Source organism: Drosophila bipectinata, chromosome 3L (genome assembly GCF_030179905.1).
Source record: "Drosophila bipectinata strain 14024-0381.07 chromosome 3L, DbipHiC1v2, whole genome shotgun sequence".
NCBI classification, from domain to species: Eukaryota; Metazoa; Arthropoda; class Insecta; order Diptera; family Drosophilidae; genus Drosophila; species Drosophila bipectinata.
This window is the reverse complement of record NC_091738.1, coordinates 24,587,815-25,741,247: the sequence shown is the minus strand read 5'-3', so window position 1 is coordinate 25,741,247 and position 1,153,433 is coordinate 24,587,815. Positions and strand designations below refer to the sequence as shown.

General features: G+C 40.3%; 13 protein-coding genes, 7 long non-coding RNA genes, 1 other non-coding gene and 1 pseudogene across 39 annotated transcripts in view; 11 read left to right on the top strand and 11 right to left on the bottom strand.

Moving 5' to 3' along the window:
* Positions 1-2,532, top strand: part of Alg-2 (Apoptosis-linked gene-2) — a 6,063-nt gene extending 3,531 nt beyond the window's left edge. The window contains exon 3 of the mRNA XM_017251452.3: positions 2,381-2,532. Coding sequence (XP_017106941.1) covers positions 2,381-2,482 — 102 coding nt within the window. The 3' untranslated portion in view covers positions 2,483-2,532. The remainder of the gene's footprint in view (positions 1-2,380) is intronic.
* An 11,682-nt stretch (positions 2,533-14,214) lies between these two features.
* On the top strand, positions 14,215-46,108 carry LOC108129624 (calcium/calmodulin-dependent protein kinase kinase 1). 2 transcript variants are annotated; one of them, XM_070279727.1, is made up of 7 exons: positions 14,215-14,321; positions 29,296-29,982; positions 44,290-44,644; positions 45,016-45,203; positions 45,260-45,493; positions 45,555-45,844; positions 45,891-46,108. In XM_070279727.1, the coding sequence occupies exons 2-7, from the start codon at positions 29,338-29,340 to the stop codon at positions 45,907-45,909; spliced, it is 1,731 nt and encodes a 576-aa protein (XP_070135828.1). In that variant the 5' UTR covers positions 14,215-14,321; positions 29,296-29,337; the 3' UTR covers positions 45,910-46,108. The 2 variants fall into 2 exon arrangements, with proteins under 2 accessions (XP_070135828.1, XP_043066667.1); XM_043210732.2 differs by having other exon boundaries at positions 14,216-14,321; positions 45,910-46,108.
* On the top strand, positions 21,243-23,349 carry LOC108129496 (uncharacterized). The gene has a single exon (XM_017247488.3). The coding sequence runs from the start codon at positions 21,310-21,312 to the stop codon at positions 22,393-22,395; it is 1,086 nt and encodes a 361-aa protein (XP_017102977.2). The 5' UTR covers positions 21,243-21,309; the 3' UTR covers positions 22,396-23,349.
* Positions 46,109-61,589: 15,481 nt separating the features above from the next.
* LOC138926316 (uncharacterized) lies at positions 61,590-63,243 on the top strand. Its single transcript, XM_070279998.1, has 4 exons — positions 61,590-61,650; positions 61,771-61,986; positions 62,388-63,153; positions 63,231-63,243. The coding sequence occupies exons 1-4, from the start codon at positions 61,590-61,592 to the stop codon at positions 63,241-63,243; spliced, it is 1,056 nt and encodes a 351-aa protein (XP_070136099.1).
* Positions 63,244-96,319: 33,076 nt separating this feature from the next.
* Positions 96,320-366,564, bottom strand: nAChRalpha4 (nicotinic acetylcholine receptor alpha4). Of its 10 annotated transcripts, none has more exons than XM_070279509.1 (13): positions 366,297-366,564; positions 342,749-343,030; positions 290,826-290,870; positions 264,104-264,213; positions 246,859-247,039; positions 175,967-176,082; positions 161,175-161,343; positions 160,443-160,579; positions 160,240-160,383; positions 127,562-127,673; positions 105,949-106,194; positions 103,643-103,907; positions 96,322-97,370 (listed from the first exon to the last, which is right to left on the bottom strand). In XM_070279509.1, the coding sequence occupies exons 2-12, from the start codon at positions 342,986-342,988 to the stop codon at positions 103,710-103,712; spliced, it is 1,698 nt and encodes a 565-aa protein (XP_070135610.1). In that variant the 5' UTR covers positions 342,989-343,030; positions 366,297-366,564; the 3' UTR covers positions 96,322-97,370; positions 103,643-103,709. The 10 variants fall into 10 exon arrangements, with proteins under 10 accessions (XP_070135608.1, XP_070135612.1, XP_070135610.1 ...); XM_070279508.1 differs by having other exon boundaries at positions 366,313-366,564; XM_070279512.1 differs by lacking the exons at positions 342,749-343,030; positions 366,297-366,564 and adding exons at positions 313,165-313,566; positions 313,620-313,668 and having other exon boundaries at positions 96,323-97,370.
* LOC138926229 (uncharacterized) lies at positions 144,918-145,649 on the top strand. The gene is made up of 3 exons (XR_011442636.1): positions 144,918-145,115; positions 145,309-145,456; positions 145,540-145,649. It is a non-coding gene; the product is annotated as an uncharacterized lncRNA (long non-coding RNA).
* Positions 366,565-395,257: 28,693 nt separating the features above from the next.
* LOC138926424 (uncharacterized) lies at positions 395,258-396,080 on the bottom strand. Its single transcript, XR_011442954.1, has 3 exons — positions 395,987-396,080; positions 395,648-395,923; positions 395,258-395,572 (listed from the first exon to the last, which is right to left on the bottom strand). It is a non-coding gene; the product is annotated as an uncharacterized lncRNA (long non-coding RNA).
* Positions 396,081-405,742: 9,662 nt separating this feature from the next.
* Positions 405,743-406,544, bottom strand: LOC138926403 (uncharacterized). The gene is made up of 3 exons (XR_011442913.1): positions 406,451-406,544; positions 406,176-406,387; positions 405,743-406,112 (listed from the first exon to the last, which is right to left on the bottom strand). It is a non-coding gene; the product is annotated as an uncharacterized lncRNA (long non-coding RNA).
* A 67,700-nt stretch (positions 406,545-474,244) lies between these two features.
* Positions 474,245-481,014, bottom strand: LOC138926406 (uncharacterized). The gene is made up of 3 exons (XR_011442918.1): positions 480,696-481,014; positions 477,777-478,126; positions 474,245-474,457 (listed from the first exon to the last, which is right to left on the bottom strand). It is a non-coding gene; the product is annotated as an uncharacterized lncRNA (long non-coding RNA).
* On the top strand, positions 474,614-476,693 carry Vps11 (vacuolar protein sorting 11). The gene is made up of 2 exons (XM_043211924.2): positions 474,614-474,637; positions 475,394-476,693. Exons 1-2 carry the CDS (start codon positions 474,614-474,616, stop codon positions 476,531-476,533), a joined length of 1,164 nt encoding a protein of 387 aa, XP_043067859.2. The 3' UTR covers positions 476,534-476,693.
* Positions 481,015-481,106: 92 nt separating the features above from the next.
* Myo81F (Myosin 81F) lies at positions 481,107-1,031,633 on the top strand. 8 transcript variants are annotated; one of them, XM_070279498.1, is made up of 22 exons: positions 481,107-481,164; positions 530,113-530,228; positions 556,589-556,651; positions 575,667-575,774; positions 611,500-611,644; positions 640,295-640,869; positions 648,547-648,789; positions 680,451-680,816; positions 705,166-705,299; positions 731,649-732,168; positions 743,769-743,881; positions 786,199-786,436; positions 843,919-844,542; positions 876,603-876,826; positions 901,018-901,156; positions 908,763-909,158; positions 909,815-910,790; positions 921,030-921,328; positions 954,499-954,831; positions 987,725-988,135; positions 1,009,421-1,009,624; positions 1,031,430-1,031,633. In XM_070279498.1, the coding sequence occupies exons 1-22, from the start codon at positions 481,122-481,124 to the stop codon at positions 1,031,487-1,031,489; spliced, it is 6,330 nt and encodes a 2,109-aa protein (XP_070135599.1). In that variant the 5' UTR covers positions 481,107-481,121; the 3' UTR covers positions 1,031,490-1,031,633. The 8 variants fall into 8 exon arrangements, with proteins under 8 accessions (XP_070135599.1, XP_070135605.1, XP_070135606.1 ...); XM_070279502.1 differs by lacking the exon at positions 481,107-481,164 and adding an exon at positions 481,499-481,549; XM_070279501.1 differs by lacking the exon at positions 481,107-481,164 and adding an exon at positions 481,632-481,788.
* LOC138926338 (uncharacterized) lies at positions 825,336-826,636 on the bottom strand. Its single transcript, XM_070280083.1, has 2 exons — positions 825,484-826,636; positions 825,336-825,419 (listed from the first exon to the last, which is right to left on the bottom strand). Exon 1 carries the CDS (start codon positions 826,329-826,331, stop codon positions 825,624-825,626), a length of 708 nt encoding a protein of 235 aa, XP_070136184.1. The 5' UTR covers positions 826,332-826,636; the 3' UTR covers positions 825,336-825,419; positions 825,484-825,623.
* Positions 922,680-923,500, top strand: LOC138926447 (uncharacterized). Its single transcript, XR_011442982.1, has 3 exons — positions 922,680-922,916; positions 922,986-923,287; positions 923,347-923,500. It is a non-coding gene; the product is annotated as an uncharacterized lncRNA (long non-coding RNA).
* LOC122322276 (uncharacterized) lies at positions 979,065-984,937 on the bottom strand (annotated as a pseudogene).
* Positions 1,031,634-1,045,980: 14,347 nt separating the features above from the next.
* On the bottom strand, positions 1,045,981-1,059,956 carry LOC138926440 (uncharacterized). Its single transcript, XR_011442973.1, has 3 exons — positions 1,059,928-1,059,956; positions 1,046,981-1,047,049; positions 1,045,981-1,046,909 (listed from the first exon to the last, which is right to left on the bottom strand). It is a non-coding gene; the product is annotated as an uncharacterized lncRNA (long non-coding RNA).
* Positions 1,059,957-1,062,516: 2,560 nt separating this feature from the next.
* Positions 1,062,517-1,063,986, bottom strand: RpL15 (ribosomal protein L15). The gene is made up of 3 exons (XM_017234868.3): positions 1,063,870-1,063,986; positions 1,063,162-1,063,487; positions 1,062,517-1,062,989 (listed from the first exon to the last, which is right to left on the bottom strand). The coding sequence occupies exons 2-3, from the start codon at positions 1,063,468-1,063,470 to the stop codon at positions 1,062,684-1,062,686; spliced, it is 615 nt and encodes a 204-aa protein (XP_017090357.1). The 5' UTR covers positions 1,063,471-1,063,487; positions 1,063,870-1,063,986; the 3' UTR covers positions 1,062,517-1,062,683.
* On the bottom strand, positions 1,063,667-1,063,742 carry LOC122320975 (small nucleolar RNA Me18S-Gm1358). The gene has a single exon (XR_006245919.1). It is a non-coding gene; the product is annotated as a small nucleolar RNA Me18S-Gm1358 (small nucleolar RNA).
* A 2,061-nt stretch (positions 1,063,987-1,066,047) lies between the features above and the next one.
* On the top strand, positions 1,066,048-1,091,100 carry vtd (RAD21 cohesin complex component verthandi). Its single transcript, XM_043212085.2, has 8 exons — positions 1,066,048-1,066,382; positions 1,066,440-1,066,730; positions 1,078,597-1,078,720; positions 1,086,184-1,086,363; positions 1,086,443-1,086,692; positions 1,086,751-1,087,495; positions 1,089,656-1,089,817; positions 1,090,898-1,091,100. Exons 1-8 carry the CDS (start codon positions 1,066,125-1,066,127, stop codon positions 1,091,021-1,091,023), a joined length of 2,136 nt encoding a protein of 711 aa, XP_043068020.1. The 5' UTR covers positions 1,066,048-1,066,124; the 3' UTR covers positions 1,091,024-1,091,100.
* A 2,180-nt stretch (positions 1,091,101-1,093,280) lies between these two features.
* On the bottom strand, positions 1,093,281-1,095,222 carry LOC138926252 (uncharacterized). 2 transcript variants are annotated; one of them, XR_011442703.1, is made up of 3 exons: positions 1,094,119-1,095,222; positions 1,093,770-1,094,036; positions 1,093,281-1,093,602 (listed from the first exon to the last, which is right to left on the bottom strand). XR_011442703.1 is itself a non-coding variant. In XM_070279781.1 (3 exons), exons 1-3 carry the CDS (start codon positions 1,094,769-1,094,771, stop codon positions 1,093,469-1,093,471), a joined length of 954 nt encoding a protein of 317 aa, XP_070135882.1. In that variant the 5' UTR covers positions 1,094,772-1,095,222; the 3' UTR covers positions 1,093,281-1,093,468. The 2 variants fall into 2 exon arrangements, 1 of the variants encoding a protein (XP_070135882.1); XM_070279781.1 differs by having other exon boundaries at positions 1,093,281-1,093,502.
* Positions 1,095,223-1,123,493: 28,271 nt separating this feature from the next.
* LOC122322321 (uncharacterized) lies at positions 1,123,494-1,125,117 on the top strand. Its single transcript, XR_011442813.1, has 2 exons — positions 1,123,494-1,123,834; positions 1,124,915-1,125,117. It is a non-coding gene; the product is annotated as an uncharacterized lncRNA (long non-coding RNA).
* A 2,140-nt stretch (positions 1,125,118-1,127,257) lies between these two features.
* Positions 1,127,258-1,131,703, bottom strand: LOC108128206 (uncharacterized). Its single transcript, XM_070280396.1, has 5 exons — positions 1,131,635-1,131,703; positions 1,129,449-1,129,791; positions 1,128,121-1,129,328; positions 1,127,772-1,128,038; positions 1,127,258-1,127,504 (listed from the first exon to the last, which is right to left on the bottom strand). The coding sequence occupies exons 3-5, from the start codon at positions 1,128,771-1,128,773 to the stop codon at positions 1,127,471-1,127,473; spliced, it is 954 nt and encodes a 317-aa protein (XP_070136497.1). The 5' UTR covers positions 1,128,774-1,129,328; positions 1,129,449-1,129,791; positions 1,131,635-1,131,703; the 3' UTR covers positions 1,127,258-1,127,470.
* Positions 1,131,704-1,137,322: 5,619 nt separating this feature from the next.
* Positions 1,137,323-1,140,595, top strand: LOC138926315 (uncharacterized). The gene is made up of 4 exons (XM_070279997.1): positions 1,137,323-1,137,338; positions 1,137,433-1,137,852; positions 1,138,095-1,138,405; positions 1,140,464-1,140,595. Exons 1-4 carry the CDS (start codon positions 1,137,323-1,137,325, stop codon positions 1,140,593-1,140,595), a joined length of 879 nt encoding a protein of 292 aa, XP_070136098.1.
* Positions 1,140,596-1,153,433: the final 12,838 nt, after the last annotated feature.

Below are 1,153,433 nucleotides of genomic sequence, written 5' to 3'. Positions count from 1 at the left end.
TGGCTTTTTTTATTCAAAACGGCATTATCCATATTGTTATTTGCATGGGGTTCAAAAAAACATTGTACAGCCATTTGATGCTCAGCCCGGCCCCTTTCGTGTTCCAAGCAGCGACCAAATCGGCTTTGGAGAAAGTGAGAGTATCTAAGAAAAATTCAAATTGCACCAGTAGTGGAGAAAAGTGCACAATAAGACTAACAGCCTTTGCTCAGTATTGACAACGCTACAACATACACTTGGACGCATTGAATACTTTCTAGTCCTTCTATTTCAAAACTCTTCCCAAAGTGGAAATTTGTTTCCCAAAATTCAGCTTAAGGTGCATCTATAAAATGACAAAATGTTAGTATAGACACGCACAATTTATACAGTTAATACATTTAACATGTAGTATAAACCTGTGAAATCAGTGCCCATTACTATTTTTCTTTTTAAATGGAGTTTTAAACAAATAATCTAATTTCACAGTTCACTATGTGAAAATTGCAAACTTAGCGCACGTACTTTCCGATGCAACAGCTGACTTTGCAGCTGTTATGATAACCGTTAAGAATTAACATTTTGAGTATGAGGCATAATAGTTTAATGTATTCTTAAGGGGAGGGTAAGGTATTAATTTTTTTTTTTTTTAATTTTTTAAATTTAAAATTGAATGCATAATATTTGAAGAATATTGTGTCAAAATTTCAAGTCAATTAAAGCAAAATTGACGAAGTTATTAGTTATTGACGAAGTTGCTCATAAACGTTTTACACTGGATTTTTTTGTGTTTAAAACTTTAAAGCGTTTTTCCCACAACTCACGTTTTCAAAGTAGGTGCCCCTCATAACTTCAAAACTACTGCACCGATCCTTTTGAAATTTTAAACACTATTTCTGTACATATTTTACGAGGTAACGCTGTCGATTTTTTTTTTTTTTTTGTTCATAATTTTGATTTTGCAATGACAGATTAACCGATTTTTTTCCCAAAAAATTGAGTTTTTCACTTCAAAGTCTTCGAAAAAATTAAAAAATTGCAATTTTCAAAAAACCTTCATAGCGTTACCTGGGGCGAACTATTATCTAACGAATGAACTTTCATTTTTTGATTACAAATGATCCAGCACCGAGTTATGAGGGGCACCGCAATTCAACTTTTTTTGGCAACACGTCCGGACAATTGCTACCATTGCCATATTTTTAAATATTTTTTTGTAAAAATTTGATAAAACATTCTTCTAATGTCATACTTTAATATACCGTTGGTTGAATAAATAAATTTTAACTGTGCCGTCAGGAAAAAAACCACAAAAACATGGCTTTTTTCGCATGATTAGACCTTACCCTCCCCTTAATACATTCCCATTAATTTTTTTTAAATCAGAGAACTTTTAAAAAATGATTATATGCCAAAAACCCCATAGTGCACTGTGCCAAATAAGAGCCGAAGCGGGAGCTTTGGAGAGAGCGATTGGATTGGCCTCTATTGCACAAGATATAAAATAATTTAAGAAGAGGAAGAAGCAGAGCCGAGTTATGCTTATAACTAAAATTAAACAAATTATTAATTCGCCCCAAATATACGCGAAGCGATACGCCTAAAGTTAAAACTGAAAGTATCTCTAAATCAGTGGTCGGCACCCAATACATTGATATGATTTTAACGCATTAGTATTAGTAGCGAATAGCAGAAAGTAGGCTGTGAGCATGACGTTTCACACATTTATACTGTGTTTGTGTGGCAGAGCTGAAGCAAAGAAATTTCCTATGCGCACGGGATAGGGCCGCCGACCACTGCTCTTAATTCAATTTTCAAGTAAGTAAACATCGGTTTACAGCGAGTCTTATCGGATTCGGATTTATTATTTTTTTTTATTTTTATTTTTTTATTAACAATGATGTGTTATTTTAGATTATTATAACTAAAAATAAGGATAAATAAAGCTAAAAGAGATTCCAAAATTTTTCATTTAATTACATCTAGGGATAGTTCAGGGGATAATAAATGGGACAATAAGTTGTAATTTTTACAAATAACGCGAAATGGATCGTTTAATTTTTAGAAAAATTAGACCTAGAAATTGATAACCAAAGGGGTCGGTAGGATCTAGTTACTCTGTTAGGAACAGAAAACATTATTTTTTCAAGAAGTAATTTTGAGTCTTCCTGTCCAAGAATAAGCGCATGAAGTAGCATAAACCCCAACACAAGTACGGCGCTCTTTTAATGGAGGTAGGTTTAATAGTTTTAACCTGGAACGGATTTGGCCGAATTTATTGTTTTTCTTTCATCTTATTAAATAATATTTTTCTTATTGGAAATTAAGTTGGCTTTTTAATAAATTTTTTTAGAAAAATATACAACTCCTATATATGTATGTATATCATTTTTCATTTCAGACATTGACAACAGCATTCCAACAACATGACACTGATATGGATGGAGTTATTACAATACACTACGAACAGTTTTTAAGCATGGTTTTTTCATTAAAAATATAACTGTAAATATAACTATTCAAAAATAAAAATATTAAGTTTCAACAAAAAAAGACACTTTTTAACAAAATGGCCAAACAAAAAAAGGTTTTTTTTTGCTCAAAATTTAAAAATGTAAAAAATAGTAAAATTTTGTTTGCAAGTAAATTGCTTTGTTTAATACCTTTCGAATATATCCAAGTAGATTGTGTACAAATTTTAGATCGAGAATATTTTCTCATTTTCGAGAAATTAAATACGCTAATTTTAAAAAAACTTTTAAGAATTTTCAAAAATATTCAAGGATTTAAGAAAACTAAAGCGTAGACGAATTTATTGAAAAGAAATCCAACAAAAAACTATTCATAATAAGGGGAAAAATAAATATGATCTTCATTCAATACATTTTATTTTTAAAATTGTACTCTGAATTAAAATCACTTTCGGAACTCTGAAGTTATTTGGCATTCTGTGTAAAAAACATTTCTTTTACAAACATCTTTATTTTCCCAATTAAGTCCACGGAATTTTTTATTTTTAAACGCAGTCAAGTCCCAAGTTTAACAATCCCTATGGATCAACATAACTTTTCACATAAAAATAAAGTTTTTAGTTTTTTAAAATTTTATTACTTATTTTAGGCAAAAGACTGCAAGATTGTCATTAAAGTGAAATTGAAGTAAAATATGAGAGGAAGTGCTTGTGTGACCCTCCGAGTTATCGGATTGAAATTTTAAATTTCAAATAACATGCACATATGTATATATTAGAGGTCTGCATGAATAGCTAAAAAACGACATTCAAATTTATTATCCATTGGCGCAACCTATTTCCTCTATCTATTATCTAACTATTTCTAAACTAACTATTATCCATTTTAGCTATGGATAAACATAATTTGAAAATATATGCAAATCTCCCTGAGTGAACCAACTCATAGATAGAGAGTGAGAGAAGAAAAAAATAGAAATAGAACAAAAAAATCGCGTAAAAATGGTAACCGCTAACTAAATGACTTTCTATACTTTCGTGTTACAGCTATAAGCCCGTGGTTCTCAGACTAAAAGAGCAAAAGTGTCTGATTTGGAACTTAGCCTCCTATGTTAGACTTACACCCCGTTACAAAACTTTTCCTAGCCCTCTTCAGCCCTCTTCAGTTCAAAAAAATTGTTTTTTTTTTTTTTTAAATACAAGCCTAACATGCCTATTTAAAGAGGACTGGTTTAGAACTTTTTAAAGAGGACTTCAGTTTTTATGTCCATAACATAACATGCCATAGGGCAAATATTTTTTTTTCAGAATTTTAACATTATTAAATTAATTGTTTATTAAAGCGTAAGTGGATGAGATGGCTATTAAATGGGTATTAAATATTCGGGATTCTCGAATACTCTCAATATTTTTTGTGACGATAGCGTGATTATCGCTTCGTTATTGGTGCAAAGGTGATTTGAATATTTTCAACAATTCATTGTGCTTGTTCAATAGAGCATCTAGCTCGCTGACGATACGTCTGGCATAAAATGAATCAAGGTTATTATGTATAATCACAACGTGCATTCAAGCGATTGGAAAGTGCCCTTTCGGAATCCTCGCCGCCCATAAAGTAGATTTGTAAGACTTTATGGTATGTGGTTCGTTTGGCATTGGCAGCAGTGAGCCCATTTTATGATAAACTTGGCGTCTGATTTTGAATGTAGAATTGTAACGTTGACCATTTGCATTAGTATTTCGAACTATTTCTGTTGCTCCTAACGATGTCATTTGAAAACATGAATTGAATGTTCAAATTGACTTCAGGAACATGTTAGAACCTAGATCCGTGCCAATAAGTAAGCCGTTTAATGGTTTAGGTGATGTTTCAATTTCTTGTAGTTGCACTTTTCCTGATGCACAACACATCCCAGCTGGCTCATTTTTGAATTTCAGAGCACGACAATGCGCACATTCCTTGTCCATAGCACCAATTACCAATTTCGAATGTTTCGAGATCTACTTGTATCATGGCACAAATCAGCCCTTTGCGTTTTCATGGCATTGCTCACTGCACAAAACACTCATAAATATAATTAATGTATTTACTTAATGATGAAGGATTTTTGCCCCAGTTAAAATTGAGTTAAAATACTATGGTAGTGTGAGTTTGTCAGTGTGATGAGGTAGTAGCTCCCTTTATATGCGATTTTTGGTATCTCACAGGATTTAAGAGGATAAAAAATAGATGTTGGCGGATTCTCAGACCTACTCAATATGTAACAAAAACTGTGACACGAAAATATATATAGAAGTATAAAACAGAGTCGGACAATTTTTATGAAAAGTCAACTTTCTAAATAAAAGCCTCAATTTTAAGTAACTTTAATATGCAGCCGTCTCATTTTTCCAATAATTATTTTCCATGTATTAACAATAACAATTAATTAACAATTAACAATTTTTTTTTTTATGTTTGGGGAAAATTTCCATAAAAACACGACGACTGTTTAACGTCACAAAAATAAGAAGTGAGACACAAGACTTAAGGCAGTCGTCGGTTTGAAAAAATCGTTTTTTTTATTTGCATAATTCTAATGGAGACATAATTAGAAACATGCCTTGCAAAGGATTTAATCGAAAGCATGCAGATTTACGAGATATCAGGCCTCGAACCCGGCCCCGCACAGGCTAGTCACAGGCTATCATTTATCTTTAAATGCGTTTTCCCGAAAATGGTGTTTTTCAAAAATCGTGGTAAGATTCTGACAAAACTATGAAAGATAATTGAAATCTGTAAATTGTCATTTATTCACAAAACATCTGGCTATGTTTAGACACAAGCTTTTTCGAAAAAAAATTTACGCCATTTTGTCAAATTTTGAAATAATCAAAAAAGTTTGTGTCTAAACACAACTGGGGTAATAAACATTAAGTAAACTCAAAAATTTTTTTTGTTTCCAGCTTTTGATGACGAGATCGGCGACCACAAAGTCGTCCATGTCAAAACGGCAGAGGTGCGCTCAAGGACACGCCAAGGGAAGAATTTTTCAAATATTCTTGTTTTCTTTTTTTTAAATTCAAGTTCAAGGATGACTTTACAAAATAAAAAAAAGTTTGTGCAAATATCATGTGTAGTTTTTTTGCAATCCATCGTCAAAAATAGGCCCGAAATTTGAGCGCAAAAGTAGACGACTGCGTTAAGACCAGGTTCCCTCGAACAATATTGTTAAGTTAAAAAATAAACTACAAAAATTGTGAAAGAGGGAAAGAAGTGAGGGTACGGGTCGAAACAGCACCAATGCAATATGACGTTATATATGGTACTTCGTTTATGTTCACCAGGCTTGGTCTATGTCGCACAAATTTAAGACGACACGACAAATATAAAAAACAAGAAAGCAAAGCTAACTTCGGGCGGAGCCGAAGTTGATATACCCTTGCAGCTAAAACCGGATATATATCGCAAACATCGGATATAGTTGGCCGATCCTTATGATTACATCATAATAAAACCAATTAATTACAATAAAAAATCTAAAAAAAATAATACCATTTCCGATCGTTCAGATATATGGCAGCTATAGGATATAGTCGGCCGATCCAAATGAAATTTTGTAGGTCGGATTAACTGACCAAAAATATAATCTGTACCAAGTTCCAGCTTTCTATCTTCAAAAACACGAAAGTTGAGTCATTTCCGATCGTTCAGTTATATGGCAGCTATAAGATATAGTCGGCCGATCCTTATGAAATTTGTCATGTCGTATTATTTTGCCAAAGATGTCAAATTTGAACACTCTAACTCTAAAAATACCAAAGTTATACCATTTCCGATCAATCAGTTATATGGTAGCTATAGGATATAGTCGGCCGATCCCGGCCGTTCCGACTTATATACTGCGTGCAAAGGAAAGAAGGGTGTGTGCAAAGTTTCAATTCGATAGCTTTAAAACTGAGAGACTAGTTTGCGAAGAAACAGACAGACGGACAGACAGACGGACATGTTTATATCAACTCAGGAGGTGATCCTGATAAAGTCTATACATATATACCCTTCAGTACCAAAAATTCCTTTCCCGACTTTTCCTGGCGACATGTTCGAAAAACAAAAACAAATTGCATGGGCTTCGTTTACTTAAGTCCGTAACGAAAGGGGAAACGAAACTTCTACCTGCCTTCGGTTTTCGACGATGATTCTCGAAGCTTCTATGTCATATTTTCGGTGCAGAGGCACGTGACAGAGAGACAATTAGAGAAATGTAGATGGAGGGAAGGGAGAGAAAAAAAATCGGTGTCAAAAACCAAATGAATGGAAGCGTCGTCGGAATCCCCATTTAAAAATATGTTGAAATATTTATATATATTTATGTTTATATTTAATGAATTTTTCTTATCTAATTATATGGAATGGACGCCCTAACGGCTAGGATGGAATCTATGTTTGAGCGCATGATGGAGAAGGTCTTGAGCCAAATAGCCCAAATGATGGCCACCGTTTGCAAATCCTTGTGCATACGCAATTAAATATAACCATATGGAATGCTAACGGCCTGGTAAAAAGAAGGCCAGAGGTCGAGCTATATTGCAAGACCCTCCAAGCAGACGTTCTCCTCATATCAGAAACGCATTTTACCAACAGATCATACTTGACTATTAGAGGATACGACCTCATTGCCGCTAACCACCCGAACGGTAGAGGTCGCGGGGGCGCGGCCATCCTTATTCGCAGCTGCATCAAGTATGAGGCACTTCCAGCCATGTGCGAAGACTGGGTACAATGTGCCCAAATTAAAATCTCCACTACCAACGGTGACATAACAATCGCCGCAGCATATTGCCCCCCCAGGCACAACATCCACGAACAGGAATTCGGCTTGCTACTGGATTGCCTCGGCCCCAAGTTCATAATCGGAGGGGACTTTAATGCTAAACACCCCTGGTGGGGCTCCAGGATTACAAACCCAAAGGGCTCGGCCCTATACAGGCAGATTCAGTCCCGAATCTTGAGCTGTCACGCAACCGGTGCACCCACATACTGGCCTACGGATCCCCACAAAATCCCTGATGTGCTAGACTTCGCCATCTCCGGAGGACTGGATTCTGCCGGAATTCAAGCGAGAGAAGTAGAAGACCTCTTCTCGGACCACAGCGCCTTTGCCGTGTCACTTTTCACCCCAGCCTTGCTCAGGTCAGCCCGCAAAAAGCTGATCTACAAGACAACAGACGTTGACAAGTACCAATCCTACCTGAACAACGTTACCGACCCCAGCCCGACACTTGACTCCCCGGTTGACATCGACACCGTTGTAGAAGAGTTAACAGCCCATATTCAGGCGGCAGCTTCTGAAGCAGCACCAAGGCCCTCCAACCGCCCAAGAGCCACTGACAGGGACATCCATTTTTGGAGCCCAGAAGTAGAAGAACTCAAATTTGAAAAGCGACGACTTCGAAGAGTGTGGATGCTCTCAAGGAATCCTTTGGACAAAACCGCCTTCAATAGAGCGACCAAATGTCTGACAGAAACTCTGGCAAGACTAAGGAAGCAGGCCTTTGACGGGTTCGTCGAACAACTTGAGCCAGGCGACCCTCAACATAACTTATGGCGAGTCACCAAATCTATCAGACAGCCGCTGAAAAGGATCCCACCTGTACAAAGAACCGACGGCAGCTGGTGCAGATCGGAGATGGACAGGGCCAACGCTTTCGCCGAACACCTCGAAGGTGTCTTTACGCCTTTCGATCGCTGCTCACCGGAGGATGCTGCTGAAACTGCCCGTCTGCTAGCCGAGCCTTCTAGGGACGCCGATCCAATACCACCAGTGACTGAGGAGGAAACAGCTGAGCTTATAACCATCATGAGCAACAACAAGGCCCCGGGCGATGATGGTATCAATGCAATTGCATTAAAAATGTTACCACCTCCAAGCATTCAGCTAATTACGAGGATCTATAATAGATGCTTGGAGATAGGGTACTTCCCGTCCACATGGAAACGTGCCCAGGTAACTATGATACCTAAGCCCGGGAAACCCGAAGCAAACCTTTCGTCCTACCGACCAATAAGTTTGTTACCAACGCTCTCCAAAATACTTGAACGAGTGTTTTTAAGCAGAGCACTGCCAGTATTTGACGAGGCTGGACTGATCCCTGACCACCAGTTTGGCTTCAGGCGGCGACACGGTACGCCAGAGCAGTGCCATCGGGTAGTGCAGTGCATCCTGGACGCGTTTGAAACCAAGAAGTACTGCATGGCCGTCATGCTGGACGTGAAGCAGGCGTTTGACCGAGTCTGGCATCCCGGTCTTCTATATAAATTAAAGACTGGCCTACCCCGACCATACTTCCAGTTCCTAAAGTCGTTCTTGGAAGACCGTAAATTTGCTGTTAGATGTGGCGAGGCCATCTCCGGTATTAGAGAAGCTCACGCTGGTGTACCCCAAGGCAGCGTTCTTGGCCCGTTGATGTACAATGCTTACACGGCCGACCTCCCTGTTCTTCAGAGGCCTGACCTGCTCGCAGCAACCTATGCAGACGACACCGCCTTCCTTACCACCGCCGATAGCGCATTGGGGGCAGCCGATACGATGCAATTGCAGCTTGACTTGCTCAGCGACTGGCAAAAGCGATGGAACATTGCCGTCAATAACGAGAAGTCCACTGCCTCCACATTTTCTCTCTGCAAAGGCAACTGCCCTCCAGTTAACCTTAACGGCTCTCCAATCCCACAGGTAGACAATCCCAGGTACCTGGGATTCACCCTAGACAGGAGGCTCACCTGGAAGCCCCATCTGATTAAGAAGAGGAAACAAGTTAATCAAAGACTTCGATTCTTCTACTGGCTTATGGGTAGGAGATCGAAGCTGAGAACTTCCACTAAACTCCTCATTTACAAGGCAATAATACGCCCAATCTGGACGTACGGCATACAGCTCTTGGGAACTGCGAGCAAGACGAATGTCCGAACTATGCAAGCTTTCGAAAATAGAGTCCTTCGAATCGCCACTGGGGCCCACGTCTATCATGACAATCGCACTATCCACGAGGTTCTCAATTTCCCTTGGGTCAAGGACGAGATACAAAGAAGCAGCACACGTTACATGCAGAGGCTTCATAATCACCCGAACCGGTTGGCCAGCTCCCTGCTGGACAGCAGCGAGCAACCCAGAAGACTTAAAAGGACACACCCGCTGGACCTCCCCTTACTACTCTAATTTTTTTTTTCTACCATATTAATATTTAAAAATATCTATACGTGAAGTTAACGTGATAAAATTTAATGGTTGTCCCTAATGGACAGTTTTAAATAAACATTACCCTGCTATTACAAAAAAAAAAAAAAATTATATGGTATATTGAAATGTATTAATAATTGGCTTTAGGCAAAGCCAAAATGTTCATGTTTGATTATTTGCCTTGTGCGATTCTAATTACAAGCCATTGCGTTGGTCGACTATACCCTGGCACGCGCCAGAATTATCGGTTGTCAATTTTCGGTTTTGTCTTGCCTCTCCCCTTCTCTTTGCATTTGATGTTCAAGTTGTATATGAATTACACGCGATTGTTTGTTGCGTTTGAAGTTAAATTTTTAAAAAAACATTAAGTTACCTGGTGATAATAACTAATTCTGGTGAGTAGTGCATATAATGAACTTATTTATTAGCAAGGCCACCAGCACCGACGAGGCATTGGCAGCCTTAGATTTCGCCTTAGGCCGCGGCATGAAGGAAGAATGTGTAAGTATAATATTTATAAAAATTAAATATAAAAAAATGCTTAATACCTATTAATTTTTGCAGACCACCGCAGTGACCAATATATTGAAGCGCGGACCCCTAACCAAATCGTTGAAATATATTTTCGTCGAGCACCTCATCGTCCAATACAATATTGACGGAGTTAGTGGGAAGAAGAAATTGAAGGCGTTTCCAAATTTTTATGGAGTTTTGATCGGTATGTATTTTAATTACAAATAATGTAACCAATATCTAATTTCTATTTATTTTATTTACAGTTAGTATATCTAAGGTGGATCCGGGGAACTCGCCGGTGATGGTGGGGCACGCTTTGACGTGCATTAAAAATAATAATAATAAAAAACAAAACAAGAAAGGAAAGCTAACTTCGGGCGGAGCCGAAGTTTATATACCCTTGCAGTTAAAACCGGATATATATCGCAAACATCGGATATAGTTGGCCGATCCTTATGATTACATCATAATAAAACTAATTAACTAAAATAAAAAATCTAAAAAAAGTCCCAAACTTCTATCTTCAAAAATACGAAAGTTGATATTTCTACCAAGTACCATTTCCGATCGTTCAGTTATATGGCAGCTATAGGATATAGTCGGCCGATCCTAATGAAATTTGGTAGATTGGATCAACTGGCCAAAAATAGAATCTGTATTAAGTTTCAGCTTTCTATCTTCAAAAACACGAAAGTTGGATCATTTCCGATCGTTCAGTTATATGGCAGCTAAAGGATATAGTCGGCCGATCCTTATGAAATTTGGCATGTCGTAATGGTTTGCCAAAAACAGTTTTCGTGTCAAATTTGAACTCTCTAACTCTAAAAACACCAAAGTTATACCATTTCCGATCAATCAGTTATATGGCAGCTATAGGATATAGTCGGCCGATCCCGGCCGTTCCGACTTATATACTGCGTGCAAAGGAAAGAAGGGTGTGTGCAAAGTTTCAAGACGATAGCTTCAAAACTGAGAGACTAGTTCGCGTAGAAACGGACAGACAGACGGACAGACGGACAGACGGACATGCTCATATCAACTCAGGAGGTGATCCTGATCAAGAATATATATACTTTATAGGGTCGGAGATGTCTCCTTCACTGCGTTGCACACTTTTGGAGTTCCAGCTTTCTATCTTCAAAAACACGAAAGTTGGGTCATTTCCGATCGTTCAGTTATATGGCAGCTATAGGATATAGTCGGCCGATCCTTATGAAATTTGGCATGTCGTATTATTTTGCCAAAAATAGCTCTCATGTCAAATTTGAACTCTCTAACTCTAAAAACACCAAAGTTATACCATTTCCGATCAATCAGTTATATGGCAGCTATAGGATATAGTCGGCCGATCCGGGCCGTTCCGACTTATATACTGCGTGCAAAGGAAAGAAGGGTGTGTGCAAAGTTTCAAGTCGATAGCTTTAAAACTGAGAGACTAGTTCGCGTAGAAACAGACAGACAGACGGACAAACGGACAGACGGACATGCTCATATCAACTCAGGAGGTGATCCTGATCAAGAATATATATACTTTATAGGGTCGGAGATGTCTCCTTCACTGCGTTGCACACTTTTGACCAAAATTGTAATACCCTCTGCAAGGGTATAAAAAATAAATAAATAATTAGTAAGATGTAAAATAATTTGTAATTATAAAAATAATAATAATAAAAGTAATAATAATAATTTTTATTATACCCTTGCAGAGGGTATTATAATTTTGTCCAAAAGTGTGCAACGCAGTGAAGGAGACATCTCCGACCCTATAAAGTATATATATTCTTGATCAGGATCACCTCCTGAGTTGATATGAGCATGTCCGTCTGTCCGTCTGTCCGTCTGTCCGTCTGTCCGTCTGTCTGTTTCTACGCGAACTAGTCTCTCAGTTTTAAAGCTATCGACTTGAAACTTTGCACACACCCTTCTTTCCTTTGCACGCAGTATATAAGTCGGAACGACCGGGATCGGCCGACTATATCCTATAGCTGCCATATAACTGATTGATCGGAAATGGTATAACTTTGGTGTTTTTAGAGTTAGAGAGTTCAAATTTGACACGAGAGCTATTTTTAGCAAAACATTACGACATGCCAAATTTCATAAGGATCGGGCGACTATATCCTATAGCTGCCATATAACTGAACGATCGGAAATGACCCAACTTTCGTGTTTTTGAAGATAGAAAGCTGGAATTTAATACAGATTCTATTTTTGGTCAGTTGACCCAACCTACCAAATTTCATCGGCCGACTATATCCCATAGCTGCCATATAACTGAACGATCGGAAATGGTATTTGGTAGAAATATCAACTTTCGTATTTTTGAAGATAGAAGTTTGGGACTCTTTTTAGATTTTGTATTGTAATAAATTGGATTATATTTTCCTATTTCCATAAGGATCGGCCAACTATATCCGATGTTTGCGATATATATCCGGTTTTAACTGCAAGGGTATATAAACTTCGGCTCCGCCCGAAGTTAGCTTTCCTTTCTTGTTAATTAATAATAAATTCCTTACAGATTCCTCCTTGGGATTCCTTGGGATTCCTTGGGGTGTTCGAGTTCCTCGATGCGAGGAACTCTTCTATGGAAATTCCTTGATGGTTTGTATGAAACATACCCCGAGGATTCCTTGGGGGGCAATTCCATTACCTTGAGTTTTCCTTGAGGTATGGTACTGAAGGGTACTTTATAGCAGGGGTGCCCAAGCTCAGAGCGAACGCCAACACCAGTGCAAAAAATCACCAATACCATTTTTTTCATGTCAATGCACTGAAAAATAAAATTATAGTATCATTTACAAGGAGTTTTAAATAAATATCATTATAAAAATACATTTTATTGTAGCAAATATGAATAGACCCTATATTTTTTGCAACAGCTTATTATTATACTATGCCAATTAATAATAATAATAATGACTTTATACTTAAAAAATGTTTTTCGAAGAAGAAATTCATCGCTTCAAGTCGACCATTTTGGCTGAAACAAAAACAAAAGTGAATTTTTTGCAGTAAAAAGTTTTTGGCAATCCAAAAAAAAAAATACATTCGGCTTAGCACGATTGCGGAGAATAGGGAAAACACAAAAAATGGTTTTTGTATTTGGGCTTTGCCTATGCTGGGAGCAACGCACCCCCATTTCCCAAATGAAAGAGCAATTCCAACAACAAAGGAGCAACGAGAGCAATGGGCCTGGGCACCCCTCCTTTTTAGGGTCGGAGATGTCTCCTTCACTGCTTTGCACACTTTTGACTAAAATTATGATACCCTCTGCAAGAGTATACAAATATTCGTTGTTATTTGACAAAGTTTTACCCAAAACATTTGTAATATTAAAAAGATTAAAATTAAAAAATTTTGTTTTTGAATTTGAAACATCCGCGATTTTGTTATTTTTGAATGAAACAATTTTGTTCTTGTTCCCGCCATAGCCAATGTGATACAGAATAAGAATTCGATTAAATTTTTCATTTCAGATGTTTCGTTTTTAAATTATTTTAAAGGCCAGTTGCAAAATGGAAGTATTTTTGCCATTGCATATGTTAATTTTTATCCATAAATATTTTTTTATAGGAAGAAAATTTTTTTAAAAAATAAATAGGTATGTACCTGGTTTTAAGGCCGGTGTAAGCGGTAACAGCAAAACGCATTAGCGTCAGTAAGATGATTGCAAACTCCAATTACACAAATATCAGTTTTAGTATAAAGTTCAACAAAAATAAAAGCAATGGAAACGCTTTAACTACGTCCTAATTATTTTTAAATTCGAGCTACGCTTTTCAAACTTATGTATATTATTGTACATTGTATGTTATACGTATAATTAGTGTATGTTATATTTTAAAATAAAAAAAAATGTGTCTCAATTTATTTATGTATATGTATGCTTCTATACATTTAAATGTATTTACTGTGTGCAAAAGCTTTGCAAAGTTTCAAAAATTCGGAGATAAATTTTAGGACTAAAGCTTTGAAAGCTAGCATTTAAAGCTCTATACTTTAGTTTAAGCTAAGCTAAAATATGTCGCTCCTTTAGTCAGTGTTCGAATATGGGAATGAAAACTACTTTTATAGTGCAAATACACAACAGTAACAATACTTAAAGTGTTAACCAAAAAATTAAATGTTTAATATTTGTAGGTTTGAACCTTTTTTTCAAATCTTTTGTCATTTGAAGTTATATTAAATACATGTATTCATTGTACGACTTAGTTTTTGTAAGATTATGTATAATAAATACATATGTATGTAAATTTGTTTGGTTTATTTATACGCAAACACCCTCTGAGGTTTGCGAGTTGTGCGTAGGTTAATATTAAAGTTTATACTTTGTATTCTAATCTATACCCTAAAAAAGTATGAATATTTATACATATGTTTAGTTGTGTTCATATAAAAATATTTATGAACATATAAATATGTAATGTTTGTTTGAACCGTTTGAACTGCGAGCCAAATCAGAAATTATTGTCGCTATCAGAACAACGCGTTTTGTTGCCGTTAGCTAGAGTAAAGTCCCAAGTTAAATGAATGCTATGGGTATAATTTAAAATCAAAGCAATAAATGAGATTTTATATGAACATTTTAGATTTAGTTCTGGAAAAACTACTCAATTGGAGCTAGTTTTTGCTTTGCGTTAGCTTTGATAAGGACGTTTTTTTTTACATGCACATTTGTTACGACGTATGTATGTATGTATGAATGTAAATGTGTTTGCTTATTTACTTTGCTACTCTTTTAAATAAATTTGTACATATATATTTAAATACCCTTGCAGAGAGTACCCTTGATAGTGATCAACCTCTAGAGTTAATATATGTATGTACATAAGCATGTCTGTTTCTACGCGAACGTGAAACACAAATATTGCAAAATGCACAAATAGTAGTACGTTAAGTAGGTAGGCTTTAAAAATATTATTGCAAAATGAGCAAAAAGTACACACGTTTATACCGTTTATGTATGTATTTCTTTTATTTTAAAAGCATTCTTTTATTATGTTGTTATCGTAATTTTTTTGCTAATGAGTACGGCAGTATGGTCATAAATTGCATAGTTGCATGCACAAAAAATAGGCATTTTTGGGAAGGAACTTAAATGCGGGTCAAAAAGAATCAATCGGTGCTATCACTAAAGCTACCCCTAACAAAATATTTTTGGCAAACTCTTATTGAAAATAAAAACAAAACTAAAAGAGATAAAAACAAATTGTTGTATACATTCCACTTTCCTTATACTAACCTTATACTACTTTTTCTTCTATAATATTCTTAATTTACTATTATATACATATAAAAAGATTTACATATTATTTGTTTTTGTTTGTTTTTGTTAAGAAATAAAAGTTTGTCGACAACAGTCGATGATAGCCGAGTCCGTTGGTCGCTTATGAGTTGGCCAGCCTTGCTGAATACTCTTTCAGACTCACAAGAAGATGCTGGTACACAGAAATATTTTTTAGCCAATGTCTTAAAGGCGTCACCATCTGTAGTCATGTAAAATACAATACAAAAAATAGGAAAATATTTAGCATTGCATAGTTTCTTACCTGCCAGTAATCAAGGGGTGGTTTTGGTTTTGCCTTCTTCTGTTTTAAATTTAATTTTGTTAATTTTATGATGCAGTTCGCATATAAATGGTATAATTAAAAAAACTGATACTTTTTGATTTGATGAAACAGAAATCGTAGCATCTTCAAAGGGGGATAGCAATTCCAATATGTCTTTTAAAATTGAGCGTTATGCGAAGATACCAAAGCCAATGTAATGCACTCGTTGGTCTTAAGGATTCGCTTGACCATTTCAAATGCGCTGTTCCAGCGAGTTGGCATTTCTTGCAGCAGAGTATAGAGACTATCTCCCTGTGCTTCTTTGAATTTCGCGTTATCAATCTGACTTCTTTTAAAAAAGGCAACGATAGACTTATATTTTGAAAGGATTGGATCGATATCTGGCAATTTTAAGAGATCTTGAACAAGAAGGTTGATTGTGTGAGCCACACAGGGTAAGTGTTTATATTCCAACAAACTACTATGAAGCTATGAGTGTCAAATTTGACACGAGAGCTATTTTTGGCAACACATTACGACACGCAAAATTTCATAAGGATCGGCCGACTATATCCTATAGCTGCCATATAACTGAACGATCGGAAATGGTATTTGGTAGAAATATCAACTTTCGTATTTTTGAAGATAGAAGCTTGGGACTTTTTTTTAAATTTTTTATTGTAATTAATTGGTTTTATTATGATGCAATCATAAGGATTGGTCAACTATATCCGATGTTTGCGATATTTATCTGGTTTTAACTGCAAGGGTATACAAACATCGGCTCCGCCGGAAGTTAGCTTTCCTTTCTTGTTATACCCTTGCAGAGGGTATTATAATTTTGTCCAAAAGTGTGCAACGCAGTGAAGGAGACATCTCCGACCCTATAATGTATATATATTCTTGATCAGGATCACCACCTGAGTTGATATGAGCATGTCCGTCTGTCTGTCTGTTTCTACGCGAACTAGTCTCTCAGTTTTAAAGCTATCGACTTGAAACTTTGCACACACTCTTCTTTCCTTTGCACGCAGTGTAAAGGTGTATAAGACGAAACGACCGGGATCGGCCGACTATATCTTATAGCTGCCATATAATTGATCGATCGGAAGTGGTATAACTTTGGTGTTTTTAGAGTTGGAGAGTTCACATTTGACATGAGAGCTATTTTTAGCAAAACCTATCAAATTTCATTATGATCGGCCGACTATATTCTATAGCTGCCATATTACTGAACGATCAGAAATGTATTTGGTAGAAATATCAGCTTTCGTATTTTTGAAGATAGAAGCTTGGGACTTTTTTTTAGAATTTTTATTGTAAATTATGGTTTTATTATGATTTAATCATAAGGATCGGCCAACTATATCCGATGTTTGCGATATATATCCGGTTTTAACGGCAAGGGTATATCAACTTCGGCTCCGCCCGAAGTTAGCTTTGCTTTCTTGTTTTTATTTTAAATCTATTTATAATAAATTTTTATTGATTTAAGTGTTATCCAAAATTATAAAAAATAATTATAATTCAATAAAAAAAATACAAAATTTTAAAATCACCTTAAAATTGCCTCAATTTGTAGTGGAACCCGCTGTAAAAATCTCTATAAGTGCCGGTTCTACGGCATATTGTCAGGCCGCGTCGTGTAACCCCCTCGTGGAAAACTTTTGAAAGCGGGTTCCACGACAAACGGCTGGCAGAGGAGAGAGAGAAAGAGAGAAATCTATTTTTTGAACGTAACATCTTTGGAACGATGAAAGTTTCTAAAGTTCAAATCGAACCAGTGTAGAAGCAAAGAGTTCCGAAATATCTTCTACTATCTTTACTCTTCAGCTCAGTTTTTGGTATGGATTCTCGAGCTTATTTTAAAACCAATTTTAAGTATCATTTAATCAATTTTGATGTTAGCCTAGATGGAAAGCGAGCGGCTCCTTATCCTCGGGGTCCTGGGTTCGAATTTATTAGTGGGCGGTTGTTTCAATTTTTAAAAATTAACTTATGTTTTAAATTAAGAGAAATTAGCGGAATGGGGAAAATACTGACTGACGTGTCGGATGACAAAATGACTGACAGACTCCCTTTAAACTTTTTTTAGCGCTCATAATTTTCAATTTTTTTCTTTGATACTTCAATTAAAGATAAAGCTTAAAGATAATTAAAAAAAAAAGAAAAACATCAAAATCTTAAGCAGGATTTGAATTTTGAAAAATTCTACATAGAGCAACTACTCTATGCATTAATAACATCCTGACTTGATCGGTGTTGAACACAATCACTATTTGTCCTACTACCACATCGGCGCGTTGTTAACAGAAACGTTGGGCCAAAGCCAACACTTTTTTACGCCGCACACTGGGGAATTTGCCCTGTTTTGTGGCATAAATGTGTTTTTTTTTAAAGTATTCCATTTTTGGATATTTAAGTTTTACTGTATTAACAATGCACCACTATCTAATCGTACATACCAAAAATGGTATTTTTCCAGTCAACTATTAAAATGCCAACGATTGAAGTCAGCTGTTGGGAAATTAAGTTTCGTGTTTACATTTGGCTTCATTTTGTAGTGTGTTTTCAAATTAATATTTCTTGAACGTTGAAGCACAAATCAATAAAATTTAAAATGGATAGCCATGCTCCAGGCTTATACTATTTGTTAATTCTAATATTTTGCCGAATTCGTTCGTTTGTTTTTAACAATTTTTAATTCTAGAAGGTGGTGTCCGTACAAAGCTTTCGTAATAAAAGATCAACTTTGGTTTTAAAAGAGTTTTAAAAAAATGTTTAGATTTGTATCCATATTAAATCCATATTATCCATATCCATCCGTATACATATCTATATACATATCCGTATCCATATTATATATCCATCTTATAGTGACATAAGTTCTTAATTCAGAACGTCTAGGTTCAATTGCGCCTTTTTGCGAAATTCCAATTTTTAGGAAGGATGGTTAAAATCAGAAATGGGGTGCTGCTGGAAGTGTGGGTCCAAAAAAAAAAGCTTGGAGCGGAGGTGGGACACGCCTACTTTGCTTCTAAAACTTGTCTCAAAATAGCACTAGAAAAAAAACACCAAAAAAATATGTTGCCTCGTTTGCAAGTTATTTATTAATGCCACAAAAACAGAGCGAATTCCCCGCAAGAAAAAAGTACGACAAAGCCCATTTTTTTACTAAATGCATAAAACTAGCATTATTGTAATAAAAAGAACAAAAAAATTTAGTTTTATTTTTACAATAAAAATAAAAAATCAATTAAAAAGGCGGAACCACGCCCATTTTTTTTTTAAATGTCTTAAATTTTTTTTTAATAACTTAATTTAATAAACTGAATTAAAAAATGTTAGGTGTTTTTAATTATTAATTAATTCTACAAAAACGAGCAGTCACACATACATACAAAGGTTCACATTTTTTTTACGCATACATGTTTTTGAGTTTTAAAAATATATTCGTATGCATGTGCGTTCCCCCCTTACCAAAAAGCTCGACAAAAAAAATTGACAGTTTTGGGCCCTGATGTCCCATCTATGTATGTACTTTATAATCTTTGGTGCCGCATACCTGTGTACATAGGCACATCCGTATATGTATGTACATATGTATGTATATATACAAGTATGGATTCAAAATGTTGTGCTTTGGAGTTGTACCATTTGAACTATTCTTGCTGCCGTGTTAATCGGCAGTCGGAAGGAAGGTAATGGTTATCTGATATATTTTTATATTTTGGTCATTACCGGGATCGGCTGCTTATATATCCTAGAGCTAATATATCCTAGACCATTGATTGTAAAGGTTATAATTTTGGTGTTTTTAGAGTTAGAGAGTTGGAATTTTCTATGGATTCTGTTTTTGGCAAAAATATAATTTTTTTGACAACAATTTTTAAGGCGACCGGCTGACATTATCCTACAGCTGCCACATACCTAAACGATCGGAAATTACCCACAATTTTCACCCCAGCTATGATTTATGACGGGTTCCAAGTTACTTCTGCACGCCAGTTTTCAATAAGAAAGAAATTTAAAAATTTGTACAAATAAACTAATGTATTTAAAAACAAGAAAGGAAAGCTAACTTCGGGCGAAGCCGAAGTTGATATACCCTTGCAGTTAAAACCGGATACATATCGCAAACATCGGATATGGCCGATCCTTATGAGAATATGATAATATAACCCAATTTATTACAATATAAAATCTAAAAAAAGTCCCAAACTTCTATCTTCAAAAATACCAAAGTTGGTATTTTTACCAAAAACCATTTCCGATCGTTCAGTATGACAGCTATATGTCAGGTATAAGATATAGTCAGCCGGTCGTTATAAAATTTGGTAGGTTGGATTAACTGACATAAAATATAATCTGTACCAAGTTCCAGCTTTCTATCTTCAAAAACACGAAAGTTGGGTAATTTTCGATCGATCAGTTATATGGCAGCTATAAGATATAGTCGGCCGATCCTTATAAACGAAAAGGATCCAAAGTGTGCAACGCAGTGAAGGAGACATCTCCGACCCTATAAAGTATATATATTCTTGATCAGGATCACCTCCTGAGTTGATATGAGCATGTCCGTCTGTCCGTTTGTCCGTCTGTCTGTCTGTTTCTACGCGAACTAGTCTCTCAGTTTTAAAGCTATCGACTTGAAACTTTGCACACACTCTTCTTTCCTTTGCACGCAGTATATAAGTCGGAACGACCGGGATCGGTCGACTATATTCTATAGCTGACATAGAACTGATTGATCGGAAATGGTATAACTTTGGTGTTTTTAGAGTTGGAGAGATCAAATTTTACATGAGAGCTATTTTTGGCAAAACATTACGACATGCCAAATTTCATAAGGATCGGCCGACTATATCATATAGCAACCATATAACTGAACGATTGGAAATGATGCATCTTTCGTGTTTTTGAAGATAGAAAGCTGAAACGTAGTAAAGATTCTATTTTTGGTGAGTTGATCCAACCTACCTCATTTCATTATGATCGGCCGACTATATCCTATAGCTGCCATATATCTGAACGATCGGAAATGTATTTGGTAGAAATATCAACTTTCGTATTTTTGAAGATAGAAGCTTGGGACTTTTTTTTAGATTTTTTATTGTAATTTATGGTTTTATTATGATTTAATCATAAGGATCGGCCAACTATATCCGATTTTTGCGATATATATCCGGTTTTTAGCTGCAAGGGTATATCAACTTCGGCTCCGCCCGAAGTTAGCTTTCCTTTCTTGTTTTTAGTATTTTTAGAAAGTTTTGTAGTTTGTACGTATGTGTACTCAAGTTAACATAATACTTTTTTACATGAAAAAGACTAATTTGGAATCAAAAAGAATACGTGTGTATAAATATTTCCAAATATAAAGTAAAATGAAATAATTTACATTATTTTAAGCCCCTTTTAGTTTCTTTTTTGATATTATCTAATAAAATGGGTTTTTAATTCTCGTCATTTTGCTTTTCATCATGTATATTTATAGAAAGTATGAATTTAAATTCAGTTCTATTTTAGTTTTTGGATATAGAGGTTGTTCTGAAGAGAAAAAATTACAAATAATTCAATGATTTTGAACTCTGTAACGGTACTATTTTTACAATGCCTCGTTTGGAGTGTTCAGGCTCCAGGAGCTATTGGCAACAGTAATAATCATCATAAATTATCAACTAGTACCGGAGAACAAATTCCCAAAGAATTTTATTTTTCCATGGATAATTCAAATACATTTAAACTAAATCTGCAACGTAAACTACTACATTTCTTAGAAAATATTCAAAGAAATTTAACCATATCAACAGTGTTCAGTACTTTCCAAAATGATACTCCGAATGCAGCCAAATATATGCATAGGTTGCAAGAGTTATCTATGTTTTTTTATGAAGCTTCCCAGTCAGTAGAAAACTTTTCCATTGAAAGTGAAAAATTTTTTGAGATCATAAAAGTTACAAGTAATCTTTTATTGTTAAAACTACGACAAGTCCCAAAAGCTCAACCAACGCACGTAAAACTATTGTTAACCAATTATTTTTCGGAAATGGAGTTCTTTCATATTTTGCTTTCCGAAGTGGTCGACGAGGCTTTGGAATATACCACGACGATATTGCAGACCATAAAAAAGCTTTTTTTTTCCTATGCTAATATTCAAAATGATATTCTTAATAACTGGAAACTGAAGATTGACCTGGATTGCTGCAAATTGTATGCAGATTTTTTACATCATCATTCTGCAAGGCTATTTAAGTGCGCTACTGCGGATAAACTGCAAATCGCTTTTGACATGTATTCTGTAACAAAGATAAACGCTAAATACATAGTAAAACAGCTTGAGTTTCGAATTCAGCGACTTTTAAATTGCATAAATTTTGCAAGTTTTAGCATAAGATGTCAATTTCTTAATAACGCAGAAGGAGACTTTGAAAATCTATTTAACAAACTTAGTGAGCTTGAGCTTTATTTAAATATAAAAATAAAAAAAAGTGGCATTTCTGTTACCAAAATGGAAAATACACATGATAGTGTTAACAGAGACTTACAATTACCAACCCCAAATTCTTTTCGCCAATCTTGCCTATTAAATAATTTCCCTTATAATCAAATGTCAAAGCAACTTAAAGAATGTTTTTACTTTTTTAATAGTCAATTAAAATAGTCTATATATAGTCAAGATTATATCTAAGCATTGTGAATTGAAAAATTAAAAAATATATTTTAGAACTCATTTTAAATAGTACCACTTTATTTCTACCGTTATATTATAATATAATATAATCTGAGAAATTTAAGTATATAGATACTACAATTTCCTTTTTCGTTTTTACATTTAAAATATGTATAATTTTTAGCTTTTAGGTACCTCTAGGTATTTATGGGTATTTACATGGTAAAAAAGCATTAAGATGCATGTAAACGTATTTAACAGAAAGCAGGAACCATTCGCGACGCGATGAAGTAAATTAATCAAATAATAGAATCCTGCGAATCCTAGAACTGCGAATTAACGTCAGCAAACGGCGGATTCTCTCGTCTTCTCGGATTCCTCGCAGTTAAAGATACATCGATGGGGTGGACGATAGGTCCACTGCTAGCTGCTGGCCGGCTGACCGAAGAATTCCCAAACATGAATTAGGAAGTTTATGTTGGAAGGGTGACTGCCCTTCTTTACCTGCTGGCCTCGACTCATACAGGCTTCTAAGGGATGCTTTCGATCAGCAGGTGGTTTGGAACCAGGGCGACGACTTCCTCGGAGTCCAGAGATAGATATGTGAGCCGTCGCGAGTTGATGATAAATTGTGCCTCCATCAATTCGTTTCTTAAGCTGTCGACGTTGAAAAAGTCGCTTTGGAAAATCTTTTTTGAAATACTTTTCGTTGTCTTGGCCACAGCGAACCCACAGCGACTTATTTTCATGCACCACAGCGACATCCAGGATCACTTCAAGCTTGAGGCGCTCGTACCACGTCCTAGCAGTGCCTAGAAAAGCTAGCAGTGAAAATATTAAGGATCACCTGTCAAAAGAAGTACGGAAAATACGACCAACTAACCAAATATTATAAATCTAGTCTTTTTATATAGCTCCCATACTGGTTTAATTTAGTTGCAACGCTTTACAAATAATTTAAGCTTCTAGTTCTTAATCTTTTTCGAGAAATAGGCAAAGCTTATTAAGTTTATCTTTAAATGTTGTTTTGTTTTAAAAAAAAATTAAACAATAGATTAAAAACACAAACAGTCATTTTCGTTTTGATTTGTACTCTTAAGTGTAGAGTTGGAAGTTTCATGCTCTACCAAATCCGACAAGCTTAAGAAAACTCACAGAAAGTTAAGAAAAAATGCAAGTTATAATAATTTCGGATGCAGCCGAAGTACACATTTCCTTCACGATAAATTTTTGTTTTTTGGGCCAATGATTATTTATACGAATTTACATAGTGGTACAATCGGAGGATTGGAAAAAAGGTCACTCGGGAGAGACTTAAAATTTATATCTGATCCGGCCACTGACCCAGGCATACGACGTGCGGAATATGTAGTTTTTTACACCGGACAAGGGGCACGAAAGGCCTTCCTACCGTTTAAGCCACTGCATGCATACCCACTGCCGGACTTGTGCCGGGCCCTAGAACCGGGGTCGCGCCTCGTTCATACCAGGAAACCGTTGTTCATACGCACCAGTGTGTGTGGCTGACACCTTTTTATGTTTTTTCCTGATCGGTTTCTTTCTTCTTCCTCCCTAGTCGCGTATAATAATTTCGGCTGCGCCAGAAGTAAGCTTTTTTTTGCTCGTGTACTTATCGACTTCTGTTTACAGAATGACGACAAGTAGAGACTTATGTATTTATTTAATTACATAATTTCAAAACATAAATACTTGTAATATGGTTCTGACTTACATATATAGCTAGGTGGGCAGGACCCTTCGAGGGTGTCATTTATGTCTAGCGTGCCAGGTTAGGAACTGCGCTAGTTTGTTGGGACGGGACTTTAATATTTTTGCAAATTTTATCGTTGACATATGCAACCCATAGATCTTTGTGAGTTCTCAATATCTTTAAACGAGCTCTCTAGAGTAATCTAAGTTTATCTAAAGGGAATTTAATTTGCCCACCAACTACAGCCGACATGTGCGCGAACATAATTTTTCGATGAACTTTCAAGCAATCAACATGTCAACGAAAAACGGACAGATCGGACAGTATTTGCACCGATGGCATAAAAGATTTGCTTAGGAAAAAGGAAAAAATATAATTCACATTAATTGCATTAATTGCAATTAATTTTTTACTCATTTTGCGCTGCGCAAACACTTGTTCTCGCTACTAAACGTTTTCCCAAATGATGTTCGTTGCGATCTATTGGCGAGCATGTTCTAGCCAACGTAGATAAAATAAAATGATTTCAATTTCATGCGAGCATTTTGGCGAACAAAAATTTGACGACAAGCACTGCCATCCACGGGAAAAATTTCGGCGAGCCCAACATGTTCGCCAATATGCTCGCTTGTGGATGAGCCCCTTAATTTCCGAGCCTTTGATCCAAATAGGTTTCAGAACTGCATTGCATAAGTAATAGTAATTTATATTAAAATTTTAATAATAAACGTTTATTTCATTTTTCTTTGCCTCCTAGTATTTACTCCAAGTAAGCTTATTATTATTTGAACAATCTTCACGCCTCATTGTACCAGAGCCATGGCTTCACTCGAAGGTGGCTTTCATCCCCTAAGCGGGAAAGCCCTCGCACTGCTTCCCTAAAGACTTCAGACCAATAAGTCTGTCGTTCTTTCTTCACAAGACAACCAAGAGGCTTATTAGCCTCCACATCTATTTTACCATCAACCTAAATGACATTTCATTTCGCAGCACGCGTTCGTCGGAAAGGCACTAAGTGACCTATCCAACTTTTTATATTACACCTAGGCGGTTCTTAGACCTATGCTATTCTACGGGGTAGTAGTCTGGTGGTTTGCCTTTTCAAACTCCTCATGTAGGAAAAGGTTTAGGAATGGCGGAGGTCAGCCCTACAGGTAGCCTTCGCACCACACCAGCTGACGCTTTATACTTCATCTTCGACCTACTGCCCGTAGAGATAATGGGTGTCAAGGTAGCCACGCCAACGGCAATTACGCTACGAGAGGAGTAGCACCCCACTATCCCACCTCAAACTATTAGTTCTCTATCCCATTGAGGGAGGAATGGACTGTAAAAATCCCGGGACCAGCTGGTTCCCTTCATATATAGGTGGGAGGTGGTCTCGATTGCGAGCGTCTTTGTCTAAATGAGTCCTTCAAACTCCCCGACTACTGCATTGTGTTTCAAGCTGAAGTCCTAGCTATTCCAGCATTTAGATCCGCAGAACTTGCTGGAGCTCAAGAAACGATTTGTATATTCTCAGATAGTGAAGCAGCACTCATGGCTCTTGAATCAGAGCCATAATCCCCAGAATTTAGATCCCCAGAACTTGCTGGAATTCAAGGAACGATTTTTATATTCTCAGATAGTAGAGCAGCACTCATGGCTCTTGACGGTTTCTCATCCAACTTTTGGATAGTAAATTACTTTAGCAAATCTCTCAACGAAATGGCGGAGCAGTATGACTCCACCTCATGTGGGTGACCGGACACAGGGACCACAAGGGAAGTTGGTCCGCTGACGAATTAGCATGGGCAGGTACTAACAACCCTGTTCTCCCGGAGAAAGAATAAGTAGGCATCCCTATATAAAAAAAATATAAAACTATATAAAAAAAAAACAAAAACAAAAGAATGAGTGTAAAAGCTCAGTAAACCAAAGAAGTGGCTTTTATACTTACTTTTAAGCCGACGATACCAATATGGCAAAATCGTTATTGGAGATCGTTGTTATGTAAAGCCGAGACTCTACTGACCACTGGTCACGGTCTTGCTTTTTCGCACTGCTCACTCTGACTCCCACGTCATAAAATTCACAGTATAAGACAGCCCATCTTATTACAACAACAAGCAGTGATACCATTTCTGCAACCGTACCAAAACCAACAGCAACAAGAAAGGAAAGCTAACTTCGGGCGGAGCCGAAGTTGATATCGCTTAAAGTTAAAACCGTATATTTATCGCAAACATCGGATGTTTTTGGTAGATCCCTATGAGAACATCATAATATAACCAATTAATTACAATACAATATCTAAAAAAAGCCCCAAGCTTCTATCTTAAAAATACAAAAGTTGGTATTTCTACCAAAAACTATTTCCGATCATTCAATTATATGGCAGCTATAAGATATAGTCGGTCGATCGTTATCAAATTTGGTAGGTCGGATTACCTGACCAAAAATATAATCTGTACTAAGTTCCACTTCGGGCTGTCTGTGTCGTCTGCCGGCACGCCCAAAATTCACCTCACTGCTCTACCAACAAAGAAGGGCCACAAGGCCAACTATAAGGCTGGGTGGTGTACAAAAAGTTTAGAGTCGCATGCGACAAGAACCAGGCTTCAAGACAGTCACATAAAAAAATGGCAGCTATAATTCCAATCACCAAGCAAATAATTTTAAAAACCGGAACATGGTCATACAATAGGTCGCACAAAAGTTTAAATAATCGATGCAGATTCTACGATAATTAATATGGAATGCCAATAACCATTCACTGCTCAAGTAAATACAAATTTCGAAGAAGAGGTTGTACATTTTGTTGCATAGATCATCCAGATGGCAAAGTCCATTGTTGAATCGGATACTTTATCAGAGAACGCAACAAAAACCACTTTCACCAAAGGTTTGCAGCAAATAATTTGCCGGTCACATCTTGATCTATTGACATCGATTAATGCATTTACGATCAATCAGTTATATGGCAGCTATAGGATATAGTTGGCCAATTCCGACTGAATCGACTTATTTTACTTTACAGAGGAAAGAGAGTATAGTCAAAACTCGATTGGTACTAGATAACATCATAAGTGTGCGATATAAGCGAAAATATCAAAGCGAGCGGGTTCTTCTCAAATTTAAGACAGTCGCAGCAGAATCGCACCAGCAAAAATACTTAAAAGGCGCTATTCGGGACTTCGAGCAGAGTAATAAATCGCATATCCAGCATACAAACCTCAATGCTGGTTTCAGAGCAAACACAGTGTTAGCAATCATCCAGGGAATCTTTACAGAATATGCATCAACTTTGGCTGAATAACTGGGCCAGACATCGACACGTCATTCAATGAATATCCAGAAGTTGTGACAACAGATCCATCAAAAACAACCCTGAGCTTGGATATTGAATTTCCTCCTTTAAAACGTAATGGTGTGGCAGGAAGTACTGGCCAGTGACATTTTTATCTGTAGGCACTGGAGACAAATGACCCAACCCCAAATACTTCTTTATGAAGGCAGCATATTGCTCATTTAATTGAGGACGGCGGCAGAGCTTCTTTTCACGGGAGAGCAATCGTCGCACAGCTTGGGAGTAAGATTCTTCCCACAGCAGCTCATAGAAAAGACTAGCTCCGATAAACAGATCGATATGCTGTGGCCGGAAAAAGCCAAAGAAAGATTGCCCGAAAGATTCAAACTGGAGATATCCAAACTGAAACTAGGCTGGAGTTTCAAAATCGCCACAACCGTTTTGGTTGTGCCATGTAAGACGCCGCCATGTAAAATATGCACCTTCGAAGCTGCAGCTGACTAGCCAGTCGGGAATGAATCACGTGCTCCTGTGATCTAGAATCCAACAGAGCTCGGCATGGAACTAGGGCTCCAGCGCGACTACAAACAAGAATGTTCGCTGTAGCAAGTTTAATCACCACTACGACCTTGTGCAACTACTGCGTCAGAAGAGAGCGGCAAAGAATTACACGAAATAATAATGAATAAAATAAAAAACCCTCTTGAAGAGGTAAACTAACGGTTAAGAACCCGCAAGCCACTGCCACATTGTGACGAAAACATTCAATATATGTTGGTATATTACACATTAGGTAAACACAAATCCAAAACTATTTTTAAACGGCACGTGTTTGTATTTTGATTAGTTTTTCTTGCACGTGCCTCATAATTTTCAATTTTTTTTTTTTCGTTTCTGCATCATTTCATTTATTTTCAAGATTGTGTATCTGAATTCCGTATTTTGGCTATTTATGCAGACTCGTAATATATTTACGCTTAGTTTTTAAAAAATTATAAAACTTTTTCGGATCTTGAATATAATTCCTATAAATAAATAACTGAGTTACTCAATATTTTTCAAATGCTTCACAACAGCCAGTTGTAGGTTTGGCTAATGCGTATAAGTTTGTGAGACAAATATTTTTTTAAGTTTTATAAAATGTCTTTAAGTCGATAATGTAAATGAAGAACTATCGTAACCCCAAAAAATTCTAATAGGTTAGAGTTATAGAATTTGTTTTTTTTTTTTTTAATAAGGATATTGATTTGGTTTCAGCCGAGATGGCAATTACAGAAATGGAAAGGGATATGCATGAGATAAAAAATTGATTTACAGGTGGAACACCAAGTGGGTTAATTCTTATGCTAAAGGTCTTGAAGGATTTAATGTATAGCACTTATACATTAGACCACAGCAGAGCAGCCATGGCCTCCGGGATCCCAAGCCTAGCTCGGTGTTTTACGGGCTGTACTCGAACATTTGAAATTTTCGGCGTTTGTTTTAAAAAGCGTATTCTCAGCGTAATTTCAGCGTATGCACTCCAAACAACGCGCTTATAACTTATAACAGATATACATAGGCTTAATATATACGAATATATTAAGATAGTTTGACATTACACATTGTCAAACTACACATTAAATAATAGTATTATTCCCCACATGCGAGTAAAAAAAAGACACCATGTAAGAATATTTGGTAATGTGTAGTTTTGTATATCTATTGTATATTGCATTTTTTCTTTCCAGGTATTGTTTTGAGGTATTTTACGTCAAGATGCTTTTATTTGATTGGGTATATTCGCAACTAAGTACATTATAAACAAATAAGTACATTAAACAAACAAATTAAACAAATTAATTAACTTAATTAATCTTTTTTAATTTTTTTGATTTATTTTCACTATTAGGAATAATAGGAAATAATTAAACATACCATAAATAAATGAAACATGGATTCCTCATCATCATTGAAAATAACGCAAGAATCTAAAATTGAAGCAGAATTGAAAGTAGAAAACTTAGATTTTATTAACAGATTGCGTGATAAGAATGTTCCTGAGCCCATGATCGTTTCTTTTGAGCATAATATGAAGTGTACCAAAGAAGAAGTTCCAGAATTTGAGTCTGACATTCAAAATGGTTGTGAAAGTTCAAAACAAATTAAACTCGACGAGTCTCCACAAATTAATACAAATCAAGTAACCACAAGAACCAAGCTTCACAAGTCACAATCCCTGGATTTAAATAATGAACATAAACCAATTTGCAATAATGTAAAAGTGGAAAACTTTAATTTAACTGAAATTTCAAATTCAATATCAAAGATAACTAGAAATATTCATGAAGGCTTTCGTTTAAAAAATGAAGGTATTCAAAAGTTTCCCAGTATCGCACCTAACGATTTAAAATATCAATCGGCTGAAATCCGGCCTATTTACCCAAACGTTCCATATAGTCCATATGCCAGTCCATTTGGTAGTCCTCGATGTAACCGCCGGCGACCTAATTTTCGAGAATCTCGAAGAATCTCATTGGAAAAATCTGGAAGCTTTCTTCAATTAAATCAATATAAATTAATGGAACAAATTGGACAGGTAAGCAAGAAAATTAAGTTAAAACTTTACAAATGTAATCGTTGAATTATTGGACAGGTAAGCAAGAAAATTAAGTTAAAACTTTACAAATGTAATCGTTGAATTGTTTGTTCACTTTTTCTTGTTATTTAGCAGTATCCTCCAATGAATCAATTTTGATGAATTTCTATTAAATTTAATCTGTCCGTAAGCAGCATAAAATAATGAGAACAGGACATTCACTGAGCGAAAAAGGTATCCCTTTTTGAAGGTATCTCTTCAAGTGGTACCACAGGTCGTAGTAAACGAAACCCCCAGAGTCAGAGTCACCCAAAAGGGTATTCCACAGTCCGGACCACCGGCACCGACTTATGCTGCAGTTCTCGTACCTGCGACACCAAAACCCTTACAGGCGATTCCTCCATCAAAACATATATTTGTTTCTCGGTACTTGTTTTTCTGATACTTCAGAGATTGATATCTCGGCTTATATCAAAGCCAAAACTAAAGCCGATATTAAGGTGGAGGACATAGCGAAATGTAAATATAATTATGTAAGTCGCACGTCTTCTTTCAAGATTCGTTTACCTGCGCTGATGTTCAAGACGATTTGTTCACCCAGCTTTTGGTCAGAGAACATTTTCGTCCAATAACATCGGCCTAGTACTAAAAAGAAAAAACGTTTAAAACCAGTGGGAGTGAAACTTCCACATATTAGAACCACCAACATACCATCCATCTCTTCTTCGTCCACTAACCCAAAAATCTAGTATCGTCACTAACACTTACCTATCAGAATACTAGGGGGCTTTGTAGCAAACTCCCCAAACTATACTCTGATAGTTCTTTCTTTGCGTCGCATATTATAGCATTTACAGAAACTTGGTTAAAGCCGGAGATCTTGAGCTCCGAAGTTTTTCCAACTAAGTACACCATTTTTAGAAGGGATCGACCTCAACGAGTCCTCATTTCGGTAGACTCCACTCTTGCTTCTGAAGAGGTGAAATCACAAGAGTTTGGTGACATTGAGTTTATTTGCATTAAAATCATTTTGTCCGAGAAATCTTTATGCCGTTCATGGGCGTAATGTCATAGTTGAGCACTGTTCTGCTCGGGGGTTTTGAATCCAAACGACTAGACACAGTTATGCATTGAACTTCATTTTATTTACTTGCTTAATTTATGTTGGGTAATTTACAATTATATTTAATGGGTCAGCTTTTAATCCTGCGTGGTTTTTTCTGACCTTCTCCACTACTTCGATCGCCTTGCTTGCTCTAAGACTCTTCTTAAAACAATAACTTTACTAGGGGAGAGACCAGACAAGGAAAACTTTGCAAAGATTACAGGGAGAAATCTGGGTGGATTCTAAGCTCGCTGAAGATGGAGCGATAAATCGAAAAGATAAATAACGCCCGTACATGCCGCCCCTTGAATGCTGGGATCAGCAGGATATAGCTTCTATTGTGTTATTGGACTTCTTCAGGTTTCGGAATAGGATTGATGGATATTGGCAATGGACATAACTTGGACAGGGATCTCTTATAGGTTCCAGAAACGGTTTTTAGTGAGGCGACGCGAACTAGTCCATCTTCTTCAGGATGCAAATCGATTATTCGAGCCATCTTCCATTCGTTTAAGGAAAGCCGGTCATCTTTGATTACAACTAAATCGTCAATTTGCAGATTCGTTCGTTCTTGGCGCCATTTCGGACGTGCTTGAAGATGTGAAAGCCAATCGGCGCTCCATCGATGCCAAAATTGTCTCTGGAGCCGTTGACCGTCGACGAAGCGTGCGTTGATGGACTTGTCTGAAAGAGAAGGTTCCGGAGGTGCCAATAAAGGTCCTCCTATAAGGAAATGCCTGGGAGTAAGTGGGGACAAATCGTTTGCTGATAAGGGTACGTGAGTTTAAACATGATTCGATTTGGGTAAGCACCGTGGATAGTTCTTCATAGGTCATAGCAGTGAGTTTTGAAGGAACGATACAGATGAGTTTTCACGGCCTTTATGGTCGCCTCCCACAATCCCCCAAAATTAGGACTGTGCGGTGGGTTGAAATGCCATTGGATTCCACGGGCCGTAAGAGTGGGTGCGATGTCCGTGTCGATGGAATTTCGAAACTCCTTTTGCCATATGCGAAGAGAATTGTCTGCTCCGATGGAATTGGTTCCTCCATCGCTGTATAGATGCTTACACAAACCTCTACGTCCAATAAAGCGTTGAAGAGCCCAAAGGAAGTGTTGAGTAGATAGTCCTGTGACCGCTTCTAGATGTATCGCCTTGGTTGCTAAACATATAAATACTGCGATATATGCCTTGTATGTGTGATGCGACGCCAGTAACTTCAAAGGCTCGACCAGGTTGGTTGACTCGATGTAGTGGCAGATCCCCCATTAACTGTGAGGCAGGCTTTGGGCGATGTTTAAAGCATTGGACACATTGTCGTAGAACTCTTTTTACTGCTTGTTTCCCATTGACTATCCAGAATGTGTGCCGAATGGTTGCTAAGGTGAGCTCGGTGCCTCCATGAAGAGTGTTCAGGTGCGCATTTTTGATTACGAGGTCAGTAAAATGATGCATTTTGGGTATAATGATCGGATTTTTCTGTGCTTGGGACAGTTGTTGAGCGTTCTTCAGTCGTCCTTTGAGTCGCAGAATCCCAAAGTCGTCTAAAAACGGGCAAAGAGCGCTGTGCCTGGATAGAGATTTTCGTGCCAGGACTCGGCTGATCTCTTGAGAAAAGGCTTCTTTCTAAACCATCCTTACGATTTTATGTAGAGCTTCTCGTAATTCTGGTACTCGAATCGCGCCCACATGACGAAGTTCTTGTGGGTGGCGTAAGTTATGCAGATACCTTTGGATGTAAGCCATAACAACTAACAATTTGTTATATGATGAGTAAAAGGTTATGATTGAGTCGCCAAGTGAACAAACATGTGCTGTGATGTTGGTTGGTTGTCTTCTTTCTTTGTGATGTTGGTCAAGGTGAGGAGAGTTCGTGTTCTTCGGCCACCGATTCTCATCCTCCCGTAGCCAATCGGGACCGAACCACCAGATGTCATGCCTGGCTAGTTGGTGAGGAGTAAGACCCCTTAAAGTGCAATCGGCTGGGTTTTCTCCCGAAGGTTCAGGGTGCCATTGGGTTGTAGTACTTAGTTCCAAAATCTTGCCAATACGGTTGGAGACGAAAGTCTTCCAACGGGTCGGATTTCCTTTAATCCAATATAAAACGATTGATGCATCAGTCCAGAAATTAACTGACATGGGAATTCCGGTGGATGAAAACTGCGTTAGTACCCATTTAGCCAGTTGTGCAGCCAACACTGCACCAAAGAGTTCGATTCGAGGGATCGTTAGCGGCTTAGTGGGCGTGACTCGACTCCGTGCGGTCAATAGGGTCGTGCTCACTCTCCCGGATGGATATTGTATTCGGAGATAAACAGCGGCTGCGTAAGCTTGCGAGGAGCCGTCACAAAAGACGTGTAGTTGGTGTGACTGTGGCTCACCGGTCTGGTGACCAAGCCACCGAGGTATTTTCAACTGTTCAATGTTTGGTAAATGATGTCGGAATTCTTCACAAAGGGCTTGAAGTATCCGATCGGGCCGTCCCAATCGAGAGCGGGTTGGGTTTTGTCGGATGTCTCGGGTCGCCACTTTCAGATGTCCTTTAGAATACTCTTGGCAGCAGTAGTGACAGGAACTATAAAGCCTAAGGGATCATAGAGGCGAGCGACTAGTGAAAGAAAGGAACGTTTAGTAAAGGAGGTAGGAAGGTCAAATCGAATTTTGAAGCTATATAAATCCTTGTGTGGGCTCCAATAAAGTCCCAGAGTTTTAATAGTCTCCTGGAAATTTACTTCTACATGCTTCTTTTGGGCCATGTGTTGGTCAGGAATTCCGGATAAGATCTGTGGATGATTTGATGCCCATTTCCTGAGTTCCATTCCAGCCGATTTTAGTGTAGCAATAAGTTGATTTCGTATATCCAATGCTCCATGAACAGTATTGTGACCAGTTTGGACGTCGTCATATACTTCATTTAATAAGACTGGAATTGCTAATGGGTAGCGATGTTATTCGTCGTAAGCGAGTTGATGGAGCACGCGTATGGCTGTATACGGTACTGATGCAGTACCAAAAGTGACAGTATTTAGGCTGTACTCGGCTATTTCGTTTTGGTCATTCCTCCATAAGATGCGTTGAAATTGAGCGTCATCCTGGTGCATGTCGATACAGCGTTGGTTATCCTACAATCGTTGGATATCTGCTAAGTAACGATGTAGCCTCCACTTCATGATGACTCCACCTAAATAATTTTGTAGCGGTGGCCCAATGCACAATATATCGTTAAGGGATTTTCCGTTCGAAGTGGTACATGATGCATCGTACACCACCCGAACTTTGGTCGTTGTACTGTCCTCCTTTACCACGGCGTGTTGTGGGAGAGTACATGATGAGAAGTACTGTTGACCTCTTGGAGTGATCATTTGATGTCGAATTTCGGCGGTAGTGACTTTGGAGAGTTGCTTAAGATCAAAATATTCCTTAATGGTGGAGTGATATTGTTGTTTAAGTGTGTCGTTTCTGTTTAGCCGACGTTCTAAGAGATGGAATCCATTGAGTGCGATTTGGTGAGACTTTCCGATGACTTGTTCCTTATCAAATTCAGTTTTTAACGGAAGCCGGACCAGGTATTTTCCATTGGGTTGTCGGGTGCAGGTACGCTGGAAATGATCCTCGCACCATTGTTCTTCTGCTGTTAAGGTCCTCTCAGAGCTGATTTGATCGAGTTCGAAGAAACCCTTTACCAGTGCATCCAGATTAGTCTGATGGCAACGAATGGTTACCACATTTGCCCTTGTTTCATTGCTATGGCCAAACACGATCAAACCCAATTGAGTGAGTTGAGCAATAGGTTGATTTGAAGCTCCTTTCCGTAAATCTGGCAGCAACAAATGTGGTATTAGATCTACTCCAAATAACGCGTCGATGCGGCCTGGCCTGGTAAAGGTGGGATCGGCCAAGTGTAATCCTTGAAGATGCTGACAAGTGTCCACGTTGACATTGCTTCTTGGTAAATGAGAGGTTATCAAGTTGAGGACATACGCCTGTCGCACCAGATGGTGAAATTGAGCGTCCGTACATGAGCAGTACTACATCTACAGATGTTCGTGGAAGTGACGTGGTGACGTGGAAGTCCCAGTAACTGAGCGGCACGTTCTGTGATTAACGTGCCCTCAGAGCCATGATCGATCAAGGCTCGAATAACGGTACCATAGTTTGTCCGGTGCTGTTATTATGTAGTTGTACTAGAGCTGTGGCCAGCAAAATGGATCGAGTTGACTGCGCGGCAGTGGCCATCAGCACTGTAGTGGAATCGGAAGGATGAGGAGGATCGGAGCTCTCGCTTGCTGCGTTCTGAATAATCGGTGATGAGCTGGTATACGTCGTGGGGAAGTGAAGCAGGGTATGGTGACGATGTCCGCATTGTAAACAACTCTTGTTACTGCCACACTGCGACAAGGGATGATGGATGCTGAGGCAATTTAGACATGTCTTTGTATGGTCAATGATTCGTTTGCGGGCAAAGCAATCCTTGAACAAAAAACCAGGACATCACCGCAAAATGTGTTGCCCCTTACAGTTTACGCAAGAGATGGGACCGCTGTTTCCAGTCGTGGTGTGGAACGTGCTGCCCTTTGAAGCCGGAACCGTTTTGCTTAGGATTTTGGCGTGGATAATTAGTCGATTTGTTGATCGTAGAGTTTTGCGCGGGCTGTGAACATTTCCGGTTCTCAATGATGTTCATGCTGACGAGGCGATTGTTGAGGATGGTTTCCAAATCGAGGAAACTCGGAATGTCGCTGGAGTTTCCCGAGCAATGCTCCCAGGCTTGTACAGTTGTCTTAGGCAGTCTAGCGATCAAATGATTGACTATCCATTGCGTGTTAGAATGGATATTCGTTTTGAGACGATTGAACTCGTTGATGCATACGTTGGTTACGTTCAGCATATGTTTGATCTCTGATAAGCTTTCCCTTGAGATAAAGGCTAAGTCGTAGAGGGCGTTCATGTGGTGCATGAATTGTAAACGGGGGTTATTATAGCGTTTGAGGATGGGATCCCATGCAATTGTGTAGGCGCCATCCGTTAGTTCCATCTGGTGTACATCTTGGTCCTGCTCTTTGGGAAGTGCTTGCTTGAGAAAATGGAATCGCTGAATATTTGACAACGCCTGGTTCTGGTGAATAAGTTGCATAAACAGATCATGAAAAGCTGGCCAATCTGTATACTTTCCAGAAAAGTTAGGTACTGGAAACTTTGGAAGTTGGACTGCCGCACCAAGGCCGAGTATTTTAGGAACAGGCGTCGTTTGTTGCTCGCCGCACACTGGTAGCCAACTGGGGAAAAGTGTTTCGGACTCCGTAGATATTAAACAGAACACTGTGATAAATTCCTCTTCAAACTGGTCCGCTAAATTATCGACGAAGTAAGGGTGTGTGGGGTAGACAGCGCTTACAAACTCTTGATGATTCTTGTTGAATTTCTGGCTTATTAAGTTGAGTTTGGACAGGCGCAGTTGGAAATAGGGCTTAGTTTTCCGAGACGTGCTGTCCTTCTTGAAGTTTATTTGGAGTTGGTTGAGCTGATTGTGAAGATCTTTCTGGAGCGCAAACAAGCTGTCGGCGTTGCCACCCTTTGCCATTGTTTCAGACTCTACACTGGAAGTGCTCGCTGGCTTGGGCTTGCTCATTTTGCGTATGCACACTTACGTACGTATCTTCCAAAGTGAGAGAGCGACAATGGGCAAGCGTTTGCGCGACACGTGCGATGGAAAGTTTTTTTCCGTTATTTTCGCTTCCTCTTTGTCAAAGAGAATAAAGGAGTTGAAAAGGAGAATAATGGTTCCGTGTTGAGATTAGGTTTCCATTAACGATTTTGATGGAAATGTTGGAGATGACCATGGATTGTGGAGTCGTGTTTGGATTGTTCCCCTCATGGGCCACCAAAAATGTTGTGACAAATGCCTTTCATGGGCGTAATGTCATAGTTGAGTACAGTTCTGCTCGGGGGTTTTGAATCCAAACGACTAGACACAGTTATGCATTGAACTTCATTTTATTTACTTGCTTAATTTATGTTGGTTAATTTAAAATTATATTTAATGGGTCAGCTTTTAATCCCGCGTGGTTTTTCTCTACGACTTGCTCTACGACTCTTCTTAAAACAATAACTTTACTAGGGGAGAGACCAGACAAGGAAAGCTTTGCAAAGATTACAGGGAAAAATCTGGGTGGATTCTAATCTCACTGAAGATGGAGCGATAAATCGAAAAGATAAATAACGCCCGGACACTACTTATATACCGCCTTCGTCTGAACCGCCCACATATTGGCAGCATTTATCCGCTATTTAATCCGTTTTTAATCTTATGACTAATCGTGACCAGCTCGTCGCTGTGGGCGACTTAAATATCCCAGAATTAAAGTGGCCCAACGTCGATAACTCACCATCTTTGTAACATATCACTCACCATGACTTCACCGCGGGCATGTTTGACATGTCCCTAGGTCAAATTAACCATGTTAGAAATTCGTTAGGTTGCCTTTTAGACTTATGCTTTGTATTTGATACCGATGGTACCGCTCTCTCCAGAGCTTTCCCCCTTTCAACTCCAGAGGATCCATAGAGGATTATTTGCCGTCCCTTTTTCTTCGAGAAAAGCTTATTATCTGATTTTCTAAAGGTCAAACCTATTTATTCGCCAGGCCCTGATGGAGTACCAGGCTGTGTGCGAAAATACGAATATTAATATATATAAATATAATATACGAATTATATTTTTTACCCTTAGTGTGAAAAAAGGGAAAAAGTTCGAAGCCGCCAATTACAGAGGCATCTCTTAATTGTCGGCAATTCCAAAGTTATTTGAAAAATTATTTTCTTCCCATCTGTAACACATTTGCTCTTCGATCATCTCTCCTTGTCAGCATGGCTTTATTAGGCGTCGCTCCACCGCCACGAACTTATTGGAGTTGACATCCTTTGTCATAGATGGCTTTCGTAAGGGAAATCAAAACGATGTAATTTACACAGACTTTAGTTAAGCATTTGATTCAGTGAATCACACACTCTTGTTGAGTAAACTGAATATGTTGGGATTCTTTATAGACCTTTTAACGTGGATCTCAAGCTATTTAGATGGAAGGACGAACTGCTTTAACAAACTCTCTAGGTCTTATGTATGCATATGATGTAAAGCTTTCTCTTCAATACAAATCCATCTCTGTCCAATGCAGTCTTCAGTCTATACTCTTTATGGGGTTGCCTTAGAGAAATTACATCAGGTTACACAGGTAGACATTAAACTTAAATTCGCCGACCATATTTCCTTAATGGTTAATAAGGCTAAAGGAGTCCTTGGTTTTATTAAAAGGTGGTCAAAAGAAATTAATGACTCATAACATTATTCATTTTTGTTGGTCCGTCCGAGTCTTCAGTCTATACTCTTTATGGGGTTGCCTTAGAGAAATTACATCAGGTTAATGATCTCGGCGTCCTATTAGAAACTAAACTTAAATTTGACGACTATATTTCCTTAATGGTTAAGAAGGCCAAAGAAGTCCTTGGTTTCATGAAAAGGTGGTCAAAAGAACTTAACGACCCCTACTTAACTAACACCTTATTCATTTCTTTGGTACGTCCGGTTCTGTGGAGTCCCAAATATAGAGTACATCAGGACCGCATAGAATCCGTACAAAAGATTTTCTTAACTTTTTCTCTTACAGGTCTAAATTGCAGGGACTGCAAATAAGACTTATGAGTTCAAAAAAATTGAACGACAAAAAAGCCTTTGTGGGGAGTGGAAAAAGGGCACATATACCATTTTTTAACGGTGAATCCAGAAAAACAATAAACTTTTATTTCAATTTCTATTGCTAAAATTGAAATACAACTCTTATTTTAAATTTTTATAATAATAATTAAGAATAAGAATTATTTTTCAATTTTTATTAAAAAAATAAAAATAAAAATTATGATTCAATTTTTATTAAAAAAATTGAAAATAAGTGTTACGATTCACTTTTTATTATAAAAATTGAAAATAAAAATTGAATGCGAATAACTTCTGAACCGAGTGGACTATTAAAAAACCGCTTACATTTATGATCTGTGGCGCAGTACCTTTCAAATGATGTATCGAATGTCCTTAAAGGACATAATCAAGGATTCCTTAATAATTCCATAAATAAAAGTGTTCATTACAAAAGGAAGACTCGATTATGTGAATTATGTGAAAAAACATTTTTTAATAATGGCATCTGCAATGACAATATTACTCTTTATTAAAAAAACAGGTCCTAAAAATGTTTTAATCATGGAATCCTCAATTATTCAATTTATTTAGTTATATTTCTACTAGAAATTTTCAAGTGTGGGCCAACCATGTAAAAGTACACACCGAGTTTCTTAAAATTATTTCGATTACTTGTATATTAAAATATATGTTGTATTAAATTCGTTTCAAGCCAAAGCTTACAAAAATCGCCGAAATATAATTGTTCGCTTTGCAATTTTTGAGTGGCTATAAAAATAGGTTCTAGTGCCGCCAACAGCAAGCTAATTTCCTCCCAATTTGATTCCGTTAACTGCAGTTTCACTTAGATTTTCTATTGAAAACTCAACATAGTGTACGTTGAGATCCACCTTGTTGGCACATCCAGGAGAGGTTGGGGTATGTATCCATAATTTTAAAATAGTATTGTAATTTTTAAGTGTAATGTTATGCATTTAATTTGTTTACCTATAAGTCGGAGTTCGCAAAGTTTTTATTATGGATCGTGCGCTATCGACAAGGAATCTCCGACTCCTCTCTTTTAGCAGGTCATGAACAGCTAATTGCATGGAATAGGCGGCACATCTAATCGAATGTATAGAGTGAACGCGAATATCTTTTATAAGGTCGTCATCGTCAAACTCGTCACAAAATTCAGAATTCAATTCTTTGTTCATGAAGTCGATCGCTTTAATGACATTCTTGCCATTGTCTGAAGTGACAGTGTAGACCTGCTCCTTTTTTATTAAAAACTCGTTTAGCACATTTTCAAGTTTCATGCTTCATGGAGCGCAATCACGCCAAGCGTGATTTCAATGCGGTGGTCTCGATAGTATTGGACATTGATTCCCAATATACCCCTGTTGACCCACACTAGAAATATAACTAAATAAATTGAATAATTGAGGAATCCTTGATTATGTCCTTTAAGGACATTCGATACATCATTTGAAAGGTACTGCGCCACAGATCATAAAAATGTAAGCGGTTTTTTAATAGTCCACTCGGTTCAGAAGTTATTCGCATTCAATTTTTATTTTCAATTTTTATAATAAAAATTGAATCGTAACACTTATTTTCAATTTTTTTAATAAAAATTGAATCATAATTTTTATTTTTATTTTTTTTATAAAAATTGAAAAATAATTCTTATTCTTAATTATTATTATAAAAATTGAAAATAAGAGTTATATTTCAATTTTTGTCATAAAAATCAACAAATAATTTTTATTTTTTAATTTTTATTTTAAAAATTATAACAATTACGGTCCCTGCTAAATTGGGATGCAAATCTTCACCTTCCATCTTATAATAGTAGACTCTTACTTATAAACTTACCTAGCTTAACAAATCGTAGGACAATGCTCGGTGTAGTTTTTCTGCATAACCTAAATAATGGGGATATAGATAGCCAGCATTTACTAACACGCTTAAATTTTAACATTCCTAATAGTAGGACAGAAACGTTAGTCCTCTATTCCTTAGCCGTTGCAGTTTGATAAATGCACAACACGAAGCTTTTCGGGTCTTATGTTGAAACTACAATGGTCTCTACACTATAACTTATCTCTCCTGTCCTTCAATTTAAAGTATAGAATTTTACATTTCCTTACTAACTCCTCCTAGCTTATTATATTACAACTAGCTTAATATTACTAATTATTCCTTTCTCGAGCGCCTGTAATCTTTATAATGAATACAGAAATACTAGCTGATGCTCTAATCGATGCACAAGCCATTTCAAGTTCTGAAAAACCTCGAAAAAAGAAAAAAAAAAATCGGCCAATTCGGATAAAATTTATGTTTCAGATATATATCAGTTATTGAAAAAGTTTTGAATCAAAATCTTTTCTAAAAACGTTCCAGTACTAGCGCTACAGAAATTTGCAATTTGTGGAGGCGGGAGGGAGCGTAGCAAAAATATGAAATAAACTTCAACTGAGTGACCATTTAAGAGTTTCCGTGCCAAATCATTTACCTCTATCTCTTAGGCTTCGGCCACGCTTCGAGCGAAAAGCGACGGAGTGACAGAGCGAAACGGTTATAGTAAAACAAGAAAAGAAAGCTAACTTCGGGCGGAGCCGAAGTTGATATACACTTGCAGTTAAAACCGGATATATATCGCAAACATCGGATATAGTTGGCCGATCCTAATGAGAATATGATAATATAACCCAATTTATTATAATACAAAATCTAAAAAAAGTCCCAAACTTCTATCTTCAAAAATACCAAAGTTGGTATTTCTACCAAAAACCATTTCCGATCGTTCAGTTATATGGCAGCTATAAGATATAGTGAACCGGTCGTTATAAAATTTGGTAGGTCGGATTAACTGACCACAAATAGAATCTGTACTAAATTCCAGCTTTCTATCTTCAAAAACACGAAAGTTGGGTCATTTCCGATCGTTCAGTTGTATGGCAGCTATAGGATATAGTCGGCCGATCCTTTTGAAATTTGGCAAGTCGTAAGGTTTTGCCAAAAATAGCTCTCATGTCAAATTTGAACTCTCTAAAAAAAAACAAAGTTATACCATATCCGATCAATCAGTTATATGGCAGCTATAAGATATAGTCGGCCGATCCCGGTCGTTTCGACTTATACACCTTTACACTGCGTGCAAAGGAAAGAAGGGTGTGTGCAAAGTTTCAAGTCGATAGCTTTAAAACTGAGAGACTAGTTCGCGTAGAAACAGACAGACGGACATGCTCATATCAACTCAGGAGGTGATCCTGATCAAGAATATGTATACTTTATAGGGTTGGAGATGTCTCCTTCACTGCGTTGCACACTTTTGGACAAAATTATAATACCCTCTGCAAGGGTATAAAAAGACAATTAAAAATAATACAAAGGCGTTTTAATTTTTACTATTTATGAGAGTCGTTTCATAAAACGATTCGGCTTAAACAGCCGAGGTATGTTTTGCACTTCGTCGCTCAGAGATGCACTACATATTAAAACCAATTCTAGCGCTGAGCGACGTCGCTCAAGAACTTCGCTCGACGCACAGCGGCTGCGCGGCCACTCTAATGCTCTCTCATAAGCTTTAGTATTTTACGTCGCTCGAGTCGTTTCATAAAACGATGCGGCTTTGAACAGCCGAAATTAAAATTTCCGCGCATATTTTAGGTATGTTTTGCATTTCGTCGCTCAGCGATGCACTACAAATTAAAACCAATTCTAGCGCTGAGCGACGTCGCTCAAGAACTTCGCTCGTCGCACAGCGGCTGCGTGGCCACTCTAATGCTCTCTCATAAGCTTTAATATTTTACGTCGCTCGAGAGAACGTCGCTCAACGCTCGATGCGTGGTCGAAGCCTTATAGTCTCTGAGATCCATGCGTTCATAGGGATAGACCGACGGACAGATGAACAAGGCTATATCGACTCGGTTTTTGATGCTTATCGAGAATTTATATACTTTATGGAGTCCGAGATAATTCATTCTCTATGCTTCATACACTCACATGATAATAAGAAAGGACGGCTATAGTCGAATTTCCCGACTATATATATTTTACAATTTTAATACTTTAGTATAGGAACTGTATATAAATATCTATAACTTCTCTAAAAAACTCCTCTAGTTTTTCATTAAAAATTTTTCAAAAAACCTTCCTGTACTGACTGTGTGGGACTGAGGGGCATGAACAAAAATTTAAAATAATCTTAACCTTCTTCTTCTTTCAAAGGAATCTTTGTGCCAAATGCCTTAGCTCTATCTCTTATAGATAGACGAGATCGATGCGTGCATATGAACTGACGGACATGGCTATATCGACTTGGCTGTTGAAGCTGATCAAGAATATATATACTTTATGGGGCCGGAGATTATTCCTTCTCTATACATTTACACGAACACAATATATATTGTACCAGAGCTTGCAAAAAAACTGTTTTTTATTTTAAAGTATCCGAAAAAAATCGATCAAGATGGAAAACATTTTGAGTTAAATAACAATATTCAGAATTTTGAATTAATCGTCCTCAAACTTATTTAAGCTAGAAGTGCATCTTTTTGAGCCAAAAAAAAATTATTTTTTTAAAGTCATTTAAAGAAAGTTATATAAAAATCATGTAATGAAAAGTGTCTTTCTAAAGTGTTACGATTTATAGAGAACGATTTTTCTATTCTTTTAACCGAGTCAGTTTGACATCAAAAGAAAGTGTTTCTGTCAAAGAGATATCAAATTTTTAACATTTTAAGTGTTTTGTTCCAGGGCGGATACAGGTATGGGAGGAGGGTGATCATAATGTTTTTTAAATAATTCAAGTAGCAGGTGGCAAATAATCAAAAAATTGCCAATTTGGAAACCAACGTTGAAACGACTCGATTCTCAGAGTTAATTTCAACTTATTTCTCAGTGTCAATTTGTTTTGCGTACAAGATGAATTATTGTGGAATTATGTATTTGAAACATTGATAAATCGTTAAACGATACTTTATTATCATTTTATAATTGCAGATGGTAAATTTTAGATAATTAGCCATTTGCGATATGCGCGATGTATTGACAGCATTGAAAAAATTATTCAACATTTATTTGCACGCTCTGCCGTGTACTCTACGAGTTCCGGGCTGAATCCGTTTGGCAAAAAATATAATCAATCCGAAGTTCCAACCTTCCATCTTTTAAAACACCCTACTTGGATGAATTTGATTTCTTCGATTGCTCTCTTTGTACTCTTACATCAGTCAATGTTCGTGTAATTACTGGTTCAAAATCGAAAATGTGTTTGTAGACAGGTCGCTGGCTGGTTGAATAAATTGGTAAACATTATTCAAAAGCTTCATTATTAATGCATGTTAAATGCTTGAAGAAAAAGTTAAAAAAAAAATAAATATGTAATTGGAATAGTTGTAACCGTTGTATCGTGCAAAAAATAAAAACTCATTTATAGGTGCTTTTTTTGAAATTTAGAGTACATTTAATTCTAATAAATATGAAAAACTATCATCTAATTCAATGCCATTTTAATTTTAGGGTTCATATGGTCTGGTTAAACTAGCATACTCTGAAGAAGATTCAACTCATTATGCCATGAAAATTCTTTCAAAAAAGCGTTTACTACGGCAAGCTGGATTAATGCGCAGGGGTCCTAGGAAAGCTACATCTCCATTGGACAGAGTCTACAGAGAAATCGCAGTTTTAAAAAAACTTGACCATCCTAATGTCGTTAAATTGGTCGAAGTATTGGACGACCCAATTGAGGACTCATTATATATGGTTTTTGAACTCGTAAAACTAGGCGAAGTTTTAAGGATCCCAACCGAAAAACCATTGTCTGAAGAAAGATCGTGGAGTATTCTACGGGATACATTACTGGGTTTGGAATATTGTAAGTTTAAACAATAAAGGAAAGCTAACTTCGGGCGGAGCCGAAGTTGATATACCCTTACAGTTAAAACCGGATATATATTGCAAACATCGGATGTAGTTGTCCGATCCTTATGAGAATATCATAATATATCCAATTAATTACAATAAAATATCTAAAAAAAAGTCCCAAGCTTCTACTATCTTCAAGAATACCAAAATACCCATCGTATTTTGCAAGGGTATGTCAACTTCGGCTCCTCCCGAAGTTAGCTTTACTTTCTTGTTTCTAATATTGTAAATTGTATTGTAATCCTTAAATTGTTCCTTAAATATATGGTATTCAAAAATGTTGTATATTTTAAATTTTCTTTTCGTTTTATTTACATGCAGTGCACTACCAAAAAATTATTCACGCAGACATAAAGCCTGGAAATTTATTATTAACCGAATATGGAAACGTCAAAATAGCTGATCTAGGTGTGTGCAATGAATTTTTTGGAGAAGAGGCAAAAATTAGCAGTGGTACAACAGGTGGAACCCCTGCCTTTCGAGCTCCAGAAACTCTTGTGTTGGGACAGGTTTGTAAATACAAATTCCAATTGATTCATGTAAATATAATTATTTGCTTTTTTAGAATGTCTACTGTGGAAAGGCAGCGGATGTTTGGGCTTTGGGAGTAACATTATACTCCCTAGTTTATGGAAACGTTCCATTTTTTGGGGAGACTGTGCCTTTCTTATATGAAAAAATAAAAAACGATTCTGTTGTTTTTCCACAAACTGTTACAATAAGTGATCAGTTAAAAAACTGCTTACTAATGATGTTGGAAAAAGACCCCAACAAAAGAATAACAGTTCCTCAACTTAAGGTTTCAATATTAGAAACTTTAACCTTATTCTTCAATATTTATGTTTTCTATCTGTTTTTAGGAAAATAATTGGGTTACTTCTGATGGAAAATTTCCACTGCCAACTGAAGAACAAAATTGTTGTTTGGTTCAACTAGACGATGAAGATTTAAGCTTTGTCGTCAGGAGCATTCCAAAATTAGACACTCTCATTTTAATAAAAACAATGTTGAAAAAACATTCTTTCGGAAATCCTTTTATAAAAGAAGAAGATGGAAAATCGCCAAAAAGGTATAGCTCGCGCTTTAAAAAATTTTCCAATGCTGGAAGATCAAATTCTGCTCCCGGATCCTATGAAGTATCTATGGACAGGTATGATTTCTTCTTTGAATACTAGATGTGAATAATATTTTTTCAGACAAAACTCTTATTTATAGGCAGGCATCAGTTGACCCGCTTCTTCCCTCTCTTACGGAACATTCTTAGTGGTAATGGTAATCGATGTACTGTGTTTGAAATGTTAAATTTTTTGTTATACATATTTTTAAAATATTTAAAGGACTTTCGGCATAGCCGGCTAAAGCTGTTGTTAGTGTATATAAATAATAAATAAAAAAAAATCGAATTACCACTTTACTAAGTCGTTAATAATAATCATACAAATTTGTTTCCATTAACTTTCAAATGTCAAACTTTTAAATAAAATACTCCGTCTTCTTTAAATTGATTAAAATTATGTAGTTTGTTAAAATCGTTAAAATTGACTAAATGTAAAGTCGTTAAAATTTTTGTTTTGACTTATTTCTTTTAAATTTTATTTGAGTCATTTGCAAATAAAATTTTTATTATTGTGGGTGTTGAGTTATGAAACCACCGGAAAATTTTTCCTGTGTTACCTGTGACGTCATGTCCTACTCTCTTACGCTCTGTCAAGCTTTGAGCCAAGCTCTGTCAAGCTTTTATGCGCTTTTCTTTCATCTCGCCCAAAATCCCTTCTCATATTTTCTGAGAAGCAACCCATTATTAAAAACGCGCAGTTGAAGAGAAAATTCTTCTGAAAATCGGCAAAAATTTTGGCTCTGGAATTTCGCTAGAAAAAATTTAAGAAAATTTAAGGAGCAGTGTTTTTAAACAACATACAAAATTATCTTGGTTGTGAGCTTTGAAATAATTTACTTTGGAGAACTCAAAACGGTGCCCTTGAGCGTTTTTTGGTCAGTTATTCTACCGCTGCAATGCCCGGTCATTGTCTTCCTCTACATACAGTGAGGGACTGAAGCTTGCGCTAAATTGAATACGTAATACAAAAAATTCGCTGCGCCGCATTTGGGACCGTTAATCTAAAATGAAATAAATACTGAAACGTACTGAAAATGCACCCTTTCTTTTGGAAGGCTACATGTTTTGAGCCAGAGGCCGTATGTTCTTTTTAAAGATTTTGAGGGAATGCGGGCCACTTTAAAATGTGTTGAGGAGGTTCCCGAGGCTATGCTTTTTGACTGGGTGAAGGGGAAACTTTGGTGTCGGATTTTAAGGCCACTCCCAAGGAGTTGTTGAAGCTGGCTCAGAAGCGAGCTGGCTACAAATTTAATGCCTCAAAAAAGGAGGCCATTTAACAGGAGATGATTCAGCACTTCAACGAATTCTTCGTCTTCCCCGAATTTAGACCTTGACGAGAAAAGAGCTTCCAATCATCCTTTGTCGCGTTCTATATTTAGCAGTGGTTATTCCGAGTGCTCGTTGGCACCAACCGCTTTTACAACCGAGCAGAAAATCTGGAGCGGGGAAGTACCTGTTTGCGAGATTTCCCCTCGAAACTGAAAATTGTTTTGATCCAGTGGTAAAGCCGTCCTCGAAGTGGCTTAGTTGCACGGCTCAATTCTCTAAAACCTTTGGCCGTTTTAATGGCCGGGTCATCTTGTCTCGCTGGCATTATTTGTGTCAGAATGTCTTCTGCTGTTATAAAGTATAACATAAGTTGTATAGTCTACTTTATCCGGGGTCGTCAACACGTGGCCAGTGAGGCCCCTTAGGGAGCTACGTGGTGGTTGTGGTTTACTACCTAAATGAGAGTTGAGCCTTCAGGTTCGACGTGGAGTTGGGTTATACAACGGTATAGCACAGAAGGAAGAGGTTTAGATAGGCCTCCAGCCTTAACCAAGGATACAAGCCATGACTAGAACAGATTGGCTTGAGTGTCGGTATCCGGCGGAACATAGTTCCAAGGGGGCGCTGATTGACGCATCGTTTCATATCCCAAGGGGGTCGTGAGATTGAGCCATCATGGCAGGTGCTCACGTTTAATACAACAGACTTTCATACTCTTTTAAGCTAAAAGTACCGGAAACGAAAAGCTGACTTGAGCTTGGTTGATTTAATTTTGCCTCATAGCATCATATACAATGCTCTTCAAATGACTACAGTCACATTGTGGAATATTATGGCTCATTTAAAGAAAAGGAAAAAAACAAGAAAAGAAAGCTAACTTCGGTTGATAGTTGATATACCCTTGCAGTTAAAACCGGATATATATCGCAAACATCGGATATAGTTGGCCGATCCTAATAAGAATATGATAATATAACCCAATTTATTATAAAACAAAATCTAAAAAAAAGTCCCAAACTTCTATCTTCAAAAATATCAAAGTTGGTATTTCTACCAAAAACCCACCGATCGGAAATCGTTCAGTTATATGGCAGCTATAAGATATAGTCGGCCTATCCTTATGAAATTTGGCATGTCGTAATGTTTTGCCAAAAATAGCTCTCAAGTCAAATTTGAACTCTCTAACTCTAAAAAAACCGAAGTTATACCATTTCCGATCAATCAGTTATATGGCAGCTATAAAATATAGTCGGCCGATCCCAGTCGTTCCGATTTATCTACTGCGTGCAAAGGAAATAAGGGTGTGTGCAAAGTTTCAAGTCGATAGCTTTAAAACTGAGAGACTAGTTCGCGTAGAAACAGACAGACAGACGGACTGACGGACATGCTCATATCAACTGAGGAGGTGATCCTGATCAAGAATATATATACTTTATAGGATCGGAAATTATAATACCCTCTGCAAGGGTATAAAAATACATAAATAAATAATTTTCCGTGTATTTTTGGTCTATATGTTTGGTCTCCAAAAAAGCAAATTGGACAATAAATAAACCTTTCAAATGGAATGAAGAATGTTTTCGTAGCTTCACTAGTTTTAAAGCAGTGCACAGTGGTCCGGCTTGTATGGGGAGAGCGGCCAAAAATACTTATAGTTAAGGTAGGGACTTGAAACATGGCACAAATTTTTTTATAATTATCCTAAAATAATATGTTAAACTCAGTCAGATCGGAAAACTATATCATACAGCTGTCATATGAACAATCGGTTTTATATTCAGTTTTTATATGAAAAAATATTGTTTTTTATTTTTATGCTACCATAGGACCAGTGTAAAACGAGTTTTTTGCCGGGAAACTTATTCGCCTTAGAATAATAATGACAGAAATTATAAATTTATTTAACAAAATAACCATAAAATAAATAAATATTTTTAATAATGCCATAGAATAATGCCATCACAACAAAAACTCTAACCAAACACAGAAAAGACAAACTAAGAACGTTCACAATTATGTACTAAATACAATAATGATTTACACAAAACACAACACATACTACATATACTTTTCGTTGTAAAAAAAAAGTTAAAGGTATTAACTTATTAAGGTTATTAAGTTATTTAAAATATTAATCAATTCTATCGAACAATTATTTGGATTAAATAAGTTTTACTTATTTTTTTCAGAGAGCACGTGGCTTACGCTGCAATACACAATGAATATCATGTTTTGATGCTATTCATACAGAGGACAGATAGAGAAAAGAAAAAGATGAATAAATTCAAATAGTTAGACCAATTATAAATAAGAATTGGTACATTTAAAGTCAAAATTTTGACTTTGGTTTTTTTATTTTTGGGGCACCGTCGGGACCACTGTGATAGACCAAAGGTAGACAAAATAGGAATTATCTTGGAGGGGAGGTAGTTTTCGAATAAAAACACGGGTTAAGAAGTATGTGTAATTCTAGATATAAGGTTGTCAAATATCTCCCTTCCGCTTTTTTGCTCTTTATTCAATGCTTTATAAAAAGTGTTACAGTGATCCGATTTAGTTGAAATATGCGCCGTTTTGTTCGATAATCCGTTTCCATCTAGACGGCAACTTCATAATACCTCCCTCGTAGAAGCCCCCCTCCTTATTTGCGAAGAACTCGGACAGCCACTTTTCACAAGCCTCTTTTGAGTTCAACTTTACACCACCAAGGGCGTTCGTCATGGACAGGAACAGGTGGTAATCACTTGGCGCTATGTCCGGGCTATATGGTGGATGCGATAAAACCTCCCATCCGAGCTCCCGTAGCTTCTGACGAGTCATCAACGAAGTGTGTGGTCTGGCGTTGTCCTGGTGGAACACTACACCCTTCCTGTTGGCCAATTCTGGACGCTTCTGGTCGATCGCCTGCTTCAAGCGGTCCAATTGTTCGCAGTAGATGGTAGAATTAAGCGTCTGGCCATATGGGAGCAGCTCATAGTGGATGATTCCCTTCCAATCCCACCAAACACACAGCAAAACCTTCCTGGCCGTCAATCCCGGCTTGGCCACTGTTTGGGACGATTCACCGGCCTTCGACCACGACCGTTTTCGTTTGATATTGTCGTATGTGATCCATTTTTCGTCGCCAGTCACCATCCGCTTCAAGAATGGGTCGAGTTCGTTCCGTTTCCGCAGCATATCGCAGGCGTTGATTCGGTCCACAAGGTTTTTTTGCGTCAAATCATGCGGCACCCAAACATCAAGCTTTTTTTTGTATCCAGCCTTCTGCAGATGGTTTAAAATGGTTTGGTGACTAACTCCCATCTCCTGGGCGATGTCACGAGAAGCCACATGCCGGTCTAACTCGATGTATTCCATGATTTGATCGGTATTTGTCGTCACAGGTCTTCCGCCGGCTGGCTTATCCATGGTGTCGTTTTCACCGGCTCTGAATCGTCGAAACCATTCCTCCGCGGTTCGAAGTGATAGAGTACCATCCCCCAAAACCCCATTAATCTCACGGAACGTTTCTCTAGCGGATTTGCCTTTAACGAAGGAAAACTTTAAAATAGCGCGAATTTCGGCGTTAGTGAACTCCATGTTTACACGTCTATAACTGGTGAACGCAATATCCAAACTAATCATGCATAGCGTCGTTTTGTAGGTTATGTCAAGACCTTTTAAATTATGTATAGTGTTGCCAGATACGAGCTCTGTAGCGCTTTGTACATAGCCGCGAAATTCAAAAGACAAAAAGGCGGAAGGGAGATATTTGACAACCTTATATAAACAAGAAAGAACGCCTATAGTCGAGTTTCCCAAATATATAACATTCATTTACCCGGTACTCATCTTTTCCACCCACAATTTAACTTACCATTCGAGCTTAAACTTTAACGGTATGGATTCTCAGCAACAATTTTTGTTGCATACTTTTGCATACGGCAGTCTCTTCTATTCCCTACGGCCATTCTACCGATTCAGTAGGGAAGCAGACTAAAAATATATAACTGTTCTAAAAATTATCCGAACAATTTGACAATTTTTTTTTTATATTTTATATATTTTCTATATATCAACTTTATCTATATAAAAATAGTTTGGTATCAAACATTTTTCAAAAAACTTTTCAACTTTCAACTTTTCAAAGTTTTCCAAAATTTTGTTTTGAAACAAACCTCAACTGCGTTGGCATTATATGTTTAGGTTTAGGATGTTTAGGAGTCTACGTGCCAAATCCTATGGCTGTATCTCTTATAGCCTCTGAGATCCACGCGTTCATACGGACATACAGACGGACGGACAGAGGGACAGGCAGATATGGGTATATCGCTCGGCTGTTGATGCTGATCAAGGATATAGAATATACGCCATATCGTGAATCGGCAACTTTTTTCGTGGAGCTTCTTGGTGAAGGGGTACCCACATGCATACGATTCTATTTTTATAACTCTTTACATGTATGCGTAAAAAAAATGTGTATCTTTGTATGTATGTTTTTTGTTTAAATTAAAAATTTTTTGGCTTCCAAATTTCAATATCTCAGCGTTTCTGTTTCCAATGCGCCAATAGGTAGTGGAACCAATAGTCCTTTAGTTCAGCGCCGATGAAGTGAGTGGGGAAGCCTAATGCATGGATTATTTGCTCTCCAAGATTCGAATTTTCCACGGTTTGAATCCTGTTTTCCTGTTAAATTTGAATCCTGTTAATTATGTTTAAGCTCTTTTTTATTTATTTTTTTTAACATATTTAATCTAGTACTAAATACTAAAGTTAATGTTAGTAAGGCGCTAGATACTAAGTCCTTCGGCCTGGTACATTTATATTTAGTATTTAATTCTAAATACGGAGGTGTAATTTTTTAGAGAAGGTGTACAAGGTGTATTTAGCGATAATCTTCTGTATTTCGCATATTGTTGGGTCTGAGTGCCTGTGGTTCTCCATAGCAGTAACAGTGGAAAGGCTGTCCGAGCAAATGGCAAATTTCCCTTTGGAGTTGGAGGGGAATCGGCAGGCCTGTAGAATAGTAACTGCCTCGATGGAAAATGTGGAGTTAAAGCTCGAAAGGGTTTAGTCGGATAAAATTACGTTGTCACTATTCACAACAGCGAATGATGACGATAGTGTTGTTTTAGAGCAGTGGTCGGCACTCCAATACATTGTATGATTTTAACGCATTAGTGTTAGTGACGAATAGCAGAAAGTAAGCTGTGAGCATGACGTTTCACACATTTACACTGTGTGTGTGTGTGGCAGAGCTCGGGTAGAGAAATTTCCTATGCCCTCGGGATAGGGCCGTGCCGACCACTGTTTTAGAGCCGTCGGAATAAAGCTAGTTCCTATGGCCCAATTGACTTCTCAAAAGGGCGAATTGTGATTGGAAGACTTCTTTTGGTGAGTCGCTTTTGGTGTAGTTATGTAGCTGCTTGTTTATTCCAGAAGATTTGTGTTTCCAAGGTGGATGGAGGCGGGTGTTTGTGTTTTGTTTGGGCGGTGGCAGGCCCAGCAGTACCGAGAAGTTGGAGCATCTATGAAGGGTTTAGAGAATTCTGGCCTCGCGTTTTTTCTTAAAAGTAGATATAAAAGTGGACATTTCTAAACGATCGAGAATGCTTGGTAATTCTGTTTCAGCCAGAACACACGGTATTGGTGATGTTGGGAATGCATTGCTTGAACGACGAGCTGATGAGTGGTATGGTGGTTGATGAGGATGAAGGTACGGGTTAAGTTGGTTAGAGTGGATATGTGACAATTTGGAGCAAAAAATTTGATTATGTAGCCTCGGGTTTTAAGTTGTTTTAACAAGATACAGTGATCCTTAAAGCTAAGCCTGTTATCAAAAGTGATCCCAAGTATTTTTAAGTTTGGAGCAGGATGGATAGTCTTGTTATTAAATTCCAAAGTTGGGAAGCAACAGTGGATTTACGGCAGATGTGCAAAGTGTTGCATTTTTCGATAGAAAGCGAAGCACCGGAGTGTAGACCCCAAGCTTCTAAGTCTTGAAAAACTTTTTTTTGCATTAATTAAATTTTTAGCTCTGATATAAAATATGGCGTCGTCTCCATATGAAGATATCTTTATTTCCTTGTATCTAGCTAGAGTGTTGTTGATTTTTTCGAAGGCAATAATAAAGAGGACAACAGATAGAGGTGACCCTTGAGAGATTCCGCTTGAAAAGTTAGCAGCTCCGGAGGTTTTTGTCGTTGACTCTGATTTTGAAGGTCCTATTCGTCATAAAGACTTTCACAAGATTGTAAAGCCTTGGACCAATGCCCCAAAGCTGGAGTCGAACGCCTTTTCGAAATCCGTCGCCAGTATGGAGATATGGTTCGTTGAAGAAATGGCATTCGACACGAAGTGTTGGATTTTAAGGAGAGCTTCCATGGTACTGTGTTGGCTTTTGAATGCAACCTGGTTACCGTTAATCAGGTTATGTGGGTTGATATACCATATAAGTCGGAGGGCCAGCATTTTCTCGATTATTTTGCTAAGACATGGGATTAATGATATCAATCGAAACCTATTTGTTTCGAATGTTTTTTTTGTTAGGCTTGGGGATGCGAATGACTGTGCAGTATCTCCAAGTGTGGGGGTAACGGCCTGTATAGAGCATGGAGTTGTAGATATCAAGGATTCTTCGTTTAAGGCTTTGAGGGGTGTGTTTTAACATGGGATAGGGGATTCTGTCGGAACCGGGAGTTTTATCTACGGCTGCGTAAAGAGTCTTTCCGAATTCTATCATGTTAAAAGGAGAATCCAGAGTTTTTGCTGTTCGTGATAGTCCAGTAGGATTGTAGGATGAGGTAAGGTAAGAATCTTTCCGGGCTATGTATTCCCGGCTGAAGTTATCATGCGTTATCAGTCAGTTAATAATCTGTCGTCTGACTTGATGGATTTGATGATCACTGGGGGGACCCTGAGAGAATTCCTCAGGGTCATTAAACGTTAAAATCTGACCATATTTTTTTACAGGAGGCGACTGGGGAGATTCGGGAGGTAAAGTTTTCTAAGGCTTTACGCTGTACGAGAAGCATTGTCTTCTTGAAGAGGCATTTGCTCTTTAGGTTAGATGTGGTCATTTGGGATTTGAAGATATGGAAAAGTTTTTGTTTGGACTGCTGTAGCTTTGGATTCCACCAGAGGATTTTTGCTTCGTGTGGGATGCGCTTTGTTTGAGGAATGGAGGTGTTAGCAGCAGCTCTGATACTTTTGGGGAGAAGAGCGACCTGGTGGTTTAAGCAACCAGTAGTCCATCTTGCCTCAAGTTCGGCGCATGCCAAACTTATCCCAGTTGGCTAGGTCGGTTTTGTATTTGGAAATTGGTAGGCTTTTATCAGTGCAAAATGGAATGGCTAGAGCGATAAAAATGGGGAAATAGTCGCTTCTGTGCAATTGGTCACTAAGGGACCAACTGCAGCGGCGCGCTATTGCGGGGGATATTAAAGATATATCTATCAGTGGTTGGGGACCCAATACATTGATATGATTTTAACGCATTAGTAATAGTAACAAATAGCAGAAAGTAGGCTGTGAGCATGACGTTTCATACATTTATACTGTGTGTGTGTGGCAGAGCTCGAGCAGAGAAATTTCCTACGCCCTCGGGATAGGGCCGTGTCGACCACTGATCTATATGAATCAGAGAATTGTGAGTGGAAAGGTGAGTTCCAGAACCATTGTTGAGCACAACAAGGTTTAGGGAAGATATGATTTGTTCTATTTTTTTCCAGGGGAGTTGTGTTAGGTAAACCCCACATAGAGCTCCAGGAGTTAAAGTTTTGCATGTTTGCATGCTTCGCAAGTACCGTCAACTTTTCTGGTAGATTTGAACACCGAGTGGACGTTTTGGCTGGCCAGTTCTTTAACAATTACGTCTTCAGGGATGTTAATAAGACAAGGAGCATAAATTGTTCCCTTAACAAAGTTGAGGGAATCGTGTAATTTGCACTCAATATCGCATATTCCAGCTAGGTTGTTTGTTTTCGTGGATTTTCCGGCTGCGATTTTGTTTTTAACAAGCATTAAAAGGTTCCCATCTCGAAGATTTAAGATGGACAGCATTTCTTTGCTTATAATTTTACGATTTACAGCAAAGCAAGAAAACTCGGAATTTTATTTTGCTTATGTTTTTTGACGATATAATGATAAACTTTGAATTTTCTTTTGTGGTTTCGGGTAGTTCTGGGATCACCTCTTAAAGTTTTTGGAATGCTCTTTTTATTTTATTTCGGGTTATCCCCTAAATTTGGGGGCCCAGGGTGCATGTTTTTATTTTGAGACTGTTAAGATTAGGCTTGAACTGAAGAAAATTAATAAAGAACCGTTTTTAGCAGATAAGCGTGTGGAACGAGGCCACGAAAAAAGACGGGATTAGACGGGGGATAAGGCACTGACGTCTGCACTCGATGAGAGTTAGTCGGTGACTGTCTTTAAGCTCTATCTTTAATTATAGTATTAAACAAAAATATACAAAATTAGACCCGTAAATAAAATTTCAAGGGAGTCTGTCCGTCATTTTTTCAACCTACACGTTAGTCACTATTTTGCCCATTCCGCTAATTTATAATTTTTGTTCCGCTAAATAAAATTAATAAAAACATAATTATTTAAACAATGAAAGAATTTAAGAATGAAATTAAAAATAATAATAATAAAATAAATATAAAAAATAAAAAAAGCTCGTGCTTTCAACCCAGGATAGCCTCCAAGTTGATCTTATGGTAATTAAAGTTGGTATCAAAGTAAACTGGAGAATCCATACCAAAACCAGAGCTGAAGAGTAAAGAATGTAGAAGATGGTTCGATGTGAACGTTTCAAACTAACATCGTTCCAAATATGTTACGTACATAGAATTCTCTTTCATCTGCCAGCCGTTTGTCGTGGAACCCGCTCTCAAATGTTTTCATTTTTACAGCGAGTTCCCCGACGCGGCCTGCTAATATGCCGCACTTATAGAAATTTTTACAGCGGGTTCCAATACGACCTGAAGCGAAGTTAAGCGAGAGCAATGGGATGAGCAACACTGCATTAAAAGAATAAAAATATAATAAAAATAGATTTAAAATAAAAACAAGAAAAGAAAGCTAACTTCGGGTGGAGCCGAAGTTCATATACCCTTGCAGTTAAAACCGGATATATATCGCAAACCTCGGATATAGTTGGCCGATCCTTATGAGAATATGATAATATAACCCAATATATTATAATACAGAATCTAAAAAAAGTCCCAAACTTCTATTTTCAAAAATATCAAAGTTGGTATTTCTACCAAAAACCATTTCCGATCGTTCAGTTATATGGCAGCTATAAGATATAGTCGGTCGTTATAAAATTTGGTAGGTCGGATTAACTGACCAAAAATATAATCTGTACCAAGTTCCAGCTTTCTATTTTCAAAAACACGAAAGTTGGGTCATTTCTGATCGTTCAGTTGTATGGCAGCTATAGGATATAGTCGGCCGATCCTTATGACATTTGGCATGTCGTAATTTTTTGCCAAAAATAGCTCTTATGTCAAGCTTTCAAGCTCTCATGTTATATGGCAGCTATAAGATATAGTCGGCCGATCACGGTCGTTCCGACTTACATACTGCGTGCAAAGGAAAGAAGGGTGTGTGCAAAGTTTCAAGTCGATAGCTTTAAAACTGAGAGACTAGTTCGCGTAGAAACAGACAGACAGACGGACAGACCGACAGACGGACATGGTCATATCAACTCAGGAGGTGATCCTGATCAAGAATATATATACTTTACAGGGTCGGAGATGTCTCCTTCAAGTAAATGTCTCGAGCCTGATTTAATTTTGTTTCACTCTGCACATCAGCCGAGCCCTCTTCCATTCAACTATTTCTCATTCGTTGTCGCGCAAAAAATTTCTTAAACTTAACTTGTCGCGCTGTGGAACTCGGTATGTTACTGAACGAGGGGAACCAGCACACCTTTAGCAGAGATGAGGCAGCATCAATCATAGACCTCGCGTTCTCAAGTCGCCCGCTAGCGCTAACTGGTACATAAGCAGCAAGAGCGTCCGAGAGGACCGAACGCTCGAGGCTACAGATTCAGTACGTTACAGGTAAGGAATTTCACCAAGGCAGCGCGCGACATCGGCAATGTCCCACCAAACCAAATGGGCCAACAAAACGGCTGACACCCTTGCAGCTAAGCTTGGTGCATGGTGAACTTCCAGCAGTGAATCCGCTACCGCAGACACCACAGGCCCGTATACTGGTAGAGCGTTGATATTGACTTTATTCGCGGGGAGTGCGTGAGAGCAAAGAGGATGATGCAGCAAGCGAGAGGGAGCGACAGCATGAACCCATGGGGCAACACTTATAGGCTGGTTGTGAAGAGGCTGCGTACTGAGGAACATAGTGCGGACTCTGTTCCCAGCCTTCAGTCAGGTCGCCCAGCTATCCACCCCCGGATTCGGTTCCTAACCGAGTCCCGAAGCTGGCTCTGACCCTGCAGCCAGACAGCTTTGCGGAGCTGTACAATAAATGTTTCCGCGAAGGCACTTTTCCCCCCAGGTGGAAGGTGCCGAAGCTCCTGCTGCTGCTAAAATCAGGCAAACCAAGAGAGTAGGCGTCGTTTTATAGGCCAATCTGCCAATCTGGACATAAAAGGCAACGTTTCCGAAAGGCCGATTGCGGCTCGCGGCTCGCCGGCCAATCTGCCCTTTTGGACATAACAGGCTACGTTTCCGAGAGGCCGATTGCAGCTCGGAGCTGCAATTGAGGAGGCCGGTGGGCTGTCTACCCAGCAATACGGGTGGTTACCATTGCTCGGTACGCAATAGCGGGAACCAGGTGGAACGGTGGTTTCAAGCAGTAGCTTCTTCAGCAGCAGAGTGCTACTTTTTGACACAGACATGGGCACGGAGTCCTATGACGTTACGACGGGCGTTCTGCAAGGATCGGTCCTAAGACCGCTGCTGTGGAACGTCATGTACGACGGTATCCTGAGGATAATAACGTCGCGTTAGTTGTAATGGCCAAGCAGACGGAGGAAGCGGAGAATGCGGCAAATAAAGCAACATAATCTAGGCTTAGTACCGCAGAAAACGGAAGGGGCGCTAAACAGCAGCTGCATGGTGCTGAAATCGGCGACGATCCAGGTAGGTGAAATGGAAATAACCTCCCAGCGGGCCATAAAATACTTTGGCTTAATGATTGACACCGGGCTTTCCTTCTGTGAGCACCTGGAGTACATACAGATTAAGGCCTCACCTGGCGAGGAGAGGCACAGATGCAGCTAACAGGCTGTAAGCCATAAGTGTAGCGTCCAGTTTCAGGACGGTCTCCGATAATGCCGTCTTGGGATGGCATCGCTGAAAGAGCGGGAACGAGAGCTCAAGGAGCTACATGACGCTCGCTTCCGCTCGCGTTATGATGGAGCTGTTGGCGTACTTAATGCAACTATAAGAATAGAAGTTAAGGAGAGGTCGCTAACAGCCCGGCAGGAGTACTGGGAAAAGTCAACGCAAGGTCTCTGGACGTATACCCTCATTCTCAACCTTAGGGAATGGGCGCTAGAAATCAACCTGCACTTGACTTCGAAGAACCCATTCCCTAAGCACCTAACTCAGGTCACAACCCGACGACATCTGAAGGTCTTCGGCCACGACGAGGAGGACTTATGCCCGGAGTGTGGAATCTCTGTCGTCAAGGATGGAATAATTAGTTTTTTTTTTTTATTTGTTCGAATTGAATTGTTTATTGAATTTGTTAGTTATCTTTAGTTAGATAGCTAAGGGCGGCGCGGAAGTGGTGAAAATTCATATTGGCTCTTGTGCGAATTCACTCCGCTTCACCCCCGTTAGGCATAAGATTAGAAAAATATATAGATCGATTTATAACGGTAAAGAGGTAGCATCGTTTTTTTTATTAATCGTTTTCATTTCTCGTAATATTTAGCAGCCAATTTTAATTGTGTGAGAGACAAAATTGTCTCGATAAATATTTTGGTGCTTCCGGATGGACACATTGTGCAAAATATTAAAAAATTGTTTAAGCAAAAAGTTGGCAGCGACAGGGTGTTTTTACAAAAATAAAATATGTGTATACATAAATACAAGTTAAATTTGTTGTTAGATGGTGAATTAAAAAAATATAATTTTTATTGTTGTAAATATTTGTATATGCACCACTGTATATCTTATTCCTCTTATGTTATACACTAAAGTAACGAGTAACGAATTATCATTCCTCTTTAAGTTCTGGTTCTGCCTGCGTGTAGCATTTTTTAGTCTCTAATAAATCGTCAAACCGAATAGGTTATGGGCCCAGATCAGCAAGAAAACTACTGCGTAATAGTCGAAAAGATTATAAAATAATTAGAGATTCGGTGGTGTTTTATGAACAAGATAAACAAGATGAGTTCGAAATACCCAATAGAAAAAGTTGATAGTGACAATTATAGTTCGTGGGCAGTGCAAATGAAAAGTCTGCTGGTACACTCAGAACTTTGGTCAATTGTGTGTGGTCGTGAAATTAAAAACGAAAGTGAAACGGTTGCAGAGCAGGCATATTTTGATAACAAGGATGAAAAAGCCCTCGCGAGTATTTTGTTGTGTATAAAGCCGTCCCAGATTAACTATGTTAAACACGGCAAATCATCGATGGAAGCTTGGAAAAAGCTGGCTAGTGTTCACATGCCTAGTAGACCAGCGCGTAAAATACAGTTGTTTAAACAGTTGCTGTATATGAAGATGTCAGAGTCAGACAGTGTCACAGTGCATTTGAGTAATTTCAATGACGTCATCGAGAAATTACAAGAGATCGATCAACCAGTCCCAGAAGAAATGCTTGTAATAATTTTGTTGTCCAGCCTATCGGATTCGTACGAAAATTTCGTAATTGCTATGGAGACGCGTGATTCTTTGCCTTCCTTAATTTCTCTAAAAATTAAGTTACTGGAAGAGGGAGAACGACGAAAAGTGGGAGACAAAATGGACAATAAAGCGGAATAGAAAATCTACTCGTCGCGTGCCGAAAAGGAAAAGCCCAAGCATAAGAAAGACATGAAAAATGTGGAATGTTGGAACTGCGGTCGTTACGGACATGTTTCGGCAAAGTGCTACTCAAAACAGAAAAACGGAAGATCAGAAAAGGATAACAATAGTGTGAGCAAACGCGAGGAGAACAAAAAGTCGTTCTCGGTTTTCGCTGCCGCAGCGAGCCAAAGTGGACTAACGAAGAATATTTGGTGCATTGACAGTGGGGCAACAGCCCATTTATGTGCAAACAAATCGTTATTTGTTTCAATTCGTGAGCATAAGGAAAAAATAATGCTGGTTGGAGAAAATTACATTGAGGCTGAAGGCATTGGAACAGTAAAACTGTTTTGGCAAGAAAACATTATTGAATTGGTTGATGTATTGTTCGTACAAAACCTTCGGTGTTATTTTATTTCGGTGTCGAGAGCAACTAATAACGGGTTCGAAATAAGTTTTTCGAAAAATAGTGCTAGTGTCAATAATAAGACCGGCGAAACGGTATTAAAAGCGAACAAACAGCGACTTGTTTATTTTCGAAAATAAAAACAAAACGTCTTTTGCTGCAAAAGGAAAAACAAATCAAGTAATAACACAATAGATTCGGACATTTCAATTTCGAAAGTTTAAAATCCATGATTCGAAAAGAACTTGTGTATGGTCTACGCGGAGTAACCGGTAGCACGAATGACTTTGTTTGCGAGACTTGTGCGAAAAGCAAGATATGCGTGAAACAATTTCCAAAAGTGGCGGAAAATCGTTCGAACAAAGTGTTGGGGCTGATCCATACGGACGTGTGCGGTAATATGAGTACAGTTTCCAAAGGTGGAGCGCGTTATTTTGCTACATTCATAGACGACAAGACGCGTTATGCATCGGTGTATATGCTTAAAACAAAAGACCAAGTTTTTGAGAAGTTCAAAGAATTTATGTTGTTGGCTGAGAAGCAAACTGGGCAGCAGATTAAAGCTATACGGAGCGATAATGGGAGAAAGTACATAAATGGAGCATTCGAAAACTTCCTGGTAAACAATGGGATTAAAAGGCAGCCCACCGTTCCCCATACTCCACAGCAAAACGGCGTGGCTGAGCGTGCCAATCGGACGCTAGTGGAAATGGCAAGGAGCATGATGGTTCACGCTAATGCGAACGAGTACCTGTGGGGGAAAGCGATAATGACTGCGATGTATTTGAGGAACCGATCAGAAACGTCTACATTGCCAGACATGACTCCATACGAAGCATGGTTTGGGAAAAAGCCCAGCGTATCCCATCTTAAGGTGTTTGGTACAAAGGCAATTGTGCTAGACAAGACAATGAAAAGAAAATTTTCTCAGAAAGGAATAGAGCATATCCTGGTTGGGTATTTAGAAACTGCCTATAGACTCTTCAATCCTGATACGCAAACTATCAAGGAAGCCAGGGATGTGGTGTTCCTTGAGCACGAAGTTCCTTGAAACCAAAAAAAGAGGATATATCGACAGTAGAATTGGCAGAAAACGGAAGCGTTTTTGGTGAGGAGATAAATGGGGGTCACGATGAAAATGACGGAGATCATGCAAGGGACGGACAGTCGGGAGCCGAAGATGGTGAAGACGAGTTGGTTGATAGCGTCGAACGAGTTCAGCGAGGCCTAAGATAATTTGTACTGGAAGGCCAGGACGACCACGTAAGGAGTACAATATGCTTAACGCTATTGCGGAATTGCCGACGTCCAAGTACCGAGTGGAGTCAAGGAGGCTTTGAGCTCGATACAGGCTGAAGAATGGAAGGTTGCGATGCAGAAGGAGTATTCTCAACTACAGTCCACCAATACATGGAGTCTTGTAAATCTTCCTCCTGGCGAGAGAACTATTGGATGCAAATGGGTGTTTGCGGTTAACGGAGACCAGTACGGCATCGTGGAACGGTTCAAGGCTCGCTTAGTTGCAAAAGGTTGTGGGCAGGAGTACGGCATAAACTACAAAGAAACATTTTCCCCAGTGGCTCGGTATTCTTCTATCCGAGAACAAAACTGGCTGTCGAGAACAAAATGTTTATGCATCAAATGGACGTCTCAGCTGCGTATCTCAATAGCGACCTACAAGATGTAGTCTACATGCGGCAACCGGAAGGGTTCGTAGACACAGCGTATCCAAAAAGGGTGTTGACACAAGTCTTTATACGGTCTGAAGCAGAGTGGGCGTGAATGGAACCAGAAATTGGACAGTACTCTTCAGCGTATTGGTTTTGTACAATGTCCCAGTGAGCCATGCATTTACACCAAGAACAACGGCAAAAATTTAACATAATTGTTGTATATGTCGATGATCTAATTATTGCCTGTTCCATAAAAGAAGACCTTGTCGACATAAAACTTCAAATCGCACGGGAATTCGAAGTAGTAGATGGCGGAGAGCTGAAACATTTTTTAGGCATGGAGATCGAGCGGGATGGAGAGACGGGCAGTGTGGCAATTGGCCACAAGCAGTATATCGACGGGCTGTTACGAGATTATGGCATGGAAGACTGTAAGCCGAATGCAACGCCTTTGGAGGTTGGTTATCAGAACCTATGTATTTTGGAAGACTGTCCACGAGCCAACCAGAAGCAGTATCAATCGCTTATTGGATCACTGCTGTACCTAGAAATGACTACGAGGCCGGACATTGTTCATTGTGTGGCAAAGTTGGCTCAGAAGTGCAGTGACCCCCATAAGGAACATGAGGTGGCCGCTAAACGCGTCCTCCGTTACCTAAGAGGAACTTCGAGCTTGAAGCTGCACTTTGATCGAACTGGTGTGCCTGTTCACTGCTTTGTGGATGCAGACTGGGCAGGTGACTGTTCTGACCGCAAATCGTTCAGTGGTTGGGCGTTCTTTTTGGCTGGAGCAGCGTTTTCGTGGGAGTCGAAGAAGCAGAGCATCATAGCACTCAGTAGCACGGAGGCTGAGTATGTGGCGCTTTCAACAGCAGCTAAGGAGGCAGCTTACGTGCTGAAGCAGATATCTGAGATGAGTTTCGAGACGGCGCCAACAATGATGATCTACAGTGACAACCAGAGCGCCCAATGTTTAGCGAAGAATGCGAGTTTTCATGCTAGAAGTAAACATATAGATATCAAGTATCATTTCATAAGAGATTTATATAAGAAGAAAGTTATTGATATTGAATATGTTCCAACCGAAAATATGATTTCAGATGTTCTAACTAAAGCTCTATGTAAAGTTAAGCACACAAAATGTATTACTTCACTAGGGTTAAACTAAAAAAGAATCTTTTGAATTAGATATACCGCGGTGAGAAGGAGTGTTGAAAATATTTGTATATGCACCACTGTATATCTTATTCCTCTTATGTTATACACTAAAGTAACGAGTAACGAATTATCATTCCTCTTTAAGTTCTGGTTCTGCCTGCGTGCAGCATTTTTAAGTCTCTAATAAATCGTCAAACCGAATATTTATTTTAAATTATACAACGTGGTAATCCTTTATTTATTAAACTGAATTATTACAAGACACTTTCGATTTTCTTAAATATTTTCCGTCAACCGTTCGCGGTATCCGTCGAAATAGGACTGACTTCTAATTCTAAATCTTATCCAAAGAACCTCAGCCATGAGTTGTGTTTACATTAAAGGCTTAAGATGAAACTGTCCCATCTCATTGTGAAATTCTGATCGATGCAATTTGGTGGATACTTGAAACTCAAAAGGCGCAATGAAATTCGATTAAGCTGATCGATGCAATTTGGTGGATACTTGAAACTCAAAAGGCGCAATTGATTGGGCTTCGGAGGAAAGCTGATGTTTACTTTTGATTTTGATTTGTTTATGGGGAACCGAGATCGGACCTCAGAGCCAAAGACAAAGCCGAAGTCAAATGCAGAGTTTGAAAATACAGTTTAGATTATTCATAAGTGGAAAGCCATAAGTGGCCTGGATTTATGGGTTGGATAATTGAGCCAAAGACAAAGCCAAAGGCAAATGCAGAGATTGAAAATATTGTTTATAAAAGCCATAAGTGGCCATGTAACTTACATACATAAACAAAATAAAAATTGTTGCTCGCGAAAGGTTTGTTAAGTGATAAACACATTTAAATAAAATTCCACGCGTCGTGAGATCAGAGCTCATGAGTAAGTACTGAGCGGTAAGAGTAGGTCCAATTCCAATAATTTCCAATTAACTACCAAACTGAGCGGACATAGCTCGAGCTCCGGGAAAACTGCAAAAGAATCGCAGGTAATCAAACAAAAAATATAGGTAAGGTAAAAGGTATTAAAGGTATTAAAAGCAATATACAAGCTTTATATAGGTTAAGTTAGTTTGAGGCGGCGATGCGGGCCAGTGACTGACACCTCCATCCACTTCAGCCGCTGGGGCTGCTTGTGATACCGCATACTTTATTAGTCTCAACAACAATAGTTGGGGGGGGGGGGGGGGGTGGGGTTGGTCGTGGGTAATGGACAGTAAGGGCTTGAGGACGGACGGGACGACCGTTAGGCATTGCTTCGCCCGCAGCAGGCCCCAACTCTCCACCCTACCGCCTCTCCTGCTCGATGCTCCTGAGCCTCTGCATTAACGCTGCAGCGAAGGATGCTACTGCGTCCCACAGCATCTGGGTTTCCAGCATTGTCTCCACAAGGTTTCCTGGGTGGAGTGAGCGGCCCGCCGTCGCCTCCACTCGGTGGCGCTCTCGTGCAAACCGGCGGCACTCGAAGACAACGTGCTTGGCGTCCTCGACTACCGATCTCCCGCACTCCGGGCACCAGTCCTCCTCCGCGTGGCCAAAACGCTTTAGGTATTGCCGGAAGCAGCCATGACCACTCAATACCTGCGTCAGGTAAAAATCGACCTGTCCGTGGCTTCGAGACACCCACCTTCTAAGATTGGGGATGAGAGTGTACGTCCATCTTCCTTTCGTCGATGAGTCCCAGCAGTCCTGCCAGGCTGTGAGCGACCTCTCCTTGGCCTCCTCCCTTGTAGATATATCGAGGGCGCCACCAGCAACCTCATAACGAGCGTGAGCTTCCTTTAGCTCCTTAAGCTCTCGAGCGCGCTCTTTCAGCGGGACCATCCCCGCGATGACCAGGATGGCGTCGTCGGAGACTGTCCTGAAGCCGGACGCCACCCTTATTGCTCCCAGCCTGTACGCTGCGTCAACTCCTCTTCTGTAGCTGGGCGTATTCATCGCCTCAGCCCAGATGGGAGCCGCGTACAGAATTTGCGCCGAGGCAACGCTCACGAGGAGCCTTCTCCTGTTCTGCTTTGGTCCTCTGGTATTGAGGAGGATCCGGGTGAGGCCCCTGATAGTGGCTGCAGCCTTGCCCTGGATATATTCTAGGTGCTCACGGAAGGAGAGCCGGGCGTCGATCATCACCCCCAGGTATTTGATGGCCCGCTGGGAGGTTATGGCCATTCCACCAACCTGAATCGTCGCCGTTTCTAGAACCTTGCGGCTGCTGACCAGCACCGCTTCCGTCTTTTGTGGGGCTAGGCTTAGTCCCGCATTTTGGAGCCACTGTTCCATTGATTCAATCGCCTTGTTAGCCGCTCTCACCGCTTCCTCCTTATGTTTGGCCACAACTACCAACGCTACGTCGTCTGCGAAGCCGACGACGTCGCATCCCGCTGGGAGCTGCAGTCTCAGGATCCCGTCATACATGGCGTTCCACAGCAGCGGTCCCAGGACCGATCCTTGGGGCACACCTGCCGTGACGCCGTAGGTCTCCGTGCCCATGTTCGTGTCGACAAGTAGGACCCTGCAGCTGAAGTAGCTGCTGACAACGTTCATTATAGAATTGGGGACGTTGAACCGCCTTAGGGCTGCCAGGGTATTGCTCCTGTCCGCCGTGTTGAACGCGTTCCTGATGTCCAGGGTGACTATTAGGCAGTATTGCTTGGAGCCACCCTTCCACCTAGTTCCTGCTATTGCGTTTCGAGCAATTCCAACCACCGCTGCTATGGCATCCACTGTGGACCTTCCCTTCCGGAACCCGTACTGCTTTGGCGACAGCCCTCCCGCCTCCTCTATTGCGGCTTCGAGCCTCGAAGCGATCACCCTCTCGAAAACCTTGCCCGTTGTGTCCAGCAGGCAGATTGGCCTATAGGACGACGCCTCCTCCCTTGGTTTCCCTGGTTTTTGTAGCAGCAGGAGCTTCTGCACCTTCCACCTGGTGGGAAAGGTGCCTTCGCGGATGCATCTGTTGAACAGCTCCGCAAAACTTCCCGGCTGCAGTGCCAGAGCCAGTTTCAGGGCTCGGTTAGGAACCGAGTCCGGGCCGGGTGCTTTGTTGGGGGCCAGGCCTCTCCCGATGGCCAGGACTTCCTCTTCCGTTACCTCCTCCGCCATTTCGTTGTCTGCTGGGGGGGTGGGAAGCTGGGTGACTTGGTTGCCTGCTGGGAACAGCGCTTGCACTATGGACCTTAGTACGATCGGGTCAGTGGGGGACTGACTTCCTGCGCGCAGCCTCTTCACCACTATCCGGTACGCGTTGCCCCATGGATTTTCATCCGCCGAGTCACACAACTCCAGGAAGCATCTCCTTTTACTGTCTCGGATGGCCACCTTCAATACTTTGCGCCTGTCCTTGAAGGCTTGGTGCCGCTCCTCAAAGGCGTCGCTGCCTCTCGCTCGCTGCATAAGCCTCCTTGCTCTCATGCACTCAGCTCGGATGGAGCCAATCTCCTCGCTCCACCAGTAAACAGGAGCGTGGTTTCTGCGGTAGCGGCTTCTCCGCTGCATGCTCGCCATGCACGCTGCCTCAAGCTTAGCTGCAAGGGTGTCAGCCATTTCGTTGGCTCCGCTTGGCGGGACGTTGCCGATGTCACGTGCTGCCTCGGTGAAGTTCCTAGCCTGGAGCGTACCGACTCTGTAGCCTTGGTTCCATCTGTTCGGTTCCCTCGGTCGTTCTTGAGGGCTGCCAATTGAGCACAATATTGCTTCGTGGTCGCTGGACGTAAAGCTCCCGCTTATCCTCCAGTCAGCGCCCGCCGCTAGCGAGGGGCTCGCGAACGTCAGGTCAATGATGGATCCTGCTCCGGCTCTGCTGAAGGTGTGCTGGTTTCCTTCGTTCAGCAATACGAGATCGAGTGAGGCGAAGGTTTCTCTTACCACTCTCCCTCTCGCATTCGTCCTCGGGCAGCCCCAGTCCTGAGCCCACGCGTTGAAGTCCCCTGCTACCAGGACGTCAGAGCGGCCTCTGATATCTTTTCCCAGGCAGTCCATCATGCGTTCAAACTCACTGGTGGTTAGGCTAGGTGCCATGTAGAAGCTGTAAAGCCATGCCCCACCTATCCGAGCCCTTACGAATCCCTCCGCACTGTGCACTGAGTGCATTGTCGCGCCGGTTGCGCCGCAGCTCCAGATAGCAGCCTTCCCCGATAGGTCCACTGCCCAGCGGTTGTCTGAGCCAGTCCTATGGGGCTCGCTTAGGAGCGCTATGTCTGTCTTCGTCTCCCTCGCAGTCTGCGACAGCACATCTTGAGCCGCCCTGCAGTGGTTCAGGTTCAGCTGAAGCACTAGCATCCTGTCGTCCTAGGTCCACCTCCTTTCGCTGACATGGGGCAACTTCTGCTTCCCGTCTGATGCCTCACATCCTTCCGGCCCTTGTCTTCACACGAGAAGCACCGAGGGTCCTTTTTGCAGGTGGCCGCCCTATGGTCCGAGTCTCCGCAGCGGAAGCAACAGCCGCTCCTGTCCTTCGAGCTCTTGCAAGCGCTTGCGATGTGCGCCATCCCAAAGCACCTGTAGCAGCGAGCCACGACCTCCTTTTCCTTCATACGGCATACTGACCACCCAACCTTCACCTTGCCCACAGCAGTGATGGCCTTGGCAAGGCTCGCGGGGAAAGCCACGATAGCGGTCTGAGTCTCGCCATAGGTGCTTCTCAGCTTCTTGACCTTCAAGGCGCCTTGGTTCACCGCTGCCTGCTGCGCGATTGCCCCGATGATATCCTCCGAAGTGGCTAGTGCGTCCAGTCCTCGTAGCTCGACGAGCGACTCCTTGGTCTCCTCCGAGTACGCCCGCACCTCTGCCTTGCTCCCTAGGACCTCCTCGATGCAGCCTTTAAGGGCCTCTGTGGGGTTATCCTTCTTCCTCGCCAATTCCAGAAGCAGCCCTCCCTTGGCTGTCTTCCTCACTTTTTTGACGCATGGGCCAAGGACGTCCAGCTTCCCGTCCTCCCTGCGCGTTACCATGCTTAGGATCTGGCTGTACGACAGACCTGCTGCTTGGATCACTATGGCGTCGGGTCTGGCTCGTCTCCGTTCGGGATTTCTAGGCTTGGCCTTCGTCCATTCAGTCCTTCTCAAGCTTGTTTCAGCGCCGCTTCCTTTGCCGGCAGCAGGGTTTGCATCTGCTGGTTTAAGCCTTGCCGCTGTGTTGGCCTTTGCTTCTCTGACTCCCGCGTCCCTCGCAGTAGTTTTTCGGTGCGCACTCCAGGGGCCCGTGCTGTTCGGGATGCTGCCGGTCTGCACAGCCTGATCCTGGGTCCAGACCTCCGTCGGAAGGGTCTGCTGCTCCTTCTCCACGGTATCGATGCCGGCTCTCTCGCATCTGGGGCACACTGGCTTGGGCATGATGACCGGTTGTGCTTGCTCCTCCGGAGCACTACCGACCAGAATGGAGTGGATGTCCTTCAGTCTGGTTATCAGGCTCCTTTGCATCGCGGAAATATGTCTCTTGTTCTTCTCCGTGACCCACGATAACAGCTCGTTCACTATCGTGCCCAACTCCGTAAGGCATTCTTCGTTTCTTGCCGGCGGGCTGCCAGCCTTATTTTTCTTCGGGGGAGCCGCCCTCTGGTCCTTGTCCGGGCTAACCATCTCCCGTGGCCTCTTTGGTGTATCCTTCTCTACTACAGCTGGGCTGCCGGTGCCCGCCGCGCTGCCAGCCTGTGACGCAAATAGCGGCGAGCGCCGCATTTTATTGCTCTTTTTGAACGGGTCTCCCGTTTTGGCACTCTTCAACTCTTCTGCACTTGTAGTGTTCCCTTCCAGGGCGGCCAAGTGAGACACCGCCTTGTCAGGTTGAGTTGGAATGTTGTTTAGGGCCTCCAGAATCCTTGCCCTAGCCGTGGTCTCTCCCACGGGTGGATTTCCACTTCTGTGGCTGCAACCTGGAGTAGTTTCGTTATTCGACGACATTCCAAAATTGGGGGGGGGGGGTTGTGCATTTTATACCTACTGCCAGGTGTCTAAACTGCCGACCACTTTGGTACAGACGCAGACCTCGCAGCCGCCCAATGTGGGACAGACGCTGCGAGGGTTTTCCTCCGGCTCAGCTGTGCGCTAGCCTTCTTCGATAGGGTGGGGGGGGGGGGGGGTGGCCCATGAGGAAAGTGCATAGAGCATGGCTAATGCATGCTGCGGTTGGGGGGTTTCAGCACTGCCTTCCATCGGTGCGCCTGGAATTTCCTCCTGGCGGGAGCGATGGGAGTTATACCGCTCCTGCTCGGTCGCCAGAGCCCCTTTTAAGGGTGAACCGCCGTAGCGGAGGGGTTGGCAGTTGGTCAGTTCCATGACCTTCGTCACCTCATGGCAGGCCAGAGTTTTCTAGCCCCTTTCGCTCTAGGTTGGTCAAAGGACCTGAGGCAGCAGCCCTGAAAGGTATGCTACCCTTTTGCTTTGCCTTGAGTCGCTGGCGCCCTCTACCGGGCTCCTGTAGTCGCGTCATTGCGACGTCCGGGAGCCCTGGTGCCCTTGGTCCGGATCTAGCGCCCTCTACCGGCAGGCAATGTTAGGGCGTTTCCCAACACTGCCCACCAGCTGGTTACGATCAGCTGCCATGACCTGCGCAATTCTGGTGGGGGCAGCCACGTTTGCTTAGCTCGGTCAACTCAGGAGAAAGGTGTCGCAAAGAGAGTTCCTAGAAGAGAAAGCTCTCTTCGCGCCTCTTACCTCGGCGGTTGGCGGCTCATCCTAATCTTCGCGGAGGCCATCTATTGACCTATCCAGGGAGTGTTGTGGTTCGCTCGGTAGGTGAGTCCGTCCCCAGCTGTCCGGTTACCCACTACCCGATCCTTTTTTAGATTCTGCAGTATTTGGCCGCGTCACTCGGGAGCGCCCGCGCGGCACGACCGCTTTCTTCGACCCGCACTTTCCACCCCAGATACCGCATAGGCAGAGGTCCGTGAGTGTTGCTGCGCCCAAGAATTGGAGTCGGCTGCGCCCCAGCGCAGGGCATTGACACAGGAGGTGTGCGACTATCTCTTCCTCTTCTACATCCCCATAGCTCCTGCAGTAGCCATAATGTGGCACCGCTAGCCGCGTGTGCTCCTATTAACCAGTGTCCCGTAAGGGCCTTGACTGCCAGACTACAGTCCTGCCTATTAAGGGCGATAAGCATCATTGATCTCTTCCAAAAGCGGATAGGCCATATCAAGCTTGAATTCCTGCAGTTTTGGAGAATTCTCCATTTCCTCAGTGATGCGCGGTCAAAGTGATCCCTGCATTTTAGCCTACACGTAGCTAAGGGGATATCTACTGGTTCCTTCTCCGGGAGGACAGGATTGGTAGTACCTGCTCTTGCTAGTTCGTCGGCGGCGCAATTACCCTCGTGGTGCCTATGTCCGGGCACCCATATGAGGTGGATGTCATACTGCTCTGCCATCTCGTTAAGAGATCTGCTACAGTCATTTACTGTCCTGGCTTTGGCTGAGAATCCGTCAAGGGCTTTGAGCGCCACTTGACTGTCTGAGAAGATACAGGTTGTTTCTTGATTGCCAGTAAGTGCTGGGTATCTAAGTGCTTCCCCGATAGCTATTACTTCTGCTTGGAACACACTACAGTGGTCGCGGAGTCTGAAGGACTCATTTAGACACAGCCGTTCGCAATGGAAACCGCCTCCCACCTGGCCATTAAATTTTGAACCGTCTGTGTAAATATGGAGGGAACCGGCTGGTCCCGGGATTTGTGTGGCCCATTCCTCTTTTGATGGAATGGAGACCTTGTATTTTAAGGTGGGATGATCAACAGGTACGCAGTAGTTGTAGGCCCCGTTGGCGTGCAGTGGTTACTATTTTTGGGGACATTCCCATTTAAGGCCAATGGCTTTTCGGCATGTATAGAGCGCTATTGTTGCCTTGTTAGCTCTATCCATAGGTTTTGACTTCCAGTCCAGTTTCCTGTCTAGCGTAATCCCTTGCCACTTAACGCTACCGCTGAGGGAGAGTGTTTCTCCAGATAGTTTTGGAAGCCTTAAGTTTGGTATTTTGTACTTCCTGGTGAAGAAGACAAGCTCGGTTTTGGACTGGTTTACACCTTAATAATAATACTTTTTAAGACTGTATAACTCCCAGTTCGCTTTTCTCGGGTTGCGTACCGTTTGTCGATTAAAGTTCTCAAAATTGACCATTAATTCTATGTATCGATGGTCCGAGAAAGAATGTTTCTCTAGGACTCCCCATCTTACAATCTTGTCTGCTAGGGAGTTAGAGTGAAGAGTGATGTCAAGTACTTGGGGATGAGCCCAGGTCCTTGGGGATGAGCCCATCCTTGGAGCCCTTCGTCACTTCGGCGAACGAGCGGTTGGACGGCTGCGGTTGGGCCTTCCTCTTCTTAGCCTGGGGGCTTCTCCCTCCGTGGACCTCTGCCTTTTCACGCTTTGCGCGATCTTCTTGGGAGGGTCTGACCCAGCACGTTTTTTCGGATCCAGCCTCACACCTGCCTTTTCCGGATTAAAATCGAGCAGGATCTCCCTTGCCCACTTAATGATCTCGTCCTGGTCCGGATTGGCTTCGGCCGATGGTCCCGCCCTCATCAGAATGAAGGCTGCTTTTCTTCTATCGTTATTAGAGCCTTTACGCTGCGTCGAGTGAGACGCTCCCGGACCAGGGTTCGCCTTAGGGGCCCCGCCGGTTGGTTTACAGGTTAACCCTGAGGTCTTCCCTTCCCTTCGGTGGTCCCATGGCTAGCCCCGCTTTGGAAGAAGAAGCCTTGGCAACCTCCTCCGCACCGGCGCGTTCCGCCTCCAGATGTTGCCCTTCTTTGGGAGGCTTCTCCATCTCAGCAACTCCTTGGCTTTTGAGAGCCTTGGAGTTTGACGGGTCACTGACCCGTTTTCCGGACATTTTTAGAGAGTTCCGTTCTCCACTTAGGTTCTTATTTGGAATCGTAATGTTCTTATTTTGGTCCCACGAGTAGGCGGGAAGGGGTTCGTTCATCATGACATAGCCCGCTTGTCACGATAAGCCTGGTTAAAACTGGGAGGTTGGCCGGTCCCCCAGAGTTCGCATATTAGCGTCCGAGCCCCCCCTCGGAAACGCATCCTTCGGCATATGCTGTTCCACCATGGATTGGGGTGATTTAAGGAAGGGAGTGATCTTCTCCCCTCCCGACTACCATTAGCCAGCATCCTCGGCAGAGACATGACCTTACCGGGACCTGTTACCAGCCGCCCTCACGTGGAGAGTATAGTTGCATTACCAGCGGTGTACGGCACACAATTGCTTGCGTGTAGGTCCCCCTGTTGTACCCGTTGGCTGACGGCCAAGCTTTATATGACAGTTGTGATAAAACAAAATCTAGTGCATAATTGCAATAGCGAAAATAAATTTCGTACCAACAACAAGCAGATTTAAAATTTCTGCAACCAAAATTCAAAATACGTCAACGAGTACAAAAACAACAACTTCGGAAAGTGGCAAAGCGGCCCCGGCAACAGAGGCTGGATTGGATCGCTTCATTCAAATTAAGCGCAAACTTAGCCCGCAGAGTAATCCGAAATAAACAATAATACAAAAATTAACAGCGTCCAGAAGATCGACGAAGAACCAGGCAGAACCTGTAGCAACAGATTTGCTCTACTGGAGGAGGTCGAAGACACTAGCGCAAGACACGGGAAAAAAAAACCCAAGCCAAAGGGAACATCAATGAAACAAAGGCGGAAACAAAGACTGAAGAGAGCATCCACATCGTCTCCAAATATCTGAAAAAATGCAGCAAGAGCCTACAAGGGGATGTTACCACCGCGGAAATAAAAATGGCCCTTAAAGAAAAGGGCTTCACGACAGAGAAGAAAAATAAAGACAAAAAGTCACAACCCTTTTTTAAGGTCCAGGTCGAGCCAGAATACACGTCGTTGGAAAAGAACGAAGTCCTCCCCATTTACAAGCTGCAATATTTTTTGCATCGGAGAATCACTGTGGAAGAACCACATAAACGCAACGGTACAGTGCAATGCACTAATTGCCAAGAGTATGGATGCACTAGGTCATGCTGCACCTTTCGGGCTGTCTGTGTAGTCTGCGGGGACACCAACAACTCCGCTCTCTACAAACAATAATTCGGCGAAGAAATTTGGAAACTGAAGAGGAAAGTGGAAACTGGAAAATTGGGCAACTGCAGTGGAAATCGACCATACGGCAAACTATAGAGGATGTGTGGTCTACATGGAGTTAAAGAGTGGAGATGCGACCGCGGCGCTCAATTAAAATCCATTTCGTTAAAAAATAAGCCAGACGTCTTCTTCGCCAAAGCTGTGAGGTCTTCATTCGGTCGGATGCTTAACGATCTGGAATGGTAAATCCAATTCTGACTAACTCACAAGGCGCTCAAAATGCCCCATAGAAAAAAGGAAACTATAATGCTTACCCTCCAAAAAAGTATGATGGAACCTATGTCAATCATGAAAACGATTATACAAACACTTGTTCAAAAACAGTCTAAATTAACTATGCAGGCTCTACGAATATCTATGTGGAATATCTATAATGGTTCTCACGGAATAACCTGGAATTTTCACCATTCCTGAACGAAAACCTTATTGACGCTATGCTGCTGGTGGAAACTCAACTTACAAGCAAATACAACTTTCAAATAGGAGGCTATACAATCTATCGCATAGATCATACGGATGGGAAAGCCCACGGCGGAACCGCAGTTCTAATCAGAGAACGCATTAAACACCATATTCACAAAAGGTTTGCAACAAACTTTAATCGCTGCCGTTTTTTGTCATCCTTGCTTCTCAATCTCGGTTGGATAATTTATGGACTTCTACAATTCCTTGGGAATCGTTTTATAGCTCCAAGAGACTGCAATGCCCAACATAGATCACGTCTAGTGACTCACAAAGAATGGAAATTATAAAAAGCAATTAAAAATTGGAAAAATACACTGGACTATGTTTTCCCTGGTAGTCCTACGTGCTGTCCAACAGACTCACACAAGCTCCCAGACCTTATTAACGTTGCGGTGACAAAAACATACCCGCAATCCTATGTGTCAAAGGAGCCTCGGACTTATTATCAGACTTATTACGACCAAAGCAACCCGATTATCGTTAATTCTCCTTAGCAACAGGCAAAAAATTCACAGCTGAGAGACATTCAGAATCTTTCACCAACAAGCAAAATTTTCCCTTGTGGAGGGCCCACCCAAATCTTAGCGCCCCAATTGAAACAACCACCCCAGTAAGAAACTCTTTGGATTGCTGGGCTCGCAGCGATGAAAACAGAGCTAAAACATTCGCTACATATCTCCTTTCACTAGACTAGTCTGCCACTAGTTCAGCCATAAGCTACGCCTCTGCCAACTGCACCTTCATTCCGTTCAAACGAAATCGAAAAAGTCATAAGGAGCTTAAACCAAAAACAGCTTTCGGTGGTAACTTACTGACTAGTGAGTCACTAAAATGACCGTAAATAATGATTATGAGTTTAAAAAAATTGAAACCCAAAACAGTCTCAAAACAAAAAAATGAAAAAAATTGTCATAAGTTAAATTTTTATGGCGAATTCAAAAACAAGATAAATTTTTTTTTCAATTTTTATGAAAAAAATTTTTTTTTAATAATTAAAATTAATTTTAATAATAAAAAATTAGTAATAATTATTAATTATCAATTTTTATATACAAATTACGCAATAACTCTTATTTTAAATTTTTATTATAAAAATTGGAAAATAAAAATTATTCGATAACTTTTATTTTAAAAATTGAAAATAAAGATTGAATCTATATATCTTTTGATCCGTAGAAGCCAGATCAAATATATATGTATATATATGATCCACACATCAATACCTTTCAGATGGTATATAATAAGTATGTTTATATAGATATGTATATATGTTTATCCGCTTATGTGCCTGTGCAGTATTGGCAGTATTCATAAATAGCCCAACTATTGTTGCGGCGGCTGAGAAAAAGTAGTTAATTAAATTATTAATAGAAATTAAATTTCAACAATCACTACACAAGTAGTGACAAAATATGTTGATCGAACTTCCGAAATGAGCAATAGATGTCGTCTGTGAACTGTTTAATGGAATCATTTATCCTGGCTATTTCCCAATAAATTAGAAGAAATCCATCATTATAATGATACCAAAGGCTGGAAAAGACCACAAAATTCGGTCATCATAAAGATCAATAGGCCTAATATCTTGTTTGTATAAATTTTTTTTAAAAATGCTTGTTAACTCGCATAATAAGATATCTGTAAGCTTGCCATATTATCCCGGCACACCAATTAGGCTTCCAAAGAAACCACGGAACCATCGAGCAAGAGAACAGATTAGCATCCGAAATACGCCGTCAAACAGCGAGAATACTGTAGTGCTATTTTTTTCGACGTATCTCAAGATTTCGACCAAGTTTAGCTTAATAGACTCATCCACAAAATGAAATGGCATTTGCCAACATAAACCCACAAGCTTCTGGAATCATACCTTTAAAATAGGGTATTCTGAGAGAGATGAAACTACATCTGCAACTGATGTAATAGTTGATTATGCAACTATTTCTGGAACCTACAGCTTATTCGGGCGGTCCTACATTTATATGTTCTGCATACTGCGGATATTCCTACGAACGAACAACTGAAAACGTCAACGTTCGCCGACGATACCGCTATTCTTAGTCGTTGCAGATGCACAATCCAAGCATGAAGCCAACTGGCTAATTATCTAAGAGTAGTGGAAAGATAGCTGTCCGACTGGCGCATTAAAATAAACGTAACGAATGTAACGTTTACTTTAATAGACAAACATGCCCCCGCTTTCACTAAACTTTGTAACCTGTCGTAAGCACATCGAATGCAAGAAGATGCACCTAAAACTGAAAGCCTTCACTGGATCATAAACTCACGATCGCCACTGTGCCTGGACTACAAGATACTACTCAACAATTCAGTTCTAAATCCAATCTAGACGTATGGCTCCCAGCTGTGGAGGAACTCGAGCAACATAGACATCATACAGCGCGCACAATCACAAATCCTGAGAACTATCACTGCGGCATCTTGCGGCATCGTCGCAGTGAAAGACAAAATCCAGAAGCAAAAAGTGTCCTACAAAGAAAAACTGTCTCGCGAATTTTCTCGCTCGGTGATTGACTCGGGTTCCCAGCGGATGCCGCCTGCGACGCAACGACTTCTCAACCCAGCAATCGATTTTTAGGGCCGTCTAACTCTGTATTAGTCAATACGACTGTTAGTTAACTTAAAAGTATACGATTTTATACATCTCTTGTTAGTCTCGCAAAAAGAAGAAAGGAATAAAAGCAAAGGAAATAAAAGCAAGGTTAACAAAAAAAAAAGAGTAAGTACGAAGGATATCTCTATTACTCGACTTCTCGACTAGGATATCTCGACTTCTCAGTCGTATTACCAAAAATAAAAACGATTTACTGATTTTCAGTATAATCCGAAGAAATTGAAGACTGGGAGCCTATCTTATTCAACTGGAGCTCGATGGCGGATATTTTTTTATACACGGAAATTGATCACCCTTTGTGTTTTCACGGCGTTGGCGTTGGTTTCTACCTGGCATATCCTGACAAACATATCCGGTTTATTTACTTAATTTATTTATGTGTTTTTTTTGCAAATTTTAATTTTTACTCGTCCCAAGATGTTTTGGTTGGGTCTTAGGTTGATCAATCTATAATGTTTAAGTATTAATTGAAAATAAGATTAAATATAAAACAAAATTTTTTAAGTTTAAGAGTTTAAAATAAGGGGGTGCATTAAAACTTGAACCAAGCAAAATTTGAATTCAGATCCGCGGAAGTAAAGGTTTAGGGAAGGCCTACCGGTGAAGATCCCTTGCAGTTTGGCCCAAGGACGAATGGGCCTCGCCTGAAAACAATGAACAAATTTCGAATCGTCAGTTGTGTCGCAAAAACATTTTCTGCGGAACGTTGTAATTTTTTTTTACAACGGATCGGATCTTTACAGTGGTTCTAACCACGTAAAGTGCTAAAATTTTTGTGTGTTTTTTTATATTCCTCGAGGATGTTGTTCGTGTACAGTAAATATTATGAAGTACGAGGGTAGGCTGATACAAAGTCGGCCTTACAAAGAAAATACGTTTTTTTTTTTTAATTTTTCTATTTTATTTCTCAACATAATCTTCTTTTAGACGTATGCACTTGCACCACAGATCCTCCAGTTTCCCAATACCTTCCATAAAATAGGATTTGTCCAGGTCTTCAAAATAGGCGTTTGTTGCACAGAACCTGTTCATTTGACTGAAATTTCTTACCCCAAAGCCATTTTTTTAAGTTTGGTGCTAAGTCTGGAGAATAGGGTGGATGGGGTAGAATTTCGTAGTGCAATTCACACAATTTCGACATGGCGACAACGGTCCTGTGAGCGAGAGCATTGTCCTGGTGAAACAAAACTTTTTTCTTCGCGATGTGCAGCTTTTTTTTTTTTAGCTCCGAATCAAATTGTCCCAAGAGATAGGGATAGTATTCTCCCGTAATTGTTCTGCATTTTTCCAGATAATCGACATGAAATACACCTGGGGCATCCCAGAAAACCGTTGAAATCACCTTGTTGGCCGAGAAACCCATTTTTGCCTTTTTCGGTGCCGTTTCTCCATTTGAAATCCATTTTCTTGGCTGTTCCTTACTCTCTGGTGTATGGTGATGAATCCAGCTTTCGTTTTCGAAAAAATTCGATTTTTTTGCGTTAAGCAATGCCAAATTCTCCTTCGCAATGTGCAAGCGGTTGCGTTTATTTTCCATTGTGAGCAATCGCGGCACCCATCTTGACAAATGCTTACTGATGTGTAAAAATTCGTGTAAAATTTTTCCAACGCGTTCCCGAGAAATGTTTAAAGCATTTGCAATCTCTCGCAGCTTGATTCGGCGATCATTCAATATCATTCCATGGACCATTGTTAACTCTCTGGGACGACCCGGGCGAACGGAATATCGTCGTTAGATTTCTTTTTTAAAAACAGAAAGCTTATGACAGCACGATATTCGATTTTTTTCATGTTGACGACAATGCAAGAGCGAATGCGCTAAAAGTCGCGCCAAAATTACCAGTGTTGATAAAACCGCATCAAACTTACAAAGTAATCAGCTGATAGAAAACACTAATCGAATAAAATATTTACAATTGTCATCACTAGCCCCTTTTCTACCCGCTAATACACAACTTCTAATAAGGTCAACGTTGCAATATAAACTAATGTAAGCAATGTCGTACTTCTAGATATTATAAAACACAGAAATGCGATTATGCAGTGTAAATCCGAAGATTTAAACATAAAAAAGGAACACTCCCCGCTTAGAACCCAAAGCCAGACTCTGCACTCTACAATCATATTTTACCTAGCACTAGCAATCATTCACCAATAAATAAGTTTAAATAATAACTAGTGCTATGTTTCACTTGGGGCATTACACATTTAAATATAACTGGCGCAGTCGATCTTCACGAACCAAAAGAAAAATACAAACACACACTAAAAATGATAATAACTAGAACGGAAAGCAAACTTCGGGCGGAGCCAAAGTTGATAAACCCTTGCAGTTAAAACCGGATATATATCGGAAATCGGATATAGTTGGCGATCCTTATTCTCATAAGGTGGTTATATAATAATATAACCAATTAATTACAAAATAAAATCTAAAAAAAGTCCCAAGCTTTTATCTTCAAGAACACCAAAGTTAGTATTTCTACCAAATACCATTTCCTATCGTTCAATTATATGGCAGCTATAAGATATAGTCGACCGATCGGTATGAACACCAAAGTTATACCATTTCCGATCAATCAGTTATATGGCAGCTATAGAGGCCGATCCCGGTCGTTCCAACTTATATACTGCGTATAAAGGACAGAAGGGTGTGTGCAAAGTTTCAAGTCGATAGCTTTAAAACTGAGAGACTAGTTTGCCTAGAAACAGACAGAGGGACGGACGGTCATGCTTATATATACTCAGGAGGTGATCCTGATCAAGAATATATCTACTTTATAGGGTCGGAGGTGTCTCCTTTACTGCGTTGCACACTTTTGCAAAAAATTATAATACACTCTGCAAGGAATAAAATAAACATAAACATAACGGCAGTTCAGTTGTGACCTGGTGAATTATTAATTACAGGCACACATATGTTTTTACGTTCAACAACGAATTCGCTCGCGCGTTTCATATATATATACGTTCCACAATTCCATTTAAGGTTCAGAGTGCACAAGTGCACAGTGGGACAGATCGTATTCGCCGCGAGCAAATATATTTGAGCGATACAATTTTGTCGCTGTAATTAGTTACTTCAAGTTGATTGCATTGGTCATAACCGAATAGAATCAATGATGAACTCCAGCGGCGCAGTCACAGGAGCACCTACTCCAGCCCAGATTGCAATTTTATATTTCAAGGCAATCGGTATTCTCCAGGATTTAAAGAATGTCCAAGGAGGATGATGCTATGCTCAACGTTCGTCATGGACTGGTAGTTGCTATGTACGATGACTTTAAGGCCATCCACGCTGCTCACTCCTCCCTTGCCAACGGAGTCTCCACCATGCAGGCGGATCCAGAGTTCAGTCAACGAATTCAAGCTTTGCCTCCTTTGCCTTTTCCTACCTTCAGTGGTAGATACTCGAAAAGGCCTGAGTTCTACTTGATTTTCTGTACAATTGTCTTCGGCAATCCGTGTATCAGTAAGGGGAAAAAACTTATACAAACGTGACACTATAAAAATACCAATTCGGGTCCACGGCAGAAAGATTTAGGGAAGGCCATGAAAGGGCAAGGGAAGGCAGGTGTCACACTGTATTTGTTGGAGAAACGATTTAATAACTGTCGCCTCATGTGTTTTGGGAATCGATGGCCGTGTTTCTGGAGAAGGTAAACAGGACATTGGAGGAACGGGCGCTCAAGTGAAAAATCGTAAAGTCGCAAATAACAGTAGATCATCTTTTATTCTTACTAATTCCCCTCCCATTGCATGTACTTTATGCGTCGGATGGTCTCATTATATGTCTTCATACCCTTTATTTCTGTTAATGTCCCCTGATATATCAGCCCAAACGGGCCATCACCTGCGTGAATGCCTCGCTGCTTATTGTCGCAGTTGAGGAAGGAGTCCTTGTGCATTTTCTGGAACCGCAGTCTTCTAGCGACCAGCCTGCGCAGATTAAGGTCTACGTTGGAAAGTATTTTCGCTCGAAGTAAGGAAGTAAGAACCAACTTGCTTAAATATTTTCATCTTCAATCGAGTTTGAACTATTCAGGAGCTAAATAGAGCAATGGATTTGGATTTTGATAGTCACCATTCAATTATACTGCCTAGAAGCCATCCAGCCACTGATTGTTGATTTTCATGAGTGGAATTTTTATGCAGGACCTCGCACACTATTAGCAAGCATTTTATATAAGCCAATTGGGGGAAAAAAACGGTCACGAAGGCACTGCACAAATGTATCAGATGCTTCCGGACTAAGCCTTGATTGCTGAAGCGCATTATGGCTGATCTCATGGAGCAAAGAGTTAGCAGCTGCCAGATCTTTTGAGACTTTCGTGTGCATTTTTGTAGCCATTTTTATTATCAGCCGGAAGCCAGATAAGGCTCCTGTAAAATGTTACGACATCGCTTTCAGCGTTTAGTCTGACAATGCAACAAACTTAGTTGAAGCCAAAAACATAAAACATTATTTTAAAGAGTATGATGAGCACACAATGAGCATCAACGGACGCTGCTGGAATTTTTTTCTGCCGTCCTTTATCTTTTAACACCAGCTCATTTGTTCAATGGTGGACCATTAGTCGACTTTATTGAGCCTGCTGCCCTGCCTTGGCCCTATGCTAGACCAGGACAACACCCACCCCCAATAAAATGGCCGCTTGAGTTTCCCGAGTCGCGGTGTCATCAAGCGCGCAGTGTCTCAGCTGTGCCTGTTGCTCCTTAAGGATCAAATGGTGTCAAATGGGGAAGGCAGCAGACAATTTCTAGTTTTAAAATTGATCGCAAATCTAATATTAATAATTTACGCATTGTTGGTTTCAAGCCGACTCTTTTTTGGACATTTCTTTGTTTATTCCCAATTTCGATAATAGGCTGAGCGGATGCTCGCTAGCTTTAGATGCCGAATAAGTTAAAGCCGAGCGGCCGAAAAGGAGTCGGTTTCCGACCAACAATTCTTAAGTTTATTATTAATTATTTAAACCAGTGTTGCCCAAGCTCTGCATACGAGAGAGCACAACTAAGTTATGTTTCAAATTTGAGGGTGTGCATAGCAGAGAAAACAATGAGAGCAGAGAATTCACTGAGCGTAAAAACCGTATATTTTTACTTCATTTTTCGTTAATTCAAAAGTTGGAATGGGTACTAAAATTTAGTATTTTATTAAAAAAAAAAAGCTTTGCTAGAGCTTAACATTTCTTAAACAAATGAAAAACTACTCTTTCCTATTTATATTCTCCATGAAGAAATCTTCTTTCAACCCAATTTCTGAACAAAATTTTTCTCAGTGGAAACATTTTGATTTTTAAGTTTGGGCTGTCAAATGAGTCAACATGAGAGCAAATGAGAGAGCTTTTTAAAAAAATTGAGAGTGCTTACACTGTCAGTGTGCCGGCAGCGCTGCGGCAGAATTCCCTACCCTAAACACGCATGCTATGTAAAATGAGAGTTGGCCCACCACTGAATTATAGTAACATTCACAATAGACTTCTGCATGAATGTATCCAAAATGACAAATGAATCATTTATTCTAAAAGTGGGCACACTTTTTTTTCCGCACAGTATTATTATTATTATTATTATTAAAGGTAGAGCAGTTTACAAAACTAAACTAGCTTAGTGGGTATAGCACTGGCAGCGGGGCCTTTGGCTTTAAAGTCTAGTTGATAATGAGATTTTATACATGTTTTAAGTCTTAGGTTATGAATAGCTTAGGTCTATGAACGGAGGTTCGTGGGTTATATATTTACATAATTACATTTTAGTTACAATTTTCTGATTTTGGACTTCATATTTTGTGGAACAAATTTGATTCTTTTAGAAAAGATATTATTTTTTGAAGGTTATCTGTGTTTAGTTCGTTGAGTAGGTTAAGTGGGTTTGTGTTTTTAAAGATAGAGTGCTTTATTTGATGGAGTGATGGGCATGAGTTGAGTAGGTGGGATATGGTGTTGTCTCCTTGGCAAAAGGGGCATGGGGATGTTTGGTTCTGGTTGAAGTAGTGTTCGTGGGTAAGTTTTGTGTGGCCTAGTCTAAGGCGTACTATTTTTATTTGGTCGAGCCTGCTCGACTTTGGGTTAAAAGAGGTTATGTATTTGTCGATGTTCGTGTTGTCTTTGTTTATGGATTTATACCATTGACTGCATTGTTCAAAGTTTTGTTCCTGTCTTGTTGAGAATTCTGACCTTAAATGTTTGTTTATGTCTGTTAAATTTATGTTTGGGGTGAAAATGAGAGGGATTTTCGCTGCTGACTTAGCGGTTTGGTCGGCTAGCTCATTGCCTGCTATGCCTACATGGCCAGGAATCCACAATACTTTTATTTTTGGTGCTAGCTTTGTTAGATGTGATCGGATTTTGTTTGAGTAAGAGTTGTTATTGTTAGTGTTTTCTATGGAGTCAATTGCTGAGAGGGAGTCAGAGCAAATCATGAATTTACCCCTCAAACTTTTGACATGATCAATTGCTTCTTGGATGGCTATTATTTCGGCGGAGAGTACTGAAGAGTATGGGGGGAGCATACCATATTTTAAAATGTGGTTTTCTGTTGTGACTGCGTAAGTTATTGTGGAATTTATTTTTGATCCGTCTGTGAATATAAACTTGTAGGATTTGTGTCTACCTTTGGTATGTTCGTATAGTTTTCGATATGTGTCTGGGGGTGTTGTTTGTTTCTTGTGGATTCTGAACGTTGTATCTATAAGATTGGGGATTTCCCAAGGTGGATTGAATTTTTGTAGTTTTTGTGGTTGGTATGGTAAGTTTAGTGAGAGGCAGAGTTGTATGGTTCGGTCTATGGTGGTTAGGTTTTTTCTGATTTTCCGTTGCTTAACAAATTTGTGTATGGGTGTGTCTCTGGAAAAAATTAAGTTTTTGCTAAGCTTGGCTGTTTGTAGGTCTCGTTTTTGCTCTATTGTGAGAATATTGGACTCGTTGATTAAGTTAGATATGGGGGTTGTTCGGAAGGCTCCAAGGGCTAGGCGAAGCGCAGCATTGAACGGGGTCTTTAATTTGTTTAAGGTGCTTTTCGGTGAGTGTCCGTAAAGGAACAAACCGTATTCCAGTTTAGCAATGACCGTTGCTTTGGCGACGTGAAGGAGTGTGTGGGTATTGCAATTAAATTTATGGCTGGATAGGCATTTTATTATATTTAGTTTTTGGTGGAGTGAGGGTATTAGTGAGTTTATGTGTGTGTTCCACTTGTATTTATTGTTAATTGTTAATCCTAGGATTTTGAGAGAGGTGACGGTGGGTATTTGTATGTTGTTGCAGGTTACAGTACAAGTGCAGTTGCGTTTTTTGCAAATGTGAAGGTGTTTGCACTTTGCTAGGGAAAGGGATGCTCCGGAATATGAGCACCAGGTGTTTATATTATTTAAAATGTAGTCTAAGTTGAGGTTTTTATTTCTCTTTTCTTGGCAGTTTATTATGAGGAAGAAATCGTCGGCGTATGCGTTAAATTTAATATTTTTGTGTAAGGCTATAGTATTTGCTAGTTTATTGTAGGCTATTAAGAATAGTATAACTGATATAGGTGATCCTTGGGGGATACCGTTATGTAGGGGATGAGAATTGGATATGTGAGGTCCTACACGGACAATTATTTTTCTATTGAGCATGAAATTTTTTATGTAATTTATTATTTTAGGGCCTATTTTCCACTCCTGGAGTTGGTCTGTAATGGTGTGCACCCCTACTCGATCGAAGGCTCTTGAGAAGTCAAGAGAGATGAGTGATGTGTGCTTCTTTGACTTCATTATGAGGTAGTCTACGTAGAGTAGACTGTCCGAAGTCGATTTTCCTTTTTTGAAGCCAAATTGGTTTTGATTAAGCACTTTATTCACGGTTACAAACCACCATAGTCTTTTGGCAATTATTTTGTCGAGAGTTTTTGCAAGACAGCAGTTGAGGGATATGGGTCTGTATGAATTTATTTTTGTTTTTTCAGTTTTTGGCTTGAGGATCGGTATGACGAGGCTTGTTTTATAGGCTTGCGGTATGTGACTGTCTAGTATTTTGTTAAAAAGGTCTGTTATTCTGTTTTTTGTGGTACGTGAGATGTTTTTTATCATTTCATATGAGATTCTATTTAATCCTGGAGTGGCTCCCTTAAGCGTTTGTAAGGCTGACGTTAGTTCGAGGAGAGTAATTTTTTTCTCTATGGTTTTGGCTGTTGGGCAGGGGGTGTAGTCGTATGTGTTGCTTTTGTATTTGTTGTTTCGGAACTCCTCTGAGAAGTTCCGATCGTTTGAAAGCTCTGAGAAGTGCCGTGCAAATATATTAGCAATTTCGTTGGTAGAAGTTGTAGGGGTGTTATTTTCGGGGTTTTGTATTGCGTGGATTTGTTTGGCTGGGTTAAGTCCGCAAAAGCGTCTTATATTGTGCCATATTTTGGATGAGGGTGTTGACGGAGCTATGGTGGATGTAAAGGAGTTGGATGCTTCTTTTTTACTTTTTTTCATTTCAAATCTATATTTGGCATTCTTGCGTCTGTAATCTGTTATGTTTTGAAGGTTTATGTTGCGATTAAGGGTGTTCCAAGCTAATTGTTTTTCTTTTTGCAAGTGAGCTAAATATTTATTCCACCAGGGAACCTTGTATGGTTTAGAATTTGGTGAGGTTTGCGGAATAGAGCTGTTTGCACTATGCAAAATGATTTTGTTGATTTGGGCAGCCTCTTTGTTTATATTTTCAGAGGGGGCAAATTTGGAGTCATATTGGTGTGTGAGGGCAGAGTACTGGTCCCAATTGGCGTTTTTTAATTTGAAAAAGGGTTTGTTGAATTTATTTACTTTTTTTAATGGAAAAAGAGAGATGATTATTGGGAAGTGGTCGCTCCCATGAAGGTCATCGAGTATTTTCCACTTTGTGTGTGGGGCTAGTGATCCCGAGCAAAGGGAAAGGTCAATGTGTGTGTATGTGTTGTGTGTTGAAAAATGAGTTGGTGATTTGTCATTTAAGAGGATAAGTTGGGATGTGTCGATAAATTTTTGTATAAGTTTGCCTCTTGGGTTAGTGGTAGGGGAGCCCCAGGCTGGGTGCCAACCATTAAAGTCCCCCACTATTAATGAGGGTACTTGATGTCTATGCAATGTGTTTTCTAGTATTTGTCTTGAGATAGTTTTGGTCGGAGAGATGTAAACTGTCTGTATGTGTAGGTTTTGCTGGGATTTTACGAGTATTTCTAGTATTTCGAGATCGTTTGGGGTGTTGATTATAGAATGTTCGATCGATTTGTGTACTAGTAGTGCTACGCCGCCAAATCTGTTCGTGGCTATGTTAGTTAGTAGAGTGTAGTTTACGGGGGTGGGTATGTTATAGGTGTATTGTATGTGTGATTCTTGGAGAGCTATGATGTGTGGGGAGTGGTTCTTTATCAATATTAGAAGTTGGTTATAATTGTTAGAGTAACCTTTTATATTCCATTGCATTATATTAAGGGACATTTTTGCGGTGAAGATCGGGTTAGTTTAGGATAAGGTTGGTGGATTTTAGATGGATTCGTTGTCGCTGTTATTGGTATGTTTGTTTTTGGTTGCGGGTTTAGTTTTTGGTTTGGATGGTTTGAAGTTAGTGGAGAGAGAGTTTGACTTATCTTTGGAAAATATTTTTAATGTTAAGTTCTTTGTAATTTGTGATGCGTAAAGTGATTTTGGTGTGGTGTCTGTAATGTCGGTATCCATGGCCTCGATGTCGTCTTGCTCTTTCTGTGGAGTGTGATTTTGGGGGTGTTCTTCGGGTGATTTTGGCGCTTTAGTTGAGGTTCCGTGGGATGTTGATTTGGTTATGGTGTTTTGTGTGTGATTTTTGTGTGTAGTTTTTTCTATTGGTGTGGTGGTATTTGAAGATTGGGGTTTTGTTTGGTCCTGTATAGTGTTGCTGGTCAGAGTTGTTGCATACGTGGCTCTAGTTTGGTATCCGTGTCGCTCGAAGTATATCCTCAAAGCAGTTTTGTGGTCGACCTTCTCGGTAGTTTTTATAGCTGTAAGTTCCTGTTGCCTAAGGAATGTTGGACATTTACGGTCAAGCGGGCTGTGTTGGGAGTTTATTTCCGGATTGTTCTCGCAGTTGAGACATTTTTTATCTTTTTGGCAGTGTAAGCCTTCAGTGGTGTGTTTTTCTTCCGAGCAATTTGAACATTTGTCTGTGCTTTTGCATATGGGAGTTGGGTGTCCAAATCGAAGGCACTTTTTGCAGCGTAGCGGGAGTGGTATGTAGTCACGCACGCGAACGGTTTCGTATCCAATTCGAAGTATTTCGGGAAGTTTGTGGGATTCAAATGTTAGAATTATTAGGCCAGTTTCTGTTAGTGAGTCGGTGGTATTGGTGTTGGTGTTGTTGCTTGTAGTTTGTTTCTTCATTATTTTTTTTACTTCTATGACTTTTTGGGGTTTAAGCTCTTGAAGGATGGTCTCTTCATCAATATATCTGAGGTCGTTGCTGTAGATCACTCCTTTCGAGGAGTTTAGTGTTTTATGTTTAGTTTGCAATTTTGTTTAGTTTAAGCAGTTTTGTAGCTTGAAGGTGAGTTTTTGTTTTTATTAGTAGGGTTCCGTCTCGTGTTTTTTTTACCGAATCAACTTCTCCTCCGCAGGCATAGTCTATGGATTTTTGGATTATGAAGGGGGAAACTGTTCTAAATGATTCATTGTCCTTTCTTTTTACTACCATGAATTTCGGGTCTTTATGTTGGTATGTTTTTGGGGTGTATCGTCCAATATCGGGTGGTTCGTGCATGGTTATTGCAAGGGTCTTGGACCCGGGTTGAGCAATATACGCGTGTTTTTTGTTGTTGGGTTTTTAAGTTTTTCTTTGTGGTCAATATTTGTTTGTTTAATTTTGCTGATAAGCTTTGTGGGGTTTGTTCACGCAGGTGTTCACTTTGTAATACAACTTGTCTCTTCAGAGGTTGAAGTGGTACTGTTCCGCACAGTATATTTGGGTGTGAATGAGTAGGGTAGTATATTTTGTTTCATTTGACAGTTTTCTCACTCATTCCTTAGTTGTACAGCAATTAATGAGTACAGGGTCTGGCCAGGCACCAAGTGCATGTAGAAAGGTGCGGATTTTAAATCTTTTTTTTTATCCTGTTTTAAGGCCTTTTTTCAATTATAAAATGCACATATCGGAAGCCAATAGAATTTGTGAGGATTACCTGGAAGCAATTTTCGATATCTAAATTGGGAGTAAGTTAAAATAACGTTAAAAGTCGAAATATGCCTGGCCGATATTTTCGGGATAAGATGATGCTTTGGCCGCCAGAAGTTTTTTTAACTTGGTAGTAAGTTAAAATAAGTCTTACTATTAACAAAAATACAAATTAGCAAATTTTGATGTTTACTAATTGATTTGTAGGGGGCGTGGTTGCCGCAAAAGATTCCAGGAGTAGAAATGTTGAATAAAAAGTCGGGGGCGTCTTCCAGTGAATATAACGCGGTCAGCTTTATTGGGCTGCTTACATCGAATACTGAACTTAAAAACTAGTACAAAAAGAGACGATCGACGACAACCAACGAGCGAGAGAGAGGGCACAGAGGGGCGAGTGTGGATGCGCTCTTCAGCGCGGGTGCGCTCTTCAGCTGAGCGGCACAACGGCCCCTCACCTCAACATTCTCCCCCCCTTGCAATCGCTCGGGTTGCAACAGATCCCTCGTCGCTAGCTATGCGTCACTGCAGCTAGAGGACGTACACGGGTCGATGAAGGCCCCCGTGTCGAAAATCCGGGTCCCGATGTTGACGCTGTTCCGGTTCAGCAGCGACGATAGGGTGGGCGCAGCGACCGCGTCCTGCGGGGGCCCTCGAGGAGAGGCGGAAAGTTGCCTAGGCGCGGATGACGCGGGCGGAAGAGCGGTGGACGGCACCCGATGAGTGGCGGACGAAAGCAGTGGAGCGCTTGACGACTGCCAGCCAGTGGCGGAAGAATGCCGAGGAGTTGCCGACGAGCGCCGGGAAGTCGATGGCCGTGGATTGGCTTGTGAGTGCCGGAAACTGGCGGACGAAGGCCGAGAAGTACCCGAACCGCGCCGGGAGTTGGCGGACGACGGCCGACGAGAGAATGAGACACACCGTGTACTGTGACCGTGCTGACCACACGTCTTACAGCCGTCCCCACGCCGACAGGATCCGTCGGAGTGCTCGTGGGCCAGGCAGCCCGAGCAATACCGGTTCACGGGAACCGCTCGGAGCCGCTTCTCGGCACTTAGGCATAGGAAGCGCCGACACTTCTTCAATGGATGGATCCCATTGCAGACTCGGCATCGGTAGGATTGCACACCTCAAGTACATCTGCTCTCCAGTGACTGGGCGTTGCGTGGTAGTGCTGAATATGACCTTGGAATCCAATGAGTCACTGAGTGGAAAAAACTACTATGCTGCGGGGAGATAAATGGCCTGTGAGCACCCATCCAAAAATGGTCTCCTGACCGAGAAGTGACCCGCAGATGGTAGCCTTGGAATTACCGAAGAGAATGGACGGAAGAATGTCAGCTCCTAATAACACATCGACTTGGAGGCTCTTAAAGAAGTTGGGGTCCGCCAGGGTAATATTGGGAAGCCCCTTGAGACGATCTCGCGAAATCGGATATGATGGCAGATTTCCTGCCAACTGTGGAAGAACGTAAGCCGCAGTCTCTAATTGTAGCCCGGGTCTAGACGGCGACCGAATGGAAAAATGGCACAATTTAGTAGACTGCGCGGCAACGGTCTGATTGAGGCCGGAAACTTGGGCTTAAATCGTCTTGAAGGGAGGCTTGACGAGGTTGAACAGTCGTTCCGTTATGAAAGTCGCTTCGGAGCCTGAGTCTATCAGTGCTCGTGCCTGGACGGTGCACCCCAAATGGCACACGTTGATAAGGGCCGTGCGCAGTAGGACGGCTCCTGACCCGGAAGCGAAACACACCTGCACATTCGACTGATCCTCTGAGCCGTTTGCTGGCGTAGGCGGACTTGGAGCAGTTGGCGGCGTAGGCGGACTTGGAGCGGTGGCGAACGGATTGCCGCGGTGCAGGAGGGTGTGGTGTCGGCTGTGGCATGTGAAGCAGGTATGGGCGCTCGTGCATTCTCGCTGCTGGTGCCCTCGGGCAAAACAGTTTAAACATAACTGCTTCCTCCTTATGTAGTCAGAGCGCCCATTTACGTCCATTTCCAGGAACCGCGGACTCTTGGGGCCCGGAACCACTCGAGTCTCGTATGAATTGAGCCTTCGAGCAGGGGCAGTAGGGGTTCCCGACCTTGGCGGAAGTTGCCCGGAGCCACTAGGTCTGACGTCGTCGATTGCTTCCAGAGTGCGATGGCGCTTTGTCAGGAAGTTGTCTAATTCCTTCCATGTTGGAATTTCGGCCATATTATGGATGGATTGCTCCCACATGGAAAGTGTGACTTTGGGGAGCTTTGACGAAATCATAAACACCAGGAGGCAGTCCCAAGCCTCAACATTGATGGCGGACATTGCTAGGGCTGTCAGACAACTCTGAATGGTGGCTTGCAGCTCCTTCAGCGCGACCCCGGACTCTTGTGAAATAGCCTGGAGGTTGACAAGGATTTTCAACTGGCTATTGACCAATAGCCGCCGGTTCTCAAAGCGGTCTGTGAGGCTTTGCCAAGCGACGACAAACCCCTCATGGGTAAGCGGAGCCTTAGAAACAATGGCGTGGGTGTCACCACTTGTTTTGGACAGTAAGTGGAACAACTTCTCTACCGGGGTGAGCCGCGAGTTTTGGATGTAAATGGCCTCAAACAAGTCTCTGAAGGTGGGCCACCGAAGATAATCACCCACGAAGACCTCGGTATCCACCGGAGGTAACCGGCAGCCTGTAGGCGCGGGCGTGTGGACATTGACGGAAGCCTAGTGGATTGGGAAGCAATTTTCTCCCGAAGCTGGGAAATACATCCCGAATAGACGGAGTAACAGTAGCTGTACTTGGCTTCCAGCACTGTCGAGGCGGCCGCATTGTCGTCGGACACGGCTAGCAAATCGGAGCAGCTCTCATAGCTCTTTTCCACCTTCTCCCATAGTGCCCGAATTTGGTCCCGATGGACTTCGCACAGGTATTGGGAGCCTACTTCCGTTTCTGGGGCGCCCGGAGTATTTATGTTAGCCTCCAATTGGCTAATTCGATCTGTTGTGGCGATGAACTTTTTCAACGCCACTTCGACCGCACTTGGAGCCATTTTTGCAACGGAGCGAGTCTGCCTCTGTGAAGGACCGGGGGTTGTATTGACGGATTCGTCACTCCTTGCCCTTGGACTGGCACTGGTAGCCTTAGGCTTCAAAAGAGGCGTCCGCGGAGATGCGGATTGAGATCTGTTCAAACGGATGGTTGGGATCGAACGCGGCTTTTTGTTGTCTCCCGTGGGCATTCTTAGAGTCCAATTCGCTGGTCAGCGCTTGTCGACTGACTCGCGCAACATCGCGGATGAAAGGCAATTACAAGGAGCAAGTGCGAAATAGTGGCGCCGATGTGGAAAGGAAAGTCGTGTGCGGCACAATTCGAATGTGGAAAGAAAAACTTCAGGCACCAGAAAACCCAAAAGGAGACGAGGTTTGCTCGGATTGTAGGCGGATGTTGCCTGATGCGGAGTAGAAGCAGCGTTAGAGGCACGAAAAATGGAAAAAGTACCGGAAAATTCGTGCTTGTTCGGAAAAAAATGATGACGGTCTATATATGTATGTATATTTCGACTTGTGTGGTTCGTACTGAATTTAATATAAACTGAGATATTAGATTCTTAACTATTTTCGAATTTGCGGAGCCGGAAGGTGGACTTATTTTTGGCTTGAATTTAACACAAAAAAAATTAATAATTAATTTTTGGCTAACTGGTTCGGATTTAATTATGACGGAGCCAGAAGGGTGGAGTTGAAAATCTTTATTTTTAATCAATTGAGGTTAATTATCACGAAGCTGGAACGGTGGAATTGAAACCTAAATCTTTAACTAATTGAATTTAATTAACACGAAGACAGTTAATTGAATTTAATTATTCGGACAGAAGGTGGATAATTAAATTAATTTATTATAATTTTTCGATAATTAAATTTTCGACTTTTATTATTGAGGAAAGGTGAATTAAAAAACCTGGCCCTATGCTCGAACGGAAAATAAGAATTAAATACATTTTCGTAGTTATAATTATAAATACATAAATTTATAATTAATTGATTTTTTTTTATCTATTTTGTTTCGCAGCCGGTTATGCCGTCGGCACCCTGTATGTACCTCAAAGGGAAAAAAAACAGAACCGAAAAACACAACATGGCTAGGTCGAGAATTTAAGCGACACAATCACGGATTTGTAGTGAAATGGCGGTTTATAATTGTTGGTTTTAGAAAATTTAATTTTTTTTTTAATTTTATCGGATATATATTTCCTGAAATTGGAGGCGGAAAATATTTGGAAATATATGGACATGCCTGCAAGTAGGGCCAGGGCATGTGGGGCATATGATGGCACAGTGGAACGTCGATAAGTGGACTGTATATGTTAAATTTTATCGGTTATATATTTCCTGGAATGGGAGGCAGAAAATATATGGACATGCATGCAGGTACGGATATATGTAAGGGCATGTGGGCATATGATGGCACAGTGAAACTTTGATAAGTGGACTGTATAATTGGGGGAACAGAAAAGTTATGTGGTGTAAAAAATGACACTGATTGAGGAAGATAAAAAACAAATTTTACGACAGCGGCGGACTGTTCGGTGAATTTGGAAATTCCAAACCTAATTCACACCGGCTGGCCAATATTAATTATGCCTTCTTTTGTCACCACACAATTTCACTGTTCACTTGCGAATTTTTCGCGGATTAATTGCACCAAAAAAATATGTATGTGCGTATGTATATATGTGGATGCACATATGCCTCGACCGTTGGCAAGCGAATGGATAACGGAGAGGCCGAAAACGGCGAGGAATCTGGGCAGCATACAAAACGGAGACGGATAGAAAAATTTGCAGAATTTTAAGATTATTATAGATTATTAGAAAATCTCAACCTGCCGTTGTGTCGGAAAACTCGGACTTGGAGTTGACACGGAGGGAAAAACAATCTTGCAGCAGTGTGAACGAAATTTAATGTTCGGATCACTGCTGAAGACCGGCAGAGAGATGGAGACGGAAAAATGTACTTATCTTTTGGCGGAACAATGCCGAGAACTGCGGGCAGAAGAAAATCCAGTAATTATCCGGCTCGAAGGAACAATGATTTGTAGGGTTGCCGCAAAAGATTCCAGGAGTAGAAATGTTGAATAAAAAGTCGGGGGCGTCTTCCAGTGAATATAACGCGGTCAGCTTTATTGGGCTGCTTACATCGAATACTGAACTTAAAAACTAGTACAAAAAGAGACGATCGACGACAACCAACGAGCGAGAGAGAGGGCACAGAGGGGCGAGTGTGGATGCGCTTTTCAGCGCGGGTGCGCTCTTTAGCGCGGGTGCGCTCTTTAGCGCGGGTGCGCTCTTTAGCGCGGGTGCGCTCTTCAGCTGAGCGGCACGGCCCCTCACCTAAACACTAATTTTTACATTGAGATGAATTGAATTAGCGTAATATAGTAGCAATAGACTCGCCGGTTTTTGACAGCTTAACCATTTTATGTCGTTTTTTCCGGTCCGAAGCTTCTTTCAAATCTGCATTGGATCGTCAACGGTCAGGATTTTTTGATATTGATTGGGCGCATCTTTACGGAATGAATTCCTTTTCATTCAACCAATCAGATTGATATTGGAGAATTGTCGATTTCATGCGTTTGTAATTTACCCAAAAACGTTACAATCCTTACAATCCTTGACATTTTAGTCTTATCAACAATATAGCTGTTTTTAATAATATTCGTTAATAACCATCAATCAATTATGTTCGCCTTTCAATTTCGCTTTCTTTTTCGCTGCACCATACAATAAAAACATATAAACGTAAGAATTCACACTTATAAGAAGAATCGTTTTAAAGTTTAAGGCAAGGAAATAAACAAAAAATAAACAATAATAAATGAAAAACTTTTAATAAACACAAACTCAAAAGACGAAGATAGAGCAATCGCACACTAAGGACACGGGCGAAAAGAAAGTTTTGTAGTGCAAAACTGACCCTGAAAAAGTTAAGATGGTGTTAAAAATATTATAATTTTAAGCAAATCTGCAAATTTTGTCAAAAAAATTGTACACATTTATTAACTTTAGAGCCAGGCAAGCATTTAGTTATACAACTTAATTGTGCATTTTTGTGGATTAACTACTAAAACTTCACTACTTAAACTTCAGCTTGTGTGTCCCGAAAAGTAGGCGCTATTTGGGGCAAACCAACGGCAACGAAGCATCAGGAAAAGAGCCGGCGACGGTGCAGCAGCAGCGATCATAGCAGCAGGAACGGCCAACAGGAAAGCGGCAGAGCCGAGCGGAACCTAAGAGGAGCAGCAAGGTTCCGGAGCGGAGTCCATTTGGGGAGCTATGAACAATTTTTATTTTGTTTGACGAGGCCTCTAAATAAAGACTTACAACGTTTCATGCTATCTTTATTATTTCTAGCCTCGGGCAATCACGTTTAACTGTAAATTCGGTGGAACAAGCCCACAAACTCTGTGAGCTAGCCGCGCAAATTGTTGGGAGTGGAAAGAAGAAAAACCGTTCATAAAAAAAAAACCCTTTAAGTCAAAAACCGAAACAAAAGGTGGGCTTCTGACGAATTGTTCAAAGTGTTTATAAATGAAACTTAATATTAACATGTAGGAAGCTTTGGTTATGAAAATAGAACACATTTTTTTTGTTTATTGTTTGATAATTTTTTTATTTCAAAAGAATACATACATGCGTAACATTTTCGCACATTTTTGGCAACAGTATGTGTACTCCTAGGTTTAAAATGTTAACTTTGTTTTTTACAATTTATTAATTTTTTGAATATTTTATTTTGTTATTTCACTGGAAACAAAAAGTTATTTTTCTGCGTTTTAATAAAAAAATTACAATAAAAGTAAGCATTGTTAAAATAAGGGGATTGTTCATTTTAATAATTTTTAAAATTTAGACGCTGTCAATACAAACATCTGATTTTTCCGAAACACATTATTCTAGTCTCTAAAATGTTAACTTTTTATTTCACAATTTCTTCATGTTAATATTTTTCCATATTTTTTTTAATACTGTTTCTAATTTAAAGCGAAGCATAAAAATAAAATAATAACGTTACTATTATTCATTGAATTTTTAAAAGCATAAACATACATAAGTATAAGAAACCTAAAACTCGACGTAGAATAGTTCAATTTATTATTTTTATATGTGTATGTATATTATAATATGTTTATTGTTTTACGCTGTTTCTAGTTCATATAAAAACGATCATGTAATTGAATTTTCGCATTTTAGCATTATACAAGGAAAGAACACGTATTAATTAAATATAATCTTGTTAGACTCTTCCAAAGGGTATTTTATCTTTGGTCAAAAGTGTACAATGCAGAGAAGACATCTTCGACCCTATAAAAAATACATGTTCTTAATCAGGATCACCTCCTGAGTCGATATAACATAAGCATGTCCAACTGCCGTTCTGTTTGTCTGTCTGTCTGTTTTTACGTAAACTATTCTCAGTTTAAAATTGACTTAAAACTTTGCAAACATCCTTCTTTCCTTTGCACGCAGTAGGTTACTCGGAACAGCCGGAATCGGCCGACTAAATAGCTCCCATATACATAACTGATGCCATAACTCTGGTGTATTTAAAGTAAGAAACTTGGGATAATGGATGGACCACATTAAAGACTAATTGATTCAACCTAACAAATTTTATAGGCATCGGATGATTTTATCCTATAGATTCCGATCTAAAAGAAGGCTGAACATTTCCTATATTTTTTTTCCAATTTCATAAGCATCGGCTAACGATATACAATATTTGCGAAATATATCCGATCCTAACTGAAAAGGTATAACAACTTTGGCTCCGCCCGGATTCTCAGCAAAAGAATGCAAGTAGCAAACTTTTGTACTCCGGAAAAAAATCTTGAGACATTTAGTGGGAAATCAGAATCAAAAGTCTTTAACTCCTATAAAAATAGTCCCATTAGGCTGATTTTTTCTCTTTGCGGGCGGTTCGGGTCAAAATTTTGACAAAAATTTGTTCTGCGTGGATACCGTAGCAATTCAAGTACTACATCGGGTATCTCCATCTCTTATAGTCACCAAGTTCAAAATTTCAACACGTTAGTACAAGAATTTTTTTTAAATGTCTATAACTCCTCTAAAAATAGGCTCAATAGGCTATAACATTTATATCAGATGTAAATTAGCCATGGAAATAGTTTAACATCAAAACTTTTTCAAAATACCTTCCTTGACCTTGATCAATGGTGATCAAAAATATATATTTTTTTTTGGGGTCGGATATCATTCCCTCTCTGAATAAATACATCCACATGAATTCGATAAACCGTTGTACTCTACGAGTACCGGTTTTGATAATAGATTACACCTTCTAACGGGTACTGAATGTATACATATTTTTAGTATTCAAGTGAATTGAACCGGACACAGCGCGATATTAAAATTAAAGATTTTGGCCTTCTGGAATACCATTGGAAGCTGGATTTAAGTTTGTTTCCGAATTGTACATTCGTAAAAAAAATGGTTTTGACATTAATAAACTTTAGTGTCAAAAATGTACAATGTACTAAAAAATTTTGAATTTAATTTAAAAAAATTAATGGAGATATTTAATTGGGAATAGACTTGATAGAAAGGTCCATGCCTTTATTTTAAAAGTAAAGTTATTGCATTAAAATATTCCATTCCATTTCGCAGATGTTTTGATTTTGCTAGAGCAAGCCAAAACCGACATGTTGTTTGCCAATATTATGAAAATGAAAAATTTATTAGAATCATATTAACACTAAGAAAAGAACTCACCAAATGCTATCGGAAATAAAAAAAAAGGATCAGAAAATGTTTTTGTCTTTAATTTTTTGGCACTAATTGCATACGAACGTACGTTCGCGACCCCAGGAATAGCCCATATGTATACGTTTTTCAGGTATATATATATATATACAGCACTGAGTATATGCATATATATATATATATTATAGAAATAGTTTGGCATCAAAAGTTTTTCAAAAAACTTTCCGTTACTAGCGCTACCGAAATGCATAATTCGTGGGAGCCGGAGGGGTCGTGGCAAACATTTGAAACAAGCTTGAACTGCGAGAGCAATTTAGGAGTCTCCATGCCGAATTCTATACCTCTGTCTCTTATAGTCTCTGAGATCCAAGCGTTCATACGAACAGACGTATCGACTCGGCTGTTGATGCTGATCAAGAATATACATATATACATTATAAAATCGAAGATGATTTTTTGTCTTTTTTACATACATTCACACGACTGCAATATATCCTTGTACTCTACGAGTACGGGGTATAAAAACGACCATTAAAAACTGCACTGAGTTCAGAAATTCAAAAAGTTCGCAAATACGAAGACACATTAAGCTATGTGTCTATATAGGACATCTAGATAACACACAGAAAAAAAAAATTTCCTAACATAAAACAAAAAAAAAACATTTTTTAAATTGACCATTTTGTATTTGAACGGCAGTCCGCGGTGAAGCAAGCAAGTCGAAGAATTAAACATGTTCTATTTACGTTTGATCTGAATTAATGATATTCCAATCGAAAGGTATTGCTTGAATAAGTCAATTTTTTTTCAAAAAAGTGTACAAGTTTGAGAGAAATTTGCGGGCATTGGAATCTCCCAATAAAATACTTTTCTTCAACAACATTCTAATTTACAATACGCGTCAATTGACACCTCCTCCTTTTCTTCTTTTTCTTAGCTGAAAAAATGTTTTTGAGTTTGTCCATCCGTTTGTGAGTTTGTATGTTGGTTTCCTCTGAAGAACAATCTGAAAAAAATAAGTATGTTATTATCATTTTTCAATAAACCCTTTTCAATGAACGTTAAAAAAAAACAGAATAATTATTAATTAATACAATTTTTAATTGTCCAGTTATCTTTTTTCATATAGTACCTGCCGAAAGAACAGTGCTTAAAAAGGTGCCCATCGTATGTGTGAAGGAATTACTTGTACGGGAACATTGAGGCCAGCCTTGAAATGCACTAACCTGGGTGCAACCGACGCGCCCGGATCGATGGCGCCTATGCTAAGGTAAAAGTTGAGGAGAATACTTTCTTTTTGTAGCTCTTCCTGCTTCCGCGAGATAGTTTCTCCGTTTATTTTTCTCCTCTTCACAAAAAGTGGACCGTGTGAAGCAACGGTGAAAGAAGGGGTTTTTTGATCAAGTCATGAAAACAAGATGGCGCTACCATGAAGGGCCCCCCAAACGCAGCCAAGTAACTAGGCGCAGTGGCATACTCGCCGGCGCGACTGGCCTAGTGCTAGATCTTGGTGGCATCCGTATATGATGATAACCATGATGACTCTTAGGCCAATAATCCCAAAACCCCTAACTCACCCCTATCTTCCGCCCGGCCGTGAGCCTAGAATACCATCGGTACAAGTCGTAAGAGGGATATCCCTGCAGGATGAAGAGTCATAACCAGGAAGGTAGCTGGAAAGCTGACTTCATTCCAAGCGGGAAAAGAGCAACTCCTGGGCTGACGGACAGCTGTATTCTGGCACCTAAGAATGCGGAGTGAACTCCCGCTGAAATGGCTTCCAGGCTAATGCAGATTTCGCCCTCGACCAGCTAAAATTTGGCAAGACTCCAGAAAACGCTCCTTAGGCGTCGCCACTAATCTGGCCGTGCAGGCTAATGGACCATACCTAACCAACACAGATCTGGCTCTGAACCCTATACCTCGTAAGGGCGCATGGGTAGTCATGAGATCAAAGACGCGACTGCACAACAACTAAGATCAACGGCTTAAAAGATTGTATTAATACAATAATAGCTTTAAAAAAAAGATGCAAAATAATCAGATCACCCAGCAGCAAGCTGCATGGCTCGACTGGACCCCATCATCATTTCCGGAAGAAGCTGTTACTGAACTAGCAAGATCAATATCAGATTCCTACGACAGCTCCATGCCTACATAGGAGAAATCCGAGCGGATGAGGATCATCAGTATACTGCAGTGGTGGGCAAACTCTCATTTTCCATAGCACGCGTACATAGGGTCAGAAATTCTGCCGCAGCGCTGCCGGCACACTGACAGTGTTAACACCTAGAAATTTTAAACAAGCTCTCTAATTTGTCCTAATTTTGCCTCACTTGAAAGCCCAAACTTAAAAAAAAAAATGTGTTCACTGAGAAAATTTTTTTTCAGAAATTTTGGTTGGAATAAGATTTTTTCATAGAAAAACATAGAAAGGGAAGTGTAGTTTTGCATTTGTTTAAGAACTGTTACTAGAAAAGCTTCAGTTGCTAGAAAAGCATTCGTATAATGGCAGAACCAGGACCGATTAAGGTCCTTAATCACCGATTAATTATCCACCGATTAAGGACTGGTGTGTGCAAGAAGACGTTTTAAAAGTGCAAGAGACACGGAGGAACTGATCATCAGAATGGAGAGATTCAAGGCATCTAAGAGGGCCCGGAAATATGTCTATAAAAGTCAGCTAAAAAATATCTGCAAGTGAAGTCTCTGCTCCCGAAAAAAAGGAAATTATATCAGCGGACAATGAGTAGCCGTTTGCGCCAGTTACAGGCGAGGAGATCTGGAATTACGAAAAAAAATTGACGCTAGAAAGACTTCAGGACTAGACGGAGTTCCAAATGCCTCAGACAGGCCACGCAGAAAATATTCATCATGTCCGGGCATCATGTCCCAACTGCCCAGGAGTAAACGAGGGCCCAGGGCACATCCTCTACAACTGTAAGAGGTATCCTGCCAGAGTTGGATCATTACCAGCTCCAGAGCAGCTTTTACCCTTTAGAAGCAATGGTACTGGGTAAGCCAGTTGATAGCTTATACACAGGGTGACATAAAAATACGTGAAAATAGACGTCGCTTAAGAAAGAATGCCTAGATTAGGCAACCTTTACCCGCGATAACTTGTTGGTGTTTTTAGAGTTAGGAAGTTTTGACTTTCTATGGATATTCTTATTCCGAACGTCTAAAAAACTAAAAAAATACCAACACGTACTACGTCAAAATAGTTTTAAATGTGTGGTTTTATATAACTATCGTATGTATATTGCTTTTTCGTGACAAAAATGAATATCAGATATTTTGATCATGGCAGATATATTTTCGTCACCGTTGTTTAACCTAGTCAAGAGAGTTTTTATTTGAAATAAATTAGAAACAATAAACTTCTAAGCCCATTTTATTATTGAAATTTGTGACTAAATATGAAACTAACTATAGAAGTGAACGCAGGTTTCAATTTTTGGGACTATTTTAAGAATGATACGATAGTTTTTTTAACAAGCCCCGACGTGTCTTTAGCAAATTAGGATATTTACGAGAGAAATTGCAACTTTTCGTTCAAACATTTTTTGATCGATTTTTTGGTTTATTGAATTGGTGTAATTGCTTTTACCATGGTATATGGTATAAAATATTTGATTTGAAAGATTAGTGACACTAAAAAAATAAGGTAGGGTTATAGCCGTGTTTAGTATGATATCTGCTTGTCATCTATGATGTCATCCCCCACACCTTAACTAATCTTTAAAAGTATAAAATTTCACCAAAAACAAGGTTTTTTGTTCCCTGTGTTAATGTATGTAACATAAAAAAGGAATCATTTGAGACCCCATAAAATATATATATTCTTGATCAGCATCAACAGCCGAGTCGATATGGCCATGTCTGTCCGTCTGTCAGCATGAATGTGTGGATTTCAGAGACTATAAGAGATAAAGCTATAGGATTTGGCATGGTGACTCTTACAATGCCCACGCAGTTTCAAAAAACCTTCACGTACTTGCGCTACAGAATTTTGCAATTTGTGGGGGCGGAAGGGGGCATGAAAAATTTAAAACCAACTTCAACTGCGCTGCGTGAGTATTATTAGTGGATATTGGTCTTTATACCAAATTTATGGGGAAATTATTCCTTTATGTTACACACATTCAAACGAAACCCATATACCCTAGCACTCTACGAGTACCGTTTATAAAAAAGAGCAACAACAAGAGCATTTTGCATTGTTAAATAAAAACCCTTGGTTTGGAACCCAGCAGGTCTGCGTATCTCGTGGCTGCCTACAAGGGCTTTGGGCTAATCTATTCAATAACGAACTATTCCTATTCACTAGAACAGGGGTGCCCATACGACAAAGCAAACTGCCATACCAAAGCAAAAAATTACCAATACATTGGAGCGAGAATGGAATGGAAGGCATGTATTTTTATTGAGCGTACAATGCTCACAATGTATTTGTATAGAGCACACAATGCTCTTTAGCACACAATCACGCCCTATACCTATCGGAAGGATATTGGGCTTAAATGGGGTTTGTCTCCGAAAATAGATAAATGGAATAAACTATTATTTAGAAAACTAATTTTTTTCAACTACGGAATAGTTAAAAATAATTTTTCAACTAGTTATAGTTAAAAATAATTAAAATAATTAAAAAATTTCGCTTCTTACGGACCTGACTGACCCAACAAAGATCGCTCTACGCGGTCCAGTAGACTTCGTTTGCAAAGCCGGATAGGACCCCAAGTCACCTAAAGTAGGATAGCCGCATTATCACTCGATTAGACAGAAAAGGAAGCATTCCTTATCTATGCAGTGACTCAAATGGATGCGGGAGGTTGTAACTGGCCACCTGTGTCGCCAACTCAACCTAACCTTACATAACCTAAAAAAAGGAATTAAGAATTACAAATGCCCTAGACTGCTTTTTTCATAAAAGTAGTTATAAAAAAACCACCAACATAATCTCCCATTGAGAAACATTTAATATCGTTCAAAAAGTGGCAAATAATAGCTTAAGTTTTAAAGCTAATTTTAATTTTTTACTAATTTTAATTACCTAATTTTATTATCTCAAGCTGTCACTCAGGTAGCAGTAAAAAAGGTAAGAGAAGTAAAATTCACTTCTTAACGTAAATTAAAAATGATTTTTATAGAAAACTTTCGAAAAGAGACAGTCCCTTCTTGCTTTAAAAACTAAGATTTTGGGATTCTAGCAGCAAGAGCAGCAAGAGAGAGTGATCTTGAAGAGTGTGCCTGTATTGAGAACAGTGATCGAAGTTTCTTGTCCGCAGTAAATCATACCAATAACACAGTGCGACAGTGATTTGGAACTTTTGAAGAGACCTAGTAGGAATGGTTCATAGTATTGAGTATAGTATAAAACCATGTTTGAAATTTTTCAAACACCCTCAAAATCTTGATTTATTTGGAAAAAACGGTTTTTCGGGAATTTTTTGCTCTTAAAAATTCCTAAACGCGTAATTTTAAACCGATTTTAAAATTTTTTGCCGTTTTTCAATAGTTAAATGTTGGAGCTTTTTTTGAAAAAAAATAGACCTTTAATTTATTTCAACAAAAAGTATAAAATTTTTACTCAAGAAACTGACATTTTTGAATTTTTGTAGTGTTTTTCGGACTTTGACGCCATTTTTTCGGTACAACTTCCAAGGAATGGTATCATTTTTGAGACATATCAATATTATCTCGTTAATTCTAAATAAAACGACACCAACTTCATCAGGAAATTATGAAAATTGTTGAAGTTATAACGCTTTTCCCAAAAAAAGTCAGTGCAATTTTACTAGCGCTCCGGAGTAAAAGTGTGTAAAAGAAAGGAATAATGGAAATGGAACGGCACACTATTACTCCGGAACGCTAGCAAGATTGGACTGACTTGTTTTGGGAAAATCGTTATAATTTCATTTGTTTATTTTTATAAATATAAATTTTTTTTGCTAATAACTACTTATAATGAATGGTATTTTACTGTGTTTCAAAACCAAAACCAAAATCAGGAACCGCTTAAATACAATATACCATTGTACTAAGGGATTATGGGTTGTAATAAGCCTTATAATTTTACAAAAATTTAAAAATATTAGATTTGTCACTTGAACCCACAGTTTTACCCACTCTATTAAAAAATCGGTAAATCGAATTTGAAATAAAAATGATATTAGGAATTGAAATGTACGAAAATTGGGAGTTAATGCTTATAATGTAATATATTAATATTTTATTTATTACTATAATTTTAGTTTAATACTTTTGTTTGCAAATATTTTCGCAATTTTTAAACTGATTAAAGAACGGAATTTCCTTCAAATTTCGGAACCAACGGAGTTTATTTCGGAATTGGAACTAAATAGTTATAAATTTTAGTAAACAAAACTGGGAAAAAGAAAAAAATAAATAAAATAGTCCCTTAGATGGTAAAACTTTTTAATAAAAAAAACATGTATCTATAAATGTAAATGCATATTTGCATAGAAGTATATTTATATATCCTTTAATAACACAGTGCGACAAAAAAAAAAATTGGAGGAACTTAAAAAGTGACATAGTAGGAATTGTTTATTAGATATAAATATATCAAATAAATATTTAATTTATTAGCTGTTTGAAATATTTGTAACACCCTCAAAATTTGGATTTATTTAGAAAAAACAGTTTTTCCGGACTTTTTTGAGCTTAACAATTCCTAATCGCGTAATTTTAAACCGATTTAAAATTTTTCAATAGTTAAATGTTTACTAATAGGTAAATGTCAATGTTTAGTAAAGTTAAAAACTTTTACTTAAAAAACTGAGCTTTTTGGCTTTTTTTGTCGTGTTTTTCGGACTTTGTTGGCATTTTTCGGTACAACTTACAAGAAATGGTGTCATTTTTGACACACATCAATATTTTCTTGTTAATCCTGAGTAAAATAAGATCAATTCCATTACAAAATTCTAACGCTTACCCCAAAACAAGTCAGTTCAATCTTGCTGGTGTTCCGGAGCAATAGTTTGTTTTTCCATTGCGCTTATTCCTTTCTATTACACACTGTATCTCCGGAGCGCTGGCAAAATTGCACTGACTTGTTTTGTAAAAAGCGTTATAACTTCAAAGAAAAAATCGATGATTTTCAATATAACATTTTTCTGTTCTGGAAGGCCTATTTCTGGAATTGCCCATATGTAAAGTATGTGTGAAATTAAAAAATTATGAAGTACTTTTAACATTGAATGTACAAACTTAAAGTACTCATTTGCAAACTATTTAATAAATGTTGATTACCTAAATAAAAAATAAAAATAACTCATTACAATCCAAATTTTCATTTTAGAATTCGTAAATTTTCATGTTATTGTGGTGGCCTGCAGCGCCCAGCCGTTGTTCCAGAAAAATCCAAAGCTTTTTGTTCAATAATTGGAATGCGGTCATCGTACAATGTAGGCGCTTGCAAAATAATTCCTGCTGTTCCAGCGAGAACGGCCAATGTAAATATCCACAGAAAAAGTCTGTCCAAAACCATTGCCACGTACTTCCAATCCTCCTTTACCTTTAAAAAGAAATATGCACAAAATAATATTAAAGAGATAAGTTGTAATTTTACCAACAGAATAAAAGTCCTACAAACAAAAAAATTTTTGCAGACTTTTATTTAAACGATCAAAAACAAATTTTGACGAGATTAAATATCGCCGACAAGTAGGCGTGCTACGCCAAAAATAACTGACGTTACCTTTGGTGACGAAAAGTGATACGTGGTGATAGAAGAAGTGGTGACTTATGGTACTTATAAAATTTGGTAAATCGGATCAATTGCTCAAAAATTGAATCTTGAGTTGGGTAATTTCCTTTCAGTTTCTTTAGTTTCAGTTAATATAGTCGGCCGATCCTTATAAAATGACTATAAACAAATAAAATCTATGGAAAATCCGGAATCTCTAAATCTAAAAACAACATAGTTATTAAAATGGCACCTATCAAAAGTTACTAATAGTTACTAAGGAAGTTATCAAAAGTTCCGACCTTTAAAAGCGTCATCTCAAAGACCCACTGTACTATAGAATTTTATGCTTGATGGTAAGGATGGTATGTTTTGGTAGCTTCAACAGTTTTTTAAGTTATACATTTTTTTTAGATTTATTTTTATTTTTTTTTAAATAAATTTTATATTTAATTTTTAAACGTAAATTAAAAAAAAAAATTTAATTTTATAAAAAAAAATTGTTGTAGTGCTTAGATAAAGGTCGATAGTGCCTCAGCCAAACACATTTAATATAACTCAAGGATAACTCTCCTATAACATCCGCACTACTCTGCAGTTGCAGATAAAGTTGCCCATCTGACGCTGACTATTCGCTAAGCAGCCAAATTTTCTATAATCCAAACCATAAGTATAGGATACAAGAGAAAAGTCTATTGGTGGAACTCGGATCTCAATCAACTTCGTGAACAAACTTACAGGCATGAGGAGAAACGGCACATGTCCTCTTGAAACCTACTACCAAACAAAAAATGTAGACTTAAAAACCTATTCAGTAGACTTAATATAATGAAATTCCTTTCTTCTATATCAGTGGGGGGCAAACTCTCTTTTTCCACAGTACGCGTGCATAGGGTAGGAAATTCTGCCGCCCGAAATTGCACGAAACTGCACGAACATAAAAAAAGTCAAACCAGCTAAGGGGCCGTCCATAAATATATGCAATAGCGTGACGCGAATTTCAGACTTTTTTGACCCCCTCCCCCCCCTGCGTGACAAACCATGACACGAGGTTAGACCCCCGTGACCACAAACCGTGACGTTAACCCGGACCCCCTCCCCACCCAGGCGCGTCACGCAATATATGGACGGCCCCTAAGAAACTTTCCAATAGGTATTTCTAGAGAAAAGTCAAGCCTATATAAACAAGAAATGGCTTTTTACAGACTTTTTACAAACTTATCGGTTTCGTAAGACTGCCATTGCAGTAGTCAATTCTAGCAATATTGTACAGTCTTGCGGTATCCTTCCCTATCCTTAATGCGTGTAAAATAGCCCATTTGCACAAAGAGCGTCGCGTGATTTGCACGGACAGTCTCTCCTCAATTGCGTCAAAATTTGAACTCCAAAAACTAAAGAATCAAAGAACCCCCAACCAAGCGTAACTCGCGTTACACAATTGAACAATTTTGAGGGGCAACACATGTTCGAGTACCTGTACCCACTGTAAGCTTCGGTTCTGGAATGTAACAGTAATTAGTGTCACTGTTATATATTCTCGTCGCGACAGCGCGATAAAAATGTCGTTGTCTTAACTTTCACTGATTATAATAAATATAAGCCAAAAATATAAAAAGAAAGAAGGTAAAAAAATTAACTTACTACTTTTATGAGTTTATTTAAACTTGCATTAAATTAATTTGCTACTTTTGTGTGCTTATTTCAACATCTTTTATTGTGACTATTTAGGAAAGAATTGATTTTCAAGGAATGAATTGAATGAATTCCATTGACAAAGATTGGATGGCTACGATAGGATGCGAGGGTAAGCTTATATTTTAAATTGATTGCAGAATAACTCTGAATTTCTTTGGAACATAACTGAACTTACTTTCGTTGAATCCTCTTGCATTTTGGTGTGTTCAGCTATGAAACGCACACAAAAACAACTTTTATGAATTTTGGGTGGACACTTCGAATGAGAAAATGCAGGATTGGTCAACATCGGACTTTTGATTCCAGAAGACATAATATCGATGTCAGGTGAACCTATTTCATCAGAGCTACAATGAGTTAGCGGTGGAAGAGATCCATGCACTTGACAGCTTCCACCAAAAGGTCCATTAGCAGTTAGACTGTAAGGTTTAAAAAAAAATTTAGTATAAGCCTATGATATATGTATGTAAAATTACGTATGTATATATGTATGTATATAAAACTTATACAAATTTATTATATTCTTCTTGGTAAATTCTCCATCTAGTTTTATCACTGATTGCTACTTTTTTCCTTATTTTGGCCGTTACATATTTTCATCATGATAATCCCTTTATTACTTTTTTAATTCTTGCAATTTCATTATAGCAGTTTCCACCGATTAGGCATTTCTGGTCGCCTTGTGCATGAAATACAACAATTAGAAACATGAATCATAATGAAAACACACGTAAAAAAATACTTTAAAGAAGTGATAAGCACAGAATAAATTAACGTACTTGTAATGCATATTAATGGAATTATCGAATAGCCAAAGTTGTCTTCAAGAGTGACGTTTGGTTAAACTTGTAACGTCGGCGTAGGGATTGTTGGGAACGGGAGTGAAGCAGCCTACGTGGCAGTCCTCTCTCATAGTTTGACCATGGCAGGGCCCATTATCCGTGCCCGCGATGGATCATTCTTAGCTTAGGGTTCAGGCTCAGGGCTCGGCAAAAGCGTACCCAACCGGAGCAGTAGACTTTGAAGTAAGAGAAGTGTCTACGACGTTATCTTTTGAAAACACAAGAGATCTTCGAAGTGCGTTTGTGGAACAGCTCGAATAAGCTGTTAATGTAGTAAAGTCAATTGAAGTGATACGGGATTCTCCGATCATTATCCTGTCACATTTTTCGATCTCCGGTATGAGGGGCTTGGCTCCACCAAATGAATGATTGTCCTCGCCTTTGAAACCTTATTAACGCCTTTACAAATACTAAGCCCAGACAACGAGTAAGTAAGAAGCTTCTCTGAGCCAGAATCCAGCCGAAAGAGTTGTTTGCAGTTTTCTATGAACGGAATTGAGAATTTAAGTCAAAATGTTTGAAGATATAATTTAGTTCCATTGTAATCCTTCAGTTTTGTCCAAAAGTGTGCAACTCAGTGAAAGAAACATCTCCGACCCTATAAAGTATATATATTCTTGATCACGATCAGAAGCTCCTAATCCTCCTGAGTGGATATGAGCATGTTCGTCTGTCTGTCTGTCTGTTTCTACGCGAACTAGAAATGACCCAACTTTCGTGTTTTTAAAGATAGAAAGCTGGAACTTAGTTCAGTTTATATTTTTGGTCAAATATATCTTATAGCTGCCATATAACTGAACGATCGGAAATGGTTTTTGGTAGAAATACCAACTTTCGTATTTTTGAAGATAGAAAGTTTCTTCAATTTAGAGAATTTCCACTTAGTTTCAACAAACCCCGTATTGCTTCGCGTGCGCTGTGATATATTTGGAATAAATAATTTGTTTAATTTTAATCCAAGCATAGCTCGGCTCTGCTCCTTCCTTCTTTTTCTCTTGTGCAATAGAGGTTCTTATCTGTATTTTTGTAGTTTTCCTTTGCCCACTCCAATCGCTTTCTTCAAAGCTCCCGCTTCGTCCCTATTCGGCGCAGTGGTTCATAGTACATTGTTTCTAAACTTTTTATATATTTTTTATAAATTTATTTATTAAAATGGAATTTTTTAAAACTTCCACATTTTAGAACCACTTACCTGAAGAGCTAAAATTACAAGTGTGTAGGGGGGCGTTGGTTCCTCAAAAAGATTCCAGAACGGGGTTGAAAAGTGGAAAGTCGGGGGCGTCTTTAGGTTTAGTGTAAAGCACGCGTTCAGCTTTATTCGGCTGCTTACATGAGATTGAAACTTAAAACTAGTGGAAAAAAAAAGAGATCGCCGACAGCCAACGAGCGAGAAGAGAGGCACAGAGGGGCGAGTGTGGACGCGCTCTTCAGCGCGGGTGCGCTCTTCAGCGCGGGTGCGCTCTTTAGCGCGGGTGCGCTCTTCAGCGCGGATGCGCTCTTCAGGTGAGTGGCACCACGGCCCCTCACCTAAACATTCCGCCCCCCTTGCAATCACTCGGGTTGCAATAGCTCCCTCGAAGTTATGGTTGGTGGCAAGCTCCGGATACGATCCATCCAAACACGGTGCTCTGGGCCACTGGGAGTCCGTCCTGGATCTTCAGGAAGCCCGGTTGAATAATCCGTGGGTACATATCTGCACCCAGGACGACGGAGATTGTCGCTGGCAGATGGAATCGCTCATCCGCCAGGGTCACGCCTCGGAAGTGGGCACGCACCGCCTCGCTCAGCTCCCGGGACGGCGTACGAACTCGCACGTGAGGCTCGATCTTGAACATGACCTCCAGCTGAACGCTGTCATCGGTCGTTGACCCCACGGTGGCGGAACACACCTGTTCGTCCCCCACGCTGGTAGTGGGCAGCCGGAAACACGCAGCGAGCGAGGCGTCGATGCAGCTCGAGGGCGTGCATGGGTCGATGAGGGCCCCCGTATCGAAGCTCCGAGTCCCGGTGTCGATCCGCACTAGTGCAGTCGGCAGCACGTTGACGCTGTTCCGTTGCAACAGCGATGAGAGGGTGGGCGCAGCGACCGCGTCCAGCGGGGGCCCTCGACGAGAGGCGGAACTTTGCCTAGGTGCGGATGACGCGGGCGGATGAGCGGGGGTTGGCAATCGAGGAGTGGCGGACGAAGGCCGAGGATGCATCGACGAGTGCCGGGACGTCGGTGGCCGTGGATCGGGTTGGGATTGCCGGAAAGTGGCGGACCCAGGCCGAGGAGCACCCGAACCGCGCCGGGAGTTGGCGGATGACGGCCGGGCGCCAGACGTGACACTCTGTGTCCTGACTCCCGCGCTCCGTGACCGGTGCTCCTCTTGGCGTGCCTTGCGCCGAGCCCGCGGCTTCTCCACGAGATGCAGCAGCGTGTGGTGATCCTGTCCACACGTCTTACAACCGTCACCCCGACGACAGGATCCGTCGGAGTGCTCGTGGGCCAGGCAGCTCGAGCAGTACCGGTTCACAAGAACCGCTCGGAGCCGCTTCTCGGCGCTAAGGCGTAGGAAACGCCGACACTTCTTTAAGGCGTGGATTCCATTGCAGACTCGGCAACGGTAGGATTGGATACCACGAGTACATCTGCTCTCCAGCGATGCTTGGGTGTTGCGTGGACGTGGCGACATCGTGTTGGCTATGGCTGACGGAAATATGATAAAGGAACAAATAACATGATCAGAATCGGTGTAAAATGAAGGTTCGGAACTACGGGCAGAGCTACGGGACAGCACAATTGGACAGGAACATTGGAGCGGAAGAAATGTTGATCACTGTGGGTAGGCGGACGCGTCCAACGGAAGAAGCACGACCTTAACAACGGGCCGCTTTACAAGCCCTCGCGCAGTGCGGATGTCGATCACGCGGACGTGGCCATCAGAGCCGGGATACACCGCGTCAACCCTGCCTAAGAGCCACTCATTGGACGGAAGGTTGTCTTCCTTGATGACGACCATATCCCCAACGCGGAGGTCCCTCGTAGGGGCTCGCCACTTGTTCCTCTTATGGAGCTCCTTGAGATACTCCTCCTTCCACCGGAGCTGAAATTGCTGCTGAAGCGCCTTGAGGTGTTGCCAACGATTGATGATGGAACTGGTGTCCCCCTTTATCTCGGGCTCGACCGTGGCGAGAAGTGGTCCTCCCACAAGAAAGTGCCCGGGTGTAAGAGCTAGCAGGTCAGCAGGGTCTTCGGACATTGGCGCGAGTGGCCGCGAATTCAGGCACGCCTCGATCTTCGCCAGGAGAGTAGCCAGCTCCTCAAAGGTGTATTTTCGCGTGGCGGCGGACTTGTAGAACAAGGTCTTGAAGCTCTTGACCCCTGCTTCCCAAAGGCCCCCCATGTGGGGAGCTCCCGGAGGAATGAAATGCCAGAGAAGCTGCTGGTGACTATAGGCACCAGTCACAGCCCCCTTTAGGCTCTGGAGAAAATCGCGGGATAGTAGAGCAGCTGCTCCCACAAAGGTCTTCCCGTTGTCGGACTGCACTTGACGGGGGCATCCTCTCCGGGACACGAACCGTGCGAAAGCCGCAAGAAATTTCTCGGTCGTAAGGTCCGACGTAGGCTCTAAATGGATGGCCTTAGTGGAGAAACACACAAAACACCAACACATAACCCTTTGTGATGAGACAGGCCCTCCCCGTATAGTTTTTTATCTCGAAGGGACCGGCATAATCCACACCGGTGTGCGTGAACGGGCGCGAGAAGGACGTCCGTTCCTTGGGTAGCTCTCCCATGAGTTGCGTCTGCAACTTCTTCTTGTGGATGACACATACCTTACAAGAATGGACAACAGACTTGACCAAGTTCCTCACCCTTGGAATCCAGAACTTGGCCCGGATCAGGCGGATCATCAGCTGACTGCCACCGTGCAGCGTGATGCGATGTGTAAAATGAACCAGGAGTCGAGACAGCTGACAGTCGTACGGAAGGATAATAGGGTGCCGTTCGTCATAGTGGAGAAGCTCAGAGGACGTGACCCGGCCGCAGGCTCTCATAAGGCCTTGCGAATCCACGAAGGGGTTCAGATTCTGAATCGGACTGGATGCCGATATTGGACGCTTTTCGCTTAAGCAGCCCATCTCAGAGACGAAGTGTCTGCGCTGAGTGACGGAAACTAGAAGACGTTCAGCCGACGTTATCTCATTAGCGGTCAGGTGCTCTTCAAACGAAAGTCGAATCTTCCGCGCGCGCTGGATGAAGCGATTAACATAGGAAAGGACTCGTAATGCCTTGTCGCGTGTGGAAAAACGCTCAAGGAGATCTTCGGGGGGTACTTTCGCGACATGGACCTTGACTGCTCGCTTCTCGAGTTCAGTCACGGGGGTATCATAGCCTTGAGTGGGCCAGTCGCTGCGAGGCCTCTGCAGCCAGTCAGGACCGTGCCACCACAACTGGTTATCTGCCAGATCTTGGAGAGCTACGCCCCGGCTAGCGAGATCCGCAGGGTTATGCTCGGAGCGGACATGTGCCCATTTCTGCACGTCGGTGAACTGGGTGATCTTGGTCACCCGGTTGGCCACGAACGTTGTCCACTGGCACGCTGGCTTATGCAGCCACGCGAGGACAATAGTCGAGTCGGTCCAACAGTATAGGGCAGACGCGGCCCCTGGCATTTGTGGCAGAACGGCGGTGGCCATCTCGGACAACAACAAGGCACCGCACAGTTCTAGTCGAGGGAGCGAAACCGTCTTAACTGGGGCCACTCGAGTCTTTGCAGTCAGCAGGGTCACTATTACCGTGGACCCGATTTCGACACGAACGTAAATTGCTGCGCCGTACGCCTTCTGTGAAGCGTCGCAGAACCCGTGGTGTTCGACCTTTAGGTGTGGTCGGAACGCGACCCATCGAGGAACACGAATCTGATCGAGCACCGAGTAATTCTTTAGGAAGTCAACCCATCGCTGACAGAAATCTTGAGGGAGGGCGTCATCCCACCCTAGATCCAGAAGCCAAATGTCTTGCATGAACATTTTTGCCCGAACAATGAAAGGAGCGAGCCAACCTGCTGGATCGAACAATTTGGCAATTTGGGAGAGGACTTGGCGCTTTGTGAAAACTGAGCCGGAAGTCAATTCTGGCGGGACAAAAAAGAATTCATCAGTCGTCGCTTTCCACCGCACGCCGAGTGTCTTGGCCGTGCTTTCTGCATCGATGTCGAGAAAGTCAGCTCGGAGACGGTGATCGATCGGAATGTCGGCCAGGATTGCCTTGTTATTCGACGTCCATTTCCTAAGTGGGAACCCTGCTGACTCTAGGGCCCCTTTCAGCTCCCGAATCGAAGCTTGGGCTTCAGTTTTGGAGTCTGCCCCCGCGAGAACGTCATCAACGTACATAAACTGCCGGATAATTTGACTTGCCTGCGGATACTTCGACTCTTCGTCGTCAGCGAGCTGTCGCAGCACACGGATCGCCAGGAACGGGGCACAATTGACACCGAAGGTGACCGTTTTCAACTCGTAGTCGCGGATATCCCCATCGGGATTGCGAAACAAAATACGTTGGAGCGGAGTATGCTTGGGGTCTACCCAAATTTGCCGATACATCTTCTCGATGTCGGCGTTGAAGACAAACTTAAAGTACCGCCACTTTAGGATTTGAATCGTCAGGTCGGATTGTAAGACCGGGCCCGCGTAAAGAATGTCGTTCAGACTGGTCCCGTTTGCGGACGGGCTCGAAGCATTGAAGACCACTCGCACCTTGGTGGTCGTGCTTTCGGGCTTGAAGACTGCATGATGTGGTAGATAGTAGGTAGCGGAATTGCTCGCGGGAGAGACCTCGGTCATGTGGCCTAAGTCGATGTACTCCTGAATTACCGAGTCATAGCGGGCCTTAAGGGGCGGGTCCCTCTTCAGGCGCTGCTCATTACGCAGAAACTGAGCAAGGGCAAAGGACCGTGAAGCCGCTAGCTCGGAACCCTTCTGCCCGGGGTCGCGTAAGGGGAGCGTCACAACGTACTTGCCACACTCGTCTCTTTTCGTCGTCTGGACAAAATTGTGCTCGCAAACTGAATCCGATTCCGAACTTATCGGTGTGGGCACATCTTCCACCTCCCAGAATTTGGTGAGGAGCTGATCCAGTGAGTCACCGAGGCTGGGGGCAACTCGTGTGGAAAAGACGGACACGCTGCGGGGATTGGCTGGAGATAATGGTCCTGTCAGCACCCATCCAAAAATGGTCTCCTGACCGAGAAGCGACCCGCATATGTTAGGCTTGGCATTACTGAGGAGAATGGACGGAAGAATGTCCGCTCCTATTAGTACATCGACTTGGGAGCTCTCAAAGAAGTTGGGGTCCGCCAGAGGAATGTCGGGCAGCCCCTTGAGACGATCTCGCGGAATCGGGTATGATGGCAGATTCCCTGCCAACTGCGGCAGAACGTAGGCCGCAGTTTCTAATTGTAGCCCAGGTCTAGACGGCGACCGAATGGAGAAATGGCACAATTTTGTAGACTGCGCGGAAATGGTCTGATTAAGGCCGGAAACTTGGGCTTGTATCGTCTTGAAGGGTGGTTTGACGATGTTGAACAGTCGTTCCGTGATGAAGGTCGCTTCGGACCCTGAGTCTATCAGAGCTCGTGCCTGGAAGCTGCACCCCAAGTGGCACACGTTGATAAGAGCCGTGCCTAGTAGGACGGCCCCTGACCCGGAAGCGAAACACACCTGCACATCCGACTGATCCTCTGAGCCGTTTGTGCTTCTGGCAGTCTGTGCGGGTCGAGCCCTTGCTGTCGTAGGCGGACTTGGAGCGGTGGCGAACGGATTGCCGCGGTGCAGAAGGGTGTGGTGCCGGCTGTGACATGTGAAGCAAGTATGGGCGCTCGTGCAGTCTCGCTGCTGGTGCCCTCGGGCAAAACAGTTCAAACACAGCTGCTTCCTTTTAATATAGTCCGAGCGCCCATTTACGTCCATTTCCAAGAACCGCGGACATAAGCGAATGGGGTGGTTCTCCCTCGAACAGAGATCGCAACCCTTGGGGCCCGGAACCACTCGAGTCTCGTATGAATGGAGCCTTCGAGCGGGGGCAGTAGGAGTTCCCGACCTTGGCGGAAGTTGCCCGGAGCTACTAGGCCTGACGTCATCGATTGCTTCCAGAGTGCGATGGCGCTCTGTCAGGAAATTGTCTAATTCCTTCCATGTTGGAATTTCGGCCTTGTTATGAACGGATTGCTCCCACATGGAAAGTGTGACTTTGGGGAGCTTTGACGAAATCATGAACACCAGGAGGCAGTCCCAGGCCTCAACATTGATGGCGGACATTGCTAGGGCTGTCAGAGAACTCTGAATGGTGGCTTGGAGCTCCTTCAGCGCCACCCCGGACTCTTGAGAAATAGCCTGGAGGTTGAAAAGGATTTTCAACTGGCTATTGACCAGTAGCCGCCGGTTCTCAAAGCGGTCTGTGAGGCTTTGCCAAGCGACGGCAAAACCCTCATGGGTAAGGGGAGCCTTGGAAACAATAGCGTGGGCGTCACCACTTGTTTTGGACAACAAGTGGAACAACCGCTCTACCGGGGTGAGCCGCGAGTTTTGAATGTAAATGGCCGTGAACAAGTCTCGGAAGGTGGGCCACCGAAGATAATCACCCGCGAAGACCTCGGTATCCACCGGAGGTAACCGGCAGCCTGTAGACGCGGGCGTGTGAACGTTGACGGAAGCCGGAGTGGTATGGGAAGCAATTCTCTCTCGAAGCTGGGCAATACACCTCGAATAGACGGAGTAGCAGTAGCTGTACTTGGCTTCCAGCACTGTCGAGATGGCCGCATTGTCGTCGGACTCAGCTAGCAAATCGGAGCAGCTCTCATAGCTTTTCTCCACCTTCTCCCACAGTGCCCGAATTTGGTCCCGGTGGACTTCGCACATGTATTGGGAGCCCACTTCCGTTTCTCTGGCGGCCGGAGTATTTATGTTGGCCTCAAATTGGCTAACTCGATCTGAAGTGGCGATGAACTTCTTCAGCGCCACGTCGACCGCACTTTGAGCCATTTTTGCAACGGAACGAGTCTGCCTCTGTGAAGGACCGGAGCTCGTGTCGACGGATTCGTCACTCTTCGCCCTTGGAATGGCACTGTACGCCTTAGGCTTTAAAAGAGGCGTCCGCGGAGAAGCGGATCGAGATCTCTCCAAACGGATGGTTGGGATCGGACGTGGCTTTTGGTCGTCTCCCGTGGGCATTCTCAGACACCAATTCGCTGATCAGCGCTTGTCGAATGACTTGCGCAATAGGTGGCTCGTACGAAGCGGTAGCCGGTCACTAATGTGATGAGCCCTGTGAGATCTCGGACGAAATGCGATTGCAAAGCCAAGTGGGAATTATTAGCGCCGATGTCGAGAGGAACGTCGGAAACGGCACAATTCGGATGTGGGAGAAACTTCAGGAAGCCAAAAAAACCCAGATGGGCCAAGGTTTGTCGAGATTCTAGGCGGATGTTGCCAGATGCAGAGTAGGAGTAAGGTTAGGAAAAATGCCGGAGCGGAAAATGGAAAAGGACCGGAAAATTCGTGCTCGTTCGGAAAAATAATTGATGACTGTCGATATATGTATATTTCGACCAGTATGGCTCGTACGTAAATATTTAATTCCTAACTATTTTCGAATTTGCGAAATTTAACACAGAGAGAGAATAAATAATTAATTTTTGCCTAATTGTCGGATTTAATTATTTTGGAAACAGACGGGTGGAGTTGAGAATTTCAATTTTTAATCAATGGCGGTTAAGTAACCCGAAGCTGGAACGGTGGAATTGAAACCGCGGCTAGGTCCAGAAAGCCGATTGACAATTAAATTATTTAATTATAATTTTTTTTCTCTTTCGATAATTAAATTTTTGACCTTAATTATTGAGTGGCCGGAAAGGGAAATTAAAAAAACTTTGGCCCTTTGCTCGGACGGAAAAATACGAATTAAATAAATTTGTAGTTATAAATATAAATAAATAAATTTATAATCAATTGATTTTTTTTTTTTTTTAATTTGTTTGGTTATATATTTCCTGGAACTGGAGGCAGAAAATATTGAGAAATATATGGGCATACATGCAAGTAGGGCAAGGGCATGTGGGCATACGATGGTACAGTGGAACGTCGAGAAGTGGACTGTATGGTTAAATTTTATCGGTTATATATTTCCTGAAATCGGAGGCAGAACATATTTGGAGATATGTGGAAATGCCTGCAGGTACGGATATAAGTAAGGGCATGTGGGCATATGTTGGCACAGTGGAGCGTCGATAATGTGTAACTGCGGAAACGGAAAAGTTATGTGGTGTAAAAAAATTGGGGATGGAAAACCAATATTACGACAGCGGCGGACTGTTCGGTGAACTTGGAGATTCCCGGAACCACTTCACACCGGCTGGCCAATATTAATTATGCCCTTTTATTTTTATATATTTTTTTTTCTTCACCACACTCTTTCACCGTTCACTTGCCGATTTTTTTTTGCGGATTAATTGCACCAAACACAATGTATGTGTGTATGCATGTATGTACATATTCCTCGACCGTTGGCGCGCGAACGGATAACGGGAAGGCCAAAAACGGCGAGGAATATGGCGAGGCACACACAACGGAGATGGATGGAAAATTTTTTTGTAATTTTTTTGTCTCAGAAAAGTCTCAAGCTGCCGTGGTGTCGGAAAACTCGGACTTGGAGTTGACACGGAGGGAAAAACAATCTTGCAGCAGTGTGAACGAAATTTTATGTTCGGACCACTGCGGAAGACCGGCAGAGAGACGGAGACGGAAAAAATTTCGTACTTATCTTTTTGGGCGGAACAATGCCTGGACTGCTGGTGGATCCAAAAATATCCTGAATATCCTGGGATCCGGCTCGAAGGACCAAAATGTGTAGGGGGGCGTTGGTTCCTCAAAAAGATTCCAGAACGGGGTTGAAAAGTGGAAAGTCGGGGGCGTCTTTAGGTTTAGTGTAAAGCACGCGTTCAGCTTTATTCGGCTGCTTACATGAGATTGAAACTTAAAACTAGTGGAAAAAAAAAGAGATCGCCGACAGCCAACGAGCGAGAAGAGAGGCACAGAGGGGCGAGTGTGGACGCGCTCTTCAGCGCGGGTGCGCTCTTCAGCGCGGGTGCGCTCTTTAGCGCGGGTGCGCTCTTCAGCGCGGATGCGCTCTTCAGGTGAGTGGCACCACGGCCCCTCACCTAAACAACAAGAGTTTGGTAATTTAAAATTTATTTGTGATGTAGGGCGGCGTTTCTGCCGCAAAAGATTCCAGAAGTGGCGAAATAAGATAAGAAGTCGGGGGCGTTGTGGTTGAATTCAGAAACGCTTCCAGCTTTATTCGCAGCTTACAAGAGATTAAAACTTAACTAGAACAATAAACGGACGATCGACGACGGCCGACGAGCGAGAGAGAGTGCACAGAGGGGCGAGTTCGGAGGCGCTCATCAGCGCGGGTGCCCCCTTATGCACAGCTGAGCGGCACAACGGCCCCTCACCTAAACATCCCGCCCCCCTTGCAATCACTCGGGTTGCAACAGCTCCCTCGTCGTTACGGCTGATGACTGGCTCCGGACACATCGAGCGCCGGGAAGTCGATGGCCGTGGATCGGCTTGTGAGTGCCGGAAACTGGCGAACGAAGGCCGAGAAGCAACCGAACCGCGCCGGGAGTTGGCGGACGACGGCCGAGCGCCAGCTGAGGCACTCCGTGTACTGTCTCCCTCGCTCCGTGACCGGTGCTCCTCTTGACGTGCCTTGAGCCGAGCCCGCGGCTTCTCCACGAGGTGCAGCAGCGTGTGGTGATCCTGACCACACGTCTTACAGCCGTCCCCACGCCGACAAGATCCGTCGGAGTGCTCGTAGGCCAGTCAGCTCGAGTGCCGGAAACTGGCGAACGAAGGCCGAGAAGCAACCGAACCGCGCCGGGAGTTGGCGGACGACGGCCGTGCGCCAGCTGAGGCACTCCGTGTACTGTCTCCCACGCTCCGTGACGAGCCCGCGGCTTCTCCACGAGATGCAGCAGCGACAAGATCCGTCGGAGTGCTCGTGGGCCAGTCAGCTCGAGCAATACCGGTTCAAAAGAACCGCCCGGAACCGCTTCTCGGCACTAAGGCGTAGGAAGCGCCGACACTTCTTCAATGGATAGATCCCATTGCAGACTCGGCATCGGTAGGATTGTATACCTTGAGTACATCTGCTCTCCAGTGACTGGGCGTTGCGTGGGCGTGCCGACATCGTGTTTACTATGACTGGCGGAAATATGATGAAGGAACAAATAACGTTATCAGAATCGGTGTAAATGATTATTTGGAAGTACCGGCAGAGATACGAGACAGCACAATGGACAGGAACATTGGATCGGAAGAAATGTTAATTGTTGTGGGAAGGCGGACGCTTCCAACGGAAGAAGCACGACCTTAGCAACGGGTCGCTTGACGAGCCCTCGCGCGGTGCGGATGTCGATCACGCGGACATGGCCATCGGATCTTGGATATACCGCGTCAGCCCTGCCTAATCGCCACTCATTGGACGGAAGGTTGTCCTCCTTCATGACGACCATATCACCAACGCGGTGGGGGCTCGTAGGGGCTCGCCACTTATTCCTCTTATGGAGCTCCTTGAAGTACTCTTCCTTCCATCGCAGCCGAAATTGCTGCTGAAGATCCTTCAGGGGTTGCCAGCGATTAATGATAGAAGTGGTATCCCCCTTTACCTCGGGTTCAACCGTGGAGAGAAGTGGGCCTCCCACAAGAAAGTGCCCGGGTGTAAGAGCCAACAATTCAGCAGGGTCTTCGGACATTGGCGCGAATTCAGGCACGCCTCGATCTTCGCCAGGAGAGTAGCCAGCTCCTCAAAGGTGTATTTCCGCGTGGCGGTGGACTTGTAGATCAACAGGCCCCCCATGTGGGGAGCTCCCGGAGGAATAAAATGCCAGAGAAGCTGCTGGTGACTATTGGCACCGGTCACAGCCCCTTTTAGGCTCTGGAGAAAATCGTGGGATAGTAGGGCAGCTGCCCCCACAAAGGTCTTCCCGTTGTCGGACTGCACTTGACTGGGGCATCCTCTCCGGGACACGAACCGTGCGAAAGCCTCCAGAAATTTCTCGGTTGTAAGGTCCGACGTAGGCTCTAAATGGATGGCCTTAGTAGAGAAGCACACAAGCACCAACACATAACCCTGTGTGGTGAGAAAGGTCCTCCCCGTATAGTTTTTTATCTCGAAAGGACCGGCATAATCCACGCCAGTGTACGTGAATGGGCGCGAGAAGGACGTCCGTTCCTTAGGTAGTTCTCCCATGAGTTGCGTCTGCAACTTCTTCTTGTGGATGACACATACTTTACAAGAATACCCGACCCCTAGGAATCCAGAATTTGGGCCGGATCAGACGGATCATCAGCTGATTGCCACCGTGCAGCGTGATGCGATGCGTAAATTGAACCAGGAGTCGTGACAGATGGCATTCGTACGGAAGGATTATAGGGTGCCGTTCGTCATATTGGAAAAGCTCAGAGGACGTGACCCGGCCGCAGGCTCTCATAAGGCCTTGCGAATCCACGAAGGGGTTCCGATTTTGAATCGGACTGGATGCCGATATTGGACGCTTTTCGCTTAAGCAGCCCATCTGAGAGACGAAGTGTCTGCGCTGAGTGACGGAAACGAGAAGACGTTCAGCCGACGTAACCTCATAAGCTGTCAGGTGCTCTTCGAACGAGGATCGAATCTTCCGCGCGCGCTGGATGAAGCGATAAACATAGGCAAAGACTCATAATGCCTTGTCGAGTGTAGAAAAACGTTCAAGAAGATCTTCTGGGGCGCCTTCGCGACATGGACCTTGACTGCTCGTTTCTCGAGTTCAGTCACGGGGGCACCATTGCCTTGAGTGGGCCAATCGCTGCGAGGCCTTTGCAGCCAGTCAGGACCCAGTCACCACAACTGGTTACCCGCAAGATCTTGGAGAGCTACGCCCCGGCTAGCGAGATCCGCAGGGTTCTGCTCGAAGCGGACATGTGCTCATTGAACTGGGTGATCTTGGTCACCCGGTTGGCCACGAACGTTGTCCACTGACACGCTGGCTTATGCAGCCACGCGAGGACAATAGTCGAGTCGGTCCAACAGTATAGGGCAGACGCGGCCTCTGGCATCTTTGGCAGAACGGCGGTGGCCATCTCGGACAACAACAAGGCACCGCGCAGTTCTAGCCGAGGGAGCGACACCGTTTTAACTGGGGCCACTCGAGTATTTGCAGTCAGCTTTTACCGTGGACCCAATCTCGACACGAACGTAATTTGCTGCACCGTATGCCTTCTGTGAAGCGTCGCAGAACCGGTGGTGTTCGAACTTTAGGTGTGGTCAGAACGCGACCCACTGAGGAACACGAATCTGATCGAGCACCGAGTAGTTCGTTAGGAAGTCAACCCATTGCTGACAGAAATCTTGAGGAAGGGCGTTGTCCCACCCTAGATCCAGAAGGCAAATGTCTTGCATGAACATTTTCGCCCGAACAATGAAAGAAGCGAGCCAACCTACTGGATCGAACAATTTGGCAATTTAGGAGAGGATTTGGCGCTTTGTGAAAGACGAGCCGGAAGTCAATTCTGGCGGAACAAAAAAGAACTCATCAGTCGTCGCTTTCCACCGCACGCCGAGTGTCTTGGCCGTGCTCTCTGCATCGATGTCGAGGAAATCAGCACGAAGGAGGTGGTCGCTCGGAATGTCGGCCAGGATCGCCTTGCCATTCGACGTCCATTTCCTAAGTGGGAACCCTGCCGACTCTAGGGCCCCTTTCAGCTCCCGAACCGCAGCTTGGGCTTCGGTTTTGGAGTCGGCCCCCGCGAGAACGTCATCAACGTACATAAACTGCCGGATAACTTGGCTTGCCTGCGGATACTTCGACTCTTCGTCGTCAGCGAGCTGTCGCAGCACACGGATCGCCAGGAACGGGGCACAATTGACACCGAAGGTGACCGTTTTCAACTCGTAGTCGCGGATATCCCCATCGGGATTGCGAAAAAAAATACGTTGGAGCGGAGTATGCTTGGGGTGTACCCAAATTTGCCGATACATCTCGCTGTCGGCGTTGATTTGCATTTGATTTAGGATTTGAATCGTCAGGTCGGATTGCAAGACCGGGCCCGCGACGAATTTTGTTCGGACTGGTCGTTTGCCGACGGGATCGAAGCATTTAAGATTACCCGCACCTTAATGGTCGTGCTTTCGGGCTTGAAGACGGCATGACGTGGCCTAAGTCGATGTATTCCTGGATTACAGAGTCATAGCGGGCCTTAAGGGGTGGATCCCTCTTCAGGCGCTGCTCATTACGTAGGAACTGAGCGAGAGCAAAGGACCGTGAAGCCGCTAGCTCGGAACTCTTCTGCTCGGCGTCGCGTAAGAGGAGCGTTACAACGTACTTGCCACATTCGTCTCTTCTCGTCGTCTGCACAAAATTGTGCTCGCAAACTGAATCCGATTCCGAACTGATCTGTGTGGGAACATCTTCCACCTCCCAGAATTTGGTGAGGAGCTGATCCAGTGAGTCACCGAGGCTGCGGGCAACTCGTGTGGAAAAAACGGACATGCTGTGGGTGATGGCTGGAGATAATGGGCCTGTCAGCACCCATCCAAAATTGGTCTCCTAACCGAGAAGCGACCCGCAAATGTAAGTTTTGGAATTACCGAGGAGAATGGACGGAAGAATGCCAGCTCCTATTAATTGTAGCCCGGGTCTAGACGGCGACCGAATGGAGAAATGGCATAATTTAGTAGACTGCGCGGAAATGGTCTGATTAAGGCCGGAAAGGCTTGACAAGGTTGAACAGTCGTTCCGTTATGAAAGTCGCTTCGGACCCTGAGTCTATCAGTGCTCGTGCTTGGAAGCTGCACCCCAAATGGCACACGTTGATAAGGGCCGTGCTCAGTAGGACGGCTCCTGACCCGGAAGCGAAACACACCTGCACATCCGACTGGTCCTCTGAGCCGTTTGTGCTTCTGGCAGTCTGTGCGGGTCGAGCCCTTGCTGGCATAGGCGGACTTGGAGCGGTGGCGAACGGATTGCCACGGTGCAGGAGGGTGTAGTGTCGGCTTTGACATGTGAAGCAGGTATGAGCGCTCGTGCAGTCTCGTTGCTGGTGCCCTCGGGCAAAACAGTTTCAACATAACTGCTTCCTCTTAATATAGTCAGAGCGCCCATTAACGTCCATCTTTAGGAAACGTGGACATAAGCGAATGGGGTGGTTCTCCCTTGATCAGAGATCGCAGCCCTTTTGTCCCGACCCTGGCGGAAATTACCCGGAGCCACTAAATTTATTTTAGCCTCAAATTGCCTAATTTATTTGTTGTGGCGATGAACTTTTTCTGCGCCTCTTCGACCGCACTTTGAGCCATTTTCGCAACGGAGCGAGTCTGCCTCTGTGAAGGGCCGGGGATTGTATTGACGGATTCGTCACTCTTTGCCCTTGGAATGGCACTAGTCGCCTTAGGCTTCAACAGAGGCGTCCGCGGAGATGCGCCGACCAATTCGCTCAGAGTCCAATTCGCTGGTCAGCGCTTGTCGACTGACTTGCGCAACAGGTGCCTCATACGAAGTGGTGCCCGGTCACACTAATTAGATAAGATGGTGAGATCGCGGATGAAATGCGATTACAAGGAGCAAGTGGGAACTAGTGGCGCCGATGTCGAAAGGAAAGAAATGTGTGATGTGTGTGCGGCACAATTCGTATGTAGAAAGAGAACTTCGTGCTCGTTCGAAAAAAATTCATGACGATCTATATATGTATATTTATACAAGTTTGGTTCGTACGTAGATATAAAATTCTTAACTATTTCCGAACTTTCAGGGCCGGAAAGCTGGAATTGACTTTGCCTTGTATTTAACACAAAAATAAAAATAATAATAATTAATAATAATAAATAATAATAATAAAATAATAATAATAATAATTAAGTTTTGACTAATTGTCGGATTTAATTATTATGGAGCCAGAAAGGTGGAGTTGAAACCTTAATCTTTAATTAATTGAGTTTAATTATCACGGAGCCGGAAAGGTGGAATTGAATCCGAGCCTCTATTCGGACATAAGGTTGATAATTAAATTATTAATAATTTTTCGACTTTAATTATTGAGTGGCCGGAAAGGTGAATTAAAAAAAACTGGTAATTCACTCGAACGGAAAATAATAATTAAATAAATTGGGGTGGTTATAATTATAAATATATAAATTTAAAATTAATTGATTTCCTTTTTTTGAAGTTATGAAGTTATTACGCAGCCGGTTATGCCGTCGGCACCCTGTACGTAACCCAAAGAAAAAAAAACAGCGCATTAAAAAAAACACAACACGGCTACTACGGCGGCTAGATTGAGAATTTATGGCGGAATGGCGGTTTATAATTGTTGGTTTTAGAAAATTAAAATTTTTTTTTTTATCTTTATCTTTATTAAGATATATATTAAGGTTATATATTTCCTGATATTGGAGGCAGAAAATATTTGCAACATGCATGCAAGTACGGATGTATGTAAGGGCATGTGGGGTATATGTTCGCATAGTGGAGCGTTGATAAGTGGACTGTATGGTGTAAAAAATGACACTGATTGGGGAAGAAAAAAAAACAAATATTACGACAGCGGCGGACTGTTCGGTGAATTTGGAAATTCCGGAACTAATTCACACCGGCTGGCCAATATTAATTATGCCTTTTTTTTTGTCACCACACAATTTCACTGTTGCACCAAAAAAATGTGTATGTGTATCAGTATGTATGTGGATGCACATATGCCTCGACCGTTGGCAAGCGGATGGATAACGGAGAGGTCGAAAACGGCATGGAATATGGGCAGCACACAAAACGGAGACGGATGGAAAAATTTGCAAAATTTGAAGACGAAGAAGAGTAGAAAATCTCAAACTGTTGTGTCGGAAAACTCGGACTTGGAGTTGACACGGAGGGAAAAACAATCTTGCAGCAGTGTGAACAACATTTAATGTTCGGACCACTGCTGAAGACCGGCAGAGAGACCGAGACCGAGAAAATGTCGTAATTATCTTTTGCCGGAACAATGCCGGGAACTTTTGGAAGTAAATATCAAAGAAATATCCGGCTCGAAGGACCAAAATGATGTAGGGGGCGTTGCAGCCGCAAAAGATTCCAGAAGTGGCGAAATAAGAAAAGAAGTCGGGGGCGTCGTGGTTGAATTCAGAAACGCTTCCAGCTTTATTTGCTGCCTGCAAGAGATTAAAACTTAACTAGAACAATAAACGGACGATCGACGACGGCCGACGAGCGAGAGAGAGTGCACAGAGGGGCGAGTGCGGATGCGCTCTTCAGCGCGGGTGCGCTCTTTAGCGCGAAAACGCTCTTATGCAAAACTGAGCGGCACAACGGCCCCCCACTTAAACAATTTGCATTAAAGTCATTTTGTCCGTTTCATATATACCCCCTTCGTCTGAACCGCCCACATACTGGCATTCAATCGAAACCAATTTTTGGTATTGATCAGAAGTTTCCTTGCGTGGCAAATAAGATTTTCTGGTTGCCTTTGGCAAATTTTCACAAACTTAATATCCTAATCGATAAATTTGATTGGTCCGATATTCTGGTATGCACAAATATAAATGAAACCTAAAAAATTTAATTAAATTAACAATAATTAAATAAAATTAAAATTTTATAATACCTTAAATAAATTTTCATTTTTTGACTCATGCCATAGACAAGGTGTCTCACGAAATAAAAAAATTACTTAAAACAGACCTTTAGTTCAATATAAAAAACATGCATGCAGATTTTTCAAGATATCTGCTAGATCTGTCAAATTTTGCCGTGCATGACGCTGAATGTTATGACGCTGAATGGCTGATTGTTCGCCGCTGCCGGATTCAGTTTACTCAAAATTTATATTTGCCTTTTTTTCTAACGTTTTATTTGACAAAAAACTTACAAACAACAACTGCCTAAAATGAATGATCAGCCTTACGCATGCAACATTCAATCAGCAAATCTTGTTTTCTTTCCGTCTTTCTCCGAGTAAAATTTATTATGAGATCTTCTAAGGGTTAAACCCATTTTTTCGCTTCTTATATTTGGAAACCTCGATTTTTTCCCTTATGTGGAAGGAATCTTTCATAATTGCATAAAAAGTGGAAAAAGTCCGATGCTGCAAACTACAAAGGCACCGCTAGGTTTTAAAGTTACTTGAAAATGAAATTACTCCTCATTTTCAACACCTTTGCTCTTCGATTATTTCTCCATGTCCATGTTTGTAGAAACGGCTCTCCAAGAGATTACTTATTGCGCTTATTGCTTTTCTAGACATAGAAGGTGCGTTTAACAACATCCTGCCAAGTTCAATAACCAACGCGCTGACGAGACTAGGGGTGGACGATCAATTCGTGCACCTGATAAGGCGACCCTGGTAAACAGGACTGTTGATGTGAGACTAGTATGGGAGTCTATTTAGAGATTCGTCAGAATCTTGCTCCAGTTTTACCAGACAGAATGATTTTAATGCAAACAAATTCTAAATCCCCAAATTCTTCTAATTTCACCTCTTCAAAAGCAAGTTGGGAGTTTCCGAAATGAGGATTCCACCCCCCGACCTTCATAGAGGTCCAACACGTATAAATGTGGTGTTTACTTGCAAATTAGTGTATTGGTGTGTTTGTTTTTGGGTGAAGATTTGATATTTAATTTGGACCGTTCAAAGTGAGTAGAGAGTGAGTTTGACTTATCTTTGAAGACCATTCTTTATGTTAGCTCCTGTGTAATTTGAGATGAGTTTGGTGATATTGGTGTGGTAACTGCGATGTCGGTATCCATGACCTCGATGTCGTCTTGCTCCTTCTGGTGAATGTGATTTCAGAGGAGTTCTTTTAATGGTTTTCTTTGTTGAAATTTCATGGAATGTTGAATTGGTTATAGTGTTTTGTGTGTATTTTTTTTTGTTGGTTTTATGGGAGTCTTGAGTACGGGCTAGACATTGCTTCGTATGCCGCTGGCCTTAACTCTCTACCCTACCGCATATCCTACTCGATGCTCCTGAGCCTCAGTATGATCGTTGCAACAAAGGATGCTATTGCGTCCTAGAGCCTTTGATTGAGCTCCTTGAGTTCTCGAGCGGGCTCTTTCAGCGGGGCCATGACCAGGATGGCGTCCTCGTAGTCCGTTCTGAAACCGGACGCTACCCTTATGGCTCTCAGTCCTACGCTGCAATAACCCTTCTACTGTAGCTGGGCGTATTCATTGCCGCTGCCAAGATGGGTGCTGCGTACAAAATTTGCGCCGAGGCAATGCTTACGAGGAGCTTTCTCCTGTTCTGCCTCAGGTGTTCAGAACGAATTTACAAGCCGCTCGCAACAATTTGCCGCGGCTAGCTCACAGAGCTTGTGAGTCTGTTCCACCGAATTTAAATGTTTTGACTCGATTGCCCAAATACAATATGAATTACTCCTTGCCCCCAAAATGGGCTCCGCTCCGGTTCCTTGCTGCTCCTCCTGGTTTTCGCTTTGCTCTGTCGTCGGCGCATCCGGTTGGCCGTACCTGTTGTTATGATCGCGGCTGTTACTCCGTCGTCGCTGCTGTTCCTCTGGCTACGTTGCCGTTGGTTCCCTAAATGTCGCCCTTTCACTGGCCGCACGCTTACTTTCCTACCTTTTAGAACACACCCTTGGGCCGTCTGTGACTGGTCAAAGACTGGGCGTCGCTCTTCCGCTCCGCTGCAGCAAGGACACACCACGCATACGCGCTAGCGAGTCTGGTTCGGAAGTTGGTCGCGGACTGCCGCACCTCCACTACACCAGCAATACACCACGCATACGCGCTAGCCAGTCTGGATCGGGAGTTAGCTGCTGTCTGTCACCTCCTCTACACCTGGAAATACCACGCATACGTGCTAGCGAGTCCGGATCGGGAGGTGGCCGGTGAACGTTGCGTCTCCACTACACCGTGAAAACCACGCGCATACGCGAGTCCGGAAGGGGAGTTTGCTGGTGGTTGTCACGCCGCCACTACACCTGGAAACACCGCGCATACGCGCTAGCGAGCCCGGATCGGGAGTTGCCGTCAAAAACCGTGCGTCGCACCTCCGCTACAACGGTGACACACCGCGCATACGCGGTGGCGAGTCCGGATCGGGAGTTTCTTGACTGGTGACCGGGGTGTTCCCGATCGGTTTCCTAACTGGGCGTGCACGCCTTAACACGCCTGTTCGTTGCGTTACAGAAGTCGGTAAGGCGTAGACCAGACATGTCCCTTACTTGCTTTCTGGCTGCAGTCTTGCCCTGGATGTACTCGAGATGCCCTCGGATGGAGAGCCGGGTGTCAATCATCAGGCCCAGGTATTTTATGGCCCGCTGTGAGATTGTGGCCATTCCACCGACCTGGATTGTCCAGCATTTTGGACTGGTCCATTGCCTCTATCGTAGGGCGGGTCAATTTTTTTCGCAAAAATCGTCCCCCATAATCGGAATCTACGAAGAATTCTAATAAAATTTCACCATGAAACCATGTGTCTAAAATGAATTCCTAGCTCGCGCCGTGAAGCTTAAAGATTTCACTATGAGGTACATAAGGTATTTAAGACATTTTAATGTATTTAAAAAAAACATACGCATTTTCCAATTATGTTGGAGTCAATTCTGATTCATCTTTTTACAACAAATTTTATAATTTTTTTTTTTTAATCTCCTGTAAAGGAGATTTTAAAATTTTGTATTTTTCTTGATTAGATTATAAGTTTTGGTAAACACTAAAAAAACAATTAAAATATTATATAAATATATATAAAATCGTTAATTTCGTAGATTACGCACGGTGACTACTGCTCTTAAGTTTGTCATATGATCATTTGATGGCTAGTATAGAATAGTGTATTTTAGAATAGAATAGTACTATAGTAAAACATAGATGATAAGGCCAATTTTGAATTAATAAATATTTTTTATACTTTCCTCTGAGATAATTGTTCCTTAGACTGGCTGTATCCCGATATCACGAGTCGATCAATGTTCGTCGCGGAATAATAGGGATAAAAGCATGCATGTGTATCCTTTAAAAGCATTTTACTGAAACATACAAATAAATAATAATTTTATTAGAATAAAGTTCAGACACATATATAACATCTATAATGTAGACTGGTTTTATTAATTTTTAATATTTGCATTACTTGGTTTGTTAATCTGTAAGGATTAGTTTAAGCAAAGGGTACAAAAACCGATTTCTGGGTTGTTGCCGCAAGTTGCACTTGAACAAGATAAACGTGGAGAAAGAAATTGCAAAGTTTCTAAATGGGTAAAAATTGAAAGAATTGGTGGTAAATAAATGGAGATATAGCACAAAATAAAAATGATAAATTAACAATTTAAAAGTGTGGATTGCGTTACAATATTTTATACGATTTTATTCACTCACTTTCCGACACTCAGCAACTCTTGCTGAAGCTGTTTTTGGTGTTATGTGTAGTCAGCGTTTTGTGGTGTAATTCATGACCAAATATTTTTTTTATTGTTTACAATGTTTTTTTTTTATTTTGTAATGTAGTGTTAAATGCTATGACTTAACATACTGGAGTCCCGCTGCACCCGCTGTAGTCAATTTGCAAGTAGACTCAGTTGAGCTGTGAGGTTCACAAATGATTGCTGCAGCTGAGCACCCTGATACTTTCCTCGTTGCTGATTCATAATGGTCATCTGTTATTCAAACGATTTAAGGCGATTGTTCGTAGCTATGCTTCCCTTTCTCACCACGTTAATGGTAGAGACAACAATGGAGGGTTTGGTTTTGGAGCAGCTGGATAAGGAAATTCTCACTGTGATGTCACGCCAAACAATTATAGTAGTAGACTATCATTGTCCACTTTAAAGACACCATTCTCGTGGTTCAAAAACTTTCATAGAATATTTCGGCTTGTTGCTGAACTTACTCACTTTTATAGGCTGGGCCATGGATAGTGGAAACAGCGTCCACTCGTCTACAGCGTGGTGACGTTCATTGAAAGCTTGCTTTTTATGTCTTCTAGAAACAGGGAAAATTCTTTCTTTTGAAAATTCCAGATGAAGTTTTTATGTCGACTACCCGTACGAAATTATCGGGTCCTGGATACGTTTTAATGACTCGTAAAAACAATACAGCATGTTGTGCATCATAAGCTAGATTAGAATGCTCTAATATGCCTCCCACACGGATTAACCCAACGAATCCGAAGATGGGGCCATCGATACAAGAGAACCCTTTTTATCTATTGTTTTGTATCGCTTTAACTGTTTGTATTCTGCGTTAAATTCGATTCAAAGGTTCGATTCGGTTCTAGATGATGCGTGCTTGGCTCTATTCGCTTAGGCATAGAGCTTTTGTTGGCGCTCTGTTCGTTCACGTTGGTGATCCGTTACTATTTGTGGAACGAGTTGCTGTGCCTCAGTTTTATAATTCTTCTCCAAATGCGTCCCTTGCGGCTGCCATGCTGACATATTATGTCTTCTGCTCCAAACTATTATTAAATCTTCAGAATCAAATGTTATTATGTGTTAGCTTGCTGGCAGTTCCTCGGGACAATACAACAACTGCATTGTTAGCGGATCATACGTGGCGCTATTGCTGCTTCCTTACATATTGAATCTTGGCTATTCGATTGACCGATGTGTTTGCAAAAGTGTGGTATGTGGAAGCCGCTGCACTTATCCAACCCAAAATGACGAATGAATGAATGAAAATGACGAAACTTTGTCTACAGACAAGCGTAAATCTTGCCTGACTCTGTGCGTGAGCTCTGCCTCTAAAACTGCTGCGCCAGTCTGGGTAATGATTGCTTTGCTGTAGCTGCCACTTTCGACTTAGAATAGCTTTACCGAGACTTTGCTTGATTTTTTACGTTGCTCGTTTATTGCTCCATAGGCTTTCTCTGAAGCGTTGACGAAGGTGTTTAGTTCCTGAGTGATTGAAAACTTTCCATGTATGTGTCTTGGGATGCGCAATTTATTGAATGCTTGAAAGTCAAAGCGATACTTTTTCCATTCTGGCTGGAGATCTAACGGGAGTTCGTCGCCCCATGCCATTTTTAATTCCCACAGGTATTGCACGAAGATTTTTAACTTTTATGTTAGTCTTGACTGGACATCCAAATGAGCCCAAGGGTTTTGACACTGTATTGATCTAATGTCTCACCTAATTTCACGTCGCTCACAGTATCTTCCATAGGTACTTCCATTTTCGATGCTTGAAGCCGGATTCGCACTGCTTTTGCGACTGAATTAGCACTCGTCAAACAATCGGTTACATAGAAGTCGTTTTCGAGTGCTGTCGATCCTAGCGGGTAGTTTTCCCGTGACCGGATTGATACCTTATTAAGTCATTTTGTTGCCAGGAATGGGGCTGCCTTTGTTCCGGAATCGTATCAGCCTCGACTAAAACTCGCTCTGAACTGTGGATCCCGTATGTAACATATCATTCAAGGATTTCCCACTTATCTTCTTGCAAAATGGACCATATACTACGCATTGATGAGGAATAAAATAATGATCCCTAGGTATATGGCTTAATTGCACCAGTTTCATATATCCCAATACTTCGTACTCTTCCATGAAGTCAGAATACCCTTTCCGAACGTCACCAGCCAGGCGTTGCTAAATTGCTAGAAACCTTTTGATAGCAATATCTTTTGACTCCCGTAGGGTTGAATAGTGTTTGGCAAAAGTCAGCTTGTTTGAGCCGTCTCTTCATTTTTTTTTTTGATTCTTAGTAGATAAGTTCTCCCAAGTTTGTCGAACTGGGGATTTGCTTATGCACACAATTTGCAATTGCAATATCCTACTCGCAATGAGAAAGTGGTTGAGCTAGTTGGTCAGCTATAATATGCGGAAGTACAAAGGCTTCTATGCGCTTGGTAAAATCCCCATGATGGGCTTTACTATAACAGTCACTCTTGCTCTGTTCATCCTTGGTTGTCCACCAATAACTTTGATTCGATGTTTGCTTTTGTAACGTTTTAACGACAACATTGATGTTGTCGTTCGGTGATTAAATTGATCTGCGATCCTGCATCCAGCAGTGCTTGAAACTTCGCTGCCTGCCTGTCCGTGATCAGTTTAAACTACTATCTTTGCTGAGACAAGAAGGTTGTAATTTTTATTGCTTACTACACCTACATCTGAAGCTTGGAGGCTTGTAAGTTCTAGTTGTAAAAGGTTTGATGATTTTTGTCACACTTGAAACAATTTCTTCCTTTGAACTACCTCGATTTGTGGTCGGTTTAAAAATAAAAAGACGCACATTTTTTGTTTTTGTACCCAATTTTGTCTTCAAATACTGTTTTATGGCGGAACTTATTACATTTATACAACAAGAGAGTTGTCACTTTGCAACAATAGCACGATGCTTGCCTGTCGGATGCATTGATTTTCTTAGTCTAATAATTTTCCTTAGAAATTCATGCATTGTCTGCAAGGGGAGGACTTCTACTGAGTTTCTTATTGAGTTTCCTATGAAAGACAACTAAAAAGGCAACCCATGTAAATACGTAGATGTCTAGTCCCTTCAATGATGCAAGGGTTTCTAGGGTGGTTATATACAGCTTCATATAGTTATAAACAGCTAGTTTATAAATAGTAATAGTTTCCTCGTTTAGCTCAATGTGGGGTATCAGCCCCTCCGCATAGCCTGATAGCGCTACCACAGATACCGCATTTTCTTTAATGCTCGCATACAAGTTTCACGAACCATGCAGGAAAATAAATTGTGGAATAGCTTCCACTTCTTTACATCCCCATTACACTTTGGAATATTTATCCGGGAAATTCCGGGGAATGAACGATCGTTTTTAAAATTTTTTTTTTATGCATATGGAAACGTTTTATGCTAAAAACAAACTTTTTGGTCTCTAGAAATTTCACTAAAAAATTAATTTCGGTGAAAAAAAGTTTGTGCCTGAAAACAATTTAAAGTAAATCGGTTCAGTAGTTTTCCGCCAATCCATATCACCGCAAAGTCATTTTTCAAGAAACGCCATTTCGAGATATTCGCGTTTAAAGTTTCAAGTTCAGTTCAAGGACGCGACGATGCGCGCGGTTAGGAGCGCTGTAACTTTTTTTCTACTGCTCGAATCTCTATGAAAATTTGGGAAAACGTTCTTAAGGGGTTATATACAGTTGTGATATATGAAAAAATCGATTTTTTTGTATTGCATATTCTTTAACTATATTCTATTGGGAATACTCTCACAAAAATTTATAACGATCGAAGCATTAGAACCGAAGCTGTAGCTATTTATAGCGCACTATCTGCATATAAAACTTGAACAAACTTGAATCTTTAAACGCGATTATCTCAGAATCTTTTTTTTGGGAAATTACCTTTGCGGTGGACACGATTACTAAAAAACTACTAATCCGATCAACCAAATTTTGACCACTTATTTATTATGATATTAGCTAGTCCGTGAACGAGGGATTTTCAATTTTTTTGAAAACTCCCTTTTTAAAGCACAAAAAACGAAAATCTTATACATTGAAAGAGTACATTTTTTGTTAAAAACGTCGCCATTTTTAATTTTTAATCAAAACTTTTAAAAATCCCTCGTTCACCGACTAGACAATATACTAACTAAACTTTTTTGAATTTTGGATTTCGGATGAACCGTTTTCGAGAAATCATGTCCACCGCAAGACACCATCGAAAAAAGACGATCCGGGAATTCGGCTTTAACATTTTTGTTATGTAATATTTTTTTATGAAAAAATTTAATTAAGTACCCAGAAACATGTACTAAACAACATCGTTAAAACATTTTTCATAAATATTTTCTATGGTGTCAAAAAAAAATCGATAAAAATCCATATTTTTGCGCGGTACAACTGTATATAACCCCTTAAGGAGTTGTTCTTTAAGATAAAGCAATAAACAAATTTTGGATGTTTTGAAAATAAAAAAGGTATATAACCCCTTAAAATATGCCTCCTGGTTGTACCCACTGTCCAGTTCTGGATTTATAAATAGGCCGCATAGGCCGCGGCCTAGGGGCGGCAGCGTCCTAGAGGCGGCAGATTTCAGAGAACGGTGACTCGATTTAAGAGGATAAAAGTGAAACGCGTCCACTGATTTTCTCATGTTTTTTTATAAGTACTTTACATAAATCCCGTTAGAAACTCATTCCTATCGAAACCTACATATATTATCGCGTGATGAGTAATAGATTCTCATCTATTCTTATTTTCATTTAATAGATTCTCTCATCTGCAGCGCAGCGAGTGCAATATTGTAGTAGCATAGTTTACAACACTAGTTAAATCGTTAAAAAAAAGAACAAACAGAAGAGGTCCAAAGTTACTACCTTGTGGGACACCAGATGAAACGTTTATAACCTGTGATGTACTGTTTTTAAACAAAACACGCTGCGTGCGGTTCGATAGATAGGAGGTCAATCACTGTACTATTTGTGGAGAAAACCCCATAAGACACAGCTTATGAAAGAGGAGATGGTGGTTCACAGAATTAAAAGCTTTGCTAAAGTCAGTGTATACCACATCAGTTTGCATGCAGCTCAGAAAACTTATGTGGATAATCGAAGAGAATTCAAGAAGGTTAGTTGTGGTGCTTGATAAAACTGTGCATCGCTGTGAAGTGGAAATAATGCTTTTACAAAAATGTTGGAGTGGGAACGTAACCAGTTTCTCAAGCAGTTTGGGAATCGCAGATAGGTTAGCAAAAGCAATACCTAGCTCAGAAGAATGTGAAATATTTTTATAGGATAGAGAAGGAGGAAAAAGATTTGATTTACGTTGTATATTGACAAAAGAATAGAAGGAGCTTTGATCATTACAAAAGTTTACCTTACAATTCATTATATACTACTTATAAAGTTGATCGTTGAGAATAATAAACTGGTTGCGAATATACAGAAAGTTTGACTGATGGCACATCGATCCTGACTTAAGAAACTTTCTGTAAGCTTTAGATTTCCTGTTCTTAAGACGAGAAAGGTGTTTATAATACCAAGGTGGTTTTGTAGACAATGATAATGGGACTTCAGGAAAAAATTTGTTCAAGGCATTATGAATTATTTCGTAAAACGAGTCCGTAGCTGCTTCAATTGTGTTTATAGACGAAAGAACATTCCAATCGATTTTAGCAAAATGATTCCATAGGGACATAAAATCAGTCTTTGTGAAGCATTTTAAACGAGGTTGAACATTAAAGCCAGCTTCATTGTGAGGCACATCAATTAATACCGATGCTAATAGTGTAGGATGGTGAAAGTCTTCAGGAAGCGATAGCGGCGGGGACCGAATCACTGAAGCAATGAAGACACCACATGCAAAAGTTGGACGATCCAATCGAAACACCATGAATTTGATAACAAGAATTGCATAATCAGAGACAGAGGAGTTAAGCCAAGTTTCAGTAAGCACGATAGCATCAAAATCAAAAGAAGCACTCTTTGTAAAAAATGGGCTCAGCTTACCCAGAATACTTCTAACGTTTTGATAGCAGCAGGAAAATACAATGTTATTTCGTTTTATGAAGCCGTTTCTGCAGGACTAGGATTCTGAGCGTCTTTAGCTAGAAATTCATGAATGATACTGTGCTCAGGCCAAGCTACAGGATCTAGTGCTTTTTCAAGGTAGGAATCTGGTAGGACTATTTTAAAAGAAGAAATAGAACGCTTATGTTAAAAGTTAAACTTAAAAACAGCTATTTCATTAAGAGCTTCCTTAAGATGGTTTAACAGGTGACTCCTGACATCATCAACAGAAGCATCCGGCATAAGGCGAGAGACAAATATGGCCTTACGAGGAGCAACCGCCCTCAGCGAAAGAACAGAAGATCTAACTTCAGGCGCCACACCAATCAGAGGCCTTGGAGACATCACAGCAAGAGAAGAGGGTAGGTTGTCCAACGATGGAGGTTGTCCAACGATGTCCATCGATAGAGGCTCCCAGATGATAGGAGGCTCGGGATTTGTACTCGGTACACTGAACGCTTCTTGCAAGGGATAAAAATTAGAGTGCCCTGAAGGATCAGCATAAGTAGGTAGACAAGTAGGCGACGGTAAAATGTTTGGTGTTGAAAATTCATCGACTTGTACAGCATGGGATGTAGGGGTATTCAATAATTTAGCAGTCAGCAGGTTGTTGTTCGGAATTTTTCGTCTGGGGGATTCGCTTAACAACTTTAGCCAAAGGAATTGAGTTTCAAGAGCGAGGAATTGCTCATTAAGGGCTGAGAATTGTTTTCGAACATCTAGGAAACCATTTCTCGTCTGTTTCATAAAAGTCCGCATCTCTAACTCAATTTCTCTGCAAGCGATGCAAGACCACGTCTGGCCAATTTTCTTGTTGATAAGGTCACTTATCCGTCACCAAATTCATATTTTTTTGCTGTGCAAATAAAACTCATTTTTGACGGATTGCAGGCCGCTGTAATAGCGTGTAAGGAATTTAGGCTCTCAGAAGCACTCTGTAGCCGAGAGTGGGCGATCAGATCGGATGTAAGAGACGACGTTACAAAAGAAATGTGCAACGAAGGCTTGGCGTCGTGAAGAACAACAAACTCCACAGTAACTATGATGTAACGGGTTACGTCCAGGGAGTACAGCTCGGAGAGACTTATGTTGGAAAATATAGTTAAAGTGCAACAGAGATAACTTTAAACGATTAAATGTATAAATAGGAAATAAATAGTTCAATGAACTTATTAAGTCGAATTTATTTTTAAAAATTAATCGTTATATTTCTACTTGTCGCGAAAGAAGAAAACTTGAGTTCAAAATCGAAGATAATTCCAAACTGGCAAGAGCGATCGAAGAAACACGTCCGGGTACGGCAAGTAAATATACAGAATTATGGTTAACAATGGCTTACAAGCCAAAATTCAAGAACAAGTAAAATTCGCTATGATTGTTCCTTGTGCAGCTCATTCATTGAATTTGGTAGGAACCTCGGCCGCTGAGTCTTATACAGAAGCCTGCTACTTTTTTGTGTTGCTAAAGGAGGTACATACTTTTTTCGTGAAGTCAACTGAACGTTGAAAAAAATTAACTAATGAGATTGGAAGAGGAAAAATACTTAAAAAGTCAACCTCAGTCGTTGGTCGGCTAGAGCAGATGCCTGTAAATGTCTAAAACATTCCTGGGATAAAGATACAATTACAGTTTTAAAAATTATTGAAAATTACAGTACAGAGAAACCGGTTCTGCGAATTGAGGCAAAGAGAATTCGCATCAAATTAGAAAAACTTAAAATTGCGTTCATGGTCTCATTTAAGAATGTTGAAGAGGTGAAATAAAGTGAGCATTCAGATTCAGAGCTCATCTGTAGATGTATTGACGGTATTTGATCGGTATATATTAGACGGTATTAGTAGAGTTTGTAATAGCAGAACGAGAAAACTTTGACTATTTCTAAGAAAGCTACGGAGATGAGCACACTTAAGAAATATCAAGGTAAAATAAAAAGACAACCTAAAAGAAAAAATATGACGAGTAAAACAACGAATGAAGAACCTGAAATACCCAGTGTTTAGGTGAGGGGCCGTTGGGCCGCCGCTCAGCTGAACTTAAGAGCGCACCCGCGCTGAAGAGCGCACCCCCGCTGAAGAGCGCACCCGCGCTGAAGAGCGCACCCGCGCTGAAGGGCTCATCCGTGCTGAATAGGGCATACGCGCTCGCCCCTCTATGCATTCTCTCTCTCTCGTCGGCCGTCGTCGATTGTCCGCTCTGGTTGTAGCGTTTATTATACCCTTGTTTTTACTAAGTTAAGGTTTTTAAGTCTTATGTAAGCAGCGAATAAAGCTGAATGCGTATAACCCGAACGCCCCTCTATAATATTTTGGTCCTTCGAGCCGGATAATTCCTTTCTTCTACCCGAAGTTCTCGGCATTGTTCCGCCAAAAGATAAGTACATTTTTCCGTCTCTCTGGCGGTCTTCAGCAGTGATCCGAACATTAAATTTCGTTCACAATGCTGCAAGATTGTTTTTCCCTCCGTGTCAACTCCAAGTCCGAGTTTTCCGACACAACGGCAGTTTGAGATTTTCTACTCTTCTTCGTCTTCAAATTCAGCAAATTTTTCCATCCGTCTCCGTTTTGTGTGCTGACCATATTCCTTGCCGTTTTCGACCTCTCCGTTATCCATCCGCTTGCCAACGGTCGAGGCATATGTGCATCCACATACATACTGATACACATACACATTTTTTTGGTGCAATTAATCCGCGAAAAAATCGCAAGTGAACAGTGAAATTATTTGGTGACAAAAAGAAGGCATAATTAATATTGGCCAGCCGGTGTGAATTAGTTCCGGAATTTCCAAATTCACCGAACAGTCCGCCGCTGTCGTAATATTTGTTTTTTTTTTCTTCCCCAATCAGTGTAATTTTTTACACCATACAGTCCACTTATCAACGCTCCATTGTGCCAACATATACCCCACAAGCCCTTACATACATCCGTACTTGCATGCATGTTGCAAATATTTTCTGCCTCCAATATCAGGAAATATATAACCGATAAAGATAAAAAAAAAAATTTTAATTTTCTAAAACCAACAATTATAAACCTCCAAATCCGTGAATATGTCGCTTAAATTCTCAACTTAGCCGCCGTAGTAGCCGTGTTGTCTTTTTTTGAGGCTGTTTTTTTTTTTAAGGGTACGTACAGGGTGCCGACGGCATAACCGTCTGCATTTCCATAAAAGGAAAATGCGGATTCAATTCCACCTTTCCGGCTTCGTGATAATTAAACTCAATTAATTAAAGATTAAGGTTTAAACTCCACCTTTCTGGCTCCATAATAATTAAATACGACAACTAGTCAAAAATTAATTATTATTAATTATTTTTTTTTTTTGTGTTAAATACAAGCCAAAGTCAAGTCCACCTTTCCGGCTCTGCAAGTTCGGAAATAGTTAAGAATTCAATATCTACGTACGAGCCACACTTGTCGAAATATACAATATAGACCGTCATCAATTTTCCAAACGAGCACGAATTTTCCGGTACTTCCATTTTCCGTCCCTCTAACGCTTCTTCTACTCCGCATCAGGCACCATCCGCCTAAAATCTCAACAAACCTCGTCCCCTTTGGTTTTTTTTGGGTTCCTGAAGTTTTCTTCTACATTCGAATTGTGCCGCATACGACGTTCCTTTCGACATCGGCACTACTAATTCCCACTTGTACCTTGTAATCGCATTTCATCCGCGATCTCACCGTTTTCATCACATTAGTGTGACCGGCCACCGCTTCGTACGAGGCACCTACTGCGCAAGTCAGTTGACAAGCGCTGACCAGCGAATTGGATTCTGAGAATGCCCACGGGAGACGACAAAAAGCCGCGTCCGATCCCAACCATCCGTTTGGACAGATCTCAATCCGCATCTCCGCGTACGCCTCTGTTGAAGCCAAAGGCGACTAGTGCCATTCCAAGGGCAAAGAGTGACAAATCCGTCGATACAATCCCCGGTCCTTCACAGAGGCAGACTCGCTCCATTGCGAAAATGGCACCAAGTGCGGTCGAAGTGGCGCTGAAAAAGTTCATCGCCACAACAGATCGAATTAGCCAATTTGAGGCTAACATAAATACTCCGGGCGCCCCAGAAACAGAAATAGGAAATGTAAATGGGCGCTCTGACTACATTAAGAGGAAGCAGTTATGTTTAAACTGTTTTGCCCGATGGCACCAGCAGCGAGACTGCACGAGCGCCCATACCGTGTACGCCCTCGAGCTGCATTGACGCGTCGCTAGCGGTCGTCTTCATGACAACGCAGACGAAGAACCGGAATGCCACACTCTTAAAGAAGGGTTTTTAGCCTTTAAGCTGCTAAAGCGTCTTTGCATTCAAAAGAAATGCGAAGAATTTCTTCCAAGCCTTACATCCTTAGACACATTTTTAAAAGAATCTGTATCGGCATCAGTGCAAACAAAAATTACAGAGTTTTTTCAAGAAAAATAATACATAGAGTATCTAAAAATAAATATGTGTATATATGTACTAGAGGTCTGCAGGAATACATTCTTATTGCCTCAGCCATAGAATACATCCGAATGGAATAGAATGAATGAGTGCAAGAGACACAACGAATTGAATGAGAGGGAGTGAGAGTGTGAGAAAGCATTGTAACTCATGGGCATTCTCTTGCTTTGAAACAGAGTGAGTTGGTGTGGGAAGTAAAAAGAGTGCTTTTGGAATGAGGAATGCAGCCGAATGTCTCGAATGGTTTTTAACACACTCTATGCATTCATTTATTTTCTTCTGTTGCGCAAAACGCTTCTTAAATACTTCCTTAATAATGAGGGAATTGACCGAAAGGTGAATTATGATAGAGTGTTTTTTTACTTTGGTTTTTAACTGTTATTATTATTTTCTTAGTCTTTATTGTTTAGTTTTTCCAAATTAAATTATTTTGCAAATTTTTTTAGCGGCAAAATTGTGCTGGAAAATTATTTATTCATAAATATTGAAAATATTTTTACATTTATATAAGTAAAATATGTAAAATAAAATATACAGCGTAATAATGAATATTTCTGGAAAAAAAATCAATGACTTAATTTACTTTTGAATTATTTTATTATCAGCGTCTAAAAATACAGGCAAATATGCATAGTTGTATCGTACATTCTAGAATGCATTCGAAACAATTCGAATGCGAACTGTAACTCTAACTCATTCAATTCGGTTTTTATCCCCCGAATGTTGTGCGAGTGAGACCTACACAGTCGCACTCACCCATTCATTAATTTTCGTCTCAGCATTCTATCTCACTCAATTCATTTTCGAGGCTGTGCATTTGAATGTCGTTTTTTAGCTATTCATGCAGACCTCTAATATGTACGTTATATAAGAACTACAAGCTTAATTCTTTCAATTTGCAATGTTATATAAAATTCATTTAAATGGATCAAATTCATTCTATTTTAGACAGTTTATAAAAATTACGTTAGCTGCCCTTGTAAGATAGCTGCCTCCAAAATCACTGCAATCGACTCAAGGCAGTTAAGCAAATTATACTTTATTTTAGTAAGGTATGTAAGTACATGCACCCCATGGGGCGGCGGAAATAAAGTGGCATACACTAATAAAACACTTAAATCCGGCCCCGCCACTGTCTATTGTCTTGTATTCATATTCATATTCCTCAATTTCTTGGACTTGACTACAAATGATTTTTGCAAGTCGTTAGGGGCACCCACGGTGCCTTGCCTTGAACTCTCGTAGAGCACCTCTCTACTAGTTCTCCTTATCGACGAGATAACTTGCATGCACAAGTACCAGGAGTGTACTTTCATTACTACCACCCAGCCGTCCAATTCCCAGTTGGGACTGTAGCTACTCGTCCTTGGACCCCAATGAATACTTAAAAGTTATATTTTAAAATATATCGGGAATGAGGACCAAGTCCCGGATGGTACTACTGAATTATTTTGCCTACGATTTTGTATCGATACCAACTTGTATCGTGTATTTCGAAAAGACCGAGATTCACTCAGTACCCAATGTGTGCGAGGAGGTGGTGTGATCATTGTTATCCGTCGATCTTTTCAGGCTGCACCGCTACGCACCACCGTTGCCGTTTCAAACCCGGGCACCCATGGTTCATTCGTCGTCATTGCGTCGAATATCCCTCCAAACAGTGCATTTAGTATCTATCATGCGCATATCGAAAAAATCACCAGTGCACTATGGGAAAAAAGTCAATTTTTTTGGCATAAAATCAAGTTATTTTACAATTTCTTTTTAAAAATAAAATATATTTTTTGAATTTACATACCCTAATTAGCCAAGAGCCGTTATCTAAGATTTTTCACTAACAACGCTATAGTTTTAATAAACGAACAAAGTCAGCTGTTCGATTGACTTTGTTGTGTGCTTAAATTAGTAAAAAAATCTTTTCAAACTTTCACTGTTTATTTTGTAGAGCAACAAATTGATTTATTATTTCTGATTATGGCAAATCGTAGCAAAACTAGCTTAAAACTAACAAGTTTGTTTGTGTTACGTAGTGTATAACTTATAAATGGCACAACGTTGCAAAAAGGTAAAAACGCAAAGTTATTACCAAATGTATCCTTAATATTGCACGTTTCTTCAATAAAATGACTTATGTCCAGCAACTTATGAGCTTCCACACGCTGCCCTTCTCGAAGTTTGAGAGAAAAACAGGCGCTCGGAAGATGCTCTAAGAAGCTGCATACAAATACAACTTTACGGCGAGCAATTTGATTAAACTTTAAATCAGCAAATATCAACCAAAATTAAATGTTTCATTGGTTATATTAAAAAATATTTGCCAAAATGCTACCGTATAATGGACCAATTTAAGAAAAAACACTCTTTGTGGCTAGCCGGCAATATGAGTTTAAGCGTTTGTGCTCAAAATATTTCATCGAATAAACGAGGTCGCCCAAAAATGAATTATGAGGATGCTGGCGTAAGGCTCAAAAGAAAAATAGCATCTGAAATTGCAGAAGAAAATAACAATTTTCTTTTACTCCACGCTGCCACCTTCAACAGAATCTGTTGGTTCAGAAAGCGGCTTCAACAGATTCTGTTGGTCAGTTAAAAGAGAAATTGTCTTCGATTTTAGGAGTAGACCACCATTTGATTCATCGCCTTTACATTATTTTGATTGCTATAAATTATAATTATCCCATAAATTCTGAAAAATTCAAACTATTTTGTTTTGAAACTTTCACCACATATATATCGAGCTATCCTTGGTACCCCATGTCTCCGACTGTACACAAAATTTTAGTACAATGATATAAAATCATACAAGGATCAATCGTTCCAGTTGCCTCTTTGGGAGAAGGTGCATCGGAAGCAAGGCATAAATTATTTAAAGCTGACAGAAAGCATCACGCAAGAAAATGTAGCCGCATTGACAATATGTCTGATATGTTTCACAGGGCTATGGATTCGTCCGATCCTTTACTCTCTAATCTCCGCATCACCAAAGAACAAAAGAAAAGAAAGCGTATTCCAGCAGAGGTTATCTATCTTTTAGAGGAGCCAATATTGAATGAAAAGGACAAAGATACCTCCGTAAGCTCGTCCGAAGATGAATCCGATTACGATAATGAAAGTGATTGTTTGGAAATATATGGTCCGATAAGGCAATGGTCCGATTCAAAAAGCAACAAAATCCGAAATTACACATTATTATTAATAGTATACATAACAAATTTCAAGTTTTTATCTTTAAAACTAGAGTTTATGCCAAAAAACTCGACTTTTTTCTCATAGTGCAGTGTCTATGTGTCTATGCTAGAAAGTTTGACCCTAGTGCTTGGATGGTAGCTGTCGATTTCAACTTAAGCTCCCCTTCGGATGGCTCAACTGATGATTGTTATATTAAATTCTTGGTTGCCCATTTTAATATTATTGATATTTATGCCCCTTGTGAAGGTACGAAGATACCCTCCTGCCTGTGAGGAGAATAGGCTTCTTTGGTAAACAAGAGGTTTAAAAAATTTAAAGAAAATATTGGATAAGCACTACAAACGATTCATAAAGACAGGAGGCCTCGAGCACGAGTGAATACCGGAAATTTATGCGGGAATTCGAATTCCTGAATAAGTTTCTTTACAACCAAAATATATCCGATGTCGAAGCTAGCCTCCGAACGAATCCTAAAGCTTTCTGGCGCTATGTTAATAGCAAAAAAATCGGTCATACCTTCTTCCAGATGTTATGGTAATTTAGTAGCCGACTTGGACTAGGACGTTTCGGAACTTTCTTCTATATACCTTTCCTCTACCTTTGAGCCGAAGGTTCAGCTTGCCGAATGATATGATTATTAAATTCTTTTTTTCATTGAGCCTTTTCTTAATGTGAAAAATATGGATATAATTGACTGTGACCTAGTTGAAGCCACAAGACATTTTACCGAATCACACACACCTGACTTGGATGGTATCTCCCCATTCTTTCTTAAGAAGAGTATTGCTTTCCTTTCTGGCCTTTAACTGTTGTTTTCGGTCTTATCTAAGCACTACATTGAAGCTTTTGAAACCCGATTTTATGTTGATGCCATTTATAATAACTTCTCAAAAGCCTTTGACAAGCCTGGCCAAGTTATATAAATTAGTTATTCATTCCTCCCGCTAAAGTAAGCGGGCTCTTAATATCTGCACGGTTTATTCTATCTATAATTATAGTTTGACAGCTAATGAGGAGGTGTTAGATCTAGGTGTCTTAAATTTAAATTTTCTGGTCACTTAGACTATACCAATTAAAAAGTCACACTTAAGCCTCACCGTCTACGCTGCATTTGTTCGGTCAAAGCTGGAATATGCTTCAATCATTTTGAATCCGGCTTTTAAAGTTCGTTTCAACAGAATAAAGCGACTCTAGTAGAAATTGTAAACCAAGGATGTCAGGATGCTAGTGTTTCAGCTGAACCCTAACCACTTCAGGGCGGCACAAGATGTGCTAGCGCACACTGTGCGGGTGGTGAAGGCGGACATAGCGCTCAATAGCAAGCCCCATAAGGCTGGCTCAGACAACCGCTGGGCAGTAGACCCATAGGGGAAGGCAGCGATCTGGAGCTGCAGCGCAACCGTCGCACTCAGTGCACAGTGCGGAAGGATACGATAAGGCTCGGATAGGCGCGGCATGGCTTTACAGCTGCTACCTGGCACCTAGCTTAACCAGCAGTGAATTCGAGCGAATGCCTGGGAAATGATATCAGAGGCCGTTCTGATTTCCTTGTAGAAGGGGAATTCAAATGCGACAAATGAGAGAGGAAGAGTGATGAGAGAAACCTTTGCCTTACTCGATCTCGTACTACTTAAAAAGCCGGGCACACCTCCAGAAAAGCCGGGACAGGATCCATCATAGATCTCACATTCGCAAGCCCCTCGCCAAAGACTAGCGCTAACTGCGGAGGAAAACCCATGGGGCAACGCATATAAGATGGTGGTGCAGAGGCTGCGTGCAGGAGGCCAGTCCCCCACGGACCCACTGAAAACCATAAAGCGAACACTGTTACCAGCCCACCCCCCCTGCAGACATTGAAGTGGCTGAGGTGGTAACCGAAGAGGAAGTACTGGCTATAGGGAGAGGCTTAGCCCCAAACAAAGAACCGGACCCCGGATTCGGTTCCTAACCTAGCCCTGAAGCTGGCTCTGGCGCTACAGCCGGGCAGCTTCGCGGAGCTGTACAATAAGTGTATCCGCGAAGTCACTTTTCCTACCAGGTGGAAGGTACTGCAGTACTGCCTAATAGTCACCCTGATTATCAGGAACGCCTTCAATACGGCGGACTGGGGCTAAACACTGGCAGCCCTAAGACAGTTCAACGTTCCCAGTGCACGTTGTCAGAAGCTATTTTAGCTGCAGAGTGCCACTTTTCAACACGGACTTGGGACACTGGACCTACACCCTCATTCCCAACCTTAGGAAGTGGGTGCTTCGAAACCACGGGCAGGATTAAACCTCACACAGGTTTTGAGTGGACATGGCTGCTTCCGGATATTCCTGAAGTGCTTAGGCCACGCATAGGAGGACTGGTGTCCCGTACCGTAAAAAAAATTCAGAGCCTGGCGAATAAACGACCCTTAGAAGATCTGATGATAAGCTTTTCTCGAAGAAAGACTGACAGAAAATACGATTTGCTGATTTAATGATGTATGTGTAAGGATGATCTGTAATTTTAGGCAGAGAATAAGTTGTTTGAAAAAAATTTGCTAATAGATCGGAAATGGCCTGATCAGAGGTCGCAGATGAATTTTGGAACGTAAGCAGAGGAGAAAAAGACACATGATACGGCAGCGGCGAATATTATTCAGCGTTATGTACAGTAGAATTTGACCGAACTAGTAGATATCTGGAAAAACCTATACTACAAAATTTTTTTTATATTTAAGTAAAAGTGTCTTTTTAGTATTTTTTTAATTCGAGAGGCACTTTGTAAATTAAGGAGGTTTTGTTGAAGCGGACGGATATTTCCATGACACACATGAGTCAAAAAATGTATTAAGAGCAGTGGTGGGCACATGTTTAAAATTTGAGTGCATGCGTAGCAGAGAAAAACAATGAGAGCAGAGCATTCACTGAACTGTGTGAGTTTCACTGAAGTGAGCATTCACTTAAATAGTGTATTTTATTTAAAAAAAAGATTTCTTAACTTTTCTTAAACTAAACGTTGTTATTTTAAAGCAACACTTCTTAAACAAATGAAAAACCACGCTTTTCTATCTATATTTTCTATGGAGAAAACTCGTTTCAATCATATTTAAGAGAAAATTTTTCTCAGAGAAAACATTTTTTTGTTTAGGTTTTGGCTGTCAAATGAGGCAAAATGGGAGCAAAAGAGAAAGCTAAAAAAATTTGAGAGTGCCCACACTGACAACGTGCCGCCAGAGCTGCGGCAGAATTTCCGACCCTATGCACGCGTGCATTGAAAAAAGGGAGTTTGTCATCCACAATTTAATGTGTGGTACAATTTTCCTAAGGTGACATTCATCGAAGCATGCCAGAATATCGGACCAATCAAAAGTATCGAAAAGGCTAAAAGGTTTGTGAAAATCAGCCTTACGGACGTAGCGAATCTTATTTTCCTCGCATGGAACCTTTCGGTTTCGATTGAACCTTTAAACGTGGGGTGATATGAATCCTCTGGGGTTTAAAGAGACAAAGCTCTGGAAATATACAAAACATAAGTCTAAAAGCCGACCTAACGAAATTCTAACATGATTAATTTGACCTAGGAACATGTCAAACATGCCCGCGGTGAGTGATAAGTGACAGAGATGGTATGTTATCGGCATTAGAGCACTTATAAGACTAAAAACGGATTGAATAGCGGATTAGTGATGCCAGTATGTGGGTTCAGACGAAGGAGTTATATATGAACAGGTAATGGGTAAAGATTTACCGGAAAAAATGATTTTAATGCAAAAATTTGTAAATCACCAACATTTGTAATTTTACCTCTTCAGTAGCATGTTGGGAGTTGGGAATCTACCGAAATGAGGACCCCTCTTCGCAGAGATCGATCACGTCTAAAATTTGTGTAATTGCTTGCAAAAACTTTGGAGTTTCATTGAGCAGACGAGCTTAAATTTCATAAATTAATAATTACGAATATAAACAAATATATAAAAAGCTTAGAAGCTCCATACCTTGAACCAATAAGCTTTGTAGAATGCGAAGGAAATTTGCAAAAATAGAGATAAGACCCTCTATTGCACGAGAAAGGAACAAACAAAAGAAGAGGAGCTATGCATGGAATTAGAACTAGTTATTAATTCGACTCCAAATATACCACAGCACACGCTAAGCGATATGGTTTAAGTTAAAAACTGAAGTGTCTTTAAATTCGATTCTCATGTAATTTAGCACCGCTTTGAGAGAAGAAATGAGAGAAGTCGACGTTTAGGGGGCTTCCAAAGGCGAAAAAGATTCCAAAGGCACTTCTTTTTTTTTTTTTTTTTTTTATTTTAACGTTGCTTTTATTTCTTGAATCTTCTCTTTGCGAGACTAACAAGAGGTGTATCAAATCTTATATTTTTAACTTAACTAACAGTCATATTGACTGATACGGAGTTAGACGGCCCTAAAAATCGATTGCTGGGTTGGGAGGTCGTTGCGTCTAAGGCGGGATACGCTAGAAACCCGAGTCAATCCCCGAGCGAGAAAATTTGGGTGCGAAGACAGTTTTTCTTTGTATGACTCTTTTTGCTTCTGGATTTCGTCTTTCACTGCGAGGATGCCCAGATCCCGGTGGATGTTTTCGTTGCGAACATACCAAGGTGCCCCTGTGATAGTTCTCAGGATTTTTGATTGTGCGCGCTGTATGATGTCTATGTTGCTGCTGCTCGCGTTCCCCCACAGCTGGGAGCCATACGTCCAGATTGGCTTTAGGACTGAATTGTACAGTAGTAACTTGTAGTCTAGGCACAGTGGCGATGGTGAGTTTATGATCCAGTGGAGGCTGCTGGCTTTCAGTTTTAGATGCATCTTTTTGCATTCGATGTGCTTACGCCAGGTAAGTCGTCTATCAAGGTGAACGCCAAGGTACGTTACGTCGTTAGCTTGAGGGATCTGCATACCGTTTAGTAAAAGCGGAGGGCATGTTTGTCTATTAAGAGTAAACGTTATATGTTTACACTTTTGTTCGTTTATTTTAATGCGCCAGTCGGACTGCCACCTTTCCACTATTGTGAGATGATAAGCCAGTTGGGTTGTTGCCTGCATTGGGCATCTGGAGCGACTAAGAATAGCGGTATCATCGGCGAACGTTGACGTTGTTAGTTGTGCGCTCGTAGGAATATCCGCAGTATACAAAACATATAGACACGGCCCGAGTGCGCTTCCCTGTGGAACTCCAGCTTCGATGGTGTAGTCGCCCGAAGTAGCTGCGTTGCATCTCACTGAGAATACCCTATTGAAGAGGTATGATTCCAGTAGCTTGTGGGTGTATGTTGGCAAATACGTTTTAATTTTGTGCATGAGTCCGATGAGCCAAACTCGGTCGAAAGCTTGAGATACGTCGAGGAAAATAGCGCTGCAGTATTCTCGTTGTTCGAAGGCTGAGCGTATTTCGGATGTTAATCTGTTCACTTGTTCGATGGTTCCATGGTTTCTTCGAAAGCCAAATTGGTGTGCCGGGATGATATTGCAAGCTTCCAGATGTGGTATTATGCGAGTTAACAAGCATTTTTCAAACAGTTTAGACAAACAAGATAGAAGGCTTATTGGTCTGTATGATGACGGAATTGTGTGGTCTTTTCCAGGCTTCGACATCATTATAATAATGGATTTCTTCCACTTTTTTGGGAAATAGCCAAGATTAATGATTCCATTAAATAGTTTGCAGACAACCTCTATAGCGCATTTTGGAAGTTCGATCAGCATCTTTGGGGTCAATAGGTCACCACCGGGAGCCTTTTTTGGTTTTAGCCCTCTTATGACTTTTTCGATTTCGTTCGGCCGGAATGGAGGTGCGGCTGGCTGAGGGGAGGACTCTGGCTGAATTACTGGCAGGAGGAATGAATTTGAGGCTGGGTTTGGCTGGAAGACACTTTGGAGATGTGTGGCGAATGTTTCAGCTCGGTCTTCGTTGCTGCGAGCCCAGCATCCCGAAGAGTTTCTTATCGGGGTGGTCGTTTCAATTGGGGCACTAAGATTTGGGTGGGCCCTCCACAGGGGGTACTTTGTGCTTGTTGGCGAGAGATTCTGGATGTACCTCAGCTGTGCATTTTCTTCCTGTTGGTGAAGAGCCTGGTCGAGTGATCGGGTTGCTTCCTTAAGGCGTTGTTTTGAAGCTGGTGATCTGCTGTTTTGCCAATCACGACGCGTGCGCCTCTTTTCTCGCACGAGCTGTTCGATTTGCTGATTAGATTTGAAGTGTTTGTTTCGGTCTACTTCTTTCCTATGAGGAGTAGAGATTTTAGCTGCCGCAACGAGTACTTCTTCCAGGGCGCTCGTAGTGTAGTCGATGTCCGATTCCATGTTAAAATCCGGGGCGAGTTCTATGTGGGCACTCACGTACTTTTTGTATTTTAGCCAGTTTGTTTTTGTCGTCGTCAGACTGAAGGGGTGTTCGGTTATTTCTGGGCTTTGAAGAAGCGTTAGAAGCACAGGCGAGTGGTCTGATGATAAGTCCGAGACTGCTTTGGCACTTATTAGATTGCGAGGTATGTTTTTTGTCACTGCAAAATCAATAAGGTCTGGGAGCTTTCGTGAGTCTGTTGGCCAGTATGTGGGACTTCCAGGGGAAACGTAGTCCAGTTTATTTTTCACATTTATAATTGCATTGTACAATTGTCTTCCTTTGGGAGTCACTAGACGTGATCCCCAGTGCGTATGTTTGGCGTTGTAGTCTCCTGCGGCTATAAATCGATCCCCAAGTGAATTGTAGAAGTCCATAAATTGTCCTTCCGAGATTGAGAAGCGAGGAGGGCAGTAAACGGCAGCAATTGAAAGGATTCCGTTGCTTGACTGAATTTGTATCGATGTGGCCTGCAAGAAGTTTGTTGCAAACCTTTTGTGAAAATGGTGTTTAATTCGTTCTCTGATTAGAACTCCAGTTCCGCCGTGGGCTTTCCCATCTGGATGATCTGTGCGGTAGATTGTGTAGCCTCTTATATGAAAGTTGTATTTGCTTGTAAGATGCGTTTCCACCAGTAGCATAACGTCAATATGGTTTTCGGTCAAGAATTGTGACAATTCTAGTTTATGCCGTGAGACACCATTGGCGTTCCACATTGATATTCGTAGCGCCTGCATAGATTATTTGGACTGTTGTGCTACGAGCAGCTGTATCACCATGTTCTGGTTTTGAACAAGCGTTTGCATGGTCGTTTTCATGAATGACATAAGCTCCATCATACTTTGTTGGAGGGTAAGCATCATAGTTTCCGTTTTGCTGTGTGGCTGTTCTGGGGCCTGTTGAGCGCTTTGAGAGTTAGGCTGAATTGGAATTTCCCTTCCAGATCGTAGAGCATCGGCATAGGAGAAGCCGTTGGTGGTGTTTAGTGGACCGAATGAGGATCTCGCAGCTTTGGCGAAGAAGACGTCTGGCGTCGTTTTTGACGCAACGTACGCATTCTGTGGATTTTGGTTGCGCGTTGCGGTCGCTTGACGCATGCGACTCTTTAACTCCTTATACACAATACATCCTCTATAGTTTGCCGTATGGCTGCCTCCGCAGTTTCCACATTTCTTCACGGTACTGTCCTTGTTTGTAGTGCAGCAAGCGGACTTGTGGGCGTCCCCGCAGACTACACAGACAGCCCGAAGTGTGCAGTAAGACCTTGTGTGTCCATACTCTTGACAATTAGTGCATTGCACTGGACCGTTACGTTTATGTGGCTCTTCAACAGTGATTTTCCGATGCAAAAGATATTGCAGGTTGTAGATTGGGTGGACTTCGTTCTTCTTCAGCGACCTGCTTTCAGGCTCGAGCTCGACCTTGAAGAGGGGTTGTGGCTTTTTATCTTTATTTAGAATGTTAATAACATTCTCGGCGGCGAAGCCCTTTTCTTTAAGGGCGGTTTTTATTTCCTCGGCGGTAACATCAGGTTCTATTCCCTTTACTACCACTTGTAGGCCCTTACTGCTTTTCAGCTGGTACGTGTAATAGTTTTTCTGTACAGTGTCCAGATATTTTGACACTATTCGGAAGTGCTCTTCAGTCTTGGTTTGCACCTTTGTTTCATGGATGTTCCCTTTGATAAGCGGAACAACATGAAAGTTTTCACCGTTCCCGATCAACGACGCAATTTTGTTGACCAGGGCACTTGAGCTTTTTTCCCTAATATAGATTGGAGGGGGCTTGGGTTTTTTTGCGGTGTCTTGGGCTGGTTGGTTTTCCTCAGCCTCCGCCAGTAGGGCAAATCTGTTAGTAGTGGATCTGTCTGGTTCATTATCGTTATTCAGGACACGGTTAATTTTTGTTTTGTTGCCTGCCGGATTACTCTGCGGGCTAAGCTTGCGCTTAATTTGGATGTAGCGATCCATTCCAGTCTGTGTGGCCGTTGCCGCTTTGGCACTTTCCGAGGTTGTTGTTTTTGTACTCGCTGTAGTCGTTGACGTCGTGGTACTTTGAGTTGCAGGGGTTTTCGCTGTTGTTGCAGAAGTTGTAGCGCTGCTTGTTGTTGGTGCGAAATTTGTTTCCGATATTGGAGGGGGGGTTTTACACTGCGAACTCCATGACGCGGGAGTCGGAGTGAGCAGAGCGGGTGAGCAAGACCGTGCCCTTTGGGTTTCAGCGGTCAGTAAAGCCGGGTTGCTTTTAAGCGCCGATTTTTCCACTTCGGTATCGCGGGTTGAAAAGTAAGAGTAGAAGCCGTTTCTTTGGTTCACTGAACTTCTACGCTCGTTCTTTTGGTCGTTGCTCAATGAGCTCATTGCGTGGTACGTATTTTTTTTTTTTCAACAATGCACTAGTTTTGGTTTAGCACATTACAACTGTTATAAAAAAAAAGCTTGTCTGTCGCTTTTAATAAATTGTATTTCAGTGTCTTTTCGCTTATATTGGCGAAAATATAAGCGAAGTGAAGTTTTCCCGGAGCTCGGACAAAGCACGTCCGCTCAGTTCGGTAGTTCGATTACGAAGGCACTTCTTAGAGATAAACTGATGGATTAAAACTGACTGAAGACTTAAGCAGCAAAAGCATTAGGAAATGCAAACTGTCTTCAATGATCGGAGAAGAGCATGTAAGCTTCCCATACAAAAACAAGCCTCTTAAGCGTTACGACCCATTAGGCAATGCCTACAGGCCATGACCACCGATGATGAGTGGCCCACCGGCACACACCCATTCGGTCTAAGCTCGGATTCGGACTCCTAGAATGCCAGGCTTAGGGGTTGCGTATATCAATTGACCTTTCCTTACGGTTAGATGTGAATAAAGCAAAGATACCGATAGTAGAACTATGCTCTAGCGGCCAGCTAGCGGGTATCCGCTTCGCAAGTGACTTGCCGCCTTTAATAAATAGCCTTAAACATTTCCCATTCCCACACTATATAACCTACCCAGTTTCCTTTCAAAACGCCTGTTTTAAAAAGCGTTACCCGTGTGAACTCTCCCTTCTTCGCACCTCGTGGGACTCCCTATGCAGAAATAAAACAATTGTAAAACACACAAGATAAGAAAGGAGTCGGGATCTCCTAAAAAACAATCAAAACAAGAAAGGAAAGCAACCCTTGCATACCCTTCATACCCCTGCAGATAAAACCGGATATATATCGCAAACATCGGATATAGTTGGGCGATCCTTATGAGAATATCATAATAAATAAAATAAAATAAATAAAAGCAATTAATTACAATAAAATATCTAAAAAAAAAAAGTCCCAAGCTTCCATCTTCAAAAATACAAAAATTGGTATTTCTACCAAATACCATTTCCGATCGTTCAGTTATATGGCAGCTATAAGATATAGTCGACCGATCGTTATGAAATATGGTAGGTCGGATTACCTGACCAAAAAAAATATCTGTACTACCATAAGTTCCAGCTTTCTATCTTCAAAAACAGAAAAGTTGGGTCATTTATACCAATAGGATATAGTCCGCCGATCCCGGCCGTTCCGACTTATATACTGCGTGCAAAGGAGAAAAGGGTGTTTCAAGTCGATACCTTTTAAACTGAGCGAATAGTTTGCGTAGATACAGACAGACGGACATGCTCAGGGGTCGGAGATGTCTCCTTAACTGCGTTGCACACTTTTGGACACAATTATAATACCCTCTTCACGGGTATAACAAGCATCAACAAGTGGGGCTGGCTGATGGTCGAACACAGTGAAAATGGCTATTGAGCGCACCTAACCAGCCAAGATTACTAGGCAGAGTCGGGGAGGATCCCGTTTCAAATTACTCGGCAAGCCACCCGGCATTTTGGACTAGGAACAAAGCTCTCCTTCTATCTGCAAATAGCATGGAAAAATCTAAGAGCGCACCAAGCTTATTGCGTAGAACTGTCCTGACGACTCGAGTAGACCTTGAGCGAAAATCTGGGCCCCGGATTCTATTAAAGAGGTGAATCATGTGAGGAAGTTACAGGAGATGGAAGGGCCAACAAACTAAGCAGTCCTAGCTCTCATTGAGCCGCTCGTAGGGAACTATTTCTTTCCATTTCGGGTCCAGCTTGGTTATCGTAAAGGTATACAAATCCGTCTGCAGCGATAGAGAAAAATAGCACATACCGGAAAATAGCACATTCTGACATCGGGTGAACAACATCGACCTCTCCAACGACAATTTTGAAGAAGAACCATGCAGATGCGAGGCAGCCTCAGCTGCGCTTGTGTTCCATTTGACTGAGCTGATATATAGTTTTCCTAGTCCAGGAACCAGGACTAGTAGTAGGAAATATGTAATTTACAATTTACAGTCGTTTTACAGTGTTAATTTCGAGCCTAGTGTGATAGGGTTTTGGGCACCACTTCTCTTTACCATAGCTCGCAAATAACTGTTGACCGATTGGATTGTTCGCAAAATAAGTGTTCTTCACTTAGAAGAACGCAAAAAGTCTAAAGCTATCTAGTAGCTAAGTATCACTTCTCTCTCTTACTCTTAAGCAAACGATCGTTTTTGTTTGTGAGGACTGCGTTAATGATGAATATGGGTAAGCCGGTGTTTACTTACTTGTGAATCTATTAGTTTTAAGAATCTTAACCTAAACCGTATCGCTTTGCGAGTGCCGTGGTATATTTGGAGGCGAATTAATAATTTGTCTAAATTCAATCCCAAGCATAGCCCAGCTCTGCTTCTTCCCCGTCTTATCAATATTTCTGTATTTTTCCTTTGCACTCTCCAAAGCTCCCGCTTCGTCTTCCCATTTGGCACATTGGTTCAAGGTATAGTGTTTTTTAACTTTTTATTTATTAATTTTTTAATTGTTATTAATTAAAAATATGAAATTTAAACTTGCCTGTGCTATAAAGTCTTGAAACAAGACAATTTTCTCATCCCAGCCTACCATCGATCGCTGGCTATATGAAAACGTCGTACACGCCAAGTGCGCCGGGTTCACTGCCTCAGTCTCGGATGCCATTTCCCGTAGGTCTGGGATACATTATTGTTGCGAAAATTGTCGTGCTGTGCAAGGTGAAATGAGGTCGTTCATGAGACAGACCCAAAATGGATTTAAAGAGCTGATCACTGGTTTTCGTAAAATCAATGACCAGCTCTGTGCGCTTGACACTCAATTTAGTGGCCTTCAGCTGCTAAATGAGTCCCCTAAGCGTAAGAAATCCGCTGTTTCTGATCCGCCTCAGCCTGCTCAGCCGACATTAATGCAGCCGCTTATAACTCTGGCCACCCCAAGGGCCTTAACTGAGAAAAATTCGTCAGAATTTCTCAGGGATAATGAGCAATTGTCCGATATGTCCGCCATGGCATCCCTTCAAGTGATGCCACAGGTCCTAGGGAACGAAACCCCCATTAGGGTCACCCAAAAGGGTATTCCACAGTCCGGACCACCGGCACCGACTGATGCTGCAGTTCTTGTACCTGCGACACCAAAACCCTTACAGGTGATTCCTCCATCGAAACATATATTTGTTTCTCGGCTTGCCCCTGATACTTCAGAGATTGATATCTCGGCTTATATCAAAGCCAAAACTAAAGCCGATATAAAGGTGGAGGACATACAAAAATTTAAATACAATTATACAAGGCGCACGTCTTCTTTCAAGATTCGTGTGCCCGCGCTGATGTTCAAGACGATTTGTTCTCCCAGTTTTTGGCCAGAGAATCTTTTCGTCCAAGAACATCAGCCTAGTTCCGTTAAAAAAAAAGTTAATAAACCAGTGGGAGTGAGACTTCCCAATATCGGAACCACTGACCAACCCTCCACCTCTTCTTTGGCCTCTAACCCAAAAAACTAATTTCCTCACTAACTCTTACCTATCAGAATACTAGGGGGCTACGTAGCAAACTCCCCAAGCTATATTCTGATAGTTCTTTCTTTGCATCCCATATAATAACATTTACAGAAACTTGGTTAAATCCGGAGATCTTTAGCTCCGAAGTTTTTCCAAGTAAGTACACCACTTTTAGACGGGATCGATCTCAGCGAAGAGGAGGTGGAGTCCTCATTTCGGTAGACTCTACTTTTGCTTCTGAAGAGGTGAAATCCCAAGAGTTTGGTGACATAGAATTTATTTGCGTTAAAATCACTATGTCCGTGAAAGCTTTATACATAACATGTTCATATATACCTCCTATGTCTGAACCGCCCACATATTGGCAGCATTTGTCCTCTATTCGATACGTCTCTAATCTTATGACGGATCGTGACCAACTCGTAGCGGTGGGCGACTTTAATATCCCAGAATTAAAGTGGTCCAACGTCGATAACTCACCATCTTTGTCACTTATAACTTGCCATGACTTCACCGCGGGCATGTTTGACATGTCCCTAGGTCAGATCAATCATGTTAAAAATTCGCTATCTGATCCGGATGGTACCGCTCTCTCCAGAGCTTTTCCCCTTTCAACCCCAGAGGATCCATATCACCCCACGCTGGAGGTCTCAATCGAAACCACTCCTGGTATCGATCAGATGTCTCCGAGCGTGGTAAATAAGATTCGCTGTTTCCGTAAAGCTGATTTTCAGAAACTTAATAGCCTTATCGATACATTTGACTGGTCTGATATTCTGGCGTGCACTGATCTTAATGTCACTTTAGAAAAATTTTATTTTTCTTTAAATACATTTTTTGACTCATGTGTCCCTTGGAAACATCCGTCCGCTTCAACAAATCCTCCTTGGTATACAAGGTGCCTCACTAACCTAAAAAATAAAAAAAATAAGCTTTTACTTAAATATAAAAAAACCTGCAGTAGTGTTGATTTCTCAAGATACCTACTAGCTCGGTCGAATTTTACCGTGCATAACGCTGAATGTTATAAGAATTATATTGACCGCTGCCGGATTCAATTTACTCAGGATCCAAATCAGTTTTATAATTTTGTAAACACTAAGCGTAAACACGTATCTTTTACACCCCTGCTTACGTTTGAAAATTCCTCTGCGACTTCGGATCAGGCCATTGCCGATCTATTCGCAGCATTTTTTCAAACAACTTATTCTCCTCCAAAATTGACTGATCAGCCTTACGCATATAACATTCAAGCAGCAAATCTTATTTTCTGTCCGTTTTTTTCTGAGAACAACTTATTATCTGGTCTTTTAAGGGTCAAACCCATTTGTTCGCCAGGCCCCGATGGAGTACCAGGCTGTGTGCTAAAATACTGTGCCAGGGCTCTGTGCAAACCTCTACTTAGACTTTTCAACTTATCTTTGGAAACCTCGATTTTTCCCCTTAAGTGGAAGGAATCATTTATAATTCCCCTACATAAAAAAGGGAAAAAGTCAGAGGCTGCCAACTACAGAGGCATCTCTAAGTTGTCGGCAATTCCAAAGTTATTTGAAAAATTAATTACCCCTCATTTGCAACACCTTGCTCTTCGATTATCACTCCTTGTCAGCATGGCTTTATTAAGCGTCGCTCCACCACCACAAACTTATTGGAGTTGACATCCTTTGTCATAGACGGCTTTTGTAAGGGATATCAAACCGATGTAATTTACACAGACTTCAGCAAAGCATTTGATTCAGTTAATCACTCACTCTTGTTGAGTAAACTGAATATGCTGGGTTTTCCTAAAGACCTCTTAACGTGGATCTCCAGCTACCTAGATGGAAGGACACAAAGAGTCTTATTTAAAAACATACAGTCCCGTCTGGTCTGTGCTACATCTGGCGTCCCTCAAGGAAGTCATCTTGGCCCGTTATTATTTACGCTTTTTATAAACGACTTGCCCCCTGCTTTAACGAACTCTCTAGTTCTTATGTATGCAGATGATGTAAAGCTTTGTCTTCAGTACAAATCCATCTCTGCCCAATGCAGTCTTCAGTCTTAATAACTTTCAAAAATGGTGTTTAGCTATTGATCTAATACTTAATGAATCAAAATGCAAACATATGTCTTTTTATCGTTCTTGCCCTCTGCAAGCTACTTATTCTATTAATGGGATTGCCTTAGAAAAATTAACCCAGGTTAATGGTCTCGGCATCCTATTAGACATCAAACTTAAATTTGCCGACCATATTTCCTTAATGGTTAATAAGGCTAAAGGAGTCCTTGGTTTTATCAAAAGGTGGTCAAAAGAATTTAATGAACCCTATATAACCAAAACACTATTCATTTCTTTGGTCGGTCCTATACTGGAGTACGGTTCATGTGTCTGGAGTCCCCAAAATGGAGTACATAAGGACCGCATAGAACCCGTACAAAAGAACTTTTTAATATTTGCACTTAGAGGTCTATACTGGGATGCAAATCTTCAGCTTCCATCCTACAGTAGCAGACTTTTACTTATAAATTCACCAAGCTTAACAAATCGTAGGACAATGCTCGGTGTAGTCTTTCTGCATAACCTTATTATCGGGGATGTAGATAGCCAGCATTTACTAACACGCTTAAATTTCAACATTCCTAATAGAAGGACTCGAAACTTTAGTCCTCTGTTCCTTAGCCGTTGTAGTTCGACATATGCACTGCATGACCCTTTTAGGGTATTATGTTCGAACTACAATGGTCTCTACTCTATTACATCTCTTTCCTGTCCTTCTAATTTAAAATATAGAATTTTAAATTTCCTTACTAACTCCTCTTAGCTTAACAAATTTCAATTAGCTTAATATGTACTAACAAATCGTTTCTCGAGCGCCCCTCGGTCGTCTGGGCCTCTAAGCTTTATGATGAATACAGGAATGCTAGCTGATGCTCTTATTGATGCACAAGCTATTTCCAAATTCTGAAAGACCGCGAAAAAAAAAAAAAAAAGAAAAAAAACAAACTGGATGGTTTACCACGAGCACGCCGCGTATAATTTTCCGAGTATCAAATGTCGAACATTTCGAATTGACTTCAGGAACACGTTAGAGTCTGGATCCGTGCCGATAAGCAAGCCGTTTAATGGTTTAGGTGCTGTTTCAATTTCTGGTAGTTGCACTTTTCCTGACGCACAACACATCCCAGCTGGCTCATTTTTGAATTTCAGAGCACGACAATGCGGACATTCGTTGTCCATAGCACCAATTACCACTTTTGAGTGAGCATAATACTCAATATCAGGCTCATACTGGAATGCTAGACGCAGGAATAAATCAGAAATAAATGCTAGATGTACCTGTTGTCGTTGTTGGTCATTTGTTTTGCGTCTATGGACTGTGAAGCGGCGTGAATGTCGTTGTTCTAAAATTCTGACTTTATTGCGTTCAGCTCGTGTATCTTCTGGCTCTTCTTGATGCAATTTCGCTATTCTAACACGTACATCAGTATTTTGTTGCTCGATTTGTTTTTCGGTTCTTTCAGATCTTCTATTTCAAATGTTTCGAGATCTACTTGTATCACGGCACAAATCACCCCTTTGCGTTTTCATGGCATTGCTCACTGCACAAAACACTCATAAATAGAATTAATGTATTTACTTAATTAGATTAGATTATTAAGAATACTATGGTAGTGTGAGTTTGTCAGTGTGATGAGGTAGTAGCTCCCTTTATATGCGATTTTTGGTATGTCGAACAAGATTTAAGAGGATGAAAAATATATGTTAGCGGATTCTCAGACCTATACGTTTACAAAGTTTCATGAGAATTGGTATAGCCGTTTCGGAGGAGTATGGTAACAAAAACTGTGACTGAAAATTATATATATATATAAATATACCTTAAAATACCATTATCAATCGACACACACATTATATACAGACACACATTACCCTTCAGTACCAAAAATTCCTTTCCCGACTTTTCCTGGCGACATGTTCGAAAAACAAAAACAAATTGCATGGGCTTCGTTTACTTAAGTCCGTAACGAAAGGGGAAACGAAACTTCTACCTGCTTTCGGTTTTCGACAATGATTCTCGCAGCTTCTACGTCATATTTTCGGAGCAGAGGCACGCGACAGAGAGACAATTAGAGAGATGTAGATGAAGGGAAGGGAGAGAAAAAAAATCGGTGTCGAAAACCAAATGAATGGAAGCGACGTCAGAATACCCTTTTTAAAATATGTTGAAATATTTATATATATTTAAGATTATATCTAATTAATTTTTCTTATCTAATCATATGGTATATTGAAACGTATTAATAATTGGCTTTAGGCAAAGCCAAAATGTTCATGTTTGATTATTTGCCTTGTGCGACTATACCCTGGCACGCGCCAGAATTATCGGTTGTCAATTTTCGGTTTTGTCTTGCCTCTCCCCTTCTCTTTGCATTTGATGTTCAATTTGCATAAAAGTTACACGCGTTTGTTTGTTGCGTTTAAAGTTAAATTTTTTAAAAAACATTTAAGTGATAATACCTGGTGATAATAACTTATTGTGGTGAGTAATGCATATAATGAACTTATTTATTAGCAAGGCCACCAGCACCGACGAGGCATTGGCAGCGTTAGAATTCGCCTAAGGCCGCGGCATGAAGGAAGAATGTGTATAATATTTATAAATTAAATATAAAAAACTGTTTAATACCTATAAATTTTTTCAGACCACCGCAGTGACCAATATATTGAAGCGCGGACCCCTGACCAAATCGTTAAAATATATTTTCGTCGAGGACCTGATCGTCCAGTACAATATTGACGGAGTTAGTGGGAAGAAGAGATTAAAGACGTTTCCAAATTTTTATGGAGTTTTGATTGGTATGTATTTTAATAAAAAATAATGTAAGCAATATCTAATTTCTTTTCTATTTTTCTAATTTAATTTCTATCTTTAAATTCCTTACAGATTCCTCACGGTATACCCCAGAGATTCCTTGGGGTATTTCCTCACAGACTGCAGGAATCCTGCAGTATTCCTTGAGTTCTTCAAATTCCTCGATGTGAGGAACTCTTCTATTCTAGGGAAATACTATTACCTAGACGTTTCCTTGAGTAATCCTTGAGGTATGGTACTGAAGGGTATATACATACACACATACATATATATAGATATGCTGAAATATTAAAAAATAAAATATAACAAACAATATGGTACTCCTTTCAGAGGCTGAAAAACTGAAAACTTTTAGAGTAAGATGCTCTCTGGGGTTTGCTGGGGCCTGGGGCCTGTTACAAGACATTTTCGCGTCCGTTTTCATTGCATGAAATGAGTAGTTTATATGTTGTATGGTTAGTGGTAATACCGACAAACGCTTAAAGGCGCTTGTATTCGCATAAATCGACACTTAAAGTTTACACTAAACACTAAATACGTAACACTTACACTAAACCTCCAAAAAATTGGAAGTTTTAGGAAAATCAAAAAAATACGATAAGCTTAGGATCAATGTCAAAAAGAACTTCAATATATATTTAATATTATGTGTTAAAAGCGGTTTGGTAGTAAATGTGAAACTATTTGTATTTTTACACTCTTTTTAAGCGTAAATTCTTTACGCTGCTTATAAGTGAAGTGACTTGCGGACTGCCTAAATCAACTGTTAGGGGGTTACATTTTAGTATCAAAGTTACGATACGTACTATATTGAGCGTCATTTAAATGATGAAAACATTCAAATTAAAAGATTAACGATATAAACGGAAAACAAAAAATGAAAGCTAACTTCGAGCGGAGCCAAAAGGAGCACCCTTGCAGTTAAACCCGGATATTAATCGCAAATATCGGATAATGTTGGCCGATCCTGATGAGAATATTATAATAAAACAAATTTTTTGCAACACAAAATATAAAACAAGTCGTAAGCTTCTATCTTCAAAAATACCAAAGTTGATATTCTTACCAAATACTAAATACCATTTCCGATCGTTCAGTTATACGGCAGCTATAAAATATAGTCGGCCGATCGTTATGAAATTTGGTAGGTGGGACTTTATTCTAGGCCTGTCATATAACTAAACAATCGGAAGTAGCCCAACATTTTTTTAAGATAAAAGGTTCGGACTTTTCTTGTTGTATGTTGTATTGTTGTATTCTATATTTTTTTTTATTATATAATTCTCATAAGAATTGCCCAACTATACCCGATATTTCCCAGAAAAACCCGATCTTAATTGCAACTTCGGCTCCGCCAGCAAATAGCTTTCCTTTCTTGTTATTTGATTATTATTTATATATTTTAAAATTGGTTTAATTTTATAGAAATTTATCAAAAAGCTTACCCTGTTTCAAAGTTATATGTTGGTCTTTTAATAAATAAGAACGGTGGTAAAAGGTCGATGAACACGTGCTTTACCCAAGGCGCCATTCTATGAGTTTGGGGGGAACGAAAATGCACGTTCAATACAACGACTGTGACGCAAATACTATAAGTTAAGATTATAATTAAGACTAAAATACATATATGGGAAAATAAAAATTTTACCTTATGGATACAAGTATCATCGCAAATATAAGGTACTTTCCTAATAAAGGTACCACTAGTGAAGTAGGAGGGATTATTTCCACCACCAGTAAGAAGAACACATGGAGACTAATCAAAATTGAGATAGACAATGTGACCTAAAATATTTTTTAACGAATATAAAAAAAAAATCAAAATTAGTACAAAAAAGTTGTAAGTAAAAAAATTATATTGTACTTAAAACACTTTTTTAAAAGCTTTGCTACTCCCATAGTGATTAGTTTTGCTCTACTCCGAGTTTTCTCGGCCGTTGCCGAGACATCAATACAAATAAAATTTCTAGAGTAAATTAAAACAAAAAAAGCGAACAAAATGAAAGTTTATTCAATGACAGGATTGCAATTGTCTTCACTTGTATCATCACTTCGTTGCCTTTAAATAAACATAAAATTTCTATTGCATCTAAATAAGTTGAGTTTACCCCGATAAAAAAATCTCACAAAGTATCGTAACTTTAACAATTTTAGCACAGTCATTTTCCCTGTTGTTCCATTTTCCCTGTTGTGAACCACAGTCAAATTCTTAGTTTATGATCCGAGAAAAGTCGGAGCAGAGCAAACCACATCCTTTTTTATTGATCTCCTATAGCTGTGCTTTTTCCCTCGTCAAAGAAAAAGCGGCAGCAATGGGAACACAATATTTTTATAAATCTGGCAGCTATTATTTTAAAAATGTAGTTTTATTTATACAAACCTTTTCTCCACTGTCGGATGGCAAATAAAAAGTCAGCACCGTCAGAAAGGATATACCCATGCAGGGTATAATAATATTAACCGTATAAAAAAGAGTTTTTCTCCTCATTGTAATATTAAAGGTAATATCGAGATAGGGTTCATCACAACAAGTATAAAACTTTTCATTTCTGAAAAATATAAAATAATCCATATTTACTTTCATATTATATATAATTATTATTATTTTTTAATAATTTTTGTTTTATAACCAGGAATTAACTGTTTATAATTAACAATCTCCTTGTTCCAGAAGTCTTACTTTTATATTTTTGAAACAAAACAAAATGATAATTTAAAAAAAAAAAGAAGAAAGTATTTCGGGCGTAGCCAAATCCTTGCAGTAAGGAGTAAAGAGCGGATGTACATACATAAATCTTAAATAGCGCATATAGTCAGTCGGTGCATTGTCACCTTCCTTGGCTTTGCCCGACCTTGTCACCTCTTTTGTCTTGTGGGGAGATTTAATCTCCTCACATCACATATTCACACAAAAATATACATTTTTCAAATCAAAATTTTGATTCTTCAAGATCTTTATTTTACTAAGATCTTAAACACCACAAGCTGTTTTTCTGTTTTAGCTCGCAACAATTTGCCGCGGCCAGCTCACAGAGTTTGTGGGTCTGTTCCACCGAATTTATAGTTCGACGTAATTGCCCGAGCCCAGAAATAATACAAATAGCATAGAACTTTCCAAAATCTTTATTTACAAGCTTTTCCCAAAATTCAATAGCTTGATTTCAATACCAGTTTATTGGGAATACCAAAAGTCACACTTATACACATACACATTGTGTGTGTGGGCAAAGGGATGAACAATGAAGATCTCAGAGAGAGCCAAAGTTCTCTTTGTTTTTTCTCTCTCTCTCTGCCTAAGAACGTTTTTATTACCTTCCTTTTGTATGCTTATGCGTACCCTTACTTACTTGCTTAAAAACAACGAGAGCGTGCGGTTGTGAAAATAAAAATTAACTGAAACAAACAAAGTGTTTTACTACTTGGCAAATCTGGCTGGTGTCATACAGGTTCCGCTCCATGTTCTAGCTGCTTCTACTGGTTCCGCCCGGCTCCGTCGGCAGCGCTTTCTGCTTGTCGTTTCCGGGTTGTTCCGGTCGCTACCCCTGATCTGTCGCCCCAGCTGCTCTTCTGTGCTGTGTTGCCTTAGAATCCCCTATGGGCCTTCCTTCCTCTCAAAAACACCCCTTTGGGTCGTCTCCGACTAATCAAAGACTGGCCAGCGCTCTTCCGTTCCGCTGCTCCAGGGATCCACTGCGCATACGCGCTAGTCGGCCGGGATTGGGAGTTGGCTGCGGACTGTCGCCCCCGCTACACCTGGACACCGCGCATACGCGCAAGCGCCAGGTTTGGGAGTTGCCTTGGTTGTCGCCCCCACTACTAGCGAGCCAGGATTGGGAGTTGACAGTGGTAGTCGTGACCCTCTGGGGACACACCTCGCAAACGCGCTAGCGAGTCCGAAGTTGGGAGTTGCAAGGCTGGTGGGCGTGAGTTCGCGAGTCGGCCTATCCTTATTTGCAGAACTATGCCTATTGGTTGCCATTTCAGGAGTCGGCAAGGCGTACTCCAGACTTGTCCTTTCCTCACTTCCTTGCAAGGCTACATGCCTAGGACGGGAATGGCCCAATTCGACTTCAATACCCTGGGCTTGTAGAGGAACCGCCCTGCAACGGATCCTTTCTTAGCTCGTTCTTTACGTTCTCCTTTCTTTGGGATGTTGGACTCTCCAAAGGCGGTTCTTCAGCTCAAACCACCGAGTCCTTTTTAGAAACGCTCTATCACTTGAATAACGGACTCTCCAAAGGCGGTCCTCCAACTTAACGCTACAAGCTTCCTAAATAGACTCCTGCCGATTCGCTCTAATGCCTCCTTTTATATTGGTTACAGCGCCCGTTGATCCCCCTGGATTCTTCTCCTGCCGTTAATCCTACTTCCAAAATCACGCCACTTTCCCGTTGGCGGGTAGCCGTCCGTGCGTCTCTCCCGGCCACGGACCTCTACTGTTGCTATAGTTTCTACTGTTCCGCACTTTGCGTCGCACCTCCCATTGCTCCTTGCTCCTTCGCTGTTGCTCATCCCGACGCACTTTCCTAACACGCGCAGGCGCGGCGTGCTGATCCCTCCTCCCCCTTTGACTACCTTTCCATCGTTTCACTGCGGCTCCGGGAACCGTTACGTTCCATGTTGGTTCCGTCTTCCCACGGGGCGGAGGCGTTTTGCCCCTCCCCGCCCCCTTCGCTCCTTGACTCAAGGCACCTTTACTTTCCCCCCAAGCCACCGTACTGATCTTGGGAATATTCCCCGTGACCGCTCGGTTGTTGACCGGTGCTTGACCCCTTTTTGCCGCCTTTTGCTCCCCCCTCGACCCTCCTTTGCTCCCCTCCTACGTTTCTTGGCGTGTGAGACTAAATGTCACGGTTGTCCGGACAATGTTTCGCGGGTCTCATCATAAACGTACCAAAAAAAATTGATTCTCGGCCGTTGCAGTATGGATACCTATCCACTTTTCCCTCCTCTTCGGGATCGTCTGACCGCTCCCCTCCCCAACGTACATATGTGTTCCTGTTCGTTTATTTTTTTCCCCTCTTTTTTGTTTTAGTAATATTTTCTATATACTTAAAATCTTTTTTTGTTTTTATTAGTTTTTTAGTAATATTTTTTCTATAATTTTTTTTTGTACTAATTAATTTTTTTTTTTTTTAAACTTTTCATATATATATTTTTTTGTTATCCCTTCCCTATTTTTTACCCCTTTTCTTTTTTTTTTATTTTATTCCCTTATTTTCTATTATTTATTACCTATTAGTTTTATCTTATTTTTTTTTTTTGTTTTGTTGTTTTTTTTTCTCAATTATTTTTAGGAAGCATTTTGCTTCCACGTGCGTTACGACGGCCCACCTTTTGGACCGTTTCTCCGCCTTTCCACCTCTCCTGCCACCCTTGCGCAAGGCTTCGGTAGCCACCTCTCCTCCGGGACGTCTTTTTTGCCCCCGGCCGTCTAGGGCCGGCCATAACCACGGCCTCTTTGTCCATGGTTCGTCCTCCTTGGGCTCCGTCCTTGGGCGTGGGGTTGGCGGTATTATAGGTCACGGGATCGCCCGTCGCTTTGCTACGAAACTGCGACGCAGCGAGTAACAAGAGCGAGTACTACTTACTACTTAACAGAGTGATAACATTTTTAGGCGGATAATAGGTAAGGGAAATACGTAGAACTCGCAACTTGGGCTACTTAGCTATGAGACGGGGCATAGCAAGCTACGAGCAAATAAAATAACCCCCAACGAGCACGAGCTGCAAGATCTCTACGTGTGTTCCTTATTCCCATACTTAGGAGAAATATTTGAATTGTACCGCCTAAAAATGTTATCACTCTGTTAAGTAGTAAGTAGTACTCGCTCTTGTTACTCGCTGCGTCGCAGTTTCGAAGAAAAGAATAGAAGGAGCAGATAGGAGACAGTAATAAAAGAACTTGGATTGAATTCGGTTGATGCGTTGTTACTGGGACCATAGTTGCTGGCCTGAAACAGGCATTTTCGCAGTTTGCCAATTTGGAGCAAACATTTTTTGGCGCCCCCGGGTGGACCCAGAAGGACGTATCATCATATATACATAGCAGATCAGCTATACATTCACCGTGGAATCTCAGTTCGGGCTTGTACTCGACACGCCGCTGGAATTCACCGTTCATACAGCAGATCAGCTTTACATATATACAGTCACCGTGAAATCTCAGTTTGGGCTTGTACTGGACACGCCGCTGGATTTCCTTAATCGCTAAGTAACAAATTGATAAAATTTCGGTAAATGACCTACATACATAAGCCTGCAAAAATCAGCCAAGGCGTAAGTTTTGAGGCAAACACGTGTCAAGATTACAGGTTGGTTCTTTAGTTGCTTGGTGCCGTTCTTTCTCTCTTCACATGCACATACCATCGCACACATCACACACACATACATACAGCAAAAATACAGTTCATCGATCAGAGGGAGCTTTGGGAATCGTTGCAGCACCTTGATTGCGCTTAGTCCGAGTTTAGTGGATTCGAGTTGTTCAATTTGTCTCTCTGCTGTATTTGTCTTCAGCTCACATACAATTCGGGTAAAGTTATAACAAGGTTCCAAAGTTAAAATAAGTTCAATCAATAACCTATCGTAACACTAGATAACTGTGCTTTCTACTTGAGAATTCAATTTAAATTAAATCATTGGCTGGCAAAGATTCACTTATATTGACATTTTAGCGTAAAATTGCATCATGGCTCCGAAGCGACGTTTAAGTCGTCAACAAAGTTCAAGTGCACATGATGTCAATGATGGCAACGATCGTGCTAACTTATTACTCTCGCGTCTTGAAAGTGTTAAGGGTGACATAGACCGCATGGGAGAGTTTATGCAACAACAAATCGTATCCATTCGAGGCAGCGAATTAGAGTGCAGATTAGACATTTTAAACAATTACATAAATCGTGCATTTAACCTTCAAGATGAAATTGAGTCCATTAATCCGGCATTGTCCTCGCGAGCTGAGCTTGAGGATAAGTGTGTAGCCACAAAATCTCTTTATATGTCAGCTATTGGACAGAATCAAAGACCACCATTACTTAACTCGACCCTTAATACCACAAGCTCCCATAATAAAAATTTACCTCGAATGAATTTACCTAAGTTTTCCGGATGCTACTCAGAGTACAAGAACTTTATTGGTTTATTCACTAGTCTCATAGATAGCGATCCAACTCTTAGCGACGTCGAAAAATTTAATCACCTGTTGTCATGTCTGGAGAAAGAAGCGTTGGGGACCGTGAAAGCATATCAAATAACTGAGACCAATTACCCAAAGGCACTAGCCGCCTTAAATCGGGTGTACGACAATCAGTGTTTAATTTTTTTTGATTGTATCTCACGCCTCTTCGACATTCCCTCAATGCAGGGTCCGTCCGCCTTATTACTACGTCACATGATAGATACTGTCACAGCTATCTACGAATCCTTGCTTTCATTAGGCAGTGACAAAGTAATAGCAAATGCAATGCTCATACACATCGTCATGACCAAAGTGGACGCAAAAACTAAGTCTAAATGGGAAGAAAGTTTAGACTTTCAAAACATCCCCCTTTGGCAGGACTGCCAAGATGCACTCAATAAACGCTACCAACATTTAGCAGCAGATGAAGCTACGTCAAGCACGCAAAGGTCTCGTAAGCTGGGGCGGCCAAATTCTGTAAAGAACTTTAGTAAAACTTCCTTGTCCGTTGCCAATACTACTCGAACCCAGGATCCAAAATGCTATTATTGCAAAGCTGTGGATCACTACATTCACGCGTGCAGTTCGTTTGTGGCCGCAACGGTCGCTACACGATTCAAATTCGCTAAAACATTCCCATTGTGCATAAACTGCCTCAGGAAAGGGCATTCCGTTCTTACGTGTCAATCCTCTAAGTGCCGCGTGTGTTCGAAGCCACATCATTCACTGCTTCATAGATACAGCTCCGATTCTTCACCGTCAGAGCTAGCTTCCACTCAAGAGCCGTTGGTGACACAACCTTTGACCACCTCTGCCGTCCACCACGCGATGACAGCCGACTCAAATCAAATTGTATTAGCTACAGCCCTTGTTAACATTACAGGTAGCAATGGTCAAATGCACACTGCTCGTGTGCTTTTAGATTCTGGGTCACAGGTAAACTTTATAACAGAGGAGTTATCCAAAATTCTAAAACTTAAGCGCGATCGAAAAGACACAAACCTTCTTGGAATAGGTCAATCAGCTGTATCAGCTCGCCATGTAGTTCAAGCAACTATACACTCCAGAACACAGGCATTTCAATTGGAAGCTGACCTTCATGATTTGATGATCTCCGCTCCTTTCTGTTTTTGTTTTGTGTTCCTTTGTCCTTTTCCGGTGGCTCTACATCTTGTCACTTTAGCTCACTGACGTGTGCCCTCTTCTCTTTGTTTCCCCCCATGCCGTGAAATGGCAATCGGCGGCGACACGAAATCCACGACCGTGTAGGGCCCGTCATACCATGGCGCCAGTTTCGCCGCGAATCCTTCGGCCGCCTTCGATAAGTGGTGCCCCTTCATTCACACTGTCTCGCCGACCTTTGGGCTCCACTTCCGCCTCCTTAAATTATAGTGCCGCTCCTGGTACTGGGCCGCTTGCTTCATGTTCCTGCCAACTACCTGAAAGACTTACTTCAGCTTTGTCGCGTTCTCCGTTGGCGTGCCTTGCCCAGCTCCTATGCCTTAGGCGTTTTCGTCAAACAGGGCACGTGGCATCCTTTGCTCCCTGCCCTGCGTCACAAAACACGGCGAATACCCTGTGGACTCCACCACTGCCAGCATTAGCTCTGGCCAGTGCTCGTCCCAAGTCCTTTGATCCTTCCCAGCGAACTGGGCGATCATAGTCTTAACCGTCCTGTTCTCTCTTTCCGTGGGATTCTCCTGCGGCATGTATGGTGCGGTAAATTGGTCGCGCACGCCGAGCTCCCCGAGGAACTTCTTAAAGTTTCGGCTAGTGAACTGTACGCCGTTGTCCGTCACCATTATCTTTGGTACTCCATATCAAGCGACGATTCTTTCTCGGATAGCTCACTGCAGCGCCTTGGTCGTTGCTTTTCGAAGTGGCACCATTTCCGTCCACTTCGAAAACCGATCAATTATAAGCACCTCCATTGTTTTTCCATATTTCGATCACCTGTTTCGGCAAATTTTGCACCTCCGGACATATTTTCGGATGTCCCTCTGCATCCTTGGCCAGAAATATCTAGCGACCACTTTGGCTATTGTTGTCCTCACGCCTGGGTCATGGTTCTCCTTGAGGAGAACCTGCTGCCTCGTATCCGTCGGCACGCATAATTTCCACGATGCCACTTCCTCGCATTCGGCTCTAGGTGGGACGGGCGGTAAATCAAGCCGACCTCTTCAACGTAATCCGGAAACTTCTGCGGACTTGTCTTCATCAGCGCGCTTATCCTCACGCATTCTTTGAATTCAGTCTCCGTGGCACTTCTTAGTTTCGCCAATACTGGCTGGCGGGACAGCGCGTCGGCGACCACATTTACCCTTTCTGTAGCAGATGACGTAGTCATGCTGCTGCAGCTTGAACACCCACCTCGCTATTCTCCCAAGCAGCCTCTCGACATTTTTAAGCCACTTTAGCGCCATATGATCCGTGATCACGTCGAACTGGTATCCCTCCAGGTAGGGTCTCATTTGTTTGGTCGCCCACACTATTGCCAGGTACTCCTTCTCCGTCACCGAGTAATTTTCATAGTCTTCATCTAGCTTTCTTTGAGTTCGGACGTCTACTTTTTCGCTCATGTCGCCTCTCGTTTGCACCGAGTGCAGTGCAGAAGTTACTGCTACCCAACTTCGTGGGTGTGAGGCCGTTAGGTGCGCGTCGATCTGCCGGCGTGCCTATCACACCGCTTGTGTTGATTTGCCCTCGGAGGCTATAAAACTACTTATTAACATTCCGAACTTAATGTGGCAATGTGATAACTGCGTCATTGGAAATGATTCGCATTCCAAAATTGATGAGCTAAATCATAAAGTTCTAGATCTGGAGTCCCGCTTCGAAAGCCTTAATGCCAAAGTTGACCTAGCCCTGGTAAATGGAGCGGCTGTGCCTGCTGGACGCGCCTCCTCGGCTGGGGTGCAAGTTGTTGCTCCCCCTGCTATGCCCACCAGCACTGGGAGCATAAAGGCTACTCTGGGGCAGGCCCCAACGGCATCTAAGGGGGCTGTCCCGAAGAAGAAGAAGCGGATCAACCCTAATAGGCGCATTCTGGGACAAGCTCCCAGTTGCGCTCAACTTCAAGTGCTTCCCACCTTGAAATACCTTCATGTGGGTAAATTCGCGACGTCTACCCAACCGGATGCATTGTGCAAATTTGTCGCAGATAAGCTGAACGTGGAGCCCAATGATTTAGTCTGTGCTAGGCTGATCAAAAAGGATGCTGACATCAACGCCCTCAAGTTCGTCAATTTTAAATTGGGAGTTCCGGAGCAAAATTTCCCAACAGTCTTCAATGACGATTTTTGGCCTATGTCGGTAAAAGTCAGCCGGTTTGTTCATAGAGAGCCGGCTAAGGTTATTGACCTCCCGGCGATTCTACCTTTACCGCATTCGCAATCTTCAAAAAACCCCCAGTAAGCGGCGCCGCTGGCGCCGTTACATCGTTTTCTTCTCAAGCTGCAGTTCGTCACCCCGATTGCTCTCTGCTGCGCTACCAACAACAATCGGCGTGGGCGTTCATGGTAACGGTTGACGCTGTCTTCAATTCCTCCAATAATTGGCTTCGTTTGCTGATCGATATTCTTCAACAACAACAACTTTTTTCAAGGCGAGTTGTTTATTTCTTATCTTCACTTGTGGATGCCCAGCAACAACAAGACGATGGTAATCGAGACGTTGGCAGCGCATCGCTTATCTTATCTCTTTTCGTTGGGCCACTCGCTGGTGCTTTCTTTTCGCCGATGGAAGATGTTTATTTACGTTTTGGACCCGTGGGTGGATCTTTGCTGCGTTTGGATGTGCCTGACTATGAACGTTCAATGTTTTCACCTGGCACGGAATCTGCCTTGCTACTGGACTCTCGCAGGTCTACTGATGAGTCTAATGGAAATTTCTATGTGTCCTTGTCGGCTATTTTGCAAGCTATGCGTATTGGATATGCCTCCACATGCACCAGTACCAGGAGTGCACTTTCACCATCACCGCCTTGCCGTCCAATTCCCAGTTTGGACTGTAGCTACTCGTCGTCCTTGGACCCTAATAAAAGCCTAAAAAGTTCTATTCCAAAATATATCGGGTATGAGAACCAAGACCCGGATGGTATTCCTCAATTCTTCTGCCTGTGATTTTGATGTAATCATCCTTGTGGAAACCTGGCTCAATGACAAATTCAGCTCCTCTGAGTTCTTCGAGCCTAATTTGTACCATGTATTTCGAAAGGACCGAGATGCATTCAGTACCCAGTGTGAGCGAGGTGGAGGTGTGATCATCGCTATCCGTCGATCTCTTCAGGCTACACCACTGCGCCTTCCGGTGGCCGACCCTTTACTGGATCAGCTTGCGGTCTCAATCCAGGGCGTCCATGGCCCGTTCGTCATCATTGCATCATACATCCCTCCGAACAGCGCATTCAGTATATATCATGCGCATATGGAAAACATCACTAGTGTCTGTGCTAGAACGTCGGACCCTACCGCTTTGATGGTAGCTGGCGATTTCAACCTGAGCTCCATTGTCTGGTCTTGGGACCCGGAATCTCCCTGCATGCTACCTAGCAACGTTCACCAGAGTCATGAAATTGTAGTTTTAGATGATATTTTTAGTCTGGGCCTCTCCCAAGTAAATAATATTTTTAATGATTTTTCCAAAATTCTTGATCTTATATTTTTAAATAATTTGATTAATAGTAAAGTAGAATTATGCAATGTACCATTAAGTCCTTGTGATATGCACCACAAGCCGTTGGTAATTAATATTGAGTTTTATAGTTTTTTGCCTTCTGCTTCCCCCATTCCATATTATCATCTGAATGATACTAACTTGTCACTTATTAACGCCTCTATTTCAGCCTTTGATTGGGTTTCCCTTTTTTCGGATGGCTCAATCGATGATTGTTATACTAAGTTCTTGGTTGCCCTTTTTAATATTATTGATACTTATGCCCCTGTGAGGGTACGAAGATCCTATAGGCTTCCCTGGTACACAAAAGGTTTAAAAAACTTAAAGAATAGAAGGGATAAGCACTACAAACGATTTATATTGACAGGTGAGACTCGAGCAGGAGAGCTGTACCGGCAATTTAAGCGGGAATTTGATTTCCTTAATAAGTTCCTCTACAATCAGTATATATCCGATGTCGAAGCTAGCCTTCGATCCAATCCTAAAGCTTTTTGGCGGTTTGTTAACAGCAAAAAGTCAAAATCGGACATACCTTCATCCATATGTTATGGTAATTTAGCAGCCGACTCGGATCAGGGCGTTTCTGATCTTTTTGCAAAATACTTTGCCTCTAACTTGGAGCCGAAGGTTCCTTGGAGTGATCATGAAACTCTTCTTAGCATTGAGCCTTTTCTTAATGTGAGTAACATGGACGTTTTGGACGGTGACCTAGTTGAAGCCACTGGACATCTGACCGAGTCGCTCACACCTGACGTGGACGGTATCTCCCCATTCTTTCTTAAGAGGAGTATCGCTTCTCTTTCTACTCCCCTTCAACTGCTGTTCTCCTTTTCGCTCTCTTCTGGTAGATTCCCCCACCGGTGGAAGATTACTTCTATAACGCCTATTCACAAAGGTGGCAGTAGGTGTGATGTTACTAACTATCGACCTATAGCCAAAATTTGCAACGTCGCTAAGATACTGGAGCGGATAGTAACTAAAAAATTGACTTTTCTGGCTCGCAATTACATATCCCCCAACCAGCATGGTTTTCTGCCTGGGAGGTCCACTACCACTAATTTAGCTGTCTTTTCTAAGCACTGCTTTGAAGCTTTTGAAAACCGATTTCAGGTTGATGCCATTTACACCGACTTCTCCAAAGCCTTCGACAAAGTGCGTCATGCTGCCCTTCTGGCCAAATTATATAAGTTAGGTATTCATTCCTGCCTATTAAGTTGGTTCGAGTCTTATCTGGCTGACCGACCTTGCCACGTTACTGTTGGAGACGCTATCTCAAGTCCATTTGTCACCTCCTCTGGTCTTCCACAAGGCAGCTCTCTTGGACCTCTTCTATTTATCATTTTCATTAATGACATCTCGTCATGCTTTCGTCATTCGCACTTTTTAATGTATGCGGATGACCTTAAAATCTATAAAGAGATTAGCTGCATTAGTGACAGTTACTTGTTACAGGAGGATATATCCAGAGTTTACTCATGGTGCTCCCGCAATCTTCTTCCATTAAACTTATCTAAGTGTTTGTTTACCCGTTACAGTAGGCGGTCTCTTGAAATCTGTACGGGTTATTCCATCAATAATTATAATTTGGCAGCTAAAGAAGAGGTGTTAGACCTTGGTGTCTTATTCGACAGCAAATTTAAATTTTCGGGTCACTTAGACTACATTTTACCTAAAGCGTATGCTATGCTGGGCTTTGTTAAGAGGCACGTGAACCAGTTTAAAAGTCCATACTCGAGCCTCAGCGTCTATGCTGCATTCATTCGGTCGAAGCTGGAGTATGCCTCAATCATTTGGAACCCGGAGTGTAAAGTTCGTTCCAATAGAATTGAGCGACTCCAGAAAAAATTTTTAAAATTTGCACTTCTGCCTCTAAGGTTTCAGGATCCTGTTCCTTCATACCAGAGCCGTTGCCTTCTTCTGAACGTTTGCACGTTGGAGGATCGGCGTAAACTGGCAGCGTTAACCTTTTTAAATAATTTAATCGTTAATAACATTGATTGTCCTTTTTTGTTGGGACTCGTTAATTTTAATGTTCCTCAAAGGGATCTTCGTACCTTTGCCCCCTTTCGGGTCAAATGTCATAGGGCCAATTATTTCTTAAATGAGCCGATAGAGCGGGCTCTTTCTTATTTTAATTCTTTGCCGCCTAGCCTCCGAACTGAGTGGGGCTCTGATAAGGGTGTGTTAAAACACAAGTTATTAAGGCATTTATTAAGTTTTTGTTAATTTTGTAGTTTTATTTATTAGGTGTAAGTTGTTATGTTATGTAGCCATGTAAGGATTTGTCCATTGGCGAAATAAATAAATAAATAAATAAATAAATTTTTTTCAGCCCCAATCAACGTCCGACTGGCGAATGCGATCACTTGCTCCCCCTCTTCAGTGTCCTAGGTCAGGACCGCCCCGACACCGTAGTCGCTGGCGTCCGTTTGCAGCACAAATCTTTTCTCAAAATCTGGGCACTGGGTAATCTAAGCAAACTCTAGCAGATCGTTCAGGGGCTTCGCGATTTCTGCAAAATCTGGAACGAACCGCCGATACCATGATTCCATCCCGATGAACTGGCGTACTCCCTTGACGTTTTTCGGGGGTTGTAGCTCCGTAATTGCGGCGACCTTTCCTGGATCCATGAGGAACCCCTGGCTCGTTATTCGGTGTCCCAATTATAGCAGCTCCTGCCTGAAGAAATGGCATTTTTCCACATTTATCCGCAGGTTCGCCGCTTTCAACCTCCTGAACACCTCCTGGGTTTCCCATATGTTCCTCCTTGGTGCGTCCAACTTCAACTGGTACAGACCATGCCAGAGACCATGTACCATGGACCATGAATGGTCCATGTACAGACCATTCCCTGGTACGGTGAAACCTTTCCTGCTTCCTTTCTCTAGCGGCATTTGCCAATAACCGTCCTTCAATTCGAGGCTGCTGAATAATCTCGCCCCCCTCAGTTGCTCCAAAATTTAATTGATCCGTGGCATCGGGTACGCATCTTTTATCGATTTTGCGTTAATCTGCCGGAAGTCCACGCACATCCTCCAATAACCCGTTTTCTTCTTCACCATCACAATGAACTGCGCTATTCGAAGGCTCGATGCATCCTTTCTCCAGCAGCTCTTTAATCTTCGCGTTTACCTCTCTCTGTATTTTTGGGTTTGCCTGCGCATGTCGCTGTTGACTGTCCTGGCATCACCATCAGATTCAGGGTCTTTGTCTTGTCACCGAAGCTTATTCTTGCTTGGAATGCGGCGCGTGTCTCCGTATGGCTTCCATTGGCCAACTTCAACAGTCTCCTTGTCGCGATGCGTTGCCCGGTGATTTCCGGGCTCTCTGCTAGTTCCTCAGAACTTGCCGTTGCTTCTGTATCCAGCATGGCCTTTACTTCTGAGCCTCCAACCTCGATGGTTTCTGTCAACTGCTGCTCGTCTCCGGACAGTCCTCCTATTAATTTTGAGAGGCAGCACCGTGCGATCCCTGCTCTCCTCCCTGTTGCTGGGACTGCTGGCAGCATTCTGTGCTCCTTACCCCTGTCGCGCCGCACATCTTGCAGAGCAACATTGTTGGGTTCCTGCACCCGCTCGCCCAATGGCCCTTGCCACCACATCTGTGCGGTCCGGTCGTTGGTGAGCCGATTTGTGCTGGCCCTCAGGCTGCCATCTAGGCATCCAACCTTAATGTAGGTTGCTCTGCCACCTTGGTGTCCATTGTGTTTTGGATGGCCGGGTGGTGGAACTCATCCCGTTTTCCTCTCTGGGTCCATTAATCCCTTTGGTACACTGCTACCTCGCCATGCTGCGGTTCCTCCCTTTGCCACCTTTCCTCTACGGCCGGTTGACTGTGGATTCATCGTTGTTCCGTGGCGACTTGCGCCAACTCCTCGAACTCCTCTGCCATGCCCATCACTTCTTCTAAGAAGAGGCCCTATAAAAATTTTCATTTCATATTCTTTTCGACGAGCTTCTCGATTACCTCTTTCGTAGTTTTTCCCAGTGGCTTCATTAGGAACTGTAGGTCCACCATGTACTCTTTGAATGGTTTTCCACGTTGCTGCTCCCGTTGAAGAATCTGATCCGCCAACTTTTCGAAGTATTCATTCGTCAGAAAAATGCTTGTTAAGCTTGGGTTGAATTTGGCCCATGTTGCCCACTCTGCGTCGTTCATGATGAACCATCTTTGAGCCCTATCCTGCAGTAACTCTGGCATGGTCCTCGGGATCGTGTTTATATCCAGTTCATACGTTTTTGTGGATCACGTCACTAGGTCGAGGAACTCCAACGGGTCTCCTGTTCCGTCGAACCGAAACCACCAAACCGTAGTCCACCAAAACCGAGACATACTTCCTTGACTGTGGCTCCATGGTCCTTGCTACTCTTGGCTTCGGTACCGCCAAGCTCTCTATGAGTCTCTCGGTCTCGCTTGTCGCTCTCTGCCTGGAGGTGGACCTTTGCACGAAAATTTCCTCGAACCCTCGTGTTAACGCCAGCACTTCGTCTTTGGGCTCATCGACCCACTTCGCCACCAGGGATCTCATGGTTTCCACAGTCCCGTCCGCTGGTAGACCAAATTTTCTGCATACTTCGCTCAGCTCCTCCTTTCTAAGTGTGTACATCCAGTTTTTCCTTCCCATATTTATAATACTTCTAGACTCAATGCAATCACGTAGTTTGAGCGCCATTCTTCACATGTACTAGTCCAAGTGCCATCTTATTTTTTGAGATAGCTTAGAATTGTGGCTGAATGGCATCAAATTTTCCTAAGCCTTGCAGCTTGAGCTGCGTTTTCTACGTCTACAAATTATGTTAAGTAAGTCGCATGCTTTTTCCGCTGTATCAGCACTAAAAGCTGTCAAGTTTGTAGTCAGCGGTAACCGCCGAGCCACAGCCGCATACTTTCTCGGAAGAATGCTAAGTAGTAGTAAGCTATAGGAAACTGTCTAGCACCCAAGCATCCAATTTTGGGGTGATCCCAGTGTCGGCCGTCAGTTACAAGTAAACAGTAAACTTCGGAATGAATAGTAATGTATCCCCAAATTTTTATTTAGACGTTGAAATGTATATGCGCCCAATTCAACTATTTGAGGGCTGCCTCAAATCATTGTCACGGGCTTTCATTTGCGGATGCTAGCTAGTCCCCTTGGAAGCGACTCAATTTCATCTTGGAAGTGGACATGTTGATGCAAATCATGTGGCCTAATACCAGGAAGGGATTGGGCGGCGAGCCCAAAGCTCAGAAAGCACGCATCGGACATATGCTATCGTATATTTTAAGACATAATTAATTGAAAATATTATGATTATATTATGTCATATAAGATTTCTTACCTTACTGCTGGTACTTCTAATATATCCCATTCAACAGACATGTAAAACTCTGACAAATCCACACCAACGTCAACTACGTTACTGCCTTGTTGTTCATCCATATGTCTAAGGTCAACCTTGAATAATAGATTTCAAAATATAACTTTAAAAATACATTTATAATAAAATTAAAGTTTGGAAAAATTGATACTTAAAGCATACAAAAAATAAAAACATGGAGTTGGCCAAATTTCTTTTTAAAACGTTTTCCAAAAATTGAAGTAACAACATCATGCGTGTAACTATTTTAATAGGTAAATTTAATGTTTCACCACAAAACATAATTAAACATTGTTCAAATCTATAATCAATTTATCCTATGAAACTACTAACGAACTACTAATTATAAGCGTAGAGGAATCGTAGAGCAAACAAGAATTTTATAATGGTGAGCATCGAAAAGTTTAAATAGTAAGCATATTTTTCATGTTATATTTCGTAAGCATATTCTCAAGAGACTAAGATATAATCTCCGTTATTATAAAAATAACGTTAAAAGTAATGATCGAAAATCCAAAAAAATTCAACAAATGGAATCTTTGTTCATTAATCCTCCAAGGCAGGTAGAAGCAACGACCGGCTCTTTGGTGAATCTTGACGAAATCTTCAGGATTTTCTAGTTACAAGAAGAAATTGTACAAACTGATCCCTGAGTCATAACTAAAGGCTTGTTATATTGGGTAGACAAAGTATGGTAACTTTTTGGGCATTCTAGAATTATTAGCCAATTATATTTATATATAGTTAAGCTTGAGTAGTTAAGCAGTGACAAGCAACTAAGAAAGGGCTTCGAGTTCATTATTTGGTTAGAGTCAATTTTTCAGAGATAAAGTTCTTGCAACGTTTGGTCCTTGGTCCCACCAGTTCTTGCTCGTGTAGATTTTGTAAATACCCTGCAATACTTATCACACCGCTAACTTCACCGGTGGGTGGTTACTTTGCTGACCCTAAGGTAAGTACACGCCGAACAACCACGTAGAAACTAGCGAAACTATTTTTTTTAGCTAAAGCTTCAACGAAAATTACCGGTCAATTGACGGATTTGTTTTTTATGTTAATTTAAATGCAAAAACGTCTATTAAGCTTTTTGTCTTTGTTTGTTAACATGTCTGGAATGCACTGTTCCAGAGTAAAGAAAAACCATAATAATCAACCATTTGTATTTATACCCTTTCAGAGGGTATTCTAATTTTGTCCAAAATGTACCACGCAGTGAGACATCTCCAACACTATAAATTAAATATATTTTTGATCAGGATCACCTCCTGAGTTCACATGAGTATGTTCCTCTGTCTGTCTTTGCACACACCCTTTTTTCTAGTCGGCCGTTTTTGTTTTGGCCGTCCTCCATCTTTAAACTTAGCCCACTTAGTTGATGTACTTCCTTCAGCTTTGCCCAAGCCTCAAATGATGTCGTACACGCCATACGCTCAATTCACACCTGCACTGCCAACAACAAGACCTCTTGAAGGCAGCACTCACTTAGAACAGGTCACCTTTGAACAACAGATTCCAAGTTATCTTTCATCAGAAACCTAAGCCTCAACCTTTTTTTTAATAAGGTATTTATTTATATTTATTTATATATATTTATATATATATTTTTTGTAGTAAGTTACTTACTAATTTGTCTATACCTCTTGCAGAGGGTATTATAATTTTGGTCAAAAGTGTGCAACGCAGTTAAGGAGACATCTTCGACCCTATTAAGTATATATATTTTTGATCAGGATCACCTCCTGAGTTGATATGAGCATGTCTGTCTGTTCGTCTGTCTATTTCTACACAAACTATTCTATCAGTTATAAAGCTAACAATTTAAAACTTTGCACACACCCTTCTTTCCTTTGCACGCTATATATAAGTCGGAAAGGCCGGGATCGGCCTACTATATCCTATAGCTGCCATATAACTGATTGATCTGGAATGGTATAATTTTGGTATTTTTAGACTTAAGGGGAGGGTAAGGTATTAAATTTTTATTTTTTTCATTTTTTTTTTATTTTTTAAATTGAATGCATAATATCTGAAGAATAGTGTGTCAAAATTTCAAGTCAAATTAAACAAAATTGACGAAGTTATTAGTTATTGACGAAGTTGCTTGCAAACGTTTTACACTGGATTTTTTTGTGTTTAAAACTTTAAAGCGTTTTTCCCACAACTCACGTTTTCAAAGTCGGTGCCCCTCATAACTTCAAAACTACTGCACCGATCCTTTTGAAATTTTAAACACCATTTCTGTACATATTTTACGAGGTAACGCTGTCGAGTTTTTTTTTTTTTGTTCATAATTTTGATTTTGCAATGACAAATTAACCGATTTTTTCCCAAAAAATTGAGTTTTTCACTTCAAAGTCTTCGAAAAAATTAAAAAATTGCAATTTTCAAAAAAAATTTACAGCGTTACCTGGGGCGAACTATTATCTAACGAATGAATTTTCATTTTTTGATTACAAACGATCCAGCACCGAGTTATGAGGGGCACCGCAATTCAACTTTTTTTTGCGACACGTCCGGACAATTGCTACCATTGCCATATTTTTTAAATATTTTTTTGTAAAAATTTTATTAAACATTCTTCTAATGTCATACTTTAATATAGCGTTGGTTGAATAAATAAATTTTAACTGTGTCGTCAGGAAAAAAATCACAAAAACATGGCTTTTTTCGCATGATTTGACCTTACCCTCCCCTTAAAGAGTTGGGATTCTATCTTAGTAAAATAATACGGAATACAACTTTCGTGTTTTTTAAGATGTAACCTTTGAAATTTTTACAGATTTTATTTTTTGCCAAATGATTGGACCTACCAAATTTCATTGGATCGGCCGTCTCTATCCTATATCTGCCAAATAACTGAACGATCGGAATTGTTTATTTGATGAGCTTAATGCTTTTTTAAAATTTATATTCTAATAAATTGGTTTTATAATAAAGTTCTCATGATGATCGCGCAACTATATCTGATATTTGTGATTCATATCCGATCTGATCTGCTTTAATTTTTCTTAAGTTACCCGATCTTAAGTTAGCTTTCCTTTCTTGTTCAATTAATTTTTTTTATGCTAAATATTATTACTTAGATTAACATCATAAAAAAGAAATAAGACGGGACACAAAACACCAGGTGTAATTTCGACATTTGATTTTTCATTCGGACAATGGCTGAATGGTTAGTGTCGCATTGTTGAGGAAGGATGCCTCAGGTTAAACCCCTTCAATGGAAAAAACATTAATGAAGAAAAGATCATTTAGAAGATTTAATAAAAGAATAGAAAAATAAAAATTAAATGTTTAACAACTCACAACAGGTAAAGTTCGCCACTTTCGTGGCCCGTGTTGTCCTTACCCCATGGTCGAGCGCCTCGTCAAGAGCGCCAGTTTCGAAAAACTGGTCATCGAAAATTTCTGAGTAGTAGATATTATATAAACCTCTATATGGTACAGTTAGTACCTTAGTAACTTAGTTGGTACCATAAAGTTTAGTTTCGAGGGACAGAGTAAAATTTTTTTTGACAAACTAGCATTCATACAAGTATTCACGTATATCCATTATAATTGCAGTAGAAAGTGCACTTATTTTCAGAGTGAATGATTCCCATGCCATTTTGATACACTCTGGTCTAACCTGCCCAGACCTCACTACCTCTTCCTGGAGTCGTTCCTGAAGGACCGCAAATTTGCGGTCAGATGAAGAGAGGCCACTTTCGGACTCAGGGAGGTCCGCGCCGGAGTCCCTCAAGGCAGCAGGCTGGGCCCTTTATTATAAAATGTCTACACGGCCGATCTCCCAGTCTTGCGGAGCCCCAACATAATGGCAGCGACCTATGCGGACGATACCGCCTTCCTGACCGCTGCTGAGAATGCTTTAGAGGCAGCTGCGGTCATGCAGGAGCAACTAGATCTTCTCGGAAATTGGCAAAGAAGGTGGAGTATTCAAGCGAATAACACCACATTTTTCTCTCCATCAAGGAAATCGCCCACCTGTACACCTCAACAGCTCGACCATCCCACAAGTAGAAAACCCAAGATACCTAGACTTCACGCTAGACAGGAGGCTTACTTGAAAGCCTTACCTAGTCAAAAAGCGAAAGCATAGTGAAGTAAGATTAAAGGCGTACTATTGGCTGATGGGTAAGAGGTCGAAGCTAAGGACCTTTTCGAAAATCCTAATCTACAAGGCGATTATTCGGCCAAGTTGGGCATACGGGATCCAACTTTTCGGCACGACCAGCAAGACTAATATTCGGACTATCAACACATTTGAAAATAGAGCCCTCCGTATCGCCACTGGGGCCCACGACAAGCAGACAATCCACGAGGTGCTTGGCTTCCCATGGGTGAAGGAGGAGATGCAGAGAAGCAGCAGCAAGTAAATTCAGAGGCTACACAATTACCCCAACGAGTTGGCGACCACCGAGTTCTGCTGCGCAGAACTCCCCCGCTGGACCTCATCCGACATAAATCTTAGACATTCTTATTTTTTCACCACTAACTAAGGCAAGTTTTCTGTCATAATATTTAATGGTTGTCCCTGTTGGACAGTTTTAATTAAAATCCCACCTGTCATAATAAAAAAAAAAAAAAATGATACATTTATTCAGATCTTTTCTACAAATCCAGACTAGGGCATTTTTAAGGACGGTGGCGGTGTGCCAAAACATAACTCAGGAAGAACAGACGCCACAGTAACAGGAAATGACCTGCAGTACTTTTTTTTTCAGACTCATACTCAATATGTATGAACTTTTGAACTTTTCGATTATGCAACCAATTTTTGGTAGCGTGAGTCTAAAGCTGTTGAGACTAAAAGGCATATTTCGTATGTAATATCTAATAAACATACGATGTAGATAATATGTATTTGTAATCTTTCGAGTCCTCTACCTCCATTGGTCTTACCCTCCTATCAGAGCCGTTGCCTTTTATTTAGTTGCACATTGAAGGACCGGAGTGTAATTGCAACATTGATGTTTGTGTTATTAAAAATTGTAGTTTGATTGTTTTCATTGCTCCATTTTATTGAGGCTGAACAATTTTGAGACCTTTAAGTGTCTCAAGTGTTGTATGGCTAATTATCTTTTCAGCAGGCCGCTACTCTTTCTTATTTTGATTGCCACCTATCCTCCGAAGTATGGTGAGCTGAGAAAATGGTGCTTTCAGGGTAGGGTAAGGTAAGGCTTACTGGTAAGGCTTTAAGTTTTGTTTACGATTGTTATATCGTACCCATGGAGAATTCATATACACCTCCTTTTGGCCACAAACCTTTGCTACTAATCAAAGTTTAAGTCTTGTTATATTCTATTAAGAGTCCTTTTTTTATAAGAAATACCTACCTTGATTCTGGAAGATCTACCAATGTGTCATTTCACTGTCCATTTTTTTCGTAGGATGGTTGCCACTTTAATGTGTATTTTTCATTAAATAACTGTTAACCGATTGCTGAGGTCTCAAAAAAACTGTTTTTCAATAAATCTTTGATCAAAAAGTCTGAGAGCAACCGTTTGCTTTGTTCGTATAAAAATTTGGATCTCGCTCAAATGACGAGCAATATTTTCTGTTTCCAATTTCTCTGTTCGTTCCGGGACTGTTTGACTTTGTGTGACGATTCAAAAAGTCTTTTTTGCATGTATGTGTGTATATGAAAGTTAGTGGTTCTTGTTTTATTTGCCTTTGTGACATTTGGATCTTCAGAGAAAATAATTAAAAAGAAAATGGGACGGAAAAATAACAAAATTAGAACGATGATACATTTTTATACAAATTTAAGGCTAAAATTGCCAAACTTGAGTGCGCTTGCACATGTAGTCTTGGCCATCTCGGCTACTAAAGTATCTGTTGAGAGAGCATTTTCAGCTTTAAAATTTATTCTAAGCGAACGACGGAGTTCAATGAATACGCAAAACCCTTACTCTTTATTGTTAGGCTGAACTTTAAATAAATATCATAAAAAAAAAATGATTAAAAAAAACAAATTACTTTTTAACACTGCGCACAGTAACACTGTGCATCGAACAGAATTCAAAGTGCTCGGTCAATCGGTCTTTTAATGAGGGTCTCGTCAATCATATCTCTTAGTGAGCGATGTACAGTAGGCGAGCATTTTACGAATCTCTCAACGTACAAAACTCAACACTCAACCGTGATTGTCAAAATTATTTTCGGTTGTTCTCATAAACTGAACATAAGGAAAAAAGGTTAACAGTTATTTGCGATCTATGGCATTTTTCCATTACCGCTTTCTTGACGTATAATCTTCGATTAACACTTACATTTACATTCGGCATTCAATAACTTTATAAAATTGTTTGTTGTTAAGACGATATTCTTTCTCAGTAAAAGAGTAATTTACGAATATAGATTTTTGAACTTTAAGCTGAAATATTTTATGCTGTATATAATGTATGGGCCTGGAATGACTTCATTATTTAAAATAAATTACGGGGGAACATCTATGTAAAATTTGAAGATTTGAAAAATATTTTTTATTGCTAAAATTATGCTGTAGGGCAGTGGTCGGCAGGGCCCGATTCCAGGGGCATAGGAAATTTCTATGCGCGAGCTCTACCACTCAAACACAGTATACAAGTGTGAAAAAAATGTATCCCGTGTATCGATAAATTCCTACGCACGTCGACTTACATCAACGTAAAGAAACTAACTTACCTTGAATTTTTGTTCCAGATCAAAAATAAAAAAAAAACAAGAAAGGAAAGCTAACTTCGGGCGGAGCCGAAGTTGATATAGTCAAAACCGGATATTTATCGCAACCATCGGTTATAGTTGGCGAATCCTTATGAGAATATCATAATAAATCCAATTAATTACAATAAAACATATAAAAAAAGTCCCAAGCTTCCATCTTCAAAAATACCAATGTTGGTATTTCTACCAAATACCATTTCCGATCGTTTAGTTATATGGCAGCTATAGAATATAGTCGTTTCGACTTATATACTGCGAGCAAATGCAATGCAATGTCATTTTGCTTACGAAAGCACTAGAAATAACGCAGATTTCCTAAGCCGCTGACCATTTTTAGTAATACATAACGAGCCACACTCTGAATATGTTTTGTTGATCGAAAGGCGACTGATCCCCTTGTCACCACGAACTCCTTACGTCTGGTGGCCTGGCCTTGAAGCAGATTTCGAAAAAGCGGTGAGCCAATTTAGCGTAGCAACATGCGCACAACTCGCACACAAATTTTTTTTTCATAGTCAAACATTTTTTTTAGCCTGAAATGGTCTAGTGACTTCCAAAGGAAGACAATTGTACAATGCAATTATAAATGTGAAAAATAAACTGGACTACGTTTCCCCTGGAAGTCCCACATACTGGCCAACAGACTCACGAAAGCTCCCAGACCTTATTGATTTTGCGGTGACAAAAAACATACCTCGCAATCTAATAAGTGCCAAAGCAGTCTTGGACTTATCATCAGACCCCTCGCCTGTGCATCTAACGCTTCTTCAAAGCCCAGAAATAACCGAACACCCCTTCAGCCTGACGACGCTAAAAACGAACTGGCTAAAATACAAAAAGTACGTAGTTCCCACATACAACTCGCCCCGGAGTTTAACATGGAATCGGACATCGACTACACTACGAGCGCCCTGGAAGAAGTACTCGTTGCGGCAGCTAAATTCTCTACGTCTCATGGGAAAGAAGTAGACCGAAACAAACACTTTAAATCTAATCAGCAAATCGACTAGCTCGCACGAGAAAAGAGAACCCTTCGTGATTGGCAAAACAGCAGAACACCAGCTTCAAAACAACGCCTTAAGGAAGGCTCTTCACCAACAGGAAAAAAATGCACAGCTAAGGGAGAATTTTTTGCCAACAAGCACAAAGTACCCCCTGTGGAGGACCCACCCAAATCTTATGGCCCCAATTGAAACGACCACCCCGATTAGAAACTCTTCGGGATACTGGGCTCGCAGCGACAAAGACCGAGCTGAAACATTCGCCCCACATCTCCAAAGTGTCTTCCAGCCAAACCCAGCCTCAAATTCATTCCTCCTGCCAGAAATTCAGCCAGAGTCCTCCCCTCAGCCAGCTGCACATTCATTCCGGCCGAACAATATCGAAAAAGTCATAAGAGGGCTTAAACCAAAAAAGGCTCCCGGTGGTGACCTATTGACCACAAAGATGCTGATCGTACTTCTAAAATGCGCTATAGAGGTCGTCTGCAAACTATTTAATGGAATCATTAATCTTGGCTATTTCCCAAAAAAGTGGAAGAAATCCATCATTATAATGATACCGAAGCCTGGAAAAGACCACACAATTCCGTCATCATACAGACCAATAAGCCTTCTATCTTGTTTGTCTAAATTGTTTGAAAAATGCTTGTAAACTCGCATAATACCACATCTGGAAGCTTGCAATATTATCCCGGCACACCAATTTGGCTTTCGAAGAAACCATGGAACCATCGAACAAGTGAACAGATTAACATCCGAAATACGCTTAGCCTTCGAACAGCGAGAATACTGCAGCGCTATTTTCCTCGACGTATCACAAGCTTTCGAACGAGTTTGGCTCATCGGACTCATGCACAAAATTAAAACGTATTTGCCAACATACACCCACAAGCTACTGGAATCATACCTCTTCAATAGGGTATTCTCAGTGAGATGCAACGCAGCTTCTTCGGGCGACTACACCATCGAAGCTGGAGTTCCACAAGGAAGCGCACTCGGCCCGTGTCTATATGTTTTGTATACTGCGGATATTCCTACGAGCGCACAACTAACAACCTCAACGTTCGCCGACGATACCGCTATCCTTAGTCGCTCCACATGCCCAATGCAGGCAACAACCCAACTGGCTAATCATCTCACAATAGTGGAAAGGTGGCTGTTCGACTGGCGCATTAAAATAAACGAACAAAAGTGTAAACATATAACGTTTACTCTTAATAGAGAAACATGCCCTCCGCTTTTACTAAACGGTATGCAGATCCCTCAAGCTAACGACGTAACGTACCTTGGCGTTCACCTTGACAGACGACTTACCTGGCCCAAGCACATTGAATGCAAAAAGATGCACCTAAAACTGAAAGCCAGCAGCCTCCACTGGATCATAAACTCACGATCGCCACTGTGCCTGGACTACAAGTTACTACTGTACAATTCAGTCCTAAAGCCAATCTGGACGTATCATACAGCGCGCACAATCAAAAATCTTGAGAACTATCACAGGGGCACCTTGGTATGTTCGCAACTAAAACATCCACCGGGATCTTGGCATCCTCGCAGTGAAAGACGAAATCCAGAAGCAAAAAGAGTCATACAAAGAAAAACTGTCTTCGCACCCAAATTTTCTCGCTCGGGGATTGACTCGGGTTTATAGCGTATCCCGCCTTAGACGCAACGACCTCCCAACCCAGCAATCGATTTTTAGGGCCGTCTAACTCCGTATCAGTCAATATGACTGTTAGTTAAGTTAAAAATATAAGATTTGATACACTTCTTGTTAGTCTCGCAAAGAGAAGATTCAAGAAATAAAAGCAACGTTAAAATAAAACAAAAAAAAAAAAAAAAATGGTTTAAATTTCCATGCACATTGTGCAGATTGGTTTGATAGCTATACTGTTAAACAAAACCTTATAGTTGTGGCAGATGTGTCACCTTTGGGTTATAAGTCAGTGAAATTTATTATCTTTAACATGTGTTGACATTTGACTTCTGTTGGTTAGAGCTAAGTAAGGCAGAATGATTTGGAAACTATTATTATAAATCAGCACTTTTTAATAATTGAGCTTTGAGCTTTATGAGCTCGATTACGAGAATCACTGTTGGCAAAGGTGGAGTGCGCAGCAACTTAAGGTAAGATCAGCAATTTCCGATTTTTGAAGTTCTCCGTGGATGGCTTTGAAGTCAACGTTCATAGGATCAAACTGGTCATAATTCACGTTGAGCAATGCACCTTCATTTTTGAAGTTGCCTGATAATCTTCAGGTCCGGGAGAATAGATTTGGCCTTCCATTATGAAAAAAAAACTCCGATTTGAAGTAGGTGTGACTGCACGCCGATCCGCTCGGCAGTCCCCAGTCCGGAAGGAGTCCTACTGGAATTGTCAACCAGCTGGCTCTCGCTTGAGTGTGGGTCCCTTTGCACCCCTTCAGCAAAATTAAGGCCGCTTGATAGTTTCGTATCCAAACTTGGCTTTCCAAAGGACCTATAAGGTTTTGGACTTGATTACCTTAACATTAGATATTTGTTCAAGCATTGTAGATACAAATTCCAAAGATAGAGTTTCAAGGGATCAGACCCATGGATATACGAAATAAACAGCATGGTCTAAAACCGAACCCCTGCAGCCTAACACAAATACAAAAGTGGTGCGCTTATCGCACTTAAGAAAGGGTCGCGTAGCAGGTCAGAGCGCAGTGCGTTGATAAGTAGGAAAGGAAATCAAATCAAAGGAAATATTCAAAAGGAACTCATTAGAGTAAGACCTATTTATTTAGGGCTCCTCTTAACAATATTTTTTAATTTAGTTTGTCAAGCAATTCAACAGCAACTCAGCTGAACAATATCATTGCGATGGTCTAGTTTCTTCAAGAAAATCTTCGTAATGATCGGATGTGACGGATCCGATTATTTTTCGTAAACATCGTTTTATACCCTTGCAAAGAGCATTATAATTTTGGTCAAATTGTGCAACGTGTCATTTTGGACTCTATTATTTATATATATTCTTGTTTGTTTTTTATATATTATATATTATTTTTTTATATATTTTTTTTTTAAGTAAAAACCTTGAACGATTCTGATAAAATTTGGGGAAAAATCAGTTGGTAAAAAAAAACAATCTGTATAAAGTTCTAAACTTCTATCTTTAAAAACACGAAAGTTGGGTCATTTACGACCTTTCAGTTTTATGACATCTATAAGATATAGTCGGCCGATCCTTATAAAAATTGGTGTGTCGTATTATTTTGCTAAAAATATAATCCATAAAACCAGTTTCTCTAACTCTAAAAACACTAAAGTTTAGGCATTTCCGATAAATGAGTTCTATGACATTTATAGGATATATCAGCCGGTCATTATGAAATGTAGTTTGTCGTATTATTTGGCCAAAAATAGAACTCAGCTCGTAGAAAATCCTAACTTTCTAACTTTAAAGTTGGAGAGCGACTTATATATTGCGTGCAAATGAAAGAGGGGTGTGTGCAAAGTTTTAAGTCGATAGATTTAAATCTGAGAGAATAGTTTGCATAAAGACAGACAGACGAGGACGCTTATATCAACTCAGGAGGTGATACTATTCAAGAATATATGTATATATTGTATATATATATAGTATATATGTATATATGTATACTTGGTGGGGTCGGGGATGTCTCCTTTACTGAGCAAAAAAGTGTGCAACGACTTTTGACCAAAATTTTGGCAGCCCCGAGCCTGTTAAGATCGCCTTTGTTTCGCCGTAGTACTGAAATTTATGAGGCTACATATTCAGGGGCGTTCGAGGCATTTTCAGAGGCTACATTTGTTCGAAAAACACTGACATACCTAAACAAAGTAGGCGAACCAATTCTGGCGGCCTACTGCCGTTGCTGAATTTTGAAGTATTCGATTTTTAAGACAAATCAATACATTTTCTAGGCATTCTAAATTTTTTGGGCGCAGAACTTTCACTGCATGGATTAATGGTTAAGTTGTCTACCTCCCAATCAGAAGGTCGTGGGTTCCCAGCAGAGAAAGCTGTTTTATATGATTAATTTTGTTTTTTTTTTTATTAAAAAAGAAACGAAATTGTTTCATAAGTGAAACAATTTTAGAAACATAACATTGACAGTCCCAGCATACGCACGACGACTTACTAGCTTAGAGGGATGCATGTCTATCCAATACAAAAAAGCACGAAAGTTCGATTCTCAGCGGGAGGTAAGTTTTTAAAATACATACGTAGCTTAATATATATATGTTACTTAACATTTTAGTAAATAATATTTAAGAAAAATCAATAAACAAAACAATTCAAAGAAAAAAAATGAGAATTTCTACCTCGCAAAAGGTAAAAATTTTTTAACTGATTCTGGGGCCGTATTCATGCCTGATTTAGCCTTTTTATACCCTTGAAGAGGGTATTATAATTTTGTCCAAAAGTGTGAAACGCATTGAAGGAGACATCTTCAACCCTATAAAGTATATATATTCTTGATCAGGATCACATCCTGAGTTCTTTCCTTCTTTCTTTCGCAGTATATAAGTCGGAACGGCTAGGATAGGCCGACTATATCCTATAGCTGCCATATAACTGATTGATCGGAAATGGTATAACTTTGGTTTTTTAAGTAAGAGAGTTCAAATATTGTATGAATGCTATTTTTGGCAAAATAATCATGCCAAATTTCATAAGGATCGGCCGACTATATCCTATAGCTACCATATAACTAAACAATCGGAAATGACGGAACTGTTGTATTTTTAAAGATAGAAACTTGCAACTTTGTACAGATTCTAAATCTGTACATAACTGAACAATCGGAAATGACCCAGCAGTTGTATTTTTAAAGATAGAAACTTGGAACTTTGTACAGATTCTATTTTTGGTCAGTTAATCCGACCCGCCAAATTACATAACAATCGGTCGACTATATCTTACAGCTGCAATTTGGTTTTACAGAATTACAGAATTGGTTATATTATGATATTCTCATAAGGATCGGCCAACTATATCCTATTTTTGCGATATATATCCGGTTTTAACTTTAAGGGTATATCAAATTCGGCTCCGCCTGAAGTTTTTCTTTCTTGTTCCTTTCCTTTCTTGTTTTAGGCCTTATTCAGCTTTCTTTTTGCGGCATTTTTGCTTTCTACTTTAGAAAATATTTCCACTCCTGAATCAAATCCACAATCAGGCCTGATTCAAAGCTGACTGAGGCATGAAAATAAATTCAAGACCGAGAGGAAATTTTTAAAAATTGTAGTATAAAATGCAGAGCCTCTTGTCCCAGCAATTAGGCCCGATTCAGGGCTGATCACCGTGTCTTACCGGTGATTCATCCATGTTTCAGGGCTGGTACGGCGAGGTACTGGCGGGTACTGGCGAGAAATGGATACTTTATTAAAAAACTTATTTTCTTATATCGTTTTTCGTTAAGTCAAAAGTTCAAACAGACACTTAAATAGTGGATTTTTTTTACATAAAGAAAACTTTTTATTGTTCTCAAATAAATGAAAAAGTACGTATCATACAAAAGTTTCAGTATCATTATTTTATGTGGAGAAAACATGTTCCTCCAAAATCATGACTCAACTAGGCGTCATTCATATCATCGCTGCGAACTACTAATGTCCTGATTCCATCGACGTCAACATAAGAATATCCATTTGGTCTACTAGTTTCATAAGACACAAACACTTTCTGTCAGCATTTAAAGCCTATTTTTGAATGTCAACATTTAATGTCAACTGCCGTAATGAATCGAAATTGATGAAGAAATTAAGTAACGCGGACAGCTACAAATGTGCGTGTGGTTTGTTCGACTGGTAGGAACTCCTTCATGGGAAGGAGTGAAACATAATATATAGGCATAGCTTCCATAATAAGGCATGGTCTTAGCTACGATTTAACAGAGCTCTGTACGGTGAGAGTTGCCGGATCATATTTTAACTTAAATTATTTCTGATTTGACTTCACTTGTGATTCGTTTCATACAATAATCAAAAATTTCAATAATATAATAGTTTCAATAATCTCTTTAGAATCAACTTTTCTTTTTATATAATGATATTTTAAAACTATGTGCTGAGTGCGTTAATGGTGTATGGGATATGATGTACATTTTGCTTGTCTCTATGGAGAGCTATAGGTCCAAGATTTGGCCATCCCAACTCGACTAATAGTCGCCATAGATATCTGGCAGTCGTTGTTAATGGGATGTACTCCGCTTCCGTGCTCGAGCTCGATGAAAACGCACCACCGGCAACGATTATGTGTTTCGTTCCGGTTTGTCACTGGACAAATTCAGTCAGTATCTGCAAAGCCGGTAACAGGCTAACCGGACAAGAATAGACTAAAATACCAAATTTTACACGGCTGGCGTCTCTACTAAAATCAAATCACGTATTGATATGTGTCGCATAAAAAGAGGTTATTTCTACATCACGCCTTCAAGAATTTCCATCGCATAAACATAGTAACAGTTTGCTCACTACATGAGAAAGGTCTGGACTACTTTAGGCTGCTAAATACATAAGCGAACCAATTAGTGGCTGAAAGCTGTTTTACAAAGGTTCCCTTTTTGCAACTACACTATGGTCCAGACAACCCCTTTTGTTGGACAAAATAAATTTTTAGATGTTCGAATATTGAAGGGATTTTGATCGCATTGTATTAAGAAAAGACTGACCATTAATGTTGCAACCCAAAAACTCTCATAGATTTGGCTACATTCGCGAAATCCGAACCGAAACTCAGCTGGTCATGTTCAAAAGCTTGTGAAAATAAGAAGTGAAAATCGAATGGTCATTTTCAATTTTATATAACTGGACTAAATACAATAAAGTTATCAATCTTAAAAGTTGTTGTGGTTTCGAAGTAGTTATACGTTAAAGTAAGTCGTCTCAACAGTGAAAATTTGCATGGAAATCTCGTTTTATACCTATTGTAAACAGCGTATCTTAAAACCTATTGTACAGCGTAGAGTAATAAATTCTTTTTCGATTGTATATAGTCAGAATTAACACTTTCAATAACTTTTTTTGGAATTTAAATTTAAAGCTCATAACCTCAAATTCAACAAATCGGAATTATTTGCTGTACGAAAGTCAGGGAAGATTCAGCATCCAAGGAGTAAGCAAATTCGAATTATATAAAAATTAAACTTTTGCCAATAAATCAAAGAACAAAATGAAAGCTTTTAAGGATGCTAATAAAAGAATATGCTATCGCTTAGCGGCAAAATGAAAGAATTGAGATCAAATTCAAAGGTATTTCAAAGCAGATTCCGATTGGCTTTGTTCTTAAGCTTGTGTATCGGTTCTCAAAAGAAGATATTCAATAGGACGCCCTGCATTAACTTGCATTGGAAATTCCGAAGGGCTCAAAGAAAACAGGTTGCAGATCATGTCGTGTCTGGGGTTTATTTCAGATTTCTTCAATAAAGCGGGTTCCTTAATGGGGAATCCTTCATCTAATTAATTTATTCAATAAATTTACAATTGTTTTTGCCAATTCGTTTTTCTTCTCGGTGCCACACTATTTTTATACGCTTGGAGAGGGTATTACAATTTTGGTCAAAGGTTTGCAACGCAGTGAAGCACACATCTTCGACCCTTTAAAATATATATATTGTTGATCAGGATCACCTTCTGAGTTGATATGAGCATGTCCGTCTGTCCGTTTGTCTGTCTGTTTCTACGCGAACATGTCTCTTAGTTTTGAAGCTATCGATTGAAACTTTGCACACACCCTTCTTTCATTTGGACGCAGTATATAAGTCGGAACGACCGAGATCGACCGACTATATCAAGAACGATCAGAGATCACCCAACTTTCGTGTTTTTGTAGATAGAAAGTAGGAACTTCATACAGATTCTATTTTTCGTCAGTTGTTACGACCTATTAAATTTCATAACGATTGGCAGACTATATCTTATAGCTGCAATATAACTGAAGGATCGCAAATGGTGTTTGGTATTTGGTAAAAATGTTTTTTTTTTTGAAGATAGAAGTTTGGTATTTTTTTTTCATTTTTGTTTTGTAATAAATTGGTTATATTATGATATTTGGATACATAATGATTGGCCAACTATATTCGATATTCAATATATTCGATATGCGATATTTATCCGGTGTTAACTGAAAGGGTATATAAACTACGGCTCCGCCCGAAGTAAACTTTCATTTCTTGTTTTTTTTTATATTTTCACTGCCTGTGGGCTATATTAGTAAAATAAAAAAACTAAATCGAAAAACCTTGTTTTATTCGTGAGTCATTAACTTATTCCAACAAAAGGGGTCGTCTGGACCTTAGTAAACTGGTACGAAACCCAATAGCCAGTGGTGATGCTGCAAAACGGCAACTTCGCATACCAAACATAGCCAGTAGATCGTTCTAATCGTTGATAAAACTTGGTGGTTGCTTCATTCACACGTCCTTGGTTAACTTACTGTCTGTTTGGCAGTCCACATGATTTTTAGGCATTTTAAACTTTTTAAATACATCATTCTTTGTTCGCATAACATATATGTGGATTTTGCATGAATAATCGTCAATAAAGATTATGAAGTGATTTCGTATTCATCGGTCTGCACACGCTTATGGATAGGTAACTCACTAATTTTCTCGGCGAAATATGATGCGCATTCAAACCGATCACTTTCTCTTTCTTGCACATGTTCTTTAAACTGGAATAGTCAGGTCTTTGTAAATAAAAACATTTTTCTCTTTTACTGCGCATAGGACATTCCGTCCTTTGCCGTTTCTTATTACGTGCTCTTATCAAACATTGTGAAGTTTCCGTTTTTTTTTTACTTCTTTTCACTGATTTCTATCTGCAAATCATATACATATAGCCAACTTGGACATACGGGATCCAACTTTGGGGCACGGCCAGCAAGACTTATATTCGGACTATCCTGACATTTTAAAATAGAACCCTCCGTATCGCCACTGGGGCCCACGTCTACCATGACAACGACGATCCAGAGAAGCAGGAGCAAGTACATTCAGGGGCTACACAACCACCCCTACGAGTTCGCGACCACTCTCCTTGACAACAGCAAAAAGATACGGAGGCTGCGTAGAACTCACCCGCTGGACCTCATCCGGAATAACTCTTAGACATTCTTATTTTTACACCTCTAACTTAAGTTACACATAAGCCAACTTTTCTGTCACAATATTTAATGGTAGTCTCAGTTTTAAACAAAACCACACCTATCATAATAAAAAAGAAAGATATACGTTTTGTATTATTTGAGCAAGTCTTTACTTTTTCTATTCATTTTGTTAGGAGAATTTAGATATTGTTCAGCTGCTAACCATTTTTGGCGTTTTTTTCTTATCAATTGACACAAATACATTTTTATCGCAACTCATGAGTGCCGTTGCACCACTGTCGAGACATCAAATTTTTTTGCTATGCTTTCTGTCTCAAGAGTTCATAAGACAGTTAAATTGCTCATCTCTTATTTATTCTGTTGCAGCACAGACTTTTCCGTTCTTATCTTAGCCGCTCGATGCCCAACAAGCTCACATTTGAAACATTTTCCGTTAAACACGCATTTTTGTGTTTTATTATGTATCTGTTCCGAGTCTTTTGATAAAATTTCGTGTTTGCATATTTCGATTTCAAGTTCTTCTTTGTCGGTCTTCCACGATCCATCATCCAGGAGCTTGACCTTCATCAAGTTGAATGACAGTAAAATGTCAAGTGTTTCTATCGCAACGACGAAGTTTTTCCACTCGTTTGAAGTAGGGTTTTGAAGGTGAAGCACAAATTACGTAATATTTCATGTAGACCATTAAATGTTATTGAAAAATGATATTAAAAAATATTTTTGATTCCTTAAAAACCTTCCTTATTACTTACACAGATTAAACATTCATGGGGACAGATGAGACATCAGTGGCCAAAACGGTCAACTTTTTTCGTCGAGCTTGTTGGTGAGGGGCGAACGCACATGCACACGATTCTATTTTTATCACTCTTTACATGTTTGTGTCAAACAAATTGTGTGCCTTTGTATTTATGTGCAACTGCTCGCACGACGACGTAGAAATGTTTTGGCTCCCAAATTTCAATTTTAACTTCTCATCGTTTCGGTTTACAATGCGCCGATGTGGTAGAATGTAGAACAAATAGTACTCTGCTCGCAATCGCAACTGCTCAAGTCAGGGTGGTAGCCTAATGCATCGAATAGTTGCTTTCTGTACAATTTTATGTACAATTTTTTTAATTATTGTTAAGCTCTATCTTTAATTGTAGTATTAAACAAATTAAATTAAAAATTATGCCTGGTAAATAAAATTCCAAAGGAGTCCGTCGGACATTTTGTCATCCGACACGTCCGACCCTACTTTCCCCCTTTCCGCTAATATTGCATAATAATATTAAAAACAAAATTATTATTTAAAAAAAAAAAGTAATAGAAGAAACTAAAAATAATTTTTTTTTTTTATTAACTTTGCTTTTATTTTTATACCCTTGCAGAGGGTATTATAATTTTGTCCAAAAGTGTGCAACGCAGTGAAGGAGACATCTCCGACCCTATAAAGTATATATATTCTTGATCAGGATCACCTCCTGAGTTGATATGAGCATGTCCGTCTGTCCGTCTGTCCGTCTGTCCGTCTGTCTGTCTGTCCGTCTGTCTGTTTCTACGCAAACTAGTCTCTCAGTTTTAAAGCTATCGTCTTGAAACTTTGCACACACCCTTCTTTCCTTTGCACGCAGTATATAAGTCGGAACGGCCCGGATCGGCCGACTATATCCTATAGCTGCCATATAACTGATTGATCGGAAATGGTATAACTTTGGTATTTTTAAAGTTAGAGAGTTCAAATTTTAGGTGAGAGCTATTTTTGGCAAAACATTACGACATGCCAAATTTCATAAGGATCGGCCGACTATATCCTATAGCTGTCATATAACTGAACGATCGGAAATGACCCAACTTTCGTGTTTTTGAAGATAGAAAGCTGGAATTTAGTACAGACTCTATTTTTGGTCAGTTGATCCAACCTACCAAATTTCATTAGGATCGGCCGACTATATCCTATAGCTGCCATATAACTGAACGATCGGAAATGGTATTTGGTAGAAATATCAACTTTCGTATTTTTGAAGATAGAAGTTTGCGACTTTTTTTAGATTTTGTATTGTAATAAATTGGAGTATATATTCCTATTCCCATAAGGATCGGCCAACTATATCCGATGTTTGCGATATATATCCGGTTTTAACTGCAAGGGTATATAAACTTCGGCTCCGCCCGAAGTTAGCTTTCCTTTCTTGTTTTAATCTTCTTTCTGCGAGACTAACAAGAGGTATATCAAATATTATATTTGTAACTTAACTAACAGTCATATTAACTGATACTGAGTTAGACGATTGCCCTTAAATTCAATTGCTGGGTTGGGAGGTCACGGCGTCGCAGGAGGGATCCGCTGGAAACCCGACTCAATCCCCGAGCATCAAAATTTGGGTGCAAAGAAAGTTTTTCCTTGTAGGACACTTTTTGCTTCTGGATTTCGTCTTTCACTGCGAGAATGCCCAGACCGGTGGATGTTTTCGTTGTAAACATACCAAGGTGCCTTAGGAGTATGGGGTCTATTTTTGATGTCCCTATGTTTCCCACGAGTCCAGGCACAGTGGCGATCGTGAGTTTATAATCCAGTGGAGGCTGCTAGCTTTCAGTTATACGGGCTTCTTCTTGCATTTGATGTGCTTACGCTACGTTAGTCGTCTATCGAGGTGGACACCAAGGTAAGTTACTTTCTTAGCTTGAGGGATTCGCTTAACGTTTAGTGAAGCGGAGGGCATGTTTGTCTATTAAGAGTAAACGTTACATGTTAACACTTTTGTTCGTTTATATTAAACTTGGGTTGGGCATCTGAAGCAACTAGTTGTTAGTTGTTCGTTCGTAGGAATATCCGCACTATACAAAACATATAGATAATAATTCCAGTAGCTTGTGGGTGTATGTTGGCTGATATGTTTTTATACCCTAGCAGAAGGTTTTATAATTTTGGTCAAAAGTGTGCAACGCAGTGAAGGAGACATCTCCGACCCTATAAAGTATATATTTTCTTGATCAGGATCCCCTTCTGAGTTTATATGAGCATGTCCGTCTGTCCGTCTGTCCGTCTGTCTGTCTGTTTCTACGCGAACTAGTCTCTCAGTTTTAAAGCTATCGACTTGAAACTTTGCACACGTCCTTCTTTCCTTGTCACGAAATATATAAGTCGGCCCGAAGTTAGCTTTCCTTTCTTGTTTTTGTTTTAAGCTTGCGCTTAATTATTATATAGCGATTCATTCCAGTCCGTGTGGCCGGGCCGCATTGGCACTTTCCGAAGTTGTTGTTTTTGTACTCGCTGTAGTCGTTGACTTCCCGGTTTTTTGAATTGCAGTGGTTGCAGAAATTGTAGCACTGCTTGTTGTTGATGCGAAATTTTTGTCCACCATTGGAAGAGGGGTTTTACACTGCGAACTCAATGACGCGGGAGTCGGAGTGAGCAGAGCGGGTGAGCAAGACCGTGTCCTTTGGCTTTTAGCGGTCAGTAGAGCCGTGTGGCTCTTAATGTGGTTGCTCTTAATTTTTCCATTTCGAAATCGTGGGTTGAAAAGTAAGAATAGAAGCGGTTCCTTTGTTTCACAGAACTTCTACGCTCGTTCATTTGATCATTACTCAATGAGCTAGGCTTTGATTTAACAACTCACAACTGTCATATAAAGCTTGTCTATTGCTTTTAATAGATTGTGTTTCAGCGTCTTTTCGTTTATATTGGGTTACCCCAGATTTTGTGGTTTGGTTAACAGCGATTAATTTTCAGTTTTCCCGGAGCAAAGCACGTCTGCTCTGTTCGGTAGTTAAATGGTAGAATTAAACTACACTTTTTAAAAATTGAAGCAACTTCACTCAGAAAATAGAACCCTGGACCCCAAGGGGTACGGATCGCGCGCTTTCCTTCTAGGCTACCCCAGAAGTTGATTTAGTGAGACTTAAAGTTGGTGTTGAAGTAAAAGCAAGAATCAATGGCAAAAACAGATCTAAAGAGTAAAGATAGCAGAAGATATTTGTGATCTCTTTCCTCTCACACTTCAAACGTTTCAAGCTTTTATCGTTCCAAAGATGTAACGTTCTAAAAATAGAATTCTCTTTTTTCCTCCCACGTGTGAGCCGTTTATCGTGGAACTCGCTATCAAATGTTTTCATTTTAACAGCGGGTTTCACTACGCAGGCTGCGAATAGAACGCGCACTTATACCGATTTTGACAGCAGATTCCACTTCGAACTGAGGCGATGGTAAAGTGATTTCTACATTTTTCATTTTTCTTGATTGGGTTTTAAATTTTGCAAAAATTTAAAATAAATGAAAAAAGGATGTCTCGATCCTGTAAAGCCTATAGATGGGTGTAGCTCCTCTAAAAATCTGAGATCTGGGTTTGGGAATTTGGATTTGGGTATAAAAACAAAAGAAAGGTGTTAGACATCACCGTCTTTTCGGACTCTTCGACAAATTCTTTAACTAGCTGGTCTTCTTTCGATACAGCTTGTATAATTAAAAAAAAGAAGATAGACTCAGTTTAGCGGTCTTCAGCTGCTAAATAAGTCCCCTAAGCGTAAGAAATCCGCTGTTTGTGATCCGCCTCAGCCTGCTCAGCCCACATTCACGCAGCCGCTTATATCTATGGCCACCCCAAGGGCTTAAACTGATAACAATTCACCGTCCCAATTTCCCAGTGCAAATGAGCAATTGGAGATGTCCTTCGTGGCATCCTTCCAAGTGATACCACGGGTCCAAGTAAACAAAACCCCCTTTAAAGACACCCAACAGGGTAAACCACTCTCTATCTCTATTAACAACAAAGTTACAGCATTTCCAATCCGTTATCAGTATTTTTCTTTAGGTTTTTTGGTCGCACTAAAATCGGGCAAAAAGGAAAACAATATTTGCCCGTCAATTTATTTATTTATTTCGCCAACGGACAAATCCTAACATGGCTACATAATAACAACTTACAAACTTATAAATAATACTACAATACTAATAAAAACTTAATAAGTGCCTGATTAACATGCGTTTTAACACACCCTTATCAGAGCCCCACTCAATTCGGAGGTTAGGCGGCAAAGAATTAAAATAAGAAAGATCCCGCTCAATCGGTTCATTTAAAAGATAATTGGCCCTGTGCCACTTGACCCGAAAGGGGGCGAAGATACGAAAATCCCTTTGAGGAACAATAAAATTAATGAGTCCCAATAAAAAAGGACAATCAATGTTATCAACGACTAAATTGTTCAAAAAAGTTAAAGCTGCCAGTTTACCCCGATCCTCCAACGTGCAAACATTCAGAAGAACGCAACGGCTCTGTTATGAAGGAACAGGATCCTGAAACCTTAGAGACAGAAAAGAAAATTTTAAAAACTGTTTCTGGAGTTGCTCAATTCTGTTGGAACAAACTTTAGAATCCGGATTCCAAATGATTGAGGCATATTCCAGCCTCGACCGAATAAATTCAGCATAGACGCTGAGGCTCGAGTATGGACTTTTGAATTGGTTCATGTGCCTCTTAACAAAGCCCAGCATAGCATACGCTTTAGGCAGAATATAGTCTAAGTGACCAGAAAATTTAAATTTGCTGTCGAATAAGCTAATATCGAATTTGCTAATATTACACCGATTTGCGCCATCACAAGGAGAGGGAATAGAAAACTGCGGTACGTTAGCCAATTAAGTAAATGTAAGAGCTAAGTAGATATTGTAAATTATTCCAGAATAAAATGAACGAATCGAACTCCAACAAATTGTCCAAAGTTTGTTAAAGGCATTCCCCGTGATCGGCCAAGCGGCGACACTGATCAAAAATATATATACTTTATAGGGTTGAAGATGTCTCCTTCACTGAGTTTCACACTTTTAACCAAAATTGTAATATCCTCCGCAAAGGTAGAAAAATCATATCAAAATACAATCTCTTAAGCGGCGAAAGGTACTGCATAAATAAGCAGAAAGCAGAAGTTCTACAAAATAAAATATGTATAAAATTGTTCCTTGTTCCGCTGCACAAAGTAAGGGGTATTTAACACCCAGTAAAGCAAAATTTGGACCCTGTAATCCCGTGTTATATTAGTTTCTAACTAACTTAACTAATGCTCATTAGTTTAGGCATAGGAAATCTGCTTAACAAATCTTGTTTGCTAGCTTGTCGCTCGATAAGTTGGATTTTATAAGCCCTTCGCTAGATAAGATCGGTAGTCTTAATCTCGACCCGTCTTCCATTTCATGATTAATAACCATCCAGCCCTCCAATCATTTTTTTAGGGGAACATGACGCGACGTTCGCAGCATATTATCGGACAGTAGGTTGGACAGAATGGTGGCACTTTGAGTTTAGGGTGAGTGATAAGAATTGGTCCGAAATGGTGGTCTTTTGAGGTAAAAATGAGTGGTAAAAATGGGTCGGTCGGAAAATACGGAAGAACGCCTGATATTTTTTAAAATATTCTTTCGACTTAGCTTTTAAATATTTATAGGCCTCATGGCCGTTTTTAGGAGATGCATCAGTGCGTAAACTTTTTGTCAGCAACCAAATGCTGGTAGGCTTGCGCCTTAGTAAACCATAAAATGTCCGATAAATAGGCAATTTGGCTTAAAAAGCGCATTAGGAATTGTATTTAGGAACTGGAGTAACTAAGATGTGAAAGCCTAAAAATGTTTCAGAATTTATCGGGTCAGGCAGCAGCCGCTAAATTAGTTTTAGTTTATTTATTAAGCTAAAGTATGGGTATATCGCCTTAGTTGGTCGCAAGCCGACTCTTTCTCGGCCGCTCGACTTCAACGGGCCTATTTTAAGAGAGCTTTAGCTTCGCAATCACTATGTCGGGCCGCCCTCTCCGCTATCGAGAGCTTTAGCTTCGCGTATGTCTAGTCGAGCCGCGCTCTCTGTCCATATTAATAGTCACTGCTTAGCCCCATAAACTGTATGATCATAATGGTTGATCACCAGTTTCACCTGCCTGCAGTATAATTAAAATATAACGTAAAATAATTAAATTCTGCTTTTCATTTCCCGGCATTGAAAATTTCAATGACCAAACAGAATTCATAACCACATTCCTATCGTTAAAAATTTCATCTATAACTCCACGTCGCTTCATTACCACCTGCTACACCGCTATCTTGAACGACTTTATTTCCTGCATTTATTTCCTTACATTTATATGTAAGTCCGGATTATACATATTATTACCTATTATATTATTAGATTTTGTATATTGTACGTTTCTTGATTGTTGAAATTTTATTCAAAGTTAAGCCTAAGTGAACCTTTAACCTGACAGGTCGGACAAAATTACCTGCAAGATGAGTCAGGATCAAAGCAAATTAAGTTTTGAGAGGTTTTTAGATGGTTATGTACATTTCAGACAATGAGAGATTTTCCACAAAAACTATTTTTTTTATCTCTGATTGTAGGTAGATATTCTTTTACGAATTTGAACTATACAAAGTAAGGTTTTTTAAAGTTTTTCATAAAGGAGCCGCTTACAATAGGCCAGCTCTACCGACGGCCGAAGTGGGCTACGGTTGGTAAGTTCTATTATAAAGGAATTTTTGACTAAAATATTGGTGTCCTATAGATTTTATTCACCTCATCACGTCACGTTTTCTTGCAATTAGTATTGAAAGCTGCAAAGTAAGATGTAATTAGCCGTTAATCTAACGAAGATGAAAACCTAATTTTTTGTGTCTTCCGCTATATACGCACATGTAGACGCATCAACGGAAAAAATCCAAGAATACCTACGAAAAAGATAGGAAGATATCGACTAACTACTTAAATAAACCTTTAAGAAAAAAATATATGATGGTGCAATAGTGGATGCAACAAAAGCTATTTTTCGTCTTACATAATGCACTAAAAGGTTCATGACGAGCGAATGTCGAACAAAAACGACTAAGAAAGAAACTAAACTTTTTAGTCCTTCAATTTGACTCTTTAAAAATGAAAACTCTTTTAAATGAAAAATGGTGGCATAGGAAAGCGAAACAGATTATAGTTCTTCGGTTTATTAATGCAGGTAAACTGAATAATAAAATGATGATCATTTATGGTAAAAAGAAAGATGAAGATTTGCCTACTATTTGAGACCTTTAAGAGCAAACGGAAAAAAACTCATTTGTACAAGTTTTATGAACCCTATTATAGATTCTCAGGATGAAATATATGCTGTTAGTTACATGACTATCTATTTACCATGTTTTAATAAGGAACATTTTGAAAATCTGGTGGTAATTTACTAAATAAAAAATTTTTAAATAATAATAAAAAATTTTTTTGACTTTTTTCTTTTTGCTTTAATGTAAGATGATAAATCAATCTCAGAAGTGTCAGGAACAAGCAGTTTTCATTTAGTTATTTTTCGCTCGAGGCTCTACTGGAAAAGTTGTGAATATCGATGAAGACCGCTTTCGAAGAAGTGGCTAGGATGGATGAGTTAGTTTCTCGCGAAGAAAAGTTGCTCTGCTGAGGATGGCTTAAGGAACTACTAGAATACCCCTTCAGCGGCAGCGGATCAATTAAAGCCCCATAAAAAATCTGGATATTTCATTGAAAATATAATTGTTTATGTTTGGATACTTTCAACTGTGTTTTGCCCCCGAGTTATATTAATACATAAATTAATAACATATTAAATCTTAAAAATTTGTAAACGTAGCAGTTCGATTTTGGATTGGCAGTTGGAAAAACGTGTGAAACCTACATACCGTCCCGTCTAGAATTAGTAATGGGCTATGGATGGGCTATTGGATTAGTGTAAAATATTATTTGTGGGTACCTTTGCAGTATGCCTTTGCAGTAAATAAACAACTTTAACTACAACAATAACTTGTTGGGAAATAACTTATTTTCTTGTTCTTTTAAATCACATCTTTCGCCCATGGTGAGTGACTTCTCATAAGCTAATCGCGCCGCTACCACTACCAGCTCATTTCAGCTGAATAACGCTTTTAGTAAAAATGAAATTTGCCAGGTCTATAACCTTCAATACCTACTAAATCCTACCCCAACATCTTCGTTAAGGAACTGCTTAAACGAAATGAAAAATGTGATATGTTAAGATGTAAAATACGATTTGTATAGTCGTGTTTTGGACAGGAAAATTAGAGTAATATTGCTAAAAACAAGAAAGGAAAGCTAACTTCGGGCGGAGCCGAAGTTGATATACCCTTGCAGTTAAAACCGTATATATATCGAAAACATCGGATTTAGTTGGCCGATCCTTATGAGAATATGATAATATAACCCAATTTATTATAATACAAAATTTAAAAAAAGTCCCAAACTTCTATCTTTAACAATACCAAAGTTGGTATTTCTACCAAAAACCATTTCCGAGCGTTCAGTTATATGGCAGTTTTTTACTCATGTTATCTCAGAACTTTAGACAGTTGATATTTTAAACGTGGTGCTTTATTACTCATACACCATGACTTTACAGCAGTGGTGGGCAAAACTAACACATGTTTAAAATTTGAGTGTGTGCGTAGCAGAGAAAAACAATGAGAGCAGAGAATTCACTGAGCTTAAAAAACGTTTTTTTTTATTTAATTTTTCGTTAATTCAAAAGTTTGAATGGGCACTAAAATTGAGTATTTTATTTAAAAAAAAGCTTTGCTAGCAACTTTTCTTAAACAAATGAAAAACTACGCTTCCTTATCTATATTCTCCATGAAGAAAACTTTTTCCAATCCAATTTCTGAGAAAATTTTTCCAAGTGCAAAAATTTTGATTTTTAGTTTGGGCTGTCAAATGAATCAAAATGAGAGCAAATGAGAGAGCTTCTAAAAAAAATTTGAGAGTGCTCACACTGTCAGTGTGCCGGCAGCGCTGCGGCAGAATTTCCTACCCTATACTCGCGTGCTATGTAAAATGAGAGTTTGCCCACCACTGCTTTACAGCATGTTGCTTGGTGAAATTCACCAGGTTAGAAAATCTTAAGGTCAGCTTCTGGACACTTGTTTAATTACTTTTTACAGTGCTTTACGCTATTCGAACTTTGAGTATCTATATTATCAGACGCTTGAGGTTTCAATCGAAACCATCTCCATCGACCAAATTTTTCACATAGATTACAACATTTTTATAATACCCTTGCAGAGGGTAAGCCATAATTACGCTTCAGGACCATGACCATGGTCCTCTATGTCTCATTGCAAGCCAAAGGAATTGCTAGTATTTTTCGCTGTTGCAAAGTAAGAAGCTGTTTGATTGATGGAGGTTAAAGTGGTCCAATCTGATCAGTGGCTGGCCTCCCATTCCAAATATTTAGATTCATTGTTTAATACTGGGCTTGAAAAGGAGGGCTTACTTCATCGGGGCTACTACTACCTAACTTAAAACGCTCGGTAACTCAACAAATAGCTTTCAAACAGATGCCATTAAAACTAACTTCAGTAAAGATTTTTACACTGTTAAGCACTCACTCCTTCTAGGTAAACTTAACCTTTTAAGATTCTCTGATTTTCTTTACATGGATTTTCTGCTACCTAACTGCAAGGGCCAGATTTTCACTTGTTCTTAGCTCGCGTTTCATCTGATGTCCCCAAAGAAGCCTTAATGAACCCTAACTTTTTTAACTGTTTATTTAAATCTTGCCCCTTGCCTTTACAATCTTTGCCTTTACTATTGTCCAATCTAGACGTCAATCCATTTTAGACAATTTTCAAAATGTGTGTTTACTAAATTACATAAAGCTTAATGGATCAAAAAAAGAACTCATGCCTTGTTATCGATCTATCCCTCCCTCTGCCTAAAAAGTATAACCCAGCTTAACGATCTAACGAGCAGATAAACCTCCACCACAATAAACATCAGCTACCCTCCTACTTAACCTCGCAAAGAGTGAAGCTGATATAGTTATCATTCAGGAACCCTGGATCCTAGGAGACTGGGGGCGTCGGAGTACAGTTTTATTTTATCCTAATTTCAAAACTTCTGGTCTGAAATAGGGGCTCAGAGACGGCCTTCAACATCAAGAACAGATGGGAAGTGCTTGACATTACTCTCTACTGAATTACCGATATATAGAATTAGTGGTCAAATTTGAGAACTTCACTCAGCTGGCACTCAGCTTCACTCAGTACACAATCCGAGGAAGGCAAACTGGAAGCTGGTTACATTAAGACCTCGGATGAACGCTGGAGCACGCAAGCCCTAGCAAGAAAGTTAATCCATCCAAGCCCAAACTTTTCCTTTTCAGTTCGAAATGTAAACTACCAAGTTTAAGACACCCAAAGCTAAAAGGGAAAACTCTTACCCTCTATGCAAATGGAAATTAAAAATATGGAAATACATCAGTGATCATAATCCCTAAATATTTTTTATTTTTTTTGCTGTTTTTGATATTCTATGTCAACTTTTTTTGGTTATTTTATTTGGTATATATATAGTAAGATAAGGTATAGATAAGGTATAACCACTAACCATACAGCATATAGACAACCCATTTCATACAACGAAAATGGACGCGAAAATTTCTTGCGACAGGCCCCAGACCGGATTTCTTACGCTCTCTTACGCTCATCGTTCGTTCATCTTACGCTCATTCTCGCATTAAATGTTTTCTGTTTCTCAGTCTCTAAACGGAGCGCGATGAAGAAGGTTGGCCTGCGCTTCGGTTGATCTTTGTATGTATGCGTGTCACACATTCACATACACGGGTGTATGTGTGCGTGCGATTTCGTTTCGAAGCCAGCGCACAAAATTTGGATTTTTCTTACTTTTCAGGCTTGCTACCCTAACAAAATTCGGTTGGTTAGAGGAGGTTAGAGGTTGGAGGTCGAAGCGGACAGACGCGTAGTGTGGCGCTCCCCGAAGCGCAAGCCGCATATAGTGCCTGCGCAAAACATAGTGTTACATAAAGGTGCTCATCAGGTGCGCGAGGGTCTTACCTGAAAGGGAACATCGAGGCACGCCTCGAAACGCCCTAATCCGGGTTAGGACGCGTCCGGATTGATGGCGCCAACGCTAAGGTAAGAGACGGGGAGATCACTTTCTCTTCCGGTCACTCTCTTTGCAGCTCTTCCGGCTTCCGTGACATTTTTCTCCGGAAAGAACACGAGCGTGGCCACCCACCAAAAAAGAGCAATGCACTGTCAGCTGTTTACTAATGCAGCCCTGACAGTGTGGGGCAACGAAGACGGATGGGCGGTAGACGCCGATAGATGGCGCTATCAAAAAGCGCCCCCCAAATGGAGCATAACTGTCGGCGCGGGCTATACCCTAGCCTAGCGTTAGGGTTATATTATATATGTATATTTATATTTATATTTATATTTATATATTCATAATCTTGTTTTGAAACCCCCAAACTTTTAACCCCCCTCCCGCCCGGCAGCGGGAGCAAAGAATACTATCGGAACAAGCTCTGGTTTGTCGTAAGAGGCGACTGACAGGGCAGGGGGATATCCCTGCAGGTAAGCAGGGAAAGAGCTACTCGCAACCTTTCTCCATAACCCGAAAGGCATCCCCCTCCAAAATAGCGAGATAGCGACCAGGGCTGAGTCCAGTAAAGCCCTGGGATAGGTAACTGGAAAAAGGATTTTGAGACGACGAACCCTGGGCTGACGGACAGCTGTATTCTGGCACCTGAGTACGCGGAGTGAACTCCCGCCGAAATGGCTGCCAGGCTAATGCAGCTTCTGCCCCCGTCCCGCTAAAATTTGGCAAATCTCCAGAAAACGCTCCTTAGGTGTCGCCACTAAGCTGGCCGTGCAGGCTCAGATGAACCATTCCTGACCAACGCGGATCTGGCTCTGAACTCTACACCTCGTAAGGGCTAGAGTCAACCCTAGCATGGACCTCACTGCGCGCAAAGGTAACCATGGGATCAAGGACGCGACTGCATAACACCTAAGGACAACGGCTCAGGAGTTGGGACCCACTAAAATGAGTAACATGAGTAACACAACATCGATAAATTTAGTTGGAGAGGCGGCTTTCGCGAAAAGCTGCAAAATTTCAAGATTACCCAGCAGCAAGCTGGATGGTACCCCTCCTATTTCAGGGATCCGAGTGGACCAGAACAGGAGTAAAAACCAGAAGGCCGGAGACGCAACAACACTGCAGGAACTCGGGAAGGAGATCGCGCAGCTAGTGGAGATGCTGGAAGATGGCAAAAGGAGGTCCATCCACCAGCCAATGAGGGACACCATAGAGAGCATCCGAGCTCTCTACGAGCGACTGGCCGCTCAGAAGGACGAGCAGGGACGAAAGGAAGCGCCTAAATCCCACCAGGCGTCACAAACATCGCCCCTTTTTCGACCGGCAGCGGAACCCAGGAGGAAGGGAACAGGCCCAGACCCCCCCAACAACAAGAAGAGCAAGAGGGAGAAAGCGCAGGCGGCGACTCGAATGAGGGAGGAAGCCAGGGCACTAGGGCAGACCGTGGAACCTGGAACTCAGGCGAGCAAGGATGCCCAGGAATGGAAGCTGGTTGGCCCCAAAAAGAAAATGCCGAAGAAGCAGCGGGCAACAAGCTCAATTCCCAAGGAGAAGCCAAGGCCGGACGCACTGGTCATCACGGCTAAGGGCGAATCTAGCTACGCCGACATCCTGCGACGGGTGAAGCAGGACAAGAAGCTGCAAGGACTAGGCGAAGCCGTATCGAGGATTAGGAGGACCCAGAAAGGTGAGCTACTGCTCCAACTGAAGAAGTCAGGGGAGGAAACAGCAGCTTTCAAAGCCCTGGTCTCGGAATCGGTAGGCGACCAGGTGGAAGTGCGCTCCTTGTCGCACAAGATAGAAGTCGAGTGTAGGGATCTGGACGAGATCACTACAAAGGAGGAGGTCTCTGAAGCAATTTGTAAGCTGGTGGAATCTCCAGGGATGCCGGTAAGCGACATCCTTTTAAGGAAGGCTTTTGGCCAGACGCAGACAGCCATAATCAGACTGCCTGCCGCGTGTGCCCGTAAAGCAACGAAGATAGGCTGGTTGAAGGTAGGCTGGGTGCGGTGCAGACTCAGGGAAAGGACCAGAGTCATAAAGTGCTTCAGATGCCTCGAGTTTGGGCACATGGCGAAACAGTGTCAGAGCGTCATCGACCGCTCACGAATGTGCAGGAGGTGTGGCAAGGACGGCCATATGGCAAAAGACTGCGCGGAAGAACCTAAGTGTGCGTTCTGCAGCCACGCCAGGAAGGAAGCAGGACACATAGCAGGAAATGGGAAATGTCCGATGTTTAGGAGCGCCCTCTCACAAAGGAAAAGCTAATGAAGTGCACCCAGCTCAACCTTAACCATTGCGAGGCGGCTCAGTCGCTGCTTAGGCAGGCGGTCAGAGACGAGCAGACACAGGTAGTCCTCATCTCGGAACCATATAGGAGCATCCCAGGAAACGGATGGCTGGCAAGCAGCTGCAAGGGAGCGGCTCTGTGGTCAACGGAGACGGCTCCCCAGGACATTAGGACATCCAGCGAAGGTTTTGTCCGGGCAAAAATAAAGGGGGTTACATTTTACAGCTGCTACGCCCCGCCAAGATGGGAAATCTCGCGCTTCTTAAGGATGTTAAGAAGTCTGGTTGCGGATGCAAGAGGCAGATCGCCGGTGGTTATTGGAGGGGACTTCAACGCCTGGTCCCCGGAGTGGGGAAGCCGAGCACCGAACGAGAGGGGTACCAGTCTCCTGGAACACTTCGCGGCACTGGACGTGGTTTTGGCCAATAGAGGCCAAAAGCTGACGTACAGCAAGGCAGGGCGGGGGACTATCATCGACATCACCTTCGTTAGCAGCGCACTAATAAGGAGGTGCAACTGGAAGGTCAACGACGCTTTTACTTTCAGCGACCACCAGGCAATACACTTCACCCTTGGGGGTAAGTAGGAAACGGATTCCCAAGGTGACAGACGCTGGACCGGACTTCATCATCCTCCCCGGAGGGAGCAGCGGAGGAACTCTCAGGATCACTAGCACACGCTTGCGACAGTGCCATGCCTAGGAGGAAACCCAGCAGAAGAGGAGCACCAGTATACTGGTGGAATCAGGACATCCAGCAACTAAGGACCGCCTGCCTGCGGGCAAGAAGACGCTTCTAAAGGACAAGAGGCTCAGAGGACCTAGCCACCAGAGCGGAGGAGTTCAAGGCGGCTAAGAGGGCCTTGAAACTGGCTATAAAAACAAGCAAACGGGAATGCTTTAAAAAAATATGTGACGAGGCGGAGGTGGACCCATGGGGTACAGCCTACAAGGTCGTCATGAAAAGGATTAAAGGGCAAGATCACCTTAGACCAACATGACCTACCTTATTAAGGAAAATATTGGAGGCTCTGTTCCCAAAGCACCCGCCAAAAAGGGAGACAATACCAGCCGATGATGGGGAGCCGTGTACGCTAGTTACGGAGGAGGAGATCCGGAGCTACGCGAAAAAAATTAAGGCTGGAAAGACTCCACGAGCAGACGGAGTGCCAAATTCCGTCCTGAGGCAGGCCATGCAGGAGAAACCGGAGGTATTCGCTGAGACCTTCAACAAGTGTCTTCAGCACGGCACTTTTCCAAAAAGGTGGAAGAGGCAGAACCTCATTCTGCTGCCGAAAGGGAACAAGGCGACAGACGACCCATCAGGATTCAGGCCCATATGTCTCCTAGATACGGTAGGGAAAGTCCTGGAGATGGCCATAGCTACTCGCGTCTCGAAATTCGCTGAGACCAAAGGAACGCTTTCGGTCAGCCAGTACGGCTTCCGTAAGGCGCGCTCCACGGTGGACGCCATCAAAGCCGTGACCGACACTGCGGAAGCAGCCATCGCGGGAACTCGGTGGAAATGGGGAGACAAGGAGTATTGCGCGATGGTAACACTAGACATCCGCAACGCCTTCAACTCGGCTAATTGGACACATATCCAACGAGCCTTGTTCTTGGCAGGCACTCCTAAATACCTGCAACTAATTTTATCCAGTTACCTTTCAGACAGGACGCTGCTGTACGACACGGACGAAGGACCAAAATCCTATGAGGTGACTGCGGGGGTACCACAAGGATCGGTTCTCGGGCCACTTCTTTGGAACATAATGTACGACGAAGTACTCAGGATCCAACTACCGACGGGATGTAAGCTCATCGGCTTCGCGGACGACCTGGCGCTACTCGTGGTGGCGAAGGAAACCAAGGACGTGGAAACCAATGCGAACGAAGCAATACGGAGAATTTCAACATGGATGTCTGACTCTGGACTGGACCTAGCAGCACATAAAACGGAGGCAGTTCTCTTCACGAGCAGGAAGAAGGTGGAGTACATTACCATCCAGGTGGGCAATTGCTACATCACGTCGAAGGAGGCAATTAAATACCTAGGGGTAATGCTGGACAACAGGATGTCCTACGAAGCGCACGTGGAGTACTCCACCATAAAAGCGGCAAGGATCCAAGGAGCACTCTCAAGGATGCTGCCAAACGTGGGAGGCCCAAAGGAAGGCAGGAGACGTCTTCTAGCCAGTGTCGTCACGTCTGTCCTGCTGTACGCAGCGCCGATATGGGCTGCGTCAGTCAGAAGACATCAGGGGCTTAAGAAAAAGCTAGGGGCATCGTACCGACTAGCGGCCCTACGAGTCATATCCGGATTTAGAACCATATCCGAGGAAGCCGCCCTCGTTCTAGCCGGAATGATTCCCATTGATATTCTGGCTAATGAAGCGGAGGAAATCTACGCAGCCAATCGGCAACGGGGAAGGATCTCATCCCGAGAGGCCATTAAGACGTCAGCCCGACAAGCGGCATTATCCACATGGCAGGAGAGGTGGGACGCAACGACCAAAGGTAGATGGACGCACAGGCTAATACCAAACATCCAGGAGTGGATCGGAAGGAATAACGGTCAGGTTAGTTACCAGCTTACCCAGTTTCTTACAGGTCACGGGGGGTACAGAAAATACCTCTATAGATTCGGACACGACGAGAGTCCAATGTGCCCCAACTGCCCAGGAGCAGACGAGGACCCAGAGCACATATTATACAACTGTAGGAGATATCGTGCCACCGTCGGATCGCTACCAGATCCAGAGCAGCTCGTGGAATTCATGTGTAGCTCACAGGAGCAATGGAACTGGGTAAGCCAGTTGATAGCTTATACACAGGGCGACTTAAGAAGACTCGAAAATGAACGTCGCTTAAGGGAGAATGCCTAGATTAGGCAACCCTTCCCCGCGAAGTAATACTTAGCAGTGGTACCGCGGGGTCTGTGGTGTGTGCGGGGGTGTCTTTAGTACGTAGGCGCCGGCTAGACATGCCGGTGAATCGTGCATGCTATTGGTACGGGCCAATAGTATCTAGGATAGATTTTCACCTCAATAGCGCAATCCAACAAAAAAAAAAAAAAAAACCCTAAAAAAATTCGGGTATTCGTATTTGATGAAATGACGAAAGAAATTATATTATTTTTTATATTATTTTTTTATTATTTCAGCATACGTTTTTAATTTATTTAGGAATAAGATTAAGAGTTAGTAGTAAAATGTTTTCTGTATATATATTTTTACGAATCAGTAAAAATCAATATACTGGAAAGTGTCAGAGTATATTTCAGTCGGAGTCACTCAAAACGCCGATTGCCTTTACGTTTTTGTTGTTCTGCAAGAGGTATCAGAAAACCAATGTAAATATATAAATATATGTATATATGTCTGTAACAAATTCGAGCGGCGACATTTTTTAAAGTTCCAAAATATATAAGGAAATTATTAAATTAACGACAATAATTTAATTAAATCTCACAATAACCCAAATTAATAACAAGTGCCTGAAAAATTGTAAACAAAAAAGGTAAACAATTCCATCAGCTGTTTTCGTGTCTTCACCCTCCCCTAAAAATCATTCCATCGTTAGAGTAGGCATTCACAAGCCTCCTGCAGAACAACAAAAACGTAAAGGCAATCGGCGTTTTGAGTGACTCCGACTGAAATATACTCTGACACTTTCTCAGTATATTGATTTTTAAGGATTGTAAAAATATATATACAGAAAACATTTTACTACTAACTCTTAATCTTATTCCTAAATAAATTAAAAACGTATGCTGAAATAATAAAAAAAATAATATAATTTCTTTCGTCATTTCATCAAATACGAATACCCGAATTTTGTTAGGGTAGCAAGCCTGAAAAGTAAGAAAAATCCAAATTTTGTGCGCTGGCTTCGAAACGAAATCGCACGCACACATACACCCGTGTATGTGAATGTGTGACACGCATACATACAAAGATCAACCGAAGCGCAGGCCAACCTTCTTCATCGCGCTCCGTTTAGAGACTGAGAAACAGAAAACATTTAATGCGAGAATGAGCGTAAGATGAACGAACGATGAGCGTAAGAGAGCGTAAGAAATCCGCTCTGGGGCCTGCTGGGGCCTGTCGCAAGAAATTTTCGCATCCATTTTCGTTGTATGAAATGGGTTGTCTATATGCTGTATGGTTAGTGGTATAACATAAGATATTATAGAGGAGGAGCAGCAATTCATCTGGAAAGCAGTAACAAAAAGCAATGTGAGAAGCAGGAGTATAACCAGAACGGGATTTTGAGGAAAGATATTTGGTAAGAACAGAAAAAACCAGACGACGTGAAAAAGATAGTCGCTAGTATTAAGAAGGAACGTTAATAAAAAAATGATCGGTGGAATCTCAACCTCTCTCTCACATTTGGGTCCACGTTCTAGCCTCAAGAGAGCGAGTTAACCCTGCGAAGCAAAAAAAGCAGTGAACGCTTATCAGCGTTGCAGAACCAGCTGCGACCCAGATGATCCAGGAGAAAACACAGCGAAGACGCACGGAGATCAACAAAAGTGAAGATGAAAATTCAGCAGAAAGAACAAGGAAATATTCCGACTGGCAATAAGATTTAGGAACTTAACGCGGAACGGCCAACTATAACGGAAGCTGCAGCTAATAGTACTACGATCGATGTGGTAATGTTTTCGTAACAACTGCAAGTTAGTGAGCGAAGTAAATCAGACTGATATACACTCTCAGTTGCAATGTCGAAAAAGACGCAAAGAAGAGTCGTTTAACGAATACGTTTTACAAATGAGGAAAATTGCGGCCAGAGGAAATGTTGATGATCAGTCGATAATTCGCTACATTGTAGATAGACTACAGATGCAACGTGATTTCAAACACACTTTGTATGGCTGCAAATTCTTTAGAGATTTGCAAGAGCAGTACCAGGGGTATAAAAATTTTGGTGAGTAATCTGGAAAATCGAGCATGCTAAACGAGGTGAAAATGCCATCATATCAGAAGAAATAACACTAAGCCAAAAAAATGAAGCATCTCTGCTATAATTGTGGATCCGTCGATCAATTGTCCAAAGCGGCAACCAAATGCTTTTGGTGCAACAAGAAGAGACACCGTGAAAGTCGTCAGAAACTTGAGCCGTTTAAAGAAAACAAACATTAACAGCGGCAACGAGCAGACGCCCAGTTACAAGTTTATTGTAGTAGAAGATGAAGACATCGAATGTGACGGACTGCTGGGACATGAAAACACGTCATAGTTCAACTTTTCATCATCTGCGGAAGGGTATACATTTTCTTCCCCAATAGCGAACAAAATTTCCCTTACTTAGTTCAAGCGCTGACAAGCAGCTTTGCATTCCCACTACGGGCGTCGAATCGGAAAGATAATTCAGTAAGGCGGGCTAAATTGTTTCAGAGAGAAGAATCCGGCCCTAGGAAAAATATATAAACATTCTTATATATCTAAACAAAAACTTTTCGTTACAATTAACAAATAGTTTCTGCTTTACCTAAAAAAAAAATGTGCGTATGTGTTGGGCGACTATCGATGGTTCAAAATTTACTATCATCGAATAGTAGCTATACTAGTTATACTTTTCTACTGAACAGTATGGATCTCAAGGACTGTTTTCCGGTACCAATTGTCGAAAAGGTCTTTGATAAGCTACAAAACGCGAAATATTTTTCAGTTATGGACCTGGAAAATGGCTTCTTTCATGTCCCAAAAGAAGAAAGCAGCTTTGAACAGCGGATCAGCGAAAATTTCCAGTGCCGAAGAATGTCCGAGCTATCAATCCGTTCTGGACTTTTCAGAAAGTTCATCCTAAACTATTCAAAAATAGCATGACCATTAACTAATCTTTTGCAGAAGGATGCTGTATTTTATGTTGAAGAACCCCAGATAAAGGCTTTTATGTCGCTGAAGGGAGCATTAACGGTGATGCTTCAGTGGTCAGAAGGAAAACTTCACCGTTACGTTTTGAAGCATAAACACTTTTAAAAACACACGTCAGCACAGTTATTTACTGTTACATTAAAAATAGATTTGAAATGAATTAAAATTGGATCGAATTGAATAAATCGCGTAGAAACAGACAGACATGCTTATATCAGCTCAGGAGGTAATCCTGATCAAAAAAATATATATACTTTATAGGGTCGGGGTGTCTTCTTCCCTGCGTCGCACACTTTTGAGCAAAAATTATAATACACTCTGCCAGGGTATAAATATCACGTCACAGAATATAAACGTTTCATTTGGTGTCCCGATATGTAGACACTTAAAGTTTGCATTTTTTGTTAATATTTTTCTCAAATTTTAGGAAGCTTGACCTTATCACTGGGGTCGGAACTCCACGCGGAAAAATCAAGCAAGTTTTAGCTTGCGCTTGCAGACACTATGTATAGTCGAAGAATTTAAATTGCTTTGGTATTGCTTTGATATTTATTTTTCAATTCGTTTGTGGAATTGTCAGTTTTTTCCCTCAACAATCTGAAAAAAAATGTAGCATATTCATCATTTTTCTAACATCTTGTAACGTATGTAACGTAAAGAAAAATGTATCTTCGACCCCATAAAGTATATACATATACATACATATACAGTATGTACATACATATACTCCAGCCGAGTCGATATAGCCATGGCTGTCTGTCCGTATGAACGTGTGAATCTCCGAGACTGTAAGAGATCGAGATATAGGATTTGGAGACTTCTATATTGGCCTCGCAGTTTGGTATCAAATTTTATAGCTTTAGCTCCAGTACAAAAAGGTTTTCGTATGTAATCTAATATGTAATTTTATATTCAATATAGTTTTTGTTGTCACAAAAAGGGATATTAGACATTTTGGGAGTGGCTTACGGGTTAGTTATCGTTATTTTACTTCATAAAGACGTTTTTGAATTTTATTCATGTTTACACAAACTATTAACCAGGCTTTCGACCTGTTTTTGACCTTGCCTGCAAAAAAGTCTGAAGCATTAAAAATTTGGACGAATTTTGTTCTGTTGATCTAAATTGGCCGTGGAAACCGATTGGCTTCAACCTTAAATGCCATGATATGAGTGTCATGTATCGTCAATCAGACTAGTTGTCATCAAATTCATGTAATTCATTTTGTGAGTCTTTTATATCATGGATATCCTGGCTAGCAGTATTTTCAGGGAATCCATTGTAATAACCTTTTATTAAATATTTATTTTCTGTTGTCCCACATGTTTATTTATGTAGCTGACGCACCTAAAAACGAAAAAAGATAAAACTAATATATGTTGGACAGTTTAAAATTGAGTTTGAGTACACCTTTACCATTTCTTTAAAAATGCTTCGCATTTATTCAAGTAATACTTTAGAAAAAAGTGTCCATCAGAAATTTGTAAAAATATTAAATTAAACTAAGACACTTAAGACTTACCAATATACTGTTAAATTTAAAAAAAGCACCCCCCAAAAAAAAAATTTTACTAAGAAACGTCTCTATTAAATAACGTTATCTTCTCCTATGTAAGTCGCGCGGATTAGTTTAAAAGTCGCTAAATCCGAATTCTACAGCTCTCACGGGTCTCATCTCTTCAAGACTTCTTTCCGCCTTTTTTATTGCTCTAACTTAAACTTTATTACTAGCAATTCTTATTCAATATTATAAATAGCCAATTTCCAAATCTCAAGCCAAAAGTTAAAAATCTCCACGCATAAATTTAATATTTCATATATAATAATTATAAAAATAAGAATTTTTATAATTTTAGTTTCACCTGATCCATAATCTTTGAGATCTCCTAAAAACTGTTTGCGTTTCATTTAATTATTTTTGTATTTTAACCCTTTATAAGGCAATAACTCCGATTTTCTTCATTTTTTTTTGTTCGGTAGATAAGTGAAAATAAAAAATACACTTCTTTTTATTTTTTTTTTAAGATGGGTTTTTCTTAATTTTTTTTTAAATAAGCGAAAAAAAGCGATTTTTTTAAACTAAGCGAAATTGTTGATTATTTGTATTATAATGCAAAAAACACAAAAACTTAAAAATATGCAACATAATATAATATTTACCTATTTTTAACCATTAATTGAATCAATAATTAAATTTTTTTTGATTTTTTATATTTTGGATGAGAAACTGCACAACCAATTCAGATTACCACATTCACCAAATTGGCGAGAAAAGTAATCACCTGTTGAGTATTGGACAGAATTCTGACTGACCAACACTTGTTATATAAAAAACGAAAGTTGCTGAACTGCATCAAAAAGATTTTAGACAGTTTTTTAACGCAGGTTGAAAAATAATTGAATTTAAACGGTATGTTGCAGATATGCAACAAGGCCATATAAAGGGTTAAAACAAAACAAGAAAGGAAAGCTAACTTCGGGCGGAGCCGAAGTTGATATACCCTTGCAGTTAAAACCGGATATATATCGCAAACATCGGATATAGTTGGCCGATCCTTATGAGAATATGATTATATAACCCAATTTATTATAATACAAAATTTAAAACAAGTCCCAAACTTCTATCTTTAACAATACCAAAGTTGGTATTTCTACCAAAAACCATTTCCGATCGTTCAGTTATATGGCAGCTATAGGATATAGTCGGCCGATCCTAATGAAATTTGGTAAGTTGGATCAACTGATCAAAAATAGAATCTGTACTAAGTTTCAGCTTTCTATCTTCAAAAACACGAAAGTTGGGTCATTTCCAATCGTTCAGTTATATGGCAGCTATAGGATATAGTCGGCCGATCCTAATGAAATTTGGCATGACGTAATGTTTTGCCAAAAATAGCTCTCACGTCAAATTTGAACTCTCTAACTCAAAAAACACCAAAGTTATACCATTTCCGATCAATCAGTTATATGGCAGCTATAGGATATAGTCGACCGATCCGGGCCGTTCCGACTTATATACTGCGTGCAAAGGAAAGAAGGGTGTGTGCAAAGTTTCAGACGATAGCTTTAAAACTGAGAGACTAGTTCGCGTAGAAACAGACAGACGGACAGACAGACGGACAGACAGACGGACATGCTCATATCAACTCAGGAGGTGATCCTCATCAAGAATATATATACTTTATAGGGTCGGAGATGTCTCCTTCGCTGCGTTGCACACTTTTGACCAAAATTATAATACCCTCTGCAAGGGTATAAAAAGACGGCTATAGTCTAAAATATATTTATACTGAAACTATCATTTTGTGTACAGATTTAAAAAATAAACAAAAAAGGGGTAGTCGTGTATCCTGACTATATGATACACGGGACTCATCTCTTTCACCCACATTTTTATACTTCCACCGACTAAGTATATGTACTATGTGTTGTATTTAGTGAAAAAAAGGGTCGGAGAGGATTTCTTCTCTATGTTACACACATTCACAAAAATTCAATACACCATTTTACTCGTGTACAATTTCCCATAAAAATGTTTTCGAATTTTGCTAATTTTTTATCGTAATTTTGCAAATTGTTTATCGTAGGCTTCATATTTTTTTCAAATTTTATTCTTCGTTACCATGACCTTAGTCGATACAAGCATATGCGTCTGTTTCTATGAGAAACGTACAGTTTTAAGGCCTTCGACTTTTTGTAGAACTGGACTTTAAGAGAATTGGCCCGCAGTATCGGTCAAATAAATCCTGAAGCTGCCATATGCTTCTTAAACGGAAATGCCATAACTTTTGTGTGTTTTTAAAGAACGAAGGATGGGACTTTTCATTAGAGGAAACAGTTTTCTGTGTTTTTATCAAGATTTTCATCTATATTCATCTCAACGATTATACATTTGGTTCCAATACATATGTATCATATTTTAACTGCAGCTCTCAAAGTTAGCTTTAATTTCTTGTTTTTATGAATTTGGGTTCATAGGGCCCAAAGGTTATAGTTAAATTATGCAGGGAGTAAAACAAAATTTATCGGCCGCATAATGTATATTTAAAATAAAAGGAAAGGTCTACAGTTTACTAGCATGCATTGTTTAAAACATGCGACAAAATTTCCATGCATACTATATAAACATTTATAAGCATTTGTGATTCGTTGAGAGAGGGTTAAATATACATCTACATCATATATGTAGGTATGTACATTAAGTGATTTAAGTTAATCAAATCATTTAATTATGTTAGATGTCCAAAATATATATTTTTCATTCTTATTAATACATTCTTAAAATAAAATTTGTTTATATGTAAAGATAACAATACTACACTAATAAACTAATAAAACTACCTTATCTTAAAGAAAATAAAAATATAGCTTTAAATATTAATAAGGGAGATTCCATACATATTTAAAATGCACATTTTGAAAACACTTTACACTTTTAAATTGTTGATTTCTAAGAAATATTAGTATATTATTTAAAGCAAATGTACAACAAAATTTAGTATTGCCTTGTAAATGTGAAATGGATCATGCAATTATTATAAAATATATTTTTAACATAAAGCAGTAGAATATAATTTGCATAACTTCATAATAGGTAAAACGATTTGCAATCTTAATTTAAAAAAATATTCACTGATAAATATATAATTATAATAAAATAGCACCTTAAAACCATCATAGGTCCAACTTCCTAATTTTAAGATGCAGGTCTGTACGTCATACGGAAAATATTCAACATCGATTGAACAAGAAGATTTATAGACAGCAGGTGGTTGCCAAATTACAAGTCCGTTACTAAAGACTAATGCTTTTGTCATAAGTGTTACTTCATAATGACCATCAGCACTGAAAAATACATGTTTTAGCATAACTCCCGTTATAATATATGTATGTATATATAGCAGCTCAAAAATTTCCTAGGTGTGTATATTTTTTTGGAATATGTATGTATTCTCACCAATTTGAACCAATTTATAAAATTTTTATTTTTATAAAAATACACACTCAATATATTAACATTGTTTTAATATGAAGATGAGAAAAATCTATTTTAGTAACCCCATTATTAAAACAAGCAATGTTAACACAATAGTTCATAGCCATAAAAAGGAATATATTTTAATAAATAAAATAAATATATTTAAAATATTTATGATTTAATCAAACACAGAATAGTTTTTGTTAAAGATTTTAAGATCTTTTAATAGCTTTATTTTTTAAACTTCGGATTTCTCAATTCTTGACTTAAGGATAAGCTTTAAAAGTTTTGGCAGCACCAAAAATCCATGTACATGAGTACTAATATGTACAATTAGTTTTCTCTTTATCGGATACAAATACATCAGATCAAATACAAATCGGAAAAATTGAATTAAGTTGGACGATACTTTTGAGAGTTTCATTCTCATTAAGGCGGGCGTTCCTGTTTAAATAGTGCGTAAGAAAAAGTCATTAAAAGAAAAGTCATCAGCTTTACATCTCTGAAGTGTTTTTGCCTACTGTAAAAGGATTTTATTATATTTTAATAAAAATGTAACTTTTTATAATTAAGTCCACAGAATGTATTTCTATTGTAACTCAGTTTAATAAAAAATCGCCATATGTATATGGATCAATGAAACTTTTATATAACATTGAAACATGAAACTACATATAAAATTCAATATACATATATCTATATCAAAGATGAATTTTGGTTGTGATAGGAGATAAAATGGTTTTCCGCGGACCCTTTTTCGATTCTTATTTGAATTATACAGATGTTTTATACACCACAAGCTAAATGAGATAAGTTACAGAATAAAAGTTGTTTGCATTGGAAAAATTTGACTAATAAAATCATCTGGGTGATCACAAGCAGAGTCTTCTAAATTACATTTCTTTTGGTTATCTTCGCTAAGATATGCATAATCATTAAGATCATTTCCAATATGTATTTTCCATACATATTCTATATTCTATACATATATACATATATCTTAGTAAATAACGAATTTTTCTACTATTAAAATAGAATTTCTTTTTATTGAAAGAACGTTACACTGAGTACAACTTAAATTCACTCAATTAAATTTGAAAAGAATTTTTATCAGGGGGCCACAAAAAATACTATTAATTTGGTGAAGTGTCCAGCTTCAAATCACTGAAACATTTTCGCCCTGACACACAATTCTAAATTGTTTGTCCTAGAAAAAACCCATTAAGGTATAATTTGTACAAGATGCCAGATTGGATAATCGAACTTTTAGTTTTTGCTTTTTATTAATTTTGAGAAATTAATGGTGAAAAATAATTGATTAAAATGCAATCATATAAAAAATTAAATTCATAATAAAGGGGTTAAAAAAAATTTGAACATTAAATACAATTTATTTTTAAATTTTTACTTCGGATTCGGGCTAAAAAACAAGGCATCATCGTAAATCAAAATCTTTTTACAAAATCTGAAATTAGTAGGTCTACTGTATAAAACGCAACTGATTTCAATAGTCCTTTAATTAAATCTTTATTTTATTGATCAAGGGATAGTTCTGGTTAGTTGTTTTAAATAACAAGAAAAAAGCTTCAGAAATTTTATTTTGGACAAAGAAAGTAAGAAGGCAGAAAATACATTGTGAAATGAGGCACGAAAGAGGAATCATAGTTGAATCAATGGCTTCCTCCAAGTCGATTCATGCGAAACACGTTTCACACAATACCGTGACAAGAAAAACAATAAGTTTGGTTACAAATTTCAATTTCTAGAGATTTTACCTCGTAATTACTCGACGCTTGTAATGGTAGATTAATTTTTTTGAGAGCTTATAAATTGATTCACCAGACAGGAAATAAAATAAGTAACACATATTTTAAGCCGCTGCTTATCTTCAAAAATACACACGAGAATCATTCAGAAGAAGTTTTAATGATCAAATGGGCAACTGAGCCGCGAACACCTTAGCAACCAATGCAGTTAGAGATTGCAGTCTCAGAAAGGTGGTTAAGGGGTGTTAAGTGGGTGGGGCAATATTAAAGTTCAGCGTCACGATGACCTTTACCCTTTCATCGTACCCTTTCAAGGAATCTTATTTTATGGTAACCGCAAAGTAAGTCCTTTTCAGGACAAGCTGAAAATTCTCTCTGCTTCACACACGCACCACCCGCGAATCGTTAAAAGCAGTGACCCCTAGTAGGGAAGGGGAAGGGCAAATAGAGTGGTTTTGGAATCCCAAATGCAGCCGAATGTGTGGACAGTTTTTAAAACACGCATTCGTTTATTTTCTTCAGTTGAGCAAAACGCTTCTTTTTATATATCTTAAATAACGAGCGACTTTTTCGCGAATATATGAACATTTCTTTTATACCTATGGTTTTATTTTTATAATTTTGCAGAGGGTATTATAATATTGTCCAAAAGTGGGCAACGCAGTGAAGGAGACATCTCCGACCCTATAAAGTATACAATTCTTGAACAGGATCACCACCTGAGTTGATATGAGCATGTCCGTCTATCCGACTGTTCGTATGTCTGTCTGTTTCTACGCGAACTAGTCTCTCAGTTTTAAATATATCGACTTGAAACTTTGCACACACCATTATTTTTTTTGCACGCTGTTTTTAAGTCGGAAAGGCCGGGATCGACCGACTATATCCTATAGCTGCCATATAACTGAACGATCGGAAATGGTATTTGGTGTTTAGTAAAAATACCAACTTTTGTATTTTTGATGATAGATGCTTTGGGCTTTTTGTTAGACTTTGTATTGTAATAAATAAGTTATATAATGATATTCTCATAATTTAACTGCAAGGGTATATCAACTTCGCCTCCGCCCGAAGTTGGCTTTCGTTTCTTGTTTAAGTTTTTTTTGATTTAGTGCTGGGATTTTTTTGGTTTTCTTAAATTAAATTTTTTATTAATGGAAAAATATTTATCAACAAATATTGATTCTATTTTTTAATTAAGGTAAGCAAAATGTAAAATAAATTAGGGAATAGGCCAGAGAAAATTTTTATATTCAAGAGTGCTGACATTTAAACTTATATTTGCAGGTTTAAGGATTCAAAACAGGATTCCAGATTAGAAACTAGATAAGTAAACAATTTTATTTCTTTATCCGAATTCGGCGTACAAGCTTAAAAAATATATGTATTGCATGCATTTAACGAATTTAATTTTTCATTAAATTTCGGTGTAATCAACGCTTAATCAATGTAAGTCTTTCCATTAATTACTAACATTTAATAACGAGCATAACATAAATTTTTCATTATCCATTCTGGAAGCGCTTTTAGTTTTGACACCCCAATGGTTTTCGTCTGGTCTAAGCCATTCGGAATTTTGTTGCTGGGCTACAATTTTTCAATGGTTTTCTGTGGTACCCCTGAAAAGTCCATAAAATGTGGACGTTACTCTTTCTCTCTCTCGTTGGTGCACAAAAAATTTCAAATTGTTTGCTCTGTGAAACATGATTATTGAAACAGGAATCGACAAATGTCTTAGTATTCGCGTATTAGAGTTTGATAAAATAACACCGATAAGAATGGCAGCATTGCTTCTAAATGCAGGCTGCGGGCTCTTTTCGCGTTAAAGGAATTTGTATGTTGTATGTATCATTCTAGTATGTTAGAATATATAGAAAATAATTTTTCGAGATAATTTATACATATATGAAAACAATAAACAAGTACCTTAAGATTGAATTAAAAATGATGATGTTCGAGTTGCTTACTTCCACCAACTGCAATGCAGACCCCAGTCCGGTAGCGTAGAATCGGAAGCACCGGTGAAAAATTGCGGTCCTGAAAGTGCTTTTCTCGCACTTATGAAGAATCGGACTGCAAATGAACTATGAAACGTAAAAGATACCAATCAGGTTTCGCACAGAAGAGCCACCAGGAGACAAAAAATGATCCCGTCAACAAAAAAGATCCATGATTCGAAAAAGATGAGGAGTAACGACATTATCAAAAAAAAAAAAGGATACGCGCCCAGGGAGGTTAGTCCGCGTGAGGCCTGACAACTTTGATAAGCCCTCAACAAAAAAAACTAAAAAAAGAACCCAAAAATTTTAAAAACCGGTTAAAACCGGATAAATATGGCAAACATCGGATATAGTTGGCCGATTCTTTTGAGAATATAATAATAAAACCAATTTATTACAGTACAAAGTCTAAAAACAGGTCCCAAGCTTCTATCTTCAAAAATACCAAAGTTGGTATTTTTACCTTACACCAAATACCATATCCGATTGTTCAGTTATATGGCAGCTATAAAATATAGTCTGATCGTTATGAAATTTGGTAGATCGGAACAACTGAAAAGAGAAACTTTACGAAACTTTCTGACTTCAAAAAAACCAAAGTTACAGCATTTTCGATCAATCAGTTATCAGTGATCTTTTTCAACCGCAGGAGGCGCCATTGCCAACATACCCACCATTGCCAGTCAATGGTACAATGCAGATATAAATGTGCTGGCCAGGAGACCCATAAAATATCGCAGATCGATTTGATTTAGGGATTTACATCTTAAAAATGTATTTACATCTTACATCTTAAAAGAAAAATTTATTGACATCGACTGCACTACCGACGCGTGGTACAACACGCGTGGCACTACAATCGCGATAAGAAAGCCACCCGATCACTTGAACAGGCTCTTCATTAACAGGCAGAAGAGGCGCAGCTGCGGAACATCCAGAAACTTTCGCCAACACGTAAAATGTATCCCCTATAGATGGCTCGTCCAAATTTAAGCGCTGTGACCAAATGACCACCTCGATAAGAAACCTTTTAAATCTTTGTCAACTTCATGTTCGTTTCGGCCGAATATCGAAAAAGTCATCGGGGATCAAAACCAAAATAGGCTCCCGGGGGTGACTTAAGGGGCCCATCCACAGGTGAGCATGTTGGGCAAACATGTTGTGCTCGACGAAATTTTTCCTGTGGTTCGTTGTCAAATTTTGTGTTCGTCAAAATGTTCGAATCTAATTGAAATCGTTCTATTTTGACAACGTTGCTAACAACATGCTCGCCAATGGATGGCAATGTTGGCACGAACGTCAGTTTGAAAAACGTTTTGGTAGAGCAAAATGAACAAAACATTCCTGCAAGATTTTATTTATTGCCAAAAAAATTAGCCTTCGCTATGGCACGCCAAAAGCGATGCATATAAAAACAAGCATTTGCGTAATAATGCATGCCTCACGCATTTGTGTGTCCTGGTTTCGTATATCAGGCTCTACTAAATTTAACAGTTTTTATACCCTTGCAGAGGGTATTATAATTTTGTCCAAAAGTGTGCAACGCAGTGAAGGAGACATCTCCGACCCTATAAAGTATATATATTCTTGATCAGGATCACCTCCTGAGTTGATATGAGCATGTCCGTCTGTCCGTCTGTCCGTCTGTCTGTCTGTCTGTTTCTACGCGAACTAGTCTCTCAGTTTTAAAGCTATCGTCTTGAAACTTTGCACACACCCTTCTTTCCTTTGCACGCAGTATATAAGTCGGAACAACCGGGATCGGCCGACTATATCCTATAGCTGCCATATAACTGATTGATCGGAAATGGTATAACTTTGGTGTTTTTTGAGTTAGAGAGTTCAAATTTGACATGAGTGCTATTTTTGGCAAAACATTACGACATGCCAAATTTCATAAGGATCGGCCGACTATATCTTATAGCTGCCATATAACTGAACGATCGGAAATGACCCAACTTTCGTTTTTTTGAAGATAGAAAGCTGAAATTTAATACAGATTCTATTTTTGGTCAGTTGATCCAACGTACCAAATTTCATAAGGATCGGCCGACTATATCCTATAGCTGCCATATAACTGAACGATCGGAAATGACCCAACTTTCGTGTTTTTGAAGATAGAAAGCTGGAACTTGGTACAGATTAAATTTTGATCCATCCTACCAAATTTCATAAGGATCGGCCAACTATATCCGATGTTTGCGATATATATCCGGTTTTAGCTGCAAGGGTATATAAACTTCGGCTCCGCCCGAAGTTAGCTTTCCTTTCTTGTTCATATATAAAACTGTCCATTCGAAGAAAGTTTTTTAAATCCATAGGAGACGTTTCATGCAACTTCTTTAAAAGCTTCGAATGTGTGAATTTTAGCCGCTTTGCGAACCATTCCTTCATCCACATACTGCGCTTCCTTTTTTTCGCTTCATTTTTTTTTCTCTTTTTTCTAAGCAAATACTTATTGCCATAAGTGCAATTACAGTGCCGCTGTCTATATCCGTTGACATGTTGACAGTTTTAAAATTTATCGAAAAATGATGTTCGCACGAATGTTGGCTCTAGTTAATGGGGAAAATGAAATTCAAGTAGCCGAGAATGTTGGCGAACATGCTCGCCTGTGGATGGATGTGGATGAATCTGCATTCTTATAAATTAATAAATTCTCTTTAATTAGTTAACGGTTTAATATTAACATATTACATTTTATATGGTTATTTTATTTTTATATAATTTTATATAAGCCATTTTGGGATATTTACTTTCCCACATTGTTTTCATTTTTTTTTTTGTGATTAAATAAATAAATATTTTTATACAACAAAACAAAAAATAACCGCTAGCTCAAAATTTAATTTCCTACCAAAAATAATTCATATAATTGTGAGAATTTAATCCAGCTTTTATATGTCTCTTTTGTTAAACAAGAATTCTTAGTATTAGATGCGCAGTCTTGTTAATTTTTTATTTTTTCCGTTGTGTCTGCATCGCATTTTCGGGAACACGATACGGCCGCGCATGCATTGTGTGGCACTTTGTTGTTTGAGCGGAGGCTCAGTTCCCGCGCACCACTCACCTTGTCTTTCACTAGGCAAGGCAACAGCGCAGTTCGTCGAGCTCGCACACATAACAGCCCCCGCGACCCCCTCACTAGCCCAATCGCCTCTGTGAGCATACAATTCGAGCATGCATTTATTCCTTTGGGCGATTTTATAGCTACAGCTCCACATGAGAAATTCCTTCCACCAGTCCACAACAGCTGGACTGGTGGGCTTGGGCTTCCGCCCAAGCGGAAGCGACCCAAATTAAAGTCTATGTACCCATAGAAATTAGAGACAACGTCAAATGTGACGAGCCCCTAGATGCCGTCTAGTGCCTGCCCGAATTAACGGAAGTACAAGACGCACATGTCTTCTGGCGGCAAGCAGCAAAGCCACCATGTAGCGTCAGCAGCAAAAGTTTTTTGTGACAAACGACGCACTCCGAGTATTTATCTCGGGACCCAAGCGCAGCCTCACGGATGTCCTCTTTTCGGCAAAGCCGAAGGATATGCCATAGTCCGTCACTTTGGCTCAAGAAGTGGTAAGATATATAAAAGTGGTAACCACGAAAGATATTCCTTCGCAGCTTCTTTTGCGAGAAGCCAGGAGGACAGGGATAAAAACAATATCCGAAGGCGCAATAGCACCGGGGAAACCGGTGAAACTCCGAAACCGGGAGAAATACATTTCCGCAGCTTCAAGCGCTGCTAAGGAAATTTTTTTTTTTTTTATTATGACAGGTGTGGTTTTATTTAAAACTGTCCAACAGGGACAACCATTAAATATTGTGGCAGAAAACTTGGCTTATGTGTAACTTAAGTTACAGGTGGAAAATTAAGAAAGTCTAAAAGTTATTCCGGATGAGGTCCAGCGGGTGAGTTCTGCGCAGCCGCCGCATCTGCTCGCTGTTGTCGAGGAGAGTGGTCGCCAACTCGTTGGGGTGGTTGTGTAGTCTCTGGATGTACTTGCTGCTGCTTCTCTGGATCTCCTCCTTCACCCATGGGAAGCCAAGCACCTCGTGAATTGCCACGTGGTAGACGTGGGCCCCAGTGGCGACACGGAGGGCTCTATTTTCAAACGTCTGGATAGTCTGAATATTAGTCTTGCTGGCCGTGCCCCATCAGGAAATTGATGACGAAGCCATTCAAGAATATGATTCGGACGTCATTAATTTTTTAGGGGAAAATCCATGCTACCTATCATCAGACGAAGAGTAGCGAGGATAGAAAAAAGCTTTTGATAGACACGGGCGCGTCAAAAAATTCCATCCGTCTATATGAAGGATTGAAGGAAGGTGTCCGCCCGGTAGATTCGCCAATTTCGATGCATTCTATCTATGGCGTCACCACCATCACAAAAAAATTGTTCATATCCCTATTCAACTTGAAGGCCACGTTCTTTATCTTACCAGATTTGTCCTCCTATGATGCCATCATCGGTCTTGTTAAAACAGGCAGGGGCAGAACTCAGCCTAGCTTCCGACCACCTCAAATGAGGCTTCGAAGTAGAAGGGCTTGAATTCCAGTCATGCCCCAACGTTAATTTTACTGAAGTGGTCTGCTCGAATGCACCACCTTCAGTTAGAAAAGCATTTTCAAAAATGCTAAGCGACAGGAAAAATTAATTAATAAATTAATTAGAAAAATTAATTAGCCCATTAATGATAGACTTCACACATTTCCAATGGGAGCAGCCAATCCCTGTCAATGGCGTCACTGGCGAAATCCAAGATCTGCTAAATCCAAGGTCACTGGCGAAATTCCAAGATGGGAATAATACAAAAATCGAAGTCCTCCCACAATAACCCAATATGTGTGGTAGATAAAAAGGACACTGACGAAACGGGAATCCGCAATATGTGACTAGTGTTGGAAATGCGACTAGTGTTGGGCAAATAGAATAAGAGGACAATACCCGATCGTTATCCCATGCAAATTGGCAAATTTTGCTATGTCTATGTCGATGATGTTATCATTTCTCAGAAGACGAGAACGCCCATATACGGCACGTAGACTGGGTTCTAAAGAGCGTGCACGACGCCAACATTAGGGTGACAGCACAAAAATCGGTCTTTTTTAAAAAAAAAAAGCGTTTACTTTTTGGGGTTTATAGCAGGGCTCGGCACGGCCCTATCCCGAGCTCTGCCACACACACAGTATAAATGTTTGAAACCTCATTCTCACAGCCTACTTTCTGCTATTCGTTACTAATACTAATGCGTTAAAATCACATGAATGCATTGGGTCAGATATAGTCAGTCCGATAACTCTGGAGGAAGAACGTTATCCGTCAAAACGAAGCTTCGTTCTGTTTGGAAACAAGGGACGGCATAACATTGACTTTACTTGGAGGAGTAAGTGGGAGTGTACTCCTAAGGGAGTACACGCCATACATTGCGATTTGCACACGCTACCAATGCACTATGAGGTTTTTGACCATTTTTTAAAAGTTCTTTGATTTAAATAAAATAAGTGCGAATGCATTAGCAAAACATCAAACTGTTATGTCTCATACTCAAAATATTAATTATTAACACCATATGTTAGCATGAGCGGACGTGCTTTGTCCGAGCTCCGGGAAAACTTCACTTCGCTTATATTTTCGCCAATATAAGCGAAAAGACACTGAAATACAATTTATTAAAAGCGACAGACAAGCTTTTTTTTTTTATAACAGTTGTAATGTGCTAAACCAAAACTAGTGCATTGTTAAAAAAAAACATTCGTACCACGCAATGAGCTCATTGAGCAACGACCAAAAGAACGAGCGTAGAAGTTCAGTGAACCAAAGAAACGGCTTCTACTCTTACTTTTCAACCCGCGATACCGAAGTGGAAAAATCGGCGCTTAAAAGCAACCCGGCTTTACTGACCGCTGAAACCCAAAGGGCACGGTCTTGCTCACCCGCTCTGCTCACTCCGACTCCCGCGTCATGGAGTTCGCAGTGTAAAACCCCCCCTCCAATATCGGAAACAAATTTCGCACCAACAACAAGCAGCGCTACAACTTCTGCAACAACAGCGAAAACCCCTGCAACTCAAAGTACCACGACGTCAACGACTACAGCGAGTACAAAAACAACAACCTCGGAAAGTGCCAAAGCGGCAACGGCCACACAGACTGGAATGGATCGCTACATCCAAATTAAGCGCAAGCTTAGCCCGCAGAGTAATCCGGCAGGCAACAAAACAAAAATTAACCGTGTCCTGAATAACGATAATGAACCAGACAGATCCACTACTAACAGATTTGCCCTACTGGCGGAGGCTGAGGAAAACCAACCAGCCCAAGACACCGCAAAAAAACCCAAGCCCCCTCCAATCTATATTAGGGAAAAAAGCTCAAGTGCCCTGGTCAACAAAATTGCGTCGTTGATCGGGAACGGTGAAAACTTTCATGTTGTTCCGCTTATCAAAGGGAACATCCATGAAACAAAGGTGCAAACCAAGACTGAAGAGCACTTCCGAATAGTGTCAAAATATCTGGACACTGTACAGAAAAACTATTACACGTACCAGCTGAAAAGCAGTAAGGGCCTACAAGTGGTAGTAAAGGGAATAGAACCTGATGTTACCGCCGAGGAAATAAAAACCGCCCTTAAAGAAAAGGGCTTCGCCGCCGAGAATGTTATTAACATTCTAAATAAAGATAAAAAGCCACAACCCCTCTTCAAGGTCGAGCTCGAGCCTGAAAGCAGGTCGCTGAAGAAGAACGAAGTCCACCCAATCTACAACCTGCAATATCTTTTGCATCGGAAAATCACTGTTGAAGAGCCACATAAACGTAACGGTCCAGTGCAATGCACTAATTGTCAAGAGTATGGACACACAAGGTCTTACTGCACACTTCGGGCTGTCTGTGTAGTCTGCGGGGACGCCCACAAGTCCGCTTGCTGCACTACAAACAAGGACAGTACCGTGAAGAAATGTGGAAACTGCGGAGGCAGCCATACGGCAAACTATAGAGGATGTATTGTGTATAAGGAGTTAAAGAGTCGCATGCGTCAAGCGACCGCAACGCGCAACCAAAATCCACAGAATGCGTACGTTGCGTCAAAAACGACGCCAGACGTCTTCTTCGCCAAAGCTGCGAGATCCTCATTCGGTCCACTAAACACCACCAACGGCTTCTCCTATGCCGATGCTCTACGATCTGGAAGGGAAATTCCAATTCAGCCTAACTCTCAAAGCGCTCAACAGGCCCCAGAACAGCCACACAGCAAAACGGAAACTATGATGCTTACCCTCCAACAAAGTATGATGGAGCTTATGTCATTCATGAAAACGACCATGCAAACGCTTGTTCAAAACCAGAACATGGTGATACAGCTGCTCGTAGCACAACAGTCCAAATAATCTATGCAGGCGCTACGAATATCAATGTGGAACGCCAATGGTGTCTCACGGCATAAACTAGAATTGTCACAATTCTTGACCGAAAACCATATTGACGTTATGCTACTGGTGGAAACGCATCTTACAAGCAAATACAACTTTCATATAAGAGGCTACACAATCTACCGCACAGATCATCCAGATGGGAAAGCCCACGGCGGAACTGGAGTTCTAATCAGAGAACGAATTAAACACCATTTTCACAAAAGGTTTGCAACAAACTTCTTGCAGGCCACATCGATACAAATTCAGTCAAGCAACGGAATCCTTTCAATTGCTGCCGTTTACTGCCCTCCTCGCTTCTCAATCTCGGAAGGACAATTTATGGACTTCTACAATTCACTTGGGGATCGATTTATAGCCGCAGGAGACTACAACGCCAAACATACGCACTGGGGATCACGTCTAGTGACTCCCAAAGGAAGACAATTGTACAATGCAATTATAAATGTGAAAAATAAACTGGACTACGTTTCCCCTGGAAGTCCCACATACTGGCCAACAGACTCACGAAAGCTCCCAGACCTTATTGATTTTGCAGTGACAAAAAACATACCTCGCAATCTAATAAGTGCCAAAGCAGTCTCGGACTTATCATCAGACCACTCGCCTGTGCTTCTAACGCTTCTTCAAAGCCCAGAAATAACCGAACACCCCTTCAGTCTGACGACGACAAAAACAAACTGGCTAAAATACAAAAAGTACGTGAGTGCCCACATAGAACTCGCCCCGGATTTTAACATGGAATCGGACATCGACTACACTACGAGCGCCCTGGAAGAAGTACTCGTTGCGGCAGCTAAAATCTCTACTCCTCATAGGAAAAAAGTAGACCGAAACAAACACTTCAAATCTAATCAGCAAATCGAACAGCTCGTGCGAGAAAAGAGGCGCACGCGTCGTGATTGGCAAAACAGCAGATCACCAGCTTCAAAACAACGCCTTAAGGAAGCAACCCGATCACTCGACCAGGCTCTTCACCAACAGGAAGAAAATGCACAGCTGAGGTACATCCAGAATCTCTCGCCAACAAGCACAAAGTACCCCCTGTGGAGGGCCCACCCAAATCTTAGTGCCCCAATTGAAACGACCACCCCGATAAGAAACTCTTCGGGATGCTGGGCTCGCAGCAACGAAGACCGAGCTGAAACATTCGCCACACATCTCCAAAGTGTCTTCCAGCCAAACCCAGCCTCAAATTCATTCCTCCTGCCAGTAATTCAGCCAGAGTCCTCCCCTCAGCCAGCCGCACCTCCATTCCGGCCGAACGAAATCGAAAAAGTCATAAGAGGGCTAAAACCAAAAAAGGCTCCCGGTGGTGACCTATTGACCCCAAAGATGCTGATCGAACTTCCAAAATGCGCTATAGAGGTCGTCTGCAAACTATTTAATGGAATCATTAATCTTGGCTATTTCCCAAAAAAGTGGAAGAAATCCATTATTATAATGATGTCGAAGCCTGGAAAAGACCACACAATTCCGTCATCATACAGACCAATAAGCCTTCTATCTTGTTTGTCTAAACTGTTTGAAAAATGCTTGTTAACTCGCATAATACCACATCTGGAAGCTTGCAATATCATCCCGGCACACCAATTTGGCTTTCGAAGAAACCATGGAACCATCGAACAAGTGAACAGATTAACATCCGAAATACGCTCAGCCTTCGAACAACGAGAATACTGCAGCGCTATTTTCCTCGACGTATCTCAAGCTTTCGACCGAGTTTGGCTCATCGGACTCATGCACAAAATTAAAACGTATTTGCCAACATACACCCACAAGCTACTGGAATCATACCTCTTCAATAGGGTATTCTCAGTGAGATGCAACGCAGCTACTTCGGGCGACTACACCATCGAAGCTGGAGTTCCACAGGGAAGCGCACTCGGGCCGTGTCTATATGTTTTGTATACTGCGGATATTCCTACGAGCGCACAACTAACAACGTCAACGTTCGCCGATGATACCGCTATTCTTAGTCGCTCCAGATGCCCAACGCAGGCAACAACCCAACTGGCTAATCATCTCACAATAGTGGAAAGGTGGCTGTCCGACTGGCGCATTAAAATAAACGAACAAAAGTGTAAACATATAACGTTTACTCTTAATAGACAAACATGCCCTCCGCTTTTAATAAACGGTATGCAGATCCCTCAAGCTAACGACGTAACGTACCTTGGCGTTCACCTTGATAGACGACTTACCTGGCGTAAGCACATCGAATGCAAAAAGATGCATCTAAAACTGAAAGCCAGCAGCCTCCAGTGGATCATAAACTCACGATCGCCACTGTGCCTAGACTACAAGTTACTACTGTACAATTCAGTCCTAAAGCCAATCTGGACGTATGGCTCCCAGCTGTGGGGGAACGCGAGCAGCAGCAACATAGACATCATACAGCGCGCACAATCAAAAATCCTGAGAACTATCACAGGGGCACCTTGGTATGTTCGCAACGAAAACATCCACCGGGATCTGGGCATCCTCGCAGTGAAAGACGAAATCCAGAAGCAAAAAGAGTCATACAAAGAAAAACTGTCTTCGCACCCAAATTTTCTCGCTCGGGGATTGACTCGGGTTTCTAGCGTATCCCGCCTTAGACGCAACGACCTCCCAACCCAGCAATCGATTTTTAGGGCCGTCTAACTCCGTATCAGTCAATATGACTGTTAGTTAAGTTAAAAATATAAGATTTGATACACCTCTTGTTAGTCTCGCAAAGAGAAGATTCAAGAAATAAAAGCAACGTTAAAATAAAAAAAAAAAAAATATGTTAGCATAACAGCTGCAAAGTCAGCTGTTGCATCCGAAAGCACATGCGCTAAGTTTGTAATTTTCACATAATGATATGTTAAATTAGGATATTCGTGTAAAACACCATTTGAAAAGAAAAATAGTAATGGAGACTGATTTCACAGGTTTGTACTACATGTTAAATGTATTAACTGTTTAAATTGAGCGTGTCTATACTAACATTTTGTCATTTTATAAATGCACTTGAAGCTGAATTATGGGAAAAAATTTCAACTTTATGAAAAATTTTGAAATAGAAGATCACATTAGTTTTCAATGCGTCCAAGTGTATGTTGTAGCGTTGTCAATACTGAGAAAAAGGCTGTTAGTCTTATTGTGAACTTTTATTTGAATTTTTCTTAGATAACCTCACTTTCTCCAACGCAGATTTGGTTGCTCCCTGGAACAGCGAAAAGGGCCGGGCTGTTTTTTGTTTATTTAATGTTTTCAAATGTTTTCAACGGTATAATGTTTTTTTGAACACCATGCAAATAACAATGTGGATAATGCAATTTTGAAAGAAAAAAGCCACCAATTTGAAATGGAAGTAATGGAAAATACGGTGCTTCCAGTCGGCTATTTTGGAGAAGAAGCGTCTGAGTCCCGAAACAAGCTGTATAAATCAGACTGGCGTCACCACTCAAGAAAGCACAGCCGATTACATTCCTTCGCTGATGTGTTCAACAGAGCTTTGGATACATCAGATCCAATTATTTTTTCCCTTAATTTATCGAGACGCATAAAAAACTAAAGAGTCTTTCACTTCCAATTGAGGTAATGACGAAATAATGTTTGTCTCGAAGAAAACAAATTTAACGATTCCAGCTTGTTTTTTTTTTAGATAATATTGATATATTATAGAAAATGAAATAAATGAATAAAAAGATTAATACTACTGTATAAAGGAATTTTTCTTTTTCAACTTTTATATGCATTTGTATGGAAAACCACTAAAATCCGGTATTTGATTCCCAGGGAAACGTTATCCGATTTGGTTCAAAATTATATCGTATTAAAATAGCAACAAATATCAGCTCCATAAATTTCATTAATTTATCTTTACTTTTACCCGATCGTTCCTATGGGAGCTATAGGTTATAGTTTCCTGATCCGAACGATTTTTATACTATATGTGCCTAGGATCAAATAATAACGATTGGTAAAGTTTCATGTCGATATATCCAAAACTGACCGAGTTATTAATTAATGCCACAAAAACATTTTCAATCCCATCTTATGTAAGAGAAATGCTGCACATAGACATTTTCTCCACATATAAAAAAATTTCCTTACATGCATTGAAAAATTCTCGAAATTTGCCAACGTCCAGCCAGTTTTCTCTACAACTATAGAGGACCTCAAATCAGCGCTACTACAGCTAATTAACATTTTCCCTAAAGTCTAAGTCATATATTCTGACAACGAACCATCGTTGAACTCGCACTCCATCTTGGTCAAGCTGGAAAACCACTTCGGCGTTAGCATCTTAAATGCGCCGCCCCTCCACAGTGTCTGAAACGGACAAGTGGAACGCTTTCACAGCACTCTGGTGATTCCTTAAAATCGATAAAGGCATTAGTGACACCCAAGAGGGGATCCTACTGGCTGCGGCCAGATATAACAAATCTATCCATTCGGTCAACGACATGAGGCCGAATGACCAATCGAATGACCCACAATACAACATACAGGAAATAAAACACGCCCAAAATAAGCTCCGAAACAGGCAAAACGGTTCCCGACAAAACAGAAAGTTCGAGGTTGGCGAAAAAGTTATAGTGAAGTCCAACAGGCGACTAGGAAACAAACTCTCACCATTATGCGAGGAAAGAACCGTGAAAGCGGACATGGGGACCGCTGTCCTCATTAAGGACATTAAGTGGTCCGCAAAGACAACCTTAGGTAGGCCAAACATAGCAATATTATCGCTCGCCTGGTAATTTTTCGATTTCTTTTATCCTTGGTCCTAACCACTTGGCATAAGTTTTTGCTGCTATTATTATTTACTCATGCTTTAGTGGTGGGCTACCCAATTTAAACAAAAATTACCGGAATCGGAAATTACCGGCATCGGAATTACAGGTTTACAGCCATATCCCTGATCTTCCTTTTGGCCACAACATCGGCACGCGTCACGGACTACTCTAAAGTTAAGTACATTCCCATCGTTGATGGCCGAATTCTAGTATGGGAGGAGTTTGCGTTTGTTAAACACTGTGCGAATCTCTCGGAATAAAGGCGCATCATAGAAGAAACCGATGGAATGACCAACATTTTTCCTCAGTCACACATGCAGAAACTTTTGATTGTTGATTTCGCTCATCTACGCGACCTGCTCGACTTATTAAGCGTCCATCATAGAGTAGCCAGTAGCTTAGACTTCCTAGGGACAGCGCTGAAAAGCTTAGACTTCCTAGGGGCAGCGCTGAAAGTAGTTGCGGAAACGCCGGACGCGGAAGACTTTTAAAAAAAAATTTAAGGAATTCGAATTATAAATGCAAACAAAAGCCAGGACAATATCAATAATTAAATTCAAAATCAAATTAATAAAATCTCCGCAACCGTCAACCAACTTCTGAGGTCACTTAAAAAGGTCACTCAGACTGGAGGATAACGTGATAGCTGAATGCGACGGTGAGATAAAAAAATTATATTGCTCCACAACGTCAGGGGCTACGTCGTAAGAAGATGCAATCCACCAAAGCAACCCATTACTTACGTCAACGAGGGGATTGTAATTATAAACGATTGCCCGGCACGCTACTGTGAATAATGGCATCTGTGCCCATATAAGGAGCACATATCTCATCACCTTTACCGAAAGTGCCACCGTCAACGACACCCGGTTTGTCAACCATGACACAGCCCAGAAGAGGGCTCCAGGAGTTGCCAGCTCGCCTTCCATGAACGTCACCATGGAACGCAATGTTCTCAGTCTTCCGTACCTTCACCGATTAAGTGAACGTAATCTGGAGTTCGGGAAGGAGATCAACCACCATCAGTCATATCAGATGGTATTCATAGCGAGAGCAATATGCTGCGCTTTGATCTGCATCGGCTTGACCTATCGGCGAGTCACCCAGGCCCGAAGAACTGCGGCCCAGCTAAAGTGAACGTTCGTCGATTAAGTGATGGCAATCAGGAACACGTTAAGAAGTCCGGGAAGGAGATCAACCACCATCAGTCATATCAGATGGTATTCATTAGCTTTAAGTTTCAGTTTGTATTCGAAATTCAGATTGTCATGCTCTGAAACTCAAAGATGAGCCAGCTGGGATGTGTTGCGCGTCAGGAAAAGTGCAACTACCAGAAATTAAAACACCATCTGAGCCATTGAACGGCTTACTTATCGGCGCGGATCCAGATTCTAACCTATTCCTAAAGTCAATTCGAAAGCAATTCATGCTTTCGAATGACATCGTTGAGAGCAAAAAAAATAGTTCAAAATAATAATGCAAATGGTCAACATTACAATTCTACTTTCAAATCAGAGGCCAAGTTTATCACAAAAAGGGGCTCACTGCTGCCATGTCAAACGAACGACATAAATTCTTACAAATCTACTTTATGGGCGGCGAGGATTCCGGATCGCGTGACTGCACGTTGAGATACCCTTGTACTCTTGATTCATTTTATGCCAGACGTATCGTCAGCGAGCTATATGCTCTATTGAACGAGCACAATGAATTTTTGAAAATATTCAAATCACATGTGCATCAATTACAAAGCGATAATCATGCTATCGTCATTAATCCTGATAAAACACCAGCTGGAGAGCTTATTCGTAGATTCAATGCACCCGTTGTTGATGATGTTGGCAATTGTACATCTGCAAGAGAAATTGTGATTCGTAGAAGAAATAATAGTTTTCAGTTCATTGTGAACACACATCGTTCGTATGACGAAGGGACAAGACGGATATTGCATAAAAAAAAAAAAACAACGAGATCCCGTATCAAGTACTTCATTGATTACACAGCCACACAAAAAAAAATATTTTTTCGGGTCTGGAGGTCAGACCATGTTTACTATATGTTTTCGGGGTCGCTGAATCCGAATCCGAGGTTCAAAAAACCCCAGCACGTCAGGGTTCTGACATAACCTCACAAAACCTCATACAAAATTATATTCGAGTCCGTGGGTCAGACCATGTTTATTATATGTTTTCAGGTCGCTGAATCCGAATCTGAGGTCTAAAAAACTCCAGAATGTCAGGGTTACGACATAACCTCAAAAACTTGATAAAATTTTTATTTTCCGAGCGACCCCAAAAACATATGGTAAACATGATCTGAGCCCAGAACTCGGAAATAAAAAAATTTTCGAAACGTTCAAACGGACCGGTCAGACGTACGCCTTATCGCGAAGTGCAGGCTCCGAGCTGGATATAGCCGCGGCGGAGTAGCATGAAAAACAGTTCTTTACAACTTTGTGAAATAACTAATTCTAGGTATTGCAGACTTTTTTGTATTATTAATGGAATGGAATAGTATAAGGTAGTCAAAAAGTCGTACGGTATTTTCTCTAGCTGTCGTTTCAAGCGCATAGTTCAAGTTGTATTTATCGTATTAGTTCACACTATATCTTTTAGGAAATGGCTTATTCGTTGTTATTGGTGAATTAAAGCGTAGCAAAAGGGATCAATACAATATTTATACTACTAGAAAAAAGGAATACTACTGAGACAAAAGCAAAGATGCATCTCAAGCTACCAATAAAGTTTTTGGAGTTTATGGACCCGATACAGTTTCTATTTCAACCGTACAACGATGGTTTCAACATTTGTGTTCTGATGTAGAGGTGATCAAAGATGCGCCACGTTTCGGAAGGCCTGTCGTTAAAAACAGCGACCAAATCGCTGAATTGGTCGCGAGAGACCGGCATAGTAGCAGCAGTAGCATCGCCCAAGAGCTAGGCGTGAGCCATTCAACACTTTAAAACCATTAAATGAAGCTTGGATTCACAAAATCACTTGATTAATAGGTTTCACACGAATTACGGATCATTGACCATATCGACGCATGCGACGCTGATGAATCGCATCAAAGCGACCAGTAAGCGGATGGTAAGCGGCGATGAAAAGTGGGTCTCTTACGATAGCCTGAAGTGCAAAAGGTCGTGTTCGAAACACGATTAAGCGGCCCAGACGATTAGCATATTCTTTTTGACCAAAGTATCAATTTACACCAGTACTGCCAACAAATGGCCCACTTGAAGGCAGCACTCATGCAGAAGAGGCGATCCCTTTGCATCGAACATATAATATAAGAACATAAGAATGGTGTTGTAAAGAGGCCCCTCGAATCAAGAATTAATGATCCAGTGGTGACTGGATCAGTTTCACCTTGAGATTGTATACCCGATACTAGGAGAGAGCAACGGTATATTGCAGTTGTGTAAATGTTTGTAACATAAACAAAGAATAATCTCCGACCCCATATAGTATGCATAATCTTTATGGATTTTAAATTTCTTTTGAATTAAAAATTTTGATGTCAAATCCTTTCTTCCTTGTATCAATTAAAGAATTCTTTGAAACTTTTAGAGTTTTGTTGACTGTGGAGGCTAGGCTATTAATGTAATCTGACCGATCTGACGATCGCCGGGACTGAAAATGTTACTTATTCTTTTTTTTAATGCTAGAATTTGGTGGCAGGAAATCTCCTGTCCTGGTCATCCTGTACCAACGCTGACCAGATCACAATGCGTCAGCCACTAACTTTTCTTTGCCGGGATTGTAGATAGCCTTTTCGCCGATCACTTCAATGCCTCCTTGCCATCATTTGATTTTTGTATTCGGATTAGAATCCGAGTAGTTGAAGCTCGTACAATGGTTATGGTGAGGCATTCGTAGTTAATTCGTAGTTTCTTTCTTAAAAGGAGTTTCTTAAAAGGAAAGTTTCTCGCGGACAAGTTCCGCAAGTACTATATGGTGGTACCCGGCCTTAAAGTCCAGGGTTATAAAGAATTTTCATTTTCCGAGATTTCCCAATACCATGGAGATATTTGGCATTGGGTTTCCGTCTGGAATGGTCTTTTTATTTAGTTTCCTGAAATCTATTGCCAATCCAGAATTTATTTTTACCGGCCTCGTCAGTGCCATTCTTGTCTTCTGTTTTAAGGTAAGAAAGTCTTTTTAATTGTGCCGTTTTTAAGCAGTTCTTGGATGTCGTTATCGTTATTGAGCTCTGCTGCCTCTATTGGGGATGGGTAAAATCGGGCGTAGAAAGGCTTTTTACTGATAGCCCCGATTGGGACTAAAACCAATGAGTTATATCGTTGACGCTTCGTTGCATAACGATGTCTCCTTCACTGTGTTGCACACTTTTACCCAATATAATAATACCCAACAAAAATAGAATCTGTACGAAGTTCCAACTTTATATCTTCTAACGCTTAAATTGGGTCATTTTCGATTGTTCAGTTATAAAGCAGCTGTATGATATAGTCGGCCAATCCCGGCCGTTCCGACTTATAAACTGTTGAAAAAAAGGGTTTGCAAAAGGAAGAAGGGCGTGCAAAGTTTCAAGACGATAGCTTTAAAACTTGCTTATATTATACAAACTCAGGAGGTGATCCTAATCAAGAATATATATTCTTTATACACACACTTTACACACTCAAAAGAAGATCAAGCGCTCAGGAGCTCCACGCTGGAGGCACTGCGCATTGCGAAATCCAGGAAGAAGGGCGTACAAAGTTTCAAGACGATAGCTTTAAAACTGAGATACTAGTTGGCGTAAAAACAGACAGACAGACGGACTTGCTTATATTATATCAACTCAGGAGGTTATCCTGATCAGGAATATATATCTTTATCTGGTCGAATTGGTCCCTTCACTGCGTTGCACACTTTTGACAAAAAATTTAATACCCTCTGCAAGGGTATAATGTTGAGAAAAAATGATTCATTCGGATGTAAATTGGAAATTTATTTTAATGTATTATATTTAGGTTTTTTGGCGCTTCGCTTGTGAAGTCAAATATAATCGTATCTGGCAATGCTGTATATCGTTTGAAAGGTATTGGCATCACCTTTAAAATGACATAAAGTTTGTTTACATGAGCTTCCACGTTAAAATAGAGTTCACAAACGCAGAAATTCGGGGAATTTTGAAATTTAATTTTGCACAGGGAAAAACTGCTTCGGAATCTTTCAGACAGATTATGGCTGTCTTAGGAGATAACAAACTTTCGATTTAAACCGCCAAACAGTGGTTTAGGCGATTCTGAAGTGGCAATTTCGATACCGAAATACCCAAGCCTTCCGGACGACCAGTGACCGTTGATACGGATAAAATCATGGAAATAGTGGATCGAGATCGTCATGTTCTATTAGAACCATCGCAGAGCAGCTGCAACTATTAAAAATCGAAAAATTTAACAAAAAAGCTCGATGTATGGGTGCCTCATGAGTTATCCCAAAAAAACCTTTTCGACCGTGTATCAATCTGTATCACTGTAATAAACTCGGTGTATGGTGGGATATCAGACGAATTATCCATTATGAAGTGTTGCCCTATGACCAAACCATCATTTCTGACCTCTACTGTGAACAATTGAAGCGATTGATCACTTCAACAGAAGCGGCCAGCCATGGAGAATCGTAAGGGCGTTGTGTTCCATCATGACAACGCCAGGCCCCATACATCTTTGGTGACGCGTCACAAGCTACGGCACAAGTTGGGAAGTGTTAATGCATTCACCTTATAGTCCGGACATTGTCCCAAGCGATTACCATCTATTTTTGGCCATGCAACATTTTTTCGATGAACAAAAGTTGAGTTTAAGGGAGGATTGTGAAAATCGAATCGCCGAGTTTTTTGCCAGTTCCCTACTTCTTCAAGGACTTCTTTAGGAGAGGCATATACAAGTTACCATCAAAATGGCAGAAAATCATCGAAAGCAACGGTACATACAGCAGCATAAGTCGGACAATGCTAACTATGTCAAAATTGTCGACAAAAATCAATAAAGAAACCGGTATGTCATTACCAAACAACCTAACAACCTACGACGGCTTCCAGCACATCGAACTCATTTTTTTACATTGTTTCTGGCAAGTCCAAAAATCTAGCGGAATCAATAAATAATGAGCCTAAAATGATTTTGTGCTGTGATGTATGGTTATGTAAGAGACAAAGGCATTAATTCATAAATTTGATATTTTTTTTTAGACTTTATATTTATATTTTGTCATCGACAATGAAAAGTTTTAAGACTTCGCTTCTTTGTGTCAACCTCGCCTTTAGTGGCTCGGTAGCTCTTGGGCAGAAACACACGAGTAGAGAAGACCTTTTGTGTTTTGGGATCTGGAACTTATTCCAGTCGCACTGATTCTGTCGAAATTCATTTAAGTTATCTCTCTTTCAAAAAAAGCTCTTAAAACAGGTCAATTTTTGTCTGAATAAATTCAGGATAAACTAAGCGAAACTTGTTTGTACTTGCTGCTCTTTTTGCAATCTTTTTTTTCAAAATTAGATTTATAATCAAATTGTAGAACTAAATATAAATGTTTATAATAAAATGTTTATAGTTATAGTTATTGTTTTCCGGCCCTAGCTTTTAAATCTGGTCGATAGTTAAGTTAAAGATGGGAGTCGAAGTAATTTTAGTCAAAAGGGTGCAACGCATTGAAGGAGACATCTTCAAGCCTATAAAGTATATATACTCTTGATCAGAATCACCTCCTGAGTTCATATAAGAATGTCCGTTTGTCTGTTTCTACGCAAAGTAGTCTAAGTTTTAAAGCTATCTCAAACACACACGAAACGCCCGGGATCGGCCGACTATTTCCTATAGCTGCCTTATAACTGATTGATCGGAAATGCTACTTCTTTGTCCTATAAACTATGAACTTTGGTGTTTTTAGAGTTTGAGAGTTCGGATTTTCCATGAATGCTATTTTTGGAAAAAAATTAAAAAAAATACTAATATGTTTGCATATTAGTATAATAAATACATTTTTATACCCTTGCAGAGGGTATTATAATTTTGTCCAAAAGTGTGCAACGCAGTGAAGGAGACATCTCCGACCCTATAAAGTATATATATTCTTGATCAGGATCACCTCCTGAGTTGATATGAGCATGTCCGTCTGTCCGTCTGTCCGTCTGTCCGTCTGTCTGTCTGTCTGTCCGTTTCTACGCGAACTAGTCTCTCAGTTTTGAAGCTATCGTCTTGAAACTTTGCACACACCCTTCTTTCTTTTGCACGCAGTATATATGTCGGAACGGCCCGGATCGGCCGACTATATCCTATAGCTGCCATATAACTGATTGATCGGAAATGGTATAACTTGACGTTTTTAAAGTTAGAGAGTTCAAATTTAACATGAGAGCATTTTTTGGCAAAACATTACGACATGCCAAATTTCATAAGGATCGGCCGACTATATCCTATAGCTGCCATATAACTGAACGATCGGAAATGACCCAACTTTCGTGTTTTTGAAGATAGAAAGGTGGAATTTAGTACAGATTCTATTTTTGGTCAGTTGATCCAACCTACTAAATTTCATAAGGATCGGCCGACTATATCCTATAGCTGCCATATAACTGAACGATCGGAAATTACCCAACTTTTGTGTTTTTGAAGATAGAAGTTTGGGATATTTTTAGGTTTGGTTTTTGTATTATATTAAATTGGGTTATATTATCATATTTTCATAAGGATCGGCCAACTATATCCGATGTTTGCGATATATATCCGGTTTTAACTGCAAGGGTATATAAACTTCGGCTCCGCCCGAAGTTAGCTTTCCTTTCTTGTTTTTTTTGGCACTGCCCGAAATCGGCAGTCAAAGGCGCACAGAATGAGAGAGAATTTTGTTGTTAGATGAGAGAAATGTATGTATGTAAGGTAAAGATGAAAGCGTTGTGTGTGATTTTTTTCCTTGCTTCGGTCTTTATGAGAGTCGTTTTTTCCAACTTTCTGAATAGTTTAGTGATGGAGTTAAAAAGTAGTCTAATAGTTTCCTAATAATCATTTTTGTTTAATAAGATCTGCAACTTTGTTTTGACTGACCACGATGGGTTCACTTCGGTGTTGCGATTCAGGATTTTAAATAGGCATTACCGCTATTCAATAATGTTGCCTACTTGGGTAGGCACTCCCCAAAGAGTTTTTTTATTCGAAGTTAATAGTGGCTCTATGTACTGCCGCTGAGCTGCAAAACTCCAAAAAACCGCTTTTAAAGGAATCCAACACCACCTGATGTGTATATTGTTAGAGTTTTTTTTCTTGTAGAAAGACTGGGTAGCGAACTAAGACTGTATGTGTATATCTCTCACAAGCGACGCAGACTGTCCGTAAAGTTAAGTAATTTTTTCGGTAGCCGTATTCCTGGCAGTTTGCGCAGCTTGTAGATTGGTTCTACCTGATTGGATTGGTAGATTGGGATGCAGCAGACATTGCAGCTTGTGATTGGGTCTATTTAATTGTTTTTTTTTTTATGGAAATTCTGCCGGTCTCGAGTTCCGGTTTTAACATTGGTTGAAGTAATTTGTATCTATTGAATATGTTTATAACCATTTACACTTTAAATTTCAATAAATTCATTAATGGGGACTGTTGGTTTGATTATTTTGTTGACCACCTGCAGTCCTTTGCTGATCTTTAGTTGATATGTATATTAGTTCAACTTTTGGTTATCGCCTAAATAAGGTTTGCCTTTAGTGGGTGCGTTTTTGATCTACTGTTTCATTTTACTCGTCGACATCACTTAGAATAACGAACCTATTAATTGTTTTGCCCACTTATTTTCGGAGATTTAACAATCTTCCTATCGCTAATAGGCATTCGGGGCTTATTGGGGACTTGTTTCACTATTAGGAGCTTAGTTTGCGTTTTATGTTAAAAGTAACCGCAATGCAGGTAGAATAATCCTTGGTGCATGAATTGTATTGGGGAGAATGGGGGAAAGCATACAGGTCAAAGGGTCTGATTGCACTCACCTTGGTGAGTGCCAGCATAATTCCTGTCACTGCTTTCTTCAAGCCGACGCACTACCTCCACGTGGTTCTCCCTGGATTGTCGCTCGACAGTTGTGTGGCAAACTAAAGCGCGCGACGATAGTCCTAACTCTACAAACTAGGTTGTGGCGTAGGACTTGAAATCCACCCATGTAAAACACAATTTCAGTGAAGGAAGCAAGAGAAGCCTCGGAAAGGAACCGATCTAACGTTGACGACCATAGCAAGCGTAAAAAGGACAATGATTTGAGAGTATGCACCTGGAACGTACGAACATTGTACAGACCTGGTGCTGCTCAACAACTAGCAGATACCCTCAACAAATGTAGGGCTGACATCACTGCTATCCAGGAAATGCGATGGATAGGACAAGGCTGCATAAAGAAAAAGAACTGTGACATTTACTACAGCTGCCATCCAGAACGGCATGAATTTGGTTGTGGTTTCGTTATACGAAAGAAATTAACCTGCAATCCAGAATCTAAGAATGTATGTATTTCTTAGGGAATGTGTTGGCAGTTAGGCAGTTGGTAACAGAACGGAAGGTGAGGTGGCCGCTCTTTAGAAAAAGCGGTGACAGAGGTATACTGTATTGTTACAGGATTTTCTTCTAAGAATGTCGGTTAGTTGGATCAGTATGGATCTGAATCTAGTGTGTCGATTTTTTTTGATGCAGTGTGCGGATCAACTCATCCCTTAATGATGTAAATTGATATTGAATGTGTTCGAATGATTGAAAGTGGTTTACTGTTGAAACCTTGAGTACGTTAAAAATGGTGTTCGGTTGAATCACGGTACCATGCAAACTGCGTAGCTGCCGTTGCCGGTAGTCTTGTTACATTGCCGGTAGTCTTCGTCACCGGAAAAAACTTCTTTGTTCTGAAAAAACCAAGTTTCTATAGGCGGAGCCGAAGTTGATATATCGTTTAGATTAACGGCAGTTATATAATATATAACAATATATTATTGTTTGTTTAAATTTGTATAATTATATTGTTTATAATATAGTTTGGTCGGATCAATTCGGCAAAAATAGAATTCAGAGACAACACAAGCGACTGTCAAAAAATTTTTCAACAACAATGAGTACGACAGCAAGTCAGAGCGAAAAGCAAACCTTGACACGGCGTTGATGCAGATGATTGCCAAGGATAAACAACCGTTCTATATTGTGGATGACGAAGGCTTTAGATACTTCGTGAAAGTGTTGGACCCGCGCTATACTTTGCCGTCACGCACGACTTTGCAAAACGTGCAAAACATTTACGCGTAGATGAGAGTAAAACTGCAGACCATCCTTGTCAAAGTCGATCAGTGCGCAGTTACTATAGACTGCTGGACTAGCAAGGCAAATACAGGATATTTGACCATTACCGTGCACTTTATTGAGAAGTTCCAGCTGAGATCGGCAGTATTGTCAACGCAGCCACTCCTATGTGCAACAAACCATTCTGCTGAAAACATCGCATCATCAGTGCGCGCAAAACTCATTAGCTGGAATTTGTTGCCAAAAGTCTGCGCAATTGTAACAGATAATGCTAGCAGCATGATAAAGGCTTGTGAGCTGCTGGAAAAGAGACATCTGCCATGTTACGCGCATTTCATAAATCTTGTTGTACAGGACTCGCTTTCTCTAAACTCTATTCAAACGATTTTGACTAAGTGCAAGCGTATTGTCACATTTTTTAAATGCAGCACTATCGCATACGAGAAGTTTAAAAAAGCGCAAGGAGTCGACAAGCCGTACAGCTTAATACAAGAGGTATGTACCCGCTGGAACAGCGCGTTTAAAATGGTAGTTTGTCCAAGACGCCGGAGCCCCTGGCTGCAGACGATGTTGCGGTCTTGGAAGATTTGAAAGACGTGCTGGCTCCATTCAATGAAGTAACCACTCAATTATCTTCGTGTACAAAAGTAACAGTATCATCCGTTATTCCCATATCGAATGGTCTTGTGTAGAGTTTACACGAAATAAGAGAGAATTTAAAAACCAAAGAAGGCGAGGAACTGTGTGCACTTTTGATTAAAAAGTGTAAAAAACGTCTTTTTCCCTTTGAAGAAAGGTCCTCCACTCGGTTGGCCACAATTTTAGACCCTCGGTTTAAAAAAGAGGGTTTCAGGTTCCCCGTTTAATGCGGAGCAAGCCGTATCTCTGCTAGAAAAAACACTTTCTTCTCTACCCCATACCAACAAGGAACCCATTTTAACCACCTAACCACCGGAACCACCAAAACCGAAATCTTCGCTCCTCAATTTTGTAAAGCAAAACATAGAGCTTAAACAGAGGTCTAGCAAAGTTGAGTCGATAATTCAAATAAGGCAGTATTTTGAAAAAATGAACATTGATGAAAATCAGGACCCATTGGAGTACTGGAAGGTAAGTTAATAATAGCTAAAAGTACTATTCTTTAAAATTTTTATAATTGCAGCCACATGAATTAGAGATGCCCCAACTGGCTATAAGCGCTAAGCAGGGGCTCTGCATTCACGCAACTTCGACAGAATCGGAAAGGTTTTTTTCCAAAGCGGGCCTAACAATCTGTGACCGATGGGCGTCCCTAAAGCCCAAAAACCGTAAACAAATTGTTATTCGTAAACAAAAATTGGTTTTTAACCAAAGAAATGTAATATAATTTTTTCCTGCCAAATATGAAATAAAAAGATCTCGTTTGAACTAAAACTGAATGCGTTTTTAATTAAAACAGGGGTATTCATGTAAAACCAATATAATAGGGGTATTCCCTTAAAAAAAATTATTTTAGGTATGTTGGTTTTACATGAATACCCCAAATGTTTATATTTGAGCTATAGTATCGCGATAGTATCGAGGTTTATTCCGAAAACTATCAAAACTATCGATGGGGCTACCATCGATGTTTATGCAGCTCTAAGGTGATGCTGATCAAGAATATACATATGTAATACATATTATTATATACTTTATAGCAGTGGTGGGCAAAACTAACACATGTTTAAAATTTGAGTGTGTGCGTAACAGAGAAAAACAATGAGAGCAGAGAATTCACTGAGCGAACAACTTCAAAAGTTGGAATGGGCACTAAAATAGTGTATTTTGTTTTAAAGAAAGCTTTGCTAGCCAGAGTTAAAAAAAAAAAATGAAAAGCTACGCTTCTCTATCTATATTTTCTATGGACAAAACTTTTTCCAACCCAATTTCTGAGAAAATTTTTCTCAGTGGAAACATTTTGATTTTTAATTTGTGCTGTCAAATGAATCAAAATGAGAGCAAATGAGAGAGTTCTAAAAAATATTTGAGAGAGTGCTCACACTGTCAGTGTGCCGGCAGCGCTGCGGCAGAATTTCCTACCCTATACTCGCGTGCTATGTAAAATGAGAGTTTGCCCACCACTGCTTTATAGGGTCGGAGATGTCTCATTCACTGCATTGCACATTTTTGATCAAAATTATGATACCCTCTGCAAGCTTATAAAAATCAATAATATTTTTTATTTTTGATTTTTCTAATAATAATTGATGAAATTTTTTTTTTTTATAAATTTTCAAACTTATAATTGTTATTTGGAGTCCCTACTTTAAAAAAAAAAAAAAAAAATTATAAGAAATGCTATGAAACTATTAAAAAACGCATACATCAGAATAACCTCTAATGTGCAATAAAGCCACTTCGACACCAATTTAAACAGAAACCTATAGTAATTGAAGAATTTTGAATTTTTTGCGATTTGAAAGGCACCACAGTCTATAGGAAATATACCCTAAATAAAAACGGAAAAGACATATTTTTTAAATGTGTATTTCTTTTGTATTAATTTTTATAATTATTTAGGAATAGACGTTCATACAATACATGTCCATAATAAATTTTTTGTTTTAATGCTCTTTGAAAGTGAAGCATAGAATATGCTTATATAAAGAAATCTTAAAATTTATTTACATTATTTTGTTTGAAAAAATTTACTGAAGTGTGATATTATATAATAAGCAATAATTATAAAAAAAAAGTGAAAAAAAAGTATCAATATCAAACAAAAATAAGCTTTACGGACATTAGCAGACCTACCTTAAACCCATCATAAGTCCAACTGCCAAATTTAAGAACACAGGTTTGTTCGTCAAATGGGAAATATTCTACATCTATTTCACATGATGATTTGTATATTGCAGGAGGCTTCCATTCAACTAATCCTTCAGAGTAAATTGTGGCTTTTGTTGCAAGAGTCACTTCGAAGTTACCATCAGCACTACATTATATTTATTAATATCCGTACAAATTATGATTATTTGTAAAGCTTGTTAAATTAAATTTATTTAATAAACTTAATTATATATGACAATTTTTCAATATGAAGAAAAAATATTACCGTAAAGCTTACAAAACCGTAATAATTTTTTATTTAGTACTAAGGTAGGTTTAATTTTAAATTATAATATGAAACAAACAAAATTATTGATTCTATTCGTATTCGTTCAATTTGAGGTTTTATAATGTGTAATATGTACCTATATTTAATTTTTTCTTCACAAAAAGAAATATCAGATATTTTGGGCATGGCTTGCGGGTTCTTCACCGTTATTTTACCACTTGAAGAGGCCTTTTTTATTTGTTATTACCTGCCTTTTTTGTGTACATAGATAGTTAATCTTAAAATTCAATTAATTTAATAATGAGAAAAAATAATTAATATAAGCTAGCCTTACGTATTTTTTCTGTGTTGATTTAGCTTTATTTTAGATTTAGCTTAGCTTTTTTTCGGGCAGAGCTGAAATCAGGCGGAGGCTTAGTTGATATACCCTTGCAGTTAAAACAGGATATATATCGCAAACCTCGGATATAGTTGGCCGGGGTATTACCAGTTTATTACAATACAAAATCTAAAAAAAAGTGTGAAGCTTCTATTTTGAAAAATACCAAATCTTATATGGCAGCTATAAGATAAAGTCGGCCGATCATTATAAAATTGGTAGGTCGGAGCAACTGACCAAAAATAGAATCTATTCAAAGTTTCAACTTTCAAAAAGGGTGTGTGCAAAGACAAACAGACAGACATGCTCATATTAACTCAGAAGCTGATCCTGATCAAGAATATATATACTTTATACGATCGGAGTTATCTCCTTCACTGCGTTGCGCACTTTTGGACAAAATTATAATACTCTCTACAAGGGTATTAAAAAAGTTTGCTAGGTTACTAAAGTTTCACTTCATTATCCAAGACATTATATACGCAACACTTAATTTAACTCATTCACTACTTAGTTTTTTCCCCTGCAGCAAATAAAATTTTATTGTATTAAAATTTGAGTACATTTATGGTCATCTATTTTTCTATCGGAAAAATGGACTGTCTTTTATAGCCGATAGCTTTAAAGTGGCGCCATCTTTGGGAATTTCTTAAACGAAACATTTAAAGTGGTTCTATTGTAAATACTTTCCACTTAAAATTATTTGCATAATTAAACATTCAAAATATGTTTTTTGTCTAAGAAAAGCGGTCAAATTTCCTAAAGTGCATTGGTAACTCCATGTATGTATATATGGCGTGATATATATATGTATATATGGTCAATTCTCCAAAAAGGTCAACCCCAGCCAAAAAATTCAAAGTTCATAAAACTATGTTTTTTCGCATATTCGTGCAATGCATTTATTAAATGTAACTAATGTAAGCCAATTTTATGTTTACTCATAACACATTTTGAAATATTTCAATACAAAGTAGACCAAGTGCGAAAGTTCTGCTTGGGGCGTTTCTAATGCTCGTTTTGTTTTGAATAATTTTCTTATAGAGAGTCATTGAGCATTGATATTCGCTTTTCTAAATCCTCATTTATATTCAAAGAATATGAAAAATATGTAAAACAAACGATGCGATTACTAATAAGGGCGAATTTCTTATGAGCTTATTTGTCTTTACGAATGTCGCGTTCGACAGTGAAAAAGAATATTTGTTATCAGTGCATTCAAGGTTTTTGTCAAAGGGGCATCAAATATCGTGCCCAAACGTATATTTTGGCGCTAAACAAATTTAAAAAAAAATTTGGTTCCATATAAGCAGCAATTCGAGTTTGGAACTTTTTTAAAGTTTGTCGCATGCGAATGCCTCACATTATGATTATCTTGATGATAAACAATTGCCCAAAATCTATCTTAGCACAAATTATAGTGTTAACCAAGAGCTTTAAGATTCGCATTTAGAAAAAAAAAAATAGCTATGCACATTTTTTTTCAGTTTGATTGAGTACAAATGTCGCTTTTGACATCAAAGAATTGCCCATATATGTATAAGTGATACATCAAAAATGCGTCATCTTAAAGGTCATCTCCAACAGTAAAATTTTTCAAATCGTTGAAGCCAATATTAAAAAATAAGCTTTGTAAAAGTTAAAAAAAATTATTTTCCGTATATTTCTTTTCTTTGGTTCTAATATTTTTTTTGTGAGGGGGAAAAAAAAAAAGATGTGATTCTGTGTGAAAGATGAAAAGATGATTCTTTTTAAAAAAGATGTTCTTTTTGGATCTTTGAATAGATTGTCTGATCCTTATTCAAACTAAAAAGTTGGTATATACAAAAATTTGTCTGTAGACTCAAATGTTCTCCCTAGCTCTAATTTTGTGAATTAATTTAGTAAATCCCTTTACTTTTCTCAAATTTCTTCGAAACTTATCCACTTTTGGGAAATGTTTTGATAAAAATTATATAATAAAAGCAATACCTTTCCATTGGTATATCATCAATTAAGATCAAACGCAAGTAGAAAATGTTCAATCCTTCGTCTTTATATTTAATGTCTACACGCGCACGCGAAGGCTTGCTTGCCTCGGCACCCAAGGACTGCCGTCCGCAGTAATATATAATCAACTTTTTTGAAAGCGATTTCTGTGGTATTTAATATTAAAAAACGGACCTACCCGCGGGCATAGGTAATTTCTCTGCCCGAGCTCTGCCACACACACACACAGTATAAATGTGTGAAACGTCATGCTCACAGCCTACTTTCTGCTATTCGCTACTAATACTAATGCGTTAAAATCATATCAATGTATTGGGGTACCGAGTCGGCCGTGCCTTTGCCACACTTGAAACTTTGCCACACCCTTCTTTCCTTTGCACGCAGTTTATAAGTCGGAACGGCCGGCATCGGCCGACTATATCCAACAGCTGCCATGGAACTGATTGATCGCAAATGGTTTAACTTTGGTGTTTTTAGAGTTAGAGAGTTTAATTTTGCATGAGTGATATTTTTTAGTAAAATAATGTGACATGACGAATTTTATAAGGATCGGCCGACTGCATCCTGTAGCTGCCATATAATTGAACGATCGCAAATGACCCAACTTTCGTGTTTTGATGATAAACTTAGTAAAAGCTACTACAAGCAACACTTAACTATTTAAAAACCTCGGAAACTTTAAAATCGTTTCAAAATTAAATTAGAAATTTAAGCCCAAAAAAGTCCCAAAAAACTGTTTTTCTAAAAAAATCAAGATTTTGAGGGTGTTACATACACTGTGTTATTTTTAGCACCCATGGGATTTTGGGATTAGGCCATTCTAGACACACACAATTTACGTATGAAATTTTCTATGCTTTTCTTTGCTTTTCAATTCATTTCTCAAGACTTTAATATTCTCAAAGCTTCGATTGAGTAAATAATTTCCATCCTTCAGCCGTAATTTGATTGCTACATTTTTTTTTTGACGACAAACGAAGCGTCTTTAAAGAGGCTAGTTTGACCAAGAAATAATGTGGGTTTGATTTGGTTTAATGTCAAGTTAAATGGGATAGCTTGACTAGATGCATAGGGATTCAGTGGGATTGGCTATAAACCGCTGACCACGTATAACATGCGTTTCATTTTTTCATTTGATTTTATTCCATCTCTTCAATGGCTATAAAAAGCGAGCTGAAAATAGTATGTGTTGTTCGCAGTAACGCCTCCAAGCCACTTGTAATAATAAGACCCAATTCATGGCTCAACAACAAATTGCCCACTTTGTAAAAGAGAGTGTATTCCACAGAAAGTATCTCAGCCAACCAATGTTTCTGTTAAAACCCGGTAACAAGCATTGTTTGTATCACTCTCGCTTCCAACAGTACGGCAAATTTAGAAAATATTTCAGACGATCGTCCAGGGTTAAGTCAGGGTCAATCAACGGAAGAAATGAGTACATCAAGTGCTGAGATTGCAGCCGGTGTTAAAGCTGTTCAAAACGAGCTGCTTACGCGGCTAACAGAAAAGAAAGAAAGTCTTATTCCGACTAACATTGAAGCTGATTTAGGGCGAGGGCAGGAAAATTTTCAACAATCAAACCAAGATGGGCAAAATGCTCGCTTAGATAAGGTATTTTCATGCCTGCAGAGGAAGAAGTTCAGCCGCCAACAACTCGACAAATGTCTAATAGGTCAAATGTGTCCGATTTGGCTCAGAGGCCCAAAAAAGTAGACCACATAATGAACAACTGGAAACTGCGGTTTTCTGGTGTTGGTGATACTTTGAGGGTGGACAACATTATCTACAGAGTAGAAGCCCTAACCCACCAGACACTTGAGGGTAATTTTTCTCTCTTGTGCATCAATGCAAAGACCTTGTTTGAAGGCAAAGCGGCAGATTTTTTTTGGCGGCATCATAAAGCTGTGGGAGTAGTACGCTGGCAAGAGTTATGTTCGGCCCTAAGGAAGCAGTTCAGGGACTCCAGAACGGATGTTGACATCCTCTAAATGATGAGATAGAAAGCAGAGAGAGAAAGAAATCCTATGAGACATATTATGATGCTATTTTAAAGCTAGAGGACCGATTAGATCAGCCCATGTCCGAAAAAACACTCATAAAAATTGTCCGTCCTAATCTAAGGCACGCAATCTAACACGAAATATTTAATATTTCACTGACGTCTATGGAATATCCTCGCGATGTTTTCTGGAAATGAGAGTGGTTTTAGAACGAGTTAGAAAACCTCATGGCTACCAGAAGATGATGCCATTTAAAATGCGAGTGGCAGAGTAAGTGTTGGAGGAGAAGATGAACGATGCATTTGAGTATGAGGAAGAAGATATTATATTCAGATACGGTATATTCAGACATTTCACGGTATATTCCGCAATTCAGAAATTGCTTTATGCCGAGGGATGCTAAAACTTGATGTTATTGAGAAGTCCGACAGTCCATGCACCTCGCCAGTCTTACTGGCAAAAGGCAGGCAAAGTGTGTCTCGATAGCAGAAAGGTAAATGAAATAACGGAAAAAGGCACAGTGACAGTGTGAGCGCTCTCAAAATTTTTTTTTTTTAAATAAAAGACTTTTTGAAGATAGATGCTTGGGACTTTGTTTAAATGTTTTATTCTAATTAGTTGCTTTTATAAACAAACTAGCGACCCCGTCAAACGTTGTTTTGCCCTTTTTTGTTTTCTATAAGGGCTAGCTGTTTTTTCTTCATTTATTTCGGTTAATAAATGTTTTTCAGTATTTCAAGTACATCCAGTATTTTCACGTACAGCAAAATTCCCCTCGCCAATATCTAACAGTTGTTTAGAGAAAGAATGGATCCTGAAGCATTGATCGCGCATATTCTTGGTCAGTTCTTTTTCAACATTACGCCACAGTTGCGATGATTTTAAGCAAGCATTGAATTCATCAGCGTACGTTAACTGTGAACACCTGAAAGGAGTAACAAAGGGCCGTACAATAGTTTATCATTGTTCCTTATATCCCTAAATGACCAATCCAATTCCCCAAGCGAATTTTTACGTCCTATAGTGCATTCATCCAAAATATGGGCACTATGCCCATAGACGATTGTTTTTATGTTGCACACTGAATCTGGATTATTTTGAATGTTCAATGACAGCTTAAGTGCTGAATGAGCTGTTATGCCTCCATCTAATAAGGTTGCTGCAACGCCAGAAGATGCAATGGCCAATGCGTTGCCATTTTTTTTTAATCGTAACTCGGCAGGAAGAAGCGAAATAAGGAATGTTCACTTTGGAACTTTCACTTTGAATGTTCACAATAATCACTTTGGAATAAGCAGAATTTTCAACATCAGGCTCTTACTGGAATGCTAGTCGAAGAAATTGCCCAGATGTGAATCCTCGATAAACTTGTTGCCGTTGTTAGCTAATTCTTCTTCTAACTATTAATCTGTGCGCTTCTCTTCTTTGAAAAGTGGTCTTTGTTGATTATGTTCATCTCGTGCATCTTTCGATTGCGATTCACGTAACTGCGCCATGCTTACACGCGCCTTTTCATTACCTTTATAAATTTGTTCTCCTGATCTCGTATTCTTCTATCTCGCGCAGCTCTAGAATTGACTGTTTGATGACTAAAATTGGCCCAATTGCGTTTTCTTGGCATTGGTGACTGTAGATAAGTAATTGGAAAATACTATTGTATTTTGGAAACCACTATTGTATTTTCGAGTATTTGCAAGAAAGTGGCGTGATGAATAAAAGCAATTTATTTTAAAATAAATTGTCAACACTGGCAATTTCACTTTACCATTAACGCAGCATAATCCAGGAAGAAGCGAAATAAGGAATGTTCACTTTGGAACTTTCACTTTGAATGTTCACAATAATCACTTTGGAATAAGCAGAATTTTCAACAGGCTGTTACTGGAATGCTAGTCGAAGAAATTGCCCAGATGTGAATCCTCGATAAACTTGTTGCCGTTGTTAGCTAATTCTTCTTCTAACTATTAATCTGTGCGCTTCTCTTCTTTGAAAAGTGGTCTTTGTTGATTATGTTCATCTCGTGCATCTTTCGATTGTGATTCACGTAACTGCGCCATGCTTACACGCGCCTTTTCATTACCTTTATAAATTTGTTCTCCTGATCTCGTATTCTTCTATCTCGCGCAGCTCTAGAATTGACTGTTTGATGACTAAAATTGGCCCAATTGCGTTTTCTTGGCATTGGTGACTGTAGATAAGTAATTGGAAACAACTATTGTATTTTGGAAACCACTATTGTATTTTCGAGTATTTGCAAGAAAGTGGCGTGATAAATAAAAGCAATTTATTTTAAAATAAATTGTCAACACTGGCAATTTCACTTTACCATTAACGCAGCATAATCCAGGAAGAAGCGAAATAAGGAATGTTCACTTTGGAACTTTCACTTTGAATGTTCACAATAATCACTTTGGAATAAGCAGAATTTTCAACAGGCTGTTACTGGAATGCTAGTCGAAGAAATTGCCCAGATGTGAATCCTCGATAAACTTGTTGCCGTTGTTATTTAATTCTTCTTCTAACTTTTGTTAGAAGTCTTTGTGGTCTTTGTTGATTATGTTCATCTCGTGCATCTTTCGATTGTGATTCACGTAACTGCGCCATGCTTACACGCGCCTTTTCATTACCTTTATACATCTAGATAAATGTATAAATACATAATATCGTACATAAAAATATGAAACGTGACGCTCACAGCCTACTTACTTTTATTTATTACTATAAGTGGAGTATAGTTCGGTGGAGTATAATTCGCGCTGTCGAACGGGACAAAAAGTATCCTATGTCCTTTCTCTGGCTCTAAGCTACCTGCCTACCAATTTTCAGTCAAATCTGTTCTTCCGTTCTTGATTTATAAGTGGTGTAACATATAACACGACTTTCTTTTATATATAAAAAAACAAAATAAACAAATTCTCATGACGATCGGCCAACTATATTTGGTATTTGCGCAGTTAGCTTTGAATAACTAAGAAATAACGCTGAATTAAACAGTAGATAGACGAAGGATATTGATGCGATTTTCTTTAATGTTTTTGTAATATTTTTAATATTAGTAATAAATAAGATATTTAAAAAAATCATGTGTCAATAAAAATAAAAATTAAAAAAATGTGATGGTGGAGCTGCCGAATTTGAACATGGGCCTACACGGCGCTTGCCCTATGCTGTACCACTTCGCAACCTTTTCGTTGCGGTCCATGCTAAAGTTTAATTTTTCCAATGTTACAAAGATGTTACGGCTTAAAAATGTAATTCTCCATTTCTCTCTTTCACCGACGATATCACAAAGCGGTGGGAGGAGATCGCTGGTAAGAGCTGAGTTCGGCCCTATACACAGTGGCGAATTGGGTAATTTAGCGTCAGATATGGAATATCATTAAAAATAATAATAATATTAAAACGTTTGAATGTATGGAATGTTAATCCTATAGGAAATTATATTTAGTAATTTTTATACCCTTGCAGAGGGTATTATAATTTTGGTCAAAAGTGTGCAACGCAGTGAAGGAGACATATCCGACCCTATAAAGTATATATATTCTTGATCAGGATCACCTCCTGAGTTGATGTGAGCATGTCCATCTGTCTGTCTGTTTCTACGCGAACTAGTCTCTCAGTTTTAAAGGCCGACTATATCCTATAGGTGCCATATAACTGATTGATCGGAAATGGAATAACTTTGGTGTTTTTAGAGTTAGAGAGAGTTCAAATTTGACACGAGAGCTATTTTTGGCAAAACATTAAGACATGCCAAATTTCATAAGGAACGGCCGACTATATCCTATAGCTGTTATATAACTTTCGATCGGAAATGACTTTTGTGTTTTTGAAGATAGAAAGCTGGAACTTAGTACTTAGTATATTTTTGGTCAGTTAATCCGACCTACCAAATTTCATAATGATCGATCGACTATATCTTATAGCTGCCATATAACTGAACGATCGGAAATTATTTTTGGTAGAAATACCAACTTTGGTATTTTTGAAGATAAAAGTTTGGGACTTTTTTTTGGGACAACTATATCCGATATTTGCGATATATATCCGGTTTTAACTGCAAGGGTATATCCACATCGGCTCCGCCCGAAGTTAGCTTTCCTTTCATGTTTTTTACTTTTCATATTTACTTTATTATTATTATTTTTAATTGCATTCTATTACAATTGTTGTAAAAATAAGTGACGGACGTGTCGGATGACAAAATGCCGGATGGACTCCCTTGAAATTTTATTAGCCGGACATAATGTTTAATTTTTCTAATACTACAATTAAAGAAAAATAAAAAAAAATAATTAACAAGAAAGAAAAGCTAACTTCGGGCGGAGCCGAAATTTATATACCCTTGCAGTTAAAACCGGATATACATATATCGCAAACATCGGAAATAGTTGGCCGATCCTTATGATTACATCATATTAAAACTAATTAACTAAAATAAAAAATCTAAAAAAAGTCCCAAACTTCTATCTTCAAAAATACGAAAGTTGATATTTCTACCAAGTACCATATCCGATCGTTCAGTTATATGGCAGCTATAGGATATAGTCGGCCGATCCTAATGAAATTTGGTAGGTTGGATCAACTGGCCTGTATTAAGTTTCAACTTTCTATCTTCAAAAACACGAAAGTTGGGTCATTTCCGATCGTTCAGTTATATGGCAGCCATAAGATATAATCGGCCGATCCTTATGAAATTTGACATGTCTTAATGGTTTGCCAAAAATAGCTCTCGTGTCAAATTTGAACTCTCTAACTCTAAAAACACCAAAGTTATACCTTTTCCGATCAATCAGTTATATGGCAGCTATAGGATATAGTTGGCCGATCCGGGCCGTTCCGACTTATATACTGCGTGCAAAGGAAAGAAGGGTGTGTGCAAAGTTTCAAGACGATAGCTTCCAAACTGAGAGACTAGTTCGCGTAGAAACAGACAGACAGACGGACAGACAGACGGACAGACAGACGGGCAGACAGACGGACAGACAGACGGACAGACGGACATGCTCATATCAACTCAGGAGGTGATCCTGATCAAGAATATATATACTTTATAGGGTCGGAGATGTCTCCTTCACTGCGTTGCACACTTTTGACCAAAATTATAATACCCTCTGCAAGGGTATAAAAAAGAAAGAAAAAGTTCAAAGTCCTTATAAGGATTTGAACACAGAAAAATTATACATAGAGTAACTACCCTAGGTTTTACGCTTCCACCCTGTCTTGATCTGCAGCGATAAAAAATACTTTTTGTTGTACTAAATACCTCATCGGCGCATTGAAAATAGAAACGAGAAATTGAAATTAAAATTTCAAAACCAAAACATTTTTACGCCGTCGTGTGAGCAATCACACATAAAAAGGCTCACATTTTTGTTGACGGATACATGTAAAGAGTTCTAAAAATAGAATCGTATGCATGTGCGTTCCCCCCTCACCGACAAGCTCGACGAAAAAAGTTGAGCCCTGATGTGCCATCTATGTACTTTATAATCTTTGGTATTAGTTACAAATAGCAGAAAATAAGCTGCGAGCATGAGCTCGGGCAGAGAAATTTCTAATGCCCCTGAAATAGGGCCCTGCCGACCACTGTACTGGACGAACCACAGTTTACCACAAATATACGCTTTTTGCGGGCCGAGGCGAGCTTCACAAAGCTTAACACTACAGAAGTTGAAATTTGTTAAAAAAGAGGGTTCTACAAGCTTTGCTGGATTTAAACATAAATGATGAATACAACATCTACTCACAGATCACAAAACATTTATTTTCATTTACTACATACCTTGAACTTTAAATTCTGAAATTGATTTCAAACAGACAAAATCAAAAACATTGTCGCAAATATGAAAAGACGTCGATCAAGCAAAATTTAAAACCAGAAAGTTGTATAGACCATATGTTAGCTTTGAGAGCTTACAGCTGATCTAGTTGACCAATTTTATAGGTTTTGGTATTATTTTACCAATATTTAACCCTTTATATGGCATCAACTCCGATTTTGATGCGGTTTTTGTTATTAGATAGATACGTAAAAATAAAAAATACACTTTTTTTTTTTGTTTTCCCAATTTTTGATATTTTACCCTTTTGTTAAGGATAAACGGTATGTTGCATAAATACATCAAATATGCTTGGGTTCAGTCCCATCATCAAATAAGCAGTAACATCATCAAATAACTGCTCATCAAATAAGCAGTTTGATGTATATCTTGAACATAACGAAACTCACTATTTTCACGTAACACATAACACATAACATAATAACTTGACTGCATATGCATTATAAACATAAATACCTTATCAACTGTGCAGACTCCGTATGGCTCCCAGCTGTGGGGGAACGCGAGCAGCCGCAACATAGACATCATACAGCGCGCACAATCAAAAATCTTGAGACCTATCACAGGGGCACCTTGGTATTTTCGCAACGAAAACATCCACCGGGATCTGGGCATCCTCGCAGTAAAAGACGTAATCCAGAAGCAAAAAGAGTCATACAAAGAAAAACTGTCTTCGCACCCAAATTTTCTCGCTCGGGGATTGACTCGGGTTTATAGCGTATCCCGCCTGAGACGTAACGACCTCCCAACCCAGCAATCTATTTTTAGGGCCGTCTAACTCCGTATCAGTCAATACAGTCATATTTAAGTTCAAAGTTAAGATTTGAAATAGTTAAAGATTTAGTTAGATTTGATACACCTCTTGTTAGTCTAGCAAAGAGAAGATTCAAGAAATAAAAGCAACGTTCAAAAAAAAAAAAAAAAAATCTGTGCAGTTTTGTTTATACAAATAACAGTTTTGTTTAAAATAATAATTTTGGAAATATTTGTAATACAACGTTTGGAACGGAGGTCACATGATAGCTTCACAAAAATTGGCGTAATTCTCCATTTCTCTCTTTCACCGGCCTGCCTTTTATCGATCCCAACCTTAAATGTTTTCATTTTTACAGCAAGTTCCACTAGTCTCGGACAGGCAAAAAAAACGTTTTTATATAAAAAGGTAAAAAAAAAGTATTTACCACACTACCATTTCTTTCTCCCATTACTCGAAGAATGTAAAATCAGTGAGTTTCGAAAACGAGCATGATAGGACCTGGATAAAGCCAGGAGATCGATCCAAAATTCATGCCCTTTTCTTATGTAAAACTTCCGCCACTTTCTCAGTTGAAATTCTCGCTTCATTCTTTTATAAAAAGTTACTCATCATACAAATTTTCATTTTATCATATATTTTCTTAATATGTTTTTTAATTATATAATTATAATAATTATTGTATAAATTTTATATAATTATAATTTAATGTTTTTTTTAATTTACGTCATAACGTGTGCGTGGTTTATCTGGAGGCTACCTGGATTTGATCTGCAAAATAAAACATTTAACATTTCATAACGCCCTATTTTCCTGTACATTTAGTACCTATTTTATAAAAATTAACTCAAATGTATTGTGATTTAAAAATTGGCGGGAAAAGTAAACATATGTTGTGAAAATACATACATAGTTGATTATGACCATGTCTTCACATTAACACATGACACTTTCTTGATATACATTATGAAATATTTGAATTCAAACGGTATGTTGCAGATGTGCAACACGGCCATATAAAGGGTTCATTATTTGACTATCGGTAGGAAACAAAATTTTTATGAATTTAAACAGTTGAAAATTTGCCTAATCTGAATCTAAAATAGCCAAATCGGCACTGTACTATGAAAGCAGTTCAGGGACTCCAGAACGGATGTTGACATCCTCCAGTTGATAAAAGATCGAAAAAATAGAGAGAAAAAATGCCTTGACGCTTAGTACGATGCTATTTTAAAGCCTATGGACCGATTAGATTAGCCCATGTCCGATAAAACACTCATAGAAGTTGTCCGTCCTAATCTAAGGCACGAAATTTAATATTTCACTGACGTCCATGGAATATCCTCGCGATATTTTCTGAAAATGAGAGAGGTTTTAGAACGAGTTAGAAAACCTCATGACTACCAGAAGATGGTGCCATTTAAAATGCGAGTGGCAGAGTAAGTGGTGGAGGAGGAGATGAACGATGCATCTGAGTTTGAGGAAGAAGAGTTGGCAGGAGAGATAGCAGCGGTATCCCTAATATACCGGCATACATCTGCCCAATGTCAAGCGATAAGTGTTCCACAAAATCCGGCAGCTCAGAGAAATTAAGTGAAGATATGCTGTAGTGAGTCTTCTGGGAAGAAAGGTGGCACACCAGTGCTGCCTGGTGTGAGTTGCATAGGGAGTGACCTCGCTAAGGAATATATTTTTGCAATAAATCACTCAAAAAGTGCTTTCTAAAGTCTAAAACCGTAAGGCAGATGGAAACAACCAAACTTTTTTAGGTAGATTTAATACTATAGAGAAGTATAAGGGAGAAAAAAAGAAAATTAAATTTTATATTATTCCATCGCTGAACCAAGATCTTTACTTCTGGAAGCAAATCGATCTGCTTTCAAGTCCATTAATAGTAGAAGAGGTAACACCTAATTCTAAGCATTTGAAACTCTCACTGAGTTGGTAGAAATTGGAAAATTCGTTTTACGGTATATTCAGGTACAGCATAGAATATGCTGAGTATGCAGTATGAATATGCATTTCACAACTTTTTCGTTGCGGTGCATGCTAAAGTTTAATTTTTCCAATGTTACAAATATGTTACGGCTTAAAAATGTAATTCTCCATTTCTCTCTTTCACCGGCCTGCCTTTTATCGATCCCAACCTTAAATGTTTTCATTTTTACAGCAAGTTCCACTAGTCTCGGACAGGCAAAAAAAACGTTTTTATATAAAAAGGTAAAAAAAAAGTATTTACCACATACCATTTCTTTCTCCCATTACTCGAAGAATGTAAAATCAGTGAGTTTCGAAAACGAGCATGATAGGACCTGGATAAAGCCAGGAGATCGATCCAAAATTCATGCCCTTTTCTTATGTAAAACTTCCGCCACTTTCTCAGTTGAAATTCTCGCTTCATTCTTTTATAAAAAGTTACTCATCATACAAATTTTCATTTTATCATATATTTTTTTAATATGTTTTTTAATTATATAATTATAATAATTATTGTATAAATTTTATATAATTATAATTTAATGTTTTTTTTTAATTTACGTCATAACGTGTGCGTGGTTTATCTGGAGGCTACCTGGATTTGATCTGCAAAATAAAACATTTAACATTTCATAACGCCCTATTTTCCTGTACATTTAGTACCTATTTTATAAAAATTAACTCAAATGTATTGTGATTTAAAAATTGAAGAACTTACGAGATAAAAATTTCTCGTTCATTTAAATACTTATCTCCGATAACCGATACCAAGAAGAAAGTGTCGCACTCTAAGGTAATGTGTATTATTTCATCAACTTACGAATATGAATAAGAAACTTTGAAATATTTATTTATACACTTTAATATATATTTAATATAATCTTACATATACAAAATACCAGGCACAATATTAAAAGAGAATTTATGTGTCGATACCGAATTTGTTTCCTCCCGTCCCACACTTTCCCCTCTCTTTCTCCGAACTCTAAGCTTTCGTATTCGTATTTGCCGAAAGCAAAAACAAATTGAACTTTCGAACATGGAACAGAAAACCAGGAACAGTTTCCTCCTCTTCTTATCGGCAATATGCCCGTCTCGTTAATTTCATTAACAAATGTGGACATAAACCTGATACATCGAAGTTCTTTCAGTCAATAAACTTCAACGACATCAAGATTCTTACACGACCGGAACACGATCAGAATGCACAAGAGTTACTTACAAATAATTTTTGTTTCATGAAGATTAAGATAGTCTATCAAAAGAACATTATGACCAAATCTCTAATGATCCGGCCGATGCCATCATTCGACCATTTAGGTTAGTGGGGGGCAAAACTAACACATGTTTAAAATTTGAGTGTGTGCGTAGCAGAGAAAAAAAATGAGAGCAGAGAATTCACTGAGCGAAAAAAAAGAAATTTTTTTATTTCATTTTTTGTTAATTCAAAAGTTGGAATGGGCACTAAAATTGAGTATTTTATTTTTAACAAGAAAGGAAAGCTAACTTCGGGCGGAGCCGAAGTTTATATACCCTTGCAGTTAAAACCGGATATATATCGCAAACATCGGATATAGTTGGCCGATCCTTATGAACACATCATAATAAAACCAATTAACTAAAATAAAAAATCTAAAACAAGTCCCAAGCTTCTATCTTCTAAAATAAGAAAGTTGATATTTCTACCAAATACCATTTCCGACCGTTCAGTTATATGGCAGCTATAAGATATAGTCGGCCGATCCTTATGAAATTTGGCATGTCGTATTATTTTGCCAAAAATAGCTCTCATGTCAAATTTGAACTCTCTAACTCTAAAAACACCAAAGTTATACCATTTCCGATCAATCAGTTATATGGCAGCTATAGGATATAGTCGGCCGATCCGGGCCGTTCCGACTTATATACTGCGTGCAAAGGAAAGAAGGGTGTGTGCAAAGTTTCAAGTCGATAGCTTCAAAACTGAGAGACTAGTTCGCGTAGAAACAGACAGACAGACGGACAGACGGACATGCTCATATCAACTCAGGAGGTGATCCTGATCAAGAATATATATACTTTATAGGGTCGGAGATGTCTCCTTCACTGCGTTGCACACTTTTGACCAAAATTATAATACCCTCTGCAAGGGTATAAAAAAAGCTTTGCTAGCAACATTTCTTAAACAAATGAAAAACTACGCTTCCTTATCTATATTCTCCATGAAGAAAACTTTTTCCAATCCAATTTCTGAGAAAATTTTTCTTAGTTGAAAAATTTTGATTTTTAGTTTGGGCTGTCAAATGAATCATAATGAGAGCAAATGAGAGAGCTTCTCTCATAAAAAAAAAATTGAGAGTGCTCACACTGTCAGTGTGCCGGCAGCGCTGCGGCAGAATTTCCTACCCTATACTATGTAAAATGAGAGGTTGCCCACCACTGATTTAGGTCGACCCTGCCCCACCACAAGTCGCAAAATTTCTGTAGACCCAGTACATTTCCCAAAGGGGCTAAAATTTAAAACGGATGGGTCTCGAAGACTTTAAGAGATAGAACTATGTAATTTGGAAATTGGACTCGTTTGGTATTCGCACAGATCAAGTTGGCGTAAAATTTTACCACGCCCACTCCCACCACCAAATAGGAAATCTCGATTTAGCTCCGCTTCGTTTATGTTTTTGGGGAATGTTTTGATGCCAAACTGTTCCAATGGCTAAATGAATTCAGCCAAATCGGAAAATTTTTAGAGGAGTTATATACTTTTTATTTTTCTTTCCTACTTGTGGTAGTTGGGGTAGGTGGTATTAGTGTGCAACAAAAATTTGTTGCTGAAAATCCATGCCGTTAAAGTGAAAACTTAAAGGCTTAGTTAAAGTGTGGGTAGAAAAGATGAGAACCGGGTATAATATAGTCATGAAACTCGACTGTAGCCGTCCTTCTTTGTTTTTAAACTGCACAGTTTGTCAAAATTAAAACAGCCATTAAAGAAGGAATTAGGAATACCCTATTGCCAGCGACGGTGGGAGAACTGTCACGTATCGACTTTTGTAATGGTAACCATTAGCTTATTTGATAGAATACGCAATTTCCCACACGCACACACCAGTTGGACAGTACCTTAAAGAATACTGCAGATAAGGGAGAAGCTGACATCGTCACTTTTAACGCATAAAATACGAATCTCAGCAATTTTCGAACCGTTGACGATCATCTCAGCCTAACGACATAAATACCATTATGAACCAGATCAAGTACTCGACGGTCATACTACTTCGTCATACTACATCACTTCGCGGGCCATCGAGTCGCGAAACTGCACACTTCACCCCGTTCTAATCCCTCCCTTTTTCCTCAGTAAAGGCACATGAGTTGCTTATGCTGAATATGGGAAGTTCGGCGGTCGTGATCGTTCTCTTTAAATAAAGGGAAATAGTTTTGTAGTCTTCATTATCTTTACGAAAGGGCTTATCTATGTATATAAGGCTTTGTTTGTAAGTTAATATTGTATTAAAATGTATATTCTGTTTCACACAAAAAAGATCGGCAAAAAAAATTAACAAAATTTTCTTAATACAGCCTGTTTCACAAAAGTTAGATTTAAAAAAAATGTTATCACAGGTTTTTCACTCTGAAATAGAGGCAAATTCAACTGTTGCATGAAATTGACAACTCAAAATTGTCGAATTCCAGACGTATCGACTCATATACAATGGGTTGATACTAAAAACATTTGAAAAAAATAAATTTGGAGTAGTTTGGCGATATATAGAAAAATAGCGTGCATTTGTGATTGACAACAGAAATAAATGCAGTTTAATTTTGTTGATACTGCTGTTAATCTTATAACATAATTTCAATGTTAAATTGTTTTATTGTTCTTCTTAAAAAAACAATAAATACAAATATTTTTCTAATCCATTTATTTTTTACATAACACATATACCCTTAAAATTCTACCTTTTCAGTAAGAATGGGAAATAACTAAATAAACAATGTTTTTTCCTTTTTGTAACTACTTACTTGTTGTAAAGAACTATATCTGGTCTCCAAATATGATCAGAAGGAACGTGCAGCATGTGGACTCCACCATATTCCTTTGGTTCCCATCGCAGCTTGTAGTCATACCATGACTGTAAATATTTATAAATATATTTCATTATTAACAAATATATTTAAACATATTTTGAAAAAAATTGGTTTGGCGGTATTATTGGGTATTAACGTGCATGCCACGCCCAAAATATCTTACATTCAAATAACATTAAAAATATTATGAACAAGCTAGGGCTTTCTTAAGCCATCATTATGCATTTGATTGCGACCATTGCGTTGGCTCACTCCTAGGAATGTCAAAGAACTGCATGGTTTGATGCTTTTCTTTTACTGAGTTTTTTTTTTTATTTCGCGGTCTTTCGGAATTTTGGTAATGGCTTGTGCATAAATTAGAGCATCAGCTAGCATTCCTGTGTTTATCATAAAACTTAGAGGCCCAGACGAACGACGGGCGCTCGAGAAACGATTAATTAGTATATATTTGTATTTATATATACAAATAAGCTACATAGTAGTAGTATCAAAGATTATACAGTACATAGATGGGACATCTCATACAAAGAAAAATTTTCTATGGCGGGTTCCAGCAGTGGAACCCGCTGGAACGAGCGGGTTCCATTGCGCGACAAGTTAAGTTTGAGAAATTTTTCGCGAGACAACGAGTGAGGAATAGCCGAGTGGTAGAGTGCTTGGCTGGTGTGCAAAGTAAAATGAGTTCAAACCAGGCCCGGGACATCCATTTTTTTTAAATTTTAAATCTATTTATATTATTGTTTTATTATTTTAATGTGTTTTCCTAAATTTATAATCCAATAAAAAAAATACAAAATTGTAAAATCACCTTAACATCGTCTCAGTTCGTAGTGGAACCCGCTGTAAAAATGTCTATAAGTGCGGGTTCTACGGCATTTTGGCAGGCCGCGTCGTGGAACCCGCTCTCAAATGTTTTCATTTTTTCCGTCGTGGAACCCGCTGAATAATGAAAACATTTGAGAGCGGGTTCCACGACAAACGCCTGGCAGATGAGATAGGGAGAGAGAGAATTCTATTTTTAGATCGTAACATCTTTGGAACGATGAAAGTTTGAAACGATGTAATCGAACCAATGTAAGAGTAAAGAGATCAGAAATATCTTTTACTACCCTTACTCGTCAGCTCTGTTTTTGGTATGGATTCTAGCGCCTTCTTTAAGACCAATTTTAAGTATCATAAAATCAACTACGAGGGTAGCATAGATGGATAGTGCGCGGTCCTTATTCATGGGGTCCTGGGTTCGACTTCATTAGCGGGTGGTTGTTTCGATTTTGATAAAGTTTTATGATTCTTTTTATACATATTTACTTTTATTTTTTTATTATTTTTTTTTTTACTTTTAATTTTTACGTTTTTATTATTATTTTTAATTTTATTCTATAACAATTAAAGTAAAAATAAGTGACGGACGGGTCGGATGACAAAATGCCGGAAGGACTCCCTTGAAATTTTAATAGCCGGACATAATGAAGAATTAAACAATTTTACAATTGTAAAATTAAAGAAAAACATTAAAATTAAGGAAAAATAAAAAAAAAATAAATATAAAAGAACGAAAAAGTTCAAAGTCCTTAGGAGAATTTGAACACAGAAAAATTATTCATAGAGTAACTACTCTATGCATTACGCTACCATCCTGTCTCGATCTGCGGCGATCAAAAATACTATTTGTTCTACCAACTACCACATCGGCGCATCAAAAACAGAAACGAGAAATTGAAATTGAAATTTGGAAGCCAAAACATTTTTACTCCGTCGTGCGAGCAGTCACACATACACACATAGGTTCACATTTTTGTTGACGGATACATGGAGTTCTAAAAATAGAATCGTATGTATGTGCGTTCCCCCCTCACCAACAAGCTCGACGCAAAAAGTTGACCGTTTTGGGCCCTGATGTCCCATCTATGTACTTTATAATCTTTGGTAGTATATAAGCTATTTGTAATTTATTAAGCTAGGAGGAGTTAAAGAGATGAGGTGGCAGAGGTGGAAAAGATACATGTTTACGCTTTGTGTTTACAAAATTATAAAACTGCTTCGGATCCTGAGTAAATTGTATCCGGCAGCGGCGAACATTTCCTGTAACATTCTGCGTTATGCACGGTAAAATTCGACCGAGCTAGTAAATATCTTGAGAAATCAATACTACTGCAGGTTTTTTTTATATTTAAGTAAGAGCTTATTTTTAGTATTTTTTAGGTTAGTGAGGCACCTTGTAAACCAAGGAGGATTTGTTGAAGCGGACGGATATTTCCATGGCACACAGGAGTAAAAAATGTATTTAAAATACAGTTTAATTTTTCTAAGGTGACGTTAAGATCAGTGCATGCCAGAATATCAGACCAATCAAAATCAGCTTTACGGAAGCAGGGAATCTTATTTGCCACGCATGGAAACATCTGATCGATTGCAGGAATGGTTTCGATTGAGACCTCCAGCGTGGGGTGATATGGATCCTCTGGGATTGAAAGGGGAAAAGCTCTGGAGGGCGCGGTACCATCAGGATCAGATACAAAACATAAGTCTAACATAAGTCTGGGAGTTAAAGGACCAAAATCAATAAAAAATGTGGACTTAAATAAAAATAAATTCAGAAAAAGGCAAATCACACATCAATCTTTAATCAGTCCGTGACGTTTGATCTTTTATTATTTATTGTGCAAAAAAAAGGTACAGTACAAAGTATAAGGTTACAATTAACAGTTATTATAATGTTAAAAAAAAATTGAAGCATTATTTATGTTTCACATAAAATATCTGACAATTGCAAAATACAGTATGTATTTTCCTTCAGAACATACACCTTAAATGAGCAACTTCCTTGATTTTCTTCGCTAAACAGTCGAGAACTTCCTCCGGATCAACAACAGTATCCCAGTGAATTGACATCATCGCGAGTGCACTTAGTCTGTCGTGCCCCATCACACTACGAGGTAGAGTTTTTATCCTCTTCATTGTTGAAAACGTATTTTCGACGCTAGCCGTTGTGACTGGAAGAGTAGCCATGACCTTGAGAAGAAGATTTATCCCGCGTAAAAATGGTCCATCAAAACACTCCAACAGTCTCAAAATTTCGGTTGATGGGTCAATTGATGAAATTTTGGTACACCATAACTTGTACTCAGCTTGAACTGCGGGCAATGGCATTTCGTCTTGAAACTATGGACCTAATTCTTCCAGTTCATCAATTTTTTTCTAGGGTATGCAAACACAATTCTCATGCAGAACAACAAAAACTGAAAAGCCATCGGCGTTTAAAGTGATGTCGACTGAAAGATACCCTGCTCCGTTCTCACTACATTGTTTTTAATGATTCCTAGAAATATGTACATATATAAAAAACACTTTACTGCTAACACCTAATCTCGTTCCTAAATAAATTTAAAATGTATGCTGAAATATTAAAAAATGTACCATAACATATAATATTTTTTCGTCATTTCACCAAATAACACAGCCTGACAGCTTGAAAAATCGAAATTTTGTGCGCTGGCTTCGAAACGAAATCGCACGCACACATGCCCCCGTGTATGTGAATGTGTGACACGCATACATACAAAGAACAATCCAAGCGCAGACCAACCTTCTTCGTCGCGCTCCTTTCAGCGACTGAGAAACAGAAAGTATTCTATGAGAAAATGAGCGTAAGATGAACGAACGATGAGCGTAAGAGAGCGTAAGAAATACGGGACCCGCCCTGGATACGTGCCTGGATGCAAAGAAAGAACTATCAGAATACAGTTTGGGGAGTTTGCTACATAGCCCATAGTTTTTTTGGGTTAGTGGTCGAAGAAGAGGTGAAAGGTTGGTCGGTGGTTCTAATGTGGGGAAGTTTCACTCCCACTGGATTTAAAACGTTTTTTTTTCATGGAACTAGACTCATGTTCTTGGACAAAAATGTTCTCTGGCCAAAAACTGGGTGAACAAATCGTCTCGAACATCAGCGCAGGCACACGAATCCTAAAAAAAGACGTGCGACTTACATAATTATTTTTAAATTTCGCTATGTCCTCCACCTTTATATCGGCTTTAGTTTGGTTTTGATATAAGCCGAGATATAAATCTCTGAAGTATCAGGGGCAAGCCGAGAAACAAATATATGTTTCGATGGAGGAATCCTGTAAGGGGTTTTGTGTCGCAGGTACGAGAACTGCAGCATCAGTTGGTGATGGTGGTCCGGACTGTGGAATACCCTTTTGGGTGACACTGACGGTGAATTGTTCTTAGTTCTAGCACTAAGGGTGGATCTCAAACAGCGGATTTTTTACGCTTAGGGGACTTAGCTAGCAGCTGAAGGCCGCTAAACTGAGTGTCAAGCGCACAGAGCTGGTCATTGATTTTACGAAAACCAGGGATCAACTTTTTAAATCCATTCTTTGTCGGTCTCGTGAACAACCTCATTTCGTCTTGTACAGCACGACAATTTTCACAACATTAATGTAAACCAGACCTACGGGAAATGGCATCCGAAAGTGAGGCAGTGAACCCGGCACACTTGGCGTGTACGACGTTTTCACATAGCCAGCAATGGATGGTAGGCTGGGATGAGGAGATTGTCTTGTTACAAGACTTCATAGAGCAGACCAGTCTAAATTCCATATTATTAAATAACAATAAGAAAATAAATATTTAAAAAGTTAAAAAACACTATACCTCGAACCACTGTGCCAAATAGGAAGCCGAAGCGGGAGCTTTCGGAGAGTGCAAAGGAAAAATGCAGAAATAGAGATAAGACGGGGAGAAGGCGAGCTGAGCTATGCTTGGAATTAAATTTAAACAAATTATTAATTCGCTTCCAAATATGCCGCAGCACACGCGAAGCGATACGGTTTAAGTCAAAACTGAAGTTTCTCAAAAAATTCGCACAAAAAAAAAAACGACCGTTCGCTTAAGAGGAAGAGAGAGAAGAGTTGACTTAGTGTGTTTGGAGCTATAGTGTTTTGAGCTTAAACTCTGAACAACAAAAATTGACATGGACATTATTCCTGATTGAGCTGGAAGTTATCAAAAATGCATTGTTCTGCCGCCCTAGGTGTCTCATTTCTTGTCTACGGACGCATATATATGTAGGTCTAACAATCGAATCTTTAAGACTCACACCAATGAGATTCTGTAGCTATGGGTGATTGAGTTGGGCTACTCTTCATATGCAAACCCTAATGAGTTCCAGCAAAGATTATACAATACATAGACTTCACGTACCACGTACCATCAGGGCCCAAAATGCTTAACTTTTTTCGTCGAGCTTGTTGGTGAGGGGAGAACGCACATGAATACGATTCGTGAAAAAATGTGTACCTTTGTATCTATGTGTGGCTCCACGTACCACGGCGTAAAAATGTTTTGGCTTCCAAATTTCAATTTCTCAATGTTTCTGTTTACAATGTGCCGATGTGGTAGTAGAACAAAAAATACTTCTGTTAAGTACCGATCGAGTCAGTGTGGTAGCCTAATGCATAAAGTAGTAGCACTCTGTACTTTTTTCCAAGGTTCAAATCCTGCTTAGGACTTCGATACTCTTTTTAAAGCCTTACAATTTTGTTTAAAAAAGTGCCACGCAGTGAAGAAGACATCTCCGACTCTATAAAATATGTATTTTCTTGATCCGGATCACCTCCTGAGTTGATATGAGCATGTCTGTCTGTCTGTCTGTTTCTACGCGAACTAGTCTCTTAGTTTTAAAGCTATCGACCCTTGCACGCAGTATATAAGTCGGAACGGTCGTGATAAGGCGACTTTATCCTATAGCTGCCATATAACTGAACGATCGGAAATAACTAGGGTTGTTGGTTTTTAAAAAAATATCGTATTGATGATATTTGCAGTGAAAAAAATATCAATCGATAATATTAAGAAATATTACATAAAAAAATCGATATATCGAGTATTTTTGATATTTTTTATGGTCAGCTAAAATTGAAAAAAGGTTATTTGTAAATTTAAAAAAAGGTTTTAATATGTGTTTTCATCCGCCATGAACTGCAAATAAGAGCTATTTTTTATTTAACAAGAAAGGAAAGCTAACTTCGGGCGGAGCCGAAGTTTATATACCCTTGCAGCTAAAACCGGATATATATCGCAAACATCGGATATAGTTGGCCGATCCTTATGAAATTTGGTAGGATGGATCAAAATTTAATCTGTACCAAGTTCCAGCTTTCTATCTTCAAAAACACGAAAGTTGGGTCATTTCCGATCGTTCAGTTATATGGCAGCTATAGGATATAGTCGGCCGATCCTTATGAAATTTGGTACGTTGGATCAACTGACCAAAAATAGAATCTGTATTAAATTTCAGCTTTCTATCTTCAAAAAAACGAAAGTTGGGTCATTTCCGATCGTTCAGTTATATGGCTATAAGATATAGTCGGCCGATCCTTATGAAATTTGGCATGTCGTAATGTTTTGCCAAAAATAGCACTCATGTCAAATTTGAACTCTCTAACTCTAAAAACACCAAAGTTATACCATTTCCGATCAATCAGTTATATGGCAGCTATAGGATATAGTCGGCCGATCCCGGTCGTTCCGACTTATATACTGCGTGCAAAGGAAAAAAGGGTGTGTGCAAAGTTTCAAGACGATAGCTTTAAAACTGAGAGACTAGTTCGCGTAGAAACAGACAGACAGACAGACGGACAGACGGACAGACGGACATGCTCATATCAACTCAGGAGGTGATCCTGATCAAGAATATATATACTTTATAGGGTCGGAGATGTCTCCTTCACTGCGTTGCACACTTTTGGACAAAATTATAATACCCTCTGCAAGGGTATAAAAAGTGAATTTAAAAAACAACAAATATTTATACCCACTCTCAAGCAACTTTTATTTACGTTATTTGAAATAAAAAACAAGAAAGGAAAGCTAACTTCGGGCGGAGCCGAAGTTGATATACCCTTGCAGTTAAAACCGGAATATAGAATAGAATCTGTACCAAGTTCCAGCTTTCTATCTTCAAAAACACGAAAGTTGAGTCATTTCCGATCGTTCAGTTATATGGCAGCTATAGGATATAGTCGGCCGATCCTTATGAAATTTGGCATGTCGTAATGTTTTGCCAAAAATAGCACTCATGTCAAATTTGAACTCTCTAACTCTAAAAACACCAAAGTTCTACCATTTCCGATCAATCAGTTATATGGCAGCTATAGGATATAGTCGGCCGATCCCGGTCGTTCCGACTTATATACTGCGTGCAAAGGAAAGAAAGGTGTGTGCAAAGTTTCAAGACGATAGCTTTAAAACTGAGAGACTAGTTCGCGTAGAAACAGACAGACAGACAGACGGACAGACGGACAGACGGACATGCTCATATCAACTCAGGAGGTGATCCTGATCATGAATATATATACTTTATAGGGTCGGTGATGTCTCCTTCACTGCGTTGCACACTTTTGGACAAAATTATAATACCCTCTGCAAGGGTATAATAACAAAATTATTAAGGACATTGTATTCAAATTTAATTATAAAAAAACTTAATATAAAAAAAAAAGTTTTTTAAAACTTAATTAATTTATGGAATATGTACTAAATAATGCTAATTACCTAATTATCTTATTTAATGCTCCTAATTACTCTTAATTACAAAACAAATCTTTCTTCAATGATTTAAAAAAAAACTCTTTCGGTTATATGCTGGTCTGTCATCGACTACGGGAGTCACAGACAATACATTTAATGGCAGAAGCCAACCGTTCAGATGGAACCGTACTTCCAGGCGTGATAAGATAACTTAATGCCAATTTCTGGCTTAAGAGTGACCAAACATAAAATATCGGAAATACCAACTCAAAAATATTATTATCGACTATTTTTGCCCAAAAAATATTCCGATAATAATATTTTTTTAAGAGAAAAAATATCGATATATTGATATTTTGATATATTTCCGACATCCCTAGAAATAACCGAACTTTCGTGTTTTTAAAGATGGAACTTCGTACAGATTCTATTTTTGGTCAGATAATCCGACCTACCAAATTTCATAACGATCGGTCGACTAAATCTTTTAGCTGCCATGATCTGAACGATCGGAAATGGTTTTTGGTAGAAATACCAACTTTGGTATTTTTGAAGATAGACGTTTGGGTCTTTTTTTAGATTTTTTATTACAATAAAATGGGTTATATTATAAAATTCTCATAAGGATCGGTCAACTATATCCGATGTTTGCGATATATATACGGTTTTAACTGCAAGGGTATATCGGGCTTCGCCCGAAGTTAGCTTTTCCTTCTTGTTTTTAATTATCTTTAACTAGGAACCGCTGCAAACGTTGCTTTGCCCCTTTTTGTTTTCTAGAAGGGCTAGTTTATTTTTTCATCTATTTTCATTTATGTTTTCTAGAAGGGCTAGTTTATTTTTGCATCTATTTTGGTAATTACATTTTTTCCAGTATTTTTTCCATGATACAGAAACTTTCCCATCGCCAATATCTAACAGTTGTTTAGAGAAAGTTTCGGCGAATAGATCCCGAAGCATTTGAACGTGCATATTCTTCGTCGGTTGTTCTTTTTCAACATTACACCACAGTCGCGATGATTTTAAGCAAGCATTAATTTAATCAGCTGAAATCACTTGAAAAAAGAAACAAAGTGCGGCCAAATAGTTTATCATTGTTTTTTATATCCTTTAATGTCCTATCCAATGCCTCAAGCGAATGTTTACGTGCCAATGTGCATTCATCCAAAATAATTATTTAACATTGTTTTAGAACTTTATTGTTCTGACGATTGTTATTTTATGTTACACACTGTTCTGTCTTCAATGGCCAAGGCCATTCTTTTTCCAAAGTACCAATAATCACTTTGAAATGAGCAGAATATTTAACATCAGGTTCGTACTGGAATGCTAGTCGAGGAAATTGCCCTAATGTAAATGCTCGATTAATTTGTTGCCTTTGTTGGTCAATTCTTTTTTTTTAGCTCTGAATCTGCGCGTTTCTTTTCGTTGCTGTTATCTTCGTGGATTACGTTCATCTCGTGCTTTCTCGTCATCTCGCATTTTCATTATCTTCCTCGATTTGTTCGCCTGATCTTCGTCCTCTTCTATCACGCGCGGCTCTAGGGGTGGCTGTTTGACGACTCAAATTGGTTGAATTACGTTTTCTTTACGCATTGCTGACTATAGATCAGTTGTCGTCAGGGCCCTTTTATCATTACTGCAGCCATTTCGGAAAAGTATAATTTAATTTGTTATTAAATCCCGCTCTTAACATTTAGGGGGATGATAAAAAAATTGTTCCTTACCGCCGATAACAAAAGTGCTTTCCTGTTATTTTCCATTTCATTACAATCAGCAATAAAACCAAAAATACACAAAAATATCAGCCGAGATGTCATCCGCTGCGACACTGATTACAATCGCGAAGCGCTCCGATTTCATTGACGTCATCACAGCAACCGCCTTAGGTGGGCGATGGGCGGCTTTGGTGGCTGAGCGGGACCACTACTGACCCACTTGCAAGCCATTTGCATACATACGTCTGACCAAAGATTATAAAGTACATAGATGGGACATCTCATACAAAGAAACATTTTCTATGGCGGAACGAGCGGGTTCCACAGTGCAACAAGTTAAGTTTAAGAAATTGAAAGAGCGACAACGAATGAGGGATAGCCGAGTGGTAGAGTGCTTGGCTGATTTGCAGAGTAAATCGAGTTCAAACCAGACTCGGGACATCCATTTTTTTTTAATTTTAAATCTATTTATGGTATATTATATTTTTATTCCTTTAATGCAGTGGTGGGCACGAAATCTAACGGTCGGAGCCGCAGCTCGGCCAAACAACAAATTACAACAACAACCACCACCCTCGCGATGGTTTTCGTCGCGTTGTGCGCAAACGGACCCTTAATAATTGTTGTTGCAAACTCGGGACCGCGGGGTCGGGACCGCTACGTGCCTCGGAATTTGTGTAGCATTGTTTTTGTAAATCTTCACGGCTCACTGACCGCGCGACTCGATCGTCTGGCCCGATTTGCTGGCGCCAAAAATTACGAATAACGGGGGGAGCCTAGGAGCCGAGGAGCCATGGGTTTGCCCACCCCTGCTTTAATGTCTTTTCAAATGTGTTTTAATGTGTTTTCCTTCTAATCTAATCAAGAACCAGAAAGGAAAACTAACTTCGGGCGGAGCCGAAGTTGATATACCCTTGCAGTTAAAACCGGATATATATCGCAAACATCGTTTATAGTTGGCCGATCCTTATGATTACATCATAATAAAACTAATTAACTAAAATAAAAAATCTAAAAAAAGTCCCAAACTTCTATCTTCAAAAATACGAAAGTTGATATTTCTACCAAGTACCATTTCCGATCGTTCAGTTATATGGCAGCTATAGGATATAGTCGGCCGATCCTAATTAAATTTGGTAGGTTGGATCAGCTGACCAAAAATAGAATCTGTACTAAGTTTTAGCTTTCTATCTTCAAAAACATTTTTTTTTGAAGAAAAAATCTTCAAAAAAAGTTGGGTCATTTTCGATCGTTCAGTTATATGGCAGCTATAGGATATAGTCGACCGATCCTTATGAAATTTGGCATGTCGTAATGCCAAAAATAGCTTTCGTGTAAAATTTGAACTCTCTAACTTTAAAAAAACCAAAGTTATACCGTTCCGACTTATATACTGCGTGCAGAGGAAAGAAGGGTGTGTGCAAAGTTTCAAGACGATAGCTTTAAAACTGAGAGACTAGTTCGCGTAGAAACAGACAAACAGACGGATATGCTCATATCAACTCAGGAGGTGATCCTGATCAAGAATATATATACTTTATAGGGTCGGAGATGTCTCCTTCACTGCGTTGCACACTTTTGACCAAAATTATAGTACCCTCTGCAAGGGTATAAAAATACAAAGTTTTAAAATCATCTTAACATCGTCTCAATTCGTAGTGGAACTCGCTGTAAAAATCTCTATTAGTGCGGGTTTTACGGCATGAAAATGAAAACATTTGAAAGCGGGTTCCACGACAAACGGCTGGCAGATGAGAGAGGGAAAAAGAGAATTATATTTTTAGAACGTAACATCTTTGGAACGATGAAAGTTTGAAACGTTTAAATCAAACCAGTGTGAGAGCAAAGAGATCAGAAAATCGAATCAGAAAATCGAACAGCTCGTGTGAGAAAAGAGATTGGCAAAACAGTAGGTCACCAGCTCTTCACCAACAGGAAAAAAATGCACAGTTGATATACTTTCCGAACCTTTCGCCAACAAACGAAAAGTATCCCCTGTGGAGGGCCCACCTAAATCTTAGCGCCCCAATTGAAACGACCACCCAGATAAGTAACTCTTCGGGTTGCTGGGCTCTTAGCGACACAGACAGAGCTGAACATTCGCTACACATTTCCAAAGTGTCTTCTAGCCAAGCCCTTCTTCGAATTCATTCCATCTGTCAGTAATTCAGCCAGAGGCTACCCCTCATTCAACTGCACCTTCATTCCGGCCGAACGAAATCTAAAAAGTCATAAGAGGGCTAAAACCAAAAAAGGCTTCCGGTGATAACCTACTAACGCCAAAAATGTGGATCGAACTTCCAAAATGCGCTATAGGAGTCGTCTGCGTAAACTATTTTATGGGATCATTAATCTTGGCTATTTCCCAAAAAAGTAGAAGAAATCCATCATCTTAACGATACCGAAGCATGGAAAAGTCCACAAAATTCTGACATTGTACAGACCAATAACTGCGACGCAACGACCTCCATACACAGCAATCGATTTTAAGGGTCGTCAATAACTCTGTATCAGTCAATATGGCCGTTAGTTATGTTAAAAATATAAGATTTAATACACCTCTTGAAGAGACTGCTGACCCATCCGTCCGCGCCGGCGAGCTTTGCGACAACCCTTCCTGTGAGTCACTGCTGTGGCGGCTCAGGACACGTTAGACTCTTCTGGTCCGGGTCAGCGGTGTTTGTGGGGCAATAAGCAGCCCGCCTATCAACAGGTAAGCTCAAAGCATGAGTTCGGGACGGACAGTTCCTTAAAAAGTTATGATCAAAAATGTTTGTCCGGGTTATTTATTGTCACCCTGTATTCGTCGCATTGTCATAGTGCAAGGTCTGCGGACAACCTCGGCGCCCAACGAACATTTGAAAAGCCCATAAAAAGTTGAAAAGTTGAAAAGCCAATATAAAGTTTAGTATGCACATATATTGAATACCCACTGTACTGAGAGTACTTAAAGGGTGAGCACTGTAACACTTTGTTGCAGTGTTTACATAATCCGAAGTCCCGGTCATAAACCCTAAGTGGCCGAAATATGAACCGATCGTAATGGCTTAGCCCGCACACAGAATGTGCTAGTGTCAGCATAATCGTAACAAACGGTCAGCATATGCATACCCCTCGCGCCTTCACTTGAGAGCGCATAACAACGTATATTATTATACTCCTTTATACATAAGTACGTAGCCATCTCTCTGCCGTCGCCTGCGAGCAGCGCAGCTACGAGACTTAGCCTTACTTAGACTTAAAAAATATTGTAAAAGAACAGAGACATTTTGATCGTTGGAGCGGCACCTCAGATGCTCCTTCTAAATAAAAACCTAACAAAACTCAAACCCTGGAGTTATCCTATGACATGGCGACCGTGACAGCGATGGAAGGACATCGAGGGATTAAAAGGATATACCAACAAGGATATACCCGGAGGATACATATAATCCAAAAAAAACTGGATAAACTGGAAAATTCAAAATAAATCGACAAAACAAAATCTGAGGGAGTAGAGTGAAAGCAATGGGCAATCGCGGAGGAGTTGCGAAAAAAGTAAAAAAAAAGAGTAGCACACCTAAAGTGGCTACTCTCCGTAAATACTCCACCTCTCGCGTGGGCTACGGCCCAAAAACTTCAAACAGAACCAGATTTTCTGAAAGAACAATTAATAAGTAACAAAAATAAACGCCCAAAAATTGCCGCCACTCACTCAGTGCCGATAAGGAAAATTAATGAAAAAACAAGAAAGCAAAGCTAACTTCGGGCGGAGCCGAAGTTGATATACCCTTGCAGCTAAAACCGGATATATATCGCAAACATCGGATATAGTTGGACGATCCTTATGATCACATCATAATAAAACCAATTAATTACAATAAAAAATCTAAAAAAAAGTCCCAAGCTTCTATCTTCAAAAATACGACAGTTGATATTTCTACCAAAAACCATTTCCGATCGTACAGTTATATGTCAGCTATAAGATATAGTCAACCGATCTTTATGAAATTTGGTAGATCGGATTAGCTGACCAAAAATAGAATGTGTACCAAGTGCCAGCTTTCTATCTTCAAAAACACGAAAGTTGGGTCATTTCCGATCGTTCAGTTATATGGCAGCTATAGGATATAGTCGGCCGATCCTAATGAAATTTTGTAGGTCGGATAAACTGACTAAAAATATAATCTGTACCAAGTTCCAGCTTTCTATCTTCAAAAACACGAAAGTTGGGTCATTTCCGATCGTTCAGTTATATGGCAGCTATAGGATATAGTCGGCCGATCCTTATGAAGTTTGGCATGTCGTAATATTTTGCCAAAAATAGCTCTCATGTCAAAGTTGAACTCTCTAACTTTAAAAACACCAAAGTTATACCATTTCCGATCAATCAGTTATATGGCAGCTATAGGATATAGTTGGCCGATCCCGGCCGTTCCGACTTATATACTGCGTGCAAAGGAAAGAAGAGTGTGTGCAAAGTTTCAAGACGATAGCTTTAAAACTGAGAGACTAGTTCGCGTAGAAACAGACAGACAGTCAGACGGACAGACGGACAGACGGACATGCTCATATCAACTCAAGAGGTGATCCTGATCAAGAATATATATACTTTATAGGGTCGGAGATGTCTCCTTCACTGCGTTGCACACTTTTGGACAAAATTATAATGCCCTCTGCAAGGGTATAATAATAAAAACAAAACCTCCATCACCCAAGCCATTACCGAAACTTTAAAAGACATGCCCGAAGGATTGCCCTGGACCACTGGACAGCCCCCACTGCAACCACACCTGTGCGAGGACCGGCACCGGTAACGCCTGAGCCCAAAAGGCCCCGGACAGCAGCAGCAGCAAATAGAGTGCGGGAATACGCCACCTCCTGCGCCACCGAAGGGAACGTCAGCGTAGCCAAACCGGCGACGACCAGCGTGACGTAGAGGGAAAAAAGGAAACCAACCGAGCTGAAAATTTTTTTTTACTCATGCACTGCGTTGCATAATTTTTTTTTTAAGCTAAAAGGTGTCGCCAGGAATCTAATCGGTGATGAAACCACAATTACTGAGGTAATTGCAAGACTAAGAAGCAACGTCAAAGGCGAAACTGTTGAGGTATTATCACCGAAGCTGATGAATCTACAGCAGCGCAATAAAACGGCTAACCAATACACACAAGAAATTGAGCAGATGACGAAAGCCTTAGAAGGTGCATATATATCAGATGGTTTAACGTTAGAGCTAGCCGGGAGTTATTCCATGCAGCAAGCAGTCAAAGCAATGACTAAAAATTGCACAATCGATAAGGTAAAACTTATCATGCAAGCTGGCACATTCAGTACTATGAACGAAGCCGTTTCCAAATTTGTTACTAGTTGCACTGAAGCAACTGGGCAGTCAAACACTGTCCTATATTATAAGAATTGTCCACAGCGCGGCTCAAATCGAGAACGTGGAAGTTATAGAGGTAGTTTTCGTGGTAATCAAAATAACTACAACCACAATAACTACAACAACGATAATTATAACAATAAATATCAGAATAACAATAGAGGGCGAGGCCCATATAGAGGAAACTATAGAGGCAGTGGTAACTCAAACCGAGGCCACAATAGCAATAACCAAGGCAATGTAAGAATGACTCAAAATAATAACTAAAACACATCGGAAAACTCCCAAAACCCTTTAAATACTCAACAACAAATAAAGTCAGAGTTCACACCATTAACCTCAGCCAAAATATATTTGTTTCATTTTTTAATGTAGCTACTGGGAAAGAACTTATCTTTTTAATAGACACAGGTGCAGACTTTTTTATTTTAAAAGAAATTTCGGATAACTTCCAAAACATCCAAGATGATTACTTCATAGACATAAAAGGCATAAGTCAAGAAATAATAAAATCCAAAGGTTTAGTTTCTATAGAGATACAGACAATCAAATACATAATTCCACACGATTTTCATATTCTAAATTCACATTTCCCAATTCAATGCGATGGAATAATAGGCATCGACTTTATCAAAAAATACAACTGTCAATTAGACTTCAAGCCATCTGACGATTGGCTTATAATTAGACCCAATAATTTAAAATTTAAAATTAAAGTACCAATAGCTCATAGTTCTGGAAATAATTCAATACTTCTGCCAGCAAGATCCCAAGTTATTCGGAAAATTGAACTTAATTCAAAAGCAGACAGTTTATTAATTCCAAATCAGGAAATTCAACATGGTATTTACGTTGCAAATACCATAGCAACATCCAATAATGCCTTCATAAGACTATTAAACACAACAAATACCGACCAAGTAGTGAGTACAGATAATCTAACATATGAATCACTTTCGAACTACGATGTAGTCAACACAAATCCAGACAATAGAAAAAAATCCGTACAACTGTCAAAAAACTTCCCTCCACAGTTAAAGTCTCAGCTTACTAGCCTATGCACCCAGTATAGCGATATATTCGGATTGGAAACCAAATCAATAACCACAAATAATTTTTATAAACAGAAACTGAGATTAAAAGATGATGAACCAGTTTATATAAAGAACTATCGAAGCCCACACAGTCAGGTGAACGAAATACAAAAAGAAGTAGAAAAATTAATCTCAGACGGGATTGTCGAACCGTCCGTATCCGAATATAATAGCCCATTGTTACTTGTTCCTAAGAAATCATCCCCCGGATCAAATGCAAAGAAATGGCGATTAGTAATTGACTATCGCCAGATTAATAAAAAATTACTATCTGATAAATTCCCATTACCTAGAATTGAGGATATTGTAGATCAATTAGGTCGAGCGAAATACTTTTCATGTGTTGACTTAATGTCAGGATTCCATCAAATTGAACTAGAAAAAGGTTCAAGAGATATAACGTCTTTTTCAACAAACAACGGCTCATATCGCTTCACGCGATTACCCTGTATTCGATTTGCCGGTATTCATACAATCAGCCAACTCAAAGTGGCACCGTGGGAAAATATCTTTGAATATACTTCAATAGATAAATTTAAATTAATGGGCAATAAAATATTGAAAACATTAAGAGTAGCGCTACTCAGTAGCGGTAGCGGTGACCCAAATAACAAATTTAAAAGAAAAAGAAGCAATTTTGTCTACATTTCATGATGATCCAATTCAAGGAAGTCATACTGGCATATCAAAAACTTTGGCCAAAGTAAAAAGACACTATTACTGGAAAAGCATGTCTAAAGATATAACTGAGTACGTAAGAAAATGTCAAAAATGCCAGAAATCCAAAATAACTAAGCACACAAAGACCCCTTTAACAATTACAGATACACCAATAAATGCTTTCGACAGAGTGATAGTGGACACTATGATAGTGAAATCAGAAAATGGCAATGAGTATGCAGTCACTTTAATATGTTATTTAACTAAGTATTTAGTTGCCATACCTTCACCGAATAAAAATGCCTATACTGTCGCTAAAGCAATATTTGAATCTTTTATCCTGAAGTACGGTCCAATGAAGATGTTCATTACGGACATGGGAACAGAATATAAGAATTTAATTATAGACGATTTGTGCAGATATTTAATAATTGAAAATATTACATCCACAGCACACCACCACCAGACAGTTGGAACAATAGAAAGAAGTCATAGAACTATCAATGAATACATACGATCTTACATATCGGTTGATAAAACTGATTGGGACGTATGGCTTGAATATTTTGTCTTCTGTTTCAACACGACCCCCTCTATGGTACATACATATTGTCCATATGAGCTAGTATTCGGTAAAACAAGTAATTTGCCAAAACATTTTAATAGCATAGATAGTGTAGAAGGACTATATAATATAGATGACTATGCTAAGGAGAGTAAGTATAGATTGGAAGTAGCCTATAAAAGAGCTAGAATTATGTTAGAAGCAAATAAGAATAGAAATAAACTACTAAACGATCATAAAGTAAGGGATATAGATATATCAGTAGGTGACAAAGTTTTATTAAACAAGAAAGGAAAGCTTACTTCGGGCGGAGCCGAAGTTTATATACCCTTGCAGCTAAAACCGGATATATATCGCAAACATCGGATATAGTTAGCCGATCCTTATGAAATTTAGTAGGTTGGATCAACTGACCAAAAATATAATCTGTACCAAGTTCCAGCTTTCTATCTTCAAAAACACAAAAGTTGGGTCATTTCCGATCGTTCAGTTATATGGCAGTTATAGGATATAGTCGGCCGATCCTAATGAAATTTGGTAGGTTGGATCAACTGACCAAAAATAGAATTTGTACTAAATTCCAGCTTTCTATCTTCAAAAACACGAAAGTTGGGTCATTTCCGATCGTTCAGTTATATAGCTATAGGATATAGTCGGCCGATCCTTATGAAATTTGGCATGTCGTATTATTTATAAAAAAAATTATATATTTCCGACCGATCCGCGTCGTTCCGACTTATATACTGCGTGCAAGGGAAAGAAGGGTGTGTGCAAAGTTTCAAGACGATAGCTTTAAAGCTGTGAGACTAGTTCGCGTAGAAACAGACAGACAGACGGACAGACGGACTGACGGACATGGTCATATCAACTCAGGAGGTGATCCTGATCAAGAATATATATACTTTATAGGGTCGTAGATGTCTCCTTCACTGCGTGGCAAACTTTTGACCAAAATTATAATACCCTCTATAAAACCGAGAGAAGCGTATAAAAACGAGACAGGTCATAAGTTAGATCCTTTTAATAATTTCTTTTAATAATATATTCTTTTAATAATTTCATTTTCTATGATTCTAACAACAATAAAACAAAAAAAAAAAATTTAAAAAAAAAGATGTATTAATTAGAAATTTTTATTATAAAACAAACTTCATTATATTACGTTATTTTTCAAAAGGAGGGAGATGTAGTATGCACATGTATTGAATACCCACTGTACCGAGAGTACTTAAAGGGTGCGCACTGTAACACTTTGTTACAGTGTTTACATAATCCAAAGTCCCGGTCATAAACCCTAAGTGGCCGAAATATGAACCGATCGTTATGGCTTAGCCCGCACACAGAAAGTGCTAGTGTCAGCATAATCGTAACCAACGGGCAGCATATGCATACCCCTCGCGCCTTCACTTGAGAGCGCATAACAACGTATATTATTATATTCCTTTATACATAAGTACGTAGCCATCTCTCTGCCGCCGCCTGCGAGCAGCGCAGCTACGAGACTTAGCCTTACTTAGACTTAAAAAATATTGTAAAAGAACATAGACATTTTGATCGTTGGAGCGGCATCTCAGCTGCTCCTTCTAAATAAAAACCTAACAAAACTCAAACCCTGGAGTTATCCTATGACAAAAGTTGAAAGGTCTGAAACTACCTTTAAACAAACAAATGAAATGCCCTGAACGAAAAACAAACAATCAAGGCAATGTAGGACTTATAGCAGTGGTCGGCACCCCAATACATTGATATGATTTTACCGCATTAGTGTTAGTAACGAATAGCAGAAAGTAGGCTGTGAGCATGACGTTTCACACATTTATACTGTGTGTGTGTGGCAGAGCTCAGGCAGAGAAATTTCCTATGCCCCCGAGATAGGGCCGTGCCGACCTCTGACTTATAGGGTGGCCTACCACGAATTTTCAATGTCGTATAAATACGACCAATTCTGTCTAAGGTTGAATAATCTATTATTTGATTCATCGACGAGGCTTGCATTTAATCCAGCGTATGCATGACCGTACTATCTGACTGCACAATTTCTGCGCATTTATGATCCATATACTTTGTCGCAAAAGATTCACAAGTGCTCGTGGACCCCCATGAAAATTCGGCTCGTGCAAGTATCGGACGTAGCTCTCAACAAATTGAGAGCCCTTTATCAAAATTATATTCGACAGGTGATGTAACAATATCAGAATTCAATACTAATCTTTTAGAGGAGCATTTTTAGAGGAAAGCGGAACATTGGAGAGGAAAATCATTCTATAATTTCCAATAAATATGAGGTACAACCTATTGTGGTTAATCTGACCTCCTTCTTTTTTGGTTCCATCTGTAAAAGTTTTGGTGACGTATTAAACATGGACAACATAGCCAACATTGTTGGGCACTTATCTTCCGGTTCCTTTAAAACGATATTCCTGTAAACCAGATCGATTCTATAGTCTCCTTTACGTCTCCACCTCTGGACATTATATCTGCCGGTTTCTGTTTAGTTGGAACATGTCGCCACGTGCTATCATGCACGTGCAACTCTATTCGATGCCAACGTTAATAACGACGATAGATGGGAAACTTTTATTAGAGGCTTTGATCTGCAAGAAGGTGAGCGGCACATATTTCAAGACATCAAGGGGAAGCATCTTCGTCATGAGCGGCGCTATTTTAAACTTTACAGTCAACAACGAAACTTAAATACCTTCTGAAGATTCGCAACAAATATAGACCCAGGCTCCATAGGCACTCAATGATGCGTCAGAAAAGGCATGAATTTGGATGGGTGACATCGTCTCGGTAAACACAAATCTCGGAATTGAGATGTCTTCGCATTACGACAGGGAAATCTGTATTTTCTTCCATCCTGTTTCCAAGTGCAGTGGAATTGACTCATCCAAAATAGCTTATGTATCCAAAGCTCCTGCCATAGGATATTTCTTTTGAAAGAAGGGCTCAATAAGCCAAGGGGGTTATACAGCTTTAGAAACTAATGCTGGGTTTTTTTACTGGTGGTCTGTCAGTCAGCTTTATCAGAAAGCTTGAACCGAATGAACAGCTAGCCAGCCACTGCATGCAGCAATCCTTTTGGCCCGATGGAAGGAGAAGTACTTAAGCCTCCTTTAGCACCGCTTCAAATTACGTGCCTCCGGCCCTACCTCGGCTCTCAACGATGTGGTTCTAGTCACGGACGAGAATCTATCACTATCAGTGCCTTCTTGTGAGATTTACTAGCTAGTCCCTGGTCGAGATGGATAATTAGAACCGCATCTGGAACCACAAAGCGCGCAGTGTCTAAGGTGAGCCTGTTACCCCTTAAGGATAAAGTTGGAGTGCAAGTCCCAATGGGGAGGAGAATGTCGGGTCAGGCAGCAGATCGTTATTTATGCATTGTTGGTCGCAAGCTGAGCAAACTTTCACTCAGCCCACTATCGAAGGTGGGCGCACTCTCGTCCCTTGTCTCTTTGCGCTCGCTGCATATGTTGGCGTCTCTCTTTTTTATTCCCAATTTCATATGCGGAAAAATGAAGATGCTAATAACGTTTTTATTTATTTATTTCGTCTTTTTATACCCCTGTAGAGGGTATTATAAAATTTTTCAAAAGTGCGCAACGCAGTGAAAGAGACTGAGAATATATATACATATATTCTTGATCAGGATCACCTCCTGAGTTGATATGAGCATGTCCATCTGTCTGTTTCTTCGCAAACTAGTCTCTCAGTTTTAAAGCTATCGACTTGAAACTTGACTTGAAACACACCCTTCTTTCCTTTGCACGCAGTATACAAGTCGGAAAGGCAGAGATCGGCCGACTATATCCTATAGCTGCCATATAACTGATTGATCGGAAATGGTATAACTCATCGATGGCTTTTCTTTCTTGTTATTCTAGGTGTCGCACAGTGGTCGATTTGGCCTGGCTAGCGTCATTTAGTTATGATTTTAAAATTTAAATAAACGTTAATTTAAGTTTACCTATCGATAGTATACACCTTGATTAGATGCTAATTGATGTTTTCTAAGCTCATCAATAAGCTGATGATCAGCTGTGAACTGTCAAAGTCAACATATGCCTCAGCAGTTGATATTTACATTTTTGGCGCCCTTTTACTTATTGGTTGCATATTTGAATAAATAGTGAAATTTACGATTATTCTAGTGCAAGTTTGGTTTTTAACAACTATTAAGGTATGTGCTACATAGAAAATATGTGCTTGTGACGTGTCAGTATATGTGTTACTTATAAATTGTAGTGGATTTGGAGTGTATTTACAATGTGCGGAATAGAGCGCACACCAGTCTTTCGTGAAGTAGAACTTAACAAATTAACCTGCATTCACTCTGGTTGCAATTGTTTGTTAAAGTCTGAATTATTATCTGTCCGAAATGTCAAAAATGAAGTGCGTAGTCCTGCGTATCTACAAGTTATTTCACTTTTTAGGAAGAATGTCAGTGTCGAAGCACGCACTTTTCTTAGTATGGCACGGCGAAGCCGTAACAATCAAATATGATTGTAACGAAAAGGAGTTTTGCAAATTTGGGGAAAAATAGTAGTTTTAATAGTGGGCTTGTCCAGTATAAATAAATAAATAATCAAATCAACAAACTATCAGGCATTTCGGAGAAAGTCTCGACGGATGCACTGTTGTTGGCTGCAAGAATTGTGTCGAAGCTGAATGCTGACGAGGAGCTTACCGGGGATATTATAAGAACTGGAATTACGGCCGGTACTAAAAGTACTAACAATGGAAACACTGAACGAAGATTTTTTCCAAATTTAGCTGCGCGCATAAAAAGAGTAACCAAATTTTAATTTTCCGATTTAGCATTGTCCTGCGAGCATTGTCCTGTGGACATTACTTAAACACCAATGCATTCTGATCGTGCGCTATGGAAACTGCCGAAATTTTTGTTAATAAATACCCTTGGTTTGACATGCCATCGTCTGTTCACTGAATTTTAATTTTTTTGTGTATAATGTATATAAAATGTTTGTATATAATGTACATGTTTCTTATTTGCTTCTTGCATAATATAAGTTATAATTCTATTTCTTACTCTTTTTCTTTAGAATACAAAAAATTTAATAAAAGTCTTTTTTTAAATATAAATAATATAAATATTAAATATAAAAAAACACTATAAATTTCATTTTTGTCCACATAATTCAAAATTGAGTAACAAACCGAAAATAAAAAACCGATTAAAGATATCTCTAAAATTTCAGAAGTTATTAATTTAATGCCGCTAGCGAGACTGAATCGACCACTGTGTGAGAGAATTTGAGAATTTTTATGCAAGAAAAAGTTTTTCTTAGCGCTAACAGAGGCAACTGCAGCAGAAAAATGCGAAAAAATGTCTCAGTAGATTTATTTTAAAAAATTAAATGTTAGACCATTTACAAAGCCCACAAAATATTAGTCAAATACCAAATGATCCAATGAACTAGTATTGTCACTAACACTTACCTATCAGAATACTAGGGGGCTACGTAGCAAACTCCCTAAACTATATTCTGATAGTTCTCTCTTTGCATCCCTTATTATAGCCTTTACAGAAACTTGCTTAAAGCTGGGGATCTTTAGCTCCGAAGTTTTTCCAAATAAGTACACCACTTTTAGACGTGAGCGACCTCTGTAAAGGGCTAGAGTCCTTATTTCGGTAGATTTCCAACTTGCTTCTGAAGAGGTTTATCTACCAGGCCCTGATGGAGTACTAGGCTGTGCCAGGGCTCTGTGCAAACCTCTTCAGAGACTTTTCAACTTATGTTTGGAAACCTAGATTTTTCCCCATAAGTGGAAGGAATCTTTCATAATTTCCTTACGTAAAAAAGGGAAATTGTCCGACGCTGCCAAAAACAGAGACATCTCTTAATTGCCGGTTAAATTAAAGTTATTTAAAAAATTAATTACTCTCCGATCATCTCTCCATGTCAGCATGGCTTTATTAAGCGTCACTCCACCACCACTAATTTACTGGAGTTGATATCCTTCGTCATAGATGGCTTTTGAAAAGGATATAAAACTCATGTTATTCACACAGATCTTAGAAAAGCATTTGATTGAGTCAATCACTCAATCTTGTTAAGTAAACTGAAAATGCTGGGTTTTTCTACAGACCTCTTAACATGGATCTCTTTTTACTTAGATGGAAGAACACAAAGGGCCTTATTTAACAAGAAAGGAAAGCTAACTTCAAGCGGAGCTGAAGTTGATATACCCTTGCAGTTAAAACCGGATATATATCGCAAACATCGGATATTGTTGGCCGATCCTTATGAGAATATCATAATAAAACCAATTATTTACAATAAAAATCCTAAAAAGAAGTCTCAAGCTTCTATCTTCAAAAATAGCAAAGCTGATATATCTACCTAATACCATTTTCGATCGTTCAGTTATATGTCAGCTATAAGAAACAGTTGGCCGTATTACTGAATTATTTTGCCCAAAATAGCATTCATTCTAAATTCTATAGGATACAGTCCTCCGATGCCATCCGTTTCGACTTATATACTGCGTGCAAAGAAAATAATGGTGTGTGCAAAGTTTCAAGTCGATAGCTTTAAAACTGAGAGACAAGTTCGCGTAGAAACAGACAGACAGACGGACATGCTCATATTAACTCAGGAGGTGATTCTGATTAAGAATATATGTACTTTATAGGGTCGGAGATGTCTCCTTCACTGCGTGGCACACTTTTGACCAAAATTATAATACCCTCTGCAAGGGTACAAAAAACTAATATGATTGACAAACTCAAACTACATAAAAAATGTGTTGACTTCTCGAATATTGTCGAGAATATTATTTTTGGATACAACAGCTGACCTTACCAATTAACTGGACTAACTGTTAGCAATTAATTAATATTTCTGGTACTCAGTTATAAAGAGCCAAATGTTTTGAAGATGCTAACATTAAAAAAACACAAATATCAATAGTTTGACAAAATAATTTAATACCATAAAATTCCCCATAGTGCAGTAATGTCTACACACATTTATTTGTATGTTAGACTTGCACTTGTGATGAAATACGTAGATTTCTTCGTATTTCATAACGCTTATAGCCATTTTACAGTGTTTACAGTACCGGGGTGCATCCAAAGTCTATTCTAGGGTTTTGGACACAACTTTAATAATAAGTTTAAGTGTGGTTGGAAGAATTGACTGTCAACCTTAAAAAAAATAAAAGAAAATAGAAATAAATGCGTAAAAAAATAACCCTTTCCTGGAATCTGTAGAAACCTTCCTGAACACCTGGCAAATTTCCTGGAAACCTTCTGGAAGGCTACAGTTTTTAAACATTATATATGCACTTTTTGAAGACTTGGGCTTGTAGGCCACTGTGTAATTTAACTAAATGTTCGACTGGGTGAGTTGGAAGCTTTTAAGACATTTTTTATTTGGCAAGCCATACTTCTCACACCTACCGGTATTTCAGAAGAAGATCTACTGGCAGAAGATCATATCTCTGGTTGTTAGTCTACGGAAAAACTTATCAAATTGCTGGAATCCCATCCAAAAGCCAGTTTCGTAACAAGCCGAATGAACTGGTCTGAAGAGTGCCTGAAAGGGTCGCGAGACCTTCCTGAACTCAGCGCATTCTGTGGAACGAATGCTGTGGAAGCAATGCTGTATTATTCTTGGTTGCTCGATTCTATGACCCTCTTGGCTTTGTTGGTCGTGCAGTTACGAAGGCTAATATTTTTCTACTAAGGCTGTGCAGGGAGTAGCTTTCCTGGGACGAGAACCTTAACCCAGAATGGGAAGAAATCTGTCACATTTTCGGGCAGATGCAGCTGGAATTTTCTCGTTTGTCCTTTTCTTCTGATGCTTCTATAGATATCCATGAAGTTTGTAATGCCAGCATGGAGACTTATGGGGCCTGCATGTGGTTTGTAGCTTCCCGGTGCTGTCTTCTTTGCCCTAAGTCTCGGGATGCTCCTCTGAAACCATTAATTAATGCCCAACTTGTACTGCTGTTGGCAATTAACCATATCCATATCAAGATAAATATGATTGTTGGTGTGATTCATCCGTCAACATATTTTCAATCCAGCATGAGCCGTCCAGGTCCAACGTCTTTGTCGCTAACCATGTCACCAAAATTCAGAGCTTTACTAGCTCCATCGAATGGAGCCTGCTTTGAATCTGGCGGATTTACATTCCCGAGTCGCTCTTCCAGCTAAGCTGCCGGAATGCTGTCTGTAGCGTTAAGGTCGTCCCTTTTTATGAAAGCCTCAGAAAAACTCGACGGCTACTGTAATGCCCGCTAAGTAAAATATAGAGCTTCGGGCCCTAGTTGGTAAAATCAGGATAAAAGTACTCCAATATATTTTCAGCTTTGCAGCGAGAATTTGTTCAAGTATACAAATTTTTCAGCTGTATTTGCCATAAAAGAATACACAATATAAATGCTGGAACCCGAATATATTTGGGACTAAGGCAGTCTTTGCATGAAGGTTAGTCTTTCCAGTTCAAAGATATCATAACATCTGGCAGCTCACTGGTTGCCATTCGTAGCCCACTTGGCCTGCTTCGAGGTGATAGTCATCTCAAGAACTCTTCGGTGGTCATCTCAAGAATTCGTATTTCAATAGTCGGCACCCAATCATCTTGTCCAGGAGTCATCCTGTGAGCTAAGTATTATTGCCAGTTTTCAAGTGCAGAGCCTGTATACTCGACCACGAGCACTTTTGGCCACAATTTGATCCCAATATTGGGCAATCATGGGGAAAATAAACATAGTTAAGGCCTCAACGCTCTGTAAGGTTTTTCCGGGCTAAGCTTTGGTAATTGAAGCATGCAACACGTAATGTGCCAAGAAAAAGATTGGAAGGATAACAGGTTTTCGATGTAACCAGTATCGCTTTTTGCGGCCCGTTCTTTGACAAATCGGAAATGTGCACAAAGTCTCCCATAATATATTACGTAAACGTATTTGCTTGTTTCAAAACGAAAGCCGTGCACTTGGAGTTGGTGAGGGACTTATTCACTGCCGCTCTCCTTCATGCGCTAAGAAAGCTTATTTCTATTCGGAGAAAGCCTCGGTACCTCCACAAGCTTTGTTGGAGCAAATAATCAAGTGCTGGAAATAAATAGTCTTTTCCTCACCGATGAGCATCAGGGAACAGTGCTGATCTTATGCCTACCGGAATCCATTGAGTGGCGATTTATCCGTCCCCGTATTCCTTCAGAAAAGCTTCTGGGCAAGGTAGAAGTTCTTCAGTATCTAAGGACTGCAACGGGAGCTACAAGGCGGTTAACAAATTAGATTTATTGCCCCTTTACGATGCTGTTAAATGCTCAAAAAAACAAACCCTAAAAAAACTTATTTCCAATACCATTCCAAATCTTCTTTTTTTGAGTGCTTTTTCTATTCTACGTCGACTGCATCGGCTCGCTGTCACTACTTCTGCGTCGGCCTCTTCTCGTTGCTAGATCCATTTCCTTAAAGATAGTCTAGGCGGATTTGGACGCCAAGACCCGACACACCTTTTAGTCATACAGCGTGCCAATCATCACCAGTCCCTTCCCACCCGCTTCCCATTGGCGCATCTGAGAATTGACCACTGCGCATACGTCCAAGCGGCTCTTGATCCGGAGTGCCGGATCTGAACTAGGAGTGTCTAAAGAATGGATCTCCTCACAAATATAAAAAAAATTATGGTCTTAAAAATTAAATTGTATTTAAAAGTCTTAATGGTTTTCAGTACACATACCTGTTCCACCCAAAGATTAGTCGTCATTATTTGATTTTTTAAATTCTGAAATAAAAAATATTATAAACGAATTATTTAAATTTTTATATTTCTTGACGTTTGAGCTTATTATTTGTCGGATACGGATTATTATACCCTTGCAGAGAGTATTATAATTTTGTCCAAAAGTATGCAACGCAGTGAAGGAGACATCTCCGACCCTACAAAGTATATATATTCTTGATCAGGATCACCTCCTGAGTTGATATGAGCATGTCTGTCTGTCTGTCTGTCTGTTTCTACGCGAACTAGTCTCTCAGTTTTAAAGCTATTGACTTGAAACTTTGCACACATCCTTCTTTCTTCTTTCAAACACGTCTATAAGTCGGAACGGCCCGGATCGGCCGACTAAATCCTATAGCTGACATATTATTGATTAGTCGGAAATGGTATAACTTCGTTGTTTTTAGAGTTAGAGAGTTCAAATTTGACACGAGAGCTATTTTTGGCAAAACATTACGGCATGCCAAATTTCATTAGGATCGGCCGACTATATCCTATAGCTGCCATATAACTGAACAATCGGAAATGGTATTTGGTAGAAATACTTTCATATTTTTAAAGATAGAAGCTTGGGACATTTTTTTTTTATTTTATTTTTTTGTAATTAATTGGTTTTATTATGATGTAATCATAAGGATCGGCCAACTATATCCGATGTTTGCGATATATGTATATCCTGTTTTAACTGCAAGGGTATATCAACTTCGGCTACCCCCGAAGTTAGCTTTTATTTCTTGTTTTTTTTTGATGATGTTTATATTAAATAGGGCGTTGGAAATTATTTCTTAAACAATTATTTCTTAAACAATTATTTCTTATCAAACACTGCAATAGCACAGCAATTGCATTATACTATGTATAAAACTAGCTACAAATGCTGATTCATTTTGAACACTTGCAGAGGGTATTATAATTATGGACAAAAGTGTGCAAAGTTTATTGACGATATAGGGTCGGCAAATTTTTTTTAACTAATAGATTTGGTCGGCAAATTAAAGTTTTCTGTCTAATAGACGCCAAGATCATTAAGCTAAGTTAATCTTTTTAAAGAAAGTTCGTTAAAAGAGGCGGCAATTAATTTGTAATAAGAAAGCAAAAAAAGAAACTTAAAGTGCGTGGGCATTACAGGAGTCTCCATGCTGAATCCTACAGCTCTTTTTATAGTCTCCGAGTTCCACGCTTTCACACGGAAAAAGGCATTCCTTTTTGGAACCGAATTTGACCTTATGGAAGTGATACATACAAAAATTCCAGTGAGTACAACACCCCACAAATGGCATTACTGCTTCCTTATTCTGCTTCCCTAACTTCAACAGTTTTTATAATTTCTGAATGAAGTTATTTATTTATTTCCGCCAACGGACAAACTAATGCATAATAATAGAATACTAATACAAAATAAGTGCCTGATTAACAAGACAACCGTATCAGAGCCAGATAAGACTCGAACCAACTTAATAGGCAGGAATGTATACCTAATTTATATAACTTGGGCAGAAGGGCAGCATGACACTCTTTGTCAAAGGCTTTGGATAAGTCAGTGTAAATGGCATCAACCTGAAGTCGGTTTTCAAAAGCTTCAAAGCAGTGCTTAGAGAAGACCGCTTAATTAGTTGTAGTGGACCTCCCAGGCAAGAAACCATGCTGGTTGGGGGATATAAAATTACGAGACAGAAATGTCAAATTTTTAGTAACTATCCGCTTCAGTATCTTAGCGACGCACAGTGGTCTCAGTCTCGCTAGCGGCATTAAATTAATAACTTCTAAAATATAAGAGATATCTTCAATCGGGTTGTTTTCGGTTTGTTACTCAATTTTGCATTATGTGGATAAAAATGAAATTTATAGTGTTTTTGTTGAAAATATTTGTATATGCACCACTGTATATCTTATTCCTCTAATGTTATACACTAAAGTAACGAGTAGCGAATTATCATTCCTCTTTAAGTTCTGGTTCTGCCTGCGTGCAGCATTTTTTAGTCTCTAATAAATCGTCAAACCGAATAGGTTATGGGCCCAGATCAGCAAGAAAACTACTGCGTAATAGTCGAAAAGATTATAAAATAATTAGAGATTCGGTGGTGTTTAATGAACAAGATAAACAAGATGAGTTCGCAATACTCAATAGAAAAACTTGATAGTGACAATTATAGTTCGTGGGCAGTGCAAATGAAAAGTCTGCTGGTACACTCAGAACTTTGGTCAATTGTGTGTGGTCGTGAAATTAAAAACGAAAGTGGAACGGTTGCAGAGCAGGCATATTTTGATAACAAGGATGAAAAAGCCCTCCCAGATCATCGATGGAAGCTTGGAAAAAGCTGGCTAGTGTTCACATGCCTAGTGGACCAGCGCGTAAAATACAGTTGTTTAAACAGTTGCTGTATATGAAGATGTCAGAGTCAGACAGTGTCACAGTGCATTTGAGTAATTTCAATGACGTCATCGAGAAATTACAAGAGATCGATCAACCAGTCCCAGAAGAAATGCTTGTAATAATTTTGTTGTCCAGCCTATCGGATTCGTACGAAAATTTCGTAATTGCTTTGGAGACGCGTGATTCTTTGCCTTCCTTAATTTCTCTAAAAATTAAGTTGCTGGAAGAAGGAGAACGACGAAAAGTGGGAGACAAAATGGACAATAAAGCGGAACAGAAAATCTACTCGTCGCGTGCCGAAAAGGAAAAGCCCAAGCATAAGAATGACATGAAAAATGTGGAATGTTGGAACTGCGGTCGTTACGGACATGTTTCGGCAAAGTGCTACTCAAAACAGAAAAACGCAAGATCAGAAAAGGATAACAATAGTGTGAGCAAACGCGAGGAGAACAAAAAGTCGTTCTCGGTTTTCGCTGCCGCAGCGAGCCAAAGGGGACTAACGAAGAATATTTGGTGCATTGAAAGTGGGGCAACAGCCCATTTATGTGCAAACAAATCGTTATTTGTTTCAATTCGTGAGCATAAGGAAAAAATAATGCTGGTTGGAGAAAATTACATTGAGGCTGAAGGCATTGGAACAGTAAAACTGTTTTGGCAAGAAAACATTATTGAATTGGTTGATTTATTGTTCGTACAAAACCTTCAGTGTAATTTTATTTCGGTGTCGAGAGCAACTAATAACGGGTTCGAAATAAGTTTTTCGAAAAATAGTGCTAGACGTGTGCGTTCCTATGAGTACAGTTTCCAAAGGTGGAGCGCGTTATTTTGCTACATTCATAGACGACAAGACGCGTTATGTATCGGTGTATATGCTTAAAACAAAAGACCAAGTTTTTGAAAAGTTCAAAGAATTTATGTTGTTGGCTAAGAAGCAAGCTGGGCAGCAGATTAAAGCTATACGGAGCGATAATGGTATAGAGTACATAAATGGAGCATTCGAAAATTTCCTGGTAAGCAATGGGATTAAGAGGCAGCTTACCGTTCCCCATGCTCCACAGCAAAACGGCGTGGCTGAGCATGCCAATCGGACGCTAGCGAACGAGTACCTGTGGGGGGAAGCGATAATGACTGCGATGTATTTGAGGAACCGATCAGAAACGTCTACATTGCCAGACATGACTCCATACGAAGAATGGTTTGGGAAAAAGCCCAGCGTATCCCATCTTAAGGTGTTTGGTACTAAGGCAATTGTGCTAGACAAGACAATGAAAAAACAATTTTCTCAGAAAGGAATAGAGCATATCCTGGTTGGGTATTCAGAAACTGCCAAAGCGTATAGACTCTTCAATCCTGATACGCAAACTATCAAGGAAGCCAGGGATGTGGTGTTCCTTGAGCACGATATAACAAAAACCAAGGATATATCGACAGTAGAATTGGCAGAAAACGGAAGCGTTTTTGGTGAGGAGATAAATAGGGGTCACGATGAAAATGACGGAGATCATGCAAGGGACGGACAGTCGGGAGCCGAAGATGGTGAAGACGAGTTGGTTGATAGCGTCGAACGAGTTCAGCGAGGCCCAGGTAGGCCTAAGATAATTCGTACTGGAAGGCCAGGACGACCACGTAAGGAGTACAATATGCTTAACGCTATTGGAGTTGCCGACGTCCAAGTACCGAGTGGAGTCAAGGAGGCTTTGAGCTCGATACAGGCTGAAGAATGGAAGGTTGCGATGCAGAAGGAGTATTCTCAACTATAGTCCAACAATACATGAGGTCTTGTAAATCTTCCTCCTGGCGAGAGAACTATTGGATGCAAATGGGTGTTTGCGGTTAAAGGAGACCAGTACGGCAACGTGGAACGGTTCAAGGCTCGCTTAGTTGCAAAAGGTTGTGGACAGGAGTACGGCATAAACTACAAAGAAACATTTTCCCCAGTGGCTCGGTATTCTTCTATCCGATTGGTGATCGCACTGGCTGTCGAGAACAAAATGTTTATGCATCAAATGGACGTCTCAGCTGCGTATCTCAATAGCGACCTACAAGATGTAGTCTACATGCGGCAACCGGAAGGGTTCGTAGACACAGCGTATCCAAAAAGGGTGTTGAAGTTACACAAGTCTTTATACGGTCTGAAGCAGAGTGGGCGTGAATGGAACCAGAAATTGGACAGTACTCTTCAGCGTATTGGTTTCGTACAATGTCCCAGTGAGCCATGCATTTACACCAAGAACAACGGCGAAAAATTTAACTTAATTGTTGTATATGTCGATGATCTAATTATTGCCTGTTCCATAAAAGAAGACCTTGTCGACATAAAACTTCAAATCGCACGGGAATTCGAAGTAGTAGATGGCGGAGAGCTGAAACATTTTTTAGGCATGGAGATCGAGCGGGATGGAGAGACGGGCAGTGTGGCAATTGGCCACAAGCAGTATATCGACGGGCTGTTACGAGATTATGGCATGGAAGACTGTAAGCCGAATGCAACGCCTTGGGAGGTTGGTTATCAGAACCTATGTGTTTTGGAAGACTGTCCACGAGCCAACAAGAAGCAGTATCAATCGCTTATTGGATCACTGCTGTACCTAGCAATGACTACGAGGCCGGACATTGTTCATTGTGTGGCAAAGTTGGCTCAGAAGTGCAGTGACCCCCATAAGGAACATGAGGTGGCCGCTAAACGCGTCCTTCGTTACCTAAGAGGAACTTCGAGCTTGAAGCTGCACTTCGATCGAACTGGTGTGCCTGTTCACTGCTTTGTGGATGCAGACTGGGCAGGTGACTGTTCTGACCGCAAATCGTTCAGTGGTTGGGCGTTCTTTTTGGCTGGAGCAGCGTTTTCGTGAGAGTCGAAGAAGCAGAGCATCATAGCACTCAGTAGCACGGAGGCTGAGTAAAGGAGGTGCTAAAGGAGGCTTAAGTACTTCTCCTTCCATCGGGCCAAAAGGATTGCTGCATGCAGTGGCTGGCCAGCTGTTCATTCGGTTCAAGCTTTCTGATAAAGCTGACTGACAGACCACCAGTAAAAAAAACCCAGCATTAGTTTCTAAAGCTGTATAACCCCTTTGGCTTATTGAGTCCTTCTTTCAAAAAAAATATCCTATGGCAGAAACTTTGGATACATAAGCTAGATTGGATGAGTCAATTCCACTGCACGTCGCGACGTGGCAAATTTTGGCTATAGGTCGATAGTTGGTAACATCAGACCTACTGCTATCTTTGTGAATAGCCGTTACAGAATTAATCTTCCACCGATAGGGGAATCTACCAGTTGACAGCGACAAGGAGACAAGGAGTTGAAGGGCAGTAGTAAGGGCAGCATACTCTTCTTAAGAAAGAATGGGGAGATACCATCCATGTGTGTGTGCGACTCGGTAAAATGTCCTGTGGCTTCAACTAGGTCACAGTCCATACGTCCATTCTACTCACATTGAGAAAAGGCTCAATGCTAAGAAGAGTTTCATTATCACTCCAAGAAACCTTCGACTTCAAGTTAGAGGCAAAGTATTTTGCAAAAAATTTCAGAAACCGGGTCGGCTAACCGAGTCGGCTGCTAAATTACCATAACATTTGGATGAAGGTATGTCCGATTTTGACTTTTTGTTGTTAACAAACCACCAAAAAGCTTTAGGATTGGATCGAAGGCTAGCTTCGACATCGGATATAAACTGATTGTAAAGAAACTTACTAAGGAATTCAAACTCCCGCTTAAATACAGTTCTCCTGCTCGAGGCTTCCCTGTCTTTAAAAATTGTTTGTAATGCTTATCCCGTCTATTCTTTACGTTTTTTAAGCCTTTTGTATACCGGGAAGCCGATAGGATCTTCGTACGCGCACAGGGGCATAAATAAGGGAAACCAAGAACTTAATATGAGCCATCCGAAAAAAGGGAAACCAAATCAAAGGCTGAAATAGAAGCATTAATAAGTGATAAGTTAGTATCATTCAGATAATAATATGGAATGGGTGAAGCAGAAGGCAAAAAACTATAAAACTCAATATAAATTACTAACGGCTTGTGGTGAATATGACATGGACTTAATTGTACATTGCATAATTCTACTTTTCTATTATCCACGTTATTTAAAAATATAAGATCAAGAATTTTGGATAAATCATTAAAAATATTATTTACTTGGGAGAGGCCCAGACTAAAAATATCATCTAAAACAGTGGGGAGCAAACTCTCATTTTCCATAGCACGCGTGCATAGGGTAGGAAATTCTGCCGCAGCGCTGCCGGCACACTGACAGTGTGAGCACTTTCAAATTTTTTTTAGACTCATTTTGACCCATTTGACAGCCTAAACTAAAGCCTAGTACTCTGACGACGAAAATCCGCTGTAACACGTGTTACAAAGTGACAAATCTGTTTTCTTCTTATCATTCTTACAAGGGTAAAGAAAGTGGTCACACAGTGACGGTGCATAAAAATCAGGGGAGAAAAAAGCAAAAACAAAACTAAGCTAGAGCAGTAGCACATGCAAAAATATTTTTGACTCTGCTCTGCTCTCGCTCTAGATTTTTGGCTACGGCTACGAGGAGCACAAAATATTTTTTTCTGCTGTTGCTATAGCAATAGCTTTGAACTTTTCTCGGAGCAGAGCAGTCAATTTTCATTTTTCTGCTACGGCTCTGTAGCAAGAGCAAAACGAAAAACTACGGGAGTAGCGTAGCTTTTCAAACACTGGTTTTCTCTGCTACGCATACACTCAAATTTTAAACATGTGCGCGTTTTGCCCTCCACTGATCTAAAACTACAATTTTATGACTTTGGTGAACGTTGCTAGGTAGCATGCAGGGAGACTCCGGGTCCCGCGACCAGACAATGGAGCTTAAATTGAAATCGCCAGCTACCATCCAAGCAATAGGGTCAAACGTTCTAGCACAGCCACTGGTGAATTTTTCCATATGCGCATGATAGATACTTAATGCACTGTTTGGAGGAATATACGACGCAATGACGAAGGGGCCACAAAAGCACTGGATTGAAACGGCAAAAACGTCGAGTATCGGCCACCAGAAGCCGTAGCGGTGCAGCCTGAAAAGATCGACGGATAGCGATGATCACACCACCTCCTCGCACGCACTGGGTACTGAGTGCATCTCGGTCTTTTTGAAATACACGATACAAGTTGGGCTCGAAGAACTCAGAGGAGCTAAAGTTACATATATAGTTATGTACATACATACATATATAGGATAGTTATATCAAAATCGCAGGCAGAAGAATTCAGGAATACCATTTGGGACTGGGTCCGCATTTCCGATATATTTTTAAATATGACTTTTAAGCTTTTATTGGGGTCCGAGGACGAGTAGCTACAGTCCAAAGTGGGAATTGGAAGGCTGGGCGGTAGTTATGAAAGTACACTCCTGGTTCTGGTGCATTTGGGGGCTTATCCAATACGCATAGCTTGCAAGATAGCCGACGAGGATACATATAGATTTTCATTAGACTTAACAGTAGACCGAGAGTCCAGTTGCAAGGCAAATCCAGTGCCAGGTGAAAACGCAGAGATCAAGTCTCACGTCCAAAGGGTAAATAAACATCTTCCATCGGCAAAAAAAGCACCAGCGAATGGCCCAGCGAAAAGAGATAAGATGAGCAGCGATGCGCTGCCAACGTCTCGATTACCATGATCTTGTTGTTGGTGTACATCCACAAGGGAAGATAAGAAGTAAACAACTCGCCTTGAAAATAGTTATTGTTGTTGAAGAATATCGATCAGCAAACGAAGCAAATTACACAGCCACACAAAAAAAAATATTTTTTCGACCATGGGCTCAGACCATGTTTACCAAACGTTTTTGGGGTAAACATGATCTGAGCCCAGAACTCGGAAAATAAAAAATTTATCAAGTTTTTGAGTTTATGCCGTAACCCTAACATTCTGGAGTTTTTTAGACCTCGGATTTGGATTCAGCGACCCCGAAAACATATAATAAACATGGTCTCACCCACAGACTCGAATATAATTTTGTATGAGGTTTTTTGAGGTTATGTCAGAAGCCTGACGTGCTAGGGTTTTTTGGACCTCGGATTTGGATTCAGTGACCCCGAAAATATAAAGTAAACATAGTCTGACCTCCAGACCCAAAAAAAAATTTTTTTTTTTTGTGGCTAATTTGAGGAATTGAAGAAAGCGTCAACCGTTACGCCCACGCCTTTTGTTGTTGGTAGCGCAGCAGAGAGCAATCAGGGTGACAAATAGAAGCTTGTAAAGAGGAAGAAGTAACGGCCGCTTTTTGAGGGTTTTTCGAAGATCGCGTTTGTGGTAAAGGAAGAATCACCGGGAGGTCAATAACCTTAGCAGGCTCTCTATGCTCAAACCGGCTGACTTTTACCGACATAGGCCACAAGTCATCATTTAAGACTGTAGGGAAACTTGACTTTTGGAGACTGTAGGGAAGACTTTAGGGACTTGAGGGCGTTGATGTCAGCATCTTTTTTGACCGGCCTATCACAGGCTAAATCACTCGGTTTCACGTTCAGCTTGTCTGCGACAAACTTGCACAGTGCATCAGGTCCAGTAGACGTTGCGAATTTACCAATATGAAGGTATTTTAAGGTGGGAAGCTGAGCTGAGGGTGTTTGTCCCACAATGCTTCTTCCTCGGGACAGCCACCTTTGATGCCGTTAGGGCCTGGCCCAGGTTATCCTTTTTTCTCCCAGTGCTGGTAGGCATAGAAGGGGGAGCAACAACATGAACCCCAGCCGAAGAGACCTCGGGCCCAGCGGGTCCAGCCGGTCCATTTACCAGGGCATAATCCACATTGTCTTTAAGGCGTTTTTAAAGGGATTCTAGATCCAGAACCTTATGATTTAGCTCATCTATTTCTGAATGCGAATAATTTCCAACGACGCAGCTATCACATTGCCACATTAAGTTCGGAATGTTAATAAGTAATTTTATAGCCTCCGAGGGCAAATCCAAACAAGCGGAGTGGTAGGCACGCCAGCAGATTGACGCGCACCGAACGGCTTCACACCCATGAAGTTGGGTGCCAGTAACTTCTGCACGGCACTCGGTGCACACGAGAGGTGACATGAGCGAAAAAGTAAAACTCAAACTCAAAGAAAGCTAGATGCAGACTGACCTGTTTTGTGTTATATTTGACCTGATAAACAATTCCTACTATGTCACTTTAAAATTTCCTTCATTTTTCTTCATACATGCAAAATAACAATAACTTAAAAGCAGTTGCCATTTCAAGTGAAGTAGACTGAAATATATTCTGTGCCTGACTGTTCGTGACTCACTCTGATTGGACTCCTGCCTTGCTTTACTCAATAGATTGCTGTATATCTTTATACCAGTGACGGGCACTCAATACATTGATATGATTTTAAGGATGTAGTCTCATGTGCCGGCCTACTTTTTAGAGGTTATTTCAAAAAAATTTTTTTGTAATAAAAAATAATGCGATCGTTTCAATTTTCAAATATGTTGTTATAAGCATCATAAACTATTTGAAAATATTTTGTTTAATTTATTCTTGTGTAGTTTAATACACTTTATAGCATGCCAAAGTATGCATATAAAAAAAAAGATAGGTCCCTGGCGCAGGTGATTTCGACTGCTAGAGTCATCCGAAACAAAAAAATTGAATAGATTATTGTTTTGTAAGCTAATGGCTCTGTCCCGTACTAGAATGAAATATTTTCATCAATAAACAACAAAATGGCGAACTCACAAAACAAAAAATTAAAAAAAATTAAAAAAATTTATCTTAAATTAATGATAAAAAAAAAAACTAATCATTAAAAATAAATGATTCTAGTACGGGACAGAGGTGTTACTTTTTAGAACAACATATCCAAATTTCAGCTAGATCGGTACCATAGAATTTTGTGAATCACCTGCGCCGCACACAAAAATGTCGTTTCGAGAAAAACGCGTTTAAAGTTTAGACGCTACCGAGAAACTCATACTTTTCGGTGTAGGCGCGCTCCCGATTATGGGCTGTATCTCTGTCATTATTTGATATTTTTATTTGAAACTTTAACAGTACATTCATAATAAACAATACTATCCAAATATAAAAAAAAAAAATTGATTTTTTCAACCTCACACATGAGACTACATCCTTAATGCATTAGTATTAGCAAAGATTATAAAGTACATAAATGGGACATCTCATACAAAGAAAAATGTTCTATGGCGGGTTCCAGCAGTGGAACCCGCTGAAACGAGCGGGTTCCATTGCGCGACAAGTTAAGTTTGAGAAATTTTTCGCGCGACAACGAATGAGGAATAGCCGAGTGGTAGAGTGCTTGGCTGGTGTGCAAAGTAAAACGAGTTCAAACCAGGCTCGGGAAGTCCATTTTTTTTTAATTTTAAATCTATTTATATTATTGTTTTATTATTTTAATGTGTTTTCCTAAATTTATAATCCAATAAAAAAAAATACGAAATTGTAAAATAACCTTAAGGGGTTATATACCTTTTTTTTCTTCAACAAAACGAAAAATTTTTTTTTGCTGAATCCTAAAGTATATCCCCTAGAGAATATTTTCCCAAAGTTTCATGGAGATCCTAATAATAGTTCGATAGGAAAACAGCGTTTTGAGGCGCGGTTCGTCACGGCTGCGGACAGCGTCAAGCTACTTTGAATGCGATTATCTCAAAGTCGTGTTTTTCCAAAAGTGCCTTCGCTGTGACCACGATTACACAAGAACTATTTGATCGATCTTCTTCAATTTTTTTTTTAATTATTCGTAATGATTGTGCCGAGTTCGTGAACGATTCAGTTTTTTTGTGTCCATTTTAATTTCGCAGATAAAAATTTTTTAATAAAATGTTTAGAACTGAAAACATCAATTTTTTGGAAAAATGTTTATGCAGAAAAAACCAAATATTCTTGAAAAAAATCGTTCACGAACTGGATATAATATTATACTAATAACAAATTTTTGGTTTTTTGATTTTGGTTGACCTGCTGGACTTCTATCGTGGTCACCGCAAGCCGCTATAAAAAAAAAAGGGTTCCGAGAGAATTGCCATAACTTTGTAAATTGTTTATATTTTTTCAAGAACAAACGCTTATTGTTTCGATAAAAACATGTACTATCAATAAAAAATAACTTCAGTGTCATAAAATAATTGCTACACACCTAAAATAAAAATCCAAAGTTCCCTCAATTTTTTCGCTCTAAAAGGTATATAACCCCTTAACATCGTCTCAGTTCGTAGTGGAACCCGCTGTAAAAATGTCTATAAGTGCGGGTTCTACGGCATTTTGGTAGGCCGCGTCATGGAACCCGCTCTCAAATGTTTTCATTTTTTCCGTCGTGGAACCCGCTGTAATAATGAAAACATTTGAGAGCGGGTTCCACAACAAACGGCTGGCAGATGAGATAGGGAGAGAGAGAATTCTATTTTTAGATCGTAACATCTTTGGAACGATGAAAGTTTGAAACGTTGTAATCGAACCAATGTAAGAGTAAAGAGATCAGAAATATTTTTTACTATCCTTACTCGTCAACTCTGTTTTTATACCCTTGCAGAGGGTATTATAATTTTGGTCAAAAGTGTGCAACGCAGTGAAGGAGACATCTCCGACCCTATAAAGTATATATATTCTTGATCAGGATCACCTCCTGAGTTGATATGAGCATGTCCGTCTGTCCGTCTGTCCGTCTGTCTGTCCGTCTGTCTGTCCGTCTGTCTGTCCGTCTGTCTGTCCGTCTGTCTGTTTCTACGCGAACTAGTCTCTCAGTTTTAAAGCTATCGTCTTGAAACTTTGCACACATCCTTCTTTTCTTTGCACGCAGTATATAAGTCGGAACGGCCCGGATCGGCCGACTATATCCTATAGCTGCCAATTAACTGATTGATCGGAAATGGTATAACTTTGGTGTTTTTAGAGTTAGAGAGTTCAAATTTGACACAAGAGCTATTTTTGGCAAAATAATACGACGTGCCAAATTTTATAAGGATCGGTCGACTATATCCTATAGCTGCCATATAACTGAACGATCGAAAATGACCCAACTTTCGTGTTTTTGAAGATAGAAAGCTGGAATTTAATACAGATTCTATTTTTGGTCAGTTGATCCAACCTATCAAATTTCATAAGGATCGGCCGACTATATCCTATGGCTGCCATATAACTGAACGATCGGAAATGACCCAACGTTCGTGTTTTTGAAGATAGAAAGCTGGAACTTGGTACAGATTCTATTCTATATTCCGGTTTTAACTGCAAGGGTATATCAACTTCGGCTCCGCCCGAAGTTAGCTTTCCTTTCTTGTTGGTATAGATTCTAGCGCCTCCTTTAACACCAATTTTAAGCATCATAAAATCAACTTCGAGGGTAGCCTAGATGGATAGTGCGCGGTCCTTATTCATGGGGTCCTGGGTTCGATTTCATTAGCGGGCGGTTGTTTCGATTTAGATAAAGTTTTAGTTTTATGATTCTTTTTATATTTACTTTTAATTTTTTATTATTTTTTTTTTTACTTTTAATTTTTACGTTATTATTATTATTTTTAATTGCATTCTATAACAATTAAAGTAAAAATAAGTGACGGACATGTCGGATGACAAAATGCCGGAAGGACTCCCTTGAAATTTTATAAGCCGGACATAATGAAGAATTAAACCGATCCTTATGGGAATAGGAATATATAATCCAATTTATTACAATACAAAATCTAAAAAAAGTCCCAAACTTCTATCTTCAAAAATACGAAAGTTGATATTTCTACCAAATACCATTTCCGATCGTTCAGTTATATGGCAGCTATGGGATATAGTCGGCCGATCCTAATGAAATTTGGTAGGTTGGATCAACTGACCAAGAATTAAATCTGTACTAAGTTCCAGCTTTCTATCTTCAAAAACACGAAAGTTGGGTCATTTCCGATCGTTCAGTTATATGGCAGCCATAGGATATAGTCGGCCGATCCTTATGAAATTTGATAGGTTGGATCAACTGACCAAAAATAGAATCTGTATTAAATTCCAGCTTTCTATCTTCAAAAACACGAAAGTTGGGTCATTTTCGATCGTTCAGTTATATGGCAGCTATAGGATATAGTCGACCGATCCTTATAAAATTTGGCACGTCGTATTATTTTGCCAAAAATAGCTCTTGTGTCAAATTTGAACTCTCTAACTCTAAAAACACCAAAGTTATACCATTTCCGATCAATCAGTTATATGGCAGCTATAGGATATAGTCGGCCGATCCGGGCCGTTCCGACTTATATACTGCGTGCAAAGGAAAGAAGGGTGTGTGCAAAGTTTCAAGACGGTAGCTTTAAAACTGAGAGACTAGTTCGCGTAGAAACAGACAGACGGACAGACAGACGGACAGACGGACATGCTCATATCAACTCAGGAGGTGATCCTGATCAAGAATATATATACTTTATAGGGTCGGAGATGTCTCCTTCACTGCGTTGCACACTTTTGACCAAAATTATAATACCCTCTGCAAGGGTATAAATATTACAATTAAAGAAAAAAAAAATAATAATAATTATAAAAGAAAAAAAAAGTTCAAAGTCCTTACGAGGATTTGAACACAGAAAGATTACACATAGAGTAACTACTCTATGCATTACGCTACCATCCTGTCTCAATCTGCGGCGATCAAAAATACTATTTGTTCTACCAACTACCACATCGGCGCATCGTAAACAGAAACGAGAAATTAAAATCACACGAGCAGTCACACATGGGCCCTGATGTCCCATTTATGTACTTTATAATCTTTGGTATTAGTATCGAAAAGTAACGATTAGTATCAAAGAAAGAAGGCTGTGAGCATGACGTTTCATACATTTATACTTTGTGTGCGGCAGGCAGAGAAATTTCCTATGCCCGCGGGATAGGGCCGTGCTGACCACTGCTTTAAAGCTTAAATTATAAGGGTTAGTATTAAAGTATGGATGAATGGAATGTGGAATGCCAACGGCGTTTTACGGCATAAACTTGAGCTAGCACAATTTATGAATGTCAATAAAATCGACGAAATGTTTCTTGCAGAAACACACCTTACCAACAAATACAATTTCCAAATCCGAATATATATGTTTTACAATACCAATCATCCTGATGGAAAGTTCCATGAAGGTACTGGAATCTTGATTAAAAACCGCATCAAGCACCACTTACACAACACGTTTGCTACTAACTACCTGCAAGCCATATCCATCAATATACAGTTGGGTTGTAACAACCTAGTTCTAGCAGCGGTATACTTTCCTCCTCGATTCACGATATCCGAAGCCCAATTTATCGACTACTTCAACTCACTAGGCAAATACTTTATAGCAGCAGGAGAAGCCACAACTATAACGCCAAGCATAGACAACTTGGTAGACGACGTAGACAACTGTATTACGAGATTATAAAACCTAGCAATAAATTTGGCTGCGTTTCCTGCGCATGACTTGATTGACTTCGCAGTTACAAAAAAAATCCCACAAAATCTGATTAGCGCCAGTTCGCTGTCGGATCTATCATCAGACCACTCGCCTGTACTCTTTAGCCTAAACCAACAGCCAGTTAGTAATGACAACTCCATCATGTTAACCTCGAACAGCACAAACTGGCTTAAACAAAAAAAAAGAAGTAAAAAAGTTAAGTAAAGTAATTCTCAAAATAAGAATAATTCTTATAATACTAATAATAATATTAGTAATAATATTAATAATAGTTCCAGAAGTACCATTCCAATAATGTTCCAGAAGGACAACAGCTTGCGGCCTTGGACAGGCAACAAAAACATTAAGTGTAAAGACATCTCAATTGACCTGCATCAAGAATCGCTTGACGGCTGTGGAAGCATGGACCAAGTTGAAGGAGGTTCATCAACCAAGCGGACCTGTACGAAAAGTACCGTTACACAAGAAACTGCTTAATAAACGGATGGAGCAAGGGCAGAGCATGACGACCTACATAAGTGAATTTGTGGAAATTCTGGATGGTCTAACTGGAGTTGGAATAGAGCTAAACGCCGAACTACGCACTATCGTTTTGCTATCAAACCTTCCAGAGCAATTTGAACATTTCGTTGTCGCTATGCAGACACGAAATTAATTGCCTTTGTTCGAAGTTCTTACCATAAATTTAAAGGAGAAGAGCGAAAGAAAAGGAATAGCAGAAGAACGAGTCGACAATAAGGCATTCGCTGCAACACAGAAGCACAACTCACACGCGAAAACCTATGGGCAGAAGTAACGAAAAAATATCATTTGCTTCAAGTGTGGTGAACAAGGGCACATTAAGTCCTAGTGTCGAAGTAAGGGTGAGGGAGATCACCGCATGGAATCAAGAAGAGTGGTGAATCGCCAAAACAGCCTGCTGCACGCCTGTGAAGTCAGCAACGTTGACAATTCAACATAATGCTTGGATAGTGGCCCAACAAGACATATGTGTTGCGCAAGAGAGCTATTTATAAAGTTTGAGAAGCACACTGAATAGATCGGACTGGCCGATGCTGGTTTCCTTCAAGCAGAAGGTATAGGTGACATCAAGATACAGACAGGCCAATGCATGTTGACACAAAAACGTTCTTTACGTTCCGAAGATGACCGGAAATTTCTATTCCGTGAGCAATGCTGTCCAGATCAGGTGCAAGGTGACCTTTGACATAGAGAATGCCAAGGTGGTGAAAAATGGAGAATACATAGCGAAATCCAAAAAGATTGGCAACTTGTACTTGTTTGAAGGTGGCCGATGTGAATGTTTTGCCATTTTAGCTTGAAAGAGATGGTATCCAAAGGGATAGCTCGAGGGATAGATTATATTCGGTTGCCAGAGACTATAAATTGCAAAACGTGTATGGTTAGCAAAATTAATGTTCAACCTTTCCCAGCAGCAAACAAGTAAGCGTACTAGAGAGGCGGGACTGGGAGATCAATTTTGGGCAGTATCTGTCAACACTTCGGTTTATCTGCGAAACCGCTATCCTACCAGCACATTAGAGAGTATGACTCCTATGGAAGCGTGGACAGGTAAGAGACCTTATGTTAAACACCTAAAGGTTTTTGGATCTCTTGCAGTTGCTCTGGACAAGGGTCCGAGGAAGGGCAGAAAATTTCAACCTAAAGGCAAAGAGTACATTATGGTTGGGTGCTCTGGCAGCCAAAGGTTATCGACTATATGATCCATCAACTCGACAATTGGTCGAGAAACGGCACGTGTTATTTGATGAACATCATGGCGTGGCATCCAAGGGTGATGCTCTGATGATCGAGCTGGAAGAACTGAAGAAGGCCCGCCAACGAAAGAAAAAAAAAACAACACAAAAAAAAAAACAAACAAAAAACAAATCATATATTTTCATTTTTTCGGTATTGATCTCAGTTAGACCGTATTAAAAAATTCGATTGACGGTTTTTTACGATCTCTGAAAAATAATAATATTCATCACGAACATTAAAATAAACACAACTTGAAGTTTGACAAGGAACAATTCAAAATGGAAGGCACCAAGGAAGGCGGTCAAAAAAATTCTTAAAAGACGACTGGGATGAGTTGTCAGAAGCTAGAAATTCAAACTACAGCAGTTCCGAAAATGAAAATGGTAAAGCAAACAAATGGACCGCTCGGGAGAGGTTGGAAAAGCCGCAAAATCGAACTGTCTTCTTGCTAAAAGTATCAGAAAATCAAGAAGAATTCCAAAAATATCCATTGGAGTTTTTAAGGACCTCTCTAACTTATGATTATTATAAATAAAAACATATGTAAAAAGCTAATAATCGTATAATTGTGTTTCAATCTAAAGCTTTTGCTACTGTACCACAGTCAAAATGGTTGGTAGTTGGAAAGAATTCATCAATTTTTCTAATTCGTTTTTTTTTTTATTTTTTGGTTTGGCAGATTAGTTTTTATTGGGTTTTGAAAGGGGATGGTGGATGTTCTCAGTGAGTATGGTTGTTTGTTTTACCCGGATGAATTCCGAGTGAAAAAGCCTATTAGTCCACGACAAAGAGAAAAAATGTATCGCAAAATCGGACGAAATTATTCAAGAGTATCAAAAGTTTTGCTTGTAAGCCTCTTTTGACATCTACGATTCTAATAAGGTATTAAAACCGGATAAATATCGCAAACATCGAATATAGTTGGTCCCGATCCTTAAGAGAATATGATAATATAAGCCAATTTATTAGAATAAAAAATCTAAAAAAAAGTCCCAATCTTCTATCTTTAAAAATACCAAATTGTATTGTATTTGGTACCATACAATTGGTACCAAATTGTATTGTTGGTATTTCTACCAAAAACCATTTCCGTTCAGTTATATGGCAGCTAAAAGATATAAGCTATATATAAGAAAAGATATCTCACGTAAAATTTAAACTCTCTAACTCTAAAAACACAAAGCTTTACCATTTCCGATCAATCAGTTATATGGAAGCTATAGGTCTATTCGGCCGATCCCGGTCGTTTCGACTTATATACTGCGTACAAAGGAAAGAAGGGTGTGTGCAAAGTTTCAAGTCAATAGCTTTAAAACTGAGAGACTAGACAGACGGACATGCTTATATCAACTCAGGAGGTGATCCTGATCAAGAATATATATACTTTATAGGGTCGGAGATGCCTCCATCACTGCGTTGCACACTTTTGACGAAAATTATAATACCCTCTGCAAGGGTATAAAAAGGCCAGATTTCTGGATGTCAGGACTAGGACGGCTATAATTGAGTTTTTCAAATATATTATACCCGGTTTACATCTCTTCCATCCACCCATTACCTACATCTTTTACCAACTTTAACAAAACATCTTTTTCCAAAATTTTTTTATGCTGCAGAACAAAACAATGGGGAAACAACAAATGGGAGCACATGTTCATTAGGGCCGGATCCATAGTTTCCATAGTACCGCTCTCAAACCTAAAACGGTAAACAAACTTATTTTCGCCAATAACAACCTATGGATTACAGCAGTTTAATACATGTTATGATATGTATTTTCCATTTGTGATTGATTTCAATAAATATGAATAACAAATTTTTCGAAAATAATCGATGCACGAAAATAGATTTTTTCCCAACTCTAAATACTATAATATTATTAATATTAAAATATTTAGTCTATAACTTCATTAAAATTTTCCGATAGGATTGATATTTCACTTATAGGTAAGGATTAAGCTTTAGAATAGTTTGGCATAAAAAAATTTTCCAAAAACTTGTTTGAACTGGAATTACAACAAGATTTTTGTTTTGGATATGTCGATATGTACCATATGTCGACTCGGCTATACTTTATGGTGTCGAAGATGTTTCGTTCATGGCTTATTTTCGAAGGACGCATCCTAAATTGGCTTTCCCACATATATAAGATCCAAATTTCATATGTGGCCAAATAAAGATTTTATAACTTTTTATTTAATACAATTTGTTTTTGTATTTTACTGGCATTGAAAACTATTAATGACCAAATTCACATATTTCTTGTATTTTAGTTGATTAGAATAGGGATAGGGATAATTAGGAATAGGAATAGATAGAAAATTTAATTAGATGGAAATTGTAATTCCCAGTGATGCATTTTATTAATTGCCATGGTAAATTTTGATTGATGAAGTCAAACATCCATCCCTTAAATTAAGATATATCGCCAGTAAGCTATAAAAATCTAAAGATATTTTTGGATGATTTTCGGACAATTTTATAATAATAGTTTGGCAAGATATATTAGCTTTGGAGAGTGGGGAAAAAATGGCAGATTTGATTAAAACCATTTCTTTGTCGCAAAATACAATTACTTGGCGAATCGAAGATCTTAACAAATACTTGAACTGTCTTTAAAAAGAAAAACTTTTTGCTCATTTTTTTTGGTATCGTTGGATAAAACGAAATTTCGGATGTAATCCAATTAATATTTATTACAAGAATGGTTGACCAGTTATTTAATGTTCACAAAGAGGTTCTGGGTCTGATTCTGCTTTTAGAAAAAACAAGAGTCGTTTATACTTTCATTGCAATACTCGTAAGGATTGACCTTAAAACCGAGTCTAGCAAATTTGCTTCCATGATAGAGCTTTGATGGGGCCCCAGCAATGCTTTGTAGGAAAGATGGTTTTATTGGCCAACTAATTAAAAACGGGATACAAGTGCCTTTATTCCACTGCAATATAAACCAAGAACCATTGTGCGTTAAATGGACTGGTACTGTACGGACAACGGATGTGGTCACTAAAATTGTAAATAGAATCAGTTCCCTAACCCATAGTAAATTGTAAAGATTTCTTGAAGAATGTGAAAGTGATTTAGTAAGGTATTGATTTAAGAAAGGAAGTGACAGAGCTGTTGGCGATGGAAAAACTGGATATGGTCAATGAAATAAAATCTAAAGAATTTAGTACTAATTTACCGTTGGAGGAGGACACCTCCTACCTTCATCTTCAAGAACAGAAGTTGACATTACTCTTTACTCGGACTATCTGCCAGACAGGGTTGTTAGATGGAGAGTCCTAGAGAAACACTTCTCGGACAACCGATACATAGATTTAATTGTAAATTTTTGTGAATTTCACTCAGCTAGTAGTAAGCAATCTTAGGAAGGCAAACTGGGAGTTGTACAGGAAGAAACTAGACAGATCCTTGGGGGAACATCCAACAAGGGACGTTAACAAAAAGGAAGACCTAAAAGCCTTGGTGGGCACGCTCAATAGGTTTTGATTGAAAACCTCAATTCAATAGGTTTTGTCCCAAAAGTTGATCGGGTGCCACTTGCGGGAGCCTTTAAAACCAAGGCCCGTAAAACCTTTAACTTTGCTAGTAAAGCAAACACAGAAGTAGCTTGGGAGGCGTATAAAGCAGACTACAAGCAGTCAAACAAGGAACTGCGTGGAGCAAAGATAAATGCCTGGATCAGGTTCTGCACGAGCACTCAGGGGCTATCGGAGGCCTCCCACCTTAGGAAGGTCCTCGCAACGACGGCATCTAATGTAGGATACATTAATACCTCGGATGGTAGTTAGACCACGTCCAGCCAGGAAACCCTAGAGGCTCTCACAATTGCACATTTCCCAGGGTGTTTTCAGGAGAAACGCAGAGCCGAGGGCAGCTCAAATACCTCCTAAGTAACAGGAATCTCATTTGGGCCGAGACTGTTCGACGTCCGTCAAAACGGCATTTAATGACAAGCAATACGCTCTTATTGCTTTTCTAGATATAGAAGGTGCGTTGAACAACATCTTGCCATGTTCAATAATCAATGCGCTGACGAGAATAGGGGTAGATGATCAATCCGTGCACCTCATGAAGCGATGTTCAATAATCAATGCGCTGACGAGAATAGGGGTAGATGATCAATCCGTGCACCTCATGAAGCGACACTAGGAGGACCGTCTATTCACAGATTCGTCAGGGGAGGCTCCCCGGAAAAAGCAGTACTCACCCCCCCCTCCCCTTCTCTGGGAGGTGGATGCAAAGTTATTGCTTATGCGGATGATGTTGCAATTGCCTTTATTGGAAAAAGGCAATTATTCTTTTCCCCAGACTCAATGCAACCACATGACGGACACACAGGATACTCTTAACATGCGCAGATAAAAACGGGCTGGGATTGAACCCATCCAAAACCGAAATCTATCCTAGGAAGTACAAGCCTCCAAGTCGAAGACTTTTAAAGCTATCAGGAGCTTTTATTTTTTAAAGCTATATTTTCAAGCTAAACTCCAAGTACCCAGGAATTACATTAGGCAGAAAACTGGACTGGCGACTATCGCGCCCTATACTAGCCTATACTAGCCGCAAGGCCATTGGGCTTAAATGGGGTATGTCTCCAAAAATAGTAAGATGACTGTATATAGTGGGTCATTGGACCTATCCTCTTCTACTTCATATGTACTTCATATGTAGCGAAAGGTTTAGGAAAACGCAAAGGATGGCGGAGGTTTGCATTATAGGCAGTCTTCGTACCACACCAACGGACGCCCTAGACTTCATGTTCGATCTATTGCCAGTAGATATATTGGGGGTCAAGGTAGCCACGCTATCGGCAATCTGGCTACGCGAGGCGGGTCTAGGGAAAAGCACCAACTATGGACACACCAAGTTGGACCTACATCATTTCACGCCTACGGGGGCTACAGACTATTGTATACTTGCCGATCATCCCACCTTAAAATATAAGGTCTCCATTCCAGCGAGGGAGGAATGGGCCACAAGAGTTCCGGGACCATCTGGTTCCCTTCATATTTACACAGAGGTTTCAAAGTTGAATAGCCAGGTGGGAGGCGGCTATTGCGACCGGCTGTATTTAAATGAGTCCTTCAGACTTCCTGACCACTGTTGTGTGTTCCAAGCGAAAGTAATATCTATCAGAGAAGAACTTAGATCCCCAGCTCTTGCTGGCAATCAAGAAACTTTTTGCTTTTTCTCAGATAGCCATACGGCACTTAGAGCTCTTGAGTGATTTTTACATAACTCTAGGACAGTGAATGACTGTCGCAGATCTCTTACCGCGATGGCGAACCAGCATGACATCCACCTCATAAAGGGTGTCCGTTCATAGGGACCACGAGGGAAATTGCGCCGCTGTAGAATTAGCAAGGGCAGGTACTGTCTCTTCCCGGAAAACGAACTACTTAGGCTGAAATGCAGGGATCACTTCGACATGGTAGCACTGGGGAACTGGAGGAGTCTCCAGAGCTGCAGGAATTCACCCATGGCCTACACGCTCTAGGAAAAGATCAATGATGCTTATCACCCTCAATAGGCAGGACCGAAGTCTAGCGGCTAAGGCGATCACGAGACAATAGGAGGGCACGCGGCTAGACTAGCGGTGCCAAGCTACGATTACTGTAGGAGCTGCAGGGATGCCCTGACTTAAACTCCTGGATGCAGCAACACTTACGGACCTAAAAGACCTCACGGAGATCACTCCGTGGACTCGGCATGCAACGACTGGCCCTCCGCATCGGTGCCTCAACCTAACTTACCCTAAGCCAAAGTGCTGTTTTCCTTTTCGAGGATCTTCATGGTTTGCTCTCCTCTCTATAAGCGGTGGAGACTTTTATCGAAGCAATACTGAACGTGAGGCTTGGCGAATTGGAAGCCATCATCGTGGACTTTAAGAGCACACTCAAGGAGCTGGCTGAGTTGCATGTTGTGGAGCGATCTGCGCGTCAACTTCAACGATGTGGGAGGCACGATTCACCCTGGACCAGGAGATTATTTGCCGCTCCACTTTGTTGCCTGCGAGCTCGACGCTGGATACGACGTGATTTGGCATGACTTTCCAAGCTCTGTCATTCCACTTTTAGTGGAGGTTAGGCGGAGTAGCTTCAATTCCGTTCACTGTTCTCCACCATAATCCTGTTTTCGTGAGTCGGCCTTGGAAACTGTGCATTCGTTAGAGCTGACAGGCAAGAATTACACTCAAAATAAAATTTACCCTTAAATTTAGAAATTCGCCATAAAACTTAATTTTTTCTAAATACAAGAACAAATTTCTAGTTTCTAGAAAAAATTTTCTGAAAACAAGAAAAATTTCTTAAATCAAAGATTTAAGAAAAGATTTTTTTAAAATCAAGAAAATATTTCTATAATTAAGGCAAATTATGACTTATTTTCAGGAAATATTTTCTTAATAATAGAAAGTCTTACCATAAAAGATACTAACCCTAAAAAATAGAAAACTGTTTCTACAATATAGATATTCCTTTCTAAAAAGGATACTAACCCTAAAAAATAGAAAACTGTTTCTACAATATAGAAATTCCTTTCTAAAAATGCACAGTGTTACCCCTTAATTTAGGTAACCCTAGAAAATAGAAATATTTTGTTTAATATACAATTTTCTTTATATTTTATCTCTGTCAGTGGTCGGCACCCAATACATTGATATGATTTTAACGCATTAGTATTAGTATAGCAGAAAGCAGAAAGTAGGCTCTGAGCATGACGCGTCATACCGTTTCACACACTTATACTGTGTGTGTGGCAGAGCACGGGCAGATAAATGCAGACTGATCTATATTATATTTTATGTATGTATAAAGTTTTAATATGTTAAATACAAAAAATCATGTTAAGAAATAATGTAACGATATTTGAACTATCTCTAAGATGTTGACATTACAAGTTTAATAAAAAGTTTATTTAAAAAGTGCTAATGGATTCCTTGCTGAAAAAGATAAACTGAGAAGCCTTTTCTTTTTTTTCGCTGGTAAGTTACTAAAAACGTTACTAATTTAATAAGTAATTTAATTTAATTACTAATTAAATTAATCTAGAGCTAATTGTGGAAAGACATGATAGATCTTAACATCGGAAAAAAGCCAGGAGGTCTGCTGCATATGGCAAAATTTATAATTTGAAGGCTAAGGAGAAAAAGTTATCAACTGGTAAATAATTTATAATTGATTTATAATTGAAATTTATAATTTGAAGGCTAAGGAGAAAAAGTTATCAACTGGTACGCCCCTTCAAAGGTTTAAAATAATTTCCCAAATACATTTTCTGGTAATATGGCTGATGTTCAATAGTCAAGAGGTCAACGCAAAATTTGATCTTACTTTTGAGTGGCGCAAAAGTTTTTTTTTCTAGGACGATACAAGTGTAGCTACACTTAGCTTAGGAGGAATTGCCCATTCTTAAGCAGAATTGTGAACACAAATTGGTAATATTTTTTATACATTAATTTTGTTTTATTTAATGCATTTATTGAATAAATTCTTAGATTGTGGCAATTTTTTCTCTCATTTCGTTAAAAGGAAGTCAGAGTTTTATCTTACTTAAAACATTCCCTCAACAAAGCGAAGGTAAAAAGGCAATAATTACACTACCTTAAAACATGTTTTAAAACATTCACGATTAAATAGTATATTGATATATTTATATCGCAATATTAATTGACGTTATTTTCCACAGATAAAAAGGACGCACATGATTCACGCTATTCTAGTCCCCACCAAAAGGGAAAAACGTGGTGCTCAAGTCAAGTATACAATTCAAGATTCGAGGGTCAAATTTATTATATACCATAAATAAAGTCTTATGTGAAAGTAAGAACTGAAGAGAGCTATCAAAGAAAACAAATGTAAATGTAAAAATAATGTAAAAATATGTAAGTGTATGATGTAATATGTAATGTAAAATGTAGAAATAAAATTTCTAGAATTTAGAAAAGGTCACCTTTAATTTAAGAAATATTTGTATATATTGTAGAAAGGGTTTTCTTAATTTTAGGGCGCCTTGCCCTGGGGCTTAGAAAAAAATCGCCATGAAATCAAGACATTTCTTCCTTAGTTTTAGAAAAGTACTTTCTAAAACCTAGTAAAAAAAACCCTAAATTTAAGAAATCGTTTTCTATTTTTTAGAAATTTTTTTCTTATTTTAAGGGCAATTTGCCTTAGATTTTAGAAAGGAAACGCCATTAATTTTAGAAAAATTTACCCTAAATTTTATGGTGCGGTGCCGTTGAAGACAAAAATAGGACGAATTTCTTAATCTTAGGGTTAATTTTATTTTGAGTGTATGATGTCGCTTTAGAGCTGCTTAACACAAGGTGAAGTAATCGACGATCTTTCAAACTCTTTCAAAATGAAATAAACCAAATTTAATTCGCATATAAGACAGCTAGCTAGATCAGCAGATTACCAGCTACATCATTATACAGATGGTGTTGCAGAAAATGCGACGCAATATCAACTCAGTGCAAGTGAAAGGAAATGCAGTCTGACTATGAGTATTTGGATTCCATCCCATCGTGGAGTTCATCAAAGTCTTCCTCGAGCATGGTCCCAAACCCTATGGCAGGACGACGTAGGCCCTTAAACTCTAATTCTACTCTAAATTCAACGTCCGCTCCCGCCTCTCGTAGATAACGATCGCTTTCGTAATGTGGTACTGCTAGCCATCGCCAACATTCAACAACAATCAATGGACGCTCTGGTGTAGTATGCACATATATTGAATACCCACTGTACCGAGAGTACTTAAAGGGTGCGCACTGTAACACTTTGTTACAGTGTTTACATAATCCAAAGTCCTGGTCATAAACCCTAAGTGGCCGAAATATGAACCGATCGTTATGCCTTAGCCCGCACACAGAAAGTGCTAGTGTCAGCATAATCGTAACAAACGGTCAGCATATGCATACCCCTCGCGCCTCCACTTGAGAGCGCATAACAACGTATATTATTATATTCCTTTATATATAAGTACATACCCGTCTCTCTGCCGCCGCCTGCGAGCAGCGCTGCTACGAGACTTAGCCTTACTTAGACTTAAGAAATATTGTAAAAGAACATAGACATTTTGATCGTTGGAGCGGCACCTCAGCTGCTCCTTCCAAATAAAAACCAACCAAACTCAACTCTTGGTAATATCCTTCATCCTTCATCACACTGTTGTTTTTATGACTTGCCGAGCGCTGCTCGATTCTGGCTCGCATCTGCGAGTACCTCGAACGTTGGCTCGCAACGTTTACCTACGCTGTAACCTCAAGACTGGCGAAACAGTTCCAAAGATTCCAAAGATTTCTGTATCCGGCACAGGTGATGGGGGGTTCTCTAGTGATGGGTTTTCAGTGAAAGTCTGCTTGCAATCACAATTCTCAGACTATTCTACGCAATTAACAGCTATTAACAATTAACAGCTGTCATTAAAACAAAAACTTATCTTGGATAGGTTTCTTGTGGAGGCGGAGATCCTGATAAAGGAAATTTCCTTATGATAGACGAGCGGTCGTGACTAGGCAGCCCCCTAGGTCTGGATGACTAAAAAACTATAATTTGGACATGGATGCATTCGAAAAAAGCCGTCTTCTTATTTGTCTGTGCGAGCAATGCACCAGTTGGCTGAGGTGGATGATTTTCATTTGTAGGTAAGGCGCTAAAACATGATTTCCGTTTTGGAGGGAGTGGGCGTGCAAAATTTTGATACACACTTTATCAGAGTGGATACCTTAGGAGTCCATGTTCCATATAGGATAGTTCTATCTACTATAGTGTCCGAGATCCAAGTGTTAAAAATGTAGTAACAAAAATTGAATACTTCCCTCTCTTTCTTTCAAGCGAACGGTCGTGTTTTTCATGTGCGCACTGCGTTTTATTAAAAATATTGGTAAACCGGTGTTTACATACTTGTGAATTAATTGCATACTTGTGAATTTTAACAATCTTAAAGCCTAAACCGTATCGCTTCGCGAGTGCTGTGGTATATTTGGAGTCGAATTAATAATTTGCCTAAATTCTATTCCAAGCATAGCTCAGCTCTGCTTCTTCCCCGGCTTATCTGTATTTCTGCATTTCTCTTTTGCACTCTTTCAAAGATCCCGCTTCGGCTTCTTGTTCGGCACAGTGCACTATGGGGTTTTTGACCACTTTATGTCGCATTTAATCATTTTTTGAAAGTTCTCTGATTTAAAAAAATTAATGGGAATGTATTAAGAAAACATTAAACTATTATGCCTAATACTCAAAATATTAATTATTAGCACCATATGCTAGCATAATAGCTGCAAAGTCAGCTGTTGCATCCGAAAGTACGTGCGCTAAGTTTGCAATTTTCACATAGTGATTTGTGAAATTAGATTATTTGCTTAAAACTCCAATTAAAAAGAAAAATAGTAATGGAAACTGATTCACAGGTTTGTACTACATGTTAAATGTATTAACTGTATAAATTGTGCGTGTCTATACTAAAATTTTGTCATTTTATAGATGCACCTTAAGCTGAATTTTGGGAAACAAATTTAAACTTTGCGAAGAGTTTTGAAATAGAAGGAATAGAAAGTTTTCAATGCGTCCAAGTGTATGTTGTAGCGTTGTCAATACTGAGCAAAGGCTGTTAGTCTTATTGTGCACTTTTCTCCACTATTGGTGCAATTTGAATTTTTCTTAGATAACCTCACTTTCTCCAAAGCCGATTTGGTCGCTGCTTGGAACAGCGAAAGGGGGCGGGCTGAGCATCAAATGGCTGTACAATGTTTTTTTGAACGCCATACAAATATCAATGTGGATAATGCCGTTTTGAAAAAAAAAGTCTTTTTAGTCTTTTAGAGTCTTTTACTTCCAATTAAGGTAATTGAGATGCTTTCGTACGAATACGAAAATAATGTTTGTCTCGAAGATGACGAATTTAACGATTCCAGCTTGTTTTTTTTTGATAATATTGATATATTATAGAAAATAAAATAAATGAATAATAAGATTAATACTACTGTATGAAGGAATTTTTCTTTTTCAACTTTTATATGCATTTAAAATGGGTATGGAAGAACACTGAAATCCGGTATTTTAAGCTGATAGTTTCCAGGGAAAGCGTTATCCGATTTGGTTCAAAATTGCTATATCATATTAATGTAGCAACAAATATCAGCTCCTTAAATTTCATTAATTCATCTTTACTTTTACCAAATCGTTCCTATGGGAGCTATAGGATATAGTTTCCTGATCCGAACGATTTTCATACTTTTCATGTGCCTAGAATCAAATAATAAGGATTGGTAAAGTTTCATGTCGATATCTCCAAAACTGACCGAGTTATTAATTAATGCCACAAAAACAGGTCAAAAACCCCATAGTGCAGTGGTTCAAGGTATTGTGTTTTTTAACTTTTTAAATATTAATTTTTGTCTTATTAAATAAAAAAAAAAAAAATAAAAAAATAAAATGGAATTTAAACTGGTCTGTGCCATTAAGTCTTGCAACAAGACAATTTCCACATCCCAGCCTAGTATCCATTGCTGGTTATGTGAAAACGTCGTGCACGCCAAGTGTGCCGGTTTCACTGCATCGGTTTCGGATGCCATTTCCCGTAGGTCTGGGATACATTATTGTTGTGATAATTGTCGTGCTGTGCAAGGCGAAATGAGGTCGTTCATGAGACAGACCAAAAATGGATTTAAAGAGCTGATCACTGGTTTTCGTAAAATCAATGAACAGCTCTGTGCGCTGGACACTCAGTTTAGTGGCCTTCAGCTGCTAAATGAGTCCCCTAAGCGTAAGAAATCCGCTGTTTCTGATCCGCTTCAGCCTGCTCAGCCGACATTAATGCAGCCGCTTATATCTCTGGCCACCCCAAGGGCTAGAACTGAGAAAAATTCGTCCGAATTTCTCAGGGATAATGAGCAATTGACCGATATGTCCGCCATGGCATCCCTTCAAGTGATGCCACAGGTCCTAGGGAACGAAACCCCCATTACGTTCACCCAAAAGGGTATTCCACAGTCCGGACCACCGGCACCGACTGATGCTGCAGTTCTTGTACCTGCGACACCAAAACCCTTACAGGTGATTCCTCCATCGAAACATATATTTGTTTCTCGGCTTGCCCCTGATACTTCAGAGATTGATATCTCGGCTTATATCAAAGCCAAAACTAAAGCCGATATAAAGGTGGAGGACATACAAAAATTTAAATACAATTATACAAGGCGCACGTCTTCTTTCAAGATTCGTGTGCCCGCGCTGATGTTCAAGACGATTTGTTCTCCCAGTTTTTGGCCAGAGAATCTTTTCGTCCAAGAACATCAGCCTAGTTCCGTGAAGAAAAAAGTTAAAAAACCAGTGGGAGTGAGACTCCCCAATATCGGAACCACTGACCAACCCTCCACCTCTTCTTTGGCTACTAACCCAAAAAACTAGTTTCCTCATTAACTCTTACCTATCAGAATACTAGGGGGCTACGTAGCAAACTCCCCAAGCTATATTCTGATAGTTCTTTCTTTGCATCCCATATAATAGCATTTACAGAAACTTGGTTAAATCCGGAGATCTTTAGCTCCGAAGTTTTTCCAAGTAAGTACACCACTTTTAGACGGGATCGATCTCAGCGAAGAGGAGGTGGAGTCCTCATTTCGGTAGACTCTACTCTTGCTTCTGAAGAGGTGAAATCCCATGAGTTTGGTGACATAGAATTTATTTGCGTTAAAATCACTATGTCCGTTAAAGCTTTATACATTACATGTTCATATATACCTCCTATGTCTGAACCGCCTACATATTGGCAGCATTTGTCCGCCATTCGATACGTCTCTAATCTTATGACGGATCGTGACCAACTCGTAGCGGTGGGCGACTTTAATATCCCAGAATTAAAGTGGTCCAACGTCGATAACTCACCATCTTTGTCACTTATAACTTACCATGACTTCACCGCGGGCATGTTTGACATGTCCCTAGGTCAGATCAATCATGTTAGAAATTCGCTAGGTCGGCTCTTAGACTTATGTTTTGTATCTGATCCGGATGGTACCGCTCTCTCCAGAGCTTTTCCCCTTTCAACCCCAGAGGATCCATATCACCCCACGCTGGAGGTCTCAATCGAAACCACTCCTGGTATCGATCAGATGTCTCCGAGCGTGGTAAATAAGATTCGCTGTTTCCGTAAAGCTGATTTTCAAAAACTTAATAGCCTTATCGATACATTTGACTGGTCTGATATTCTGGCGTGCACTGATCTTAATGTCACTTTAGAAAAATTTTATTTTACTTTAAATACATTTTTTGACTCATGTGTGCCTTGGAAACATCCGTCCGCTTCAACAAATCCTCCTTGGTATACAAGGTCCCTCACTAACCTAAAAAATAAAAAAAATAAGCTTTTACTTAAATATAAAAAAACCTGCAGTAGTGTTGATTTCTCAAGATACCTACTAGCTCGGTCGAATTTTACCGTGCATAACGCTGAATGTTATAGGAATTATATTGACCGCTGCCGGATTCAATTTACTCAGGATCCAAAGCAGTTTTATAATTTTGTAAACACTAAGCGTAAACACGTATCTTTTTCACCCCTTCTTACGTTTGAAAATTCCTCTGCGACTTCTGATCAGGCCATTGCCGATCTATTCGCAGAATTTTTTCAAACAACTTATTCTCCTCCAAAATTGACTGATCAGCCTTACGCATATAACATTCAAGCAGCAAATCTTATTTTCTGTCCGTTTTTTTCTGAGAACAACTTATTATCTGGTCTTTTAAGGGTCAAACCCATTTGTTCGCCAGGCCCCGATGGAGTACCAGGCTGTGTGCTAAAATACTGTGCCAGGGCTCTGTGCAAACCTCTACTTAGACTTTTCAACTTATCTTTGGAAACCTCGATTTTTCCCCTTAAGTGGAAGGAATCATTTATAATTCCCCTACATAAAAAAGGGAAAAAGTCAGAGGCTGCCAACTACAGAGGCATCTCTAAGTTGTCGGCAATTCCAAAGTTATTTGAAAAATTAATTACCCCTCATTTGCAACACCTTTGCTCTTCGATTATCACTCCTTGTCAGCATGGCTTTATTAAGCGTCGCTTCACCACCACAAACTTATTGGAGTTGACATCGACTATTGGAGTAAGGGATATCAAACCGATGTAATTTACACAGACTTCAGCAAAGCATTTGATTCAGTTAATCACTCACTCTTGTTGAGTAAACTGAACATGCTGGGTTTTCCTAAAGACCTCTTAACGTGGATCTCCAGCTACCTAGATGGAAGGACACAAAAAGTTTTATTTAAAAACATTCAGTCCCGTCTGGTCCGTGCTACATCCGGCGTCCCTCAAGGAAGTCATCTTGGCCCGTTATTATTATTTCGCTTTTTATAAACGACTTGCCCCCTGCTTTAACGAACTCTCTAGTTCTTATGTATGCAGATGATGTAAAGCTTTGTCTTCAGTACAAATCCATCTCTGCCCAATGCAGTCTTCAGTCTGACCTTGATAACTTTCAAAAATGGTGTTTAGCTAATGATCTAATACTTAATGGATCTAAATGCAAACATATGTCTTTTTATCGTTCTTGCCCTCTGCAAGCTACTTATTCTGTTAATGGGATTGCCTTAGAAAAATTAACCCAGGTTAATGATCTCGGCATCCTATTAGACATCAAACTTAAATTTGCCGACCATATTTCCTTAATGGTTAATAAGGCCAAAGGAGTCCTTGGTTTTATCAAAAGGTGGTCAAAAGAATTTAGTGACCCCTATATAACCAAAACACTATTCATTTCTTTGGTCCGTCCTATACTGGAGTACGGTTCATGTGTCTGGAGTCCCCAATATGGAGTACATCAGGACCGCATAGAATCCGTACAAAAGAATTTCCTAACTTTTTTACTTAGAGGTCTAAACTGGGATGCAAATCTTCAACTTCCATCTTATAGTAGTAGACTCTTACTCATAAACTTACCTAGCTTAACAAATCGTAGGACAATGCTCGGTGTAGTTTTTCTGCATAACCTTATTAACAGGGATGTAGATAGCCAGCATTTACTAACACGCTTAAATTTTAACATTCCTAATAGAAGGACTCGAAAGTTTAGTCCTCTGTTCCTTAGCCGTTGTAGTTCGACATATGCACTGCATGACCCTTTTAGGGTATTATGTTCGAACTACAATGGTCTCTATTCTATAACATCTCTTTCTTGTCCCTCTAACTTAAAATATAGAATTTTAAATATTCTTACTAACTCCTCTTAGCTTAATAATTAACAAATAACTTAATATATTCTAACAAATCGTTTCTTGAGTGCCTCTCGGTCGTCTGGGCCTCTCAGCTTCATGATGAATACAGGAATGCTAGCTGATGCTCTTATTGATGCACAAGCCATTTCCAAATTCTAAAAGACCGGTAAAAAAAAAAAAAAAAAAAAAAAAAAAAAAAAATTGGGTTTATACGTTTGTAAATATCTTAAACATGTTGACTCCCAGGGCCGTAGCTAGAGCCTCGGGGGCCCTGGGGCAACAAGAAAATTTGGGGCCCCCTATACGGAAGTCTTTTGTCAAATTTTAAAGTACGCTTAGGGTTGTCTATGTGTGAAACGTTTGAATTTCCCGCGCGTATAGTGGTCGCGAACACTGTTCGATACCTCGATTGACGCGAATCAGCTGCTCAATTGAGGTGCTATTGACAAACAATAGGATCGGACAATTGCATAATTATTCTGCTTACAATTATATAATTGTTAACTTGCGCGATGAAACGTATTTATCCCAGCGGAGCGAAAAAAAGAGGGGCAAAATTAAACAAAAAGAGAATGAAGCAAAAAAGATTTCCGGGAAATTCGTTAAGTGGTTATCATCCACGCCTGCATCGTCTCTTGATACGGGAACTGTTCAAGGTATATGAATTGAAATAATCAATCAATTTATCCTATAATTCATCCCAAAATAATCCCGCTGGAATAAAGAAATAATTAAAATATTTCATAAATTATGAATGATCCAGGCTGACAATATAAAATTAATTATTTATACGGAATTTATATCCATTGGCCACAGAACCACAACCACTGCCAGAATCATCCCAAAATAAAAGAGATTACGAGGTTCCTTCGTTCGATGCGAGTAGCGCGAGCGCTATAACAAAAACAGATTCACTTCCTCCTATCAGTCCAAAAACAGGGAACACTTTTCCTGACGTCATTACGGACTCAATCATCAAACACGCTATTATTTCGTCTGGCCCAAAACAACCTCCGGGTCCTTTCCCAAAAGATGAAAAACAGGACGGACGCCTTTTCTCGAAAAATTTTTACGAGCGTTGTTTACGAGCAATGGCAAAAACACGGTACATCGGATGAGGTTCTTGAAGAGGATTTGAAGAAAAATCATAATTTTTGGCGCAAGATACTCGAAAGAGTTTTAGATGTCACGTTGATGCTTGCCACGTGCAATTTAGCTTTTCGAGGACAATGTCACAAATTCTTAGATAGTAATAAGGGAAATTTCTTGTCTGTAATAGAATTATTAGCAAAATACGACCCTGTCTTGAAAAATCTATTGGAGATGCCTGATCAATCCGTAACATACTTGAGCCCTTGTATTCAAAATGAACTCATTGCTCTTCTTGCTAAACAAGTTAATGATTCCATTGTTTCTGAGTTGCAAGAAGCTCTTTTTTTCTCGGGGATTATGGACACAACTCAATATAGTAGCAAGATAGATCAATTGAGCGAAGTTTTTCGTTAGGTTAAAATTGTGTCTGATGAGAGAGGAAAACCGTCCAAATTAGAAATTTTTGAAACTTTTACATCTTTCACTGAAGTAAGAGATCAATCTGCTGACGGCCATTCTAACCTCATCATATCATCGATTAAGAAAAAAGGATTGAATATTCAGAAATTGCTTGAACAAGGCTACGACGGCGCAGCCGTTATGAGTGGACGTTTAGGCGTTCAAAAAAAAATCACTAAAGTAGCACCTCATGCTTTGTTCGTTTATTGCGCCGCTCACAATTTGAATCTTGTGTTAAAAGATGCTGTTCGCGAAAATTCAGAAATCGCTCGTTTCTATGATATTGTACAAGATATTTACAATTTTTTCGGCAACAGTATTGTACGATGGCAAAATTTGCAAACACCTACAGAAGAAAAAAATGTCTCCAAAACAACCATAAAAACATTGAATCCCACACGTTTTTCAGGAACTCATGACTCGATTTACGCGCTGAAGAAAAGATTGCCTGATATTAGGAACAATTTTTTTTTTTTTTTTTTTTTTTTTTTTTTTTTTGGCGGTCTTTCAGAATTTGGAAATGGCTTGTGCATCAATAAGAGCATCAGCTAGCATTCCTGTATTCATCATAAAGCTTAGAGGCCCAGACGACCGAGGGGCGCTCAAGAAACGATTTGTTAGAGTATATTAAGTTATTTGTTAATTATTAAGCTAAGAGGAGTTAGTAAGGAAATTTAAAATTCTATATTTTAAATTAGAGGGACAGGAAAGAGATGTAATAGAGTAGAGACCATTGTAGTTCGAACATAATACCCTAAAAGGGTCATGCAGTGCATATGTCGAACTACAACGGCTAAGGAACAGAGGACTAAAGTTTCGAGTCCTTCTATTAGGAATGTTGAAATTTAAGCGTGTTAGTAAATGCTGGCTATCTACATCCCCGTTGATAAGGTTATGCAGAAAAACTACACCGAGCATTGTCCTACGATTTGTTAAGCTAGGTAAGTTAATAAGTAAAAGTCTGCTACTGTAGGATGGAAGCTGAAGATTTGCATCCCAGTATAGGCCTCTAAGTGCAAATATTAAAAAGTTCTTTTGTACGGATTCTATGCGGTCCTTATGTACTCCATATTGGGGACTCCAGACACATGAACCGTACTCTAGTATCGGACGGACCAAAGAAATGAATAAAGTTTTGGTTATATAGCGGTCATTAAATTCTTTTGACCACCTTTTAATAAAACCAAGGACTCCTTTAGCCTTATTAACCATTAAGGAAATATGGTCGGCAAATTTAAGTTTTATGTCTAATAGGATGCCGAGATCATTAACCTGGGTTAATTTTTCTAAGGCAATCCCATTAATGGAATACGTAGCTTGCAGAGGGCAAGAACGATAAAAAGACATATGCTTGCATTTTGATCCATTAAGTATTAGATCATTAGCCAAACACCATTTTTGAAAGTTATCAAGGTCAGACTGAAGACTGCATTGGGCAGAGATGGATTTATACTGAAGACAAAGCTTTACATCATCTGCATACATAAGAACTAGAGAGTTCGTTAAAGCAGGGGGCAAGTCGTTTATAAAAAGCGTAAATAATAACGGGCCAAGATGACTTCCTTGAGGGACGCCGGATGTAGCACGGACCAGACGGGACTGTATGTTTTTAAATAAGACTCTTTGTGTCCTTCCATCTAGGTAGCTGGAGATCCACGTTAAGAGGTCTTTAGGAAAACCCAGCATATTCAGTTTACTCAACAAAAGTGAGTGATTAACTGAATCAAATGCTTTGCTGAAGTCTGTGTAAATTACATCGGTTTGATATCCCTTACAAAAGCCGTCTATGACAAAGGATGTCAACTCCAATAAGTTTGTGGTGGTGGAGCGACGCTTAATAAAGCCATGCTGACAAGGAGTGATGATCGAAGAGCAAAGGTGTTGCAAATGAGGGGTAATTAATTTTTCAAATAACTTTGGAATTGCCGACAACTTAGAGATGCCTCTGTAGTTGACAGCCTCGGACTTTTTCCCCTTTTTATGTAGGGGAATTATAAATGATTCCTTCCACTTAAGGGGAAAAATCGAGGTTTCCAAAGATAAGTTGAAAAGTCTTAGAAGAGGTTTGCACAGAGCCCTGGCGCAGTATTTTAGCACACAGCCTGGTACTCCGTCGGGGCCTGGCGAATAAATGGGTTTTACCCTTAAAAGACCAGATAATAAGTTGTTCTCAGAAAAAGACGGACAGAAAATAAGATTTGCTGCTTGAATGTTATATGCATAAGGCTGATCAGTCAATTTAGGAGGAGAATAAGTTGTTTGAAAAAATTCTGCGAATAGATCGGCAATGGCCTGATCCGAAGTCGCAGAGGAATTTTCAAACATAAGCAGAGGTGAAAAAGATACGTGTTTACGCTTAGTGTTTACAAAATTATAAAACTGCTTTGGATCCTGAGTAAATTGAATCCGGCAGCGGTCAATATAATTCCTATAACATTCAGCGTTATGCACGGTAAAATTCGACCGAGCTAGTAGGTATCTTGAGAAATCAACACTACTGCAGGTTTTTTTATATTTAAGTAAAAGCTTATTTTTTTTATTTTTTAGGTTAGTGAGGGACCTTGTATACCAAGGAGGATTTGTTGAAGCGGACGGATGTTTCCAAGGCACACATGAGTCAAAAAATGTATTTAAAGTAAAATAAAATTTTTCTAAAGTGACATTAAGATCAGTGCACGCCAGAATATCAGACCAGTCAAATGTATCGATAAGGCTATTAAGTTTTTGAAAATCAGCTTTACGGAAACAGCGAATCTTATTTACCACGCTCGGAGACATCTGATCGATACCAGGAGTGGTTTCGATTGAGACCTCCAGCGTGGGGTGATATGGATCCTCTGGGGTTGAAAGGGGAAAAGCTCTGGAGAGAGCGGTACCATCCGGATCAGATACAAAACATAAGTCTAAGAGCCGACCTAGCGAATTTCTAACATGATTGATCTGACCTAGGGACATGTCAAACATGCCCGCGGTGAAGTCATGGTAAGTTATAAGTGACAAAGATGGTGAGTTATCGACGTTGGACCACTTTAATTCTGGGATATTAAAGTCGCCCACCGCTACGAGTTGGTCACGATCCGTCATAAGATTAGAGACGTATCGAATAGCGGACAAATGCTGCCAATATGTGGGCGGTTCAGACATAGGAGGTATATATGAACATGTAATGTATAAAGCTTTCACGGACATAGTGATTTTAACGCAAATAAATTCTATGTCACCAAACTCTTGGGATTTCACCTCTTCAGAAGCAAGAGTAGAGTCTACCGAAATGAGGACTCCACCTCCTCTTCGCTGAGATCGATCCCGTCTAAAAGTGGTGTACTTACTTGGAAAAACTTCGGAGCTAAAGATCTCCGGATTTAACCAAGTTTCTGTAAATGCTATTATATGGGATGCAAAGAAAGAACTATCAGAATATAGCTTGGGGAGTTTGCTACGTAGCCCCCTAGTATTCTGATAGGTAAGAGTTAGTGAGGAAATTAGTTTTTTGGGTTAGAGGCCAAAGAAGAGGTGGAGGGTTGGTCAGTGGTTCCGATATTGGGAAGTCTGACTCCCACTGGTTTATTAACTTTTTTTTTAACGGAACTAGGCTGATGTTCTTGGACGAAAAGATTCTCTGGCCAAAAACTGGGAGAACAAATCGTCTTGAACATCAGCGCGGGCACACGAATCTTGAAAGAAGACGTGCGCCTTGTATAATTGTATTTAAATTTTTGTATGTCCTCCACCTTTATATCGGCTTTAGTTTTGGCTTTGATATAAGCCGAGATATCAATCTCTGAAGTATCAGGGGCAAGCCGAGAAACAAATATATGTTTCGATGGAGGAATCACCTGTAAGGGTTTTGGTGTCGCAGGTACAAGAACTGCAGCATCAGTCGGTGCCGGTGGTCCGGACTGTGGAATACCCTTTTGGGTGACCCTAATGGGGGTTTCGTTCCCTAGGACCTGTGGCATCACTTGAAGGGATGCCATGGCGGACATATCGGACAATTGCTCATTATCCCTGAGAAATTCTGACGAATTTTTCTCAGTTAAGGCCCTTGGGGTGGCCAGAGTTATAAGCGGCTGCATTAATGTCGGCTGAGCAGGCTGAGGCGGATCAGAAACAGCGGATTTCTTACGCTTAGGGGACTCATTTAGCAGCTGAAGGCCACTAAATTGAGTGTCAAGCGCACAGAGCTGGTCATTGATTTTACGAAAACCAGTGATCAGCTCTTTAAATCCATTTTTGGTCTGTCTCATGAACGACCTCATTTCGCCTTGCACAGCACGACAATTTTCGCAACAATAATGTATCCCAGACCTACGGGAAATGGCATCCGAAACTGATGCAGTGAAACCGGCACACTTGGCGTGCACGACGTTTTCACATAACCAGCAATGGATACTAGGCTGGGATGTGGAAATCGTCTTGTTGCAAGACTTAATGGCACAGACCAGTTTAAATTCCATTTTGTTTATTATTATTATTTTTTTTTTTTTAATTTAATAAGACAAAAATTAATATTTAAAAAGTTAAAAAACACAATACCTTGAACCACTGTGCCAAACAAGAAGCCGAAGCGGGAGCTTTGAAAGAGTGCACAAGAGAAATGCAGAAAATATAGATAAGCCGGGGAAGAAGCAGAGCTGAGCTATGCTTGGAATAGAATTTAGACAAATTATTAATTCGATTCCAAATATACCAAAGCACTCGCGAAGCGATACGGTTTAGGCTTTAAGATTGTTATGATTCACAAGATTTAATTCACAAAGTATGTAAACACCGGTTTACCAATATTTATCAAAAACGCAGTGCGCACAAAAAAACACGACCGTTCGCTTGAAAGAAAGAGAGGGTGATTAGATTTGATGAAAGCACACGAGTTATTGGAAAATGAACACATTGAAGTTTCTTCCATGCGGCAATCATTCGAAGAATTTTTAAAGGAAGCATGCGATTTATGTTCAAAACTTGGCATCCCTTTACAGTTTTCAGAGAAAAAAGTGCGCAGAAAACGGAAAAAACATTTTGATGAACTATGTGTAGACGAAAGACTTTCGAATCCTAAGGAAAACTTCGCAGTGTTTGGATAAAAAACTGTTTTTTATCCTTTGGTGGACATAATTTGTTTCCAATTGAAGTACCGATTTGAAGGTATGAAATCTGTTCTGGATGTCTACAAAATTGTTCAACCAAAATTCATAATCAATGCCACTGACAAGGAAATTTCGTTAGAAGCCGAAAAATTCATGAAAAATTTCCGTGATCACATTTCTTCCACATTTCCATCGCAATTACTCTCGTTGCGTTCAGCGTTCAGAAAAAAAATCGGTCTGATTGATAGTGTGAAACAACTAGCTGAAGTGATCATAATTGAAAACAGTTCCTTAACGTCAAGTTACTCTGATGTATGCAAGTTAAATTGTTTGTAGTTCGGTGAATTAAAAAAATGAAAATTTTATTTTTTGATTTCACAACTTGGTGTTAAACCTTTATTTATTAAACGCAAAAATTACAAGACACTTTTGGTTTTTTCTTAAATACTTTTGTCAACCGTTCGCGGTCTCGGTCAAAATAGGACTGACTTCTTAATTCTAAATCTGATCCAAAGAACCTCGGCCATCAGTTGTGTTTAGATTAGAGGCTTAAGATGAAACTGTCGCATCTTATTGTGAAATTCGATTAAGCTGATCGATGCAATTTGGTGGGTACTTGAAACGCAAAAGGCGTAATTGATTGGGCTTCGGAGGGAAGCTGATGTTTACTTTTGATTTTGATTTGTTTATGGGGAACCGAGATCGCGCCTCAGAGCCAAAGACAAAGCCGAAGGCAAATGCAGAGTTTGAAAATATTGTTTATAAAATTCATAAGTGGAAAGCCATAAGTGGCCTGGATTTATGGGTTGGATAATTGAGCCAAAGATCAAGCCAAAGGCAAATGCAGAGATTGAAAATATTGTTTATAAAAGCCATATGTGGCCTGTATTTAGGGGTTGGATAACTTGCACTGCTTGTATGATGTTTCTGACACTTCCTGTCACAGTTGCAACGGCGGAAAGATCTTTTTCGAAATTGAAATTGATTAAAAATTATTTGAGAAGCTCTATGGGGCAAGAGCGATTGTGTGGATTGGCCCTATTATCGATTGAAAATGAGCGAGCAAGAAAGATCGATTTCAGCCAAGCCATCGACGAATTTGCGGCTTGCAAAGGGAGAAAGCGGCGTTTTTAATGGTATTTACCAAATGACATATGTTGAACTAAAGCGAAAACATGTTTTGTATATTATCTAGTAAAACTGTAAAAAATTTAGAATTTTTTTATTTTGTTAGACTATTGTGATCCCGGCGGGGCCCCTTCCCTTCGGGGGCCCTGGGGCACCGCCCCACCTGCCCCATGCTAGCTACGGCCCTGTTGACTCCTTTAAATATCGATTCGACTGAAATTTTTTCTCCGCATGAAACTCCGCATGAAAAAGAAGTACATGCAAAAAAATACTGTTAATCGGCAATTCGAACAACCAGTGCGAAAATAGAGACGTGATTGGCAAACCAGCAGATCAACAGCCAGGCCTCAATCCCTCGACCAGGCTCAACCTCGACCATAATAATGACATTGAAGCCTGGAAAAGACTACGGAAGTTCTACAAAGAAGCAATTAAGCCATCGTTATATGTCCTGTATACTACGGATTTTCCTAAGAACAAATTACTAACACTGACGTATTTAAAGAAACGAACAAAAGTGTAAACATGCAACCTTTACTTCTAATAGACAAACAGGCGCTTCACTTTCCCTAAAAAGCATACAGAATCCCCAAGCTAACGTACCTTGGCGTTGAAGTAACGCAGTTTGGTGTCCATCTTGGTAAATAACGAAATCCAAATGTAAAAAGTACATCTCGCTTGGGGATTGACTTGGGTTTCCAGCAGATCGCGCCAGCTACGCAACACCTCTGGATTGGTCAATACTACTGTTAGTTAGGTTACAAATAAAGCATTTGATAAACTTTTTGTTAGTCTCTTGAGTCTTACTTGCACAGCAAAAAAATGTGAATTTGGTGGAACCATCACGGGTGACTCATACCTGTCTTGTTGGCTCTGCAATAACTGCTCACATATTAAATGTGCTGGAGGAGGACACAATGGGATAAGGATAAGTGACCTTATCAACAAGAAAATTGGCCTGACATGGTCTTGCATCGCTTGTAGAGAAATTGAGTCAGAGATGCGGACTTTTATGAAACAGACGAGAAATGGTTTCCTAGATGTCCACAAGCAATTCTCGGCCCTTAATGAGCAATTCCTCGCTCTTGAAACTCAATTCCTTGGGCTAAAGTTGTTAAGTGAATCCCCCAGACGAAAAATTCCGAACAACAACCTGCTGACTTCTAAATTATTGAATACCCCTACATCCCATGCTGTACAAGTCGATGAATTTTCAACACCAAACATTTTACCGTCGCCTACTAGTCTACCTACTTATGCTGTTCCAGTACCAATGGACTTGATGAGCCTTCCTTCAGGGCACTCTAATATTCATCCCTTGCAAGAAGCGATCAGCGTACCAAGTACAAATCTCGAGCCACCTCTCATCTTGGAGCCTCCATCGTTGGACAACCCCCATCGTTGGACAACCTACCCTCTGCTCTAGCTGTGATGTCTCCAAGGCCTCTGGTTGGTGTGGCGCCTGAAGTTAGATCTTCTGGACTTACGCTGAGGGCGGTTGCTCCTCGTAAGGCCATTTTTGTTGATGATGTCAAGAGTCACCTGTTAAACCATCTTAAGGTAGCTCCTAATGAAATAGCTGTTTTTAAGTTTAACTTTAAGCATAAGCGTTCTATATCTTCTTTTAAAATAGTTCTACCTGATTCCTACCTTGAAAAAGCACTTGATCCTGTAGCTTGGCCTGAGCACAGTATCGTTCATGAATTGCTAGCAAAAGACGCTCAGAATCCTATCCCTGCAGAAACTGCTTCAAAAAACTGAATAACATAGTATTTTCCTGCTGCTATCAAAACGTTAGAAGTATTCTGGGTAAGCTGAGCCAGTTTTTTACAAAGAGTGCTTCTTTTGATTTTGATGCTATCGTGCTTACTGAAACTTGGCTTAACTCCTCTGTCTCTGATTATGAAATTCTTGTTTCCAAATTCATAGTGTTTCGATTGGATCGTCCAACTTTTGCAGGTGGTGTCCTCATTGCTGTTACTAATAAGTACCCTTCTGAAATTATTCCTTTCACGAACGAGTTCGGAATTGAGTTCATTGCGGTGAAAATTTTAACTGGCTCGTCTCATATTTTTCTGACCTGTTCCTACATTCCTCCCATGGCTGAAGATATTGTGTACTTTCACCATCTTGATGCCATTAGGTCTGTCTCTTCGTTGGCCAAGGACCGTGATTTAATCCTAATCATGGGAGATTTCAACCTTCCCATCATTTCCTGGATCCCGTCTGAGGTAGACAATTCCTTGCTTTCCAGTTGTCATAACGACTTTATCGATGGCTTAACCGATCTTGCCCTGCTCCAAATTAATCCAATTCATAACACTCATGGCAGATTTCTGGACCTTATTTTTTCTAATGTGTCATCCTCTGTGACAGTGATTCGGTCCCCGCCGCTATCGCTTCCTGAAGACATTCACCACCCTACACTATTAGCATCGGTGTTAATTGATGTGCCTCACAATGTTGCTTGCTTTAATGCTAAACCTCGTTTCGAATGCTTCAGAAAGACTGATTTTATTGCCCTTCGGAATCATTTAGCTGAAATCGATTGGAATTTTCTTTCATCTATAAACACAATTGAAGTAGCTACGGATTCGTTTTACGAAATAATTCATAATGCCTTGAACAAATTTGTTCCGGAAGTCCCTGTATCATTGTCTATAAAACCACCTTGGTATAATAAACACCTTTCTCGTCTTAAGAACAGGAAATCCAGAGCTTACAAAAAGTTTCTTAAGTCAGGATCGATGTGCCACCAGTCAAACTTTCTTTATGTTCGCAACCAGTTTATTATTCTCAACGATCTACTCTATAAGCAGTATATCAGGAATTGTAAGGTAAACTTTCGAAATGATCCAAGCTCCTTCTACTCTTTTGTCAATATGAAACGTAAATCAAATCTTTTTCCTCCTTCCCTATCATATAAAAATATTTCACATTCTTCTGAGCAAGATATTGCTAATCTCTTTGCGTCATTTTTTCAAACCACCTATTCGTCCGATTCATATAACCACAATTCTTCTTATCCTTATAAATTACCACATATAAACAACATTCACTTTACAAAATTTCGAATTCAGGATCTGTTCGAAGCTCTTTCAACAATAGATATATCATTCTCTGCTGGTCCTGACAATGTTCCTAGCTGTGTTCTAAGGTACTGTTCTGATATCCTTTGCTTTCCTCTCACTATCTTATTCAACTTATCCTTGGAGCTGGCATGTCTCCCCAAGAGATGGAATGAATCTTTTATTATTCCGCTTCATAAGAAAGGCTCTAAAGCACTTATTGAGAACTACCGGGGGACTGCTAAGCTATCTGCGATTCCCAAACTGCTTGAGAAACTGGTTACTTTCCAACTGCAACATTTTTGTAAAAGTATTATTTCCACTTCACAGCATGGTTTTGTCAAACATCGCTCTACCACGACTAACCTTCTTGAATTCACTTCGTTTATCCACAGAGGTTTTCTGAGCCGCATGCAAACTGATGTGGTGTACACTGACTTTAGTAAAGCGTTTGACTCTGTGAACCACCATCTCCTCCTTCATAAGCTGTGTCTTTTGGGGTTTTCTCCTCATATAGTACAGTGGTTGACCTCTTATCTATCGAACCGCACGCAGCGTGTTTTGTTTAAAAACAGTTCATCACAGATTATAAATGTTTCATCTGGTGTCCCACAAGGTAGTCACTTAGGACCTCTTCTGTTTGTTCTTTTTGTCAACGATTTACCTAGTGTTATAAACTATGCTACTACATTTATGTATGCTGATGATGTCAAGTTATGTCTTTCTTTCTCAGACCATTTCCTTCATAGACACTTGCAACTAGACCTTAACGAAGTCTTCTTGTGGTGCTCAAACAATCTCCTTTTGCTTAACTGCTCTAAGTGTAAGGTTATGACGTTCAATCGCAGTGTGCCTCACATCGTTTCGTACTCTCTTGGGAATAACGTCTTAGATCGTGTTTTCCTAATTAACGATCTTCGAGTAATTTTTGACAATAAGTTTTCCTTCAATGACCGCATATCACTAACAGTCAATAAAGCCAGAGGCGTGCTAGCTTTTATCAAACGTTGGTCTAAAGAATTTGATGATCCTTTCACAACTAAAACTCTATACGTATCGTTGGTTCGTCCTATCTTGGAATACTGTTCTAGCGTTTGGAGTCCGCAATACTTTGTTCACCAAAGGAGGATTGAATCAGTCCAAAAGCAGTTTCTGCTATTTGCGTTAAAAGGCTTAAACTGGGATACTGCCACTTCCCTCCCGTCGTACAATTGCCGGTTAAAACCGCTAAACCTACCTCCTATAAAAGAGCGCCGTACTTGTGCTGGGGTTATGCCGCTTCATGTGCTTATTCTTGGACAGGTTGACTCACAAGCACTTCTTGAAAAATTAATGTTTTCTGTGCCTAATAGAGTAACTAGATCATTTCGACCCCTTTGGTTACCGATTTCTAGATCTAATTTTGCGGAACACGATCCATTCCGCGTTATCTGTAAAAATTATAACTCGTTATCCCATTTAATGTCCCCTGAACTATCCCTAGATGTAATTAAATCCAAAATTATGGAATATCTTTTAACTTAATTTATCCTTACTCTTAGTTATAATAATATAGAAATAACAGTTCATTGTTAATAATAAATAAATATTAAATATTAAATGCTTAGGAAAACTACTCAAGGGACTACAAAATTTAAAAAAGAAAACTAAAAACTGAATTTTTATAAAGTAAAAAAATTTAAATAAAAATGAGATTTATTTGATTAAGCAAAAATTGTTAGAAAAAATTAACGTTTTTTACATTTTTTTATTTGTTCACATTGCTTGTTAAGTATTCCTTTAGCGTGCTTAGAAGGAAACAGAAAATTAGATCGGATGCGAATAAGCTTACTGTTTGCTCTTGTCTCTTAAAGTTTTTGTAAAAAATTACGTAATTTTGGTCTTAAAGTTAAAGTTATTTCCAGTATCAATGGGCCAGTGACTTCAAAAATACACACTGAGTTACGTGTCGATCAGTCATACGGCTGCATGAGTCACACACTACACATTTAATAGCCGAAGCCATCCTTTCTGAGGAGAAGATCACTTTCTATCTGTTTTTGCGAATTCCAGGATTGTATTGGGTCAGCTTCCCAATTAGTTTTAGGAATTGGAATTCCTATTCGTAGGGGCTTTGGGTTTTGGCTGAATGCTTCGATTGTGAGCCTCTAAAAAACAGGCTTGGCGGTTGATTGTGTTATATCTAATTCTTCCGGCGGTTGCAAGTTTGACGAGCGCTGAAACCATTTATTACAAATGAATGAGTATATTTAAAATATCTTAGATAATAATAATTAATTACGCACTCTCTTTCCTTCGCTATAAAGTTTCATCTCCTCTAGAATGCCTCCTTTGAGGCTTCTAACACCATTTTTTTTAGCGCGGAGCCAATAACGAAGCTTTAATCAAAATCTTGTTTTTAATCAATCCGGTTAAATATTCATCTGATTTTTTTGTTATAACATCCATTATCCGTCTATCCAACATCCGACTGCCAACTACACTATTGTTTTTCCTATTTTTGCTAGCGACATAATGATCATCGGAACGACTAAGCTGACCGCGACGTAAGATTCGCCGCTAACTCTTACAGCCGCTTCTATAAAGGGTTTTAATACGGCATATGCCAAGCTCTGTTGTCGATAACGTTTCTGGCAGCATGTCTAGACAAGAATTCCACGTTTTTTAAAAAATAGGTGACAATACGCTTTACTTTATCAGAACCGTCGAGAAGCTCTTAATATTTTTCACAGTATTGTCTACTACTAAATTAATAGTATGTGCAAAACAAGGAACATGGTGTCCAAGACCGAGAAATAAATTTGAACTATTTCCACTAGTTTTAATCATTTTAGAACAGAAAGTGCTCTTTCCGGTTTTTTGCACTTATTCTGTCATAATAAAATAATGCGGAGATAATTTTAAATTTCGTGTTTTCAATTGAACATGAAAAGTGTGCCCAAAAACAAACGATCGGAAAATATAAAAAAAAATATTTATATATCGATATTACAGCTTAACTAAATGATAAAAAGATTTATTTTATTTGCAAATATGTTATACCATTTTTTTTTATATATATTCGACAGCCCAAGTACGCGGGTCGTAGTTTATAAAATTAACCCCATTATTTATTTAAAACGATCTTTCTCTTTGCTTCCCTTTGTGTATTTCTAAGCCGTATTTCTAATATACTCAACTTATTTTATTCTCCACGTTCAACTTGTTCAAGTTCAAATTGCGGCAACAACCCAGCAATCGGTTTATGCAAAGTGATGCTGTGAGCTCAGGATCGGCAATCGAACATATAAAAAGAAGAATTATTAAAGACTTCTTCCGTTGCACTGCATTGCGGGATCAAGAAAGACTGCTGCCAAAAAGGCGATAGGATCCTCTATGACGTTAGCCTTAAAATCGGAGTCATTAAAAAAGACTGAAATCAATAATTGGTCAACAAGGCGACAATTAATCGGCGAATATCAAATCCACGGAAAGATGGAAAGGGAGACCAAAGATAATAATCATTAATCAATAATAATCAATTATCATATAATCATAATCATAATCAATAGATAACAATAGATAATAATCAGCCCTTCAGGAGGCTAACATTCAAGACCTCAAGATCTGTTCAAGCGTTGAACACAATTATAGATCAGTGGGGGGCAAAAATCAAAACGTTTAAAATTTTAGTGTATGCGTAGCTGAGAAAAACAATGAGAGCAGAGCATTCACTCAGCGAAAAGAACGTAGTATTTATTTCATTTTTTCGAAATTCAAAAATTGGAATGGGGACTAAACTACATAGTGAATTTTGTTTTAAAAAAAGCTTTGCTAGCAACAGTTCTTAAACTAATGAAAAACGTCGCTTCCCTATTTATATTTTCTGTGGAAAAAACTTGTTCCAACCCAATTTAAAAAAAAAAAAATTTGCTCAGTGAAAACATTTCGATTTTTAAGTTTGGTCTCTCAAATGAGTCAAAATAAGAGCAAATGAGAGATTTTCTAAAAAAATTGGAAAGTGCTTACACTGTCAGTGTGCCGGCAGCGCTGCTATGGAAAATGAGAGTTTTCCCCCCCCTGTTGTAGATACACATTTCAAAGTTACAGATTCAAGGGATCGGACCCATGGATACACGGGATAAACAGCATGGTTTAAAACCAATCCCCTGCAGCCTAACACAAATACAAAAGTGGTTCGCTTATCGCACTTAAGAAAGGGTCGCATAGCATGTCAGCATTAATGTATCTTTCGTAAAAAACTCAACCAAAAACTCGGAACTCATTGGAGTTACACCTTATTATTTGGGGCTCCTCTTAACAGATTGTTAGTTGCATTTGGACTTATGAGAAGGATGGACGGAGCCGGAAACAAAGGTCGGCATACTTTCAAACAAAACTATCAGTTCGCATAAAAAATGACACAAAGAGCCGAGGAACTTTTTCCAAGCATCCATAACGGACTGACAGCGAAGCTTTGGGAACTGCTGGGCTCAGTATCGCAGATCAAATTTATCACCGAACGACTAGCATAAACGTTGTCGTTAAAACGCCAAGCATCTGAATAGTTTTTCCTAGATTAGCTCACCGTTCGAATCGATAGCATTGGTGGACAACCAAGGATGACCAGAGCAAGAGTCACTGTTCTCGTAAAATCTCTTCATAGGGGGTTTACCAAGTGCATAGTAGCCTTTGCCCTTTCACATTATAGCTGACCAACCAGTTCAACCTGTCTTTCATTGCGAAAAGGAAATACCCAATGAGTACCCAGTTCGACAACATGAAACATGTCTACTAATACGTTTTATTTTCTTGCAGTTTTGGTTGAAGACTCTCCACTTTGGAAGAAAATGTTCAATATTTCCCAGTTTTCTTCGAGCGTAAACTTCAACTTTTCGTACACCGCAAACCTTTTGCTTAACAATTGCATAGTCTTTACGTTGTACGTACTAATACGAAGGCACTTCATTTTTGTATTGCCCAAGACTTTTCACTGCAAAAAATCATTTTTCGTTGTCATCCCAGACAGAATGGTCAACATCGGAGCCATTAATTTATTTTTTGCCGAAAATAATCTTTGTCATTTAATAATAAGTGTAAATAGAAAATTTTATTTGAAAAGGCATTTTATTAATTGAGCATTTTGAAAATAGTTTAAATATAATTAATAATAATTTAGAGAAAATACAATTTTAAAATTGTAAATAAATTGTAATAAAAATCTAAAGACATTTTCAGATGATTTTCGGACAACTTTATAAAAAGAGTTTTTCAAGATATATTAGCTTGTTTTGGAAAGTGTGGGAAAAAATGCCAGATTTGATTAAAACCGTTGCCAAAAAGAAAAACTTACATGTTTTTTTTATTTTTTACTTAATAATTTTTTTGGTTACCGTTGGATGAAACATGCGTAATTTCGGATTTAATATTAGTTAGGAATGTTTGACCGGTTTTTTAATGTTCATGAAGACGTTCCGAGTCCAATTCTGCTTTTTGAAAAAAAGAAGAGACGTTGATATTTTCATTTCAATAATCGAAAGGATTGACCTTAAAGCCGAGTCTAGCAAATGTGCTTCCGGGTGAACAAATGGGGCCTTGGAAATGCTTGGTGGGAAAGACGGTATTATGGGAGACGTTGATATTTTCATTTCAATAATCGAAAGGATTGACCTTAAAGCCGAGTCTAGCAAATATGCTTCCGTGTGAACAAATGGGGCCTCGGAAATGCTTGGTGGGAAAGACGGTATTATGGGTCAACTTATTTAAAACGGTAGTGCGTTTTTCACCAAGGGGCATTGTGCGTTAAATGGACTGGTCCTGTACGGACAATGAATTTGGTCACTAAAATTGTTAACAGGGCACAATTTGCTCATCCATAGGAATTTAAAAATGTTTCTTTAGGAATGTGAAAGTGAATATGGTGATTTAATAGTGTACAGCAAAGTCAGATGGCTCAGCAAGGGGAAATGCTTGAAAAGGTTTTTTGACTAAATAAAGGAAGTGACAGAGTTTATGGAGATAGAAAAACTTGAAAGGGTCAGTGAAATTAAATCTTAAGAATTTAACATTAATTTAGCGTTTTTAACATCACACTTGAATTGCCTTGATTTGATTAGTTTATTTGAGGTACCTGATATTTGATATCTTACTTACTTGACAAGTAAGTAAAATTAATATTTTTATTTAAATTTAGAAATTGTTTCATTTAAAAAAATATTCATTGAATTTAATAATTTAATTTTTTACTTTTAATACTTTGAAAAAAATTTAAAACAAATGTAAAAAATCTGAAAAATAAAATTGAAAACAGGTTTAAAGATTTTTAAATAATAAAAGGAAAAATTTTAATTTTGTATTCCCTAATGACATGCAGCATATACGATCAAGCGCCGGAACTTCAAATGGAGCTTTGTGATTTGCAATGCGGCATGAATTTTTTTAAACAAATACACCAACGGGAATCGAATTTTGGAAGAAGTCTATTTTCATATATATCCGTAAATGCACCTAAATTTACCAAAGCCCTTGCAAAATGCATGAATTGCAAAATGCAGACCTGCTGCGAGAAAAAACTAAGGAAAATAGCGCCGCAAAGTGCGAATCCGGAAGAAAGTTATATCACTGCCGGCACAGCAACACTTCCACAAATTGCAATGGATTGTTGAAAAACTTCGAAAACATCGATGGTCCCAAACATCGATTGTTTTCCAGCTCTTAACACCATATCACAGGAGTTACATTCTCCGATTCTGATTCTGACAGAACGCCAAACGAAAGTTTTAAACCTAATGTAATGCAGAATGCAAACAGCTAAAAAGTTAAAAAACCGTAGTTAATGCAAAACATACTGTATTGCTTCCCTAAAATGCCACAATTGTTAAAATGATCATGAGAAAACTACATGATAACAACATGCATTGTGGTGCCCAAAAATATTGGAACATCAATGACAAGAAGCATTTTTCGCAACTGCGGTGCAGCAGAGCCCAGGCAAGGGAATTAATTTAACAAATAATGGGAAATCTTCCAGTAGACAGACAGGAAAGGCAGTTAATTTAGAGTTTGTGAGTGATCCACCACAAAGGTCATTGAGGAAAGTGCCATTGCGATAATGCTACGAATTTTATTGGAGCCAACACCATTAGAGCTGGAAAACAATCGATGGCACTATCGATCCCATCGATGTTTCTTAAATTTTCTAAACATCTATTGTTTTTATTGTATCTGTGCATTAAGTAAAATTGGTTAATTTTATTTTTAACTTTATTTTATTAAATTTTTTATCACTTGTAGTAAAATTTACATGGTATCACATGTAAATTACATCACATGGTAATAATCAATGTAATGTTATGTTTTCGTATAACCAAAAATATTTCATCTTTTTTTTAGGCGCATACAAATGACACAACAGCCTTAGCAATGCTGTCTAAAAAAGTCTTATGCGTTCCAGCATCTTCCTGCGCTTCAAAGCGAGCGTTCAGCAAAGCTGGACAGATTATATCTGACAGGAGATGCGCCTCAAAATCAAACATTGTTGATCAATTAATGTTTTTAAATAAGAACCTTAATCTCTAAATAAAAATCTCTGATCTCATATAAAAAACTTAATTGTTATTTTTACATCGATGTTTTATCGATGTTTACTTAAAAATTTTCGAAAACATCGATATTCCCAAACATCGATTGTTTTCCAGCTCTAAACACCATATCACAGGAGTTAGAAAGCACCGTCCTTTTAAATTATGCTAAGGGAAGCATGGTCCAGCACTAAAGGTGGGATAAAATCGATGTCCACATCGATTACACCGATTTTTTTCTTTTGGGGCGATGCATCGTAATGCATTCATAAAAAAAAACCCCAGCCATATAACTGAACGATCGGAAATGACCCAACTTTCGTGTTTTTGAAGATAGAAAGCTGGAACTTAGTACAGATTCTCTTTTTGGTCAGTTAACTCGACCTACCAAATTTCATAAGGATCGGCCGACTATATCCTATAGCTGCCATATAACTGAACGATCGGAAATGGACCAACTTTGGCATTATTGAATATAGAAGCTTGAGACTTTTTTTTAGATATTTTATTGTAATGAATTGGTTTTATTATGATATTCTCATAAGGATCGATGTTTATATCGAATAACTTTATATCGATCAAATATCAACTATATTCAATTTTTGCGATATATATCCGCTTTTAACTGCAAGGGTATACCAATAAACTTCGGTTCCGTCCGAAGTTAGCTTTCCTTTCTTGTTTTATGGTATTTCCAAAAGTCCCAAGCTTCTGTCTTCAAAAATACCAAAGTTGGCCATTTCAAATCGTTGAGTTATATGACAGCTATAGGATACAGCTAGCCGATTCTTCAAAAATTGGGTAGATCGGATAAGTTGCACAAAATATAATCTGCACGAAGTGCCATTTTTATATCTTCACATTTTGGGGACGCACAATTTTTGTACGGTTATAAAAAATAATAAATAAAAAAAATTCTAATTTGGCAGGTGCAAGAAATGTAAAATATAACAAAGACATGTGCCAAGTTAGAATTTTTCATAATTTGTGATTACCTAGACCTTCATACGACTTTTTTCTCACTAAAAATTTTTTTTTTACCTAGTCTGGGTTTTTTTTATAAACTAGCAGAGAGTATAATATATTTTTGGTCAAAAAAGTGCAAACGCAGTAAAAGAGACATTTTGTACCCTATAAATGATATATCTTCTTGATCAGGATCATCTCCTGAGTTGATAAAAGTGACAACTATAAGTCGGATCGGCCGACTATGTCCTATATCTGTCATATAACTGATTTATCCGAAACGCCATAGCTGGTGCTTTTATAGTTAGAGAGTTGGAATTTCCTATGGATTTTATGTTTGGCAAAATAATACAACGTACCAAATTTCATAAGGATCGGCCGACTTAAGATCGGAAATGGTATTAGGTATAATAAAAACTTTGGTATTTTTGTAGCTACTTAGAAACTTCGGACTTTTTTTACATTTTATATTCTAATTAGTTTTTTTTATTATTAAATTCTTATAAGGATCGGCCAGCTATATCCGATGTTTTCGATATATGTCCAATCTTAACTACAAGGGTATAGCAACTTTGGCTCCGCTCAAAGTTAGCTTTCTTGTGTTCTTCTCGTACATATAAATTTGGGGATAGGGATTATTCTTTAATAAATCGATTCACACGAAAACACTATGCCCCTGTACTTTACGAGTACCGGATTTAAATATATAACAGTTAAACTTAAATTTATGTTTCTTATTAATTTAGCTGTATGGCTTAAAACTTACCACATCAATGAGCTGAGAAAGTTTTAACTTTATGCAAACTTTAAGGACGTCCGTAGTATTGACTACAGGTCGAACCAATTTATTATAATTACTCAATAGGTCATCATAGAGCCGCTTGGCGTCTGGATTTCCTGCTACTGCTCCATGTACCATTAGTGCGGATAAGATCCATGCTCTAAAAGTTTCTCCTGACGATTGCTTTCTTAAAAACAGTCGTAAAATTTCCATTATCAGCTTCATATTTATAAAGATTTTATATATTAATCTTTCTTTTACTAAAATCTGTAATAGCAGAAAAAAAAAATATTCAATATACTGCGTAGTATGTGTATTGGTGTGGTGATTGACTGAGGAAATAGGAGACTTAATCTTGTCTGTAATTTTTCATGTTAAAAGTTTTTGTTGAATATTATACTGACATTTTTAATGTTTAAAGAAACAAATAATAATTTTTATTTAAAATATTTATTTTAGATTCTTTATGTAAAAAGCATCAATACATATATTTACTTAAAATGCAACCATGCAATTTTTATCGGGTTTCAAAGTCTGGTTATTAAACAGCTGACGAAATTTGCGGAAAACTTTTGTTAACTTAGGGTACTGTACAATTCCACACGACACAAACATTTAATAATAATAAAAAAATATATTTTGAAGACCAAGGTTTTTTCTTGTTTTATGTTACATATGTGTATTCTTTGTGCTGTCTAAATAAAAACAAGAAAGAATGGCTGTAGTGGGGTTTCCCGACTATATTATACCCGGTTCTCATCCCGGTTTTCGGTTCCACCCAAAATTTAACTACCTTTAAAGCTTAAAATTTAATCAAAAGTTTTTCAAAAAAAAGATTTGGCCCAGGCGTAACAACAATTGGTAGTAGACAAAGAGTCAGCTTTGATGCAAACAACAGCTACTTACAAAGGAGCATTTATGGTAAAAAGTACAATTCGGAATATCATCACCTCCGGACCGCCCACTGATCTTAGCTTGCAATGCGTCACCATGCGGGTTAGGAGCAGTACTTAGCCACGAAATGGAAGACGGGACAGAGAAACCGATTGCGTTTTACTCTCATACGCTGTCAAAGGCTGAGAGAAGCTAGGCGCAGATCGACAGAGAAGCGGTAGAGTGCAGCCTCAGGAAGGTGCTCAACTGGGTGTTAAGGGGATGGAGTAGTGCTAAAGTTCAGTGTCATGACGACATTTACCTTTCTTCTTTCGGCGAAACAAACTCACCAGTAACCAAAGAATATTATTTTGGGGTAATCGCGCAGTAATTCCCTTTATGGACAGGCATCGAATTCTCTCTGCGTTACCCGCACACCATCCGGGAACCGTTAGAATGAAGGCCTTAGCCCGCAGTTACGTCTGGTGGCCCGTTGTGGATGCAGATACCGAAAAGGTGGTGAGTCAATGTTCAACGTGCAAGCATGCGATAAATTCCCTCCCTCGATCGGAAGTACATCATTGGGAGTCTGCCAAGAAACCATGGTCCCGCATGCACATTGACTTTGCCGGACCGTTCCAAAGGAACAAGTTTGTTTTAGTCGTCGATTCCTTTACGAAGTGGCTTAATGTTATCCCCGTAAAATCGTCATTCGCGTTAGCTGCAATCACCTTTATTCGGCAACTTTTCGCTACCCATGGCATTCCGGAAGAAATCATGTCAAACAATGGAACTGCTTTCACCTGCGAGGAGTTTAAGTTGCTTACGAAAAACAATCGTCTCTGTCACATCCGATCCGCATTCTTTGACAAATTAAGTCCAGGCGAAATGGATGGTAAGATCTGCGAGGCTCAAACTCTTTTGTCTTTTGTTACAGGCACCCCGGTTTGGGTTTGAAACTATGCAAGCGGTCCCAAGTGGCCACGTCTCGAATCGAAAGGGACCGATTTTCTATTGGGTGTGTCTTGAGGATGACCGAACAGTCAGCCAACTCTAGAGGAGACACCATCACCAACTTGATGTACCCCTCTAACCCCAGCTGTAGCGGTAGCTGGCGGATCCGTAACTCCAGCTGGGCCACAGCACTCGCCTGAGACTGGAGGACTGCCCGTGATCGGCCCGTGACCTTCGCCACTCGCAGTTCTGCGATCCGTCTGGGTGTTAAGGGGTGTTATGTATGCGACTGTATTATTCAATCGTGAGACCGTGCAAATCGAGCAGCAGTCACGGGCAATTAATCAATTCCCCGTCATATTAATCAGCCCCTGTACTATTTGCTACTCCTGTTCCTCACTATTTTAATACTTAGATAAATTTAATATATGCTTGCGCATACATAAAACCACTTCTTTGTCATTCTTCTGGAACTACATTGATCCGATTCTCACTTAGCAATCCCACTGTCGAGCTCGCCTCTCGTAAATTTCTTTCAACCTACGTAACTAATGCGCAATTATATTCAAAGGTTTTTGAGATCATCTGCAGATTATCTAAGTAGACAGACACTCCATATATGAAGCTCTGCGGAATAACTTTGTTCATTAATCAGAACAATTTGCAGAATTCTAAAAGCACCGTCCGGAACTGACTGCGATTGTTTTCCGAGCCAATGCTGAACGTACGGCTTGGGAGCGATTTGCGCGCCAACTGAAACGATTCGGCGAGGAAGGGACGTTTCATCCGAAACCTGGAGATTATTCGCCGCTCCAGTGTGATGCCTCATCACTTTGGAGCCGCCATACTTAAATACCCAACAGATCTAAACGACAATTCCCTAGCAGCCTACTTAACTGGTAGCCTATATCCAAAAGCTGGGTGGGAGCCCTTTCACCTCAACATAGACCAGTAGGGGGCAAAACGCACACATGTTTAAAATTTGAGTGTATGCGTAGCAGAGAAAAACAATGGGAGCAGAGCATTCACTGAGCGAAAAAAACGTAGATTTTATTTCATTTTTCGTTAATTAAAAAGTTGGAATGGGCTCTAAAATAGTGTATTTTATTTAGCTTTGCTAGCAACAGTTATTAAAAAAATGAAAAACTACGCTTCCCCGTCTATATTTTCTATGGAGAAAACTTTTTCAAGCCCTGTTTCTGAGAACATTTTTCTCAGTGAAAACATTTAGATTTTTAAGTTTGTGCTGTCAAATGAGTCAAAATGAGAGCAAATGAGAGAGCTTCTAAATAAATTTGAAAGTGCTCATACTGTCAGTGTGCCGGCAGCGCTGCGGCAGGATTTCCTACCCTATGCACGCGTGCTAAGGAAAATTAGAGTATGCCCCACACTGAGATAGACCCTTGTCTAGGGTAAGGGTATAAAATTCACAAGGAGTTAAGAAAAATCCAATTCCAATAAAAAAAATAAATCAAAAATAAAAAAAAAACAATAAAAAAAAATTGTAAATATTTGTATTAATTTTTGGAAGTTTCTGCAAAGAAGTAATTCAAAAACCACTTTTTTCTTGTATTAAAGAGTTTTTGGCAATCCGGTAACAAAGTGCATTCGAATTAACATGATTAAGGAGAATAGGGAAAACACGAAAAGTTGTTATTTTAATTGCCCTTTTCCTATGCTGGGACTACACATGTGTATGACTCTGCATTTCCCATATGAAAGCAATGCATATTAGCATACGATATTAATGGGAGGTGGCACCTATGATCTAGAGCAATTATGAGTGAATAAAAATAAAATTAAAATATATACATTTTCCTAGTCCGGATCTTTTGAAAGAAAGCTCTTTTTGAGCCAAGGTTCTGTAGTACTTTTTAAGGATTTTAAATACTTGCTGTCGTTTTTGAATGCAGTGTAGTACGTTTCCGAAAGCAATGCAGAACGTCCGGCTTGGTTAGTTGAAAGGCATTGTTCTTTAATCCAGGTAGCTACCCATTTTTTATTACTGATTCCTCGTCTGTCGCAATTGACAATGACCAGATTTTTAAGTTCGTTGCAGACTTAAAGAACCACAAAAATTGAGCTGAGTTGGATGTTACGGAACTCAGGAACGAGCACTTTTTAGACTGGCCAAAAAGGTCATTCAGCGATCCAATTGATTTTATGGGCACTAGAACTAGTTAACGCTACTTCAGCTCTCAATTTTTATGCGTCGTTTGTCAGACAGCTTCCAGGCCTTGCTGCCACTGAAACTGTCTTCTGTCTGACGGACAAGAACTATGACGTTGATCTTTCACGCTTATGTAAATAAAATACTTTCGCCCGTGGAATGCATATCGGCGACGAGGATTCGCGAGACAAATCTAATTCACATATGCGGGCCTTGGCTAGCATGGGAAGTTGTGCAGATTGCCATTGGATTGTAATACAAGTGCTGTTGCAGAAGGTAGATGAAGCCACTCGGTGCAAGCGGAAGCAAATGCAGGTCCATTGCAACCATCCTCGAGCAGAGACGCTGTTCATTGGAAAGAAGAATTTTCTAACTACTTTCGACGCTCCAAACCCAATGATAGGACGACGTGGGTCCTTTACAGTCCTTTTAATCCAGACAGCTAGCCATTTTTGATTTCTGATTCTTCCTCCCCGCATTTTACGTAATCAACTTTTCCCCCGGTTTTTTAAGTTCGTCGCCTAAAGACCGTTATTGTCCAGCTCACGGATCCTTTCTTTTACCGATCTCAGCGAATTGATTGGGTAATGGGAGCTGTATTATTCTAGAAACTGCATTATGGGTTGCTTTGAATGATTTCTTAATGGCTAGCCCAGTCATCTAACTGAAACTGTCTCACGCCTGGTGATGACATTGGTGCCTAAAATCTCATTCCTGGTAGTAATCCCGAGGAGAAGGATGTGAGCGCTTGGTAAAAATTCACTGCTTCTATCAATAACTTTGAGTTTACAGTGCTTCAATATTCCTATCGTATCGTGTCTGTCGTTCCTTAGGACGATCGGTAGCCTATTTTATCCTTTTATGACGGCTGCAACTTTTAGAAAAAATACGATTGTCTTGGGAACTTCCTCCGATAAGATTCTGCTTTACTTTTTTGTTCTTCAGCCCGCTTAGAAACCTTATTGGCGTTCTGCCATGCTTTAAATGGTTTCGCGACCCCCTTGGCTTAGTGGGTCCGGTAAGGCGAAAATGTTTGCCGAAGTTCGGTCGGGAGTAACTTACACGGAGTTACAGGAGATCTGGCGCCTTTTCGGTGACATCCAATTTCGGTTGCGCGACAAAGAGCTCAACAAAAGGCGCAAGCAACAAAAAACATACATAAATGAAGACAGCAAGAGTCTTTTGCTTAGAGCGAGAGCGAGAGAGTATAAGCTTTTTCGGTTGTGCTCACAACGCGAGTGCAAGAAGAAAAACGGTTATTGGCGTGCTTTGATAAATAGTAAAAAAAAAAAACAAGAAAGAAAAGCTAACTTCGGGTGGAGCCGAAGATTATATACCCTCGCAGTTAAAACCTGATGTTTATCGCAAACAATGGTGGTATTTCTACAAAATACCATTTCCGATCGTTCAGTTCTATGGCAGCTATTAGATATAGTCGGCCGATCCTTATGAAATTTGATGCAAAATCCTTATGATCCAAAATCCGAACTCTAACTTGAAAACACCAAAGTTATACCATTTCCGATCAATCAGTTATATGGCCGCTACAGGATATAGTCGGCGGATCCCGTGTGTGCATTGTTTCAAGTCGATACCTTTAAAACTGAGAGACTAGTTCGCGTAGAAATAGACAGACAGATAGACGGAAAGACGCACATGCTCATATCAACTCAGGAGGTGATCCTGATCAAGAATATATATACTTTATAGGGTCGGAGATGGCTCCTTCACTGCGTTTCACACTTTTGGACAAAATTACAATACCCTCTGCAAGAAAAAGTTCCAGTGTCTTCTGGAGTCCTGGAAATGGGGAATTGACGGCTGTATCCTTGCTGCAGCTGGCCTGGGAGTGGTGGAAAATATTGTCATTTGCTACGGCAACCCTCTTCCCGAAGATTCTCTTTAAGCTGCTCCCTCCACCTGACAATTTTATCAAATCTCTTTCTCTGTGCTCTACTTAGTACTCAATTGTGTCATAGTTTGGTGTGAGCTTATGTGGAAAACAAATTTTTGAAAATACCTTGTCTCATACTTTTATGTTCAGCTCTTCTACGTCTGTCAGCATACTCCTTTCCCTTATTTTTGTGGGTCCCACAGACAGATACATATCCTAACAATCTTAACAGTCTTTTCAAAACTTTGCAACATCCCGCTCTATTTGCGGTCGTTAGACTTTTCATCGTAACTGTGGCTTTATTGACGACGCGCTGGGGTGGCCTTCATGGGCTAGCGTCAATACGGAGTATCTCATCAAAACTGATATAAATATGCGAGTGCTTGCATCACTAAAGATCCTATTGTGAAAAGTTCATTGTATTAGTATTTGAAAATAGAATTTGAAGACTTTCACTGCACGATCCGTTTTCTCGCCGCAAGTGCTCTTTTCTGCGATTTCAATGATAAAGGATGCTATGCTCACCTTTCATATCTACCCTGAGGTCGCAAAGTCGTGACAAGGAATCGGCAATATTTTTCTTACCAGTCGTATATATTACTTTGAACTTGAACGCTTGAAGAGTAAATAACCCCATTTCAATCCTTGCTGGAGACTTTAAAGACAGCTTGAAGATGGACTCCAATGGATTATGGTTGTTTCTCAATTCGAACTCCAAACCAGCAATGTTTACACTTTTCTCGGTTTTCTATGTCAGTTTAACTACTACTGCCAAATGAGATTATTCTCGGGTCATTCTCGTCCGAGCATTGCAGCAAAACCGCTCCCAACGCCACTGGCCTTGCATCTGCCATGATCTGTATCTCGCATTTCGGTTCGAAGTACAGCAAGTTAGGGATATTAGTCTGACACAGTTTAAGCTTATCGAACGCTTCTTGTTCCTCAATGCCCCATGTGAATCTCACGTCGTTTTTGAGCAGACGACTTTAAGATTAGTTTTGTCAAAACTTTGATTTTCCTCCTTGTTCTTGGGAGAACTAAATGATGTGATGATCCTATATTTCTCTGGGTCTGCTTGAATGCGCTGAATGCTTGAGAATATGTGCCCAAGAAAACGTAACTTGTCGTCTTTGTAAATGCAGTTTGTCTAGTTTAATACACGGTTGTTTTCTTTCAGGATGTCACATGTTCGTTTGTCACATCATGTTCTTTCTCCGTATTTTCTAAAATGATTCTGTATCAATCTAGTTTATGACATTATTAGATGCGGAAAGTAGTTGCTCCAGGCTTCTTTGGAATATCTGTAGAGCCGGATTACTCCAAATAAAAGACGTTTGTAACGGAACAAACCCATCGGAGTTATGAAGTCGGAGTTGGAGTTAAGCAACATTGGAGTTGCACCACACCATGTCCTCAAGGGTAATAGGGATTTTTCGCATCGATTTTTGTACTGCTTTCTTCTTTCCACTTTGGAAACACTGAGACTTCCTGGATATTGATAACCTCTAGTCCTAGACACAGTACATTTACCTTAATAGCAGCCTCTCGGCTAAGCAAAAGGCCGGCAATCGTTTCAGCATTTCCGTCCACTGAAATTAGGGCCTTGAATACACAAATTACATTGAGAATTTGGTCAAAAGCGTCACCCTTAAACTGATGCTGTGAGTTGGGCCGGACATTAAAAACAGTTTCATTATTCCGTTTCATTAAGGCTGCGTTCGGCATTTTTTGCAATTTCTTCTTTTCTTCTTGACTCTGTTTGTGTTACCGCCGTCACATATTTAATTTTATATTTGAATTCTGAACATGTTAAAATTAGTATTGAAAAATGTTAGACTAAGCTTATCGACATATTTTGAAAAGGTGCTTAAGAACGAGGCGTCTGCAATCGCAAAAGAAGCTAGCGAGGCGAGGGAAACGTAGGAAGTTTGTTTGCCACATTTTTGGTGAAAACAAAAACTCCTGCGGGAAGAACTCCTCTTGGGGATAAAGACAGAGGTAAAGGCGTCGCGTTCCTAGCAGCCACAGGCTAGGTCGAGTAATCACGCAGATAAAAGGAAAAGCAGACTCAAAGAATGAAGATAGAAAGGAATTTTTCATTTTCAGAATTTTCGGAACTAAAAAGTAAACTCCCACAACAGTCGCGGCTCCGACAAGAGAGAAGCAGTCCGAGTCGTTGTTCGGACCATCACGAGGACAAACACGATCGAACCCGATCCATACTGAAGCAGCTCAGCAGCAATTTCCATTTAGGTGCCCAGCACAATGCCAGGTGTTTTTGAACCTTGACGCGGATCACAGGTGGCAGGTAATCAGAGCAGGTAAAGCCTATTTCTGCTGCCTCAAGGTACTCCGGATGAGATGCGGAACCGGGAACTGTGGATTTAATGGCTGTACAAGGAGGCATCATGAGTTACTTCACACAGAATATGCTCCAAACGCTATAAGTCAAGAAAGTCACGTGAGTACGCAATGAGACGACAACCACGGAAGTTAGTTCTTTCTCATCATTCCAGTTAAGTTGCATTACGGCAGCAGGCAGACCGAAATCTACGCCTCCCTAGATTAAGGATCATCCGTGACATTAGCAGACGCATCTGTAGTCTAAAAACTGGAAATACAAGGCCAGGCAGCGCCAATTTGTTGAAGTAGACCGGATAGACGACTCGATTCGAGAGTGGATCCGTAAACGTATCCGAATTTCCGAGACAGACAGTCAACATAAAAGAGTTATGCGACAGATTCCAGCATTTGAGAGATTAACCGCTACAGTCCTACTCTGCCCAGGTGACATTGCTAATCGGAACGAATAACTGGAAGCTAGCCGCCCCTCTTAAGATTAGCGAAGGGAAATGGGACGAGCCGATAGCATCGAAGTTCATGCTAGGATGGAGCATCTGCAGAACGTCGATCCATTTTAATGCACCACTGCGTCTGCAATCAGCAAGAACTCCATGACGACATCAAGGAACATTTCAACCTTGATGCGAACATTTCAACCCTGTACCAAGAAAGCTGTACTTAGCCGAAGATAAGCTGGCAGTAAAGATTTTAGAAAGCACCTGTCAAAAGAAGTCTGGAAAATATTAAGTTGCATTTCAGTGGCACGGTGGCATCGACAAACTCCCTGAGACCGCGGTATCGCTCTGAAGAACCTTACCTACACAAGACAAAGGTCTTTCAGGAACCTGATCTGTACGAGAAGATCCAGTCCTAAATCGGGAACCTCCTAGACAAAGGATACGCGAATACAAAAAAAAAAAGAAAAAAAAAAAAAAAAAAAAAAAGCTATCCGAGGAAGAAATCAGTCGTACATGGTATCTGCTGACATTCATAGCGTTGAATCCAAACAAGCCAAAAAATATAAGTCACTAATTTTATAAGTATCATATATAAAAATTTTACTGTTAAAATTAGTTTCCTGGGATAAGCACACATTGTACTACTCAATACTTCATTAAGTTAAGGTCCCATTATAAAATTTAATTATTGTCCATAACTCCGGACAGATTTTAAATATAACTATTGATTGATTGATAATAATAAAAAAAATATATAAAAATATATAATATAAAAATATATGTATAAAGGGACTACTTCTTCAGGGGACCAGATTGTCTGAACCCACTCATAGACGTCTTGCTAGCCTAACGATTTGCGGTGACATTCCGGAAATGTTTCACAGGATCAATATTCGCCAGGAGGATATGCATGCGCAGCGATTTTTATGGTATGAAAAAAGCAGCGATAAAGTAGACACCTATGTCATTCGAGCTATGACATTTGGCATCAGTTGCGCGCCGTTCATAGCGCACTTTGTTCGAGACAAGAATGCGGAAACTCACCAAGAAGGATGGCCAATCCCATGGCTTGGGAAGATTCCCATTGACCTTTAATGCCATTCTAAACGCGCACTACGTCGACGACTTCATCGATAGCATAAGGAACGAACGGCCATCCAGATCACTAGAAAAGTTATAGAAGTACATTGCAGACGCGGATTTGAGATCCTTAACTGATCGTCAAACTCGGAAGAAGTCCTTAAAAGCTTGCAGGATAATGGCAACGTTGGATTTCAAAAGCCGATGGATTTTTGTTCAACCGAAAAAATACTTGGTATATCCTTGGAATGTATCCTATATACCCACAAAATAATATGTTCAAGTTTATTTGCAGATTTTCAAGTCTGAAGCGTGACATTCTGGCGAAAACGAAGTCCCTACCAAGCGATAAGTTATACAAGTCCTTATGTCGATCTTCGGTCCATTGAGATTTTTATCATGCCAGACGGTTGGGCTAAAAATGCTCCTCCAGCGCATAAGGAGGCTAAAAATTGAATAGGATCAGGAGCTTCCTGAAAGAATGCTGGAAGAATGGCGCCAATGGAAAAATATTTTGCAACAAATAAGGACTTTCCAGGTCCCTAGATGCTTTTCCCCAGCCACATCGAAGCCAGGTCAAATTGGACTCCATACATTTGTCGACGCTAGCGACTAAGCGTATTCTGCAGTCTACTACTTGCGCGTGGCTACGGATGACAGAGTCGTCGTATCTTTGTCGGAGGATTCTTTTGAGGCTGAGGGTAGCAGATGGAGCTTTTAAGGTCACAAGGCAAACCCAGCAAGGGACGTGGATAACGGGCCCAGAGTTCCTGAAGACCGATGCAAACAACTGGCCAACATCCAACAAGCAGGAAAGCATCAGCAATACTCCAGAAGCATAAGGAAGCATGTGATAATGACGGCGATTATGCAAAGCAGTGGCGCTAGTAGTCCTGTTTATTGATAGGCTGCAAGCGAAATGTTCCGCGCGAGATATTCCAACCACCATGATAATGGCTCATGTAAGCAAGGCAAAGATCCTACTATAAAAACAATCTCAAGCCATTGCCTTCGCAGAAGAACTAAAAACTTTATCCGCGGGACCGACGCTCCAAGGGAAGCAGATTGGCCGGATTGAAAGAATACCTGGAAAACGATGGAGTAAAACGAACTAGAGACAGACGCAGTTGACATAGCGGAGGACGCCATCATACTAGCTCCAGAATGCCGGATAACCAACCTAATATTTTGAAGCTTCCACGAAATGTACTACCATTCCGCTGGGTATGATTGGTGAAGTCAGCCGGCGCAAAGGGAAGAGATGGGTAACTTTTCAGCTGACTTACTATGCGCGTGGTGCTTTTTGAGATCGCCTACAATCTGGATATTAGTTCATGTAGAGACACATGTAGGGTGCGCAAAAAGCTGAAAAAGATAGAGCACGATAAGATCACTATTAAGTTGGACGGCATAGGTTTGAGTGGAAATTCAACCCGCCACGAGCACCGCACATGGGTGGAGCATGGGAGAGACTCGTCCGGATAACGAAAGGAATCTTGAGGAACATTTCCCAAGTTACTCTTTCAACGACGAGGGGTTGAGAAACGCATTGATGCAATTTATCATCAACTTTATCATCAGCGACCTCTCAGCGAACGGATATTAAAATAACGGAATCCCAACTGGATGCTTTGATTTTTCACTTACTCTGAGCGATGGCCTTGAAGATCTCGGCGTGGATGGAGATTGCATTGTCCAACCTGGTTGTGAAGTTCGCTGAGACAGTGAGCCCGGAAAACTTGGCGTTTTCCATCGGTTGACAAGATTTTGACATTTAGTATGTTAAATTTATATGAGTATGTATGTACTCTAACATTCAGTATGTTAGAGTTGATATGAGCATGTCCGTCTGTCCGTTTGTCTGTCTGTTTCTACGCAAACTAGTCGCTCAGTTTGAAAGCTATCGACTTGAAACTTTGCACACACCCTTCTTTCCTTTGCACTCAGTATATATGCCGGAACGGTTGCTTGCATATATAAGCCGGGATCGGTCGACTATATCCTATAGCTGCTATATAACTGATTGATCGGAAATGCTATAACTTCGGTGTTTTAGTGTTAGAGAGTTCGATCAATGCTATAAATCAGATGAATGCTATTTCTGGCAAAATAATAAGACATACCAAATTTTATAAGAATCGGCCAACTATATCCTTTAGCTGCCGTATAAATGCACAATTGAAAATGGCCCAACTTTTGTGTTTTTTTAAAGATAGAAAGTTGGAGCTTCGTACTGATTATATTTTTAATTGATCCGACCTACCAAGTTTCATAGCGATCGACCGACTATATCTTATAACTGCCATATAACTGAATGATCGGGAATGGTATCTGGTTTTAACTGCAAGAGTATATCAACTTCGGCTCCGCTAGAAGTTAGCTTTCCTTTTCTTGTTTTTAATTCCCTTAGTCACTTTTCCCATTCACTACGATGTAGGGCTTTATCGATGTTTTTGCATATGAACGGCATAATAAGTTTTCCTGTATTGAGTTATTAATATTTTTGTTTTTGGTTTATTCAATATTTTCGTCGCACTTGCCTTTAGCAGCTATTACTATCTTTGACAACCTTCCTCTGACATCTTTTCAGATAATTATACTGGCGGTATAGCTGGCTTTAACGCGATAAGCTGGCTTATAGCAGTGGCACATTGCCGCTGACTTTCGTCAGTTTAATTATCCCTTTGGAAGACTGTCCCTTTGTCAGCTTATTTTACCGGGGCTATGTAACTGCCCGAGTAAATTTTAAAATCTTTGTTTTTTTTCGCCGTTTTTTTTTTATATCCATATATAAACGATTTAATATGTATGTACATAAATATATGTGTATATCTATGTAATCTGTGCCTGACTAGAGCTAGCTAAACTTCTTGTTTGTCCTTTTCTCATCATGATCATACATGCATACATTTGTTTTAAGCATTCTTATTAAATATTTTATTTTGTTTTTCTTTTTTCTCTAACTTTTTCAAGCGCGTTTGCATTCATAAGTTAAGGGGGGACATCTGAGTAGAGCTTTGAAAAAATCGAAAGTTTTTTTTTCGCTTAAAAAATTCTTTAAGGTCTTAAAAATAACATATCAAAAGATAGAGTCCGGCAAAAGTGTCTAAGTGTCGAAATTTTCCATTCTGCGCTGATGCCTCAAAAGTTGTATCCCACAGTACTTAAAACTTTAAACGCGTTTTTCTCGAAACCACTTTTTTTCAGACTGCTGGACACATAACTCCAACAACTCTTAACCCGTCGATCTGAAATTTTGACAGTATATTCAAATAACCTTTGTCTATGAAGAAATGCTGCACATCCGCCATTTTGTTTTCGACTAATATTATAAACCCTAATTTACAAATTTTGTATTGTCTTTTTCATTTAGCCAAAAAAAAATTCCAAAAAATAGCGGGAGCGGGAGATAATTAAATACAATCAAACATTACCTTGACCCCTAATATAAATCTGAAAATCTGCAGCTCCACTAAAAATTAATATAAATTAATCAATTCTTTTTAATTGTTTGACGGTTTAATATTAACATATTAAATTTTCTATGGTTTATGCCCCCGTGTATGTGAATGTGTGACACGCATACATACAAAGAACAATCCAAGCGCAGACCAACCTTCTTCGTCGCGCTCCTTTCAGCCACTGAGAAACAGAAAGCATTCAATGAGAATATGAGCGTAAGATGAACGAACTGCGAGCGTAAGAAAGAGAGTAAGATTTCGCTCTTGGGCTTGCTGAGGCCTGTCGCAAGAAATTTTGCGCAGCCCTCACCTTGTCTCTCACTAGGCAAGGCAACAGCTGAGTTCGCACACATAACTAAGCGGGCGGCTTAGCCCCCGCGACCCCCTCACTAGCCCAATTGCCTCTGTGAGCATGTAATTCGAGCATGAATTAATACCTTTGGCCGATTTTATAGCTACAGCTCCACATGAGCAATCCCATCCACCAGTATAGGAACACAAGACAATTCTCCAATGACTCTGAATCCGAAACCGAAGGGCTGACCAGATTTTCTATATCCAAAAGCACAAACACTAGCGCACCTACATCTGCGAATATTCCTTTCAGCATGGAACAAATGACGGCCCCTGCACAGGCTATACAGCAGCTGACCGCACAGGTCAATGCAGTGCAAAACCCCTTCCGCCCAAGCGGAAGCTCTTCCTAGATGCCGTCAAGTGCCTGCTTGAATTTACGGGAGCACAAGACGCATATGTCTCCTGGCGGCCAGCAGCAGTAGCCGCATATTATATCTTTAGGAACTATGTAAATACCTTACGCCATTATCAGGCGGTAATTATTATTAGGAGTAAAAGTATAAGAGGCCCTGCCGATTCCGTGCTGCCCGTGCTGTCGAGCAGGAGATGGGTACTCTCAGGCAGGGAAATCTGTCCTCCCTACAATAATATGACGAGGTCGAGAAATCATTCACCTTGCTCACAAACAAAGCCACCATGTCGTAAAAAGCGTCGGTGGCAAAAGTTTTGTGTGACAAATTCCGGGATGACGCACTGAATATGCCCCTTAAATCAAATTAAATCAAATCAAGGCAAATCTGGTTGTTCATCTTTCAAGATGAACAACGTGGCCTTCAAGTTGAATATGGGCATCACTTTGCCTAGCTTCCACCTCGAATGGGGCTTCGAACTAGAAAGGCTAGAATTCCCATCATGCCCCAACGTTAAAGTTTACTGAAGTGGACTGCTCGAATGCACACCCTTCAGTCAGGAAAGCATTTTCAAAAATGATAAGCGAACGGAAAAATGCTTACAACACTTCAGTGGTGGTCCCCATCAGGAAAGTGGTTGAGGAGCCCATTTATGCCAGACCCTACCCGTACCCAAGGCGAGCCGATTTCGTCAATGGCGAAATTCAGGACCTGCTAAAAAATGGCATAATCCAGAAGACGAGATCCCCATATAAAAACCCAAAATGGTAAGTAGACAAAAAGGGCACCGAAAAAAATGGCAACCACACAATGCGGCTGGTGTTGGACTTTCGCAAATTGAGCGAGAGGACAATACCAGTTTAACAATAAAAGGACAAGACGAAAACGCCCACATAAAGGTGGTGATGTCATCCTCAGAAACCCCGGTTAACAAATATGCCATTTGATCTAACGACAGATGCCTCAGCTCACGGCATTGACGCAGTGCTATCCCAAAAGGGGCGTCCCATTACTATGATCTCTATAACCTTAAAGGACAGAGACGTTTACTACGCTACCAAAGAAAGGGAACTGGGCCCTAGAATAATTACATCTTACTGTATGCAGTTTAAGACATTAATATCTACATTAACCACCAATCCAATCCGAATACAAGAATCAAAAAGGGAAAAGGGATCATCGACGAATGCGGTGACAAAGTCTTTAACAACCCTGGCAAAGACAACCTAGTTGCGGATGGCCTCTCGAGACAGCAACTTAACGTTGCAGAAGAGGAAGAGCGTGGCCACAATCTCAAGCCACATTCTCAAGCGTGACCACAATTCACAGTGAGCTGTCGCTAACCCACACGATTCAATCCACGGACAAGCCTCTCAATTGATTTCGAAACCAGATAACTCTGGAGGAAGCACGATTTCCGTTAAAACGCAGCTTTGTTCTCTTTGAAAACAAGAGACGGCATAACATTGACTTTACTTGCGAGGAGTCACTGCTTAAGGAGCTCACGGAAATCAAAGTTACGCCCTTAGGAACGCCATTTATTGCGATTTGCACACGCTAGCAATGATACAGTTGGTTCGGCAATTCCCTGCCACCCAATTTTGGCACTGCAAAAACCGAGTAACGGACATTTTTGCAATCGCTGAGGGGAGAAAAACATTTTTTACTGTCGAGCACAACAGAGCTCACAGATCTGCTTAAGAAAACGTGAAGCAGGTACTCTCAGAGTACTATTTCCCGAAAATGACCAAGCTATCGACAGAAATTGTCGCTAGTTTCAAGACTTGCGTTAAGGCTTAATACGACAGACATCCAAATAAACAAGAGCTTGGCGAAACATCTTATAAAAAATATTTTTTATTTCTCCACAGATAAAAAATATTTTCTCACATGTATTAAATAAATTCTCGAAATTTGCCGTCGTCCAGCCAGTTTTCTCTGGAACTAAAGAGAACCTTAAACCAGCGCTACTACAGCTAATGAACATTTTCCATAAAGTCGAAGTCATATATTGCGACAACAAACCATCGTTGAACTCGCACTACATCTAGGCCATGCTGGAAAACCACTTCGGCGTTAGCATCTCAAATGCGCCGCCCCTCCACAGTGTCTCAAACGAACAATTGGAACGCTTCCACAGCACTTTGGTAGAGCTTGCTAGATGCCTCAAAATCGGTAAGGGCATTAGCGATACCGTAGAGCTGATCCTACTGGCTACGGCCAGATATAAAAAATATATCCATTCGGTCATCGATAAGAGGCCGGCCGACGTGGTTCAAACACAATCGAATGACCCACAGTGCAACATTCAGGATAAGATAAAACACGCCCAGAATAAGCTCCGAAACAGGAAACGACAATACAGAGTATTCGAGGTTGGCGAAAAAGTCCTAGTGAAATCCAACAGGCGATATGGAAACAAACTCTCACCATTGTGCGAAGAAAAAACCGCGAAAGCGGGCAGACAACCTTAGGTAGGACGAGGATAGCCATGTTACCGCTCGCCTGATAATTTTGCATTTTCTATTATCCTTGTTCCTAGCCACTTGGCATAAGTTAACAAGGATACTACTATTATTATATTAATCATGCTTTGGTGGTGGGCTACCCAATTCCAACAAAAATTATAGCACATCCAAATTAAAGGTTTACAGCCAAATCCCTGATTTTTCTTTTGGCCGCAACATCGGCACGGACTACTCTAAAGCTAAGTACATTCCCATCGTTGATGGCCGAATTCTAGTATGGGAGGAGTTCGCGTTTGTTAAACACTCAGCGAATCTCTCGGAATATAGGCGTGTCATAAAAGAAACCAATAGAATAACCAACATGTTCCCTCAGTCACACATGCAGAAACTTTTGAAAGTAGTGGCAGAAACGCCGGACGCGGAAGACTTTAAAAAATTAAATTTAAGGAATTTGAACTATAAATGCAAACAATATGCAGGTCAATATGAACAATAAAATACAAAATCAATTTAATAAAATTTCCGCAACCGTCAATCAACTTCTGGGGTGAGCTAAAAAGTCCCAAATTGATACCTATTCGAGATGCTTTTAACTCGAAATAGGATGATTGCGATGAGCTGCATGGTTTAATGCTAGCAGTAGCACTTGCCAAAGTTTATGTTGTTAGCCCTAGCATCTTAGATCATGCAGACTTAGAAGGTGTGTGGATAGAAGAGCCCACCAAGTCCGCGATTTAAGATTTTTTGTCCGTATCGTCCGGTAACATCCTACAATCCAATAACATCTTACACTTTTTGGTTGTTTCTTAAATCAAGTCGGTCTGCAAAAGCCGGCCATTTTCCAGGTGTCGCATCAGGAGGATAACGTGATAGCTGAATGCGACGGTGAGATCCACACGATAAAAAATTGCTTCACGAAGTCAGGGGCTACGTTTTGCAAGCTGGCGCTAAGAATATCACACGCTCAAGAGCTCCACGCTGGAGGCACTGCACCTTGCGAAATCCAGCAAAGCGATTTGCACCCCTTTACTTACGTCGACGAAGGGATTGTAATTATAAATGATCGCCCGGCTCGCGTGAGTGTGGATAATGGCACCTGCGCCCCTATATGGAGCACGTATCTCATCCTCCACCGATAATTCAACGAAACCCGATTTGTCAAACATGACACAGCCCAGAAGAGGGCTCCAGGGGTTGCCAGCTCGCCTTCCCGGAACGTCACTATGGAACTCAATGTTCTAAGTCTTCCGTACCTTCACCGATTTAGTAAACGTAATCTGGAACACACTACCAAGCTCGGGAAGGAGATCAACCACCAAGCGGCCGAAGAACTGCGGCCACGCTAAAGAAGATGATTGCCCAAATAGGATCGGCCGAGGGCCGCCTCATTCCTGAAGGGGGAGTTGTTAAATGAAGTTCACCGCGCAACTTCCTTCCGGCGTCTTGCCGGATGCCCATATATAGCTGCATATTTGCGTGGCCGCTATGAGATTCATTTTTGTTAGCTTTAAGTTTCAGTTTTTACTATATTCGAGCTTCACTTAATAATAAAGTATTCATATCATACTCCGGCACAGGCGAAACAGTAAATTAATTTTATTGAATTGATTACCGCGCCTCAAGGGCCGTGATAGCGAAGCCAGTGCTCCCACCAGAATTCCTGTCATAGATGGACGCTTACTTCCCACAAGGAGAAGCAACCCCCTCGGCAATACCCGCACTTGTAACGTCACCGACTGCAGCGGGAGATAATTAAATACAATCAAAAATTACCTTGACCCCACATATAACTAAATTACATATGTATGTACGTATGTATGTTACGTAAGTACATGCAAGTCAAATTGACGAATGCAAATGAAAATATTCTATCTTCCGTCTTTTGTTTACGCATCAATTTTACTTGGTCATGTTTTTTCTGCACTAGGTTTTATCTGTTATACTTTTTAAAGGTATTTACCTTGTTGCTAATGTAATAACTTACATATGTTATCCATATTTAATACTAATAAAAATTTTGCTTAAATACTTTGTCTTTATTTATTCTTTCACGTGTTCACTTCGCTGGTCAGAAAGAAGTCAAGACGCCGAAGAAGTAGAAAGATCAGTGATTAATGGGAGACAGTTGCGCTGTCTGTCTCTCCGTCACTTCTCTCCGCAGATGCAGGCCAGAGAACGGCACGGGTGACATTTTTCGACACCCTATGCATACCCATAAAAATTTATGCACGAGTACCACTCACTAATCATAAGACAACATTCAATACCGACACACACGTATTTTTTATGAGTACAACGTGTGTTTTGCCTGTTTCTTGAATGCTTTCATTGCTCTTTGAGTAAGAAAATGTGAATCCATTTTTTGATCTAACGAATAAATGTTTGTTCATTCACGCAATGCCGATAGTACATAAGGCTATAAATATATTATATTATATTTCATTTTGTTCGTTTTCTTACATCTTGATTTTTAATAAAATTTTTATGAGAATTCCAAAAAAAAAATTTTATGTTAAAAAAGGTTTTTTATAATTTATATAAGGTTACATTTGTATATTAATTTTATTTATATTTAATGTACTATGTACGTATTTTTAATTGAAAATGTTGTATTATATTGTATTCCAATGCGACATATTGACGTGACTTGTGAGAAAAAAAAAATACCTTAAGCCAAAATATCTTTTGTCCGCGAAATCTTAATACATTATATGTTCATATATACCGCCTTCGTCCGAACCGCCCACATTTGTCCGCTATTCAATCCGTTTTTAATCTTATGACTGATTGTGACCAGCTCGTAGCTGTGAAGTGGTCCAACGTCAATAACTCACCATCTTTAGCACTTATCACGCACCATGACTTCACCGCGGGCGTTTTTGACATGCCCCTAGGTCAAATTAACTATGTTAGAAATTTCTCCCTTTCAATCCCAGAGGATCCATCTCCCCGCGCTTGAGATTTCAATCAAAACCATTTCTGGTATCGATCAGGAGTTTCCATGCGGGGCAAATAAAATTCGCTGTTTCCGTAAAGCTGATTTTCAAAAACTTAATAGCCCCATCGATACATATGATTGGTCCGATATTCTGGCATGCACCGATGTAAGTGTCACCTTAGAAAATTTTTTTCATACTTTAAAGCAGTGGGGGCAAACTCTCAATTTCCAAAGCACGCGTGCATCGGAAATTCCAAAGCGGTCGGAAATTCTGCCGCAGCGCTGCGGGCACACCGATAGTGTGAGCACTTTCAAATAGCTCAGATCAAAAGGGAAGCGTTGTTTTTCAGTTGTTTAAAAACTGTTAGTTTAGGTTAGGTTGAGTCAGCCAGATGTGGGGCCAGTTACTGACCTTGTGATACCGCACAGGCAAGAGGTCACTCAAGGGGACCTCCCCACTCCTAATGTGTCCTAGGAGTACTACCCGTCCTGCGGCGGCTCGCGGTCCCATCCAGCTTTCCGGATGAAGGCAACGAGTATGCGTGGAGCGATCTCGGTAATGTCTGTTAGGTCCGTGAATGTTGCTGCACCCAGGAGTTTGAGTCGACAGCGACCCAGCGCAGGGCATTGACATAGAAGGTGTGTGACTGTCTCCTCCATTTCTATATCCCCGCAGCTCCTACAGTAATTATAGTGTGGCACCGCTAGTATAGTCGCATGCGTTCCTATTAACCAGCGCTCCGTAATTACCTTGACCACCACACAAAAAAAAAAATTTTTTCCGCCAGACGGAAGTCCCGCCTATTGAGGGTGATAAGCATCATTAATCTTGCATCATCTGATCTAGACCGAATGGGCCAAATTATGAGTGAGTTCCTGCTGTTCTAGAGATTCCTCCATTTCCTCAATGCCTCCAGGTGATCCATGCATTTTACCGTTTTGTGTGCGTTTTGCCCCCCACGTTTTTTTAACTCATTCGTGACATGGAAATACCTATCTGCTTCAACAAATCCTCCTTGGTTTTTGGTGCCTCACGAGCTAAAAAAAATACTAAAAACAAGCTTTAACTTTAATATAATCTAAACTTAATATAAACTACTTGCATATAGATTTTTCAAGATATATTCTAGCTCGGTCATATTTTACTGTGCATAACGCTCAATTATATGGAAAATGTTATCACGGCTGCTGCATTAAATTTACTCAAGATCCGAAGCAGTTTTGTTACTTTGTAAACACTAAGTGTAAACGTGTGTCTTTTCCACCTTGGCTTACGTTTGAAAATTCATCTGCGACCTCGGATCAGGCCATTGCTGATCTTTTGGCCAATGTTTCAAACAACTTACTCTCCGCCTAAAACGACAAATCAGCTGAAATACTGTGCCAGGGCACTGTGCAAACCTCTACATAGACTTTTCAACATATATTTGGAAACCTCGATTTTTTCACTTAAGTGGGAGGAGTCTTTCATGATAAAAAAAGGACATAAGAAAGGAAAGAACCCCGATGCTGCCAACTACAGAGGCATCTATAAATGGTCGGCCATTCCAAAGTTTTTTGAAAAATAAATTACTCCTCATTTGCAACACATTTGCTCTTCGATCATTTCTTCATGTCAGCATGGCTTTATTAGGCGTTGCTCCACCACCACTAATTTACTGAAGTTGACATCCTTTCTCATAGATGGCTTTCGAAAGAGATTTCAAACTAATATTATTCACACAGACTTCAGTAAAGCATTTGATTCAGTCAATTACTTATTCATATTCTCCTAACGTGAAACTCCAGTTACTAAGATGGAAGAACAAAAAGAGTCTTATTTTTAAATGTACATTCTCGCTTGGTCTGTGCTACACCTGGCGTCCCTCAAGGAAGTCATCTTGGCCCGTTACTGTTTACTCTTTTCATGAACGTCTTGCCCCCTGCTAAAACGAACTCTCTAGTTCGCATGTATGCAGATGATGTTAAGCTTTGTCCTCTTCTTTCTTCAATCCAATCTATAAAATTTTCAATAATGGTGTTTTGCAAATGATTAAATACTTCTTATCGTTCTTGCCCTCACCAGGCTATGTATTCTCTCTATCGGATTACCTTAGAAGAGTTAACTCAGGTTAATGTTCTTGGTGTCCTATTAGACTTAAAACATCAATTTGCCGACCATAATTGCACAATGGTTAATAATAAAGGTTAATAAGGCTAAAGGTTTCCTTAGTTTTATTAAAAGGTGGTCAAAAGAATTTAACGATTACTACCTTTTTTTGGTCCGTCCGAACTGGAGTACGGTTCATATGTCTGGAGTCCCCGATATGGAGTACACCAGGACCGTAAAGAATGAATTTTATGTAATGAATGTAAAAAAGAATTTTATAACATTTGCACTTAGAAATCTTAACTGGAATGCAAATTTATCTTCCGTCTTACAGTAGCAGACTCTTACTAATAAACTTGGCGTGCTTGGTGTAGTTTTTCTACATAACCGCATCAATAGCCAGCATTTACTAACACGATTAAATTTCAATATTTGCAATAAAAAGACTAGAAGGACTTTAGTCCTCTATTTCTTAGGCATTGAAGTTCGACATATGCACAGCACGACCCTCTTATCGTGCTTATGTTCAAATTACAATGGTCTCTACTCCCTAACATCTCTCTAGCATATTTAATTTCCTTACTAACTCCTATTAGCTTAATAAATTACAAATAGCTTAATAATTACTAATTAATCGTTTCTCGAGCGCTCTTCTGGGCCTCTAAGCTTTATGATGAATACAGGAATACTAACTGATGTTCTAATTGATGCAAAAGCATAGCTTGCAAATAACTGTTAACCGTTTTTTTCCTTACGCTCTGTTCGCGAGAAGAACCGAAAAAAAGTTTCGGTTTCTCTCTGAGCAGCAGACTTTGTTTCTTTTTTTTCGATTTTCTGTTGAACGCATTACAATGAGCCAATCACGAAACTCTCGATTACCGAACATCGCTCAACGAGAGATTCGAGTGACGCTCGCGCAGAGAGACTCATTAAAAGACCGATTGATTGAAAAAGTCAGCGAAAAAAGTCTTTTCAATAATTTTTCTTCGTTTCGTTGCACAGTGGTACGTTGTGTCGTATTTTAACATGCCATTTTCACGAATAAACTTCTTAAGATTTTAAACATTCCTTTTTCAAATTTTAAACTAATATATTGATTATTTTAATTAAAAAATGAATAGTTTTCTTTTTAATTCATTTATTTTGAGCTAAGCTTAACAACTAATAAAGAATTAAAGTTTTTGGAACCTAGTGAACTACGTCGTTCGCTTAAAATAAAATGTAATATAAAAAATTGATGCACTTTTTTATTAATTTGTCTTTCCATTTTCAATAAATTTGAAAGGTCAATGTTTACACGCGAGATTCACAACGCCAATTGACGCGTTGAACCCACGAAACGTCACATACACATATATGATACATGCACAAAAGAATTTTTGAATCGTCGATCGCGAGATCGACCGAGAACGGTCGATCATTCTCGGACCTTGAGAATCGGACCTCGGACAGTCCGAGAATGAGCAGAACAAACGAAAACAGAAAAAACTGTTCTTCGGCTAATCCCGAGCAAAATTTGTATACGAGTAATTCAATCGGTTGCTCTCAGTCTTTTTGCTCAAAGTCTCAGTGACGAACACTTATTTTGAGACCGCACGAATCGGTTAACAGTTATTTGCAAGCTATGTGTACAAGCCATTTCCAAATTCTGACCGCAAAAAAAATAGATATATATGGCAAATGGCGGATATACTGCTCCGATTCTGATGAAAATTTCATTATAAAATCAATTTCTTAGAATACAAAATTTAGGGAGTCCAGTGTTTCTATATTAAAAAAGACCAAAGTGTGGTTATTTACCATCGTTTAGTTATATAGCTCATATCCCTCCCTATAACATCATTAGTAATTAACAACTTTAAAACCTTAAGACTTATAGCATTTTCAAATTATTCAAATTGGTTTATTTTGTTCATTATATAATTAAATAGAAACAAATACATTATTTATTGAAAAAGTTACGTTTTTATAAAACACAACTATTCCAATCCTGGCAAGATTTCATTATCCTTATATTATAGCATAGATAAACGTATTTAAGTTTTTCCTAATTAATATTTACATATTGTATATAATTCGATACAAAAAAAACACGTACACGCTCAGTTACACACCATTATGCATATTTTTTAACATAGTCGACAAGTAAACATATTGACATACAGCAAAGTACGTTTATAACAAGATGATCATTTAGTAATCATCAAACATATATTATTTTTAGCTTCACAATTGTTAGGAAATTTGTATAATACTTTTGAAAGCACTTGTTTTATTAATTATTATATAATAATATTTAAAGTAACAGAATGTTAGCTCTAAAAACCACGTCCAATGATGCGCCTATTGAAACTAAGATAAGGATTTTTTTGCAACCCTCCTAATGCTGTTCCAGCCACAATCTGGAAAGAGGAAACTGGAATGTACATTTTCCTCCCCCAAACAGTTTAACACACGTTAAGATATCTTTAACATTTTAAAAATTCTTTGAATGTACAATTTTTTGTTTTATTAGATAAACAGTTAAAAATATTCAAGCAAATCATATAAATATTAATTATTTTTCTTACGTATATATATTACGTTTTTTAAATAATAACAAGAAAATACTTAAAAATTTGAAGCGGGAGCTAGGAATTCCTAAATTATAAATTCTTCGCATATTTCGGGAGGACGCACAGTGGGTCCAATAGCTCTGCCAGCAGAATTAAATTAATAACTTTAGTAAATTAATAGATATTTAAATGAAACTTTGTTCTTAAAAGTTTTTAATTTATTTTACGTATATTCTCAAAATTTCAATGTCCTACGTTTGGTATTTCTCATAGCTCCCATACAAATGTTAAAAGAAACCATATTCAACAATATACAATATGTATGTAAGTGTTCACATTTTTTTTTTTAATTTTTTAGTGTTTTTTTGTTTAATTTACATTTTAACTAATGAGTTGGATTTCTATATATTATTCGCTACTATTATTCGGAATCTGAAAATTCAGAATCATTACATAAATGTGGGAAATTTATTAAAAGACCAGCCACAACTTTATCAAATTTAATACATTTAACCGAATTTGTTGACATTTTAGACAATGATGTTATTAGTGGATCAAAAGACACGAGTAATGCTTGTTTCTTGTTTTGAAACTCTTGTTTAAGAGTAGACACATGATTGATCTGCGCCTTATGTCACAAATCACCAAAATCTTTTTTAGGCCTACCAATATCTGATGTTGACGTGAAATGATATAAAATGAGCGCCATATCAAGCCATTTCTGATTTTTTTTTCTCAAAAAATTTTGTGTTGTAACGGCAATCCAAAATTAGCAAATTTTTTATTAATTTCTTTAATATCGTTGTCAGATAAGTTTATGTTCTTCAAAATTATGCCAAATACATATTAATTTAGCACCAACAATTTCCTTGATGCGACATTTTCGCCAAGCCACATGCAAAACAGAACGCGCTTCGGGATTGACATTTCACCTAAAAAGTGCAATAAGCTTAAGGGTTGGACGTAGTTGGGTATAATTTTGGACATTTTCACATCATAAGGACCCACACTTTACATAAATACTAAAATTAGCTTAAATACGATTGAATAAAGTTAGTTGTAGTCCAATGAAGTTAGTAAAGTGCTCAAAGCCAAATCTTGCAAAAGCAACTTACAAATTACACATTTTTTAGATGTACATGCAAAGACAGGTCACGAACATACAATTTATATTTAGTACATACCTTATTTTAAGGGAAACAAGAGTTATTTATATCAATATACGCAAATATATCACTTGTTTTGATAATTTAAAACGAATCACAAATAACCTCAAATCTTTCTGTAGACAGGTGCCGCAAATAAGTTAAGTTTCAAAGCTCGCAGCCGATCAGAGATGCTCTTAAAAACTAATTTAAACGATTTTCTCAACATTTCAAAGCGTTATTAATCGAATAAAATCAAAACTTTACGTATTTTTCAAAAGTTAAAAATCGACTTTTATTCCGCTAGATTTCTCATTGGATCCACTGTGGGACGCCCTTAACCAACAAATTAACCCGCGCTTAAAACACGTATATACGTCGGATTATATACCTATGTAATTGAGCCACTCTTATGGGAATGTTACTCTTACGTTGTTCTGCTACTCTTTGTTCCTATCAAAAAAGGTTTTGGTAATATGTATGTTGCTTCAGTTATATAACAACTATACAAAGCCCACACAAAGAATTAAAACTAAAGAACCTATAACTCACAAAATAAAAAAGAATATTTTCAGAGCTTTTAAAAATAGTTCTCACTCGTGCTTGTTACCAGAAAAAACACAACTGACCCTATATGAAACTGTGTGACAAAAACTGGTCAATACGGTCTCATTTGCTTCGCTCGGGTTATACATAGGTTCACTAAAGATCGTTTGCTATGAAAACGTATATTAAGGTTTAAGCAAGCGGTCTTTAAAGCAGTGCATATTGCACATTGGGCGGAATCGCCGATTTTGCGGCATAAAATTTCAAAATAATTTTGATAAAATAAATTTTTTTTTTCGAAATTCCGTTAAAAAATCGTTGCACTATTAGGAAAAATATTTTTGCGACCATCACTGGCTTTTTGCTTGCTATTTAAAGTCATCTAAGTTATCTTCCATGTGCCAATTGTTAATTTGTGCCAAGTTATCTTCCACGAAGCTTTTTTTTTTCCAAGTTGTCAAGGTATGTTACTTTATAATTAATAAAATATGCAGTATACTTAATATAAATCTTAAGTATGGAAAATATTCATCAAGAACAGTAGAACAGTAGAACGGTACACAGTTCAAAAATTATTTATGTGTTTGATATGATCTATTTAGTTGATTTATGTAAACATGTTTTATATCAAACAAAACCCCAAAAAAGCCTTTGATTCGTGGATTAGAGCTTACGATATTACGTCATATTACGTAAACTGCAAATTTTAAATGTATTTGTTATTCTATATATATAGAAATAATTACAAAATTTAAAATAACTAAACAAATTAAAAATATAAGAATGGTTTTAAGACAACTCAACAATCGTCGTTCCAATTTGTTGGAAGTGTGGCTGGGCAAGGGACGCAATCGTTATGAAATTTGGTAGGTGGGATCAACTGACACTTTTGATTGGCTCTGTGACAAAATAAACAAAAATTTTTAATCTGTTTATCTACCTACTAATTTAATAATATGTAGAATTATACAAGTTGATATAACCTTGTAGTTAAAAAGGAATATATATAGCAAACATCGGATATAGTTGGCCGATCCTTATGGGAATATCATAAAAAAACCAATTCATTTTAATAAAAAATCTAAAATAACGTCCCAAACTTCCATCTTCAAGAACACCAAAGTTGGTATTTTTACCAAATTCCATTTCCGATCGTTCAGTTATATGGCCGCTATAAGATATAGTCGGCTGATCGTTATTAAATTTGGTAGGTGGGACCAAAAATTACCAAAAATAGAATGTACGAAGTTCCAACTTTTTGTCTTCAAAAACACCAAAGTTGGTTCATTTCCGATTTTTCAGTTATATGGCACCTATAGGATATAGTCAGCCGATCCTTATTAAATTTATGTCGTATGTCGTATAATTTTGCCAAAAATAGCATTAATGCAAATTCCGAACTCTATAACTCTAAAAACACCGAAGTTATAGCATTTCCGATCAATCAGTTATATGGCAGCTATAGAATAGTCGAGCGATCCCGGCTTATATATGCAAGCAACCGTTCCGGCTTATATACTGTGTGCAAAGAAAAGAAGGGTGTGTGAAAAGTTTCAAGTCGATAGCTTTCAAACTGAGCGACTAGTTTGCATAGAAACAAACAGACAAACAGGCACATACTAAATGTTAAAACGTTGTCAACCGATGGAAAACGCCAAGTTTTCCGGGCTCACTGTCTCAGCGAACTACACAACCAGGTTGGACAATGCAATCTCCATCCACGCCGAGATCTTCAAGGCCATCGCTCAGAGTTAGTGAAAAATCAAAGCATCCAGTTGGGATTCCGTTATTTTAATATCCGTTCGCTGATCCTAGCAGCATATGGCTAGCAGGGCGGCGTCACCCTCCGAATCCTATGACCCGACATACATACTCATATCAATTTGACATACTAATTATCAAAACGTTGTCAACCGTTGGAAAACGCCAAGTTTTCCGGGCTCCCTGCCTCAGTTTTGGATGCCATTATTGCTGTGAAAATTATCGTGTTGTCAAAGACGAAATGGGGCCGAATGAGGTCATGCAGCTCCGCCATCGTGTTAGAGATTTGCGACAGTCATTCACTGTCCTAGAGTTGGATGATAATCCGTCAAGAACCCTGAGTGCCCTTTGACTATCTGAGAAAATGCCAGTAAGTGCTTGGTATCTAAGTACTTTCATGATAGCTATTACTTGGTAATATACTTGGAAGGTAAGATGAATGTGGAGAATAATGAGCCTTTCCATTGTCTTGATGAGGAAGGAAGACAGACTTATTGGTCTGAAGTTCTTAGGGCAGCAGGTTTTTCCGCTTTAGATATGAACCTTCGTTCATTGCAAGATTGCCTTGAAGATTTTCCTGATCCATAACCACAGATTGGAACCGGCTTTGGTTAGTTGGAACATGCCATCTAAGCCTGAAGATTTTAGAGCTTGAAACAGTTTATCGCCCAAATGAGATTTCTATTACTTAGGAGGTATTCGAGGTGATTCGAACTGCGCCCTTGGCTCTGGGTTTCCTGGTTGTTTTTCTCCTGAGAACACCCTGGGAAATGTGCTTTTGTGAGAGCCTCTTGCGAGGATCTTTATAAGTCAAGAGGCCTTCGATAGCCCCTAAATGCTTGTGCAAAACCTGATCCTTCCTCTTTTTGTTTTTTCGCGGTCTTTCAGAATTTTGGAAATGGTTGGTGCATCGTAATTGTAATTTATAATTTAGCTAATAGGAGTTAGTAATGAAATTAAACATGCTACAATTTAAATTTAAAGGACAGAAAAGAGATGTTATAGAGTAGAATTAGTATTGTAATTTGAACATAAGGCCCTAAGAGGGTCGTGCTGTGTATATGTCGAACTACAATGACTAAGGAATAGAAGACTAAAGTCCTTCTAGTCATTTTGTTGCGATTATTGAAATTTAAGCGTGTTAGTAAATGCTGGCTATTGATGAGGTTATGTAGAAAAACTACACCCAGCATTGTACTACGATTAATTATGCTTCGTAAGTTTATTAGTAAGAGTCGGAAGATAAAGACGGAAGATAAAGATTTGCTTTCCAGTTAAGATTTCTAAGTGCAAATGATATGAAATTCTTTTTTACGGGTTCTATACGGTCCTAGTGTACTCCATATCGGGGACTCCATACATATGCACCGTACACCAGTTCGGACGGACCAAAAAAAGGTAGTAATCGTGGGGGGTCGTTAAATTCCTTTGACCACCTTTTAATAAAACTAAGGACACCTTTAGCCTTATTAACCTTTATTATTTACCATTGTGCAATTATGGTCGGCAAATTGAAGTTTTAAGTCTAATAGGACACCAAGAACATTAACCTGAGTTAACTCATCTAAGGTAATCCGATAGAGAGAATACATAGCCTGGTGAGGGCAAGAACGATAAGAAGTATTTAATCATTTGCTAAACACCATTTTTGAAAATTTTATAGATTGGACTGAAGAATGCATTGGGCAGAGATTGAGGACAAAGCTTAACATCATCTGCATACATGCGAACTAGAGAGTTCGTTTTAGCAGGGGGCAAGACGTTCATGAAAAGAGTAAACAGTAACGGGCCAAGATGACTTCCTTGAGGGACGCCAGGTGTAGCACAGACCAAGCGAGAATGTACATTTAAAAATAAGACTCTTTTTGTTCTTCCATCTAAGTAACTGGAGTTTCACGTTAGGAGAATATGAATAAGTAATTGACTGAATCAAATGCTTTACTGAAGTCTGTGTGAATAATATTAGTTTGAAATCTGTTTCGAAAGCCATCTATGTGAAAGGATGTCAACTTCAGTAAATTAGTGGTGGTGGAGCAACGCCTAATAAAGCCATGCTGACATGAAGAAATGATCGAAGAGCAAATGTGTTGCAAATGAGGAGTAATTTATTTTTCAAAAAACTTTGGAATGGCCGACCATTTAGAGATGCCTCTGTAGTTGGCAGCATCGGGGTTCTTTCCTTTTTTATGTCCTTTTTTTTATCATGAAAGACTCCTCCCACTTAAGTGAAAAAATCGAGGTTTCCAAATATATGTTGAAAAGTCTATGTAGAGGTTTGCACAGAGCCCTGGCTCAGTATTTCAGCTGATTTGTCGTTTTAGGCGGAGAGTAAGTTGTTTGAAACATTTGCCAAAAGATCAGCATTGGCCTGATCCGAGGTCGCAGATGAATTTTCAAACGTAAGCCAAGGTGGAAAAGACACACGTTTACACTTAGTGTTTACAAAGTTACAAAACTGCTTCGGATCTTGAGTAAATTTAATGCGGCAGCCGTGATAACATTTTCCATATAATTGAGCGTTATGCATGGTAAAATATGACCGAGCTAGAATATATCTTGAAAAATCTGTATGCAAGTAGTTTATATTAAGTTTAGATTATATTTAAGTTAAGGCTTGTTTTTAGTATTTTTTTTAGGTCGTGAGGCACCAAAAACCAAGGAGGATTTGTTGAAGCAGACAGGTATTTCCATGTCACGAATGAGTTAAACAAAAGTTTTTAAAGCAGTGGGAGGCAAAACGCACACAAAACGGTAAAATGCATGGATCACCTGGAGGCATTGAGGAAATGGAGGAATCTCTAGAACAGCAGGAACTCACTCATAATTTGGCCCATTCGGTCTAGATCAGATGATGCAAGATTAATGATGCTTATCACCCTCAATAGGCGGGAATTCCGTCTGGCGGAACAAATTTTTTTTTTTTGTGTGGTGGTCAAGGTAATTACGGAGCGCTGGTTAATAGGAACGCATGCGACTATACTAGCGGTGCCACACTATGATTACTGGAGGAGCTGCGGGGATATAGAAATGGAGGAGACAGTCACACACCTCCTATGTCATTGCCCTGCGCTGGGTCGCTGTCGACTCAAACTCCTGGGTGCAGCAACATTCACGGACCTAACAGACATTACGGAGATCGCTCCACGCATACTCGTTGCCTTCATCCGGAAAGCTGGATGGGACCGCGAGCCGCCGCAGGAAGGGTAGTACTCCTAGGGCACATTAGTAGATTAGAGGATAGGTCCCCTTGACGATCCTCTTGCCTGTGCGGTATCACAAGGTCGGTGACTGGGCCCACATCGCCGACTCAACCTAACCTTACCTAACAGTTTTTAAAGAAATGAAAAACAACGCTATATTTTCTATGGATAAATTAGGAAATTATTCCAAACCAATTTTTGAGAACATTTTTCTCAGTGGAAAAATTATTTTTTTAAATTTAAGCTGTCAAATGAGGCAAAATGGGAGCAAATAGAAGAGCTTCTATCAAAACTTGAGAGTGCTCACACTGACGGTATGCCGGCAGCGCTGCGGAAATTGAGAGTTGCCCCCTACTGATTTAAAATATGAAAACAATTTTCTAAGGTGACATTTACATCCGACCACAAGCCAGAATATCAAACCAATAAAATTTATGGATAGGACTATTAAGTTTGTGCAACAGCAAATCTTATGTGCAACGCATGAAAACTTCTGATCGATACCAGAAATGGTTTCGATTGTAACCTAAAGTGTGAGTTGATATGAATCCTCTAGGATTGAAAGGGGGAAGCTCTGGAAAGAGTTGTACCATGAGGATCAGATACAAAACATAAGTTTAAAAGCCGACGAATTTCTTAAATGATTTATTTGACCTAGGGACATTTCAAACATCCTTACGGTGAGGTTCGTGATAAGTAATAAAGATGGTGAGTTTTATTCACCATATTACATTTTAACAGTTTTAAGTTAAAACGGAAGTTTCTTTGAATTCGATTCTCAAGTAAGTAAACACCGGTTTACAGCAATATTTATTAAAAACGCAATGGGCACAAGAAAAACACGACCGTTTGCTTAAAAAGAATTGAGAGAAGTGGAAGTGAAAGAAATGAGAGAAGTGGATTTACGATTATTTTTAATTTACGATTATTATATTGAACAACTTGGCTCTATTGACCGCTGAAAGCTATAGGGCACGGTCTTGCTCAACCGCTCTACGGTGCTACGGTTCCCGCGTCATAGAGTTTGCAATGCTAAGCCCCCCTCCAATGCATTGTCTCGTACTCATTTAAGAATAACGTCTTAGATCGTGTTTCCCTTATTTATGATCTTGGAGTCCTTTTTGACAATATGTTGTTGTTCAATGAACATTAATCATTGACAGTCAATAAAGCCAGGGGTGTGCTAGCTTTTATCAAACGTGGGTCAAAAGTATTTGATGATCCTTTCACAACTAAAACTCTATATGTATTTTTGGTTCGTCTTATCTTGGAATACTGTTTGTGCGTTGGAGTCCGCAATACTTGGTTCATCAAAGAAGGATTGAATCTGTCCAATAGCAGTTTCTGCTATTTGCATTAAAAAGTTTAAACGGGGATACTGTCACTTGCCTTCCGTCGCATCGTTGCCGGTTAAAACTATTAAACCTACCTCAATTAAAAGAGCGCCGTACTTGTGCTGGGGTTATGCTACTTCATGTGCTTATTCTTTGAGAGGTGGACTCAAAATACTTCTTAAAAAATTAAAGTTTTCTGTACCTAATAGATTAACTAGATACTTCCGACCCCTTTGGTTATAAATTTTTAGGTCTTATTTTGCTGAACACGATCCATTTCGCGTTATTTGTAAAAATTGCAAATCATTTTCCCATTTATTATCCCCGGAACTATCCCTAGATGTAATTAAATCAAAAATTATGGAATCTCTTTTAGCTTAATTATCCTAATTCTTTAGTTATAATAATATAAATTTTATAATAACAGATCATTGTTAATAAATAAATAAATAAATAAATATGAAAGGGACCCATACGTCAGTGAAAGAGTTCAGCAGTTAGTATCTACAACCCCTGTTAGTGTATACGAGTTAGAAAACCTTTATATAATATACCTAATATACTTAATACGTCAGTAATAATTAAATTGCTGCATAAAATAATATTTTTCATTAAATAACCAGCAATATTAAAAAGTTATAATTACTTTATATATTCTATAAAATCTTTTTTCCAATTTTATAAAAACTTTTTTTCCGAGGGGGAGCCCGGACGCTAATATGCGGAGAAAAGGCAAAGATCTACGGAGGGAGGAGCCCCCCAAGCCAAGAAGAGGAAGGCCCAGCTGCAGCGTCCAACCGCTCGTTCGCCGAAGTGACGAAGGGAAGAACCCTCATTGGATTCCTGGACAAAGTACGGATTCGAGCACGTGACGGTTCGTATCTATAAATCTGATGCAAAGATCAAACCAGGAGATACAGAGCTGAAGGAAGACGACCATGAGCCAGACTTGGAGGAGCTGACCAAAGAGGAGCACTCAGGGGAATGTCAGATGAGGAGGGGACATCCTGTGAGGCGTGAATGAGTATGGAATGAGGCGTCGCAATAGAGGAGGATTCTCTGTTGAGCTCCGAGACGCAGAAGTTACTGACAGGATTCTTGGGTAAAACAGGTAAAAGGCGAACCTACATCCTCGCAAAAAAGAACCTTAACCTCTTTTTCCTACCCAATTTAAGCAATGAAGACTACGTAGCCGAGGCAATAGAGAGCCCAAATGATCCTCTAAGGACATGCTCGGTGTATATGGGCCACGATACCCTCCCCCGCACCCGCTACTCAAACAGCTGGTGGAACACAGATGCCAACGCCCATCATCATCAGTGGAGAAGCACTGACACAAACGAGAGGGCTGAGTCATTATTCGATTTTATCCTAGGCTCCAATCTTCTGGTGGGGAACACGGGTACAGAACCCACCTTTATAGTCAAGAACAAAAGGAAAGTACTTGCCATTACTCTCTACTCTCTACTCTGACTCGCTAACAGCTAACAGCTAATGTTAGCTAACAGGAATGTTAGATGGGGAGTCCTAGAGTAACACTCTTTCTCGGACCATCGATACATAGAATTAGTGGTCAATTTCGAGAACTTCAATTTACTAAGAGTACACAACCCGAGAAAAGCAAACTAGGAGTTATTCAAGAAAAAATTAGAAAGATCCTTGGGGAAACCTCCAACAAGGGACGTTGACAGCCATGGTGGACATGCTAACGGCGGCAAAGAAACAACCATGGTGGTCGCAAACACTTGCGCCCCTTTAGAACCAAGGTCCACAAAGCCTTTATATCGCCATTAAAGCAAACACAGCGACAGCCTGGAAGGCGTACAAAGCGGACCTCAGCGGACCAGCACAACAAAGAACTACATACGGCAAAGAGGAATGCCTGGACCAAGTTCTGCGCAATTATTTAACAGACATCGGAGGCCTCCCGACTCAGGTAGGTCCTTGCAACAACGGCACCAAATGTAGGATACATTAAAACCTTGGAAGGTAACTGGACCACGTCCAGCAAAGAAACCCTGGAGGCTTTCACAGAGGCACATTTTCCGGGATGCTCTCTAGAAGAAAGAACTTTGGAAACGTAGAGACAGGGGACAGCCCCTCCCTCCCTAACCAACTCAAATACCTATTGAGTGATTGGTATCTGGGCGATAAACAACTTCAAGCCTTTCAAATCCCCAGGCCCAGATGGCATTGTCCCGGCACAACTAATCAAAGCCGGACCCAATCTGAGGTCATTGGTCAGGAAAGCTTTCTCAGCAATTTTTTAGAAAAGGCATCGTGCCCGCAATGTGGTTGCAGACGAAGGTCATATTCATGTCCAAATCGGGAAAACCATCCCTTCGTCACAGCGCTAAGTTCCCTCTGCACATACTCAAGGGCAGACGAATATGATTGACTGTGCTTCACAGTGAACAGCGCAAAAGCTAAGAATTCATTCAATAAATTCATTCAATCGATCGGAAAACTGGACAAAATCTTCTAAATAACACTACATGCCGATCCTGCCAGGAGACACTACATGGCGACCGTGATAGGACCAAGGACCAAAAGGACACCACAGGACAAAAATTGTTTTGGACTTTTGCAGCAACAAATCACCTAAATTTTTTCCCCCTCAATCATAAGGAAATAAAAGAATTATCAGCGGGAAGCAAATATTCAACATCCTAATGCAGCCACCAACACCACTCAGTAATACCAGCAGGAGCAGCAACATATCAACATCAACAAAAACATTGTCACCAATATAATATTAAAAACAATAACATTATAATCAACATTTGGAGAGGACGAAGGCGGACTGGAACGAAGTGTACACGAACGACTGTCCTGGACCACTAGATGCCCCAGCGTGCAATTTTACTTGCATAAAAAAAACACAGCAGACAGACATCGGCCCCGCCTAGGCCAAATGGCCCAGGACATCAGCAGTTCCGAAGACCTGAGGTAGATCTTGTGACCTGTACAGCCAGCACCGGCCCCGTCGGGCGCATCAAGCCCGACCAGGGATAAAGAGAACCGACAGCGCTAAAAAGAGCGCATAACTACAAAATTATTTTTTTTATTATTTTACTTGATGCACTGCGATGCATTATTAATGTACTGTGTTGTATTATAATTATAAACGACTTTTTGTGAAATTGAACAGAATATTTTTTTGCCCAACTAGAAGTAAAGTCATTAAACTGAACTGAAAAATTAGGCAGGTTTCTTGTTAAAAAAAAATTTTTTATTCTATGTAAATTAAAAAAAAAAATGAAATTTGAAATTTCAATATGAAAAAAAATATAAAAGTTTTCAGTTCAGTACAAAACGAAAAAAATTTGAAAAAAAAATCCAAATCTTAAATTCCAAATAAATTTGAAATTTTTATATGAATTTTTAATATTTTCAGTTCAGTCAACAAATTAAATTAAAGCCCATAGGCAAGGAAACTGTTCTATTTATGAATAGTAATGCAATAAGAAAATCTTCGCAAAATTTTCTAATTGAAAAAAATCATACTTCTGTACTTCGGAACAGAATTCCAAAATGGGTTAAGTCAGTGGATTCCACTGCTAACGTTATAAATAAAGTTCAATCAAATAACGTAAATTTAGAACATATTACTGATAATTATTGTTGTTATTATGTATGCGAATTGTTTTTAAAAATTATATAAGCTGCACAATAAGTACTTAAAGAAAAGATTCATGAGCTGAGCAAATGACTTGCACAAAATTTAAATTTGCGCAGCAGAAACCACAATGACTTATCAAAATTGAGGAAAAAATAAATAAAATGTTATTAAATAAAATAATTAAAATAAATAAAGTAAATTTAAAACAATATATATGCATATTCAAGTATGGATACACAATGAGCCATAAGTAAAACATAATAACTTAATTAGACTTAATAAGTTCACTGAACTATTTATTTCCTATTTATATATTTAATTGTTTATAGTTATTTCTGTTGCGCTTTAACTACATTCTCTAACATAAAGTCTCTCCGAGCTGCGCTCTTTGGACGTAACCTGTTACATTCTAGTTACTGTGGTGTTGGTTGTTCTGCATGATGCCTAGCCTTCGTTGCACATCTCTTTTGTAACGACGTCTCTTGCATCTGATCTGATCGACTACTCTCGGCTACAGAGTGCAAATTTAAATTCTTCACACTCTGCTAGGGTGGTCTGCAATCCGTCAACAATGAGTCTAATTTGCAAAAAATGTGAATTTATTGGATCCATCACGGGTGACTCATACCTGTCTTGCTGGCTTTGTACCAACTGCTCACATATTAAATGTGATGGAAGTGGACACAATGGACGGAAAAATGATCTTATCAATAAGAAGATTGGCCTGACATGCATCGCTTGCAGAGAAATCGAGTCAGAGATGCGGACTTTTATGAAACATACTAGAAATGGTTTCTATGATGCTCGCAAGCAATTCTCGGTCCTTAATGAGCAATTCCTTGCACTTGAAACCCAATTCCTTGGTCTAAAGTTGTAAACGAATCTCCAAGAAGAAAAATTCCGAACACCAACCCGCTGACTGCCAATTTATTAGGTACCCCTACATCCCATGCTGTACAAGTCGATGCATTTTCAACACCAAATATTTTTAAGTCGCCTACTTATCGACCTACTGAAGTTGTTCTTGTACCAAGGGACATGATTAGCCTTCCAGCAGGGAGTACAAACCTTGAGCCTCCATCGTTGGATAACCTACATTCTACTCCTGCTGTGCTGTCTCCAAGGCCTTTGACTTACGCTGAGGGCGGTTGTTCCCCGTAAGGCAATATTTGTTCCTCGCCTTATGCCGGACGCTACTGTTGATGATGTCAGGAGTCACCTGTTAAACCATCTTAAGGTAGCTCCTAATGAAATAACTGTTTTTAAGTTTAACTTTAAACATAAGCGTTCTAAATGTTCTTTTAAAATAGTCCTACCTGATTCCTACCTCGAAAAAGCACTTGATCCTATAGGCTGGCCTGAGCAAAGTATCATTCATGAATTCCTAGCAAAAAACGCTCAGAATCATTATTTGGCTAAAATTGATTGGAATTTTCTGTCGTTAACACAATTGAAGCAGCTATGGATTCGTTTTACGAAATAATTCATGATGCGTTGAATAAATTTGTTCCTGAAGTCCCATCATCATTGTCTTTAAAACCACCTTGGTTTAATAAACACCTTTCTCGCCTTAAAAACAGGAATTCTAGAGCTTTCAAAAACTTTCTTAAGTCAGGATCAATGTTTCATCAGTCAAACTTTCTGTATATTCGCAACTAGTTTATTATTCTCAACAATCAACTGTATAAGCGGTACATTATGAATTTTAAGCTAAACTTTCGGAATGATCCGAGCTTCTTTTTATTCTTTTGTCAATATGAAACGTAAATCTAATCTTTTTCCTCCTTCCCTATCATATAAAAATATCTCACATTCTTCTGAGCTAGGTATTGCTAATCTGTTTGCGTCATTTTTTCAAACAACTTATTCGTCCGATTCATATAACCTCAATTCTTTTTATCCCTATAAATTACCATTTGTCAAAATTACATAAACAACATTTGTCAAAATTTCGATATCAGGATGTATTCAAAGCTCTCTCAACAACAGATATCTCATTCTCTGCTGGTCCTGATAATGTCCCTAGCTGTGTTCTAAGGCATTGCTCAGATGTCCTTTGCTATCCTCTTAATGTCTTATTCAATTTATCCTTGGAGCTTGCATGTCTTCCCAATCGATGGAATGCATTTTTTATTATTCCGCTTCATAATAAAGGCTCGAAAGCACTTATTGAGAACTACCAGGGAATTGCTAAGCTATCTGCGATTCCAAAACTGCTAGAAAAACTGGTTACTTCCCATCTGCAACATTTTTGTAGAAGCATTATTTCCAGTTTGCAGCATGGTTTTGTCAAGCATCGCTCTACCACAACATACCTATTTGAATTCACTTCGATTTCACAGAGGTTTTCTGAACCGCGTGCAAACTGATGTGGTATACACTGATTTTAGCAAAGCATTCGATTCTGTGAACTATCATCTTCTCCTTCATAATCTGTATCTTATGGGGTTTTCTCCACAAATCGTACAGTGGTTGACCTCCTATCTATCGAACCGCACGCAGCGAGTTTTGTTTAAAAATATTACATCCCAGATTATAAACGTTTCTTCTGGTGTCCCACAAGGTAGTCAATTAGGACCACTTATGTTCGTTCTTTTTGTTAACGATTTTCCTGGTGTTGTAAACTATGCTTCTACATTTATGTATGCTGATGATGTCAAGTTATGTTTTTCTTTTTCAAACCATTTTCTTCGTAGATACCTGAGATTAGACCTCAACGAATTCTTCTCACATTGTCTCGTACTCACTTGGGAATAACGTCTTAGATCGGGTTTTCCTTATTTATGATCTTGGAGTCCTTTTTGACAATATGTTGTTGTTCAATGAACATTAATCATTGACAGTCAATAAAGCGAGGGGTGTGCTAGCTTCTAGTCTAGATGCTTATGCATCAAGATCGCTTACTAACAGTGAAAGTAATAAAAGTACAACAGAACAAGAATTGGCAGCAATTCATTGGGCCATAACTTATTTCAGACCATACATGTATGGTAGACACTTCACTGTAAAAAAAGGTCACAGACCATTAACATTTTTGTTCTCAATGGTAAATCCAAGCTTAAAGCTAACGTGTATGATAGGTATAGGTAGGTAGACAAATATACAATAAAATATATCTAAGTAGACAAAATTCCTGCGCAGATAACGTAGCTCCACAAAAGAAAAAATAGAATTGCCAAGGCAATCTGCAGAAAAAGCTTCAAAGCCCAACGTATATGAAGTCATTAACAATGACGAAGTGCGTAAAGTAGTGACCTTGCATGCAAAAATATGCTATGGTTCTTTAAACATAGTAAGAAAATTATTGCAAGATATGATGTTAGCGTTTTATATATTAATGGAACTCTTGAATTAGGTCAAGTTTTCCCAAGGTTTGTAAGTAAAATATATGGGTAATAAAATATTAATTTTATTGAGAGTAACGCTACTCAACCCGGTGACGCAAATAAAAACAATAAAAGAAAAAAATCTCTATTGTCTACATTCCATGATGATCCAATACATGGAGGTCACACAGGCATCTCAAAAACCTTGGCCAAGATCAAAAGACAATCTTATTGAAAAAGTGTGACTTGAGATATTAGTGAATACAAATTACATTAATCTCGAAGTTCACTTTTAAAAAAAAATAATTTTTTATTTGTTAATTTTTATTTTAAAAAACTTTTTTATTATTTCTTATTTGTTTCACAAAATTTGTTTAAACGCTTAAGGCTGATGCAATTTTGCTGATGCAATACTTGAGTCATTGGTGAAGATTGATAAGATTGGAAGATCGATCAAATTTGGACTGGTGACGGCGAGTCGGCTCTAATGTTTATGTCTGGCTTGGGCCATGGAAAACTTATGGGAAAGTTTACAAGTGGAGCTTCATATTTAGTCTGGATAATCTTTTGGGGATCCTCAGAAATGAGTGAGGGGAAATTAGGAGACAAGATAAGAAATGGCATGACGCATTCAGCAGGGTCTACTGCGTTTTGAAAATAATGTTTACATTGCTTATTTGGTGAGGTAATATATGAGTTGAATAAAACACTCCCCCTATTAAATTGAAGCGTCCCGATTCAAATGATGGTGCAGTCATGGAGTTTAATTGGACAAATATTTCTTCATGCGGGATTTCTTGATCGGACAAATTATTTGTTTTAAAATATTGCTTAGCCGTGGTTTAATGGTTTTACAATATTTTCTTAATTTAGAGATGAATAAACAAATTATATATGTTGAAATTAATGTGATTAAAATTAATGTTTAGGCAAGAGTCTTTTACAATATTATTTCCATTTACTAAAATAGCACCTTCCTGAATTATATCAATTGGTTTATTTTTTTCTCTTATTTTGACAATTTTTATTTTGATTGACAATTAAAACACAATAATTATTAAATAGTTCTTTTTGAAATTATTTATTTCATAATAAGTGTTGTCGCATTTTGCTACCTGATTGCTTGCTGATTTCCATCATTATGAGAAATACCTCTTGCGTAATACGTATCGCATCAACCTTTTAAAATGGGATATTTTAAATAGATTACAAATAATTCTTTGTGCAAAGCAATTTTGAATTCAGAAATGTCCAATAAATCCGTGATTACTATAGGTTTTGATTCGTGTTTATATATTTCTTGAATATCATTTATATTTAATATCTTTGTGTTAAAAATGTCCATTTTAGCCAATGTAATTTTATCAATTAAATTTTGTTATTAAATGTAAACGATGTTTTCTTAGAGGTAACTCTTGGCTTGTAAAAACAGATTTTAAATTTGTAAACAGTATTTTTATTTCATCAAACAATTTGGAATTTATTATTTGTTTCTTGTTGTTGTTATCAATTAATTCAGTAATTTTATTTTCAATTGTTACTACATCATCTGATCCGGGTACCAGCTAACCATTTTAAATTCGTATGTATGTAGTTAAGCTCTGTGTTCATTATTTCTTTATAGAAACTAATGTTGGTAACATGATATAGCTCAGCATATGAGTCATAGGTCAGAACGTCCTTATTGTCTTTATAAAGAAAGAAATCATGATTCGAATAATTAATTATTTCGGATGTTGTTCAGAAATAAAAGTATTGCGGAAAGCATTGTTATCTATAAGTTAATTTTTATACCCTTGCAGAGGGTATTATAATTTTGGTCAAAAGTGTGCAACGCAGTGAAGGAGACATCTCCGACCCTATAAAGTATATATATTCTTGATCAGGATCACCTCCTGAGTTGATATGAGCATGTCCGTCTGTCCGTCTGTCCGTCTGTCTGTCCGTCTGTCTGTTTCTACGCGAACTAGTCTCTCAGTTTTAAAGCTATCGTCTTGAAACTTTGCACACACCCTTCTTTCCTTTGCACGCAGTATATAAGTCGGAACGGCCCGGATCGGCCGACTATATCCTATAGCTGCCATATAACTGATTGATCGGAAATGGTATAACTTTGGTGTTTTTAGAGTTAGAGAGTTCAAATTTGACATGTGAGCTATTTTTGGCAAAACATTACGTCATGCCAAATTTCATAAGGATCGGCCGACTATATCCTATAGCTGCCATATAACTGAACGATCGGAAATGACCCAACTTTCGTGTTTTTGAAGATAGAAAGCTGGAACTTAGTACAGATTTAATTCTTGGTCAGTTGATCCAACCTACCAAATTTCATTAGGATCGGTCGACTATATCCCATAGCTGCCATATAATTGAACGATCGGAAATGGTATTTGGTAGAAATATCAACATTCGTATTTTTGAAGATAGAAGTTTGGGACTTTTTTTAGATTTTGTATTGTAATAAATTGGATTATATATTCCTATTCCCATAAGGATCGGCCAACTATATCCGATGTTTGCGATATATATCCGGTTTTAACTGCAAGGGTATATAAACTTCGGCTCCGCCCGAAGTTAGCTTTCCTTTCTTGTTTTTAAATGGTTTTTGCAATAAGTAAAGGTCTTGTAGGGTACAGTGCAGGCCTATGATTATATTTGGTGAAATATATTCTTTTAGTATATTCTTTTCTCTGGAATATCATACTCAATAATGTGTCTAACATTATTGAAGACATTTATTGATTCGTGGGCTGTTAATCTGCCAGTAGTGATTAAGAGGTGAATTTTGAATTCGTTTAGTGGTTTATTAGTTTCTTCGATTACATTTTCAAAGCTGCTTTCTGCAGAATGAATTGTATTTGCATCTGAATTTGGACTCTGGATAAAACATATGCTACAACATTAGTTGTACCTGGTTTTTATTGAATTTTTGGTGTAAAACTTTGTATGAATGAATACCAACTTTTCATGTGAATATTTGGGTTTTTGTCATATATTGAATACGCTAATGGCTGGTGATCGGTGTGAATTTCTATTCCTACCATATACAAAAGTAGTTTCTTAGATTTTTTAATGGCCAAACAATTGCTAAATATTCTTTTTTGTTTGTGGCGTATGCTTGTTCTGTTTTATTGAGGGTTTTTGATATAAAGGTTGTAGGTTTACCCTCTTGTGACAAAACCGCTCCTAATGCTATATTTGAAGCGTCTATTGTAAGAATGCATTTTTTACTATAATCTGGTTTTACTAATTCAAGTTGATTAGTAAGTAAGGTTTTGCTTAAGTTCGTTGAATGCTTTTACAGCTGGTTCGTCCAACTGTACCGACATTTTTTTCGACATAATTTTAGATATTTTACCATTATGGCCTCCTAAATATGAGGTGAGTGGTTTTGCTATGTAATCATAATTACGGACAAACTTTCTATAATAACCATGAATGCTCCTAAGCTCTCAGATATTTTTTGGAATTGGGTAATTTTGTATTGTTGCTATTTTAACTGGGTCTGTTTTGATTGCATTATAAGAGACTACGTACCCAAAAAAAGTTGGTTTTTTCTAAAGAAATTTTCACATTTTCTTCTAAAAGGATATTTATTATTCTAGTTAAATCATTAAAATGTGCCTCTACTGAATTTGAGAAAATTATTATATCGTCCATATAGACGTGGCAAGTTTTTCCAACCTGATCTCTTAAAATGTCATCCATTGCTCGTTGGAAGATTCTTGGAGCTTAGTTAAGCCAAAAGGCATTCTTAAAAATTCGTATTTACCGTTATTTATAGAAAAAGACGTTTTTTGAATGTCGGATTCTCTCATTAATATTTAATGAAAACCTGATTCCAGGACAATTGTGGAAAAAAAATTTTGCTTTTCCCTGGGTATCTATCGGGAATTGTGTTTTCATTTAATTTTTTAAAATCAATGACAAGTCTTAGTTTTAAACTGCCATCTTCATTGTATCCCTTTTTCGGAACTACAAGAGCTGGAGAATTATACGGACTACTGCTAGAAATTAAATTCTTCATTCATTCTCATGAATCATTCAAAATCATGAAAATCATTCTTTTAATTTCTTTATTAACAAATTCTGCTACGGATTGGGCATATGGGTATTGCTTTCCATATATGGGTCTATCATGTTCTAAGTTTATTTCCCCTCTAATATCAGTTCGGAAAGGAATTTTCTTATTTATTTTAAAGTGATCATCTTTGATATGGTTAATTATTATATATCTTAATTCTTCCATATCATTTTCTGATTTTAATTTTATGTTGTTCATGTACGTCCGTCCGTCGGTCCATCTGTCCGTCTGTCTGTCCGTCTGTCTGTTTCTACGCAAACTAGTCTCTCAGTTTTCAAGCTATCGACTTTGCACACACCCTTCTTTCTTTTGCATGCAGTATGTGAGTTGGAACGACCGGGATCGGCCGACTAAATCCTATAGCTGCCATATAACTGAACGATCGGAAATGGTTTTTGGTAGAAATACCAACTTTGGTATTGTTAAAGATAGAAGTTTGGGACTTGTTTTAAATTATGTATTATAATAAATTGGATTATATTATCATATTCTCATAAGGATCGGCAAACTATATCCGATGTTTGCGATATAAATCCGGTTTTAACTGCATGAGTATATCAACTTCGGCTCCGCCCAAAGTTAGCTTTCCTTTCTTGTTCGTATTATTTTTTGTATTATTTCTTTGTAGTTTCTTTGTTATTAAACTTTTCTGTTTATAAAATTTTTTTTATTGTTTTTTTGCTTATTCAGGTCTCTTCAAAAGTTCCAAATCACTGTCGCAATGTTTTATTAGATGTGTTTTTGTTTGTGTTGTTTTTCAGTGACCACGGTTGTTTTTCATTTGTTAATTTGTTTTTCAGTGAACACGGTTTTTAATTTTTGTCACTGAATTTTTTATGATTTGTAAATATGTTGTTTATTTTTTTTTTATTGGGGTCTTTGCCAATCACTAGTCTTCGGTTTGCCTTTTCATCGCGATTAAATTGGGATTATTATGAGTTTTTGAGCCACGCTGGTGCATTCTTTCTAATTAATTTGTTTTTATTTTAATTAATTATTTTTTAGAACCACCTTTATTTACATGGCCCCACGTTGGGCGCCAATTACATTAATCCCAAAGTTCACTTTAAAAAAAAAATAATTTTTTATTTTTTTATTTTTATTTTTAAAAACTTTTTTATTATTTCTTATCACAACCTTTATTTAAACGCTTAAGGCTAGACCGATTGTAGGTAAAAGGCTTGCTCCCGGAATAAGACTGCCAATTTTTAATTGCCAGATAACCAACAAACCTCGGCTTGAGCGAAATAACCCAAAAGGGTACTTAGAGAGAATAAATAATTGCCCTAATAGATTCTAAGAGAAAGGGACAATTTGCTGATGCAATACTTGAGTCATTGGTGAAGATTGCTAAAATTGGAAAATCGATCAAATTCGGACTGGTGACGGCGAGTCGGCTCTAATGTTTATGTCTGGCTTGGGCCATGGAAAATGTATGGGAATGTTTACAAGTGGAGCTTGATGTTTAGTCTGGATAATCTTTTGGGGATCCTCAGAAACGAGTAAGGGGAAATTAGGAGACAAGATAAGAAATGGCATGACGCATTCAGCAGGGTCTACTGCGTTTTGAAAATAATGTTTACATTGCCTATTTGGTGAGGCAATTTATGAGTTGGATAACATACATACATACGAAAATGTCAATAATGGCGAAAATCAAAAGTGACAAAAGTTATTTCTCAAAAGTCAAAAGTTTTTTGTGATCTGACTAAATATTTAGTCGCGATTCCGATTCCACACAAAAATGCTAACACAGTAGCAAAAGCGATTTTTGAGAATTTTATTCTAAAGTACGGTCTAATGACGTTCATAACAGAATACAAAAATTCTATACTAAATGATTTGTGCTAGTATTTACAAATAAATAACACAACATCAACTGCACACCACCACCAGGCAGTTGGAACAGTCGAAAGAAGTCACAGAACTTTTAATGAATACATACGTTCATATATATCGGTTGATAAAACTGATTGGCACATATGGATCTAATATTTCGTTTATTGTTTCAACACAACCCCATCTATGGCACATAACTATTGTCCATATGAACTTGTTTTCGGTAAAAAAAAACAGTTTACTAAAACATGTTAATTGCAAAGATAGCATAGAACCTATATACAATATAGATGATTATGCTAAAGAAAGTAAATATAGATTAGAAATAGCATATAAAAGAGCTAGAATTATGTTAGAAGAAAATAAGAAAATGTTAAAGAATTATATAATGAAAAAGTAAGAAACGGAAATATATCGGTAGGAGACACAGTCCTACTTAAGAATGAAACAGGACATATCTAACTTATGCGTTATCTAGGCCAGCGGTATCGTCTGCGAACGTTGAAGTTGTTGTTCTTAGGAATATCCACAGTATACAAAACATATAGACAAGGACCGAGTGCGCCCGAGTTGGCCGATTTGTTCGATGGTTCTGTGGTTTCTTCGGAATCCACATTGGGGTGCCGGGATAATATGCAAGCTTCCAGGTATGGTATTATGCGAGTTAATAAGCATTTTCTAAACAATTTAGATAAACAAGATTGAAGCCGTGGTAACCTTTGGCATCAGTAGGTCACCACCGGGAGCCTTTTTTTTATTTTAGCCCTCTTATGACTTTTTCGATTTCGTTCGGCCAGAATGCAGGTGTAGTTGGCAGTGGCGTAGCTTCTGGCTAAATTAGTGGCAGGAGAAATGAATTCGAGGCAAGGTTTGGCTGGAAGACACTTTGAACATGTGTAGCGAATGTTTCAGCTCGGTCTTCGTCGCTTATTGGGTTGGTCGTTTTAATTGAAGCGTTAAGATTTGGGTGGGCTCTCCACAGCGGATACTTTTTGCTTGTTTGCTTGATATACCTCAGCTGTGCCTTTTCTTCCTGTTGGTGAAGAGCCTGGTCGAGTGATCGGGTTGCTTCCTTAAGGCGTTGCTTTGAAGCTGGTGATCAGCTGTTTTGCCAATCACGACGCGTGCGCCTCTTTTCTCGCATGAGCTGTTCGATTTGCTGAAGCTGTTCGACTTGTATTTGTTTCGGTCTACTTTCTTCCCATGAGGAGTAGAGATTATACCTGCCGCCGCGAGTACTTCTTCTAGGGCCCTCGTAGTGTTTCATGTCAGATTCCATGTTAAGCTCTGGCGCGAGTTCTATGTGGGCATTCACGTACTTTTTGTATTTAAGCCAGTTTGTCTTTGGCGACGTTAAGCTAAAAGAGTTAAGGTTATTTTAAGGCTTCGAATAAGTGATAAAAGCACAGGCAAGTGGTCTGACACCAGTTGTGTAAGATGTAAGACAGTTAAGGAAAAGAGTAAGTCCATAATAAAAAGTGTGAAACTAGGCGTAAGTTCTTCTTTTATCTTTTAAGTCGATGTTAATGGCATCTGGTTGTAAGACACTCCAAAAAAAAAATAAGTTTGGCTGCTTGGATATAATAAGTTTGGATATTATAAGTAAAAGGCTAAGTATGCAAAAAAAAACTATGCAAAGATATCGGCAATTACCTGATAAGAGTTGAAATTACGCTGATGAGTTTTGCTTGAGCAGCGGAAGAAAATATACATTTTTACGCTTAGTGCTAATAAAGATGGAATGGTGAATAGGAATGGGTTTGAGAAAACTGTGCAATAAGATTGATGATTGCCTGATCGATATTTGCCGATAAACTTTCAACGTATGCAGCAGAGAAAAAGATACATACGTTTAGTGCTTTAAAAGTTATAAAACTGCTTTAAGTCCTGAGTAAACTGAATGTGGCAGCGGCTAGAAATATTCGAAAATATTCGCTGCCATTCGCTATATTCGAAAATAGCTTACTGATTTTGTGGGAACGTTCCATTTATAGTTCGACGTCATTGTCTGAGCCCAGAAATAATACAAATAGCTCAATTTTAATTAAATGCACAATTTATTTTAAAGTCTTAGTTTTTTAGAAATAAAATGCAACTCTCAACGTTCTCTGCCCCGGATCGTCGTTGCTCCTCATGGGGTCGCACTGGTCTACCAGCCGCTCGCCAGTTTTTACTCTAAGGAGAATGGAACCCCTATCTTTCCTATCCGGTCCTTAAATCGGTATCAATTCTTAAAATCCGGTTCTAGTCTGTCTCATGAACGATCTCATTATCATCGACCATTATCGCAACATTAATTGAGACCAGACCAACAGGTCTCAACCAACCAAAGGGCATAAAAAAACTGATGCAGTGAAACCAGAACAGGCCGAAGACGATTTTCTTATTACAAGACTTCATTGAGCAGACCAATTAAAAATTTAATTAATATAAAAAGTGACAATTAAATCAAAAACACATATAATTTGAACCAACTAGAGTGAAAGCGGGAACTTTGAAAAGAGCGATTGGAGTGGGCAAAGAAAAATACAGAAATAGAGACAAAAACTGTTGCACAAGAAAAATAAGAGTTGCAACACAAAAAAGGGAAACAATTGAGCCGGTCTTTGCTTGGATTAAAACCATAGCTCGCAATCTGCATCTAGCTTTCGTTGAGCTCGGTCGTTTTCTTTTTCGCTCACGTCGCCTCTCGTTTGCACCGAGTTTAGTGCAGAAGTTACTGCTACCCAACTTCGTGGGTGTGAGGCCTTTCGATGCGCGTCGATCTGCCGGCGTGCCTACCACCCCGCTTGTGTGGATTTGCCCTCGGAGGCTATAAAATTACTTATTAACATTCCAAACTTTATGTGGCAATGTGATAGCTGCGTCATTGGAAATAATTCGCATTCAAAATTGATGAGCTGAATCATTAAAATACCTTTTTATTGGTAAATTCGCGACGTCTATCCTACCAGATTCACTGTGCACAGCTTGTCGCCGATATGCTGAACGTGGAGCCGAGTGATTTAGCCTATGCTAGGCTGATCAAAAAAGATGCTGACATCAACGCCCTCAAGTTCGTCAACTCTGAATTGGGCGTTCCGGAGCCACGTTTCCCTACAGTCTTCAATGATGACTTTTGGCCTATGTCGGTAAGAGTCAGCCGGTTTGTGCATAGAGAGCCTGCTAAGGGTATTGATCTCCCGGCGATTCTTCCATACAACAAACGCGATCTTCAAAAAACCCCCAGTAAACTTTACTTCTTATTCTTCACTAGCTTATATTTGTCACTCCGATTGTTCTTTGCTGTGCTGCCAACAACAAACGGCGTGGGCGTTAATGGTAACGGTTGACGCTTTCTTCAATTCCTCAAATAATTTGCTTCGTTTTCTGATCGATAATCTCCAACAACAACAACTTTATTCAAGGGGAGTTGTTTTCTTCTTATCTTCACTTGTGAATGTCCAGCAACAACAAGACGATAGTAATCGAGACGTTGGCAGCGCTCCTCATCTTATCTCTTTTTGGCTGGGCCACTCGCTGGTGCCTTCTTTTCGCCGATGGAAGAAGTTTATTTATGTTTTGGACGTGTTGGTGGATCTTTGCTGCGTTTGGATGTACCTGACTATAAACGCTCAATGTTTCCACCTGGCACTGGATTTGCCTTGCAACTGGACTCTTGCAGGTCTACTAATGAGTCTAATGGAAATTTCTATGTGTCCTCGTCGGCTATCTTGCAAGCTATGCATATTGGATATGCCCCCACATGCACCAGTACCAGGAGTGCACGTTTATCATTACCGCCTTGCCGTCCAATTCCCACTTGGACTGTAGCTACTCGTCCTCGGACCCCAATAAAAGCTTAAAAGTTATATTTCTAAATATATCGCGAATGAGGACCAAGTCCTGGATGGTATTCCTGAATTCTTCTGCCTGCGATTTTGATGTAATCATCCTTGTGGAAACGTGGCTCAATGACAACTTTAGCTCCAATGAGTTCTTTGAGCACAACTTGTTTCATGTATTTCGAAAAGACCGAGATGTGTGTGGTGTGGCGGTGTGTTCATCGCTATCCGTCGATGTTTTCAGGCTGCACCGATACGCCTTCCGGGGGCCGACCCTCAACTGGATCAGCTTGCCGTTTCAATCCAGGGCGTCCATGGCCCGTTCGTCATCATTGCGTCGTATATCCCTTCAAACAGCGCATTTAGTATCTATCAGGCGCATATGAAAAACATCACTAGTGTCTCTGCTAGAACGACGGACCCTACTGCTTTGATGGTAGCTGGCGACCCGGAGTCTCCCTGCATGCTACCTAGCAACGTTCACCAAAGTCATAAAATTATAGTTTTAGATGATATTTTTAGTCTGGGCCTCTTCCAAGTAAATAATATTTTTAACGATTTATTCATAATTCTTGATCTTATATTATTAAATAACGTGGTTAATAGTAAGTTTTATGCAATAGTAGAATTATGCAATGTACCATTAAGTCCATGTGATATGCACCACAAGCCGTTAGTAATTCATATTAAGTTTTATAGTTTTTTGCCTTCTGCTTCCCCCATTTCATATTATCATCTGTATGACACTAGTTGGATATGCCCGATGATTCGATGATTGTTATATTAAGTTCTTGGTTGCCCTTTTTAATATTATTGATACTTATGCCCATGTGAGGCTTTCCTGGTATATAAAAGGTTTACAAAACTTAAGCTAATCCCTTAAGGGATAAGCTTTTCAAACGATTTATAAATACAGGGAAGCCTCGAGCAGGAGATCTGTACCGGCAATTTAAGCGGGAATTTGAATTCCTTAATAAGTTTCTTTACAATCAGTATATATCCGACGTCGAAGCTATCCTTCGATCCAATCCTAAAGCTTTTTAGGATTCAGGGCGGATCACGGCGTTTCTGAACTTTTGGCAAAATACTTTGCCTCTAACTTGGTGCCGAAGGTTCCTTGGAGTGATAATGAAACTTTTCTTAGCGTTGGGCCTTTTCTCAATGTGAGTAACATGGACGTATTGGACTGTGACCTAGTTGAAGCCACAGGACATTTTACCGAACCTCACTTACCTGACTTGGATGGTATCTCCCCATTCTTTCTAAAGAAGCGTTTAGGCTTCCCTTTCTACTCCCCTTCAATTAGCGAATTTGCAACGTCGATAAGATACTGAAGCGGACAGTTACTAAAAAATTTACATTTCTGGCTTGTAACCTGGGAGGTCCACTACATCTAACTTAGCGGTCTTCTCTAGGCACTACTTTGAAGCTTTTGAAAACAGACTTCAGGTGGATGCTATTTACACTGACTTATCCAAAGCCTTTGACAAAGTGTGTCATGCTGCCCTTCTAGCCAAGTCATATAAATTAGGTATTCATTCCTGCCTATTAATTTGGTTCGAGTCTTATCTGGCTGACCGACCTTGACACGTTTCTATTGGAGACGATATCTCAACTCCATTTGTCACCTTTTCTGGTCTTCCACAAGGCAGCTGTCTAGGACCTCTCCTATTTATTATTTTCATTATTGACCTCTCTTTATGCTTTCGTCATTCCTACTTCTCAATGTATGTATGCGGATGACCTTAAAATCTATAAAGCCATTAGTTGCATTAGTGACAGTTACTTTTTACAGGAGGACATATGCAGAGATTACTCATGGTGCTCCCGTAATCTTCTTCCATTAAACTTATCAAAGTGTATGTTTACCCGTTACAGTGAGCGGTCTCTTGAAATCTGCACAGATTATTCCATCAATAATTATAGTTTGGCAGCTAAAGAGAAGGTAAAGAGATCCTGGTGTCTTATTCGACACCAAATTTAAATTTTCTGGTCACTTAACCAAGGATTCTTTGGATCTATTCAAGGATCTATTCACATAATAGCTGACAACATTGATTGCCCTTTATTAATGAGACTCAATCATTTTAATGTTTCTCAAAGGGATCTTCGTACCTTTTCCCCTTTTCGGTCACAGGGCCAATTACCTATTTTAATTCTTTGCCGCCAAGCTTACGAATTAGATGGGGCTCTGATAAGGTTGTGTTTAAACGCATGTTAATCAAGGGCTTATTAAGTTTTTATTAATATTGTAGTATTATTTATTAGATCGTAAGTTGTTATTTTGTAGCCATGTAAGGATTTATCCGTTGTCGAAATAAATAAATAAATAAATAACCGCTTTTTTTCCTTGTGATCAGTTTATGAAAAAAACCGAAAAAAAATTTTTGACAACCACTCTCTCTCAGAGCAGAAGACTTACTTTCTTTTGATTTTGGTTTTCGGTTGAGTGTTTTACGTTCGCTCACTGAGAGATTAAAAGACCGATTGACCGAAGAAGTCAATTCCAATTCTGTTCGATGCACAGTGGTACAATGTGTACCTTTTTAAATAAAAAAATTATTTTTTTAAAAATAATTAATCGCTAAGGTTTACTGTTAAAATTAGTTTCCTAGGATAAGCAAACATTGTACTACTCAATATTTCATTAGGTTAAGGTCCCATTATAAAATGTAATTATTGTCCATAACTCCGGACAGATTTTAAATATAACTATTGATTGATTGATAATAAAAAAAAAAAAAAAATTATTTTCTTTGAATATCCAAATGTCAAAAAGGGAAATGGAACAAGACCCACTAACTTTTACATGCAAGTTAAATTGTTTGTAGTTTGGTGAATTAAAAAATGTAAATTTTATTTTTTAATTATACAACTTGGTGTTAAACCTTTATTTATTAAATTAAATTATTACAAGACACTTTTGATTTTTCTTAAATTTTTTTTTTGTTCAACCGTTTGCGGTCTTGGTCAAAAAGGGACTGGCTTCTTAATTCTAAATCTGATCCAAAGAACCTCGGCCATCAGTTGTGTTTAGATTAGAGGCTTAAGATGAAACTGTCGCATCTTATTGTGAAATTCGATTAAGCTGATCGATGCAATTTGGTGGGTACTTGAAACGCAAAAGGCGTAATTGATTGGGCTTCGGAGGGAAGCTGAAGTTTACTTTTGATTTTGATTTGTTTATGGGGAACCGAGATCGGATCTCAGAGCCAAAGACAAAGCCGAAAGCAAATGCAGAGTTTGAAAATATTGTTTATAAAATTCATAAGTGGAAAGCCATAAGTGGCCTGGATTTATGGGTTGGATAATTGAGCCAAAGACAAAGCCAAAGGCAAATGCAGAGAAAATATTGTTTATAAAAGCCATAAGTGGCCTGTATTTACGGGTTGGATAACTTGCACACATACGAGTACATACAAAAAAGAATCGTCTCACAAAGTCAAACGGTCCTGAAAAGAACAGAGCAATGGGAACAAAAAATATTGCTCGTCATTTGAGCGAGACTTTTGATCAGCAATCGGTTAACAGTTATTTGCGAGCTATGATTAAAACTATATGACAAATATATGACAGAATTGAGTGCAAAGTTTATAAAAGGTATATAAAAGGCAATAAAAGGTATTTAAATGAACGCGTTGATTATTCATTGACAACTGGGAAAATTGCCGCTACCGAAAACGCTCGGTAACTCAACAATTTCTTTAACTTGGATATTAAGCACTTGGATATTAAGATATTATTTATTAAATAAAAACGCAGTGCGCACTAAAAATCACGACCGTTCGCGTAAAAGGAAGTGAAATGTCTGGAAATAGGAAGATAATAGAAACCCTGATGAAAATTTAAAGTGATGGATTGGACAAATCCACCTTGATCTACAAATCAATATCGCCACAGAAAAATTACTTGGGGTCAGACACAGCCACCTTTTCCAAAACCGACTCGATGGTAATGGTCCACAATGTACTTGAAGAATCCTCCCACTTTGGTAACTCTACACGTAAAGGCGCCGATTCTTGCGTTGAAAAACCAATTCGTATGGGTCCAGGGTACAGGGTCCATACAGGGTATTCCAGACACCATATTCCGACCATATTCCCTGGTTCAAGTCACACACATACTCAAGAAATATCTAAATTCATTAATAATAAACGTCGTAAAAATACCTTAAACTTATTTATCGCTAAAGCAGCGATTAGTAAGATACCTTTCCAACAAAGTTCAAACAAATAAAAAAAACCTCATGACGAGGTAAAATAACGGTGACGAACCCGCAAGCCACGCCCAAATATCTCTGGTCCACGCGAATCTGTGGTTCATGGTTTGTTTGTTCCAGTATCCTATCCTAGGGCTTTTGTAGACTTATTAGACTTCATATTTGGGATGAATTCAGCCCGTCTGGGTACCTTGCTCGTTGGGATCTTGCTCCTGCAAGTATATTTCCCCGACGTGTCAGTGTAGTGTCTCCTGGCAGGATCGCCATCTAGTATTATTTAGAAGATTTAGTCCAGTTGTTCCGATCGAGCTTTATTGAATGAATTCTTACCTTTTGCGCTGTTCACTGTGAAGCAGTTTTTTTTTTTTTTTTTAATATTATTTTTGTTTATATGTTTGTGTAAATGTATATGTTTAAAACGATGTTTATCTATATATATAAAAATGCTCTGTTTGTATCTACGTAATTTATAGACTTGAAAAGTTCTGAACCGTTAAAGCCCAAATTTTTACCCAACATGCGTTGAGGATTCAGCTCGGCTTATGTCTACTTTTGATGTTGATAGCTTATCTGCGTTTGCGAATATATCAGTTTTTTCGCATTTCCCCGTGCGAAACTTTTCTATTTAGGCAGACAGCTAAGAAGAAAATGTCAAATGAAAATGTCAAAATGTCAGAAACGAAGTCATTAGAAACGAAGTCATGCCACCCAAGAAGTCGAATTTTGGTCGTCTTACTCGCAATACAAAAGCAAAAAGACGTAACATTTCGAATAGGACTGACGAAGAGCGGGCCTCCATTCGAGAGACTGAGCGGCTGAGAGACATGCGGATGCACAACGCGGAGACAGCAGAAACGCGAGCAGCTAGGCTTGAGCGAACACGATTGAGAGTTAGGCAGTCGCGTTCTGCAGCAATCGATTTGATTCGATCTCAAAATAATAAACGCGACAGGGCAAGGGTAGCTGAAGCGCGTTTACAGCTTGCAATAGATCGAAACCTGCAATACAATCGTCTTGCATCGTCTTGCATTCCGATATAATCCAACTGTTGATTACAGCTCGAATCGCAATGTCGTTATTGGCCGGATGAATCAGGTCTGCACACACTGTTGGCTCTCAAATTCAACTACGAACCAAAAGGATTGTGTTGCGCTTCCGGGAAAGTGAAATCGCCTCAACTTGAAGCACCACCAGAGCCTCTGCAATCTCTATTAGCTGGATCTACTGCTGAATCGAAGCATTTCCTGTCGAACATTAGGAAATACAACTCTTGCTTCCAAATGACGTCAATTCATGCCAACTTTTAAAATCAAAGGATAAATCTATGACAAAGCCGGTTCCCTGGCTTAGTCATTGTCATTCATGCAGACTAAACGCCTGCTTAAGCATATATCAGGAGATACAATGCTCCAACTATAGACGAAGTGGCAATTGTCATAGTCGGGGATCAGTTCAAACCTCGAGATATTGTTCTCCATCGACGAAACGATCGATTGGGAAACGTCGAAGAAACTCACCGTTGTTACGATGCTTTGCAGTATCCACTCATTTTCTGGGATGGTGCCGATGGATATCATTTTAATGTGAGGATGGTAGATCCAGTCAATGGTGTAGAAACGAATAAAAAGTGCAGCGCGATGAACTTTTACTCATTCCGATTAATGGTTCGGAGGACCTATGACAATCATATATTGAAATGTCGTCAGTTGTTTCATCAGTACATTGTCGATATGTATGCAAAAATTGAAACAGAACGTTTGCTGTTCCTCCGATTGAATCAGACGAAACTTCGGTCCGAGGAATATATCCATTTGCGGGATGCTGTGATGAATGACCGTAATATAACCAACGTTGGAAAGCTCACGATTTTGCCATCCTCATACATAGATAGTGCACGAAAATTATTCTTTTTTGTTTGACTTATTTCTTATGCGTGCAACCACAATATGCCACAGCGAAACGTGGCATGGTACTGCTAGTTTAAAAATATATTTGTTAGTATTTTATTATAAACGTTGTTTTTTTTTTTTTATAAAAGAAAAGAATTTTTCTTTCATTTTGAATTTCCTTTTCTTATATCCCATTTTTCTTTCTTTTGTTTTGTATTATTTTGTTTATATTAGAGTTTTCAATTCAATTATTATAAAGTTTTAATCTATCCTTATGAACTTTTTGTTTTTTCTTTTAAGTATCCCTAATTATTATATTATCATTATCTTCTAACTTCACTACTGTATAAAGTGCTAAATAAGTTGGAACTAACTTATGTCCAGTTTCATTCTTAAGTAGAACGTTGTCTCCTACTGATATATCAACGGTAGGTATCTATCTCGTAACACTAAATGGCGATCCTGCCAGGAGACACTACAGTGCGTTGAACAACATCCTGGCATGTTCGATTATCAATGCGCTGACGAGACTAGGAATAGACGGTCAATCCCTACGCCTTATAAAGCAGATCTTGGTAATCAGGACTGTTGAGACGACATTAGGATGAGAATTTATTCAAAGATACCTCATAAGAAGGACTCCGCAAGGAGGTGTACTCTTACCCCTACTGGAACGTGGCGGTTAATAGCCTACTAAGATTCCTAGAAGTTGGTGGTTCCAATGTTATCGCTTATGCGGATGACGCAATTGCCTTCTCTGGAAAATTTCCCCAGGCTCTAGGCGACCGAATGACGGACAAACTTAGGGTTCTCTCAAGATGGGCCGTTAGGAACGGACTAGGTGTAAGCCCATCCCAAAATTGAGCTTGTCCCCTTTACTTGGAAGTACAAAATACCAATTTTAAGAGTTCCAACTATCAGGGGAAACACTCGCCCTCAGTGGCAACGCCAAGTACCTAGGGATTACGCTAGACTGGAAACTGGACTGGAAGTCAAACACTATGGATAAAGCAAGCAAGGCAACAATCGTGCTCTGTACATACCGAAAGGCCATTGGACTCAAATGGAGAATGTCCCTAAAGATAGTCAGATGGCTTTACAAAGCGGTCTGTGTAGGAGGTCTGCAAAGGATGGCGGAGGTCTGCATTACAGGCAGCCTACGTACCACACCAACAGATGCCCAAGACTTTATACTCGACCTATGTATAACCTGAAGAGCTAGTGGGGGCCAAAAAAGCCACGCTATCGGCAATTATTCTACGCGAGACGGGTCTATGGAAAATAACCAACTATTGACATATCAAGTTGGACCCACACTTCACGCCCACGGAGGCTACAGACTACTGTATACCTGTTGATCATCCCATCTTAAAATATCATCCCACCTTAAAATATATGGTATCCATTCCAAAGAGAGAGGAATAGGCCATACAAATCCCGGGATCAGCCGGTTCCCTTCATATTTACACAGACGGTTCAATGTTGAAGGGCCAGGTGGGAGGCGGTTTCTACTACGAGCAGCTATGTATAAATGAGTCCTTCAGACTCTCCGACCACTGTAGTGTGTTCCAAGCAGAAGTAATAGCTATCGGGGAAGCACTTAGATCTCCAGCACTTACTGGCAGTCAAGAAACTGTATCGTCTCAGTTAGTCAAGCGGCACTCAATGCCCTTAACAGATTCTCATCCAAATCCAGGACAGTGAATAACTGTCGCAGATGTCTTAACGAGATGGCGGAGCAGTATAACATCTACATCATATGGGTGCCCGGACAAAGGGACCGCGAGGGAAGTGCGCCCCTGACGAACTAGCAAGGGCAGGTACTATCAATCCTCTCCTCCCGGAGAAAGAACTAGTAGGCATTCCCTTAGCTACGTGTAGGCTAAAATGCAGGGATAATTTTGACCGTGTAGCACTGAGAAAATGGAGGCATCTGCAGGAACTCACGCATGATATGGCCTATTCGCTCTAGGAAAAGATCAATAATGCTTATCGCCCTTAATAGGCAGGAATGCAGTCCGGCAGTCAAGGCCATCATGGGACATTGGTAAATAGGAGCACACGCTGCTGGATTAGCGGTACCACACTATATTATAGGTGCTTTGGGGATGTAGAAGAGGTAGAGACAATCGCACACTTCCTGTGTTATTGCCCTGCGCTGGAGCGCAGCCGACTCAAATTCTTAGGTGCAGCAGCACTCACGGAGACCTCGCGGAGATCGCTCCACGCAGACTCGTAGCCTTCATTCGTAAATCTGGATGGGACCGCGAACTGCCGCAGGAAAAATAGCATAATCTTGGGCACATTAGTAGATAGGAATGGGGAGGTCTCCTTGTAGGACCTCTTGCCTGTGCGGTGTCACAAGGAGCCCCAGCGGCTCAAGTGGATCAAGTGCTCAAGTGTCAGTGACTGGCCCCGCATCGCCACTCAACCTAACCTAACCTAATTGAGCAAATGCAAGCTTATGTCTTTTTATCGTTCTTGACCCCTGCAGGCTACGTATACTCTCTATGGGCTTTCCTTAATTAATTTTCCGGCGTTTAATGTTGATGTTTAAATAATTTTAATGTATTATTTAGTGAATTTGTTAAGAGGAGCCCCAAATAATAAGGTCTTGCTCCAATGAGTTCCTTTTGGAAACTAATTTTTTTTTCTGTGTCCCTTACCACTTGGGGGGAAACAACAGAGGATCCGGCTCGAAATGATAAGAGGAACTCTAAATAAATAGGTCTTACTCTAATGCACGCTGATCTGCTATGCGACCCTTTCTCAAGTGCGATAAGCGCGCCACTTGAGTACACATTTGTGTAGGCTGCAGGGGATCGGTTTTAGACCATGCTGTTTGACTCGAATTTCATGGTCTGATCCCTTGAAACTCTATCTTTGGAATTTATATCTACAGATGTGTTCAATGCTTAAACAGTAATGTTTATTTATTAGGCTTAAGTATGTACAAGTAGCTTAGTTGATGGCAAGCCGACTCTATCTCGGCCGCTCGACTCACTAGCTTTCTTTAGAGAGTTTTTAGCTCCGCAATGTCTAGGTCGGGCAGCCCTCTCCATTATCGAGAGCTTCAGCTTAGCAGTGACTAGTCGGGCCGCCCTCTCTGCACGTCACTTGAGTTTCTGCATGCACCATAAGCTGATCTGCTTCATCAGCATGCAGAAAATAAACATTTCTTATAACGATTGCACAATTTGCCTTTTTTATTTACGACATTGAAAAATCTCAATGACCAAACATTGGTGTTTGGGTGAGGGGCCGTGGTGTCGCTCAGCTGTGGATAAGAGCGCACCCGCGCTGAAGAGCGCATCCGCACTCGCCCCTCTGTGCACTCTCTCTCGCTCGTTGGTTGTCGTCGATCGTCATTTTATTGTACTAGTTAAGATAATCTTCTGTAAACAGCCAAATAAAGCTAAATGCGTTTCTTTTGAATTTCTGAAAAGACGCCCCCCACTTCTTATTTCACCATAATTCTGGAATCTTTTGCGGCAGCAACGCCCCCCTACAAGAATTGGTGACCCCAACGTGATTTAGTTAATATAATTAACAATTTAAAAAACTATTGACCCGCAAAAAATATACAGGCACACATACATATTTACGTTTCACAACGCAAGTGCATTCGCCCTCGCATAGACTTCATATATATATACGTTCCACGATCGTGTTCGCCGCGAGCAAATAAATTTTGAGCGATAAAATCTTGGCGGTGGAATTATTACTTCGGATTGTTTGGAACTTAATATAATCAATTATGAACTCTACCGGCGCAGTCACAGGTGCACCCACTCCAACCCGTAGTGCTATTTTAAAGTTCAAGGCCCTGGGTATTCTTCAGGTCTTACAGAGGATCCACGGAGCTTTTCAGCATCTTTTTCCAAGGTGAATGATGGAAGCTTGAGGATTTGGACATTTCGGATATCAGTAGTGACCTCCGATGGACTGTTTCGGAGCTAGCAGTGACAATGCAGGCAGAAATTGAGCACGAAACGACCCTCCGCTCTTCACGAATTGCTTCCCACCGGAATTTTCAGCATGCAGCTTGACTCTGTGTTAAGTCAAAGTTTTCAAGCTTTGCCTCCCTTGCCTCTTCCTACCTTCAGCGATGGATACTCGGAATGGCCTGAGTTTTACTCGATTTTCTGTACAATCTTCGGCGGCAATCCGTGCATCAGTAAGGTGGAATTACTGCAAAGGTTGCGATCTTGCCTTCAGGAGTCCGCTTTCGAAGCAGTTCGCTCCTTGGAAGTCTCCGATGAGAATGTCGCGCTGAATTTGTTGGAGAAACGATTTAATAGCCGTCGCTTAATATTTCAGGCTCATGTGAACGGGACTCTTGGCCTCACTCTATTGGGAAGTGACTCAATAACAGGTCTTCGAGGGTTATCCGACAAATTCAAATCTTCAAGGTTGGACCCAGCTACCCAGGTTAAGTGGGAGGAGAGTCTTGGGATTCGCTGGCAGAGTTTCTGGAGCAGCGATGCAGGACTTTGGAGGCTATGGATGTGGCCGCTGGCCAGAGCTATGGAGCTTATCCCTGTTCGGATTGGAGTGCTTCGAGGGGAGCGAAGATCTCCATTATCTCCCTCTCCATTATCGAGAGCTTCAGCTTAGCAGTGACTAGTCGGACCACCCTCTCTTTACTTCATTTGAGTCTCTGCATGCACCATTATCTACTTCATCTGCATGCAGAAAATAAACATTTCTTATAACGATTGCACAATTTGCCTTTTTTATTTACGGCATTAAAAAATCTCAATGACCAAACACACTAATAAATCGTTTCTCGAGCGCCCCTTGATCGTCTGGGCCTCGAAGCTTTATGATGAAAACAGGAATGCTAGCTGATGCTCTAATTGACACAAGCCATTTCCAATTCTAAAAGACCAAATCTTTTGGAATTTCCTACAGACCTCCGTCTCATTTAATTTATAAATTGTAACAATATATGTATTGTAACGAACTTTATTTAATATCTTCGCTCACAACAATTTGCTGCGGCTAGCTCACAGAGTTGGTTCCAACAAATTTATTGTTAAACGCGATTATTGTTAGCATACAAACTTTATAAAAACCATTATTTTGCGGCATCAACCGGTAACCTACAAATCACTATTTGCTCTCGACGGACCCCGCTTCGGATCCTTGCTGCTCCTTCTGAGTTTCCGCTGTCTTGGTGCCTGGCGGCCGGACAAGGGCACGAGGGCATTCCTACCTTTCGGGTCACCCACTCGGTTCGTCTGCCGATAGACGCACAATTGCGCGCATACGCGCTCCGTTATGGGCCAAAAACCGATTGTCGCGCATCCGTTACACCAGGAAAACACCGGGCATACGCGCTAGCGAGTCCGGATCGGCGATCTATAGATTAATCACCGGAGTGTCCTTCATCAGTTTCTTCAATGTTTGAAAGGATCACGCAAGTCGCGCGATACAGGAGTCGGTAAGGCCAGAACGCCAGTCTTGTTCCTTACTCGCTTCGTGACAAGGCTTCTTGCCGTGGTGGGGAATGGCCCAACTCAACTCTTAGACCTTGGGCTTTAGAGGAACCTGCTACGGATCCTTTTCCCGCTCGTCTTGCACACTTAACTCTTCTTAGGCTGTTGCACTCTTTACAGGCGGTCCTTCCGCTTAAACTACCAGCTCTTTTTAAAAACGTGCTAACACTTTAATGTCGAACTCTCCAAAGGCGGTCCAACTACTCAACTCTACAAGCTTCCTAAAAAGACTCTTCCCGATTCGCTACTACGTGCCTCCAATATACTGCTTGGAGCTCCCGTTTATCCTTCCGAATTATGCTTCTGCTGTTAATCCATCTTTCCAGAATCATGCCACATTCCCGTTGGCGGGTCGCCGTCCGTGGATCCTCACCTCTCCCGGCCACGGACTTCTGCTTTTGCTATGCGGGGCACCGGCGCACTTCCCGGGACCGCCATACTTTACGTCGAATTTGGGTCAAATGGCTGTTGTAATCAATTGTGAGCTCGAAAATTAATCATATGTTTTTCACGTGCGTATGCAAGTTTTTAAGATTATGCAGAGAGCCCAAGCAGAGATCTTTAAAAAAATTATATAGTACTTTAAAATTTTAACACGTTTTGTTAGTCTCGTAAGAGAAGATTCAAAAAAAAAAAAAGTCTACTTATTGGTCTCAAATCCTTAAGGTAACTGTGCGATGGTTTTTCGCTTTGGGTATGAGACAAACCTCGTTCGTAACCATGTCTCTGGCACGATGCAAATTACACAGATGCACAGATTTGGTTAATTCGGCCGGGAAGATCCCATTTTTCCTGAGAATACCCTGGGAAATGTGCATTTGTAAGACCCTCTAGGGCAGGGGGCCCAGCACCATCACTCTCGGTACTCCTTTGTAGTTGGAATCGGCTCCGAAGTATAGGCGAGCAAGTGTATATGTACACGGCTATCGGCATGCACCGATGCTAATTGCAAAAACCATTTTTCACTTTCGTTTTCTTATCTTTATTCTTCACCTGCATTTGAGCAAGGTAACTGGACTTTCATGTGGTTGTTGTTGGGTTATACAATTTCATGAACATTTTGTTGCTGCTTTGGCGACGCGCCTTATTTCAAAACTAGCAACCCCGGCAAACGTGGTTTTGCCCCTTTTTGTTTTCTAGAAGGCACCTAAATGTCCAATCCAATGCCTCAAGCGAATGCTTACATGCCATGGAGTATTCATCAAAAATAATTATTTTACATTTTTTCCGCACTATGCCCATAGACGATTGTTTTTTTAAGTTGCACACTGCATCTGGATTATTTTGAATGTTTAATGGCAGCTTAAGTGCTGAATGAGGTGTTCTTCCTTCATCTAATAAAGTTGCTGGAATGCCGGAAGATGCAATGCCCAATGCGATGTCATTTGTTTAATCATGACTCGGCAAGAAGTAGCAAAATAAGAAATGTTTTTCACATTCCACCTGGTGCATAAAAAAAATCCTTGTCCTGCCGCATCTGCGAGCATAATGCTCGCTTGTTCTTTTTTGTTCGTCGTAAAGTGCCTGTCCTATCTACAGTATCGTACTGTAGCTCACGATTCATATCAATGATGAGTAAAAACGATGTCATTTGGAAGTATAAATTGAATGTACGAATTAACTTCAAGGAACAGGGTAGAATCTGGATCTGTACCGAGAAGTATTCCGCGCAATGGTTCAGAAAATGCAATGGCCAACGCAATGCCGTTTTTTAATCGTAATTCGCCCTGGTGCATAAAAAAAAAAATATTCCTTGCCCTGCCGCAAGGCATTAATTATTGTCCATAACTCCGGACAGATTTTAAATATAACTATTGATTGATTGATAATAAAAAAAAAAAAAAAAATTATTTTCTTTGAATATCCAAATGTCAAAAAGGCAAATGGAACAAGACCCACTAACTTTTACATGCAAGTTAAATTGTTTGTAGTTTGGTGAATTAAAAAATGTAAATTTTATGTTTTAATTATACAACTTGGTGTTAAACCTTTATTTATTAAATTTAATTATTACAAGACACTTTTGATTTTTCTTAAATTTTTTTTTTGTTCAACCGTTTGCGGTCTTGGTCAAAAAGGGACTGGCTTCTTAATTCTAAATCTGATCCAAAGAACTTCGGCCATCAGTTGTGTTTAGATTAGAGGCTTAAGATGAAACTGTCGCATCTTATTGTGAAATTCGATTAAGCTGATCGATGCAATTTCGGAGGGAAGCTGAAGTTTACTTTTGATTTTGATTTGTTTATGGGGAACCGAGATCGGATCTCAGAGCCAAAGACAAAGCCGAAAGCAAATGCAGAGTTTGAAAATATTGTTTATAAAAGCCATAAGTGGCCTGTATTTACGGGTTGGATAACTTGCACACATACGAGTACATACAAAAAAGAATCGTCTCACAAAGTCAAACGGTCCTGAAAAGAACAGAGCAATGGGAACAAAAAATATTGCTCGTCATTTGAGCGAGACTTTTGATCAGCAATCGGTTAACAGTTATTTGCGAGCTATGAATAAAACTATATGACAAATATATGACAGAATTGAGTGCAAAGTTTATAAAAGGTATATAAAAGGCAATAAAAGGTATTTAAATGAACGCGTTGATTATTCATTGACAACTGGGAAAATTGCCGCTACCGAAAACGTTCGGTAACTCAACAATTTCTTTAACTTGGATATTAAGCACTTGGATATTAAGATATTATTTATTAAATAAAAACGCAGTGCGCACCTTGATCTACAAATCAATATCGCCACAGAAAAATTACTTGGGGTCAGACACAGCCACCTTTTCCAAGACCGACTCGATGGTAATGGTCCACAATGTACTTGAAGAATCCTCCCACTTTGGTAACTCTACACGTAAAGGCGCCGATTCTTGCGTTGAAAAACCAATTCGTATGGGTCCAGGGTACAGGGTCCATACAGGGTATTCCAGACACCATATTCCGACCATATTCCCTGGTTCAAGTCACACACATACTCAAGAAATATCTAAATTCATCAATAATAAACGTCGTAAAAATACCTTAAACTTATTTATCGCTAACGCAGCGATTAGTAAGATACCTTTCCAACAAAGTTCAAACAAATAAAAAAACCTTATGACGAGGTAAAATAACGGTGACGAACCCGCAAGCCACGCCCAAATATCTCTGGTCCACGCGAATCTGTGGTTCATGGTTTGTTTGTTCCAGTATCCTATCCTAGGGCTTTTTTAGACTTATTAGACTTCCTATTTGGGATGAATTCAGCCCGTCTGGGTACCTTGCTCGTTGGGATCTTGCTCCTGCAAGTATATTTCCCCGACGTGTCAGTGTAGTGTCTCCTGGCAGGATCGCCATCTAGTATTATTTAGAAGATTTAGTCCAGTTGTTCCGATCGAGCTTTATTGAATGAATTCTTACCTTTTGCGCTGTTCACTGTGAAGCAGTTTTTTTTTTTTTTTTTAATATTATTTTTGTTTATATGTTTGTGTAAATGTATATGTTTAAAACGATGTTTATCTATATATATAAAAATGCTCTGTTTGTATCTACGTAATTTATAGACTTGAAAAGTTCTGAACCGTTTAAGCCCAAATTTTTACCCAACATGCGTTGAGGATTCAGCTCGGCTTATGTCTACTTTTGATGTTGATAGCTTATCTGCGTTTGCGAATATATCAGTTTTTTCGCATTTCCCCGTGCGAAACTTTTCTATTTAGGCAGACAGCTAAGAAGAAAATGTCAAATGAAAATGTCAAAATGTCAGAAACGAAGTCATTAGAAACGAAGTCATGCCACCCAAGAAGTCGAATTTTGGTCGTCTTACTCGCAATACAAAAGCAAAAAGACGTAACATTTCGAATAGGACTGACGAAGAGCGGGCCTCCATTCGAGAGACTGAGCGGCTGAGAGACATGCGGATGCACAACGCGGAGACAGCAGAAACGCGAGCAGCTAGGCTTGAGCGAACACGATTGAGAGTTAGGCAGTCGCGTTCTGCAGCAATCGATTTGATTCGATCTCAAAATAATAAACGCCACAGGGCAAGGCAAGCTTGCAACAGATCGAAACCTGCAATACAATCGTCTTGCATTCCGATATAATCCAACTGTTGATTACAGCTCGAATCGCAATGTCGTTATTGGCCGGATGAATCAGGTCTGCACACACTGTTAGGCTCTCAAATTCAACTACGAACCAAAAGGATTGTGTTGCGCTTCCGGGAAAGTGAAATCGCCTCAACTTGAAGCACCACCAGAGCCTCTGCACTCTGTATTAGCTGGATCTACTGCTGAATCGAAGCATTTCCTGTCGAACATTAGGAAATACAACTCTTGCTTCCAAATGACGTCAATTCATGCCAACTTTTAAAATCAAAGGATAAATCTATCACAAAGCCGGTTCCCTGCTTCCGTTCTCAGACAGCGAACACAAATTTCTTCAAATTTACTTCATTGGTGATGATGGAGCTTAAGTCGATGCACGTTATGGAATCAATACCTCGCTGAAGAAGCTCATTATTTCGCAGCTACAGAAGCTTTTTCACGAACGGAACCATTTGGTGCGTTTGTTCAAAACAGCAATCGATATGATGCTGAAAATTGTCATTCATGCAGACTAAACGCCTGCTTGAGCATATATCAGGAGATACAATGCTCCAACTATAGACGAAGTGGCAATTGTCATAGTCGGGGATCAGTTCAAACCTCGAGATATTGTTCTCCATCGACGAAACGATCGATTGGGAAACGTCGCAGAAACTCACCGTTGTTACGATGCTTTGCAGTATCCACTCATTTTCTGGGATGGTGCCGATGGATATCATTTTAATGTGAGGATGGTAGATCCAGTCAATGGTGTAGAAACGAATAAAAAGTGCAGCGCGATGAACTTTTACTCATTCCGATTAATGGTTCGGAGGACCTATGACAATCATATATTGAAATGTCGTCAGTTGTTTCATCAGTACATTGTCGATATGTATGCAAAAATTGAAACAGAACGTTTGCTGTTCCTCCGATTGAATCAGACGAAACTTCGGTCCGAGGAATATATCCATTTGCGGGATGCTGTGATGAATGACCGTAATATAACCAACGTTGGAAAGCTCACGATTTTGCCATCCTCATACATAGATAGTGCACGAAAATTATTCTTTTTTGTTTGACTTATTTCTTATGCGTGCAACCACAATATGCCACAGCGAAACGTGGCATGGTACTGCTAGTTTAAAAATATATTTGTTAGTATTTTATTATAAACGTTGTTTTTTTTTTTTTATAAAGAAAAGAATTTTTCTTTCATTTTGAATTTCCTTTTCTTATATCCCATTTTTCTTTCTTTTGTTTTGTATTATTTTGTTTATATTAGAGTTTTCAATTCAATTATTATAAAGTTTTAATCTATCCTTATGAACTTTTTGTTTTTTCTTTTAAGTATCCCTAATTATTATATTATCATTATCTTCTAACTTCACTACTGTATAAAGTGCTAAATAAGTTGGAACTAACTTATGTCCAGTTTCATTCTTAAGTAGAACGTTGTCTCCTACTGATATATCAACGGTAGGTATCTATCTCGTAACACTAAATGGCGATCCTGCCAGGAGACACTACAGTGCGTTGAACAACATCCTGGCATGTTCGATTATCAATGCGCTGACGAGACTAGGAATAGACGGTCAATCCCTACGCCTTATAAAGCAGATCTTGGTAATCAGGACTGTTGAGACGACATTAGGATGAGAATTTATTCAAAGATACCTCATAAGAAGGACTCCGCAAGGAGGTGTACTCTTACCCCTACTGGAACGTGGCGGTTAATAGCCTACTAAGATTCCTAGAAGTTGGTGGTTCCAATGTTATCGCTTATGCGGATGACGCAATTGCCTTCTCTGGAAAATTTCCCCAGGCTCTAGGCGACCGAATGACGGACAAACTTAGGGTTCTCTCAAGATGGGCCGTTAGGAACGGACTAGGTGTAAGCCCATCCCAAAATTGAGCTTGTCCCCTTTACTTGGAAGTACAAAATACCAATTTTAAGAGTTCCAACTATCAGGGGAAACACTCGCCCTCAGTGGCAACGCCAAGTACCTAGGGATTACGCTAGACTGGAAACTGGACTGGAAGTCAAACACTATGGATAAAGCAAGCAAGGCAACAATCGTGCTCTGTACATACCGAAAGGCCATTGGACTCAAATGGAGAATGTCCCTAAAGATAGTCAGATGGCTTTACAAAGCGGTCTGTGTAGGAGGTCTGCAAAGGATGGCGGAGGTCTGCATTACAGGCAGCCTACGTACCACACCAACAGATGCCCAAGACTTTATACTCGACCTATGTATAACCTGAAGAGCTAGTGGGGGCCAAAAAAGCCACGCTATCGGCAATTATTCTACGCGAGACGGGTCTATGGAAAATAACCAACTATTGACATATCAAGTTGGACCCACACTTCACGCCCACGGAGGCTACAGACTACTGTATACCTGTTGATCATCCCATCTTAAAATATCATCCCACCTTAAAATATATGGTATCCATTCCAAAGAGAGAGGAATAGGCCATACAAATCCCGGGATCAGCCGGTTCCCTTCATATTTACACAGACGGTTCAATGTTGAAGGGCCAGGTGGGAGGCGGTTTCTACTACGAGCAGCTATGTATAAATGAGTCCTTCAGACTCTCCGACCACTGTAGTGTGTTCCAAGCAGAAGTAATAGCTATCGGGGAAGCACTTAGATCTCCAGCACTTACTGGCAGTCAAGAAACTGTATCGTCTCAGTTAGTCAAGCGGCACTCAATGCCCTTAACAGATTCTCATCCAAATCCAGGACAGTGAATAACTGTCGCAGATGTCTTAACGAGATAGCGGAGCAGTATGACATCTACATCATATGGGTGCCCGGACAAAGGGACCGCGAGGGAAGTGCGCCCCTGACGAACTAGCAAGGGCCGGTACTATCAATCCTCTCCTCCCGGAGAAAGAACTAGTAGGCATTCCCTTAGCTACGTGTAGGCTAAAATGCAGGGATAATTTTGACCGTGTAGCACTGAGAAAATGGAGGCATCTGCAGGAACTCACGCATGATATGGCCTATTCGCTCTAGGAAAAGATCATTAATGCTTATCGCCCTTAATAGGCAGGAATGCAGTCCGGCAGTCAAGGCCATCATGGGACATTAGTAAATAGGAGCACACGCTGCTGGATTAGCGGTACCACACTATATTATAGGTGCTTTGGGGATGTAGAAGAGGTAGAGACAATCGCACACTTCCTGTGTTATTGCCCTGCGCTGGAGCGCAGCCGACTCAAATTCTTAGGTGCAGCAGCACTCACGGAGACCTCGCGGAGATCGCTCCACGCAGACTCGTAGCCTTCATTCGTAAATCTGGATGGGACCGCGAACTGCCGCAGGAAAAATAGCATAATCTTGGGCACATTAGTAGATAGGAATGGGGAGGTCTCCTTGTAGGACCTCTTGCCTGTGCGGTGTCACAAGGAGCCCCAGCGGCTCAAGTGGATCAAGTGCTCAAGTGTCAGTGACTGGCCCCGCATCGCCACTCAACCTAACCTAACCTAATTGAGCAAATGCAAGCTTATGTCTTTTTATCGTTCTTGACCCCTGCAGGCTACGTATACTCTCTATGGGCTTTCCTTAATTAATTTTCCGGCGTTTAATGTTGATGTTTAAATAATTTTAATGTATTATTTAGTGAATTTGTTAAGAGGAGCCCCAAATAATAAGGTCTTGCTCCAATGAGTTCCTTTTGGAAACTAATTTTTTTTTCTGTGTCCCTTACCACTTGGGGGGAAACAACAGAGGATCCGGCTCGAAGGACCAAATGATAAGAGGAACTCTAAATAAATAGGTCTTACTCCAATGAGTTCCTTTTGGAAACTGATTTTATTTGGTAAAATTCTCTTATAAGTAAGATACATGAAAATCTTAAATCTGTTTAAAACTACTTGTCAACGCACTGCACGCTGATCTGCTATGCGACCCTTTCTCAAGTGCGATAAGCGCGCCACTTGAGTACACATTTGTGTAGGCTGCAGGGGATCGGTTTTAGACCATGCTGTTTGACTCGAATTTCATGGTCTGATCCCTTGAAACTCTATCTTTGGAATTTATATCTACAGATGTGTTCAATGCTTAAACAGTAATGTTTATTTATTAGGCTTAAGTATGTACAAGTAGCTTAGTTGATGGCAAGCCGACTCTATCTCGGCCGCTCGACTCACTAGCTTTCTTTAGAGAGTTTTTAGCTCCGCAATGTCTAGGTCGGGCAGCCCTCTCCATTATCGAGAGCTTCAGCTTAGCAGTGACTAGTCGGGCCGCCCTCTCTGCACGTCACTTGAGTTTCTGCATGCACCATAAGCTGATCTGCTTCATCAGCATGCAGAAAATAAACATTTCTTATAACGATTGCACAATTTGCCTTTTTTATTTACGACATTGAAAAATCTCAATGACCAAACATTGGTGTTTGGGTGAGGGGCCGTGGTGTCGCTCAGCTGTGGATAAGAGCGCACCCGCGCTGAAGAGCGCATCCGCACTCGCCCCTCTGTGCACTCTCTCTCGCTCGTTGGTTGTCGTCGATCGTCATTTTATTGTACTAGTTAAGATAATCTTCTGTAAACAGCCAAATAAAGCTAAATGCGTTTCTTTTGAATTTCTGAAAAGACGCCCCCCACTTCTTATTTCACCATAATTCTGGAATCTTTTGCGGCAGCAACACCCCCCTACAAGAATTGGTGACCCCAACGTGATTTAGTTAATATAATTAACAATTTAAAAAACTATTGACCCGCAAAAAATATACAGGCACACATACATATTTACGTTTCACAACGCAAGTGCATTCGCCCTCGCATAGACTTCATATATATATACGTTCCACGATCGTGTTCGCCGCGAGCAAATAAATTTTGAGCGATAAAATCTTGGCGGTGGAATTATTACTTCGGATTGTTTGGAACTTAATATAATCAATTATGAACTCTACCGGCGCAGTCACAGGATCACCCACTCCAACCCGTAGTGCTATTTTAAAGTTCAAGGCCCTGGGTATTCTTCAGGTCTTACAGAGGATCCACGGAGCTTTTCAGCATCTTTTTCCAAGGTGAATGATGGAAGCTTGAGGATTTGGACATTTCGGATATCAGTAGTGACCTCCGATGGACTGTTTCGGAGCTAGCAGTGACAATGCAGGCAGAAATTGAGCACGAAACGACCCTCCGCTCTTCACGAATTGCTTCCCACCGGAATTTTCAGCATGCAGCTTGACTCTGTGTTAAGTCAAAGTTTTCAAGCTTTGCCTCCCTTGCCTCTTCCTACCTTCAGCGATGGATACTCGGAATGGCCTGAGTTTTACTCGATTTTCTGTACAATCTTCGGCGGCAATCCGTGCATCAGTAAGGTGGAATTACTGCAAAGGTTGCGATCTTGCCTTCAGGAGTCCGCTTTCGAAGCAGTTCGCTCCTTGGAAGTCTCCGATGAGAATGTCGCGCTGAATTTGTTGGAGAAACGATTTAATAGCCGTCGCTTAATATTTCAGGCTCATGTGAACGGGACTCTTGGCCTCACTCTATTGGGAAGTGACTCAATAACAGGTCTTCGAGGGTTATCCGACAAATTCAAATCTTCAAGGTTGGACCCAGCTACCCAGGTTAAGTGGGAGGAGAGTCTTGGGATTCGCTGGCAGAGTTTCTGGAGCAGCGATGCAGGACTTTGGAGGCTATGGATGTGGCCGCTGGCCAGAGCTATGGAGCTTATCCCTGTTCGGATTGGAGTGCTTCGAGGGGAGCGAAGATCTCCATTATCTCCCTCTCCATTATCGAGAGCTTCAGCTTAGCAGTGACTAGTCGGACCACCCTCTCTGTACTTCATTTGAGTCTCTGCATGCACCATTATCTACTTCATCTGCATGCAGAAAATAAACATTTCTTATAACGATTGCACAATTTGCCTTTTTTATTTACGGCATTAAAAAATCTCAATGACCAAACACACTAATAAATCGTTTCTCCAGCGCCCCTTGATCGTCTGGGCCTCGAAGCTTTATGATGAAAACAGGAATGCTAGCTAATGCTCTAATTGACACAAGCCATTTCCAATTCTAAAAGACCAAATCTTTTGGAATTTCCTACAGACCTCCGTCTCATTTAATTTATAAATTGTAACAATATATGTATTGTAACGAACTTTATTTAATATCTTCGCTCACAACAATTTGCTGCGGCTAGCTCACAGAGTTGGTTCCAACAAATTTATTGTTAAACGCGATTATTGTTAGCATACAAACTTTATAAAAACCATTATTTTGCGGCATCAACCGGTAACCTACAAATCACTATTTGCTCTCGACGGACCCCGCTTCGGATCCTTGCTGCTCCTTCTGAGTTTCCGCTGTCTTGGTGCCTGGCGGCCGGACAAGGGCACGAGGGCATTCCTACCTTTCGGGTCACCCACTCGGTTCGTCTGCCGCTAGACGCACAATTGCGCGCATACGCGCTCCATTATGGGCCAAAAACCGATTGTCGCGCATCCGTTACACCAGGAAAACACTGGGCATACGCGCTAGCGAGTCCGGATCGGCGATCTATAGATTAATCACCGGAGTGTCCTTCATCAGTTTCTTCAATGTTTGAAAGGATCACGCCAGTCGCGCGATACAGGAGTCGGTAAGGCCAGAACGCCAGTCTTGTTCCTTACTCGCTTCGTGACAAGGCTTCTTGCCGTGGTGGGGAATGGCCCAACTCAACTCTTAGACCTTGGGCTTTAGAGGAACCTGCTACGGATCCTTTTCCCGCTCGTCTTGCACACTTAACTCTTCTTAGGCTGTTGCACTCTTTACAGGCGGTCCTTCCGCTTAAACTACCAGCTCTTTTTAAAAACGTGCTAACACTTTAATGTCGAACTCTCCAAAGGCGGTCCAACTACTCAACTCTACAAGCTTCCTAAAAAGACTCTTCCCGATTCGCTACTACGTGCCTCCAATATACTGCTTGGAGCTCCCGTTTATCCTTCCGAATTATGCTTCTGCTGTTAATCCATCTTTCCAGAATCATGCCACATTCCCGTTGGCGGGTCGCCGTCCGTGGATCCTCACCTCTCCCGGCCACGGACTTCTGCTTTTGCTATGCGGGGCACCGGCGCACTTCCCGGGACCGCCATACTTTACGTCGAATTTGGGTCAAATGGCTGTTGTAATCAATTGTGAGCTCGAAAATTAATCATATGTTTTTCACGTGCGTATGCAAGTTTTTAAGATTATGCAGAGAGCCCAAGCAGAGATCTTTAAAAAAATTATATAGTACTTTAAAATTTTAACACGTTTTGTTAGTCTCGTAAGAGAAGATTCAAAAAAAAAAAAAGTCTACTTATTGGTCTCAAATCCTTAAGGTAACTGTGCGATGGTTTTTCGCTTTGGGTATGAGACAAACCTCGTTCGTAACCATGTCTCTGGCACGATGCAAATTACACAGATGCACAGATTTGGTTAATTCGGCCGGGAAGATCCCATTTTTCCTGAGAATACCCTGGGAAATGTGCATTTGTAAGACCCTCTAGGGCAGGGGGCCCAGCACCATCACTCTCGGTACTCCTTTGTAGTTGGAATCGGCTCCGAAGTATAGGCGAGCAAGTGTATATGTACACGGCTATCGGCATGCACCGATGCTAATTGCAAAAACCATTTTTCACTTTCGTTTTCTTATCTTTATTCTTCACCTGCATTTGAGCAAGGTAACTGGACTTTCATGTGGTTGTTGTTGGGTTATACAATTTGATGAACATTTTGTTGCTGCTTTGGCGACGCGCCTTATTTCAAAACTAGCAACCCCGGCAAACGTGGTTTTGCCCCTTTTTGTTTTCTAGAAGGCACCTAAATGTCCAATCCAATGCCTCAAGCGAATGCTTACATGCCATGGAGTATTCATCAAAAATAATTATTTTACATTTTTTCCGCACTATGCCCATAGACGATTGTTTTTTTATGTTGCACACTGCATCTGGATTATTTTGAATGTTTAATGGCAGCTTAAGTGCTGAATGAGGTGTTCTTCCTTCATCTAATAAAGTTGCTGGAATGCCGGAAGATGCAATGCCCAATGCGATGTCATTTGTTTAATCATGACTCGGCAAGAAGTAGCATATAAGAAATGTTTTTCACATTCCACCTGGTGCATAAAAAAAATCCTTGTCCTGCCGCATCTGCGAGCATAATGCTCGCTTGTTCTTTTTTGTTCGTCGTAAAGTGCCTGTCCTATCTACAGTATCGTACTGTAGCTCACGATTCATATCAATGATGAGTAAAAACGATGTCATTTGGAAGTATAAATTGAATGTACGAATTAACTTCAAGGAACAGGGTAGAATCTGGATCTGTACCGAGAAGTATTCCGCGCAATGGTTCAGAAAATGCAATGGCCAACGCAGTGCCGTTATTTAATCGTAATTCGCCCTGGTGCATAAAAAAAAAATATTCCTTGCCCTGCCGCATTTGCCAATATTATGCGGTCGTAAATAATTTTTTGTTCGTCATTAAGTAGTGGAATATATCGGGTAGTTGTACTTTTCCTGATGAGCGGCACATCTCAACTGGCTCATTTTTAAATTTAATTGCATAACAATACAGGCGTTCTTTTTCCAAAGTACCAATAATCACTTTTGGAATAAGCAGAATATTCAACATAAGGCTTGTACTGGAATGCCTGTCGAAGAAATTGCCCTGATATAAATCCTCGATGAACTTGTTGGCGTTTTTGGTTAATTCTTCTTCTAACTATGAATCTGAGCGCTTCTCTTCGTTGCAGTTGTCTTTGTTGATTACGTTCATCTCGTGCCTCTTTCAATTGTGATTCACGTAACTGCGCCATGTTCACACGCGAATTTTCGTTATCTTCTTCAATTTGTTCTCCTGATCTTCGTGCTTTTCTATCTCGCGCTAAATTGGCCCGTATTTCAGGAGCATATGACACACCCATAAATTTACGATACGTTACGCTCACAGCCTACTTACTGTTATTCATTACTATAAGTGCAGCAGACCGTGAAGAAATATGGAAACTGCGGAGGCAACCAAAGGGTAAACTATAGAAGATGTATGGTGTACAAGGAGTTAAAGAGTCGCATGAGTCAAGCGACCGCAACGCCCAACCAAAATCCATAGAATGCGTACATTGCGTAAAAAACTACGCCAGACGTCTTCTTCGCCAAATCTGCGAGGTCCTCATTCGGTCCACTAAACACCTCCAACGGCTTCTCCTATGCCGATGCTCTACGATATGGATGGGAAATTCCAATTCAGCCTAACTCTTAAAGCGCTCAACCCACCCCAGAACAGCCACACAGAAAAATGGTGAATATGATGCTTACAAAGTATGACGGAGCTTATGTCATTCATGAAAACGACCATGCAAACGCTTGTTCAAAACTAGAACATGGTGATACAGCTGCATGTAGCACAACAGTCACACAGCCACACAAACGCAACGGTCCAGTGCAATACACTAACTGTCAAGAGTATGGACACACAAGGTCTTACTGCACACTTCGGGCTGTTTGTGTAGTCTGCGGGGACGCCCACAAGTCCGCTTGCTGCACTGCAAACAAGGACAGTACCGTGAAGAAATGTGGAAACTGCGGAGGCAGCCATACAGCAAACTATAGAGGATGAATGGTGTATAAGGAGGTTAAGAGTTGCATGCGTCAAGCGACCGCAACGCGCAACCAAAATCCACAGAATGCGTACATTGCGTAAAAAACTACGCCAGACGTCTTCTTCGCCAAAGCTGCGAGGTCCTCATTCGGTCCACTAAACACCTCCAACGGCTTCTCCTATGCCGATGCTCTACGATATGGATGGGAAATTCCAATTCAGCCTAACTCTTAAAGCGCTCAACCCACCCCAGAACAGCCACACAGAAAAATGGTGAATATGATGCTTACAAAGTATGACGGAGCTTATGTCATTCATGAAAACGACCATGCAAACGCTTGTTCAAAACTAGAACATGGTGATACAGCTGCATGTAGCACAACAGTCTATATAATCTAAGCAGGCTCTACTAATATCAATGTGGAATGGTGTCTCACGGCATAAACTAGAATTATCACAATTCTTGACCGAAAATCATATTGACGTTATGCTACTTGTGGAAACGCATCTTACAAGCAAATACAACTTTCAATTAAGAGGCTACACAATCTACCGCACAGATCATCCAGATGAGAAAGCCAACGGCGGAACTGGAGTTCTAATCAGAGTACGCATTAAACACCATTTTCACAAAAGGTTTGCAACAAACTTCTTGCAGGCCACATCGATACAAATTCAGTCAAGCAACGGAATCCTTTCAATCACTGCCCTTTACTGCCTTCCTCGTTTTTTAATCTCGATAAGACAATTTATGGACTTCTACAATTCACTTGGGGATCGTTTTTTAGCCGCATGAGACTTCAACGCCAAACATACGCACTGGTGATCTCGTTAAGTGACTCCCAAAGAAAGGCGAAAAATAACTATATAAATGATAAAAAATAAATGTATGAAAATCATAAATGTGATAATTTTTTTTTTTATGTTTTGTTTTTAAACTTTGCTTTTATTTCTTGAATCTTCTCTTTGCGAGACTAACAAGAGGTGTATAAAATCTTATATTTTTAACTTAACTAACAGACATATTGACTGATAAGGAGTTAGACGGCCCTAAAAATCGATAGCTGGGTTGAGAGGTCGTTGCGTTTTGGGCGGGATACGCTATAAACCCGAATCAATCCCCGAGCGAGAAAATTTGGGTGCGAAGACAGTTTTTCTTTGTATGACTCTTTTTGCTTCTGGATTTCGTCTTTCACTGCGAGGATGCCCAGATCCCGGTGGATGTTTTCGTTGCGAACATACCAAGGTGCCCCTGTGATAGTTCTCAAGATTTTTGATTGTGCGCGCTGTATGATGTCTATGTTGCTGCTACTCGCGTTCTCCCACAGCTGGGAGCCATACGTCCAGATTGGCTTTAGGACTGAATTGTACAGTAGTAACTTGTAGTCCAGGCACAGTGGCGATCGTTAGTTTATAACCCAGTGGAGGCTGCTGGCTTTCAGTTTTAGGTGCATCTTTTTGCATTCGATGTGCTTGCGCCAGGTAAGTCGTCTATCAAGGTGAACGCCAAGGTACGTTACGTCGTTAGCTTGAGGGATCTGCATACCGTTTAGTAAAAGCGGAGAGCATGTTTGTCTATTAAGAGTAAACGTTATATGTTTACACTTTTATTCGTTTATTTTAATGCGCCAGTCGGACAGCCACCTTTCCACTATTGTGATATGATTAGCCAGTTGGGTTGTTGCCTGCGTTGGGCATCTGGAGCGACTAAGGATAGCGGTATCGTCGGCGAACGTTGAGGTTGTTAGTTGTGCGCTCGTAGGAATATCCGCAGTATACAAAACATATAGACACGGGCCGAGTGCGCTTCCTTATGGAACTCCAGCTTCGATGGTGTAGTCGCCCGAAGGAGCTGCGTTGCATCTCACTGAGAATACCCTATTGTAGAGGTATGATTCTAGTAGCTTGTGGGTGTATGCTGGCAAATACGTTTTAATTTTGTGCATGAGTCCGATGAGCCAAACTCGGTCGAAAGCTTGAGATACGTCGAGGAAAATAGCGCTGCAGTATTCTTGCTGTTCGAAGGCTGAGCGTATTTCGGATGTTAATCTGTTCACTTGTTCGATGGTTCCATGGTTTCTTCGAAAGCCAAAATGGTGTGCCGGGATGATATTGCAAGCTTCCAGATGTGGTATTATGCGAGTTAACAAGCATTTTTCAAACAATTTAGACAAACAAGATAGAAGGCTTATTGGTCCTATTGGACTTATGACGGAATTTTGTGGTCTTTTCCAGGCTTCGGTATCATTATAATGATGGATTTCTTCCACTTTTTTGGGAAATAGCCAAGATTAAGGATTCCATTAAATAGTTTGCAGACGACCTCTATAGCGCATTTTAGAAGTTCGATCAGCATCTTTGGGGTCAATAGGTCACCACCGGGAGCCTTTTTTGGTTTTAGCCCTCTTATGACTTTTTCGATTTCGTTCGGCCGGAATGAATGGCGACTGGCTGAGGGGAGGACTCTGGCTGAATTTCTGGCAGGAGGAATGAATTTGAGGCTGGGTTTGGCTGAAAGACACTTTGGAGATGTGTGGCGAATGTTTCAGCTCGGTCTTCGTCGCTGCGAGCCCAGCATCCCGAAGAGTTTCTTATCGGGGTGGTCGTTTCAATTGGGGCCATAAGATTTGGGTGGGTCCTCCACAGGGGGTACTTTGTGCTTGTTGGCGAGAGATTCTGAATGTACCTCAGCTGTGCATTTTCTTTCTGTTGGTGAAGAGCCTGGTCGAGTGATCGGGTTGCTTCTTTAAGGCGTTGTTTTGAAGCTGGTGATCTGCTGTTTTGCCAATCACGACGCGTGCGCCTCTTTTCTCGCACGAGCTGTTCGATTTGCTGATTAGATTTAAAGTGTTTGTTTCGGTCTACATCTTTCCTATGAGGAGTAGAGATTTTAGCTGCCGCAACGAGTACTTCTTCCAGGGCGCTCGTAGTGTAGTCGATGTCCGATTCCATGTTAAATTCCGGGGCGGGTTCTATGTGGGAACTCACGTTCTTCTTGTATTTTAGCCAGTTCGTTTTTGGCGTCGTCAGGCTGAAGGGGTGTTCGGTTATTTCTGGGCTTTGAAGAAGCGTTAGAAGCACAGGCGAGTGGTCTGATGATAAGTCCGAGACTGCTTTGTTTTTGTCACTGCAAAATCAATAAGGTCTGGGAGCTTTCGTGAGTCTGTTGGCCAGTATGTGGGACTTCCAGGGGAAACGTAGTCCAGTTTATTTTTCACATTTATAATTGCATTGTACAATTGTCTTCCTTTGGGAGTCACTAGACGTGATCCCCAGTGCGTATGTTTGGCGTTGTAGTCTCCTGCGGCTATAAATCGATCCCCAAGTGAATTGTAGAAGTCCATAAATTGTCCTTCCGAGATTGAGAAACGAGGAGGTACTGTCCTCCTCGTTTCTCAATCTCGGAAGGACAATTTATGGACTTCTATGGGCAGCGATTGAAAGGATTCCGTTGCTTGACTGAATTTGTATCGATGTGGCCTGCAAGAAGTTTGTTGCAAACCTTATGTGAAAATGGTGTTTAATGCGTTCTCTGGCTTTCTCATCTTGATGATCTGTGCGGTAGATTGTGTAGCCTCTTCTATGAAAGTTGTATTTGCTTGTTAGATGCGTTTCCACCAGTAGCATAACGTCAATATGGTTTTCGGTTAAGAATTGTGATAATTCTAGTTTATGCCGTGCACACTTCGGGCTGTTTGTGTAGTCTGCGGGGACGCCCACAAGTCCGCTTGCTGCACTGCAAACAAGGACAGTACCGTGAAGAAATGTGGAAACTGCGGAGGCAGCCATACAGCAAACTATAGAGGATGAATGGTGTATAAGGAGGTTAAGAGTTGCATGCGTCAAGCGACCGCAACGCGCAACCAAAATCCACAGAATGCGTACATTGCGTAAAAAACTACGCCAGACGTCTTCTTCGCCAAAGCTGCGAGGTCCTCATTCGGTCCACTAAACACCTCCAACGGCTTCTCCTATGCCGATGCTCTTCGATATGGATGGGAAATTCCAATTCAGCCTAACTCTTAAAGCGCTCAACCCACCCCAGAACAGCCACACAGAAAAATGGTGAATATGATGCTTACAAAGTATGACGGAGCTTATGTCATTCATGAAAACGACCATGCAAACGCTTGTTCAAAACTAGAACATGGTGATACAGCTGCATGTAGCACAACAGTCACACAGCCACACAAACGCAACGGTCCAGTGCAATACACTAACTGTCAAGAGTATGGACACACAAGGTCTTACTGCACACTTCGGGCTGTTTGTGTAGTCTGCGGGGACGCCCACAAGTCCGCTTGCTGCACTGCAAACAAGGACAGTACCGTGAAGAAATGTGGAAACTGCGGAGGCAGCCATACAGCAAACTATAGAGGATGAATGGTGTATAAGGAGGTTAAGAGTTGCATGCGTCAAGCGACCGCAACGCGCAACCAAAATCCACAGAATGCGTACATTGCGTAAAAAACTACGCCAGACGTCTTCTTCGCCAAAGCTGCGAGGTCCTCATTCGGTCCACTAAACACCTCCAACGGCTTCTCCTATGCCGATGCTCTACGATATGGAAGGGAAATTCCAATTCAGCCTAACTCTTAAAGCGCTCAACCCACCCCAGAACAGCCACACAGAAAAATGGTGAATATGATGCTTACAAAGTATGACGGAGCTTATGTCATTCATGAAAACGACCATGCAAACGCTTGTTCAAAACTAGAACATGGTGATACAGCTGCATGTAGCACAACAGTCCAAATAATCTATGCAGGCGCTACGAATATCAATGTGGAACGCCAATGGTGCCTCACGGCATAAACTAGAATTGTCACAATTCTTGACCGAAAACCATATTGACGTTATGCTACTGGTGGAAACGCATCTTACAAGCAAATACAACTTTCATATAAGAGGCTACACAATCTACCGCACAGATCATCCAGATGGGAAAGCCCACGGCGGAACTGGAGTTCTAATCAGAGAACGAATTAAACACCATTTTCACAAAAGGTTTGCAACAAACTTCTTGCAGGCCACATCGATACAAATTCAGTCAAGCAACGGAATCCTTTCAATCACTGCCCTTTACTGCCTTCCTCGTTTTTTAATCTCGATAAGACAATTTATGGACTTCTACAATTCACTTGGGGATCGTTTTTTAGCCGCATGAGACTTCAACGCCAAACATACGCACTGGTGATCTCGTTAAGTGACTCCCAAAGAAAGGCGAAAAATAACTATATAAATGATAAAAAATAAATGTATGAAAATCATAAATGTGATAATTTTTTTTTTTATGTTTTGTTTTTAAACTTTGCTTTTATTTCTTGAATCTTCTCTTTGCGAGACTAACAAGAGGTGTATAAAATCTTATATTTTTAACTTAACTAACAGACATATTGACTGATAAGGAGTTAGACGGCCCTAAAAATCGATAGCTGGGTTGAGAGGTCGTTGCGTTTTGGGCGGGATACGCTATAAACCCGAATCAATCCCCGAGCGAGAAAATTTGGGTGCGAAGACAGTTTTTCTTTGTATGACTCTTTTTGCTTCTGGATTTCGTCTTTCACTGCGAGGATGCCCAGATCCCGGTGGATGTTTTCGTTGCGAACATACCAAGGTGCCCCTGTGATAGTTCTCAAGATTTTTGATTGTGCGCGCTGTATGATGTCTATGTTGCTGCTACTCGCGTTCTCCCACAGCTGGGAGCCATACGTCCAGATTGGCTTTAGGACTGAATTGTACAGTAGTAACTTGTAGTCCAGGCACAGTGGCGATCGTTAGTTTATAACCCAGTGGAGGCTGCTGGCTTTCAGTTTTAGGTGCATCTTTTTGCATTCGATGTGCTTGCGCCAGGTAAGTCGTCTATCAAGGTGAACGCCAAGGTACGTTACGTCGTTAGCTTGAGGGATCTGCATACCGTTTAGTAAAAGCGGAGAGCATGTTTGTCTATTAAGAGTAAACGTTATATGTTTACACTTTTATTCGTTTATTTTAATGCGCCAGTCGGACAGCCACCTTTCCACTATTGTGATATGATTAGCCAGTTGGGTTGTTGCCTGCGTTGGGCATCTGGAGCGACTAAGGATAGCGGTATCGTCGGCGAACGTTGAGGTTGTTAGTTGTGCGCTCGTAGGAATATCCGCAGTATACAAAACATATAGACACGGGCCGAGTGCGCTTCCTTATGGAACTCCAGCTTCGATGGTGTAGTCGCCCGAAGGAGCTGCGTTGCATCTCACTGAGAATACCCTATTGTAGAGGTATGATTCTAGTAGCTTGTGGGTGTATGCTGGCAAATACGTTTTAATTTTGTGCATGAGTCCGATGAGCCAAACTCGGTCGAAAGCTTGAGATACGTCGAGGAAAATAGCGCTGCAGTATTCTTGCTGTTCGAAGGCTGAGCGTATTTCGGATGTTAATCTGTTCACTTGTTCGATGGTTCCATGGTTTCTTCGAAAGCCAAAATGGTGTGCCGGGATGATATTGCAAGCTTCCAGATGTGGTATTATGCGAGTTAACAAGCATTTTTCAAACAATTTAGACAAACAAGATAGAAGGCTTATTGGTCCTATTGGACTTATGACGGAATTTTGTGGTCTTTTCCAGGCTTCGGTATCATTATAATGATGGATTTCTTCCACTTTTTTGGGAAATAGCCAAGATTAAGGATTCCATTAAATAGTTTGCAGACGACCTCTATAGCGCATTTTAGAAGTTCGATCAGCATCTTTGGGGTCAATAGGTCACCACCGGGAGCCTTTTTTGGTTTTAGCCCTCTTATGACTTTTTCGATTTCGTTCGGCCGGAATGAATGGCGACTGGCTGAGGGGAGGACTCTGGCTGAATTTCTGGCAGGAGGAATGAATTTGAGGCTGGGTTTGGCTGAAAGACACTTTGGAGATGTGTGGCGAATGTTTCAGCTCGGTCTTCGTCGCTGCGAGCCCAGCATCCCGAAGAGTTTCTTATCGGGGTGGTCGTTTCAATTGGGGCCATAAGATTTGGGTGGGTCCTCCACAGGGGGTACTTTGTGCTTGTTGGCGAGAGATTCTGAATGTACCTCAGCTGTGCATTTTCTTTCTGTTGGTGAAGAGCCTGGTCGAGTGATCGGGTTGCTTCTTTAAGGCGTTGTTTTGAAGCTGGTGATCTGCTGTTTTGCCAATCACGACGCGTGCGCCTCTTTTCTCGCACGAGCTGTTCGATTTGCTGATTAGATTTAAAGTGTTTGTTTCGGTCTACATCTTTCCTATGAGGAGTAGAGATTTTAGCTGCCGCAACGAGTACTTCTTCCAGGGCGCTCGTAGTGTAGTCGATGTCCGATTCCATGTTAAATTCCGGGGCGAGTTCTATGTGGGAACTCACGTTCTTCTTGTATTTTAGCCAGTTCGTTTTTGGCGTCGTCAGGCTGAAGGGGTGTTCGGTTATTTCTGGGCTTTGAAGAAGCGTTAGAAGCACAGGCGAGTGGTCTGATGATAAGTCCGAGACTGCTTTGTTTTTGTCACTGCAAAATCAATAAGGTCTGGGAGCTTTCGTGAGTCTGTTGGCCAGTATGTGGGACTTCCAGGGGAAACGTAGTCCAGTTTATTTTTCACATTTATAATTGCATTGTACAATTGTCTTCCTTTGGGAGTCACTAGACGTGATCCCCAGTGCGTATGTTTGGCGTTGTAGTCTCCTGCGGCTATAAATCGATCCCCAAGTGAATTGTAGAAGTCCATAAATTGTCCTTCCGAGATTGAGAAACGAGGAGGTACTGTCCTCCTCGTTTCTCAATCTCGGAAGGACAATTTATGGACTTCTATGGGCAGCGATTGAAAGGATTCCGTTGCTTGACTGAATTTGTATCGATGTGGCCTGCAAGAAGTTTGTTGCAAACCTTATGTGAAAATGGTGTTTAATGCGTTCTCTGGCTTTCTCATCTTGATGATCTGTGCGGTAGATTGTGTAGCCTCTTCTATGAAAGTTGTATTTGCTTGTTAGATGCGTTTCCACCAGTAGCATAACGTCAATATGGTTTTCGGTTAAGAATTGTGATAATTCTAGTTTATGCCGTGCACACTTCGGGCTGTTTGTGTAGTCTGCGGGGACGCCCACAAGTCCGCTTGCTGCACTGCAAACAAGGACAGTACCGTGAAGAAATGTGGAAACTGCGGAGGCAGCCATACAGCAAACTATAGAGGATGAATGGTGTATAAGGAGGTTAAGAGTTGCATGCGTCAAGCGACCGCAACGCGCAACCAAAATCCACAGAATGCGTACATTGCGTAAAAAACTACGCCAGACGTCTTCTTCGCCAAAGCTGCGAGGTCCTCATTCGGTCCACTAAACACCTCCAACGGCTTCTCCTATGCCGATGCTCTTCGATATGGATGGGAAATTCCAATTCAGCCTAACTCTTAAAGCGCTCAACCCACCCCAGAACAGCCACACAGAAAAATGGTGAATATGATGCTTACAAAGTATGACGGAGCTTATGTCATTCATGAAAACGACCATGCAAACGCTTGTTCAAAACTAGAACATGGTGATACAGCTGCATGTAGCACAACAGTCACACAGCCACACAAACGCAACGGTCCAGTGCAATACACTAACTGTCAAGAGTATGGACACACAAGGTCTTACTGCACACTTCGGGCTGTTTGTGTAGTCTGCGGGGACGCCCACAAGTCCGCTTGCTGCACTGCAAACAAGGACAGTACCGTGAAGAAATGTGGAAACTGCGGAGGCAGCCATACAGCAAACTATAGAGGATGAATGGTGTATAAGGAGGTTAAGAGTTGCATGCGTCAAGCGACCGCAACGCGCAACCAAAATCCACAGAATGCGTACATTGCGTAAAAAACTACGCCAGACGTCTTCTTCGCCAAAGCTGCGAGGTCCTCATTCGGTCCACTAAACACCTCCAACGGCTTCTCCTATGCCGATGCTCTACGATATGGAAGGGAAATTCCAATTCAGCCTAACTCTTAAAGCGCTCAACCCACCCCAGAACAGCCACACAGAAAAATGGTGAATATGATGCTTACAAAGTATGACGGAGCTTATGTCATTCATGAAAACGACCATGCAAACGCTTGTTCAAAACTAGAACATGGTGATACAGCTGCATGTAGCACAACAGTCCAAATAATCTATGCAGGCGCTACGAATATCAATGTGGAACGCCAATGGTGCCTCACGGCATAAACTAGAATTGTCACAATTCTTGACCGAAAACCATATTGACGTTATGCTACTGGTGGAAACGCATCTTACAAGCAAATACAACTTTCATATAAGAGGCTACACAATCTACCGCACAGATCATCCAGATGGGAAAGCCCACGGCGGAACTGGAGTTCTAATCAGAGAACGAATTAAACACCATTTTCACAAAAGGTTTGCAACAAACTTCTTGCAGGCCACATCGATACAAATTCAGTCAAGCAACGGAATCCTTTCAATCACTGCCCTTTACTGCCTTCCTCGTTTTTTAATCTCGATAAGACAATTTATGGACTTCTACAATTCACTTGGGGATCGTTTTTTAGCCGCATGAGACTTCAACGCCAAACATACGCACTGGTGATCTCGTTAAGTGACTCCCAAAGAAAGGCGAAAAATAACTATATAAATGATAAAAAATAAATGTATGAAAATCATAAATGTGATAATTTTTTTTTTTATGTTTTGTTTTTAAACTTTGCTTTTATTTCTTGAATCTTCTCTTTGCGAGACTAACAAGAGGTGTATAAAATCTTATATTTTTAACTTAACTAACAGACATATTGACTGATAAGGAGTTAGACGGCCCTAAAAATCGATAGCTGGGTTGAGAGGTCGTTGCGTTTTGGGCGGGATACGCTATAAACCCGAATCAATCCCCGAGCGAGAAAATTTGGGTGCGAAGACAGTTTTTCTTTGTATGACTCTTTTTGCTTCTGGATTTCGTCTTTCACTGCGAGGATGCCCAGATCCCGGTGGATGTTTTCGTTGCGAACATACCAAGGTGCCCCTGTGATAGTTCTCAAGATTTTTGATTGTGCGCGCTGTATGATGTCTATGTTGCTGCTACTCGCGTTCTCCCACAGCTGGGAGCCATACGTCCAGATTGGCTTTAGGACTGAATTGTACAGTAGTAACTTGTAGTCCAGGCACAGTGGCGATCGTTAGTTTATAACCCAGTGGAGGCTGCTGGCTTTCAGTTTTAGGTGCATCTTTTTGCATTCGATGTGCTTGCGCCAGGTAAGTCGTCTATCAAGGTGAACGCCAAGGTACGTTACGTCGTTAGCTTGAGGGATCTGCATACCGTTTAGTAAAAGCGGAGAGCATGTTTGTCTATTAAGAGTAAACGTTATATGTTTACACTTTTATTCGTTTATTTTAATGCGCCAGTCGGACAGCCACCTTTCCACTATTGTGATATGATTAGCCAGTTGGGTTGTTGCCTGCGTTGGGCATCTGGAGCGACTAAGGATAGCGGTATCGTCGGCGAACGTTGAGGTTGTTAGTTGTGCGCTCGTAGGAATATCCGCAGTATACAAAACATATAGACACGGGCCGAGTGCGCTTCCTTATGGAACTCCAGCTTCGATGGTGTAGTCGCCCGAAGGAGCTGCGTTGCATCTCACTGAGAATACCCTATTGTAGAGGTATGATTCTAGTAGCTTGTGGGTGTATGCTGGCAAATACGTTTTAATTTTGTGCATGAGTCCGATGAGCCAAACTCGGTCGAAAGCTTGAGATACGTCGAGGAAAATAGCGCTGCAGTATTCTTGCTGTTCGAAGGCTGAGCGTATTTCGGATGTTAATCTGTTCACTTGTTCGATGGTTCCATGGTTTCTTCGAAAGCCAAAATGGTGTGCCGGGATGATATTGCAAGCTTCCAGATGTGGTATTATGCGAGTTAACAAGCATTTTTCAAACAATTTAGACAAACAAGATAGAAGGCTTATTGGTCCTATTGGACTTATGACGGAATTTTGTGGTCTTTTCCAGGCTTCGGTATCATTATAATGATGGATTTCTTCCACTTTTTTGGGAAATAGCCAAGATTAAGGATTCCATTAAATAGTTTGCAGACGACCTCTATAGCGCATTTTAGAAGTTCGATCAGCATCTTTGGGGTCAATAGGTCACCACCGGGAGCCTTTTTTGGTTTTAGCCCTCTTATGACTTTTTCGATTTCGTTCGGCCGGAATGAATGGCGACTGGCTGAGGGGAGGACTCTGGCTGAATTTCTGGCAGGAGGAATGAATTTGAGGCTGGGTTTGGCTGAAAGACACTTTGGAGATGTGTGGCGAATGTTTCAGCTCGGTCTTCGTCGCTGCGAGCCCAGCATCCCGAAGAGTTTCTTATCGGGGTGGTCGTTTCAATTGGGGCCATAAGATTTGGGTGGGTCCTCCACAGGGGGTACTTTGTGCTTGTTGGCGAGAGATTCTGAATGTACCTCAGCTGTGCATTTTCTTTCTGTTGGTGAAGAGCCTGGTCGAGTGATCGGGTTGCTTCTTTAAGGCGTTGTTTTGAAGCTGGTGATCTGCTGTTTTGCCAATCACGACGCGTGCGCCTCTTTTCTCGCACGAGCTGTTCGATTTGCTGATTAGATTTAAAGTGTTTGTTTCGGTCTACATCTTTCCTATGAGGAGTAGAGATTTTAGCTGCCGCAACGAGTACTTCTTCCAGGGCGCTCGTAGTGTAGTCGATGTCCGATTCCATGTTAAATTCCGGGGCGAGTTCTATGTGGGAACTCACGTTCTTCTTGTATTTTAGCCAGTTCGTTTTTGGCGTCGTCAGGCTGAAGGGGTGTTCGGTTATTTCTGGGCTTTGAAGAAGCGTTAGAAGCACAGGCGAGTGGTCTGATGATAAGTCCGAGACTGCTTTGTTTTTGTCACTGCAAAATCAATAAGGTCTGGGAGCTTTCGTGAGTCTGTTGGCCAGTATGTGGGACTTCCAGGGGAAACGTAGTCCAGTTTATTTTTCACATTTATAATTGCATTGTACAATTGTCTTCCTTTGGGAGTCACTAGACGTGATCCCCAGTCCGTATGTTTGGCGTTGTAGTCTCCTGCGGCTATAAATCGATCCCCAAGTGAATTGTAGAAGTCCATAAATTGTCCTTCCGAGATTGAGAAACGAGGAGGTACTGTCCTCCTCGTTTCTCAATCTCGGAAGGACAATTTATGGACTTCTATGGGCAGCGATTGAAAGGATTCCGTTGCTTGACTGAATTTGTATCGATGTGGCCTGCAAGAAGTTTGTTGCAAACCTTATGTGAAAATGGTGTTTAATGCGTTCTCTGGCTTTCTCATCTTGATGATCTGTGCGGTAGATTGTGTAGCCTCTTCTATGAAAGTTGTATTTGCTTGTTAGATGCGTTTCCACCAGTAGCATAACGTCAATATGGTTTTCGGTTAAGAATTGTGATAATTCTAGTTTATGCCGTGCACACTTCGGGCTGTTTGTGTAGTCTGCGGGGACGCCCACAAGTCCGCTTGCTGCACTGCAAACAAGGACAGTACCGTGAAGAAATGTGGAAACTGCGGAGGCAGCCATACAGCAAACTATAGAGGATGAATGGTGTATAAGGAGGTTAAGAGTTGCATGCGTCAAGCGACCGCAACGCGCAACCAAAATCCACAGAATGCGTACATTGCGTAAAAAACTACGCCAGACGTCTTCTTCGCCAAAGCTGCGAGGTCCTCATTCGGTCCACTAAACACCTCCAACGGCTTCTCCTATGCCGATGCTCTTCGATATGGATGGGAAATTCCAATTCAGCCTAACTCTTAAAGCGCTCAACCCACCCCAGAACAGCCACACAGAAAAATGGTGAATATGATGCTTACAAAGTATGACGGAGCTTATGTCATTCATGAAAACGACCATGCAAACGCTTGTTCAAAACTAGAACATGGTGATACAGCTGCATGTAGCACAACAGTCTATATAATCTAAGCAGGCTCTACTAATATCAATGTGGAATGGTGTCTCACGGCATAAACTAGAATTATCACAATTCTTGACCGAAAATCATATTGACGTTATGCTACTTGTGGAAACGCATCTTACAAGCAAATACAACTTTCAATTAAGAGGCTACACAATCTACCGCACAGATCATCCAGATGAGAAAGCCAACGGCGGAACTGGAGTTCTAATCAGAGTACGCATTAAACACCATTTTCACAAAAGGTTTGCAACAAACTTCTTGCAGGCCACATCGATACAAATTCAGTCAAGCAACGGAATCCTTTCAATCACTGCCCTTTACTTCCTTCCTCGTTTTTTAATCTCGATAAGACAATTTATGGACTTCTACAATTCACTTGGGGATCGTTTTTTAGCCGCATGAGACTTCAACGCCAAACATACGCACTGGTGATCTCGTTAAGTGACTCCCAAAGAAAGGCGAAAAATAACTATATAAATGATAAAAAATAAATGTATAAAAATCATAAATGTGATAATTTTTTTTTTTATGTTTTGTTTTTAAACTTTGCTTTTATTTCTTGAATCTTCTCTTTGCGAGACTAACAAGAGGTGTATAAAATCTTATATTTTTAACTTAACTAACAGACATATTGACTGATAAGGAGTTAGACGGCCCTAAAAATCGATAGCTGGGTTGAGAGGTCGTTGCGTTTTGGGCGGGATACGCTATAAACCCGAATCAATCCCCGAGCGAGAAAATTTGGGTGCGAAGACAGTTTTTCTTTGTATGACTCTTTTTGCTTCTGGATTTCGTCTTTCACTGCGAGGATGCCCAGATCCCGGTGGATGTTTTCGTTGCGAACATACCAAGGTGCCCCTGTGATAGTTCTCAAGATTTTTGATTGTGCGCGCTGTATGATGTCTATGTTGCTGCTACTCGCGTTCTCCCACAGCTGGGAGCCATACGTCCAGATTGGCTTTAGGACTGAATTGTACAGTAGTAACTTGTAGTCCAGGCACAGTGGCGATCGTTAGTTTATAACCCAGTGGAGGCTGCTGGCTTTCAGTTTAGGTGGATTTTTTTGCATTTGATGTGCTTGCGCCAGGTAAGTCGTCTATCAAGGTGAACGCCAAGGTACGTTACGTCGTTAGCTTGAGGGATCTGCATACCGTTTAGTAAAAGCGGAGAGCATGTTTGTCTATTAAGAGTAAACGTTATATGTTTACACTTTTATTCGTTTATTTTAATGCGCCAGTCGGACAGCCACCTTTCCACTATTGTGATATGATTAGCCAGTTGGGTTGTTGCCTGCGTTGGGCATCTGGAGCGACTAAGGATAGCGGTATCGTCGGCGAACGTTGAGGTTGTTAGTTGTGCGCTCGTAGGAATATCCGCAGTATACAAAACATATAGACACGGGCCGAGTGCGCTTCCTTGTGGAACTCCAGCTTCGATGGTGTAGTCGCCCGAAGGAGCTGCGTTGCATCTCACTGAGAATACCCTATTGTAGAGGTATGATTCCAGTAGCTTGTGGGTGTATGCTGGCAAATACGTTTTAATTTTGTGCATGAGTCCGATGAGCCAAACTCGGTCGAAAGCTTGAGATACGTCGAGGAAAATAGCGCTGCAGTATTCTCGCTGTTCGAAGGCTGAGCGTATTTCGGATGTTAATCTGTTCACTTGTTCGATGGTTCCATGGTTTCTTCGAAAGCCAAAATGGTGTGCCGGGATGATATTGCAAGCTTCCAGATGTGGTATTATGCGAGTTAACAAGCATTTTTCAAACAATTTAGACAGACAAGATAGAAGGCTTATTGGTCCTATTGGACTTATGACGGAATTTTGTGGTCTTTTCCAGGCTTCGGTATCATTATAATGATGGATTTCTTCCACTTTTTTGGGAAATAGCGAAGATTAAGGATTCCATTAAATAGTTTGCAGACGACCTCTATAGCGCATTTTGGAAGTTCGATCAGCATCTTTGGGGTCAATAGGTCACCACCGGGAGCCTTTTTTGGTTTTAGCCCTCTTATGACTTTTTCGATTTCGTTCGGCCGGAATGAATGGCGACTGGCTGAGGGGAGGACTCTGGCTGAATTTCTGGCAGGAGGAATGAATTTAAGGCTGGGTTTGGCTGAAAGACACTTTGGAGATGTGTGGCGAATGTTTCAGCTCGGTCTTCGTCGCTGCGAGCCCAGCATCCCGAAGAGTTTCTTATCGGGGTGGTCGTTTCAATTGGGGCCATAAGATTTGGGTGGGTCCTCCACAGGGGGTACTTTGTGCTTGTTGGCGAGAGATTCTGAATGTACCTCAGCTGTGCATTTTCTTTCTGTTGGTGAAGAGCCTGGTCGAGTGATCGGGTTGCTTCTTTAAGGCGTTGTTTTGAAGCTGGTGATCTGCTGTTTTGCCAATCACGACGCGTGCGCCTCTTTTCTCGCACGAGCTGTTCGATTTGCTGATTAAATTTAAAGTGTTTGTTTCGGTCTACATCTTTCCTATGAGGAGTAGAGATTTTAGCTGCCGCAACGAGTACTTCTTCCAGGGCGCTCGTAGTGTAGTCGATGTCCGATTCCATGTTAAATTCCGGGGCGAGTTCTATGTGGGAACTCAAGTTCTTCTTGTATTTTAGCCAGTTCGTTTTTGGCGTCGTCAGGCTGAAGGGGTGTTCGGTTATTTCTGGGCTTTAAAGAAGCGTTAGAAGCACAGGCGAGTGGTCTGATGATAAGTCCGAGACTGCTTTGGCACTTATTAGATAGCGAGGTATGTTTTTTGTCACTGCAAAATCAATAAGGTCTGGGAGCTTTCGTGAGTCTGTTGGCCAGTATGTGGGACTTCCAGGGGAAACGTAGTCCAGTTTATTTTTCACATTTATAATTGCATTGTACAATTGTCTTCCTTTGGGAGTCACTAGACGTGATCCCCAGTGCGTATGTTTGGCGTTGTAGTCTCCTGCGGCTATAAATCGATCCCCAAGTGAATTGTAGAAGTCCATAAATTGTCCTTCCGAGATTGAGAAACGAGGAGGTACTGTCCTCCTCGTTTCTCAATCTCGGAAGGACAATTTATGGACTTCTATGGGCAGCGATTGAAAGGATTCCGTTGCTTGACTGAATTTGTATCGATGTGGCCTGCAAGAAGTTTGTTGCAAACCTTATGTGAAAATGGTGTTTAATGCGTTCTCTGGCTTTCTCATCTTGATGATCTGTGCGGTAGATTGTGTAGCCTCTTCTATGAAAGTTGTATTTGCTTGTTAGATGCGTTTCCACCAGTAGCATAACGTCAATATGGTTTTCGGTTAAGAATTGTGATAATTCTAGTTTATGCCGTGCACACTTCGGGCTGTTTGTGTAGTCTGCGGGGACGCCCACAAGTCCGCTTGCTGCACTGCAAACAAGGACAGTACCGTGAAGAAATGTGGAAACTGCGGAGGCAGCCATACAGCAAACTATAGAGGATGAATGGTGTATAAGGAGGTCAAGAGTTGCATGCGTCAAGCGACCGCAACGCGCAACCAAAATCCACAGAATGCGTACATTGCGTAAAAAACTACGCCAGACGTCTTCTTCGCCAAAGCTGCGAGGTCCTCATTCGGTCCACTAAACACCTCCAACGGCTTCTCCTATGCCGATGCTCTTCGATATGGATGGGAAATTCCAATTCAGCCTAACTCTTAAAGCGCTCAACCCACCCCAGAACAGCCACACAGAAAAATGGTGAATATGATGCTTACAAAGTATGACGGAGCTTATGTCATTCATGAAAACGACCATGCAAACGCTTGTTCAAAACTAGAACATGGTGATACAGCTGCATGTAACCCAACAGTCTATATAATCTATGCAGGCTCTACTAATATCAATGTGGAATGGTGTCTCACGGCATAAACTAGAATTATCACAATTCTTGACCGAAAATCATATTGACGTTATGCTACTTGGGGAAACGCATCTTACAAGCAAATACAACTTTCAATTAAGAGACTACACAATCTACCGCACAGATCATCCAGATGAGAAAGCCAACGGCGGAACTGGAGTTCTAATCAGAGTACGCATTAAACACCATTTTCACAAAAGGTTTGCAACAAACTTCTTGCAGGCCACATCGATACAAATTCAGTCAAGCAACGGAATCCTTTCAATCACTGCCCTTTACTGCCTTCCTCGTTTTTTAATCTCGATAAGACAATTTATGGACTTCTACAATTCACTTGGGGATCGTTTTTTAGCCGCATGAGACTTCAACGCCAAACATACGCACTGGTGATCTCGTTAAGTGACTCCCAAAGAAAGGCGAAAAATAACTATATAAATGATAAAAAATAAATGTATGAAAATCATAAATGTGATAATTTTTTTTTTTATGTTTTGTTTTTAAACTTTGCTTTTATTTCTTGAATCTTCTCTTTGCGAGACTAACAAGAGGTGTATAAAATCTTATATTTTTAACTTAACTAACAGACATATTGACTGATAAGGAGTTAGACGGCCCTAAAAATCGATAGCTGGGTTGAGAGGTCGTTGCGTTTTGGGCGGGATACGCTATAAACCCGAATCAATCCCCGAGCGAGAAAATTTGGGTGCGAAGACAGTTTTTCTTTGTATGACTCTTTTTGCTTCTGGATTTCGTCTTTCACTGCGAGGATGCCCAGATCCCGGTGGATGTTTTCGTTGCGAACATACCAAGGTGCCCCTGTGATAGTTCTCAAGATTTTTGATTGTGCGCGCTGTATGATGTCTATGTTGCTGCTACTCGCGTTCTCCCACAGCTGGGAGCCATACGTCCAGATTGGCTTTAGGACTGAATTGTACAGTAGTAATTTGTAGTCCAGGCACAGTGGCGATCGTGAGTTTATAACCCAGTGGAGGCTGCTGGCTTTCAGTTTTAGGTGCATCTTTTTGCATTCGATGTGCTTGCGCCAGGTAAGTCGTCTATCAAGGTGAACGCCAAGATACGTTACGTCGTTAGCTTGAGGGATCTGCATACCGTTTAGTAAAAGCGGAGAGCATGTTTGTCTATTAAGAGTAAACGTTATATGTTTACACTTTTATTCGTTTATTTTAATGCGCCAGTCGGACAGCCACCTTTCCACTATTGTGATATGATTAGCCAGTTGGGTTGTTGCCTGCGTTGGGCATCTGGAGCGACTAAGGATAGCGGTATCGTCGGCGAACGTTGAGGTTGTTAGTTGTGCGCTCGTAGGAATATCCGCAGTATACAAAACATATAGACACGGGCCGAGTGCGCATCCTTGTGGAACTCCAGCTTCGATGGTGTAGTCGCCCGAAGGAGCTGCGTTGCATCTCACTGAGAATACCCTATTGTAGAGGTATTATTCCAGTAGCTTGTGGGTGTATGCTGGCAAATACGTTTTAATTTTGTGCATGAGTCCGATGAGCCAAACTCGGTCGAAAGCTTGAGATACGTCGAGGAAAATAGCGCTGCAGTATTCTTGCTGTTCGAAGGCTGAGCGTATTTCGGATGTTAATCTGTTCACTTGTTCGATGGTTCCATGGTTTCTTCGAAAGCCAAAATGGTGTGCCGGGATGATATTGCAAGCTTCCAGATGTGGTATTATGCGAGCTAACAAGCATTTTTCAAACAATTTAGACAAACAAGATAGAAGGCTTATTGGTCCTATTGGACTTATGACGGAATTTTGTGGTCTTTTCCAGGCTTCGGTATCATTATAATGATGGATTTCTTCCACTTTTTTGGGAAATAGCGAAGATTAAGGATTCCATTAAATAGTTTGCAGACGACCTCTATAGCGCATTTTGGAAGTTCGATCAGCATCTTTGGGGTCAATAGGTCACCACCGGGAGCCTTTTTTGGTTTTAGCCCTCTTATGACTTTTTCGATTTCGTTCGGCCGGAATGAATGGCGACTGGCTGAGGGGAGGACTCTGGCTGAATTTCTGGCAGGAGGAATGAATTTGAGGCTGGGTTTGGCTGAAAGACACTTTGGAGATGTGTGGCGAATGTTTCAGCTCGGTCTTCGTCGCTGCGAGCCCAGCATCCCGAAGAGTTTCTTATCGGGGTGGTCGTTTCAATTGGGGCCATAAGATTTGGGTGGGTCCTCCACAGGGGGTACTTTGTGCTTGTTGGCGAGAGATTCTGAATGTACCTCAGCTGTGCATTTTCTTTCTGTTGGTGAAGAGCCTGGTCGAGTGATCGGGTTGCTTCTTTAAGGCGTTGTTTTGAAGCTGGTGATCTGCTGTTTTGCCAATCACGACGCGTGCGCCTCTTTTCTCGCACGAGCTGTTCGATTTGCTGATAAGATTTAAAGTGTTTGTTTCGGTCTACATCTTTCCTATGAGGAGTAGAGATTTTAGCTGCCGCAACGAGTAGACGTTTGGGAGTCACTAGACGTGATCCCCAGTGCGTATGTTTGGCGTTGTAGTCTCCTGCGGCTATAAATCGATCCCCAAGTGAATTGTAGAAGTCCATAAATTGTCCTTCCGAGATTGAGAAACGAGGAGGACAGTACCTCCTCGTTTCTCAATCTCGGACGGACAATTTATGGACTTCTATGGGCAGCGATTGAAAGGATTCCGTTGCTTGACTGAATTTGTATCGATGTGGCCTGCAAGAAGTTTGTTGCAAACCTTATGTGAAAATGGTGTTTAATGCGTTCTCTGGCTTTCTCATCTTGATGATCTGTGCGGTAGATTGTGTAGCCTCTTCTATGAAAGTTGTATTTGCTTGTTAGATGCGTTTCCACCAGTAGCATAACGTCAATATGGTTTTCGGTTAAGAATTGTGATAATTCTAGTTTATGCCGTGCACACTTCGGGCTGTTTGTGTAGTCTGCGGGGACGCCCACAAGTCCGCTTGCTGCACTGCAAACAAGGACAGTACCGTGAAGAAATGTGGAAACTGCGGAGGCAGCCATACAGCAAACTATAGAGGATGAATGGTGTATAAGGAGGTTAAGAGTTGCATGCGTCAAGCGACCGCAACGCGCAACCAAAATCCACAGAATGCGTACATTGCGTAAAAAACTACGCCAGACGTCTTCTTCGCCAAAGCTGCGAGGTCCTCATTCGGTCCACTAAACACCTCCAACGGCTTCTCGTATGCCGATGCTCTTCGATATGGATGGGAAATTCCAATTCAGCCTAACTCTCAAAGCGCTCAACCCACCCCAGAACAGCCACACAGAAAAATGGTGAATATGATGCTTACAAAGTATGACGGAGCTTATGTCATTCATGAAAACGACCATGCAAACGCTTGTTCAAAACTAGAACATGGTGATACAGCTGCATGTAACCCAACAGTCTATATAATCTATGCAGGCTCTACTAATATCAATGTGGAATGGTGTCTCACGGCATAAACTAGAATTATCACAATTCTTGACCGAAAATCATATTGACGTTATGCTACTTGTGGAAACGCATCTTACAAGCAAATACAACTTTCAATTAAGAGACTACACAATCTACCGCACAGATCATCCAGATGAGAAAGCCAACGGCGGAACTGGAGTTCTAATCAGAGAACGCATTAAACACCATTTTCACAAAAGGTTTGCAACAAACTTCTTGCAGGCCACATCGATACAAATTCAGTCAAGCAACGGAATCCTTTCAATCACTGCCCTTTACTGCCTTCCTCGTTTTTTAATCTCGATAAGACAATTTATGGACTTCTACAATTCACTTGGGGATCGTTTTTTAGCCGCATGAGACTTCAACGCCAAACATACGCACTGGTGATCTCGTTAAGTGACTCCCAAAGAAAGGCGAAAAATAACTATATAAATGATAAAAAATAAATGTATAAAAATCATAAATGTGATAATTTTTTTTTTTATGTTTTGTTTTTAAACTTTGCTTTTATTTCTTGAATCTTCTCTTTGCGAGACTAACAAGAGGTGTATAAAATCTTATATTTTTAACTTAACTAACAGACATATTGACTGATAAGGAGTTAGACGGCCCTAAAAATCGATAGCTGGGTTGAGAGGTCGTTGCGTTTTGGGCGGGATACGCTATAAACCCGAATCAATCCCCGAGCGAGAAAATTTGGGTGCGAAGACAGTTTTTCTTTGTATGACTCTTTTTGCTTCTGGATTTCGTCTTTCACTGCGAGGCGGCCCAGCTCCCGGGGGATGGCGTCGTTGCGAACATACCGAGGTGCCCTGTGATAGTTCTCAAGATTTTTGATTGTGCGCGCTGTATGATGTCTATGTTGCTGCTACTCGCGTTCTCCCACAGCTGGGAGCCATACGTCCAGATTGGCTTTAGGACTGAATTGTACAGTAGTAATTTGTAGTCCAGGCACAGTGGCGATCGTGAGTTTATAACCCAGTGGAGGCTGCTGGCTTTCAGTTTTAGGTGCATCTTTTTGCATTCGATGTGCTTGCGCCAGGTAAGTCGTCTATCAAGGTGAACGCCAAGGTACGTTACGTCGTTAGCTTGAGGGATCTGCATACCGTTTAGTAAAAGCGGAGAGCATGTTTGTCTATTAAGAGTAAACGTTATATGTTTACACTTTTATTCGTTTATTTTAATGCGCCAGTCGGACAGCCACCTTTCCACTATTGTGATATGATTAGCCAGTTGGGTTGTTGCCTGCGTTGGGCATCTGGAGCGACTAAGGATAGCGGTATCGTCGGCGAACGTTGAGGTTGTTAGTTGTGCGCTCGTAGGAATATCCGCAGTATACAAAACATATAGACACGGGCCGAGTGCGCTTCCTTGTGGAACTCCAGCTTCGATGGTGTAGTCGCCCGAAGGAGCTGCGTTGCATCTCACTGAGAATACCCTATTGTAGAGGTATGATTCCAGTAGCTTGTGGGTGTATGCTGGCAAATACGTTTTAATTTTGTGCATGAGTCCGATGAGCCAAACTCGGTCGAAAGCTTGAGATACGTCGAGGAAAATAGCGCTGCAGTATTCTTGCTGTTCGAAGGCTGAGCGTATTTCGGATGTTAATCTGTTCACTTGTTCGATGGTTCCATGGTTTCTTCGAAAGCCAAAATGGTGTGCCGGGATGATATTGCAAGCTTCCAGATGTGGTATTATGCGAGCTAACAAGCATTTTTCAAACAATTTAGACAAACAAGATAGAAGGCTTATTGGTCCTATTGGACTTATGACGGAATTTTGTGGTCTTTTCCAGGCTTCGGTATCATTATAATGATGGATTTCTTCCACTTTTTTGGGAAATAGCGAAGATTAAGGATTCCATTAAATAGTTTGCAGACGACCTCTATAGCGCATTTTGGAAGTTCGATCAGCATCTTTGGGGTCAATAGGTCACCACCGGGAGCCTTTTTTGGTTTTAGCCCTCTTATGACTTTTTCGATTTCGTTCGGCCGGAATGAATGGCGACTGGCTGAGGGGAGGACTCTGGCTGAATTTCTGGCAGGAGGAATGAATTTGAGGCTGGGTTTGGCTGAAAGACACTTTGGAGATGTGTGGCGAATGTTTCAGCTCGGTCTTCGTCGCTGCGAGCCCAGCATCCCGAAGAGTTTCTTATCGGGGTGGTCGTTTCAATTGGGGCCATAAGATTTGGGTGGGTCCTCCACAGGGGGTACTTTGTGCTTGTTGGCGAGAGATTCTGAATGTACCTCAGCTGTGCATTTTCTTTCTGTTGGTGAAGAGCCTGGTCGAGTGATCGGGTTGCTTCTTTAAGGCGTTGTTTTGAAGCTGGTGATCTGCTGTTTTGCCAATCACGACGCGTGCGCCTCTTTTCTCGCACGAGCTGTTCGATTTGCTGATAAGATTTAAAGTGTTTGTTTCGGTCTACATCTTTCCTATGAGGAGTAGAGATTTTAGCTGCCGCAACGAGTAGACGTTTGGGAGTCACTAGACGTGATCCCCAGTGCGTATGTTTGGCGTTGTAGTCTCCTGCGGCTATAAATCGATCCCCAAGTGAATTGTAGAAGTCCATAAATTGTCCTTCCGAGATTGAGAAACGAGGAGGTACTGTCCTCCTCGTTTCTCAATCTCGGAAGGACAATATATGGACTTCTATGGGCAGCGATTGAAAGGATTCCGTTGCTTGACTGAATTTGTATCGATGTGGCCTGCAAGAAGTTTGTTGCAAACCTTATGTGAAAATGGTGTTTAATGCGTTCTCTGGCTTTCTCATCTTGATGATCTGTGCGGTAGATTGTGTAGCCTCTTCTATGAAAGTTGTATTTGCTTGTTAGATGCGTTTCCACCAGTAGCATAACGTCAATATGGTTTTCGGTTAAGAATTGTGATAATTCTAGTTTATGCCGTGCACACTTCGGGCTGTTTGTGTAGTCTGCGGGGACGCCCACAAGTCCGCTTGCTGCACTGCAAACAAGGACAGTACCGTGAAGAAATGTGGAAACTGCGGAGGCAGCCATACAGCAAACTATAGAGGATGAATGGTGTATAAGGAGGTTAAGAGTTGCATGCGTCAAGCGACCGCAACGCGCAACCAAAATCCACAGAATGCGTACATTGCGTAAAAAACTACGCCAGACGTCTTCTTCGCCAAAGCTGCGAGGTCCTCATTCGGTCCACTAAACACCTTTAACGGCTTCTCGTATGCCGATGCTCTTCGATATGGATGGGAAATTCCAATTCAGCCTAACTCTTAAAGCGCTCAACCCACCCCAGAACAGCCACACAGAAAAATGGTGAATATGATGCTTACAAAGTATGACGGAGCTTATGTCATTCATGAAAACGACCATGCAAACGCTTGTTCAAAACTAGAACATGGTGATACATCTGCATGTAACCCAACAGTCTATATAATCTATGCAGGCTCTACTAATATCAATGTGGAATGGTGTCTCACGGCATAAACTAGAATTATCACAATTCTTGACCGAAAATCATATTGACGTTATGCTACTTGTGGAAACGCATCTTACAAGCAAATACAACTTTCAATTAAGAGACTACACAATCTACCGCACAGATCATCCAGATGAGAAAGCCAACGGCGGAACTGGAGTTCTAATCAGAGAACGCATTAAACACCATTTTCACAAAAGGTTTGCAACAAACTTCTTGCAGGCCACATCGATACAAATTCAGTCAAGCAACGGAATCCTTTCAATCACTGCCCTTTACTGCCTTCCTCGTTTTTTAATCTCGATAAGACAATTTATGGACTTCTACAATTCACTTGGGGATCGTTTTTTTAGCCGCATGAGACTTCAACGCCAAACATACGCACTGGTGATCTCGTTAAGTGACTCCCAAAGAAAGGCGAAAAATAACTATATAAATGATAAAAAATAAATGTATGAAAATCATAAATGTGATAATTTTTTTTTTATGTTTTGTTTTTAAACTTTGCTTTTATTTCTTGAATCTTCTCTTTGCGAGACTAACAAGAGGTGTATAAAATCTTATATTTTTAACTTAACTAACAGACATATTGACTGATAAGGAGTTAGACGGCCCTAAAAATCGATAGCTGGGTTGAGAGGTCGTTGCGTTTTGGGCGGGATACGCTATAAACCCGAATCAATCCCCGAGCGAGAAAATTTGGGTGCGAAGACAGTTTTTCTTTGTATGACTCTTTTTGCTTCTGGATTTCGTCTTTCACTGCGAGGATGCCCAGATCCCGGTGGATGTTTTCGTTGCGAACATACCAAGGTGCCCCTGTGATAGTTCTCAAGATTTTTGATTGTGCGCGCTGTATGATGTCTATGTTGCTGCTACTCGCGTTCTCCCACAGCTGGGAGCCATACGTCCAGATTGGCTTTAGGACTGAATTGTACAGTAGTAATTTGTAGTCCAGGCACAGTGGCGATCGTGAGTTTATAACCCAGTGGAGGCTGCTGGCTTTCAGTTTTAGGTGCATCTTTTTGCATTCGATGTGCTTGCGCCAGGTAAGTCGTCTATCAAGGTGAACGCCAAGGTACGTTACGTCGTTAGCTTGAGGGATCTGCATACCGTTTAGTAAAAGCGGAGAGCATGTTTGTCTATTAAGAGTAAACGTTATATGTTTACACTTTTGTTCGTTTATTTTAATGCGCCAGTCGGACAGCCACCTTTCCACTATTGTGATATGATTAGCCAGTTGGGTTGTTGCCTGCGTTGGGCATCTGGAGCGACTAAGGATAGCGGTATCGTCGGCGAACGTTGAGGTTGTTAGTTGTGCGCTCGTAGGAATATCCGCAGTATACAAAACATATAGACACGGGCCGAGTGCGCTTCCTTGTGGAACTCCAGCTTCGATGGTGTAGTCGCCCGAAGGAGCTGCGTTGCATCTCACTGAGAATACCCTATTGTAGAGGTATGATTCCAGTAGCTTGTGGGTGTATGCTGGCAAATACGTTTTAATTTTGTGCATGAGTCCGATGAGCCAAACTCGGTCGAAAGCTTGAGATACGTCGAGGAAAATAGCGCTGCAGTATTCTTGCTGTTCGAAGGCTGAGCGTATTTCGGATGTTAATCTGTTCACTTGTTCGATGGTTCCATGGTTTCTTCGAAAGCCAAAATGGTGTGCCGGGATGATATTGCAAGCTTCCAGATGTGGTATTATGCGAGTTAACAAGCATTTTTCAAACAATTTAGACAAACAAGATAGAAGGCTTATTGGTCCTATTGGACTTATGACGGAATTTTGTGGTCTTTTCCAGGCTTCGGTATCATTATAATGATGGATTTCTTCCACTTTTTTGGGAAATAGCCAAGATTAAGGATTCCATTAAATAGTTTGCAGACGACCTCTATAGCGCATTTTGGAAGTTCGATCAGCATCTTTGGGGTCAATAGGTCACCACCGGGAGCCTTTTTTGGTTTTAGCCCTCTTATGACTTTTTCGATTTCGTTCGGCCGGAATGAATGGCGACTGGCTGAGGGGAGGACTCTGGCTGAATTTCTGGCAGGAGGAATGAATTTGAGGCTGGGTTTGGCTGAAAGACACTTTGGAGATGTGTGGCGAATGTTTCAGCTCGGTCTTCATCGCTGCGAGCCCAGCATCCCGAAGAGTTTCTTATCGGGGTGGTCGTTTCAATTGGGGCCATAAGATTTGGGTGGGTCCTCCACAGGGGGTACTTTGTGCTTGTTGGCGAGAGATTCTGAATGTACCTCAGCTGTGCATTTTCTTTCTGTTGGTGAAGAGCCTGGTCGAGTGATCGGGTTGCTTCTTTAAGGCGTTGTTTTGCAGCTGGTGATCTGCTGTTTTGCCAATCACGACGCGTGCGCCTCTTTTCTCGCACGAGCTGTTCGATTTGCTGATAAGATTTAAAGTGTTTGTTTCGGTCTACATCTTTCCTATGAGGAGTAGAGATTTTAGCTGCCGCAACGAGTACTTCTTCCAGGGCGCTCGTAGTGTAGTCGATGTCCGATTCCATGTTAAATTCCGGGGCGAGTTCTATGTGGGAACTCACGTTCTTTTTGTATTTTAGCCAGTTCGTTGTTGGCGTCGTCAGGCTGAAGGGGTGTTCGGTTATTTCTGGGCTTTGAAGAAGCGTTAGAAGCACAGGCGAGTGGTCTGATGATAAGTCCGAGACTGCTTTGGCACTTATTAGATAGCGAGGTATGTTTTTTGTCACTGCAAAATCAATAAGGTCTGGGAGCTTTCGTGAGTCTGTTGGCCAGTATGTGGGACTTCCAGGGGAAACGTAGTCCAGTTTATTTTTCACATTTATAATTGCATTGTACAATTGTCTTCCTTTGGGAGTCACTAGACGTGATCCCCAGTGCGTATGTTTGGCGTTGTAGTCTCCTGCGGCTATAAATCGATCCCCAAGTGAATTGTAGAAGTCCATAAATTGTCCTTCCGAGATTGAGAAACGAGGAGGACAGTACCTCCTCGTTTCTCAATCTCGGAAGGACAATTTATGGACTTCTATGGGCAGCGATTGAAAGGATTCCGTTGCTTGACTGAATTTGTATCGATGTGGCCTGCAAGAAGTTTGTTGCAAACCTTATGTGAAAATGGTGTTTAATGCGTTCTCTGGCTTTCTCATCTTGATGATCTGTGCGGTAGATTGTGTAGCCTCTTCTATGAAAGTTGTATTTGCTTGTTAGATGCGTTTCCACCAGTAGCATAACGTCAATATGGTTTTCGGTTAAGAATTGTGATAATTCTAGTTTATGCCGTGCACACTTCGGGCTGTTTGTGTAGTCTGCGGGGACGCCCACAAGTCCGCTTGCTGCACTGCAAACAAGGACAGTACCGTGAAGAAATGTGGAAACTGCGGAGGCAGCCATACAGCAAACTATAGAGGATGAATGGTGTATAAGGAGGTCAAGAGTTGCATGCGTCAAGCGACCGCAACGCGCAACCAAAATCCACAGAATGCGTACATTGCGTAAAAAACTACGCCAGACGTCTTCTTCGCCAAAGCTGCGAGGTCCTCATTCGGTCCACTAAACACCTCCAACGGCTTCTCCTATGCCGATGCTCTTCGATATGGATGGGAAATTCCAATTCAGCCTAACTCTTAAAGCGCTCAACCCACCCCAGAACAGCCACACAGAAAAATGGTGAATATGATGCTTACAAAGTATGACGGAGCTTATGTCATTCATGAAAACGACCATGCAAACGCTTGTTCAAAACTAGAACATGGTGATACAGCTGCATGTAACCCAACAGTCTATATAATCTATGCAGGCTCTACTAATATCAATGTGGAATGGTGTCTCACGGCATAAACTAGAATTATCACAATTCTTGACCGAAAATCATATTGACGTTATGCTACTTGGGGAAACGCATCTTACAAGCAAATACAACTTTCAATTAAGAGACTACACAATCTACCGCACAGATCATCCAGATGAGAAAGCCAACGGCGGAACTGGAGTTCTAATCAGAGTACGCATTAAACACCATTTTCACATAAGGTTTGCAACAAACTTCTTGCAGGCCACATCGATACAAATTCAGTCAAGCAACGGAATCCTTTCAATCACTGCCCTTTACTGCCTTCCTCGTTTTTTAATCTCGATAAGACAATTTATGGACTTCTACAATTCACTTGGGGATCGTTTTTTAGCCGCATGAGACTTCAACGCCAAACATACGCACTGGTGATCTCGTTAAGTGACTCCCAAAGAAAGGCGAAAAATAACTATATAAATGATAAAAAATAAATGTATGAAAATCATAAATGTGATAATTTTTTTTTTATGTTTTGTTTTTAAACTTTGCTTTTATTTCTTGAATCTTCTCTTTGCGAGACTAACAAGAGGTGTATAAAATCTTATATTTTTAACTTAACTAACAGACATATTGACTGATAAGGAGTTAGACGGCCCTAAAAATCGATAGCTGGGTTGAGAGGTCGTTGCGTTTTGGGCGGGATACGCTATAAACCCGAATCAATCCCCGAGCGAGAAAATTTGGGTGCGAAGACAGTTTTTCTTTGTATGACTCTTTTTGCTTCTGGATTTCGTCTTTCACTGCGAGGATGCCCAGATCCCGGTGGATGTTTTCGTTGCGAACATACCAAGGTGCCCCTGTGATAGTTCTCAAGATTTTTGATTGTGCGCGCTGTATGATGTCTATGTTGCTGCTACTCGCGTTCTCCCACAGCTGGGAGCCATACGTCCAGATTGGCTTTAGGACTGAATTGTACAGTAGTAATTTGTAGTCCAGGCACAGTGGCGATCGTGAGTTTATAACCCAGTGGAGGCTGCTGGCTTTCAGTTTTAGGTGCATCTTTTTGCATTCGATGTGCTTGCGCCAGGTAAGTCGTCTATCAAGGTGAACGCCAAGGTACGTTACGTCGTTAGCTTGAGGGATCTGCATACCGTTTAGTAAAAGCGGAGAGCATGTTTGTCTATTAAGAGTAAACGTTATATGTTTACACTTTTGTTCGTTTATTTTAATGCGCCAGTCGGACAGCCACCTTTCCACTATTGTGATATGATTAGCCAGTTGGGTTGTTGCCTGCGTTGGGCATCTGGAGCGACTAAGGATAGCGGTATCGTCGGCGAACGTTGAGGTTGTTAGTTGTGCGCTCGTAGGAATATCCTACGAAGGAGCTGCGTTGCATCTCACTGAGAATACCCTATTGTAGAGGTATGATTCCAGTAGCTTGTGGGTGTATGCTGGCAAATACGTTTTAATTTTGTGCATGAGTCCGATGAGCCAAACTCGGTCGAAAGCTTGAGATACGTCGAGGAAAATAGCGCTGCAGTATTCTTGCTGTTCGAAGGCTGAGCGTATTTCGGATGTTAATCTGTTCACTTGTTCGATGGTTCCATGGTTTCTTCGAAAGCCAAAATGGTGTGCCGGGATGATATTGCAAGCTTCCAGATGTGGTATTATGCGAGTTAACAAGCATTTTTCAAACAATTTAGACAAACAAGATAGAAGGCTTATTGGTCCTATTGGACTTATGACGGAATTTTGTGGTCTTTTCCAGGCTTCGGTATCATTATAATGATGGATTTCTTCCACTTTTTTGGGAAATAGCCAAGATTAAGGATTCCATTAAATAGTTTGCAGACGACCTCTATAGCGCATTTTGGAAGTTCGATCAGCATCTTTGGGGTCAATAGGTCACCACCGGGAGCCTTTTTTGGTTTTAGCCCTCTTATGACTTTTTCGATTTCGTTCGGCCGGAATGAATGGCGACTGGCTGAGGGGAGGACTCTGGCTGAATTTCTGGCAGGAGGAATGAATTTGAGGCTGGGTTTGGCTGAAAGACACTTTGGAGATGTGTGGCGAATGTTTCAGCTCGGTCTTCGTCGCTGCGAGCCCAGCATCCCGAAGAGTTTCTTATCGGGGTGGTCGTTTCAATTGGGGCCATAAGATTTGGGTGGGTCCTCCACAGGGGGTACTTTGTGCTTGTTGGCGAGAGATTCTGAATGTACCTCAGCTGTGCATTTTCTTTCTGTTGGTGAAGAGCCTGGTCGAGTGATCGGGTTGCTTCTTTAAGGCGTTGTTTTGCAGCTGGTGATCTGCTGTTTTGCCAATCACGACGCGTGCGCCTCTTTTCTCGCACGAGCTGTTCGATTTGCTGATAAGATTTAAAGTGTTTGTTTCGGTCTACATCTTTCCTATGAGGAGTAGAGATTTTAGCTGCCGCAACGAGTACTTCTTCCAGGGCGCTCGTAGTGTAGTCGATGTCCGATTCCATGTTAAATTCCGGGGCGAGTTCTATGTGGGAACTCACGTTCTTTTTGTATTTTAGCCAGTTCGTTGTTGGCGTCGTCAGGCTGAAGGGGTGTTCGGTTATTTCTGGGCTTTGAAGAAGCGTTAGAAGCACAGGCGAGTGGTCTGATGATAAGTCCGAGACTGCTTTGGCACTTATTAGATAGCGAGGTATGTTTTTTGTCACTGCAAAATCAATAAGGTCTGGGAGCTTTCGTGAGTCTGTTGGCCAGTATGTGGGACTTCCAGGGGAAACGTAGTCCAGTTTATTTTTCACATTTATAATTGCATTGTACAATTGTCTTCCTTTGGGAGTCACTAGACGTGATCCCCAGTGCGTATGTTTGGCGTTGTAGTCTCCTGCGGCTATAAATCGATCCCCAAGTGAATTGTAGAAGTCCATAAATTGTCCTTCCGAGATTGAGAAACGAGGAGGACAGTACCTCCTCGTTTCTCAATCTCGGAAGGACAATTTATGGACTTCTATGGGCAGCGATTGAAAGGATTCCGTTGCTTGACTGAATTTGTATCGATGTGGCCTGCAAGAAGTTTGTTGCAAACCTTATGTGAAAATGGTGTTTAATGCGTTCTCTGGCTTTCTCATCTTGATGATCTGTGCGGTAGATTGTGTAGCCTCTTCTATGAAAGTTGTATTTGCTTGTTAGATGCGTTTCCACCAGTAGCATAACGTCAATATGGTTTTCGGTTAAGAATTGTGATAATTCTAGTTTATGCCGTGCACACTTCGGGCTGTTTGTGTAGTCTGCGGGGACGCCCACAAGTCCGCTTGCTGCACTGCAAACAAGGACAGTACCGTGAAGAAATGTGGAAACTGCGGAGGCAGCCATACAGCAAACTATAGAGGATGAATGGTGTATAAGGAGGTCAAGAGTTGCATGCGTCAAGCGACCGCAACGCGCAACCAAAATCCACAGAATGCGTACATTGCGTAAAAAACTACGCCAGACGTCTTCTTCGCCAAAGCTGCGAGGTCCTCATTCGGTCCACTAAACACCTCCAACGGCTTCTCCTATGCCGATGCTCTTCGATATGGATGGGAAATTCCAATTCAGCCTAACTCTTAAAGCGCTCAACCCACCCCAGAACAGCCACACAGAAAAATGGTGAATATGATGCTTACAAAGTATGACGGAGCTTATGTCATTCATGAAAACGACCATGCAAACGCTTGTTCAAAACTAGAACATGGTGATACAGCTGCATGTAACCCAACAGTCTATATAATCTATGCAGGCTCTACTAATATCAATGTGGAATGGTGTCTCACGGCATAAACTAGAATTATCACAATTCTTGACCGAAAATCATATTGACGTTATGCTACTTGGGGAAACGCATCTTACAAGCAAATACAACTTTCAATTAAGAGACTACACAATCTACCGCACAGATCATCCAGATGAGAAAGCCAACGGCGGAACTGGAGTTCTAATCAGAGTACGCATTAAACACCATTTTCACATAAGGTTTGCAACAAACTTCTTGCAGGCCACATCGATACAAATTCAGTCAAGCAACGGAATCCTTTCAATCGCTGCCCATAGAAGTCCATAAATTGTCCGTCCGAGATTGAGAAACGAGGAGGTACTGTCCTCCTCGTTTCTCAATCTCGGAAGGACAATTTATGGACTTCTACAATTCACTTGGGGATCGATTTATAGCCGCAGGAGACTACAACGCCAAACATACGCACTGGGGATCACGTCTAGTGACTCCCAAACGTCTACTCGTTGCGGCAGCTAAAATCTCTACTCCTCATAGGAAAGATGTAGACCGAAACAAACACTTTAAATCTTATCAGCAAATCGAACAGCTCGTGCGAGAAAAGAGGCGCACGCGTCGTGATTGGCAAAACAGCAGATCACCAGCTTCAAAACAACGCCTTAAAGAAGCAACCCGATCACTCGACCAGGCTCTTCACCAACAGAAAGAAAATGCACAGCTGAGGTACATTCAGAATCTCTCGCCAACAAGCACAAAGTACCCCCTGTGGAGGACCCACCCAAATCTTATGGCCCCAATTGAAACGACCACCCCGATAAGAAACTCTTCGGGATGCTGGGCTCGCAGCGACGAAGACCGAGCTGAAACATTCGCCACACATCTCCAAAGTGTCTTTCAGCCAAACCCAGCCTCAAATTCATTCCTCCTGCCAGAAATTCAGCCAGAGTCCTCCCCTCAGCCAGTCGCCATTCATTCCGGCCGAACGAAATCGAAAAAGTCATAAGAGGGCTAAAACCAAAAAAGGCTCCCGGTGGTGACCTATTGACCCCAAAGATGCTGATCGAACTTCCAAAATGCGCTATAGAGGTCGTCTGCAAACTATTTAATGGAATCCTTAATCTTCGCTATTTCCCAAAAAAGTGGAAGAAATCCATCATTATAATGATACCGAAGCCTGGAAAAGACCACAAAATTCCGTCATAAGTCCAATAGGACCAATAAGCCTTCTATCTTGTTTGTCTAAATTGTTTGAAAAATGCTTGTTAGCTCGCATAATACCACATCTGGAAGCTTGCAATATCATCCCGGCACACCATTTTGGCTTTCGAAGAAACCATGGAACCATCGAACAAGTGAACAGATTAACATCCGAAATACGCTCAGCCTTCGAACAGCAAGAATACTGCAGCGCTATTTTCCTCGACGTATCTCAAGCTTTCGACCGAGTTTGGCTCATCGGACTCATGCACAAAATTAAAACGTATTTGCCAGCATACACCCACAAGCTACTGGAATCATACCTCTACAATAGGGTATTCTCAGTGAGATGCAACGCAGCTCCTTCGGGCGACTACACCATCGAAGCTGGAGTTCCACAAGGAAGCGCACTCGGCCCGTGTCTATATGTTTTGTATACTGCGGATATTCCTACGAGCGCACAACTAACAACCTCAACGTTCGCCGACGATACCGCTATCCTTAGTCGCTCCAGATGCCCAACGCAGGCAACAACCCAACTGGCTAATCATATCACAATAGTGGAAAGGTGGCTGTCCGACTGGCGCATTAAAATAAACGAACAAAAGTGTAAACATATAACGTTTACTCTTAATAGACAAACATGCTCTCCGCTTTTACTAAACGGTATGCAGATCCCTCAAGCTAACGACGTAACGTACCTTGGCGTTCACCTTGATAGACGACTTACCTGGCGCAAGCACATCGAATGCAAAAAGATGCACCTAAAACTGAAAGCCAGCAGCCTCCACTGGGTTATAAACTCACGATCGCCACTGTGCCTGGACTACAAGTTACTACTGTACAATTCAGTCCTAAAGCCAATCTGGACGTATGGCTCCCAGCTGTGGGGGAACGCGAGCAGCAGCAACATAGACATCATACAGCGCGCAAATCTTGAGAACTATCACAGGGGCACCTTGGTATGTTCGCAACGAAAACATCCACCGGGATCTGGGCATCCTCGCAGTGAAAGACGAAATCCAGAAGCAAAAAGAGTCATACAAAGAAAAACTGTCTTCGCACCCAAATTTTCTCGCTCGGGGATTGATTCGGGTTTATAGCGTATCCCGCCCAAAACGCAACGACCTCTCAACCCAGCTATCGATTTTTAGGGCCGTCTAACTCCTTATCAGTCAATATGTCTGTTAGTTAAGTTAAAAATATAAGATTTTATACACCTCTTGTTAGTCTCGCAAAGAGAAGATTCAAGAAATAAAAGCAAAGTTTAAAAACAAAACATAAAAAAAAAAATTATCACATTTATGATTTTCATACATTTATTTTTTATCATTTATATAGTTATTTTTCGCCTTTCTTTGGGAGTCACTTAACGAGATCACCAGTGCGTATGTTTGGCGTTGAAGTCTCATGCGGCTAAAAAACGATCCCCAAGTGAATTGTAGAAGTCCATAAATTGTCTTATCGAGATTAAAAAACGAGGAAGGCAGTAAAGGGCAGTGATTGAAAGGATTCCGTTGCTTGACTGAATTTGTATCGATGTGGCCTGCAAGAAGTTTGTTGCAAACCTTTTGTGAAAATGGTGTTTAATGCGTACTCTGATTAGAACTCCAGTTCCGCCGTTGGCTTTCTCATCTGGATGATCTGTGCGGTAGATTGTGTAGTCTCTTAATTGAAAGTTGTATTTGCTTGTAAGATGCGTTTCCCCAAGTAGCATAACGTCAATATGATTTTCGGTCAAGAATTGTGATAATTCTAGTTTATGCCGTGAGACACCATTCCACATTGATATTAGTAGAGCCTGCATAGATTATATAGACTGTTGGGTTACATGCAGCTGTATCACCATGTTCTAGTTTTGAACAAGCGTTTGCATGGTCGTTTTCATGAATGACATAAGCTCCGTCATACTTTGTAAGCATCATATTCACCATTTTTCTGTGTGGCTGTTCTGGGGTGGGTTGAGCGCTTTAAGAGTTAGGCTGAATTGGAATTTCCCATCCATATCGAAGAGCATCGGCATAGGAGAAGCCGTTGGAGGTGTTTAGTGGACCGAATGAGGACCTCGCAGCTTTGGCGAAGAAGACGTCTGGCGTAGTTTTTTACGCAATGTACGCATTCTGTGGATTTTGGTTGCGCGTTGCGGTCGCTTGACGCATGCAACTCTTGACCTCCTTATACACCATTCATCCTCTATAGTTTGCTGTATGGCTGCCTCCGCAGTTTCCACATTTCTTCACGGTACTGTCCTTGTTTGCAGTGCAGCAAGCGGACTTGTGGGCGTCCCCGCAGACTACACAAACAGCCCGAAGTGTGCACGGCATAAACTAGAATTATCACAATTCTTAACCGAAAACCATATTGACGTTATGCTACTGGTGGAAACGCATCTAACAAGCAAATACAACTTTCATAGAAGAGGCTACACAATCTACCGCACAGATCATCAAGATGAGAAAGCCAGAGAACGCATTAAACACCATTTTCACATAAGGTTTGCAACAAACTTCTTGCAGGCCACATCGATACAAATTCAGTCAAGCAACGGAATCCTTTCAATCGCTGCCCATAGAAGTCCATAAATTGTCCTTCCGAGATTGAGAAACGAGGAGGACAGTACCTCCTCGTTTCTCAATCTCGGAAGGACAATTTATGGACTTCTACAATTCACTTGGGGATCGATTTATAGCCGCAGGAGACTACAACGCCAAACATACGCACTGGGGATCACGTCTAGTGACTCCCAAAGGAAGACAATTGTACAATGCAATTATAAATGTGAAAAATAAACTGGACTACGTTTCCCCTGGAAGTCCCACATACTGGCCAACAGACTCACGAAAGCTCCCAGACCTTATTGATTTTGCAGTGACAAAAAACATACCTCGCTATCTAATAAGTGCCAAAGCAGTCTCGGACTTATCATCAGACCACTCGCCTGTGCTTCTAACGCTTCTTTAAAGCCCAGAAATAACCGAACACCCCTTCAGCCTGACGACGCCAAAAACGAACTGGCTAAAATACAAGAAGAACTTGAGTTCCCACATAGAACTCGCCCCGGAATTTAACATGGAATCGGACATCGACTACACTACGAGCGCCCTGGAAGAAGTACTCGTTGCGGCAGCTAAAATCTCTACTCCTCATAGGAAAGATGTAGACCGAAACAAACACTTTAAATTTAATCAGCAAATCGAACAGCTCGTGCGAGAAAAGAGGCGCACGCGTCGTGATTGGCAAAACAGCAGATCACCAGCTTCAAAACAACGCCTTAAAGAAGCAACCCGATCACTCGACCAGGCTCTTCACCAACAGAAAGAAAATGCACAGCTGAGGTACATTCAGAATCTCTCGCCAACAAGCACAAAGTACCCCCTGTGGAGGACCCACCCAAATCTTATGGCCCCAATTGAAACGACCACCCCGATAAGAAACTCTTCGGGATGCTGGGCTCGCAGCGACGAAGACCGAGCTGAAACATTCGCCACACATCTCCAAAGTGTCTTTCAGCCAAACCCAGCCTCAAATTCATTCCTCCTGCCAGAAATTCAGCCAGAGTCCTCCCCTCAGCCAGTCGCCATTCATTCCGGCCGAACGAAATCGAAAAAGTCATAAGAGGGCTAAAACCAAAAAAGGCTCCCGGTGGTGACCTATTGACCCCAAAGATGCTGATCGAACTTCCAAAATGCGCTATAGAGGTCGTCTGCAAACTATTTAATGGAATCCTTAATCTTCGCTATTTCCCAAAAAAGTGGAAGAAATCCATCATTATAATGATACCGAAGCCTGGAAAAGACCACAAAATTCCGTCATAAGTCCAATAGGACCAATAAGCCTTCTATCTTGTTTGTCTAAATTGTTTGAAAAATGCTTGTTAGCTCGCATAATACCACATCTGGAAGCTTGCAATATCATCCCGGCACACCATTTTGGCTTTCGAAGAAACCATGGAACCATCGAACAAGTGAACAGATTAACATCCGAAATACGCTCAGCCTTCGAACAGCAAGAATACTGCAGCGCTATTTTCCTCGACGTATCTCAAGCTTTCGACCGAGTTTGGCTCATCGGACTCATGCACAAAATTAAAACGTATTTGCCAGCATACACCCACAAGCTACTGGAATAATACCTCTACAATAGGGTATTCTCAGTGAGATGCAACGCAGCTCCTTCGGGCGACTACACCATCGAAGCTGGAGTTCCACAAGGATGCGCACTCGGCCCGTGTCTATATGTTTTGTATACTGCGGATATTCCTACGAGCGCACAACTAACAACCTCAACGTTCGCCGACGATACCGCTATCCTTAGTCGCTCCAGATGCCCAACGCAGGCAACAACCCAACTGGCTAATCATATCACAATAGTGGAAAGGTGGCTGTCCGACTGGCGCATTAAAATAAACGAATAAAAGTGTAAACATATAACGTTTACTCTTAATAGACAAACATGCTCTCCGCTTTTACTAAACGGTATGCAGATCCCTCAAGCTAACGACGTAACGTATCTTGGCGTTCACCTTGATAGACGACTTACCTGGCGCAAGCACATCGAATGCAAAAAGATGCACCTAAAACTGAAAGCCAGCAGCCTCCACTGGGTTATAAACTCACGATCGCCACTGTGCCTGGACTACAAATTACTACTGTACAATTCAGTCCTAAAGCCAATCTGGACGTATGGCTCCCAGCTGTGGGAGAACGCGAGTAGCAGCAACATAGACATCATACAGCGCGCACAATCAAAAATCTTGAGAACTATCACAGGGGCACCTTGGTATGTTCGCAACGAAAACATCCACCGGGATCTGGGCATCCTCGCAGTGAAAGACGAAATCCAGAAGCAAAAAGAGTCATACAAAGAAAAACTGTCTTCGCACCCAAATTTTCTCGCTCGGGGATTGATTCGGGTTTATAGCGTATCCCGCCCAAAACGCAACGACCTCTCAACCCAGCTATCGATTTTTAGGGCCGTCTAACTCCTTATCAGTCAATATGTCTGTTAGTTAAGTTAAAAATATAAGATTTTATAAACCTCTTGTTAGTCTCGCAAAGAGAAGATTCAAGAAATAAAAGCAAAGTTTAAAAACAAAACATAAAAAAAAAAAATTATCACATTTATGATTTTCATACATTTATTTTTTATCATTTATATAGTTATTTTTCGCCTTTCTTTGGGAGTCACTTAACGAGATCACCAGTGCGTATGTTTGGCGTTGAAGTCTCATGCGGCTAAAAAACGATCCCCAAGTGAATTGTAGAAGTCCATAAATTGTCCTTCCGAGATTGAGAAGCGAGGAGGGCAGTAAACGGCAGCAATTGAAAGGATTCCGTTGCTTGACTGAATTTGTATCGATGTGGCCTGCAAGAAGTTTGTTGCAAACCTTTTGTGAAAATGGTGTTTAATTCGTTCTCTGATTAGAACTCCAGTTCCGCCGTGGGCTTTCCCATCTGGATGATCTGTGCGGTAGATTGTGTAGCCTCTTATATGAAAGTTGTATTTGCTTGTAAGATGCGTTTCCACCAGTAGCATAACGTCAATATGGTTTTCGGTCAAGAATTGTGACAATTCTAGTTTATGCCGTGAGACACCATTGGCGTTCCACATTGATATTCGTAGCGCCTGCATAGATTATTTGGACTGTTGTGCTACGAGCAGCTGTATCACCATGTTCTGGTTTTGAACAAGCGTTTGCATGGTCGTTTTCATGAATGACATAAGCTCCATCATACTTTGTTGGAGGGTAAGCATCATAGTTTCCGTTTTGCTGTGTGGCTGTTCTGGGGCCTGTTGAGCGCTTTGAGAGTTAGGCTGAATTGGAATTTCCCTTCCAGATCGTAGAGCATCGGCATAGGAGAAGGTGGTGTTTAGTGGACCGAATGAGGATCTCGCAGCTTTGGCGAAGAAGACGTCTGGCGTCGTTTTTGACGCAACGTACGCATTCTGTGGATTTTGGTTGCGCGTTGCGGTCGCTTGACGCATGCGACTCTTTAACTCCTTATACACAATACATCCTCTATAGTTTGCCGTATGGCTGCCTCCGCAGTTTCCACATTTCTTCACGGTACTGTCCTTGTTTGTAGTGCAGCAAGCGGACTTGTGGGCGTCCCCGCAGACTACACAGACAGCCCGAAGTGTGCAGTAAGACCTTGTGTGTCCATACTCTTGACAATTAGTGCATTGCACTGGACCGTTACGTTTATGTGGCTCTTCAACAGTGATTTTCCGATGCAAAAGATATTGCAGGTTGTAGATTGGGTGGACTTCGTTCTTCTTCAGCGACCTGCTTTCAGGCTCGAGCTCGACCTTGAAGAGGGGTTGTGGCTTTTTATCTTTATTTAGAATGTTAATAACATTCTTGGCGGCGAAGCCCTTTTCTGTAAGGGCGGTTTTTATTTCCTCGGCGGTAACATCAGGTTCTATTCCCTTTACTACCACTTGTAGGCCCTTACTGCTTTTCAGCTGGTACGTGTAATAGTTTTTCTGTACAGTGTCCAGATATTTTGACACTATTCGGAAGTGCTCTTCAGTCTTGGTTTGCACCTTTGTTTCATGGATGTTCCCTTTGATAAGCGGAACAACATGAAAGTTTTCACCGTTCCCGATCAACGACGCAATTTTGTTGACCAGGGCACTTGAGCTGTTTTCCCTAATATAGATTGGAGGGGGCTTGGGTTTTTTTGCGGTGTCTTGGGCTGGTTGGTTTTCCTCAGCCTCCGCCAGTAGGGCAAATCTGTTAGTAGTGGATCTGTCTGGTTCATTATCGTTATTCAGGACACGGTTAATTTTTGTTTTGTTGCCTGCCGGATTACTCTGCGGGCTAAGCTTGCGCTTAATTTGGATGTAGCGATCCATTCCAGTCTTTGTGGCCGTTACCGCTTTGGCACTTTCCGAGGTTGTTGTTTTTGTACTCGCTGTAGTCGTTGACGTCGCGGTACTTTGAGTTGCAGAGGTTTTCGCTGTTGTTGCAGAAGTTGTAGCGCTGCTTGTTGTTGGTGCAAAATTGGTTTCCGATATTGGAGGGGGGTTTTTACTCTGCGACCTCCATGACGCGGGAGTCGGAGTGAGCAAAGCGGGTTAGCAAGACCGTGCCCTTTGGGTTTCAACGGTCAGTAAAGCCGGGTTGCTTATAATCGCCGATTTTTCCACTTCGGTATCGCGGGTTGAAAAGTAAGAGTAGAAGCCGTTTCTTTGGTTCACTGAACTTCTACGCTCGTTCTTTTGATCGTGCCCTTACTTTTTTTTTGAACAACGCACTAGTTTTGGTTTAGCACATCACAACTGTTATATTTGATTTTTGACTGTTTTTGATTATCTGTATTATGGTGCAGTTTTCCCGGAGCTCGGACAAAGCACGTCCGCTCAGTTCGGTAGTTCGTATACGATAAAAGAAACTGTGATAATGTGATAAATATGATAAATGTGATAAATAAACTGGACTATGTTTCCCCTGGAAGTCCCACATAGTGACTCAAGCTCCCAGACCTTATTGATTTTGCAGTGACAAAAAACATACCTCGCAATCTAATAAGTGCCAAAGCAGTCTCGGACTTATCATCAGACCCCTCGCCTGGGCTTCTAACGCTTCTTCAAAGCCCAGAAATAGCCGAACACCCCATCAGCCTGACGACGCCAAAAACGAACTGGCTAAAATACAAAAAGAACGTGAGTTCCCACATACAACTCGCCCCGGAGTTTAACATGGAATCGGACATTGACTACACTACGAGCGCCCTGGAAGAAGTACTCGTTGCGGCAGCTAAATTCTTTACGTCTCATGGAAAAGAAGTAGACCGAAACAAATACTTCAAATCTAATCAGCAAATCGACTAGCTCGCACGAGAAAAGAGAACCCTTCGTGATTGGAAAAACAGCAGAACACCAGCTTCAAAACAACGCCTTAAGGAAGGCTCTTCACCAACAGGACGAAAATGCACAGCTAAGGGAGAATCTTTCGTCAACAAGCACAAAGTCCCCCTGTGGAGGACCCACCCAAATCTTATGGCCCCAATTGAAACGACCACCCCGATTAGAAACTCTTTGGGATACTGGGCTCGCAGCGACGAAGACCGAGCTGAAACATTCGCCACACATCTCCAAAGTGTCTTCCAGCCAAACCCAGCCTCAAATTCATTCCCCCTGCCAGTAATTTAGCCAGAGTCCTCCCCTCAGCCAGCTGCACCTTTATTCCGGCCGAACAAAATCGAAAAAGTCATAAGAGGAAGTCATACTTCCAAAATGCGCTATAGAGGTCGTCTGCAAACTATTTAATGGAATTATTGATCTTATTATTAAGCTACTTCCCAAAAAAGTGAAGGAAATCTATCATTATAATGTACCGAAGCCTGGAAAAGACCACACAATTCCGTCATCATACAGTCCAATAAGCTTTTTATCTTGTTTGTCCAAATTGTTTGAAAAATGCTTGTTTACCCGCATAATACCACATCTGGAAGCTTGCAATATTATCCCGGCACACCAACTTGGCTTCCGAAGAAATCACGGAACCATCGAGCAATTGAACAGATGAACATCCGAAATACGCTCAGCCTTCGAACAGCGAGAATACTGCAGCGCTATTTTCCTCGACGTATCTAAAGCTTTCGACCGAGTTTGCCAAACGTCAACGTTTGAGAAGATAGCGCTGTCCTTAGTCGCTCCAGATGCCCAACGCAGGCAACAACCCAACTGGCTAATCATCTTATAATAGTGGAGAGGTAGCTGTCCGACTGGCGCATTAAAATAAACGAACAAAAGTGTTAACATATAATGTTTACTCTTAATACGCTTTCACTAAACGGCAGATCCCTCAAGCTAACGAAATAACATACCTTAGCGTCCACCTTGATAGACGACTTACCTGGCGTAAGCACATCGAATGCAAGAAGATGCACCTAAAACTAAAAGTCAGCAGCCTCCACTGGGTTATAAACTCACGATCGCCACTGTGCCTGGACTACAAATTACTACTCTACAATTCAGTCCTAAAGCCAATCTGGACGTATGGCTCCCAGCTATGGGGGAACGCGAGCAGCAGCAACATAGACATCATACAGCGCGCACAATCAAAAATCTAGAGAACTATCACTATTTTCGTTCGCAACGAAAACATCCACCGGGATCTGGGCATCCTCGCAGTTAAAAGATAAAATCCAGAAGCAAAAAGAGTCATACAAAGAAAAACTGTCTTCGCACCCAAATTTTCTCGCTCGGGGATTGACTCGAGTTTCTAGCGTATCTCGCCCAAAACGCAACGACCTCTCAACCCAACAATCGATTTTTAGGGCCGTCTAACTCTGTATCAATCAATATGACTGTTAGTTAAGTTAAAAATATAAGATTTGATACACCCCTTGTTAGTCTCGCAAAGAGAAGATTCAAGAAATAAAAGCACCATTTAAAAAAAAAAAAAAAAAGTGAAGCGGAGAAGGAGTATGATTCCCGCTGTCGATCGGTATAAAAAAAACTTATGTCCGTCTTCTGGCTCTAAGCTAACTCCCTACCAATTTTTACTCAAATCTATTTTGCCGTTCTGTTTTGGTGTAACACAACACGACTTTTTTTTATATATATAGATTGTCTTTATTATAAAAATGTATCACCCTATTTTTTCATTCCATTGAAATACAAAAAAATTCTGAACTGGTGTTGGTGTTTTCTTTTGAATGTATTCAAATTTGCTCCGTCGTAAGCAGCGTTTGGACATCCCTGCTCTAGGGTTTCCGTGCTGGACGTGATCCAACTTCCATCCGACGTTGTAGTGTATCCTACATTAGGTGCAATGGGAGCGAGCATCTTCCTGAGGTGGGACGATTCCAAGGTATCCTGAATGCTTGTGCAGAACCTTGTCCAGGCAATCCTCTTTACCCTACGCAGTTTCTTGTTGTACTTCTAGAGGTCCGATTTATACGCCTCCCAAACTACTTTCGTGTTTGTTTTGGTAGCGAAGTTAAAAGCTTTACGGGCCTTGGGGAAAGGCATACCCTTAAAGGTCCCTTCGGGCCCTCTAATACTACGGCTACATATTCTTCATTGCTGATGATTACAGCTGGTAGCAATAAAATTAGGTGAATAATGAAATCAGGTAGCAAAAAGAGGTTAAGGTTCTTTTTTGCGAGGATACAGGCTCGCCTTCTACCTGTTGTATGGGCTATCAGCTCCACTCTCCGCGAGGTGGAGTAGGAGAGTAGCCGCCTGCTGTGGTGGAAGTTTATCTGCATGACAGTCAGAGATTTTCCACCACAGCAATTTCTGCTTCCGTCTCGGAGCTCTGCAGTGAGTCCTCCTCCATCTCGAGGCAGAAAGGTACCCTCCCAGGTTGTCCTCCTCCTCATGCGACATTTCTTCCGAGTGCCCATCTTCGGTCGCTTCCTGCAAGTCTGGCTCTGGGACGTCTGCCTCCAGCTCGATGCCTCCAGTCTTGATTCTGATTCAGTCTTGATTCGTAGTCCGACCGCATCCTCCACCTTCGCGACTCTCCAGTCCGCCGTGTAACCGCCTTCAACTTTGCACCCGGGTAGACCTTTCCTAGCGTGGCTATTATACGCTTGTTGTTAAAAGGAGCCCCAATAATTTCTGGTGTTACTTCAATGAGTTCCGTTTTAAAACTGTTTTTATTTTATACAATTTTCTTACACGACAGATACATAAAAATGTTAAATCTATTTAAAACAACTTATCAACGCACTGTCGCTGACATGCTATGCGACCCTTTCTTAAGTGCCATAAGCGATAAGTATTTGTATAGGCTGCAGGGGATCGGTTTAAGACCATGCTGTTCATCTCGTATTTCCATATGTCCGATCCCATGGAACTCTATCTTTGGAATGTTTTTCGGGTTCAATGCTTGAGCACTTGTATATGGATCGGATCGCGCTTCTTTCCATGATATCACCTTGACGCTACCCTGGTACCAGGTTGCGTCTTCGCATTCTTGTGGGGGTCCTCCTCCATGAAGCGCCCATGCAGCTCGTTAACGACCTCACGCCAGAGGTCCTTGGGTATGCATGCCCATCTTTGAATATCTTATCAACGACTCCAATGAGTGTTCGGCCCTGGTATGCCAGTAAGCGGCTCAGGAAACTGACCTGTTATGCACATTCACTGAATCTCATTCAGTGAATCTCACATTCACTCAGGCAACAAAATTTTGCTTTTCATTTTCACGCCATACATTTCACAATAGGCTTGGAGCCCTTTTCGAATTCCCAAAACTATCGAAACAGATGGTTCCAGCAAACCCAGCAGGATTGGGTTCTTTTCAACATTCAACATCTTTTCACATGTGAGCCGTATCCACACAGAACTATCCCAGTAAGGTTTTCTCCAGCAGCGATTCTTTACCCCGATAAATAAATCGATACGCTGTGCCTGGAGAAACTCTAGATCATGCAAAGAACTCGTCTGTCGCAAACCCGATTTGCCAATACCAGACACCACCATTCAAAATTTTGATCTCTGAATCGACAGCTGGCTAGCCAGTCGGGAAGCAATCACGTGCACCCAGATTCTAAAAGAGCTCGGCAAGGAAGTAGGGCTCCAGAGTGACTCCGAACAATGCATTGGATCGGCGCACTTGACTCCGCTTAACGTAGGTGAAACTAAAACTAAAGACTGGCCGCTACAAGACTGCCATTCCAAAAAAAAGTTGGCTTTTATACCTCTTTTCACAGTTGCAACAATTACCAGCAAAGGGAATCACGCAGGTGACGACGAGTTTAGAGACATTTCCAACAAAGATTGAGTCGCCTAGCTTCACCAAGCCGGCTCTCAGGCGGCATACAGACACTTCATGGGACCGCACATCGCATAATGTACAGGTAGAGGAAGGTGAATTAGAAATAATAAAAGACTATCTATTGTTATTTGCAACTCTACGCCTTGAGTGCCCGGCGCCTAAGGGCACGGGCATGGCCAACATCCTACACTCTGCTGTAGAAGTCAAGTCTCTACGCGAATTAATCTCTCTGTTTAAACGCTATCATGTTCCAAATTTGCACACGTGAACTGCACGCGGTGAATAAGTCGGAACGGCCGGGATGGGTCGACTTTATTCTAATCATAAGCATCATAGATTAATCGGAAATGGCCTAACTGAATAATTTTGTAAGTTAAGAGGGTGGGATTTTCTTCCATAAATTTCGTGTTTTTAAAGATAGACGGTAAGAACTACAGATACTGTCAACTGGTCAACTGAATCGGTCTACCAAAGTTCATAATATCGGCCAATAATGAAAAGTCAGATGGCAAAGTATAGAATCCATAGAAAATCTGATTCTAAAAAGACTGGAAGGTTAAAGTCGAGTTTTCCGACTATATTATACACAATTTAACTAACCTTTCAAAGTAAAGATTCTCGAAAAAAAACCATGAAATTACAGGGTGACAATAAATAACCCGGACAAACTTTGAAGCAATCTATTATAAATGTATTATGATGCAGCCCTTACATAAATGCATTTATCGATAGCTTGTACTTTTCTAAAACAAATATATTTACATTTTTGTGATTCCCATCAATTTGATATTTCTTTCGGGATGTCTAACAATCGTTGTGAAATTTTAAAACAGTTTCAACAAGGAAATCGCCAATGCGACATTGTTTGTTTGCTTGGCATACCAAAACAAACGGTCTCTGACGCTATCCGGCGATTTAATGAGCTTGGCCATGAAAATGACCGTCCCAGACGAGGCAGACCATGTACCGCTAACACTTGCAGAATTCGCCAGATAGTGAAAAAGCGGATCACTCGCAATTGCAGAGTCTCGGTCAGAAAAATAGCCCGTGAAATCGGTGTGAATCAAGAAAGTGTTCGGTTGATAGCAAAAAATGAACTTAATCTCAAGCCCTACAAGCTCCAAAAAATGCATCTTCTTACGGATGACAATAAGCGCGTGAGACTCCAAAGATGCCGTCAGCTAAAGCGTCGGGCCGCAGGTCAAAAATGGGAGCGTATTCTTTTCACGGACGAGAAGATATTCACCATCCAAAAGGCGCACAATCACCAAAATGACAGAAGCTGGTCTGCTAAAGCTTCAGGTACCTCTGCAATAATCGAGCGCCGTCAATGTGAGCAGTCTTTAATGGTTTAGGGAGGAATATGCGCCACCGGCAAAACACCCCTTGTTTTCATCGATCAAGGGGTCAAAATCAATCAGGAAGTGTACCGCCGGGACATTTTGGAAACTGTTGTGCTTCCTTGGGCCCAGCAGCACTTCGGTGATATGGAGTGGACGTTTCAACAGGATTCAGCGTCAGCCCATAGAGCCAAATTGACTCAGGACTGGTTCAAAGCCAATTTCCCGGACTTTATCACATGCTGTGAATGGTCACCTTACTCGCCAGATCTTAATCCGATGGACTAGAGTGTGTGGTCTATTTTGGAGTCCAGGGCATGTGCTTAACGCCACATAAGTTTGGAGGCGCTGAAGCAATCATTGCTCCGAGAACGGGATCGATTATCGGAAGAAGACCTGCGGCCCATTGCGCAAAATTTTCAGAAACGTTTAGGGCTCTGCATCGCAGCCCAAGGAAGCCACTTCGAAACCGGCTGAATACATATTAACACAATACCTATTTAATAGTTGTGTATCTGTATTTTTTCTCAAATACAGTTCCTTAAGAAGTTATGATCAAAAAAGTTTGTCCGGGTTATTTATTGTCACCCTGTATGTGTTGCATACTTACTTATGTAATTTGAAAACAACAACTGATGCAATACAGTAGGAAGGTCTATCAAAGGTAGGAAGGTGAATAAAAAGTCTATAAATATTTGAATTTTGATTTATAGGCAAAAAGTGTGTAAATAGTTTGGTATCAAAATATTTTCTTTTGTGGGTGGGACGAGTTCACTTGAGTGGTACCATTGATGGTACTCATGTACCGTGGTGACCTCAATATAGAGTACACAGAGATCACATCGAATCTGTACATAACACTTTTTGATTTTTTGTTTTAGAGGACTAAATTGGAATGCTAATCTTTGCCTGCCTTCCTACTGTTTTGACTTTTCCAACTCGTTTTCTTACACAACTTTATTAATGCTGATGTCATGTGCGTCATGTGAGTATGTAAATGTGTACGTTACGCCTATCTTCACAGCTCACTATGGTCAAATTTTACCACTTTTTTCTGACCAAAATAAGATCTCAGAAATAAAACAAGAAATTTGAAAGAAGATATGTTTTACAAATAAAAAAGCAAAAACTTTTTTTATTTAAATTACGTTTAGTTTATATTCATATTTATTGTGCGATTGTGATTACAGTCTAATGCAGTGATGGGGAAACTCTGAATTTCCTACTCTCAACACGCGTAGCGAATGAGAGAACGAAAAATTAATTGAGTCGCAACTCAGACTTCTTTGAAGAAAGACTTTTTGAACTTTGGGAGGAAGAATATTTTTTTTATTGAAAATATGGATGGCGAAGAACAATGCCTAATTTGTTTGGGTATTGTTGCTTTTTATTTTGTAATATTTTTAATTCAGAAAAAAATTACTTTTTATAAGAAGGCATTATAGTTCGTCATAAAACCTTTTTAGAAATAAAAAGAAAATATTGCTCAGCAAAGCTTTTGGAACTAAAAGCGACAAAATTTTTAAATTTTTTTGGCCTATAAGAATGTTATAAATAATGATACATTAACTTTCCGTTATAGCAGGTAAATCCAAAAAAAATTAAAATAATATAAAGTTTTTTTTCTCAGTGAACGGATTGTTCATTTCGGTTTTCTCTGCTTACTGCGCTGCTTTTGCGTTCATTAATTACTTGGATGTACGGGTATTGCCCACCACTAATCTAAAGCTACATTAAGTATGGCGCGTCAGGCTCTTTGATCAGCGATCCCAGAGAAAGAGGAAAGAGATACTGCGGAGATGAATTAATTAAGTGAGGTTAATTCTAAGATCTATTTCCCCAACAGAATACGCTTATGTCCTAGGGTTGGCGTCATTTCTTTAATTTGCATACTTTAAGTTGGAGCTCTAACGGCATTTTGAAAGCGCACGTACACAGCTAAACTTGCGACATTCCGACGAGGCCACCGCATCTACAAGAACCACATCTATAGAATCTGGCACACCAGCCAGCTTGGCGAATGCAGATGATTGACGGCAGTAGCCACGAACTACATAAAAAAAGGAGAGTAACGCTTGGAGTACCCTGATCGCCATGCTCAGTACAGCAAGTGAATACCGTAAAAGCCAGAAAAAGCGTTCTATGTGGACGATTACGTAGACAGCTTCACAGACCAGAATAAAGCTTTTGCCCTTTTAAAACGGGTAAAAGAAATACATTCAAGTGCTTGTTTCGCAAGGGCCTTAAAGCCGCCAAGCACCAACGAGTACATCGAGCAAAAAGTATTGGGCATGTATTGGCATCCGTCCACAGATGACTTCAGATTCAGCGTCAAAGATTCATTCAGTGTTTCCAGCAGCGTAATGCCCGCGGAACGCGTCCAGAGAGAGTTTCTTAAGCGCAACGGTGTGATATTCACGTTTGATCCGAGAGCAACTACATGATGGTAGCCAAGCTACTGATGCGAGATCAAGCGGAGAGGAGTCACCTGAGATGTGCCGTCACCAGGCGAGAGCTGGCGGCAAGAGATGAACCATGTGAGAGAGTTCCGGTTTCCACGCTACTTCTTTGGTACTGGACAAGTACGAACAAATAAGCTCCACGTCTTCATGGACTGCCAGTCGGCATTCGCTGCGACGGCGTATTGGTGGGCCCCCTATGCAAACGACGATGCGCAGGAGTATTTAGATTGTTCCAAAACGAAATGTGCCCCGATGCGAAGCGCCGACGGGCCGCAACATCATGGTGGCCTAAGTCAAGGGTCACAATTGTTATGCAGACCGACGTACCTACGAGAACCAGAAGAGAATTTCCCGAATAGTTCATCGAATAGCCGCAGTTATTCAAACTACAACCACAGCTGGTAAGGACCACAGCTTGGGTCCTAAGATTTACCCGATGATGTCGCAGCCTGAAGAGTGACAGTGAGGTGGAGCGCGTACTGATCCGGCGGGCGCAAAGTGAAGCGTTTTCCGGAGAGAAGAAAGACAAAAAGGGGAAGCATCCCAAAAGAAGGCAGCCAACGACAGCATTTTGAGTGTCGACGCCGCTGCATGTGTGCCGTAAAATGCCCGGTGCCCTATTATACTGTCTCATATTATAAGATGGGGCATCAGAACCAGGATGCCATGACAGGCGAGATACGGAAGAAGTTCTGGATAACGAGCTTCCGGAGACAGCTATGGAAGGTGGCGGCGGACTCCCGCATTTACGAATTGCGAAGGGCACAGCCGATGTAACTAATAATGTCGCTTTCCAGAAGACTGACTGGAAGCCCGGAAAGCCATTCAAGTATTCAGGCTTAGATTACGTGCAGAAAAGGTGATACAGATTCCTGCGCAGGGAGATATAATGAAAAAATGAAGAGCTGTCTAGCTGGCGACCAGAATGACTATAGACCGCTACTGGAAGCGATGGGTGCATGAGTATTTCCCTACTCTTGTACGTAGGGAGAAATGGTGTGAGCACGTCGAGCCCCTGTGTCGAGGATACTAGGTGTTTATTTGCTATCCGGCCATACCACGCCGAGAGTAAAAACGAAACTTATCTTATACTATACTTATATATAATTTTGGTTACGCTACAAGATCTGATATTTTCTCTTTCGATGAGTGTTAGAGGGCACTCCCGGGATTTAGATCGGCGTCTTTTTAATTAAGTAATATTACCCAAAATTATACAAAAATAAAAAATTTCTATCTTTTAACAATCAAAAATCTTGTTTTTATCGAAATATTAAAAAAAAAAGTTACTAGATAATTTTTTTTAAAATTTTGTATGTTTATTAAGCAAAAATGCACGAGTAAGGTCTTCAAAATAGGTTTACTTTGCCATAGAGAACCAATGCAGCACCAAAATTGGTTACAGAGATAAGTTTTTCATTAGTATCATAACAGATTCGCATCAAAGGTTTCGACATATATATATTTCTTCAAAATTGCATAAAAGTGCACTTGAGTGCAAGTGTTAAAGTGCAAGTAATGAGTGTTTTTTCCTACACTCAGTAGACAACAATAAAATTTTCCTAAACAAATAATTTATTTCATTGATGGAGTACTCTGGACTCAAGTTATATCCCATTTCAAGGGATTTTTAATTTAATTTTATTTGCTATTGGAGTGGCTGTCTTTGATAAGCGCGCGGGAGTGAGTTACGAAAGGACCCTGAAAAAGACGTATTTTCACCTATTTGTCTCTCACTCACTAAACAGTTTCTGTCAATCTAAGTACTAACTGTCGATCTCCTACGGATATTTTATATCGAGTTTGAACTTTAAAAAATAAAATGTTGTGAACAAATATTTTAAATATATCTTATTTATATCAAGCCGCCCTTTTTTTTATTTTTAATTTATTAGGGTGTGTAAATATTACTTTAAAATGATTTTCGTTTAAATTGGCGCAATATCCTGCCAAAAAAAATTGCCATCAAAATGTTTTTCGCCTATCAATCACTAGAAAAATTTTCATCTGAGTAAAAGGCTTGAAAAATTAGTTATCCCTTGGAATGAATTGGACAGTACATTAAGGATATTTATCTGAAATGATTTTTTTTGGAAAGCGTTGAATATTAAAAACAATGTATTTCTCTACCTAAACTCAAATTCCGATCGTTCCACTTTTCAGACAAGATAAGCGTCGCAATTTTGGCAATAAATAATTGGTTTCATTTATAAATTTTAAAACACAACCATCTATCAATTTCACAATCAAAAATCACAATCAATTAAATAATGGAAATGATTGTGTCAGAATGGAAACGATTGAATTTCTTTGATGAGATGGAATTATCGTCCATAAAATTTCCCACTGATTCTGACATTGCCTGCTATTGTTGCAATGTAATAAAACAAAACGAGGAGAGTAAAGTTACAGCTGTGTTTTGTGATAAAAATGGTTCAACATTTGTTTCCTCTAAATTGGATTTTATTGAATTCAAAGGAAAACAAAGTCAAAACGCCGCCAGCTTTTGTGCTCTTACTTCATCCAACTTGCTGGCAATAGTCACTGAGGATACTTATTCGGGAATATACATTGATCTATACGATTTACGAAAACTGACTAAAAGTCATGGAGCACCTTTATTTGCATCTGCTTACGTCGATGTCACAAGTAAAGCCAGTTGCATTAACTTAGAAACTATCGACGATGATTTCCTTGCTTTAGGACTCGGCTTGGAAAATGGCGATATCTTACTACATTACGGAAAAATTATCCCATCTATGTCTTTAAATATTCAAAAGTATTCAATCAGTAAGAACCCTATAAATGGAGTGTACTTTGACTTCAGCACGCATGGTTCGAATACCCAAAGTTGTAACATGTATGCATCATGCTCTAAAGGAGTAATAAGCTTTCTTTTAAAGGATAACTCGGAAATAGTAACTAATTTTCGAAATGAGAATGATGAAGGCCATTATAACGATTTCTGCACAATCCGAAAAACTGAAGATGGGAAAAACGAGGAATCGATGTTTGTAGTGGGCCGCGATGATGCTGTATATTGCTACACCCGCGATGGCAGGGGTCCTTGTTTTGCAATTGAGGGAAGAAAGAAATTTATTTCCTGGGTAGGCCAGTATCTTTTCGTCTCCATTAATTCGACACAGTTTCCAAATCGAAATCAAATTACTATTTTAATAGTTGTGGATACCTATAATAAAATTGTTGTTTTTTTCAAGCAAGTCGAAAATTTTGTATGTGCCATAAGTGGAATTGAATTTTTCTACCTAACTAAATCTGAAAACAAAAATGGACTGATTTTAAACAAGTTAAAACAGTATGAAACAAGTAAGAAAATTCGTCTACTTATTGAAAAAAACATGTATGAAATTGCGTTGAGATCATTAAACTACGATGATTACGCCCACTCATTTGATACTGCTTATATACGCTTTCTTTATGGAAATTATTTGTTGTTAAAAGGAGACGTCGAAAGCGCAGTAATCGAATATATTAAAACCATTGGAATTATTAAACCATTTTCTGTGATTTCGAAACTTCTTTATATGAGGTACAATGAGAATCTTAAATACTATTTAACTGCAGTGGAAAAGGTGGAACCTTCCAACAACATACGAAATCTAATTGAATTTTGTATTAATCGTAGACATTTGAGCAATGAAATCGATAAAATGAAGCTTTTATTCGAGTCTGTGCACTGTAAACCCTGTCAAGGATTTGAAAAAATTTCCGATTTATCAAAAATGTATTTTAATCCATCAAATCAAAATAATATTAAGTATGAAAGTGAAGACTTCAAAAATCCTTATTTTAAATGTCATGTAGATATACTTAAAGGCAGTCCCAACTCATCCGAAAACAGGAAATCTGCAGTAGTTTCAAACAGTATTAAAAAAAGAAGTTGCGAATTGACAACAAACTTAAATAAATCATTTCTAATGACATTTAAAAATTCTTGTACAAACGGATCAAATTTAGTACTAAAGATTAAACCTATTGTTACAGAAAAGGTCGTGCGTGCTGAAGTCGACTCAACAAATGAAAAAGATGTAATAAAATTCTTTAATACAAATATTAAATGCAAAAGGTACAACCTTTTGTTCTTTACGCTCAATCCAATTGAATTTCGAAATGATACATGTGATATCTGTGGTGAATCCTTAGGTTCTCAGACTGTATATTTTCTTTGCCAACATTCCTTTCATAAAGGATGTTTAAGTCACAGAACTTCCAAATATAAAGATTCGATTTGTGTTATATGCACAGAAAAAAAATACTCCCTTCCCGATGAAAAAAATTCGGAAAAATATGTTTCCGATCCATATGATATTGTTCTTATAATTTCAAAATTATTTTCTGTGGGAATTAAAAAGGGAGAATCCGTAATGGAAAAATGATATAATTGAGTGGCGTTATGAAAGGATCCGCTTTTATGCATTTAAATATATTAAACAGGTTAAAGGAAATGATGCCTCTTGAGGCTAACAATTCTTGTTAATTTAACTTATAATGCGTATTTAATAAATTATTTTCTTAAATCAGAATTTGAACTAAGGGGAATGCATAGTTTTTAATAGCTTAGTTTGGTATAAAAGTGGCGTGGCGGACGGTAAATTTTTTGAAAAATAAATTTGGCTGGTTGTATATCATTCAAGAAGGGAAAGCTTAATTTGAGCGGAGACGAAGTTGATAGACAGTGAAATTGAATTGTTTATGTTTTGATATACATAAGTCCGATGGAATATATATAGAGTTGCGCATATATAGTATTTGTACATGCAGTACAAAAAATATTTTCACCACTTCAGCACATTTTAATTTGGAAAAAAAAATGCAGTTACTATTAAAATTTTTATGAAATTTAATATTTTTAGATATTAAATATCTTGCTATATATTATTTTTGAATATTTTTCTAAATTCTAAACATTTTTTTTTCTAAAGTTCCTAGGTCAAAGAATTGCCCCACTACGACTATTATTCACATATCATTGAAATTTGACTCCTCTTTCTTGATAAAATTTACTAATTTATAAGATTTAAGTTTAATTTATATATTTAGGGAAAAAAGGAAATATTTTTAAAATTGAACGCGGGAAGCTCTGCAATGTGAAAAATCGTAATATACAAAAATATTTCAAGACAGAAAACTTATTGAATACATTTGTTTGTTTTATTTAAACTTTCCTAGAATGTGGGTACATAATAAAGGCATAACTATATAAACTATACAACTACTATAAACTATTAAAACTTAGTAAATGCTACAAGTAACATAACTAAATATAAGACCCATAAAATGATGGTTCAAAGTTAAGGGCACAGTGCACTATGGTCCGAAAGCCCAAATTATTGGCATAAATTATACAATTTTTTCAGAAATAACTTAATTTTGCTTATTTTTTCCTGTATGTTTAATACTGAACAATATAAAAAATTTTTGGAAAGATTTTCCAGGCGCTTTTAAAGTCAGCTGTTCAGTGTCGTTTGGTTTATGCCTAAAAACGCGGAAAAATGTTCACATCTTGCAGCTAGTGAGTCAATTGAAGCGAACATTAAAAGCTAAAAGTGTCTTTAGAGAAAATAAAGTTCAAGGTATCTAAATTTATAATTTTAAACGTTTTTCTATAGTTATATACATACATATGTTCTGTTGTTTTATCCAATGGATTGCAAACGTGTTTTTCTAGGCCAGTGTTGCTCATCCCATTGCTCTCGCTGCTCATTTGTTTTTGCAATTGGTCATGCATACGGAGTTGTGTGCGACTGCTCACGCCATAAGGTTCTGTTGCTCACGCCATAAGGTTCCGTTGCTCACGCCATAAGCTTCGTTGGTCCCAGCATAGGCAAAGGGCAATTACAATAACAATTGTTCGTGTTTTCCCTATTATCCTCAATTGTGCTAATCCGAATGCATTTTGTTCATTCTTGAAATTCTTGAACATTATTTTTAAGTTAGAAGCTCTGCTCTGCATTTGTCATAGTATAATAATAAGCTGTTGTAAAAAATGTAGTGCCTTTTTATAATTGCTGTAATAAAATGTATTTTTTATTATATTAATATTTTTTAAACCCCTTGTGAATGTTACTATAATTTTATTTTTCAGTGGACCCACATGGATGGGAAAAAAATTCTCGCTATTCTCGTATTGATGATTTTTATACCCTTGCAGAGGGTATTATAATTTTGTCCAAAAGTGTGCAACGGAGACATCTCCGACCCTATAAAGTATATATATTCTTGATCAGGATCACCTCCTGAGTTGATATGAGCATGTCCGTCTGTCCGTCGGTCCATCTGTCCGTCTGTCTGTTTCTACGCGAACTAGTCTCTCAGTTTTAAAGCTATCGACTTGAAACTTTGCACACACCCTTCTTTCCTTTGCACGCAGTAAATAAGTCGGAACGGCCCGGATCAGCCAACTATATCCTATAGCTGTCATATGACTGATTGATCGGAAATAAAATTGATGGTTTTAGAGTAAGAGAGTTGAAATTATACATGAGAGCTACTTTTGGCAAAATAATACGACATGCCAAATTTCATAAGGATCAGCCGACTATATCCTATAGCTGCCATATAACTGAACGATCGGAAATTACCCAACTTTCGTTTTTTTGAAGATAGAAAGCTGAAATTTAATACAGATTCTATTTTTGGTCAGTTGATCCAACGTACCAAATTTCATTAGGATCGGCCGACTATATCCTATAGCTGCCATATAAGTGAACGATCGGAAATTACCCAACTTTCGTTTTTTTGAAGATAGAAAGCTGAAATTTAATACAGATTCTATTTTTGGTCAGTTGATCCAACGTACCAAATTTCATTAGGATCGGCCGACTATATCCTATAGCTGCCATATAACTGAACGATCGGAAATGACCCAACTTTCGTTTTTTTTAAGATAGAAAGCTGAAATTTAATACAGATTCTATTTTTGGTCAGTTGATCCAACGTACCAAATTTCATTAGGATCGGCCGACTATATCCTATAGCTGCCATATAACTGAACGATCGGAAATGACCCAACTTTCGTTTTTTTTAAGATAGAAAGCTGAAATTTAATACAGATTCTATTTAATACAGAAAACAAAAATGGACTGATTTTAAACAAGTTAAAACAGTATGAAACAAGTAAGAAAATTCGTCTACTTATTGAAAAAAACATGTATGAAATTGCGTTGAGATCATTAAACTACGATGATTACGCCCACTCATTTGATACTGCTTATATACGCTTTCTTTATGGAAATTATTTGTTGTTAAAAGGAGACGTCGAAAGCGCAGTAATCGAATATATTAAAACCATTGGAATTATTAAACCATTTTCTGTGATTTCGAAACTTCTTTATATGAGGTACAATGAGAATCTTAAATACTATTTAACTGCAGTGGAAAAGGTGGAACCTTCCAACAACATACGAAATCTAATTGAATTTTGTATTAATCGTAGACATTTGAGCAATGAAATCGATAAAATGAAGCTTTTATTCGAGTCTGTGCACTGTAAACCCTGTCAAGGATTTGAAAAAATTTCCGATTTATCAAAAATGTATTTTAATCCATCAAATCAAAATAATATTAAGTATGAAAGTGAAGACTTCAAAAATCCTTATTTTAAATGTCATGTAGATATACTTAAAGGCAGTCCCAACTCATCCGAAAACAGGAAATCTGCAGTAGTTTCAAACAGTATTAAAAAAAGAAGTTGCGAATTGACAACAAACTTAAATAAATCATTTCTAATGACATTTAAAAATTCTTGTACAAACGGATCAAATTTAGTACTAAAGATTAAACCTATTGTTACAGAAAAGGTCGTGCGTGCTGAAGTCGACTCAACAAATGAAAAAGATGTAATAAAATTCTTTAATACAAATATTAAATGCAAAAGGTACAACCTTTTGTTCTTTACGCTCAATCCAATTGAATTTCGAAATGATACATGTGATATCTGTGGTGAATCCTTAGGTTCTCAGACTGTATATTTTCTTTGCCAACATTCCTTTCATAAAGGATGTTTAAGTCACAGAACTTCCAAATATAAAGATTCGATTTGTGTTACATGCACAGAAAAAAAATACTCCCTTCCCGATGAAAAAAATTCGGAAAAATATGTTTCCGATCCATATGATATTGTTCTTATAATTTCAAAATTATTTTCTGTGGGAATTAAAAAGGGAGAATCCGGAATGGAAAAAATGATATAATTGAGTGGCGTTATGAAAGGATCCGCTTTTATGCATTTAAATATATTAAACAGGTTAAAGGAAATGATGCCTCTTGAGGCTAACAATTCTTGTTAATTTAACTTATAATGCGTATTTAATAAATTGTTTTCTTAAATCGGAGAATTTGAACTAAGGGGAATGCATAGTTTTTAATAGCTTAGTTTGGTATAAAAGTGGCGTGGCGGACGGTAAATTTTTTGAAAAATAAATTTGGCTGGTTGTATATCATACAAGAAGGGAAAGCTTAATTTGAGCGGAGACGAAGTTGATAGACAGTGAAATTGAATTGTTTATGTTTTGATATACATAAGTCCGATGGAATATATATAGAGTTGCGCATATATAGTATTTGTACATACAGTACAAAAAATATTTTCACCACTTCAGCACATTTTAATTTGGACAAAAAAAATGCAGTTACTATTAAAATTTTTACGAAATTTAATATTTTTAGATATTATATATTATATATATTATTTTTGTATATTTTTCTAAATTCTAAACATTTTTTTTTCTAAAGTTCCTAGGTCAAAGAATTGCCCCACTACGACTATTATTCACAAATCATTGAAATTTGACTCCTTTTTCTTGATAAAATTTCCTAATTTATAAGATTTAAGTTTAATTTATATATTTAGGGAAAAAAGGAAATATTCTTAAAATTGAACGCGGGAAGCTCTGCAATGTGAAAAATCGTAATATACAAAAATATTTCAAGACAGAAAACTTATTGAATACATTTGTTTGTTTTATTTAAACTTTCCTAGAATGTGGGTACATAATAAAGGCATAACTATATAAACTATATAACTACTATAAACTATTAAAACTTAGTAAATGCTACAAGTAACATAACTGAATATAAGACCCATAAAATGATGGTTCAAAGTTAAGGGCACAGTGCACTATGGTCCGAAAGCCCAAATTATTGGCATAAATTATACAATTTTTTCAGAAATAACTTAATTTTGCTTATTTTTTCCGGTATGTTTAATACTGAACAATATAAAAAATTTTTGGAAAGATTTTCCAGGCGCTTTTAAAGTCAGCTGTTCAGTGTCGTTTGGTTTATGCCTAAAAACGCGGAAAAATGTTCACATCTTGCAGCTAGTGAGTCAATTGAAGCGAACATTAAAAGCTAAAAGTGTCTTTAGAGAAAATAAAGTTCAAGGTATCTAAATTTATAATTTTAAACGTTTTTCTATAGTTATATACATACATATGTTCTGTTGTTTTATCCAATGTATTGCAAACGTGTTTTTCTAGGCCAGTGTTGCTCATCCCATTGCTCTCGCTACTCATTTGTTTTTGCAAATGGTCATGCATACGGAGTTGTGTGCGACTGCTCACGCCATAAGGTTCTGTTGCTCACGCCATAAGGTTCCGTTGCTCACGCCATAAGCTTCGTTGGTCCCAGCATAGGCAAAGGGCAATTACAATAACAATTGTTCGTGTTTTCCCTATTATCCTCAATTGTGCTAATCCGAATGCATTTTGTTCATTCTTGAAATTCTTGAAATTTATTTTTAAGTTAGAAGCTCTGCTCTGCATTTGTCATAGTATAATAATAAGCTGTTGTAAAAAATGTAGTGCCTTTTTATAATTGCTGTAATAAAATGTATTTTTTATTATATTAATATTTTTTAAACCCCTTGTGAATGTTACTATAATTTTATTTTTCAGTGGACCCACATGGATGGGAAAAAAATTCTCGCTATTCTCGTATTGATGATTTTTATACCCTTGCAGAGGGTATTATAATTTTGTCCAAAAGTGTGCAACGGAGACATCTCCGACCCTATAAAGTATATATATTCTTGATCAGGATCACCTCCTGAGTTGATATGAGCATGTCCGTCTGTCCGTCGGTCCATCTGTCCGTCTATCTGTTTCTACGCGAACTAGTCTCTCAGTTTTAAAGCTATCGACTTGAAACTTTGCACACACCCTTCTTTCCTTTGCACGCAGTAAATAAGTCGGAACGGCCCGGATCAGCCAACTATATCCTATAGCTGCCATATGACTGATTGATCGGAAATAAAATTGATGGTTTTAGAGTAAGAGAGTTGAAATTATACATGAGAGCTACTTTTGGCAAAATAATACGACATGCCAAATTTCATAAGGATCAGCCGACTATATCCTATAGCTGCCATATAACTGAACGATCGGAAATGACCCAACTTTCGTTTTTTTGAAGATAGAAAGCTGAAATTTAATACAGATTCTATTTTTGGTCAGTTGATCCAACGTACCAAATTTCATTAGGATCGGCCGACTATATCCTATAGCTGCCATATAACTGAACGATCGGAAATGACCCAACTTTCGTTTTTTTGAAGATAGAAAGCTGAAATTTAATACAGATTCTATTTTTGGTCAGTTGATCCAACGTACCAAATTTCATTAGGATCGGCCGACTATATCCTATAGCTGCCATATAACTGAACGATCGGAAATGACCCAACTTTCGTTTTTTTTAAGATAGAAAGCTGAAATTTAATACAGATTCTATTTAATACAGAAAACAAAAATGGACTGATTTTAAACAAGTTAAAACAGTATGAAACAAGTAAGAAAATTCGTCTACTTATTGAAAAAAACATGTATGAAATTGCGTTGAGATCATTAAACTACGATGATTACGCCCACTCATTTGATACTGCTTATATACGCTTTCTTTATGGAAATTATTTGTTGTTAAAAGGAGACGTCGAAAGCGCAGTAATCGAATATATTAAAACCATTGGAATTATTAAACCATTTTCTGTGATTTCGAAACTTCTTTATATGAGGTACAATGAGAATCTTAAATACTATTTAACTGCAGTGGAAAAGGTGGAACCTTCCAACAACATACGAAATCTAATTGAATTTTGTATTAATCGTAGACATTTGAGCAATGAAATCGATAAAATGAAGCTTTTATTCGAGTCTGTGCACTGTAAACCCTGTCAAGGATTTGAAAAAATTTCCGATTTATCAAAAATGTATTTTAATCCATCAAATCAAAATAATATTAAGTATGAAAGTGAAGACTTCAAAAATCCTTATTTTAAATGTCATGTAGATATACTTAAAGGCAGTCCCAACTCATCCGAAAACAGGAAATCTGCAGTAGTTTCAAACAGTATTAAAAAAAGAAGTTGCGAATTGACAACAAACTTAAATAAATCATTTCTAATGACATTTAAAAATTCTTGTACAAACGGATCAAATTTAGTACTAAAGATTAAACCTATTGTTACAGAAAAGGTCGTGCGTGCTAAAGTCGACTCAACAAATGAAAAAGATGTAATAAAATTCTTTAATACAAATATTAAATGCAAAAGGTACAACCTTTTGTTCTTTACGCTCAATCCAATTGAATTTCGAAATGATACATGTGATATCTGTGGTGAATCCTTAGGTTCTCAGACTGTATATTTTCTTTGCCAACATTCCTTTCATAAAGGATGTTTAAGTCACAGAACTTCCAAATATAAAGATTCGATTTGTGTTACATGCACAGAAAAAAAATACTCCCTTCCCGATGAAAAAAATTCGGAAAAATATGTTTCCGATCCATATGATATTGTTCTTATAATTTCAAAATTATTTTCTGTGGGAATTAAAAAGGGAGAATCCGGAATGGAAAAAATGATATAATTGAGTGGCGTTATGAAAGGATCCGCTTTTATGCATTTAAATATATTAAACAGGTTAAAGGAAATGATGCCTCTTGAGGCTAACAATTCTTGTTAATTTAACTTATAATGCGTATTTAATAAATTGTTTTCTTAAATCGGAGAATTTGAACTAAGGGGAATGCATAGTTTTTAATAGCTTAGTTTGGTATAAAAGTGGCGTGGCGGACGGTAAATTTTTTGAAAAATAAATTTGGCTGGTTGTATATCATACAAGAAGGGAAAGCTTAATTTGAGCGGAGACGAAGTTGATAGACAGTGAAATTGAATTGTTTATGTTTTGATATACATAAGTCCGATGGAATATATATAGAGTTGCGCATATATAGTATTTGTACATACAGTACAAAAAATATTTTCACCACTTCAGCACATTTTAATTTGGACAAAAAAAATGCAGTTACTATTAAAATTTTTACGAAATTTAATATTTTTAGATATTAAATATCTTGCTATATATTATTTTTGTATATTTTTCTAAATTCTAAACATTTTTTTTTCTAAAGTTCCTAGGTCAAAGAATTGCCCCACTACGACTATTATTCACAAATCATTGAAATTTGACTCCTTTTTCTTGATAAAATTTCCTAATTTATAAGATTTAAGTTTAATTTATATATTTAGGGAAAAAAGGAAATATTCTTAAAATTGAACGCGGGAAGCTCTGCAATGTGAAAAATCGTAATATACAAAAATATTTCAAGACAGAAAACTTATTGAATACATTTGTTTGTTTTATTTAAACTTTCCTAGAATGTGGGTACATAATAAAGGCATAACTATATAAACTATATAACTACTATAAACTATTAAAACTTAGTAAATGCTACAAGTAACATAACTGAATATAAGACCCATAAAATGATGGTTCAAAGTTAAGGGCACAGTGCACTATGGTCCGAAAGCCCAAATTATTGGCATAAATTATACAATTTTTTCAGAAATAACTTAATTTTGCTTATTTTTTCCGGTATGTTTAATACTGAACAATATAAAAAATTTTTGGAAAGATTTTCCAGGCGCTTTTAAAGTCAGCTGTTCAGTGTCGTTTGGTTTATGCCTAAAAACGCGGAAAAATGTTCACATCTTGCAGCTAGTGAGTCAATTGAAGCGAACATTAAAAGCTAAAAGTGTCTTTAGAGAAAATAAAGTTCAAGGTATCTAAATTTATAATTTTAAACGTTTTTCTATAGTTATATACATACATATGTTCTGTTGTTTTATCCAATGTATTGCAAACGTGTTTTTCTAGGCCAGTGTTGCTCATCCCATTGCTCTCGCTGCTCATTTGTTTTTGCAAATGGTCATGCATACGGAGTTGTGTGCGACTGCTCACGCCATAAGGTTCTGTTGCTCACGCCATAAGGTTCCGTTGCTCACGCCATAAGCTTCGTTGGTCCCAGCATAGGCAAAGGGCAATTACAATAACAATTGTTCGTGTTTTCCCTATTATCCTCAATTGTGCTAATCCGAATGCATTTTGTTCATTCTTGAAATTCTTGAACATTTTTAAGTTAGAAGCTCTGCTCTGCATTTGTCATAGTATAATAATAAGCTGTTGTAAAAAATGTAGTGCCTTTTTATAATTGCTGTAATAAAATGTATTTTTTATTATATTAATATTTTTTAAACCCCTTGTGAATGTTACTATAATTTTATTTTTTAGTGGACCCACATGTATGGGAAAAAAATTCTCGCTATTCTCGTATTGATGATTTTTATACCCTTGCAGAGGGCATTATAATTTTGTCCAAAAGTGTGCAACGGAGACATATCCGACCCTATAAAGTATATATATTCTTGATCAGGATCACCTCCTGAGTTGATATGAGCATGTCCGTCTGTCCGTCGGTCCATCTGTCCGTCTGTCTGTTTCTACGCGAACTAGTCTCTCAGTTTTAAAGCTATCGACTTGAAACTTTGCACACACCCTTCTTTCCTTTGCACGCAGTAAATAAGTCGGAACGGCCCGGATCAGCCAACTATATCCTATAGCTGCCATATGACTGATTGATCGGAAATAAAATTGATGGTTTTAGAGTAAGAGAGTTGAAATTATACATGAGAGCTACTTTTGGCAAAATAATACGACATGCCAAATTTCATAAGGATCAGCCGACTATATCCTATAGCTGCCATATAACTGAACGATCGGAAATGACCCAACTTTCGTTTTTTTGAAGATAGAAAGCTGAAATTTAATACAGATTCTATTTTTGGTCAGTTGATCCAACGTACCAAATTTCATTAGGATCGGCCGACTATATCCTATAGCTGCCATATAACTGAACGATCGGAAATGACCCAACTTTCGTTTTTTTGAAGATAGAAAGCTGAAATTTAATACAGATTCTATTTTTGGTCAGTTGATCCAACGTACCAAATTTCATTAGGATCGGCCGACTATATCCTATAGCTGCCATATAACTGAACGATCGGAAATGACCCAACTTTCGTTTTTTTGAAGATAGAAAGCTGAAATTTAATACAGATTCTATTTTTGGTCAGTTGATCCAACCTACCAAATTTCATTAGGATCGGCCGACTATATCCTATAGCTGCCATATAACTGAACGATCGGAAATGACCCAACTTTCGTTTTTTTTAAGATAGAAAGCTGAAATTTAATACAGATTCTATTTTTGGTCAGTTGATCCAACGTACCAAATTTCATAAGGATCGGCCGACTATATCCTATAGCTGCCATATAACCGAACGATCGAAAATGACCCAACTTTCTTGTTTTTAAGATAGAAAGCTGGAACTTAGTACAGATTATATATTTGGTCAGTTAATCCAAATTTCATAACGATCGGTCGACTATATCTTATAGATGCCATATAACTGAACTATCGGAAATGGTTTTTAGTAGAAATACCAACTTTGGTATATTTTAAGATAGAAGCTTGGGACTTATTTTTAGATATTTTATTTTAGTTAATTGGTTTTAATATGATATTCTCATAAGGATCGGCCAACTATATCCGATGTTTGCAATATATATCCGGCTTTAACTTCAAGGGTATATCAATTTCGGCTCCGCCCGAAGTTAGCTTTTCTTTCTTGTTTGCATTAGTATGGAAGTTTGCTTTCCCGTATGTAGAGCTTGGGCACCACTGTTCTAGGCTATTCTGACAAAAGTAAATGTGGTCTGTTAAGGGTTTCTTTTAAGTGCCTCCAGCGCCTTAAAGGTAAAAATGAAACGTTTTAAACAAATTACTATTAAATCAATTTAAAGTAATGGTATTTGCCCGTTTTTGCCCCTTTTCGAAAAAACAATACCTGTTTTAGGTGTTTATGAGTTCTCCCATGCAGCGCTCCTCGAAGTTTGAGAGCAACCAAAAAGACGACGCTGTTAGAGGTTTAAATTAGAGGTCTGCAGGAATACATTCATATTGCCTCACCCATTGAATACATCCGAATGGAATAGAATGAATGAAGGCCGAGTGCGATGGCGCGCTCTTTCACTCCATTTTTTCTCTTTAAAAAATAAATTTAACCCAGAATTTTTTTTTCACATAAAATTGAATTGAATAGGTATTTCAATTTTAAAATTGAAATTGATCAACTCTGAAATTGATGAAAATTACTCATCTTTTTAATCAAAATCTTGAGTACAAAAACCAACCAAAATTTCACAACACTGTTCAATTTTTTAACGTTTTTCAACTTCGCGCTACACAGCCTTTGAGAACCTTTTTTTTCTCTTCAAAAAATGTTCTCAAAGGCTACACAGGCTACACGGATTGTTTCACTTTAACGCGATTGCGATTGCGATAACACTATGTGTATCAATTATTGCAAATCTAGTCATTAGTCATTTAGTTAGCGGTTACCATTTTTACGCGGTTTTTTTGTTCTGTTTCTATTTCTTTCTTCTCTCATTCTCTATCTATGAGTTGGTTCACTCAGGGAGATTTGCATATATTTTCAAATTATGTTTATCCATAGCTAAAATGGATAATAGTTAGTTTAGAAATAGTTAGATAATAGATAGAGGAAATAGGTTGCGCCAATGGATAATAAATTTGAATGTCGTTTTTTAGATATTTATGCAGACCTCTAGTTTAAATTAAATTTCATAACTAATGGAACCATATTTACTTAAAGTTTTAGGTTTTTACTTTAAGTTTTAGTACGCACGAATCCACCGCCGAAGTAATAGCGTGGACATCGGAACTCTTCGATTTTGCTCATTTCTTGCCGTCAGTCCTCAAAGGCTGCGACCAAATTTTCTGGTAGCGGCTCTTCCCAGTTGTCTCCTCTCCACCTAATCTCTCTCATTAACAATTTGGCAATCACCATGTAGCAGCTCAGGAGTCCAATCGGGTCAAACGTGGACATAACCAGGCTTAGGAACTCCCTCTTGGTAGGGACGCGTTCCCCTGTCATCACGGGACTCGATGATAGTTGACGCCGAACTTGAAGTCATCTGTAGCCGGCTGCCAATACATTCCTAGTACCTTCTCCGTATATCAATTAGAGGTGCAAGAAACATCGATGTAAACATCTGAATTTTCCAAAACATCGATGTTTTTTTTTGACCATCGATGTTTTTGTGCCGGCACTATCAAGAGAACAAGCAAAGAAGAGGTACGTAAATTTTAAATTTTAAATTTAATTTTAATTTTTAATTTTTTTTTTAAATTTTAATTTTGAATTTTAAAATTTTATTAAATCCGTATTGGTATTTATCTATTTAACTTATTAAAAAATTATTATTTTTTTTTTTTTAAATGTTTTGTCGATGTTTTATCGATGTTTTGGCAAAAACATCGAAAAACATCGATGTCTCCATACATCGATGTTTTTGCACCTCTAATATCAATATATCGATATATTTTTCTTTGATATTGTCGATATTGATATTTTTGAGTATTTTGAGATAATTCCGATATTTTATGTTTGGTCACTCTTAAGCCAGAAAGTGAGAAGACAAATTGTGAAAATGTGTTCGGCAAAAGAGTTTTAGACGGAGGTGAAAGCTACTTCAGCAAAATGCACATTTTGCCTAATAGTAATTAAAACTACCGGAAACACCACAAATTTATTATCCCGTCCCAAAAATAACCAATAAGCTAACCGAACAAGTTTTTCTAAAATCGTTAAATAAAGATTTTTTTTTCTAATTAATAATTAAAAGCATTAAGTACACATTTCATGAATTGAATTGTAAATTGAATCATGAGTATTGAATTGCTTGAGAGTAGGTATATGGTAAATATAAGTTGTTTTTACAATTTACTTAAAAAAAAAAATAGTCTATTGTTTCACAATATAGCAGGTTACTTGCCGCTTTCCTGGCGGCTGTTCCACTTAGCTTCGGAGTCAGTGGCCGCTGATCACCAGCCACATTCGCAGAGCTGGCCGAGGTGCCAGATGCTGTAGCCGTGGTGGTCGCAGTTGCGGAAACACCCGAGGCTTCCCGCCTGGGGCTCCGCCCGGGCGAATGCTTCGTGGGCATCATCATGCACAGTGCGAATAAAAGATAATGTCGCCGCTTGGCCGATCAAGGGGAATGCCTTTAAACTAACGCTGGAAAATAGTTGGAGTTCGGTTCGTTCATTATGTTGTGAAAGAATTACAATGGCTACTTAGCTCCTACATTTATTAGTTGGCTAACCTACCGCAGGTTCTCTTTCCTCTACTTGTGATGGCGCAAATCGTTCTAAATGATCCGTCAAAATATTTTTTTTCGCTTTTCCCGATTTTAGGGAAACCGAATAACATAAACTAAAAATACCGGATTTCATATAATACAGACTTCGACTATCGGCGCTAAATTTGAACTTGACTAACTATCGATAGCCCTAATCCGTTCCGCGACAGTAGCAATAGGGGCAAGCCGAATAGGAAATATATGATTCGATGAAGGAATCACATGTAGGGCTTTTAGTGTCACATGTACTAAAATTGCAATATTAGTCGGTACCGGACGACAACATAACGCAGGTCATATCAAACCATTGCTTATTTATGCTTTGGACGGCGAATTATTCTCAGTTCCAGCCCTTATGGTAGCCAGAGCTATGAAACAACTTTCTTTCCAGAGCATACAAGCGTCTAAAGCCTCTTCTGACTTAGAAGAATGCAAAGCTGGGTCGACACCATTTTCTACTTTTCAGAATTAACGCAGAAGCACGCCAAGTCGCTCCTCCATCGTGTCCTGGTCTTGGCTTAAATATGAATCCTCCGTTATTATAAGAACCTTGCCACGTACATCGCCTCCTATGCCACAGACTACCCAACCAAGACGCGTTTTCTAAGCTAAAGGTATCCCCTGCGCAAGCTGAATTTGTCCTACTCACAGAAGCTCGTAGAAGGGGCTAGCTCCAACAAGCTGATCTAACACTTAAGGCCGATGATAGTTGGGATTAGCGAGAGGAATATTTGCAGTAATTTATCATGTTAGTAAGTGTAAGTGTCCATGTCGACAGTAAAACTGGTCTAAAGGTCGGTGATGTTTTCCGCAATGATTGCTATCATATTCGCTGAATAGTCCGAGACCTGCAACCAAACGTTTACCCAAAACTCGAGTTTACCGACCCCGGGACTTCGACTTGAGCAACTATAGGTGGTTCGCCAATCGTAAAGTAATGCGGTGCACTTAATAACCAGAGTCGAGAAGGACAACAATCTTCTAGACTGATTTCTGACAAGGATGTCGAGACCCCGCTGGTGGTACCTCTGAAACAAAGACGACCCTTAAATGACAGCAGGAGGAGAGCCCCTAAAATTTTGCAGGCTATGGTGCGACACACATGCAAAAGTTACGCAAGTTGTTGCAGGTGCACGACAATTGCCTGGATCCAAAGCATTTACTGCACAAATCCAGCCGCCTCACTTCTTGAAAATGATTCTCCCGATAAAAGCTTAAAAGTCTAGGTCAGGAATTATGCGTGTGAGGGTGCCCGCCACAGACCAGGCAATCCGTAGTAGCAAGACGCGTAGCGTTGCTAGCAATTGACTCCCACATTGGACTGCTGCATCCTCCTAAATTTTCACTTGGCTTGGGTAGGGAGGTCAAGCTTTTGCTTGAAGAATCTCTCTAGCAGGACCTTTAACTTTGCAGCTTTTCTAATTCACTTTGCATCTTTTTTTTTATTTCACAACTAATGAAGAAACCATCGTTAAAAATAACGATCGGAACACCAGTCACTCGGAATAGAAAGCGGTATAAGTAGAAAGTGGAGAAAGAGCCAATTACTGGAAGCTCCTTCCGAATGATGGGTCGAAATTTGGGGAAGATGAAGAATTTGCTAGCCTAGCATGGGGAACAAGTTGGCGTTTCGAATCACCTCCTGGTCTATGCACAACCTAGCATCTCTCTGTAGCAAACTGTAGCCTTCCCGGGAAAACAGCGCTTACAGATTCCAGAAAAAAATTTATTTTTGTATGTATTTATTTATTTTTTTTTAGGGTCAACAGTCTCGAAAGAAGCGCGGCAACTTTTATCTACCACATATTTAATTTCGCCCTTGTGAGCAGGCATTTGTCTGTCACTGTATGAAAAGCGAAACAATGAACAGGGACCGTAGCGATAGAATAGTGTGAAGAGATTCAATCAAGGAAGGGGGAGTCAAAAGACGCTCAAGCACGGGGGATGTTAGCAATGAACGTAGCAATGACGCCGTGGAACGTCCCACCCCCCCCCCCTCGGTAGGGGGGAAACGACGTGGACCGTACCATTCCTTGAAAGAGCAGCGCGGTTGGGCTAGCAACAGGGGAGGAGTGAGGGACGGCGCAGAGCGTATTTTCCCATAACAATCTCATTAGGGTTCACCAACGTTTATTTACTGAGCATTTTGTAGTAATAAACTGCTTCTTAGGGCAGGATGATAGGAGAGATGAGACAAAAAACATTCAACGCAAACTGAAAAGACAAAACCGCGAGATCGAGAGAACCGAAAATGTAAGCGACATTAACTGGTGACCGCTCGAATGCATGAACACGGGTGATGAACCAGAAAGTGAGGGAGATGATGAGAGAAAGAGGAGAAAACGTTACAATGACAACCGAAATAGCGACAAGACGGGCATGAAATGTTTGAAAATAATCTAAGGACTAAGAACGTGACTACACAGGTTACATAAATTATTTGCAGCCAGATTTTCCGGCTGTTGAATGCTGTTTTTTTTAAGTTTTTCAAGCTCCGTTTAAGTTTACCGAAATATGTGTCCCAACATCATTGAAATGTCCTTTTATAATTGATGAAGTAAAATCAAACAACTCACAAATTCAAAATACTTAGAGAATCCAAAACTTACTTACATAGATTGTTCACTTACTAATACAAGAATATACAAAAAATGTCATAAAATAAAAAAATTTACACTTATGTATTATGTACACATTGAAAGCCAAGAAAATTCCGAATCTTTTACAAATATTTCTAAAGGGAATTCAACAGTTTAAACGTAAATAAATGATAACCAAATTGAAACATAAGAATCAATAAATAAATAAACTAGGTTATTGAGGATGTAAATACGACTTTTTTTATTGTGATCTATGAACCCCGTTGTGAACTCCATGTTCCGTGTTCCTATCCTCAATTATAATTATTTGTGATTTGTAAACTGTGTAAAAGCAACAAAGACCCATTTTAAATATTAAATTGAAGGCTTTAATCTCATAAATATACAAACAAACATTTTCAAAATAAAAAACATCAATAACAGAAAGTGGAAACGAGTAAGAGTAACATTTTCTCTTGAGCCTTTTAACTTTTCTTTGACCCGCAATAAAAGGATCAGAACTTAAAAGTTATCTGTTCAATAAATCTATATTCGTCAGGGCCCTTGACATTTTCCGCGTATGGTTTAGCCTAAAAAATTTAATGTATTTTTTTTTGCCTCTGCAGCTTTCTCAGAAAGCGTTCCAATTGAGTTTATGCAATTTTTTATGGACCGATGCAGGAAGGTAGTACCACGAATTTTAAATGATAAGAAGTTTTGCTGTTTCTAATGGATAGTCTCCAAATTTCGCTGAATTTATATTGTAGCCTGATGACATGGCTTGCAAATTTGTTGAGCATCTTATACAGCAGACATATCAGAATAATTTTAAAATTCCCTGGCAGTTTTGCCATCGTTAGACGTTCCGCTTCCGCCTACCTTAGTCTAGTCGAGGTTGAGGTAACATGAGGGTGTGAGGATACAAACTAGCTATTATCTGATAAGGGTGTATCTACTTTTTGTTTATATTCTGCATGGCCAGTGCTACCATCAATGCCCCATTTTCCTATTAAAATATTGTTTTTTGAATACAGAATCAGCTTCTATATTATAAATAACTTCTTTCTGAAGCTACAATATAAGAGCTTCGGTATGGTCCAATAAATTTTGCAGTTTAACTTCAGCGTGGGATTCGTTAACTGTAATGTTATCGGGGTAGCAAATGCTAAGTAAAAATTGTGGCATTCATAAGTGGCTCCTAAAAAAATAATATGCTTTTATTTAAAAAAAAAATATAAACTCAAAACATAACACAAAATTATAACAAACTACAACACTACAACAACAAACTGCAAGAAACGGCAACAAACAACAACACACAGCAGAAGCAGGTGCTTTTTTTAAATTGAGGTTGGGTTACCTTTTCGTATATTTCAAGCCGCACGGCACCTTTCGGCACTTGAACTAAACTTTCTTAAATTCTTAAAATGCTTGAGGATATTAAACAAAAAGATTTGTTAATGCCAAAGAGTGCCATCACAACTAAAACTCTAACTAAACACAGAAATAACAATCTAAGAACGTTCACAATTATTTACTAAATAAAATATACACAAAACACAACACATCCTACATATACTTTTTGTTGCAAAAAAAAGTTAATATCTCTTTTAAAATATTATATTAATTAATTCCATTGCACAAATACTTGGCTTAAATAATTTTAACAAATTTTTTGCTGAGAGCTTCCCTTGCATGTTGCTTACTCTGCAATACACAAAGAATATCATGCTTTGGATGCAAAGAATATATCTCTAGATTATAGATTAATTATAAATATGAATTGCTACATTTAAAGCAGTGGTTCGCACGGCCCTATCCCGCGGGCATAGGAAATTTCTCTGCCCGAGCTCTGCCACACACACAGTATAAATGTGTGAAACGTCATGCTCACAGCTTACTTTCTGCTATTCGTTACAAATACTAATGCGTTAAAATCATATCAATGTATTGGGTGCCGACCACTGATTTAAACTCAAAATTTTTACTTTGGTTGTGATCCAGTGAGGACCGCTATCTTTTAGGTTTAGGTGTATTTTCCTAGTATTCGATGTGCTTACGCCAGGCTACTCCTCTCCCGAGGTAGATTCCATGGTACGTTACTTATTCCATTAAGCGGAAGGCATGTTTGTCTATTAAAACTAACATGTTACATGCTTATACGTTTTATCGTTTATTTTAATGCGCCAGTCGAAAAGCCATCTTTCTACTTACTACTCTAAGATAATAAGCCAGTTGGCTTGTTGCTTGGGTTGGGCATCTGCAGCGACTAAGGAATGCGGTATCGTCGGCTAAAGATGACGTTGTTATTTGTTCGTTCGTAATAATACCCGCACTATACAGAACATAAAGACAAGTGCCGAGTGCACTTTCTTAAGAAACTCCAGCTTCGATGGTGTGAATACCTTGTTGTAGAGATACAACTCAAATATTTGTGGGCAAATGCGTTTTAATTTTGTGCATGAGCCCATTAAGCCAAACGCTCTCAAAGGCTTGAGATACGACGAGAAAAGTAGGGCAACAGTATTGTCGCTGTTCGAATGCTTAGCGTATCTCGGATGTACATCTGTCCAGTTGCTCGATGGTTCCGTGTTTTCATTGGCCCGGCATGCCGGGATAGTATTGCAAGCTTTCAGATATGGTATTATGGGAATTAACAAGCATTTTTCAAACAATAAAAAAAAAAATAGAAGGCTTATTGTTCTGTACGGTTTCGGAAGTTCGATGTAAATCTTGGTAGCTAGTAATTATATTTACATATGTATATGACGAAGATTCAGTATCCAAGTCCTCGACTGGACTTTCGGCGAAACGCTTTTTAGCGCTCGGCATGATCTCCAGCTTTCCATTTTGGTCCCACGCTTGAACTCATGTCCGTTCCATCTCATTTCCCTTACCCTCGAATACACACGCATAGTTATGAGTTATGACGAGCACTATTTGTCTCACTCACGCCCCCGCCCAGACTACGTTGACGGAATCGCGTATCCGTCTCGCACGAAAGAACCGAGAAGCAATAAGAAGGAAAACAAGAGTGTACCCACAAATAATCGTTATAATTTGAATTTCCAAAACAATCTGCGACACGGCTTTCCTGACCTATTTCACGTCCTCGTGAGTGTACAATATAAAGGTTTACAAAATATATTCTCTTATGTTCTACACAAAATAATGTTTAAGATGGTTCCACATTTTTTTTCTTATTAAATCAAAATCGAACAATATTATTTCAAAGTTCCTCTTATTCGTTTATGTCTTATCATCATACAACTTTTGCACTGAGATCCGCATTACCACAAACTTAAATTCTAACAATTTCAATTATTCATCTTTTTCTTCGATATAGCGATCATGTTCTTCATTAGTTTACAAAAACCACGTCATCAACTAGCACACAGTCATCCACAGCGAGTCAATAGGTGTCTTCGTTTAGCCCACAGCTTATATCTGAGCAAACCGGCCATCATAAATAGCTCGCAGTTTAATTCATAGGCCGGCCAAATAACAATTCACCGATCATTTTAAAAATTTCATTCTTTTTCAAAATTACGGCCCTCACCGACTTGATCTGTGGTATCTCCATCACCACCTTCATCATTCAGCTCCATGGCTTCCAATCCAATCTGTGGCAATCCCCTTCTCTGACATACGTCTCAAAAATTCGTGAGAATATTTATATGCCCTATTATTATATAACGCCTTAAGTCTATACCGATCTCCTTCTAATATTTCGGTCACTAAGAATGGTCCTCTAAACTTAGGGTCTAGTTTTGTCTGATGACGCTCTTCGATCTTAAGCAATACATAGTCACCGAACTTATATCTTATAATAGTAGCATTAGATTTATCAAATCTAGCTTTATCATAACAGGCAATCTTTTTCCATGTTTTGCTTTGCCATTTCTCTAACTTGGTCAATATCAACAACATTTTCATTTTCGACAACAGGTACGAGACCAAATGGCCTTGCTTCCTTGCCAATAAGCATTTCTCAAGGGCTAACCTTAGTCACTCTATTGGGCGTACAATTAAGAGCCAGTTGAATATCGCAAAGAGCATCCTGCCTTGACCCCTAACCTGTCTCAACCAGCGTTAGCATAGATTTTAGAGTACTCATAACTCGCTCTACTTGGCCATTGGCCCGACTAGCGCCTGTGGCGATCAAATGTAAATCTATTTTTTTAAACAGAGCAGAAATTACGGAATGCTGTACTAAAAAAAACTGCGTCCCTGATCTGCAATCAGACGAGGAGGAACACCGAACAATGATATTAGCGACTTTAAAGCCCTTGCTTTATCAAATCTAGCTTTATCATAATAATAATAACAACTCTCTGTATCCAGCCTCACTGTATGGGACAAAGAGAAAAACTTCGTGAACGGGTCTATTATATATATATTCCTTTGATTATATATTGTATATATAGTGTATATATATTATATATTTATGTATATATATATACACGATTACACGGGATGTCAATCTTCGGTATAGGATGCAATTCGGCATGTACCCTGCCAGATGAGGATTTTGTCAGTCTGCATGTAATACAGTTGTCGACAAATTTGCGAACGTAATTGGACAACCCTTCGATCCAATAATACTCATACATTTTCTCAAGGTTTTTCTCCCACCCATGATGCATAATGGACTCGTTATTTATGGCACATTATTTACGGCCGACCACCTAAACGACTTGGGGATAACAGGGAGGCAACGAGTTTTCCCATTCCTTTGCATTTTTCTATATAGTGTTCCTGCCCTTAATTCATGCGCTTTGGCCAAATCCTCAGCAAGATCATCGTTACGCAATTTACAAACAATAGACGACGTTTCCTCGTCGCGTTGCTACTCAGCTAACAACCAATTCTCAGTGATTTCTGTCAAATTTATATGTTTTTTCATTGTACCTTTTGACTTGACGCGATCTTTTGATATAGGATTTCGGGACAGAAAATCTACGTGAGCCATTCTTTCACCTGGCCTATACTGAATATCAGGCTCAAAAGATTGCATGACTCCGGAGTTAGTTCTGCTTTTGTGCGAGAGGCTTTGAGCGAATTGCAGTCAGTAAACACGACGAAATTTCGACCCTGTAGGTAATGGCGAAAATGCTTAGTAGCATTGTAAACTGCAAGGTTTTCCAGTTCGTATTAATGGTAACGCGATTCTGCTGAGCAACTTCCAGCGGGCCATAAGGGAAGTGGCCATTCTGCTCCCATACAACGACAAGCACTCTCCTTCATTTGGGCGTCCATTTAGCAAATTCATAACGGTGGCGGCCAAAGTCTCTCGGAAAAAATAATTCTCGGAACTGCGTCCATGTAATGCCGGGAAAATATGTCTGCGAGAGCCAGTGTGATGCGGTGCCTTCCAGTGATTTGCTGAGCGCCATTACAAGAGCGCTGGTATTTGTCTCACTCACGCCCCCGCCCAGACTACGTTGACGGAATCGCGTATCCGTCTCGCACGAAAGAACCGAGAAGCAATAAGAAGGAAAACAAGAGTGTACCCACAAATAATCGTTATAATTTGAATTTCCAAAACAATCTGCGACATATTTGTTATAACTGAAAAAGTTTGATATACATTATTATTATAATTTTTATTATTAACAATTAGGTTTTAATTAAAATTAAAAGGTTTAAAAGTATTGATTTTATTAAAGTATTCTATTGTGGGATATTGAGGATATAGGATCGGCGTTTTAAAAAATATTGTTTCTAATGGATGTAAACTTGAGGCAGTCGGTTAGAACGTGTCTTATTGTGTTGGTCGTACTGTTGCAGATCTGGCAATTTGGTACCTGATTACGGTCAAAAAGATGTGCGTGTGTGAGTCAGAAGTGACCTAGGCGGATTCTGGTGAATTTTATGATATCGTTCCTGTTGAAGGTGTGTTTTTTTGGCATTCAGGTCTATGAAGGTTTTATTTTTGTGTATTGAAAGTGTTTTTGGATGTAAATTTTAGGTATCATTGATGCTCAAAAATTAAGGTTTGATGTCATATGGAGTGGTCTAAAACAAGCCGCTTTTGTAGACGTATCTGCGAATTCATTACCTGTTATTTGGACATGTCCAGGTATCCAGGTTAACTTTATTTTTTGGTTATTGTAAAGAGTGTTACGGATATATTTAGCGTAGATGCATTGGGTGTTGGGGTTGGATATATTTTTCAGTGAAGAAAGTGAGTTAGAGCAGATGGCTATTTTTTTTTTAAATTAAAAAAAAATTGGAAAATTACTATTAACTCAGCTGAGTAGACTGATGTATGGTGTAGTAGAATACTGCTATTTATACATTTGTTGATTTAGGTGACGCTAAAGCTAGTTGTATTCTCTGTTTTAGTAGCGTGTGTATAAATAAATTCAAAGTTCTTTAGAGTATTTTTAATTTTAGAGAATAGCTTTTGATATATTAGCAGTGAGAGTAAGATTTATTGAATTTTCATTTAGTTGCCAATTAGGGGCGATCTTATTGTTAATGAATTTTGGTGGAGTAAAGGGCAAATTATGATCTATAAAGAAACGCACTATTCTTCCTAAGGCAGATTGAATTTTGTACTTAGAGAATAATTTGGATCTTTTGATTTATTAAACCAGAGTCAAGATAGGATAGTCAATTCTATCTAAAAAGGACTTAAGTTGACATGAGGCTATAAGGTCACGTCTAATCTCCAGTGGATAGATTCGTGTAATAAATGGTATTATCTCCAATTTTTCTCCCTTTGTGATGTCAATAAGGGCAGGTTGGCTGCTCGTAAAGCAGGTCTCTGTATTTTTGTAGAATTTTTGGAGATGACCTAGACGTAGGCAGCTACGTTTTTCAGCTTGTTTAATGTCTTTTTTTTGTAGGCGAAGATTTCCGTCGCGTAACTTCTTACAACTGACGACTACACCCCCAAATGCAGTGTTGCCAAAGTTTGTTGAGAAAAAAAAGCTGTTTCTGTCGGGAAGAATGTTGCAAAAAAGCTCGAGATTTTTGGTCGGAATTATCCTTTTTTAATTGGTTTATTTTTTCTTCTTTTCTTTTCCTCTTTTTTGCTTGCTCAGGCTTTCCGTCTTTTTTTTTTACATTTTGAAATCTCCGTATATTCAGGTGACTTTGCCGCCCGCACTACTCGACACTTGCCTTCTTTCTAATGTTTCCCAGTTTTCCTGGGCACCGGAACGGTCATTCAGATAGGCCCGTTACTCCATACATAAACCGTCCCGGGTCAACAACCCCTTCAAAAAAAAATATCCCAAATTTCCCTATATATTACTCGGTGGCATCACTAGGCAGACCATTTCCGACTAGGTGGCATCAATAGGGCCTACCATGTCCGACTCAGTGGCATTGCCTAGTCCGACTTATTTATCTGATACAACAGGTGTGTGCAAAGTCGATAGCTTTAAAACTGAGAGATTAGTTTGCGTAGAAACAGACAGACGGGCAGATGGTCATGCTCATATCAACTCAGAAGGTGATCCTGATCAAGAATATATATACTTTATAGGGTCGGAGATGTCTCCTTCACTGAGTTGCACACTTTTGAACAAAATTATAATACCCTCTGCAAGGGTATAAAAATACCCGAATTTTACATGGAGATTCCAGCCCTCACCAAAGAAAGGGTCCCTAGCGAAAATATTAAGAATTTTAATTTTTCATCTCGATTAAGGGGAGGTTCTTTTGGATTTTTCCGAAAATTAAGCAATCTTTGAGAATGGATTGCGGGAAAATGAAAACCCATATGAACTTATGCTATTGAACTTTTTGATTTATTAACGATTAAAAAAAATATTCAATATTCAGGAAATTCAAAATGGCGGCTTCAAAATGGCGAATCTCGTAGACCTCTATATTTCTGCTTTATCGAGTGTAGGGCCGCTGGTATTGAACTTAAATTAGAAATGTATATAATTTATTAAAACTGATGGAATTTCCTATGCCTTATACCTAACGACAATTATTGATTGACATTTGACATTTTTTCTCTTTTTTTTTACTTTGATCTCGTTTAAAAATTATAAATAAATAATTTTTTATGCCAATTTTAGGTATAATGCATACAAAAAAGTATGTACTTTTAAACATTTTTTGAATGAAGGAAATCGGATCTATACGCACTATAAATCATAGATCTAATTAAATTAGTAGAAGTTATTTTCGTCATTTTAGACTTGTGGGACGAACCATATCTTGACAATTTCATGGCACCAATTGCTTTAATTTGAACAAAAACCATATAAAAATATAATTTTTACACCCAAATAGGTTCAAAATCCACATAGGACTTCTAAAATGCGTTCACAAATGAAAGTCTTAGTCATCAAACATGTTTTTCAATCTCAATACTGTGATTTAAATTTAGAAGATTTTTAAGATTTTTTTTTTTAATTAAAAATTTTGTATATGTTCATATAAAATATGTGTTCCTTCTGATTTTACGCCCAATATATGTGATCACAAAATGGGCATGTAAATTTAGAATATTTAAATGTAGGTTATCGTTATTGAGTAATCGATACGAATATCGAAATAAACAATCCTATTCTATTCGACTATTACAGATTTTAAATGTAACAATTTTACAGTTGAATAATGTAGAAGTCAACACATATGCATGAAAGCCCCGATTGTTTGGATAAGCGATAATAATTAAGGTGTTCTTTTTAAAAAATAGCCCTTGTTTACTTGATTAAGGAATATATACTGTAGCTTAAGGTGCAACAATAACTAGTTGGTGCAAAAATCATAATAACATTATTAAATTTGGGTGTAGTAGAAAAGGTAAAATTACTTGTGAAAAATCCATACATACATACTCAAAGTTATCTTTATTAAAAAACACAAAAATGATAACAAAATTATTACCATTTGTAAAAATTTACAGACATTGTTAAACATAAACCTAATACAAAACGGAAAGCGCTTTAAAGCGATTAAATTTACATAGGAACATACATATGTACATATGTATGTATGTATGTACGTATGCCTGTAAAATAATGCGAGTATATAATTATGCAAAATAAAGGTTAAAATATGTTACGGTCAATAAGTATTCTTTAGCTTAAAAGGATATAAACGTATGTGTGATTATATTTTTCAATATAAAAAAACAGTGTTTTAAAAACTGCCGTTCGTTTCATTTCAGATAATTTTGCTTCTGCTTCGAAAAAAACGCCTCCGAAGCAAATGCATAAATTTCAAAGCAGCCAACGATTTGAATTTCTCTGCCTACTGCTTTGCTGTGGCTTTTGATCTTGAGCATAAGTCAAAGATACAGCAGCAGACGAATTTCGGTATTCTTTGGAATTCACATTCGTGAAAAATTAAATGCAGCGACTGTTGCTTGCTTCTTCTGCAGCATAAGTCGACAGTTAAAATTCGGTAGAACTGTCTTTCGCTGCTGGTTTTTTTTTGATTTTTAAAATTGTTTGGTCGTTCAGGTCGTTGGAGAACGCTCGTTCAATCGACAACTGTTAAGAAGACATTAATAATAGTTTGAAAAAAAAGTAAACTTAAATTAATCGCCATAATTTCTAACCCGAGTTAGATATATGTAGTTAGAATATCAAACATTACTTAATGCGTATAACTCGTCGGAGTATTGTTTTCGCTTCAAATACGCTATGACATCGATGTTATTCCTTTGATAGGGGATAGATATTTAATTCCAATAAGCTGCACCTTGCGTCGGATATGCATCCAATAACACAGTGCGACAAAAAAAGAAAAGATGGAGGAACTTATGAAGAGACCTAGTAGGAATTGTTCATTAGGTCGAGTATAGTATAAAACCATGTTTGAAATTTTTCATACACCCTCAAATCTTGATTTATTTCGAAAAATCGGTTTTTCGAAAGTGTTTTGCTCTTAAAAATTCCTGAACGCGTAATTTTAGGCCGATTTTCCATTTTTTTACGTTTTTCAATAGTTAAATGTTGTAGCTTTTGAAAAAAAAATACATCTTTAATTTATTTAAACAGAAAGAATACAAATTTTACAAAAGAAACTGACATTTTTGATTTTTTGTCGTGTTTTTCGAACTTGGACCCCATTTTTTCGGTACAACTTCCAAGAAATGGTATCATTTTTGACACATATCAATATTGTCTCGTTAATTTTGAATAAAACTAGAACAATTTAATTTCGAAATTATGAAAATTGTTGATGTTATAACGCTTTTCCCAAAACATCAGTGTTTTATTGAGGATTTGTTCTTCGGTTCTTTCGGATTTTCTATTTCGCATGATTCGAGATGTACTTGTATCACGGCTCAAAACACCCCCGTTGCGTTTTCTTGGCATTGCTCACTGTACAAAACACTCATAAATAGAATTAATGTATTTACTTTATGATAAAAGATTTTTGCTTAAACACTACTCAGTTTAAATTGAGTATCGTGAGTAATGCTATGGTAGCGTGAGTTTGTCAGTGTGATGATGTAGTAACTCACTTTATATACGATTTTTTGTATGTCGAACAGGATTTAAAAAGATGAAAAATAGATTTTGGCGGATTCTCAGACCTACTCAATACGCTCACAAAATTTTATCAGAATTGGTATAGCCGTTTCGGAGGAGTATGGTAACAAAAACTGTGACACGAAAATATTATATATATAGATCATCATTTTTTCAGATCAGATTTTTGTAATGGCTTGAAAATGTTGCAACAGTTTTCTGCAAAATCCCAAAACGTGGAGTCACCCATGGGAAGCCAAGCACCTCGTGGATTGTCTGGTTGTCGTGGTAGACGTGGGCCCCAGTGGCGATACGGAGGGCTCTATTTTCGAATGTCTGGATAGTCCGAATATTAGTCTTGCTGGCCGTGCCCCAAAGTTGAATCCCGTATGTCCAAATTGGGCGAATAATCGCCTTGTAGATTAGGACTTTCAAAGAGTTTCTCAGCTTTGACCTCCTACCCATCAGCCAATAGTACGCCTTCAATCTTACTTCACACTGCTTTCGCTTTTTGACTAGGTGAGGCTTCCAAGTAATCCTCCTGTCTAGCGCGAAGCCCAGATATATTGGGTTTTCTACCTGATATACTGGATATGATACTATGATACTGGATACTGGAGATGATATATTGGATATTAGTAACGAACTGCAGGATGTAGGCTGCGAGCATTACGTTTTATACTGTGTGTGAGCGGCAGAGATCGGGCAGAGAGATTTCCTATACCCCTGGATACCGGCACTGCCGACCACTGTTTTAGTGTTTTTAGTTTTAATTTTACTTTTTTTTTCTTATTATTTTTGTCGAGGAACTTGATGATATTTTAATTATTTGATATTTAAATGAATTTTGTGCTGATAAATGGACTTTTGAATTAAACAGTTTATAGTTTGTGTAAGAGATGTTTTGCAAATGTTGCATATTTCTAGTCCTTCGTCTAGCTTATTTTCGAAATGATTCAATACTAAACTTGGCAGTATAGCTGATTATGTGGGACTCTATTGGGAGACTTATTTAAAATAAAATACCTAACTGATAGAAGAAAATTTTTACGACTGCGAATTCCAACGACTACCGAAATGCGTCGGCTTTGTGCATCGGCTTTGACTTATGCTTAAGATAAAAAGCCGCAGCAAAGCAATAAACAAAAAAATTAAAATACGCGACTGCGACTTTTTTTCTCATTGGCCGCTTTAAAATTAATGCTTTTGCTTTGACTGCGGCTTTTGGTTTTTTTTTCGATAGCAGAAGCAAAAGCTTATTTTGAAAACTCGTTCGCAGTCAAAGCAGCTGAGAGCATAAATATTACGACTTTTGCTACTCCGTCTCCAGTTTTTTTAAAGGATCATAGGTGTGATATACGTGTGGTGAGTGAAGCGCCAAATTTTACATACATATGTACATGTTGCGATTTTTCGAAGTTTGTAGCGCCGCCCAAACAAAGACGCCCGTGTTTATCGTTTTTTTGGTTGGTTCGTTCACAACAGACATAAGCCGGTAAAGGAAAGGGAAGCACGGGCTAACAGTGGGTACAGTCGATAAGCACTGTTTAACGCATATCCATATATGGTCCGAGCTTGTATAGTAGATGACACAGCATAGAACTGTAAAACTCGCATTTTTGTTGAGTCCGCTCATACGCAAAAATTTCATTAAATTCAAGTCATTGGGCAAAACTCAGTAATAAATAAAAAATCAAAAAAAGCACAAGATTTCGTACAGCTCATTCGCGTACGATGTGAGCATTCGACAGAAAAAAGTCTTTACTTACATTCGTTCAATTCAGGAAATCTTTCGCGCACATTCGCTCAGCCTCGCCTTGAATAACTGAGCAGGTTCCTAACAACTGTTTATTTGCGTATTTTGCTTTATGTAGCTATATTCTTGGGGGCTTGGGCATTAGCAACAGCCTAAAGTTAGCAAGAACAGCAAAACTGAGTATGCAAAATAACGGTGCTTAGCAAACGATCTTTTACTAGGGCACTTTTACTACTACAAAAAGATGCTTTTGATGTTTGTGTGGATTGGGTTACTCAAGATTGCCAACCATTCTCATTAATTAATGGAGTCGGTTTTAAAAGCAACTGTTACATTATATTTGTGGACAGACAATTATGTAAGTAGAGATTTTTTGGGAGTCACCATGCACTACGAAGAAAATTTAGAACTTGACGATATCATTTTGGGCTAAAAATCAATGGATTTCCAGCGATTAAGGGGTTTTTTTTTACTTAATTTAAAAGACTATATTCTTACGCGTATTTTAAGACGTCCCCGAAGACAATATCTTGATAATTATGGAAGTTATGTTTATTTGAAGTCGGCACGGCAGGAGGGCACCTAAGACACTTCTTTTTCTTCTTTTGCGTTTTTCTCGAAACCACTTTTTTCAAGACGGTGGGCATAACTCAAAAACTAATCAACCGATTGACTTGAAATTTGAAACACATCTTCTTACATGGATTTTCCACAGAGTGACGTAGGATTTTTTCGATCCAATGGATAGAAATTTTTTTATGCAATTACGACATTTTTTGCCCAAAACATTGAGTCAAGTTTTGAAGTGCTCTCATTTGCGTAATTTTTTTTTTTTTTCTGAAACGGCTACGTCACTCTGTTCCAAATTTATCACTTTTTAAAAAAAAAATTTGTTAACTTTTTTCTGATGAAAATTGGCACGTGAATCATGCCCACCATTAAGGAGCACTCCGGAAAAACCCATGATCGCCAATGTTCATATCTCCGCCATTTTGAATTGAAAACAAATTTTTTTTTAGAATTTATAAAGCTCATTAGTTGTATTAAATAGAAATCAAAGTGGAAAAATCCTATCTCAACTAGTTTAGTCACAAGAAATTCCTGAAAAACCGTCCTGTTTCCACGCGGTCAGGGTGGCGTAACCCCTTAACTGCAGAAAATGTTTTCGCCAAATTAAGACATTGTTATCTGACTTCGGGGCTTACAAGTACAATGTGGATAATAAAAGGTTTGTGATAGACAGAGGTACAAATATTTCAAAAACATTCAATGACCACGTGCGATTAAATTGCAGCAGCCATTTTCATGCCAACGTTTTGGAACGATCTTTCATTGATTCCTTGAAGGTTTCCCAATTGGTTGAAAAGTTCAAAAACATTATTAAATTTTTCAAAAAAGCAAACACAATATCAATTGCACACGACATTAAAACTTTTTGGCCACGTTGGAACTCCAACTACTTCCTGTTCAGGTCTATTGTAGACAATTGGTTTGACATTAACGAAATTTTGCAAGAGGGGCAAGAAAGTCACCGATTGATGCTGATTGATACTGATTGACTAATAGTTGACCTATGCAGAAATTTTGAAGAGATATTCAAGAAACTGCATATTAGCAGTTCCCCTTCATTATGTTTCGTTGTTCATCAATTAACAAAATACGGCAAGTATGCGAACTTCGACGGAAAGATATACCCGCTATAATAGGATGAAAGGAAAACATTTTAAATAAACTTGGTTCTACTTGGGCTCCAAATATTGGTCTCTGACATCATTTGGGTATCAAACCGTCACGATCGTCTTCTCTTCCAGCAAGCCGTTTGCTGTGCCTCTGTGACATTTGGATATTAAAGAAAATAATTAAAACGAAAATGGGACGGGAAATAAACGAAATTAGAACATTGACAAAATGAATCGTCTTTTACCATTAAACGACGATATACTACATTTTTATACAAATGTAAGGCTAAAATCGCCAAACTTGATTTGCACATGTAGTCATGGCCATCCCGGCTACTCAAGTATCTGTTGAGAGAGCATTTTCAGCTTTAAAATTTATTCTAAGCGAACGACGGAGTTCAATAAATACCCAAAACCTTAACTCTTTAAGGGGTTATATACAGTTGTTATATATGAAAAAATCGATTTTTTTTTTATTGCATATTCTTAAAGTATATTCTATTGGAAATACTCTCACAAAAATTCATAATGATCGGAGCATTAGAACCGAAGCTGTAGCTATTTATAGCGCACTATCTGCATATAAAACTTGAACAAACTTGAAACTTCAAACGCGATTATCTCAGAATCTTTTTTTTGGGAAATTACCTTTGCGGTGGACACGATTACTAAAAAACTACTAATCCGATCAACACCAAATTTTGAGATTATTATGATATTAGCTAGTCCGTGAACGAGGGATTTTCCATTTTTTTGAAAACTCCCTTTTTAAAGCACAAAAAACGAAAATCTTATACCTTGAAAAAGTAAATTTTTTGTTAAAAACGTCGCCATTTTTTTTTTAATCAAAATTTTTAAAAATCCCTCGTTCACGGACTTGATAATACAATATACTAACTAAACTTTTTGTTATGTAATATTTTTTTATGAAAAAATTTAATTAGGTACCCAGAAACATGTACTAAACAACGTCGGTAAAACATTTTTCATAAATATTTTCTATGGTGTCAAAAAAAAATCGATAAAATTCCATATTCTTGCGCGGTACAACTGTATAAACCCCTTAATATAATAGAAAAAAATGAGTGAGAACAGAATTCAAAGTGTTAAAAAGACTTTTTAAGATGACTTTTTCGGTCAATCGGTCTTTTAATAAGGGGCTCTGTGCGAACGTCAATCATATATCTCAGAGAGCGATGTTCAGTAGGCGAGCATTTTACGAAAAGCAAAGTCAAAAGAAAGTAAATCTCCTGCTCTGAGATAGAGTTATTGTCAAAATTTGTTTGGTTTTTCTCATGAACATAAGGAAAAAAAAGGTTAACAGTTATTTGCGAGCTATGGTATTTTTCCATTACTGCGTAAATAGGTTTTCTATAACTATATATATTTCTATAACAAATAACTCATGTCATGATAAATGATAAACTTGAAGGAGAAAATTTGAATTAGGTCCATTGAAATATTTTTCTCTGCAGCATGCTCTGGATTTTAACAAAAGGTATAATCTTCCATTCAAACATACATTTACATTCGGCATTCAATTACTTGATAAAATTGTTTGTTGTTAAGACGATATTCTTTCTCAGTAAAAGAGTAATTTAACAGGGACCGTAAATATTGATTATTGTCGCTATTTTTAAATGAATAAATCAATCACTTCGAATCAACATAGAACAAGCATAATTAGCACGTTTTTATCCTTTAAGGATACACTATGAATATCCTTGATGATTTTTAATTTTTAATTGTTATATTTATTTTTCTATTGTTAATCATTATTTTTGATAAAAAAAAATACAAATAATTATTAAGCTTGAGCAAAACAAATAAAAGTCAAAAATAATGATTATTCGTGATTTTTATTTTTTTTCGCTCAAAATAAAACTCACCAAGCAACAACTTTTGATCCTTTAAGGACATAGGACAATATTGGAGATAGAATAGTTATTTGCGAGCTATGCTTATGAGACATCTAAAAATATGGCTGTACAACGTATGTGTATTTACGATCTTTATTTACGATCTTTCAGTGATGTTTCCAAACTTTTTTATTTTGTGAAAAGTAAGTTCAGTTAAGTTAGTTACGGAAAGGACGGGAAAAGATCGTTCAGCTTTTATAAAACTGTGCAAAAAATTACAAAAAAAAAACAAATTTTCACATTTTTCCAAAAAAATAGTCGAAGGCCTCGTAGCTAGCACTACAACCTAAATGTTAGTATTAGTTTTGTAAGCTTTGCTATCATCTTTTTTTTTTTGCATTGGTATGGGAGTTTGCTCTCCCGTATGCTGAGCTTGGTCACCCCTGCTATAGGATATAGTCGGCCGATCCCGGCCGTTCCGACTTTTACACTACGTGCAAAGGAAAGAAGGGTGTGTGGAAAATTTTAAGACGATAGCTTTAAAACTGAGAGACTAGTTCGCGTAGAAACAGACAGTCGGACATGCTTATATCAACGCAGGAGGTGATCGTGATCAAGAATATATATACTTTATAGGGTCGGAGATGACTCCTTCACTGCGTTGCACACCTTTGACCAAAATTATAATACCCTCTGCAAGAGTATTTAAAAGTCTTAAGCCTTTAAAAAAACACCAAAATTGTGTCATTTCTGATTTTTTATTTATAGCTTTAGGCAGATATAATATAAATACCGTCAATACTTATAAAATGTTGTGAAAAAAATATAATTCTATTTCTAAATAATTCAATTATTCATTCAATAATTTCTAATTTTCCAAAACCTTCCAAACCTTTTATTTTATGAAGTAATAAATTGATGGCATATCCGATCAATCAGGTTCATGGCAGCTATGGGATCCTATAAACTGCATGCAAAGGATAGAAGGATGTGTGCAAATTCATAAGTAGGACATGATTAAATCGACAATATTCTAAGGTCGAACCAAAAGACCAAAAAAAGCTTCGTAAAAGCTTCTTAAAATGCTTTTCACCAACCTTTGATAAAAACTAGCACACGCCTGGCTTTATTAACTTTTAATGAAACATGTAGGGTATATTCTTTTTTTGCGGTGTTTCAGAATTTGGAAATGGCTTATGCATCAATAAGAGCATCAGCTAGCATTCCTGTATTCATCATAAAGCTTACAGGACCAGACGACCGAGGGGCTCTCGAGAAACGATTTGTTAGTATATATTAAGGGGGGACATCTGAGTAGAATTTTGAAAAAATCGAAATTTTTTTTTTCGCTTAAAAAATTCTTTAGGGTCTTAAAAATGACATATCAAAAGATAGAGTCCGGCAAAAGTGTCTAAGTGTCGAAATTTTTCATTCTGCGGCGATGCCTCACAGGTATATCCCACAGTACTTAAAACTTTAAACGCGTTTTTCTCGAAACCACTTTTTTTGAGTTGGCCGAACACCTAACTCGAACAACTCTTAACCTATCGATCTAAAATTTTGACAGTATACTCAGAATACCTATGTCTATCGGCACACGTAGGATTTTTTTTTTATTTTGCTTACTTTTTTTTTTATCAACAATTTTGTGACGTTTTTTGTTAGTGAAAATTGAAAATTTTGTTCAATCAATTGCCATTTTGGAAAAAATCAATATATGGGCATTTCCAAAATCGCGCACGGGACATTCGTACGCGCTCAAAGTAAAAAAACTGTAAAAAGGAAACAATTTTTTTTTTTTATTTTATGTTTAATGCATAGCATTTTATTAGCTTTTTCATTGGTGCAAAGATTGATGTTGGGTATTTTTCCATTTGGAAGATAATTGCAGAAGTCGAGTGATTCGCACGGGACACAGAACGGAAGTGGCTTAAGAGGTCAACCAATTCAAACGCCCATTTCAGCGAATCCAAAAACAATATTTTAATGCAACTAATTTTAAACTTATGTTCATTGATGCCTCTTTAAAAAGGTTAAACATTTTTTCAAAGATAACTTGTATTTTTTTTTTAACGTCATTTGAAGTAAATTCGCACGGGACATCGTGCACGGGACATTTTTTACCACCACTATTTGCGTAATTATACCCTTGCATAGGGTATTGTAATTTTGATCAAAAGTGTCAAACGAAGTGAAGGAGACATCTCCGACCCTATAAAGTATATATATTCTTGATCAGGATCACCAGGAGTTGATATGAGCATGTCCGTCTGCTGTCTTTTTCTACGCCAACTAGTCTCTCAGTTTTAAAGCTATCGTCTTGAAACTTTGCACACACCCTTCTTTCCATTGTCTGCAGTATATAAGTCGGAACGGCTGAGATCGGCTGACTATATCCTATAGCTGTCATGTAACTGATTGATTGGAAATGCTATAGTTTCGGTATTTTTATAGCTAAAGAGCTCGAGTTTTGTATGAATGCCATTTTTAGCAAAATAATACGACATATCAAATTGTATAAGGATCGGCCGACTATATCCTAATGCTGCCATATAACTGAACAATCGGAAATGACCCAACTTTCGTATTTCTGAAGATAGAAACATGTTACATGATTGTATGATTGTATTTTTGGTTAGTTTATCCGAACTACCAAATTTCATAACAATCGGTCGACTATATCTTATAGCTAACATATAACTGAACGATCGGAATTGGTATTTGATAAAAATACCAACTTTGGTGTTCTTGAAAATAGAAGCTTGGGACTTTTTTTTTACATTTTTTATTGTAATTTTTGTATTTTTTATTGTAATTGGTTATATTATAATATTCAAATAAGGATCGGCCAACTTTATTCGATTTTTGCGATATATGTCCGGTTTTAACTGCAAGGGTATATCAACTTCGGGTCCGCCCGAACTTAGGTTTCTTTTCTTGTTTGTACTTACAGTCGCGCACGGGACAAACTTCAAATGATCACCAAAAATACAAATATTTTTTTTCTCCAATTTTTTTTTTTAATATTAACTGCACACTTAAACTCTGTTTGCAAAAAAAATTTGATGCAATTCGAGCAAGTGCTTTGGATCTACGGATAAAAAATGTTGTTTTTCAGTCGCGCACGGGACAATAAAATAAGCGATAATGTAAATACAAATTTTTACCGTTATTGGTGATCGCCTGTTACATTTGCGTTCCTTTTCCATTTATTTAATCTCAAAGTGATTTTAGAAAGCAAAATGGAAAGCATAAGGCATTTATTTTAGAAGTTGTTATAAAAACAAAATTCGGCCTACAAACATCATACGGACAACAGCTGCGTTTGCGCGACTTTGCATTCGAATATTTTGAAATCTGTAAAAGATGAATGCAAAGTTCTTTCAAGTTTAATAAACTTGAACATTTCCTTATGTAACCATGTTGAAAAAAATCATTTTCAAGAACTTTTAATTTTTTGGCCGCGGTGGACCTTTCTGTGGAAATGCCCATATCGAAAAAATCCTACGTGTGTCGATAGCCGTTGAGATAAAGAAACTAACCAAACTTGATTTTTTGAATTGAAAAATTAAGGACGTTAGGTGTTCGGCCATGGACCCCCTTTAAAAAAATAGGGCCTACGAATAAGGGCTGCAGGGCCGCCATTTTGTTTTCGATTTATTAAAAAAAAATTTTATTGTGTAGTTTAAATATAATATAATAAAACCCCATTTACAAATTTTCGATTAGCTGTTTTGATTTGGCCAAAAAAAATTCGAGAAAAACCGCTTTTTTTTGGCCTGTTACTCAGATGTCCCCCCTTAAGCTATTAGAAATTTGTTAAGCTAGGAGGAGTTAGTAAGGAAATTTAAAATTCTATATTTTAAATTTGAGGGACAGGAAAGAGATGTCATAGAGTAGAGACCATTGTAGTTCGAACATAATACCCTAAAGGGCTCATGCAGTGCATATGTCGATTTACAATGGCTAAGGAACAGAGAATTGAAGTTTCCAGTTCTTCTGGAAATGCTGGCTATCTACATCCCCGTTAATAAGGTTATGCAGAAAGACAACACCGAGCATTGTCCTACGATTTGTTAAGCTAGGTAAGTTTATAAGTAAAAGTACTGCTACTGTAGGATGGAAGCTGAAGATTTACATCCCAGTATTGACCTATAAGAGAAAAAGTTAAGAAATTCTTTTGTACGGATTCTATGCGGTCCTGATGTACTCCATATTGGAGACCAGACACATGAACCGTACTCCAGTGTATGCACGGACGGACCAAAGAAATGAATAATGTTTTGGTTATATAGGGGTCATAAATTCTTTTGACCACCTTTTAATAAAACCAAGGACTCCATTAGCCTTATTAACCATTAAGGAAATATGGTCGGCAAATTTAAGTTTTATGTCTAATAGGATGCCGAGATCATTAACCTGGGTTAATTTTTCTAAGGCAATCCCATTAATGGAATACGTAGCTTGCAGAGGGCAAGAACGATAAAAAGACCTATGCTTGCATTTTGATCCATTAAGTATAAGATCATTAGCTAAACACCATTTTTGAAAGTTATCAAGGTCAGACAGAAAACTGCATTGGGCAGAGATGGATTTGTACTGAAGACAAAGCTTTACATCATCTGCATACATGTAGAGAAAGGCATCCGTTGACTTCGTTAAATTATAATTAAATTCACTTTATTGTTCGGTTAACATAGTTTAGTTTACTTAGTTTAACATTTCCAATATACTGAGATACACGCGACCTTCCTCTGCTGATGCTCAATCTCTACTCGTTCTCATTTTTCATGCTTTTCAACACTAAAGAAAAGTGTGACGGAACTTAACAACTTATCGATTATAAAATAGGACTGCCAATCCTACATACATAAGAACTACATACATAAGAACAAGTAGTTCGTAATCGAACTACCGAACTGAGCGGACGTGCTTTGTCCGAGCTCCGGGAAAACTTCACTTCGCTTATATTTTCGCCAATATAAGCGAAAAGACACTGAAATACAATTTATTAAAAGCGACAGACAAGCTTTTTTTTTTTGTAACAGTTGTAATGTGCTAAACCAAAACTAGTGCATTGTTGAAAAAAAAAAATACGTACCACGCAATAAGCTCATTGAGCAACGACCAAAAGAACGAGCGTAGAAGTTCAGTGAACCAAAGAAACGGCTTCTACTCTTACTTTTCAACCCGCGATACCGAAGTGGAAAAATCGGCGCTTAAAAGCAACCCGGCTTTACTGACCGCTGAAACCCAAAGGGCACGGTCTTGCTCACCCGCTCTGCTCACTCCGACTCCCGCGTCATGGAGTTCGCAGTGTAAAACCCCCCCTCCAATATCGGAAACAAATTTCGCACCAACAACAAGCAGCGCTACAACTTCTGCAACAACAGCGAAAACCCCTGCAACTCAAAGTACCACGACGTCAACGACTACAGCGAGTACAAAAACAACAACCTCGGAAAGTGCCAAAGCGGCAACGGCCACACAGACTGGAATGGATCGCTACATCCAAATTAAGCGCAAGCTTAGCCCGCAGAGTAATCCGGCAGGCAACAAAACAAAAATTAACCGTGTCCTGAATAACGATAATGAACCAGACAGATCCACTACTAACAGATTTGCCCTACTGGCGGAGGCTGAGGAAAACCAACCAGCCCAAGACACCGCAAAAAAACCCAAGCCCCCTCCAATCTATATTAGGGAAAAAAGCTCGAGTGCCCTGGTCAACAAAATTGCGTCGTTGATCGGGAACGGTGAAAACTTTCATGTTGTTCCGCATATCAAAGGGAACATCCATGAAACAAAGGTGCAAACCAAGACTGAAGAGCACTTCCGAATAGTGTCAAAATATCTGGACACTGTACAGAAAAACTATTACACGTACCAGCTGAAAAGCAGTAAGGGCCTACAAGTGGTAGTAAAGGGAATAGAACCCGATGTTACCGCCGAGGAAATAAAAACCGCCCTTAAAGAAAAGGGCTTCGCCGCCAAGAATGTTATTAACATTCTAAATAAAGATAAAAAGCCACAACCCCTCTTCAAGGTCGAGCTCGAGCCTGAAAGCAGGTCGCTGAAGAAGAACGAAGTCCACCCAATCTACAACCTGCAATATCTTTTGCATCGGAAAATCACTGTTGAAGAGCCACATAAACGTAACGGTCCAGTGCAATGCACTAATTGTCAAGAGTATGGACACACAAGGTCTTACTGCACACTTCGGGCTGTCTGTGTAGTCTGCGGGGACGCCCACAAGTCCGCTTGCTGCACTACAAACAAGGACAGTACCGTGAAGAAATGTGGAAACTGCGGAGGCAGCCATACGGCAAACTATAGAGGATGTATTGTGTATAAGGAGTTAAAGAGTCGCATGCGTCAAGCGACCGCAACGCGCAACCAAAATCCACAGAATGCGTACGTTGCGTCAAAAACGACGCCAGACGTCTTCTTCGCCAAAGCTGCGAGATCCTCATTCGGTCCACTAAACACCACCTTCTCCTATGCCGATGCTCTACGATCTGGAAGGGAAATTCCAATTCAGCCTAACTCTCAAAGCGCTCAACAGGCCCCAGAACAGCCACACAGCAAAACGGAAACTATGATGCTTACCCTCCAACAAAGTATGATGGAGCTTATGTCATTCATGAAAACGACCATGCAAACGCTTGTTCAAAACCAGAACATGGTGATACAGCTGCTCGTAGCACAACAGTCCAAATAATCTATGCAGGCGCTACGAATATCAATGTGGAACGCCAATGGTGTCTCACGGCATAAACTAGAATTGTCACAATTCTTGACCGAAAACCATATTGACGTTATGCTACTGGTGGAAACGCATCTTACAAGCAAATACAACTTTCATATAAGAGGCTACACAATCTACCGCACAGATCATCCAGATGGGAAAGCCCACGGCGGAACTGGAGTTCTAATCAGAGAACGAATTAAACACCATTTTCACAAAAGGTTTGCAACAAACTTCTTGCAGGCCACATCGATACAAATTCAGTCAAGCAACGGAATCCTTTCAATTGCTGCCGTTTACTGCCCTCCTCGCTTCTCAATCTCGGAAGGACAATTTATGGACTTCTACAATTCACTTGGGGATCGATTTATAGCCGCAGGAGACTACAACGCCAAACATACGCACTGGGGATCACGTCTAGTGACTCCCAAAGGAAGACAATTGTACAATGCAATTATAAATGTGAAAAATAAACTGGACTACGTTTCCCCTGGAAGTCCCACATACTGGCCAACAGACTCACGAAAGCTCCCAGACCTTATTGATTTTGCAGTGACAAAAAACATACCTCGCTATCTAATAAGTGCCAAAGCAGTCTCGGACTTATCATCAGACCACTCGCCTGTGCTTCTAACGCTTCTTCAAAGCCCAGAAATAACCGAACACCCCTTCAGCCTGACGACGCCAACAACGAACTGGCTAAAATACAAAAAGAACGTGAGTTCCCACATAGAACTCGCCCCGGAATTTAACATGGAATCGGACATCGACTACACTACGAGCGCCCTGGAAGAAGTACTCGTTGCGGCAGCTAAAATCTCTACTCCTCATAGGAAAGATGTAGACCGAAACAAACACTTTAAATCTTATCAGCAAATCGAACAGCTCGTGCGAGAAAAGAGGCGCACGCGTCGTGATTGGCAAAACAGCAGATCACCAGCTGCAAAACAACGCCTTAAAGAAGCAACCCGATCACTCGACCAGGCTCTTCACCAACAGAAAGAAAATGCACAGCTGAGGTACATTCAGAATCTCTCGCCAACAAGCACAAAGTACCCCCTGTGGAGGACCCACCCAAATCTTATGGCCCCAATTGAAACGACCACCCCGATAAGAAACTCTTCGGGATGCTGGGCTCGCAGCGACGAAGACCGAGCTGAAACATTCGCCACACATCTCCAAAGTGTCTTTCAGCCAAACCCAGCCTCAAATTCATTCCTCCTGCCAGAAATTCAGCCAGAGTCCTCCCCTCAGCCAGTCGCCATTCATTCCGGCCGAACGAAATCGAAAAAGTCATAAGAGGGCTAAAACCAAAAAAGGCTCCCGGTGGTGACCTATTGACCCCAAAGATGCTGATCGAACTTCCAAAATGCGCTATAGAGGTCGTCTGCAAACTATTTAATGGAATCCTTAATCTTGGCTATTTCCCAAAAAAGTGGAAGAAATCCATCATTATAATGATACCGAAGCCTGGAAAAGACCACAAAATTCCGTCATAAGTCCAATAGGACCAATAAGCCTTCTATCTTGTTTGTCTAAATTGTTTGAAAAATGCTTGTTAACTCGCATAATACCACATCTGGAAGCTTGCAATATCATCCCGGCACACCATTTTGGCTTTCGAAGAAACCATGGAACCATCGAACAAGTGAACAGATTAACATCCGAAATACGCTCAGCCTTCGAACAGCAAGAATACTGCAGCGCTATTTTCCTCGACGTATCTCAAGCTTTCGACCGAGTTTGGCTCATCGGACTCATGCACAAAATTAAAACGTATTTGCCAGCATACACCCACAAGCTACTGGAATCATACCTCTACAATAGGGTATTCTCAGTGAGATGCAACGCAGCTCCTTCGGGCGACTACACCATCGAAGCTGGAGTTCCACAAGGAAGCGCACTCGGCCCGTGTCTATATGTTTTGTATACTGCGGATATTCCTACGAGCGCACAACTAACAACCTCAACGTTCGCCGACGATACCGCTATCCTTAGTCGCTCCAGATGCCCAACGCAGGCAACAACCCAACTGGCTAATCATATCACAATAGTGGAAAGGTGGCTGTCCGACTGGCGCATTAAAATAAACGAACAAAAGTGTAAACATATAACGTTTACTCTTAATAGACAAACATGCTCTCCGCTTTTACTAAACGGTATGCAGATCCCTCAAGCTAACGACGTAACGTACCTTGGCGTTCACCTTGATAGACGACTTACCTGGCGCAAGCACATCGAATGCAAAAAGATGCACCTAAAACTGAAAGCCAGCAGCCTCCACTGGGTTATAAACTCACGATCGCCACTGTGCCTGGACTACAAATTACTACTGTACAATTCAGTCCTAAAGCCAATCTGGACGTATGGCTCCCAGCTGTGGGAGAACGCGAGTAGCAGCAACATAGACATCATACAGCGCGCACAATCAAAAATCTTGAGAACTATCACAGGGGCACCTTGGTATGTTCGCAACGAAAACATCCACCGGGATCTGGGCATCCTCGCAGTGAAAGACGAAATCCAGAAGCAAAAAGAGTCATACAAAGAAAAACTGTCTTCGCACCCAAATTTTCTCGCTCGGGGATTGATTCGGGTTTATAGCGTATCCCGCCCAAAACGCAACGACCTCTCAACCCAGCTATCGATTTTTAGGGCCGTCTAACTCCTTATCAGTCAATATGTCTGTTAGTTAAGTTAAAAATATAAGATTTTATACACCTCTTGTTAGTCTCGCAAAGAGAAGATTCAAGAAATAAAAGCAAAGTTTAAAAACAAAACATAAAAAAAAAATTATCACATTTATGATTTTCATACATTTATTTTTTATCATTTATATAGTTATTTTTCGCCTTTCTTTGGGAGTCACTTAACGAGATCACCAGTGCGTATGTTTGGCGTTGAAGTCTCATGCGGCTAAAAAACGATCCCCAAGTGAATTGTAGAAGTCCATAAATTGTCTTATCGAGATTAAAAAACGAGGAAGGCAGTAAAGGGCAGTGATTGAAAAGATTCCGTTGCTTGACTGAATTTGTATCGATGTGGCCTGCAAGAAGTTTGTTGCAAACCTTTTGTGAAAATGGTGTTTAATGCGTTCTCTGATTAGAACTCCAGTTCCGCCGTTGGCTTTCTCATCTGGATGATCTGTGCGGTAGATTGTGTAGTCTCTTAATTGAAAGTTGTATTTGCTTGTAAGATGCGTTTCCACAAGTAGCATAACGTCAATATGATTTTCGGTCAAGAATTGTGATAATTCTAGTTTATGCCGTGAGACACCATTCCACATTGATATTAGTAGAGCCTGCATAGATTATATAGACTGTTGGGTTACATGCAGCTGTATCACCATGTTCTAGTTTTGAACAAGCGTTTGCATGGTCGTTTTCATGAATGACATAAGCTCCGTCATACTTTGTAAGCATCATATTCACCATTTTTCTGTGTGGCTGTTCTGGGGTGGGTTGAGCGCTTTAAGAGTTAGGCTGAATTGGAATTTCCCATCCATATCGAAGAGCATCGGCATAGGAGAAGCCGTTGGAGGTGTTTAGTGGACCGAATGAGGACCTCGCAGCTTTGGCGAAGAAGACGTCTGGCGTAGTTTTTTACGCAATGTACGCATTCTGTGGATTTTGGTTGCGCGTTGCGGTCGCTTGACGCATGCAACTCTTGACCTCCTTATACACCATTCATCCTCTATAGTTTGCTGTATGGCTGCCTCCGCAGTTTCCACATTTCTTCACGGTACTGTCCTTGTTTGCAGTGCAGCAAGCGGACTTGTGGGCGTCCCCGCAGACTACACAAACAGCCCGAAGTGTGCACGGCATAAACTAGAATTATCACAATTCTTAACCGAAAACCATATTGACGTTATGCTACTGGTGGAAACGCATCTAACAAGCAAATACAACTTTCATAGAAGAGGCTACACAATCTACCGCACAGATCATCAAGATGAGAAAGCCAGAGAACGCATTAAACACCATTTTCACATAAGGTTTGCAACAAACTTCTTGCAGGCCACATCGATACAAATTCAGTCAAGCAACGGAATCCTTTCAATCGCTGCCCATAGAAGTCCATAAATTGTCCTTCCGAGATTGAGAAACGAGGAGGACAGTACCTCCTCGTTTCTCAATCTCGGAAGGACAATTTATGGACTTCTACAATTCACTTGGGGATCGATTTATAGCCGCAGGAGACTACAACGCCAAACATACGCACTGGGGATCACGTCTAGTGACTCCCAAAGGAAGACAATTGTACAATGCAATTATAAATGTGAAAAATAAACTGGACTACGTTTCCCCTGGAAGTCCCACATACTGGCCAACAGACTCACGAAAGCTCCCAGACCTTATTGATTTTGCAGTGACAAAAAACATACCTCGCTATCTAATAAGTGCCAAAGCAGTCTCGGACTTATCATCAGACCACTCGCCTGTGCTTCTAACGCTTCTTCAAAGCCCAGAAATAACCGAACACCCCTTCAGCCTGACGACGCCAACAACGAACTGGCTAAAATACAAAAAGAACGTGAGTTCCCACATACAACTCGCCCCGGAGTTTAACATGGAATCGGACATTGACTACACTACGAGCGCCCTGGAAGAAGTACTCGTTGCGGCAGCTAAATTCTTTACGTCTCATGGAAAAGAAGTAGACCGAAACAAATACTTCAAATCTAATCAGCAAATCGACTAGCTCGCACGAGAAAAGAGAACCCTTCGTGATTGGAAAAACAGCAGAACACCAGCTTCAAAACAACGCCTTAAGGAAGGCTCTTCACCAACAGGACGAAAATGCACAGCTAAGGGAGAATCTTTCGTCAACAAGCACAAAGTCCCCCTGTGGAGGACCCACCCAAATCTTATGGCCCCAATTGAAACGACCACCCCGATTAGAAACTCTTTGGGATACTGGGCTCGCAGCGACGAAGACCGAGCTGAAACATTCGCCACACATCTCCAAAGTGTCTTCCAGCCAAACCCAGCCTCAAATTCATTCCCCCTGCCAGTAATTTAGCCAGAGTCCTCCCCTCAGCCAGCTGCACCTTTATTCCGGCCGAACAAAATCGAAAAAGTCATAAGAGGAAGTCATACTTCCAAAATGCGCTATAGAGGTCGTCTGCAAACTATTTAATGGAATTATTGATCTTATTATTAAGCTACTTCCCAAAAAAGTGAAGGAAATCTATCATTATAATGTACCGAAGCCTGGAAAAGACCACACAATTCCGTCATCATACAGTCCAATAAGCTTTTTATCTTGTTTGTCCAAATTGTTTGAAAAATGCTTGTTTACCCGCATAATACCACATCTGGAAGCTTGCAATATTATCCCGGCACACCAACTTGGCTTCCGAAGAAATCACGGAACCATCGAGCAATTGAACAGATGAACATCCGAAATACGCTCAGCCTTCGAACAGCGAGAATACTGCAGCGCTATTTTCCTCGACGTATCTAAAGCTTTCGACCGAGTTTGCCAAACGTCAACGTTTGAGAAGATAGCGCTGTCCTTAGTCGCTCCAGATGCCCAACGCAGGCAACAACCCAACTGGCTAATCATCTTATAATAGTGGAGAGGTAGCTGTCCGACTGGCGCATTAAAATAAACGAACAAAAGTGTTAACATATAATGTTTACTCTTAATACGCTTTCACTAAACGGCAGATCCCTCAAGCTAACGAAATAACATACCTTAGCGTCCACCTTGATAGACGACTTACCTGGCGTAAGCACATCGAATGCAAGAAGATGCACCTAAAACTAAAAGTCAGCAGCCTCCACTGGGTTATAAACTCACGATCGCCACTGTGCCTGGACTACAAATTACTACTCTACAATTCAGTCCTAAAGCCAATCTGGACGTATGGCTCCCAGCTATGGGGGAACGCGAGCAGCAGCAACATAGACATCATACAGCGCGCACAATCAAAAATCTAGAGAACTATCACTATTTTCGTTCGCAACGAAAACATCCACCGGGATCTGGGCATCCTCGCAGTTAAAAGATAAAATCCAGAAGCAAAAAGAGTCATACAAAGAAAAACTGTCTTCGCACCCAAATTTTCTCGCTCGGGGATTGACTCGGGTTTCTAGCGTATCCCGCCTTAGACGCAACGACCTCCCAACCCAGCAATCGATTTTTAGGGCCGTCTAACTCCGTATCAGTCAATATGACTGTTAGTTAAGTTAAAAATATAAGATTTGATACACCTCTTGTTAGTCTCGCAAAGAGAAGATTCAAGAAATAAAAGCAACGTTAAAAAAAAAAAAAAAAAAAAAATAAGAACAAGAGAGTTCGTTAAAGCAGGGGGTAAGTCGTTTATAAAAAGCGTAAATAATAACGGGCCAAGATGACTTCCTTGAGGGACGCCAGGTGTAGCACGGACCAGATGATATCCCTTACAAAAGCCATCTATGACAAAGGATGTCAACTCCAGTAAATTTGTGGTGGTGGAGCGACGCTTAATAAAGCCATGCTGACAGGGAGAGATAATCGAAGAGCAAAGGTGTTGCAAACGAGGGGTAATTAATTTTTTAAATAACTTTGGAATTGCCGACAACTTAGAGATGCCTCTGTAGTTGGCAGCCTCTGACTTTTTCCCTTTTTTATGATTCCTTCCACTTAAGGGGTAAAATCGAGGTTTCCAAAGATAAGTTGAAAAGTCTTAGAAGAGGCTTGCACAGAGCCCAGGCGCAGTATTTTAGCACACAGCCTGGTACTCCGTCGGGGCCTGGCGAATAAATGGGTTTTATTCTTAAAAGTCCAGATAATAAGTTGTTCTCAGAAAAAAGCGGACAGAAAATAATATTTGTTTCTTGAATGTTATATGCGTAAGGCCGATCTGTCAATTTAGGCGGAGAATAAGTTGTTTGAAAAAATTCTGCGAATAGATCGGCAATGGCCTGAGCAGAGGTTGCAGAGGAATTTTTAAACATAAGCAGTGGTGAAAAAGATACGTGTTTATGCTTAGTGTTTACGAAATTATAAAACTGCTTTGGATCCTGAGTAAATTGTATCCGGCAGCGGCGAATATAATTCCCCGTAACATTAAGCGTTATGCACAGTAAAATTTGACCGAGCTAGTAGATATCTTGAAAAATCAATACTACTGCAGGTTTTTTTTATTTTATTTTTTTTTTATTTACTATTATTAACAATGATCTGTTATTTCTATAATATTATAACTAAATGTAAGGATAAATTAAGTTAAAAGATATTCTATAATTTTTGATTTAATTACATCTACGGATAGTTCCGGGGATAATAAATGGGACAATGAGTTATAATTTTTACAAATAACGCGAAATGGATCGTGTTCCGCAAAATTAGACCTAGAAATCGGTAAACAAAGGGGTCGGAAGGATCTAGTTACTCTATTAGGCACAGAAAACATTAATTTTTCAAGAAGTACTTGTAAGTCAACCTGTCCAAGAATAAGCACATGAAGTAGCATAACCCCAGCACAAGTACGGCGCTCTTTTAAAGGAGGTATGTTTAGTAGTTTTAACAGGCAATTATACGACGGGAGGGAAGTGGCAGTATCCCAGTTTAAGCTTTTTAACGCAAATAGCAGAAACTGGTTTTGGACAGATTCAATCCTCCCTTGGTGAACAAAGTATTGCGGACTCCAAACGCTAGAACGGTATTCCAAGATAGGACGAACCAACGATACGTATAGAGTTTTAGTTGTGAAAGGATCATCAAATTCTTTGGACCAACGTTTGATAAAAGCTAGCACACCTCTGGCCTTATTAACTGTTAGTGATATGTGTTCGTTGAAGGACAACTTATTGTCAAAAATGACTCCAAGATCGTTAATTAGGGAAACACGATCTAAGACGTTATTCCCAAGAGAGTACGAAACGATGTGAGGCGCACTGCGATTGAACGTCATAACCTTACACTTAGAGCAGTTAAGCAAAAGGAGATTGTTTGAGCACCACAAGAAGACTTCGTTAAGGTCTAATTGCAGGTGCCTATGAAGGAAATGGTCTGAGAAAGAAAGACATAACTTGACATCATCAGCGTACATAAATGTAGTAGCATAGTTTACAACACTAGGTAAATCGTTGAAAAAAAGAACAAACAGAAGAGGTCCTAAGTGACTACCTTGTGGGACACCAGATGAAACATTTATAATCTGTGATGAACTGTTTTTAAACAAAACACGCTGCGTGCGGTTCGATAGATAAGAGGTCAACCACTGTACTATATGTGGAGAAAACCCCAAAAGACACAGCTTATGAAGGAGGAGATGGTGGTTCACAGAGTCAAACACTTTACTAAAGTCAGTGTACACCACATCAGTTTGCATGCGGCTCAGAAAACCTCTGTGGATAAACGAAGTGAATTCAAGAAGGTTAGTTGTGGTAGAGCGATGCTTGACAAAACCATGCTGTGAAGTGGAAATAATGCTTTTGACAAAAATGTTGCAGTTGGAAAGTAACCAGTTTCTCAAGCAGTTTGGGAATCGCAGATAGCTTAGCAATCCCCCGGTAGTTCTCAATAAGTGTTTTAGAGCCTTTCTTATGAAGCGGAATAATAAAAGATTCATTCCATCTCTTGGGAAGACATGCCAGCTCCAAGGATAAGTTGAATAAGATAGTGAGAGGAAAGCAAAGGATATCAGAACAGTACCTTAGAACACAGCTAGGAACATTGTCAGGACCAGCAGAGAATGATATATCTATTGTTGAAAGAGCTTCGAACAGATCCTGAATTCGAAATTTTGAAAAGTAAATGTTGTTTATATGTGGTAATTTATAAGGATAAGAAGAATTGTGGTTATATGAATCGGACGAATAGGTGGTTTGAAAAAATGACGCAAAGAGATTAGCAATACCTTGCTCAGAAGAATGTGAAATATTTTTATATGATAGGGAAGGAGGAAAAAGATTTGATTTACGTTTCATATTGACAAAAGAGTAGAAGGAGCTTGGATCATTTCGAAAGTTTACCTTACAATTCCTGATATACTGCTTATAGAGTAGATCGTTGAGAATAATAAACTGGTTGCGAACATAAAGAAAGTTTGACTGGTGGCACATCGATCCTGACTTAAGAAACTTTTTGTAAGCTCTGGATTTCCTGTTCTTAAGACGAGAAAGGTGTTTATTATACCAAGGTGGTTTTATAGACAATGATACAGGGACTTCCGGAACAAATTTGTTCAAGGCATTATGAATTATTTCGTAAAACGAATCCGTAGCTACTTCAATTGTGTTTATAGATGAAAGAAAATTCCAATCGATTTCAGCTAAATGATTCCGAAGGACAATAAAATCAGTCATTCTGAAGCATTTGAAACGAGGTTTAGCATTAAAGCAAGCAACATTGTGAGGCACATCAATTAACACCGATGCTAATAGTGTAGGGTGGTGAATGTCTTCAGGAAGCGATAGCGGCGGGGACCGAATGACTGTCACAGAGGATGACACATTGGAAAAGATGAAGTCCAGAAATCTGCCATGAGTGTTATGAATTGGATTAATTTGGAGCAGGGCAAGATCGGTTAAGCCATCGATAAAGTCATTATGACAACTGGAAAGCAAGGAATTGTCTACCTCAGACGGGATCCAGGAAATGATGGGAAGGTTGAAATCTCCCATGATTAGGATTAAATCACGGTCCTTGACCAACGAAAAAACAGACCTAATGGCATCAAGATGGTGAAAGTACACAATATCTTCAGCCATGGAATGTAGGAGGAATGTAGGAACCGGTCAGGAAAATATGAGACGAGCCAGTTAAAATTTTCACCGCAATGAACTCAATGCCGAACTCGTTTGGGAAAGGAATAATTTCAGAAGGGTACTCATTACTAACAGCAATCAGGACACCACCTGCAAAAGTTGGACGATCCAATCGAAACACAGCAGGAAAATTCTATGTTATTCATTTTTTTGAAGCAGTTTCTGCAGGGCTAGGATTCTGAGCGTCTTTTGCTATGAATTCATGAATGATACTGTGCTCAGGCCAAGCTACAGGATCAAGTGCTTTTTCAAGGTAGGAATCAGGTAGAACTATTTTAAAAGAAGATATTGAACGCTTATGCTTAAAGTTAAACTTAAAGACAGCTATTTCATTAGGAGCTACCTTAAGATGGTTTAATAGATTACTCTTGACATCATCAACAGTAGCATCCGGCATAAGCCGAGAGACAAAAATGGCCTTACGAAGAGCAACCGCCCTCAGCGTAAGTCCAGAAGATCTAACTTCAGGCGCCACACCAACCAGAGGCCTTGGAGACATCACAGCTAGAGCAGAGGGTAGGTTGTCCAACGATGGGGGTTGTCCAACGATGGAGGCTCCAAGATGAGAGGTGGCTCGAGATTTGTACTTGGTACGCTGATCGCTTCTTGTAAGGGATGAATATTAGAGTGCCCTGAAGGAAGGCTCATCAAGTCCCTTGGTACTGGAACAGCATAAGTAGGTAGACTAGTAGGCGACGGTAAAATGTTTGGTGTTGAAAATTCATCGACTTGTACAGCATGGGATGTAGGGGTATTCAATAATTTAGAAGTCAGCAGGTTGTTGTTCGGAATTTTTCGTCTGGGGGATTCACTTAACAACTTTAGTCCAAGGAATTGAGTTTCAAGAGCGAGGAATTGCTCATTAAGGGCCGAGAATTGCTTCCGGACATCTAGGAAACCATTTCTCGTCTGTTTCATAAAAGTCCGCATCTCTGACTCAATTTCTCTACAAGCGATGCAAGACCATGTCAGGCCAATTTTCTTGTTGATAGGGTCACTTATCCGTCCATTGTGTCCTCCTCCAGCACATTTAATATGTGTGCAGTTATTGCAGAGCCAACAAGACAGGTATGAGTCACCCGTGATGGTTCCACCAAATTCACATTTTTTTGCTGTGCAAGTAAGACTCATTTTTGACTTCTTTTTTGACGGAATGAAGTAATAACTGTAATAGCGTGTAAAGAATTTAGGCTCTCTGAAGCACTCTGTAGCCGAGAGTGGACGATCAGATCGGATGTAAGAGATGACGTTACAAAAGAGATGTGCAACGAAGAATCGGCGTCGTGAAGAACAACAAACTCCACAGTAACTATGATGTAACGGGTTACGTCCGGAGAGTACAGCTCGGAGAGACTTATGTTGGAGAATATAGTTAAAGCGCAACAGAGATAACTTTAACCGATTAAATGTATAAATTGGAAATAAATAGTTCAATGAACTTATTAAGTCGAATTTATTTTTAGGGATTAATCGTTATATTTACACTTGTCGCAGAAGGAGAAAGCTTGAGTTCAAGAACGAAAATAATTGAAAACTGGCAAGAGCGATCGAAGAAACACGTCCGGGTACGGCAAGTGAATATACAGAACAGAACTTTAAAAGCTTATTTTAAATATTTTTTAGGTTAGTGAGGCACCTTGTAAACCAAGGAGTTTTGTTGAAACGGGCGCATATTTCAATGGCACACATGAGTTAAAAAATGTATTTAAAGTACAGTCAAATTTTTCTAAGGTGACGTTAAGATCAGTGCATACCAGAATATCGTACCAATCGTATGTATCGATAAGGCTATTATGTTTCTGAAAATCAGCTTTACGGAAGCAGCGAATCTTATTTGCCACGCGTGGAGACATCTGATTGATATCAGGAATGGTTTCGATTGAGACCTCCAGCGTGGGGTGATATAGATCCTCTGCGGTTGAAAGGGGAAAAGCTCTGGAGAGAGCGGTACCATCAGAATCTGATACAAAACATTTCTAACATGGTTAATCTGAACTAGGGACATGTCAAACATGCCCGCGGTGAAGTCATGGTGAGTGATACGTGACCAAGATGGTGAGTTATCGACGTTGGACGACTTGAGTTCTGGGATGTTAAAGTCGCCCACCGCTACGAGTTGGTCACGATCCGTCATAAGATTAAAGACGTATCGAATAGTGGACAAATGCTGCCAATATGTGGGCGGTTCAGGCATAGGCGGTATATATGAACATGTAATTTATAAAGATTTCACGGACAGAGTGATTTTAACGCATACAAATTCGATGTCACCAAACTCTTGGGATTTTACCTCTTCAGAAGCAAGAGTAGAGTCTACCAAAATGAGGACTCCACTCCCCCTTCGCTGAGGTCGATCCCGTCTATAAGTGGTGTACTTACTTGGAAAAACTTCCCACTCTTTCTTTCAAGCGAACGGTCGTGTTTTTTTGTGCGCACTGCGTTTTTGATAAATATTGGTAAACCGGTGTTTACATACTTTGTGAATTAAATCTTGTGAATCATAACAATCTTAAAGCCTAAACCGTATCGCTTCGCGAGTGCTTTGGTATATTTGGAATCGAATTAATAATTTGTCTAAATTCTATTCCAAGCATAGCTCAGCTCTGCTTCTTCCCCGGCTTATCTATATTTTCTGCATTTCTCTTGTGCACTCTTTCAAAGCTCCCGCTTCGGCTTCTTGTTTGGCACAGTGGTTCAAGGTATTGTGTTTTTTAACTTTTTAAATATTAATTTTTGTCTTATTAAATTAAAAAAAAAAATAATAATAATAATAAACAAAATGGAATTTAAACTGGTCTGTGCCATTAAGTCTTGCAACAAGACGATTTCCACATCCCAGCCTAGTATCCATTGCTGGTTATGTGAAAACGTCGTGCACGCCAAGTGTGCCGGTTTCACTGCATCAGTTTCGGATGCCATTTCCCGTAGGTCTGGGATACATTATTGTTGCGAAAATTGTCGTGCTGTGCAAGGCGAAATGAGGTCGTTCATGAGACAGACCAAAAATGGATTTAAAGAGCTGATCACTGGTTTTCGTAAAATCAATGACCAGCTCTGTGCGCTTGACACTCAATTTAGTGGCCTTCAGCTGCTAAATGAGTCCCCTAAGCGTAAGAAATCCGCTGTTTCTGATCCGCCTCAGCCTGCTCAGCCGACATTAATGCAGCCGCTTATAACTCTGGCCACCCCAAGGGCCTTAACTGAGAAAAATTCGTCAGAATTTCTCAGGGATAATGAGCAATTGTCCGATATGTCCGCCATGGCATCCCTTCAAGTGATGCCACAGGTCCTAGGGAACGAAACCCCCATTAGGGTCACCCAAAAGGGTATTCCACAGTCCGGACCACCGGCACCGACTGATGCTGCAGTTCTTGTACCTGCGACACCAAAACCCTTACAGGTGATTCCTCCATCGAAACATATATTTGTTTCTCGGCTTGCCCCTGATACTTCAGAGATTGATATCTCGGCTTATATCAAAGCCAAAACTAAAGCCGATATAAAGGTGGAGGACATACAAAAATTTAAATACAATTATACAAGGCGCACGTCTTCTTTCAAGATTCGTGTGCCCGCGCTGATGTTCAAGACGATTTGTTCTCCCAGTTTTTGGCCAGAGAATCTTTTCGTCCAAGAACATCAGCCTAGTTCCGTTAAAAAAAAAGTTAATAAACCAGTGGGAGTGAGACTTCCCAATATCGGAACCACTGACCAACCCTCCACCTCTTCTTTGGCCTCTAACCCAAAAAACTAATTTCCTCACTAACTCTTACCTATCAGAATACTAGGGGGCTACGTAGCAAACTCCCCAAGCTATATTCTGATAGTTCTTTCTTTGCATCCCATATAATAGCATTTACAGAAACTTGGTTAAATCCGGAGATCTTTAGCTCCGAAGTTTTTCCAAGTAAGTACACCACTTTTAGACGGGATCGATCTCAGCGAAGAGGAGGTGGAGTCCTCATTTCGGTAGACTCTACTTTTGCTTCTGAAGAGGTGAAATCCCAAGAGTTTGGTGACATAGAATTTATTTGCGTTAAAATCACTATGTCCGTGAAAGCTTTATACATTACATGTTCATATATACCTCCTATGTCTGAACCGCCCACATATTGGCAGCATTTGTCCGCTATTCGATACGTCTCTAATCTTATGACGGATCGTGACCAACTCGTAGCGGTGGGCGACTTTAATATCCCAGAATTAAAGTGGTCCAACGTCGATAACTCACCATCTTTGTCACTTATAACTTACCATGACTTCACCGCGGGCATGTTTGACATGTCCCTAGGTCAGATCAATCATGTTAGAAATTCGCTAGGTCGGCTCTTAGACTTATGTTTTGTATCTGATCCGGATGGTACCGCTCTCTCCAGAGCTTTTCCCCTTTCAGCCCCAGAGGATCCATATCACCCCACGCTGGAGGTCTCAATCGAAACCACTCCTGGTATCGATCAGATGTCTCCGAGCGTGGTAAATAAGATTCGCTGTTTCCGTAAAGCTGATTTTCAAAAACTTAATAGCCTTATCGATACATTTGACTGGTCTGATATTCTGGCGTGCACTGATCTTAATGTCACTTTAGAAAAATTTTATTTTACTTTAAATACATTTTTTGACTCATGTGTGCCTTGGAAACATCCGTCCGTTTCAACAAATCCTCCTTGGTATACAAGGTCCCTCACTAACCTAAAAAATAAAAAAAATAAGCTTTTACTTAAATATAAAAAAACCTGCAGTAGTGTTGATTTCTCAAGATACCTACTAGCTCGGTCGAATTTTACCGTGCATAACGCTGAATGTTATAGGAATTATATTGACCGCTGCCGGATTCAATTAACTCAGGATCCAAAGCAGTTTTATAATTTTGTAAACACTAAGCGTAAACACGTATCTTTTTCACCTCTGCTTATGTTTGAAAATTCCTCTGCGACTTCGGATCAGGCCATTGCCGATCTATTCGCAGAATTTTTTCAAACAACTTATTCTCCTCCTAAATTGACTGATCAGCCTTATGCATATAACATTCAAGCAGCAAATCTTATTTTCTGTCCGTCTTTTTCTGAGAACAACTTATTATCTGGTCTTTTAAGGGTAAAACCCATTTATTCGCCAGGCCCCGACGGAGTACCAGGCTGTGTGCTAAAATACTGCGCCAGGGCTCTGTGCAAACCTCTTCTAAGACTTTTCAACTTATCTTTGGAAACCTCGATTTTTCCCCTTAAGTGGAAGGAATCATTTATAATTCCCCTACATAAAAAGGGGAAAAAGTCCGAGGCTGCCAACTACAGAGGCATCTCTAAGTTGTCGGCAATTCCAAAGTTATTTGAAAAATTAATTACCCCTCATTTGCAACACCTTTGCTCTTCGATCATCACTCCTTGTCAGCATGGCTTTATTAAGCGTCGCTCCACCACCACAAACTTATTGGAGTTGACATCCTTTGTCATAGACGGCTTTTGTAAGGGATATCAAACCGATGTAATTTACACAGACTTCAGCAAAGCATTTGATTCAGTTAATCACTCACTTTTGTTGAGTAAACTGAATATGCTGGGTTTTCCTAAAGACCTCTTAACGTGGATCTCCAGCTACCTAGATGGAAGGACACAAAGAGTCTTATTTAAAAACATACAGTCCCGTCTGGTCCGTGCTACATCCGGCGTCCCTCAAGGAAGTCATCTTGGCCCGTTATTATTTACGCTTTTTATAAACGACTTGCCCCCTGCTTTAACGAACTCTCTAGTTCTTATGTATGCAGATGATGTAAAGCTTTGTCTTCAGTATAAATCCATCTCTGCCCAATGCAGTCTTCAGTCTGACCTTGATAACTTTCAAAAATGGTGTTTGGCTAATGATCTAATACTTAATGGATCAAAATGCAAGCATATGTCTTTTTATCGTTCTTGCCCTCTGCAAGCTACGTATTCCATTAATGGGATTGCCTTAGAAAAATTAACCCAGGTTAATGATCTCGGCATCCTATTAGACATAAAACTTAAATTTGCCGACCATATTTCCTTAATGGTTAATAAGGCTAAAGGAGTCCTTGGTTTTATTAAAAGGTGGTCAAAAGAATTTAATGACCCCTATATAACCAAAACTTTATTCATTTCTTTGGTCCGTCCGATACTAGAGTACGGTTCATGTGTCTGGAGTCCCCAATATGGAGTACATAAGGACCGCATAGAATCCGTACAAAAGAACTTTTTAATATTTGCACTTAGAGGTCTATACTGGGATGCAAATCTTCAGCTTCCATCCTACAGTAGCAGACTTTTACTTATTAACTTACCTAGCTTAACAAATCGTAGGACAATGCTCGGTGTAGTTTTTCTGCATAACCTTATCAACGGGGATGTAGATAGCCAGCATTTACTAACACGCTTAAATTTCAACATTCCCAATAGAAGGACTCGAAACTTTAGTCCTCTGTTCCTTAGCCGTTGTAGTTCGACATATGCACTGCATGACCCTTTTAGGGTATTATGTTCGAACTACAATGGTCTCTACTCTATTACATCTCTTTCCTGTCCCTCTAATTTAAAATATAGAATTTTAAATTTCCTTACTAACTCCTCTTAGCTTAATAATTAACAAATAACTTAATATACTCTAACAAATCGTTTCTTGAGCGCCCCTCGGTCGTCTGGGCCTCTAAGCTTTATGATGAATACAGGAATGCTAGCTGATGCTCTTATTGATGCACAAGCCATTTCCAAATTCTGAAAGACCGCGAAAAAAAAAAAAAAAAAAAAAAAAAAAAAAAAACTTCGGAGCTACAGATCTCCGGCTTTAACTAAGTTTCTGTAAAGGCTATAATATGGGAAGCAAAAGAAGAACTATCAAAATATACTTTAGGGAGTTTGCTACGGAGCCCCCTAGTGTTCTGATAGGTAAGTGTTAGTGACGATACTAGTTTTTTGGGTTAGTGGACAAGGAAGAGGTGGAAGGTTGGTCAGTGGTTTCGATATGGGGACGTCTTACTTCCACTGGTTTTATAACTTTTATCTTTACGGAACTAGGCTGATGTTCTTGGACGAAAATATTCTCTGGCTAAAAACTGGAAGAACAAATCGTCTTGAACATCAGCGCGGGCACACGAATCTTGAAAGAAGACGTGCGCCGTGGAGGTGCGCCTCCACCTTTTTATCGGCTTTTGTTTTGGCTTTGATATAAGCCGAGATATCAATGTAGTAGAAGTATCAGGGGCAAGTCGAGAAACAAATATATGCACGAGAACTGCAGCATCAGCCGGTGGTCCGGACTTGGGAATACCCTTTTGGGTGACTCTGATGGGGGTTTCATTTCATTTACTAGGACCTGTGGTATCACTTGAAGGGATACCACAGAGGACATTTGCTCAGAAAATTGCTCATTTTCCTTGAGAAATTCGGACGGCGAAATGTTCTCAGTTCTAGCCCTTGGTGTGGCCAAAGATATGAGGGGCTGCGTTATTTACGGCTGAGTAGACTGAGGCGGATCACAAACAGCGGATTTCTTACGCTTAGGAGACTCCGTTAGTAGCTGAAGGCTGCTAAACTGAGTATCAAGCGCACAGAGTTGGTCATTGGCTTTATGAAAACCAGTGATCAACTCTTAAAATCCATTCTTGGTCTATCTCATTAACGACCTCATTTCGTCTTGGACAGCACGACAGTTTTCACAACAATAGTGTATACCAGACCTACGGAAAATGGCATCCGAAACTGAGGCAGTGAACCCGGCACACTTGGCGTGTACGACGTTTTCGTGTACGACGGATGAGGAAATTGTCTTGTTACAAGACTTTATAGAACAGACCAGTTTAAATTCCATATTTTTAATTAATAAAACAAAATTATTATATAAAAAGTTAAAAAACTCTATACCTTGTCCCACTGTGCCAAATAGGAAGCCGAAGCGGGATCTTTGGAGAGTGCAAAGGAAAAATGCAGAAGTAGAGATAAGACGGGAAAGAAGCAGAGCTGAGCTATGCTTGAAATTGAATTTAGATAAATTATTAATTCACCTCCAAATAAACCTACAAACCCCTCCACAGCACTTGCGAAGCGATACGGTTTAGGTTAAAACTTAAGATTCTCAATAGATTCGATTCACAAGCAAGTAAACACCGGTCTACCAATATTTATCATAAACGCAGTGCGCACAAAAAAAACACGACCGTTCGCTTAAGAGGAAGAGAGAGAAGTGATCTGTGATTATAAACTGTGATGTTATGTGTTTCCACAAAACACACTGGGTGCGATTTGATGAATAGAAGTCATCCACTGTACCACTGTGTAAAGGAGGAGATGTTGGTTTACAAAATCATATGCTTTGCTAAAATCAGTGTATACCACATCAGCTTGCATGTGGCTCAGAAAAACCCTGCGGATGATCGAAGTGAATTCAAGAACGTTAGTTGTAGTAGAGCGATGGTTGACAAAACCATGCTGTAAAGTGTATATGGTGCCTTTTCAAATATGTTTCAGTTGGGAAATAACCAGTATCTCCAGCAGTTTGGGAATCGCAGATAGCTTAGCAATTCCGCGATAGTTCTCAATAAGTGCTTTTGGGCCTTTCTTATGGAGAGGGATAATAAATTACTCATTCTATCTCTTGGGAAGACATGCAAGATCCAAGGATAAATTGAATAAGATAGTAAGAGAATAACAAAGGATATCATAACAGTGCCTTAGAACACAGCTAGGTACATTAACAGAACCAGCAGAGAATGAGATATCTGTTGTTGAGAGACCTTTAAACACATCCTGAAATCGAAATTTTGAGAAATAAATGTTTATACAGGGTGGGCCAATTAAAAATCACCTTTTGAAATGGCTATAAAATGAAAACGCGTCAATATTTTTTGATTCTGATTATTTTATTGTAAAGCTTAATTCTTCCGGTTTAATGAAGGAACACAACATCATTCATGTGGCTGCCGCGGCTGGCGTGGCAGTAGCCGATGCGATCAGACCAATGACGACATTCTGGAGCGTGTGGGGGTGTATCTGGCCAATAACTCGCCGATTTCGGCTTTCAGGTCCTCATTTGTTTGTTGCCCAATGGCGTCAAATCGCAGCTACGAGGCGGCCAAGCGACCTCGACGCGCCGCCTAATAACGCGTTCGCCGAACTTCTCGCGCAGAAGATTGATTGTGGCATTGCATGTGTGGCACGGGGCGCCATCCTGTTAAAACCAAATGTCTTCCACGTTCATTTGGTCGATAATAGGCCACAAAAATCAGTTATCACGTAACGGCTCTTCCCGCACTGTCTTTGAAGAAAAACGGCCCAATGTTACCACCAGCCCATAATCCGCACCAAACAGTCAATCGTTCGGGATGGATTGGTTTTTTCACGATCACATGAAAGTTTTCCGTTCCCCAGATACGGCAGTTTTGCCTATTAACATAGCTGCCAAGATGGAAATGCGCCTCGTCCGAGAAGATGATTTTTCGTCCAAATCTGATTCGTTACTTTGGAAGTAAAATTTTACCATTTCCCAGCATTGTTCGTTCGAGAAGCGTTCCATATCGTGAACCGGAGTTGATATACTGAACAATGTCATAATCAGAGAAAGAGGATTAAGCCAGTAAGCGCGATAGCATCTAAAGAAATATCAAAATCTAAAGAAGCACTCTTTGTAAAAAATTGGCTCAATTTACCCACAATACTTCGAACGTTTTGATAGCAACAGGAACAATTTTTGTTTTTCAGTTTTTTGGAGCAGTTTCTTCAGGGCTAGGATTCTAAGCGTCTTTGGCTTAAACATTAATTCTAAGATCAAAGATATATGCAATCTGGCGAGAGCGATCACGTTCGGATACGGCAAGTGATGCAACGAATTGAAGAGAACTTTGAAGTGAAGCAGCTTTGAAGACAGTCCCCATATCAACCCTACAGCCTTAGAAGAGACTTATAATAGCTCTTTTTCTGTGCGCTATCCATAGTCTTAAGTTTTCAGTCCATGTGTTTTCTAACGTGGAATCTTGGTACTTTGCTCTGCCACTAAGGAGTAGAGTTTTCTCTGAGAATCTCGGACGTCCTACACTTCCTAGTGTGTAGGAAGTTCTTGTTTGAGTAAATATTAAGTAACAAAAAAATAAACTCGGAAAAATTATTTTGATTAAATAAGTTGAAGATGAGAATCTGCGCTAGTCTTCGACGACATATACCAACGGAAAAAAATAGAAATGAAACGGGACTTGAAGAAATAAAACCGATATAAAAATATAAAAAAAACAAGAAAGGAAAGCTAACTTCGGGCGGAGCCGAAGTTTATATACCCTTGCAGTTAAAACCAGATATATATCGCAAACATCGAATATAGTTGGCCGATCCTTATAGTTACATCATCATAAAACTAATTAACTAAAATAAAAAATCTAAAAAAAGTCCCAAACTTCTATCTTCAAAAATACGTAAGTTGATATTTCTACCAAGTACCATTTCCGATCGTTCAGTTATATGGCAGCTATAAGATATAGTCGGCCGATCGGTATGAAATTTGGTAGGTCGGATTAACTGAATATAACCAAGAATATATTCAGAACCAAGAATATAATCTGTAGCAAGTTCCAGCTTTCTATCTTCAAAAACACGAAAGTTGTGTCATTTCCGATCTTTCAGTTATATGGCAGCTATAGGATATAGTCGGCCGATCCTTACGATGGCATGTCGTATTAGTTTGCCAAAAATAGCGCTCGTGTAAAATTTGAACTCTCTAACTCTAAAAACACCAAAGTTATACCATTTCCGATCAATCAGTTATATGGCAGCTATAGGATATAGTCGGCCGATTCCGGTCGTTCCGACTTATATACTGCGTGCAAAGGAAAGAAGGGTGTGTGCAAAGTTTCAAGACGATAGCTTCGAAACTGAGAGACTAGTTCGCGTAGAAACGGACAGACAGACGGACATGCTCATATCAACTCAGGAGGTGATCCTGATCTAGAATATATATAATTTATAGGGTCGGAGATGTCTCCTTCACTGCGTTGCACACTTTTGACCAAAATTATAATACTCTCTGCAAGGGTATAACAACAAAATTTTCTTCTGCTCCCATTTTTTAAATTTTTATTACTTATATAGCGTGCGCGTAGACCTTCCAGCACACCTACGACACATCTTAAAGAGGGTCCCATATCGCCGAAGATTGTTTCTATTTTTTTTTAACAAAAAACTAAAATTTACCCCCAATTTTTCTGGACTAAAAAATCCTGAATAGCGCTTTCAGGATACCCCCCCCCTTTTTTTTTTTTTTAAATTTCCATTTTTTTCAGCCACAAATCGAGTTGAAAAGTAAAGAAGATCTTCACCGATTTGATTTATCCTAGTTCATACGAGAGCTACATATGTATAGAATAACGTGTTAAAATTTGGAACCGATTGGATTAATAGTTTTTGAGTAACCTCATGCGCCAGTCGTAAAAACACTGTTTCGAGAAAAACGCGTTTAAAGTTTTGAGACGGCTCTCGCCGTCGCCTGAGGCTTCCACCATAAATCGGCTATATCTTCAAAAGTTTTTGAAATTTTTACTTGAAATTTTCAGGGAACATTCTTGAATAGTTACAAGTTTGAATTAAATTTAAAAAAAAAAAATCGATTTTTTAAAACCGAGAATGGGGCGGGTCTCCTTAACCAAGTGTTATAAGGGAAATGTTATCCTTTAAATGATGGAAACTTCTTGCTTTGCCAAAGCTAAAAATACATTGTTTTCTCCAAAATGTTTCCCAATAGAGTTGTCACACTCATACCCCTTTGATTCCTCTCCTTTCAACTCAATGTTCCACTCTCGCGTACCTCTCATGAATAGCTTTTTACTTCCCTCTAAATCAGTGGTGGGCAAATCGCAAAAATGTTGAACTTTTGAGTGTGTGCGTGAGCAGCTAAAAAAAGTTAGAGCTGCCTAGCTCTGAGCGAAACAACTTTGTTTTTTTATTTCATTGTTCGTTAATTCAAAAGTTTTACTTGCCACTTAATTAGTGTCTTTATACCTGGTATCAACAGCTGAGTCGATATAGCCATGTCCGTCCGACCGTCTGTTCATATGAACGCGTGAATCTAAGAGACTATAAGAGATAGAGCTGTAGGATGTGGCATGGAGACTCCTACAATACCCACGCAGTTCAAGTTTATTTATTATTAACGCCCGTACAGGAACGTTTTTTGAAAAACTTTTGATGCCAAACTATTTCTATAGTTAATATATATCTGAAAAACAAATTTCATCCAAATCAGCTCGATTTTTAGAGGAGATATACCTCTATATATACCAATTTCCTATACAAACGGACTAAAATTTTTAACGCGTGGATCTTGGAACTTGGTATGGTATCCGCGGAGATCAAGTTTGTGTCAAAATTTGCTACGCCTACTCCCGCCTCCAAAACGACTATGACTCAAATGACGAATGAGAGGTGCATGAATAACGGTGCCGTTTTCGGGACAAAAGAGCTGTGCCTGACGAGGCACTTGGTGGAGTTGCGATATTCAACTCCTGTGCTGTGACCCATAAATCTGTAGAGGTGATAGGTAGACTTCGCCTCTTATTCAGAGGGAGTATGCTGCCGGCAAGCACATACTTGAAAGGTACCAGGCTGGTCGCTTTGTACATAGCTATAGCTTCTAGTCTGGTTCGCTGGCAGGCGTACCATCCGTTTCCATGCACTATATGCCTCTTGTAGGCATATTCGAGTGCCATGGTTTTAATCCCTTAATCCAGAAGCAAAAAGTGTCCTTTACGATCCAAACTATCTTCGATTAATTCTTGTTTTCAGCTGATCCTGCCTGCGACGCAAATCTCGACCAAGCAAAAAATTGTTAATGGCGCCTCTCTGTGTCAGTCAATATTACCTAAAAATATAAGATTTAATTCTTATACACTTCTTGTTAGTCTCCTAAATAAAATAAAATAACTTTGTAATTTACTTTTTTTTATAGATCCATTATAAAAATACATTTGAATAGAAAGTTAATACATAGTTTTATTTTATTTGTTTGATTTGTATTTCACTTTACATCAATTTTGTAATTTTCTTTCATTTTCTTTTCAGATATAATGGAGACCGACCTTAGAATTGGTATATCAGATATGACGGAAATGTCTGAAATAGATGAACGTGGAATAAACGAAAATCTCCATGTTCGATATTGCAGCGACGTAATTTACGTATCCTTTTTAAATAAAGTCGCATTCATTGCAAAAAAAACTTATTTTTAAAAAAGTATGTCCCTGCCAAAAACCACTTTTAAAACTCAAGTATGCTATTAATTTTAGTGAAGTTACCATAATTTTCCCCAGTTAAATTTCAAAAGCAAGAAGCCATCCTACCTATGGTCGATTTTTACGACTATATTACACCCGGTACGGATGTAATCCACCAACACTTTAAGGGGGAACATCTGAGTAACTGAAAAAAAAACGGATTTTATGAAATTTTTTTTTTGTCGATTATACTATCTCAAATAATGCATAGCTTCTTACTTAAAACTCATCGCTTCAAGTCGATCATTATGGCAGAGACAAAAAGAAGAATGAACTTCTTGCAGTGAAAAGTTTTCGGCATTCCAATAAATACGAATACAAATATTTATTGTAATTGCTTTTTGGCTATACTGACAGTCATACATGTATAGGACTTTCGATTTTGCATATGAAAGAGAAATCCAACAACAGGGTTGATATAAGAGTTCGAACTATCAGATTTGGAACTAGGAATCGTATGATCGTATGCTTGTAATGATTATGCTTGTAACTATAATTGTAAATATTATTATTAGGTTTTTTAATTGGTGTTAGTTCTTGTAAAGTACTTGAAAAAAATGTAATATTCATATATGGTTTTTAAAGTACTAAACTTTAACTTCTTAAATCAAGTGTACATTGGCTTAATTGAATAATATTATTTCCTTCAATAGATTTATTAAATTATTTCCAATTTGGATTCATTTGACAATATTTGGTTCAATGTACTTCAAAAATTCTTTTTCTGATATAAAAATGTGTTGACAAATTGCTAAGTTTTTAGTTCAAAGCCTTGAAATTAATCAGTTCATTAATCATTAATCAGTTACTATATATTTATGGTCCATTACATTTGCCAAAGGATTTGCACAATTTTCAATATAATAACTAATATTGATATTATTCATTATTCTTGAACCGTCTTCGCATGCAAACGTGTATCTATTGTGCTCCAGGAATGGAAAAGACGCTTTCTGCGATAAAATCGCGTTTGTTTATATTGATTAGTTAATTAATTAATTTAAAACCTAACACTTAAAATTCTATTTAAATGAATCCCAAGTACAATGAATGTTAATGACGTACGCATACAACGTCAACGCGAGCAAGACGTGAGACGGCTCTCAGTACAAAAAAACAACGCCTACTTCACTTTTAACGCAACCGAAACCGATCAAGCGAGGTCAATTACCCCCAAATTGAACGAGAGAGCAAGAGAGTACGCTCTTGCTCCCCCTTCTATCGATCTTGCTACCATCTCTGTAGCCAAAGAGCGGAGTTACTAGCTCCGCAATTTCTTAAACAACGTCAACCGTAACAACAAAACCAACGAAACTTTATCGGCAGCACGTTTAACGACATCAGTCGTTAAGTTCCAATGTTCTTGACAACAAAATTATTCAGCTTATTGGCAAGGATAGCTTCCGCATAATACCCCTTGTAAAGGGCAACATTCAGGAAACAAATTTTGCAGAGGAAGTTTGAAGATAACTACAGAGTATTATTGAAATATCTTATCGTTAGAAAAAAACAGCAAGGGCCTGCAAGTCGTACTCAGGACCGGTAAAATGTGCAAACTGCCAAGAATATGGCCATACAAGGACATACTGTAAACTGCGCCTGGTGTGTGTAGTTTGTGGAGAGCTTCATGACTCATCACACTGCCCATTAAGCAAACATAACTGCATCTCGAAAAAGTGCGGCTACTGTAGAGCAACTAACTATAGAGGTTGCTCAGTTTATAGGGAGCTAAAAAGTCACACCCACCAGAAAGGAATTATTGCCCGCCCACAAAATAAAAAGTTCAATTGCTGATTTCACAATAATCGAAATATTGACTGCGCTAAGCATATTTACGTAGAACGCTAACGGCGTTTCACAGGATAAACTTGAGTAAGTTTAAATCAACGTAACGCTGCTTTCAGAAATACACTTTAGAATCAATTTTCAACTACGAGGATATTTATTCTACGGAACAAATCATCCAGATAAGCCTACTTTCATAAATATCTAAACTCGTTGAAAAATTGACTCGTATTGACTCGGATAAACACATATCTAAGAATCCATTAAGGAATCCCGTCACATCAATTTGGGTTTCGTGAAAAGCACGGAATGTTTTCGATGTTTTTCAATCATCGATATCTAAGAGTACACCTCGACAGAAGACTCATATGGCGCCGCCACATTGAATATAAACTTGAACTCGCTACTGAAACCTAAATAGATGTTCGGCTCCCAAATATGGTGATCGCAGAAGAGAAGGAAAAGTACTTGACCAAGCTACTCTTGCACCCTAACCACCCGGCAAGAGGTTTAAAAGGTTGAGCAACCAAACAATCTTCACCGCAATGACTTACCCACCCAGCGACCGACTTGAGATCTTCGTACCCAGAATGCAGTCTTAGTATCTGTTACTTAAATTTTAATGTTAAGATTGTCAGAAAAACATTGTAGCTTACCAACGAATTCATCAAATTCTTTATTGTCTATTATGTTATCTTTCATATTACTTAGCTGGGGCTTAAATCTTCTTCTTTTTCTGTCAGTGAACCAAAAAAATTATCTATGAACTATACATATCTATGAAAAATATCTATAAGCTAGCTTCGGGCGTAGCCGAAGTTGATATAACCTCGCATTTATTACAATAAAAAATTTAAAAAAAAAGTCCCAAGCTTTTAACATATTTTCAAAAATATCAAAGCTGATATTTTTACGAAATTTTACTTAAGCTATAGTCGGCCGATTCCGATATATATACTGTGTGTGAAGGAAAGAAGGGTGTGTTTAAACTTTAAAGTCTCGATAGTTTTAAAAGAGACGGACAGACAGACATGCTTAAACAATATCAACTCTGAAGGTGATCCTGATCAAGAATATATATACTTTATAGATGTCTGCCTCAATGCGTTGCCTTCTAGAGTTGGGCTGTTGCTAGAGTTGCCGAACGAACGAACAAGAAAGACCGATCTGAACTAGTTCACATCGTTCATCGGTCATTGTTCCTTGTTCTTTGCTTTTTGGCCTTTGTTCCTTGTTCTTTGGTTTTTGTTCTTGTTCTTTGGTCTTTGTCCTTTGATCTTTGATCTATTAATTTTGTGTTAACAACATTTTGAGTGGACAACAGCGAAATATCTCTAAAAAGAAAACACAGTAAAATATGGAAACACTTCAAAAGTGTGAAAAATTTTAAAATTTTTATTTTTATTTTTAAAATTTATAATTTTTAAAATTAAATTTTTAATATTGTTTGAACTTACGAGAAGAACAAAACAAACGACCTAGTTCAGTACTAAAAAAAGAACGAACGAACTTATTCCTTAAAAGAAACGATGATTACCCATGTCTATTGCCTTCAATAAATTCCAAAAATGTCTTGAAAACAGAATGAAATATTAAAAGTAATCTTAAAAGTAATCTTTTCGCTAAGGAAGTAAAATTTTTTCCTTATGAAATTTGGTACGACGTATTATTTTACGAAAAATAGCATGCGTGTCAATACACGGGTGCATGTGTGCGTGCGTTTCGAAGACAGCACAAAATTTCGATTTGAAAAATGTAATTTGAAAATTTTGAATTTTGGGGCAAACATACAAAGATTAATCCAAGCGCAGACCAAACTTCTTCATCGCGCTCCTTTCAAAGACTGAGAAACAGAAAGCGTTCAATGAGAATATGAGCGTAAGATGAACGAACGAAAATCGTAAGAGAGTAAGATTTTGCTCTGGGGACTGCTGCGGCCATTCGCAAAAAATTTTTGCGTCCTGTAAAAAAAAAAATAACACAAACGTAAATTTATACAAAAATATATAAAGATGGAAAAGTTGTGGAATCGAATTGGTTATTTAGTAAAATGTTCAGGTGGGCGCAAAGTTATTTTGTATGATAAATTTTATTTAAGTAAAGATAACTTAGAATACAGCCTTCACTCAACCCATAAATGATTTTGCATTGAGGGTACAGTACAATTGTCTGTACTTTTCCTATCAGGAAGTATGTGTTCTATACATGACCATGCATGTCATAAAACCCATCCATCATATTCGAATAAATGCATTCTTGAAAACATCTACGATACCTTTTTCAGAGTGTAAAATGTCACTTATAGAGGTACTTTAGCAGGGCAACAAAAGGTTCCAGAGGAATAGTTAAAGGGAACTCTATGAACATGTTCGTGTCACTTGGTGCGTCGTCTCACTTCAATCACACAGAAAATATTTAATCCAAAGTCAAGGAGATTGTTTTTAAAGTCTATTTCAGCTACCATTGGAATAACTTTGAAAACTTACTTAAAAGTTTTCGATCAAAATATTCGTATAACATTGACAGGACTCTGTCGCCTTGCTGCGCAGGTGTTTTTGGTTTTGGATTAATACAGGTGTGTCGTTGCTCGTGCGAGATTTGCCTACACTGCACGCATAGGCGCCATTGACCACACTGCCGAGTTGTATATTTAGCAAATAACATATATATACGTATAATTTATTCTGTGGGGGTTAGAAATTCAATAATAGTTCAAACTAAGTCTAGGAAATGCCTTTCAGCAGTTTAACCTCCCACACTCCATGACTCTTGACGACAACTCACAGACTTAGTATTAATTTGTCCGATTATTCCATAGGGGCACAATACCAAAAGATAAGAAAATACTAAGCTATACTATCGGTATTGCATTCGACCCGCGACATTTCCACCTCCGTGAATAACATCCCCAAACATATCCAAAACCGCCAACTTTGAAGCAAGCGCATTATCCAGCGAGACCGATCTCCCCATCCATGATTCGGTCGCTGGCTCGCCTGATTTCTCCATTCACTCCAGCAAAGGCTTCCTCCATGACGCCTTTCCGTCAGTCTCGACGCGTCCCAGCTGGGTCACAAACGAAGACGATGTCTCCTCGAAGAATCGACTTCTCTCTGCGACACCACTTCAATCTGCGTGTCAACGTGGGCAGATGCTTCAAGACCCACCTTTTTCAGAATCGGTGCCTCAGCATCCTCGCGATGCGCCACCTTGTGGCTCCTTCCTTTACAATGCTTCCATCCCGGCCGGGAGGATGTACTATGTACTGGCCCTCGACGACAAATAAAATTCCTGATCACAATAATACAGGAATCCGTGCGCAGATCATGTGCCAGGTCGCCCTGTTCGTCAGATACGCAAACAAGCCCACTTATCGCTTCTTCTGGTGCCTGGCTTCGGTTACTAGCAGTGGTCCAAAGTAGACAAGACCGGTACTCTTGAACGGCCAACTATTGCCCCCCAAACGATCGTCCTGCAGGGTTCCCATTATTGGCGGAATCGACCGCGCTCTCTGCAGCTTGAACTGGCTGGATCCAGAAATCTCCTGACAAATCACTCTCCTCCGTCTCGTGATCCAGACCCTGGTCTGGATTTTCGTGATCGTAGCATCCACATTTTGATGTTTCGTCCTTACGTGGGCATCGCGCTTAATCATCTCCGTGAGACTGTGACGGTGTAATTCTATTCCATGGTGCCAGTCCACATATGTTGGTTCCTTTAGCTACTTGCAGTCCGTTCTCTGTGACCCACATCCCATTTGAAAACGACTCACATTGCGCTCTGCAGACCAACAAATTCTCTGCTTCCTTACACTCAGCCACAGTGAGGTCGTAGCTCTCAAGCTCATCTCGTTGTCCACGTAATCGGCGCGTGAACCTAAGGACCCAGGCCGTAGTCCTCACCAATCGCCTGTAGCTTTAGAAACAGCTATATCTGCAGCTATATAAACGTATCTCCGACGAGCATAAACTCATTTGGCATCTTTTCTTCATCCTCTTCGTCACCTGGTACATATCCTGGCCAGCTACCTGCTGGTCTCCTCAGGAATGCCGGTCCTCTTAACCAGCGTGACTCCTCACTTAAGTCTACGCTGCATTGCGACCGAGTCGTATAATCCGCCACGTTATCGGCGGACGGTATCCATCTCCATTGGGCCACCTTTGTTGACTCCAGAATCTCAGTTACTCTGTTCCCTAGTAGGGGAATCCCTACCAGTCCCATGGGATCTCCTTCCTCCAGTCCTCTCGCAATAATAATTTCGCTGTTATCCTTAGGAAACACAGGAATCCCAATGGATCAAACATCGACATAACCATGCTCAAGAATTCCCTTTTGTGGCAACTCTCTTTCCATCTAGCACGATGGGAGCAACTTTGTCGTACTTTACTCAAAACCTTAAGCCGTCTACCGAATTTCCAAAATGTTCTGCTCGGCCTCGTCCCATCCAATACTCTGGGCGTAATCACTGGGTCCGAGCATCTTGTATAATGTCGGCGAGCTAGACGAAAACTACCACATCTTCAATCCGCCTTCTGCATGTATCAGGGTACATACTTTACTCAGGTACATACCTTAATTGCCCCCTCTCCGTGACGAAACTGTCCAAATAGTCGTCTACTTAGTGGTAGTCCACGATGGTCTTGACGAATTCACGGATCGTCTGGCATTAACAGTCTTCACATGATGAGCCGCACTTGGTGAGCATGCAGCAACAGTGCGCACCAAAGGTCATCACGCACATCTCATAAACTTCAGGATCTCGTTGGTCGTCCATGTCTCCAGAAGAATCGTTGCTCACATCTATCTTCAGGTTGGATCAGCACCTGGTGAAACATCTTCTTTATGTACCTGCAGACTCCGACAGCACCTTTCCTGAAATGGAAAAGAATAGATCCCCAAGGCTTATAGTGCTGTGACCATTTGCTCAGCGCCAAATCGCAATCGCAGCGCAATCGAATCTTTCCCGGCTAGTTGGGATTCTTCACTCCAAAATAAGGCAAATACCAAGTCTTATCGCTATCCATAGCGATCTCCGATCGTTCCAAACGCTTATCCTTTGACGACGTAGTCCATTATGAGCCGTAAATATTCCAAGGCAAACTGGCCGTCTCGCCTCATTTTCTTCTCAATATTGATCAGCCGGTTGTACGCCATATCATAGCTACGTAGCAGAACAATGTGCAACGACGTTACTACCAGGCAAGTCCTCAGTGAAGGCGTTTTTTTTCGTTCTCCTACAGGACCGAAAACAACCCATCCAAGTTCGGTTGCGGCTGCGTACGGTCCCTGTCTCTCTAGCAAACCGTCTTGTTCTCAATGGCAATCCTAAATGCCCATGGTCCAGTCCAAAATGCTGGTACTGCATTCTCGTAGGGCTTCATCGGTAGTCGGACGTCCTTGTTAACGCTTCTGGCATCTCTTTGACTCTGCATCAGCAAAGTCAAGTCCGAAACGGCATATTTGTTTCCCAACACATGTCAGGTGCACGCACCTGCTCTATTAATCTGCAGATGTACCACGTTAGTAGGCTGTCTATTGTTACCGGTAATGCACGGAAGAGTAGTCGTTCCCCGTCCTCGTCGACACAGCTGAAACTCCTTTCCAGGGTCGACTGAGCATCCACAGATGACGATGACCCTTAATTTACTCGGACGCCTTCCCTCGGTCCAACGTCGGCCGTTGAACCCGATTAGTGCTTCTCCAATTTCCTCCTGCATCCAATCACAGGGCATTCTCTAAACACAGCGCAGAATCCAGCGCAATCACGTAAGGCATAATCGATGTTTTCTCACAAGCCTTTACCTCTCTGTAGGTGTGACTTCGATGAACCCTTGGCAGTTCCAAATGGCATGTAGTCCATATCGCTGTCTTCACACATTGGACAACTGCTGAAGTAAATATCCTGTTCGTCATCCTAAACGCGGTAGATGCTAGCATGAAGCAATCGACGCTCTGGCTCTTTTAAGTCTCGAGCTTTTTCAGATTGTGCTCCGCTATTGCAGGCACATCTCGGATGCTAAAGAGCTGGCTATACGCGCGTCATCCTTCAAAGCTTTTAGTAACTTCTGGTAGTTCAGTAGAGTACTTCTCTAGATCAGTACAACCATACTCTTGCGTCTTCTCCGTAAATGCGCAATAGAAGATTCTCTGTACGGCCCGCCGCTTGAACCATAGTACCAGTAGCGCATATTCCTCGTGGTACAGCTCTGAGAAACTGTACACGGTACCGGTTCACTCCAAAACGGCGGTCTGTCTGACGTCACACAAGCACTTGTTTGGTCAGGTACGGCCAGGCCGGTTGCAAATGGCGAGTGACCTACCCTAACCTCACTCAACATAGCGGGATCAGCACGCTCCGTATTGAGGCTGCGAAAGTGCTAAAAATCCTTCTTCAGCTTGGCAATCCTCTTCAATTGGTCGGCCACCTGTGGTTTCCTAGTGGCCCCAGTACTTGCCGAATGGGCGGATGACGCCGGGGCTTCACTGCCTCGCCCGCCATCTTTCCGTGTTTCCGCACTCGGCTGCAGGACCCAAACGCTGCCATCCTGTTGCGGCGTCACTATCTCCTGTCCATCGTTCAGACGAGGACTTCTCCTGGACGAGTGCTGTATCGTCCCGTCCAGGCACTAATCCAGTAACACCTGGTGCTTTTTTTTTTTTTTTTTTTTTTTTTTTGACCGGTCTTTCAGAATTTGGAAATGGCTTGTGCATCAATAAGAGCATCAGCTAGCATTCCTGTATTCATCATAAAGCTTAGAGGCCCAGACGACCGAGGGGCGCTCAAGAAACGATTTGTTAGAATATATTAAGTTATTTGTTAATTATTAAGCTAAGAGGAGTTAGTAAGGAAATTTAAAATTGTATATTTTAAGTTAGAGGGACAGGAAAGAGATGTAATAGAGTAGAGACCATTGTAGTTCGAACATAATACCCTAAAAGGGTCATGCAGTGCATATGTCGAACTACAACGGCTAAGGAACAGAGGACTAAAGTTTCGAGTCCCTCTATTAGGAATGTTAAAATTTAAGCGTGTTAGTAAATGCTGGCTATCTACATCCCCGTTAATAAGGTTATGCAGAAAAACTACACCGAGCATTGTCCTACAATTTGTTAAGCTAGGTAAGTTTATGAGTAAGAGTCTACTACTATAAGATGGAAGTTGAAGATTTGCATCCCAGTTTAGACCTCTAAGTGAAAAAGTTAGGAAATTCTTTTGTACGGATTCTATGCGGTCCTGATGTACTCCATATTGGGGACTCCAGACACATGAACCGTACTCCAGTATAGGACGGACCAAAGAAATGAATAGTGTTTTGGTTATATAGGGGTCATTAAATTCTTTTGACCACCTTTTGATAAAACCAAGGACTCCTTTAGCCTTATTAACCATTAATGAAATATGGTCGGCAAATTTAAGTTTGATGTCTAATAGGATGCCGAGATCATTAACCTGGGTTAATTTTTCTAAGGCAATCCCATTAATAGAATAAGTAGCTTGCAGAGGGCAAGAACGATAAAAAGACATATGTTTGCATTTAAATCCATTTAGTATTAGATCATTAGCTAAACACAATTTTTTAAAGTTATCAAGGTCAGACTGAAGACTGCATTGGTCAGAGATGGATTTGTACTGAAGACAAAGCTTTACATTCTGCATACATAAGAACTAGAGAGTTCGTTAAAGCAGGGGGCAAGTCGTTTATAAAAAGCGTAAATAATAACGGGCCAAGATGACTTCCTTGAGGGACGCCGGATGTAGCACGGACCAGACGGGACTGAATGTTTTTAAATAAAACTCTTTGTGTCCTTCCATCTAAGTAGCTGGAGATCCACGTTAAGAGGTCTTTAGGAAAACCCAGCATATTCAGTTTACTCAACAAGAGTGAGTGATTAACTGAATTAAATGCTTTGCTGAAGTCTGTGTAAATTACATCGGTTTGATATCCCTTACAAAAGCCATCTATGACAAAGGATGTCAACTCCAATAAGTTTGTGGTGGTGGAGCGACGCTTAATAAAGCCATGCTGACAAGGAGTGATGATCGAAGAGCAAAGGTGTTGCAAATGAGGGGTAATTAATTTTTCAAATAACTTTGGAATTGCCGACAACTTAGAGATGCCTCTGTAGTTGGCAGCCTCGGACTTTTTCCCCTTTTTATGTAGGGGAATTATAAATGATTCCTTCCACTTAAGGGGAAAAATCGAGGTTTCCAAAGATAAGTTGAAAAGTCTTAGAAGAGGTTTGCACCGAGCCCTGGCGCAGTATTTTAGCACACAGCCTCGAGGTTTCCAAAGATAAGTTGAAAAGTCTTAGAAGAGGTTTGCACAGAGCCCTGGCGCAGTATTTTAGCACACAGCCTGGTACTCCGTCGGGGCCTGGCGAATAAATGGGATTTACCCTTAAAAGACCAGATAATAAGTTGTTCTCAGAAAAAGACGGACAGAAAATAAGTATACCAAGTTCCAGTGTACTTTAAGCTGTCCGCGCCACAAATGCTATCCTTTCGCTAGGGTGCGATTCCGCTCCGGCAGAAGATCACTTAAAAACGCTGCAAGCGGTACCCAACGCCTATGCCGCCAACGCTGTTAAATTGGCCGCCAAATCTCAAGCCACCAACGCCAGTTGCCAATGCGTGTTCCTGCATCTTTATAACTAATATCAAAACCATTAGCGCAAAACGGCAAAGTCTCCAATCTACCTGACTGCGAATAAAAGCTTCTGGGGTCGCTCGTGCGAAAGTTGCCTACTATACACGCAGGCGCGCCATTGAGAACACTGCCGAGTTGTGTGTTCAACGAATAACGTATACGTATATTTTATTTTGTGGGAGGTTACAAATTCAATAATAGGTAAAACTTAGTCTAGGAAATGCCTTACTCCTTACGGCACAATACTAAACGATAATAAAATAATAAGCTTAACTATTGGTATCGCATTCAACCCGCTACAAGGTGATCTTAATTTTGGGTATTTATATTGTAGAATGATAGGTTTTTTTCAAATTCGTTCAATTTTATTTTTCTCTGGTTTTTGTTTGCAACTTTTACAAACAGCACGAAACGGGCTGCTTAAGTTAAAAAAATATTTTTTAACTAGTAATCAAAGGGTTCCCTGTCCAGAACTAAAAACCTTAATTTTTTCAAGAGCTTTCAACTCTTGACCATTTTAAAGTGTCCGAAAAAAAATAGATCATGTGAAACACTTTGAGAATCGGATCCGCTCAGTGCAAAAAACTTTTATATTTTCAATTCCATCCGGTATTTCAAAGATATCTTATTTTTCTGTCTATAGGTTATAAGTGTCTCTTAAAACAGAGAGTTTTTGTTAAAAAAAAAATTTGGCTAGTAACAGTTTGTTAATAATAAGAAATAAATTATAATATATTATACATAGGCTTAAACATAAACGGCAGCTCGCAAGTGAATATACATACTTACGTTCCACAACGCAAGTGCATTCGCCCGCGTAGACTTTATACATACATACGTTCCACAACGCAAGTGCGTGCGACCGCACATAACTTCATATATATTTACGTTCCGCTACGGTTCTGAGCGCACAGTGGGCCAGATCGTTTTCGCCCCGAGCAAATACATTTTGAGCGATAAAATTTTGGCGCGGGAATTATTTACTTCGGGTTGGTCGGAACATAATATAATCAATTATAAACTTCAGCGGCTGCTGGAGTCCTGCTGTATATTGTGGAATAGTAGGCTTCTAGCGTCCAGCCTTTAGTTGGTCCTCCCACGTCAGCCATAGCCGAGTTGACCGAACCTATAGCCTCTTCGCCGTCCACTGCTAATGCACTAGTTGCTCAAGGTCGTAGCGGTAATATATCTTTGTTTGCTACCGCGAACATTCTTGCTCGTAGTCGCGCTGGATCCCTTGTTCCATGCCGAGCTCTGTTGGATTCTGGATCGCAGGTGCAAGTAATCACTTCCCGGCTGGCAAGTCAGCTGCAGCTTCGGAGATGCAAATCATTCATGGCGGTGTCTGGTATTGGCGATACCGGCTTTGCGACAGACGCATTCTCTGTTGATGTTCTGTGGTCCACCGCCGCCAATATCACGGAACTGCAGCCTAACTTCAGTTTTGATGTCTCCAGTTTGAATATTTCGGGCAATCTTTCATTGGCTGATCTAGAATTTTTTCGTCCACAGCGTATCTATCTTCTTATCGGAGCGAATCTTTTTTTTATGAGGTGCTGGGTGATGGTCAAATTCAGCTCTCAGCCGGCCTGCCGTTGCTGCATACCCGACTTGGATGGGTCGTGTGTTGGAGCGGTTCAATTATCCAGAGAAGATAACTCGTTTTCATTGCCCACAAGGATGTGCCGAAGAGCGCAAAGGAAGCTCTGCCGCTGTCCTCATAAAGAAAGAAGTCCTGGCCTTTATAAAGAAGAATTTGGAGTTGGGTCATAAGTCTCCAGTCCCTCAGATTAGAGCATCACTGAAATGTACTTCCTGCCACACCATTGTGTTTTAAAGAAGGACAGTTCAACAACCAAGTTCAGGGTTGTTTTTGATGGATCTGCTGTCACCACTTCTGGATATTTATTGAATGACGTGTTGATGTCTGGCCCAGTTATTCAGCCAAAGTCATTGCATGATTTGTTAAGGCTCCGATGCCATCGGGTGGCCATTACTGAAGATATTTGCAAAATGTATCGTTGCGTCTGGGTTTTTCATAAGGACAGCTATCTTCAGTGCATTCTTTGGCGGGATTCCACCCAGGATGAGTTACAGGTTCTTAAGCTGGATACTGTCACCTATGGAACGAAGTCTGCTTCAATTTTAGCAGTTCATCAGTTGAGCAATTAATGAGCAATTCATCTTTCGAAAAGGGACCGACATTCTGTGTCGCGACTTTTATGTGGATGATCTACATACTTTCCGGAGGTGGCTCTATAGATGAAGCTATTAGCATAATGAAGCAAACATCCGGGATCCTTGCCAAAGGCCAATTTCGGTTAAGGAAGTGGTGCTCCAATGTTGCTGATGTGCTGGATAAGGTGCCTGAAGAAGATCTGGAGTCTTCCTAAGAATCGTTGATGGCAGCAATTTTACAAAAACTCTGGTTCTAGCTTGGAATCCTGCAACTGACTACTTGCTGTTTTCGTTTGAAAGGATTCAGTCAACCTAAAAGCCCACTAGGCGCATTGTTCTGTCTTCAGTCGCCCGGCTCTATGACCTATTAGGCCTTAACAGTGCTGTTGGATCTGCAGTTCTTGGATTCGAAGAGCTTCGAACGCTGCTATGCCATATTGAGGCTGTCATAAATTCATGAGCTTTATTGTCTCTTTCAGAGAATCCTGGTGACCTTGATGTTCTAGCCTCTGCGATTTGCCATTGCGATTTGGTTACAATGCTGGTCTATGGTTCCTTAGCAACACTTGAAAAAACGGCGTTTTCTTACTTCTTTAATTTGTTGTTGGGCCCAATAAAATTCGTAGAATTATCGTAATGGATTGTATGGCATTTTCCTCCACGTCCCAAGAAGCGGCGGAGTGCGGCAACGGAGAGAAGCAACAGAAATCTTGGATGTGCGCCTTGTCCGGTCGTTTTCCACGAATCTTTTGATGAATCCATATAGGACCACAGTAGTCCATTCCAGTGTTGAGGAATGGACGAGCCTGCATGACCATTTCGGCTGGTTGATTTCCCATTATTTGGCTCATTAATTTTGGGTTAACTCTGCTGTATCTTACACAGTTGTGGATCATGCTTTTTGCGATTATTTTGTCACTGAAGATCCAGTATTTTGAGGAGCTATGGCACGTAAATGCAAATTTTTTTGTTTGTCAAGATAATTTTTACAATTGTTTCATTGTAGGGAAGCAATACAGCATCATAAGCTAGATTAAAATGCTTTAATTTTCCTCCTACCATCGGTTTAAACCTAGGATTGGGAGATGGGGGCCAACGATACAAGAGAACTCTTTTTATCTACGGATTTTTATCGTTTTAACTGTTTGCAATCTGCGTAAAATTTAAGCTGCTGAATTGTGCTCAAGATGATTGTGCGTGCTTGCCTTAATTCGCCTAGTCATAGAGCTTTCGTTGGTGCTCTGTTGGATTTGTAGCAGAATCGGAGGATATACGAAACAATCCGTTGAAATTGATTGAACGGGTTGCTGCTCCGGCAATTGTAAGATTTTCCTCCGAATGCGTTTGCGGCTACCATGCTTTTATCTTCTTCTTAATACTGGTCGAGATGATGGTACGCATGTTAGCCCAGATTCACCTAGATCCATGAAAGAATAAAGGACCATAGAACCAAATATTATTGTGTTAACTTGCTGCCATTTAGATGATACGAGGCGCCATTTAGACTGCTTCGTTATTTCTTGAATCTCGGCTATCCGATTTGCCACAAAATTTTGGTAGGTGGGCGCCGCTGCTTTAACCAATTCTAAACGACGGATGAGTCTTTCCGAAAGAAGCCTGAAACTTTGTCCAAAGAAAAGTGAAATCTTGTCTGACTCTAATACGTGAGCTTTGCCCCTAGAACTGCTACGCAGAGCTCTAGTCTGGGCAATGGTATTTTAAATTTTTGTCAGCCTACCCTCGTATTGTATCCACTGTTTATTGGATCTTCATATTTCTCATAGACTGTCAAGTAAATTTCTCGGACTTGGATGCCTTGAACTCTCGTGCCCCCTAATTTTTTATCGGATAAAGGTGCGGGATTGCTTCTGACACTGATCTTCGACCTGATCTTTAGCGTCTCCCTTACAAGTGGTACTTCAATTAGCTGGTCACGGCCGTCTTTCAATATGTTGCAATATTTATCGAAGGTGTTCCGAAGGTCCTCAAAAAATGTAAGGTTGCATTCGGTACTGCTCGTTCCTCGGATATTTCGGAGCTTTGTTTAAAAGTTTATCGATCTTTGTTTTCGGCTCGGTCCATCCTTGTTATAATTCCCACTGCACCCAGCTATCGCTTGCCTTTTTTCTTGCTGGGCATCTAAAAGCTCTTGAATGTTAACCTCTTGAATGCTGCTTGAATTTATTTGCTGCGTACTAGAAGCTGAAAGCGCTCCGTCTCACCACCGAAATTGGTCAAAGAAACTGACCCAATTTATGGATTTCATAATAGGCGATTAACGGTCGCCTTGCTAACCAATAATCGAATTTGGCAATTCTGGTACGTTGATACCGCCAGAGACTTGGCTCTGATGAAGTATCAGTTGAGCGTGTGATGCCTCTAATCGACCGATTCAATGGACTGACAGGATCTCGTCGGGATCACCAAAATCTGTAAGGATTAGTTGAAGCAAAGGGTAAATAAACTGTTGCCGCAACTTGCACGCTGAACAAATTGGACGTGGAGAAAGAAATGACTTCAGAATAGGTTTATTTGAGACTGTTTGTATTGATATTAAACTGCAATATTTATATCTTAGTTAATGCATCAATATTACTTAGATGATAAATTAATTCAGATATAGCATACAATATAAATAAGGAGTTTTTAAGAGCAAAAGTCCCAAAAAACCCTTTTTTCTAAATAAATCAAGATTTTGAGGGTGTTAAAAATATTTCAAACACGGTTTTGTACTATATTCGACCTAATAAACAATTCCTACTAGGTCTCTTCAAAAGTTCCAAATCACTGCCGCACGGTGTAATTGATTGATACGGTATTTTGGTGCAACAAAATCAAAACATCTCAATTTCTCATAGTTTGCATAGTTTTCAAATTTGAATAGTTTGTTGCAAGTAATACCATTTCCATTTCGCACATGTCTTCTCAATATGTTGGTAAGAGGCTGCAGGTTATATTTCATCATTAAGTGACGTGCCGGCAAAGTTGGATTTTAGAACGTTCTCAGAGCTTAGGTTCCTGAAAACGTTTGAATTAACCAATCAACATTTCCCTGCAGTTATTAAAAATAACATTTTCATAAGAATAATATTTAAATTCAAAAAAACACCAATGAAAATATTTTAAGTTTAAAAACTATATGAAAAACAGGCATCTATTTTAAATGAAAATATATTTGAATAATACGTTCCGATTTGCTGTTTTTTCTAATTTTAAAGTCAGCATCGCTTTGCTCTCTCAATCTATCACTTCAATGTAATACAATGATCCAGAATGTCAGATCGCAGAAAAGGCCTCACTTACATCGAACATCTTTTTTCACTAACTATCTTGACAACATCTAGAAGGGAAAAAAAGTAAAATTTTTCTAGGAGTGCCCACCATGCACTCCGTCAACTTTTGCAAGTATTCATCTTTTATCAGCACGAGGAGGCAATCACCCTCTTATCCTCCAACATCCTTATTTCATCCCATAATTGAGCGTACAAAACAGCCCGCAGAATAATAATACATTCCGCTTTGAGATCGTTAAAAATAATTTTTCTTTTCACGGATTTGCCTACCAATCTTATAAACGTAAGCAAACGGTCACTGAAGAGCTGGAAATGATTTATCGTACTTGCATGTCCAACAAAGTCCGTATGCGGAGATTTTATCACCACGATTGAAGAGCTAAGTTAAAGCTGAGTTCTCAACCATATTCGACAAGCGAGCAGCAAAAATGGTATGTTACCGAAACTCTGGCAGATCTACTGCCACTCCGTGTGAAAAGCCGGAGGTAAGCTCTCAACCCAACAAAACGACTACACCACTTTCGAAAAGGACAGTAAACCTTAAAGATCCTCGAAAAGAACTACAAAACATTTGGCTCAGAAAGAGCTTTCTTCCAGAAAAGGCAGGCTAGCCAAACACTTAATTCTTTATATTTACTAAAATAACTAGATTTAGATTAGGTTTTAGACCAATTAGGTCTACCAATTTAGATTTCTTCTTTTCTATCTAGTGATGTGCCTGTATTGTTTTTCTTCTGGCGGTACGAAGTCCCACTCTTCTTTCCGAATGTTGTCTACCAGGCTAAACAGGTAAGACCTGTCTGTTAGGTAAGACTAAGAAGTCGACTCTGCCCAAGGGCCGAACAGTTGTAAAGGAGGTGCGCAACCGTCGCCTGATCTTCTTCCGACAGTAGTCGGAGTCGTGTGTTGCCGATAATGTGGCCGCATACATAGGTAAGCCAATGGTCTGACTATTTGTTCCTATTGCCGTTGCCAAATTGCCGATACAGGCAGTTGAAGATGAAGTCTAGGGCATCACTTAGTGCAGAACGAAGGCACCTGTAATGCGAACTATTATCCCGTATAATAGGATAGGTCTTATAACCGCCATCTTACTATTTTTGGAGATATAGCTCATTTGGTCAGATAGATGTGGAGGCTAATGAAACTCCTTATTATCTCGAGGAGAAAAGACGACAGACTTATTGGCCTAAAGTCCTTAGGGGAGCAGTGTGGGGCCTTTTCTTTCTTGGTTATGAAGACATCCCCACCCTAGCATTCACCCTAGATCTTCCCGAAAGTCAAAGTTCCTAGTGGGAGGTTCCCTAGGTATTCATCTAGTTTCTTCTTATATAAACCTCCCAGTTTGCTTTAATAGGATTGCGTACTTCTAGTTAAGTGAAGCCTTGCTAGAGAGTCTGACTAGAGACTTATATCAAGTACCTCCCTACTGTTCTGAGTCCCTGCTACCCACTAGAAGATTTGAGCTTAGAATAAAATGGAATATTGACGGACCCCTCTCGTTTGTGTTTGTGGTTCCTCACTGATGAAGATGGGCGTTGGCTGCGACTATATAACCTTCATTGCTGAAATTAGTTAGCAAGAAGGGCTTAAAGTTCTTTTCATGCGAGGATGCAGGCTCGTGTTTACCTGTTGTACCGGTTTTACAAAGTCTGTACTCCAACGCCTCTTACCCAAAAATCTGGTATCATAGGATCCAGGTTTCGTGAATATTTTTTTATTTTTTTTGTTATTATTTTTTTTCTTCTTTACTTTAACAGGAGTAAATTTATTTAAAACTGTTCAACAGGTACAACCTTTAAATATTGTGACAGAAAACTTGGCTTATGTGTAACTTGAAATTAGAGGTGGAATAAGAGGAATAAAAATAAGAATGTCCAAGAGATATTCCGGGTGAGGTTCAGCGGGTGAGTTCTGCGCAGCCGCCGCATCTGTCCGCTGTTGTCGAGGAGAGTGGTCGCCAACTCGTTGGGGTGGTTGTGTAGCCTCTGGATGTACTTGCTGCTGCTTCTCTGTATCTCCTCCTTCACCCATGGGAAGCCAAGCACCTCGTTGATTGTCTGGTTGTCGTGGTAGACGTGGGCCTCTGTGGCCTCTGTGTTCTATTTTCAAATGTCTGGATAGTCGGAATATTAGTCTTGTTGGCCGTGCTCCAAAGTTGGATCCCGTATGTCCAAATTGGCCGAATAATCGCCTTGTAGACTAGGACTTTCGAAGAGTTTCTCAGCTTTGACCTCCTACCCATCAGCCAATAGTACGTCTTCAATCTTACTTCACCCTGCTTTCGCTTTTTAACTAGGTGAGGTTTCCAAGTAATCCTCCTGTCTAGCGTGAAGCCCAGATATATTGGGTTTTCTACCTGTGGGATGGGGGAGCTGTTAAGGTGGACCGGTGGGCAATTTCCTGGATGGAGAGAAAATGTTATGGCGAAGGATTTATCGTTATTCATTTGAATATTCCACCTTCTCTGCCAATTGCCGAGAAGGTCCAGTTGCTCCTGCATGACAGCAGCTGCCTCTGTAGCGTTGTCAGCAGCGGTCAGGAAGACGCTATCGTCCGCATAGGAGGCTGCCATTATGTTGGGCCTCCGAAAGACTGGGAGATCGGCCGTGTAGAAATTGTATTAAAGAGAAATAGGCCTCTCCTTCAAGAACGACTTAAGGAAGAGGTAGTCAGGTCTGGGCAGGTTAGTCTTCAATTTAACCAAGAGACCGGAGTGCCAGACCCGGCCGAAGGCTTGTTTGACGTCCAGCTTTACAGCCAGGAACCAGTACTTCTTGGTTTCGAAGGCGTACATTATATACTGGACATTATACTATGATACTGGATTCTGGATATGATATACTGTATATAAGTATGTATCGAACTGCAGGATGTAGGCTGCGAGCATTACGTTTTATACTGTGTGTGAGCGGCAGAGTACGGGCCCTGCCGACCATTGTTTCGTGGCATTGAGCATATCTGCACCATTATCCGGTGTAATAGAGATTATTTGATTTAAATTTATGTTGTATTTATTTAAGACTTTATGAACTTCAGCGGCGAGATTTGTTGCTCCCCGTGATCCTACAATGTTGGTATCCAACATTTTTTCGGTGAAATTCCTTTAATATAAGATTCATAATGTGACTGTTGCAGAGGAGTACAACGCAGTGCAAAACTCGCAATTTTGTTGAGTCCGCTCATACGCAAAAATTTCATTAAATTCAAGTCATTGGGCAAAACTGAGTAATAAATAAAAAATCAAAAAAAGCACATGATTTCGTACAGCTCATTCGCGTACGATGTGAGCATTTGACAGAAAAAAGTCTTTACTTACATTCGTTCAATTCAGAAAATCTTTCGCGCACATTCGCTCAGCCTCGCCTTGAATAACTGAGCCGTTTCCTAACAACTATTGATTTGCGTATTTTGCTTTATGTAGCTATATTCTTGGCGGCTTGGGCATTAGCAACAGCCTAAAGTTAGCAAGAACAGCAAAACTGAGTATGCAAAATAACGGTGCTTAGCAAACGATCTTTTACTAGGGCACTTTTACTACTACAAAAAGCTGCTTTTGATGTTTGTGTGGATTGGGTTACTCAAGATTGCCAACCATTCTCATTATTTAATGGAGTCGGTTTTAAAAGTCTAGCACTGATGAATATTGGAGCAAAATATGGAGAAAATGTGGATATCGAAGACATGCTCCCTAGTCCAACTACAGTTTCGCGAGATAAACAAAAAAACAGATGAGAAAAAAGCTAAAATTAAAGACAGTATTGCCAGCATTGCAAACAGTGGTAGTGCAACTGTTACATTATATTTGTGGACAGACATTTATGTAAGTAGAGATTCTTTGGAAGTCACCATGCACTACGCAGTAAATTTAGAACTTGACGATATCATTTCGGGCTGAAAATCAATGGATTTCCAGCGATTACCTGCAGAAAATGTTTTCGCCAAATTAAGACATTGTTATCTGACTTCGGGGCTTACAAGTACAATGTGGATAATAAAAGGTTTGTGATAGACAGAGGTACAAATATTTCAAAAACATTCAATGACCACGTGCGATTAAATTGCAGCAGCCATTTTCTTGCCAACGTTTTGGAACGATCTTTCATTGATTCCTTGAAGGTTTCCCAATTGGTTGAAAAGTTAAAAAAAATTATTAAATTTTTCAAAAAAGCAAACACAATATCAATTGCACACGACATTAAAACATTTTTGTCACGTTGGAACTCCAACTACTTCCTGTTTAAGTCTATTGTAGACAATTGGTTTGACATTAACGAAATTTTTCAAGAGGGGCAAGAAAGTCACCGATTGATGCTGATTGATACTGATTGACTAATAGTTGACCTATGCAGAAATTTTGAAGAGATATTCAAGAAACTGCATATTAGCACTTCCCCTTCATTATGTTTCGTTGTTCATCAATTAACAAAATACGGCAAGTATGCAAACTTCGAGGGAAAGATGTACCCGTCTTCTCTTCCAGCAAGCCATTTGCTGTGCCTCTGTGACATTTGGATATTTAAAGAAAATAATTAAAACGAAAATGGGACGGGAAATAAACGAAATTAGAACATTGACAAAATGAATCGTCTTTTACCATTAAACGACGATATACTACATTTTTATACAAATGTAAGGCTAAAATCGCCAAACTTGATTTGCACATGTAGTCTTGGCCATCCCGGCTACTCAAGTATCTGTTGAGAGAGCATTTTCAGCTTTAAAATTTATTCTAAGCGAACGACGGAGTTCAATAAATACCCAAAACCTTTACTCTTTAATATAATAGAAAAAAATGAGTGAGAACAGAATTCAAAGTGTGGAAAAGACTTTTTAAGATGACTTTTTCGGTCAATCGGTCTTTTAATAAGGGGCTCTGTGCGAACGTCAATCATATATCTCAGAGAGCGATGTTCAGTAGGCGAGCATTTTACGAACCTCTCAACGTAAAACACTCAACCGAAAAGAAAAATCAAAAGAAAGTAAATATCCTGCTCTGAGATAGAGTTATTGTCAAAATTTGTTTGGTTTTTCTCTTGAACATAAGGAAAAAAAAGGTTAACAGTTATTTGCGAGCTATGGTATTTTTCTATTACTGCGTAAATAGGTTTTCTATAACTATCAAATAACTCATGTCATGATAAATGATAAACTTCAAGGAGTAAATTTGAATGAGGTCCATTGAAATATTTTTCTCTGCAGCATGCTCTGGTTTAAGGGGTTATATACCTTTTTTATTTTCAAAAATTCGAAAATTTTTTTATTGATTTATCTTGAAGAACAACTCCTTGAGAACATTTTCCCAAATTTTCATAGAGATTGGAGCAGTAGAAAAAAAGTTACAGCGCTCCTAACCGCGCGTCTTGTCGCGGCCTTGAACTGAACTTGAAACTTTAAACGCGAATATCTCGAAATGGTGTTTCTTGAAAAATGACTTTGCGGTGACATGGATTGGCGGAAAACTACTGAACCGATTTACTTCAAATTTTTTTTAAATGTTCGTAATGAAATTCTTGTGTGCTTGAACAATCGACTTTTCACGCACAAACTTTTTTTGCCGAAATGAATTTTTTAGTGAAATTTCTAGAGACAAAAAGCATAAATCATTCATTTTTAGCATAAATCGTTCCCGTATGCATACAAACAAACAAAATTTTAAAATCGATCGTTCAACCACAAGGAAATACACTAAACTAATGAAATTTTTTTACTTTTATGGTTTAAAAAAAAAAACCTATTTGACCTGGGGAACTGTCACCGCAAGGCTCTAAAAAAAAAAAGCCTCTAAGGGAAACAGCCACCCCTTAAAAACTATTTAATATTTTTCCACCAAATTTTGCACAATCATTGTTAATAAAGTGTACTATCAAAATATTAAAACATCCCTGTAATTAAATAATTGCTACATACCTAAAAAAAAATCCGAACTTTGCTCTTTTTTTTCGACAAAGAAGGTATATAACCCCTTAACAAAAAGTATAATCTTCGATTCAAACATACAAACATGGAGTCACAGCACATTTTAGGAAAAATACGCGGAAATACCTACTCATTGTCATCCGATACAAAGGAGGGAGCTTTATTTGAAATATTTTTGAAATAAGAAGGACGGAACTATTTTGAATGGATTTTTATTTTTTCAATCCTGTAAAACTATTTTAAAAAATTTCTCAAGTTTAACTTGTTAAGACTTCTCTCTCTTTCTCTTAAGCGAACGGTCGTGTTTTTTTTGTGCGCACTGCATTTATGATAAATATTGGTAAACCGGTGTTTACTTGTTGAATTAAATATATATGTATTGAGAATCTTAAGAATCTTAAGCTTAAACCGTACCGCATCGCGAGTGCTGTGGTATATTTCGAGTCGAATTAATAATTTGTCTAATATCTCTTCCAAGCATAGCTTAGCTCTGCTTCTTCCTCGTCTTATCTCTACTTCTGCATTTTTCTTTTGCACTCTCAAAAGCTCCCGCTTCGGCTTCCTATTTGACACAGTGGTTCAAGGTATAGAGTTTTTTAACTTTTTATCAATGAAAAATATGGAATTTAAACTGGTCTGCTCTATAAAGTCTTGTAACAAGACAATTTCCTCATCCCAGCCTACCGTCCATTGCTGGCTATGTGAAAACGTCGTACACGCCAAGTGTGCCGGGTTCACTGCCTCAGTTTCGGATGCCATTTCCCGTAGGTCTGGTATACACTATTGTTGTGAAAACTGTCGTGCTGTCCAAGGCGAAATGAGGTCGTTAATGAGACAGACCAAGAATGGATTTTAAGAGTTGATCACTGGTTTTCATAAAGCCAATGACCAACTCTGTGCGCTTGATACTCAGTTTAGCAGCCTTCAGCTACTAACAGAGTCTCCTAAGCGTAAGAAATCCGCTGTTTGTGATCCGCCTCAGTCTACTCAGCCGTAAATAACGCAGCCCCTCATATCTTTGGCCACACCAAGGGCTAGAACTGAGAACACTTCGCCGTCCGAATTTCTCAAGGAAAATGAGCAATTGTCTGAGCAAATGTCCTCTGTGGTATCCCTTCAAGTGATACCACAGGTCCTAGTAAATGAAATGAAACCCCCATCAGAGTCACCCAAAAGGGTATTCCCAAGTCCGGACCACCGGCACCGACTGATGCTGCAGTTCTCGTGCATATATTTGTTTCTCGGCTTGCCCCTGATACTTCATAGATTGATATCTCGGCTTATATCAAAGCCAAATCAAAAGCCGATAAAAAGGTGGAGGACATAACTAAATTTAAATATAATTATACACGGCGTACGTCTTTTTTCAAGATTCGTGTGCCCGCGCTGATGTTCAAGACGATTTGTTCTTCCAGTTTTTGGCCACAGAATATTTTCGTCCAAGAACATCAGCCTAGTTCCGTAAAGATAAAAGTTATAAAACCAGTGGGAGTGAGACTTCCCCATATCGGAACCACTGACCAACCTTCCACCTCTTCCTTGTCCACTAACCCAAAAAACTAGTATCATCACTAACACTTACCTATCAGAACACTAGAGGGCTCCGTAGAAAACTCCCTAAACTATATTTTGATAGTTCTTCCTTTGCATCCCATATTATAGCCTTTACAAAAACTTAATTAAAGCCGGAGATCTTTAGCTCCGAAGTTTTCCCAAGTAAGTAAACCACTTATAGACGGGATCGACCTCAGCGAAGGGGGAGTGGAGTCCTCATTTTGATAGACTCTACTCTTGCTTCTGAAGAGGTAAAATCCCAAAAGTTTGGTGACATCGAATTTGTTTGCGTTAAAATCACTCTGTCCGTGAAATCTTTATAAATTACATGTTCATATATACCGCCTATGCCTGAACCGCCCACATATTGGCAGCATTTGTCCGCTATTCGATACGTCTTTAATCTTATGACGGATCGTGACCAACTCGTAGCGGTGGGCGACTTTAACATCCCAGAACTAAAGTCGTCCAACGTCGATAATTCACCATCTTGGTCACTTATCACTCACCATGACTTCACCGCGGGCATGTTTGACATGTCCCTAGTTCAGATTAACCATGTTAGAAATGTTTTGTATTAGATCCTGATGGTACCGCTCTCTCCAGAGCTTTTCCCCTTTCAACCGCAGAGGATCTATATCACCCCACGCTGGAGGTCTCAATCGAAACCATTCCTGATATCAATCAGATGTCTCCACGCAAATAAGATTCGCTGCTTCCGTAAAGCTGATTTTCAGAAACAAAATAGCCTTATCGATACATACGATTGGTACGATATTCTGGTATGCACTGATCTTAACGTCACCTTAGAAAAATTGTACAGTACTTTAAATAAATTTTTTGACTCCTTGGTATACAAGATTCCTCACTAACCTAAAGAGGCTCTTACTAATATATAAAAAAACCTGCAGTAGTGTTGATTTTTGAAGATACCTACTAACTCGGTTGAATTTTACCGTGCATAACGCTGAATGTTATAGGAATTATATTGACCGCTGCCGGATACATCTTACTCAGTATCCAAAGCAGTTTTATAATTTTGTAAACACTAAGCGTAAAACCGTATCTGTATCGACCCTGCTTACGTTTGAAATTCCTCTGCAACCTCTGATCAGGCCATTGCCGATCTATTCGCAGAATTTTTTCAAACAACTTATTCCCCGTATAAATTGACAGATCAGCCTTACGCATATAACATTCAAGCAGCAAATCTTATTTTCTGTCCGTTTTTTTCTGAGAACAACTTATTATCTGGTCTTTTAAGGGTAAAACCCATTTATTCGCCAGGCCCCGATGGAGTACCAGGCTGTGTGCTAAAATACTGTGCCAGGGCTCTGTGCAAACCTCTTCTTAGACTTTTCAACTTATCTTCGGAAACCTCGATTTTTCCCCGTAAGTGGAAGAAATCATTCATAATTCCCCTACATAAAAAAGGGAAAAAGTCCGAGGCTGCCAACTACAGAGGCATCTCTAAGTTGTCGGCAATTGACCTTGATAACTTTCAAAAATGGTGTTTAGCTAATGATCTAATACTTAATGGATCAAAATGCAAACATATGTCTTTTTTATCGTTCTTGCCCTCTGCAAGCTATGTATTCTATTAATGGGATTGCCTCAAAAAAATTAACCCAGGTTAATGATCTCGGCATCCTATTAGACATCAAACTTAAATTTTCCGACCATATTTCATTAATGGTTAATAAGGCTAAAGGAGTCTTTGGTTTTATTAAAAGGTGGTCAAAAGAATTTAATGACCCCTATATAACCAAAACATTATTCATTTCTTTGGTCCGTCCTATACTGGAGTACGGTTCATGTGTCTGGAGTTCCCAGTATGGAGTACATAAGGACCGCACAGAATCCGTACAAAAGAACTTTTTAATATTCGCACTTAGAGGTCTATACTGGGATGCAAATCTTCAGCTTCCATCCTACAGTAGCAGACTTTTACTTATAAACTTACCTAGCTTAACAAATTGTAGGATAATGCTCGGTGTTGTCTTTCTGCATAACCTTATTAACGGGGATGTAGATAACCTTATTAACGGGGATGTAGATAGCCAGCATTTACTAACACGTTTAAAATGTAACATTCCTAATAGAAGGACCCGAAACTTTAGTCCTCTGTTCCTTAGCCATTGTAGATTTGTGGACAGACAATTATAATATGTACGTATAAATTTTTTGGGATGTACTACGAAGAAAATTTAGAACTTTACGATATCATTTTGGGTTATTATTATCATTTTGGGATCCTCGTTTCTTAAATGAGGGCTACATCAGCTCTACTGATGCCGCCTTACTGTGGTGGAGGTTTATCTGCAGGATTAATAGAGACATCTTTGACCAGCAGAGAGACCTCCTCTATCCCGATGCCTCTAAGAGCCCTTGCCGAATCACTCTTCTCCGACATGTACCCTTCCAGGATGTCCTTTTTCTCATCCGACATTCTTTCCGGGTGCCCCACTTGGGTCAGCTTCTCCAAGTCTGGCACTTGGACATCTGCCTCCAGCTCGATTGCGAGCCTCCAGTCTTTCTCCTGGCATTCGACTTGTAAACCCGGACCGACTTGTATCCCCGTGTCCCGTCTCCTCCAGATTCCTAGCGTGAGATCAACCTGCCTCCGTAGTCCCGCCGCATTAAAAGCCTTTAGAGTCTATTGAAATTAATAGATGAAAATCTTGTTTTGATTTTCTTTATTTTCTTGATTTTCTTTATTTTCTAAAATCGACGTTTGTCCAAAATAATACTCTGGTTTATGATCTTCTAAGTAACTACTTAAGAGGTATAATATGGTATAAATAGTTCAAACAGTGTATTTATAAATTTCGTTTCATAAACAAATACCGAATACCGAAAGTTGGTATCCGATGGTATAATTTCCTAGACTTACACTGGTTCAATACTTATTGCAGTAAATCCTTATAAATGTATAAATATTTTTAACAAGGTAAGTGGCGAATTCTTAAGAAATACCCTTTAAATTTGAATTAAATTAATATTATGTCAAAATATTATATCTTCAAAAAAACTAAAGTTGCTATTTTTACCAAACACCATTTTCGACCATTCAGTTATATGGCAGCTATAAGATAAATCGGTCGCTCGTTATTAAATTTTGCGGACGTAACGCGGACGTAACATTTTATTTGAGCCTTATTATAAACTTCCTGCTTATAATAAAAGGGCCCACAAAAATCGACACCAAGACTTCAAAGGCCTGCAGCCATTAACTCTTTGTTCCGGGAGATCAGAAATAATGTGCTCCAGACACCGAGGCTTAGTCCGAAAGCATCGGATACATTTGTGTAGTGCCTGAGTCACCGTTTTTCAATTTGCCAATTGGCCAATATTGGGACCGAATAATTGCGCACGAGGTCCCCCATGTAGATTTCGCTCCGATTCCGATAGCTTCTTGGCAGTATAATAGGATGCTGACTATCAAAGGCCTGCAGCCATTAACTCTTTGTTCCGGGAGATCAGAAATAATGTGCTCCAGACACCGAGGCTTAGTCCGAAAGCATCGGATACATTTGTGTAGTGCCTGAGTCACCGTTTTTCAATTTGCCAATTGGCCAATATTGGGACCGAATAATTGCGCACGAGGTCCCCCATGTAGATTTCGCTCCGATTCCGATAGCTTCTTGGCAGTATAATAGGATGCTGACTATCAAAATCCAATGAAAAATTTTTTAGACGATCGTCTACGCAACAGACCAAATTTTTCCAAGAAGGGATAAGATGAGGCAAGTGCATTGAATATCGCTATCTCCTTTTCACTTTGAAGCGCCTTTATGTCCTTCCAAAAATGCACACGCTGCTCAAGTCGCAATGTGCAATAAAAGCTTGGGTGTCAGACTTGATGTCGCTAGCCGTGACACCTTTGTGGCGTATTCGCTGAGTAAACTTGTATACATAAGCGAGTTAAACTTTGTGAAATTTCTGCCATCATCGAACCTCTCAGGAAAGACTCCCGATCTTCTTCAGGCATCTTATCCAGCACGTCAGCAAGTTGAAGCACCGCTTCCTTAAACGAAATTAGCCTTTGGTGAGGATCCCTGATGTTTGTTGCATTATGCTTATAGCTTCGTCTATAGAGGCACCTCCGGAAAATAGATCATCCACGCAGACGCAGAATTTCTGCCACTTTTGGAAACATTAATGCAAAATGCACTGATGCATTGCCCGAACTGTTAAAAATTAGGCTTCATTTCATAGGTGACAATATCCAGTTTAAAACCCTGCAACTCATCCAGGTTGGAATCCTGTCAAATAATGCACTGCAGATAGCTGCCCTTAGGAAAAACCCTGAAGCAACGATACATTTCGCAAATATCTCCAGTAATGACCACCTGTTAGCATGGGAACCATAACAGAATATGCAGCAACTTTGGCCGAATAACTCGACTAGATATCAACAGGTCATTCAATGAATATCCAGAAGTGGTATTCAGAGTGGCTAGTGACGCTCGTATCAGCAGGGACGGGAGTTACCATATATTACCCAACTCCAAATACTCCTTTCGATTAGGTTAGGTTGAGGCGGCGATGCGAGGGGCCAGTCACTGACCTCCCGAACTCACTTGACCCGCTGGGGTTCTTGTAATACTGAATGGGCGAGGGGTCTTCCAAAGGGCCTAATGTCCAAAAGGGGTCCTAATTCCTAAGGGGAACTATGAACGGCATAAGTCAAACTTGGTCTGTTCATAGTTAGTTATTTTCCATAGACGCGCCTAATTGACTCCCAATATCTCTAAAGACAATAGATGGAGTGGGGCATAACGTCTAGGGCGTCAGTTGGTTTGGTAGGAAGACTGTCTGTTATGCAAAACTCCGCCATCCTTTGCGCTTTGGTTTTGCTAAAAAGGTTTGCAAAACCTTTGTCCGCTATTTAATCCATTTTTAATCTCATGTCCGGTTGCGACCAGCTTGTAGCTTTGAGTAACCTTAATATAACTAAATTGAAGAAGAACTATATTGGTCTAATGTCGATAACTATCACTTACCACGCACCATGTCCCTAGTTACCCACATTTAAATACATTTTTTGACTCATGAGTGCCAGGGAAATATCCGTTCGCTTCAAATAATCCTCCTTGGTAAAGGCTGGTACAGGTACAAACTAAAAAACTAATAAAAACAGGCTAAAAAAACATATAAGAAAACCTACAGTAGTATAGATTTTTAAAGATACTATCTAGTATCTCGGTCAAATTTTACCGTGCTTAGTGCTGAAGGTTACAGAAATTATATTTGCCGATGCCGGATACAGTTTACTCAGAATCCGAAGCAGTTTTATAACTTTATAAACACTAAGCGTGAATATGTATTTATTCCACCTCTGCTTACGTTTGAAAATTCCTCTGTGACCTATGATCGGCCATTGCCGATTTTTTCGCAACATTTTTCAAACAAATTACTCTTCGCCTAAAACGACAGTACAGCCTTAAGCATACAACTTTTAATCGGCAAATCTTATTGTCTGAACGTCATTCTCCGAGAATAGCTTACTACCTGATCTTCTATGGGTCGAACCCGTTTATTCGCCAGGCCCCGATATAGTACCAGGATGTACTCTATGCAAACCTCTACATAGACTTTTCAAGTCGGCAATTCCAAAGTTATTTGAAGAATTTATTACTCCATATTTGGATCACCTTTGCTCTTCGATCATCTCTCCACGTTAGCAAGCCTTTATTATTAAGAAAGGATTTCAAACTGATGTTGTTTACGCAGACTTCAGTAAAGCATTTGATTCAGTCAATCTCTCACTCCTGTTGAGAAAACTGAATCTACTGCGATTTCCCATAGGCCTCGTAACGTGGATCTCCAGCTACTTTTATGGAAAAACACAAAGAGTCTTATTTAAATATGTAAATTCCCGCTTGGTCCGTGCTACATGTGGCGTCCCTCAACTGCAAGGGTATATCAACTTCGGCTTCGCCCAAAGCTAGTTTTCCTTTCTTGTTAATCTTTTGTCCGTCTTTCTGTTTCTACGCATAGTCTGTCAGTTTTAAAGCTATGTACTTGAAACTTTGGACACACCATTTTTTCCTTTGCACGCAGTATATAAAACGGTACGGCCGGGATCGGACGATTATACCCTATACCTGCCATATAACAGATTGATCGGAAATGGTATTTTGGTGTTCTTAGACTAAGAGAGTTAATATGACTTACCTTATTTCATAAGGATCGGCCGACTATAACTCATAGCTGCCATAAAGCTGATTGGTCGGAAATGGTACTTTGGTGTTTTTAGACATACTTTGGTGTTTGCGACTTACCAAATTTCATAAGGATCGGTCGACTCTATCTTATAGCGGCCATATACCTGAACGATTGGGAGTAGCAATTGGTGAAAAGAACAACTTTGTTATTTTTAAAGATAAAAGCTTGGTTCCTGTTGTTAGATTTTTTATTGAAATATATTGGTTGTATTATGATATTCTCATAAGGATCGGCAGGAAGTTTTTCCTTAAGGATGCAGATGGAAGTTCGGATTCCTCCCCGGACGATGTGTCGATGATGCCTTGAGATACATGCGAAGAGCAGTGTCGCCGCCAGCTCGGAATCTGCGTAGATTTTAAAGGAGCGTTCGACAATGTCGAATGGAGTGCTGCTCTGCGTCGAATCACCGACTTGGGATGATGCCCGCAGCGATCCATTAGTGGCCCATATATTTGGGATCTGCTGCGGCGCCTCCAGCCATACTGCGCTCTTAGCGCGTATGCGGATGGCCAGATGACCTTGTCGAGGGCAAATCCTGAGGCGTGCTGGAAGAAAAGGAGCGCCACTAATGTCCATGTTGCTGTGCCATGCTGTGATAATGCTGCTGGAACCCTCGCGCTCCGTGTGTGAGATCTGCAGAAGCAGGTCTTGGTATCACGGTCAAGGAACCCATGAACTTGATCATGCATATCGCATCGCTGCGTCAGCGAGTGGCCGGAGTCGTGGGAGCATTGGTGTGTGTGCTGCGTGCTGACTATGGTTTTAGTCCCCGCGCCAGGCGGACCATTTATGCCGGACTCATGGTGCCCTGCGCACTATTTGGTGCCTGGGTGTGGTTTTTCCTTACGACGCGGCAAGTTGTAGCCAGGAGGTGACTTGTCTGCTCCCTCTTACCGAGCCCACAAACTTCGGTGCCACGGGTTGGACAGTGTCCAAGCTCTACCATTGAGGTAGGCCCCCTTGTGGAAGTATCGTGGTGGCTGTGGTATGATGTGAATGTGAAGGTCAGTTGATTTGGGTCAAAGAGTGAAGGGGGCGCTTAGGGGCGAACCACGTGGAACGTAACGAGTTCCGGCCGCCCGTGGGAAGACGGAACCGACGTGGAACGTAACGGTTCCCGGAGCAGCAGTAAGACTATGGAAAGGTAGTCAAAGGTAGGGGGGTGGGGGTTAATCAGCACGCCGCGCAGGTGGATTTTGGCAAGTGTAGCGGGCCCTGAAAGTCCGCATAGCAATAGGAGAGGTCCGTGGCCGGGAGAGGTGAAGAGGCACGGACGGCAACCCGCCAACAGGAAAGTGGCGTGATTCTGGAAGCAGGACTAACGGCGGGAGCAGAATCCAGGAGGATTAACTGGCGCTCCAGTCAGTATAAAAGGAGGCCCATGGGAGCGAATCGGGCGAGTCTATTTAGGAAGCTTCGGAAGACTCCGAAGACTCGGGCGAGTCTTTCCCTCATAGTCCCTATATCCGGGAACCCATATAACAGGAATGTCATGTATCTCGTTCATAAATGTGCAAAAGTCATTCACTGTCCTAGAGTTAGATGAAAATCCGTCAAGAGCCGTGAGAAGATACAAATAGTTTCTTGGGGGCCAGAAAGTGCAGGATATCTAAGTGCTTCCATGATACCTATTGATTCAGATTGGAACACACTACAGTCTGAAGGACTCATTTGGACAAAGACGCTCGCAGTGGAAACCGCCTCCCACCTGGCACCTTCACCCACCTTTGTGCATATATGAAAGGAACCCGCTGGTCCCGGGATTTGAGCAGTTCATTTCTCCTTCGATGGGATGTAGTCCTGATAGTTTGAAATAGGATGATCAACGGGTATACAGCAGTCCGTAACCACCATAGGTGTGAAACGGCATAAGTCAAACTTGGTCTGTTCATAGTTAGTTATTTTCCATAGACGCGCCCAATTGACTCCCAATATCTCTAAAGACAATAGATCGAGTGGGGCATAACGTCTAGGGCGTCAGTTGGTTTGGTACGAAGACTGTCTGTTATGCAAAACTCCGCCATCCTTTGCGCTTTGGTTTTGCTAAAAAGGTTTGCAAAACGTTTGTCCGCTATTTAATCCATTTTTAATCTCATGTCCGGTTGCGACCAGCTTGTAGCTTTGAGTAACCTTAATATAACTAAATTGAAGAAGAACTAAATTGGTCTAATGTCGATAACTTACCACGCACCATGTCCCTAGTTACCCACATTCAAATACATTTTTTGACTCATGAGTGCCAGGGAAATATCCGTTCGCTTCAAATAATCCTCCTTGGTAAAGGCTGGTACAGGTACAAACTAAAAAACTAATAAAAACTGGCTAAAAAAACATATAAGAAAACCTACAGTAGTATAGATTTTTAAAGATACTATCTAGTATCTCGGTCAAATTTTACCGTGCTTAACGCTGAAGGTTACAGAAATTATATTTGCCGCTGTTTACAGTTTACTCAGAATCCGAAGCAGTTTTTTAACTTTATAAACACTAAGCGTGAATATGTATTTATTCCACCTCTGCTTACGTTTGAAAATTCCTCTGTGACCTCTGATCGGCCATTGCCGATTTTTTCGCAAAATTTTTCAAACAAATGACTCTTCGCCTAAAACGACAGTACAGCCTTAAACATACAACTTTTAATCGGCAAATCTTATTGTCTGCACGTCATTCTCCGAGAATAGCTTTCTATCCTGCCATATAACAGATTGATCGGAAATGGTATTTTGGTGTTTTTAGACTAAGAGAGTTAATATGACTTACCTTATTTCATAAGGATCGGCCGACTCTATCTTATAGCGGCCATATACCAGAACGATTGGGAGTAGCAATTGGTGAAAAGAACAACTTTGTTATTTTTAAAGATAAAAGCTTGGTTCCTGTTGTTAGATTTTTTATTGAAATATATTGGTTGTATTATGATATTCTCATAAGGATCGGCAGGAAGTTTTTCCTTAAGGATGCAGATGGAAGTTCGGATTCCTCTCCGGACGATGTGTCGATGATGCCTTGAGATACATGCGAAGAGCAGTGTCGCCGCCAGCTCGGAATCTGCGTAGATTTTAAAGGAGCGTTCGACAATGTCGAATGGAGTGCTGCGCTGCGTCGAATCACCGACTAGGGATGATGCCCGCAGCGATCCATTAGTGGCCCATATATTTGGGATCTGCTGCGGCGCCTCCAGCCATACTGCGCTCTTAGCGCGTATGCGGATGGCCAGATGACCTTGTCGAGGGCAAATCCTGAGGCGTGCTGGAAGAAAAAGGAGCGCCACTAATGTCCATGTTGCTGTGCCATGCTGTGATAATGCTGCTGGAACCCTCGCGCTCCGTGTGTGAGATCTGCAGAAGCAGGTCTTGGTATCATGGTCAAGGAACCCATGAACTTGATCATGCATATCGCATCGCTGCGTCAGCGAGTGGCCGGAGTCGTGGGAGCATTGGTGTGTGTGCTGCGTGTTGACTAGGGTTTTAGTCCCCGCGCCAGGCGGACCATTTATGCCGGACTCATGGTGCCCTGCGCAATATTTGGTGCCTGGGTGTGGTTTGTCCTTACGACGCGGCAAGTTGTAGCCAGGAGGTGACTTGTCTGCTCCCTCTTACCGAGACCACAAACTTCGGTGCCACGGGTTGGACAGTGTCCAAGCTCTACCATTGAGGTAGGCCCCCTTGTGGAAGTATCGTGATGGCTGTGGTATGATGTGAATGTGAAGGTCAGTTGATTTGGGTCAAAGAGTGAAGGGGGCGCTTAGGGGCGAACCACGTGGAACGTAACGAGTTCCGGCCGCCCGTGGGAAGACGGAACCGACGTGGAACGTAACGGTTCCCGGAGCAGCAGTAAGACTATGGAAAGGTAGTCAAAGGTAGGGGGGTGGGGGTTAATCAGCACGCCGCGCAGGTGGATTTTGGCAAGTGTAGCGGGCCCTGAAAGTCCGCATAGCAATAGGAGAGGTCCGTGGCCGGGAGAGGTGAAGAGGCACGGACGGCAACCCGCCAACAGGAAAGTGACTCCCAATATCTCTAAAGACAATAGATCGAGTGGAACATAACGTCTAGGGCGTCAGTTGGTTTGGTACGAAGACTGTCTGTTATGCAAAACTCCGCCATCCTTTGCGCTTTGGTTTTGCTAAAAAGGTTTGCAAAACCTTTGTCCGCTATTTAATCCATTTTTAATCTCATGTCCGGTTGCGACCAGCTTGTAGCTTTGAGTAACCTTAATATAACTAAATTGAAGAAGAACTAAATTGGTCTAATGTCGATAACTATCACTTACCACGCACCATGTCCCTAGTTACCCACATTTAAATACATTTTTTGACTCATGAGTGCCAGGGAAATATCCGTCCGCTTCAAATAATCCTCCTTGGTAAAGGATAGATTTTTCAAGATACTATCTAGTATCTCGGTCAAATTTTACCGTGCTTAGTGCTGAAGGTTACAGAAATTATATTTGCCGCTGCCGGATACAGTTTACTCAGAATCCGAAGCAGTTTTATAACTTTATAAACACTAAGCGTGAATATGTATTTATTCCACCTCTGCATACGTTTGAAAATTCCTCTGTGACCTCTGATCGGCCATTGCCGATTTTTTTCCGCAAAATTTTTCAAACAAATTACTCTCCGCCTAAAACGACAGTACAGCCTTAAACATACAACTTTTAATCGGCAAATCTTATTGTCTGCACGTCATTCTCCGAGAATAGCTTACTATCTGATCTTCTATGGGTCGAACCCGTTTATTCGCCAGGCCCCGATATAGTACCAGGATGTACTCTATGCAACTCTCTACATAGACTTTTCAAGTCGGCAATTCCAAAGTTATTTGAAGAATTTATTACTCCATATTTGGATCACTTTTGCTCTTCGATTATCTCTCCACGTTAGCAAGCCTTTGTTATTAAGAAAGGATTTCAAACTGATGTTGTTTACGCAGACTTCAGTAAAGCATTTGATTCAGTCAATCTCTCACTCCTGTTGAGAAAACTGAATCTACTGCGATTTCCTATAGGCCTCGTAACGTGGATCTCCAGCTACTTTTATGGAAAAACACAAAGAGTCTTATTTAAATATGTAAATTCCCGCTTGGTCCGTGCTACATGTGGCGTCCCTCAACTGCAAGGGTATATCAACTTCGGCTTCGCCCAAAGCTAGCTTTCCTTTCTTGTTAATCTTTTGTCCGTCTTTCTGTTTCTACGCATAGTCTGTCAGTTTTAAAGCTATGTACTTGAAACTTTGGACACACCATTTTTTCCTTTGCACGCAGTATATAAAACGGTACGGCCGGGATCGGACGATTATACCCTATACCTTCCATATAACAGATTGATCGGAAATGGTATTTTGGTGTTCTTAGACTAAGAGAGTTAATATGACTTACCTTATTTCATAAGGATCGGCCGACTATAACTCATAGCTGCCATAAAGCTGATTGGTCGGAAATGGTACTTTGGTGTTTTTAGACATAGAGAGTTAATGTGACTTACCAAATTTCATAAGGATCGGTCGACTCTATCTTATAGCGGCCATATACCTGAACGATTTACCTGAACGAACAACTTTGTTATTTTTAGAGATAAAAGCTTGGTTCCTGTTGTTAGATTTTTTATTGAAATATATTGGTTGTATTATGATATTCTCATAAGGATCGGCAGGAAGTTTTTCCTTAAGGATGCAGATGGAAGTTCGGATTCCTCTCCGGACGATGTGTCGATGATGCCTTGAGATACATGCGAAGAGCAGTGTCGCCGCCAGCTCGGAATCTGCGTAGATTTTAAAGGAGCGTTCGACAATGTCGAATGGAGTGCTGCGCTGCGTCGAATCACCGACTTGGGATGATGCCCGCAGCGATCCATTAGTGGCCCATATATTTGGGATCTGCTGCGGCGCCTCCAGCCATACTGCGCTCTTAGCGCGTATGCGGATGGCCAGATGACCTTGTCGAGGGCAAATCCTGAGGCGTGCTGGAAGAAAAAGGAGCGCCACTAATGTCCATGTTGCTGTGCCATGCTGTGATAATGCTGCTGGAACCCTCGCGCTCCGTGTGTGAGATCTGCAGAAGCAGGTCTTGGTATCATGGTCAAGGAACCCATGAACTTGATCATGCATATCGCATCGCTGCGTCAGCGAGTGGCCGGAGTCGTGGGAGCATTGGTGTGTGTGCTGCGTGTTGACTAGGGTTTTAGTCCCCGCGCCAGGCGGACCATTTATGCCGGACTCATGGTGCCCTGCGCAATATTTGGTGCCTGGGTGTGGTTTGTCCTTACGACGCGGCAAGTTGTAGCCAGGAGGTGACTTGTCTGCTCCCTCTTACCGAGACCACAAACTTCGGTGCCACGGGTTGGACAGTGTCCAAGCTCTACCATTGAGGTAGGCCCCCTTGTGGAAGTATCGTGATGGCTGTGGTATGATGTGAATGTGAAGGTCAGTTGATTTGGGTCAAAGAGTGAAGGGGGCGCTTAGGGGCGAACCACGTGGAACGTAACGAGTTCCGGCCGCCCGTGGGAAGACGGAACCGACGTGGAACGTAACGGTTCCCGGAGCAGCAGTAAGACTATGGAAAGGTAGTCAAAGGTAGGGGGGTGGGGGTTAATCAGCACGCCGCGCAGGTGGATTTTGGCAAGTGTAGCGGGCCCTGAAAGTCCGCATAGCAATAGGAGAGGTCCGTGGCCGGGAGAGGTGAAGAGGCACGGACGGCAACCCGCCAACAGGAAAGTGACTCCCAATATCTCTAAAGACAATAGATCGAGTGGAACATAACGTCTAGGGCGTCAGTTGGTTTGGTACGAAGACTGTCTGTTATGCAAAACTCCGCCATCCTTTGCGCTTTGGTTTTGCTAAAAAGGTTTGCAAAACCTTTGTCCGCTATTTAATCCATTTTTAATCTCATGTCCGGTTGCGACCAGCTTGTAGCTTTGAGTAACCTTAATATAACTAAATTGAAGAAGAACTAAATTGGTCTAATGTCGATAACTATCACTTACCACGCACCATGTCCCTAGTTACCCACATTTAAATACATTTTTGCCAGGGAAATATCCGTCCGCTTCAAATAATCCTCCTTGGTAAAGGATAGATTTTTCAAGATACTATCTAGTATCTCGGTCAAATTTTACCGTGCTTAGTGCTGAAGGTTACAGAAATTATATTTGCCGCTGCCGGATACAGTTTACTCAGAATCCGAAGCAGTTTTATAACTTTATAAACACTAAGCGTGAATATGTATTTATTCCACCTCTGCATACGTTTGAAAATTCCTCTGTGACCTCTGATCGGCCATTGCCGATTTTTTTCCGCAAAATTTTTCAAACAAATTACTCTCCGCCTAAAACGACAGTACAGCCTTAAACATACAACTTTTAATCGGCAAATCTTATTGTCTGCACGTCATTCTCCGAGAATAGCTTACTATCTGATCTTCTATGGGTCGAACCCGTTTATTCGCCAGGCCCCGATATATTACCAGGATGTACTCTATGCAACTCTCTACATAGACTTTTCAAGTCGGCAATTCCAAAGTTATTTGAAGAATTTATTACTCCATATTTGGATCACCTTTGCTCTTCGATTATCTCTCCACGTTAGCAAGCCTTTGTTATTAAGAAAGGATTTCAAACTGATGTTGTTTACGCAGACTTCAGTAAAGCATTTGATTCAGTCAATCTCTCACTCCTGTTGAGAAAACTGAATCTACTGCGATTTCCTATAGGCCCGCTTGGTCCGTGCTACATGTGGCGTCCCTCAACTGCAAGGGTATATCAACTTCGGCTTCGCCCAAAGCTAGCTTTCCTTTCTTGTTAATCTTTTGTCCGTCTTTCTGTTTCTACGCATAGTCTGTCAGTTTTAAAGCTATGTACTTGAAACTTTGGACACACCATTTTTTCCTTTGCACGCAGTATATAAAACGGTACGGCCGGGATCGGACGATTATACCCTATACCTTCCATATAACAGATTGATCGGAAATGGTATTTTGGTGTTCTTAGACTAAGAGAGTTAATATGACTTACCTTATTTCATAAGGATCGGCCGACTATAACTCATAGCTGCCATAAAGCTGATTGGTCGGAAATGGTACTTTGGTGTTTTTAGACATAGAGAGTTAATGTGACTTACCAAATTTCATAAGGATCGGTCGACTCTATCTTATAGCGGCCATATACCTGAACGATTTACCTGAACGAACAACTTTGTTATTTTTAGAGATAAAAGCTTGGTTCCTGTTGTTAGATTTTTTATTGAAATATATTGGTTGTATTATGATATTCTCATAAGGATCGGCAGGAAGTTTTTCCTTAAGGATGCAGATGGAAGTTCGGATTCCTCTCCGGACGATGTGTCGATGATGCCTTGAGATACATGCGAAGAGCAGTGTCGCCGCCAGCTCGGAATCTGCGTAGATTTTAAAGGAGCGTTCGACAATGTCGAATGGAGTGCTGCGCTGCGTCGAATCACCGACTTGGGATGATGCCCGCAGCGATCCATTAGTGGCCCATATATTTGGGATCTGCTGCGGCGCCTCCAGCCATACTGCGCTCTTAGCGCGTATGCGGATGGCCAGATGACCTTGTCGAGGGCAAATCCTGAGGCGTGCTGGAAGAAAAAGGAGCGCCACTAATGTCCATGTTGCTGTGCCATGCTGTGATAATGCTGCTGGAACCCTCGCGCTCCGTGTGTGAGATCTGCAGAAGCAGGTCTTGGTATCATGGTCAAGGAACCCATGAACTTGATCATGCATATCGCATCGCTGCGTCAGCGAGTGGCCGGAGTCGTGGGAGCATTGGTGTGTGTGCTGCGTGTTGACTAGGGTTTTAGTCCCCGCGCCAGGCGGACCATTTATGCCGGACTCATGGTGCCCTGCGCACTATTTGGTGCCTGGGTGTGGTTTGTCCTTACGACGCGGCAAGTTGTAGCCAGGAGGTGACTTGTCTGCTCCCTCTTACCGAGCCCGCAAACTTCGGTGCCACGGGTTGGACAGTGTCCAAGCTCTACCATTGAGGTAGGCCCCCTTGTGGAAGTATCGTGATGGCTGTGGTATGATGTGAATGTGAAGGTCAGTTGATTTGGGTCAAAGAGTGAAGGGGGCGCTTAGGGGCGAACCACGTGGAACGTAACGAGTTCCGGCCGCCCGTGGGAAGACGGAACCGACGTGGAACGTAACGGTTCCCGGAGCAGCAGTAAGACTATGGAAAGGTAGTCAAAGGTAGGGGGGTGGGGGTTAATCAGCACGCCGCGCAGGTGGATTTTGGCAAGTGTAGCGGGCCCTGAAAGTCCGCATAGCAATAGGAGAGGTCCGTGGCCGGGAGAGGTGAAGAGGCACGGACGGCAACCCGCCAACAGGAAAGTGACTCCCAATATCTCTAAAGACAATGGGCATAACGTGGGGGGAGTGGGGCATAACGTCTAGGGCGTCAGTTGGTTTGGTACGAAGACTGTCTGTTATGCAAAACTCCGCCATCCTTTGCGCTTTGGTTTTGCTAAAAAGGTTTGCAAAACCTTTGTCCGCTATTTAATCCATTTTTAATCTCATGTCCGGTTGCGACCAGCTTGTAGCTTTGAGTAACCTTAATATAACTAAATTGAAGAAGAACTAAATTGGTCTAATGTCGATAACTATCACTTACCACGCACCATGTCCCTAGTTACCCACATTTAAATACATTTTTTGACTCATGAGTGCCAGGGAAATATCCGTCCGCTTCAAATAATCCTCCTTGGTAAAGGCTGGTACAGGTACAAACTAAAAAACTAATAAAAACAGGCTAAAAAAACATATAAGAAAACCTACAGTAGTATAGATTTTTCAAGATACTATCTAGTATCTCGGTCAAATTTTACCGTGCTTAACGCTGAAGGTTACAGAAATTATATTTGCCGCTGCCGGATACAGTTTACTCAGAATCCGAAGCAGTTTTATAACTTTATAAACTCTAAGCGTGAATATGTATTTATTCCACCTCTGCATACGTTTGAAAATTCCTCTGTGACCTCTGATCGGCCATTGCCGATTTTTTCGCAAAATTTTTCAAACAAATTACTCTCCGCCTAAAACGACAGTACAGCCTTAAACATACAACTTTTAACGGCAAATCTTATTGTCTGCACGTCATTCTCCGAGAATAGCTTACTATCTGATCTTCTATGGGTCGAACCCGTTTATTCGCCAGGCCCCGATATAGTACCAGGATGTACTCTATGCAAACCTCTACATAGACTTTTCAAGTCGGCAATTCCAAAGTTATTTGAAGAATTTATTACTCCATATTTGGATCACTTTTGCTCTTCGATTATCTCTCCACTTTAGCAAGCCTTTGTTATTAAGAAAGGATTTCAAACTGATGTTGGTTACGCAGACTTCAGTAAAGCATTTGATTCAGTCAATCTCTCACTCCTGTTGAGAAAACTGAATCTACTGCGATTTCCTATAGGCCTCGTAACGTGGATCTCCAGCTACTTTTATGGAAAAACACAAAGAGTCTTATTTAAATATGTAAATTCCCGCTTGGTCCGTGCTACATGTGGCGTCCCTCAACTGCAAGGGTATATCAACTTCGGCTTCGCCCAAAGCTAGCTTTCCTTTCTTGTTAATCTTTTGTCCGTCTTTCTGTTTCTACGCATAGTCTGTCAGTTTTAAAGCTATGTACTTGAAACTTTGGACACACCATTTTTTCCTTTGCACGCAGTATATAAAACGGTACGGCCGGGATCGGACGATTATACCCTATACCTGCCATATAACAGATTGATCGGAAATGGTATTTTGGTGTTCTTAGACTAAGAGAGTTAATATGACTTACCTTATTTCATAAGGATCGGCCGACTATAACTCATAGCTGCCATAAAGCTGATTGGTCGGAAATGGTACTTTGGTGTTTTTAGACATAGAGAGTTAATGTGACTTACCAAATTTCATAAGGATCGGTCGACTCTATCTTATAGCGGCCATATACCTGAACGATTGGGAGTAGCAATTGGTGAAAAGAACAACTTTGTTATTTTTAAAGATAAAAGCTTGGTTCCTGTTGTTAGATTTTTTATTGAAATATATTGGTTGTATTATGATATTCTCATAAGGATCGGAAGGAAGTTTTTCCTTAAGGATGCAGATGGAAGTTCGGATTCCTCCCCGGAGATACGTACTCGGAATCTGCGTAGATTTTAAAGGAGCGTTCGACAATGTCGAATGGAGTGCTGCTCTGCGTCGAATCACCGACTTGGGATGATGCCCGCAGCGATCCATTAGTGGCCCATATATTTGGGATCTGCTGCGGCGCCTCCAGCCATACTGAGCTCTTAGCGCGTATGCGGATGGCCAGATGACCTTGTCGAGGGCAAATCCTGAGGCGTGCTGGAAGAAAAGGAGCGCCACTAATGTCCATGTTGCTGTGCCATGCTGTGATAATGCTGCTGGAACCCTCGCGCTCCGTGTGTGAGATCTGCAGAAGCAGGTCTTGGTATCACGGTCAAGGAACCCATGAACTTGATCATGCATATCGCATCGCTGCGTCAGCGAGTGGCCGGAGTCGTGGGAGCATTGGTGTGTGTGCTGCGTGCTGACTATGGTTTTAGTCCCCGCGCCAGGCGGACCATTTATGCCGGACTCATGGTGCCCTGCGCACTATTTGGTGCCTGGGTGTGGTTTTTCCTTACGACGCGGCAAGTTGTAGCCAGGAGGTGACTTGTCTGCTCCCTCTTACCGAGCCCACAAACTTCGGTGCCACGGGTTGGACAGTGTCCAAGCTCTACCATTGAGGTAGGCCCCCTTGTGGAAGTATCGTGGTGGCTGTGGTATGATGTGAATGTGAAGGTCAGTTGATTTGGGTCAAAGAGTGAAGGGGGCGCTTAGGGGCGAACCACGTGGAACGTAACGAGTTCCGGCCGCCCGTGGGAAGACGGAACCGACGTGGAACGTAACGGTTCCCGGAGCAGCAGTAAGACTATGGAAAGGTAGTCAAAGGTAGGGGGGTGGGGGTTAATCAGCACGCCGCGCAGGTGGATTTTGGCAAGTGTAGCGGGCCCTGAAAGTCCGCATAGCAATAGGAGAGGTCCGTGGCCGGGAGAGGTGAAGAGGCACAGACGGCAACCCGCCAACAGGAAAGTGGCGTGATTCTGGAAGCAGGACTAACGGCAAGAGCAGAATCCAGGAGGATTAACTGGCGCTCCAGTCAGTATAAAAAGAGGCCCATTGGAGCGAATCGGGCGAGTCTTTTTAGGAAGCTTCGGAAGACTCCGAAGACTCGGGCGAGTCTTTCCCTCATGGTCCCTATATCCGGGAACCCATATAACAGGAATGTCATGTATCTCGTTCATAAATGTCCAAAAGTCATTCACTGTCCTAGAGTTAGATGAAAATCCGTCAAGAGCCGTGAGAAGATACAAATAGTTTCTTGGGGGCCAGAAAGTGCAGGAGATCTAAGTGCTTCCATGATAGCTATTGATTCAGATTGGAACACACTACAGTTTTCGGGAAGTCTGAAGGACTCATTTGGACAAAGACGCTCGCAGTGGAAACCGCCTCCCACCTGGCACCTTTACCCACCTTCGTGCATATATAAAAGGAACCCGCTGGTCCCGGGATTTGAGCAGTTCATTTCTCCTTCGATGGGATGTAGACCTGATAGTTTGAAATTGGCATAAGGCATAACTCAAACTTGGTCTGTTCATAGTTAGTTATTTTCCATAGACGCGCCTAATTAACTCCCAATATCTCTATCTCCCCCACCGTCACAAGGTCCCGCTTGCAAGTTGACTCTGTTCAAACGTTTACCCTAATTAAGCTTAATAGAAACGTCTGGACCCCAAGAGTTTATATGTAAATACGTTTATGGAGATCGAAGAAAAGCTAAGGGAGGTTGAAATCTTACAGTTATGCTACTGACAGTTCTGATGATCACTTACCGTTCTTTTCTAATTTTAAAATAAAGATTATTGAAGAGGGAGAGATTTCAAGTTTTGCGGTTACAGAAATGTGCGTTCAACAAGCAAAAAACTTTCAACAAAAACTTACACATCACAAAACTTTTTACTCGCTGGTAAAATATTGTTTTTTTGATTGTATTGGATTGGCACAGGGCGTATCAATTCTAAAATTGATTCTTCGTAAGATCAATTTTAATGTATCAAGGGCCGTCTTCGTAAGATCAATTGATTCTTCGTAAGATCAATTTTAATGTATCAAGGGCCGTCGCGACCGGCTATAAAGTGGTTTTTCCAGAAAGAACGCTTTATTCTATGACTATACTATGTATACTGTGACTATGAATATGACTATAAAAATGCGATTGTTCTAAAAGCTCTAAAAAGAAAAAGCTTTTTGTGATGGACGATGGGTCAATAAGTTTATAGTGTATTATCTACCGTTATGGCCATTTAAATATAGCAAGCGTCAATTAAAAACATTGACAGCGCGTCAGATATCGCCTGTGAAATATGCGCAAAAGTAAAATCTGTTTAAAATCGTTCCCGAAGGCGCCAGAAAATCGTGCGAATAAAATATTCGATATCGTTTATTCGGACATAGGCGGACCAATGAATAAGGCGTCCCATTCATTGACGGTTATACGCGATACATGTTTGTGTATTTCCTGAAATCGCGTGATGATATATTGCCCTTATTCAACTTTACATTCTTAGATCTTTGTATTTCTTTTTTTTGTGCAATTCGCTAACTCCGCAATAAGTTCGCAATAACTTAACTCCGAACTTTAAAGCATTTCTCTCTTGTCGCCAATAAACATTATATATCGAATAAGTTCGTGTGTCGCACACACACAGTTTAAGGGTCATGGTCGCAGCCTACTGCTCCCAGCAGTTCGCCGGACTAGTGCATGGGTGTCGAATTCACTATGCCTCTAGGGTAGACGAGTACCCACCAGTCAATACCTAAGACATGTATTTCAGAGGCGAATTTAACTAAGGCATGCCATAGACAGTGTACAATCGTCACCTCTTCGTATACCAATGAGTATCGAATTGGGGTACTCAAAAAGAGTACCCAAATACATACTACTAAGGGACATCGATTTAGGTACGGAATTTAGTACTCTATACAGTATAGCCACTTGGGTATCTACCAAGGGACATCGATTTACATACCCAGAAAAAGATTTTTTTTTCTTATAAATTTTTGTTTTTAAATATATATAAAATTATTTAATATAATAGAAATACATTTAATTCATTTTTAAAAATTTATAAAATTATTTTACATATTATAAATTCACAGAATTACACCATTTCATACTTGTGTTACGTGTGCAAAAATTATGTGTTGTTGTTGCTATTGTTGTCGTTGTTGTTGTTGTTTGAGGCATATTTCCATTGCCGCCATCAGCAGTAATTGCATCTAATATTATAAAAAAAATCATTATTAAAATTAAAACCAATATTTTTTTTAAATTCTTACCAAGTAGTGCTAAATAAACATTTCGCGCTGTTTTTAATGACGTTATACTCCATCATTAAGGAATCGCTTAGTATATTTTTTAAATTTCTGGCAACTTTACCAGGGCTGCAACAAATGCCTTATAATTGACGCCTAAAAATAAATTCTTCCTCTCTTTTGCAAACCATAATTATAATTATTACCTTTTTTATCCCTTTTTTTATCACTGATTCACTGTCACTGTTTTTAGTATTTATTCAGTGTTTTTATTATTTTTTTTATTATTTACCACACTTTTACGTCGCGTCACCAAATATGCTCAAGTTATACTGAAGCAAAAATAAAAAAAGAGAACATTTTCGTTTGCGCTTTGTGGTGGTCCGACCGTCGTACCCAAAAGGAGTACCAAAGGATATACTCGCATCTGTTAAACTCCTTCTAGCATCAAAAACAAACAATTTACTGCATGTCCACTTTTTAAGCGGTCATTTCCTTTAAAAGAAAAATATCGTTTGCGCTTTGTGGTGGTCCGACCGTCGTATCCAGAGGGAGTACCAAAGTATATACTCGCATCGTTATAGAAAAAAACATGAAGCAGAGAATACCCAAGCCGCTATACAGTAAGCGATATGGGTACCCACAAAAGAGTACCCGAATCCATACCCAAAAAGAACTATTGCCACCAGCCGAACTGCTGGGCTATTCTTTACACATACTAATTCATTAAAATCATATCCATGTATGATTTTAAGCAATATAACCCTAATCAAATCTATTGAAAAATGTTTATCGCTTTACTGTTTTAAGTCCAAGAAAGATTTTTCTTGGCCCCATAGTGTGAAGGTCGTCATGTACCCTGAGTAAACTCTTGGGACAAAATCTCTGACCCTATTTTTGATTCTTGATCAGGAAAATTTCCTGAGTCTATATAGGCATTTCTGTCTTTATATATACACTGTCTATAGTCTCTCAGTTTTAAAAATTTCAAACAGAGCGTTACTTAAAGTAAACATCAATTATCCGGTCAGTCCAATCTCGTTCAATTAGTTTATTAATTTGGCAATAATTAATTTCACAATTGAGTCTGCAGTATCATCATCATCTCTTTAATTATTAGTTAAGAGTTCCATATCTGATGAGAATTTTATAAATTATTTCATTCCTCAAAAAAATTCTATTATAGACGGGTGCATTAAAAATATTCAAGAATATTAATAATATAAAAAATTGTAGGATATATTTTTTTCGTCGACAAAATTTATTGAAATCATATCAACAAAAATGTTGTTTTAGTTATTAAAAATAATTTTATTTTTTTGTAAATAAATAAAATGGTAATAATTTATTTCATTTCAGGAATATGTAAAAAAATACCATGGATCCAATTTCGGGGTTTTAAAGCCGCATGTTTTTGCGTTAGCTGAAGAAGCCTATAAAAGCATTGTTGATGATCATATAAATCAGGTACATTTTTTTCTTTATCCAAACAAATACATTTTGATATTTTTATACCCTTGCAGAGGGTATTATAATTTTGGTCAAAGTGTGCAACGCAATGAAGGAGAAATCTCCGACCCTATAAAGTATATATATTCTTGATCAGGATCACATCCTGAGTTGATATGAGCATGTCCGTCTGTCTGTCCGTCTGTCTGTCTGTTTCTACGCGAACTAGTCTTTCAGTTTTAATGCCATCGACTTGAAACTTTGCACACACCCTTCTTTCCTTTGCACGCAGTATATAAGTCGGAACGACCGGGATTGGCCGACTATATCCTATAGCTGCCTTATAACTGATTGATCGAAAATGGAATAACTTCGGTGTCTTTAGAGTTGGACAGCTTAAATTTTACAAAAAAACTATTTTTGGCAAAAAAATACGACATGCTAAATTTCGTAAGGATCGGTCGACTATATCCTATAGCTGCCATATAACTGAACGATCGGAAATGACCCAACTTTCGTGTTTTTGAAGATAGAAAGCTGGAACTTAGTACAGATTTTATTTTTGGTCAGTTGATCCAAGCTACCAAATTTAATAAGGAACGTCCGGCTATATCGTATAGCTGCCATATAACTGAACGATCGGAAATGGTATTTGGTAAAAATACCAATGTTGGCATTTTTGAAGATAGAAGATTGGGACTTTTTTATAGATATTAAATTGTAATTAATAGGTTTTATTATGATATTCTTATAAGGATCGGCCAACTATATCCGATGTTTGCGATATTTCCGGTTTTAGCTGCAAGGGTATCGGCTCCGTCCGAAGTTATCTTTCCTTTCTTGTTTTTTTTTTATAAAAATGGAGATTCATTGGGATCAACAATTTTGTTTTTGGCATGAAGTGGTAAATGGTGAAGCGAATCTTGTGAGCCGAAGATGCTGGAGGAAAGATAGGCCCGTAAAATTCGCACAATTTTTGGATATTTTTAAAGGAACCTTAAAACAATGCTGGTATTACCAAGGAGTTTCGTTCTGAAACTGAGTTCAATCCATTTAATTATCTGTTAAGAAAAATCATCAATATTTTAAATTAACTTAAAACTACTTATCAACGCACTGCACTCTGAAATATTTCGTGATTCTTTCTTGAATGCGATAGACGCTCCTCTTATGGCTATTTATGTTGGGCTGCAGAGCACCTGTTTCAAACAATGCTGTTTCTCTCGTATTTCTATGGGTCCGATCCTTCTATCTTGATCCTGAATCTGAATCTTTGGAATTGTCATTTTAAATCATGTTTAATGCTTGCGCAGATAGAGAACACTAGATTAATAGATGGCTCCTGCCAAAAAGGGTGAAGATGTGTCAAAAAAAGGCCGAATGAACTTTTTTACGGTTCCAGTTTTGGTATGTTTCCAATTAATTTTAAGGTTCATTATAATGTGGTTTGTATAAATTTTAAAACTTTCTAGGTCTGGAAGCTTCATGTTTTGGGTGTACTTTCTTTCTTACTAGAGGCTACCGTGTTTTTTTGTAAGTTGTCATGAAATGTATTCTACTTCGTCATTCAATTGTATAGTGATGTTATAAGTGATGTTAGTGATGTATAGTTATTTTTTATGGTAGTTTTTTCATGGAATGTTATTTTGGTTCCGATATGTTGGTTCTCCTGTGTTTAGTATAGAACTGTAATGTGACATTATAGCTTGATTCGATTTGGCTGTAGTTATTTTTTTTTTTTATCCCCACTTTATACATTTAACATTGTTGCTTTACTGGCTTGAGACGACTGGCTTGTGAAGTTTTAATGACTGTTGAATGAGATTAGTTTATCTCTCACGATAAAATATAAAAAAAATAATAGTGGCTGCTAACTATATAAAAAATGACGAAAGCAAAACGAAAAAGATGTGGCCAACGTCATATATTATAACGTCAACGTTATAATTCGATCTATATTTCTCTAATCCTAAGCCTAACTTATCTATTTCGCCGAAGCGGGGCGTATTCGCACAAGAGCGAATATGAGCTTTCGCTCCCACTCCTCCTAAGCTATCGTAGACTATATTTAAATACTAACAATTCAACTACAAAATACAATTCAAATTAAAAAAACTTTAAATTAATATCAAATCCAATCAAATACGACGAATTCGTTAACAATGACGACTCTCTTGCTTTGAAACCGAGTGAGTTGGAGTGGGAAGTAAAAAGAGTGATTTTGGAATGGGGAATGCAGCCGAATGACTCAAATGGTTTTTAACACACTCTATGCATTCATTTATTTTCTTTTGTTGAGCAAAACGCTTCTTAAATACTTCCTCAATAATGAGGGAATTGACCGAAAGGTGAATTATGATGAAAGTGTATTTTTACTTATGGTTTTTAAATATTATTATTATTTTCTTAGTGTTTTTTGTTTAGTTTTCTTAAGTTTTTCCAAATTAAATTATTTTACAACATTTTTTTAGCGGCAAAATTGTGCTAGAAATTTATTTGTTAATAAATATTGAAAATATTTTTACATTCATATAAGTAAAATAAGTCGCTGTTGAATTGTCGTCGCATGCAGACGTGTATTTACTGTGCTCCGGGAAAAAAAAAAGTATCCAATAATATCAAAAAAGTGCAGTGACTGGTTTCGTAAATCAACAACAACGCGAAAAGACGCTTTCATCGATGAAATCGCTAATGTTTATATTGATTAATTAATTAATTATTATAAAATATAACATTTAAAACTCGAACAAACTCAACCTTGATTGCAATGAGTCTAAACGACGTTCGCAGACAACTTCAACGTGAGCAAGACGAGAGACGGCTCTCAGTACAAAGAAACAACGCTTACTTCACTTTCAAAGCAACCGAAAGTGATGCAAACTCATCCCAAACACGGTCAATTACCCCAAACTTGGCCGAATTCTTAAACGTAGAGAGCGAGGGATCGCGTTCTTGCTCCCCTTTGCTACCATCGATGTCTCTGCAGCCAAAGAGCGCAGTAACTAGCACCGCAACCTCTTTGACAACGTCAACCGTAACAACAACAACAACCGCTACTGTAACGACAGCGCGTTTAACGACGTCATCAGCTAGCAGCACAAACATTAATACTTCTGCCGCTGCGCTGCCCGAAAAAGAGAACAAAAACAAAGAAAATAATTTGCCGGCTGTGCAGACTGGTATGGATCGCTACATCCAAATCAAAATCTACAGAAGTCGAAAAAAGGAAGCCTAAGCCCCCGCCAATTTACGTACGAGAAAAAAGTTCCAACGTTCTTGTCAACAAAATTATAGAGCTCATTGGCAAGGACAACTTCCACATAATACCACTCGTAAAGGGCAACATCCAGGAAACAAAAGTTCAAACGAAGTCTGAAGACAATTACAGAGTATTATCGAAATACCTCACCGACAAAAAAAAGAACTTTATCAGAAAAGAACGTATCAGCTAAAAAGCAGCAAGGGCTTGCAAGTCGTACTTAAGGGCATAGAGCCCGAAGTATCGCCTGCAGAGATAACAAAGGCGCTACAAGAGAAGGGATTTAGCGCAAAGACAGTGTTCAATGTCCCAAACAGGGATAGAAAGCCGCAGCCACTCTTTAAGGTTGAGCTCGAACCACAAATTAAGCCCCTAAAGAAATACGAAGTGCACCCTATATACAATCTTCAGTTCCTGCTGCACCGCAGAATTACAGTTGAGGAGCCGCACAAACGCAGTGGCCCGGTACAATGTGCGAACTGCCAAGAATATGGCCATACAAGGTCTTACTGTAAACTGCGCCCGGTTTGTGTAGTTTGTGGTGAGCTTCATGACTCCGCACACTGCCCAGCGAGCAAATATGACCAAAACTCGAAAAAGTGAGGTAACTGCGGTGGAAATCACACTGCTAACTATAGAGGTTGCCCAGTTTATAAGGAGCTGAAAAGTCGCATCCACCAGAGGGGATTTAGTGCCCGCACCCAAAATAATCAGTTCATAGCCTCCAAGTCAAACCCTTACTAGGACCCACAAACTCTGCAAAAAATGTCACATACGCAAGCGCTTTAAAATCAGGACTGGCTACCCCAGCCTCAAAAAGCTCACTGCCGCAATCAGCACTCCAAGAACCGAACACGGCTCAGCAGCATCAACCGCCGGAGCAGCCAAAAAGTAACTTTGAAGCTATGATATGCAGTCTACAACAAAGCCTTACGGAGTTCATGTCGTTTATGCGTACAACTATGCAAGATCTAATGCGAAACCAAAATCTACTTGTATTAATACAAATGCTGGTTTCACAACAATCCAAATAATGACTTCCCTACGAATATCTACGTGGAACGATAACAGCGTTTCGCAGCATAAACTCGAGTTAGCGCAATTCCTACTAGACAATCAAATCGACGTAATGCTGCTTTCAGAAACACATCTTACGAACAGATACAATTTCCAACTACGAGGATATTCATTCGATGGAACAAATCATCCAGATGGTAAAGCACAAGGCGGGACTGGAATTTTAATCAGAAGCCGTATTAAGCACCATTATCAAACGAAATTTGCAAAAAACTACCTACAGGCCACATCAATAAATATACACCTAAATACTGGCAAGCAATTAACTCTAGCTGCCGTTTACTGCCCCTCACGCTTCACCATAGCCGAAGATGAGTTTATGCAGTTTTTCAACTCACTCGGAGACCACTTCATAGCAGCAGGAGACTACAATGCCAAGCACACACACTGGGGATCTAGTCTCGTGACCCCAAAAGGAAAGCAGCTCTATAATGCAATTATCAAAGCTAAGAACAAGCTAGACTATGCTTCTTCTGGCACACCAACATACTGGCCGGCAGACCCAAAGAAACTTCCCGATTTAATTGACTTTGCGATTACCAAAAACATTCCTAAAAATCTTATATGCGCCGAATGCCTTTCGGATCTTTCATCTGATCACTCGCCTGTCCTTTTTACTCTACTCCAACACCCAGGAACATGGGATCAATCATCAAATCTGACCTCACATAAATTGGGTTAAGTACAGGAAGTACATCAGCTCACACATTGAGCTGAGTCCTCACCTCAGCGACGAAGCCAACGTAGACAGTTTTGTTAATTTGCTGGAGTCTGTACTCGTCTCTGCAGCTCAAGTTTCAACACCTCAAAATATAAACACACAACGCAATCAAAAGAAGACAAATCTACAAATCGAAAAGCTCGTCCTCGAAAAGCGACGCTTACGTCGAGAATGGCAATGTCACAGATCGCCATCTGCTAAGCAACGCTTCAAACATGCCTCACGTCAACTTGATCAAGCTCTACAGCAAGAAGAAACGTATGTCCACCGCCGCTACATAGAGCAATTGTCAACGAACAGTACAAAACACTCACTATGAAGAGCTCACCCAACTCTGAGCTAACCGAAAGAAACCGTGATGCCTATGAGAAATTCCACAGGCGGGAGGGCGCGCAGCGACGCAGACAGAGCCAGCACGTTTGCCAAACACCTTAAAAATGTCTTCCAACCAAATCCTGCCACCAATGCGTTTACTTTGCCGACTTTATCATATGAGCCCCAGCCTCAACATGAGCCGATTGAGTTTCGCCCGAACGAAATCGTTAACATCATCAATCGACAATTAAATCCGAAAAAATCCCCGGGCTGCGACCTCATAACTCCCAAAATGAGCTCCCATACTGCGCCGTTTGCACTCACACCCAGCTATTTAATGCCATCGCAAAACTTGGCCACTTTCCAGTGAGATGGAAAATATCAATTATAATAATGATAGCAAAGCCGGGAAAAGACCACACTATCCCCACGTCGTATAGACCTATAAGCCTACTCTCTTGCCTATCTAAACTCTTTGAAAAATGCCTAATGACTCGGATAAACACATACCTGAGAATCCAGGAAGGAATCCCGTCACACCAATTTGGGTTTCGTGAAAAGCATGGAACAATTGAGCAGGTCAACCGGATAACATCCGAAATTCGGAACGCGTTCGAAAAACGTGAGTACTCTACTGCCATATTTTTAGATGTCACTCAAGCATTCGATAGAGTCTGGCTGGAAGGTCTAATGTACAAGATCAAGACAATGCTCCCCTACAGCACCCACAAGATTTTGGAGTCTTACCTTCACGACAGAAAATTTGTCGTGAGGTGCAACACCGCTATATCCGATGATTACACTGTTGGAGCTGGAGTTCCTCAAGGCAGCGTGCTGTGGGCAATATTATATGTCCTCTACACAGCAGATATCCCGACAAGCACACGTCTAACAACATCCACGTTTGCCGATGACACAGCTATTCTTAGCCGCTCAAAATGCCCGATTCAAGCAACTGCGCAGCTAGCTCTTCATATGGTCGATGTCGAAAAATGGCTGTCAGATTGGCGAATTAAAGTGAACGAACTAAAATGCATGTTACGTTCACTGTGAACAGGCAAAACGGCCCGCCGATAACATTAAACAACACTCTACTCCCACAAGCAAACGAAGTAACATACCTAGGAGTACATCTCGACAGAAGACTCACATGGCGCCGGCACATTGAAGCCAAAAGAACACACCTAAAGCTAAAAGCCAGCGGCCTTCATTGGCTTATCAACGCTCGGTCACGTCTTAGCCTTGAATATAAAGTCCTGCTGTACAACTCGGTACTAAAACCTATATGGATTTACGGCTCCCAGTTATGGGGGAACGCCAGCAATAGCAACATTGACATAATACAAAGAGTTCAGTCGAAGATCTTGAGAACAATCACCGGGGCACCGTGGTACGTTCGCAACGAAAACATACACCGCGACTTAAACATTCTACCAGTCAAAGAAGCGATCGCAGAACAGAAGGTAAAGTACTTAACCAAGCTATCGGTGCACCCTAACTACCTGGCGATAGGTCTAACAAGGTTGAGCAACCAATCACGCCTTCGTCGCAATGACTTACCCACCCAGCGACCGACCTGTAGGACGCGCAACCGGAATGCAGTCTTAGTATACTGTTAGTTAAATTTTAATGTTAAGATTCGTCAACTTATTGTTAGTCTCAAAATTAAGGGTAGATTCAAAAAATAAAAGCAAAGCTATAATACGAAAAAAAAAAATAAAAATATATATATAAAATATGTAAAATAAAATATACAGCATAATAATGAATATTTCTGAACAAAACAATGACTTCCACTTTTGAATTATTTTATTATCAGCGTCTAAAAATACAGGAAAATATGCATAGTTGTATCGTACATTCTAGAATGCATTCGAAACAATTCGAATGCGAACTGTAACTCTAACTCATTAAATTCGGTGCACATCCCCCGAATGTTGTGCGTGTAAGACCTACACAGTCGCACTCACTCATTCATTAATTTTCGTCTCAGCATTTTATCTCACTCAATTCATTTTCAAGGTTGTGCATTTTAATGTCGTTTTTTAGCTATTAATGCAGACCTCTAATCTACAACTAAGTCATTATACTCCCGCTTCCACAAATCGAACATTTTTTTGGTGCCAGTAATGGAAAGTTTAATGAAAAAGTTTTGATGCCAATCTATTCCTATGTACTCTTAGAGTACAAGGGTATATTGTAGTCGTGTGAATGTATTTAACATAAAGAAGGAATCGCTTGCTCCCCATAAAGTGTTTAAGTTAATTAAATCATTTAGTTCAGCTTTAAATATATATAATTCTTGGGAGCGAAGACCATCTTTGATTTAAATTTCATTAGGAACTGATTTATGTTTTGTTAAAATTTAAATTAAAACAACCTCTGCTTGTGGCTAAGCTGGCTGCGCTCTTTCATCGTTCCGAACAACTTTTATTGTTGTTCCCGTTTCCGTTGCACTTCCTGAGTTGTGCAACTGGAGTTACTGATTTGATGTTAATGCCGTTGTTGTAGCTCTTCATTTGCTGGGTATGCAATTGGTTATATTGTCTTATTTTTGGCAATCGTTTTTCCGTCTGGAGTAAGTTAGTGACCTGGATATTGCTAACGCTGTTATGCCCTTAGCTGGGTGTTTGTTGCTAGCTTTGTGTTTAACTCCTCCTCATTTAAACGCTGAAGTCCTCGTAAGAGATATCGAAGTGCTTCCGTATCTTATTTGCGTCCTTTGATGCCTCTGATGTTTCTCATTTTATTTTATTGGTTGGGGAGTTGGGTGGATTCTTCTTTGCAGACCAGAATATTACAGCGATCAACAATATTAATAGAGTTCCGGATATCGAGAAACTGCATTTTTTTAAACTTAAGCTTCGTAATGTCTTCAGCTATCACAATCGTGCAGTTGCACCTTCCTGCAGAATAAATAAATTATAACGTGCATTTTGTTAATTCGATTTTTATTTTGGAGCGGATTGTCATTGAAAAACCTCAATGACCAAACACGGCCATTGTAGTTATTAAGACGGATGGTACCTGACGTTTTTTCATCGTGTTGTGGAACATTATGACTATTTATAGTGTTTCAATATGGCTTAGAGTACTTTAACAAAGGTGTAATACAAGTATACGATTTTTACGTAATAATACGATTCTTAGATCTATAATGTTATCTCTACTACAAATAGTTCTATCATTATGGAATTCTCATTTATTTTTTTTGGCATACAGATTGTTGTTTCATTTCAATATTTTGTTTGTTTTTGCCCATTCTATAACATGTATAAAAACAAAATATGTTTTTAAAAAGTTTTGATTGTTTATATTAGTACCGATATTAACTTTTCTTTGGAGTCTTTTTTTTCTATTTTTCCTCATATTGAGTTCGGTAGTTCTAACGCTTAGTTATTTATTTTTTTACTACTTGTCTATTGTTGTTTTCTAGTTGCTCGTTAATTTTGGAAATTACAATTTCGTGGTCAAATTGTTCCTCGAAAGTGTCTCTTGTGGCTGGATCCTGCGGCTCTTTTTTTGTGGTTTAAGTCGACGCCAACCTGTTTTTATTTTTTTGTAATTCTCACATTTTCTTTTAGTTTCCATGCAGCATTCTAGTATCTAGTGGCATATCGGTACGAAGAATCTGTAATAATTTAATATTATTATTATGTACTATCTTCGTACTCTGGTTTCGAAGAACACATCGATTGGGCTTTTCTTGCTATGAAATAGATTGATTTGGGAGAGAATAAAAATTAATATTTTAATCCTGAACGGCGTTCAAAATTAAATTTTCGAAATCGGCTGAATCGCTTTCTTTCTTAAAACATCTCATAATCTCTGTAAGAGTTTCTTTCTACATGTTCGTTACTTGGGTAGTTATTATCTCTACTTTGAGTTGATCTTTTAGTACAAATTTTATTGTTCATGGATTTTTCATTGCCCATGATAACTAACCGCGGAATGCCAAATTCAATCATAATTTCGTGTAGTGTTTTAAATCTTCGGCAGTCCTTGATTTGTTCGCTTCTATCTTCACCCGTACGTATTTGGAAAATTTTTCTACGGCTGTAAGTTCTACGTTTTTTTGGGCTATGAACAGATCTACATCAATTATTTCCCGGGGAAATTTAGGGAAGGATAGGAGTGGTTTGTATTTCTCCTTGTTGAAGGTGCCTGTCGTATTTTAAAAGTTTGCGCGTTCTTTAGAGCCCATACTATGGCCAACATTTTTTGTCATTGGTTGTTATTTGAAATTCTTTTTTTAAGTCTGGGTAGGCTAGTAACATCATCTGAGATGATTGTTCACTTTAATTTAAGGAATGCTTTCATGGACTCATCGTCCAACGTTATTTTCATTTTTCCTGAAACATTTTTTGAAAGTCTTACCTTTTTCACCTCTAAAGCTTTTCAGTAGTTCAGCTATTTTTGCTCCTTTGTTGTTGGAATTTCTCTTTCATATGGGAATTGAAATGTCATATACGTGTGTTGCTCCCAGCATAGGCAAAGCCCAAATACAAAAACAATTTTTCGTGTTTTCCCTATTCTCCTCAATCGCGCTAATCCGAATGTATTTTTTTGTTGGATTGCCAAAAACTTTTCACTGCAAAAAGTTCATTTTTGATTTTGTTTCGGCCAAAATGGTCGACTTGAAGCGATGAATTTCTTCTTTGCAAAACATTTTTAATGTTAGTATAACTTTATTTTTCAGGGCATTCAGGACATGAAAAAAATGGTGTAAATGTATTGGTAATTTTTTGCACTGGTATTGGAGTTTGCTCTGAGCTTGGACACCCCTGATCTAGATAATCCCAAAAATGATCTAACTTATTTTAAGTTTTGGGGTTTAGGGAAGTCTTGTTTGGCCTTCACCTTATTAACCCATCAGAGTTTTGATCCCATCTGCCGAAATGGTGACGCCCAAAAATTCAACTCAAAAGTCCTTAAAGAACTCACATTTGTCGATTTCAATTTTCATGTTCGCTTCTTGCAAAGTCGTGAAGACTTTTTCTAGATCTCATGCATGATTAGTTTCAGTTTTTCTAAACACGATTATATCGTCGATATAAACGTAGCATACTTTGCTCGTATGTTTCCTTAATATGTCGTCTAAGACCTCATGAATTCAAATTTCCCTCCATTGACAGCAAATTCTGTTTTTTCGATATAATTTTCGGATACGAGATCTATAATTTGTAGATCTATAATTGAAAATAATTTATTCTCTCCCAGTTGAGCGAATGCTTCGCCTATTTTCAGAATCGTTTAAATTTTAAGTTTCCGGTAGTCAATAACTATGTTAAATGTGCTCTCCCAAGATGAGTCCATTTTTTTTTATCCCAAACCCAAACGGGTGGATTTTACGGAGACCGTGAAGGTCTAATTATGCCATCTCGAACCAATTCTTGGATTTTAGGTACGGGTAATGTTTGCTGTATACCGCCGTGCCAGAATTGGTTCAGGTTTCAGATAAGTTTCTTATATGGGTTTGCCAAATGTTTCCGTTTTGGGTATGTATTTGTAAGTTTGTGCATTGCTTGTTTTTGTGAATATTATTGATCTGGTTTTAATTTTTTTTAAATCGAGAGGAGCGAGAAAATTTCAGCGCTCCTGGTTCTTTATAAGGCTGCGGCGCTTTGACGGCCTTGCCGACTGAATTCCGACGAACAGGCATGACCCTGCGTGACAAGGATATGCCGGACACCATCTCCTTATGAGGTCTAGCTAGCGAGTATGCGCGGTGTTTCCTTGGTGCATCAAAGGCGGGATAACCACCGACCAACACCCGATCCTGACTCGCTAACGCGCATGCATGGATTCTGTAGCGCATATGGGCGCTACCACCCGCCGACGACACAAGGGTGTGTCCCGAAAGGTAGGCCTGCGTGAGGCCATTGAAAGGACGGACCAATAGCAACAGGAACGGCAAACATGAAACGCCGACGGCGGAGCCGAGTGGAACCCAGGAGGAGCGGAGTGGAGCGGAGTCTATTTAGGAAACAAGTAATTTATATTTTTTGTTTCAAAAGGCCTCTAAATCAAGGTTTTATAACGTTTGTATGCTATCTGTATTATTTCTGGGCTCGGGCAATCACGTCGAACAATAAATTCGGTGGAACAATCCCACCAACTTTGTTAACAGCCGCGGCAATTAGTGGCGAGCGGGAAGAAGAAAAACACCTTGTTACATCTTACTAAGGCGAAATGTTTTCAATATGTGCTTACCTATAAAAATTTTTTATCTTAATTATAGTTTATCTTGACGTTTATTTTTTACGTTACGTAGTTTATGTTTACGTTACTGATCCAACCAAATTTACTTAATTTAATTATATATTGGTTTGTTTATCTTTCGTTAGTTCGTCAAATTTTTGTAATTAATATATATTCCAAATTCTTATACTTTTAGATTGTTATTTTAAGATGTCTTAAAGATCACCTTCAAATTCTTCTCCGCTTGAACCGTGAGTCCTTCGTTACAGTCGCCCAGTTGCAGCATCAGTTCCGTCAGAATACTCGTGTCGGGCTGAGGACAGCGAGGTCATCATTTTAATCATTGCGCATGCGGGGCACCGGATGCGTTCCGCGATTTGGCACTTTTCCCAAATTCCTTCCGCGCGTGTCTTTCATGTTTTTATGTTTTCGGCCTTGGTCATCAGTCACGATTACGTTGGCATTGTTGATGATAAGGGTGCCATGATCCACCGTCATCTTGAAGTAGCCGATGTTTAGATTCCGTGATTGGCATTCGGGGACTTGGTTTATGTTCAGTTCTGTTCTCCGTCCGCCCTCCTTAGCTGGTCTTGATTGAATTTGACCTGTTCCTAATCATTAAAGTCAAGTGTACCTGCGATATCCTTGTGAGCTGTACCATTTAAGTTAATACTCCTAAAAGCCCTATAGTGGAACTTCAGGGTAACCACCAACTTGAGAATGTGTCGAAGGTCCGTTGCTATAACCGGTGTCCTGTGGTCTTCTGCGAACGTCCTCATCGTCGCCTCCCTCTGGTCTGCGTAGTCTTCGTAGGTCGTCATGTTTAACCTTTAATATAAAATTAAAAGTTATTCTCGTAGTATAATAAAAAATAAAAATTGTGTTAAAATCTTGCAAATAGTTGGTCCTTTTGTATTGCCTTTCCTTTGAAAAGTACCTTAGTAACCAAGTTTGGATCATTAATTTTTTTCCGAGCACATCGGCGAAAGCTTATTTCCTAGGCGTTTATTTTCCTTTAGGAAAACCTTGTCACGAACTTGATAAGTCTTATAAATTCTATCTTTGTCGACGTGGAGACTCCACCACGGAAACAGGTATCGTTGTTTGCATTGCCGCTTTTTTGGATGGATGCCGAGGCTACTTGTTGAATGATGTGTTTGAAAAAAGCTCCACTAGTTGGTGCTGAATAAGTGCCAGGAAGAATGTATCGCGAAGAATTTATCGCGTTTACTGTTTCGGCATTAAGGTATATAACCATATACCATTTTTATTTTAAAAAAAATCGAAAATTTTTTTATTTCTTTATCTTAAAGAACAACTCCTTGAAAACATTTTCCGAAATTTTCATAGAGATTCGAGCAGTAGAAAGTTACAGCGCTCCTAACCGCGCGCCTCGTCGCGGCCTTGAACTGAACTTGAAACTTTAAATGCGAATATCTCGAAATGTTGTTTTTTGAAAAATGACTTTGCTGTGATATGGATTGGCGGAAAACTACTGAACCGATTTACTTCAAATTTTTTTTTCAAATGTTCGCAATCAATCAATTGCAATCGATCGACTTTTCACGCACAAACCTTTTTTTTCGCCGAAATGAATTTTTAGTGAAATTTCTAGAGACCAAAAAGTTCATTTTTAGCATAAAACGTTCCCATATGCATAAAAAAAATCTTAAAAATGATCGTTCAAGCACAAGAAATTACACTAAACTAATTAATTTTACTTATATGGTTTAAGTTGACCTGTTTGACCTGGGGAAGTATCACCGCAAGGCTCTATAAAAAAAAGGCCTCTAAGGGAAACAGCCACCCCTTAAAAACTATTTAATATTTTTCCACGAAATTTTGCACAAACATTGTTAATAAAAAGTTGTTAAAAAACATTGTTAAAAAAATTAAAATTGCCACCTAAATAGTGGCTAGATGTGCATTGACACACTCAGTTCAAGCACTAATCATACAGCATGTAGATAACCCATTTCATACAACGAAAATGGACGCAAAAATTTCTTGCGACAGGCCCCAGCAGGCCCCAGAGCGAAATTTTACTCTCTTCCTTCCTTGTTTCTCAGTCGCTGAAAGGAGCGCGACGAAGAAGGTTGGTCTGCGCTTGGATTGTTCTTTGTATGTATGCGTGTCACACATTCACATGTGTTTCTCAGTCTCTGAACGGAGCTCGATAAAAAAGGTTGTCACCCATCGTGAAATGACGAAAGAAATAATATTATGTGTTGTATTATATTTTTTAAATTTTTTTATATATATTATATTATATATTATATATTATATATTATATATTATATATTATATATTATATATTATATATTATATATTATATATTATATATTATATATTATATATTATATATTATATATTATATTATATATTGCTTATGTGAGGGGCCGTTGGGCCGCTGAACTTAAGAACGAATCCGCGCTGAGGAACTCACCCGCGCTGAAGAGCTCATCCGCGCTGAAGAGTGCATCCGCTCTCGCCCCTCTATACACTCTCGCGCTCTCGTCGGCCGTCATCGATCGTCTGTTTATTCTTTTTATTTAAGTTTTGTCAATCTCTTGTAAGCAGCGAACAAAGCTGAACGCGTATAACCCGAAGACGCCCCTACTTTTTATTAAAACTTCAATTTTTCCGGAATCTTTTGCGGCAGCAACGTCCCCCGTTTTATATATATTAAACTTAAAAGAAATCGGCGTTTTAAGTGACTCCGACTGAACAATACCCTTTTCCTATCTCAGTATACTGTTTTTTAATGATTTGTAAAAACTTTACTGCTAACATTTAATCTTATTTCTAAATAAATGTGTAATGTATGCTAAAATATTAATAAATAAAATACAATTAGGTAGGGTAGCAAGCCTAAAAAGTAAGAAAAATCAAAATTTTGTGCGCTGGCTTCGAAATGAAATCTCACGCTCACATACACCCGTGTATGTGAGTGGGTGATACGCAAAGATCAAAGATCAAACAAAGATCAACCGAAGCGCAGGCCAACCTTCATCATCGAGCTCCGTTCAGAGACTGAGAAACAGAAAGCATTTAATGAGAGTATGAGCGTGAGATGAACGATGAGCGCAAGAAAAAGAGTAAGAATTCGCGTCCATTTTCGTTGTATGAAATGGGTTGTCTACATATATGCTGTATGGTTAGTGCTTGAACTGAGTGTGACAATGCACATCTAGCCACTATTTAGGTGGCAATTTTAATAAAAATTTTTGACTCATTTTTATTATTGTTTTCTCCTTTTATTTTTTTATGCTCATTGTCATTTATATAATTTTATTCTGTGTGTTCCGTTCTTCTTGGAAAACAACAGAGGACTTTTTAACTGGGCTCTTTTTTATCCAAATAGCTTTTAAGTGTCAGTTTTTTAACCTGAGTCTCTTACCACAGAGGGGGAAACGTCAGGAACCACAGTGGCAGAAATATTCCAGTTTGAGACATCTATTCTCAAGCCAGGTTGACGCTCTGGGATGTGAAACGCGCAACTGCGTCAATGTATACAGAATACGTGGATAGGCGAGATTTTAGGCAAACATTAACCGATGCTCCGTCTACAGTGAGCTCTGCGTCTCCAAGGTCAGTCACCACTACAGATGTGATGCCGTTATGTGATGAGATGAACTTGTGAACCGGAGTCAAGTAGCGGTCGGCATGGAAGGAAGGCTCCTGATCGGCCACGGACGAGAGTGTTGATTATTGGCAAGAACACTACTTCACCGTGGCGATCCTGGTTCACTAACACGTTAGCTTGCGGATAATTATAATATTCACCTGCATAATTGCTCGCAAAGATGCATTAGGGCGATTGCGATGTTAGCGATTACATGTTGGGCAGCAGGAGGAAGAGCCTTCGCGGGCTAAGGGCTCAGTATTGAGGCAAACGAAGCAGAAGGCAAGACGCCGGACTTCATCGCATCTTTCCTTAAGGAACAGCATGTGCCAGGATATCGCTCAGGGCACACGGAGCGGAGCACTCAGAAGCATGTACGACCTATTATTAAATGATCGACCATTGAATCGGTCGAATAACTCCCGAGATGCAACGTATTACGGCTCGACCACCAATAGCCGCTCGTTGAAGTAAGCCTGGAATATTAGTCGTAGTGCAAAAGATAAAGGGCAACATCATAGTTAGCGTCACTTATCTCCAGCGCTCTCACGGTCTCCAAGACTGCCTCTCGCAGATATGAAATGAGCCACTTGAGCTCCTCCATCGTGTTCAAGGATGGCTGTTCATCGTCGTTCTAAATACAGCGCAAAAATCCAACCACTCGGCATAGCCGCCGCTTAATGTTGACAACGGCAATTGGGGCAATGAGGGAGCAGGCCTGTATGGAGTGAGTAAAATACCAGGACCACAATTCTGTTGTGGCAGCAATTCTCATGAAGCGCTTGGCAACTTTCACTTGGGTGTCGACGTGGACGTTGTTAGCCAGCTGACAATAAGAGATTTCGAACTTGGACCGGATTGTATGGTATTCGAACAGATCAAGTTTGTGTCAAAATTTCAATCAATCACATCACTCCCGCCTCTTTTTCAATAACCTTAATTATTATTTTTAAAAAATGTTTTGATGCCAAACTGTTTCAATGGCTAATCTGCACCTGAAAATCAACATTGAGCCAAATTGGACCATTAAGTTATAGGCGGGAAGTTATAGACTTTTTACACTGCTTTCCTACTTATCGGTAGTAGTAACGTAGGGGGTAGTAGGGTAATTCGTGTTTTTTCCAACAGTAAAACTATGCAAAAACAATTGGAACGCCAAAGACTCGCCAAGATCAACCCTATAACTATTTCGTTTTGCTCGATGGAAAAAAGTGGTCGGCACGGCCCTATCCTGCGGGCATAGAAAATTTCTCTGGTAGTTTAACAAACTGGTAGTTTAACAAACCTTTTATTTGACCAATGAAAAAAAAATACATAATACTAAATACATTAATAAATGCGGTTAGTCGAGGACGCAGCGCTAACAAAGGGAGGCTTACAAATGGAATGAAAGCAGCTTAGAGACGTCATTCGCAGCCTGCTTATAGCATCATTTCAGCTGAAAGATGAATTATAAAGGGAGAAGAGAACAAGATTCGAGTCTTCCCAGTCCCCCCGTCATGAAGCCTGGCCTGGTCACTTAAAAAAAAATCTCCACTTCAATCACGTTAACAGAACGTCGCAAAAAATGTCAAATAGAATTTGATATTAGCGCACATATTTATCTGCTTTTGTATTCTGCGGTAACATCTTCGTCTAATCTAAATTAGACATCTAAATTATTTAAACATCTAAATTTGCCGGTCTGCAAAAAGCATGCCAGATCGGTCTTTTCACTTCGCTATTGTACTTTGATCTCCTGGCCAGTGGGTTATCATAAAAACTTCTTCCAGGTTCTTCAAGGACCCTCGGCGTTCAACTCATTTCAATCCCGCTACTCCTAACTTTTCTAAAACCACCTTACAACATAGAGCAAAAAAAAAAAAAAAAAAACACCATTCTTCCGTTTTCAGGAGACTCTCTGCTTTTACTTTCACCGGCTACGCGGTACCTAAATTTTCCCTTTCCTCTAAAGATTACGAGGGTAGGCTGATAAAAAGTCGGCCTTACAAAGAAAATAGGTTTTTTTTTTTTAATTTTGCTTTTTTATTTCTCATTATAATCTCCTTTAAGAAAACAGTTGCCATCACCTTTTTGGCTTATAAACCGATCTTTGCCTTTTTTGATGCCGTATCTCCAGTTGAAATCCATTGCTTTGACTGTTCCTTACTCTCTTGTGTATGGTGATGAATCCAGGTTTCGTCAACAGGCCCAAAACGACGAAATATTTAGTTTTTGTTTGCGATAAGCAATGCCAAACTCTCATTCGCAATGTGCAAGGCTCTGTATATCATCTTCGGCTCTGCCCGAAGATAGCTTTCTTTTCTTGTTTTATTAGTATTTTAATCCAAAGAATTAACACACAGTAACGCTTTCGTCGAACCCTTAAATCAAAGAGGTCAAAGAAAAACAGTTTTCTAGGGAGCATATTATTAACAATAATAATATGAAAATAAAAATTAGAAATTGGGTACTTTGGTAATGGGAAACATGCTTTGGTAACCATGATACCCAAGCCCGGAAAACCCTAAGCCGATCTTGTCTCTTATCGTCCGATTAGTACTCCTATCGATACTCTCCAAAATACTCGAAAAAGTGTTTTTGAGTAGAGCATTGCCAGTACTGGACGAGGCTGGTCTGATCCCCAATCACCAGTTTGGCTAAAGGCGGTCCCACGGAACCCCGGATTAATGCCACAGAGTGGTGCATTATATCCTGGACGCCTTCGAAACCAAGAAGTACTGCCTGGCTGTAATGCTGGATGTCAAACAAGCATTCGAGCGGGTCTGGCACTCCAGTCTCCTGCTTAAATTGAAGACTAAGACCTGCCCAGACTTTACTACCCCTTTCTGGAGTCGTTCCTGAAGAACCGCAAATTTACGGTCAGTTGCGGAGAGGCCACCAAGGCAGCGTGCGGAGAGTCCCCCAAGGAAGCGTGCTTGGCCCTTTATGAAACAATGTGTACACGGCCGATCTCCCAGTTATGCGGAGCCCCAACATAATGGCAGCGACCTATACCGCCTTCCTGGCCGCTGCTGACACAGAGGCAGCTGCTGTCATGCAGGAGCAACTGATCTTCTCGGCGATTGGCAGAGAAGGTGTTCTTCTCATGTTCAAATGAATAACGATAAATCCTTCGCCACCACATTTTCTCACCATCCAGGAAATTGCCCACCGGTCCACCTCAACAGCTCCCCCATCCCGCAGGTAGAAAACCCAAGATATCTGGGCTTCACGCTACACAGGAGGCTTACTTGGAAGCCTTACCTAGTCAAAAAGCGAAAGCAGTGTGAAGTAAGATTGAAGGCGTACTATTGGCTGATGGGTAGGAGGTCGAAGCTGAGAAACTCTTCGAAAATCCTAATCTACAAGGCGATTATTCGGCCAATTTGGACATACGGAATCCAACTTTGGGGCACGGCCAGCAAGATTAATATTCAGACTATCCAGTTTGAAAATAGAGCCCTCCGTGTCGCCAGTGGGACCCACGTCTACCACGACAACAAGACAATCCACGAGGTGCTTGGCTTCCCATGGGTGAAGGAGAAGGTCCAGAGAAGCAGCAGCAAGTACATCCAGAGACTACACAACCACCCCAACGAGTTCGCGACCACTCTCCTCGAGAACAGCGAACAGATGCGGCGGCTGCGCAGAACTTACCCGCTGGACCTCATCCGGAATAACTCTTAGACTTTCTTATTTTTCCACCTCTAACTTAAGGGGTTATATACCTTCTTTGTCGAAGAAAAAGAGCAAAGTTCGGATTTTTTTTTAGGTATGTAGCAATTATTTAATTACACGGATGTTTTAATTTTTTGATAGAACGCTTTATTACAATGTTTGTGAAAAATTTGGTGGAAAAATATTAAATAGTTTTTAAAAGGTGGCTGTTTCCCTTAGAGGCTTTCTATTTTTTAGAACCTTGCGGTGACAGTTCCCTAGGTCAAACAGGTCAACTGAAACCATAAAAGTAAAAAAATTTCATTAGTTAAGTGGAATTCCTTGTGCTTGAACGATCGAATTAAAATTTTTTTTTTTATGCATACGGGAACGTTTTATGGTAAAAATAAACTTTTTGGTCTCTAAAAATTTTACTAAAAAATTAATTTCGCAAAAAAAAGTTTGTGCGTGAAAAGTCGATTGTTCAAGCACACAAGAATTTCATTACGAACATTTAAAAAAAATTTGAAGTAAATCGGTTCAGTAGTTTTCCGCCAATCCATGTCACCGCAAAGTCATTTTTCAAGAAACACCATTTCGAGATATTCGCGTTTAAAGTTTCAAGTTCAGTGCATGGCCGCGACAAGGCGCGCGGTTAGGAGCGCTGTACCTTTTTTTCGACTGCTCCAATCTCTATGAACAAATATTCTCAAAGAGTTGTTCTTCAAGATAAAGCAATAAAAAAATTTTCGATTTTTTGAAAATAAAAAAGGTATATAACCCCTTAAGTTACACATAAGTCAAGTTTTCTGCCACAATATTTAATGGTTGTCCCTGTTGGAAAGTTTTAAATAAAACCACACAAAAAAAAAAAAATTTTCAACCTAATGTTTAAACATCCTGCAAGGGGACGCAAAAGTGCCTTAGTATATATTTTTCTTTTCATTTTAGATGTACTTTAACAAATTAATTTTTTCTGTTTTTTTTTTTTAGTGGACTGTAATTTTTATTTTTTTTTATTTCTGTATCTTATATTTAAAATATTGTTCTTCTTAATTGTTACTAGATTGATTACTGAACAAGTTTTTTCGGCATTGGAGTGACTTTAATTTTCTATAATACGATATAATCAGTACAGCAATGGTTAATATTACTAAAATTAAGGAGCTATGACCTGAAACTTAATGAAAATCGACATTTTTTAATTATAAATTTTGTGCTTTCAAATCTTAAATTTGTTTGGCCAGGTGAGCTATTTCTGCTGTATGATTAATAATTGGAGTCCCAAGCGATTTTCGGAATTTCCCTTAGTTATCCTATATAAGCAGAAGCTAATCCCTCTTGACTTTCAGTTGCAATTATGTGCTGAGAAATTAGAATTTTATCATCGGTCCGGGCTGTACATTCTGAACTGATTGTTAATATGCCTTGCTCGGGTAAATCAATGATCTGACGATTTTGAATTGACCACATTGAAGCCTCAACTTAGTGTTTTCCTCAACTTTAAACAACCAACTACTTCTTTTTTCTAGCTCTACCCCAAAGGAAATTTATGATAGGACAGACTTGTAAAAACAATTGGAAGGTCTATTAGGTTTAAGGGGTCCTAGCTGACAACTATTAACGTTGCCATTGCTCCATGGCCAGCTGCCGTCACAAACTCGTTTGTTTGTTTGCCACTTTTGACATTTACTAATTGTAGACTCCGTCATTAAGTGGTATGAATTAATTTAATTTGAGCTAGAATAGTTTGATTTTCTGCTCTGACTGGAACAGGAATAATCCTATACAGTTTAGATGCATGCCGCCCAAACAGAGGAATTTTTGCATTGATGATCAGTTTTTTGTCAACGAACAACCCTCTTGCGGTAAGAAAGGTGTATACATTCTTTAATTCCGTACCTGAACTTTTCCCTGGAAGAATTGAATTTTTGAATTTTTTTGACTTGGACGCAAAATGTTGGTGTTAAGCGTTCCATGGTTAATGTCAATTAGCATGGTAGTGGATTCGACTAATGATGTTTGTTTTTTGATTAATTCTTTTAAATTTTGCTGGTTGCTCAATAAATTTTTCATGTTTTCTTCAATTTGATCCAGATCATCTTCATCCATTACTCCAGAATATGGTATAAAGATCCTATAAATTCAAATGGTGCCCGTCATTGCCTCGATTTATTGTGAGTCATGAAGAGTTTATTATTTTTATTATTTAACTTTATTATTACAACTCTAAAATCTGTTTGTGTGTATTGTCCAAAATAAGGTAGCACTGATCCTCAAACTTGAAATATGCTTCCATATCGTAGAATATCACCAAATTTCATGAGGATGAGACCACTTCTATGCCTTCAATCGGATCTAAATATGTGGAGGAGGATTTGGAAATTTGATCAATACTATATTTTTAATCTCTTATTAACGGCGCTGCGTTAGTCAACATTTAGCATAATGAGAGCATTATTAAGGCCATCATTATTCCCAGCTTAGACAATCTAGCACTGCTTCTTGTTTTGGGCGGGTTGGATCTACTTTGACGAGCTTCTGCATCATCTTGATCATTTACACCAGCTAGGGGGCAAATTTTATTTAATGGTCTGGTTACCAAATTCTCTTGCACCCTAAGCTTAAAAACTCTGACTTTTTCGTCTTTTTCTTTATGGACTTCTTCAACCCTTCCTAGAGTCCACCTTGCTGGATGGCTACTATCATCTTTTAATATGACAATTTGACCTTCTTTTATATTTGAAGAATTTCTTTTCCATTTATATCTTTGTTGCAAAGTATTTAAATAATCATCCTTTATTCCAAAAATCTCGTTTTATTTTCTGAATAAATCTTCATCTATCCAAATTATTAATTTTTCCAGTTTCGTTTGATTGGGTTTGATTACTTCTAAGCCCCTCATTATAGTGTACATCCTCGTTGAATGTGTACAAGGGTCTTGAATTTAAAAGGCTTCTATCTGGCAAAGCAATGTAGACATTTCTTTATGTGTTAGTACATTATCTCCAAATACTCGTTTTAAATGGTACTTCATCGATTTTACTCCTGCTTCCCATATTCCTCCAAAATGGAGGCTTGCCGGGGGAATAAAATGTCACTCTATCCTTTCCCTCTTTCACTCCGCTGCTATTTTACTATTTTCCTTAATGTTCTTTTCTAACTCTTCATCTAATTTTCTTGACGCTGCTACAAAATTTTTTCCATTGTCTGAATATATTTTTTCACATTTTCCCCTTCTAGCAACAAACCGCTTAGATGCAGCTAGAAAGGCATCAGACTTAACGTCACTAACTACTTCTAAGAGAATAGCTTATGTGGCCATGCAAAAAAATACTGCATTATATACTTTAAATGTTTTTTGACCGCGGTTTTTAGGTGATAATAAGATTTTATCTTATTTAATTTACTCGTACTCTTCTTAATCCAGGTTAGCGTCATAGTTAAATCACTCCAGTAAATATATTTCTACTTTTTTATTATATATCTATATTTCTACTCCATATATTTCTAATTTTTCGTGGCTTCCATTATGCACATCATTTACTTACTCAGCAAATGTGCTGTACATAATTATAGTTTCGGAATGGTTTTTCTATTTTTGATCAGATTCACCCTACTTTTGCTAGCGATTATGATCACTTTCGATCCCACTTTAGCATATACCCTTCCTAGAGGTATAAGGATAAGCCTTTTTCAAAGCGTCTGCAAAACCATGAATTGGAATAAATAATTCGAATTTGAAATTAATCCATCTAGGGACCCTTTTTTGCCCTAATTCCTCTAACCCTGATTTATATTCTTCCCATTCCTTACGATCTTCATTAACTCTTAATACCAATTGATTCCTGCTGTCTACAATTTTTGGATAAAGATTTTTCCCACAATTGTTACCGGTGTCAACCAGCCTAATGCTTCGAATATTTTTGATAATGTAGACAAGACAAATCTTTTAGTGAATATTTTAGGTTGACTACAACATACTGTAATTTTTAACTCGTCTTCGCTAGGGTCCCATTGTAGCCCTAAGGTTTTTATAAATTCATCTTCTTTGATGCTAACTATTTTATTATCTCTTCAGTTTTCAACCATTTCTAATATTTTTGCGTTATTTGAAGCCCACCTTCTTAAATTAAACCCAGAGTTCGATAGTTCCTTAGATATTAATTGAACTATGGTTGTAGCATCTTCTATTGAATTTGCTCCTGTCATGAGGTCGTCCATATAAAAATAATTTTTTTTATTTCCCCAATCATTTTTTTTTTGCAATTTTCAAATTTTCAATTTCACTCACTCTAATACTCTGGTTTCTAAATATGGAGCGGAAGCGGTACCATAATTAACTATAGTTCATTTGTAGGTTTTTTTTTTATACTCTTGCAGAGGGTATTATTTTGTCCAAAAGTGTGCAACGCAGTGAAGGAGACATCTCCGACCTTTTAATGAATATATATTCTTGATCAGGATCACCTCCTGAGTTGATCCTGAAGTCAACCGTGAAGTTGAGGGAAAAATTACTAATATACAGGAAAATCAATAGTGAAGCCAGTTTGGACGTATGGTATCTAACTGTGGGGCACAGCGAGTCCAAGCAATATGAAAGTCAATCAGCTGGCACAGAACAGAGCTCTCAGGACGCTGTCTGGGGCTCATCCTTACCATGACAACTTGACTATTCATGCTCAACTGGTCATCCCTACAGTCAGCGCTGAAGTTAGAAGATTCGCTGCTAAATACAAGGGCAGACTAACACGACATCTCAACACATGTGCCACCAATTTGCTGGACAGCAGCACCACCATCAGAAGACTCAAGAGGAAGCATTCACTGGATTTACTAAATTAACTTTTTAGATTCACAGCTTGTATTTGTCAAACTCCTATTGTCAAGGTTCACTTAAAAAATTTACTTCAATAAAACTTGCAAGGGTATAAAAATACGATCGATGACGGCCGACGAAGGAGCGAGAGCGCGAAGAGGGGCGAGCGCGGATGCGCTCTTCAGCGCGGGTGCGCTCTTCAGTGCTGTTGCACTCTTCAGCGCGGGTGCGCTCTTAAAGTTGCGGCACAACGGCCCCTCACGTAAACAAACTAGATCAAAAAGAGGGATTAATGAGTTAGGCACCGTGTGGAAATGGTTAGCTGGAACTCCGGACCATGATGATTTTATTACAGTTCAGAATAAAATTAATGAATTTATTGAAAACAATAATAAGCAGTCTATTATCAATTCCCGATTATTCAAAGAAATAGAATCTCTTTCCGATGATTTTAAAAAAGTATTTATTGATCAAGATCTACCACTTCGAAAACATCGCTTGCGATTATTAACATTTTATCTGTAAAATTTAATTGAAACAATCACTCTAGCAAAAATAGACGTTTTTAATACCAAAATTTTAAACAATGATGACATCTTGGAAATATTAAAACATGAACAAAAACCAGTAATTATAGCTGATTTAATGGACATCTCTTCTTTTAAAATCGCATTGCATAAAGAACTTTTAATAATTTATATAAAATACCCAATAATAAAAAACAGATGTGAAATATATCACGCTAGAGCGATTTCCCAAATCGATGGAAAAATAGTATCATGTCAAAAAATGCGAAAATATTTTTTACGAAATGTCTAATTTTAAGAACGAACTTTTTAATAATTATTGCACTTTAAGTAACAAAAAAACTTGTTTTACCCGATTATTAAATGGTGAGAAATCAACCTGTAAAAAAAATAAGAGAAAAAAATAAAAAAATAGACATCATACAAGATGGTGCCATTCTTATAAATGGGAACAATATTGTTAACAACTCCCATTTAAACGGTTCGTTTTTAATAACATTTAATGGTACAAATAAAATTAATAATATCTCATATACCAATTTGGAAAATAAAATTCTTGAATACGTAACTACGAACCACTTCAAAAATTATGAAATATCCGATTACATATTATCAAATAACTCTGATCATTCTTTAGATAATATAAACATTTTAAACCCTTTCGATAAAATTAAGAATACTAAAATATCACTTACCTTTATATTATTAATTTTAATCATTATATATTTGATTCTTTCACTTATTATAAAATACAAAAATGCTATATTATTTGTAACCAAAAAACATCGGCCTGAACCAGAAAAATCTATTAACCAAGAAATTTTTTTAACAGAATTAAGAGATCATTTAAACGAATTTCATATTGAATCGGGACGATCCATTTTAGAAGGAAGAGAGTTATCCAACCCCTAAATACAGGCCACTTATGGATTTTATAAACAATATTTTCAATCTCTGCATTTGCCTTTGGCTCAATTACCCAACCCATAAATCCAGGCCACTTATGGCTTTCCACTTATGAATTTTATAAACAATATTTTCAAACTCTGCATTTGCCTTCGGCTTTGTCTTTGGCTCTGAGGTCCGATCTTGGTTCCCCATAAACAAATAAAAATCAAAAGTAAAAATCAGCTTCCCTCCGAAGCCCAATCAATTACGCCTTTTGCGTTTCAAGTACCCACCAAATTGCATCGATCAGCTTAATCGAATTTCACAATAAGATGCGACAGTTTCATCTTAAGCCTCTAATCTAAACACAACTGATGGCCGAGGTTCTTTGGATCAGATTTAGAATTAAGAAGTCAGTCCTATTTTGACCGAGACCGCGAACGGTTGACAAAAAATATTTAAGAGAAATCAAAAGTGTCTTGTAATTGTTACGTTTAATAAATAAAGGTTTAACACCAAGTTGTGTAATTAAAAAATAAAATTTACATTTTTTTAATTCACCGAACTACAAACAATTTAACTTGCAGCTATTTTTTAGAAAGCTACTATTTAGAAAGAATCAAATCAAAAAGAATTAAAATACGGGAGATAGAGTCTCATAAATACAATGTTGCGTATATGCAACATCGGGCATGAGAGGGTTAAAATCATATCAATGTATTGGGGTGCCGAACATTGCTTTATAGGGTCGGAGATGTCTCCGACGTTTTTCAATAGTTAAATGTTAATAGTTAGTTTTTAAACAAAAAGGGTAAAATTTTTACACAAGAAATTAACATTTTGGCATTTTGTTCGTGTTTTTGGGGCTTTGACTCCAATTTTTCGGTACAACTTACAAGATGTGCTATCATTTTTGACGTATATCAATATTGTCTCATTAATCTTGAATAAAACGACACCCATTTCATTACAAAATTATGAAAATTGTTGAAGTTTTAACGCTTTTCCCAAAACAAGTCAGTGCAATTTTACTAGCGCTCCGGATTAAAAGGTGTATATTTATTTAACATTAACGGATTTACGGTTGTAAATTACAGGGGAATATCAAAATGTAGGTATAAATGAATTAACATTAATTCTACATCTAATTAATACTATATTCTATATTATTTTATTTTTTAACTACAACGGATATATGAATCTTAAAGGAAGGACATGTGGATGGTATCTTTTTAATCTCCTTTTTCTAGGTCTACATATTAGCCTTTTCGCTAGGGAGTTAGGGTGAGAGCCAAGGCTAAGGTTAATAATATTTTTTTCTGAATGCGTACGTCATCGTACGCGTTACATCGCCTATCTTTGGGATTTTCAGATCTCTTTCTATATCCCTAGTTCTCATGAACCAGGGGGCATTACAAATGGATCGGACAATCTTACTTTGCGCTACTCGTGTTTTGTGCAGGTTTGACTTAGCCGTTATGCCGTAGACTTGTAATGCATATTTCCAGATTGGGCTGAGAATAGATTTATATATTCTAACTTTGTTAGACATTGAAAGCTTACTTCTTGGTGATAATAGTCAGGACATACCCTCTGCCTTTGAAGGCACAGCCTTCTTGATAATCGTTGTGTGTCTCTGGAAAGTAAGTCTTCTATCCAAAATCACACCAAGGTACTTGTCGTAGGCCTTGTGACGCAGTACAGAGCCAAGCATGGAGGTGCCTGGGACTTTTGGCCTTGTGGAGAATGTGACACAAGCACATTTGCTGCAGCCTATGTTCCATTCTGTAGTCCACTTTTCAAAACGTGTCACGTACTCTTGCATACGTGCATAACAGCACTGTCGTCGGCGTAAGTTGCTATCATCATATTACCATCGTCGACTTCGGTACACCCCCAGGAGTCTGGCATATCTGATGTGCCTTGGGGTACACAGGCTGAGATTGGGCGTTTTGACGACTTTTCTCCATCGACGACCACACTGAATTTTCTTTCCAATAAGAAGCTCTAAATGAGGAGAAAGATCTGAGGCGTTAGAAGGCTTTTCAGCTTCCTTAGAAGACCATCGTGCCATACCCTATTAAAGGCTTGTTGAATGTCCATGAACACAGCAACTGTATACATTTGGTTTTCCATGGCTTCCAGTGCAAAATTGACCACGCGATGAAGTTGTTCAGGTGTTGCAAGACTTTTTCGGAAGCCACACTGCCACTTTGGAATAGCTCTGCTTACCCTTTCTTGTCCAAGGATACGATTCAGTATGACTCTTTCCATCATTTTGCCCAATGCAGGTAAGAGACTAATTGGCCTGTATGCATCTTCTTCAGTGGGTTGCTTTCCAGGCTTGGGTATCATCGTGATGATAGAATTCTTCAATGCACTTGGGTAATGACTCAGCCTTGGGACGCTGATAAACAACATGACTATAAATAGAAGTGCCTTGATGGGAAGAATCTTCAGCGTTTTATTGTCTAGAAGGTCCTCTCCTGGTTTTTTTTTTGTTTTTGAGCTTTCCGATCTGTACCTTGACTTCTTCTTACAGACTTACAGGGAAGAACCATTTGAAAAGGTATGTCCAGTTGTGTTTCTACAAACATTCGATTTTCCGTCGGAGTTAGATCTAGTGGCTTAAATCTGTTTTCCAGATTATCAGCAAAGATATTCGCCTTGTGCTGACTTGACCTACACCAGGAGCCTTTGAAATGACCTGTCTCTTAAATCGACTTGTAAGTTTCCATAAGGAGTAATTGGTAGATGCATTTGAGCTCGCATTTTCCATCTGGTCTATATGGTCTTGCTTGTTCTTGGTCAAGACTTTGCTTAGCCGGTTTGACAGTCTTTTATAAACTTTGTGGAAGCGAATATCTCCTGTTCTTGTGTATTGTCGGCGGACTCTTCTTCTAAGCTGTATGTATGTAGAAATAGAGCATTTTGTGGGAGTAGATTGCTTCTATTTTGATTCGAAAAGTGCCTTTGATTCGATCGTCTGGATGGTTGATGACAGCGTTGAGGTTAATGCTTCTGTCTAGGGGTTCCTGAAACTTTTTAACAGAGGGCGGTTGTATTGATTTCCTTTTGGCCTTGCATTGTGGACTTTGACTTAGCGTTGCGACGATGGCCAAATGTACCGAGGACAGCGCGTATTTGGTTTCGATCGAAAGTTTGTTGAGTGGTACCCCATTTACAATGAAGAAGTTTAGTGCTGTTGGTGTGAGCCTGGTATTTGAGGAATAAAAAGTAGGTTCCCCAGTAGCTAGAACTTGACTTGAGCTTGAAACTATGGCCTTTTGAAGACGCTTCCCCCGGCAACAGGACCTTAAATTTCCCCATCATTGATGCTTGGCATTAAAGTCACCGTCAGCCAAAAATTTTGAGCATAGAGAGACTAGTAGCTGATCGAAATCGTTTTTGTCCAAAAAACGCTGGGCGAAGATACAAGGAAGCTATTTTAAGTACACCTCCATTTGTTACAATATAAATGCGACCTAGCTGTAAGTCTGTTCTTGTTGTGGGCTCACTCTGCGTATGGATAATGCCGGTCTTGATAAGGATAGCAGAGCCGCCTTTAGCGGTGTTTCTAGGGTGATTTGCCAACAATTCGTCATAACCAGGAAAGTAAAAGTTAAGACCGGTACGCATGTGTGTTCCGGTAATGAACATTATGTCTGCTGAGTTATCAATAAGAAACAGACAAAGTTCTTCATTTTTCTGAAATTTCCATTCCATATTCCGGTTTTTGAATTTTGGGAATGTCATTTCCTAAAAATCAAAACATGAACTAGATCGCGAAAGCCTTGTTCGACTCAATCGTTTTCATGACTAGTTTGAAAAGTTGATCCAGCCCAGTGTTAATATCGACGATTGCTTCTCCAAAGTACACAAATTCCTGTTGGGGTTGTAGTCGCCTCCTGGTATATGTGCGGCAGACTGCGGAGCTGCGGCGCTGGTACTGCTCGGAAGGTTATTCCTTGCCATGTCTGCATAAGAAACGCCGTCTCTGGTAGCTGACATGGATAATAGTTGTCCGTGTCGGCTTTCGTTATTCTAGATTAAGCCTTATTCCAGCTTTGCCTTATTTCAGATTTAAGTTTCCTGCTTAGTTCCATCCTAACTTTGCAGCCTTTGAAACCTGCAGAGCGATTTTCTCCGCAGTTTGCACACATACATTGGTTGTATGATCTCCGGCATAATTCCCACACACAGGATTTATGAAGCAACAATTTTGAGTGTGCCCAGAATTTTGGCATTTATAAAATTGGACGAGGTCCTTGTTTCGAGTAGCCTTTTCCACTGTTACTCTGTGCCTTCCAAATTGTTTAATTTTAAGCGACTCTGCTACATTCGTAGTCTTCTTGAGATTGACAAAAAATAGATTTTGTATATCATCAACATAAACGTCGGCCGTAGTGCTGCGAGTAATGCTTTCTTGGACAGTAGATATTCACTACGTTAAAACCTTTGTCCGTAAAGCAACGTTCTATTTCTTCCTTTGAAACTGTGGAATGTTCCTCAGCACCAGCTTAAATGGCTTGTTCTCAAGTTGATGAGGCGAAAACTCGCAATTTAAAGCAGTTAGGTTACGAACCACCTTGTGGAATAGCTCTGCACTGTCAGTGTATATGCAATCTGCGGTAAAAACGGCGAAAATCATCAAACCACCCCCAATTTTTATCCCGGACGTATCCAGCATCAAGGGCCTTTCCAATGACATTTCCCACCTCTTAGGCGGGGATGTTGAAGTGACCTACAAGGCAAGCACTAACAACACAATTCGCGTCATGACTCCAGACAAGGATACTTACTCAACTCTGAAAAAGTTCCTGAGCGAAAATAACCATCGATACCACACATTCCAGCCCCGAGACGAGCGCGCTTATCGGATCGTCGTTAAAGGCCTCCACTTCTCCACCGACCCGGAGGATATTAAGGTGGGTTTCAGCAGCCATGGACACAAAGTCAGGGATATACACAATCCTATGCAAAAAGGTACAAAGAAGCCACTAAACATTTTCTTTATTAACCTCGAGCCAGCCAAAAACAACAAGGAGGCCTTTCAAGTCAAGCGGCTATGCAGCACGGTGGTTACGGTTGAGCCACCAAAAAAATTCGACGATGTGCCCCAATGCCATCGCTGCCAGGGCTTCGGTCACACGAAACGGTACTGCCATCTGGAGTACAGATGCGTAAAGTGTGGAGATAGGCACCCATCGTCCGAATGCACCAAAATTGCCAGTGAACCAGCAGTCTGCCTCCACTGCGACGGATCACATGCGGCCTCTTACAAGGGCTGTCCAGCCTACAAAAAGGCAAAGAGCACGTTCGCCCCCAAACAGGCTGCCCCAAGACGCCAGCAACCTCAATTCAGCAAAATTAACCCTAACATCAGCTATGCTAGCGCAGTCAAAAACGGAGCACCACAGTTTGACTCCAACCCCAATCCCGATCCCAGTCTTTCAAGTAATCCAATGGACGCCCTAACGGCTAGGATGGAATCTATGTTTGAGCGCATGATGGAGAAGGTCTTGAGCCAAATAGCCCAAATGATGGCCACCGTTTGCAAATCCTTGTGCATACGCAATTAAATATAACCATATGGAATGCTAACGGCCTGGTAAAAAGAAGGCCAGAGGTCGAGCTATATTGCAAGACCCTCCAAGCAGACGTTCTCCTCATATCAGAAACGCATTTTACCAACAGATCATACTTGACTATTAGAGGATACGACCTCATTGCCGCTAACCACCCGAACGGTAGAGGTCGCGGGGGCGCGGCCATCCTTATTCGCAGCTGCATCAAGTATGAGGCACTTCCAGCCATGTGCGAAGACTGGGTACAATGTGCCCAAATTAAAATCTCCACTACCAACGGTGACATAACAATCGCCGCAGCATATTGCCCCCCCAGGCACAACATCCACGAACAGGAATTCGGCTTGCTACTGGATTGCCTCGGCCCCAAGTTCATAATCGGAGGGGACTTTAATGCTAAACACCCCTGGTGGGGCTCCAGGATTACAAACCCAAAGGGCTCGGCCCTATACAGGCAGATTCAGTCCCGAATCTTGAGCTGTCACGCAACCGGTGCACCCACATACTGGCCTACGGATCCCCACAAAATCCCTGATGTGCTAGACTTCGCCATCTCCGGAGGACTGGATTCTGCCGGAATTCAAGCGAGAGAAGTAGAAGACCTCTTCTCGGACCACAGCGCCTTTGCCGTGTCACTTTTCACCCCAGCCTTGCTCAGGTCAGCCCGCAAAAAGCTGATCTACAAGACAACAGACGTTGACAAGTACCAATCCTACCTGAACAACGTTACCGACCCCAGCCCGACACTTGACTCCCCGGTTGACATCGACACCGTTGTAGAAGAGTTAACAGCCCATATTCAGGCGGCAGCTTCTGAAGCAGCACCAAGGCCCTCCAACCGCCCAAGAGCCACTGACAGGGACATCCATTTTTGGAGCCCAGAAGTCGAAGAACTCAAACTTGAAAAGCGACGACTCCGAAGAGTGTGGATGCTCTCAAGGAATCCTTTGGACAAAACCGCCTTCAATAGAGCGACCAAATGTCTGACAGAAACTCTGGCAAGACTAAGGAAGCAGGCCTTTGACGGGTTCGTCGAACAACTCGAGCCAGGCGACCCTCAACATAACTTATGGCGAGTCACCAAATCTATCAGACAGCCGCTGAAACGGATCCCACCTGTACAAAGAACCGACGGCAGCTGGTGCAGATCGGAGATGGACAGGGCCAACGCTTTCGCCGAACACCTCGAAGGTGTCTTTACGCCTTTCGATCGCTGCTCACCGGAGGATGCTGCTGAAACTGCCCGTCTGCTAGCCGAGCCTTCTAGGGACGCCGATCCAATACCACCAGTGACTGAGGAGGAAACAGCTGAGCTTATAACCATCATGAGCAACAACAAGGCCCCGGGCGATGATGGTATCAATGCAATTGCATTAAAAATGTTACCACCTCCAAGCATTCAGCTAATTACGAGGATCTATAATAGATGCTTGGAGATAGGGTACTTCCCGTCCACTTGGAAACGTGCCCAGGTAACTATGATACCTAAGCCCGGGAAACCCGAAGCAAACCTTTCGTCCTACCGACCAATAAGTTTGTTACCAACGCTCTCCAAAATACTTGAACGAGTGTTTTTAAGCAGAGCACTGCCAGTATTTGACGAGGCTGGACTGATCCCTGACCACCAGTTTGGCTTCAGGCGGCGACACGGTACGCCAGAGCAGTGCCATCGGGTAGTGCAGTGCATCCTGGACGCGTTTGAAACCAAGAAGTACTGCATGGCCGTCATGCTGGACGTGAAGCAGGCGTTTGACCGAGTCTGGCATCCCGGTCTTCTATATAAATTAAAGACTGGCCTACCCCGACCATACTTCCAGTTCCTAAAGTCGTTCTTGGAAGACCGTAAATTTGCTGTTAGATGTGGCGAGGCCATCTCCGGTATTAGAGAAGCTCACGCTGGTGTACCCCAAGGCAGCGTTCTTGGCCCGTTGATGTACAATGCTTACACGGCCGACCTCCCTGTTCTTCAGAGGCCTGACCTGCTCGCAGCAACCTATGCAGACGACACCGCCTTCCTTACCACCGCCGATAGCGCATTGGGGGCAGCCGATACGATGCAATTGCAACTTGACTTGCTCAGCGACTGGCAAAAGCGATGGAACATTGCCGTCAATAACGAGAAGTCCACTGCCTCCACATTTTCTCTCTGCAAAGGCAACTGCCCTCCAGTTAACCTTAACGGCTCTCCAATCCCACAGGTAGACAATCCCAGGTACCTGGGATTCACCCTAGACAGGAGGCTCACCTGGAAGCCCCATCTGATTAAGAAGAGGAAACAGGCTATTCAAAGACTTCGATCCTTCAACTGGCTTATGGGTAGGAGATCGAAGCTGAGAACTTCCACTAAACTCCTCATTTACAAGGCAATAATACGCCCTATCTGGACGTACGGCATACAGCTCTGGGGAACTGCGAGCAAGACGAATGTCCGAACTATGCAAGCTTTTGAAAATAGAGTCCTTCGAATCGCCACTGGGGCCCACGTCTATCATGACAATCGCACTATCCACGAGGTTCTCAATTTCCCTTGGGTCAAGGACGAGATACAAAGAAGCAGCGCACGTTACATGCAGAGGCTTCATAATCACCCGAACCGGTTGGCCAGCTCCCTGCTGGACAGCAGCGAGCAACCCAGAAGACTTAAAAGGACACACCCGCTGGACCTCCCCTTACTACTCTAATTTTTTTTTTTCTACCATATTAATATTTAAAAATATCTATACGTGAAGTTTACGTGATAAAATTTAATGGTTGTCCCTAATGGACAGTTTTAAATAAACATTACCCTGCTATTACAAAAAAAAAAAAAATAAAACTTTCAAATGTTACAAAAAAAAAATTAATAAATTTAGAATATTCAATTCTGAAAGTCGTTCAGAAGAAGTGTTGAATTTGATACATTCGGACATTTGTGGACCAATGATGAAACCGTCTGTTTGACAGTTCTTTATTTTTGAAATCTCGTGACGAAATACTAAGCGCATTCAAAGACTATGCTGTGTTGGCAGAAAAACAACGCGGAAAGAAAATAAAAGCAATTCGTAGCGATAACGGGCGCGAGTACGTGAGTCACGCATTTGGACAATTTTTTACTGAAAAAGGTGTAGTAAGACAGCTGACAGTACCTTATACCCCACAGCAAAATGAAGTTGCTGAATGAGCAAATCGCACTCTGGTGGAAATTGCCAGGAGTATGTTGGTTCATTCAAGCGCAGATGAGAGCCTGTGGGCTTAGGCAGTACAAACGGCAGCATATCTGCGCAATAGGTCAGAAACAAAAGCGTTGTGCAACAAGACGCCATATGTGTCGCACCTTAAGGGTTTTGGCTCAAAGGCAATCGTATTGAATAAAGCCCATAAAAAGAAGTTTATCCAAATAGGTAATGAATATTTTATGATTGACTATTCAGCGACAGCAAAAGCATATCGTTTGTTTTGTCCTAAATCAAGGAAAGTTATCGAAAGCAGAGATGTTATTTTCATGGAAAATAATGTAGGTGGATCTGCAAGCGATAAAATGGAAATTGCATTGTTTGATGATTATGTAGCAGATAATAAGCAGGCACAAGACAACAATGATGAGCAGCTTCAGGCAAAGGATGGCTTGGACGCCGGAGAGGATCAGGACAATGATGAATACGAGAGTGCTATCAGCGATGAGGCAGAGCAGCCTGCAGGAATGGTCAGCATCGATTCAGATGGAGATGGAAGCGCTAGAGGCCAATAACACGTGGGATCTAGTGGATCTGCCACAAAAAAAAAAGCCGCAAGTGGGTATTTGGCGTAAAGGTTGACAAGGATGGCTGTGTAGAGCGCTTTAAGTCAAGACTAGTGTTATTGTGTTGTTCTCACCTGTGATCAGATACTCGTCCGTTAGAATGATCATGGCATTGGCGGTTGAGAAGAAGCTGCATTTGCATCAGATGGACTTATCTACTGCTTACTTGAACAGCGCGCTATCAGCGCGCAGTATTGCAAAAACTTGGTTTTGCGAGCCGTGCGTTTATGTACGCAATGAACAAGCTAAAATAAGGATGAACTTTTGGGCATCAAAGCATCAATTGCTAATAAGTTTGATGTTGTTGATGGCGGCCAGCTCAATTACTTTTTGGGCATCGAAGTTGATCACGATGGCGAAACTGGCGGCATAGCCATTGGCCATAAGCAGTATGTCGAGCAGATGCTTCATGCCTGGGGCATGACAACATGCAAACCTGTAGGTACACCACTGGAGGCGGGTCATCCAGTCAAATGTGATGGCTCCAAATGCAAGGCCATTGACGAGAAATGCTACCAATCGTTAATAGGCACCCTAATGTATTTGGCTATAACAACTAGGTCCATATATTGCGTGACGCGAATTTCAGACTTTTTTGACCCCCCACCCCCCCCCCCCCCCCCCCCCCCTGCGTGACAAACCATGACGCGAGGTTAGACCCCCGTGACCACAAACCGTGACGTTAACCCGAACCTATGTATGAAGTATATGATTGTTGAGAAGGAGTGTTGACATATGATCTGTCCGGCCAACAATCGATATTCCAACTATGGTCATACTTAAGCTATCCCTTTTTGCTTTTTGAGATATATTCTTAAGTATTCCAATTCGTGTGTGTGCATTTGAAGAAGCCACCACGCATTGTCGCGCAACCTTTTTAAGTTTAAGCCAATCTTGCTAAACATAAAACTTCTTATCCGAGTTCCACAATATTTTGGTGGATGTTGCTTGGGTGTTTTTTGGGGTTTTAATCAATTTTTTTTTTCCACAAAAAAAAGGGTGTCTTGAAGGCCCAAATGTAAAAGAGCCCCAAATAGATTGGTCTTACTCCAATGAGTTCCTTTTGGAAACTGTTTTTATTTGGTAAATAAAACTGCATAAAACCTTCACTGCGTTGCACACTTTTGACCAAAATTATAATACCCTCTGCAAGGGTATAAAAATATCAATGACCACACATGTATTTTTGTGTTTTTTCATTTAGGTGATGCCGAAATACAGTTCAGAGTAAAAATAAACCTAAACTGTTAGAAGGTACAATTTTACAAGTTTTTTAAATATTAATTTTTTTCCTTGTTACTTTCAGTCATGTGTAATATCTGGTGAGTCAGGAGCTGGAAAGACGGAAACAACAAAATTAATATTACAATATTTATGTACCATAACATCAAACGTGTCCTCCTGGGTTCAACAACAAATTTTGGAAGCCAATACAATTTTGGAAGCGTTTGGTGAGTTTTGCTTTTGATGAAGTACTATAAAATAAACTGATATTGGGACCAAATATTCCTGTATCATAGACATTCAAATGATATTCCTTATTGCAATGAATTGAATGCCGTCATCCGTAACAGCGCACTTTAATGCAGCCACATTCGCAATATCACCATTTAAAGTCAGCTGTTTGAATGCAAAAGATCCTGCAGGGAAATAATGCACTCTTCAGTGTTCAATAAAAAAAATTATTCAATAAAAAAATTTGTTTAAAAACAAAACAATTTAAATTAAAATTGTTTATGGTTTCTAATACGTGTTTGTACTTCGTGTTTTGTAATGTAAAATGTATCAAATTGTTGTCATGTCTTCGTAGTTATATAAAAATAAGTCGTCTAACAAGTGTAATATTGAAATTAAATCTCATTTTCGAAAAGGTGTACAAAGTGAGTCCAACCTTGTTTAACCCTGAAACCTATTGTGCATTGTAAAGTTATCAATTCTGATTCAAGTGTATATATTCCGAAAAGCCACTTTTTGGAATTGGCATTTCTAGTTCAGAGTTGCAAGAATGCAATGGAATTGTCAGCAATATTTCTGAGGAAATTATTCCAAATTTTGGAGAAATATAATTGAGTGGGACGCCCTGTATTGCCATATAGTCGAAAATCTCGCAGGGCGCAACGTAAACAGGTTGGCAGATCTTGTGATATCTCAAGGAGGAAACACAACTTCATTGATACAGGCAGCAAGGATGGCCGCTCAAAAACAGGGTTAACATGACCTTTCATGACCTGATAAAAACCTTAGCAAAGATTAGTATTATGCAATAAGGGAGCAATCCAAAGAGAATAAAAATCCAAAAGGAATAAAAATAATCCAAAAGAATAAATATTACTTTTGTAAAGTAACAAAAAAACTTTTTGTTATTTATATTAAAAGCCTTCGTCTTCAAAAAAAAACTCCATCTCAATCTGGTGCCACGTTCGTTGGTCGGCTGCGCTGATGCCAGTCGGCTGCGCCCGAAAGAAAGTGTGCGACTGTCTCTTCCTCTTCTACATCCTCACAGCTCCTGCAGTAATCATAGTGTGGCACCGCTAATCTAGCCGCGTGTGCTCCTATTAACCAGTGTCCTGTGATGGCCTTGACCGCCACACTGGAATCCTGCCTATTGAGGGTGATAAGTATCATTGATCATTTTCTAGAGAGGATAGGCCATATTATGTGTGAGTTCCTGCAGTTTTGGAGATTTTTTCATTTCTTCAGTGCTACGCGGTCAAAGTGATCCCTACATTTTAGCCTACAGATTGGTAGAAGATTGGTAGTACCTGCCCTTGCTAATTCATAAGCGGCGCAGTTTTCTTCGTGGTCCCTATGTCCGGGCACCCATATGAGATGGATGTGATGCTGTTCCGCCATCTCGTTAAGAGATATGCGACAGTCATTCACTGTCCTGGAGTTGGATGAAAATCCGTCAAGGGCTTTGAGTGCCGCTTCACTGTCTAAGAAGATACAAATAGTTTCTTGATTGCCAATAAGTGGTGGAGATCTAAGTGCATCCCCGATAGCTATTACTTCTGCTTGAAACACACTACAGTGGTCGGGGAGTCTGAAGGACTTACTTAGACACGCCGCTCGCAGTGGCGAAACCGCCTCCTACCTGGCCTTTCAATTTTGAACCATCTGTGTAAATATGGAGGGAACCGGCTGGTCCCGGGATTTGTGTGGCCCATTCCTCCCTCATTGAAATGGATACCTTATATTTTAATGTAGGAAGATCAACAGATAAACAGTAGTCGTGTTTGACTTCCAGTCCTGTTTCCTATCTAGCGTAATCCCTAGATACTTGGCGCTACCACTGAGGGAAAGTGTTTCCCCTGATAGTTTAGGAAGCCTTAAATTTGGTATTTTGTACTTCCTAGTGACGAGGACAAGCTTGGTCTTGGATAAATTTACTCTGAATCCGTTCCTAAATGTCCATTTTGAGAGAACCCTTAGTTTGTCCGTCATGCGGTCGTGGTCTTAAAGGGCGCAAGTGTTTGCGGCCAACTTGGTGGTTTCTTTGACGTGCTACTGCCCGATCTGCTTTTGGGACAAGCTTTATTGAATGCCGCCGTTAGCGGGTCCACCATGGCATCCAGGACTTCCCTACTGTCAACGTCTCTTGTTGGAGGTTTCTCCAAGGATCTTTTTAGTTTTTCTTTGAATAACTCCCAGTTCTTTTTTTTCGGGTTGCGTACTGTTAGTTAATTGAGATTCTTGAAATTGACCACTAATTCTATGTATCGATGGTCCGAGAAAGAGTGTTACTCTAGGACTCCCCATCTAACGTTCCTGACAGCTATGGAGCCCGAGTAAAGAGTAATGGCAAGTACTTCCCTACTGTTCTAGACTATGAAGGTGGGTTCTGTACCCCTGTTACACACCAGAAGATTGAAGCCTAGGATAAAATCGAAGATTGACTCACCCCTCTCGTTCGTGTCAGTGCTTCCCCATTAATGATGATGGGCGTTAGCATCGCTGTCTTTCACCAGCTGTTTGAATAGCGGGTGCGGGGGTGGGCGTTCTGGTCGTGGCCCATATACGCCGAACATACCCTTAGATGCCCATTTTGGCTCTCTATGGCTGCGCTACGTGGTCTTCAATACCTCCTGGCTTGGTCTTCGCATCGGATTTGTAAATACGGACCGTCACGTGTTTAAATCCGTACTTCAGCCGGTGCTCCGACCTTTCCAGGGCTTTTACGGTCTCCTCGTTGAGGGTGAGGACGACCTGCCTCCGCAGTCCCACCGCCTCCTCGACCTTGGCGACTCTCCAGTCCACCGTGGGATTGCACATACTAAGCATAGTTAGGATGGTCTTAAGGTCGGCTGGCTTTTCTGTGAGCCACACTCGCGCCCTCGGTTTGCTTGGGATCTCCTCCCAGTCAACCGCCACTAGCTTAGTTCCAGGGTAGACCTCTCCAAGCGATGCTACCATACGCTTGTAGGTCTCTACCGATCGCGCGTTTTGGCAGGCTTTAACGCTACCTTGGTACCATTCTGCGTCTTCGCATTCCGGTGGGGGTCCTCCGCTTCGCAGCATCTCCTCCACGAAGCGCCTATGCAACTCGTTTACCATTCGTCGCCAAAGGTCCTTGGGGATGAGCCCATCCTTGGAGCCCTTCGTCACTTCGGCGAACGAGCGGTTGGACGGCTGCGGCTGGGCCTTTCTCTTCTTAGCCTGGGGGCTTCTCCCTCCGTGGACCTCTGCCTTTTCACGCTTTGGGCAATCTTCTTGGGAGGGTCTGACCCAGCACGTTTTTTCGGATCCAGCCTCACACCCGCCTTTTACGGATTAAAATCGAGCAGGATCTCCCTTGCCCACTTAATGATCTCGTCCTGGTCCGGGTTGGCTTCGGCCGATGGGTCCGCCCTCATCAGAATGAAGGCTGCTTTTCTCCTATCTTTATTAGAGCCTATACGCTGCGTCGAGTGAGACGCTCCCGGACCAGGGTTCGTCTTAGGGGCCCCGCCGGTTGGTTTACAGGTTAACCCTGGGGTCTTCCCCTCCACGCCGTTCGGTGGTCCCATGGCTAGCCCCGCTTTGGAAGAAGAAGCCTTGGCAACTTCCTCCGCACCGGCGCGTTCCGCCTCCAGATGTTGCCCTTCTTTGGGAGGCTTCTCCATCTCAGCAACTCCTTGGCTTTTGAGGGCCTTGGAGTTTGACGGGTCACTGACCCGTTTTCCGGACTTTTTTAGAGAGTTCCGTTCTCCACTTAGGTTCTTATTTGGAATCGTAATGTTCTTATTTTGGTCCCACGAGTAGGCGGGAAGGGGTTCGTTCATTATGACATTGCCCGCTTGTCACGATAAGCCTGGTTAAAACTGGAGGTCGGCCGGTCCCCCAGAGTTCGCATATTAGCGTAAGAGCCCCCCCCCCCCCCCCGTCCGTCCCCCTTGGACACGCATCCTTTGGCATATGCTGTTCCACCTTGGATTGGGGTGATTTAAGGAAGGGAGTGTTCTTCTCCCCGCCCGACTACCATTAGCCAGCATCCTCGGCAGAGACATGACCTTACCGGGACCTGTTACCAGCCGCCCTCACGTGGAGAGTATAGTTGCATTACCAGCGGTGTACGGCACACAATTGCTTGCGTGTAGGTCCCCCTGTTGTACCCGTTGGCTGACGGCCAAACTTTATATGACAGTTGTGATAAAACAAAATCTAGTGCATAATTGCAATAGCGGAAATAAATTTCGAACCAACAACAAGCTGATTTAAAACTTCTGCAACCACAGCAACAACCACAATTCAAAATACGTCAACGAGTACAAAAACAACAACTTCGGAAAGTGGCAAAGCGGCCCCGGCAACAGAGGCTGGATTGGATCGCTTCATTCAAATTAAGCGCAAACTTAGCCCGCAGAGTAATCCGAAATAAACAATAATACAAAAATTAACAGCGTCCACAAGATCGACGAAGAACCAGGCAGATCCTGTAGCAACAGATTTGCCCTACTGGAGGAGGTCGAAGACACTAGCGCAAGACACGGCAAAAAAAAACCCAAGCCAAAGGGAACATCAATGAAACAAAGGCGCAAACAAAGACTGAAGAGAGCCTCCACATCGTCTCCAAATATCTGAAAAAATTCAGCAAGAGCCTACAAGGGGTAGTAAAGTGAATCGAATCCGATGTTACCACCGCGGAAATAAAAATGGCCCTTAAAGAAAAGGGCTTCACCGCCGAGAAGAAAAATAAAGACAAAAAGCCACAACCCTTTTTTAAGGTTGAGGTCGAGCCAGAATACACGTCGTTGGAAAAGAACAAAGTCCACCCCATTTACAAGCTGCAATATTTTTTTGCATCGGAGAATCACTGTGGAAGAACCACATAAACGCAACGGTACAGTGCAATGCACTAATTGCCAAGAGTATGGATGCACTAGGTCATGCTGCACTTTTCGGGCTGTCTGTGTAGTCTGCGGGGACACTTACAACTCTGCTCTCTGTCCTACAAACAATAATTCGGCGAAGAAATTTGGAAACTGAAGAGGAAAGTGGAAACTGGAAAATTGGGCAACTGCAGTGAAAATCGACCATACGGCAAACTATAGAGGATGTGTGATCTACTTGGAGTTAAAGAGTCGCATGCGGCAAGCGACCGCGGCGCTCAATTAAAATCCATTACGTTAAAAAATAAGCCAGACGTCTTCTTCGCCAAAGCTGTGAGGTCTTCTCATCTGAGATGAGCCCATCTTTGGATCCCTTGTCCAGGCATCCAACGAGGGTTCTTCCCTTCGTCCCTTCGACGATCGAGCGGTTGGATGGCTGCCGCTCAACCTTCCTCTTCTTGTCTTGGGGGGCTTCTTCCTTCGTTTATCTATGCCTTTTCGGGCTCTGCGCGATCTCCTCGGCAGGATCTGACCCAGATAGTTTCTTCGGCTTTAGCCTCACACTCGCCTTTTCTTGTTTGAAGTCGGGCAGGACCTCCTTTGCCCACTTTATTATCTCGGCTTGGTCCGGCTTGGCTTCCTCCGATGGGTCCGCCCTCATTAGGATGAATGCTGCTCTCCTCCTATCTCCTGGACCAGGGTTCGCCTTAGGGGCCCCGCCGGTTGGTTTAGATGTTGACCCTGGGGTCTTTTTTACGCCTTTCGGTGGCCCCATGGCTAGTCCGGCTTTGGAAGAAGAAGACTTGGCATCCTCCTCCGCACCGGCTCGTCCCGCCTCCAGATGTTGCCCCTTCGTAGGAAACTTCTCCATCCCAGCAACTCCTTGGCTTTTGAGGGCCTTGGAGTTTGACGGGTCAATGACCCCATTTCCGGACTTGTTTTGGGAGTTCCGTTCTCCGCTTTGGTTTTTGTTTGGTAAGATGTTGATCATGTTTTGGTCCCACGGCGTGCCACGGTTTGCGGCACGCAATTGCTGGCGTGTAGGTCCCCCTGTTGTACCCGTTGGCTGACGGCCGCCAAAGTATGTTGTTAAACGAAATTTGTTTATCTCACACTATAAAAAAAATAACAAATAAAGGTGGCTGCTGAATATTTAAAAATGTCGAAAAGAAAAACAAAAAACGATCTGTCCTCTTCAACGTTATAATTCCAATTATATTTTTTTCTAATCTTAAGCCTAACTTATCTATTGCGGCGAAGCGGGTCGAATTCGCACAAAAGCGAATATGAGCTTTTGCTCCCGCTCCGCCCTAAGCTACTGCTCTTCTATACTCCGTTCCAGAGCCAGTCCTGAAGACGGCGACCCTGATCCTTCCATCGGCGCCGGCGTGCGTTGCTCCTACCCTTCCTGTGAGCCACTGTTGTGGCGGCTGGTGATCCTCTGCGATCAGGACCAGCTCGCCCGTCCGGATGTCGTCCTCCTGGTTCTGCCACTTCGACCGCGCCTGTGGGCCCAAGACGTACTCCCGGGACCATCGCTGCCTTAACATTTGCTTGATTGACGAGACAAGCCGCCATCGCGGCAAGCACGTTAGACCCGGTCGAGGACAAGGACGGTCTGCAGCTTCTCCGCGACCACCCTGACGTTCACTACCGCTCGTAGGAATAGGTGTTTTGCAGACTTCACACCTGCCTCCCATAGTCCACGCATGTGTGGAGCTTGCGGCGATAGGAACGCAAATATGCATCCTTTTTTTGATGCGTATTGCGTGACCGCGTCAACTTCTTCCTTAATTCTACGACGAAGCTCCGTGAAGTGGCGACTCGCTCCGACGAAGTTCGTCGCCTTGTCGCAGTGCACGATCTGCGAACATCCTCGGCGCCCAACGAATCTTTGAAAAGCCAACAAAAAGGAATCAGTTAAAAGGTCGGAAACTACTTATAAATGAACTGCCTTAAAACAAACAAATAAGGCAATGTAGGACTTAAAGGGTGGCCTACAACGAATTTTCAATGTCATATTAATAGGGCCACAAAAATCAACACCACATATGGAGGATGGGCGGAGAGCACGAATTCTATCTAAGGGTAAATCTCCCATGATTTGAGTCATCAGACGAAGCGTGCATTTAAAGCAGCGTATGCATGACCGTACTGTCTGACTGCAGACTTCCTGCGCATTTACGATTTATTTCGTCTTGATATTCGTGCAATTGGACTATTTCGACTATTTTCTTAAAAACTTCATTATATTCGACAGGTGAGGGAACAATATCAGAATTCACTACTAATTTCTTCGATTTGCTTATAAAGTGGAACATATAAACGAGCACTCACAGCAGTTTTAGGTGAGAAGAATATCCTTCTATCACTTCCAATAAATGTGAGGTAGATACGATTGCGGTTAATCCGACCGCATTCTTTTTCGCTTTCATCTGTAGAAGTTCTTGTGACGGATCAAACCGGGAGCTCGTCGGCCACTTATCTTCCGGTTCCTTTAAAAACGATGGACTTGTAAACCAGATCGATTCTACAGTCTCCTTTACGTCTCCACCTCTGGACAATATATATGCCGGGTTCTATTTAGTTGGTACATGCCGCCACGTGCTATCATCTGACCACTCTTGAATTTCAGCTACTTTATTCGATACGAAAGTTGACAATGACGATGGATGGGAACGAATCCAATGAAGAGTTACTTCTGAATCCGACCAAAATACACTTCGTTTGATCGGAACTTTTATTAGAGGCTTTATCTTGCGGCAGAGATCTGCGAGAAGGTGAGCGGCACATAACTCAAAACGGGGGATCCCCGGGGGTCTTTGTCTTGAGCGGCGCTACTTTGGACTTTGCCGTCAACAATGAAACTTTAATACCTTCTGCAGATTCGCAACGAATATATTGATATTCGTCATTGATGCGTCAGAAAAGGCATGAATTTGAATCGGTGACATCGGCTCGGTAAACACGAATCTCGGAATTGAGATGTCATCTAATTGCGACAAGGCAAATTGTATTTTGTTCCACGCTGTTTCTAAGTGCAGAAATTGACTAATCCTAATCTAGCTTATTTAGCCAAAGTTCCAGCAATAGGATCTTTCCTTTTATAAGTATAGGGCTTAATAAGTCAAGGGGGTCAAACAGCTTCGATGTCACCGAAAGGATGTTCCGCTTGGTCGCCCTTTGAATCATGATTGAAGCATCAATTTAAAAATAAATACTTCTTCTTTAGGAACCCAAGCGATTCCTAATGCTGTAGTCAGTTCTGAGTCCGAAAGTGTTATTGGCTCAACCGTGCTCTCGGATGCAGTAACTTCAGGCGAGTTTGAAAACCATTTGCTCAATTCAAATTAGAATTTCAAACCCAGCGTTTTGAAGAACCTGAGTTACTTCAGACTTAATTGTCTTTAGCTCCTCAATGCAACCAGCACCCGTTAACATGTCGTCGACGTAAAAGTCGGACCCAATAACTTCGGCAGCTCGAGGAAATGTATTTTTCACAGATTCACTCAACCTCTTCAAACTCCTTATGGCCAGGAATGGGGCTGGCGCAGTGCCATATGTAACGGTGTTGAGCTTGCACAGTTTCAAGGACTCTGATGGGTCTTTCCTCCACACTATCAACTGGTATCGCCTATCGGCTTCATTTACCATTACTTGGCGATGCATTTTTTTTATGTCGGCTATCAGAGCGAATCTGTTCAGCTGGAACCGAAGAAGAGTTGAGTACAACTCTTCCTGGATGGTAGGACCAACCATCAACAGATCGTTAAGGCGCTTTCGTGTTAATGTCTTACAGGACGCATCTAACACGACTCGTAATTTGGTCGATGTGCTTTGAGGCCGTAAGACACACTGATATGACGTAGTGTGAAGTAGCAAGAACATCATTGCTTGTAGGGCACATATGACCTAAGGATTCGTATTCTTCCATAAATTCCATATACATTTTCTTTTCTTTCCTGAGTCTGAAGTAATTCAGGTTCTACAAAACGCTGGGTTTGAAATTCAAATTTGAATTGAGCAAGTGGATTTGTTAGCGACGTCGATCGTAAGCGTTAGAACTAAAAATGGCGAGTACATATTGGCCCGAGCATAACTTGACTCTGTGTCACAAATTAACTTCATTACTGAAGAACTTGCTCGAGAGAAGATTATCTCGAGATCCGAATATAAAGAAAATGTATGTGGAATTTATAGAATTTTTTAATTAATAAATTATCTGGCGAAAACGAAAAAAATAATTAGTTAATATGGCGAAAAAGATGAAATAAATAATTAATTAATTGATAGTCGAATAATGTTGATAGTCGAGCCACTGAGTATCCAAAAAAAATAGTTTGTTGCCAATTACTTGCGGTAGCGCGTCACTTGCGGTTCCGGTAAAATAAAATGCGCCAAAATAATGCATATACAGGGTGGGCCAATTGAAAATCACCTTTTGAAATAGCTATAAAATGAAAACGCATCAATATTTTTCCGCGGCTGGCATGGCAGTAGCCGATTGGTTTCCCCACGATCACATGAAAGTTTTCCGTTCCCCAGATACGGCTGTTTTGCTTATTAGCATAGCTGCCAAGATGGAAATGGGCCTCGTCCGAGAAGATGATTTTTCGTCCTAATCTGATTCGTTACTTTGGAAGTCAAATTTTACCATTTCCCAGCATTGTTCGTTCGAGAAGCATTCCATATCGTGAACCGGAGTTCATATACTGAACAACTATCAATATGCGACTGATATATGTGGTGACGTTCTCGAAATAACTATTAGTTCAAAAAATGACCGCTACGTGGCCCACCCTGTCATACATACATATATAGCAGCGGACAACGGTTGGAGCGAAAACGAAAATTTTGCTGCTGCTTATATATGTATGTACGCCAAATTATTTATGCACGTAAATATGTATTATATATGTCAGTGGTCGGCTCGTCCCTCTCCCGAGGGCATAGGAAATTTTTCTGCCCGAGAGAATCATATCAATGTATTGGCGTGTCTACCACTGGTATATGTACATATATTGGAATATAAATAAATGTTTGGCTGCACTAAATTTAACTATTCTTCAGCGACTTCAGGGACGCGTTGCGAGCAGCTCTTTGAATGTTTGGTTTGGCTATGTTGTGTGTAATAACACAGTGTCACTGTCGCTTTATGTTTATTTATATTTTTCAGTATTTAGCACTAGTGTCCACCTGGGAGCCCAATTGTTAAACAAGATTAGTTTATCTCACACTATAAAAAAAAATAACAAATAAGGGTGGCTGCTGAATATTTAAAAATGTCGAAAAGGAAAACGAAAAACGATCTTTCCTCTTGAACATTATAATTCCAATTATATTTTTTTCTAATCTCAAGCCTAACTTATCTATTGCGGCGAAGCGGGGCGAATTCGCACAAGAGCGAATATGAGCTTTCGTTCCCGCTTCGCCCTAAGCAATCTTAGACTTTATTTATAGACTAACAATTCAAATTAAAGACAACTTCAAAATTGTTTCAAATCCAATCAAACATAAGTATAGAAAGTAGATAACTTATTTTTTAAATAGTTAGTAATAGTTAAATATAGTTTGGCTATGCACTATTATTTTTATTACCTGACAATCGTAACCGTATTTTTTTGTATATTCCCCTGCCAGCATTTTCTTATGGTTGCCATTCGCTTGAGTTCCAATTCTACTTTGCAGCTCCTGTAGCTGAGGATGTTCAATTTGTAACTGACAGAGAAACAACTAAAACCGCAGAAATAGATTCGAATTGATAAATGGATCAAAAATTACGAGAAACATAATCAGGAAGAATTTCTGTGCTCACATACAAATGTTAGAATTGCCGTTTTTTAAGATGTAAAGAAAAGTAAAGCGAAATGATGGTAGTTCAATCATAATATCCTAAGAAGATCATGCTGGAAGATGTCGAACTACAATGGCTAAGTAATGTAGGAATAAAATTTATGAGATATTGAATAACATATATTCAATATCTATAAATATATATACGACTTAAGGGGACCCCACCCATTCTCGATTTTAAATTTTGACGATTTTCAATGGGCTGGCAAATGAACATAAATTATTTTTTAGGGTTGTAACTGTGCTTACATATATTAAAACACAAAAAGGAAGAAAACCATTTCACAGAATTTTTTTTTTTTGTTTTTGTTGTTGTTTTTTGTGATCAAAGAAAAGCCCTTCTTTTCGGCGGCGCATGTGATTTCCGCTCACTGGAACATCTGAATCCAAAAATTCCAACGGGATAAAAAAAAGTACATGTTTGGCTCTGGTATGAACTAGGATTATTATCTTCGCTCAAAAATTAACAAAATGGCGGACCTTTGAAATTTTTTTTTGAAAATTTCCATTTTTTTCAGCCACAAATCGAGCTGAAAAGTAAAGAAGATCTTCACCGATTTGATTTATCCTAGTTCATACGAGAGCTACATATGTATAGAATAACGTGTTAAAGTTTGGAACCGATTGGATTAATACTTTTTGAGTAACCTCATGCGCCAGTCGTAAAAACACTGTTTCGAGAAAAACTCGTTTAAAGTTTTGAGACGGCTCTCGCCGTCGCCTGAGGCTTCCACCATAAATCGGCTATATCTTCAAGAGTTTTTCAAATTTTTACTTGAAATTTTCGGGAAATATTCTTGAATAGTTATAAGTTCGAATTAAATTAAAAAAAAAAAATCAATTTTTTAAAACCGAGAACGTTTTTTGTAAATAAAGGCTGTCTATATTTCCACCTAGTTTCTACGCGAACTAGTCTCTCAGACTATATCCGGTGTGTAGGGGGGCGTTGGTTCCGCAAAAAGACTCCAGAATGGGGGTTGAAAATAACAAGTCGGGGGCGTCTTCAGTTCAAGTAAAAAACGCGTTCAGCTTTATTGACTGCGTACATCGAATACTGACTTAAAAACTAGTACAAAAAGAGACGATCGACGACAACTGCCAGCCAGTGGAGGAAGAATGCCGAGGAGTTGCCGACGAGCGCCGGGAAGTCGATGGCCGTGGATCGGCTTGTGAGTGCCGGAAAATGGCGGACGCAGGGCGAGAAGCACCCAAACCGTGCCGGGAGTTGGCGGATGACGGCCGACGAGAGAGCGAGACACCCCGTTTACTGTCTCCCGTGGGCGGTGACCGGTGCTTCTTGGTCCCGGGGTGCAGCAGCATGTGGTGATCCTGACCACACGTCTTACAGCCGTCCCCACGCCGACAGGATCCGTCGGAGTGCTCGTGGGCCAGGCAGCTCGAGCAATACCGGTTCACGAGAACCGCTCGGAGCCGCTCCTCGGAACTAAGGCGTAGGAAGCGCCGACACTTCTTCAACGGATGGATCCCATTGCAGACTCGGCATGGGTAGGATTGTATACCTCGAGTACATCTGCTCTCCAGTGACTGGGCGTTGCGTGGGCGTGGCGACATCGTGCTGAATATGATCTTGGAATCCAGAATTTGGCCCGGATCAGACGGATCATCAGCTGATTGCCACCGTGCAGCTTGATGCGATGCGTAAATTAAAGAAGGACTCGAGACAGAATTGTGCTCGCAACCTGAGTCCGATTCCGAACTGATCGGTGTGGGCACCTCTCCCTGATCCAGTGAGTCACCGAGGCTGCGGGCAACCCGTGCGGAAAAAACAGACACGCTGCGGGGGTTGGCTGGAGATAATGGGCCGGTCAGCACCCATCCGAAAATGGTCTCCTGACCGAGAAGCGACCCGCAGATGTTAGCCTTGGAATTACCGAGGAGAATGGACGGAAGAATGTCAGCTCCTAATAACACATCGACTTGGGAGCTCTAAAAGAAGTTGGGGTCCGCCAGGGGAATGGCGGGCAGCCCCTTGAGACGATCTCGCGAAATCGGATATGATGGCAGATTTCCTGCCAACTGCGGAAGAACGTAAGCCGCAGTCTCTAATTGTAGCCCGGGTCTAGACGGCGACCGAATGGAGAAATGGCACAATTTAGTAGACTGCGCGGAAATGGTCTGATTGAGGCCGGAAACTTGGGCGTGAATCGTCTTGAAGGGAATCTTGACAAGGTTGAACAGTCGTTCCGTTATGAAAGTCGCTTCGGAGCCTGAGTCTATCAGTGCTCGTGCCTGGACGTTGCACCCCAAATGGCACACGTTGATAAGGGCCGTGCCCAGTAGGACGGCTCCTGACCCGGAAGCGAAACCCACCTGCACACTCGACTGATCCTCTGAGCCGTTTGCTGGCGTAGGCGGACTTGGAGCGGTGGCGAACGGATTGCCGCGGTGCAGGAGGGTGTGGTGTCGGCTGTGGCATGTATGCAGGTATGGGCGCTCGTGCAGTCTCGCTGCTGGTGCCCTCGGGCAAAACAGTTTAAACATATCTGCTTCCTCTTAATGTAGTCAGAGCGCCCATTTACATCCATTTCTAGGAAACGCGGACATAAGCGAATGGGGTGGTCCTCCCTCGAACAGAGATCGCAGCCCTATTGGCCCGGAACCACTCGAGTCTCGTATGAAGTGAGCCTCCGAGCAGGGGCAGTAGGAAGTCCCGACCTTGGCGGAAATTGTCCGGAGCCACTAGGCCTGACGTCGTCGATGGCCTCCAGAGTGCGATGGCGCTCTGTCAGGAAGTTATCTAATTCCTTCCATGTTGGAATCTCGGCCTTATTATGTACGGATTGCTCCCACATGGAAAGTGTGACTTTAGGGAGCTTTGACGAAATCATAAATACCAGGAGACAGTCCCAAGCCTCAACATTTATGGCGGACATTGCTAGGGCTGTCAAACAACTCTGAATTGTGGCTTGCAGCTCCTTCAGCGCAACCCCGGACTCTTGTGAAATAGCCTGGATGTTGAAAAGGATCTTCAACTGGCTGTTGACCACTAGGCGCCGGTTCTCAAAGCGGTCTGTGAGGCTTTGCCAAGCGACGACAAACCCCTCATGGGTAAGCGGAGCCTTAGAAACAATGGCGTGGGCGTCACCACTTGTTTTGGACAGTAAGTGGAACAACCTCTCTACCGGGGTGAGCCGCGAGTTTTGGATGTAAATGGCCGTAAACAAGTCTCTGAAGGTGAGCCACCGAAGATAATCACCCGCGAAGACCTCGGTATCCACCGGAGGTAACTGGCAGCCTGTAGGCGCGGGCGTGTCGACATTGACGGGAACCTGAGTGGATTGGGAGGCTATTTTCTCCCGAAGCTGGGCAATACATCTCGAATAGACGGAGTAACAGTAGCTGTACTTCGCTTCCAGCACTGTCGAGGCGGCCGCATTGTCGTCGGACACGGCTAGCAAATCGGAGCAGCTCTCATAGCTCTTCTCCACCTTCTCCCATAGTGCCCGAATTTGGTCCCGATGGACTTCGCACATGTATGGGGAGCCTATTTCCGTTTCTGTCTCCCGTGGGCATTCTCAGAGTCCAATTCGCTGGTCAGCGCTTGTCGACTGACTCGCGCAACAGGTGCCTCGTACGAAGTGGTGGCCGGTCGCACTAATGTGATGAGAACGGTGAGATCGCGGATGAAAGGCAATTACAAGGATCAAGTGCGAACTAGTGGCGCCGATGTGGAAAGGAAAGTCGTGTGCGGCACAATTCGAATGTGGAAAGAAAAACTTCAGGCACCAGAAAAAAACCCAAAAGGAGACGAGGTTTGCTCGGATTGTAGGCGGATGTTGCCTGATGCGGAGTAGAAGCAGCGTTGGAGGCACGAAAAATGGAAAAAGTACCGGAAAATTCGTGCTTGTTCGGAAAATAATGATGACGGTCTATATATGTATGTATATTTCGACTTGTGTGGTTCGTACTGAATTTTCGAATTTGCGGAGCCGGAAGGTGGACCTAACTTTGGCTTGAATTTAACACACAAAAAATTAATAATTAATTTTTTGCTAACTGGCTCGGATTTAATTATGATGGAGCCAGAAGGGTGGAGTTGAAAATCTTTATTTTTAATCAATTGAGGTTAATTATCACGATGCTGGAATGGTGGAACTGAAACCTAAATCTTTAATAAATTGAGTTTAATTAACACGAAGCCGGGAAGATGGAATTAAAACCGCGGCTCTATTCGGACAAAAGGTGGATAATTAATTTAATTAATTATAATTTTTCGATAAGTAAATTTTTGACTTTTATTATACTCAATAATTTTCGGCCACTCGGCCGGAAAGGTGAATTAAAAAAACCTGGCCTTTTGCTCGAACGGAAAATAAGAATTAAATAAATTGTCGTAGTTATAATTATAAATACATAAATTTATAATTATTTAATTTTTTTGTTAATCTATTTTGTTTCGCAGCTGGTTATGCCGTCGGCATGCCGTGGTTTTAGAAAATTACAATTTTTTTTTAAATTTTATCGGCTATATATTTCCTGAAATTGGAGGCAGAAAATATTTGGAAATATATGGACATGCATGCAAGTAGGGCAAGGGCATGTGGGGCATATGATGGCACAGTGGAACGTCGATAAGTGGACTGTATATTTTAAATTTTATCGGTTATATATTTCCTGGACATGCATGCAGGTACGGATATATGTAAGGGCATGTGGGCATATGTTGGCACAGTGGAGCTTTGATAAGTGGACTGTATAATTGGGGGAACAGAAAAGTTATGTGGTGTAAAAAATGACACTGATTGAGGAAGATAAAAAACAAATATTACGACAGCGGCGGACTGTTCGGTGAATTTGGAAATTCCGGAACTTCTTCACACCGGTGGCCAATATTAATTATGCCTTCTTTTTGTCACCACACAATTTCATTATTCACTTTCGAATTTTTCGCGGATTAATTGCACCAAAAAAATATGTACATATGCCTCGACCGTTGGCAAGCGAATGGATAACGGAGAGGCCGAAAACGGCGAGGAATATGGGCAGCACACAAAACGGAGACGGATGGAAAAATTTGCAGAATTTTAAGATTATTATACAAGATTATTAGAAAATCTCAACCTGCCGTTGTGTCGGAAAACTCGGACTTGGAGTTGACACGGAGGGAAAAACAATCTTGCAGCAGTGTGAACGAAATTTAATGTTCGGATCACTGCTGAAGACCGGCAGAGAGATGGAGACGAAAAAATGAACTTATCTTTTGGCGAAACAATGCCTGGACTGCTGGTGGACGATATCCTAATATCCAAAAAATCCAAAATATCCTGAATATCCAGATAATCCGGCTCGATGGACCAAAATGTGTAGGGGGGCGTTGGTTCCGCAAAAAGACTCCAGAATGGGGGTTGAAAATAACAAGTCGGGGGCGTCTTCAGTTCAAGTAAGAAACGCGTTCAGCTTTATTGGCTGCGTACATCAAATACTGACTTAAAAGCTAGTAGCTCTTTAGCGCGGGTGCGCTCTTTAGCGCGGATGCGCTCTTCAGCTGAGCGGCACAACGGCCCCTCACCTAAACATCCGGGATCCGGCATATAGTCGGGATCGACCGACTATATCCTACAGCTGTCATATAAATGATTGATCGAAAATGCTATAACTTAATTTGGTGCTTATAAAAATTGGTTTTATTATTTATCCAATGTTTGCGATACATATCCGTTTTTAATTGTAAAGGTGTGTCAACTTCGCCATCGCCCGAAGTTAGCTTCACTTTCTTGTTCTCTTGTGTAATAGAGGTTCTCATCTCCATTTATGCATTTTACTTTGACCACTCCAATCGCTTGGGACAGTGCTTCAAGCTACGTTGCTTTTTAAAACTTGTTTTATTTTTATACCCGGTGCAGAGGGTATTTTAATGTTGGTCAAAAGTGAGCAACGCAGTGCACACCCCCTTCTTTCCTTTGCACTCAGTATATTTATAAATTATAACGGCATACCCTATAGGATACCCTATATCTATATATCCATATAACTGGTGCTGTGCAAGGCGAAATGAGGTCGTTCATGAGACAGACCAAAAATGGATTTAAAGAGCTGATCACTGGTTTTCGTAAAATCAATGACCAGCTCTGTGCGCTTGACACTCAATTTAGAGGCCTTCAGCTGCTAAATGAGTCCCCTAAGCGTAAGAAATCCGCTGTTTCTGATCCCCCTCAGCCTGCTCAGCCGACATTAATGCAGCCGCTTATATCTCTGGCCACCCCAAGGGCTAGAACTGAGAAAATTTCGTCAGAATTTCTCAGGGATAATGAGCAATTGTCTGATATGTCCGCCATGGCATCCCTTCAAGTGATGCCACAGGTCCTAGGGAACGAAACCCCCATTAGAGTCACCCAAAAGGGTATTCCACAGTCCGGACCACCGGCACCGACTGATGCTGCAGTTCTCGTACCTGCGACACCAAAACCCTTACAGGTGATTCCTCCATCGAAACATATATTTGTTTCTCGGCTTGCCCCTGATACTTTAGAGATTGATATCACGGCTTATATCAAAGCCAAAACTAAAGCCGATATAAAGGTGGAGGACATACAAAAATTTAAATATAATTATACAAGGCGCACGTCTTCTTTCAAGATTCGTGTGCCAGCGCTGATGTTCAAGACGATTTGTTCTCCCAGTTTTTGGCCAGAGAATCTTTTCGTCCAAGAACATCAGCCTAGTTCCGTGAAGAAAAAAGTTAAAAAACCAGTGGGAGTGAGACTTCCCAATATCGGAACCACTGACCAACCCTCCATCTCATCTTTGGCTACTAACCCAAAAAATTAGTTTTCTCACTAACTCTTACCTATCAGAATACTAGGGGGCTACGTAGCAAACTCCCCAAGCTATATTCTGATAGTTCTTTCTTTGCATCCCATATAATAGCATTTACAGAAACTTGGTTAAATCCGGAGATCTTTAGCTCCGAAGTTTTTCCAAGTAAGTACACCACTTTTAGACGGGATCGATCTTAGCGAAGAGGAGGTGGAGTCCTCATTTCGGTAGACTCTACTCTTGCTTCTGAAGAGGTGAAATCCCATGAGTTTGGTGACATATGGTGGCTTTATACATTACATGTTTATATATACCTCCTATGTCTGAACCGCCTACATATTGGCAGCATTTGTCCGCTATTCGATACGTCTCTAATCTTATGACGGATCGTGACCAACTCGTAGCGGTGGGCGACTTTAATATCCCAGAATTAAAGTGGTCCAACGTCGATAACTCACCATCTTTGTCACTTATGACTTACCATGACTTCACCGCGGGCATGTTTGACATGTCCCTAGGTCAGATCGATCATGTTAGAAATTCGCTAGGTCGGCTCTTAGACTTATGTTTTGTATCTGATCCTGATGGTACTGCTCTCTCCAGTGCTTTTCCCCTTTCAACCCCAGAGGATCCATATATCCCCACGCTGGAGGTCTCAATCGAAACTACTCCTGGTATGGATCAGATGTCTCCGAGCGTGGTAAATAAGATTCGCTGTTTCCGTAAAGCTGATTTTCAGAAACTTAATAGCCTTATCAATACATTTGACTGGTCTGATATTCTGGCGTGCACTGATCTTAATGTCACTTTAGAAAAATTTTATTTTTCTTTAAATAAATTTTTTGACTCATGTGTGCCTTGGAAATATCCGTCCGCTTCAACAAATCCTCCTTGGATTACAAGGTGCCTCACTAACCTAAAAAATAAAAAAAATAAGCTTTTACTTAAATATAAAAAAACCTGCAGTAGTGTTGATTTCTCAAGATACCTAATAGCTCGGTCGAATTTTACCGTGCATAACGCTGAATGTTATAGGAATTATATTGACCGCTGCCGGATTCAATTAACTCAGGATCCAAAGCAGTTTTATAATTTTGTAAACACTAAGCGTAAACACGTATCTTTTTTACCCCGCTTACGTTTGAAAATTCGTCTGCGACTTCGGATCAGGCCATTGCCGATCTATTCGGCAACTTATCTTTGGAAACATCGATTTTTCCCCTTAAGTGGAAGGAATCATTTATAATTCCCCTACATTAAAAAAGGGGAAAAGTCCGAGGCTGCCAACTACAGAGGCATCTCTAAGTTGTCGGCAATTCCAAAGTTATTTGAAAAATTAATTACCCCTCATTTGCAACACCTTTGCTCTTCGATTATCACTCCTTGTCAGCATGGCTTTATTAAGCGTCGCTCCACCACCACAAACTTATTGGAGTTGACATCCTTTGTCATAGATGGCTTTTGTAAGGGATATCAAACCGATGTAATTTACACAGACTTCGGCAAAGCATTTGATTCAGTTAATCACTCACTCTTGTTGAGTAAACTGAATATGCTGGGTTTTCCTAAAGACCTCTTAACGTGGATCTCCAGCTACCTAGATGGAAGGACACAAAGAGTCTTATTTAAAAATATACAGTCCCGTCTGGTCCGTGCTACATCCGGCGTCCCTTAAGGAAGTCATCTTGGTCCGTTATTATTTACGCTTTTTATAAACGACTTGCCCCCTGTTTTAACGAACTCTCTAGTTCTTATGTATGCAGTTGATGTAAAGCTTTGTCTTCAGTACAAATCCATCTCTGCCCAATGCAGAGCCCCTTTAATGACCCCTATATAACCAAAACATTATTTATTTCCTTGGTCCGTCCTATACTAGAGTACGGTTCATGCGTCTGGAGTCCCAAATATGGAGTACATAAGGACCGCATAGAATCCGTACAAAAGAACTTTTTAATATTTGCACTTAGAGGTCTATACTGGGATGCAAATCTTCAGCTTCCATCCTACAGTAGCAGACTTTTACTTATAAACTAGCTTAACAAATCGTAGGACAATGCTCGGTGTAGTTTTTCTGCATAACCTTATTAACGGGGATGTATATAGCCAGCATTTACTAACACGCTTAAATTTTAACATTCCTAATAGAAGGACTCGAAACTTTAGTCCTCTGTTCCTTAGCCGTTGTAGTTCGACATATGCACTGTATGACCCTTTTAGGGTATTATGTTCGAACTACAATGGTCTCTACACTATTACATCTCTTTCCTGTCCCTCAAATTTAAAATATAGAATTTTAAATTTCCTTACTAATACCTCTTAGCTTAACAAATTTCAAATAGCTTAATATGTACTAACAAATCGTTACTCGAGCGCCCCTCGGTCGTCTGGGCCTCTAAGCTTTATAATGAATACAGGAATGCTAGCTGATGCTCTTATTGATGCACAAGCCATTTCCAAATTCTGAAAGACCGCGAAAAAAAAAAAACAAAACAAAAAAAATATCTGATTGATCGGAAATCAATTACATTTTAAATTTCATAAGGATCGCCCGTTTATATCCTATAGCTGCTATATAAGTAAACGACCGGAAATTGGATTTTGTAATCGCGAAAAATACAGAGATAGAAGTATTTTAAAGGTATTTTTGAAGATCGAAGCTTTTTTTTAAATTTTATATTCTTATAAATTATAAAGTTCTCATACCGATCCGCCAACTATATCCGATATTTGTGATGTTTATCCGATCCTAGTTGCAGTTGAGTCCCCTATGCGTAAGAAATCCTCTGTTAGAGATCCTACTCAGCTGTCATGCAGCCGCTCATTACTTTGGTCACCCCAAGGGCTGGATCTGAGAACGATTCGCCGTCCGAATTTCTCTGTTTAACCGATATGTCCTCCGTGGGACCCCTGCGACACCATACTCCTAGGCGTAGATATCTCGGCTTACATCAAGGCCAAAACGAAAGTCGATATAAAGGTGGAGGACAAACAAAAGCTGAAACTGAATATCTGGACAATACTAAGAAAAACCTCATATAAGAATAGTAGACAACAAGAAAGCAAAGCTAACTTCGGGCGGAGCCGAAGTTTATATACCCTTGCAGTTAAAACCGGATATATATCGCAAACATCGGATATAGTTGGCCGATCCTTATGATTACATCATAATATAACTAATTAACTAAAAATAAAAAATCTAAAAAAAGTCGCAAACTTCTATCTTCAAAAATACGAAAGTTGATATTTTTACCAAGTACCATTTCCGATCGTTCAGTTATATGGCAGCTATAGGATATAGTCGGCCGATCCTAATGAAATTTGGCATGTCGTAATGGTTTGCCAAAAATAGCTCTCGTGTCAAATTTGACATTTGACAACTCTCTAACTCTAAAAACACCAAAGATATACCAGTTCCGATCAATCAGTTATATGGCAGCTATAGGATATAGGCGGCCGATCCGGGCCGTTCCGACTTATATACTGCATGCAAAGGAAAGAAGGGTGTGTGCAAAGTTTCAAGACGATAGCTTCAAAACTGAGAGACTAGTTCGCGTAGAAACGGACAGACAGACGGACAGACGGACATGCTCATATCAACTCAGGAGGTGATACTGATCAAGAATATATATACTTTATAGGGTCGGAGATGTCTCCTTCACTGCGTTGCACACTTTTGGACAAAATTATAATACCCTCTGCAAGGGTATAAAAACGGTAAAAATTTTCATGTTGTCCTGCTTATCAAGGGAACATCTATTAAACAAATGTGCAAACAAAGACTGAAGAGCACTTCTGAGAGTTGTGCAAATGTCTGGAAAATCCTAAGAAAAACTGCTACAAGAATAGAAAGAAACGGTTACAACTTTCATGTTTTCCCGCTTATCAAAGGGAACATCCATGAAACAAAGGTTCAAGCCAAGACTAAAGATCCCTTCTGAGTACTGTCAAAAAATCTGGACAATGCTAAAAAAAACTACTACAAGAACCAGCTGAAAAGCAGCAAGAGTCTACAGCCCTACAGATATAAAATCCGTTATAAAACCCGGTAGTAAGAGAAATCGAACCCGACGTTACCGACGCGGAAATAAAAGAAATTTATAAACATTCTAAACAAGAAAAAAAAGACCCAACCCTTGGTCGAGCTCGAGCCAGAAAGCAGGTCGTTTAAGAAGAACGAAGTCCACCCAATTTTCAAGCTGCAAAACGAGGTGTGTTTAAAAAGTAAGGTGACTTTTGAAATTTCTCGGGCAACATATTTTCGATTATCGATTTTTATGTTTTGTTATGTTGGTACACTCTTCCCTAACGTCTGTACCAAGTTTCAATTGAATCCCCTTTTTTATTTGGTTGTGAGAGGCGTAAAGGTTACAAGTTGTTTGCGTTTTCGGCGATTTTTTGCTATCGAAAAATATGGATCAAAGAATATGCATCAAATTCTAAGATGGCCGGGAAGATGCCAATGACGAGCAACGCTCTGTACGCCCAAGCACGTCAACAACTGATGAAAACGTTCAAGCAGTGAAGAAAATTGTTTTGGAAAATCATCGAATCACTATTTGAGAAGTTGCTGAAGATGTCGGTATATCGCTATCGCTAATCGTCCCATTAGAAGAGCCCAGGTGAGCCAAGACCGAAAAAAGCACGCCAAGTTCGATCAAATGATCAAGTTTTGATCACTGTTTTCTTCGATTACCATGGCGTGGTGCATCAGGAGTTCTTACCATATAGTCGTACGACCAATAAACAGTATAATCTGGAAGTTATGCGCCGTTTGCGAGATGCAATACGAAAGAAACGTCCAGAATTGTGAAAAAAGAATTCGTGGCTTTTGCATCACGATAATGCCCCTGCTCGCTCATTTTTGCTTGTGAGAGATTTTTTGGCCAAAAACAACACCACAATAATGCCTCAGCCACCATATTCACCGGATTTAACCCCATGTGAATTTTTCTTGAATTTTTTTTCCACCCAAAATCTTTTGCATCGTAGAATCACTGTGGAAAAGCCACATGGTGCAACACACTACCTGCCCACTTCGGGCTATCTGTGTAGTTGTGGGGACGTCCATGACTCGGCTCACTGCGCTACAAACAGGAATATAGTCAAGAAATGTGAAAACTGCGGAGGGAACCACACGGCAAACTATAGTGGATATGTAATAGACAAGGAGTTGAAAAGTCGCATGCAACAAGCGAGAGCCACGCACAACCAAAATCACAGAATGTGTACACGGCAACAAAAACTTTTCTTCGCCAAAGCTGCGAGGTCCTCATTCTGACGCTAGCTTTATCTAAGCGTCCCAGTTGAAATGACCACCCGATTAGAAACTCCTAGGGATGCTGGGCTCGCAGCAATGAAGAAAGAGCCGAAACATACACATCTCTAAAGTGCCTTCCAGCCAAATCCTGCCTCAAATTCGTTCCTCCTGACATTAAGTGAGCTAGAAGCTACCCCCCTGCCAACTACACCTTCATTCCGTCTAAAGGAAATCGAAAAAGTCATAATGGAGATAAAACTAAAAAAGGCTTCAGTGGTGATCTACTTACCCCAAAGATGTTTGTCGAATTTCCGATACACATTATTGAGGTGTGTAAGCTATTTAATGGGATCATCCTTAATCCTGGCTACTTCCCAAAGAGGTGCAAAAAATACACTGTTATAATGATACCGAAGAAAAACTGCTACAAGAATACAAGAAAGAAACGGTTACAACTTTCATGTTTTCCCGCTTATCAAAGGGAATATCCATGAAACAAAGGTTCAAACCAAGACTGAAGAACACTTCTGAGTAGTGTCGTAGTAGTGAAAAGACCACACAATTCCGTCATCAAGCCTTCTATCTTTTTGTCGAAATTGTTCAAAAAATTCTTGTTAACTCGCATAAGCCATATCTGGAAGCTATAGTAAATAAAGAAAGGAAAATTTTATTTTAAAAATTATAAAAAAAAAAATATCTTGTCTGTCGGGTCAGGTTAATGTTAATGTTTAAAAAAGAACTAAACAAGGAAAGCTAACTTGCAGGTAAAACCGAAATAATATTATATAAAAAACAAAAGTTGGGCCATTTTCGATCGTTCAGTTTTAAGGCAGCTATAGAAAATAGTCGGCCGATCCTTATGAAATTTGGCACGTCGTATTGTTTTGCCAACAATAGCTTTTACTTTCTAACTCTAAACACACCAAAGTTATACCATTTCCGACTTATATACTGCGTGCAAAGGAAAAAAGGGTGTGTGCAAAGTTTCAAGTCGATAATTTTAGAAACAGACAGGCGGTCATGCCCATATCAACTCAGGAGGTGATCCCAATTAAGAATACATATACTTTGTAGGGTCGGAGACACTTTTGACACTTTTTCCAGACTCTATCTTATGTTGCTCTCTTATGGTATACACATATCCTATGGTATGTTATTTTTAAGACCCTATATGAGTTTGCGCAAAAAAGGTAAACTTTTATTATATATATACATTAAAAAAAATTTTTCATTATCAAAGCTCTAGATCAGAGGTGCCCAAGCTCTGCATAGGGGAGAGCAAACTATCATACCTGTCGGGTCAGGCAGCAGCACGGCGTTTAATGTTTATGTTTAAATAATGTTTATGTAATGTTTAGTGTAATGTTTAGTGTAATGTTTAGGGTAATGATAAGTGTAATGTTTATTTATTAGGCTTACGTTTGTATAAAAACTTTGTTGATCGCAAGACGACTCTCTCTCGGCCGCTCGACTCAACGGGCTTTTTATAGAGAGTTTTAGCTTGGCAATGTCTAGGTCGGGCCGCCCTCTCCACTTTCGAGAGCTTTAGCTCGAAGTAACTTGCCGGGCCGCCCTCTCTGTGTATATTACTTCATCTGCATGCAGGAATAAACTTTATAACGTTCAAAATTAATTAAATTCTGCGTTTTATTTACGGCATTGAAAACCCTCAATGACCAAACAATACCAATGCAAAATATCATCAATACTTTGGTGGAAAAATTTTGTTTCCCATCCATGTAGGTGCACTGAAAAATAAAATTCAATATAATATAAATACATTTTATTATAGCCATTAAAAAATTCCTCAATTTTACAACAGCTTATTGTTATACTATGGCAAATAATGCGGAGCTTCTTAAAAAAATGTTCAAAAACCAGTGAGCAGCGAGAGCAATGGGATGAGCACCACTGCTTTAGATAAGTGCAATTTTATTAAAATAATAGACAATAAAACTTTGCACACGTGTCAAACAAATAGTTGGCCGCCTTAACTTTAAAAAAAACACTAGCAGCCTATGGACAAAATTTCGTTAATTCGAAAATATTTGAAAATTTAACCAAATAAAAACAAATTCGCACTTCCGCCCATTGTGTAGGGGTTGAAGGCGTGACGTGTAGAGAGAGGCGTGACGTCACAGGGCACACAACTTACTTGAAGCCAGATTTTTCGGCGGTTGCATGACCCGAAACGTTGCTTTTCCGGAGCTTAAGACTCTGATTGTATGCTCTAGGAATTCAAGCATTGCCTGCAAGGGCTGGAATTCTACTAAGTTTCCTATTGTTTGATAAGATAGGCCCCTGTTGATGATATTGAGCTTCTCAGTAAGCCAGATAAGAACGCTTCCCATGTGGATACGTTGATGCCTAGTCCTTTTAATGATGAAAGGGTTTCTAAGGTGGTTATAATATAATGATTTGGCACTGTCAGAGACTGGGCTCTGATGAAGTAGCCGACGAATGTGACAGTATTGACAGTATTCGCTGTGAGCCGAGGATTATCGTAGGATCATACTATTATGCGCCAAGCGCAGGAGCGTTTTCTCGTTCCTACTTTCCCTAGTTCTTTAGGTACGGCATTTTCTCCGCTGGCATGTTAGTTTCATGAATGTGTGGTTCGACGTTGGACTAACCTTGGCCATAGGTGCACCGCTGCTTGCAGCTTAAGGTATGCGTGCTTGTTGTATCCTCTGTCTATTGGATATTCAAACTCCTCATAGAATGATAGATGAATTTTCTGGTTTTGGCTCCACAATGATTTTAGAAATTCGCTAGGGGCACCCTCGGATGCCTTGCACTATGAGAGAGTACTATGAGAACTATAAACTATGTACTCTATAAGTCCTTGATGCCTTGAACTATGAAAGTACCTTTTACGGGCTCTACTAATTATACCTTGAAAATTGAAACTTTGCACACACCCTTCTTCCCTTTGCACGCAGTATATAAGTCGGAACGACCCGGATCGGCCGACTATATCCTATAGCTGCCATATAACTGAATGATCGGAAATGGTATAAATTTGGTGTTTTTAAAGTTAGAGAGTTCAAATTTTACATGAGAGCTATTTTTAGCAAAATAATACGACATGCCAAATTTCGTAAGGATCGGCCGACTATATCCTATAGCTGCCATATAACTGAACGATCGGAAATGACCCAACTTTCGTGATTTTGAAGATAGAAAGCTGGAACTTAATACAAATTATATTTTTGGTCAGTTGATCCGACCTACCAAATTTCATTAGGATCGGCTGACTATATCCTATAGCTGCCATATAACTGAACGATCGGAAATGGTATTTGGTAAAAATATCAACTTTCGTATTTTTGAAGATAGAAGTTTGGGACTTTTTTTAGATTTTGTATTGTAATAAATTGGATTATATATTGATATTCCCATAAGGATCGGCCTATACTATATCCGATGTTTGCGATATATATCCGGTTTTTACTGCAAGGGTATATAAACTTCGGCTCCGCCCGAAGTTAGCTTTCTTTCTTGTTTTATTTTATATTTAAAGTGCGAAAAGTGATAAAAGCTACAGCTCCCGTCAACTGCGCAAAGCTTCTTCATGAATTCGTACGCCTTTCTCTAAGATACTCGGCACGAGGGCAGCAGTCCAACTTCTAAAGTTGCAAGTATCCAAATTTTCTGGAAAGGCTAATTGGCAAGCCGTCCATGATCTCTTTATGCATCTTAAGCGGTTTTACTTACCAGGAAAAAGATGTTCACCAAATGGAACTACACAATCACATGGGAACTTGAGGTCAAACGCAACGATAACCCACGTCTGCAATTCATACACCAACAAAATAGAAAAAATAGAAAATCTTTTAATAGAAAAAATCTACAAAAATATTAACATATAAATGTAATACCTGCAATATGTTGACTGCATTATTTATTTTAAAAAATTCACCTAGTTGATAAAGAAAATAGTTAAGAACTGTTGCTAGCAAAACTTTCTTTAAAATAAAATACACTATTTTAGTTAGAATAACTTATGAAACTACGGTTTTTCGCTCAGTGAAGGCTCTGCTCTCATTGTTTTTCTCTGCTACGCATACACTAAAATTTGAACATGTGTGTATTCACAAATTCTTAAAAAGTTTTATTCTTAATAAAATTTATTTAATTTATTAAAATCATAGTTTTTATTTCTAAGGGATATTTGGAGAAGCAGATTTTCAGATGTTGGGAATGACTGACGCTTTTTTTGTTTAATCTTTTTAACAACTCGATCCAGAATTTCCTTGATCCTGAATTGCCATAAAAGGCTTTAAATCGAATGCTTTACTAAAGTCTGTGTAAAGAACATCAGTTTGAATTTCCTTTCGGAAGCCATCTATGCCAAGGGATGTCAACTCCAATAAATTAGTGGCGGTGCCAATGGCGGTTGCCAATAATGTCGGTACACTTAAAAAAATTTAAAAGAAACATTCACAAGGAGTTTCAAAAAAATATTATTTTAATAAATAATAAATTTTAAACATTTAGCAATAAAAGAAATGACCTACATATTTCTCAACATCCTTTTATTGTACTATGACACATAATGCATAGCTTCTAACTTAAAAACTGTTCTGCGAAAAAGAAATTCATTGCTTTAAGTTGGATTAGCACGATTGAGAAAAATAGGGAAAATACGAAAAATTGTAATTACGTTTGTCCTGTTTTGATATGGCATTTTCCATATGAAAGAGAATTTCAAGAACAAAGGAGAAACGAGAAGAATGGGTGTGGGCACCCCTGATTTAGAGTTTCACTTGTTTTATGGTGATATTCTCATGATATTCTCCCATTAAGGGGAGGTTCTTTTGTATTTTTCCAAAAATTAAGCAAACTTTGAGAATGGATTGCGGGAAAATGAAAAGGCATACGAACTTATGCTTTTGAACTTTTGATTCGTTGTTTATTAACGATTAAAAAAAATATTCAATATTCAGGAAATTCAAAATGGCGGATCTCGTCGACCTCTATTTTTCTGCTTTGTTTAGTGTCGGGCCGCTGATAGTGAACTGAAATTAGAAATGTATATAATTTATTAAAATTGATGGAATTTCCTATGCCTTATACCTAACGACAATTAATTTTGGTAAAAATAAACCAATTTCATGGACGTTAAAAAAAAATTCACATTTTTTCTCTTTTTTTTTACTTATATCTCGTTTAAAAATAAATAAACAATTTTTTATGCCAATTTTAGGTATAAGGCATACAAAAAAGTATGTTCTTTTAAACATTTTTTGTTTTTGTAAACAAAAACGCGTTTTAAGTTTTTAGAAACTTTGCCTTGAGATAGCTTTCTTGTTATCATGGGTATGTTTGACACGCTCTAGCTCAAGAAATACGCGTCGTATCATAATATCCCTTGGTACGTACATATATTCTACACATATATATTAAAAAAAAATCGATTTTTTCAAAAAAATCCAAAAGAACCTCCCCTTAAACCTTTTGAAATGCCTATTTACCAGCCTCAGTAAGACAGCTCAAGAGGAGGTGTCTCATTCGACTGAGCTTCTTGAAGAAAACGTGAACTAACTTGAAAGTCCAATTAAAAAAAGGTCTAATTTCTTATAATGTACTGGTGTAATGTATAGAGTCTATACAAAAAAAGGGAGCATACGTTGCGAATTTATAAATAACTACTGAACCGATTTAGTATGGAAGCTAAATCAAAAGTTTATAGCTTCGCTAAATATGGTCCGATTTCCATGAGATTTGACTCGTAGCTTCAGATTAGCCATTGGAATAATTTGGCATCAAAACATTTCACAAAATCTTTAACTAAATGGCGCTAAAATAAGAGTTTAGTTTTGAGATCCACGCCTTCAAAATTTTAACACCCTACCAAATTAATTTTTACCCTACCAAAAATAATAAAATTGACTTGATTTCAGGAAATGCAAAAACGATAAGAAATGACAACAGTTCCAGGTTTGGAAAATTTATGCAAGTCTGTTTTGACGATAGCAACTGTATAAAGGGATGTATCATTCAAGATTATTTGCTTGAAAAGTCCAGAATAACTTTTCAAAGTGATGGAGAGCGCAATTACCACGTGATGTATCAACTAGTAGCTCAAGGGCAAACAAACCAGCGAATGGCAGAGACCTTACATTTAAGGGCACCAGAATATTATAAGTATCTGAATACTGCTAATACTGAAAAAATAAATATTCAATTGGAGTCAGCCAAATTCGATGAACTTACAATGGCTTTTACAGTTTTACAACTTCAACAATATTCAATAGATGGAGTTTTTAAAATATTAAGCTCTATTTTGTGGCTAGGTAATATTGAGTTCGAGGACATTGATGGGGAAGGATGCGATTTCTCTCCGGCAGATCATGACGCTATTGGTATTATATCCAAACTTTTGGGCTTAAAATGCTCAGATCTTCAAAAAGTATTACTAGTTCGTCAAATCAATGTTCGAGGAAATATTACAGAAATTCCGCTAAAACTTCAAGAGGTAAGTAAAAATTTCGTGTTTTTATACCTATGTATATATACGTACATGGAAAAAACGATATGATACTATATGATACCCGTTATCTTTCTCTTCCACCCAAACCCAATCTTTCTATAGAGATGACTAACCTTTGATTCTAAATACCAGAGCTCGCAACTAACTTTTGACAGTCTTTCTTCTTGCGATGAGAAAAACAAAAACATATTTTTTGTGAAAAGGTGCACATTTTTATTCAAGCCTCTTTACATTTTACACAACTTCAGACTCTAGATTGCTATTTATATATTTCGACTGCGAATTAGACTCTTAACGATTTGGTTGCCTGTGCGTGTAAATATATTCCAATACATACGCAGAAGACCTTTTTCATTACGAAACATGAAAAAATGGTCTTGGAATAACCAGAACATAGATAACCATAAATAGAAGAGAAAAAAAAGGTTCTCCTCTGAGCACGAGCGAGCTCATTCAAGAATCCATAAATCGATTGCGAGTCTTTTCGGAAAGAGCCACAAACGACATGCCAAATTTCGTAAGGATCGGCCGACTATATCCTATAGCTGCCATATAACTGAACGATCGGAAATGACCCAACTTTCGTGATTTTGAAGATAGAAAGCTGGAACTTAATACAGATTATATTTTTGGTCAGTTGATCCGACCTACCAAATTTCATTAGGATCGGCTGACTATATCCTATAGCTGCCATATAACTGAACGATCGGAAATGGTATTTGGTAAAAATATCAACTTTCGTATTTTTGAAGATAGAAGTTTGGGACTTTTTTTAGATTTTGTATTGTAATAAATTGGATTATATATTGATATTCCCATAAGGATCGGCCTATACTATATCCGATGTTTGCGATATATATCCGGTTTTTACTGCAAGGGTATATAAACTTCGGCTCCGCCCGAAGTTAGCTTTCCTTTCTTGTTTTATTTTATATTTAAAGTGCGAAAAGTGATAAAAGCTACAGCTCCCGTCAACTGCGCAAAGCTTCTTCATGAATTCGTACGCCTTTCTCTAAGATACTCGGCACGACTTCAGACTCTAGATTGCTATTTATATATTTCGACTGCGAATTAGACTCTTAACGATTTGGTTGCCTGTGCGTGTAAATATATTCCAATACATACGCAGAAGACCTTTTTCATTACGAAACATGAAAAAATGGTCTTGGAATAACCAGAACATAGATAACCATAAATAGAAGAGAAAAAAAAGGTTCTCCTCTGAGCACGAGCGAGCTCATTCAAGAATCCATAAATCGATTGCGAGTCTTTTCGGAAAGAGCCACAAAAATACACTTAATTGCAGTCAACGAGAAATAGTTATTTTGACAGTTATTTGCGAGCTCTTCTAAAAACAAACATTTGGTTTTAGATATATGTGGGATATGGCGCAAAAATTTGATCCTTAAAAATTTTTCCGATTTTACCAAATTTGGTTTTTTTTACTTTGCAAGTTTATTATAATTTTTTTCAAAAGGATCTCTGAGTCGGATAAGTCTTATAACAGTTTTAGTTTCATAAAAATTGGAATTTACAAGATATTTTAAGAATATCACCTTAGAATACATTTACATACACTAATACATTGATATGATTTTAAACGTATAAGTACCTATTCTGAGAATATCATCTTAGAATACATTTATATACACTAATAGATTGATATGATCTTAAACGTATAAGTACCTTATCGGGAATCGAACCCGATGCTACCGCCGCGGAAATAAAAACCGCCCTTAAAGAACAAAGCTTCGACGATAAGAATTTTAATAACATTCTAAAAAATGATAAAAAGCCATTACCCCTCTTCAAAGCAGGTCGCTTAAGAAGAACGAAGTCCACCCAATTTTCAAGCTGCAATACGAGGGGTGTTTAAAAAGTAAGGTGACTTTTAAAATTTCTCGGGCAACATATTTTCGATTATCGATTTTTTTGTTTTGTTATGTTGGTACACTCTTCCCTAACGTCTGTACCGAGTTTCAATTGAATCCCCTTTTTTGTTTGGTTGTGAGAGGCGTAAAGGTTACAAGTTGTTTGCGTTTTCGGCGATTTTTTGCTATCGAAAAATATGGATCAAAGAATATGCATCAAATTCCAAGATGGCCGGGAAGATGCCAATGACAACGCTCTGTACGCCCAAGCACGTCAACAACTGATGAAAACGTTCAAGCAGTGAAGAAAATTGTTTTGGAAAATCATCGAATCACTATTTGAGAAGTTGCTGAAGATGTCGGTATATCGCTATCGCTAATCGTCCCATTAGAAGAGCCCAGGTGAGCCAAGACCGAAAAAAGCACGCCAAGTTCGATCAAATGATCAAGTTTTGATCACTGTTTTCTTCGATTACCATGGCGTGGTGCATCAGGAGTTCTTACCATATAGTCGTACGACCAATAAACAGTATTATCTGGAAGTTATGCGCCGTTTGCGAGATGCAATACGAAAGAAACGTCCAGAATTGTGAAAAAAGAATTCGTGGCTTTTGCATCACGATAATGCCCCTGCTCACTCATTTTTGCTTGTGAGAGATTTTTTGGCCAAAAACAACACCACAATAATGCCTCAGCCACCATATTCACCGGATTTGGCCCCATGTGAATTTTTCTTGTTCCCAAAAATAAAGAGACCTACGAAAGGACGGAGAAAGAGACCTATGAAAAAGACCTTGCCAAGATTGAAGAGATAAAGACTGCATCGCTGGAAGAGCTCAAGGCTATACCGAAAAGTGCTTATGGGAAGTGTTTTTAGTATTGGAAAAACCGTTGGCATAAGTGTATTGTACCTAAGGGGGATTAATTTGAAGGGGACAGCATAAATATTGATAAATAAATTAATAGTTTTTCTTGAAAATACAAAATCTCCTTTCTTTTTGAACACACCTGGTATCTTTTGTATCGGAGTGCAACAAACTAATTGCCACGAGTATGGACACACACAGGTCATACTGCACACTTCGGGCTGTCTTTGTAGTCTGCGGGGACGCCCACAAGTCTGCTCACTGCACTACAAACAAGGACAGTACCGTGAATAAATGTGAAAAACAGAATGTGTACATAGTGTATCCTAAACACCACCAACGGATTGGTGGTGCCGATGCTCTACGATCTGGAAAAGAAAATCCAATTCACCCTAACTCACAAAGCGCACAACAGGCCCCAGCAGAACGGAAACAGCAAAACGAAAACTATGATGCTTTTTATCCAAAAAAGTATGATGGAGCTTATGCCATTCATGAAAACGCCCATGCAAACACTTGTTCAAAACCAGAACATGGTGATACAGCTGCTTGTAACACAAAAGTCTTAATAGTCCATTCAGGCTCTACGAATATCAATGTGGAACGCCAATGGTGTCTCACGGCATAAACTAGAATTGTCAAAATTCTTGACCGAAACCCATATTGATGTTATGCTACTGGTGGAAACGCATCTTACAAGCAAATACAACTTTCAAATTAGAGGCTACACAATCTACCGCACGGATCATCCAGATGGGAAAACCCACGGCGGAACTGGAGTTCTAATCAGAGAACGCCTTAAATACCATTTTCACAAAGGTTTGCAACAACCTTCTTGCAGGCCACATCGATACAAATTCAGTCAAGCAACGGAACGCCTTTTAATCGCTGCCGTTTACTGCTCTTCTCGTTTCTCAATCTCGGAAGGACAATTTATGGACTTCTTCATTTCACTTGGGGATCGTTTTATAGCAGCAGGAGACTACAACGCCAAACATACGCTCTGGGGATTACGTCTATTGACTCCCAAAGGAAGGCAATTGTACAATGCAATTATAAATGTGAAAAATAAACTGGACTATGTTTCCCCTGGAAGTCCCACATACTGGCCAACCGAGCAAGCTCCCAAACCTTATTGATTTTGCGGTGACAAAAAACATACCTCGCAATCTAATAAGTGCCAGAGCAATCTCGGACTTATCAAAAGACCATAGGCCAGTGTTTCTAACGCTTCTCACCAGCTTCAAAACAACGCCGTAAGGAAGCAACCCGATCACTCGACCAGGCTCTTCACCAACAAGAAGAAAATGCACAGCTGAGGTACATTCAGAATCCCACCCACCCAAATCTTAGCGCCCCAATTGAAACGACCACCCCGATAAAAAACTCTCCGGGATTCTGGGCTCGCAGCGACTAAGACCGAACTGAAACATTCGCGACACATCTCTAAAGTGTCTTCCAGCCAAACTCATTCCTCCTGCCAGTAATTCACCCAGAGTCCTCCCCTCAGCCAGCTGCTCCTTCATTCCGGCCGAACGAAATCGAAAAAGTCATAAGAGGGCTAAAACCAAAAAAGGCTCCCGGTGGTGACCTATTGACGCCAAAGATGCTGATCGAACTTCCAAAATGGGCTATAGAGGTCGTCTACAAACTATTTAATGGAATATATTTGGCTATTTCCCAAAAAAGTTGAAAGATCCATCATTATAATGATACCGAAGCCTGGAAAAGACCACACAATTCCGTCATCATACAGACCAATAAGCCTTCTATCTTGTTTGTCTAAATTGTTTAAAAAATGCTTGTTAACTCGAATAATACCACACCTGGAAGCTTGCAATATTATCCCGGCACACCAGTTTGGCTTCCAAAAAAAACCACGGAACCATCGAACAAGTGAACAGATTAAAATTCGAAATACGCTCAGACTTCGAACAGCGAGAGTACTGTACTGTAGAATACGACATCACCGAAGCTGGAGTTCCACAAGGAAGCGCACTCGACCCGTGTCCGAGTGCACAACTAACAACGTCAACGTTCGCGACGATACCGCTATTCTTAGTCACTCCAGATGCCCAACGAAAGCAACAAACCAACTGGCTAATCATCTAATAGTACTGAAAAGGTGACTGTCCGACTGGCGCATTAAACTTAACGGACAACCATCGGACAACTTCCGGTCCAGACTCGCTATGCGCACACTCGCAACTTGGTGTAGCGGAGGCGCGACGCCCAGTCTTTGGCCCATTACGGATCGTGTAGCGCGTATGGGTGCAGGTGTGTGAAGACCAGCCGCAGATAACACAAGGGTGTGTCCCGAAAGATAGAAAGGCCTGCGTGTGGCCATCGAAAGGTCGACATTTAGGGGAACCAACGGCAACGCAGCAAAAGTTAAATCAACGGCGACGGAGCAGCCGGAGCGACCATATCAACAGGAACGGCCAACAGGAAACGCCAACAACGGAGCCGAGCGGAGCCCAGGAGGAGCTGGTAGGATCCGGAGCGAAATCCATTTGGGAAACGAGGAAATATTTATATTTTTTTTGAACAGGCTTCTGAATAAAGGTTTTATAAATAATCTGTATTATTTCTGGGCTCGGGCAATCAACTTCTTCTAGCTATCGGGCAATCAGGAAACTGTTAACTGAATCCAATCAACTCAGAAGGATTTTCTTATGTAGGTATATAACGCTACTCCATTGACTTAGTGAGATTCGGAATCCAATCAACTCAGAAGGATTTTCTTATGTAGGTATATAACGCTTCTCCATTGACTTAGTGAGATTCTGAACAGTTGACACACGGCTGGTGAAAATAGGTTTAACCAGGCAGAGCTCTATCGAATCGAAACGCAACTCCAGCAATCCTGAGCGTCAGATGTGACGGAAACTCCGACCAGATCTCCTACCACTCAGATTGAAAGGCATAATGTAAACTCTCATCCCAAGAAAGCTGCTTCCGACACAGCTTCTGCAAGTATACTCTTTGATATACTGGACTAACTAGACAAAGCGGATCGTACAATCGCGCTTTTGATGGCAAGACCAAGTGTCGGGCGGCTTTGACGAAGACTGAAGTCCAGAAAAAGAAAGTCAATTTCTCTCTTTCCTTCATAACGATCAGATGTGACCGCTTCGGATTTTATACGCTTGCAGAGGGTATTATAATTTTGTCAAAAAGTTTGCAACGCAGTAAAGGTCTATGTGTCTATCTCCGAGCCTATAAAGTATATATATTTTTGATTGGGATCACCTCTTGAATTGATATGAGCATGCCCGTCTGTCCGTCTGACTGTCCGTCTCTTAGTTTTGAAGCTATCGACTATCGACAACTGCCATATATAGCTCTTATAGCTGCCATATAACTGAAAAATCAGATCGGAAATGGTATTTGATAAAAATACCAACTTTGATGTTTTTGAAGATAGAAGCTTGGGAATTTTTTGGTAATGTGATACATATATATAATAATATTAATTTATTATATATATGGTTATATAATGATATTCTCGTAAGGATCGGCCAACTATACCCGAAGTTTGCGATATATATTCGATTTTAACTGCAAGGGTATATCAACTTCGGTATCGCCCAAAGTAAGCTTTCCTTTCTTGCTTATGTTTATTTAGTACTTTTGAATTTTTTTTGTTTGAGTCGGTATAGGCATTTCCTTTTGTCGGTCGCAAACTACTCATCCAGTTGTGCAGCCATATAAATTAAACTGTGAACTTTAAACTTAAACGTTCTTCTTTCTTTAAACGCTGTGTATAAATCAGATCAGCCGACTATATTCTATAGGTGTTATCTCACTGAGCGATTAAAAATGACCCAACTTTTGTTCCTTTGAGAACTTTACTCTTCTTTACTGTATTAGTACAGTATCGTCCGCAAAAGTCGCTATTATAGATATTTTAGAGGATGGCGCTGTAATGTTTGCCGAATACTCTCCTAACCATTCATAGTCGTATTTTATAAAAAGTTTCTGTCGGTATATTACTTATATACTATATTGCAATATATATTATATCGATATAATCATTATAAACATTATACATACAGTAAATCACTATCTTACAATTTATATAATTAATGTTGAATAGGTAAAGTTGTTGGAGGTTTTTCAACTTATGAAGGAGTTTCTTGTGCCTTACTTTGTTAAATGCCTATGCAATTTCCATTTTAACAGTATTGTAATATTTTGTCTCATCATAGTCGTCTGTGGTTTTATTAACTACTCTATGGATATGCTGGATAGTTGAGTGTTATTGTCTGAATCCAAAGTATTGAGGGTCCCTTTGTTTTACGATCGGATTTATCCTGTTAACGAGTACTTTTTTAAATAGTTTGAATGGGGATAGTGAGTAGACTGATTGCTCTGTATGAGGACTTATAAAGGATTGTGATTTGCGCAACTTTCCATGTCAGTTCGAAGTATTGTAGTCTAAAGATTCCTTTGAATAGTTTTCGAAGTTAAATTATGTTTGCGTCAGGTAGTTTTTTAATTATTTTTCCCAAAAATTTGGGTATATACTGGTATTTTGCATTTTTATACCCTTGCAGAGGGTATAATAATTTTGTCCAAAAGTGTGCAACGAAGTGAAGGAGACATATCCGACCTTATAAAGTATATATATTCTTGATCAGGATCACCTCCTGAGTTTATATGAGCATGTCCGTCATTAAAATTTTTCCACTCCTTCTTGAAGAACAATGTGTATCTTTTATAAGGTCGGAGATGATTCGTTCAATGTATTTCAATCATCTGGACAAAACTTTTTATCCCTTTATCCTACTATAGTAACTAAACTACATAATATATTAAAGCAATACATTCATGAATTATAAATTATATTACCTTAAATCTATTTATTTAAATCATACAGATTATCTTTTATTAATAAAATATTTTTTTTTGTGTATTTGTAGGCTATAGAAAATCGTCATGCCATGGCTAAAGCGTTATATTCCAAAACATTCACTTGGCTTGTAAATAAAATTAATATTTGCACAAATCCAGGACAAGATGGCTCTAACTTTCTTGGTGTTTTAGATATATTCGGATTTGAAAATTTTACAAAAAATTCTTTCGAGCAACTATGTATAAACTATACAAACGAAAAGTTGCATAAATTTTTTAATCACTACGTATTTGCTTTAGAACAATCAATAGTAAGTACAATTTAGTAATTTAATATACGGGGATGGCATAGATATCCTTTTCATTTAAGGGGACCCCCCCCATTCTCGGTTTCAAAAAATCGATTTTTTTTTTAAATATAATTCGAACTAATTAAGGATGTAGTCTCATGTGTGAGGTTGAAAAAAATCGATTTTTTTTTCACATATTTCGATAGTATTGTTTATTAAGAATGTACTGTTAAAGTTTCAAATAAAAATATCAAATAATGACAGAGATACAGCCCATAATCGAGAGCGCGCCTACACCGAAAAGTATGAGTTTCTCGGTAGCGTCTAAACTTTAAACGCGTTTTTCTCGGAACGACATTTTTGTGTGCGGCGCAGGTGATTCACAAAATTCTATGGTACCGATCTAGCTGAAATTTGGATATGTTGTTCTAAAAAGTAACACCTCTGTCCCGTACTAGAATCATTTATTTTTAATGATTAGTTTTTTTTTTATCGTTAATTTAAGATAAGTTTTTTAAATTTTTAAAATTTTTTTTTTTGTGAGTTCGTCATTTTGTTGTTTATTGATGAAAATATTTCATTCTAGTACGGGACAGAGCCATAAGCTTACAAAACAATAATCTATTCTAATTTTTTATTTCGGATGACTCTAGCAGTCGAAATCACCTGCGCCAGGGACCAACCTTTTTTTTTTATATGCATATTTTGGCATGCTATAAAGTGTATTAAACTACACAAGAATAAATTAAACAAAATATTTTCAAATAGTTTATGATGCCTATAAAAACATATGTGAAAATTGGACCGATCGCATTATTTTTTATTCCAAAAAAAATGTTTTGAAATAACCTCTAAAAAGTAGGCCGGAACATGAGACTACATCCTTAAAATAACTATTCAAGAATGTTTCTTTAAAATTTAAAGTGAAAATTTCAAAAAACTCTTGAAGATATAGCCGATTTATTGTGGAAGCGTCAGGCGACGGCGAGAGCCGTCTCAAAACTTTAAACACGTTTTTCTCGAAACACATTGAACGTGTTTTAACGACTGGCGCATGTGGTTACTTAAATCGGTTCCAAATTTTAATACGTTATTCTATACATATATAGCTCTGGGAAGAATTTGGATAAATCAAATCGGTGAAGATCTTCTTTACTTTTCAACTTGATTTGTGGCTGAAGAAAAGTCAATTTTCAAAAAAAATTTCAATTTTCAAAACTTTAAAGAGCCAAAAATTTACTCTTTCAAATCCCGTTGGAATTTTTGGTTTTAGATATTCCAGTGAGCGGAAATCACATGCGTCGCCGAAAAGAAGGGCTTCAAAAACCAACAATACAAAAAAATAAAAAATGGAACATTTTTTTTTTTTCCTTTCTATGTCTTCAACTAAATGTATGCAAAATTACCAACCCTAAAAAATAATTTAGGTTCATTTGCCAGTCCATTGAAAATCGTCAAAAATTTCAAAATAATTTTGATCAGGCTTACCTCCTGAGTTTATATAAGCATGTCCGTCTGTTTATTTCTACGCAAACTAGTCTACGCATCGGAAATGGTATTTGGTAAAAATACCGACTTTGGTATTTTTGAATTTAGAGTTATTCATCACAGCTATTTAAAGTGCAACATTGTCGGGCGAACGGAAAGTAACGGGATCGTCAGCAGCGACGAACAAAGATGTAGTAATTGACGACTTACACCGTGGCTACACGCTTTACCGAAAACAAACTGAGGCACACGCGCAACACACATACATACGCAAAATACACTTTCGGCAAATTCTGCTCAACGAAGTGTCTCGTGTGAACGATGTTACAAAATGAGCGACAAAATCTCTCGTTGGTTGAGCAACGAGCGCGTTGATGGAAACCGAAGTTGAAGTGTCTTTTCGTTTCTCTTTTCAATCGTGTTCGCGGACAACAGTTCTTTTGCTGACTGCCTGAGAAAAGGGACCACTCCTTGCGAGCTCTGGTTCTAGCCCTCCGGTAGCCAGAGATATGAGCGGCTGCGTTATTGTCGGCTGAGCAGGCTAAGGCGGATCACTAACAAAGGATTTCTTACACTTAGGGGATTCGTTAGCAGCTGAAGGCCGCTAAACTAAGTGTCAATCGCGCAGATTTTCGAAAACCAGTGATTAACTCTTTGAGTGCGTTCTTAGTCTGTCTTATGAACATCGTATTTTATCTTGGAAAGCACAGCAACTATCACAACAATAAAGGAGATAACTATAATGGCATCCGAAACTGAGGCAGTGAACCCGGCACTCAGCTCCAGCAATCCTGAGAGTCAGATGTGACTGAAACTCCGACCAGATCTCCTACCACTCCTTGGAAAGCACGGCAACTATCACAACAATAATGGAGATAACAATAATGGCATCCGAAACTGTGGCAGTGAACCCGGCACACTTGGCGTATACGGCGTTTTCAGATAGGCAGCAATGGATAAAGATAACTCAGCTCCAGCAATCCTGCGCGCCAGATGTGACTGAAACTCCGCCCAAATCTCCTACCACTCCGAGTGGAAGGCATGATGTAAACTCTCATCCCAAGAAAGCTGCTCCCGACACGGCTTCTGCAAGTATACTCTTTGATATACTGGACTAACTAGACAAAGCGGATCGTACAATCGCGCTTTTGATGGCAAGACCAAGTGTCGGGCGGCTTTGACGAAGACTGAAGTCCAGAAAAAAAAGTCAATTTCTCTCTTTCCTTCATAGCGATCAGATGTGGCTCCAGTTCTGGAGCCGTGTCGATTCCAGTAACTAGAGGCTGCCACCATGATGTCCTCGAGCACCTTGCCAAATACCGGCTACAGGCATATCCCACGGTACGACGAGGGTTCGCACCTGTCCTTATCGGGCCCCTTGAGCAACGTCACTAAACGTGGACACTTCCACTCTCTATATAGCGCCATCAGGTACTGAGGAATACTGCTTTGCAGATTGTGTCTGTGATGGCACCCAATCTCCGTGCACTTCCTGCGTCCTCGGAAGAAGCTCAGTCGCATCATCGTCACCACGACGACGAGCCTTTTGAAGCTGGCGGCGAAGTCTCCTGGCATCGCGTCTCACCGTGTTCAGGCTGGCGGTCCCCCAACCTGGCTTCCTTCTCCTAGGCGATCTCGACGTCCTTCTTCCAGGCGCAAGGTCGCTCACATCGTGCACCATGCTGCGCAGGGTCGAAACTTGCTGGTCCAATGGCGACTGTGAGAAGTCTTCCGGAATATCGACTGCGCGTCTCACCATCTCCTGTTCGAACAATTGCCAGCGAGCATTGGAGATCATCCAGGACGGTACAGGAGCTAGGCTCTCAACTGTACTTGGGGTAGTTGTTGTTGCTGCAACTGTGATCATGTTATGATCACACAACTCCCACTCGTCCACTCTCCACTCGAATGTCGCCCACATCGATGCTGCATCGTTGGCAATTGTCACGTCGATATCACTACGTGCGTAATAGGTATCGAACTTGAACACCGGGCTAGGCTGGTTGAGAGCAACGGTCCCATTCTCCAGCATCCACTCAGACAGCAGCTCACCCCGTCTGAGGTTAGCGTTTCCCCCGGGGATCCGTGGGAGTTTGCTAAACCACGTGGGAGACACTGCATTCGCGTCGAGTCCCAGGATTGCGTGGGTTCTGTTGGCCTGCAACAGGACCGCATCCATATACCTGAGGAACGGCTCTAGCTCGGCTTCGTACTGGCAGTACACGGATCAAAGGAAGATGGAACCAAAACTCCCTTTTAAGCTCACGCATACGCCATAATCGGTGGTGAAGGGCTCCATCGGCATACAGATGACATCCTGGTGATCCACGAGGATGGCTGCCTTTCCTCCCCGGTCGGTTCCTACTCGCATTCCATCGGGCAGCACATCCTTCGTCCCGCTGCTAATGTATGGCTCCTGCAGCAGTGCAAACATGCAACCGGACTCTCTAAGCCGGACCTCGAGCTCAATAGTCGCGGCTCGGCCTCGACCAAAGTTTGCTTGGATGAAGCTAAACATTAATGTCTAGCGTTCACCCCCGCAAGCACCACCACATGCACGGGACAGCTCGGAGACAGCATGACCCGAGGGATGCCAGTAGAAGCCGCCATTCCGGCAGTCCACTGGGTTCGCACAGCCACCTGAGTTACAGTCTCGTAACCGAGGGAGTAGAGGAGATCTCGTATATGGCTATCGCTTTTTCCAAATGCTGGAAAGAAGGCTTGCAAATAAACGACCGTTTTGCTTGGAGTACAGAATAAGAATGATCTTTTTATTATGAATAAGTATGTAGGGAAATATGTATGAGTGCACGAGAATTGTGCGTGTCCGTCAGAGTTTTTTTTGGCGATTTTTGTTGTTGTCCATCGGCGTTAGTTTTGCAGTTGCCGTTTCTGTGTTCTCTCCCTGTGGCTGTGGAGAGGGCATGTTAAATAGGGCATGTTAACTCCTCCCTCTCCCAGTCCGAAGAGAAGGCCACAGAGGGGGAATGGCCGGATCGGAGTCAGGTAGCCAGGCGACGTGTTGTTGGTGAGCGCCACGAACTCCGACGATATTTGAATTTAACAATTTATATCAAAAATGGTTATCTTAATATTAAACATTTGTGTTGTGTTTAAGGTATAACTTAATTTATAATATGTTCATCTTATGCTAACGTTACATTTTGTTTACTTATTATATTTCTTATGTTGTATTTGTTCCTTATTAAATAAAAATTTAGCGATAAGGTTTAGTTTACTGATCAGTTCAGTTCAGTTTACTATCAGTTCAGTGTGTCTATATTATAGTTTAACTTATTACTATATATTTAAATGGATAAATGTATAATCTAAGTTTCCCGGGGTAGATTTGAGTATGGTCCCCAGCCCATAATAAGACCGCTTTTACTTCTAGTGTGCGAAAAGAATGTATCTATTTCGGTTTCTACCTGTTTGATTTGTTTCGTAGGACTTCTAATGATACTTTAAGAGCTGGGTGGTTATTAAAAGGATTCTGGACTACGGGTCGAAGTACGTTGAGAATTGTGTCGGTGTTAGTATTGTTGCTTAAGCTGGTGCTCCGGGTTTTATAAATTTCTTAACTATTTTTTTAATTTTTTGTTTGTGTAACTTTTGACCTTTAGTTGTTAGGAAGGTGACGCCTTTGTCCCTACCTACTTTGTGTAATGAAAATCTCGGAGTTATCATGTTTCTACGGTTTTCTTTTCTAAATACCGTATCATTGGGTTCAACTTGGACTGGTTTCTCTCTGTCCTCGTTTAATTTAGCCAATCTTTTTTCTATGGTCGAGTTTAAATGTTCCTTTACTTTTGGGTATATTTCTTTCCTAAATTCATTTAATTTCTTAAGATAGTCGTGGTGATTGTTGAATGTTATTGTTTTGTTGAATATGTGAGTTCTTCCGTGAAAGAGCTCGAAAGGGGTATAAGAAGTGCTGGAGTGTATTGCATTGTTATATGTTGCAACAGCTTCTGCGAGTATCTGGTCATGCCGGCATTCTAGGCGTGCTTTCTTTCTTTTGTTTATGATTATTCTGTATAGTTCAGTTAAGGTGGAATGCAGTCTTTCGACCGAAGCGTTGCCCGTTGATTGTTGAAATGATGTTTTATGAGCTGTTATTTGGAATTGGGTTAAGAGGTCATTGAATAGACTGCCTGAAAATTCCGCGCCCTGGTCGAAAATTATTTTCTTTGGTGCGCCGTAGTGACTTATAAATTGTAATAGGGCATCGGCGACTTTTATTGAATTCCTATTGCTAAGGTGGTAGGCTTGCGCTAGCTTGTTGATTTTGTCTATAATGGTGAGGTTACAAGCATTGTTAATGAAATATATGTCTATATGCACGACCGCCAATGGTCCCTCTGGGGCGGTTGGAGCTTGCAACAGTGGTCTATGGGGGTGTCTGTCGTACTTGAGGGTTAGGCAGGTATCGCAATTTTTTATAATTTTTGTGATAATGTCTTTTAAAGGCGGAAAATAAATGTCCCTTTTTAAATGGTTATATGTTTCATCTATCCCCCTATGATTGGTGTTAAAGTGGTACTCTCGGATTTTGTTTTCCTGGTCATGGGGATCAGTAATTTCGATTAGCTGTATTTTGCAGCGGGAAAGTTTGTATAAGTCGTTTTCGAAGAAATAGTTATTATAGGATTCTTCTATTATTTTGAAAATATCGTCGGGTGCAAATATTGCGAATGTTTTATTCGGTTTATGGATTGTTTGTAGGGCGTTTGTAACGGAATCGAAAATATGCACGGGTTCTGTGATTATGTGTCTTATTTTTTGGGCAAACGGTGTTTCTATTTGTCTTGCAGTTGTTGGTCCAGTACGGAATACTATTTGGCTATTAAAGTGATTTAGTGGTTGTGAAGCGATTGGTATAATTTGTGGGTCTTCATTTATGTTCAAGTTTGGCTCAATTCTGCTAAGTGCATCGGCGACTACGTTTTGCGACCCTTTTTTGTATTCGATTTTGTAGTCGTAAGGGGCCAGGATAGTTTTCCATCGAAGTAGTTTTGTATTCTGGCCTTTCAGATTGTCTAACCAGATTAATGGCTCATGGTCTGTGACTATTTTGAATCTACGCCCGAAGAGGTATGGTCTGAAATGACCTACAGACCAAATGATAGCTAGCATTTCTTTCTCTATCGTAGAATAGCGGACTTCCGTATCCGATAGTGTCCTGCTAGCGAAGGATATGGGTTTGTCATTAGTTTCCGGGCCTTGTGACAACACAGAGCCTATCGCATAGTCACTTGCGTCTGTGGTCAAAGTGAACGGCTTATTAAAATCAGGGTATATGAGTATGGGATCATTACAAAGGAGATCTTTCGACGTTTCGAATGCCTGTTTAAATTCCTCATCTATTATTATAGATTTCGCTCCTTTTAATTGTCTCGTCATGGGTTTAGTTTTTCTTGCGAAGTCCTTAATGAATTTCCTGTAATACCCTAATAGTCCCAAAAATGACTTAATTTCTCTAGCTGTCTTTGGGCAGGGGAAGTCCTTGATGGCTTGTATCTTAAGTGGGTTTGGCTTGACTCCTTCCTGGGTGACGATGTGTCCCAGGAAGCTGATTTCCTTCCTTAAAAAGTGACACTTGCTCGGCTGGATTTTTAGATTCGCGTTTTTGAGCTTTATGAATAAAGATTTAATATCTGCTATATGTTTTTTGAGTGAGGGTGAGAATACTATTATATCGTCGAGATATACGAGACAGACGTTACCAACTAGGTCACCTAAGACGTTGTCCATAACGCGTTGGAACGTGGCAGGGGCGTTCTTGAGACCGAAGGGCATCCTTGTGAACTCATAATGCCCATTTTCGACGGTGAATGCCGTCTTGTTGGCGTCGCGTGGGTTTATTTGTATTTGGTGAAAACCACTTGCTAAGTCTATTGTTGTGAAATACATAGTCTTTCCTAAGCTGTCTAGTATATCTGCAATGTTCGGAATAGGGTATCTATCAGCGATCGTTTTTTCATTTAATTTTCGAAAATCGATTACCAAGCGCCACTTTTTTTCGACTGTGATGTCCCCTTTCTTAGGTACGACCCAGACGGGTGCACTCCATGGGGAATAGCTGCTTTTTATGATGTTCTGTTTGAGCATTTTTGAAATTTGCTTTCGAACTTCGTCTTTATGAATAAATGGGTAACGGTAGGATTTTGTGTGAATCGGTATATTATCTGTTGTTGGTATTGAGTGTTTGACTACGTTAGAGAACGTTAGTTGATTGTTTTTACTGTGAAAAAGTCTATTGAATGATTTGCATAGTTTGAGAATATGTTTTTTTTCCTCGCTATTGAGGTGTTCCGTCTGAATGTTTAATTGTTGATTATCCGGTAATTCTGTATTAGTTGCCGCGGACATGCAGTTTAAGTATTGGTGGGTTCGTGGAGAGAACTCTTCTGCCTGTAACGGTTCTTCCAGATAAAGTGTTTGGATCTGGTCTGAGTTATTACAGACTTCGAAATAGGCGGATCCTGCGATTGGGGTGTATAAGCCACCTGTTATGACTATTTGATTATCCAAATTAGTGGTTTCATATATAAAGTCTCCCTGCATGAAGTTTACTGGGAGCGGTAGTCGCAATTTGGTATTTTGTGGTATGGTATGTAATGTATCTACAGGGTTTGCTCTTGTGAGTATTGGAATGGCGGTTTCTGATGTTTCTAATATGGAGTCGGCAAAGTTTATTTTTGCATTTAGGCCGGATAGGAAATCCATGTCTAGAAGACCATTGAAGTGAGGGTGGAAATTTAATAGTAAGAACTTAAAATTGGGTATTTTTTTGAACTGTTTGAAATTTATTCCATCTGTATATTCCCGAATTTTGAATGTACTGAGTACAGTGTGGATATTTATATCGGAGGTAAGTTTTTTGATGCGGTCTTCGTTAATAAGTGCTGGGTTTATGAATGAGTAGGTAGATCCAGTATCTATTAGAAATTTGAGAGGTTTTGACACCATGAAGTTTGATGATAGGAAAACAAATGGCAAGGAAGATCCGTGACTCTTCTTGCTTATGTAACCGACTGGTTTCCCGAGGCTTCTAGTAGAAATTTTCATCATCGTTGATGTTACATAGGGGAGCGCTTGGATTATGGTTGTTCTTGCCTTGGTGGTTTAGGGTCTGCTCTGGTTTGATGCTATTGTGGAAGGGGTTCCTACCCAAAGTTTGTCTATCGTGTCGACCATTACTATCGTTATTGGAATTATATTGACTTGTGAAGCGTCTTTATCATTGTTGTTAAAATTTTGCTGTCGCTGTGTAAAGCGACTATTATTGTCGTTGTTGGTGTTATCATGTCGTGGTACATGGCGGCCGTTGTTCCCATTATTATAATTCTGTTGTCCTAATATGTAGCGTCTATTGGAGTTATTATAGGTTGATTGTCCTTTCGCGTATGGGTGATTCGTGTATGTCGAGCTGTCGCGTCGTCGATTTTCTTGGTGTTTATTCAGGTTTCTAGAGAAGTTTAATTCGACCTGTCCGTACTCGTACGCTTTCTCGATTGTCTCTGGTCTTTGATTCCTAATGGCTGACTTAAGGGGATCCTTTAATCCAACTAAGAAAGTATTTAGGCAGAATCTGTCATACTGTTCCCGTTTGACTGTGAGTGAGTGTTCACTAGGGTCTGCTTCTCTGGCCAGGGACATTAATTCGCTTCTTATTTTGGTGGCTGTGTAATATAGTTTTCCCATACTGAGTCCGTCCGGAAGATTATGTAGCTCTCTAACAAGCATTTCTTCTGTTTTTTTGCTAGAGTATAGTCGCTTGAGGTTTGCTTTGATATCATCCCAACTGATGAGTACATCGCAGACACTCAGGGCCTCATCCGCCCTGCCTTTAATCTTGTCACGGATAGTTCCCAGTAAGTACTGTCCGCAAGTTGCTTGGTCTACTGATCCGGCTAACAAAAGTAGTTGATCTACTCTACTTATGAATCTATCAAGGTTGTCAGGTGGGCCTTCGTAGGTGGGTAGTTGATGAACAAGGGCAAGTAGTTGTTGTAGATTCAGGCTTGTGTTTGAGGGAGTTGATGAATTGCCAAGGATGGGACTTAGTAGCCCTGATGCGTTACCGGAATCCATAGCGTTGGTAGGAATATTGTTTTGGGATTGAACTAGCTGGTCTTTCTCTTTTGTTTCTATCGTTTTCCTTTTCTCAGATAGACTGGCCTCGCTCTTTAGATCTAATCTGCCCCTAACTGTGTTACTAGTGGTGACTGTTTTACATGTATTGAGAAAAAAAACTGGCTATATTGAAGTATGGTAATGCTACGTATGTAATGTATATAGAATAGTAATAATATGTAAAGTAGTAACTATATATATGTAAATTAATTATATGTGTATGTATTTTTGAAGTATAGTATAAATTAGGATAAATTTGCCACACGGCTTCGTTTGTGTATTAATGTGGTTAAATAGTGTACTATAAAATGTGATACTATGTACATATATGTATGTATTCTTTACAAAGCAAAAGGAAACCTGTAGTTTTGCTGCTTCCCTGTGTTTAGTGTAAGTTGTATGCCATTCGTGTAGTGCTGCTGTGTTTCCTTCCACCTTGTTGTATGCGATTTAGTAAATATACAAATAAATATATATTATTTTTCTTTTTATTTTTTTTATTAGAGGTTAGTGAACACGTGACAACATCTGTCTGAAATCTTTGCAGAAAGCGGCGATGTGCCCGAAACTGAGGCATCTGAAGCAGCGACGCTGGGCTGTGCGCTCCCTGACCCTGCACATGGTCCATCTTATCCTAATCCTGCCTTCGGACAGGATCTTCGATGCCAGGCTCGGCTCCACTCCCAAAATGGCGACCTGGGTTCCAGAGTAGCCTGGCCGAAGGGACTTCACCCTGATGGCCTCCTCCTGTCCGCTTGTTCGAGTTTTGATAGTCCTTCGTGGTAAGGTCGTCCAGGTCGCGGATCTCAATTTTCTTTATTTTATTTCCCCGCCCGAACGCCTGGAGCTTCTCTGGGGTCTCACTTGTAGCTGATGCTGGGTCACCGGCCAAGTGCGCCGCCGGTGGAATGTAAGGTAGGGCACTGTATGTTCGCCCTACATCCAGGTCGCGGATCTCAATTTTCTTTATTTTATTTCCCCGCCCGAACGCCTGGAGCTTCTCTGGGGTCTCACTTGTAGCTGATGCTGGGTCACCGGCCAAGTGCGCCGCCGGTGGAATGTAAGGTAGGGCACTGTATGTTCGCCCTACATCCAGGTCGCGGATCTCAATTTTCTTTATTTTATTCGAAAATATGTTCGCCCTACATACAGTGCCCTACCTTACATTCCAAAAAAAACTGCTGTATCTATGTATGAAATCTATATGTATGTAAGTATTTATATGCACTTGCGAACTGCCGTTTATGTTTATGTCTATGTATAATATATTATATTATAATTTGTTTATTATTATAAAAAAAAGGGTTTGCTTATTAGCCACGTATGAAAATTGATCAACTGTTAGTTCAACTGAGCGGACGTGCTTTGCCCGAGCTCCGGGTAAACTGCAACATAAAACAGTTAACCAACCGAATAACTAGGGTAACCCAATATTAGCGAAAAGACGTTGAACCACAATTTATTAAAAGCTATAGACAAGCATTTTATCACAGTTGTGATGTGCTAAACCAAAACTAGTGCATTGTTTTAAATCAGTGGTCGGAGCCCCAATACATTGGTAAGATTTTAACGCATTAGTAACGAATGGCAGAAAGGAGGCTGTGAGCATGACATTTCACACATTTATACTGTGTGTGTGTGTGGCAGATCTCGGGCAGAGAAATTTCCTATGTCCTCGGGATAGGGCCTTGTCGCCCACTGTTTTAAGGGGGGACATCTGAGTAACAGGCCAAAAAAAAGCGGTTTTTCTCGAATTTTTTTTGGCCAAATAAAAACAGCTAATCGAAAATTTGTAAATGGGGTTTTATTATATTATATTTAAACTACACAATAAAATTTTTTTTTAATAAATCGAAAACAAAATGGCGGCCCTGCAGCCCTTATTCGTAGGCCCTATTTTTTTAAAGGGGGTCCATGGCCGAACACCTAACGTCCTTAATTTTTGATCTAGAACAAAAAATCAAGTTTGGTTAGTTTCTTTATCTCAACGGCTATCGACACACGTAGGATTTTTTCGATATATTGATTTTTTCCAAAATGGCAAGTGATTGAACAAAATTTTCAATTTTCACTAACAAAAAACGTCACAATATTGTTGATAAAAAAAAAAGTAAGCAAAATAAAAAAAAAATCCTACGTGTGTCGATAGACATAGGTATTCTGAGTATACTGTCAAAATTTTAGATCGATAGGTTAAGAGTTGTTCGAGTTAGGTGTTCGGCCAACTCAAAAAAAGTGGTTTCGAGAAAAACGCGTTTAAAGTTTTAAGTACTGTGGGATATACCTGTGAGGCATCGCCGCAGAATGAAAAATTTTGACACTTAGACACTTTTGCCGGACTCTATCTTTTGATATGTCATTTTTAAGTCCCTAAAGAATTTTTTAAGCGAAAAAAAAAAATTTCGATTTTTTCAAAATTCTACTCAGATTCTACCCTTAAATAAATAAGTGCCACGCAATGAACTCATTGAGCAACGATTAAAAGAACGAACGTAGAAGTTCAGTGAACCAAAGAAACTGCTTCTACTTTTAATTTTCAACCCGCGATACCGAAGTGGAAAAATCGGAGATTAGGAGCAACCCAGCTCTACTGACCGCTGAAACCTAACGGGCATGGTCTTGCTCACCCGCTCTGCTCACTCCGACGCCCGCGTTATGGAGTTCGCAGTGTAAAACCCCACCTCCTATATCGAAAACAAATTTCGCACCATCAATAAGCAGTGCTATAATACCTGCAACCACAGCGACAACCACTTCAATTCATAGTACCGCGACGTCAACGACAACAGCGAATACAAAAACAACAACTTCGGAAAGTGCCAAAGCGGCTCCGGCCACACAGACAGGAATGGACACAATCAAATTAAGCGCAAGCTAAGCCCGCAGAGTAATCCGGCACGCAATAAAACAAAAACCGCGTCCAGAAGATCGACGAAGAACCAGGCAAATCCAGTAGTAACAGTCTCTACTGGCGGAGGTTGAAGAAAACCAACCAGACCAACACACCGCAAAAAAACCTAAGCCCCCTCTAATCTATATCAGGGAGAAAAGCTCGAGTGCCCTGGTCATCCGAATTGCGGCGTTGATCGGGAGCGGTGACAACTTTCATGTTGTTCCGCTTATCAAAGGGAACATCCATGAAACAAAAGTGCAAACCAAGACTGAAGAGCACTTCCGAATCGTTTCCAAATATCTTGAAAATGCTCAGAAAAACTATTACACGAACCAGCTGAAAAGCAGTAAGGGCCTATAAGTGGTAGTAAAGGGAATTGAACCCGATTTTACCGTTGCGGAAATAAAAACCGCCCTTAAAGAAAAAGGCTTCGCCGCCAAGAATGTTATTATTATATCAATGTTTTTTTTGTTTTTTTTTTTTTTATATTAAGTTACTTCTTGTAGTGGAAGAATTATTTGGCCTCCCCGTTTGAACGGGTTAACGCCACAGCCAATGTATGAAATCTTATTTCAAAAGATCTAAAAATTTCGCTTGTTTTAAAGACAATATTTTTTATATATTAATTTTGGCTTGCTTTAAGAACAACGTTATCGATATGTGGTTGTCGATTGGTTCATTTGCAAAGAAGCGATAAATATCATTAATATATTTTTTTAAAGTGTTGGAAAATGGCGGCGATTGTTTGAGTATTTTGAACAATTTAAAATAAGATGTGAAATATTTTCCACTGCATAACAAATAGCATCCGTTTTAAAAAACCAGAATTTCTTGGTGATGAAAGGCCTAAAGTTTGAATAGTTTTTATTACATTCCATAGAGAATACGTTATAGTCTCTTTCCCAATCATCTTGAATATTCTGAAATATATAGTTGATCGCATCATTCAATGTCCCTCTAACATATTTGAAGGAGCCGTGTATTTTTGCTGCTCCATCAGCAGTTTTGTTTTTCCAAATATTTGCATGGCTTGGTATGTGGTGAACTACAACCTTTGAAAGCATAGGACAATTTTCTATTTTGGAAAATATTTCCTGAGCAATATAATTGCTGGAGAAGTTATTTTGTAGAGTTTGAATAGCGCCAAGGATATTCGTAGGTATGGCAATCTTCGGAAAGCAGTGGGAAATTGCAAAATCAATTGCTTTTTCCAAGGCTAGATGTTCAGGGGTCATAGACGACAGCTTTTTGTTAGTAAAGAAACTATAAACAGTATTTGAATTTAAATTAACAAATGCATAACTTGTAAAATTCTCCAAAACTGGAAAAATTTCCATGTGCATGTTATTAAAAAAATTAAATTTTTCGTTTAGTAAAGTAAAAATAATGACTTCATTAGCCGGAAAACATTTCGATTTTTAAGTTTGGCCTGTCAAATGAGAGCCAATGAGAGAGTTTCTAAAAAAAAATTGAGAGTGCTCGCATTATCTGTGACGGGAGCGCTGTGGCAGAATATTCTACCCTATGCACGCTATGGAGAATGAGAGTTTGCCCCCCACTGCATTAGAGGGTGTAATGTGTACAAGGAGTTGATAAGTCGCATGCGTCAACAGACCGCGTCAACGCGCAACCAAAATCCACAGAATGCGTACATTGCGTCAAAAACTACGCCAGACGTCTTCTTCGCCAAAGCTGCAAGGTCCTCATTCAGTCCACTAAACACCACCAACAGCTTCTCATATGCCAATGCTCTACGATCTGGAAGAGAAATGCCAATTCAGCCTAACTCTCAAAGCGCTCATCAGGCCCTAAAACAGCCACACAACAAATGGAAACTATGATGCTTTCCAATCCAAAAAAGTATGATGGAGCTTATGTCATTCATTAAAACGACCATCCAAACACTGGTGCTCCGGGTTTTATAAATTTCTTAACTATTTTTTTAATTTTTTGTTTGTGTAACTTTTGACCTTTAGTTGTTAGGAAGGTGACGCCTTTGTCCCTACCTACTTTGTGTAATGAAAATCTCGGAGTTATCATGTTTCTACGGTTTTCTTTTCTAAATACCGTATCATTGGGTTCAACTTGGACTGGTTTCTCTCTGTCCTCGTTTAATTTAGCCAATCTTTTTTCTATGGTCGAGTTTAAATGTTCCTTTACTTTTGGGTATATTTCTTTCCTAAATTCATTTAATTTCTTAAGATAGTCGTGGTGATTGTTGAATGTTATTGTTTTGTTGAATATGTGAGTTCTTCCGTGAAAGAGCTCGAAAGGGGTATAAGAAGTGCTGAAGTGTATTGCATTGTTATATGTTGCAACAGCTTCTGCGAGTATCTGGTCATGCCGGCATTCTAGGCGTGCTTCCTTTCTTTTGTTTATGATTATTCTGTATAGTTCAGTTAAGGTGGAATGCAGTCTTTCGACCGAAGCGTTGCCCGTTGATTGTTGAAATGATGTTTTATGAGCTGTTATTTGGAATTGGGTTAAGAGGTCATTGAATAGACTGCCTGAAAATTCCGCGCCCTGGTCGAAAATTATTTTCTTTGGTGCGCCGTAGTGACTTATAAATTGTAATAGGGCATCGGCGACTTTTATTGAATTCCTATTGCTAAGGTGGTAGGCTTGCGCTACCTTGTTGATTTTGTCTATAATGGTGAGGTTACAAGCATTGTTAATGAAATATATGTCTATATGCACGACCGCCAATGGTCCCTCTGGGGCGGTTGGAGCTTGCAACAGTGGTCTATGGGGGTGTCTGTCGTACTTGAGGGTTAGGCAGGTATCGCAATTTTTTATAATTTTTGTGATAATGTCTTTTAAAGGCGGAAAATAAATGTCCCTTTTTAAATGGTTATATGTTTCATCTATCCCCCTATGATTGGTGTTAAAGTGGTACTCTCGGATTTTGTTTTCCTGGTCATGGGGATCAGTAATTTCGATTAGCTGTATTTTGCAGCGGGAAAGTTTGTATAAGTCGTTTTCGAAGAAATAGTTATTATAGGATTCTTCTATTATTTTGAAAATATCGTCGGGTGCAAATATTGCGAATGTTTTATTCGGTTTATGGATTGTTTGTAGGGCGTTTGTAACGGAATCGAAAATATGCACGGGTTCTGTGATTATGTGTCTTATTTTTTGGACAAACGGTGTTTCTATTTGTCTTGCAGTTGTTGGTCCAGTACGGAATACTATTTGGCTATTAAAGTGATTTAGTGGTTGTGAAGCGATTGGTATAATTTGTGGGTCTTCATTTATGTTCAAGTTTGGCTCAATTCTGCTAAGTGCATCGGCGACTACGTTTTGCGACCCTTTTTTGTATTCGATTTTGTAGTCGTAAGGGGCCAGGATAGTTTTCCATCGAAGTAGTTTTGTATTCTGGCCTTTCAGATTGTCTAACCAGATTAATGGCTTATGGTCTGTGACTATTTTGAATCTACGCCCGAAGAGGTATGGTCTGAAATGACCTACAGACCAAATGATAGCTAGCATTTCTTTCTCTATCGTAGAATAGCGGACTTCCGTATCCGATAGTGTCCTGCTAGCGAAGGATATGGGTTTGTCATTAGTTTCCGGGCCTTGTGACAACACAGAGCCTATCGCATAGTCACTTGCGTCTGTGGTCAAAGTGAACGGCTTATTAAAATCAGGGTATATGAGTATGGGATCATTACAAAGGAGATCTTTCGACGTTTCGAATGCCTGTTTAAATTCCTCATCTATTATTATAGATTTCGCTCCTTTTAATTGTCTCGTCATGGGTTTAGTTTTTCTTGCGAAGTCCTTAATGAATTTCCTGTAATACCCTAATAGTCCCAAAAATGACTTAATTTCTCTAGCTGTCTTTGGGCAGGGGAAGTCCTTGATGGCTTGTATCTTAAGTGGGTTTGGCTTGACTCCTTCCTGGGTGACGATGTGTCCCAGGAAGCTGATTTCCTTCCTTAAAAAGTGACACTTGCTCGGCTGGATTTTTAGATTCGCGTTTTGGAGCTTTATGAATAAAGATTTAATATCTGCTATATGTTTTTTGAGTGAGGGTGAGAATACTATTATATCGTCGAGATATACGAGACAGACGTTACCAACTAGGTCTTTTCGGAAAGAGCCACAAAAATACACTTAATTGCAGTCAACGAGAAATAGTTATTTTGACAGTTATTTGCGAGCTCTTCTAAAAACAAACATTTGGTTTTAGATATATGTGGGATATGGCGCAAAAATTTGATCCTTAAAAATTTTTCCGATTTTACCAAATTTGGTTTTTTTTACTTTGCAAGTTTATTATAATTTTTTTCAAAAGGATCTCTGAGTCGGATAAGTCTTATAACAGTTTTAGTTTCATAAAAATTGGAATTTACAAGATATTTTAAGAATATCACCTTAGAATACATTTACATACACTAATACATTGATATGATTTTAAACGTATAAGTACCTATTCTGAGAATATCATCTTAGAATACATTTATATACACTAATAGATTGATATGATCTTAAACGTATAAGTACCTTATCGGGAATCGAACCCGATGCTACCGCCGCGGAAATAAAAACCGCCCTTAAAGAACAAAGCTTCGACGATAAGAATTTTATTAACATTCTAAAAAATGATAAAAAGCCATTACCCCTCTTCAAAGCAGGTCGCTTAAGAAGAACGAAGTCCACCCAATTTTCAAGCTGCAATACGAGGGGTGTTTAAAAAGTAAGGTGACTTTTAAAATTTCTCGGGCAACATATTTTCGATTATCGATTTTTTTGTTTTGTTATGTTGGTACACTCTTCCCTAACGTCTGTACCGAGTTTCAATTGAATCCCCTTTTTTGTTTGGTTGTGAGAGGCGTAAAGGTTACAAGTTGTTTGCGTTTTCGGCGATTTTTTGCTATCGAAAAATATGGATCAAAGAATATGCATCAAATTCCAAGATGGCCGGGAAGATGCCAATGACAACGCTCTGTACGCCCAAGCACGTCAACAACTGATGAAAACGTTCAAGCAGTGAAGAAAATTGTTTTGGAAAATCATCGAATCACTATTTGAGAAGTTGCTGAAGATGTCGGTATATCGCTATCGCTAATCGTCCCATTAGAAGAGCCCAGGTGAGCCAAGACCGAAAAAAGCACGCCAAGTTCGATCAAATGATCAAGTTTTGATCACTGTTTTCTTCGATTACCATGGCGTGGTGCATCAGGAGTTCTTACCATATAGTCGTACGACCAATAAACAGTATTATCTGGAAGTTATGCGCCGTTTGCGAGATGCAATACGAAAGAAACGTCCAGAATTGTGAAAAAAGAATTCGTGGCTTTTGCATCACGATAATGCCCCTGCTCACTCATTTTTGCTTGTGAGAGATTTTTTGGCCAAAAACAACACCACAATAATGCCTCAGCCACCATATTCACCGGATTTGGCCCCATGTGAATTTTTCTTGTTCCCAAAAATAAAGAGACCTACGAAAGGACGGAGAAAGAGACCTATGAAAAAGACCTTGCCAAGATTGAAGAGATAAAGACTGCATCGCTGGAAGAGCTCAAGGCTATACCGAAAAGTGCTTATGGGAAGTGTTTTTAGTATTGGAAAAACCGTTGGCATAAGTGTATTGTACCTAAGGGGGATTAATTTGAAGGGGACAGCATAAATATTGATAAATAAATTAATAGTTTTTCTTGAAAATACAAAATCTCCTTTCTTTTTGAACACACCTGGTATCTTTTGTATCGGAGTGCAACAAACTAATTGCCACGAGTATGGACACACACAGGTCATACTGCACACTTCGGGCTGTCTTTGTAGTCTGCGGGGACGCCCACAAGTCTGCTCACTGCACTACAAACAAGGACAGTACCGTGAATAAATGTGAAAAACAGAATGTGTACATAGTGTATCCTAAACACCACCAACGGATTGGTGGTGCCGATGCTCTACGATCTGGAAAAGAAAATCCAATTCACCCTAACTCACAAAGCGCACAACAGGCCCCAGCAGAACGGAAACAGCAAAACGAAAACTATGATGCTTTTTATCCAAAAAAGTATGATGGAGCTTATGCCATTCATGAAAACGCCCATGCAAACACTTGTTCAAAACCAGAACATGGTGATACAGCTGCTTGTAACACAAAAGTCTTAATAGTCCATTCAGGCTCTACGAATATCAATGTGGAACGCCAATGGTGTCTCACGGCATAAACTAGAATTGTCAAAATTCTTGACCGAAACCCATATTGATGTTATGCTACTGGTGGAAACGCATCTTACAAGCAAATACAACTTTCAAATTAGAGGCTACACAATCTACCGCACGGATCATCCAGATGGGAAAACCCACGGCGGAACTGGAGTTCTAATAAGAGAACGCCTTAAATACCATTTTCACAAAGGTTTGCAACAACCTTCTTGCAGGCCACATCGATACAAATTCAGTCAAGCAACGGAACGCCTTTTAATCGCTGCCGTTTACTGCTCTTCTCGTTTCTCAATCTCGGAAGGACAATTTATGGACTTCTTCATTTCACTTGGGGATCGTTTTATAGCAGCAGGAGACTACAACGCCAAACATACGCTCTGGGGATTACGTCTATTGACTCCCAAAGGAAGGCAATTGTACAATGCAATTATAAATGTGAAAAATAAACTGGACTATGTTTCCCCTGGAAGTCCCACATACTGGCCAACCGAGCAAGCTCCCAAACCTTATTGATTTTGCGGTGACAAAAAACATACCTCGCAATCTAATAAGTGCCAGAGCAATCTCGGACTTATCAAAAGACCATAGGCCAGTGCTTCTAACGCTTCTCACCAGCTTCAAAACAACGCCGTAAGGAAGCAACCCGATCACTCGACCAGGCTCTTCACCAACAAGAAGAAAATGCACAGCTGAGGTACATTCAGAATCCCACCCACCCAAATCTTAGCGCCCCAATTGAAACGACCACCCCGATAAAAAACTCTCCGGGATTCTGGGCTCGCAGCGACTAAGACCGAACTGAAACATTCGCGACACATCTCTAAAGTGTCTTCCAGCCAAACTCATTCCTCCTGCCAGTAATTCACCCAGAGTCCTCCCCTCAGCCAGCTGCTCCTTCATTCCGGCCGAACGAAATCGAAAAAGTCATAAGAGGGCTAAAACCAAAAAAGGCTCCCGGTGGTGACCTATTGACGCCAAAGATGCTGATCGAACTTCCAAAATGGGCTATAGAGGTCGTCTACAAACTATTTAATGGAATATATTTGGCTATTTCCCAAAAAAGTTGAAAGATCCATCATTATAATGATACCGAAGCCTGGAAAAGACCACACAATTCCGTCATCATACAGACCAATAAGCCTTCTATCTTGTTTGTCTAAATTGTTTAAAAAATGCTTGTTAACTCGAATAATACCACACCTGGAAGCTTGCAATATTATCCCGGCACACCAATTTGGCTTCCGAAAAAACCACGGAACCATCGAAAAAAAAGAACAGACTAAAATTAGAAATACGCTCAGCCTTCGAACAGCGAGAATACTGCAGCGCTATTTTCCTCGACGTATCTCAAGCTTTCGACCGAGTTTGGCTCATCGGACTCATGCACAAAATTAAAACGTATTTGCCAGCATACACCCACAAGCTACTGGAATCATACCTCTACAATAGGGTATTCTCAGTGAGATGCAACGCAGCTCCTTCGGGCGACTACACCATCGAAGCTGGAGTTCCACAAGGAAGCGCACTCCGCCCGTGTCTATATGTTTTGTATACTGCGGATATTCCTACGAGCGCACAACTAACAACGTCAACGTTCGCCGATGATACCGCTATTCTTAGTCGCTCCAGATGCCCAACGCAGGCAACAACCCAACTGGCTAATCATCTCACAATAGTGGAAAGGTGGCTGTCCGACTGGCGCATTAAAATAAACGAACAAAAGTGTAAACATATAACGTTTACTCTTAATAGACAAACATGTCCTCCGCTGTCACCAAATGGTATGCAGATCCCTCAAGCTAACGACGTAACGTACTTTGGCGTTCACCTTGATAGACGACTAACCTGGCGTAAGCACATCGAATGCAGGAAGATGCACGTAAAATTAAAAGCCAGCAGCCTCCACTGGATCATAAACTCACGATCGCCACTGTGCCTGAAGTACAAGTTACTACTGTACAATTCAGCCCTAGAGGCAATCTGGACGTATGGCTCCCAACTGTGGGGAAACGCGGGCAGCAGCACCATAGACATCATACAGCAGCACCATAGACATCATACATCAAAAATCTTGAAAACTATCACTGGGGCACCTTGGTATGTTCGCAACGAAAACATCCACCGGGATCTGGGCATCCTCGCAGTGGGAGACGAAGTCCAGAAACAAAAAGAGTCGTGCAAAGAAAAATTGTCTTCGCACCCAAATTTTCTTGTTCGGGGATTTACTCGGGCTTCTAGCGTATCCCGCCTGCGACGCCACGACCTCCCAACCCAGCAATCGATTTTTTGGTTAATGTGACTTATAGTGAAGTTAAAAATATAAGATTTGATACACCTCTTGTTAGTCTCGCAAAGAAAAGATTCAAGAAATAAAATCATAGTCTTAAACAAAAAAATTAAATGTGGGTCGGGTTTGATTTTATGGTTTGTTAAATATATTAACTATCACGTCGGGGCACCAATGTTTGGCCTCTGTTTTGACACCAATGTCGCCACCTTTTTTCTAAAATTTATATCGGAAAAAATTGCTTTTATTATGAAACCCTAATAGGCCAACTATATCCGATATCCAGAGCTAGGCTTTGTTTCTTTTGGCTTCTCCTCTCTGCCAAATCCAAGTAGAAAGAGTGCGGCCTGACTTAGATATTGCGAAGCTGAAGCTCTCGATAACCGAGAGGGCGACACCACCTATACATTGCGGAGCTAAAGCTTCTAAAGAGAGGTCCGTTGAAGTTCTCAGCCGTTTATAAAAATCGCTATAAAGGTAGAGGACATAAGCAAATACAAATCTAAATATATTAGGCCCCCTACTTCTTTCAAGATTCGTGTGCCCGGTCTTATCTTCAAGAAGATTTGTTCAACCAGTTTTTGGTCAGAAAAAATTTTCGTGCAAGAACATTAGCCTAGCACCGCAAAAAAAAAAATTCAAATAATATTCAAATTCATTAAGCGTCGCTCCATCAGCACTATTTTACAGGAGTTTACATCCTTTGTCATATATGGCTTCCAAAAGATTTCTTCCGAAGAAAATTTGTTCGATTTTTTAAAAATGTTACTCAGATGTGCCCCCTTAAAAGATTGTCAAAAGATTTTAACGACCCCTATATTACCAAAAGGGGTAATTTCTTATTTTGTTTATTAGGTTTATTTCTTTTGTCCGTCCGATACTGGAGTACGGTTCATGTGTCTGGAATCGCCAATATGGAGTACATTAAGACCGCTTAGAATCTGTACAAAAAAATTTCTTACTATTTGCTTTTAGGAGATTTAACTGGGATGCAAACCTTCATCTTCCAGTTGGTTGTTGATCAAACATATTTTTAATTATATAGAATTATATAGTTCTTTTGAGAATGTATTCTCAAACCATAAATCCATCCTTAAACCATTAAGGTGTTAATCAAAAATTTTTCCTACCATTATTGGTTTGTGTTGCTAACATTTGAGCTTCAATAAAGCAACACTACCTTTTGTTATTATCGAAGTAGTAATGTACATTTTATATTTTTCAGAAATAGGGCATTGTTGGGCGAGTGTTGTGTGAGTTTCCTTAAGGCATAACCTTTAAGTTTGTGCAGATTTTTAAGGATTACCCCGTTAGTTATAATTGTTTGGGTATCCTTTATGTTAGATTGCGTAAAGGTCACCATGATGGTGTCTCTTCCTGTCTGGCTATCTACATCTCTGTCTGTCACTACATTCTGGCTCACTACATTTTGGCTATCAACATCACTTTTAAGGGGTTTTACCTTGTTGGTCACAATACTTGCTGTTTTCCTTTTTTTTAAATATGATCGGTATGAGAATGAAATATTGAAATATGAATCGCAAAAGACAACGACACACGACCCATACTCAATTGTCGGACTAACCAAAGATACTTATCGAATTAGCCAAAGAAAACAAAAAATAGGGGTCATTTAATTCTTTAGAGCATTATGGTATTTAATAAAGTCAAGTCTAGCTTTTGCTTCATTAACCATTAAAGTTTAAAATCTGATAGAACGAGTTTATTTTTCTAAGGCGCGCCCATAGCCTGTTTTTTTTTTTTTTTTTTTTTTCCTTATTACTCCTCTTGGGAGCTTAGGGCCTCTACAAGGGCTCTCCACCTAACTTTATTTGCCGCTGTTTGCTTTATTGTTGTGTATTGTGTCCCAGCTGATGTTCTTCCGGGATATTTCTAGGAGTGCTGTACGGCGCCAGGTCATCTTTGGGCGACCCACTCTTCTGCTTCCTTGTGGGTTCCATTCCAGAGCCATCCTTACGATGCTTCCTGGTTCCTTCCTCAGAGCGTGGCCAATCCATTTCCATTTCCGTTTCTTTATTTGTTCCTGGATTGGGACCTCTCCTGTGCAGTGCCATAAGTCCTCATTGGATATTCTATCTGGCCAGAATACCCCAAGTATTATTCTTAGGCACTTATTGATGTAAGCCTGCAACTTAATCAATATCCTTTGAGTGGTCAGACACGTCTCCGATCCGTATAGCAGTATGGATTTTACACACGCGTCGAATATGCGCAGCTTTGTTTTTCTGTTTATCTGCTGGTTTCTCCATACTCGGTGAAGTCTTTCAAATGCAGACCTCGCTTTGCGCAGTCGGTTCTCCACATCACTTTCCACTCCACCATTTGATGTTATGATAGTACCGAGGTAGGTGAAGCTGTCCACGAAGTCGATGGTATTATCTCCGATTGTGATGTTGTTTGTGTTGGAGTTGGTGATCTGCATAGCTTTCCTTTTTGATGCGTTGATCTTTAAGTCTACTGCGCTGGCTCGGATCTCGAGGTCCCTAGCTTTGGCTTGAATGTCTTGAATGTCACAAATTTGTGAGCCAAGAGACATATGTCATCCGCGTAATCCAAGTCTTCTAGATGTCGGGTGAAATTCCAGGTGATTCCGCGTCTGTTCATACATACTTCTCTCATAATTTCGTCGACTACCACCAAGTTGAACAGAAGTGGTGATAGAGGACATCCTTGCTTGACGCCTGTGTTCGTCTGGAAGGGTGCACTAATTTTCCCGTTGTGCAGTACCGCCAGCTCAGCATCATCATACATAGCTTTCACTATGTTTATGATTTTCACTGGCACTCCCTTTCTTGCAAGTGCCCTCCACATCGCTGCTCTGTCTACCGAATCGAATGCCTTCTGGAAATCTATGAACAGGAGGTACAGCGGCGAGCGCCATTCCACAGGTTGTTCGGTTATTGCGCGTAGTGTGTTTGCCTGGTCTACGCAGCTCCTGTTTGGTCTGAAACCTCCTTGTTCATCTCGTATTGTTGGCTCTATTTTTTCCTGAAGACGTTCGTTTAGTAGAGTGGCTAGTACCTTGTACCTTGTGTTCAACAGGGAAATGCCTCGCCAGTTGTTGCAGTCACTGAGGTCTCCTTTCTTCGGTAGCTTAATGATGATTCCTTTTTTCCAGGATGTTGGGATCCGCTCACTTTCCCATATATTATTGAAATGTGGATGCAGTGTTTCGGCCATTAGTTGCGTGTTAATCTGGAGAAGTTCGGCCGGTATGCCGTCATCTCCAGCCGCTTTGTTGCGTTTTAATTTCCTGATTGCATCTTTTATTTCTCTAATTGATGGTGCCGTGGGTGATATTCTGAGGTTATTGCTCGGTACAATACTCCTGAAGTTATCTTGCGTGCTGCTCGGTTGTTCTGTGCAGCTGATCTCCATAAAGTGCTGTCGCCATCTTCGGAGTTGTGCCTCATCATCAGTAAGGAGTCTTCCATCTGTGTCCCGCACTGGTTGGGTTCGTCTATGGCAGCTTTCGGTCAGTTGACTAATTATCTGGTACAGTGAGCGCATGTTGTTCGTGTTGGCTGCGCTTTCTGCATTTTCAGCGAGCCTGTCCAGAAATTTCCTTTTGTCGTTTCGTGCTGATTTCTTCACCATCTTGCACAGTTCTTTGTGTTCTTCGCGAGCTCTGCAGTCATGATCTGCTTTCGACTGATATCCAATCCGTGCGCCTGCGTTGTCGGGTGCCAAGCATCTCCTCCGCGGTGCTCCTCAGTATACTGCATGTTTGTTCCCATTAGTGATTCAACGGTTGTGTTGAATTATCAACAGCTATCAATAATTATCAACTATCAACAGCTCTCCGATTATCAGCTCGTGGTCACTGTCGATAGACGCGCTTTCTACTTATTTCCTACTTATGCAGATGTGGTCGATTTGGTTGCGAGTATGTCCATTCGGAGAGGTCCATGTGTATTTATGGATTTCCTTGTGGGGGAATACAGTGCCGCCAATAGCCAGTTGGAAGGTCTGACATAAGTCGATTAGCCTGTCACCATTATTGCTGCGTGTGCCAACACCATGTCGGCCCATGATTGTTTCCAATCCGTTGTTGTTGGGGCCGATTTTCGTATTGAAGTCTCCCATGAGAATTTTTATGTCACCTCTTTCGATCCTAGTGAGTGAGGATGTGAGGGCGTTGTAGAAGTCGTCTTTGATGTCATCGCTGGCGTCTTCTGTTGGGGCATAGCACTGCACGATGGTGATGTGTCTAGCATTGCATCGGAATCTGGCAGTGATGATTCTGTCGGATACTGGGCTCCAGGAAATTAGTGCCTGTGTGTACTGCTTGGACACATATATCCCGACTCCGCTCCCGCCTCCATCATTGGTCCCGCTGTGCATCACTAGATTGCCGCTTGATGTTGTTGTTGTTGTCCCGTTGCCTCTCCATCTCATCTCATTGATGCCTGCGATTGCGATCTGCTTTTTCTCCATTTCTCCTTCAAACTGCGCCAGTCTGGTTGGTTCCATTAAAGTCCTCACGTTCCATTGTCCAATTCGTGTCCGTTTCGATATGAGAATGGTCGTCAACGGGTTGGGGGGGTGGTTGGTTTCTTCTCTTCTTGTATTAGTTTCGTTAATCAGTTTTTATTCGGTTGATCCGGTGATTAGGTAGGTGCAACCTATCCCAGAGGTGGGGCTGCCACCTGTCGATATCTGGGAATACCGTTTTTCGACCTCAGACTATTTCGCGTAGAAACAGACAGACAGCCAGACGGACAGACAGACGAATGTACATGCTTATATTAACTCAGGAGGGGATCCTAATCAAGAATGTGTATACATTTTATGGTCGAAGATATCTACTTCCCTTCGTTGCAAATTTTGAACACAATTATAATATCACCTTCAAGGTTATAACTTATAAGGTTATAGGTTATAAGGTTATAAGGACTTATATCCTTACCAAAAATATAAAAAATTTGAAAAATTTAACTATACATAAGTATAAGCTAGATTATAACTATACATAAGTATAGTTCCTAATACTTCCTTCCCTCTCTTTCTTTCAAGCGAACGGTCGTGTTTTTTTTGTGCGCACTGCGTTTTATTAAAAATATTGGTAAACCGGTGTTTACATACTTGTGAATTAAATCTTGTGAATCTTAACAATCTTAAAGCCTAAACCGTATCGCTTCGCGAGTGCTGTGGTATATTTGGAGTCGAATTAATAATTTGTCTAAATTCTATTCCAAGCATAGCTATGCTCTGCTTCTTCCCCGGCTTATCTCTATTTCTGCATTTCTCTTTTGCACTCTTTCAAAGCTCCCGCTTCGGCTTCTTGTTTGGCACAGTGGTTCAAGGTATTGTGTTTTTTAACTTTATAAATATTAATTTTTGTTTTATAAAATAAAAAAAAAAAAAAAAATATATAAATAAAATGGAATTTAAACTGGTCTGTGCCATTAAGTCTTGTAACAAGACAATTTCCACATCCCAGCCTAGCATCCATTGCTGGTTATGTGAAAACGTCGTGCACGCCAAGTGTGCCGGTTTCACTGCATCAGTTTCGGGTGCCATTTCCCGTAGGTCTGGGATACATTATTGTTGTGAGAATTGTCGTGCTGTCCAAGGGGAAATGAGGTCGTTCATGAGACAGACCAAAAATGGATTTAAAGAGCTGATCACTGGTTTTCGTAAAGTCAATGACCAACTCTGTGCGCTTGACACTCAGTTTAGTGGCCTTCAGCTACTAAATGAGTCCCCTAAGCGTAAGAAATCCGCTGTTTCTGATCCGCCTCAGCCTGCTCAGCCGACATTAATGCAGCCGCTTATATCTCTGGCCACCCCAAGGGCTAGAACTGAGAAAAATTCGTCCGAATTTCTCAGGGATAATGAGCAATTGTCCGATATGTCCGCCATGGCATCCCTTCAAGTGATGCCACAGGTCCTAGGGAACGAAACCCCCATTAGAGTCACCCAAAAGGGTATTCCACAGTCCGGACCACCGGCACCGACTGATGCTGGAGTTCTCGTACCTGCGACACCAAAACCCTTACAGGTGATTCCTCCATCGAAACATATATTTGTTTCTCGGCTTGCCCCTGACACTTCAGAGATTAATATCTCGGCTTATATCAAAGCCAAAACAAAAGCCGATATAAAGGTGGAGGACATACAAAAATTTAAATATAATTATACACGGCGCACGTCTTCTTTCAAGATTCGTGTGCCCGCGCTGATGTTCAAGACGATTTGTTCTCCCAGTTTTTGGCCAGAGAATCTTTTCGTCCAAGAACATCAGCCTAGTTCCGTGAAAAAAAAGTTAATAAACCAGTGGGAGTGAGACTTCCCAATATCGGAACAACTGACCAACCCTCCACCTCTTCTTTGGCCACTAACCCAATAAACTAGTTTCCTCACTAACTCTTACCTATCAGAATACTAGGGGGCTACGTAGCAAACTCCCCAAGCTATATTCTGATAGTTCTTTCTTTGCATCCCATATAATAGCATTTACAGAAACTTGGTTTAATCCGGAGATCTTTAGCTCCGAAGTTTTTCCAAGTAAGTACACCATTTTTAGACGGGATCGATCTCAGCGAAGAAGAGGTGGAGTCCTCATTTCGGTAGACTCTACTTTTGCTTCTGAAGAGGTGAAATCCCAAGAGTTTGGTGACATAGAATTTATTTGTGTTAAAATCACTATGTCCGTGAAAGCTTTATACCTTACATGTTCATATATACCTCCTATGTCTGAACCGCCCACATATTGGCAGCATTTGTCCGCTATTCGATACGTCTCTAATCTTATGACGGATCGTGACCAACTCGTAGCGGTGGGCGACTTTAATATCCCAGAATTAAAGTGGTCCAACGTCGATAACTCACCATCTTTGTCACTTATGACTTACCATGACTTCACCGCGGGCATGTTTGACATGTCCCTAGGTCAGATCGATCATGTTAGAAATTCGCTAGGTCGGCTCTTAGACTTATGTTTTGTATCTGATCCTGATGGTACTGCTCTCTCCAGTGCTTTTCCCCTTTCAACCCCAGAGGATCCATATATCCCCACGCTGGAGGTCTCAATCGAAACTACTCCTGGTATGGATCAGATGTCTCCGAGCGTGGTAAATAAGATTCGCTGTTTCCGTAAAGCTGATTTTCAGAAACTTAATAGCCTTATTAATACATTTGACTGGTCTGATATTCTGGCGTGCACTGATCTTAATGTCACTTTAGAAAAATTTTATTTTACTTTAAATAAATTTTTTGACTCATGTGTGCCTTGGAAATATCCGTCCGCTTCAACAAATCCTCCTTGGTTTACAAGGTGCCTTACTAACTTAAAAAATAAAAAAAATAAGCTTTTACTTAAATATAAAAAAACCTGCAGTAGTGTTGATTTCTCAAGATACCTACTAGCTCGGTCGAATTTTACCGTGCATAACGCTGAATGTTATAGGAATTATATTGACCGCTGCCGGATTCAATTTACTCAGGATCCAAAGCAGTTTTATAATTTTGTAAACACTTAGCGTAAACACGTATCTTTTTCACCTCTGCTTACGTTTGAAAATTCCTCTGCGACTTCGGATCAGGCCATTGCCGATCTATTCGCAGAATTTTTTCAAACAACTTATTCTCCTCCTAAATTGACTGATCAGCCTTACGCATATAACATTCAAGCAGCAAATCTTATTTTCTTTCCGTCTTTTTCTGAGAACAACTTATTATCTGGTCTTTTAAGGGTAAAACCCATTTATTCGCCAGGCCCCGACGGAGTACCAGGCTGTGTGCTAAAATACTGCGCCAGGGCTCTGTGCAAACCTCTTCTAAGACTTTTCAACTTATCTTTGGAAACCTCGATTTTTCCCCTTAAGTGGAAGGAATCATTTATAATTCCCCTACATAAAAAGGGGAAAAAGTCCGAGGCTGCCAACTACAGAGGCATCTCTAAGTTGTCGGCAATTCCAAAGTTATTTGAAAAATTAATTACCCCTCATTTGCAACACCTTCGCTCTTCGATCATCACTCCTTGTCAGCATGGCTTTATTAAGCGTCGCTCCACCACCACAAACTTATTGGAGTTGACATCCTTTGTCATAGATGGCTTTTGTAAGGGATATCAAACCGATGTAATTTACACAGACTTCAGCAAAGCATTTGATTCAGTTAATCACTCACTCTTGTTGAGTAAACTGAATATGCTGGGTTTTCCTATAGACCTCTTAACGTGGATCTCCAGCTACCTAGATGGAAGGACACAAAGAGTTTTATTTAAAAACAGTCAGTCCCGTCTGGTCCGTGCTACATCCGGCGTCCCTCAAGGAAGTCATCTTGTTATTATTTTTTACGCTTTATTACGCTTTTTTACCGTTATTATTTACGCTTTTTATAAACGACTTGCCCCCTGCTTTAACGAACTCTCTAGTTCTTATGTATGCAGATGATGTAAAGCTTTGTCTTCAGTACAAATCCATCTCTGCCCAATACAGTCTTCAGTCTGACCTTGATAACTTTCAAAAATGGTGTTTAGCTAATGATCTAATACTTAATGGATCTAAATGCAAACATATGTCTTTTTATCGTTCTTGCCCTCTGCAAGCTACTTATTCTATTAATGGGATTGCCTTAGAAAAATTAACCCAGGTTAATGATCCCGGCATCCTATTAGACATCAAACTTAAATTTGCCGACCATATTTCCTTAATGGTTAATAAGGCTAAAGGAGTCCTTGGTTTTATCAAAAGGTGGTCAAAAGAATTTAATGACCCCTATATAACCAAAACACTAATCATTTCTTTGGTCCGTCCTATACTGGAGTACGGTTCATGTGTCTGGAGTCCCCAATATGGAGTACATCAGGACCGCATAGAATCCGTACAAAAGAATTTCCTAACTGTTTCACTTAGAGGTTTAACTGGGATGCAAATCTTCAACTTCCATCTTATAGTAGTAGACTCTTACTCATAAACTTACCTAGCTTAACAAATCGTAGGACAATGCTCGGTGTAGTTTTTCTGCATAACCTTATTAACGGGGATGTAGATAGCCAGCATTTACTAACACGCTTAAATTTTAACATTCCTAATAGAAGGACTCGAAACTTTAGTTCTCTGTTCCTTAGCCGTTGTAGTTCGACATATGCACTGCATGACCCTTTTAGGGTATTATGTTCGAACTACAATGGTCTCTACTCTATTACATCTCTTTCCTGTCCCTCTAACTTAAAATATAGAATTTTAAATTTCCTTACTAACTCCTCTTAGCTTAATAATTAACAAATAACTTAATATATTCTAACAAATCGTTTCTTGAGCGCCCCTCGGTCGTCTGGGCCTCTAAGCTTTATGATGAATACAGGAATGCTAGCTGATGCTCTTATTGATGCACAAGCCATTTCCAAATTCTGAAAGACCGGTAAAAAAAAAAAGTATAAGCAAAGATTATAAAGTACATAGATGGGACATCAGGGGCCAAAACGGTCCACTTTTTTCGTTGAGATTGTAGGAGTGGGGGGAACGCACATGCATACGATTCTATTTTTAGAACTCTTTACACGTATGTGTAAACAAAATGTGTGGCTTTTTATGCAAGTGTGACTGCTCGCACTAAGGCGTAAAGGTGTTTTGGCTTCCAAATTTCAATTTCTCTTTTATGTTTCCAATGCGCCGATATAGTAGCAGAACCATTAGTATTTTTGATCACTGCTGATCGGGTCAGGATGGTAGCGCAATGCCTTGAGTAGTTGCTCTTTATATAATTTTTCTATGCTCTAATCCTCCTAAGGACTTAGCATTTTTTTTTTTTATAATTATTTGTTTATTTATTTTTAATTGTAGAATGAGTCCTTTCTTCATTTTGTTATCCGACGCGTCACTTATTTTTACAAAAATTTTAATAGAATGCAATTAAAAACAAAATATGAAAGCTAACTTCGAGATTATGAGAATATTAGATTAAAACCAATTTATTACAATTCAAAAATTAAAAAATGTCCAAACTTCTATCTTCAAGAACACCAAAGTTGATATTTTTACAAAATACCAAATACCATTTATAAAAAAATATAATTATCTCTTTCCCTCTCTCATCTGCCAGCCGTTTGTTGTGGAACCAGCTCTCAAATGTTTTTATTTTTACAGCGGGTTACACGACGCGGCCTGCCAATATGCCGTAGTACCCGCTTTTATAGAAATTTTTACAGCGGGTTCCACTGCGATCTGAGGCAATGTTAAGATGATTTTATAAATTTGTATTTTTCTTGATTTGTAATCCAATCAAGAAAAATACAAATTAAAAATTTTTGAAAACACATTAAAAGAATAAAAATATAATATAAATACATTTCAAATAAAATAAAAAGTGTATGCCTCGAGCCTGATTTGAATTCGTTTCATTCTGCACATCAGCCAAGAACTCTACCACTCGGCTATCCCTCACTCGTTGTAGCGCGAGCAATTTTTTTTTAACTTAACTTGTCGCGCTGTGGAACCCGCTCGTTCCAGCGGGTAGCCTCCGTTACACCTGGACATCGTGCATACGCGGTTGGTTGGGGTCGATTTGGTTGTTCGTCATCGAAAAACCTCAATTTTTGTACAGATTGCATTAAAGAACGCATTAATAAAATGAAAATTAACGCATTCAAGGAAATAATATACTTAAAAGCTCCCTTATTTATTAATTAAATTAAATTAAAAATTTATTTTCTTTTCTTTTTAGTATAGGGAGGAAGAAATACTGTTTACCCACGTTGAATTTACTGATAATTCGCAATGTTTGGAAATAATTGAGAAGCCACCACGATGTATATTTAAAATTTTGACCGAGCAATGTCACATGCCAAAGGGTTCTGATTCAGCTTATTTGAATAATATGCATTCGGAGTTCGAGTTTCATCCAAATTATATAAAAGGATCTGATCGGCGAAATTGGGAAAGCGACTTTGGAATCAAGCATTACGCAGGGTGTGTTATTTATACTGTTGACGGATTCGTTGAAAAAAATCGCGATGTGCAGCAAGACGTTTTATTTGATTTTATGAGTCGCAGTGAAGATACATTCATTAAAGACTTATCACAATACCAGGTATGTATTTAAGCTCGTTTTTACCTTTTGCGACGTAACTTTAATTATTGTGATCTACAATTATAAAATCTCTAAAAATCTATAAAATCTTCAACTCCGTGCGTCCGTTAGCTTGCTGTTTTTTGATATATTATAAATCAGAATCACTCTCTGACTCATTAAATTCTTATCCTTTGTGCTTTGCACAAAGCTGCCATACATCTAAAAGATCGAAAACTATTATCGACCTTTATTCTCGAAAATTTAATTTTTTTTGGAAAACTGATCCTTTTTCTCCGTATTTGAAACGTATTTAGATGTTAATACAGTCGAATCCCGATAATTCGTACCCCGCTAAATCGAAATTCGCGATAATTCGTAAAAAATTCTGTCCCCTCGAAAAAAATTCGTTAATTCGTAAAAATTCCATACATTTTGGTCCCCTCGTTAATTCGTAGTATTTGGCGCAACGCAAAGAATATTGAACCACTTATAAATCGTAATTTTATTTCATAACCTCTTATTAATCTTAATGCGATGCGAATTTTTAGTTACAGCACCGTTAGATTTTGCAGACAGCTATGCCGCCTTTATGTCGCTGTGCATTATGAATTTTGTGTTTCTCTCACTGTTTTCGTTAAGTTTGCTGTTACCAATTATTGTTACCAAAAATTACCAATTATTTTAAAGCTTGAATTTTTGTTTATTAAAATTTAATGTTTCTGCTTAATTGCTTAATTTTTTTTTATTTTAATTTTATGTTATTGTTTAATTTTTCTGTAATTTGAAAAACGTACAAATGAATGTACATATGTTTGTTTCATTTTAATAAAGTTAAATACATATGTAAACATGATGTGAAATGCAAAAACCCCGTTTATTCGACTCTTTCATTTTTGAGCCCCGCTAAATAGAAATCTCGATAAATCGAATTCCCGTCTAATTCGTAAAAAAAGTGATCCCCTTGCCATTTCGAATTATCGAGACTCGACTGTAAATAAGTTTTTAGATTTTTTATACTGTTAAGAGGAGCACTAAATAAAAGGTTCTACTCCAATGAGTTCCTTTTTTTAACTCTTTTTCTGTGTCCCTTACCACTTGGGGGAAACAACAGAGCATCCGGCTCGAAGGACCAAATGTTAAGAGGAGCCCAAAATATTAGGGATTACTCCAATGAGTTCCTTTTCGAAAATGATTTTATTTTGTAAAATTGTCTTATAAGAAAGATACATTAAAATATTAAATCTATTTAAAACTACTGATCAACGCACTGCACGCTGACCTGCTATGCGACCCTTTCTCAAGTGCGATAAGCGCACCACTTATGTATGTGTTTGTGTAAGGCTGCAGGGGATGATGCTGTTTGACTCGTTTTTCATAAGAACTTAAGAATTTGTATATACAATAGTGTTCAATGCTTGAACATATACCCTTGCGGGGTATTATAAATTCGGTCAAAAGTGTGCAACGCAGTGGAAGAGACATCTCCGATCCTATAAAGTATATATATTCTTGATCAGGATCACCTCCTTATTTGATTTAAGCATGTCCGTCTGTCTGTTTTTACCTAAACTTTGCACACACCCTTCTTTCTTTTGCACCCAGTATATAAGTCGGAACATCCGGGATCGGCCGACTATGCTATAGCTGCCGTATAACTGATTGATCGGAAATGGTATAACTTTGGTGTTTTTAAAGTTAGAGAGTTCGTATTTTCGGATCGGATATATAAATATAACTGCCATATCACTGACGGATCGTAAATGGTTATTGGTATATGGTTAATATACCCACTTTGGTTTTTTTCAAGAAGTTTGGGACTTTTTCGATATTTTGTGTTTCAATAAATTATGATCGGTAATGATTTTTGCGGTATATATCCGGTTTGAACTGAAAGGGTATATCAATTTCGGCTCCGCCCGAAGTTAGCTTTCCTTTCTTGTTTTTATTGATAAGTTATATAAAGTATAAGTTATTGTAACGAACAGTCAACCCATGGGAGGTGGCATCTCCAGACCATCGGGTAAGAAAAGAGGAGTTGCACGCGGCTGCCGGCCAGATCTTCCGGCTAATGGGTGGGTCTGGTAAGGCCCCTCTCTCTCTCCCTGATGCTTGCCTCGAAGATCATAAATTATGTCGATGATAGAATGCGTGCACAACCTTACGAATTGCGAAGGCCAAACAAGGTCCCCTGTGAACAGATTCAGGCATAATATTTAAGACATAAGACATATCTGCAAAGTTTCAAGCCTCTATCTTAAAAATTAGAATTGATCCCAAAAAAATCGATTTTTTGCCCATAGTGCGCCGTAAAAATCTTCGTCACCCGATTTTTCCGCATTAGCGTTCTAAACGCTTCGCCCTTGAATTGCGTTCCATTGTCCGAGAACACCGTTTCCGGAACTCCAAATGTGTGGAGCAATTCCTGCCTCATGTACTTCACTATTACATCGGCCGGTAGCTTTTTAACCGCCTTGAGGTCAAAGAATTTAGTGTAGTGGTCTAGTGCGATAAACCCGAGACGCAGAATTCCCGACTTTACCATTCTTGGATCTCGGATACGGCCCTTAAAAGTCCACATAAATTCTGAGGAAGAATTTCTGCGTCTCTGCTGGCCTTTTCATCGCGGGTCTCGTTATTTGGTTGGGTACCTTGCACGATTTGCAAACCTCGCGGTTTCCTACGTAGTCTTTCACATCACTGACTAATCTTGGCCAGTAGTACATACGTCGAATCCTCTCCAGCGTTTTATGGATTCCTCCATGGGGTGCTGTGGGAATAGCGTGGGCTTCCTTCATTACCACCGGAATCATCTCCTTTGGCACCCATAACTTCCAGGCGACTCTCGCCTAGCCCTACTCGCCTACTCGTTCCCTTCCATGACTTTCAAGTCTGGCACCATTTCCTTGTTAGCTTCGACCGAGTCCCTTAGAGTCTTATACTCATCCGTCTCGAAAAATGGAGACTCCTAGTCAATCCCTTAGACGGCGACTACCTCCTTCTCTGCTTCTCCTTCATACTCTGTCTATGGAACATCACATCAGGAACGACATGAAGTTTGCGTTTCCGATGATCTATTTGAAATTTATACGCCTGTAGCTTCGATGCCCATCGGCCCAGCCAGCCGAGATCCGTAATCACCGTAAATCTATGTCCCGCTACGTAAGGTCTGAACCGTTTAATACAAACAATAGCGGCCAGGCATTCCTGTTTTATGACGGAATTATTCCGTTGGGCCTTGCTCAATTTTTTGGAAACGAAAGCGATCGGGTACTCGTCCCCTTTCTTTTCTTCCGTTTTCTGAACTAATACTCCGCCTATCGCACAACTGCTTGCGTCGCAGTGGATATAGAACGGTTTCCCAAAATCCGGACTATGTAAAAGCGCAGCCTGACACATCGCGTTCTTAAAGCTTGGAGAACGCCTTCAAATCCGCCTGCGTCATCGTGAAACGGCATTTGGGTCTCACCAAGTCGGTTAGAGGTGCTGCTATGTCCGCACTTATAAACTTGCTATGCCATCCGTTCATTTCTTGAAAACTGCGTAACGCCTTCAACGTCCGCGGAACCGCGTAATCTACCATAGCAGATATCTTCTCGGGATTTGTCCCTATGATGATCACATAACCTAAATACTTAACCGTCCTCATGCAGAAAAGGCTCTTTTCAATATTCAGCGTTAGCCCTGCTTGTTTTATGTGCTTCGCAACCATCGTCAGGACCGCTAGATGCGATTCGAAATACACGAATACCTTGTTTCGTAGCGCGACCGGAATCACCTTGTTCATGAGTCGCGTCATGGTTTGAGAAGCATTCATGAGCCCGAAAGGCATAACCCTAAACTGGTATAGCGGCTTCCCTGAAATGGTAATCGCGGTCTTATCGCGTGAAGCTGGTTCCAGCGGGAGCTGCCAGTAAGCGTCCTTTTAATCCAGACTCGAGATGAACATAGCTTTTGGAAGCCTGCTTAAGATTGCGTCGATCTGTGGCAGTGGATAGGCATCGCCTTGGGTGAAGCTGTTCACTTTTCTACACTCCAAACATAAACGGACTTTGCCTGGCTTCTACACCAGCACAACCGGTGGCGACCAAGTTCTTTGTGATTCTTCGATTACCCTCACCTTTATCATTCTCTCGAACTCTCCGTAGAGCAGCTTCTCTACTGCCGGAGACACTGGATAATGCCTCTGTTTCACCGCTTTCGTCTCCTTGACGTCGATACTATGGCTAATCAAATGGGTCTTGTCCAAGCCTAGGTTGGCGAAAGATGAAAATAGCTCTATCACCGTCTGTAAACTCATTTGCTGGGTTTCCGATAGCTCCTGTCTAACCGAAATTTCGCCGACCCGGAAATTTAACGGTGTTTACCGGTGTTTACTCACTTATTCAATTGAATATGTTGAGAATCTTAAGAATCTTAAGCTTAAACCGTATCGCCTCGCGAGTGCTGTGGTATATTTGGAGTCGAATAAATAATTTGTATAATTTCAATTCCAAGCAAAGCTCAGCTCTGCTTCTTCCCCGGCTTTTTTTATACCCTTGCAGAGGGTATTATAATTTTGTCCAAAAGTGTGCAACGCAGTGAAGGAGACATCTCCGACCCTATAAAGTATATATATTCTTGATCAGGATCACCTCCTGAGTTGATATGAGCATGTCCGTCTGTCCGTCTGTCCGTCTGTCTGTTTCTACGCAAACTAGTCTCTCAGTTTTAAAGCTATCGTCTTGAAACTTTGCACACACCCTTCTTTCCTTTGCACGCAGTATATAAGTCGGAACGGCCGGGATCGGCCGACTATATCCTATAGCTGCCATATAACTGATTGATCGGAAATGGTATAACTTTGGTGTTTTTAGAGTTAGAGAGTTCAAATTTGACATGAGAGCTATTTTTGGCAAAATAATACGACATGCCAAATTTCATAAGGATCGGCCGACTATATCTTATAGCTGCCATATAACTGAACGATCGGAAATGACCCAACTTTCGTGTTTTTGAAGATAGAAAGCTGGAACTTGGTACAGATTATATTTTTGGCCAGTTAATCCGACCTACAAAATTTCATTAGGATCGGCCGACTATATCCTATAGCTGCCATATAACTGAACGATCGGAAATGACCCAACATTCGTGTTTTTGAAGATAGAAAGCTGGCACTTGGTACACATTCTATTTTTGGTCAGTCAATCCGATCTACCAAATTTCTTAACGATCGGTTGACTATATCTTATAGCTGACATATAACTGAACGATCGGAAATGGTATTTGGTAGAAATATCAACTTTCGAATTTTTGAAGATAGAAGCTTGGGACTTTTTTTTAGATTCTTTATTGTAATTAATTGGTTTTATTATGATGTAATCATAAGGATCGGCCAACTATATCCGATGTTTGCGATATATATCCGGTTATAGCTGCAAGGGTATATAAACTTCGGCTCCGCCCGAAGTTAGCTTTGCTTTCTTGTTTTTATTATAGCTTTGCTTTTATTTATTGAATCTACTCTTAATTTTGAGACTAACAATAAGTTGACGAATCTTAACATTAATATTTAACTAACAGTATACTAAGACTGCATTTTGGTTGCGCGTCCCTCAGGTCGGTCGCTGGGTGGGTAAGTCATTGCGACGAAGGCGTGATTGGTTGCTCCACCTTGTTAGACCTCTCGCCAGGTGGTTAGGGTGCACCGATAGCTTGGTTAAGTACTTTACCTTCTGTTCTGCGATCGCTTCTTTGACTGGTAAAATGTTTAAGTCGCGGTGTATGTTTTCGTTGCGAACGTACCACGGTGCCCCGGTGATTGTTCTCAAGATCTTCGACTGAACTCTTTGTATTATGTCAATGTTGCTATTGCTGGCGTTCCCCATATACGTTTTAGCCGTACAACCCGAGTTGTACAGCAGGACTTTATATTCAAGGCTAAGACGTGACCGAGCGTTGATAAGCCAATGAAGGCCGCTGGCTTTTAGCTTTAGGTGTGTTCTTTTGGCTTCAATGGGCCGGCGCCATGTGAGTCTTCTGTCGAGATGTACTCCTAGGTATGTTACTTCGTTTGCTTGTGGGAGTAGAGTGTTGTTTAATGTTATCGGCGGGCCGTTTTGCCTGTTCACAGTGAACGTAACATGCATTTTAGTTCGTTCACTTTAATTCGCCAATCTGACAGCCATTTTTCGACATCGACCATATGAAGAGCTAGCTGCGCAGTTGCTTGAATCGGGTATTTTGAGCGGCTAAGAATAGCTGTGTCATCGGCAAACGTGGATGTTGTTAGACGTGTGCTTGTCGGGATATCTGCTGTGTAGAGGACATATAATATTGCCCACAGCACGCTGCCTTGAGGAACTCCAGCTCCAACAGTGTAATCATCGGATATAGCGGTGTTGCACCTCACGACAAATTTTCTGTCGTGAAGGTAAGACTCCAAAATCTTGTGGGTGCTGTAGGGGAGCATTGTCTTGATCTTGTACATTAGACCTTCCAGCCAGACTCTATCGAATGCTTGAGTGACATCTAAAAATATGGCAGTAGAGTACTCACGTTTTTCGAACGCGTTCCGAATTTCGGATGTTATCCGGTTGACCTGCTCAATTGTTCCATGCTTTTCACGAAACCCAAATTGGTGTGACGGGATTCCTTCCTGGATTCTCAGGTATGTGTTTATCCGAGTCATTAGGCATTTTTCAAAGAGTTTAGATAGGCAAGAGAGTAGGCTTATAGGTCTATACGACGTGGGGATAGTGTGGTCTTTTCCCGGCTTTGCTATCATTATTATAATTGATATTTTCCATCTCACTGGAAAGTGGCCAAGTTTTGCGATGGCATTAAATAGTTGGGTGTGAGTGCAAACGGCGCAGTATGGGAGCTCATTTTGGGAGTTATGAGGTCGCAGCCCGGGGATTTTTTCGTATTTAATTGTCGATTGATGATGTTAACGATTTCGTTCGGGCGAAACTCAATCGGCTCATGTTGAGGCTGGGGCTCATATGATAAAGTCGGCAAAGTAAACGCATTGGTGGCAGGATTTGGTTGGAAGACATTTTTAAGGTGTTTGGCAAACGTGCTGGCTCTGTCTGCGTCGCTGCGCGCCCTCCCGCCTGTGGAATTTCTCATAGGCATCACGGTTTCTTTCGGTTAGCTCAGAGTTGGGTGAGCTCTTCATAGTGAGTGTTTTGTACTGTTCGTTGACAATTGCTCTATGTAGCGGCGGTGGACATACGTTTCTTCTTGCTGTAGAGCTTGATCAAGTTGACGTGAGGCATGTTTGAAGCGTTGCTTAGCAGATGGCGATCTGTGACATTGCCATTCTCGACGTAAGCGTCGCTTTTCGAGGACGAGCTTTTCGATTTGTAGATTTGTCTTCTTTTGATTGCGTTGTGTGTTTATATTTTGAGGTGTTGAAACTTGAGCTGCAGAGACGAGTACAGACACCAGCGAATTAACAAAACTGTCTACGTTGGCTTCGTCGCTGAGGTGAGGACTCAGCTCAATGTGTGAGCTGATGTACTTCCTGTACTTAACCCAATTTATGTGAGGTCAGATTTGATGATTGATCCCATGTTCCTGGGTGTTGGAGTAGAGTAAAAAGGACAGGCGAGTGATCAGATGAAAGATCCGAAAGGCATTCGGCGCATATAAGATTTTTAGGAATGTTTTTGGTAATCGCAAAGTCAATTAAATCGGAAAGATTCTTTGGGTCTGCCGGCCAGTATGTTGGTGTGCCAGAAGAAGCATAGTCTAGCTTGTTCTTAGCTTTGATAATTGCATTATAGAGCTGCTTTCCTTTTGGGGTCACGAGACGAGATCCCCAGTGTGTGTGCTTGGCATTGTAGTCTCCTGCTGCTATGAAGTGGTCTCCGAGTGAGTTGAAAAACTGCATAAACTCATCTTCGGCTATGGTGAAGCGTGAGGGGCAGTATACGGCAGCTAGAGTTAATTGCGTGCCAGTATTTAGGTGTATATTTATTGATGTGGCCTGTAGGTAGTTTTTTGCAAATTTCGTATGATAATGGTGCTTAATACGGCTTCTGATTAAAATTCCAGTCCCGCCTTGTGCTTTACCATCTGGATGATTTGTTCCATCGAATGAATATCCTCGTAGTTGAATATTGTATCTGTTCGTAAGATGTGTTTCTGAAAGCAGCATTACGTCGATTTGATTGTCTAGTAGGAATTGCGCTAACTCGAGTTTATGCTGCGAAACGCTGTTATCGTTCCACGTAGATATTCGTAGGGAAGTCATTATTTGGATTGTTGTGAAACCAGCATTTGTATTAATACAAGTAGATTTTGGTTTCGCATTAGATCTTGCATAGTTGTACGCATAAACGACATGAACTCCGTAAGGCTTTGTTGTAGACTGCATATCATAGCTTCAAAGTTACTTTTTGGCTGCTCCGGCGGTTGATGCTGCTGAGCCGTTTGATTTTTTGTCAGAGTTTATGGGTCCTAGTGAGGATCTGGCTGCAGTCGAGAAGTAGACTTCAGGGTTTCACCTGCAGGCTATGAACTGATTGTTTTGGGTGCGGACAGTAAATCCCATCTGATGGATGCGATAGTCAGCAGTGTGAGGCGGAATGTCGTGCTGTCCAAGGCGAAATGAGGTCGTTCATGAGACAGACCAAAAATGGATTTAAAGAGTTGATCACTGGGTTTCGTAAAGTCAATGACCAACTCTGTGCGCTTAACACTCAGTTTAGCAGCCTTCAGCTACTAACGGAGTCTCCTAAGCGTAAGAAATCCGCTGTTTGTGATCAGTCTACTCAGCCGTCAATAACGCAGCCGCTCATATCTCTGGCTACCCCAAGGGCCAGAATTGAGAACAAGTCGCTGTCCGAATTTCTCAAGGAAAATGTGCAATTGTCTGAGCAAATGTCCTCTGTGGTATCCCTTCAAGTGATACCACAGGTCCTAGTAAACCCCCATCAGAGTCACCCAAAAGGGTATTCCAAAGTCCGGACCACCGGCACCGACTGATGCTGCAGTTCTCGTACCTGCGACACCAAAACCCTTACAGGTGATTCCTCCATCGAAACATATATTTGTTTCTCGGCTTGCCCCATCTGAAGTATCACTTCAGAGATTGATATCTCGGCTTATATCAAAGCCAAAACAAAAGCCGATATAAAGGTGGAGGACATAACTAAATTTAAATATAATTATACACGGCGCACGTCTTCTTTCAAGATTCGTGTGCCCGCGCTGATGTTCAAGACGATTTGTTCTTCCAGTTTTTGGCCAGAGAATCTTTTCGTCCAAGAACATCAGCCTAGTTCCGTAAAGAAAAAAGTTATAAAACCAGTGGGTGTGAGACTTCCCAATATCGGAACCACTGACCAACCCTCCACCTCTTCTTTGGCCACTAACCCAAAAAACTAGTATCGTCACTAACACTTACCTATTAGAACCTATCACTAGGGGGCTCCGTAGCAAACTCCCTAAACTATATTCTGATAGTTCTTTCTTTGCATCCCACATTAAAGCCTTTACAGAAACTTGGTTAAAGCCGGAAATCTATAGCTCCGAAGTTTTTCCAAGTAAGTACACCACTTTCAGACGGGATCGACGTCAACGAAAAGGGGGTGGAGTCTTCATTTCGGTAGACTCACGAACGGCCTTCACCTTCATCGCGAACGGCACGATCCTTGCAATGTTGGCCTCCTAAATTGGCTGCACATCACGCACGCTATCCAGTTAGCTACGGATGAGAGGCTCCGGACGTCCATACCGGAATCGAAGCTGCTCCATAACAGGTTCTACGTTGTTGGGATGGATGAGCAACGACTTCACTTCTCGCGGGCCTCGCTCTTGGGTACACTCCAATTTCCAATTGGGTACACTGGTAGGCTGCCGTTGTCTCCGTGAACGCGTACACGAATATTGGCCATTCCTCTGGCTGACCCTCGAATTCGGGAAGATCTGGCAATCTACGTAGCGTCCATCCAGGTGTGCTCGTCGCCGCCACTCCACATGACTGGGGCGATGCACAGTGGTCGATTTAGCCAATCTGGCAGTCAATAATTAATATCAAGCTAAATAAACAAGTTATGTTTTTCAAATTATTTTTATAATTTAGTATGTAAATTAACAAATATTTAACAATACTTTTAAAACAAAAAAATTTTTTTTAAATTAAAAAATAAATGTTTTAATTTTGATTTTTTTTTAGAAAAATTTTCAGCTCTGTATTTTATTATAACAAAATTGGAAAATTACATTTCATTGTTGCTTATTTCGGGGATGCTTTCCAAAAGCCTCGTCATCCAAAGCAATATACTTTTTTGAGAACGTGGAAGTACATTTTGACATCGATGATATTAGCGGGTCTGATGTCAGTAAAAGTGAATGCATAAGGTCTTCCATCGTATTTATTCTGGACGATTTCAGGATCACTAAAGCGCTGGCGGTATGTCGAATGGCCACTACTCCCATTGCAGCCCCATTTATATATGGCTTTTAATGGACCACTGATTTTGGAATCTTCTAATCCTTTAAAAGCTGCTTTGTATCCTTCAATTACCCGAGCAACAGTGTGGTCAACCAAAGACTGCATACTGACTTCCGCTGAAGTGTCCGAAATGTGTATGTCCTCAGGATAAGTCGCCTTTTTGGCCTTTAGCACAACATCATAACAAGGAAACATTTTTGACCTATGATTTTTCACAATTTTTTGAACTAGCTGGTACGAATTTTTTGTAAAGTCTCCATCTACCATAAGGGCTAAGGCTTCTTCAGGGCTTCTTGCATTTTCAACTTCTGCGCTCTTAGTAATTTTTGTGGGATTTTCTGAGTCTATGTTCAATAACATATGAGATGCATTTCTTTTGCCAGAATTATACAAACTCACGCGAGCAGCCACGAGCAATTCTTCCCATGGGGTTTCCTTAACAATGTCGGAAACTCTTCGAACTTGGCGATGAGGTTTGCAATCAGAGAAAGGTTTTACTGGGCGCCCAGAGCTACTAGAGGCTATTTCAGTTAGCACAATAGACTCATTTAGCCTATTTTCATTTTGTTTTTGAAAATATATGTGGTTTCTACGGCATTTTTTCCACTTTTCCGTAAGTTTGCTAGAAGATTTGGATAATTTTTCATTAATTTGCTTGTATTCTTCATCGCTAATATTATTATATTATTATATGGCCATGACAACCCTTTTATCGGGTCTCGGCCTGAAGCGCAATGTGCCTCCACGCGACTCTGTCCTGGGCGCGCCTTCGCCAGTTGGTAACACCAAGTGTGGACAGGGTTTCCATCACCTGGTCTTGCCATCGCGTTCGGGGTCGTCCTCTCCTTCGTGTCCCAACAATCACCGCATCAAACACCTTACGGGCCGGAGCGTCTTCATCCATACGGGCAACGTGGCCCAGCCAGCGAAGTCTTTGAGATTTCACTCGACTGGCTACGTCAACATCACCGTACAGCTCATACAGCTCGTGGTTGTATCTGATGCGATAAACATCGTCCACGCAGATTGGGCCAAAGACTTTACGAAGAATTTTCCTCTCGAACACTCCAAGAGCAGCTGCATCTGATTGCGTCACTGTCCAGCACTCCGCACCATATATAGGAGTACTGGAAGAATGAGCGTCTTGTAGAGTGTGATTTTTGTGCGTCGAGAGAGAGCTCTACTATTAAACTGCCTACTGAGCCCAAAGTAACACCTGTTGGCAAGTGTTATTCTCCGCTTAATCTCCAGACTGACATCATTTGTGCTTGTTATAGCAGTGCCTAGGTAGATAAACTCCTTGACGGACCCAAAGCTATAGTTTTCTGCAGTCAGCTGAGAATCAAGGCGCCGCGATTCTCTGCTAGAGCACACCATAAACTTTGTTTTCTCCATATTCACTGCTAGTCCTACTTTTGCTGATTCCTTTTCAATAGCCCCGAAGGCTCCTGTGACATCACGCTTGGTGCGGCCAATGATATCAATATCATCAGCGTAACCAAGGAGCTGGACACATCTGTTGGTTAATATCGTGCCCGACCGATGTACACCAGCCTTTCTTATAATACTCTCCATTAAAATATTGAAGAGTATACAAGACAGCGAGTCACCTTGTCTGAGGCCACACTTGGTAATAAAGGTTTCGGATTGGCCACTTCCTACCTTGACAGAGCTGATGGTGTTGCTCAATGTCATTCTGCAAAGTCTAGTCAGCTTTGCTGGTATACCAAGCTCAGACATGGCGGCATATAGGCGATCTCGCCGGGGGCTATCAAATGCAGCTTTGTAGTCGACGAAGAGATGGTACGTGTCGATCTGGTTTTCGTAAGACTTCTCCAGGATTTGGCGCAAGGTGAAAATCTGGTCAACAGTGGACTTGCCAGGCCTGAACCCGCACTGATAAGGTCCAATCAGTGCTTCAGCATGGGGTTTCAGTCTTTCACACAATACGCTCGTTAGGACCTTGTATGCAACTGGAAGAAGACTAATTCCGCGGTAGTTGGTGCGCACCGTAGCATCACCCTTCTTCAGGATGGGACAGATCATGCTGAGGTTCCAGTCTTCGGGCATGCTCTCCGTGAGCCATATCTTACTGATTAGTTGGTGCATGCTCCCTACCAACATATCACCAGCTGCTTTAAACAATTCTGCCGGCAGGCCGTCAGCACCTGCAGACTTGTTGTTTTTAAGCCGTTGGATTGCATCCTTGACTTCGATATGACTTGGGATTGGCACTTCAATATCAGTGCCATAGATTGGGGTTCGTGGATCATAGTCTTCAGAGTCTGTGCTTGAGCCAGATAACAAACTCGAGAAGTGATCCCTCCATAACCTCAGCACGACCTCTGTTTCTGAGACAAGATTTCCATCATTGTCCCTGCACGCCACTGTACCAGTCTTAAATCCTTGGGTCAGACGCTTGACCCTCTGGTAGAAGTTACGTGCTTCAATTCTGCATCTGCTGCTCTCTGTGCTCTCACACTCTCGCCTTTCCTGCTCTTTCTTCTTGCGTCTGAAAAGGCGTTTTTCGTCTCTTCTTCTCGACCTGTAGACATCCACAATCGCTCGTGTCGCCCCAGCTTGTAGTGTTCTTCCGTAGGCGGCATCCTTTGCAGCTGTTGCGTCATGACACTCCTGATCGTACCATGGATTCCTTGATAGAGGACGCTGGAATCCAAGCACTTCTTCTGCCGAAGCTCGCAGGGAGTGAGATATGAGCGCCCACATATCGCTTATGTCTTCAGGTATTGAAGGTGCTCGGCTTAATAGCCCCGAGACGTGAGTGGAGAATGGAAAATCGCTAATATTGTTCTTATCAATAAGGAATGAAAAAACATGTCTTTGAATTGCCTCAAGTTTCTTTTCGAGCACAGTTTCCTTGTGCCATATTGCCATAAAAAGCGTGCTTCTTAAAACTGACATTGTATCTATAAAATATAATAAGCTATAGGCTAGCAGCTGGTAGCACCTCATTTTGACACTGGACGATTCACAAAAGCTAATTCTATAAACACAAAAAGATTGGTGGCAGGAGACCGTAGGGGTCACAAGTTCTATTCCACGAAAGTCTGAGGTATGTTAGTAATGCTACTGTAAATGAAATGTTAACTTATACATCGATTTACCACGAATACAAACAAACACAGGACACACATTTTTATTAAATACATACCAACTTTGACTTAGGATAACACTTATTTCAGAAAAAATCGCAAAACTTTAACTTTTACAAAGCAGAAGAAAACCCTTAAAAAGTGCGGGAAAATATATTAAGGTGTGGACAGAAAAATTTAGTGAGCTTCACTAGCTCACGACTGCGTGACTATCGATTAGAAAAATGTAGTAGCATAAAAATAAATATTGGCGGGATTTTAGTTTTCAAAATAAATATAAATATGAATTAAATTTCAGCCTTTAATTTTATATTTATTGCCTGCCAGATTGGCTCAATCGACCACTGTGCGATGGAGCAAATACCTCCAAATTGTGTGTCGGCTCCCGTGGCGGATGAACATAACCTAGTTAAGGCTGTGCCGTGGCGGTCACACAAAATGACTGAGAATAGCCCACTGTTGTTGTTGGTGTGTGTGTCCGTGTGACAGGTTGCCTGTTTGCCCAATGGGCGCCGTGTGTCGGCGCCAAATTTTCAGTCCATTGTCGCGCCAAATTTGTACTAATTTGTGCCGGCAACTGCAACGATAACGTCACTCCAAGCTCCGTTTGCAGATTGTCACTCATCTGCCTGGGCAAGTTTTCACTTAAACTCTGTTGCGCTGCTCCCTGGCGTGGCAGCATTTCACTCAAACATGGCGGTGTATTCGCCGCACCGCTCACTCCAACGCCGCGTGCCCCGATTCCGACGGGATCCCTGGCGGCCTCGGCTTTTCCCCCATTTACCCTTGCCTTTTCCAGCTCCGACTCGAGAAGTGCGATCCTTTCCATTAGGGCCGCCACTTATACAAACGTGGAGTCCATAATCTGCCCCGTTGCTTCGGGTTGCAGGTTACTTGCCGATTTTCTGGCGGCTGTTCCACTTTGCTTCGGAGTCTGTGGCCGCTGCCGATCACCAGCCACAGGCGTGTCTCGGATCTCTCCGAACTTGTTTCACGTGGCGTGTTCCACACTGAAAGGATTACGACCAGCGCACTCAAATATACCCACAAGAGGTATATAGTGCATGGGCACGGATGGTACGCCTGCCAGCGCCCCAGACTAGAAGCTATAGCTATGTACATAGCGACCAGCACAGTACCTTTCAAGTATATGCTTGCCGGACAGTATACTCCCTCTGGATAAAAGGCGAAGTGTATCTATCACCTCTACTGATCTATGGGTCACAGCATCCGAGTTGTATAACGCAACTCCACGTCGAGTCCGAGGACTCTACCTGCGATTTGGGTATCAATTCCGATTCCAACGGGATCCCTGGCTTGACCTCCATTTTCCTTTGGCTTTTCCAGCTCCGACTCGAGACGTGCGATCATTTTCATTAGGACCGTCACTTGTACAGTCGTGGAGTCCGAAATCTGCCCCGTTGCTTCGGGCTGCAGGTTACTTGCCGCTTTCCTGGCGGCTGTTCCACTTAGCTTCGGAGTCAGTGGCCGCTGCCGATCACCAGCCATACTCGCAGAACTGGCCGAGTTGCCAGTTGCTGTGGCCGTGGTGGTCGCAGTTGCGGGAACACCCGTGGCTTCCAGTCTGGGGCTCCGCCGGGGCGAATGCTTCGAGGGCATCATCTTGCATAGTGCGAATATAAGATAATGTCACCGCTTGGCCGATCACGGTGAATGCCTTTAAACAAATGATGGACAATAGTTGGAGTTCGGCTTGTTCGTTTTATTCTGAAAGAATTATAATAGCTGCTTAGCTCTTACATTTACTTAGTTGGCTAACAAACCGTAGTTTCTCTTCCCTCTTCTTGTGATGGCGCAAATCCGTATAGATGATCCGCCAAAATATTGTGTTTCTTTGTACCCGATTTTAGGAAGACCGAAAAACATATACTAAAAGTACCAGATTTCATATAATACTGACTTCAACTTTCTCAAACTTAAGAAATTTGAATGTATCTGATAAATATTTGTTCATGTTAGGAAAATATTTTTCAAGCATTGAAGACTATTTTATATACAAATTCCCATGAAATATGAGACAAACAGCATGGTCTAGAACCGATCCCCTGCAGCCTAACACAAACACATACATAAGTGGTGCGCTTATCGCACTTGAGAAAGGGTCGCATAGCATGTCAGCGTGCAGTGCGTTGATAAGTAGTTTTAAATAGATTTAGGATTTTCATGTATCCTACTTATAAGAGAATTGTAGAGAATAAAAACAGTTTCTAAGCGGAATTCATTGAATTCAAGTACGACCCTATTATTTGGGGCTCCTCTTAACAATATGGTAACACAAAAACTAAGAAACTGAATACATAAAATGAAAATTATTTAAAATATAATTCTAAATAAAACAAAAAAAAAAACTAAAATAATAATGAATACCTGAATTCCGCCGATTATTCTAAATATTTTAAAATGTTTATGAGAGATATAAGAGAAACTAAAATTAGTTGGCGGATTTTGCTTACATTTAAACTTAACTTGTATTTGTCGGAGATAGGTTAGATTTCAACGCCGCGTGCCCCGTTGAAATTTGAAACACTGTATTCAATGATTAGTTATAAGTTTTCAGTGTATAGTTTAATAAGGAATAACTGGGCACTCCAAATGAAGAGAGAATGAAGGGAAGAAGCTTTTTGAAAGATAGCGCGGTGGGAAGGAGAGTAAGAACAGCCCTCAGAAGTGAACGGACGTGAATGAAAATCATTGCGACCCGCTGCGAAATTGTGAAATAGAAAAATGACAGATGAAAACGACCAACCTTTCCCGACATTTTCTTATAAAAAAAGGGATGTTGCAAATTTTTATCAAATTTTTATTTCAATTTACACACTTTGTGGAGCCTAATGAAACTATGAACTTGTAGGCCCTGGGGATCCAATAATGTCGCTAAAATAAATTAAATTCAGTTTTTGGATGGAATTGGTAGATTAGTTTATTAGACCTCTTTTAGTGGCGAGTCGAAAGACCAATGATTCATACAGTCCATTAAATTTATTTTGGATTCTTGTTTTCGCGGTCTTTCAGAATTTTTGAAATTACCAATTACAAGTGCACCAGCCGGCATTCATTATAACTCTTAGAGGACCAGACGGCCAAGGGGCGCTCAACAAATGATTTTTTCAACTATGTATATAGAAAAGACTACGAGGAAATAAAGATAACTACGAGAAATTAGTTACAAAATTTAAAATACTTTGAAGTATTTTAAGGAAGGACAGGAAAGAGAGATGATAGGTTAGAGACCATTGTAGTTTGACTTAAGTCCCAAAGAGGGTCGTATTGGCGACTCCAGACGCATGACCAGTACTGCAGTGCGGAGGAAAAGCCAAAAAGTCACTTCCCTCTCTTTCTCTTAAGCGAACGGTCGTGTTTTTTTGTGCGCACTGCGTTTTATTATAAATATTGGTAAACCGGTGTTTACATACTTGTGAATTAAATCTTGTGAATCTTAACAATCTTAAAGCCTAAACCGTATCGCTTCGCGAGTGCTGTGGTATATTTGGAGTCGAATTAATAATTTGTCTAAATTCTATTCCAAGCATAGCTATGCTCTGCTTCTTCCCCGGCTTATCTCTATTTCTGCATTTCTCTTTTGCACTATTCAAAGCTCCCGCTTCGGCTTCTTGTTTGGCACAGTGGTTCAAGGTATTGTATTTTTAACTTTTTATATATTAATTTTTGTTTTATTAATTAAAAAAAAAAAAATGGAATTTAAGCTTGTCAGCGCCATTAAGTCTTGTAACAAGACAATTTCCACATTCCAGCCTAGCATCCATTGCTGGTTATGTGAAAACGTCGTGCACGCCAAGTGTGCCGGATTCACTGCCTCAGTTTCGGATGCCATTTCCCGTAGGTCGGGTATACACTATTGTTGTGAAAATTGTCGTGCTGTCCCAGGCGAAAGGAGGTCGTTCATGAGACAGACCAAAAATGGATTTAAAGTGTTGATCACTGGCTTTCGTAAAGTCAATGACCAACTCTATGACACTCAGTTTAGCAGCCTTCAGCTACTAACAGAGTCTCCTAAGCGTAAGAAATCCGCTGTTTGTGATCCGCCTCAGCCTGCTCAGCCGACATTAATGCAGCCGCTTATATCTCTGGCCACCCCAAGGGCTAGAACTGAGAAAAATTCGTCCGAATTTCTCAGGGATAATGAGCAATTGTCCGATATGTCCGCCATGGCATCCCTTCAAGTGATGCCACAGGTCCTAGGGAACGAAACCCCCATTAGAGTCACCCAAAAGGGTATTCCACAGTCCGGACCACCGGCACCTACTGATGCTGGAGTTCTCGTACCTGCGACACCAAAACCCTTACAGGTGATTCCTCCATCGAAACATATATTTGTTTCTCGGCTTGCCCCATCTGAAGTATCACTTCAGAGATTGATATCTCGGCTTATATCAAAGCCAAAACAAAAGCCGATATAAAGGTGGAGGACATAACTAAATTTAAATATAATTATACACGGCGCACGTCTTCTTTCAAGATTCGTGTGCCCGCGCTGATGTTCAAGACGATTTGTTCTCCCAGTTTTTGGCCAGAGAATCTTTTCGTCCAAGAACATCAGCCTAGTTCCGTGAAGAAAAAAGTTAAAAAACCAGTGGGAGTGAGACTTCCCAATATCGGAACCACTGACCAACCCTCCATCTCATCTTTGGCTACTAACCCAAAAAATTAGTTTTCTCACTAACTCTTACCTATCAGAATACTAGGGGGCTACGTAGCAAACTCCCCAAGCTATATTCTGATAGTTCTTTCTTTGCATCCCATATAATAGCATTTACAGAAACTTGGTTAAATCCGGAGATCTTTAGCTCCGAAGTTTTTCCAAGTAAGTACACCACTTTTAGACGGGATCGATCTTAGCGAAGAGGAGGTGGAGTCCTCATTTCGGTAGACTCTACTCTTGCTTCTGAAGAGGTGAAATCCCATGAGTTTGGTGACATATGGTGGCTTTATACATTACATGTTTATATATACCTCCTATGTCTGAACCGCCTACATATTGGCAGCATTTGTCCGCTATTCGATACGTCTCTAATCTTATGACGGATCGTGACCAACTCGTAGCGGTGGGCGACTTTAATATCCCAGAATTAAAGTGGTCCAACGTCGATAACTCACCATCTTTGTCACTTATGACTTACCATGACTTCACCGCGGGCATGTTTGACATGTCCCTAGGTCAGATCAATCATGTTAGAAATTCGCTAGGTCGGCTTTTAGACTTATGTTTTGTATCTGATCCTGATGGTACTGCTCTCTCCAGAGCTCTTCCCCTTTCAACCACAGAGGATCCATATCACCCCACGCTGGAGGTCTCAATCGAAACTACTCCTGGTATCGATCAGATGTCTCCGAGCGTGGTAAATAAGATTCGCTGTTTCCGTAAAGCTGATTTTCAGAATCTTAATAGCCTTATCGATGCATTTGACTGGTCTGATATTCTGGCATGCACGGATCTTAATGTCACTTAAGAAAAATTTTATTCTACTTTAAATAAATTTTTTGACTCATGTGTGCCTTGGAAATATCCGTCCGCTTCAACAAATCCTCCTTGGTTTACATGGTGCCTCACTCACTTAAAAAATAAAAAAAATAAGCTTTTACTTAAATATAAAAAAACCTGCAGTAGTGTTGATTTCTCAAGATACCTACTAGCTCGGTCGAATTTTACCGTGCATAACGCTGAATGTTATAGGAATTATATTGACCGCTGCCGGATACAATTTACTCACGATCCAAAGCAGTTTTATAATTTTGTAAACACTAAGCGTAAACACGTATCTTTTTCACCCCTGCTTACGTTTGAAAATTCCTCTGCAACTTCTGATCAGGCCATTGCCGATCTATTCGCAGGCTATTGCCGTCCGTTTTTTTTCTGAGAACAACTTATTATCTGGTCTTTTAAGGGTCAAACCCATTTATTCGCCAGGCCCCGATGGAGTACCAGGCTGTGTGCTAAAATACTGTGCCAGGGCTCTGTGCAAACCTCTTCTTAGACTTTTCAACTTATCTTTGGAAACCTCGATTTTTCCCCTTAAGTGGAAGGAATCATTCATAATTCCCCTACATAAAAAAGGGAAAAAGTCTGAGGCTGCCAACTACAGAGGCATCTCTAAGTTGTTCATCTTCGATCATCTCTCCCTGTCAGCATGGCTTTATTAAGCGTCGCTCCACCACCACAAATTTACTGGAGTTGACATCCTTTGTCATAGATGGCTTTTGTAAGGGATATCAAACCGATGTAATTTACACAGACTTCAGCAAAACATTTGATTCAGTTTATCACTCACTCTTGTTGAGTAAACTGAATATGCTGGGTTTTCCTATAGACCTCTTAACGTGGATCTCCAGCTATTTAGATGGAAGGACACAAAGAGTCTTATTTAAAAACATAGAGTCCCGTCTGGTCCGTGCTACATTTGGCGTCCCTCAAGGAAGTCATCTTGGCCCGCTATTATTCACGCTTTTTATTAATGACATGCCGCCTGCTTTAACGAACTCTCTAGTTATTATGTATGCAGATGATGTAAAGCTTCTTCAGTACAAATCCATCTCTGCCCAATGCAGTCTTCAGTCTGACCTTGATAACTTTCAAAAATGGTGTTTAGCCAATGATCTAATACTAAATGGATCTAAATGCAAACATATGTCTTTTTATCGTTCTTGCCCTCTGCAAGCTACTTATTCTATTAATGGGATTGCCTTAGAAAAATTAACCCAGGTTAATGATCTCGGCATTCTATTAGACATCAAACTTAAATTTGCCGACCATATTTCCTTAATGGTTAATAAGGCTAAAGGAGTCCTTGGTTTTATTAAAAGGTGGTCAAAAGAATTTAATGACCCCTATATAACCAAAACTTTATTCATTTCTTTGGTCCGTCCGATACTAGAGTACGGTTCATGTGTCTGGAGTCCCCAATATGGAGTACATAAGGACCGCATAGAATCCGTACAAAAGAACTTTTTAATATTTGCACTTAGAGGTCTATACTGGGATGCAAATCTTCAGCTTCCATCCTACAGTAGCAGACTTTTACTTATTAACTTACCTAGCTTAACAAATCGTAGGACAATGCTCGGTGTAGTTTTTCTGCATAACCTTATCAACGGGGATGTAGATAGCCAGCATTTACTAACACGCTTAAATTTCAACATTCCTAATAGAAGGACTCGAAACTTTAGTCCTCTGTTCCTTAGCCGTTGTAGTTCGACATATGCACTGCATGACCCTTTTAGGGTATTATGTTCGAACTACAATGGTCTCTACTCTATTACATCTCTTTCCTGTCCCTCAAACTTAAAATATAGAATTTTAAATTTCCTTACTAACTCCTCCCAGCTCAACAATTAACAAATAGCTTAATATATTCTAACAAATCGTTTCTTGAGCTCCCCGCGGTCGTCTGGGCCTCTAAGCTTTATGATGAATACAGGAATGCTAGCTGATGCTCTTATTGATGCACAAGCCATTTCCAAATTCTGAAAAACCGGTAAAAAAAAAAAAAAAAAAGGCATTCAGCCGTTTTCATTTTTCAAGATATTTATTAGCTCGTTAAAATTTTACTGTGCATATCGGTGATTGTTATAGAAGTTACATTCGCCGCTACCGAATTTAATTTACTCAGGACCCGCAGCAGTTTTATAACATTGTAAACACTAAGCAAAAATGTATCTTTTCCTCCTCTCCTCAGTTTTGAACATTCATCTGTGACCTCTGATCAGCCCTATCCATATTACTTTCAAGCCGTTCAAACATTAAGAATTATTATGTTATTACTATGTTATTTTTATACTTTTATTACACCCGGTATTCGTAGAGTACAAGGGTATATTATAGTCGTGTGAACGTATATTACCTAGAGAAGGAATCATTTCCCATCCCTTTATTTAATTTATAAAGAATATAAATTTCTGATCAGCATCAACAACCGATTCGATATAGCCATGTCCGTCTTTGCGTATGAACGCGTGGACTCAGAGACTTCAAGAGATACAGCTAAAGGATTTGTCATGGAGCCTCCTATAATGCACACGCAGTTCAAGTTTGTTTCAAAATTTTCCCACGCCCTCTTTCGTTTCTACAAATTGCTAAATTCTGTAGCGCCATTTCTGGAAGGTTTTTCAAAAACTTTGAAAGGAGTTTCAAAAACTTGAGTTTGGGTTTCAAAAACTTTGATATACCCATATATATACAATTTTCTCTACAAACGGTCTAAAATTTTTAACGCGTGGATTTCGAAGACTATAAGAAATAGAACTATAAAAGATAGAGCGGAGATCAATTTTGTTTCAAATTTTGCCTCGCCCACTCCCATCCCATAACAGAAATCTAGTATTAGCGCCAGTTCTTTAATGTTGACTAAGCCAGTTCTTCCAATGACTAATTTACACCTATGCATCAAAATCTAAAAATCAGGAGTTATAGGCTTTTCAATTTGTTTCCCTACTGAATCGGTAGTATTGCATAAGGTTTGTTGTTGTTGTATTGTCCAAGCGTAAGTATGCAACCTAAATTTGTTGCTGAGAATGAATACGGTTAAAGTTTAAACTTTAAAGTGTACTTAAATTGTGGGTGAAAGAGATGATTACCGAGTATAATATAGTCAAGAAACTCGACTATAGCCGTCTTTTATTGGTTTTATTTCAAAATGGTTGTAAGATTGGTATATTAGTGGCCATCCGTTCTAGACTCATCCACTGTGTAACGCTTCGCAAGCATGGCGACAATTAAACGCCGTCGGTACTAGAAATTTTTGCAAGGCTTTTTGTTTTCAAAGGCCGATGTCGCCACCAAATCTTAAGGGTTAGTTTCTAAACGGCCGATGTCGCCACCAAATCTCTCAAATAAAGGTGAGAGCGGGAATACTCCCCAAGACATCTGCCAACGGGAGCACTAGACTCGGTGAAGCCATATATAGGGGGTATAGCGGCGGTCGGGTAAGAAGTCACACGGAGTACAGACTGTACATCTATAAGCCGCCATGTTGTCTTATAGCCACGGTGCAGTCAGAAAGAGCCCGTAGCTATGCTATCGCCCGGATCCTGTGGAAGCAACTTCTTGGAGCAACGGCAGCCTTTCAATGAACTCCATACATTGATATTATTTTAAAGCATTAGTAACGAACAGCAGAAAGTAGGCTGCGAGCATGACGTTTATAATATATGTGTGCGGCAGAGCTCGGGCAGAGAATTTGCCTATGCCTCTGGAATAGGAGCCTGCTACCACTTGTGTACATAATTGAAGAACAAGCAAAGCCTTAAAGGGTGACGCAAGGACCGCAGTTAAACCACTGCTGATTCAACCTAACCACGTACAGTCCGTAATAGAGCAGCTACGCTTTCGATATGGACGTCCAAGTTCATCCAGAGTTAACTGCAGAGCGTTCGGAAACTTCAGGCAGCACCAAGAAAATTGCCAAATTGCTTTATTGCTCAAAATTAAGTGGTTGGTCTGGGTGTAACACGCGGCCATGACAAAACCGTGTCCGACGGTAGTGCACCTAAACGAGTGGCCAAGCTGGTCTGTGAGCAGTAAAGACGCAAAACAAAGAAACATCTGTTTCGCGTGCCTCGAAACTGGGCACATGGCACGGTTCTGCAAGACCCGTACAACGTCTACGGGTGCCAGAACTTGATGCATGACGATGCCGGTAGACCCAAACCGCAACACACGCAGACAGGAGCCACAGGAGGGATCAGCGGAGCAGCCAAAGACGGGAACTGCCCGAGATCATCAGTCAACGTAAGTAAATACCGCTGCCTGCGGATCCAATAGTGAGTAACATTCCAAGACTCATGCAACAAGCCTGAGAAGCGCTTGTTGTTTGAGAGTCAGTTTGAATTAAGCCCCACTAGGGCGCACTTTTGTTCAGCATGTATTGCTTACACTTTGATTGCTTAAACTGGCCACACTTGTTGTGGTCTTTAGCTACGTTAAGTTTGGAGCCACATACACTCCGATCAACGATCCCAGAGAACGAGGGAGGAGATGCCACGGTATGTTTAAAATATATTAAGTTGAGATTAAATCTATGTTGTATTTTACCAACAGAATAAAAGACGCTCCGCACACGCTTACGTCCATGTTTTGGTTACTCTACAAGAAATAGTATTTTCTTGTTTGTGTGAATTGCCATGTGTAAAAGGCAGCTCACGGGGCGCAGATCAACGTCAATAAATGTTTGGCTATGAAGTTTTTGATAACTATAATTGATTCAGTTCATTGAATTACCGAACGTTTTTGGTACCGGCATTTTTCCCAGTTCCCAATAAATAATGAACGCGTTGAATTAAACGCCCTTTATTGCGGTTATATACATTATACGGAGTGGGGGTCGACGGCGGTTGTCTGAGCGTCCCGATTAACTTAAAAGAAGTGCACACTACCAGTGCTTGGCGGCTAATGCATTTGTATAAAGGGGTCGCACACTATGGGCGAAAGAGGGACAGGAACATAGACAAAATGTATACCACGTTAGTGCACCGGAAAATTAAGATTGCAGCGGTACGAGATGCGCAAGAGATGCGTCATCGATCGAAACTGCTGCCGCTATCATAAAATATAAACGCATTCATAATTGACATATAATTTGAATTAATAACTGACTAATAATTTGAAGAACTATGGAGAATCTTCTGCTGATACGAGACCTAACACATATATAGAATTATATTGATACCATACAAAAAGTAGCTTTTTAATATTTACTTTCTACAAATAAATGAAACCTACCTTAATAAAAAATTATTAACTACCTTCAAAATAGTCAATAATAAAAACTTTTACTTTAAGGATCAACAATTTATAAATACTCAATATTGCTCAACGTATTCTCGAGGGTCTTCTAAAACAAAATTGACAGTAAGTGATCAATTTCGTCATCAGCTTCAATCTTTAATAGATGTTTTGCAGAACACAAACCCTTGGTAAGTTTGAATTTTTTTAATTTATATTTTTCTACCTTTGAGCGAAGCGGAAAGTTGGGGCTGTTAGGTGGCTGTTAAGATCGGAATTATATTGAAAATGTCGGATATAGTTGTCCGATCGTAAGGAGAATTTCTTTTTAAGCCAAGAAAGGAAACCTAACTTCGGTCGGAGACGAAGTTGATATAGCTTAGCAATTAAGAGCGGATATAATCCCAAATATCAGATATCAATGGACCGATCCAAATGATGATTTCATAATAAAATCAATAGTTTAATATACAAATTTTAAAAAAGTCATAAGCTTCTTCCAAAAAACCAAATTTGGGTCATTTCCGATCGTTCAGATTATCCCGACCGTACCTTATATTATATAATACATGCATACTGCGAGCAAAGGAAAAAAGAGTGTGTGCATTGTTTAAACTTTAAAGTCGGTATGTATTCGCCTGATCCTTATGAATTTGGGTACATCGGATCAGTTGGACAAAAATAGAATCTGGCCTTTGGCAAAACCTTCTATCTTAAAACCTTTTACACAAGTAGAGACATTTCCTCTACTAAATCTTTTCTTGTCCGCCTTTCTCCGTAAGTTGTCCTTTGTTCTTTGTAGAGCATGTGCTTTTAGGAGCTTATTAAGAGCTTATTCGACAAAGCTCATTGTTATACGTTGTATACGACCCCCGCCTTGTCTCTTCCCGGGTCAAATATAGAATAAGTGTAAACTTTACTTGGTTAAAAATTAAGAATCAAAAACGTTGAATAGTGTTACATTTTTGTGACCCCGACGTGACCGTCGAACAAGTGGCCGTTGTTGCGTTCATCTACTAAATATTATGTACATGTAACAGCCACATGAAATCTAGATTTTGTTATAGTCCAGCGCTTTGCGTTTCAAATGCAGTTCCTTCAACAAAGAGTCAAGGCTGCAGTGTGGTAGGAGGATTTCGTGATCGCTATGTCATGATCCTGGAGTCTGTGGGAAAGCAGTCCACAGAGTTGGACTCTGAGTTTCGCAACCATATTATACTCGGTACTCATCTGTTTCACCCACACTTTAAGTTACATTTGAATCATTTACATGTTAGACCTGCATTTGCGTTCAAATACGTAGAATTGCTGCCGTGTGCTGTCAAAGGCCGGGCAGAGACATTTTTTTAACGCAGTGTTTGCAGTGTTTGAACTCGTTTTTGAAAAGTAACTTCCGTCTGTGTCGCGTCTAACAGGCGTAGTTTTGTTTGAATATCTTGAAAACAAAAGAATTTCCAAAATCTCAGAAATTTCGGGGATCTCAGAGATTATTATTATTTTTTTTTAATGTGGTAATTTTATTCTTAATATTAGCGCACTGCCTCCCAATTGGCAGCTTAATCTAACCATTTTTTAGAATTTGTAACAATATATAGTCTATGCGTTACATAGGGCAGGAAGTGATTTAATGGTTTTATTTGTTTTATTTTTATTTATTTTTATGTCAACGACGACAAAATGGCCAGGTCAAGATCCGGTTTGGTAGGATCGTTTTCCATGTTGAAGACGAAAGCCGAACTGGAATTCCGGGATCGCACTGGTGACATTCTCAAAAATAAGTAGCCTGTTCAGGATCAGCCTTTCCATGATTTTTCCAGGGATGGTAAAACCTGTATGAGACCACGTCAGTTGGCGATTTTCCTGGTTTTGGGATCATATGTATGTTTGCCGATTACCAAACTTTCGGAAAGTATCCAACAGCTGTTAAATAACGTCACCAGGTATTGCAAGGCTTGATCCGGTAAAAGTCGGATCTTCCTGTTATACAAAAGGTCTTAGCCAGGAGTTTTCATTGGCGAGAGTCAATGAGACAGGGTTAGCAGGCAGACTCATTTGAAATGGAGATTCCAGGAACTCTTCAATTTGTCGACGCTAGTAGGCTAGTAGGTTCAGGCTAGTATTCGTAAGGCTTGAAGCATTGCTCAAGGTTGTTAGCAAACACTTCAGCTTTCTCTAGGCTCGTACAGCACCAGCCACATGAGGGATTTCTTACGGCTGATTTTGAGGTGGGCTGAGCCTTATACCGTTTTGAGATACGCCACAGCGAGTAGTTAGAACTAGCATCTGTGTCCAGATTTCTCAATCTCAAATCTGTCTTCATTTCAAATCTGTCTATAGATTCTTGTTTTTTTCGGGCGACCGCCTTGTTTAGACAGTTACGGACGTCTCCCGTTCTTGAACATTCTCTTCTTACTTTTCGCTTTAGATTGAGAAGCGCACCAATTCTGGGTGGTAGCTAGGGATGTCTAGAAGACTCTGTATGTTGATGATTGCTTGGTGCAGCTATCTTAGCAGCCTGCTTTATCGTGCGCATGAAAAGGCTGATGGCATTGTCAATGTCAGAAGGTTCCTTGATTTGTATGCTAACCTCGCTCAGCTGTTCTAGATGGACTTTGAAAGCGTTTAAATTAGCACCTTTGGCAAGGAGTCGCGAGCGCTGTGATTTTCTCCCAGGTGTTGCATGCAGTATGGCCATGATAGGAGTGGATCCGAGGATAGTTCATGGAGTGTTCTTACTTGCAGCCTGTCTATAGCGTATCCATTGATAATACAAAAATCAAGCGCTGTCGGTGTTAATAGGGGGTTATATAAGTAAAAAGTGGGTTCACCCATTATTGAACTCCGTCGTTCGCTTAGAATAAATTTTAAACCTGAAAATACTCTCTCAACCGATACTTGAGTAGCCGGGATGGCCAAGACTACATGTGCAAGCGCACTCAAGTTTGACGATTTTAGCCTTACATTTTAATAATAATCTATAAATAATCTATAATAAATTTTCGTTTTAATTATTTTTTCTGAATTTCCAAATGTCACAAAGTCAAATGAAACAATACTCACTAACTAACACAAGGCCAATCGCTTAGTGTTTGCGGCATAAATTTAGAAAATTATTGTTTTTCAAATGGGCAGTTATAAGTTGCGTGCTCACGAGTTGGAAAACCATCCGATTTGTTTGTGTTGCCAAAAAGCACTTTAATAAAATGGAACAGTGAGTCAGCACACGAAGATCATTGACGTCTAACGTATTCTATTATCTTATATCGGAAACCAACGCATCTTAAAATATAAAACAGAAAAAAAAAATCACTAGATCTTTTAAAAACAAAACGAAATGTTACATAAAACGAAGCCATCTGGTGGCGAGACGGAGTTCGCCGGGTTTGCTAGTTGAATATAAAATCTATAACCCTCTATCTGTTTAACATTTTTGTTAATCAACTGCCACAAATATAATTATTGCCTGGCTGGGAGGCCGCAGTAGGCGTAGTAGGCGTGCTCTGTTGCGCCGGCTTGATGAGTTCAACGTTTCTCCTACTTGCATTTGTATCACCTGAAAGCGGTATGTCTGTAGCGTAAAAGGGTCTTGAAGTCCAAGTGCAGAGGAGAAGGGGAATTCATGGCACATGTTTTTCAACTGAGTGTCAGTTTAAGGCTATTTCCATTCGATACGCCTACGCCATTCAAGCCGCTTACCTGGCTTGAAAAATAAGTTATTTTAAAGGGCATGATTGTCTCTTTATAGTTCGTTGTTTCGATAGAACGTTCACTAAGTAATCTGCTCAGGACGGTATCGTCCGCGTCAGTATCGTCAGCGAACGTATATTTAGTTTCACACTCTTTCATCGAAAATTATTCGTAGAAAACAAATAGTTTTGCACCCAGGGTACTATCTTGAGGAACTTAATAGATGTTGTTGCATTGCATGACTAGCGTCTCACCAAAAAAGTTTGTATGTATGAATAGGACTTAAATACTCCCTTGGAGGGTTTTGATTTTATGGGTGAGGCCATACTGCATTATTATCAATTTTCAAAAGCGTGGCGTATTTCTGCTGTTATCGGGTTAGCCTGCTTAATCGTGCCATGTCTTTTGCGGAAGCCAAATTGATGTTTCGGCTTATTGATCTGTAGATTCTGAGGTACAGAATCTTCACTATGATATAGTAGTTTTCCCTATTCCATAGGGATTTATTATAGGGATTAATTATTCCATAGGGATTAATTTGGATTTATAATATTGATAGTTTTTTTTTCAATTTTTCTGGGGAAAAGCGCACTCTTAATCCCATTTAAGAGTTTATTGTTATTATTCATAATAAGGAGCTGTTAGATTATCACGCGGTGCCTTTTGTTTTTGTTGGTTTAAGCAATTGAGTATTGAGTATTGTGTTCGTGTTTATTAACAAGCAAGAACGAGTTTCTTGTAGTGTTTGTAGTAAAGGTTATTGTCGGCTCATACATGCTGCGCGAATGAGTTTCTAATTGGCTGGGACCGTAATCATTATAACTAATATTTTAAAATTACTTTGTAAAGATTACTCAACGATTTTTAATTTTTTAAATCAAGACTAATAATTATTTTTGATCGAAAAAAATAAAAATCACAAATAATCCTTAAGCTTGAACAAAAAAAATAAAACTCAAAAATAATGATTATTCGTGGTTTTTATTTTTTTTGATCAAAAATAAAACTCACCAAGCAATAACTTTTGATTCTTTAAGGATATTGCCAATATTGTCCTATGTCCAATAAAGGGAGCAATAACACAGTGCGACAGTGATTTGGAACGTGACAAAAATTCAAAAAAGTCAGTTTCTTTTGTAAAATTTGTATCCTTTCTGTTTAAATAAATTAAAGATGCATTTTTTTTTCAAAAGCTACAACATTTAACTATTGAAAAACATAAAAAAATTGAAAATCGGCCTAAAATTGCGCGTTCAGGAATTTTTAAGAGCAAAACACTTTCGAAAAACCGTTTTTTCGAAATAAATCAAGATTTGAGGGTGTAGGAAAAGTTTCAAACATGGTTTTATACTATACTCGACCTAATGAACAATTCCTACTAGGTCTCTTCAAAAGTTCCTCCAACTTTTCTTTTTTTGTCGCACTGTGTAATTGACAACAACAACAACAACAAAAAAATGCATTTTATTTGTGTTTGTTGCAATTATTTAAGCTTAGGTAAGTTTATAAGTAAAAGTCTGCTACTGTAGGATGGAAGCTGAAGATTTGCATCCCAGTATAGACCTCTAAGTGCAAATATTAAAAAGTTCTTTTGTACGGATTTTATGCGGTCCTGATGTACTCCATATTGGGGACTCCAGACACATGAACCGTACTCTAGTATAGGACGGACCAAAGAAATAAATAATGTTTTGGTTATAAAATTCTTTTGGTCATTAAATTCTTTTGACCACCTTTCGATAAAACCAAGGACTCCTTAGCCTTATTGACCATTAAGGAAATATGGTCGGCAAATTTAAGTTTGATGTCTAATAGGATGCCGAGATCATTAACCTGGGTTAATTTTTCTAAGGCAATCCCATTAATGGAATAAGTAGCTTGCAGAGGGCAAGAACGATAAAAAGACATATGCTTGCATTTTGATCCATTAAGTATCAGATCATTAGCTAAACACCATTTTTGAAAGTTATCAAGGGCAGACTGAAGACTGCATTGGGCAAAGATGGATTTGTACTGAAGACAAAGCTTTACATCATCTGCATACATAAGAACTAGAGAGTTCGTTAAAGCAGGGGGCAAGTCGTTTATAAAAAGCGTAAATAATAACGGGCCAAGATGACTTCCCTGTAGACAGATGTAGACGGGACTGTATGTTTTTAAATAAGACTCTTTGTGTCCTTCCACCTAGGTAGCTGGAGATCCACGTTAAGAGGTCTTTAGGAAAACCCAGCATATTCAGTTTACTCAACAAGAGTGAGTGATTAACTGAATCAAATGCTTTGCTGAAGTCTGTGTAAATTACATCGGTTTGATATTCCTTACAAATGCCATCTATGACAAAGGATGTCAACTCCAATAAGTTTGTGGTGGTGGAGCGACGCTTAATAAAGCCATGCTGACAGGGAGAGATGATCGAAGATGAACAACTTAGAGATGCCTCTGTAGTTGGCAGCCTCAGACTTTTTCCCTTTTTTATGTAGGGGAATTATGAATGATTCCTTCCACTTAAGGGGAAAAATCGAGGTTTCCAAAGATAAGTTTAAAAGTCTTAGAAGAGGTTTGCACAGAGCCCTGGCGTTGTATTTTACCACACAGCCTGGTACTCCGTCGGGGCCTGGCGAATAAATGGGTTTTACCCTTTAAAGACCAGATAATAAGTTGTTCTCAGAAAAAAACGGACAGAAAATAAGAATTGCTGCTTGAATGTTATATGCGTAAGGCTGATCAGTCAATTTAGGCGGAGAATAAGTGGTTTGAAAAAATTCTGCGAATAGATCGGAATTTTCAAACGTAAGCAGGGGTGAAAAAGATACGTGTTTACGCTTAGTGTTTACAAAATTATAAAACGGCTTTGGATCCTGAGTAAATTGTATCCGGCAGCGGTCAATATAATTCCTATAACATTCCGCGTTATGCACGGTAAAATTCGACCGAGCTAGTAGGTGTCTTGAGAAATCAACACTACTGCAGGTTTTTTTGTATTTTAGTAAGATCCTATTTTTAATATTTTTTAGGTTAGTGAGGCACCTTGTATACCAAGGAGGATTTGTTGAAGCGGACGGATATTTCCATGACACACAGGAGTCAAAAAATGTATTTAAAGTAAAGTAAAATTTTTCTAAAGTGACGTTAAGATCAGTACATGCCAGAATATCGGACCAATCGTATGTATCAATAAGGCTATTAAGTTTCTGAAAGTCAGCTTTACGGAAGCAGCGAATCTTATTTGCCACGCATAGAGACATCTGATCGATACCAGGAATAGTTTCGATAGAGACCTCCAGCGTGGGGTGATAAGGATCCCCTGGGGTTGAAAGGGGAAAAGCTCTGGAGAGAGCGGTACCCTCAGGATCAGATACAAAACATAAGTCTAAAAGCCGACCTAACGAATTTCTAACATGGTTAATCTGACCTAGGGACATGTCAAACATGCCCGCGGTGAAATGTAACTCACATGCCCATAGTGAGTGATAAGTGACAAAGATGGTGAGTTATCGACGTTGGACCACTTTAATTCTGGGATATTAAAGTCGCCCACCGCTACGAGTTGGTCACGATCCGTCATAAGATTAGAAACGTACCGAATAGCGGACAAATGCTGCCAATATGTAGGCGGTTCAGACATAGGAGGTATATATAAACATGTAATGTATAAAGATTTCACGGACAAAGTGATTTTAACGCAAATAAATTCTATGTCACCAAACTCTTGGGATTTCACCTCTTCAGAAGCAAGAATAGAGTCTACCGAAATGAGGACTTTACCACGGGAAATGGCATCCGAAACTGAGGCCGTGAATCCGGCACACTTGGCGTGCACGACGTTTTCACATAACCAGCAATGGATGCTAGGCTGGGATGTGGAAATGGTCTTGTTACAAGACTTCATAGGGCAGACAAGTTTAAATTCCATTTTTTTTTTTTATTTAGTTAAACAAAAATTAATATTTAAAAAGTTAAAAAACACAATACCTTGAACCACTGTGCCAAATAGGAAGCCGAAGCGAGAGCTTTGAATAGTGCAAAAGAGAAATGCAGAAATAGAGATAAGCCGGGGAAGAAGCAGAGCTGAGCTATGCTTGGAATTGAAATTATTCAATTTATTAATTCGACTCCAAATATACCACAGCACTCACGAAGCGATACGGTTTTAGCTTAAGATTCACAATATGTTTATGCAATTAATTAAGTGAGTAAACACCGACCGTTCGCTTAAGAGAAAGAGAGGGAAGTGAGGGATCTTGATTTAAGAAACTTTTTGTAAGCTCTCGGTTTGCTCTATTGTAAGCTCTGTTCTTAAGACGAGATCAGTATTTATTAAACCAAAGAAGTTTTGTTGACAATGATAGTGAGAATTTAGGAACAAATTTATTCAAAGCATTTTGAATTATTTCGTAAAACGAATCTGTAGCAGCTCCAATTGAGTTAAAAGATTACAGATTGCGAAGGGCAATAAAATCCTTTTTATTAAAGCATGTGGAGTGTGGTTGAACCTTAAAGCCAGCAGTATTTTAAGGCACATCGATTAACATAGATGCTAATAGTGTGGGTGATGAAAGCGAATCGCTCCTGAAAGCGATAGCGGGGACGTCCAAATTACTGTCACAGAGGATGTCCCATTGGAGAATATAAGGTCCTCAAATCTGCCAAGAGGGTTATGAATGTGGTTAAGTTGGAAAAGTGCTTTAAGTTACTGATAAAGTTTCAATTATAAAAACTGGAAAGCAAAGAAATTTCATCCTGAGACAGGAAATGAGTGGAAGGTTGGAATCGCCCATAATAGGATTAAATCAGAGTCATTGAGCAACGAATAAAAAGACTTAATGGCCTCAACGTGGTGAAAATATATCTTCTACCGTTGGAGGAATGTAGGGACAGGTCAGGAAAATATAAGACGTTCCAGTAATAATATTTGCCCCCAATGAAATCTATTTTGCAAATGAATTCGGCTTATCTTATCCCCAGGAGTCACACGTTATGAATTCACCGAATTCACATTTTTCGGCTATTTAAATTAGACTTATTGTTGATTGATTGAAGAATTTCTGACCACTGTAATAGAGTGTGAATAATTTCTAGAAGCACTCTGTAGCTCTCTGTAGCAAGAGATATGCAACGAGGGAACGAAGGCTAGGCGTCGTAAAGAACAACAAACTACACAGCAAATAAGATGTAACAGGTTACGTCCAGAAAGTATGGCTCGGAGAGAGATGAATATTTCAAATTTGATCAAAGAATATCTTTAAATTTGTTAAACAATATTGTTGTGTTCTTGTTGAGTGCTATTTCAGACTGACTTTATTATATGCGAAGCTTACAGAGTTACCAGATTCTTAAAGTACTACATAAGTGTATAGGTGTATAGAATGGAGGAATACAAACAGATGTGAAATTGACAATATATAATACATCTCCTCCCTTAATTAAGAACGAATAGGATTTTTACGTTTTCGGAATCCTTGGGCTTGAAACGATCTAATCATGGCGAACACGACTACTTTGGCGAACTGGTATGCTGGATAAAGGTCGTGCTGGTTGTTTTGGCTTTTGTTGTTGGATCGATGATGTGGAGTTCTCGGGTGGCTCAGGCTCAGAATGACGTTTCTGAACGGTTGACGGAGTTACTGGTTCATCTTCTTGTTGTTGTAATGGTTGATCTTGTTGTTGTAGTGGATGATTTGAAGAAGACGGAATATCCGGAGGTTTTTCAATGGAGCTGCTTGCTGAGAACTTCAGTTTTAGCTGGTTGAAATGGCGCTTGATATAATCATTTGTGGTGCGAACCAAGAAAACCATTTTTCCAATTGGACGGTCAATAGACCTTCAATCCACTTTTCTCCCCTTGCATAATTACGAGCGTAGACCATTTTATTTGGGACGTACTTGGTAACTGATAGCTTGGCCTCGACAGGCTGCTTGAAAAGTTGGCTTAGTACGGTACGGACTGGACGACCATGGACTAACTCGGCGGGAGATTTTCCGTAGGAATTTCGAGTGAACCTGTAGGAAGCAAGGTATTTAGTAACTGCTGCTCGGACTGGTATACCGTCTTTGAGGTTTTTCTTGACAGAGAATTTAAACGTCTGAACGAAACGCTCTGCTAATCCATTGGATGCTGGATGGAACGGTGCTGTGGTAATGTGCTTTATTCCATGAAGTTTGCAAAATTCCTCAAAAGCGTCAGCCGTAAGCTGCGGACCGTTGTCCGCCATCCTTCGATGGCGAATATCGATGATAGTGCAGCGATCATGTGAGCGGTTGTAGTGGACGTCATTTGAACTACAAATGGGAACTGGGAGTAAGCGTCTACACAGATTAGCCACATGGAATCGAATATTGGGCCGGCGAAGTCGATATGGATTCGCTCCCACGCTGTTGTAGCTGCAGGCCAACTTTGGTACTCTTTTGGAGGAGCAGGATTGTTGCACTTGCAGATGCTGTATGACTGTGTAAGGCTTTTAATGTCTGCGTCGATTGTAGGCCACCAAACATGTTGTCTCGCTAGCTGCTTCATTCGAACAATGCCCCAATGTCTTTCGTGTAACAGATTCAGGACACGCGCTTGAAGAGTTACTGGAATTACTACACGATTGGCATCTGTGTGTAGGCAAAGCAATTTTTTGTTGAGTGTGAGGGCAAATTTTCGACTAAATTATGGTGATAATGCTTCCTCGCCTTGCTGAAGTTTGTCTGGCAATCCTACAGTAACATACCGTAAGACATGTTTGAGAAGTTTGTCCTTCTCGATGTGGTTGCGAATGATCTCAGAATTGATCGGTGGTGACAGTTCCATTTCGATGTGGCAGGCTTCTTCTTCTCTGTCGAAATCCGGATCCATGCCCACGGGAAGGCGCGATAGGGCATCTGCGTTGCCATGAGCAGATGTAGAGCGATACTGAATCTCAAAAATATAGGCCATGAGAATGATGGCCCAGCGCTGTAGCCTGTTTGACGTCATTAAAGGCAAATGCTTGCCTGGATTGAAAATAGTTACTAGTGGCTTGTGATCCGTTATAAGGGTAAACTTTCGACCGTACAAATATTGGTGAAAACGTTTCACTCCGAATATTATAGAAAGTCCCTCTTTTTCGATTTGGCTGTACTTAACCTGATGCTTGTCAAGCGTTTTGGATGCGAAAACAATAGGTCTCTCCTTGCCATCATGTTGGATATGTGAAAGGACTACAACAATACCAAAAGATGGCATCCGTCGCTAGGACTAGTGGTAGATTTTCATCGAAATGAGCTAGCTGAGTCGCATTGATAATATGGGACTTCAGGGCTGTAAAAGCTTGTTGTTGTTGCGGCCCGAAAAAGTATGCTACATTGTTTTTACGAAGTTGGTTTAAAGGTGCGGCCAACTGAGAATAGTTCGGTATAAAGTTGCAATAGTAATTAACTTTACCCATGAATGCTTCTAATTGCTGCAGATTAGAAGGCGGACGCAACAGTTTAACAGCCTCCAAACCAGAGCTGTCTGGAAGAATCCCTTGGGCGCTGATTCTTCGTCCTAGGTACTCAATTTCGTCCTTGAAAAAGAAGCATTTCTCCTTTTTGCATCTAATACCGTTCTCACGAAGAATACTGAGAGCTTGGTCGATTCGCTTTAGCTGTTGCTCGCTTGTAGGTGCTGATATAATGATGTCATCTAAGTAGTTTCCACATCCTTCTACTCCTTTTAGAAGCTGTTCCAAATAACTTTGGAAGATCGCTGGAGCACTGGCAATCCCGTAGGGAAGGCGCTGGTATTGAAATAGGCCAAGGGATGTGTTGACGACCATGATAGTTTTTGAATCCTCATCCAGTTCCATTTGAAGATAGGCATCCTTTAAATCTATTTTGCTGAATTGCTTGCCGTGACGTATTATGTGAAACAGAGACTCTTTTGTCGGTAACGGGTGCTATTCGACATCGATCTGCGCGTTGACTGCTTGCTTAAAATCGCCACATATGCGAATAGCGCTACCTGATTGGTGATGCCCAATTACTGAATTTGATCGGCTTCCGAATTCCGGCTTGTATAAGTCTGTCTGCTTCAGCTCTAAATTTGTCCATCTGTGCGAATGGAATTTGACGGCTCTTGAAAAACTTTGGTGTTGCTGATGACACCCATGGCTGATTCGAACACTTCGTTGTACTTGCTGCAAAGGTCACGTAATTCGACTTCGTGCACCTCTTGAAAGTTTGATACTTGCATGATATCAAAGCCGAAAATTTTGAATAAATCCATACCAAATAGATTGTTTGACGACTCAATGTTCGCAACGATAATAACTACCTGCTTCTCTTTTTCACCGCACTTTGCAATTGTGTGCAACTCTCCAAGCAATGGTATTGGTGTATAACCAAACGCATGTAATACTCGGGAACAATTGCGTAATTTAGGCTTATTCAACAGCGCGTATGTAGTGGGGTTGATCACGGACGCTGTGGCTCCGGAATCCATTTGGAATAATATAACTTTGCCGTGTATTTCAAGATCTATAAGAATCTGGTTCTGCTGACATTTGACTTGACCTGTAGCACTGTTTAGAGCTTCAACGTTTCGATTTCATTTGCTTCGGATTTGCGAAGCAAATTTCATTTCCATTTTTCATTTGCCATTTACTTTTGTCTTGCTCTTCGACATGCACGCAACAGCTATATGTCCTTTTCTACCGCACTTGTGACATACGGCATCGCTAAACTTGCATTTCTCTCTGGCATGATTGGGCCCACAACCAGAGCATGATTTCAGCGAACTTTTGTTTGATTTGGCATCACTTTCACCACCACCAAGGAATGGTTTCTTTGTATAGGTGTGAACTGCGTTTATTGGGTCTTGCTTTGAAACAGTTCCTTTGAGGGCTGCCACGGTTTTTGTTGTTGTCTCATAGGTTTCTGCAACTATAAGCACATCTTCAAGAGTTGGCTGGTACTTCTGAAGAGCAGATGCACGGACGGCATCGTATGGTGTATGTACTATGATCTGATCTCGAATCATTTCATTTACATAGTTAGAAGAACAACCGTTGGCATTACAGACGAATTGGTATTCCCGAGCGATCCCGTGCAAGTCGGCTACCCACTCTCTGTGTGTTTGTGAATGCTTCATCTCCCTTTTAAAAAACTTATAGCGAGCAGCAACAACGTGTCGTTTCGTTGTGAATTGTTCCGTTAACTTGTCTGTGAGTTCCTTGTATGTATACGTGTTCAAATTGTTGCTCCCGAACAGATTTTTCAATAGTTCGAATATGTTTATGCCACACCACGAAAGAAAATAAGCCTTTTGCTTTATTTCTGCACTAACCGAATACGCCTTAAAATGCTGGGTTAACTGTTCAAGGTAAAACTCCCAGTTTTGATTTTCTTTGTCGAATTTGTGGAATGGGAGACACGCAGATAATTCACCCGTGTGGCTTGAATCACCCTGCCCTGGAAAAGCGTTTCTATCCATCATTGCTTGCATATATTTTTGTTGCTGTTTCATAATGTCTCTTGCTATTGAGCAAGTATCGATTGGATCAAATCCTCATCTGCCGGCATCTTGATGAAAATCAACGACTACTCGACACGATTTACGCGATTTTACTGTTTTTATCTTTCGACTAAAAACCTCACTTTTTTCCTCGTCGCCAATATGTTGTGTTCTTGTTGAGTGCTATTTCAGACTGACTTTATTGTATGCGAAGCTTACTGAGTTACCAGATTCTTAAAGACCTATAAGTGTATAGGTCTATAGAATGGAGGAATACAAACAGATGTGAGCGAAAAAGCGAAAACACCATCGCACTGGTCCTCCAAGGACTTTAGACCTTTGTGGTGGTGGTCTAGTGGCCTGCTCTCCCAAACTCCACAAGTAGAGAGCGATTTAGGAAAACGCAAAAGATGGTGGAGGTCTGCATTGCAGACAGCCTACGTACCACACCAACAGACGCCCTAAACTTCATACTCGACCTATTACCTGTAGAGATAGTGGGGCCAAGATAGCCACGCTATCGGCAATTAGGCTACAAGAAACGGGTCTATGGAAAAGGACTAACTATGGCCACACTAGGTTAGACCTACACTATTTTACGCCCACGGGGCTACAGACTACTATATACCTGTTGATCATCCCACCTCAAAATATAAGCTCTCCATTCCATCGAGGGAGGAATGGGCCACATAAATTCCTGGACCAGCCGGTTCCCTTCATATAGACACTTAAGAACCTTAAGACTCCCCGACCACTGTAGTGTGATCTCAGCTCAAGAAACCATTTGTATCTTCTCAGTAGTCAAGCGACACTCATAGCCCTTGTCGAATTCTCATCCAACTCCAGGACAGTGAATAACTGTCGCAGATCTCTTTACGAGATGGCGAAGCAGCATGACATCCACCTCATATGGGTGCCCGGACATAGGAAATTGCGCCGCTGATGAACTAGCAAGAGCAGATACTACAAACCCTCTCCTCCCGGAAAAAGAACTAGTAGGCATTCCGTTAGCAACGTCTAGGCTAAAATGCAGGGATAACTTTGAACTAATAGCACTGAGGAAATGGAGGAATCTCTAGGGTTCTAGGATTCTATCCGCTCTAGAAAAATATCAATGATGCTTATCACCCTTAATAGGCAGGAGTGCAGTCTGACGGTCAAGGCCAGCTCGGGCAACTGGTTAATAGAAACGCATGCGGCTAGAGTACCGGTGTCACACTAAGATTACTGTAGGAGCTGCGGGGATGTAGAAGAGAAGTCAGTCATACACCTTCTGTGTCATTGCCCTGCCCTAGGGCAAAGTCAACTCAAACTCCTGGGTGCAGCAGCACTCACGGAGCTAACTGACCTCGCGGAGATCGCTCCACGCGGACTCGTTGCCTTCATCCGGAATGGGACCGCGAACTGACGCAGGAAAGATATTTTTTTGGTTTAATGTTTTACAGAACAGCAATGGAAAAACAGTTTCATTTGTTAGTATTTAACAAATAAAACAAAAAAACTTCACTTTACTTTCTGGAAAATCGTTAAAGAAGTACAATACGATTGGTTCAGTAGGTTTAGAGCAGTGGTCGGCACCCCAATACATTGATATGATTTTACCGCATTAGTGTTAGTAACGAATAGCAGAAAGTAGGCAGTGAGCATGACGTTTCACACATTTATACTGTGTGTGTGTGGCAGAGCTCGGGCAGAGAAATTTCCTATGCCCCCGAGATAGGGCCGTGCCGACCTCTGGTTTAGAGCTATCGTGTACACCGACTTTCAAAACACTTCTTAACTTCGTCAATTTTGCTTAAAATAAAAAAACAAGAAGACTTTTCTCGAGTCGAGTTTCCCGACCATATTCAGATTGGTATAGATATAGGTATAATTGAAAGGTATAGATTCTCAGAAAAAAATTGCATTCTTTTGCGCTTGGGAAAAAAACCATCGAAGTCTTTCTACTTCCTATGTAGAACTTCCTATGTAGTTACTATGTACTATCGATTCAGTAGAGAAGAACATTAAAAAGTATATAATTCTTTTAAAAATGGTTCCTTGAAATATTATTTTATTAATATTAATATTGTTATTAATATTAATATTATATTAATATTGTTTTTCATTTATAAATTAACTATAAAAATAGTTTGGCATCAACAATTTTCAAAAAACTTACCAGTACTTGCGTTACAGAATTTCGCGATTTGTGAGGGCGGGTGGTGTCGTGGCCAAATTTCTTAACAATCTTGAACTGTGTAGGCTTAGTAGGAATCTTCATGCCAAATCATATAGCTCTATCTCTTAAATTCTCTGAGAACTACGCGTTTAACCGAATGGGCATGGCTATATCGACTCGGCTGTTGATGCTGATCGAAGACATACATATATACTTTATGGGGTCGGAGATGATTCCTTCTCTACGATACTAATAACACTACTACATTATACCCTTGTACTCTACGAGTATAAAAAAAAAACATAAGGGCTCGTTAAAAATTTACTGATATATGACAGTCACCATATATAACTGTTCACTTTTATATGAAGAGTTGAATTTGGAGTGTTGAATTTGTGTCTAAGTTGCGTTAATAAAAAAAACATTCCGTGGAATTGATTGGTTAATTGATGATTTTTGTAAAAAAATTTGGGTGTTTTATTTGGTCTGATTTTTATAAATTTTTTTGTTAGTGGACATAAAATTGAATTTGTAGAAAGTTCGAATATCCTAGCTTAAAAACCTATTTAGCATATTAAATTGGTTTAATACTAAATACGATTATTTAATTAATAAATTCGTATTTATTTAATACGATTCCCATACTACCATGTTAAAATATAGAGATATGTTAGAACTATCCGATTAGGAACTTGGACACCCGTGTTATCTACAAGTTTGTGTCAAAATTTTACCACGATGCCAAATTATTCCAATGCCTAATCATGCCTACCCATCAAAATGCAGTCCAATCGGACAATTTTTAAAGATTTTTTATTCTGCTTCCCTACTTAGGTTAGGTAAGGTTGAGTCGGCGGTGCGGGTCAGTCCCTGACAACCCCATCCACTCGAGCCGCTGGGGCTCCTTGTGATACAGCACAGGCAAGAGGTCCCACAAGGGGACCTCCCCCCTCCTATTTACTAATGTGCTCAAAGGTGTGCTATCTTTTCTGCGGCGGCTCGCGATCCCATTCAGATTTACGGATGAAGGTAACGAGTCTGCGTGGATCTGTTAGGTCCGTGAGTGCTACTGCACCCAAGAATTTGAGTCGGCTGCGGACTAGCGCAGGCCAATAACACAGGAGGTGTGCGACTGTGATAAGTATCATTGATCTTTTCCTAGAACGGATAGGCCATATTATGCGTGAGTTCCTGCAGATTTGGATATTCCTCCATTTCCTCAGTGCTACTCGGACAAAGTGATCCCTGAATTTTAGCCTTAGCATACACGTAGCTAAGGGAATGCCTACTGGTTCTTTCTCCGAAAGGAGAGGATTAGTAGTTTTTGCCCTTGCTAGTTCGTCTGCGGCGCAGTTTCCCTCGTGGTCCCTATGTCTGGGCACCAATATGAGGTGGATGTCATACTGCTCCGCCATCACGTTAAGAGGTCTGCGACAGTCAATCACTGTCCTGGAGTTGGATGAGAATCCGTCAAGGGCTCTGAGCTTGACTGTCTGAAAAGATACACATAGTTTCTTGATTTCCAGTAAGTGGTGGATAGCTATTACTTCTGAAGTCTGAAGGACTCATTTAAACACTCCGCTCGTAGTGGAAACCGCCTCCCACCTGGCCATTCAACTTTGAACCGTTTCCGTAAGTATGAAGGGAACAGGCTGGTCCCGGGATTTATGGAACCCATTCCTCCCTCGATGGAATGGAGACCTAGTCTGTAGTCCCCGTAGGCTTAGAAAGGTGTAGGTCCAACCTGGTGTGGCCATAGTTAGTTCTTTTCCATAGACCCGTCTCGCCTAGCATAATTTCCGATATCGTAGGTTTAACGGTTTAAAGGTTTACCTTGGGGTCTTCCTCTCCACGCTATTCGGGGGTCCCATGGCTAGCCCCGCTTAAGTTGAAGGTCGAGTGGGAGGTCGACCGGTCCCCCAGAGTCCGCATATTCGCGTCCGAGCTTCCCTTCGGGCACGCATCCTTTGGCATATTCTGTTCCACCTTGGATTGGGGTGATTTAAGGAAGGGAGTGTTCTTCTTCCCGCCCGCCTATAATTACCCAGCATCCTCGGCAGAAACATGACCTTACAGTCGCACTACCAGCGGTGTACACAGCTAGGGTACGCAATTTCTTGCATGTAGGTCCACCCGTTGTACCCATTTTCTGACGGCCTTTCTGACGGCCTTGCGTTTATTGGGTCTTGCTTTGAAACAGTTCCTTTGAGGGCTGCCACGGTTTTTGTTGTTGTCTCATAGGTTTCTGCAACTATAAGCACATCTTCAAGAGTTGGCTGGTACTTCTGAAGAGCAGATGCACGGACGGCATCGTATGGTGTATGTACTATGATCTGATCTCGAATCATTTCATTTACATAGTTAGAAGAACAACCGTTGGCATTACAGACGAATTGGTATTCCCGAGCGATCCCGTGCAAGTCGGCTACCCACTCTCTGTGTGTTTGTGAATGCTTCATCTCCCTTTTAAAAAACTTATAGCGAGCAGCAACAACGTGTCGTTTCGTTGTGAATTGTTCCGTTAACTTGTCTGTGAGTTCCTTGTATGTATACGTGTTCAAATTGTTGCTCCCGAACAGATTTTTCAATAGTTCGAATATGTTTATGCCACACCACGAAAGAAAATAAGCCTTTTGCTTTATTTCTGCACTAACCGAATACGCCTTAAAATGCTGGGTTAACTGTTCAAGGTAAAACTCCCAGTTTTGATTGTCTTTGTCGAATTTGTGGAATGGGAGACACGCAGATAATTCACCCGTGTGGCTTGAATCACCCTGCCCTGGAAAAGCGTTTCTATCCATCATTGCTTGCATATATTTTTGTTGCTGTTTCATAATGTCTCTTGCTATTGAGCAAGTATCGATTGGATCAAATCCTCATCTGCCGGCATCTTGATGAAAATCAACGACTACTCGACACGATTTACGCGATTTTACTGTTTTTATCTTTCGACTAAAAACCTCACTTTTTTCCTCGTCGCCAATATGTTGTGTTCTTGTTGAGTGCTATTTCAGACTGACTTTATTGTATGCGAAGCTTACTGAGTTACCAGATTCTTAAAGACCTATAAGTGTATAGGTCTATAGAATGGAGGAATACAAACAGATGTGAGCGAAAAAGCGAAAACACCATCGCACTGGTCCTCCAAGGACTTTAGACCTTTGTGGTGGTGGTCTAGTGGCCTGCTCTCCCAAACTCCACAAGTAGAGAGCGATTTAGGAAAACGCAAAAGATGGTGGAGGTCTGCATTGCAGACAGCCTACGTACCACACCAACAGACGCCCTAAACTTCATACTCGACCTATTACCTGTAGAGATAGTGGGGCCAAGATAGCCACGCTATCGGCAATTAGGCTACAAGAAACGGGTCTATGGAAAAGGACTAACTATGGCCACACTAGGTTAGACCTACACTATTTTACGCCCACGGGGCTACAGACTACTATATACCTGTTGATCATCCCACCTCAAAATATAAGCTCTCCATTCCATCGAGGGAGGAATGGGCCACATAAATTCCTGGACCAGCCGGTTCCCTTCATATAGACACTTAAGAACCTTAAGACTCCCCGACCACTGTAGTGTGATCTCAGCTCAAGAAACCATTTGTATCTTCTCAGTAGTCAAGCGACACTCATAGCCCTTGTCGAATTCTCATCCAACTCCAGGACAGTGAATAACTGTCGCAGATCTCTTTACGAGATGGCGAAGCAGCATGACATCCACCTCATATGGGTGCCCGGACATAGGAAATTGCGCCGCTGATGAACTAGCAAGAGCAGATACTACAAACCCTCTCCTCCCGGAAAAAGAACTAGTAGGCATTCCGTTAGCAACGTCTAGGCTAAAATGCAGGGATAACTTTGAACTAATAGCACTGAGGAAATGGAGGAATCTCTAGGGTTCTAGGATTCTATCCGCTCTAGAAAAATATCAATGATGCTTATCACCCTTAATAGGCAGGAGTGCAGTCTGACGGTCAAGGCCAGCTCGGGCAACTGGTTAATAGAAACGCATGCGGCTAGAGTACCGGTGTCACACTAAGATTACTGTAGGAGCTGCGGGGATGTAGAAGAGAAGTCAGTCATACACCTTCTGTGTCATTGCCCTGCCCTAGGGCAAAGTCAACTCAAACTCCTGGGTGCAGCAGCACTCACGGAGCTAACTGACCTCGCGGAGATCGCTCCACGCGGACTCGTTGCCTTCATCCGGAATGGGACCGCGAACTGACGCAGGAAAGATATTTTTTTGGTTTAATGTTTTACAGAACAGCAATGGAAAAACAGTTTCATTTGTTAGTATTTAACAAATAAAACAAAAAAACTTCACTTTACTTTCTGGAAAATCGTTAAAGAAGTACAATACGATTGGTTCAGTAGGTTTAGAGCAGTGGTCGGCACCCCAATACATTGATATGATTTTACCGCATTAGTGTTAGTAACGAATAGCAGAAAGTAGGCAGTGAGCATGACGTTTCACACATTTATACTGTGTGTGTGTGGCAGAGCTCGGGCAGAGAAATTTCCTATGCCCCCGAGATAGGGCCGTGCCGACCTCTGGTTTAGAGCTATCGTGTACACCGACTTTCAAAACACTTCTTAACTTCGTCAATTTTGCTTAAAATAAAAAAACAAGAAGACTTTTCTCGAGTCGAGTTTCCCGACCATATTCAGATTGGTATAGATATAGGTATAATTGAAAGGTATAGATTCTCAGAAAAAAATTGCATTCTTTTGCGCTTGGGAAAAAAACCATCGAAGTCTTTCTACTTCCTATGTAGAACTTCCTATGTAGTTACTATGTACTATCGATTCAGTAGAGAAGAACATTAAAAAGTATATAATTCTTTTAAAAATGGTTCCTTGAAATATTATTTTATTAATATTAATATTGTTATTAATATTAATATTATATTAATATTGTTTTTCATTTATAAATTAACTATAAAAATAGTTTGGCATCAACAATTTTCAAAAAACTTACCAGTACTTGCGTTACAGAATTTCGCGATTTGTGAGGGCGGGTGGTGTCGTGGCCAAATTTCTTAACAATCTTGAACTGTGTAGGCTTAGTAGGAATCTTCATGCCAAATCATATAGCTCTATCTCTTAAATTCTCTGAGAACTACGCGTTTAACCGAATGGGCATGGCTATATCGACTCGGCTGTTGATGCTGATCGAAGACATACATATATACTTTATGGGGTCGGAGATGATTCCTTCTCTACGATACTAATAACACTACTACATTATACCCTTGTACTCTACGAGTATAAAAAAAAAACATAAGGGCTCGTTAAAAATTTACTGATATATGACAGTCACCATATATAACTGTTCACTTTTATATGAAGAGTTGAATTTGGAGTGTTGAATTTGTGTCTAAGTTGCGTTAATAAAAAAAACATTCCGTGGAATTGATTGGTTAATTGATGATTTTTGTAAAAAAATTTGGGTGTTTTATTTGGTCTGATTTTTATAAATTTTTTTGTTAGTGGACATAAAATTGAATTTGTAGAAAGTTCGAATATCCTAGCTTAAAAACCTATTTAGCATATTAAATTGGTTTAATACTAAATACGATTATTTAATTAATAAATTCGTATTTATTTAATACGATTCCCATACTACCATGTTAAAATATAGAGATATGTTAGAACTATCCGATTAGGAACTTGGACACCCGTGTTATCTACAAGTTTGTGTCAAAATTTTACCACGATGCCAAATTATTCCAATGCCTAATCATGCCTACCCATCAAAATGCAGTCCAATCGGACAATTTTTAAAGATTTTTTATTCTGCTTCCCTACTTAGGTTAGGTAAGGTTGAGTCGGCGGTGCGGGTCAGTCCCTGACAACCCCATCCACTCGAGCCGCTGGGGCTCCTTGTGATACAGCACAGGCAAGAGGTCCCACAAGGGGACCTCCCCCCTCCTATTTACTAATGTGCTCAAAGGTGTGCTATCTTTTCTGCGGCGGCTCGCGATCCCATTCAGATTTACGGATGAAGGTAACGAGTCTGCGTGGATCTGTTAGGTCCGTGAGTGCTACTGCACCCAAGAATTTGAGTCGGCTGCGGACTAGCGCAGGCCAATAACACAGGAGGTGTGCGACTGTGATAAGTATCATTGATCTTTTCCTAGAACGGATAGGCCATATTATGCGTGAGTTCCTGCAGATTTGGATATTCCTCCATTTCCTCAGTGCTACTCGGACAAAGTGATCCCTGAATTTTAGCCTTAGCATACACGTAGCTAAGGGAATGCCTACTGGTTCTTTCTCCGAAAGGAGAGGATTAGTAGTTTTTGCCCTTGCTAGTTCGTCTGCGGCGCAGTTTCCCTCGTGGTCCCTATGTCTGGGCACCAATATGAGGTGGATGTCATACTGCTCCGCCATCACGTTAAGAGGTCTGCGACAGTCAATCACTGTCCTGGAGTTGGATGAGAATCCGTCAAGGGCTCTGAGCTTGACTGTCTGAAAAGATACACATAGTTTCTTGATTTCCAGTAAGTGGTGGATAGCTATTACTTCTGAAGTCTGAAGGACTCATTTAAACACTCCGCTCGTAGTGGAAACCGCCTCCCACCTGGCCATTCAACTTTGAACCGTTTCCGTAAGTATGAAGGGAACAGGCTGGTCCCGGGATTTATGGAACCCATTCCTCCCTCGATGGAATGGAGACCTAGTCTGTAGTCCCCGTAGGCTTAGAAAGGTGTAGGTCCAACCTGGTGTGGCCATAGTTAGTTCTTTTCCATAGACCCGTCTCGCCTAGCATAATTTCCGATATCGTAGGTTTAACGGTTTAAAGGTTTACCTTGGGGTCTTCCTCTCCACGCTATTCGGGGGTCCCATGGCTAGCCCCGCTTAAGTTGAAGGTCGAGTGGGAGGTCGACCGGTCCCCCAGAGTCCGCATATTCGCGTCCGAGCTTCCCTTCGGGCACGCATCCTTTGGCATATTCTGTTCCACCTTGGATTGGGGTGATTTAAGGAAGGGAGTGTTCTTCTTCCCGCCCGCCTATAATTACCCAGCATCCTCGGCAGAAACATGACCTTACAGTCGCACTACCAGCGGTGTACACAGCTAGGGTACGCAATTTCTTGCATGTAGGTCCACCCGTTGTACCCATTTTCTGACGGCCTTTCCCTACTTAACTGCCTCAGTTTTTTTTCCGGGAACAGTGTGCAACAAATTTCTTTGAGAGTCTATACCAAGGGTGCCCAGCTCCATTGCTCTCGGTGCTCCTTTGTTGTTGGAATGGGTCTTTCATATGGAAAATTAAATTTCATGTACGCGTGTTGCTCCCAGCACTCCCAGTTTTCCTACTCTCTTCGATCGTTGGTTCCGTTGCCGACTTAAGCAACAACAATTGCATAATATCTCAGTTTTTCGTACTAATACGAAGTCACTTCGTTGTATTGCCGAAAACTTTTCACTGCAAAAAATTACTTTTGGTTGATATCTCAAACCGAATGGTTGACATCGGAGCTATGAATTTCTTTTATTTATAATTTTATTACAGTTTTTATACCCGTTTCAGAGGGTATTATAATTTTGTCCAAAAGTGTGCAACCCTCTGTATAACCTTTGTGTGCAACACTTTGAATAAAGAATATATAATTCTTGATCAGGATCACCTCCTGAGTTGATGTGAGCGTGTCCGTCTGTCCGTCGGTCTGTCCGTCTGTTTGTCTGTTTCTACGCGAACTTGCCTCTCAGTTTTGAAGCTATCGACTTGAAACTTTGCACACACCCTTCTTTCCTTTGCACGCAGTATATAAGTCGGAACGACCGGAATCGGCCGACTATATCCTATAGCTGCCATATAACTGATTGCTCGGAAATGACCCAACTTTCGCGTTTTTGAAGATAGATATCTGGAACTTAGTGCAGATTATATTTTTTGTCAGTTTTTCCGACCTACTAAAATTCATTAGGATCGGTCGACTATATCTTATAGCTGCCATATAACTGAACGATCTTAAATGGTATTTGGTAGAAATACCAACTTTGATATTTTTGAAGAAAGAAGCTTGGAACTCATTTTTTAGATTTTTTATTGTAATTAATTTGTTTTATTATGATGTTACCATAATGATCGGCCAACTTTATCCGATGCTTGCGATATATATCCGGTTTTAACTGCAAGGGTATATCAACTTCATCTCCGCCCGAAGTTAGCTTTCCTTTCTTGTTATACCCTTGCAGAGGGTATTATAATTTTGGTCAAAAGTGTGCAACGCAGTGAAGGAGACATCTCCGACCCTATAAAGTATATATATTCTTGATCAGGATCACCTCCTGAGTTGAAATGAGCGAGTTCAAATTTGACACGGGAGCTATATTTGGCAACACATTACGACATGCCAAATTTCATAAGGATCGGCTGACTATATCTTATAGCTGCCATATAGCTGAACGATCGGAAATGACCCAACTTTCGTGTTTTTGAAGATAGAAAGCTGGAACTTAGTACAGATTCTATTTTTGATCAGTTGATCCAACCTACCAAATTTCATTAGGATCGGCCGACTATATCCTATAGCTGTCACATAACTGAACGATCGGAAATGGTTTTTGGTAGAAACACCAACTTTGGTATTGTTAAAGATAGAAGTTTGGGACTTGTTTTAAATTTTTTATTATAATTTTTTATAATTTTTTATTGCTTACGTTTGAAAATTCCTCTGCGACTTCGGATCAGGCCATTGCCGATCTATTCGCAGAATTTTTTCAAACAACTTATTCTCCGCCTAAATTGACAGATCAGCCTTACGCATATAACATTCAAGCAGCAAATCTTATTTTCTGTCCGTCTTTTTCTGAGAACAACTTATTATCTGGTCTTTTAAGGGTAAAACCCATTTATTCGCCAGGCCCCGACGGAGTACCAGGCTGTGTGCTAAAATACTGCGCCAGGGCTCTGTGCAAACCTCTTTTAAGACTTTTCAACTTATCTTTGGAAACCTCGATTTTTCCCCTTAAGTGGAAGGAATCATTTATAATTCCCCTACATAAAAAGGGGAAAAAGTCCGAGGCTGCCAACTACAGAGGCATCTCTAAGTTGTCGGCAATTCCAAAGTTATTTGAAAAATTAATTACCCCTCATTTGCAACACCTTCGCTCTTCGATCATCACTCCTTGTCAGCATGGCTTTATTAAGCGTCGCTCCACCACCACAAACTTATTGGAGTTGACATCCTTTGTCATAGATGGCTTTTGTAAGGGATATCAAACCGATGTAATTTACACAGACTTCAGCAAAGCATTTGATTCAGTTAATCACTCACTCTTGTTGAGTAAACTGAATATGCTGGGTTTTCCTAAAGACCTCTTAACGTGGATCTCCAGCTACCTAGATGGAAGGACACAAAGAGTTTTATTTAAAAACAGTCAGTCCCGTCTGGTCCGTGCTACATCCGGCGTCCCTCAAGGAAGTCATCTTGTTATTATTTTTTACGCTTTATTACGCTTTTTTACCGTTATTATTTACGCTTTTTATAAACGACTTGCCCCCTGCTTTAACGAACTCTCTAGTTCTTATGTATGCAGATGATGTAAAGCTTTGTCTTCAGTACAAATCCATCTCTGCCCAATACAGTCTTCAGTCTGACCTTGATAACTTTCAAAAATGGTGTTTAGCTAATGATCTAATACTTAATGGATCTAAATGCAAACATATGTCTTTTTATCGTTCTTGCCCTCTGCAAGCTACTTATTCTATTAATGGGATTGCCTTAGAAAAATTAACCCAGGTTAATGATCCCGGCATCCTATTAGACATCAAACTTAAATTTGCCGACCATATTTCCTTAATGGTTAATAAGGCTAAAGGAGTCCTTGGTTTTATCGAAAGGTGGTCAAAAGAATTTAATGACCCCTATATAACCAAAACACTATTCATTTCATTGGTCCGTCCTATACTAGAGTACGGTTCATGTGTCTGGAGTCCCCAATATGGAGTACATCAGGACCGCATAGAATACGTACAAAAGAATTTCCTAACTTTTTCACTTAGAGGTCTAAACTGGGATGCAAATCTTCAACTTCCATCTTATAGTAGTAGACTCTTACTCATAAACTTACCTAGCTTAACAAATCGTAGGACAATGCTCGGTGTAGTTTTTCTGCATAACCTTATTAACGGGCATGTAGATAGCCAGCATTTACTAACACGCTTAAATTTTAACATTCCTAATAGAAGGACTCGAAACTTTAGTCCTCTGTTCCTTAGCCGTTGTAGTTCGACATATGCACTGCATGACCCTTTTAGGGTATTATGTTCGAACTACAATGGTCTCTACTCTATTACATCTCTTTCCTGTCCCTCAAACTTAAAATATAGAATTTTAAATTTCCTTACTAACTCCTCCCAGCTCAACAATTAACAAATAGCTTAATATATTCTAACAAATCGTTTCTTGAGCGCCCCTCGGTCGTCTGGGCCTCTAAGCTTTATGATGAATACAGGAATGCTAGCTGATGCTCTTATTGATGCACAAGCCATTTCCAAATTCTGAAAGACTGGTAAAAAAAAAAAAATAAAAAAAAATAATGAATTGGGTATATAACCCATGATATGATAATATGATAATATTATCATATTCTCATAAGGATCGGCCAACTATATCCGATGTTTGCGATATATATCCGGTTTTAACTGCAAGGGTATATCAACTTCGGCTCCGCCCGAAGTTAGCTTTCCTTTCTTGTTTTTTATTACTTTTTCCCATTGAATGGTACTATAATTTTTTTCAGTATACCGACATGACTTGCAAGAAAAATTGGTATTGGTATTGGAGTTTGCTCTGGAGTCTGGATTGAGTATTGGAGTCTTGTTGGGAAAGTCAACTTTAGTCGTTCTACCTTTTCTTTTTTATTTTATTTTTGATGAAAGTTACTGTACGATTCTTAGAAGTTTTTCTGGCCGTTTCTTCTTTATTCGGACAGTTCCGAAAACGCTACTTAAAAGTGCGTCACCTATTTCGGTCGGTCTACCCCAAGCTTAGCTCCGCGAATATAACTTTAATTAAGCCTCTTAATTGAACGCTTTTATCATTATTACATAAAATTATAAAATTTGGATGCTGCCAGAAACGCTACCGACTCGAGAAGGGGGATCCATTAAATAACATAACATTAAATTTTTTACTAAAAATTAAAGTGGTTAAAAAATTAAATATTAAAATTTTTAAGTTAAAAATTAGAACTAAATTTTGGTTTATTGTTTTTCAGGTACGTACGCTGCATAAAACCAAATTTAGAAAAAAGGCCAAATTGTTATAATGCAGTATTAGTTCTTGATCAATTAAAATATCTTGGAATTGTTGATATAATTCGAATAAGAAGAGAAGGCTTTCCTATTCATTTGAATAATGAAGAGTTCATTATAAAATATAAATGTTTAATGATACAGAAATCTTTTACAAGTACACATAAATATATATCTAATATATTAGAAATAATAAAAGTTTCGAACTCAGAATGGCAAATTGGAAAATCAAAAGTTTTTTTAAGAAACGTGGCATACCAACTCTTGGAAGACAGACGAAAGGAAATTTTATATAAAAGTGCAGTTACTATACAAAAATATTGGAAACAGTTTATTTGTTTTAAGTCGTATCTACACATTAAAAAAGCTGTTCTGACCATTCAACATTCATATAGAGGATGGAAACTAAGAATTCGATTTTTGAGAATGAGAAGAAGTGCTATTATTATTCAAAGTCGACTTCGTGGAGTTTTTGCTAGAGAGGTAAGTTTTTTGCGAGAAAATTAAGGAACAGACTAGAGATGCTAACTCGCCTACAGTCCAATTTTTTATATATAAGGCTGAGAGAGTTTTATAAGACTTTGTAGACTGAACTTCTATGGATTCTATGGAATAAAACGGTTTTTTTTTAAATTTTATTTTTTTTTTAAATCTTTTCTAGGTTGGGAGGTCTTTGCTTCGCGGGGGGGATCCGCTGAAAACCCAATTAAATCCTCAAAATAAAAAATTTAGGATAAAAATTTAATCCACCATACCATGGTAGATTTTTTATTGTGCGCGCTGTATGATGTCTATGTTGCTGCTGCTCGCGTTTCCCCAAAGCTGGGATCCATACGTTTAGATTGGCTTTAAAGTGGAATTGTAGAGTAGTACTTTGTGGTCCAGGGACACAAACGTCTTCTTCGCCAAAGCTGTGAGCTCCTCATTCGGTCCTCTAAATACCACTAACGGTTTCTCCTGACGCCGATTCTCTACGATATGGGATGGAAAATCCAATTCAGTCCAATCCTAAACAAAAACTTGAAAAAAAATGAATTACAAAAAAAAAACTTACGACACTTTGAAAAATTTTGAAATTTTACCAGATCATACCTATGGCATCTATATGATATCAAATAAGAAAGCTAACTTTGGAGAAAATGAAATTATTATATTTTTAAAGCGAACATTGCTTAAAATCCAGCTTCTACTAAACTAAAGTTTTTGTTTTTTGGTTGCAACAAACGTTATACCCCGCATTACTCAGAGTCCATCACTCACACTCCATCATTGGCAAACCGATTGAGATACAGAATCAATGTAAAAAGAATCAAAATATCGCATGTAATGCGTTGGGCTCACCGAAATTTTTCGCGTCGAGTGCGCTAAGGTGTTGAAATTATCAGATCCAGGTTAAGCCAATCGTCGAACATACCATATTATTTTTTTTTCGTATTTGGTTCAGAATATAGTCGCACGATCTATACATTGCACGTATACATTCAACGCATCATCAATATTCAAATATACTGTATCCTAAAATATTATAACTGTTAAGAGGAACCCCAAATAAGGTCTTCTTCCAATAAGTTCCGTTACAAAACTGTTTTTATTTTATACAATTATCTTACACGAAAGATAATTGAAAATCTTAAATCTAATTAGAGCTACTTATGAACGCACTGCACGCTGACCTACTATGCGACCCTTTCTAAGGTGCGATAAGTGCACCACTTATATATTTGTTCAGGCTGCAGGGCATCGGTTTTAGACCATGCTGTTCATCTGGTATTTCCATGGGCCCGATCCCTCGAACCGCTATCTTTGGAATTGGTATCGTGTTCAATGGTTGAACATTCTGCAAAGGACCACAAAAAAGGTGTACATTTTATGTTCTTAACATATTTTTAACATTAACATGTTACTTAACATTATCATATTTTGTTACTTTTTATTGTCCTTTGATAATAGTAGATAACAGACTGTGAACGTATTTTAGGTGTATTTTAGTTTGTGTTTTAAATTTAAAAAATTTTTTTCTTCAATATTAAAAAATTTGTATTAATATAATCCTTTAGGAACAATATGTAATACTGTATTTATAAGTATTTTTGAATTTAAATATTTTATCATAACTATAATTTTTCATATTATCATGTTCCAACAAATATTTGAGCCAACTAATGTTTGATCCTGCAATATTTTTTAAATATAAATATTTTTTTTTCATTTTACATACATTTTTTTATTTGATTGTTAAGTGAACTGTAATTTTTATTTTTTTATTTCTTATCTTCTATTTAAAATTGATCAGATAAAAAATTAATATATAATATGATAATATATAATATATATTGTATATATATTGTTCATCCTTTCATTGTTAATATCAACTAACAGGCTTATGATTCCTGCTTGAATTTTTTCGAATCGCACTCAATTCCTTTGTTACAGTATTACAGTCATATTTTCTATTCTTTTGTTTATATTTCTGAAATTTTCATTGATTTCTTCCATAGTTTTATTTAGAATATTGGAAGTAGATTCGACTATCGAAGTTTATTTGATGCTTAACTCTTTTAAATTTTCTTGGTTGCAAATTATTTATATTTTCTTCCATTTTAACCATCTTCATTTATCTTTTTTTTTAATCTTTTTATTAAAAACAAACATCTTCATCTTCATTCCATTACTCCAAACTAAATACGGTAAAAAGATCCTATAAATTCTAACGGTGCCCGCTTTTGCCTCGATGTACTATGAGTCATTAAGGGTTTATTATTTTCCTCCAACTCTAAAATCTGTTTGAGTGTGTGGTCTAAAATAAGGTAGCACTGATATTCAAACCCATGAAGTTTCTCACAAACTAATGTTGTTTTTGTGATTATGTTTTTAACCCTTTATGGAGAATCTCGAAATATGCTTTCATATCGTAGAATATCACCAAATCCCATGAGGTTGAAACAACTTCTACGTCTCCCATCGGATCTTAATATATGGACGAGGATTTCGAAATTTCTTCAATACCATATTTTGAATCTATGATTACCGGTGCTGCGTTCGTCAGATGACGCCATAATGAAAGCATTATTAGTCTATCATGCATTTATTGTGCGACCCGGTAGAGTTCTTTTGCTCTTGTGAAATGCATTTTTTGTCTCACTTGTACTTGACCTGAGCCACTGAACGGTGAGAGTTTAACTCGATATAAAGTTGATTTTGATTTTTAGTTGCCCCGTTATTTTTATTACCAAATTCGGGGCTGTCGAATTTTTTAAAAAGAAACTTTTGGTAAGCATTAAAATGGTGTAAAGTTACTTATATGATTCGTCGCAATAATAAGAATTCCTGAACGGATCCGAAAAATGTCATAAACTGAGTGAGTGAGTGAGTGAAGTGAGTGGAGCCCATGCTACCCAGAGTCTTCCCGGAGTTCTCTAAATGATGAGCCTTTGACGATCCCAAGTTCAAAATTTGGTATGCGTCTAAAAAATAAGACGACGGTCACTAAATCTCTTATTTAAGAGCTCCAAAGCCACATAATAGTTTTAATTAATAGAATAACTATGGACGGAACTAAAGTCATTCGGAAAAGACTCTGCTGGATGCGGCAACAGCGGCCACGTCTAGAAGCTATGCCGAATTTTGAGTGGGGCTACCGTTAACTACCGGCAACGTCTGGAAGCTATTCACGGGTGTCATATCCAAATTTGGAATGGGGCTACTGTTGTGACAAATGCCGATCATTGGCGCAATGTCATAGTTTAGCACAGTTCAGCTCGAGAGACTGTAAAATTTAAACGACTAGCCTACTAATGCATTAAACTTAATTTATTTATTGACTTGCTACTTACTTAATTGGTAAGGTTATAATTGTTAACTTCTGGATGGGCCGGATGGGTGGGACATCTCCACCACTCAAATCGCCTTAATTGCTCTTCCTAAAAAACTAGTTTAAAAGCACTTTGCAAAGGAGTAAAAAAGACAAAGAAAGCTTTGCGTAGATTACAGGCACAAAACAAGAATTGCACTCAACTCACAAAAATCAACTCGTATGATTTTACTTATGCGCGCAGCAAACGGTATTTTTTCTGCATAGATGAAAGAAAAAAGAACGAAAACAAAACAATGCAACAACAACAAGCTTCAAGAAGCTGGCATAGAAATTGTTATTGTACATGCAGTCGTAACGCTCACATTGTGTCGTCTTGTCGCTAATCGTTTACTCATCCACGATCAACTCAAATTGATCCCAATGATGCTTTCGTCAACACATGCTCATTTTTTTGATCAGAATGAGGTGTATGGCAAAATGAGTTGATTTTCACTCAACACTGTGTTTTGTTCGGTGAGTTGAATTGAGTGAGTAATTTTGAACCGAAGACTCAAGCAGACCGGAATAATGTTTACGGAAAAATGGATTGAATTTTACTTATCCGTTTTACCGTTTTTTTTTTTCAGTGAGTTAAATTGATTGAAAAGGTTCGCGTATGATTATCACGAAAAAAGTGAGTTTTGCAGTTCTCTAACGCTTATTCCCTCTCTGAGAAAAAACCTTTTGATTTGATATATTTTGGTTTTCGGGTAAGCTTTCTCAGATGTGTTTTATTTTATAGGATGTGTCAAAAATAACACACTGAAAGTTTTCAAAAGGCAGAAAAAATAAAATACCCCATTCAAACGGAATTGTAATAAACTCTTTTCTTGCCTTCTTTGCTCGCAACAAATACATAGCGCCCAGAGTCTGTGGGTTTTGTCCACCGAATTTATAGTTTGATCCGTTATAGTTTGATTTCCTGGCTGGGTGCCTCTGCCGCCGTTATGCTGCTCGCTGCGCGTTCACTTCTGCTGCTCCATTGCCATTCTTGGCTTACTGATTGCGCCCAATAGGCACACTTCTCAAGCATACGCCGTGTAGGATCCGCTGTCTTTGTGCCTGGAAGCCGAACAAAGGCTTCCCTACCTCTTAGGACTCATACACGGTTCCGTTCGCCATTAATCTTCTCACACCTGCACGATTACGCGCTGCCGGATTCGTGGCGGGCCAGCAACTACGCGTCGCACCTTCTTCACACAAGGGAATCACCATGCATACACGCCAGCGAGTGTGGATCAGGAGTCTTTTCGCCACTCCTTTTTTTGCAGGATCACGCTTGTTCGTTTCGATTGCGGTCCGCTTACACGCCGTAGCAACACGCTTACACGCTTCCCGTCGCCTCTCCTGGCTCCGGCGGAGTTCTAGGGACCGCTACGCTCTGCGTTCATCCACCCCTTGCTTCTCCGCTGTTGCTAGCCCAGGCACCCTGCCCCGCCAATAACCGCTGTTATAACACGCTGTTTCTACCCCACTACACTTTCTAAACACGGATGCGCTGCCGCTCCAGAAACCGCAGGGCGCGGCAGCCCTGCCTCCTTTACCGTTCTAGGACTCTTGCCTTATTCTCTTGATTCTTGATTCCCACTCGTTCTTACCATACCATACAGCGCATCGGTCGTTGAAAATCGCGCAATCATAAATAGTAACATGGTGTTTCCATTCTTGGACCGTGTTCCATGTTTGGCAACGGGCCTACGAAATATACACACAGTATCCTTTCCGTAGTGGCTTCGCAATACCGCAATACCATCTTGATAAAAAAGCGTACTCCCTTCACGATGAGAGCCCGACTTAAATATTTTCGGAGCTAAAGCTTTTGATCGGAGCTAATGCGCTAAAGCACAATGGTGAAGATAAACTAGGTCGAGCGGTCGAGTCAAAGTCCGCGTGCGACCAAAAAAGGCGATAAAAACTTATGATATATCGACGCATTTCCGCGAAAGTATCGTTTGTTTAAAAATCCAATTTTATAGGAGAAGCTTTTTTTTAATTTAATCTCTTACAAACAATCAGCAAAATCATGCAAAAAAATTTTATGGACATACGATAATTTCGCGCGCACATTGAAAAGCACTGTAACATACGATAAAATTGAAACTTAATTTTTATCGGAACTATAGGGTTTTCAGTTATATTATTTCACAGGGTTGCCTAACAATTTTGCATTAAAATCTCAATTTCGAAAATTTCCTTTTTTTTTGTATCTATTGAATTACCAAGACTTCTTGGCCAATTCTTGGCTGCTTTTATTCTAAAAATTTGTATTTCAACGCGTTTGGGAATTTTAGGTTCTAGATATTTTCAGGTCTGTTCCGATTTTTAAACAACTTGTCGGCGAACGGAATGCGACAATTATGATGACCGACCAGGCTGTGCTGACCTGCATTGAGATTATAAACCTTTCTATATTAGTAGGTTTGGTCATCTGTTAGCAGAAGGCACAATCCTTTTAAGCCAATTATCTTTTATTCATCTTTGATTGTATATATATCTCGCATTCTCTAACTCTTTGTGCTGAGTATACCACCGCTATTGATTATATATATTATTGTTATAACTTTGTTTATTTGTTGTGTTATCTTAATTTGCAGATGTTTTGAAATTGTAATCAAGAACGTATTGAACTCATAATCTAAAACTTTAAAAAGAAAAATAACTTGGAAAAAGACCTGATGGTGCCTATTGCCGGTAAAATAAAAAAGAAAATTGTATTAAATTAAACGTTATAAAATCTTTATTTGGCCGCATACGAAATTGGGATCTTATATATGTGCGAAAATCAATTTTGGGTGCGAGCGCAATAAGACAATGAACGAGAGTGCGCCAATCTTCAATTATAGGTTGAGCGGATGCTCGCTAGCTTGAGATTCCGAATTAGAGATGAAGCCGAGCGGTCGAAAGGGAGTCGGCTTGCGACCAACAATGCTTAAGATATTAATTAATTATTTAACCAGCAGTTGCCTGCTGCCTGACCCGACATTCTCCCTCAGGATGGGGCTTCTACTCCAATTTCATCCTTAAGAGGCAACTGGCACAGCTTAGACACAGCTCGTTTGGTAACTCTAGATGAGGTTTTAATCACCGCCACTCAAAAGACTCCATCTCGACCAGGGATTAACTCCATTATTCTCGCAAGCCGCCATTTCATCGAAGGTAGGTTCTCGTTCTTTTCTAGCACCACATCGTTCAGGACCAAGGCAGGACCAGAGGCACGCCATTTGGAGCGCGGCTCAAGAAGGCTTAGGTACTCCTCCTTCCATCGGGACCAGAAAGACTGCTGCAGGAAAGACACGCGCTGCCAGCTGTCCAACCGGTTGAAGTTCAACTTTATGACATCGGGCTCGATAAAGCTGACTGACGGACCACCAGTTAAAACATGACCCGGGGCTAGAATATCAAGGTCTCCAGGATTCTCTGAAAGAGACAATAAAGGTCATAAATTTATGACAGCCTCAATATGGCACAGCAGCGTTCGCAGCTCCTCGAAGCCAAAAACTGCATATCTAACAGCTCGGTAAAAATGGTGCTTGGCGGTTTTCACAAGTGCTTCCCACAGACCACCGAAATGCGGAGATCGAAGAGGAATAAAATGCCAATTGATCGACTTCATAGAGAAAAACTCCAGAAGCACCAGTTGATTGCCAACAGCGCGCGAGGTCCCGTATGTAAATTCTGCTCATGGAAATCAACAATTATAACTAGCGTATCTGGATGACTTCTTGGAAGTATAATTGGATGCTGACTACAAAATCCAATGACGAATTTATTAGCCGAACGTCTACGCGCAACAGACCAAATTTATCCAAGAAGGAAGTGGATGAGGCAAGTGCCTCATTCAATTGATTGGGAAGAGCACCACGCGGCAGGATATCTGCTGGTTTCCAGGAAATGGGAACATATTGTCACTCCATTTTTCTAGTTAGCTTCTGAATGGTCGAAACTCGATTGGCAACTAACAACATTAAACCGAGAGGGTTCTTCTCGAATCCAAGACAGAGCCGTAGCAGAATCGCACCAGCAAAAATACTTTCCAACGTACACCTTCAACTGTGCTACTTCCGACATAATTTTAGCCAACAACACGGCTCCCGTTAACTCCAGCTTCAGCACCGTAACAGTCTTTAAAGGCGCAACTCGGGACTTTGAGCAGAGTAAATAGCTTGCAGATCCTGTGCCCTTGGACATGACATAAACGCAAGCCCCATACGTCTCAATGATGGCGTCACAGAATCCATGGATCTTCACCTCGGATTTCGATGTAAACGCCCATCTAGGAATTCGACGCGCTGCGCACTAGCAAAGCTGTTACAAATCATATTCCGCAGTGAATCATAGTCGCAGTGAAGAGCTTGAGAAAGACTTTCATCCCATGACATCTTCTCACGGCACAGCTTCTGGAGAAAGATCTTCGCCTTTGCAATTACAGGACCGACAAGGCCTAATGGGTCATAAAGCCGAGCAACTGAAGAAAGAACGATGGGCCTAGTGGGCTTTGAGGTTGACGGAATCCCTTCAAATGAAAATAGCAAGTGGTCAGTTGTAGGATCCCAATGAAGACCCAGAATCTATGTGAAATTCCTGATATCATCGAACATTAGGAAAGACTCAGGCACATCATTCAGCACGTCAGCAAAATTGGAGCCCCACTTCCTTAGCCGAAATTGGCCTTTGACGAGGATCCCGAATGTTGGCTGCATTATGCTAATAGCTGCATCAATAGAGCCGCCTCCGGCAAGTAGATCATCCACAAAAAGTCTTGACGCAGAATTTCGACCCCCTTTGGAAACATTAATCGCTCATCCTCTGCCAACTGATGCATTACCCGAAAAGCTAAAAATGAGGCAGGCTTCGTTCCATGGGTCACAGTATCCAGCTTAAAAACCTACAACTCATCCTGGGTGGAATACCGCCAAGATAATTTAAACAAACCTTATATATAAGTAATGTATATATAGAAGTAGTAATATCCAATAACCCATTAATTTAAGTTGTTTTATAATAAAAGAATGCTACTATTAAAAAAAATAAACATTTAAAAAAAAAAATTCTTATGTTTTTAAGTTAATCTATGCGCGTATTCGGCATTCGAGGCTGTAAAATTACTTTCAAAAATTAAGTTTTTTTATATTAACAGAATAATTAATAAAATAATATAAAATTAAATGAAATAAAATAATTACAAATAAATAATTTTTAGTGGTCGAGTCACTAATCTTGGAACACATGATTGCCTCCACATCATCCTATTACTACAATTTGACAGCCGCGAAAAACATCAACCCATCGAAAAATTAATCGGATTGTATAACATTAAATTTATATCATCCCATTGTTGGGGTTTAAATCGAAGCCAATACTTTTATCGATCTTAAGTCTCCACTTATAGAACTTTATAAAACTTTATTTTAATTGGTACGGTCTACTGGCATGTACTGGATAGATACATATATCGCCTTACATATATCGGCACCCATCCGATATTTTTCTTATTACATTTGTCCCTTATATACATTATAGCTATTATAACAACATTTTACATTGTAACTCAAAAAATATGGAAAGTTTCAAATTTTAAGTTAAATACCTGATGTAATTATATTTTTTTAGGCTGACGCCGGGCCGTTCATTTATTATGAAGTGGCCAAGGACATAAGGTGCTACAGTTTAATCGTCCATGGCATTCTCATTGCCACCCGTCACTCGCAAAACCTTTCTACACACCTTCATTGAAACGCATCCCGACATACCCAAATCAACGCGTTCGTAGTCTACTAACCGCTTGTTTCATTACCCTATCTCTCGTGACAAACATTTGCCTAAACATACAGCCTCCCACCCCCACATACAGCCCCCCAAGAATTTCTTAACTTTTTCACTTAGAGGTCTAAATTAGGATGCAAAGTAGACTCTTACTTATAAACTTACCTAGCTTAACAAATCGTAGAACAATGCTCGGTGTAGTTTTTCTGCATAACCTAATTAATGGGGATGTAGATAGCCAGCATTTACTAGCACGCTCGATTTTTAACATTTCTAATAGAAGGACACAAACTTTAGTCCTCTATTCCTTAGGCTAAAGTAAGCTAACTGCGGGTGCAGCCTTGCAGTTACAACCGGATATATGTTGCAAACATCGGATATTTTTGGCCTATCCTTATGAGAATATTATAAAACAAATTTACTACAATACAAAATCTAAAAAAGTCCAAATCTTCTATCTCCAAAAATTTCAAAGTTGGTATTTTTACCAAATACGAAATACCATTTCCAATCGTTCAGGTATAAGGCCGCTATAAAATAAAGTCTGCCGATTGTTATGAAATTTGGTAGGACGCATCAAATGACCTGAAAAATATAATCTTTACGAAGTTCCAACTTTCTTTCCTCAAAAACACGATAGTTGGGTCATTTCCGATCTATGGCAGCTATAAGATATGAGATATAAGATATTCAGCCGATCCTTATGAAATTTGGTACGTCGTACTATTTTGCCAAAAAAAATCATTCATAAAAAACTCTCTAACTCTAAAAACAACAAAGTTATAGCGTTTCCGATCAATCTGTAATATGGCAGCTATAGAATGTAGTCGGCCGATCCTACTTATACTGCGTAAAGTCTCCTTCATTTTTCACCAAAATTATGATACCCTATGCCAGGTTATAAAAATATGTAACATATTTTTAGATTTAGTATGGATTGAATGTGTATTTCTTCATGATCGTTCGGATCCGCCCGAAGTTAGCTCTCCTTTCTTGTTAGAGTTAGAGATTACAATTTTCTATGGATTCTATTTTTGCCGAAATAATACAACGTACCCTATTTCATAAGGATCGGCGACTATATCCTATACCTGGAATATAACTGAACGCTCGGAAATGACCCAACTTTGGTATTTTTTAAAACAGTGTCTTGACTGACTATCTTCTTTAGTGAAGATATGTATGTCATATGACTAAGTATTGGAACACCATAACTTTGGTGTTTTTTGAATTAGAAATTATGTTTTTGGTCAAATAATCCAACCTACCAAACTTCATGAGGCTCGGCCAACTATATTATGTAGCTGCCATATACTTTCAGCAAGCCGTAATATTTCAACTTCGGCCCCGCCCAAAGTTATCTCAAATTCATCGTTAAACGAATCGTCATCTTTTCTTTTAATAACGGCTACATCCGAATAGCCGAATTCCAAGATCGTCTTTTTTCGATGGTGTCTTGCGGTGGACATCATATACCGAGATTGGTTCATCCGTCCGTCCGTGAACAAGGGATTTGTTAAAATTTTGACTTAAAAACAAGAAAGGAAAGCTAACTTCGGGCGGAGCCAAAGTGTATATACCCTTGCAGTTTAAACCGGATATATATCGCAAACATCGGATGTAGTTGGCCGCTCCTTATGGGAATATGAATATATAATCCAATTTATTACAATACAAAATCTAAAAAAAGTCCCAAACTTCTATTTTCAAAAATACGAAAGTTGATATTTCTACCAAATACCATTTCCGATCGTTCAGTTATATGGCAGCTATAAGATATAGTCGGCCGATCCTTATGAAATTTGGCGTGACGTAATGTTCTGCCAAAAATAGCTCTCATGTCAAATTTGAACTCTCTAACTCTAAAAACACCAAAGTTATACCATTTACGATCAATCAATTATATGGCAGCTATAGGATATAGTCGGCCGATCCGGGCCGTTCCGTCTTATATACTGCGTGCAAAGGAAAGAAGGGTGTGTGCAAAGTTTCAAGACGATAGCTTTAAAACTGAGAGACTAGTTCGCGTAGAAACAGTCAGACGGACAGACAGACGGACAGGCGGACATGCTCATATCAACTCAGGAGGTGATCCTGATCAAGAATATATATACTTTATAGGGTCGGAGATGTCGCCTTCACTGCGTTGCACACTTTTGACCAAAATTATAATGCCCTCTGCAAGGGTATAAAAACAAGATTCTGAGATAATCGCGTTTTAAGTTTCCAGTTTGTTCAAGTTTTATGTGCAGGTAGTGCGCTATAAATAGCTACAACTTCGGTTCTAATGCTCCGATCGGTTTGAATTTTTGTGAGAGTATTCTCAACAGTATATACTTAATACGATTTTTTCATCTATCACTACTGTATATAACTCCTTAAAGGGTTTTCTGATAAGGTTTGCTGTATTTTGTTTATTGAGAGGTTGAAGTGGTATGTTGCCAATTAATATTTTCTTTTTTAATAGGTAGCCACTGCGTTAAGAGAATTAAGGAAAGTTGATGAGGAAATCAAAAAGCGTGAAAAAACTATGAAGAAAATTCCTTATACCGACTGTAATGCTATAGCTGTTTGTGAAAAGTAAGTATTTACATTAAATTATGTCTGTAACTTTGGATGTAGTAAATGTAGTTATACTTCAAGAAGTAAACTCTTTTGACTAGCAATCAAATTTGAGGCTCAGTCTTATTTAAAATCAATCATCAATAATCTCAGTCTAATCAATAAAGTGCCCAAAGCCCAAAAACAAATAAAAAATGTACGGTCATTGTAAAAATAAAAGACGTTACAAGCTAGAAACTTGTAAATCAAATTTTTCAAAAAGTAAAAATATATGTCTACTATGGGATATATTCGGCTGATACCTATGAAATTGGGTATGTCGTATTACTTAACCAAAAATAGCATTCAACGAAAATCCTAACTTTTAATGGCACTTATAGGATATAGTCGATTGATACCGCCTGTTCCGTCTTATATACTGCGTGAAAAGGAAAGAAAAGTTTTTAGTTCGTATCGAGACAGACAGACTGACATAGAAAGACATGCTATTATCAATTCAGGAGGTGATCTTGATCCATTATACATATATATTTATTCTATGGGGTCGGAGATGTCTCCTTCACTGCGTTGTACATCTTCGACCAAAATTATAAAACCTTCTGTAAGGAAATAACAAAAAAGAAAGCTCACTGTCCCTGTAGTAAATACACCCTTGAAATGAAAGTTACATTATAATTAAATATCGCCGAAGTCTGTCGAATGAAACAAATACTTATACCAATTAAAAAAAAAAGTTTAGTACGTCTAGAATGGTTTATAGCAGTGGTGCTCATCCCATTGCTCTCGCTGCTCGTTTGTTTTTGCAAATGCTCATGCCTACCGAGTTGTGTGAGTCTGCTCACGCCATAAGATTCGTTGCTCACGCCATAAGCATCGTTGGTCCCATCATAAGCAAAGGGCAATTACAATAACAATTTTTTGTGTTTTCCCTATTCTCCTCAATCGTACTAATCCGAATGAATTTTGTTGTTGGAGTGCCGAAAACTTTTCACTGCAAGAAATTCATTCTTGTTTTTGTTTCTGCCAAAATAGTCGACCTGTAGCGATGAATTTGTTCTTCGCAGAACATTTTTTTTTAACTAAGAAGCTCTGCATATTTGTCATAGTATAATAATAAGCTGTTTTAAAATATGTAGCGCCATTTTTTAATTGCTGTAATAATCTTTAGTATATTGATATTTTTAAACCCCTTGTGAATGTTACTATAATTTTATTTTTAAGTGCAGCCACATGGATGGGAAAAAAATTCTCGCACCAATGTATTGGTGATTTTTTGCATTGGTATGGGAGTTTGCTCTTCCGTATGCAGAGCTTGGGCACCATTGGTTTATAGGCTTCAAGGGATCGCATCCATGGCAATAAGAGATTTAAAAAATAAAAAAAATTGTATTGTTCAAATTTAAAATATTTAAGGTATTTAAAAAATATCTACAAATATCTATATCTATATATCTAAATATCTACAATATCTACAAATTAATAAAAAGCAATTTTATACAATTTTTTTTTAAAAACTTCATTAAAAAAAATTTTTGTTAAGTGTTCTTTTATTTTTTGCCTCTTGGTAGAATGTTCAGTCATTACTTGCTACCAAAGATTATAAAGTACATAGATGGGACATCAGGGGCCAAAACGGTCCACTTTTTTCGTCGAGCTTGTTGGTGAGGAGGGAACGCACATGCATACGATTCTATTTTTAGAACTCTTTTTAGAACTTTTACACATACATGTATTGTAAAAAAATGTGTGGCCTTTTATGTAAGTGTCACTGCTCGCACGAAGGCGTAAAGGGGTTTTTGCTTCCAAATTTCAATTTCTCGTTTATAGTTCCAATGCGCCGATATAGTAGCAGAACTATTAGTATTTTTGATCACTGCTGATCGGGTCAGGATGGTAGCGCAATGCCTAGAGTAGTTGCTCTGTATATAATTTTTCTATGCTCTAATCCTCCTAAGGACTTTAAATTGTTTTTTTTTTTATAATTATTTGTTTATTTATTTTTAATTGTAGAATTCAATAAAAATTATGTCCGGTAAATACAATTCCAAATGAGTCCGTTCTTCATTTTGTTATCCGACGCGTCACTTATTTTTACATTTTTACATAAAAATTTTAATAGAATGTGATGTAGGGGGGCGTTGTTGCCGCAAAAGATTCCAGGAATATATGAAATGAGAAGCCATGAGAAGACGCCCGGGGGCGTCTTTTGGTAAATTCAAAAAATAACGCGGTCAGCTTTATTGGGCTGCTTACAGAGGATTGCCTTAACTAAAACAATAAAACGGACGATCGATGCCGGCCGATGAGAGAGCGAGAGTGCATAAAGGGGCGAGCGGATGAGCTCTTCAGCACGGGTGCGCTCTTCAGCGCGGATGCGCTCTTACGTTCGCTGAGCGGCGGCCCAACGGCCCCTCACATAAACATTCCGCCCCCCTTGCAATCACTCGGGTTGCAACAAATCCCTCGTCGTTACGGCTGATAGGGTGGGCGCAGCGGCCGCGTCCTGCGGGGGCCCTCGACGAGAAGCGGAAAATTGCCTAGGCGCGGATGACGTGGGCGGACGAGCGGTGGAGCGCTTGACGACTGTCGGCCAGTGGCGGAAGAATGTCGACGAGCGCCGGGAAGTCGGTGGCCGTGGATCGGCTTGTGAGTGCCGGAAAGTGGCGGACGAAAGCAGTGGAGCGCTTGACGACTGCTGGCCAGTGGCGGAAGAATGCCGAGGCCGTGGATCGGCTTGTGAGTGCCGGAAACTGGCGGACGAAGGCCGAGAAGTACCCGAACCGCGCCGGGAGTTGGCGGACGACGGCCGACGAGAGAGCGAGACACCCCGTGTACTGTCTCCCGCGCTCCGTGACCGGTGCTCCTCGGTCACGGGGTGCAGCAACGTGTGGTGATCCTGACCACACGTCTTACAGTCGTCCCCACGCCGACAGGATCCGTCGGAGTGCTCGTGGGCCAGGCAGCTCGAGCAATACCGGTTCACGAGAACCGCTCGGAGCCGCTCCTCGGCACTAAGGCGTAGGAAGCGCCGACACTTCTTCAATGGATGGATCCCATTGCAGACTCGGCATCGGTAAGATTGTGTACCTCAAGTACATCTGCTCTCCAGTGACTGGGCGTTGCGTGGGCGTGGCGACATCGTGCTGAATATGATCTTGGAATCCAGAATTTGGCCCGGATCAGACGGATCATCAGCTGATTGCCACCGTGCAGCGTGATGCGATGCGTAAATTAAAAGAGGACTCGAGACAGAACTGTGCTCCAACATGAGTCCGATTCCGAACTGATCCGTGTGGGCACCTCTCCCTGATCCAGTGAGTCACCGAGAATGCGGGCAACTCGTGCGCAAAAAACAGACACGCTGCGGGGGTTGGCTGGAGATAATGGGCCGGTCAGCACCCATCCGAAAATGGTCTCCTGACCGAGAAGCGACCCGCAGATGTTAGCCTTGGAATTACCGAGGAGAATGGACGGAAGAATGTCAGAGCTTGGGAGCTCTCAAAGAAGTTGGGGTCCGCCAGGGGAATGTCGGGCAGCCCCTTGAGACGATCTCGCGAAATCGGATATGATGGCAGATTTCCTGCCAACTGCGGAAGAACGTAAGCCGCAGTCTCTAATTGTAGCCCGGGTCTAGACGGCGACCGAATGGAGAAATGGCACAATTTAGTAGACTGCGCGGAAATGGTCTGATTAAGGCCGGAAACTTGTGCGTGAATCGTCTTGAAGGGAAACTTGACAAGGTTGAACAGTCGTTCCGTTATGAAAGTCGCTTCGGACCGTGAGTCTATTAGTGCTCGTGCCTGGACGGTGCACCCCAAATGGCACACGTTGATAAGGGCCGTGCCCAGTAGGACTGCTCCTGACCCGGAAGCGAAACACACCTGTACATTCGACTGATCCTCTGAGCCATTTGCTGGCGTAGGCGGACTTGGAGCGGTGGCGAACGGATTGCCGCGGTGCAGGAGGGTATGGTGTCGGCTGTGGCATGTGAAGCACGTATGGGCGCCCCTGCAGTCTCGCTGCTGGTGCCCTCGGGCAAAACAGTTTAAACATATCTGCTTCCTCTTAATGTAGTCAGAGCGCCCATTTACATCCATTTCTAGAAAACGCGGACATAAGCGAATGGGGTGGTCCTCCCTCGAACAGAGATCGCAGCCCTTTTGGCCCGGAACCACTCGAGTCTCGTATGAAGTGAGCCTCCGAGCAGGGGCAGTAGGAAGTCCCGACCTTGGCGGAAATTGTCCGGAGCCACTAGGCCTGACGTCGTCGATGGCCTCCAGAGTGCGATGGCGCTCTGTCAGGAAGTTATCTAATTCCTTCCATGTTGGAATCTCGGCCTTATTATGTACGGATTGCTCCCACATAGAAAGTGTGACTTTGGAAAGCTTTGACGAAATCATAAAAACCAGGAGACAGTCCCAAGCCTCAACATTAATGGAGGACATTTCTAGAGCTGTCAGACAACTCTGAATGGTGGGTTGCAGCTCCTTCAGCGCGACCCCGGACTCTTAAGAAATAGCCTGGATGTTGAAAAGGATCTTCAACTGGCTGTTGACCAATAGCCGCCGGTTCTCATAGCGGTCTGTGAGGCTTTGCCACGCGGCGACAAACCCCTCATGGGTAAGCGGAGCCTAGAAACAATGGCGTGGGCGTCACCACTTGTTTTGGACAGTAAGTGGAACAACTTCTCTACCGGGGTGAGCCGCGAGTTTTGGATGTAAATGGCTGTAAACAAGTCTCTGAAGGTGGGCCACCGAAGATAATCACCCGCAAAGACCTCGGTATCCACGGGAGGTAACCGGCAGCCTGTAGACGCGGGCGTGTGGACATTGACGCCTGAATGAATTGGGAGGCAATTTTCTCCCGAAGCTGGGCAATACACCTCGAATAGACGGAGTAACAGTAGCTGTACTTCGCTTCCAGCACTGTCGAGGCGGCCGCATTGTCGTCGGACACGGCTATCAAACCGGAGCACCTCTCATAGCTCTTCTCCACCTTCTCCCATAGTGCCCGAATTTGGTCCCGATGGACTTCGCACATGTATTGGGAGCCTATTTCCGTTTCTGGGGCGCCCGGAGTATTTATGTTAGCCTCAAATTGGCTAATTCGATCTGTTGGAGCCATTTTTTGGAGCGAGTCTGCCTCTGTGAAGGATCGGGGATTGTATTGACGGCATCGCCACTCTTTGCCCTTGGACTTGCACTGGTAGCCTTAGGCTTCAAAAGAGGCGTCCGCGGAGATGCGGATTGAGATCTGTCCAAACGGATGGCTGGGATCGAACGCGGCTTTTTGTCGTCTCCCGTGGGCATTCTCAAAGTCCAATTCGCTGGTCAGCGCTTGTCGGCTGACTTGCGCGACAGGTGCCTCGTACGAAGTGGTGGCCAGTCGCACTAATGTGATGAGAACGGTGAGTTCGCGGATGAAATGCAATTAATGCAAGGAGCAAGTGCGAACTAGTGGCGCCGATGTCGAAAGGAAAGTCGTGTGTCCTGTGGAAAGAAAAACTTCAGGAACCAGAAAAAACCCAGAAGGAGTCGAGGTTTGCTCAGATTGTAGGCGGATGTTGCCTGAGGCGGAGTAGAAGCAGCGTTGGAGGCACGGAAAATGGACAAATACCGAAAAATTCGTGCTCGTTCGAAAAACAAATTGATGACGAACTATATATAGTAACATATCAACAAAATTTCTTTAAGTGTATATCAGTAAATTTTGTAAACCGAAGCTGAAGCCTTTTGTATTGAATTCGTAACGCAGCTGCAAATAGCCTCATTCCAATTTTTGTAAAAACATAAGCATTTAATTATTCCAATTCGGCTGAAAACAGCCTCATTTCAGATTTCCAATTTCTAAGAGTCACTTCAGATTGAAAACCAAAACAATATTTGGGTAAACAGAAATCCCGACTCAAATCTTTCTCACTCCTTTTAAGTGAATTAAAACTAAACAGATCCAAACATTCTTAAATGGGAACCCACTTCACATTTTCTTGTCACATCGATTAGTTGAGACCCAAAGCCTTCCATTTCAACTGACACCTCAAGTAAAAGGTTCCCACTCAATCTATTCTCTTCAGAAAACAAAGCCTCTCAGAGAGAAAAGCTTCTTTCGAGCTTTGATCTGCAAAAAGCTTCAGCAAGGGTAGCTATAAAAAGGACCTAGAGCGCTAAAGATAAGTCAGTTCTAAAATTCTAACATTCTAAGCAGTTGTTCTGAAATTCTAAGCAATTTGAAAGAATCACACTGTATTAAAACCGGAACTCAAATAAAAATATATTTTTTCAAACTATTTTGAAGAAGATATATAATTGGCGCAGTCGGTAGGATGTGTAAAAGTGACCAGTGATCAATCGAGATCATAGAACATCGTTGAAGTATTTTATGCTAATGCAACTGCAGCTATAATACTAATCGCGAGTGTTAATCGCTATTCACATCCGCAAAAGAACATACGTGTTAATTTCCATTTGTAGCCCACTTTTCGAAGTGTGACTGCTACCGAAAATATACAACACACAAAAACTTAAAACAAATTTGTAGCCCGCTTTTCAAAGTGTGACTGCTACCGAAAATATACAAAACATAAAAACTTAAAATAAATTAGTAGCCCGCTTTCTTAGTGTGACCGCTACCGAAATAAATAAGAAATACAAACATTACAATGGCTGAACCAGTGGCACAAATCCAGTTACTCTCCGAGCTACACCTTAATCAGGCTTTAAGCCAGATTAGGCAAGTTCCCAATTTTAATGGAAGCACCAGGGAATTAAGTGCATTCATCAGACGGATCGAATACATTTTAAATTTGTATCCATCATTTGATCCGCGTCAAATAGCTGTATTCTTCAGTGCAATTGAGATGCAATTATCAGGAGATGCACAGCGAGTGTCCCAGCTATCAGCAGCAACCAATTGGCCCGATCTAAGGAGTGCTCTAAGGAATGGAAGCATTCGTAAGTTCGTCGAGGATCTAGAATATAAAATATTTGTCATAACAAACAAATTGTCGTTAGAAAACAATAATTTAAACACAATGATTTATAATAATGCCATGAATAATACTGTAAAAGATGTAATAATGAGAAAACTTCCTGACAGGTTATTCATGACATTAGCAAGGCACGATATAACTACAGTCAGTAAACTTAAACAAGTAGCACAACAAGAAGGTTGTTATGATTCTGGTTCTGATAAAGTTAAATCAGAACATAATTCAAATCAAAAAGAACAAGATAGGAGAAATTATCAAAAAAATAATAATTTCCAAAGAAATAATTCCTGTTATAATAATAATAATCAACAAAGTTATAATCAGCAAAGTAACTATAGACAACCAAATAATTTCAATCAACAACAATTTCGACAGGAAGTGCAGCAAAACTTAAATCAAGGTAGAGCTCAGAAACCTATGAATTATCAACAGCCATCATCTTCTTTACAAGGTACTAATTCTAACAAACCAGTGAAAAGACAGCGTGAATATTCAAGCGATCAATCTAATATGGAAATCGAAAATTTTCATCAAATAGCCTCGGATCCAATAGAAGAAATAGAAATCCTTACATCAGAATAACTGTTAACAATCGCCCATTTAAATGTGTAATAGATACAGGAAGTTCAATCAACCTAATAAAATAAAATTATTTTAATTTCCCACAAACATTAAAAACGTCAGAAGTGCACACAATTAATGGTGTAATTAAATTAAATAAGTCCGTTAATTTCAAATCAAGTAAACTTTGTCCGATCGACCAACCATTTTGGATTCACAATTTTTCCCAAAAATATGATATATTGATAGGAAGAGAGTATTTAGAAGCATGTGAAGCAATAATTAATTATAAACAGGAAACAGTCACTTTGAGCGGATTTGTTTTTTCTATGATATATAACCACGAAGATTTCAGGAATTCCGAAATGGAAACATTGGAAGATTATCACAGTCCACCTTCATCTGAGGATATATCTTTTAATTTTGCAATTAATAATGACTTGGAAGAAAATAATAAATTTCGAACAAATCATCTTAATGAAGAAGAAAGAACTAAATTAAATAACATTTTATTTGAATTTAGTGATATCCAGTACAGGGAAGGTGAAAATTTGACCTTTACCAGTGCTATAAAACATTCAATCCAAACCAAACATGAAGATCCTATTTACAAAAAACCTTATAAAAACCCACAAGCTCATGATCAGGAAGTCGAAGTCCAAATTAAAGAAATGATAAATCAGGGAATAATACGTAAATCGAAATCGCCTTATCCAATATGGATAGTCCCAAAGAAAGAGGATGCATCTGGGAAAAAGAAATTTCGAATAGTAATAGACTATCGAAGTCTAAATGAAATAACTATTGATGATAAGTATCCGATACCAGTTATGGATGAAATACTTGACAAACTTGGAAAGTGTCAATATTTTACAACAATTGACCTTGCTAAGGGTTTTCATCAAATTCAAATGGATGAAAATTCTATTTCAAAAACAGCTTTTTCAACTAAAAATGGACATTACGAATACACACGAATGCCATTTGGTCTGAAAAATGCTCCTGCAACTTTCCAACGTTGCATAAACAACTTATTAGAAGATTTAATGTACCAGCATTGCCTTGTTTATATGGATGACATAATTATATTTTCTACTTCATTAGAGGAACACATATTGTCTATAAAAAAGGTGTTTTCAAAACTTCGAGAAGCTAATCTTAAACTTCAACTTGACAAATGTGAGTTTATGAAAAAGGAAACCGAATTCCTTGGACATATAATGACAACAGAAGGAATAAAGCCAAACCCCAAAAAAATTGAGGCCATACAAAAATTTCCAATACCAAAAACACAAAAAGAAATAAAATCATTTTTAGGACTCTGTGGATTTTATAGAAAATTCATACCTGATTTTGCAAAACCCAAGACAGTAAACTTAAAGAAGGGTTCAACTATAAATTCATCAGATAAAGAATATTTAGAAGCATTTGAGAAATTAAAACTTCTCATTACATCAGACCCAATTTTAATTTACCCTAACTTTGAAAAACTATTTTCTCTAACAACAGATGCTAGCAACGTCGCCTTAGGCGCAGTATTATCACAAAATCATAAACCTATTTGTTATGCTAGTAGAACTCTTAATGAACACGAAATTAATTATTCAGCAATAGAAAAAGAGCTTCTGGCTATAGTCTGGGCCACTAAATATTTTAGGTCTTATCTCTTTGGTAGAAAATTCGAAATTCTTAGCGTTCATAGACCATTAGTTTGGCTTCATAATATAAAAGAACCAAATATGAAACTACAAAGATGGAGAATAAAATTAAACGAGTTTGACTTCACTATTAAATATTTGCCGGGAAAGGAAAACCAGGTAGCTGATGCTCTGTCAAGAGTAAAGCTAGATGAACATTTTTTAGGAGAATCACCGGATAGTAACCCATCATTACCCACAATAGCAACAGTACATAGTGCACAAGAAGACAATCAGAATTATATAGAAATAACGGAAAGACAATAGACAAATTGAATTCCATAGAGGAAATTCAAATGAAGTTAAATTGACTCAATACTTTCATAAAACCAACCTTAAAATAATGTATAAAGAAATGACCCATGAATATGCAAAAGAATTAATTAAAGAATATCTATGCTCCAAAAAAGTGATATCTATTTTCCTTGTGAAATGGACTTTATAATATTTCAAAATGCTTATGTAGAGATTATCTGCCCAAATAACTTAACCAAAGTTATGAAAACTAGTACAATATTAATAGATGTCCAAACATTCGCAGAATTCAAGGAAATTGTCCTTAAAGCTCACGTAGAATTATTACATCCAGGAATAGAAAAACAAACAAGCCTTTTTAAAGAAAAATATTATTTTCCCGATTATCAGAGATTAATTCAAAATATTATAAATGAGTGTGAAATTTGTAACCTTGCTAAAACAGAGCATAGAGATACAAAACTTACATTTGAATTAACCCCAGAAACCTTTAACCCCAGAGAAAAATATGTTATAGACTTTTACATGATCGATAATAAACAATTCTTATCTTGCATTGATATTTATTCCAAATATGCTGCTTTAATAAATGTCAACAGTAGGGATTGGTTAGAAGCAAAAAGGGCATTACTCAGGATATTTAATGAAATGGGTAAACCAAAAGAAATTAAAGTCGACAAAGATTCCGCATTTATGTGCTCAGCATTGCAACTTTGGCTGCAATCAGAAGATGTAAGAATAACTATAACCACAAGTAAAAAATGGCGTTTTTGACATAGTGAGATTTCATAAAACTATTAACGAAAAATTAAGAATTATAAATATTGAACGGAATCCTGAAAATATAATTACTAAACTTGAAACAATTGTTTATATTTATAATCATAAAACAAAACATAGCTCTACAGGCAGAACACCAGCTGACATTTTTATTTTCGCCGGAACTCCAAGTTATAATACTCAAGTGAATAGACAAGCCCCACTTGTAAAATCTAAAACAACAAATCCTTTTAGGAAGACAGGCCAAATTACACAAACCGACGAAAAACATTATGTAGAAAAAATAGAGGTAGAGAAATCACTCACTATAAATCGAAATTCAACAAGAAGAAGAAAATGAATACCAGCAAATATAATAATTCCAGATTTCCACCGGAAGACAACCCAGCTTAATAAAATTATCTTTTATATAATAACTTTATTATGTCTTATATATCACGCCGTGTGTCAGAACATAGATATCAATCCAATCCAAGCAAAAAATGGATACTTAATTTTCCAAACAGGTAACATAGATCTGCCCACTAATTATGAATATCATTGTCTCACAGTCAATTTAACTAAAACTGAAAAAACTTATAAAAATCTAATGGAACAAACACGTGAATTTAAACATTTGGATCAAATTCAATATCTAAAAGAAAAATTAAATAGAGAAATGAACGGAATCAAAATTGCTCAACGAAACAAAAGAGGACTTGCAAATTTCGTAGGTACCTTTTATAAATATTTATTTGGCACATTGGATCAACAAGATAGGGAAGAATTAGAATCAAAAATTGATAATTTGTCCGAAAATAGTATACAGATCAACGAATTAAATAAAGTAATTGATGCAATTAATAAAGGAATAGAAACAGTCAATCGTTTAAATGAAAACCAAAACGAAAACCAAAGGTTAGCAATCCTTATTTTCAATTTACAAGAATTTACAGAATACGTAGAAGACATTGAATTAGGAATGCAATTTACAAGATTAGGCATATTCAACCCAAAGCTCCTAAAACATGACCCGCTTAAACATATTAATTCAGAAAAATTGTTAAATATCAAAACATCTACTTGGTTACAAGTTAATACTAACGAAATATTGATAATTTCTCATATTCCTCGTACTATTATTAAAACCCCCATTTATAAAATTTTACCGTATCCGGATCAAAATCAGAATATAATAACCGAAACATTGCATGATGAATATTACATAAAAAATCAGCAAGTCTTTGAAGTAAAAACAAAAGAAATAGTAAATAATAAATGTATAATAGGTCTCTTAAGACAAACAAATACTGAATGTAGATATACAAAAATGTACAAGAACTTCGAATTAAATTATATTGAACCCAACATTATAATAACATGGAATTTGCCAAAAACTTTGCTAAATCAGAATTGTTTAAATAAAGATTTAATTGCAGAAGGAAACAATATAATAAAAGCATTCAACTGTTCTATACAAATAGAAGATGTAATAATAACAAATACTATGCTTGATTACACCCGAACTATTTATATCGTAGCCAAAGAAATATTCCAAAACCATTTAAAACAATATTTTACAACCCAAACAATTCTATTAATACTACTATCAATAATAATTATTATTATAATCATATATTTGATTTATAAATTTAAGAACATCCCAAAAAGGATAATAATTAATTATAAAAACAAAAGGTTATTAGTCCCAAAGAAGAAACTAAAGGTTCAGAAAATAAAGAACATGACCTACAGTTATACCCCAAACTAACCGCCTGAGGACAGGATAAATTCTTAAGGATGGGGAAGTAACATATCAACAAAATTTCTTTAAGTGTATATCAGTAAATTTTGTAAACGGAAGCTGAAGCCTTTTGTATTGAAATTCGTAACGCAGCTGCAAATAGCCTCATTCCAATTTTTGTAAAAACATAAGCATTTAATTATTCCAATTCGGCTGAAAACAGCCTCATTTCAGATTTCCAATTTCTAAGAGTCACTTCAGATTGAAAACCAAAACAATATTTGGGTAAACAGAAATCCCGACTCAAATCTTTCTCACTCCTTTTAAGTGAATTAAAACTAAACAGATCAAAACATTCTTAAATGGGAACCCACTTCACATTTTCTTGTCACCTCGATTAATTGAGACCCAAAGCCTTCCATGTCAACTGACACCTTAAGTAAAAGGTTCCCACTCAATCTATTCTCTTCAGAAAACAAAGCCTCTCAGAGAGAAAAGCTTCTTTCGAGCTTTGATCTGCAAAAAGCTTCAGCAAGGATAGCTATAAAAAGGACCTAGAGCGCTAAAGATAAGTCAGTTCTAAAATTCTAACATTCTAAGCAGTTGTTCTGAAATTCTAAGCAATTTGAAAGAATCACACTGTATTAAAACCGGAACTCAAAAAAAAATATATTTTTTCAAACTATTTTGAAGAAGATATATAATTATATGTATATATGTATATGTATACAAGTGTGGTTCCTACGTAGATATTGAGTCCTTAAATCTTTTCGATCTTGCGGAGTCGGAAAGGTGGACTTGACCTTGGCTTGTATTCAACACAAAAAAAGAAAAAATCAATAATAACTAATTTTTGGCTAATTGTCGGATGTAATTATTATGGAAACGTAGATTTGAAACCTTAATCTTTAATTGATTGGATTTAGTTATCCCGAAGCCGGAAAGGTGAAATTGAAACCGCGGCTTTATTTGGACAGGAGGTTGATAAGTAAATTATTAATAATTTTCGATTATTAATTTTTTTTTAATAATTTTAATTGTCGAGTGGCCGGAACGGTGACTTAAAACAAACCTGGCCCTTCGCTCGAACAGAAGTAATAATTAAATAAATTGTGGTGGTTATAATTATAAATATAAATTTATAATTAATTGATTCCTTTTGTTGAAGGTAGTTGTTACGCAGCCGGTTATGCCGTCGGAACCCTGTATGAACCCCAAGGAAAAAAAACCAGCACCAAAAAAAAACACAACACGGCTTCTAAGGCGGCTAGCTCGAGAATTTACGCGACACAATCATGGATTTGTAGTGAAATGCGGGTTTAAAATTGTAGGTTTTAGGAAATTAAAGTTTTTTTTTTAACGGTTATATATTTCTAGAAATTGGAGCCAGATAATAGTTGGAAATATATGGACATGCATGCAAGTAGGGACATGCATGCAGGTACGGATATGTGTAAGAGCATGTGGGCATATGTTGGCACAGTGGAGCGTTGATAAGTAGACTTTATAATTGGGGGAACAGAAAAGTTATGTGGTGTAAAAAATGACACTGATTGGGGAAGATAAAAAACAAATATTACGACAGCGGCGGACTGTTCGGCGAATTTGGAAATTCCGGAACTAAATTACACCGGCTGGCCAATATTAATTATGCCTTCTTTTTGTCACCACACAATTTCACTGTTCAGTTTCGAATTTTTCGCGGATTAATTGCACCAAAAAAATATGTTGTTTTTTTTTTTTTTTTGGATTGCGCCATTGAGGTGAAAATCTATCCTAGATTCTATTGGCCCGTACCAATAGCACGCACGATTCACCGGCATGTCTAGCCGGCGCCTACGTACTAAAGACACCCCCTCACACACCACAGACCCCGCGGTACCACTGCAAAGTATTACTTCGCGGGGAAGGGTTGCCTAATCTAGGCATTCTCCCTTAAGCGACGTTCATTTTCAAGTTTTCTTAAGTCGCCCTGTGTATAAGCTATCAACTGGCTGGTTTACCCAGTCCCATTGCTCCTGTGAGCTACACATGTATTCCACAAGCTGCTCCGGATCTGGTAGCGATCCGACGACGGCACGATATCTTCTACAATTGTACAAAATGTGCTCTGGGTCCTCGTCTGCTCCTGGGCAGTTGGGGCACACTGGACTTTCGTCGTACCCCCCATGACCTGTAAGAAACTGGGTAAGCTGGTAACTAACCTAACCGTTGGTTCTTCCGATCCACTACTGGATGTTTGGGATTAACCTATGTGTCCATCTTCCTTTGGTCGTTGAATCCCACCTCTCCTGCCATGAGGATAATGCCGCTTGTCGGGCTGACCTCCTGATGGCCTCTCGGGATAAATTCCTTCCCCGTTGCCGTTTGGATGCATAGACTTGCTCCGCTTCATTTGCCAGTATATCAATTGGGATCATTCCGGCTAGAACGAGGGCGGCTTCCTCGGATATGGTTCTAAAGCCGCTTTTTCTTAAGCCCCTGTTGTCTTCTGACTGACGCAGCCCATATCGGCACTGCGTAAAGCAAGACCGACGTGACAACACTGGATAAAAGACGTCTCCTGCCTTCCTTTGGGCCTCCCCCGTTGGGCAGCATCCTTGAGAGTGCTCCTTGGATCCTTGCAGCTTTTATGGTGGAGTACTCCACGTGCGCTCCGTAGGACATCCTGTTGTCCAGCATTACCCCTAGGTATTCAATTGCCTCCTTTGACGTGATGTAGCAATTGCCCACCTGGATGGTAATGTACTCCACCTTCTTCCTGCTCATGAAGAGAACTGCCTTCGTTTTATGTGCTGCTAGGTCCAGTCCAGAGTAAGTCATTCATGTTGAAATTCTCCGTATTGCTTCATTCGCATTGGTTTCCACGTCCTTGGTTTCCTTCGCCACCACGAACAGCGCCAGGTCGTCCGCGAATCTGATGAGTTTACATCCTGTCGGTAGTTGGATCCTGAGTACATTATGTTCCAAAGAAGTGGCTTGCGGTACCCCCGCAGTCACCTCATAGGATTTTGGTCCGTCGTCCGTGTCGTACAGCAGTGTCCTATCTGAAAGGTAGCTGGAAATTATTAGTTGCAGGTATCTAGGAGCGCCTGCCAAGAACAAGGCTCGTTGGATACGTGTCCAATTAGCCGAGTTGAAGGCGTTGCGGATGTCTAGTGTTACCATCGCGCAATACTCCTTATTTCCGTCTGGTCCTAGAGTCTTTCCAGCCTTAATCTTTTGGACGTAGCTCCGGTTCTCCTCCTCAGTAACTGGCGTACACGGCTCCCCATCATCGGCTGGTATAGTCTCCCTTTTTGGCGGGTGCTTCGGGAACAGAGCCTCCACTATTTTCCTTAATAGGGTAGGGCATGTTGGTCTAAGGTGTTCTTGCCCTTTAATCCTTTTCATGACGACCTTGTAGGCTGTGCCCCATGGGTCCACCTCCGCCTCGTCACAGATTTTTTTAAAGCATTCACGTTTGCTTGCTTTTATAGCCAGTTTCAAGGCCGTCGTAGCTGCTCCTCCGTTCTGGTGGCTAGGTCCTCTGAGCCTCTTGCCCTTTGGAAGCGTCTTCTAGCACGCAGGCAGGCGGTCTTTAGTTGCTGGATGTCCTGGTTTCACCAGTATAATGGTGCTCCTCTTCTGCTGGATTTCCTCCTAAGCATGGCACTGTCGCAAGCATGTGCTAGTGATCCTGAGAGTTCCTCCGCTGCTCCCTCCGGGGAGGACGATGAAGTCCGGTCCAGCGTCTGCAGGGTTACTGAGAGTGCTTCTCGATCCAAACTCGTGTCCTTCCATTTCGGTCCTGTCACCTTGGGAATCCGTTTCTTACTTACCCCTCCAAGGGTGAAGTGTATGGTCGCTGAAAGTAAAAGAACCGCTGACCTCCCAGTTGCACCTCCTTATTAGTGCACTGCTAACGAAGGTGATGTCGATGATAGATCCACGCCCTGCCTTGCTATACGTCAGCTTTTGGCCTCTATTGGCCAAAACCACGTCCAGTGCCGCGAAGTGTTCCAGGAGACTGGTGCCCCTCTCGTTCGGTGCTCGGCTTCCCCAATCCGGGGACCAGGCGTTGAAGTCCCCTCCAATGACCACCGGCGATCTGCCTCTTGCATCCGCAACCAAGCTTCGTAGCATCCTTAGGTAGCGCGAGATTTCCCATCTTGGCGGGGCGTAGCAGCTGTAAAATGCAACCCCCTTTATTTTGGCCCGGAAAAACCTTCGCTGGATGTCCTAATGTCCTGGGGAGCCGTCTCCGGTGAACACAGAGCCGCTCCCTTGCAGCTGCTTGCCAGCCATCCGTTTCCTGGGATGCTCCTATATGGTTCCGAGATGAGGACTACCTGTGTCTGCTCGTCTCTGGAACCTGCCTAAGCAGCGACTGAACCGCCTCGCAATGGTTGAGGTTGAGCTGGGTACACTTTATCAGCTTTTCCTTTGTGAGAGGGCAAACAACGGACATTTCCCACTTCCTGCTATGTGTCCTGCTTCCTTCCCGGCGTTGCTGCAGAACGCACACTTAGGTTCTTCCGCGCAGTCTTTTGCCATCTGCGTCTGGCCAAAAGCCTTCCTTAAATGGATGTCGCTTACCGGCACCCCTTGAGATTCCACCAGCTTTCCAATGGCTTCAGAGACCTCCTCCTTTGTAGTGATCTCGTCCAGATCCCTACACTCGATTTCGATCTTGTGCGACTTGGAGCGCACTTCCACTTGATCCCCTACCGATTCCGAGACCAGGGCTTTGAAAGCTGCTGTTTCCTCCCCTGACCTCTTCAGTAGGAGCAGTAGTCCTTGCAGCTTCTTGTCCTGCTTCACCCGTCGCAGGATGTCGGCGTAACTAGATTCGCCCTTAGCCGTGATGACTAGTGCGTCCGGCCTTGGCTTCTCCTTGGGAATTGAGCTAGTTGCCCGCTGCTTCTTCGGCAGTTTCTTTTTGGGGCCAACCAGCTTCCATTCTTGGACCTTGGACCTCGCCTGAGTTTCAGATTCCACGGTATGCCCTAGTGCCCTGGCTTCCGCCCTCGTTCGAGTCGCTGCCTGCGAAGTCTCCCTCTTGCTCCTCTTGTTGTTGGGGGGGTCTGGGCCTGTTCCCTTCCTCCTGGGTTCCGCTACCGGTCGAAAAAGGGGCGATGTTTGTGACGCCTGGTGGGATTTAGGCGCTTCCTTACTCTGATGAACCCTGCTCGTCCGTCTGAGCGTCCAGTCGCTCGTAGAGAGCTCGGATGCTCACTATGGTGTCCCTCATTGGCTGGTGGTTGGACCTCCTTTTGCCGTCTTCCAGCATCTCCACTAGCTGCGCGATCTCCTTCCCGAGTTCCTGCAGTGTTGTTGCGTCTCCGGCCTTCTGATTTTTACTCCTGTTCTGGGTCACTCGGATCCCATCCACTCGGAGGGGTACCATCCAGCTTGCTGCTGGGTGATCTTAAAATTTTGCAGCTTTTCGCGAAAGCCGCCTCTCCAACTGAATTCATTGATGTTATGGCACTCATTTTAAAGTGTCCCAACTCCTGAGCCGTTGTCCTTAGGTGTTATGCAGTCGCGTCCTTGATCCCATGGGTACCTTTGCGCGCAGGTCCATGCTAGGGTTGACTCCAGCCCAGTACGAGGTGTAGAGTTCAGAGGCAGATACGCGTAGGTCAGGAATGGTTCATCTGAGCCTGCACGGTCAGCTTAGTGGCGACACCTGAGGAGCGTTTTCAGCCATTTCGGCGGAAGCTCACTCCGCGTACTCAGGTGCCAGAATACAGCTGTCCGTCAGCCCAGGGTTCGTCGTCTCGAGTTTCTTTCCAGTTGCCTATCCCAGGACTTTACTGGACTCAGCCCTGGTCGCTTTCTCGAAGGGGATGCCTTTCGGGTTATGAAGAAAGGTTGCGAGTAGCTCTTTCCCTGTTTTCCAGGGATATCGACAAACCAGAGCATGTTCCGGTAGTATTCTTGGGTTAAAGCAAAGATTATAAAGTACATAGATGGGACATCAGGGCCCAAAACGGTCAACTTTTTGCGTCGAGCTTGTTGGTGAGGGGGGAACGCACATGCATACGATTCTATTTTTAGAACTCTTTACATGTATCCGTCAACTACAATGTGAGCCTTTGTATGTATGTATGTGTGACTGCTCGCTCGACGGCGTAAAAATGTTTTGGCTTCCAAATTTCAATTTCAATTTCTCGTTTCTGTTTTCGATGCGCCGGTGGTGTAGTTGGTAGAACAAATAGTATTTTTGATCGCTGCAGATCGAGACATGGTGGTAGCGTAATGCATAGAGTAGTTACTCTATGTGTTATTTTTCTGTGTTCAAATTCTCGTAAGGACTTTGAACTTTTTCTTTCTTTTATAATTATTTTTTTTTTTTTTTTTCTTCAATTGTAATATTTTTGTTTATTTTTACAATTGTAAATTGTTTTATTCTTCATTATGTCCCGCTAATAAAATGCTAATAAAATTTCAAGGGAGTCCTTCCGGCATTTTGTCATCCGACACTTATTTTTACAATAATTGTTGTGTAGGGGGGCGTGGTTCCGCAAAAAGATTCCAGAAAGGTTTAGAATGAAATAAGAAGTCGGGGGCGTCTTTCGGATGGTATAACGCGGTCAGCTTTATTCGGCTGCTTACATGAGATTGAACTTAAAAACTAGTGGAAAAAAAAGAGATCGCCGACAGCCAACGAGCGAGAAGAGAGGCATAGAGGGGCGAGTGTGGACGCGCTCTTCAGCGCGGGTGCGCTCTTTAGCGCGGGTGCGCTCTTCAGCGCGGATGCGCTCTTCAGGTGAGTGGCACCACGGCCCCTCACCTAAACATTCCGCCCCCCTTGCAATCACTCGGGTTGCAATAGCTCCCTCGAAGTTATGGCTGGTGGCAGGCTCCGGATACGACCCATCCAAACACGGTGCTCTGGGCCACTGGGAGTCCGTCCTGGATCTTCAGGAAGCCCGGTTGAATAATCCGTGGGTACATATCTGCACCCAGGACGACGGAGATTGTCGCTGGCAGATGGAATCGCTCATCCGCCAGGGTCACGCCTCGGAAGTGGGCACGCACCGCCTCGCTCAGCTCCCGGGACGGCGTACGAACTCGCACGTGAGGCTCGATCTTGAACATGACCTCCAGCCGAACGCTGTCATCGGTCGTTGACCCCACGGTGGCGGAACACACCTGTTCGTCCCCCACGCTGGTAGTGGGCAGCCGGAAACACGCAGCGAGCGAGGCGTCGATGCAGCTCGAGGGCGTGCATGGGTCGATGAGGGCCCCCGTATCGAAGCTCCGGGTCCCGGTGTCGATCCGCACTAGTGCAGTCGGCAGCACGTTGACGCTGTTCCGTTGCAACAGCGATGAGAGGGTGGGCGCAGCGACCGCGTCCAGCGGGGGCCCTCGACGAGAGGCGGAACTTTGCCTAGGTGCGGATGACGCGGGCGGATGAGCGGGGGTTGGCAATCGAGGAGTGGCGGACGAAGGCCGAGGATGCATCGACGAGTGCCGGGACGTCGGTGGCCGTGGATCGGGTTGGGATTGCCGGAAAGTGGCGGACCCAGGCCGAGGAGCACCCGAACCGCGCCGGGAGTTGGCGGATGACGGCCGGGCGCCAGACGTGACACTCTGTGTCCTGACTCCCGCGCTCCGTGACCGGTGCTCCTCTTGGCGTGCCTTGCGCCGAGCCCGCGGCTTCTCCACGAGATGCAGCAGCGTGTGGTGATCCTGTCCACACGTCTTACAACCGTCACCCCGACGACAGGATCCGTCGGAGTGCTCGTGGGCCAGGCAGCTCGAGCAGTACCGGTTCACAAGAACCGCTCGGAGCCGCTTCTCGGCGCTAAGGCGTAGGAAACGCCGACACTTCTTTAAGGCGTGGATTCCATTGCAGACTCGGCAACGGTAGGATTGGATACCACGAGTACATCTGCTCTCCAGCGATGCTTGGGTGTTGCGTGGACGTGGCGACATCGTGTTGGCTATGGCTGACGGAAATATGATAAAGGAACAAATAACATGATCAGAATCGGTGTAAAATGAAGGTTCGGAACTACGGGCAGAGCTACGGGACAGCACAATTGGACAGGAACATTGGAGCGGAAGAAATGTTGATCACTGTGGGTAGGCGGACGCGTCCAACGGAAGAAGCACGACCTTAACAACGGGCCGCTTTACAAGCCCTCGCGCGGTGCGGATGTCGATCACGCGGACATGGCCATCAGAGCCGGGATACACCGCGTCAACCCTGCCTAAACGCCACTCATTGGACGGAAGGTTGTCTTCCTTGATGACGACCATATCCCCAACGCGGAGGTCCCTCGTAGGGGCTCGCCACTTGTTTCTCTTATGGAGCTCCTTGAGATACTCCTCCTTCCACCGGAGCTGAAATTGCTGCTGAAGCGCCTTGAGGTGTTGCCAACGATTGATGATGGAACTGGTGTCCCCCTTTATCTCGGGCTCGACCGTGGCGAGAAGTGGTCCTCCCACAAGAAAGTGCCCAGGTGTAAGAGCTAGCAGGTCAGCAGGGTCTTCGGACATTGGCGCGAGTGGCCGCGAATTCAGGCACGCCTCGATCTTCGCCAGGAGAGTAGCCAGCTCCTCAAAGGTGTATTTTCGCGTGGCGGCGGACTTGTAGAACAAGGTCTTGAAGCTCTTGACCCCTGCTTCCCAAAGGCCCCCCATGTGGGGAGCTCCCGGAGGAATGAAATGCCAGAGAAGCTGCTGGTGACTATAGGCACCAGTCACAGCCCCCTTTAGGCTCTGGAGAAAATCGCGGGATAGTAGAGCAGCTGCTCCCACAAAGGTCTTCCCGTTGTCGGACTGCACTTGACGGGGGCATCCTCTCCGGGACACGAACCGTGCGAAAGCCGCCAGAAATTTCTCGGTCGTAAGGTCCGACGTAGGCTCTAAATGGATGGCCTTAGTGGAGAAACACACAAACACCAACACATAACCCTTTGTGATGAGACAGGCCCTCCCCGTATAGTTTTTTATCTCGAAGGGACCGGCATAATCCACACCGGTGTGCGTGAACGGGCGCGAGAAGGACGTCCGTTCCTTGGGTAGCTCTCCCATGAGTTGCGTCTGCAACTTCTTCTTGTGGATGACACATACCTTACAAGAATGGACAACAGACTTGACCAAGTTCCTCACCCTTGGAATCCAGAACTTGGCCCGGATCAGACGGATCCTCAGCTGATTGCCACCGTGCAGCGTGATGCGATGTGTAAAATGAACCAGGAGTCGAGACAGATGACAGTCGTACGGAAGAATAATAGGGTGCCGTTCGTCATATTGGAGAAGCTCAGAGGACGTGACCCGGCCGCAGGCTCTCATAAGGCTTTGCGAATCCACGAAGTGGTTCAGATTTTGAATCTGACTGGATGCCGATAATGGACGCTTTTCGCTTAAGCAGCCCATCTCAGAGACGAAGTGTCTGCGCTGAGTGACGGAAGCTAGAAGACGTTCAGCCGACGTTATCTCATTAGCGGTCAGGTGCTCTTCAAACGAAAGTCGAATCTTCCGCGCGCGCTGGATGAAGCGATTAACATAGGAAACTACTCGTAATGCCTTGTCGAGTGTGGAAAAACGCTCAAGGAGATCTTCGGGGGGTACTTTCGCGACATGGACCTTGACTGCTCGCTTCTCGAGTTCAGTCACGGGGGTATCATAGCCTTGAGTGGGCCAGTCGCTGCGAGGCCTCTGCAGCCAGTCAGGACCGTGCCACCACAACTGGTTATCTGCAAGATCTTGGAGAGCTACGCCCCGGCTAGCGAGATCCGCAGGGTTATGCTCGGAGCGGACATGTGCCCATTTCTGCACGTCGGTGAACTGGGTGATCTTGGTCACCCGGTTGGCCACGAACGTTGTCCACTGGCACGCTGGCTTATGCAGCCACGCGAGGACAATAGTCGAGTCGGTCCAACAGTATAGGGCAGACGCGGCCCCTGGCATTTGTGGCAGAACGGCGGTGGCCATCTCGGACAACAACAAGGCACCGCACAGTTCTAGTCGAGGGAGCGAAACCGTCTTAACTGGGGCCACTCGAGTCTTTGCAGTCAGCAGGGTCACTATTACCGTGGACCCGATTTCGACACGAACGTAAATTGCTGCGCCGTACGCCTTCTGTGAAGCGTCGCAGAACCCGTGGTGTTCGACCTTTAGGTGTGGTCGGAACGCGACCCATCGAGGAACACGAATCTGATCGAGCACCGAGTAATTCTTTAGGAAGTCAACCCATCGCTGACAGAAATCTTGAGGGAGGGCGTCATCCCACCCTAGATCCAGAAGCCAAATGTCTTGCATGAACATTTTTGCCCGAACAATGAAAGGAGCGAGCCAACCTGCTGGATCGAACAATTTGGCAATTTGGGAGAGGACTTGGCGCTTTGTGAAAACTGAGCCGGAAGTCAATTCTGGCGGGACAAAAAAGAATTCATCAGTCGTCGCTTTCCACCGCACGCCGAGTGTCTTGGCCGTGCTCTCTGCATCGATGTCGAGAAAGTCAGCTCGGAGACGGTGATCGATCGGAATGTCGGCCAGGATTGCCTTGTTATTCGACGTCCATTTCCTAAGTGGGAACCCTGCTGACTCTAGGGCCCCTTTCAGCTCCCGAATCGAAGCTTGGGCTTCAGTTTTGGAGTCTGCCCCCGCGAGAACGTCATCAACGTACATAAACTGCCGGATAATTTGACTTGCCTGCGGATACTTCGACTCTTCGTCGTCAGCGAGCTGTCGCAGCACACGGATCGCCAGGAACGGGGCACAATTGACACCGAAGGTGACCGTTTTCAACTCGTAGTCGCGGATATCCCCATCGGGATTGCGAAACAAAATACGTTGGAGCGGAGTATGCTTGGGGTCTACCCAAATTTGCCGATACATCTTCTCGATGTCGGCGTTGAAGACAAACTTAAAGTACCGCCACTTTAGGATTTGAATCGTCAGGTCGGATTGTAAGACCGGGCCCGCGTAAAGAATGTCGTTCAGACTGGTCCCGTTTGCGGACGGGCTCGAAGCATTGAAGACCACTCGCACCTTGGTGGTCGTGCTTTCGGGCTTGAAGACTGCATGATGTGGTAGATAGTAGGTAGCGGAATTGCTCGCGGGAGAGACCTCGGTCATGTGGCCTAAGTCGATGTACTCCTGAATTACCGAGTCATAGCGGGCCTTAAGGGGTGGGTCCCTCTTCAGGCGCTGCTCGTTACGCAGAAACTGAGCAAGGGCAAAGGACCGTGAAGCCGCTAGCTCGGAACCCTTCTGCCCGGGGTCGCGTAAGGGGAGCGTCACAACGTACTTGCCACACTCGTCTCTTTTCGTCGTCTGGACAAAATTGTGCTCGCAAACGGAATCCGATTCCGAACTTATCGGTGTGGGCACATCTTCCACCTCCCAGAATTTGGTGAGGAGCTGATCCAGTGAGTCACCGAGGCTGGGGGCCACTCGTGTGGAAAAAACGGACACGCTGCGGGGATTGGCTGGAGATAATGGGCCTGTCAGCACCCATCCAAAAATGGTCTCCTGACCGAGAAGCGACCCGCATATGTTAGCCTTGGCATTACCGAGGAGAATGGACGGAAGAATGTCAGCTCCTATTAGTACATCGACTTGGGAGCTCTCAAAGAAGTTGGGGTCCGCCAGGGGAATGTCGGGCAGCCCCTTGAGACGATCTCGCGAAATCGGGTATGATGGCAGATTTCCTGCCAACTGCGGCAGAACGTAGGCCGCAGTCTCTAATTGTAGCCCGGGTCTAGACGGCGACCGAATGGAGAAATGGCACAATTTTGTAGACTGCGCGGAAATGGTCTGATTAAGGCCGGAAACTTGGGCTTGAATCGTCTTGAAGGGTGGTTTGACGAGGTTGAACAGTCGTTCCGTTATGAAGGTCGCTTCGGACCCTGAGTCTATCAGAGCTCGTGCCTGGAAGCTGCACCCCAAATGGCACACGTTGATAAGGGCCGTGCCTAGTAGGACGGCTCCTGACCCGGAAGCGAAACACACCTGAACATCCGACTGATCCTCTGAGCCGTTTGTGCTTCTGGCAGTCTGTGCGGGTCGAGCCCTTGCTGTCGTAGGCGGACTTGGAGCGGTGGCGAACGGATTGCCGCGGTGCAAAAGGGTGTGGTGTCGGCTGTGACATGTGAAGCAGGTATGGGCGCTCGTGCAATCTCGTTGCTGGTGCCCTCGGGCAAAACAGTTCAAACATAGCTGCTTCCTTTTAATGTAGTCAGAGCGCCCATTTACGTCCATTTCCAAGAACCGCGGACATAAACGAATGGGGTGGTTCTCCCTCGAACAGAGATCGCAACCCTTGGGGCCCGGAACCACTCGAGTCTCTTATGAGTGGAGCCTTCGAGCAGGGGCAGTAGGAGTTCCCGACCTTGGCGGAAGTTGCCCGGAGCCACTAGGTCTGACGTCGTCGATCGCTTCTAGAGTGCGATGGCGCTCTGTCAGGAAGTTGTCTAATTCCTTCCATGTTGGAATTTCGGCCTTGTTATGAACGGATTGCTCCCACATGGAAAGTGTGACTTTGGGGAGCTTTGACGAAATCATAAACACCAGGAGGCAGTCCCAAGCCTCAACATTGATGGCGGACATTGCTAGGGCTGTCAGACAACTCTGAATGGTGGCTTGGAGCTCCTTCAGCGCGACCCCGGACTCTTGAGAAATAGCCTGGAGGTTGAAAAGGATTTTCAACTGGCTATTGACCAGTAGCCGCCGGTTCTCAAAGCGGTCTGTGAGGCTTTGCCAAGCGACGACAAACCCCTCATGGGTAAGCGGAGCCTTAGAGACAATGGCGTGGGCGTCTCCACTTGTTTTGGACAGTAAGTGGAACAACCTCTCTACCGGGGTGAGCCGCGAGTTTTGGATGTAAATGGCCGTAAACAAGTCTCTGAAGGTGGGCCACCGAAGATAATCACCCGCGAAGACCTCGGTATCCACCGGAGGTAACCGGCAGCCTGTAGGCGCGGGCGTGTGGACATTGACGGAAGCCTGAGTGGATTGGGAAGCAATTTTCTCCCGAAGCTGGGCAATACATCTCGAATAGACGGAGTAGCAGTAGTTGTACTTCGATTCCAGCACGGTCGAGGTGGCCACATTGTCGTCTGACACGGCTAGTAAATCGGAGCAGCTCTCATAGCTTTTCTCCACCTTCTCCCACAGTGCCCGAATTTGGTCCCGATGGACCTCGCAAATGTACTGGGAGCCTCCTTCCGTTTCTCTGGCGCCCGGAGTATTTATGTTAGCCTCAAATTGGCTAATTCGATCCGTTGTGGCGATGAACTTTTTCAGCGCCACGTCGACCGCACTTTGAGCCATTTTTGCAACGGAACGAGTCTGCCTCTGTGAAGGACCGGGGATTGTATTGACGGATTCGTCACTCTTTGCCCTTGGAATGGCACTGTACGCCTTAGGCTTTAAAAGAGGCGTCCGCGGAGAAGCGGATTGAGATCTGTCCAGACGGATGGTTGGGATCGGACGTGGCTTTTGGTCGTCTCCCGTGGGCATTCTCAGACACCAATTCGCTGGTCAGAACTTGTCGACTGACGCGCGCAATGGGTGCCTCGTACGAAGCGGTAGCCGGTCACTAATGTGATGAGACCGGTGAGATCGCGGACGAATTGCGATTGCAAGGCCAAGTGGGAATTAGAAGCGCCGATGTCGAGAGGAACGTCGGATGCGGCACAATTCGGATGTGGGAGAAACTTCAGGAAGCCAAAAAGAAAAATCCAGAAGGGCCAAGGTTCGTTGAGATTCTAGGCGGATTTTGCCAGATGCGAAGTAGAAGCAGCGGTAGGGAAATGACGGAACGGAAAATGGACAAGGCCCGGAAAATTCGTGATCGTTCGGAAAAATAATTGATGACTGTCTATATAGATATGTCTGTATATTTCGACCAGTATGGCTCGTACGTAAATATTCAATTCCTGACTATTTTTCGAAATTGCGGAGCCGGAAAGGTGGACCTGACCTTGGCTTGGATTGAACACAGAGAAAAAAAATAAATAATTAATTTTTTCCTAATTGGCGGATTTAATTATTATGGAAACAGACGGGTGGAGTTGAAAATTTCAATTCTTAATCAATGGAGGTTAAGGAACCCGAAGCTGGCACGGTGGAATTGAAAACTGCGGCTAGGTTCAGAAAGAAGATCGACGATTAAATTATTTAATTATAATTTCTTTTTCGAAAATTAAATTTTCGATTTAATTATTGAGTGGCCGGAAAGGTGAATTAAAAAAACCTGGCCCTTTGCTCGGACGGAAAATACGAATTAAATAAATTTTTGTAGTTAATTTTTATTTATATAAATAAATAAATTTATAATTAATTGATATTTTTTTTTTAATTTGTTTGGTTATATATTTCCTGAAATTGGAGGCAGAAAATATTGAGAAATATATGGGCATACATGCAAGTAGGGCAAGGGCATGTGGGACATATGATGGCACAGTGGAACGTCGATAAGTGGACTGTATGGTTAAATTTTATCGGTTATATATTTCCTGAAATCGGAGGCAGAAAATATTTGGAGATATGTGGACATGCATGCAGGTACGGATATATGTATGTAAGGGCATGTGGGCATATGTATGTTGGCACAGTGGAGCGTCGATAATGTGTAACGGCGGAAACGGAAAAGTTATGTGGTGTAAAAAATTGGGGATGAAAAACCAATATTACGACAGCGGCGGACTGTTCGGTGAACTTGGAGATTCCCGGAACCACTTTACACCGGCTGGCCAATATTAATTATGCCCTTTTATTTTTATATTTTTTTTTCTTCACCACACACTTTCACTGTTCACTTGCCGATTTTTTTTTTTTTTTTGCGGATTAATTGCACGAAACACAATGTATGTGTGTATGCATGTACATATGCCTCGACCGTTGGCGAGCGAACGGATAACGGAAAAGCCAAAAACGGCGAGGAATATGGCGAGGCACACACAACGGAGATGGATGGAAAATTTGGTAATTTTTTGTCTTAGAAAAGTCTCAAGCTGCCGTGGTGTCGGAAAACTCGGACTTGGAGTTGACACGGAGGGAAAACAATCTTGCCGCAGTGTGAACGAAATTTTATGTTCGGACCACTGCTGAAGACCGGCAGAGAGACGGAGACGGAAAAAATTTCGTACTTATCTTTTGGGCGGAACAATGCCTGAACTGCTGGTGGATCCAAAATATCCTGAATATCCTGGTATCCGGCTCGAAGGACCAAAATGTGTAGGGGGGCGTGGTTCCGCAAAAAGATTCCAGAAAGGTTTAGAATGAAATAAGAAGTCGAGGGCGTCTTTCGGATGGTATAACGCGGTCAGCTTTATTCGGCTGCTTACATGAGATTGAACTTAAAAACTAGTGGAAAAAAAAGAGATCGCCGACAGCCAACGAGCGAGAAGAGAGGCATAGAGGGGCGAGTGTGGACGCGCTCTTCAGCGCGGGTGCACTCTTTAGCGCGGGTGCGCTCTTCAGCGCGGATGCGCTCTTCAGGTGAGTGGCACCACGGCCCCTCACCTAAACAATTGTAATAGAATGCCGCTAAAAATAATAATAATAACGTAAAAAGTAAAAGTAAAAAAAAAATAAAATAAAAAACAAATAAAAGTAAATATGTATAAACGAATCCAAACTATCAAAAAAAAAAAATTGGAAAAACCGCCCGCTGATGTAATCGAACCTAGGACCCCTTGAATAAGGACCGCGCGCTATCCATCTAGGCTACCCTCGAAGTTGATTTTATGATACTTAAAAATAGTGTTAAAGGAGGCGCTAGAATCTATACCAAAAACAGAGTTGACGAGTAAGGATAGTTAAAGATATTTCTGATCTCTTTACTCTTACATTGGTTCGATTACAACGTTTTAAACTTTCATCGTTCCAAAGATGTTACGATCTAAAAATATAATTCTCTCTCTCCCTATCTCATCTGCCAGCCGTTTGTCGTGGAACCCGCTCTCAAATGTTTTCATTATTACAGCGGGTTCCACGACGGAAAAAATGAAAACATTTGAGAGCGGGTTCCATGACGCGGCCTACCAAAATGCCGTAGAACCCGCACTTAAAGACATTTTTAGAGCGGGTTCCACTACGAACTGAGACAATGTTAGGGTTATTTTACAATTTTGTATTTTTTTTTATTGGATTATTAATTTAGGAAAACACATTAAAATAATAAAACAATAATATAAATAGATTTAAAATTAAAAAAAAATGGACTTCCCGAGCCCGGTTTGAACTCGTTTTACTTTGCACACCAGCCAAGCACTCTACCACTCGGCTATTCCTCATTCGTTGTCGCGCGAAAAATTTCTCAAACTTAACTTGTCGCGCAATGGAACCCGCTCGTTCCAGCGGGTTCCACTGCTGGAACCCGCCATAGAAAATTTTTCTTTGTAAGAGATGTCCCATCTATGTACTGTATAATCTTTGGTTAAAGGTTGGGATGTTTTGGGATGGTTGGACATATAAATATAATATAAATATAAATGTAAATATAAATATAAATATAAATATAAATATAAATATAAATATAAATATAAATATAAATATAAATATAAATATAAATATAAATATAAATATAAATATAAATATAAATATAAATATAAATATAAATATAAATATAAATATAAATATAAATATAAATATAAATATAAATATAAATATAAATATAAATATAAATATAAATATAAATATAAATATAAATATAAATATAAATATAAATATAAATATAAATATAAATATAAATATAAATATAAATATAAATATAAATATAAATATAAATATAAATATAAATATAAATATAAATATAAATATAAATATAAATATAAATATAAATATAAATATAAATATAAATATAAATATAAATATAAATATAATATAAATATAAATATAAATATAAATATAAATATAAATATAAATATAAATATAAATATAAATATAAATATAAATATAAATATAAATATAAATATAAATATAAATATAAATATAAATATAAATATAAATATAAATATAAATATAAATATAAATATAAATATAAATATAAATATAAATATAAATATAAATATAAATATAAATATAAATATAAATATAAATATAAATAAAGGGGTCGTTGTTGCCGCAAAAGATTCCAGGAGTAGATAAAATGAGAAGTCGGCGGCGTCTTTTGGTGAATTCAAAAAATAACGCGGTCAAACGGCCCCTCACATAAACAGAATGCAATTAAAAACAAAAAAGGAAAGCTAACTTCGAGATTATGAGAATATCTTATGAGAATATTAGATTATAACCAATTTATTACAATTCAAAATTAAAAAAAAGTCCAAACTTCTATCTTCAAGAACACCAAAGTTGGTATTTTTACTAAATACCAAATACCATTTCCGATTGTTCAGCTATATGGCAGCTAGACTGACAGACGGACATGCTCATATCAACTCAGGGTCTTTTTCACCGCGTGTGAAGTTGCAGTGTGCACACTTTTGACCAAAATTATAATACCCTCTGCAAGGGTATAAAAACCTCAGCCATAAAATCGAACCCTGAACCCCAAAGGTAAGGAGCGCGCGCTTTCCATCTAGGCTACCCTTCATCTGGATCTAACAATATTTAAAGTTTGTATTCAAGTAAAGCGAGAATCAATGGCAAAAACAGAGCTAAAAAGTAAAGATAGTAGAAGATATTTCTGATCTCTTTGTGAATGGCTCGATGTGAATGTTTCAAACTTTCATCGTTCCAAAGATGCAAAAAATATAATTATTAATAGAAAATTTTTGTTTGTATGAGATATCTCATCTAGACTTTTAGGTTAGCAGTTAGCAATGCAAGTCCTATCCATCTTCTTTGAAACGTGAGGCTGGGCGTGTTGTGGTGGTGCCTATACCAGCCAATTCGTCATCTATGTTGCCTGTTATGTCCCTGTGAACTGGGGCCGACATGGGGCTAATTTTATACTCTTGTACCAAATAGTGAAGAGATGAGCTACAGGGTGAGGTCGCTTGGCTGCGGTTAATTGGTCGCTTGGCTGTCGCTGAACATTTTTACTTCACCATTGGTGAAGCTTGATTTTTTGAGATATTTTCGTGCTTTCCTAATTGCTATCACCTCAGCTTGGAAGACGCTGTTGTGATCAGAAAGTCTGAAGGAGACTTGGATGCCTGGTTGTTGGGAGTATGCTCCACCTCCTACTTTGTTTTCTAATTTTCTTGGGACCTGGGGCTTGGTTCCATTCCTTCCGTTTGGGAATAATGGTGATGACGAAGAGTGGAAATTTTAAAAGTTCCCCGTGTTGTTGGAATTCCACTTATGTGATTACACTTCTTCAGCTGGAAAGTGTAGATTGTACATTTGGAGCATGGCAAGGATCTGGCCCCGGTTCCTTGATTGTGGCTGGAATACAGATTCTCGTTCTAAGGATCACTCTTCGTCGCATGCCATAACCTTGACGTCGCTCTGAGCTTTCAAAGGGTTGGGCTCTTTCTCTTCTCGACGTAAGTGAACTTCTTGAGACCTTCGAAAAACTTGAAAGATTTTCAAGATTTGAGACTTTTATGTATTCATGTACGAAAATTGTATTGTTTAAACTCAGTTTTAAAACAAATGAAACTAATTGGAGTAACATTAGCGTACATTGGATGATCCTCTTGACTAGGTTTTTGGGGAAAATTTGTATTAATAAGACAATAAAGGGAATGAGGTTTAAGCTTAAGATGTTTTTTTCTGGATTTTGATCAGAGAACTTCGACGAGTATGAATCACGCTCGAAGAAAAAAGAATCAAATCACATCGCCCGTCACCAGTCGCAACAATTCCAACTGCTTCAAGTACAACTCAACTGAAACTGAGTTGATATGAGTCGAACGCTTTGGTCTACCTCGGTTCGAATCAAATCGCTTTGAACCAATGGAAGGGTACGCTTCACTTAGGTTGATGCAAACTTTAAGTTGCGGGTATACGACGATCCAGGCAAATGATTTAAAATATTAGGGCTTACTCGAGTAAAAATCTATACCTGCAACTTATGAAGCGTACTGGAAGTTTTGATCGCCTCGCCCTCGAAAAAGGAGAAAAAGAAAGAGGTCAAGTTAAAAAATGAAAAAAACCAACCAATCAATGTATTGAGTGCCGATCACTGATTTGGATCATTTTCGGGTACTTCTTCACTGCATTGAACAAATAAAAAAAAATCATTCCCCCCAGCAGGTTTGATAGTGATTCAAACTTGTTTCAAATCCAGTAATTGGCGCGTCTTGTTCGCTCTGTCCACATGAAGCAAGCTTAAAAATCAAACAGAGACTCAAAAAATACTTGAGTATGAAGAAAAAAAAATGATTCGTAAAGTTTTTTGGTGTCCACATGCTTCGCCATGTGATTCTTTTATTGAGGTGTTCTCACAAGTACAATATTTGGTTTGCCGGTTATATAGTATCAGCGAGGGGACAATTCAACTTGTTAAGGATGAACGTGAGTGTGCCGCTCACTGACAGTGTGAGCACTCTCAAACTTTTTTAGAAGCTCTCTCATTTGCTCCCATTTTGCCTCATTTTACAGTCCAATTTACGAAAAAAAAAAATATTTCCACTAAGAAAATTTTCTTCGAAATTTGGTTAGGACAAGTTTTCTCCATAGGAAGTAAAGATAGGGAAGCGTAGATTTCCATTTTTTAAGGCACCGTAGCTAGAAGAATTCTTTAATATAAAATATTTTTAAATTAAAAAATGAAATAAAAAACTTAAAATAATATAATATTTTTAAGATAAACAAGAAAGGAAAGCTAACTTCGGGCGGAGCCGAAGTTTATATACCCTTGCAGTTAAAACCGGATATATATCGCAAACATCGGATATAGTTGGCCGATCCTTATATGAATATGATAATATAACCCAATTTATTATAATACAAAACCTAAAAATGTCCCAAACTTCTATCTTCTAAAGTTGGGTCATTTCCGATCGTTCAGTTATATGGCAGCTATAGGATATAGAGAAGTGAGAAGTCGGCGGCGTCTTTTGGTGAATTCAAAAAATAACGCGGTCAAACGGCCCCTCACATAAACAGAATGCAATTAAAAACAAAAAAGGAAAGCTAACTTCGAGATTATGAGAATATCTTATGAGAATATTAGATTATAACCAATTTATTACAATTCAAAATTAAAAAAAAGTCCAAACTTCTATCTTCAAGAACACCAAAGTTGGTATTTTTACTAAATACCAAATACCATTTCCGATTGTTCAGCTATATGGCAGCTAGACTGACAGACGGACATGCTCATATCAACTCAGGGTCTTTTTCACCGCGTGTGAAGTTGCAGTGTGCACACTTTTGACCAAAATTATAATACCCTCTGCAAGGGTATAAAAACCTCAGCCATAAAATCGAACCCTGAACCCCAAAGGTAAGGAGCGCGCGCTTTCCATCTAGGCTACCCTTCATCTGGATCTAACAATATTTAAAGTTTGTATTCAAGTAAAGCGAGAATCAATGGCAAAAACAGAGCTAAAAAGTAAAGATAGTAGAAGATATTTCTGATCTCTTTGTGAATGGCTCGATGTGAATGTTTCAAACTTTCATCGTTCCAAAGATGCAAAAAATATAATTATTAATAGAAAATTTTTGTTTGTATGAGATATCTCATCTATCACTTTTAGGTTAGCAGTTAGCAATGCAAGTCCTATCCATCTTCTTTGAAACGTGAGGCTGGGCTTGTTGTGGTGGTGCCTATACCAGCCAATTCGTCATCTATGTTGCCTGTTATGTCCCTGTGAACTGGGGCCGACATGGGGCTAATTTTATACTCTTGTACCAAATAGTGAAGAGATGAGCTACAGGGTGAGGTCGCTTGGCTGCGGTTAATTGGTCGCTTGGCTGTCGCTGAACATTTTTACTTCACCATTGGTGAAGCTTGATTTTTTGAGATATTTTCGTGCTTTCCTAATTGCTATCACCTCAGCTTGGAAGACGCTGTTGTGATCAGAAAGTCTGAAGGAGACTTGGATGCCTGGTTGTTGGGAGTATGCTCCACCTCCTACTTTGTTTTCTAATTTTCTTGGGACCTGGGGCTTGGTTCCATTCCTTCCGTTTGGGAATAATGGTGATGACGAAGAGTGGAAATTTTAAAAGTTCCCCGTGTTGTTGGAATTCCACTTATGTGATTACACTTCTTCAGCTGGAAAGTGTAGATTGTACATTTGGAGCATGGCAAGGATCTGGCCCCGGTTCCTTGATTGTGGCTGGAATACAGATTCTCGTTCTAAGGATCACTCTTCGTCGCATGCCATAACCTTGACGTCGCTCTGAGCTTTCAAAGGGTTGGGCTCTTTCTCTTCTCGACGTAAGTGAACTTCTTGAGACCTTCGAAAAACTTGAAAGATTTTCAAGATTTGAGACTTTTATGTATTCATGTACGAAAATTGTATTGTTTAAACTCAGTTTTAAAACAAATGAAACTAATTGGAGTAACATTAGCGTACATTGGATGATCCTCTTGACTAGGTTTTTGGGGAAAATTTGTATTAATAAGACAATAAAGGGAATGAGGTTTAAGCTTAAGATGTTTTTTTCTGGATTTTGATCAGAGAACTTCGACGAGTATGAATCACGCTCGAAGAAAAAAGAATCAAATCACATCGCCCGTCACCAGTCGCAACAATTCCAACTGCTTCAAGTACAACTCAACTGAAACTGAGTTGATATGAGTCGAACGCTTTGGTCTACCTCGGTTCGAATCAAATCGCTTTGAACCAATGGAAGGGTACGCTTCACTTAGGTTGATGCAAACTTTAAGTTGCGGGTATACGACGATCCAGGCAAATGATTTAAAATATTAGGGCTTACTCGAGTAAAAATCTATACCTGCAACTTATGAAGCGTACTGGAAGTTTTGATCGCCTCGCCCTCGAAAAAGGAGAAAAAGAAAGAGGTCAAGTTAAAAAATGAAAAAAACCAACCAATCAATGTATTGAGTGCCGATCACTGATTTGGATCATTTTCGGGTACTTCTTCACTGCATCGAACAAATAAAAAAAATCATTCCCCCCAGCAGGTTTGATAGTGATTCAAACTTGTTTCAAATCCAGTAATTGGCGCGTCTTGTTCGCTCTGTCCACATGAAGCAAGCTTAAAAATCAAACAGAGACTCAAAAAATACTTGAGTATGAAGAAAAAAAAATGATTCGTAAAGTTTTTTGGTGTCCACATGCTTCGCCATGTGATTCTTTTATTGAGGTGTTCTCACAAGTACAATATTTGGTTTGCCGGTTATATAGTATCAGCGAGGGGACAATTCAACTTGTTAAGGATGAACGTGAGTGTGCCGCTCACTGACAGTGTGAGCACTCTCAAACTTTTTTAGAAGCTCTCTCATTTGCTCCCATTTTGCCTCATTTTACAGTCCAATTTACGAAAAAAAAAAATATTTCCACTAAGAAAATTTTCTTCGAAATTTGGTTAGGACAAGTTTTCTCCATAGGAAGTAAAGATAGGGAAGCGTAGATTTCCATTTTTTAAGGCACCGTAGCTAGAAGAATTCTTTAATATAAAATATTTTTAAATTAAAAAATGAAATAAAAAACTTAAAATAATATAATATTTTTAAGATAAACAAGAAAGGAAAGCTAACTTCGGGCGGAGCCGAAGTTTATATACCCTTGCAGTTAAAACCGGATATATATCGCAAACATCGGATATAGTTGGCCGATCCTTATATGAATATGATAATATAACCCAATTTATTATAATACAAAACCTAAAAATGTCCCAAACTTCTATCTTCTAAAGTTGGGTCATTTCCGATCGTTCAGTTATATGGCAGCTATAGGATATAGTCGGCCGATCCTAATGAAATTTGGTAGGTTGGATCAACTAACCAAAAATAGAATCTGTACTAAATTCCAGCTTTCTATCTTCAAAAACACGAAAGTTGGATCATTTCCGATCGTTCAGTTATATGGCAGATATAGGATATACTCGGCCGATCCTTACGAAATTTGGCATGTCGTATTATTTTGCCAAAAATAGCTCTCACCTAAAATTTGAACTCTTTAACTTTAAAAACACCAAAGTTATACCATTTCCGATCAATCAGTTATATGGCAGCTATAGGATATAGTCGGCCGATCCCGGCCGTTCCGACTTATATACTGCGTGCAAAGGAAAGAAGGGTGTGTGCAAAGTTTCAAGACGATAGCTTTAAAACTGAGAGACTAGTTTGCGTAGAAACAGACAGACGGACAGACGGACAGACGGACATGCTCATATCAACTCAGGAGGTGATCCTGATCAAGAATATATATACTTTATAGGGTCGGAGATGTCTCCTTCACTGCGTTGCACACTTTTGGACAAAATTATAATACCCTCTGCAAGGGTATAAAAATGAAATAAAAAACTTATCGATCAGTGAATCTTTTTTTTTCGATCAATTAATACTCTGCTCTCATTGTTTTTTATTGCTACGCATGCACTCAAAATATTTGATAACCGTGGATCGTCTTTAAACTAGTGATTTGTGGATCGTTGGTGATATAGGGTTCCACGGTGTAACGAAATGTTTTTCTGCTCCCCGCTCGCAACAATTTGCGGCGGCTAGCTCACAGAGTTTGTGGGTCTGTTCCACCGAATTTTTAGTTCGACGTGATTGCCCGAGCCCAGAAATAATAAAAATAGCATAAAACATTAAACACATTACATTCAGAGGTTTTTCCCAAGATACAATGTTAGTTTCTCAATAACAGGTTCCGCTCCGTATTTTTGCTGCTACTCCTGGTTCCGCCTGGCTCCGTCGTCGGCGCTTCCTGTTGGTGGTTCCGAGTGTCCTACTCCGTCGCCGCTGCTACTCTCCGTGCTGCGTTGCTTTAGATTCCCCTAGCCGTCGCTTGTTTGGCTGGGCACACGCGGGCCTTCCTACCTTTCGGAACAGCCCCTTGTATCGTCTGCGACTGATCAAAGACTGGGCAGCGCTCTTCCCCTTCGTTAGTCCAGGGATCCACCGCGCATACGCGCTAGCGAGCCAGGATTGGGAGTTGCCAGTGGTTGCCACGTTCCTTTCTCCACAATCAACGGAAGTTGCCGTTGATGAGCGTGCGTCACTATTTCGCAACTCCGGGGACACATCGCGCATACGCGCTAGCGTGCCAGGATTTAAAGTTGCCGTTGATGATCGTGCGTCGCGCTCTCGCTACACCGGCAAGTCCTATCCTTGTTTTGCAGGACTACGCTTGTTTGTTGCGATTTCAGGAGTATAGGGTTGGAGATGTCTTCTACAGTGCTTTACACACTTTGGACCAAAATTATAATACTTTTATAATTATATTACTAATTATAATAACTGAACAATCGGAAATGACCCAACTTTCGTATTTTTGAAGATAGAAAATTTAAACTTTTTACAGATTCTATTGGTCAGTTGATCGGACCTGCCAAATTTCATAACGATCGGCCAACTATATCTTATAGTTGCCATATTACTAAACGATTGGAAATAACCCAACTTTCGTGATTTTGAAGATAAAAAGTTGGAACTTCGTAAAGATTATATTTTTCAGGTCATTTGATGCGTCCTACCAAATTTCAAACCGATCGGCAGACTTTATTTTATAGCGGCCATATACCTGAACGATTGCAAATGGTATTTCGTATTTGGTAAAAATACCAACTATAAAATTTTTGAAGAAAGAAGTTTATGACTTGTTTTTAGATTTTGTTTTGTTATGAATTGGTTACATTAAATTGGTTAAAATTATAGTGGTTAAATTAAAGTGCCACGCCTGGTCCTGGGCCGCTCGCACCATGATCCTGCGAACAATCTCAAAGACTTTCTTCAGCTTCATCGCATTCTCTGTTGGCGTGCCTTGCCCAGCTCCTGTGCCTAAGGTGTTTTCGTCGAACAGGCTCGCGGCATCCTTGACCATGTGGACTCCGATAATGCCGAGTTTACTGCCAGCATTAGCTCTGGCCAGTGCTCGTCCCATGTCCTTTCCAGCGAACTGAATGATCATAGTCTTGACCGTCCTGTTCGCTCTTTCTGCGGTAAACTGGTGGCGCACGCCGAGCTCCCCTAGGAACTTATTTAAACTTCGGCTAGTGAATTATACGCCATTGTCCGTCACCATTATCTTTGGTACTCCAAATCGAGCGACAATTCTTTTTCGGATCGCTCTCTGTAGCTCCTAGGTCGTTGCTATTCGGAGTGGCACCATTTCCGTCCACTTCCCGTCAACGGCTTGTACTTCAGGCAAGTTTCGCACCTCCTTATATCTTTCCGGATGGCCCTCTGCACCCCTGGCCAGAAGTATCTGGCTTCCACTTTGGCTATTGTTTTCCTCACGCTTAGGTGTCCTGCCGTCGGAGCGTCATGGTTCTCTTTGAGGACCTGCTGCCTCGTCTCCGTCGCCACGCATAATTTCCACGATGCCAATTCCTCGCTTCCAGCTCTTTGCGGGTCGTGGCGGTAGACCAAGCCGCCGTTTTCAACGTAATCCGGAAACTTCTGCTTGTCTGGCGCTTTTCCACACGCGTTAATTGATTTCACTCTCCCTGGCACTTCTTAGTTTCTCCAATACTGGTTGGCGAGACAGCGCGTCGGCGACCACGTTGAACACCCACCTCGCTATTCCCCCAAGCGGGCTCTCGATATTGTTGAGCCACTTCAGCGACCTATGGTTCGTGATCACGTCGAACTGGTATCCCTTCAGGTAGGGTATAATTTGTCTAATCGCCCACACTAATGCCAGGCCTCCTTCTCCGTCGCTGAGTAGTAAAGCGTATTTTGCAGTCTGCTACTTGCGCGTGGCAAAGGATGACAGAGTCGTCATATCTTTGGTGATAGCGAAATCCAAGGTGGCATCTTTAAAACCAATATCGATTCCGCGTATGGAGCTGCAGACAGCAGTTATGGGAGCACGTTTAGCCCACAAGGTGATATGAACACGCAACCTACGAATCAACAAAGCCACATACTCCAAGATAATGTTGCATTGGCTAACTATGGACCCCCGCAACTTTCATCAGGTCGTGATGCACAGAGTCGCCGAAATTCTTGAAACAACACTGGTCGAGCAATGGCGGTGGATCCCTTCAAAGCTGAACGTAGCAGATGGAGCTACCAAGGTCACCGGGCAAAGCCAGCAAGAGACGTGGGTAACGGACCCAGAGTTTTTGAAGACTGATGCAAACTGTAAATGGATTTGTATTTTATTGAAGTCGAAAAATTGTGAACTATAGTTATAACTGAATTGTATTTGTTAGTTGTTAATCAGTAAATTTACTCTTAGATAGCTTAGGGCGGAGCGGGAGCGAAAGCTCATATTCCCTCTTGTGCTCTTAAGATTAGAGAAAATTATAATCGAATTTATAACGTTGAAGAGGCACGACCATTTCATTCGTTTTCGTTTTCGCCCATTTCTTTAAATATTAAGCAGCCACCTTTCTTTTTTTATTTTTTGTTACTCGAAGTGTGAGATAAACTAATCTCGTTATACACAAGCAACTGGCCAATATCCAAGATGTAGGAGAGCATCATCGATACCTCGGAGATACGGAAGCATGTGATGACGACGCATAGGATATCAGCAGTTAGTTCAACGCCCACGATTTCTCAAATTGGCGGCGATTATACAGAGCAGTGGCATTAGTACTAGGAGTACTAGTGCCACTGCTCTGTATAATACTCCTAGTACTACTGGTAGTACTAGTACAGTATACTAGTACTAGTGCCAACAACCATGACAATGGCTCATGTAGGCAAGGCAAAGATGCTGCAATACAAGCAATCTCAAGCCATCGCTTTCGCAGAAGAACTAAAAACGTTATCCGCGAGACCGCCGCTCCTCAAGGGAAGCAGATTGGCCGGGATGAACGCATACCTAAACTACGAAGGAGTACTATGAGCTAGAGGCAGACTAAACGCAGCTGACATAGCTGAGGCCCCCCATCATGCTACCACCAGCTCGTTCAGGAGACTGTAACAAACGACATCACAAATTCGTTACATATCGTTTTATATATATTATTCTAGATTGACAGAACAGTTCCCAGACGGATCCCGAGGGCAAGAGTTGGATGCTGCGAGAGGTCGTTCACCTATACAGTCGTTGACTATTTTGGCCCCTTATTGGTGAACGTCGGCCGGCGCAAAGAGATGAGATGGGTAGCTTTGTTCACCTGTGTGACATTGCGCGCGGTGCATTTTGAGATCGCCTACAGTCTAGACACCAGTTCATGTATCATGTGCCTAGCCAATTTTATAACCTTTCGAGAAACACCGAAGGAAATATTTTCGGACAATGGAACCAATTTTAGAGCCACGGAAAAGGCCGTGCGCAAGGACCTGAAAAAGATCGAGCACGATAAGATCACCATTAAGTTCACCGGCATAAAGTGGCGATTCAACCCACCAGGAGCACCGCACATGGGTGGAGCATGGAAGAGTCTCGTCCGGACAACGAAAGGAATATTGAAGAACATTTGCCCAAGTTAACCTTTCAACGACGAAATGATGGAGGCACAATTTTTCATCAACTCGCGACCTCTCACGTTCGTAAGTCTGGATTCCAAGGATGACGCCGCCCTGACTCCAAACCACCTGCTACTAGGATCAGCGAACGGATATAAGCCGCTGCCCAAAGAGGGGATGAATCTGAAGTGTATATGGAACTAGACTCAGCGCTTCGGAGACCGCTTTTGGCAACGATGGGTTAAGGAGTATGCGCCCGTATTAACCAGGCGCACCAAATGGTTTGAGAAGGTACCTCCAATCACCATCGGAAGCATCGTTGTAGTAGTAGATGAGCTTCTTCCCAGGAACCAGTAGTTAAAAGGACGCGTGACTGACGCCATGATGGCGAAGGATGGACAAGTTAGACGGGTGACCAGCATGGTGTTATAGAAACCAGCAACAAAGGTAGCAGTTCTGGATGTCAGCTTGGAGAATGGTAACTGACCACGGATCGGGATCAATTACGAGGGAGGGAATAAATAGTAAATTGAATCTGACAGTGGAGAATATAATTCTTATAATCAGCTTTATGCACGGTAAAATTTGACCGATCTAGTAAATATCTTGAAAAATCTATACTGCTGCAATTGTTTTTATACCCTTGCAGAGGGTATTATAATTTTGTCCAAAAGTGTGCAACGCAGTGAAGGAGACATCACCGACCCTATAAAAAATATATATTCTTGATCAGGATCACCTCCTGAGTTGATATAAGCGTGTCCGTCTGTCTGTCTGTTTCTACGCGAACTAGTCTCTCAGTTTTAAAGCTATCATCTTGAAACTTTGCACACATCCATCTTTCCTTTGCATGCAGTATATAAGTCGGAACGGCCGGGATTGGCCGACTATATCCTATAGCTGCCATATAACGGATCGGAAATGGTATAACTTTGATGTTTTTAGAGTAAGAGAATTAGATGTAAGAATTTTACATGAGAACTACTTTTGGCAAAATAATACGACATGCCAAATTTCATAAGGATCGGCTGACTATAGCTTATAGCTTTCATATAATGAACGATCGAAAATGACCCAACTTTCGTGTTTTTGAAGAAAAAAAGCTGGAACTTCGTACAGATTATATTGTTTTGAAAATAGAAGCTTGTATTGTAATAAATTGTTAATATGTAATATGATACTCTCATCATGATCAGCCCACTATGTCCGATATTGTTGATTTTGTAGCAGGATTGCTACTTTTGGGTATATATAATTATTAGCTATAAATGTATCTCATAACGGTAAACTGTTGTCGTTGCTTGTTGTCGGTTCTGGCTCTCCCTCTCTCTCTCTCTTGTGCTCTCACGCTCTCATTGCTTTACGGCGAGTAATGAGGGTTGATGCTGATCACGAGTTGAGAGCGGAGTCAGTCGAACACCAGCAGCGATCTGAAGCTTATCTAGTCAAGACTAATAATAGAAAAATATAAAAAGCAAAGTGTTGGTGCGCTATTTGGGACATTTGTCATATCCCTACAATTTGTATCTGATTATAACTGCAATGGTATATCAACTTCGGCTCCGCTCGAAGTTAGCTTTCCTTCCTTTTTATACCCTTGCAGAGGGTATTAATTTTGTCCAAAAGTGTGCAACGCAGTGAAGGAGACATCTCCGACCTTATAAAGTATTCTTTATTTAAAAGTTTTATTTCTTTATAAGAAATAATTTTTTTTTTTTATTTTTTTTTTCTTTGTTTATTCTTTATTTTTAAAGTATTCTTTATAAGGTCGGAAGAATATATTCTATATATTCTTGATCAGGATCACCTCCTGAGTTGATATAAGCTTGTCCGTCTGTCCGTCGGTTTCTAAGCAAGCTTGTCTCTCAGTTTTCTGTTTTTCTTTTCATCTTTCCTTTGCACGCAGTATAAGTCGGAACGGCTGGGATTCGCCGACTATATCCTATAGCTGCCATATAACGGATCGGAAATGGTATAACTTTGGTGATTTTAGAGTTAGAGAGCTAAAATTTTACACGAGAGCTATTTTTGGCAAAATTTTGCGACATGCCTTTTTAATTTTATAAGGATCGGACGACTATATCCTATAGCTGCCATACAACTGAACGATCGGAATTGACACAACTTTCTTGTTGTTGAAGATAGAAAGCTGGAACTTAAAACAGATTATATTTTTGGTCAGTTAATCCGACCTACCAAATTTCATAAGGATGGGCCGACTATATCCTATAGCTGGCATATAACTGAACAATCGGAAATTTGGTAAAAATTCCAACTTTGGTATTTGGTAAAAATATTAACTTTGGTAATTTTGAAGACAGAAGTTTGGGACATTTTTTAAATTTTGTTTTGTTATGAATTGGTTAAATTATGATATTCTCATAAGGATCGGCCAACTATATCCGATTTTTCGTTCTACCTGCAAGGGTATATCAACTTCGGCTCGGCCCGAAGTTAGCTTTCCTTTCTTGTTTATATCTGAAAAACAATATTAATCCAAATCGGATGAAGCGATTAAGAGGAGATATAGACGTATAAATACCATTTTCCATTGAACGTGTGGATCTCGAAGACTATAAGAGATAGAACTATACGATTGGGATCTTGGACTCGTATGGAATCCTAGTTCATTAATCCTAGCAATAGTTCATTAATATTTTTACGATATGTTTTTATGTCAATTTCAAAATTTAAATATCGGGCAATTGTTAGAGAAGGTATAGACTTTTATTCTGATCCCCCACAAAATGTTCTGTTTTTTTTACAAGCGGAAAAGTGTGCAACAAAAATTGTTTGCTTAGAATTCATAACATTTAATTTCAAAGGTTAGTTAAAGTGTGGATGGAAGAGATGAGTACCGGGTATAATATATATTCAAGAAACTCGACAAGAAACTATAGCCGTCCTTTCTTGTTTTTTTTTTAGGATCGTTCAGGACGAAATGGACGCATTAGCGAACATTGCCGAAAATATTAAGCAATCTGTCATGGATAATGAATGCTCTGTAAGAAATTCATTGGAAATATCAACACATCAGGATACAGTTGACTTGGATAACATTTTTGCATTTTTGGGTGAAGGTTCTGAGATGAGCTGTGCTAATATACTAATTGAAGAGATAAATGATAAAATGAGCCATTTAGTTCAGGATCTTGACCAAGAAGTAAGTATGTTTTAAATTGTTTATACTAATGATTAGTTACTAATAATTTTTTTAATTTTATAGTATGAATATATCAATTAAAAAAAACGGTTGACGAGGTAGAATCTTGTTCAAGCATCTCGTTTTCTTTGATGCTTGCTTTGGTTCTACCAGTTTAATCGGTATGATTTGATGCAGGTCAAAGCAAGTATGAGTTCCACGTTTGCTTTTTCAAATGCATTCGTGCAATGCTCTACTAGCATCAAACTCAGAGAGTAACATTAAAGCCTGCGTTGTCCCATAATTAAAGCTATAGTGACACAGACAACTACTGCGGAGCTTCAGCGGACTTGAATCCCGTAACTGCTTATGGAAGGTAGAAGAAGGAAGCGGTGCCCAGCTATGTCAGTAATGATGCTTTGATGTAAAAATTATTCTCATTTTGTGTCTCTGCTCGGGTACCACACTATAAGGGACATTAGTGCCCAACGGTTAACTTTTTTTGTTGTGCTTGTTGGTGAGAACTAACAACTATTTTTAGAACTCTTAGAACACATACATGTAGTGTAAAAAAAATATGTTTCTTTGTATGTATTTATCACTGCGCCCGCAATGGCGTAAACATTTTTTGGTTTCCAAATTTCCATTTCTGACGATTTCGGTTTCTTCAGAATAAGCAGGAGGGCATAGTGGTCGTATTTATAACTCAACGATAATAAGCACCTTTAAACCCATTTCCTTGTTGTCATGTTTTGATTTCTTTTTTGTTTTAATCTTGCTTTTTTTTCTTAAATCATCTCTTTGCGAGACTATCAAGAGGTGTATCAAATCTTATATTTTTAACTTAATTAACAGTCATTTTGACTGATACAGACAGGGACCGCAAATAAGACGTATGAGTTCAAAAAAATTTGAACCACAAAAGAGCCTTTGCGGGAAAACATATACCATTTTTTGACGGTGAATCCGGAAACACTTTTATTTTCGATTTCTATTGTTTGAAAAATAATTGAAATATAACTCTTATTTTCAATTTTTATAATAATAATTAAGAATAAGAATTATTTTTCAATTTTTATTCCCTTGCAGAGGGTATTATAATTTTGTCCAAAAGTGTGCAACGCAGTGAAGGAGACATCTCCGACCCTATAAAGTATATATATTCTTGATCAGGATCACCTCCTGAGTTGAAATGAGCGAGTTCAAATTTGAAACGGGAGCTATATTTGGCAACACATTACGACATGCCAAATTTCATAAGGATCGGCTGACTATATCTTATAGCTGCCATATAGCTGAACGATCGGAAATGACCCAACTTTCGTGTTTTTGAAGATAGAAAGCTGGAACTTAGTACAGATTCTATTTTTGGTCAGTTGATCCAACCTACCAAATTTCATTAGGATCGGCCGACTATATCCTTTAGCTGCCATATAACTGAACGATCGGAAATGGTATTTGGTATTAATATCAACTTTCGTGTTTTTAAAGATAGAAGCTTGGGACTTTTTTTAGATTTTTTATTGTAATTAATTGGTTTTATTATGATGTAATCATAAGGATCGGCCAACTATATCCGATGTTTGCGATATATATCCGGTTTTAACTGCAAGGGTATATCAGCTTCGGCTCCGCCCGAAGTTAGCTTTCCTTTCTTGTTTTAATAATAATTAAACATAAGAACTATTTTTCAATTTTTATAAAATATAAAAAAAAAAGTTTTTATTGAGTTTTTATTATAAAAATTGAAAATAAGAATTATAATTTAATTTTTATTTTAAAAATTGAAAATAAAAATTGAATGCAAATAACTTTTGAACCGAGTGGACTATTAAAAAACGGTTAACATATCTGTGTAACGATTTTGATCTGTGATGCAGTACCTTTCAAATGATGTATCGAATGTATTAATAGTCCAAAAGTCGGTTCAGAAGTTATTTCTGAATAACTTTCCCATCTGGATGATCTGTGCGGTAAATTGTAGCATACCTTCAATATGGTTTTTGTTTAAGAATTGTGACAATTCTAGCGAGGACCTCGGCGCTTTTGCGAATAAGACGTCTGGCGTATCTTTTGACGCAATATACACATTCTGTGACTTTTGATTGCGCGTTGCGGTCGCTTGTCGCATGCGACTCTATAAATCCTTGATATTTCTGATCTCTTTTCTCTTGGTTCAATGTTAATCTTTCATTATTCCAATGTTCCAAAGACGTTACGGACTTAAAATAGAATTTTTACATTTTCATTTTTCACCATACTCACCTTCTTTGTAAGAGGTTGTTGTTAGATATAAATTTTTCTAACAAGTTTCGATCGTGCTTGGATAATTCAGTTATTATTAATTTTGATTCTAAATGCGTAGAGCCTTTTTGCAGTGGACTGTATTTTGTACTGCTCTTGATTGTTTCGCTGTCTACTTGGTACTGAAGAAAATTTGCAATGTTGCCATAGGTGGTACTTATTCCAAAACTAAATAACTAAGCGGTAGTTTCCAAATAAACCGGCCCACCCTAAAACACTGTTTCTGAATGAGGTTGTTGTTGTCAATTCTCCTGATGCCATCTTGAGCCTTAATGCTCGTACGACGTTGTCCTTTCCTGGATAGGTTTCGATCACTCTCGCTAGATGGGTGATTGGTGGTGTGTTGGACTCCTTCCGACAGAACGCTGCCGATCTTGATATTGGGTGTGGCCTTGGTCCACTTTGGTCGCTGCTGAAGACTAGTCAGGTACTCCTGGTGCCATTTTTTCCAGAAGCCTTGGTACATCGATTGGATAGTCTGCCAGTATCCTAAACAGCCCACAGGAATGTGGCCAAGATTCGCATCCGCGGTTCGTCGTAAATGGTCGCCCGATCGGGAAATAGGCTGGTGACAGATAGTTGCTATCTGTATCCGATGGGTCGTGAATTGACAACCGCACTGATCTGCGCCAGCAAGGTGCGCATTTGTTCATGTTAGTGTGCCTCATTCTGCAAATGACTCGTCGAAGATGCAGATTGACACATCGAACTTCTGATTCCCACTTTCCTTCCCAATGTGGAGCACGCGGTGGGATGAAGGTCCATTGGATACCTTCGTCTGCTAGAGAGTTCGCTACGTGATCCTTGTATTGTGTTGAGCTCAGTAGCTGCCGCATTTGATCGAGGGATCGCCTCGCTCCACAGTGGTCGATTTGGCCTCGCTAGCGGCATTTAATTATGATTTTAATATTTAAATAAACGTGAATTTAATTTTACCTATCGAACACATACACCTTGATTAGATCCTAACGATGTTTTCTAAGCTTATTAATCACCTGAAGATCAACTGTGAACTTTTAAATTCAGCAGGTGATATATACAATTTTTGCGCCGGTGATATATAGGTGATATATACAAGTTATTTTACTTTTAGGAAGAGTGTCAGAGTCGATGCGCACACTTTTCTTAGTATGGCACGGCGAAGCGATCCCCTCTAAAAAGTTATAATATTCGTAATTGAAAGCTTTGCATTAAGAGAAGTTTGTAACAAATATGATTGTAACGAAAAGCCGCTTTCCGGAATTAGAAAAAACCTGCCCAATTCAATAGTAGACTTGTCCAGAAGTGGAAGAAGTGCGATAGAAATAAGGCGGCTTTAGAAAAAAGTAATAAACAATGTCTAGACACCCCTCACGCATCATTTAGAAATGTTGGACACCCTGAGAAAGGTATTTCAGAGTGTTACAAAAAAAATAAAATTAACAAACTATCAGGCATTTCGGAGGACGTCTTGACGGATGCATTCTGCATTGTTGTTCTGTACAAAATTTACTCAGTTCTAGACTTATGTATTGTAAAGTCATCTAGAGCGCTGTGAATCATGAGGGAATATAAAAATAACAAAAGGCAAACATTATTTCAGCTCTCCGGTTGGGGTTTTATCAGGATTATAAATAATTATCTATATTATAGATTATAAATCTACCATAAAGTAGATTTGTAAGAATGTATGTAATTCGTTTGGCATTGGCAGCATTGAGCCCATTTTGTGAAAAACTTGGACTCTGATATTGAATGTAGAATTGTAATGTTCACCATTTGCATTAGTATTTTGATCTATTTCTGTTGCTCCGAACGATGTCATTTTAAAGCATGAATTGAATGTTCGAATTGACCTAAGGAACACCTTAGAATATGGATCCGTGCCGATAAATCAGCCGTTCATGGTTCAGGTGGTGTTTCAATTTCTGGTAGTTCCACTTTTCCTGACGCGCAACACGTCCCAGCTGACTCATTTTTGAATTTCAGAGCATGACAATGCGGACATTCCTTGTCCATAGAACCAATTACCACTTTTGAGTGAGCATAATACTCAATATCAGGCTCATACTGGAATGCTAGACGCAGGAATGAATGAGATATAAATGCTCGATGTACCTGTGGTCGTTGTTGGTCATTTGTTCTTCGTCTATTGACTGTGAAACGGCTTGATTGTCGTTGTTGCGCTATTCTAACACGTACATCAGTATTTTGTTGCTGGATTTGTTCTTCGGTTCTTCTATTTTGCATGTTTCGAGATCTAATTGTGTCACGGCTCAAATCACCCCCTGTGCGTTTTATTGGCATTGCTCACTCTACAAAACACTCAATATATTTATTTAATGATGAAGGATTTTTGCCCCAGTTTAAATTGAGTTAAAATGCTATGGTAGCATTTGTCAGTGTGATGAGGTAGTAACTCACTTTATATGCGATTTTTGGTATGTCGAACAGGATTTAAGAGGATGAAAAATAGATGTTGGTGGATTTTCAGACCTTCTCAATACGCTCACAAAATATCATGAGTAACAAAAACTGTGACACGCGAATTTTATATATATAGATATAATTAACCACAGAGCATGCCTTCTAAATTTTCAGACGAAAAAGTGCTGGTGCTATTTATAGATGTTGGACATACCAAGTACACATGGAACATATCAAAAAGAGCAGCAAAAGCCCAAAACGCCAATATTTATCCGTGCTACGACTAATTGCTCTCCGCGAATAAAAAATACTATCCAAGTGGCATCACAGTCACGGATTATTATGCTGAAGTGTCTCTAAAAAGTTTGGTGGACCATACTAAAAAAAAGGATCATGGATGCAAGCCCACAAACTAATCAGATTGAGAATAACAATATAATTAATTTAACAGCGGTTTACAAATGGGTTTGTGATGGCAGCAACGGCCATTCAACTTATAGACAACAGTTTAATGATCCCGATGGTAACATAATTGACCAATATTTATATGCAATTTGTATTGCAAGTCCAGAAACTTTCTCCCAGAAAGAAAATTTAGTCGTATGGAAAAACAATCGACCTTCTTCTACGCGGTATTATCGTCCAATCAAAATACTTTGCGTGAAAGAAACGACGGAGTTGACTCAAGGGAAGTTAAAAATATAAAGAAACAAATATTAAATATTTAACCAACATGTAACGGCAAGATTGATGGAAAAACATTTAGCGTCGTTTCGGACAGCTCTTCGTAAACATGCGGAATCTGTAGCGCAACACCCAAAAATATGAACGACTTAAATTTGATAAAAACGATTTCAAAAAACATCAACCTTTTTGAATATGGGGTATTAAGTCTCCACGAATGGGTTAGAATTTTTGAGTGTGTTTTCCGCATTTCATACAGAATACCAATAAACATATGGCAAGTTCGAGGTGCTGATAAGGATATTTTTGAGCAAAATAAAAGAAATATACAGCAGAAGATGAGAGAAGAAATGAATTTATTGGTGGACATACCTATCGCCTGTACTGGAAGCACTAACAATGGAAACACTGCACGAAGATTTTTCCTGGCTTTTTTCTTTTTATACCCTTGCAGAGGGTATTATAATTTTGCTCAAAATAATTTGTTTGTACTGAGTCCGATCGAGAGTCTGTCGTTTAACGCCTTGCCTTTGACGTCCCGGAATGAGCCGTCGAAGACTTATCTGAGTTTCCGACCCAATACAGGATGATGTGGTAGGTAGAAATTCCTTCCGTTGGGAATTTCGCTCGGTGAGATTTCTTGCATGTGTCCTAGATTTTGATATTCTCTCGATTTTGATTGAAGTTTAATTAGGACCTGAGGCTGTAAAAGGAAGCTCCACGATGTATTTGCCATCATCGTCTCGAGTGTGTGTATTGAGAAAGTGTTTCTCGACCTCTTCGCCTCAGGTTGAATTTCTGCCTTGGGTTGAATGCTTTCCAGTTCCATAGCGTTCAGATACATATGACAGTTCTGAGCCTGTGTCCAAAAGGAGTCGGCATGCTACCAAAAGTCTCTTAGCGTTTTGAACGTTGACCGGGTCCTTCTGTTTCATTCATGTGATAGTGAAAACATGCAGTGCCTTGTTCGCATACAATTGCTGTGGAGCCTTCTGTTTGTGCGACGTGACTAATAGTCACCGGTGAGATATGTGCTTTGTGACGGTTTGGCACAAGTCCTGAAGGTACTTCGATCTACTAACAGGGTCCAGCCGTGTTCAGGGAAAGTGGGCGTGGTTCTTGTATCTTCAGTAGTGACATGATCGTTACGCGAATCGTCGTAGATCGAATCGAAAGGGGCTGGGAGAAGGATTCCGAAATAGCATTGTGAGGGGGTAAAAACATTTCTTGGCTAAGGTCAATATTAGAAGTTGCTAAATGTTGGTAAAAGATGGGGCTAGATTTCTTTTGTTGGTGCCCAAACAAAAGATTTATTATAAATTAAATTTCATTAACGTTATAATTTGGGGAAATTTCTTATAAAATAAATTAACATAATTAAATATACATATTTTAAATGTTTAGGTGAGGGGCCGTTGTGCCGCTCAGCTGAACTTAAGAGCGCATCCGCGCTGAAGAGCATTCTATGCATTCTTCCTCTCTCGTCGGCCGTCGTCGATCGTCCGCTCTGGTTTATATTTCCGTTTAGCGTTTATGCTTTCTAAGTTAAGTTCAGTATTCTCTTGTAAGCAGCCCAATAAAAGCTGACCGCGTTATATTCACTGGAAGACGCCCCCGACTTTTTTATTCAACATTTCAACTCCTGGAATCTTTTGCGGCAACTACGCCCCCCTACAAACATTTGGTCCTTCGAGCCGGATAATTCCTGTATTTTCTTCCACCAGCAGTTCTTGGCATTGTTCCGCCAAAAGATAGGTACATTTTTCCGTCTCCATCTCTCTGCCGGTCTTCAGCAGTGATCCGAACATTAAATTTCGTTCACACTGCTGCAAGATTGTTTTGTCCTTCCGTGTCAAATCCAAGTCCGTGTCAAATCCAAGAGTTTTCCGACACAACGGCAGTTTGAGATTTTCTAATAATCTATAATAATCTTCAAATTCTGCAAATTTTTCCATCCGTCTCCGTTTTGTGTGCTGCCCATATTCCTAGCCGTTTTCGGCCTCTCCGTTATCCATTCGCTTGCCAACGGTCGAGGCATATGTGCATTCACATACATACATACACACATACATATTTTTTTTGGTGCAATTAATCCGCGAAAAATTCGCAAGTGAACAGTGAAATTGTGTGGTGACAAAAAGGCATAATTAATATTGGCCAGCCGGTGTGAATTAGTTCCGGAATTTCCAAATTCACCGAACAGTCCGCCGCTGTCGTAATATTTGTTTTTATCTTCCCCAATCAGTGTCATTTTTTACACCACATAACTTTTCTGTTCCCCCAACTATACAGTCCACTTATCAACGCTCCATTGTGCCAACATATGCCCACATGCCCTTAAATATATTCGTACCTTCATGCATGTCCATATATTTTCTGCCTCCAATTTCAGGAAATATATAACCAATAAAATTTATCATATACAGTCCACTTATCCGCGCTCCACTGTGCCAACATATGCCCCACATGCCCTTACATACATATATCCGTACTTGCAAGCATGTCCATATATTTCCAAATATTTTCTGCCCCCAATTTCAGGAAATATATAGCCGATAAAATTTAAAAAAAATTTAATTTTTCTAAAACCAACAATTATAAACTGCCATTTCACTACAAATCCGTGATTGTGTCGCTTAAATTCTTAAATCCTCGACCTAGCCGTGTTGTGTTTTTTGGTGCTGTTTTTTTTCCTTTGGGGTACGTACAGGGTGCCGACGGCATAACCGGCTGCGTAACAAATAAATTAACAAAAAAAATAAATTAATTATAAATTTATATATTTATAATTATAACCACCACAATTTATTTAATTAATATTTCCGTTCGAGCGAAGGGCCAGTTTTGTTTTAAGTCTCCTTTCCGGCCACTCAACAATTAAAATAATTTAAAAAAAATTAATAATCGAAAATTATAAATAATTTAATTATTAACCTTCTGTCTGAATAGAGCCGCGGTTTCACTTCCACCTTTTCGGCTTCGGGATAACTAAATCCAATTAATTAAAGATTAAGGTTTCAAATCCACCCTTCCATAATAATTAAATCCGACAATGAGCCAAAAATTAATTATTATTGATTATTTATTTTTTTTGTGTTTAATACAAGCCAAGGTCAAGTCCACCTTTCCGACTCCGCAAGTTCGAAGAGAGTTAAGGATTCAATATCTACGTAGGAACCACACTTGTATACATATACATATATAGTTCGTCTACAATTTTTTTTTCGAACAAGCACGTATTTTTCCATTTTCCGTGCCTCCAACGCTGCTTCTATTCCGCATCAGGCAACATCCACCTACAATCTGAGCAAACCTCGTCTCCTTTTGGGTTTTTCTGGTGCCTGAAGATTTTCTTTCCACATTCGAATTGTGCCGCACACGACTTTCCTTTCGACATCGGCGCCACTATTTCGCACTTGCTCCTTGTAATTGCATTTCATCCGCGATCTCACCGTTCTCATCACATTAGTGCGACCGGCAACTACTTCGTACGAGGCACCTGTTGCGCACGTCAGTCGACAAGCGCCGACCAGCAAATTGGACTCTGAGAATGCCCACGGGAGACGACAAAAAGCCGCGTTCGATCCCAGCCATCCGTTTGGACAGATCTCAATCCGCATCTCCGCGGACGCCTCTTTTGAAGCCTAAGGCTACCAGTGCAAGTCCAAGGGCAAAGAGTGGCGATGCCGTCAATACAATCCCCGATCCTTCACAGAGGCAGACTCGCTCCAAAAAATGGCTCCAACAGATCGAATTAGCCAATTTGAGGCTAACATAAATACTCCGGGCGCCCCAGAAACGGAAATAGGCTCCCAATACATGTGCGAAGTCCATCGGGACCAAATTCGGGCACTATGGGAGAAGGTGGAGAAGAGCTATGAGAGGTGCTCCGGTTTGATAGCCGTGTCCGACGACAATGCGGCCGCCTCGACAGTGCTGGAAGCGAAGTACAGCTACTGTTACTCCGTCTATTCGAGGTGTATTGCCCAGCTTCAGGAGAAAATTGCCTCCCAATTCATTCAGGCGTCAATGTCCACACGCCCGCGTCTACAGGCTGCCGGTTACCTCCCGTGGATACCGAGGTCTTTGCGGGTGATTATCTTCGGTGGCCCACCTTCAGAGACTTGTTTACAGCCATTTACATCCAAAACTCGCGGCTCACCCCGGTAGAGAAGTTGTTCCACTTACTGTCCAAAACAAGTGGTGACGCCCACGCCATTGTTTCTAGGCTCCGCTTACCCATGAGGGGTTTGTCGCCGCGTGGCAAAGCCTCACAGACCGCTTTGAGAACCGGCGGCTATTGGTCAACAGCCAGTTGAAGATCCTTTTCAACATCCAGGCTATTTCTTAAGAGTCCGGGGTCGCGCTGAAGGAGCTGCAAACCACCATTCAGAGTTGTCTGACAGCCCTAGAAATGTCCTCCATTAATGTTGAGGCTTGGGACTGTCTCCTGGTTTTTATGATTTCGTCAAAGCTTCCCAAAGTCACACTTTCTATGTGGGAGCAATCCGTACATAATAAGGCCGAAATTCCAACATGGAAGGAATTAGATAACTTCCTGACAGAGCGCTATCGCACTGTGGAGGCCATCAACGGCGTCAGGCCTAGTGGCTCCATTCCGCGTTTCCTAGAAATGGATGTAAATGGGCGCTCTGACTACATTAAGAAGAAGCAGTTATGTTTAAACTGTTTTGCTGGAGGGCACCAGCAGTGAGACTGCACGAGCGCCCATACATGCTTCACATGCCACAGCCGACACCATACCCTCCTGCACCGCGGCAATCCGTTCGCCACCGCTCCAAGTCCGCCTACGCCAGCAAATGGCTCAGAGGATCAGTCGAATGTGCAGGTGTGTTTCGCTTCCGGGTCAGGAGCAGTCCTACTGGGCACGGCCCTTATCAACGTGTGCCATTTGGGGTGCACCGTCCAGGCACGAGCACTAATAGACTCAGGGTCCGAAGCGACTTTCATAACGGAACGACTGTTCAACCTTGTCAAGTTTCCCTTCAAGACGATTCACGCACAAGTTTCCGGCCTTAATCAGACCATTTCCGCGCAGTCTACTAAATTGTGCCATTTCTCCATTCGGTCGCCGTCTAGACCCGGGCTACAATTAGAGACTGCGGCTTACGTTCTTCCGCAGTTGGCAGGAAATCTGCCATCATATCCGATTTCGCGAGATCGTCTCAAGGGGCTGCCCGACATTCCCCTGGCGGACCCCAACTTCTTTGAGAGCTCCCAAGCTCTGACATTCTTCCGTCCATTCTCCTCGGTAATTCCAAGGCTAACATCTGCGGGTCGCTTCTCGGTCAGGAGACCATTTTCGGATGGGTGATGACCGGCCCATTATCTCCAACCAACCCCCGCAGCGTGTCTGTATTTTCCGCACGAGTTGCCCGCATCCTCGGTGACTCACTGGATCAGGGAGAGGTGCCCACACGGATCAGTTCGGAATCGGACTCAGGTTGCGAGCACACTTCTGTCTCGAGTCCTCCTTTAATTTACGCATCGCATCACGCTGCACGGTGGCAATCAGCTGATGATCCGTCTGATCCGGGCCAAATTCTGGATTCCAAGATCATATTCAGCACGATGTCGCCACGCCCACGCAACGCCCAGTCACTGGAGAGCAGATGTACTCGAGGTACACAATCTTACCGATGCCGAGTCTGCAATGGGATCCATCCATTGAAGAAGTGTCGGCGCTTCCTACGCCTTAGTGCCGAGGAGCGGCTCCGAGCGGTTCTCGTGAACCGGTATTGCTCGAGCTGCCTGGCCCACGAGCACTCCGACGGATCCTGTCGGCGTGGGGACGACTGTAAGACGTGTGGTCAGGATCACCACACGCTGCTGCACCCCGTGACCAAGGAGCACCTGTCACCGCCCGCGGGAGACAGTTCACGGGGTGTCTCGCTCTCTCGTTGGCCGTCATCCGCCAACTCCCGGAAATATCTTCGCTAATAGTCTACATTAATATGACCGTAGTTATAATAATTCAATTGAAATGCTTAAGGATGTAGTCTCATGTGTAAGGTTGAAAAAATCGATTTTTTTTCACATATTTCGATAGTATTGTTTATTAAGAATGTACAGTTAAAGTTTCAAATAAAAATATCAAATAATGACAGAGATACAGCCCATAATCGAGAGCGCGTTCCATCAATTTGGGTTCCGGAGTGCAATAGAAAGTGCAACGTCCACTATAAAATACATCCCAGCTGGCTGCCCGCAAGGATCCTGCCTTTCTCCAATTCTGCAAACTAACTTATACTTCCGAAAATGGAAAATCCTCGCGAACTCGGATGAAGCAATCAAGCGTCAACTATCTCGGACTAATTTTAGACAAAAAACCAAAATTTGGAGACCATATAAAAAACACCATTAAAAAGGTAAATATCACGGTTCGAACTCTCTATCCCTTTATAAACAGAAACGCCTGAACGCCTACCCCGCCTGAGCTTAGAAAATACATCATTTCTATTTAGATCAATCTTCCAAGCAAAAATTTTTCATGGTGCTTCTGTCTGGGCAGATATAGCGAAATGTCACTTAAACAAGCTTCAAGTGTCCCAAAATAAAATATTTAAAATGATATACAACCTACCTTGGCACCACGCTACGACTGATCTTCATAATACTGCTAACATCGAGTTAGTTTTACATAGACTTCCACGCCTTACTCGTGGTTTCTACTTAAGGGGAGGGTAAGGTCAAATCATGCGAAAAAAAGCCAGTTTTTTGTGATTTTTTTCCTGACGACACAGTTAAAATTTATTAATTTAACCAACATTATATTAAAGTATGACATTAGAAGAATGTTTTATAAAATTTTTACAAAAAAATTTTTAAAAATATGGCAATGGTAGCAATTGTCCGGACATGTCGCCAAAAAAAGTTGAATTGCGGTGCCCCTCATAACTCGGTGCTGGATCATTTGTAATCAAAAACTGAAAATTCATTCGTTAGATAATAGTTCGCCCCAGGTAACGCTATAAAGGTTTTTGAAAATTGCTATTTTTTAATTTTTTCGAAGACTTTGAAGTGAAAAACTCAATTTTTTGGAAAAAAATCGGTTAATTTGTCATTGCAAAATCAAAATTATGAACACAAAAAAAAAAACTCGACAGCGTTACCTCGCAAAATATGTACAGAAATAGTGTTTAAAATTTCAAAAGGATCGGTGTAGTAGTTTTGAAGTTATGAGGGGCACCGACTTTGAAAACGTGAGTTGTGGGAAAAACGCTTTAAAGTTTTAAACACAAAAAAATCCAGTGTAAAACGTTTATAAGCAACTTCGTCAATAACTAATAACTTCGTCAATTTTGCTTTAATTGATTTGAAATTTTGACACAATATTCTTCAGATATTATGCATTCAATTTAAAAAATAAAAAAAAAAATGAAAAAAAAAAAAAAAATGTAATACCTTACCCTACCCTTAAGATGTCAGAATTCCACGTACCCTCATTTAAACAATCTAGCCATAGATTATAACTTTTAGTTGTAAGTTAGACCTAAATTTTTATTTTTGTAGGTTAAGATCACTTCCCTCTCTTTCTTTCAAGCGAACGGTCGTGTTTTTTTTGTGCGCACTGCGTTTTTGACAAATATTGGTAAACCGGTGTTTACATACTTTGTGAATTAAATCTTGTGAATCATAGCAATCTTAAAGACTAAACCGTATCGCTTCGCGATTAAACCGTATTAATAATTTGTCTAAATTCTATTCCAAGCATAGCTCAGCTCTGCTTCTTCCCCGGCTTATCTATATTTTCTGCATTTCTCTTTTGCACTCTTTCAAAGCTCCCGCTTCGGCTTCTTGTTTGGCACAGTGGTTCAAGGTATTGTGTTTTTTAACTTTTTAAATATTAATTTTTGTCTTATTAAATAAAAAAAAAAAAATAATAAATAAAATGGAATTTAAACTGGTCTGTGCCATTAAGTCTTGCAACAAGACAATTTCCACATCCCAGCCTAGTATCCATTGCTGGTTATGTGAAAACGTCGTGCACGCCAAGTGTGCCGGTTTCACTGCATCAGTTTCGGATGCCATTTCCCGTAGGTCTGGGATACATTATTGTTGCGAAAATTGTCGTGCTGTGCAAGGCGAAATGAGGTCGTTCATGAGACAGACCAAAAATGGATTTACAGAGCTGATCACTGGTTTTCGTAAAATCAATGACCAGCTCTGTGCGCTTGACACTCAATTTAGTGGCCTTCAGCTGTTAAATGAGTCTCCTAAGCGTAAGAAATCCGCTGTTTTTGATCCGCCTCAGCCTGCTCAGCCGACTTTAATGCAGCCGCTTATATCTCTGGCCACCCCAAGGGCCTTAACTGAGAAAAATTCGTCAGAATTTGTCAGGGATAATGAGCAATTGTCCGATATGTCCGCCATGGCATCCCTTCAAGTGATGCCACAGGTCCTAGGGAACGAAACCCCCATTAGGGTCACCCAAAAGGGTATTCCACAGTCCGGACCACCGGCACCGACTGATGCTGCAGTTCTTGTACCTGCGACACCAAAACCCTTACAGGTGATTCCTCCATCGAAACATATATTTGTTTCTCGGCTTGCCCCTGATACTTCAGAGATTGATATCTCGGCTTATATCAAAGCCAAAACTAAAGCCGATATAAAGGTGGAGGACATACAAAAATTTAAATACAATTATACAAGGCGCACGTCTTCTTTCAAGATTCGTGTGCCCGCGCTGATGTTCAAGACGATTTGTTCTCCCAGTTTTTGGCCAGAGAATCTTTTCGTCCAAGAACATCAGCCTAGTTCCGTAAAAAAAAAAGTTAACAAACCAGTGGGAGTGAGACTTCCCAATATCGGAACCACTGACCAACCCTCCACCTCTTCTTTGGCCACTAACCCAAAAAACTAATTTCCTCACTAACTCTTACCTATCAGAATACTAGGGGGCTACGTAGCAAACTCCCCAAGCTATATTCTGATAGTTCTTTCTTTGCATCCCATACAATAGCATTTACAGAAACTTGGTTAAATCCGGAGATCTTTAGCTCCGAAGTTTTTCCAAGTAAGTACACCACTTTTAGACGGGATCGATCTCAGCGAAGAGGAGGTGGAGTCCTCATTTCGGTAGACTCTACTTTTGCTTCTGAAGAGGTGAAATCCCAAGAGTTTGGTGACATAGAATTTATTTGCGTTAAAATCACTATGTCCGTGAAAGCTTTATACATTACATGTTCATATATACCTCCTATGTCTGAACCGCCCACATATTGGCAGCATTTGTCCGCTATTCGATACGTCTCTAATCTTATGACGGATCGTGACCAACTCGTAGCGGTGGGCGACTTTAATATCCCAGAATTAAAGTGGTCCAACGTCGATAACTCACCATCTTTGTCACTTATAACTTACCATGACTTCACCGCGGGCATGTTTGACATGTCCCTAGGTCAGATCAATCATGTTAGAAATTCGCTAGGTCGGCTCTTAGACTTATGTTTTGTATCTGATCCGGATGGTACCGCTCTCTCCAAAGCTTTTCCCCTTTCAACTCCAGAGGATCCATATCACCCCACGCTGGAGGTCTCAATCGAAACCACTCCTGGTATCGATCAGATGTCTCCGAGCGTGGTAAATAAGATTCGCTGTTTCCGTAAAGCTGATTTTCAGAAACTTAATAGCCTTATTGATACATTTGACTGGTCTGATATTCTGGCGTGCACTGATCTTAATGTCACTTTAGAAAAATTTTATTCTACTTTAAATACATTTTTTGACTCATGTGTGCCTTGGAAACATCCGTCCGCTTCAACAAATCGGAAAAAGTCCGAGGAAAAAGTCCGAGGCTGCCAACTACAGAGGCATCTCTAAGTTGTCGGCAATTCCAAAGTTATTTGAAAAATTAGTTACCCCTCATTTGCAACACCTTTGCTCTTCGATTATCACTCCTTGTCAGCATGGCTTTATTAAGCGTCGCTCCACCACCACAAACTTATTAGAGTTGACATCCTTTGTCATAAATGGCTTTTGTAAGGGATATCAAACCGATGTAATTTACACAGACTTCAGCAAAGCATTTGATTCAGTTAATCACTCACTCTTGTTGAGTAAACTGAATATGCTGGGTTTTCCTAAAGACCTCTTAACGTGGATCTCCAGCTACCTAGATGGAAGGACACAAAGAGTCTTATTTAAAAACATACAGTCCCGTCTGGTCCGTGCTACATCCGGCGTCCCTCAAGGAAGTCATCTTGGCCCGTTATTATTTACGCTTTTTATAAACGACTTGCCCCCTGCTTTAACGAACTCTCTAGTTCTTATGTATGCAGATGATGTAAAGCTTTGTCTTCAGTATAAATCCATCTCTGCCCAATGCAGTCTTCAGTCTGACCTTGATAACTTTCAAAAATGGTGTTTGGCTAATGATCTAATACTTAATGGATCAAAATGCAAGCATATGTCTTTTTATCGTTCTTGCCCTCTGCAAGCTACGTATTCCATTAATGGGATTGCCTTAGAAAAATTAACCCAGGTTAATGATCTCGGCATCCTATTAGACATAAAACTTAAATTTGCCGACCATATTTCCTTAATGGTTAATAAGGCTAAAGGAGTCCTTGGTTTTATTAAAAGGTGGTCAAAAGAATTTAATGACCCCTATATAACCAAAACGTTATTCATTTCTTTGGTCCGTCCTATACTAGAGTACGGTTCATGTGTCTGGAGTCCCCAATATGGAGTACATAAGGACCGCATAGAATCCGTACAAAAGAACTTTTTAATATTTGCACTTAGAGGTCTATACTGGGATGCAAATCTTCAGCTCCCATCCTAAAGTAGCAGACTTTTACTTATTAACTTACCTAGCTTAACAAATCGTAGGACAATGCTCGGTGTAGTTTTTCTGCATAACCTTATTAACGGGGATGTAGATAGCCAGCATTTACTAACACGCTTAAATTTCAACATTCCTAATAGAAGGACTCGAAACTTTAGTCCTCTGTTCCTTAGCCGTTGTAGTTCGACATATGCACTGCATGACCCTTTTAGGGTATTATGTTCGAACTACAATGGTCTCTACTCTATTACATCTCTTTCCTGTCCCTCTAATTTAAAATATAGAATTTTAAATTTCCTTATTAACTCCTCTTAGCTTAACAAATTTCAATTAGCTTAATATGTACTAACAAATCGTTTCTCGAGCGCCCCTCGGTCGTCTGGGCCTCTAAGCTTTATGATGAATACAGGAATGCTAGCTGATGCTCTTATTGATGCACAAGCCATTTCCAAATTCTGAAAGACCGCGAAAAAAAAAAAAAAAAAAAAAAAAAGATATTGTAAGCGGTTTTGTATTATTCCCGCACAATTTAATATTGGAAACACCAAACAATTTGTCACTACCCATTTTCTGTTCTAAGTTGATAAGGTATTATTCCTGGACTCTTAAAAATCTATTCCATAGTAGTATCACACACTTTTTGTAAATTTAAGTTTTTTGAGTGAATAAATTGAATTGAAAAAAACGATTATACATTTTTCCGTTTTGTATTTCTACGAGATTCGAAACCATAAGAGACTTAAGAGTACCTTCTCCTATCCCAGACATTATTATTGCTTTTGTTGTATATATGTATTTCATAGTTATCTGAATTTATTTTAAAATATTAATTTTTGTGCCTGTATCTTTTAAAAGCGTTAAAGGTGTTTTTGTTATATTTTTTTTGGTTACATAAACATTTAAACTATGGTTCAATTAAATAGTTTTCTTCTTTGAGAGGTTTTCAAGTTTCAAGGCAAGTTTTTAGTTTTCCGACTCAACCGTTCTAGCTTGGTAAATCTCTTCCTTATTCTTAAAAAAACGGTCATGTTTTCTTTGTGCGCACTGCGTTTATAATAAATCTTGCTGTAAACCAGTGTTTACCCACTAAAGAGTAAAGTTTTGAGAATCTATGTTTTTACAAAAACCGCATCGCTTCGAGTGTGCTTTAATTTATTTGGTGGCATGTTAATAATTTGTTTTGTTTTAATCCAAGAATAGCTCGGCTTGCATAGCTTCTTCTTTTCTTTTATTTATTATTTATACCCTTGCAGAGGGTATTATAATTTTGTCCAAAAGTGTGCAACGCAGTGAAGGAGACATCTCCGACCCTATAAAGTATATATATTCTTGATCAGGATCACCTCCTGAGTTGATATGAGCATGTCCGTGTGTCCGTCTGTCTGCCCGTCTATCTGTCTGTTTCTACGCGAACTAGTCTCTCAGTTTTAAAGCTATCGACTTGAAACTTTGCACACACCCTTTTTTCCTTTGCATGCAGTATATAAGTCGGAACGACCGCGGTCGGCCGACTATATCCTATAGCTGCCATATAACTGATTGATCGGAAATGGTATAACTTTGGTGTTTTTAGAGTTAGAGAGTTAAAATTTTGATTTTTGAGAGTTAAAATCAGGTGATTCCTCCATCGAAACATATATTTGTTTCTCGGCTTGCCCCTGATACTTCAGAGATTAATATCTCGGCTTATATCAAAGCCAAAACTAAAGCCGATATAAAGGTGGAGGACATACAAAAATTTAAATACAATTATACAAGGCGCACGTCTTCTTTCAAGATTCGTGTGCCCGCGCTGATGTTCAAGACGATTTGTTCTCCCAGTTTTTGGCCAGAGAATCTTTTCGTCCAAGAACATCAGCCTAGTTCCGTAAAAAAAAAAGTTAACAAACCAGTGGGAGTGAGACTTCCCAATATCGGAACCACTGACCAACCCTCCACCTCTTCTTTGGCCACTAACCCAAAAAACTAATTTCCTCACTAACTCTTACCTATCAGAATACTAGGGGGCTACGTAGCAAACTCCCCAAGCTATATTCTGATAGTTCTTTCTTTGCATCCCATACAATAGCATTTACAGAAACTTGGTTAAATCCGGAGATCTTTAGCTCCGAAGTTTTTCCAAGTAAGTACACCACTTTTAGACGGGATCGATCTCAGCGAAGAGGAGGTGGAGTCCTCATTTCGGTAGACTCTACTTTTGCTTCTGAAGAGGTGAAATCCCAAGAGTTTGGTGACATAGAATTTATTTGCGTTAAAATCACTATGTCCGTGAAAGCTTTATACATTACATGTTCATATATACCTCCTATGTCTGAACCGCTCACATATTGGCAGCATTTGTCCGCTATTCGATACGTCTCTAATCTTATGACGGATCGTGACCAACTCGTAGCGGTGGGCGACTTTAATATCCCAGAATTAAAGTGGTCCAACGTCGATAACTCACCATCTTTGTCACTTATAACTTACCATGACTTCACCGCGGGCATGTTTGACATGTCCCTAGGTCAGATCAATCATGTTAGAAATTCGCTAGGTCGGCTCTTAGACTTATGTTTTGTATCTGATCCGGATGGTACCGCTCTCTCCAGAGCTTTTCCCCTTTCAACTCCAGAGGATCCATATCACCCCACGCTGGAGGTCTCAATCGAAACCACTCCTGGTATCGATCAGATGTCTCCGAGCGTGGTAAATAAGATTCGCTGTTTCCGTAAAGCTGATTTTCAGAAACTTAATAGCCTTATTGATACATTTGACTGGTCTGATATTCTGGCGTGCACTGATCTTAATGTCACTTTAGAAAAATTTTATTCTACTTTAAATACATTTTTTGACTCATGTGTGCCTTGGAAACATCCGTCCGCTTCAACAAATCGGAAAAAGTCCGAGGAAAAAGTCCGAGGCTGCCAACTACAGAGGCATCTCTAAGTTGTCGGCAATTCCAAAGTTATTTGAAAAATTAGTTACCCCTCATTTGCAACACCTTTGCTCTTCGATTATCACTCCTTGTCAGCATGGCTTTATTAAGCGTCGCTCCACCACCACAAACTTATTAGAGTTGACATCCTTTGTCATAAATGGCTTTTGTAAGGGATATCAAACCGATGTAATTTACACAGACTTCAGCAAAGCATTTGATTCAGTTAATCACTCACTCTTGTTGAGTAAACTGAATATGCTGGGTTTTCCTAAAGACCTCTTAACGTGGATCTCCAGCTACCTAGATGGAAGGACACAAAGAGTCTTATTTAAAAACATACAGTCCCGTCTGGTCCGTGCTACATCCGGCGTCCCTCAAGGAAGTCATCTTGGCCCGTTATTATTTACGCTTTTTATAAACGACTTGCCCCCTGCTTTAACGAACTCTCTAGTTCTTATGTATGCAGATGATGTAAAGCTTTGTCTTCAGTATAAATCCATCTCTGCCCAATGCAGTCTTCAGTCTGACCTTGATAACTTTTAAAAATGGTGTTTGGCTAATGATCTAATACTTAATGGATCAAAATGCAAGCATATGTCTTTTTATCGTTCTTGCCCTCTGCAAGCTACGTATTCCATTAATGGGATTGCCTTAGAAAAATTAACCCAGGTTAATGATCTCGGCATCCTATTAGACATAAAACTTAAATTTGCCGACCATATTTCCTTAATGGTTAATAAGGCTAAAGGAGTCCTTGGTTTTATTAAAAGGTGGTCAAAAGAATTTAATGACCCCTATATAACCAAAACGTTATTCATTTCTTTGGTCCGTCCTATACTAGAGTACGGTTCATGTGTCTGGAGTCCCCAATATGGAGTACATAAGGACCGCATAGAATCCGTACAAAAGAACTTTTTAATATTTGCACTTAGAGGTCTATACTGGGATGCAAATCTTCAGCTCCCATCCTAAAGTAGCAGACTTTTACTTATTAACTTACCTAGCTTAACAAATCGTAGGACAATGCTCGGTGTAGTTTTTCTGCATAACCTTATTAACGGGGATGTAGATAGCCAGCATTTACTAACACGCTTAAATTTCAACATTCCTAATAGAAGGACTCGAAACTTTAGTCCTCTGTTCCTTAGCCGTTGTAGTTCGACATATGCACTGCATGACCCTTTTAGGGTATTATGTTCGAACTACAATGGTCTCTACTCTATTACATCTCTTTCCTGTCCCTCTAATTTAAAATATAGAATTTTAAATTTCCTTATTAACTCCTCTTAGCTTAACAAATTTCAATTAGCTTAATATGTACTAACAAATCGTTTCTCGAGCGCCCCTCGGTCGTCTGGGCCTCTAAGCTTTATGATGAATACAGGAATGCTAGCTGATGCTCTTATTGATGCACAAGCCATTTCCAAATTCTGAAAGACCGCGAAAAAAAAAAAAAAAAAAAAAACAAGAAAGGAAAGCTAACTTCGGGCGGAGCCGAAGTTTATATACCCTTGCAGCTAAAACCGGATATATATCGCAAACATCGGATATAGTTGGCCGATCCTTATGAAATTTGGTAGGATGGATCAAAATATAATCTGTACCAAGTTCTAGCTTTCTATCTTCAAAAACACAAAAGTTGGGTCATTTCCGATCGTTCAGTTATATGGCAGCTATAGGATATAGTCGGCCGATCCTAATGAAATTTGGTAGGTTGGATCAACTAACCAAAAATAGAGTCTGTACTAAATTCCAGCTTTCTATCTTCAAAAACACGAAAGTTGGGTCATTTCCGATCGTTGAGTTATATGGCAGCTATAGGATATAGTCGGCCGATCCTTATGAAATTTGGCATGTCGTATTATTTTGCCAAAAATAGCTCTCATGTCAAATTTGAACTCTCTAACTCTAAAAACACCAAAGTTATACCATTTCCGATCAATCAGTTATATGGCAGCTATAGGATATAGTCGGCCGATCCCGGCCGTTCCGACTTATATACTGCGTGCAAAGGAAAGAAGGGTGTGTGCAAAGTTTCAAGACGATAGCTTTAAAACTGAGAGACTAGTTTGCGTAGAAACAGACAGACGGACAGACGGACAGACGGACAGACGGACATGCTCATATCAACTCAGGAGGTGATCCTGATCAAGAATATATATACTTTATAGGGTCGGAGATGTCTCCTTCACTGCGTTGCACACTTTTGGACAAAATTATAATACCCTCTGCAAGGGTATAAAAAGATATTGTAAGCGGTTTTGTATTATTCCCGCACAATTTAATATTGGAAACACCAAACAATTTGTCACTACCCATTTTCTGTTCTAAGTTGATAAGGTATTATTCCTGGACTCTTAAAAATCTATTCCATAGTAGTATCACACACTTTTTGTAAATTTAAGTTTTTTGAGTGAATAAATTGAATTGAAAAAAACGATTATACATTTTTCCGTTTTGTATTTCTACGAGATTCGAAACCATAAGAGACTTAAGAGTACCTTCTCCTATCCCAGACATTATTATTGCTTTTGTTGTATATATGTATTTCATAGTTATCTGAATTTATTTTAAAATATTAATTTTTGTGCCTGTATCTTTTAAAAGCGTTAAAGGTGTTTTTGTTATATTTTTTTTGGTTACATAAACATTTAAACTATGGTTCAATTAAATAGTTTTCTTCTTTGAGAGGTTTTCAAGTTTCAAGGCAAGTTTTTAGTTTTCCGACTCAACCGTTCTAGCTTGGTAAATCTCTTCCTTATTCTTAAAAAAACGGTCGTGTTTTCTTTGTGCGCACTGCGTTTATAATAAATCTTGCTGTAAACCAGTGTTTACCCACTAAAGAGTAAAGTTTTGAGAATCTATGTTTTTACAAAAACCGCATCGCTTCGAGTGTGCTTTAATTTATTTGGTGGCATGTTAATAATTTGTTTTATTTTAATCCAAGAATAGCTCGGCTTGCATAGCTTCTTCTTTTCTTTTATTTATTATTTATACCCTTGCAGAGGGTATTATAATTTTGTCCAAAAGTGTGCAACGCAGTGAAGGAGACATCTCCGACCCTATAAAGTATATATATTCTTGATCAGGATCACCTCCTGAGTTGATATGAGCATGTCCGTGTGTCCGTCTGTCTGCCCGTCTATCTGTCTGTTTCTACGCGAACTAGTCTCTCAGTTTTAAAGCTATCGACTTGAAACTTTGCACACACCCTTTTTTCCTTTGCATGCAGTATATAAGTCGGAACGACCGCGGTCGGCCGACTATATCCTATAGCTGCCATATAACTGATTGATCGGAAATGGTATAACTTTGGTGTTTTTAGAGTTAGAGAGTTAAAATTTTGCGACATGCCAAATTTCACAAGGATCGGTCAACTATATTTTAATTTTAATTTTTACGCGAACGTACGATTAGAACATAGATAAGATTCAAAATACAAATTAAGAGGTAATTGAACATTTTTTTTGGGTCTCTTTTAATTGTTCTCGTCTTATTAGATTGTTATTAAGAGATTTAGAGATTTCAAAAAGAGCAGTCACATCATATGTTTTCCTTGAAAAATAAAAAAAAATAAAAATGTCTTTAAAAGTCTTTACATTTTTTGACTTTTTTGCCTTTTTTAAAAAAAAAACAAGAAAGCAAAGCTAACTTCGGGCGGAGCCGAAGTTGATATACCCTTGCAGCTAAAACCGGATATATATCGCAAACATCGGATATAGTTGGCCGATCCTTATGATTACATTATAATAAAACCAATTAATTACAATAAAAAATCTAAAAAAAAGTCCCAAGCTTCTATCTTCAAAAATACGAAATTTAATATTTCTACCAAATACCATTTCCGATCGTTCAGTTATATGTCAGCTATAAGATATAGTCAACCGATCCTAATGAAATTTTGTAGGTCGGATTAACTGACCAAAAATAGAATGTGTACCAAGTGCCAGCTTTCTATCATCAAAAACACGAAAGTTGGGTAATTTCCGATCGTTCAGTTATATGGCAGCTATAGGATATAGTCGGCCGATCCTTATGAAATTTGGCATGTCATATTATTTTGCCAAAAATAGCTCTCATATCAAATTTGAACTCTCTAACTCTAAAAACACCAAAGTTATACCATTTCCGATCAATCAGTTATATGGCAGCTATAGGATATAGTCGGCCGATCCGGGCCGTTCCGACTTATATACTGCGTCGAAAGGAAAGAAGGGTGTGTGTAAAGTTTCAAGTCGATAGCTTTAAAACTGAGAGACTAGTTTGCGTAGAAACAGACAGACGGACAGACGGACAGACGGACATGCTCATATCAACTCAGGAGGTGATCCTGATCAAGAATATATATACTTTATAGGGTCGGAGATGTCTCCTTCACTGCGTTGCACACTTTTGGACAAAATTATAATACCCTCTGCAAGGGTATAAAAAGCTGAGATATGAATTCAAAAGATTATGAAAATTTGGATATTTACATATGACAATACCAAAAAGGAATCGAAGAATATGGACATTTATTTTTTCTGTCCTGGTTGACCATCTGCCGGGTTAGCCCATGTGTCATTTAAAGGCATCTGTCATTCATATTGAAGGCTGTGGGGAACAGTTTTACGGAGATTGGCATCCCTGAGGGTTTCTATTGAATAAAGGGATAAGTTGGACGTGTGATGCCCGACGGGAAAAGTTATTTTTAAATTAAGTATAAATATTCTGACGTAATTTATTAATTTTGAGCTGTGTTCCACTCTTTGAGTTGGCTTTTGAAAAATCAGGAGTAACTTCGATATGAGATAGTATACGTAAAGTAGACTGTCTAAAGTCGATATGCCTTTTTGGAATCATGATTGGTTTTTTTATATTTTTGTTGTACGTCACAAACCACCAAAGTCTTTTGGCTTTTGTTTTTTTTGTTTTGTTAAGCAACAGTTTAGCGAGATGGGTCTATATCAGTGGTCGGCACCCCAATACATTGATATGATTTTACCGCATTAGTGTTAGTAACGTATAGCAGAAAGTAGGCTGTGAGCATGACGTTTCACACATGTATACTGTGTGTGTGTGGCAGAGCTCGGGCAGAGAAATTTCCTATGCCCCCGAGATAGGGCCGTGCCGACCTCTGGTCTATATGAAGTAGTTTGGCTTTTGTCACCAATTGGCTTAAGGATTGAAAAAATTTAAGGCTAGTTTTGTAAGCTTGTGAGGTACGTAAGTATCGAAAATTTTGTTGAATTTTTCTGTTATTTTGTATTTTAAATTTGGTGAGAAATTCTACTAATTTCTGGGGCAGATCCTTTAAGTGCTGACATAGTTTTAGGTTGGTAATCTTTTTTTCTATCGTTTTATTTTTTTTCTAAACTAATTGTTTTGAAACGGTTTTTGGAAATTCATTTCGTCTCAAAAGTTTGAGAAATGTCTAACGAAAATATAGACATTTTCTTTGTTTCTCTCTCTTCCTCTTAAGCGTACGGTCGTTTTTTTTGTGCGCACTGCGTTTATGTAAATATTGCGTTTATAAATATTGGTTAACCGGTGTTTACTTACATACTTGTGAATCTAATCTATTGAGAATCTTAAGTTTTAACCTAAACCGTATCGCTCTGCGTGTGCTGTGCTATATTTGGAGGCGAATTAATAATTTGTCTAAATTCAATCTGCTTGTCTGCTTCTTCCCCGTCTTATCTCTATTTCTGCATTTTTCCTTTGCACTCTCCAAAGGCACAGACTGATGCTGCATTCTTGCACCTGCAACACCAAAACCCTTACAGGTGATTTCTCCATCGAAACATATATTTGTTTCTTGGCTTGCCCCTGATACTTCAGGGATTGATATCTCGGCTTATATCAAGGCCAAAACTAAAGCCGATATAAAGGTGGAGGACATAGCGAAATTTAAATATAATTATGTAAGGCGCAAGTCTTCTTTCAAGATACGTGTGCCTGCGCTGATGTTCAAGACGATTTGTTCTTCCAGTTTTTGGCCAGAGAATATTTTCGTCCAAGAACATCAGCCTAGTACTGTAAAGAAAAAAGTTTTAAAAACAGTGGGACATATTAGACTTCCACATATTAGAACCACTGACCAACCTTCCACCTCTTTTTCGTCGACTAGCCCAAAAAACTAGTATCGTCATTAACACTTACCTATCAGAATACTAGGGGGCTATGTAGCAAACTCCCCAAACTATATTCTGATAGTTCTTACTTTGCATCCCATATTATAGCCTTTACAGAAACTTGGTTAAAGCCGGAGATCTTTCGCTCTGAAGTTTTTCCAAGTAAGTACACCACTTTTAGAAGGGATCGACCTCAGCGAAAGGGGGATGGAGTCCTCATTTCGGTAGACTCCATTCTTGCTTCTGAAGAGGTGAAATCACAAGAGTTTGATGACATAGAGTTTATTTGCATTAAAATCATTTTATCCGTGAAATGTTTATACATTACATGTTCATATATACCGCATTCGTCTGAACCGCTCACATATTGGCAGCATTTGTCCGCTATTCAATCCGTTTTTAATCTTATGACTGATCGTGACCAGCTCGTAGCTGTGGGCGACTTTAATATCCCAGAAATAAAGTGGTCCAACGTCGATAGCTCACCATCTTTATCACTTATCACGCACCATGACTTCACCGCGGGAATGTTTGACATGTCCCGGTCAAATTACCCATGTAAGACATTCGTTAGGTCGGGCTTTAGACTTATGTTTATGTTTAGACTGATGGTTCCTTTACGGCATACCCATAGCGAAATTGGCTCAGGTTAATGATATCGGCGTTCTATTAGACATTAAACTTAAATTTGCCGACCATATTTCCTTAATGGTTCATAGGGCTAAAGGAGTCCTTGGTTTTATTAAACTAAAAATTAAACTAGACGAAAACATTAAACCGAGAGGGTTCTTCTCGAATCAAAGACAGAGCCACAGCAGAATCGCACCAGCAAAAATATTCCCCAACGCAGACCATCAACTGCGCTACTTCCGCAATATTCAAGCCAACAAATCTGCCCTCTGCGTCGGCACCGTAACATTCTTTAAAGGCGCAACTTGGGACTTCGAGCAGAATAAATAGCTTGCAGATCCTGTGCCCTTGGACACGACACAAAAGCACGGATCTCCACTTCGGATTTCGATATTAGCGCCCATCTAGGGAATTCGGAGCGCCAGTTGGAGTGAAGAGCTTGAGGAAGACTTTCATTCTAGGACAATTTCTCACGGCACAGCTTTTGGAGAAAGAACTTCGCTTTGGCAATGACAGGACCGACAAGACCCATTGGGTCATACAGCCGAGCGACTGTAGACAGAATGATGCGCCTATTGGGCTTTGAGATTGACCAAATCCTTTCAAACGATAATAGTAAGGGGTCAGTTTCAGGATCCACAGCCAAATTGAAGCACCACTTCTTTAACCGAAATTGGCCTTTGTCGAGAATCTTTATCTATAGAGTCGCTTCCGGAAAATAGATCATCCAGATAAAAGTCGCGACGAATAAAATTCGATGTATGCATTGATGCATTGCCCGTACTGATAAAAATGAGGCAGGCTTCGTTCCATGGGTGACAGTATCTAGCTTAAAAACCTGCAACTCATCCCGGGTGAAGTCCCGCCAAAGAATGCATTACAGATAGCTTTCCTCGAAAAAAAAACAACGCAACGATACATTTTGCAAATATCTACAGTAATACCTACAGTAATGGCCACCCGATGGCATCGGAACCTTAACGCATCGCATATTCTATGCAGCAACTTTGGCTGAATAACTGGGCCAGACGTCAACACGTCATTCAATGAATATCCTAAAGTGGTGACAGCAGATCCATCAAAAACAACCCTATGCTTGATTGTTGAACTTCCTCCTTTAAAATACAATGGTGTGCCAGGAAGTATTGGCTATATGAGTATATGACCCAAATCAAAACTCCCATTTATGAAGGCAGCATCCTTTAATTGAGAACGGCGGTAGAGCTTCCTCTTAAACAAATAACACATTAATCGTTCTTTAAACAAATAGCAAATTAGCTGCAGTGCTCCGAATTTAATTATTAAATTTTTTTTTTTTGTTGTAACATTTGAAAGTTTTATTTACAATCTGTCCTCAGTTAGGGACAATAATTCAATATTTTAAGTGAACCTTGACAATAGGACTTTGATAAATACAAGCTATGAATCTAAAAAGTTAATTTAGTAAATCCAGTGGATGCTTCCTCTTGAGACTTCTGATGGTGGTGCTGCTGTCCAGCAAATTGGTGGCACATGTGTTGGGATGTCGTGTTAGTCTGTCCTTGTATTTAGCGGCGAATCTTCTAACTTCAGCGCTGACTGTAGGGATGCCCAGTTGAGCATGAATAGTCAAATTGTCATGGTAAGTATGAGCCCCAGACAGCGTCCTGAGAGCTCTGTTCTATCCAGCTGATTGACTTTCATATTGCTTGGACTCGCTGTACCCCACAGTTGGATACCATACGTCCAAACTGGCTTCACTATTGACTTATATATTAGTAGTTTTACCCTCAGCTTCAGGGTTGACTTTCGTCCAATCAACCAGTAAAGCCGCCGCAACTTTTCCTGTACTTGCTTTCGTTTGCGCAGTAGATGGGTCCTCCATGTTAGACGCCTATCCAACGTCATTCCCAAGTATTTAGGGGTTGAGTTAGGTGGTATGGCAGTGCTACTTAAATACAACAAATATTTGTTCTACACTTTTCAAAAAACCTTAAGGTTACGTAAAAAAAAATTTAAAACAAACTTTAAATTTAAAGATGCATAACTTTATAACCAATGAAGATGTTTAAAGATGGTTTTTTTCGTTGAGGCGGGTTTTTTATACCCTTGCAGAGGGTATTATAATTTTGACCAAAAGTGAGCAACGCAGTAAAGGAGAAATCTCCGAACCTATAAAGTATATATATTCTTGATCAGGATCACCTCCTGAGTTGATATGAGCATGTCCGTCTGTCTGTCTGTCCGTTTCTACACGAACTAGTCTCTCAGTTTTAAAGTTTTTACTTTTATACTTTTTTTTTTACTTTTCATAATTACTTTATAATTATTATAATACCCTTGCAGAGGGTATTATAATTTTGTCCAAAAGTGTGCAACGCAGTGAAGGAGACATCTCCGACCCTATAAAGTATATATATTCTTGATCAGAATCACCTCCTGAGTTGATATGAGCATGTCCGTCTGTCCGTCTGTCCGTCTGTCTGTCTGTCCGTCTGTCTGTTTCTACGCAAACTAGTCTCTCAGTTTTAAAGCTATCGACTTGAAACTTTGCACACACCCTTCTTTCCTTTGCACGCAGTATATAAGTCGGAACGGCCCGGATCGGCCGACTATATCCTATAGCTGCCATATAACTGATTGATCGGAAATGGTATAACTTCGGTGTTTTTAGAGTTAGAGAGTTCAAATTTTACATGAGCGCTATTTTTACATGAGGCAATATAATACGGCATGCCAAATTTCGTAAGGATCGGCCGACTATATCCTATAGCTGCCATATAACTGAACGATCGGAAATGACCCAACTTTCGTGTTTTTGAAGAAAGAAAGCTGGAACTTGGTACAGATTATATTTTTGGTCAGTTTATCCGACCCACTGAATTTCATAACGATCGGCCGACTATATCTTATAGCTGTCATATAACTGAACGATCGGAAATGGTTTTTGGTAGAAATACCAACTTTGGTATGTTTGAAGATAGAAGTTTGGGACGTTTTTTAGATTTTGTATTGTAATAAATTGGATTATATATTCATATTCCCATAAGGAGCGGCCAACTATATCCGATGTTTGCGATGTATATCCGGTTTTAACTGCAAGGGTATATACACTTCGGCTCCGCCCGAAGTTAGCTTTCCTTTCTTGTTTTTATTTGCATTCTATAACAATAAGTGGACGTGTCGGATGACAAAATTCCGGACGGACCCCTTGAAATTTTATTAGCCGGGCATAATGAAAAATTAAACAATTTTACAATTGTACATTTAAAGAAAAATATTACTGTCGGGTCAGGCAGCAGCACGGCGTTTAATGTTGATGTTTAAATAATGTTAATGTAATGTTTAGTGTAATGTTTATTTATTAGGCTTACGTATGTACAAGAAGCTTATTTCATCGCAAGCCGACTCTCTCTCGGCCGCTCGATTCACTAGCTTTCTTTAAAGAGCTTGTCTGCTTGTCTTCACTAGCTTGTCTGCTTCTTCCCCGTCTTATCTCTATTTCTGCATTTTTCCTTTGCACTCTCCAAAGGCACAGACTGATGCTGCATTCTTGCACCTGCAACACCAAAACCCTTACAGGTGATTCCTCCATCGAAACATATATTTGTTTCTCGGCTTGCTCCCTGATACTTCAGGGATTGATATCTCGGCTTACATCAAGGCCAAAACTAAAGCCGATATAAAGGTGGAGGACATAGCGAAATTTAAATATAATTATGTAAGGCGCAAGTCTTCTTTCAAGATACGTGTGCCTGCGCTGATGTTCAAGACGATTTGTTCTTCAAGTTTTTGGCCAGAGAACATTTTCGTCCAAGAACATCAGCCTAGTACTGTAAAGAAAAAAGTTTTAAAACCAGTGGGACATATTAGACTTCCACATATTAGAACCACTGACCAACCTTCCACCTCTTTTTCGTCGACTAGCCCAAAAACTAGTATCGTCATTAACACTTACCTATCAGAATACTAGGGGGCTATGTAGCAAACTCCCCAAACTATATTCTGATAGTTCTTACTTTGCATCCCATATTATAGCCTTTACAGAAACTTGGTTAAAGCCGGAGATCTTTCGCTCTGAAGTTTTTCCAAGTAAGTACACCACTTTTAGAAGGGATCGACCTCAGCGAAAGGGGGATGGAGTCCTCATTTCGGTAGACTCCATTCTTGCTTCTGAAGAGGTGAAATCACAAGAGTTGGATGACATAGAGTTTATTTGCATTAAAATCATTTTATCCGTGAAATGTTTATACATTACATGTTCATATATACCGCATTCGTCTGAACCGCTCACCTATTGGCAGCATTTGTCCGCTATTCAATCCGTTTTTAATCTTATGACTGATCGTGACCAGCTCGTAGCTGTGGGCGACTTTAATATCCCAGAAATAAAGTGGTCCAACGTCGATAGCTCACCATCTTTATCACTTATCACGCACCATGACTTCACCGCGGGAATGTTTGACATGTCCCGGTCAAATTACCCATGTAAGACATTCGTTAGGTCGGGCTTTAGACTTATGTTTATGTTTAGACTGATGGTTCCTTTATGGCATACCCATAGCGAAATTGGCTCAGGTTAATGATATCGGCGTTCTATTAGACATTAAACTTAAATTTGCCGACCATATTTCCTTAATGGTTCATAGGGCTAAAGGAGTCCTTGGTTTTATTAAACTAAAAATTAAACTAGACGAAAACATTAAACCGAGAGGGTTCTTCTCGAATCAAAGACAGAGCCACAGCAGAATCGCACCAGCAAAAATATTCCCCAACGCAGACCATCAACTGCGCTACTTCCGCAATATTCAAGCCAACAACTCTGCCCTCTGCGTCGGCACCGTAACATTCTTTAAAGGCGCAACTTGGGACTTCGAGCAGAATAAATAGCTTGCAGATCCTGTGCCCTTGGACACGACACAAAAGCACGGATCTCCACTTCGGATTTCGATATTAGCGCCCATCTAGGGAATTCGGAGCGCCAGTTGGAGTGAAGAGCTTGAGGAAGACTTTCATTCTAGGACAATTTCTCACGGCACAGCTTTTGGAGAAAGAACTTCGCTTTGGCAATGACAGGACCGACAAGACCCATTGGGTCATACAGCCGAGCGACTGTAGACAGAATGATGCGCCTATTGGGCTTTGAGATTGACCAAATCCTTTCAAACGATAATAGTAAGGGGTCAGTTTCAGGATACACAGCCAAATTGAAGCACCACTTCTTTAACCGAAATTGGCCTTTGTCGAGAATCTTTATCTATAGAGTCGCTTCCGGAAAATAGATCATCCAGATAAAAGTCGCGACGAATAAAATTCGATGTATGCATTGATGCATTGCCCGTACTGATAAAAATGAGGCAGGCTTCGTTCCATGGGTGACAGTATCTAGCTTAAAAACCTGCAACTCATCCCGGGTGAAGTCCCGCCAAAGAATGCATTACAGATAGCTTTCCTCGAAAAAAAAACAACGCAACGATACATTTTGCAAATATCTACAGTAATACCTACAGTAATGGCCACCCGATGGCATCGGAACCTTAACGCATCGCATATTCTATGCAGCAACTTTGGCTGAATAACTGGGCCAGACGTCAACACGTCATTCAATGAATATCCTAAAGTGGTGACAGCAGATCCATCAAAAACAACCCTATGCTTGGTTGTTGAACTTCCTCCTTTAAAATACAATGGTGTGGCAGGAAGTATTGGCTATATGAGTATATGACCCAAATCAAAACTCCCATTTATGAAGGCAGCATCCTTTAATTGAGAACGGCGGTAGAGCTTCCTCTTAAACAAATAACACATTAATCGTTCTTTAAACAAATAGCAAATTAGCTGCAGTGCTCCGAATTTAATTATTAAATTTTTTTTTTTTGTTGTAACATTTGAAAGTTTTATTTACAATCTGTCCTCAGTTAGGGACAATAATTCAATATTTTAAGTGAACCTTGACAATAGGACTTTGATAAATACAAGCTATGAATCTAAAAAGTTAATTTAGTAAATCCAGTGGATGCTTCCTCTTGAGACTTCTGATGGTGGTGCTGCTGTCCAGCAAATTGGTGGCACATGTGTTGGGATGTCGTGTTAGTCTGTCCTTGTATTTAGCGGCGAATCTTCTAACTTCAGCGCTGACTGTAGGGATGCCCAGTTGAGCATGAATAGTCAAATTGTCATGGTAAGTATGAGCCCCAGACAGCGTCCTGAGAGCTCTGTTCTATCCAGCTGATTGACTTTCATATTGCTTGGACTCGCTGTACCCCACAGTTGGATACCATACGTCCAAACTGGCTTCACTATTGACTTATATATTAGTAGTTTTACCCTCAGCTTCAGGGTTGACTTTCGTCCAATCAACCAGTAAAGCCGCCGCAACTTTTCCTGTACTTGCTTTCGTTTGCGCAGTAGATGGGTCCTCCATGTTAGACGCCTATCCAACGTCATTCCCAAGTATTTAGGGGTTGAGTTAGGTGGTATGGCAGTGCTACTTAAATACAACAAATATTTGTTCTACACTTTTCAAAAAACCTTAAGGTTACGTAAAAAAAAATTTAAAACAAACTTTAAATTTAAAGATGCATAACTTTATAACCAATGAAGATGTTTAAAGATGATTTTTTTCGTTGAGGCGGGTTTTTTATACCCTTGCAGAGGGTATTATAATTTTGACCAAAAGTGAGCAACGCAGTAAAGGAGAAATCTCCGAACCTATAAAGTATATATATTCTTGATCAGGATCACCTCCTGAGTTGATATGAGCATGTCCGTCTGTCTGTCTGTCCGTTTCTACACGAACTAGTCTCTCAGTTTTAAAGTTTTTACTTTTATACTTTTTTTTTTACTTTTCATAATTACTTTATAATTATTATAATACCCTTGCAGAGGGTATTATAATTTTGTCCAAAAGTGTGCAACGCAGTGAAGGAGACATCTCCGACCCTATAAAGTATATATATTCTTGATCAGGATCACCTCCTGAGTTGATATGAGCATGTCCGTCTGTCCGTCTGTCCGTCTGTCTGTCTGTCCGTCTGTCTGTTTCTACGCAAACTAGTCTCTCAGTTTTAAAGCTATCGACTTGAAACTTTGCACACACCCTTCTTTCCTTTGCACGCAGTATATAAGTCGGAACGGCCCGGATCGGCCGACTATATCCTATAGCTGCCATATAACTGATTGATCGGAAATGGTATAACTTCGGTGTTTTTAGAGTTAGAGAGTTCAAATTTTACATGAGCGCTATTTTTACATGAGGCAATATAATACGGCATGCCAAATTTCGTAAGGATCGGCCGACTATATCCTATAGCTGCCATATAACTGAACGATCGGAAATGACCCAACTTTCGTGTTTTTGAAGAAAGAAAGCTGGAACTTGGTACAGATTATATTTTTGGTCAGTTTATCCGACCCACTGAATTTCATAACGATCGGCCGACTATATCTTATAGCTGTCATATAACTGAACGATCGGAAATGGTTTTTGGTAGAAATACCAACTTTGGTATGTTTGAAGATAGAAGTTTGGGACTTTTTTTAGATTTTGTATTGTAATAAAGTGGATTATATATTCATATTCCCATAAGGAGCGGCCAACTATATCCGATGTTTGCGATGAATATCCGGTTTTAACTGCAAGGGTATATACACTTCGGCTCCGCCCGAAGTTAGCTTCCCTTTCTTGTTTTTATTTGCATTCTATAACAATAAGTGGACGTGTCGGATGACAAAATTCCGGACGGACCCCTTGAAATTTTATTAGCCGGGCATAATGAAAAATTAAACAATTTTACAATTGTAAATTTAAAGAAAAATATTACTGTCGGGTCAGGCAGCAGCACGGCGTTTAATGTTGATGTTTAAATAATGTTAATGTAATGTTTAGTGTAATGTTTATTTATTAGGCTTACGTATGTACAAGAAGCTTATTTCATCGCAAGCCGACTCTCTCTCGGCCGCTCGATTCACTAGCTTTCTTTAAAGAGCTTGTCTGCTTGTCTTCACTAGCTTGTCTGCTTCTTCCCCGTCTTATCTCTATTTCTGCATTTTTCCTTTGCACTCTCCAAAGGCACAGACTGATGCTGCATTCTTGCACCTGCAACACCAAAACCCTTACAGGTGATTTCTCCATCGAAACATATATTTGTTTCTTGGCTTGCCCCTGATACTTCAGGGATTGATATCTCGGCTTATATCAAGGCCAAAACTAAAGCCGATATAAAGGTGGAAGACATAGCGAAATTTAAATATAATTATGTAAGGCGCAAGTCTTCTTTCAAGATACGTGTGCCTGCGCTGATGTTCAAGACGATTTGTTCTTCAAGTTTTTGGCCAGAGAACATTTTCGTCCAAGAACATCAGCCTAGTACTGTAAAGAAAAAAGTTTTAAAACCAGTGGGACATATTAGACTTCCACATATTAGAACCACTGACCAACCTTCCACCTCTTTTTCGTCGACTAGCCCAAAAACTAGTATCGTCATTAACACTTACCTATCAGAATACTAGGGGGCTATGTAGCAAACTCCCCAAACTATATTCTGATAGTTCTTACTTTGCATCCCATATTATAGCCTTTACAGAAACTTGGTTAAAGCCGGAGATCTTTCGCTCTGAAGTTTTTCCAAGTAAGTACACCACTTTTAGAAGGGATCGACCTCAGCGAAAGGGGGATGGAGTCCTCATTTCGGTAGACTCCATTCTTGCTTCTGAAGAGGTGAAATCACAAGAGTTTGATGACATAGAGTTTATTTGCATTAAAATCATTTTATCCGTGAAATGTTTATACATTACATGTTCATATATACCGCATTCGTCTGAACCGCTCACCTATTGGCAGCATTTGTCCGCTATTCAATCCGTTTTTAATCTTATGACTGATCGTGACCAGCTCGTAGCTGTGGGCGACTTTAATATCCCAGAAATAAAGTGGTCCAACGTCGATAGCTCACCATCTTTATCACTTATCACGCACCATGACTTCACCGCGGGAATGTTTGACATGTCCCGGTCAAATTACCCATGTAAGACATTCGTTAGGTCGGGCTTTAGACTTATGTTTATGTTTAGACTGATGGTTCCTTTATGGCATACCCATAGCGAAATTGGCTCAGGTTAATGATATCGGCGTTCTATTAGACATTAAACTTAAATTTGCCGACCATATTTCCTTAATGGTTCATAGGGCTAAAGGAGTCCTTGGTTTTATTAAACTAAAAATTAAACTAGACGAAAACATTAAACCGAGAGGGTTCTTCTCGAATCAAAGACAGAGCCACAGCAGAATCGCACCAGCAAAAATATTCCCCAAAGCAGACCATCAACTGCGCTACTTCCGCAATATTCAAGCCAACAACTCTGCCCTCTGCGTCGGCCCCGTAACATTCTTTAAAGGCGCAACTTGGGACTTCGAGCAGAATAAATAGCTTGCAGATCCTGTGCCCTTGGACACGACACAAAAGCACGGATCTCCACTTCGGATTTCGATATTAGCGCCCATCTAGGGAATTCGGAGCGCCAGTTGGAGTGATGAGCTTGAGGAAGACTTTCATTCTAGGACAATTTCTCACGGCACAGCTTTTGGAGAAAGAACTTCGCTTTGGCAATGACAGGACCGACAAGACCCATTGGGTCATAGGTTAGGTTAGGTTGAGGCGGCGATGAGGGCCGGTTTCTGATCCCCATCCACTTGAGCCGCTAGGGCTCCTTGTGATACCGCACAGGCAAGGATCCTACAAAAGGACCTCTCCCTTCCCACTACTTATGTGCCCAAGGGTGCTCTATCCTTCTTGAAGCGGCTCGCGGTCCCATCCGGATTTACGGATGAAGGCTACGAGTCTGTGTGGAGCGACCTCCGCGAGGTCTGTAAGTATTGCTGCGCCCAGGAATTTGAGTCGGATGCGCCCCAGTGCAGGGCATTGACACAGGAGGTGTGCGACTGTCTCTTCCTCTTCTTCGTCTCCACAGCTCCTGCAGTAGTCATAATGAGGCACCGCTAGTCTAGCCGCGTGTGCTCCTATTAACCAATGTCCCGTAATGGCCTTGATCGCCAGACTACAGTCCTGCCTATTCAGGGCGATGAGCATCATTGACCTCTTCCTAGATCGGATTGGCCATATCATGCGGGAGTTCCTGCAGTTTTGGAGGTTTCTCCATTTCCGCAGTGATGCGCGGTCAAAGTGATCCCTGCATTTTAGCCTACACGTAGCTAAGGGGATACCTACTGGTTCCTTCTCCGGTAGGAGAGGATTGGTAGTACCTGCTCTTGCTAGTTCGTCGGCGGCGCAGTTACCCTCGTGGTCCCTATGCCCGGGCACCCATATGAGGTGTATGTCATGCTGCTCTGCCATCTCGTTAAGAGATCTGCGACAGTCATTCACTGTCCTGGAGTTGGATGAAAGACCGTCAAGGGCTTTGAGTGCCGCTTGACTGTCTGAGAAGATACAGATTGTGTCCTGATTACCAATAAGTGCTGGGGATCTGAGTGCTTCTCCGATAGCTATTACTCCTGCTTGGAAAACACTACAGTGGTCTGGGAGTCTGAAGGACTCATTTAAACACAGCTTTTCGCAATGGAAACCGCCTCCCACCTGGCCATTCAATTTTGAACCGTCTGTGTAAATATGGAGGGAACCGGCTGGTCCCGGGATTTGTGTGTCCCATTCCTCCCTTGTTGGAATGTAGACCTTTTTTTTTAAGGTGGGATTATCGACAGGTACGCAGTAGTCTGTAGACCCCGTTGGCGTGCAGTGGTGCAGATCTAACTTGGTATGTCCGTAGTCAGTCCTTTTCCATGCGCCCGTCTCTCGTAGCCTGATTGCCGATAGCGTGGCCATCTTGACTCCCACTATCTCTACTGGTAAAAGGTCGAGTATGAAGTCTAGTGCGTCCGTAGGAGTGGTACGTAGGCTGCCCGTGATACAGACCTCCGCCATCCTTTGCGTTTTCCTAAGCTTCTCCCTGATTGTGGAGTTGGTGAGAGCGGGCCACCATACCACCACCCCGTAGAAGAGGATGGGTCTTATGACCGCTGTATAAAGCCATCTTACTATTTTTGGTGACATTCCCCATTTAAGACCAATGGCTTTTCTGCAAGTATAGAGCGCGATTGTAGCTTTGTTGGCTCTATCCATAGTGTTTGATTTCCAGTCCAGTTTCCTGTCTAGCGTAATCCCTAGGTACTTGGCGCTATCGCTAAGAGATAGTGTTTCTCCTAATAGTTTTGGAAGCCTTAAGTTTGGTATTTTGTACTTCCTGGTGAAGAGGACGAGCTCTGTTTTGGATGGGTTCACACCTAGTCCATTTCTAGCTGCCCACGTTGAGAGGACCCTAAGTTTGTCCGTCATGCGGTCACATAGAGTCTGGGGAAATTTTCCTGAGAAGGCAATTGCGACATCATCCGCGTAAGCGATAACTTTGCAACCACCCCCTTCAAGGGATCGCAGTAGGCTATTAACCGCCACGTTCCAGAGTAGGGGTGAGAGTACGCCTCCTTGCGGGGTGCCTCTTCTGACGTATCTATGAATAGATTCTCCTCCTAGTGACGCCTCAACAGTCCTGTTTACCAGGATCTGCTTAATAAGGCGTACGGATTGATTATCTATTCCTAGTCCTGTCAGCGCATTGGTTATCGAGCTTGGTAGGATGTTGTTGAACGCACCTTCTATGTCTAGAAAAGCAATGAGTGCGTATTCCTTATCACTAAGTGCCTTCTCGACAAAAGTAGTGATTTCGTGGAGTGCCGTTTCCGTGGATCGGCCCTTCCTATACGCATGTTGTGATCCCGAGATATCATCTGGGTTTATAGTAAGATTAATATGGAGGCTGATTAGTCTCTCCATTGTCTTGAGAAGGAAGGACGACAGGCTTATTGGTCTGAAGTCCTTGGGGGTGCAGTGAGATGGTTTTCCCGCCTTGGGTATAAATACGACTTTCGTCCGCAACCACATTTGGGGTACGATGCCCATCCTGAAGATTGCTGAGAAAGCTGTCTTGACCCATGATTTCAGGTTGGGACCGGCTTTAATTAGTTGAGCCGGGACAATGCCATCTGGACCTGGGGATTTGAAGGGCTTGAAGCTATTTATTGCCCAGCTGAGATATCTATCATTCAATAGGTATTCAAGTGGATTGTTGGTGGGTGGGCTATTCCCCTGTGTCTGCATTTCCAGGGTTGCGTCTTCTCGAGAGCATCCCGGGAAATGTGTCTCTATGAGAGCCTCTAGGGTTTCTTTGCTGGACGATGTCCAGTTGCCCTCTGAGGTTTTAATGTATCCTACATTTGGTGCAGTAGTTGCAAGGACCTTCCTGAGTCGAGAGGCCTCTGATGTTTCCTGAATGTTCGTGCAGAACTCGGCCCAGGCATTTCTTTTTGCCTTGCCAAGCTCTTTATTATATCGCCTAAGGTCCGCTTTTTACGACTCCCAGGCTGCCTCCGAGTTTGTTTTTCTGGCAAAATTGAAGGCCTTGCGGGCCTTGGTTTTAAAAGGCGCAAGTGTTTGCGACCACCATGGTGGTTTCTTTGACTTGCTTTTGCCCGATCTGATTTTGGGACAAGCTTTATTGAATGCCCTGGCGCACGCTGCCGTGAGCGTATCCACCATGGCATCCAGGGCTGCCCTACTATCCACATTCCCTGTTGGAGGATTTCCCAAGGAACTATCTAGCTTCTTTCTATATAACTCCCAGTTCGCTTTTCTCGGGTTGCGTACCGTTAGTCGATTAAAGTTCTCGAAATTGACCACTAATTCTATGTATCGGTGGTCTGAGAATGAGTGTTTCTCTAGGACTCCCCATCTAACAATCCTGTCTGCTAGGGATTCAGAGTAAAGAGTGACGTCAAGTACTTCTCTTCTGTTCTTGACTATGAAAGTGGGTTCTGTACCCCTGTTACCCACCAAAAGATTGGAGCCTAGGATAAAATCGAAGATTGACTCACCCCTCTCGTTTGTGTCAGTGCTGCCCCACTGATGATGATGGGCGTTAGCATCGCAACCTATGATCAGGTCGATCTTGTGCTTCCTGCTGTCTTCCACCAGCTGCTTAATCAGCGGGTGCGGGGGAAGGGCCTCCTGGTCGTGGCCCATATACGCCGAACATATCCTTAGAGGGCCATTTGGGCTCTCTACGGCTGCGGCTACGTGGTCTTCATTGCTGAAATTGGGTAGCAAAAAGAGGTTAAGGTTCTTTTTTGCGAGGATGCAGGCTCGCCTTTTACCTGTAGTGTTGGCTTTGCAGAGCCTGAACTCCGACGCCCCCAGCCCAAGAATCCTGTCTCCTAGGATCCAGGGTTCCTGGATGAGGGCCACATCTGCTCCACTCTCGGCGAGGTGGAGAAGGAGGGCAGCTGACGCTGCTTTACTGTGGTGGAGGTTTATTTGTAAGATCGTCAGGGACATCCTTACAAACCTCCACCACAGTTATCTCTGCCTCCGTCTCGGAGCCCAGCAGAGAGTCCTCCATTCCGACACCACCAAGCGCCCTTGCCAAGTCGCTCTCCTCCGAGGTGTACCCTTCTAGAATGTCCTCCTCCTCATCCGACATTTCCTCCGGGTGCCCCTCTTCGGTCGGCTCCTCCAAGTCTGGCTCTTGCGTGTCTGCCTCCAGACCAATACCTCCTGGCTTGGCCTTCGCATCAGATTTATATATACGGACCGAGACATGCTCGAATCCGTATTTAAGCCGGTGCTCCGTCCTCTCCAGGGCTTTTACGGTCTCCTCGTTTAGTGTGAGGACGACCTGCCTCCGCAATCCCACCGCCTCCTCGACCTTGGCGACTCTCCAGTCCGCCGTGGGGAGCGTCGGGTTGCACATCCTAAGCATAGTCAGGATGGTCTTAGGGTCGGCTGGCTTTTCTGTGAGCCACACTCGCGCCCTCGGTTTGCTGGGGATCTCGTCCCAGTCAACCGCCACCAGCTTAGCTCCAGGGTAGACCTCTCCAAGCGATGCAATCATCCGCTTGTAAGTCTCCACCGATCGCGCGTCTTGGCAAGCAATCACCTTGACGCTACCCTGGTACCATCCTGCGTCTTCGCATTCAGGTGGGGGTCCTCCACTTCGCAGCATCTCCTCCACGAAGCGCCCATGCAACTCGTTTACCACTCGTCGCCAGAGTTCCTTGGGGATGAGCCCATCCTTGGAGCCCTTGTCCAGGACTCCAATTAGGGTTCTTCCCTTCGTCACCTCAGCGAACGAGCGGTTGGGCGGCTGCGGCTGGGCCTTCCTCTTCTTGGCCTGGGGGGCTTCTCCCTCTGTGGACCTCTGCCTCTTCGCGCTTTGCGCGGCCTCCTTGGCAGGGTCTGACCCAGTGCGTCTCTTCGGATCCAGCCTTTCTCCCGCCTTTTCCGGATTGAAGTCGGGTAGGATCTCCCTTGCCCACTTAATAATCTCGGCCTGGTCCGGGTTGGCTTCGACCGATGGGTCCGCCCTCATCAGAATGAAGGCTGCTCTTCTTCTGTCCTTGTAGGATCCTTTACGCTGCGTCGAGTGAGACGCTTCCGGACCAGGGTTCGCCTTAGGGGCACCGCCGGTTGGTTTAGAGGTTGACCCTGGGGTCTTCCTCTCCACACCGTTCGGTGGTCCCATAGCTAGCCCCGCTTTGGAAGAAGTTGCCTTGGCAACCTCCACCGCACCGGCGCGTCCCGCCTCCAGATGTTGTCCCTCTGTGGGGGACTTCTCCATCTCAGCAACTCCTTGGCTTTTGAGGGCCTTGGAGTTTGACGGGCCGTTGGCCCCATTTCCGGTCTTTTTTAGGGAGTTCCGCTCTCCGCTTTGGTTTTTATTTTGTAGAGTGTTATTCATGTTTGGTCCCACGAGTAGGCGGGAAGGGGTTCGTCCATCATGACATAGCCCGCTTGTCACGATAAGCCTGGTTAAAACTGGGAGGTCGGCCTGTCCCCCAGAGTTCGCATATTAGCGTCCGAGCCCCCCCTCGGACACGCATCCTTCGGCATATGCTGTTCCACCTTGGATAGGGGTAATTTAAGGAAGGGAGTGTTCTTCTCCCCGCCCGACTACCATTAGCCAGCATCCTCGGCAGAGACATGACCTTACCGGGACCTGTTACCAGCCGCCCTCACGTGGAGAGTATAGTCGCACTACCAGCGGTGTACACAGTTACGGCACGCAATTGCTTGCGCGTAGGTCCCCCTGTTGTACCCGTTGGCTGACGGCCCCCATTGGGTCATACAGCCGAGCGACTGTAGACAGAATGATGCGCCTATTGGGCTTTGAGATTGACCAAATCCTTTCATACGATAATAGTAAGGGGTCAGTTTCAGGATCCACAGCCAAATTGAAGCACCACTTCTTTAACCGAAATTGGCCTTTGTCGAGAATCTTTATCTATAGAGTCGTTTCCGGAAAATAGATCATCCAGATAAAAGTCGCGACGAATAAAATTCGATGTATGCATTGATGCATTGCCCGTACTGATAAAAATGAGGCAGGCTTCGTTCCATAGGTGACAGTATCCAGCTTAAAAACCTGCAACTCATCCCGGGTGAAGTCCCGCCAAAGAATGCATTACAGATAGCTTTCCTCGGAAAAAAAACAACGCAACGATACATTTTGCAAATATCTACAGTAATACCTACAGTAATGGCCACCCGATGGCATCGGAACCTTAACGCATCGCATATTCTATGCAGCAACTTTGGCTGAATAACTGGGCAAGACGTCAACACGTCATTCAATGAATATCCTAAAGTGGTGACAGCAGATCCATCAAAAACAACCCTATGCTTGGTTGTTGAACTTCCTCCTTTAAAATACAATGGTGTGGCAGGAAGTATTGGCTATATGAGTATATGACCCAAATCAAAACTCCCATTTATGAAGGCAGCATCCTTTAATTGAGAACGGCGGTAGAGCTTCCTCTTAAACAAATAACACATTAATCGTTCTTTAAACAAATAGAAAATTAGCTGCAGTGCTCCGAATTTAATTATTAAATTTTTTTTTTTTTGTTGTAACATTTGAAAGTTTTATTTACAATCTGTCCTCAGTTAGGGACAATAATTCAATATTTTAAGTGAACCTTGACAATAGGACTTTGATAAATACAAGCTATGAATCTAAAAAGTTAATTTAGTAAATCCAGTGGATGCTTCCTCTTGAGACTTCTGATGGTGGTGCTGCTGTCAAGCAAATTGGTGGCACATGTGTTGGGATGTCGTGTTAGTCTGTCCTTGTATTTAGCGGCGAATCTTCTAACTTCAGCGCTGACTGTAGGGATGCCCAGTTGAGCATGAATAGTCAAATTGTCATGGTAAGTATGAGCCCCAGACAGCGTCCTGAGAGCTCTGTTCTGTGCCAGCTGATTGACTTTCATATTGCTTGGACTCGCTGTACCCCACAGTTGGATACCATACGTCCAAACTGGCTTCACTATTGACTTATATATTAGTAGTTTTACCCTCAGCTTCAGGGTTGACTTTCGTCCAATCAACCAGTAAAGCCGCCGCAACTTTTCCTGTACTTGCTTTCGTTTGCGCAGTAGATGGGTCCTCCATGTTAGACGCCTATCCAACGTCATTCCCAAGTATTTAGGGGTTGAGTTAGGTGGTATGGTAGTGCTACTTAAATACAACAAATATTTGTTCTACACTTTTCAAAAAACCTTAAGGTTACGTAAAAAAAAATTTAAAACAAACTTTAAATTTAAAGATGCATAACTTTATAACCAATGAAGATGTTTAAAGATGATTTTTTTCGTTGAGGCGGGTTTTTTATACCCTTGCAGAGGGTATTATAATTTTGACCAAAAGTGAGCAACGCAGTAAAGGAGAAATCTCCGAACCTATAAAGTATATATATTCTTGATCAGGATCACCTCCTGAGTTGATATGAGCATGTCCGTCTGTCTGTCTGTCCGTTTCTACACGAACTAGTCTCTCAGTTTTAAAGTTTTTACTTTTATACTTTTTTTTTTTACTTTTCATAATTACTTTATAATCATTATTTTTATTTGCATTCTATAACAATATTGATGACAAAATTCCGGACGGACCCCTTGAAATTTTATTAGCCGGGCATAATGAAAAATTAAACAATTTTACAATTGTAAATTTAAAGAAAAATATTACTGTCGGGTCAGGCAGCAGCACGGCGTTTAATGTTGATGTTTAAATAATGTTAATGTAATGTTTATTTATTAGGCTTACGTATGTACAAGAAGCTTATTTCATCGCAAGCCGACTCTCTCTCGGCCGCTCGATTCACTAGCTTTCTTTAAAGAGCTTGTCTGCTTGTCTTCACTAGCTTGTCTGCTTCTTCCCCGTCTTATCTCTATTTCTGCATTTTTCCTTTGCACTCTCCAAAGGCACAGACTGATGCTGCATTCTTGCACCTGCAACACCAAAACCCTTACAGGTGATTTCTCCATCGAAACATATATTTGTTTCTTGGCTTGCCCCTGATACTTCAGGGCTTGATATCTCGGCTTATATCAAGGCCTAAACTAAAGCCGATATAAAGGTGGAGGACATAGCGAAATTTAAATATAATTATGTAAGGCGCAAGTCTTCTTTCAAGATACGTGTGCCTGCGCTGATGTTCAAGACGATTTGTTCTTCCAGTTTTTGGCCAGAGAACATTTTCGTCCAAGAACATCAGCCTAGTACTGTAAAGAAAAAAGTTTTAAAACCCGTGGGACATATTAGACTTCCACATATTAGAACCACTGACCAACCTTCCACCTCTTTTTCGTCGACTAGCCCAAAAACTAGTATCGTCATTAACACTTACCTATCAGAATACTAGGGGGCTATGTAGCAAACTCCCCAAACTATATTCTGATAGTTCTTACTTTGCATCCCATATTATAGCCTTTACAGAAACTTGGTTAAAGCCGGAGATCTTTCGCTCTGAAGTTTTTCCAAGTAAGTACACCACTTTTAAAAGGGATCGACCTCAGCGAAAGGGGGATGGAGTCCTCATTTCGGTAGACTCCATTCTTGCTTCTGAAGAGGTGAAATCACAAGAGTTTGATGACATAGAGTTTATTTGCATTAAAATCATTTTATCCGTGAAATGTTTATACATTACATGTTCATATATACCGCATTCGTCTGAACCGCTCACATATTGGCAGCATTTGTCCGCTATTCAATCCGTTTTTAATCTTATGACTGATCGTGACCAGCTCGTAGCTGTGGGCGACTTTAATATCCCAGAAATAAAGTGGTCCAACGTCGATAGCTCACCATCTTTATCACTTATCACGCACCATGACTTCACCGCGGGAATGTTTGACATGTCCCGGTCAAATTACCCATGTAAGACATTCGTTAGGTCGGGCTTTAGACTTATGTTTATGTTTAGACTGATGGTTCCTTTATGGCATACCCATAGCGAAATTGGCTCAGGTTAATGATATCGGCGTTCTATTAGACATTAAACTTAAATTTGCCGACCATATTTCCTTAATGGTTCATAGGGCTAAAGGAGTCCTTGGTTTTATTAAACTAAAAATTAAACTAGATTTGCGACGAAAACATTAAACCGAGAGGGTTCTTCTCGAATCAAAGACAGAGCCACAGCAGAATCGCACCAGCAAAAATATTCCCCAAAGCAGACCATCAACTGCGCTACTTCCGCAATATTCAAGCCAACAACTCTGCCCTCTGCGTCGGCCCCGTAACATTCTTTAAAGGCGCAACTTGGGACTTCGAGCAGAATAAATAGCTTGCAGATCCTGTGCCCTTGGACACGACACAAAAGCACGGATCTCCACTTCGGATTTCGATATTAGCGCCCATCTAGGGAATTCGGAGCGCCAGTTGGAGTGAAGAGCTTGAGGAAGACTTTCATTCTAGGACAATTTCTCACGGCACAGCTTTTGGAGAAAGAACTTCGCTTTGGCAATGACAGGACCGACAAGACCCATTGGGTCATACAGCCGAGCGACTGTAGACAGAATGATGCGCCTATTGGGCTTTGAGATTGACCAAATCCTTTCAAACGATAATAGTAAGGGGTCAGTTTCAGGATCCACAGCCAAATTGAAGCACCACTTCTTTAACCGAAATTGGCCTTTGTCGAGAATCTTTATCTATAGAGTCGTTTCCGGAAAATAGATCATCCAGATAAAAGTCGCGACGAATAAAATTCGATGTATGCATTGATGCATTGCCCGTACTGATAAAAATGAGGCAGGCTTCGTTCCATAGGTGACAGTATCCAGCTTAAAAACCTGCAACTCATCCCGGGTGAAGTCCCGCCAAAGAATGCATTACAGATAGCTTTCCTCGGAAAAAAAACAACGCAACGATACATTTTGCAAATATCTACAGTAATACCTACAGTAATGGCCACCCGATGGCATCGGAACCTTAACGCATCGCATATTCTATGCAGCAACTTTGGCTGAATAACTGGGCAAGACGTCAACACGTCATTCAATGAATATCCTAAAGTGGTGACAGCAGATCCATCAAAAACAACCCTATGCTTGGTTGTTGAACTTCCTCCTTTAAAATACAATGGTGTGGCAGGAAGTATTGGCTATATGAGTATATAACCCAAATCAAAATTCCCATTTATGAAGGCAGCATCCTTTAATTGAGAACGGCGGTAGAGCTTCCTCTTAAACAAATAACACATTAATCGTTCTTTAAACAAATAGCAAATTAGCTGCAGTGCTCCGAATTTAATTATTAAATTTTTTTTTTTTGTTGTAACATTTGAAAGTTTTATTTACAATCTGTCCTCAGTTAGGGACAATAATTCAATATTTTAAGTGAACCTTGACAATAGGACTTTGATAAATACAAGCTATGAATCTAAAAAGTTAATTTAGTAAATCCAGTGGATGCTTCCTCTTGAGACTTCTGATGGTGGTGCTGCTGTCCAGCAAATTGGTGGCACATGTGTTGGGATGTCGTGTTAGTCTGTCCTTGTATTTAGCGGCGAATCTTCTAACTTCAGCGCTGACTGTAGGGATGCCCAGTTGAGCATGAATAGTCAAATTGTCATGGTAAGGATGAGCCCCAGACAGCGTCCTGAGAGCTCTGTTCTGTGCCAGCTGAATGACTTTCATATTGCTTGGACTCGCTGTGCCCCACAGTTGGATACCATACGTCCAAACTGGCTTCACTATTGACTTATATATTAGTAGTTTTACCCTCAGCTTCAGGGTTGACTTTCGTCCAATCAATCAGTAAAGCCGCCGCAGCTTTTCCTGTACTTGCTTTCGTTTGCGCAGTAGATGGGTCCTCCATGTTAGACGCCTATCCAACGTCATTCCCAAGTATTTAGGGGTTGAGTTAGGTGGTTAAGCAAACATGGATTTGGTTGTTCTTTCCTTTTATTTCACTCAAATTAATGGCGCGCGCTAAAAAACTTCGTCCGCTTACCCTCGCCTCGTTAGCTTCACCTAGCGATCGCAGACGCCTCGTTCTTCCGCCATTACCCGCTTAACGTTTAGCATTTTTTAAAACTAATTCTAAACATTATTCAACACTCATTCTAACGCTTTGATGGCGGTAACATTTCCTCCCCCGTAAATGATCCCGATCCGTGGTCAGTTACCATTCTCCAAGTCGACGTCCAGAACTGCTACCTTTGTTGCTGGTATTTCTATAACACTATGCTACGTCTTGATGGTCACCCGCCGAACTTGTCCATTGTTGGCCATCATTGCGTCAGTCACGCGTCCTTTTAGCCATAGGTTCCTGGGGATAAGCTCATCCACGACTACGACAATGCTTCCGATGGTGATTGGAGGTATCTTCTCAAACCATTAGGTGCGCCTGGTTAATACGGGTGCATACTCCTTAACCTCGTTGCCAAAAGCGGTCTCCGAAGCGCTGAGTCTCGTTCCATCTACGCTTCAGATTTATTTCCTCTTTTGGCAGCGGCTTTTACCCGTTCGCTGATCCCAGCAGCAGGTGCTTTGGAGTCAGGGCAGCGTCATCCTCGGAATCCAGAGTTAAGAACGTGAGAGGTCGCGAGTCACACTGTACCCAATTTCCTGACGCTGTCTCGTTTTTGTTCTCGCAAATTCTGCACACTTCAATGTTCATGCTTTGCGTCGTCCGGCGTGTGTGCAACATGGCGTCTGCTTATCTTCTTCTTAACTGCGTGCTTACTCGACATAGCCTGTGGCTGCAAGGGACGCGACGCCTTACCACTGCCTTTATCCGCAAGAGTTCTGGTTTCCCCAAAAACGACGTGCTCAACTCAACCTAGCTCTTGGCTGATAGGTCGCCTTCGTCTTCGTTTTTTTAGAAATTTGTCGGCTCCAGTCGGTCTAGCTTTTTTCTGCTAGCGACGCGACGTTGTTTCTCCGCCTTAATCCGCAGGAAACGAAGTTTTGGAAGAAGTTTTTTAGAAATGTTGGGATCGGGGCGAGGTTGCTGCACGATTTTTTAAGCAAACATAGATTTGGTTTTTCTTTCCTTCCAAAGACTCCAAAGATGCCGTCAGCTAAAGCGTATTCTCCTCACGGACCATCCAACAGACGCAAAATCACCAAAATGACAGAAGCTGGTCGGCTGAAGCTTCAGGTACCTCTGCAATAATCGAGCGCCGTCAATGTGAGCAGTCTTTAATGGTTTGCGGAGGAATATGCGCCACCGGTAAAAGACCCCTTGTTTTCATCAATCAAGGGGTCAAAATCAATCAGGAAGTGTACCGCCGGGACATTTTGGAAACTGTTGTGCTTTCTTGGGCCCAGCACCACTTCGGTGATACGGAGTGGACGTTTCAACAGGATTCATCGCCAGCCCATAGAGCCAAATTGACTCAGGACTGGTGCAAAGCCAATTTTCCGGATCACATCCAGTGAATGGCCACCTTACTCGCCAGATCTTAATCCGATGCACTACAGTGTGTGGTCTATTTTGGAGTCCAGGGAATGTGCTAAACGCCACATAAGTTTGGAGGCGCTGAAGCAATCATTGCTCCGAGAATGGGATCGATTATCGGAAAAAGTCCTGCGGCCCATTGCGCTAAATTTCCAGAAACGTTTAGGGCTCTGCATCGCAGCCCAATACCTATTTAAAAGTTGTGTATCTGCATTTTTTCTCAAATACAGTTCTTTAAGAGTTATGATCAAAAATGTTTGTCCGGGTTATTTATTGTCACCCTGTATAGCTTGACCCAAAGATATGCAAGCAAGGACTGGCTTAACCCTGCAGATTGACGCAAGCTCTCCTTCCGACCCTAGGCTCAGCCATAAGTTCACAGCGAAAGATCTATTTAAGCTGATGCAAGAAAATGCAGAGTCCAACAAGGCTTTCAGAGAGCAGGCTCTCATTGCGCGATTGCGAAATGATTTAACCACCACTAAATATCGAATTGTGGAACGCTCGTGGACTATTCAGAGTATCTGAAGAGCTTCGATTATTCCTCGGCGCTTATACCACTTGCCAGGCTATCTCATATACCATGCTTATCACCCCAGTGGCAAAAGCAGAGGTGGCTCTGCAGTTATTATAAAGGATTCCGTAAGTCTCATCCCCCTGCCCTTCGCCTCTAGCAATGACAGACAGCGTGCAATAAAAGACTTCGGAAGGGAATGCCACATTAGTGGCGATATATCTACCTCCAGCTGAAACATGGGTTCAATCAGAGTTTGAATTCTTTGCTGGCCGGATTTGGAGGTAAGTTCATTGCCGGCGGTGATTACAGCGCCAAACATGCATGGTGGGGAAACTCCGAGCCTGTTGCAAGAAGTCATTGCAAATGGGCATTACCAAGAACTTGCCACGGGTAAACCCACTTTTTACTCATATAACCCCCTGTTAACACCGACAGCGCCTGATATTATCATTATCAAAGGATACGCTATAGATACCTGAGAGAAGGCCATTTCCATTATCAATGGAGGCACTATAGGCAGGCTACAAGTAAGGACACTCTATGAACTCTCCTCGGATCCCACTCCTATTATGGCCATACTGCATACAACACCTGAGAGAAAACCACAGCGCTTGCGACTTTCTGAAAATAAGATAAGATTTATAAAAATAAGATATTTTATTATAACAATGAAAAAGTAAGGGTATATTTTAAAATATATAAATAGAAGTATAAATGGAATTTAACCATTAAAAGAAAAAAGTCGCTCCTTTCCATAGGTGCTAATTTAGAGGCTTTTAAAGTCCACCTAGAACAGCTAGGCGAGGTTAACATACAAATCCAGGAATCTTCTGACATTGACATTGCCAAAAGCTTTTTCATGCGCATAATAAACTATGCTGCTGAGATAGTTGCACCCAGCAATCATCAACATACAGAAACTTCTAGACATTCCCAGCTACCACCTAGAATTTGTGCGCTCCTTAAGGGAAGGTTCTTTTGGATTTTTCCGAAAATTAAGCAAATTTTGAGAATGGATTGCGGGAAAATGAAAAGACATACGAACTTATACTTTTAAACTTTTGATTCGTTGTTTATTAACGATTAAAAAAAATATTTAATATTCAGGAAATTCAAAATGGCGGCTTCAAAATGGCGGATCTCGTAGACCTTTATTTTTCTGCTTTGTCGAGTGTAGGGCCGCTGGTAGTGAACTTAAATTAGAAATGTACATAATTTATTAAAATTGATGGAATTTCCTATGCCTTATACCTAACGACAATTAATTTTGGTAAAAATAAACCAATTTCATGGACTGTTAAGAGGAGCCCCAAAATAAAGGTCGTACTCCAATGAGTTCCGTTTCAAAACTGATTTTATTTGTCAAAGTTCTCTTATAAGTACGATACATGAGAATCTTAAATCTATGTAAAACTACTTGTCAACGCACTGCACGCTGACCTGCTATGCGACCCTTTCTCCAGTGCGATAAGCGCACCACTTATGTATTTGTTTGTGTTAGGCTGCAGGGGATCGGTTTTGAACCATCTGTTTGACTCATATTTCATGGGTCCGATCCCTTGAAACTCTAACTTAAGAATTTCTATACAAAATAGTGTTCAATGCTTGAACATTCTGGAAAGGGCCACAAAAAGAGGCGTAAATTTAATGTTTTTGATTAATATTTTTTGAATAAATTTGATGTTACCTTAACCTTTTCTTCGATTATAATTTTTTGTGGACTGTATAAATTTTTGTTCTTGTATCTTGTCAATACATTTTTTTCTTTTAATATTTTGTGCAAGAATTATTTAATTTGAATTTTAAATATTTTAAAATTATTTAAGCTTTTATATGTTATGTTCAACCTAATGTTTGAACATCCTGCAAGGGGCCACAAAAGTGCCTTAGAATATATATTTTTTTCTTTTCATTTTAGATATACCTTGAAAAATTAATTTTTTCTTCGATTTTTGAGTGGACTGTAATTTTAAAATTTTGTTTTACTGAGGGCTAATTACTTTTCAAATTTTAATTTTTTTTTTGTGTATAAAATTTAATTGATAATTAATATCTTTTTTTTACCGATTTTTTTTTTTTTTTGTGTCATTATTTTTTAAATTGAAATTTTTTTTTTACCATACCATACAGTTTTTTAAATTTTCTTTTTTGATGCGTGTCCCTCTTGAAGATGATGTAAAAGGATCCGCCCTGGATGCTTCTAATGGTGTAGCTGGTTGTTTTTTCTGCCGCTGATGTTCTTCTAATCGCCGGTGGTCCTGCCGCAGACGTTGGTCCCGCCGTATAAAATGCCACAGACTTTGGCTGTCGTTGTTCCCAGGAACCCGACTTTTTGTTTTTGCTCGATATTTGGCCTCGAACATGCCATATATTATTTTCAATATTAATGAATTTCCGGTGTTGTTCCGAAAAAACATACTTTTTTTTTTTACACAAGTTGTGTTTTTAACTCCTTGCGCCGTATCGCTTTGGAGATCCGATGGCTGAATTCCAGCCCAAAGATTTTCAATAAATATTCCGACTCAGGCCTCGGATAGCCCTGCGCTAAATAAAAAACGCACTTATTGCTCGATGGCAATTCTCAATCTCTGTGTCCCTTACCACTTGGGGGGAAACGACAGAGGACTACGATTTTACACTGAGCTCGTTTATGCCCAGTTCGCAGCCATCTTAGCTACCTTTGACTGACTGTGTCAATGCACATCTAGTCACTATTTAGGTGCCAATTTCAATAGGAGCCCCAAAATACGGTTGAGAATACTCCTTGAGCCTTTTTATTGTTTTTGACTCATTTTTATTATATTTTTTTTTTATTTTATGCTCATTGGCATTTATATAATTTTATTCTCTGTGTCCCTTTACTCTTGGGGGGAAACAACAGAGTACTACGGTTTTTAAACTGGGCTCTTTTTTACCCAGATCGCAGCCATATTTTTTAGCTACCATGGGCTGAGAATTTTTATTTTTCTTCAGCCCCTTACAGGTGCCAGTTTTTTAACCCTGAGTCTCTTACCACAGGGGGGAAAACGTCAGGGTGCCCCGAAGGACCAAATGTTAAGAGGAGCCCCAAAATAAAGGTCGTACTCCAATGAGTTCCGTTTCAAAACTGATTTTATTTGTCAAAGTTCTCTTATAAGTACGATACATGAGAATCTTAAATCTGTAAAACTACTTGTCAACGCACTGCACGCTGACCTGCTATGCGACCCTTTCTCCAGTGCGATAAGCGCACCACTTATGTATTTGTTTGTGTTAGGCTGCAGGGGATCGGGTTTGGACCATCTGTTTGACTCATATTTCATGGGTCCGATCCCTTGAAACTCTAACTTAAGAATTTCTATACAAAATAGTGTTCAATGCTTGAACATGGACTTTAAAAAAAAAAATTGACATTTTTTCTCTTGTTTTTTACTTTGATCTCGTTTAAAAATTATAAATAAACAATTTCTTATGCTAATTTTAGGTATAAGGCATACAAAAAAGTATGTACTTTTAAACATTTTTTGAATGAAGGAAATCGGATCAATAGAACGAGCTCTGTGCGCGACAAGAGCTTTGAAAACATGGTTCCGAGAAAAACGCGTTTAAAGTTTTTAGAAATTTTGCCTTTAGATAGCTTTCTTGTTATCATGGGTATGTTTGAAACGCTCTAGCTTAAGAAATACGCGTCGTATCGAAATATCCCTTGGCACGTATATTCTACACATATGTAACTTTCATTTTATTAAAAAAAAAAAATCGATTTTTTCAAAAAAATCCAAAAGAACCTCCCCTTAATCTAAAACGGGCTTCCCTTTAAAACGGGAGACGCCGGAATCCATCAGTTACATAATTGGCTGGCTAACTGTCTAAGCAAAGCGCTCGCCCGAAGAACACAAGAACGTATAGACAGATTTTTGGAAAATCTGGACACAGACGCTAAATCTAACTACTCGTTGTGTCGTATTACAAAACGGTACAGGGCTTAGCCCACCCTAAAATGAACCATAAGTACTCCCTCAGGGTGCTGGTGCTGTACGAGCCTAGAGAAAGCTGAAGCGTCGTTAACAAACTTGGGCAACGCTTCAAGCCTTACGAATACTCACCTGAAAGCATACCTCGACAAGTTGAAGAGTTTATAGAATCTCCATTTCAAATGGGTCTGCCTGCTAACCTTGTCTCACTGACAGAAGTAAAAAACCCTTGTAGGTCAACTTTCGCCAAAGGAAACTCCCGGTGAAGACCTTTTGGACGACAGGAGGATCCGACTTTTACCGGATCAAGCCTTGCAATTCCTGGTGACCTTGTTCAACAGTGTACTAAATGTTGGATACTTTCCAAAAGTTTATAAATCGGCGAACATATGTAGATATGATCCCAAAACCAGGAAAGTCGCCAGCTAACATGGGCTGATACAGGCTCATTAGTCTTTTACCATCTCTGGGAAAAATCATGGAAAGGCTGGTCCTGAACATGCTTCTTACTCTTGAGAATGTCAGTGCGATCCCGTATTTCCCGTTCGGCTTTTGTCTTCAACATGGAACTCCTGAGCACAGAGTTGTTAACTTTGCTTTAGAAGCCTTTGAGAAGAAGGAGTATGCAGTTGCTGCCTTCCTTGACACTCAGCAGGCTTGTGGCACCCTAGGCTCCTGTCTAAAGCCAAAAGTCTTCTTACGCCACAGCTGTTCCGGCTCGTGAAAAGCTTCCTGGAAAAACGCACATTCCACTTATCTGCTGATGGATACAAGTCGTCCACCAAACCGATCCCTTCTAGTGTTTCCCTTTGGTAGCGTCCTCGGCCCTACTCTATACTATGCTTCAGATATGCCTACGAAAACTCCAATCACTGAAGTGAATGAGCAAGACGTGCTAATTGCGACCTACGCTGATGACACTGCTGTCCTGACCAAAAGCAGTAGTATCTTGGCAGCCACATTTGCATTGGAGGAGTATCTGGACGCATTTTACAGATCAGCCACGAACTGGAACATGTAAGCCCAGATAAATGTGCCAATGTAACGATCACCAATTGCCGAAGTACCTGCCAAGTACCAATTGCCAAGTCAATCTCAATGATAGTCCAGTCAGAGTCCTACCTGCATACAAGTACCTCGGTGTCACTTTGGACTAAACACTCACATTTGTCAGGCACATTACTTGTATCCAAAACTCGTTCAGGACTAAAGTGGCTCGGATGTCCTGGCTCCTCACATCACCCAACAAGCTCGCACTTGGATGTAAGGTGCAGATATACAAGTCCATATAAGCGCCAAGTCTTTTTTACGGACTTCAGGTTTATGGTATCGCTGCAAAAACCAACCTGAAAAAATCCGGGTTTTGTAAACGAAAACTCTTTGAAGGATCTCTGGAGCTCCGTGGTTTATGAGAACCAGAGACATCGAACGAGATGTCATCGTGCCCAAACTAGGAGAAAAGCTGCAGGAACTTGCTCGGAAATACATGGAACGATTAAATGAGAACCCCAACAGCCTAGCCGAAAAAACTTGGTACCGCTGCTATCAGGAGCACTGATACAGGTAATCGAGTCAAGAGAACACTGAAAAGACACCACCCTCAAGACCTACCAGACCGGATCTTGACCTAGCCATTTTGTCATCCTCAACATAAACATAATAAAAACAAGAAAGGAAAGCTACTTCGGGCGGAGCCGAAGTTGATATACCCTTGCAGTAAAAACCAGATATATATCGCAAACATCGGATATAGTTGGCCGATCCTTATGAGAATATCATAATAAAACCAATTAATTACAATAGAATATCTAAAAAAAAAAAGTCTCAAGCTTCTATCTTCAAAAATACCAAAGTTTGTATTTCTACCAAAAACCATTTCCGATCGTTCAGTTATATGGCAGCTATAAGATATAGGCGGCCGATCCTTAAAAAAATTGGCAAATTTGAACTCTCTAACTCTAAAAACACCAAAGTTATACCATTTCCGATCAATCAATTATATGTCCGCTATAAGATATGGTAGGCCGATCTCGGCCGTTCCGACTTATATACTGCGTGCAAAGAAAGAAGGGTGGGTGCAAAGTTTCAAGTCGATAGCTTAAAAACTGAGAGACTAGTTTGCGTAGACACAGACAGACAGATATGCTCAGGAGGAGATCCTGATCAAGAATATATATACTTTATAGGGTCGGAGATGTCTCCTTCACTGCGTTTCACACTTTTGACCAAATTTATAATATCCTCTGCAAGGGTATAAAAACCATGAAATCACTTCTAAGCCCTAAGTAACGCTTAGACTAAGTAATGTTTAAAATGTAAAAACCGATTATATTAAGCTGCCAAGATTGCCAACAATCTTCAAAATAAAATTTCGAAATAAATAAAAAAAAAAAAAAGCTTCCAGGTTTTGAGTTGTGTGCGTTATAAGTCTAACGATTTGGACATCCAAAAAAAAGATGAAAACTTTCATAGTTTGCCAGCTAAATTATTGATTTGGTTAAGGCTTTAGTGTTTCGGTTTTAGTGTCTTCCTCTTGGCATAAAAAATATTCTGAATTTGAAATTCAAAAAATGCATTAGGGACCCCAACTTGATTGGTTCTTTATAGGAGTGATCGGAGTTCTTACATTGCTGGTGCTGGTCGATGATAACTTATTAAAGTTGCGAAATATCTGTACCTCGCTATAAATTTTAAGCGTCCACGTTAAGCAGTGGATTTATGTATATCATTGTGGGAACTTACTTACTAATTGTTTTTTGGGGATTCCTGCGCTCGTTTTTCAAGAAGCCAAAGAAAATATAGTCGAATTTCTGCTCAAGTTTTTTATGGAGTGATTCGAAAATAACGATAAAAGGTCCTAAAGATATTGTACGACGCACATAGGAGTATTTATCAAAAAAAAGCCGGACAAATTTGAAAATCGTGAAGTGCTTTTAAGCTCATCAAAACGGCACTTTTCCTTATCTCTAATAACCGCCTCTTCTATAAACAGACCCCCCTTTCGCCACAGTCCACTTACTTGGTGACAACGGTGTTCGCAAGTACGTTATTGTGCTTTTTGCGTGTCTTTGTTTTTGGTGCTTTAGTATATTCGCAGTAGTTTTGTGTTCAAAAATAAATTCGTCTAGCGGACAAGTGGAAAAAAACGACTTGATCATGGAATTAGAAAGTAAGTACTGTATAAAAATCATTTTATAAGTTATTTTTATACCCTTGCAGAGGGTATTATAATTTTGTCCAAAAGTGTGCAACGCAGTGAAGGAGACATCTCCGACCCTATAAAGTATAAAGAATATATATATTCTTGATCAGGATCACCTCCTGAGTTGATATAAGCATGTCCGTCTGTCCGTCTGTCCGTCTGTCTGTCCGTCTGTCTGTCTGTCCGTTTCTACGCGAACTAGTCTCTCAGTTTTTAAGCTATCGTCTTGAAACTTTGCACACACCCTTCTTTCCTTTGCACGCAGTATATAAGTCGGAACGACTGGAATCGGCCGACTATATCCTATAGCTGCCATATAACTGATTGATCGGAAATGGTATAACTTTGGTGTTTTTAGAGTTAGAGAGTTCAAATTTGACACGAGAGCTATCTTTGGTAAAACATTACGACATGCCAAATTTCATAAGGATCGGCCGACTATATCCTATAGCTGTCATATAACTGATTGATCGGAAATGGTATAACTTTGGTGTTTTTAAAGTTAGAGAGTTCAAATTTGACACGTGAGCTATCTTTGGCAAAAAATTACGACATGCCAAATTTCATAAGGATCGGACGACTATATCCTATAGCTTCCATATAACTGATTGATCGGAAATGGCATAACTTTGGTATTTTTCGAGCTAGAAAGTTGGGATTTTCTATGGATTCTATTTTTTGGCAAAATAATACGACTTATCAAGTTTTATTATCGAATATGTCTATCATAGCTATCATCAATAAATCTCCAAACTTTGAACCCCTCGAACTTTTACATAATGGTTATGCCAACTTTTGAGACAAAAGATTATTATACCCTTGCAGAGGGTATTATAATTTTGTCCAAAAGTGTGCAACGCAGTGAAGGAGACATCTCCGACCCTATAAAGTATATATATTCTTGATCAGGATCACCTCCTGAGTTGATATGAGCATGTCCGTCTGTCCGTCTGTCCGTCTGTCTGTCCGTTTCTACGCGAACTAGTCTCTCAGTTTTGAAGCTATCGTCTTGAAACTTTGCACACACCCTTCTTTCCTTTGCACGCAGTATATAAGTCGGAACGGCCCGGATCGGCCGACTATATCCTATAGCTGCCATATAACTGATTGATCGGAAATGGTATAACTTTGGTGTTTTTAGAGTTAGAGAGTTCAAATTTGACATGAGAGCTATTTTTGGCAAAATAATACGACATGCCAAATTTCATAAGGATCGGCCGACTATATCCTATAGCTGCCATATAACTCAACGATCGGAAATGACCCAACTTTTGTGTTTTTGAAGATAGAAGTTTGGGACATTTTTAGGTTTGGTTTTTGTATTATAATAAATTGGGTTATATTATCATATTCTCATAAGGATCGGCCAACTATATCCGATGTTTGCGATATATATCCGGTTTTAGCTGCAAGGGTATATAAACTTCGGCTCCGCCCGAAGTTAGCTTTCCTTTCTTGTTTCATTATATTTTGATTTATTCATTCAATTTTAGAAAATGCGTTTTTCATCAATTTTTTTTTATGAAATTTACAATATATTAGTGATTTTGTTTATGTGTCGCGCCTTGTCGCCTGGAACTTTTTATGCAGGAATAAAATTTGTCGATAACTTAAAAGAAAAAAACATTTCCCCCCAACGCACCCCATTTTATTTTTAGTGTTTCAAAGTATGCGATCATAATTTTCATTAAATCGGCAATAACAAGAAGAAAAGCAGACCTCTTTCCTAGGAGGCAATGTCTATTTTAATGGAAAGGTCCACGAATTATTATAGCACCGAGTCTGATGATTCTAACTGACTGAATTTCATAAAAATTTCTTTAAATTTTTTATTTTTTTTCTTCAAAATTTTCCTTTTTTTTTTATCCGAAATTATGAGTTAGTATAAGAACTGAGTTAGTTAGTTATTATGAGTTAGTATAAGACATTATAAGCTAGTAAAAAATAAACAAATGCTAATAAATAATTTTGTCCGGATTTTTATTTCAAATGTGCGACGGGGGAAAGAGGGATGTAGTAAATAAGTGTTGTTAATATAATATTAATATAATATAATAGTATAATAATATATATTTATAATATAATAGTTAAGTTTCCTTTTTTTATTAAAGATTATAACAAACAAATTTAACCTCAAAAACTAAAAAATCTGTTTTGTTTAATTTATTTTCAGTTAGAACTTTTTAGTCAAAATGAATCGACGATTAATTCCAAGGAATCAGACAGGGGTCTAGCTACTAAGGGCGTTCCATCACTTCCCGAACCAACAACGCGTCCTCCGCCTCCACCAACTATGATAAATCAAGAAATTATTAAAGGCAAAGTTCTAACGCCAGAGCCGATATATGAAGCAATAAACGCAGAAAATTTAACCAATTTGAAAAATAATTATAACGAAAATGATAACATTAACGAGTTTCCTAATTTGGGGGACAAAAACAAAAAGTCAATAACTCCTACATTAAATAAGCATGAAATCGACCCAGAAAAAGAACAGCGGCGAAAAAATAGAGTGGAAAAAAAAATTCAAGAAATTAATATCATTGAAGAAGGTCAAAAAAATAATTATATTGAAGAGGGCTACAACATTTTGGAATATGCAGAAAATTATTTTAACACACATGAGATTTTAATTGATGGTACACTTATGGCAACTTTGACTCGAAAGGGAAAAAAGAACAATGATGTAATCCCAAAATTCGATATGATAGTTTTTTTTAAATCCGACAAAATTCCGACGTCACATATTCATATGTATGATCCAGAAAATGTTTCATTGGCATGTAATATATTTCGGGTAAGTTTCAATTTAATTCCCTGTCATATTATAAAAATATTTGCATAAGTTCCAAAGGATAAAAAAAAAATAATTACTTTTGATGTGTTGCGGGAATTCGAAGTTGTTTAGCGCTGCAACTTCGGCGTTGCCGGATGCCGCGGGAGCAGTTTTGCTATCTATCGTAACACTCCCCACTTGTATATTCCGCCAGGGATCTACCAAACTACTCTCGATAGATAGAACTGCCAGCTTCGTCGCGGGTCTTGTATAAACGCCAGATTGGGTCCTCACCGCGGCGCTCCTCACTTGACCGTCCGAGCTAAGGTTCACCTTCAGGATTCTTCCTTTCGGCCACTGGCTACGCGGCTGTCCGGGATCGCATACATACACGATATCCCCTTCTACAAGAGGCTTAGCCTTTTCGCACCACTTGGTCCGCCTAGTGATCACTGGCAGGTATTCTTGAAGCCATCGCCTCCAGAATGAGTCCGCCAGTTGTTGTGATTCCCTCCAGCTTTTCTTGAGCTGCACTCCTTCGGGTATGGGCTCCATCGTCGGTCCTCTTCCAGTTGAGCTTCCAAGCAGGAAATGATTCGGTGTCAGTGATTCTTCGTTCTCATCTTCCAATGGGATGTATGTTAGGGGTCGCGAGTTGACGATCGCCTCCGCCTCCATTAGAGCGGCTCTCAGCAACTCATCCGATGGTCGTTTGTCAAGGAGGATAGATTCCAACGCCGTCTTCACGGAACGCACCAAGCGCTCCCATGCCCCACCCATGTGGGGAGATGCGGGTGGAATGAACTTCCATGTCATCTGGGGTCCAGTGAACTCGCGAGAGAGTAGATCCTTGTCCACATCTTCGAACGCCCTACGCAACTCCGTGCAGGCTCCTTGAAAATTGGTGCCGTTGTCGCTCCAGAGTTCCACTGGGCACCCTCGTCGGGCCATAAAACTGCGCACCGCTAGAATACAAGAGTCAGTTGTTAATGAATACGCTACCTCTAGATGTATTGCCCTTGTAGAGAGGCAGGTGAAGAGCACGCCGTATCGTTTCTCTGAACTGCGTCTGACCCGCACCATCAGAGGACCAAAGTAGTCCACACCCGTGTAGCTGAAAGGCCTATGAAAGGCTGCTACTCTTGGATAGGGAAGTTCCGCCATGCGCGGTGGTTTGGGGGCCGCCTGTCGGTTCTTGCATTGCTGGCAGGAGCGTCGTATCCGAGCAAGGGTGGATCTCAGCTTTGGTATCCAAAATCTTTGTCGTAGTTCGTTGACTACCGTCTCGTGGTTAGCGTGCAGAAATCTTCGGTGAAATTCCTTTATGATGAGCTGCGTAATGTGGCTGCCGCAGGGGAGTACGACGCGGTCGCTTCCCTTGATCATCTTGGCACGTTCATCCAGCTTTAATACGCCATCGGAATCCATATACGGTCCCAGCTTGTATAGTAGGTTATTCTTCTTCAATGGTTTTCCTTGTAAGATTAACCGTATCTCCATCTGGTAGTACTCCGCCTGAGCGTACGACCACAGAAGACTCTCCGCGACCCTGGTATCTTCTTGTGATGGCTGATTTTCGATGTCCGATCGTTGTAGAGCCTTGGCCTTCCATCGCCTCATACACCATACCGTTCTTGCGGTACTCCATAGCAGACGGGTCCAGATTGAGAACCGCTCATAGTCTATGAGGGTCGCGCGGCCTACGTCTGTGAATCCGTCACATACGCCGATGAATTGCGCCTTCAGTTCCATTCCTGACTCGTCTCCTTCTTCCGCCTCTGTCAGCGGCCAAAATTGCCTCTCTTGCCAAAGAAATCTCGGCCCGTTTAACCATCGACTTTCTCGGTTGAAATCAGGTCCTTTGTTCCACTTAGTGGCGTCGTCCGCCACGTTCTCGGAGGAAGGTACCCAGCGCCAGTCCTTGACGCTAGTACCGTCTAGAATCTCGATTACACGGAATGCTACAAATTGTTTGTACTTCCTCTGGTCCGATCGCAGCCAACTCAGCACGGTCCTCGAGTCGGTCCAGAAAGTCCGTGTGCTCAGCTTCGCGCCAAGTGAAAGCTCCAGAGTTTGAGCCAACCTCGCTCCAAGCACTGCTCCCATGAGTTCAAGCCTTGGTATGGATGTCGGTCTTAGAGGGGCTACCTTGGTTTTGCTGCCCAGTAGACTGCAGTGGATACCTGCCTCATTTTGAAATCGTATATAACTCACGGCGGCAAATCCATTCTCGCTTGCGTCCACGAAGGTGTGCATCTCCACTTCTGAATCCATCAGCGACTCCTTCATGTGGCATCTTGGGATGGTCATTTTCTCAACGTCCGGGATATACCGAAGCCATCGCTTCCATTTAATCCATTCTGCCTCAGGTATGGGGTCATCCCAGGTACATCCACTTCGCCATATTTCCTGAAATATTATTTTTGCATACATCACGTAGAAGGATATGAGCCCTAAAGGATCATATATAGACATCAACACACTGAGAAACTCTCGTTTGGTGGGTCGTTGCCTTCCTTGGAGAAGTTCTTTATGGCGATATCGTGGGGATACACGGTAGCGGATGAGATCTTCTTTCGTGTCCCACCACATTCCCAGCACCTTCTCGGTCTGTCCATCCGTTGTTTCGTCCAGTCTCACTAGCGTGGGTGCTCCTTCGCCGAGTGCGTTTAGTACTTCTCTGGAATTCGATACCCAGTTTCGAATGAGGAATCCGCCCTGAAGATGAATGTAGTGGACCTGACGCGCGAGGCTTATAGCTTCTTCCTCCGTGTCGACGCTGTCCAGCATGTCGTCTACATAGTGATTCTCCAGTATGGACTTAACAGCTCGTGGGTATTCCTTCTTGAGCGACTCTGCATTTCTGTTCTTCACGTACTGGGCACAGCTGGGGGAGCAACTAGCCCCAAACGTCATTACCTGCATGGCGTAGTTCTCTCTCCGTTGTGTGTATGGGTCTATAAATACAAAGCGTTGGTATCTCTGATCTTCTGTGTGTATCCTGACCTGATGAAACATCTCGGCGATATCGCCGCCGATAGCAATACGTTTCTCTCTAAACCTGTGAAGTATTGGTACCAACTGCGCTAGTTGGTCAGGTCCCTTCAGCAGCATTGTGTTCAGCGAGATCCCTTCCGTCTTCGCAGCCGCATCCCAGACTATGCGAAGCTTTCCTGGCTTGTTGACGTTTAGCACGGGAAAGATAGGTAGATACCAATATGGCTTTTCCTCACCTTCTTCCGACGTAATGGGCCGTGCATATCCTTTCATCACGTACTCATCTAGCTGTCGGCGAATTCCCTTCGCAAGCTCCGGCTCGCGAGTCAGTTTCTGGTACAGGCATCGTGCACGCTTTAGGGCTGTAGGTAAACTATCCGGCAGCTTGTCATCTTTATACCTCCACAGCAGACCTGTTTCAAATCGGCCATTTATACGCCTTGTGTTCTTCTCCAGCTGCTGTATAGCCAACTGGTCATCATTGGATACGCTCTTGCTATTCATCTCCGGTCTAGGGCCGCCGTCCGACCACATGCACTGCTCAAGCAGGCGCAAGATCTCCTTGTTCTCGTCAGCTTCACATGCACATATGTGAAACACGTGGTAGTTTGGGGTTATGTCATCACCCACACTGTTGGAGCTTCTTCCTTTAATCGTCCACCCCAGGCGGGTCTTCTCAGCGATCGGTTCTTCTGTTGTGCCTTCCTTGGTGCGAAGCACGCGCCCTATTTTGCAATTATTGAGACCTATCAAGAGCCTGGGCTGTGCTGAGTCGTATCCGGACAGTGGTAGATGTCGAAGGTGTGTGTGTTGTGCTTTCAGGTGGGTTATATCCAACGACTGTGACGGGAGATCAAGAGACTGGACCGAGTGAACGTCGCGAAGATCATATTGCTTTGTTTGGCCAATGCCGGAGATCCTTAAGTCGAGTCTGACCGAGCTGTCCTCATACCGGTGCATGCCGGCAGTCCACTGCATACATAGAGGCTGCGGTTGTCCCTTCACTCCAAGGTCTTCTAGCAATGGGGCGTCGATCAAGGTTAGAGATGACCCGTCGTCATGCCGAAGGCATACGTGTTGACTTGCCTACCATTTCCATACAACGTCACTGGCAATACCCTGAACAGCATTTCCACACCTTCTTGTCGGTGTGCATGGCACCTGGCTTGGACGGGAGCCGTGCTGCCGCGATGCAACAGGGGATGATGGCGTTCTAGGCATCCATCTATTCCGCAAGGATTGGGGACGCCGCATCTTTCCACCTTATGGCTCTGGAAACATCTCCAGCACAAGCCACACCGTCGAGTAGCATTCCAGCGATCGCGGGTCGTCATTTCCAGGAATGCTGGACACTCTTGCAGGGTTCTGCAATTGCGGGTGCACAGCCGACAGCCTTGGCGTACAGTGTGTGTATGTACCGTGCCCCTTCTCTCCGTTCTTGACGACGAGCTTGGGACTATCACATGGCTCGCTCCTTCTGCCATCTGCGAAAGCCACGTACTAAACTCTGCCAACGTACACACTGTGAGAGAGGCTTTGTGCATTCCCCAAAATGTCTGCACCATCGATGGCAACTTGCTCACTAGCTCCTGCGTGAGCGCTGGGTTGTTTAAGTACTGGTCCAACTTGGAGGCTTTCATCGTAGCACAAACATTTTGCACCTCCACCGAGAAGTCAACCAGCACTTCAAGCTTATTCTCCCTCACTTGAGGAAATTGTCTAATCCTTGTCACTAACAAGTCAATAATAATTTCGGGTCGCCCAAATCGCATTCTTAGCGTGGCGATTATCTGCGGAACACAGTCCGCATGCAGCATTAGACTTTGTACTGCGTTCTTGGCTGGTCCTTCCAACGCATGCCGAAGCCGCATTAGGTTCTCGGCATCCGTGAATCCGCATAGCTCCGTCGTCTGTTCATACGTTGCGATTAATAAGGGCCAGTCCTCCGGCCTTCCGGAAAACTTCACCAACTCAGCCACGCTAGTCTTCCTCGCTGTCAATTGTTCGTACGATGGTCTGCCCACAGGTTTAGTGACCCTAGCAGCTGAGTTGTCCTCCCCACTGGTAGAAAAGAGCCATGGGGGCCCAGCGTGGGCTCTCTGCGTACTGCCGTTTCCTTCCACAACGGCAACTTCACCAATTGTGTCCGTACCAGCATTCTGGTACCGTGTACTAGATGCTCCAGCCATCTTTTCTGCGTGGCCAGTCTCCGATAGCCTCTCCCTTGGGAGCTTGCCCATGAGCGCCTTTCGTCTATGTAGAAGTTGTTGTCGCAACTGCAGCAACTGATCTTCTTCCTCCAACAACCTTAGCTCCGTCTGCAGGTCCTGCGCTTCCTTCGAGGCCTCGTCGACGTCATTAGTTCCGATCCTCATCTGGTCGCCACCTGAGTAACTTTGGTAGTTGTCCCCAGCCGTCAGGCTGGTCAGCTTTTCTTTCCTGATCAACGTCGAGTTCTGTGCATGGACGTCTACGTCACACTCTGCACAGATCCATCCTACGCCGCCATCCTCTAGAGCAGCACACTTAGGATGGCACATGCTCACGCAGCCGGCGCCAATGCAGCCAACTGTCACGTGCTCGTCCTCCACTTCACAGAGGAAGCATGTCGCCACCAATCTTGCCTCTCCACCGGATCCAGTAGGCATCTCCATGTTGATTTCGCTCTCTGACTCAAGTATTCTCCAAGAATACACCGGAAAAGAATTTAAAGAAATGTTGCGGGAATTCGAAGTTGTTTAGCGCCGCCCGAGTAAAGACGCCCGTGTAGATAATTGTTGATAATTGTTTATTGTTTTTCTTCATTTATAACGGGGCAGCAAGGGCTAACAGTGGTACAGTTGGTAACCACTCTGCGATAGCAGCACTTTAAATTCCTAAGAAATTAATAGTTGTACAATTCATAATCAAAACTTAATCTTAATATCTTCTCACTTTTCGTCCGCTTCCCTCGAGTGTCAAATAGAAAAGAAAGCTTAGGCACATGGTTACCGGCTGAGTTAACAGAGATTCAACACCCGCTTAAACTATCGGTTCTGCAACTTCGGCGTTGCCGGATGCCGCGGGAGCAGTTTTGCTATCTATCGTAACATGATGTTAGATGCCAAGCTCATAAAAACCGGAAATATAAAATTGGTAAACTTTTTTCAGGGTAAAAAGGCACAGCCTATTCTGTAGATAAACTTTATGCTATGTCATGCATAGCCAAAATTTTCCCTTACACGTATTCCACATGGGCGGGAGCGAGAACGTTGCCAGAACACACAGTAAATTCAGTTATTGGTTAAATTAGTACTGTGGTGCCATTAATTTCATAAAAAGCTCCTGGTCCAGAGTAACAAAATAATCTAGACAGAACATGTGCTAGTGCGCAAAGAACAATAGCTGACATTACATAAACAATTTTTATACCCTTGCAGAGGGTATTATAAGGGATAAGGATCACCTCCTGAGTTGATATGAGCATGTCCGTCTGTCTGTCTGTTTCTACGCGAACTAGTCTCTCAGTTTTAATGCCATCGACTTGAAACTTTGCACACACCCTTCTTTTCTTTGCACGCAGTATATAAGTTGGAACGACCGGGATCGGCCGACTATATCCTATAGCTGCCATATAACTGATTGATCGAAAATGGTATAACTTTAGTGTTTTTAGAGTCATATGGTTTCATATGGTTCATATGTTTTGGCAGCTATAAGATGTAGTCGACCGATCCTTATGAAATTTGGCATGTCGTAATGTTTTGTCAAAAATAGCTCTCGCTCTTTGTTTATTAAAATAAAAAATCTAAAAAAAAGTCCCAAGCTTCTATCTTCAAAAATACGAAGGTTGATATTTCTACCAAATACCATTTCCGATCAATCAGTTATACGGCAGCTATAGGATATTTGGTCGGCCGATCCGAGCCGTTCCGACTTATATACTGTGTGCAAAGAAAAGAAGGGTGTGTCCAAAGTTTCAAGACGGTAGCTTTAAAACTGAGAGACTAGTTCGCGTAGAAACGGACAGACAGACAGACGGACAGACGGACAGACGGACATGCTCATATCAACTCAGGAGGTGATCCTGATCAAGAATATATATACTTTGTAGGGTCGGAGATGTCTCCTTCACTGCGTTGCACACTTTTGGACAAAATTATAATACCCTCTGCAAGGGTATAAAAAGAAAATACCTATTTACAAATTATGGTGGGAAATAATTTGGTATTGGGTAATTTTGTTTTTTTTGGTAGCTGGAAAATAATATTCAACTTGTAAGTCCTCCGTTTTCTTAAGCAAACGGTCTTATCTTTTTGTGCGCACTACGTTTATGATAAATCTTGCTGTAAACCGGTGTTTACTCACATAAAAGAAACTTCACTTTTAATTTAAACCGTATCGCTTGAAGTGTGTATTTGTAGGCGAATTAAAAGTTTGTTTAATTTTAATTCCAAGCATAGCTTGGCTCTGTTTCTTCCTCTTATTTTCTTTTTTTTTTTGGTGCAATAGAGGTTCTTGTCACTATTTCTGCAATTCTCAGATAATATTTCTTTGCCTACTTCAATCGCTCTCTTCAAAGCTCCCGCTTTGGTTATATTTGGCAAAGTGTATCAAGCTAAATTGATTTTAAACTTTTTATAGATTTTTTTATATTTAATTATTAATTATTATTATTTAAATGGAATTTAAACTGATCTGCTCAATGAAGTCTTGTAATAAGAGAATCTCCTCATCCCAGCCTACCATTCATTTCTGGCTATGTGAAAACGTGGTACGCGCCAAGTGTGCCGGGTTCACTGCCTCAGTTTCGGATGCCATTTCCCGTAGGTCTGGTATATATTATTGTTGTGAAAATTGTGCTGTCCAAGGCGAAATGAGGTCGTTCATGGGACAGACTAAAAACGGTTTTAAAGAGTTGATCACTGGTTTTCATAAAATCATTGACCAGCTCTGTGCGCTTGACACTCAGTTTAGCGGCCTTCAGGTGCTATCTGAGTCCCCTAAGCGTAAAAAATCCGCTGTTTGTGATCCGCCTCAGTCTGCTCAGCCGTCAATAACGCAGCCGCTCATATCTTTAGCCACCCCAAGAGCTAGAACTGAGAACAATTCGCCGTCCGAATTTCTCAAGGAAAATGAGCAATTATCTGATATGTCCTCCGTGGTATCTCTTCAAGTGATACCACAGGTCCTAGTAAACGAAACGTCAGAGTCACCCAAAAAGGTATTCAACAGTCCGGACCATCGGCACAGACTGATGCTGCAGTTCTTGTACCTGCGAAACAAAAACCCTTTTCACCATACAGGTGATTCCTCCATCCAAACATTTATTTGTTTTTCGGCTTATATTTTATAAATATAAATATAAATATAAATATAAATATAAATATAAATATAAATATAAATATAAATATAAATATAAATATAAATATAAATATAAATATAAATATAAATATAAATATAAATATAAATATAAATATAAATATAAATATAAATATAAATATAAATATAAATATAAATATAAATATAAATATAAATATAAATATAAATATAAATATAAATATAAATATAAATATAAATATAAATATAAATATAAATATAAATATAAATATAAATATAAATATAAATATAAATATAAATATAAATATAAATATAAATATAAATATAAATATAAATATAAATATAAATATAAATATAAATATAAATATAAATATAAATATAAATATAAATATAAATATAAATATAAATATAAATATAAATATAAATATAAATATAAATATAAATATAAATATAAATATAAATATAAATATAAATATAAATATAAATATAAATATAAATATAAATATAAATATAAATATAAATATAAATATAAATATAAATATAAATATAAATATATAAAGGAGTCCTGACTTCGGTAGACTCCCAACTTGCTTCTGAAGAGGTGAAATCACAAGAGTTTGGTGACATAGAATTTATTTGTATTAAAATCATTTTGTCCGCTAAATCTTAATACCTGTATTTACCGCCTCGTCTGAACCGCCCACATATTGGCATCATTTGTCTGCTATTCAATCCGTTTTTAATCTTATGACCGATCGTGAATCCTTACCGTTAAAGTATTAAATGTAAAGGTTAGTTACATTGTGGGTGGAAAAGATGAGACACGGGAATAATATAGTCGGCTCGGCTATATACTCGACTACAGCCGTCCTTTTATGTTATACTCTTGCAGAGGGTATTATAATTTTGTCCCAAAATTGTGCAACGCAGTGAAGGAGGCATCTCCGACCCTATAAAGTATACATATTCTTGATCAGGATAACCTCCTGAGTTGATATGAGCACATCTGTCTGTCTGTCTGTTTCTACGCGAACTAGTCTCTCAGTTTTAAAGTTAACTAACCAATATAGGTGTCGAAACTTGTCTTTCAGGCTGCCAATAACATGCTTGGTGTTGGACGCAAAAGTAAGGCGCCTATCAAACGTAATACCCAGGTATTCATGCTTGACTACATGTGGGTCTCACTCTTCGTGGAGAATTATCCCGAATTTTTACGATTTTTTATGACACCTCTGATCACTTTTCGGGGTTAATACATTCTATCGGCAGGCCCAATTCTCGAATTTTTTTAAAAACACTAAAGCGATTCAGTAGGGAAGAAGAATAAATCATCATCCCGCCCTAACGCATCATTATTGTCATCAATGATATATAATGAAAAATAATGCTTTACTTCATTATTAGAAAATGTTCTGCGAAGAAGAAATTCATCGCTTCAAGTCGACCATTTTGCCAGAAACAAAAACCCTAATAAAGTTCTTGTAGTGAAAATTTTTCGGCAATCCAACAACAAAATGCAATCTGATTAGCAAGATTGACGATAATAGGGAAAACACGAAAAATTGTTATTTTAATTGACACACTTGTTGTAAATTGATTTGTATTTATTAAAGTCGAAAATTTGTATTTTATTGAAGTCGAAAATTTTGAATTATAGTTATAGCTAAATTGTATTTGTTAGTTGTTAGTCTGTAAATTTACTCTTAGATAGCTTAGGGCGGAGCGGGAGCGAAAGCTCATATTCGCTCTTGTGCGAATTCGCCCCGCTTCGCCGCAATAGATAAGTTAGGCTTAAGATTAGAGAAAAATATAATCGAATTTATAACGTCGAAGAGGCAAGACCATTTCTTTCGTTTTCGCCCATTTTTTTAAATATTAAGCAGCCACCTTTTTGTTTTGTTATTCGAAGTGTGAGATAAACTAATCTCGTTATACACATGTATATGACTTTTCATTTTCCGAATGAAAGAGCAATCTAATAACAAAGGAAGATCGGGGGCAATGGGCATGTAACCTGTTCCTATATGCCTCCTTCGTGTGAAAAGCCCACATACTGGCATAATTTGTCCGCTATTCAATCCGTTTTTAATCTAACGTCCGATTGTGACCAGCATGTAGCCCTGGGTGACTTTAATATCCCAGAACTAAAGCGGTCTAATGTCGATAGCTCACCTTCTTTATCACTTATTACGCACAATGACCGCGCGGGCATGTCCCTAGGTCAAATTAACCATGTTAGACTTATATTTTGTATCTGATCCTGATGGTACCACTTCTTCCAGAGCCTTGACCCTTTTAACCCCAGGCGATCCATATCACCCCACGCTTGAGGTTTCAAATAAACCCTTCCTGGCATTGATCAGAAGTTTCCATGCCTGGCAAATAAGATTCGCTGTTTCCGTAAAGATAATTTTCAAAAACTTAATAGCCTTATCGATACTTTTGGTTGGTCCGATATTCTGGCATGCACTGATGTAAATGGCACCTTAGAAAATTGTTCTATAACTATTGTTTATAGCTATTGTTCTATGTTAATAGCTATTGTAACTCTTTCAGAATAAAACGAACAAACCGAAATTTAACTATTGTCCAGTTTTTGTTTAAAGGCATTCCCCGTGATCGAGATGCCCACAAAACACAAAACATGCCACGGTCAGGCTGCACATCAGGTTCATCATCATAAGGTTCATGGACTATGTTCTTCCGCCAAGGGAGCCGACACACAATTTGGAGGTATTTGCTCCATCGCCCCAGTCATATGGAGTGGCGACGACGAGCACACCTGGATGGACGCTACGTAGATTGCCTGATTTTCCTGATTTCGAGTGTCAGCCAGAAGAATATCCAATATCCGTGTCCGCGTTCACGGAGACAACGGCAGCTTACCGCATTGGAAAACAGCCAGAGGCTAGTAAAAGCCCTTGAAGGGCGAGGCCCGCGGGACAGTGACGTCGTTACTCATCCATCCCAGCAACATAGAAGTTGTCATGGAGCAGCTTCGATTCCGGTATGGACGTCCGCAGCTACTTATCCGTAGTCAACTGGATAGCGTGCGCGATGTGCAGCCAATTTTGGAGGCCAACATCACAAGAATCTTGCCGTTCGCGACAAAGGTGAGAAACCTGGCAGCGTTCCTGCAGTCAACCACGATCGGCAACCAGCTAGGGAACCCTAATAAAGGAGCTGATCGCCAAGTTGCCGCTGAGCAAGAGGTTGGACTGGGCGAAGCTCGCGGTCACGATAAATCCGTATCCGACAGTGGTGCACCTGAGCGAATGGCTTCATGAATTCGCCAGACTGGTGTGCACTGTCACGGACGCTGGAGCCAAGGAGCAACCGAACCGAAGGATCCTGTACGCGAATAGTGTTCTCGAGGAGGAGTGGTATGCCGACCGCCCCAGATGTTTCCCTATATGCGAGGGACAACACCAGATCAAAGACTGCAAGAAATTCAATAGCGTTTCTACAACGACGCGGATCGAGTTCGCGAGGATCCAGGACCGCCAGGAATTGCCGCATTAAAACCAGAGCTGCGTTGACTCGATTGGATGCCACCTACTATTCCGGATTCTACCCGAGACGCTTTACGGGGAGAATGCGCAAGTCGACGCCTATGCACTGCTGGATGAAGGATCGTCTGTCACGCTCATCGACGACGAACTCATCCGCAGCTTGAACCTATAAGACGAGAGTCGCCAACTGAACGTGCAGTGGCTTGGTGGGAAATCTGCCAAAGAGCACACGAAAGTGGTCCAGATCAGTGAACCAGATCAGTGCAGCGGGCAGGCCAAAGCGCTATGGGCTGAAAGACGTGTACGGAGTGGCCAATTTGAACCCTCCGAGGCATAGCCTGAGTCGGGATGTAAAGGCAGTGAAGGCGAATGCGCGTCTACCGCATGTTGTTGTGAAGCCGTACAACAATGTGACGCCAAGGATCCTTATTGGACTGGATCATGCGCATCTTGGAACACCCCTCAGAACAACAAGCTATGGATCTGGAGGACCACTTGCAGCAGCCACCGCTCTTGGATGGGTGGTGTATGGACCGGTTAACGGAAAGGCGAGCTCACCGCTCCAGAGTTCGTGCCTCCTAAACGTGCCCCAACATAATCCTCTTGAGAAGATGGTCAGCGACTATTTCAAGATCGAGTATTTCGGAGTAAAGCCGTCACAGCTAGTCGCAGCTGGCGGAGTGGAACTGACACCGTGAGTCGCAGATGGCGGCGACGCACGGGCCCTGAGTATTCTGGAGGAGACGACTAAGCGACGTTATGAGACCGGGATGCTATGGAGAGACGACGAGGTGAGACTGCAAGAGAGCTACAATATAGCGCTCAAGAGACTCGTCAACATCGAGGGAAAAATGTGGCGCGTTGTGGACTTCGCGCGGGCCGATAAGGGCATAATGAACGATAACGTCAACAAAGGTATGCACGACGACTGGAGCCCCAGGAAGTCAAGATGTTCCAGGAAGGCAAGTTATGGTACCTGCCGCACTTCGGGGTGGAAAACCTGAAACCTGGAAAAATCCGGCTGGTCTTCGACGCGGCTGCCAAGATGAACGACGTGTCCCTTAATTCAGCGCTAATGAAAGGCCTACAGCGCTACAAGCCCCTCCCAGCAGTGCTCTTCCATTTTCTGGAAGGAGCAGCTGGGATTTGTGCACACATCAAAGAGATGTTTCATTAGGTACTGATGCAGTCACAGGACAGATGGGCCCAGAGGTTCCTGTGAAGTAACGGATATGACCAGCGGGAGCCGGCCATATACGAGAAGCAAATAATGACATTCGGAGCAGCTTGCTCACCATGTTCGGCAGACTATGTGTAGTAGTACACTAGCACTGATCCGCGAGCAGCCCTGGCAATTAAAGAATACCACCATGTGGACGACTACGTCAACAGTTTCACCAGTGAAGAAGAAGCTATCGCCATTTCGACTCGGATAAGAGAAATTCATGCAGATGCAGGATTTGACTTGTGTCGATTGAACCCACTTGAATCCATCGCTGGCGTCAAATGGACCGAAGCTGAAGAGAAGGTACTAGGAATGTCTTGGCAGCCGGCTACAGATGACTTCAAGCTCGGCGTCAAATAATATCGAATCCCGAGAAGCGTGATGACAGGCGAACGCGTCCCAACCAAGAGGGAGTTCCTAAGCGTTCCGATTGGATTCCTGAGCTGCTACATAGTGATTGCCAAATTGGTAATAAGAGAGATTTGGCGGAGAGGAGTCAACTGGGACGAGCCGCTACCAGATAATTTGGCCGCAGCCTTTGAGGACTGGCGGCAAGGAATGAGCAAAATCGAAGAGTTCCGATTTCCACGCTACTACTTTGGCTGTGGACGCGTGCGAATGCTACTGCTGCTCATCTTCGTGGACTCCAGTCAGTCGGCGTTCGCAGCAGCGGCCTATTGGCGGGCCACTTTCGAGAACGGAGTCGTGCGGGCGCATTTCATAAGCTCCAAGACGAAATGCGCTCCGATAAGGACTATGTCGATCAGCTGCGTTTTATGGACGGACTGTAAGACTGTGCAAGACTAAGACTGTGTGTGCTGCACCCACCGGAGATACAAGCAGTTCGTCGGTAACCGGGTGGTAGAGATCTTGAAATCCACGGAGGCGTCCCAGTGGAGATGGATTCCATCTGCCGAAAACGTGGCAGATGACGCGACGAGACCGCGCAAAGCCGTGGACCTGAGCATCGGTTCGCGATGGCTAAGCGGTCCACCATTTCTACGAGGACCAGAGGAGAGCTGGCCAAGATCGAGGGTAGGATGGATTCCTCCGACGACCAACGAAGAGGAAATGAAATGTCAGTGTGAGTTTTGGTAAACTGCGTATCCTTGTAGAGATTCTCCAACTACAATCGACTGGTGAGGAGCAGCGTATGGGTTCTCAGATTCATGCGACGGTGTCGTGGACCACGATACGGTGGAGAGGATCACGGACTGACGTCGATGGAGTGCGCTAAAGCTGAGCGCGCAGTGGTACGGCAATCTCAGCGAAAAGCGTTTGCTGAGGACAGCCAAGGAAAAGCCGCCAAGAGCAGTCGACTGCATGGACTGTCCCCATACTTCGACGAGGACGGAGTAATGTGAGCCAGCGGAAGGATCGACGACGCGACATACAGCGCATGTCGGCCGATCATATGGTCTCACGAGGAGGCTTTGGCGGAGATGATCGTGCAGCATCACCACGAGAGGATGTGCCACCAAAACACGGAGGCAACCACCGGAGCGATCCGGCAGAAGTTCTGGATTACGAACTTACGGAGGCTGCTACGAAGGGTGGTGAGCAAGAGCAACGTTTGTAAGCTGCGAAGAGCACGAGCAACTCAGCCCGAGATTGGTCCCCGGCCAGAGGACCGGCTGGAGGCCAACGGATGGCTCATTAAGCTTACCGGATTAGACTATTTTGGACCGCTATTTGTGACGGTTGGACGTCGTACGGAGAAGACGTGGGTGGCACTTTGTACGTGTCTGACCACAAGAGCTATCCACTTGGAGATGGCTCACGATTTGTCTACCGATTCCTGCATAATCGCTGTAAGGAACTTCATGAGCCGACGTGAACCAGTCGTCAGGATTAGGAGCGACAATGGAAAGAACTTCGTAGCTCGATCCAGGACGAGCTGTCGCCTAAAGAAGTCGAATGGATCTTCAATTGCCTAGCGAACCCAGTTGAAGGTGGCGCCTGGGAAAAGATGGTGCAGTGCGTGAAGAAGATGCTGGGGCACACGATGAAGGAAATCGCGCCCAAAGAGCACGTACTGGAGAACCTGCTGATTGAAGCGGAGACTCTCCGACGGAGAGCATAGGAAGTCTCGTCCGCTCACTCATCTTCCAGTGACGGTGGACCAGGAGGCTCCACTGTCACCCAACGACTTGCAGAAGGGAGCACCCGATGGTCCACATCTTCCCAAGGATGACGGACAGGAGTCCGTAAGATGCGCTACCAGGAAGCAGTGGCGCATAGCGAGGATGATGCAGGTTCGATTTTGGGAGCGATGGGTGCATGAGTACCTGCCGACTCTTGTGCGCAGGGAGAGATGGTGCAAGCACGTCGAACCCATTCGTCAAGGAGACTTGGTGTTCATCTGTGATCCAGCCATACCACGAAGAGAGTGGTAACGAGGCGTCCTGGAAGAAGTGTTCACCGGGAGAGATGGAGTACCTAGTTGAGCGGCAGTGCGGACTAACGATCGAGCCAAGACGACAATGCGGCCCGCTTCGAAGCTAGCTGTCCTGGACGTGGTAAATGCGGCTGCTTCACGGTGGTGGGTATGTCGCGGAACGGATTAGGGCATCGATAGTTAGTCAAGTTCAAACTTAGCGCCCATAGTCGAAGTCAGTATTACATATAATCTGGTATTTTTAATTTATGTTATTGGGTTTCACTAAAATCGAATAAAAAGAAAAACAATATTTTGGCGGATCAATCAGACCAATTTGCGTCATGACAAGGAGAGGGAAGAGAAACTGCGGTATGTTAGCCAACTTATAGTTATAGTTCGACATATGTACAATACGACCTTTTTAGGTTCGTTTGTTCGAACTACAACTACTCGAACTACTTCCTGTCCTTCTAATTAAAAAAAACTGTGTGTGTCAGACTCACGCACGGCAGAAGTGAAACTTCTAAGTTGGTTGTTCCATGCATTCGAGTCCCGGCTTAGATCTCTCCCCCCTCTCTCAGGTTAAATTCAGGTTTCCATATTTTTTTCAGAAAAGCGTAAATATTACTCATAAATTTTTTATTAAACATTGATAAAATGTAGTTATAATTACTGTTATTCACATGACATTTTCAGGATCACTCTCACAATGGTTATTTCCTAATATGCTAATAATCGGCTTTCGGTAGCTAAAGTGGGAAATATATACATTTGCGATCAAATTGTTGATAAATCGTGCGAAAACTGCGTCTATTGTCGTTTCCTGTCTAGTTGTACCATATCGTTGACAATATCGAGATCAAAGACTTCTTTGAAAAATTTCAAAAGTTCCAACGATTCTTTACTCGCGAAATTGACATTCAAATCTCCGGTAACGATGATTGGCAACTCATAGTAATTTTCAAACTCGGCACTGCGTGTATAAATATTACTATTTTTCGTTACAGCGTTGTGCAGCTTATCATTATTCTTATATATTTCTACTCCACCTGCTCTAATACCTGGTCTTTTGTATTGTACAATGCAATCAAAATTATCAAAGTGAACTTGTTTTCCACTTTCAAGCCAAGTTTCAGACAACAAAAATATATCGGAACTCCTGAAAATATTACCATGAAAATCTCTCGCGGGTTTTTCAATACTCTGACAATTAAATGAGAATATACTCATTTCTCCTTTCCTCAATTTTTTCAAGACGGATTTCATCGCGTGTTTTCAAACGAACTGTGGAAAGTTTTTCAAATTCCTTTCTCAATCCTGCTACTGACGTGTCTTCTCGTCGTCCATGAAAGAATATTGCCTGATTTTCCTTAGGGACAATATGAAGTCCATCAGGACTTGTAACTCTCGAGAGTGTGACATAAACTAAAGATTGCGAATGTTTTTTGCTGTATGTATACAAGACACCATCATAAGTTCCTCCTTGAGACTTATGAATAGTCATTGCGCATGCTGGTTCTAAAGGAAAATGATTTCTTTTTGCTTGGATTGATTTGTGTGATTTTGTGTTGTATAATGGAAACGTCGCCGATCTACGACCTATAGGAGTTGCCTGATTACTTATTCCTAGCATAGTAACGTATTGGGCTGTTTTACTAAGTGTATGCTTACCGACACCCCTTGGAAAATTTAGCCAAACTCTAATCACTTTGTGGTTTTGATCATCTAACTCAACATGTATCAGTTGTCCAACCGCTCCATTTGCTAATCCGTCTGCTAGATCAATGTTCGTTGTTATTAGGTATGGTTTGTTTAATGCAAAAGTTATCTCGTACGGTAGTACACCAGTATCAATTGAGTACAATTGATGTAGTTTCCCTCTGGCAACTCGCACTTTTTCGAAATCGTCACCACACCCTAGTATCTCATAATCAGGATTCGAAGTCGTTTTGTTTTCCGAGGAGCTCAATACAGCAAGATTGTAAGCATCTGCTGAATGATTATCAAAGAATAGTCGGATCCCACTTGGGGAGAGTTCCTGTGCTTCCTCTTTTGTGCAGAACCTCGATTCAATGAGATCCAGTTGCTCTGCATTCAAAATTTCCCCGATGCCGAACTTGGTTAATGCTGATGAGAAAAGCTCGTTTTCTTGTCTCATCACCTGTGTCAGTTCGTGGAAGTTGATACTTCTCCGTAACTGATTACCACATATTTTTTGTATTTTCTGTTTATAAATGGGTGTAGCCCTCACTGGTGGTAACTGTCTCAGGTCTTCTATGAAAATCATATTCATACCCCCGAAATGCGTATCAAGATTACCTGTTATCTCTCTAAGTCGTAAATCGATCCGTTCCAACATCTCTGCACCAATCATATTAACTTCATCCATAACGATCACTTTAACGCATTTGAAAAGTGTTCTGTATAATCCTTTCACCTCATTTGATAATGGAATTTGAGTAGTTGGTGATATATTGAACGCCGTATGAACTGTCGTCCCTCCAATAGCTACAGCTGCTTTTCCTGTTGATGCACAAGCTATATAAGCATTCAAGTATCCTTCCGTGTCTGAGAATTGATTGAAAATCTCCATTATCAACTTATCAATGTTCTGCCGCATCCAGCCGGGCCTGTTAGGAATAAATATAACGGGGGCTCGTTTTCGGTTTGATTCAACCATATGCAATGTTGCAGTAATTCGAATTGTTCCTGATTTGTTGATCTCATCAAATCATTGAATTTCTCGTTATTCATGATGTTTTTTTTTTTACCTCGCAATAGCTCCAAGTTTATTCAAAGATGCTTGTCGTATATCAAGATTGACCATTGAATGTGGATCGCGGAGGAGTTGTTCATATGGATCAGGTTCTTGATGGATATTAATCGGATTTTGATTGTTATCATCAAGAAGCTTTTCACGACATAGATGAGCGCAGATTTCCATCGTTTTCGATTTCCATCCAAGTTCGATTTGAATTCTTTCCTCCGTTCCATTCTTACTGCCTCATTTTCGTCGAATAATTTCAGAAATTTCATGTCACTCATCACATCATTTTCTTCATTTCTAAACTTGAGATGTAAAGTTACTATTTCTCTTTTATAATCGGTCAAGTCTTTCGCCATATCGTAATTTCTGTACCTGATTATTCGTGGGTCTTTCCGTTCTGTGATTTTTCCCTTGGAGATGATGTTATATTTGAATACGAACTGTGCTAAAGTTACGTCCTCGAGTTCTGCTGGCCTTTTCTCGTACTTGTCAAACCACTTTTGTTTCCAAATGTCCGTACAGTCACCGCTAAGTTCTTCGAGTTCTTTATTCGTTTTCCTGATTCTTTTACGTTCTTGTGGCCAGATTGTTGATATGAAAACGACTCCTACTGATGTTTTACACATAGGCAAGCGTAGCAAAAAAAGCCTCTTGACTTGTCATTTCAATGCTATTAAGCACGTCCACGCTGAGTTTTTTTTGAACGCTTCAACAATGTCAAACTCAGGATGTTCGTCAATAACTTCTATGAGTTGTCTCTGCAAGGTGCTGATGCCCCTGTTGGTTTTGTTGACATATTCCACAACGTACTGTGCACATGAATACTCTTCGATTATGTATTGAAAGTCCAAGTTTGACCCCAGTACATTCAATAGGAAAGGATTGAAGTAATTATTCAACTTTTCAGAAGGAATACGTTTCACAAAAACTCGTGGCCTGCTTATGGCAGCTCGAAGGATGCTTGTGTATTCTTCATCTGAAGAAATGTCATTGCAGTCATAGAAATGATCTATACTAAGATAATCATTGTCTTCCAGGTTTTTCTTTATTCGCTTGTAACGATTTTTGAGTTCCTTTATATGTATATGTTCTTTTTCTAATGGTATAAGAATAACGGTTTTCCTCATTGGCATGAACAGTGCATCGAAACGACATTGAGGAGTTTGATTGGGACGATTCTTTTTGAAGCACGTGAAGGTGTGTTTGTTGGTTTGAAGTTTAATGTTTACGGAAGCTTCCGATGAATCGACAGAGACCAAAGCATCTATAAGGGCCACAGTAGCATCCTAGTCTGCGCCCAGTGGATCTTTTGGTGCATTATCTAACCATATTAGTGAATGGACATGTGGACTACCACTGTGTTGATGCGCTTAAAGTAATACAGCACACAATATTTTCCAAAGGACTATATCTTCGCGATTGCAAAATCGAAATGATAACATTTATTAATTTCTCGAAATGCAGTGCGCAGGTTACAGCATCTTCGTTAACCAACGTTGTTTTTTCGAAATAATTCAGATTTTCTATCTGTTCTTCTATTAATTGTACGCGCTCTTTCAAATGATGTAGAGTCTGTAATAGCTTTTTCGAACCGATTTCGTTTGCACTCATTGTTAAAAACCTTGTGGGTCTTCCCAATTCCCGCATCATTGCAAAAAGATCTCGCTTGCGATCTGCCCGATACGCTGCTGAATTAGGATTCGGTTTTAAGAAAGCTAAATTTTTATCTAAACAGCTATTAATATAATCTGGTGACATGATAAGGTCTTTGCTTATATTAGTATCAGTTCCTATGAGTTTAGAGTAATTTTTAAAGAATGATTAACCCTCAAACGCATGATCTTAGCCGCGACGTACGGAAGCTTGTTAGGCGTAACATCTCTCCTATCCGATCGATGTACTTCACTTGTCGCCATCATAAAAGCCGTAGCACCAAGCTCTGGACTAAAATCTCTAAATTGTCCGAGGTATATTGATGTTAAATCTTTAGCCAATAATGAGGTCACCAACAAATCCGCAAGCTATGCAACGGCTCTAAAATTGGGTCTTAAAAGTACCGCTCCCACCAATCCAAGATCATCAGTTTCCCCTCATCAACCAGATGAACCGTCTACAAACAAACTTGAAACAATTATATGTAATCTTCAACAAAGTATGATGGAGTTCATGTCATTCATGCAGACAACTATGCAAGATCTTATGCGAAACCAGAACGTTTTGATTGAGCTGCTTGTTGCTCAAAAACAGACTAAATAATCAATGGCTCCACTCCGTATAGCACTGTGGAACGCCAACGGCGTCTCACAGCGCAAACTCGAGTTAACTCAGTTCCTTATTAATTACCATATCGATGTAATGCTCATCGCAGAAACTCATCTCACAAATAAATATAATTTTCAAATTCGAGGCTATCTATTCTACAACACGAATCACCCAGACGGGAAAGCTCATGGAGGCACTGGGATTCTGATTAGTAATCGCATCAAGCACTGCTTCCACAATAGCTTCGCCACTAACTTCATGCAAGCTACATTAATAGATGTGCAAATGGATTCCCGATCTTTAATCCCGATACGGCGGCTTGCCGCCGTATACTGTCCTCCTCGGTTTACAATATCAGAATCCCAATTCATGGAATATTTCAACTCTCTGAGCGAACAATTTATAGCAGCAGGGGACTTCAATGCCAAGCACACGCACTGGGGATCTCGACTTGTGACTCCTAAGGGAAGGCAGTTGTACAATGCAATAATAAAAGCAAGCAACAAGCTAGACTGTGTGTCACCTGGGACACCTACATATTGGCCAACAGATCCTAGAAAACTGCCAGACTTCATAGATTTTGCAGTCACAAAAAACATTCCTCGCAACCTGATAAGTGCCAACTCCTGATCACTCGCCTGTACTTCTTCATCTAAATCTACATCCAGTTGCGGTAGATAAACCATTCAGACTAACAACGAATAAAACCAATTGGTTTAAGGGGTTATATACCTTTTTTATTTTCAAAAAAACGAAAATTTTTTTAGTGGTTTATCTTGAAGAACAACTCCTTGAGAACATTCTCCCAAATTTTCATAGAGATTGGAGCAGTAGAAAAAAAGTTACAGCGCTCCTAATCGCACGCCTCGTTGCGGCTTTGAACGGAACTTGAAACTTTAAACGCGAATATCTCGAAATGGTGTTTCTTGAAAAATGACTTTGCGGTGACATGGATTGGCGGAAAACTACTGAACCGATTTACTTCAAATTTTTTTTAAAATGTTCGTAATGAAATTCTTCTGTGCTTGAACGACCGACTTTTCACGCGCAAACTTTTTTTTCGGCGAAATAAATTTTTTAGTGAAATTTCTAGAGACCAAAACGTTCATTTTTAGCATAAAACGCTGCCATATCCAAACAAAAACAAAAAATTTTAAAATCGATCGTTCAAGCACAAGAGATTACTCTAAACTAATGAAATATTTTTACTTTTATGGTTTAAGTTGACCTGTTTGACCTGGGGAACTGTCACCGCAAGGCTCTAAAAAAAAAAAGGCCTCTGAGGAAAACAGCCACCCCTTAAAAACTATTTAATATTTTTCCACCAAATTGTGCACAAACATTGTTAATAAAGTGTACTATCAAAAAATTAAAACATCCGTGTAATTAAATAATTGCTACATACCTAAAAAAAAATCCGAACTTTGCTCATTTTCTTCGACAAAGAAGGTATATAACCCCTTAAGTACAAAAAATATATAAGTTCGCACATTGAGTTGAATCCACGTTTGAATGACGAAGCTGATATCAACTTATCCACAAACACTCTTGAATCCGTCTTGGTCGCAGCAGCTCGCGTATCAACTCAACAAACGCAAAAAACATCGTACAATAATAGATACACGAACGTTGAAATAGAGCAGCTCGTCCTAGCAAAGCGACGCTCACGGCGAGAATGGCAATCCAACAGATCACCATCCGCAAAACAAAGGTTAAAAGACGCTACAGAGAGGCTCTCAGCTGCACTTCGTCATGAAGAAGAAAGATGTAACGAACTGTCTTTCCTCCTGCTGATCGCTACAATTTGCCGCGACTAGCTCACAGAGTTTCGCGGATCCGTTCCACCGAATTTATAGATTCGACGTGATTGCCCAAGCCCAGAAAGTAATACAAATAGCTTGAAGTTTCCACACTCTTTATTTTGAGAGCTCTTTACACTACAAAAGGCTTTCTTTCTTTTTGATTCGTTGCTCCTTCCGTTCCTGTTGGCTCCGTCGTCGGCGTCCTATGCGGGTTGGCCGGGATATGCTGCCGCTGTTCCGTCGCCGCCGTTACTCCGTCGCCGATGGTACTCCTGTCGCCGCGCTGCCAGCGATTCCGCTACCTGCTGCCCTTTGACTTTGAGAAGACACCCCCTTGGGTCGACTACGACTGATCTGACGGTTGGCTGCGGTCGCTCGCCTCCGCTACACCGGGACACCGTGCATACGCTCCGGTGCCAGGTTTGGGAGTTTGTTTGCTGACTGCCGCCTTCGCTACACCGGGACACCGTGCATACGCTCCGGCGCCAGGTTTGGAAGTTGCCGTGTGACGTCTCCGCTACACCGGGACACCGTGCATACGCTCCGGTGCCAGGTTTGGAAGCCGCCGTGTGCCTGATCTTATCGTCGCGCACCCGCTACACCGGGACACCGTGCATACGCTCCGGCGGACCCGAGTTTGTAGTGGCGGGGCTGGTGACCAGGGTGTTCTCACTTGGTCTGTGACTTGGACGCGAGTCCTTGAGTCGGCCGATCCGTGTTTCGCAGGACCACGCCTGTTGGTTGCGATTCCAGGAGTCGGTAAGGCGTACGCCAGACTTTATCCCTTCCTCACTTCCTCGCAAGGCTACCTGCCGTGTTCGGGAATGGCTCAACTCGACTCTGACGCCTCGGGCTTGTAGAGGAAACCGTCCAGCAACGGATCCTTGTGTCCCTAGTTCTGTATGTCTCGTGGTTACCGGGCGTGTGATCCCAAGTATGCCTCCTTGTTTCGCAGGACCACGCCTGCTGGTTGCGATTCCAGGAGTCGGTAAGGCATACGCCAGACTTTATCCTTTCCTCACTTCCTTGCAAGGCTACCTGCCGTGTTCGGGAGTGGCTAAACTCGGTCTCCCCACCCTGGCTCTGTCTTGTGTCTCGTCCTTTACGTCTCGTGTACACCGGGCGTGCGATCTCGAGTTGGTCTTTCCTTGTCTCGCAGGACCACGCCTGTTGGTTATGATTTCAGGAGTCGGTAAGGCGTACGCCAGACTTTATCCTTTCCTCACTTCCTTGCAAGGCTACCTGCCGTGTTCGGGAATGAACCAACTCGTCTACACGACCCTGGGTTTCCGGAGGAAAGTCCAGCAATGGATCCTTTCCTTATTTTCTTAATCGCTCTCCTTGCGCTTGGCTGTCGGACTCTCCAAAGGCGGTCCTTCAACTCAAACAAAACCCGAATCCTTTTAGAAACGCTCTAACCCTTGAATGGCGGACTCTCCACAGGCGGTCCTCCAACTCAACGCTACAAGCTTCCTAAAAAGACTCGTCCCGAGCCACTCCAGTGGGCCTCCTTTTATACTGACTGGAGCGCCCGTTAATCCTCCTGGATTCTGCTCCTGCCGTTAATCCTGCTTCCAGAATCACGCCACTTTCCCGTTGGCGGGTCGCTGTCCGTGGCCCCTCGTCTCCCTCGGCCACGGATCTCTGCTGCTGGTGCGTGGTGCACCGGTGGGCTTCCAGGGCCCGTTGCACTCTTCGTCGCAACCCCCCCCCCCTCTGCTCCTTGCCGCTCACCCCGCCACACTTTCTAAGGCACGCCTGCGCATCGTGCTGACTCCCCACTGGACTACTTTCCCAACGTTGCCCCGGGACCCGTTACGTTCCACGTCGATTCCTTCTTCCCCCGGGTGGCGCCGTTTACCCTTTCACCTGCCACCGTTACGTTCCACGTAGATTCCGTCCTCCCACGGGTAGCCCTTCGCCAGAACCCACGGTAACTGGCTTTCACCTTTCCCCCCAACCCCCCGTACTGATCCTGGCGACGTTCCCTTGGGCTGCCCGGGTTGTTGACCGGTGGTTGACCCCCTTTTTCCGCCTCCTCGGCCCCCCCCCCCTTGCCCCCGGCTATCTGTCTTCGCGTGTGGGGAGACTAAATCTCGTTTACGGCCGGCTGACTGTGGCTCCACCTTTGTTCTGTGGCCACTTGCCTGTTAAAGGCCTCTTCCTCCTGCGCCAATTCTTCAAACTCCTCTGCTAAACCCATCACCTCCTCTAAAGATGCGCAGGCGTACGGCCTTATGAACATTTTCATTCTTGGCATGCAGTTTTCGACGAGCTTCTCTATCACTTCTTTCGTTGTTTTGCCTAATGGTTTCATTAGTGACTGAAGGTCCACCATGTATTCTTTGAACGGCTCTCCACGACGCTGCTTCCGTTGGCGAACTTGGTCCGCCAACTTCTCGAAGTATCCTTTCGGCAGGAAAAAATTCTCGAAGCTTGCCTTGAACCTCGCCCATGTTGGCCATTCTTCGTCGTTCATGATGAACCATCTTTGGGCCCTGCCCTGCAGTAGTTCTGGCATGGCTCTGGGGATTGTATTTATGTCTAATCCGTATGTCTTTGCGGACCACGTTACTCGGTCCAGGAACTCTAACGGGTCCCCTGTGCCGTCGAAACGAAACGACCAGTCTCGCACCTGTCTGGCTACTTTGGCGTAATCCACCGGGGCCGGAACATACTTTCTCGACTGCGGTTCTATGCTCCTTCCCATTCTTGGATCTGGTACCGCCAGGCTCTCTATAAACTTCTCTGTTTCGCTGGCTGCTCTTTGCCTGGGGGTTGATCTTTGTCCAAACCTTTCCTCTAGGCCGTGCGTTAGCGCCAGTACCTCCTCTTCCTTGGTTTCGTCGACCCACCTCGCCACTGAGGATCTCATCGCTTCCACAGTCCCGTCTGCTGGTAGACCGATCTCTCTACACACTTCGCTCAGCTCCTCCTTTCTCAATGTGTAGATCCAATTCTTTCTTCCCATCTTTCTGCTATGTTATTTTCTAGGCTAAATGCAATCACGAAGTTTGGGCGCCAGGTGTAACGAACTGTCTTTCCTCCTGCTGATCGCTACAATTTGCCGCGACTAGCTCACAGAGTTTCGCGGATCCGTTCCACCGAATTTATAGATTCGACGTGATTGCCCAAGCCCAGAAAGTAATACAAATAGCTTGAAGTTTCCACACTCTTTATTTTGAGAGCTCTTTACACTACAAAAGGCTTTCTTTCTTTTTGATTCGTTGCTCCTTCCGTTCCTGTTGGCTCCGTCGTCGGCGTCCTATGCGGGTTGGCCGGGATATGCTGCCGCTGTTCCGTCGCCGCCGTTACTCCGTCGCCGATGGTACTCCTGTCGCCGCGCTGCCAGCGATTCCGCTACCTGCTGCCCTTTGACTTTGAGAAGACACCCCCTTGGGTCGACTACGACTGATCTGACGGTTGGCTGCGGTCGCTCGCCTCCGCTACACCGGGACACCGTGCATACGCTCCGGTGCCAGGTTTGGGAGTTTGTTTGCTGACTGCCGCCTTCGCTACACCGGGACACCGTGCATACGCTCCGGCGCCAGGTTTGGAAGTTGCCGTGTGACGTCTCCGCTACACCGGGACACCGTGCATACGCTCCGGTGCCAGGTTTGGAAGCCGCCGTGTGCCTGATCTTATCGTCGCGCACCCGCTACACCGGGACACCGTGCATACGCTCCGGCGGACCCGAGTTTGTAGTGGCGGGGCTGGTGACCAGGGTGTTCTCACTTGGTCTGTGACTTGGACGCGAGTCCTTGAGTCGGCCGATCCGTGTTTCGCAGGACCACGCCTGTTGGTTGCGATTCCAGGAGTCGGTAAGGCGTACGCCAGACTTTATCCCTTCCTCACTTCCTCGCAAGGCTACCTGCCGTGTTCGGGAATGGCTCAACTCGACTCTGACGCCTCGGGCTTGTAGAGGAAACCGTCCAGCAACGGATCCTTGTCTCCCTAGTTCTGTATGTCTCGTGGTTACCGGGCGTGTGATCCCAAGTATGCCTCCTTGTTTCGCAGGACCACGCCTGCTGGTTGCGATTCCAGGAGTCGGTAAGGCATACGCCAGACTTTATCCTTTCCTCACTTCCTTGCAAGGCTACCTGCCGTGTTCGGGAGTGGCTAAACTCGGTCTCCCCACCCTGGCTCTGTCTTGTGTCTCGTCCTTTACGTCTCGTGTACACCGGGCGTGCGATCTCGAGTTGGTCTTTCCTTGTCTCGCAGGACCACGCCTGTTGGTTATGATTTCAGGAGTCGGTAAGGCGTACGCCAGACTTTATCCTTTCCTCACTTCCTTGCAAGGCTACCTGCCGTGTTCGGGAATGAACCAACTCGTCTACACGACCCTGGGTTTCCGGAGGAAAGTCCAGCAATGGATCCTTTCCTTATTTTCTTAATCGCTCTCCTTGCGCTTGGCTGTCGGACTCTCCAAAGGCGGTCCTTCAACTCAAACAAAACCCGAATCCTTTTAGAAACGCTCTAACCCTTGAATGGCGGACTCTCCACAGGCGGTCCTCCAACTCAACGCTACAAGCTTCCTAAAAAGACTCGTCCCGAGCCACTCCAGTGGGCCTCCTTTTATACTGACTGGAGCGCCCGTTAATCCTCCTGGATTCTGCTCCTGCCGTTAATCCTGCTTCCAGAATCACGCCACTTTCCCGTTGGCGGGTCGCTGTCCGTGGCCCCTCGTCTCCCTCGGCCACGGATCTCTGCTGCTGGTGCGTGGTGCACCGGTGGGCTTCCAGGGCCCGTTGCACTCTTCGTCGCAACCCCCCCCCTCTGCTCCTTGCCGCTCACCCCGCCACACTTTCTAAGGCACGCCTGCGCATCGTGCTGACTCCCCACTGGACTACTTTCCCAACGTTGCCCCGGGACCCGTTACGTTCCACGTCGATTCCTTCTTCCCCCGGGTGGCGCCGTTTACCCTTTCACCTGCCACCGTTACGTTCCACGTAGATTCCGTCCTCCCACGGGTAGCCCTTCGCCAGAACCCACGGTAACTGGCTTTCACCTTTCCCCCCAACCCCCCGTACTGATCCTGGCGACGTTCCCTTGGGCTGCCCGGGTTGTTGACCGGTGGTTGACCCCCTTTTTCCGCCTCCTCGGCCCCCCCCCCTTGCCCCCGGCTATCTGTCTTCGCGTGTGGGGAGACTAAATCTCCTCACAAAGATTCCAAAAACATTAAATAGAACAGTTATCCCCAATGAGCTCCGAGTTCCCACTTTGGAGAGCACACTCATCTCTCTGCGCACCAATCGAATCTGCAATGCCAACAAGGACATCCACAGGCAACTGGGCTCGAAGCGACGAAGAAAGAGCCGTCAGATTCGCAGAGCATCTTCAAAATGTATTTCAGCCCAACACATCATCAAACGTGATCTCACTGCCAGCAACAACAGATATCGACACATCAACATATGAACCTATTGTATTTAGGCCACATGAGTTACTCAACATCATAAACGAACTCTACCCAAAAAAATCTCCAGGATGCGATTCATCAATTCGGTTTTCGAGAAAAACACGGAACCATTGAGCAAGTCAACCGCATAACCTCAGAAATCCGAAATACATTCGAACAAAGGGAGTACTGCACTGCGATATTTCTGGACGTATCACAATCTTTCGACAGAGTATGGTTAGAAGGTCTAATGTACAAAATTATAGAAATGCTCCCAACACTCACAAACTTCTGAAGTCAGAAGTTCATTATTCATTAAGTCACTTATTCTTAACAACACAGTGGTCCCGATAGCAAATGTAATAACATATCTTGGCGTACACCTCGATAGACGGCTTACCTGGCGCAGCCACATTGAACGCATTTAAAGCACAAAGCCAACAGCCTCCACTGGCTTATCAATAGCCGCTCGCTCCTTAGCTTGGACTACAAGGTACTCCTATATAACACCGTTTTGAAACCAATCTGGATGTACGGCTCCCAGTTGTGGGGGAATCCCAGTAACAGCAGTGTGGATATAATGCAAGGAACCCAGTCAAAAATTCTCAGGACCATCACCGGGGCCCCGTGGTACGTTCGGAATGAAAACATTCACAGGGACCTTCACATACCACTCGTCAGAGAAGAGATAGCACAAATCAAAACAAAGTAATACAGAAGGCTATCTATCTTAGTACATCTAAATCATTTCGCGAGAGCCCTCACGCAAGTTTCCAGCAGTTCTCGTCTTCGCCGCAACGACCTCCCAATCCAGCGCTAATTATTAGGACCACGTAGTCTCTATTCAGTTCAAAACAAACTGTTAGATATTGTATTATTTTAAGATTTGCAACCTTATTGTTAGACTCATAAAGAGTGATCCAATAAAAACAAACCAAGCTTACAAAAAAAAAATATATTGATGAAAACGAAAGTTCTTCCGCGTGTTTATCGAAAAGTAAACTTTTTGGTACATTGCATTCACCAGGTGCGATTTGTAAAAACTTGTCTTCGTTCCACAGCAACGTTTGCTGCTGCGCTATTAGACTTTCTTCAATTGGAATATGTTCACTCAATTCGTTAATGTTAATACGTCCATTCATTAACATTTCTCGGGGAACAGTATCGCGTTGTGTTTGACTATCGCTGTTAACGCTCGCTTCTGGGACAGGTGTATAGTCAATCTGAGTATCCTGTTCCACATTTTCAAGGAAAGATCTGTCGATTCTGATTTCATAAAATATGTATAGTGGTTGATGAATGAGGTATTCTAACCAAACTTTGATTTCTGCTTTCTTCACAAACCCTTGCAAGTGACTCGACTTGTGTATCAATTTCTTCTTAATGTGAACGTTGATGCAAAAACCATCATCTACGTTCCTTGGTAAAACACTCACCATATTATTCACCGATTGCATGAATGGTAGTCGAGGCGAGATTAATCTTTCGGCGATAATATTTAGTTTGGGCAAATACGTGGGTCTCTCCGGATATATGAAGCCGTTGTGAGTCGAGAGTGTTGGAATTTTCCCTTTCTGAATGCTTCTTTTGCAAGTTGAACATAGTTTTGCATCAGCAACATTTGGAAGAGTCTGAAAAACATATTACATATTACTTACAACCATTGCTTATAATTATTTGCTGACTATCATTATGACAAAGTCAAGATTTTACTTCAAACTTACTGTAATTTGTGCAAGTATTGTTTCATCGGCAGGGCTCGCTTTTATGAAATCTTTTTTGAACCAAAGACGGTCACATACGTTGCAGGCATGGCCAAAAGGATTTGCAATGAGTTTATTCTGGAACTGTTTATGCGCTGATTTGTGAGTGATGAACTCTTTGTAAGGAGAAACAAAGTCATCATCAAATTCCATGTTTGTTTCACCATCATTATCACTATCCGTATCAAAATCCATATCACTTTGTGATTCATTGTTAGGAAGTTCCTGGGAAATATCTGCATGCTGCAACCATGAACTCACAGTTAACCAACTCACTATTATCGACTTTTTCTTTTCATTCTTTCGAAAATGATTATTACATTATCCCAATTATTCCTATTGCATTATCATTAGCATGATTCGTATGTGTTGTTCTTGCGTTTTGTACAGGTGCGTCTTGAATCTCATCAATCCCATGTGGAGTCCTTGTCCGTCGGATAGGTGCCTCGCGAATTCCATCGATCCCATTTGTGGTCATGTAAATTCTTACAAAATAAAATTTTTATATATATTATTATTAAAATCTGTGAGAATCCCGATCAATGTATGTATTTTGTGTTATTGGTTGAGACTGTCGATGCACCTGTACCGTATGTTGTATATGTTGTGGACCATAATCTGGGCTAAGGACTGCAGCACCAGTTTATATCGATTTCAACAATTTCTGACGTTCTCGGTACGCTTTACTAATCGCAGATCGCGTTTTAAATGGAGGTTTCGGAGGCCGTGCGAGCTTTCGACGATGTCTGTAATTCCTACTGTATTCAGCCCATTTCGTTATTGTGGGCTTCGGCTCTGCATTTGTTGCTGCACTTGATGCTTGAAGCGCGTCCACATTCGAATCCGTTGAAGAAACCACGTCCCTAGATCATATATTAGTGTTATTATTTTCCAAAAAATTTTATATTCCGATTAAAAAGCTTATTGATGAAATCCCCCATTCCCCCATATTTACTTAATATTTATTTACCTTGGATTGCCACTCTGACTCATTTTTCCCGTAACTTAATTGTTTACCAACTGAAGATGGGGAGGACGGCGTGTCTCGGTGGCTCTCTCACATCGTTCAGCGCTTGCAATGCGAGAGAGCGACAGAGAGAGCGAATAGGCGAGAGTGGGAAGGAGCGGCATTCGACGGATTTCGGTAACGCCCCAGACGACCAAGGGGCGCTCGAGAAACGATTTATTAAACTAAATAGAAAAGACAGAAAGATAACTAAGAGGAATTAGTTTGGAAAGTTAAAATACTTTTTTTGAAGTGAAACTTCTTAAGGCGCTTCGAGCAGCTGCTCCTTCCCACTCTCGCCTATTCGCTCTCTCTGTCGCTCAGCTCGCATCGCAAGCGCTGAACGATGTGAGGGAGCCACCGAAACACGCCGTCTCTCCCCTTCTCTCTCGAATGCCTTTCTTTCTCTCCTGTTTGCTCTATAGCAAACTACCCACGCCGTGCATCAGCCGTTCAGTAAATGTGAAGCGAGGTTGGGATATTGCGTTGACCTTTGATTCGCACTGAACGAAGCAATATTATTGTTTTTAACAATATCGCTAAATTGAAGGAATATACGTATTACGGCTATGGATTTTTCTTTATTGGGTAACTATTCAGAGGAAATTCAGTGTGTGTTGGTGAACAATTAAGTAACGGGCAAAATGAGTCAGAGTGAGACTGATGTGACGCAAACTTGCGCATCAGATGCGACTCATCAACAGATAGTTGTCTCCAATGTGCCTGATGAAATACATGGCAATCCAAGGTAAATATATATTAAGTAAATATATTAAGATGAAATACATCACGAATGGGGGATTTTGAATACATAACCTCGTTAACGTGTGGGTTTGAAAAGAAAATTAACTAAACTCGTTATTAATACATAGTCCCGGTAAATTGGTTTATCGCGTTCTTTCTGTCATCAATACGATTTTAATCGGAATATAAAATTGATTGGAAAATAATAACACTAATATATGATCTAGGGAAGTGATTTTTTCAACGGATTCGAATGTGGACGCGCTTCAAGCATCAAGTGCAGCAACAAATGCAGAGCCGAAGCCCACAATAACGAAATGGGCTAAGTACAGTATGAATAACAGACAGCGTCGAAAACTCGCACGGCCTCCGAAACCTCCATTTAAAACGCGATCTGCGATTAGTAAAGCGTACCGAAAACGTCAGAAATTGTTGAAATCGATTAAAACTGGTGCTGCAAACATTATGTCATCAAAAGAAAAGCTACAGCGAAAAGTCACTCAGCCCAATACGCCTGTTGCTCCAGTCCTTAACATTTTTTGAATGAAGGAAATCGGATCTATGCGACAAGAGGTTTGAAAACATGGTTCCGAGAAAAACGCGTTTAAAGTTTTTAGAAACTTTGCCTTGAGATAGCTTTCTTGTTATCATGGGTATGTTTGACGCTCTAGCTCAAGAAATACGCGTCGTATCGAAATATCCCTTGGCACGTATATTCTACACATATGTAACTTTCATTTTATCTAAAAAAAAAAATCGAGTTTTTCAAAAAAATCCAAAAAGAACCTCCCCTTAAGCTTAAAAGGTTTGTTAACTAATGGGTGGAATAAATGAGATGAGTACCGGGTACCATATAGCCGTTCTTTCATGTTTTACCTCTATTTATTAAAAATACTTTTATTTTAGGAGCTCTGGAAATACATGAAAGGCGATCTTGGTTCTGAACGTGAGTTACAAATTATTCAATATATTATTGGATTAGGAATTGAGAGAGAAGAGCTAAGGGATGAAATATTTGTTCAATGTATACGCCAAGCAACAAACAATCCGAGTGTCGATTGGACTGACCGAATTTGGCTTCTTATGTGTTTAATAATTGTCGCATTTCAGCCAAGTAAACAACTTTTCAGGTAAAATATAACGTTATTTGTTTTTGTATCTACTATTCGTATGTATTTTCCAGCAGTCGGAGTCTGTTACTATGTTTATGGGATGGCAATAACAAATTCTTGAAAGCGTGATATAGAAATAACCCCTGTTTTAGCGACACATATTATTTCGTGATTTGATTTTATTAGAAATGCCAGCCGTATAAAAATAGGAATTTTACTCTGAAAAAAAAGAAAAAAGTAAAGAAACCAAGCAATGCGATTCATAAACTATTATCATTATTATCTATTATCTTAGAAAATTCATTTCCAAAGTCGCTCAGTAGAAATTTTATGTAATTTCATTTACATATACATTATTTCATATACATAGATATCGCAAATATCCGATATTTCTTGGTAAAAGGAATAAATATAAAATTTGTGTTAAAGAAATTACTTTGACAATAATTCTCATATTAATCAGCCAATTTTATTCCATATTTGCGATTTATATCCGAGCCCATATATATCTTCGAATACAAACTGCAACTTAATTTAACTGAAGAGTAAATTAACTTCGGCAAGAACTGAAGTTATATATATATTTTTTTAATTGGCAGCGTCTCCGGTATGAAGGTAGAGGATCCTGAAACCTGAGAGGCAGAAGGCAGAAATGAAAATAATAAATAGGAGAGATCCTGAAAATAATGACAATAATAAATAGGAAAGATCCTAGAGAACTGCCTTTTGGAAGACCAGAGGAGGTGACAAATGGACTTGAGATAGCGTATCCAATAAAAACGTGGCATGGGCGGTCAGCCAGATAAGACTCGAACCAACTTAAAAGGCAGGAATGAATACCTAATTTATATAAATTGGCCAGAAGGGCAGCATGACACACTTTTTCAAAGGCTTTGGAGAAGTCAGTGTAAAAGGCATAAACCTAAAGTCGGGTTTCAAAAGCCTCAAAGCATTGCTTAGAGAAGACCGCTAAATTAGTTGTAGTAGACCTCACAGGCAAGAAACCATGTTGGTTGGGGGATATAAAATTACGAGCCAGAAATGTTAATTTTTATACCCTTGCAGAGGGTATTATAATTTTGTCCAAAAGTGTGCAACGCAGTGAAGGAGACATCTCCGACCCTATAAAGTATATATATTCTTGATCAGGATCACCTCCTGAGTTGATATGAGCATGTCCGTCTGTCCGTCTGTCCGTCTGTCCGTCTGTCTGTTTCTACGCAAACTAGTCTCTCAGTTTTAAAGCTATCGTCTTGAAACTTTGCACACACCCTTCTTTCCTTTGCACGCAGTATATAAGTCGGAACGGCCCGGATCGGCCGACTATATCCTATAGCTGCCATATAACTGATTGATCGGAAATGGTATAACTTTGGTATTTTTAGAGTTAGAGAGTTCAAATTTTAGGTGAGAGCTATTTTTGGCAAAATAATACGACATGCCAAATTTCATAAGGATCGGCCGACTATATCCTATAGCTGTCATATAACTGAACGATCGGAAATGACCCAACTTTCGTGTTTTTGAAGATAGAAAGCTGGAATTTAGTACAGACTCTATTTTTGGTCAGTTGATCCAACCTACCAAATTTCATTAGGATCGGCCGACTATATCCTATAGCTGCCATATAACTGAACGATCGGAAATGGTATTTGGTAGAAATATCAACTTTCGTATTTTTGAAGATAGAAGCTTGGGACTTTTTTTAGATTTTGTATTGTAATAAATTGGAGTATATATTCCTATTCCCATAAGGATCGGCCAACTATATCCGATGTTTGCGATATATATCCGGTTTTAACTGCAAGGGTATATAAACTTCGGCTTCGCCCGAAGTTAGCTTTCCTTTCTTGTTTAGTAACTATCCGCTCCAGTATCTTAGCGACGTTGCAAATTTTGGCTATAGGTCGATAGTTGGTAACATTAGACCTTTGTGAATAGGCTTTACAGAAGTAATCTTCCACCGATAGGAGAATCTACCAGATGAGAGCGACAAGGAGAAAAGCAGTTGAAGGGGAGTAGAAAGAGAAGCCGTACGCTTCTTTAGAAAGAATGGGGAGATACTATCCAAGTCAGGTAAGTGCGGTTCGGTAAAATGTCCTGTGGCTTCAACTAGGTCACAGTCCAATACCTCCATGCTACTCACATTGAGAAAAGGCTCAATGCTAAGAAGAGTTTCATTATCACTCCAAAGAACCTTCGGCACCAAGTTAAAGGCAAAGTATTTTGCAAAAAGTTCAGAAACGCACTGATCCGCCCTGGATCCTAAAAAGCTTTAGGATTGGATCAAAGGCTAGCTTCGACATCGGATATATATTAATTGTAAAGAAACTTATTAAGGAATTCAAATTCCCGCTTAAATTGCCGGTAAAGCTCTCCTGCTCGAGGCTTCTCTGTCTTTATAAATCGTTAGAAATGCTTATCCCTTCTATTCTTTAAGTTTTTTAAACCTTTTGTGCACCAGGAAAGCCTATAGGGGCAACCAAGAACTTAATATAACAATTATCGATTGATTATTATTATTATATGGCCATGACAACCCTTTTATCGGGTCGCGGCCTGAAGCGCAATGTGCGTTCGCGTTCGGGGTCGTCCTCTCCTTCGTGTCCCAACAATCACCGCATCAAACACCTTACGGGCCGGAGCGTCTTCATTCATACGGGCAACGTGGCCCAGCCAGCGAAGTCAACATCACCGTACAGCTCATACAGCTCGTGGTTGTATCTGATGCGATAAACATCGTCCACGCAGATTGGGCCAAAGACTTTACGAAGAATTTTCCTCTCGAACACTCCAAGAGCAGCTGCATCTGATTGCGTCACTGTCCAGCACTCCGCACCATATAGGAGTACTGGAAGAATGAGCGTCTTGTAGAGTGTGATTTTTGTGCGTCGAGAGAGAGCTCTACTATTAAACTGCCTACTGAGCCCAAAGTAACACCTGTTGGCAAGTGTTATTCTCCGCTTAATCTCCAGACTGACATCATTTGTGCTTGTTATAGCAGTGCCTAGGTAGATAAACTCCTTGACGGACCCAAAGCTATAGTTTTCTGCAGTCAGCTGAGAATCAAGGCGCCGCGATTCTCTGCTAGAGCACCATAAACTTTGTTTTCTCCATATTCACTGCTAGTCCTACTTTTGCTGATTCCTTTTCAATAGCCCCGAAGGCTCCTGTGACATCACGCTTGGTGCGGCCAATGATATCAATATCATCAGCGTAACCAAGGAGCTGGACACATCTGTTGGTTAATATCGTGCCCGACCGATGTACACCAGCCTTTCTTATAATACTCTCCATTAAAATATTGAAAAATATACAAGACAGCGAGTCACCTTGTCTGAGGCCACACTTGGTAATAAAGGTTTCGGATTGGCCACTTCCTACCTTGACAGAGCTGATGGTGTTGCTCAATGTCATTCTGCAAAGTCTAGTCAGCTTTGCTGGTATACCAAGCTCAGACATGGCGGCATATAGGCGATCTCGCCGGGGGCTATCAAATGCAGCTTTGTAGTCGACGAAGAGATGGTACGTGTCGATCTGGTTTTCGTAAGACTTCTCCAGGATTTGGCGCAAGGTGAAAATCTGGTCAACAGTGGACTTGCCAGGCCTGAACCCGCACTGATAAGGTCCAATCAGTGCTTCAGCATGGGGTTTCAGTCTTTCACACAATACGCTCGTTAGGACCTTGTATGCAACTGGAAGAAGACTAATTCCGCGGTAGTTGGTGCGCACCGTAGCATCACACTTCTTCAGGATGGGACAGATCATGCTGAGGTTCCAGTCTTCGGGCATGCTCTCCGTGAGCCATATCTTACTGATTAGTTGGTGCATGCTCCCTACCAACATATCACCAGCTGCCTTAAACAATTCTGCCGGCAGGCCGTCAGCACCTGCAGACTTGTTGTTTTTAAGCCGTTGGATTGCATCCTTGACTTCGATATGACTTGGGATTGGCACTTCAATATCAGTGCCATAGATTGGGGTTCGTGGATCATAGTCTTCAGAGTCTGTGCTTGAGCCAGATAACAAACTCGAGAAGTGATCCCTCCATAACCTCAGCACGACCTCTGTTTCTGTGACAAGATTTCCATCATTGTACCTGCACGCCACTGTACCAGTCTTAAATCCTTGGGTCAGACGCTTGACCCTCTGGTAGAAGTTACGTGCTTCATTTCTGCATCTGCTGCTCTCTGTGCTCTCACACTCTCGCCTTTCCTGCTCTTTCTTCTTGCGTCTGAAAAGGCGTTTTTCGTCTCTTCTTCTCGACCTGTAGACATCCACAATCGCTCGTGTCGCCCCAGCTTGTAGTGTTCTTCCGTAGGCGGCATCCTTTGCAGCTGTTGCGTCATGACACTCCTGATCGTACCATGGATTCCTTGATAGAGGTCGCTGGAATCCAAGCACTTCTTCTGCCGAAGCTCGCAGGGAGTGAGATATGAGCGCCCACATATCGCTTATGTCTTCAGGTATTGAAGGTGCTCGGCTTAATAGCCCCGAGACGTGAGTGGAGAATGCATTCTTCGCCTGTTGTGATTGCAGCTTTCCGATGTCCAGCCTTCTTAACGCACTTCGACGTGCAATCTTCGCCACACATAGCCGTGTGCGAATCTTAGCTGCAACAAGATAATGGTCGGAGTCGATGTTGGGACCCCGACAGGATCGCACGTCGAGTATATTAGATGCGTGCCTTGCATCGATCACAACATGATCGATCTGATTTCTGGTCAGTCGATCGGGAGAGAGCCAAGATGCTTTATGGATGTCCAAATGACGGAATCCAGTACTACGAACTACCATATTATGCGCAGCTGCAAAGCCTATTAATCTGAGACCATTGCTCGAGGTGGTCTCATGTAGGCTAAATCGCCCGACGGTGGCACCAAAGATGTCTTCTCGTCCTACCTTGGCATTAAAATCCTCGAGGAGAATTTTAATGTCATGGGAAGGACAGCGGCCATAAGCTCGGTCGAGCTCCGCATAGAAAGCGTCCTTGGTGGCATCATCCTTTTCCTCCGTTGGGGCATGTGCGCATTATCGATTGAGCCATCCGAAAAAAGGGAAACCCAATCAAAGGCTGAAATAGAGGCTGAAATTAGTATCATTCAGATGATAATATGGAATAGGTGAAGCAGAAGGCAAAAAACTATAAAACTCAATATGAATTACTAACGGCTCGTGGTGCATATCACATACACTTACTGGTACATTGCATAATTCTACTTTACTATTAACCACGTTATTTAAAAATATAAGATCAGAAATTTTGTATAAATCATTAAAAATACTATTTACTTGGGAGAGGCCCAGACTAAAAATATCATCTAAAACTATAATTTCATAACTTTGGTGAACGTTGCTAGGCAGCATGCAGGGAGACTCCTGGTCCCGCGACCTGGAGCCTAAATTGAAATCGCCAGCTACCATCAAAGCAGTAGGGTCCGACGTTCTAGCAGAGACACTAGTGATGTTTTCCATATGCGCCTGATAGATGCTAAATGCGCTGTTTGAAGGGAAATACAACGCAATGATGACGAACGGGCCATGGGCGCCCTGGATTGAAACGGCAAGCTGATCCAGGGTCGGCCACCGGAAGGGGTATCGGTGCAGCCTCAATATGTCGACGGATAGCGATGATCACACCGCCTCCTCTCTAGGTACTGAGTGCATGTCGATCTTTTCAAAATAGATGAAACAAGTTGGGCACAAAGAACTCAGAAGAGCTAAAGTTGTCATTGAGCCACGTTTCCAAACTTGGTCCTTTGTTGGGACTTGGTCCTCATTCCCGATATATTTTGAAATATAACTTTTAAGCATAAATAAACATCTTTAATCGGCGAAAAGAAGGCACCAGCAAGTGGCCCAGCGAAAAGAGATAAGATGAGCAGCAATGCTGATAACGTCTCGATTACCATCGTCTTGTTTTTCCTGGACATCCACAAGTGTAGATAAGAAGTAAACAACTCGCCTTGAAAAAAGTTGTTGTTGTTGAAGAATATCGATCGAGAATAGCAAGCGAAGCTAATTATTGGCGGAATTGAAGACAGCGTCAACCGTTACCATTAACTCCCACGCCGTTTGTTGTCGGTAGCGCAGCAGAGAGCAACCAGGGTGACAAACTGAAGAAGTAACGGCGCCAGCGGCGCCACTTACTGGAGGTTTTTTGAAGATTGCGATTGTGGTAAAGGTAGAATCGCCGGGAGGTCAATAACCTTAGCAGGCTCTATGGACAAACAGGCTGACTTTTACCGACATAGGCCAAAAATCATCGTTGAAGACTATAGGGAAATGTTGCTCCGGATCTCCCAATTTAAAATTGAAGAACTTGAGGGCATTGATGTCAGCATCCTTTTTGATCAGCCTAGCACAGGCTAAATCACTTGGCTCCATATTCAGCTTATCTGCGACAAACTTGCATAGTGCATCCGGTTGGGTAGACGTCGTGAATTTCAAGGTATTTCAAGGTGGGAAGGACTTAAAGCTGAGCGCAACTGGGAGCTTTTCCCACATAGCGCCTATTAGGGTTGATCCGCTTCTTCCTCGGGACAGCCCCCTTAGATGCCGTTGGGGCCTGGCCCAGTGTAGCCTTTTTGTTCCCAATGCTGGTAGGCATAGGAGGTGGAGCAGTAACATGCACCCCAGTCGAAGATGCGCATCCAGCGGGTCCAGCCGCTCCATTTACCAGGGCATGGTCCACTTTGGCATTAAGGCTTTCGAAAAGGGATTCCAGACCCAGAACTTTATGATTTAGCTAATTTATTTTGGAATGCGAATCATTTCTAATGAAGCAGCTGCCACATTAAGTTCGGAAGCGGTGTGGTAGGCACGCCGGCAGATCGACGCGCACCGAACGGACTCACACCCACGAAGTTGGGTAGCAGTCACTTCTGCACTGTACTCGGCGCACACGAGAGGCGACATGAGCGAAAAAGTAAACGTCCGAAATCAAAGAAAGCTAGATGCAGACTGAAGTGGACAAGGGAGGTCCTGCCTGACTTCAAACCGGAAAACGCCCAGCCGCAGCCGTCCAACCGCTCTTTTGCCGAAGTGACGAAGGGAAGAACCTTTATTGGAGTCCTGGACAAGGGCTCCAAGGATGGGCTCATCCTCAAGGACCTTTGGCGACGAGTGGTAAACGAGTTGCATGAGCGCTTCGTGGAGGAGATGCTGCGATGCAGAGGACCCCCACCAGAAGGCGAAGACGCAGGAAGGTATCAGGGTAGCGTTAAGGTAATTGCCTGCCAAGACGCGCTATCGATAGAGACCTACAAGCGGATGGTTGCATCGCTTGGGGAGATCTATCCCGGGGCAAAGCTGGTGGCGGTTTACTGGTAGGAGTTCCCAAGTAAGACGAGGGCGCGAGTATGGCTCACAGAAAAGCCAGCCGACCCTAAAACCATCCTGACAATGCTAAGGATGTGCGACCGACGCTTCCCACGGCGGACTGGAGAGGCCCCAAGGTCGAGGAGGCGGTAGGACTGCGGAGGCAGGTCGTCTTCACGCTCAACGAGGAGACCGTGAAAGCCCTGGAAAGGTCGGAGCACCAGATTAAATATGGATTTGAGCATGTGACGGTCTGTATTTATAAATCTGATGCGAAGAGCAAACTAGGAGGAATCAAGCTGGAGGCAGACGCGCAAGAGCCAGGCTTATAGGAGCCGACCGAAGAGGGGTACCCAGAAGGAATGTCAGATGAGGAGGAGGACATCCTGAAAGGGTACACCTCAGAGGAGAGCGACTTGGCAAGGGCACTGAGAAGCGTCGGAATGGAGGAGGACTCCACGTATCCGCAGCCATAGAGAGCCCAAATGGCCCTCTAAGGGTATGTTCGGCGTATATGGGCCACGACCAGAACACCCTCCCCCCGCACCCGCTACTCAAACAGCTGGTGGAAGACAGCAGGAAGCACAAGATCGACCTGATCATAGGTTGCGATGCCAACCCCCATTATCATCAGTGGGGAAACACTGACACGAACGAGAGGGGTGAGTCAATCTTCGATTTTATCCTAGGCTTCAACCTTCTGGTGGGTAACAGGGGTACAGAACCCACCTTCATAGTCAAGAGCAGAAAGGAAGAACTTAACATTACTCTCTACTCGGACTCCCTAGCATATATAGAATTGGTGGTCGATTTCGAGAATTTCAATATGCAAAATTTCATACAACAGAGCTCAATATGATTGACCTTATATTTTTACTTGAAGAGGATTTTTGCTTAATGGTTTTGGCGAATATCCCGAAATCGGTTTCCGACCCGGGATGGCACTTCGAACAATTGGGTTTATAAGTGTTAATCGACCCACACCCATTACAATATATGCTACGTGTTTTTAGACAATCTTGATAACGATGTCCGAGTTCATACATTTGATTTTGTCCATCGGACGAATGACACAAACTTTATTTGATTCCTGGTCGATTTCAAAAACCTCCTTCGTCTGGTTAATTAATTGAATTTCGTTAAGCAAAGATCGAGTATTTGTTCACGGGACGACTCTATTACGAAACCCTTTGAAAAACTCTTCATGCCTGTGGCACTCAGTGCGTAACGCAGCCAAGGTTGGAGTTGGAACATGCAAAAACTCGTGTTTCAATTCCGACCTAAGATTATGTCGGACCTCTTCTGTTATTTCGAAGTCAGACATCAGATCCCTTAACGCGCCCGCGATCCCTAATATCGAATCTAAGAAGTCATCAAAGGTTTCTGTATTTCCCTGCTTCCGACGTCGTAGAGATTCTTTGATATCGCGGTCTAATCGTTGATCTTGATATCTTTCTTTCAGTCGGTCACACAAACAAAACCAATTTGTGAGATCGGGATACCGATGTACTCGAAATAAAACTTCAATGCCGGACCCGTAAATAATAAGTTTGCAAATTGGAAGAACAAATCATCATTTCCATCTAGACACTGAGTGGTTAAAATATTCACTCGATACATAAAATCCTCGAAAGGGATTTCCCCATTGGAACCGCTAAATTTGAGGTTCCAGTTTGAAATTACACGCGATACTCTAACTGGTCTATCTACGGAGCAATTGCTTAATCGATTTCTTGACGAAACGTTTTCTCGGAAATTATCACGAGATGGTTTACTCCTAGACAGGGACTGCAAATAAGACTTATGAGTTCAAAAAAATTGAACCACAAAAAAGCATTTGCGGGGAGTCGGAAAAGACACATATATCATTTTTTTACGGTGAATCCAGAAACTCAATAAACTTTTATTTCGATTTCTATTGTTAAAATTGAAATATTACTCTTATTTTCAATTTTTATAATAATAATTAAGAATAAGAATTATTTTTCAATTTTTATGAAAAAAATAAAAGTTATGGTTCAATTTTTATTAAAAAAAATTAAAATAAGTGTTATGATTCAATTTTTATTATAAAAATTGAATGCGAATACCTTCTGAACCGAGTGGACTATTAAAAAACCGCTTACATGTTTATGATCTTTGGCGCAGTACCTTTCAAATGATGTATCGAACGTCTTTAAAAGACATATTACAGAATACCTGAATAATTCAATAAATAACAGTGTTCATTACAAAAGGAAGACTCGATTATGTGAAGAAAATTGTTTTAAACAATGGCATCTGCAATGATAACAAACAGTAAACAGGTCCTAAAAATGTTTTTGAAAAATTTAACAGATCTTATATTTACTTGTTAATGATTTATCAATTTGTCATGTTTGAGAGATCACTGTAGTAGGAGAAATAAAAAATATGTATACTTTATGAGGTTTATGCACGGTACCTTCTGCTGCTGTATGTTGTTTGCCAATAATACCGCATCATAATATTTGTATCAGAAAACAATAAATAAATTGAATAATTGAGGAATCCTTGTTTATGTCCTTTAAGGACATTCGATACATCATTTGAAAGGTACTGCGCCACAGATCATAAACATGTAAGCGGTTTTTTAATAGTCCACTCGGTTCAGAAGGATCATAAATATGTTAACCGTTTTTATACCCTTGCAGAGGGTATTATAATTTTGTCCAAAAGTGTGCAACGCAGTGAAGGAGACATCTCCGACCCTATAAAGTATATATATTCTTGATCAGGATCACCTCCTGAGTTGATATGAGCATGTCCGTCTGTCCGTCTGTCTGTCTGTCTGTCTGTCCGTTTCTACGCGAACTAGTCTCTCAGTTTTGAAGCTATCGTCTTGAAACTTTGCACACACCCTTCTTTCCTTTGCACGCAGTATATAAGTCGGAACGGATCGGCCGACTATATCCTATAGCTGGCATATAACTGATTGATCGGAAATGGTATAACTTTGGTGTTTTTAGAGTTCAAATTTGACATGAGAGCTATTTTTGGCAAACCATTACGACGTGCCAAATTTCATTAGGATCGGCCGACTATATCCTATAGCTGCCATATAACTTGGTAGAAATATCAACTTTCTTATTTCTGAAGATAGAAGCTTGGGACTTTTTTTAGATTTTTTATTTTAGTTAATTGGTTTTATTATGATGTATTCATAAGGGTCGGCCAACTATATCCGATATTTGCGATATATATCCGGTTTTATCTGCAAGGGTATATAAACTTCGGCTCTGCCCGAAGTTAGCTTTCCTTTCTTGTTTAATAGTGCACTCGGTTCAGAAGTTATTCGCATTCAATTTTTATTTTCAATTTTTATAATACAAATTGAAATATTACTCTTGTTTTCAATTTTTATAATAAAAATGTAATCATTATTATTATTATTTTTTTTTTTTTTAATAATTCTTATTCTTAATTATTATTATAAAAATTGAAAATAACAGTTATATTTAAATTTTTGTCATAAAAATCAACAAATAATTTTTATTTTAAAAATTATTATAATTACGGTTCCTGCTCCTAGACATAAAACTGGATGCCTCATTATCCGATTCGAGTGACATTTCACCCCTCTACGACTTGGACTCAAATTTAAATTTGTCATAGTGGCACTAATTTAGTTAGAGATTGAAGCTGCCAAGCTCAACATCTGATTTTTTAAGACCCCTGTTATTATTTGGTGTACCCGCTCTTCTGAGACGCCGTTGCCAGCCGAAGAACTTCGCGTATGCTTCGACCTTTCGGGATTCTGCATGGTATTCCGATTTACCCTGGGAATGGTGGTGGCAACTTAATTATTACGAGAATCCTGTCTGGTCTGAGAACGTGTATGCGGAACGGAGCCTGTACGCGGACGATGCCAGTCGATGGATCGATCAACTGCTAGGTTTCACCTGCTTCAGTATTCCCTAACTCGCTTCTTCTACATGCTCTTCTGCAGAGTGGACAAGTGGCGTTTGTTTCAAGCCAAGTTGTGAGACCCCTCAAATGGAATTGATGCCTACATGTGGTCATAGTCCATTCTGCTTCCTCATTAGTTTCATTGAACATGTCATTGATCAACTATGAGATGCCCTGGGTTGTGACAATGCAGGAATATTTTCAAGACATCGTCTAACCGCCATGATCTCAAACGATTATTATAATTGTTACTTTAAATTTGCCTGATAATTTTCGTGGGGTAAAAGATGTTTTGTTACTTGATGAGATTATATATATATGGGTATTGTTGATTGACAAAGGTAAATTATTTATTTTCGTTCTTAAATTACAAAGTTATTAATTTTAATTGGGACTTATCCTTCCGAACTCACGCCGTTAGTTCAAAGCCTACTTATTATGTAAATTTTATTCTTCCTAGTCAAGGAAGTAAAATTATTTAATAAATTTCAAAAGTCTTACTTGGAGAGGGAAAAGCTTCGTACAGCCAAAGCTTGTACCATCTCAATCCAAAAACGACCAAAGATTCTAATAAAATTTAAAATAAAGTTTTATTTTAAAAGTAATCTGCTTCCAGCTTACAAATAAACAAATAAAATCTCAATTTAAGTAGAAATATAAAAAAGAATTTAAAACTAAAAATTGTTTTTTGAATAGGAACAGACTCCATACTTTCAAAGCCTGAGAAGTCCCAATCTAAAACATGAAAGAAAAGCTAATTTCGGGCGGAGCCGAAATTGCTATACCCTTGCAGTTAAAACCGGATATATATCGCAAACATCGCATATAGTTGGCCGATCCTTTTGAGAATATCATAATGTAACCCAATTCATTATAATACAAAACCTAAAAAAAGTTCCAAACTTCTATCTCCAAAAATACCTATTTTGGTATTTCTACCAAAAACCATTCCGATCGTTAAGTTACATGGCAGCTATTGATGTAGTCGGATAGACATGATTTTGACATTGACAACATGATTCAAAAATAGAATCTGTACTAAGTTCCAGCTTTCTATCTTCAAAAACACGAATGTTGGGTAATTTTCGATCGTCCAGTTATATGGCAGCTATAAGATATAGTCGGCCGATCCTTATAAAATTTGGCGTAACGTAATGTTTTGCCAAAAATAGCTCTCGTGTAAAATTTTAAACTCTCTAACTCTAAAAACACCAAAGTTATACCATTTCCGATCAATCAGTTATATGGCAGCTATAAGATATAGTCGGCCGATCCGGGCCGTTCCGACTTACATTTTTTTTTTTTTTTTTTTTTTTATTATAGCTTTGCTTTTATTTATTGAATCTACTCTTAAGTTTGAGACTAACAATAAGTTGACGAATCTTAACATTAAAATTTAACTAACAGTATACTAAGACTGTATTCTGGTTGCGCGTCCCTCAGGTCGGTCGCTGGGTGGGTAAGTCATTGCGACGAAGGCGTGATTGGTTGCTCAACCTTGTTAGACCTCTCGCCAGGTGGTTAGGGTGCACCGATAGCTTGGTTAAGTACTTTACCTTCTGTTCTGCGATCGCTTCTTTGACTGGTAGAATGTTTAAGTCGCGGTGGATGTTTTCGTTGCGAACGTACCACGGTGCCCCGGTGATTGTTCTCAAGATCTTCGACTGAACTCTTTGTATTATGTCAATGTTGCTATTGCTGGCGTTCCCCCATAACTGGGGCCGTACATCCATATAGGTTTTAGTACCGAATTGTACAGCAGGACTTTATATTCAAGGCTAAGAGGTGACCGAGCGTTGATAAGCCAATGAAGACCGCTGGCTTTTAGCTTTAGGTGTGTTCTTTTGGCTTCAATGTGCCGGCGCCATGTGAGTCTTCTGTCGAGATGTACTCCTAGGTATGTTACTTCGTTTGCTTGTGGGAGTAGAGTGTTGTTTAATGTTATCGGCGGGCAGTTTTGCCTGTTCAGAGTGAACGTAACATGCTTGCATTTTAGTTCGTTCACTTTAATTCGCCAGTCTGACAGCCATTTTTCGACATCGACCATATGATGAGCTAGCTGCGCAGTTGCTTGAATCGGGCATTTTGAGCGGCTAAGAATAGCTGTGTCATCGGCCAACGTGGATGTTGTTAGACGTGTGCTTGTCGGGATATCTGCTGTGTAGAGGACATATAATATTGGCCCTAGCACGCTGCCTTGAGGAACTTTAGCTCCAACAGTTTAATCATCGGATATAGCGGTATTGCACCTCACGACAAATTTTCTGTCGTGAAGGTAAGACTCCAAAATCTTGTGGGTGCTGTAGGGGAGCATTGTCTTGATCTTGTACATTAGACCTTCCAGCCAGACTCTATCGAATGCTTGAGAGACATCTAAAAATATGGCAGTACAGTACTCTCGTTTTTCGAACTCGTTCCGAATTTCGGATGTTATCCGGTTGACCTGCTCAATTGTTCCATGCTTTTCACGAAACCCAAATTGGTGTGACGGGATTCCTTCCTGGATTCTCAGGTATGTGTTTATCCGAGTCATTAGGCATTTTTTAAAGAGTTTAGATAGGCAAGAGAGTTGGCTTATAGGTCTATACGACGTGTGTGTGGTCTTTTCCCGGCTTTGCTATCATTATTATAATTGACTTTTTCCATCTCACTGGAAAGTGGCCAAGTTTTGCGATGGCATTAAATAGCTGGGTGAGAGTGCAAAAGGCACAGTATGGGAGCTCAATGATCATTTTGGGAGTTATGAGGTCGCAGCCCGGGGATTTTTTCGACTTCAGTTGTCGTTTGATGATGTTAACGATTTCGTTTGGGCGAAACTCAATCGGCTCATGTTGAGGCTGGGGCTCATCTGATAGAGTTGGCAAAGTAAAAGCATTGGTGGCAGGATTTGGTTGGAAGACATTTTTAAGGTGTTTGGCAAACGTACTGGCTCTTTCTTCGTCGCTGCACGCCCACCCGCCTGTGGAATTTCTATTAGGCATCACGGTTTCTTTCGGTGAGCTCAGAGTTGGGTGAGCTCTCCATAGTAAGTGTTTCGTACTGTTAGTTGACAATTGCTCTATGTAGCGGTGGTGGACATACGTTTCTTCTTGCTGTAGAGCTTGATCAAGTTGACGTGAGGCATGTTTGAAGCGTTGCTTAGCAGATGGCGATCTGTGACATTGCCATTCTCGACGTAAGCGTCGCTTTTCGAGGACGAGCTGTTCGATTTGTAGATTTGTCTTCTTTTGATTGCGTTGTGTTTTTATAATTTGAGGTGTTGAAACTCGAGCTGCAGAGACGAGTACAGACTCCAGCGAATTAACAAAACTGTCTACGTTGGCTTCGTCGCTGAGGTGAGGACTCAGCTCAATGTGTGAGCTGATGTACTTCCTGTACTTAACCCAATTGGTTTTATTTGAGGTCAGATTTGATGATTGATCCCATGTTCCTGGGTGTTGGAGTAGAGTAAAAAGGACAGGCGAGTGATCAGAGGAAAGATCTGAAAGGCATTCAGCGCATATCAGATTTTTAGGAATGTTTTTGGTAATCGCAAAGTCAATTAAATCGGGAAGTTTCTTTGGGTCTGCCGGCCAGTATGTTGGTGTGCCAGAAGAAGCATAGTCTAGCTTGTTCTTAGCTTTGATAATTGCATTATAGAGCTGCTTTCCTTTTGGGGTCACGAGACTAGATCCCCAGTGTGTGTGCTTGGCATTGTAGTCTCCTGCTACTATGAAGTGGTCTCCGAGTGAGTTGAAAAACTGCATAAACTCATCTTCGGCTATGGTGAAGCGTGGGGGCAGTATACGGCAGCTAGAGTTAATTGCTTGCCAGTATTTAGGTGTATATTTATTGATGTGGCCTGTAGGTAGTTTTTTGCAAATTTCGTATGGTAATGGTGCTTGATACGGCTTCTGATTAAAATTCCAGTCCCGCCGTGTGCTTTACCGTCTGGATGATTTGTTCCATAGAATGAATATCCTCGTAGTTGGAAATTGTATCTGTTCGTAAGATGTGTTTCTGAAAGCAGCATTACGTCGATTTTATTGTCTAGTAGGAATTGCGCTAACTCGAGTTTATGCTGCGAAACACCGTTAGCATTCCATATAGATGTTCGTAGAGAAGTCATTATTTGGATTGTTGTGAAACCAGCATTTGTATTAATAGATTTTGGTTTCGCATTAGATCTTGCATAGTTGTACGCATAAACGACATGAACTCCGTAAGGCTTTGTTGTAGACTGCATATCATAGCTTCAAAGTTACTTTTTGGCTGCTCCGGAAGTTGATACTGCTGAGCCGTGTTCGGTTCTTGGTGTGCTGATTGCGGCAGTGAGCTTTTTAAGGCTGGGGTAGCCAGTCCTGATTTTAAAGCGCTTGCGTATGTGACATTTTTGTCAGAGTTTATAAGTCCTAGTGAGGATCTGGCTGCAGTCGAGAAGAAGACTTCAGGGTTTGACCTGGAGGCTATGAACTGATTATTTTGGGTGCGGGCAGTAAATCCCCTCTGGTGAATGCGACTTTTCAGCTCCTTATAAACTGGGCAACCTCTATAGTTAGCAGTGTGATTTCCACCGCAGTTGCCGCACTTTTTCGAGTTTTGGTCATCTTTGCTCGCTGGGCAGTGTGCGGAGTCATGAAGCTCACCACAAACTACACAAACTGGGCGCAGTTTACAGTAAGACCTTATATGGCCATATTCTTGGCAGTTCGCACATTGTACCGGGCCATTGCGTTTGTGCGGCTCCTCAACTGTAATTCTGCGGTGCAGCAGGAACTGAAGATTGTATATAGGGTGCACTTCGTATTTCTTTAGGGGCTTAATTTGTGGTTCGAGTTCAACCTTAAAGAGTGGCTGCGGCTTTCTATCCCTGTTAGAGATATTGATCCCCTGTTATAGAGATTAATTAATCAATTAATCGAGTGGTATTATGTGAAAGTTGTCCTTGCCAATGAGCTCTATAATTTTGTTGACAAGAACGTTGGAACTTTTTTCTCGTATGTATATTGGCGGGGGCTTAGGCTTCCTTTTTTCGACTTCTGTAGATTCGGCGTCATCCTCATAGTCTGCCAAGATTTTAAAACGGTTTGAGTTCGTGGGCGTTTCTATTGCGGCTATGTTAGCATTGCCACGGGTTATTTTGCGTTGAGAGTTTAGGGGGCTCAGCTTCCTTTTGATTTGAATGTAGCGATCCATACCAGTCTGCACAGCCGGCTTAATATTTTCTTTTTTATTGTTCTCTTTTTCGGGCAGCACAGCGGTTGAAGTATCAATGTTTGCGCTGCTAGCTGATGACGTCGTTAAACGCGCTGTCGTTACAGTACCGCTACTGTTATTGTTGTTACGGTTGACGTTGTCAAAGAGGTTGCGGTGCTAGTTACTGCGCTCTTTGGCTGCAGAGACATCGATGGTAGCGAGGGGGAGCAAGAATGCGCTCTCACGCTCTCTACGTTTAAGAATTCGGCCAAGTTTGGGGTAATTGACCGTGTTTGGGATGAGCTTGCATTACTTTCGGTTGCTTTGAAAGTGAAGTAAGCGTTGTTTCTTTGTACTGAGAGCCGTCTCTCGTCTTGCTCACGTTAACGTTGTGTGCTAACGTCGTTTAGACTCATTGCAATCGAGGTTGATATTGTTCGAGTTTTAAATGTTATTTTTTATATAAATTAATTAAATAATCAATGTCGGGTCAGGCAGCAGCGGTGTAATTTTAATGTTTAAATATGTTAACGTAATGTTTGGTAATGTTTATTTATTAGGCTTAAGTTTATACAAAAGCTTAGTTGATCGCAAGCCGACTCTCTCTCGGCCGCTCGATTCAACGGGCTTTCTATAGAGAGTTTTAGCTCGTAGTGTCTAGGTCGGGCCGCCCTCTCCATTATTCGAGAGCTTTAGCTTCGCAGTGACCAGTCGGGCCGCCCTCTCTGTTTTTACTTGAGTCTCTGCATGCACCATAAGCTGGTCTATCAGATGATCATCCGGCTTCATCTGCAGGCAGAAATAATCATTTTTATAACGTTCATACTAAATTTAAATTCGTCTTTTATTTACGGCATTGAAAACGCTCAATGACCAAACATTGGTGACCCCGACGTGATTTAGTTAATATAATTAACAATTTAAAAAAAACTATTGAGCCGCGAAAAAACATTTAAAAAACATACATATTTACGTTCCACAAAGCAAGTGCATTCGCCCGCGCATAGACTTCATAAATATATACGTTCCACAATTCCGCTACGGTTCTGAGCGCACAGTGGGACAAGTCGTGTTCGTCGCGGGCAAATAAATTTGGAGATATAAAATTTGGCGCCGGAATTATTTACTTCGGGTTCGTCGGAACTTAATAAATCAACCATGAACTTCAGCGGCGCAGACACAGGAGCACCCACTCCAACCCCAGGACTTGCAGAGAATCCAAAGAGCTCTTCAGCCTGTTTCCAAGGTGGACGATGCCATGCTCAACGTGCGACATGGTCAGATAGTCGCCTTGTTCAGCGACTTCAAGGCCATCCACGGGGAGCTTAAGGATTTGGACATTTCGCAGATCAGTAGTGAGCTCCGATGGACTGTTTCGGAGCTCGTAGTGACAATGCAGGCAGAAATTGAGCACGAGACGACCCTTCGCTCTTCCCGAATTGCTGCCCACTCCACCCTAGCTAACGGAATGTCCACCATGCAGGGTGACTCAGGGTCAGGTCAAAGGTTTCAAGATTGCCTCCCTTGCCTCTTCCTACCTTCAGCGGTGGATACTCTGAATGGCCTGAGTTTTTCTCGATATTCTGTACAATCGTTGGCGGTAATCCGAGCATCAGTAAGGTGGAAAAGCTGCAAAGGTTGCGATCTTGCCTTCGGGAGTCCGCTTTCGAAGCAGTTCGTTCCTTGGAAGTCTCCGATGAGAATTATGATGTCGCGCTGAATTTGTTGGAGAAACGTTTTAATAGCCGTCGTTTAATATTTCAGGCTCATGTGAACGAGATTCTTGGCCTCACTCTAGTGGAAGGTGATTCAATAACAGGTCTTCGAGGGTTATCCGACAAATTGAATGCCCATATGAGAACTTTGAAGAATTTGGGTTCGACGAATGAGATAGCCGGCTGCATCATTGTCCAGGTGCTTCTTCAACGGTTGGACCCAGCTACCAAGGTTAAGTGGGAGGAGAGTCTAAATTCTTCAAGTTCCGACGCCATCCCTACTTGGGAGTCGCTGGCAGAGTTTCTGGAGCAGCGATGCAGGACTTTGGAGGCTATGGATGTGGCCGCTGGGCAGAGCTATGGAGCGGATCCCTCTTCGGGTTGGAGTGCTTCGCTGGGAGCTGATTAAGCTGTACCTTGCCCCTTACGAATATAGTTGGAGGACAGGCCCCAACGGAGGGGGGAATGTCGGGTCAGGCAGCAGCGGTGTAATTTTAATGTTTAAATATGTTAACGTAATGTTTGGTAATGTTTATTTATTAGGCTTAAGTTTATACAAAAGCTTAGTTGATCGCAAGCCGACTCTCTCTCGGCCGCTCGATTCAACGGGCTTTCTATAAAGAGTTTTAGCTCGTAGTGTCTAGGTCGGGCCGCCCTCTCCATTATTCGAGAGCTTTAGCTTCGCAGTGACCAGTCGGGCCGCCCTCTCTGTTTTTACTTGAGTCTCTGCATGCACCATAAGCTGGTCTATCAGATGATCATCCGGCTTCATCTGCAGGCAGAAATAAACATTTTTATAACGTTCATACTAAATTTAAATTCGTCTTTTATTTACGGCATTGAAAACGCTCAATGACCAAACAATAAACATTAGCGATTTCATCGCTGAAAGCGTCTTTTCGCGTTGTTGTTGATTTACGAAACCAGTCACTGCACTTTTTTGATATTGTTAAATAGTTTTTTTTTTCCCGGAGCACAATAAATACACGTCTGCATGCGACGACGATTCGCGATAATCTTCCAACTTATAAACTGCGTGCAAAGAAAAGAAGGGAGTGTGCAAAGTTTTAAGACGATAGCTTTAAAACTGAGAGACTAGTTCGCGTAGAAACAGACAGACAGACGGACAGACGGACATGCTCAACTCTGGAGGTGGTCCAGATCAAGAATATATATACTTTATAGGGTCGGAGATGTCTCCTTCACTGCGTTGCACACTTTTGACCAAGGGTATAAACATATATATATATTTATATATACAGGGTGACAATAAATAACCCGGACAAACATTTTTGATCATAACTTTTTAAGGAACTGTATTTGACAAAAAATGCAGATACACAACTGTTAAATAGGTATTGTGGTAACATATATTCAGCCGGTTTCGAAGTGGCTTCCTTGGACTGCGATGCAGAGCCCTAAACGTTTCTGAAAATTTAGCGCAATGGGCCGCAGGTCTTCTTCCGATAATCGATCCCATTCTCGGAGCAATGATTGCTTCAGCGCCTCCAAACTTATGTGGCGTTAAGCACATGCCCTGGACTCCAAAATAGACCACCCACTGTAGTTCATCGGATTAAGATCTGGCGAGTAAGGTGCCCGTTCACTGGATGTGATAAAGTCCGAAAAATAAAGTTTTTACTTCCCTCTCTTTCTTTCAAGCGAACGGTCGTGTTTTTTTGTGCGCACTGCGTTTTTGATAAATATTGGTAAACCGGTGTTTACATACTTTGTGAATTAAATCTTGTGAATCATAACAATCTTAAAGCCTAAACCGTATCGCTTCGCGAGTGCTTTGGTATATTTGGAATCGAATTAATAATTTGTCTAAATTCTATTCCAAGCATAGCTCAGCTCTGCTTCTTCCCCGGCTTATCTATATTTTCTGCATATTTCTTGTGCACTCTTTCAAAGCTCCCGCTTCGGCTTCTTGTTTGGCACAGTGGTTCAAGGTATTGTGTTTTTTAACTTTTTAAATATTAATTTTTGTCTTATTAAATTAAAAAAAAAAAAATAATAATAATAAACAAAATGGAATTTAAACTGGTCTGTGCCATTAAGTCTTGCAACAAGACGATTTCCACATCCCAGCCTAGTATCCATTGCTGGTTATGTGAAAACGTCGTGCACGCCAAGTGTGCCGGTTTCACTGCATCAGTTTCGGATGCCATTTCCCGTAGGTCTGGGATACATTATTGTTGCGAAAATTGTCGTGCTGTGCAAGGTGAAATGAGGTCGTTCATGAGACAGACCAAAAATGGATTTAAAGAGCTGATCACTGGTTTTCGTAAAATCAATGACCAGCTCTGTGCGCTTGACACTCAATTTAGTGGCCTTCAGCTGCTAAATGAGTCCCCTAAGCGTAAGAAATCCGCTGTTTCTGATCCGCCTCAGCCTGCTCAGCCGACATTAATGCAGCCGCTTATAACTCTGGCCACCCCAAGGGCCTTAACTGAAAAAAAATTCGTCAGAATTTCTCAGGGATAATGAGCAATTGTCCGATATGTCCGCCATGGCATCCCTTCAAGTGATGCCACAGGTCCTAGGGAACGAAACCCCCATTAGGGTCACCCAAAAGGGTATTCCACAGTCCGGACCACCGGCACCGACTGATGCTGCAGTTCTTGTACCTGCGACACCAAAACCCTTACAGGTGATTCCTCCATCGAAACATATATTTGTTTCTCGGCTTGCCCCTGATACTTCAGAGATTGATATCTCGGCTTATATCAAAGCCAAAACTAAAGCCGATATAAAGGTGGAGGACATACAAAAATTTAAATACAATTATACAAGGCGCACGTCTTCTTTCAAGATTCGTGTGCCCGCGCTGATGTTCAAGACGATTTGTTCTCCCAGTTTTTGGCCAGAGAATCTTTTCGTCCAAGAACATCAGCCTAGTTCCGTTAAAAAAAAAGTTAATAAACCAGTGGGAGTGAGACTTCCCAATATCGGAACCACTGACCAACCCTCCACCTCTTCTTTGGCCTCTAACCCAAAAAACTAATTTCCTCACTAACTCTTACCTATCAGAATACTAGGGGGCTACGTAGCAAACTCCCCAAGCTATATTCTGATAGTTCTTTCTTTGCATCCCATATAATAGCATTTACAGAAACTTGGTTAAATCCGGAGATCTTTAGCTCCGAAGTTTTTCCAAGTAAGTACACCACTTTTAGACGGGATCGATCTCAGCGAAGAGGAGGTGGAGTCCTCATTTCGGTAGACTCTACTTTTGCTTCTGAAGAGGTGAAATCCCAAGAGTTTGGTGACATAGAATTTATTTGCGTTAAAATCACTATGTCCGTGAAAGCTTTATACATTACATGTTCATATATACCTCCTATGTCTGAACCGCCCACATATTGGCAGCATTTGTCCGCTATTCGATACGTCTCTAATCTTATGACGGATCGTGACCAACTCGTAGCGGTGGGCGACTTTAATATCCCAGAATTAAAGTGGTCCAACGTCGATAACTCACCATCTTTGTCACTTATAACTTACCATGACTTCACCGCGGGCATGTTTGACATGTCCCTAGGTCAGATCAATCATGTTAGAAATTCGCTAGGTCGGCTCTTAGACTTATGTTTTGTATCTGATCCGGATGGTACCGCTCTCTCCAGAGCTTTTCCCCTTTCAGCCCCAGAGGATCCATATCACCCCACGCTGGAGGTCTCAATCGAAACCACTCCTGGTATCGATCAGATGTCTCCGAGCGTGGTAAATAAGATTCGCTGTTTCCGTAAAGCTGATTTTCAAAAACTTAATAGCCTTATCGATACGTTTGACTGGTCTGATATTCTGGCGTGCACTGATCTTAATGTCACTTTAGAAAAATTTTATTTTACTTTAAATACATTTTTTGACTCATGTGTGCCTTGGAAACATCCGTCCGCTTCAACAAATCCTCCTTGGTATACAAGGTCCCTCACTAACCTAAAAAATAAAAAAAATAAGCTTTTACTTAAATATAAAAAAACCTGCAGTAGTGTTGATTTCTCAAGATACCTACTAGCTCGGTCGAATTTTACCGTGCATAACGCTGAATGTTATAGGAATTATATTGACCGCTGCCGGATTCAATTTACTCAGGATCCAAAGCAGTTTTATAATTTTGTAAACACTAAGCGTAAACACGTATCTTTTTCACCTCTGCTTATGTTTGAAAATTCCTCTGCGACTTCGGATCAGGCCATTGCCGATCTATTCGCAGAATTTTTTCAAACAACTTATTCTCCCCCTAAATTGACTGATCAGCCTTATGCATATAACATTCAAGCAGCAAATCTTATTTTCTGTCCGTCTTTTTCTGAGAACAACTTATTATCTGGTCTTTTAAGGGTAAAACCCATTTATTCGCCAGGCCCCGACGGAGTACCAGGCTGTGTGCTAAAATACTGCGCCAGGGCTCTGTGCAAACCTCTTCTAAGACTTTTCAACTTATCTTTGGAAACCTCGATTTTTCCCCTTAAGTGGAAGGAATCATTTATAATTCCCCTACATAAAAAGGGGAAAAAGTCCGAGGCTGCCAACTACAGAGGCATCTCTAAGTTGTCGGCAATTCCAAAGTTATTTGAAAAATTAATTACCCCTCATTTGCAACACCTTTGCTCTTCGATCATCACTCCTTGTCAGCATGGCTTTATTAAGCGTCGCTCCACCACCACAAACTTATTGGAGTTGACATCCTTTGTCATAGACGGCTTTTGTAAGGGATATCAAACCGATGTAATTTACACAGACTTCAGCAAAGCATTTGATTCAGTTAATCACTCACTTTTGTTGAGTAAACTGAATATGCTGGGTTTTCCTAAAGACCTCTTAACGTGGATCTCCAGCTACCTAGATGGAAGGACACAAAGAGTCTTATTTAAAAACATACAGTCCCGTCTGGTCCGTGCTACATCCGGCGTCCCTCAAGGAAGTCATCTTGGCCCGTTATTATTTACGCTTTTTATAAACGACTTGCCCCCTGCTTTAACGAACTCTCTAGTTCTTATGTATGCAGATGATGTAAAGCTTTGTCTTCAGTATAAATCCATCTCTGCCCAATGCAGTCTTCAGTCTGACCTTGATAACTTTCAAAAATGGTGTTTGGCTAATGATCTAATACTTAATGGATCAAAATGCAAGCATATGTCTTTTTATCGTTCTTGCCCTCTGCAAGCTACGTATTCCATTAATGGGATTGCCTTAGAAAAATTAACCCAGGTTAATGATCTCGGCATCCTATTAGACATAAAACTTAAATTTGCCGACCATATTTCCTTAATGGTTAATAAGGCTAAAGGAGTCCTTGGTTTTATTAAAAGGTGGTCAAAAGAATTTAATGACCCCTATATAACCAAAACTTTATTCATTTCTTTGGTCCGTCCGATACTAGAGTACGGTTCATGTGTCTGGAGTCCCCAATATGGAGTACATAAGGACCGCATAGAATCCGTACAAAAGAACTTTTTAATATTTGCACTTAGAGGTCTATACTGGGATGCAAATCTTCAGCTTCCATCCTACAGTAGCAGACTTTTACTTATTAACTTACCTAGCTTAACAAATCGTAGGACAATGCTCGGTGTAGTTTTTCTACATAACCTTATCAACGGGGATGTAGATAGCCAGCATTTACTAACACGCTTAAATTTCAACATTCCTAATAGAAGGACTCGAAACTTTAGTCCTCTGTTCCTTAGCCGTTGTAGTTCGACATATGCACTGCATGACCCTTTTAGGGTATTATGTTCGAACTACAATGGTCTCTACTCTATTACATCTCTTTCCTGTCCCTCTAATTTAAAATATAGAATTTTAAATTTCCTTACTAACTCCTCTTAGCTTAATAATTAACATATAACTTAATATACTCTAACAAATCGTTTCTTGAGCGCCCCTCGGTCGTCTGGGCCTCTAAGCTTTATGATGAATACAGGAATGCTAGCTGATGCTCTTATTGATGCACAAGCCATTTCCAAATTCTGAAAGACCGCGAAAAAAAAAAAAAAAAAATAAAAAAAAAATAAAATCCGAATTAAATGAACTCTAACCAACATTCGACGTATATTTTTTCAGATACTACGTTTCCTTTTTAAAAAAAAATATAAAATTTCTGGATGGAAAACTTAGGCAATATGCTCAATGGTGTTATGATAATTGCAAAAGTACCAAAGCTTCTACTCGTGTGCATCCTCCATCTAGTGTTGAAGTTGCGGTGAGTGCTTATTGTATTGTAAATTACTAGCTAGCCCAGCAGATTTTATGATTGGCATGCAATATTATGTTACAGAATTTTTATTAATTTAAAGTTAATAAATTTAAATGAACAAAATCCAGGAAAATTCAGGGAGGTTTTTTGAATGCCGAAACTATTTCTATAGATAATTTATACAAATTTCTTCCAAATTGGCCATTTTTAGAGGAGATATAGAAATTTTCTTTACCAATTTCCATACAAACACGTTAATATGTTGAACGCGTAGATCTCGAAGATTATATGAAATGGAACTATCCGATTCGTAACTTAGACTTGTATGGTATTCGCAAAGACCACTTTATTGCTTAATTTGTTTTTGTTAAATCTAACCTTGTAAGAATTTTTTTTTTTTCATAAAAAAATTAATATCTAAGATAGAAATTAGTTCAATTTTGTTACTTTTGGCTAATATAACTTACTTATATACTTATATAACCTTATATTTACTTACTTAATTTAACTTAACTTAGTTTACTTATTTACTTAAGAATTTTATTTAAATTTAAAAAATTCAAAAATCAACTCAAATCAAATATTAGAACTTAAATATAATATTTTGTTTTGTTCCTGAGATATTAATTTTGGACAGAAAAAGTGGTCAAATTTTCTTTAGTGCATTAAAGCATTAGTATTAGTAACGAAAAGCAGAAGTAAGCATGACCCTTCACACATTTATACTGTGTGTGTGTGGCAGAGCTCAGGCAGAGAAATTTCCCATGCACACGGGATAACCACTGCATGCCGACCACTGCATTAATCCCATGTGGAGTCCTTGTCCGTCGGATAGGTGCCTCGCGAATTCCATCGATCCCATTTGTGGTCATGTAAATTCTTACAAAATAAAATTTTTATATATATTATTATTAAAATCTGTGAGAATCCCGATCAATGTATGTATTTTGTGTTATTGGTTGAGACTGTCGATGCACCTGTACCGTATGTTGTATATGTTGTGGACCATAATCTGGGCTAAGGACTGCAGCACCAGTTTATATCGATTTCAACAATTTCTGACGTTCTCGGTACGCTTTACTAATCGCAGATCGCGTTTTAAATGGAGGTTTCGGAGGCCGTGCGAGCTTTCGACGATGTCTGTAATTCCTACTGTATTCAGCCCATTTCGTTATTGTGGGCTTCGGCTCTGCATTTGTTGCTGCACTTGATGCTTGAAGCGCGTCCACATTCGAATCCGTTGAAGAAACCACGTCCCTAGATCATATATTAGTGTTATTATTTTCCAAAAAATTTTATATTCCGATTAAAAAGCTTATTGATGAAATCCCCCATTCCCCCATATTTACTTAATATTTATTTACCTTGGATTGCCACTCTGACTCATTTTTCCCGTAACTTAATTGTTTACCAACTGAAGATGGGGAGGACGGCGTGTCTCGGTGGCTCTCTCACATCGTTCAGCGCTTGCAATGCGAGAGAGCGACAGAGAGAGCGAATAGGCGAGAGTGGGAAGGAGCGGCATTCGACGGATTTCGGTAACGCCCCAGACGACCAAGGGGCGCTCGAGAAACGATTTATTAAACTAAATAGAAAAGACAGAAAGATAACTAAGAGGAATTAGTTTGGAAAGTTAAAATACTTTTTTTGAAGTGAAACTTCTTAAGGCGCTTCGAGCAGCTGCTCCTTCCCACTCTCGCCTATTCGCTCTCTCTGTCGCTCAGCTCGCATCGCAAGCGCTGAACGATGTGAGGGAGCCACCGAAACACGCCGTCTCTCCCCTTCTCTCTCGAATGCCTTTCTTTCTCTCCTGTTTGCTCTATAGCAAACTACCCACGCCGTGCATCAGCCGTTCAGTAAATGTGAAGCGAGGTTGGGATATTGCGTTGACCTTTGATTCGCACTGAACGAAGCAATATTCTTAATTGTTTTTAACAATATCGCTAAATTGAAGGAATATACGTATTACGGCTATGGATTTTTCTTTATTGGGTAACTATTCAAAGGAAATTCAGTGTGTGTTGGTGAACAATTAAGTAACGGGCAAAATGAGTCAGAGTGAGACTGATGTGACGCAAACTTGCGCATCAGATGCGACTCATCAACAGATAGTTGTCTCCAATATGCCTGATGAAATACATGGCAATCCAAGGTAAATATATATTAAGTAAATATATTAAGATGAAATACATCACGAATGGGGGATTTTGAATACATAACCTCGTTAACGTGTGGGTTTGAAAAGAAAATTAACTAAACTCGTTATTAATACATAGCCCCGGTAAATTGGTTTATCGCGTTCTTTCTGTCATCAATACTATTTTAATCGGAATATAAAATTGATTTGAAAATAATAACACTAATATATGATCTAGGGAAGTGATTTTTTCAACGGATTCGAATGTGGACGCGCTTCAAGCATCAAGTGCAGCAACAAATGCAGAGCCGAAGCCCACAATAACGAAATGGGCTAAGTACAGTATGAATAACAGACAGCGTCGAAAACTTGCACGGCCTCCGAAACCTCCATTTAAAACGCGATCTGCGATTAGTAAAGCGTACCGAAAACGTCAGAAATTGTTGAAATCGATTAAAACTGGTGCTGCAAACATTATGTCATCAGAAGAAAAGCTACAGCGAAAAGTCACTCAGCCCAATACGCCTGTTGCTCCAGTCCTTAACATTTTTTGAATGAAGGAAATCGGATCAATAGAACGAGCCCAGTGCGCGACAAGAGGTTTGAAAACATGGTTCCGAGAAAAACGCGTTTAAAGTTTTTAGAAACTTTGCCTTGAGATAGCTTTCTTGTTATCATGGGTATGTTTGACGCTCTAGCTCAAGAAATACGCGTCGTATCGAAATATCCCTTGGCACGTATATTCTACACATATGTAACTTTCATTTTATCTAAAAAAAAAAATCGAGTTTTTCAAAAAAATCAAAAAAGAACCTCCCCTTAAGGGGTTATATACCTTTTTTATTTTAAAAAAATCGAACATTTTTTTATTGCTTTATCTTAAAGAACAATTCCTTGAGAACATTTTCCCAAATTTTCATAGAGATTGGAGCAGTAGAAAAAAAGTTACAGCGCTCCTAACCGCGCGCCTCGTCACGGCCTTGAACTGAACTTGAAACTTTAAACGGGAATATCTCGAAATGGTGTTTCTTGAAAAATGACTTTGCGGTGATATGGATTGGCGGAAAACTACTGAACCGATTTTCTTCAAATTTTTTTTCAAATGTTCGTAATGAAATTTTTCTGTGCTTGAAAGATCGACTTTTCACGCACAAACTTTTTTTTCGCCGAAATGAATTTTTAGTGAAATTTCTAGAGACCAAAAAGTTCATTTTTAGCATAAAACGTTCCCAAATGCATAAAAAAAAAAAATTTTAAAACGATCGTTCAAGCACAAGAAATTACACTTAACTAATTAAATTTTTTTACTTTTATGGTTTAAGTTGACCTGTTCGACCTGGGGAAGTATCACCGCAAGGCTCTATAAAACAAAAGCCTCTAAAGGAAACAGCCACCCCTTAAAAACTATTTAATATTTTTCCACGAAATTTTGCACAATCATTGTTAATAAAGTGTACTATCAAAAAATTAAAACATGCGTGTAATTAAATAATTACAAAGTCCTTTAAAGTCTAAAAAAAAATCCGAACTTTCCTCATTTTCTTCGACAAAGAAGGTATATAACCCCTTAATTCCCTCACTTCCCTCTCTTCTTTTAAGCGAACGGTCGGGTTTTTTTTTGTGCGCACTGCGTTTATGATAAATATTGGTAAACCGGTGTTTACTTACTTGTGAATTGAATATATTGAGAATCTTAAGAATCTTAAGCTTAAACCGTATCGCTTCGCGAGTGCCGTGGTATATTTGGAGTCGAATTAATAATTTGTCTAATATCTCTTCCAAGCATAGCTTAGCTCTGCTTCTTCCTCGTCACATCTCTTCTGCATTTTTCTTTTGCACTCTCAAAAGCTCCCGCTTCAGCTTCCTATTTGGCACAGTGGTTCAAGGTATAGTGTTTTTTAACTTTTTTATATATTAATTTTGTTGTATTTTTAAAAAAATATGGAATTTAAACTTGTCTGCGCTATGAAGTCTTATAACAAGACAATTTCCTCATCCCAGCCTACCATCCATTGCTGGCTATGTGAAAACGTCGTACACGCCAAGTGTGCCGGGTTCACTGCCTCAGTTTCGGATGCCATTTCCCGTAGGTCTGGTATACACTATACACTGAATTTTTTCAAACAACTTATTCTCCGCCTAAATTGACAGATCAGCCTTACGCATATAACATTCAAGCAACAAATCTTATTTTCTGTCCGTTTTTTTCTGAGAACAACTTATTATCTGGACTTTTAAGGGTAAACCCCATTTATTCGCCAGGCCCTGACGGAGTACCAGGCTGTGTGCTAAAATACTGCGCCAGGGCTCTGTGCAAACCTCTTCTAAGACTTTTCAACTTATCTTTGGAAACCTCGATTTTTCCCCTTAAGTGGAAGGAATCATTTATAATTCCCCTACATAAAAAAAGGGAAAAAGTCCGAGGCTGCCAACTACAGAGGCATCTCTAAGTTGTCGGCAATTCCAAAGTTATTTGAAAAATTAATTACGCCTCGTTTGCAACACCTTTGCTCTTCGATTATCACTCCCTGTCAGCATGGCTTTATCAAGCGTCGCTCCACCACCACAAATTTATTGGAGTTGACATCCTTTGTCATAGATGGCTTTTGTAAGGGATATCAAACCGATGTAATTTACACAGACTTCAGCAAAGCATTTGATTCAGTTAGTCACTCACTCTTGTTGAGTAAACTGAATATGCTGGGTTTTCCTAAAGACCTCTTAACGTGGATCTCCAGCTACTTAGATTGAAGGACACAAAGAGTCTTATTTAAAAACATACAGTCCCGTCTGGTCCGTGCTACATCTGGCGTCCCTCAAGGAAGTCCCTCAGTACAAATCTATCTCTGCCCAATGCAGTTTTCAGTCTGACCTTGATAACTTTCAAAAATGGTGTTTAGCTAACGATTTAATACTTAATGGATCAAAATGCAAGCATATGTCTTTTTATCGTTCTTGCCCTCTGCAAGCTACGTATTCTATTAATGGGATTGCCTTAGAGAAATTAACTCAGGTTAATGATCTCGGCATCCTATTAGACATTAAACTTAAATTTTCCGACCATATTTCCTTAATGGTTAATAAGGCTAAAGGAGTCCTTGGTTTTATTAAAGGTGGTAAAAAGAATTCAATGACCCATACTTAACCAAAACTTTATTTATATCTTTGGTCCGTCCGATACTGGAGTGCGGTTCACGTGTCTGGAGTCCCCAATATGGAGTACATAAGGACGGCATAGAATCCGTACAAAAGAATTTTTTAATATTTGCACTTAGAGGTCTATACTGGGATGCAAATCTTCAGCTTCCATCCTACAGTAGCAGACTTTTACCTATAAACTAACCTAGCTTAACAAATCGTAGGACAATGCTCCGTGTAGTCTTTCTGCATAACCTTATTAACGGGGATGTAGATAGCCAGCATTTACTAACACGATTAAAATTTAACATTCCTAATAGAAGGACTCGAAACTTTAGTCCTCTGTTCCTTAGCCATTGTAGTTCGACATATGCATTGCATGACCCTTTAGGGTATTATGTTCGAACTACAATAGTCTCTACTCTATTACATCTCTTTCCTGTCACTGTAATTTAAAATATAGAATTTTAAATTTTCTTACTAACTCCTCTAACTAACAAATCGTTTCTCGAGCGCCCCTCGGTCGTCTGCTTTATGATGAATACAGGAATGCTAGCTGATGCTCTTATTGATGCAAAAGCAATTTCCAAATTCTGAAAAAACCGCGAAAAAAAAAAAAATAAAAAAAAAAGTCTATTAATTTAAAAGATCCAGCTTTACCTTGTTGCCAATGTACGTATGAACCCATACCTCCCCAATAAACATGGACTGTAGTATGTTTATTTATTTTTACTACCTACCTATTAGGGAGGTAGCTTAGAGCCAGGACATTGGATACTTTTTATCCCGTTCGAAGGTGGGAATAATACTCTTCCGAAATGGCTGCACTTATAGTAATGAATAACAGTAAGTAAGCTGTGAGCGTAACGTGTCGTAAATTTATGTGTGTGTCATATGCCCCTGAAATAGGGCCCTGCCGACCACTTATCTACAGTCAGCAATGCCAAGAAAACGTAATTGGGCCAATTTGAGTCGTCAAACGGTCAATTCTAGAGCCGCGCGAGATAGAAGACCACGAAGATCAGGGGAAAAAATTGAAGAAGATAATGAAAATGTGCGTGTGAACATGACGCAGTTACGTGAATTAACAAAGACAACTGCAACAAAGAGAAGCGCACAGATGCATAGATCCAGATTCAACCCTGCTCCTTGAAGTCAATTCGTACATTCAATTCATGCTTCCAAATGACATCGTTTTTACTCATCACAGATATGAGTCGTGAACTACAGTACGATACTGTAGAAATGACAGGCTTTGTTAATCGCAATGTTCCACTACTTAATGACGAAAAAAAAATTATTTACGACCTCATTATACTCGCAGATGCGGCAGGACAAGGAGGATTTTTTTTATGCACAAGGTGGAATTGGCTAAACATTCCTTATTTTGCTACTTCTTGCAGAGTTAAAAAAATGGTATCGCAGTGGCCATTGCATCTTCTGGCATTGCAGCAATTTAATTAGATGGTTGAACCTTCAAAATAATCCAGATGCCGTGTGCAACATAAAAAAAAACGTCTATAGTGCAGAAACAACGTAAAATAATTATTTGGGAGGTATGCATTATGGCACGTAAACATTCGCTTGAGGATTGGACTTTTAGGGATATAAAAAACAATTTGGTTTATCTCTTTGTTACTCCTTGCAGGTGGTTTCAGACAAACTCTTCCCATTATTCCACGTTCAACTTACGCTTATTAAATTTTTGCTTGCGACTGTGGCGTAATGTTGAAAAGAACAACTGACTAAAAATATTCGCGTTCAAATGCTTCGGGATCCGCCCGCCGAAATTTTCTCTAATCAACTGTTAGATATTTGCGATGGGAAAGTTGCTGTACGTGAAAATACTGGATGTACTGGAAAATATTTATCAACCACAAAATATGAAAAACCAAAAAAACAACTATCCCTTCTAGAAAACAAAAAGGGGGAAAATAACGTTTGCCGGGGTTGCTAGTATAGGTATAAAAACCTACTCATTATTTTTATAAATATACAAATATCATTTGGCACGTGCAATAAAATAAAAAAGGGAAACATAAACGTGCCGCGTAGGGATATTTTAAAATGGGTTAATATGTTGTAATGCGTAATCAAATACCTATATTTGATTTTTCTTACCAAACTTGATAAAAGATATTTTGGGCGTAACAAGCGCGTTTACCACCGATAGTTTACCTCCGGTTTTTTAATTGTTTATAGAAAACTTTTTAAAGAAAACTTTTTAGGGTAATTATATGGTACTGAAATATTTATATACAAATGTACTAAAAACAAATATATTAAAGAAGTTCTATTTGATATTATTATCATTGAAAATTGTTCTTTTTTTTTAAGGCTATGCGAAGACTTGGAACAATCGTCTGTCGTTTCTTCTTCTTGGATGCAAGAACTAAAGCAATTGACGTACATCCTACTGATACCGCGGGTGATGCAGTACAGAAGTTAGCTGCAAAACTGAATCTCATAGCCACGGATGGATGGGCAATTTATCAATCTCGGCCAGATGGCGAAGAATATATAAAAAGTTTTGATTATTTGTATGACATTATTTCTGCATGGGAACTGAAACAAACTTCTGCTACATCATTTAAAAGGATTTCAAATGGGCCAGCACCTGGAGAAAATCGTTTTGTTTTTAAAAAGAGATTATTTAAGCTGACACGTGAACTATCCCAAGATCCAGTTGAAGTCAGCATGCTATATTCACAAGCCGTGTACAGCGTTGTTAAGGTATGTATTAATACATAAAGAAAACTATCAACAATTTCAAAGTCTTTTTTACAACTTCTGCCGAAAAGAAACATTTATAAATTATAAGGGCGCAAACCTAATTAAAACGCAAATGATGAAATAAAAAAATTGAAAACAAAATTTTCCAAATTTTTTTTCAAAAATCATCTTAGTTTTAAATGATAGGAAATTTATCGATTTTTCATTTTCATAATAATTAAAATAAAAAAAAAGAAAGGAAAGCTAACTTCGGGCGGAGCCAAAGTTGATATACCCTTGCAGTTAACACCGGATATATATCGCCAAAATCGGAAATAGTTGGCCGACCATTATGAAAATATCATAAAATTACCAATTTATTACAACACAAAAATTAAAAAAAAGTCCCAAACTTCTATCTTCAAAAAAACCAAAGTTGGTATATTTACTAAACACTAAATACCATTTAAGATCGTTCAGTTATATGAAAGCTATAAGATATAATCGGCCGATTGTTATGAAATTTGGTAGGTCGGTAAGGGTATACCGTAAGGGTATATAAACTTCGGCTCCGCCCGAAGTTGGATTTCCGTTCTAAATAAACTTTTGAGTATGACCGAAGATAGCAATAGATACATATTCTTATTGGTAATATATTTTTTTAATTTCATTTACAGAAAGACGAATTTCCTGTGAGTGAAAAAGTGGCCCTTCAACTAGCTGGGCTACAAGCACAAGTATCTTTAGGAGATCCATCAAATCAACCAAAGCCCGAGTATTATTCGGAAGTAAATAGTTTTTTACCAAGTAGAATATCAAAGACTAGGGAACAACAGTTTTGGATTCCAATTTTAGCACAAGCCCATCGTCAATACGGATCATCAAGAAATGAGCTAACAGCTAAAATTTTATATTTAAGTTGTGTTATGCAGTATCCACTTTACGGTACAACCATGTTCCATGTGACTCACAGAGGGTACTGGAGTTTTATAAATAATATAATACTGGGGGTGTATTGTGATGGAATAATGTTTATACAACCAGACGATAAATTTGTTATTTACCAATTCAAGTATGTAGATGTAGAATCAATATTGCTGGATCCGAGTGATAGTTTTATAACCATCTCACTAAATCATAATATACCGCCACTTAACAAGCCACATCGGGACTCGAATTTTGTACTTGAGTCTCAAAAATGTTTTGTTTTTGAAACGACACAGAAACATGAAATAGGGTCATTAATAATCGCATATTATCCTGCATTGTCCAATTGGATTTTAAATATTGCAGAATGCTCAAAAAAAATTAAGGGGACTACTAATGAGGACAGATTAAGATTATATCAAAATGTTATTTCGTGTAGAAGGCAATTAGTGGATATGAATATAGTCCGGAAGCCACACGAAATAGGAGGCTTTTTAAAAAATACGCTTAGGCGTTTATCTAAACATCGACTAGAAAAATTAAGACCAGAGCAAAGGTCTAACATTCAAGAAAATGGAGAAACATACAAAGGGTTCTCATATTCGTTTTGGGCATTTAGTAAACAACAAATTTCATTTGGCCTCAGCTCAATGTCTGAACAAGATGAATCTATTATGGTGCAAGTTTTTGATTTAATTTTAAAATTTTCTGGCCTTGGAATATCTGGTAAGTTTAAAAAATATTAAATTATTTTCGATTAAATAGCTTAAATATACCTTCCATAGTTTCATTTACATTTTTTATTAAATTAGTTGCATTAGTTGAATGAATTTTAATTGAACTGTTAGTTATCGAAATCTAGTATAAGATAGCTTAGGGCGAAGCGTGGGCGAAACCTTATATTCGCTCTTGTGCCACATCGACCTACGATTTTTGTTAGAGATAAAACAATCTCGATTAAACTTTTTGGCTGGGGGGACATGGCGTTTTCACGGTGTCAAAAATGAATTTGTATACATAAATACATAAACAAACAAAACATCTTGCAAAGTGGCAGCAGGATTGAAGGATCCCAAGGCAGAACCGCAAGTATTTGTAAAAAAAATTAAAGTTAAGAAAAAACAAATTAAATCCCACTTGTGCTTAAATATTCCTATCAATTCCTCTCTAACTCTAAAAACTCCAAAGTTATACCATTTCCGATCAATCAGTTAGTCGACCGATCCTTACAAAATTTTGCATGTCATATTATTTTGCCAAAAATAGCTCATGTAAAATTTGAACTCTCTAACTCTAAAAACACCAAAGCTTATTAATATTTAATTTTTTATGATTGCGCTCAGTTCATTTGTTTTAACCATATTTAATAAATTTATGAACGAAAAAAGCTTATCAGCAAAAACAGTAATTTAATAAAACTTAGCTTAAGGGGTTATATTATATACGGGTAAGACTCCGTCAAAAAAAAATGATTTGCAAGTGGTCTTCCGATTTTTTTGAAACTGTGGGAAATAATAGTCTTAGGTAAGATAGTTTAAACCCCAAAAGGATTTTGAAAAATTTTCAAAATGGCGCCCGCTACGCCATGTTGAAAATCAGTGCAGTGTTTTTTTAGAAAATTTATATTTCTGAAAGTATTAAATGGATTTTAATGAAAATTACAGACAATGTAGCTAAATACACGTACTTTAATTTAATATTATGTTCAAAAAAAGTTTTCAAAATTTTGACCAAAAAAAAAATAAAAAAATTTTTTGAACTGATTTTTCGTTAATTTGGCCACTTTTTAAAAATTTTTAGTATGCATATAAAGATTCCTTAGGATTTCACCTTTCCATAGAAAAAAAATTTATGGAGACTTTAATAGTTTTCCAGATATTGCGATTTTAGTGAGAGCGCGCACCGTGAAGTCCACATACCAAAAGCGTGAACATTCATTAACTATAACATAAGGAAAATGTTGGCTTATTTTGACTATTTAAATTAAAGTTGAGAATTAATTAATTAATTAATCAAATCTCAAATTAATCTTTACGTTTTCTTTTTCTTGTTTTTTCAATTTCAAATTCAAATGTTTCAGTAGAAGTAGAATAATATCTGCATTGGATTTTATTTTCACATATAGGCGTAAACGAGTGAAAACTTCGTGTACCAGTAATGGTTTGAGCTTTGTCGAATCGTTGTTTTAAATTTCTTGCTTTTTTGTCATGTTTCTTCTGAGAGCAAATGATTACGTTTACCTTTGTTAAATCAGTTGAGGCCCAATCGTACAAATCCTTTGCTGTTAAAATTTGTTTATCACTACTGCGCTGAAGAGAAGCTTTGCTAGCATCTCGTTTTAAAGTACCCCCAATCCCATCACATGGGCTTTTACCATGTGATGAAGCAAAGAACTCCCAAGAAGCCTCAATTTCAAAATCACGTTGGTGATAAACAAGATTAATAAAATTGCTTTTGTTTTTGTACTGCGAAGCTGCCCCATCTGAGAAATAAATTATTTTTTTAATGACGTGACTAAAATGAATAAAACAAAAAAAATATACTAATATGTGTATATTTAAATAATACACTGTATGAAACAAAATAAAAACAATAGGTCGCTTTATTCGACGTTCAATACTTAAAATCTATTTATTTCTTAATACTAAATGAAGAAAAGAAACACTAAAATGAATATAACAAAAAAAATATAATAATATGTTTATATTTAAATAATACACTGTATGAAACAAAATAAAAACAAGAAAGGAAAGCTAACTTCGGGCGGAGCCGAAGTTGATATACCCTTGCAGTTAAAACCGGATATATATCGCAAACATCGGATATATGGTAGTTGGCCGATCCTTATTATTACATCATAATAAAACCAATTAACTAAAATAAAAAATCTAAAAAAATGTCCCAAGCTAAGATAGAAGCTCGAAAGTTGTAAGCAAAAATACGAAAGTTGATATTTCTACCCAATACCATTTTCGATCGTTCACATATATGGCAGCTATAAGATATAGTCAACCGATCGTTATGAAATTTGGTAGATCGGATTAACTGACCAAAAATATAATCTGTACCAAGTTCCAGCTTTCTATCTTCAAAAACAAGAAAGTTGGGTCATTTCCGATCGTTCAGTTATATGGCAGCTATAAGATATAGTCGGCCGATCCTTATGAAATTTGGCATGTCGTATTATTTTGCCAAAAATAGCTCTCATGTCAAATTTGAACTCTTAAACATTAAAAACACCAAAGTTATACCATTTCTGATCAATCAGTTATATGGCAGCTATAGGATATAGTCGGCCGATCCGAGCCGTTCCGACTTATATACTGCGTGCCAAGAAAAGAAGGGTGTGTGCAAATTTTCAAGTCGATAGCTTTAAAACTGAGAGACTAGTTTGCGTAGAAACAGACAGACGGACAGACGGACATGCTCATATCAACTCAGGAGGTGATCCTGATCAAGAATATATATACTTTATAGGGTCGGAGATGTCTCCTTCACTGCGTTGCACACTTTTGGACAAAATTATAATACCCTCTGCAAGGGTATAAAAAGTGGCCAAATTAACGAAAAATCAGTTCAAAAAATTTTTTTATTTTTTTTTTGGTCAAAATTTTGAAAACTTTTTTTGAACATAATATTAAATTAAAGTACGTGTATTTAGCTGCATTGTCTGTAATTTTCATTAAAATCCATTTAATACTTTCAGAAATATAAATTTTCTAAAAAAACACTGCACTGATTTTCAACACGGCGTAGCGGGCGCCATTTTGAAAATTTTTCAAAATCCTTTTGGGGTTTAAACTATCTTACCTAAGACTATTATTTCCCACAGTTTCAAAAAAATCGGAAGACCACTTGCAAATTATTTTTTTTTTGACGGAGTCTTACCCATACCTTTTTTATTTTCAAAAAATCGAAAATTATTTTATTGCTTTATCTTGAAGAACAACTTCTTGAGAACATTTTGCCAAATTTTAATAGAGATTGCAGTAGAAAAAAAGTTACAGCGCTCCTAACCGCGCGCCTCGTAGCGGCCTTGAACTGAACTTTAAATTTTAAACGCGAATATCTCGAAATGGTGTTTCTTGAAAAATGACTTTGCGGTGACATGGATTGGCCGAATACTACTGAACCGATTTACTTCAAATTTTTTTTAAGTGTTCGTAATGAAATTCTTCTGTGCTTGAACGATCGACTTTTCACGCACAAACTTTTTTTTCCGCCGAAATGAATTTTTTAGTGAAATTTATAGAGACCAAAAAGTTCATTTTTAGCATAAAACGTTCCCGTATGCATAAAAAAAAAAATTTTTTTAATCGATCGTTCAAGCACAAGGAATTCCACTAAACTAATGAAATTTTTTTACTTTTATGGTTTCAGTTGACCTGTTCGACCTGGGGAACTGTCACCGCAAGGCTCTAACAAAAAAAGCCTCTAAGGGAAACAGCCACCCCTTAAAAACTATTTAATAGTTTTCCACCAAATTTTGCACAATCATTGTTAATAAAGTGTATTATCAAAAAATTAAAACATCCGTGTAATTAAATAATTACAAAGTCCTACAAAGTCTAAAAAAAACTTTCCTCTTTTTCTTCGACAAAGAAGATATATAACCCCTTAAACAAAGGTTTGAATTCGTCGATCTAAATATGTGTGATGTCAAAATATTTATGCCATCGTCAAACTCGTTGCCAGCTAATTTTTCTTATCAGCACAAAGAAAATTCAAAAGTTTTAAGCAAAATATTGGTCTAAAGTGTAATTGTAATTGTAATTGTAATTGCACTCTGTGTTTTGAGCATAAATTGTTTACCATTTATTTGACTACACTATGCAAAGCAGTGTTTGATAGTCGCAAGCTGATGTTGTCAAAATACTTTAGCCGACTTGTGTAAGTATGTAGGCTTGCTCTGGTGCAAACAAAAATTCGTCAGCGCATTGATTATCGAGCATGGCAGGATGCTGTTGAATGCACCTTCTGCCTTACTGGCGATATTAAAGGCTTGGCGGACCCTGGTCTTAAAGGGCGCAAGTGTTTGCGACTAACTTGGTGGTTTCTTTGACGTGCTACTGCCCGATCTGATTTTGGGACAAGCTCTATTGAATGCCCTGGCGCACGCCACCGTTAGCGTGTTCACCTTGGCATCCAGGTCTTACCTGCTGTTAACGTCCCTTGTTGGACGTTTCCTCAAAGATCTTTCTAGTTTTTTCTTGTACAGCTCCCAGATTGCTTTCTTAGCATTGCGTACTGTTAGTTGAGTGAAGTTTTCGAAATTGACCACTAATTATATGTTTGATAACTAATCGATACTTCGCGAAGGCTTTTCTAGGACTCGCCATCTAACAATCCTATTTAATAGGAAGTCAGAGTAGAGAGTAATGTAAAGAATTTCCCTTCTGTTTCTTTGAAGTTGGGTTCTATACCCCTAATACCCACCAGAAGTTGATTTGAGCCTAGGATAAAATCGAATATTGACTCACCTTCCTCGTTTGTGTCAGTGCTTCCGACTGATGATGATGGGCGTTGGCATCGCAACCTATGTTCAGGTCGATCTTTTGTTCCCGCTGTCTTTCACCAGCTGTCACCTATTTAATAGGGAGTCAGAGTAGAGAGTAATGTCAAGAATTTCCCTTCTGTTCCTTTGAAGTTGGGTTCTATACCCCTATTACCCACCAGAAGTTGATTTGAGCCTAGGATAAAATCGAATATTGACTCACCTTCCTCGTTTTGTGTCAGTGCTTCCGACTGATGATGATGGGCGTTGGCATCGCAACCTATGTTCAGGTCGATCTTTTGTTCCCGCTGTCTTCCACCAGCTGTCACCTATTTAATAGGGAGTCAGAGTAGAGAGTAATGTCAAGAATTTCCCTTCTGTTCCTTTGAAGTTGGGTTCTATACCCCTATTACCCACCAGAAGTTGATTTGAGCCTAGGATAAAATCGAATATTGACTCACCTTCCTCGTTTGTGTCAGTGCTTCCGACTGATGATGATGGGCGTTGGCATCGCAACCTATGTTCAGGTCGATCTTTTGTTCCCGCTGTCTTTCACCAGCTGTTTGAGTAGCGGGTGAGGGGGGAGGGCATCTTGGTCGTGGCCCATATACGCCGACCACACTCTTAGAGGCACTATTGTGCTCTCTATTGCTGCGGCTACGTAGTCTTCATTGCTGAAATTAGGTAGCAAAAAAAGGTTAAGGTTCTTTTTTGAGAGGATGCAGGCTCGCCTTTTACCTTTTGTATTGGCTTGTATATATCGGCCAACCCAAGAATCCTGTCTCCAAGGGTCCAGGGTTCCAAGGTGCCACATCTCTCACATCTCATCACATTCTCCATCCCGACGCCTCTAAGTTCTTCTGTACCCTTGCCAAGTCGCTCTCTCTGAGGTGCAACTGTAACCTCTGCCTTCGTCTTGGCGACCTTGACGACTCTTGGCGAGTCCGCCGTGGGAAGCGTCGGATTGCACATCCTTAGCATCCCCAGGATGGTTTTAGGGCCGGCTGGCTTTTCTGGCCATACTCGCGCCTTAGGTTTACTTGGGATCTCCGCCCAGTCAACCGCCACAAGCTTTGCCCCGGGGTAGATCTCTCCAAGCGATGCTATCATTCGCTTGTACATATGTCTGTACCGATCGTCCATCTTAGCAGGCAATTTTCTTAACGCTTCCCTGGTATCATCCTGCGTTTTCGCATTCTGGTGGGGGTCTTAAGCATCTCCTTCATGAAGCACCATCTCCTTCATGAAGTCGGACAGGATCTCCCTTGCCCACTTCATAATCTCGGCCTGGTTCGGGTTGGCTTCTGCCAAAGGGTCCGTCCTCATGAGAATGAAGGCTGCTCTCTTCCTATCTTTTCGAGCCTTTCCGCTGCGTCGAGTTCAGCTTAGGGGCCCCGCCGGTTGGTTTAGAGCAGGAGTGCCCAAGCTCAGCATACGGCAGAGCAAACTTCCATACCAATGCATAAATTTATCAATACATTGGTGCGAGAATTTTTTTCACATCCATGTGGGTGCCTTGCAAAAAAAAAAAAAATAATAAAAAAAATAAATTAAATATTATTATAGAAAATAAAAAAAGGCCCTCCATTTTTTTAAAAAGCATATTATTATAAAAGACAAATAATGCGGAGCTTTTTACTAAAAAAAATGTTCTTTTTACTAAAAAGACATGTATCGCTTTAGGTCGACCATTTCGGCAGAAACAAAAACAAGAATGAATTTCTTGCCGTGAAAAGTATTCCAACAACAAAATGCAACAAAATGCATTAGCACTAAGCCTGTTTAAAACTAGGAGGCTGGTCCCCCAGGGTCCGCATATTCGCGTCCGAGCTTCCCCTCTGGCACGCATCCTTCGGCATATGCTGTTCCACCTTGGATTGGGGTGATTTAAGGAAGGGAGTGTTCTTCTCCCCGCCATGTTACAATTAGCTAGCATCCTCGGCAGAGACATGCCCTTACCGGGATCTGTTTCCAGGCGCTCTCACGTGGAGAGTATAGTCGCACTACCAGCGGTGTACGCAGTTACGTTGTACCCGTTGGCTGAAAGCTAAACACAATTGAATAGCTAAAAAAAGAAAACTTAAACCATTTAAGGTTAATCCATTTTAAACCATTGTCAGTTAATTTATTATATTTTTTTTTTTGTTTTTTTTTTGTAATAGCAGGATAACGTTTATTTAAAACTGTCCCTTAGGGACAACCATTAAATGTTATCACATAAACTTCACTTATAAATAATTTTAAATATTAATATGGTAGAAATAAATTAGAGTAGTCAGGGGAGGTCCAGCGGGTGTCCTTGATCCAAGGGAAATTGAGAACCTCGTGGATCGTGCGATTGTCATGATAGACGTGGGCCCCAGTGGCGATTCGAAGGGCTCTGTTTTCGAACGTTTGTATAGTTCGGACATTCGTCTTGCTCGCAGTGCCCCAGAGCTGTATGCCGTACGTCCAGATTGGGCGTATTATGGCCTTGTAGATGAGAAGTTTCGTGGAAGTTCTCAGGTTCGATCTCCCACCCATAAGCCATTAGAAGGATCGAAGTCTTTGATCAGCCTTTTTCCTCTTCTTAATCAGATGGGGCCTCTAGGTGAGCCTCCTGTCTAGGGTGAATCCCAGGATTGTCTTCCTGTGGGATTGGGGAGCCGTTAAGGTTAACTGGAGGGCAGTTGCCTTTGCAGAGAGAAAATGTGGTGGCAGTGGACTTCTCATTATTGACAGCAATGTCTTAACGCTTTTGCCAGTCGCTGAGCAGGTCAAGCTGCAATTGCATCGTTTCGGCTGCCCCCATGGCGCTATCGGCAGTGGTAAGGAAGGCGGTGTCGTCTGCATAGGTTGCTGCGAGCAGGTCAGGCCTTTGAAGAACTGGGAGGTCAGCCGTGTAAGCGTTGTACATCAACGGGCCAAGAACGCTGCCATGGGGTACACCAGCGTGAGCTTCTCTTAGACCGGAGATGGCCTCGCCGCATCTTACCGCAAATTTACGGTCTTCCAAGAACTTTAGGAACTGGAAGTATGGTCGGGGTAGGCCAATCTTTAATTTATATAGAAGACTGGGATGCCAGACTCGGTCGAACGACTGCTTCACGTCCAACACGACGGCCATGCAGTACTTTTTGGTTTCAAATGCGTCCAGGATGCACTGCACCACCCTATGGCACTGCTCTGGGGTACCGTGCCGTCGCCTGAAGCCAAACTGGTGGTCAGGGATCAATCCAGCCTCATCAAATACTGGCAGTGGTCTGCTTAAAAACACTCGTTCAAGTATTTTGGAGAGCATTGGTAACAAACTTATTGGTCGGTAGGACGAAAAGTTCGCTTCGGGTTTCCCGGGTTTAGGTATCATAGTTACCTGGACACGTTTCCATGTGGACGGATCTCCAAGCATTTATTATAGATCCTCGTAATTAGCTGAATGCTTGGAGGTGGTATCATTTTTAATGCAATTGCATTGATACCATCATCGCCCGGTGCCTTGTTGTTGCTCATGATGGTTATGAGCTCAGCTGTTTCCTCCTCAGTCACTGGTAATATTAGATCGGCGTCCCTGGAAGGCTCGGCTAGCAGTCGGGCAGTTTCAGCAGCATTGGTTTCAGTTTCAGCAGTTTCGGCGAAAGCGTTGGCCATGTCCATCTCGACCTGTCTTCTCTTTAATCTGATCTACTACTCTAGGCTACTGGGAGCTACTGAGTACCTATCTAAATTCTTTACACTCTACTACAGTGGTCAGCAATCCATCTATACGTCAACAATGAGTCTAATTATGGCTGACCTATTATCAACATTTTTTCAAACGACTTTCTCTCCTCCTTAAATGACAGATCAACCTTACGCATACAACATTCAATCAGCATATCTTATTTTCTGTCCGTCTTTCTTCGAGAATAGTTTATTATCAGATCTTCCAAGAGTCAAACCCGTTTATTTGCCAGGCCCCGATGGAGTACCAGGCTGTGTGCTACAATACTTTGGCTGGCCTCTGTGCAAACATAGTCTTGTCAATTTTTTTTTGGAAACCTCGAATTTTCCCCTTAAGTGGTAGGAATCTATCATAATTCCCTTACATAAAATTGGGAAAAAGTCCGATGCTACCAAACTACAAAGGCATTTCAAAATTTTCGGCAATTCAAAAGTTTTTTGAAAAATTAAATACTCCTAATTTGCAACACTTTGCTCTTCGATCATCTCTCCATGTCAGCATTGTTTCATTAAGCGTCGCCCCACGACCACTTATTTACTAGAGTTGTCATCATTGTCAGAGATGGCTTTCAAAAGGGATTTCAAACTGATGTTATTTGAACAGACTTCAGTAAAGCATTTCATTCACTCACTCACTTATTTCATTCTTTTTGAGTGAACTAAATCTTTTGGGATTTCTTACAGACCTCCTAACGTTCCTTAAGCAAGTCATCTTGGCCCGTTACTGTTTACTCTTTTAATTACTGACTTGTCGCCTGCTTTATTTGCTTTAAATTTTTTTTCCAATACAAATCCGCTTTTGCCCAACGCAAACTTTAGTCCGATCTTGAAAATTTTCAAAAGTGATTAGCGAAGGATTTAATACTTAATGGATCAAAATGCAATCTTATGTCTTTTGATCGTTATTGCCCTCTCCAGGCTTTTTTCTCTATTGAATAGTCTTAGAAAAATTAACTCTAATCTTGGTGAACTATTAGACCTAAAACTCACATTTCCACAATGGTTAATAAGGCTAAAGGTGCCATTGGTTTTTTTTAGAAGGTGGTCAAAAGAATTAAATGACCTCTATATTACCAAAAATTCATTTATTTCGTTGGCCTGTCAAATACTGGAGTACGGTTCATGTGTTTTGAGTCCCTTGAAACGCATTACTACTGCATTAAATCCGTCCAAAAGAACTTCTTAAAAAATGCGCTTAAAGGTCTAAGCAGGGATGCAACTCTTCATCTTCCCTCTCCTCGTAGTAGACTTTTTATAATAAACTAATCCCATTAACTAATCATTTCTGGGTGTCGTTTTTCTACATGACCTCATTAATGGGGATGTATAGCCAGCTTTTGCTAACGAATTTACTAGCATTTACTAGCATTGCTTACTATATTTCGATATTCCTAAAAGAAGGACTAGAAACATTAGTCCTCTATTCCCTGACACAAGATGGTCTCTACCCTATCAACTCTCTTTCCTGTCATTTAAATTTAAAAACAAGTACATTAAATTTTGTAACTAATTCTTCTTGGTTATCTTTCTGTTTTTTTTAAATTTGAATTAATAACTCGATTTCCGAGCACCCCTCGGGCCTCTAAGCTTTGTGAGGAAAGCAGGAATGCTAGCTGGTATACGAGCCATTCCCTCAATTCTGGTAAACAGCAAAAAAAAAAATTCTTTTTGGGGAAAATTCATTGAATAATATTTATTTATTTGATCATATCTCTTAGTGGCTGTATCTCTTAGTTTCTTAGTTTACTTATATTTCTTATATTCTTCTTTAGGTGAAATAATAAAAAAAGCTGAGGATGAACACATTACCATAGTGCAATCTATTTTGGAAAAATGTATGAAAAAAGAGACGTTGTTAAATGAACTTTACCTGCAAATGATTAAACAAACTACAGATCATCCGGATGCTAACTCTAGGATTAATCTTAAAAATTGGGCACTTTTGTGTGTTTTATGTAGTGTTATTTTACCATCCACGAAATACATTCGAAAATATCTATTGGCTCATTTAAAGCGGTGTTCTAGTGATTATATGTCTGAAGAAGGAAAATACGCCAGATTTGCGGAAGCTGTAAGTATTGAAAATTCTTAGAAATCTTTATTATGTAAAACTAAAACCTTTATTGTTGTTGGTATAAAGGGGTTTATCTTGGCATATAATATAAAGGTTTAGACTTACTGGGTGACAATAAATAACCCGGAAAAACTTTGAAGCAATCTATTATAAATGTGTTATGATGCAGCCCTTAAATAAATGCATTTATCAATAGCTTGTACTTTTCTGAAACAAATATATTTACATTTTTGTGACTCCCATCAATTTGATATTTGTTTCGGGATGTCTAACAATCGTTGTGCAATTTTAAAACTTTTTCAACAAGGAAATCGCCAATGCGACATTGTTCGTTTGCTTGGCATACCAAAACAAACGGTCTCTGACGCTATCCGGCAATTTAATGAGTCCCAGACGAGGCAGACCTTGCACCGCTAACACTTTTAGAATTCACCAGATCGTGAAAAAGCGGATCACTCGGAATTGCAGAGTCTCGGCCAGAAAAATAGCCCGTGAAATCGGAGTGAATCGAGAAAGTGTTCGGTTGATTGCAAAAAATGAACTTAATCCCAAGCCCTACAAGCTCCAAAAAATGCATCTTCTTACGGATGACAATAAGCGCGTGAGACTCCAAAGATGCCGTCAGCTAAAGCGTCGCGCCGCAGGTCAAAAATGGGAGCGTATTCTCTTCACGGAAGAGAAGATATTCACCATCCAACAGGGGCACAATCACCAAAATGACAGAAGCTGGTCTGCTAAAGCTCCATGTACCTCTGCAAAAATCGAGCGCCGTCAATGTGAGCAATCTTTAATGGTTTGGGGAGGAATATGCGCCACCGGCAAAACACCCCTTGTTTTCATCGATCAAGGGGTCAAAATCAATCAGGAAGTGTACCGCCTGGACATTTTGGAAACTGTTGTGCTTTCTTGGGCCCAGCAGCACTTCGGTGATACGGAGTGGACGTTTCAACAGGATTCAGCGTCACCCCATAGATCCAAATTGACTCAGGACTGGTGCAAAGCCAATTTTTCGGACTTTATCACATCCAGTGTATGGGCACCTTACTCGCCAGGTCTTAATCCGATGAACTACAGTGTGTGTGGTCTATTTTGGAGTCCAGGGCATGTGCTTAACGCCACATAAGTTTGGAGGCGCTGAAGCAATCATTGCTCCGAGAATGGGATCGATTATCGGAAGAAGACCTGCGGCCCATTGCGCTAAATTTTCAGAAACGTTTAGGGCTCTGCATCGCAGCCCAAGGAAGCCACTTCGAAACCGGCTGAATATATGTTAACACAATACCTATTTAATAGTTGTGTATCTGCATTTTTTGTCAAATACAGTTCCTTAAAATGTTATGATCAAAAATGTTTGTCCGGGTTGTTTATTGTCACCCTGTACTTAATAAATTATTAGAAGCACCTATTTATACTAAGATTTATTCATTATAATGTCAAAATTATAAACGTAAACCATTATAGGGGCCGTCCATATATTGCGTGACGCGAATTTCAGACTTTTTTGACTATTTTTTTTACTATTGCTGCCTTGGTTATACGCGGAAGTCGAACGAGTTTTTAGCCAGATGAACATTGCAAAACAGTGGTAATACTAATGCGTTAAAATCATACAAACATGAACATTGAAAAACTTAATTCGGTCTTACACATACAGTAATTATCATTTTAGCACAATAATAAAAACTTTAATTTTATTTGGTCATTGATAATTTTCAATGCCATTAAAATAAAAAGCAACTTGTACTAAATTAAACGTAGTAAAATCTTTATTTGGCCGCATATGAAATTGCGATCTATATTTATGTATGAAATCTAATATGAACGAGAGTGGTGCCAACCTGCAATAACAGGCTGAGCGGATGCTCGCTAGATGATGCCGAATTAGTTAAAGCCGAGCGGCCGAAAGGGAGTCGGCTTGCTACCAACAATGCTTAAGTTAATAATTGATTAAACTAGGTGCTTGTTGCTTGACCCGACAAACTTTTTATTATACATTAATTAATATATATTCACAGTTATGGATTGCGACGGGCAACTAAATGTTGCCACAATTTCGAAGTGCCTCAAAAGTACTTGAACATGATTGGTACAAACGACTCGTACACTACTTAGGGAAATATCGATTTCATTGAGCTCGATAATTGTCTATCAATGTTCAGTTAACAAAACATTCAGAAATATTCATTAAAACTACATCAAAACTAAAACTTTCTGGTTTTCTTTAAATTCGATATAGCCGTTTCTAGCAGGTTTGGAAGGTTACTTTAGCATTATATTGTCCGGAAAAGTTGGCAGCATTGGTTTCAATATTGTTTCTGCGTTCATGCACATATTAAAATCTCCGGCAGAGGGAGGAAGAGATAACACACTTACTAAATTCATCAAAAAAGGACGGCTACAGTCGAGTCTCCCGACTATTTTATACCTAGCACTCATCTCTTCCACCCACACTGTAACGAATCTTTAAAGTTTAAACTTTAACGGTATGGATTGTCAGCAAAAAATTGTTTTTGCATAGTTCTTCGGTTGGAAAAATCACGAATCACCCTACTACCCCCTACGTCAGTACTACCGATTAAGTAGGAAAGCAGTGTAAAAAGTCTATAACTTCCCACCTATAACTTTTTTTTTTTTTTTTTTTATTATCAATCAATCAATAGTTATATTTAAAATCTGTCCGGAGATATGGACAATAATTAAATTTTATAATGGGACCTTAACTTAATGAAATATTGAGTAGTACAATGTTTGCTTATCCTAGGAAACTAATTTTAACCTATAACTTAATGGTCCGATTTGGCTTAATTTTATTTGTAGGTGTAGATTAACCATTAAAACAGATTGGCATCAAAACACTTTTCAAAAATAATAACTAAGGTTATGAACGAAGGGGCGGCAGTGATTGATTGAAATTTTGACACAAACTTGTTCTGCGCGAATACCATATAATCCAGTTCAAGTTCGAAATCTCTTATAGTCTTCGAGATCCACGCATTAAAAATTTCGATTTTTATTGGAAATTCTCACAGCTGGCTACGGAAGTCCACGTCGACATCCAAGTGGAAGTTGCCAAGCGCTTCATGAGAGTTGCTGCCCACTCTATGATTTTGAATGGTACCAGTGGTGCTGGTATTTCACTCATTGCCCCCGTTGGCGGTGTCAACATAAAGCGGCGGCTATGCCGAGTGGCCGGATTTTTTGCGCTCTGTTTAGGACGACAATGAACAGCCATCCTTGAACAAGATGGAGGAGCTCAAGTGGCTCATTTCATATCTGCGGGAGACGTTGCCCTGGATCTTTTGCACAACGGTTTTAGTAACCTGCGACTAATATTCTAGGCTCACTTCAATGAGCGGCTAATGGTGGTAGACCCGGGATACTTCTTCCCAAGAATCCTCGCTTTGATAGTTGAGGAACGATACGAAAAAGTCCGGCGTCCTGCCTTCTGCCTTCTGCTTCGTTTGCCTCAATGCTCAGCCCTTAGCCCGCGAAGCCTCTTCCTTCTGCTGCCCAACATGTAATCGCCGACATTATGCCCTGTTGCATCCTTGCGAGCAATTATGCAGGTGATTATTATAATTATCCGCAAGCTAACGCGTTAGTGATCCACGACCGGCACGGTGAAGTAGTGTTCTTGCCAATCGCAAACACTCAAGTCCGTGGCCGATCAGGATCCTTCCTTCTCGCCTATCCACGATTTCTGTATATATTGACGCAGTTGGGGCGTTTCACATCCCATAGCGTCAACCTGGCCTAAGAATAGATGTCTCCAACTGGAATATTTCTGCCAATGTGGTTCCGGCAGATCCGAACTTCCACCGAGCACACGGTGTGGATTTGCTGATTGAAGCCAGCTTTTGTTTTGATTTTTTCTTTGTTAGGCAAATCCAACTGGGAAACGGTGTGCTTGCCTCTTGTGTAGAAGACACATTTTGGTTGGCTAGTTACTGGAGGATGTTGCATCCCAGGGAAACATCGTTTGGCCGCTTCATGTGAGGGAATTCCTGCGACTCGATTATATTCTTCGCCGATTTTGGGAACTGAAAACCTGCACTCATTCGATTGTCCAGGCTACTAAAGAGAAGCTCGATTGCTATGCTCTCTTCACCACGCACCACGACCGTTTTATTTAGGCACAGCGTGGAGCTTTTGAGAGAATCCATGTGCTTGAGCGCCAGCTGGATCATCATCCAAAATTAAGGACTCAACACTCTTCGTTTATCCTTTGATGGGATCTGGGTCACATTTTTCTGTTGCCGGAGGAATTGCAATGTAAGTGCCAGTATTTTCTCCCTAGGACCCAGGACGCATTAATCGGCTTTGAAGGAAGACAGCTTCACTACTAAGCTGAGAGTTGTATTTGACGGTTCGGCTGCTACATCCTCTGGATATTTCCTCAATAAAATACTGATTTCAGGCATTTTGTTTCAAACTAAGCACTTTATCGCTGTCGGAACAGGCAGCAGCACAGCGGCCTAATGTTTATGTTTAATTAATGTTAATGCAATGTTTAGTGTAATGTTTATTTATTTAGGCTTAAGTTTATACAAAGCGCTTAGTTGGTCACAAGCCGACTCTCTCTCGGCCGCTCGACACAACGGGCCTTTCTTTAGAGAGTTTTAGCTCCGCAATGTCTAGGTCGGTCTGCCCTCTCCATTATCGAGAGCCTTAGCTTCGCGTATGACTAGTCGGGCCGCCCTCTCTGTACATCACTTTAGTCTCTGCCTGCACCATAATAATAATCCGCGGATCATCCGGCTTCTGCATGCAGAAATAAACATATTTATATCGTTTTAAAATTACATAAATTCGTCTTTTTATTTTACTGGCATTGAAAAATTTAACAGTCGACCTAACAGTCGCTTTATCAGGAGACATTTGCAAGATGTACCCCTGCGCCAGAGCTGCATATGAAATTAGGATTTATGAACAATATTTGAAATCCAATTTAGGATGCGAGCGCAGTAAGAAGACGAACGAGAGTGGCGCCAACCTTCCAGAATAGGCTGAGCGGATGCTCGCTAACTTTAAACGCCGCATTAGCAAAGCCGAGCGGCCGAAAGATAGTCGGCTTGCGACCAAATAAACATCAGTTACTAATTAATTATTATGTTTAAATTAGTTGCTTGCTGCTTGACCCGACATTCTCCCCCCAGTTGGGGCTTCTACTCCAACTTCATCCCTAAGGGGCAAAAGTCATAGCTTAGTCACTGCTCGCTTGGTAATTCCAGATGAGGTTTTTATCACCACCACTCGAGAGATACCGTCCTGACCAGGGATTAACTCCATTATTCTCGCAAGCGGCCATTTCATTGGAGGTAGATTCTCGTCCTTTACTAGCACCACATCGTTCGGGGCCAAGGCAGGACCGGAGGCGCGCCATTTGGAGTGCTGCTGGAGAAGGCTTAGGTACTCCTCCTTCCATCGGGACCAGAAAGACTGCTGCAGGAAAGACACGCGCTGCCAGCTGTCCAACCGGTTGAAGTTCAGCTTTGTGACATCAGACTCGATAAAGCTGACTGACGGACCACCAGTTAAAAAATGAGCCGGGGTCAGAACATCAAGGTCTGCAGGATTTTCTGAAAGAGACAATAAGGGTCGTGAATTTATAACAGCCCCAATATGGCACAATATGGCTCCCGTTAACTCCAGCTTCGGCACCCTAACAGTCTTTAAAGGCGCAACTCGGGACTTTGAACAGAGTAAATAGCTTGCAGATCCTGTGCCCTTGTCACGACATAAACGCAAGCCCCATACGTCTCAATGCTGGCGTCACAGAATCCATGGATCTTCACCTCGGATTTCGATGTAAACGCCCATATAGGGAATTCGGCGCGCTGCGGACTAGCAAAGCTGCTACAAATCATATTCCGCAGTGAATCATAGTCGCAGTGAAGAGCTTGAGAAAGACTTTCATCCCATGACAACTTCTCACGGCACAGCTTCTGGAGAAAGATCTTCGCCTTTGCAATTACAGGACCGACAAGGCCTAATGGGTCATAAAGCCGAGCAACTGAAGAAAGAACGATGGGCCTAGTGGGCTTTGAGGTTGACGGAATCCCTTCAAATGAAAATAGCAAGTGGTCAGTTGTAGGATCCCAATGAAGACACAGAATCTATGTGAAATTCCTGATATCATCGAACATTAGGAAAACCTCAGGCACATCATTCAGCACGTCAGCAAAATTGGAGCACCACTTCCTTAGCCGAAATTGGGTTTTGGCAAGGATCCCGGATGTTTGCTGCACTATGCTAATAGCTGCATCAATAGAGTCGCCTCCGGAAAGCAGATCATCCACATAAAAGTCGCGACGCAGAATTTCGGCCCCCTTTGGAAACATTATTTGCTCTACTATTATTTGCACCGAGGATGATCTACTATTATTTGCACCTCGACGCCTTCCCACATGTGCGCCCGGGTATGCAGCCATAGCCACGTCCATAGCCTCCAGCGTCCTACACCGCTGCTCCAAAAATTCGGCCATCGACTCCCAAGTAGGGATGGCGTCTGAACCTGAGGAGTTTTGACTCTCCTCCCACTTGGCCTGGGTAGCTGGACCCAACCTTTGAAGCAGAACTTGGACGACGATGAAGCTGGCGATCTGAACTGATGTACCCAAATTCTGTAAGGCTCGCATGTGGGCATTGAATTTGTCCGAAAGACCTCGAAGAGCTGCTATTGAGCCACTTTCCAACAGACTGAGGCCCAGAATCTCGTTCACGTGTGCCTGAAATATTAGGCGACGGTTACTAAATCGTTTCTCCAATAAATTCAGCGCAACATCATAGTTCTCGTCGGAGACTTCCAAGGAACGAACTGCTTCGAAAGCGGACTCCCGAAGGAAAGATCGCAACCTTTGCAACTTTTCCACCTTACTAATACGAGGATTGCTGCCGACGATTGTAGAGAAGATCGAGTAAAATTCAGCCCATTCCGAGTATCCACCGCTGAACGTAGGGAGCGGCAAAGGAGGCAGCACTTGAAAACTTTGACCTAACCCTGGTTCAGCCTGCATGGTGGACATTCCGTTGGCAAGGGTGGAGTGGGCAGCAATTCGAGATGAGCGAAGGGTCGTCTCGTGCTCAATTTCCGCCTGCATCGTCGCTACGAGCTCCGAAACTGTCCATCGAAGGTCACTGCTGATCTGCAAAATGTCCAAATCCTCAAGCTCCCCGTCGATGGCCTTGAACTCGCTGAACATGGTGGCTATCTGACCATGTCGCACGTGTAGCATGGCATCATCCACCTTGGAAATAGGCTGAAGAGCTCCTTGGATCATCTGTAAGTCCTGGAGAATACCCAAGGCCTTGCACTTTAAAATAGCACTCCGGGTTGGAGTGGGTTATCCTGTGACGGCGCCGCTGGAGCTCATGATTTATTATATTGAGTTCCGAACAACCCGAAATAAATTTTATTTGCTCGCGGCGAACACGATCTGTCCCACTGTGCGCTCAGAACCGTAGCAGAATTGTGGAATGTATATATATATGAAGTCTATGCGCGGGCGAATGCACTTGCGTTGTGGATCGTAAATATGTATGTGTGCTTGTTAACTAACGTTTATGTTTATGCCTGTATGTATGTATAATATAATAATATATTATAATTTGTTTATTATTGTAAACAAACTTATTAGCCACGTATGATAATTTTTCACATAACACTGTTTACAAAATTGTTTTGTTTTTGTTTTAGTAATTTGTTTATGTGTATATAAATATATTAACGATCACGTCGGGGTTCACCAATGTTTGGTCATTGAGCGTTTTCAATGCCGTATATATAAGTTTATAGCGTTTTCAAAGTTATAAACTTTATTCAGGCCGCATATGAAATTAGGATTTATGATCAATATTTGAAATCCAATTTAGGATGCGAGCGCAGTAAGAAGACGAACGAGAGTGGCGCCAACCTTCCAGAATATGCTGAGCGGATGCTCGCTAACTTTAAACGCCGCATTAGCAAAGCCGAGCGGCCGAAAGATAGTCGGCTTGCGACCAAATAAACATCAGTTACTAATTAATTATTATGTTTAAATTAGTTGCTTGCTGCTTGACCCGACAGATCTAATGGAACTTCAGCCTGTTTGCAACAATCTTGTTTTTTGGTTGCACAGCATGCCATGTCAATATAAGCTTCGTTAGTACATTTGTACTAACGAGACACAAATGTCGTCCAGTCGATTTGGAAACATCCCTGTGCCCATAGACACATCATTAGAATCCACCATAGGGATTTCCATCCAATCACAAGATATAGTCGACCCACAATTAGAGGTTATAAAATGTGTCTGCATCTTGTGATGTAAACTATCGTGGAGGACTCCAACAATGAAAGTTACTACAAGAAGAACCACTTCGGAACCTACCCCAAGAAATTTCACACTAGAGCTGGATAACGGATGAATTCCTGTTCAAAGAATGTTGGGAGAATGTTAAATCATAGCAATTAATATTAAATTACAAAATATTATAAATAATTAACATAATGTAAGGTCATGAGCTACACCCACATAACTGACACTGACTACACATAACACCAAAAACAGCTTGAGCCAGAATCGCAGAGTGTTCGATTAATGAAAGCGGCAAAATATTGTAATATTATACAATCCACACTTCATAAATGTTAATTTATAATTTTTATTTTGTGCCATATCTTCATTTATTTACCACCAAAGCAACATTCGTGAATTAACTTAGCTATATTGCTCATTTCTTTCTTCTAAACTCATTTCTTTCTCCACGTCCAACTTATGTACCCTTTACTTAAACTTAATCCTTAGATTAAAATTTTATGCGGACCGTTATCTACAAGACTTCACCCAATTTTTTTGTTTTTTAAGATATAAAGTTGAAACTTAGAACAGATTCTATTTTTAGTTAGTTGATTCAGCCCACCAAATTTCATAAGGCCGACTATATCATATATCTGCCATATAACTGAAAGATCGTAAATGACCCAATTTTCGTGTTTTTGAAGATAGAAACTTGGAACTTAGGACAGATTATATTTTTGGTCAGATATTCCGACCTACCAAATTTCATAACGATCGGTTGACTATATCTTATAGCTTCCATATAACTGAACGATCGGTATTTTTAAAGTTAGAAATTTGCGTTTTTTTTTTAGATTTTTTATTGTAATTTGGTTTTATTGGTTTTACTATGATACTCTCATAAGGATCGGCCAACAATATCCGATATTTGCGATATATATCCGGTTTTAACTGCAAGGGTATATCAGCTTCGGCTTCGCCCGATGTTGGCTTTCCTTTCTTGTTTTAAATGTCATGGCTACCTAAAAGCTTAGTAGCTTTATAAATAATTTATTCTAAAGTTGTGAACGGATTATTTCAGTAACGATTGGGTTACTTTCCCAAGTTACTTCGATTGGGTTAATAAAATTTGATAGACAGAGTGGTAAGGATTTGGAGCGGATACAGTCATTTTAGGTAGATATGAACTTGAGGCAGAAAACGTTGTTTTTAAAGAACTGAGGTGGGATGGTTCTTCGGCTTGGGCGGGCCAAGTAAAAACTTACTTATTATTGCCATAAACAGAGAAGCTCAGCACAGTCTAAATAACCTAAATATTTACCTCTACTGGTTTTCTTTAATCCTCATAAATTTGAATCAATTTGTCTTAACTACTATATATTTATTAATGTTTGAATCGAAAGTATAAAAGCAATATAGGTAAATGAAAGAAAAATGTTTCAGAAACTTACATAGAGATAGGTATATAGGTTATTTATTCATATGCTTTGATCAAGAAGTCTGCAGGCCTGTTGACTAAAGCTTGTCCCTGATACTTTAGATCAGTGGGAGTAAAACCCACACATGTTTTAAATTTCTGTGTATCCGTAGCAGCAAAAAACAATGAGAGCGGAGCATTAAATAATGTTATTTTTTAAAAAAAAAAAAAAAAAAAAAAAACCTAGTTTTTTATTTTTTTTTTCGTTAATTCAAAAGATGAAATGGGCACTAAAATACTGTATTTTAATTTAAAGACAGCTTTTCTAGCAACAGTTCTTGAACAAATGGAAATCTTTTCTTCCGTATCTACTTTTTCTATGGAGAAAACTTGTCCCAACCGAATTTTAGAGAAAATTTTTCTCAGTGGAAACATTTATTTTTTAAGTTTTTGCCTGTCAAATGGGGCAAAATGGGGGCAAATAAGAAAGCTTCTAAAAAAATTTGAGAGTGCTTTCACTGTCAGTGTGCCGGCAGCGCTGCGGCAGAATTTCCGACCCTATGCACGCATGCTATGGAAAATAAGAGTTTGCACCCCAGTGCTTCAGAAATTTATATCTCGGCTCACATCCAAGGCCGATATATAGGCGGATATATTTAGTTATATCATAACTAAATATAAATTTAAATAAATAAGATAGTTCTCAGATATTTCTAAGATAGTAAATCTGATAGTTCTATCTTTGCATCATGCATCATCACAGAATCTTGGTTAAAGCCAGAGGTTTCATTTCGGTAGACACCCAACTCGCTTCTGAAGAGGTAAAGAGTTTCCTGATTTTTTTCATGAATATCACTCTTTTCGGTAAATCTTTATACATTACCTGGTCATATATACCTACATCGTTTGGACCGCCCACGTACTGGCGTTATTTGTCGAGTATGCTATTCAATCAGTTTTTAATCTTATGTCCGATTATAACTAGCTTGTAGGTTTGGGTGACTTTAATATCCCAGAACTAAATCGATAACTTACCAACTTAATCTAACTAACTTAACTTCACCGCGGGCATGTTTGACATGTCTCTAAGCCAAATTAACCATGTTTGAAATTCATTAGGTTGGCTTTTAGATTTATGTTTTGTATCTGATCCTGATGGTACCACTCTTTCCATAGATTTCCCCCTTTCACCCCAGAGGGTTGGTCCGATATTCTGGTATGCACTGTTGTAAATGCCACCTTTGGAAACTTTAAATACATTTTTTGACTAATGTGTGCCGTGGAAATATCCGTCCGCTACAACAAATCCTTCTTGGTTTATAAGGGGCCTCACGAACTTAAAAAATACTAAAAACAGGCTTTTACTTAAATATAAAAAAAGCTGCAGTAGTGTAGATTTCTAGTAGCTCGGTCAAATTTGACCGTGCATAACGCTGATTGTTTCAGGAATTATATTCGCCGCTGCCGGATTCAATTTTCTCAGGATCCGAAGCGGGTTTATAACTTTGTAAGCTCTAAGCGTAAACGTGTATGATTTCCCCCTCTGCTTTAGTTCGCTAATTCATCTGCAACCTCTACTCAGGCCTTTTCTGATCTATTTTCAAATTTTTTTCAAACGACTTTCTCTCCTCCTAAAATTACAGATTAGCCTTGCGCATACAACATTCAATCAGCAAATCTTATTTATCTGATCTTTTATGGGTCAAACTCGTTTATTCGCCAGGCCCCGAAGGAGTACCAGGCTGTGTGCTAAAAAACTGTGCCACAGCTCTGTGCAAACCTCAACATAGTCTTGTCAACTTATCTTTGAAAACCTCGATTTTTCCCCCTAAGTGATAGGAATCTTTCATAATTCCCTTACATAAAAAAACTACAAAGGCATCTCTAAATTGTCGGCAATTCCAAAGTTTTTTGAAAAATGAAATATTCCATAGTTGCAATACCTTTGCTCTTCGATCGTCTCTCCATGAAAGCGTCACTCCTAAGAAGCATTTACTTAGGTTTATGATCTTGGAGTCCTATTAGACATCAAATTCAAATTTTCCGAACATATTTCGAATGGAAAATAAGGCTTAAAACGTCCTTGGTTTTATTAAAAGGTAGTCAAAAGAATTTAACGACCGCTACTAAAATAAAAGTGTATTTAGTATTACTTATAGGGAATTCTTTAGTAACTACTGTTACTAAAAGTATATTTATTTCTTTAGTCCGTCCCATACTGGAGTACGGTTCATGAGTCTGGAATCTCCCAATATGGAGTACATAAAGACCACAAAAAAATTTCTTAACATTTGCATTTAACATTTCTTAACATATCCAGCCTTTACACGCCCACATTTCAATATTCTTAATAGAAGGACTAGAAGCTTAAGTCCTCTATTTCATAGCCATTTTAGTTTTAAATATGCACAACACGACCCTCTTAGGGTCTTATGTTCACACTACAATGGTCTCTAACCTATCATCTCTCTTTCTTGTCCATTAAATGTAAAGACAAGTAAAACATTTTAAATTTTGTAACTAATTCCTCTTAGTTATCTTTTTTTCTTTTCTATTTAGTTTAATAAACCGTTTCTCGATCGACGTTTCTTTTTCTCGTTTTAAATACGATTTTAATAAAAACGTAGAGCGAACTAAAAAATGCGACCGTTTCACTTTAAGAAAAAGGGAAGAAGTTTTGCCTAAGAAATGAGAGGCACGGTGTAGTTCTTCTAGTTGTTAGGATTGTATAACTAGAGTAAAAGGCTGCTGCACATATTTGCATGAGGAAAGCTAACTTTAGGCGGAGCCGAAGTTGATATACTCTTGCAGTTAAAGCCGGATATGTATCGCAAAAATCGGATGCAGTTGGCCGATTCCTTTGAGAATATCATAATATAATCAATTTATTACAATACAAAATCTAAAAAAGTCCCAAACTAAAGATAGAAAGCTTCAAGAGCACCAAAGTTTTTACTACCACCAAATACAATTTCCGATAGTTCAGTTATAAGGCTAGTATTTCTAGTTTTTGATTTCGAAAAAAGGCGTATTACTTCCACAGTCCCCTTTACTATAAGCTTACTAGTAAAATTTTCTCCACTTTGTGGAGGTTTCCAGAGTATATTTAAGATTTTTCACAACAGTACAAAATACAAAAGTTTCTATGACAACAAACTTCTTATTTGGGATGACTTTTGAGTGCCACTTCTGAGAATACTAAAAATACATCCATTTTTGCCATAGCTGGCAAATAACTGTTAACCTTTTTTTTCCTTATGTTATGAGAACCGAAAAAATTTTGACAATCACTCTCTCTCAGAGCAGGAGACTAACTTTTTTTTGATTTTGGTTTTCGGTTGAGTGTTTTACGTTGAGATATTCGTAAAATGCTCGCCTACTGAACATCGCTCACTGAGAGCTATGATTGACGTTTGCACAGAGACCCTCATTAAAAGACCGATTGACCAAAAAAGTCAATTCAAAAAGTCTTTTCAACACTTTGAATTCTGTTTGAATTCAGTGGTACAATGTGTAACTTTTTGAATGAAAAAGTAATTTTTTAGTAAATATTTTTTTTTTCTTTTATATTTATTTAAAGTTCAGCCTAACAATAAAGAGTTAGTGTTTTGGGTATTTATTGAACTCCGTCCTTCGCTTAGAATAAATTGTAAAGCTGAAAATGCTCTCTCAACAGATACTTGAGTAGCCGAGATGGCCAAGACTACATGTGCAAGCGCACTCAAGTTTAACGATTTTAGCCTTACATTTGTATAAAAATGTAGTACGAGGGCTGTCTGATAAATAACCAACCTTAAAGCTAGCGGCACATCTGAAAAAAAAGTTTCTTCTTCAGTTTCTACTATGAACTCAGGAGGTAATCCTGATCAAGAGTATATATACTTTATAGGGTCGGAGATGTCTCCTTCACTGCGTTGCACACTTTTGGGCAAAATTATAACACCCTCTGCAAGGGTATAAAAAGTACCATAGCTTAAAGGCTAGCAAATAATAGCATCTCATATTACACATTTGGGGGAACCCCACTGATTTACGTTTTCGGCTAATAAAAGAGTTGGACTAAATCAGTAAGTTAAAATACTTAGTATCTTGGTCTAACTTCACCGTTGTTCACAGGTTGTTAAAGGAGATTTAGTTTACTCAGCATCCGAAGCGGTTTTATAACTTCGTAACACTAAACGTAAACAAATTTCTTTTCTCCCTGTTGCTTAGATATCAAAATTCATAGGCAAACCCTGATTAGGCATTTACTGATCTTTTTGCACAGATTTTTTAAACAGCGTACCGACCAATAAACTGGCTTAGCCTTATACTTTTAAAATCCAATCAGCCAATCTAATTGTTTGTTCATCTTTCTCCAAAAATAAAAAACTAAAAAAGTTAAAAAAAAAATATATGGATAAAGTGGAAAGGGATCGACTCTGATCGCCGCGTTGAGCTTATGATGTGAAAACTTTTCTAGTACTTGGATGGCAGTTCATTGTTAAGAGGGGTGGGACACCATGATCGAAAGAGTAATATAAGAACAGGAAGCTTTGAAGGGACCGGGCGCACATACGCTATAGCTTGAACGGCGCTTTAGCACTACTAAAGAAAATGCATTTGCAAAATCTACTGCACGGGAGTGGGTGACCCGAAGGGAAAGAAAGCCAGAATTCCGATTCCACTATTATAGAATATTACAGTATATAATAATGATAAAATGAAATATGCTTCAATCAAAAGACAAAAAAATGTGATTGTTTTTATAAAAAAATTGTAAAATTGTGAGCCTTATGACCCAATTTAGATCCAATCTATTTTAAAGGCATAATTTTAAATGGCTTAAGAATGTCAAAGATCTGCACAATAATTAAGGGCTTGCCGTTTATTTATGTTTGGGTTTCATGTCGACGATACCGCTATCCTTAGTCGCTCCAGATAGCCAACGCACGCAACAACCCAACAGGCTAATAATCTCATAAAATTGGACAGGTGGCTGTCCGACTGGCGCATTAAAATAAACGAACAAAAGTGTAAACATTTAACGTTTACTCTTAATAGACAAACATGCCCTCCGCTTTTACTAAACGGTATTCAGATCCCTCAAGCTAACGAAGTAACGTACCTTGGCGTCCACCTTGATAGACGACTTAAGACGACGTCCCTTTTGCAAGCTTAACTTCATGTCCAACATTAAAGCTCGTCACTTTCGCAAGCTATCTGGAAACCTGGTTCAAACACTGTTTGCTTCGTTCTACATGCATGTCGTGCATGTTGTGCCTCTTTAACATGTCAAATATATATGTCTCCTGGTTTATGAGTATCCTACCGATCTCGCCGTCGCGTATGATCTGCATTCCAAGAAACATCTCATCTTGACCTTTTTCGACGCATTCGAACTTCATTGCAATCTTTGCCATTAACTTTCATCATCTCGTCTTTTTTTTGGCAAGCTATAAGCTAATCGTCATCATAGATTAAAAACAAAGACAAAGATTACCGTGGATATATTTTATATATAAGCATGGTTTATTCTTAAATTCCTAAAATCCAATACTACAAAGGGAGTTGTTTAGTTTAGCACTCCATTCACTTTCTGCTTACATTGATCCATATTTTTTTCAATCGTAACACACGATTTTTACCATCCTTGAGCTGACTTCGTCACTTAAGTCACTGTTTAAGTCACATACATGCATCTGATGTAAATGTAACTCTAGCTCTACTGCTAGTGCTAGTACCAACCGGACCGTTTCATACCGACATACTAGACAAAATATTTCCAAGTGATCGCTTTGGAAAACAACTTTTGGGAACTTCCTTTGGCTACCTACCACGATTTATACCGTTCAATCGTTCCACTGCTATTCCTTCTATAGTGTATACCCATTTGCAACCAATTACTTGTTGCCCTTCTGGTAAGTCTGTCAAAGTCCAGGTGCTGTTCTCTATTAAAGACTGAAATTCATTGTCCGCATGCCACTCACCGCATTCTCGTATGTCAGTGGAACCTCAAGTTTCTCCGTTTGTGCCGCATTCAATTAATTGTATTCCTTACGTGGACGCCCTAATTTTCCTGTCCTATCTATTTAAGGTCTGCCTGGTACAATATGCACGTTTTCCACCTGCTACTGCTCAATAACATCCAGCGTTGCACCATCATGAGCATCCTGCGATTTCTTGTTCTTCGGCGCTTTCACCCTTTTCGCTTTGATTATAATCAAAGTTACAGTCGCTTTCATTTAATCAAAAACAACCTTGCAACCTCGTTCAATAGCTCTTGATACTGAAATAAAACTTTGATCTGGTACAGTGACGCCATTTTTCGTTCTCTCCGCTCCGCTTCTTTCTTTCCTATTACAAAAAAGCGTCCAGCATTCACGTACCTGGGCCATTAACCTGTTGATAATCTCTTAACAAGGTCACATAAATTGGTATTTTTATAACCTTAAAGAGGGTATTTAATTTTGTCCAAAAGTTTGCAATGCAGTGAAGGAGACATCTCCGACCCTATAAAGTATATATATTCTTGATCAGGATCACCTCCAAAGTTGATACAAGCATGTCCGTCTGTTCATCTGTCCGTCTGTTCGTCCGTCCGTCTGTCTGTTTCTACGCAAACTAGTCTCTCAGTTTTAAAGCTATCAACATGAAAGGGTGCGCACACCCTTTTTTTTTGAACGGAAATGACCCAACTTTCGTGTTTTTGAAGATAGAAAGCTGGAAGCTGGATCTCTACTAAGATTCTATTTTTGGTCAGTTGATCAAAACTAACAAATTTCATAACGATCGTCCGTTTAAAATACAAGTTCATATATATCGCAAACATCGGTTATAGTAGGCCGATCCTTATAAGAATATAATAATCAATCAAGTTATTATTATATAAAATCTAAAAAAAGCCCCAAACTTCTATCTTCAAAAATACCAAAGTTGGTATATCTACCAAAAACCATTTCCGATCGTTCAGTTATATGGCAGCTATAAGATAAAGTCAGCCGGTCGTTATAAAATTTGGTAGGTTGAATCAACTGACCAAAAATAGAATCTGTACTAAATTCCAGCTTTCTATCTTCAAAAACACGAAAGTTGGGTAATTTCCGATCGTTCAGTTATATGGCTATAGTATATGGTCGGCCGATCCTTATGAAATTTGGTTGGTCTGATTATTTGACCAAAAGTAGTATTTGTACAAAGTTTAAGATTTCTATCTTCAAAAACACGAATGTTGGGTTATTTCCGATCGTTCAGTTATATGGCAGCTATAAGATATAGTCGGCCGATCCTTATGAAATTTGGCATGTCGTATTATTTTGCTAAAAGTAGCTCTCATGTAAAAATTTGAACTCTCTAACTCTAAAAACACAAAAGTTATACCATTTCCGATCAATCAGTTATATGGCAGCTATAGGATATAGTCGGCCGATCCGGGCCGTTCCGACTTATATACTGCGTGCAAAGGAAAGAAGGGTGTGTGCAAAGTTTCAAGACGATAGCTTTAAAACTGAGAGACTAGTTCGCGTAGAAACAGACAGACGGACAGACGGACAGACAGACGGACAGACAGACGGACAGACAGACGGACAGACAGACAGACGGACAGACGGACATGCTCATATCAACTCAGGAGGTGATCCTGATCAAGAATATATATACTTTATAGGGTCGGAGATGTCTCCTTCACTGCGTTGCACACTTTTGACCAAAATTATAATACCCTCTGCAAGGGTATAAAAAAACCTTCTAGGCATGTATTTGAATTCTCTAACTCTAAAAACACTTAAGTTGGGTAATTTCCGATCGTTCAGTTATATGGCTATAGTATATGGTCGGCCGATCCTTATGAAATTTGGTTGGTCTGATTATTTGACCAAAAGTAGTATTTGTACAAAGTTTAAGATTTCTATCTTCAAAAACACGAATGTTGGGTTATTTCCGATCGTTCAGTTATATGGCAGCTATAAGATATAGTCGGCCGATCCTTATGAAATTTGGCATGTCGTATTATTTTGCTAAAAGTAGCTCTCATGTAAAAATTTGAACTCTCTAACTCTAAAAACACAAAAGTTATACCATTTCCGATCAATCAGTTATATGGCAGCTATAGGATATAGTCGGCCGATCCGGGCCGTTCCGACTTATATACTGCGTGCAAAGGAAAGAAGGGTGTGTGCAAAGTTTCAAGACGATAGCTTTAAAACTGAGAGACTAGTTCGCGTAGAAACAGACAGACGGACAGACGGACAGACAGACGGACAGACAGACGGACAGACAGACGGACAGACAGACAGACGGACAGACGGACATGCTCATATCAACTCAGGAGGTGATCCTGATCAAGAATATATATACTTTATAGGGTCGGAGATGTCTCCTTCACTGCGTTGCACACTTTTGACCAAAATTATAATACCCTCTGCAAGGGTATAAAAAAACCTTCTAGGCATGTATTACCTTTCGTAATCGTGCAGGAAAAGATTTTACTAAATTTTGAAGCGATTCAAGGGAAATTTCGTTCCATAGTACTTCGACTTCATTAAGTGAGGTTGAGGTCATCAACGACTCCTCTTACGTTTTAGTAAGCCCAACCATTCTCTGTGATGAGATCGGGACTTTGGTGTGCCCAATCTAAAGATTTTACTTTCAAGTCCCTCAAAAACTTTATCATTTTTGTTTTATAGCATTGAGCATTATCCTGTTGCAGGATGAAGTCTTGCCCAATAATTCTGTCGCCGGCAAGCAATGCGATACGCAAATAGTGTCCTTGATTCATCGTGCCATTGATGGGGACCAAAAGTGTGCAAAAGTGTGGCGATCCCGTTAAAGCAGACACATCCCCAAAACATGACACTGCCGCCACCTTGTGGAATACGTTGAATTATAGATCGCACTTTCTTGCGATTTTTTTTTTGGTAATTTGCAGTAAGTGGTATTTTTTGAACCCTGGTACTCAAAAGAACTCTTATCGGTGCACAAAATTTTTTCCCAACAAGAAAGGAAAGCTAACTTCGGGCGGAGCCGAAGTTTATATACCCTTGCAGTTAAAACCGGATATATATCGCAAACATCGGATATAGTTGGCCGATCCTTATGGGAATAGGAATATATAATCCAATTTATTACAATACAAAATCTAAAAAAAGTCCCAAACTTCTATCTTCAAAACTACGAAAGTTGATATTTCTACCAAATACCATTTCCGATCGTTCAGTTATATGGCAGCTATGGGATATAGTCGGCCGATCCTAATGAAATTTGGTAGGTTGGATCAACTGACCAAGAATTAAATCTGTACTAAGTTCCAGCTTTCTATCTTCAAAAACACGAAAGTTGGGTCATTTCCGATCGTTCAGTTATATGGCAGCTATAGGATATAGTCGGCCGATCCTTATGAAATTTGGCATGTCGTATTATTTTGCCAAAAATAGCTCTCATGTCAAATTTGAACTCTCTAACTCCAAAAACACCAAAGTTATACCATTTCCGATCAATCAGTTATATGGCAGCTATAGGATATAGTCGGCCGATCCGGGCCGTTCCGACTTATATACTGCGTGCAAAGGAAAGAAGGGTGTGTGCAAAGTTTCAAGTCGATAGCTTTAAAACTGAGAGACTAGTTCGCGTAGAAACAGACAGACAGACGGACAGACGGACAGACGGACAGACGGACAGACGGACAGACGGACATGCTCATATCAACTCAGGAGGTGATCCTGATCAAGAATATATATACTTTATAGGGTCGGAGATGTCTCCTTCACTGCGTTGCACACTTTTGACCAAAATTATAATACCCTCTGCAAGGGTATAAAAAGATTGAGGCTTGTTAACAAATGATTTGGCAAAGACTAATCGTTTCAACTTATTTTTAGGTAAAATGAAAGGTATCGGGCGGGCCACGTAAGTAGAAAAATTAGCCTCTTTCAATCTTCTTTAAACTGATTTTCTACTAATAAAAGTATCATAATTTTTTTTATCTTTTGGCTGCTTTTGGTATAATAAGGACATCATCTTTAAATTTTTTGCAAGGACTAGGCGTAATTTTGCGTGGTCGTCTTTTTCTGACTAATTTATACTTCGAATTTTTCAGCTTATGATTATTATTTTGGTAGTAAATTTTTTCTCGGGGTTTTTTTTATAAAATATGCTGAGGCTCTGCAGCGAAATGCTTGCGTGGTACTTAATTACTATTTCGTTTTGCTGGATTGGCTTAGCTTCAATAAATAACGGTACAGAAGTTTTAATTTCCAATATAGAAAAATTGACAAAAAAACAAGAAAGGAAAGCTATCTTCGGGCGGAGCCGAAGTTGATTTACCCTTTAAAACCGGATATATATCGCAAACATCGGATATAGTTGGCCGATCCTTATGAGAATATGATAATATAATCCAATTTATTATAAAACAAAATCTAAAAAAAGTCCTAAACTTCTTTCTTCAAAATACCAAAGGTAATATTTTTACCAAAAACCATTTTCGATCGCCCAGTTATATGGAAGCTATTAGATATAGTCGACTGATCGTTATGAAATTTGGTAGGTCGGATTAAGTAATATAAAAATATAATCTGTACCAAGTTCCAGCTTTCTATCTTCAAAAACACGAAAGTTGGGTCATTTCCGATCGTTCAGTTATATGGCAGCTATAGGATATAGTAGACCGATCCTTATGAAACTTGGCATGTCGTATTATTTTGCCAAAAATAGCGCTCATGTAAAACTCTCTAACTCTAAAAGCACCGAAGTTATATCATTTCCGATCAATCAGTTATATGGCAGCTATAGGATGTAGTCGGCCGATCCTAATGAAATTTGGTAGGTTGGATCAACTGACCAAAAATAGATATAGTTGGCCGATCCTTATGAGAATATGATAATATAATCCAATTTATTATAAAACAAAATCTAAAAAAAGTCCTAAACTTCTTTCTTCAAAAATACCAAAGGTAATATATCTACCAAAAACCATTTTCGATCGCCCAGTTATATGGAAGCTATTAGATATAGTCGACTGATCGTTATGAAATTTGGTAGGTCGGATTAAGTAATATAAAAATATAATCTGTACTAAGTTTCAGCATTCTATATTCAAAAACACAAAAGTTGGGTAATTTCCGATCGTTCAGTTATATGGCAGCTATAAAATATTTTCGGCCGAAATTTGGCATGTCGTAATGTGTTGCCAAAAATAGTTCTCGTGTCAAATTTGAATTCTCTAACTCTAAAAACACTTAAGTTATACCATTTTCGATCAATCATTAATATGGCAGCTATAGGATATAGTCGGCCGATCCCGGCCGTTCCGACTTATATACTGCGTGCAAAGAAAAGAAAGGTGTGTGCAAAGTTTCAAGGCGATAGCTTTAAAACTGACAGACTAGTTTGCGTAGAAACAGACAGACGGACAGACGTACATGCTCATATCAACTCTGGAGGTGATCCTGATCAAGAATATATATACTTTATAGGGTCGGAGATGTCTCCTTCACTGCGTTGCACACTTTTGGACAAAACTATAATACCCTCTGCAAGGGTATAATTATTAAAGGTGGTAAACTGTCTTTAATGCGCGCGAAACAAATGAGAACTGGTTAAATGCAATGTCAAAATATTTTTGTCCACTCAAAAATGCATCTCTCACGTTACGTGTCATAGCAAAGAAATTAGTTTACTTATCAGTGCCATCTTTTGCACTCTTAAAGCTATAAATAGAGTTTCTTACTGGAAAGTGAAATGGATCCCGTAACTTTTACGAGTACAGAAAACCACGCGCTGGAATGTGGCTGTAAGCTGTGTCAAAATACTTACCTCCACGATTTTATATAATTTATGGGATCTAACATGTATCATGTTAGATACATTCACACGACTATAATATACTCTCATACTTTATGAGTACCGGGTATAATAAACAAAAAATAATTTAAATATCGGGCAATAACAATTTATTTTCACATAACAAAAGAGGTGGCAAATAACTTTTGTTTTCTTTAAAAAGAGAAGAGTTATTAAAATCCAATGAAAATTTTGTGAATTTTTTCCTGAAAAATAAAGAAATTTTTTTTTTTGACAAGCGGTGGCTTGTCAAGAGTCTACTCATTTTTATTTCAGCATCGCCTATGCCAGATACGAGCACTAGAGATTTTAATTTGCGAATCTGCAGCTAAAATGATGAACTCGAGCTAATATGTTTGACCTGAGAGCCGGAATCTGCAAGCTCTTTGTTTCTAATGCGGGGGAAACAAGCAAGAAGGGCGAAAGTGCAGCAATGGAGCTTTTCCAAGCGTGGTTTGAAATGCCCAAATGATATGCTGCTAGAAGTCCGTACACTCTCTTTATTAAAATCGTTCGAAATGGAATGTCAATTCGTGTAGACGCTTTGTTGGTAGTTTGCAGCTCTACTGACCGCTGAAACTTTAGCTCGATTTCTTTGCTCAGTCCGACTACCAAGTCATTTATTACCAAGTAAATGTAACTACTACCAAGTTTCGCACCGACAACAAGCGATGGTGGAGTTTCTGAAATCGCAGCATCAACTTCTGCGGATAGATAAAGCGTAAGCTTAGTACGCAGAATAACCAAAAAAAAAAAAATAAACCGCATAGAGAAGTTAACCTATGGACAGAAAAGAACTATTATTAACTATTAAAGTTAAATTAAATTTTCTTAATTACTAACTATTAATTAAGAAAATTAACTATTATTACTATTACTCAGCACCTCACAGGACCACCTACTCCAACCCAAAGGCTCTGGGTATTCCCAAGTACTTACAAGTGCGACATGTCTAGATAGTTGCCATGTTCAGCGACTTCAAGGTTATCCACGGAAAGCTTAAGTATTTAGACATTTCGCAGATCAGTAGTCACCTCCGATGGACTGTTTCGAAGCTCGTGGCGACGATGCATGCTTAAATCGAGCACGAGACGACACTTCACTCTTTTCGAATTGCTGTCACTCTACCCTTGCCAACGGAATGTCCAAAGAATGTCTGTTAAGTCAAAGTTTTAAAGCGTTGCCTCCTCTGCCTCTCCCTACCTTCAGCGGTGGATATTCGGAATGAACTGAGTTCTATTCTATATTCTCTACAATCTTCTTATCAGTAAGGCAGAAAAGCTGCAAAGGTTGCGATCTTGCCTTCGGTAGTCCGCTTTCGATGAGGTTCGTTCCTTGGATGTCTCCGACGAGAATTATGATGTCGCGCTGAATTTATTGGAGAATCGATTTAATAACCGTCGCTTAATATTTCAAGCGCATGAGAACGAGATTCTGGGCCTCAGTCTGTTGGAAATTGGCTCTTCGAGGTCTTTCGGGAAAGGTTCTTCATTAAAGGTTCAACCAAAGATTATACAGTACATAGATGGGACATCTCATACAAAGAAAAATTTTCTATGGCGGGTTCCAGCAGTGGAACCCGCTGGAACGAGCGGGTTCCATTGCGCGACAAGTTAAGTTTGAGAAATTTTTCGCGAGACAACGAATGAGGAATAGCCGAGTGGTAGAGTGCTTGGCTGGTGTGCAAAGTAAAATGAGTTCAAACCAGGCTCGGGTCATCCATTTTTTTTAATTTTAAATCTATTTATATTATTGTTTTATTATTTTAATGTGTTTTCCTAAATTTATAATCCAATAAAAAAAAATACAAAATTGTAAAATCACCTTAACATCGTCTCAGTTCGTAGTGGAACCCGCTGTAAAAATGTCTATAAGTGCGGGTTCTACGACATTTTGGCAGGCCGCGTCATGGAACACGCTCTCAAATGTTTTCATTTTTTCCGTCGTGGAACCCGCTGTAATAATGAAAACATTTGAGAGCGGGTTCCACGACAAACGGCTGGCAGATGAGATAGGGAGAGAGAGAATTCTATTTTTAGATCGTAACATCTTTGGAACGATGAAAGTTTGAAACGATGTAACCGAACCAATGTAAGAGTAAAGAGATCAGAAATATCTTTTACTATCCTTACTCGTCAACTCTGTTTTTGCTATAGATTCTAGCGCCTCCTTTAACACCAATTTTAAGTATCTTAAAATCAACTTCGAGGGTAGCCTAGATGGATAATGCGTGGTCCTTTATTCATGGGGTCCTGGGTTCGATTTCATTAGCGGGCGGTTGTTTCAATTTTGATAAAGTTATAGTTTTATGATTCTTTTTATATTTACTTTTATTTTTTTATTTTTATTTTTTTTACTTTTAATTTTTACGTTATTTTTATACCCTTGCAGAGGGTATTATAATTTTGTCCAAAAGTGTGCAACGCAGTGAAGGAGACATCTCCGACCCTATAAAGTATATATATTCTTGATCAGGATCACCTCCTGAGTTGATATGAGCATGTCCGTCTGTCCGTCTGTCCGTCTGTCTGTCCGTCTGTCTGTCCGTCTGTCTGTCTGTCCGTTTCTACGCGAACTAGTCTCTCAGTTTTGAAGCTATCGTCTTGAAACTTTGCACACACCCTTCTTTCCTTTGCACGCAGTATATAAGTCGGAACGGCCCGGATCGGCCGACTATATCCTATAGCTGCCATATAACTGATTGATCGGAAATGGTATAACTTTGGTGTTTTTAAATTTAGAGACTTCAAATTTAACATGAGAGCTATTTTTGGCGACGAATTACGACATGCCAAATTTCATAAGGATCGGCCGACTATATCTTATAGCTGCCATATAACTGAACGATCGGAAATGACCCAACTTTCGTGTTTTTGAAGATAGAAAGCTGGAATTTGCTACAGATTATATTTTTGGTCAGTTAATCCGACCTACCAAATTTCATTAGGATCGGCCGACTATATCCTATAGCTGCCATATAACTGAACGATCGGAAATGGTATTTGGTAGAAATATCAACTTTCGTATTTTTGAAGATAGAAGCTTGGGACTTTTTTTTAGATTTTTTATTGTAATTAATTGGTTTTATTATGATGTAATCATAAGGATCGGCCAACTATATCCGATGTTTGCGATATATATCCAGTTTTAACTGCAAGGGTATATAAACTTCGGCTCCGCCCGAAGTTAGCTTTCCTTTCTTGTTATTATTTTTAATTGCATTGTATTACAATTGTTATAAAAATAAGTGACGGACGTGTCGGATGACAAAATGCCGGAAAGACTCCCTTGAAATTTTATTAGCTGGACATAATGAAGAATTAAACAATTTTACAATTGTAAAATTAAAGAAAAATATTACAATTAAAGAAAAAAATAATAATAATAACTATAAAAGAAAGAAAAAGTTCAAAGTCCTTACGAGGATTTGAACACAGAAGAATTACACATAGAGTAACTACTCTATGCATTACGCTACCATCCTGTCTCGATCTGCGGCGATCAAAAATACTATTTGTTCTACCAACTACCACATCGGCCCATCGAAAACAGAAACGAGAAATTGAAATTGAAATTTGGAAGCCGAAATATTTTTACTCCGTCGTGCGAGCAGTCACACATACACACATAGGTTCACATTTTTGTTGACGGGTACATGTAAAGAGTTCTAAAAATAGAATCGTATGCATGTGCGTTTCCCCCCTGACCAACAAGCTCGACGCAAAAAGTTGACCGTTTTGGGCCCTGATGTCCCATCTATGTACTTTATAATCTTTGGTTCAACCCAGCTACGCAGGCTAAGTGGGAGGAGAGTCAAAACTCCAAAAGTTCAGACGCCATCTCTACTATGGAGTCGATGGCCGAATTTTTGGAGAAACGATGTAGGACGCTGGAGGCTATGGACGTAGCCATGGCTGCATACGCATAGGGCGCCTATAGTCTTTTTGAGCCTATGGTCTTTTCGCCGTCCACTGCTAATGCACAGTTTCTCAAGGTCGCAGCGGTGATGTATCTTGCTTGGTACAGCGAAAATTCTTGTTTTTAGTCGGGCTTGTTCCTTGTTCCATGCCAAGCTCTGTCGTATTTTGGATCTCAGGTGCACGTGATCACTTTCCGGCTGGCTAGTCATATCACGGACCTGCAGCCTAGCTTCAGCTTGGATGTCTTCAGTTGAATTATTGCGGGTAATCAGTAAATCGATCTTCTTATCAAAAACAGTCTATTCTGCTGTGTGTTGGGCAAATTCAGCTCTCAGCCTGCCTGCCGATGGTGCAGAAAACCCGACTTGTATAGGTCGTTTGTGGAGGTTCACAAGTCCAAGTTAAAATGTGAGGCTTCCGTTGAAATGCGGTTCTATGTTGCTGGGAAGGAAGGATGCTCTGTCGCCGTCCTCAATTTAAGGAGCAATATGGTGCCTTCATAAAGGAGAATTTGGAGTTGGGTCATATGTCTCCAGTCCCTGCTGATGCGAGAGTCACTGGTCAATACTTTCTGCGACACCATTGTATTTTAGGGAGGACAGTTCAACAACCAAGATGAGGGTTGTTTCTGATGGATTTACTGTCACCACTTCTGAATATTCATTCAGCCACAGTTGCTGCATATTCTGTTAAGGTTCCGATGCCATCGGGTGGCCATTACTGGAGATATTTGCATAATGTATCGTTTCGTCAGGGTTTGTCCTGAGGACAGCTATCTTTAGTGCATTCTTTGGCGGGATTCCACCCAGGATGAGTTGCAGGTTTTTAAGCTGGATACTGTCACCCATGGAACGAAGCCTGCCTCACTTTTAGCAGTTCAGGCAATGCATCAGCTGGCAGAGGATGAGCAATTAATGTTTCCAAAGGGGGTCGAAATTCTGCGTCAAGACATTTTGTGGATGATCTACTTGCCGGAGACGGCTCTATAGATGCAGCTATTAGCATAGTGCAGCAAACATCCGGGATCCTTGCCAAAACCCAATTTCGGCTAAGGAAGTGGTGCTCCAATTTTGCTGACGTGCTGAATGATGTGCCTGAGGTTTTCCTAATGTTCGATTATATCAGGAATTTCACATAGATTCTGTGTCTTCATTGGGATCCTACAACTGACCACTTGCTATTTTCATTTGAAGGGATTCCGTCAACCTCAAAGCCCACTAGGCCCATCGTTCTTTCTTCAGTTGCTCGGCTTTAGGAACCATTAGGCCTTGTCGGTCCTGTAATTGCAAAGGCGAAGATCTTTCCCCAGAAGCTGTGCCGTGAGAAGTTGTCATGGGATGAAAGTCTTTCTCAAGCTCTTCACTGCGACTATGATTCACTGCGGAATATGATTTGTAGCAGCTTTGCTAGTGCGCAGCGCGCCGAATTCCCTATATGGGCGTTTACATCGAAATCCGAGGTGAAGATCCATGGATTCTGTGACGCCAGCATTGAGACGTATGGGGCTTGCGTTTATGTCGTGACAAGGGCACAGGATCTGCAAGCTATTTACTCTGCTCAAAGTCCCGAGTTTCGCCTTTAAAGACTGTTACTGTGCCGAAGCTGGAGTTAACGGGAGCCGAGTTGTTGGCTCAACTTATGTCGGTAGTCGCATAGTTGAAGGTGTACGTTGCAAAGTATTTTTGCTGGTGCGATTCTGCTAAGGTTCTGTCTTGGATTCGAGAAGAACCCTCTCGGTTTAATGTTTTCGTTGCCAATCGAGTTTCGACCATTTAGAAGCTAACTAGAGAAATGGAGTGGCGATATATTCCCATTTTCTGGAACCCAGCAGATATACTGTCGCGTGGTGCTCTACCCAATGAATTGATTGAGGCACTTGCCTCATCCTCTCCCTTCTCGGATAAATTTGATCTGGACTTTGTAGTCAGCATCCAATTATACTTCCTAGAAGCCATCCAGTTACGCTAGTTATAATTGTTGATTTCCATGAGACGAATTTACATACGGGACCTCGCGCGCTCTTGACAATTAACTGGCGCTGCTGGAGTTTTGCTCTATGGAGTCGATCAATTGGCATTTTATTCCTCTTCGGTTTCTGCATTTCAGTGGTCTGTGGGAAGCGCCTGTTAAAACCGCCAAGCAACATTTTTACCGAGCTGTTAGATATGCAGTTTTTGGCTTTGAGGAGCTGCGAACGCTGCTGTGCCATATTGAGGCTGTCATAAATTCATGACCTTTATTGTCTCTTTCAGAGAATCCTTGAGACCTTGATGTTCTAGCCCCGGGTCATGTTTTAACTGGTGGTCCGTCAGTCAGCTTTATCGAGCCCGATGTCATAAAGTTGAACTTCAACCGGTTGGACAGCAAGCAGCGCGTGTCTTTCCTGCAGCAGTCTTTCTGGTATAATAAACAAAGTATAATATATAAAATAATATACATACATACAGACATAAACATAAACGGCAGTTCGCCAGTGCATATACATACGTTTCACAACGCAAGTGCATTCGCTCGCACTTGACTTTCCACAATTCCACATAGACGTTCCACAATTCCTATACGGTTCTGAGCGTACAGCGGGACAGATCGTGTTCTCCGCGAGTAAATACACATTGAGCGATAAAATTTTGGCGCCGGAATTATTTACTTCGGGTTGGTCGGAGAGTTGGTTGGAGCACCCACTCCAACCCGCAGTGATATTTTAGAGTGCAAGAACCTGGGTATTTTCCAGGACTTACAGAGGATCCAGGGAGCTCTTCAGGAATCCGCTTTCGAAGCAGTTCGTTCCTTGGAAGTCCCCGACGAGATTTATGATGTCGCGCTGAATTTATTGAAGAAACGATTTAATAACCGTCGCTTTCGGACAAATTCAATTCCCATTTGCGAGTCTTAAAGAATTTGGGTTCGTCAAAGCATATCGCCAGCTGCATCATCGTCCAGGTTCTGCTTTAAAGGTTGGACCCAGCTACCCAGGCCAAGTGGGAGGAGAGTCAAAACTCCTCAGGTTCAGACGCCATCCCTACTTGGGAGTCGATGGCCGAATTTTCGGAGCAGCGATGTGGGACGCTTAGCAGCGGATGTGGCCTTAGCTGCATACGCTCAGGGCGCTAAGGTGGGAAGGCGTCGAGGTGCAAATAACAGTAGATCATTCTTTATTGTTACTAATTCGCTTTCCTCTGCCTGTACTTTATGCGGTGGATGGTCCCGTGTTATGTCTGTATGCCCCAGTTTTCTGTCAATGCCCCTGAGTTCCGCCCTGGTGATGCCAGGCGACTCGGTTTTTTCGGAAGTATCTAATTGCTAATATTCGCAGTTGTGTAAGGAGGCATCACAGCCTGCTGCATTTTCTGGAACAGCAGGCTTCTAGCGGCCAGTCTTTGGTTGGTCCTCCCACGTCAGCCATAGGCGAGTGGGCCGAGCCTGTAGCCTTTTCGCCGTCCACTGCTATTGCACTAGTTGCTCAAGGTCACAAGGTCGCGATCTTGGCTTGCTACAGTGAACATTCTTGTTCATAGTCGCGCTGGATCCTTTGCTCCATGCCGAGCTTTGTTGGATTCTGGATCGCAGGTGCACGTGATTACTTCCCGGCTGGCAGCTGCAGCTCCGGAAGTGCAAATCATTCATGGCGGTGTCTGGATGTTCTCCTGCGGTCCCACTGCTCCGAATACTCTGCCCTGGTTAACGCCGCCTGGAATTTTACCATAGCGCATCGATTTTCTTATCGGAGCCAGTCTTTTTAATGAGCTGTTGTGTGTTTGGCAAATTAAGCTATCAGTCGGCCTTTCGTTGCTGCAGAAAAACCGACTTGGATGGGTCGTGTGTGGAGGCGGTTCACATGTCCAGAAAAGATCACTCGTTTCCACTGCCCACAAGGATGTTCCGAAGAGCGCATCTATGCTGGATAATTAGTTAGATTGTCTGCTACGCCGGTTTTGGGAAATCGAAGACTGCTCCGAGCCTCTCGTAAAGCGGACGAAGGAGGAGCTAGATTGCGATGCGCATTTCGTGCAACATGTTGGATTCCGGCTCTTACACTGTGAGGCGGTTCAAATGCGTTGAAATGCGGTTCTAAGTTGCTTGGAGAATCTTACTCCCAAGACGTTCGACAATTTCTTTTCCTCAAAAGGAAGCTCTGCCGCCATTCTCAATTGAAGGAGCAATATGCTGCTTTCATAAAGGAGTATTTGGAGTTGGGTTATATGTCTTCCAATGAATCTTCCAATGAATTGATTAAGAATAAGCTGTGGTCTTACAGTCCTCCGTTTCTCTTGGGAGCCCATGAGGAGGAGCCATCCAGGGTCCCATCTGAGAAATCGATAGAAGTTACATTCTAGGGTCTGCTCATTGAGTCTCCGTATGTGTATATAATAGCGGCTTCTTAGTACTCTAATTCGTTTCCAACGCTGTAGAAGGTATTCGCTTACATATAGAAGGTTTTTCAACGAATTCGCCACAAAGGTGTCACGGCTAGCGATATCATGTCTGGAAAGCAGCTTTTATTGCGACTTGTGCAGCGTGTGCATTTTGGGGGAAAAAATGGTCATTGGATTTTGATAATAAGCATCCAATTATACTTCCTAAAAACCATCCAGTAACGCTAGATATAATTGTTGATTTCCATGAGCGAAATTTCTGTTGGCAATCATTCGGTCCTAATATTGCCAATTGGGGGAAGAAAAAAGGTGACGAAGGCAATACACAAATGCATCCGATGCTTCCGGGCTAACCCTCGGTTGCTGCAGCGCATTATGCCTGATCTCCCGGAGCAAAAAGTTAGCGGCTCTCAGGTCTATGGAGTCACTAGTGTGGATTTTTGTGGACCGTTCTATTATAAGCCCGAAGTGCGTCGTAAGGATCCAGTAAAATGTTACATCAGCGTTTTCATTTGTTTTGCCAACAAAGCCGCCCACCTGGAGCTTATAAGAGATCTGTTCACAACTTTTTTTCTGCAGGCCTTGAAGCGGTTTATTTTTACACCATTTTTACCGGGCTGTTGGATCTTCAATTCTTGGATTCGAGGAGCTGCGAACGCTGCTGTGCCATATTGAGGCTGTCATAAACTCACGACCTTTATTGTCTCTTTCAGAGAATTCTGCAGACCTTGATGTTCTAACCCCAGCTCTTATTTTAAATGGTGATCCATCAGTCAGCTTTATCGAGCCCGATGTCACAAAGCTTAATTTTATCCTATTGGACAGCTCTTATTTCCTGCAGCAGTCTTTCTGGTCCCGATGGAAGAAGGAGTACATAAACCTTCTTCAGCAGCTCTCCTAAGGACGTGCATCCGGTCCTGCATTGGCTTTGAACGAAGTGGTGCTAGTCAAGGACGAGAACCTACCTCTGATGAAATCGGACGTACCTTTCCGCTCGCAACAATTTTCCGCCGCTAGCTCACAGAGCTTGTGGATTTGTACCACCGAATTTATAGTTCGACGTGATTGCCCGAGCCAAGAAATAATACAAATAGCATAAAACTTTACGAACTCTTTGTTTAGAGGCTTTTCCCAAATACAATATTAATTACTCCTTGATCCCAACAATAGGTTCCGCTCCGTATCGTTCTGCTGCTGCTATTCCTCTTGCTGCGATGCCGTAGGTTCTCCTAACAGTCGCCCTTTCGCTGACCAATTGCAGGCTTTCCTATCTTTCAGAACACACCCTTGGGTCGTCTGCGACTGGTCTAAGACTAGGCAGCGCTCTTCCGCTCCGCTACACCAGGGAAACACCGCGCATATGCGCTAGCGAGTCTAGATCGGGAGTTAGCTCCGACTGCCGCCTCCGCTACACCTGGAAACACCGCGCATACGCGCTAGCGAGTCCGGATCGGGAGGTGGCCAGTGGTTGTCACGCCCCCACTTCACCTGGGAACACCGCGCATACGAGCTAGAGAGCCAGGATCCGGAGTAGCTGATGGTTGTTACGCCCCCACTGCACCTGGGAATACCGCGCATACGCACTAGCAAGCCAGGATCGGAAGTTGCCGTCAAAGACCGTAAAAGACCGTGCGTCGCGTCTCCACTACACCGAAGAAACACCGCGCTGGTGACCGGAGTGTTCCTGATCGGTTTCTTAGCTGGGCGTGAGTTAATGAGTCGGCCTATCCTTGTATTGCAGGACTACGCCAGACTTGTCCTTTCCTTACTTCGTAACAAGGCTAACTGCCGTAGTCGGCCTCTGATACCCTGGGCTTTAGAGAAACTGTCCTGCAACGGATCCTTTCTAAGCTCGTCTTTTACGCTCTACTCTCCTTGGGCTGTTGGGACGGTCCGTCCGTGGACGGTCCTTCAACTCAAACTACCGGGTCTTTTTTAGAAACGCTCTAACACTTGAATGTCGGACTCTCCAAAGGTGCACGGGCGGGCTTCCAGGGTCCCGTACACTTTGCGTCGCACCCCCCTTCGCTCCATCACTGCTGCTAGCCCCGCCGTACTATCTAAAGACGGCTGCGCGGTGTGCTGATTCCCCCTCCCCCTTTTGGCTACCTTTCCATTGTTGTATTCCGTTGCTCCAGGAACCGTTACGTTCCACGTTAATTCCGTCTTCCCACGGAGTGGCGGCGTTTTGCCCCTCACCGCCCCTTCGGCCAGGCTAGGCTCCTGGTCTTCACTTTCCCCCCACTCCCGTAATGATCCCTGGAATACTCCCCGTGGTAGCTCGGTTGGTAACCGGCGCGTGACACCTTTGGCCGGTTTCGCACCCCCTCGACCCTCCTTTGCCCCCGGTTACCTGTCTTGGCTGGTGGCGAGACTAAATCTCCTCACAGGCGGCTTGCGAGAATAATGCAGTTAATCCCTGGTCGAGATGGAGTCTTTCGAGTGGCGGTGATTAAAACCTCATCTGCAGTTACCAAGCGCGCAGTGTCAAAGCTGTACCTGTTGCCCCTTAAGGATGAAGTTTGAGTAAAAGCCCCAACTCGGGGAGAATGTCGGGTCAGGCAGCAAACAAACAGCTTTAAATAATTAATTAATAATCTACGCATTGTTGTCGCAAGCGGACTCCTTCCCGGCCGCTCGGCTTCAACTAATTTAGCATCTTAGGAAATTTTTTTTGACAGGGGGTACATTTTTTTTAAACTTGTCCCTGTTGGACATGCATTAAAGTTTTTCGCAAGAAACTTGGTTTATAGCTAACATAAAATTAGAGATAGAAAACAAAAAAAAAAAACTACGATGAAATTATAGCTAGGAGGTCCAGGGGAGGTTAAGTGGGTGTGTCCTGCGCAGCCTCTCTGTTATCCAGGAGAGAGATGGCCAACTCGCTTGGATGGTTATGCAGCCTCTGCATGTATTTGCTGCTACATCTCTGGATCTCTTCCTTCACCCATGGGAAACCACGCACTTCATTGTGAGAAGGGCTTGGGTGGGCAGTACCCCATCATTTTATAAGGATCGGCCGACTATATCCTATAGCTGCGTATCCTATAGCTCTATGTCCTATTGAACGATCTGAAATGGTTTTTGGTAAAAATACCAACTTTGGTATTTTTGAAGTTAGAAGTTTGGGGTTTATTTTTAGAAACTTGGGACTTTGTTTTAACTTTATTTTAATAAATTGGTTATATTATGATATTCGCATGAGAATCGAACAACTATATCCGATGTTTCCGGTTTTAACTGCAAGGGTATATCCACTTCGGCTCCGCTCGAAGTTAGCTTTCCTTTCATGTTATTAATTTTATCTTACGGTGTAAGAGTGTTTATTAAATTGCTTACTAATTAGGAAAATAATTTAAAGTGTGTTTTCAGAACGCAGGGGTGCAGAAGACGCCAATGGACTCCAAGCAGTGAGGAAATATTATGTACAACTAACCGAAGACCATGCTATGCTAAGATATATTTCATGGACGGAAAATACTATTCTATTGAATTTTATCCAAGTTCTACCGCAAGGGCTGTAACAGAAATCATAAAAAAAAAGATTGGACTTCAAGAAAATTCGAAAGGATACACAATTTATGAAGTAATTGGAAGCACTGAAAGAAGTCTTTTACCAGAAGAGAAAGTTTGCGACGTAATGGCAAAATGGGAAAAATATAGGACTTCCACCCAACAAGGAGCACAGTACCAGGTAAAAATAATGCATTTTGACAGTTTTATTTTCATTTTTTGTAATATTTGAAAGAATTTTTTGAATATATGAAACCCGAAACGTAAACATTTTCGAAAATTTTTTTGGAGAGGGGTCCACACAAATGCAAATTAAATATATTGTTGGACGATTATTATTATACCCTTGCAGAGGGTATTTTAATTTTGCGCAAAAGTGTGCAACGCAGTGAAGGAGACATCTCCGACCCTATAAAGTATATATATTCTTGATCAGAATCACCTCCTGAGTAGATATGAGCATGTTCGTCTGTCCGTCTGTTTGTTTCTATGCAAACTAGTCTCCTAGTTTTGATGCTATCAACTTAAAACTTTGCACACGCCCTTCTTTCCTTTGCACGCAGTATATAAGTCGGAATGGCCGGGATCGGGCGGACGATCGGAACTGGTATTTGGTGTTTAGTAAAAATACCAACTTTTGTATTTTTGAAGATAGAAGCTTGATTTTTATTTTTAGATTAGATTGTATTGTTTAGATTGTATATCCGGTTTTAACTGCAAGGGTATATCAACTTCGGCTTCGCCCGAAGCCATTTTACTATATTTAGAGCAGTGGTGGGCAAACTCTCATTTTACATAGCACGCGAGTGCTATAGGGTAGGAAATTCTGCCGCAGCGCTGCCGGCACACTGACAGTGTGAGCATTCTCAATTTTTTTAGAAGCTCTCTCATTTGCTCTCATTTTGACTCATTTGACATCCCAAACTTAAAAATCAAAATGTTTCCACTGAGAAAAATTGGGTTGAAAAAAGAAAAATCGTTCAGAATTTGGGTTGGAAAAAGTTTTCTTCATGGAGAATATAGATAGGGAAGCGTAGTTTTTCATTTGTTTAAGAAATGTTCCTAGAAAAGATGTCTTTAAAATAAAATACACTATTTTAGTTCCCATTCAAACTTTTGAATAACGAAAAATGAAATAAAAAAATACGTTTTTTTCGCTCAGTAAATTCTCTGCTCTCATTGTTTTTCTCTGCTACGCACACACTCAAATTTTAAACATGAGTTAGTTTTGCCCACCACTGATTTAGAGACATACCCCATTAGGCCTTACAACAGGTATAGAGCTTGATAGCTGCTTTGTTCGCTTATCCATGGTATTTAACTTTCAGCCCAGTTTCCTGTCCAAAGTAATTCTAGGCACTTAGCGTTACCACAAATGGTAAGTTTGTACATACAACTTCCTAGTGAATATGACAAGTTCGGTCTTGGATTGATTATCTCCTAACCCATTATTTTCTGCCCATTCTGAGAAAACCTTAAGTTTTTCCGTCATACGGTCGTACAGAGTATGTTATACTGCTTGAGGTCCTGTTTGTAAACCTCCCAAGCTACTTCTGTATTCGCTTTACTATCGAAGTAAACCACCATGGTGTTTTCTTTGACTTGGTACTGCCCGATTTGTTTATGAGACAACCCTTATTGTATGCCTTCTTGCAAACCGCCGTTAGCGTCCCTACCATGGTGTTAAAATCTGCCCTATGGTTAATTTTCCTTGTTGGAGGTTCCCCCAAGAATTTAACTAGCTTTTTCTTGTAGAGCTCCCAGGTTGCCTTCCTCCGTAGTGCTAGTTGAGTGAAGTTCTCGAATTTGACTACTAAGTCTATGAATTGGAGGTATAAGAAAAAGTGTTTCTCTTGGACTCTACAGCTAACCATGTCTTCTACAGAGTCTGAGTAAAGTGTGATATCTTGGTCCATGTACGTCAATCATACAGTAATAGCCCCCCTTGGGCTTTCTATTGCTCCGGCTACATTATCTTCATTGTTGAAGTTATGTGGCAAAAAGAAGTTAAGATTTTTTTTGCAAGTATGCAGGCTTGCCTTTTACCTGTTGTATCGGCTTTACAAAACCTCTTCTCCGACGCCTTCAATCCATGACTCCTGTCTCCTAGGCTCCAGAGTTCCTAGATGAGGGCTACATCAGCTCCACTCTCGGCATGGTGGAGTGGGAAAGTAGTGGATGTTGCCCTACTTTGATGCAGGTTTTTCTGTATGACTGTGAGAAACATCCTTAAGATTACGGGATTAACCCTTCCTCCTCATCCAACATTCCTTCTGTGTCGCGCTCTTTGAACGGATCCTCGATCCTCTCGATCCTCTGGCCCTTAGACGTCTGCCTTCAGCTCGATACCTGAATCTTGCTCCTGGATTCCGACTAATAAAACCAGACCGTCACGTGCTCGACTGTCACTTTATTCCCGACTTCTTCAGGATCCTCGCAGTGTTCCATTTAACATGAAAGCAATCTCTGACTCTCCATTCCGTCGTGTGTTGTGTCTGGGTGCTCATGCTAATTATCGCCAGGATGATGTTGGGGTCGGCCGCATTTTCTGAAAGCCATACTCGCGCCCTCGTTTAGATGGGGATTTCGTCCCAGTCAACCGCGTCCCATTATCTTGTATAGGCCTACAGATTGCACATCTTGGCACTCTATCGCCTTGGCGCTACCGTGGTACCCGCCTGCGTCTTCACATTCCTCATGAAGCGCCCATTCGCTTAGAGGTCCTTGGGGATCAGCCGATCTTTGGATCCCTTGTCATGGACTTCATGAGTGTTCGACCCTTCGTAACCTCGGCGAACGATTTGTTGCCGGTTGTAGCTGCTTGGACGATTCCGCCGATGGGTCCGCCGAGTTAGACGTCGAGTCTTGCCTTAGGAGTTCCACCGGTTGGTGTAGAGTTTGACCCTGAGGTCTTCTCCTTCACTCCGTATGATGGTGAAATTGCTAGCTCCGGCTTTGGTTTTGTGCCCCTATGGAGAATCCGGCACACTAGAATTAAGTTGTTGTGAATTGTTGTTGGAGGTTAAACTGCGGTAAGAAATTTATTAGAATAAAATAAACGTTGTAAGATTACAAGCCGGCAGTGTTGTCAATGGCGCGTCTTCTTCCTGATAAGGAAGTTCGCTTCAGCAGTGGTCCAATGTGTCAAGACAGCGGATCTGGACAACATACCATTTGGAACTGCCAACGGTTCATCGAAGTCACACCTACAGAGAGATGGAGGCTCGTGAGAGAAGGGATCGAATATGATTAACGTGCTTGCAAAGCGGGCATACGACTATATCGTGCGCCGTATCGAAAGAATGCCCTGTGAGTGGATGCAGAAAGAAGCATCACCGCCTTCTTCATGAAGCAAACAATGAAGGCTTCAGGAGACCACCACAGCGAGGAGGAATGGGAGAAGCACTAATCAGCATCAACGGGCAGTTGGACCGAGGGAAGGCGTCCGAGTAAACGAAAAAGCATCGTCATTTTTGGATGCTAAGGCGATGCCGGAAAGGAATTCAGCTGTGTCGAAAAGGACGGAGAATGACTACTGTTCCGTGTATTGCCGGTGACGCTATACGGAGGTGGGAAGCAGGTGGATACTTACGTGCTGCTGGATGAAGGTTCCTCTGCGACCATGGTCAACAAAGAGCTGATTGAAGAGCTTGACGTACAGGAAGTACGACGTCAGCTAAATATAAAATGTTTGGAGGTAGAGCCAATAGACAGCCTACTAACGTAGTACGTTTGCAGATTAATGGGTTTGCGGAGTCTGCTTCGAAGAGATGTGAAGAGCGACAACAAAGACGCTAGACCGATGAAGCCCTTTGAGAATGTAGTACCGAAACTGCTTATTGGACTGATGGGTTGTTTTTGGTCTTGACGTTCCTCTGTGACGTTGGTCGTGGCAAACTGGAGTTTGCCGATGCAAAGTTTGCATTGAAGAAATGTGAGGAGCATCCACAAGAACGCTCGATTACCGATGAAGCCCTATGAGAATGCATTACCGAAGCTGCTTATTGGACTGGACCATGGGCATTTAGGATTGCCATTGAAAACGAGACGGTTTGCCAGACAGTTAAAGTACGCAGCCGCAACCGAATTTGGATAGGTTTCTTTTGGTCCTGTGAGAGAACGAGAGTCGAGAGAGTCGCCATCACCGAGTACTTGTCTGCTAGCCACGTCTTTGGATTATAACGTGGAACGATTGGTGGAGGACTACTTCGACATCGAGAATTTTGGTGTGAAGTTGGCGCCAGAAGTTGCAGCCAGCGACGACGTGACGGCCCAGCAGATCTTGATTCGAAAGATTTAATTGGCATTCGATGCGGCGGCACGAGTCGGAGAAGTCTTATTGAATTCGGCGCGGAGCAAAGGGCCACTCACTATAAGCCCTTGACATCTATTTTCTTTCATTTCAAGGAAGGTGCTGTCCGAGTCTGCAGTCACATTAAAGAGATGTTTCACCAAGGGAGAGACGGGGATGTCCTCACCGCATGCTTACCGAGTGCGGCGCATCATGTGAAGACCGCGAATGCCAGGCGATTTCTGGAATCGGACCCCAGAGCTTTCAAAGCCATTGTGGAATATCACTACATGGATGACTATGTGGACAGTGGAGATCGATTCTATTGAAGTGTCTACCCGAGTGAAGGAGGTACATCCAGAAGGCGGATTCGAGCTGTGCAAGTTCTCGTCTAGCTCCACGGTAGAGAGATCACGCCCAGAGTATTGGATGGGGCAAGGCCGAAAAGAAGATTTTGGAAATGCGGTGGCAGCCAGCCACCTGATGCCTGATAATAAGAGCGAAATAATTGTTGCGAGAGGTCTGGAGGAGGAAGACGCTTGAAGGATAGTGAATATGTTTGACATGCAAGTGTTTGAGGATGCGAGTCAGTCGGAATTTGCGGCGGTGATCTACTGGAGGATCACGTATGCGGATGGCAGCTTGCAAGTGAGGTTCGTGTGTGCAAAGACGAAGTGCGCACCGATAGGAACTGTGGGAACCGGCAGCAAGATGCTAAGCAAGATGCATCGACGCTTTTCAGAAGAGCGTCGCTCTCCTCTCTATAACTCTCTTTCTCTCTCTTTTCTTATTTGTAACTGGGTTTTAGTTTAATATCGGCACTCAAAGCTATCGGAGAGTGACAAAAAAAAAAACTTTCTAAAAACTCTAACTGCGCGTTGAAATTTCTAGAAGTTGTACAGTGTTACATTGACGAGGGAAACTAAATAGAACTTAAATTAAAATTGCGACCACGACCGCTTGCACTTCACGTTGTCGTAAGTGACCCACTTTTCATCGCCAGTCACCATCCGATCCAAAAACGGGTCGATTTTGTTGCGATTCAGAGACTATTCTCATGCATCTATACGGTCAAAAATTTTTCTTTTGCGTCAAGTCGTGTGGCACTCATACATCCAGCTTTTTTTTTTAATCCAAGCTTCTTCAAATGATTAATAACCGACCAGCTCTTGACCGATGCTACAGCTGCTACTATGCCTGTCTCTTGCGACCAATTTAGCGACTTTGTCGCAATTTTCGACGACAGGGTTTCCGAAGCGTGGCGCATCTTCGACCATCTCTGCACCAGAACGAAAACGTTGAAACCATCGTTGTGCGGTGGAAATGGAAACTGTATCGGGTCCATAAACTGCAAAAATTTTATTGGCAGTATGAAATACATTTTTGCCTTTATCGTAGTAGTACTGTAAAATATGCCGTATTTTCTCTTTACGACTGAAAATAAACAATAATAAATCAAACGCGTATTAGCGCGTGAAAAGAGCTTGCGACAAATAAAACTACAAATTAGCGCTTGCAAAGACACCTAGAAGACTTTTTTGACAATCTATTATATTAAAAAAAATATTTGTTTTGTTTTTGTTTTTTTCAGTTGCAGCGTGATTAGGGATGGCTGAAAATATTATAAGACCTTTCCTATGTGAGAATTTGGAAAAGTCCGTTCTCCGTAGAGAATGGGAGAACTGGCTTCGAGCTTTCAAAATGTATCTGGAAGTGGATTTATTTCATCAAGTCCATTACAAGAAAAATAACGAAAGCTGCATTAGGTGGCATATAATTACAACGGGTTGCGTATGCACTTCCGGGGGCTATAGTAGAATATGATGAAGAAGAAAAAAATTATGTTTTTGCAATACTAGTCGATAATTGGCAAATTTGAGTCGAGTAAATTGACAAAATACTTTTCACCAAAACAAAATTCGCCGATTGAGCGGCACCTTTTTAAAAAAAAAATATCACCTGTAGTTTCGGTTCAAGTTTTGGAAATGGAGAAAATAGGCTTAAAAGACATATTTATTTATTATTGATACTTGGGCAAGTTCGGAACTAAAAAAGAAACTGTTAGAAAAGAAACATAGAAAAGGAACGCCTAAGGAAAAAGTTAGGCGAAGTCATCGAGGCGTGCCAGGTCGACGAAGAGATCAGTTAGCAGTCCCAGCTAATGCTAGCAAAGCCAGAGACCACTTATAAAATCTCAAACTTGAAAGCGCGACAATCGTTAGATTGTCAATCTAATCGCGGTAATAGCGATTGTGGTAGATGTGGGCGGTCAGGTCATAAGGAGGATAGCCCATGCCAAATGGTTTTGAAACGTCCATACCTGCAATCGTACGATAGAAAGAATGTTGGAAACGTAAAACGCAGGAATGTGCGCTGGATTAAAGACGAGAACCAATTGGAAAAAAATACCGATCGAGAAAGCTGTTTTAAAATAAATAGTGACGAGGGACAAGGGGAATGGATAAAATGCCGGACGGGGGCGAAGAGGTTGCAATGATAATCGATTCCGGATCTCGAATTAATCTTATCTCGCAGGACGATTGGATGGATCTACAGCAGTGAGGGGCAAACTCCCATTTTCCATAGCACGCATGCATAGGGTAGGAAATTCTGCCGGCACACTGACAGTGTGAGCATTCTCAAATTTTTTTAGAAGCTCTCTCATTTGCTCATTTAATTTATTTGACAGCCCAAACTTAAAAATCAAAATGTTTCTACTGAAAAAAAAGTTTTCTCCATAGAAAAATAGGGAATAGGGATAAGATAGATAGGGAAGCGTAGTTTTTCATTGGTTAAAGAACTGTGGTCAGCAAAGCTTTCTTTAAAATAAAATACACTATTTAAGTGCCCATTCCAAATTTTGAATAAACGAAAAAATAGGTTTTTTTTTCGTTCAGTGAATGTTCTGCTCTTATTGTATTTCTCTGCTACGTATACACTAAAATTTTAAACATGTGTGTTGATTTGCCCTCCGCTTGTGTTGATTTGCCCTCGGAGGCTATAAAACTACTTATTAACATTCCGAACTTAATGTGGCAATGTGATAGCTGCGTCATTGGAAATGATTCGCATTCCAAAATTGATGAGCTAAATCATAAAGTTCTAGATCTGGAGTCCCGCTTCGAAAGCCTTAATGCCAAAGTTGACCTAGCCCTGGTAAATGGAGCGGCTGTGCCCGCTGGACGCGCCTCCTCGGCTGGGGTGCAAGTTGTTGCTCCCCCTGCTATGCCCACCAGCACTGGGAGCATAAAGGCTACTCTGGGGCAGGCCCCAACGGCATCTAAGGGGGCTGTCCCGAAGAAGAAGAAGCGGATCAACCCTAATAGGCGCATTCTGGGACAAGCTCCCAGTTGCGCTCAACTTCAAGTGCTTCCCACCTTGAAATACCTTCATGTGGGTAAATTCGCGACGTCTACCCAACCGGATGCATTGTGCAAATTTGTCGCAGATAAGCTGAACGTGGAGCCCAATGATTTAGTCTGTGCTAGGCTGATTAAAAAGGATGCTGACATCAACGCCTTCAAGTTCGTCAATTTTAAATTGGGAGTTCCGGAGCAAAATTTCCCAACAGTCTTCAATGACGATTTTTGGCCCATGTCGGTAAAAGTCAGCCGGTTTGTTCATAGAGAGCCGGCTAAGGTTATTGACCTCCCGGCGATTCTACCTTTACCGCATTCGCAATCTTCAAAAAACCCCCAGTAAGCGGCGCCGCTGGCGCCGTTACATCGTTTTCTTCTCAAGCTGCAGTTCGTCACCCCGATTGCTCTCTGCTGCGCTACCAACAACAATCGGCGTGGGCGTTCATGGTAACGGTTGACGCTGTCTTCAATTCCTCCAATAATTGGCTTCGTTTGCTGATCGATATTCTTCAACAACAACAACTTTTTTCAAGGCGAGTTGTTTATTTCTTATCTTCACTTGTGGATGCCCAGCAACAACAAGACGATGGTAATCGAGACGTTGGCAGCGCATCGCTTATCTTATCTCTTTTCGTTGGGCCACTCGCTGGTGCTTTATTTTCGCCGATGGAAGATGTTTATTTACGTTTTGGACCCGTGGGTCGATCTTTGCTGCGTTTGGATGTGCCTGACTATGAACGCTCAATGTTTTCACCTGGCACGGAATCTGCCTTGCTACTGGACTCTCGCAGGTCTACTGATGAGACTAATGGAAATTTCTATGTGTCCTTGTCGGCTATTTTGCAAGCTATGCGTATTGGATATGCCTCCACATGCACCAGTACCAGATGTGCACTTTCACCATCACCGCCTTGCCGTCCAATTCCCAGTTTGGACTGTAGCTACTCGTCGTCCTTGGACCCTAATAAAAGCCTAAAAGTTCTATTCCAAAATATATCGGGAATGAGAACCAAGACCCGGATGGTATTCCTCAATTCTTCTGCCTGCGATTTTGATGTAATCATCCTTGTGGAAACCTGGCTCAATGACAAATTCAGCTCCTCTGAGTTCTTCGAGCCTAATTTGTACCATGTATTTCGAAAGGACCGAGATGCATTCAGTACCCAGTGTGAGCGAGGTGGAGGTGTGATCATCGCTATCCGTCGATCTCTTCAGGCTACACCACTGCGCCTTCCGGTGGCCGACCCTTTACTGGATCAGCTTGCGGTCTCAATCCAGGGCGTCCATGGCCCGTTCGTCATCATTGCATCATACATCCCTCCGAACAGCGCATTCAGTATATATCATGCGCATATGGAAAACATCACTAGTGTCTGTGCTAGAACGTCGGACCCTACCGCTTTGATGGTAGCTGGCGATTTCAACCTGAGCTCCATTGTCTGGTCTTGGGACCCGGAATCTCCCTGCATGCTACCTAGCAACGTTCACCAGAGTCATGAAATTGTAGTTTTAGATGGTATTTTTAGTCTGGGCCTCTCCCAAGTAAATAATATTTTTAATGATTTATCCAAAATTCTTGATCTTATATTTTTAAATAATTTGATTAATAGTAAAGTAGAATTATGCAATGTACCATTAAGTCCTTGTGATATGCACCACAAGCCGTTGGTAATTAATATTGAGTTTTATAGTTTTTTGCCTTCTGCTTCCCCCATTCCATATTATCATCTGAATGATACTAACTTGTCACTTATTAACGCCTCTATTTCAGCCTTTGATTGGGTTTCCCTTTTTTCGGATGGCTCAATCGATGATTGTTATACTAAGTTCTTGGTTGCCCTTTTTAATATTATTGATACTTATGCCCCTGTGAGGGTACGAAGATCCTATAGGCTTCCCTGGTACACAAAAGGTTTAAAAAACTTAAAGAATAGAAGGGATAAGTACTACAAACGATTTATATTGACAGGTGAGACTCGAGCAGGAGAGCTGTACCGGCAATTTAAGCGGGAATTTGATTTCCTTAATAAGTTCCTCTACAATTAGTATATATCCGATGTCGAAGCTAGCCTTCGATCCAATCCTAAAGCTTTTTGGCGGTTTGTTAACAGCAAAAAGTCAAAATCGGACATACCTTCATCCATATGTTATGGTAATTTAGCAGCCGACTCGGATCAGGGCGTTTCTGATCTTTTTGCAAAATACTTTGCCTCTAACCTGGAGCCGAAGGTTCCTTGGAGTGATCATGAAACTCTTCTTAGCATTGAGCCTTTTCTTAATGTGAGTAACATGGACGTTTTGGACGGTGACCTAGTTGAAGCCACTGGACATCTGACCGAGTCGCTCACACCTTACGTGGACGGTATCTCCCCATTCTTTCTTAAGAGGAGTATCGCTTCTCTTGCTACTCCCCTTCAACTGCTGTTCTCCTTTTCGCTCTCTTCTGGTAGATTCCCCCACCGGTGGAAGATTACTTCTATAACGCCTATTCACAAAGGTGGCAGTAGGTGTGATGTTACTAACTATCGACCTATAGCCAAAATTTGCAACGTCGCTAAGATACTGGAGCGGATAGTAACTAAAAAATTGACTTTTCTGGCTCGCAATTTCATATCCCCCAACCAGCATGGTTTTCTGCCTGGGAGGTCCACTACCACTAATTTAGCTGTCTTTTCTAAGCACTGCTTTGAAGCTTTTGAAAACCGATTTCAGGTTGATGCCATTAACACCGACTTCTCCAAAGCCTTCGACAAAGTGTGTCATGCTGCCCTTCTGGCCAAATTATATAAATTAGGTATTCATTCCTGCCTATTAAGTTGGTTCGAGTCTTATCTGGCTGACCGACCTTGCCACGTTACTGTTGGAGACGCTATCTCAAGTCCATTTGTCACCTCCTCTGGTCTTCCACAAGGCAGCTCTCTTGGACCTCTTCTATTTATAATTTTCATTAATGACATCTCGTCATGCTTTCGTCATTCGCACTTTTTAATGTATGCGGATGACCTTAAAATCTATAAAGAGATTAGCTGCATTAGTGACAGTTACTTGTTACAGGAGGATATATCCAGAGTTTACTCATGGTGCTCCCGCAATTTTCTTCCATTAAACTTATCTAAGTGTTTGTTTACCCGTTACAGTAGGCGGTCTCTTGAAATCTGTACGGGTTATTCCATCAATAATTATAATTTGGCAGCTAAAGAAGAGGTGTTAGACCTTGGTGTCTTATTCGACAGCAAATTTAAATTTTCGGGTCACTTAGACTACATTTTACCTAAAGCGTATGCTATGCTGGGCTTTGTTAAGAGGCACGTGAACCAGTTTAAAAGTCCATACTCGAGCCTCAGCGTCTATGCTGCATTCATTCGGTCGAGGCTGGAATATGCCTCAATCATTTGGAACCCGGAGTGTAAAGTTCGTTCCAACAGAATTGAGCGACTCCAGAAAAAATTTTTAAAATTTGCACTTCTGCCTCTAAGGTTTCAGGATCCTGTTCCTTCATACCAGAGCCGTTGCCTTCTTCTGAACGTTTTCACGTTGGAGGATCGGCGTAAACTGGCAGCGTTAACCTTTTTAAATAATTTAATCGTTAATAACATTGATTGTCCTTTTTTGTTGGGACTCGTTAATTTCAATGTTCCTCAAAGGGATCTTCGTACCTTTGCCCCCTTTCGGGTCAAATGTCATAGGGCCAATTATTTTTTAAATGAGCCGATAGAGCGGGCTCTTTCTTATTTTAATTCTTTGCCGCCTAGCCTCCGAACTGAGTGGGGCTCTGATAAGGGTGTGTTAAAACACAAGTTATTAAGGCATTTATTAAGTTTTTGTTAATTTTGTAGTTTTATTTATTAGGTGTAAGTTGTTATGTTATGTAGCCATGTAAGGATTTGTCCATTGGCGAAATAAATAAATAAATAAATAAATAAATAAATGTGTGCGTTTTGCCCCCAGCTGATCTACAGTCAAAACAAGAAAGGAAAGCTAACTTCGGGCGGAGCCGAAGTTTATATACCCTTGCAGTTAAAACCGGATATATATCGCAAACATCGGATATAGTTGGCCGATCCTTATGAGAATGTAATAATATAACCCAATTTATTATAATATAAAATCTAATAAAAAGTCCCAAACTTCTATCTTCAAAAATACAAAAGTTGGTATTTCTACCAAAAAACATTTCCGATCGTTCAGTTATATGGCAGCTATATGGCAGCTATAGGATATAGTCGGCCGATCCCGGTCGTTCCGACTTATATACTGCGTGCAATGGAAAGAAGGGTGTGTGCAAAGTTTCAAGTCGATAGCTTTAAAACTGAGAGACTAGTTTGCGTAGAAACAGACAGAAAGACGGAGAGACAGACGGACAGACGGAAATGCTCATATCAACTCAGGAGGTGATCCTGATCAAGAATATATATACTTTATAGGGTCGGAGATGTCTCCTTCACTGCGTTGCACACTTTTGACCAAAATTATAATACCCTCTGCAAGGGTATAAAAAGAAACTGTTTTCAATGTGCATACAGAGATCCAAAATTTATTTAGGGGATATACACAATTTTAAACGTCACTTGTGTTTTTCAGGCGCCAATGGGTGTCAGGCCAGGCTCTGAGCTTCTTCCTTTTTTGTTATGGGAAAGGGACAAAAATCACTACTTGGACGGGAAACTGCAACCAAATTAAATGTTCTCCAAGTAGGGTTACCGATAAATCACATTAAAGAAGTCACGCCGTTTCCTAAGTGGAAGGAGATTAGCGTAAAACTGTCAATAGATCCACATGTTTACCCGGTGAAACAAACTTTGAGACGCATTTCTGTCGCGTTGGAAGATAAAGTCCACGCCAAGCTTGAGGAAGCGCGAAGCTGGATATTATCGAATCGGTTAGTGGCCCCAGTCCTTGGATCTCACCCATAGTGATAGCACTTTAAAAAAAAACGGCGATATCCGAATGTGTTTGGATATGAGACAGGTCAATCGGGCAATCCGCACGGTAAATTACCCGTTACCTACTTTAGAAGCTTTCATGACCAGGTTGAAGGATGCAAAGTTGTTTTCACAGTTGGATCTGAAAGATGTGTATCATCAATTAGAACTCAATACTTTAGAAGCTTTCAATACTTTAGAAGCTTTCATGACCAGGTTGAAGGATGCAAAGTTGTTTTCACAGTTGGATCTGAAAGATGTGTATCATCAATTAGAACTACCATCAAAATACCGTACCATGAAAAATAAAAACCTTCATAACATATCGAGGATTGTTTAGATACAAAAGATTGATCAGAAAATCAATCTCAGAAAATCTTGCGAGATTTTTGAAAAATACAATGAACTTTTAAAAAACGAAAATGTATTTGGAAGACAAACAGGATAAAGTTTGTGGGTCATATTTGGACGGACAAAGGAATTTAAGCAGATCCGGAGAAAATATCGGCGATTGGTTTGTTTCGAGCTCCCAGACACAAAGAAGAAACGCATAGATTCTTGGGTTTCCTGGGTTTTTTACGTACGTGGGGAAGTAAATTCAAGACCTGGCGGATCTGACTGAACCGTTACGGGTGTTGTTAAAGAAGGTCAAAAGTTTATTTGGGGACCTTCTGAAGAAAAAGGGTTCCACATGTTAAAATTAGCGTTACCCAAGATTCCAAGTCTCTCATACTTTGACCCTAAAAATAAAACTCGACTGATTGCTGATGCTAGCCCTGTTGCTTTGGGAGTAGTACTGCTTCAATTTAAACATGACCTCGACCCAAATTTTATTGCTTTTGCCAGTCGTAGTGCTTTTGCCAGAAACGCTACTCTCAAACTGAGAAAAAGAGTTTGGCTTCGGTCTGGTTAGTGGAGAGATTCTATTTTTACCTAATGGTTATATCCAAATAAAGATGTAACGCATCCAGGTACTCGTAGCTTAACCATAGTATCTAGTTATCGGAATGAAACACTTGGTCTTGAAATCAATGAGAATTTCTTAGATCCAAAGTGGCATCCGAAACTCTTAATACGTACGAGGTATATGTCAGATGGAATGACATACGTATTTTATATAATTTTGGTCAAAAGTGTGCAACGCAGTGAAGGAGACATCATCGAACCTATAAAGTATATATATTCTTGATCAGGATCACCTCCTGAGTTGATATGAGCATGTCCGTCTGTCCGTTTGTCTGTCTGTCCGTCTGTTTGTTTCTACGCAAACTAGTCTCTCAGTTTTAAAGCTATCGACTTGTAACTTTGCACACACCCTTCTTTCCTTTGCACTTTCCTTTTCTTTCCTTCCTTAGCTTCAAGCGGCTGGACTTGGACAGTGTTATGGACAGACTCGAAAACAGGGCTGCGTTGGATTGGCAGCATGAGCAGGCGCTACAAACAGTTCGTAGGGAACATAGTAGCTGAGATTCTGGAGTCAACGAAGGTGGTTGAGATTTTGGTAGCTTAGTCGCTGAGATTCTGGAGTCAACGAAGGGCCACCAATGGGGATGGATACCGTCCGCCGATAACGTGGCGGATGATGCGTCTGCAATGCAGCGTGGGGTTAAGCGAGGAGTCACAAGGTTAAAGGGAACAGCATTCCTGAGGAGACCAGCAGCTAGCTGGCCAGGATCTGCACCCGACGACGAAGCGGATGCAGTGGATAAAGGAGTGAGTTTGTGCTCGTCGGTGCAAATGATTCGTTTATATCGTTGCCGAGGTTCTCAAACTACAGGCAATTGGTGAGGACAACGGGTAAGGTTCACCTAAGGTCCACATCCTAAGGCTTATGCGCCGATGCCGTGAACACCGAGATGAGCTTGAGAGCTACGGTCTCACTGTGGCTGGGTGTGGGGCAGCAGAGAACTGGTTGGTCCGCAAAGCGCAATTTGAGGCGTTCACGGATGAGATGCGGCCGCTGAGAACGGACTGAAAGTCCCTAAAGGAAGCGACATATGTGGACTGGCGCCATACCTAGATGGGAATGGAGTCCTGCGAGCGTACAGCAGGATTGATGCGGCGCTGTGCCTATGCACATTGAGGCAAAGAGGCCAGTGATCCTTTCACACCGGCACAGTCTCACCGAGATGATTGTGTGCGATGCCCACGGAAGGATGAAGCAGCAAAATGTGCATGCGGAGCGATCACGGAGATCCGGACCAGGTTCTGGAGAACGATTTCCAATTAAGATTGATAATGGGACCCCTTCCAACGGATCGTTTGAGGCCTTTACATGTCTGAGGCCAATGGTTGGACGTTCAAGAGCACCGGTCTGAAATTTCATCTGCCGTCGAGGGCCAGTGCATAGACTGCCCGAGAGGAACCAGACGGTGCTATCAGGCAAAGGCATCGAATGGATATTTAATTGCTTATCGAATCTGTCCAAGCGAACGAAATATCACGCGATTGTTATCTATCGATTTTTGGCTCCCGGTAAAATTACCGTGAATATGTTTATTTGGAAAATGTGTGATTTGGATTCTAGTGCCAGTAGTTAGAGACTACTTGAATAAGGCTAGTACTGGACTACTCAAATGATCTTAGTACGGGACTACTTAAGAGTGTAGAACTCGACTAAGTACTTAACTAATTAATACAGCTAGTTTGGGGTAAAATATTTGTACAGTGATAAAACTGTATTTAAAATTCCTACAACACAGGCCGACCATATCCACGCCTGTGCCACGCATGGAAACTCCTTATCGATACCAGAAATGGTTTCGATTGAAATCCCAAGCGTGGGGTGACAATGATCCTCAGGGGTTGAAAGACCGCAGAGGGCGGTGGTGGAGCTAAAGATGTGGCTCCGGCTTAAACCAAGTTTCTGTAAAGGAAATGCAAGAGAGAATGCAAACTATGGGATGCAAAGAGAGAACTGTTAGAATATATTTAAGGTTATAGTTTGCAACGTAGCCCCGAGTATTCTAATAGTATTCTGATATTGGAATCAATACTGATTGATCGGAAATGCTATAAGTTCCTGCACATACATATGTGTGGCTGCTCGCACGACGGCGTAAACATGTTTTTGCTTCCAAATTTCAATTTTTCAACGTTTCTGTTTACTACGCAAATAATAGAACAACTAGAGTGCAAGAGTGCAAATCGAGTTAGGATGATAGCCTACTGCATAGAAAAGTTGCTCTCTGTACAATTTTCCTAGGTTCGCGATCCTCCTTAAGACTGTCGATGCTTTTCTTTTTTTTTATTGTCTTTAAACTCGTAAAAATTTCCGGGGAGTCCGTCCGTAATTTTGTCATCCAACACGTCAGTCACTTCAATCACGTCACGTCGTCAGTCACTTATTTTACAACAACAATAATTTTTACAACAATAGCAATAGAATGAATTTCAAAACAATAATAACAAAATAAACGATGATGTAGTCGCCCGATAGCTGCGTTGCATCTCACTGAGAGTACCCTATTGTTGAAGTATGATACCAGTAGCTTTTGGGTGTATGTTGGCAAATACGTTTTAATTTTGTGCATAAGTCCAATGAGCCAAACACGGTCGAAAGTTTGAGATAGGTCGAGGAAAATACCGCTATTGTATTCTCGCTGTTCGAAGGCTAAGCGTATTTAGGATGTTAATCTGTTCACTTGCTCAATGGTTCCGTGGTTTCTTCGGAAGCCAAAGGTGTGTATTATTGGGGCAAAAATGAAAGCTTCCAGATGAGGTATTATCAAGCATTTTTCGAACAATTTTGACAAACAAGATAGAAGGCTTATTGGTCTGTATGATGAAGGAATTGTGTGGTCTTTTCCAGGCTTCGGTATCATTATAATGATGGATGTCTTCCACTTACTTTGGAAAATATTATCCATTTATTATCCCATTTAATAGTTTGCAGATGATCTTTATAGCGCATTTTGGAAGTTCGATCAGCATCTTTGGCGTCAATAGGTCACCACCGGGAGCCTTTTTTAGTTTTAGCTCTCTAATGACTTTTTCGATTTCGTTCGTCCGGAATGAAGGTGAAGTTGGCTGACACTCAGTTTAGCACCCTTCAGCTACTAACTGAGTCTCCTAAGCGTAAGAAATCCGCTGTTTGTGATCCGCCTCAGCCTACTCAGCCGTCAATAACGCAGCCGCTCATATCTTTGGCCACTCCAAGGTCTAGAACTGAGAACAATTCGCCGTCCGAATTTCTCAAGGAAAATGAGCAATTGTCTGATATGTCCTCTGTGGTATCCCTTCAAGTGATACCACAGGTCCTAGTATATGAAACCCCCGTCAGACTCACCCAAAAGGGTATTTCAAAGTCCGGACCACCGGCACCGACTGATGCTGCAGTTCTCGTACCTGTGACACAAAAACCCCTACAGGTGATTCCTCCATCGAAACATATATTTGTTTCTCGGCTTGCCCCTGATACTTCAGAGATTGATATCTCGGCTTATATCAAAGCCAAAACAAAAGCCGACATAAAGTTGTAGGACATAGCAAAATTTAAATATAATTAATTTAAATATAAATATAATCTGGCGTCCCTCCTTGAAGCCATCTTGGCCCGTTATTATTTACGCTTTTTATAAACGACTTGCTCCCTGCTTTAACGAACTCTCTAGTTCTTATGTGTGCAGATGATGTAAAGCTTTGTCTTCAGTACAAATCCATCTCTGCTCAATGCAGTCTTCAGTCTGACCTTGATAACTTTCAAAAATGGTGTTTAGCTAACGATTTAATACTTAATGGATCAAAATGCAAGCATATGTCTTTTTATCGTTCTTGCCCTCTGCATGCTACGTATTCTATTAATGGGATTGCCTTAGAGAAATTAACTCAGGTTAATGATCTCGGCATCCTATTAGACATAAAACTTAAATTTGCCGACCATATTTCCTTAATGGTTAATAAGGCTAAAGGAGTCCTTGGTTTTATCAAAAGGTGGTCAAAAGAATTTAATGACCCCTATATAACCAAAACACTAATCATTTCTTTGGTCCGTCCTATACTGGAGTACGGTTCATGTGTCTGGAGTCCCCAATATGGAGTACATCAGGACCGCATAAAATCCGTACAAAAGAATTTCCTAACTTTTTCTTCACCATCCCTAAACTTACCTAGCTTAAAAAATCGTAGGACAATGCTCGGTGTAGTTTTTTTGCATAACGTAATTAATGGGGATTTAGTTAGTCAGCATTTACTAAAACGCTTAAATATTAACATTCCTAATAGAAGGACTAGAATCTTCAGTCCTGTATTTCTTAGCCGTTGTAGTTCGACATATGGGCAACACGACCCTTTTAGGGTCTTATGTTCGAACTACAATGGTCTCTACTCTATAACTTCTTTCTTCTGTCCTTCAAATTTAAAGTATAGAATTTTTAATTTCCTTACTAACTCCTCCTAGCTTAATATTTACTAATTATTCGTTTCTCGAGCGCCCCTCGGTCGTCTGGGCCTTTAAGCTTTATGATGAATACAGAAATGCTAGCTGATGCTCTAATTGATGCACAAGCCATTTCAAATTCTGTAAGACCGCGAAAAAAAAAAAAAAAACAAAAACACAGACCTGTTTATTTCTCCCATTTATAATTGCATTGTACAATCGCATTCCTTTGGGAGTCACTAGGCGTGATATCCACAGTGCGTATGTTTGGCGAGAGGTTGTGGCTTTTTATCTTTATTTTGAATGGAAATAAAATTCTTGACGGCGAAGCCCTTTTCTTGAAGAGTGGTTTTTATTTCCGATGGGTAACATCGGGTTCGATTCCCTTTATTACCATTTGTAGGCCCTTACTGCTTTTCATCTGGTACATGTAATAGTTTTTCTGTTCAATGTCCAGATATTTTGACACGATTCGGAAGTGCTCTTCAGTCTTGGTTTGAACACTTGTTTCACGGATGTACCCTTTGATAAGCGGGACAACATGAAAGTTGTCACCATTCCCGATCAACGGCGTTTCCGATCAGCCTGCATCTAGCTTTCTTAGAGTTCGGACGTTTACTTTTTCACTCATGTCGCCTCTCGTTTGCACCGAGTGCAGTGTAGAAGTTACTGCTACCCAATTTCGTGGGTGTGAGGCCGTTCGGTGCGCGTCGATCTGCCGGCGTGCCTACCACACCGCTTGTGTGGATTTGCCCTCGGAGGCTATAAAACTACTTATTAACATTCCGAACTTAATGTTGCAATGTGATAAGGCGTTTCTAAAGCCTTAATGCCAAAGTTGACCATGCCCTGGTAAATGGAGCGTCTGTGCCCGCTGGACGCGCCTCTTCGGCTACTGTGCATGTTGTTGCTCCCCCTTCTATGCCTACCAGCACTGGGAGCAAAAAAGCTACACCGGGCCAGGCCCCAACGGCATCTAAGGGGGCTGTCCCGAGGAAGATGTGGATCAACCTGAATAGGCGCATTGTGGGACAAGCACCCAGTTGCGCTCAGCTTCAAGTGCTTCCCACCTTGAAATATCTTCATGTTGGTAAATTCGCTAGGTCTACCCAACCTGATGCACTGTGCAAGTTTGTTGCAGATAAGCTAAACGTGGAGCCCAGTGATTTAGCCTGTGCTAGACTGATAAAAAAGAATGCTGACATCAACGCCATCAAGTTCGTCAACTTTAAATTGGGAGATCCGGAGCTAAATTTCCCTACAGTCTTCAATGATGATTTTTGGCCTATGTCGGTAAAAGTCAGCCGGTTTGTTCATAGAGAGCCTGCTAAAGTTATTGAATTATTGGCAATTCTACCTTTACCGCAATCGCAATCTGCAAAAAAATCCTCAGTAAGCGGCGCTGCAGTTTGTCACCCAGATTGTTCTCTGCTGCGCTACCAACAACAAACGGCGTGGGAGTTATTAGTAACGGTTGACGCTGTTTTCAATTCCTCCAATAATTTACTTCGTTTGCTGATCGATATTCAGCAACAACAACATCTTTTTTCAAGGCGAGTTGTTTATTTCTTATCTTCACTTGTGGATGCCCAGGAACAACAAGACGATGGTAATCGAGATGTTGGCAGCGCATGGCTCATCATATCTCTTTTCGCTGGGCCACTGGTGCTTTCTTTTCGCCGATGGAAGATGTTTATTTACGTTTTGGACGTGTGGGTCGATCTTTGCTGCGTTTGGATGTGCCTGACTATAAACTCTTAATGTTTTCACCTGGCACTGGATTTGCCTTGCAACTGGACTCTCGCAGGTCTACTGATGAGTCTAATGGAAATTTTTATGTGCTCGTCGGCTATTTTGCAAAATACGCGTATTGGATATGCCTTCACCTGATAATCATCCTTGTGGAAACGTAGATCAATGACAAATTTAGCTCCTCTGAGTTCTTCGAGCCTAACTTGTACCATGTATTTCGAAAAGACCGAGGTGCATTCAGTACCCAGTGTGGGCGAGGTGGTGGCGTGATCATCGCTATCCGTCGATCTCTTCAGGCTACACCACTGCGCCTTCCGGTGGCCGACCCTCTACTGGATCAGCTTGCGGTTTTAATCCAGGGCGTCCATGGCCCGTTCGTCATCATTGCATCATACATCCCTCCGAACAGCGCGTTTAGTATATATCATGCGCATATGGAAAACATCACTAGTGTCTGTGCTAGAACGTCGGACCCTACCGCTTTGATGGTAGCTGCCGATTTTAACCTAAGCTCCATTGTCTGGTCTTGGGACCCGGAATCTCCCTGCATGCTAACTAGCAACGTTCACCTGAGTCATGAAATTGTAGTTTTAGATGATATTTTTAGTCTCTCCCAAGTAAATAATATTTTTAATGATTTATCCAAAATTCTTGATCTTATATTTTTAAATAATTTGGTTAATAGTAAAGTAGAATTATGCAATGTACCATTAAGTCCTTGTGATATGCACCACAAGCCGTTAGTAATTCATATTGAGTTTAATAGTTTTTTGCCTTCTGCTTCACCCATTCCATATTATCATCTGAATGATACTAACTTGTCACTTATTAATGCCTCTATTTCTAAGAGGCAGAAGTTATACTAAGTTTCTGGTTGCCCTTTTTAATATTATTGATACTTATACCCCTGTGAGGGTACGAAGATCCTAAAGGCTTCCCTGGTATACAAAAAGGTTTAAAAAACTTTAAGAATAGAAAGGATAAGCATTACAAACAATTTATAATGACAGGGGAGTCTCAAGCAGGAGAGCTGTACTGGCAATTTAAGCGGGAATTTGATTTCCTTAATAAGTTCCTCTACACTCAGCATATATCCGATGTCAAAACTAGCCTTCGATCCAATCCTAAAGCGTTTTGCCGGTTTGTTAACAGCAAAAAGTCAAAATCGTACCTTGGAGCCAAAGGTTCCCTGGAGTGATAATGAAACTCTTATTAGCATTGAGCCTTTTCTCAATGTGAGTAACATGGGCGTTTTGGACTGTGACCAAGTTGAAGCCACTGGACATTTGGCCGAGTCGCTCACACCTAACGTAGACGGTATCTCCCCATTCTTTCTTAAGAGGAGTATCGCTTCTCCTTCTACTCCCCTTCAACTGCTGTTCTCCTTGTCGCTCTCATCTGGTAGATTCCCCCAACGGTGGAAGATTACTTCTATAACGCCTATTCATAAAGGTGGCCGTTGGTGTAATGTTACCAACTATCGACCTGTAGCCAAAATTTGCAACGTCGCTAAGATACTGGAGCGGATAGTAACTAAAAAATTACTAAAGTAACTAAAAGTAAACTAAACAACCAGCATGGTTTTATGCCTGGGAGGTCCACTACAAATAATTTAGCGGTCATGCTGCTCTTCTGGCCAAATTATATAAATTAGGTATTCATTCCTGCCTATTAAGTTGCCACGTTTTTATTGGATACGCTATCTCAAGTCCATTTGTCACCTCCTCTGGTCTTCCACAAGGCAGCTCCTTTGGACCTCTTCTATTTATCATTTTCATTAATGACATCTCGTCATGCTTTCGTCATTCCTACTGCTTTATGTATGCGGATATATTAGCTGCATAAGTGACAGTTACTTGTTACAGGAGGATATATCCAGAATTTACTCATGGTGCTCCCGTAATCTTCTTCCATTAAACTTATCTAAGTGTATGTTTACCCGTTACAGTAGGCGGTCTCTTCAAATCTGTACGGGTTATTCCATCAGTAATTATAATTTGGCAGCTAAAGACGAGGTGTTAGACCTTGGTGTCTTATTTGACAGCAAATTTAAATTTTCTGGTCACTCAGACTATATTCTGCCTAAAGGGTATGCTATGCTGGGCTTTGTTAAGAGGCTCGTGAACCAATTCAAAAGTCCATACTCGAGCCTCAGCGTCTATGCTGCATTTATACGGTCGAGGCTGTAATATGCCTCAATCATTTGCAATCCGGATTGTTAAGTTCGTTCCAACAGAATTGAGCGACTCCAGAAAAAATTTTTAAAACTTGCTCTTCTGCCTCTAAGGTTTCATGATCCTGTTCCTTCATACCAGAGCCGCTGCCTTCTTCTGAATGTTTTCACGTTGGAGGATCGGCGTAAACTGGCAGCTTTTACCTTTTTGAACAATGTAGTCGTTGATAACATTGATTGTCCTTTTTTGTTGGGACTCGTTAATTTCAATGTTCCTCAAAGGGATCTTAGTACCTATTTGGTCATCGAGAGTTTTCGATGCCGTAAATAAAAAATGATTTTGTATTTAAATTGAACGTTATAAACTTTATTCGGGCCGCATATGAAATTAGGATTTATGTACAATATTTGAAATCCAATTTAGGATGCGAGCGCAGTAAAAGTACGAACGAGAGTGGCGCCAACCTTGCAGAATAGGCTGAGCGGAATGCTCGCTAACCATAAGCGCCGAAGTAGCAAAGCCGAGCGGCCGAAAGAGAGTCGGCTTGCGACCAGAAAAACATCAGTTACTTATTAATTGTTGTGTTTAAATTAGTTGCTTGCTGCTTGACCCGACATTCTCCCCCCAGTTGGGGCTTCTACTCCAACTTCATCCTTAAGGGGCAAAAGGCACAGCTTAGTCACTGCTCGCTTGGTAATTCCAGATGAGGTTTTTATCACCGCCACTCGAAAGATACCATCCCGACCAGGGATTAACTCCATTATTCTCGCAAGCGGCCATTTCATCGGAGGTAGATTCTCGTCCTTTACTAGCACCACATCGTTTGGGGCCAAGGCAGGACCGGAGGCGCGCCATTTGGAGCGCTGCTGGAGAAGACTTAGGTACTCCTCCTTCCATCGGGACCAGAAAGACTGCTGCAGGAAAGACACGCGCTGCCAGCTGTCCAACCGGTTGAAGTTCAGCTTTGTGACATCAGGCTCGATAAAGCTGACTGACGGACCACCAGTTAAAAAATGAGCCGGGGTCAGAACATCAAGGTCTGCAGGATTTTCTGAAAGAGACAATAAGGGTCGTGAATTTATAACAGCCCCAATATGGCACAGCAGCGTTCGCAGCTCCTCGAATCCCAGAACTGCAGATCCGACAGCTCGGTAAAAATGGTGCTTGGCGGTTTTAACAGCCGCTTCCCACAGACCACCGAAATGCGGAGATCGAGGAGGAATAAAATGCCATTCGATGGACTCCATAGAGCAAAACTCCAGCAGTGACCGTTGATGCTCTTCGCTTAGAAATAATCGGCGCAGCTCCTTTAGCTTGTTTTTGGCTCCAACAAAGTTGGTTGCGTTGTCAGACCAAATATGTTGAGGACTTCGGCGGGTGCATATAAAACGCTTCAAAGCCTGCAAAAAAGACATTGTGGACAGATCCCTTACAAGCTCCAGATGGACGGCTTTGGTAGCAAAACAAATGAACATGCTAATGTAACATTTTACTGGAGCCTTATTACGCACTTCCGGCTTATAATAGAACGGTCCACAAAAATCCACACCAGTGACTCCGAAGACCTGGGAGCCGCTAACTCTTTCCTCCGGGAGATCAGCCATAATGTGCTGCAACAGCCGAGGCTTAGTCCGGAAGCATCGGATGCATTTGTGTAATGCCTTCGTCACGGTTTTTCTCCCCCCAATTGGCCAATATTGGGACCGAATAATTGCCAACAGTGCGCGAGGTCCCGTATGTAAATTTCGCTTATGGAAGTCAACAATTATAGCCAGCGTAACTGGATGGCTTCTTGGAAGGATAATTGGATGCTGACTATCAAAATCCAACGACGAATTTTTTAGCCGACCGTCTACGCGCAACAGACCAAATTTATCCAAGAAGGGAGAGGATGAGGCAAGGGCACTGGATGCCGCTATCTCTTTTCCATTTTGAAGCGCCTTTATGTCCTCCCAAAAATGCACATGCTGCATTAGTCGCAATAACAGCTGTGTTCCAGATTTTATATCGCTAGTCGTGACACCTTTGTGGCGAATTTGTTTAGAAAACTTGTACACGTAAGCGAATACCCTCTGCAGCGCTGGAAACGAATTAGCGTACTTAGAAACCGCTGTTATATCCACGTACGGAGACTGAATGAGCAGAACCCTTGCACGTAACTCCAGGGTTGATCACTCAGATGGGACCGTGGTTGGCCACGCCTTTTGGGATCCAATGAGAAACGGAGGACCGTGAGACCAATGCTTATTCTCAACCAATTCATTGGGAAGAGCACCACGCGACAGGATATCTGCTGGGTTCAAAGAAGTGGGAACATACCGCCACTCCATTTCTCTAGTTAGCTTCTGAATGGTCGAAACTCGATTGGCGACGAAAACATTAAACCGAGAGGGTTCTTCTCGAATCCAAGACAGAGCCACAGCAGAATCGCACCAGCAAAAATACTTTCCAACGTAGACCTTCAACTGCTCTATTTCCGACATAAGTCGAGCCAACAACTCGGCTCCCGATAACTCCAGCTTAGGCACCGTAACAGTCTTTAACGCATATATTGATAGTTAAAGAGCAGGCTGAGACAGCTAGAGCAGGCAGAGCGCTGCTTGTGCTGCAAGAATACCTCGATCAGGCGATGCACTGCATCAACATTGTTGCGACCCAAGAATGAAGTACATAAGGGACCGGCTCTCCTTTCCACGAGTTCCTGTAGATCTTTGTAGTGCTCGAAGAGTTCCCCCGCTGATTTTTGGTCACAGAACCAATCGCTGACAAAGCATTGTTTCCAAACACAGGCCACTACGAAAATGTCCTTGTGTTCGCGGTGAATGGCACGGGCCACCTCCAGAAGTGACACCAGAACTGCCTCGCTCTTCTGGGCCAAAGTTTCCTCCGAAATGGTACGGAACGCTGTTCGCGCCATTTTTCGCCCCTCCTCAGTGTTCATGCTCACACCATAGCCGCGGTGTAGGGTCATCAGAGAGCGATAGCACGAAAGGGAGCCAAATCGGCGTAGGTCTGCGAGAAGGGGTGCTCCAGTTGGCGGCATGTCTCCGCCAGCGCCTCAATCATTTGAAGCTTGCGCTGGGCACTGAGGTACTTTAAACAGGAAACGAACACCTCGTTCGAGGGAAGTAAGTTGCAGCGGATGCACTGACGGATCAGGTAGAGAAAGTCCAGCTTGTTTTTGATTTCCAGTGTAGCCATCAAGAGGTTATCCAGCTGCGGCTGCGATAGCGTTCTAATATCTAAGCCGAGTTGAGGTGATCGCAGGGCCTTGAGGTCATTCATCATTCCCTTGGACATCAGGCCCACATTCTGGCTGAAACTGGTGCTGGTGGTGCCCGTTTTCCCCGTTCCAAGTGCGACATTGCTGTTGGCATCTGTCTCCTGGGTCGCCGTCGGTCGCTTCATCAGACTGTCACGTAACTCCTCCCACTTTTGCGTCTTCCTGGTCACTAGGTCGTTGGTGAAACAGTCGATGGCGTCCAACTGGGTCGACTTCCTTTGCTGACGCTGTGTCCCTGGCCAAGTCCTTCCAGTACAAGTTCTAGTTCCCGTTCGTGTTCCCCACTGTTTGGGCCGTTGTCACCGTAGTGTTTGCACAACCAGTTGCACCATTGATCAATATGCATACCACCAAAAGAAAGATCTTTGCCTTTGAAATTACAGGACCAACAAGGCCTAAGGGGTCATAAAGCCGAGCGACTGAAGAAAGCACAATGCGCCTAGTGGGCTTTGAGATTGACTGAATCCCTTCAAAAGAAAATAGCAAGCGGTCAGTCGCAGGATCCCAAGCAAGACCCAGTGTCTTTCCTAAAGTTTGATGATGGTAGCAACTTCACAAAGACACTGGGTCTTGCTTGGGATCCTGCGACTGACCGCTTGCTATTTTCTTTTGAAGGGATTCAGTCAATCTCAAAGCCCACTAGGCGCATTGTGCTTTCTTCAGTCGCTCGGCTTTATGACCCCTTAGGCCTTGTTGGTCCTGTAATTTCAAAGGCAAAGATCTTTCTTCAGAAGCTGTGCCGTGAGAAGTTGTCCTGGGATGAAAGTCTTCCTCAAGCTCTTCACTGCGACTGGAATATGATTTGTAGCAGCTTTGGTAGTACGCAGCGCGCCGAATTCCCTAGATGGGTGCTGACATCGAAATCCAATTTAGGATGCGAGCGCAGTAAAAGTACGAACGAGAGTGGCGCCAACCTTGCAGAATAGGCTGAGCGGAATGCTCGCTAACCATAAGCGCCGAAGTAGCAAAGCCGAGCGGCCGAAAGAGAGTCGGCTTGCGACCAGAAAAACATCAGTTACTTATTAATTGTTGTGTTTAAATTAGTTGCTTGCTGCTTGACCCGACATTCTCCCCCCAGTTGGGGCTCCTACTCCAACTTCATCCTTAAGGGGCAAAAGGCACAGCTTAGTCACTGCTCGCTTGGTAATTCCAGATGAGGTTTTTATCACCGCCACTCGAAAGATACCATCCCGACCAGGGATTAACTCCATTATTCTCGCAAGCGGCCATTTCATCGGAGGTAGATTCTCGTCCTTTACTAGCACCACATCGTTTGGGGCCAAGGCAGGACCGGAGGCGCGCCATTTGGAGCGCTGCTGGAGAAGACTTAGGTACTCCTCCTTCCATCGGGACCAGAAAGACTGCTGCAGGAAAGACACGCGCTGCCAGCTGTCCAACCGGTTGAAGTTCAGCTTTGTGACATCAGGCTCGATAAAGCTGACTGACGGACCACCAGTTAAAAAAATCACGTCGGGGTCACCAATGTTTGGTCATCGAGAGTTTTCGATGCCGTAAATAAAAAATGATTTTGTATTTAAATTGAACGTTATAAACTTTATTCGGGCCGCATATGAAATTAGGATTTATGTACAATATTTGAAATCCAATTTAGGATGCGAGCGCAGTAAAAGTACGAACGAGAGTGGCGCCAACCTTGCAGAATAGGCTGAGCGGAATGCTCGCTAACCATAAGCGCCGAAGTAGCAAAGCCGAGCGGCCGAAAGAGAGTCGGCTTGCGACCAGAAAAACATCAGTTACTTATTAAATGTTGTGTTTAAATTAGTTGCTTGCTGCTTGACCCGACAGTACCTTTGACCCCTTTCGGGTCAAGTGTCGCAGGGCCAATTATCTTTTAAATGAGCCGATTGAGTGGGCTCTTTCTAATTTTAATTCATTGCCGCCTAGCTTCCGAATTGAGTGGGACTCTGATAAGGTTGTGTTTAAACGCATGTTAATCAGGCACTTATTAAGTTTGGATTAGTTTTGTAGAATTATTTATTAGTTTGTTAGTTGTTATTATGTAGCAATGTAAGGATTTGTCCGTTGGCGAAATAAATAAATAAATAAATTTTGTTGACCAGGGCACTCGAGCTTTTCTCCCTAATATAGATTGGAGGGGGGTTGGGTTTTTTTGCGGTCTCTTGGGCTGGTTGGTTTTCCTTAACCTCCGCCAGTAGGACAAATCTGTTACTAGTGGATCTGTCTGGTTCTTCGTCGATCTTTAGAACAGTTCATTTTTGTTTTATTGCCTGCCGGATTACTCTGTGGGGTATGCTTGCGCTTAATTTGGATGTAGCGATCCATTCCAGTCTGTGTGGCCGGGGCCGCTTTGGCACTTTCCGAAGTTGTTGTTTTTGTACTCGCTGTAGTCGTTTAATGTTGCAGTTTTCCCGGAATTCGGCCAAAGGACGTCCGCTCAGTTCGGTAGTTCGGTAGGGACATGCCTCACTTTAGACCTATTCTTTTTTTGAAGATAAGAGAGCTATAGCGGCTTCCTTCCGTTCCAAAGATCGTCAAGGTACTGAGGTTATTTTCCCGAGAAAATAATGGCAACGTCGTCCGCATACGGCACTACCTTGCATTCTCTCTCTTCCATGTTGTCCTACTTGTTAGCAATGGATCAATGAGTCCCACCAAGTGGCCATCTACTCCAAGGGACGTCAGGGCGTCCGTTATGGTGCTTGAGCCCTTTCTAGGTCCAGAAAGGTCACTTTTAGTTTAGTTGGAATGTTGTACTTTAGATATGAGAGTTGGGCTAAAAGTGGATCTTAAATCGAGGCCTATGATCTTTTCTACGGCTTTAAGAAGAAAGGAGGATAGGCTGATTGGCCTTAAATCTTTTAGAGCCGTATGTGATTGCTTACCTAATTTGGGTATGAACACAAACAGTGACCTGAGTCACGATTGTAGAAATTTACTTAAGGTCATGGATCTTTTAAAAATGTCTGAGAGCTTGGCAATTACTCCCGCATGTTGGATTTGTGTGAGAATTATCTCGTCAGGACCCGATGATTTATAAGACTTAATGCTGTGTATAGCTTAAAGCTCGTTGAGGGGATGTTTTCGTCGCACGGTGCGTCTGTTTCTGAAAAGCATCTAGGGAAGAGGGTAGATACAGTGAGCAGCATTGCTGGAGATTCTTCCACCAGGGGGGTGTTTTGAGGTTTGTGGATAGTCTGGTGGCTGTGGTTTAATTTTGTTTGCAAAGATTTGGGAATTTTTAGACCAGTCAGTTTAAGTCAATTTTCTCACACTGGTCAATTTAAACCAAATGAGAGAGGTTTCTATATATCTGTGGTCGGAAAATGAGTGCTTATCTAACCCTCTGCAGTGATATACTGAGTTAGGTACACCCAGTCCTTTTTTACGCAATCTCTTTTTACGCGATTTCACTTTAACGCGATTGCGATTGCGATTACTCTATGTGTATCAATTATTGCAAATCTAGTCATTAGTTATTTAGTTAGAGGTTACCATTTTTACGCGATTTTTTTACGCGATTAGTGGCAGAACCAACAATTGCGTAAAAAAAGGATTGGGTGTATCTGTTTGGATACTAATGTTAAATCTGTCGATTCCTTACGGTTTTTAATTATGAAAGTGTGGTCATTTTTCCTGTTACCGAGGAACAGGTTTGACCTGATTGTAAAGATAAAAGAGTCTCGCCCACTGTACATTGGAGTTACATCCTATTAGGAAACCAATGTTGCATCTCTCGGTTTCTTCCGCTAGCTGTGAGTAAAACGTTTTACACATTTATTCTTTATTATACTCAATCAGTGAAATTTTCTATGGCCCTGGAATCGCCTCTGTCGAAAAGTGTGTCCGAAGCATTTGCGGCACCATACTTCTGGGTGTAAAGGCCTCGCCCAGGATCTCCTCCAGGGTAAGACGATCCTCCACACATCACTTACTCGAGAAGTGGGTCCACTCGCAGAGGGTATTATAGTTTTGTCCAAAAGTGTGCAACGCAGTGAAGGAGACATCTCCGACCCTATAAAGTAGATATGTTCTTGATTTCTACAATTTCTTGAAGTGGTGACTTCACTGCCACACGACGGAAAGCAGTCCTCGCTTTCATTTCCAAAGCGTCTTAGGTAGCTTCGGAAGCACCCGTGCCCACTAAAGACCCGCGTCCACTCTCCCACGTCTGGAATGAGACGAAACGTCCAGCGTCCCTTGATAGATTCCTCCTACCCCCGTTGCCAGTTGGTCAAGCTTGTGGCTCTCGCCTCCCTCTTCCTGGCCGACGCTGAAGAAAAGCCGTCCTGAGCCATGTTGGCCAGCTCCTTCCTTTCTCGGACTAGCTCTTGGATGGGTATCAGCTCTGCGATCACGAGAGCCGCGTCGTCCGACACCGTCCTAAAAGTGCAGGACGTCCGTACAGTGCAGGACGTCCTATTAGGAAACCAATGTTGCATCTCTCGGTATCTTCCGCTAGCTGTGAGTAAAACGTTTTACACATCGCGAACGGTTTTCGTCACCACTACTAGGACTATGTCGTCGGCGAATCCTACGATACCCTCCTAACGGTATCGGTAGGTAATCGGAGGACTCCATCGTACATTGTGCTCCACAGGAGCGGCCCCAGAACAGAGCACTGTGGCACTCCTGCGGAGACCACTCGTTCGTTTTGACCTTCACGCATGTCGTACAGGAACACTCTGTCGCTCAGGTAGCTGTCCACCATCTTCAGAAGGTAATCCGGGATCCTCAGCTCCTTCAGCGTTTTGAGAGTCCGCGACCAGAGAGAGTTCGCCGTGTTGAAGGCATTCTTCACATCCAGACAGGTAGGTAGGGTGGTAACCAGACAGTAATATTTGGTTCCCCCATCCCATCTGGTACCTTGGATGGGCTATCACGATGCCATCCACAATGAATTTTCCCTTCCGGAACCCGTCCTCTGCCAGTCCGCCCTCCCTGCTTATCGCCGCCTGGAGTCTCGTGGCCAGGATCTTCTCCAGTACCTTGCCTTTAGTGTCTAGGAGACAGATGGGTCGGTAAGACGCGGTCTCCCCGGGTGGCTTACCGGGTTTCGTTAGCAGAAGCAGCCTCTGCTTCTTCCACACCTTCGGGAAAGATCCTTCCAGCAAGCGTTGGTTTAATATCGTTGCTACCTTTTCTGGCATTTGGATCAGAGCGCCTGGTTTGGCACCGCGTCTGGGCCGGGAGCTTTGTTGGAAGCTAGGTTTCGAGCAGCCACTAGCACCTACTCTGCTTTTATAGTTCTCTATAGCCGGGCGGGTTCACACCGCTATCAGTGCTACCGGGTCAGAGGGGGGTTGGCTCCCCGCCGTTACCTTTTTTGTTACTAGTTTGTACGCCTGACTCCATAGGTGGAGTTCTGCTTCGTCGCACAGCTTGAGGAATATTTCTCGCTTACTGTCCCGTATGGCCGTTTTCAGTGATTTTCTCGCTGCCTTCAACTCAAGGTGTCTTTGCTCCTGTCAGTGCGAGTCAGTGCCTCGAGCTCGCTGCAGGGATCTTCTGGCCCTCAGGCACTCTTTACGAAGAGACGCGATTTAATTTGTCCACCACGGAGCCGGCATGTGGCGCCGAGCAAGTGTTGTGCACGCCTTCATATTTGCCTTGCAGGCCGCAGAGTCGTTAGCTGTAGCGTGGAGATCAAGGTGCGCCCTTCGCACATGGCTTGTCAATTTTTGGTCGTCTAGCGCGTCCTGCCGATACGCCAAGCCGCAGGGGGGAATGCTCGAGATCGCCCGGCTATGGCCGTGTAATAGTTGGCGACTCTCTACCTTGAGGTCTAACCCAAACTACTGCTAACGATGGTCATGTCGAAATGAAACCGGCGCCACCTCTATTCAATGTTTCCAGATTGCCTTCATTGAGAAGAGCCAGGTCGAGGGGTGCTAGGATCTCCAGCAAGGCTCTGCCTTTAGCAATCGTGGTATAACTTCCCCACTCCTGTGCCCACGCGTTGAAATCTCCCGTTATTAGCACTGGGTGTTTGCCTATGGCGTCTACCGCTAGCTCTTCTAAAGCCCTGCAGTAGGCATCGAAAGAGAGGCTTGGGGCTATGTAGCAACTATACACCCATGTCCAGTGGGGGGAATCTGGATTCTCACGAACCCTTTTCCGCGGAACTGTTGCAGATCCAGATTGCCGCCTTGCCCTGGATGTTGGTCACCAACTCCTCGCCTGCTCCGACGCTGTACGGTTCGCTAAGAACCGCTATGTCAGCATTCACTTCACCAACGGTGTGTCGTACAAGGTCCTGCGCCGCTCTGCAGTGATTCAGATTGAGCTGGATCACTTGCATCCTGCACTATCTTTTATTACGTCTTTGGAGTGCGGACACCGTCGACTACCTGCTAGGTGTTTTGCCTCCGCCTCTCCTGTTGCTCTCTTGTTGCCGTGAAAACGTAGCAGGTATTTTCGTTGGGGCACTTGGCGATTTTATGCCCGATTTTTCAACAGCGGATGCAGCACCCTCTCCTATCCGTGGAGCTTTGGCACTTGCTGGCAATATGGCCAACTTCTAGGCATCGGTAGCACCTCGGTTGACTCTGCCTTACCCGAATCCGACAAACGGTCTATCCGATCCTTAATATCCTTTTGCTCGCAACTGCAGTCGCAATCTTGCTGGGCCAATGATAGCGGTCTGCTTACGCGCAGGCCTAGATCTTACGCGCAGGCCCCTTATCATGACGGGTTTCCCATCCACTTCGAGATGCTCGGCCAAAGCAAGCCGAATGTCCTCTTCCGACGCCAGAGGATTGAGTTCCCTAATCTCCAGATACTTCGTATTGCTGTCCTCGGACAGTGCTCGCACTTCGGTAGCTCCCTGCAGCACCTTTTCGAGGTTCTTCCTCATAGCTTCCTCTGCCTGGCCACACCGGGGTCGCTGGGGTTGGAGAGGGTCCCGCTAAGGCCTTCCTGCAGTTCCTTCATCCTGCAGAACATCCTCTTCATTTTGAGATTTATGCTCCTTACTTGTTTTTCGTGCGTTTGCCGGATAATGTCCTCCAGTATCGCCTCTAACTCCGCCAGCATGCTGGTGCAATGCTGCTCGTTTGTCGCTCGTCCTCTTGACTGCAGTCCGTCTCTGGGGTTACGAGGGGCTCCGACTTGTTTGCTCCCTCGTCCTTTTCGGGGTTTCTTTTTCCTCACCCTCGGGATGACCGCAGGATCTTTGAGTTGCTCAGAAAAGCTGAGGACTGCTCCGCATTTTGTTGGCTTGTGGCCAAGCGAGCCACCGCCTCATCAGTCATGTTTTTTTGAGGCCTCCAGAATCTGTGCCCTGACCGTGGGTTTCCCCACAAGTGGATTTCCTTTAGAGTGGTTGCCATCTGGAGTATTTGCGTTGTTAAACATCATTCTTCATCGGGCTACGATGGGGAATATACCGCCCCTACCCGGTCGCCAGAGCCCCGTTACAAGAGTGCGCCTCCGCGGGTTGGACAATGGTCGGATCCATGACCTTGTGCACTGCTCCTAGGATCCCGCCCGCCATCATAAGAGCGCTATGGAATTTACTCCTGTTGCCGCCCCCTGCGGGTGGCATTAGCAACAATGATAGGGGCGGGATGCAATCAGCGGGATGCGGAACGACCACGTCCGTCGTGTTCGACCTTCTCTTCGACCCCACATACACGAGTGCATTTGTGCGTGCGATTTTGTTTGGAAGCCAGCACACAACTTTTGATTTTCTAACTTTTCAGGCTGGCTACACTATGAAAATTTATAGTACTTACTTACTTATTCATTATTTGATAAATGTCGAAGGAAATAATATTTTTTGTTATATTATATGTTTTAATATGTTGCAAACATTTTATATTTGTTTAGAGGTAGCCGTAATATGTAGCCATAATAGTGGTAGCCGTTTTTCAATTTTCTATTTTTTATTTGTTTGGAATCTCTCTGAATAAAAAAAATATTGGTTTATATTTCAGACAAATAATATGACAAACTCTCGGCAGCACCAGTTTATGTTTCTATTTAAAAAGCATTTATTTATTGACCGTTACATAAATTTAGACGACACTGTGGAAAAGGAATTAATTTACCATCAAATTCTTCATAATTTAAGAAGTGAAAGGTATCCAATCACAGAAATGGAAGCAATTATGTTAACTGCTCTACAGGGTCAACTTGAGCTTGGGGATTGTAGTAATGATCTATGCGACTACAGATCTGTTGCGAGTCATTGCTTACCACCCAGATTTGTACCAAACATCCCACATGAAGCGGTGGCTATGCATCATCAAAGTCTCAGAGGAATGCTTCCAACAGAGGCCAAAAAGTCATTTTTGAATTTAATACAAAGTTGGCCTCTTCATCGATCAACTATCTTTGATGTAATGGTGAGTACATAAATAAATTACAGAATTAAATTTTATTCAAAAAACGTGAACGTTTTTATTATTCAAAAACATCAAATGGTTAAAAGTAAATTTGTGTCATGGGATAAAGGAATTAAGTCTGTAAGAATTTCCGTAAGCCCATTGACTCAAAAGTAAAAAGTTAATATCTGCAGCAATACAGTGGGCCACAGCAACGCCAAATGACCGAGATAATGCCAAACCCGAATTAGCAATTTCAACAGAAAACAAGAAAGTAAAGCGATCTTCATGCGAAGCCGAAGTTATTATACCCTTGCAGTTAAAACTGAACGTACATCACAAATACCGAATATACTTAGCTGATCGTTATGAAAGTGTTATATTAAAACCAACTTATTAGAATACAAAGTTTAAACAAAGTCCCAAACTTCTCTCTTCAAAAATACGAAATTTAGAATTTTACCGTTTACCATTTCTGATTGTTCAATTATATGACAGCTTTAGGTTATAGATGGCCGAGCGGTACGTAGTCTCATTTTAGCGAAAATAGCGGAGCGGAGGCGAAAGCTCCGAAAGAGATATATATACAGGGTGGCCCACGAAAGATTTGCGTTTGAAAATCGCTACAAAAATACAACGAGTATATATTTTTATATAATACATTTATATAGCCCATTCGGTCGACCCAATTTTGGCCCTCAATGGCCCTGATGGCAACTTTAACCTCGTGCTTTATGTCGTCAATCACCTTTGGGTGGTTGGCGTATCATTTATCCTTGACGGCACCCCACAAAAAATAATCCAACGGGGTCAAATCGCAGCTGAGAGGCGAGCAGTTGACATCGCACGTTAGGCCAATTATGCTATTTTCGAACGTACCGCGCAAAAGTTAGATTGTGTGGCACCACTAACCATACAGCATATAGACAACCCATTTCATACAACGAAAATTGACGCAAAAATTTCTTGCGACAGGCCCCAGAGCGAAATCTCTTTCTTACGCTCACCTTTTGTTCATCTTACGCTCATATTCTCATTGAATGCTTTCTGTTTCTCAGTCGCTGAAAGGAGCTATAGGTTGTCTATATGCTGTATGGTTAGTGGTCCAACCTAGTCCAACCCTGAAACCTATTGTGTGTCGTAAAGTAATCAATTCTTATTCAATTGTATATAGTCCGAATAGCCACTTTCAACCATTTTTTTTGGAATTTTCATTTCTAGTTCGTAGCCTCAAATTCAACCACTCAGAGTTGTTTGCCCCGTGGAAGTCTATCAAGGGCCAAATATCCAAGATGAATGCTATTGTCGATTTTTTTAAAACGGCAATTGTCAGCAATATTTCTTATATTATTTTTGCAATATTTATTCAAGATTTTGAAGATGCTGGCAAGAAATTTTGTTTTCGTCTGTAATTTTTGTGGCTTTTTTTGTAATCGCAAAAGTATTTCAAAGCAAACATTCTGATGGGCTAAACACACAAACGTTTGTATCAGTTGGCCAGAAAAATAATTCAGTGGGACGCCCTGTATTGACATATAGTCGAAAATCTCGCAGGGCGCAACGTAAACAGGTTGGCAGACCTTGATATCTCATGGAGGAGACACAACTTTACTGATACAGGCAGCAAGGGTGGCCGCTCGAAATCAGGGTAAACACGACCTTGCATTTGTGTTAAATGTGCTGTCGTTATGCCCGGAAAAGTCCAAATTTATTCGTAAAGCTGTTTCGAATCCGCTTTTGAAGCCAACACCAATTGCGCCCAACGAAGCCTTAGCTTTGCTACTTAATAAAAACCTTAGCATAGAGCAGTATTGTGCAATAACGGAGCAATCCAAAGAAAATACAAATCCAAAAATAATAAAAATAATTCAAAAGAATATATATTATATATAAAGAATAATATGTAACAAAATTTTATTTTTTACTCTTCCTATGGATCATATTATTCCAACAAAAAACAAGAAAGGAAAGCTAACTTCGGGCGGAGCCGAAGTTGATATACCCTTGCAGTTAAAAACAATTAACTAAAATAAAAAATCTAAAAAAATGTCCCAAGCTTCTATCTTCAAAAATACGAATTGATATTTCTACCAAATACCATTTCCGATCGTTCAGGTATATGGCTGCTATAGGATATAGTCGGCCGATCCTAATGAAATTTGGTAGGTTGGATCAACTGACCAAAAATAGAATTTGTACCAATTTCCAGCTTTCTATCTTCAAAAACACGAAAGTTGGGTCATTTCCGATCGTTCAGTTATATGGCAGCTATAGGATATAGTCGGCCGATCCCTATGAAATTTGGCATGACGTAATGTTTTGCCAAAAAAAAAATTGAACTCTCTAACTTTAAAAACACCAAAGTTATACCATTTCCGATCAATCAGTTATATGGCAGCTATAGGATATAGTCGGCCGATCCGGGCCGTTCCGACTTATATATTGCGTGCAAAGGAAAGAAGGGTGTGTGCAAAGTTTCAAGTCGATAGCTTTAAAACTGAGAGACTAGTTTGCGTAGAAACAGACAGACGGACAGACAGACGGGCAGACGGACAGACGGACATGCTCATATTAACTCAGGAGGTGATCCTGATCAAGAATATATACACTTTATAGGGTCGGAGATGTCTCCTTCACTGCGTTGCACACTTTTGGACAAAATTATAATACCCTCTGCAAGGGTATAAAAATTAAATCAAACAAGAAAGGAAGGCTAACTTCGGGCGGAGCCGAAGTTGATATACCCTTGCAGTTAAAACCGGATATATATCGCATGCATCGGATATAGTTGTCCGATCCTTTTGATTACATCATAATAAAACCAATTATTTACAATACAAAATCTAAAAAAAAACACCATGCTTCTATCTTCAAAAATACCAAAGTTGGTATTTCTACCAAAATACGTGAGTTGCTCCCAGCATAGGCAAAGGGCAATTACAATAAAACTTTTTCGTGTTTTCCCTATTCTTCTCAATTATGCTAATCCGAATGCTTTTTTTTGCTGGAGTGCCGAAAACTTTTCACTGCAAGAAATTCATTCTTGTTTTTGTTTCTCCCTAAATGGTCGACCTGAAGCGATCAATTTTTTCTTCGCAAAACATATTTTTAAGTAAGAGGCTCCGCATTATTTATCATAGTATAATAATAAGCTGCTGTAAAAAATGGAGGGTCTTTTTTTAGTTGCTATAATAAAATGTATTTTTTATTATGTTGATTTTTTTTAAACCCCTTATGAATGTTACTAGAATTTTTTTAGTCCATCCAACATGGATGGAAAAAATTGTATTGTACTGTATTGTATTGTTACAGATTCTATTTTTGTTTATTTGACCCAACCTACCAAATTTCATAACAATCGGCCGACCATATCTTATAGCTGCTATATAACTGAACGATCGGAAATGGTATTTTGTAGTAACACAACTTTGGTATTTTTGAATATAGAAGTTTGGGAGTTAGAAGTTTGGGACTTTTTTAGATTTTGTTTTATAATAAATTAGTTACATTATGATATTCTCATAAGGATCGGCCAACAGGTGGTCATTTACACCATACTGCATTGGTGCGAGATTTTTTTTTGGGATTCATGTCGGTTTATTGAAAATAAAATTATAGTTTCATTTAAAAAAAAAAAAATTTAAATGGGATATAAAAAAATAATATAAAAAAAATTTAATTTTTAAATACCTAGTTATTAACAAAAGCTCTGCCAATTTTTAACAACAACCTTTTATTAAATGACAAAGAATGCATAGCTTCTAACTTAAATGTTCTGCGAAGAAAAAAGTCGACCAAAATGAACCAGCCAGAATGGCTGCAACCAAAAACAACAATGTATTGAGTTGAATGGCGCCAAAGAATGTCGGTACTAATCTCTTCCAAAGTTTCAACTTAACGGTATATGTAGATTCTCAGTAATATATTTTTTGTTGCATGGGTGCGCTTGGGCAAAAAACAACGGCAGCCCCCAAAGGCCATACTACCAATTCAGTAGGGAGGCAGATACAAATTCTATTGTTTTTTTATTTGAAGGTGTAGATTAGATATTGGAACAGGTTGGCATCAAAACATTTTTCAAAATCATTAAGAAACTGGCGCTACAAAGAAATTTCTGTTTTGGGGGCGGGAGTGGGCGTGCCAAAATTTTGGAACATTTGATCTGCGCGGATACCATACTAGGTCAAGTTCCAAATCCTATAGCTCTATTTCTTATAGTCTCCGAGATCCACGTGTTTATACGGACGGACGGACAGACGGATAGATGGACGGACGGTCATGGCTATATCGACACGTCTATTGAAGCTGATCAAGAATACATATACTTTGTGGGGTCGGAGATGATTCTTTCTCTATGAGTAACGCGTATAATAACATAACACGCAGTGTTATGTGCAAAGCAGTGAAGGTTGCTTTGTTGGACAAGCTTAACTTTAAGTCAATATTAACAATAATTCATTTCATTTAATTTTTGTAGTTAAAAAAAAAACATAAACTTCGGGATAACAATTATAACAATTATAATAGACTCAAAGTGACCCGAGTTCATTATGGCCACAACAAGTTTTCTGATGTTATTTATTGTGCCAGGTGGAATATATTAATATTTCAGTGTTTTGATAAAACGCCAGCCTATTTTGTATCGCTGTTAACAAAATGTCCCATTTGGTCTCGAAACGGTGCTTTAGTCTGGAATGGTGGGCTTATATTGGCATAAACATTTTTAATACAAGTTTCTTGTTTCTGGTTTTGTTTTTCTTTAAGCTTTTTCAATATTCTAAAAACTTGGCTTGTACAAATTTTTCGTTTGTGGCGTAGCCAGCGAGGATGACCAAATGGTAACAAAATTGATACTTCTAAGATGTAACTGTTGATGTGTTTTGTGGAAGTTGAAGTTGTATGTTGGTGTTGCGTTATTGCAGCAGCTACAAGCAGAGCTCCCAGAATTTGTACTGCGTTATAAGCATATGTAATTAGAGATATTTGTAATTGGATCCAGTTTCATACGTAAGGTCATATTCTTTTTGTATTTCAGCCAATTCGTTCCATTGGTTGTTAAAAAAGAGCTAAGGAAGCTAAAAGAAGTAAATATGTTAGACAGACATTTTGCATCCATGAGATTTTTGTGAATTCTTTTCGTGTTGGCGATGTCAATTAAATATAGCTGTTTGTTCAGGGTTAAGATTAGAAGGTGGGTTTTCCTGGCGAGTTAAAGTTTAGTTTATTGCTATGTTGTATAATTAGGCAGTTTGCGAAGTCTTAAGGAAAGAATTAATGAATGCATGAATAGGTCATCGGTTGCAGAATATAGCTGAGGGAAGTAAGCAGCAGGTAGCGTGGTCTTACGCTTGTAAAAGATTGTCTATTTAACCATGTTATTCGTCTCTAATAGTACCATGGTGAGCTTTACCGTACGATTTTATATTATGAAGAAAAACAAGAAAGGAAAGCTAACTTCGGGCGGAGCCGAAGTTTATATACCCTTGCAGTTAAAACCGGATATATATCGCAAACATCGGATATAGTTGGCCGATCCTTATGGGAATAGGAATATATAATCCAATTTATTACAATACAAAATCTAAAAAAAGTCCCAAGCTTCTATGTATCTTCAAAAATACGAAAGTTGATATTTCTACCAAATACCATTTCCGATCGTTCAGTTATATGGCAGCTATGGGATATAGTCGGCCGATCCTAATGAAATTTGGTAGGTTGGATCAACTGACCAAGAATTAAATCTGTACTAAGTTCCAGCTTTCTATCTAAAAACACGAAAGTTGGGTCATTTCCGATCGTTCAGTTATATGGCAGCTATAGGATATAGTCGGCCGATCCTTATGAAATTTGGCATGTCGTATTATTTTGCCAAAAAAAGCTCTCATGTCAAATTTGAACTCTTTAACTCTAAAAACACCAAAGTTATACCATTTCCGATCAATCAGTTATATGGCAGCTATAGGATATAGTCGGCCGATCCGGGCCGTTCCGACTTATATACTGCGTGCAAAGGAAAGAAGGGTGTGTGCAAAGTTTCAAGACGATAGCTTTAAAACTGAGAGACTAGTTCGCGTAGAAACAGACAGACGGACAGACAGACGGACAGACAGACGGACAGACAGACGGACAGACGGACAGACGGACATGCTCATATCAACTCAGGAGGTGATCCTGATCAAGAATATATATACTTTATAGGGTCGGAGATGTCTCCTTCACTGCGTTGCACACTTTTGACCAAAATTATAATACCCTCTGCAAGGGTATAAAAATTCCTATGTCAAGTTGGTAAAAAAATATCAAGTTGCTAATACAATTTGGGCAGTAAAACGACCCAATACAGTTTTACTTCCACCACACAACAATAGTTTCAACGTTCTAAAACGTGGGAAACGGTCGGACGGGACCAAGCCACAAAAAAATGACTGAGGACAGTGTCTTCGGCTCTGCTCGCTGGATTGTTCTTAGGTCCGACAGCGGCGAAACTTGTGTGGGTGATCCTACTCACTGCCGTTCTCCGCAGTGAACCAATTTGTTGTCTTCGCTCTCAATACATTGAGCGGTTCTTTGACGAGAGAAAAATGCGATAACTTCAAACGTGCCATCGAATTTTGAGGCTAGTTTGGCAAAAAACCCCTCTTATGGATGAAAATGGCCTACGAGGTCGATGATCTTAGCACGATATTCTATTCAATCTGCAGAGATTTTACTGTTTTTTTATATTAGTGACTCTCCATCTGAGTTCTGATCGTAAAATAAATACACGACTATATAAAGTCGTCGCCCATATTCTAGAATTTACTGCTGGATTGGTATCAGATTTTTGCATGTCTGGTATACTCTGTTGGTCGACGATGGATCGCTTCGTATTAATTTCTCGTAGACTGTATGGGTTAGTTTACTGAATCTCCACTCCTATATGTACCATGCATTCATTCGTATCGCCATGCTGGGACTCAAGAAAAGGTTCAAAACAATCTGCGCGGTACAAAAGCTTCTTCGAACTTTCCGGTAAGCTTGTGGCCAGCTTGTTTACTTTGCTTAACTTCGTACTTCTAACAGGAAAAATATCCTCGTTTAAATCTTGCAAGTGATTCAAGTGATCGGCTGCGGGTCTCGTAAGATTTGTTTTAAATACTTAGACGGCACACTTGGTCGACTGGTCTGTATCCTAGATCAAGGTCGAATTTTCTGTTCTCGACAAGTTGCAAGTCGAGCAAGCTAGTTCTGACCTTTTACATTATACATTATAAAATTATTTGGGTGAGCTTTGTACGCATTTCCAAAATTTTGAAATCCATATATAGATCTGTTTTTATACCCTTGCAGAGGGTATTATAATTTTATCCAATAGTATACAACGCAGTCAAGGAGACATCTTCGAACCTATAAATTATATATATTCTTGATCAGGATGACCTCCTGAGTTGATATGAGCATGTCCGTCTGTCCGTCTGTCTGTTTCTACGCAAACTAGTCCCTCAGTTTTAAATCTATCGACTTGAAACTTTGCTCGCACCCTTCTTTCCTTTGCACGCAGTATATAAGTCGGAACGACCGGGATCGGCCGACTATATCTTATAGATGGCATAAACCTGATTGATCGGAAATTCTATTATTTTACATGAGAGCTATTTTTGGCAAAATAATACGACATGCCAAATTTCATAAGGATCAGCCGACTATATTCGATGTTTGTGTTCCGGTTTTAGCTGCAAGGGTATATCACCTCGTCTCCGCTCGAAATTAGGCTTTCCTTTCATGTTTTATTCTGCTTCTGAATCGGTAGTAGTAATAAAGGGGGTAGTAGGGGGATTCGGTTGTTTTTTTCCTAAGCGACAACGTTTTTTTTTCTGAGAATGCATACATTTAAACTTTAAAGGTTAGTTAAAGTGTGGTGGGAAGAGATGAGTACCGGGTATAAAATAGTCACGAAATTGGACTATAACCACCCTTTCTTGTTAGTGTTAGAAAGTTGGGGTCTCATTGAAAGGGTTCCATTTTTAACAAAATAATATCAAATTTCATATGGATCGACCGACTTTATTCTATAGAATGTGTGGAGGCGGGAGAAGGTCTGAAAAAATATTGACAAAAACTTGATCTGCGCGGATATCATACGAGTCCAAGATCCAAATCGGATGGCTATATCTCTAACAGTCTCTGAGATCTCCCTCTCCATATCTCTCCATGCGTCTCTCCATACGGACATACGCACTATATTGGCGTTCACAGAAAATAAGGATGTGTTGAAAGCTTGAAGTCAATAACTTCAAAACTAAGAGAAAAGTAGAAAAGTTTTCGTAGAAAACCCGACGAACAAACAGATAATGATAAGCATCTACATCAACTCAGGATGATGACTCACGACTCAGGATCCTGATATAGAATCTATTTATATACTTTATGATGACTCAAGACTCAGGATCCTGACATAGAATCTATGTATATACTTTATGGGCCAGAGGTGTCCACATCACTGCGTTACGCCCTTTTTTCCAGAATTAAAATACCCTCTGCAAGAATATAAAAAACTCTTTACTTTCCAAACACAATCTAAGCCAAGTTACATACTTATTGGGGATGAAAAAAAAAATTTATGTATGAGACTCAAGCCGTTTAGTATTTTTTTTAATGTTTTTAGTTTTTAGTTTATACCAGTGCACTGGTACTTTTCTATTAACCACGTTATTTAAAAATATAAGATCAAGAATTTTGGATAAATCATTAAAAATATTATTTGCTTGGGAGAGGCCCAGACCGAAAATATTATCTAAAACAGTGGTGGGCAAACTCTCATTTTACATAGCACGCTTGTTTAGGGTAGGAAATTCTGCCGCAGCGCTGCCGGCACACTGACAGTGCGAGCACTCTCAATTTTTTTTAGAAGCTCTCTCATTTTGACTCATTTGACAGCCCAAACATAAATATCAAAATGTTTCCACTAAAAAAATGTTATTCAGAAATTGGGTTGGAAAAAGTTTTCTTCGTGGAGAATATAGATAGGGAAGCTTAGTTTTTCATTTGTTTAAGAAATGTTGTTAGAAAAGCTTTTTTTTTTAAATAAAATACACAATTTTAGTGCCCATTCCAACTTTTGATGTAACGAAAAATGAAATAAAAAAATACGTTTTTTTCGCTTAGTAAATTCTCTGCTCTCATTGTTTTTCTCTGCTACGCACACACTCAAATTTTAAACATGAGTTAGTTTTGCCCACCACTGATTTAGAGACATACCCCATTAGGCCTTACAACAGGTATAGAGCTTGATAGCTGCTTTGTTCGCTTATCCATGGTATTTAACTTTCAGCCCAGTTTCCTGTCCAAAGTAATTCTAGGCACTTAGCGTTACCACAAATGGTAAGTTTGTACATACAACTTCCTAGTGAATATGACAAGTTCGGTCTTGGATTGATTATCTCCTAACCCATTATTTTCTGCCCATTCTGAGAAAACCTTAAGTTTTTCCGTCATACGGTCGTACAGAGTATGTTATACTGCTTGAGGTCCTGTTTGTAAACCTCCCAAGCTACTTCTGTATTCGCTTTACTATCGAAGTAAACCACCATGGTTTTTTCTTTGACTTGGTACTGCCCGATTTGTTTATGAGACAACCCTTATTGTATGCCTTCTTGCAAACCGCCGTTAGCGTCCCTACCATGGTGTTAAAATCTGCCCTATGGTTAATTTTCCTTGTTGGAGGTTCCCCCAAGGATTTAACTAGCTTTTTCTTGTAGAGCTCCCAGGTTGCCTTCCTCCGTAGTGCTAGTTGAGTGAAGTTCTCGAATTTGACTACTAAGTCTATGAATTGGAGGTATAAGAAAAAGTGTTTCTCTTGGACTCTACAGCTAACCATGTCTTCTACAGAGTCTGAGTAAAGTGTGATATCTTGGTCCATGTACGTCAATCATACAGTAATAGCCCCCCTTGGGCTTTCTATTGCTCCGGCTACATTATCTTCATTGTTGAAGTTATGTGGCAAAAAGAAGTTAAGATTTTTTTTGCAAGTATGCAGGCTTGCCTTTTACCTGTTGTATCGGCTTTACAAAACCTTTTCTCCGACGCCTTCAATCCATGACTCCTGTCTCCTAGGCTCCAGAGTTCCTAGATGAGGGCTACATCAGCTCCACTCTCGGCATGGTGGAGTGGGAAAGTAGTGGATGTTGCCCTACTTTGATGCAGGTTTTTCTGTATGACTGTGAGAGACATCCTTAAGATTACGGGATTAACCCTTCCTCCTCATCCAACATTCCTTCTGTGTCGCGCTCTTTGAACGATCCTCTGGCCCTTAGACGTCTGCCTTCAGCTCGATACCTGAATCTTGCTCCTGGATTCCGACTAATAAACCCAGACCGTCACGTGCTCGACTGTCACTTTATTCCCGACTTCTTCAGGATCCTCGCAGTGTTCCATTTAACATGAAAGCAATCTCTGACTCTCCATTCCGTCGTGTGTTGTGTCTGGGTACTCATGCTAAGAATCGCCAGGATGATGTTGGGGTCGGCCGCATTTTCTGAAAGCCATACTCGCGCCCTCGTTTAGATGGGGATTTCGTCCCAGTCAACCGCGTCCCATTATCTTGTATAGGCCTACAGATCGCACATCTTGGCACTCTATCGCCTTGGCGCTACCGTGGTACCCGCCTGCGTCTTCACATTCCTCATGAAGCGCCCATTCGCTTAGAGGTCCTTGGGGATCAGCCGATCTTTGGATCCCTTGTCATGGACTTCATGAGTGTTCGACCCTTCGTAACCTCGGCGAACGATTTGTTGCCGGTTGTAGCTGCTTGGACGATTCCGCCGATGGGTCCGCCGAGTTAGACGTCGAGTCTTGCCTTAGGAGTTCCGCCGGTTGGTGTAGAGTTTGACCCTGAGGTCTTCTCCTTCACTCCGTATGATGGTGAAATTGCTAGCTCCGGCTTTGGTTTTGTGCCCCTATGGAGAATCCGGCACACTAGAATTAAGTTGTTGTGAATTGTTGTTGGAGGTTAAACTGCGGTAAGAAATTTATTAGAATAAAATAAACGTTGTAAGATTACAAGCCGGCAGTGTTGTCAATGGCGCGTCTTCTTCCCGATAAGGAAGTTCGCTTCAGCAGTGGTCCAATGTGTCAAGACAGCGGATCTGGACAACATACCATTTGGAACTGCCAACGGTTCATCGAAGTCACACCTACAGAGAGATGGAGGCTCGTGAGAGAAGAGATCGAATATGATTAACGTGCTTGCAAAGCGGGCATACGACTATATCGTGCGCCGTATCGAAAGAATGCCCTGTGAGTGGATGCAGAAAGAAGCATCACCGCCTTCTTCATGAAGCAAACAATGAAGGCTTCAGGAGACCACCACAGCGAGGAGGAATTGGAGAAGCACTAATCAGCATCAACGGGCAGTTGGACCGAGGGAAGGCGTCCGAGTAAACGAAAAAGCATCGTCATTTGTGGATGCTAAGGCGATGCCGGAAAGGAATTCAGCTGTGTCGAAAAGGACGGAGAATGACTACTGTTCCGTGTATTGCCGGTGACGCTATACGGAGGTGGGAAGCAGGTGGATACTTACGTGCTGCTGGATGTAGGTTCCTCTGCGACCATGGTCAACAAAGAGCTGATTGAAGAGCTTGGCGTACAGGAAGTACGACGTCAGCTAAATATAAAATGTTTGGAGGTAGAGCCAATAGACAGCCTACTAACGTAGTACGTCTGCAGAGACGGGGATGTCCTCACCGCATGCTTACCGAGTGCGGCGCATCATGTGAAGACCGCGAATGCCAGGCGATTTCTGGAATCGGACCCCAGAGCTTTCAAAGCCATTGTGGAATATCACTACATGGATGACTATGTGGACAGTGGAGATCGATTCTATTGAAGTGTCTGCCCGAGTGAAGGAGGTACATCCAGAAGGCGGATTCGAGCTGTGCAAGTTCTCGTCTAGCTCCACGGTAGAGAGATCACGCCCAGAGTATTGGATGGGGCAAGGCCGAAAAGAAGATTTTGGAAATGCGGTGGCAGCCAGCCACCTGATGCCTGATAATAAGAGTGAAATAATTGTTGCGAGAGGTCTGGAGGAGGAAGACGCTTGAAGGATAGTGAATATGTTTGACATGCAAGTGTTTGAGGATGCGAGTCAGTCGGAATTTGCGGCGGTGATCTACTGGAGGATCACGTATGAGGATGGCAGCTTGCAAGTGAGGTTCGTGTGTGCAAAGACGAAGTGCGCACCGATAGGAACTGTGGGAACCAGCAGCAAGATGCTAAGCAAGATGCATCGACGCTTTTCAGAAGAGCGGCGCTCTCCTCTCTATAACTCTCTTTCTCTCTCTTTTCTTATTTGTAACTGGGTTTTAGTTTAATATCGGCACTCAAAGCTATCGGAGAGTGACAAAAAAAAAAACTTTCTAAAAACTCTAACTGCGCGTTGAAATTTCTAGAAGTTGTACAGTGTTACATTGACGAGGTAAACTAAATAGAACTTAAATTAAAATTGCGACCACGACCGCTTGCACTTCACGTTGTCGTAAGTGACCCACTTTTCATCGCCAGTCACCATCCGATCCAAAAACGGGTCGATTTTGTTGCGATTCAGAGACTATTCTCATGCATCTATACGGTCAAAAATTTTTCTTTTGCGTCAAGTCGTGTGGCACTCATACATCCAGCTTTTTTTTTTAATCCAAGCTTCTTCAAATGATTAATAACCGACCAGCTCTTGACCGATGCTACAGCTGCTACTATGCCTGTCTCTTGCGACCAATTTAGCGATTTTGTCGCAATTTTCGACGACAGGGTTTCCGAAGCGTGGCGCATCTTCGACCATCTCTGCACCAGAACGAAAACGTTGAAACCATTGTTGTGCGGTGGAAATGGAAACTGTATCGGGTCCATAAACTGCAAAAATTTTATTGGCAGTATGAAATGCATTTTTGCCTTTATCGTAGTAGTACTGTAAAATATGCCGTATTTTCTCTTTACGACTGAAAATAAACAATAATAAATCAAACGCGTATTAGCGCGTGAAAAGAGCTTGCGACAAATAAAACTACAAATTAGCGCTTGCAAAGACACCTAGAAGACTTTTTTGACAACCTATTATATTAAAAAAAATATTTGTTTTGTTTTTGTTTTTTCAGTTGCAGCGTGATTGGGGATGGCTGAAAATATTATAAGACCTTTCCTATGTGAGAATTTGGAAAAGTCCGTTCTCCGTAGAGAATGGGAGAACTGGCTTCGAGCTTTCAAAATGTATCTGGAAGTGGATTTATTTCATCAAGTCCACTACAAGAAAAATAACGAAAGCTGCATTAGGTGGCATATAATTACAACGGGTTGCGTATGCACTTCCGGGGGCTATAGTAGAATATGATGAAGAAGAAAAAAATTATGTTTTTGCAATACTAGTCGATAATTGACAAATTTGAGTCGAGTAAATTGACAAAATACTTTTCACCAAAACAAAATTCGCCGATTGAGCGGCACCTTTTTAAAAAAAAAATATCACCTGTAGTTTCGGTTCAAGTTTCGGAAATGGAGAAAATAGGCTTAAAAGACATATTTATTTATTATTGATACTTGGGCAAGTTCGGAACTAAAAAAGAAACTGTTAGAAAAGAAACATAGAAAAGGAACGCCTAAGGAAAAAGTTAGGCGAAGTCATCGAGGCGTGCAAGGTCGACGAAGAGATCAGTTAGCAGTCCCAGCTAATGCTAGCAAAGCCAGAGACCACTTATAAAATCTCAAACTTGAAAGCGCGACAATCGTTAGATTGTCAATCTAATCGCGGTAATAGCGATTGTGGTAGATGTGGGCGGTCAGGTCATAAGGAGGATAGCCCATGCCAAATGGTTTTGAAACGTCCACCTGCAATCGTACGATAGAAAGAATGCATTGGTTTATACCTATATATAAAATTTTTCCGTTGTAAAATATTATCTTTTAAAAAAGTTAGAGAACCGTTAGTTAGTTTAGTGTGTTCGCGGAGAGGTTCTTGATGCATTCATTTTTCAATCGTCAAGTAACAAAGAATAAACCATCATGAATATAAAAACATTCTTAAACAACAAATTAACAAAATGAAAGTAAAACAAGAAAGGAAAGCTAACTTCGGGCGGAGCCGAAGCTGATATACCCTTGCAGTTAAAACCGGATATATATCGCAAACATCGGATATAGTTGGCCGATCCTTATGATTACATCATAATAAAACCAATTTATTAAAATAAAAAATCCAAAAAAAAGTCCCAATCTTCTATCTTTAAAAACACGAAATTTGATATTTCTACCAAATACCATTTCCGATCGTTCAGTTATATGGCAGTTATATGGAAATTATATGGAAATTTGGTAGGTTGGATCAACTGACCAAAAATAGAATCTGTACTAAGTTCCAGCTTTCTATCTTCAAAAACACGAAAGTTGGGTCATTTCCGATCGTTCAGCTATATGGCAGCTATAAGATATAGTCGGCCGATCCTTATGAAATTTGGCATGTCGTAATGTGTTGCCAAATATAGCTGTCAAATTTGAACTCTTTAACTCTAAAAACACCAAAGTTATACCATTTCCGATCAATCAGTTATATGCCAGCTATAGGATATAGTCGGCCGATCCGGGCCGTTCCGACTTATAACTGCGTGCAAAAGAAAGAAGGGTGTGTGCAAAGTTTCAAGACGATAGCTTTAAAACTGAGAGACTAGTTCGCGTAGAAACAGACAGACAGACGGACAGACGGACATGCTCATATCAACTCAGGAGGTGATCCTGATCAAGAATATATATACTTTATAGGGTCGGAGATGTCTCCTTCACTGCGTTGCACACTTTTGGACAAAATTATAATACCCTCTGCAAGGGTATAAAAAGCCATGTTTTTGTGATTTTTTTCCTGACGACACAGTTAAAATTTATTTATTCAACCAACGGTATATTAAAGTATGACATTAGAAGAACGTTTTATCAAATTTTTACAAAAAAATATTTAAAAATATGGCATTGGTAGCAATTGTCCGGACGTAGCAAGACTTTGAAGTGAAAAACTCAATTTTTTGGGAAAAAATCGGTTAATTTGTCATTGCTAAATGAAAATTATGAACAAACAAGAAAGGAAAGCTAACTTCGGGCGGAGCCGAAGTTGATATACCCTTGCAGTTAAAACCGGAATATAGAATAGAATAAAAAAAAAAAACTCGACAGCGTTACCTCGTAAAATATGTACAGAAATAGTGTTTAAAATTTCAAAAGGATCGGTGCAGTAGTTTTGAAGTTATGAGGGACACCGACTTTAAAAACGTGAGTTGTGGGAAAAACGCTTTAAAGTTTTAAACACAAAAAAATCCAGTTTAAAACGTTTATAAGCAACTTCGTCAATAACTAATAACTTCGTCAATTTTGCTTTAATTGACTTGAAATTTTGACACAATATTCTTCAAATATTATGCATTCAATTTAAAAAATAAAAAAAAAATGGCAAAAAAAAAATTTGATACCTTACCCTCCCCTTAATGATCATGATCTAATCATGCACTTTTCAGTTCAGAAGTTTATTATATAGCGGTCAAAGAACCGATCAGTTCATGTTGGTAATTTTTAAATTTTTTACTTTTGATTTGTAAAAATTGAAGAGAATGAAGAGAAAGTGTATGATTGACTGCATTGATAAAACTGCATCGACCAGCAATGATCAAGCAGACCATAGATGCGCAATCGACCGAAACCGCTGCAACTGTAACTATTTCCATTATATTTCCATTAATCCAAAAGGTTAATAAAAAGACTAAAGTGATTAAAATATACAATTTCTGCTGCTCACACAAGACCAAACAATGTCCGTAATGACGGCTACAAAACATTCAACTCCAAAATAAAATATGCCTAGTTTTTCACAATTCAATATAAGTCGTGTCTTACGTGTAAACCTCCTGCCTTACAGGAGCGGCTAAAAATCGACACCAAATCATTTTAAAAATTACTAGAAGATGAAAGAAACCGGGCTGAACTTATCTATGTGAAACATTTCAACTGATCTACATGAAACATCTCCCCCTAAACAAATGATACCCACTGGGGTAGTGGGTATCCCTCCTTAAACAAATTAGGCGTAATTAAAAAAGCTTTCACCCACCAGCTTCAGATTTCGTTTATGGCAAGCCCATCCAAATTTATATATAGCGAAACAATCCTCAAAAAGAGTACGGTGAAGAGGTCTATTTTATTAATAAGAGGTCTATTTACTATTAATGTCACTTACTGAAAAACGTTCCATTACAATTAAAAGCTACATATAGAAGTTACTACAAGCACATATAGATTTCGCACACAGCTTCAGATTTCGTTTGTGGAAAGCCCATCAAAATTTATATCCCCGAGCGAAACAATCATCAAAAAGAGTACGGTGAAGAGGTCTATTTTATTTATAAGAGGTCTATTTACTATTAATGTCACTTGCTGAAAAACGTTCCATTACAATTAAAAGCTACACATAGAAGTTATTAAAAGCACATATATCCCGTTCTTTAAAAGAGAACGCATGAGAAAACGTATGTATCATGAATAGTATCCCTTTGAAGACAGGAACTGACTTTGCAATATCTAATTTCTCATCACAATTAAATCATACTAATTCTGCGTCTTAGAAGAAGTCTTCAAAATAAGTTCGCCAGAAGTTTTAACTTCTGGTTTTTCTGGTATGGGATTTAATCCTTAATAGTTGAAACGCATAGATCTAGATCGAGAAGGACTAGAATTTTTATTCCACTATATCTCAGTCATGGAAATTCGACATATGACCAGGAAAATCTAGATCCAGGAATAGATCTAGATCGAGAAGGACTTAGTCCACTATTCCTTAGTCATAGAAATTCGACATATGACCAGGAAGTTATTACAAGTGTTGTGTAAATTGACTGAATTGGTTATATCGTTTTCTCGAAATGGATTCCTCTCCCTCGCCCTTTCAATCGATCGGCCACCTGCACTTGCCGTCTTTTTTAGGACCGTTTCTTTCGTTCGCACTCAATCGCTTCGTACTCGATCTAAAGTAACTAACTGAGTTAGTTTTTAGACCTGTTGCAAGTTCTATACGAGCTGTCTTTGAAGCAAGGCAGAAAAAGATTGATGCATAGGTTTATACGATGACTGTTGAATATGCGCTATGATTCGATTCTGGGGCATGGTTGATGTTGCATCAGGTTGAATCTTGTAAAAAAATGATATATGAACGCTTGATGGTATTGTGATTCCGAAAACAATGTGTGTCTTTATAACATACTACTAGCAATTGCCTTGATGACTCTTTCGGGAGAAGAACTGGCCAATGATTTGATGACTCATACAAAAAGCTGGGGCCAGAGAACCACATGTTAGCTTAGATTTCGTCCATAGTACAGCCTCGGGATACAATATCAGCCGGATTCTTGCGAGTTGGGATGTATCGCCACTCAATGTACTTTGACTGCTGCTGAAGTTTAGAAGCTCGATGAGCCTCAAAGGGGTGTAGTAAGGAAAATTGTTTTTTAAGCCCCTGAAGTAAGTTTAAATTTCTGGTAGGTACGCAATCGGGCTATTGACTCTGCTTAAATCACTCGTGATTTGGCTAATAGGAGTCAAGTTGGAAAGCTGCCGTTAATATCATTGCCATATCATTGCCGTTAAAAAGCATCCACAAAATCATGGATTGGGAACTTGTGTTCATAAGAGGTAGAGACAGCGAGGAATCACTTTTTTTATGTTATTGAGATGCGACGTTAATGAGTTCCACACCTTGATTAATTCGTCAGGTATAGGATCATCCCATGTAAAATTCCTCATTAGAAGATCCTGAATAAAAATATTACATTTCATATATATGGGATTTTAAGACCCAATGAGTCAAAAATTATTTTTTGGCATCGGACACGACGCTACGTTTAGATTGGCTGCCGGAAAATAAAAATGGACCTTGGAAATAAAACACGTCTTTTGCTGGCTGCCAAGTAATTCCGGGCATTTCATTTGACGTTTTTCCATATATCTTCAACGATACTTCCTTTCCTAAGGATTGGACTTATTCCGAATGATTGCTGTTGTACGTCGTAATGGTTAATCCAGTCCTGCTGATTAGCTCGATGGTTACTGTCTTTTGCCAGTTTCGTCCTTTAGATTTTCTGCTCCTGTAAAGAGATCCTCGAAGTTAAAATCAGTACGACTTGTTGAGGCTCCTAAAGGGTATTGCGATTATTAGAAAGTTGCAATTTTATGCAAGCTTCGGGTTGCTAGAAATAGAGCCGCGGAGTCTCCAAAAGCAACAGTGTTCAGTTGATATAGCCGATACCTGACGACCTCTTAAATTTTAAACTCTAGAATTGAATTGATTGTAAACCACCTTGGTTCGTGATAGCTGATAGTCGCTTTTAAGTTTCTTCCGTTCTTAGATTGACTTTCGAACCGGAAACAAGTAAAGCTCGGACTACCTGGAATCGTCCTAACCCATAGCTGATGTGTACCAAAGCAGTGACTCGAGATAAAAGCTAACAGCCTCCACTGGATTATAAACTTACGATCGCCACTGTGCCTGGACTACAAGTTACTACTCTACAACTCAGACCTAGAGCAAATGTGGACGTATGGCTCCCAGCTGTGGGGGAACGCGAGCAGCAGCAACATAGACATCATACAGAGCGCACAATGTAAAATTTTTGAGAACTATCAATGGGGCACCTTGATATATTCGCAACGAAAACATCCACCGGGATCTGGGCATCCTCGCAGTAAAAGCCGAAATCCAGAAGCGAAAAAACTAAAAAAAAAGTCCCAAACTTCTAGCTTCTAGAAGGAGACATCTCCGACCCTGTAAAGTCTATATATTCTTGATCATGATCACCTCCTGTCCGTCTGTCTGTCTGTTTCTACGCAAACTAGTCTCTCAGTTTTAAAGCTATCGACTTAAAACTCTGCATACACCCTTCTTTCCATCGCACGCAGTATATAAGTCGGAAATACCGGGATCGGCCGACTTTATCCCATAGCTGTCATATAACTGATTCATCGAAAATGGTATAACTTCGGTGTCATACGACATGCCGAATTTCATAAGGATCGGCCGACTATATCTTATAGCAGTCATATAATTGAACGATCGGAAATGACCCAACTTTCGTGTTTTTAAAGAAAGAAAGCTGGAACTTAGTACAGATTATATTTTTCGTCAGTTAATCCGATCTTCAAAATTTCATAACGATCGGCCGACTATATCTTATAGCTGCCATATAACAGAACGATCGGAAATGGTTTTTGGTAGAAATACCAACTTTAGTATTTTTGAAGATAGAATTTTGGCACTTTTTTTTTGATATGTTGTAATTAATTGGTTTTATTATGATATTATATTATATTATATATATTATATATCCGGTTTTAACTGTAAGGGTAAATATACATCGGCTCCGCCCGAAGCTAGTTTTCCTTTCCTGTTCTAGGAATCATTTTGATACGGGAGGAATTATGCCAGAAATATTAATGCCATCGATGGTTCTACAAGTTTAAAGAAAAATGTGCGTAAGTGATGTATAAGGATTATATGCAACAGTGCGCAACATAATTTTTTTATTGGAGATAATGTACGTTTTACTACATAGTTTAAAATATGTTACTGAGTCTCTTTTGGCCAGTTTTGCGTCAGGTGTCAGTAGTGTGCCAGCATTTACGAGGTTTCTGGTATATTCCAACTGAACTATTGTATCAAGGTCAACTTTTTCAATAATGCCTTTAAAAATTCGGTTCGTTGCGGTGTGCTTTTGATCTTTATTTTTTGACCTTATAAAAAATTGACAGGCAGGGTTCATCGTTGTAATCTGTCGCTCATTAAAAATCCATAGCTCGACAGGGCTCGTCATTGTTTCATTTATTTATTAATTATTAAAAACTATGTTGCAATACCTAGGATGTGCGCTGGTCCAGTCTTTTGAGGAAACCTTAGAGGTTCTCACCAACGCATACGTCCCAGGATGCTTCCTGGAGAAGAAAATCAAAAAAATGCAGAGTCAGGGCGCTTTTAATGAGCCATTCAGATTCCTCGACCACTGTAGTGTGTTTCAAGCTGAAATCATAGATATTAGGGATGTGTTAGATCCCCGCACTCGCTTGCATTCAAGAAACGATATTTTAAGAAACATGTGGATTCATGTGGATGCCCGCACACAACGACCACAAGGGAAATTGCTCCGATGACGAATTAGCAAGGGCGGATACTACCAAACCTCTCTTTCGGGAAAAATAAAAAGTAGGCATTCCCTGGTAGAACTGATGAAATGGAGAACTATCCAGAACTGCAGGAACTCGTGCAGGATGTGGCCCATCCGGTCTAGGAAAAGATCTATGTTGATTTTCCAATTAAATAGGCAGAACTGAATCTACCAATTAAGGCCATTACGGGGTACTGGCTGATATCTCATGCGGCTAGGGTATCGGTGCATCACAATGACTACCGTAGCAGTTGCAGGGGCGTAGAGGAAAAGGAGATGGTCACGCACCTCCTGTGCCACTGTCAAATAAAAATGTCCTTATTATACCCTTGCAGAGGGTATTATAATTTTGTCCAAAAGTGTGCCACGCAGTAAAGGAGTAATCTCCGACCCTACAAAGTATATATATTCTTGATCACGATCACCTCCTGAGTTGATATGACCATGTCCGTCTGTCCGTCTGTCTGTCTGTTCCTACGCGAACTAGTCTCTCAGTTTTAAAGCTATCGTCTTGAAACTTTGCACCCTCCCTTCTTTCCTTTGCACGCAGTATATAAGTCGGAACGCCCGGATCGGCCGACTATATCCTATAGCTGCCTTATAACTGATTGATCGGAAATGGTATAACTTTGGTGTTTTTAGAGTTAGAAATTGTTTTAACATGAGAGGTATTTTTGGCAAAACAATACGACATGCTAAATTTCGTAAGGATCGGCCGACTATATCTTATAGCTGGCATATGTGTAACTGAACGATCGGAAACGGTTTTTGGTAGAAATACCAACTTTCGTGTTTTAAAAGATAGAAAGCTGGAACTTAGTACAGATTATATTTTTGGCAGTTAACCCGACTAAATTTCACAACGATCAACAGATGCTTGCGATATACTTGTATATCCGGTTTTAACTGCAAGGATATATCAACTTCGGCTCCGCTCGTATTTAGCTTTCCTTTCTTGTTTTTAGAATTATTTACTCATTTATATAAATAAAAATAATGATAAAAATAAATAAATAAAATAATAATTTTATTTATTATACATACATTATGTATTTATTGGATCGAAAAAATGTCGCTCATATGTGTTTTAATATTTCAGCAAAGCTTCACTTCCAACTGGCCAAGAATGCTCTGGTTAGCCATAGACCAAAAAGGCATTCATTTACTGGAACATCGATCAAGAAACATTTTATGTACTCACGACTTTGAATCTATAATATCATTTTCACCAAATTTGAATTCTTTAATGATATTCACTGGAACAGAAAAAAAACAATCAAAAGTTATTTTGAGCACTTCACAGGTAACAATAAATAAAAACATTTTTTTTATATTATATTACATAAAATTTACTTTATTTATTGTTTTTTAGTAAGTAAAAAAGTAGTTTTAATTTTTTACTTTCCGAATAAAATATCTCGATTAAGCATTTATTACCGCTGTGGTTTTATATGCCTACGGTATGCATTTGTCTTTGGGCTTGTGCATGAGCGCCCCGATGTGTCTTTCGCGGACGTTCTACTCGCATGCGTCAACATTTTTTTCCGCGTCTCTTTTATTTCCCCATGGAATATAACCCCTACATATAACCCCAATACATTTACCCCCAAGTTCAAGAAGGCTGAGAATTTCTGTAAAGTTCAGATCGGACTACCGCCACCGACATCTTTACGGTTCCTTCTTTGAACAAAGAGTATATACGCATGGATTTTGAAGCATGGACTTTTATTCTGGAAAAATACCAAAGCGCCCGAACTTTTTTCGGATCATGCAGCCGCCGGATAATAGCCTCTGCAGCGTTGAGCCGCGCCCCAGTCTTTACTTCGTCGCTCGATTCTGTTCACTACATATATCGTTCAAACCATTTGGATTAAATCGAATCTAATAAATGAACTCCCACATCAAAATCGAACAGAATTTGTAGTTTTTAAAAAAATGAATTCGGAACATTGATTGCTACCCGAAAAGGCTCGGAAGCTCAACCACCATGTTAACGAGAAAACACCTGTTGTAGCGAAGTCCCAACACATTTTCAATAAAAATCTATAAAAAACCAGAAGATTACAAAATTCCTCGTCAATCATGTATCACCGAGTCGTCGCTTTGTAAGTAAAGCCTCAGACGATCCGTGATGGTCAACTCACGACTAAAAGTCAATCATTGTATGTGGCGTTCGATAAGAGAAACCAATTGCTGAAGTGTCTTTACCTCGCCAACTGGTAGGTACATAAACATCTTTAATTTGTTCATTAAATAAGCAGTATTAGTGGACGTCTCTACTAGGAACCAAGAAACAAAGAAAATACCTAGATTATGGCAAGCTTACTACCAACTTACTACTACCAAGTAATAACTTTTGACTGTTTGAAATCCCGTGGTATTTTTTTAATGATATGAATTCGAATTGTGGGATGAACAGTATTATGCCGTATAAGTCACCAAGGTTGTCATACCGGCTCGAATCTTTAAGGACGGGACTATGCCCAGGAGCTGCATTAGAAGAATATATCAAAAGTTTTTTCCCGGAGTCGTGCGTACTAAAATAATTTTGATTCACTGCACACCCAAAGGCTTTAGACCCATTTCGTTCTTGCTAATCCAAACCACGGCTCATCAGCCTCCACCTCAGTTTGACATCAACTCATCTCAGCTTCCCAGCCCGCATATAGAAAGGAATATGCATCAAGACAGCTCTGTACGAGATTACTCATACAAAAATTTCGAAATGTCAGAGAAAAATTACTATTGAGCAGCAATTTTAAGTACCCAGAGCTTACACTGTATAAGAAATTTAGTTGGATGCTGGAGAGAAGAAGAGGACAATACGTTGCCCTATACCCGTGCCGCAGGGTCATCGGGTTGAAATGGAGAATATCTCAAAACCATACATGGCTGTACCGGGGGACTTTAGGGCTTGAAGTCTGGTGGCTCTACCTCGGAAACTTAAGAATACTTAGGAAGACGCAGCAAATGCAGACGCAGCGCGTCTGCGAATTATGCTTAGCGACGCCCTTCACTCTATTCTAGACCAACACGACCACTCTCTCAGCGGTGAAAGTAACGAAAGGTAAAGTATCGAAGAAAACCAGCGAAAGGCACGCAAAGTTATACCTACCCCTTCTAGATGTGGAAGAAGAACTTATTGCAGTCTCCACATCGACCATTGATTTTAATGTGTCTTTCCCTTCAAGGGATGGTGTATGGTCATTTCAATGACTGTGAATAAAAAGTAAGAATATATTTAATTTTGTAACGTTCTAAAAATCTTTATTCAAAGATAGGGGAGAGGGGCGAGCGCCAAAAGATGACGAACGAGAGTGTGCCCTCCTTAGATAATAGGATGAGCGCCAGTTCAAATATGAGCTGGGGTTAGAACATCGAGGTCTGCAGGAATCTCTGAAAGAGACAATAAAAGTCTTGAATTTATGACAGTCCCAATATGGCACAGCAGCGTTCGCAGCTCCTCGAACTCAAGAATTGAGCCCGGTAAAAATGGTGCTTGGCGATTTTCCTACAGTCCGCTTCCCACAGTCCACCGAATTGCGGATAAAATCGAAGAGGAATAAAATGTCATTCGATCGGCTTCGTAGAGAAGCCAGCAGCGCCCGTTGATGCTCATAGCTTATAACTAATCGGAGAAGCTCCTTTAGCTTGTTTTTCGCTCCAACATAGTTGTTTGCGTTTTCAGACCAATCATTTTGAGGCCTTTGATTTTGAGTGCTATAAACCGCTTCAAGGCTTGCAGAAAAGAAATTGTGGACAGATCCCATACAAGATCCAGGTGGACGGCTTTGGTGGCGAAAAAAATGAAAACGCTGACGTAACATTTTACTGAAGCTTATTAAGCTTATTATTAAGCATTTTGGGCCTATAATATAAATGCACACAAAAGTCCACACCAGTGACTCCAAAGTGAGTGAAATTTGGTGAAAGTGAGTGAAGATAGAACGAGACGGATGTGGTCGTGCCGCGTCCCGCTAATCGCGCTGTTCCACGACCTCGTGGGGCGTAAAAAACAAGTCGGTGAACTCCTAAGCACGTAACATGGCTCACCTAGGATGCAGGATCCTTGAAACGCAAACCGTGGCTCCGTTTCCCGGCTTGCTGGCCCCGGAGCACTAAGCTGACGTCGCTAGACAGGGGGGGCAAGGTAAGCTTTCTCCCTCTCATTTGGTGGCATCGATTTTCCCGCGTTGCTAATTCGCCCAAATTGGGTTGTGGTGGTCAGTGATGTGGATCGCAGAACCAGCTGATCGCAGCTGACCGGCAGTGTGCCCAGCCCTGACCAAATCCGTAGTGCCTGAAGAGGGCGCCATTTGGCGCCCTATCGTCGCTGCTAAGGCCACCCGCAGAGGACGGCACCAGGAGAAATTTCCATAGCGCTCTTATGAGGGCGGGCGGGATCCTAGGAGCAGAGCACAAGGTCATGGACCCGACCATTGTCCAACCCCTCCGTCGCAGCGGTGCACTCTGGAAACGGGGGACCGAGCAGGGGCGGTATATCCCCCATCGTAGCCCCGATGGAACACGCCCACCCTCCCCCTTCTTCCCACTCCAAATCCTTGTAGCGTCTGTCCCATAATGGGCGGCTACGGGGTCTGCGTCTTAGTCACAGTGGCCGGCAGCGAACCCCAACCTGACAGAAGGTATAAAATGCAAACCTGGCAGTAGGTATAAAAAGCAAAACCTGATGATGTTCAATAACCTAAATACTCCAAGTGGCAATCACTCAAGTGGAAATCAACCCGTGGGGAAAACCACGGTCGGGGCACGGATGCTGGAGGCCCCACATCCACAACATCCAACCCACGACTGACGAGGCGGTGGCTAGCTTGACCGCCCCGGCAATAATAGCGACAAGACAACAAAATGCGGAGCAATCCTCAGCTCTGAGCAGCTGTAAGATCCTGCGGTCACCCATTCTGCAAGCAACACGGAGCACAGCGATGCCAACAGGCGGTGATCCCGCGAGTGAAGATAAGGAAACCCCAAAAAGGACGAGGGAACAAACTAGTCCATTGGAACCCCAGAGATCGACTCCAGCCAAGAGGACGAGAGCGACAACCGAACAGCCTTGCTCCAGCATGCTGGCGGAAATAGAGGCGATACTAGAGGACATTATCCAGCAAACGCATGAAAAACAAGTGAGGAGCATCAATCTCAAAATGAAGAGGATGTTCTGCAGGATGAAGGAACTGCAGGAAGGCCTTAGCGGGATCCTTCCCAACCCCAGCGATGCAGGGACGACGGCGGCAGCGGCGGAGGTCGTCTGTTCGAGGTGCGGTCAGGCAGATACTGCGAAGACGGATCAAAGAACGCAAACCCTCCGAACGCGGCGCAAGGAAGCGGCAGACCAGACTGATCCGTGGCGACGGCTTAGCCAGAACAGCGCGGCTCCACCACCAAGAGGCGCGCCACTGGCCTCGGCGAAGGCCCCGAAAATCCGGGCACGAGAAGGGCCCTCCCAGCGGACTTCAAGCCACACGGACGCCAGGACCGCGGGAGTAGGGGGCCAGAGCATGGCCGCACAGACCGCAGCGCCAGGACCACGATGGTAAACAGCAACACGGAGGAAGCCAAGGACGTCCACCCGACCCGACGCGCTAGTCGTGGAAGCCAAGGGAATGAAGTATAGCGAGGTGCTTGCCTTGGTCACTAGACGGCAGGACGGCCAGCTAAAGGAATTCAGCCAAAATGTCCACAAGGTGCGCCGCACCGCAACTGGGAACCTTCTGCTCGAAAAACCGTGTGGGCAGCACGGACGCCATGAGGGAGAACCTCGAAAAGGTGCTACATACAGCTGCTGAAGTGCGAGCACTGTCCGAGGACAGCAAGATGAAGTATCTAGAGACTAGGGACCTCGACCCGCTTGCGACGGAAGGGGACATTCGGCTTGCTTTGGCCGAGCAGTTCGAAGTGAATGGGAAGTCGGTCACGTTAAGAAGCCTTCGTGCATGATCCAGGGACACACAGACCGCTATCATTGGTCTGCCCAGAAAAATTGTGACCGCAGTTGCGAGCAAAGGAAGATTAAGATCGGATAGACCGTTTGTCGGATTCGGGTAAGGCAGAGTCAACCGAGGCTACCGAAGCCTAGAAGTTGGCCATATTGCGAGAAAGTGCCGAAGCTCCACTAATAGGAGCGGGTGCTGCACCCGCTGTGGAAAAAGCGGGCATAAAATGGCAAATTGCCCAAACGAGAATACCTGCTACGTTTGCGCGTCAAAAGGCGAGAAGGAGGCAAACCACCTAGCAGAAAGTCGACGGTGTCCGCACTCCAATGGAGCAGTAAAAGATAGGGCAGGATGCAAATGATCCAGTTCAATCTGAATCACTGCAGAGCGGCGCAGGACCTTGTACGACACACCGTTGGTGAAGTAAATGCTGACATAGCGGTTCTTAGCGAACCGTACAGCGTCGGACCAGGCGAGGAGTTGGTGACCAACATCCAGGGCATGGCGGCAATCTGGATCTGCAACAGTTCCGCGGAAGAGCCAAGTCAAGTGAGAAGAGGCGAAGGGTTCGTGAGAATCCAGTGGGGAGGTACATGGTTGTATAGCTGCCACCTAGCCCCAAGCCTCTCCCTCGATGCTTACTTCAAGGCTCTAGAGGAGCTAGCGGTAGATGCCAGAGGCAAACACCCAGTGCTAATAGCGGGTGATTTTAACGCGTGGGCACAGGAGTGGGGGAGTACCACCACGAATGCTAGAGGCAGAGCGTTGCTGGAGATCCTAGCACCCCTGGGCCTGGCCCTTCTCAACGAGGGCAACGAGAAACCTACAATAGAGCAGGCGCCGGTTCCATTATTGACCTGACGGAGTGGAGAATCGCCGACATCTACACGGCCAGTGACCACGAGGCCATACTTTGCTCGCTTGGAACCAGCCGGGCGACCTCGGGCATTCCCCCCTGCGGCAAGGCATATCGGCTAGACGTCCAACAATTGGCAAACCCCGTGCGGAGAGCGCAGCTCGATCTCCACGCTACAGAAAACGACTCGGCGGCGGCGCTTGCTACGGCCCTTGATGCGGCCTGTAAGGCATGCATGAAGGCGCGCACGAACTTTACTCGGCATCACAAACCAGCTCCGTGGTGGACAAGCCATATCTCGTCTCTCCGCAAAGAGTGCCTAAGGTCTAGAAGATCCTTGCAGCGAGCTCGAGGCATTGACGTGCAGGAGCAAAGACGCCTTTAATTCAAGGCAGCGAGGAAAACGCTGAAAACGGCCATACGGGACAGTAAGCGCGAGCTGTTCCTCAAGCTATGGGGTGAAGCGGAACACGACCCATGGGGTCAGGCGTATAAAATCGTATCAAGGTCAGGGCGGGGAGCCAGCCCCCCTCCGACCCGGTAGCACTCAGTGCCATAATAGACGTCCTGTTCCCAAGCTGTCAAGTAGAGGAAAACGCCCGGCTATTGAGGACTTCGAAGAAGAGTCGGTGGAAGCGGTCACAGCAGTGGAGGTGCTAGTGGCCGCACGGAATCTAGCCCCCAACAAAGCTCCCGGCCCGGACGCGGTGCCAAACCAAGTGCTCAAGGCGGCTCTGGCCTAAATACCAGAAGAAGTCGCAGCAATTTATAATCAATGCTTGGTGGAAGGATCTTTCCCGAAGGTGTGGAAGAAGCAGAGGCTCCTTCTGCTAACAAAGCCCGGTAAGCCACCCGGCAAGGCCGCGTTTTACCGACCCTTCCGCCTCCTCGACACCGTAGGCAAGGTACTGGAGAAGATCCTGGCCACGAGACTCCAGGCGGCGATAGGCCGGGAGGGCGGACTGGCAGAGGAGCAGTACGGGTTCCGGAAAGGGAGGTCAACGGTAGATGCAATCATGCGGGTGAAGACCCTGGCAGTAAGTGCCATCAAAGGCACCAGATGGGAGGGGGGAACCAAACAATACTGTCTGGTTACCACCCTGGACGTGAAGAATGAATTTAACACGGCGAACTGGTCGCGGACTCTCGAAGCCCTTAAGGGCTTCCTCCTCCTCCTAAGGACACCTCGCTCCACAAAAGATGAAAGCCGTGCTGATTTCGAGCCGGAAGAAGGTCTAAACAGCGACGGTATACGTAGGAGAAGTGGCCGTTACTTCAAAAAGAGAGCATTAAAATACCTTGGGGTTATGCTGGATACGAGGCTTTCGTTCCGGGAACGAAAGGCCCATAGGAGGGCGAGTGAGACGACGAGGGCGCTCTCTCGGATGCTCCTCAACATCAGAGGCCCGAGGCAGGGAAGGCGCAAGGTTATCACTAGCGTGGTGAGCTCCCAAATACTTACGCTGCCCCCGTGTGGGCCACTGCGATGGGTGTAAGGACCTGCACTGTTCGTCTTGGAGGATCGTCTTACCCTGGAGGAGATCCTGGGCGAGGCCTCCAGACGCCGGTCAAATGGGTCGCCATTTGTGGCCAAGATAATGACGGGCTGACCAGGGCTGAGAGCCCTGGAGAGGGTGCAATGGGCGGGAGGAGTAGGGTGCCAGAGGTGTGCGAGGCATTGCTTCACGGCCGTACCACACAACTTAGGTCCAAGCTCTTACAGATCGGTCGGGGAATAAAAATGTACAGTAGGCATATAAGACAGTTTTAAGAAGCAAATAAACACAAAATAAAAAAAAAAAAAAAAAAACCAGTGACTCCAAAGACCTGTGACCCGCTTGCAACCGAGGCTTAGTCCGGAAGCATCGGATGCATTTGTGTATTGCCTTCGTCACCTTTTTTCTTCCCCCAATTGGCCAATATTGGGACCGAATGATCGATGCCAAAATTGTCTCAGGAGCAGAGCTTGCAAATAACTGTCGACCTTTTTTTGTCTTGTGCTCTCGTTACGAGCACAACCGAAAAAGTTCATACTCTCTCGCTCTCGCAAACATTAGAAATTGATTTATTCTCGTCCAAATTACATTTTTTTTAAAAATTGGTGCACATTTTTATTCATGTCTCTTCCCATTTTACAACAACAATTTTTCGCAACCTAACACACTTAATTCACGATCGCAATTAAACGTTTAACGATTTGCTTGCCTATGCGAGCGAATGTATACCAATACATACGCAAAAGACTTTTTGCTTCACTGAACAACTGAAACAAAACAGAATAGAAAAAAACGGTTTCGCTCTGAGCGCGAGCGAACACATTTAAGAACCTGGTTGGTCGGTTGGACAGTTATTTTGATTGATACGGTTGGTCTCTGAGTCTTTTCGTAAAGAAAATTTGAATCTGCTGATAAGGGGCAGAGTGGACGTGAGTTTGAACAGGATTCGATCTGGGTGAGCACCGTGGATAGTTCTTCATAGGTCATAGCAGTGGGTTTAAAGGAACGATACAGATGATTTTTAACGGCCTTTACGTTCGCCTCGTACCGTCCCCCAAAATTAGGACTGTGCGGTGGGTTGAAATGCCACTGGATTCTACGGGCCGTAAGAGTGGGTGCGATGTCCGTGTCGATGGCATTTCGAAACTTTTGCCAGATGCGAAGAGAATTGTGAAATTGGTACCTCCATCGCTGTATAGATGCTTGCACAAACCTCTACGTCCGATACGTCGTTGAAGAGCCCAGAGGAAGTGTTGAGTGGATAGTCCTGTGACTGCTTCTAGATGTATCGCCTTGATTGCTAAACATATGACCACTGCGATATTGGCCTTGTATATCTGATGCCCACGAAAATTGGAGGCTTTCAAGTAAAAGGCGCCCGTGTAGTCGACGCCAGGGCACACTGGGAAATCTGACCTGTTTTTGTGGCAAAAATGTGTTTTTTAAAAGTTGTTAAATTTTTGTTATTTTAGTGTTACTGTATTAAAAATAAACCAAAATTGTATGTTACATACCAAAAATGGTATTTTTCCAGTCCAGTATTAAAATACCAGCGATTAAAGTCAGCTGTTGGGAAATGACGTTTCGTGTTTGCATTTGGCTTCATTTTGTAGTGTGTTTTCAAATTAATATTTCTTGAACGTCGAAGCACAAATCAATAAAATTTAAAATGGATAGTCATGCTCCAGGCTTATACTATTTGTTAATACTAATATTTTGCTAAATTTGTGCATGTCTTTCTAAGAATTTGTAGTTAAAGCAAGTGGTGTCCGGACAAAACTTTCGTAATGAAATTTCAACTTTGGGAAGAGTTTTAAAAAAATGTTTAGATTCGATAAAGCAGTGACTATACCCATGTTGTAGAGCCATTAATTCTTAATTCAGAACACCCTAGGTTCAATTGCGCCTTTTTGCGCCTTTTTACGAAATTCCAATTTTTAGGAAGGAATGTTACAATCAGAAATGCGGTGCTGCTGGAAGTGTGCTGGAACAATTTGGGGAGGGGGTGGGACACTCTTATTTTGCTTCAAAAACTTTTCAAAAACTTGTATAGCACTATAAAAAAACACCAAACAAATATCTTGCCTCGTTTTTAAGTTTTTAATTAATACCACAAACACAGAGCGAATTTTCTGCGATTTCCCGAAAGAAAAAAGTTGGAACAAGCCCATTTTTTTACAAAATGCATAAAACTAGCTTTATTGCCAAAAAAAGAAAAAAAAATTATTTGTTTTTAATTTTTACCACAAAAAAAATAATAAAAAATGGAATAAAAAAAGGCTGAACCACGCCCATTTTTTTGAAATATCTTCATTTCTTTATTATTAACTAAATTCAAAAAACAGAATTTAAAAATTTTGGATTGTTTTTAAGTTAATAATTAATGCCACAAAAACAGGGCAAATTCCCCAGTGTGCAGGGGCTTCAAAGGCTCGACCAGGGTCCCTTCAAAGGGTTGACTCAATGCAGTGACAGATCCCCCATTAAGGCAGGCTTTGGGAGATGTTTGAAGCATTGGACACATTGTCGTAGAATCCTTTTTACTGCTTGGTTTCCATTGACTATCCAGAATGTATACCGAATGGTTGCTAAGGTGAGCTCGGTGCCTTCGTGAAGAGTGTTCAGGTGGGCATTTTTGTTCACGAGGTCAGTAAAATGATGCGTTTTGGGTAAAATGATCGGATTTTTCTGTGCTTGGGGCAGTTGTTAAGCGTTCTTTACCAGTTCTTCGAAAAGGCTTCTTTCTGCACCATCCTTACGACTTGATGCAGAGCTTTTCGTAATTTTGGTACTCAAATCGCGCCCACATGACGAAGTCCGTATGGGTGGCGTAAGTTATGCAGATACCTTTTGACGTAAGCCACAACGAATAACAATTTTGTTGTATGATGAATAAGAGGAGATGATTGAGTCGCGAACTGAACAAACATGTGCTGTGATGTTGGTTGGTTGTCTTCTTTCTTCGTGGTGTTGGTTAGGGGGAGGAGAGTACGTGTTCTTCGGCCACTGATTCTCATCCTCCAGTAACCAATCGGGACCGAACCACCAAATGTCATGCCTGGCTAGCTAGCCAGCTGGTAAGGGGTAACACCCCTTGAGGCGCAATCGGCTGGGTTTTCTCCCGAAGGTACGTGCTGCCATTGGGCTGTCGTACTTAGTTGCAAAATCTCGCCAATTCGGTTGGAGACGAAAGTCTTCCAACGGTTAGGATTTCCTTTCGTCCAATATACGGACATATACGGAAATTAACGGACCTGGGAATGCCGGTGGATGAAACCTGCGTTAGTAGCCATTTAGTCAGTTGGGCAGCCAACACTGCACCAGAGAGTTCGATTCGAGGAATGGTTAGTGGCTTAGTGGGCGTGACTCGACTCCGTGCTGTCAATAGGGCCGTGCTCACTCTCTCGGATTGATATCGGAGATATTTCGGAGATAATTCGGAGTATTCGGAGATAAACACCGTCTCAAAAGACGTGTAGTTGGTGTGACTGTGGTTCACCGGTGTGGGGACCAAGCCATCGAGGTATTTTCAACTTCTCAATGTTTGGTAATTGATGTCGCAATTCTTCATATCGGGCTAGAATAATCGAGGGTAACGGGCCGTCCCAATCAAGAGCGGGTTGGTTTTTGTCGGATGAAAGGAACTATAAAGCATAGGGGATTATAGAGGCGAGCGACTACTGAAAGAAAGAAACATTTAGTTAAGGAGGCAGGAAGGTCAAATCAAACCTTGAAGCTATGGAAATCCATATTTGGGCTCCAGTAAAATCCCAGCCTTAGTGTAGCGATAAGTTGATCTCGTATTTTCAATGCTCCATGAATAGTATTGTGACCAGTTTGGACGTCGGCGACATGTACTACATTTTATAAGACTGGAGTTGCTAATGGGTAGCGATGTTGTTCGTCGTATGCGAGTTGATGGAGCACGCGTATGGCTGTAAACGGTACTGATGCAGTACCAAAAGTGACAGTATTTAGGCTGTACTCGGCTATTTCGTTTTGGTCATTCCTCCATAAGATGCGTTGAAATTGAGCGTCATCCTGGTGCATGTCGATACAGCGATACATTCGTTGGATATCTGCTAAGTAACGATGTAGCCTCCACTTCATGATGACTCCAACTAAATAATTTTGTAGCGGTGGCCCAATGCACAATATATTGTTAAGAGATTTTCCTCCGCTTTTACTAAACGGTATGCAGATCCGTCAAGCTAACGAAGTAACGTACCTTGGCGTCCACCTAGATAGACGCCTTACCTCGCGTAAGCACATCGAATGCAAAAAGATGCACCTAAAACTGAAAGCCAGCAGCCTCCACTGGATGATAAACTCACGATAAACTGTCAATACGACTGTTAGTCAAGTTAAAAATATAAGATTTGATACACCTCTTGTTAGTCTCGCAAAGAGAAGATTCAAGAAATAAAAGCAACGTTAAAAAAAAAAAAAAAGAGATGTTCCCTTCGAAGTGGTGCATGATGCATCGTACACCACCCGAACTTTGGTCATTGTAATGTCCTCCTTTACCACGGCGTGGTGTGGGAAAGAACATTATGAGAATTACTGTTGACCTCTTGGAGTGATCATTTGATGTCGATGTCGGGTCAGGCAGCAGCCCACCGGTGTAATTTTAATGTTTAAATATGTTAGCGTAATGTTTATTTATTAGGCTTAAGTTTATACAAAAGCTAGTTGATCGCAAGCCGACTCTCTCTCGGCCGCTCGACTCAACGGACTTTCTTTAGAGAGTTTTAGCTCGGCAATGTCTAGGTCGGGCCGCCCTCTCCACTTTCGAGAGCTTTAGCTCGAGGTGACTTGTCGGGCCGCCCTCTCTGTGTATATTACTTTCGTCCCTGCATGCACCATAAGCGGATCTATCTGGGGATCATCCCGTTTCATCTGCATGCAGAAATAAACATTTTTTATAATGTCATATTAAATACGAATTCGTCTTTTATTTACGGCATTGAAAACGCTCAATGACCAAACAGTCGAGTTTCTGCGGTAATGACTTCGGATTGTTGCTTAAGGTGAAAATATTTATTGATGGTGGAGTGATATTGTTTTTTAAGTGTATCGTTTCTTTTTAGCCGACGTTCTAAGAGATGGAATCGATTTGGTGAGACTTTCCAATGACTTGTTCCTTGTCAAATTCAGTTTTTAACGGAATCCGGACCAGGTATTTTCCATTGGGTTGTCTGGTGCAGGTACGCTGGAAATGATCTTCACGCCATAGTTCTTCTGCTGTTAACGTCCTGTCAGAGCGGATTTGATCGAGATTAAAGAATCCCTTAACCAGTGCATCCACATAAGTCTGATGGCATCGAATGGTTACCACATTTGCCCTTTTTTCATTGCTATGGCCAAACACGATTCAACCTAATTGAGTGAGTTGAGCAATAGGTTGATTGGAGCACCTTATTCTGGCAGTAACAAATATGGTATTAGATCCACTCCAAATAACGCGTCGATGCGGCCTGGTCTGGTAAAGGTGGGGTCGGCAAAGTGTAATACCTTAAGATGCTGGCAAGATGTTGACATTGCTTCTTGGTAAATGAGAGGTTATCGAGTTGAGGACATACGCTGGTCGCACCAGATGGTGAAATCGAGGGTCCTTACATGAGCCTATGGAGAACTCGGTACTAATTCTACAGATGTTCATTGTCAGCCCAAATATATTAGATCGCGCAGATCTAGAAGCAGATTGGTTAAAGCAGCCCACCAGTACATCCGTAAGGGTCCTTTTGTCCGTGTCGTCCGTCAAATACTTTAATTAAGTTCCCATGTAAGAAAATCATAGTTTCTCCTTTTACCCACCACAACATTATGCTGCGGATTAAGGATAACGTCATCGTGGAATGTGGCGAAGAAATTCATCAAATTAAAAACTGCACCACGTCACCACGCCAGCAAGAGTTCAAGTGGGCAACGGCGCCGACATCATATTGCGTTACGTTCAATGACCGTGTTCGGGTTAACGGGAGACTGTTCATTAACCATAAGAGAATCGTACTAAGAACTCCAGGAGTGGAAAGTTCACACATTGAACATAACGATCAGCCGTGAGGGTCCTAAGCCTTCCGTATCTTCACCGCCTCAGCAAACAGAATCTGATGTTCATCCAAGAATATGGAGAAAAGTTGCAAAATACTCGACCGCTTCAAATGGCCTTGAAGGGGGAGTAGTTACGGACGGACGGACAGACGTGCATGGCTATATCGACTCGGCTCGACACGGCTACAATATACCCTTGAACTCTACGAGTACTGGGTATAAAAACACCAAAGTTATAGCATTGCCGATCGATTTGTTATATAGCAGCTATAAAACTATTTAAAGCCCTATTTAAAGACATAAAAAGGAAGAAAATAATAAGAAGAAAATAATAATATTAATAATAATAATAATAAAAATAATAAATAAGAAAACATAATTTAATTTCGCACAATAATTAACAAAATGTCGGACAAAATACTTTGAGAAACAAGTCTAAAACAAAACACTTGTTAAAATGTAATTTTTTTAAAATAACTTTTTACAATACAATAAAACTTTTCTGAAGCACTTATAATTGTTCTGTTAACTATATCGGTCGACCAACCTGGTCAGCCAGAAATATAAAAACGGGAATCACATAAAACATATTTTATGTGTTTTGTTCCAGCATTGAACAAATATTTCTATTATCTTCTATATATATAAAAATGCTCTGTTCGTATCTACTTCCTTTTTAGACTTGAAAAGTTCTGAACCGTTTAAGCCCATATTTTGATACAACATGCGTTGAGGTTCAAGCTCGGTTATTGTCTACTTTTGATGTTAATAGCTTATCTGCGTTTGCGAATATATCAGTTTGTTTCGCGTTTCCCCATGTCCCTACTGCTGCGCCCTTTACAGGCAGCCAGCTGAACTCAGTTTTTTTCACGTTTCCCCGTGCCCCTACTGCTGCGCCCTCTACAGGGAGCCAACTGAACTCTCGCGACAGTCGCTAAGGGCAACCGTCGACGCATGTGAACCATGTGGCACAAGCAAAGTATTGAAAGAAAAAATGTTATTTTTTTGTTCAGTTTCAGTTAGAAACGAAGTCATACCACCCATCCAATTTGGGTCGTCATGCTCGCAATACAGAAGCAAAAAGACGTAACATTTCGAATATGACTGACGAAGAGTGGGCTTCCATCCGAGAGTGTGAGCGGCTGAGAGCAATGCAGATGCACAACGCGGAATCAGCAGTAAGACGAGCAACTAGGCTTGAGCGAACACGATTGAGAGTTAAGGGGCCCATCCACAGGCGAGCATGTTCGTCAACATGCTCGCCTACTTGAATTTCATTTTCCCCACTAACTAGAGACAACATTCGTGCGAACATTATTTTTCGATAAATTTTCAAACTATCAATATGTCAACGGACAACTATAGCGGCACTTTAATTGCACTTATGGCAATAAGTATTTGCCATAAATAATATTGCAAAATAATATTGCACTTTTTATTCATTTTTCTCTACCAAAACGTTTTTTCAAACTGACGTTCGTGCCAACATTGCCATCCATTGGCGAGCGTGTTGTTGCAAACGTTGTCAAAATAGAACGATTTCAATTCCATTCGAACATTTTGACAAACATAAAATTTGACAACGAACACTACCATCCACAGGAAAAATTTCGTCGAGCACAACATGTTCGCCGAACATGCTCGCCTGTGGATGGGCCCCTTTAGGCAGTCGCGTTTTGCAGCAATCGATTTGATTCGGTCTCAAAATAATGAACGTGTCAGGGCAAGGGTAGCTGAAGCGAGTTTGCGGTGATGTGCTTGTATGCGTCGTGGGGAAGTGAAGCAGGGTATGGTTACGATGTTCGCATTGTAAACAATTTTTGTTGCTGTCACACTGCGAAAAGAGATGCTTGATGCTGAGGTAATTTAAGCATGCCTTTGATGCATATGGTCAATAACTCGTTTGCGGGCAAAGCAATCCTTGGACAAAAAATCAGGACATCGCCGCAAAATGTGTTGCCCCTTACAGTTTATGCAAGAGATGGGACCGCTGGTTCCAGTGGTGTGGAATGTGCTGCTCTTGTAGAAACCGGAACCCTTTTGGGACTTTGGCATGGATAATTTGTCGATTTGTTTATCGTAGAGTTTTGCGTGGGCTGGGAACATTTCCGGTTCTCAATGAAGTTCATGCTGACGAGGCGATTATTGAGGAAGGTTTCCAAATCGAGGAAACTTGGAATGTCACTGGAGTTTCCCAAGCAATGTTTCCAGGCTTTCACAGTTGTCGTAGGTAGCGGTCTAGCGATCAAATGATGGACTATCCATTGCGAGCTAGAATGGATATTCGTTTTGAGACGATTGAACTCGTTGATGCTTACGTTGGTTACGTTCAGCATATGTTTGATCTCCGATGAGCTTTCCCTTGAGATAAAGGGTAAGTCGTAGAGGGCGTTCATGCAGCGCATGAGTTGTAAACAGGGTTTATCATAGCGTTTGATGATAAGATCCCATGCGATCTTGTAGGAGCCATTCGTTAGTTCCATTTGTCTTACATGCTGCTCTCCTGCTCTGGTCCTGCCCTTTAGGCAGTGCTTGCTTGAAGAAATGGAACCGCTGAATATTTGACAACGCCTGGTTCTGGTGAATGAGTTGCATAAACAGATCATGGATAGCTGGCAAATCTGTTTACTTTCCAGAAAAGTTAGGTACTCGCAACTTTGGAAGTTGGTCTACCGCCGTAAAAAAAAGTGTTTCGGACTCCGTAGATATCAAACAGAAAGCTGTGATAAATTCCTTTTCGAACTGGTCCGCTTATTATCGACGAAGTATGGGTGTGTGGGGTAGCCAGCGCTAACAAACTCTTGATGATTCTTGTTGAATTGCTTGCTTAATATGTTGAGTTTGGAAAGGCCCAGTTGGAAATAGGGCTTAGTTTTCCGAGTTTAGTTTAATTGGAGTTGGTTGAGCTGATAGTGAAGATCTTTCTAGAGCGCAAATAAGCTGACGGCGTTGCCACCCTTTGCCATTGTTTCAGACTCTACACTGGAAGTACTCGTTGGCTTGGACTTGTTCATTTTGCGTAGGCACTCACACTTATGTATGTATGTATGGTCTTCCAAAGTGAGAGAGCGACAATGGGCTAGCAGTTGCGCGACACGTGCGATGCAAAGTTTGATTCCGTTATTTTCGCTTCCTCTTTGTCTAAGAGAATGAAGGAGTTGAAAAGGAGAATGATGGTTCCGTGTTGAGATAAGGTTTCCATCCACTACTTCGATAGAACAGTCGGATATGACCATGGATTGTGTAGTCGTGTGTGAATTGTTCCCTCAGGGCCACCAAAAATGTTGTAACAAATGCCGTTTAATGACGGAAGTTGAGCACAGTTCTGCTCGGGGGTTTGGAATCTAAAAGACTAGCCAGAGTTATGCATTCAACTTCATTTAGTTATTTACTTGCTAATTAATTAAGGTTTCTTATATTGGTTAGGCTACAATTATTTCAGAATGGGTCAGCTTTAATCCCTTGTGGTTTATGCCTGACCTTCTCCACCACGCTGATCGCCTTGCTTGCTCCACGACTCTTCTTTAACAACTACTTTACTGAAAGTCCGCAAAAACAAAATATCTGTTCAAAACGGTATTGTATTTATAATTTTTTTTGGTTTAGTCTGTTTTTATTTTTTTTGCAGTGTTTTCTAAATTGCTAATGTCAGGAGTATTTTCTATAACGTTGTTTATATTATTGTCTTTTGAAATTTTTATTTGGCTTTCGGCGGTTTTTCTTATCGACGGCGCTTTTGAGGCTTGAGTGCCCTGAACTGCTTGGTTCATATATATTTGAAATGTTGCTGACGGTGATTTCGGTCCCTGAGGTGTTTTTGTACTTGTATCGTAATAAAATTCTACAGTAAACTAGCAAACCCTGCGAATTCCATTTCGTCATCAGATGGCTTCGTTGTATGTAACATTTCGTTTTGTTATTAAAAAATCTAAACAACATTTTATGTTTTGTTTTATATTTAAAAATGCGTGGGTTTCCGATGTAAGATGATGGGAGACTTCAGACGCCAATATTCCAAACATCACCATCTCAAGTGTATATAGTCCTCGGATCGTAGATTTCCCTGATTGAATCGGATGAACGCTAAACGTTCGGCCTCGACTTTGCCATATATGTCGACAACAAATTGTTGGAAAAGTACTTCAGAATGACATTCTGACATTCTGAATGACGGCACTTCAGAATGACATTCTCTACATGTGTACGAATCAACATACGATAAGCTATAATTCATTGCGCTTAGATTTTTATTTGTTAATACTCTTGAAAATGCAAAATTAAATGTATTGTTATTGAAAACCAATAATAGCAATAATTAGTGTGTGTATATTGTAGCTGTAATCTTCAACGTGATGTCGTAAATTGTTAAATTTGCCGACCATATTTCCCCAATGGTTAATAAGGCTAAAGGAGTTTGGTTTCATTTAAGGTGGTCAAAAGAATTTAACGACCCCTACAGAACTAAAACCTGTCTTTGGTTCGTTCGATATTGGAGTATGGATCATGTGTCTGGAGTCCCCAATATGAAGAATCCTTATTGGACTTATGGACTTTTTCATTTTGAGGTCTCAACTGGGATGCAAATCTTCACCTTCCATCTTATAATAGTAGACTCCAACTATAAAACTTACAAAGTTTAACCAATCGTAGGACAATGCTGGGTGTAGTTTTTCTACATAACCTAATCAATTGAGATGTAGATAGCCAGCGTTTACTAATACGCTTAAATTTTAGCATTCCCAACAGAAGGACTAAAAACTTCAGTCCTATATTCCTCAGCCATTGTAGTTCGACATATGCACAGCACGTCCCTTTAAGGGTCTTATGTTCGAACTACAAATTTAAATTAAATTTAAATCAAATTTTTAATTTCCTTATTAACTTCTCTTAGTTTCTCGAGCGCCACTCGGTCGTCTTGACCTCTAAGCTTTATGATGAATACAGAAATGCTAGCTGATGCTCTAATTATTGCACAAGCCATTTTCTAAATTCTGAAAGACCGCGAAAACAAAGACCATATTTTTGTCATTGTACAGACCAATAAGCCTTCCATCTTGTTAGTCTAAATGTTTCGAAAAATGCTTGTTAACTCGCATATTACCATATCTGGAAACCATATTGGCTTCAAGATATTGATCAAGCCATATATATCATACCATATTACAATACTATTCCATACCATATTACTCTTATATATTACAATATATATCATACCATATTACAATACTATTCCGGCACACTAATTTAGCTTCCGGTGAAACCACGGATCCATCGAGCAATTGAAAATAATAACATTAGAAATCCGTTCACATAAACGCACGATCGCCAATGTGCATGGATTGGAAGATTCTACTTTACAAATCAGTCCTAAAGCCAATCTTGTCTTATGGCTCCCAAAATTATAACACCAAGCAAAAAAAAATTGTTTTTTCCTAATTTGGCAGGTTTTTGGAGCAATTTGGCGCAATAATAAGATTGTAACTCCTTAAATAATCGTAAAATTTAAATTTTTTTTTGTGGTATATATATTTATGTGGTCGTTTATGTGGTATATTTTACTTAACGCATTTGCAATATACAGGGTATAATATACAGGAGCTATAGATATTGCCGGCCGATCGTTATGAAATTTGGTAGGTCGGATTATTTGACCAAAAATAAAATCTTTACGAAGTTGCAGATTTCTATCTTCAAAAACACGAAAGTTGGGTCATTTCCGATCGTTCAGTTATATGGCAGCTATAGGATATAGTTGTCTGATCCTTATGAAATTTAGTATTTCGGGTTAACTGACAAAAAATATAATCTGTACTAAGTTCCATCTGTCTATTTGCAAAAACAAAAATGTTGGTATTTCTACCAAAAACCATTTCCGATCGTTAGTACGTATTGAAGGAAATAGCGGGAAGTGGGACAAAAAGGATTCTTGCATTGCTTTCGACATTCAAAGTAATTAAGGCCGTTGTCACTGCGCTGTTGGAGTTGCAGCAGATGATGTAAAGCTGGGCGGATGTTTTGCCACAGCCGTTGCCCACCCATCCATGATCACCAGTTCCGCGAAATAATTATTGGTGATCCCAAAGAAATCGGCTATCTAATTTCACCTGCCATCTTCATCCTGTATGACTCCCACTGATAATAGATTTAGCAATTCATTTTTAAACGTTATAAAATTTATTCATAGTTATAAGGTTGCATAAGGCAAAGAGAAGGGGTAATTTAAAGTACGTATAAAATTAAATGTATTTAGTAGATAGGTTATAATCGAAAAAAATTAACTTAGAATTTATATCTCTATTAGTCGGCATAAGAAATAATAAGTTGAATTAATAATAATGAAATAGTAATATATATGGCTATTAAGAACAATGTTTATTAAGAGAATCTGGTCTTCCATAGCATGTATTCTCTAATATTATTTCCTAAATTTATTTCTTAAAATGTCTTTAAGTAACTTATTTATTTTCAATTCAAATTTGATAGTAAGAGATTTCATTTAACATTAGCAATGTTTTTAATTGTGGAACTCAGCCAAAAATATAATATAGAAATAATATTCCAGGATTCCATTATTTTATTATTTCCATTATTATATATATTATTTCCATTTTATTAAATATTAATTAATTAATTTATGATCAAAATAAATTCATTTTTCTTTCCTTATGTTATTGCGGAAGGCCGTAAATTAATATTGGGAAATATATTCAAAAAAGTAAAAATATATATAAAATCAAAAACGTTAGCATTCACGCGCCATAATTTTTTCAAGTGTACCATCGTTCGGTATTTTAATTAAAACCCGCATGGTTCTATTTCACCGTTAGGGACATAAAAATCTTTTGTGAAAAGCTTTTGGTACATTGAAAAAAAATCGCATAACCACAAAAAAAAATTTAAATTTGGAATAATGTTTTTTTTTTTTTCCACTTACATCGAGTTTATTTTCCACGTCCAAAAGAGCTTTTGTCGGGTTGAGCGATGAATCTATAATTTTTGGGGTTTAAAGGTTATTTTTGCGTATTTATGTATATATATATTCACCAAACTGATTAATTTTTTTTGAACCATTCATTTTTCAATTAACTAAGAAATATAAAATTAAGGGAACTGGAAACCTTATTTCCTTACATTATTAACTTCCAAGCGCAAAAAAAATAAGTACTACCAAAATAAAGATAACTAAATCAAATTAATAATTCCAGAAACCAACATTGGACAGGCATAACTGTCTTGGGGCGATGAGTGACGTCATTGGATGATGAAAATAATTGGGGTGCATATGCTGGCCATTGGCGGGTTTTAGTTAATGATGAAAAATTATTGGCACCTGCACCTTACATCCATAGAAAATTTCATTTCTCACACCAATTTAAATTAATCCATCTGATCCTGCGGTGTGGCTCTGCGAGCCCTTCTTAGGGGTAAAACTGGCTAGTTGGGGACCTTTAAACTTATTCCCAATGTAAGAACAATAAAAATTGTGTTCAAGCATTGAACACTATTTTTTAAAGAAATTCTTAAGTTAGAGTTTCAAGGGATCGGACCCATGAAATACGAGTCAAACAGCATAATCTAAAACCGATCCCCTGCAGCCTAACATAAAAAAACACAAACACAAGCATCGTAAATAACAAACATAAGTGCATCCGCTTGTCACACTTGAGAAAGGGTCGCATAGCATGCAGTGCGTTGATAAGTAGTTTTTAATAGTTTTAAGATTTTCATGTATCTGTATCTTACTTATAAGAGAACTTTGACGAATAAAATCAGTTTTGAAACGGAACTCATTGGAGTACGACCTTTATTTTGGGGCTCCTCTTAACAAATTGGTTCTTACTGGGTGCCAATTCGACCTAAAAAAATAAGTCGAGTTGAACAAAAAACACGTGAGGCCGAAAACAAAGGTTTTATTTACCTTGAATTGGCACCACAAAAAAAATGTAATTCACTTTTAATGCACTGAGCGCAGCTCACTTCCCTCGGCGTTTAAGGTTTGGAAAACTTATGTGGAAATTCCCCACCACGTGTCTTATTTCCTTTTTTTTTCGGGGTTAAATATATACTTTGATTTTAACCACGAGCGATGCGCTTATCTTAGCAGCCACAAGAGAAAAGAACTTGGCCGCTGCTTATACTACGCTTAGACCCAAACTTAAATGATAAATTCTAGATAGATAATTGATTATCAATAGATAAGGAACTTTAAGCTTAACCAAGCTTTATGTTTTGCTATTTTTTTCTATTCCAAGCTTAACTAAATGGGGTTTAGTTTTAGGCATTTTGTTTTTTATATTTTTTTTTTTTAATTACAACAAGCGCATTACAGCGTGCAAAGGAAGGGTGTGTACAAAGTTTTAAGTCGATGGATTTAAAACTGAGAGACTAGTTTGCGTAGAAACAGACAGACAGACGGACAGACGGACATGCTCATATCAACTCAGCAGGTGATTCAAAAATATATAGAATATAACAAGAATATATATAATTTGTATGGTCGGAGATGACTCCTTAGCTGCGTTGCACACTTTTGACAAAATTATAATATCCTCTGCAAGGGTATAAATGAATTGAACATTTTTTAAATAAGGAAACATATTTTTATTTCCATAATCCAATGGGCAAATTACAATTCTTACCTAACTGCAACCTATATTATAAGTTGTAAATTCTTGAAGGCCGGGCCTTTAAAAAAAAAACTTTTTTGATGCGATTAATAATGCATTTTTTAATTTCTTTTCTTTTCAGGCTTTTCAAATTGCTACGCTTATAAGGGAATATTCCGAAATTGCAAAGAGTACATATTAATGATCTGTCAAGGGATTTAAATAAAATTGTAAAATAAAACTGCTATTTAAAAGTAAAAAAAATTGTTCTATGTATATAAAGTTTTTTTGAATCAGAGCCCCGAATCGGAGCCTTTTGTTAATACCTCCAAAATAAAACATAACGATAGCGAAAAAAAGTAGATTTATAATGACTATCTATCAGGGAATGGTACTCGCTGATCTTAACTTAATGCACTTCAAAATAATTTATTTAGTTTATGGTCTTCGATATTTCTATGACTTTAAATAATATAATTATACCCGGTACTCATAGATTACAGTGAAGAAACTTAAAATATAATTTAGAAGATTCAATAGGTTATATTAGGTTAAGACGGCTGTCTTAACACACTAAGACACACAGCCAGATCGTCTGCTATGCCTGTCATGTTCCTGTGGCCAGGGACGAAGGGTGAGTTTTTTGATAATGATTGGCCATCTCATGAAGAGATGATTTACAGTCTGTGACGGGTTTCAAGTTGCTGGTGAACAACTATCAGTTATTCTACTCTAATATTACATATTACTAAAAGTAAAGATAACTTAAGCTAAAAGAGATTCTATAATTTTAGATTTTATTGCATCTAGGGATAGTTCAAGGGATAATAATTTTTACAAATAACGAATACAAAATGTAATCGAGGTAGGTTTAATAGTTTTGAACGGCAACGATATGACGGAATGCTAGTGACAGTATCCCAGTTAACTGTCACTAACAGAAAATGGTTTTGGACAGAATCAATCCTCTTTTATAAACAAAGTATTGTGGACTCCAAACGCACGAACAGTATAAGATGAACCAAAGATACATATAGAGTCTTGTGAAAAAATCATCAAATTTTTTTGTCCAACGTTTAATAAAAGCTACCATCCCTGGCTTTATTAACTGCTTTCAAACACCTAAGACGTTATTCCCAAGTGAGTACGAGACGATGTAAGGCAAACTACGTTGGAAAGTCAGAACCTTACACTTTGAGCTGTTAAGAGGAGATTGTTTGAACACCACAAGAAGACTTCGTTAAGACTTCGCAAGTGTCTATGAAGAAAATGGTCTGAGAATAAAAACAAAAACTTGACATCATCAGCATATGTACATGAAAGCGATAACACAGTTTACAACATTAGGTAAATCGTTAACAAAAATAAAAAACTGAAGAGATCCTTAATGACTACCTTGTGGAACACCAGATGTAAGTTGATGATGATGATGATGATCTGTGATGTACTGTTTTTATTTACATAAAAGCATGTTTTTATTTATAATCAGTTTCTGCAGCAGTTTGGGAATCGGAGATAGCTTAGCAATTCCGCAGTAGTTCTCAATCACTGCCTTTGATAAATCGATTAAAGTTGTTGAAGAGCTTTTAACACATCATGATATTAAAATTTGGACAAATAAAATTGTTTATGTGTGGTAATTTATAGGGATAGGAGAATTGGAGTTATGTGCATCGGACATATAAGTTGTTTGAAAAAATGGCAAATACCTAGCTTAGAAGAATCTGAAATATTTTTATATGATAAGGAATGAGGAAAAAGATTTTATTTGCGTTTCATATTGACAAAATAATAGGTGTTCGGATCATTACGAAAGTTTAACTTAAAATTCATAATATACCGCTTATACAGTTGATTGTTGAAATTAGTAAACTGTTTACGAATATACAGAAATTGTGACTGATGAAACAAGGATTCTGTCTTAAGAAACTTTTTGTAAGCTCTAGAACATTGGAAAATATAAGGTGAGAAATAAATGGGGTTAAGTTGGAGTAGTGCAAAATCAGTTAAGCCATCGATAAATTAACTATGACAGCTGGAAAGCAGAGAAGACGGGTTCCAGGAAATGAGCGGAAGGTTCAAATATCCCATGATTAGGATTAAATCAGAGTCATTGACCAATGAAAAAACAGAATTAATTGCCTAAGGGTGGTGAAAAAATTGGCTCAATTTACCCAGAATACTTCGAACGTTTTGTTAGCAACAGGAAAATACTTTGTTATTCAGTTTTTTGGAGCAGTACTAGCACTCTGAGTATCTTTGGCTAGGAATTCATGAATGATACTGTGCTCAGGCCAGACAACTGGATCAAGTGCTTTTTCGAGGTAGGAATCAGGTAGGACTATTTTTAAAAAAGATATAGAACGCTTATGCTTAAACCTAAACTTAAAAACAGCTATTTCATTAGGTGCTGCATAAGACGAGAGACAAATATAGCCTTGCGAGGAGCAACCGCCCTCAGCGTAAGTCCAGAAGATCTAACTTCACGTGCCACACCAACCAGAGGCCTTTGAGACAGTATAGCAGGAGCAGTTTGTAGGTTGTCCGACCATGGAGGATTCAAGATGATAGGAGGCTCCATGTTTGTACTCTGGAAATTGATCACTTCTTGCAAGGAATTAATATTAGAGTGCCCTGCTGGAAGGCTCATCATGTCCTTTGGTACTGGAACGAAATCAGTAGGTAGACAAGTAGGCGATAGTAAGATATTAGGCGTAGAAAATACATCGACTTGTACCGCAAGAGAAGAGGGTTGGAGTTGGATGACTCTTTCCTAGAGTTGGATGAAAACCCATCAAGGGCTCTGAGTGCCACTTGACTATCTGAGATGATACAAATAGTTTCTTGTTTGCCATTAAGAGCTGGAGATCTAAGTGCTTCCATGATAGCTAATACTTCCGCTTGGAATACACTGCAGTGGGCGGGGAGTCTGAAGGACTCATTAAGTCATAGCCGCTCGCAGTAGAAGCCGCCTCCCACCCGCCCATTCGTTTTTGAACCGTCTGTGTATATATAAAGGAAACCCGCTGGTCCCGGGATTTGTGTGGCCGATTCCTCCCTCGATAGAATGGAGTCCTTGAAACGCGTGAAACGCTTGAGTCCTACGTGTGAAACGGCGTAGGATAAACTTGGTGTGTCCATAGTTAAGGAGAGAAGGGGGGAGAGTGCGGAGTGCCTCTCCTGACGGATCTTTGAATAAACTATCCTCTTAGTATCGCCTTAATAGACCTGTTTACCAGTATCTGCTTTATTAGGCGCACGGATTGATCGTCTACTCCTAGTCTCGTTAGCTCATTGATTATTGAACATGGCAGGTTGTCCTTATATGTCTAGAAAAGCAATACGAACGTAGTAGTGATCTCGTGGAGAGCCGTCTCTGTGGATCGGCCCTTCCTATACGCGTGCTTTGATCCTGAAATATTATCTGGGTTAATGGTAAGATGAATGTGGAAGCTGATAAGTCTCTCCATTGTCTTGAGGAGGAGGGACGACAGGCTTATTGGTCTGAAGACCTTAGTGCGACGGTTTTGGTAGGGGGCTGGCTTGGTAGGGGGGAACTGCCCCCCCTTGCTCTGCGTTTCCTGGGTTGTTTTCTCCTGAGATCACACTGGGAAATGTGCATTAGTGAAAGCCTCTAGGGTTTCCTTGCTGGACGTGGTCCAGCTACCATCCGAGCTTTCAATGTACTCTTCATTACAGAAATTGGGTAGCAAAAAGAGGTTAAGGGTTTTTTTTTAGCGAGGATGCCGGCTCGCCTTTTACCTATTGTATCGGCTTTGCAGAGCCTATACTCCGACGCCTCCAACCCAAGAATCCTGTCTAAATCTCTCTAAGCGATAAATCTCTCTAAGCGATGCTACCATGCGATTGTAGCTTTCTACAGATCGCGCGTCTTGGCAAGCACTTACCTTGACACTACCCTGATACCATCCTGAGTCTTCGCATTCTGGTGGGGGTCTTCCGCTCTGTATCTTAATTATCTCGGCCAGGTCCGGGTTGGCTTCGGCCGATGGGTCCGCCCTCATTAGAATGAAGGCTACTCTCCTCCTATCTTTATAAGAGCCCTTCCGCTGTGTCGAGTGAGACGCTTCCAGACAAGGGTTCGCCTTAGGGGCATGGAGACTTTCTCTCCACGCCTTTCGATTGCCCCACGGCTAGCTCTGCTTTGGAAGAAGATGCCTTGGCAAGATGTTGCCACTCTGTTGGGAGCTTCTCCATCTCAGCAATTCCTAGGCTTTTGAGGGCCTTGGAGTTTGACGGGTTACTGACCCCAGGGAGTTCCGTTCTCCACTTTGGTTTTTATTCGGTACGATATTATTCATGTTTTTAGGTCCCAAGAGTAGGCGGGAAGGGCTTCGTCCATCATGACATAGCCCGCTTGTCACGATAAGCCTGGTTAAAACTGGGAAGTCGGCCGGTCCCCCAGAGTTCGCATATTAGCCTCCGGGCCCCCCCTCGGACACGCATCCTTCGGCATATGCTGTTCCACCTTGGATTGGGGTGGTTTAAGGAAGGGAGTGTTCTTCTCCCCACCCGATTAAAATTTGCCAGCATCCACGGCAGAGACATGATCTTACCGAGACCTAGTGCTAGAAAAGCTTTATTTAAAATAAAATACACTATTTGAATGCCCATTTCAACCTTTGATAGAGATAAAAAACTAAGTTTTTTCGCTCATTGAACGCTCTGTGCTCTGTGCGTTTTGCCCCCCACTGGTTTTTACAGACCAATTAGTCTACTTCCTATCTTATCGAAACTACATTGTTTGGTCATTGAGAGTTTTTAATGCCGTAAATAAAAAATCAGAATTTAATTAAACGTTATAACTTTATTCAGGCCGCATATGAAATTAGGATTTATAGAATATATGGGAAATCCAATTTAGGATGCGAGCGCAGTAAGGAGATGAACGAGAGTGGCGCCAACCTTGCATAATAGGCTGAGCGGATGCTCGCTAACTATAAACGCCGAAGTAGCAAAGCCGAGCGGCCGAAAGAGAGTCGGCTTGCGACCAGCAAAACATCAGTTACTAATTAATTGTTGTGTTTAAATTAGTTGCTTGCTGCTTGACCCGACATTCTCCCCCCAGTTGGGGCTTCTACTCCAACTTCATCCTTAAGGGGCAAAAGGCACAGCTTAGTCACTGCTCGCTTGGTAATTCCAGATGAGGTTTTTATCAACGCCACTCGAAAGATACCATCCCGACCAGGGATTAACTCCATTATTCTCGCAAGCGGCCATTTCATCGGAGGTAGATTCTCGTCCTTTACTAGCACCACATCGTTCGGGGCCAAGGCAGGACCGGAGGCGCGCCATTTGGAGCGCTGCTTAGGTACTCTTCCTTCCATCGGGACCAGAAAGACTGCCGCAGGAAAGACACGCGCTGCCAGCTGTCCAACCGGTTGAAGTTCAGCTTTGTGACATCAGGCTCGATAAAGCTGACTGACGGACCACCAGTTAAAAAATAAGCCGGGGACAGAACATCAAGGTCTGCAGGATTTTCTGCAAGAGACAATAAGGGTCGTGAATTTATAACAGCCCCAATATGGCACAGCAGCGTTCGCAGCTCCTCGAATCCCAGAACTGCAGATCCGACAGCTCGGTAAAAATAGTGCTTGGCGGTTTTAACAGCCGCTTCCCAAGACCACCGAAATGCGGAGATCGAGGAGGAATAAAATGCCATTCGATGGACTCCATAGAGCAAAAGTCCAGCAGTCCCCGTTGATGCTCTTCGCTTAGAAATAATCGGCGCAGCTCCTTTAGCTCGTTTTTGGCTCCAACAAAGTTGGTTGCGTTGTCAGACCAAATATGTTGAGGACTTCGGCGGGTGCATATAAAACGCTTCAAAGCCTGCAAAAAAGACATTGTGGACAGATCCCTTACAAGCTCCAGATGGACGGCTTTGGTAGCAAAACAAATGAACATGCTAATGTAACATTTTACTGGAGCCTTATTACGCATTTCCGGCTTATAATAGAACGGTCCACAAAAATCCACACCAGTGATTCCGAAGACCTGGGAGCCGCTAACTCTTTCCTCCGGGAGATCAGCCATAATGTGCTGCAACAGCCGAGGCTTAGTCCGGAAGCATCGGATGCATTTGTGTAATGCCTTCGTCACGGTTTTTCTCCCCCCAATTGGCCAATATTGGGACCGAATAATTGCCAACAGTGCGCGAGGTCCCGTATGTAAATTTCGCTTATGGAAGTCAACAATTATAGCCAGCGTAACTGGATGGCTTCTTGGAAGGATAATTGGATGCTGACTATCAAAATCCAACGACGAATTTTTTAGCCGACCGTCTACGCGCAACAGACCAAATTTATCCAAGAAGGGAGAGGATGAGGCAAGGGCACTGGATGCCGCTATCTCTTTTCCATTTTGAAGTGCCTTTATGTCCTCCCAAAAATGCACATGCTGCATTAGTCGCAATAACAGCTGTGTTCCAGATTTTATATCGCTAGTCGTGACACCTTTGTGGCGAATTTGTTTAGAAAACTTGTACACGTAAGCGAATACCCTCTGCAGCGCTGGAAACGAATTAGCGTACTTAGAAACCGCTGTTATATCCACGTACGGAGACTGAATGAGCAGAACCCTTGCACGTAACTCCAGGGTTGATCACTCAGATGGGACCGTGGTTGGCCACGCCTTTTGGGATCCAACGAGAAACGGAGGACCATGAGACCACAGCTTATTCTCAACCAATTCATTGGGAAGAGCACCACGCGACAGGATATCTGCTGGGTTCTAAGAAGTGGGAACATTTCCTCCCTAAAATGCACACGTTGCACTAGCCGCAATAACAGCTGTGTTCCAGATTTTATATCGCTAGCCGTAACACCGTTGTGGTGAATTCGTTGAGAAAACTTGTATACGTAAGCGAATACCCTCTGCAGTGCTGGAAACAAATTAGCGAACTTAGAAACCGCTGCTACAAATCATATTCCAGTCGCAGTGAAGAGCTTGAGGAAGACTTTCATCCCAGGACAACTTCTCACGGCACAGCTTCTGGAGAAAGATCTTTGCCTTTGAAATTACAGGACCAACAAGGCCTAAGGGGTCATAAAGCCGAGCGACTGAAGAAAGCACAATGCGCCTAGTGGGCTTTGAGATTTACTGAATCCCTTCAAAAGAAAATAGCAAGCGGTCAGTTGCAGGATCCCAAGCAAGACCCAGTGTCTTTGTGAAGTTGCTACCATCATCAAACTTTAGGAAAGACTCCCGATCTTCTTCAGGCACCTTATCCAGAACGTCAGCAACATTGGAGCACCACTTCCTTAACCGAAAATGGCCTTTGGCAAGGATCGCGGATGTTTGCTGCATTATGCTAATAGCTTCATCTATAGAGTCGCCTCCGGAAAGCAGATCATCCACATAAAAGTCGCGACGCAGAATTTCGGCCCCCTTTGGAAACATTATTTGCTCATCATCTGCCAACTGATGCATTGTCCGAACTGCTAAAAATGAGGCAGGCTTCGTTACGTAGGTGACCGTGTCCAGCTTAAAAACCTGTAACTCATCCTGGGTGAAATCCCGCCAAAGAATACACTGAAGATAGCTGTCCTCAGGAAAAACCCTGACGCAACGATACATTTTACAAATATCTCCAGTAATGGCCACCCGATGGCATCGGAACCTTAACAGAATATGCAGTAACTTTGGCTGAATAACTGGGCCAGACATCAACACGTCATTCAATGAATATCCAGAAGTTGTGATAGCAGATCCATCAAAGACAACCCTGAGCTTGGTTGTTGAACTGTCCTCCTTTAAAACACAATGGTGTGGAAGAAAGTATTGACCAGTGACGCTCGCATCAGAAGGGACTGGAGACATGTGACCCAACTCCAGATACTCCTTTATGAAGGCAGCATATTGCTCCTTTAATTGAGGACGGCGACAGAGCTTCCTTTCGAGGGAAAGAAATCGTCGAACGGCTTGGGGGTACGACTCTCCCAGCAGCTTAGAGCCGCATTTTAACGGAAGCCGCACAGCGTAAGCGCCGGAATCCAGCCGAGCAACATGTTGCACGAAATGCGCATCGCAATCTAGCTCTTCCTTCGTTCGCTTCACATTAGGTTCGGAGCAGTCTTCGATTTCCCAAAACCGGCGGAGCAAAGAATCCAGCTGATCATCCAGCATTGTTGCGCTCTCCGGAGCATCCTTGTGGGCAGTGGAAACGAGTGATCTTCTCTGGACATGTGAACCGCCTCCACACACGACCCATCCAAGTTGAGTTTTCTGCAGCAATGGCAAGCCGGCTGAGAGCTTAATTTGTCCAACACACAGCAGCTCATAAAACAGACTGGCTCCGATAAGAAGGTCGATGCGCTGTGGGCGGAAGAATTCAGGATCAGCCAAAGAAAGATTGCCAGGAATATTCCAGCTGGAGACATCCAAACTGAAGCTAGGCTGCAGGTCCGTGATATTGGCGGCGATGACGGCGTTAACCAGGGCCGAGTACTCGGAACAGTGGGAACGTAGGAGAACATCAACAGAGAATCCATCTGTCGCAAAGCCGGTATCTCCAATACCAGACACCGCCATGAATGATTTGTACCTCCGGAGCTGCAGCTGACTTGCCAGCCGGGAAGTGATCACGTGCACCTGAGATCCAGAATCCAACAAAGCTCGGCATGGAACAAGGGATCCAGCGCGACTACGACAATGTTCGCTGTAGCAAGCAACGATATATCGCCGCTGTGACCTTGAGCAACTAGTGCATTAGCAGTGGACGGCGAAGAGGCTGCAGGCTCGGCGACCTCGGCTATGGCTGACGTGGGAGGACCAACCAAAGTCTGGCCGCTAGATGCCGGCGGCTCCAGGAAATGCAGCAGGCTGTGATGCCTCCTTCCACAACTGCGACAACTAGCAGCGAGGCATTCACGCATGTGATGGCCCGTTTGCAGACACTTCCGACAAAGACCGAGTCGCCTGGCCTCACCAAGGCGAATCTCAGGGGGCATTGATAGAAATCGGGGGCATGCAGACATTATATGGGACCATCCACCGCATAGAGCACAGGTAGAGGGAAGCGAATTAGTAACAATAAAGGATGAACTACCATTATTTGCACCTCGACGCCTTCCCACATGAGCGCCCGGGGCGTATGCAGCCATGGCCACGTCCATAGCCTCCAGCGTCCTACACCGCTGCTCCAAAAATTCGGCCATCGACTCCCAAGTAGGGATGGCGTCTGAACCTGAGGAGTTTTGACTCTCCTCCCACTTGGCCTGGGTAGCTGGGTCCAACCTTTGAAGCAGAACTTGGACGATGATGCAGCTGGCGATCTGAACTGAAGTACCCAAATTTTTTAAGGCTCGCATATGGGCATTAAATTTGTCCGAAAGACTTCGAAGAGCTGCTATTGAGCCACTTTCCAACAGACTGAGGCCCAGAATCTCGTTCACGTGTGCCTGAAATATTAAGCGACGGTTATTAAATCGTTTCTCCAATAAATTCAGCGCAACATCATAGTTCTCGTCGGAGACTTCCAAGGAACGAACTGCTTCGAAAGCGGACTCCCGAAGGCAAGATCGCAACCTTTGCAACTTTTCCACCTTACTAATACGAGGATTGCTGCCGACGATGGTAGAGAAGATCGAGTAAAATTCAGCCCATTCCGAGTATCCACCGCTGAACGTAGGGAGCGGCAAAGGAGGCAGCACTTGAAAACTTTGACCTTACCCTGGGTCAGCCTGCATGGTGGACATTCCGTTGGCAAGGGTGGAGTGGGCAGCAATTCGAGATGAGCGAAGGGTCGTCTCGTGCTCAATTTCCGCCTGCATCGTCGCTACGAGCTCCGAAACTGTCCATCGAAGGTCACTGCTGATCTGCAAAATGTCCAAATCCTCAAGCTCCCCGTGGATGGCCTTGAAGTCGCTGAAAATGGTGGCTATCTGACCATGTCGCACGTGTAGCATGGCATCATCCACCTTGGAAATAGGCTGAAGAGCTCCTTGGATCATCTGTAAGTCCTGGAGAATACCCAGGGCCTTGCACTTTAAAATAGCACTCCGGGTTGGAGTGGGTGCTCCTGTGACGGCGCCGCTGGAGTTCATGATTTATTATATTGAGTTCCGAACAACCCGAAATAAATTTTATTTGCTCGCGGCGAACACGATCTGTCCCACTGTGCGCTCAGAACCGTAGCGGAATTGTGGAATGTATATATGTATGAAGCTATGTGCGAGCGCATGCACTTGCGTTGTTGATCGTATGCTTGTATGAAGTCTATGCGCGGGCGAATGCACTTGCGTTGTGGATCGTAAATATGTATGTGTGCTTGTGAACTAACGTTTATGTTTATGCCTGTATGTATGTAAATTATAATAATATATTATAATTTGTTTATTATTATAAATAAACTTATTAGCCACGTATGATAATTTGATAATGATAATTTCACATAACACTGTTTACAAAATTGTTTTGTTTTTGTTTTAGTAATTTGTTTATGTGTATATAAATATATTAACGATCACGTCGGGGTTCACTTGGTCATTGAGAGTTTTCAATGCCGTAAATAAAAAATCAGAATTTAATTCAACGTTATAACTTTATTCAGGCCGCATATGAAATTAGGATTTATGAGGATTTATAGAAAATATGGGAAATCCAATTTAGGATGCGAGCGCAGTAAGGAGATGAACGAGAGTGGCGCCAACCTTGCAGAATAGGCTGAGAGGATGCTCGCTAACTATAAACGCCGAAGTAGCAAAGCCGAGCGGCCGAAAGAGAGTCGGCTTGCGACCAGCAAAACATCAGTTACTAATTAATTGTTGTGTTTAAATTAGTTGCTTGCTGCTTGACCCGACATACATCTTTAAGAAAATACTGTTTGACAGGATTGACCCGATCTTTACATAAAACAACGAATTTGGATGCGACAGAAAATAGCACTAAACTATCCAGCAGATTTATAAAGTAAAGTATAAAACCATGAATCAGAATCCGAAGAATGGTTATTTCGCAAGAATTTCAAAATACGGTTTTAATCAGGTTTAAGGACTCGACAATCTGATTTGCTCTGCAGTGCACCATGGGGTATTTGAGCACTTTATGTGGTATTTAGACGTTTTTTAAAAGTTTTTAAATCAGTTTTAAGCTATCGTGAATGCAGCAGAAAATATGAAATTATTGTGCTTGAACCCGAAAATGTTATATTTAAGTCTGTTAAGAAGAAAAAAAGGTTGGCGAGAAACTCTTTGTTTAATAACTTGTGTTTTTTGTTCAATATGGGTAACATTTTCCGTGATGGGAAAAACGCACCATTTTGGTTGACCATTTTTAAAGAAACAAAAACAAGAATGAATTTCTAGCAGTGAAAAGTTTTCGGCGCTCTAACAACAAAATGATTCTGAGGTATTACATAACAACAAAAACATTCTGATTGAGGTATTGTAATGATTGTTATTGTAATTGCTATTGTAATAGCAATGGGTTGAGGGCCACTGCTCAAGAAACTTCATATGACAGCTTATAGGATATAGTCGGCCGATTGTGGCCGTTCCGAATTATACATTGCGTGCAAAGTAACGAAGGATGTGTGCGTAGAAACAGCAGACGGACATGCTTATATCAACTCAGGAGGTGATCTTGAACAAGAATATATATACTTTATAGGATCGGTATACATTAAAGGGTCTTATAGGGTATAATGCCCTCAAGCATGACTCAAGCATTTTCCACAACTATGTACGATGTAGCAGAGCCAACCCAAAATGAATGAGCCAAATCATGGGAAATCTACCAGCCTAAAGGGTCGTGCAGGCTAGAAAATTTTCAACACTAGTGCGCCTATATATGGTTTTATCACAAGACTCGAGGAAAACGACCAGCCAAGGCATATATCGCAGTTTTCTATTGTGTCTTCAAACAGGCAGTTAATTTAGACTTGGTGAGTAATCTCACCACAGATATGACCGCCTTTTTGGCCGCTCTCCGCCGCTTCCTGAAACGTCAAGGAAAATGCCAGACAATCCCTTGCGCCAACTCGCGCCCTATCACTCCCATGTCGTCAGAAACTCTGGACGCCAGCACATTTCTTAATTGGTGAGCCATTGACGCCTCCTCCTGATGCTAACACCTGTGCGAAAAATCGCTACTAAAAAGAATTGATGGGATTGATGGGAATTGATGTCAAGACTGAAGCATACTTTTTGGAATCTGTGGTTATGTGAGTACCTGGAAGAGCTGCAAAATTGTCACAAAAGGAAACATGCGCCTCAAAATATCAAAGAGGAATTTCTTATCCTCCTAAAGGAAGACAATTTTCGTGCGAGGAATTGGTCATCAAAACGTATCCTGGACCCGATTATTTCGTCGGAATAGTCGGCATCAAAAATTCATCTTGAATTCTCAAGAGACCAGTAATACGGTTAGCTTTGAGGAGTCCCCTATACAACGCAAAAGGGGAAGCCTGTCACCAATACCCATAATCCTAGCACTTATGATGCTTTTTCCACAAGCCATGGCACGGTCTATAAAAGTGAAGGAGTTTCAGGAACAAGCCTTGAATATTCTGCGAAAGTCTTGGAACAACGAGAATGGTAATCTCATTGTGGACAATGATAGTTTACTACTACCTGAATCCATATTGGAAGGACATGATGGTACTCTCTTGTGGATTGACTGAACTCTCACAAAAGAATTGAAAGGCACGGCATCCTGCACATCAATGTTACTTGATTCCACGTACACAAAAGTTATGGTCAAAACTATCGCAAAGGCAAGGAGGATTTCCTTCGCCAGCTGCTCCAAAACCAAACCTCCACTGTTGACCTCCATTGTTCTTCATTAACTTAGGGAGAAATGGTAGCATAGGTACGACCAATCGGCTAAGATCGTTGGAACAACCATTATGACCGTTATGTATGAGCAACGAGGAAAGTATCAGGGTGCACAGCTTAGGGATCAAAAATAATTGCTCCCCTCACAGTTCAAATGAGACTGCCCCTCACAGCTCAAATGACTACAGCGGATGCAGAGTGAGATAACCAACTTGTTAACAGATGTTTGCGATAAAAGCATCAGTCCTTGGAATCACTTACGCAACTACAAGAACAATTGGACCAAATCCGGGATCATTTTCCCCCCAATCAGATCTTCCCAGTTCCCACTACGGACGTTCTTCATCTGTATGAACTAATGTCAGGACAAGGCAGCATAACAAATACTCACGTTATGTTTCGGATACCAAAACCTTTGGTATCTTCGGACTTTTAAGACGTCTTCAGCATCGCTTCCATTCCAATTTGGGATTGGAATAGAAAAGTTTGGAATTGGGAAAAGGTTAGACAGTACACAATCTTTAAACAGCAATAATTGCCGTCAACGCTCAGAGATCGCGTTATCGAGGTTAATAAAATAGAAGTTCATCAATGCATAACTCTTAAAGTTGAGCAGCATATCTATTTTATCCATCCAACGGCAAACTATGTTGACATTTGATGCGAGTTCCAACTATAACAAAACTGTTATAAAACATCAGAGAAGTCCAGTGGACTCCAACATGATATAGTTAAAAACCCACCAATTTCACCAATTGCATAAAAAGATCCAACGGAACTTCAGGCTGTATGCAACGGAATTTCATTAACCATCAACACAAAGCCAACCGGTGAGTCAAGCATGCCTTCTGGTTTGGCACTATGACTACTAAGATACGAACTTCGTTCAGTCGAATTGGAAATATCTCTGTGCCCAAAGACACATCACAATCCACTGTAGGGATTCCCACCTAATTACAAGTCATTGATAAAACACTTCACCGTATCAACTGAACCACCAGACTACCACTTCGTACGCAGAATTGACCATTTCAATCGTTATACTGGTTCTGCAATGTGTCTTTATCTTGCTGAACAATAAACAAAATACTAAGTCGTGATGAACTACAACACAAAATGCTGACTACATATAACACCAACAACAGCTTGATCAAGAACTGCTGAGGGTCCGAAAGATGAAATCGGCAAAATATAAATAATAAATAAATAATGTGATAGTAAAAAATATCACACTTTTTAATTGTAAATTTACATTTGTTTTATCTCCAATAATTTACCACCTAAGCAATATTCATTTATAAAGTTAGCTATAAATATTCCAGTTTTATATCAATAAAATCAGTCTCAGACAAAACTCATTTCTTTCTCCACGTCCAACTTGTTCAAGTGCAAGATACGGCAACTTAAAGATCCTAATCCTTAAAGATTAACAGTATTAATTATTAAGTCAATATTATTTGACTCTACTTTATTAATGACGTTAGCAGTGAAATTCACGTCTACTTGTCCTACTTTGAGTACTTATACTATGTATGTATGTTATAAGAAGATTGGGAAGAGTGGATTGAAAAAGGTTCTGAATCTCGTATTTCATAATGTGCCTTCCGATTGATTTCGTTTTTCTGGCCTTCGCGTTTGCCCATTATTCGCACTGTGTTTACTAAGGTTTTTAGTTTTTCCACATTCACCTTTTGCACTTATAATGCGTGTTTTTTTTTAATTACAAAACTTAAAATTTCAATAAAACAACAACGGATTATTCGATTGACATACACTTTGTTTTATTCGAAAGATAATCTTGTGGCATATGACCACCACAACTGGCTCGGATTTAGTCCAATCTAGACGTTCAATTTTCAATTACTTTTTGTTCAATTACGGCCATAACACGGCGAATGTTGTCATCCAAATGGTCAAGCCTTTGTGGCTTATTCGAATAGACTAACGACTTTACATAGCACCATAGAAAGTAGTCTAGCGGTGTTAAATCATAAAATCTTGGAGGCCAATCCCAAGACAGGTAAAAATCTCCCCTTAAAGTGGATGGACACAGATTCAATTCCTGTGCTCGATGGTGGATGGACCCATTCGGGTCTTCCTCAACACTACGCTCTACAGCAGCAATACCTTTTTCTGTAAGGTGCGTACGGCGTCTCTGGGGGAGCAAGTCATCAATAAGAGTAAACGTAATAATAATAATAATTTTTTCATTCGAAAAAATTCGAATGCATACTGTAACTCTAACTCATTCAATTCGGTTTTCATCCCCCGACTTTTCTGCGAGTGAGACCTACACAGTCGCACTCACTCATTCATTAATTTTCGTCTCAGCATTCTATCTCACTCAATTCATTTTCGAGGTTGTGCATTGAAATGTCGTTTTTTAGCTATTCATGCAGATCTTTAGTAGAGACCATTGTAGTTCGAACATAAGACCCTAAAAGGCTACAGTGGCTAAGGAATAGATGACTAAAGTTTCTATTTCTTCTATTAAGAATATTAAAAATTAAGGAAGTTAGTAAATTCTTTCCATTTACATCCCCATTGATGAGGTTATGTAAAACAACTACACCCAGCATTGTCCCAATAAAAGTCTGCAACTATGGAAGATGATACTATCAAAGTCTATGGAAGATGAAGATGTGCATCCCAGTCCCAGTCCTCTTCTCTCACTTTCTTTTAAGCGAACGGTCCTGTTTTTTTTGTGTGCACTGCGCTTCATCATTTTCAAATATTATCATTTCATTTTCATCATAGATATCATTTTCAAATATTTTGTTGGCAATGTGTAGTTAAAACAACACATCCCACTTCTTTTGAGTCCATATCTGTAAAACAGTAAGGTATTAGTATTAGTGACGAATAGCAAAAATTAGGCTACGAGAGTGACGTTTCATACGTTTACACTGTTTGTGTGCGGCCAGCTCGCGCAAAGAAATTTCCTATGCCCCTTGGATAGGGCCCATTGCTGTAAATGAACATTCATTTCATTAGTATAAATCTATGAATTGTATTTATTAATGGAGCCTAACTTATGGTTAAAATAGGATTAAGGATTTAGTTTCAAATGCATTTTATTTCCCATTTAACTTTTAACTAGCACTTGGCCAAATACGCGTTCCCCCTCTGCGATCGACCAAAACTTCAGCCCAAAACTTTACTTGTTTTTCCATTTTACAATATATTCAATTATACAAATTTTCTCATAACAGAGTTTTTTTTCATTTTTCTTGAGTGAACCTCAAAATACATCTTAGAAGAGCTATATAAAAAGTGCCAGCAGTAGGCGAATCATTAAAAAACAATGCTAATATTCTAGCTAATAGGATTTCACAAAGTCTTAAAGCTTTCGCAGTTTCAAAAGAGCTAGACCTAGCAATAAAATAGCTAAAATGGCAACAATGTTTGTTTTGGATTCTTAGTTTCGGAATCCATTTCCCGTAGGTCTGGCTTTCAATATTGTTGTGATAATTTTCGTGCTGTCCAAGACGAAATGAGGTCGTTCATGAGACAGACTAAGAATGGATTTAAAGAGTTGATCACTGGTTTTCGTAAAATCAATGACCAGCTCTGTGCGCTTGACACTCAGCTTAGCAGCCTTCAGCCTCATCAGCCGACATTAACGCAGCCGCTCATATATCTGGCCAGCCGAATGGATAGAACTGAGAACAGTTCGACGTACGAATTTCTCAGTGCAAATAAGCAACAGGACGAAAGAACGATAAAAAGACATAAGCTTAGATTCTGGGCAAAGATGGATTTTACTGAAGACAAAGTTTAACATCGTCTGCTTTCATACGTACTTGTCAGTTCGTTAAAACAGGAGCAAGTCGTTAAGAACGTTTTTTAAAATATGACTGTGTTCTTCCATCTAAGTAGCTCGAGATCCACGTAAGGAGTTCTGTAGAAAATCCCAGAAGATTCACTTTACTCCACAGAAGTGAGTGATTGACTGAATCGAAAGCTTTAGAGAAGTTTGTGTAAATAACATCACCTTGAAATCTCTTTCGGAAGCCATCTATGACAAAGGATGTCAACTCAAATAACTAAGTGGAGGTAGAGCGACGCCTAATGAAGCTATACTGAAATGGTGAAATGATCGAAAGCAAAGGTGTTGCAAATGAGGAGTAATATGTAGTTAGTTTGAGAATAAGTTGTTTGAAAAAATTTTGCGAATAAATCGGCAATGGCCGAGCAGAGGTCACAGATGAATTTGGTGTTTACAAAGTTATAAAACTGCTTCGGATCCCGAGTAAATTGTATCCGGCAGCGGCGAATACAATTCTATAATATAATTAATATAATATAATAATAATAATATAATATAATAAAATATAATTTCTCAATATATCTTGAAAAATCAATACTACTATAATACTACTATAATATAATATAATATAATATAATTTCTCAATATAACTTTCTCAATATATTAAGGTGACATTTAAATCGGTGTATGCCAGAATATTGGACCAATCAAATGTATCGTTAAGGCTATTACGTTTGCGAAAATCAGCTTTACGAAAACAGCGAATATTATTTGCCGCGCATGGAAACTTCTCATCGATACCAGAAAAGGTTCCGATTAAAATCCAAGCGTGGGGTGATATGGATCCTCTAGGGTTGAAAGGGACAAAGCTCTGGAAAGATTGGAACCATCAGTCTAAACATAAACATAAGTCTAAAACCCGACCTAACGAATGTCTTACATGGGTAATTTGACGTAGGGACGTGTCAAACATGCCCGCGGTGAAGTCATGGTGTGTGATAAGTGATAAATGATAAAGATGGTGAGCTATTGACATGAAAGTACTTTAATTCTGGGATATTAAAGTAACCCAGAGCTACAAGATGGTCACGATCAATCATAAGATTAAAAACGGATTGAATGGCGGACGAAACATAAAGGTTGTTTAAGGACAAAAACTCTTGTAATTTCACCTCTTCAGATGCAAGTCTACCGAAATGAGGACTTCACCCTCTCTTTGCAGAGGTCGATCACGTCTAAAAGTGGTGTACTTACTTGAAAAAACTGGGAAGATAAAGATCTCCGATTTTAACCAAGTTTCTGTAAAGGCTATAATATGGGATGCAGAGAGAGAACTGCCGAGTATTGTTTAGGAAGTATGCTAAGTAGCCGAACATTACATCAGAGTTTTGCCATATTTATCCATTTTGTTAACGTTTTTTCTAAATTATCTTTTATTATTTCATATTTTATTTTTTCTTCAAATTATAGTATAGTATTATATATAGTATATAAAAGAAAACAAAAGCAGAACTTTCATTAAATCAATAGTTATTTTCAAACAAAAAGAAAACAAAAACAGGACTTTCACTTAAACAATAAAATATCAAATTTTTTTAGAGACCAAAAATAGGGCAGTTTATTTACAAAACGCATATTATGGCCAATTAAAAATTATTTATCTATTAAAATAAATTAGCGAGTGTGTTTTAAGCTTTTTAGTTCTTAAGCGGGCAGTTGTGTATGGATTTTTCATGGAAAACTTGAGCAAAACATTGTGAAACAAAAAATATTTGAAAAATTCTAGGAACACTTAACTTTTTGCTTAAACTGATGGACAAACTAAACCACATTTTTTCAGCTAAAATGAAAAATGTAATTCATAAATAACTTTTGAACGGATTGTCGGATCGGGTGAGTTATCGATCGACGCGAATTCAATATTAGAATGTTGTTGAAAAATATTTTGTCTGGAGACTCCAATGTCGTCCCAAGCCCAAAATGTAGTGAATCAAATCTCTTTATTTTTCTCCCAAACTGTTGATCTAATTTAAGCTACATTTTCCGAACGCATTCAGAAAATGTTTAATTCTTCGGCTTTATAATGTTTCACGCGCACGCAAAGTCTTGAAGTGCGCCACCTAGTGAACTGCCGTCCGTAGTGTACTCAACTTTAACCCTCATTTGAATTAAAATTATTTGAAAAATTTAAGTATACATTTTTTTAATATACTGAAATTTTTTAGTGAAATGTTTTAAGTAACCTTGAAATTAAGGGGTTATACACAGTTGTACCGCGCAAAAAAATGAAATTTTATCGATTTTTTTTTGACACCATAAAAAATATTTTTTTTAAATGTTTTGCCGGCGTTGTTTTAGTACATGTTTCTGGATACATATTAAAATTTTTTATAAAAAAATATTAAATAATAAAAATGTTATGTCCGAATTCCAAGATCGTATTTTTTCGACGGTGGATTTCATATCCCGAGAACGGTTCATCAGATAAAAAATCTGTTCCATAAAAAATGCAAAAAAATTTCGTTAGTATATTGCAGCGCTTAAAAAACTGCGGCAAATTTCAGTTCATATGATTTTGTTTCTGGTACTGCTTCTGAAAAAATCAGAAGTCGCAAAAAAAGTTGCCGAGGGTTTTGCAACATGCAATATATGCAAAAGTTCTCTTAAAAACAATAGAGTGACGAATTTAAAAACTCATTTAATAAAGCAACACAAAGTTTACTTAATTTCAACTCTTGAAAACATTGAATCGTCATCAAATTCCTCTATTAAAACAGTGCGAAAAAAAAAATAATAATTGAAGTCAACAAAAAACAACTGTTAAGATCTTACATTGGATTGGTAACGAAAGACAGCATTCCTTTTAATGTTTTAAATTCACCAAACATAAGGAATATTCTCGATCCAACTTGTGAAGGTCTTAAAACGGCCGATGGACAAATAATGAAATTAAATGCATTAAACTGCAAAAATACTTTGAAAATAATGGCAAATAATATAAGGAATCACATATCAAATGAATTGAACAACAAATTATTATCCTTAAAAATAGACAGTGCAACCCGATTGTGCAGAAATATATATGGAATAAGTTCACAATATATAAACGCGGCTGAGATAAAATCAATCATTTTGGGAATGATTGAGTAAAAAGGTGCAGGATCAAGTGGAGCCAAAAATCTTGCCGCCGAATTGGTTAAAGTGCTTATTAAATATAATATTAATTTGAATCAAATCGTATCCATTAACTTCTAATAACGGTGCGAATATGCTAATATGATATGATGGAGGTATTGAGTGCTTGATAACATTAAGTGTAGCAAACTGTGGAAGCTTATTTTCACAACTTAGAATAACGGGCTTTGTTGAAGGGCTTTATTGTCAAGAAACCTTTTACTTCATCTGAAAATTGATTTTTTTTTAGGTTATACAAGAACAATTTGGGTTTACGCACATTTTTTTTTTAAAACACAAACAGTGCAATTCAAATAAAAATAACAAAAACACAATTTGAATACCTTTAACATATATTTTCATTTTAGTTTGATCACTTTTGTCGGGTCAGGCAGCAACACAGCGGTCTAATGTTTATGTTTAGGTAATGTTTAGTGTAACCCTCTCTCGGCCGCTCGACTCAACGGTCTTCTTCAGAGAGTTTTAGCTCGCAGTGTCTAGGTCGGGCCGCCCTTTCCATTATCAAGAGCTTTAGCTTCGCAGTCGGGCCGCCCTCTCTGTGCATTTACTTGAGTCCCTGCGTACAAATATGCTGGTCTATCTGCTGACCATCCGGCTTTATCTGCATGCAGGAATAAACATTTATAACTTTTTTAAACTATATAAATTCGTCTTTATTTTTACTTGCGTTGAAAACTCTCAATGACCAGACAACTTTGCAAGTTGTCTTTGTGTATATTTTTTGTAAGTATTTCGGCAGGGCTTGCAACTACGATGCACACGTTCAATATTGGCCGCAATATTTGAGCTATCCTTTTGCCTGTCATTTTCTTCGCGAATGTGTGAAGCAAAACAAAACAAATAATCGTTTTATGGACAACTAAACGCCGAAAATTTTATCTTAAAATTCAAATATTTATTTTTTTATTTTGGACTATGGGACCGTCCACTGTGCACTGTTTTATTTCTACGTCCTTCTACTAACGATTCAGTAGGAAGGCAGAGTAAAAAAAACATAACTGATGAAAATTGTGCGATTTGGCTGAATTTTGATTTGTAGGTGCAGATTACCCATTGGAATAGTTTTGCATTCAAACGTTTCCCAAAAACATTAATGAACTGTCGCTAACACCAGATTTCTTTTTTGGGGACGAGAGTGGGAAATGCTAAATGTTGACAAAAACTTAATCTGCCATACGAGTCCCAATTCCGAAACTGATAGTTGTATCTCTTATAGTCTTTGAGATCGACGCCTTCCACCCCAACATTTTAGTCCGTTTGTATGGTAAAATATATACATATGTATATATGTATATGGGTATATCTCCTCCAAAAAGTCGGCCGTTTGGGTGAAATATGTTTTTCAGATTTATATTAACTAAAGAAATAGTTTGGCTTCAAAAGTTTTTCAAAAACCTTCCTATACTGCCGCTACAGAAATTCACAATTTGTGGGAACCGGAGGGGGCGTGGCAAAATTTTGAAACAAACTTGAACTGCGTATGTTTTGTAGGAGTAGCCAAGTCCTATAGAAATATCTCCTATAGTCTCAAAGATTCAAAAGTTCAAAATTTTAACAATTTACTTAGTTTAACAATCATTCAAGTTCCAAATCGGAACGTAGCATCTCTAATAAAAAACAGAAATTTTGGGCGTTGCATGCTGTTTTGTCACTGGTATTTTCCCACTGGTTAGAGGTTTTTCTATCCTTGCCAGAGTATTATAATTTTGTCCAAAAGTGTGCAACGCAGTGAAGGAGACATATCCGACCCTATAAAGTATATACAATATTGATCAGGATAACATGTTGATATGAGCATGTCCGTCTGTTTGGCTGTTTCTACGCGAAAAAGTCTCTCAGTTTTAAAGCTATCGACTTAAAACTTTGAACACACCCTTCTTTCCTTTGCACGCAGTATATAAGTCGGAACGGCCGGGAACGGCCTAGATCTCTATGAATAGCCGGGATCTCTATAAAAATGGAGGAACTTTTGAAGAGACCTAGTAGGAATTGTTTATTAGGTCGAATACAGTACAAACCCGTAAGTGAAATATTTCTAACACCCTCAAAATTTAGATTAGACAAAACGGTTTTTTGAAACTTTTTTGCTCTTAAAAATTTTTAAAAGCGTAATTTCATGCTGATTTTAAGCTGAATTTCCGACGTTTTTCAATAGTTAAATGTTGTAGCTGAGAATCATGTCAGAGAGAGACAGGCACTGATGAATCATCAAAAAAACATTGTGCAAAAAACATCGATGAAAACATCGATGCATCAATGTTTTTCAAATTTTCGAAAACATCGATGTTTCCCTTTGAACGGCAAAAATTTCGAGACCGATAATGATTCACCAAGGTTGGATAAGTATGTGCAACGGAATGCAGTTTACCCGCCAGACTCTCAAGAAAAAATTAAACTGGACAGATATGTAATGCTCATGATAGCACTCGATGTGCAACCGTTTTCTATAGTTGACGACGAAGGTTTCCGGGATTTAATACACCACCTGGACCCGAAATATAAAATGCCGAGCAGAACTTATGTCAGAGACACTATGCTACCTGAGCTTTACACTAATTTGAGAAAGGACGTTGAATGTGAGCTTGAAGGGGTCCAGTATGTGGCAATTACGACGGATGGATGGACTTCACATGCAAATGAAGCATACTTAATAGTCACCTGTCATTTCATTACGAAAAAATTCGAGCTGGTATCAGCAGCCCTATCGACGGCCGGTCTAGTGTGGCAGATACTATTCAGCAGATCCTAAATGAGTGGGGACTTAAAAATAAAGTTGTAAGTGTAGTTACAGGCAACGACCCAACCATGAAGAAAGCTTGCGAGCATCTGGAAATTAAAAATTTTCCATGTTTTGCACATTCCATTAACTTGCTCGTTCAAGAAAAACTAAAAATGGAAATAATTCGACCATTACTGACAAATTGCAACCCAGTTTTCGCATTCATTAAGAGAAGCTCAACTACAATGGCAAAATTTAAAAACGCACAAAAGGTTACTGACCCCCTTGGCCTAATTCAGGAGGTACCCACAAGGTGAAATAGTGCCTTTAAAATGATACAGAGAATTTTGAGTACAAAAGAGGCCCTCTCAGTTGCATTGCTCGAAACTGCAAAGGCTCCTCCACCTTTCTCTGCTTATGAGATAAATGTGTTAGAAGAACTTTGTTCCTTACTTCGTCCCTTTGAAAAAGCAACCAAATTAATATCGGGCGGAAAGTACCCTACCATGTCGCTAGTTATACCGATGATTTGCGAAATGCAAACACAAGTTTTGTCATTCAAAAATAGCTTTAAAAGCCCGGAAGCCATTCTTGCCTTTGGTCGTTTAAAAGAGCGTTTTGGGCTTTATGAAACACGCACAGTTCCAAGGATTGCCCGCGGATAATAGATCCGCGCTTTAAAAAACAAGATTTTCTGACGACAAACCATGCAGAGCAAGCACGTCATGCATTGGAAGAGGAGCTTCAAGGTGCCATAAAAAAGTTGTCACGTGAACAATCCACATCAGCGTCGCAAACGCCTACACCACCAAATGATCCAGGTACTTCAACTTATTTTACTACGCTGCAATTGAAGCTAAAAACAAATATAAGTACATCGCGATCAAACGCCATTATAGACGCCTCCGACGCCAAGTCGGAGAAGGACGAAAACCCTTTCAAAAGAATCGGGAAAACGAAAGTGTGGAACCACTTTAAAAGATCCCAAGATGGTAAGAAAATTTACAAAACAAGTGGAAACACGTCCAATTTGTTTGACCACATGAAACGACTCCACCCGGGAATTTCAATGGACGAACAATTAAAAGGCCCGAATACAATTTTATTTTTTGGTTAGCCAATATGACCGAGACTCGTCACGGAAAAAACTTATTGACAATGCTTTGGCAGTCCTTGTTTCGGCAGATATGCAACCCTTTTCAATAGTGGAGGATTTCGCAAGTTTGTTAAAGTTCTTGATCCACGATACACACTTCCTTCGCGAAAGACTCTTTAACATGTGTTTATGAAGAATATTTACCTGAAAACAAAGCTTGCCACAATATTGAACGGAGTTGACAGCTGCGCAATCACGACAGACCTGTGGACTTCAAAAGCCAACGAGTTCTACATTACTGCCACTTGCCACTTTATTACAAATGATTTTGTTTTGCGTTCGGTTGTATTAGCCACAAAACCATTATTAGATGACTCGAATCATTCATCTCAAAACATTGCCGTATCATTGCGTGGCATTTGTGACGAATGAAACATTTTTGAAAATATAGCAGTTATTACAACAGACAATGCGAGCTCTATGATAAAAGATTGTGATCTTTTACTAAAAAAAAAAATTTACCCTGTGTAGCTCCCACCATAGACCTGGTTGTGCAAAGTTGTTTGGCAATGGTGTGCTTACAAAACATTTTACTAAAATGCAAGCTCAATTGCACTAAGTAAGCTTAAAGCATCACAGGAAACGAAGATAAAATACAGTTTGATTCAAGAAGTCCCGACAAGGTAGAACAGTGCCTATCACATGATAGAAAGGCTGTTACTTACAAATGAGGCAATTTCAAAGGTCCTTTTAGTACTTCTAAGGCACCAACACCATTCACTGCGGACGAAGTCTCAATAATAAAAGATATTGTTATGTTACTATCTCCTTTTGACAACGCTACAAAACAGGTATCATCAAGTTATTCAGCTACAGCATCGATGATAGTCCCAATTGTTGGTGGGTTGTTGCACACTTTAGACAGCTTTAGATTGAAATTAAATTTATTTGAAGGCATTGAAGCTCAACAGTTCTTAATTGAACAGGTGAAAAAAGTCTTTTGGGTTATGAAAAGCGCACCTTTCCAAGAATTTTAACTCTACTGGATCATAGATTAAAAAAACAAGGGTTTCGTTCGCCGTTTAATGCCAGTGCAGGTTATCATTGCTTAGAAAACGAGTTAGCTGCCTTAAAGAAAGTTTTGCCATTGGATCCGTCAACACCAAAAGACCATGTTACAGTTTGCCAGCAGCCGCTCATTGTATTTTGAAGTAAAAGTATTTATACTTTGGGGAGGACCAACCGGGTCGATGCCATTAATGAAGTTCAGCAGTACATTCACCTCAGCAAACCGATCCAACTGTATGATAACTCATAGTTAAATGTTTTGACTTTTCACACAGTTTAATTAGGCATTTTTTTTCGCCTTGGGTTCAAATTTTCGATAAACAGGTAATTAAAACAGGTAACTAACCAACTAAACAAGACTAAAGTTTTAGCAAGTATAACTTGGAACAGAAGATACAGGCGGTTGAAGCTTTAGCAATGGACTTTTTTTATAGTACCATCCGTCAGTGTATATGTTTAGAATATTATTAACTATTTATAAGCTTTTGTGAACAATTGAATTTTCTTTTTAATTTTTGTTATATTATTACTAAAAAAATAAAAAATAAAAATAAACAACAAAATAATACATATATAAATGAAATAAATGGATTAAAAATTTGACTTGAAGTTTTGGTTTTATTATTTACTCTAAATGCAACTTAAATTAAATTTAATTTTCAGTTCGATACTATTGATACTATCGAATATTTGGATGAAAAACCTAGAAAACATCGAATATGCTCACTGTCGATGTTTTCCCAGCACTATGTCAGACTAGAGCAGAGGTCGGCACGGCCGTATCTCGGGGGCATAGGAAATTTCTCTGCCCGAGCTCTGCCACACACACACAATATAAATGTGTGAAACGTCATGCTCAAAGCCTACTTTCTGCTATTCGTTACTAACACTAATGCGGTAAAATCATATCAATGTATTGGAGTGCCGACCACTGGACTAGCTGTAACCAATTCATGTCCGTCAAATTAGCGTCGTTCAGTTAGCGTCGAAGTGGAACGGTGGAATTGGAACACAGCAACGAATATTTTTTTTTCAATTATTTCCGTATTTAGCCACTAAATTTAATCAAATAAACACTAGAATTGTTAAGAATTGAATAAACTGTTGTTTTTTCTTACTTTGAAAAATTGCCCCTACACTGTATTGAGCATTATCTCAGAAATAAGAGGATGCGTTAAGGGGTTACGAGGGTCTGGCAACTTGAAAAAATCGTTTTTTTTTTAATTTTTTTATTCGATTGTACAACTCATTAGGAATATTCTCTGAAAATTTCAAGTCGATCCGAGCAAAACTGTAGAAATGAGAGAAATTTAAAGCCCAGCGCGTCGAACGTGTCATAACCGGCAATTCGGTCTTGGGCGTCGAGCAGATGCGTCACGCACAGACCAAAGAAGCGAGAATGAAGCTTCGGCAAAAGAGAAAAGACTTTTTGGACCGTGCAGCTGAAGCAGAACCCTCCCTTTATGGACCTGGAATCGATGATTCCATGTAAGTAAAAAAAAAATTGTTTCCCCTGTTTTATTCCGCTTTAAAACTTTAAACGCGTTTTTCTCAAAACCACTTTTTTGAAGTCTGTAGTCAAGATTTCTCAGCGACTATTGCACCGATCAACTTCAAATTTTGCACACTTCTTTTAGACATGTTTTTGTTGTCGTTGAACGAAGGATTTTAATTTTGTTCAATTACAACGCATTTTATAAGCCAAAATGTGGCCAAAATTTATGCCAAAAATAACACTTTTTATAAAAAACGCTATAAAAAATTCAATTTTTAATGAAAAAAAAAATCCTTCGTTCAAAGACAAGCTAGACACATACACTAACAGAAAAACTTTGGTTTTTTGATTTCAGATAAAAATTGACCGAGATTTTCTGCCTACCGTGAGGACACGATTTTTGGTGTGGTGCAATTCAAACCTGCCTTAACAACTCAGTTTCAAATATTTTATCTTCAAATTTTGACAAAATGTTGTTCAAGTAATGTTCAATCAAGTACAATAAACAAAATTGGTAAAATTGTTGTGGGCTCTTTTAAAAAAATTCACGAAAATAGGGCTTTTTTTGTGCTTCCAGACCCTCGTAACCCCTTAATAAGCGCGATACACCAGCTTTTGAGAATATGCCCTGAAAATTTCATTAAAATCGTTCCCTACGTTTTGGAGCAAATCGGCTAAAAGTGGACCAACCCAGCTAACAGCCCATACAAAAATGACCCCAAAAAATTGTTTTTAAAATTGTGAAGCTCCAAGAGGATGCGCCAATATGTGGAGTCGCACGGTATGCATTATGCACGGTATATGGCCAGTATTGGCAAACCAGGTCCAGAAAATTTCGGGACTTGATTTCTAAAAATCTTTGGGAAGGATTTTAATGGCACTGGTACCATTCGAATGGGCTAAAAATTAGCTTTCTCGTGGTATACCGTGCATAATGGCGCATCCTCTTTAAAAAAGGTAAACATTCATGATGGCGGCTGCCGTGTTGGGCAGCGTGCAAACACGGAAAAATGATAATGGCCAGTATTGGCAAACCAGGTCCCGAAAATTTCGGGACTTGATTTCTAAAAATCTGTGGGAAGGATTTTAATGGCACTGGTACCATTCGAACGGGCTAAAAATTAGCTTTCTCGTGGTATACCGTGCATAATGGCGCATCCTCTTTAAAAAAAGGTAAACATTCATGATGGCGGCTGCCGTGTTGGGCAGCGTGCAAACACGGAAAAATGATAATGGCCAGTATTGGCAAACCAGGTCCCGAAAATTTGGGGACTTGATTTCTAAAAATCTGTGGGAAGGATTTTAATGGCACTGGTACCATTCGAATGGGCTAAAAATTAGCTTTCTCGTGGTATACCGTGCATAATGGCGCATCCTCTTTAAAAAAAGCTAGGGGGCATTCAAATTCCATAAAGGCTAGCGCCGTGTTAGGCAGCGCAGAAATATGTGATGCTGTTAATGGCCAGTGTTGGTGAATCAGGGTCTGAAATTTTCGGGACTTGATTTCTTTAAATCTGTGGGAGCGATTTAAATAAAAGTTGTCTTATAATGTTCTGTATAAAATAAGCTTTTCAACGGTATACCGTGCATAATGGCGCATCCTCTGTGAAGGACTTAATAAGTCTAACAGAGGCCATATAGTATTTTTAAACTAGTTCAATGAACTTTTTGCGGACTGGTTCCGGTTCACTGGTTGACGCTCCTCTTATTAGTTCAAATTATATGGGAAACTGTAATTCGATTTTCTCAAAATCTGTGGGAACGATTTGTATGATTTTTGGTCCATACATACTTGAAAGGGTCCTACATCGACTCCACTACCGTGCATATTGGTGCATCCTCTTGGAGCTTCACAATTTTAAAAACAATTTTTTGGGGTCATTTTTGTATGGGCTGTTAGCCGGGTTGGTCCACTTTTAGTCGATTTGCTCCAAAACGTAGGGAACGATTTTAATGAAATTTTCAGGGCAAAAGAATGGGCTATAAGCTGGTGTATCGCGCTTATTGGCGCATCCTCTTATTTCTGAGATAATGCTCAATACAGTGTAGGGTCAATTATTCAACACCATTTTTAAGCTGCTTAAAGAGTGAAGAACCCGCTCAAAGTGAGAAAAAACAATAGTTTATTCAATTCTTAACAATTCTAGTGTTTATTTGATTAAATTTAGTGGCTAAATACGGAAATAATTGAAAAACAAAATATTCGTTGCTGTGTTCCAATTCCACCGTTCCACTTCGACGCTAACTGAGCGACGCTAATTTGACGGACATAAACAATTCTACCTTTTGATAATCGATTATTTTCGATTCAATTCTTGAAAAGATCGATTAAATCAATTTAAAATCGAAAACTGAAAAAAAAAATTTTTTCCAGACGTGGTAAGGAAAATTTATAGAAAATTTACCTTTGCCAACAAAAATAGAATTCAATAACAATATACTTTGAGATATTTATTAGTTTACATAAGTTTTATCACTTTAAAATAATTTTTTCGGTTACTTACATTTATCCTGAAAATTTTTTTGTAAGGTGACCAAACTTTTCGATGCATCGATTCCCTAAAAAAAGAATCGATTCTTTCGCCCATCCAAAAAGATCGATTACATCGATTAAAAGATTGAATTGTTTACAGCTCTATGTCAGACTACATTCAGGGGCTTCAAAATACTCTGTGAATATTAACTTATTTTTTGAGTATGAGAAATGAAATCAAGAAGTAGCTATAAAACAGTAGTCGGCGCCCCAATACATTGATATTATTTTGACGTATTAGTATTAGTAACGCATAATAGAAAATAGGCTGTGAGCATGACGTTTCACACATGTGGAAGAGCTCGGCCAGAGAAATTTCTTATGCACTCGGGATAGGGCCGTGCCGACCACTGCTAAAGAACAATGGGGGACAAGTCACACATGTTTAAAATTTGAGGGCATGCGTAGCAGAAAAAACAATGAGGGCAGAGCATTTACTGAGCGAAAAAAAACGTAGTTATTGATTTCATTTTTCGTTAATTCAAAATTTGGAATAGACACTAAAATCATGTACTTTATTTTAAAGACAGCTTTTCAAGCAACAGTTCTTAAGGGGGGACATCTGAGTAACAGGCAAAAAAAAAAAAGGGATTTTCAGGAATTTTTTTTTGGCCAAATCAAAACAGCTAATCGAAAATTTTTAAATTAGGTTTTATTATATTATATTTAAAGTACACAAAAAATTTTTTTTTTTATAAATCGAAAACAAAATGGCCGCCCCTATTTTTTTAAAGGGGGTCCATGGCCGAACACCTAACGTCCTTAATTTTTGATCTAGAACAAAAAATCAAGTTTGGTTAGTTTCTGCATCTCAACGGCTATCGACACACGTAGGATTTTTTTGATTTTTTGCAAAATAGTGAGTGATTGAACAAAATTTCTTGTTCTTGATTTCGAAAATCAAAACAATTTTCACGAACAAAAAACGTCACAAAATTGTTGATAAAAAAATAAAGTAAGCAAAATAAAACGAAATCCTACGTGCATGATACAATTATATAAGGTAGTCCATTCGTTGACTTAACTGCATTATTTTTATTTTAACATAGTAAGCGTTGAATAGTGCGAGTGAAACGGCTATACAGTACTTTGATTAACCCTTACACGGAGCATGGGGCTAAAAGTTTTTCTTAGTTATGACAAGAGTTGTAGTGTTTATAATTTTATTTTAATAAGTTTAGAGTTTGACATTATTCTTTGTTTTTGTTTTTGGACAGCCAATCTTTTGTTTAAGTTCTTAATTCTAAAGTGTATGCGTATCTTAAAATAAAATTTTTTATGTTTACACTTATATCGACCTGCTCAGCGGCGTTTAACAATGTGTGTTTTAAATTTGTAGTTATTTGAAAAGTGTCCTTAACAATATGTAAAAATATGAGTTCAAGTTGTTTTATTTTTTCAGTCGAATTAAGTCGTCTTCTTTTCAGTGGCTGCCCTGCGCCTGATAACGACTTCCACTGTGAAGCACTGAAATGCGTATCGCAAATTTGAGAGCTCTCAATAAAGGTACAGCCCAAAGACTGCTCCCACAAAGCTCTTTTTTCAATGCACTTTGGAACATGCACAAACTTTACGCCTAGCACGTTCTTGCGACAATAATAGCAAAAAGTCATTTTTTTCTTGGCCACTTAAGGGTTAAAGTTATGAAAACAAAATCACCTTTCAGTTTGACAGTTTGAAATTAAGTGAGCAAACCCGAACGATATGTCAGTGGAATGGACTACCTTATATAATTGTATCATGCCTACGTGTGTCGATAGACATAGTTATTCTGAGTATACTGTCAAAATTTTAGATCGATAGGTTAAGAGTTGTTCGAGTTATATGTTCGGCCAACTCAAAAAAGCGGTTTCGAGAAAAACGCGTTTAAAGTTTTAAGTACTGTGGGATATACCTGTGAGGCATCGCCGCAGAATGGAAAATATCGACACTTAGACACATTTCGAATTCGACACTATCTTTTGATATGTCATTTTTTAGACCCTAAAGAATTTTTTAAGCGAAAAAAAAATTTCGATTTTTTCAAAATTCTACTCAGATGTCCCCCCTTAAACAAATGAAAAACTACGCTTTCCTATCTATATTTTCCACGGAGAAAACTTTCCAACCCAATTTTTGAGACAATTTTTCAGTGGGCTATTTTTTTTTCAAATGATGCAAAATGGGATCAAATGAGAGAGCTAAAAAAAATTTGTGAGTTCTCACACTATCAGTGTGCCGGCAGCGCTGCGCCAGAATTTCCGACCCTATGCACGCGTGCTATGGCAAATGAGAGTAACTAAAGTAAAACCCTATTAAGCTGATTACAGTTTATAATAGTAAATATTTTTGATAAGGTGAATTTAAATATATTTTAATATGTCTTACAGGCCTGTAAAAACAAAAAAAAAAGAGTATGCTGCAAGGTACTACATTTTTTGTTCATTATCAGTTCAACTACGTGGTGAATGCATCAAACTACCTTAAATTATGAGTAAAAAAAACACCAGTTGACAAATTAACACCCTTACAGGGTTTAGATTTAGAGATTTATAAATTTATAGCTGAAATCCATAGACACTTATAATAGACCCATTCTGGCGAACAATTTTATTCCCACAATGAAAAATGACAATTCACAAAAGTGTTTAAAAGTATTTTTAGCGTGGTTTTATACTGCATACGCAAATATATTCAATTTATTAAGCTGTACCAATATTTGACCAGCTCTCACATGTGTGGTACAATTTAACGCTTCCTGTGCATATGCTCTCGGTTCTTGCGCTTCCAAGCAGCACGCCTGGACCCACCAATGGTCTGCGAGTATCTGTATCCTTTGCCGATTCCACGGGAACTTTTACCTGCAGATGTAAGGCCCCTTAACTCGCGATGCTTATGCACGTGCTTGCATATCCAATTAATTTTCGGATCACGACGAATTGAACTATGATGAGTATCGATCAATATTACCTCAAAATACTTATATGAAGCATCTTGAGCAATCCAATAGGAGTTCAAAACCCGAAGGCCACCTAACCTGCGACCAACACGTTCCTAAAAAAAAAAAAAAATTATTAGCATGTTATTATAAATGTTATGGTTATTTTACATAAGAATCTATATCAGACATCTAAGGAAGTTTGTAGTCAACAGCAAATAATTAATGACAAGAGTTATTTTCATCAAAACTTTAGCTCATGTAATTTTTCCGATTCATTTTACTTACCTCAGCAATAGACTGCAATCCACGATAAGGTTTTAATTGATTTACACCATGACTTTTTGGCTTTCCATAAGTGCAGCCTTTTGGTACAGGGCGCTTTCGGCCACCACGACGTACACGAATTCGATAAATGACAAATCCTTGTTTAGCTTTATATCCCAGACGTCTTGCTTTATCCGGTCGAGTTGGCCTAGGCGAGCGATGCAATTTAGTCAATTGACGATACTGCCAAACGCGAATTCTAAGCAGATATCGCATGACATCGCTTTGCTTCTTCCTATACAGTTCCTGCATATACCGATAAGCCCCCATGTCCAAAACTGATAGACCTAGTAACAAATTTAATAGTTATTACTAAGATTCATAACTGTCACATCATGGGTCCATCAACTTTCCCAAACTGCGGGCCGAAATTGATTCCAGACATTTAGATAACTACAAATCAAATATATGCAAACATTACTCTTTATCAAAAAAAATTAACAGTTGAACAATTGAAAACAGGAAACATTTTTCAGAACTCCATATTCAGCAAGCTATTTCTAGCTTATGAGTGGTGCATGGAAGTATCATCACAATAAAATAATGCAATGCACAACGTAATTTACAAATTGTTTAGAAGAAAACGCATTATTTAGTCCATTTTGTGTTCGGATGCACATAAAAAACAATAAATAATTTGAATATTTCAATAGAACACAACCTGCTTACCAGAAGTCTAGTTTCCAAAAGACGGAAGTGTCAAATTTTCCATACCACATATCTTTCCAGGGGTGCTTCTGATACTATACAGCAATACACACGAAATTGAAACAACGAAAAGAAACAAAAAAAAAACACTGTTCAACTGAATGTTTACTCAACCGAAACAGTACATGCTGTGGAAAAGTAGGAATTTGGGAAAAACTCATACATGGCCCATAATCTATCTAAAATATACCACCACTGTATACTACTTGAAACATCGTGTGGATGATGTATTGCTTTTGTTGAAAAAAAATAGAGAAAATAATTCACCTTTCACCTTTCTTTCCCCTAATTAAAATTATACGACAAGCCATAATTTGGCCATAAAAGCCATAAGGATCGGCCGACTATATCCTATAGCTCTCATATAACTGAAAGATCGGATCCAACTCTTGTGTTATTGAAGATAGAAAGCTGGAACTTAGTACAGATTCTATTTTTGGTTAGTTGATCCAACCTACCAACCATATAACTGAACGATCGGAAATGGTATTCGGTAGATATACCAACTTTGATTTTCTTGAAGATAGAAGTTTGGGACTTTTTTAAGATTTTGTTTTGTAATGAATTGGTTATTTTATGATATTCTCATAGGGATCGGCCAACTATATCCGTTGTTTGCGATATATATCCGATTTTAACTGCAAGGGTATATCAACTTTGGCTCCGCCCGAAGTTAGCTTTCCTTTCTTGTCTAATAAAGAAAAAAATGTTTGAGAATTAAAGTGTGGGTGGCAGAAATCCGGTACTCATCCGGTACAAATAATATATTCGAGAAACTTGACCATAGCCGTTCATTTTTTTTTTTGAATATCAGATATTTTTTTTAATACATAAATCGTTTATCCAAAAATTGAATTTAGATCATAATCATAAAAAATGGACAATGGTCAGATGGCCTGTCAGAGAGAACCAGTGTTGCCATTTTAGCCTATTTCAAGCTAGATCTAGACTATTTTTAAATGATATAGCCTATAAAATTTGTAAATAGCCTGACGGGGAGGCTATTTGAATGACGGGGAGAACGACGATATTGAAACTTTGTTAACGTGTTTAATATAATAAATACATGAACATTTCATTAATGTGGTAGATATTATTAGATTTGAATATATAGCTTATTTTTCAGACATTTTTCTGAATTTTAGCCTATTCTAGCCTATTTTTACCCAAAATCTAGCCTATTTGCGAGCTCAATACCTGGCAACACTGGAGAGAACTTCGACCAAATTTCTGAATTGATCGAGAGAGACAGACAAGGTAGATGCCGTATGACTGAAAAAAAAATAAGCATGATTCACCAAACCGTTATTAACAATATAAAAAAAATACATAAATATTCCGAATGTATTTTTGCAAAAAACCGGATGAAAACATACGTAAATACTTATAAAATATTTATATATTCATATATAAAAATCAATGTTAATGTTACTTGTAAAAGGTAAAAATAAGAGTCTTTTAATTTTTGAAATGCGATTCAATCAATTTTACATTATATTCATATAATGTATATTCTACACCCATAATTTATTTGGGGGTACAAAAATATTAATTTAAAACTTATACTGCTCAAACGAAACAAGATTTTAGAAATCCAATTAGATCTATAATTTTCAGCGGAATTCATGAACAAATTCGATTTGACTGCAAATTGCAGCGTTTTTTTTCCACAATTGCGCAAGCTGTTTTTCAGCGTTTTTCCGCTCGCCGCTCATGAAATTGGCTCATGTCTGTGCTAATGACGTTACATGTGATGCATGTGTTCAATTTTTGCCGTGTTTACAGTTAAATTACAATATAATTATAATAATGTAATACGAGAAGCAGATTTTAACTAATTATTAACTTCGCAGTAGCAGTGGGTACACACCTGCGATTTTGGCGCGGAAAACATAACACAGTTTAATCGTGCCGCTGCCGCTGCGATATATACTCTTTGGTGTGAGAGATGCTTAAATTATGCAGATGCAGTAAATTTTTGTTTGAGTTTTTTTTCAGTTTGAGTCCTGTGTGGCTTTACTGTTGTGCACCTATTTTCATCTTGTTCACACTCCCAGCTGAAAAACCTCTTTTGTCGATCTGAGGATAAAAAGTTAGTTTTATATTATTGTGTAGCTATCTTAACCATGATGGTTCTGTGCTATCGATTATTTCTATAATCGAGGATATGGAAGCAATATCAATTTTTATAAACAACCATTTTCGTATAAATTAAAATGTTTTATGAACATATTATATTGGCTAAGAAAGGTCCTTTGGCCAGGGTTTGGTTAGCTGCGCATTGGGATAAAAAAATAACAAAAGCCCATGTTTTTGAAACTAACATAGAGAAGTCTGTGGAAGGCATTTTGCAGCCGAAAGTAAAATTGGCGCTAAGGACATCTGGCCACTTGTTATTGGGTGTTGTACGAATCTATTCGAGAAAGGCGAAATACTTATTGGCAGATTGCAATGAAGCATTTGTCAAGATTAAGGTTTGTTTATTTTAACATTTATTTTTATATGTTTTCATCTAAATATGAATTTTCTAGATGGCATTTCGCCCAGGGATGGTTGACCTACCTGAAGGACATAGGGAAGCGAATGTTAATGCCATAACACTTCCAGAAGTTTTTCATGATTTTGATACAGCGTTGCCCGAGCTAAATGATATTGATATTGAAGCTCAATTCTCTATTAATCAATCCAGAGCTGACGAAATAACAATGAGAGAAGATTACGGCAGCTTGTCACTTTCCTTGCAGGATGACGGTTTTGGTGACATCGGCTTTGAATCGGAGACTCCAGAAGTGATGCGCGGTTCTTTGACTTCAAATATCAGTGTATGTACTATGCTTATGGTCTAATTATATTTGTAAAAATTTATAAAATTTATAAATTTATAATTTATTTATAAAATTTGTAGGTTAGCATAAAGAAGTACATTATTTTGTTAGAATTTGATTTTATTAATCAATATAACGTAATTAATTCTTGTTAGGAAGGGATATTTTCTTACCTCGATTCTAATTTTAGGGACAGCTCAAAACTTTTAATTTATACCCGGTACGCGTAGAATACAATTCGTGTAATTTAACCTAGAAAAGGAATCATCTCTGACCCCATAATATATAAACATACAGTGGCGAGCAAAATTAAGTGTATGTTCACGACTTTCGTCACCCATAAATTCATATTCACACAACCAAAAATTTTTTTTGTTTTCTATTAATTATTTAATTTTTAATAAACTCGAAAAAAAACTATGATGATGCAGATGAATTCGAGGAGACATTAATTAAAAACGAAAAAAACCCACATAAACTCAATTTTGCACGTATCAAAGAGTTTTAATTTCCAAAATAATATTATTATTTTGTCCAAAGAAGATTATTTGAGATGACTTCAGCGGCCAGGCATGTTATCTACCAAAATTTCTCTTATATCTTTAGGAAAACGTATCCATTCAGCTACAACACGCTCCCAAAGGTTGCTCCTGTTTGATGGACCTGTTTCGTACTGCCTGAGCCGTCTTTTCATGATTGACCAAAGATTTTCAATCGGATTGAGGACGGGACTTTGTGCTGGGCATTCCATTAATTTCTAAGGTTGCCTTCCAAACCATTCTTAACAATTTTCGAGGTGTGCTTCGGATCCCCATCTTGTTGAAAACCCATTTCTTTTTCGGATTAACCACATTTTTAAATAAAATTGGAAAGATTGGTCTGCAAGTTTTTTAGGTAGTCCTCTTTCTAATACCTTCTATTAACTGTAGAGGGCCAACATGCCACCATGTGAAGCATCCCCAAGCCATAATACTTCTACCACCACGTTTTACAGTTTGTTTTACATGGTATCATTGGATTCGATCTTTAGGTCTACACCAGCAATATTGCTTTCCAGACTGAAAAGTGTAAAATTTAGTCTCGTCAGACCAGATAACACGTTCAATCGTCAACGGTCCAATTTTTGTGTGCCCTTGCAAAATTCAATCGCGTTGTAAAATTTTTATCGGATAATGCAGGTTTTTTTTTCACACTTGCAATATATCCGATGTGTCGCAGCGTTTTTCTAGCAGTCCATTCGCTAAATTCTTGTTGATAGCCGAAGAAGCATCCTTTAGTGTTAGGAGCTTGTTCCTTCTCATTTCAGACATTTTTATGTTGTTTCAAACAGATGTTTCATATCTGTTGAAACAAATTTCATCCAAATCGGCCGATTTTTGGAGGACCCATAAAAACGAGATGTCTTTCAATGCCATCTTTGTTATAGGTGTTCGACAAACGTTTTACTCTGTGTTATTACTTTGTAATAAAATTTATAAAAAACAAGAAAGGAAAGCTAACTTCGGGCGGAGCCGAAGTTTATATACCCTTGCAGTTGAAACCGGATATATATCGCAAACATCGGATAAAGTTGGCCGATCCATATGAGAATATGATAATATAACCCAATTTATTATAATAACAAAATCGAAAAAAAAGTCCTCAACGACTTTCTTCAAAAAGATCCATATTCAGTTCATATTTCTACCAAAAACCATTTCCGATCGTTCAGTTATATGTCAGCTATAGGATATAGTCGGCCGGTCCTTATGAAATTTGGTAGGTTGGATCAACTGACCAAAAATAGAATCTGTACTAAATTCCAGCTTTCTATCTTCAAAAACACGAAAGTTGGGTAATTTCCGATCGTTCAGTTATATGGCAGCTATAGGACATAGTCGGCCGATCCGGGCCGTTCCGACTTATATACTGCGTGCAAAGGAAAGAAGAGTGTGTGCAAAGTTTCAAGACGATAGCACACTTTTGACCAAAATTATAATACCGTCTGCAAGGGTATAAAAATCGTTATAAAAAGGGAGTATGCGGAGTGAAAGGGGAGACTTCCGCTTATTACACATACATCAATGTTTTTTATTTTTTTTATAATATAAGAATAATTTAATTTTTTTGCGATCCAATAAATGATCGATTTGGCAAGAAAAAATCAAGATAAAATATATGTAGTCTAGAAACTAAACTTTGTTTTATTACCTGCTTTCTTGAGTTTCCTAATGTTAGCTGCGATAGAGTCATATTATCTTTTGCAGTTAAATGTGTTTTCACATCTATAAAAAGCTGAGCAGCTCTTTTATTTAAAACGCGCTCTTCAAACTGTTCATCCGTTTCATTTTCCATTTGCTCGTCATTTGGATTCTAAAAAAAAGAATAACATTTTTATTTTATTTTTTTAATGATGTTATGTGTTAAAAGTTAAATGTAAATTAGAGCATAATAAACGTATATGTTTATAAGGCAACGAATGCCATGAAGAGGTTTTTAAAAATTTTGGGCCTGCCGATGGAATTTTTTTATTAACTTTTTTATCTGACCCCGATGTGGAAATACAGACTGGAAATATACTGTGTAGCTGCAAGAACACACTAAAACAAGAAAGGAAATCTAACTTCGGTCCGAACCGAAGTTGATATACCCCTGCAGTTAAAACCGGATGTGTATCGCAAAAATCGGGTATAGATGGCCGATTATTATGGCTTCGACCTTTTAAAACAGGCGGAGGCGTTCCTCTGCTTACAATCCGGCCACCTTAAATGGGTTACGGAGCTCGTGAAAATGCCAACAACTACATAGTGTCTCAAACGGGCAAATAAAGTATTTGCATAGCACCTTCTTGGAGCTGGTTAGCTGTTTTCTTTGCGAACTTTATAAAAATAATTATTTAGTTTTTTATTTGACTCTAGATACAATACTGCATCGGATGTCAATTTAATCGGATGTTAATTGGTTTTATAATATTTTTGTCTGCATGCATTCCTTAATCTAAAAAGCCATTCACAAGTATTATCCCAGTACTTTTTTGGAACATATTTATTATTTTTATTGAGATTTATAGTGTTTTTTTTTTATTATGTCCTTAGCTGCGCTACATAAACTGTCAAGAGAGCTAATATTAATTTTGGAAAAATCTTTTATGACTTTTTCCGTTAAGGTTTTATGTAAGGTGATAGTGGAAGGAACATTTAATAACTCAATAATTATTGGAAAATGGTTACTGTTGGAGATTTTAGAGTTTGCAGTAGTCCAAATAGGAGAAAGGGAATTTGTATTAAGGGGAGGTTCTTTTGGATTTTTTTTTGAAAAAATCGATTTTTTTTTTTTAATAAAATGAAAGTTACATATGTGTAGAATATACGTGCCAAGGGATATTTCGATACGACGCGTATTTCTTAAGCTAGAGCGTTTCAAACATACCCATGATAACAAGAAAGCTATCTAAAGGCAAAATTTCTAAAAACTTTAAACGTGTTTTTCTCGGAACCATGTTTTTAAAGCTCTTGTCGCGCACAGGGCTCGTTCTATTGATCCGATTTCATTCAAAAAATGTTTAAAAGTACATACTTTTTTGTATGTCTTATACCTAAAATTGCCATAAAAAATTGTTTATTTATAATTTTTAAACGAGATCAAAGTAAAAAAAAAGAGAAAAAATGTCAATTTTTTTTTTAAACGTCCATGAAATTGGTTTATTTTTACCAAAATTAATTGTCGTTAGGTATAAGGCATAGGAAATTCCATCAATTTTAATAAATTATATACATTTCTAATTTAAGTTCACTACCAGCGGCCCTACACTCGACAAAGCAGAAAAATAGAGGTCTACGAGATCCGCCATTTAGAAGCCGCCATTTAGAATTTCCTGAATATTGAATATTTTTTTTAATCGTTAAGGGGGGAAATACAATTAAAAGGCCTAAAATGAGGCCTATCTTTGGGAGTGAATTGCAAGTAGGGAATTGAATGAATCTTAGCGATTCTTTTTGCATGTTATTAGGAAATTATTGGGCAATGAAAATCAGTCAAGTTTTTCGAAAAATATTGTAACTAAGCCCATTTATGATCAATAATGTGGAGTCGTGTTTTGGGGGATAAACTTTGCGCCGTGCAGTCTCCAGGCTCAGGATCACGTCTAAAACAAAAAACAGCAACTGGGCATTAAACTTAGAGGTACAGCGCACAACATGAATTATTTCATATGTAAAAAAATGGTTTTTCCATCAAAAAATTTGAAATTGAAAAAAATTAAAAAAAAAAACACTTTTTTTCGACTTAGTTCGTCAAAAAAACATGTTATAACAAATAATTAAAAAAAATCCTTTAATTCATGTTGTGGAGAATTTCATTTCAAACATAAAGAAAAAAACCGCATTCGATTGAAATGAAATCTCTGACCTGTACATTGCACGGCGACTTTGAAAACACGACTTTTCAGTAGAAGCGTTTAAAGTTTACCACTCACTAAAGTTTACCACTAGGGATGTCGGAAATATATCAAAATATCAATATATCGATATATTTTCTCTTAAAAAAATATTATTATCGGAATATTTTTTGGGCAAAAATAGTCGATAATAATATTTTTGAGTTGGTATTTCCGATATTTTATGTTTGGTCACTCCTAAGCCAGAAATTGGCATTAAGTTATCTTATCACGCCTGGAAGTTCGGTTCCATCTGAACGGTTGGCTTCTGCCATTAAATGTGTTGTCTGTGACTCCCGTAGTCGAATGACATACCAGCATATAACCGAAAGAGTTTTTTTAAAATCATTGAAGAAAGATTTTTTTTGTAATTTAGAGTAATTAGGAGCATTAAATACGAAAATTAAGTAATTAGCATTATTTAGAACATATTTCATGAATTAATTTTTTTAAAACTTTTTTTTTATATTATGTTTTTTTATAAATAAATTTGAATACAATGTCCTTAATAATTTTGTTATTTTTTATTTCAAAGAACTTAAATAAAAGTTGCTTGAGAGTGGGTATAAATATTTGTTGTTTTTTCAATTCACTTTTTAAATAAAAAATATGTCTTGTTTGCAGTTCATGGCGGATGACAACACATATTAAAACCTTTTTTTAAATTTAAAAATAACCTTTTTTCAGTTTTAGCTGACTATTAAAAATATCGAAAATACTCGATATATCGATTTTTTTTGGTGATGTTTCTGAATATTGCCGATTGATATTTTTTTCACAGCAAATATCATCAAGACGATATTTTTTCAAAAACCAACAACCCTGTTTACCACTGACACGCACTCACTAAATTGCGTATTACTTTGAAAATAAGTACCGGACAGCTTTATGCTTTTAAAGGCTTATTCCCAGACATATTTAGAGTACATTAAGATAAAAAAAAGTTTTCGAAAAAAATAAATTTTTAATTGTATTTCCCCCCTTAATAAACAACGAATCAAAAGTTTAAAAGCATAAGTTTCGTATGTCTTTTCATTTTCCCGCAATCCATTCTCAAAGTTTGCTTAATTTTCGGAAAAATCCAAAAGAACCTCCCCTTAACAAAGGAAACGTCAGGAGCTGAACTGGAAGTAGGGTTAGTGGAATAGGTGCGAGAATACAAAACACAGTTTTCGTTAAGTTTTTTTCGTTAATACAAAAAAAAACTGTGGATAAAAGTACTTCCTCCACTGCCATACCTTTGTTGTCCTGAATGAGGCTGCCCCATATGGGCGATTTGGCATTAATATCGCCCACCACTAACGACCATTGAGTTTAGCAGCTATAGACATAGTTTCCTTGAGCCCTGCTTTAAAATCATTTATGCTCAAATTAGGTGGGGCATAGACGCTGAATATGTTAAAGTTGTGCATAAGGTTTTTAGTTGATATACCCATAGATTCGATTTTTGAGTTAAGACTTAAGATTTTAAGTCCCCCATAACCATCCTCACGAGGCTTGCAAATGAAATTATAGTTTGCTAGACTACACATGGCATTATCTACTACCCAAATTTTAGAAAGAATGGCAATGTCAATATTATTATTAACTAGAAAAAGTTCCAACAACTGTTTGTTATTTTGAGAAGTTAAGCTTTGAGAAGTTATACTCAAGTATTTTTATAGGCTTAATCATGATGAAAGATTATTTTTAATTTTTTAATATCGATTTCAGAGTTGGCTTTGCCTATAATATCCTTTAAGGATTCGAGATAAGATCTGGTATTACCTGAGTAATAATGTAATCTCATCTTTTTTTAAGGCTGAGTTCTGATAAGAACTGGCTGAAGGTGGGAAAGAGCTAGAATCAGCCGGATGGTTGGAAAGAGGAGCCCCTTGAAGAGGAACAAATCTTTCCTCAAGACATATTTCATGGTCTTTAATAATTTGTTTCCAGTTGGACATCTTGCGACTTTCTACCTTCGATGGACTTGTTTTTATAATTTTTAGCTATTTTGTTGTAGGGTAAATATTTGTGAATAGATTCAGCAGCTAATTTGGTGTTACCCTGCAAAACCGGGGTGGCAGAATTGTTGGGGCAGATCTTTTCCGTGCCGGACATTCAAGGGTGGTAGCGGTGTGGGAGAAGTGGCAGTTTATACATTTAAGTGTCGTACATGTCTCTTCTCTTGGATGAGAAAGGGAACAATTGCGACACTTCTCTTCAGTCTGCTTACAGTGCAGCAAAATACCCAAATCTGAAGCACCTAAAACATTGGCTAAAAGGAACATAAGATTCCACTTTAACCTTTGTATAAAGGATATCAATTTCCTCTGGATTCTGGGAACCTTCAAAAATAATCTTAACCCTGGACGTGGGGATAAATTCTTTGTTTTCATTTTTTCTATTAACTCTAATGATTTCGTGAATGGGCACTGGTGATAAAATAAATTCTTTTAAATCGTCAGTACTAAATTTAATTGGAATTTGAAAAATAATTCCAGTCTTGAAAATGAAATGCTTAAGAATTTTGGGGTCGTAGCCCTCTTTTTTTAGATCAGAATTTAATAAATCATTAGCCTACTTCAAAAAACGTGTTCTGGCGTAAGCATTATCCTTGGCCCTGGCGCTATTTGAGCACTTTTGAGTCTGCCTGGTATGTCCCTCCACAAGTCTTCCGTTGATGCGAGGAAAACATCAACCGGCCTTTTATTAGTGATCGAATGGAATGAGTTGTTATATTTGGATGTGGCTAATAAGATGCAGTCTACGGCGTTACTTCTGCCCTTATAAATTTTGGGACATCTAACCAGCTCCAAGAGGGTGCTATGCAAACATTTTATTTGCATAGACACTATGCATAGAACCGTTTGAGACACTATGTAGTTGTTGGCATTTTCACGAGCTCCGTACCCCATTTAAGGTGGCCGGATTGTAAGCAAGGGGCGCCTCCGCCTGTTTTAAAAGGTCGAAGCCAATAATTCCGTCAAATGGGGACAGATTCGGTACTATAAAAAATGTGGTCTTGATATTGAAGACCAAGACAATGCAGGCCGAGAGATGCTACTTGGCGGACGCAATATTCCACTACTTAATGACGAACAACAAATTATTTATTTGATTTGTTTTTGATGCATCAGGTTGAATTACGATTATAAAAATCGCTTTGGCCAATGAATCTTCTTTGCAGCAACTTTACTGGGTGGAGACAGGACAGCCCATTCAATTAAGCAGTCATTGAACATTCAAAATAATCCAAATTAGGCAAAATTAGATTATTTCACAAAAAAAAATATATATAATAATAACATTAAGCCATAAATTTGGGCTTTTAAACCGAAGTGCATTGTAACTTTTGAGGCAGCGAAGGCCGCTTGTCTCCAGGAGATATATGATTCTGTTAAACCCGAGAATTCTGGGAAGCAGTTCACAGCATCCAATGGCTCGTTGCATTGGAAGTTATCTAAAATCTGAATTTCGTCATAGGCTCTAGCTTGTGGCGCCCGATTTGCGGAATTTTGTGGTGAATCACGCACCTCCCCAACCTGGGCTGCATGTGCGTCTGATTTGCCAGGGTTCTGCTGACGGCAGCGTCGATTAAGCTCCTAAGCTGTTCGGGTTCTATCGTATTTAATTCTTCAGGGCCGAAATATTAGGCTTCGCCAGTGAAGCTCAAACTAGCTCCTCACCCCCCGATTTTGAGTCGATCGAATACTTTCTACAGCTCCTATGCTGACTGAATGGTTCAGTCATGAGCCTTTATATTGAAAGCGCACATACACGGAAAGGCGTTCATATGAATGGCTCTGAGCAGTGGGTAAATAAAGAACAACAAAGCAAGTCATGCGTCATGTCCAGGGCCGTAGCTAGAGCCTCGGGGGCCCTGGGGCAACAAGTAAATTTGGGGCCCCCTTTTTGCCGGAAGTCTTTTGCCCCGGCGGGGCCCAGGTAGCAGCTTAATTTCTTTTAATTTATTGTTTATTTGCCACCAGGGCTCGTTAATTCGTTTAAAGTGCAAGGGTATATCAACTTCGGCTCCGCCCTAAGTTAGCTTAAGATGCTTTTTAATTTTTTTATATTTGATTAGGCAGTTTAGGAGACCAGTTTTTGTGACATAAATTAATAACTCAATATCGGAGCAAGATATTTGACTTTTTTTTTTGATATATCATAGAAAATATTGGGCGTGGCACGCCTTTAACAATGTATACAGTTCTAAAAAGAAAGTCCATGTAAAGCATTAAAAAAAATATTAAATACACTTATAAAATAACCTATCAGAGGTTGTGGGGCTGTTTGAGTACATACAAAAAATGGGTCAAAGCAATTTTGTACACCCCCAAATTTTCAAGTTATTGTTAAAAAACAGTTTTTCGGTCATTTTTGCTCTTAAAAATTCCTAAACTGACTTTTCTAATTTTTGTCGTTTTTTCGGTCTTTGTCGCCATTTTCTTTGTCGGTACAACTTACAAGAAATGGTATCATTTTGTGTAATTTTACTAGCGCTTGGGAGAAAAAATGTGATAGATACCACAACCTCTGATAGGTCATTTTATAAGTGTATTTTCACTGTTACATTGAGTATGAGAAGACATATATTTTCCCTGTTAGAAAAAGTCTAGCTCTTCGATCTCCAACTCAATATTATATTGAAGTATATTGAAAGATTATTGAATTTGAAAGAATCAGGAGCTTTCATCCTCACCCGCCGTGGTGTCATCGGGATTTGATGAGCCGAGCCCTCTAATAGGTCCAAAACCTCTAATGGAAGACATATTTTCTTCTGTCGCTGTATTCTTCTAACCAAATTCACTGGCGAAATGATCGGATCAGAAGTATCTGTAGCTCGCTGAAATACGTCTGGACTACGAGACTCTGCAGCGTGCCTTCTGAGAGATATATTGCCCTTCGCATTTATAACAGTTTTTGAATTTAGCCAAACTGTGTGATTCCGACGCAACTGAAATTAGAAGAGCACCTCTTCCACATTTTCGTCAAGCGGTAGAACAATTTTTTTCTCGCTTGGTCTACGATATCGCTGTACTCTTCAAAATTCACTCCTGAGATGGAATCTTTAATAAAATGAAAGACAGCATTCTCTTTTGCGACTTTTCTTTTTGCTTCGAACCACTTCGCAAACAAATCTGTGTTTGCCAAATTAAGCTAATGTCCTACAAATGAAAAATTCTCGCAAGTCAAAAAGTGGTATTTTAAATTACATTCATTCGAACAAAAATTTAATTTTTTATTATGCACGACTGAAGATTGGTGAATTTGCAATGCGTTACACTGAAACTTATTTTAATTTTCCGACTTTCAGAAAATGGGTTTTCGTCACAAAAACTGGTCGAGTTCCCCATAGTGCAGTGGTTGACACAGTACATTAATATGTCTTTAATGCATAAGTATTAGTAATGAATAGCAGAAAGTAGGCTGCGAGAATGACGTTTCTTACGTTGATACCAGTAGTCAGCACGAAACTATCTCTCGGGCATATGAAATTTCTCTACCCGAGCTCGGCAACACACACACATAAATGTATAAATAATGCGTTAAAATCATATCAATGTATTGCGTGAGCAGAAAAAACCAATGAGCGTTTTTTTATTTCATTTTTCGTTAATTCAAAAGTTTGAATGGGCACTAAAATAGTGCATTTTATATTAAATAAAGGATTTAAAGCAAAAGTTCTTATTAACTAATATTAATATTAATTGCCTATTTTAAATATATTTTCAATACATTCTGAGATTCAAATCAAAATAATTTGGGAAAATATTGAAAATACTTCAAAATTTTGGTCAGAAATGAAGATGTATCGGGATTGCAGGCAACCTCTATGAGGACATGGTGACATGGTGGTTTGCTCTCAGCCTGCTTTCATTGCCATGGCCAAATGCTGAGGTAGAGAGAGTTTTAAGCCAAGTAAACTTAATGAAAACCAAAATTAGGAACCGTTTAGAGGTAAATACATTTAATGCCATTTTGGCCATGTACAGCTGTGTTCATAATAATAGCAGTGCAGTAGCAACGTAGTAAAAGAACGGTAATTTTTGCATTTTCCTTTTAGTTAGTTGATCGCTTGGTGATTATTTTTGTAAAAGGAAGAGAGGTTCAAAGGAAGAGAGGAATGTCATAGTTCAGCTTAGGAAGCTGGGAAAACCCCATAAAAAATCCAAGATTTGGTAAATTGTTCTGCCAAAATGGTATCCAATGCCATTAATTATGAGGGGAAGGCCGAAACACGTGGGTCCAAACGAAAAACCACCGATATTGAGGGCCGAATGAAAGCGCGCTTCAGCAAAGCGAATCCTTTTGTATCTTCTAGGGATGTAAAAGAGGAGCTAAAGTTGTAGATCAGCGACGTCACCATTCGCCGTCGATTAGTAAATGAAAATTTAAATGCGAGAAGCTCCCAAAAGGTGCCATTACTTGGTAAAAGGCATATCCAAGCTCGATTGGAGTTTGCCAAAAGCCATTTGAACTGGCCAGTAACGAAATGGCGCAATATTCTTTGGATAGATGAGTCCAAACTGGTCTCGTTTGGTGGGACAGGCTCCAGACAGTATGTCCGACGACCCCAAAACACTGAGAACCACCCAACCACACTTTTAAGACCGTTATGCACGGTGGCCCTAAAATATTGATATGGGCTTGTTTTTCGTAAAGCGGCGTGGTCCCATACATATGATCGATGGGATCATGGACCAAGACGTCTATGTCGACATACTCAAAAAAGTAGTGCTTTCTTATGCACAAGGCTTTACGACAAAATATTAGTTTATATTTATCATTTTTGTTATTTTTTTAAAGTTTTTTTTAAGATTTGATGAATTTTTTAGTTTTTTTTGGTAACACTGCTATTATTATGAACAATAGCAAATGAAAATTTTGTCGATATTATTTTGATATTATCTATATTTTCGAAATAAATGGAGTAACTAGACTGAAACAAATGTGAACATAATTAAAAATAAATATATTATGTGTATGTATACCAATTTTGTCCCATTTTGGCGTTTATACTACAATTAATCGATCTTAAACATTTTTTTTTCATGACATGTGTCATGAGCACTGCTATTTTTATGAACACAGCTGTATACTTTCTTCATATTCGGATTACGTCGCCACAAATTATGTTGTCATAATTATAACTATAACTAATAAATAATAAAAAATACAATTTCTGTGAACAAACTTTTTGTCCTTTTTTCTATCCTTTTTTAAATTTGTTCATCCTATTTTTCCTGTTTTTTTCTCAATGTGTCGTTTTTTTCGAAAAAATATTGTTATTACATGTATAATTAAATATGTGTTAAAAAAATAAGGTACAAAATTAAATTTTCTATCTTTTGATGGGCCAAAGGCACAAATTCACAAAATAACATTAAAAACGGCTTCAATATGAGCCCCTTATATAATCAAGTTTGTTAACATTGTTTTTAAATTTTGTATTTTGTCTTTTAGGATAAACTTTTTGATTCCGCATGTCTAGAAAATATAGAGTCATTGGATCCGCAACCAACCGAAGATCCGACAGAGTTATCCGAGCATCGATTAGATGGTGATGGTTTTGGAGATTCTTTTGGACGTAAGTGTAAATTTACATTTCAAAATAAAATATATTGCAATTATTGCAAATATGAAAAACCTATTTTTGTCTGCCAATGGTTTTGAAAAGAGTATTTAGATAGAAAACTATCGTAATCGTAAACAAAAATTTTTCTGCCATTTTAAAGTTAAAAAAAAATGATTATATTTAAAAATTTTAAAATAAAAAATTTATTTCCATTTTGAAAATTTATAAATTCTTTCATAAAAATATTTACATCCATTTAAATGTCGAAAGTGTGCACTTAAGAATAAGTCATCTCCGAGTATACATACTCTTTATCAGGATCACCTCTCGAGACGAATCCGAGACGGATTATGTCCGTTTGTCTTTCTGTCTGACTTTTCACACAGTCTTATCTTCTCTGGAAGCAGTATATATGTAAGAAGGAACGGCCGGGATCGGCCATTTTTCTAAAAGTCTTGTGTTTTATACTTTTTTTAATCATTTTTTTAAATTAGTTAATCTTAAAAAAATTTAGAGTCTATTGAGATTTGAATATTTATTACTAAGATGTATTCAGGGTGCACCAGGGGAAGTCACAGGTATGGGCGTATATTGTGCTTTATGGATGTTTGTGTTTGGGAAGTTCCAAAACTAAAACCATGGTCAATGCATTATCCAAAGAGTATATCTAAAGCAGAGGTCGGCACGGCCCTATCTCGGGGGCATAGGAAATTTCTCTGCCCAAGCTCTGCCACACACACACAGTATGCATGTGTGAAACGTCATGCTTACAGCCTACTTTCTGCTATTCGTTACTAACACTAATGCGGTAAAATCATATCAATGTATTGGGGTGCCGACCACTGATCTAAAGCCTTAAGGCAGCCAAAAGTTAGCTATGTACACCGGACTTATATTAAATTGCTATGAAGAGATAGTAGAGCGGGTCTTAATGGGCCCCTTAATTTGTTATTATTTTAGAGGCTGACACCTTGTAACAAATTAAATATGCAAGTATTGTGAATTCTGGCCTTCTCCTGGTCCAGGTATTTTTAATTTTTACACCCGGTACTCGTAGAGTACAAGGGTATATTATAGTAGTGCCCTCCTAGTACATTCCCTCCCGCCCCTACAAATTGCGAATTGTTTTTAGCAACAGTACAGGAAGCTGTTTTGAAAAATCTGCCGATTTTTAGAGTTCAAAATTTCAATCAATCACTTCTGTCTCCAAAACAAAAATCACGTTGTAGAGCCGTTCCTTAATATTTTTAAAACATTTTTTGATTCCAAACTGTTGCAAGGGCTAAACTATACCTAAATATCAAAATTTAGCTAAATAAATTTTTAGAGTTATACACATCCCTACTAAATCGGTAGTAATGACGTAGGAAGTAGTGGGGATTTGGTCTTTTTTCGCCCAATCGCGAAATTATTGAAAAAATTATTTTTCTGGGAATCCATACTGTTAAAGTTTAAACATTATAGGTTAGTTAAATTGTGGGTGGAAGAGATGAGTACCGGGTAAAATTTAGTCGCGAAACTCAATTATAGCCGTCCTTTTTTGTTTTAATTTTATAATGGTGCAACTTCGGCATCCTTTATTTGATCTGTCTGCTGGGCATATGTGTTTGTCCTTTATTTTCTTGCGACATATTTATTGTAGTCATCATTGTTTCTTATTTCTGCAAGTCTCATTTCTATAAGATTTCGGACAAGAGCGAGCGCAGTAAGTAGGCAATATGGAATGCTTTTCAATCATAGTTTCTTTTTCTTGATAAAGTGATCTTTATATTCCTTGAACGAGCACATTTTGCGATGTATTTGTTAGTTATTTAAACAATAGATTTTTGCAGTACATACTTGCTTTCCTAAGCCGCAGCCTAAAAAAATAGGGTAGTCTGAAGGAGGCTTTGATGCCTAGTTGTTGGCAGTATACTTCTTTATTGTGTGTGGATAACGTACTCTGTAGGTCCGAATTGAATGACCCATTTATAGCTTATTGCGTAAACTTAGTTTATAGGGTACATAATGCGCAGTGAAAAGAAAAGGACGTTAAAAGGGATGGTCCATACTTTTATTTTCCATTGATGTGATTTTTCCTCTCTCATTGCATTTAAATTTGTCTGCTTAATAGAAACTAGTCCTGGATTTGGATGGATGAGTGTGGCGCAGGATTGATGCTAAAAGGTCCGCGTTAAGTTACCAAACGTTTTCGGGTAGCTGCAATTAAGGGGTTATATACAGTTGTACTGCGCAAAAAAAATGGAATTTTATCGATTTTTTTTTTTACACTATTTTTTTTTAAAGTATTTATGAAAAATGTTTTACCGACGTTGTTTAGTACATGTTTCTGGGTACTTAATTAAATTTTTTCATAAAAAATATTACATAATAATAATGTTATTGCCGAATTCCCGGATCGTCTTTTTTCGATGGTGTCTTGCGGTGGACATGATATCCCAAAAAGGGTTCGTCTGAAATCCAAAATTCAAAAAAATGTAGCTGGTATTGTACTGTCAAGTCCGTGAACGAGGGATTTTAAAAAATTTTGATTAAAAAACAAGAAAGGAAAGCTAACTTCGGTCGGAGCCGAAGTTGATATACCCTTGCAGTTAAAACCGGATATATATCGCAAACATCGGATATAGTTGGCCGATCCTAATGAAATTTGGTAGGTTAGATGAACTGACCAAAAATAGAATCTGTATTAAATTCCAGCTTTCTATTTTTAAAAACACGCAAGTTGGGTCATTTCCGATCGTTCAGTTATATGGCAGCTATAGGATATAGTCGGCTGATCCTTATGAAATTTGGCACGTCGTAATTTTTTGCCAAAGATAGCTCTCATGTCAAATTTGAACTCTCTAACTCTAAAAACACCAAAGTTATACCATTTCCGATCAATCAGTTATATGGCAGCTATAGGATATAGTCGACCGATCCCGGTCGTTCCGACTTATATACTGCGTGCAAAGAAAAGAAGGGTGTGTGCAAAGTTTCAAGTCGATAGCTTTAAAACTGAGAGACTAGTTCGCGTAGAAACAGACAGACGGACAGACGGACAGACGCAAAGAAGGACAGACGGAAAGAAGGACAGACGGACAGACGGAAAGAAGGACAGACGGACAGACGGACATGCTCATATCAACTCAGGAGGTGATCCTGATCAAGAATATATATACTTTATAGGGTCGGAGATGTCTCCTTCACTGCGTTGCACACTTTTGGACAAAATTATAATACCCTCTGCAAGGGTATAAAAATAGCGACGGTTTTAACAAAAAATGTACTTTTTCAAGGTATAAGATTTTCCATTTTTATGCTTTAAAAAAGGAGTTTTCAAAAAAAATAAATAAGTGGTCAAAATTTGGAGTTGATTGGATTAGTACTTTTTTAGAAATCATGTCCACCGCAAAGGTAATTTCGAAAAATCAAGATTCTGAGATAATCGCGTTTAAAGTTTCAAGTTTGTTCGAGTTTTTCGTGCAGGTAGTGCGCTATAAATAGCTACAACTTCCTTTCTAATGATCCGATCGTTATGAATTTTTGTGAGAGTATTCTCAACAGTATATACTTAAAGAATACGCAATAAAAAAATCGATTTTTTCATCTATCACAACTGTATATAACCCCTTAATGTTCACTATTCCCAAGTAAATTCTGTTTGATTTTGGGGTGGGAGTTAATTTATTAGATCAACTTTGATTCAAATGGTTTGGGCCATATACATATGTACATATGTAATGATAGACTGAGGGGTTAAGAACGAAGTAAAGACGGGGGCCCCTTACTATGGGGCCAACGATCACATGGCCTTAAGGGGTTATATACAGTTGTACCGCGCAAAAATAAGGATTTTTATCGATTTTTTTTTGACACCATAGAAAATTTTTATGAAAAATGTTTTACCGACGTTGTTTAGTACATGTTTCCGGGTATTTAATTAAATTTTTTCATAAAAAAATATTACATAACAAAAATGTTATAGCCGAATTCCCTGATCGTCTTTTTTCGATGGTGTCTTGCGGTGGATAAGATTTCTCGAAAACGGTTCATCCGAAATCCAAAATTCAAAAAAGTTTAGTTAGTATATTGTATTGTCTAGTCCGTGAACGAGGGATTTTTAAAAATTTTGTAAAAAAAAAAAATGGCGACGTTTTTAACAAAAAATGTACTTTTTCAACGTATAAGATTTTCGTTTTTTGTGCTTTAAAAAAGGAGTTTTCAAAAAAATTGAAAATCCCTCGTTCACGGACTAGCTAATATCATAATAAATAATTGGTCAAAATTTGGTGTTGATCGGATTAGTAGTTTTTTAGTAATCGTGTCCACCGCAAAGGTAATTTCCCAAAAAAAAGATTCTGAGATAATCGCGTTTAAAGTTTCAAGTTTGTTCAAGTTTTATATGCAGATAGTGCGCTATAAATAGCTACAGCTTCGGTTCTAATGCTCCGATCGTTATGAATTTTTGTAAGAGTATTCCCAATAAAATATACTTAAAGAATATGCAATAAAAAAAAATCGATTTTTTCATGTATCACAACTGTATATAACCCCTTAAATAATATCAGTAAACCAAAAGAGATTTTTCACACAATTTTTTTATTTTGTTACAGCCCTAGGTCAGTTCCCTCACCGCTCTCAAAAACCAGAGAAAAATGAATATGTCGGACGTTTTAAAGGCTTGATAAAATAAAATTGTCAATATGCGTTTACGTTGCAGCCAGATAAATTAAATATTTGTATTTTATCAAAAATTTTATTTCATATTTTCAAGATGTCCTAGATGTCTTATCTTTCAAGATAAGACTACATTCATTTAAGGGGACCCCCCCCATTCTCGATTTTAAATTTTGACGATTTTCAATGGGCTGGCAAATGAACATAAATTATTTTTTAGGGTTGTAACTGTGCTTACATATATTACGACACAAAAAGGAAGAAAATCATTTCACAGAATTTTTTTTTGTTTTGTTTTTGTTGTTGTTTTTTGTGATCAAAGAAAAGCCCTTCTTTTCGGCGGCGCATGTGATTTCCGCTCACTGGAACATCTGAATCCAAAAATTCCAACGGGATTAGAAAAAGTACATGTTTGGCTCTCGTATGAACTAGGATTATTAACTTCGCTCAAAAATTAACAAAATGGTGGACCTTTGAAATTTTTTTTTTGGAAATTTCCATTTTTTTCAGCCACAAATCGAGTTAAAAAGTAAGGAAGATCTTCACCGATTCGATTTATCCTAGTTCATACGAGAGCTATATATGTATAGAATAACGTGTTAAAATTTGGAACCGATTGGATTAATAGTTTTTGAGTAACCTCATGCGCCAGTCGTAAAAACACTGTTTCGAGAAAAACGCGTTTAAAGTTTTGAGATGGCTCTCGCCGTCGCCTGAGGCTTCCACCATAAATCGGCTATATCTTTAAGAGTTTTTGAAATTTTTACTTGAAATTTTCAGGGAACATTCTTGAATAGTTACAAGTTCGAATTAAATTAAAAAAAAAAAATCGATTTTTTAAAACCTTAAGGGGACCCCCCCCATTCTCGATTTTAAATTTTGACGATTTTCGTTGGGAATGAGGGGTTTCCAATGAAGAGGACTAAACACTCCATAACCCAGTGTAAATATTAAGGTTAATTCCTTTAATAGACACACGAACTTACTACAAGTCCCACTGATTCGACTGTATATGAAATATTTTAAATTTAAATTCTTTCCGGTTAAATCCGTTAACATTTAAAGATATTAAAAAACGCCAATAATTTTCTTGTCAAACCATGTGTTTCTTTCTGTTAGGAAACCCACCACACCCCCACCCACCCTATCTATATTTTCCACGAAAAAAACCCAATTTTTGTGAAAATTTTTTTTAGTGCGAAATTTTTTTTTTTCCTTTCCTTTTTTTTCTGCCAAACTGTCGACTTAAAGCGATGAAATTCCTCTTCGTAGAACATTTTTTTTTTGTAAGAAGCTATGCAATATTTCTCATAGAATAATAAATGGCTTTTATAAAAAGTGAAGACCTTTTTATAATCTGGCAGAGGATATTGTTATTTTGGTCAAAAGTGTGCAACGCAGTGAAGAAAACGTCTCCGACCCTATAAAGTATATATATTCTTGATCAGGATCACCTCTTAAATTGATATGAGCATGCCGGTCTATCTGTTTCTACGAAAACTAATCTCTCAGTTTTAAAGCTATCTCTAAGTTTTAAAAGCTATCTCTAAGTTTTTCTTTGCACGCAGTATAAAAGTGAGAACGGATGACTATATCCTATAGCTGCCATATACATGATTATTCGTTTGCTGATCGATTGACCCTAAGTTAGATTTCCTTTTTTTTTTTAATTGCAAAATATTTAAACTGTGTTTTTAAATAGAATTATATTTATTTTAAACCCCCTTGTGAAGTTTACCATAATATTTTGCATCAGTGTATCGACATGAATTGCTCAAAAATATTTTCACACAAATGTATGGTGAATTTTTGTATGAGTAAGAAAGTTTGGGGCCCATAGCCTAGTGGGTAGTGTAGCTGCACGCTAAGCGTTGGGTCGTGGGTTGGAACCCCACTCATGGCAATCATGACCTCCAAAGTTTTTCGGCTTCATTATGCTTAGTGGTCTCTTTTCCGATGCTACTAAACATGTGAGGTCGAAAAACGGTATTCCCAGATATCGACAGGTGGCAGCCCCACCTCTGGGATAGGTTGCACCTGGCTAATCACCGGATCAACCGAATAACAACTGATTAACGAAACTAATACAAGAAGAGAAGAAAACAACCAAACCCCATTTCCTAGAAATATCCCGGAAGAACATCAGCTGGGACACAATAAAGCAAAAAACAGCGGAAAAATAAAATAAAAAAAAAAAAAAAAAAAAAAAAAAAGTTAGGTGGAGAGCCCTTGTAGAGGCCCTAAGCTCCCAAGAGGACTAATAACAAAAAAAAAAAAAAAAAAAAAAAAAAAAAAAAAAAAAAAACCGAAAGCTTGCTCTGCCGTGTGCAGGGCTTGGGTACCCCAGCTCTAGATTGATTGCCAATAATAGTGATTGATTGATGACAATATTGTTGGAGAATGGGAAATCACTAAACCCAGTCTTGTTTCGCACCCTAAAGTGATATTTAAGCGAATTTTAAGTCAACATATTTTGTAAAGGCAACCCTGATAGATTCTAAAAAAAAAAATATTCTGTTGCATACTTTTGTGTTGCTATGAATTCTTAGATATAAATTACCGACAAAAAACGTTGGCATCAAAACCTTTTTAAAATTCTTTCTTGAACTGGCGCTACCGAAATAGGTTATACTTGGGTGCGGGAGGAGAATATATCAAGAATATACCTTAATTTTCTTAGATTGAGATAGTTTCTTACTTCCCGTTTTTTTCCTTCTTGTGCTGCACCACGAGTGGGTATAAAAATCTCCGATTTTATGTTTTAAAATTGTATTTAAATTTTTATTTATGTAAAATTTTCTTAAAAATAATTTTAGAGCCGGAACTTTTTGAAGACGATTTATTTGGAGAGTTGCCACAACCACCTGATCACGGAATTAAAGAAACAGCCGAAACTCATGATGCTGATAATTCTGACGATGAAGTTGTTGATAATTTTAATAACATTCCTTCTCCTGCAACATCTCCTGCTCCTTCTATTGTTTATGATAAAGGAGGTATGTTATACAATTTTTTTTTCAGCGTAATAAATAATAAAACTTACATTTTGTTTTTTTTTTTTTTTTTTTTTTTTAGAAAATACTGCTAGTGACAATGCCGATGTTTCTATTAATGTGCCATTGAATGAGACAGTTCAAACTGAGGATGAAGGATTTGCATTAGCGCCTATTGACGCAACAATTTACAAAGGCGTTACAAGAGCCAAACGTAAAAGAAAACTTATTATTGATGAAGTGAAGAATATTTCTGGAGAAGAAATGAAGGCTCAATTAGCTGATACGTCTGATATTTTAACAACTCTTGATTTGGCTCCACCCACAAAAAGGTATTGTTCGATTTTTTTTTTTTTTTACAAAATGTAATAACATAAGTTTTGTTTTCAGGCTAATGTATTGGAAAGAAACAGGAGGGGTCGAAAAGCTTTTTTCCCTACCATCAAGGTCTATACCAGCGAGGTCATTACTAAATAACTATAATAGGCAATTGTTTTCACATTCGACAGTATTGGAGGACTTTACATGTGTTGCGCCTCTTGAAATCCTTGCGCTAGAATTTTGTGCACAAGAAAACGAAACATCATTAATTATTTTCAATAAAAAAGGACGAAAAAGAAAGAATGAACTTAGTACGAATATAATTTCTGACCATGTAGCAGATACACTTATTCAAAGCTGGGAAGCTCCTGAAGCCGTAAGAGAACATCAAAAGTCATTGGGTCTATCTGTCTTATCATTGGATATTGCAACTAAGGATCATGAAAGTATTTCTTGCCAAAATGATACAAATATATTTGATAATATTCGTAGTCCTGAGTTATTACCTTTCAACGATATGGAACAGTTTTCATCAATAAATGAAATTCCGTTAACTCCAAGGAATTCAAATCATGATGATGATTTTAATCACGGAGACTCAACCCCTGCAGGATTGGATCACGGTCAAGTTACTCCGCAGCATACAAGTTTTTGCGACCTTGACAATGTTCCCCATCCACCTTCCGACCAAATAAGTTCTATATTGAAAGAATCTTTAGACAGACCACTAATGGTTGAAAATTTGTTTGATAAAAATACAAACATTACTTCAAAGGATTGGAATAACTATGAAGTATCAAATTATGTTGTTCAGGTAAGACATTTTTAAAATCTTTATTTACAAACTTTTACAAAATTACAAATTTCTATGCATAATTTTTCCTATCCTTGGGTTCATTCTAACCAACAAATTGGTCCCCTTACCTAGATTTAGCGGTTTGTCTGCTGCTGGGAAATTTGCATTCCAGATAGTTATGATAGATTTCAGACTTAAAAATCAGTAGTCAAATTGCTGAAGTTATTATGTAAGTGCTGAAGAATCCGGTTGCCTCATCATTTTTACAAGATCTTTGACCGTTTTTACCTTCTCAAATTGGTTACATTGTATTGATTGCTTGTAAATAACTATTAAACGATTTTAATACACTTGCAGAGGGTATAATAATTTTGGTCAAAAGTGTGCAGTCAAGGAGACATCTCCGACCCTATAAAGTATATACATATATTCTTGATCAAGATCACTTCCTGAGTTGATATAAGCATGTCCGTCTGTCCGTCCATCTGTCCGTCCGTCTGTCTGTTTCTACGCAAACTAGTCTCTCAGTTTTAAATCTATCGTCTTGAAACTTTGCACACACCCTTCTTTCCTTTGCACGCAGTATATAAGTCGGATCGGCCGACTATGTCCTATAGCTGCCATATAACTGATTGATGTGACTGATTGATTGATGAACTGAACTTTGGTGTTTTTAGAGTTAGAGAGATCCAATTTCACGTAAAATATGTCGCGCGGAAATATTGCGGGATTGGCTGGTCCGTATCGCTGGTCTCGGGATTAGTCGATAAAGTCAGCGGCTCTCAGCGGGCACTCAAATGTGATGGGTTTGTCGTCTGGACACGAGCTTCCGGCATAAAGCTGCGTCAGCAAAATGCCAGTCACGAAGAATTGGACTCTTGTCCGGTTAACTTAGTTGACTACTCCACTTTTGCTGGCCGGTCGTTGATGATGGCGGTACCCTCATCTACGTGAGTTACCGGTTGTAAGTCGCTTGCCTGGAGTTCACAATGAGCGACTCTTCCTGCATGGAGATCTCTGGTACATGCGCTTTCTGTTGCTAGTTGGCAAAACCGCTTTTACATCTGCGTGATAGACCGAATATCTATTTTTTTCGCGGTGCGACTATTAATAGTGTCAGTTAACTGATTCATTTTCACCAGCACTTTAGTAATGGTTTCTATTTCTTTATTTTTTGAATTTAAAATTGAGTTAAATCTATTTAGTAAACTAAGAAAAATGGTGAATAAAAATAAGTGCCAAGTGGATAAAGAATGAAAATAGTTTTTAAAAGAAAAATGAGTCGAGTGGATCGCTTAAAGCTGTCACTTTAGGTTGTCTTTGTGGACTACCCTCTCCTTTATGAGAACCATGGTCCCCAGGTGTGCTTCATCAGTTTTCTCCTTAATCAAGGCGTAAGTTAGTTTCCAAGCCTTCGTTTTGACTTTACCAGGACTTTTGTACCTACTTCAAAAAACGTGTTCTGGCGTAAGCATTCTCCTTGGCCCTGGCGCTATTTGAGCACTTTTGAGTCTGCCTGGTATGTCCCTCCACAAGTCTTCCGTTGATGCGAGGAAAACATCAACCGGCCTTTTATTAGTGATCGAATGGAAAGAGTTGTTATATTTGGATGTGGCTAATAAGATGCAGTCTACGGCGTTACTTCTGCCCTTATAAATTTAGGGGCATCTAACCAGCTCCAAGAGGGTGCTATGCAAACACTTTATTTGCATAGACACTATGCATAGACCCGTTTGAGACACTATGTAGTTGTTGGCATTTTCACGAGCTCCGTACCCCATTTAAGGTGGCCGGATTGTAAGCAGAGGGACGCCTCCGCCTGTTTTAAAAGGTCGAAGCCATAATAATCGGCCATCTATACCCGATTTTTGCGATACACATCCGGTTTTAACTGCAGGGGTATATCAACTTCGGTTCGGACCGAAGTTAGATTTCCTTTCTTGTTTTAGTGTGTTCTTGCAGCTACACAGTATATTTCCAGTCTGTATTTCCACATCGGGGTCAGATAAAAAAGTTAATAAAAAAATTCCATCGGCAGGCCCAAAATTTTTAAAAACCTCTGCATGGCATTCGTTGCCTTATAAACATATACGTTTATTATGCTCTAATTAACATTTAACTTTTAACACATAACATCATTAAAAAAATAAAATAAAAATGTTATGTCTTTTTTTTTAGAATCCAAATGACGAGCAAATGGAAAATGAAACGGATGAACAGTTTGAAGAGCGCGTTTTAAATAAAAGAGCTGCTCAGCTTTTTATAGATGTGAAAACACATTTAACTGCAAAAGATAATATGACTCTATCGCAGCTAACATTAGGAAACTCAAGAAAGCAGGTAATAAAAAAAAAAGTTTAGTTTCTAGACTACATATATTTTATCTTGATTTTTTCTTGCCAAATCAATCATTTATTGGATCGCAAAAAAATTAAATTATTCTTATATTATAAAAAAAATAAAAAACATTGGTGTATGTGTAATAAGCGGAAGTCTCCCCTTTCACTCCACATACTCCCTTTTTATAACGATTTTTATACCCTTGCAGAGGGTATTATAATTTTGGTCAAAAGTGTGCAACGCAGTGAAGGAGACATCTCTGACCCTATAAAGTATATATATTCTTGATCAGGATCACCTCCTGAGTTGATATAAGCATGTCCGTCTGTCTGTCTGTCCGTCTTTCTGTCTGTTTCTACGCGAATTAGTCTCTCAGTTTTAAAGCTATCGTCTTGAAACTTTGCACACACCCCTCTTTCCTTTGCACGCAGTATATAAGTCGGAACGGTCGGGATCGACCGACTATATCCTATAGCTGCCATATAACTGATTGATCGGAAATGGTATAACTTTGCGGTTTTTAGAGTTAGAGCGTTCAAATTTGACACGAGAGCTATTTTTGCCAAAACATTACGACATGCCAAATTTTATAAGGATCGGCCGACTATATCCTATAGCTGCCATATAACTGAACGATCGAAAATGACCCAACTTTCTTGTTTTTAGAAAGAAAGATAGAAAGCTGAAACTTAGTACAGATTCTATTTTTGGTCAGTTGATCCAACCTACCAAATTTCATTAGGATCGGCCGTCTATATCCTATAGCTGCCATATAACTGAACGATCGGAAATGGTATTTGGTAGAAAAATCAATTTTCGTATTTTTGAAGATAGAAGATTGGTACTTTTTTTTTTTAGATTTTTTATTTTAAATAATTGGTTTTATTATGATGTTATCATAAGGATCGGCCAACTATATCCGATGTTTGCGATATATATCCGGTTTTAACTGCAAGGGTATATAAACTCCGGCTCCGCCCGAAGTTAGCTTTCCTTTCTTGTTTATTTTAAATTTACCAATGCCTAAGCCGTCTCTTGTTAAAATTTTTTATATTTACTAACAACAAATTTATTTTTCAGGCTGCTCAAAAATTTTATTCCCTTCTTGTCTTAAAGAAATTTAAGGTCCTTCACATTATTCAATCGTCACCCTATGCCGATATTGGAATTATGCGAGGACCAACATTCGAAAATCCCAAAATATAATGCATTAGGGATAATATTTATATAACAAATATAATAAGAATAAAATATATATATATTTAATAGATTATTACGAGAAACATTTTTATTTGTGTTTTTATTGTAACAACGGAATAAATAAAATATATTTCTTTATTTTTAGAACATAGAAAATTTCGGCATATCTCTCACTTGCTAAATGGGAATTTCCTGGGGTCGCAAATGTACGTTTAAACGAGAAACCCTACAGGCTAGACCGTGCTCAGATTATTGCAACACCTTAACATGGATTATTCCTTCCAGTAAGATTCGCATGGATTAACATCCATGAAGCTTGAAAATTTCTGTAAATTTCTGAATCCACTTTGAATTAAACTCTGACACATCCGAGCTTTCGAGTGAGAATTTATATGCTAGATATTATGATCTCAGAGTCTGCAGGGATGGGTCGAGGTATGATCGATAGTTTCTTCCTCTTCTTCGTTCCTACATAGCGTCAGTAGTTGTTATGGGGTGAATTCAGTAGTGCTGTTACTTGTACTGGTGAGAACTAGAGGGTCGTGTAGTAAAGAGATGGAGTGTCCGGGTTAAAGGGGTTGTGATGAGTTTCTCTCAGAGCTTGCAAAAATATGTTCATCTTTTGAAAGTGTTCGAAAAAAATCGATCATGTCGGAACACTTATAAAATCGTGTCTGAACAAAAAAATTAGGGGTTTATTCTATTTAGTTGTGTCACAAAAATATTTAATCTTCAGAAATTTTTTAGAACAAAAAAAATAAAGGTGCTTTTAGGTATACTTCTGATACTTTAAAGATGATTTTGTAAATATTTCAAAAAATTGTAACCGTTTCCGGTAGCAGTATACATTTTTTGTCTACGCCAGTGTTGCCCAAGCTCTGCATACGGGAGAGAAAACTCCCATACCAATCCAAAAATTCATCAATACATTAGTGCGAGAATTTTTTTTCCATGTGGGTGCACTGAAAAAACAAATTATAGTAAAATTTACAAGGGGTTTAAAAATATGAATGTAATAAAAAATATATTTTATTACAGCAATTAAAAAAAGGACCTACATTTTTTACAACAGCTTATTATTATACTATGACAATTATTTTTATTGTTTTTTCCAGAGCTTGTAAATAACTGTCAACCGTTTTTTTTCTTGCGCTCTCGTTGCGAGCAGAACCGAAAAAGTTCATACTCTCTCGCTCTCGCTCTGAGCAAGAGACTTTTGCTGTCCTTAATTCTGTTTTCTGTTGAGCGCTTTTCGTTGAGCCTTTTTATTTCGGTCGTTTAATGAGCAGTGCGTGAAGAGCGGAACGAGAAACGCTCGCACAAAGAGAGTCAGCAAAAGACCGATTGACCGAAAAACTCAATCCAAACGGTCTTTTCATTTACTTTCGTTGTTGTTGCTTTCGTAATTATTATGTTTTTACTGCAAAAGGAATGCAAAAAAAGTTTCAGACAATGTTGTTTTTAGATTTTTTTTTTTATTTTATATCTTATATTCATATTTTTTGTAAAATTTTTTATATTTATGTGTTAAGCTTAACAACTAGTAAGGAGTTTAAATTTTCTGCGCTAATCGAACTTCTTCGTTCACTTAAAATAAAATGTAGGGCTGAGAATGCCCGTTCGACGGAGACTTGCGTTGCAGGTGTAGCCAGCACAACCTGCGCTAGTGCACTTATATGCGGCATCCTAAGTTTCAAATCATTGAAAAAATCCAATATGTTGCAATTTAATGGCAAGCGACCAAATGTTACGTCGAAGTTTTCAATGTCAGCATAAATTTTGGATAGTTTTGTAGAAACTGGATCTTCTTTGTTTTCCGAAACTGTCTGAAAATCGTCCAAAAATGCCGAGAACAGGGACTTCTCTTCAGATGAGGATGCGGTTGAAATTGACGAGGCAGTGGAAGCAAACATCTCTTCATGCACAGGAGTTTCGAGCGCTGCAACATTTCATGTTTGTGCCTTTAATAATAAAGCGATAATAAGTATAAAATGTATTTTGGATTTTAGTTTAGTACAAGTATTAGTTTTTGACGAAGACAATTTTAATTAGAGTGTCAAACCTACAACATAAACAAAACAGGACCCACATTTCAAACATTCTACGACATACGGCTTACTTTTTTCAACTCATGTAAACGAAAAGCAGTTTTTTTTAAATTAGCCTTTGCTAAGGATTTTTGATTAGTCGACAACATACAATTTACACGAGGATCCATGTAAATCGCTGCCAACAATGCATCATTTTCTAATAATTTGGTTTCCCTTATTTTGATTTGTGCCGATAGTTTTTTTTAAATTAAATTGTAGCTATTATCGCATTTCAATTTGAGTTCCATCCATATTACGAAGAACTCACTATAAACTAAATCTTTGTTTTGTAGCTTTAGGGTTGCTTGGTATGTGTCACTGAAAGCGTCAATGTACGTCTCGATCCAATCCCAATCGGCCTCTACACAAATATTTGGCCGCGTTGCCAGGAAATCCTTTAAGTCAAATAGTTTCTTTAGCATTAAATACGTCGAATTCCACCTTGTAGCAACGTCGAGCGATGGCATGTTTTTTTCATTCTCAACTAAAATACGTCTGCATAGATTTTATAAATATGAAGTATTTATAATATATAAAATTTATATATTTATATATAATTATATATACATATACATATATATATATTTATTTATTATTTTCCCCGATTCATCCCGATTGGAATATAAATTTATATATTTGTACTTCTATAACTTATAACTTACCTATATGTTTCTGTGCGCAGCGATTTGCATAATGTGCGACAGGCACTTATTCTATCGGCGATCTCCTTTGTTTTGTTTACATCAAATACGCACAGTTGCAGAGTGTGTGCTGCACATCTCACTAGGTGTATATTAGCCAGTTCAATAGAATCCAGTTCTTTCAGAAGATTCTCACTTTCTATGTCTTCTTCAAAAAGGGATTCCTCTGTCGCATCATTTAATACCTGGACGACTTTTATCATGTTTCGTCCATTATCAGACGTAATGCTGTGTACGAGAATATGAAATTAAAACAAAAAAAAATCACATATTTTTGTACATACAAAATTGTATGGAATTCAATTTTTACCTGTAAATCTGATCAAGGGATATGCCATAATCATCTAAGATTTGAAGAATTTTTGTTTTTATATATACTCCAGTGTGAGATTCCCCGAGCTCAATCATGCCCAAGGTCTTCACAACAATCTCGGTTTTAGCCAGGCTTGCATGGATCATTTGCAAATTGATGCCTAGAATGGCTTTATTCATTCTGGTGGCAACGTCGATTTTCAGCGACACCATCTTTCCCTTCGCAAGTGCCCTTATATTTTCTTTAACAAACTGTTCTTTGATTGACACAAAATTCATAATATTTCTAGACGTTACAGGGTTCATGCCAAGTGCATTATATATTGGATCCATTATTTCGTTGAACCCTTCACTGTCTAGAAATTTGAATGGTTTTCCGTCTGTGGTTACAATTTTTATCAAGGAAGAAACAATTGCTTGTTCACTCGTTTGATACGATATTTTTCGTTTTTCTTCGCTGTCTGTTAACTTTGTAGATCCAGAATTATTCCACTCGTTGAAAATGTCCATATGCTTCGTTGTTAGATGGCGTCTTAAATTTGTGGAATGATTCCCGGACAATTTAATTCCGCAAACATTACACATCGATTTCTTTTCGACCGAATTGAATTTAAAAAATTGGTGCACATTTTTGTTACTGTCTCTTCCCATTTTACAAAAATAATTAGTTAACACAGTTAAACAACGCAACTTAACACACTCAATACACGATCGCAATTAAACATCTAACGATTTGCTTGCCTATGCGTGTAAATGTATACCAATACATACGCAAAAGACTTTTTGCTTCGCTGAAAACGACAAAACGGTCTTGCAACAACCGAAACAAAACAGAATACAAAAAATCGGTTTCGCTCTGAGCGCGAGCGAGCACATTAAAGAACCCATGAAACGGTTGCTCTCTGAGTCTTTTCGTAAAGAGTCAGAAAGAGACACTTATTTGCAGACAACGAGAAACGGTCGACAGTTATTTGCAAGCTCTGGTTTTTTCGGTTTCGGCACTCCAACAGGAGTGTAGTTTTTACGGTAAATTTCCATACCTTTTTGTTGATCAAAAATCGAGTATATATATAAGCTATCTATGTAATTGTGGCATCCATTCCATGGAAGATTTACTCGTATTTAAAAAATTCAGATTTTTTTTTAAATTGATAGATATGATAGTTGCCAGCTCGAAAAATGTAGTTTTCCAGAAAACGCGTTCAACTATAAAATTGAATGTATTTATTAGATTGTGTTCAAATTTTGAGAAGACGAGTATGTAGATTAGGTTAAAAAATATATGTATAAGTTAATTTTAATAACCCTTGTACTATTAATTCTTACTTTCACTCAAGCCCGTTGGGGCAAGGATCCATTGATAACAGATTGGGTTTATTAGGTTTTTTCATTTATTTCACCTAAACCTGTTGAGATAAAGGATAATATAAACAATGTTACAATTATTATTTATTACACATTGTGTAATACACAGCTATGGCTGCGGAGTATGATTTAAAACTAATCTAAAGGTCCGATCCGGCTGCAGCTGGAAGTTTTCGTCCGGTCGCAGCGCTGTCGCCAAAGTGCCGGATCAGCAATTTTATCCAGTTGCTGACGATCACTCGCTGCGCGAGTGTTCTGACTAGGGTTGTTGGTTTTTGAAAAAATATCGTATTGATGATATTTGCTGTGAAAAAATATAAAAAAATATTTTCGAGTATCGAGTATTTTCGATATTTTTAATAGTCAGCTAAAACTGAAAAAAGGTTATTTTTAAATTTAAAAAAAGGTTTTAATATGTGTTGTCATCCGCCATGAACTGCAAACAAGACATATTTTTTATTTAAAAAGTGAATTGAAAAAACAACAAATATTTATACCCACTCTCAAGCAACTTTTATTTAAGTTCTTTGAAATAAAAAATAACAAAATTATTAAGGACATTGTATTCAAATTTATTTATAAAAAAAACTTTATACAAAAAAAAAAGTTTCATGGAATTTATGGAATATGTACTTAATAATGCTAATTACTTAATTCTCTTATTTAATGCTCTTAATTACAAAATAAATCTTTCTTCAATGATTTAAAAAAAACTCTTTCGGTTATATGCTGGTATGTCATTCGACTACGGGAGTCACAGACAACACATTTAATGGCAGAAGCCAACCGTTCAGATGGAACCGAACTTCCAGGCGTGATAAGAAAACTTAAAGCAACTTTCGCTAGCATCGTCATCGTTGAAATTTGTGAGTTCCAGAATTCCAACGGATTTGTCTCCCAAATACAAAATGGCATACTCAAGTAAACCTGCATTTCCTTTCTTTCGCAACTAATATCGGAGAACACCAACTCAAAAATATTATTATCGACTATTTTTGCCCAAAAAATATCACGATAATAATATTTTTTTAAGAGAAAATATATCGATATATCGATATTTTGATATATTTCCGACATCCCTAGTTCTGACCGTGTGATTGTCCCCGGAGTGCAGAGTCGGCAGTTTCCCTATTCCGTGTGTTGGCCACCAGGTGTGACCGGGGGAAATATCCTCATATAGTATATACCTTTTTATATACCCATACAAACGGGCTTTTTCCATATATACCTTTTGAAAGAGTGGATCTCAAAGACTTTCGTCCTCGTAACATATTCGCGCGGATCAAGTTTGTGTGAAAAATTTTCCACGCCACTCCCGCCCCAAAACTGAAATCTGGTGTAAGCACCAGTTCGTTAATGTTTTTGGATAATGTTTTGATGCCAAACTATTCCCAATTGCTAATTTACACCTATGAATCAAAAAGTAGCCTCATCGGAAAATTTTAGGAAGAGTTATAGAATTTGTAACTTTTTTTTCTTTCCATACCGAATTGGAAGTATGGCCGTATTTTACTGTACAGCTAGATTGTTACAATTCAAATTAGACAAGAGTTTGAAGAATAAAACATGTTTGGTCCTGATATTGAATATTATATTGTACGAATTTCCTATTGATTCTGTGGTCAAAAAATATTAATATTGGAAAAAAAGAATTTCATATTATAAATTTTATACAAACATAAAGTTTTTTAAAATATTTTAGAAAAAGTCTTCTACTCAGATAATTTATAAAATTAACTGTTTCATAATAAATTTAAACTTTTTTAACTTAGCAGTAGGAAACATTCAATAATCATATTTGTAGGCCAGAGTTGATATTCCCTTGCAGTTAATTTCGGATGTAGTCGGCCCATACTTATGAAATTTGGTAGGTCAGATTAATTGTCTAAAAATGGAATCCATCCCAACTGGGGATCCCAACTGGGGATCCCAACTGGGAATCCCAACTGCTTTTAAAACATCTGAGTAATGGAATTTCCGATCAATCAGTTTTTTGGTAGCTAATAGGACATAATCGGCCGATCCCGGCCGCTCCTGCTTATACACTGCGTTCAAAAGAAGGATGTGTTTAAAGTTTAAAGTCGATAGTCGATGTATATACTTGGTAATATAATGTTAATATTAATTTAATATGTAAGTAAATATACCTGTTTAAATATTCGAATATCGTGAAGAAAAAAACTTTAAGCCTCTCTTAAAAATGGAGCTTCCCGTATGAAATAAATACTGTTTCAGAAATATTCTGAAAAAATTTAAGTTCTCAGGGCCGTTTGGTTAATAAAAAGGTTTAAGGCGCACGTAATTTTAAGGCGATTTTAACTTTTTGTGCGTTTTTTTTTCGGCAGGCTTCGATTCGATTTTTTTTTAAAGAATCTTAATATTCTTATGAAGTTGGCCATCGTTAAGTGTGACCCCATAAGGGTATAAATATTCTTGATCCGATCACCCTCTGTGTCGATATAAGCATGTCCCTCTGTCTGTGTATAATCGAAATAATATCTCAATTTTGAAGCTATCGACTTAAAATTTTGCACACATCTTTGTTTCCTTTTCACGCTGTATATAGACAACGGCCGCGACCAGCCGACTATATCTTATAGCAGCCATTTAACTGATAGATTTCAAATTCGATTATTTCGGATTTTTTTACAGTTAGCGGTATGGGACTTTCTATGTATTCTATTTTGGGCTTACTGATCTGATCTACCAAATTCCATAATTATCGCCCGACTATATCCTACAGCGGCAATCTAACTGAGCTACCTGAAATAACCCAACTTTATAGTTTTTCAAAATAGAAGGTTTGAACTTCGTACAGGATTTCGTCTTATTTTTGGAAAGCCAATCGTTTTTACTATAACTGAACGATTTAAAAAGACCCACCCTTGGTACCTATGAAGAAACAAGATTGGGAATTTTGTTATAAGGAATTCATTTTAGGAGGAAATTCAATTTTGAAAACTTAACTTTTGAGAAAAAAAGTATTTTTAAATCTTATTTTTTGGCGAAAAACCTATACATACATATATACATATATATGTATTTGTTTAATTTTACTCATACCTCTTCGATTCCCCTGCTTTTAATTCCACCTTACTTCTCATAAGTTTTTTTCCAAAATTAACGTAAATAATTAACTTTTTTTAAGCCACTTTATATTAGATCGGTAGAAAAAACTATATAATTAAGCCGCCTTATTCACTAAGATACTAATGCATTAAATTCATATCAATTGATCATATTGAGTACCACTGATTTAAACTTGTAGAGGAAAGGCCGATCCACGGAGATGGCTCTCGACATTCATACTTAGTGAAAAAGAATATTCGCTAAATGTTTTTCTAGACATTGAAGGTGCTTTTACCAACATCCTGCCATTTTTAATAAACAACGCGCTGACGGGACAAGGGGTATGCAGGGATCAACCCGTGCACCTCATAAGGGGGATCATGGTAAACAGGAGAGGCACCTCGCAAGGAGGTGTATTCTCCCCTCTACTATGCAACGTGGGGATATAAAAGTTAGTAAAGTTATGGGTGGTACGGTGCATTTGATTATGTTCGGTTACCCCTCACTGCAGTTAGTGGTGTCGCAGGCGTGGGCGTCTCTGGCGGTTGCCGAGGGAGTTTCTCCTCCTTACAGGTAGTTGTGTTGATAAGATCCCTGGCGGTTGCCGAGGGAGATTCCTTTTGTGCAGGAATTATGGTGGGGGCACTTGCTCCGTTATCACGGCCCTTGAGGCGCTGTGACCAATTCAATAAAGTGAATTTACGATTTAGGGCAATGCCGGAGTTATGAATTAAATACTTCTTTATTCAATGAAGCTCGAATACAAACTAAAGCTAACAAAAACGTATCTCATAGAGGCCACGCAAATATGAAGTGTTCGCCGGCTATGAATGGGCATCTGGTCAGACGCTGTGTCAGCAGTTTCTGTAAAGTTATTGCCTAAGCGGCTTATTGCCTAAGTTTCAATTGTCTTCACTGAAAAGTGTCCACAAACTTCGTGTGACTGCATGACGTACAAGCTGGTGGTTCTCTCAACATGAGAAGATAAGAACGGTCTACGAACGAACCCATTTAAGACCAAACTTGTCCTTTCACTAGGAAATACAAACCTCTAAGTTTAAGGCTTCCAAAACTATCAGGAGAAACTCTTACCCTTAATGGTGACGCCAATTACCAAACAATTACGCTAGACAGAAAACTGGACTGGAAGCTTAACATCATGGATAGAGCAAACAAAGCGGCTATCGGCTCTATACCTGTCGTAAGGCGATTGGGCTTAAATACGCTATTTCTCCAAAAATTAAAAGAGAGCTTTACATGACTGTTATATTATTTAATCCTATTCTACGGGGTAGTAGTCTGGTGGCCTGCTGGTGAACTCAGAGGATGGCGAAGGTCAGAATTACAGGTAGCCTTTGTTCTCGACCTTCTGAATGTACAGATAATGGGGGTCAAGATAGTTACGTTTCCGTAACGTTAGTTACGGAGAAGGACTAAAAATGGTCAAACCAAGTTTCACTTACACCGTCGTATACCCGTCGATCATCCCACCTCAAACTATCAGGTCTCCATAACATCGAGGGAGGAATGGACGACTTAAATCCCGGGACCAGCGGGTTCCCTTTATATATACACCGATGGCTCAAAGTTGAATCACCAGATGGGAAGCAGTTTCCACTGCGAGCGTCTATGCCTAAATGATTCCCTCAGACTCCCCAACCACTGTAGTGTATTCCAAGCTGATGTAATAGCTATCATGGTAGCACTCCCTATCACTTGCTGCAGAACTAGAAATATTTTCTTGTATTTAGAAAACAAAAATTGTATGGCAAATTTCTCAATTGTAAATTTAAAATTTTATTATGAGTGTGGAAATTAGGCAACGATTTATATCTTCTCATATAAAAGAACAGCACTCAGGGGTCTTCTTTCGCGGTCTTTCAGAATTTTTTAATGGCTTGTGCATCAATTAGAGCATCAGCTAGCATTGCTGTGTTCATCATAAAGCTTAGAGGCCCAGACGACCAAGGGGCGCTCGAGAAACGGTTAATTAGTGAGGTATCTGTGTGAACAGTGAGGTAGTGTGTGAACACAAGGTAGTCTCGTCGGCTGCGTCACACCCCTATTGAGTGACACTACAATGAGTGCGAGTGAAAAAGTGTTTTCCTGAACGTGCGAAAGAAACAGAAACAGAGTGTGTTTTTTAACCCTTATGCTGTGCATAGGGTACAAAATTGCATGCAATATATGTATAATCATTTGAAATTTATTTTTATAATTTTATTTTGAGTAGTTTTAAGTTCGTTTTTTGTTTAGTTTCTTAGTTAAAAAAAAATGTGCCATATTACATTTTGTAGCGCACAAGGGTCCGCGCACAACCTCTCTCTTACGACGACTCGAGCGTACTGGTCGATAGGGAAGTGAGCCCAAACAATTCTGCCGCCGACGAGACTACCTTGTGTTCACACACTGATACAAATATTCATGTGTCTAAATTGTATCACTCGACTAAATTAGTGGTGGTGGAGCGACGCTAAATAAAGCCATGCTGACATGAAGAGATGATCCAAGAGCAAAGGTGTTGCAAATGGGGAGGGAGAACGCTCTTGACGGGTTTTTAACCAATTCTAGAAAAGTCAATGACTGTCGCAAATATTTCAACGAAATGGCGGAGCAGCATGACAACCACTTCATATGGGTGCTCCGCTGAAAAATTCGCAAGGACAGGTACTTTCAAGGCTCTCCTCATATGGTTGCTCCGCTGAAAAATTCGCAAGGGCAGGTACTACCAACGCTCTCCTACTAACCAAAGTACAAGTAAACCCCATAGCAACTTGTTGGCGGAAATGCAGGAAATACTATTACCTGGTAGCACTAAGAAAATAAAAAAATCTCCAGAACTGACGAATCTCTCGCATGGCTATGGCCCATTCGGCACAGCTGCTCTAGGAAAAGATCTATGATGGTCATCTCTTTAACGGACAGGACTGCAGTCTAGAATTTAAGGCCATCACGGTGCACTGGCTGATAACTACTATATAAATAAGCAGACAATGCATAACATACCGACAAATGCCTTTTATTTGGTTTATAATATGTATATAAAATTTCATTTTGACACTTTAAATGAGCTTCGCAAGCAATTAAAATATTTTATATTATATTATATTATACTAGCTGACCCGGCAAACGTTGTTTTGCCACCATATGACTTTATAATTTCTGTACCTGTATAATTTACTCAGTTCTAGACTTGGGTAGCCAGTTATGATTTTAAAGCACCCAGAGTTTATGGGTCCTAGTGAGGAGTCGAGAAGACTTCAGGGTTTGACCTGGAGGCTATAAACTGATTATTTTGAATGCGGGCAGTAAATCCCCTCTGGTGAATGCGACTTTTCAGCTCCTTATAAACTGGGCAACCTCTATAGTTACCAGTGCGATTTCCACCGCAGTTGCCGCACTTTTTCGAGTTGTGTTCAGTGTGCGCTGGGAAGTGTGCGGAATCATGAAGCTTACCACAAACTACACAGACCGGGCGCAGTTTACAGTAAGACCTTGTATGGCCATATTCTTGGCAGTTCGCACATTGTACTGGGCCATTGCGTTTGAGCGGCTCCTCAACTGTAATTCTGCAAATTCTGTAATTCTGCGGTGCAGCAGGAACTGAAGATTGTATATAGGGTGCACTTCATATTTCTTTAGGAGCTTAATTTGTGGTTCGAGCTCAACCTTAAGGTGTCGGTGAGGTATTTCGATAATACTCTGTAATTATCTTCAGACTTCGTTTGAACTTTTGTTTCCTGGATGTTCCCTTTTACGAGTGGTATTATGTGGAAGTTGCCCTTGCCAATAAGCTCTATAATTTTTTTGAAAAGAACGTTGGAACTTTTTTTTGTATGTAAATTGGCGGGGGCTTAGGCTTTCTTTTTTCGACTTCTGTAGATTCGGCGTCATCCTCATAGTATGCCAAGATTTTAAAACGGTTTGAGTTCGTAGGCGATTCTATTGCAGCTATGTAAGCATTGCCACGGGCTAGTTTGCGTTAAGAGTTTCCTTTTGATTTGGATGTAGCGATCCATACCAGTCTGCATAGCCTGCTTAATATTTTCTTTGTTTTTGTTCTCTTTTTTGGAGCGCAGCGGCAGAAGTATTAATGTTTGCGCTGCTAGCTGATGACGTCGTTAAACGCGCTGTCGTTACAGTTGCGGTTATTGTTGGTGTTACGGTTGACGTTGTCAAAGAAGTTGCGGTGCTAGTTACTGCGGTCTTTGGCTGCAGAGAAATCGATGGTAGCGAGGGGGAGCAAGAACGCGCTCTCTCGCTCTTTACGTTTAAGAAATCGGTCAAGTTTGGGGTAATTGACCGTGTTTGGGATGAGCTTGCTTTACTTTCGGTTGCTTTGAAAGTGAAGTAAGTGTTGTTTCTTTGTACTGAGAGCAGTCTGTTCGTTCCTGTTGTTCGCTGTTCGTTCCAGGACCGTTTGACTTTGTGAGACTATTCAAAAAGTCTTTTTTTACATGTATGTGTGTATGTAAAAGTTAAAGGGTCTTGTTTTATTTGCTTTGGATATTTATATTGCTAGATCGATCATTTTTCGAATCCGGTAAGCTTTGAACCTAAAGCATCGTTTTATTGTTTGTTAAAAAAAAAAAAATAAAATAAAAAAGAAAAATTTTAAATTTTTACCAAACACAAAACAAATATAAAACCACTCTTATTTTCATAATCTTGCGGCCATTCTCGGGCAAAAAAAACACAATCGGCTGGCAAGACCCTCCATTTTTCTAATTTTCAAGATGACGATTCCAGCGACTCCGAGCATGGAGAAATGAAGCGGAAGTCTGGTAAAAAACCCATTATGGAAGACGAACCAACAACGAGCGAAGCAGCCAGAGCTGCATTTAAAGCTAATATTGAAAAAAACTCTATCTGATTTAGACGATGAAGATTGTGTCAGCGACATGGAGGTTGACGGTATGAAGAAAAAAGATGACAAGAAGACAAAGCAATCTGCGGTAAAAACGGCGAAAATCATCAAACCGCCCCCAATTTTTATCCCGAACGTATTCAGCATCAAGGGCCTCTCCAAAGACATTTCCCGCCTCTTAGGTAGGGATGTTTCAGTGACCTACAAGGCAAGCACTAACAACACAATTCGCGTCATGACTCCAGACAAGGATACTCACTCAACTCTGAAAAAGTTCCTGAGCGAAAATAACCATCGATACCACACATTCCAGCCCCGAGACGAGCGCGCTTATCGGATCGTCGTTAAAGGCCTCCACTTCTCCCCCGACCCGGAGGGTTTCAGCAGCCATGGACACAAAGTCTGCGATATACACAATTCTACGCAAAAAGGTACAAAGAAGCCACTAAAAATTTTCTTTATTAACCTCGAGCCAGCCAAAAACAACAAGGAGGCCTTTCAAGTCAAGCGGTGGTTACGGTTGAGCCACCAAAAAAATTCGACGATGTGCCCCAATGCCATCGCTGCCAGGGCTTCGGTCACACGAAACGGTACTGCCGTCTAGAGTACAGATGCGTAAGGTGTGGAGATAGGCACCCATCATCCGAATGCACCAAAATCGTTAGTGAACCAGCCGTCTGCCTCCACTGCGACGGACCACACGCGGCCTCTTACAAGGGCTGTCCAGCCTACAAAAAGGCAAAGAGCATGCTCGCCCCCAAGCAGACTGACCCAAGAAGCCAGCAACCTCAATTCAGCAAAATTAACCCTAACATCAGCTATGCTAGCGCAGTCAAAAACGGAGCACCACAGTTTGACTCCAACCCCAATCCCGATCCCAGTCTTCCAAGTAATCCAATGGGCGCCCTAATGGCTAGGATGGAATCTATGTTTGAGCGCATGATGGAGAAGGTCTTGAGCCAAATAGCCCAAATGATGGCCACCGTTTGCAAATCCTTATGCATACGCGATTAGATATAACCATATGTAACGCTAACGGCCTGGTAAAAAGAAGGCCAGAGGTCGAGCTGTATTGCAGGACCCACCAAGCAGACGTTCTCCTCATATCAGAAACGCATTTCACAACAGATCATACTTGACTATTAGAGGATACGACCTCATTGCCGCTAACCACCCGAACGGAAGAGGCCGCGGGGGCGCGGCCATCCTTATTCGCAGCTGCATCAAGTATGAGGCACTTCCAGCCATGTGCGAAGACTGGGTGCAATGTGCCCAAATTAAAATCTCCACTACCAACGGTGACATAACAATCGCTGCAGCATATTGCCCCCGCAGGCACAACATCCACGAACAGGAATTCGGCTTGCTACTGGATTGCTTCGGCCCCAAGTTCATAATCGGAGGGGACTTTAATGCTAAACACCCCTGGTGGGGCTCCAGGATTAGGAACCCAAAGGGCTCGGCTCTATACAGGCAGATTCAGTCCCGAAACTTGAGCTGTCACGCAAACGGTGCACCCACATACTGGCCTACGGATCCTCACAAAATCCCAGATGTCCTAGACTTCGCCATCTCCGGAGGACTGGATTCTGCCGGAATTCAGGCGAGAGAAGTAGAAGACCTCTTCTCGGACGCGCCTTCTCCGTGTCACTTTTCATCCCATCCTTGCTCAGGTCAGCCCGCAAAAAGCTGATCTACAAGACAACAGACGTTGACAAGTACCAATCATACCAGAACAACGTTACCGACCCCAGCCCGACACTTGACTCCCCGTTTGACATCGACACCGTTGTAGAAGAGTTAACAGCCCATATTCAGGCGGCAGCTTCTGAAGCAGCACCAAGGCCCTCCAACCGCCCAAGAGCCACTGACAGGGACATCCACTTATGGAGCCCAGAAGTCGAAGAACTCAAACTTGAAAAGCGACGACTCCGAAGAGTGTGGATGCTTTCGTGGAATCCTTTGGACAAATCCGCCTTCAATAGAGCGACCAAATGTCTGACAGAAACGCTGGCAAGACTAAGAAAGCAGGCCTTTGACGGGTTCGTCGGGAACAACTTGAGCCAGGCGACCCTCAACATAACTTTTGGCGAGTCACCAAATCTATCAGACAGCCGCTCCCACCTGTAAAGGATCCCACCTGTACAAAGAACCGACGGCAGATCGGAGATGGACAGGGCCAACGCTTTCGCCGAACACCTCGAAGGTGTCTTTACGCCTTTCGATCGCTGCTCACCGGAGGATGCTGCTGAAACTGCCCGTCTGCTAGCCGAGCCTTCCAGGGACGCCGATCCAATACCACCAGTGACTGAGGAGGAAACAGCTGAGCTCATAACCATCATGAGCACCAACAAGGCCCCGGGCGATGATGGTATCAATGCAATTGCATTAAAAATGTTACCACCTCCAAGCATTCAGCTAATTACGAGGATCTATAATAGATGCTTTGAAATAGGGTACTTTCCGTCCACATGGAAATGTGCCCAGGTAACTATGATACCTAAGCCCGGGAAACCCGAAGCAAACCTTTCGTCCTACCGACCAATAAGCTTGTTACCAATGTTCTCCAAAATACTGGAACGAGTGTTTTTAAGCAGATTACTGTCAGTATTTGACGAGGCTGGACTGATCCCTGACCACCAGTTTGGCTTCAGGCGGCGACACGGTACCCCAGAGCAACTGCCCTCCAGTTGACCTCAACGGCTCTCCAATCCCACAGGAAGACAATCCCAAGTACCTGGGATTCACCCTAGACAGGAGGCTCACCTGGAGGCCCCATCTGATTAAGAAGAGGAATCAGGCTGATCAAAGACTTCGATCCTTCTATTGGCTCATGGGTAGGAGATCGAAGCTGAGAACTTCCACAAAACTTCTCATTTACAAGTCCATAATACGCCCATTCTGGACGAACGGCATACAGCTATGGGGCACTGCGAGCAAGACGAATGTCCAAACTATACAAGCTTTCGAAAATAGAGCCCTTCGAATCGCCACTGGGGCCCATGTCTATCATGACAATCGCACCATCCACGAGGTTCTCAAATTCCCTTGGGTCAAGGACGAGATCCAAAGAAGCAGCGCACGTTACATGCAGAGGCTTCATAATCACCCGAACCTGTTGGCCAGCTCCCTGCTGGACAACAGCGAGCAGCCCAGAAGACTAAAAAGGACACACCCGCTGGACCTCCCTTTACTACTCTAATTAATTTCTACCATATTAATATTTAAAATTATCTATAAGTGAAGTTTATGTGATAACATTTAATGGTTGTCCCTAAAGGACAGTTTTAAATAAACGTTATCCTGCTATTACAAAAAAAAATTAATCCTGATAAAGCACCAGCTGGAGAGCTGAAATAATGTTTGCCTTTTGTTGTTTTTATATTCCCTCATGATTCACAGCGCTCCAGAACATAGTAAATTTTGTACAGAAGTTATAAAGTCATCTGGTGGAGAAACAACGTTTGCTGGGTCGGCCAGTTAAATATAAAATTTTTGAATTTCTATTAATATAATTACCTTAATCTAACTAAAGTTAGCCGTTATTTGTTAAATAAATAAAAATGTTTACTTACGCGACAAGCTTAGCATAGACACCAATAGCATAAAGGCATTAATGTGGAAGTACCTAGACGTCTTATACCCGCCTAGGCCGTAGTTTTGTGAGTGGTGATTTTAAACAATTTTTCGCAACACAAAAAATTTACTTAAATCAGATAGCAACTGGTGCAAGCCGCGCGAATGGCCAAGTGGAGTACATTATGAGTACCATGAAATCAATGTTGATGGCAGTTGAATTAAGGAAACGATCTTGGCAGGATGCTTTAAAAGAGGTGCAGTTTGCCATTAATTGCACAGCCAATAGAGTCATGAAGAATAGTCCATTCGAATTGTTAATTGGTAAAAAGGCTAGACTAATGGTTGATGCTAATAATAAAAGAAGAAGGGATTGATATTGTAGTTTGCCCACTTGTAGACAGATGATTACGAGAGATTGCCTACTGAGGCACTTGTAGGTACTATGAATTCAGAATAAAAAAGTTGAGCATGGCTAGGGTAATACAATGCATTAAATAATTAACCAGTTCACCTTCGACAGTCTAACCGATCGGTCGTGTTCTTCCGCGAGACGTCTACGTAGCGCAGCTTCAAAACAACAACACAAGCACAAAGCAAACGAAATAACGAAATCTTCTTATCTCTACTCCAACTGGAGCGACGGACAAATTTGGCAGAATTTAAGTGGCCTTAAAGTTTGTTGACCCCACAATGCTGCACCCTCCAGATATCTGGAGAAAACACCCTCCAGACGGTATATATTTGGTTGACTATGAGAACTCAGAAATTTGCCAAAACAAGCCGAATTGCATAAATTGCTCCCTTAAAAAACTCCCAACATCTGACCACCATGCCCGCAACAAGGACTGCCCTGTCTTCCTGTCGAGCAAGGAAGTCCAAGCCATTAAGACCCTACAAAAAGTTGACAATAGAACAGCCTGGTCCATATACAACAGAAGACACCACGATGGATCTCTCTACTCCTCAGCAGCCAAATCCAATCTAGCCAACTCAAACCAAACGTCAACAAGGAAAACAATAAGCTATGCCCCAAATGAATTTGAAACACCAACATCCAGGAACCTCGACCCAGAACCAGACGAAACTATGTCATCCAGCTCGGAAACTCCCTTCACTTCCCACACTGCTAAAAAACCGGCAAAAATCCTTCCGCTTAACACAACAAAACCAGAACCAAATAGAACCAAAAGGCTTTTTAAAAATGATCAGAGCGCAAAACTTAAATCTAAACTTAAATCCCTTGCCTCAATTGAAACTAAAACAACACAGTAACAATCATAATGACCTTAAAACTTCTACAATGGAACATGAATGGATACCTGAACCATTACAACGAACTACAAGTCCTGATTAAACGCTTTACTCCCAAAATCATTTCACTTCAAGAAACCCACATAACGTACACCCAACCAATCCCTATTCCAGTTAACTAAAATATTCACTACACAGCCTCGCACATCCCGGATGGCGGCGCGGCAATTTTAATTCACAAATCTACAAGGTGTGTGTCAAAAGTTTCCGAACTTCTCTGGCAGGGCATTTTCTGGTGCCGCCATCTTTGTGTGAGTATATGCGTTTGAAAGATACATTATTCACCGATTTTCCCTCCAAATTTCAAGACATTTGGAACAGTGGAATTGGAATTATTGCGTTTTAAGTGACAGTACCTTGTGTTAGTTGGTCGACGAAAAATCATTGAGCAAAGAGCGGTTATTAAGTTTTGTTTTAAACTCGCTAAAACTTTCACCGAGACTCATAAATTGATGAAACAAGTTTATGGTGATGATTGTCTATCCCGTACCTCAACTTACGAGTGGTTTAATCGTTTTAAAAATGGTCGTGAAAGCCTGGAAGACGACGAACGTTCGGGCCGTCCGAAAAGTGCTGTTATTGATGAAAACATTCAAATTGTTCGTGATTTTGTCAAAAAAGAACCAAAATCTTCGTTGAGATACATGGAAATGGAGTTGGAGATATCCTATAAGTCTATTCATCGCATTTTGATTGAGCATTTGGGTATACGGAAGGTTTGTGCACGGTTTGTTTTACACACACTCAAAGAGCACGAAAAGGTGACCGATTTGACAATGACTTGTGACCGATTTTTTTAACAAAAAATCACATTCTTACCGTCAACCACTCACCATATTCACCTGATTTAGCTCCGTGTGACTTTTTCCTATTCGAAAAATTAAAAATGGCAATGAAAGGAAGATATTTTGATGACATAAAGTCCATTGAAAAGGCGACGACCGACATACTAAAGGCCATCCTGGTTGACGAGCTAAAACACTCATTCGAATCACTTTTAAATCGTGCAAATCGTTGTATTGAGTCGGAGGGAGACTATTTTGAATAAATGCAAAGTTTCATTCCAAACTATTTTGTAGTTTTTTTTCTTTTTGAAAAGTTCGGAAACTTTTGACACACACCTTGTATACAGCACAAATCCATCCCTCTTCAGAGCACAGTTGATTCCATTGCATTGGAAATTCAGTCTGTAAAAAAATTTAATATAATAGCATCCTATATACCTCCTAACAAGAAATTCAACCAAATAGATCTCCATTCAATTTTACCACCAGGAAACTCCCCAAATCTAATTACAGGAGACTTCAACAGCTGGAATACCAGCTGGGGATCCTCAAAAATTAATCTGAGGGGAAGAATATTAGGAAAATTCATTCTGGATAACAACTTCATTATCCTTAACAACGTACAACCCACGTATTTCTCAACACATAGGACCTTTACACATATTGACTTGGCATTCTGTTCACCTGAACTTAAAGTATATTGCGACTTCAAAATCAGTGACTCCCTCCAAGAAAGACTCCCTCCTCCAATCACCATCGAAATTTTCCCGGAAAATCAGAGAGCAAGTCAAAACTTTGTACAACGATTCGTTACTAGCAGATCTGATTGGGAAAAATTTGAGATGCTAACTGAAGACCTGAACAATAAAATACCAATATTACTAAACATTAATCAGGAAGCAGGCAATATCAAGAAAATTATTTTGTGCAAAGTGCATACAGGAGCATTCCACACACGAGACCACCTAAGACCCACCACAATGTTCCTTGGTGGAACAAAAAACTGGTAGGTCTGAAAAAGGAAAAATTTAAAGCCTGGAGAACATTCAATAGAGATATGTCCAACGACAACCTCATCCATTATAAAAAAATGAACGCAAAATTCAGAAGGGAATTAAAATTGAGTAAAGCCAATAGCCTATTTAAATTGACTTCAACAATCTCTCCTCAGTCAAAACCGGAAGCAATTTGGAGTAATATAAAAAAGCTCTGTGGTCTTCACAAAGCTACACAAATACACGCTATCAAGGACAACAGCCGTAGCGATTTGCTCACCAGCTCCGAAGATATTTCTGAAGCCTTCGCAAGATATTGGTCACTCCGTTCAGAAAACTCCCAATTCTCCAACCTTTTCATTGAAGAAAAAAATAATCTAAATACGCTAAACTTTTTATCTCCCCCACACAAAACTGCAGCGTTCATAGAACAGGATATAAGCTTCCTAGAATTCTCATCGGCACTAAATAGCTTAAAGGGTCACACCCCAGTCAAGATAAGATTAACTATGACATGATACGACACGTCGCTGTATCACTAAAAATGAAAAATATCCGCTTTTTCAACAACATTTTAAAATCTTATATTCCTCAATCGTACAAAATCAGCACAATTATACCTATCCAAAAACAAGGTGCAGACAAAACCATGACGGAATCATATAGACCTATCTCCCTCAACCCATGTTTATCTGAAACCCTTGACAAAATAATCTCAAAACGGCTATGGTGGTTTGCTACAACCAACAAGCTACTGAACAGCCGTCAACTCGGATTTAAAAAAGGGAAATCTGCAATGGATTGTCTGCTTTACACAGACGGTCTAATTAGCAGAGCCCTCTCTGAAAAAAGACACATATCCATTATATCTCTTGACTTCGCAAAAGCATTTGAAAAAATAGGATTGCATACCATCACAAATCAACTATCAGTATGGGGCTGCGGCCAATTAATTATCAAATATGTGATGAACTTCATGTCAAAAAGGAAAATAAGAGTTCGTGCCAATGATAACACCTCAAGGACACACCCACTCCACAATGGCATTCCGTAGGGATCTCCCCTCTCGGTAGTACTTTTTCTCATTGCGTTCAACAGTCTCTCAGATATAATCGACAAGCACAAGGAACTTCAACACACAGCTTATGCGGACGATTTTAACATCTTAATACTATGGCCGATCCCCGTCTGTACCTAAAGTTTGCAACTTTTGAGTGCAGAGTACAATAAATAAATAAATAAGTAATTAATCAATCGAAATTATGTTATTAATCTTGATTTTCACTTTATAATAAAAAATAATAAAAAAAAGTAAAAAGTATAAAAAGTTTTGGCTTTACATTTGTAGCATTAAGTATGTACAGTGTACACTAACCATACAGCATATAGAATACCCATTTCCTACAACGACGCAAAAATTTATTGCGACAGGCCCCAACAGGCCCTTGCTACCCTAACAAAATTATAAAGAAATAAAGAAATTATATTATATATAATAATTTACGAAGTTTTGTATATACCAGGTCAATGCATATGAAACTGCGTTTTTTTTCACTACTTTGGAGTATTATTAAAAATAAATGGTGAAAATTTCAATTTTGAAAGTATGCCCCTTCACACATTTTTCCCATCTTTCGGGCTATTTATGAATTCCTCGCCAGAAGAATTCCTTTTCCTTGGACCCAAACCAGTCTTCTAGCAAATTCTTAAGGTCTCCATTGGAATCGAAGCGCTAGTTGGCTAATCCGTGTCCCAAACTGGCGAACAAATGGTAATCTGATGGAGCCAAGTCTATTTATTGAATCTACTCTTAATTTTGAAACTAACAATAAGTTGGCGAATCTTAAAATTACAATTTAACTAACAGTATACTAAGACTGCATTCTGGTTGCGCGTCCCTCAGGTCGGTCGCTGGGTGGGTAAGTCATTGCGACGAAGTCGTGATTGGTTGCTCAACCTTGGTTGCTTAAGGCCTCTCGCCAGGTGGTTAGGGTGCACCGAAAGCTTGGTTAAGTACTTCACCTTCTGTTCAGCGATCTCTTCTTTGACTGGTAGAATGTTTAAGTCGCGGTGTATGTTTTCGTTGCGAACGTACCACGGTGCCCCGGTGATTGTTCTCAAGATCTTCGACTGAACTCTTTGAACTATGTCAATGTTGCTACTGCTAGGGTTCCCCCATAAGCCGTACATCCATTTAGGTTTTAGGGAGCCGTACATCCACTTAGGTTTTAGGACCGAGTTGTACAGCAGGACTTTATATTCAAGGCTAAGAGGTGACCGAGCGTTGATAAGCCAATGAAGGCTGCTGGCTTTTAGCTAGGTGTGTTCTTTTGGCTCAATGTGCCGGCGCGATGTGAGTCTTCTGTCGAGATGTACTCCTACAAGGTGTGTGTCAAAAGTTTCCAAACTTTTCAAAAAGAAAAAAAACTACAAAATAGTTTGGAATGAAACTTTGCATTTATTCAAAATAGTCTCCCTTCGACTCAATACAACGATTTGCACGATTTAAAAGTGATTCGAATGAGTGTTTTAGCTCGTCAACCGGGATGGCCTTAAGTATGTCGGTCGTCGCCTTTTCAATGGACTTTATGACATCAAAATATCTTCCTTTCATTGCCATTTTTAATTTTTCGAATAGGAAAAAGTCACACGGAGCTAAATCAGGTGAATATGGTGAGTGGTTGCCGGTAAGAATGTGATTTGAATGTGATTCGAATGCTGAATGCGAAGCGCCTTTTCGTACTCTTTGAGTGTGTGTGGAACAAACCGTGCACAAACCTTCCGCATACCCAAATGCTCAATCAAAATGCGATGAATAGACTTATAGGATATCTCCAACTCCATTTCCATGTATCTCAACGAAGATTTTGGTTCTTTTTTGACAAAATCACGAACAATTTGAATGTTTTCATCAATAACAGCACTTTTCGGACGGCCCGAACGTTCGTCGTCTTCCAGGCTTTTACGACCATTTTTAAAACGATTAAACCACTCGTAAGTTGAGGTACGAGATAGACAATCATCACCATAAACTTGTTTCATCAATTTATGAGTCTCGGTGAAAGTTTTAGCGAGTTTAAAACAAAACTTAATAACCGCTCTTTGCTCCATGATTTTTCGTCGACCAACTAACACAAGGTACTGTCACTTAAAACGCCATAATTCCAATTCCACTGTTCCAAACGTCTTAAAATTTGGAGGGAAAATCGGTGAATAATGTATCTTTCAAACGCATATACTCACACAAAAATGGCGGCACCAGAAAATGCCCTTTTTGAAAAGTTCGGAAACTTTTGACAAACACCTTGTAGGTATGTTACTTCGTTTGCTTGTGGGAGTAGACTGTTGTTTAATGTAATCGGCGGGCAGTTTTGCCTGTTCAGAGTGAACGTAACGTGCTTGCATTTTAGTTCGTTCACTTTTATTCGCCAATCTGACAGCCATTTTTCAACATCGACCATATGAAGAGCTAGCTGCAGAGCAGTTGATTGAATCGGGCATTTTGAGCGGCTAAGAATAGCTGTGTCATATCATGATCTTGTACATTAGACCTTCTAGCCAGTCTCTATTAAATGCTTGAGAGACATTTAAAAATATGGCAGTACAGTACTCTCGTCTTTCGAACGCGTTCCGAATTTTGGATGTTATCCGATTGTTCCATGCTTTTTTGTTCCACCCAAATTGGTGTGACGGGATTTCTTCCTGGATTCTCAGGTATGTGTTTATCCGAGTCATTAGGCATTTTTCAAAGAGTTTGATAGACAAGAGATAGGCAAGAGAGTAGGCTTATAGGTCTATACGATGTGGGGATAGTGTGGTCTTTCCCCGGCTTTGTTATCATTATTATAATTGACTTTTTCCATCTCACTGGAAAGTGGCCAAGTTTTTCGATGGCATGAAATAGCTGGGTGAGAGTGCAAACGGCGCAGTATGGGGGCTCAATGATCGTTTTGGAAGTTATGAAGTCGCAGCCCGGTGATTTTTTTGCATTCAGTTGTCTTCTGATGATTTTAACAATTTCGTTTGGGCGAAACTCAATTGGCTCATGTTGAGGCTGGGGCTCATATGATAGAGTCGGCAAAGTAAACGCATTGATGGCAGGATTTGGTTGGAAGACATTTTTAAGGTGTTTGGCAAACGTGCTGGCTCTGTCTGCGTCGCTGCGCGCCCACCCGCCTGTGGAATTTCTAATTGGCATCACGGTTTCTTTCGGTGAGCTCAGAGTTGGGTGAGCTAGTGAGTGTTAGAGTTTTGTACTGTTAGTTGACAATTGCTCTATGTAGCGGAGGTGGACATACGTTTCTTCTTGCTGTAGACCTTGATCAAGTTGACGTGAGGCATGTTTTAACCGTTGCTTAGCAGATGGCGATCTGTGACATTGCCATTCTCGACGTAAGCGTCGCTTTTCGAGGACGAGCTGTTCGATTTGTAGATTTGTCTTCTTTTGAATGCATTGTGTGTTTATAGTTTGAGGTGTTAAAACTAGAGCTGCTGAGACGAGTACAGACTCCAGTGAATTAACAAAACTGTCTACGTTGGCTTCGTCGCTGAGGTGAGGACTCAGCTCAATGTGTGAGCTGATATACTTCCTGTACTTAACCCAATTGGTTTTATGTTTTTTGAGGTCAGTTTTGATGAGTGATCCCATGTTCCTGGGTGTCAGAGTAGAGTTAAAAGGAGAGGCGAGTGATCAGGATTTTTATGAATGTTTTTGGTAATGGCAAGTGGTAAGTCTATTAAATCGGGAAATTTCTTTGGGTCTGCCGGCCAGTATGTTGGTGTGCCAGAAGAAACATAGCCTAGCTTGTTCTTAGTTTTGATAATTGCATTATAGAGCTGCTTTCCTTTTGGGGTCACGAGACGAGATCCCCAGTGTGTGTGCTTGGCATTGTAGTCTCCTTCTGCTATGAAGTGGTCTCCGAGTGAGTTGAAAAACTGCATAAACTCATCTTTGGCTATGGTGAGCGTGGGGGGCAGTATACGGCGGCTAGAGTTAATTGCTTGCCAGTATTTAGGTGTATATTTATTGATGTGGCCTCTAGGTAGTTTTTAGCAAATTTCGTATGATAATGGTGCTTAATATGGCTTCTGATTAAAATTCCAGTCCTGCCGTGTGCTTTACCATCTGGATGATTTGTTCCATAGAATGAATATCCGCATAGTTGGAAATTGTATCTGCTTGTAAGATATGTTTCTGAAAGCAGCATTACGTCGATTAGATCTTGCATAGTTGTACGTATAAACGACATAAACTCCGTAAGGCTTTGTTGTAGACTGCATATCATAGCTTCAAAGTTACTTTTTGGCTGCTGTGGCGGTTGATGCTGCTGAGCCGTGTTCGGTTCTTGGTGTGCTGATTGCGGCAGTGAGCTTTTTGAGGCTGTCAGTCTCAGTGTCAGCTTTTTGGGTAGCCAGTCCTGATTTTTGAGCGCTTGCGTATGTGACATTTTTGGCAGAGTTTATGGGTCCTAGTGAGGAGTCGAGAAGAAGACTTCAGGGTTTGACCTGGAGGCTATAAACTGATTATTTTGAATGCGGGCAGTAAATCCCCTCTGGTGAATGCGACTTTTCAGCTCCTTATAAACTGGGCAACCTCTATAGTTAGCAGTGCGATTTCCACCGCAGTTGCCGCACTTTTTCGAGTTGTGGTCATCTTTGCTCGCTGGGCAGTGTGCGGAATCATGAAGCTCACCACAAACTACACAGACCGGGCGCAGTTTACAGTAAGACCTTGTATGGCCATATTCTTGGCAGTTCGCACATTGTACTGGGCCATTGCGTTTAAGCGGCTCCTCAACTGTAATTCTGCAAATTCTGTAATTCTGCGGTGCAGCAGGAACTGAAGATTGTATATAGGGTGCACTTCATATTTCTTTAGGAGCTTAATTTGTGGTTCGAGCTCAACCTTAAGGTGTCGGTGAGGTATTTCGATAATACTCTGTAATTATCTTCAGACTTCGTTTGAACTTTTGTTTCCTGGATGTTCCCTTTTACGAGTGGTATTATGTGGAAGTTGCCCTTGCCAATAAGCTCTATAATTTTTTTGAAAAGAACGTTGGAACTTTTTTTTGTATGTAAATTGGCGGGGGCTTAGACTTTCTTTTTTCGACTTCTGTAGATTCGGCGTCATCCTCATAGTATGCCAAGATTTTAAAACGGTTTGAGTTTGTGGGCGATTCTATTGCAGCTATGTAAGCATTGCCACGGGCTAGTTTGCGTTGAGAGTTTCCTTTTGATTTTGATGTAGCGATCCATACCAGTCTGCACAGCCTGCTTAATATTTTCTTTGTTTTTGTTCTCTTTTTTGGAGCGCAGGGGCAGAAGTATTAATGTTTGCGCTGCTAGCTGATGACGTCGTTAAACGCGCTGTCGTTACAGTTGCGGTTATTGTTGGTGTTACGGTTGACGTTGTCAAAGAAGTTGCGGTGCTAGTTACTGCGGTCTTTGGCTGCAGAGAAATCGATGGTAGCGAGGGGGAGCAAGAACGCGCTCTCTCGCTCTTTACGTTTAAGAATTCGGTCAAGTTTGGGGTAATTGACCGTGTTTGGGATGAGCTTGCATTACTTTCGGTTGCTTTGAAAGTGAAGTAAGCGTTGTTTCTTTGTACTGAGAGCAGTCTGTTCGTTCCTGTTGTTCGCTGTTCGTTCCAGGACCGTTTGACTTTGTGAGACTATTCAAAAAGTCTTTTTTTACATGTATGTGTGTATGTAAAAGTTAAAGGGTCTTGTTTTATTTGCTTTGGATATTTATATTGCTAGATCGATCATTTTTCGAATCCGGTAAGCTTTGAACCTAAAGCATCGTTTTATTGTTTGTTAAAAAAAAAAAAATAAAATAAAAAAGAAAAATTTTAAATTTTTACCAAACACAAAACAAATATAAAACCACTCTTATTTTCATAATCTTGCGGCCATTCTCGGGCAAAACCAACACAATCGGCTGGCAAGACCCTCCAGTTCCATCAAAATCAAGCCGCCTTCGAAAAAGAAGGCCTTTTCTAATTTTCAAGATGACGATTCCAGCGACTCCGAGCATGGAGAAATGAAGCGGAAGTCTGGTAAAAAACCCATTATGGAAGACGAACCAACAACGAGCGAAGCAGCCAGAGCTGCATTTAAAGCTAATATTGAAAAAAACTCTATCTGATTTAGACGATGAAGATTGTGTCAGCGACATGGAGGTTGACGGTATGAAGAAAAAAGATGACAAGAAGACAAAGCAATCTGCGGTAAAAACGGCGAAAATCATCAAACCGCCCCCAATTTTTATCCCGAACGTATTCAGCATCAAGGGCCTCTCCAAAGACATTTCCCGCCTCTTAGGCGGGGATGTTTCAGTGACCTACAAGGCAAGCACTAACAACACAATTCGCGTCATGACTCCAGACAAGGATACTCACTCAACTCTGAAAAAGTTCCTGAGCGAAAATAACCATCGATACCACACATTCCAGCCCCGAGACGAGCTCGCTTATCGGATCGTCGTTAAAGGCCTCCACTTCTCCCCCGACCCGGAGGGTTTCAGCAGCCATGGACACAAAGTCTGCGATATACACAATCCTACGCAAAAAGGTACAAAGAAGCCACTAAAAATTTTCTTTATTAACCTCGAGCCAGCCAAAAACAACAAGGAGGCCTTTCAAGTCAAGCGGTGGTTACGGTTGAGCCACCAAAAAAATTCGACGATGTGCCCCAATGCCATCGCTGCCAGGGCTTCGGTCACACGAAACGGTACTGCCGTCTGGAGTACAGATGCGTAAAGTGTGGAGATAGGCACCCATCATCCGAATGCACCAAAATCGCCAGTGAACCAGAAAGGCAAAGAGCATGCTCGCCCCCAAGCAGACTGCCCCAAGAAGCCAGCAACCTCCATTCAGCAAAATTAACCCTAACATCAGCTATGCTAGCGCAGTCAAAAACGGAGCACCACAGTTTGAATCCAACCCCAATCCCGATCCCAGTCTTCCAAGTAATCCAATGGACGCCCTAATGGCTAGGATGGAATCTATGTTTGAGCGCATGATGGAGAAGGTCTTGAGCCAAATAGCCCAAATGATGGCCACCGTTTGCAAATCCTTATGCATACGCATACGGCCTGGTAAAAAGAAGGCCAGAGGTCGAGCTGTATTGCAGGACCCACCAAGCAGACGTTCTCCTCATATCAGAAACGCATTTCACAACAAATCATACTTGACTATTAGAGGATACGACCTCATTGCCGCTAACCACCCGAACGGAAGAGGCCGCGGGGGCGCGGCCATCCTTATTCGCAGCTGCATCAAGTATGAGGCACTTCCAGCCATGTGCGAAGACTGGGTGCAATGTGCCCAAATTAAAATCTCCACTACCAACGGTGACATAACAATCGCTGCAGCATATTGCCCCCCCAGGCACAACATCCACGAACAGGAATTCGGCTTGCTACTGGATTGCTTCGGCCCCAAGTTCATAATCGGAGGGGACTTTAATGCTAAACACCCCTGGTGGGGCTCCAGGATTAGGAACCCAAAGGGCTCGGCTCTATACAGGCAGATTCAGTCCCGAAACTTGAGCTGTCACGCAAACGGTGCACCCACATACTGGCCTACGGATCCTCACAAAATCCCAGATGTCCTAGACTTCGCCATCTCCGGAGGACTGGATTCTGCCGGAATTCAGGCGAGAGAAGTAGAAGACCTCTTCTCGGACGCGCCTTCTCCGTGTCACTTTTCATCCCAGCCTTGCTCAGGTCAGCCCGCAAAATGCTGATCTACAAGACAACAGACGTTGACAAGTACCAATCATACCTGAACAACGTTACCGACCCCAGCCCGACACTTGACTCCCCGTTTGACATCGACACCGTTGTAGAAGAGTTAACAGCCCATATTCAGGCGGCAGCTTCTGAAGCAGCACCAAGGCCCTCCAACCGCCCAAGAGCCACTGACAGGGACATCCACTTTTGGAGCCCAAAAGTCGAAGAACTCAAACTTGAAAAGCGACGACTCCGAAGAGTGTGGATGCTTTCGAGGAATCCTTTGGACAAATCCGCCTTCAATAGAGCGACCAAATGTCTGACAGAAACGCTGGCAAGACTAAGAAAGCAGGCCTTTGACGGGTTCGTCGGGAACAACTTGAGCCAGGCGACCCTCAACATAACTTATGGCGAGTCACCAAATCTATCAGACAGCCGCTGAAAAGGATCCCACCTGTACAAAGAACCGACGGCAGATCGGAGATGGACAGGGCCAACGCTTTCGCCGAACACCTCGAAGGTGTCTTTACGCCTTTCGATCGCTGCTCACCGGAGGATGCTGCTGAAACTGCCCGACTGCTAGCCGAGCCTTCCAGTGACTGAGGAGGAAACAGCTGAGCTCTTAACCATCATGAGCAACAACAAGGCCCCGGGCGATGATGGTATCAATGCAATTGCATTAAAAATGTTACCACCTCCAAGCATTCAGCTAATTACGAGGATCTATAATAGATGCTTTGAAATAGGGTACTTTCCGTCCACATGGAAACGTGCCCAGGTAGCTATGATACCTAAGCCCGGGAAACCCGAAGCAAACCTTTCGTCCTACCGACCAATAAGTATGTTACCAATGCTCTCCAAAATACTGGAACGAGTGTTTTTAAGCAGAGCACTGTCAGTATTTGACGAGGCTGGACTGATCCCTGACCACCAGTTTGGCTTCAGGTGGCGACACGGTACCCCAGAGCAGTGCCATCGGGTGGTGCAGTGCAACCTGGACGCATTTGAAACCAAGAAGTACTGCATGGCCGTCTTGCTGGACGTGAAGCAGGCGTTCGACCGAGTCTGGCATCCCGGTCTTCTTTATAAAATAAAGTCGGCCTACCCCGACCATACTTCCAGTTCCTAAAGTCGTTCTTGGAAGACCGTAAAATTGCGGTTAGATGTGGTGAGGCCATCTCCGGTATAAGAGAAGCTCACGCTGGTGTACCCCAAGGCAGCGTTCTTGGCCCGTTGATGTACAATGCATACACGGCCGACCTCCCTGTTCTTCAGAGGCCTGACCTGCTCGCAGCAACCTATGCAGACGACACCGCCTTCCTTACCAACGCCAATTGCAGCTTGACATGCTCAGCGACTGGCAAAAGCGATGGAACATTGCCGTCAATAATGAGAATTCCACTGCCACCAAATCCTCAACGGCTCTCCAATCCCACAGGAAGACAATCCCAAGTACCTGGGATTCACCCTAGACAGGAGGCTCACCTGGAGGCCCCATCTGATTAAGAAGAGGAAACAGATCCTTCTACTGGCTCATGGGTAGGAGATCGAAGCTGAGAACTTCCACAAAACTTCTCATTTACAAGGCCATAATACGCCCAATCTTGACGTACGGCTTACAGCTATGGGGCACTGCGAGCAAGACGAATGTCCAAACTATACAAGCTTTCAAAAATAGAGCCCTTCGAATCGCCACTGGGGCCGACGTCTATCATGACAATCGCACCATCCACGAGGTTCTCAAATTCCCTTGGGTCAAGGACAAGATCCAAAGAAGCAGCGCACGTTACATGCAGAGGCTTCATAATCACCCGAACCGGTTGGCCAGCTCCCTGCTGGACAACAGCGAGCAGCCCAGAAGACTAAAAAGGACACACCCGCTGGACCTCCCCTTACTACTCTAATTTATTTCTACCATATTAATATTTAAAATTATCTATAAGTGAAGTTTATGTGATAACATTTAATGGTTGTCCCTAAAGGACAGTTTTAAATAAACGTTACCCTGCTATTAAAAAAAAAAAAAACAAAAAAAAACATTTGGATATTCAGAAAAAATAAAACAAAAATGAAATGAATTGAAACGAAATGAAACAAAATTAGAACGACGATATACTACATTTTTATACAAATGTAAGGTTAAAGTGTAAAGTCATTTCAATTGCCGTAATTGATTCTTTGCTCCAACGAAGTTTGTGACATTGTTCGACCAGGTTTGTCGAGACCTTCTCCGGTTAGAAAAAAACCTCCTAAGGACATCAAGGAACGTGGAAGTGGACTCACGAACTCCAAGTTCACAGCCTTCGCTGTGAAACAACACAAGTTGATGGCCTTGTCCACTGTTTTCTTCTCCGATTGGCCAATATTGGGATCAAATCATGGCTAAAAGTACTCGTGACCCAGTATGCAGTTTCTGCACATGAAAGCTGGTGATAATATTTAGAGTGACAGGGTGTCTTCTGGGATTGGGTGATGATTCGGTGCCGATAATAAAATCCAGCGACGAGTTCTTGGGACGATCATCATGAGAAGCAGTAGCAGAGAAAACTAGTGCAAGAATGGCTAAAAGGAGGTCAGTAAGCTGGAAGATGCCACGATACCGTTAAATTGCAAATATTGAGTTCGTCCCACAGATGTGCCTGTTGCACTACCCACAACAACATTTGGGTTCCAGCATTTAGATGGTGCAATGTAGTTCATTCATATGCCTGCAATTTTTTTAAATGTTGGGAAATACTCGCTACAAAGTCGGAACTGAATTGGTGTACTTCAATCTCGAAATACGGTAATTTTACCAAAAGAAGTTATGCCCGAAGTTCTATGTTGGGCTTATCAGGAATTACGAAAGCTGGCCAGCTTTCCTGGCGCTTTCCAAGAAAGGAAAGGCTTCATTTCCTCAATCAAGCTATTCCATTCTGGCTCTGAATTGGGGACTCACGGTTAGCGGAAAAGACTTTAAACCTAGATGGCTCAACTTGGATCCTGGATAGCGCGACTTAGCCTTACTAATTTGTTCGTTCTGAGTTAAACTCCTGGGGAATGCTCTCGTCACAGCCTTTATAGAAATATCTTTGCCTTTAGAACTGCAGGCCCAACAAGGTCATAAGGGTCGCTTAATCGAGAAATCAAGGAAATTTCCGATTGTCTGCATGGTTTAGAGGACGATTGGAGGCCGAAAAGGTAGCTGGTCTGATAAAGGATCATACGTGAGTCCCATCGTTTAGTGACATAGGTGAAAGGTTAAGTAGTTGATCCTCTTCAGGCACTCCCGCACCATTTTCTCAAGAGAAACTTGTCCTTGGATAGGATTCTAGCAATTTTCTCCCTTATGTTGATAACTTCTTCCGCAAACTTGCCACCAGAAATGAGATCATATACATAGAAATCACGCTGCTAGATTTTGGACCTCAAAACCTATTTCATCCTTACCAAGCTGGTGCATTGCTCTTACGACCAAATATGATGCAGGCATCATTCCATAGGTGACCGTATCCAACTTACACGACAAGAGTTCATCCTGGGGCGATTCTCGCCAGAAAATACATTGGATTCTCGCCTGAGAATGTCATACATTAAAACTTCATTTAATGAGCATACCGAGGTTGTAGCAGCGGAACCATCAAACACCACCATAAGCTTGCTTTTTGAGCTTTCCTCATTGAACACGCAATGATGAGGTAGGAAATACTTGCAGGATCGCGCTAGCTTGGAGAGAACTTGTGACTTGTGACCTAACTCAAGATATTCCTTGTCAAAGGCGGAATAGAGGATACAACTTCCTTTCCAGAGCATGGGAGCGTCCCAAGCTGAATTTAGCTAAAATACTTCCCTTTCTTCAACCAACCAAAGGTTTTAGAGAAATGAGCCGCTTAATCAAGCTCCTTTTTGGATGAAATTTTCGACTTCCCAGAATTTACATAGAAGCACGTCGAGCCAATTCTTTCCCACGGACTACCCAACACAGACGTGTTTTTATACCCTTGCAGAGGGTATTTTAATTTTGTCCAAAAGTGTGCAACGCAGTGAAGGAGACATCTCCGACCCTACAAAGTATATTTATTCTTGATCAGGATCACCTCCTGAGTTGATATGAGCATGTCCGTCTGTCCGTCTGTCTGTCTGTTTCTACGCGCTCAGTTTTGAAGCTATCGTCTTGAAACTTTGCACACACCTTTCTTTCCCTTGCACACAATATTATTAAGCGGAACGGCCCGGATCGGCCAACTATATCCTATAGCTGCCATATAACTAATTGGTCGGAAATGGTATAACTTTGATGTTTTTGTAGTTAAAGCGTTCAAATTTTACATAAGAGCTATTTTTGGCAAAATATTACGAAGTGCCGAATTTCATAACGATCGTCCGACTATATCCTATAGCTGCCATATAACTGAACGATCGGAAATGGTTTTTGGTAGAAATACCACCTTTGGTATTTTTGAAGATAGAAGTTTGGGACTTTTTTTTACATTTTTTATTATAATAAATTGGGTTATATTATCATATTTTCATCAGGATCGGCCTACAATATCCGATGTTTGCGATACACATCCGGTTTTAACTGCAGGGGTATATCAACTTCGGTTCGGACCGAAGTTAGATTTCCTTTCTTGTTTTAGTGTGTTCTTGCAGCTACACAGTATATTTCCAGTCTGTATTTCCACATCGGGGTCAGATAAAAAAGTTAATAAAAAAATTCCATCGGCAGGCCCAAAATTTTTAAAAACCTCTGCATGGCATTCGTTGCCTTATAAACATATACGTTTATTATGCTCTAATTAACATTTAACTTTTAACACATAACATCATTAAAAAAATAAAATAAAAATGTTATGTCTTTTTTTTTAGAATCCAAATGACGAGCAAATGGAAAATGAAACGGATGAACAGTTTGAAGAGCGCGTTTTAAATAAAAGAGCTGCTCAGCTTTTTATAGATGTGAAAACACATTTAACTGCAAAAGATAATATGACTCTATCGCAGCTAACATTAGGAAACTCAAGAAAGCAGGTAATAAAAAAAAAAGTTTAGTTTCTAGACTACATATATTTTATCTTGATTTTTTCTTGCCAAATCAATCATTTATTGGATCGCAAAAAAATTAAATTATTCTTATATTATAAAAAAAATAAAAAACATTGGTGTATGTGTAATAAGCGGAAGTCTCCCCTTTCACTCCACATACTCCCTTTTTATAACGATTTTTATACCCTTGCAGAGGGTATTATAATTTTGGTCAAAAGTGTGCAACGCAGTGAAGGAGACATCTCTGACCCTATAAAGTATATATATTCTTGATCAGGATCCCCTCCTGAGTTGATATAAGCATGTCCGTCTGTCTGTCTGTCCGTCTTTCTGTCTGTTTCTACGCGAATTAGTCTCTCAGTTTTAAAGCTATCGTCTTGAAACTTTGCACACACCCCTCTTTCCTTTGCACGCAGTATATAAGTCGGAACGGTCGGGATCGACCGACTATATCCTATAGCTGCCATATAACTGATTGATCGGAAATGGTATAACTTTGCGGTTTTTAGAGTTAGAGCGTTCAAATTTGACACGAGAGCTATTTTTGCCAAAACATTACGACATGCCAAATTTTATAAGGATCGGCCGACTATATCCTATAGCTGCCATATAACTGAACGATCGAAAATGACCCAACTTTCTTGTTTTTAGAAAGAAAGATAGAAAGCTGAAACTTAGTACAGATTCTATTTTTGGTCAGTTGATCCAACCTACCAAATTTCATTAGGATCGGCCGTCTATATCCTATAGCTGCCATATAACTGAACGATCGGAAATGGTATTTGGTAGAAAAATCAATTTTCGTATTTTTGAAGATAGAAGATTGGTACTTTTTTTTTTTAGATTTTTTATTTTAAATAATTGGTTTTATTATGATGTTATCATAAGGATCGGCCAACTATATCCGATGTTTGCGATATATATCCGGTTTTAACTGCAAGGGTATATAAACTCCGGCTCCGCCCGAAGTTAGCTTTCCTTTCTTGTTTATTTTAAATTTACCAATGCCTAAGCCGTCTCTTGTTAAAATTTTTTATATTTACTAACAACAAATTTATTTTTCAGGCTGCTCAAAAATTTTATTCCCTTCTTGTCTTAAAGAAATTTAAGGTCCTTCACATTATTCAATCGTCACCCTATGCCGATATTGGAATTATGCGAGGACCAACATTCGAAAATCCCAAAATATAATGCATTAGGGATAATATTTATATAACAAATATAATAAGAATAAAATATATATATATTTAATAGATTATTACGAGAAACATTTTTATTTGTGTTTTTATTGTAACAACGGAATAAATAAAATATATTTCTTTATTTTTAGAACATAGAAAATTTCGGCATATCTCTCACTTGCTAAATGGGAATTTCCTGGGGTCGCAAATGTACGTTTAAACGAGAAACCCTACAGGCTAGACCGTGCTCAGATTATTGCAACACCTTAACATGGATTATTCCTTCCAGTAAGATTCGCATGGATTAACATCCATGAAGCTTGAAAATTTCTGTAAATTTCTGAATCCACTTTGAATTAAACTCTGACACATCCGAGCTTTCGAGTGAGAATTTATATGCTAGATATTATGATCTCAGAGTCTGCAGGGATGGGTCGAGGTATGATCGATAGTTTCTTCCTCTTCTTCGTTCCTACATAGCGTCAGTAGTTGTTATGGGGTGAATTCAGTAGTGCTGTTACTTGTACTGGTGAGAACTAGAGGGTCGTGTAGTAAAGAGATGGAGTGTCCGGGTTAAAGGGGTTGTGATAAGTTTCTCTCAGAGCTTGCAAAAATATGTTCATCTTTTGAAAGTGTTCGAAAAAAATCGATCATGTCGGAACACTTATAAAATCGTGTCTGAACAAAAAAATTAGGGGTTTATTCTATTTAGTTGTGTCACAAAAATATTTAATCTTCAGAAATTTTTTAGAACAAAAAAAAATAAAGGTGCTTTTAGGTATACTTCTGATACTTTAAAGATGATTTTGTAAATATTTCAAAAAATTGTAACCGTTTCCGGTAGCAGTATACATTTTTTGTCTACGCCAGTGTTGCCCAAGCTCTGCATACGGGAGAGAAAACTCCCATACCAATCCAAAAATTCATCAATACATTAGTGCGAGAATTTTTTTTCCATGTGGGTGCACTGAAAAAACAAATTATAGTAAAATTTACAAGGGGTTTAAAAATATGAATGTAATAAAAAATATATTTTATTACAGCAATTAAAAAAAGGACCTACATTTTTTACAACAGCTTATTATTATACTATGACAATTATTTTTATTGTTTTTTCCAGAGCATGTAAATAAATGCCGACCTTTTTTTTTTTTTGCGCTCTCGTTGCGAGCACAACCGAAAAAATTCATACTCTCTCGCTCCGAGCAACAGACTTTTGCTGTCTTCAATTCTGTTTTCTGTAGAGCCCTTTTTATATCGGTCGTTAAATGAGCAGTGCGTGAAGAGCGGAACGAGAAACGCTCGCACAAAGAGAATCAGCAAAAGACCGATTGACCGAAAAACTCAATCCAAACGGTCTTTTCATTTACTTTCGTTGTTGTTGCTTTCGTAATTATTATGTTTTTACTGCAAAAGGAATGCAAAAAAAGTTTCAGACAATGTTGTTTTTAGATTTTTTTTTTTTTATTTTATATCTTATATTCATATTTTTTGTAAAATTTTTTATATTTATGTGTTAAGCTTAACAACTAGTAAGGAGTTTAAATTTTCTGCGCTAATCGAACTTCTTCGTTCACTTAAAATAAAATGTAGGGCTGAGAATGCCCGTTCGACGGAGACTTGCGTTGCAGGTGTAGCCAGCACAACCTGCGCTAGTGCACTTATATGCGGCATCCTAAGTTTCAAATCATTGAAAAAATCCAATATGTTGCAATTTAATGGCAAGCGACCAAATGTTACGTCGAAGTTTTCAATGTCAGCATAAATTTTGGATAGTTTTGTAGAAACTGGATCTTCTTTGTTTTCCGAAACTGTCTGAAAATCGTCCAAAAATGCCGAGAACAGGGACTTCTCTTCAGATGAGGATGCGGTTGAAATTGACGAGGCAGTGGAAGCAAACATCTCTTCATGCACAGGAGTTTCGAGCGCTGCAACATTTCGTGTTTGTGCCTTTAATAATAAAGCGATAATAAGTATAAAATGTATTTTGGATTTTAGTTTAGTACAAGTATTAGTTTTTGACGAAGACAATTTTAATTAGAGTGTCAAACCTACAACATAAACAAAACAGGACCCACATTTCAAACATTCTACGACATACGGCTTACTTTTTTCAACTCATGTAAACGAAAAGCAGTTTTTTTTAAATTAGCCTTTGCTAAGGATTTTTGATTAGTCGACAACATACAATTTACACGAGGATCCATGTAAATCGCTGCCAACAATGCATCATTTTCTAATAATTTGGTTTCCCTTATTTTGATTTGTGCCGATAGTTTTTTTTAAATTAAATTGTAGCTATTATCGCATTTCAATTTGAGTTCCATCCATATTACGAAGAACTCACTATAAACTAAATCTTTGTTTTGTAGCTTTAGGGTTGCTTGGTATGTGTCACTGAAAGCGTCAATGTACGTCTCGATCCAATCCCAATCGGCCTCTACACAAATATTTGGCCGCGTTGCCAGGAAATCCTTTAAGTCAAATAGTTTCTTTAGCATTAAATACGTCGAATTCCACCTTGTAGCAACGTCGAGCGATGGCATGTTTTTTTCATTCTCAACTAAAATACGTCTGCATAGATTTTATAAATATGAAGTATTTATAATATATAAAATTTATATATTTATATATAATTATATATACATATACATATATATATATTTATTTATTATTTTCCCCGATTCATCCCGATTGGAATATAAATTTATATATTTGTACTTCTATAACTTATAACTTACCTATATGTTTCTGTGCGCAGCGATTTGCATAATGTGCGACAGGCACTTATTCTATCGGCGATCTCCTTTGTTTTGTTTACATCAAATACGCACAGTTGCAGAGTGTGTGCTGCACATCTCACTAGGTGTATATTAGCCAGTTCAATAGAATCCAGTTCTTTCAGAAGATTCTCACTTTCTATGTCTTCTTCAAAAAGGGATTCCTCTGTCGCATCATTTAATACCTGGACGACTTTTATCATGTTTCGTCCATTATCAGACGTAATGCTGTGTACGAGAATATGAAATTAAAACAAAAAAAAATCACATATTTTTGTACATACAAAATTGTATGGAATTCAATTTTTACCTGTAAATCTGATCAAGGGATATGCCATAATCATCTAAGATTTGAAGAATTTTTGTTTTTATATATACTCCAGTGTGAGATTCCCCGAGCTCAATCATGCCCAAGGTCTTCACAACAATCTCGGTTTTAGCCAGGCTTGCATGGATCATTTGCAAATTGATGCCTAGAATGGCTTTATTCATTCTGGTGGCAACGTCGATTTTCAGCGACACCATCTTTCCCTTCGCAAGTGCCCTTATATTTTCTTTAACAAACTGTTCTTTGATTGACACAAAATTCATAATATTTCTAGACGTTACAGGGTTCATGCCAAGTGCATTATATATTGGATCCATTATTTCGTTGAACCCTTCACTGTCTAGAAATTTGAATGGTTTTCCGTCTGTGGTTACAATTTTTATCAAGGAAGAAACAATTGCTTGTTCACTCGTTTGATACGATATTTTTCGTTTTTCTTCGCTGTCTGTTAACTTTGTAGATCCAGAATTATTCCACTCGTTGAAAATGTCCATATGCTTCGTTGTTAGATGGCGTCTTAAATTTGTGGAATGATTCCCGGACAATTTAATTCCGCAAACATTACACATCGATTTCTTTTCGACCGAATTGAATTTAAAAAATTGGTGCACATTTTTGTTACTGTCTCTTCCCATTTTACAAAAATAATTAGTTAACACAGTTAAACAACGCAACTTAACACACTCAATACACGATCGCAATTAAACATCTAACGATTTGCTTGCCTATGCGTGTAAATGTATACCAATACATACGCAAAAGACTTTTTGCTTCGCTGAAAACGACAAAACGGTCTTGCAACAACCGAAACAAAACAGAATACAAAAAATCGGTTTCGCTCTGAGCGCGAGCGAGCACATTAAAGAACCCATGAAACGGTTGCTCTCTGAGTCTTTTCGTAAAGAGTCAGAAAGAGACACTTATTTGCAGACAACGAGAAACGGTCGACAGTTATTTGCAAGCTCTGGTTTTTTCGGTTTCGGCACTCCAACAGGAGTGTAGTTTTTACGGTAAATTTCCATACCTTTTTGTTGATCAAAAATCGAGTATATATATAAGCTATCTATGTAATTGTGGCATCCATTCCATGGAAGTATTACTCGTATTTAAAAAATTCAGATTTTTTTTTAAATTGATAGATATGATAGTTGCCAGCTCGAAAAATGTAGTTTTCCAGAAAACGCGTTCAACTATAAAATTGAATGTATTTATTAGATTGTGTTCAAATTTTGAGAAGACGAGTATGTAGATTAGGTTAAAAAATATATGTATAAGTTAATTTTAATAACCCTTGTACTATTAATTCTTACTTTCACTCAAGCCCGTTGGGGCAAGGATCCATTGATAACAGATTGGGTTTATTAGGTTTTTTCATTTATTTCACCTAAACCTGTTGAGATAAAGGATAATATAAACAATGTTACAATTATTATTTATTACACATTGTGTAATACACAGCTATGGCTGCGGAGTATGATTTAAAACTAATCTAAAGGTCCGATCCGGCTGCAGCTGGAAGTTTTCGTCCGGTCGCAGCGCTGTCGCCAAAGTGCCGGATCAGCAATTTTATCCAGTTGCTGACGATCACTCGCTGCGCGAGTGTTCTGACTAGGGTTGTTGGTTTTTGAAAAAATATCGTATTGATGATATTTGCTGTGAAAAAATATAAAAAAATATTTTCGAGTATCGAGTATTTTCGATATTTTTAATAGTCAGCTAAAACTGAAAAAAGGTTATTTTTAAATTTAAAAAAAGGTTTTAATATGTGTTGTCATCCGCCATGAACTGCAAACAAGACATATTTTTTATTTAAAAAGTGAATTGAAAAAACAACAAATATTTATACCCACTCTCAAGCAACTTTTATTTAAGTTCTTTGAAATAAAAAATAACAAAATTATTAAGGACATTGTATTCAAATTTATTTATAAAAAAAACTTTATACAAAAAAAAAAGTTTCATGGAATTTATGGAATATGTACTTAATAATGCTAATTACTTAATTCTCTTATTTAATGCTCTTAATTACAAAATAAATCTTTCTTCAATGATTTAAAAAAAACTCTTTCGGTTATATGCTGGTATGTCATTCGACTACGGGAGTCACAGACAACACATTTAATGGCAGAAGCCAACCGTTCAGATGGAACCGAACTTCCAGGCGTGATAAGAAAACTTAAAGCAACTTTCGCTAGCATCGTCATCGTTGAAATTTGTGAGTTCCAGAATTCCAACGGATTTGTCTCCCAAATACAAAATGGCATACTCAAGTAAACCTGCATTTCCTTTCTTTCGCAACTAATATCGGAGAACACCAACTCAAAAATATTATTATCGACTATTTTTGCCCAAAAAATATCACGATAATAATATTTTTTTAAGAGAAAATATATCGATATATCGATATTTTGATATATTTCCGACATCCCTAGTTCTGACCGTGTGATTGTCCCCGGAGTGCAGAGTCGGCAGTTTCCCTATTCCGTGTGTTGGCCACCAGGTGTGACCGGGGGAAATATCCTCATATAGTATATACCTTTTTATATACCCATACAAACGGGCTTTTTCCATATATACCTTTTGAAAGAGTGGATCTCAAAGACTTTCGTCCTCGTAACATATTCGCGCGGATCAAGTTTGTGTGAAAAATTTTCCACGCCACTCCCGCCCCAAAACTGAAATCTGGTGTAAGCACCAGTTCGTTAATGTTTTTGGATAATGTTTTGATGCCAAACTATTCCCAATTGCTAATTTACACCTATGAATCAAAAAGTAGCCTCATCGGAAAATTTTAGGAAGAGTTATAGAATTTGTAACTTTTTTTTCTTTCCATACCGAATTGGAAGTATGGCCGTATTTTACTGTACAGCTAGATTGTTACAATTCAAATTAGACAAGAGTTTGAAGAATAAAACATGTTTGGTCCTGATATTGAATATTATATTGTACGAATTTCCTATTGATTCTGTGGTCAAAAAATATTAATATTGGAAAAAAAGAATTTCATATTATAAATTTTATACAAACATAAAGTTTTTTAAAATATTTTAGAAAAAGTCTTCTACTCAGATAATTTATAAAATTAGCTGTTTCATAATAAATTTAAACTTTTTTAACTTAGCAGTAGGAAACATTCAATAATCATATTTGTAGGCCAGAGTTGATATTCCCTTGCAGTTAATTTCGGATGTAGTCGGCCCATACTTATGAAATTTGGTAGGTCAGATTAATTGTCTAAAAATGGAATCCATCCCAACTGGGGATCCCAACTGGGGATCCCAACTGGGAATCCCAACTGCTTTTAAAACATCTGAGTAATGGAATTTCCGATCAATCAGTTTTTTGGTAGCTAATAGGACATAATCGGCCGATCCCGGCCGCTCCTGCTTATACACTGCGTTCAAAAGAAGGATGTGTTTAAAGTTTAAAGTCGATAGTCGATGTATATACTTGGTAATATAATGTTAATATTAATTTAATATGTAAGTAAATATACCTGTTTAAATATTCGAATATCGTGAAGAAAAAAACTTTAAGCCTCTCTTAAAAATGGAGCTTCCCGTATGAAATAAATACTGTTTCAGAAATATTCTGAAAAAATTTAAGTTCTCAGGGCCGTTTGGTTAATAAAAAGGTTTAAGGCGCACGTAATTTTAAGGCGATTTTAACTTTTTGTGCGTTTTTTTTTCGGCAGGCTTCGATTCGATTTTTTTTTAAAGAATCTTAATATTCTTATGAAGTTGGCCATCGTTAAGTGTGACCCCATAAGGGTATAAATATTCTTGATCCGATCACCCTCTGTGTCGATATAAGCATGTCCCTCTGTCTGTGTATAATCGAAATAATATCTCAATTTTGAAGCTATCGACTTAAAATTTTGCACACATCTTTGTTTCCTTTTCACGCTGTATATAGACAACGGCCGCGACCAGCCGACTATATCTTATAGCAGCCATTTAACTGATAGATTTCAAATTCGATTATTTCGGATTTTTTTACAGTTAGCGGTATGGGACTTTCTATGTATTCTATTTTGGGCTTACTGATCTGATCTACCAAATTCCATAATTATCGCCCGACTATATCCTACAGCGGCAATCTAACTGAGCTACCTGAAATAACCCAACTTTATAGTTTTTCAAAATAGAAGGTTTGAACTTCGTACAGGATTTCGTCTTATTTTTGGAAAGCCAATCGTTTTTACTATAACTGAACGATTTAAAAAGACCCACCCTTGGTACCTATGAAGAAACAAGATTGGGAATTTTGTTATAAGGAATTCATTTTAGGAGGAAATTCAATTTTGAAAACTTAACTTTTGAGAAAAAAAGTATTTTTAAATCTTATTTTTTGGCGAAAAACCTATACATACATATATACATATATATGTATTTGTTTAATTTTACTCATACCTCTTCGATTCCCCTGCTTTCAATTCCACCTTACTTCTCATAAGTTTTTTTCCAAAATTAACGTAAATAATTAACTTTTTTTAAGCCACTTTATATTAGATCGGTAGAAAAAACTATATAATTAAGCCGCCTTATTCACTAAGATACTAATGCATTAAATTCATATCAATTGATCATATTGAGTACCACTGATTTAAACTTGTAGAGGAAAGGCCGATCCACGGAGATGGCTCTCGACATTCATACTTAGTGAAAAAGAATATTCGCTAAATGTTTTTCTAGACATTGAAGGTGCTTTTACCAACATCCTGCCATTTTTAATAAACAACGCGCTGACGGGACAAGGGGTATGCGGGGATCAACCCGTGCACCTCATAAGGGGGATCATGGTAAACAGGAGAGGCACTTCGCAAGGAGGTGTATTCTCCCCTCTACTATGCAACGTGGGGATATAAAAGTTAGTAAAGTTATGGGTGGTACGGTGCATTTGATTATGTTCGGTTACCCCTCACTGCAGTTAGTGGTGTCGCAGGCGTGGGCGTCTCTGGCGGTTGCCGAGGGAGTTTCTCCTCCTTACAGGTAGTTGTGTTGATAAGATCCCTGGCGGTTGCCGAGGGAGATTCCTTTTGTGCAGGAATTATGGTGGGGGCACTTGCTCCGTTATCACGGCCCTTGAGGCGCTGTGACCAATTCAATAAAGTGAATTTACGATTTAGGGCAATGCCGGAGTTATGAATTAAATACTTCTTTATTCAATGAAGCTCGAATACAAACTAAAGCTAACAAAAACGTATCTCATAGAGGCCACGCAAATATGAAGTGTTCGCCGGCTATGAATGGGCATCTGGTCAGACGCTGTGTCAGCAGTTTCTGTAAAGTTATTGCCTAAGCGGCTTATTGCCTAAGTTTCAATTGTCTTCACTGAAAAGTGTCCACAAACTTCGTGTGACTGCATGACGTACAAGCTGGTGGTTCTCTCAACATGAGAAGATAAGAACGGTCTACGAACGAACCCATTTAAGACCAAACTTGTCCTTTCACTAGGAAATACAAACCTCTAAGTTTAAGGCTTCCAAAACTATCAGGAGAAACTCTTACCCTTAATGGTGACGCCAATTACCAAACAATTACGCTAGACAGAAAACTGGACTGGAAGCTTAACATCATGGATAGAGCAAACAAAGCGGCTATCGGCTCTATACCTGTCGTAAGGCGATTGGGCTTAAATACGCTATTTCTCCAAAAATTAAAAGAGAGCTTTACATGACTGTTATATTATTTAATCCTATTCTACGGGGTAGTAGTCTGGTGGCCTGCTGGTGAACTCAGAGGATGGCGAAGGTCAGAATTACAGGTAGCCTTTGTTCTCGACCTTCTGAATGTACAGATAATGGGGGTCAAGATAGTTACGTTTCCGTAACGTTAGTTACGGAGAAGGACTAAAAATGGTCAAACCAAGTTTCACTTACACCGTCGTATACCCGTCGATCATCCCACCTCAAACTATCAGGTCTCCATAACATCGAGGGAGGAATGGACGACTTAAATCCCGGGACCAGCGGGTTCCCTTTATATATACACCGATGGCTCAAAGTTGAATCACCAGATGGGAAGCAGTTTCCACTGCGAGCGTCTATGCCTAAATGATTCCCTCAGACTCCCCAACCACTGTAGTGTATTCCAAGCTGATGTAATAGCTATCATGGTAGCACTCCCTATCACTTGCTGCAGAACTAGAAATATTTTCTTGTATTTAGAAAACAAAAATTGTATGGCAAATTTCTCAATTGTAAATTTAAAATTTTATTATGAGTGTGGAAATTAGGCAACGATTTATATCTTCTCATATAAAAGAACAGCACTCAGGGGTCTTCTTTCGCGGTCTTTCAGAATTTTTTAATGGCTTGTGCATCAATTAGAGCATCAGCTAGCATTGCTGTGTTCATCATAAAGCTTAGAGGCCCAGACGACCAAGGGGCGCTCGAGAAACGGTTAATTAGTGAGGTATCTGTGTGAACAGTGAGGTAGTGTGTGAACACAAGGTAGTCTCGTCGGCTGCGTCACACCCCTATTGAGTGACACTACAATGAGTGCGAGTGAAAAAGTGTTTTCCTGAACGTGCGAAAGAAACAGAAACAGAGTGTGTTTTTTAACCCTTATGCTGTGCATAGGGTACAAAATTGCATGCAATATATGTATAATCATTTGAAATTTATTTTTATAATTTTATTTTGAGTAGTTTTAAGTTCGTTTTTTGTTTAGTTTCTTAGTTAAAAAAAAATGTGCCATATTACATTTTGTAGCGCACAAGGGTCCGCGCACAACCTCTCTCTTACGACGACTCGAGCGTACTGGTCGATAGGGAAGTGAGCCCAAACAATTCTGCCGCCGACGAGACTACCTTGTGTTCACACACTGATACAAATATTCATGTGTCTAAATTGTATCACTCGACTAAATTAGTGGTGGTGGAGCGACGCTAAATAAAGCCATGCTGACATGAAGAGATGATCCAAGAGCAAAGGTGTTGCAAATGGGGAGGGAGAACGCTCTTGACGGGTTTTTAACCAATTCTAGAAAAGTCAATGACTGTCGCAAATATTTCAACGAAATGGCGGAGCAGCATGACAACCACTTCATATGGGTGCTCCGCTGAAAAATTCGCAAGGACAGGTACTTTCAAGGCTCTCCTCATATGGTTGCTCCGCTGAAAAATTCGCAAGGGCAGGTACTACCAACGCTCTCCTACTAACCAAAGTACAAGTAAACCCCATAGCAACTTGTTGGCGGAAATGCAGGAAATACTATTACCTGGTAGCACTAAGAAAATAAAAAAATCTCCAGAACTGACGAATCTCTCGCATGGCTATGGCCCATTCGGCACAGCTGCTCTAGGAAAAGATCTATGATGGTCATCTCTTTAACGGACAGGACTGCAGTCTAGAATTTAAGGCCATCACGGTGCACTGGCTGATAACTACTATATAAATAAGCAGACAATGCATAACATACCGACAAATGCCTTTTATTTGGTTTATAATATGTATATAAAATTTCATTTTGACACTTTAAATGAGCTTCGCAAGCAATTAAAATATTTTATATTATATTATATTATACTAGCTGACCCGGCAAACGTTGTTTTGCCACCATATGACTTTATAATTTCTGTACCTGTATAATTTACTCAGTTCTAGACTTGGGTAGCCAGTTATGATTTTAAAGCACCCAGAGTTTATGGGTCCTAGTGAGGAGTCGAGAAGACTTCAGGGTTTGACCTGGAGGCTATAAACTGATTATTTTGAATGCGGGCAGTAAATCCCCTCTGGTGAATGCGACTTTTCAGCTCCTTATAAACTGGGCAACCTCTATAGTTACCAGTGCGATTTCCACCGCAGTTGCCGCACTTTTTCGAGTTGTGTTCAGTGTGCGCTGGGAAGTGTGCGGAATCATGAAGCTTACCACAAACTACACAGACCGGGCGCAGTTTACAGTAAGACCTTGTATGGCCATATTCTTGGCAGTTCGCACATTGTACTGGGCCATTGCGTTTGAGCGGCTCCTCAACTGTAATTCTGCAAATTCTGTAATTCTGCGGTGCAGCAGGAACTGAAGATTGTATATAGGGTGCACTTCATATTTCTTTAGGAGCTTAATTTGTGGTTCGAGCTCAACCTTAAGGTGTCGGTGAGGTATTTCGATAATACTCTGTAATTATCTTCAGACTTCGTTTGAACTTTTGTTTCCTGGATGTTCCCTTTTACGAGTGGTATTATGTGGAAGTTGCCCTTGCCAATAAGCTCTATAATTTTTTTGAAAAGAACGTTGGAACTTTTTTTTGTATGTAAATTGGCGGGGGCTTAGGCTTTCTTTTTTCGACTTCTGTAGATTCGGCGTCATCCTCATAGTATGCCAAGATTTTAAAACGGTTTGAGTTCGTAGGCGATTCTATTGCAGCTATGTAAGCATTGCCACGGGCTAGTTTGCGTTAAGAGTTTCCTTTTGATTTGGATGTAGCGATCCATACCAGTCTGCATAGCCTGCTTAATATTTTCTTTGTTTTTGTTCTCTTTTTTGGAGCGCAGCGGCAGAAGTATTAATGTTTGCGCTGCTAGCTGATGACGTCGTTAAACGCGCTGTCGTTACAGTTGCGGTTATTGTTGGTGTTACGGTTGACGTTGTCAAAGAAGTTGCGGTGCTAGTTACTGCGGTCTTTGGCTGCAGAGAAATCGATGGTAGCGAGGGGGAGCAAGAACGCGCTCTCTCGCTCTTTACGTTTAAGAAATCGGTCAAGTTTGGGGTAATTGACCGTGTTTGGGATGAGCTTGCTTTACTTTCGGTTGCTTTGAAAGTGAAGTAAGTGTTGTTTCTTTGTACTGAGAGCAGTCTGTTCGTTCCTGTTGTTCGCTGTTCGTTCCAGGACCGTTTGACTTTGTGAGACTATTCAAAAAGTCTTTTTTTACATGTATGTGTGTATGTAAAAGTTAAAGGGTCTTGTTTTATTTGCTTTGGATATTTATATTGCTAGATCGATCATTTTTCGAATCCGGTAAGCTTTGAACCTAAAGCATCGTTTTATTGTTTGTTAAAAAAAAAAAATAAAATAAAAAAGAAAAATTTTAAATTTTTACCAAACACAAAACAAATATAAAACCACTCTTATTTTCATAATCTTGCGGCCATTCTCGGGCAAAAAAACACAATCGGCTGGCAAGACCCTCCATTTTTCTAATTTTCAAGATGACGATTCCAGCGACTCCGAGCATGGAGAAATGAAGCGGAAGTCTGGTAAAAAACCCATTATGGAAGACGAACCAACAACGAGCGAAGCAGCCAGAGCTGCATTTAAAGCTAATATTGAAAAAAACTCTATCTGATTTAGACGATGAAGATTGTGTCAGCGACATGGAGGTTGACGGTATGAAGAAAAAAGATGACAAGAAGACAAAGCAATCTGCGGTAAAAACGGCGAAAATCATCAAACCGCCCCCAATTTTTATCCCGAACGTATTCAGCATCAAGGGCCTCTCCAAAGACATTTCCCGCCTCTTAGGCAGGGATGTTTCAGTGACCTACAAGGCAAGCACTAACAACACAATTCGCGTCATGACTCCAGACAAGGATACTCACTCAACTCTGAAAAAGTTCCTGAGCGAAAATAACCATCGATACCACACATTCCAGCCCCGAGACGAGCGCGCTTATCGGATCGTCGTTAAAGGCCTCCACTTCTCCCCCGACCCGGAGGGTTTCAGCAGCCATGGACACAAAGTCTGCGATATACACAATTCTACGCAAAAAGGTACAAAGAAGCCACTAAAAATTTTCTTTATTAACCTCGAGCCAGCCAAAAACAACAAGGAGGCCTTTCAAGTCAAGCGGTGGTTACGGTTGAGCCACCAAAAAAATTCGACGATGTGCCCCAATGCCATCGCTGCCAGGGCTTCGGTCACACAAAACGGTACTGCCGTCTAGAGTACAGATGCGTAAGGTGTGGAGATAGGCACCCATCATCCGAATGCACCAAAATCGTTAGTGAACCAGCCGTCTGCCTCCACTGCGACGGACCACACGCGGCCTCTTACAAGGGCTGTCCAGCCTACAAAAAGGCAAAGAGCATGCTCGCCCCCAAGCAGACTGACCCAAGAAGCCAGCAACCTCAATTCAGCAAAATTAACCCTAACATCAGCTATGCTAGCGCAGTCAAAAACGGAGCACCACAGTTTGACTCCAACCCCAATCCCGATCCCAGTCTTCCAAGTAATCCAATGGGCGCCCTAATGGCTAGGATGGAATCTATGTTTGAGCGCATGATGGAGAAGGTCTTGAGCCAAATAGCCCAAATGATGGCCACCGTTTGCAAATCCTTATGCATACGCGATTAGATATAACCATATGTAACGCTAACGGCCTGGTAAAAAGAAGGCCAGAGGTCGAGCTGTATTGCAGGACCCACCAAGCAGACGTTCTCCTCATATCAGAAACGCATTTCACAACAGATCATACTTGACTATTAGAGGATACGACCTCATTGCCGCTAACCACCCGAACGGAAGAGGCCGCGGGGGCGCGGCCATCCTTATTCGCAGCTGCATCAAGTATGAGGCACTTCCAGCCATGTGCGAAGACTGGGTGCAATGTGCCCAAATTAAAATCTCCACTACCAACGGTGACATAACAATCGCTGCAGCATATTGCCCCCGCAGGCACAACATCCACGAACAGGAATTCGGCTTGCTACTGGATTGCTTCGGCCCCAAGTTCATAATCGGAGGGGACTTTAATGCTAAACACCCCTGGTGGGGCTCCAGGATTAGGAACCCAAAGGGCTCGGCTCTATACAGGCAGATTCAGTCCCGAAACTTGAGCTGTCACGCAAACGGTGCACCCACATACTGGCCTACGGATCCTCACAAAATCCCAGATGTCCTAGACTTCGCCATCTCCGGAGGACTGGATTCTGCCGGAATTCAGGCGAGAGAAGTAGAAGACCTCTTCTCGGACGCGCCTTCTCCGTGTCACTTTTCATCCCATCCTTGCTCAGGTCAGCCCGCAAAAAGCTGATCTACAAGACAACAGACGTTGACAAGTACCAATCATACCAGAACAACGTTACCGACCCCAGCCCGACACTTGACTCCCCGTTTGACATCGACACCGTTGTAGAAGAGTTAACAGCCCATATTCAGGCGGCAGCTTCTGAAGCAGCACCAAGGCCCTCCAACCGCCCAAGAGCCACTGACAGGGACATCCACTTATGGAGCCCAGAAGTCGAAGAACTCAAACTTGAAAAGCGACGACTCCGAAGAGTGTGGATGCTTTCGTGGAATCCTTTGGACAAATCCGCCTTCAATAGAGCGACCAAATGTCTGACAGAAACGCTGGCAAGACTAAGAAAGCAGGCCTTTGACGGGTTCGTCGGGAACAACTTGAGCCAGGCGACCCTCAACATAACTTTTGGCGAGTCACCAAATCTATCAGACAGCCGCTGAAAAGGATCCCACCTGTACAAAGAACCGACGGCAGATCGGAGATGGACAGGGCCAACGCTTTCGCCGAACACCTCGAAGGTGTCTTTACGCCTTTCGATCGCTGCTCACCGGAGGATGCTGCTGAAACTGCCCGTCTGCTAGCCGAGCCTTCCAGGGACGCCGATCCAATACCACCAGTGACTGAGGAGGAAACAGCTGAGCTCATAACCATCATGAGCACCAACAAGGCCCCGGGCGATGATGGTATCAATGCAATTGCATTAAAAATGTTACCACCTCCAAGCATTCAGCTAATTACGAGGATCTATAATAGATGCTTTGAAATAGGGTACTTTCCGTCCACATGGAAACGTGCCCAGGTAACTATGATACCTAAGCCCGGGAAACCCGAAGCAAACCTTTCGTCCTACCGACCAATAAGTATGTTACCAATGCTCTCCAAAATACTGGAACGAGTGTTTTTAAGCAGAGCACTGTCAGTATTTGACGAGGCTGGACTGATCCCTGACCACCAGTTTGGCTTCAGGTGGCGACACGGTACCCCAGAGCAGTGCCATCGGGTGGTGCAGTGCATCCTGGACGCATTTGAAACCAAGAAGTACTGCATGGCCGTCTTGCTGGACGTGAAGCAGGCGTTCGACCGAGTCTGGCATCCCGGTCTTCTTTATAAAATAAAGTCGGCCTACCCCGACCATACTTCCAGTTCCTAAAGTCGTTCTTGGAAGACCGTAAAATTGCGGTTAGATGTGGTGAGGCCATCTCCGGTATAAGAGAAGCTCACGCTGGTGTACCCCAAGGCAGCGTTCTTGGCCCGTTGATGTACAATGCATACACGGCCGACCTCCCTGTTCTTCAGAGGCCTGACCTGCTCGCAGCAACCTATGCAGACGACACCGCCTTCCTTACCAACGCCAATTGCAGCTTGACATGCTCAGCGACTGGCAAAAGCGATGGAACATTGCCGTCAATAATGAGAATTCCACTGCCACCAAATCCTCAACGGCTCTCCAATCCCACAGGAAGACAATCCCAAGTACCTGGGATTCACCCTAGACAGGAGGCTCACCTGGAGGCCCCATCTGATTAAGAAGAGGAAACAGATCCTTCTACTGGCTCATGGGTAGGAGATCGAAGCTGAGAACTTCCACAAAACTTCTCATTTACAAGGCCATAATACGCCCAATCTTGACGTACGGCTTACAGCTATGGGGCACTGCGAGCAAGACGAATGTCCAAACTATACAAGCTTTCGAAAATAGAGCCCTTCGAATCGCCACTGGGGCCGACGTCTATCATGACAATCGCAGCATCCACGAGGTTCTCAAATTCCCTTGGGTCAAGGACAAGATCCAAAGAAGCAGCGCACGTTACATGCAGAGGCTTCATAATCACCCGAACCGGTTGGCCAGCTCCCTGCTGGACAACAGCGAGCAGCCCAGAAGACTAAAAAGGACACACCCGCTGGACCTCCCCTTACTACTCTAATTTATTTCTACCATATTAATATTTAAAATTATCTATAAGTGAAGTTTATGTGATAACATTTAATGGTTGTCCCTAAAGGACAGTTTTAAATAAACGTTATCCTGCTATTACAAAAAAAAATTAATCCTGATAAAGCACCAGCTGGAGAGCTGAAATAATGTTTGCCTTTTGTTGTTTTTATATTCCCTCATGATTCACAGCGCTCCAGAACATAGTAAATTTTGTACAGAAGTTATAAAGTCATCTGGTGGAGAAACAACGTTTGCTGGGTCGGCCAGTTAAATATAAAATTTTTGAATTTCTATTAATATAATTACCTTAATCTAACTAAAGTTAGCCGTTATTTGTTAAATAAATAAAAATGTTTACTTACGCGACAAGCTTAGCATAGACACCAATAGCATAAAGGCATTAATGTGGAAGTACCTAGACGTCTTATACCCGCCTAGGCCGTAGTTTTGTGAGTGGTGATTTTAAACAATTTTTCGCAACACAAAAAATTTACTTAAATCAGATAGCAACTGGTGCAAGCCGCGCGAATGGCCAAGTGGAGTACATTATGAGTACCATGAAATCAATGTTGATGGCAGTTGAATTAAGGAAACGATCTTGGCAGGATGCTTTAAAAGAGGTGCAGTTTGCCATTAATTGCACAGCCAATAGAGTCATGAAGAATAGTCCATTCGAATTGTTAATTGGTAAAAAGGCTAGACTAATGGTTGATGCTAATAATAAAAGAAGAAGGGATTGATATTGTAGTTTGCCCACTTGTAGACAGATGATTACGAGAGATTGCCTACTGAGGCACTTGTAGGTACTATGAATTCAGAATAAAAAAGTTGAGCATGGCTAGGGTAATACAATGCATTAAATAATTAACCAGTTCACCTTCGACAGTCTAACCGATCGGTCGTGTTCTTCCGCGAGACGTCTACGTAGCGCAGCTTCAAAACAACAACACAAGCACAAAGCAAACGAAATAACGAAATCTTCTTATCTCTACTCCAACTGGAGCGACGGACAAATTTGGCAGAATTTAAGTGGCCTTAAAGTTTGTTGACCCCACAATGCTGCACCCTCCAGATATCTGGAGAAAACACCCTCCAGACGGTATATATTTGGTTGACTATGAGAACTCAGAAATTTGCCAAAACAAGCCGAATTGCATAAATTGCTCCCTTAAAAAACTCCCAACATCTGACCACCATGCCCGCAACAAGGACTGCCCTGTCTTCCTGTCGAGCAAGGAAGTCCAAGCCATTAAGACCCTACAAAAAGTTGACAATAGAACAGCCTGGTCCATATACAACAGAAGACACCACGATGGATCTCTCTACTCCTCAGCAGCCAAATCCAATCTAGCCAACTCAAACCAAACGTCAACAAGGAAAACAATAAGCTATGCCCCAAATGAATTTGAAACACCAACATCCAGGAACCTCGACCCAGAACCAGACGAAACTATGTCATCCAGCTCGGAAACTCCCTTCACTTCCCACACTGCTAAAAAACCGGCAAAAATCCTTCCGCTTAACACAACAAAACCAGAACCAAATAGAACCAAAAGGCTTTTTAAAAATGATCAGAGCGCAAAACTTAAATCTAAACTTAAATCCCTTGCCTCAATTGAAACTAAAACAACACAGTAACAATCATAATGACCTTAAAACTTCTACAATGGAACATGAATGGATACCTGAACCATTACAACGAACTACAAGTCCTGATTAAACGCTTTACTCCCAAAATCATTTCACTTCAAGAAACCCACATAACGTACACCCAACCAATCCCTATTCCAGTTAACTAAAATATTCACTACACAGCCTCGCACATCCCGGATGGCGGCGCGGCAATTTTAATTCACAAATCTACAAGGTGTGTGTCAAAAGTTTCCGAACTTCTCTGGCAGGGCATTTTCTGGTGCCGCCATCTTTGTGTGAGTATATGCGTTTGAAAAATACATTATTCACCGATTTTCCCTCCAAATTTCAAGACATTTGGAACAGTGGAATTGGAATTATTGCGTTTTAAGTGACAGTACCTTGTGTTAGTTGGTCGACGAAAAATCATTGAGCAAAGAGCGGTTATTAAGTTTTGTTTTAAACTCGCTAAAACTTTCACCGAGACTCATAAATTGATGAAACAAGTTTATGGTGATGATTGTCTATCCCGTACCTCAACTTACGAGTGGTTTAATCGTTTTAAAAATGGTCGTGAAAGCCTGGAAGACGACGAACGTTCGGGCCGTCCGAAAAGTGCTGTTATTGATGAAAACATTCAAATTGTTCGTGATTTTGTCAAAAAAGAACCAAAATCTTCGTTGAGATACATGGAAATGGAGTTGGAGATATCCTATAAGTCTATTCATCGCATTTTGATTGAGCATTTGGGTATGCGGAAGGTTTGTGCACGGTTTGTTTTACACACACTCAAAGAGCACGAAAAGGTGACCGATTTGACAATGACTTGTGACCGATTTTTTTAACAAAAAATCACATTCTTACCGTCAACCACTCACCATATTCACCTGATTTAGCTCCGTGTGACTTTTTCGGAAAATTAAAATTGGCAATGAAAGGAAGATATTTTGATGACATAAAGTCCATTGAAAAGGCGACGACCGACATACTAAAGGCCATCCTGGTTGACGAGCTAAAACACTCATTCGAATCACTTTTAAATCGTGCAAATCGTTGTATTGAGTCGGAGGGAGACTATTTTGAATAAATGCAAAGTTTCATTCCAAACTATTTTGTAGTTTTTTTTCTTTTTGAAAAGTTCGGAAACTTTTGACACACACCTTGTATACAGCACAAATCCATCCCTCTTCAGAGCACAGTTGATTCCATTGCATTGGAAATTCAGTCTGTAAAAAAATTTAATATAATAGCATCCTATATACCTCCTAACAAGAAATTCAACCAAATAGATCTCCATTCAATTTTACCACCAGGAAACTCCCCAAATCTAATTACAGGAGACTTCAACAGCTGGAATACCAGCTGGGGATCCTCAAAAATTAATCTGAGGGGAAGAATATTAGGAAAATTCATTCTGGATAACAACTTCATTATCCTTAACAACGTACAACCCACGTATTTCTCAACACATAGGACCTTTACACATATTGACTTGGCATTCTGTTCACCTGAACTTAAAGTATATTGCGACTTCAAAATCAGTGACTCCCTCCAAGAAAGACTCCCTCCTCCAATCACCATCGAAATTTTCCCGGAAAATCAGAGAGCAAGTCAAAACTTTGTACAACGATTCGTTACTAGCAGATCTGATTGGGAAAAATTTGAGATGCTAACTGAAGACCTGAACAATAAAATACCAATATTACTAAACATTAATCAGGAAGCAGGCAATATCAAGAAAATTATTTTGTGCAAAGTGCATACAGGAGCATTCCACACACGAGACCACCTAAGACCCACCACAATGTTCCTTGGTGGAACAAAAAACTGGTAGGTCTGAAAAAGGAAAAATTTAAAGCCTGGAGAACATTCAATAGAGATATGTCCAACGACAACCTCATCCATTATAAAAAAATGAACGCAAAATTCAGAAGGGAATTAAAATTGAGTAAAGCCAATAGCCTATTTAAATTGACTTCAACAATCTCTCCTCAGTCAAAACCGGAAGCAATTTGGAGTAATATAAAAAAGCTCTGTGGTCTTCACAAAGCTACACAAATACACGCTATCAAGGACAACAGCCGTAGCGATTTGCTCACCAGCTCCGAAGATATTTCTGAAGCCTTCGCAAGATATTGGTCACTCCGTTCAGAAAACTCCCAATTCTCCAACCTTTTCATTGAAGAAAAAAATAATCTAAATACGCTAAACTTTTTATCTCCCCCACACAAAACTGCAGCGTTCATAGAACAGGATATAAGCTTCCTAGAATTCTCATCGGCACTAAATAGCTTAAAGGGTCACACCCCAGTCAAGATAAGATTAACTATGACATGATACGACACGTCGCTGTATCACTAAAAATGAAAAATATCCGCTTTTTCAACAACATTTTAAAATCTTATATTCCTCAATCGTACAAAATCAGCACAATTATACCTATCCAAAAACAAGGTGCAGACAAAACCATGACGGAATCATATAGACCTATCTCCCTCAACCCATGTTTATCTGAAACCCTTGACAAAATAATCTCAAAACGGCTATGGTGGTTTGCTACAACCAACAAGCTACTGAACAGCCGTCAACTCGGATTTAAAAAAGGGAAATCTGCAATGGATTGTCTGCTTTACACAGACGGTCTAATTAGCAGAGCCCTCTCTGAAAAAAGACACATATCCATTATATCTCTTGACTTCGCAAAAGCATTTGAAAAAATAGGATTGCATACCATCACAAATCAACTATCAGTATGGGGCTGCGGCCAATTAATTATCAAATATGTGATGAACTTCATGTCAAAAAGGAAAATAAGAGTTCGTGCCAATGATAACACCTCAAGGACACACCCACTCCACAATGGCATTCCGTAGGGATCTCCCCTCTCGGTAGTACTTTTTCTCATTGCGTTCAACAGTCTCTCAGATATAATCGACAAGCACAAGGAACTTCAACACACAGCTTATGCGGACGATTTTAACATCTTAATACTATGGCCGATCCCCGTCTGTACCTAAAGTTTGCAACTTTTGAGTGCAGAGTACAATAAATAAATAAATAAGTAATTAATCAATCGAAATTATGTTATTAATCTTGATTTTCACTTTATAATAAAAAATAATAAAAAAAAGTAAAAAGTATAAAAAGTTTTGGCTTTACATTTGTAGCATTAAGTATGTACAGTGTACACTAACCATACAGCATATAGAATACCCATTTCCTACAACGACGCAAAAATTTATTGCGACAGGCCCCAACAGGCCCTTGCTACCCTAACAAAATTATAAAGAAATAAAGAAATTATATTATATATAATAATTTACGAAGTTTTGTATATACCAGGTCAATGCATATGAAACTGCGTTTTTTTTCACTACTTTGGAGTATTATTAAAAATAAATGGTGAAAATTTCAATTTTGAAAGTATGCCCCTTCACACATTTTTCCCATCTTTCGGGCTATTTATGAATTCCTCGCCAGAAGAATTCCTTTTCCTTGGACCCAAACCAGTCTTCTAGCAAATTCTTAAGGTCTCCATTGGAATCGAAGCGCTAGTTGGCTAATCCGTGTCCCAAACTGGCGAACAAATGGTAATCTGATGGAGCCAAGTCTATTTATTGAATCTACTCTTAATTTTGAAACTAACAATAAGTTGGCGAATCTTAAAATTACAATTTAACTAACAGTATACTAAGACTGCATTCTGGTTGCGCGTCCCTCAGGTCGGTCGCTGGGTGGGTAAGTCATTGCGACGAAGTCGTGATTGGTTGCTCAACCTTGGTTGCTTAAGGCCTCTCGCCAGGTGGTTAGGGTGCACCGAAAGCTTGGTTAAGTACTTCACCTTCTGTTCAGCGATCTCTTCTTTGACTGGTAGAATGTTTAAGTCGCGGTGTATGTTTTCGTTGCGAACGTACCACGGTGCCCCGGTGATTGTTCTCAAGATCTTCGACTGAACTCTTTGAACTATGTCAATGTTGCTACTGCTAGGGTTCCCCCATAAGCCGTACATCCATTTAGGTTTTAGGGAGCCGTACATCCACTTAGGTTTTAGGACCGAGTTGTACAGCAGGACTTTATATTCAAGGCTAAGAGGTGACCGAGCGTTGATAAGCCAATGAAGGCTGCTGGCTTTTAGCTAGGTGTGTTCTTTTGGCTCAATGTGCCGGCGCGATGTGAGTGTTCTGTCGAGATGTACTCCTACAAGGTGTGTGTCAAAAGTTTCCAAACTTTTCAAAAAGAAAAAAAACTACAAAATAGTTTGGAATGAAACTTTGCATTTATTCAAAATAGTCTCCCTCCGACTCAATACAACGATTTGCACGATTTAAAAGTGATTCGAATGAGTGTTTTAGCTCGTCAACCGGGATGGCCTTAAGTATGTCGGTCGTCGCCTTTTCAATGGACTTTATGACATCAAAATATCTTCCTTTCATTGCCATTTTTAATTTTTCGAATAGGAAAAAGTCACACGGAGCTAAATCAGGTGAATATGGTGAGTGGTTGCCGGTAAGAATGTGATTTGAATGTGATTCGAATGCTGAATGCGAAGCGCCTTTTCGTACTCTTTGAGTGTGTGTGGAACAAACCGTGCACAAACCTTCCGCATACCCAAATGCTCAATCAAAATGCGATGAATAGACTTATAGGATATCTCCAACTCCATTTCCATGTATCTCAACGAAGATTTTGGTTCTTTTTTGACAAAATCACGAACAATTTGAATGTTTTCATCAATAACAGCACTTTTCGGACGGCCCGAACGTTCGTCGTCTTCCAGGCTTTCACGACCATTTTTAAAACGATTAAACCACTCGTAAGTTGAGGTAAGGGATAGACAATCATCACCATAAACTTGTTTCATCAATTTATGAGTCTCGGTGAAAGTTTTAGCGAGTTTAAAACAAAACTTAATAACCGCTCTTTGCTCCATGATTTTTCGTCGACCAACTAACACAAGGTACTGTCACTTAAAACGCCATAATTCCAATTCCACTGTTCCAAACGTCTTGAAATTTGGAGGGAAAATCGGTGAATAATGTATCTTTCAAACGCATATACTCACACAAAAATGGCGGCACCAGAAAATGCCCTTTTTGAAAAGTTCGGAAACTTTTGACAAACACCTTGTAGGTATGTTACTTCGTTTGCTTGTGGGAGTAGACTGTTGTTTAATGTAATCGGCGGGCAGTTTTGCCTGTTCAGAGTGAACGTAACGTGCTTGCATTTTAGTTCGTTCACTTTTATTCGCCAATCTGACAGCCATTTTTCAACATCGACCATATGAAGAGCTAGCTGCAGAGCAGTTGATTGAATCGGGCATTTTGAGCGGCTAAGAATAGCTGTGTCATATCATGATCTTGTACATTAGACCTTCTAGCCAGTCTCTATTAAATGCTTGAGAGACATTTAAAAATATGGCAGTACAGTACTCTCGTCTTTCGAACGCGTTCCGAATTTTGGATGTTATCCGATTGTTCCATGCTTTTTTGTTCCACCCAAATTGGTGTGACGGGATTTCTTCCTGGATTCTCAGGTATGTGTTTATCCGAGTCATTAGGCATTTTTCAAAGAGTTTGATAGACAAGAGATAGGCAAGAGAGTAGGCTTATAGGTCTATACGATGTGGGGATAGTGTGGTCTTTCCCCGGCTTTGTTATCATTATTATAATTGACTTTTTCCATCTCACTGGAAAGTGGCCAAGTTTTTCGATGGCATGAAATAGCTGGGTGAGAGTGCAAACGGCGCAGTATGGGGGCTCAATGATCGTTTTGGAAGTTATGAAGTCGCAGCCCGGTGATTTTTTTGCATTCAGTTGTCTTCTGATGATTTTAACAATTTCGTTTGGGCGAAACTCAATTGGCTCATGTTGAGGCTGGGGCTCATATGATAGAGTCGGCAAAGTAAACGCATTGATGGCAGGATTTGGTTGGAAGACATTTTTAAGGTGTTTGGCAAACGTGCTGGCTCTGTCTGCGTCGCTGCGCGCCCACCCGCCTGTGGAATTTCTAATTGGCATCACGGTTTCTTTCGGTGAGCTCAGAGTTGGGTGAGCTAGTGAGTGTTAGAGTTTTGTACTGTTAGTTGACAATTGCTCTATGTAGCGGAGGTGGACATACGTTTCTTCTTGCTGTAGACCTTGATCAAGTTGACGTGAGGCATGTTTTAACCGTTGCTTAGCAGATGGCGATCTGTGACATTGCCATTCTCGACGTAAGCGTCGCTTTTCGAGGACGAGCTGTTCGATTTGTAGATTTGTCTTCTTTTGAATGCATTGTGTGTTTATAGTTTGAGGTGTTAAAACTAGAGCTGCTGAGACGAGTACAGACTCCAGTGAATTAACAAAACTGTCTACGTTGGCTTCGTCGCTGAGGTGAGGACTCAGCTCAATGTGTGAGCTGATATACTTCCTGTACTTAACCCAATTGGTTTTATGTTTTTTGAGGTCAGTTTTGATGAGTGATCCCATGTTCCTGGGTGTCAGAGTAGAGTTAAAAGGAGAGGCGAGTGATCAGGATTTTTATGAATGTTTTTGGTAATGGCAAAGTCTATTAAATCGGGAAATTTCTTTGGGTCTGCCGGCCAGTATGTTGGTGTGCCAGAAGAAACATAGCCTAGCTTGTTCTTAGTTTTGATAATTGCATTATAGAGCTGCTTTCCTTTTGGGGTCACGAGACGAGATCCCCAGTGTGTGTGCTTGGCATTGTAGTCTCCTTCTGCTATGAAGTGGTCTCCGAGTGAGTTGAAAAACTGCATAAACTCATCTTTGGCTATGGTGAGCGTGGGGGGCAGTATACGGCGGCTAGAGTTAATTGCTTGCCAGTATTTAGGTGTATATTTATTGATGTGGCCTCTAGGTAGTTTTTAGCAAATTTCGTATGATAATGGTGCTTAATATGGCTTCTGATTAAAATTCCAGTCCTGCCGTGTGCTTTACCATCTGGATGATTTGTTCCATAGAATGAATATCCGCATAGTTGGAAATTGTATCTGCTTGTAAGATATGTTTCTGAAAGCAGCATTACGTCGATTAGATCTTGCATAGTTGTACGTATAAACGACATAAACTCCGTAAGGCTTTGTTGTAGACTGCATATCATAGCTTCAAAGTTACTTTTTGGCTGCTGCGGCGGTTGATGCTGCTGAGCCGTGTTCGGTTCTTGGTGTGCTGATTGCGGCAGTGAGCTTTTTGAGGCTGTCAGTCTCAGTGTCAGCTTTTTGGGTAGCCAGTCCTGATTTTTGAGCGCTTGCGTATGTGACATTTTTGGCAGAGTTTATGGGTCCTAGTGAGGAGTCGAGAAGAAGACTTCAGGGTTTGACCTGGAGGCTATAAACTGATTATTTTGAATGCGGGCAGTAAATCCCCTCTGGTGAATGCGACTTTTCAGCTCCTTATAAACTGGGCAACCTCTATAGTTAGCAGTGCGATTTCCACCGCAGTTGCCGCACTTTTTCGAGTTGTGGTCATCTTTGCTCGCTGGGCAGTGTGCGGAATCATGAAGCTCACCACAAACTACACAGACCGGGCGCAGTTTACAGTAAGACCTTGTATGGCCATATTCTTGGCAGTTCGCACATTGTACTGGGCCATTGCGTTTAAGCGGCTCCTCAACTGTAATTCTGCAAATTCTGTAATTCTGCGGTGCAGCAGGAACTGAAGATTGTATATAGGGTGCACTTCATATTTCTTTAGGAGCTTAATTTGTGGTTCGAGCTCAACCTTAAGGTGTCGGTGAGGTATTTCGATAATACTCTGTAATTATCTTCAGACTTCGTTTGAACTTTTGTTTCCTGGATGTTCCCTTTTACGAGTGGTATTATGTGGAAGTTGCCCTTGCCAATAAGCTCTATAATTTTTTTGAAAAGAACGTTGGAACTTTTTTTTGTATGTAAATTGGCGGGGGCTTAGACTTTCTTTTTTCGACTTCTGTAGATTCGGCGTCATCCTCATAGTATGCCAAGATTTTAAAACGGTTTGAGTTTGTGGGCGATTCTATTGCAGCTATGTAAGCATTGCCACGGGCTAGTTTGCGTTGAGAGTTTCCTTTTGATTTTGATGTAGCGATCCATACCAGTCTGCACAGCCTGCTTAATATTTTCTTTGTTTTTGTTCTCTTTTTTGGAGCGCAGGGGCAGAAGTATTAATGTTTGCGCTGCTAGCTGATGACGTCGTTAAACGCGCTGTCGTTACAGTTGCGGTTATTGTTGGTGTTACGGTTGACGTTGTCAAAGAAGTTGCGGTGCTAGTTACTGCGGTCTTTGGCTGCAGAGAAATCGATGGTAGCGAGGGGGAGCAAGAACGCGCTCTCTCGCTCTTTACGTTTAAGAATTCGGTCAAGTTTGGGGTAATTGACCGTGTTTGGGATGAGCTTGCATTACTTTCGGTTGCTTTGAAAGTGAAGTAAGCGTTGTTTCTTTGTACTGAGAGCAGTCTGTTCGTTCCTGTTGTTCGCTGTTCGTTCCAGGACCGTTTGACTTTGTGAGACTATTCAAAAAGTCTTTTTTTACATGTATGTGTGTATGTAAAAGTTAAAGGGTCTTGTTTTATTTGCTTTGGATATTTATATTGCTAGATCGATCATTTTTCGAATCCGGTAAGCTTTGAACCTAAAGCATCGTTTTATTGTTTGTTAAAAAAAAAAAAATAAAATAAAAAAGAAAAATTTTAAATTTTTACCAAACACAAAACAAATATAAAACCACTCTTATTTTCATAATCTTGCGGCCATTCTCGGGCAAAAAAAACACAATCGGCTGGCAAGACCCTCCATTTTTCTAATTTTCAAGATGACGATTCCAGCGACTCCGAGCATGGAGAAATGAAGCGGAAGTCTGGTAAAAAACCCATTATGGAAGACGAACCAACAACGAGCGAAGCAGCCAGAGCTGCATTTAAAGCTAATATTGAAAAAAACTCTATCTGATTTAGACGATGAAGATTGTGTCAGCGACATGGAGGTTGACGGTATGAAGAAAAAAGATGACAAGAAGACAAAGCAATCTGCGGTAAAAACGGCGAAAATCATCAAACCGCCCCCAATTTTTATCCCGAACGTATTCAGCATCAAGGGCCTCTCCAAAGACATTTCCCGCCTCTTAGGCGGGGATGTTTCAGTGACCTACAAGGCAAGCACTAACAACACAATTCGCGTCATGACTCCAGACAAGGATACTCACTCAACTCTGAAAAAGTTCCTGAGCGAAAATAACCATCGATACCACACATTCCAGCCCCGAGACGAGCTCGCTTATCGGATCGTCGTTAAAGGCCTCCACTTCTCCCCCGACCCGGAGGGTTTCAGCAGCCATGGACACAAAGTCTGCGATATACACAATCCTACGCAAAAAGGTACAAAGAAGCCACTAAAAATTTTCTTTATTAACCTCGAGCCAGCCAAAAACAACAAGGAGGCCTTTCAAGTCAAGCGGTGGTTACGGTTGAGCCACCAAAAAAATTCGACGATGTGCCCCAATGCCATCGCTGCCAGGGCTTCGGTCACACGAAACGGTACTGCCGTCTGGAGTACAGATGCGTAAAGTGTGGAGATAGGCACCCATCATCCGAATGCACCAAAATCGCCAGTGAACCAGAAAGGCAAAGAGCATGCTCGCCCCCAAGCAGACTGCCCCAAGAAGCCAGCAACCTCCATTCAGCAAAATTAACCCTAACATCAGCTATGCTAGCGCAGTCAAAAACGGAGCACCACAGTTTGAATCCAACCCCAATCCCGATCCCAGTCTTCCAAGTAATCCAATGGACGCCCTAATGGCTAGGATGGAATCTATGTTTGAGCGCATGATGGAGAAGGTCTTGAGCCAAATAGCCCAAATGATGGCCACCGTTTGCAAATCCTTATGCATACGCATACGGCCTGGTAAAAAGAAGGCCAGAGGTCGAGCTGTATTGCAGGACCCACCAAGCAGACGTTCTCCTCATATGAGAAACGCATTTCACAACAGATCATACTTGACTATTAGAGGATACGACCTCATTGCCGCTAACCACCCGAACGGAAGAGGCCGCGGGGGCGCGGCCATCCTTATTCGCAGCTGCATCAAGTATGAGGCACTTCCAGCCATGTGCGAAGACTGGGTGCAATGTGCCCAAATTAAAATCTCCACTACCAACGGTGACATAACAATCGCTGCAGCATATTGCCCCCCCAGGCACAACATCCACGAACAGGAATTCGGCTTGCTACTGGATTGCTTCGGCCCCAAGTTCATAATCGGAGGGGACTTTAATGCTAAACACCCCTGGTGGGGCTCCAGGATTAGGAACCCAAAGGGCTCGGCTCTATACAGGCAGATTCAGTCCCGAAACTTGAGCTGTCACGCAAACGGTGCACCCACATACTGGCCTACGGATCCTCACAAAATCCCAGATGTCCTAGACTTCGCCATCTCCGGAGGACTGGATTCTGCCGGAATTCAGGCGAGAGAAGTAGAAGACCTCTTCTCGGACGCGCCTTCTCCGTGTCACTTTTCATCCCAGCCTTGCTCAGGTCAGCCCGCAAAATGCTGATCTACAAGACAACAGACGTTGACAAGTACCAATCATACCTGAACAACGTTACCGACCCCAGCCCGACACTTGACTCCCCGTTTGACATCGACACCGTTGTAGAAGAGTTAACAGCCCATATTCAGGCGGCAGCTTCTGAAGCAGCACCAAGGCCCTCCAACCGCCCAAGAGCCACTGACAGGGACATCCACTTTTGGAGCCCAAAAGTCGAAGAACTCAAACTTGAAAAGCGACGACTCC

What these genes read in the sequence shown, in the direction of transcription:
- LOC108129496 (XM_017247488.3), top strand. Translation starts at nt 21,310, where the DNA reads ATGATTTTGAACTCTGTAACGGTACTATTTTTACAATGCCTCGTTTGG.
- LOC108129624 (XM_043210732.2), top strand. Translation starts at nt 29,338, where the DNA reads ATGGATTCCTCATCATCATTGAAAATAACGCAAGAATCTAAAATTGAA. An exon ending in AAACTCTTGTGTTGGGACAG is followed by an intron (nt 45,204 to 45,259) that starts GTTTGTAAATAC and finishes TTGCTTTTTTAG; the next exon opens with AATGTCTACTGTGGAAAGGC. An exon ending in TATGAAGTATCTATGGACAG is followed by an intron (nt 45,845 to 45,909) that starts GTATGATTTCTT and finishes TCTTATTTATAG; the next exon opens with GCAGGCATCAGTTGACCCGC.
- LOC138926316 (XM_070279998.1), top strand. Translation starts at nt 61,590, where the DNA reads ATGAAAATGACGGAGATCATGCAAGGGACGGACAGTCGGGAGCCGAAG. An exon ending in GCCGAAGATGGTGAAGACGA is followed by an intron (nt 61,651 to 61,770) that starts GTTGGTTGATAG and finishes CCGACGTCCAAG; the next exon opens with TACCGAGTGGAGTCAAGGAG. An exon ending in GGCTCGCTTAGTTGCAAAAG is followed by an intron (nt 61,987 to 62,387) that starts GTTGTGGGCAGG and finishes GTTCCATAAAAG; the next exon opens with AAGACCTTGTCGACATAAAA.
- nAChRalpha4 (XM_070279508.1), bottom strand. An exon ending in ACATATAACTTTGAAACAGG is followed by an intron (nt 127,674 to 160,239) that starts GTAAGCTTTTTG and finishes TGTATGTTTCAG; the next exon opens with TAAAATGCTTTTAAAGGATA. An exon ending in CTAAGGAACAATTATCTCAG is followed by an intron (nt 106,195 to 127,561) that starts AGGAAAGTATAA and finishes TTTAAACCTTAC; the next exon opens with AGTCTAACTGCTAATGGACC.
- Vps11 (XM_043211924.2), top strand. Translation starts at nt 474,614, where the DNA reads ATGATTTTTATACCCTTGCAGAGG. An exon ending in TTTTTATACCCTTGCAGAGG is followed by an intron (nt 474,638 to 475,393) that starts GTATTATAATTT and finishes AATTTAATACAG; the next exon opens with ATTCTATTTAATACAGAAAA.
- Myo81F (XM_070279498.1), top strand. Translation starts at nt 481,122, where the DNA reads ATGTTTTTGTGCCGGCACTATCAAGAGAACAAGCAAAGAAGAG. An exon ending in TACAATTTTGGAAGCGTTTG is followed by an intron (nt 611,645 to 640,294) that starts GTGAGTTTTGCT and finishes ACTTGATTTCAG; the next exon opens with GAAATGCAAAAACGATAAGA. An exon ending in CCGTGTACAGCGTTGTTAAG is followed by an intron (nt 909,159 to 909,814) that starts GTATGTATTAAT and finishes TTTCATTTACAG; the next exon opens with AAAGACGAATTTCCTGTGAG.
- LOC138926338 (XM_070280083.1), bottom strand. Translation starts at nt 826,331, where the DNA reads ATGCTGCGAAGTGGAGGACCCCCACCTGAATGCGAAGACGCAGGATGG.
- RpL15 (XM_017234868.3), bottom strand. Translation starts at nt 1,063,470, where the DNA reads ATGGGGGCTTATCGGTATATGCAGGAACTGTATAGGAAGAAGCAAAGC. An exon ending in GATTGCAGTCTATTGCTGAG is followed by an intron (nt 1,062,990 to 1,063,161) that starts GTAAGTAAAATG and finishes TTTTTTTTTTAG; the next exon opens with GAACGTGTTGGTCGCAGGTT.
- vtd (XM_043212085.2), top strand. Translation starts at nt 1,066,125, where the DNA reads ATGTTTTATGAACATATTATATTGGCTAAGAAAGGTCCTTTGGCCAGG. An exon ending in TTTTGGAGATTCTTTTGGAC is followed by an intron (nt 1,078,721 to 1,086,183) that starts GTAAGTGTAAAT and finishes AAATAATTTTAG; the next exon opens with AGCCGGAACTTTTTGAAGAC. An exon ending in TATTGTTTATGATAAAGGAG is followed by an intron (nt 1,086,364 to 1,086,442) that starts GTATGTTATACA and finishes TTTTTTTTTTAG; the next exon opens with AAAATACTGCTAGTGACAAT.
- LOC138926252 (XM_070279781.1), bottom strand. Translation starts at nt 1,094,771, where the DNA reads ATGGGAAGAGACAGTAACAAAAATGTGCACCAATTTTTTAAATTCAAT. An exon ending in TCCCTTGATCAGATTTACAG is followed by an intron (nt 1,094,037 to 1,094,118) that starts GTAAAAATTGAA and finishes TCTCGTACACAG; the next exon opens with CATTACGTCTGATAATGGAC. An exon ending in CTGCGCACAGAAACATATAG is followed by an intron (nt 1,093,503 to 1,093,769) that starts GTAAGTTATAAG and finishes TTTGACTTAAAG; the next exon opens with GATTTCCTGGCAACGCGGCC.
- LOC108128206 (XM_070280396.1), bottom strand. Translation starts at nt 1,128,773, where the DNA reads ATGGGAAGAGACAGTAACAAAAATGTGCACCAATTTTTTAAATTCAAT. An exon ending in TCCCTTGATCAGATTTACAG is followed by an intron (nt 1,128,039 to 1,128,120) that starts GTAAAAATTGAA and finishes TCTCGTACACAG; the next exon opens with CATTACGTCTGATAATGGAC. An exon ending in CTGCGCACAGAAACATATAG is followed by an intron (nt 1,127,505 to 1,127,771) that starts GTAAGTTATAAG and finishes TTTGACTTAAAG; the next exon opens with GATTTCCTGGCAACGCGGCC.
- LOC138926315 (XM_070279997.1), top strand. An exon ending in ACACAATTCTACGCAAAAAG is followed by an intron (nt 1,137,853 to 1,138,094) that starts GTACAAAGAAGC and finishes TTAGTGAACCAG; the next exon opens with CCGTCTGCCTCCACTGCGAC. An exon ending in TAGCCCAAATGATGGCCACC is followed by an intron (nt 1,138,406 to 1,140,463) that starts GTTTGCAAATCC and finishes CGCCAATTGCAG; the next exon opens with CTTGACATGCTCAGCGACTG.